Raw genomic sequence first — 1,153,433 nt, forward strand, 5'->3', positions numbered from 1 at the left:
TGGCGGGCTTTGGGGCCCTTCACAAACTTCCTCCATCCTGGACGATCCTGCGCCGACTCTATCCAGTTGTTTTGACCGAGCTTTCTAATCTTCTGTGGCGCAGTCTAACCATTTCAATTTTTACCGTCCAGGTCTTCTTTTATTTTGTCCTGCGTATACAACCCGATTTGCTTATATATTCTCCGGCATTCTATGCACATGGCCGATCCAGCGCAGTCTCTGTATTCTTATATGCCATGTGATCTTTTTGCCCCTGTCAAGTATGTACAGCTCCTCAATATTCCATAACCTCTAAATGCCACTTTCTTGAACAGCCTCAAAGATTCTTCTCAAAACTCTCATCTTAAAGATATTTCTCACATCCCGTTAGCTGAGTGCCCAGCATTCGGATCCATATGTTAATACTGGGTACATGAGAGTTTTATGTACGGTTGTTTTGGTTCTTCTTGAGAATGCCTTGTTCTTTATAAGCCTTTGGAGGCCAAAATAGCACCAGCTGTTGGCGAGGGTGATTCTTTATTTATTTTGTCGGTACAAACCCATACTTTATTGATCATACAAGAAGCAACATATTATTTAGTTTATAAATAAATTTTGTTAAAATATTATCAATATCGTCTGGCAAACAAACTTGGAATTTAAATAATCGTTCAAACGCCGATCAAATTTCCAATGTATGAAAAAATTGTATAAAATCTAATAAAAGGGTTAGTATATAAAGCAACAATTTTTGGGTAAAAGCAAAATATGTAAGAATTTCTAAAGAGTAGGAATAAAAATTCCACATTAAAGTGTATATATACTTCGTTTTGCCAGCAGGCCATCGATCAACGTCAGTTTGCGGTAATACTTTCTTGTTTCATATCAAATAGTAATTTTAATATGAATGAGAAAAAATACATTGCAAACGCGTATAAAATATTCAAATATATGCACACTCGTATTTATATTAGACCAGATAATATTAGAAGATAACACAGGTGTTTGGGAGCTAATACTGCATAAAAATACCCTGGTTTTATTTTTGTTTATGCTTTACGTTTATGAGTTACCGTCTTCAGTTTTACCTAGCAGTGATCTCCTTCCTCTTCTATCAGTAGCGCGTTTAGGAACATGGAGACCTGAGGCACTGACTAATTTTGAGCCCCTCTATGATAAATAATAAAATACCTAGTTAATTTATCAAACTGTTATTGAAGAAGTTACGTCATACTATTAGTGGTTTATTTTTTGTATATATTGTTTGAGTAGTTATGTTTATACGCCCATAATAGCCGAGTGGCTTAAGCGTCAGCCTATAACGTCGTGGGTATCAGGTTTAAATTCTGGGTCTGGCAAACATAAAAATTGTGTTTAATTTGCATTTCAGTCAGAGTATGGACCAAATAGTTTGAACCAGTAACTAACAATGATTTTTTGTAAAAATAATGTATTGAGATATTATTGAAGAGGCAATTCTGATGATAGTCATAAATTAGTAGCAGGTTCGTGATCCGGATGATTTGGCTGTCGTATAGTCTTCATAACAGGTATTACCTCTCTCCTCTTTGCATTCTACGACACTTAAGGCCTGTATCATTGAACCTCAATAGTTGGTGCAACCGTCTGAAGCATCCAATGTTTGCTTTAATATTCTGATGCGGGATATCTATAGGGAAGATGATGCGGATGATACAAACGGACATTAATGATCCTAATAAAATTATGACCGTTAGGGCTCGTGCATTCGCTATTCACTTGTGGATATGATATGTCGTGATAACTCGTTTGTAAGCACCGAGTATTCATAGTTAGAATAAAAGAGTATCTGTGTATATGTAATCTACTTGGAAAAGTACAGAGGTCCAGAGTTGAAACGACGAGAAGTTATAAGTAGTAGATGGGAAAAATGCAGAAGTCAGTGGAAGCTACCTTCCGTCATCATAAAAAATATAAAATAAATTATGGATTCTTTTTAAAATGGACCCTCCATAGGAATTGAATTTATTATTAGTTGTATTTAGATAAACAAAGTATCTAGAAATCTATCAGTTTTATACGACGGTTAAAACCTGCGGATTTGGTATATTATTTTATTATACTCGTAGATGGCAATTATCAAGATGATTTAAATTTGATGATAATTTTATAATATACTATGGGGAGCGGGATAGTCCCGACTCTTCTGTAGACTCATCCATTTCAATTCGTGACACTCAGTATGCGGGTACACAAAGCGCTTAACGTCAGCGGACAGCAGAGCCAGTCCAAAAACAAACATTTTCTTTCTTAACTTTCTTCTTTAAGCACTACGGTGCATGGTTGCAGCATCAGTCCCGTGCGGCTCCGTCTCGGGACGGAATGAGCACTTAAAATCACTTCCTTTAGACACGTTTAAAGTGCCATAGAAAGCGGCCGTGCATATCCACGGTTGTGCATATATGACGGGTGGTGGTGGGCACTTTAACGTATACTATTTTGGACCTAAGAAAAACACTAATAAATAATTATAATATTTAAAATGAAATATTAAACAGTACATTAATTTGAAACATTATAATCATAAGAATTTGTTTCATCCACATTTAGGACAAATTAAATTAATGACCAATATAGTTAATAGTAATTTATGAAATTAATAATAAAAAAATAATGGATTGACTAGAAACTACCACTATTGTATAAATAGTAAGTACCTATAAGTATTTTTTATTAATAAAAATTATTTGATACCTATTTGTAAACTTGCGAGCTCAGACGATCTGAAAAATGATCGATATAAAAGTTAACAAATTTTAGAGTTTTAAAAATAAATTCAATTTATTTCACAAAGTATCTGAAATATTTAAAAAAAAAAAACATTATTTTATACTTATAATGGCTTTTCCAGAAATTTGACAGTTAACGTAAGTAAGTAACGTTAAAGTAAGTTAACATTGGAGTGATAGGTTTATAATTTAAAAGTGAATCTTATATTACGGTTGCTCAAATATTTATACTGTATAAGCCATTTTTGACAAAACTCCCTTTACTGTAATTTTTGAGTACTCCATAACGTAATTTAAAAATCGAACATATTTTATGCTGTCTATAAACTCATTTTAGTATGTGATAAAACACTGTGCATCCCATAGATAAGCATATAATTTAAACATTCCTAAACATTTGCCAGTTGACATTATTGACTTTATGAAGAATTGAAATGACACGGAAAATAGGCCCCGCTTATAAACATTTGTATCTAGTCATGTAAATTCACTATTTCGTAAATAAGTAAACACTTTAGAATGTGCTTAAAAATTAACTCAATCTGTATTCCGAATTCATAATATGTACAATATTATTATGATATTATGCTTACACAAAAAGGTAGGTGTCCACTTAAATATAGCCAATGTACTTTGCCAATTAAGTTACCCACATCATAATTAACCAGGATGAAATTAAGCAATAACTATGCGTCTGATGTGTTGTCAAATTTCATTAGTATCGACGATAGTTTTTTGTAATTTTAAATTATTATGGAATTAACAATTTTAATTTTGATTCCTAAATAGTATCATGCTGATGCTAATATTTTTTATACTATTTTTTTTATTCAATTACTAATTTTCAACAGAAAAAAACTCAGAAATATACAGACCCACATTTGAAATATTTTACAGAAGTGTTCTTCGAATCATCATATTAAAGCTCTTCTTGGTCGTATACTCATGGCTGAGGATCGTGACCACATTTGAATTTCGCCATCCGTTGAGCGACCAAGACTTTCCATCCTTCTCGATCTTCCGCTTGTCTCAGGGCAGAATGGATGGTGCCCCCAGTCAGCTCTTTCACTTGGTCGCTCCAGCGCGCAGACGCTCTTCCTCTGCTTTGCCTTACCTGGAGGCCACCTAAGACTACCAGTCTCTCCAAGTTGTCCGGTCTGCGCATAACAATATGTCCAAAAAGCTATTTATTATTATTTTATACAGACACATATATACATCATTATTTTCATCAATAGTCCTACTATATTACGTACACATTTATCTATAGACATAATAAATAATTAAAGTAGGTTATTTCATAGAACTCCCTTCTGAAATATTTAAAATGTGAGTTAGAATAGTTCTGCATTTAGCTAACGTAACTTATTAGAAAAAAATCTTGAAGTATTCATACCTAGTGAGACCAGACATATGTTTCCAAATTATATATATTAACTAGCTGACCAGGCAAACGTTGTTCTGCCATATAAATTATTTCTAGTGAATATTTTGGTTGTTAAATAAAAAGTAACGAATGTATCGTAAGTGTGTGGGGATGGGATCTATGACAGACAGAGGAATAGAGCACTGTAGACGATGACCGCCGATAAAAACAAAAAAACATCAACCATTAATTTTCTCAATTCAAAATGAGTAATGATGTTCATAATGAATGAATTACCTGTGACAGGATCTCGTTGTTTAATGTTTATGCAATATCCGTCTTGTCCCTTCCAGAAAATTAGCGGATATTGGAGAGCGTTGTATGAACGGTGTGTGTCAGCGATGAACTTCAGATTATTATTTCTTCTTCGAATCACGATTTCTCGCGTCGATGTGCGGTCGCCAACCATGATTCCAGCAATGTCGTCAACAACAGTCGCATTGAATCGACGTACGTGCTCTCCAGCTGGTGTTTTATCAGGATTGATGACAATAGCGTGATTGTCACTTTGCAATTCGTGCATGTGTGCTTTGAAGAATTTCAATAATTCATTGTGCTCATTCAACAGGGCGTCCAGTTCGCCGACGATGCGCCTGGCATTAGGCGAATTGAGGCTATTGTAGCCGCAACGTGCATCCACATGATTGATGTCCTCACCGCCGCGCCCATGAAGTAGATTTGTAAAAATGTATGTGGTTCGTTTGGCATTAGCAGCAATGAGCCTACTTTGTGGTATACTTGACCTTTTTGGTATACTTGATTTTGAACGTAGAATGGAATTGTTGACCATTTGCCGCAGTATTGTGAACTATTTCTGTTGCTCCGGACGAAGTCATTTGGAAGCATGAATTGAATGTGCGAATGGACTTCAGGAACAGGTTTGAATCTGGAACCGTGCCAATGAGCAAGCTGTTCAATGGTTCTGGTGGTATCTCAATTTCTGGTAGTTGCACTTTTCCTGATGCGCAACACATCCCGGCTGACTCATGTTTGAATTTGAGCGCATGACAATGGGGACATTCTTTGTCCATAGCATCAATCAGCACTTTCGGATGAGCGGAATATTCAATATCAGGCTCGTACTCGAATGCGAGACGAAGGAACGAAGCGGATGTAAATGTTCGATGTACTTGTTGGCGTTGTCGGTCGTTTGCTCTGCGTGTGTTAACTACGAACCGGCGCGCTTGGCTTTGTTCCAATTGTTGTTGTTGATTTCGTTCAGCTCGTGCCTCTTGTGATTGAGATGCACGCAATTGCGACATGCTTACACGCACGTTTTTGTTATCTTGTTGGATTTGTTCGTCTGTTTTTTCTACTCTACTATTTCGCATGTTTGTTGCTTTATTCATTCTACGGCCCAAATGGCCTCCCTTGCGTCTTGCTGGCATTGTGCACTGTAATACACGCACATAAAAATAGATAAATTAAAATAAATCGTACAAAATTTTGCACGCACTGCGTTGTGATTTGCCGAATGAAATGTCAAAATGACGCGACGCTTCTCTTGAATTCTTCTCGGACGTAGTGCCATCTGTCATTCAACAACATAAATAATTTCGTTCTGTTTGAAATACGAACGACGGTTAAATTTGTTCATACAAAAATAAAAAAATCACGATTAAAAAATGGGAGGATGGAGGTAGGAAAGTGAAAATTTGAAGATATAGGTATTTTTTTATGCCAAATAATAAAAAAAATACAAAAAAAAAATTGTCAAAAAAATAAAAGAAAATTTTTCTGGATAGAGATACCCTAATCACCTAGCGGTATGAAATATACTTGTTGACCTATTCTCATACCTAACAAATATACTATATATATATAATAAATTCATAAAAATCGGTCGAGCCATTTCGGAGGAGTTCGACCACAAACATCGTGACACGAGATTTTTATATATATAGAGATAAAGAGTCCTACTTTCATGAACCTTGTGAATATTATTAATTGAATTTAAAAAATAGTTTAATAATATATTCTAATATATCGTGTATTCCCAGACACCACTGGATAGTCAAGAAAGGTACTTGGATAAATTATTCATCATTATAATATAGTGGGTAGTTGTTCTAGCAAAGGTTTGAAAATGTCTATGTGAATGGGAAATTGACTTAATTGGGGATCCAGAGAGAGGCTCGTCTGTGTTTCAAGCTTAGATCAACAGAGCACGGACAAAGCAATTATTATTGCTTTGTATTTAAGCCTTGTTTTAGGATCTAAATACTTAGATGACCGACAATTATTATTTGTGACGTTTTACAATTATTATTTATTAATATACACATAGTAGCAGTGTTGAGAGGAATAATAATTTCGGTGTTCTATTAAATAATTATATATACCGGAAGACCAGTATTGTCTTTTGAGTCATGTACAGTGTTTTATTTCTATGTCCCTAATTTTTGTTTGACATAATGAAACATTATTATAATAGCACCTGTACACATGCATGGATTTACTGGCGGAAATAGTCAGTGTTTTAAACTATCGTGCCAATAACTGTTTACGCGTAATAATCCTGACTGTCTATACAATCTCATTCTTCAAGAGTGAGCGAGACGCGATGTTGTTATTTGATGGTACTATTTGATAGGTAATGAAAATCGGTTAACCTCAAAATTCGTTCGTAGTTCGCTTTTTTGGCGGCAGGTTCCGGCAAACTTCCGAACTTTTTTGATTCATTCATGCAATGTTGCAACTGCAGGATAATACAAATTCTTTAAATTATGATAAATGATTGATCAATATACTTAAGTATTATTTTAATCCACGAATAATTTGCAATATTTGAGAATGTAATATTTTTTATCTAATATATTCGCACATAATTTGAAAACACTTTAGAAAATAATGGTATTATAATGTAATCTCTGAGGTAGTTAGCTTTTTAGGGTTCTATAGAATTAGATCCTTGGGGGATGCGACTTTTGGTGGTGTTAATACGTAAGTACTAGAAAAATCCTTGTTTAAAATACGACAACATATTCATAGTACCTATTATCTGTACGTAGAAAGAAACCACAAAAGCTGCTTGCCTAAATTAACACTATTAACACTATTTCTCATTTTAGTACGTTTATAATATATCATCTAATTAAATTCTAATATGCCATCTACAACTTCAAGTTCATTAATTCAATGGAGCTTAGAACGTCCCATTGTCAGTCACTAAGCCTGTCATTTTACCAGTTTGGCAACATATATTTGTCTGCTTTCTTATCCAGTAATTTATTTTATGGTTTTTTCACGCTATGCCCAACATGCACCTTTCCAAGTTACGTTGCGCTGTTTGAAATTTTAAATTTATCTTGCATTAAGGGCATATATTTCACATGCATACGTGAAAAACAGTAGCATGTATATTTGTTTAATTATTGACGCTTTAGGCATAATGGGAAGTCACATCAGCTAAATATACCTACTATTCAAGCGTCCAAATGCACTCCATACCAGTTTGGTAAAAATATATTTTTACTGTCCATGATATTATAATATGTTGTTGTTGATCCAGTCGATTTGACAATTTGATGATGATCGCTTTGGATCAGCAAAGTTGTCGAGAATCGAAATTCGAACAACAAAGTTCGAGATATTTATTTTTAAATATTTTTATATACGCAAGGAGTACTTGATTGATTATTGACATACTTTTTATAAATGAGAATAATTCTTTTAATAGCAGCAATTTTCTCATCTAATGGTACACCGAATTGCAAAGTGCATGATAATGGCGGAGAATCGACGATGTAAACGGAGATATTCTGGTCAGTGGGAGTTATAACTATCAGCAGTAACCATTACAAAGAAAAATATTTACAGAGCCTATAGGTGCTGAAAGCCTAAATCCATGTCGTTAAAACTGAATACCTTTCTACCCTCCTCACGTTCGGTGCCCTGGTTTGTGGAGTCTCCTTTGAAGAGAAATGAGTTTGAGCTGATACTGGGGCTAATAACAGGACACACAATGGGCAAAAGATTTGATGGCCTCATGGGAATAAGCGATTCGCAGCTCTGCGATGAATGTGGTGTTTTGGAGGACATTGTACATATAGCAGTACAATGCCCTAGATATAAATGATACAGAGTATAACTGCGAATTGCGGATATCTTTGAGAATTTCGATGAACTGAAATGTGCCGTGGCGGTAGGTAGAACGGATGAGCTCGGTAGAATCGTAAAGATCTTTAACATAATTGGAGGGAGGGCTTGATCGGCGAATCCTCTTCCAGATGAAAAGAGGCGATATGACAGCGAGTCGCAGTCAAAGCCTCGACAAAATCATAAAAAACTGAATTCTATGAAATAGTAAACAACTCCATTTAATTGAAATTGGAATTTAAAATCCATCAACTATCCTCAGTATTCTTTGAAATTATGCAAAAATAACTGAACCTAGTTCGGTATTTGATTTCTTGAGCGTTAGACCTAAATTCCAATATGCTTGTAAAAATAAAATATATTACAAAAACGAAGTTATGTAAATGTTAAGTAACCGAGTTCTAACAACCCTCTATTTAATAAAAATATATTGTTTGGAATATTACTAGTTGCATGTCATATTATAAATTTATTTGATATGTGATAAACACTGTGGATAAACTGAAACGATGAAAAAATAGCCTAGGTTTACTAGCTCCACCTGCATATTCTGCTGTCATAATAAATAATGCAGGATATAGACGATGGATTCATTTGACAGTATTACATTTTCCCGGAAAACTTTGTGGAAATTTAATTAAACTGCATGCAATTATTTCCAGTTTAAACTTTGCCAGATTAATTTAAAGCGAATCCTGCGCCACTCTTTTATGGTACTGACATAACTGTTGTTCTATTATTAATAATGTCATGTTATACTATTATAATTTAAAATACTAAATATTTCAACGTAGGGATGTATCAAGTTATCATATCGCATTGCTAATACTATTAATAATAAGAATCTAACATTTTAATATCTCGTGTGTGATATATAGTATATAATTGAATTAAAATCTAATACATAGATATTCTGTGCATTGTTTGGTCTCTTTTATTCTTCTACGTTTGATTGTGTATCTTGACTAGTTAACAACTTGTAGTTGTTGAACTAGACTGTTCTCTGGTTTGGTTTATTTGATATATTGTGGTGCTGGTGGTAGATTCTTCGCATTTCATGGACGCCAAGACGTAGAGATGTTTTTGTACTGGAATCGCTTGGCATCAAGAAACGTCTCTCAGCCAACTACAAGAGACGCTTCTTTAAGTCTTCGGTCACATACTGAGAAGAAAACCAAAAAGCTTGGAGAGAAGAGTGATCTCTGGTGGCATCGAAGGGAGGTGGTTGCGAGGGCGTGCGCTTTCCAGATAACACCTTCAAGAAAGCGATTGAATCAACTAGATCGGTGCAGAATCAATCTAGATCAGGGGTAGTCAACCTGGTCCCTACCGCCCAATAATGGGCGTTTCAGCTTTCATGGTGGGCGGTAGGGATAGTACAGTAAAGCGACGAATTGAAGAAATGGCATGTATTCATTGTGTGGTGCACAGACAACATTTTGTAGGAAAACATCTAAGTACAAGTTTAGTCTCCATTCATCATTTACTATACTAACATCTAACATCATCGTGTTTAGTTTCGCAGTATCAGCCTCAGAGATCTCATTAATAATTTAATTAATTAAATGTAATTTTATCAGACTTCATGCTTCTATGTATGCAAAGTATAAATAAAAAGATAGATTACCATTACTGTGGAACCGGTGGGCGGTTAGAAAAATTTACTACTAACAGAGCTACTAACAAAAGTAGGCGGTAGGTATAAAAAGGTTTACTACCCCTGATCTAGATGGAAGATGATTGTTAGCAAAGGCTGTAATTTCCGCAGTATTGAAGAAAAGGATCTATCTCAAAAAAAAATTTGGACTCAGAAATGAAATATTTTTCGAACTATGTTTCAATGAAATGCTTAATAAATTGACTTATAATGGCATAACGATTTGTGCGTACAGGCGAAGCAAAATAGAGAAGCTGCTGCCAGCAATGTATTATGATGGGAACTGTGCCATACACTTTGTCTTTCTCCAGGTCCTAGATAGTGTAGTCTTTAAATTTTAATTGATTTAACCGCGATACAATCATACAATTGATTCAACTTCTCTCGCAATTGTTACCAGAATTATTTAAACAGAATATCGTTCATATATTAATGTTCAGATTTTTGAGGCGTACTTAGGTAAGTAGGTGCTTTACAAATATCTTTTAAAAGTCTACAACATGCCGTTAGGGCCATTGACAGTATACCGTACGGTAGTAGTTGCAGTAAAAGAATAATTAGATTATTACAAGATAAAAAGAACTTTTTATAGACCACGTTTTTAAATTTTCTGTTGAATCATATAAACTTGACAATTCTATGTATTAATAAAAACTTTTTATTATATTTGATAGAAATACTGAATAAATATTATAGAATACAGAAATGTCATTTTGACATTTCATATTTCTTTTATATTCATATTACATTTGACATTTCATTCATGACATTCATATGACATTTCAATATTACTTTTAACGAATTTTTCCCGAAACATACAAAGCAGAATTAACTGAAAATGAATTCAATTCTGCTTAAAGATAGCCAAAAGTAATAAAAGAATGCATTGTCGTCGTGTTCTGATATATTCTAAAGGTTTAAAATGTCTAGCTAGTCAGGAAGTTAGTTCAAAATCTTGGACAAACAAGAAAAAAATTGTACTGCACAATAAAAAATCTGTACCGGACAAACAAGAATATGAGCTAATAAAAACGTGGTAAAATACCCAGGATTTAAAAAAAATACATGTAGGTATGTATTATGACCTCAATGGGTAATCTAAGTATTGTACTACGAGGAGCGCACAATTGCATAATAAAATTGTTTTAATATACCGAAGTAGAAATAATTCAGAGTCACGATTTTCATGTTAATTTCTTCTGCAATAACATAACGTCGTTTCACAAAGAGATCCAAGGTAGACGAAACTGTCAACTGAATTAAACTTGTACGCACCGATCTTGCATCGCAGTGGCAAAATAATAATTTACCATACAAAAGATTCACCACAGACGAAATGTACCTATATTCATATTGTATGTAGGTACGTTATAAAGCTTTTGTGTGGTTAAACACTGATTGTGTTGATTATAATAATTTTGGGTAACAATTATTGTAGCGTGACATCAAGTCACGTACTATTGTTATTGTATATATGACTTATGTAAGATAATACTAATCATATCATTATACTATGCAAGATTTAGATATACGAGTTATGGCAGTTAATAAATTGTCTCGAATTGTCGTGAATTTTCATCACTATAGGTTTAATATTTCAGTGCTGTTTCTTACTCAAATATCATTAACATAAGTAAAATATTTTTTGGATTACCATCGATTTATTATTATCACAGGACAGATTACTAAAATATAAACGTGAAAGCCAATCACCGTGGACCAGTGGTTTTTAAACTGAGGGGCGCGAAATGTTTAACTTAAACCTTTTATTATTTCATGTCAAAAATATATTCTTTCCACGATGTTTTTTAACATTTGAAATAGGGTGGCGCCATTTTTTAATATTGTCGTAAGCCAAGATTTTACGGAAGTTTCGATTTATTATTAATGAGGGGCAATTTATTGAATACGAGAAATACAGAGGCCTTTAACTGACCTCAAATATTACCAATATTTAATGTGCGATATGTTTACGTGACAAAATGTAATACATTATTATGCAGACGTAAATATTGTGAAAATAACATTTTCTTTAAAACGTTCGGCTAGGACATATTGTGTTTCAAATGTCGCCAGAGACTTTGACAATTTGTACCCTTGTGACAGAGCCTCAAAGGTTTTCATCACCAGTTCTCCCTCTTCTTGCAGCGGAGCTACAAAGGCGACTTACGCGCTGTAGGTCTGGCATGGTGGGATGCGCGACAATTGGCGATAGACCGAGAGAAGTGACGCGAACTTATGCTCGCCCTATGATACAATGGTGGGAAGTGACAAGGTGATAGAATTAAATAGAATTAAAACGTTTTTAAGTTTATTCTATATTCGAGAATCGTACATTTTTCCAACCATATCCAAAAGGTAACGTATTCCCATTATTTTTGTATTTCTTTCTATTACAAATGTGCTAATGAATTTAAAATACTATACGTACCATTTCAAAAGTGGTGATGGCTACGGCTACTAAGAATATCCTGAATTATCCACATCAGTGGCGAAGACTCCATACTAGGCGATTATTTAAAGCCTACCTTCTTAAGAAAAATATTTTTTAATTGCATATTGACATATTTATATACTTAATCACTTCATTATTTTATTTTATATAAAAATAATTTATTTTGCCAACGAGAGATGTCGTATATGTAGGAATGTATTACAGTATTACACAGTTTACAAAACAACTGCAAAGATATTAAAAAATATACCACAGCGCGCCGTAAATAAATAATAAACGCCACGACGTCTCGACGTAAATAAATCTCCGATTATGTGTGAAATAATTCTGATTTTTTTTCGTTTGGACTTTACGTCTCGTAACCTCAGAAAGTCTGCTGATTTGTAAGAAATAAGGTAAGCTCCTATCGTAGAGCCTAAAACATTCGCGCATAATAATGTTGTCACGACTGCGCACTTTGTCCAAAATCATTATTAATTAGATAATTAAAAAAATAATTTCAACGGCGTTTAATCGAATATTAATAAATAAGTAAGTATAGATTGTTTTTATAAATAAAAATAAATTTTATCTAATGATTTTTGATGGGTATACATGTTTTGAAAAATAAGTAATTTAAACACATCGCTCATTTTTATGTCGTCAATGAGTTTTTGAAGTTTCATTGAATTAGTGTGTCGTTGTCATTTACTAGTGTGTACCTATTCATTAGTAGTAAATATCATACTATTCTCGTAAGTATACCTGATAAGTGTGCTCTTTTTATCAGATCTCCACAGCCTACCTCTTTCCAAAAGTCACCCTTCGCCACTGATCCACATAGCCTATGCCTCAATACTACAGGAGCTAAATGTCCGTGAAAGAGTATTCCTATTCTCTGTATATGATTTCGAGGATGAAAAAAACTAAAGGAATAATCAAATAAACTTCTGCATCGTAAGAAAAAATATCCGGTAAGTGACGCCCTAGCTCAAGAATATCAGAGACTGATTTGGGATTAGCACTTCATCCCTATTAAGAGTAGTGAAATACAGTGAAAGATAATCAAAATTAAAGCCGACGTTTATTACAGAAATAAATATACGTTAACACCAGATATTCAAACTTGAATCGTACCAAACGTTACATTATAACTACTGTGGAAACGTTTGTGGAATATTATGAATAAAATAATAAATTATCATAGCAATTTGTAAACATTTACTGACGATGTAACTATAAGGTAAAAGTAGATATTATACACTCTTGTTTACTATCAAAAAGCATCTTCTATACAAAAGAAACACGAGTCCCCGGTACACAGTGGTTAAATTGTCTCAAAATTAGATTTGTGAATTGTGCTCGGTAGCCTCCGGCGATGTATTTCATTCAATTAAATTACTTTGTACCTGGATGTGCTATTACGGCGCAAGAACAAACAATCGTTAAGCATCGTTCGGGAACGGCATTCCTGTACAACAAAGTAGTTTCTCATTATACTTGCAAGTATTGATTTGGTCGTAGATATTGCGCCCGTAAAATCTAATGGGTATTGTTGAACTTAAGTTTTGCACAGCCAATACAACTGACTTTGAAGACGCTCGCTGTATATTATTATATAATATACTACTTGAAGTTTCCTGTATGTAACTTGAACAACTTGAAATTTAATAGAAATCGTTTTTAAAACCTGCAATTACACAATGCCAAAATATAACTATACCTAATCACGTTACGTTACACTAATATACATAATTTTTCATAATACCCCAGAAACATAATTATTATTACAGGGTCAGATTGGGGTCCCTACAAAACCGCCTGAATCAAAACTGCCTGACATTACCGCCCAGACATTGCCGCCAAACCAATTTAGAAATGAGACAATTTTTATATAATATTATATTTTAGATACACAAATAAAAAAAAACGTACGAATAAAGATATAAAAATATTGTGTGCTAACCTTCTTAAATATTAATTGAGTTAGCATTTACTTGGTAGAATTACATTTTACAAGAAATTAAAATATAATTAATATTAAATTCTAGAGGCTTTTGTAAAACAGGTTCAGGTAAATCCTGTAGAATTTAATATTAATTATATTTTCATGTCTTCTTAAATATTCTAAAATAGAAATACTACTATACAAAGGCTTTAACTAAGTGTTAAAAGCTGATATGTTTATTACTCCACTAGTATGTAAATTTCTATCGATACGTAATTCGAAAAACCAAAAAAGCATTTATTTTATATATGGTTGTACGTTTCGGGCGGTTTTGTCTAGACAGATTTGACCGGGCGGTATTTATAGGACTGGTAAGGGCGAATTTGGTTTGGCGGCAATGTCAGGGTGGAAATGTCCGGGCGGTTTTGTCGGGCTACCAGTCAGATTAGGCATCATATACCTATAGCGACTATATTACAAACGCCCTATTAGTACCTATAAGGACCTGAGGTCAAAAAAAGTAAATATGATAACATTTATGAAAAAAAACCCTTGGTTCAAACGACGACTTGAATAACATTATAGGGTCCAAAAGCTCGACGTAAAATGTAGCTACTCTCAATCAAATGTCATATTAATGAAGTCAATTACAAAAAATATACCAACGGTATAAATGTTTACTATGCAAATTAGCATCAGTGAAATAATTCGTGATTGAAATACATGCAATATCATTCAAAGAGTATGAAATTAATAAATTAAAATTGTAATAATTTATAAAATGCCTTTGTAATAAGCTGATTTTTCTAAGGGTCCAAATTACATATAGGTAGATCTTTATTCTTTTACAAGATATATAATTTAGAAAAACACTTTCTGAGAGAGTATATTATAACCAAAAGAAAATTTTTTTTTGAAAAAAGTAAGCCACCCCGGCCGGGAATCGAACCTTGCATCTCCACGGGTTTACGCCCCATCCGTCGCATTTAACCAATATGCTACGGCGTGACACACTAATTGCGATAAATTTTAGCTATTGGTCATTTTTAATACCTACTCATCAGCGCTCTTGCAAATCAAGCTACTTTGGCAATCGATTTTTGTTTCTTAAATCAAAGTAGGTAACTATTTATTTTACAAGAGTTTAAAATATTGTTTAATTCGTTACCATCACCATCAGTGACACAACAACCTGGAGTGGGCTCTGAGCTATTATCCCCATAACAATAAAGTTTATCCACCACTATTTTAGATGACGATTATTTGCGCGTCCGTTATGTTCGAATCACCATTGAAACAGTAAATTTCCGTCACATTTTGAAATTTTCAAAGCAGTTAATAATTTTTAAACGCCACTTGATTGATAAATTTTATGCATATCAGTTTAATCGGCTATGGACAGTACTATCCTTAATAATTCATCCCCATTGCATTATTGGAAACTTTTTTTGATTAATAGGAAATAAGGGCTGTATTTATGCCAAATTTCAGATAATTACGTCTGACGACTAGCACACGCATACATTTTTGTCAACATCTACTAGTCTATAATGACAAGGAAAAATCTCATATGTAAAAAGAGTTTTCCTTAAAAAAAATACTAGGGAATTGCCGGTAATGATTGGAAAATGGGGTGGAAATTTCGGCTTTGGCTTTACTCGACGGGAAAAACGTTTTGCGTTACTTATTAAGGTTTTTGCGCGCGGAAAATTTACCAAAGCAAAAAGACAAACTCTGCCTTCTAGGCAGGGGTGACAACTTCTAATTCGAAATTGATAATGGTAAGAAATTTCATTAATGATTATTGTTGCACGGTTGAATATATTTAATAAAATAAAACCTAATACAGGTAGTTGGTTTGTCAGTTTATAAATACCTATATAATATTATTGTATATGAACTTATATTTAATGGTACGGAAAGGTAAAATTAACCGTACCCAGAAAAACTCAGGGATAGATTAACAGAATTATTAAAAAAAACCTTGCCTTATCATTATGCCAAAAATAGACTAGAATTAATAATCACAATTTACAAAACAATTATTTGAATTTACTTACAATTAAATAAGTTAGATACTCTAGTAAATTTGTATTGTTTTTTTTTTTGTTTGGCAAAGAAAAATATAATATAATAATTTATTATTGTTTTTTTAGATGGCAGTAACTTTCGAATTAATCCTGCCTTATATGTATAGTTTCTATTCGCTTCAACTGTGGACTTCTTACATTTTCCGGGTACACTCTACATCTTGAGTCTAGCGATGGACAATTGACCTCCAGCGATAAATACGGGTGCCGACGTACGAGTTATTGCGACCGGTTGCACCCACGAGTGGTTATCGAATCCTAGTGGATATTATGATCGTTAACGTCCGCTTGTGTCATCCGCGCTGTGTTGTCGCGTTCGCATATTATAGCAAACATTTGATGCCTCAGAGGATTGCACTAATTTATAAATTCCGCTGACACACGCTCTACGTGTCGCAGAATGCCGAAAGCTGTTCGACAGCCAAATCATTCGGGTCACGATCTTCAGTCATGAGGTCCTGACAAATAGAAGAAGTTGTTCTCCATACATTGTCTTTTTATCGCTTCTGGGGGGTTCCGAATCAGAAATGGTTTTCATTCCTGAATAATAAAGCAACTTTAAAATGAATAAATAAATAGTAAAATAATAGAATAAATATTCGTGAAATTAAAGTAATATCTATCTTCCGTTAAGTAATGATTCATATGATAGTAGAAGATGGATGTTTATGAACTTTTTGTAAAACTACGTTTTTGGTTCATGGTCACGTTATAAAACATTTTTATAAAATCACGTATCTTATACATAATAACATAGTAAAGGAAATATCTAAATTTCTACCGTTATAAATAATCATTTTTAGGAATAACTAGGTAAGTGCTCACTCTAGAGTTAATAATGAGCTTATACCAAGAATGATGAAGTGCTGTCAATTTTAAAATATCTCTTCAATCTTCGATTCGTATCCTCATCAAGTCGATTGCCAAGCCCTTTCAAATATCTTTAAGGAGAGCGGTTTATCTATGTATGAATATCTTTTATGCAGGGTTGAATTCAAAGATATTTTCACATATATAATTTTTAACATCAGAGCACCCCAACAATATTATTTGATAATAATTTTACAATTTTACAAGTTTTAAGTAGTTGTCAGCCAAAACCGAAATTGAACGTCATATTGTATATTGAAATATTATGTTCTGGATCCAAAAACATATTAAAAAAAATAACAAATTGATTCAATCCAACCATGATATTATTTGAATCCGTGATCCATTTTTCCATTTATCCTCTGTGAGGTAAATTATTATATTGATCATACATAATATGAAAACACACGTGAGAAATATAATATAACAAATACAAAAAATCTTTTTGAAAAACTCACAAACCGGTAATTATAGTAAATTTTTAATATTTGATTTAAAATACTTATACGAATTATGTATTTTCAATGAAGAATGCGACATTCTTAAATCTTGTGAATTATCCGTTAAATAAAAAAATAGTTTTTTGTATATTGTTATTGTTTGCCTCAATGATGCTGGGTGAAGAGGAACCTCTTGAGAGATCGGGTGTCTTCCATTCCTAAAATATGTGCTGCCAACGGTTTCGCTCTACTTTTTTTACGTGCCGGGATTACTGCCCATAGTATATAATATATATACATGCTTCTACCTCCCTTGTCACGTGACATCTTCACATACGACTCCAAACAACTTTTTAAATTGTCCGTTGAAATATATAATCTGTTCACTTTTTCACGAGAAATAAATTAACTTACATTTAATACAAATGTTTTATTGTAATTATAGAACATTCGAAACTAAGTGCATTTATACCGCGTTCTCGTGTGGTGATTTTTTTCGTTCAATTTATATATTGAATTTTGAACAATAAATCAAAAAGAATGTTCCCACGTGTCAATTTAAGTTTTTTTTTTTTTGAATTATTAATAACCATGTCCTTGCTTTTTCGTACAAGGTGGTTGTTAGTAATTTTGAACAATCACAAACACCCAGGCTTTGAGAAAAACACATAAATATTGTGTGTCTTGACCGGGAATCGAACCCAGAAACTCTCGGGTGGAAGGCAAGCGCCTTACGCACTGCACCACGAGAGCCGCCTTGTCAATTTAAGTTAAATCGATCGTCGTTATCAGTGGCACAAGTGAATTTGTTAATTCATGCGTATTTATAATTTTTAATATTTTAAATGACGTTTATAATTAATTAAAACAGTATCGATGCGAGTTATCACTACTTGCCTAGGCAGCAAGTTTGGCTCTTATGTTGAAGTTGATCAAATTTATTGAAATGCGGTTCCCATTATTAAATTTATCAATTGACGTTAAATTTTCACTCAACACGCTGTTGAACGACAAATATAACCACATGATAATGTGGGATTAACGTCGCTAGACTCATTGCATTGAAAACAATTCTTTGATTCAAACATGAAGCTTATTGTCATTGATCATCGGAATTCACTTAGGAAATTCAGTGTGCAGAACGAAAAGAAGTTTAACTTCAGTACAATATAGGATAATTTATATTATTTAGTGTTACAGATTATTGTGTTTCATTAATTAGTTATTTTTTGTACCGTAATTAAATATCTCGCGTTACCAATCCGGCTCTGATTAAACGTTTTACCCGTATCACGTTTTCGCTGAAAGCGCTAAGAAATGAATTGATTTGCAAGAAGGTGTAGCTGGAATAATTAATCTTAGATTCGTGCGCGGGAAAGCCGGGCTACACTTTTTGGATTCAATATAATTATACTTCTAGATATGCGCCCGTGTATCACGTGCCTTATACCAGACCTTCCCAACCGGTGCGCTAGAATGCTGCAATTAATATTATATAATCCTATCGTAGAATTGAAAAATCGATCGAACAAGTTCTGTTTAAAGATATTCAGTTATATGAATGCTGGTTGACTGTAAGTATCGCTACACATAGTAACTACCTACTTTTGGGTGCGGTAGATCGCCATGTCTTTAAATTAAGAGTAGTTTTATCCGTAAGTCAGGTGTTTGTTGCATGAACTGTCTATATCTTATGGGAACTGCCAAGTCTCAAAATCATGTTATGGAGAAATTGCAATTTGAAGTTTGACATACCCACTAAATATATACACGTAATCCTGGCTAACAGATACCTACAATATCGACTTACCAACTATTGGCAGCAACCCCACGATATGAGATATGAATGCGGAAAAATATAAGTGACTTACTGGGGAAGCTATAAGCTGCGGTAAGGTAATCGACGATGCCTGCGCGTGTTATCCAAGAAAGTCTGTCAGCAAGAAGAATGTACATGTTCAGTAATACACACATAAAGAATTAAAAAAAATATTGGTATGTTATTACAACTGAATTCAATCCGTCCATGATATTATTTGAATCCGTGATCCATTTTTTTCACTAATCCTCTACGAGGTAAATTATTATATTGGTCATACATAATATGAAAACACCTGTGAGAAATATAATATAACAAATACATATGATTAGTAAATTAGTAAAACACGTTGGCTGGAATCCAATGGATGCGGGTTTAAGTCCGGTTTTATACCAACAAATTTCAAAACTTTATAAGGAAAAGTTTAATTTAAAAATATATTTTTTTTCCGACCATGTCCGATCCTAATAGGATCATATGGGCCTCCACATAGTAGAGGTTTGTATTAACAGATTTTGTTTTTTTACGAGAAATGGATGTCAGCCACTTGCTCAACCTATTAGGTCCATACATAAATTGAAAAACAATATGTACTTGCCAGACCCAGAATTCAAACCTGGGACCCACGGCGTGATAGTCCATCGCTTAAGCCGCGCGGTCACCGTGGGTAAAAATATATATTACCAATATAATGCCATTACTAGTGTGGCCTGGCATGTGACGTGAAAAGGTTGGAAGGCACTGCTTTATACTATGAAATACTATTGTACGTGTAATTATACGCCCGTGTATCACGTGCCTTATAATTACATCCATTACCGCAATAATTTAAGATAATGAACACAATATTGTAATTGATATCACGTCACGTCGTGCTATGAGATATTGTAAATTATTGTATTCGTCACGAGTAAGTTGGATATATTCAAAATACTATTGTATTCATCTTAAAGCTAGTTGACATATTTCTATTATTGAAATTGATAGCAGTTAGTTTAGACAATAGATAACTGGCATTGAATGACTTGATCGCGTCAATATAATAATTAATTTAATCGAGAGAATTTCTTCGTGAAATATTAATAAATAGTTAAACTACAATATGATTGATAGATTTGGTTTATAAAAATCGCAGCATTGAATAACAATTAATTAATATTCATGAATGAGATTATTACGTCCTGGAAATAGTCCACCAGAGGCAAGAAGCCAATATTTGAATCAGGCGTGCTGTTACTCAACTAATAATTTAATGATAGCTACTTGAAAAAATGTGTCTTTTCATAATTCTGTTAATAAAATTTGAAAAATATTCAATCTAACACTTTTACGGGTGTTTGTTATTGTAATAGTTTTTCGATTGTCACCACGGCGTGTTCTTCTTCCTTCTTTCCCAGACGTTTCCGTATTATTGCAGAGACCATTCATTGAACACGTGGTGATACCCCAAAAATCTATTATGATAACGCTTTTCTAGGACTTAACATATACAAACTTTTAATTTTCGATTTATAATATCGTAAGTCCCAGTTTTGAATCCTGGGCTGGCAAATACATTTATTGTTTTCAATTTCAGTCAGAGTATGGACCTAATAGGTTGAACAAGTGGTTAGCATACATTTATCGTAAAAACAAAAATCTGTTATTAATTACAAACCTCCACTCTGCGGGTGCCCCATGGTCCTTAAGGATCTGACATGGTGAAAATAAGAAAAAAATATGTGTTATTCATATTATAATATTGTTTGATACATACGTCTTTTAGATATTAAAATATAGTATCGTCAGGTACTTTAATGTTGGTGAATATATATTATAATTAATTAAAATAAAACAAAATTATTGCATATTATACATACCTGAAATATGTATAATCAAACACGAAACTAACTCTGATGAAATAAACCATTTCTTTTATTCAACAAATAAATTCACAAGATTTGAGAATGTAGCATAATATATATTGAACAAATATGTATATATCTGAGATGTTTTCAAGTAATGTATGTCGTTTGAATAAAGGACACGTGTAATAATAGTCGTATCACTTTATTCGTATTGAATCACCAACGGCATGTCGCAGTATTGGGAGAAAGGGTAGAATGAGATAAAGTATAACTTATAGTTGAAAATGCCGAACGGCAAAACTCTGGTCGCAAAAACGACTCAAATGGATAGTATAAAATTTAAACTCATTAGAATAAGTTATTAGTTATATTTTCTCGAAATACACCCTCCATTTTTCTGTTTGCGCGCCATTATGGTTTCTTGTTGTACTCTGCCTTACGACGAATTTAACTAATAATTCTTATACGAAATGCTTAATAAATTGAGTTAAGACGGTACTTCAGTGAAACGGCAAATAATTTTCAACTATAGGTGCGACGAAATTTTGGACTCGCTGGCAATCGGAGAGCGAGCGTAGAGCTGTGAACACGTCAATTGATTTTGTGATGGCGACGGGGGTATTAATTCTTAAAATGTGTAAAGATGACTAAAAACGTCACCCATGTACTTGAAAAAGAAAACATGTCAATGAATATATTATTATTGTTACAAATAGAACAATACACAGAACATTAAATGGACGCATGTTGGATTTATATGACAAATTATATTTCGTTAGGCACGCGTCATTTGCTCAATCCGCGCATCGCTTAGCCACGATCTTTTTAGACCATGCCTCAACTGAGGTATAGCCTTAATGTTTTAGTATTTTAAATCAAGATATCGATTAAGTGGACTTATTACTAACCGACGCCCGGATCACTTCAAATTTTAGTTATGACGTACTTGCACTTGCTAAAAATTTAATAAACCATTTATTTTACTATATGAATATTGGCGTCATATTGGTTTACAATATTTTCTTCTTCTTTGCAAGCGTTGTATTGTGATAGAGTATTGAATTGTAATCAAAGATTAAAAAAATCTATTAAGATTATTCGACATAATGGATACAAACAATATATTATTATCCCACGACCTAGATATTTAAAATAAAACAACCAAAAAAATCCCATTTCCTACATTTTTTGTAAAGGCGCTTTTAACTATATACTGTATAATTATTATATTATATAACTTATACATAATACTGTTATTTATGTTTTTTTAGTAAAATCCAGTGAGCTGACTAGACGTAAAGCATAATACGTTTCTCTCTCCCGTGTGCTCTGTTTTTCCCACGCAAAAATGAAAATGTCCTCCCGGAAAACGTTTTATTTCCTCTTCCGGTAAGAGCACCTACATAATGTTATGTACATAGACAAGTGAAGCGATGAAGGAAAGCGTATGTGACACGTGTCACTTTGGAGGCACCACACAAGATAAGTGTATTTTTTATTAAGCAAGCGAGTATTATACCTAGACATACTATTATTAAAGTTAGATACTAATTACATTTGATTTATTATTATATCAGTCACTAATCTATTATTACCACGTTTTTATTATCTCGTATTCTTGTTTGTCTGGTACAGATTTTTTCTTGTTTGTCCAAGATTTTTAACTAACTTCCCAACTAGCTAGAAACTTTTAGAATATATCAGAACACGACGACAATGCATTCTTTTAATACGTTTAGCCATTTTAAAGCAGAATTGAATTCATTTTCAGTTAATTCTGTTTTGTATGGAAAGTTATTGTTGTCGATTGCTAAGGAGGTCCTAGCAACTAAATTATTAATATATACGTGCGTTACTATGGAAATCAATATGAAATGTCAAAATGACATTTCAATATTCTATAATATTTACACAGTATTTTTATCAAGTACAATAACAAGTTTTTATTATTACATAGGATTTTCAAATTTATATGATTCAACAGAAAATGTAAAAACGTGGTACTTATATAAAAAGTTATTTTTATCTTGTAATTATTTTATTATAAGTGGTGTATCAAATGATAAAAAAAAATTAAATAATTTCTTTTATTCAACGAATAATTCACAAAATTTGAGAATGGAACATTCTATATTATATTGAATATACATAACTTGAAAATATCTCAGGTTGACTATCGGTTTTTGTATTTTAAATCAATGAATCATTAATTACGAGTACCTTAATTACTAACCGATGCCCGGCTCTCACCAAATATTGAGTTATAACGTCTAACGCCTACTTGAACTTGCTAACATTTTTTAGTAAACCATTTCTTTTATTCAACAAATAATTCACAAGATTTGAGAATGTAGCATTATATAATATATTGAACAAATATGTATATATCTGAGATATTTTCAAGTAATGTATGTTCAATACAAAATTTACTTGCATTTATTAATCATCTTACATGAAAGTCGTTTAAATAAAAGACACGTGTAATAATAGTCGTATCACTTTATTCGTATTGAATCACCGACGGCCTGTCGCAGTATTGGGAGAAAGGGTAGAATGAGATAAAGTATAACTTATAGTTGAAGATGCCGAACGGCGAAACTCTGGTCGCAAAAACGACTCAAATGGATAGTATAAAATTTAAACTCATTAGAATAAGTTATTAGTTATATTTTCTCGAAATACACCCTCCATTTTTCTGTGTGCGCGCCATTATGGTTTGTTGTTGTACTCTGCCTTCTCGTGCGTTTTATCAAATATCTCTTTTATAAAAGAAACGGTCAATACAAAGTAGGCAAACCATTTTCAGTCGTATATATGATAAACATATTCGGTTTCCGTCACCGCTTCGTTGTGTTGCGGACTACTATAAGCCGGCGTAATCTCGCAGCTCTCAATTTGAGCTCAACGTCTCCGGTGGAACGTGCCGCGGTTGATTCTGCTGGACTGACGTGCCAGCGGAACATACTTCACTTATCGCAGGGAAACGTGCCAGTGATGATTTTGCCGGAACCGTAGCTAATACGTTACTTAATATGGACCAAAGTGAAGCAAAGCTGCCTGCTATAAATTAGCGGAATTAACTATCGGGGATTCAGTAAGTATCGATGGTGATATTATATTAATGTATTTTACTTTATATTTAAATATGTATTTAAAAATTATTATGTAACTTCCTCAGCTCCCTACGCTTTGACTACGACATCTTCAGTTCGGTTTGTGAGACTCGTATATCTGAGACTGTAGGTATCTATACATACTATCTGTGGCTACTATGCGATTTAATTTCAATCAGAATAGATCTGTATTTGGTGACGTATTTTTTCCGTATTCCTTCTTCTTGGTCGTGCACTCATGGCTGAGGATCGTGACCACATTTAAATTTTGCCATCCTTTGAGCGACCAAGAATTTTCATCCTTCTCGATCTTCCACTTCTCTCAGGGCAGAATGGATGCCAGTCAGTTCTTTTACTTGGTCGCTCCATCGCGCAGACGCTCTTTTTCTGCTTCGCCTTCCCTGGAGGGTACCCAAAACTACCAGTCTCTCCAGGTTGTCCGGTCCACGCCTATATTATAATGGGTATAAATGCGAAGAATTTTATAACCTGAGTTTTGAATCGCGTTAAGCATTTTTTTTTTAAATATCGCCATCTTACTATAAAGACCTCGTAAGTCCGATATTATGGAAAAATGGAATTTGTTTAATAAATTTAACACAAAAAAACATTTTAAATCATATCATACCTCGGTTCTCTAATCTCTAGACTAGTATGCTGTCTATATATCGACAAATTTTAAAAACTCGTGGTTTCAAACATGGAATTAAAACCTTATATTTCACAAACAGTATTAGCAGAATCATCGATTAGAGAGGTGTTTAATAGCTCATTTAGTGCTAACATCGTGACTGGCGCGTTTGGAGTCGTTGGCCATTAGATATAATCAAAGTGTTATTTAAATGCGGTAATTAAAAGGTTAGCAGTGATTGTGCATAATGTTTTTATTACGTTTTTTGTTTCCCAACAACATTCTTCTCAAACAGATTTACGAGGTTTTAATAGTAAGGTGACGATATGTATTTTATTTATTTTGTGAAATATATATTTTGCATAGTTATCTTATCTTAAATTTATGAAAAGAATTAATTATTATAAGTACTATGTATAACAGCTGTTATAAATTAACATTTAGACAGCTGTTCTCTGGTACTTAATTAAAAATAATGTTCTCCAAAATTCAATGTGGAATGGAGATTTTTCGAGAAGCGGGGATTCAGACACAAGATTACCATTACTAGAATTACTTTCTGGTCTTGATACAGTGACTGACAGTTTAATGAAAATAAATCATTATACCTGTTAATAAAAGCCCCAGGTTCTATGCTTCATATAAATATTTTAAGATTACTTTAAGGTATCTCTGCATAAAGTTGTCACTTTTAAGTCTACAACCGTTTCAAGTGGAGCGGAGAGGGCAGAAGAAGAGGCGAAGGGATGGGGGAGGATTTCACGACACGTAAAGGGCTTTACCCCAAGTCCTGAGATTATCTTTACAAAGGCCAAAGAAGGAGGTGTCTGGATTTTTTCAAGAACGTGAGAGCTGCTTCACTATATGGAAATGAGTGTTTTTCCAAGCAGAAAACAAAAGAGTTTATAATAATTTATTGCTGGATATTTTTGAAAACGATATTATCTTGAATATTGATTTTTTAAAAAAGAAATACTCAAATTTTATTTAAGAACACTACATATTTGATTACAATAAAATGTATTGAATTCTATTCAAGAGATTGAAATTTTATTTCGTGGAAATTTATAATATTTGCAATTGGTATTCATTACGTATAAAAAATATTTTACAATACGTATTTTGTTCACATGCCTACCGGACGTTTGAGCTTATGTAATATTTTATTTAGTGTTTTTTTAGAGAATAATGTGAAAAATAAAGTGTTATTTCAGCTAAACAATTATTACTGTTTGCATAAAGTATTGACGTTTACCGAACAAATGTATTTGAAGCCAAAGTAATACTATATAAGTGTAGGTACTCAAAATTAAAGAATATATTATTTTTTTATAAAAACACTTATTATAATCATGTGAGTAGACATAGAGCTTCCCAATTGTAACTTGGAAATATTATAATCTATCTCTTTCTGACATTACATGGCTCTATTTAAATAATAAGCAATAGTATTACAATATTAATGGCAGGCATATACAACTTTAAGTAGGCTCGAATCCACTATTAAATATTAAAACTGGCAGACATCTTCGACAGTTTCCAATCATCATTCTTTAGGAGGCATTACAAATAAAGCAACATTTTCCATTCACTGTAAAATTTTGAAGAGTTTAGTCTTCTTTTGAGAACCGTGGACTCGCAATGTTGTCGATTGAAGTAGAGATGGCGTTTAAATTAGATTTTGTTATATATTTTATTAGTAATGTACCAATCCATACAACACATTTATTAGATATTGGAGTAATGCAGAGATGATAAAAAATACTGTATAAAAAATGGGCCGGCATTTTGGTGCTGCCTAGGGGCGGAATTTTGTCTAGGGACGTCACTGGTATGAATCTAGAAGGAAGTTATTTATATATTTTATCATCTAACTTTAATATGTTAAGATATGATTACCTACCGCTCCAGATACTTACATAGTTTACAGACGACGCATTTTGTAACAGATTCTCCACAAGGTTACAAAGATAATACATTTCACCTGGTTGAAAGCATCGAGCCCAAACACTTGCATCGTTAGTTCAACGAATTAACCTTTGATTTTTTACATATAACTACAAACTTCCTCAAGTCTTATCGTGGGGTAGATTTGGAGTTTTAAATATCATAACAATTTGAAAATTTCAAATATTTATTTCACGGAAACTATAAGACCAACGTTAGAGATTAATATTATAGCACCGTTAAAGAAAAGGAAAATCTTGTCTCCTAAAAATATGTTAACTGGTTGAGTGGAAATGGCTATATTTTGCGACCTTGGAGTAGCGCTGTAATAGTGAGGGCTGATTGCGTCAGTTTAACTTGAGGTATGGTAATTAATGCTTTGATCTATACCTTGGACATAAAGCTATCAATGAATAATTTATCCAACTATCTGCAAATTGAATTACGTAAATTACGAGACCTAGTTTGTGAGAGTAGCAATAAACTTTTCAAACAGCCCAGAAAATTCAGAGAAAAATACCAACGTAATGTATTAAAAGATATGACCGAGAGTCTGCAAGAATTCAGAAAAGGCTTTCTATGTCGAGTGAAAATTCGTCCACCTGAACTCGCCATCGCAACCATCGACTAGCGGAGCTACTAACTCTACTTTTCAGTGTGGGGTCATGTATATTACAAATAATTACGTTTAACAAAACAAAATAAATGTAAATCTACAATACTCATGGCTTTTATTTTATATACAGTCCCAGACGTAGTTCTAAGCTTAACCTATTGGAGACAACAGGGTGACTTTTTCAGCATCACTTTAAATGGTACACTGATTACTAAAATTGATATAACCCATTTTATCATTCATTTAATTCTACTAAATATTTATAAATATTAAATTATTCTGTAATTTATTTATATTTTTTTAGCCTTTTTATAAAAAAATTAACATAGATAAAATTTTCATGATAGAAATAAATGATAATAAAAAGATATACTAAAACTGAAGCTAAATATAATATTCTTCAAGATATTTAGAAGCCATTATATGTTTTTCAGCTTCAAACACCTCATACCTACCAAACTGATCATTATTTTGACAAATTGAAATAAAATAAATCAAATAATTCTTAAAATTATATCGGACTCTATATAGCCAACATCATAATAATATGATAGCTACATTTATTATCAAGTAATTTCAACTTTAACAAAAAATCAAAATATGTCCTGCATCCTGTAATAACTGCGCCAAATTGCCGGTAAGCGTATAGTGTTGCACAACTAAATAATAATGCTTCAATGGTTTTTTTTTAAATAAAATTTAATACCACGTAGCGTTCACATGTTTTATGTAAAAGAATCGTTAAATAGAAGTCATTAATTATGCCCATTTCTTAAACAAGCCACGAACTACAAAATAATTAACGATTTTCAGTTAAGTACTAGGAGAAATCTTAGGTAATTTATATTGGCGGATCAATGCTCCAATAAAAATCGTTGTTCGGTTTACTGTAAACAACCGGCAGTAATGATTTCCTTTTTCTGAGAATATAAGTTCTTTTAGTGATTTCCGTGTAGAAAACAGTTAAACTACTATTCTATAATAATTGTACTGTAATGGTTGTTAAACTAACAGGAAATGCACCGGAATGAACATAGCTATATAAATTTAATATGCCTCGACAAAATATTATGACTTATCCTCAAATTGTTGCTGAAAATATTCTCAATATATACGACACCAAAACGATAAATGTCTTTATTTTCAAATTTAGAACAAAAACGTTACAAATAATTTTCTTTTATGGTATAAATAATATTGTGAGAAAAGATAGGGCATCAAAATGACATAAATATCTCTCATTAAAAGTTTACAGATTATATTGGGATATACCTATCCTTAATAATATGCTCAAAATACTTTTAAAATGATAGAAACAAAGGTATCGAAGAAAACCTTTTTCTATCGAAACGGAGCTAAAATTAAAAAAAAATACGTATTTATATATTTACAAACTTTCAAATAGTGAAGTATGTACCCTATTTTTTGCGTACATCGGTATTTAGACCGCACTGGAACTTGATTTAGTGTTTTTTTTTTAAAGTAAATGACGTAAAACTCTACCTGGAAGAAGGTTTAATATAATTCCTATAAACTATGTAAGTATATAAAGATTTATAATAAAATAAATCATAATAATATAACAATCCATAATTAGAACTGACTTAATTTAAAATTTTGGAGAACGTCCACAAAACATAAATTATTTTGTGAAATAGGCTTAAGTTTTTGGTGTCAAAAAGACAATATATACGAACACAAAACCATTAAGTATAAAAAAGAGGGTTGTAAGCATCACCAAAAATGTTTTGCTAAAAACAGTATCGTTATACAAAAGCAGCGCGCAAGTCTGTTGTAAAGTACGAAAATAAAGCAAGTAAACCGCAACGCCATCTGTGCATCATCAAGAATAATAATATGATCCATACATCTCGACAAACCCTCCTGTCATTCGGTAAATGGTGCAGTTAAGGTGTTTATCTACCCCACTCTTTAACCCTTCTAACACTCAGATATTATAATTTAAGACAGAAAATTTCCATGAAAAAAATACCCCATTCATTTTAAAATGCTAAAAACCAATACTTATGTTGTTGTATTTTGTTTACACGAATGACATATTTTTTATGTAAATGCCCCTAGAGCCTTCATCTCTGAATATGTTCTTACTCTGAGCGTATAATATTTAAAACATGTTCTTTGTCAAACTGTCAATAATTCCTAGAAAAAGACTGTTAATTTAACCTTAATTTCTTTTATTTTGTTAACTGTCAATTCATGGTGGAACTGCATTGTATTGTTGTTTTTATTTAATAAAACGCAATTTTTTATAGTACTTATTGCACTTTAAATTAATACATTAGGACCGGTTTCGTCCGCCTTGGTGGGACATTTTCAAGTTGAAAATGTCCCACTGAGGCGGACGAAACCGGTCCTAATATATTAATTAAAAGTGGAATAAGTACTATAAAAAATTGCGTTTTATTAAATAAAAACAACAATTTAACCTTACATTTGTGGAAAATCATAAGCTCCACTTGTATGAGGAGAGAAAATCTCTGGATGATAATCTAGTTATCCAGTGGTAAGTACCCAAAATGTAGAAAACATCGGAAACTTAGACACAAAGACCGCTGGATCGATAGTGTAGGTAATTCAATTTTGCGTATTTTTGATGATTAGTTAAAAATTCGTCGCGTGCGGTGACTTTATATGTGATAATGTTGAAAAAAAAATATATATAAGTATTCACTGTTTGTCACATAGTACATACTTAAGGTTTAGTAACAAATTTAGTGTACTAGTAGTACCCACGGTGGCCGCGCGGCATAAGCGTTGGCCTATCACGCCGTTTGTGTGTGAGTCAGGGTATGGACCTAATAGGTTGAGCAAGTGGCTGACATCCATTTCTCGTAAAAAACAAAATCTGTTAATACAAACCTCTACTCTGTGGAGGCCCATATGATCCTATTAGGATCGGACATGGTCGAAAAAAAAAAGTAGTCACTGTTAAAAATACAATCTTACTAAAATCATGCTATGAAAATTATCAATTGTTAGGTTAATCAAATATTTGACATTAAGTAATTTCATTATAGAGAAAAAGAAGATAAGTGCAACAATTTTAAGTATCGCAACATGGCATGGAAAGGTACATGTTGGGCATAACACGAAAAGACCACAAAAAACGAATGTATAAATAAGCAGACAATAGTTTGCGATCTGATAGAGGTCGCTAAGCATATTATGAAATGATTATGGGCTGAACATTTTACTTGGCACGTAGCCAGCCGCTGGGAAAATGCCTAAACGACCACAAGGATGCCCTAAAATACACTGGATTGATGAATTCTTTCAGTTTTGTAGGTTTACGTGGCAGCAAAGGGCAAGGGACAGAGAAAAGTGTCGGTAGCTATTTGGATAGACCCCGGCTGATGATGATGATGATGTTAACGCTATTTTTGTTGTTATTTTAATTATACTAGGTACTGTTAGATTAAGTAGATATTTGGTATTAAAGTATAAAGTAAATTAAAACTGGTTATATAATCAGCAATTTCATTTTAATATATTTCGATAATATACAAAGAAAAACGGGATCAAAACAAAAGGGCAGAATGATTTTTTTCTCGCCGTCCTTATTAGGCTCTGGGCAAGACCTCAAGAGAGTGTTTGAGTATTTCCACCTAAAATATTGTGAAAATTCAGCAAATATGTGCGTTATGAGAAGGGCCGTAAGTGCGTAGTTGTTTCTACTAGCTAGAGCTTGTTGGTATCCTATTATTATTATCCCTAACCGTAATGGTCTACCAAAATTACCGCCCTGCCGAAATCCCCCGCAAAAAACTCAACGTTATGCAGTTGGATTGATGTATGACCTAATTCAGACTTTCTCGGCATTGTTGCTGGCAAAAAAGGTTGTGGCGAATTCTACCATACGAGTTTATTTATTTTTTTGTAGCAAAAACTGGCTTTTTTCGTCGAAAACAGAACAAGTGATCATGATCGAAGCTCTAGAAGACTCTAATTGATCAAAAGAAGTAATGTGTGGTATATTCTACTTGCAGCTGTTTATTCCATCTTACTCAAATATTTTTTCATTAATTATAATATATTTTGTAATGTGTAAATGCCAAATGCGCCGGCTAGACGGCAACGACTATATTATGTTATAGTGATATGGAACACTTTTACAGCACTCTTCGGTTTGCGCGAGTTACAGTTTTCCCGTCCATATACACGGACTTCCCGATACAACCCGGGTTGCATAGGTAAGTTTGTGGTAAAGCATGAGCGTCTAGTCAGCGCTTGATGAAATGAATTATGTTTATTAATAACTAGATATAAAACCAATATAAAGACATACAAAATAATATTAAATTATTATTAATTTTAAACATCTTTATGCTATTTAGAAACAAAGATCAATAAAAAATGAGACCAGTCTCAAAAACTAAAATTAAGATAGCAAGAAGTACCTTTCTTAAAATGAGACACCTTATTCTAAGTCTGAAACTGCGTATGGTTCGTTGTTAATATGTTCTCTTAATTATTGTTTTCTATAGTATAAAAGTATTGAGAGTTGAGGTTTACGTGATGTGGCTGTTTAAACGCATCCTCAAAACTCCCTAGATTAACCAGGTGACAAAATGCTGAAGTTCTCAAGAACCGATAATTTCTGCGTAAGTCAGAACCAGAAAACTACAGTACCTCAGCCACATTATGAAAGGATAGAAGTACTGCATTCCCTAACTTGCAATCCAAGCAAAGATCAACGGTAGGCATAGCTGGTTACGATTTATGCATTTCGTCGCTTAAGAAACTCCGTGATTGGTACGAGTGTAGTTCCACTGAACTGTTCCGGTTAGCAGATGATAAAGCTATCTCCCTGATGGTGGCCGGTCTCAGCTAGGAGAAGAAAAGATAAGAAGAAGACATATGTAATTTAAGAACGTGGCTCATGTTACCACTGCTAAGAAAAATGTCCAGAATTATTTCCACAACATGAGGCAACATCAGTTTCATAGTCGATAATCTTAATTTGACTTCATTTGTTTTGAGAGTCGTGCATATTTTATATATTTTACGACTGATTTTTGATGAAAATGAACTGAAACAGGACTGAAACATGATTTTTTTTAAATAATTCGAAGTAAATTTTATTTCGCTATTCTCTTTTTCGAATTCTTTTCTTACATATTTTTAAAAATAAATTATTCTATTTGGTGTCCTTAATGTGCTTGATGGTTTTTTGCCGATATCGGCAGAATATTGAGGTTATCGACGATGAAACAGATTCAATTAATAATTAATGAATTCACCTAAATGCCCGGAAATCCTAATCTTACCTTACCTTAACCTAATCTTTTTTTCATTCTTAGCAAAATATAATATTCAGCTTAAATAATATTATTTTAAATCATACATATTTTTTCAGTGCGTAATATGATTGACAGTAACGCTATTTTTTTTTGTTTTATTAATCTGTCACCGATTTTAAAATAATGTTTTTAAAATTGGAATAAATAAAATACATTGTTGTTCCAGTTTTAGCTTGTTGGACATGTGATTTATTGACTATGACTGTTTTGACATAATCGAGTTTAAGGGTTGAATCAAAATATAAATGCGTTGTTTGAATGTACAGTCAGTGTAGAATTCCGGGTGGTAGCATAGTCTTAGGATAATCGATAAAATATTACAATGTCTGTTGAAGAGATTTAGAGACAAACATATTATTTAAGATAATTTATGCCAATTCAAAACAATAAGCTAAAAAATTTGAGCTGAAAACGGTGTAACAATATAGGTACATTACTTAATTCACAGAATTTAATAATACGAGTATCAAGACCTGTTACATAATATGCTTAAAGGAAGATTTTCAGGGAATAAAATTATCTTCTATATATTATTTTGTTATGTTTGAATTATTGTAATGGCTCTCCACTAAGAATCTACAGACTTATTGATGTTTCATACCAGCAACCAGCAGGTGCATCCAAAAGATGAAGCGATGAATCTTCTCCTCCACATATAAAACGACGCATGGAGATAACCATATTGTCTTCAGACTATTATATTTCTTAGTTTTTAAGACGCTGGTTTTGCCTACAAATTCTGTCAGCATAGAATCTCCTACTTGCGTATATGGCAAATATTATCTGTCGAGTATGAGTGTTGCCATATTATGTCGATTGAAAAGGAAGCATCTCGAAATAATGTGACCTTCGGTTGAATCGGTCGGCCACTGCAACTTGATTTCTATGACAGAACATCTTTCTACGTTCAGAGATTACGGAGTTTTACGGCCAGCAAAAAAACTTATTCTCAATGAGATTTAACCAAAATATATTAAATCAGGGTAGTACACGCTAACCAAGATATTACTTACCAAGCAGATACTTTAAATAGTGAAAAATGTTATTAATTCGTTGAGAGGAAGATAAGTTAAATTAATAATTTAATTTGAAAACAGGTTAGAAAAATAATATATAACCACGAGAAAAACTCTTTTTTCTCTTCACGGGATTCGCGCCCATGTGAACTAACCACTAAGCTATAATATTTAGTGTCCTACCTAATTGCAACAAAATTAGTTTTTACAATATTCGCAATTATTGGCAGTCGGCTTATCTGTTTTAAATTACAATTTTGTACCTTAATTACTAACTGGTGTCAGAATCTCTCCAAAAAATACCGGGGGCGCAGGTACGAATCCTACTGGGTGTCGTATTTAAAAACAAAACTTTTTTTAGTGGTTATATTAATTTATCTGATGTGTTTTCAAATTGTGTATGTTAAATAACGGATTTCACATTCGTTGAATAAAAGAGTTAATAGTTGAATTTTCATTTTCTATTAATAATATTATTAGTTGTCTGTTCAGATAATAATTAATTTGTTAAGTCTTAATTTACAAAGCTTTTGTCGGTCTCTAACTGAATTGGTTATAATTTAATATTGGAAATAATTATTATTCTAGTTTGGTTAGTTATTTCAAAGTTAGTTGGGTAGTGAAAATACCTCGCTCTGACAACTTTAGTCAAGAGCTTCCGCGGCCAATTTTAGTCTGACTACCAACTTGGATAACTATATTAATTTGTTTATATTTTGATTCCGCTTAATATGCATTGAATCAATAACAATGTTTGAAATTCTATGAGTTTCGTTCAACGGTTAATAATTAATTAATGAGTGAAAATATTTTTTTTAATCATTTCTTGCACTATAATCCTTAGCGGATTCCGATCTCTTTATTAAATCTTCTTCTATCCTGATCAACCCAGCGCCAACGCTTTCCAGTTATTTAAACCGATCATACTTTAAATCCATCATCGTACAGTACCTACAGCTATTTCAAGTTTTGCCGCCCATGTATATTCTCTTGATCTCATAGGATGTACTTCAGCAGCATTCTATGCATGTTACAATATATCATGACGTTATACACATTTCCCCCCAACAATAAAATACAAATGGCTCGTGACGTACCTAGACCTCTAAATGCTACCTTCTTTAACAGCCTCAATGATTTTACTCAGACCTGTTTGCTAAGTATCCACCATTTTGATGCAAGTAATGTATGTATATACGTTATAAATATGATTTCTGCTAATATACGTAGCATATAAATATCAAATAGCAAATCACAGTGTGGAATATTAAAATTTGTTGTTAATCATTCGCTCGTAACATTTGAAACATTGACTCATATGATTTTTTTCACATATCAAGAGCCGACTAAACTAATTTCTGTTTTAGGGTAAGCGTATAAGCTATGTGAAAATTTAGTTTCTATACCAAAACTTATTAAAAGTTATAACAGTTTGTTTCTTTGTTTGAAAGTTTGTTTACATTATAGGATTATAGTTTAAAAAAGGTTGTTACAGTATTAAAAATACTAATATAATGATGCAATAAAGAAAAGGTTTAACTTTGGACGAAAGGGAAGATTTAGAATAAAATGGTATAAAACCGATGCCTAGAGTAAAACATGATTTTTTCTGATGAGGAACACTATAAAGAAATAAGATTCACATCATTAATACTGTGAAAGGGTCACTTAGTGCAATCTATTGTCAGAATCATTTTTTCACGTCAATTATAATATTATATTAATCAATAATCAAATCCTCAGTCAGAAAAATGTCGGACCAAATACACAACTCGATACTTCTTTACGATGTAAATATGCTGCCTGCATCCTATTATACTGATTTTTGAACGTACTGTTTGTCCAGGACTAGAAAAATTTGAAATAGTAAAAGGTTTTTTGAAGTATAAATGATTGCACTAATGGTGTTGAGTGAGCACTTATCACATATTATTATGAGCGATCAGGTAAAAAACTGAAACCAGTGAAAGCAGAGGCACTATAGTTTGACTTTACTGGTTTTTATTATATTATTTTTATATCAGTTTCTACATGAAATTATAAACGTGTTAATAAAAAATAATCATTTATTAATGCAGATTGCTGGGTCTGCATCAAACTTTTTGATATTACAGAATTTTCAACTTACATTGTTGGAATTTGTTATAGTTTTGCTGAATGATTGCGATCTTTAGTTATGGCCAAAGTAAATGTACCCATTGATATTAAATGGAAGTTATTAAGAATGCAAAGTACTACATTAACTTAGGTTTATGGAGTAAAAATGAATCGGAGATGTTTTAAATTTATTGTGAGATAGTCAGGTTAAGGGTTAGTAACTCATCCCACAGCCGCTTATCTGGCTGTAAAGGATTCCGGCGAGTCCTGTCCTGTCCCCCTTAATCTGTTGATTTATGAAGACGCCTTACCAGCTGAGCGCCGGGACGCTCCCTCAATCTGACGCTATTTGTCGTCACTTTTCACCATCATCCCTGCAGTCTATCTAGTTAAATTATACGACGGCCAGCTCTTGAGAACCACCAGGGTATTTTCCTTAAGCAATGTTCTACCATATAAATAATTATTAATTGAATTCGTGTTGACGTGGTAGATTTCCTTTATAAAGACTTTAAAAATAAAGTTTTTTGTTTGTTTAATATTTGAATTATATGGGTACGTTGACAACTTCGTCGGAATCTAAACTCATTCACAATAATGACAAGAGAAGTAATTATCAAAATTTTACACAGTAACGTTTGAAACTCCCAAGTCATACCATAAAGATATAGTGTATTGTATTAACACAACTTCTACCCTTCGCACAACAGGGACATAGTTTTTTTTTTAAATTATTATTATTAATTATATCACTAAAAAGATTTATTTCTACATACTTGGAATATATTTGTATGGTAAAACAGTTTTAAGAGGAGTTTATTTAACATGTTAACATTTGACTTTTTTGCAATGTATTAACTCTGGCGGCTCTCATGGCGCAGTGCGTAAGGCGTTAGCCTTCCACCCGAGAGTTCTGGGTTCGATCCTGGTGAGGACATGAAAATTTACGTGTTTTTCTCAAAGTCTGGGTGTTTGTGATTGTTCAAAATTACTAACAACCACCTTGTACGAAAAAGCAAAGACATGGTTATTAATAATAATAAAAACGTTTATTAACATGCTCCATAAGTTTGTGTGTTCAATGATCTTTTTCATATCGATTGTGACACTCTCTAAGTTGCTTTGCGAATTATGAATCTGTCTTACCTGTTTTTCGTGAATATTTATTTACTCGTTATACCTACTTATATCCACTAAATTTACCACCATTTGAGGATTTGGTCCAGGTTAGCTTCTGACGGTCTTATAGCGTAGAGTTTATTAACGTAGTTAAATAAATGTCCAAAATTAACTATAAGGTATGTAAAGAACATTTTACTTGATACCCTATGATTTTACTTGATGTTGCTTGATTTTCATTCTAGAAAATATAGATTGAAAAAATATTAAAAAAAAAATATTGTACGCTGTTTGTCTTGATCTGTTAAATATAAACCATTCTTCACCCAAATTTAGTTTTGGACTCTCCTTCATAATCTTAATATTTTCTTATAATAAAATTTCCGTCTGTCTGACCCACGTATAATGGTGAACAAGTTCCGCATTATAGCAAATAAACAGCACTTCTCTAAAGTAGATTTGTACGGTATTAACTAATTTTAAAAAGAGTTCTACTGTTGTATCTAATACTGTTTGGATAAATAATAGTATGCCACTGGATTGCTATCAATAATGAATACTATATTTATATCAACAATATTATATTATTGTCAGTGTAAAGTTTATACATTTGTGCGTGAATCCATAAAGTAAATAAAACGAACTCATATTTATAAACATGGTGAAATGGTGAAAATATTGACAGTCCAACTCGAGTATTTTTACAAACTGAAGTTACTCTTTTCATATAGTTTTTGTAAATACACAATAGACTAAATAATATGATATACATATAAATTTAATAGAAAAATATCGTATAAGTACTTACCATATTGTGTATTCGATATTGATACAATAAACACATAATAACACTCGTCTATGTCAATGATATGTCTATGATCGATCTGTCATTGTTTTATATAAGTATGTATTTTATTTCTTAATTTACTTTGTACTTAGTGGTCGTCCGTATATGACGCCAGACTATGGGATTGGGTAGGTCTCTGAGTTCTAAGCTTACTGGGGGTAATCTTCACACTACCTTTAGGGTGTAGAGTCTTGGTCCCTTGAAAGATGACTGAAGTTCAGTGTGAACATGATTTTAACTATGAAGGTACGACCAATAAGGAAGAATACTTACATAAAATAACAATATCGTTATCAAATTTTGGATGTCTGTTAAAACATTAGCGAATATCAGTGGCGAGAGGTGGAGGTAGGCTGTTAAGATTCGACATAAATAGTGCACACTAAACTTCAGTCATACTTATTTGTTTTCATTGAACAAATAATGCAATTTGCAGATGGTGATGAATACTTTTTGAAATTAAATTAAACCCTGCCTAAACCAAACCAAAACAGTTTAGGTATGCTATGGGCGATCCGACAAAAGTATTGCACATTTTTTTAGTCAAATTTATTTGTTTTCGTTTAATTAAGAATACATGTTATTGCAGACAGTTTTTTAAAATTCATTAAGCCCTGATTGAACCAAACCATATATTTATGGCTTAATAGCATAATTTTAGACATTTTATAGATACACGAATATTTTGTTGACTATTATCCAATGTGGCTTGGATTAGGCTGGGTTTAATTGAATTTTAAATAGTAACAAACACTATCTACACACTGTAGTCTTAGAGTTCAATGAGAGCACTATTTATGTCGTATCTTAAGAGCCTACATCTACCCTTTGCCAGTGGCTAATATGAATGCTTATATATGACGTCCACAATGACAGAGCAGTTCGGTTTATAATGTGTGTTTGGACCAGAGAATGGACTAAATAAGTTGAGAAAGTGTCTAACATCCGTTTATCGTAGAAACAAACATATTATTAACTCTGTCCATATGGTAAATAAAATATGAAAGCAAATGAAATCTTATAAAAACGCAATGTCCATTTGATCATATTATTATTGTATGAATTTATTTTACAGAATTACAGAAAGACATGCTGTTATTCTCTATCTTATTTTTTCTTATATATGCTGCAAAAGAGAGAGAGAGAGATATTCTTTATTTATACAGTATTATAATAGATCGATAGCTTTAATCTCAATGTTAAATACAGAGGTACAAGACTATAGTATTGATATTATCGTGGGAATGAAAACCTGTGGTCGCCATTCTACCGAAATGTCCATTATGCGAGTTCAATGTGAGATCTCCTAGCATGCTTCATTTCTCAATAAATTCAGACAAAGGCGCTCAAGCGTTATGAGACGTCCTTTCCCAAAAAAGAAATATGAAAATCGGTTATTTTGAATTCATTTCTATGTAATAATATTATATTGCAATGAAGGATATTCTAAAAATAAAATTGCTTATTGATCGCGTTTTAATATAGTATTTTCGCAGAGTAGAGTTAAAATTAGATTAAGTTCAATGGCCGCTAAAGTTTTTCCAGAAAGACTTTGTAAAAAGAGTGTATTCATCATTATACTACCATTGTAAATATTAAACTATGAATTTCTATTTATGGTTTGATAATGGAACAAATTTTTATGTGTTATATAATATCGACTGTTGAAAGGAAAAAGGATGTTAACCCCAATTTTTTTAAAATAGGTTTTATTTGATAATAATGTTGTACACAACTAAATGCACGTTGTGTCCAAAGGATGTAAGCTGCAAATGCTAATTTATTATCTAAATTTAACAACATTATACAACATTTTTAATGGTTTTTCTTTCATTAACTCAATAATTAATATCAGAATATGAATATAAAAACTAAATTATTAATTATCATTCATTTAACTGTTATGTCTATTTTGTATTTTATCTTTGATCGAAAACCATAAAATCCTGTAAAATTTGATTTTTGTGGATTACGTCTTTTCTCCTTTCTAGGGTCAATATAATATATTAATATGGAGGTTTATAATAACAGCTTTTTATTTTTACGAGAAATGAATGTTAGCCACTTGCTCAACCTATTATGTCCATACCAAGAATTCAAAGCATAATTTTACATGGCTAAAAATTTTCAATTGCCGACAGACCATCATCATTTATGGCACTACAACCCTTGGCTGGTCTTGGCCTCCTTCAAAAATGTCCTCCATCCTGGAAGATCTAGCGCCAATACTCTCCAGTTCCGTTGACCGAGCATTTTTAAATCTCCCGTGGCGCAGTCTATATAATAACTAATATATAACGTGATCTTTTCGCCCCCCTAAATTGTGTACAACTCTTTATTATACCTTGACCTCCAAATACTACTTTCTTGAATTGCCCCAAAGATTCTTCTCAAATCTCGCCCCTCAAAGATATCCATTTTTCTCTCATCCTGTTTGCTGAGTGCCCAGCATTCTGATCCATAATATTAAATATATATAATAGATAATATATTATTAAACTGTCATATTATATAATAATATAATATGTACATACAAGGCAAATACAAAACTTAATATGTTGCAATATCTCCAAAATTACTATTCGATTACAAACTCAATTAAATAATTTACCGAATATATTTTACTATAATCTGTCGTGTTTGATGAAAATTGAAGATATTATTATAATTCGTGTTTTGACAGAATAATAATTTGAAAAAGTGTTATACACACCGACATCTGATGTGCCAAATATGGCTTTATTCTCAATTTTAATACGACGACGTTTATAAAAGTACTCTTTTATAGTATTAATATTTTTATGTGGTCGTAAAATATTTATTTTATAAGATCAGAAAAGACAAGGTATCATAATGACATATACATTTTTCTTACAAATTCTACAGATTATCAATGTTAATGTCGTAAAGATACTCCAAATATTTCCTTTTTGGCCTTTACACAGCAATCCGGCCCTTCACAACGACCTTTATAATGAGCGAAACACGTGTAACAAAATTTATAATTATATTATGTGGAAAATACCAATATATTATAAATTACCATGCATTAATTATCAATAATATGTTTGTATTTTTAACATTCACGTATTCAGGTGACGTTGTTTTCAATGTTGTATTAAAATTTCCTAGAATTTTAGTTGTGCTCGAATAATAAAACACGTACTCACAGGAAACGTAAGCACCGCCTCCTAATGATACGTCTGAAGACCCACTCAGTTGGTATTTCTGTAAGGAGGCACTCACCCTGTTATATTTTAACTGGAAAACACAACTGAGAACAGGTAGGTTGTCATGCGTGTAATAAGGAGAATCTCTTCACTGTTTATAGTATACAGACGTTGAAGTTTTTACATATCATAACATATACCTATTACCATTCGTGAATAATATATTTTGATATAATGTTTTTGTAACATTTTTCAAAGATATAGACATTTTTTTTATTCAGAATAATAAACTAAGATAACATTGTATCTTTAAACATAATTTGGAATACATCTGAGACAGCACTCGAAATGGAGAATTTTACGAACCGGAGCGCTCGGTAATTTTACGAAAATATTAACATAGTTATCTAACTTTTTGTGTTTTATAAAAAATAAGTGTACGATTTTTTATTATATTATGGCCATTCAAGCTCAAATGGTAAAATTATTTTTTCCATGAGACGGAACGACAATGTTGCCGATTTTACGACCCGGAACGGCGCTCCGGTGCGTTCCGGTCCATTTCGAGCCCTGATCTGAGACTATCACAAATTATATTTTTCAAGTACTTTTGAGCGAAATTTGAAGTTGAATTCCGGTATTATATATACCTACAAATTCATCTAAAAGGAGTGGAGGTTTTTGACTTTGACCGCTTACCACCAGATGCGCTAGTATATTGCCGGCCCGGCCATTTTATGTTTTTGACAGGTTGCTGCAATATACCAAGCCGTCTAATATCGTAACGTTCTGTTATTAATTAATTGTGTAATTGCATGTGTCAGGTAACTTGTATATATATATATATATATTCTTAATTAAGTATTTATTATGATTTTATAATATGGTACTGACTATATACATATCTTATTCATTTTAACTTTGTAAAATGCATCAGAAGTTCAGTTTACATTATCTTATTTAACAATGTGTCATTATTTTTATATTATTATATAATAATTGACGCAAGTAGCTTCTTTACGGATAACCGACTTTAAGAATCAATCATTTTAATAATGATAGTATAACGGTTACTGATAAAATATGACAATACCATTACCACATTTCGGGATATTTTCATGTTTTCATGTTAAAATTAACTAGGTACCTATCATAGAATCCAAAGACTAAAATATAATGCAACATCTTACGCGATCATAATTGCACGTTCCAAATTTTCAAAGCATTATCGGACACCGTTTAAAGCAGTGCTCCGCAACCAGTGTGCCTCGAGACGATGCTAGGTGTGCCGCGGTGTAATAGCCAAATTTGCGTACATGGCTGGTAATATCTTTGAGCACCTGCATAAACTTAATAAAACAATGCTAGGTCAGAATGAAAATATATTGACATGCTCTGATAAATTAGAAGAATTCAAAAATAAACTCAAACTTTGGTAGTAGGAGTTAAGACAAGGATCTCTACAAATGTTCCAAAAGAACTACCAGACCACCATTGAAGACAAGCAATCAATTTTGGATCCGTTTTAAAAACATTTAACTTTGCTGCAAAAGAAATTTCATCAGTTTTCATACAATCAATGCAACTGGATACGAAACCATTTTGCAACCAATGCCGAAAATTCTATAGAAGCGCTTTTTTGAAGTGGAATTTGTTGAATTGATAAATGATGGGACGCTAAAACTGAACTTCGCCGATGTTCCATTGGCTATTTTCTAGATTTCGGTTAATAAAAAATATCCTCGGATTTCCGACAAGGCTATCGCAGTTCAGCTCCCATATTCGAGTCAAAAAAGTACTGATTGTAGGATGCAATTTATTATTATTGTGTCAATACTCGACAAATAATTATTCCTAACCTGACAACTAACCATAACTATATTAATATAATATAACCATACGAAAAATCGCTAAACATAAAATCAATACCATTAATTTTACCTGGAACACTGTTTTAAAAATGCTATTTTTTGGTGTATACATTGTTTTACGTGTGGTGTGCCGCGGAATTCTGGGAAGACCTTTGGTGTGCCGTGGGTAGGAAAAGGTTGCGGAGCACTGGTGTAAAGTACAATACGCATTTTAAAGAATAGTGATTTTTTTTCTGGCACTGCTTATTTTAAGAGTCATAGAAAGAACGACACTTCATATACCTACGTATAGCACAGCCTCAAGGATTCTGTCGCCGTTGCTGAACTACCCTCACCTTCCAGTGGTACTACACTGCAAGTCTCAGATGGTGAGAGGCGTAATACATGGTGAGAACTGAGGGAAGTGGCAAGACTTTATGCTTGTTCTATGCTCCAATACTGGGGCGTGACAGGTTGAAGTAAGTAAGAAATTGCGTTGATATTGGCAAAGATCTTTTGTAATATTGAATTTTAGGTACATTTAATTTCTGAACGGTGTCAGAATCTGTCTAAAATTCTCTCCATGAAAAGGATGTCTAATAAAATATAAAGCTCGACTTTAGTTTAATGCTAAGAATACCATGTCTTATATTACGTAACTTTCGAGCCAAGTTAATATCACTTGACTATGAAGATAACTATAAATAATTTTATGACAAACCGAGGCATATTAATAATACTATATTATTATTCATGCACTAACCCCTCATAATAGAAACCGTGAAGCATACATCGTTAAACTTTGGCTTTATCAATCTTCAAACTGTTTTGGTGCTTTATTATGACAACATCTCTCTCTATCTTATCTCGTATAGACAATCTAATTTTGACATCTACATAATTAGGGATTGCAATACCGAATGAAAATGTCAATACCAGTTTTTCGGTATTTCTTAATGAATACCATAATTAATACCGGTATTTCATAAACATTAAAAAAACAGAAGTAGGTGCTTATCAATAAATATAGCTATGAAAATATTTTTAAAATATTATTTTTATAGCAAAAACCTAGATAGGTGCCTACATTTATTATGTTGACATTTACAAATATGTATTGATCATAATTGTATCTAGTGATTTTTTTACAAATAATTTGAAAATATTGATAATTTTAACTAAAGGCCTCAAAAGTTCATCAAGTGCAAATAAGTCCCGGCTGCAGGAAAAGCTTCTTAAATTCAACGCTTGTACAGTCATCAGTAATTTAGAATAATTGAACATTTTTATCACGGATGTTTTCTATTTTGAAATAATATTATGATAATTCATTGCGACAATTATTTATAAAAATATATTTGATTAAATTTGTTTTATTATTTTTTCACCTCTATTGGATTCACTCAATATATTTGGATTTTAGTAGCACATAGTTTATAATTCATTTTCAAAAACGTAAACGAGTGTGCTTTCTTAATACCAAAAATCCGGTATTTTGGGTTTTTAAAACCGGTAATTCGGTATTGATACCGGGTGCGAGTCATGGACGCTAAATGTGAAAGCAGCTGAAATGGTGGATTGCTTTGAGAGAAAGATCCTTAGGCGGATATACGGACCCATGAATGATGGTGGGGAGTGGAGAATTAGGTACAACACGGAACAATACCGCTTATACCAAGATTCAAAACTCTCCAACTTCATAAAACTCCAGAGGCTAAACTGGGCAGGCCATGTTCAGCGCATGCCTGAGTCACGGATACCGAAGAAGATTCTCGAAGGAAACCCAGGAGGGAAAAGGCCAGTGGGAAAGCCACGCACACGATGGGGTGATAATGTTACAAAAGATGCCAACCAGATACTAAAAATCAGGAACTGGAAAAGACGTGCGGATGACCGTTCCGGCTGGAGGACAGCGGTGGAGGAGGCCAGGGCTCGACTTGAGCTGTAGCGCCATCGAAGAAGAAGAAGAATTTTGGTATTGATAAATACTGGAATACCGGTTTTGTAATACCGGTATTCCAATCCCTATACATAATGTAATGCGGTATAACCTTGAAATTGTGATTGACTATAATATAGCAAGGTTCATTTACATAACACATACACTTGAATAACTTACACATAACATACATAATCACTATTTAGAATAAATATTATTACAATATTATATTCCTATCTAGTGTTTAAAATGAAATAAAAGCAATTCTAAATAATTAAATGTTATAATTAATTAACTAAATAAAAATAAATCATTATTAAAATGACTACAAATAAATCGTCACCATGGTTTTATGGACGGCAGGTAGCTCAATTATTAGTAAACCATATTGGCCACAATCCGATGAACACGATGAGTTAGGCCCTCCTCCCAAGGCGCAACTGAAATCTGACAAAACTGGTAAACTGGCCAATGTGATACTTTACACACGGCGCTACTGAAATCACTAGAAATAATAATCACATAAACTCAAACTGCAAACTGAACCATCAGCTGTTTTGTACAAAAACTGATAACACGCACGCTGCTGCGTTTACTCGCATACAATTGGGTTATTTCAATTTTGGTTATCTTGTACATGTCTTGTACTTTTGACGTCTTGAGTTGTTATGGTTTTTATAGCATGGCGTTTGTTACGCAGTGCTACCAATTTTGGTAAGAAAATATGATTTTTCACCGAATCTACTGACATTGGTACCACTGTTTTACGGTAACTGGAAACTTCAGAGACCGCGCGACTAGCATGTCGCGTCTCCTCGCGACCGTTTTAAAACTGAGAGATTCCAGTCTCGCCGTCAGCGAGCCGCCATTGAAATACATTAGCTTGATACTGGTTGGAATTTTAGTTTCAGTTCCGTCGGATTTCAGTTGCTCCGTGGGAGGAGGGCCTTAGAGTCTCGCCCGGTGCCGTTTTTTTCTTTTGAAGATTTTTTCTAGTAGGTTCTTGGCTCCATAAAGAATGTTATTTTTTCAAATTTTGTGAATTTTGGTTGAATAAAGAAAATAATTTCATCTTCATTAAGCCTTCAATTTGGAGAGATCCTGAAATCGGCTAGTAATTTAAGTACGTGCTGATTATTGATATTTTGTTATTAGTTAATTTCGTCTTAACAACGTGCTAAATGGGTAAAGCACATTAACCGAAACCGATGACTACAGATTCGAAATCTGTCTGACTCCATTTTCTTTTCAAGATTGCTTCTAAGCGGTATATTTCTTAGCAGCGCTCGAAATGGAAAAATTTACGAACCGGAGGGCTTGAAGCGCGGAGCTGAAGATTTTTACATAGTAAAGTTATCAAAGTTTGTGTTTTTTTTTCATAAAAATAAGTGTGTTAGATTTTATATTATATGGCCTATCCAGCCTATACAGCTTCACGAACAGGAATGGCGCTCCAGTGCGTCCCGGTCCATTTCGAGCCCTATTTCTTAGGTATTTCTAAATTATGTATATAGTGATGCGATGTATCCATTATTGACAGTTAAATAAACAAAATACTATATAAGTAAATGACACAATTATAATTTAGCAACATCATCATTAAAATAAATCTAAAGAAATCGCCTGTACTGCAATAGTAAGAGTTAATAGAGATTATATATTAATTCTTAATATATATGCTGTTATGTATGGTAGGGTATAAAATAAATTCGCGTAGCAAATATTTAAAACTATTCAAATTTGCGATAACTGATGCAAGAGAGTTATTTTTCCATGCAACAAATTTTAAACGTTGTGAAAAATGTGTGTACATAAGCAGGGGTGTTTGTAGAATTCATCGACTATTTTTGGCCTCTATTTTCAAAATCCGATATGTCCGCCACTCAATATTTTTTGTAGAGACATTTATGTTTGTATGCATAAAAACGTTAGTTCATCGTATTGCATTGTCAAGTTAGAAAAATATGCCCCATTTTCGCTAGCTGGTGAACCATTTATTGCAATAAATACAATAAAATTGAACATATCGGCATTTGTAATAATTTTAATTTACTAGTTTATTTGAGTCAATGTTTCAAATAATCATAATATGTGGTTTAAGTATTAAAATTAAGCTAACGTTAAGATTTCAATATATAAAATAATACTTTATTTAACTCTAAAGTTTTAATCAAATGAAAAGAAAACAATGTCATAAAAATAGGTAGGTATTGCTACTTTGGTAGACTTGATCCGATTGCGTATTTACTGTCCAACAAGAACTTCTTGGCTACGTGTTAAAACTGTGAACTAACAAGCTCCTCCCATTTTTAACCGCACTTTTATTATAAACTAACAATCTCCTCTCATTTATTTGACGACAGCGCCTTTGGCTTGTGCCTAAATCTTCTTGTTGGACAGTACACCACTATTTTTACAAATATAACAAATAATAAATATCAAAATAAAATAGCTATATAGCGCATGTGCACGTGCATGAATTTTTTGGCACCAATAGTGTGTAAATTAAACTATCACAGTGCTGACTGTCTCGCCAATCTTATTCAGGACGTAAGAGTAAACAAGACGCGTTGTTGTCATTGTATGGTGCTATTTGATAGGTTGTGTAGATCGTATTTTTTCCGGCAGGTTCGCTACTAGGTATAGTTTTACTATGCCCACGCAGATCTAACTATCATATGAAAATTCAGAAGCTGCTGAACTTTTTTGATCCAAACATGCAATCTTGTAACTTACACGATAATGCGTGTTTACACGTACATTTTCTTGTTATGGCCGCGATAACACATACTGTAAGTAGTAAATTTATATGCACGTGTAAACGGAGTAATAATCAATAATAAATTTTGAGTATAAAAAAACATATAATATCGTTTTATTTCGACGCAATCTTTTAATATTTCGTTTAACATGGTTTTTGAAAAAACATCAGAAAGTTAAAACAAAATATATGTAATTGTATTTTTTTTAAATGTATTTTTTTTTATTTCTCAACATAATTTCCTTGGAGCTCAATACACTTGGTTAGACGTTTCTCAATTTTTTTTAAACCGCCAGAAAAATAAGTTTTCGGAAGGTCCTCAAAATAAGCATTTGTCCGATCGATGACTTCTTCATTTGAAAAAAAACGTTGTCCACTTAGCCATTTTTTTAAGTTTGGGAAAAGGAAAAAGTCACTGGGGGCTAAATCTGGCAAATACGGTGGGTGGTCGACCAATTCGAACTTCAATTCTTTAATTTTAGCCATTGATCGTAAACATGTGTGAACACGGGCATTGTCCTGATGAAAGAGGATTTTTTTCCTGTTTAAATGAGGCCGTTTTTCTTCAATTTCGTTTTTTAGCTAGTCCAATAAAGATGCATAATAATCCCCTGTTATTGTTTTTCCTTTTTCCAAATAGTCAACGAAAATAATTCCACGTGCATCCCAAAATACAGTAGCCATAACCTTACAAGCTGATTTTACGGTTTTCGCCTTCTTTGGACATGGTTCGCCTTTCGCAATCCACTGCTTTGACTGTTCTTTCGTCTAGGGAGTATAGTGGTGTATCCATGTTTCATCTACAGTCACAAAGCGACGAAAAAATTCATCCGGATTGCGTTGCATGAGCGACAACAGGGCTTTAGAGGCCACCACCCTATTGCGTTTATTTTCGACTGTGAGCAAACGCGGCACCCATCTTGCAAAAACTTTTTTCATGCCCAATTTGTCATGTAAAATAGAAATGACGCTACCTTTTGAGATCCCTGTAACCTCAATTATCTCACTCAACTTTAATCTTCGGTCACTTAACACCATATCGTGGATTTTATTGATCATTTCTGGTGTAGTCACCTCTACAGGACGTTCTGAGCGTGGTTCATCCTTTGTTGATGTACGACCACGTTTAAATTCATTTAACCAGTTATAAATAGTTGCAAGTGAAGGAGCAGATATGCCGTGAACTAAATCCAACTCATTTTTTATTTCCTTTGCTGTTAACCCTTTTATATTAAAATGTTTAATAACAGCTCTAAACTCAATTTTCTCCATTTTTGTAAACAAGCAAATTTTTTTTTTAAATGTACGAAAATAAAAAACAACAACCCGACCAATCTGATTGAAACTTCGCAGCATACTGAATCGGTAGTGCCGCTGCATGAAAACAAACCGCTTACAGTACTAGTCGCGCCACCTGTCGGCTTTTCTAAGGACTTATTGACCCACCCTCGTATTATACCTCTAAATATAGCTATGTAATTTTCTATGTGAAAAAGTGTAACGAAACCCTGTATTTTTTTAATTGCACTGGTCTCGAAGAATTATCTCTGTTGTACCTACAAATCATATTAAGTCAATTAAAAATACAATTATGCCACGGTTACTCCCGCCTTTTTCATGTTTTTTTTTAATATTATGAGTATAATTTTATATTATTTTTGTTTGACTAAATATCAAAATACAATTGTCACTATAGCTGATAATATATCACATACCCAATAAAAAAGTAATCAAATAGCTAATACTATATTATTAGAATCCCACAAGAATTTAAAGCAGTTAAAATATTGTGAAGCAATTTTGCACTCCCACTCCATATAACATCATTAAAAATACGTATTTATTTTCGACAGTAACTGAGTAATTAATTGTCAAACACAACTAAAATACTCATATTTATTGTTAAAAAAATACCTACATAATAATTCCACCGCATATGTACAAAATAGCGTAGATTATAATCTCGATACCAGAAAAATTCTTAAATATTTTTTTTTATGTATAGCACATACGACGTAAAAAGTCAGATATCTAAATTTGACATGATGTCCCTGTCTTTTGACATAATATGTAACATTTTATCTCCGCATCTTTGACGTATATAACTTCAAAAATCAATACGTCACGTAGTTTAACTATCAACTTACGGCACTGCTTGCGAAACAGCTCAAAAACTGAATTAAAATTAAAGTGAAGCGACGCTCATAAAATGTAACACCGTTTTAACAAAATGTTGCTATTAGATAACACATAGTACTGATCTAAATTCTATTGGCTACTGCACGAGAAGAATGTCAAAGCGAGAGAGCATGTATATTCCAGATATATGCCATCCTAATTCGTTATCAGTGTAGTTGAGAATTACGATAGCATTGTTCGTAGAGCAACTTTCTCTGAAATCGTGAGTCTTGTAAAAAATACGCGAGGATTCAAATACTTCTACGAATGGCTGATAACCAAAATTGTAAGCTTCGATCGTGGTGATAATTATTGATCATACTTTAAATGCAATATGGTGAAATGTGTGTTACCATATAGTTCATGGCACTAATTTGAACGAAATATACAGTCGAAAATCTTTATCTATTGTGAACATGTTACCGTATTTTATTCGAAGATAATCAATAACTAGCACTACCATCGTAATTCGCAATTCAGTACCACGGCATGTATAATTATAGTAAGCCTCGGTACCTACTTACAAGTCGACTGTACACATTGTATTAAAATTATTTATTTTTTAATTCTTTCATGTCATGTTGTACATGTATAAAACTATTGTGTTTACTTGATGTTAGATAAATAAAATTGAAATCTAATATAATAAGTTAGTGTCATACCCCTTTACACATACACTATACAACATAAGGTATTTTATATGTGTTCAAATGAAGCAATAATTAAAATGCAAAGTTCAGACCGCGAGCCTTGGTTTGCCCTCGCCGAGACCGGGGGCGGTTAAGTAGCCCTTAACCCTCGTCAGCAAAGTGACGTCTCCCCGTCGGGCCCCCCTTGTGGACCCCTGATAACCGAGTTACGAACCCGGTTCCGTAGATTTCACACTGCGTAACTCTATGGCGACTTTTGTCCTCTGGTGTTGCGTGGTCGGCATTTTAAATACAGACAAAGTGTTGCGATATATTGTTGCTATTATTTGAAACGGACAAGTCTCAAAGGGAGTTGCGTAACTATATATTATATAAAAAAGAAAACAATATTGTCAGATAAAAGTCGGGAATAGATTTTTGTTATTTGGCCACATTCGTGCTAACGACACATACAAACTATTGAAATAAATCAATACAAATTTATACATTGTACAATTATTGTACTCTCTATTTCAGTGAATCTCAACTATAAAATGCTCCGCGAGTAGTGCCAGGGGTTCCGCAAAAATTTGCATAAACTTTTTTTATTTAACGTGACATTAAAAAAAATGATAAATTATGTTAAATTAAACAAATCGCGTCAAACTTAGATATAATTGAAATACGTAGCCAGAGGAAATTTGGTGGAAACAATAAACGAAGGAATACTATTTGAGGAATTGGGAGATCAATATGTATGTACTATCATAAATTGTCTGGTGTTCAAATTTAGGATAAGCTCATTACAATACAAAAAAGTATTAAACGGACTCATTCAACTTATATTGGTGGATCTATAGTGATCGTCACCATCTGTTCACTTCGCCACTATGTACTACGATCGCCGCTAATATGCACTGTTCGTTTTTCTATGCAAGCATTTAAAAGTATGCACGCTAATATTAACTATAATAGTGTTGGTTTGTAATCACTAATCAGTGTTAAGATAGCTCGCGCAGTGCAGAAAATAGTTTTAAATGTGGATGGTAAATAATAAAACTTTGGAGACTAAACTCGATTCTGTGGAAATGACAAAATTTTGGCCTACGGCTCTTAATTACTTTAAACATTATTTGTGGATATAATATATAAATATCAAATTGTGATGAATTTGTCCACATGTGTCTGTTTATATTATACATAAATATTGTAATCGAGTTACATAACATATGAAGTAACATAATAATTAGTAAGGAGCAGCTAATTTTCTTGCGGTTTGCTTACGGACAACACTCCACGTACAAATGTCACTGTTTATTGATTAACAGATAACTCGAGATTTTTAAAAAAATACCCAAGAGTTCCGCTAACCAAAAAAAGATTGAAAATTACTGCTCTCTTTCCATTACTCATGACTACAGAGATGGATGCTTTATCAACTACGCCACAGTAGAGTTACAATATATGGAGTGGAAATAGTTTTTAGGCATTTTATATTTTATTTATTATTAATATTTTTGTTGATTGGTTGACACCCACGGTTGCCGCGCGGCTTAAGCGTTGGACTATCACGCCGTGGGTCTCAGGTTCGAATTCTGGGTCTGGCAAGTACACATATTGTTTCTCAATTTGTGTGTGAGTCAGGGTATGAACCTAATAGGTTGAGCAAGTGGCTGACATCCATTTCTCGTAAAAAACAAAATCTGTTAATACAAACCTCTACTTTGTGGAGGACCATATGATCCTATTAGGATCGGACATGGTCAAAAAAAAGTTTTTATTTTTTATGGATAACCAACTCATCATATAAGAATATAATAGTAGTTAAAAAATCACATATATATTGCAAGCTTCTTACTTATAAGCCTGTCTCTTATGCAATGACATGTTTTGCAAGACTGGGTGTGGTACCATGCGGGATTCTTAGTTAGTAAAATCTTCACTGATATTCTGGAATATCTGAATTGTTCTGCTAAGCTGGATTGTATTGTTTAACCAAGAAAAGTGTATTAATTTAACCTTCCGACTTTTTATCTGTGGTTGATACAGACGTCGGAAAATCTACTCTATGGTTTTCAATGATGCGCAATGCCCGGGATAGTACACGTTTTGTGCCTTTCTTGTTTAGGTATATCCATCTAAACGTTAAATAAGAGTCATTAACTTCCTATCCAATCTTCGACTTGTCAAAATACCATGAGATTTTTTCGCAATCTATCGTAGGTACTCCCCTATAAATATCCATCCTAAAAACGGGAGAACAATAGGTACTTTGCAAGCAAACCCAGGTAAATATTTGAATTGAAAAGATATTTATATACATACCTTATTAATTATATTGTAAAGGTAATTCAATATATCTAGGTAATAAATTATATTGTGTAACTACTATAATAACTCAGATGTCAGTTTCTTTTAATGTAGGTATCACCACATAATATCCTTCCTAAATAATCAATAGGTATTGTATCATCATCATCATCAGGGGCGCGACAACCTGGTGTGGGTCCTGGCCTCCTCGAATAGCTCCCTCCACCTGTCCCTATCCAGTGTGGCCGCTTTCAAATTTGGTACCCCCAGAATACGGCAGTCACTGTCAGCTCCATCCAACCAGCGAATCTTTGGCAAGTTGTTCTGTAAGGAGTTTAAGTGCTCCTGGTCGATAGAGTGATAATGTATTCCATGTTCCAAATCGTATTTCCTTAAAGCGTTTGCCAGGTTGTCTTAGTTTAGTGTCCGGTTTCCAAGGCTGTTGTTGTGGTTTCGTAACAATGTGTTTTTTACGGGATGATGTTGTTAGCCCCACGCCCAACCCCCTTTTTGGAGGGCCATTTCTTCCTTCTCCGTTAGCCCTGACTACACCTTTTACCAGGGTTGACTACCTGATCTTAGGTGTAGTTGCTCAGGTTTCCAGGGTTCACCACGTGGAGGTAGAGATAGGAATTGAGTAGAAGAGGCTACGCGACACTATCAGGATACAGTGTCGTGCGGTACGCATGCACTACCCCGTTAGACCCCTATTAGACCAAATAGGTATTGTATACTATAATAATATTATATCTATTTTTCATTTATTAACAAATACTAAATTTAATCTCATAATAAATTATGTATATATGCTCTTGGAAAATCCAAATAGAGAATGACCCTTTAACAGATTTGTATAGCATGTCGATTTGACAGAGCCTGCGATAAATATACTATTATTTAGTTTTGTTTTGTATCGGTTGTTTATTATGACAGCTAGCCCCCACACTGTCTATTCCGCCACTGATTTATATACTACTCGATACTAAGTGAAGTGTTGACCCATGAGTGGGAAATATCGAGGGAAAAATAAAGTATACCCTGCTACGACTTTTATAAAGAATAGTTTATTATTGATAAATAAAAATGATGCAGGTAGTTATCGTATTATAGAGTAAACATTAATAGTTCACCTCGTTAGTAACATGGTCATTTACTTTGTGATCTGCGTCCAGTGCGAGTAAAATTTTATAAACTTTATTTAACCGATAGATTAACTGCCATATTAATGATTTATTATTCCTTATTGCAGTGATTGAACTCTTATTTTGATCCCATAGTTCATTTTCGACTTAAGTATAATTATTGTATTATTAATTTATAAAACAATTTGTGATTGTATAATATTATGCCAATAGAAATGGTAAGTATATATTATTATATTGTGTCTTAAGACAATTTTATAATTAATTGAGAGTAACTTAAGGATAAAAATAATCTTATTTTAAATATACTGTATAAATAAGAACCTTAAAATTTAAAATATATAACAAGCATATTATTTAAGTGTTTGTTATGAATAAGTGTTTTTCATTGAGTATTTATAGTGATTCCAGCTTGATAATATAGAATTATATTCAATTGTACGTGTTGGTTTATTTATTCTTTAACTTTACTATACTATACAAAAGTACTACGTACAAAAAAGAGTAGGAATCATCAATCTCACTTGATAATATTAATTTAAATTTTATTTGAATAACTATTTTCGGGAAATGCCGAGGCATTGACGAACTCTGACTGAAATAATATGATATTAGCTATTCGCCAAATCAACAATATAGTAAGAGGATGTGTTTTGTTTATTAACTTTTTATTCTGTACTAGAATAAACCACTATATTCCAAATAAAGTTTCGATGAACTAATTCTAATTATAGACTATTTTAATATTGAAATTGGCATTTTTCGTCGCTTATTTTTACTAGATTAAATTCATAACTTATCTAACTGATGCCAATAGAAACTTTATAGCTACAGATGTTTGAAATGTTAAAAATGGTATACTGCTAAAAATATTTACATGTTTAATATTAGTTTTAGAGATATGAATATTATTATTAAAACTAAAGAATTGTTTATTGAAGGCAGCAAGAAAACGAGCAATAATTGGGTTTATAAAGCTAGTTTGATAGCATGGCAGTAAAGAACTAAGTACCGAGAAAAGTGGCAAAAGCAATGTGGAAGTCTTCAACTAGCAGTGGATTAACCACAGTTGATGGTAATGCTTGTTTCTAAATTCTAATTAATGAACGTTTTGTAATATATCATAAGAAGAATTGACTTTAGCAACCCCAGTTCCGCCTTTTTGTACCTTTAAGATCTATGGTTTATAATAATAATATGTACATATATAATGTATATAAACCTAACTGAGTTGAGTTAATTTTACTTGTTTATGTACTCAATTACCATATTATTTATGAAACGTTCGTAGAAGTCACATTAGTCGTATATGAATTAATTGCTTGAAAGTATCATTAAGTAACGTTAACATTCCTATTAGTTAAGAAATTGTCTATGATAAGATAAATTCTACTAATAATAAATATTAAGAGGCGTCTAATTCCAAAAAGCGATAAGTCCACATTTAGTAAAAATCGAGAAAATAACACGCACGTATTCTTTGTATAATTTTACACAATATGTATTGATCTATAAATTCCAAAACGCGACATAACCCTACGAAAAAATATATTTTAAGTCTCGATTTATTACAAAAAGCACTAAGTCCGTGTTTCATATTATTTAAAGCTTGGTTAATTTCGAGCGTGTTTAAGTCAGCCAATAAGGGACGTTCAATGTTGGAAATGGCGTCTCCTATGCTGTAGCATCCGGTAAACTCATGACAGTGCCACGGAAATAGCGGAATAAATTTAAAAGTGAGGGTCAAGTAGCGCTACGTCCAATTTTATTTTGCCTATATTTATTACATTTATGAGTTTATCGACTGAAACAAATTGCCATTTGGTTCTAATTTAGACATATAATACAGCGGAAAAAATAATCTCACGTTAAAACAAATAATTGAAGCTTGAAACATGAAAAAGTTGTTTCCCGCAAATATCGAATTGTGGACTTTTTTGTAATAAGACGCCTCATAATACCATTTGAAATAATAAATAAATATGGACAGGTCTATATCAAATGATAATAAAATCAGCTTTGACAATCACTGTTTATTTCCTCTATCACCTAATATCATTAAAAATAGAGTTCAATATAAATATGAATTAAAAATAGTGCAGAGTGGTAAGATGTAGCGAGTCGAGGATTTGCGACCGTAAAGTTCAAAGACAACAAAGGTAGTGATTCTAACATAGGGCACGTCAAACGGCGGGCGTGTATTTACCATTTCATGGCGTTGACGTGGGTAATGTACCTATAATAATGAATGTTCGTAGCTAATAACAATATTAAATCCAAGATATTTAAAAAATATATATTTAGGTTAACCAACAAGATCAATCACAGAAGAATATAATATTATGAGATATAAAATAAAAGAATAAGTGATAGTCTGCCGGATACAGAAAGCCTAATTAAATTGAACAATAAATACAGAATTATGAAAAAAATATATTGGAGAGGATTATTAAGAATTATTAAAAAAGAAAATCATGTAGTAATAAGAGAATTAAACATATAATATACCTAATAAAAAAACATAACAAAATATATATAAAGAGAAGATAGGCAATAAAAAAGTCATCCAGTTACAATGAGTGATACATTTTGGAACAACTTAACCCATAGCTTACGGGCCGCACAAAATTGTGTTTTTGCTAATTACTTTTCAAATGCAAATTAACACGTTAATTATAAAATTAATTAAAAGGGCCCGTAAGCATTGTGTTAATATATAAGAGGCAAGAGAACAAAACAGTTTTACATACATAGTAAACAACGTTCATAAGTATCTAAACAATGTAACATATGAACATGAAAAGCGGAATATATATATACATATTTGGCGTTGGATGATAACGTCGACTTTGTTAACTCACGTAGGGGTCACCGCTGAAGGGGATCGATGAGTTGGAGGTAAATGTTTATTGTCTTGATGCAGAGTAGACCAAGCCGTGATCCGGTGGTGATGATGATCGGTACGAGCTCGGGAGTCTGTGCTGAAGAGACGAATTTCGAATGACTTGTTAATTTTACGTTATCAAAATTCTTGCTGACATACATTAAAACCAATTCCTCCATAATACTATTACACATTTATTAATTAGGATTTAAATTTAAAATCTAGCAAGTACTCAGTTTAAGATTGTATCATTTTTCTGTGGTGTTTCTATTTATTTTATAATTGACAGTGTACTTTAAATCGAATTTATGAGTAGGTAAATTGAATTAGTATAATTTACTTTATCGAATATTTTATAAATAACTCAATCTAACTAATACAATAAATTGTATTCAGGTGAAAGCTGAGAGTTTAACCATATTGTCAAAACATTTTTGAACACTTCCGGAAAAGCAAAAACTTCCAAAGTAAAAGCTTCGCGAAGGAAAATTGAGGAAATATAATATCCGTTACATTATTATAATGAAAGATACTTTTACAACATACCTACCAACTTTCAGTTTGGAATGAACTAAAGTAATTATGACTTGTTCCTAGTAGATTACTTCAGTATTTAATTTAATGAATATTATCAAGTAGTTGTCATCGGTATTGTTAACCACCATATTTAAACGGAGTCACCGCTGAATTAATTAAGGCTTTATAATCTCATAACATTTATTTAGGTTTTTAATAATACTGTTACGGGTAAATAGTTTAAATTATCTGAATTATTATTAGTCATTTAATTACTACTAAGAATTGCACTTGGCCAGAATCCGATAGATACATCGTTGAGTTTCATTTGGCGTTATATTTTTTTATGTTTCTGAGGTTTTTCCAAATTATATTTGCTCAATCAAGAATATTGTATTTACAAATCTTGTGTATTTATTATTCATTGAAAAACAAACTGTATAGGGTTACAGCTATTATTGTTATTACTGTGTGGTGAGGAGTAAATAAAAATAGTATAATTTCAAATCGTAACGAGTAGGGAGCAATTAGGGGTTAAAAAAATTATATTTAATTAAGATTTTGGTATACGTTGAAAACTAGCTACGTAGCATGATTGGGCTAAAGCCAAAGCCGATTATATAATTATATTGATACCTTAGTTATATAGGAAAACAACTCAAAATTTACCATTCGATGTAGAAAGGTCTTTTCTTTATAATTCAATACAAAAAATAATCAAAAATTTCTTAAACGGGTCATAAAATCGAATAACCCTTTCTGGGATTAAACATTAATTCAATTATAAACGGAAATATCTGGTTTGATTATATATTAAACTCTAAGATTGTATTGTATTATTAAATAAAAAATAAACAAAATTACTTAAAAAAATCAAGGTTTTAACATTAAAATGAAAATTAGGGCAAAATTTTCAAACACCATTATCTTAGAACAGGTGTTATATGTTGTTTCCTTTAAGGTTTCAATACCATGATATTGAATTGACAATTACGATGGTAGTTTTAATTATTTATTATTTTTGAATGCAATATGGTAACTTGTTCACAATAAATGAAGATTTTTGATTGCATATTTCGTTCAAATTTTTACACTTGATTTCAATATGCAACAATATTCGTTTTCTACAGTATACCATATCGCATTTGATGTATGAGCAATAACTAGCACTGCCTTGGGCTAATGCATATACATATTATTCAGAGATATTATTGATGTATTGATAAATGGCGGTGGTATGACGTATGGAGAGATTGCTCGCAGAACCAAACTGACATGGAGTGCATTTAGGCGACATTGTGTGTAAAGTGGTTAACCGATATGTGTTACCGTCTCTCCCATATGAGTGATAAACATGGATATATAATGTAATAGAGAAAAAAATATGAGTAGCCAAGATGTGCATGAAATGGTGCGTGTTGGGCATAATCCGGAAAGACCACAAAAGAAACCAATGAATAAGGAAGCAGACAGGAGTATACGATACAATTATTGAGGTAGCATTGCACACTTAGTGTTTTTTTTACCAGATATCACATATTTGAATAGACAACGTTAAAACTAGATTTTTTAGACATGACAAGTAGCTTAAAACGTTTTTTATAAAAATAGTATAATATTATATCAGATTTTCTTGAAAATCATTATATGATCTTTTGTACCTACCTTATATCTTATAAATAAAATAAATTCTACATATACAATAATGACTAAACGTTAATTGTACAACTTATTTTATTAGTTTAAAAATACAAAAATCTTGATCTATCTTAATTCTTGTAAGAACAATGTTTTTGAATGTTGAAAATATCTAGCACTATCTAGCTTTTCTTTATGATATCTGGTATATTTATGTGAGTAACATTTGACAGCATTGAATAGCGGTCGCTATACAGATGAAATAGAATGGACTGGACATGTTATTTTTGGTGTGTGGGCAACCGCTGGATAGGTGACGTCATTACAGTGGTACCCAAAGGGCAATAAATGAGCACAAAAACGCCGTAAAACCCGCTGGATAAACGAACTTATAAAGTTCGGTAGATGTATGTTGTAGCAAAGAATTATTGACTATAAAGAATGGGGAGCCCGGAGGAGCCTTCATGAAACCAGCTGATGATGATACAATAAGTACAATAAGAGAGATAATATAATATCTAAAATGAAAAATTGGCAAAGTTTACGATCCATCAATTATTTGAAATCAACCTATTATTAATTTGTGAAAGCATAATAAAGATAACGCATTCACAAACAAACTGAATAGATGTTATGTTTCTTATTATCCTAATAGTGTATGTATTTTATATGCTGTTAAAACAATGGGAAATCTCGTGAAAACATAGTAGCTGCAGGGTTCTTTGCACGAGCCACAGTTAAAGTGGAGAGACTTTACTAAAGTCAACAGAAAGTTTATCTTGTAGCTCGCAAGATTCTGGCAAAGCCTTGTTATAAACAGGGCTTTATGAAAATCGAAAATTTTCCCCTAACAAAAGTGTTTTTGGAAGAAAATATTATTCGATATTTTGTATCTGGGAAATGGGTCAAATCTGGATAAATAATGTGAGTTGTTTTACTATTATGATAATCATTTATTTATTGAGTCAGTAAGTAATACTATTGGCACACAGTTTTAAGTTAATACAGCTATATATTATAATATAATATTTAAAAACATCATAGTAACTATATTTTATGGTACATACTATGAATTAGGTTAACTGTTTAACAGGCAGAATCATACATAACCCCAATTATGTCTGTGAAAGTGCCACACGTAAGCAGACTTAAAATGCCGCCATCTTGTATTTTTAATTTAAAATTAAATGCAAATTTATAAGATACCTATATACATACTAACGAATACATATTATGTAATTTTATAGGAGAGAGTGAAATAGGAAAAATATGTATTAAATAGGGTAAAAAAAGATAAGTGTAAACTCAAATTTAAAAATTGAAAAATAAACTGATACGAAAAAAAAGGAATCGTTTATTTTAATTGGGTCCTAAAAGAAAACAAAATATAATAGGATGCTCTCATAATAGTTTGAGATAAAGTAGTAGTATTAAAAGTACTTTGTCATAGTACGAGACACAATAGCTTACAGAGTGGACCGTGACACGTGGGGTTAAAATATAAATTGAATTTTAATTTAAAATTTTGATAAACAGTCTGTTTTTGTTATAATAATCAAATACGAGAAGGTAACAACGTCTCAACGGAGTCAGTTTTAGAGACGAAAAGGGCCAATTAGGGGAAACATTAATTTTTAAAAGCATTCCCTTGCAGCCCTATCTCAAACTCCGAGTGAGAAAAAAATCACCCAGCGGCGGAACATCAAAAAAAGAATGCAAGGGTTGAATTAAGTCGAGAGAGAAAGAGAAGAAAATAAAGGAAGCTGTAGAAAGAGAGAAAGATCACAAAGCTTTGTAGAGGAATACTGCGAGATAATCAAATGATAGGTAAGACGTTTGAAAAAAGAGTGAAAAAAGCAAAACATAGCTTCCGCGAGATTTACTGGAATGTACTAGCTAACTGCAAATACCTGAGGAGAATTCTGAAAACTCTAGAGTCTAGATATGCCGTATTATCACCTGGTGAAGATTTTGTTGTAGTACCACCTATCTATATTAAGATTCATCGAATAAAACATATTTAATACGAAAAGGATTTTTTTTAATAGCTCTAGAATCCGAAACGGGTCTGGGTCGCTTCACGAAGCTGTTGTTATAAAAAATAATTACAAGATAAAAAGAACTTTGTATATACCACGTTTTTGAATTTTCTGTTGAATCATATAAACTTGACAATTCTATGTATTAATAATTTAGGACAAATAAGGCAATTGTCAACAAATCATTTTTTTGCTATTTTGCAACAAACAAAATATAGAATACTGAAATGTCATTTTGATTTCTATAGTAACGCACGTATATATTAATAATTTAGTTTCTAGGACCACCTCCTTAGCATCCAATAATAGTGGATTGGATTACGGATTTCTTCCTAAATAACTTTTCATACAAAACAGAATTTACTGAAAATGAATTCAATTCTACTTAAAGCTGGCTTTGGAGTTTAGTTAAAAATCGATTACAAGATTTGTACTGGATAAACAACCACCGGACAAACAAGAATACGAGCTAAAAAAAACGTGGTAAAATAGTAGCCACTTGCTCAACCTATCATGTCTATGCATTAAACGGCGCATGTACATATGAAATATATATCTTTAATAAAATATGCTTCTGTTTTTATACAACAGCTGTTTATATTTTTTGTAAATTTATCAAAACCAGCTAGGTACTTATCACATATTTTTTAAATTTACATACTTGGTAGACAAAATTATATTTCTTTACCGTATGGTCAAATATTGTATTTTGAAATCTCAATTTATTTATTTTCGGGTTATTTTTGTAGTTTATCAGAGAATTCTAAACATATTTCTGTAAAAACGCTTTTCACTTTCAATGTGGTGAATGGCTGCTTAGTACGTTCTTTTATCTTCTCTGTACTTCTAAAGCCATACCACGCACCGTACACCCAGTATCCATCGCAAACAACTTTACGATGCTTCAAATCCAAACGTAGGGTTCCGTGATACGCCCGATTAAGACCAGGTGTGGTGCGGGGCGGATGTGATTTGGTAGGGCCATTAAAATGTTCTCGAATCTCAGTATACGGTTGCTCTGATCCTTCGAAATGTGTCATGATTCACTATCGTAAAGCGGCACGGTCAAAATGTAAGCGTTGAATAGGTGGCATTTATTTATTTATTATAAGTATGCAGAGAGCAGTAAGTCTACATATAACACAAACAGCCATATGTGATTTTTTTAAACGGCACACCTACAATATATTTATTATATTATACGACATTATTTGTTTTTTAAATGATGAATATCATATCATAATAATATGTCAATGGTTGTAAATAACCTTTAATAAGATTAATGGAATATTTATAATATTTCAGTATTTTTAGTATGTTATTATGTTATTTATTTTATTACACCTACTGTGACCATTTTCTACGATTTGAATTTTATACTGCCGTAAAGTTCTTTACGGTATTGATTTGCTATTGTAAAGCAAAACCGTCATAATACAAGCGTCGAATAGGCGGCATTACGATGATTCGCGGGTACGTTCGTATAAGTCAAGGACATGAACAAAAATCAGGGATAGAAGTAGACTGAATTTTTAACAAATTCAGTTGTAAAAAAGTTAGAAGAATATAACAACATTATTGTGAAGACATGAATGCAGATTTGCAATAATGACCATTATGGGAATGCGGGTAGAGTTCATTTTTCAATTATGCATATGACCAAGTCGTGTCTGGGGGGAGGCACAGCCGGCCCCAAGCCTTATTTTAAAAGCTTAAATTTTAAACTCTGTCATAACTAAAATTTGGAGATATTCTGATGCCGATATGTATTTAAGGTACATTTATTTAAAACACAAATGCCAATTACCAAAAATTAACATATTTTGTTAAGCACTTCAAGGTGTAGAAACTACTAGTTAATTTCCTCGTAATTAATGATTCAATCGGTAAAACACATTGCCGCAAATCTAGTGAGTACGAGTTCGAGTTCCATCGGGTGTCGTATTTTTTAAACATGTTAAATAATGCATAAGTCTTATTTGCAATGCATATTATATCAGCTAGTCTCATTGTTTTACAAATATCGATACAGTTTTCTGTGTAAAACTTTCGAATCGTAACGCACATACCATATTTATTTCTCGTGTTTTATTCATCTGTCTAGATGTCCCGTGGTCCAGTTTACATATATTATTATCTATTCGCCAGCCTTCCAGGCAGCGGTATCGAATCGTTCTAGATCTCGATAACTCGACGTGATTAACCTTTCTCAGTAAGTTAGTTTTACTTTGTGATGGACCATTGAAAAGATAAAAGTATGTAAAAAGTAAAACACTTTTTCTGTTCTCGTAGACCATTATTCTTTGAGTTTACTTTTATATCTTCCTCTTCTTCAAATTGAGCAAACAACGCACAGACTCCACGGTGTATATTTATTTTAGCATTGTTTTACGCGAAGTTTGTTTATATACGTTTATTGTAGTATAAATCAATGAGATTGATGTGCAGTAAAAATGGAAATAGCATAAACAGGTCATATATAACAGTAATTTGAGGTCACGTATATATTATAAGTTTAAAATTTTTCCGCATCACAGTTCACCGTGATTGACACGTTGACATAGAGCATTGGAGTAATGATCCAATTTTATTAAATTCAATAAGAACATTACTTTGATATTTGATAGGTATCTATGACTTCATACTTACGGGCACCTACCAAAATTTTATATGAATATATAGGTACAATACGATTGTATTAATAATGAACTTACCTACCAAATATCTTCTGTCTTCGTTGAATTTCGGTGGTTTTTGTTATATATTCTTTAAGTGTTTTATTTAGACATAAATTTGATCTCAATGCTATCCGGCCATCGGTTTACAATACAAAATCTCACGGTGAACTGTAATACGGCAAAATGTTCATCATACGTACAGTTTTCCAGACACGACTAATTAATTGATAGATGTAAATCTCATGTTATGAACGTCTTGAATTTCGATTTGTTATGTCCACAGTGTTTTGTTTTCGTACATAAATAAATAGCATAATATTATAATAGAATAAGAGGAAAAGTCTTGTAAATAAAAGTCGCGACCCGAGATATACAGGGTTCTAAGTGGACAACTGCAACAAAAAAATTATGGGCTGTTGATGTTTTGAACGCTTGTATTTTGTTAATTGTGAATGTTTTCAATTTTTTTAATATTGAATACATCAATGATGGTACTGCTATGGTGTAACTATCAATAAAACTATGTTAAAACTAGTTTTTAATAGTTAATTTTATATATCATAAATTCAGTTAGAACTTTGTCCACCTGAAACTCAAACAAATCGCCTTTACTACAAGGTTCTAACTGAAATTTATATGGAAATCCTGGTGATTCAGGACACATAGTTTCAATTTTCATGTTAAAATAAATAAAATTCTTGAAAGTTATCTAATGCAAAAAAAAATTCCGGAGAAAATGTATGGAAATTGTTGGGAAAATGGGAAATTCGGAAAAACTTAAATATTTTTTTGTAATTTTTGTTTAATACCATTTTAAAATGAAAATTATATGGAAAATATAGTTTAAAATACAATTGATGATGCAACAAGCCCAATGTTGATTGTTCAATTTCAACTAGCTTGTTGTTTTCATCCATATCAGATACATTTATTGAAAATTCTGTATACATGATTGTTGTTACTAAAATGGCTGAGGGAATGTTGTGTTAAAATTATTCAATTAAATTATTCGCCTCAGTTTTAGAATAAATATTAATGGGTCTATTCTATACTTATCGACCGCTAAAGTGATAAAGTGATAAATAGTATCAAACTTAGAGTAGGTTTGTATCAAATTATTACCACTTATTGTAACAATTATAAACATCTTATTGTAATTGTTACAATAAGTGCTAATAATTTGATATGTAGTGTTCGATGTTTTGATCACTAATATACTGACAGCTACAGATACAAACCTACCGTAAGTTTGATAATATTTATCACTTAAGCGGTCGATAAGTGATTGGTTCACAAGCATAGTAAACTGAGTCCATTCTGGGTAATTTTAAGTAAGCTAGGTTCAAACCTAATATTTGATTATTTCTTATTCTGTAAGGGTTCACTATGCTTGTGAAACGCTCAAGTATAGAATAGACCCACAAGAATACTTTTAAACTAATTAATTCAATTAATGGAAAAATAGCCTTACAATACTCTCAGCTTTCAATATTTATACATTATTATTAACAAAAGGTTAAAGATTAAAATTACAATGTTCGTTCGACATTCACATTATGAAAATAATCAATTATGTAGGTACCTATTGGAATATTTAACGATTTGTGAATATGTAAGTGTAATGTCATTTCTAACGAAATTTAAAAAAAATAACGCTAATATAATTAAATCTTACTTATGTTTCATAATTTTATAATTCATCTATTAGTGAGTTCACAAATTACTGTTGATATCAAATATCACGAAACATATTTTGAGGTTATGTATCTCAAAGCTATAGTAGTTTATGTAAATACTTGTGGTTTCTAGTTAAATACACTGCATGGAGTCTTAATAATAAATTTAAAACACAAAACAACAAGATTTTACTCTAACCTACCTATCTTTTAATATTTTTACAAGTATCCACTGAGTCGACGAGTACATATTATTATAGTATATACTCCAAGCAGGAATTAACAACATGTTGTTATTACATGGAAACCTTTTTACTTTGAGATTACGAGGGCTAATAATAATGTAAACGTCTTAAAGTTTACAATATAAACTTTAAAATTAATACTATGCGTACAACAAAATGGAGAATAAAATTACTTAAGTATACACTCACTGAAAGTTTTCAAATAAAAAACAAATTAAAATGTTTAAGAGATTTAATATTGTATGTAGAAACTACAAACTTATAATTTTACTTTTTACTAACCCTCACCTGGGTTCTACGCCATATTTTGTGGGGCTATAGCCTGGATTATGCCTATTTCAAACTAATATACTTACATCATTTCGTAAGAAAATTAACATTGCATAACTTATAATAATATAATAACTGTTCGAAATTTGTACTAAAACTATTCACGAATATTTACATATATCTGATTATTTTACGTCAAGCATTATCTAACTTAAAATATGCCAGTATCACAAAACTAGCAGTAATTTACAACAGTTTTTCATTATTATTCTTCAACTAGAACACACGTATTATACATATTTGTCTGATAATATTGAGGCAGTATTAAATGAAACATCAACAATAAAATTAATTGTCTTTCTTCATCACAAAAGAAATACTTACTCAATTTTCATTTCGTCGTAAAATTAATAACCTTTGATCATTCGTTGTTATCGTCAAACTATTTCTCACTGTGCAATGAGTCTACTGCACGAAACTAAAAGGACTCACGTTTAAATTTAAAGCATTTAAATTTACATCTTTTCTATTATATACACGCTTGCAACAGGCCGTAAGTGATGCAATACAAATCAAGTTATACAACTTTATCATGGTTTATTTTAAAGCGACTTTTACATAAGTTTGTTTACATAATTAAAATAGGGATGATAAATGTTTTCCCATCAATATAATATATTGTTTTTGATAACTAAATTTTAGTAGAATAATCGTCTTAGGAAATTTTCTGGTGCATAAAGAATAGCTTTCGGCACGTAATTCTTATGAATTAGAGTAGCCTTTGATTTTTCTCGTGTTTCTGGGAAGACATCATTCTGTCTCAATTGTATGATTATAATAATATATTATAATATAAACTATAGTCGACTATTTATTAATACCTGGCATTGAATTGCAAATTACAATGGTATGCAGTAACCTGTTCGCAATGAAAATTATGATTTTTGATTGCATATTTTGTAAATGATTACAATTTACTTTAATATACAATAATCATTATTTTATACAAACAGTTGAGGCACCTAATTACTTTCTAAGTATGAGCAATAACTAGCACTACCATGGAAGTTTATTGTTTCGTATCACAGCCTGACTAAATAGTTGGCCTGATATAAATACATCGCCTTCATCCACAGAACTAATAATCCGATTAATTGTTAATGTCAATTTATTATGCACGTGTTTTCTTTAAAATAATTAGTATTCGTAACAAGTATATAAGTCTCTATATTTTATATAGTATATATATTTCTCTATAGTCTATATATCCGAAACTTTATGAATATAATATAATTAGTACGATAACAATTTCATTATAACACGCAATGTGTGAGTTCCTATGATTTGTTTCTTACAAGACATCCGGCAAATGATTGAATTTCAGAGTATTTATAACCGACAGTTGCTCTTGGCAAGCGTCCAGTGTAAATTAAAAAAAATCAAGAATACGTACGATGCTTCTTTCTGTTCAGAATATTGAAATATTATAAATTACTCAAAGTCGTTGAAAACAATCTATATAGTATAAGAATGATGGACTTGTACTGGAACAAAAACATTATAATTGAAAATAGGTTGGTCACTGCCATAATATTATACTATATTATTTTATAACTCGTTGAAATACAGAACGCGTTAATTATTATTTAACGTGTCTGTCAAAAACCGCAAGCGTTCCAATACAACTTTGGATTCATTCAATCGGTCATTCCATAAATAATTAGGTTTATCACATTTGAATGGTCAAAGACATAGCTTATAATCTGTATCTTTAGAATTATCTTCAAATGTGTTAATCGTGCCCATTTTTTGAATAATAAAATGCCTAATTCTTGACAAATTTAGGATCACAAAGATTATAAATATAATTTTTTATCGTAAATATTTCACTATAATAATGTCAATATAAATTTTAATAATGGTTTTATAAATGCGTTTAAAAATTAATAAATCTAAAAAATCTCAACACCACTTCACATGGATGTACTGAAAAATATGACTATATTCTAAAACATTAGACCGAGAGGTTTAAAAGAATACTATTTTATGCAATAAAAATACTTTATGCCGTCATCAAATGTTTAAAATAAATATAAAGGATAATAAGGCTTCAAATCTATTTAAATAGATTATCTATAACGTTTAAGGAATTTTCAGGCTAATGCTTTGAAAATACCATAAAATCTCCATTTTGACCTACGTTGGGCATGTGAGCTGTTAAGTATCTATCGAATTCTCGAGGAAACAAATGTTAGTGATTTCAAGAATACTCAAATTTCGAGAGATGAAAATGGTAAAGAAATCACAAGCTATGATTACGAGGGCCGCCCCCTTATTATTTATACATAATATAAATAGGCAGCTAAATACGTCGAGCCATAATTATATAGAATGGTATTTTGATGAAAAAATAAAAATACTTAAAAAAGCTGCCAAAAAGTCGTTCAAAGCGCCGATGTAAAATATAAATTATTCTGTGGCTATTAACTCAACCGCACTACGCACATCTTGCCATGTACTTATGTGGCACTAAAAGTGCACAAGGCTACTTTTATTTTTACATAATATGTAAAAATTAGTATGTTGCCATACTTTATTACTAGGTGGTTGCTGTAGCGTCGTTGGTTGAACCCGAGTTTAATAGGATTCTATGGTGGTTACTTAACGCAAACAAAATTTAGTTATACCTTTATGGCATCACTCATAACATGCCGATGTTATATTAGCTAGATACTGTATAGCACCGTAAAGTGAATTACTGCATTTATATAAGCAGTGGCGAATACTGCTTGTTCGACGGAGGTAAACAATTATAAGCGGGAGAAGAATAACAATACACATAACATGTATTAGAATATTTCATTAATTTGTAAAATAAATACTGACGCAATTAACAATAATATATAGCAAAGCTAAGAAACACACATATTTCTTTAGCTTAATCCGAAAACTTCAGAATACATTGAATGTTTTTAGCTAAATTTGTAAAATACTACTTATGTATTCAACATATAATTTTTATATGATAGTGTATCGATTATATATTTAGTACCTAATACTACATAATGAAAAATTTCTTTAATTCGACGAATTATTCAAAAGATTTAAGAATGTTAAATTCTATAATATTGAACATGCATAATTTTAAAACATATTATCATGTATACCCATTAGGAATGGGAAAAGCACATTGACTGCCGTAATTTAGCTCATAAGTATTTTTTTCAATAGTGGATATATAATATATATACGAGATGTTTTCAAATCATGTATGTTCAATTAAAACTAATACTAAGTGATAATTAATTATTTTAAAAATTATTAAGAATTACGAAAGGGCTGATTCTCTTTTTCAGTATATTTGTAAAATATTTGTATTTAAATTTCTAAATTTTCAATAGTACCTGCTGATCTAAAACACACATAGGTATAGTTACAACAATTTCAATATTAACTGTTATATTTTTCCATTATTCTGAATTTTCATAGTTCTGTTTATCGTTGTTCTGTTTTGTCACCGTTCTATTTCTTCATGATCTGTTTATTCATGTCATGTTATATCATGTTCGTTTTATCCGGTTACCCTTCTCAACTTTACTATGATGGTCGATTGACGTAATATAAATCTTGCGCACTCTAGTATACGTTGTTCATAACAATGTTCTTAGAATGCATATAGTGCAATTTTGCAGGGTGATTCTGATTCGTAACGCCACTAGGTCTAGGGGGAAAATTCTTCGCCTACTATTCTCCGACAAAAATTCTTCTCCCTCACAATTCTTTGCTACGTATGTTAAGATAATAAGATAATAATTAAGAAATGTAGCCATGATTATTACTTATATAGGTATCGAAATTTGAATTTATAAAAAATTGGTGAACAGTGATATATAGAATGATAAACTGTATATTATGAAATATCAATTAATAAAACAAAGTTTTAGTGGATATATTTAACGCTTTTCAATAAAATCACTGTTCGGTTAAAGCGGATACAGCGGAAAACGCATTTTGAAAATAGCCGATAAACTGGATTATTTGTTAGTTTGTGTTAGTTTAGGTTAGGTTAGGTTGGGTTAGGTTAGATTAGATTAGGTTAGGTTAGGTTAGGTTATGTTTGGTTAGGTTAACCTAACAAATAATCCAGTTTATCGGCTATTTTCAAAATGCGTTTTCCGCTGTATCCGCTTTGACCGAACAGTACCAAATCATATTTATATATATCTCCGCATAGTTAAAGACCAAAACCAGAATAAGTGTTCCAAAATACATCATTTATGTACCTATCTAATATTTGTTCATCTACAATGGACTAGTATAGTGCATAAAATAACCGTTTGCATACATACACAGCCACGGGTCGCGGATAAGAATCCACGGTTGGTCTAAAAATTAATTTTCTTTTTTCCGGCGGATGGCTAAAACTAAACATTGTAGAAATCTCTTAATTCAATCTCCAAATACAAATTTTGAACATCATATTATGCACGGAAAAATTTTGGACATAGTTGTAAATCAATCCAAATATTTGCCATTTAAAGTGAAGTAGGTAACATTTACCAAAAATATTTTTTTTAGTTTACCTGTGTTGCGAAAATTTTTCCAGGCAAACAATTATTTTGCTACGAAATGCGGTGGAAAATAATTATGGGCGAAGAATAACCGATGAAGAATGTTTAAGACGCCGACGTCACCACCGCTTTTAAAGATTTTAATGAGAAACCGCTATTGGATGGACAAAACGCATGCGGGTAAAACACTGAATTCACGTTATGTGACAATTCAGCACTCGGAATGCACCAGAACTCAGCTCCGGTTCATGAAATGCCCGAAATTATCGTTCTGTCTCATGGAATATTAAATGTGACATTCCGGTATGCGGAATTATTAAAAAGTAATTAAATTAACTTAGGTACTGTATAATTAGATTACGACGAAACTTAAATTCGAAATTAAGCGACTAAAAATAATATTTATGTCGTACCGTTAACTCCGTAAGACTGTTATTCCATTTGATCGTCTAGATAAGTACGAGTATATAACAAAAAAAATATAATACTTACGAGTATATAATTTACATAAAAATTGATGAACATATTATTAATATTTTCTGAAAATTGTCGCACGCTCTGGTTCATAAAATTTTCATTTCGAGCGCTGGGTAGTTGAATTGAATTTTGTTTGAAAATTACATTATTTAAATTATTTTTAGAAAATGGGTTTACATAATGTCGATTAAGCCATTTTGTTTAGTATCGTGTCATCGTCGCTGCACCTAAGTCATGTTTCTCTTTAGGTCACGCTGTGATGACGTCGTGACAATCAAAAACTTTATCACTCAGGCATGGGTCGGTGGTTTGTACTATACTCATAATAATGCTTGGTTAATGCATTCTGTTGTGATAAAATTTGTCAATGCAATTTTGCGAGGCTTGCATAGCGCGCATATTAAACCAACATGCAAATTAACTGCATTCTCTTGGGGTTTCGCAGTTTCTATAACATTATGCTTTCCGCGAAATCCGGTTTATTTTAACACGACTCCATCATTCCATTCTCTGCTTTATTGTATTTGCAGCGTGATGTATTTTAAATGTATAACTCATTAATACATGTTGATAGATAAACTATTTTTTATTCAACGAATAGTTCACAAGATTTAAGAATGTTCGAAAACATAAGTATAACCACTAGAAAAAAATATTTTTGGAAAATTTAAGACACCGCGCCATGTGACTGACTACTAAGCTATACATGTCCTATCTAATTGTGATTTTTACAATACTCTCTGAAGCGCTTCCTAAGTTGCGTTACTTTTTGTATCAAAGTACTAGTTTACTTACTAACCTGTGTCAGAATACTAAGAAGTGTTTTCAAATAATATATGTTTGATAAAAGAATGTTGATAGGTACACAATAATATACAAGTAGTATATTATTGTATGTCCAGTTCATACCAAAATTGCGTTATTACACAAAAACACTCGATCACAGCATACTTTTATCATGTAAATATTCGGTGCCGTTTGGGCATAACCTGATAACTGCTTTTTTGGGCATTTTATGTTAAGAGTAAAAATTGGGTCACTATAGTATCTTCCATTTGGTAATAACCCGATATCTATATTTCACTTAATAAAATGCTCAAAACGCTATTGTAATAATATGATGATATGTGAACAAACACAGTGGTTAGTTTGGTCAAAACATGACCAAAGACCTTATCATAGTTTGGTCACTGATAAATGACCTTATTTTCCAAATTAGTGAAATAATTGACAATCTAAGTATTGTCATATTCTTCTTCAGTTATTTATTTTAAAATGTTTTTTTTTCCATTTTAAACAAAAAAATGAACTGAAATTTATGTGGGCAATTCAAAGCTTAAAATGGCTCTCCTGTAAATTCAACATTTTGCAGTTAACAGGTTATGCCCAAATGTCACCGATATTGTAATGCTTATATGGCATTTTAGAAGATAATAATCTCTCATTGAAATACAGAGTATCCATTTTTATTTAAACTTTCAATAAAGTCAAGATTTTTGAAATCTGATTTTTACATAATATAGAATACTATAAAATCAACGATTATACGTCTAAACACCATAATTATACGTAAAATAAAAATAAATAGTTAATTAAATTATTATCAAGTGCAAGTAAAACACAAAAGCCGATTACATAAAAAGTAACGCAATTTGTTGAGCACGTCAAAAGGTAAAAACTACTAGTTAATTTCGTCGTAATGCACGTACCTCAATTGGTAAACCACATTGGCACGAATCCTGTGGGTTTGAGCCTCATCGTATTATTGTATAAGTTTTTTTCTAGCTGGTATATATTTGAGGTGATTTCTAATTATGTAGGTATTTTCAATAAAAAGAATGTTACATTCTCAAATCTTGTGAATTATTCAATAATTTATTAAAAAATGGCTTATTATATTACACCAGTGGCGCAACAAGGGGCATACGATCGGGGTAGCCGCTCCAATCGCAGTTTAGGCAGGGGCGCAGAAATGGATTTTCGTTGATTGCGCAAGAATAAAAAGTGAACAGAAAATTTCATCCCATTATGATAAAATGTAATGTTTTATCGTAAAAAAATGTGTTAATATAAAAATATCAACAATTACGTTTTCGATTGCTTAGTCTTAGTCGTAATATAATATTAAAATTTCACTGTTTTCCTTCATAATTAGGTACGTATTTATCCGAAGGGTTCTATGATTTTTTACAACGTTTTTCTTAACTCGTATTCTTATTTGTCCGGTACAAATCTTAACTATTTACGAATTAACTTCCCGACTAGCTAGACATTTGAAGCTTTTAGAATATGTCAGAACACGATGCCAATGCATTTTTAATACTTTTAGCCATCTTTAAGTAGAATTGAATTCATCTTCAGTTAATTCTGTTTTGTATGAATAGTTATTTCGACACCATTATTGGTTGCTAGGGGTCTTGGGTTCTAGTAACTAAATTATTAATATATACGTGCGTTACTATGGAAATCAATATGACATGTCAAGTACACATTTTTTTGATCGTTTAAGCTAGTAAAGTCAAGTTTATATGGTTTAACAGAAATTTTAAAAACGTTTTGAGTATATAAAAAGTTCTTTTTATCTTGTAATTACTTTAGTTTTAGGAGGCCGTACATTTTTGATATTTTTTTAATTTGTATTATTTAAATCTGTTAATGGTAACCAGACACCATAAAGCTTAGTAGGTATTTATAGGTACCTACATGTATTGTATTACGTAAGGGACGATTTTTTTCGTTATTGCTCCGGGATCTAAAATACCTTGCTACGCCCCTGTGTTATGCTATCCTTTTTACTGTACACTAACTTAGAACGAGCAAATAATACTTATATACATTTTTCTGTGAAAAAGTCTTATTTTGAACGCATTTTATAAAACACTTCCTCGTTTATAAAACAGCCGTTCAAGAAAAAATAATAATTGCCAATTTAGCGAAACATACAGAAGGTAATATAATGTAGGCAGTACTTAATGCAGGTACATATTTTATTGATTACCTACTTCGAATATAAATTCTTGGAAATATATCTTACCTGTTTAAAGAAGGAGACGAGAAAAAATACGATCCCCTTAATAATGCGAATAACATCAGCTACATAAAATATCCAAGTACCTAATTGAAGTCTACGGTGACCACTTTTTCAGAAAGTCTTGAAGTTACAAAATTTAAATATTATTATTTTATTTGCGGTTAATCGAGAATTCGACTTATGAGAACTAGGTTAATTATTGTAAAATATCGCCGTTAAACTGTTAAAACCTCCAATGTGACAACATTTAAATTTATAAGGATTGAAAAGAAAGACAAAAAACTTTTTTATAAACAAAACAATAAAGGTACTCTACTACGTCAGTATGAAGTGGTTTTATTAACACCAATGTAATGGCAATATACTTTGCAGGTATTACGGCAGTGGTTTCCAAATTTTATGTTACTACTTTATAAAAAATCTAATTTTGGCGCCTCCCCCCTTTATTTCATAAAATAATACAGACACGTAATTAAATTTTAAATGGATGTGCTTGTTTCTAAGATCTTATCTGGCATTACTTTGCTTGACAACATATTATTACATTTGATTGCTCACTTAAATTTTTGTTTCAATAAAATATCACATGATAATTTCATAAATATTTCTTTTTTAATAGTAACCAATTCAAATTCATCATCTTGTTCATCGGCAAATGGATTCTGTAGTATGCCATTTTATTAACCATGTACTCGTACTTGCAAAGTGCAAACCAGTGGTTATATTTCTGTTTAATTTTTCACGCCCCTTTAATACTAGTCCGCGCCTCCCAGTTTGGAAATCACAGTATTATAAAATTGACATTAAAAGTCTTTATATTTATTTATATTTTTATTGTGGTGTTATTTGAGAGTTTTTCTTAGTTAACTATTTGTTATATTATATTAAAATATAATAAAAAAATCATCTACACAAAATTGTCATTTTGTAGGTTTTAGCAGCTCAACGACGGTGTGTTAGTATTAAATATAAATTTGTACTCAATGTATTGTGGCAATGATTAACAAACTTCTTTTTTTAGACAATAAGTATATATATATATATATATTATATTTTTAAACACTGTAACACACTGTGAGGCCTACAGATAGTATATAGTAAAACAGTAGTAGAAATAAAACAGTCACATAGACGCCCAGGCTGTGACCTCACCGGGAACAGAACATGTAACGCCCGGATGAAAGACCAGTGTATTATATACTGTACTACGAAGGCTGCTTTCACGGACCTTGGTCTTCTCCAGAAACCTTATATCATCATGCTGCTGCTTTCCAAATATTTTGTCAAAGTGTTTTCAAATCATCTGACGAATAGAAAATATAATATTTATCTCTTTTGGTTACCTGGATATTGCTTCCCACTTGTAAATTTTAATTGGGCGTGTTACGTATTATATTATAGGATTAAAAAAATAATAATACAGGAGGCTCAGAAATACTTATTTGTAAGTACAATGATTATTTTGCGTATCTTATTTGGAATCACGTAATTTTCGGTAGACTGTTTCATACCATTGAAATTAAACCTGGGTAATTGAAAACTTAATACACAAGTACTTACATACCACTTATTTAATAAAAATCTACAGTAAAATTTACAATGTGTATCATGACGTATAAAAGCATGTAAGTAGGCTGTACTATCCAGTATCAAAACTGATACGTGTTTTAATAAGAACTGACTATTATATTTGAAATACAGTTTTAAATTACAGTTGACATTAAAAAAAAAAAAAAAAAAAAAAAATCGGTGTGTGTACTTATGTACGCGCGTTAGAAGTTATACTTCTTTAGCGTAACAAAACCAAAACAAAACTTGTGATAAACTAGATTCTTCGACTAGCTCTTAATTATCTTGTTAAATTACACACTCAAGAAAAAGGACCGCTTATTGGAACGCCGTTGGTTTATTTCTATACATTTTAACTTATATTACTAAATTATATAATGAATTCTCGTTGTTTTTATTTTTAAAGTACCAAATGTCAATCTGACGTTTAATCGTTTGTTTACGTAAGGAATTGAAAATGGCCGACAATAATAATTTTGCTGCCTAGGCAACGGAACAATTCTAAACTATAATATTATACTGTATAATCGTCACGATTGCAGTATCATACTTTGGCGTAAAGGTTGTGCGTTCGGTTGATAATCGAACAATCGGTGGTTCGAATCCAATCGAGTACGTTTATTTTCGTGTGAAAAAATAAATTATCTGTTACATGTCACATACCAAAAATACACTGATCTGATTTCCCAAACGCGCCAAAAGAACTATAACTTCAAAAATCATTTAAAAAGGTCACACAACTAGTCATATAATAAGTCACAGTAGAACCGTCAAGGCATCAATCGACTTAAGAGCTTCCGGTTTGGCTTGGTGTATGGTTTAAACCCCTTCAGTATAGACATATTATAATGTACGACGTTGTCTGTATTCTGCGGGCTAAAGCACTCAGGTAGAAAGAGAAAGATGTATGTTCGAGACTCATTCAGTCAAACTATATTTTATAAAATTTATTCTAATGTATATTATGCTTTTGAGGTTTTTCAAAATTAAATGTTGAATATTGTGCGTAAGTTTGTTATAAATTATTGTCAATTTTGTATATTAATGGTTGGTTGGTTATGCATTGTTATTAAATTCGATTCCACTGTGTGGCCTGATCCAATCGGACGTTGAATAATTAACATGGAATGAGGTTAAAGGTTGATTAGTAACCGCGTTAACTATCATAGACAATCTGCATATATATGCAACTATGCAAGTTCTGAAAAGTAACGAGACTGATTCAATGCAATTAACGTAAACAAATTTGAGTTTATTGTAGTCATGGGTACACATTACTACGTTTTCATTTACATAATGTACCAGCAGGTACAAATTACTCATCTAGGACTTATTTCTTATATCTGGAATTCATTTATCAGAGTACCTACTGTTGAGCACACATCTCACTTTTTTTTTGAAAATCTTCGCCATTTTAGCCGTAGCTTTTAATGTTGAAAATGATCAGAAATCAAAAATAACGAAATCAGATGAACAGTTAGGCTGATCTAATTGGGCATTTAGTGAATTTATAATGTCTCTCACTGTGAATCTACTGTGACTTGGTGCATCGCTTGGGACTTAAGGGAATAATTTTAAGCCCGGTCGAAAATACAAACTTCTTAACAAGACTGCAACGCGTTGAATTTGTCAATTTGATTTTGTTATCATTCACAAAATACTTGCAACTAAATGCACTGCCGCACAAAGCGTCGGTGCAACATTTTTTGTAGAAAACAATATATGCTTGTGGCATGTAACACATTTCGTTCGATATCGAAAAAAAAAGTATCTGCACATTAAGCAGATACTACTTTTTTATTCGTTTCGGCTAGCCACGTGATGTGACTGCCACGGCATGTTCACGCCTGTGCGTGCGGAAGTCAACAGTGTGAAATTTTTTTGAGAAACTCTTCAGTCGCACGATTAATTAGTAGTTAATTTCATCATAGTAAAGTAGGGCGTAGGTGGTTAAATTGGCAAAGCACATTCGCTGAAATCCGATGGATGTAAGCTCGAGTCCCGCCCAGTCACATTTTTTTTTCATATATCTTTGGATGGTCGCCGAATGACTGGCGTATCGCCTTATAATGTCGTATGTACCAGGTTCGAATCTTTTGTCTGGAAAATATAAATATTATTTTTTAATCTGTGTTTAAAGTCGGAGTATGGACCTAATAGGTTGAATAAGTAGCCGACATCAATATCTCGTAAAAAACAAAAATCTGTTCACAAAACTCTACTCTTTGGAAGCCCATAATATGATCTCACTAGAATCGGACATGGTCAAAAAAATGTACTTCTATATTGTTTTTGTAAAACTAAAATATTTGATGTGTCCTCTTTAACCATCGTTACTTCATTGTCAACATAGTTGAGACTACTGTTCGGCTTCTATATATTGACATCTACGTCATGACGCTTTTTGCGATTTAAGTATTAGGTACGCCACGAGCTTAGTTCGGTAAAGCATGCTGGTGGTATTGCATTAGTTCCAGAAACGGCCGCAGTGACGTATACGTCTTTATATAGACGTCAAAGTCTACCATGTTACATTCCGAGTACACATAGGGAGTAGATTGCATGTTGTCTCTTTGACTGCATGTCATTGTACTATCATTTTAATTCTAATTAAGTAAATTCAGTATCTTCCACAAGCGATCGGGCTCAGTAATTCATTGGCATACCACGTATATCTAACTCTTTGACTACGGTGTGTTATACATATATATATACATGTTTACATATATACATGTTTGAAGATAATTGAATTTGAAATGAAGTTCGATCGACGCTCCGCTCTTTTGATCTGCATGTGGGGTTACCTGTATAAATGCACCCTCCATATGGGTAACCAATACCAACTGTTCCTTGCCGAGTTCAAAGGTAAATTTATAGATACTCTCTACTTGCAGCTACTTTGTAAGATACCATGATGCCTGAAGCTTTTGACTACAATCACACAGATGCTAATATTCTCTACAACGTACAAATTATATCACAATAGCAAGAGTAATATAAATAATTTCTTGATTAAATTCGCATATAATTACAGTATTATTTAGATTATATAACAAGTAAATTCTTATATAAATAATTATTCAATACTGAAAACTTACTATAAGAAACTATAAAATATATATTTCACAGTGTCAAAAATATTGGAATATAAGATTTTTTTTTTCAATTATACGGTTTAATTTCTTATTCTCTGACCATATCCGCCCCTTACCTGGTACATATCAACACCACACCGTGCCTCCAAGAATCCCTATCACTCATCAGACTCCTTGCGTCATTTCAGATCATACCAACATCCCTTATCTTCACCATATACACTATATAGATAGTATTTAGCAGCCATCCAGGACGCCGAAATCCGGTTTGCTTGAAGAACAGGCAACCCAGGTTGAGGTTCTCCTCTTGCATACACAACACGTGGCCGAGCCATGTCCAACATCTGCTGTTCACTCTCAGCTTGATGAAGGGTTGTTTGTTACGTATTTTATCTCCTCGTTACTCCTAAAGTCATTCGCACATCCAGTATCCGTCGTAAACAAAGCGTTTTCGAAGCTCACTATACGGTTGCTCTGAGCCTTCGTAAGGTGCCACGATTCGCTACCATAAAGTAGCACCGCAGCCAATAGGTGGCATTTATTTATTCATCGTAAGTAGGTATGCAGGGAGGAGCAAGTCCACATATAATACAAACAAATATATAGACAATACAATTGTGATTCTTTAAAACTACACACCTACAATAAATTATATACGGCATAATTGGCGTTTTAAATTATAAATATTTTATAATAATAATATAGCAATTGTTGCAAATAACTTTTAATGAGATGCATGAAATATTAATAATATTTCAGTGTTGTTAGTGTGTTATTTTATTATAACCACTGTGACTTTTTCTATGATTTGAATATTCTATTATTTTTGCATATTCTGTCTGTATGAAAACAGCCTGTTTGATGTGTGCGGAACGTACAAAAACATATTAAATTCTGTTAAACACGATAACTCATTTTTACCCAAATTATGAACTGCCTGCTTTCTGGATAACTGAACTCAATTTTATTTCAGGCAGACTGCTTTGGTCTATAAATCTATCACTAAAAGGGAAAAAAATAAATTCCGCGACTACGAAAAAACTATTGAAATCACATTTAATAACAACGTTGTTATATAAAATATAGAGCATTAATTGAGGTGACTTACTCAGGTGGAAACTGAATCTGATCAGATAAGAACACCGCCTTGAATGCAGCATGACACCAGTTTTTTTTTATTTAACCCGTCGTTGATAGAAATTTGTTTAATAAAAATCAAATAGGATGTTATTTAAAAATATGTATATATATATATCATTGTAATAATGCATTAGTGTACATTTATTACCAATGGATTATTATGTGGTAAACAGAATATACATCCGATCCTCTTTTTGCAAGGCTTTTTTTGCAGAGTTTCGAAATAACACAGTTTAAAAAGTAGCGATTATTTTTTTATTTACACTAATTTTTTTGCTTTAACACGGTTTAAAAAAACTTAAAAGAATAAAAATACGTACGTAATGTATGTATATATTTATCAAAAAATTGCGTTGCAATGGACCGCACGCCACTAGTGCATATATAATATGTTGTCACCGAATGCCGTCCAGATATACATACGTACATACATGGCGCCACTAGTCAGTCACTTCGGGTTTAATACGAGAGACACGCCACGTGCTTCGGCGTCAGCGTCATTAAATATTTCCAGCGATGAGAGTGATTTTTCGCCAGCGAAAAACAGTAGTAAACGGGTAGTGATACTGTCAAGTTTAAATTTAAATCGAAAATTATATATTTTTATATAAGTAAAAATAATAAATAAATTCGATTTATTTTTGAGTTCAAGAATTTCGTATTTTGAGTTGATTTTAAGTAATGGAACCTATCTACCATTTTTGTATGGGCACCTTATCCTTTTTTACACGATTTTGTTTTGAACGGTAGTCTTTGGAACGTATCCCCCGTGCAAAAAGAGGATCGGGTATATTCGTTTTTGTTATCATTAATTTTGAGCTCTGCAGTATGTTTGGAGGTATAATGATGTGGTGGTAGATGAAGAGTCGTGGTTGCATGGTTGTTGGTGGCAGTGGCGCACCCAGGAATTATTATTGGGGGGGGGCCCAAGAAGGAGAATGTAAATTAGTCCCATAGGCTCTTTTTCTTCTTCATATAAATATTTTTACATATTTTCACAATACATGGCGATATACATAGGGACATTTTCAACTAGTTGAAAATGTCCCTCTGAGGCGGACGAAACCGGTCCTAATCTATTTAATAAAAGTGGAATAAGTACTAAAAAAAATTACGTTTTATTAAATTAAAACAACAATACAATATTTATTCCGAATTCCACCGAAAAAAATGTTCTTTTGATTTACACCACCACCGTAGTGGGTGTAGTCGTTCTTTTCACAGAATGTTGCAGATTTTTGGTATTTTAATATTTAGGTTCTAACATATTAATTGAAAATGGACAAAAAAAGTATTATTGCCTTTAAATTATACACAACCTACTCAATACAACACAGCCTTATATCTCGTTTATCGGTCTTTTGTCTATTGCACTCGGTGTACCTACACCATGGCCCCCACATCCTGAAACGGGCCCTCAGGCTAAAGCAGTGGTCGGCAAACTGCGGCTCTTTGGCCCTTTGAGTGCGGCTCTGCCACAGATGCTCTCTGTCATATTTGACATGGCTACAAAGAAGAAGCAAAGAAAATGGAAGAGGATAACCGTAAATGTAATGTTGAGTAGACCGAGACTTCGCGTTTATTCAAAACTTAAATGGCTTCCCGACCTGTATTTATGTGTAGGGAAAAATTGACGCATTCAAATTTAGAGAGATACTACAACTAAAAACTAGTAATTTTGCGCTAAATATTCTGTCGATGATGCAAGGAAGAAAACAGCTGAGGAGAAGAGTCAAGAAAAATAAAGTTCTGTATTTAATTAGGTACTGAATAAAATCTTTCAACAATGTTAATATTGCAAGTTTTGTGGTTAGTAAAAAGATTTCTAAGAGAGGAAATCAAGAGTAAATTGAGAAATCTAATTATTGATGAGAACCTGGAATCGTGCTTAAAATTAAATCAACAACATACGAACCTGACTTACCCAAACTTTACAAGGAGATGCAAGGCCATTATTCACATTGAAATTGTCAGTCATTGTCATGATTCAATTGTATGGATAACTTACTTACAATTTAATTTTTATTAATAAATAAGATCATTATTACGTATGATATTCAGTTTTATTCAGTGTACCTACCTATAATTTAATTATGACTTTAACTAAACTACCTACGTATATAATTTAAGTTTAAGAAATTTGGCTCTCAAAAGAAATCTCAATCGTTGTACTGTTGATATTTGGCTCTATTGACTAATGAGTTTGCCGACCACTGGGCTAGGGTATTTGACGGGCCCCCTATCCACCGCTTAGATTAAAGGCAGTGTGAAACACTACATTAACGTTTTTCAAATTGTGTTTTAGTTCAAATTGAGGGTACTTATACAGTGAATTATTGGCGATTTTCAGTACGTCATCTACTTTAATAATGGAGCTGTCGACACATAATAATCATAAAATATATTGGACATTTATGTAAATTAAAATGTTCATAGCCACGAAGTATAATAGCGCCGCAGGCGACTTTTTTTACTATTAAAGCTAATTTATGATATGTGTTTATCTCACTTATCTGGTCAACCCGACACGCCGGGTCCCCCACAGCCCGGGCCCCCAGGCTAGACCTGTCAACCCTCCCCAGCCATGACCTATACCACTCCGGAATTCGGGTGGACACCGAGAATTTCATTAGGGAACGGGTTTCTAAAAAAACCTGACATTAGTGTTTCGAAATTTTTGTATTAGAAATTAAAATCTAAGAAATATTACTAAAAAGGGTGCTGGAGAATTACAAAACATTTTTTGCCGTGTTGTTTGTCTAAGCCCAAGGTATAGTTTATTGGCTTTCGATTTCAATATGTAAAATCATTCTGATGATTTTCATATTTTGGGGGGGGGCAAGGCCCCCTGCCCCCCCCCCCCCTGGGTGCGCTACTGGTTGGTGGTGATGGTTTATTGGTTGAAGCAAGAATACAGTGAATACAATGATAAGGATGATGATGCAAGATTATAATCGCGAGGTAATTATGTATTCATGAGATCAATATGATTAAGATATTAATAAAATTATAAGAATGCACTGAGAGACTTGATTTAATTAGAATAACGAATGTACTATGTCGAGTGAAGAACTCGTGACAATAGCAGCACGCCTCGCGACGGACTCGATGAGTTGAGTGTGAGTCCATAGATTGTTCTTCTTATTTATATTAATGTAGTACATAATATATTATCACAGATATTTTCACTATTCTCAATCAAAACACACACTAGTGGTCTAGTTATGATTGAGAATACATTGACAATTATTATTGCTAATGTTTTGTCTTAATAACAAAACCTACATATTAAAATGTGTCACTAATTTAATGCAGATTAACATGATTGCTACATATCTCTTTTACGTTTACTTCATTCCAACGTCGCGTATTTTATTTGGTTGGCTTATCGGGTAGGTGACTTTCCTTTTCCAAGTCGATCAACCCTAAATGTTACCGCTGATTCATTTCCCATGGATTTATAAATATGACTACACTATAGAGTTAACAATCAATGTTAGATATCGGTTGAGTTAACCCAACATATTGCAGAATCTTTGCGGTATTTGGAGAAAAAAATATACCCGCCTAATAAATTATATGACAGGCCCACAAAAAGCTGCATGCTGATATAAATAAGTGTATGCGAAGACGATTGAGGAAATTTCATAGCACATGAATTTTCTTTTTCAATTTGGATGCGTGATCGAACTTTTTGCGTCACACATTTTTCACGCACGATTTTCCGACAAACTTTTCCCGAATCTTCGCTTTCCTGTTTTTTTTTTCTATATTATCAGATGTCCTCAATTTTATTGTTATATTATTTTATTGTCAGATATAGTATTATAATATGTTTAACAGATGATGTAAAAGAAAATTGACGAAAGAATCGGTTATCCCATTTTTTTAAGTACGAAAGTCAAGTATTAAAAGATATTGTAAATTATATGTAATATATATATTATTATTTTAATTAGTATACAATTACCTGAAAGATGTGACATTTATACCGACTTTTGTATCTAGAAATCATTTAATTACGAGAACTTATTAACTATATAACTAGTGCTACAAATATTTGTGCGTATTTAATTTCTATAATTTCTAGAATATAATAACTATGGTGATGTCTAGAACTTACTTGATTTTTTTTAAATATTCACAATTTCTTTCGTCTGTGATTTATAAACATCATTATTCTCTGACTACTATTTGATTTTTGGTGTGACTGAAATAACCCAAACCAATTTTTGACTATAGACTCGCACCTAAATACTAACGAAATCACACGGACTATATCTTTTATGTATTAAGTGCATGACCCCCACATCCTGAAACGGGCCACCAGGCCGGGATCTTTGGCGGGCCCCTTACCTATTGCTAGGGTTAAAGGAAGTGTGATTCTCTACAGAAGCATTTTTCCATACAGTGTTCCAGGTAAAATTCAGTGTATTTTTTGAATAAATCCACTTGAATTATGAAGTTTTTGAATATTGACACAATAATCAAAATTTGCATCACACAACCACATATTTTAACATGTTAAAATTCTTAAAGTAAAATAGCGCTGCAGGCAACTTTTTTATCATTAAAGAAAATTTATGATGCCACGACGGGCCCCCCTAGACCTCGGGCCCCCAGGCTAAAGCCCTGTCAGCTCCACCTTTATGGGGGCCATGATTAAGTGTATATCTATCGTTATTTTCAGTTATAAATCATTTATCTCAATTCAACAAGAAGTATATAGCACTGCATTAAGCAAATATTTAAAAGATTTCTTTCCAATGGCTAATGGGCACCATTTCGGAGAACAAAACACCTCCTTAATCAGCAAGAAGTTAACATACCGCATTTAATCCATAACCGACCGCGTAGTTAAATATAACCAATGGTTTATAATTAGCGTGTATACGTCATAACGTTTTGCCGGCCGCCGAGGAGTCAAAAAAGCGGGCAGTGGTCGGAACGCCTCGGGAGGAGATAGTACGCGGTTCTTTTGCTGCACCGATTATGTCATGCGTTTGTATCTCTTATATTAACCATGTTTTATGGTTAAAATAGTATGTAGTTTGCAAAATTTAAAGACAGTCTGTAGTCGTTAATCGGCGGCATCTTACCTGCTCCTGTAGAATGGCCTTAACAAGTTTAGGTTACTTTTTCATCAGCAGTTCATGATTTATGATATAAAAATATAAAGCGACCTAAGAATGAAGTCCCTGTCGTCACAAGCCGCCGCTCATAAGTCACGGGCGGCAGTCGCAATGAATTGGGAAGCAAAAAAATAAATAAAATAAATCCACCACAGATTTATTGGTGGCTTGGTGAAAGTGTGGAATCAGTGCAAGATGTAGAAAATGCCAGTAGCCAATTATTGCTGTCACAAATTTGTTTCTTTATCACCGCTATGTGCAGTTCTATGCTTTGTATGTTGTACTGCAAAAGCCTAGCAATTTGTCAAATTCATCCCGGATTTTAACTTTGTCGACAAATTTATTGATTGATTTCAGAATGTTAATAGAAAATAACGAATATAACAGCTATGAAGTTGTTGTATTACAAGAGTTGATGGTGATTTCAAAACGCTTTTTAAGTGATTGAATTGTTAGTCACTGAAGAAAAAAATCTTTTGTACATTGGCGCATTTATAAAATGACTAATAGCACAAAATAGTGATCAGTTTTAACTTTTGGATAATATATTGTACGTATGAGGACCTATTTTCTATTTTTTGTAATTATTCAGTGATGGTTCTAAAACTTATTTTATGCTTGTAATATTCTATAGCTTGTAATAATCAGTGCTACCCTGAAAAATAAATTTTATATCACAAAAGTACGATACTTGCTTCAAATCAATATGAATTTCGAGATAACTTGAAAACAATTTAATCATTAGACTTAATAAATTTTATTCTAATTAATTTTCACATCTCTTTTTCCTTAGATTTCCTTCATCAACATATCGTCGCTATAGGATTGGTTTGTCGAATAGACCAAATGTAAAATGTTCAGGAGATGGAAAACAAATTACATTATCCTATATTTAAATACATGGAAGTATTTAAATTGTTTTTTTTACAGTATATGAATGCTGTTTTCATTACAAAGCAATTTAAAGAAAAGGATGATTCTGGTCCATTTAGATACAAAAAATCATTCTGCATTAAAAGGTCGATTTTGACAAAAACGGATATTTGACAAACCAATCCTATAACGACGATATTGCAAGCCTCAAAACGTATCCATTTCAATATTTATTAAATTTAATTTGCAGAAGGTATTTATTGAGAACCCTGTAGTTTGAAATGGTAGGAGTTGAAGAGTTTCACTAATATTTAAACTGTACGTCAACTCGTCACCTTAGGATTAGTTCGTCGAAGCTCCATTTTGGCGAAATTGAGTTTTTAATGCAATTAAATTAATTTTATATAAACGCATCGAAATTATTAAAAAAAAAAATATTTTTCATTAGAAACCATACCTCACTAATCGAAGATGTTTTGGAGGCTATCCATATCCTAAAACCACATGTGAAATTGAACCGTGTGCTCTAAAGTACAAAAGTTTCTGACCGTATCCGTTTATATACTTTATACATATTATACGCTTATATATTTCGCTGAACAGAATTAATCATAAGTTTAGTTTGGCAGACGGTTCTAAACCAAACACAGTTTCAGTCTATGGATGGTCTCTTGATTTTTAGAAGATTTCTAATTGGTATTTTATAGACTTTTTGGCTCCATTGGTGTGACCTTAATACTTACTTTCACAATTTTTTAAAGTTATATTTCTATTACTGCTTCCAATAAAAATAAAATAATGATAATAATACTTTTCTAAACATTTTATTTCAGCGAAAGTGTTTGATTGCGTGCTAGCAGAAAGGAAAAAAAATCCACATGTAGGTACATAATACTTTCTCTCGCAGAATATAATGATATCATCACTTCTCACGTTGGCTTTCTCATGTTTTTTTGGGTCAAACAACGTGCTTAGTACTTAACTTTCTAAGAAAATGATAAAAATAAACAATAAAAACACAGTAATTCCCATCCATTTCCGCTTTTAATATTTCCTTTCGGCGCCGGCAGAGAGCTGGGGGTGCCCCGCGCCACCGGAAGTGCGAATCAACGCGCCAAATGTTACGAGGAATTATTATTTCGATACCGACATTAAAAAAGAGGACAGCGCTTTGTTGTAAAAATTGACAATACTAAATATTTGATAAAACAAAGACAAAGAATATTTTTCAAGATGTCTAGATATAATTTTGTACTATAATTTTTTTGTTCCCCTGTTAGTTTTAATGGAACGATATGTCATTAGAAATAACAGATACTTCAAAATATACCTGTTAGTACTTATTTAATAACAATTATTAATTTATTATATACTTATTACTCACATGACTGGTTTCATCCTGACGAATCACTTGGATGTTTTTTTTGTTTTTGTTATTTTGATTTAACACAATCACTGTATTCACAACATAAATGTTGTTATATAGAGAAATTGATTAAGAAAAGCGAAATGTTAAACATAACCTAACCTAACCTGGCCTAATCTTACCTAATCTTATAAATTGACTAAAAACGTCACAAAATTGGAAGTACGACCTACCATTGCGCACTGAATATTATGTTGTATATAAAAATAAGTTATATATGTGAAAACATTATAAATACGTTATCATCATAGATGAGGGCTTTTATTTGCACATTGCATCAGAATTAACTGATATAAAGACATGATATAAAGTTGTGGCGTTTCAATTTCAAGTATCTTGAGCATACGGTAAATATACACATATACACACCCATGTATATATGTAGTATAACTATCAATGCAATGTTCTATAATATATTATAACTCTAAAAATATACTGTTACCATTAAAAAATAATATTAAATGGGCGGACATGCTCAGCGTAGGTCAAAATAGAGCTTTTATTGCATTTTCAAACCATGATCCTGGACATTCCTTAAACGTTGAAGATAATCTATTTATATAATTTTGAAGGCTTGTTATCCTTTATATTTATTTTAAACATTTGATGACTGCAAAAAGTATTTTTATTACATAAAATAATGTTCTTTTAAACCTCTCGCTCTAATGTTGTAGAATATAGTCATATTTCAGTACATGAACGTGCAGCGGTGTTAAGATTTTTTACATTTATTAATTTTTAAACGCATTTATAAAACCATTAGTATAATTTATGATGAGATAATTTTTGTAAAATATTTACGATAAAAAATTATATTATAACATTAGAGCGAGAGGTTTAAAAAAACAATATTTTATGTAATAAAAATACTTTTTGCAGTCATCAAATGTTTAAAATAAATATAAAGAATAACAAGGCTTCAAAATTATATACATATATTATGTACAACGGTTAAGGAATGTCCAGGATCATGGTTTGAAAATACAATAAAAGTTCCATTTTGACCTACGCTGAGCATGTCCCCCCTTAATTCGTGTGCAAATTATCAGTTAAACAATAACAAACCGATTCCCTGTGGATACCGATCTGGCCAAATTCCGAGAAAGCAGGCAGCAGGTATCTGTTATGCTATCTTATGACGCAAATATATGGAGAACGCTCATCTGTCAAACTTTGCCCGCTACCTGGGCCAGTTACTCAATTGTAACACTAAGTCTTTATTCTTGTCTGTATATATTATAATCTGCAACAAGTTGTTGATTTTATTGGACCCGCCCTATACTATACTATATGACTATGATAGATAGATACTAGTGCAAGATCCCGTCCCAGAGACTATCAATATATGTTTAGTGACCCAAGTTCAGGTAATATAATATAATATAAATAAATAAGAGGAAGTAAGTAAAACTTACAGAATTGTCACTCACTTAATATAGGTATCGCTTCAGTAATACTATTTGATAGGGACGAGTTAGATGTTATTGTCAAAAAAAGTTTCGAAAAAAATCTTCTAAACCTATTGACGGGATTCTAATCACTTCTATTGTGACACGTTTCCACTTAAACCTCGCTCGAAAAATAAAACTCATGAAAAAGTTTTTTTTAATGCCCAGTAGGCCAAAAATGTCAGAGGATTGTGCGATAAAGAGAAATTGCTTTTCGCACATGACACTCTCACCTATTATTTTAGTAAGAATTTGCTAGAATTTTCGCCATTTCGCGGCTCTTTTTATTATACGTTCGTTCACCGTATACGTATTATTTGATGGCGTATTTGATTCCTACGCGAGATAAATGCGATTTATGAACGTTCTTACAATAAAACACGCACTATGACAATATAATTTCACCCGTTTATGACATAATTATTACATCCTTAATAAATGCTTCAAATAATGTCTAAATAATCGAAACAGATAAGTATAATAAAATAGAAAAACTGAGGACTACAAGTAACAGACTGTTCAGAGTATTTTAATTTTATTTTAAGTTATCAAAATAATAACCGTGTTGGAACCGCATATTGTCCAGATCAAATTTATCCAGAAAAAAATCAGTAATCATTTTTCTGTAGCATTCGCCATTGACAGAAATTTCATTGGCATTTTCGTTTTTAGAAAAATACGGCCCAGACCATAAACCACACCAAACTGTTAATTTTTGTGGATGCAATGGTGTTTCAAGAATTTCATGTGGGTTTTCATTACTCGAAATGCGACAATTATTCTTATTTCTTCTTCTTCTTCGGCCATATCTGCCCCTTTAGTTGGAGCATATGGACACCACGCGGCGCCTCCAAGAATTTCTGTCGCTTGCCAGTCTTCTTGTTTAATTCCAGGTCAAACCAGCATCCCGAAGCTCCGTCGTATATACTCTATAGAGTAACATGGTGTGTAAAACTCCCACCTCCGCACCCGTTATGTATATGCAGCCACGTCATAAGCGGCCGGCTAACATAAGAGCAGAGCCGCACGGGACTGGTGATGCAACCTTGCACCAAAGTGCGAATGCATGATGTTAATTTATATGGCAACTATCAGAGTGACTTTAATTTGAAGAGTCGCAAGGGGAGTCGAGAGTGTCCCGCTCCCCGTACACTCTGACAAAATAGATAGTATTTAGCGGCCTTCCAGGAAACCGGAACCCGGTCAACTTGAAGAACAGGAAGACCAGGTTGAGGTTTTTTCTGCAGCATATGGTCGAGCCAGGTCCAACGTTGCCTCTTTACTCTCAGTGTGATGAGAGGCTGCTTGATGCGTTCTATTATCTCCTCGTTGCTCCTAAAGTCATACCACGGCACACTCAGTATCCATCGCAAACATCTGTTTTAAGGTTGTAAGGTGCCATGATTTGCTACCGTAAAGCAGCACCGTCAGAATGTTAGCGTCAAATAGGTGGCATTTGGTTTTGACCTAGTACAATCGTGAGTCCCAAATACTCCACATCGAGTTGAATATTGCTCCAGCCATTCCCATTCGGATAGCAAGCTCTCTCTGCAAAATGCCATCTCCCTTGATGTGAACCCCCGGGTATTTGAAGCTGTCGACGCTCTCAAAAATTTTCCCGTCGCTAATCAGAGGGAAATCTGGATCAAGGCAGGTGCTATTACACAAAACGTGGGTTTTCTTCGCGTTGATTTTTAAACCAACGCAAGATGGGTTGTCATGCAACCTGTCGATTGTTTCTTGGATACCCTCTTATTTACGAAGCTAGTAAACCAAAAATGAACTTTTTATGAGAATTTTTTCATGAAATGATGTTTAGATATCTCACAAATTCTAACTATCACGTAAAAATTCAGAAGCTTCTGAACATGTTCGATACATGCATGCAATCTTGCAATTTGCATGATACTACGTACTTTCACATGCATTTTCTTGTTATAGCCACGATAATACGTACTGTCATCAGTAAATCCATGTAAACGGGGCATAAAACATAAATAGAAAGTGTAATACTATGTTTTGCAATTTATATTTGTTTATTTTTTGACTTACTTTATTTTATTCTTTGTGTTATAATGTTTATATATGACACATGCAAAGACATTGTCAAAACTTTACAGAGTACAATCATTCGTAAATAAGTTTATTCTTCAATTCATATGTACCATTTTTTTACGGATAACGTAAATAAATATTTATTTTTATTGGGTTGATTCCTCTATTGAAGTATATTGAATTGTTTGTGAAATAGATAACGTTTTGAAGAACTTATACTAAAATACCAAAAGTATAAGTAAGTAGGCACTAAATCTTTGAAGATATATACTTGGATAATAGGAAGATTCAGAAATAAATCTCTTTCTTTTGTAATTCGCCTGGCTACGAACGATTTCAATTTTTATCCATTATTCTTTTGAGAAATTCTTTTGATTCTCCGTAATTCCGGATAAGTCTAAATTAAAAAAATATTTTATTTAGATTCTTTGTTTTCGAAAGCATCGTTTAAAGAAATTTATTTTAGCTGTGGTTATAATAAAAATGTTTGTTATTGCGTAGTGAATCATTCATCCATTGATAATAAGTATTTCGACGGCGGCCTTATTTATTTGGTAATTTGAATTAACCTTGGGCTACTTATAAAAATATATAATATTATCTATCATGCTACGGGCTAAAGTTATAAGTAGAAAAACCTAGTTATTATTGAAGTATTTGATATATTGGATTAATTGTATATTATTACAAAAAAGTTTTAGTTAGAAAATATTAGAGCCCAAACATCGCAATTGTTTTCATTTCGTCAATGTATAGATTCAAAATACCTGGAAAATTTTTCAACTTTATAAGTTAATATATCAATTTAAAGATACACCATGTATGTTATTAAAATATTAAATTACCAAAAAATAGTAATTACTTATCATATTTTATAAATTTAAAATTGCTATTCTGAAAAGTTTTTCTTATTGACTTTTACTTGATTATGTTTTTTTTAAGTTATGTTATTATGTGTTTTATAAGCCAAAGTTCAATACAAAAATTGTTAAAGCATTTTATAAAAATTTTGGGCCAAACGATGATAAAAATATGGGTTTATAGTTTGCCCTGTAGAATTTACATTAATGTTCATCATATTTTGTTAGTCATCAATATTATTTTTGATTAATTTAGAATTGAGTATAAATGCCGATTGGTATACTATTTTAGCTGATCTGTTATAATAATAATAATCTGAGAAAACTTTACATCCATAAATATGACAATGTGGTAATTATACATTGCCCATGACGGTCGAGCGGCTTACGCGTCGGCTTATAATATTGTGGGTCCCAAGTACGAATCCTGGGACAGGCAATTACACCTAACGTTTTTCAATGTGTGTTTGGAGACAGATTATGGATCTAATTGGTTAAGCAAGTAGCTAACATCTATTTCTGGTAAAAAGAAAAATCTGTTAATACATACCACTTTGTGTACGCCCATGTGATATTCTTAGGATTGTACACGGTCAAAAAACAAATGTAATTGTATCTCGATTTAATTTATTCTGAGATATTAATCGGTTAAAAACTTAAAAATATGTATGATCACATTACACACAGAGAACATTTGGTACTGTTCGGTTAAAGCGGATACAGCGGAAAACGAATTTTGAAAATAGCCGATAAACTGGATTATTTGTTAGTTTGGGTTAGTTTAGGTTAGGTTAGGTTGGGTTAGGTAAGGTTAGGTTAGGTTAGTTTTGGTTAGGTTAACCTAACAAATAATCCAGTTTATCGGCTATTTTCAAAATGCGTTTTCCGCTGTATCCGCTTTAACCGAACAGTACCGAACATTTTATATTATATAAAAATAAATAAATAAATCTTCATATTTCTATTTTCTAATTATTATTTTTTGAAAATGTTATAATAAAAATATTTTCTCTTTTTTTTCAGAGCGCGGTGCAGATATACTAAAATTCAGGATTAAAATAAATATTTTAAATATCAGTACTTATATGTATGTAATTATTTAAATAATATTATACTTAGAAATACAGCAAATCCGATTATCTACGTTAAATTATTTAATTAAGTGTATTTTAACTTATAATTGTATGCTGTATATTTAATATAGATTAATGCATCAATAATTGCAATAGGTTTTATTTATATTAATAATAATTATAAAAAAATCATTGTATAATAGCTTAAATATTTTTTTACTAGATCATCGGTATTTCTAATTGTTGTGAATTTATAATAAAAACGTATAAACATCCATTTCGTAAATAAAATAATCACATTAGTGCAAAATGTTTATGTGACTGTGTTTCTGTGTGATAAAAGTGTAAAATAAAATAAAATAAATGGCAGGAGTAGAAGGGGGGCCAGTGGGTCCCGATGAACAGCTGAGGGGGGCCCAGGCTGGAGTATCCGGCCCACAGGCGCACGCGGGATATTACATAAAAAATGGTAAGTGCAATTAACTTCGTAAACGATCCTTTTTTAAATAATGTACGATATTTTTCATGTTTATTGTATTTTTGGAAATTAATTATATTCGCGTAATTTAATATTAAGAAACTAAAAAAGAGAAAATTTTTATTCACGATGCTACTTACTATTATTAGTAAGTTATTTTTGTCAAAACAAAAGCTTTTGCATAGTATAATACTTATGACATTATATTGTGAACTGAGTAAGTTTTCGAAGAGCTTTTCGTAATAACTGTTCATATTATCTGTCTACCTATCTTATTCAAAGCTGTCTTTTAATACTGGATAAGTGTCTTCTAAGGCTATTTTAAGATTGTTTTTTGTATTCATGTACAATAAAATATTGATATATTATGATTATTAGATTCCATAATATAATAAAATAAATAATCAATAACGTTTTTTTATTATTTCCATAAAAGTAGATGTTCTATTTTTTTAGAACATTAATTCTATGGTTGCATGGTAAGTTTTTAAGTCGCGTTGAAGATTTTAATGTTAATGTGTGTAAAATTGTGCTCTTCTCTTTTTTGTGTATCATAGATTTTGTCACAAGTATGCAAAATAAATAGATATTTTGATTTGTAGAAATAGCTTAAATTGAGAAATCATTTTTAACTCTAAGTAAAATTACTTATACCTACTAATTAATATAACACAAAATCAAAAACTCAATTATATAATACACCAAATTGAAAACTGTGATTTATTTCAAAACCGATTATCTCAGTATACAACCAAACTAGATTAAGCACTTTTACCTAGAATCCACATAATTATTGATACGTATTTTATAATATTTATTACGATTCATTTAAACAAATAATTGAAAAAAAAATGTGCAATTATAAGCAACAACTTAACTTATATTTATGATGAATTATTTACTTACCGAATTGCCTCTTAATTGGAAACGGAGAGAGCACATTGAAATTTACTATCCGTACGGGAACATCAAAGGTTGAATAATATCTTCAATATTTGCAAAGCGGTTAGAGCATATATGGACACCATACGGTGCTACCAAGAATTACTTCTTTATTATAAATTAGATTACTCATTTAGATTCAGACGGACAACACTACAGTTTGTGTGCTTCGATGCAGGTCTTACTTGATTACAAATGCATCCAATTAGAATCTTCGTTTTTTTATTTGTCGTGCAATGCACGCAGACTCCAGTGTAGACCGTTTGAGCCTTTACCAGTCCTCTTCAATCTCAAGCCATTGAAGCATACCGTAGCTTCACCATACATACATTTAGAGCTGTTTTTTATATTTTGTATTATACATAATATGTATCAGACAGGTATGTTGGATAATGCGTTAACATTAAAACAACACAAACACCACACTAATATTCTAGGGTGCCTCGAGGCTCTAGACTTGGTTGTGAAGCATGAACAGTTCTTGACGCCTGAAAATGTCTCTGGGGTAGTTATCTAAGTCTAAGGTCACTGTGATTACTGAGGTACTTGTTCAAATTCCACCAATCCGGAGGCAATCTACTTTTTGATCAATTAGAGTAAATGATCTTATTAACTTCATTGTAACATACGTTAAGGCGCTGGCGACGTATTATTTATTTATTAGTACTTATGAATAATGATTTTTTTATTATTCAATATTGTTATTATTATTTATTGGCGGAATTTGAAGTACTTTAGCTTAATCGTCAATGTAAGAAATAATTCGCATGAATCATAGGCGGATCGATAGCTTAGAGGTCAAAGCACTCACCCGAAAAGTGAAAGACGTGAGTCAAGGCCCACTCACTCCATTTTTTTTTAATATGTTTGTTTCTGAAGTTTTTCAAAAATAAGTGTGTTAATTCTATACTTAATATTGTTCTGTTTTAGGATATTTTTTATAATAGATTTTTACAAAGATTTAACTATTAGGAACATTAAACTGATTTAACGTTCATCTAATTTAACGTAATGTAAGTAATTATATAGCCATAAAGTTTCACCGCAGAACTACTGGATTTTTACGCAAAGCTTCTCCATTATGAATTAAACAAGAACATTTAAAATTACGTATACATTATTATGTTCACGAAGAAAGAAGAAACCGCGTTAAAGATTCATCCTATTCCCTGTAGTTAAACATCTCCCAGGTCCACCTCGTAAAACTTTCCTCTGTTTGTACAAAAACAACTTAATTAGAAAGAAGGGCCATCAGCTGAAAGTTCTGCTGCCTTATCGTGCTTGCTCTCTCCTGCGTCGTCTCCTCTCTGCAAATAAGCACACTGTTTGCTGATGGCAGGCCATACAAAAAGATATCCTCGCATTTCGTTCTCCTCCGGATGCCCCAATTTATTCAGGTTACATGTCGGAGCACATTGTTGTTTTTCTTTGCAAAAAAAGGTTTCGAAAAGGTTGAGCATTGTTGGAAATGCTAGCATGTGGGCGTGGTATAAACTTTACAAATGGCTAAATAATAATAAGAGAAATCTACAATTTATACATACCTTTATTACATTATTGGTAGTCAAATTTCACATTTTTAAATCATGTTTCATGTATAAAAAATATATAAATATACATTAATATTCAAATTAAGCTCAAGTCTAATGGATTTAAATTCGAATTCCATCAAGTAGAATTGCCACTTCATAACTTTTCACCCTGATCAGGGTTACAATGATGTAATATATTTTTTTACATAATTATGTTATCTATTTATTTATTTATTACTACATATTATATTAATACATGTGAATACCATTTAATTTAATTTTATGCTCTGTGTATTAAAGCGTATCAGTGTAGTAAAAAGTACAAAGTTATGAAACGGATAGTGTACTCTCGACAATTATAATATACCTTCAATATTTTACGTTCAAAATAACAGTTTTATTTAATCTACATACCTATCTCGTTTCAAAGAAGGTCTTTTTGAAATTATAATTTTTTTGGCGCGTTTGGAAAATCAGATCAGAGTGTATTTTTGGCGTGTGGCATGTAACACATAATTTATTTTTTCACACGAAAAAAAACACACTCGATTGGATTCGAACCACCGATTGTTCAGTTATCAGGCAAACGCACTACCTTTACACCACAGTATGATACTGCAATCGTGACGATTATACAGTATAATATTATAGTTTAGAATTGTTCCGTTGCCTAGGCAGCGAATTTATTATTGTCGGCCATTTGCAATTCCTTACGTAAACAAACACTTAAACGTCAGAGTGACAGTTGGTACTTTAAAAATAAAAACAACGAGAAACCATTATATAATTTAGTAATATAAGTTAAAGTGTATAGAAATAAACCAACGGCGTTCCAATAAGTGGTTCTTTTTCTTGAGTGTGTAAGTGTGTACAAGATAATTAAGACCTAGTCAAAGAATCTAGTTTGTCACAAGTTTTGTTTTTGTTTTGTTACGCCAAAGAAGTATAACTTCTAACGCGCGTACATAAGTACGTACAGCGATTTTTTTTTATATAAGAAAACTCCGTGTAATTGGTCAAAACTCGAAACCGAACCCGATCGATATTTAATTGTGTGGCGTAATCTTTTTAAAATAAATACATTTATTTGGGAATATAATAATATGTATTGTAATATTATACTTTATAAAACTTGATACACATTCATCGCATCTATTGTGTATATTTATTATAGTAAGTATATTATGTGATGAATATCAGTAATTAGGGAAAGCACCCGGATTTAAATCTTGAGTCTTTCAAAATAATACATGTTGCTTTTTTTCAATGTGTATTTTTATTTTGAACTCAGGAGTTTGGAACTAATAGGTTGGGCAAGTGTTTCCCATTTCTTGTAAAAACACAAATCTGTTAATATAACCTCAACTCTTTGGAGGCTCATATGATTTTCCTAGGATCGAACTTGGTAAATATATAAATACTATTGAGTTAGCGTTTTCTTACTAGAATTAATATTTTATAAAATGAATGTGTTTTAATAATAATTATGAAAATCGAATTAGCTATAAACTTATTAATAAACCAACGTGTGGAATTGAATATAATTATATTTATATTATCATTTTGTGTTCGTATTCAATGTATATATTACAATTTATTATGTGTTATTTTATTTACATAATAAATTTACATACTATTAATGAAAATATAAAATTTATAATATAACGCGTTCATTAATTAACTTAATACTTAAGACTTAATACGAAAGGGGTAAGTCGACAGTGTTCCTTGAAATCTCTCGGTGTATCGCAAAGCTGTGGCGATAAATACTTGATCGCAGAGATTGGAGAAACGTGATTTCGATCACATTAATAAAATAGAAATCAGATATTCCGCTTGTAAACAGAGACCGTGCAAAAACAGCCTCTTGTAAAAACAGCCCATTGTAAATAAAGTGTTCGAGTAAATACTGGGCCTGTACAAAATTAATTGTTATTCCGATACATAGTCTATTGAAAAATGGCACGTTTTTGAATTTAGAATGCAGTAGCGTAACTATTGAGTAGCAACATTATTACAAAGTCAAAACCAAACTTAAGGTGGAGTGTCGTTTTGGTACTGTGACAAAATTAAAACTAAATTATATATAAATAAACCATAGTGTATAGTAGAAAAGTTCTCGCAGAAGCAAACTGGAATGGACCGTATTTAGGTTTGTAAATAATATTTTCAAACGTGACCTACCCCTACTATAGATTAAACCTATACCTCAGTTGAAGCATGGACTAAAAAGATCGTGGCTAGGCAATGCGCGAATTGTCCAAATGACGCGTGCCGAACGAAATATATTTTGTCATATAAATGCAACATGCGTCCATTTAATGTTCTGTTTATTGTTCTATTAGTAACAATAATAATATATTCATTACCATGTTTTCTTTTTTAAGTAAATGGGTAACGTTTTTTAGTCATCTTTACACAATTTAAGAATTAATACCCCCGTCGCCATCACGAAACAAATTGACGTATTCACAGTTCGACGTTCGCTCTCCGATTGCCAGCGAGTCCAAAATTTCGTCGCACCTATAGTTGAAAATTATTTGCCGTTTCACTGAAGTACCGACATAAGCGTAAATTGTTCGACCTATGTATGCTACCAGTGTTCAGTATGTATGTGAAACATAGACCATTAATATAAGGGACATCCAAAAATTATGAGACTTAACAGAAATAAATGAATTTGCTGATATGTAAGAATATGGATGAATCATCTGGGAATAAAAATGACACTCACTTTTTTGTCGGGTCTGCCGAATGGCATAATCTGTTCTAACGCCATTACAATAAAGGTGATATTGCTATAAATTCCCGATGCTTTTCGCCGGGTCTGCCGAACGGTTTGGTTCAAACGGGTTCACTCAAATGAACATTGACACTAGAAACACTATTCTAACGCCATTACAATAAAGGTGATATTGTTATAAATTCCCGATGCGTGATATCGCATAATGGCAATTGCATGACGTCTACCTATACATGTGCAAATGTCGCTGTGCGTGAATTTAATTGCTAGCTACTGTATTGAGTGCGTTGTCCATAATGTCATTGTTGTAAGATACAAAAAAACAAAGCTAAGAGCGCGATGCTCAATCGTCTGTCATAACTACAAAAAAATTACAACAAAATTACAACAAAACACTATCCAGAAAGCCTTTCATAGTTATGATCGAGTTGTCTATGGTCCATCAAATCTGCAATAGCTTCGTTCTGTTTTTCTATTGAAAATATTACCATATATACAAATTCTCTTTTTCATAATTTAGGTAAATTATTTTGTAATTGTTAAACGATGACAAAAATATGAAAAATATACAAAATAAATTCAATAACTATAAATACATAATTAATATTTAATTAAATTGATTAAATGTCTCCGCAATTAGTGAAAGATATAAGTTATTTTTTGACCCATGTTTTTCCCGATACGGTAACACTTGCCGTTGATATGTCAGATTTTGTCATTTACAATTAATACAAATATGCCATGATGTGAATAATTATATAGAGTGATTAAAACTAATATAACCATGTTGGTGTGTAGGTAACTAAGTACTTATATATTTCAACTACCTATCTATTGGTTTAATATTACATAAATATCTAAATCTGAATAAGAAAAGTTAATTCATAATTCATTGACACTGACATTTCAATTCGATAATCGGTTTTACTAAATTAAGACATGTACAGAATCAAGAAAGTAAAGGAAAATATGTCGTATTAAATGTCACGGATATTTAATAGTTGTTCAATGCCCATATTGAGATCAATTGTTAAATGAATTTGAGTGTATTGGCCGTTTTAAAAACACGTAAATGTATTTTGACAGCAGCTGTCAGTGGTAAATGAAAATACAGAAGGGGGGCAAGGGGGCGATTTCATAACAAAAGTAGTCTATGGTTAAAGATTCCTTATGTCTATAATCTATAGTTAACAGATGGATTTCGGCTATTTACCAATTTTACTGTAAGTTTGTGGTAAGTATGAATTGAGCATTGCGCCCTAAGACAATACGGACAAACAAAACTATGTTGAGAGATCTTCCCGTCCGCAATAAGACGCCGCATTTTTTTTAATGTAATTATAATGCGGACAGACTACAAAATAAACCAATTGATACTGAGGCAGACAAAATTACGCGTTGTGATAGAGGTCACCAAACAGATGAAATGGCCACTCACTGAACATGTCGCTCGGCGAATGGAAAGCTGCTAAATAAATGCAGCCATACAGTAGTACCCAAGGGGCACTAAACAACCAAGCTACAGGGATACCCTTAAACCTGCTGGATCAATGAACTCTTAAAGTTCTCGCATAGCGGCAAATAACTGGAGATTAAGAAGAGTGCAGTAAGCTAGGCCGTCATCCAGCAGTGTATCGATCCCGGCTGAAAGGTAAAAAAAAATATATGTATAAAATTAAACATATTTTTACTTTCTACAAAATTAATGTAGATACCTTTTTTGGCAACACTTAAATAAAAACACTGTAATGGCAGAGAGATTAATTTTTTGGCGATCAATGTAACAGATCCATCCGTCGGTCACTCTTGTGACGTAGTCAAGACGACACTTTCACGAAAAATTTTAACGATTTTGAGCTTTTCCACGAACAACAACAAGATTGTATGATATGTTAAAAAAATATACTTTTATATACTTACTTATGAGATAACTTCTTAAAGTAGATTTTATTAATAAAAAAAACAAATCATAATATTCTGAAACCGGTCGCTCATTTTTAGCATATTTTTTTTAATTAATTGTAAGTTTATCTTTGAGTTCTTTTTAGATAATATTATCATGATTTTTTAAAGATATACTATTGCATATATTTCCATGTTTTGTCATTCTATCACATATACCAAGTATCACTACAGTTTCCTTTAAATTGTCACCTATAATGGGGCTCCTAAGTTATGTGGGCTGTATAAAAACAGTCCTTAGTAAATTAAGTGTAGAGTAAATAAATACTCGGCCTGTTGAAAATAAAGTGTTATTTCGATAATATAACGTCTGTCCGGAAATGGCACGTTTTTTAGCATTGCGCGCAAAGGGTAGGTAACTATTGAATCGTGACACGAGAAGAAAATAATTCAACATGGTTACGACGAAAAGGATCACGCAATAACGTGACGCAATACTATAAGTGATGTCAGATATTATCATCAGCCACGATCAATCTACTGCTAGATAAAGGCCTCCCCTAACTTATTCTACTCTGCTTGCGATCTCTATCATATCACGTACTCTTATCTGTTTTTTTTTGCGTTATGCACAGCATGCACGTTTCCATAGCGATTTGCCATGTTAGTAATTTTTCTTATATTCAGCGCTGGATTAACTTATAAGCAAAAAACCCCGTGCTTAGTGCACAGATATTAAATATATTTTTTTTTTTATAAATAATCTAACTCAGGATTTTCAAATAATTATTGGTGTCGTCAGCTTAACCAATCTTTATATTTGATGTAAATTATGTTTTCTTGCAAAATGCTAAGTAAATCATTACATACGATATTTTTTTAAATATCCATTTATAAACCTGCTACTATCCTAAGATTGAATTCTAGTATATATATATATATATTTATTATATGATATATATACACACAATTTGCTGTTAACTCTAAATACCTAAATTATCGACTTCCCAACTTTTGGCAGCAACCCCACGAATTATATTTATATGATTTTCTCAAAGTCTGGATGTTTGTGATTGTTTCTTTTCTATTACTAAATACGCTACTATCATTGGGCCTCATTGCATGTCAGTAGTATTAAACAAATATAGTGGGCCATGGTTTAAAGTTTAAACTCAAAAAGCATCTCCCGCACAGTTACACGGACACTATATGAGTAGAAAAAGTGAACAAAACGAGTCCATGCTTTTAATTAATTATGTGCCAACACTACAATATAATATTATTATGTTTAATTTAATAAAAACTTAGGTTATTAAGAAAACAAGAAATTTCCACTTCAAATCATAAATTCGAAATAGGAATACAGTTACTTGTGGCTGGTATCCGCCGAAGCGAACGCCCCTTGCGTTTACACAATAAACCACCACCAACAGTTCATTTTGAATATTATGTCGTATCTCATTTCACAAATTAATCCTGTAATGATCCCGAAAGTTGAAATGAAGAAGGAAGAGATAGTACACAAATGACAATAATTCAATTGCCAGAAAATTTAAATAATAATAACACTGTGAAAATCATTAATATATTAAGACATAATGTCTTGTGTTATAATGTCCTTTTCAACATAAAATATAATATGACCACATACAGGGGCGGCTCTGCCTTAAGGGTTCGTAGGGACCATCGCCACATCGTTATCGTATCAAAACTACACGTCCGATATTTTTATCATTATAATATACCTAATAATTAGATGATTAATTAATGAACTATTTAGTTTACTTCATACATCTAAACCCGTCGTAATTTTATAGAGATGTTTATTATTTTTATACAAATAAGTAAAACGATGATTGTAAATTATATAATAATATAATGATGATTACGCGGTATTAAAATAATTAATTAAATTAAATACGTTTTATTTCACGGTGAAACATAATGTACAAATTAAAAAAGGTATGGCGTCTATTTTTCACTGACCGGGGTCACTCAGTCTCATCCCGTCGCTGCGATACAAATTTCAGTCTACAGAGAATATGAATGCATTAGCGATAGTATACGCATACTGGGGAGCGAATCAACCGACCCCCAGGTGAGTAAAAATGCTCTTTGTATTTCGTTGTTCAAAACTGATAATGGTAAATCTATAATAATAATTATTATTAATTAAGTTAATATTTTAAAGCACGCTTTTTGGATGTGATTAAGTGACGACTGGGATACTCATATTATTTGTACTGAAAAATTACTCATTTCTTCATTAATAAAATTATATTATTATTTAATATGAGAAAGTAGGTAGGTATGTATATTTATTAATTAATGTCTAAGCCCCACCACCAATAAAGGTGTCGAGCCGCTACTGACCACATACATTGGTGATTGTATGCGCTTTATGCGCATATATTACATGCGCATAAAGCACAAAGAAATTAGCACTGTGCCTGATTTTAAGGGCATGTCAAACTTTCAAATTGAAATAATTACTCCACAACATTATTTCGAGACTTACCAACTTTTGACGGTAAGCCCACGATTACTATTGTGACCTCACCGAGTCAAACTCGGCGCCCCCGAATGTATGACCTGCGTATTACGCACTGGACTACGAGAGCAGTCAACTTCGATTGTAATGATAGTTATTGCTCATACTTCGAATGCAATGTGGCAAACTGTTTTATGTGGAAAATAATTATTGTTGCATATTTAAATAAATGGTAATAATTTTAACGAAATATTACGTAATCAAATATAATTAATAACTAGCACTATCATTGTAATGCGGAATTCAGTGCCACGACCTGAATAATTATAGTCTACTATGGTTTAAACTTTATCGGTCCACGCCTTAGCTGCTGACGGCTTGTAGCATATCGATGGTACAGGTAAACGTAGCAATTGAACAGATCAATATTTTGTAATATAATCATCTTTAAACATTCATAGCCTGTAGAATCATCTGATAGTAACAGTTTGCAAACTAAACTTCTTTACATTGTTCTTGGTTCGGATTACTCCGAATGCGGTGTATCATTCATTATCCAGACTATGAGTCCTGCTTAAGCCCATATTCAATCCTTTTGTCCACTTAATCAGGAGTTCACAACTTATTGATCAGTTTCCACAGAATCACATACAATTTAATATTAATATGTTAATAATAATTAATTATTTTTTTTATTCAACGAATAATTCACAAGATTTAAGAATGTAACATTCTAATTATTAAATATACATCATTTTGAAAACACTTCTGAGAAAATATATTATAACATAACCAATAGAAAAAATCTTTTTGAAAAAAGTAAGACAACCTGCATCTTTTGGGTATCGCACGCACGCACATTGACCACAGCGCTAAAGGAGTCGTAATTAATTACGATAAATTTTAACTATTGACTTTTTTTAATACTCACTGAAGCGCTTTCTAAATTGAGCTACATTGGCGATCGGCTTTTGTATTTCTATGACGTTGTATTGTGACGTCTTAGTTTAGGTCATAGCTACATATTATTATTGTCTTCAGTTACGTAATATGTAAAAGTCAACCTAGCATTTTACTCTATACTATTCTCAAGATGAATTTCAGTTCAATGATATAGTCGTAGTTAACATCCAGAGTGCAGCCTGTAAGTCCCTGCAGATATGTGAGGGAATTTTCTCACTCCAAGGGCACTCCATTTACTTTGCACCTCCTTTAATCTCTGGGGAACTTGCGTATTCTTATGTATTTTGTCTTTTTAGTATTCAGGTTGAGGCCGTATTTGTTGCAGGCCTCTGTTACTCAAATTCAGTTAGCTCCAATGTTACATGGTAAAATGTATAACTAGTACTTTGCTGATTTTTTTAAAAATTTATTTATAAAAGTTTACCAACTGAACCATTTACAGATAGAAGTCATTCTTCACAAATATGTCATTAAAATTATAATATCTGATATAAAACGTAGACATAGAAAGCAATACTTAAAGACAGTAGTCACGGTTATTCAATTTATATGAAAAAAAGGATTTTCTGAATCGGAATTATCAAATTACTGGCTAAATTTGCGGCGTCTTTTTTTTTTGTAAGCAATTGAGCTCTTCTCTGAATAGAAGACTATTCTGCTTTACAATGGTTTATAAAAGTATACATACACTTTTTTAACTACAGACATAAATAGTTACATTATTAATAATTCAGAATTACATTTTTGTTACACTATACACTAGACATTTACGTTACATTTTTGGAGAAATTTATGTACAATTTTCATAACTGAAATATTTGGTTTTGCCAGGAACGAATTAATCGTGAAAGGAGGGTATAACTTGCAGTTTCCCAATTTACTCATTAACACCTCTCTTTCTTGGTCATAGGCATCACATTGCCAGACAATGTGGTGAGGATTTTGAGTGGGATGCCCACACTGATACTGAGGGCTATCTACCACTTTAATTTTGTACAATGATTCGTTGTGACTGTAATGCCCTGTCCTGCTTCTAGCTATTGTTACTATTACATCTCGCTTTATTTTACAATGTTTACCAAACCAAGTTTAAGGAGATCTACTATAATAGTAGTGTGTTTCCTTTTCTTTCCCAAGATTTTCTAAATATTTACCGTTATTTTCGCTCATTGTTTGTTTAAACTGGGATTTAAAATCTGTGTATGGAATTCTTATATTTTCTGATGGGTATTTTACAGATTTTTTTGCACATTAATCAGAAATTTCATTGTTTGCGGCGTCTTATTGTGGAAATGAAGATCTCTTCACATAAAGTATATCGACATTGTTTTAGCTTCGTTTTTTGTATATTTTATATATCGATTAATTAGAATCTGTTTTTTTTATAGTTCACCGTGCTCTTCTCTCGCATGGGCACTTTTTATAAGTCTCTATAAACTCAGCCAAAGCACATTTGAGTGCGCGGCGACATCAATCTTGGCTATCTGCTCCTGAGATATTCTCAGGCGTAAAAAAACTGCTGATGCAATATTTCAAACGTAGGACCTCGTGGCTATGTGGCTTAGGGTGGATTAGTTTGGAGTGGTCTATGTTGTCGAACTAATATATTAGTAATAATAGTCGATATATGGTTACGTCGATGTATCCAAGGCCTGAACAAAAACGATGCATAAGTGCGAGTGAGAAAGTATTCGGCACCCTTATAATCTCTGCGACATGCGCTAGAGTAAGATAAAAGGTTTACAGATGTGTAAGATAATTTGCTGTGGTGTCGCCGCCAAATCTTAGTTTGTTGCTTAACTATGCGTCGATAACCTGCGAGCGCGTGTTGCTAAAATTGATATTTTTTGTGTTAAACATAAAGGCAGTGGTAAATATTTTTAGTTAATTAAGTATAAAAGATGGTTTTTTGTGTTGTATTAAAATGTGGTAGCCGTACTGATAAGCAAGAAGATGGTATTACGTTTCATAGGTAAGTTGATACATGTTCGTGATAATTTATTTGTATATTATTATATATTTTACTATCAGTGACCTAGTGTTTCTTTAAAATAACTTAAATTATGGATATCTTTACCTAATGGTTGCATTTTGACCGCTTAAAAATACTACATAACGTACAAAAAATAGAAAAATATATTTCAATTCTGAGCGTCTAGTGCGAGCACTTTGGGCGAGCACTAGCAAAATGGTCTATGGTCTCAAACATTTGTGTACGAATGCGTTCGCTCGCCCACAAACCAAACGCACGGCATGCAGCTTCATTTAGCAATGCAATGGGTGGCGTCTAGATGTATTTATATATAGTCTAAGGTTACGTCATAATATTAATTATATTTTTACCACAATGGAATCTCATAATATGTTTACGCTTATGGCTTATAAGCATATTAAACCTACAATATTCTATGTAACGAGGCTGAGAAAGAAAAATGAATATAACACGCATGATAATGTACCAAATGATTCCCTCAATTTAAAATAGATTCTCGTATAATTAATTAATTTATAATGTATTTTAAATAAATTGATATTTCAATACGTTATCGATCGGGAAAAATCACGTTTCTAAACTTTAAATATAGAGCCGTTTCTAAAGTATCGTGATCTTAGAACAAGACTGCAAGGTCGCACCAAAAGTGGACACAGTTTAAGGGTTGGCTCAGATAAAGGGCCCTTACGATTAACCGGAGTGAGTCACTGTAGGTATAAACCTTCAGATTTAGTAGAGCAGTGGTTTTGGAGCCACATGTGCTTTATTCGTAAGAAAACAATCTTTAACAAAGTGGGATTTGGATACATGTTTAGCGAGACGAGGCGATGGTTTCAACCACTAAACTAAAGACCCAAATACGAATCTTTTAAATATTTCATTATAACTTTGCTATCTGAGGTATTTTCAAAATTCTGTGAAATATCTTCGAAATCTTTGTAGGTATTTGACGATATAGTCATAAAAAATAATTTGGAAAGGGTCATCGTCAATGTATTCATCGAAAGTCGACACTAAAGAAGTGGGTCGAATTTTCGATGGTCCAACTATTTTAAATACTGTGTTTTAATAAATATCTTCAGTCATGAGGACGTCGCAGTGCAAATAATATGACATATAGTTAGAGAGACATGCCATAAAAAAGAAATCACGTTTAACGAAGCGTAAAAAGAATAGGAAATTACCGCGATGACCATCAAAATATAGTATTTTTTTTTCAAAATATATTATTTAGTTATGATCAGGTAGTGGAAATAATAATTGATACTTATAATAATTTTATTAATAATGCACCTAAAAGATTTACAGTTAACGACTTGAACGTTTTGAATCAATAATTGAAAAGATTTCCATCGTATAATATTGATAATGTAAACTTACCATCTTCTCATTATATGGTAAATGTATATTATTTATAAATCACCCAATTGGTGATATTATATACCACAATAACTTTATTATTGCTATAAGAATAATAATTATTAAGCCGAATGAAATTAAGATTATTATGCCTTCTTATTGACACTCAAGGCCTACTTATAGTCGGGCCGTGACACAAAACTGTAAATTTTGATGGTAGTATTAGTTATTGCTCGTACTTTTAATGCAGTCTGGTTTCCATGCCACGTTGCACTACTCGTGATATATGTATTTCTTTTACATTAAGAATCCATGTTTAATACATATGCAGAAACGCTGGTTAAGTAAGGCGTTGCACATTGATTGGCAAGACACAATGTCGTTCAAATGCACTACATGTCAATTAAGTTATGCTATACCACCGTTATTTGACATTTTATTGTCGGTAATCAATAATCTTTCTGTATTTATATAATATGCATTAGCCTAAGGCAGTGCAAATTATTGCGCATACTTGGAATGCAATATTATTGTAAACTGTTTGCAAAAAATGATGATTATTGCATATTGAAATAAGTGGTAATAATTTGAATGAAAAATGCAATCTTAAGTCTTCATATCTTTCAAAAGGTTACCGCAATGCATTCAAAGATAATCAATAACTAGTTCTACCATCGTAATTCGCAATTCAATATCACGGTCTGAATATAGTCGACCTTGATTTATACTATAATCGAAGAAGAGCATGGCACATCTTTAAGTTAATTTAAGCTAATGAAATAAAAAGAAATACATATCTGCCAACATTAATAAACAATCTTATCATTAAAAAATACAAATCACACTGTCGAGTTCCAATTAATGCTTCTATTTTAAACTGAAATGCCGATTTATGATCTTAAAATGCAAGATCTTGGTGGGAAATTAATGTTCCAAGAGCATGGTCGAAATTTTTGTAACCTAATTATAATTGCTGTGTCACGCGCTTTGCGACATGTAGATTCATATCATTGATGGTACAAAAAGTCAAATCTTATTAAGTATTGTTAACAAACACATACAAATTTCCTCATCGTCCTATGAGGCATTATAATGATATAATACAATTGGTATATTATCTGTTAAATGATATATTTTCATGTGACACACAACACAACGTCATTCTATGACATGAAACATCTAAATTCTATAAAATGGAGAATGATAATAAATATCTAGCAGTATTTTTTAAAGAAAATGGTGCGAACTAAAATCCGTTCCAAATAATAATTCATCCTGATAAAGTAATCTAGATAGCAAGTATCAAATGCTTAATTTCTTCTTAATAATCTAGTAGTAATTACGTACATACATATACAAGCATCTATTTAAATTCTAATTATCTGAAGAAAACGGCAGTGTTAACTAAGTAAACCTCAGTCGCGGGTTTCGCGTCACATTTCAGCACACGTCAAGTAAAGAGGGGCGAAGAAGCATCCCCTACGAAGTTGAGCCTGGTGTTCCGCGAACAGCTAAAAAACTAATAGCTCAACTTGCCTTATGACCTGTGAAAACTCTCCCTCCCACCGGAAAAACTTTTGCACAGGAAAAACTTTAACCCTTAGGCAACCCGGAAATTCTGCGAGACGTGTTTTAGCGGTGATAGTTTCGTAACCGCGCCATAGATATTGTGCGTGTAAGGTATTGGCAATGTGTTATTGTTTTTATATTTTATTCTATACCCTGACGAAGGTATACATATACCTTGAAAGTATTGAAAACTGAAGCCGGGATAGCCAAATCACGGTCAACTATATTCAGATCGTGGCACTGAATTGCAAACTACAATATTATACCACATTTACACGTGTATGGATTTACTGTGCATAGTAAGAAAATGTATGGGGAAACATATATTATCCTGTAGTTGGCAAGACTGCGTACACGAATCAAACAAGCTTAGAAGCTTCTGCATTGTGCTGATTTTTTTATGCCGGTAAAAAAACTAACTACTTATTTTAAAGTTAACCGATTTTCAAAACGTCCTGTTAAATAGTAGTATAAAATGACAACATCGCGTCTCGCTTACTCTTGAAGAATGAGATTGGAGAGACAGTCAGCACTATTGCGTGTAAACAGCTTTATCACGATAGTTTAAAATAAGCACTATTGCCGACAGTAATTCCATGCACGTGTACAGGCGCTATAAGTGTTAGTTATTATCTTCGAATGCAATGCAATAACCTTTTCGCAATAAATGAAGATTTTCGATTTCATTTTTCGTTTAAAAACCTACCATTTATTTCAATATGAAACAATCATAATTTTCTACAAACACCATTCCTTATTACATTCTAAGTATGCCTAATAACTAGCAGTACGATCATAGTTTATAATTTCGTGGCCTGGCTATGTAGTGGGCTTTGGGTCAAAACCAATATGAAAAAGTGCAAAACTCCCATTCATTATTATTTAAAGAAATAAAATTTCTAAGGGGTGTAAAGCTTTTTACACACCTACTTCTGTAAGTTCTTTATGTTGGCAAAAAGGTAGGGATTATTGAAAAGATTCAGAATTGATTTTGACTCTGAGAAGACACAAAAATAGTATTGTAAAGCTACTAAAGACCGTTGATGTCTAATTGATTTGCAATTCTCAGTACCTACGTTTCAATTTAGCCGACGTAATCATCGGAAAGAATTTGATATTTTCAATTTAATTTAATATTGGACAATTTCCTCGCTACGCAGGGTTGGAGTACAAGGAATATGGGTCGGGGGGGCATCCTCGTAAAAGTTGATGGAGGGAAGTGGCAGGGTGGAATATCAATGAAAAGTTCTTACGGCCAGTGGCGTGTCTTAAAATAACTCAAGTGATAAAAAAGATACACAATGTAAACAGAAAGGGCGAAATTGTTTTTGAATATATTAACGTGAAAGATCCTTTCACCAGTTATCCGCTTGAATTAATTTAAGTGCATGCTGATAAAAAAGTAGACACATGCTATTTAATTATTATATTACTATAAAAAACGTGTGGCAGTATCACCTGTCAACATCCTAATAGATGCACTCAATAATTACTAGTTAACAATAATACTAATGTATAGCATAAGAAAATAAATAAATAAAGGGTAACAATACGGTGGCCCTTGTAGTCCAGTGCGTGCAGCGTGCATGTGAGAGGTGCAACTTCCCTTTTATACGATCGCGCAACAAAGACGCGAATTATTTTATATGCGCCAGAAAGAGACCGTTTATGCATTATACTTTGACAGACATACAGACAAATCATGCGAAATATAATGTAATTATTTTAATTATTATCTACCACGAACACATACTTTTGAATACCTACATCTAATTATTACTTTTCACTTTTTTTTCAAGTTTTACCATTCAAATTTACCATCCACATTACTTGCTCGTAATTTACAAATTTACCAATAATTGTCTCTTTTTCATATTGTATAATACTTTTTTTTATCGCTCCATACCTTTTACAGTAAGTATTAGAAATTATAACAAGTATAAAAAATCAAACATTATTGTGTTCTTATATACTGTATCCTATCTATCACAAATAATACGTATCGTATGTAAATAATTTCATTTATGGTTAATTAGTAATTGTTTTATACGATTTTATGATCCCTTATTGGTTTAAAAAAATAATACGCCATATCTTTAAGTACATTAAAATAATTAAAATAGTATTCATTCCAATTAAATTTAAATATTTATAATATACGTTCAGCCCACCCTAAGATACACCACTGGCCGGGAGTAAAAAAAATACTTCTTAGATCAAGTGATACTGTCAACTAGTTGGGGTTAAATTGGACAGACGCACTTAACTAAATTATTAACGAGATTGCTATTTAAAATTGTAAAAGCTCTTTCAAAGAAATATCCGTTTCATGACTTGATAATCTTACACGAAAGACATTGAAGAGATCTTCCCTTTATAGAAGTGGCCTAAGTAAATGAAAGTGTAACTGAAAAAAAAGTTATTATTATAATCACGTCTGGGTCACCATTTATCGGGCTATGTCTTTTGAGATGAAAAGCTCACATATATTTAATTATCTGACAGAGTAGAATAACACTTAAAATTACAACCCCGATAATAATATTGTTTTTTTAACCTTTATTCACTGATTTAGTTAAAACTGCTGATATGGTGACATAATACACGAAATTATTATATGCGATAATAACCAAAGATATTTTTCGACATACAATACTGACGATGAACGATGTAAGAGAAAGACTTCTTTTAAACATTTACTTTTTCGATATTATCATAAGTTTCAGCGGACGGGCTTATACTGACATTTTTTCATCATTTAGTTTACTATTTCTTATTATTACGTAAGTATCTACATAAATATATAATTTAAGATATTTATATGTAGCTATCTTTATATGACACACTACCTGCGTCTTCAGGTAAGCGGCAAATGGCGACAATATTAAATCTTTGCCCCCGCTTTTTCTTTGACCTGAACCTTTGTAGCTTGGGTGCCGTGTGACCTTCTTAGAATTTTGGTATGCTACAATTTGATTGAGTAGATTTTTGTTTATAATTTATAATTTAAAACATAAAATTCAAAATAATATTACTATTAGCGAAATCGCAGCCAAGTTCTGCTTATAAAACCATCAGAAACAGGTTTCGGCCTAATGAAAATACGGAGGTTTTTAGGGTTTCCATCTTACTGGAAATAGATAACTGTATCGCATTGAGATAAAAATATACTTTGTTTATGGAGCATTGAAGACATTAATGTTCTAATTTTATTAAATTCAATAAGATCAAAAATTTGACTTCTATCGGTATCAAATATCTGATAGTGATGCTGTCTTTATTATTAGATGTTTTTTGTATGTACTACAGCACACTTATAAGCGCCTTCTACAATTTAATGTAAATACTACGATATGATTGTATTTATAATTTTCTTAATTGCCTCTTTTTTTCTTTCTTTCCTTTGTACTTCGGTTGTTTTTATTACGTATTTTGTAAGTGTTTCATTTCCGTACAACATCTCACGGTGAAGTTGTTATATTACGGCTAAATGTGTAAGGTACGTAAAAACATCCGGACATGGTTTTTAAAAACTTACTTACATGTTTCAAGAGTGTCTTTTGCTGTTAGGTCAGCGTAATAGATAAGAATTAAAATGTCCACGGGATTCTAATCGAAATACTTTGATTTATACAATTTACTTATACATTTTAATTAAGTATTAATTATTATAAAATTTCGCAAATAATAATAATATGCTAAAATTTTGGGTTTTACTTTTTACACGTTCTTTAGTATTTTATGTTCGCCCAGTTGAATATTTTAAAATCAAATTACTAGTTTATATAAATAATTCAATAAATTGCTGAGGGTTGAAATCGTTTTCAACAGCCGCTATGGTAATTAACCTTTAAACAGAATTCGTAAGTTTTTAATTGTGGTTTCCAGACGATAGGGCAGTTAAACAACTATGAAAATTTTGCTAGTAAAGTAATGGCCACTTTAATAGTAATTGGATACTTGGTCAATAAAGTTTTTTTTTACCAAAGTAGAATTCAATTCAACACAATATTTTAATTGCAATAAATTATATTTATTGATTATATTATGTATATCTTTTATAAAACATAACTAAATTTCGAGTACTTTTACGTAATTTTATTTTTAAAATCAAGACTAGTTTAATGTTAGAATATCGTATTATCTAAGTATTTTTAATCGGAAGACACCAAGACAATATGATATAAAGACATTTCCGTATACAAACATGCCTCTCAAAATTTCATAATAATTCCATTTTCTGTACGAAAGGCAGCTCGCAAGTACGATCTTTGTCATGTGAATCCAACATTGTTTATAAGAAAAGGAAAATATGTCGGCGGATTTCTTGTCTTTGGTCTCTAAGATATAACGTTGAAACTATCCCTTAACTGTTGCTTTTACGGGTCCAAGATGATAGTAATAATTCCTTTTTCATCATATACATTCTCTGTTGAAAAAACTAAATATAATAATTAGATGCTTTATTAACCTACTTACATTTGGGTAATATTTTTTTTCATTTATTTCTGTTATAATATAACTCTAGCTCTCACTAGATAATTTGAAATGAAGTAATAGCTCCCATGCTTATAGAGTTCGCAAACCACTGATTTTGAGATTACTTGCTAGTCATTCTAAGGAAAAAATATCACAAATATTAAATCTCAAAAACAAATCCACAAAGGACAGAAATCGTTTTCTAGTCGTCATCCTCATGATTGAGGATTGTTATCACTCAGGTTTTTTTCTGTGTTACCTTATCAAGCCTTGTGGGCCCAGTCGTGCACACAGAACATGATTTAGAGTTTTATTATTGATGTTTAATACGGGAGAAGGGGGCAAGAAAAAAAATAAAAGAAAATATAGTAAGTGCCTCTATTTTCCACATTTACTCCGTCTACTATTTATGGCTTTTTTTAAAAATACATTTCTGTTATAATACAGGTCTAAAAAAATCTCATTGTTACTTTTGTACCCAGTCTCCCCATTTCTACTTGTAGACTTGTCATACAATCTATATATAAATAATCCAGAGTTTTTCTTATATTCGCTATAATATTAGCAGACGTTTAGTCAGCAAACATTTATATTTGATGGGGCGATTTATAAATTAGTCGAAGAAATTTCATTAACGGCATCGACAAAACATTATTTTCCAAGAAAAGCGGCCAACATGAAACTAAGTGGAAAATACAGTCGCGTAATTACGCTTATCTAAGTTTTTATTACATCCTTATTAAGAACCTAAATCAGAATTATGTGGATAGAACCCTTGTAAGGCGGGCGCAGGTTGTAAATCTTTCCCTAGTGCGGGCCTCTTTATTATAAGGTAAACCTGTTAAGTTATATCATTTCGACGCTAAATAATGACAGTTATCCACTTATTCGCACGCTTTTATAGCCGGCGTCCTGGAGAAAAATGACCAAATTAGACGTATTTTTCTAGATATAAAGATAAAATAATTAATGCATTAAACTATTCACGAAGCGTAAATTTGATCAGCCGAATTAATTGAATTCTTACATAGGGCATATTAGATTCTTGCAAGATTCAAAGTGATTCAGGCTTTAACGGAAAAGAGAAAAACAGAGAATGGCCACCTTTTAAATTTAATTCTGAATGGAGAATTTTACGGGTCTCGTGGACAGCCAAACGCAGAAACGAGTCTATCATCAGCAAGCTTGACATTTGAGACAAACTGTACTCGGTTTATCTGAAAGATTTTTTACTAAACCCTTATATAGGTCTCTACCTTCTCCAGCATCTGCCTCTATTCAGATCTGTCTTATGCCGCTCCCCTCAAAGTTTTTACATTCAACTCGACAATATCTCCCCATCTTGTATTTTTATTTGCCTTCCGGCTTCCCGAATATCAGTTTCTTTGTCGACTTTGTGACTCGTCCACTTTGCGTAAGATGATCTATTTGATGGGCTATGATATGTGCCCCCCCCTCCCCCATAAAAATTTACAGCTCATAGTTGTATATTCGTCTCTATCCCAACTGTGTGTAAATGATGGGTCCAAAGATATTACGCAGCACACCACCTCTATCAGTCGCGGATATTTAAAGATAATTCTGGTATCCCCCAGGGCTCAAACTTGGGGCCATTGTTGTTCACGATTCTTATAAATGACATAGAAATAGTCAATTAAAATGCTATACTCTTGTTGTTTGCTAATATGTTGAAACTCTTTATAAAGTTTGTTACCTTGGACGATTGTCCTTAACTTTGCGAAATTGGGGCAGGCATAACAAACCGGACTTTAATATTGATAAATGCAATATGCGGTGCACGGTAGAGTTCTTTCACGAATACCATCTGTAAGCGATCTTGACATTACGTTTGACAGTAAATTAACATTAATTGGCCATATGGCTATCATTTGTAAAAAAACGCTACAAATATTGGGCTTCGTCATAATTTCCCGGGTCTTTTCAGATGTCACGGTATTAAAAATCCTTTATAATTCTTTAGTTAGAAACCGACTTGAGAGCGGCTCGATTGTTTGGGCTCCGCATCAGTTGAAATACGATCTTAAGGTGAAGCGAGTTCAAAAGAGAATTTTGAGACTCCTTTACTTGAGGTTGTGTGGATACCATTCGTGGCTTTATCCAATTGAGTTCCTCTTAGGTATACTTACATACTGTAGTTTAAATACTTATGTACTAGAATATATTAATTATATTTGGCAACGCATTTTTCCGACTTATACGCGATTTAAATGAGAACTGCCATTCTTGATAGTAATGACATGTGTGTCTCTCAAATTTACATGGTAGCACGATTCCACTTCCAGAGACTGTCTAATCTTTGTTTTACCATTGGTCACTAGTACACAATCTTTTTTATCCCTTACATTTTTCATTTTCTATACCTGCATTCAACTGCATACTACGTTCTTTTCATTTGACAACCATATAGCACATGTTATCACTCTATCTATATCAGGGTTGGCGAACCTTTTTACATACGCGGGCCAAAATTTCCCAAATAATATTATTAGACTGTCTGACGTGCCATGCACTTTTTCATCGCGAAAAAAATATTTTTAGGAATTCTATTAAAGAGTTTCAAAATTACAATTGAGTTCTTGAGACTATCTTTTACTATGTTTCTAGCCGAAGATATATCTTTAATTATTTGAATAATTTTTCTTTGTTTTCAAAAAGATCATGGAAGCATTTTAATCACTCTTCTTTCATATTATTATATTCTCAATCACTGAACAGTTTTCCATTTTTAGGGATTATGTTTGAGGGAAAAAATCAATGAATGACTGCCGATAATTAATTTCAGAATGTTTTATGATTTAATATTATTATGTTTAATTATGCCCAATCATAACTATGCAAAACTTTTGATATATTTATCTTAAATATTTTTTTTAATTAAGTAAGTATTATAGGTATTTTTTTCTCTTCAAAAACATTCGCGTGTCAATCATCTAGCGTGCCACTGGTTCGTCATCACTGATATATAGTATTACTTTGTATAATATGGTTACTAATTAACGACATAAACCTATCTGTATAGAAAAAATCATATACATTTCTAGCTCAAATTATTTGGTTTCATTATCATCATCAGCCTGAATCTATCCACTGCTGGATGAAGGCCTCTTTAAGCTGCTTCCACTTATCTTGGTCCTGTTGCCACGTAATTCCGCAGAACTTTATCATTTAATCGACGTTTTGTACTTCTTGGATACCATTGGTTTGACTATGACTGGTTTATAAAGTTTTTAAGATGTGACTAAAATAATGATTAAAAACCTCTATTATAAAATAATTGCGTTAGTTAAAGGATAGTAGATTTTTTTATAAATAGGTACCAAGTTTCTTAATTATAACTTTAAACCGGATGCTATTTGTTTTCATCCGACTTTCCGCCTCATCCGTCGATAAAGTATTAAGTAATTCGGAAAAAAAATGTATTCTCCTTATTTCTGTTTCACCAGACGATAGTAAATTGAGAGTCACTTTTGAGGAGAGTGAAAGTTCTCGCTCTCCGTTTTAATAAAGTATTTAAAGTATGATGGCAGAGAAGAAGAAAAGCCCCGGGCGTGTAAATATTGACTTTTAAATTAAACTTTCGGCGCGCCTGCGAGACTTTAGCAGTGAGAAACATTTTAAACATAAATACCGACCACCGAAGTGATCGCTAACGCCGTGTCCAATTAATTATTTGACAGACAATTTTAACCGGTTAAAAAAATACAACTCCCGAAAAAGTATTTTTTGGTCTCTCTTGCTAAAATAACGTCTTTATTAATCAACGTCGAATTGAAATCTACCTCTGAATTTAATTTCTCTCCGACGTTTTTCGCTATATCAATAAAGAAATCGTGATAATAAATAAAAGAATAATATATACATAATTACCAACTTGGAGAGATTCGTCGCCGGCAGAAACGTTGAGGGTCGACGCCCTAGAGGGAGGTCGTCTATTTAATAGTCCGATGGGCTTCCTAATATTTTCTACATTCATCATTATCAACTAGGGTCAATCCACTGATGGGTGAAGGCCTCTTACGGCTTCTTCCATTTTTTTTTCGATTCTTAGTTTTTTACTGGCACGTACATCCACCGAATATTATAAATTCTACTATCCAGCGGATTTCTACTATCACGGCGATATATCCAGCCTATAGAAACTTCATCTGCTTAGAAACCTCTATCACCACCCTATTCATTAGTTTAATTTGTAGCCTATTTTTCGTTATGTCCTACATTAACCTTTCCATACTATTCTAATTTCTTTTACACCAAGAGTCTTTGTTTCACATGTATATGTGAGCACTCGTTGAACACATTCGTTGAACGGGAAGTCACTTTTGAAGATACTTTATAAACGCCCAAACACGCACCATGCGAGCAATCTCGTCAATTGACATTTGTTGTTCGAGATAAACGTAGTTGTTGACCCGCTCGATTCGAGTGCCGTTGATGAGGATTGCTATTGGTTCAGCAAGCAGTTTATCTTTACTTACGTGGCTACATTTGCAAGCTCTTGCATCTTATTCTGAAGGTCATCTGGGCTATTGGCAAAGACAGCAATATAATCTGCAAAGCGAAGGTGGCTGAGACATTCGCGCTTATGGCGATTCCACTGTTCTCCCATTCAAATTGTCTGAATAGCAACCAGTGATTATATTATGCATGTGAAATATGGACCCTTAACCCTTAATTGCATGGTATAGCTTTCAGCAATAAACTGTATTATTAATTATATTTAAGGCTGGGGATAGTCAACTGGGAAGAGAGAGCGCTGGACAGAGATGCCTGGAGAAACGTTGTGCAGTCGGCCATGGACCTGAACGGCCCCTAGCGCCAGTTTAATAATAATTAATTATATTGTTTGTTATGTGTGAACGAAATTGTATTTGAAAACTTGCAGTTCTCTGCAGTTGACCAAAATATTGTACTGATAAAATAGTTATAGTTCTATTAACATATTCTCCCACTGTCAATTATTAATAATAATCTTACACATTAAATTTGATTGATTAGAAAAGTTAAACGTAAATCAAAGGGTTTCTATCATGTATTTTAAGGGATAATTAATGTTAATGTAAAAGAAATCCAAAAAATACGTGTAGCGTAACGTGGCATAGAAAATTGCATGCTGTGCATAACGCGGAAAGACCACAAAGAAATCAATGGATAAGCAGGTAGATAAGAGTTCACCAAACAAGCTGGATATATCGTTGAGCAAGTGGAAAACTCCTAGACAAATTCTGCCGCATAGTGGGGTAGTAAGCGACCACAGGTAGGCCCTAACACCCATCGGATAAGCGAACTCATAATATTCTGTGGATGTAGGTACGTATAAGCAAAGAACTGGGAACCGAAAATAGTGAGAGGATCTGTTTAAGGTCTTCTTCAAGCAGTGGATTGACCCTGACTAACGATGATGATGATGATAGTACAAATAAATTTGGTACACATTGTAATTTGGTAAAATATATTACAAACTATTTCAATATTCACGACTTCAGCGAGTCTGTTAATAGAAATTCATAAATGAATATTTATTTGGGGCGCAGTGAAAGTTATCAGACAACTGCCACAAATATCATAAAATATTAATGAACTTTTATAATCAGAGGGTTGTAAAATAACAATTTCGAGGCAACTTTGGCGTAGCGGTGTCAAACTAAAATGCGAGGGTGCAAAAGTTTCATAACAGCACTGACCTCTGTCGACATTTTGTCTAACAGTGATACCTTCGGATTAATATTGTTATATTAGGCAGTGTAGCTACAAATGGGACCATTGATTTCAAAGTCCATCACCTCCATTATTATAGATTTTTATTTTATATTATTATTGATTCTCTAGACACTTTTCCATCGTATATGCTCATTAAATTTACTATCAACTACAACTCCGTTTTTTTAGAAAAATATTATTAAATTATTGGAGGTAGATTACAAAGACACTTATATTCATCAGTCGCCATTATTTATATTTTTGACCGACTTTAAACATGTTTTTTTTTTAATAATTACGTGTTACTAATATTTAAAAAAAAATCTATTTGCAGTTTTAAACGTGTTTGACGGTTTTGTATGATTATCTGAAAATGGTGGAATTATGGAGGTAACCGACTTTGAAAATAACAGCCTCATATTATCCTGGCATTTGTGTGGCCATTTTAGTAGGTGATTAAAACCTTTTTCTCCGAATCAGTGCAGAGAAATCGAAACGACCGGGCATATTGTTGAAACATTCGTCCTGTTTGCGTTTTCTGGGGGATTACTGCCATTCACAAAGATAATGAAAATGCGCTGGCATACATTGAGGCTCTACTGGTGGTGCATTTATAGTGCTGATGTGTTGTTTGTGATTCTTACTGTGATTTAGTTTGAATATTTGTATGGTAACATCTACATCCTGCCACCATACGAACGAATAAGGCAGATGAATGAGACATGTATTTACTTAAAATACTTACATTCTCTTTACTTGCTACATACGTAACATAAAATATCTTCACAGTTAATGCAGTAAATCAACGATCTATAATTGTAGGTGACGATAACTACTCGACTGTTAATATAAAACCTTACACTCTGTGATGGCTCTTATGATCTTTTTAGGGACGAAGATGGTAAAAAAAACTTTTTATTTATCGTAAAACAGCTTCTAAATTCGAATGCAACAAGCTCATCTTTCATATTCTTCTGATACAATATCCTAGCCTGCAACAAGTTTGCGGGGTGCATACCACACTCAAATGCAATGATAGACTGCACCCAAATAACTCTTTAGAGCTTCCTTGTTTAATTTCAACTTCTATAGAGTTTGTATACACATATTGAATAGTCAAATTATCGGACATGTCAAAAGTGAAATGTCGCAACACACAGGAAGCCTGTGTTTGAAATGAAATATAAATATTTTTTAAAAATTTACATTATTAAGTACTAGCTGAACTACCCGGCTTTGCGCAGGGTCGCTTCGTGTTATATTTATCTTAGATATTTAAAAAATAATAAGAGGTAATTATTTTTTTAATATTAAAAAATCTGTGTAATACAATATGGCAATATAAAAATAATTCTAATAGGAGTAAAGGACAAACAAAAGAACACTAAATTAAAATCGAATCCAAAATATGAAAACGTTATTAATGTTATTAATATGTAGTAAAAAAAAAAAATCAAAAGTTGGATGGAACAAACAAACAACAAACTTTGTATTTATATAATACTAATTTAGAAACCTTTGCAGGTGTGCGCACAACAACTGACAAAAGTTTCATCGCAATCGGATGAATGGTATATGAACGCATACGAATAGAAGAAGAAGATAATTTTCTAATTCAAAAATCTTAGTGGGCATGCGCACGATAACTCACCAAAGTTTCATTGCAATCGGATTAATGGTATAGGAACGCATACGAATAGAAGAAGAAGAAGATAGTTGTACTAATTCAGAAACCTTTGCGGGTGTTACCACAATAACTGACGAAGGTTTCATCGCAATCGGATGAATGGTATAGGAAGCATACGAATAAAAGAAGATATAATGATGAAGAAGAAGAAGATGGTTTTATAATTCAGAAACCTTTGCGGGTGTTATCAGAACAACTGACGAAGGTTTTATCGCAATCGGATGAATGGTATAGGAACCATACGAATACAAGAAGATATAATGAAGAAGAAGAAGATGGTTTTTATAATTCAGAAACCTTTGCGGGTGTTACCACAACAACTGACGAAGGTTTTATCGCAATCGGATGATTGGTATAGGAACCATACGAATAAAAGAAGATATAATGAAGAAGAAGAAGAAGATGGTTTTTATAATTCAGAAACCTTTGAAACCACCAGAGCACTGTTTTTTGTAATTAGAAGAAAACTATTGAACTCCCTTGAATGTTAATGAGTGAGTGAGTCGATTTACATTTCTTTTTTTAAATATATATAATCCCTAAGGCTGCGGACATACAGCACACTATGAGAAATAGAGCTTCTTGATTGGTTAGAAAAAGTTTGATTACAGTACTCACATTATTCATCTAAAAATGTGAGTCATGACACCAACTGTCAATTTTGTCAATGTTTTCACATGGTTTAAAGTGACTTTTGATAGACAACGATTTTTCTTTATATCGAATAATGCCTTTAGAATCATTTGCTATATTTAACTCGAAAATGACAAAATTGCAAAATGTGAGTTATTACTCTAGGCAACTCAATTAACATTATGCCTGATTTTAGAGGGCATGTCAAACTTCAAACTGCAGTTACTCCATAACAATATGATTTCGAGACTTACCAACTTTCCTTAACAGGTACCTAATTTAAAATAAATACCACCTAAAATATGATTATGTATAACGACCTCCGATTTTTCCCTTAACCCTCTAATTGTCACCCACTAAATAAATCACCGATAAATTACCATCTCGAAAGGAGAGCGGTGAAAAAAGTTTCGCATGACGCGCAATCTGCCCGCTGACAAAAGGTCCATCCCACGGGTCGGCCTTTAATTAAATTATATTAAATTTGTAAATTAAAATTCTATGCGCGGTAATTTTGCGCGCTTCAAGTGGACACGGGTCGCGCCATATTTTAGCAAAAAACGTCATTAATTAAACAATTAAAAGATCACTTCATGACGTAATCTAGCGAGCATGCGTGGCTTGACGGGTTAACTCACTTACTATAACTCGACGTAACTCATTTTAAAATTTATCAAACAAATTAACCCTTTCTAATCCTACTCAGTTATGCAAATTCTCATTGAGTTTTTTCTAGTATGTAGATCATTTTATATTCATAGCTATATATAAGATACATAATTTAATAACAGTTCATAATATGGAAGCAAGTTCATAGAACAAGGGTAGAGAAAAAATGAAATATGCACATTTTTACAATGCAAGGAGATTAAAAAATATATTACACTTGATCAGAACTGCCCACTTAGCATTTTTCTTGGCAGATCCAACACTCATGAATAGACTGGGTAAAATTTCCATCTTGCGTTTGGTGTTAAATCTAACTTTTTCGAAATTTGTATAAGACTATTATAATTATATTACATTTCTTGTTCAAATTCTTTGATTTAATCAAATGTGAATAAAATAACTCTAAACCTTCAATTAAACAGGAAAATATGACTTGAATTAAAGGTAATTGTTATAAGACTCGCATAAATAATCATTTAATTACGCATATCTTTAAATCCATTTATTAAGTATTCTTTTTATACCTAAATAGCGTTATGCTTAATAACTTTTCAACCCAATATAGAGATATATTGATATACATATTATAATAAAAGCATTATAAACAATTTTAGACTTCATTTCTACTTTCTTTTTTAAGTCATAAGGCACGTGTATTTTTTGTAGATTTTCTTCATGTGTGCGATGTTCAGATATCCGTCATTTAATTGTCCTGGCTTTGTCTCGACAGCGCCCAGTCATTCTAAGCCCATTTTTTATTTCACCTGATGCGCAGAAGCAAAACTGAAACGAAAAACTGGTCTGCGCATGTGGTCGCCGGAGTGGGGACACGCTTTTATGAAATAAATACACCACAGTCGATTTAAACATTGTTTCCAAATAAAAAATATATTTATTACTTTTTTGCGATTGCGATGTTTCTTATTAATTAAATGAGATGAAAATATTTTTATCAGAACAATGAATGTTAAAAGAAAATTATTGGAGCATTTTACAACACTTGTTTACTTAACAACAATAATTGCTCAAAACCAACAAGGGAATAAAGATCAAAAGCATGGAAAAAAAACAACAAAAAATGCCGTTCAAAGGGAATCAACAAAAAAGAAAAGAAAGTAAAAAAACTTGTAAAAAATAAGGCTTAAAACAAAAACCTCCCTCTGGTTAATCAATCTTCATTTCCGCGCCGCGAATTACGGTCCTTAAGGGCGTTTTAATAATGTCCACAGCGAAGGGGAAAAAATGAGGTAAACAAATGATCCAGTGGGTATAGTGTTACTTACGGCTTTATTTACCTGAATTGTCCAGTTGAAGCCTATTCGTGAGTAAATATTTGATTAAAGACAACTTTAAGAATATTAAAATGCTATATATTTGTACGTATTCTGTTTAAAGAAAAAGGCTATTTTACAACCAACATAATGTACGATTTCAAAGAACTTTATATAGCGTAAAAGGTGAAAACTGAGCTCGAGGCCTAGATATAATTACGTAAAATAATGAGAGGGATAATGTTTATAGTTCTGTAAATTGTCGCTACAACATCACAGCTATGAATTGGTCTTCTTCTTCTTCGATGGCGCTACAGCTCAAGTCGAGCCCTGGCCTCCTCCACCGCTGTCCTCCAGCCGGAATGGTCCTCCGCACGTCTTTTCCAGTTCCTGATTTTTAGTATCTGGTTGGCATCTTTTGTAACATTATCACTCCATCGTGTGCGTTCATGAGTCGGTCTATAGGTTAATAATTGAGGAGCTGTGGATTAAAAAGTTATAAAGTATAAAAAAATGAGTTATTCGTAGACCAGTTTTAAGATCACACATATCTGTTCAGATGTAAAAATAGATTTTACTGTGCAACTGCGCTCTAACGAAAAAAAATACATTAGTATTCTATTCCAAAAAACTGCGTATACATATAAAATATACAAAAGCCTTTGTTTACACGTGTTAGTAAAACTCGGATACGGTATATCTGTGTGTGTAAATTCTAACACTTCTTTTTTTAAATTTTAAGGTAGAGTTTTAAGAATTATCTAAAAATTAAAAATAAAACATTTTACCAAGCACAACATGCGTCAAATTGACGCCGATTTTCTCCAGTGGATTAAGAAGGAAGGTTTTAAATAATCGCCAAATATAAAGTCTTCGCTACTGAGGTATATTAAATTTAGAATAGATAGTATTGAAGTTACTGAAACGTAGTATTTTTAAATGGTACAATATTTATTTCACTGGTAAGACTTATACATCATTTTGTTGTGCTGGCATGCTATCTAGTATCACGGTATTATGCATGGTAGGATCACTGGGGTATTGAACCAGTAAAGCGATTGTCAGTCGGCCATGTTGCATAACGAGGTCAGCGCGAAAAAGTTTTCAAACTCATTGCAGAGATAACTTTTGAAAATAACACTGTTACTGCGCGTCACTGTGGAATTATTTCCAGCTTAGTTTTCTATTTGGCGACTTTCAACGAGACATTATTTTCATTGCAATATTAAACTGAAAAACTACTATACATTATCGTTGTGACAGGTTAATTTGATTATAATTCACGCCAAAACCAACAGATTTTCTCATGTTAACATCCAATGCATTCAAAACTATATTATGTTTTAGGACTGTGGTGGTAAGTTCCAGAATAGCAGCAGGATTTCGTATTAAAGCACTTAGATACGTTAACTGAATTTGTTGTTATGAACACTATGTAGCACTTAATTAATTTTGATTATCTACTAAATTTATAGTTTTGTATAGTTTAACGTCATCGCGGATGGACACTATATAGATATATTATATTGTTTACATAAGCTTTATTTTTTCACTCATACGTAGGGATTGCAATACCGGTATTACAGTATTTATCAATACCGAAATACCGGTTTTAAAAATCCAAAATACCGGAATTTTCGATAACAAGAAAGCACACTTGTTCACGATTAACTATAAGTTATGTGCTGCTAAAATGCAAATAAGTATATTAAGTGAATCCAACAGAGGTGAAAAAATAATAAAACAAATTTCATCAAATATATTTACTTATATAAGTAATTGTCGCGATGAATCATCATTATATTATTTCGAAAGAGGAAACATCCGTGAAAAAACGTTCAATTATTTTATAATAATTATTGATGACTGTACAAACTGCAGCCGGACTTATTTGCAGTTGATGAACTTTGAGGGCTTTATTTAAAATTATCAATATATTCAAAGTATTTGTAAAAAATCACTAGGTCTACAATTATGATCAATAAATATTTTTAAATGTCAACTATGTATATTTATTGATAAGCACCTCCTTCTTTTTTTTTTTCCTAGTCCAATACAAACGATGATATTGGTTTAAATGTATTATTCTTCTTATACTAGTTGTAGACAATACGTCGGTTTTTATTCAGATTCTTAGTCCCAGCAGCTATTTCTCTACCTTTTGTGAGGCGGTCTACTAGATAAATGACCGCCCGGAAATCTTGGATATCATACAATGTGTAAAATTACCACTAATCTATCCATCTGGCCAAATCCTCAAATCCACAAACTTCTCGGACCAGCTGACTTCTTGCCTGATACCTGTGTAGCATGTTACCTGTTATAAATCCGATTATCATTATTAACAGGTTTTACAACATATTATAAGTAGTTATTTTTGGCTGTCTTTTCTATGTTTGAATCTATATTCCCAAAAATCGTATTAAGTTCAAATTATACTGGCAACCTCCCAGATCCCATAAGATTTTACGATTCGGTTAAGAGGTAAAGTAATATGAATGGTAACCATTAACCCAACTATCACCGATTGTTGACTGAATCGTGCGCTAAAGATGAGAATTATTATATTTCGGTCATGATTCAGGAAATGATTCAAAGTGACATTTTATAATTGGGAGCGATCGGGGAAGGTAATCGCCGTTAGTCGTTGAATTTAACTGGATCTGCGAGTTTACCAGTGTAATTTTACATTGCACGTTGTGTACATGTGAGTTTTTTTTCTATCTATTAATAATAATATGTTATTGTGTTTTTGAAACAACTGCGGTTTTACCAACTTGCTATTTAATTTCACTGTAAAGATCTTGGTAATTGAGCAGATGTACTCAATCTAATTTGAATTGCATGACCTAGGGGCGGCAGGTTATATGAAAGTATGGTGAAGCAGGCAAGTATGGTGAGGCAGGCTGGTAATCAATTTGCGGCAAAATTTTCACGTTAACATTATATTATATGGGTACGTTATAATGACCAAAGTAAATTCTCCGTGATGCCCTGCTTTTTTTTTTATCGCGTCGCTATTTCTCGTAAGTTGTCAGTTCATTCAATTGTATGAGAAAGCCGATTCCTTGCTCCTCTTTTTATTTAATACCTCTATGTGCATGACTTTATCTGTAGTTGTATTTTCGATTACAAGTATGAATTTTACTGCTTCCCTTACAAATTTTAGACATTATATTTTCAATGGAAAATGCTATGTTGGATTGCTTAAATGGGATACAATTTTGTTTATAGTACAGAGCTTTATAACGTAGAGATATGTTTTACATACAATATTTTTTTATATTTTGATGATTGTGAGGTCGGAAATAAAATAACAATAAATTTACAAGAAAATAGGGTAAACTGAGTCATGTCCGTAGTGGTCAGCATTTTTACTATGGAGGCGTAACCATGGAGCTGTGTTATTTATGTTTAAATACTTATTGGATTAAATAAACGTTTCATTCCTTGGTGACCTACAATATAACAAAAAGCTAACAATCAGCTATGTATGAATATAACAAAAAACTAAAATTTCCAGAAAAGCTTTGTATTGCATAATAAATACAATTTATCTTATACATATATATTTAGATGTTGCAGGTCTTTACAAATTTATCAAAATAGTAAATAATATGGCTTATTATATTTTAGTGTTATACTCCTCTCACAGGATGCTGCTAGGTGGTGCGCGGGAGTACTTCATCTTGGGGTTAGAGTAGAGGAAGGCAAAGGGGGAGGTAGGTTTTTTTCAGTAAAGGTTAAGAAAACACAGAACTTGAAGTTTGATACCTCTGAGTACAGTTCGGTTTATTATTATTATTAATACAATAACATCAGACCATTCTATACTCCTATAGGATAGGGTTGATTATTTGGTATTGGTAGGTAAATGTTAGACAATATGTTTACCAACCGCTTTTATAGCAAAGATTTGTTTATATTAATTTATTTGTTTAGAATATGTACATTTTATTTTTATTTTCTCATTTTACACATGTTATATACATTATAGTATTTCTCATATGTACCTATATTTTGAACTCCAATACTTATATCTGGAATACCTATTCCTGATTATATAATAATTAATGTCAAAACATATTGATACTTTTATTTTAGGAGGACCTAAAATTTTCTCATTTTGAATTTAGATTGATTTTTATTTTAGTGGACATTGAAAAAAATCTCGCAGATTAATTAGGTATTATTGCAATGTATTTCGATATAATATTTTAGTATAGATACTTTTATTTCGATTTACCAGTAATAAGGGATGTAGATTATTAATGTTATTTTGCCTTACGACGATGCCTGGGGATGTGTTCCAATTATATGACTACGTGACTTAATATAATGAGATATGATTAGTTATTATTCGATATGTGCGTTATGGTAATCTGTTTCAAGAACAAATAATAATGTGTATATTTACTACACTTAGAATGTAAAATTTTAGTTGTAAAGTACTTTGGTCCGTTATATTTTCGTTTTATACAGTGTATAATATAAGTAGGCTCTATGCATATTTATACCAATCGACTGATATATATTTTATTTGTAGCGATATAAAAGTTTCTTTAAACTGTATGAAATTTAACCACAAAAAGAACTTCGTATAGAATGTTTATTTTAAGAGAACTTCACACTTCTACTTGTACATTCGACTATAATTTCAGATTTACCCAATTCGTTAATTGTATACATAATTATATGTGCAGGTATTAATACCTACATTCATTGTATAAAATTTTTTTGGCCATTTTTAATTCTAAAAAGATCATATTATGAGCCTCCGCAGAATGGAGGTAGTATTGACAGATTTTTTTGTTTTTTTACGAGAATGGAATTAGGACCGAACTCTAACTCCAAACACACATTGAAAATCATCATGGGTATTTTACAGTTCCAGGATTCGAACCTGGGACACATTTTAAATACCAGTGGAAACGGTACTCTTTCATTATTTTTATATAATATGCAGCCAAAAACTATTCATATAGCATTATTTTAATATAAAAGATTACGTTACATACCGAATGCGTCTATTGGTTATATAAACAAACCAATAGACTTTAAACAAGAAAGCGAGCGGCCATTCATTTTTAGGACTGCCAATAGAATAAAATAATGAACTTGTTACCAATACAACCGTACTTACAAAAGCTCGATTCGAAAATCGAACTGCCTTCAAAATTCGTCCGAATTATTCACTCGATACACACCACATATTATTATAATATAACAAAATATTTACCTAATACGACAATGTTTGGATCACATAATAAACTGTATCAAGTATAAGTATACATTTGTTTTCATTTGAGTTTGAATTATATAATAATTGAAAATGTTTTAGCGTGCGGGAAGACATGATAATATAATAGTTTAATATTATGAGAAAAGGAAGGCTGGTAAGTTTCCAAACTATAATTGAGTGGTGGGTGTGGGAATGGTAATGGGAAAATCGTCAGATAAAATTTACTGACACACGCGCCGTGCTGAATTAAATATTTTATATACGATATGCTGAATAGTGTCAGATAAATCTTAAAAAAATATATATCATAAAATACTCAAAATTAATCGAAATATTAAAAAAAGGATAATTTTAATGAAAAATATTTATTATTAGAGTTAAACAGACCGATTCAAATTTTATAATATATTTCAAAATTCCTGTAATTTTATGGCAAGTCAGATTCGTCAAAATCACAGAATAGATTAATAAAATAGACATGAATGATTTTAGGTTCCCCATATCCACCTGCCATGTAAATATATAGCCGTGAATATGCAAGACCGCCTTCCAAAATAAGATACAAATTAATGTAAAAGCCATCGCAGTGGTCCAAGGTTTTAAAGCAGGTTTATGACGGTCAGGCTATATCGAATGCGCATTAAATTTACGTAACACTCTTTAATGCATATTATTATTACTAACTAAATATGTGTTTAAGTTATTATATTTCCACACTCGATATCCGTATCCTGTTATACTGCACCCAGTAAGGTAAGCGAGTTTCCATTAATTTTGTGTTCCCTGGTCAAAATACTAATTACTAGCTGCGCAAAATGATGATTGTGTCACATACGTGGAGAACCTGTCTAACAAAACACCTGCATTATTATCTACCCATTACACTTCATGCTTAAAAAGTAACCAAGACAATTTTTATGAGGGGATTATGAGGCCTTATGTTAAGTGAACCTCAGCCCATTTGATATATTATAATATTTTAACTGAGTCAAATTGCATTATAATTTACACACCTAAGAAATCTCGCTTGATCCTTTCTTGTCCTTTAAGTTAGCCCTTTAGGTTATGGTAGGTTTTTAAATATAAATTAAGTAATTATATATACATACTTATTTGAAAAAATATTAACGATCATGATGGTTGATTACCGATGGAACCCTAAAAATGTTTTAATGTACGCGTTCCCAACACTATTCCTGTCACTACCCACTTTTATAATAAATCTCTGATTATATTGATATAAAGGAAATTTTTGACAAGGTGTGGAAAATACTTTTTTAAATAATCTTGAAATAAAATTTTAAATATGGATAATCGATCAACCTTTTATTTTGATTCACTTTAATAGGCTCTGTTTATATTACACTAGTTGCACTGGATTAGATTTGGTTTTTCAATGTAATTTAAGTAATTTGCAACAAACTATTATCAGCAAACTGGCGAATATGAGCCCTATGCAGAATCCAAGATTTCGATCTTAAGGATAAGTTGCCGAAAAGCATGACTTAACTATAGACTACTTTTGTTATGAATACGCCCCTTCTGTATTACCATTTACCACTGACAGCTGCTGTCAAAATAAATTTGCATGTCTATAAAACAGTCCATACACTCAAATTCATTTAACAATGTATCTCAATATGGATATTGATAGTGTTAATTCGTTTGGCGTGTACTTGCAGATTATTATTTTACTTTTATACGCCAGCCCGCAGAAATACAAGATGCCAGATGATAGAATGACACTTGACACTAGTGTTACCATGTTAAAAAAATATCTTGCGGTGCCTGTGGAATCACGTATAATGACTTACAACGGAAACATAAGAGTATTATAATTAAATATTAATATGTATTTATAGTTATTGCATTTATAAAGTGCAGTTGTCATATTTTTGCCATCGTTTAACAATTATAAAATAATTTACCTAAACTATAGGAAAAGAATTTTTAAATATGGTATTATTTTCAATAGAAAAAACGAACAAAGCTTTAAGACGAGGTGAACCATAGACAACATGATCTTAACTAAGGACAATGTTTCTGCATAGTGTTTTCTGCTAAGGAAATTTTAGTTATGACAAATGTTTCTGCATTTCGCTCAATGTATTTAGCAATAAAAACATAACTTGTTAGTATAAATTTTAATTTTTGTTTTTTTTGTATTTTTTAATTATTTTGTTATTTATTATGTAGTAGTAATAATGTTTTCATTTTGTTATATAGAAAATTAGATCGTCACTTTATTGTTTTATGTAATCATTGTCAAAATGTCACGTAAAAAACTACTATTTTATTAAAAAAAAATAGAAACTTAAAAATAAATTTCCATCCGCTATTCAACTGAATAAAAATGGTCCGTTAAAAGCAATAAAAAAAAACTAAATTTGTTATAGAATTCAATTTCGTCTGGCGAATGTACCTAAGGGATGATGAATGGACGCTGGTTGATGTTTATTGTTATTTCGAATTATTTTTAGTCTGCTAGAAAATAAATGAGACTGACATTTAAAAAAATAATGCGAATTATTTGTAGTTAAATATTTTGATAGTTTTACGGATACCGAAATACATTAAAAAAGGCTACTATTAAAAAGTATGGTAACCAGGGTAAATAATTTTCTTAAACGTTGTATTATGGCGTTAGAATGACCCTTTAATTTTATTGTACCTCAGAGCCAGCCAGTCGTATCCACGATTTTTTAAATGAAATTTACACACTTAAAAAAATACACTATTAGCATTTTTAACTTACAAAACAATAAATTTATTTATTTTGACCGCTGATATAATATATATATATATATATATCAATATTAAAACTATCGACTGTGGGTATTTGATGGGATTTTAATTTAAATCCATTTTAATTTAATAATATATATTAATATGAAAGTTAGAAAAGTTTTGATTTTTTTTTTTAAATTTCAGATGAACATTAATTAATTCTTCTAATTCCATGTTATATTCGTGATAGCGTTACCTCCAATAATTATCAAATCATCTGACTCCCATTCTCCATTTTACATGATTTTACTACTTTGAACTGGTAACCTATACATAAGAATGATTAAAATATGTACAATAAAACTGACTGCTTTATGGCGTTTAGGTTTTTTTATCTTTCTGAAACTTAAAATGTTAAAAAACTTTAAATAAAATAGAAAATATGTTCGAGTTTGACGTCAGACAACGCGCCTGTCGTTTTATGTATGCAGTTTCGGAGATACAAGGAATCAGTGATGTATTTTTGCTGCAGTAAATACTTTTTTGAATTACAATGTTTAGACAGATCGATAGATAGTAAATTTAATTTACTGCAATACTGCATACTTACTAAGACTTAACTAATTTTTGTCCAAAAGTGGAGTTACATGGAATGATGATTATTATTAATATGATGATATTATGAGCATAATAATTTATGAGTACTTTGTTTCGTAATGCAAATAATAGTAATCAATGTTTATTTGTTTTTGCAGTAAAACTGCTTTTAATACAATTATATATTATTAAAGGTATTGGGTCTCATTAATTTTCTGATAGAATTCGAACGAACTGAATAATTATACTGTTCCATTTGCATATTAGTAAATTTATTGCCCACCCGACTAACAGATTTCCAATAACATCGCGTTACCTGAGTTTGCATATTTTGACTATTTCATGTATTCCTGTTACATAATAATAGGAAATTAATTTTCTAGAGTATATACCTTTAAATGATTTATGTGACGTTTGCAATAAATAAACAGTTTATTTTTATGGATTAGTATGAAACTAAATGAAAATGTTTTCCCCACTCAAAATATAAAATCCATGAAAATTGTTTGAATGAGATAGATATGCATAATGTTGGATAAATGACAACACAAAAAAATCTTCCACGAAAAGATAGACAGAAAATAAAATCTTAAGTATACAGCTGCACAGTGAAAATCGCAGAATTCAAAGAAAAATAACGTAAAAACCCATTGAATAAAACGAAATAATATGATTCTTTTGAACGTAAAATATTTTTCTGGTTTTCCTTTTTTTGAACTTTTGTTACGATATCAAATTAAAAAGTCACGTCAAATAATAATATGTAAAAAATGAGTCAAAATATTGTAAAATTCAGCTGTAATCATATATTTTTCGATTACCCACCAAGTATATTATCGTTGTTTGATTGACTTAATGATGAGATAGATGATTCATAATATATATTATAGCGATTTTCTCGAACTATGTACAGAACATAAAATTTAAAAAATGTGTACTTGATTTTATTAATATTATGTTTCAATCTAATGCGAGATGAAAAGAAGTTTGCCAGAACACTAACACACAACTCCTGGACAACCTTTAGAAATAAAATAAGTAGAGAGTTTATCAAATAACACACTCTATTCAAATCTAAGCTGAAGACGTTTGTATATTTTTATGTTGAGATACCAAAGTGGCATCAAGGGAAAACTCGTATATAATACTAGTAAATAGTTTTCTTTATTCTCGACTATCAATTTATTATGCATGATATTTGCATGAAATGAAAACGCTTTATATATTACCGTCAAAAGATCATCATCGAAGACAAATTATGGAATCTTCACAATATTTATGGACGTTTAATTATTGTAATTGGTAATTGAATATTTTTAAAGCGCAGACTGTCTGGTTTTATATTTTTAGGTACATGCTTTTGTTGCTTTGTTGAGTTATGACGCTTTTGTTGAAACTAATTTATAATTAAACATATCAGCTCTGGAGAATAAAAATATAGGTACCTTCTCAACATAATATTATATAATATCCGTATTAAAAAAAGTTTACAATAGACCAAAAGGGTTTATTAATTAGAGCTGTTAAAAGGGTAATTATCATTTTAACGGATATGGGCATCCAAAGGTGAAGTTTTGTTAAGAACACCATTATACGGGGAATGATTGATACCTGCGAATAAATAATACTATCTGAATTGCATAAAGTAATTTTATCTTTTTCTATTATCATGATGTGATTTCTTAAAAAATCAAAAATGAATATAATATTTCAGATTATATGGCATGAATAAATAATATGTAAAGATGAAAGCATGCATTTTTCGAGGACAAGGCTAGAACTACCTTCTAGCAGTCTCATAACGAGACGTAGCTTTATTTAGTTGAGAATTGTATACGTACTTATATAAATTTGTTGTATGCCAAAACTAGCTGTAAGGAATATTGTAATAAACATTTACCTGAGTGATGTGGGACGTTTCCGAGAAGGTCGCATCATGCGACTCTGCCAGTGACGTCTTTGTGTGAAAGAGAAAGCTCTTGGTCGGTTACCAGCGATACTAGGCTCTTTACCTCAGAATTCCGATATCTCGATCGGATGCATTCAGAATGCATCTCTACTTATACTCAGCGCTCGAAATGGAAGAGTTTACGAACCGGAGCGCTCGAAAATTTTCTGAAGATATTAACATGGTTATCAAATTTTATGGGTATTTTATAAACATAAATGTGCTACATTTTTTGTTATACGGCATATCTAGCTCAGACGATCAAAATATTTTAACCACGAGACGGAGCGATAACTTTACAGATTCCACGAACCGGAACGGCGCTCCGGTGCGCTCTGGTGCGCTCTGGTCCATTTCGAGCCCTGATTATACTACGTGGTCTTTGATTGTAAAATAAATTCCGTTATCCGCAACAATATTTTGATAATTCAAATAAACCTTAGTCTAGTCTCCTGACCTAAGGTAAGTATATCAACGGTAAGGGCTCCGTTTCAAAGCCTTATCGTTGTAAAGATAATAATTTACATTAGGTATATTGTTTATCGCACAAGGTATAAGATTAAACGAGACAGTAATATAATATTTTTTTTAAATTAACTATTAAAAAATATTATTTTAGTGAAATGTAACTATTTTTTAAAAGTTATAGGATTATTAATACATTAATAGTATTTTTAAATATAGTGTTTATATTTAAAATACTTCAACTGAATTTCATTATTATTATAACAACACTTTTTTTAAGTATTGTAATACAATGCGCTCATATTGAAAATGGCACAATAGCCTTCAGGATTTAAAATTATATAACACTTATAGCAAGGAAAATTGAAAAGTTTAAATCATCAAAAAATTACACAGCGAAAGTATTTTTCTCGCCGTCTGGAATATGTACAGCGTTAACGACATTTTATGCGCGGCGTCCCTGTCGGGGTTAGGCTGATTTTTTTTTATTCTCTCCAATCGAAATTTATGTTACGCCACTGCGCATTTAATCCTGTTATCTCAAACAAATGAACATCTCGAGAGGGCTATTTCTTTCGTACATCTTGAATATCTGTGGAACTTCTACAAACATCACCAAGAATCTTTTACACATGCTGTTGTATTTTTTCCATCAGTACCTAAGTATATTTTAGTTTTAATGTAAAAAGCTTGTATGTCAGATTTTAAGCGGATCTCATTGTCATAAATTATTTAAATACTTATATTATTTATTATGTATATTTAAATACTGAATACAAATCCTATATGCTTATTACGCCATCCATTTTCACCGGACAAGAGGCAGTTGAAATAAATTCCTTTATCACTATCGCAAATCATATACCACGTGTCATCGAATGGGTAGGTATATGGATATACTTAATATATTTTTTGACCGCTTAAAAACAGTACAAAATATATAGACTGTGTTTAGGAAAAAGGGCGTAGCCCTCGGTTTTTCGAAAAGCGCTTTTATTAGATATTAACAATGTATACAACTAAATACACGTTAGGTAAAAAGGAAGTATGCCGCAAATGCCGATTTATTATCTAAATTCAGGATTTAATTGAGCTTTAATTAAGTTTTAATTTAACAAAAAAAGTATTTACTCTCAATGTTAATGATTTTTCTGTAAGTAATAACTTCTTTAATTATTAATAGATCGAAAAGATATAACACAAAATCATCAATCATCATGCACCCAATGTCTGTATCTATTATTTTATTAATATTGAACCAAAATCATAAAAAAAAAACATTTTTTGCCTCTCCTGTAAAATTTGTTCTGTGTGGGTTACGCCCTTTTCCCTAAACACGACCGATATTATACGCAGCATCGCTTAAGAACAATTTTAAAATGTAAATATTAGGTATATCACCGTGTTGCCGATCGCTTGTTCTAAAGCAGTGAAAAAAGACAAGATTTCATCACCAAGTTTTTCATTGAATACGATTTATAGGATCTATACTACGTTCCATCGTACAAACATGCACATAATACAGAGTAAAGAGTTATTGAAGTGTCTCATAATGTAGTAACTACTAAATTAAAAATAACAAAATATTTTTTTAGACTAGTTACTAGTATAAATAATAATATTACCCACTGCGGTCCATGAACAATTAGAAAATGGATGTATATTAGTCTTTCTACTAAATTGATAGTATATCACAGTTCTAAAGCACGGTTTTTCAAACTTTTTCTACCATGGAACACTTCGCAAGTACTGAAATGTTAACGGAACACCATATTTATTTTGTGGGGTAGGTTAAAAAAATGAGAGAAAACAATAATTATTTATTTATTGTAGAAATTATTTTAAAACATAAAACTTAATAATATTAGTAAATGAAGTTCTTAATGACTTCGATGATTTTTAGTCCTTGAATTACAAATCTTTTTGACATCAGGAACAATATTAGAAAGTTGAATTCTTATAGCTGGTGTGGCGTCGAGCCTATTCATAGACTTCATTGCGGCATAATAAGAAAATCGTGCTTCGCATAAATATATCGTAGTACTCGTATTATACCCCATTTACACGTGCATTAATTTACTGTGCACAGTAATAAAATATATAGGGAAACATGTATAATCCTGAAGTAGGCAAGATTGCGTGCATGAACCAAACAAGTTTGGAAGCTTCCGAATTGTGCTGATTTATTACGCGTAAGGAAAATCTGTGCCTGCGCAGTAAAAAGATAATAGCGAAACTGCCATTTGAGGTTAACCGATTTTCAATACGTCCTGTCAAATAGTATTATAAAATGACAACATCGCGTCTCGCTTACTCTTGAAGAATGAGATTGAAGAGCACCTTTATGTGTAAACAGTTATTGAAAAAAAACGATATTTTAAAATAAGCACTATTGCCGACAGTAATTCCATGCACGTGTACAGGCGCTATAAACGTACGTAAAACAATAATAGTTCATTTTAACAGACTGGGATACTCTTGTGATAAATTCGCGAAACACCTATTTGCGATCTGCGAAACATAGTTTGGGAAACCCTGCTCTAAATTATAAGTACTAATATGCCTTATTTACTAAAATTTAACAGCGCTGTTGTACTGAAATGTGTCTGTTATTATAGAGGTAGGTACTTAAAATTGAAAAAAACATCCTATTCTGTTGTAGTTAAAATTTAAGTTACAGTGGTATGGGTAATAATTTAAAAAAGGGCTGGATAACGTGATGTTTTAATATCGCCTACTGCGAATTTATTTATAAATTTTTAATACCTCTAAAATGCTTCAGTCGTAAATTCAACTAAAAATTATAAAAACAGCGAATCTTTTGTCGAAAAACCCGCATACAAAATAATAATAATTAAAGAGTGTAAAACAAATGTGGGGATAAATTGAATTTCCCTTTTCTCGGATTTTGAAAATGGGCGACCAGCGCTTTCCAAAATTTGGGGGCGCAACCGACCAACCGTGGTCACATTTAAGAGAATTTCCGCATGCATTACCAACATTCATTCACGAAACTTGATTGGTGACATTTTATTTATTATTTTAACTTCTTGTTATTTAGGTCCAAGTAATTGAACGTATATTTCACCTAACTTTAACAAAATTTATTCATACTATTATCATTGAAAAATATTTTGAATTTTTTACCTATAATCCATCGATAAAGGGTGGGGGTAAGCTATTAAGATCCGACATAAATAGTGCATACTAAACTTTGTCAGTCAAACGTATTTGTTTTTATTGAACCAAGACTACAATGTATAGACAGTGTTTTTTGTTTTTAAAATTTAATTAAACCCTGCATTATCTAAGTCATATTAGATAATCTTATACCACTAAACCGTACATAATTTTACATATTTTAAAGATAAAAGAATATTTTTTATCGTTTATGGTTTGATTTAGGCACGGCTTTTAATTAAAAAAAACCAACCAACACCATCTGTAAATATGTATTTCTAATTTAACAAAAACAAATAAGTATGACTGAAAAACTATTATTTTTTGATTCGGCAGGTTTTAATTGAATTTTAAAAACTAACCAGCATAATCTGCAAATTGTATTCTTAGTTCAATCAAAACAAATTAATAATACTGACCAAGTTTAGTGTGCACTATCTATATCAAATCTTAACAGCCTACCTCCACCCTTCGCCACTGCTATAATCTATATTGATGTTTATTTATATTTCTTGTCCAGTCAATATATCGTGGTGTAGTGGCAGTTCGCTTATCAAATCCGAAATTAGATTGTAATTCGGCATATGGCAAATACTACAATATATTAAATATTTTTTTATACAGACTTTGACTCTGTAGGTCGGGCGGATAGTTAGAATCCGTTCTACTTAAACAATGGGTTTTGGTATAGCTTTCACTTCATGTGCTCTAATCCAGGTTGATTTTTATGAAGGTAATTGACCCTTTTCATATAATTTTACACGTATACTAAATTATTTATATGTTTTTTATTTAATATAATAGAATCACTTATTACATTTTACATATTTTATCACACGATGTTTATAAAGTTTTCAATACTTTACCCGGGTCAAAAAAAATGACTCAAACGAAAAGCATTTAAACTTAATTGTAAACACATTAATTTTAGCATAAATACTTTAAGTCGATTATTTTATTGTTTTTTTGTGATTAATACTTTTGTTGAACAAACAACTTATGGGATGAATAATAAATTAATTTAAAAAATGCATGTTAAAATGTTACGTGAAATTATCGACTAATTAATATTTATCGGAATATTAAATACATTTACAGCATTGACATTATTTTTATTTCATTTTAAACAATGTAATATACCTACACAAATATTTTCTTTTTGAATGTAAAATATATTTTTCTTATATTTAACACGTCTCATTTTTTTAAAAAAAATCATCGCTCATCTGTTTTGCGCGAGTCTTTAATATATGCGGACCGATATAAATAATTCATGGGTTTCATAAAAAAACAATAGTCTTCAGATAAGTCACCCATGGGTCACATTTTCGAATAAAAAAAATACAAAAGGCGGACATTATGTATGTATACGAATGGAGGTATTCGGGTTTATAAGGCTTGCACTATGTATCATAATAATATTATGAATGAGGTAGGACGACCGACCTATTCTATTACTCATAAAACTGTTAAAGGAAAATATCAGGTGTCTTAGATTCTTTCTGCACGGAAAAATATTACGGAAAATTGATACAAAAATATGTTAATAAATAAATAATGGTTATTGTAATATTATATTATCTTCTTCTTCTCTTGTACTATAGTCTGGGGTGCTCACCTTCTTTAGCTGATCGCTGTGAACGCTCGGTAATATCTTTTTAAGTCGTAGTAGGTATATACACACTGGTTTTTTTCATACATACGTGTACGTGTTACATCCTCTGGGATTGCCCGCTTATGGAACTCGAACGAGCGGAGCTGTTTGCCAGGGTCCGTCCTCACACGGGCCCAATTGGCCATGGAGATCTGATAGCAACCGAGGCTAACTTTGCGGCATTCGAGAAATTTGCAACGTCGTATGGGGATCGGGATAGTCCTGACTCCTCTGTAGGCTCATCCATTTCAATTCGTGACACTTAGTATGCGGGTACACAGGGCGCTTAACGTGAGCGGACAGCAAAGCCAGTCCAAAAAACAAAAAAAAAATCTTTCTTAACTTTTTTCTTTGAGCACTACGGTGCATGGTTGCAGGATCAGTCCCGTGCGGCTCCGTCTCGGGATGGAATGAGCACTTAAAATCACTTCTTTCAGACATATTTAAAGCGTTATGGAAATCGGCCGTGCATATCCACGGCTGTGCATATATGACGGGTGGTGGTGGGTACTTTACCATATACGTGTATGTGGTCCGCCAACCATATGTGTCAGTGACTAAGATTCCATACAAGGTGATTATTTAAAGCAAATCTTAAATAATTATGTATTTTTGTGGTGTTTGTTCTTGAGACCAGACTCATTGTATGCTTCTATATATGAAATAGGTGAAGCTCATATGGTAAAGCCTATCTTTTTTTGTTTATATTATTTTACACACACTAGGCAAACTCTGACTGGCTTAATGGACATAACATGCAATGTTCCACGAATAAACAGATCATACTCTCACAGAACATGAAGAAACAGAACAGTGACAAAACAGTATAGCAATAAAAAGAAATATGACATTTTAGGAAAAAACATAAAATTTAATATTGAAATTTTTGTAAATAAACATTTTTAATAACATATTATGTTTTCAATACGCCGTAAAAAATCAAATTATATAGTTCGCGTGTTTTTAATAGCTGGAAAACCTAAATCAAACGAGACTCACGTCACTATTGCCGGCATGCTATGTATATCTTGTCTTAATAAATTATATAATATGTTCAAAATTATACTTGGGTGACTAGGTATAACGGAATAATGAGTTTTTGTACAGGTAAAAAACAGGAAGATCACGTGTCTTTCACTCGATCGATCATGATGTTGTGATGATCAAACATGGTAAAAAAGATTTTTTTTCTGTTACCTACTACAGCCTACCTTCTTTTAAAAAGCACCATTTGCCACTGGTAGACGTTGGATTTTGATACATATGACGAAGTCAGGCTCATTAATAAGCTTGTCACGATTATTGCGAAGTCGCCATATACCATCCTCGGAGATTAGGTCAAAGATTTTTTGCAAGATATTCTGCTGAAACACTCATAACTTATGGGAATTACTCACAGTTAATATCTGGTCGCACTGGTCTCAACATAAATTAGCAGATTTTTTTTTCGTGATAATCTAGAGAATTTTCGTTGTCTATAAAACTATTAGAAACACCATAAGGTGAGACGATTGTACACATGGTGCTTAATTTAATATGCACTATTACAATGATTGATTCGGCGACTACCATAATTCAATACTGGTTCTCGTTTCTCATACAGGATATTTTGGGTTTGGTTCCTGGTTAGGTTACAATACATCCAAAGTTTTTTTTCTAAAGCCTAGAAGCTTCTGTGATTATTTCACAGGTACTAATACAGTACTGTATCATTACTACTACAACACTATTGTAATCAATTATACCTCGTAGCTTATTGTAGTATTAAAAGGGGAAAATAATGATTTACTAGTTATTTTTTTAAATATTACATTTTCCTAATCACAAAAATAGCATAAAAATAAATGTTGTAAAAATATATTTGTCGTATAAATACGCCGTAATGCGAAATAAGTTTATTTAAAAAAATTCATTCATATTTTTTGGAATAATTAAGCGAGAAAAACTATTTCATGAATCAGAAAATAAATACCTACTCGTTATCAGTGGCAATGTAATTGATAAATAATATGCATGTATAAATGCATGAGATGTTTTCAAATTATGTATATTCAATATACAGAATGTTACATTCTCAAATCTTGTGTCTTATTAATTGAATAAAAATAAATAGTTTATTAAAATTATCAGCAAGTCTAAGTACGTTATAAAAACTAAACAATGGTGTAATCCGCGACGTCGGTTATTAATTAAGGAATTCATTTACATACATTATTTTAATATCCTAAAACCGATAGCCGACATTATAACGCAATTTGATAGGCGTTTCATATAACAATTACCAATGTAAATCATCGTAATTTAGTAAGACGTCCGTAGTTTAATTGGAAAAGCATATTGGCATGGATCCAGCAGATACAGGTTCTAGTCCCGTCGGGTGTTGTATTTTTTTGTACAAAATGATTTTTTCTAGTGTATATAATAAATATAATAGAATATGTAAGTATATTTAATAATATTATATAGAGTATTACATTCTCTAATCCTATGTCTTATTTGTGGAATAAAAAGAAACAGTTTATTAATACTACTTAAAACTAGGAAAATGTCAAATAAATTCATCGATCTGTAGAAAGTTAAAGGAAAATATTTCACTTTAACTTAATATATAGGTAATAATTACAAGATAAAAAGAACTTTTTATATACCACGTTTTTAAATTTTCTGTTGAATCATATAAACATGACAATTCTATGTATTAATAATTTAAGACAAATAAGGCAATTGTCAACAAATCATTTTTTTGCTATTTTGCAACAAACAAACAAATGTAGAATACTGAAATGTCATTTTGATTTCCATAGTAACGCACGTATATATTAATAATTTAGTTGCTAGGACCACCCTCATAGCAAACACTAATAGTGTTTTACTTTTTAGAGATTTCTTCGGAAATAACTTTTCATTCAAAACAGAATTAACTGAAAATGAATTCAATTCTACTTAAAGATGGTTAAAAGTATTAAAAAAATGCATTGGCATCGTGTTATGGTACATTCTAAAAGTTTCAAATGTCTAGCTTGTCGGGAAGTTAGTTAAGAATCGATTTCAAGATTTGTACTGGATAAACAACCACCGGACAAACAAGAATACGAGCTAATAAAAACATTGTAATATAGGTACCTACTTAGCCTTTTTGCATACGTATGTAATATTATATAATATTATGATGTTATGTCAAATTATTATTTAGTATTTAGGTCGAGGTGGTACGTCAAAAATATTGTCAAATTTACCACTTATCACAAATGCCTTGTAAGGCTCTTTTATAGATGAGTTTTCCCAGAATGACTTTATTTAGTATCTACAAAATATATTTCCGAGAACCCCCCTCTTTTGGTAAGTGTCATGAGTGTGTATCCGGACACAGAAAATAAATATTTTCTTTTTGAGAAAGGGGAAATGTGTCACAAGCAAGAGAGATAAAAAAAATCTGTGATTATTTGCGGGAAACCCGCCTGACAGAATTTTTGGCGCAATTTTACCAACCGAGATGAATGAGTCACTATACGGAAAACGTAAGTAGGTGCTTTACTTATTCATAAATGAATCTGTTGACTGTTGGAAAAGTTACCTATATAACTAAAATGGGCGTAATGCATTATGTGGCTCTTATTTAATTGAATACTTCAACTTGTGACCTTCAGCTTTTCCATGGGCATATCGAAGGTCACACAATGTTATGCGTCTCTTACCACACTAACCCTGTAGTTTGTATAAATAATTATCGGTCTTATTATTTGACTTTAGACTTAAAACAGTCGACATTCACCAATATTGTGCCATATTACCAGATCATTTACAATATTGTTGGTTATCTATTGGAGTGAAAAGGGTAACATCGAAAAGACAGATTAAATTGAAATAGTTACATTGTTTATGAAGACTGAAATAAACAATATTTAAATGACGACGTAACGTGTGCGGGTGGAAAATATTAAATTTAAGGTATATCTTTGGGAGCAAATTCTCAATAATCTGTAGACTTGTGGTAAAGATGTATGTTACTATTATAGCGAATATTCTTCACCCTAAAACCAACATTTCATAATCATAATATACACAATACTCTTACCATGCCCGACCCTAAGAACATCATAATATGGTCTTCCACAGAGAGGAGATTGTATTAACAGATTTTTATTTTATGAGAAATGCATATTAGCCACTTGCTCAGCCTAATAGGTACATACTGTGGGTCCAAACATACATTGAATTTTTGTTGTCGGACCAGGAATTTGGACGCGAGATACACGACATTATAGCCCAATAAGTTACTCGCTCGGTTATCGTTGACCTTAATGAGTGGTTTTAAAACCAACGTTTTATGATCATATACGAACATCAATATAGCATAAAAGAGTATTATTGTAAATGTCATTGTTCGAAATTGTCTTATGCCGGTTAACCGTATTTTGGGAAAATGTATATTTTACCAGTCAGATGGAAATTTATGCGGTTAAATAAATTTATAAATAGGTTTACCTTAATTATACATGACGCGATAATTAGTAATTTATCTATAATTAAGGTGAGGAACGAAATTTAAAAGTCTATATTGGGGTTAGAGACCGCAGACGCATTTATCCAAATAGCTTTCGGTGAATTATCCTAAACGAAGGTACACAGATAAAAGCAAATACTCAAAGTGTACGTCTATCCGTACAACAGAGTTGCGCAACCATTGTACTGCGAAACTTTTGAGGAAAACCGAGTTGCCTGGAGTCATAACTCACATTTTGAAATTTTGTTATTTCAGTTAAGGCTATACTTCAGCTGAGACACGGTCTAACACGATCGTGACTACGCAACGCACAGATTGTGCAAACGACGCGTGACGAACAAAACATAATTTGACATAAAAATTCAACATGCGTCCATTTAATGTTATGTTTATTGTTATTTAAGTAATAGAGAATGATGAAGAGAAACGGTGCAAGGACACAACCGTGTCTGACTCCGGTCGTGACCCTAAACCATTCCGTGACAGTGTCTCCAATTCTGACACAGCATTCGCTATTCTCGTGCAGGCTTTTGATTATGGCAACGATCTTAGGAGGGATCACGTATGCTTCCAGTATCATCCAGAGGGAGGGGCGGTGCGGACTGTCAGAGTCAAACAGGGTTGTGTCCTTGCACCGTTTCTCTTCATCATTCTCTTTGACTTCATACTACGGAAGTCAATACCACCCGACCGAGGCATACCTGTTACCCCCATGGTGAAGCTATGCGACCTGGAATATGCCGATGACGCTGTTGCTCGACAACTCAATCGAGAGTATTCAAGAGACAATCGACTGGTTGCATAACTCCTCTCGCGTTGGTTTGAAAATCAACGCAAAAAAAACCAACGTCTTGTGTAATAACACCTGTCCTGATCCAGATTTCCCTCTGATTAGCGACGGACAAAACATCGAGAGCGTCGACAGCTTCAAGTACCTGGAGGTACACATCACGGGAGATGGCATTTTGCAGAAAGAGCTCGCTATCCGAATGAATGCATTCAACTCGATGCGGAATGTCTGGGACCCACGATTGTACTCGGTCAAAACCAAATGCCGCCTATTCGACGCTTGCATTCTGACAGTGTTGCTTTACGGTAGCGGATCATGACACCTTACGAAGGCTCAGAGCAACCGTATACTGAGCTTCGAAAACAGATGTTTGCGACGAATAATGTGTGTGTGGTGGTATGACTTTAGGAGCAACGAGGAGATAAGAGAACGCACCAAGCAGCCTTTCATCACGCTGAAAGTGAAGAGGCGACGTTGGACCTGGCTCAGCCACGTGCTGCGGATGCCAGAAAAGAACTTCAACCTGGCTTGCCTGTTCTTCAAGCCGACCAGATTCCGGCGTCCTGGAAGGCAGATAAGAATGTTTCCACGAAACCTACTCTCAATCAGTAGTGGTTTTAGGTACGTGATCTGTCAGTGACGCTGACAGGTTTGGAGGACCTCGTGTGAAAAAATGCTTATGCAATAAACCGCCATTACAATACAATAGTTATGTTATCATATTTTTTTATGGTACGATTAATTTATAAACTAAGATGTCGATACTTACTAATGAAGGTGACAGCATTGTCTGCTTCATCGAAAATCATCACTGCTCTCAAACGTTATGACATTTATATTCCTTTCTTCATTCGCCGCCCTTTATAATATGTCACCCCTATGCAATGCATAACCTGCCTACCTTCACGGAACGTCACTGGATAATATAGTCGGTAAAGGAAAATAAGCCATGAGAACAAAATATTGCTAAGTAAATCATTCGTAGCGCCTCTTTGTGATTACATTCGTCAACAAAGAACTGATGCGTTCGAGATTGACAAAGATTCACGATGATGATGAGAACGGTTGTTGAAATTTCAAAAAGGTTGATATCCGCTGGTGTGTATAATACATTCACCTGCGGTCGGGCCTGGCGTTCAAAACATCCTCCCAGGTGGTTGGCTGTTCAACCCAAACACGACCCGGCTCAGGACGTATAATGCAAATAAATTGCGCAGATACTTTGGTAAAATGCGAAAAACTTCGTGCGCGAAGAGAAAAAACGCTCGTCTGGAAAATTTGGACCACGCGGGTGGGTGTGATGTGCGCTTTACTTTACATACGCTACACTACATCGATTCGAAAACTTTATTAAAGTCTAAGCCCACTTTTCATTTTACAAGATGGTAACATATAAAAAAAACTTATGTTCTGTCACGACTTCACTTCTTGGGATGGCTCATCTCAAAATTTTGATGAGATAAATATTTTGCTTATTTTAGTAATGAAATTCTAACTAAAAATAATATAGGTAAATACTTAACATTAAATCGAATATTATAACGGGTGTTTTTTTTAGAGGTATAGAACTTTAAGCTGGCAGCACTTTTTTAATTGGCGGCCATTTTGTCAGCTGTTAAGTGATTTATGTTTAGTTTGGCTTGGCATTTCAACATGAATAGACTGACGCCTGAACAACGCTTCCAAATTGTGAAAATTTATTTTAAAACAAGATTGCCGTTGATTCCGATTTTCATAAGCGAATTTTGTTTAGCGATGAAGCTCACTTTTGGTTGAATGGATACGTCAATAAACAAAATTGCCGTATTTAGAGTGATGATAATCCTAAAGTGTATGTTGAGACTTCGTTACATCCAGAAAAATTGACTGTTTGGTGTGCTTTATGGGCTGGTGGAATAATTAGTCCATACTTCTTTAAAAACGATGCTGGCCAGAACGTTACAGTCAATGGTGACCGCTATAGAGCCATGATTACTGACTTTTTCGTTCATCAATTGAACAAACATGATGTGCAGGAGCTGTGGTTTTAACAAGACGGCTCAACATGTCACACAGCTCGTGCCACAATTGATTTATTGAAGGAAACGTTTGGTAACCGCATAGTTTCACGTTTCGGACCCGTGAATTGGCCTCCAAGATCGTGCGATTTAACGCCGCTTGACTATTTTCTGTGGGGATATGTAAAATCGCTAGTCTACGTCGATAAACCCGAAACAATTGACCACTTGGAGGACAACATTTGCCGCGTTATTGCCGATATACGGCCACAAATGTTGGAAAAAGTCATCGAAAATTGGACCTCCAGATTAGACTACGTCCGAGCCAGCCGTGGCGGTCATATGCCAGAAATCATATTTAAATTATAATGCCAGAAGAGCATCTTTCGAATAAAATAAATTTCATGTCAATATAAAAAGTCATCTTTGTTTTATTCCATTTCAAAGTTCTATACCTCTAAAAAAAACACCCTTTAGTACCTAAATATATGACTAACTATATATGAGAAATATTTTGGTTATATTTTTGAATTGTAAAAAATTAAAACATGAACATTAAATTATTATATCTAGTTAGTTTTATAATATAATGTGTATGTCTTCTTTTTTCTACATTTTAATCTAGTATAGAAGTAGGCAAATCGTAACTCGTAAACCACATGTGACTCTTTGAAACGCGCGCACTTCTTCAGAAATATTAAAAAATTAAAATAAAACAACTTTATTTCCAAAAACGTGTCAAAATACCGGCAAAAAATAATTTCTATTTTAAATTGTATAATTTCTGGAATAGATTAATAGTACAGCGATCGTAGTTTGCGCTAAAAATTCTCTCAATGGTAATTAAGTGTCCATCAATATTTTTTCTACATGTGATATTGACACGGGTACTAGGTATTAAAATATTGTAATTTTATATAATGATACTGATATGAAATTTTTACTATGGAAGTGGGCTATTATAATACAATGCAGGCAAAATGATTTTCAATATACTGACGTTTTCTCTTTCTTTCGTTATCGTGTTAACATGATGTAGATAGCTGTATGATATTCGTTGAAAGTAGATATAGATTAAAAAAGAATGATGACTATTATTTACATCACGCGAAGCACAGTTTGGAAAATCCTGTTTTATAGGCACGAAAGGGGAGATTTAGCGAAGTAGGCGGGCCCTTGAATTTATTCCGAGTGAGTCGTTCAAATTAAGATAAGGTTTTTTTCGGGTTACAGGCACAATACATTAAACTTCAGGGTAAATTTATAAATTGCCCCATTTAAATTTAACAAAGTATAAAAAATGTTTTCTCAGTCATTTGGCGATAGGTGTAAAAAAAACAGGCAACATGTAAAAAACATGAGTTATGAATTCCTACTACTAGTAAAACCTTCATTAAGAAGAAATATTGCTTCTTCTCGACCGTTGGCTAATTAGTAAGGATTGAGGTTTCCGCGTGAATAGTTCCTTAGTCTGCACATAATTCATCTCCATTAATTATTAGCCCTGCACTAAGCACAGCTAAGCGGATTGTCGACATCAATGAAGAAATTGACGCATTTTTTATTTTATCTATCCAGGATGCGGTTGTCATTTCTTTTTTTTACTATCTACGCTGTCAACCATGACTAATATTTTGAAGGTACAATCAAACGAAGAGTTCGTTTGTCTGTCTGTCAGCTATCTTTAGTTCTTCAAATAATATGATTTTTTACTGTGCCTGTCTGTAAAACTACTATAATATTACTTTTTACCACGTTTTTATTAGCTCGTATTCTTGTTTGTCCAGTAAATTTTTTTCTTATTTGTCCAATATAAATCTTGCAATCGATTTTTAACTAACTTCCCGACTTCCTAGACATTTGAAACTTTTAGAATATATCAGAACACGATGACAATGCATTTTTTCAATACTTTTAGCCATCTTTAAGCAGAATTGAATTCATTTTCAGTTAATTCTGTTTTGTATGGAAAGTTATTTCGGAAAAAAATCCGTAAAAACAGATATTGTATTGAATCTAGCGATGTTAAAAGTGTAACTATTATTGGAGACATAGTTATGTATTTAAATTTTGATAGATCGATTTACAAACAATAATACAAGTATTAAACATCACACATAATGCTCGCATAACTTATTTTACCACGTTCTTATTAGCTCGCGTTCTTGTGTGTCCAGTACAATTTTTTCTTGTTTGTCCAAGATTTGTATTGGACGATTGAAGATTTTTAACATCCCGACTAGCTAGGCTAGACATTTGAAACTTTCATAATATATCAGAACACGACGACAATGCATTTTTTTTTAATACTTTTGGCCATCTTTAAGCAGAATTCAATTTATTTTCATTTAATTCTGTTTTGTATGTTTCGGAAAAAATTCGTTAAAAGTAAACACTATTATTGGTTGCTAAGGGGGCATTAGCAACAAAATTATTAGTATATACGTGCGTTAGTATGGAAATCAATATGAAATGTCAAAATGACATTTCAGTATTCTATATTTATTCAGTATTTCTATCAAGTACACAAAAATTATTTATTAATACATAGAATTGTTAAGTTTATAATATTATTCAACAGTAAATTTAAAAACGTGGTACATAAAAAGTTCTTTTTATCATATACTTATTACTTGCTACTTTTACGCTGCATAGTGGCAGTTTTAACTGCGGATATCTGAATATATTGACAGATTTTTTTACAGTTTAATTGATTGTAAATTAATTGAATATATTTACTGTTCTTTTTTATTGTTCCATCGAAGGTCAACCACCATCAGGGAACATTTTGATATATCGTCTAATATCCGGAACAGGTCGTTGGAACTGAATTCGTACCAAAACACATATTATTATGCCATGAATTGTGGTATCCTCCTCTGCTATATATACCGTTACCTTCCATTGGACTTGAACTTGTTGTTGGAGAATGCCGTCTCTTTGTTCTCCCATAATTTAATCGAGCTATTGTAGTTTTCGTCTTTTTGATACTATGCAGCAGTATATAATGGTCCTTTCAAATTCGTTATAAAAGTCCAACATTTGTCACCCTGTCAGTTATACTATTAGATTGTGAAACAATGAAAATAGTTTTAATGTTTTTGAGGAAGAGTTTTAGAGGAAGTTACAGCCTAATCAGCTCTATAGGAAATCAAAACTACCGCATACTATGGGAAATACCAGGAATATATTATTATACAATATGAATTTTGGTAAAAGTTAAAATACCTCCTCTATCTTTCCTTATTATGTTTTAGTCTCGATATTGTATTCCGATCAATAGCAATCAATCTTCTAATTTATTTCTCGTATTGCACTGGGTGCAAGATTTCAGATAGACAAAAGCAAAAGGAAGAATTTAAACAGTTAAAATTATTGATTAACTTTCTTTGGGAGAGTTTTAAAGTTACTGCCAGTACGCTGATTTGTGATTCCAAATATATGTAAGAAGACATAAAACTTTGAAGTAAGTTATCTCAATTTTCTGATAATCTCACGTGATCTATTGACAGAAAATACAGTCATATTTATAATTCGCCTTTTACATTTCTTTATTCAAAAACGATCCTTCTCTATATAACTATAAACCATTAGATTAAGGAATAAGGACACTCCACCAAACGAATGTGGTGGAATCTCATTCTGTCCAACTTTTATTTTTAAAGAGTTTTTCCTACAGGTATGTTTATATTATTAATACTTACAAAACTTAAATCCATTATAATTTAGGTATGTTTATGTTTTTCCAAATTTTATTTTAAACAATTATAATGTAACACTTTAAAGTCTTATTTATATTCAGTATTGAATAAAAAATCGTAATTTAATTAATAGTTAGTGAAGTAATTTCGCATGCTTGTTAATTTGTTTTAAACTTTACAAACAAGAATTTGAACACACCGACATTTTCACTCAACAGATGGTTGAGCATTTGTATCTATGTGAAATTTGCGTAAGTATTTTGAAATAATTTCTAATAGATATTTCAATTTAAAATTTTCTAAAAAATGATGAAAAAGTTACTCCAATTAAAATGCCAAGTTATCAGTCTTCAGCAGAAGCTGTGTTATCATCGCCTTAACAATTTACATGAAATTCAAAAGCCGAAAAAATTAAATAATATTACTCGGGATGGAGAAAAATTCAGCGGGTATCGAAAATTCAAACTCACCCTCCGAGATAATTACGAATAAATTATTCAGTAAATGACGCAAAGTGGTAATTATTTAGGATTTCAATTTCGACGCCGATTTGAAACACCCTTCAAAAATAAATCAATTCTTAGGGATGATAAATTTAAAATATTCTTTTGAGTATAAGTGATTGTTATTTTTTAATAATAATGCATTCATATAATCTCACGAAGAGAGAAAACGAAACGGATATACTGATTGAAAACCGATCTTTAAAGATTAGATTACGAATGAACGGTTGGTATTTAAATATGTACATATATCAAAAATGCTCGCAAAACCAAGCTACGAATTTAACATTAACTAATAATTTCTAATGACCACTCTAGTTTAATTGGTAGTATTTATAGTATAAAAATAGGTATTCAAAAGTGTTTGTAGTAATAATAATATGATTAAGTTAAACGTTTATCCAATCAGATCATAAAATTATATGGGTCTCCACAGAGCGGAAGTTGTATTATTATATTTTTGTCTCTACGAGAGATGTATGTTAGCCACTTTCTCAACGTATAAAGTCCAAATTACATGCTAATTTGCCAGACCCGGGATTCGCACCCATGGACCCACGAAATTATAAGCTGACACCCCAGAACATATTAATAATTAGAATTGTGAAACCAGTCTATATAAACATCTCTTCTCTTCTTGGTCGTGCACTCATGGCTGAGGATCGTGACCACATTTAAATTTTACCATCCTTTGAGCGACCAGGACTTTCCATCCTTCTCGATCTTCAGCTTCTCTCAGGGCAGAATGGATGGTGCCCCCAGTCAGCTCTTTCACTTGGTCGCTCCATCGCGCAGACGCTCTTCCTCTGCTTCGCCTTCCCTGGAGGCTACCCAAAACTACCAGTCTCTCCAGGTTGTCCGGTCCGCGCCTGACAATATGTCCAAAAATAAACATAAACTAAAGATTTGAAGCGAGATTCACTTCATAACTTAATGATGGTTAATGTCCCCTGAATTTCGTCCAGTATTGACAATATTAAATGCGCGTTTCGTCTACGCGACAAAGTTTAATGGATAATGGATACGTAGCTGAGACATGTGTTTCGGATGCCGCCAGAGATTGTGATACTTCGTACCCTTGTCGCATAGCCTCGAGGGTCCCGTGGGCGGTCCTCCCTCACTCTGCTGCAAAAGTGATCAACGCGCTGTAGGTCTGGCATGGCGGGAGGCACAAGGGTTGGCGATGGACCGAAGAAAGTTACTCGAACTCATGCTTGCCTTATACCACAATGCTGGGGCTTGACAGGGTGAAAGAAGGAGAAGAAGAATATGATGCAAACGTAACTATTTAAAATATCATGTTCTTCCCTGATTTCACCGCACTTGAGAATCAAAACTTGTTTCTGCCACACCCAGAAGACAGCCTGTTTTTTTTTATTTTTGTGTTCCTTGGCTGAAACGTTACCGCACAGATGGCTGTGAAGCACAGGTGAATTAAAGAAATATAATATATATATTGATTATATTGGTAAGGACTAAGGGAGGTAATTTCGTGAAAGATTTTACGAAATACTTCATGAAACTGTGGACTTACATGATATTATTAAAATTGCAATTTGTGTCAGTTAAATGGCTGGGTTTTACTTCTATGATAGGCATTAAATATGATTAAAAAAATGATCGTAAATTTAGCATCTATTACAATAATAGTAATTTTGTTTGAACCAGAGGGGTAAAGTTATATCATGGTAAAGGAAGTTAATATCGTGATAAGAGAAATACAGAAAAAGTTAATATTGACATTTCGATATCATGTCATTCCACAAAGAAATACTAATAAAGGAAATTAAAAAATATACGAACTAAATTTTACCACTACAGAACAAATTTTCATGTTATATATATCGTAATAATATGTTCTGTTTCAACCCTTTCTATGTTATCACCATAACATCGGTACTTACTAAGTTGAGAACATTAAGCTACCTAAATTAATTATTTTAAATAGCGCTCTTATGGCTTAGCAATATAACTAAATTTACTGCGAATTTACCTAGATAAATTTAAATTTAAATGGCCATCAAAGGTAACCCGAATAAACCACAAGCTTGACAACTGCTATCCTTAGATATTTATCATACACGTAGGTACATATCTATAATATTATATTACCAGGCAGTTAACGTCGGAATTTGTCAAATGAAAGCCTAACTACATAGCATAGACAACTGAGACATTATTTAATTAAGTATATATTAAGTCATCAACATCAGACCACCATTATTTAATTTCGTCCATTCTGTTCGGTCCCTAATTCTTTATTGCCATGTACATCCACCAAAATTTATAAGTTTGTTGATCCAGTAAGTTTTAAGGCATTCTTGTGTTTGTTTCACGACCCCTACATCCTGAAACGGGCCCCCAGGTTAGGATATTTGGCGCCCTCTTCTATCTATCCCCAAACTCTGCTCCATGGAACCTTAGGGTTCGGCGAGGTGAATTAAGGGCATTGGGAATATTTTAGCGATTTACAGCATTTTTAATATAAATCCAATAGGACTATAATTGAATTTATTCGTATAAATATTATGTTAATTGTAAACTATGTAAGTACCTACCAGTTGACGATATCCTTCCAAAGCAGAAGAATTTAATCTTGATAATTATTTAACAGCTTAAAATTAGTTAAATAATCAAAAATAGAAAAATATAATATAATCCGCATCGTGAAAGTCTATAATATATATTTTTTTAAATATAAATACAGTTACATTAAATAAAATAGCATCGTAGGTGAAAATTTGTACTGTTCATATATGTAGAACAAAAAATGTGGATGTAAATGGAAATAGACAAAATAAATTTTGATATTTTATGAAGTCGTTTTTTGTCTTATGTTCATCTCATTTAACTGGCATGCGAGCCCCATATAACCCTGCGCCTCTAGACTAGAGCCTTGTTCCTTTTGAGGACCATAATTATTTTGTTAAGCGCCTCTTTGGTACCACCGTTTAACGGTGCTTAAACCAGCGGTTGTCCACTCGCCAGAGTAGTCCATTACCATTATTTAATCTCACTGGCAACCTCTATCACATCGTATACTCTTGTCTGCCTCCTTATCCACCGGTTTCTTTTATGATCTTTCCGCGTTATGCATAAAATGCATTCATCTTTCGATAATACATTGCGCTACTCGTAAATGTTGGATTATTCTTACATTAATTTACATACGTGAGCACTGACACATTGGTTGTCACTTTTAGAGATACTATATAGGCGCTCAAAACATTCGATTTTTTAAAAATTTAGTTCTGCGAGCAAATTAAGCAATTATTAATTAAAGATAATATATATTATGTATATTACATTCTTCTTATTATTGTGCCATCCCCTAGCGGAGGTCGGCCACCATCAAGGCGATCTTAGGTTTGTCGTCGGCTACCCGGAACAGTTCAGTGAAGCTGTACTCGTACCAATCACTGAGGTTCTGAAGCCACGAATTGCGGCGCCGTCCTCTGTTACGCTTACCATTAATCTTTCCTTGAATGACAAGTTGGGGAATACTGTACTTTTGACCTCTCATAATGTGGCCGAGGTACTGCAGTTTCCTGGTTTTGATACTACGTAGAACTTTTCGGTCCTTCCCCATTAGATTGAGAACTTCAACATTTGTCACCCGGTCAGTCCAATGAATTTTAAGGATGCGTCTATACAGCCACATCTCGAAAACTTCAAGTCTCTTGGTTTAGCGTCCATACTTCCATACCATAGAAAAGAATTGAGAGAACATAACAACGTACCATACGCAGTCTCAGACCTAGGTTAAGATCTCGATTGCTAAGGAGGCATCTCATTTTGAGAAAGGTGCTCCGAGACTGGTCCCATTTTTCATTGACCCATGTACCTAAATATTTATAATTGGTCACACGTTCGATTGGTTCGCTGTTAATGACAAAATTTGTGTTGGTGTCTGGTGTCGCTATTTTTGATACTAGTAATGGTTTTGTTTTCTTGAGGCTCATTTTTAAACCATAAGAATTACTGACCTCATTAACCTTTTCTACCAGTTGATGTAAACTCTTTAAATTATCAGTCAGCAATCAGCACAGTATCATCAGCATATCGTATATTGTTAATATGTTTCCCATTAACCAAAATACCCACCGATTCATCTTGTGGTACATAGCATTTCTGTATGTGAGAGTTCTAACTTCGTTCTTTAACATTTCCTCGTGTATGCCAAAATAATCATAGGAATCGAAGTAGTAATCTCGTGAAGTCATCCCTTCGGCGGTGACATTTTTATCCGGGCCATTCAATTCAGCAACAGGGGTGGAAGCTGTTGATTCGTTACATTATATTAACCATAATATATTAACCTGAAATACTGAAGGACAGGATAAAATGTTTTTTTTTATAAATACCTACTATTTTATTGAATGCAGAAATATCTAATATAATAAATAATTTTTCGTCTTATATTCCACAAGTTAGTGTATCAGATATTGGTTAATTGATTCGAAAATACATTGTTGTTTCCCTGGTTACAAAATGTATCAATATTATGTAGAACATAGTATTATTATTATCTTCTATTTATTATAAATATGGTAATGTTATTATTTATTCTATTCTGAGTATAAAAGTTTAAGGAGCACCATTTAAGTATGGAATGATAATAATTATATTGTGAAGGTTGATATATGACGGGCGAACGGACCTTTATCAAAGGCACGTTCACGGCTCAGTCTACACCTACCTTAGATTGTTGGGAACCGCTTTTATGTTTGACATGAAAGGGACCTACCCTATCATGCCCTGTCATGTATGCATTAAAAAGAGTCTTTTTTTAATAAGGGTGTCTTTTCTTTGCTTGCGTACACCTATTTCATACACGACCTATAGAATTAATCGTTTTGAATGTACGCACTATTTTCTTTGTCGTATTCCTCATTATTGAGGATCGAAGGGTTATTTAAAATGCTTACCTCATTAAATCTTTCCAACTTTGTCTGAATTACCCCGCTTACGTAGCTGAAGGTGTTAAAAAGTCCGTTGTATCTTTTCCTTGATCAGACCATCAAGAAGCATATTATGTCATTTTTCCGGATTGACTCTTCATGTTCCTAAAAGCTATGAATTAGGCAGCGTGATCAAATGGCAAATTTAATATTGGATGTAACGCGTAAGACCGCCAACGATGATTCATGCCTTTCAGATCCAGTGACTGCAACCATATAAGATAGGATAAGTATATGCTCAGAATATCAGTCCTATGCGACATTTCTTTTACCACGGGAAAAAACTCGGCTACAAATCACAGTCCTCAGTTTCCAATGAATATGACAAAATATTCATCAGAATCACCACCGCCTTGCGCTACAAAGAATTTTCCAGGGTTTTTGCAAGGTGGTTTCATAGGCCCTGGCCGAATTCAAATTAGCAATACCCGATGCGGGTAGAAGAATAGTTTTCAATAAGGCATATTCTCTCAGCCGGCACAATTTTCATTTGACATCACAAGCATTAGAGTAGTTTGCGTGCCAAAGTCCTTAAGAAACCTTGATAGTAAATGCGAGGTATCCATAAAGGCATATATAAAAAAAAAAGACAACGGAAGAAAATAATGCATGAGGAGTGTTACGGCTATGCATTGATAAATCAAATAAAATTAGAACCGGCGGCGGGAATTTTTTTTTGAAAATGGCTACTTCAACACACCCAATTATACCAGAGGAGCCAAATGACTTCTTATATGCGCGATCTCGGGTGAACGGCAAGTGGCGACAAAATAATCACGATACGGTCTCTCACTCATCATTTTTTTACCTGAAGCAGTCTCACCGCTGTTTCCGTGTCTCTTTCATAGAATTTATATAATTATTTACACTAACATTCGAAAATGCAGGCATTTTGCTATTATTAATGATTCTTAAAACGAATCCAATTTGAACAGAAACATAAAATACCTACAACTTAATAGTATATCTCATTTTGGTCGTTTCCTCTTGGTTGAGGGTCATGACCACCCTGAAATTCGGTCATCTTCTGAGCTACTAACATTCTCCACCCCTTTCAATTCTGCTTCACTCAGGGCAGAGTGAAGACTACCCCTATTAATGTTTTTTACTTAGTCGCTATAGCACGCCGACGTTTTTCCACTGCTTTGTCTTTCCTGGAGGCTACCCAAACCACCAGTTTCTCTAGTTTATCCGTTCCGCACCGAATAATATATCAAAAAAATTGCAGAATGCTGTAATGTATTTAAATATACAAAATTTCCATTCCAGTGCAAATTCTTTACTTAGGATTAATATCCTATCGTGTTGAGTTAGTACCAATTGTAACTAACATTATTTTATATCAATTGTAAAAAAATATTGAAATGAAAAAATAACAGACCTAAATCAATTATAAATTACAATTAATAGTATTATTATTTTTAAAAGCACGAACCAAAAGCTTTATTTTAATGAATGAATCGATGTTCAGGTGCTATGGGTGTTGGGTCGCGTCTAACCCACTTCAATTTATTGAAAGAGAAGAAAATATTTTCCGAACGAACGTGCTTCGTCTTGAGTTTTCTTTTTCAGTTTATTTAACTACCCCGTGCTAAAGTAAGAATTTCAATTTGTTTTTAATTATTTTTCTAATTACGTGACCTGAAAGGTAGAGTGGAGTTTTCTATTCAGGAACTCACTGGAAATGTATTTAAAACTGGAAATACATTATACGCGGCAGACTGGAAAAATGTACAAATATTACGTGAATACTCCTTTAGTTTGCGTGCGTAGTAAAGTGAAGCGTAATTGTGAGCGATGCGTGCGAATAGCTCTGTGTTGCACTGACCGAGTACATAAGTATATTGCCTAAGGACAACTTTAATAAGTATGTTTTGTTGTCAAGAGCGATAATAAAAGTCAGCATTTCTTCAATCATAACTAGATGAGTAGAGTATGTTATGATTGGTTAATAGCGACAATACCTCTTGTAATATATGTACTGCATTTGTATAAATTGGAAAGATAATTCACAAATCCTCACACAACTCAACGAGTCTATTACGAGATGCAATACTATTATCATGAGTCCTTTACTCGACAGAGTCAACGTTATTCCACTCGAATCAAGTCTCTCAGTTCATTAATATAATCAATCTCTTGATCACATCGATCTCACTAGTACATCATTACCCGCGATTATCATCCTTATTATTGTATTCAGTGTATTAATTCTTGTAACGGTCAATAAACTCTCCTCCAAACAACCAAGCAAAAACGACCTTCTATCTCCTCCACCTTTATCTACCGCCAAAACTTTGGGTAATAATATGAGTAATAATATATTATAGGATGATAGTAATAATATGATGAATAAAAAACACTAAATTTAGAACTCGAATTTACTATCACACGTGTGACAGTAGCGTTACTCCATTCAGTATGTAATGTCAGAAGAATGAAAGACACCTAACCATACGTGAGGGTCGTCTTCAATAGACATGTAAATAAAATATAGATCAGGAAACCTAAACTTAGATGGTTGGATAGTATTCCTGAGACTTGAGTACTCCGTGAAGATAGCAGTAGACAGAAAGAAGACAAAAACTCGTATTAGGTTGTATTAACGATGATGAAGATAATTTTTGGATTGATTGAGAAAAAGATTCTTGCACGAAACCGAGAGAAATTTCAGCCAGTTAAAACTTGCGGCGAGTTATGTTGTCAATTTTGAATACATTATTAATATCGTTATAAAAAATATAATATTTTGATGCTCAACGGTTCAACTAAGATGAGTATTTCTTCTAATTTTTACTATTTTAGGAAATCCGAGTATGAGAAAAGCTGGAAAACTAAGGTTTTTTTTATGGTTTTTATTATAATAATGCTTCAAATACACTCTATGACGATCGGTCATATATATGTCGAAAAACCCGTTTCTTATGTTGGCGTCCTGTGTCACAGGGTGTAAATACGTTGTCATAGCTGTCATACAATATGTATGTATAAATGTCAGAATGGCATAGATTTTATCATAGACACTAAAACGCTCTTAGCATATATGTGCCCTATCGTCATATAGTCTATTTGAACCTTATGACATCGCGTCTTGACATTAAACTTCGTCGCTTTGGTCTGCCACTTCGCTCCACCGCGGACGCCACCGTAGTATTCATACACCTACTTACATATTCATGGAATGAAGCTAATGATATTCAAATAGACCATGTCACTTCACTGCGTTGATCTACGTCATATTTTGACAGAGTTTATTTGGAGACTTTTTTATTTGTATTATTTTTGTTTTATTTTTATAATAATATGTTATTATACCTAATCCACTGGACGCATTTTTGAAATATTTCTTTTTCACACTACGATGATGAAAACGCGAAAAAAACAGTTTTTCGACGAATGATGTTATAAATAAGAAAATAAATTTATCACTTCCATTTTGTTAAAAGGTTTTTGATATATTTTTTTTGTATAAATTATCTCGCTGTTAATGCGTATAGACAGGTATTCGAATAACTTTTCTTTTAACTATTAATATTTTAAAACAATATATTATTCACGTTATTTATTAATATTAAAATAATCTTGGATGTTTAGAATGATATTAAAATATTAAATAATCACCGATTAAAAAAAAACATGTATTTTATTTGTTTTGTTGATTTTATAATCGGATTTATATCTTCCTCGACTCACTTCTTCTCAACAGGTTTTTTTTACAAGAAATTGAGGTTAACCACTTGCTCAACTTATTACGTCTATAGTTTAACACTATTTTAACACTAGATATTATGCATTTGCTAAAATTAGGATTCGAAACGTCCACAAAACATACACAAAATATACATAATCGGATACGTTAGTTACCATATTTTGTTCAACGCGGGCTCTACCTAATAATTATTTAGCCCTTAAATGCATGATTTTTTGATTTTAGTTATAATACATATTATTTTGTCATTCAAATAGGTATTTTAACAATGGAAAAAATAATTTAAAAAAAAAACATTCCAAGCATCGTTTTAATTTAAAAAAACGAGTCGTTCCATATATTATGATACATTGTGAATTCCGGGTCCTAAAAATATATTTTGTGAAAATGTACGTTTATAATAATATTAATGTGGGTACCGTTAAAATAATGAAAATATTTTTTTTTGCTCTAATTAGTTTGATATTAACGAAAATAACAATGATTTAGTCAAATAAAAACGTGTAAAATTCAAATTTCACACAATATGTAAAATTGAAACTAGCATAATTCAGGTGCAGTACCTACCATAAGTTTATGTAAGTTTTTAAAATTTATTACTAAAAAATATCATTAGTCATCGACTAATAGAACTTATTTCTGAAAAAATAGGTGTCACTAAAAGTACAGAATTAAAATTCAAACTATAGCGTATATGCTTCATGATGCATTGAAGGGTTAGAATATAATAATATTTTTTGAAAGTACGTGTTTTCATTGTATATACAACAGTATATTATTAGAGCTATAATGGGGCTTATAAAATAGTTGAGTGTACAAAATATTATCTTAATTTGAACTATAATTTTGCTTTACGTTAGACTGGGATATTCAAAAATGAAGCATTTTCTCACAAAATGAATTTTGTAAGCACACTTTTTTGTTGAAATTGCAAACTTGATTATTGCGAAGTGATCTTGAAAAGCAGACAAACTGTCTAAATATGGAAATTGTATTATTCGCTCAGTAGATAGAAAAGAAAATAATGACTTTAGTAGAGAAAATTTTTCTAAGCTCGTCTGGCGTTCGGCGAGAGTGAAAAAAATATATGCAAATTTTAGAATGTCGATGTTTCTACAATGACTTCAAATCCACTTCGTTTCTTGGCATAAGAAAACTTTGCAACATCAGAGGTCACGGGGAAGAACCATCAAAGTGCCTTTAAAAAATAATGTCAGCATTAACCATCATTTAAGTGTCCTGGAAGAACCTTTTTTTGCATGCGTATATCGATATTACCGAGATTCAGCGCGATATCTTTAAAAGTTTTACAACAGAAATAAAATATCCTCCATCCTCTTATTCTGTATCTCTACAGTATACAGCTTGTGATGGACCTTGGCAGTATTAGGTAGACATAAAAAAATATACAGCATTTTTTATTCTTTAAATTTCATAATTTATTTAACGATTCATTCGTTAGGTTCGCTGAGGATGAAAAATAGACACCTATAAGACAAGTGACTATGATTGCTAACTTTAAAAGCGTGTCCGAAAATTTATACATATTATGTAGTTGGCCGTATCATAGTTTACTATGAGATATTGTTTCGGAAACCGATGGCCGTATAGTATTGAGATTAAATTCATATCTAATAAAAAATACCGGAATACAAGGGGCAAAGAAAGAATCATATCACAGTTTTAATTGAAGTTTTACCGGAAGTTTTTCTGGCAATGCGGCCACGACGAAATTACTTTGGAATTGTATTAGTATCATTTTATTATATTTAATTATATTTACTGTATTAGTATTCTACCTCTCTAATGAGGACTATTTTTTGACCATGTGATTTTTTATTGGAGACTATAGTTTATTTTCTGTAGATATTTTATGTGGTCTTAATTTGTGCCACCATATGAATTTAGACACAGCTCGATTAAGGCCTTCGAATGTATTCAATGGATGTTAAAAAAATAAACGATTTTTTTTTAAATATGGAAACAGTTGATAATATTGATAGTCGATTGAGGTTATGTATCAAAAACCTTTACCGCCATTCTTTTTAAGTTACACTCGTCTTTTTTGTCATTTGTTAATATAGTGAGATCAGTATGTACACTATAATATACAGTTAAACAGATTATTTTCCTAAGAACATCTTGGTTACAAAAATATGCATGAGTTTTGGTCAAAAAATATGCAAAATGTGCAAGCAGTCACAAATATTATCATGCCTAATATGTGTAATATAAATATATATTTTTTGTTGATAATAGTGTTTTAACGATTCTTCCCTTGTGCCCATCGAACGGGATCCCTTTGACAAGGGAGAGCAAGTTTCGCGAAAATATGAAGCAATAAAAGTAAATTACAGATGGCACTGGATAGAAATGGGCAGACGAAGATGGCGATATTATTATATTATGAATTTAGAAAAAAACCGCAAGATAAACTAAAACACAAAGTGGTGACGCTTATTAAAAACGACGGATTATTTATGACCTTAATTTAGGTTGCGCCATCTGTTCGAATAAATGTCACTTTTGTAGTATACACGATATGACAAAATACTCAAGTTTCAGAGTCTGACTTTTGGTTATATTAAATTGTATAAGGCGAGTGGATAATCTATGGATAAAAAATACTGGGATCGAGTAGCATTCAAGAGATACGAAGCGGCCACATTGACCTCCTAAAAGCTGCTAGATTAATGAATTGATATAGTTTGATAGTCATTACTAATTTAACATTGACCTTGATTTATAAGGATATGATTTAATAACAAATACTTATGACATATGATAATAATGATTGGTTTAGTTTATCCACACTTAAGTCAGGTATAACCACCAAAAAACGTATCTCAGCCAACTGCAAGAGACAAGTTCTCAAATTCATCAGTTACATGGTATAAATTGATTCATGGAGCCTAATTTTTGAAATAATCAGTATCTAAGCTATAATAAGCACATTGGCTCGATTTTGTATGATAAATTTTATTTCTGCTTCGATTTATACAACTTCATCTAAAAACGGCGGAGGTTTATGACTTCCAAGTTTCCCCAGTAGAGGTGCTAGTTTGTTGCTTGTGTTCGTCCATTTTATTTTTTCTGACATATTGAATGTCAGACCGTTTAACGTCGTAACGCTCACTTATTAATTCATTTTTATCTTTTAAATACTATCGTTAGAAGCGTTATTTTGTATTTAAATTCTTATTAAAGTATTTATTGTTATTTTGTAATATAGGTATATATGTTACGCCGAATGTGCAAAATTGAATATTACATGAAATGGGCAAAATTTTGCCTAAATCATGAAAAATGCAAGCCCGTTGCCTTATTCATGAATTAGACAAAATATCTGGAGAGTGCGTGAAATCGGCAGTAATTTTTCTGCCTACTTCATGTCTTGGACAAATTAGATAGTAGCGCTACGGTGGTATTTTTTGTAACTAAACTAAATGTATCAAATGCTCATGGATTGGTCAAAATATACATTTATATTATCTATGGTCAAAATAGATGATCGCGCTCCGTGGTGTTTTTTGCAACTAAACAAATGTGTCAAATGTCATTGATTATAATATAAAAATATACCAATCAATAACTACAATGACGTTCATATCCATTTACTATGCGCAAAAAAAATCTAGAACTATAATATGATAACGGAAGAATTTTATTGAAAAGTATTTTCGCGATTTGATTCGTGCTTGGGTATCAATTGTGCAATGGTCGATTGAATGTTTGTGATAGTTTGTTGACACTTGATAGCTAACCTCAAAATGGACATTCAGTTGAATAATTTAATTCAGAATTACAAAACCTAACCTAACCTAACCTAATAATAATAATATTATATTATGTCCAATTATAACTAATAAAACCATCCGTATTAAATTTACTTTTTCTTCTGTCATGTTGTCAGTTCAAGAATTCCATACCGTGGCGAATTCATGTACTCAGCATAAAAATTACCTAATTCATGAATAAGGCAACAGGCTTGACTATTACATGAATTAGCCAAAATTTTGCCCATTTCATGTAATAGTCAATTTCGCACATTTGGTGTAACATATACATAATTTATTAAAAATAGATTTTCAAAATACATCAAGAGTTCTGTTTACATTCTCGTATTAACAATTTTATTATAATATCAACATTATAAGGTAAATAATTGTCGTTTGTAGATTCTTTAAGGATAAATTAGCTACTTACTTTAAGAATAAACCATTTTAATACTGCTACTATCAATTATTATAGTTACTGATAGAATATGATAATGCCAGTAGCATATGTTACGGTATTTTCTTATTTACATGTTAATTTTTACTGTCATGGAGTTCATAGACTAAAATATAATGCAAACTCTTACGATCATAATTGTACACCCAGTATTTACGTGGTATTATCGGACACCGTTTGAAGCATCATGCTTACTTTTCAAGCTATTTCGCGTTTTCAAGCAAGTTTACATCTTTTATGATACTGTTTTTTTTTAATTGAGCTTCTGATGGCGTCGAAGAAAGGAGGTTGCAATGGCGTGCGCTTTTCAGATGGAGTGACACCATCAAGAAAGCGACTGAATTAACAATAACTGAGGCAACGAAAACAGGAAGGAGATTATTGTGAATGCCTATAATATAAGTGGCCGCCATATTATACTCGGTAATCAGACAAGATATATGAAAGAAAGAGCGCTACCAATAGACAGGTGAACATAATTGCAAGTTATGAATTAATAACCTCACATTATACAAAGCTTTTTTTTGCATGTTCTATACATCAGAATATCAGATGTTTTCTAGCATATATATTTATTTACTAAGTATATAGACTCATAATCCGTTGTTAACTCTAAAAACCTAACTTATTGATTTACTAACTCTTGGCAGCAACCTCATGGGTATAAATATTAAATATAATACTACTTTACGTAATATAATATTATTTTAAATATTTACTTAGAAAGTATTAATCTCGCATTTAAATATTTGTGATAGATTATTATAATTCGTTTCCTGTAATATTGTGTAGCCACTCAAAAGTTCAGTTTGATACAGAGGTAGGTAAATACGGAAAGTTATTGAATACGGCTTAACTATATTCAGATTATTACTATCTATTAATAAAATATGGAGGAGAAAATCGTTTGGTGATTATGTTGTTATTATATCGTTATATTGTTAATAAGTGTTTCATATTGATTTAGCTGTCATAAAATTGACTGTATTCATCTGATATCTATAGGGTTTTGTTAATTTTACAACATTTTATTCAGTCAGTGCATAGTACCTATGCTGTATTTTTCGAAGATTCATAATAATCAATTCTTTCAAACCAATATACCTTCAGGCAATTAATAAAACGGATAAGAAAAGAGAGAACAAAATACTGACTGACCTCAAATTCTTGTTTCTTTGTGTTATAATTAAATTTGGCTTATATACGCGAAGTGATGCAGACGATATGAAAAAGGCGAACATCGTGGTAAAGGAACACCCGAGATTGGACTGGAATTAGAAACATCTAAGAACTGCAGTCTATACATCTTCATACATAGAACGTCATCTGTTGCCACACAAGATGTAGCAAACGATGAGCGTGTTAGGCTTCATTAGCAGGGTATTAAAGACAATATAGAAATACGTAGGGAAACAATTTTTACTACATTATATTGTATGTGTATGGATTTGATAAAAGAGAAGGCATGAACCTGCGCTGGGTTGTAATGCAAACCACAACTTCCATATTAATTTAATTAAAGATAGTCTTGACGATAATTATTATTAACTAAGCGATTTAAAAATAAATTGTTATCCACGTTATAAAAATACATATGATGTGACTGATACTACCAAATGTCCGTCCAATAAGCCAAGTCGTACATAGGTATCAAATCGTCTCGACTAGGACATGGTCATAAATCAAAACCGTCAGCAATGTTGCAAGTCTCTTCCGCGCACACAAGCGGGACCATGTCGGGACAGTGACGTGAAAAATCTGCATCTGTGCATGGGGTGGTACAATATTTTACTATTCTACCTGCGGCTTATGTCGAGTGAAATTTGTTACAGGTATTTTTTCTACCAAAAATATTACACCGATGATATGTGCAGTAGATCATTAACTTACATGACGTGTTTTATGAATGACAACAAAATCACATCGAAAAATTTGACGTGTTGCTGTCTAGATGAATTTGCGTGAGCAACCAGAGCTTACACTCATGTGTGACACAGCGACCCTAGGAGAAAAGGAGAGGAAATATGAACACATAAAAAAAGCTTTTTTTTTATTACAAGTGAGGTGTTGTTTCAAAAGAACGATACACCTGATTTAGTTTAGATCCTCGTATAGTCCCTGGGATAAATAACTCACATCTGGCGATAATCCGAATAATAGAGCTTGCAGAAATTCAACTCCCTCGAAAATACATTTATTCCAGATATGTATAAAGTATGCATATTTCCTGGGAACGTTCGGCCATCCATAAACCTGATGAAAATGCACTGGCACGGATTGATTGATCCTATACCATTGCCAGACAGAGAACTATTTATTGACAGTGTGATTTTGTATTATTTAGCAGAGGTTCTGTTTATGTAGATGGATACTATATTATTATGGTTACCGCCATATGTGCGAATTAATTAATTTTAAAAGTCGAACATTATGTATGTTCATTAAAACATAATAAAAAAAAAAACAAATTTATTCATTCTTCATATCCAAATGGGTAAAAAAATACGTGAATGGGGCTATTATGTATTACACGTACTACGACAGTGTTCTACAAATGGTGTGATTCAGATTTTATTTTCAAAATCGCCTTTCTGTACCTACTAGGTATATACAATAATATACAATTCGCCATATGGACATTTAGTGTGATTCCCGATAGATGATCAAACACTTTATTTAAAATTTATCTGAAAATTAAAAAAATATATATATCCATCGCTTTTTGTGATATTTGTTTCATCTTTCGGTATCTTCAGACATTATATATCTACAAGGTAAATATAATTATTATTAGAAACTTAATGATGTAATTAATAAGCAGTCAGACATTCCAGATTTCCAGAAATCAATATTAAAAATAGATAAATAATAATTTTAATACTTACTTTTCAGCAATCAGCATATAGGGCCTTCTTCAGAGCCAGTGACATGGACGTAGCTTTAGTGGTCATCCATCTAATCACAATCCGTAAATTATCTTACTTTAGTTCAGCTTTTGAACGGGAACCAGTTTACTCAATATGCAATTCACTACAATTCTGTATATTATAGTGTTACCATCGTAATAATATATTGAAAACACACGTAATTGAATGACCAAAGCAGAGCCAGTTTGATTTTTGTTTGAAATCGGCACCATTTTAGCAAAATGCGTTGTCTCTCAGCGAAAGCGGTAACGAAGCGTTTCCGCATTTTAATACTTAAATAATTACAAGATAAAAAGAACTTTTTATAAACGTTCTTAAATTTTCTGTTGAATCATGTAAACTTGACTTGACTAGCTTAAACGATCAAAAAAAATGTATTTGATAGAAATAATACTGAAATGTCATTTTGACACTCATATTGATTTCCATATTAACGCACGTATATATTAATAATTTAATTGTTAGGACCTAGCAACCAATATTAGTGGATTGGATTACGAATTTCTTCCGAAATAACTTTTCATACAAAACAGAATTAACTGAAAATGAATTTTATTCTACTTAAAAACGGCTAAAAGTATTTAAAAAATGAATTGGCATCGTGTTCTGATATATTATAAAAAGTTTTAAATGTCTAGCTAGTCGGGAAGTTAGTTAAAAATCGATTGCAAGATTTGTACCTGACAAACAACCACCGGACAAATAAGAATACGACCTAATAAAAACGTTGTAAAATATCAGTTGCTCTCCTACTATGTTTTGCCAATTGAAAAATGTAACATCCCCAGGCTATTCTGATAATAAAATAGAAATAATATGTTTTGATGTAAATTAGTAACACGATTAATGTATTTCGTCAGACCTAACCGAATCATTTTTTTATTTTTATTTTTAATTTTAATTGTAATTCTTTAATCTTCAGCTCCTCAATTATTACACTCTTGGGTCTTAAATATAAAAACGAAATATTTTTAGTTTAGTTTTAAAAAACGAAATTAAATATCTCATTATAGACGCATGCAATTTCAATTTCGTGTGTGCATACTAATATTCACCATGAAATAATTGACCGACTAACAAAATTATTAACAAAAATTGCTTTTTTAATTGACTAAATATTTTTCGTTTTTAGACTAACGTAGCTTACCTCTTACATCTTGATGTATGATAGTTCTTTTGTTTTAATACTATTATAAAGACGTATTACGAGATTTAACATTAATATTATTTAATCTAAAACCATTCAATAACTAATATGTATAATATAATAATATACAGGTCATCTTTTCAGAATTTGAATATTTATAGATATTGAAATGTCAGCCAGGTTTGACGTACCCTTCGTAGCACCTTTTCATCTCTCGCGGGGACTGTTATCAATGTCACTTTGAATGGGGTCATATCGACCCTTCGCTCCCCCGTAGGTACCACTGCGCTGTGTTTACGCGGGAAATTGGATGGAATGTTACATACTACACGGGAGAGATTTATTTGGTGCAGGGTTGCCACGGATTTTCCGTTTAACATTTTCTATATTCATGATAAATAATAAGTATAAGCAACCAAATATCATTATTATAAACAATTTTACATCACAATAAACATTAAAACATAATTAATAGTAAATACATCATTATGGTGATTAGCTTTTTCATCTTCCTCTATTTCAATTAAAAAGTTATTATTAATTTCTTCACAATGTATTACACTATAATCGGATAGATACATCAATAAATTATAAAATAAGGCACGGATTTCCAACCCATGGGTTGTAACTTCTAGGGGGGTCTGATGAAAGATAATTGTTCCACACAATTTTCTTGCAAATTTCTTTCCTAAATAATAAATAAAATTGACTGCGTCACAATATTATTAGCATAATAAAAAAATATGTGTTTACGCGATAAATATGCAGGTAGATTTTTAGTTTATAATTAAAATTGTCGCAACTTTAGATCAAAATTGGTATTAGGTTTCTGTGTGGGAGATTCTATCAAAACTTAAACCCATCGAATGATGGAACTGATTACGCACACCAAAAATACGAGGCAGCTTAATATTAAATACTGAAAGGGATATAAAAAAAACTGGTGGAGACACAGTGGATCAACCTACATTAATTATTTATTAATATTTTACTATAAACCAATATTTTACTCCATATTATCGTTAATGGATTATTTAAAATCATACGAGTATGTTTTTCTTCTTATAATCTTCATTTTATCTTTTCGTATTATGAGAATGTGTTTATGGTCCAAAATGACGTATATGTAAAAAAAAAAAAAACACAATATTATAGACTTAACGGAAACTTTGCTACTAAATATTTGATAAATCACATGCCAACTGAGATAACATTAGTAATGATTGTAAATTGAATAATAATCTAAGAATAAAAGTTTATTTAATCAATACCTTACGTTAATGTAGCGTAGCGGGTGTCACAGGATACTTGGGTACTAAAAAAGGGGTTTGCCACAGTGTATTTAAATGATATGTATAACTTTATAACAGGCTAATTTTTCACTATATAAAAATAAAAACGAGATTTTAATTTAAAAAAATTACAAATTAACAAAGATTTTTGATGGAATTTACGAGACGTCAATTTAAGACAAGCATTTTAAAATTACATCAAGCCACATCGGATTTAGACTTGTAAATTGTAAAATATAATTAAAAACTGACAACAGTTAAAGCACCAAATAAAAAACCACTCGCAAATTAACATACTTATTCATTATGAATGTGAATAAAAAAATAAGCTAAAAACTGAATCAATTTCCCGTTATGAATTTATTCCGCGATTTTCTGTCCTGCTGCCTATTTTCCATATATCAGACACTACACATTTACCTAATGTAGTGATACCTAATACATTCTGCTGAAATATGTCCCAATAGTATACCTACTATAAAATTATATACTTAGCTCAATAATATATTGGTTTAACAAAAGCGTCGTTCGATTTTCGATGCTGAAATTGTGCCAGCCCTGCCCGTTTAGTTGGCAGACGTACCCTTTTCAGACTAAGTAGATACAATAACCTTTCCGGGCGCTCAGATTTGCCTGAAGTACACAAAACAGCACGAATCAAAGGTTGGCCTCCCATAGATCGCAATTTAAGGTCCGTCGCTAACTTACATGCTAACTAACTGAGCTATTAGCACAAGCTTACGTCAGCTGATGATATGCTCCCGCGTTGAATTGTACGTGTTTGCCCGGGATCACTGGTTATGTTTTCAATGATATGCTATGTGCTTTATCCTTATAATACAAGACAATTTAAGCTGAATGCTGTACGGTAAATATTGAGACGGAGAAATCGTATTATATGAAGGCGTATGTGAGTACGTACAGGCACATGGTTTTGATAATACTACTCGATAAAATTGTGTCAATTTCAACAGACAGGGCGGAGCGTTAAGTATGACTGGCGTAAGAAAAGGGTTTGTTGCTATTTTGAAAGAAAAAAAAATCACGAGATACATACTTGCTTACCATTGCATCATTCGTCAAGAAGAGCTTTGTGTGCAGATGTTTGCAAAGTTATGGAATTTGTGATTAAGATTATCAACTCTATTATAGATAAAGCTTATCGATAAAGAATTAGGAGCTCTAAAGTTGAACATCTCTGTTATTATATGGACATATTGGAGAAAAACAAAATTGAACATGTTTCACAGCACAAGTTTAGTAGTCTGCTTTGAAAGACCTGGAGAAGGAAGACATGATGATTTTTAATACCTGGAATAGTATTCATGTGATCAGTTGAATAAACTAGCGTTTGTTGTTCTTTCCCTTTCCGGTTCTACATATCCATGCGAACAATCTTTTTCAAGCATGAACCTCATCATGAGTAAATTGAGAAGTCGTCTTATTTATGAAAACCTGGAATCGTGCCTAAAATTAAAAACAACAGCATACAAACCTGACTTATCCAAACTTTTCAAGGAGATAAAAGGGCATTGTTCACGTTAAGTGTTTGTCAATCATTGTCATAATACTAATCATAATTTTATGGAAACTTAACTTACAATTTAATTTTTATCAATAAATAAGATCATTATTAAGAATGATATCACGTCAACAGTATACCTACCTATATAGTAAGTTTAAGAAATTTGGCTCTCAAAAGAAATCTCAATCGTTGTACTGTTGATATTTGACTCTGTTGACTAATGAGTTTGCCGACCACTGGTATAAGACAAGTCCTCAGTAAAATATAATACTTTTATATAGGTGTTTTCAAGTTAAAAACTGACAATAATATAGTGTGGTAGATCATTAGTCGTTTTTACGCTGGATAGAAGATCATAGCCTACTTAAAGTTGAATAATATTTGTATCGGTTAAAAAGTTAATTTTTGTTTAAATTTAAAGCAACCGAAAAATATGATTCTTACCTTTATTAAAATAATGCTGAAGTAGCCGGCTTCACACCAGATCCCTTCATTAAACGATAAACATTTATCTTACTTAACAAAACAATAATAATTATATTCTTCAACATAAAAATATCTGTATGAAAATAATTCTGACAGCCAAGTCAAACAAAAGAAATATTAAAATCGAATCCAAAATATGCATACTTTATCTGTCGTGAAAATTTAAAATTGGAATTGGCAGGATAGGTAATTTGATATACTTTATATTTTACTAGCTGACCCGGCGAACTTCGTACCGCCTCAGAATCACTAATCTTGTGTTAACTTATTAGCTGAATTAAAATACTCAAAATAAATTAAGTTAAATAAATGTGCAAAAATCAAATCAAAATGAAATTGATTACATAGTTTCTGTTGGTTCAGATTTCGAAGCATGATAACTACCAAGCCAACCTTCAGTTGTAAACTGTGCGGTGGCAAGCCAGGCAGATCCAATAAGTTTAAAAATTCAGTTGGATAGTTGGTTGCTTCGTCTTCGTTTATTACACAGTCGATAGATTTGAAGGAATGCATTGGACCAACGATTTGATTTTGAATTGTGAAGTTTAAGTGATCCACATCTTTGTTTTTTGCCGCAAAAATTGCTCGTTCACTCAACCAATTGTGATTTTTGTGGTTAGCAATGACGTTCGGGAACACTTTGTTGATGAGGTCGTCCTTCGCTGAGACGAAATTTCAAAAATTCAGCGGAAACAAAATCAATCCGTTCGATTCGTCGACAGGAACATGGCAGTTACCGATAGTCAGCAATTGCTTAGAGAAATCTTTGGCAGATGGATCGTTTAGCAATGCAACTCGAATGTTTGTCGTCAGTTGAAGTTTCTTCACATAGTGCCACAGAGTCTATGATTTGAGGCAAGCGTTTATTTCATCGGCAGCGGTCGATCTTGGAATGACTGCTAGTGTTTGGCGAAAATTGCCAGATAGAATCATTGCGCCACCAAAACATCTTGAGTAATTGCGCAGATCTTTCATAGTTCGATTGAGTGCTGCCAATGCGCATTTGTGCGCCATTGTGCATTCATCCAAGGTGATGATTTTACTTGCTACCAAAACTTTGGCCATTGCTGAGTGTTTCGCAATACTGCTTGTCGGTGTTTCAGTCGTTTGAAGGTTTAACGGCAATTTTAACGCTGAATGAGCCGTTCGGCATCCTTCTAACAACGTGGCCGCTATCCCAGAAGAAGCAACTGCTACATAAATTTAGGATCTCGCACGAACAGTGGCCAAAATCAATGACATGAGAAATGTCTTCCCAGTTCCACCAGGCGCATCGAGGAAAAATAAACCACCATTTCCATCATCAATTGCCTTCATTAACGTATCGTACAGTTCCTTCTGTTGGGGGTTCAACATTGATACATTCGATCGAACCGATAGGTTCAATGCATCTCGATCATATTCACGGTCACGTTCAAATTCTCAATTAAAAGCGTCATTCATTCCACGATGTGGCGTTGGCATTCCTAACTTGACTAACAAACTGCCGCACATGAGATAACACATGTCTTCAATCAAAAGCAAAGTCTGGTTATGTATCTTCTCATTCACTTCGAAATCGGTATTCTCTGAACTGACACGAATTCGATGTAAAATGTCTTCTGACATGTCATCCTTGTACTTGTTCCACAGTTCAGGTGGATTTGATGGGAAGCATGTTGAAATAATGATAGCAAATAATGTGCGTATCTGACTTGGAGATGCAGAAACAATTGTTACAGCGATTTTCATGTCCCAATGAATATCGTTTTCAAGCAAATTGAGCTAATTGACATGCAGCATGAAATATTGGGCACACTACACCATTGACAGTTCGAAGTGATTCAAATTATGTCGGCCCACGAACATTTACCATCAACAAGCGCAAGTAGAAGCATTCGTCATTATTCGGATGAACTGTGTAAATGCGACCAAGAGCATCATTAGAATGCACATCCGGATGATCAGGAACCGCATCGCCTTGCTTCCGACGTTGAAATTTCTTCGATGAAGCGTTCCAAGTGTTATAACGTGGCATCTCAGAGTAGAGCAACGTTCGTGCAAACGGATCGCTTTGACAAATTGAAAAGAAACTGGTCAATGTTGTCGCTGGAGATGTTACAGTACGTTGAGCAACATTCGATGCATTAAAATAAACTCGTTGACCATTTTTCAGATGCACCGCCAAATGTACAGCAGTGGGATGACGTTAATGAATGGGGAATGAGAAAATACGTCAAATTGCTTCATGGCAGCTCACATATCGACAAACTTGATAGTGCGTGATTTCATCGTTGGTATTGGGAGTTTGAACGCCAAAAACCACAATATCGCTGCCTTTGGTGACATATTTGCAGATGTATTTGATGTACTTTACTGAATTGCAATACTCATGTAGGTATCAGAGATGGCGGTGTATACGGATTTTTTTTGTGATTTTCTTACTTTTCCAATGCGCGAGGAAGCTTCTCGAGGCCGAGACGAACAAAAAAAAAATCATCGAAATCAGTCAATCAGTTTTATGTCATCAATAGACATCATCAAAAAAGCCGTTCCATACGAAATATGAAAATGAATGTTCTTCATAATTTCTTTTTCCGTGAATTTTTCTGATGTTTTAATAGTTATTATGCTATTCAGGGCAAAGACAAATCCAACAAATTAAAGATCATAAAAATCGGTCCAGCCGTTTTTGAGTTATAAAATAAACGATGTAATTAACCCGACTTTGTTTTATATAGATAGATAGATTAGATCTTCTGGCTCGCGGCATTGTAAATAACACTGGAAAATTAATCACACAATTCAAAATTACATAATGAAGCAATTATCGATACTCGCACATTCAAAAATTTGATAACCTCACAAAGCGAACATTTTAGAAGGAAACTTATCGTTTGAAAATCACGATCAAAATCGCTATTTGTCTACAAAAAAGTCTTTCGGTATTATCTGAGACTGAACTGAATCAACTGTCAAAAATGCCATGTTCATACTTTCTTTTGTTTGTTTGTTTCTTGTTTATTGTTTCTGTCATGTATCAGAGATGGCGTTGTATATGGATTTTTTTGTGATTTTCTTTTGTTTTGTATGCGCAAGTTCCATCGTTTAAATTCATCGATATCAGTCAAAAGTCGTTCGATACAAAATGTATGAGAAAATGAATTTTCTTCATAATTTATTTTTTCCGTGATTTGTCCGATGTTTTAATAGTTATTCTAATATTCGGGGCTGAGACAAATCCAACAAATCAAAGATCGTGAAAATCGGTCCAGCCGTTCTCGAGTTATAAATGGTGTAACTAACCCGACTTTCTTTTATATATATAGATATGTGTCAGTTGAGGCTAAGTAGAAAAGGGAAATCAAACAAAAATATTTTGACTTTTACAAAATATACATGTCCTTCAACATATTATAATATATGTAATTAAACATACTTCAGAACAAGAGTTAACTGTGTTGACAACATAAAGTAATATATTATATATTATGAGGGTGTTTGTTTATTTAACTTAGTTGATGGAAAATATCTTGCCTAAATAATTTATTAGGATTCATAACAATTTATCTCCATTACGCAGTTTTTTTTTATAAAGACTATGTAATTTATTAGTGTATGAATGCGTTATATTAAAACAAATAATATCCATATTAAAAATGAATTCATTACCAATATTATTACCAATACCATATATTATTTTCTATGTTTAACATTTTATTGATAATTGTCATTTAATATAATATAACGAAAATCCTGGTTTGGGGACCCGTTTAAAGATGTGGGGGCAATACTATAAGGATAAGTAGCACATCCACATACAGTGTATGTACGAGTATCTAAGATTTTTTTATAGCGTCGGTTGTTGGTCATAATAATACACATTTTCAATGGATGAAAAGGCTGTTAATTATCCATTGCTTCATGGTGGGCGACAAATGATTTATTGCTGTAAAGTAAATAAATAATATTATTATTTGTAAATAATAAAAATAAAATGATTGATTCATAAATAAATTAATATACATATCAATGTGTCAAATTTAATTTTTACTATTTTGATTTACATGCAATAAAGATATTCCCAACTCACGAAATATTAGCAGTCAATTTGAAAAGATGAGTAGGATTTGTCAATGAAAAATTTTCACTCCTCATAATATTAAATTTATTTCTTAGAAAATATTTTATTTTCTACTGAGTAAATATTTTGCCAATCAGTTGTCAGCGACCCCATTAGCAGTTTACGAGGTGAGATATATGTCGCAATATATTTTAATACAAGGTGTTTTTAATAAGTATAGAATATAAATAGTATTTAATTTTAAATTAAAGCAATATTGTAGATTTGTTGATTCTTGAAATCATTGACGTACAAAATGGATAGATGGCTTGTAAAATATAAAAGGGCACTTTTAGACGTCCTGCATACACAGATACCATTCTTTCGTAATTATTTATCTAATCACTACAACTTCGCTATTATACATAGAGTTTGCTATGAACCTCAAATGGAAATGGGCAGGATACATAGATCGAAGAAGGGACAATCGTTGGACAAATCTTGTCATCCAGTGGTACATAAGAGGTACAATGTAGACCTAGAGACCGCTGGATCGATGAAATTATTTAGTTCTGCGGAAGTACGTGGCAATGCAACACACAGAACCGAGAGAAATGGAATCAGCTCGGAAAGGCCTTCATCAAGCATTGGATAGATTCGGGTTGATGACGATGATAATGACGACTAGAACTTTAATGTTAATATTATTTTGTATGTGAAAAGTGTCCTGTTATACATATATACATGAATCCTTGAAACATTTAAAGATATTGATAAAATTTTGATTTATCTTCCAATTATTGTGGGTTGAGTGAAAATCTGAAAACGAAATTTTTCGTCCTAAAAATTCATATGTATCAATAGGTAATCCAAAGTTATTACAAAAATATAATAATTATATTATACGCACCAGGAAACCCATCCAAGGACGTGCGACGATAGTTTAAATGCGTACTACATCAATAATTGAATCAACACTCAAATAAAATATCACTTTTTTACATTCCAACGTTTTTTTTTATAATTTCAGTGCACAACGGATTTTCAATGCGAATGAAAGATAAATTATTTTCATATATTTTATTAATTTATCACTGTCTTTTCATTATTGGTAACTAATTCCTTTATAAGTACTGCGCAGTTCACAATAATGCAAAAAGTATATTTTATTATATAGGGGTATGCAATAAGAGATATATCGATATACTGAACTTTTCTCTCAATTAGTTGATTTTATCACGAGATGTATAGCATGTTATATCATCTTGTTAGAACCACACATTGTCCAGATAAAAATCATCTACTTAATTCATGACAGAAAAAAAATAGTACCTAATTATACTTCTGTATTTCATATATCTGTAACTGCATTGCACTTTTCGTTTTCAAAAAAAATCGGTTCAATTACACCTCCAGGCCATAAACTAAATGTTAATTTTTGTGTATGTAAAGGTGTCTAAAGAATCTCATGTGTGTTTTCATTAATACTAATGCGACAATTGTGTTTATTTACGAAGCTATTTATTTTTTCAAGAAATAATAGGTAAAATAATATGTAAGAAGAATAATCCATGTAGTACCATAAAGTCCAGGTTCTTAAGAACTTCGTGTAATTGTTTGTGTAATTTTCATCCACACTTTGTTTTACAACATCGGTATTTTCAGCAGTAAGTTTACGTTGTTGACTGATTGGATTGTTAGCTATGTTAGAAGAATAATCCGTGTAGTACCATAAAGTCCAGGTTCTTAAGATCGACGTGTAAATTGTTTGTGTAATTTTCATCCACACTTTGTTTTACAACATCGGTATTTTCAGCAGTAAGTTTACGCTGTTGACTGATTGGATTCTTAACATTACAAATATTATTATTTTACTTAACACAATTACTGCTGACCTTTTTATTACCTTTTAATTTACACAACACGTTAATTATATATTATCTAATGCTCAAGTACTCCAAACGCACCACTCGCAGTGTTAGCACTAAATGAGTTAATATAATTAAATACGAATAAGTCTATTATTACTACTAATAATAAATAATAATACTAAGTCGATTATTTTGACCATAAATTTCACGTAATGCCCGAAACGTAGCCTGGATAGATTCATTATTATTGTAATAAATTCCAACAATTTGTCAACGTTGAATAACGGTGTATCTTTTCATGTTGATTTTTCCAAACAATACTGAACACAACTATTGTCAATTTTTATTAGGTTACGACACACACAAAGAGATGAGAGGTGTTATGCGCGCATTAATTTCACAAGTGGTGTGGTGACTTAACGGAAATATAACGTAGGTATTTAAATACTGCAAAGCACACTGAATACGACGGGGCGCAGCGAAAGCGCGCATCGCACAGAGAGTGGTGCATGCATCGTTTTGCATAGTAACTCGACGAAGTTTTAAAATATTTTGTCCTCAAGTACTCAAGTATTCTATCATTCAACCGCCTCTGGGAGCGTTGCCAACAGGAGCGCACGTTAGGATCAAACATAGTAAATAGAAAAAATAGATAACGTGTTTAACAATTATTAATTTACGATAGGGAATAATTTCCTATAATAAATCACATATTGTCAAATGATAATATAAAACATGATCTATTTTCACGATTCTAATACCCATTTGTTTTTAGCATATGAGTCGCCCATTTCCAAAATTCATCTTGTCCAGTTTTGACCAAAAATTAACTTAATATGCAGTTATATCGCTTATTCAAAGGGGCACATACATATTCTATAAACATTTCTAATAGCAATCTTTTGCTGTCATTATAACGGTTGAAAAACAGCATCCAATTTCAAAATGCGTCTTGTCCATAAAACTGTGTCAAAAGTTATCTTGTCCATTACAAATCTTTAAATATTTCAAAAACTGTGTATGATATTTTAGAAAACAATGTGTTTTTCGCAAGCATATATTTATTTCACACGATTTGTAAATATTATTTACTTTTTTTTACCATTGCATCTTTAACTTTTTAAAAAGGTGTGATATTATAACAATGTATCTACCAACTATTTCTGACACTACGAGCGACACAAAAATGTGTGTGTCTTGAGCAATGTTAAATGATATCTTGTACATTTTCTCCATGCGAAGAGTCAGTTATTTTATCGCAGGAAAGAGCATACAAGCTGTCTAACTAAAAGTCTGAACCATGTAACTTGGCCCGGAGCCAACTTTCATTCCGTCAGTCGGTGTTTAAATCTCCGACTCGCTCCCACAGAGTAATCTGACCCTTTCCTATAAGTATAAATTTTATTTAAATATTCAGTAAGCAAGTGTTGGTAGTGCTTTTTACTTGGTTCAAATAAAACCATAGTCAACAATAGAGCAGATGCCAAGCATATTCAGCACGCTCTCACATATAGGCGGTTCCAATGTGCACATGAGTAGCCACTTATAAACACGAATTATCTAATAATTATATATGTATATATATATATATATATATATTTCACCATTATGTATTATTATTTCAAACATAATCTCTGCCACACACATACAACTGACAGCCTATGTAAAAAGATTTAAATTGACGGACGGTGACTGCTATTCGTGTGACAGCTTTTCACGTCTCAAATATTGTGGCACCTCATCGACTAGGTACTGCCGAATAGTAGACAACATAATTATGAAATTAACCTCCAAATGCCTCATGAAATACTAAACAACAAAATAACACAAGAACACTACACAAAATTTCTGGCCATAAAGAAATTTAAAAATGGAGGAACATAATAAATAACTGTAATCTAGAATTTTTTTTAATGTTGTAATTAGGTAATTAACTTTCTCAACGACCTTATATGAAAAAGCAAGGGAATGGTTATTTAAAACAATATTATATATTATTCATAAACTATTACCAGTTTAACTCTCTGTGCCATCGACAATTGATTTAAATTTTTTATACATGTAAAACAATATAGATGCAATACAACGCTCTGCGGGACACTACCCCACATCCACTAGATTCGCTCTGATGTGCTTTACTTATTGAGTCAGTCAGCGTTTGTAGTTTAAAGCGTCAATTACATTGAGCTTCTTTACGAGCTGTTTGTTGGCGAATTTAAGACCGGGCAATTCAGCTACTGCGATTTGATGATTACACACAAAATTTTCCATTCGCTGAGATGCCACAAGCCAGCGACTATTTTGACAGAACGTAGTTCGTTTTTTTACCGGGAGGTTGCTACTGCGCTCTACTGCGCAGACGTAGTAGGCCCACACGCCGGCGTGTAGCGTGTAAAGTTGACCGGCTTTCAACTTTTCTCGGAGAGTGTTTACAACCTGCTTATTAGCTTGTTCGATGATTACACTGTGCGGCTTTGCAGGCAGATTGTAAATTCGTCAATAAACAGCTCGTAAAGAAGATCAATTTTAATTAACGCTTAAGGCAAGGTAATCAATAATTACTTACTTTAATTACAAATCGGCATCAGGATCTCTCCTAATTTAAGTTATAACATCCTTACATTTACTGATACTTTAATTATTTTTTCAAAGATTTTATATCTAAGGTGGTTTTTCTAAATTCATAATATTTTACTTAATCATGTGAGTAAATATTTTAAAATAAAGTGTATATCAGAAGACAGTGACATACATACTTTGAATCTGAGGTATTTTCAAATTAATGTTACATCCTTAATCTTGTAAATTATTTCTTGAATAAAGAAATAGTTTATGAATATGTATACCAGGTCAGGGATCCGTGAGATTTTATAAAATATTTCAAAGGTTACGCCAAATTAAATCTAAGATTTATGTTGTACTACAATATTTTTTGTAAGAATTAAAAAACAGTACATGCCCTTTTGTGTACGTGTGCATGATTCAATTCTTTTTCCCAAAAGCTTAAAGTAAAATTGTAGTGACATTAGAGCGTTATGTAGAGGTGACAGTGAACATTGTATCTGTTATATCGCTTTCGATTACACCTGTTAACACCTGAGACCAGCGCGTGACAAAGGTGCAAAATGATAACGAGATCGCTAAGGCAAAAAAGCTTAAGGGGGGACATGCTCGTCGAAGGTCAAAATTGAGTTTTTATTGTATTTTCAAACCATGATCCTGGACACTCCTTAAACGTTGTAGATAATCTATTTATATAATTTTGAAGCCTTATTATCCTTTATAGTTATTTTAAACATTTAATGACTGCATAAAGTATTTTTGTTACATAAAATAGTATTCTTTTAAACCTCTCGCTCTAATGTTTTAGAATATAGTCATATTTCGGTACATAACTGTGCAGTGGTGTTAAGATTTTTTACATTTATTAATTTTTAAACGCATTTATAAAACCATTAGTATAATTTATTACGAGATAATTTTTGTAAAATATTCACGATAAAAAATTATATTGATAATCTCTGTGATCCCAAATTTGACAAGAATTAGGCATTTTATTATTCAAAAATCGGCAAGATTAACACATTTGAAGATGATTCTAAAGCTACTTATTATAAGCTATGTCTTTAACCATTCAAGTGTGATAAACATCTTATGAATAATGATTGCTTTATAATAATTATTGACCTAAGAATAATGTAGTGTTTTTTTGAAATACGCCATTTCTTTTGTCATTTCCTAGTGGTTAAGCTCCAACATACGGCCGTAGCCATAAATTGACAAACTAAAATTAAAGTAAGGAGTAAAATGATATTAACGCGCGTGTTTGAACATGTATGGTTTAAAAAAAAATAAAAAATAAATCGGTTAGGTACATGTTCAAACACGCGCGTTAACATAATTTTACTCCCTACTTTAATTATAGTTTGTCAATTTATGGCTACGGCCGTATGTTGTAGCTTAATTACTGGGGAATGACAAAAGAAATGGCGTATTTCAAAAAAACACTACCTTATTCTTAGGTCAATAATTATTATAAAGCAATCATTTTTCATAAGATGTTTATCATACTTGAATGGTCAAAGATATGGCTTATAATAAATATCTTTAGAATTATCTTCAAATGTGTTATTCTTGCCGATTTTTTGAATAATAAAATGCCTAATTCTTGTCAAATTTGGGATCACAGAGATTATCAATATAATTTTTTATCGTGAATATTTTACAAAAATTATCTCGTAATAAATTATACTAATGGTTTTATAAATGCGTTTAAAAATTAATAAACGTAAAAAATCTTAACACCACTGCACAGTTATGTACCGAAATATGACTATATTCTGAAAAATTAGAGCGAGAGGTTTAAAAGAATACTATTTTATGTAATAAAAATACTTTATGCAGTCATCAAATGTTTAAAATAACTATAAAGGATAATAAGGCTTCAAAATTATATAAATAGATTATCTACACCGTTTAAGGAGTGTCCAGGATGATGGTTTGAAAATACAATAAAAACTCAATTTCGACCTACGACGAGTACGTGGGCCGTTAAGTGACAATTTGCAACATTACTTTAGAGAAATTTGAAATAAGAATTTTATTTGTTTCGTAATATATTTTTTGATAACTAGCTTTCTAAAATAATAGCTGTAATTTCAATATGGAGTATCTCTTGCAGACGTACCTACGCTTAGAATGCTGAATATGACGTTTTGAATAATTTAACACCATAAATAACTATTTTTTACAAAAATGTCTCTTATTCTTTTATGGTTTAGTATATTCGATAATAATTTTATCTTTAACGCTGCAGAGGACACGTCCGGTGAGAGAGTTTCATAAATTTTCGCGTCAATGTTGATTTAGCTATGCTAGACTGTCGTCATATTTTTCATTTTGACTATTCTTTTTAGCTTTTTTAAATTCATGTATTTTCAATAAAAATGCTAAATTCTTCAATCTCGTATAATATAATACTTATAATGTATTGTTCAATATTACTGATATCGCACGACTTCGTTTTCGTCGTCGTGAAATTATTATGAAAATCGAAAAACGTTATACAAAATGATTGAAATATGCTATTTTCATATAATTAAGCAAAATATGTGTGTTTTAAACCCACATGGACTAGATTCTTTTCAGAAATACGTATTATAACTAGGTAGTCTAAATTTGAAAGTTTTCTATGTATTTTCAGTTATGAATGCGAGACTCTTAAATTGTATGTAGATTTATTCGTAATAAAAAATAATATTTTAAACTTCATAATTGGTTAATTTTATTATTCTATCGTTAAGCAAATCCATTATAATATTTACTAGCACTGTGTATAATATTAACATATCGATATGATAGTTTTTTTACTTAGTCTTATATTATGATTTAGCAATGATCAATAAAATTGTACAATTTAAAGAATTAACCGGATATTCCCTATATACTTGAGTTAATGATTATTTTCATAAAAGGGTTGTAAAAATATTAATTTGATTGTAAATGATGTAAATAACTTAAACCATGATATTTTGAGTTGTTTCAGTATGGATAACAGTTTATTGACAGTTTGCTGGAAACTTATGTACGTAAATAATATTATGGCATCGTCAAATACTCAAAAACAAAAAACGTTTTTTGATAGGTTTTCTAGAGATTTTTTTTTTATTTATTCATTTTACAATTAACTATTTCTTTTATTCAACGAATAATTCACAAGATTTAAGAATGTACCATTCTGATTATTGAACATACATAATTTTGAAAAACACCTTCTGAGAAAATATATTATAACCAATAGAAAAAATCTTTTTGAAAAAAGTAAGCCACCCCGGCAGGACAAATTTTAACTGTTGGCATTTTTAATACCTACTCATCAGCGTTCTTCTAAATCTGTAGCTTGATTACTTATTGAATACAAGTTGGCGGCGCTTTTCATAGTGGACTGTAATTTTTTGTATGATTGTGATAGCGGATGTGGATGCTGGGTAGAGGGCAAGTTAGTCCGGCACTAACCTAATTGATGTTCAGCTATCTGGTCCCTGGTGCATACCCTCACGTCCTAGTAGGTCAAACTGTAACAAGCCTAGATGCACCCGTTGTCTTGATATAATTAAATGTTTTTCAATCATGATCGACTAATGACCCGTAACTGAGTTGCGCCTGAACTTGCGACAATAAAAGAGAATTTGAGGTAGGAGGGAAATATAGGGATGAGGGCGACCATAATTGGTCCAACCACAAGTAATATAATGAAAATAGTGAAAATAAAATGTGATCAAAAAAAAAATTTCAACACCAAGTGCAATGATGAACACCGAGTGAATTAAATACACCATGTTATCTTAAGAATTCATAAAACAACGTCCACATAAACGTACTTGAATATATATTATGTATCGATATAGTTGAACACGGTTATTGCCCTTCCAATTGACATTACCAATGCCAGATTAGTTCAGCACCATGGAATAACAAACAAATGATGCTCTAGATTTCACAGATACACAAATCAATGGCAGAGTTATCATTTTGCAATCGCGTATATATGTCGAGGAAATCTAGAACCTCCACCACTCTACTAGGTACCTACTCATGCTTGGTCGGACAAAATTTATACTTGCCCATTCATGATTAAATGATGAATTCAAAATTGTGTATAATTATCTCAACCATATTATCAAAACAAAAATCTGCTGACGATGAAATGAGGTGTATATTTACAAAAATCGATAATTCCACATATTATTATGGTGAAAAACTTACATAAAATATTTTACATATTATAACAGACGTAGGCAAATGCGGCTTTTCGTTGGGTTAAGTGCGGCTCTCAATATCTCTTAATAAAAATATAGGTATTTTCTTTCCCCGTTATACTTGTATTTTCACGAGTTTTCCTTTAAACTAATTAATTACTAATAATTTTCCTGTATTTTAATTAAATTTGAATTATTGTATTCAATACTACGTGAGAATGTGACATGATTATGGTGTGGCTCTTTATATATGTGTCGCTAGATTTGAAAATCAGCCAAGTCCACCTTTAGGTATTTTTGATTTTTTTGTGAATTGTTGAAGAACTACTGCTTTCTAACATTTCTGCATTATAGAAATGTGGAACATATTAATTTTAAATATTCTATAATCGAAATAATATAAACTTTCACCCTTGTGACTATGTACTTGAGAAACAAAAAGCTGTTTTTCTCCGATTCATCTATCATGGACTTGGCTGATTTTGAAATCTAGTGACACATATATATGTAAATCCAGAATGTGGTTCTCGTTGACCTCATGTATGTCCATCCCTGATCTATAACTTCCAAACACTATTAAAAGCAAATAATAAGGCGTTTACAGAAAGGCAATAATAAGCCAAAACCGATTTTTAAAATTTTATTTTATTAAAGATTCATCATGTAAGTAATAACAATTTAAGTATTGTTTTAATTTTAAAATAAAATATAACGGAAGGATAAAAATGATATCGTAAAGAATTAATAGTTGTTTACGATGATTGATACACAAAAACGTCGTTTACCACAAATAATCGATTGTGAATTTGTGGGTTGTTTTATATAAATACATATAATTTTTATATCAGGTAAAAATAATTATCTAAATAATTTCAATGGCTTTAGAATGATACCAGTCAACTGTGTAATGTAATTTTAATAAAACATTCGTAGTGCAGAGTCAGCATCCCGTTAGCATCTCGCGTAAAGAAATAAACTGAAGTGAATATCTTCCACTGCAAGTTAATTTGGGATTCCCCTTTTCAAACAACATAACATCTTCTTATGTATTCTTAGATTTATCTTCATTCCACTAACGTAGCTTTCCATTATTCTAAACACGTTGGAGTTAGACGATGCGTTTCCTGCTACTTGATCAACGGCAATTAAGGAATGTTTTCGACTGAAATTAATGTCTGTTATCCAAAATAATCAGAGTTTTTTTTCATGGAATGCCTACTTAGTAAATTTCAACTTAGTTTTTTTTTTGATGTTACCTTATTATTAGTAGAACATCTGGGTATGAATCCCACTGGGCATCGTATTACAAAAATATTAGTTAGTATTACTATTATATATTTTTCTACTGTGTTTTAAAATTATGTTTGTACAAAATATCTAATTCTGACCATTAAAAAAATAATGAAATAAATGGAGAAACAACAATGACTCACTACAAAGTTTTTTTGTAAGATTGGGAGACGCTTTTTAGAATGTAATTGTTTTATTCGGGATCAGTTTGTTGCTTAAAGTAGGCCTGGATATAATATTTCTATGATATAGACCATGTGGTCGAATTTGTATACAGAGAGAAACGCACTTTATTTTGCTATTCATCTACTTGAGATGATAGAATACACGAAAAGTCATGGTGCCAAGCAGACAAGTGGTTGTGGATAAATAATTCATACCTCCGTAATTTGATGGAAACCTGACGTGTGCCTCAGATTCGTCTATATAATACTATATATACGTAGTCTATTGTAGTGATGATTGTTCAATTAGTATACTATCGTCTCACAATCTCAGATAGTCGAATTATAAAATAAGCCATTTATATCATATTATGCACGCGCATCCATGGCGCTCTCGCGTTGCCCATCAGGTACCAAATTACGGAGATGATCAGTGGGAGTCACGGCAACTTCTCGGCATGGCATTATGAATTTTCGTGTATAATGTTGTATCAGTTAAACAAATTACAAAAAAAGGCGTCTTTCATATTATGTGGATGAATCCAAAGTACGTGCTTGGTGCCCATCAAGTGCCAAATTACAAAGGTGAGGATTGGGAGCAACAACCACTTCCCGGTTCAGTACCATGACTTTTCGTATATACCTACTAAAAAAATTTCTTTCTTAACTTTCTTCTTTAAGCACTACGGTGCATGGTTGCAGCATCAGTCCCGTGCGGCTCCGTTTCGGGACGGAATGAGCACTTAAAATCACTTCTTTCAGACATGTTTAAAGCGTCATAGAAAGCGGCCGTGCATATCCACGGCTGTGCATATATGACGGGTGGTGGTGGGCACTTTAACATATCGTCTTAAGTAGATTAATCACAAAAGAAAGTGCGTCTTCCTAATTATGAATACGGATTCGATCACAACACCTGGACTAATAAATTGTGTTGTAAGCCTTTTCGTATTTTAGCCAAGTTACAAGATGCTTTCTCATTGTGGAGTATTTATAGAGGTGCATAATTTGCAAGCACTGTTTTGTGTTTCTCGTTTACATATATTACGAGGTGCGTAATATGCATGTCTTCCAGTATAAAGCAATTTTATTGTGTAATGTATTAATGCTTCCAAGACAGTGGAAATTAAAATATGATACAAAACAATTATGTAACGATTACGTAGACTGTTTAACATAATAACTACGAGACAATTGCCACGAATGACTATAATTTATTTGTTCTCCACCCAACGTTAGAAACTAGCGACATCTTTTCATCCTGTGCCGTTACATTGCCCAATAATATTGTGGTACTTTTAGTTTTGTGATGGTTTTTTTTAATATTTCTTCATTATTATTTTAAGTATTCACTGGATGTTTTACCATTTTTTTTATATTATGGTTGCTGTACCTAAGAATATTTTTTTAATCTACTGATTTACATAATTTAATTAGCCGTAAGCTTGAATTAATGAAGAGTATCGAGGAGGCGTCCAGGAAACGTTATTTGCGGTGAAAGGAAGTTGTCGTTCACAAACACTTTTTTTGTCGTATTATGCATAGTTATAATTACCATTAAGGCGAATGCTCCACCCTACCATAAACATAGCGAAACACTATGAAGATTGTAATTTTGGAGAATTTATTATCATTTTTCATTTTTAAGTGTTAAAATAAATTAACTCAAAGATGAACTTAAAAACGGTTTAAAATATATATCTGTTAAAGGATCCCATCTTATTATTACATAAGTATTGTTTTATCGTTTTCTTTACGTATCAATAATTTTTTATTTTATTTTGTATGTAAGCTATTAAAAATATTGTTGTATTAGTCTCAATTTATTAGTTTTAATGTATTTTAATATGTTTTATATGAATATTTAAATGTATTCAATGTATTTTAAAAACATAGATTTTTCTAAAAAATAAATATGTGTGTAACATGAAATCCGTTTTATTTACATAATTCTCAAATCAAGTTTAAGCATACAATTCGGTATCCTTCTTAATGATAATGCCTTACGTATTTCTGTTGCTTTCCGACTTGGTGCTCATTTGTGTCATGTACACGAATGTAATTGCGGAAGACCAGTTGACCGTATGGGTCAACAATGATTGAGCTGCCAGATGAGTGCCAGGAGACATTGTCGCCATTCTGCCACCAATGATGTAATATGTCGATCTTTGGTTTCATCGGGAATTCCGTTAAGGCATGAGTCTCTTGGTGGGTCTGGAATTCCACTGTGGTGACACACGGATGATATTTTACCTGAATAAATCAGCTGAATCGTTAAGTTCAGCAGCTCTTTTAGCTGTCTAACAAGGCCAAAAAATACTAATGTCTGCCAACAAATAATATTCGTATTGTCCCCTGGGTTTCAAGATATTTGGATCATGGTGACTCTCTGCTTTGTAGACGGTGGCTTTGATTGGTCCTCGCTTAATCAATAAAATAGATAAGTGCCGTTCAACTGAGTACCAAGTAACAGAGACAGCGAGAAATCATTGATATCCAAATAGTTAAGGTGGTCGCTGTTTTGGGTACTTACTCTTGAGAAGATATTTTTTTTATAGTGGAAACTTATTCTTTACAGTGGTCAAGTGGGTCTGTTATGTTTTCTTGCCTCTTTCAAATTAAATTACTCCAAAATTTACCACTGCATGTTTGTATCTGTATTTTTCTTTTCTTATATTCCGCGTTTTCTTCATTTATATACTTTTTTATATTTTTCAGTATTTTTTCTATTTTGATTCTCTCCGGTGTATTTTTCATGTTTAATCACTTTATATAACTCTCTTATATATTTTTACAACTGTTTATAATATTTAATTTAATTTGATTCATGATGCTTTTTATGTCTGCGTGATATTGGGATCATCAGAAATTCTTTTATTTCCTATTCTCATTTATGTTGGATGAACTAAACAATAATAACTTAGGAAATTAAAAGTTTTATAATAATATTAGTACCTACCTCCTTATATCATTTAATTTTACACATTTTCTCATTGTTATTTTGTTTCACTTTGTTATTACTGTATATCTATCTAGGCTGCGGCAAGTTTAACGTGAAGCGTGGCCGTTTCGAGAACTACAATACTGACAACCTTTCATAATATTATATCGCAACGCCACCACGGCGGCCATGGCACTTCAACTTATAATTTTCGCACTCTATAATATGTTAATTTTATTCCCCATGTAATTCTCTATGGAATCTATGAATTTGATAAACTTTATTTTATTAAATAAAAATAAAACTAATTAAATTTATTAAATATATCATCCATCGCTTTCTGTTGCTGGATGAATTCAGTAAATCTACAGCAGTACTGAATTTCACTTTAACAAAGTTTTAATATGACTCTGAACGTGAGAGCAGAGTTAAATCAAGCACCATGAAGTTGAACGAACTTGAAGCGAATCCAAACAAAACCTAGTAAATTTAATACATACTGAAAACACCAAAATAACCCATTAGGCTTGGGATATTAGGAGTTGTTTGTAAACTGTGAAGAAATAAAAATAAACGTTTTAGTATTAGTTTTATCATAAACTCTGCGATCCGTCGTTAGGGAAAATTTATGTAATGAAAGATTTATGGCGGAAGATTCCGCGGTTGGGCTACATTTTAATAAATACGAGCGCCAAATTTTTACTGTACTTAATATAATTCAGTGACAGAAATGTTTGTCAATACGACAAATTAACTGTGCATTTGACATGTAAATATATTAATAAATATAAATTAAAAACATATCATAGCATACCATAAATGTATTAGCGAGCGAATAAAGAAATTAATATAAGTGGTTTCTAAGTTAAAATCAAGTAGGTATATCGCCGTATCACCGTTTACCGTGGAGACCAGAAAGAGATGGCCGTATTGCATTGATATCACGCATTGTCCGACAGTAATATTTACTTATTAGATTCAATAAGAACATTAATTCAATATTATTTGATATCAAATCTCTGATAAGGTAAATAATTTATATTAATAAATACGATGACCGAGAGACTTAGGCGTTGGCTTATAATATCATGGCTCCCAGGATCGAATGTGAATCTGGTAAATACGCATATTGTTTTTCAATTTGAGTTTGGAGTCAGAGTATGGGCCTAATAGGTCGAGCAAGTGGCTAACATCAATTCCTTGTTAAAACAAAAACCTGTTAATACAAACCTCCATACTGTGGAGGTCCTTTAGATCTTATTAAGATCGGACATGGTCAAAAGAAGAAAAGAATAGGATATGATTGTATTTCTATTTTACTTATCTATCTGTTTTTATTTGTCTTTCCCTTGTATTCCGATCGTTTTTTATTAGGTACGTATTTTTAAATGTTTTAATATAACAGAAATTTAATCTCAATACTATACGGCCATCTATTTCCTATACAATAATTTACGATAAGCCGTGATACGACCACCTGCAAACGTATAAATTTCAGGACACGTATGAAAGCAGCATGCCTATTTCTGGCTTTACTCACATTAAAGGTATTAACTTTGCTCCCAATTTATTCTTGGTGTAAAACATTTTTTTCTTATTTATTCATTTCTACTCATGGTGGAACATTTACCATTTCCATAATATAGAAGTCTCACTTAATGTTGGTCATGGCCTTAAACGATAATAATCCTCTCTGTCTGCCACATGTTTCCTCTCATGATTCTATGAACTAAGCCACCGCGGGTAAATATGTTAAGTCAATATCCATCTTAGAAAACACATCGCTATGGTTTACTGAAACAGACTTGAGTGCTTAAGTCTCTACCAAGCGGTATAATTAATATGTATAAACCAGGAATCTAATTGACGTCCTACGATTTGCTACACTGATGTGGTACCTACAACATGTACATACATTGTTTTAAAAAATATTCATAACACTGTGTATATCATTATCATAAGTGGCTCAACAACACAAGGTGGGTTCTAGCCTCATCTAATAACCAATAGAGGCTGTGCCTGCCAGTTGACCTCCGGCTACCTGGACTTATATTCAGGATTTCCCTCGGTAGTTGAGCACTGTCCATTCTTGCTACATGGACCACACATCTACATACAAAGTTTAACGAATGCGTAGATACATTCTTCTTGGAAGAGGTTGAAGAGCTCCAGATTATGACGAATATGCTATTCTTCTCCTTCTATTATAGGCCCATATATCCTACGCAGCACATTTCTCTCAAATATATGAAGCACACGCACGTAGGCTTTGCTGAGAGTTCAACATTGGTCGGGTCAACGTTTTGTATATCGGAATATTTCTACGACGGGGGAGGATGTGAGACTGTAGTTGATTTTTTAGACCAATGTAGCACCCGTTCGACGTTACGACTCTGTTTTAATTCCTTACTCATGACATTATTGTTAGTTACCAGCAAACCGAGGTATACAATACTATAGACACACTCAAAGGGGTTGTTATTGATCCGGAGATCTGGGGGATTATGTACGTTCTTGGTTGATCAGAATGAGCACATATTTCAATTTTTCTCATTGACCTTCAAGTAAATGTTTTTTACTGATACTTCCAGAGAGTTTTTTTCATAAAGATGAAGGATTACGAAGTCACTGAACAATTAATAAAAGCACCATTTAAAATGACCATACCAACGACAAACACTTAATTCTTTCTTTCGGAATAGATTGAGTGGTCATTAATTCAATTAGGTACTATTAGTGGGCAATACTGGTTAATTTCAGTGTACAGATAGGAACCGGTTTATTAAATTTTTAATATTAATAATTTTATTAAACAACTGATATGATTTTTTTTTATTAAATCTTGAAAATGAAATAGTTATTTTTATACAACTAAACAAAATATTTATTTGTATTTATGCTCTCAAACATAAAACATTTAATAATAACACTTTCATTAATTTAGGTCACTCACTTGAAGTCATATTTTCAAAAGCATGAAAAGTACCAAATTGTAAAAGCTTATATTTTATTTTGCACTTTAACTGTGGGTCGAGCTTTTTAACACAGTATTACATATCGATGCAGGTTTTTTATTTATGAACATGTCCAAGTTTATATTATTATTTTTTACTCTAAAATTAAATATTGTAGTGAAGCTTGACTTAAACAGTTATTTTACACTGCATTCAATGGCGTAGCAAACCATCTAGTAATCCAAGTCATGCACCTCACCATGATTATATAATCGCTTACAAACCATCACCTTTTTTAGGTTTGTCTCATATTTTGAGAGAAAAATTCTTCTCTAGTTCAGTAGTTGATAGGTATCGAAATGAAATTCTTTCATCGGATACCTAAAGACACAGTTTCTTCCAACTGATTTATCTGTTTTTTTTTTGTCTAATTTGAACGTGGTATTTAGGAAATTATTATCGAGTGTGAACATTAGGATTTAGACATCCGTTTATTTAATTAAACATCTCACGTTTGATTCACACGCCATCATATTAAAAAAACTACCAATAAAAATCTGAAGACCACTTCGTCAAAATAGATAAGTATATTCAAGTTAACCATACCAGGACCCCAAGTCTATTAATGTTTATGCAAACTCTGAAGCTTATTCATTGTTTGTTGCATAAGAAAATGGTAAGAAGAAATGAAACTTCTTCAGTGATTTTAATAAGGAATCCACATACAGCTAAATCTGACTTATCCCATCAAAATTAAAATTATTTTGACATAGGACACTTGAGACAAGTAAATTTATTCATATTATTTGACTTTCATTTCCTTCCTAACATTAAAAAAATAAGACTTTGAGATTTAATTTGAATGTTTTAACTAAATTTGTATTCCTTGTTTTATAGAAATTCTTATCACAACAATAGACTGACATAATTCATTTTGTGAAATTTAACAGAATCCACTCTTATGGCGGCAGGGTGTAGTCGACAACATTAACAAATCTAAAAAACAAAACTACATAATCACGACATTTATTTAATAATAAAAAATAATAAAATAATTCGATGGTCAAGTAGCCAAGTCGTATTCTACGAAACCTTAGGTCAAGGGTTAATCTCAGTGACTGAATAAAAAAATCATGTAGTTTTTCAACATGTTTGATCCAGTGTATGAATCGATTAGATTGGGTGAATTGCTAGTGATCATTTGTCGTAAAAAATGAGAAGGCTCATAAGCTCCGATTATGATCATAAATTATGTTAATTGATTTACAATACACTCGCGATGGCCGCGCGGTTTAGGCGTCGGTCTATAGCGTCGTGGGTCTCAGGTTCGAATCCTGGGTCTGGCAAGTACACATCTTGTTTTTCAATTGGGCAAGTGGGTGACATATATTTCTCGTAAAAACAAAATCTGTTAATACAAACCTCCAGTCTGTGGAGGCCTATATGATCTTATTAGGATCGGAAAAAAAGTAATATACTATCAACCAGTTTAATAAGCTTGGTCATATATACATTTCAACCCGTTGGCTTCTTTTTACTACCGGTGTACGAAAAGTGTTTTTAATGTTGTGTTACATTTACAGTTTTAGAAGCACTGTAATAAACCCATCTGTTATCGCTTCAGCAATGCTTTTCTTAGAAGCAGCAGTGCTGAGTTTCTTGGATTCTGTTTCAAGTAAAGTTGAAAGAAAATGTGCAATATTTCCATTTCGAATTTGCACGCTAGGCGGTCTTTGCAAAGAGGAATTCTTGGCATCATCAGAAAGCTTTTCATGTCACGCGGAGGAAATCTTGGCACCACCACTCTCTCGCACACTTAGCTTTGCGTTCACAGTCGAGTGAAGTTACGAATGGAAATGATGAGCACCTCGCCCGATTATGATATTTAATATAACATAGGTCTATCAACATAATTAAGTACGTATAAACTTTAAACAAATGGACCATAATAGGGCTGATTTTAGGTTCCCATCTCTACCCACCATGTATGTACAGCCATAGAAATACAGGGCTGCTTTTCATAATGCTTCTAAAATAAAACAAATACGTGCTCACTCTCCTATCCCGATATGGAGCCCCACGAGATTGATCTAACAACCATCCACCCTGGTGCTTAAAAAAATAATTTATAGAGAAAAGAAAAGAATTTAAAGGGCTCAACTAGTCTCGTTGACATTAACTGTCCTCTGTATCCGCATATTGAATATCAAGATTAAATGTGGAATCTTCTAATAGGAATATTCTACAGAGGAATCGGGATCAACCAGATTAACCTGCTTTTAGAGAGACTTTTGAGATGTGGCTGTATCTGCAAAATATGGTTATATCTTGGACTGATCACATTACCAATGAAGAGGTTTTAATACTATATTTATAGTTAATACCAAGCAAAGAAAAACTGCTATACTACTAGGTACTATACTACTATATTTGCCACAATGAGAAGTATGATTTCCTGCAACTTATAGTATAGGAAAAAGTACAAATCAGCAGAAACATAATATGTATAAGTATGAGGCTCAATATTCAGCCCATTGTAGGTCTGATACAACTGTCTCAAAATAGGAAGGTGTACTGCAATTTGATCACACCATCTACCATAAAAGACGCCACCAAAAGAAGAAAAATATACTAATACAGTTAACTCAGTGGGGTATTTATTATAAAATTTATTACATAAATCATGCCATTATTAGATTGTATTACAAAAACTCTCGAAAGTAATATTATTTTGTAAGAGCTGGGTCCAGGGAACTCAGAAATAATGGGAACTGAAATACATAACGGGTAAAGCGATAGCAGGTAACCGACTCGAGTAAGGAAGAACCGGGTTAAACTTACACACGTGTCAATAATACGTTTTACGTCGAATACTGAAAACTGCTAACGGTTTATGCATTTACGCTCATTTAACGTTGGTGTATTACACACACCATTGCACTGCATAATGCGTACTTCATTTTCGTAGGACACTCACACATTCAAAATCCTGCTTCACCATGCGGCGTATTAAATATGGCCTATCGGTATTCTATTTATTATCTGTTCTGTGGCTGGGTCACTTTAGTTTTTTTTTTGCCAATATCTGCATATATATGAAAATGAAATACATCAAATTTAATAAAGATACTATAAAATAGACAGCATTTTTTTTTACATATTTATAAAAAAGTGAATGGGTATCTTTCTACCTATTATATTATATTTCGAAGAATATAATTTATTTCATTGTATAAGTAAATACATTTGAAATTGATCTCATGAAAAATTACAATTATTATTGACGTACTCGTATAGCCTATTATGTACGACGCGACGTACGTAGCATGATAGATATTATGCGCGTTTATTCAACTCTTAATTTTTTTCTAAAACAAATAATTAGATATCTTATATTGAATTACATTTTACGATATCTATAGAACTATTATATACCATCTTTTATTATCATCCACTTCGCTTCATTGTGAACGCAACTAAGCTCTTAACGGTTCGTAAATAAGGTATCTGCGAAATATATCCAAGTGTACTTACTTCACTTCTTGCCACGGATCTTAAGATAGATGTTTTCGCAACCCAACATAAGCTATTAAATCATCATTAAATGTACAACATATACGTCTTAGTCTCTAAGATAAGCTAGCTAAGATAAATAGAATAGAATAGGAAGTACTTAGCAGTATTGGAATAAACTCTATCTTTGAACAATGCGCTCATGCACGTTATATTGTAAAGAGAAAGCAATTTAATGCATAGGTACATGTGGTTTGTGCCACGTTCTATAAAAAATGTACACCATATTGTTTAAAATTAAGGGACTGATTATGGCCTGATAATAAGAGCGACCGTCTCTAGAATCATAGATCGTGGTTTCAATCCCAGAACTGGATACACAAATGTATGTTGTTTTTTTTTTTAATGTATTTTTGATTCAGTGAAAGATCTCAATGAGAATTGCTAGTAACTACTCATACGTACCTACTGAGCCTATAAGTCAATAATAGTAACTACTGTTCATAAGAAACAAATCTAAACATAGTATCTACTATACTATTCAATTATGAAGATGAAAAAATGCTGTCCAATTTGAGGGACTTCCGTTTAATATATTTTCTATTACATTATAATATATTTGTTTTAATTTATTTATCTGTCTGTCTGTAACGCAACGAAGCACATACACAAACTCTCATTTTAACAAAGGTATACACAGCTAAAAATAAGTCTCTATGATGCACGTAAATGTGCATGCGAAAGACTTTGCGTCTTTGTCCAAGGCCATTTCCCTCCGGCTTTAGACCCTCAAGGTATATATTATCTATCTCGACACTATCCCTCTATCTCGTATAAGGTCAACCAGGTCTTTTTTTACCCTCCAATTTCCCGAATGTCATTTCTTGGTCATATGTATATGGCCCATCCATCTAAAGCAGCCCAATTTGATTGAATATACTATATGCGTGCTCCTATTTATACAGATCGTATAGCTCGCTATTGTATTTTCATTTACATTCTGACTATGATTACTAGAGTCTGTCTTCTATAAGCTGGCGTGCCAGCTTCCCCCCGCGCTTCAGCATCCATCTCGTTCCCACCCATTGAAAACTTACAACAGTTGAACGCGATGGCACAATGCTTTTCGTGTGACGTGTACGCCAGCTTGTAGAATACTCTACCATTGATCAGTCCAAAGATATTATATAGAAGCACTGTTTCCAATATTTTGATAATGCACCGAATTGCCGAGCCATACACGTATTATTATTTCATAAAATTAAAATAATTCCGTCATTTAAATTTTCCAATATAATCTAATATCATCTAAATTGATGTATTTTGTACAAAACGTAATACTCAAAATCGAAAACATTTCTCAAAATAATTTTCCATTATTTTTAACACACATTTTGATAGGTAAGAAACACATGACACTTTCAGAGCGTGTGGATCAAATAACTGTCAATTTTGAAATGTGTGTTAAAGAGTTACGGCCGGCAGATATTTTCAATTTGACAGTTTGTTTATTTTTATAGTGCTTTATATTATTTTACTGGCGACTCTTTCAGAAATAAAAGGGTGGTATATAGTAATAGTAAAAATACCTCATCGATATGAAGTAAACATGCTCCTACTTAGAGACGTTATATTATAAGAAAAGTGATATAAGAAAAAGGATCGATACTTTTTTGACGTCCATATGCCTGCCTACTCAATATTTCTACGTAGGCGACACTAAACTGACCCTTTCAGTAAAAAGAGTCCATAGAAATTACCAAGGAGATAAAACGTTTTGTTTCTATATTTTTATTCCATAAAAAAAGAATAGGCTACCAGTGGCGAAGGATGGTGTTAAACTGTTAAGTTACGACATAAATAGTGCACACTGTCACTCAAATGTATCTGTTTTCAATGAACTAAAACTACAGTAATTATACAGAATATAGTGTTTATTATTTTTAAAATTCAATTAAACCCTGCCTAACCCACAATGGACAATAATAGTCAATAAAACATTCGATTATCTATAAAATGTCTAAATTATGCCATTAAACAATATATAATTTTAGATATATTGTAGATAGAAGAACTTATGGTACAGTTCGGTTATGAGAAATACAGCGGAAAACACATTTTGAAAATACCCGATATACTAGATTATTTGTTAGTTTGGGTTAGTTTAGGTTAGGTTAGGTTAGGTTAACTTAACAAATAATTCAGTATATCAGCTATTTTCAAAATGTGTTTTCCGCTGTATTCCTCATAACCGAATTGTACCGAATTTTTTTCATTGGTTATAGTTTGGTTCAAGCAGCGCTTAATGAATTTAAAAAAAACTAACCATCACCACCTGTAATATGTATTCATAATTCAACAAAAACAAATAGGTATGACTGAAAAAGCGTGCACTATTTTTGTCAGATCGCCCATAGCATACCTAAACTAATAATTTGGTTTTGCCTAGGTAGGCTTTATTTGAATTAAAAAAAAACTAACTAGCACCATCTGTAAATTGTATTATTTGTTCAATGAAAACAAATAAGCATGATTGACAACGTTTGGTGTTAACAGCCTACTTCCATCCCTCGTCATTGTATGTTACTATATAATTGTTCAACGAATGAGCATGTTAATAAGCAAAAGTCAATCGCCACAGGTGGCAAATTTCAGTTCGTCAGCGCCCGCTGAAAAAAAATAAGCTTTTCTAATGGCGTCTGCTTATTGTCACTATTTTTTTCTGCATATCATTGACAGCATTCCGTTTGAGAAATGAGGCGTAAATGTAAGAGCGTCATGCAATACCCTGTACACTCCTTTCACCAATATCTGTAGGTATCTATAAAAATTAAAATATTCTTTATTTTGGGCTCATAAGTTTACAAATTATATTAAATTTGATAACATAGTTTGGAGTTTCAAAGCTATCAAACAATGAACTTATCGCGGGTAATATTTTTTGTATTAGGACTGATATTTAAAAATAATTGTATAATTTATGCATGCATGTACTCCAAATCATAAATTGGATAGAATAAGACCAAATTAATGAACATGCAAGGATACATTTGGTACAATTAATATACCTAATTTGCTTTCAGTGTGAGTCGTAACCCATCGTTAAACGGGGTTAGGGTCGAAATCCCGAAGGCCGGAATCCCGAAGGCCGAAATTCCGAATGGCCGAAATCCCGAAAGCCTAAATCCCGGAGGCCGAAATCCCGAATGCCGAAATCCAGAATCCTAAAATCCCGGATGGCCGGAATCCCTTTGGGATTCCGTCCATTCGGGATTTCGTCCGGCACCCTTTCAAACGGATATTAATTGTCACTGTAGCAATACTTATCAGAATAGGACAGCAATCATGTGACTGAAAATGTAAATATAAGTGGAATATATACCTGAATAAATTATTGCAATGTACACAAGTATAGTTAATTTTTCAATTAAGAAAATTAATTTTGTATTCTGTTTACAAACAAATAAAAATTGTATGCAAATACCCATGCAGAGAGCGTCTGTGGTGGTACGCTGGTCATCAACAGCTTAGAGGTAGTAATCTAATCAAAGAGGTAGTAAACAAATAAAAGAAATAGAATGATACAACATTTTTAAGAGTATATTTTGTGTAATAGAGATTTTTTTGTTGCATAGAGCAAAGTCAGAGTTTTCCCACACTAAACGTCAGTGGATTTGTATGTGAGAAATTTAAAAATAAACAAAATATGATTTTTATTGCATCTGTTTGCAAGAAAAATACGAGAATAAAATGACGATTACCTCCATATTCTTTCATTCACATATATAATCCATTCTATAGATAATCATAAAAATCCATCAAGCACATTAAATTTAGAACTGCAAATATTTATTTTTTATCAACATATTAGTAAATAATTAGACAATGCGAATAGCGGAATAAAATAACCAGAGTATTTAAAATGAATAAAAAAAATGAGGTTGACCAACATTAAAACCAATTGTTTCAAATAGTAAAATATAGCAGGTTTTTAATGTATATACATAAAATTTGATACTGAAAATGGAAGGATGCGGAAGTTTGATTCCGGTTAATGTCGACACTTCAGTATATCTATGAGCTGGGTCGTTTAGGGAGGTGCTTTTAAATGTCTGATACTGCGCTTAATACCTACGTCAATTATTATTCCCCAATTAACAAGGACAAAAGGACGTCATGAAACAACACATCACTCTAATACCCCATGTCCTTAACCGCGAAAAAGGCGGAATAAATGCTTTCAGAATATTGCAATGATTACAAAAATTGCCACGCATGAAGTTTAATAAAAGCAATAAAAGATGACTTATGACAGCGAGTCAGCGACCGAACGAGCGGCGCGTTGTTTTTTGAGTTATTTCCGTAACGTCACAACAGAGCGGGAAACGAATTTGACAATAAATCAAAATCAACGCTCCCGACGTTTTGAAACAAACATGCCCTGATATGTGACAGGCGTCTAACGTTTCTTAACCCGTCAGATTATCTTATTACCGAAATAAAACAATACATTTTAAGCGAAAAACAATCCTTAAAAGATATATCAGTAATAATAAACATGATATTACTGAAAGTCAAATCACACTAGCAGCTCTCTCCTGATTGCTCTCTCAATCGTAAGCATTGATTGGGCCCGATCGTGAAATTTCACTAAACCTGAATCGTATAATAGCACCTGTATACGTGTAGTGTGTATTTTAAACTATCGCGATAATAACTGTTTACACGTAAAAATGCTGACTGTCTCGCCAATCTCATTTTTCAAGCGAGATGCAATGTTGTCATTGTATGGTGCTATTTGACAGGTCGTGAAAATAGTTTAACGTCAAAATGAAGCTATGCGCGATGTCGTTCGTTTTTTTAGTAGCAGGTTTACTGCTATCGTTCTACTGCGCAGGCGAAGATGTTGCACAGTCCAATTGTCGCGTGAAAATTCAGAAGCTTCTAAACTTTTTTGATTCATGCATGCAAATTTGTCATTAGCACGATTATACGTTATGTTATGGCCGCGTTATGCACGTGGAAACGGGGTATAGGGTTGTGGCCAAAATGGAATAATTCATATTTTTCATTCATTATGACAGTTGGGTCGACGATTACCGAATGTTCTCGGTAATAGTCGATCAACTGTCATCATGTCATGCGTAAAAATAAGAATAATTCTATTTTGGCCTTGTCTTCAGGAATGGTTTAAAATGAAATTGTATGATCGGCTCGAGAGTCTGCCAGTGTAATTTGAGCTTTACTGTAAATAAATATTTATATTGTTAGAAGTATAAAATAAATATGATGTCATAACTAATTAATTACCTCCTTAATTCGTGATTTATTGTTGTTTGATTGTTGACAAAAGATTTTTTTTTTCATTTCGAAAATCATAAAAAATAGTTATTAAAAATATTTAATCCCGGCATTGGAAACCCTAGTGTATGAGTTATGTAAGGATATAATATAATAATACATAATTATAAAATAATATGATACAAACCTACATACATACTCCCACATCTTAATAATATTATTATTATGTTGTCATGTACTACACTCAACACAATATTGTTTAATGATCAAGAAAAGACAATACATGGTTGTTTACCTTCTATCCAATATAAATGTTGTTTAACCCTCGTATTGTCAAAATATTTCCACTAAATAATATTACCTAACAAATTATTAATTTTATTTATATTGAAAAAGGTGGAATTTTCTTGTAAACAAAGAAAATTCCAATTCTGACCTCTTTGAAATAATACTTAAAAACCTTTTACTTCCAGAATAATATAAAAAGATTATCTAAATTCTCAACGTTTTTCTGTTCAAATTTCAATCACACTCAATTTTCGTCTTGTTCCAGTACCTACCTACATTATACACAATGACATTATTTTCTTTTTTTTTAACACTACAACAGACACGAAGCCCAAGATCACATAAGTAGTCATAAGTACATATATTGTGACCTCACCGGAATCGAACTCGGAGCCCCTGAAGGCCAGCGCCTTACGCACAGGACTATGACTTAAAATAATACTTGATATTCAGTACATAACATATTATTACCCATACAAACGCGGTGAACATACATCTTATAAAAAATTGGAGTAGTTTAGTACTCCAAACATAAAAAAAACTCACTTTTGTCAATTACGCTATCGATTTTTAACCATCACTAGATAGAATTCCCAAGGGCGATTACCAAAATTTGATATAAATGTAACGAAATATAATCGTTGTCGATTTATTTTTTAAGATAATGAAACTTAAACATTGCATTAGTGCACGTGGTCATTTTTTACGTGAAGTGAAGGGATAATTAATTGATACTCTGGCGAGGAGGTGAAAGGCACCCTAGAGACTAAGCTTTATTCTATAATTCTAGTAATATAATAATATCGTTAAAAGAATAAAAAAAACATTTATCTGTACAGATATATTGATTTCGGTAATTTAGGGTTGTAAAACTCGATCGGTTTTGTGGAAACAACCTCGTAGGGTGGAGGGGATGCGAACCCTCCAATCCGTTCGCTCGAAACGCTTCAATTAAAGTTACACAATCATCAGTCGGGTCCCGTCCGATTACACTGCGAAAACAATCAGTGGAATCGACAATGGAACGCTCCTACATTGTTCTGTGGAACTTGCACCTTTATTTTTGCTGCCGACGTGTACCTGTATACTATATAATATATATATGTTTCGGAAAATAAATAGTCAGCAAAATGAACTGTGCGGAAAAGGCAACTTTTCAACTACACAATAATGAAAATGCAGGTTGACCAAAATACAAAACCAATAAATTTCGTTGAGAGAGTTTTGTAGATTCGTAGTTCAATATATAAAACCAATAAATACAAGTTGAATTCCACTGTATTTATAATATATTATAAAGTCAATATGGGTTATTGAAGTTATACTTCTTTTGGCGCGTTTGGGAAAACAGATCAGAGTATATTTTTGGCGTGTGACGAAGTTGCGCGCACCGATGTAACACGTTTGGCGTGTGACGGAAGTTTCGCGCGGCGATGCAACACATAATTTATTATTATGATTATATTCATTTTGGTCTCAGGGGTACATGAGCATGCGCATAGTTTCATTTAGTTAGTCGTTCAATACAACCAAGTAAACAGCACGTGTTGTAAATATAACCTATATTGTGTCATAATAAATATAGGTACTTAAGTATATGTTTATAAACTAATTTCTAGAGACTAACATTTTACACTGTTAATGTATAGGTAGTCATATTTATAATGGAGTGTATATTTATTTTTCATTGTAAAGATTGTGTATTAAGATTTGAGGTTATATTTATGTAAGTATTAATTATTAGTAAAATTATATATCAATGCATAAATAAATTTTGTGAATGTTGAGTTGGTAAACAATTCAAAAAATATATTAAAATTTGATTTTTTATTAATTCATTATGGGCATTTTTGAATCGATTATAACCGCTGTATGGCAAAGATGAGTTTTAGTCCAATACAATAATTAAATTACAATTATTATCATGTCCTACAACACAGATGAATCGCGTACGTTTTCATCAACCTAATCCACTGTAAAATAGACTCAGGTAACGGCTTATTGTTTAAATTATTGAATGAATTAATGCTTTATAAAATATGTATAATGTAAACTTCCATATGGGTTAGAAATATATGGAGTTCTGCACCTAAAACGGCTGCTGGCACGAAATTATCGAGCCCTGTTTTTTGTGACCTTAAACCTTATTTGCCAACAAGGAGAGTTATTGGCGAAATGAGTGAAATATTTTTTTTTAATTTGTTCGATTTATTAAACGAATGGGTGTTTTATACAGTGATACCCAAGGTGCACTAAACGCACACAGGGACGCATTAAATCCCTTAATCCTTAAGCCTAAATTTAAGACCTAAATGTTCGGTCGATGTACGTGACTGTGAAAAACTAAGAGTGAAGGGAGCTAGGAGAGACACTGACTGATGATAATATTATGATTTTTTTTTATTTCTTCCTTCTCTGATGTCTTCAAAGCTCATACAATATTTAATAGCTGCGCCGAATGCACTGTGACAATCATTTTTTCTTAATCTTTACAAGAAAATAATGTTTATAAAATAATTTGACCACGGAACACAGGTATTGAGGGCAATGAAAGGGCGGATAATCTGGCAAAGGAAGCTGGCCATTCAGGGGTATATCAGTGGATACCAGAAAACCTGGACTGGAATGAGGCTATAAAGAAAATGGGCCAAAGTATTTGGATAAATTTTCACCATAGGGCATCAATAGAAAAGGGGAAATGGAGTAAGTCTATTCTACCATCACCATGACAGGTGCCCTAGTTTGTAGAGTCTCCTTTGACGAGGAATGAGCTTATGTTAATACTGAGGCTAAGAACAGGGCACACAATGGGCAAAAGATTTGATATCCTCATGGGAAGAAGCGAATCGCAACTCTGTGATGAATGTCATGTTTTAGAGGACATTTTACATATAGCACTACAATGCCCTAAATATGAACTTCACTGAGTACATCTGCGAATTCCGGATATCTATGAGAATCTCGACGAATTGAAGGGTGTCCTGGCGGTGGATAAGACGGAAGAGCTAGGCAAAATTGTAAAGTTATTTAACAGAATAGGAGTGAGGACCTGATCGACGGATCCCCTTCTAGAAGAGAAGACGCGATATGACAGTGAGTCGTAGTCAAAGCCTCGGAAAAATCACAAAAAAAAAACAAAAAACATTCTATTTCTGACTTGACAAACTGATGCCCTGGATTTTGTCTTCATTGGGAATTCCTTCTCATTATATTATCTTATAAATAACATTATCTCACTAGTAATAATTACCCAGAATTTATCGGATTCTCCAGACATGGGAATGCGTATGAGATACGTTTTCCTGTTTATATTAATTATACATGATAACTATGTAACTATATCAAGTTTATTATTTAAAAAAATCCAATATCCAATATAATCATTATTATTGAGTATTTTATAACGTTTTTTCCCGCGTATTATTATCACAATAATAATTCTATAAAATTCAGTAAAAAATGGAAATATCTTAATACTGTAATAATTGTCATACGATGTGTAATATTGTGAACAATATTTATGCATTAATTGAATTAATATTTCCATGTTAACACTCCATTATAATGGTTTTAATAATTATCTATTGTCGTTCTGAGAGTGTATGTGTAGCTCAAAACAGCTGTCAACATCAATAACTCGAATTATCTTTAGAATAATTAACAAAATCATTGTTATAAAACTAATATGTTAGAGTTGTTATCTTGTTTGTTATATTATGTATATAACAACCATTAGAATGAAGTTCTATTATATATACTCTAACTTAATTGAAATTATAATATTATATTAAGTTTACAACTATATTATTATGATAGATTTATATACTTACTCTATATTTTTTGTAATGTTTATTGAAAAAGAATAGAATACAGATACAATTAAAAAATAAACTACCTAGCAGGCTTCTCTGTGGCTCATACGTGATTTACAATAATATATTATATATAAACAAGTCTAAAGGTTAAAATATATTGTGATCACATTATGTGCCGTCACGTACTGTCATAATAAGCTGGCGCTACGGGAAAAAAATGTGTAATGCCGTTTCAATTGGTATTTAAAATGTGCTCTGACTAGTGCTCCCATCCCGTAGCACATTTTGAATCTTTAAACAAACATCAGTTAGCAAAATCTGCCAAAATGACCAGAACAAAAATAAGGTCACCTCACACGTACCGCGCTGCATCGACAGCCGCATTACTCAATGATCGTTTTTTTATCATTTTCTACATGCCTACAGATTTTTGACTCATTTCAAAATCACGTGTTTTTTTGTTTTTAATGGTTGGCACTATATATTTTCTATAAGAACGTTGTTATTATCTATGGATGCAATATCGTAAGTAATTCTAACGTACGCACACGTAGAAACTGTTAAAATAATTGAAATTAGCGTGAATAATGAATAATAATTTAATATACTAATACATTAGAGTGGCACTCTCAATCGCTTAATTTATAGAGATAGTGATCATTCAAAATATTCTGCGGAATGACGAAAAGACTAAATTTGTCACCGTGACCGCATGCGACAGTGCGCGACGTGCATCATAATGTATTTGAACCTTAATCGTCGATCAAGTCAATCTAATTCTAAGCAATATTAATTATATTAGTTACATTGGTATAAATAACCTTAGATATTAAAATATCCATGAAGCGAATTAAATTAATGCTGATACACATGTAATATGGTGAATAATCTTTCTTCTTCTTCTTCTTCCACGGCGCTACATCCCGGGGTGGGATTTGGCCTCCTCCACAACCGCTCTCTATTCACTCAAGTCTCTCGCCACACTTATCCAGTTACCGGGTCTTCCTATATGAAGCCAGTCCACTTCTACGGCGTCAGCCCATCTCCTTCTTGGACGGCCTCTGGGTCTCTTCCGTTGGGATAGCCACTTCGTCATGATCCTTGGCGCTCTAACTTCAAGCATTCTCTCCACATGTCCCGCCCATCGTAGTCTTTGGGACTTACAGTATCTTATGATTGTTTGCTGTTCAATCAGCTCTTCCAACTCGTGGTTCATTTTTATTCTGTAGTTTCCATTTTCCAACGTGGGTCCAAAGATTTTGCGTAGTATTTTGCGCTCGAAGACAGCTAATTTGTTTTCCTCGTTTTGAGTTAAGCACCAAGTCTCACAGCCATAAGTGACCACTGGCTTTATAATTGTTTTATAAATTAGAAGTTTACTTCTTCAGCCTAGAATTTTCGACCCCACCAGTCGCTTGCAGGCATGCCAGCATTTATTCTCGGAGATAAAGCGGATTTTTATATCTTCTGCTGTCTTATTTTGGGTATTTAGGCTGGATCCGAGATACGTAAACTTGTCCACCCCTTCACATGCATGCTGTCCTATGTCTATATTCTGCAGCGGTACCTGATCGCGTGTGCTGACCATATACTTAGTTTTTGACTGGTTTATTTGCAGCCCAGCGTTTTCTGCTTTTATTTTCATAGTGCCACCATAGTCGATCATCCTTTGTTTGGATATGCTTATCTCTATATCTCTAATCTTTATTACAATTTATTATTATTATTTATACAGTAGATTTATATATTCAAAATATAACTTATCATTTCTACTTCTTTATTTTTGACATTTCGTTACCGACAGTTGCGTAAATATATTTTTTTAAATATTAAATATTGCCAATGAATTAAAAGAAACCTACAATATTGTATTGTATTATTAATACATTTTTTATTTTTTATTTCAGGTGAGTAACCTGAAATGAGAGTGACTAAAAACTACACTGCTTATGAAAATGATTATTAACATAAAATCGTAAGTAATGTTATTTAAAAAAAAATTACATATTTCTTTCGTCTTATTAAACGGCCTCGACGTTCAGAGCATTCACCTCCAGCACCCCAATTCAATAAGATTATTCTTCGTTTTTCTTTTACCTTTACCGGATGTATATTGTCATATGAAGAAGAAGAAATACCTGACTAAACGCATGATAATTCAATTGATTATATTATTTTCTTTCCCATCGAAATTGGTTCTAGTTTTAACATACCACCTTTTTCCGTTGCAGGTCCTAAAAAGAGAAATATTGTATTAAAAAAATGAAATACGTTATTTCCAGCAGACGTCATATTGATACTACATGGGTTTTCAATTATAAAATTTCTTAATTGCAAATCAATCAAATCAGATAGCATTTATAAAAAATTTAAATCTTAGCTACCATATTGGTATTTTATAGCTTTCCAATTTGATAAACGTCAAGTTTACCTTAAAATTAGTATTTATCGTAGCACTATTAAATCTACATATAAACTGAAAATTAATCAAATCAGACGGTAATTAACAATTTGGACACGAGACTTTTTTAATATGTATGATTCATCCAGAAGTTATGTGTTTTCCTATCAGTGGCGAAGGGTGACTTTTGGAAACAGGTAGGCTGTGGAGAAAGCACACTTGTTAGATGTATTTACGGGAAATAAGAAGATAATCTGACATAACTACTGATGAATAGGTGGGTACACAAAAACCGATGAAATTTTAAAAGCTCACTGATGGTATAAAATTCAGCAATTAATTTGAATTATTTATTTTATTAAATATAAACGCAAGATACGCTCAAAATATATTGAAAATATATGTGATTGAAAATATATAAATTATTTTTTTTAAATTATCTTATAAATTATTTTGAATAAATGTGCACTTACGTAAAATTTAAGCGCTCCTTAAATAGCTTACCAATTTATATGGACCGCCGCAGACGTATTGAAATTATGAGAAACAAACTTCATATAAAAAAGTTTTCGATTCACGCGAACGTAATCCATACAATATGTGATGCGAAACGAGATGTCGCTTATTTTTTTAAACCTTCGAGACATGCCATTAATGGTGCTTATTGCAATAGTGGAAAATATCGTAAAATATTATGACAATTATACGATAGATGTCGTTGGGCATATTGAATATATTATTTAATATGTCAATATAAAATTAAAAAATATTTTTCTTAAGAAGGTAGGCTTTAAATAATCTCCTAGTATGGAGTCTTCGCCACTGTTTCCTATACAGTCCATAGAAAATGAAGTTTATTTCATATTGAAAAAAATGTAATATTATGTACGTTAATTAATGTGAACGAAATATGCAATCGAAAATTAATATTTTCTGCGAACAGGTCACTGGTATATTATAATACAATGGTATTTGAACTTAAACAATAACTAGCACTACCATCGTAACTCGCCATTCAGTGACGTGGCCTGACTATTGACAGTGTTAGTTTAACTATTATAATAAATATGACGTGATCACGTGATAAATTTACAGACCGTATTTTTTATTGCAATTTATTAAAATAATCTATTATTTATATTTATACTACGTAATTATATAGGTACTACGTATCTACTGACTTGAAGGCGGCTATTGCTCATGTTTTTTTTTCAATGTATTTATCAGGCTCCAGGGTTTCTACCTATTTGGGCACATTTACTGTAATGGTAAATAAATAATTCAGCCTTATTCATACCCCTTCTTCATTTACACGTCCATAATATATCCGCCACAATATATGTTAATTGTAAGCAAATTTAACCTTTTACCACCTGATTATACATAATTTGATAAATTAACCTAACCGATAAATAACTGCGTACCTCTATTCGACCCTACGTTAAGTATTCAAAAAAAAATAACCCTTTTCGTACCGCACACACGTATTCCCGTCATGAACTCATTCGGCCTAGTATACCGAGCCCTCCATTAATTTTCCGTACCATCAAATTATCTTCCACGGGCTTATGCAATTTTTCTCTACGATAAAAGCGATGCCTATCATTAGACGGAAGACGTTGCGAATTTTTGTGAGTATGGTATCAACGCATCTATATCAAGCTTTTTTTCTCCATGTTAATTTTTAGACATTCTTATTACTGCGATGAAAGGGGTTTTTAATGGGTCTTGTCGATTTTTAAAGATCAAAAGTTTTTTAAGTACATAAACTTAATATCTTTTAATAAAGTCGGTTCCTCGATAAAACTTGACATTAATCTAACGAACCATCAGATACGGCTGTTTTAATGTAAGACGGGTTGATAAAATTACCGATGTGGAAATTTTAAGGAGACCCATTAAACTAAGAGAACGTATAGTTATCATCAAACACTGAGAAATTGCACACTTCACACTTCAGGCATGTTCTCCGCAATGAGAAGTATATTTTTTATAGTTAGAAAAAAAACTATATACTTACTTATAATCAGAGCGTTGGATCGGAGCTCGGAGCAGGAGCACTGAGCAGTGGAGCAATGGGGTTTTACCCGGAGAAGAAGCAGCGCCGGAGCACATAAAATGTGAAGTGCTCCACTGCTCCGGATGTTTTTTTTATTATTAAATTATCGTCCTAAAATCCAATGAAAATATTATATTTGACACTTTGCAACACTGGAATTATTTAAAATACAAAAATGCTGCCGAGTGATAAACAACCTCACTTTTTGACAGAAGAGGCAGATAATGAAAGACGATTTGCAATCTTGTTTAATAGAATTAATAATGGAAAGGTCGAATAATAAACCTTATTTCAAAACTACTTATTTTATAATTATTTTAACATAATATACATATAATAGGTACACAATTAAAACTTTTTACCCGGGGGTGGAGCAAGCCCTGGAGTGGAGCTGGAGCAAGTATTAGTTCCCGGAGTAACTTAAAAAAGGGTCCGCTCCAATCCTCTGCTTATAATCAATAATCATATAATATTTATATATTTAATACTACAACAGGGCATGAAGCCCAATGATAGTGCAGCGAGACAGTTGTGCAGTAGTAGAAGCTTTGATAAAACGATATTAATTTAAACATATTGTGTGGTGGTAATTGAAATCGAAACCCCCAGGTGAGAGCCCAGTGCCTTAAGCACTGGACCATGATAGCTGCCCATATCAGCTCATAATGCATGGAAAGGTAGATAGACAGTAGAGGCGTAGGAAGAAAGAGATTTTCTCTGTTACCTCTGTAAATGGCTCAATATTCAAGGCTTTAGTAATCTGATACAACTTGACCTGTATAGGGAGATAGATAAAATCATATAAAGAATATGACCAAAATTCAACACAAAACATCATAAAATATCAGATAGGCATGCTATCGAACGATTCTTTGATTATAAGGTAAAAAAACCATAAAAAAAAGTAATCAAAGCCAAAATTTTAAAATAGAACCATCAAATGAAGTGAAAATAAATATTCTGTCAAATAAATGAATTGATTATAATACATTCACATTTAGTATATAAAATATTCTTCAGTTTGATAAAAGGGTGATGTACTAGTCATCAAGAAACTAAATGGTACCATCGCTTCAATTTGTTAATTTATGTTCACTTCTATTGTCAATATTGAGTTCTATTTCTACCGTAAGTGGAGGCCATACATATTATTTTTAAATACAAAAACTGAAATAATAATAAATAAAATTATGACTTGATTGAGTGGCAATACTCTTTATTTTCAAGACGTTCGGTGTTTAGTTTGTAATTATTATTCATGATAATTTCATATTGTTAATACAATATATCATTCTTATTTATAATGCCTAGTTATCTATAGTGTTTATCTAGAAATATTTCGTATAATAAAAAATAATGTCGAATATAATATGTACTTTATACATATTAATATTGTTTTTTATATTATGATGTGTGGTTACTTTGCTTAAATAGACTGTTTAGTTGAGGAGTCGTACAGTCATATTTGTAATAACGGTCATCATATAAACACTTTCTAAATTCAAATTAATTCTTTTGAAATGTAGTCATATTATATTGAATCTACTTTCTTATGTTTTGTGTGTTTACTTATCCAAAAAATGGATGATTTTTTAGCTTCTTCTAATTATTTATAACATTAGTATATTTTATAAATTAATAATGGTGTCACTTTGAGACCGCAATGGAGGAGTGTCAGAATGACTGCTTTTGATGCCATGGGTCACAAGTTCAAACCACATGTTTTTTTTTTATTATCTATTTTTACAAACATGCGCGAAATAGGTTAAATTGATAGTTTTATTTATATTTTTAATACTCTACAACATTTATTTAGAGATGGTTACATTACGATGGTACATTATTTAAAAAAAAAAACACTTTATTTACTCAAATATTATTCAAAAAGTCAATAGTATTATTTATAAACATTTTTCAAAAAAATATCTCTATTGAAATTTAATTATTCCAACAAAACGAGTTGAAAATGTACATAATATAAATATATATTCATGAAATAAGTTCGATTTTTATTTATTGATTATTTTTGTTTACAGTAAAATGACATAAAAATATTTACAAGAAATGTAAAACCACCAAACAGATTATTTTTGGCAGTAACTATGGTAATATTTTGAAAACTTACTTTATTTGTGACATTCTCCGCATTACCTCGTTTATATATATCATAATAAAATAACTCTTTTATTTCAAGTAACCTTTTGGAACTTTAAATTTGACTGCTGGAATCTGAATGAGAAACTGCATCAGGGTACTTTATGACACCACTTCTCCTGGTTCCATAAAATTCATATTTGAAAATTTCAGGATACCCAAAAACCAGTGGTGTTTGCGATAGAATTTGACTAGTATTACATATTTGTCAAGAATAATTAATCTCATATATAGGCGACAAATATTTGCATAGATGATGATGATGAATAACGTGTAAAAACAACATTATAAATATACTTCGTAGCTTCAATCATGATGGGTTCATACATGTAAATAGAGATATTAATATTTTACTTCAATTTGTCAAAAAGGTCAAATATAATCTGTAAAATGTGTCAAAAACAGAAAACAGAAGAGTCTAAAACATTAGTAGAAAAATAATTACATTTATGTATGTAACAAGCTCGAAGACTTGTTGAAGACTTTTAGAGAAGTGTATTTATGGGTTAAAAATATATTTTCTTGAAAAAAAATATATTAATTATTTAAGTATAGTTTGTATATCTTACTTAATATTATATAAGCTTATATAGCTTGTTAGTTACATATAAAAGAAATCTTCTCATTGTAAATCAATATTTTGCAATATCATATTATAATATGTAGGAACATCACCCATTTGTATTTGTAGGTAATAATACTTTTGCCAAAAAAAAGCCTTAACTAGCATGTAATGACTAAATAAGCGGTATTAGCTGCAACATCTCTAATATTAAGTTATATTTTTGTGTTTACATATATATACGAATTTTAACAAACATGACCTACTCAGAGAAAGGTTGCTGAATACCAAAAAGGCAGATAGTGCCCGCTATCGTACGCTGATGTCAGCTAATGAGTTCAAAAACACATCAACATTCAGACTGGGCTTGTTGCTGAGTGGATTTAGAATTTAATTATCTATCTATTCAAACCTGAACAATACCATTTCAACATTGAACTGTATCATAATATATTATGTTTGTCATCTTTTTCTACAATAAACACCGTTCTCTGCAACAACTAATTAAGTATTAGAACCATGGTTTCCACGTCCTGAAGCACCCCTCTTACTAGGATCCTTGGTGGGCCCCATATCTACCTAGGGTTAAAGGTAGTGAGACGCTTTACAGTAGCGTTTTCCAAATGGCGTTCCAGGTAAAATTAAGTGTATTCAGTGTATTGTTTTGTATTTTGATTAAATCCACTTGAAGTATTATGTGGTTTTCGAATATTGACATACAAAATTTTTGAAGTAAAATAGCACCACAGGCGACTTTTTTTTACTATTAGAGAAAAAATGTAATTTGTATTTATTTATTTTGTCTGATCGACCCGCCACGCCGTACCTTTCCTGAGCCTAGGTCTCCAGGATAGAGCCCTATGGGGGCCATGATTAGAACCCACTCCACTTTCTTCCCGATCAAGGCATGCTTAAGAATAAGGTACTTTTATTCCTGAAATATTGGTCCCCATTCCGTCTATAGAACATTTTTTATAAATTTAATCACATGCTTGGCAATGATTTGATGCAATTTGATCATCGTGTGCACTACGTTACAGCAAGCCATCCCTGTCTTTGTTTGTACCTAAACTGTACTTACTGTACCTTGTTATTAGTTTATTTATTTTCTTAAGCGTAATTGGGTAACTTCTTTTGTTATGGCAAAACATTCACATTTCGCCATACAATATACCTACAGATATTAGTGATATATAATTAATTTAAGTAATACAACACCATCAAAATAATATGTAAAAGGCTATATTTTTGTCTTCGAATATTATATTGTATGGTTCATTTGTATGGTAAATTTTACACAAACGACATAGATATTTTACATTCAATCTTCTGTGTCCCTAATCAAATCGTGACTCGCGTAGTCCACGAGACGTATTCGATTACCAAAGACGTCACAAGTCATTTGTGTGATTTCATCTAATACTAGGATTTTTATGACTCTTACACGGCTTTATACTAGTAACTGTCATTGAGTCTCAGAATAAAAAAATATTTTCACCATCTCATATTATTAATGAGTTATAGTAACATCTATCGACTTAAAATATAATTACCGATCTAAGTCCATATCAAATCTTTCAATCAAGCAGTTCATAAATAATCGTTTAATTGAATAAACGTTCTCGCATACTGTGTTTGTCCGCAATTTACATAAAACAATCAAAATAATAAAGCCATACTATCGTGAAATATTAAAATAGTCATGAAACAATAAACAACCAAAAAAACCACCATCCATTTTAAAAAGATAAACTCAGTAGTTGGACGCAAGACAAATTAAAATATAATTAAAATAACGGACAACAGCTATATAGAGCTATCGGAAAGAGGGTGACAGTATCTATCAAAATAAAACATTTTTTTATTCATTTTAAACAGTCTACATTTATTATTATTTATATCTAATGAATCTGATTATCAAAATAAAAAAATACATCACAAAAAGTTATAATATTATAATTAATATTTTATTTATTTACAAAATAATATAGGTACTAAATTTCTTCACAATGAAAATAATACAATACTTTCAGTTCAAATAGGTACTACAACACCAGGACTAATCAAATTTGCCAGTGGGACGTTTTCACATTATTCGAATTTCAAAATATCACATATAACCATGTTTACGATACCTGTCATACAAATTTGATTAATTACCTATACCATCATTTAAAATGTAGTTTTGATTTAAATTGAGTGTGTTTAATAACAACACACATTTAGTTATACATAGTCGACAACCAAAGTACAGAAAAAAATTAAACATACAATATCACAATGTTGCACATAAAAAAATACAGAGCGGGGCTTCAGATTATGGCACATTCTTTTTGCGCTACAAAACTGGCGCGTTAAGGCCCACCCACATTGAGGTGCATGTCGCGGACTATCACGTGAACTCACGGCGATAAAAATGTCTATGGTTTCGTCATTTTGCAGAATATTTTGAACGTGCACCTTCTTGTAAATTCACTGAATAATGACACTGATGAAGAATGCCTACTATAATGTATTAGTAATTAAAATTATTATTAATTATTCATGCTAATTTCAATTAATTTTAATAGTTTCTACGTGTGCGTGCGTTAAAATAAATGCGGCATGACATTCATAGATAATAGAACACAGCCTGCAGACCATAGATAATAGACAACATTCTCATAGAAAATACATAGTGCCAACTGCTAAAAACAAAAAAGAACGTCAGTTTGACAGTTTGACGTAACATGATAAAAACGTTCAATTGTCGTTCATTGAATCATGCAGGTGCCGATGCATTGAAATTCAACGTGAAGTGCGCTCATTCATGTTTTAATGATTATGGCAGATTTTGCCAACTAACAATGTTCGTTTAAAGGTTCAGGGATGGGAGCATCAGTCCGATAAGATTTTAAACACCAAGAACAACGATATTACACACACGTAGTGGCAGCCCGTGACAGCAGGCGACAAGCACCGTGACATGCACCTCAATGTGGGTGGGCCTTTATTGTCGTTTATTCTCGATACAAGTTACATACTTGATATGGTTACCAAAAATCATAAGGAATATTATGTAAAATTATATTCTAAACATGGGTTCATATGTCTTAGGTACCGATATATTATTATTATGTTGGTAACAATACAATAATTATGTTGACAAAATAATAACTGGAAATAGTTGTATTAAGTAATCTTTATTTAAAATTGTATTTCAAAGATGTTTAAAATAATAGCACCTGTACACGTGCATGATTTTACTACGTGGAATATCGTGTAAATTAAAGTATTGCGAGAATAACTGTTTATTTACAGATGCACACTCACAAGACAAGACGTGCTGACTGCCTCGCCAATCTCATATCAAGTTTATGCTGTATGGTTTTACTGCTGGCCGTACGTATTATTGCGGCGATAACAAGAAAATGCAAATGTAAACACGTATTATCGGACAAGTTGCAAGACTGCATGAATGGATCAAATAAGTTCAGCGGCTTCAGAATTTTTACGCGATATCTGCGCATAGAAGAAATAAAGTGGCGAACCTGACTGAAAAAATACGAATTACACTGCGCAGAGCATTTTGACTTTTATAGTATTGATGATTTTCAGTACCTACCACACAATGCGATCGGTTATGCTGGAAGAATCATATTGGCGAGACAGTCATAACTTCTGTGCGAAAACAGTTATTGGGGCGATAATTTTAATTTACACGGTGTTGTTTCAGGTTCAATCATTCTTCAAGCATAAGCAAGACGCGTTGTTGTCTTGGTGTGGTGTTATTTTGACAGGGTCGACAAATTGGCAAACTTCAAAACGCTTTTCGCGGTGTATTACATAGGTTTTCCGGTAGGTTCAACTTCAAACCAAACTTTTAAACTTTTTTGATACATGCATATATGATACATACATACCTACAAACAGTCTTGCAACTTGCACGATAATATGTGTATACATTTCCATTTTATTGCTATGGTCGTGATTATGCATACTGTCAGCAGTAAATTCATGCACACATAAATGGGCTACACTTATTGCTAAGTAATCAAATAATGTGTATGCTTATGATGAGCACAGATTATATTTTAAAAGATTTTAACAAAATTAAAGTAATGAATTGTTTGACTGCACAAATTTCTTTGTAAAGTTAATTATTAGATTTTTATTTTTTTATCGTAGGGGGCCTCAAAATCAGTCAATGCGTTGGGCCTTTACGTCAAAAAATGCGCCACTGATCATAAATACACAAATACTCGTATTTCTCTTATAAAATTTACGGTTTACATAGGTATTCATGATTAAACCCCATCTAACAGCGTAACGCAGAACCAAAAGGTGCCCAATTGACTATTTCAAAATCGGCGACATTGTTTGACTGCCTTAGTTGTAATTTAAAAAAATGTGTGCACAATTTTTTTATATTTTTTTCTTACGATGGTTCTGCATTAAACTATTTTTTTACATAATATTTAGGGATCGCGCATCTTAACCATCCCTTTACGATGCTGATAAATTCCGTCCGTTCCGGTGATGTCACGTTGGGTTACCAAACAATATTAACAAAATTACAGGTAAAAGAGTCAGAGAAAATCATCAAGCAATGTTTGCTGTCAAAATGCACCAAAACTTAACTTACAGCTTACAAGTCATAATACTATACTAATCTCATACCTTGTTTGTATATCTCTTCTTCACAATTGAGTAATTATTATCTCTCTTTGTCACATATATTTTTACATCTAGGTTTCTCTTTTCTTAATAATGGAATGAGGCGCTCTGTATGCAATGTGTATTTATAATTTATGACAAGTAAATGAAATCTGACGGATGCATACCAATTATAATATTAATACTATCGACCGAAGGTACTTGATGGAATTTGAATTTAAATTCTAATGGATTTAACTTTTGTACTAAACAGTACACAACTTTACTTTACAGTACTTAGTACAAAACTTAAATCCATTATAATTTCAATTATAATATGTATTTACTGGATAATGATATCGATTTTGAAAATAATAACCTTTTAAATAGGTATATTATGTGATATTGATGATTTTAGGATTTGCCGAAATATGAAGAAAAAAATAAGAAGTGCATATTGACTGACATATTTACAGTTTAATAGGCTGGGTAACCTTGGGTGACATTACAGTAACTGGAGTGTTAAGAAATGCCATTAAAATGATTGTCACCTACATATTATTTACTGCTGACGGCGTGGTAACCCCATTTGTGTAGGCCTTCGACGAATCGGCATTTGTGAACCACCCCCGGTCGGTTGGAGAGCATTGCTCATACTGAAATCGCCACCCATTATCCATGAAGAGTATTTTGAAACATCCGTATACACAATGTATTCATTTAAATTGCAAGACCCAGTCTCGGAATCTTTCAGAGATATTGAAACAATTCCTCGTAATGTCCACCGATACCCTTGCTGCATGTAAAGACCGCCACCAGAATCACCGTTACACGGTCCAGTCCCATCTCGATTACCGGCACATAAAGTTTTGTCAGACGTCAGAGATAAAAAGTCATTTTTAGATGACCGACAAACACTCTGAGATACTATAGGAACTGTAGACATCTTGGGCTCAGGAGTAGTTATTAACCCCATCTCGTTTTTACCCCAGCCAACTACGTAACCATTTTGTCCCACGATATTATTTATGTCACTATTGCCATTCCACAAACAAATAGGTCTTATAAAAGTTGTGTACGACACAGGCACCTCCATCTCTAACATTGCAATATCGTTGCTGTATAAATCATTTGCGCTGTATGAAGGATATACTTTGACTCGTTTAACTGTTCTTGTTAAAGAACTTTCTTCTGTCCATGAGTATAGACTATAAACACCCAATCTGAGAATTATATTGGCAGCTTTCAGAGGTTCTGATTTTTGAATAGTCACACAATGCGCTGCCGTGATGACGTATTTATCAGAAATAAGGGTACCTGCACATTTAAATTCTAGACTTGCGGATTTCTTGGAAAACATTGCCACAAGCCAAGGCCAATCTCCTTTCGAAGTATCATCACCGAAAAATATTCTATTCGTAAGAGCAATTGTACCACAGATATCATTCAGTGAAGTGTTTGGAAGAACTTCAGAATCATTTCGCACAATCGGACCAACATTATCATTAGTGTTTTCCAGTTCTGGTACAATAGGTTGTAAAGGAACGTAAACAATAGAATCTTTTGGTGAGTTAATCAGAGCTGATTCTCCAGAATTAATCTTGTGCTGCAAATCAATGAGCGTAATAAATCCTCCAACTAAATCAGGTCCTTCGCAGATAACTTTACCGGCAAATGTTATCCTCAAGATTTGCGGCACTACGGAAACATTCGGAAATCTAACTTTGTATTTGATTGATTCTCCCTTGTAAATTTTCTGCACAACCTCGTTTAAATCATCGTACAGTTCAATTTTTCCAACGTCATCTTGTGGTATCCGAGATCTGACAGCCATCTTAATGACCATCAGCATTTCGGTACCGTATGGCGGAGGATTTGAAATGTTCACGACGCCAATCCACCTAGTCCCGTCAAACTCATATTGGAAAATTCCAGGACACACAGAAGTCGGTGGTCCTTGTGATATAACTTGACTTATTATTACTATAAAGCAAAAAACTTCGGTAATTATGGACATGTTTGCTTTTATTTATTATTATCTGGCAGACACATTTAGTATTAATTTAGAAAATTACTGACACAGTTTTAACATTAATTAACGATTTAACTGTAACATATTCACATTTATTTTTATAGCCATTTATTTTATTTAATTTTTATAGCCATTTTAACAAATCACTTTCATTTCAATTATTTAAAACTCTTGTTGTGTACTAACTGCATGTTTATACAATGCTATACTTTATTTGTACGAACTTTTACGATATATTTAATATAACATAATTATCGAAGATTCATATTATGATATGCACTAATATAATAAATTCATTTGCAACTTATCACAACAGAGGTTAGAGACGGACTGAAGTGGAAAAAACATCTTTGGATTTCGTGTGTAATATGTAAATATTTTTACGGTAAACACTACGATTTATATACTTAGGGTATCATATTCCGGGATTCCAATCAATTTTTAATCGTGATGTTTCGGTAATGAAATAAGATAACTAATATAACGGGGCTAAGGGGATAAACTTGATTTTTCTTGATGTATTATTACAGTTTTTGAAGACGTATTCAAATTGTATAATAAGTGTATAAAAAGGATTTGCAAGAGTTTGAAAACATTATTTTTACGTTTAATTTTGTCAAATATTCTTTTGAATTCCGTAAGACAGAGTCTCTGACATCAGCGGTTCTGGATTCGACTCCCGGCTTAGAACCGCCATTTTTAAGGCTCTTTTTTCTGTTCCAGGTGTTTTATATACTTACCTACATAGCTATAGATATATTATTTCAATTAGGTACTATTTTAAGTCATTTTTACGAAGTGCAGCATGTAGCCTTATAATAGTCTTCCAACTTCCAGCTGCTGATGTAGCTACCACAAAACCGGTCTCCATACAGCATTAAAAAAAACCAACTCTTTGTTGATTTGAAACCTTCACTAATAGATTCCCCAAAGATGGTTTCCAAAAAGAAATGTAAACATAATTAATAGTGTTGTCATGAACTTGAAGATTGCATTTGTGTATACATGTTGTTATTTTGCACGTGTTGTGATGGCCAGGTAGAGGTTCTGTGGGTCATCGGCGGCCACGGAGCAAAGATCATTGATGTGGGATGGAGCCAAATTAGTGATAATATAAAATGATTTAAAAAACGTATTTAAAAAAAAGGATATATTACATGAGCTGAATAAATCATTGACATTGTCTACGTGAGTAAAACAGATATATAACAATCTAAAATTTCCCTTTTTAGTCCCGGTATTAAAAATTCTTACCGGCATTACAATTCCTATACCTATTATACTAGTCAGAAACAATTATGATAAGCTATTTATTATTTATAAGGAAATTATCAGTATCATTCCAAGAGTTCAAATGTCAGTATAAATATAAACAATTCTGGGTGTCTTGGTATTTTTATTAGAGAAATATATTATTATATATTATTAACTTATCGATTCTGTTGTGTTTGAAAATATTATGTATTCAAAGACACTGTGACATATTTCTAAATGCGTATTTCGATTCACCGCTGGATGAAAGCCTCCTCAAGTACTCTCTACTCTTTTTGCTTACTTATTTTTAGATGCCACGTACAATTAATTCCGATCAACCTTAATATGTTGTTAATCCAACGTAGGTTGGACCCTACCCTATTCCTATTTAAGGGTTTTAGCATTTATGTAACTACATTACATACCCCCCTCCCGTTTGCTCTCTAATTCATTAATTTTTGTTTTGTTTTGCGCGTGATGCACAATATTGATCAAATGAGGATCTAATTGCCATGTTGTGCAAGCTTAGAGCCCTTACACGTTAGTGTTTTTTAGAAGCACCACCGACGCCCGCCACATACACCGGCTCTCTATTAAATTTGTATACCTAAATACTTAAAAAAAAGGCGCCAAAAAATTGGCGCCAATTTTTGGGACTCACGCGTATGCCAGCGTTGTATTATATTTGATATTTGTGGCGTTTCTGAAATATGCGAATTTGTAAAAAGACTTGATTTTAGAATTTATCTGTTACTAAGCGATCAAGTTTTACATGTGTGGTATATGGTTTTAGAAATATTTTAGCCTGAAAAAGTATTAAAATATTTTAAAAAAAAATTGATTAGGTATATCTTTTCTTGCTTTAGATTAACATACTTTTGAGAATCGGCTTTTTATTATTTAAAATTAATAAATGATTCCTAAACTAAAGATTCAAAATGTTGCCGTCATACAGCGGCTACATATACATAGCGGGTGGAGATGGGGTAACTCAAATCATACCCCCCATTAAAAAAAATTCTCATTAAAAAAATGTGTTTAATTTCGTGAATTTGATAGGCAAATCGCGACAAATTTCTTACGTAAATATTCAATTACAACAACAAAGTTGACTACCCTTGAGTTGACTAGAGTAGTGGATTCCAACCTTTTTTTTGTTTTGAAATATTTTTGTAAAATCTTGACTAACAAGAACTTAGCTGAAAAGAAAATGATTAACCTTCTTACCTTACTTCTCAAAAGCATTGTGTAAATAATAATATTATCCTGTGGAACGGATTGATACTATATTTTTTATTATTATATAAATGTGTGTGAAATAAAAAGAGAGATGAATCATAAAATAATTGAATACGTAAACTTAACAATAATTTTCTTATTATGCATAGTTGAGTAAAAGGGAAATTTGATTCAATGCTTCTGAATTAGAAAATTTGAAATATGAACATAGAAATTTCCATCCAAAACTCTGTCTTCTTTTGACTCTTCCAATGAAACAATAATAATAATGACCATCACGTGATTGTCTTATTGTTACTTATAATCGTTCAACAATCAAAATATTTCACTGATTCATTATTAGGTCATTAAAATCATTTTTATCAGATAAAAACAGGTGATACGTCATACTTTTAAGAAAATTCTATCGAACACCTTAATGGATCACACTTAAAATCTGTACGAGAAGATAAATATAAGAGGAGGCAGTAATGATGGTAAAATTAAAAAAAAACTTTTTTTTGCTAACGACAACTTTACTCGTATAATTACATTATAAAATATATACAAAAGATGACACGAAATTAACATAACAATATAATACAAATATGTATAGTTAATAATTACTATTTACAAACGAGTCATAAAGTACTCCATTGTCAATTGAATAGGTATTACATAATTGGGATTCATAATAATAATATACAAAATGATAATAAATCAATTATCTCGAACGGATAGATACTGGGGTAATCGATAAACGTTTTGTTCGAGACAACAAAAACATTCTATTTAGCGAACAATCTGTAACATCATAATATGCATTTAAATTAAAATTGCATACGTTTTAATTGACATGTTTTCGTTTTTGGTGTTGGGTGAAAAAGTTTTAAAACAACCTGGTAGACCTTTTGGGTCACAGTAATTTGTAACTTTACTAATCAATATCTAAACTTTAATTTAATATATTTTTTAATGTCCCCGAGTAGGTTACAGTGACGAATGGTGGGCTGTTAAGACCCGCCATAAATAGTGCACACTTTTGTCAGTCATATATTGTATTTGTTTTCATTGAAATAAGACTACAAATTACAGATAATGTTGGTAATTTTAAAAAAATCAATTAAACCCTGCAAAAACCAAGCCACAATAGATAATTGTCAACAAATACTCGTCTATCTATAACATATCTAAAATTATGAAATTAAATCATACATAACTTTGGATATTTCATAGATAGAATAATATTTTGTATCTATTATAGTTTGGTTTAGGCAGGGCTTAATGAATTTAAAAATGTACCAACAATACATTGTTATTGTTTAGGCAGAATTAAATTGATTTTTAAGAACTAACAAACACCATCTGTAAAATGTAGCTTAGTTCAATAAATACAAATACGTATGACTAACAAAGTTTAATATGCACTATTTATGGCAGATCTTAACAGCCTACCTCCACCCTTCACTGTTGGTAGATAGTATTATATAGTTTGTTAGTTATATATATTTTTTAAATAACACAATGTATTGTTATTCAACGCGCAACTGTTCATCAATAATTAGTCAATATCCACCATAAAACACGACATAATCAGGAAACTACCTAATAATATTCTATATTTGAAAACGCACACAATGGCCGAGCGGCTTACACGTCTGGCAAATACACAGTGTTTTTTAATTTGTGTTTGGAGTATGGACCTAATAGGTTGAGCAAGTGGCTAACATTCATTTCTCGTACAAAATAAAGATCTGTAAATACAAACCTCCACTCTGTGGAGGCCTATATGGATCCCATTATGATTGGACATGATCAAAAGAAAAAGAAAAGAAAACATAATTGTGTTGTTAGAATCCAAAATCAGCCAAGTCCATAATATATGAATAGGAGAAAAACAGCTCTTTGTTTTCTCAAATACACAGTCACAAGGGTGAAAGTTTATATTATTTCGAGTATGGAATATTTAAAATTAATAAATTCCACATTTTGATAATGCAAAAATGTTAGAAAGTAGTAGTTCTTCAGCAATTCATAAAAAAGTAAAAAATACCTAAAGTTGGACTTGGCTGATTTTGAAATGTAGCGACACAATTATTATTGTATATTTCTAATTAGGCTGTTGCGGTTGGTGTGTTTTTTTTAATCTCCTTAAATACACTGATTTTTTTTTCCACCTGCGACGCTGATCACTGCCAAAGCCGATTTAACTCGTCAAAGCATGTATGTCGCGTCAGGCCATGGACAAGTTAACTCGTGCGTTCTTGTAAACGCCATAACTTCTGAAAAAACTGTGTACATTTTCTAAATAATATTTATCATTTTAGTGTGAAAATATTCACAATAAACTCAAGAAACATGTTGATTTGGTAAGTTTTTACAAATATTTATTATTCTGTTCCTATTTCATATTTTGTAAGTGATTTATTTTATTCCATAAATAGCTGACCTACAAGTATCAACCTAGTAAAAATTGGCTGGCAGTGATAAGGATAATCATTAATGCAGTAAGAACAGATATTGTATTGAATCTAGCGATGTTAAAAGTGTAACTATTATTGGAGACATAGTTATGTATATAAATTTTGATAGATCGATTTACAAACAATAATGCAAGTATTAAACATCACAAATAATGCTCACATAACTTATTTTACCACGTTTTTATTAGCTCGTGCTCTTGTGTGTCCAGTACAATTTTTTCTTGTTTGTCCAAGATTTGTATTGGACGATTGAAGATTTTTAACTAACTTTCCGACTAGCTAGGCTATACATTTTAAACTTTCAGAATATATCAGAACACGACGACAGTGCATTCTTTTAAAACTTTTGGCCATCTTTAAGCAGAATTGAATTCATTTTCAGTTAATTCTGTTTTGTATGTTTCGGAAAAAAATTGTTAAAAGTAAACACTATTATTGGTTGCTAAGGGGGTCCTAGCAACTAAATTATTAATATACACTTGCGTTACTATGGAAATCAATATGAAATGTCAAAATTACATTTCAGTATTCTATATTTATTCAGTATTTCTATCAAGTACAAAAAAAGTATTTATTAATATATAGAATTGTCAAGTTTATATGATTCAACAGAAAATTTAAAAACGTGGTAGAATATAAAAAGTTATTTTTATCTAGTAATTATTTTTAGATAAGTGTTATAGTATAAACACTGTGGAAGTCAGTGTATTATTATAGTAAAAAAAAAGTTCGCTCCAAATTTAAATAAAAATAATAAAATATGGAAATTAAAGATTGATGTGAGATAGACGTATTATAAAACATTATGTATACTTAGGTACGAGTATTATTTTACATGTCACGTTTTTTAATATTAAAACTTAGAATTAGTAGTACGAATTTCACAGGAGAAATAACTTTCAATTTATATAAACACGTTATATACCTATAAATAAGATGTTTAATACTTAATTTACATATCACGTTGATGACTGTAAGACGGAATATGCTATAAACAATAATACACGTTTACATTGAGTACAAGTACATATTATTATTTATTATAGTTGCATAATGACATTGTTCACGATAGTATGCTTTTAGATCAATATTTACATACATACTACTAAAATAACTACAAATAATATTTACACATTACTATCTAGTTAAGTACACAACAGCTTAATTTATATAAGTCTTTGGATCAGTCAAAAATATTTAATCAAATAATTAACAATACACTAAATATAAATTATTGATAATAGAAGCATCCTAATTATACCAATAACGTTATTTGAACCAGCCACTGATAATATAAAAACGTTTACAACAACAAAAAAGTTATGATGTTATAACTCTGTGATTTTTAGTTAAATTTATAACAAGTAGAGAAATCGGATTTTTAGATATATAATAATATTATATAGCTTTAATTTCATTTGGTCAATTCAAACTATGAACTATTTTTTATAGATTTATCATTACAGTTTTTTTCTTGATTCTCATTTTACATGGAGAAATGTCAGTGTTTTACTTATCATAAATTGACTACTGGACAAAGTTATTCTTGACCTAAAGATAATGAAGTTAAATATTACAATCTACTGTCATTAAGAAGATATTAATTAATAAATAAAATATGTTGGAAGAATCCATTAACGATCATTTATTTACGCTTCTTTACTATTAGTCCGTGTAGACTGAATATCTATCTATATAATATTACGATATGTTTACCAATCATTAGACTGCAAAATTCACTTATTAGCAATGAGTTATTTTATGTTAGTTTGGTAAGTACGTAATTGCATACGTTTTCCTTTTATGCTTATAGAAAAAAGCTAATATGTGAGTAACCGATTTTGTTAAATAATAAATGACATTACCATAATATGGAAAATAATACACTATTATTCAATGTATCATCAGTGCAGAGTTAAAATAATATACCTACCCTACACTACTTAATCATAATATTTATTCTACAACAACAGGTTTTCTCTGTCACGATAATACAGTTTAAAAATATATAGTTAGTTAATACAATAGTAACTACAATTAAGTACCTTCATAACATTTGTATATTTAAATAATAGCGAAAAGCAGTGTTAAAATAAGACAAAGACGATGAACTCATTTGTAATATATGTATTTACGAGTATATGTTTTCTTTCATTCGTTTTATTGTTCAAGATTCCAGAATATAATATGAATGCAGATACTGATTAATAACATTCAAATTCTTCCAGTCACTGAATTAAAATCTGTTTGGAACCAAATCCCTCAATACAATCAATAAATATACCTATTCGATTTGTAAAGTCACAATGTTTTCATCAAAATTTCAATTATCGTTCATCCATGAAATATATTTCGATGCATCAGTATACACAATGTACTCATTCAAATTGCAAGATCCAGTCTCGGAATCTTTTAAAGAAATTGAAACGATTCCTCGTAATGCCCATCGAGACCCTTGCTGCAAGTATAAACCACCACCAGAATCACCGTTACACGGTCCAGTCCCATCTCGTTTACCACCGCACAAAGTCTTATTCGACGTCAAAGAAAAAAACCCAGGACTCGAAGCGAGACAATCTCTCTGAGACACTATAGGAACTGTCGCTTTTTTAGGTTCCGGAGTGGTTACCGCACCCATCTCGTCTTTCCCCCATCCAATCACTATACCACTTTGTCCCACGATACTGTTTAAACTGTTTTCACCAGTCCACAAACAAACAGGTCGTATGTAATCAGTGTAAAGAACTGGAACACTCATCTCTAATATAGCCATATCATTACTGTATATTGAGTTCATACCGTAAGATCCATGCACTTTGACTTGAGACACTGATTTCGATATGGCACTGTCTTCTGTCCAGGAGTGAAGATTGTAAACACCGAGTCTTAAGATTATATTGGCAGCTCTCACCGCTACTGCTTTTTTATTTGTGACGCAATGCGCAGCCGTAGCGACATACTTGTCAGAAATAAGACTACCTGCACATTTAAAGTCCAGACCTGCGGGTTTCTTTACGAAAATTGCCACAACCCAGGGCCATTCACCTTTTGTCGTCATTTCATCACCCACAAATACTCTACTGGTCACTCCAATAGTGCCGCAGATATCGTTCAAGGCAGGGTTTACCATGGCTGAATTCATCAATCTTGGACGATTATCATTGTTGTTAGCCAGTTGTAATACAGGTGGTTGAATCGGAACATAAACAAGACTTTCTTTTGGCGTATTCCTCAGAGCTGATTCTCCAGAATGGAACGTGTGTTCCAAATCAATCAGTGTAATAACACCCCCAAGCAAAGCCGGTCCTTCACAAATAACTTCATCAATAAATGTCACCTTCAGAATTTGAGGAAATACGGAAACATCTGGGAAATTAATTTTATATTTAATGGATTGTCCGTTGTTGATCTTCTTCACAACAACATATATGTCGTCGTATAGCTCAATTTTTCCGACGTAGTCAGACGGAATTTGAGACCTTACAGCCATCTTGATTAAAACTTGCATCAGAGATCCGTAAGGAGGAGGATTAGGAGCTTCCACAACGCCTAACCACCTGGATCCATCGAATTCATATTTGAAGATTCCAGGACACGCAGATGTAGGTGGAGATTGCGATATCACTTGACTTACTACACAGAAGATACATAGCAAAGCAAGAATAAACATTTTCTTTTTATCGTCTTTTTGATGCACTGAGAATTCATTTATTTTATTGGGCGGCAACTGATGATTTTATAAGCAATTCATTTATTTTTAGTAACGTATTTTAATTTTTTATTAAAACAGTGTTTTTTTCCTTAAACATATTTTTAGCTTAGTGTTTATTGCAATTCAACTTATTATAAGTATATATATATTTTATTGATAATCAAAGGATATTATATGTATGTCCACAATCTATTTAACATTTGTGTTCTTTTTAAATTTATTGTAATGTTATTAAACTTTTAGAGACCATATAAAACTTCATCCAATAAACCGTGTAAGTATGTAACGAAACTTTCCTTCAGTAACGTTGTCAAAATCAATATTATACAATTGTCACTGTCAAAATAATTTCTCGTCACTTATTGTATTTTTGTAACTACACTATGCAATGTCGTTTTAACCATATCGTAATTATCTATATTTATAACCACAAAGTTAAATTATACCTCCGTTAGACTTATTTTGTCGCAATGTATTTATTTATTTTAGCTATAGTTTTATAATATCTTCACGATATAGTCACGCTATCAAAACCACTGGACACTTCATACTTATAAGCACTAGTTTTTTATTGGTTTCTTTACATTTATATAACTGTCAAAACTGAAGTAAAAAAACAAATAAAATACTGTTTAATCCACAACCGTGATGCGTCTACTTGTAAGATATATTTGTAACTGATTGAATCGTAAAACTGCATTTATTAAATGATTCGCATGCCTTCCTTATGCTAATTTAACCCGTTTTAGAGTGAGATAACGATAGAAAAAAAAATAAAAAGCAACGTTCACAATAATTATTAAATTTATAATAACCTAAGCCTAATAATTAAAAAAAAATAGCTGAAATAATAATATTAATATTAATAAATTATATACTGTTTTATTTTTATTATGATTATTAAAAACTAGAATAGGTATATTGATTGTAAATTCATTTGTTACCTATGTTTGAAAGAAAACATGAGTTTTCTACATATGATTCTTTATTTTAATTTGGTATCACTATGATAATATGACTGCAGTTACACAGCAGGTGATTCGGTGAGAGGTTACTCACCTGGCAACTTACCAGCTCATGTAGGTTTATAATATAAAATATGAAAACAATTTCAAAGATGAAATATATCTATCTACGAAGTGTCTCATATTTAATATATTAAAAAGACTACGGTGGTTGTAATAAGAAGAGACAGCGTATCCGTGGACTTAATTTAGTGGAGAAATTTTACGACATACAGAGGGAGGTAGAGACATTTTTTGAAGACGGCTAAGACCCTATTGTATCCATGATGATGATAACACGTCAAAGTCAATACTGATATATCAATGGTATCTTATCGAGTGCTTAAAGCCAGACAACGTTATCTACAAAAAAGTGTTTTTTTTGAGATAACGTTATTTTACATTTACAGCTACATGATAGTCAAACAACGTTATGTCAATCTTTTCTAATTTCTTATTAAATCGTCAGTAAAGTTTAACGCTAACTACATAAGTTACCCTTGTTTTCATATTTTTTAAAAACTATCCCTATAAATTTTAACATCATCATAAGCAAGATAAATGTACAATACACAATAAATTATAAAATATTAACATTAGGTTTTAAATAAACATTTCCCTTGTTAAGTTACAAGAATCTAAAATAACGAATTTTGGCTCTCCTGTAAAGTTGCACTTTTGTAGATAGTGTTGTTTGACACTAAGCCCTCGTTATATTGGTTAGTTATTTAGATGTAGGTATTTACTTGAAAACTGCTTACCTTACTTCAGTTTGAAACGGTTTCAGTTTTTAATAAAAAATAAATATTATTAATATCATCATCATCATCAGCCTGTTTCAATCCATTACTGGAAGAAGGCCTAGTCAGGCTCTCTCCACTCTTCTCCGTCCATTGATTTTCGCTGCCATGTGTTTACGCTGAACGTAATATTTCGCAAATTCAATATATTTTCTCATCCATCATAATACATACGTAATTATGTCACATACCTACCTACCCTTTTTTGCTGCCTTAATTATGCAAGAATCCCAAAATAAAGTATTATTGTAACGTAGAATATATTATTTATTATAATAGTTAGTGAGAATGTACCTTTACCTACGCACATTCACTAGTTATTTAATATTGTAAATATAATAATACTATTATTTACATTGACAGGTATCCACTTGGTGAGTAAGAACCTTTGTATTTTCAAGAAACATTATTAATATTATTTTAAAGGCTCTTTTTGGAACTAATAAAAATATTTTGTTGGAAGTACAAATTTTATTACGTAGGTACTCCAAAAATATTAATCCTGTCTTTTAAAAGACATTACGTTAATGATAAAATATTTTTAACCACAAGAAAATGAGTCGGCTAGAGCCTACCTAGTAATTAGTATTAGGTAAGTACCTTGTAATAATTCAAGATTGAAGAAATATACGTAGGTACGAGTGTCGTGCGGTCTATAGATGCTGTAAATGCTCCGCATCCCCAGAAATAGTCGATGTAGTACAAGTAGTAGCAAATAATGCATGTGTATTCATTGTGCAATACTATGATAAATTTGACTTACTTCACCTCTAAAGGTTAGATATTATTAATAGTAATTTATTATTATTTAATACATGTCAAAGCTACCAGGCTGCAGCACAACACCTCATGCTAAGTTCATCGGCTCACCTATGTAGTGATAGGTATGAATCAAATATTAGATATATATATATATATTTTTTTGTCTGTAATAAATTATCCCTATAAGAAGTTACCGCACGCAACTGGTAAGTAGTTGGTATAACATACCTTATTCTATCATATATAGTTACATTACAGTTTTTTTTAAATACGAGACGTAAAAAATACAGCATATTATGGACACCAAGGAGGCATTACTAAAAATACATGTCATTTGCCGATCTTTTTGGGTCTTGCCAGCATCCCAAAGCTCTAGTCCAAGTCTAACGTATCCTGCAGATAGTATTTCTTGACCATTTAGGATACCAGAATCCAGTTAGGTTGAAGGAACGGCAGGCCATGTTTAGACTCCTTTAAGGTATCTGCAGCATGTGGCTGAGACAGGTATAAATAGCTAACGTGACCATTTTTTTTTTTTTTTTTCTAAAAAAGGGTAAGTATGTACTTATCCATGTTAGGCGCTCTCACTTTCATACAATACAATTGACAAGATAGTAATGTTTTTTCATGTCATTAGTTTACCTATTTTATTTATATATTTGAAGATTATCGTTAGGTATGTTTGAGTAGGCGCATGCAACGCTTGATTTCCTACATATTTTTAATAGTAGGTACATTATTTTATTTATTAATGAAAAGTACACACAGGTATACATGAAAATTTATCTGATGTTATATTAATGTTAATGTTATAATAAGAACAAATTAAGTATGTCTGGTGTTGATTTCAAAAACGAATGAAATTCTTGGCAGGATTTTTTCGAATTTACTTTTATAATAATTACCATTGCTTTAAGGACATCTACTTTCAACTGTGTTTTTTCACTCGTTTACAACTTATTCATAAGAGAGAAGATCCTTTTTACTGATGCACTAGCGTCGGGCAGACATAAAATATATTCAATAATTATACGAAAACTATTGTGATCCAAATTATTAGCGCGAAAGTGTTTGAACAACTCGACTCAACGACTTTCAGTTGAAACATTCCCAGTGTTCCATTCAGATACTTTTTGCGGTGTAATGTAATTAGAAAAAAGTGAATACTTATCAAACATTTCTGTATCTTGGTCATAAGTTTCTTTCTTTTCGAAAACGGGACATTTTGGCGTCCCGAAGCTATGTTCAGGGCCACCGGGACACGCCACCTGAAAACGGGACTGTCCCGGTGAAAACGGGACATCTGGTCACATTAGGTATAGCATCGCATCTTAGCATTACAATGTAATAAGAGACGGTATGGTCTAACTTTACTTTCTTACCTTCTAGATCAGTAGCTGCCAAACTATGTGCAACGGAACAGTAGTGTGCCGCGATAGGTTCCAGGTGTACCGCGAAAGAAGTTTTTGAAGTAAATTTAACATCTTGTCAGAAGTGCAAAATATAGTAGGGAACGTCTCTGTATAATCAGTATTTTCCATAACTTTATTATAAAATGTACGACGGCGGTCGTCAATCCTTTTATAAGATATGACAGTACATTCCTAGATTAAATGTGGAAAAAATTTTAATGAATCTAAGAACGATCTGGTGCGCAAAGCCTCATTTTTAAACAAGAGTTGTCAGCATTTTGGATTTCGGTTTGTCTTACATATTATCGTCAATTAGTAACAACGGTCATTAAATTTTAATTGACGTTTGGATCGTCGTATCTTGGCGAATTCGGTTTCTCTGCGCTTATGGAAATTAATTAAAAAACGGGAACGATTACAGATGGTAGATGAGAAGTTACGTTAGTTTTGTTGATCTAATTTAGAACCGCATTTTGACACAATTCTTTCTCAAAATCAATTACATTATGATTTTTATTATTTTTTTTTATATTTAATGAAGTTTCCATACCTACTGTATTTTTGGGGGATGTTGTCACAAAATAAATTTACATTGTGTGCCTTCAGGTAAACAAGTTTGACAGTCGCTATTTTAGATACTGTAAATTCATACTAGAGTATAAATACATAATATTATCATACGAATTTATTGAGCCTGCGTAATTTTCCACGACTCTTTTTTAAAAGATAACCATTAAAATTTAATACGCTTTTGATTACGTTGCTTATAACTATCAAACATACATAAGTATTTTATAATAAATAAACATGATTAGATACCCAAGGAACCTGTTTAGTTACCTGCATATTTATTATGCACAATTTATATGAGAGACGTGTTTTCATCGTATGCATTTAATTTAAATGATCGATTGGATGTCTGGTAATAGCTGCTTCTCACATGTGCTGTTTTTATTAATATAGCATTTATAAATTTTATTGATTTATACCAGAACACTCTCTTACATAGAAAAAACTTAATATTATAGTGGATTTTCACTAATGAACCTTCACCTTGCAATATTAGTAGAGGTTATCTTTCAATCGTACCTATATAATATACTTACATGTATAATAATTATAGAATTTGCACACAGGTATATGCATTTAGCAGAATAATAGTAAAACAATAATGTAAATAGCAAATACATGAACGAAGACTTGCAATTGCATTTATTTTCTATCCTCCGTGGAATAAAAAAACACATGGTAATTTATATAAATAAAGTATTTTAAATATTTGTACATATATAATATATAATACAATATTAATTTGTTTTAGGACCAATTTATGCTTATTTTGACGAAGCAATTACATAGATAAACTGCATTGTCAACTTTTAAATGTCCATATATATACCCATCTACGCCCATAATGTCCGAGCTGTCAGGCTTATAATGTCGTGGGTCCCGGCTTCGAATACCGGATCTGGAAAATTGACATGTTGTTTTGCAATGTGCATTAGGACCCATAGTATGGACCTAATAGATTGGGTAAATTGCTATCATTCATTTATCCTAAAAATAAAAATCTGTTAATACAACCTCCATCATGTGGATGCCCATTTGATCTTCTGAGTTTCGAATAAGCAATATAATATATTATTATATTAATATTAGTCCTCACATATTTTCACCATTACACATTCACACTTACAAGCATACTGCAGAAGTATGAATTATTATAGTGATCGAGTGTAATTGTTTTGTTCTCTTGCATCTTTCAAAATATATTGCTCCAAAACATTTTTTTCTTAATATTATATAATTACCTGCTCTTTATATTTTATTTTGCATTCTTTGTTACCAACTGTTTTATCCTGTACAATTTTTAATTTCTTCTTCCATTGTAAACAATTCTTCTTACACATTTGATTTAAATATACTTTCTGTGTCCACCTGTTATTGGGCCCATCACGTATTCATTTATTTTATATCTTATCCATCAATTTTGTTTACTTCTGTGATTGGTCATGTTGGTAAATTTTAATAAACAATTAAAAATGCACACTGTATAATTCTTAAATCATTAGAGTTGTTGATAACGAATCGATGTTTTTAATTGGTAATAAATTATGTTTGCGATATATTATTGAAATTTCCATATTTAACCAATACCTACTTACTTTCTCAGCGTACAAATTATGTCGTAAAAATAGTAAATATTAAGTAGCTACCAATAATATTGTTTTAATGCGGGTTTCATAGATATTTCAGGTAAGTACTAAATTATGAATAATTCCACTTTTGATTCTATACAACTTGATTACCAAACAAATAGTATTTACATATGTAATTAACTGATTATAATACAGGTTGTTCAATAAACAATATAAAAACTACGTTTTTCTGAGTTGTAAAACTGGAATATCCACACGATTAGTGTTAAGAATATTTTAAATGACACCAGATATGTGTATAGGAAAATCGATGTGAATAGTTTACAATAAAATCGCCATATATTTATTTTACGCAACTGTTATAAATTACTTATATGGATGGCAAAACAAATAATTAATAGGAAATGCCTGCAGAATATTTCATAATAAGGAAGTACTTAAAATCTTATAAAATAAAACTTGATATTTACCATTACGTCTTGATTAAATTTAGAAGCAACCTGTCTATTTTTCTGGGAAAAATCTTATTGAGAAATCAATAGATAATTACTGCATAAGTATAATATGTTACATTTATACACACATCAACTCAAAATTAATTATATTTATTAGATATTATTATAGTTTTGTCTTGATTTATTTAAGTATCCATTTAAGACGTATTAAAATGGGTAAAATGAGAGAAAATATCCATGTAAATGCAAAACAAATACTTTCATACGATTTGACAGAATATACTTACAGTTCAGTAACCGATCATATAGAAAGTATTACACTACATTACAATTAATTTGTGACACAATGACGGAAATGTATAGTTATGATGTCGGGTAGGAAACACAATTTTAAAAATGTTCTTCTTCTTCGACCATAAATCATATGGATCATAATAATGCGCCTCCACAGAGTGATTTTTTTTACGAGAAATGAATGTCAGCCATTTGCTCAAAAGTTACATTTAAGGCTATACTTTAACTGAGGCAAGGTCTAAAAAGATCGTGACTAGGCGATGCACGGATTGTGCAAATGACGCGTACCGAACGAAATACAATTTGTCATAAATATTCAACATGCGTCCATTTAATGTTATGTTTATTGTTATATTAGTAATAATACTAGTATATTCTTTGACATGTTTTCTTTTTCAAATACATGCGAAACGTTTTTTAGTCATCTTTACATGATTTAAGAATATATTCCTCCGACGCCATGACAAAACAAATTGACGTGCTCAAACCTCGATTGTCGGTCTCCGATTGGCGACGAGTGCGAAATTTCGTCGCACCTACTGTTGAAAATTGTTTGCCGTATTAAAAGCAAATGTATCATTTCTGAAAATTACAATTTTTATAGAAATGTGCTCAATTTGAATTGAAGATATAAGAATGTTGATAGGTGTCACTGCCATCAGGTATTTTTTTCTAGTAATAAAAAGTTTTAAGTGTCCTGTTATTTGAATTGGTTAATCAAATTAAATCAGTAAAAATTTACAATATTTTTTACCTAGTACCTATGTTCACTTTTTTTATGCCCACTAGTTTTTGATATACCTTTATGTATGTAGAAGCAGAAGCACACAAATTCTTCTTATTCTTGTATCGAAATATTCAATTAGCATTAGATTAGTAAACATTTTTATAAACTAGGGTTGGTTTGTTATATTTATACATTACAGACGGTGGAACCCGTTCTTTCCATTGATAACTGCTGGGTGTAGGTACTGAATGCTTACAAGGTTATGTTGTGGTTGTATTTCATCGAATTGAGTGAGATCACGTAACATCAAAAACTAGTAAAAGTGTGGATATCATAGTTCAAATGAAGACATATGAAATATAAAAGCCTGATATTGAATACCTACATATTTTTGTGATAGCAATTCATTAGGTAGGTACCATTGTTTTAAATAAACTTATTTTGTTATTTTATTTGCAACTATTTTAAGCATCCGACTTCACACGAGGTCACTTTGTGGATGAATATACACATTATAATTATTTAACAACACAATAATACTAAGTACATGTTTCAATATCAAAATAGCTGTATAATCTAGACAAACAATATGATAATGTGATAAATCTGACAGCAATAAAAGTCAAACAAAAGATCATCGGATTCAAAATATGCAAACAGTCTATGGTAAACATTCAAAATTGGAAGAAACAGACAAACAAACGTACTTTGTATAACTTACAAAAATGATTCGTCAGGTCATATCGAAGATACATTGTATCAAATTTGAGATTACTACGTTGAATAGTGGCTGAACTGAATGTTCTGAAGTCATGAATATGTCTGTCAGTTTAGAAAATTCTCATATGTTTTCAATGCCCAATTGGATCTAGAACGTAGACCTAATATTTTGTTAAACGTATGATTAACATTCGTTTCTCGTAAACAAAATTGAAATTGCTGTCTGCGATTTCAAAATATTTGTATTTTTATTAGCGTTTTGACTATTTCCATGATACCTTAGCACAAAATATAGCACCTTTAAAAATATTTTTATCTGTTTGTTTATTCCATCATAACTCAAAAATTCTTCTTCTTCAGCCATATCCGCTCCTAAGTTGGAGCATATTGACCCCACGCGACGCCTCCAAGAATTCCTGTCGCTAGCTAATTTTCTTGCGTCATTTTAAGTCATACCAGCATCCCGTAACTCCACCGTATATACTCTATAATTAGTACTTCCTTCCAGGACGCCGGATTTTGGTTGGCTTGAAAAACTCCATAAACTATGAAACCAATATTTAAGAAATTTGCACAGAATATAGAATACACTGATAATACAATTTCTTAGATTTATAGAAACCTTAAAATAGGCCTGGCCTATTGAGCCCGCTGTCCATCTAAGTGAACAGAAAAAAATTGGAGGCTTGCTAAAATTTATCAATATTAAATTGTACGTAAAATATTCTATAATTTGGATGCGTTTTACAAAAAAAATATTTAAAAAAAATACAAATGCTTACTTAAATAGATCTATAAAAAATGAATTAAATTATTAATTATTAAATATTATTATTAAATATGACCCCGAGAGACTAAAAGGTTGGACATCTACGAGTTAAAGGTATCAAAATTAATGGCACACTGGCAAACAATTCATCATGAGTAAGTAAAGTAATTATATGGCACCGAAGAGTTGTGAGGTGAGGTATTCTAACTTATTGAATTTTAAAATGATCAAATCGAATCAGTCGATATTTCGCATTTATTTTTTTGTTTTCCAAATTCACGCTAACAAAGTCGTGCGCTATCGCTAATCAGGAATAAAAGAATAGTCAAAGTAGACAACGATTTTAAATAACACAGATTAATTAAATAAATAATGTATATCAGAATAATATTAATATACATTGTTACATTAGTATTATGCTAACACGATTCTCCTGATTTATTTTGCATTTATATTATGATACAAAGTTGAATGAATAATATTTTTAGCCAACTCGTAAACTGTATAGCATTATTATTATGTTAGTACTCCGTTATGTGTTTGGTATTTCAGTGTAGCCACGTTGCAAGAATTTTAAATACTCGTGAATATTTCATACTTTATGAATTTTATAATACGCGATTTATAATACGGTTGACCTTGCCGTTATTTAATATTAATTTAATATTGAGGTGCTGAGGATGTACACGAGTACAAGTAATGAGTAATTTTAAAATAAAATAGTTTAGACCATCACTAATTCACCACATGCCTAAAATAGGATCGTTTTTTTTAATATGTATTATAATATTATGTTCGATAACTATGCCATGGTATTATAGGTAAAACAAGGTTTGATTAATTTTATATGTATATTGTATTAACACACAAAAACATTCTTTAAACATAATTTATAACTTAAGAATTTCATATTGAAGCGGAAGAAAATTGTTCTTATTTTATTAAATTATGTAGAGTAAGTACCTACTACATATCGTGGGGTTACTGCTAAAAGTTTTTAAGTCTTAAAAACATGCTATGGAGTTTTGATAATTTTAAAGTTTTACATCTTCTATAAAATCAGTCTTCACGTAAGCCTGATTGGATTTAGATTTTATTAATACCTATATTGAAGTATATTGTATTAACTCACTATGTTCAATAACCCACATAAGTTAAGAATTATATGTAAATTGTTATTTATTGAAAATCGGCCACAGTTGGCAGACTAGATCTTATGCTTTTATGTTATTAAATAATTTAATATGAATTTCTATTAGAATTAAGGAAACATCGTCTGTGGTACTTACAGTTCAGTCTATATAAATTATTTCAGCAGAGTTACACTAACTATGTCATAATTATTATTATTCAATACTCGTATATCCACTATCATGGGACATTTATTTTTTTATTTATAAATATTTATCTGAACACAGATAATTGATTATTATCTAAAAATACTTACCAATATTTGGAAGCGACCCTACGGTATTGTATTTCTACAAGAATTTAAGTGAATAAAAATATTATTAAATATACCAGATTATTATTTTAAAGATAATAGATATACGAGATAGATTTCGAGGAGAGAAGTCGCACATCTAACTGTTAAGTCTATTTATCGGTGCACTTGTAATAGTTCAATCCTGGGCAGGACCAACTTAAGTAAGTATTTCAAAACTTCAGTTAATTATAATAACTTTAAAACGGTGTATTTTTTTAATTGATTAGATATAATATGTGGAATTGATACAATTATTTATCATACATAATATGAAAACATCTCATGCATCAAAAATATGACCTCGGGTGTCGTATTTTTGCTTATGCATGAGGTGTTTTCAAATTATTGTTCAATATACCTATAGAATTATATTCTAAAATTTTGTATCTTATTCGTTGAATAAAAAAAATAGTTTATTACAATTATTTACATTAATTGAAACTTCTTTACAAATGATGATGATTAAACTGGCGCTAAGGTCCATTTAGGTCCATGGCCGACTGCACAACCATCCTCCAGGCGTCTCTGTCCAGAGCTTCTCTTTTCCAGTCGGTCACACCCAGCTTCGCTGCATCCCTGCTGACGGCGTCCGACCATCTCTTCCGAGGTCGGCCTAAAGGCCGGATACCCACTGGGACTCCCTTGTAGACCCTGTAGAGAGCTCTGCTTTCTTCGCACCTTACAACGTGATCGGCCCATCTCAGCCTTCTTGCCCTCAGAATATTTCTGATCTTCGGCTTGAAAGACTCGTAAAGTTCGGCATTCTTACGAATGCGCCACCCTTGGTCCTCTTTAATTGGTCCAAGTATTCTTCGGAGAATTTTGTTTTCAAATACTTGGATAGCCTTTTCTTGTTTCTCCGTAATGCTCCAGGTTTCGCATCCGTAGAGAACTATAGGGTTTACGATCATGTTGTATACCCGAAATTTCGTTGTTCTGGACAGCAGTTTGAGCCCAAATATGCTCTTCAATGCAAAAAACGCTCTATTTCCACTCTTCAGTCGGCAGGCAAGCTCTGTCAAGATCATTTTTTTTCAGAGATCCCAGTTCCTAAGTACCTAAATTGTGCTACTTTTTCAAATAAGGAATTGCCAATTACAATATTTCCTGAGTTTCGGTTTTTTCTCGACACTCTTAGGTACTTTGTCTTCTCTGCGTTAACCTGAAGATTAATTTTCTTTGCCGTGGCCTCCAATGCAGTGAAAATATCAACTATATATGCCTGATTATCGCCCAGGATCACCAGATCATCTGCATAGCCAAGAATTTTATGGAATCTATTCAGGTCGACTCCTCTGTCACTTTTGAGAACTTCTCTCACTGCTTTCTCTAATGCAAGATTGAAAAACAACGGTGATAGAGAATCGCCCTGCCTCAGCCCACCTGTCACCTCGAAGGATTCCGATACATCTCCTTGGATAAGTATCCTGCTTCGCGATCCTTCTGTACATACCCTAACCAAATTGATAAGCTTTTCTGGGAACTGAAACTGTTTCAATATTTTCCAGAGAGTTTCTCTATGCACAGAGTCGTATGCAGTTTTGAAGTCAACGAAGAGACAGTGGACATCTTGGTTATATTCCCACCTCTTTTCTAGTATCTGGCGCAGTTTACGAATAAACTTTTAAAAGATTCATGTTTTTTATAATACTTATGTTAAATTTTTATTATTCACTTTGAATTTTGTTCGTTTTTACAATATATGCTTTATCTCGTCATTAGTAGTTTATCTAATTACTTCTTAGTTATTCCCTCATTCCGTATCCTTCTTCTTGTATGTGCTTTTCAGGATTTAAATAAAGGACTAATAATCAATACTCTAAAAAAAATTGTACGATCTATATTATAATACTACGTTTGGAGTAGATAAAATGATTGAATATACCGATATATACCAAAAAATGTAGGTATTTTTTCATTCGACTTTTTCGACGTTGCAAAAAAATACGTAGGTAGTAAATAATTTATTGATACTTACGTAATATATTGTAGAAAGAAATTTATAAAAAATGTCATAACCATACGTTTTCAAAGGATTAAGCTGTCAAGCAAAAAATTCTTTGCTCACTAATATGTATAATAGAATATTATCATTTATTTTTTTATTAACATTATAATATGCTGGAAGTAATGTCAATTTTGTAGGAATCTGATGTGATTGTAATATTATATTATAAATGTACTTCATTGCATTCTTCTAGATTACGTTCCGTTCGTGCCGATTGGCTAAAATACCTATATGGCGAATTAATGCAAGGGCATAATATACAAATAAATCATTACCTATTTATTTTAAAAAAAGTTGTCGAACATCTTTCAGTTCAATAATTATTACTGTATCAATAACATTTCGAGGACTAATATTAATATAATATGTTTGTAATTAAACTACAATTACGACTTAATTTTGGATTTCCTGAAAATTATTTAATTAAAATTGTATATAAATATTTTTGTATCATAATTAACAGATACGTTAATTATTAATCATTAAAATCATAAATACTACTTAATTAATTCAACCTTTAGAAATACTAAGTCTTCAGGAATCTAAGCAAATATTTATGTATAAAATATAACACAATATAAAATTATTTTCAAAATCCATCTATATTCTATATACGATCAGCGGCGATTTACTTTGACGCGAATGATGCAACCGATTCGTCAAAAGATTTAAAATGGCGCTTTAAAACAGTTAAATAAAATTATTGAAATATACCAAGATCTTATAAATATGCGCATTTATTACAAATTGAGCAGGTGTCTATAAAATATTAGTCAATGCATAGATAAGTAGGTACCTGCTAATTAATATCGAAAAGCCTATAACATAAATACTCTAGTATCTATGCAGGTGCACAAATATATGACACTACTATATTATCTCCCTGTAATCTCCAATGATAATTATTTTTAGTCACAGGATGTGATTCTAAGGAAAATATACATTGATATTTAGGAACATACGTTGATAGTTGGAATTATTATTTTATTTTTATAGTTGGTGCTTCAAAATAAATCAGTTCCCTGGGCATCCACGTCCCTAAACCATCTACTTTATTATAGTAAGTATATACTCATATATAGCGTTGTAATTTCACTATCGTTTATTTGAAATATTTAAATCTTGTGGATAAATGCAGAGCATTGGAGCGGGGTTCGTAGCAGGAGCATGGAGTAATGAAGCAATGGGGTTTTACCTGGAGCTAGAGCGGAGCCGGAGCAGAGCAGGAGCACCGAAAATTTATAATGTTCCACTGCTCCGGATGTTTTTTTTATTATTATTAAGTTTTCGTCCTAAAATCCAATGAAAATATTATATTATTTGACACTTTGTAACACTGGAATTATTTGAAATACGGTGAGTGAGATATTGGTGTATAATAAATAACCTCACTTTTTAATAATGAAAATGACGAATAATAAACCTTGCTTTAAAATTACCTTTTGTAACATAGGTACTATGTATACATATAATATTTTCTTTCGACCATGTCCGATCCTAATAGGACTTTATGTAGAGGTTTGTATTAACAGACTTTGTTTTTTTACGAGAAATGGATGTCAGCCACTTGCTCAACCTATTAGGTCCATTCCCTGACAGACACAAATTGAAAAACAATATGTGTACTTGCCAGACCCAGGTTTCGAACCTGGCGTTATAGTCCAACGCTTAAGCCGCGCGGCCACCGTGGGTGTAAATACCTATTATAATTACCCGGAGCTGAGCCGACCCTCGAGCGGAGTGGAGCAAGTCGTAGGTCCCGGAACGGAGCTGGAGCGGAGCAATTCAAAAAAGGGTCCGCTCCAACCCTCTGGATAAATGGGGACGGAGCCATAATATTATTTATTATATAATTTTTGTTGTAGTATTTAACTATAGTTTGAAAGAAACCGCTGTTAACAATTATATAGATACAATCATTAGCAGGGTATAGTAAAGTTTTATATCGGTAAATTTTCGTGAATCATAGTTTACATAATTCAAGCCGATGACGAAGGTCTTGTAATCTGTAGCTTCCTCGCATTACAAATGCCGAACCGCTCAAGTACTTCGCTAAACGTAAGATAATGGCAGTGTCGTTAATTACTCACTTAATAGAATATAATTTCGGTTTTCCCGTTAATGCGGTCTAATGAGATTTGTATTGCGTACTTCGGAGAAGTGCGACCTTCGTATCGATTCTTTTATGTTACTAATATCGATTTGATAGCATTTACCCGATTCCACGTCAATAAAATATGTTTTCAAAAATAGGTAGGTGAAGTTCGTATATTTATGACTATTGCAAGAGATTATAGAATGCGGAAGATATTGAGTTCAAATCGCATCAGAATTTCAAAACCACATGCGGTTTTATTTAAATTAATTTACTATTATGATTTTGCTTATCGTCGTTGCGCCTGCAAAATCCGACAAACATTTTTTTTTTGCGTTTTTACATCTATGTGATGAACAAGACGCGACGGATGGGCCTGTAAAACCCGTTTTCTAATATCAACGCTAGTTTAGAAAAATGCAAAATAAGCTATGTATTTTCACTTAAAAATGGCTTGCAAAATACGCTATAAATATTCCGGTCACATATCGCATTTTAAAGTTAAAAAAAGTTACTATTAATTGCGCCTGTTAATGACACATGACGGAGTTTGCACTGACCTTTGCCTCAGAATGCGCCTTTTACTACTAGCGCTAGTGCATATAGCGGATTATTTACATTTGTCGACAAATAATATTTAAGCAATAAAAAGTGTAAAACTACATTACATTGCACAATCATTTGTGTTTAATTATTTATCCAGCCTACTCTGGATATTTTTATTTCTTCTTCACTCGATAATTATTACTTATTTATATGTCAAATTTTGGCTGGGAAGATAAAGGTTTGTTCGATACAGACTATTGGCTTGGTTGAAGATGTTTTACGCATAGAATTAATATCATTAAATTATGCAATTATCATTTTTTACCCGGGGCAAAATCCGCTATGTCTAAAATACGCGTTAATTTAAAATGTGCTGCCTCAACCACAAAACGGATTTAAAGACCCAAATAAAACAAACTATGTGCCTTTTACCCACAAAAAAAAATTATTACCACTAAAGTGTTAAATATTGTATTATAAAATATCATTTATACTGAATCCGAAGTAATTATCTAATTTTTAGTTTATTTGCTTTGTAAAAAACGTGAGGCATTGTTGAGTAAATCAGTTTTTTCCTTTTCCTCAAAAGTTGCGTTTTATTACATAGCGGATTTTGTAAGCGCGACGACGTTATGTACCTATATCACTTCCGAGGGGTGGAGGTTGGCTGTTAAGATTTGACATAAATAGTGCATACTAAACTTTGTCAGGCATACTTATATAATTTGCAGATAGTGCTGGTACGTTTTTAAAAATCAATTAAACCTTGCCTAACCAAACCATAATAGTTTGTTTATACTATGGCCGATCCGACAAGTTAGTGCACATACTTGTTTGTTTTCGTTGAATTAAAAATACATATGATATAGGTGGCGTTGGTTAGTTTTTTTTTAAATTCATTAAGCACCTCACACCAAATCATAATCGATAAAAAATATCTAAAATTATGTATGGTTTAATGGCATAATTTTAGATATTTTATAGTTAAACGAATATTTTTTTGACTATTACCTACTATGGCTTAGATCAGGCTAAAAAGAAACAAACACTATGGACACATTGTAGTCTTAGTTATAAGAAAACAAATACGTTGGACTGACAAAGTTTAGTGTGTACTATATGTCAGGTCTTAACAGCTCACCTCCACCATTCGCAACTGACCTATGATAACATAATATAAAGTTTTTATATCCATATTCCGACTTACTTATCATACTGAATTAAGGTTGTGTGCAGCTTTAACAATATATCTTGTATGTAGTAGTAGGTATACAAACAAACATTAAATTTACACTATTTTTTAGAATTTCAATTGCTACAAAAATGATGCTTGTGCAAACAATAGTATTCTCCGTATGATCCTAAGAAAAAGGGTGCAGAAGGAAATTGATGCCTTCGAAATGTGGTGTTGGAGCTGAATGCTTCGTATTTCTTATACAAAGTACACGATGAACCACTCAATCATCCAGAGACTACAGATAAAGGAACGGCTCTTGACAACATGTTTGAGACGCATTCTGCAGTTTTTTTTTAAATATTGTTCTGACCGAATAACCTGGAGAGACTGGTGGTTTTGGATAGTCTTCAAGGAAGGTGAAGCAAAGCAACCAGGAAACGAACAGACTGTGGGCAGCTTTCACACTGCCCTGATAGTAACAGGTGATCGAGAGAGGTGGAAAGTCACGGTGCATGACGCCTACTGTCACGCTGTCGCGGCAAAAATATAGTCTATAGTTTCATCATTTTGCAGAATATTTTGAATGTGCACCATCTCGTAAATTCACTGAAGATGACACTGGTGAAGAGTGCCTACTATAATGTATTAGTAACTTGAATTATTATTAATTATTAATGCTAATTTCAATTAATTTTAACAGTTTCTACGTGTGCGTACGTTAAAATACATGCGGCATGACATTCATAGATAATAGAACCCAACCTGCAGACCATAGATAATAGACAACGTTAGTATCGAAAATACATAGTGCCAACGGGTAAAAACAAAAAAAAAACGTGATTTTGACATAACTTTCGAAAAGTGCACGCATGCAGAATATGATAAAAACGTTCAAACCGTCATGCAGGTGCCGATGCAGTGCAGTTAAACGTGAAGTGCCATCATTGTTGTTTTAGTGATTACGGCAGATTTTGCCAACTGACAAAGTTCATTTAATGGTTCAAAATGTGCTACGGGATGGGATCATTAGTCTGATAACATTTTAAACACCAAGAACAACGACATTACACGCTTTTTTCACGTAGCGGCAGCCCGTGACAGTAGGCGACAAGCACCGTGACATGCACCTCAATGTGGGTTGCGCTTTAGTCGCTCAAAGATAATAAAATTTCTAGGTGGTCACGATCCTAAGCTAAGAGTAATTAGCCAAGTAGAAAAGCATGTATACACAGAGTGGAGTTACCGCCCCCTGTTTCGCCTTAAGATAGATTAATAATGCCATCACATGCCATTTTTAGTCAATTGTTTGCAAAATCAAACTGGCTTTACTTTCGATCACGATTACAATAAAACATTATTTCACACATGTTATCGATATACTATTAACCTGGCACTCGCGGCCTATTGTAGTATGACGAATTCACTCTCCGCGGTGACGGTTTTTGTTTAATTTAACTTCTGTGTTTCATAATAAAAATGGCAATAAAAAATGAGTTTTATGGCTCTTTAGGCGCCTAGACATGTTCAGATTATTTTACAACATTAAAAAACCGTAATAAATCAGTCATAATGTCAAAAATATCCGAAGAAATTAATTCTATACAAAGACTCACCATTTATAAGATTTCCGCCATTTTGTTTTATGTATATGGAGCACTGCAAGGCTTGCATTTTGTTATTCGTCACGCTCGTGCTTGACGCGAGTATAGAAACACTTCACAAATGGTAATAAAATCACACATAATGTTTTTTCCCTGAGTAGGGTCGTAAAAATAGCACAATAATTTTAGACTAAACAAACTTTTAGGCAGACACTTAAACAGCTATTAAATATTATTACTGAGTTACATATTTATTTTTACTTTACACATTTAAAATTGTTTTGAAGAGTGGTAGATTTTATAACACGGACTGAGACATAAAGCCACATTGCAAATACAACACATATATCTAGATAGAGATGTTTTTTTTTTATTAATTTTTGAATTTCCGCACACATGACAGCGTCTTCTGGGCTTTTTATTATTTGCCGTGGGCGGAATGTGTTGCGGCAAATGATCTGTTAAAGTTCTAGGCAACAACCTCAATGGATTTTCACTAGTCGATGGTCTGGGTTGTGGAGTTTTCGTGATTTTCACAGCGTACTTAGCAACTAATTGTTTTATCACGACTAACTGAAATTCTCCTAAAGTTTTTTTACTACCAGTAACAGATTTATACATATAGAACGCATTTAATAAATAGAGGTCAATCATGTGAAATGCTACTTTTTTGTACCATTTCACAGATTTCCTCATGCACGACAAGCTGCTGAGCATCATGTCGGCCTTGTCGACAGTCCCCATATTTTTATTATACTCTAAGATGCACTTTGGCTTCATAATGGGTTCTCCGGTTCTAAAATTAGTTTTACCGGTTGGACCGAAGGAGTCATCGTGCATGGTTGTAAGCATGTGGACATCTCTTCTGTCACACCATTTGAGAGCCAACAATGGGCTGTTTGACTTTACCTCTGTCTCCCCCTTTTTCAGCTTTTTGAAGCATGGCATTTCTTTGCGATTCTTACGTACAGTCCCACAAGCATTGGTTTTATTTTCATGGAGGTGTTTGAATAACTGTGGACCGGTGTACCAGTTATCGCACCACAACGAATGCCCTTTGCCCAGATACTCGGTCAGCAGCGTTGTCACAACAGCTCCGGAAATTCCAAAGTTTTGGCTATCCACTATGTCTGTCCCGTCACCACAATAAATAATAAAATCTAAAATATAACCCGTCATAACGTCACACAGCACGAACATTTTGATACCGAAACGATGACGCTTCGATGGAATGAATTGTTTAAAAATAAGTCTCCCTTTAAAAACAATAATGCTCTCATCGATACAGAGATTTTGATGCGGAATCATCGTGTCTTTGAAAATTTTGCGTGTATGCTCTAAAAGTAACCTAATTTTATTTAGTCTATCTGAGGTAACACTTGTTGGATCGGAAAAATGGAACATTTGGAGCAATAACTCATATCGGTCTCTAGGCATCGTCTGACCGAAAATGGGTGCACTTAAAAAACAATCCGTACTCCAGTGTTCTTCTAGTGACAAATGTTTGTTTCGTGTCATGAGCATTGACACCGCAAAAAATGGATATAATTCTGATACAGTTGTATCGATCCAATTATGAGAATGTGATTTTGGTCCAAGTTCTAGAGTGTTATACTGGTAGTGGAAAAAAATGTTTGTTTGTTGGACTACCTTCAACATTATATCACGGTTTAAAAAATGTTCAAAAAAAAGACACTCAGGCGAAGTCTCAGTCAAATCGCTGTTTGCTATGCCGGATTGAAAATCATCAAACTCATATACGATCGGAACATGGGGTCCAGATGTCCATGTTCTCAAGTGTTCAATTGGCTCTTCTGATATATCTACATCACTGAGGTCAGATGGTTCCAATTCTTCTTCAGACATTTCGTAATCTGAGTCCAATTCCTCACTTAAACCAGCCATATTGAAGTTTGAAAAAAGTTCTCAACCAAACACTCACACGATAACAAAGGTAAAATAGTCCAAAAAAATATAGTCAAAACACTTTATAACAGTTTAATACACATGAATGGTATAGTTAAAAACACATAAACAATAACACAGACTAAATATTATAATAAAATTCACACAATACAATAGATCGCGTAAAATACGTAATATTTTGTACGGAAAAACGACAAGAGCGATTCCTTGCACAGTCCTCTCACAACAGTGATATTACGCATACTGCGCAAACGCAGTAAAGTGGCACGATGTTTCAAACCAAAATTAAATGAGCGTAGATTGACGGCCTGTCGAAGGCATGTCAAACATCTTAGTTTTAGTATTGTAACACAATTTATTTGACAATATTACATATATGTCACCGTTGGTAATGAAATAAGGCAAATTATGGTAGAGATTTCAAAATCATGCGTCATGTATATTCTACATAATCGACCGGCGCATTTTTGCATACAACATTGGTGACAGAAGCGCTGTAGCCCCGTAGTTTTGCGAAATTTCGCGTACTACACTCGTGACAGAAGCGGGCGCCGGGTTAACATATTAATACTACGTCACATAAATTTTAACTGCTATATTATAGTACACGTACATACCTTAAATATTATGTTGGCTCCATTTTTCGATCGCAGTTTTTAAAACGGAACTGAAAGAAAACTAAAATTCTCTCAGATGTAATATAACTTTGTCTTGATTTATTAGAAAAGATAAGCGGCCGTTAGTCTCGGGTTGTTAAACAACAACAAACCTGCGGAATAAAATGTTTTTGAGGGGGTCGGCGGCACCGCGCCGGTGGGGAAGGTCTGCTGAAAAATAGCCTCAAACTTTAGACAAAACTTTTCAAAGGCGCCCTGCGAACCTGGCTTTAGTTTCTGCTTTAAAGAGCAGTTCCCGGCGTAAATTGTTAATGCGTACAGAATAAACTAAACCAGTAACGCATAACCTTTTTATTAGTAAGACTGCCATAATTTTTCAGGCAACTCGACTTGATATAACCCATACTATATGCGGTATAATAGAAATATTATATAATATTTTTCTTACTCAAAATAGTTTGCCGATTTTGACACCGGACGTTAGACGTATATCATTTGGTTCTACATTATGCTTTAAGGCGTACTCATTATTAATATCAGTACTCAATATAAGCATTGGCAGCACCCAAGCAACGTCTTCCTACATTGCTTATGTCTCAGAAATACTAGCAGTATTCTATAAAGCTAATAAGCAAAAAATACATTTTTTTACAATCTGAGTGTAACACATCTTGGATACCTGACGATTACTGTGTTTGTAACACTCAATGAAGGTTTATTGCATGAGCAAATTTTTCAAAAGATGTCATCCAGACCTGTCAGTGCACTAGGTCACAACTTCTCAGGGATGCTTAGTCTTTTTCCATTTATTATAGTCCAACAAGCGCGACCTAGGTCTCCCAATCCTTCAAATCGCTTCTGATAAATTAAAGAGAATAATACACTTGGGGGGGTGCTTGGATATCCGATACAATCCATTCGCCGTGTTGAAACTCACAATTTTGTAGTTAGGTTTTAGACCAGCTCCTTTATTATATTGTAACCAACGCGACTGTAATAATTATTATGTCGCGTCTAGATTATTGATTTGTTATTACCTTGGTTACCTACTAAATGCAATTGAATATTGTAACCAAGGTAATAACAACTCAATAATTCCGTCACGATACGACCTACAAACTTATCTGAAGAATGGCCAAAAATGGAACTACGAACTACCATAGGACGCCATATTGAAAAACGTCATTTGAATATCAGAGTTTGCCAGTTACGAGTTGTAATTAGGCAGTTTTCGACAGTGACTCCCCCATCTCATTCTTCAGATAAGTTTGTAGGTCTGTACTTCACTCAACATAACTAAATATCTAATATTTTTAAAAATTCCCGCCACAAAAAGGTAGGTAGGTATTTTACCTATTTTATCAATTAAACTTGTTTGCATGACATGTCTTGCAATGTATTTTATTGCTGATACAACCTCATGAATCTAACGATCAGCTGTATTCTATCTAGCTTCCGGGGTCAAATCGCAATCATAATCTTAATACGTAAACAGTTCACCGCCGGACACTTATTCGTGTATCGCAGTACGTGAAACATGAGTTCGTGTAACATTTAATCAAATGACGAGTTCTTCGTTGAACATTTCACCGTGGAGCATATTTGTACGTATGCTACAACACGTGGCGCTAGTTTGCTGTTCCAATTAGATTCAATACGAATTTTATGAGATGTCTTTACTAGGTTAGGTTAGGTTAGGGTTAATCTAATTGGAACAGTACTATTTGCAAACTATCGCCGCATTTTGTAAGATACGTACAAATGTATTCCACGGTGTGTTCAACAAAGAACTCGTCATTTGATAAAATGTTATACGAACTCATGTTTCACGTACTGCGGCGCACGAATAAGTGTCCCACGATGAACTGCATACGTACAACTAACATGTAACCAATCTTAATATGCTCAGTCCTCTTCAAAGCAATATTAAAATAGATGTGTGTTTTTTATTTATTAAATATTATCCTCGGCATATTCCCATTTAGTTTTAATCTCAATTAGTATCACTCAGTGAAACTGTGACACTTTCTTTCAGATATTTTCTATATAAATGCGTTAGATAAAGATTACTCTGATTATATAACATTGGCGTACGGTCAATGGACGCTGGAATAAACGGCATTCCATATCTTGGGTTGTGCAGCACTGGCCTAAGCAAAGTTTCCTAACGTCTATTGTACCTAATACCTTCATATTGTTATAAATATTTGATTATACACATAACAATCCTTTTACTTTCTATAGTACGGAAAATAAGACGCAAAGATAACAGGACGCACATTCATGACTTATTTTATAAAGATAAAGAGGTCTAATTTTGAATAAGGGATGAAATAATAATATCTCCATTATTTTGCTTATTCACATTAGAATAGTACATATTATAAATGCCACATTAAAAAAACCATGTTTTACTTTATTCGACTCCATGGTTGGCTTACTTCACACTATTTTCACAATGTATACTGAAAATCAACGCGGTAAAACAAATGTTATTTGCAATTGCAATAAACAGTAGTGGAACTTAAAACTCTGCCCTACTATTTTTTTTTTCAAATTTGAAACTGAATTGAAAATAAAATCGTTATAATACTCTATTACTATTAGATTATTACGTGGTTTTGCGCAATGAAGTTCCACTATTGGGTCAATAGCTGCAGTCCTGGTTAATATTTCTCTCTGATTGGTGATAGATAGTTCATTGAGAGTGTCAAATGTGAGAGTGACGGCTTCAAGCAGCTTACATGAGATAGTCAAATATTGCTCGCTATCCGAATCGGAATTGCTGGAGTAGCATTCAACTCAACACGGAATATCTGGTAGGTACTCAAAGTTCTACTCATAGAGAACCGTCTATTCATGGTTCATATTTTGAAGCAGTTGCTTTAGGGTAGCGAGTCATATTGTAATTTTAGACATATGTATGCCACATTACAAATTAATAATGAGGGTCATTATTGAAAAATTCTCATTAATGTATTTCACAAATAATTCTTATAACCTAACGTATCTACTTTAATATTAAAATCTTATGTTGGACGGTAAATCCTGATATAAGTAAATATTTTTATGTATATTTCATATTATTCTATTCCCCAGGAAGATGAAAATACGTAATATAATATAAATGTATATAAATTAGGTGATTACCAGAATAACCAGAAACAAACGTAAAATTATAAATTATTACTCTTTTGTTTTTGAAACATTGTGAAGACCAACAATAATTTTTAATTAAATAATTATATACCTAATAAAATATTAAAGGTAAACTCTATCACTCTAGATGTATTGATGACTTCTTTATTGCAGTAATTGGATGCTATAATGAAAAGGCATGCAATTAATTGGTATTATTTTATATTGGAAAAGGACTGCGAAAGATCTACCAAAATGACGAAGAATCCTTAGAAAGCCTTAATACGTGCAATTAATAGCACCATGGATGAATTAATTAATAAGCAACCATTTATGGATAATTTTAATAAATTAATTCACCCCTAGCAGATACGTTCCCAAAATGGTTCTAACTTCATGAAGCATGGTAAATTTAAGATTTTAAACTACCTTAACAACCAGGACTCGAAATGGATCGGAGCGCACCGGAGCCCTGCTCCATCCCGTGGAAAAATTAAATATTGGATAATTATTAAAAAGTACATTATTAACATTAAGTATATATATATTTATATTTTATAGTTTAATACGAAATATGTTGAAATCATGGTAAAAAATATAATATTTATGACTTGTCGTAAGCCCCGTTTTTTTGTACGCGGTGCCGACAACATTTTCATGCCACAAATTTAAGGACTGTTATTCCATTTGACTTTTTGAGATACGTAGGTAGGTATATAATTTAAAAAAATCTAACTCACTTATTATTATATAATTTGGAATTTTATTTATTCATTTAAGTAAGTATTTATTTATTTAATAAAACAAAGCATTGTGGATATAACAAATCTAAATTCAAGACGTTCACAGCATGAGATTTAACTTTCTCTCACAAGAGAGAAGAAGATAATTTTATATATATAAGTAAGTAAGTAACAATAATAATAATTCAAATTTCAAATACAAAATACATAGCACGTCACTGAAAATGTCTACCTCTTTGCGGATATAATAATAATGTTGATATTTTTAGTAATTTATTGAACGTTCCGGTGTATATATTTTTCCATTTCGAGTGCTGTAAATAATCTAACAAATCACTAATTTTTGACGCCATTTTTTTTGACGTTGCACACTCAATAATACTTTTAAAAAATATACGTTTTTCTACGCCTCATTATTTACGAATGTTTCCTATTGAATTCAGAGTTATCTGCTGATTGCAATATTTAGAGAAGGAAATAATGTGGCAGATTCTGTAATATTCTCAAAAACATCATAATTATTGTAGTATAGAGGTGGCGAAATAATGTTATATCGAGTCACATTAAAAGTTTAGTTTTGACACGAGCCTACTAAATACTCAAAAACGAATGAATTTATTCGACAAAGATGTCGTGATTTGTTCGCCTCGCTTTTAAAATAAACGGAAACGTATCGCTTATGAAACCACTTGCTGCTGATTATTTCTGAAATAAAGTTCAGCCTAATTGATATTTATTTAAATAGTCATAAAATTTTCACAAATTTTTCAACAAAATGGCGAGATCTAATATTTAATATGCAACGCTATTTCAAAAAACATAACATTATAATGTTTGATTCAGATTGTAAAACATGGTGTCAAGAAATATTTTAAACAGGTGTAAAATGGAAAATCGTCTCAGACTTATTTATTTTATGATTTATTTTCTGTTCCTTAATTATGTAGTTAATATTATTTATAGTCAATTCTTAGTTGAAAGGTCTATTATATTTCTATAATGAGCAAAGAGTCACCAATTATAATGATCAGGGGTGGATTGGCACGGTGCGAGACCGAAATAAAATCCGGTAAGAGTCATTCTTAGTACAATGCATCCACCTATTTACGTACATTCCAAATATAAATTATTTGACATGCCTATATTATAACAGTTCAACTACTGAATAAAATCATAAGCAATAATCTCATGTATTTTGACGTGTTGTGTTCGTTACCTACATATTTTTTATCGCCTTCTGAGTCGTTCAATAGTCGATAATAGGATTCATTCAGTTTATTAATATAATATATATATACGTATTATTTTAAACTTCGAGAATTAAGGGGGAGATGCGTGCCAACAGAGGCACTTAGCGGAAAAAAACAAAGCTTGCAATTTGAGACATTTTTTTGATAATTTACAATTTCAACTGTATTAATTAATAAATATGTATCTGAAAACATTAAAAAGTTTTTTTTTTAGTCAAAGATAAACTTACAATTGTAAAAAAATGTAATAAAGTGTGAAATTGTTTCATATCTTATTATTAAATTATATTTTATGGTCATATTTATTATTAAAATTTAATTTATAAAGTTTTGAATTTATTAACGTTTAGATTTTTGACTAATTCATGGTTTTAATATTTTTTATATTTACTTTAAAAACATCGATTTTTATAAAAATATAAATGTGTATAACTTGAAATCCTTTTTATTTATATCAAATTTTATTTTAGGTAATGTCCCAATATTGAAGTTTATCTTTGACTTAAAAAAAATCTTTTTAATGTTTTCAAATACATATTTATTAATTAATACAGTTGACATTGTAAATTATCAAAAAAATGAATCAAATTGCAAGCTTCGTATTTTTCCGCTTGGTGCCTCTGTTGGTATAAGGATCCCCCTTAAAGAAAAAATATTAGAGAGTATTAAGAAACTAAAAGAATCCTCACAGGAAGCAGCGTGACGTAGCGTGGTGTGGATTTTGTGATGAGTTTACGAGGCATTGCTAAAACCACAAAAAAATCAGTCGCTCCTGCACTTTTCATATAATAAGCAAAAAAATTAAATATTTGTCCATTGTTATCTCGAGAAGTAGATCGACGGCATATTTTTTTTTTAATTTTTCTCTTACAACTGGAAACCGATCACGAAGAATAGGTCAATAGAAGCAGCGGAAAAAATGGAGAAATGATCGGTCTCGAGTCTAGCATCGGCCCCTAATCGAACCTCTAGCAACCAGTCGGCTCTGCTTCCTTCTGTTGGCTTTACGCCTTAGATTATCATAGCGTTATGTGGAGAAATAGACACTGGGTATACCGAATGAGACCAACGTAGAATGATTAGATAAGGGAACAAACAAAGGTACGATATGTAATATATTTTACTAAAATGGATATGTGTGGGACATATAGGTTGAAGAAAATACACTGACATACTTGACGAAACTAGTCATCTAGTTATACGCAATGGGTAGAAATAGTTGGTTAATTGGTCAGATATCATCGATGGTTTGAAGTTATGATGAACGGGTAGAGGGACATGCACGCCTATATCCAACTGTTGTCTATCGGGCGGACTTATTCTGATCCAATAATAAAATCAAACCACAAGTGGTGAAGTGAGGCGCGGGTATAAGACGTGGGCCTAGATATTATAATCGTTGTCCATCTCATTGATTTGAAGACAAAATCAAAACGAATTAGATGGTTTCTTTATTATTTATATCGCATTTATGCTCCTGCGATGGAAGAGCGATAACGTGTAGGCTTTTAAAGTCGTGGGTCATGGGTTCTAATCCTGGGTCTGACAAGGGCATGCACCTAATTCAGGGAAAAGAGAATGTATGGTCTAGTCTTCAGAGATTGCTCAAAAGTAAGGCGTTCAAACCGCCTGAAACTCTGACAATCAACGGTCGCATGACCTCTTCAGCTCTCGAATCTGCAGAGGCTCTTCTTGCGTATTTTTTTCCAGACGACAGTATTGCAAACGAAACGGAGCAACAGACATTGATCCGAAATGCGGCCTCGATTCCTTCAGAGGAAGATGACGACGAGAACTTCACTCTCGAGGAGGTCGAAAGAACAATGAGGCTGTTCAATCCAGCTAAAGCTCCGGGACACGACAGTTTCACGGCGGATATCTGTCTCAATTCATTCTTAACTGTTCCTAGCATAGTTGTCGCTCTTTATAATGCTTGTTTGCGAATTGGTCATTTTCCAAAAATCTGGAAAGTAGCTAGAGTGGTGGTCATTCCCAAACCGGGAAAGGACGACTACGCTAACGTCTCGTCATATCGGCCCATCGGATTGCTGCCCGTGTTCGGCAAAGTACTCGAAAAATTATTTATTAATCGAGTTTCCTGGAAACTTCAGACTAAACATCTGCTCAGCGAATACCAGTACGGTTTCACCCCTCAAAAGAGTACTGAAGACGCGCTTCATGCAGCAATTGATAGAATCAGGGGGGCTAACCGCGATGGTCAGCTCGTAGTGGCGGTATCTCTTGATATCAAAGGCGCGTTTGACAACGCATGGTGGCCATATCTTCTTCAACAGTTGAAATCTAAAAATTGTCCCGCTAACATTTTCAGGCTCATCAAAAACTATCTATCCGACCGAGAAGTCTTCGTCGAATATGCTGGAGCATCTGCTACCAAAGAGACATCAAAGGGATGCATACAAGGTTCGTCTTGCGGCCCTGTACTGTGGAACATAGTTCTCGACGATCTTCTCTCTATGCCGTTTCCTGAAGGTGTACACGCACAGGCCTTTGCTGATGATGTATTGCTGATTATGGAATCCAAAGAACTTGGTTCTCTAGAATTCATGACTAACAGCGTGCTGGAGAGCGTCGAGGCCTGGGGAAGGAAGGTCAAACTGTCTTTCTCCGCGGAGAAAACGAAGGCCTTATTCTTTACTAGGAGGCGCGTCTCTCCGCCTTCGCTGGTGATGAATGGGCAACCTCTATCTTTTTCTAGGGATCTTAAACTTTTAGGGGTTGTAATCGATGACAAACTAAATTGGTCAAAGCATGCGGACAGCATCTGCAAAAGAGCCGCGGTGACTTCGCTCAAACTAGCAAGAATGGCCAAACCCACATGGGGTGTATCTTCTGAAGCTCTTCGAATTCTCTACACTTGTGCTATTGAGCCTATGATCACGTATGCGGCCAGCATATGGCATGAAGCTGCCAAACGGAAAAACATAGCAAAAAAAACTCAATACGGTTCAGCGAGCACTAGCGATACGAATATGCAGAGCTTACCGAACGGCTTCGCTCAATTCAACGCAAGCTCTAGCAGGACTTATGCCTCTAGATTTACGTTTAAAACAAATCGCTCTCATTTACAGAGCTAAGAAGGGCGAGGAGGGCCTCGCAGGTTTTCTGCCTGACGACAGGCTTTACGAAAAACCGGTGGACTATAGAAGGCTGCCACACCCGGCTAGACTATTTTCTGAAGTGGTTTCTTATCCTGCAACGTTGGAAAGCAACGAATGCAATAACATGCCGATTTTCACGGATGGGAGCAAAATTGATGGCGGTACTGGTGCAGGGTTTGTGGCATACATTAATGGCGGTGAGATAGCGGCTCGTAAGTACCGCCTTGCCAGCTATTGTACGGTAATGCAGGCTGAACTCTATGCCATCCAATGCGCTCTGGAGTGGGCAGGCTCAGATCCAATTCAGCGAAAGCTCACCGAAAACCATAGTATTTGTATTTATTCGGACTCCAAAAGCTCAATCCAAGCAATTGGAAATCCGTTGTCTACTAATCCGATTGTCTTTTCTATTCACAGCGAGTCCGCTCTACTGAGACGGCGCCACCCCGAGGTGCACTTCAAGTGGATAAGGGGACACACCGGGATAGAAGGAAATGAAAGAGCTGACAAATTGGCTCGGCATGGTGCCTCTGAACCCAAGACCGCGGTAGCTTATGACAAATTTCCTCTGATCTACGCGAAAATTACAATTTCAGACATGGTGAAAAACGAATGGAACTCACGATACATAAACTCATCGACAGGGGAGTTGACCCGAAAGTTTTTACCTTCAATTTTAGCAGCACGAGACGTCAGGGTGCATAAGGGACTGTGTTTTGAGATGACTCAGATTCTTACAGGTCACGGAGTCATGCGAGCATACCTGCACCGGTTTAAAATAACATCTGATGGAAAGTGTCCATGCGACGACGGAAGCGACCAGGATGTCTTACATTTACTCCTAGATTGTCAAATCTTTAGCAAGGAGCGGCACAACCTGAACTTTTTATTACAGATGGCAGATACGGACATTCGAGACCTTCCGGGGACCATGGCAAACGAGGCCGGAAGAGATGCCCTTTTTAATTTCTGTATTGATGTAATAAAAATAATAAATGGTGACATGTAAAGATGATTCATGCCTTTCAGATCCAGTGACTGCAATCATATAAGATAGGATAAGTATATACTTAGAACATTAGTCCAATGCGACATTTCTTTTACCACGGGAAAAAACTCGACTACAAATCGCAGTCCTCAGTTCCCAATGAATACGACAAAATATTCATCAGAATCACCTCCGCCTTGCGCTACTAAGAATTTTCCAGGGTTTTCGCAAGGCGGTATCATAGGCCCTGGCCGAATTCAAATTAGCAATACCCGATGCGGGTAGAAGAACAGTTTTCAATAAGGCATATTCTCTCAGCCGGCACAATTTTCATTTGACTAGCATCAAGTAGAGTAGTTTGCGTGCCAAAGTCCTTAAGAAACCTCGATAGTAAATGCGAGGTATCCATAAAGGCATCTAGAAAAAAAAAAAAAAAAAATAGGCTGATCAAGTGATTAATATTCATTTCTCGTAAAAACAAAAAACCTCTTCGTAAGACGGCCCAGATCCACGTGGGATTGCAGAGCCAATAATAATAATAATAAATTTATTTGCGTATTTTACGTATACGAAGTCGCGAGATATTGTTAGTTTATGATATTATATTATTATGAGAATATTAATGAGAAGGTATTCTTGGAGACTTTTATATTAAATTTATGAAATCTTAATGATACGCTTGAAATAAATTTGGCACAATAAAGATAATAATATGGAAGAAAGAAAAATAAAATGCAAAATCCAAAATCCCTAACTGAATCAATGAAAATATAAATTTATGACTTTCGAAAATTGAAAATTTGTTTGAAATGTCTCTCTCTTCTGTTTTCGTCATTCGATTATTTATTGAGTCTATCTTTAAATGCTTTCTTTATTTTGAAAGTTTCTCTTTGCGTAATAATTTATTCTGTCTTACTTGTCCCCTATAATATTGTGTTCTTTTTTATTTATTTCAAGGCGAGAGCTGTAATAGATTGCGCTACATAATGTATCGCCCAATATTAATGACACAATACAATATGACGGTAAATTTGTACGAAGTGGTTTCAATGAAAATCTTCCACCTTGATTTCTTATTCTTCTGGCCAATCTCCAATAATTAATGAAAGTGACAAACGACCACCTTCCACTAATGTGGTCGCTGGAAATTGAAGACAGCATTGTCGCAGCTTTTATTTGATTGCTGTTGTAAACTTCCTTATGAATTTACATTATGCTGTGTAAATTTTAAAATAGCCGATATACTGGATTATTTGTTAGGTTATCATTCTTGAATTCATGAATTTCGCCAAAATCAGCTATGAACATTAAATTAATGTTTATATTGAATCTAATAAAATTATAGACCGTATAGCATAAGGTCATCTCTTACCGATAAGAAAGCTCAAGGTGAACTGTACCACGGTGAAATATTTTACATACAATTTACATGTAACCGTAGAATGTATTTTATATCCACCGAGTACTTCTTCTTATGTCAAAAGGTATTATCCGAACGTTTAGTCTAAAGATAGAGGAAAGAAAATAAGTCGAATAAATGAAAGAATAATATCATAACCAATAGTTAAAAGCCTATTTAAATGCTTTATTAAAAAATCCAAATATTATTTTCTTCGTATTAAGTCGATATCCGTTCCTTAGTTAAAATGTATGGATACCACACGGCGCCTACAAAAATTCCTATCGCTCGCCAATCTCCTTATGTATTTTCAAGTCGTGAGTCGCACACACCATGTGTAGGGATTGCAATACCGTTATTTCAAAACCGGTATTCCAGTATTTATCAATACCGAAATACCGGTTTTAAAAATCCAAAATACCGGAATTTTCGGTATTAAGAAAGCACACTCGTTTACGTTTTTGAAAATGAATTATAAGTTATGTGCTGCTAAAATGAAAATATATTGAGTGAATCCAACAGAGGTGAAAAAATAATAAAACAAATTTCATCAAATATATTTATATTAGTAATTGTCGTAATGAATTATCATAATATTATTTCGAAATAGAAAACATCCGTGATAAAAATGTTTAATTATTCTATAATTATTAATGACTGTACAAATGTTGAATTTAAGAAGCTTTTCCTGCAGCCGGACTTATTTGCACTTAATGAACTTTTGAGGGCTTTTGTTAAAATTATCAATATATTCAAATTATTTGTAAAAAATCACTAGTTCTACAATTATTATGATCAATATATATTTTCAAATGTCAATATAATAAATGTAGGTTTTTGCTATAAAATAATATTTTTAAAAGATTTTAATATCTATTTTTTTTATTGATAAGCACCTACCTTTGTTTTTTTTAATGTTAAGGAATACCGGTAATAATACCGGTATTCAATAAGAAATACCGAAAAACCAGTATTCACATTTTCATTCGGTATTGCAATCCATAACCATGTGGATGGTATTTAACGGGATCACGGAATTAGGTTGACTTGAAAAACATGCAGGTCACGTTAAAACTCTCACGAAGCATCCGTAGTACGTGACCAAGCCAGTTGTAAAGTTACTTCACCATTATCCATGTGATAAGTGGGAAAAATGGTTTGTCTATTCTTATAGGGATAGTGTGGGCTGAAATCTCGAGCCAAGTATTCCATACTATTTAAGTACATGTTTATTTAAACGAAAATTATGGCAAATTGAAATAATCACTTTTATTGGTTTTAGTCTTTTCACTATTATGGTAATACTATATCTGTAGTAAGATGGCAATCCCCAATATGTCCCTTTTTTTAAATTGTTCAGGAGAGCAATTTGACGGGCTCGGAAAAATCAGAGTTTTAATTTTAAAAGCCTTACTTTATTGTTAAATGTGTATAAAATAGTTGTTTACAGAGGGATATTTTTTTTAAATTAAGGTATCTATAGAAAAAATGCTGAAATTTTCCAAATATCTCTAGGCTTTCATGACATATTATATTTTACCATCTAATCCAGGTGGCAAAATATGATATGGCATGGCAATTAATCAAATTACATAGTTGTTTATTGTATTTTTAAGTTGTTTTTTAAGGTTTTTTTTAAAAGAAAGAAGACTGCATTTTGAAAACTCTGGAGCATTGCAAACTCTGGAGCCTCTTCCGTTGTGGGTAGCTTTACAGGGTAGTGAATACAGGCTTAGAAACATATCGTATTCTGCCAAATTGAGAATTACAAAAATGGTGACCAAATATGATATATTATCATACATGTCATAAATTGCCTTTTTATCTGGGATAAAGGTATAAAATTGTAGGAAGCCAAAATAAGTCACGTCATGACATATCATAGTTTTCCATCTTAAGAAATTCAAATAATGGACAAATCACGTATTGACACAGCTTATTTCTCCGAACATATAAGACCTAGACATACCATATTTTGACAGCTTGTAAATCTCATCTATACGAGTCTGGTGGTTAATAATAATAACACAATTTGCCAAAAAAACGGACATATTGGGTATTACTATCTTACTACAGATATAATACATAAAACAGCGTTAGATATGGATTCTCGGACTCATTGACTATATCATCGTGTAAGAACGATTTTTTTTTACGCGGTAGCCTGAATGCTACGTAAAGTTTAGTATTCATAATATTAAAGACGCAGTTTATCTTGTGAATCGTCTATCTGAGAAATTAGTATACACGAAAAGTCACTATGTCAGCCTCGTAAGTAGTCATGGATGCCACTTCTTACTCTTCTAAATTGGTATTTGAAAGGTACTGTGCACGCATTTATTTTGTCTGTCATAATATGAAGTAATACAAGCGATGTCCCTGAAATACCTAGTAAGAAAGGCGAGAAATGGGAACCACGACCACTTCGGAGCTGGCACCAGGACTTTTTTGTGTATACTATCGTCTCAGCTAGATGAATCACAAAACAAACTACCTTCTTCATATTATGCATATTCAATTGCATATATCACCTGGATTATGTTGTTAATATGACTTCGAAAATATAAATGAAGTAGACGATGCATCTGTTATGAAATGAAATGAGTTGCTAGTTAACATGTTTCTGTTTTATTAATCTATATAATGCCATCTCGTGGATTGTGATATGGTATTAATAACTATATTAATTTCAGGTAGGAGACGCTACACTCTCCTGCTGCCCCATCCGAAAACTCTATCGTCTTTAACTAGTATCACACATAAAAACCCGAGAGGCACCTTGCAACTTATAATTAAAAAAACTGGATACCACTGGTTTAGATTCTGTATAGTTTAGCTAATTCAAAAGTTATTTATTTATATTTTAATTAAAGTTTTGTCTTTGTAGGAATAATTGGATTGCTAATAATTTTGATACACTTCAAAAAAAATAATTAATGCTTCACAATGATTATTGAATAAAATAAATGTGTGTTTTTGGAACAAGATATGATTTAAATGGTGACAGCTGGCTGTGAATGAAAATTTAAAATATCACATGTTATTTAATTCTTTTGAGAATTTAGATTAAAATTGTAGTATTCCCGGAATATGAATACTTGTTTCGAAGATTTATTTTGTATATTTTGATTAAATGCGCTGACAAATTTATAATCAAACATTAATCAAGTGATCATAAATTTTATATTAGACTTGCCAGCCATAGCGTGACCCCACCAAACTTAATAAATTTAAATATCGATTGTATCTACGAGTATTTTTACATTTATTTATTAGTAAATCTGAAAAAAAGTATAATAAAATAAGTAAAATCTATGTATGATTACCAAATAATACTATTTCCCTTGTCACCATCATAAGTGGCCCAACAACACAGGGCGGGTCTTAGCTTCCTCCAAAAACTTCCTCCATCTCTGCGTTTTCTGGGCTAATGTCTTTTAGCTAGGTGTCTGCATCAGCCGCTTCAGCATCTTTATTGACACCGTCCAACCACCGACGACTGGGCCTGCAAATCGACCTACAGGATTCCTCTCGGCGGTTGAGCTATGTCCATTACACATAATCCGCCCATCACTTAAGACTATACATCAGTGAAACGGCAAATAATTTTCAACTATAGGCGCGACGACATTTTGGAGTCGCTGGCATTCGGATAGAGAACGTCGAGCTGGAAACACGTCAATTTGTTTCGTGATGGCGACGGGGGTATTAATTCTTAAATCGTGTAAAGATGACTAAAAACGTTACTTATTTACTTGAAAAAAGAAAATATGTCAATCAATATATTATTATTGTTACTAATAGAATAATAAACAGAACATTAAATGAACGCATGTTGGATTTATATTCTTCTTATTATTGTGCCATCCCCTAGCGGAGGTCGGCCACCATCAAGGCGATCTTGTCTTTGTCGTCTGATACCCGGAACAGTTCGGTGGAGCTGCACTCGTACCAATCACGGAGGTTCTTAAGCCTCTCCTCCTTAAGTCCTCTGCTACGCTTCCCATTGATCTTTCCTTGAATGACAAGTTGAGGAATGCTGTATTTTTGTCCTCTCATAATGTGGCCGAGGTATTGTAGTTTCCTGGTTTTGATACTACGTAGAACTTCTCGGTCCTTCCCCATTCGATTGAGAGCTTCAACATTTGTCACCCGGTCAGTCCAAGGAATTTTGAATATCGTTATTATACTTAAATTATACTCAATTTTTTTTGTATATCGTTATTATACAGTGGACTATCTCAGTTATACTAATGTTGCTTTGTAGTTACAGGATAATTTTAATTAATTAACAGTATTAATTTTCTTTTAAATTGGACATTATATTTGTTATTTTATCTCATCGATTCATTATATAGGTACCTATAGTTTTCAGCAATCTATTGGCATATCTCAAATTCAACTTTTTTTACTTTGTCACACTGTTGCTTTCTGGTAGTAATATATAGGTTGGAAATTCCGTTTCATGTGGACTGTAGATGTCATTTTATTTATGCACATATATTGTATCTAACTGGACCACTCAATAGTTACTTACTTTATAAAGTTTTTTTTGTGAAATTGATATTTTAGACATACTGCCATATAGCGTATAGCAGTTCGCCTTCTAATGTGCCGTAAAAACATATATGTTAAAATAAAATCGCACGCAGTCGAGGCAATAAGAACAAAATGATTATTCGGTTTTGTTTCTACTTTCTTCCATAAACGAGAAAATGGTCCGTTTCCGTACTTGCAGCACGAAAAAACCTTTCAGAACTCATGCATATTGGATTTTATCTGCTTCGAAAGATGCGGCTTTGATAAATTGTACAAATTGTGAGAATTTGAATTTAGTGCTAGTAAATACTCACGTTTTATTGTAATTCTTGAATATTAAATATTCAGAACCGTATATTATCGATGGCTTAGGTTCAAGGGAAATTTACCATCGTGAACCGTTGACCGCATGACCATATATTTTAAAGTATATATTATATATTATACCAGTTGAGCCTATAGGTTTCAAAGTTTGTTACCTACATTTTTTTAAAGGGAATTTTCTTTCATAGAATATCAAATTTAGCTCTGTTTGTTAGTTAATGCGAATACTTCACCTACCAGAGGCACCTAGCGAAAAAATACGAAACTTGGAACTTGGGAGATTTTTTTTGTTAATTTACAATTTTAAAATAAAAATGTACTTATTAATTAATAAATATGAATCTAAAAACATTTAAAAGAAAAATATGTTTTTTATGTTATATCAAAGATAAACTTACAATTTAAAAAAAATGTTATAAAATGTAATTACGTTAAATGATCTCATCTTATTACTATAATATTATTTATTATTTAATGGCTTGGTTTATTATTAACATTTGTAATATAAAGACTTTTGACTTATTCACAATTTTTATGTTTTTTTATTTATTTGAAAAAACGTCGATTTTTATTTGAAAAAATGTGTATAACTAGAGAACCTTATATCACAATAGAACTTTAACATTGGGAGCATATCTCAATTAGATTTTATTTAAATAAAAAGGATATCAAGCTATAGATTTAAATTTTTATATACTTATTTTAATAATTGTATAAAATAATTAAAGCTGATGACCTAGATGATATTGACTTACATACATATATATTGTAAAAGTTTCAAGAATGAAAGATATCCAATCACATAAAAGTCCTTTTCATTAGATAGGAAGGTAAAAAAATTCGCAAAAAGCAAACTGTGGTGAATGGATTGCGTATAAAGAAGAGCTGCTAAAGGAGTCAAAGCTGAACCCCGGAAACCTGAAGAGCTACGTGATTATTTTAGATCCGTAGTTCTGATTAAATTTCGTAATTATTTTGAAACACCTAAAGTCTAAACCGAATCCAGAACCGCGCAATAGTATTAGGGCTCCAACTCTTCTACACGGTTTATGAACCCTGTATTGCTGTGTTACATAGTTTCTCATCATCAATCATTTAAACCAATTTCGGAAACGAAGCTCTGAAATACGAGTATATAGATGTTTGACAGTTCTGATTTAAAGTGTCACAATATTCTTGAGGCTCGGCCAACGGAGGGTGATGGAATTTTTTCTTTAAAATGGTCAAAATACAGATGATACCTTTTATCTTCTTCGTATCTTGCTACCTTCTATAAGAGGTCGGCCACCTGGTACCCGGAACAGTTCGGTGGAGCTGTAGCTGTTTTCTTATTATAAAATATTAAAATAATGATTATATGATCCAGTGTGGAAATAATGAAGTTGCGCTTCTAATTGGTCGATCATTGATGAAAATTCCCATGACTTAATTCATTCATGCATTAATAAAATGCATTTAATAAAATGTCAAAGAATCAATTCCTTTAAAAAAAGTTTGTCCAGAACAATAGTATTAATTAGTACCGATATTTCCGAAACCGTCAGGTTTATATTAAACTGAAGTATTTACTATTAAGTAATTATAAAATTACGGTGGCCGCGCGGCTTAAGCGTTGGACTATCACGCTGTGGGTCCCAGCTTTGAATTCTTGGTCTGGCAAGTACACATATTAATTTTTTTCAATTTGTGTGTGTCAGGGTATGGACCTAATAGGTTGAGGAAGTGGCTGACATCCATTTCTCGTAAAAAACAAAATCTTTTAATACAAACCTCTACTCTGTGGAGGCTCATATAATCCTATTAGGATCGGATATGATCAAAAAAAAAATATATGAAATGCAAAGAGGCACAGTATAACAAATTTGTAATATTTTACTCCCTCATAATTTAATATAAGCCTTGGCAAAAACTGTAAAAGCTAATTTATCATCTAATCACTATTTTGATTGTATATGGAAACATGTCTAGAGTTACAATTAATTATCTATCTATTACATAAATAATTAATTAATATTTCGTATTTTGAATAATAATTATGGAAAATTTAACCATGCTCGCAGTATCATCAAATGCATAGATTCATTATAGGCAGTGATACCCAACTGTCTCACACGAAGACGAAAAATAACTCCGTTGGTTAAACTACATTAGGATAAACGACACCTAATCATTCAAAAGAAGCTTGTGTACTCTATATATACAGAAAATATATCAATGTGGGTCTCAAGTTCCAAGCGGACGCATTAAATTTAGATTTCGTTGAACGTGATACAGTATCATTCAGTTAATAAAGCCTATTTAGCTTGAAGAATAGTCTGTCAGTTATGTCATTTTGATATTTTGACAATCAATGTAGATTATTTCATAGTTTTGTTTGGAGGTTTACTACGTTTTTAGATATTTTGCAGGCCCGCACACAAGGGGCGGGGAGGGTTTCGGGGCAGGAACCCCCCGAACGAAAAAATATAAAATACTTATGTGAATCGAATAATACTGTATCTTCTTCATCAGGACTTCATGACTGAGGATCGTGAACCAGCTCATAAATTGATGCAACCATCGGATGTATTAAATTTTTGCTTTAATATTCGATACAAAACGGCCGTCAAGCCACGCGCATTCGATAACCATTTGTGGATACGACTGGTCGCAATAATTTATAGGTAACGCATGTATTTTAGCTCAAGACCATTCATGCATAGCTCGGTTTAAAGTGCGGAGTATCTGGGTATGAGGAATGTTCTCTATGTGAAGTCCGTAGTTAAAACAATAAACAGCTTTCAGTGGTAGATGGAGTAAGTGTGGAAGTCAATGACACCTGTTAGATATTGTTAATCGTAATTATTCATTCTAAATATTCACGATTCAGTTAAATAAACAGATGTATTAAATCTATATAGAAAATTTCCATGAAATTTAAGGTAATTCCAAGAATCGTAAATTAACACATGGATAAGGAACAATTCATCATATTATGACTTTTCCAGTCAGTAAAAATTGCATATTAAAAGTTACCTCGTTTTAGTCAATCTATGCTCTGGACTTAATACTAGTTATATATCTCATCAGCTATCCCTATATTCTGCTAACCGCACAATTAAAGGTATTAAAAGGCCCGTTGTGCAAATCAATTGATCGAGTAAAGGACTTTCCTCTTCCGCGTGGACCCTTGATATTTCTGTGAATCGGTGACTATGAGCCATTCCAAAATGATGTAGTCAAAGAACTAAAGAATTTTATGAATACTTTTTGAGGCAATATAAATAAAATACAGAATTTTTCAAATAGTATCTAAAGATCACAAATAAAACCAGTTTGAGTACAACTGACAAATACGAAATATTAATAAGTATGCATGGATGCGTTTATTCTATCAAATTGCGGTACGCATGCGAATTCGAATCAGCGTTTGTCTATCAGTGCAGCGTGCTACGAGTATTAAATTAACTATACCCATTTCACACAAACCACAGTATATATTATTATTATATTATGTATATGTATTGTAGGACCAATACATTTTCAGTAAAAACTCAATAGCATAGGTATTTTCAACTATATTTTCATTTTACATTTTATTATAAACCATTCAGGTACATTAGGCAATGTTCGATAAAAAAATATTCTACTAATACATAATACACCGGATACAGACAATAATTAGGTATTATCAAATTCTGTTATGTATTTATGTAAAACAAAAAAGTAAGTGAAATAAATGTATGTTATTTATGACATCCCATTGGGGTAGGTAGGTAGGTAGTACGTGCACTGCTCAATGGCACAATACATTATAAGAAACGGCAAATTTAGGCAGGATGCAAATTGCGAACACACTGAACTATTGAGTAGGTATCTATATAATGTCGTAGAAATAAAATATTTCGCCTGTATTGCCCATGAAGGTAATTATTAGTCAAAGTATAATAACCGGCGGGTATGTATGTTAGAACCTTAAATATTTTCATTGCAGTTTTTACAAATAATAATTATTATCTAAAAAGTAATAAAATATCTGATTATGTAATACATTTCAATTAAACTGTGTTAAATAAAAGAGAAGTCGGTATATTCGGCCTGCATAAAGATACCACTTTGATACTAATTACGTAGCTGCTTCGTTTGATTAATTAATTATATTAGTCAATTTAACTGGCATTTACGTAATAAAATACCAATATAATATTTTCAATATTATTTTCTTTCAAGTTCATATTATGTAAACTCGTGTCCACGACTAATTAAGAAATAACTACCTAACTTAACAAAATAAATAATTCAGTTTTTATGCTTATGATAATTTTTTATTAATATATTGCTACATATTATAATGACGTAATGTTACTTTTAGCTTCATAAAACGATGTGTAACAATTAAATATGAAAAATCAGTATTAATTATGGATTATGTAACCTATCTTAGGTTAGTTAAGGATTAAGTCTAGTAACCTAGTTATTAATCTAGTAACCTAATATTATCCAGTGACGTACCGTAGGGGTAGGCAAGTTATGAGTTGCATAGGAATAACACATTATAAAAGGCGGTGAATTATGTAATAAATACAAATATTAAAACTTTTATTATTACAACAGCAGCAGTGGCGGTTTTTCCACGAAGCATAAATTCTGTCGCTTCATTAGAAAAGATCAACAACTAAGTTTTTTTAAAAAAAATGATCAAAGCATAAAAGATCCTGTCAACACAACTATAATTGTATTTTAATATATTATATTGTAATGGCGGATTGTCGCACAGGCACATTTAGGTATTTAAAACCAGTATTGTCTGGGAGTAGGTTTCATGAAATTGCTGTATTTTTCAGTAGATAATGTGTATGTTAATTTAAACATTTGTTGTCTATTTTTCGGCCGATAATGAATAAAAAAAATATTTAAAAACCTAACCCAAAGTAACCGAACAATTTCGTAAAATATGATATAATAACGGAATTCTATGTCTGCTTAAGGGCAGCACTGATTATTATTCCACTTTCATTTCAAGTAGATTTTATTTAAATGACCAAAATAAACAGAGAGTCTCTATCGAATGTCAAACTCTGATATGACTCTGAAGAATGATGATAGTAATGTGTCCATTTGGCGATTCACGATACTGACAAAACTCGCTTCCAGCACATTTAAAATGCAATGAGTCCGAGTGTAAATCTATGTTCATCCCAATTTCATAAAAGAAAATATACTAATAAGCTTCTTACATACTTACAAGAATACCAACTCTTCTAGTTTCCTGATCTTCCACTGCCAGATACTTTCGATAAACTAATTCTTTCTGTAATGTATTTTTATAAATCATGCGATATGTTACAGGTATGCCTTGTCCACATTGCACGTATCTCACCGCGCTTTGCGCTCGAGTACCAAATATGTGCTGCGTCCATAATATAATGCATTTCATTTGACAGTGAACAAACTAGGTGATGTAATTAATTTTTGAATGGGCATAAAAAACAAGCGCGAGTGCGAGAATAAAGACTGAAAACTCAAAAGTGACACACGGCTCATTTGAAATTTAATATCTCGCCATATACTGGCAAGATATATTCTCGGTACTGTGCAACCTAGATGACGTAATTTATTTTTAAATGGCAAATACAATGTCGTTTCGAGTGCGAGGCGGTCATAATTCATTTTGGAACGGACTTAAAAACGCCGCGTTGTGGAGAGTTTGGCGAATGATCGCGAATGCATGTGGACGGCTCAATGAGGTCAAATGTACCTGGTATGTGCGCTAGTTAAATTGCGCCATCTGGACAAGACCGTAGGTGGAGTATTGTTTATAAAACAACGTGTTACAATATAAAATGAAAAAACCTATAAAAGGCACGTCATGTAACCTACCAGAAAATAATATAATTTTCGCGTTCAGAATAATACTATCTCACTCTCACTTCAATTATGTTCTAACTGTTATTTATGTCAAACATACAGCGAATGATATATGTTACATTTAGCTTCATTGGTGTTTATAGAACGATATGTTACAATTGAATAAGAAAAACGAAGTGTTACAAATCTACTTTAATACTGTCGCTAATTCTAATAAGCTTGCACCATACCTACATTAAATTATTACAAATTCGTTCATGTCGTCGGGCTTAGTGCTGCGTGTTCACAATAAATAAATCCAAAACCGACATATTGTGTTCGGGAGCCAAGACCCGTCAGACGCAACAAAGCCAGTCCCCTCAGTTATAATTCAGATTCCGATGAAAGGATGAGTAATGGACAACGACATGACAATTTATTTGTTGGATCCGCGCCAATAAAATTAATAATGTCGAAAGAATTAGGGCTTTCTTCTTGCTCCGAGCACCGTTCGCGCGCCATTGGTTTCCAATCGAGCAGAGCCGAGCAGTAGCGGACTGGAGTAGGTGATCGGACCGCCCCTGATTACAATGCTAAAACTGGAACTCTTGTATACGCGAAAAAGGGTCAATCGCATAGGTATAGGTACGTTGAAGAAAGTCTTATTCAATGAAGATAACACCTTCATACTTATATGACACTCAAGCTGATTATCAAGATTAAAAATAGCGATTTATATTAAAAAACATTACACAATCCTTTGTACAACATGTAAACATGATTTATTTAGAACATTTAGAAAAACAATCATAAAAAACTTAAATAATACAATAAATATTATTACAAACATCAAAATTGGCTACCATCTTTCAATGTGATAATAAATGAAGTATTAATATTGGATCTAGGACGATTCGGCACTGGAACAACTGGGTGACATGCAATCGAAAATAAATAGCCGTTCGTGAATAATTATAGAAAGGTAGGTACTTTAAAAATATATATTTAATATTGTTATTTATATTATTACACTCGATGAGAATTTAAATATGCACACGTAAATTATGATTTAATTGTGCATAATATTTTTAATTTCAAGGAGAAGAGAGTTCTTTTATTTATAAATATAGCCTCAGGCATGATCATTTTCAAGCTGCAATAAAAAACATTATGTTAAGTGTAAAATAAACTAAAACTACTAAGTAATGGATAGGAACTGATTAAAATTCTTCGTCTAAAATTTCTGTATAAATTAACGAACGTCTATTTTTTCATTCGACAATGTGGTCCTCAAAGTTGTCCCATTCCCTTAATTTTTCCATGGCTACCAATTTTATTATTATGCAATATTTAAAATAAATCTGAAATCGCTAACAAAACTTAATAAAAATCTTATTGGGTATAGCCCAATCTGTTTAGTCAGTCGTGTTTTGCGTAAGCATGTCATTATTTTTTGTAATAATAAAAAATATGTATGTATTAGGTAGGTAGTACATAATATAACAAAATTTAAAAAACTGCTATTTTTCATACGCCAATTCAAGCCGCGATCACTTGTTGTAACATCAAAAATTTTTTTTTTCATTTAACTACCCGAAGGTTTCTAGTAAAAGTCTTTATTACAATAAAATATGACTTAGCTAGCTGTCATATTTAAAAAAAAAACAATATGAGAATTTTTCCTACATTTGTAGACTATTATGAATTTAACGGTAGAAATTCTTCCTCCAGAATTTTGTCAATCACCTAAAAAATAAACACTTTTATCTAAAATACGAGGTTTTTCTGTTTCTTAACTTATTTACATGTCAACCTTACTTAGTACTACCTACATTCTAATCACAGTTTTATTATAATACAGAGTAAATTATATACATCAACGGAGTTATTGAGAAAGATTAGTTGTTAGCCATTTATTAACCCCAATAGGTTAGTATAATACAGGGGGGGGGCAAACTGCAGCCCGCGGGCCGCATGTGGCCCGCCAAATATTTTTTTGCGGGCCACCATCATTAATTGTACTTCTGATTACGAATACTCTTTTATAATTTTTTTTAAAAATATTGACAATAGATTAAAATTTGAAGAATTTGTTGTTTCGTAAACGTATTATCTCAGTACGTCTTCCTTGCGTCTCGTCTCACACTATGTAACCACCATTTTCTACGTTGAACATCGTGACACATTTAAATACTCTTAACTCCGCGTTGCAAGGAAAAAAATATATGCCCATTATATGGTAAAAAGTTTGAATGTATTTCAATTAAAACTCAAGTTATTCCTTCGACAAATATCGAATAACAACGTGGACCACTTTCCAATTTTGAAGTTGCTGAATATACCAGAATATAAATTTGAAGAATATGGTAAAATTATTAAAGCTTTGAATGACGATTTTTCACAAAGATTTAGTGACAATTGAGACAAATTTAGCAATAGTACGCGATCCATTTTTAATAAATATTGATAGTGTACCGACAGAGCTACAAATTGAGATTATTGATCTGCAGTGTGACACTGATTTAAGAGAATTGCATCATCGTGAAGAAATCTCCAAAATTTTTAATGCCCTTAATTCTGACAAATTCGACCAACTTAAAGATTATGCAAGAAAAATGTTCGTTATTTTTGGATCAACCTATATAATGTGAACAAATATTTTTGATCATGAACCTCAATAAAAATTCTTTACGATCAAATATCTTCGATGCACATTTACAAGCAGTTTCGAGAATATCAACTACAAAATTAACAGCTGAAATGTACAACAGTATCATTCTTCTCATAAATTTTTTTGTAATATTTATTTTTCGTGATAATAAATAGTGTATATCTAAAAATGTTATTTTACTTGCGGCCGCCGCTCATTTTGAATTCTTGAATTTGGCCATACATCCAAAAAGTTTGCTTACCCCTGGACTATAATAGATTCAAGCGTACCTACATATCGATTGACAAAAACACCATCAGATGTTTACCCAATTATAGCATTTGATCGAGCAACCCGTGGAATATTATACGAACACTCTCGTCTCTACTATATGATGGAAACATTATACCTATATATAGTAATTATAGCGATAGTTTAAAATACACACCATTACGAGATACGATATTTGAATATTACTATGTATTTTTCAGTCTTAACAAAATAGGAAATTATCTAATTTTAAAGTAATGTTATTTAAATTTAATTGGGTATCATGCATGTTATGTAGGTGCCAATGTAAATATCTCCTAGTCCACTACTGTCGCCTGGTCAAGCCATCAGAAATTTATAACAATAACGCTATAAATAATCAGAATTTTAATTAATTGATGGCATTGTTGAAATTTTTGATAATGTTGTTTTTTCAACACTGATTGGTATAAGTCATTATCACGTTTAATTGGTGTGACAGACACTAATTTTACAATTTTGAAATTTCATTTGTGAGCGGTCGTTTATTTATTTAATTTTAATTTTGTATTTATTTTGGCAAGCTTAAAACGACTGTTATTTTTTTTAGATGTGCTGTATATTATATTTGTCCAATTATTATCACTAAAATAGTAGAGTAATGTTACCCTTGCCAATAACTTAGTTGAATTCTAAATAATTATTATTAAAAATTAAAACGAAGCATGTTTTACGTCTGAGTATATAATATTAATTTTGCTAGTCAAAGTTGTCTTAATGAAAATGTACGTCGTTACAGATGAGCACTATAAGACCTTGTCTAGATGGCGCGTGTCTCATCACGCTTTACGCGCGAATATCAAATGTGTGCTGCGTCCATATAATGCATTTCATTTGGCAGTAAACAAGCTAGGTGACGAAATTCACTTTCTAATGGGCATAGAAAACAAACGCGAATGTGAGAAGAAAGACTGCAACTCAGTCGTGATACACGGCTCCTGAAATTTAATATCTCACGATATACTAGCAATATTCTTGAAGGTGTATAAACTAGGTGACGTAATTTATTTTGAAATAGCCATACAACTTCCGTTTCGAGCGCGAGGTTGTAGTAATTAATTTCGGAATCTATGAAAATATCGCGTTGTCAAGAAGCTAGCGAGTGCTAGCGCTTGTTGCGCGATAGATGATACGCCGTGACTGCATGTAGACAGCTTAATGAGGTCATTTATGTACCTGGAATACGCCCGAGTTTTTACGCGTGAGCCAAATCGTGCCATCTAGGCAAGGCCTAACACAAATATTGGTTTCGTCATACATTTTCTTACAAATTACCTTTCAAAATACATAACATATAATCAAAGTAATTGCCATAATACAAAAAAATACACAAACAACAAAATGTATAAAATAAATAAAAAGAGGATGACTTTGAACCCTGTAGCTGACAAAAAAGTCCTGACCATTTATTAACCCACCTAATCAGTACTATTTATTAATTATTATTTGTAAACGGCTCACTGACAAATGAGTTTTATAGACATAAAAATAGTGAAACAGATACATAGAATAATAATAATAAAATATCAGTCATAATAATATATTCCTCTGAATGCCTTACGTATTTCTGTTGCCCTTCGACTTTGTGTGCATTTGTGTCATGCACACCAATTTAATTGCCCGTAGGATGGGTCGACATGCATTGAGCTGCCAGAAAAGTTCTGGAAGACATAGTCGTCATTCTGTCATCAATGATTTGGTTTCGTTGGGAGTTCCATCAGGGCAGGAGCTTCTTGGTGTCTGTCGACAAGGTGGTAAACGACCTGATGTTATCACGATGATTCCATGGACGGAAGGAAAATGTATGGTTTGGGATGTCACTATGGTAGACACACTCACGGTATCTCACCTGAATAAATTAGTTCAATCTTTAGGTACGGCAGCTCTTTTGGCTGATTCTAACAAAGCCAAAAATTTCGACCAACTCCCACCTAATTATATTGTCTTTTCTCTGGGTTTCGAAACTTTTGGACACTCGGGATCGTCTGCTTTGAAGACGGTGAGTGCCGTTCAACTGAATACCAAAGACAACGCGAATAAGCATAGAAATCCAAATAGGTATCCGTTATATTATGTAGTTATGTTAATTGCAGGGATTTTTTAAGTTTTTAAACAAAATTTGTAAGAAATATTCATATTTTTGTATAATAATTTAATATTTTACGTCTGGTTTGAACTATTTTGAGATCCCCTTTTCAATATTATGGCAAATCTATTGCATTATTGCAATGTCTTATGTTCAGATATGTCAAGAAGCACAATCTGTAGATATGGTCCGAATTATATATAAATAAATAGACACCAGCTGTTGAATATAAATTTCAATGAAAGTATTTTAAATTATTAAGTATTTATTACGTTGTCAGGAAAATGAGTTCTGCTTCAATTGAGCCCATGGTCACGCTGAATAATCTAATGATAATGTGCATGTATGCATGCACGCAGAAATAATACACATGCAGACTTTATAGATAGATTATGTATGCCATATTGAAATAAGTAACGATCAGTTGATTCATTCTGAGAAACATAATATTATTTTGGAAAACTTCCAATCTCAAGATGTGGCAAGCTGGATAAGTTTCCATGCTGCTGTTATTCACGTCTCAATTACAATTATTGGTTCACAAAATTAATCATGGTTTATGGTTTATATAATACAGCCCTGCTAATAGACAGTGTGTTTGGTAGTAGTGAAATTATTATGAGAGAACTCATTGAGGAGAACCCAAGTTTGAAACTACCTTTTCTCTTATATTATGTAAAATCGCGCGGACATTGGTGCCCAGAAATTGCCACCAAACGAAATGCGCCCGTACCAGTGTTCATCATTACCGCCCGGACAAATCCGCCTAGACAAACCCGCCCGCAAAAAATATATAAAACAAGTGCTTTTTTGGTTTTTCGAATTGTGTATCAATAGAAATTTACACACTTACGATATAATCTCAATTGATATTTCATCCGTTGCAGCTGTTAGTGGTTAAACCTTAAAATTAACAACTTTTAACACTAAACTTAGTATCTACTAAAAACAAAAAAATGCCTATAATACGTGTTTAATCATAGCTTATACCTGAGCTCTCTAGTGGAATACCTGGAATATCTACAATTTTTTTTGTATCTTTATTTTTATATAATATCTTTATTCGTATGTTTTTTATTTGTGTATCTAAAATATAATATTAGGTATGTAAAAATAAAAATTGTCTCATTTCTAAACTGTTTTGGCGACAATGTCTGGGCGCTAATGTCCGGGCGGTTTTTCCAGGACCCCCTTGTCAACAAATAATGTAGGCACTGCAAAGAGATTGGACTCCTCCATCTTTGAGGTACTGTGTTCAAATATGCCCTTTTTATAAAAGTGACAATAAATTGTTTTATCAAGTATCGATGCATTTTGGTATGGAATATATTAAAATATGTTTATTTTTATTTTTAACATGTTTTTATTTATAACAGCAGCTGCGTCTAGTTCAAGAATTCTCGTTTTATCACAGGTATACAATAGCGGATGTAGACGACTTCGAATTTGGAAATAAAAAAACTCCACTGAATAAATTGGCGCCGGCGCGGGGTGCATTCAAAATGTCCGCCGGACAAATTCGAATTTCTCGCCAACGTGATTTGATTTGCTTTGTCATATTGGCGCGATACGTCAGCGTGTGTCACCTCGCGTTCAAAAATTCACACTGCTGGATGTCAAAAACTACAAGAAAAATGCATTTTCGCTCCCGAATATATAGACCAAAACACATTTCACGTTTATATTAACACATCCGCTTAGTTATACCGACTACATGCGGAATAACTTCCATATATTTTGGCGTGAGTAAGAAAGTAAAACGAAGAAAAGTCGAGTAAGCAGTATACTAAAAACATCATTGCCAGTGTTGTAGTGCTAAAAATACAGTACCGGGTCGCTGTTTTTAAAAATCTTATTCCTCTCTAACCCCCATATTTTATAAAGCATATTACGTATTTTAATATTTCAACGAATACGTACCAAAACAAATTGACAAATCGTAGCAGCGGGATGCTAAACTTCAATATATTTTCCCATAACCACTTGGGAGTTGAACTGACTAATCGCTTCTTTCATATTTTGACGCCCAGTTTACTGGTTCTCGTCTATCCAAGTAAAAATGACAATGACATATTTAGTTTTTTTTCGCGTGATACAAAACTATGTCACGTACTCTTCTGCAACATCTTCTTGGCTACGATTCTAGGCGCTGTTGTCTACTAAATGGGAGGAGCTTGTTAGTTTATAATGGAAGTGCAGCTAAAAATGGGCGGAGCATGTTAGTTCACAGTTTTAACACGTAGTCAAGAAGATCTTGCTGATGAGTACCGACCTACTTCACATAATATTTATATGACAACTGACTGGAAAAGAGGTGGAGAAAGAGAAAAAAGGGGTGGAGGGAGCTGTTGGAGGAGGCCAAGACCCACACCGGGTTGTCGTGCCCCTGATGATGAACTGACTGGAAAAGTGCCGGAAAGATGACGGCGCGCTCTGCTTTACTACAAAACCGATTATACACTATTGGTTATATACACATGATGTTTAGTATTATAATATTTATGTACCTAACTATGATAAATAAATAAATAAACAATATTTTCTTAATATTCTTGACGTCACCGTTGAAATAAGATTCTTTGGTTCACATAATATAATAGAATATTTTTACTATATTTATTACAGTAGATTAATTTTATCATAGAGATGACTAAACTCTTCTAATATGTATGAATGTAATATCGACGATTTTATTAGTCGCTGTATTATAATAATATGGTTGTTATCAATTTTACTAATGTTGTATTTTGACCGATTTTTTTTTGTTTGTTTCAGGTATGGCAACTTATTAAACTACAGGTTTTCAATATCAACTAAAAGCTAAGTTATCTTAAGTAGGTAAGTATATTGATTAATAATTTATTTACGTATAACTACAACAGCTATTACTGTTATCCGCATAAAATAAATAGGACATTTTCATCATCAAAATATCTATGTTTTAAGTTTTAAAATATGCCTACGCATAAAATGAAATTGAAAGATATATTTTTCGATGAAAAATTTATCTCACGTCAGATACTCCAATTTTAAAATACAATATTTTCATAATGACAGGTTTTTAAAACAAATGAATATATTATGGCACGGTGTGTGTAAAAACATAGTAAGTGCAAACCATTTAATTTCGAGATATAAATGTGAATAATAAATTACATACAAAAATATGTATGTTTAAACCAAATATATTGACTTTTTACTTTAGAAATTCATATTTTATTGTAGGTACGATACTATACGATATACAATACTTGACTGTGTTTTTTTCAAATAGTGGGTATAACTGTTTGCAGTGACGTCCCCAAACAAAATGCCGCCACTGGGCAGCGCTAAAATGCCTCCCCATTTTTTATACAGAATTTTTAATCATCCGTGAGCGTGTCATTTCTGGTCACCAAGGACGTCAAAGAGCAACGGAAGTAAACTAGACATCGCAAACCTGACAAAATAATAAAATTAAAGTACTGTTAATTAATTATTAATATTAATTAATATATTTTGTTTTCAACCAGTGAGCTGATTTTTTAATAGAAATATATTTTCGTTATTACTAAGTTTAGGTACTTAGCAATTTCTATCTAATATAACAAATGATTCTCCTCGATTTTCCGCCCTTCGAGTAACTGCCGCCCCCAAGCGACGCTCAATCTGCCTACCCCCACGGGACGTCACTAACTGTTTGTAAACCATGAAAAATATTTGTGGGTAAGTTTTAGCATAAATTCTGCCCACTTATAATATGATCGCATCCACTTCGAAATCTTGACACTTACTTCTACATAATAAAACACAACACAATGTGTATCTTTATAATAGTCAATATTGTATAAAGAAGGTTTTTTATTCAAAAAATAGATTACAAGACGTTGATCCGACCGATACTGACCTACGCGTCAACGTGTTGGACTCTCACCAAAGCTGATGACACACGTTCGATCTATTCGAGAGGAAGGTTCTACGTATGATATATAGACACCATATTTAGAATGGGTATTCGGCATAACTTAGAACTCTATTACCTCTTCAAAGAAGAATGTAACTCTGAATTAATTATACTCGGTAGGCTCCGATGAGCGGACCATGTAGCAAGAATGAACAGTGCTATCGCCGACTAAAGTAGAAAGCCAATACATTCACAACGACTGGTCCTACTTTTTCCGCCCATCCCGTTGTTGTATATGGATGACCTGTCATTGTTCTATAGATAGAGTGCTCAAACTGACGCATCTGTCGTGTTCACATAGGGAATGGTTTGATTTGGATATATGAGTTATATGATAAATAATACACTAGCATTAACACACCTTCTACAAATGTAATGCATAGATCAAAATGCTACATATTTTTTAGAAATCGATATTACCACCTGTTTTTGTATGAAGGACTAGTCTGACTTTGACAGGTGATTAATAACAGGAATCTATATTATTTATAATTTATTAATATATTTGATTGGAGGCTTCCAAGGTTGTTTTTTTTTATCGTAGTAGATTTTTGGGTTTCCACCGTGTGTCCTTCTTCCTTCTTTCCTCGACGTTTCGGGTTTCGTTGCAGAGGCCATTATCAAGAAACAACGAGGAAAGAAGGAAGAAGGACACACGGTGGAAACCCAAAAATATACTACGATAACACTGATAGTTAATATATTTGATTTGAGATTTTTTATAATTCATTTTGAAACGAGAAAGGGCGAATCAATATGTCAAGCAATCTGGGATCTGATTTTGACAGCTGAACAGTGGACCACGCGTTGCTTGTGCAAAAAGATATGCTCAGGCTTTAGTAATCTAAAGATGGCGCTAACAGTTCTCAACTGCCGAGGGGAATCCTGGATACCAGACCGGACGGTCTGAGGTCAATTGGCAGGCCCATACTCCGGTGGTTAGACAGTATCATTGAAAATACTAGAGCTAATGCGCAGAACCATGGAAGACACTGAGCCAGGACTCGCTTTGGGGTGCTAGGTCACGTATGATGATAATGAAGATATTAAGTATATATTATTTTTAGCACGGCAACTGATCATGAAACTCATTGACAGTAGTGTAGATAATTAAGTGATTAATTAATAAGATAAGTGGAACAATCACAAACTTATTACATAAGTAAATATATTGTGACCTCACCGTGAATAATAATGGTAATAAAAGGCCAGCGCCTTACACACTGGACCACGAGGGCCGCCGTCATCTTATATTATATAACATTTTGTTTCTATCTCCGAACTAAATTGTTTTGCGAGTAATATTAAATTTCTTATACCCTTTTTTATTAGTTTTGAAGAGATCTACACGTTACTAAATTTATAAGAAATCTTTTTTGTGCACACTCACGCTGTGAATGTTCACACGTTTTTCCACCATGAAACGAACATAACAGCAATTAATACTACCCTTGTAAAACACAATAATGTACCTACCTACTGGAACTTCTTATCACTATCAGGTGATAAGAAGATAAATATGAGTACATTGGTATCAAAGTGGGACATAAGCCATTTACAAAATTTTACAGGAGACTCATAAACATGTGTGAAAAGTGTCCGTTTTTCATATAACATACCAACTTTAAACTCAAAAATCTCTATGAAAACTACTGTTTTTGATACTTTTGGTGGATTTTTTGAAAAGAGCATCACTTGCACTACCATAATCAATTAAAACATGAATTTAGTGGGAGGTGGCGTTTGTCCCACTTTGATACCAAGGTACTCATATATATAAAAGACTCTAAAGTTTTAGATATTATTCTCATATTTATTAATTAAATCTTTCATTTAATTTACAAATTAAATTGTATATATACATTATTATTTATAAACTTTTTAACATCTCAAGTCCTAATGACAGTAGTGTAATTAGTAATATAAGTGAAACAATCAAAAACACCCAGGCTTTGAGAAAATCACTCATGGTGCTTCCATGTACTTCATAATTGTTGTATTTAACTGTTTTACTAAAATGTATGTATTGCTTTTATTTCGTTTTAAATTTGTTATTTGTAAAGTTCACTATACTTACATAAATATATCAATTTTAATTTAAGCCAACAGACTCTTGTGGAAAGGTAAGAAGTCTTTATCTTATATGAACTAATAATATTAATTATAAATATAAATCGGTTTTTCTAAAATTACAAATATTTTTTGTTAAGTACCTACATGAGTATTGGAACTCCCAAATAAACAACATACCTGTCAATTACCTATGTGATTTAAGGCTATTCATTTTAAGGGGGTAGAATATTATTATTATTGTGTTGGGATTATGTCTTGATAAAACTCTCTTTCTTGTTGATAATCCATTATAAAAACATCTCATGCAAATCAGTTCATCTTGAATACTTGCGACAAGTTAATCACCCAACCCACCAGTTGACGTTTGATTATGAGTGTTCCCACCCCGATAATAAATCCTTTGCAAAAATAACACCATAGTGTTGCTAACTCGTTGAAAACTTTTTCCGCATTGCAGGGAATTTCTCGGCAAAAACTTTAACGGAAAAATACGGTCCTCGAAATTTAAATACTGCGCGCGGAAAAGTTTTCCTTGTAATGCGAATTTAAATTATGCAACTGCAAGAACGCGATCCGTATTATATTCTGGGTAGTTAAAAGGACTAAAACTTTGTAAGTTACTAATTGTTTGGTACAAGCTGAAAAATAATGTCAATGTAAGTTTTGATTAATGTATTATTGAGTCTAAAATACATAAGGATCTGGACCGCCTTCAGGAGAACATCTCTCCCCACCTACCTGGTCCGAGGTCCAGTTTTGATGACGTAGGAATTTATTAATACAGTCAAACTATCTCGTATTGGGTCTAGGGTAATTACTAAAATATAATGTCAAGTCTATTACATTGTATATAAACTAGCTTAAAGACACATCGATCACCTGCTTAGAGCGAGGTTGATCAGTTCCGGAAAGGCAGGTCGTAGGTACCAAGCCATGCTATGTTTATCGTCTAACTCTAAATACCAAAAATACATTATCACTCGCACCTCGTACAAGCCTTTGTACAACATGTAAAAACTTAAATAATACAAACATCAAAAATGGCTACTATCTTTCAATGCGCTAATAAATGATTATTAATATTGGATCTAAGACCCTGATTATACTCGCCAAAACCTTCTTAGTTTCATAACTTTGTACATACACTATCTGAACTACTCTTGATTTTTAAATAAACATCGTTCATTTTTTTTGACTCTTAAAACCCGTTTCGCCTCCGTGTCAAGCCTTATCATTGGTAATATCAAAATTATAGGGAAAAAGATTATAATGGTTAAATTAAGTGAATGGAATGTTTTTGTAATTACTTCCCAACGTCTTTATGAGTTCTATTTGTAGGGTATGATGAAGTATAGAGTATAGAATACGAATAATAGGAATATCAATAAACTCAAAGAAAGAATTACAAATATGGTATAAATATGGTACAAATATATAACAGTAACATACATTTTCAAGAAATTCTACGGCATGGCATTAAATGCTACTTTCAATCGTTTTCTATTGTATCTCGATAACAATACCCACACCTTACATAATAAGTATAATATTCCACGAACAAAATACAATAAACTTTTATAGATATTGAATAAAATAAATCTTTTTTTTTATTTCAGTGTCAACACAGTTTTGACGTCATACCCGGTAACAAATACATATCCTAGCATAATACACTCTACCTGGCCCTTAGATTTTAACTGGCACTTTTCCCTCGATGAATTAACTATGTTGTCGATCTTTCGGGGTTAAGTTACCCAAAATCTCACTTAGGTATATATCAAAGTAATGGTACACTCGTTTAAATATCCAGTTATTTTTTTTATTTGACTTTATAAAGCTGTACTCCCACTAGGTTTATCGGTTACTAATTAAACTGGTCATTTCGAAAAGCCCACAACTGACACAAAATGGAAAAATTCGTTTATTGTTTATTGGGGTAGACCTATCATTATATTCGAAAACAACTCAATTGTGAATATGCAACACGATTTCATTAAAGCAAGAACTTTCAAGTCAGTTAAAAAATAACATAAATGCAGTAGTTGTGTTGTTTTCGCACAGATTATCTTTAGCTAACGTATATCGACTATTATGCAAGATCTTCCACTTCCGAATATTCCTATGCAGGAAGTTCTTGATTATCGCCAGCTATGTGTAAATTCTTTTTGTATACACATAACCTTGTAATATGATTATATTATAATATAATAATTTATTACATAAATTGTATTAAATACTTATATATAATTTGCCAGTTATAAATAATTCTTCATATCGTTATCCGAGTAACTACAATTTATTCGTTTAGAGAAAACATAAATGCAAGTTCAATTATATATGGTTTTAGCCGATGGAAAAATAGACTCATTTAAAATAACTGATAAAAAAAATTATTTCCTTTATGACGTGATCAAAATCAGGTGATGTTATTTTACATTTGAGAGTTTTTCTTTAAATACATAATATATATTCATATTCATAATAATATTTTAGAACAAAATATCTCTATGAGTTCATTGCTTTTTTTAATTTTTAAAGATGGCTGGTATTTTAATATTTCATTAAACAGTGAGAATTATAGAGAATAAAATTAATAAATTATATAAAGAAACAATAATAATAATAAATGATCAAAATAGTGACAAAATGTGTAAAATTAAACGATATACTTAAGTACATATAATTATAAAATTATTGATATACTTAGTTTCTCTAAGTATATAAAATACTTCTTTTAGTTCACTAGATACCTCAAAAGTACCTAAAAAATGACTGCATTAATTACCGCTTTTAGATTTATATACTTATTTGCTTTCTCAGATACTCAGTTGAACGGCATTCATCTGTTTTATCTTCGCTGTCACCAGACAGTCCCCAGGGTCCAAATGTCTCGAACACAGGGAACAGATTTTTCGGACTCAGCCAAAAGAGCTGCTGAATAGATTTATTCAGGTGAGATGCTGCGAGTATATCCACCACAATGGCATCTCAAATCATACATTAATTCCCTTCCTACCATGGAATCATCGTGATACCATCAGGTTGCTTTGCCATCTTGTTGACAGATACCAAGAGGCTCTTCATTGCTTATTATAAGACTAAATGTAATTATTATCAATTATCAATTAAACTGGAATTTACGTGATAGAACTCCATTATAATAGTATTTATTTTTAATTTTACTTTAGAATTAACAAAATTAACTTTTGTAATGTAATTGTTATTTTTGTATATAGATTAATAATTATTCTTTCTTTACATATGTATATTATACTTTATTAGTATTCCAATCATTTTATTTAAAATCTACTTACTATATCAAAAACATCATCATCATCAGTACTGAGTACATCCCAATTTGGGTCTTGACCGCCACCAAGAAACATCTTCAATCATCTCGGTATGCTGCAAGCTCGCCTTGTATTGATTTAGCCACAGGGATACTGCGTATTGTATTATACTATACCTCCAAACTATCACAGTCTAAGCACTCTGAGCCTCCCGGCCCTTATTATACCTTATAGTCTAATGGAAGGAAGACTTTTGGGTGGTTAGGTTGCTTCGATCCTTGAGACATGTTGAACAGACAACGGAGTCGCCCCACTATCATGTGCGATTACATGTAAGTATATGTACATTTACCAAATAATTTATTTGCAAATTTTTTTATTGCAATAAAAATATATTTAATTTAATAATTCAAAAGTACATGGCCCATATTGTGTAAGTGCGACTTAATATTGAATTAGTTACTGTAAATTTTAAGAGAATTTTTCATTAGTTATCAAGGTAAATCTTCTTAAAAATCCGTAACATTTTGTAAAGGCACATTTATAATAATTGTGTAGATATAATAGTGTTATATTATAAGTTAAGAAGAATTGTTTATTTTTAATTACGACAACACTTTAATGACAAACCAATTTATTTGAATACAACCAACACAACAAAAACACGTTGAAAATATTTGATTAATTCCATCAATATAAAATTATTTTCTTGTAATATTTTACGTAAAATCATCGAAGTAATAAATGAGAAATAGCACGTTCGTCTGATTATAAAAATATTTTTTTTTTTTATTTCCAGCGCTATGAAAAAAATTGATTCGTCCGCCATTCTTTGTCAATTGAGCCAATTCTGCGAGAGCAGAATGTCTAAATCATTTTTTAACAATTAATATCTTTTTTCCAAAACTTAAGTTGTCCTTAGGGACTTAAAAATGTACTCTGCTTAAAATCTATAAAATATTTCTTTGAAAAATATTCAGTTTTGCCTACAAATCACGTCAAATACCCAAAATTATGATTAAATATAGAATAGAATGGTACATTCAAATCTTCTGAATTATTCGTTGAATAAAAAAAAATGTTAATTATAAATTATTAGCAAGTTCAAGTAAGTTACATCATAAAAAATATTGGAGAAATCCACGACGTCGGTTAGTAATTGAAGTAATAGGTGTCTATTTTGATTTAATAAACATAAATCGATTGCCAAAGTAGCTTGATTTGGAAGAGCGCTGATGAATGGGTATTAAAAGTGACCAATAGTTAAAATTTGTCGCAATTAGTATATCACCGCGTAGCATAGAGGTAATGCGCGGATGGGGCGTAAACCCGGGAGATGCAGGGTTCGATTCCCTGTCAGGTGGCTTATTTTTTTGAAAAAAGTGTTTTTCAAATTATGTATGTTCAATAATTAGAATGGTACATACTTAAATCTTGTGAATTATTCGTTGAATAAAAGAAATAGTTTTTAAATGTCAGTGTCTCGATCTCAGCTATTTAAAAAATATAGAATTTACGCCAGTTTTGCGACACTGTCTGATAAACAAATTACATTATTCTTCTTTTGGATTCGTTTTTTATCTAAGGGTTGCGACTATGAGCTGCCTAGATAATCTTAATGGTCGCCATATGTGGCGTATGGACTCGTCTTAACTATCAACATTATAAAATATATATTATTATTCATGCTTGGTTATGATTGTTTCTATAAAATAGGTATCCGGAAATTTGTACGTAAACAGTTCACCGCAGGACATATATTCGTGCATCGCAGTACGTGAAACATCAGTTTCTGTAACATTTAATCAAATGACGAGTTCTTCGTTGAACATTTCACCGTGGAGTATATTTGTACGTATGCTACAACATATGGAGAATTTTATGAGATGTCTTTACTAGGTTAGGTTAGATTAGATTAGGATACGTTAGGTTAGGTTAGGGTTAATCTAATTGAAACAGTACTATTTGCAAACTATCGCCGCATTTTGTAAGATACGTAAAAATGTATTCCACGGTGAAATGTTCAACAAAGAACTCGTTATTTGATAAAATGTTATACGAACTCATGTTTCACGTACTGCGGCGCACGAATAAGTGTTCCACGATGAACTGTATACGTACAACTTACATGTAACCTATAAAATAATGTTTTCTCTTATCCCATTATTATTTTTTAATACCTGTGTATAATGTAATTTTTATCTTTATTTTCTTTTAGATAGAGAAATAAAATAGATAGGTTTCTACAAGAATTGATTTTTAATCATGCTCTCTGTCACCTTTTTTCAGTGACGTCCCGTGGGGGTAGGAAGATTGAGCGTCGCTTGGGAACGGCAGTGTAAGGGCGGCAAATCGAGGAGAAATAGCGTCCAAAACTTAATAATGAAAATATCTTTCCATTAAAAATTCAGCTTACTGATTGGAAACATAATAATTTATTAATTAACATAAAATGTTTAACAGGACTGTAATTTTTTTGTTGGGTTCGCGATATCTAGTTTACTTCCGTTTCCCTTCGGCGTCCTTGGTGACCATAAACGACACAAGCAGATTTGCGAATAATTACAGTCTATATTTTCAATGTTGTTAGTAAGGTATCCATACAACACATTTCTTAGATATTGGAGTCATGAAAGGATGATAAAAAATACTGTATAAAGAATTAGGCGGCATTTTGGCGCTGCCTATGGGCGGCATTCTGTCTAGGGACGTCACTGCCTTTTTTATATATAAAAGGTGACTGGTGATATTGCCATTAGAAAAAAGAACAGCAAAGAAAATTAATTACAATAACATTGCCATGTAAAAATGTCGATATAGATAGCATTAAGTATTATTGAAACTAACTGCAACTGCAGTCGTATGAATATTACATAATAATATAGTTAATTAATGCAGTAGTAATAAATTATAAAACAGAAGTCTAACGGGGGTTTCCCGGAATGAATTACATTAATTAATATAATATTATTCTATCACGCGTGTTAAACATTATGAGAGAAACGTGCCGGTAGGAAACTTCGCCGGTGTGCTACACTTACTCAAGTTGGCTTGGAGAAATATTTGCAAAGTGAATTCCCGGAGTGGATTGCGGTTTGCACTCCCTAAGATGGAGTAGTATGTAGTGAGGAAAGGGTTAGCATGCCAAATATTAACAGGTGTGCATAATGTATTCGATCGTAATACCCAGTCACTCTTCGGCGAGATTGTGGTGGTTCCTTAATTAACCCGTTGGCATAATTACCAGCCAATACTTTGATCAATAATTTAAACCTTTTACGAGTACGTATCGATCATACGCTACTGATTTTGCTACTTGTTGACATTAAAGCAATCCATTACGCTATCAAAGAACTTATTTATGTGGTGCTTTTTATAATAATATATTATATATCAATTCGTTCTTAGAACTGGTTTTTGCTAAAAGGTTAAGATTTTTTTGAGTGCGGAATCATGAAATTGCTTGAAAGATGTCAAAAGGTGATCAAAGAAAATGGACAATTCATATTGTTTAATAATTAATGTTTCCCATGAAAGAATCGTCGTTATAATATAATACAAACTTATATACCCTTCCTGACCTGGAGTTTTAACTTGATATTTGTATATTTCTACTGTTCCATATTGCAACCTTTCTTAAATAATAAATCTTTTTTTAAAGTTGTTTTTTACTTAACTCATTTGGTGCTAACACCGCGACTGGCGCGTTTGGAGTACTTAGCTATTAGATATAAATAACGTGTTATTTAAATGTGGTTTTAAAAAGTAATTAAAAGTTCAGCAGTGATTGTGTTTTAACAAATCTACTGTTTTTTCTTGTTGTCCAGAGTGTGAAGACTGTATATGTGATTTTTTTTTGATTTAATTTTTGCTTGGTTACATTAAATTCGTTTGCCCAAATACAGTTTTTCAGCACATGAGCATAGAATATAAGGTTTTGTGAAATTACGATGGCTGCGCGGTTTAAGCGTCGGCCTATAACGTAGTGGGTCCCAGGATCAAATCCTGGGTCTGGCAAGTACACACATTGTTTTTTAATTTGTGTATGAGTCAGAGTATGGTCATAACAGGTTGATCCATTTCTCGTAAAAATAAAATCTGTTAATTCAAACTTCCAGTCTGTGGAGGTCCATATGATCATATTAGAATCGGACATGGTCGAAAAAAGAAAAGAAATTATTTACATCTTTTTACAAAATAAAATTAATTAAATAAATAATTATTTTTTAAAACACATAACTCAAATGGAGATAAAATAAATCAATATGGAGCCAATAGATATTACTCATTTTGATAGACTTTTTTAAAATTAGAATTAGCCGTTGGATACTTGTTTGTGGGAATATATAAAAACCTAACCCTTCAATCCATATTTACACACACTCGTAATATGGTAGGTATAAATATTTATTTAATAAAATACAAGAGAGATACCCAGCCAAGTTTACTGTAAATTTAATATAGAGGCATATTGACTTTATTTCGCAGGATTTCAATATAATAAAAATGACCTGTCTCATATTATTTACAATGGCATATCTTTTGTGAATCCGTATTATTTTCGAAAACATAAAAAACCTAATATTTTTCGGGTTATTTGAACACAATTATTTTTAACAATGTTTATTTTCTTTTCTGCTATTTGTATTAAATTAAATGGAAACTTCGTGTTCTCTAGACTTATTTTAAATGCAAAATTTGCTGGTTCGCTGAAGAACTACTCCAATGGCGTGCTGTAAAATAAAAATTAAAACAGTAATTTCGTTTTTTTAAGTTGTCATTTTAGTAAAGAACTAAATCAAGATTTACATACATATTTTATTTTTCGTCAAGTTGTTAACGAGGAATTTATTTCTTCATTTACCATACCATAATATAATTATAATATAATCATATTATAGCGGAAGTAAAAACTAAATACTTTTTTTTAAAAAAATCACTGAACTAATTATAAAATATGTCACCGTGGAACCGGCAAGGCATTACTCCACACAACAGTTTCGGGTTTGACCTGGTGTATGACTCAAATTCTTCTGTGCTGTTTCAAAACCAAGCTCAAGCCCATTACTATTAGTAGGTAACATCACCAGATTAAAGTTTTTCACATCAGGCGTTTACCAGTCACTGCCCCAAAAACTAAGCTCATTATTTATTTTTAGATATCCAAAAATATTGACAATTTCATATATTTACAACGGGCAACGACCTTGGGCCTTTTTAACATTATTTCGACAACGTAAGAATTAGCAAGTCAACTATCGCATCTACAGTCAGCATATTCTACACGTCTGATATTCTTTGATGGAGTTCGACTACTTCGGGCATGATCATCGAAACGCTCGAAGTTGCAATAATGCAACGGCTAGAAAATCTCCCAACTGTAAACTACATCATCAATGACTCTCGCAATTTATCGAATATTCATCTATATAAAATAGCTAGTCATTGTTGATGGGTTATCTTAGTATCAATATTAAGCTCAGTTTGACCAATAATCTTCGTGTCAGTCAGATTTCAGTCTCCTTATTACTCCGCACAGCATCTCTTCCACCAAGCCTCAGACCAACGCTCTCTCTCGTCACGTCTCACCATACCTAGGACTACAGCATTACTTCCACCGAGCCTCAGACAAGTACCTAATATAACTTCTGGATCATATTGTGTACCAATTGTATACCGTTACGCAGCAATAAACTTTCACTCCTTCATTCGTCTGGGTAACCTCCAATCTGACTTACGCCTTTAGACCTGTCATCCCCTAAAATGGTCTCGTCCCTCTATAACGATACTATCAAATATTCTTAAAATTAATAAAATGTTTTCTCCTCGTTCGTAACTGTATTTTCTCGCCAGCACTGCTTTTTGTGTTTTCCTGTGCCTCTTTTCGCGCAGTAATGTTTTACATTTTCCTCGAAGGATAATTTATTTTCATACTAAGTGGTGCTAAATTTATACCCACAGCTTCGAAAGGATTAGGAAAGTAGCAAAGTCTACAAGTTACTAACTTCAGAACTCGAAAACCGGGTACAAGATTTCGCATTTTTACCGTACGGATTATTATTCGGCGCATCATGTAATCTACAAGGAAGAGAGTTACCTTGCGATTTTCTTGTTTATAAACAAGGAAATACAGCGCGAAGAAATTTTAACTAGTTTAATAAATTTAATATCATTCCGGGTTATTTATACTATTTGTGCTATTACATAATTATGCTCACATTATTCTTCTTTTATTTGAGACTATTGGACGTAAACTTGGTTACCCCCATAACTGGTTCAAAAAAACCGCTAAGCATATAATGCAAAAATAATAAAATCATATCAGTAAATGATATGTCACGGAGAGTTAAAGCCATGGCCCCCACAAGGGGGGGGGGGCTGACAGGGCTCTAGCCTAAGGGCCCGGGCTCAGGAAGAGCCCGGCGTAATGAGTCGACCGATAAGTGTGATAAACACATACCACAAATTTGCTCTAACAGTAAAAAAATTAAAGTAAGTAAGTAAAAATAAGTTAAAGAAATGCAATTTTTAACTGTGTATTGGCAACTCCATAATTCAAATAGATGTACATATTAGAAATACAAAAAATCGCTAAAAATACACCTTACTTTTACCGCGTACACCATGGAAAACGCTACTGTAGTGCGTCACACTGCCTTCACCTTTAGCGATAGGTAGAAGGGCCCGCCAAACATCTTAGCCTGGGGGCCCGGTTCAGGATGTGGGGGCCATGGTTGAAGCTTTCGAGATGTGACTGTATAGACGCATATTCGCAATTTCTTGGACTGGCCAGGTGACGCATATTGAAGTTCTCAATTAAATGGTAAAGGATCAAGGAGTTTTTCTTAGTATCAGAACCAGAAAACTACAGTACCACAGTTATAGTATGAGATAACAAAAATACGGATTCCCCGACTTGCCAAACAAGGAAATATCAACGGCAAGCAGAGCAGAGGACGACACCACATTTCGTGGCTTAAGAACCTCCGTGATTCGTACTCTGCAGTTTCACTGAAGTATTCCGGGTAGCCGATGATAAGGCTAAAAAAATCTCTCTGATGGTGGACGACCTCCGCTAGAGATTACACGATGAGAATAAGTAAATAATAGGAAAAGGTGAATGATGAAATAAAATTATTATAAAACTATGAAGCAAAAATGGCAACTGATTAATACCGACTTTGTTACATCCAGTTTATAAAACAAAGTTTTTGTTAATTCTACAATGATTGAGTTACTTATGTTGACAAATATTATGGGCTATGAAAGCCCATCTTCATAACAGTAGATACTACGAGTAATATTACTGATTAAGTATCTGTACTTATGACGATATTTCAGTGAAACGGCAAATAATTTTTAACTATAGGTGCGACGAAATTTTGGACTCGCTGGCAATCGGAGAGCGATCGTCGAGATGTGAACACATCAATTTGTTTCGTGATGGCAACGGGGGTATTAATTCTTAAATCGTGTAAAGATGACTAAAAACGTTACCCATTTACTTGAAAAAGAAAACACGTCAATGAATATATTATTATTGTTACTAATAGAACAATAAAGAGAACATTAAATGGACGCATGTTGGATTTATATGACAAATTATATTTCGTTCGGCAGGCGTCATTTGCACAGTCCGCGCATCGTCTAGCCACGATCTTTTTAGACCATGCGTCAACTGAGGTATAGCCTTAAAACTAAATGCATTCAGTTCACCAGGTATAATAAAAAGAGAGCGTGTATTATTGTAATATTATATCTTGTCTTTTTCGCACGCCAGTGGCATAGTTGCATTTTCTTTAATTATTTATATACCTACTATCAAAAAGAACTGGGTTTAATTGTTAATGATAACGATATCATCGTGTTAAAGTACCTACCTAGAAACCTTAATCATAAAAAGTATTTAAAAAAAATGACACGGGTTAATTGTGCGACCAAGTTTCTAGTAAAATAGAGCAGTATTTTAAGCTAAACATATTGGAATTTGTCACCGGTAAAAATACATAATATGTAAATGGGTAATACATACATGCTTTATTTTTTACTTCATGCGTTTTCTCCATACATTTTTTCTCTAATACCCGAATTTCTGAATAGAGAAACTCTTACTGTGATATAAACTGGCTTTCGACGTCTAGAAGGTATTGAATATTTTAAGTTAAGGAGTAAGCGTCTCAAGATATAAGAGATACACAAAGAGTTGGGAATGAATTGAGAGGATCTCCTAAATAAACATGAAATAGAAATGATTCCCATACGTAAGAAAATGAATCAAATAAACTCTTCTAATTATCATTCAAACTGAGTAATTTGGATAGTTGTAGTAAGTATATAAAAATAACATTCAAGTACATCAAACTGAAACTTGCTTTAACGATTTTGATTGGAAAACCACATATTATGGTTTCATCTTATAAACTCATAATCTGTTAATCGACCTACCATATACTAAAATATTAACTTGACCCAGTCACGAGATTTGAATTGGTAATCCACTAATCATTAGATGTGAATAATAATATGCAATATTGTCAGCATGTGTAATTCTCATGGGTACATTATATCATTGACATTTTTTTTAGTATTATAATGTGAATGTTTTTGTTTTAGTTTGTTAAAAAATATACTGCTAAATAGTCGAGAGATAACAAAATTAACTTAGATGTGAATTTAAAATTACTATCTTAAAACTCTTTTAACAACCAAAGATGTTTTAAGTCAGTAAAAATATATCTTTAAATTAAAAAAAAATCGACACCCAACGGTATTTAAACCAGTAACCACCGAATTGGCGCCAATGTAAATTTCCAATTAAGCTACGGGCATCCTATTTAATTACGGTGAATTTAACTCTTGTTATTACATGAAATGGTTATCAAATTGCGTAAATAATTTTGGCTATCAGTTTCTGTAGATTATATTATCAAGATAATATGTATCAATTAAATTCGTTGATTACTAACCCACACTCAGACCATTCCAAATGTGTTGTTATAACGAACTTGCACGTGTTAAATATATAGAATGTTACATTCTCAAATTCGTCGAATAAGAGAAAAAGTTTATTGTATAAAATAAGTAAATGCAACTACCAAATTGGTGAGCGAAAAGGAAAACATATATTAAGACAATACATGCTCTCTTGCTGTTATGGTTTGTTAGCTATATTCATTTCATTTTATGTTTAGGGAAAATAATGTTTAATATCGTGCTGAAGGTGGGTTTATAACACGAAACATATGTCAAGAAATAACAAAAAAGTTGTATGACGTAAATGACAATCAAAATAATACAATTATCTAATACAAATATTATAGGTATCTTTATTAATTAACGCTTTTTCTGTATATAATTATTTATTATATTATGTAAGTCTGACAGAACAATCTGGTGACGCCCGGTTACCCAGCAAAGTAATGCGCTTATTTGAAAGCCATCCTTCTGTAAAATGTCTCCGTTCAACAATAACACGGTTGAAATCTTTCCTCTCGCTATAACGAAATCCCCCAAGGGTAAGTTTTCAGTTCTGGTAATATTTTATACAATGTGCAAATAAATAATACGAATAGTGAAGTACTACGCCAGGCTATTCCATGAATTTCATCCTCGAGCTGTGGTTTTATCCTCGTTAGTTTTACTATAGCGTACAGATATAGTTTAACTTCTGTTAAGTCAATACTGGCAATGATACTGTTGACTGGATGTTGAAGTAGTTAGTAATACGAACAGTATAGTATTGACATTTTGTATAGATATGTATTAATAGCAGCGTTCAATCTAATAACACGTTCTCATGTGACGATTTTTGTCGTTCAACTTTATCTTAAATGTTGAACAATAAATTGAAAGAAGTTTTTCTACGTATTGATTTAAGTTGAATTGTATTGATAATCGTAAATAAGATGCCGTCTAGTGAATCATTTGTTAGCTCATGCGTCTACGTAATTTCTGCTATTTTAAATGACAAACTAAAAAAATATTGCTAAAAAGCATAGTCTCTAATGTTGATTAACCAGTAGCATCCTGTTTGAATTTAGTCCTTGATAAGCCTTGGCACATAGTACACGCATATTACGTCATAATCTCGCACAAAAAATTAAATCAACATTATATGACGTAATCTACGTAAATAAATGTAATGTTAAAAGTGTTCACAAGCGTTTCCTTGGTCACCCACCAAAACCAATCTCGCAATGGTGTCCCTGACGTGTCGATTGTCATTTCAATAGTAAATCATTATTCGAGTAAACTAGTTGCCAGTAGTAAGTAACCAAGCTTATAATAACTCGCATCGGCACGTGATATTTGTCTGTTTCAATGAACTCTTTATTACAACTTTACTATCGGTTTAAATTAAATCGATCCGTAGGAAAATTTGTCCGCCTAAATATTTCCAACTCCGCCTTACATAAATTTTGTAGAAAATACACAAGATTTTTGGTTTACCTAAATAATAAATAGATTAAAAACTCATTGCGCCCTCTTGTAATTTGACGAGTTTATTAATTAATGCAAAAGTGGTAAGCACGCATATGTTTTTACACCAAATTTACTTTACAGGTGAGATTATTAACCTCATACAGAATATAAAAAATGAGGGAGTATTAATTTAAATATTTCTGTACTTATAAAAGTTTAATAAAAACATAACTTTAGTATAATATTATAATTAATACTGTAGGATACCCTTATAGTAAGAATTTTCTGAAGCAATGACAATTACGATTAGACCACGTCTTGCCCAGCAAGCGAAACATATTTTTTCAAAGTCCATCCAATATATTTCAAAGAGTTTCCTAATATATTTCTCTATTTGAGAATTTTTACCTAAATTTTTTCCTTGATTTGTAGATATGTCTACAAATTTAAAATTTAATATAGGTACTAACAAGTAGGGAATCCAATCCCGAGCCAAAATTCTGATTGCGGGATTTCGGGATTACAATTTGACAATCCCGGGATCCCGGTACTGGTCCCGGGATTGACATTTTTTTCCATCGTTAATATAAAATTTTTATATTTACAAATAACATTGATAAAATCAGTCAAAAATAAATCTAGTATAATTTATACTATTTAAGACATTTATTGTTAATATTGTAGGTATACGTTCAATCTTGGACGTACATAAGTTTAATGGAGTAAATAATATTGTAATATAAATAATAATGTGAATTTAATATGAGATTGCTGTTTCTGATAGTAAAGACATAATGAATGGATTAGCGAGATTTAAAATAGTAAAGCAAATAATCATGGCGTACTTATGGCCTTTCCGCTTCATAAATCTAATTAGTCAGCCAAATATGAAACTGCCGTAAAACGTATGATATCATGGTGGAATTACTTTGTTAAAAGTGCGAAGCATTATTTTGTTCCAATCTTTCTCATTATTAATAATTTATGTGAAAAAAATAAAATGAATCGGCAACCTACACATGGGTATAAATCAAACTTCATTCAAACTCAGTTTATTTCTAATGTAGTTATTTTTTATTAAAAGTATTTTTTCTGTTATATTTTCGCTTTTATTTTATTTTCCATAAAAATTGATAAAAAAATCAATCCCGAAATCCCGGGATTAGGTTTATCAATTCCAGGATTCATAGGTATCGAAAATAGCTCGGGATCCCGGGATTGTAATCCCTACTAACAAGCACTCGTTAATATTTTTTACAATGAATAAATTTAATAATAAATTAGTTTATTTCTCGGTTGTTCAACTTATGTATAATTCATTCATTATCGACTACTATACTTAGTATTATTACTTATATTTTAAAAAAATGATTGTTAAAAAAAGCGTTCAATAGTAGATTATACTGTTTATTAACTAACAAACTTCAATAAAGAAAGCTTTTGTGTTAACATTCTAGAATATTTTACAGTTTGATTAAAAATTAATTCACCTCACCTTTTATAAAATACAAAGTAAAGTGTGCAAATTAGTTTTCTAAATTCTAGAGGTATCTACTTTTAGAGAATAATAACAATTTCTAAGCAGACTATTCACTGTAAGCAGTGTTTCCCAAAATGTGAGCCGTACCGTCTTATTCATCAGATGCAAAAAATAAGTATACACTTAATGTATTTAATATAATATGTTTCATTGTGGTCTACTACTGCACACTATTTTATCGATAGGTATCCTAGTTATTTTTAAAAACATCTTAAAATTAATTGCAAAGTTTTGTGTTATTAATGATATATTTTAGTAAAGATCTTTAATGTATAATAGAATACAATAACGCTTTTGGGATTAATTATTATTTTTATTCTACACCAGAATATTTGGAAAGATTTCTTATTGATCTCTAAAATCTGTAAGAAAGCGATTTTTTTACCATGTCCAATCATATTATGTAAAATATTGTGAGCCTTCACATAGTAGAGGTTTGTATGAACATATTTCTGTTTTTTATATGAAATGGATGTTAGTCACTTGCCTAACCTATGAGATCCATACTCTGACTCCAAACACACATTGAAAAACAATATGTGTATATTTTCCAGATCCAGGATTCAATCCTGGGACTCACGACATTATAAGCCGACAAAAAAACCGCTCGCCCATCGTTTGCGTACTTTACATTGTCGATAATCAAACTAATAATCCGCCAATAATTTATCCGTCTATAAAGGTTATATTTAAATAGTAATTTTGTCGTTGAAATGATATGTGCCCCCGAACAATAAACTGAATGTAATTTACCTTTAATTAAAAATTTAGTATGCTCACTTTAAAAAAATGCATTTTTATTAAATCTACCTATTTTTAAAATATCACTAATGACTATTATACTTACTGAAAAAAAGAAAATGAAACAGGATTTAATTTTTTTCTCGAAAATAAAAGCATTTACCGATCATAAATTGTCTATTTCTTTAAATTATTTTTTGTTATAATTCAGTGAAAGTTAATTATGTGCATTTAACAGTAATTTGTTGATTTTCAAAATAATACATAAATATTTTATTTCCCAAACAATGATTTTATTGTCAAAATTTAAACAAAAATACCTAAAGTAATGAATGGTTTATGCAAACAATGCGTTCTCGTCGAATTCTAACAATATTATTTTTTATAAAATTTTGAGGTGGCTCATGAAACCAAACAATTTGTATTTCGCTGGTGTCGCAAGACTAGTCTCTGGTCCGGGCCAATGTGAAAACAAAAGAGCGGTAACACGTTTAGATAACTGTCGCCGTTCCGACACACTCCGGTGGAATGGTTTGCCAAAGTTCATTACGCAACTTCTCCCGGCTCGTTAGGAAAAACTTAATAATTGGTTTTGTCTGCGGAAAGCTTTTTTCAGTGTAAAAACTAGGGCAGAAAAATCTATCAGACGAAAGTGTGAAGGTAGCACAATGTTTTAACGTTTTAATAAGTACCATTAAAATATGTCCCTTTCAGGTTTTTTATTTTTTTTGTATTCTTCAATTTTGACTGCCAGTGCTCACAATCTTTTTAAATACCACTAAGTCACTGAATTTATATTTTTTTCATTTCTATATGATATTTAACAATAATATAATAATATAACCTATAAAATGTAACTTTTTCATCGTAGATTTCGAGCTTTAATACTTTTGACGACATATTATAGAATACCTACGTCATAATAAAGTTTATACCTACGGCATTTTTAAATAATGTTTATCTATACATATACTTTGATAGATAGAGGTAGGTATATTTGAGTCGCCTAGAGTCATTACTCACATTTTGCAATTTTGTCATTTTTGAGTTAATGAATGATATACCAAGTAAAATTCTAAAGGCATTAATCTATTTAAACAAAGATAGTTGGCTATGAAAAGTCACTTTAAATAAACAATATATGAAAATCGTTGACAAAGTTGACTGTTAGTGTCATAACTCGCTTCCAGGTTATCTGGTCCGCGCTGAATAATATGTTCAATAAAACTGCAGAATGATTCTCAAACGTATTGTCAAGAATCGTTCCTTGTCTAAATGCTATTATATTATAATCTCGTAAAGGCACAATTAAAAATAGTTTTATAAATCCACATAGTTCATCACCAAACAATACATCTGTATTTATATGATCAATAAACCCAATCTAATGAAAAAGTTATAAGCTAATAAATGATATATCTTTATTACAAAAATATCCTCTAAAAGTATTTTAAATGATAATAAGATATTCGAATTTTAAATGAGTGAAATTAAATCATACTAAAAAGTTGTTCTTTTAAAGGATGAAAATAAATAGTATAAGTAAGTAGCTATCTGTACCATTTTCAGTTGTTAAGTCTAGCATACAATTTAATTAAACTTTTATTGAAGTGTTGTTTTCAGTTGGTGCGAAAATACTCGTAAAATAAAATCTACGTTTGGGTTAATCACACTCACATATTATGTGTGTACGTAACGCAAGTTCTTGACTCTATTTCATGTATTTTAGAAAGTTTACCTAGATAATAAGTACCTAAAGATATTGTGTAACTGAAAATTCAATTTCCTATACCAGAGATATGCATCTTCACTTTGTAGGAAACTTTTAGATCGCATAAATATTGGAAGCCGTTCGATATTATATAAACAAAAACAAAACTTCTATTAACAGTAAATTTCCAAGTTGAAATTCAAACCAATGTTGCTTTAATGGTATGTTATGAGGTTAATAAACATTTTCTTTGAATTCTAAACCAATCTCCTGTATTAAGTCAGAATTTTATGATCAGTAGTGAGGTTGAACACATTAGGTGGAAGATGTTATATTCTGCATATTATGTACCCATATATGTCCTATATACCTAAGTACATTCCGACCAAGTCTGATCCTAATAACATCATATGGGTATTAACAGAATATTATTTTTACGAGAAATGCATGTTAGCAACTTGCTCAACCTAATAGATCCACACTTTGACTCAAATACAAATTGAAAAACAATGTGTATTTGCCATACCCAGGATTTGAACCTGGAATCCATGACACTATACGCCATGGTGCACACATAAGCAAATCTGATCCTGCAGGGCTATTCTAACATATTACTTAACTCTAAAATCAATAATTTTCAGCATCAGCATCTTTTTAATCAGCAGTTAATTATCCCGGGAAGTTAACTGTCAGGCATGATATTTGAACATTGCAAATTATTTTTAACACGTCTTATTTGATACTAATTGGATACATTTGGAATCAAGTAAGATCCAGTGGCGATTTTTAACAATTATTATAGTAAATCGTCTTATTTTTGGAATTTCTCCGAGTCATATTCGTCAATTCGTGTTATTTTGGAGCAATAAAAATAACGGAAACGTGTTAACTGCCCATGAATCAACGTGTTTATAGCTTATACAATAATAGATTTTTTTGACCTTTTTCTATGCATTTACTGGAAAATTAAATCATTCATGGTTTAACATGGAAATTACCAATAAAAATATTTTAAAATAGATTGCACATTGTTATAATGCATACTGGCACGGCGCCTGAACAGTATATTAAAAAATGACGTCCCATGGTATTTATTCGTAAAGTATTTAACCAATTTATGCTACCAGTGTTCCAATTTGCAAATATAATGCATAAACCCGTAATGTAAGTGAAATCTAAAAATTACGAGTATCTTGTTAGACGTAAAGAGAAAAGATCACATAATAAACCGGTGAATAAGGAGGTCCACAAAAGTACGCAATGTGATAGAGGGGCTGGATATATCGGTGAGTGGATAACTGCTGGACAAATACCATCATATACTGGTACCAAAAGACCACGGGGACGCCCTAAAACCCGATGGATAGACAAACGCATAAAATATTGCTGGGTGTTTATTGCAATAAAAAAATAGAGACCGAGATGAGTAGAATGAGTTAGGGGAGGCCTTCGTCTCGCAATGGATCGACTCCGGCTGATCATGTTGATGACAATACCAAAAAATGTGTTTGCAGATCATTTCACGATTCTACTTATATTATTTTTTAACGTTTCGTAAGTATTTTGTATATAACGACTTTATATACATTAAATTTAATAAAAAATGACGCAACCAAATATTTTTAAGTGACAGTTAGTTTCCTTTAAACATAAAAATGCACTCAAAGAACATTTAATTTATTATTTCAAAACAAACGGCAATATAAAAATGTGTACTTATTATTAGGACATTTTTTTATTTAACCGTCATAATATATTATTTAATCGTAATTTATTAGTTTACTTTATTCCAGTTTATAAAATGTCTCTGTCCCAAAAAATATAATAATGATTACTTAGTTAAAAACTTAATAAATTTCAATTTCAAATTTTTGTCAAATCGTTTGATGAAAAAGTAAGTAAGCATATATTGTATATTGTTTTTTATTGACTTCAAAGAAATGTTTTTACGCAAAAAAAATCACATTAAAATATTAATATTTTTTTATTACGAAATGTGAGGACAAAATAAAACTAACACTATGATTTGAACTATCAAATTACTTATTTCCACTTAATCAACAACTGACAAACGCCAAAAATATTCAAGTAATTAATAATTTATGAGCATTTGGTATTAAAAAAATATTGTATTCTGTGACTTTTTTTATTGTCATTTTCATATTTAACTTCCTACACCTTCTGCTAATAGAGGTTGTCGAATATCAGACAATTGTATGGCCATTTTCCGTCATCCAGCAGGCACGTTTTACCACTGATAATAAATAATAATTCCTAACATACCTACTCAGAAAAAGTAATTTGAAAATTAAACACTGTTTTTTTTCTTGTATCAATCTTGTATTGGCTGTGAATAATTAATATAATAATTTTTAATATTATTCTATAATTCCATATTCAAAGATCATTAAATTTCATATGTGTGACATTTTGAATAAAACTGTTTTTAAAATTATCTCAATGCATGAATAAAACCTTTTGACAATCAACCTAACTTTTCTTTTATTTTGTTAACTGTCAATTCATGGTGGAACTGCATTGTATTGTTGTTTTAATTTAATAAAACGCAATTTTTTCGTAGTACTTATTCCACTTTTAATCAATAGATTAGGACCGGTTTCGTCCGCCTCAGAAGGACATTTTCAACTAGTCACTATCAGTTGAAAATGTCCCTCTGAGGCGGACGAAACCGGTCCTAATCTATTGATTAAAAGTGGAATAAGTACTACAAAAAAAAATGCGTTTTATTAAATTAAAACAACAATCAATTTAATACTGACAACGATATTAAAACGATTTTTAATTGTTATACTTAATAATATTATATTCTATTTGATATTGAGGAATCGATGATGAAGTGAGAAAGGCGGTTGTGGTAGAGATGAAAGTAGATGTTTATTGTCTTGATGCAGAATACCGAGTATCGCGGTGAGCTAGGTGCTCGGACTGAGCCGCGATCCATATTGATGATAATTGGGACGAGCTCGGAAGTCTGTGCTCAAAAAACGAATGTCGAATGACGAATGTCGAGTGACGGACTCGAGTGGAGTGATTCTTATCTATTATTCTTTCCTATTTATATAAAAGCAAGCAATACCTCACACGATCCACCACATTAATATTGAGAAACCAATTGAACACAATATCTAACGACTACTAGGTGTTTTAAAAAGCAACCATGAGATTGCCGATTGCTATGTCATTGCTTGTATAAAAGAAACGCTGATGCTAGATGAAGCAATTGATAGTTAAATGACTTGTTGATTTTACCTTGTCGAAATTCATGCTGACCCGATATAATATCATTGATCGCTATACATATTCCTGAAGAAAAAAAATCAGGTTATAGAAAGTGAATTTCTTATTATAAATCCAAGATTTCCGTTAAAATTTCAGATCAAAATGATGAAGAATTGTGATTAGAAGTACTTTATTGTGATAGTTTATTTATGCACATTATGTTGTATGTACCAATAAAAAATCTACTTGTAATGAAATTTTAAAAAAAGTTAATATTGTTCTAAAAATACTATTTTTCCATTTTTGTTATGATATAATCTGTAGTAATTATAACACTCAGCATCAAATGAATACCACACTTTAATAATATATGTAGGTTTTGATATTAAAACCAAACATTATAGCAATAATAATAATTGTCAGCGTTCTCAATCATAACTAGACCAGTAGTGTTTGTTTTTATTGAGAATTACGACAATATCTATGGTACCTAACATATTATGTACTGCATTAATATAAATAAGAAGAACAATAATTTATAAATCTACACTCAACTTGTCGAGTCCGTCACGAGACGTAGGTACTGTCATTGTCACGAGTACTTCACTTGAAATAGTACATTTGTTATTCCACTCGAATCAAGTCTTTCAGTGCATTCTTATAATTAATCTCTTGAATTGATCTTATAAATACATCCTTACCTCGCGATTATAATCTCAAGTTAACATCCTTATTATTGTATTCAGTGTATTCTAGTATCAACCAATAAACCCGCATACCAACAAACAACCAAGCAACAGCGACCTCCTTTCTAACACTACTTCATCAAACCGCCAAATTTTTTGAGACTAAGTATGTAATATTATTATTATGATATTCAATTATGAGATAAAGAGATTAGTTTTTTTTTCTAAAATAGTAATACCTAGGAAAATACTTTCAAAAATTCTCGATAAGATAGCAACAGTTCGTTTTATATTATAAAAATTAACTTGGAACATTTTCTTGCTGTTTTAATTCTCAATCCAACGTAAACCTATTTATTTATACTGGTAGTTGAGAAATTTACTATAGTCGTTGAGGTAAATTTTATTTTTCCCCATCGATAAATATTATTTATATCGTAATGAATTTGCCGAAAGTTTAATAATAATGATGCATTTCCTACAAAACTCAAAGCATACTATTAAGTGCATAAACATATAAAATGTTCAATTAAAACCGGGAAACTCTATTAAGTTCATAGCCTTTTATTTTTCTTTCAAAATTTATCTCTCAGTTAAGTGGCATTTCGTAATAAAATAAAAGACAATATTTAAAAAAAACGTCCAGTAATTAAAAATTGAAATAGTTTTTTAATGGCCGTAAATTGAATCGAGTCTTTGATGTGTTAGAACTTTTCACTGACCGTGGAATCGCTTTGAGGTTTTATGAGCGTGTTAAACTGGTACACAAGTCGAAAACACATTAAAACCCCTGAAATACCCTTCAACAATAGTAAAAAAAATATAACTATGTAGACTATGCATGGTATAGACTCAATGCTTTGAATAAAAAATATTTTCAGGGTTCAGCGATAAATTAAAATCAAAGACTTTTTATGGGCATAGGTTTCCCATTTTCATTTTTTCTTTAGAATTTACCAACATTAAATTCAAACAGATGCGAAACTGACGTGTAGCGCAACGTAATAATATGATATATAGATGTATATTAGGCATAAGACGGAAAAATCATAAATATAATTTATTGGTGTGGAAGCAGATAAATCATGCAATGTTATAGATGTCACCAAACCACTAAATGGTAATGGGTAAACATGCCAATTTTTCTTTTTCATACTGGCACTCAACCGTATGCGGGTCTTGGTCTCCTCCAACATCTGCCTCTATCCAGGCCTGTCCAAGGCTGCTTCTCTCACATTTAAGATGCCCTAGGTCTTTAAACCTAACTCGACCTCTTCCATCTTTTACGATGTTAACCAGGTCTTAGTTTACCTCCCAGCTTTCCGAATGTCAGTTTCTTTGTCATGCGTGACTCATCCATCCTGTGTACATGACCCAGCCATCTAAGGCGGCCCAATTTGATGGAAATAACCCTTATCAAAACATATACGAGAGTATCTAAAAACTTTGAATTATTTTTTTAATTAAAAGCTTATCTTACAATACATTATTAGAATATACTTAACTATTATAAATTAGACTTAATGGAAGAATAGTTTGGTTATTATTATTTATTTTTATAATTACGTTCTTTATTGAAATAAACTTTACTTTGTCTCCCCCATAGCGGAAAAAAATTAACCATATTATTAATAGGTATGTATGTATTATTTATTATTATTTATTTATTATTCAATACATAATACACACAAGGTTTTAAGAATGTTTGATTCTTTATTTTAGAAATAATATATTTTGAAAAACCTGAGAAATATACATATTAGAAATTTTTTTAAAAAAACTAGTAGAACCGAGTGGGACTCGAACTCAAGTCTTTCACTTTCCGGGTGAGTGCTTTGACCTCTAAGCTATCGGGATACAGGATTTAATTGAATTTTAAAAACTAACCGGCATCGTCTGCAAATTGTATTCTTAGTTCAATGAAAACAAATAAGTATGACTGAGAAAGCTTACATCGAATCCTACACTCCTCGCCATATGCATATAATATGTAATAGGTAAATTTTCCAAATGGTAAATATTTTTTTATATTTTCTCTACCAGTGCGTAAGGTGCAGGCTTATTTCCGAGTTTGATTCCCGGTAAAATCATAATATAGTATTTACATAATATTTGATTTTCTCAAAGCCCATGATTGTTTCACTTCTACTACTTATATAGCTGTTTCGCTCCTCTCTACTCGTTGGGTCTCATGGCATGTTATGGTATTCAAAAAGACTATATTATATCATATTTTTATTTCCTGTTAATTTGCATGCAATAGTAACTGTATATTTTACACTGTCTCTTTTTTTACATAATATATAAATCTACAAACACACAGTAAACCTGGAATCACTTGAATTAATTGAAATGTGTTTGCTAGCATCTGTCTTGTAAAATGGTATACTCGTGCAGAAGTTCTTTCTAGCAGAACCAACCAAGCTGCATGTCTTTTGTAAACTAATTCTTCAATTAGCTGAACTTTGTCATTAGCGATTGCACTAACCCAGTTTGTTCCGTGATTATCTTGGCTGGCCCCGAGATTTCTTTGAAAAATCTTTCAATTTACTCTAGCAGTCTAACAGAAAACTTTTATAGAGTTTTCAATCAAAAATTGAAAAAAAAAATCTTTTTTTATATGGGTATCTGTTCCATAACCATGGTAATGTGAAATAATAATTGAATTGAATTGAATCGTCCACTGTTGGATGAAAGTTTTTCTTAGTTAACTATTTATTATTATTTTTGTTTCATTGTCTTGTGTTACCTATCGGGGGGTGTTTGGGGTTGGAGACTTAATTATTATATTCAATTATTTAATATATTATCAGACGGTTGCGTTTGGATGTGTGATGTGATATTATATGGTTCTCTATTAAGAAAACACGCGTGAGAATATCGTTTTGTATTTATTTTGAAGCACAATTACACAGGTGATATAACACGGCAGAATAAGATCAAAATATATTAGTCTATGAATGTACACATACATATTTATAATGATACTTTTACATTTGATATGTTAAGTTTCTAAAAATGAGCATAGACAATAACATGTCAGTTGTAGAGTTGGGTAAAACCTTTACATATCTCATATCACCTAATATTAATCTTTATTAGATAAACAATTTAGCTATCTTTAGCCACTTCATAATAAATATGTATTACAACTAGATCATTGACTGTATGCAATGATGTTATATTTCACTATAATGAAAATAAACTGTATATAATTATTTAATGTAAAAAGAGTAATGATAAAATGCTTGGCTGAACTAATGGCGATCCTAATCAATATAACTAAAATCAAGCGGCCCAACAACCATGTCTATCTCTGATAACAAATATCAATTGATAACGGTATGTATGACAAGATTGTTCACAGAATCAATCTGGCACGGAGAGCATTCGGATACCTGAATGGTATCTTCAATTGTATTTAAAGCATAAAGTGTTCAACCAATTTATGATATCAGTGTTCACGTGAAAAGTATGAATCATTAATGTAAAATAAATCCAAAAGTTTCGAATACTGCAACGTGGTATGGAAAGGTGATTGTTGGGTACAACGCGGAAAGACCACAAATGGATAAAAAAGCAGACAAGAGTACGCGCTGTAATAAGTCATCATATGATCTAGTAGATAAAATGGTGGACTAGCGCTATACAAACGTCATCATCCAATGGTACCCAAGGGCACTAAACAAGCACAGGGACGTACTAAAATAAAAAAATAAAGTGTTCAACCAATGTGTGCTACCAACACTCACGTATGCATGTGAAACATAGACTTTTAATGTAAGAGCTATCCAAAAATTACGAGTGGATACACGTGGTATAGAAAGGTGCATGTTGGGCACAACGCAAAAACACCGCAAATGAATAAGGAGGCAGTCGAGAGTACGTAATGTGATAGAGGTCACTGGTAATGGGCTAGACATGCCGCTTGGCGAGTGGACAACCGCTGTACAAAATATTCCATCATACAGAGATACCCAAGAGACACTAAACGGTTACAGAAACGCTCTAACACCTGCATAATTTTCGGTGGATGCATGTAGAAGTAAAAAAAACTGGGGACCATGAAGAGTGGAAGGAGCTAGAAGAGGTCTTTATCCAGCAGTGGATCGACTCCGACTAATAATAATATGTTGTAATATTAAATGTCAATTGGGTAGGTACCTATCATTTTTATCTAGTGGATCATACGGTTATACACCATAAGCAGGCAGGATGTGCCAACATATTTTTGTAGGAATAGTTATTGTTATTAAGCATTAATTATTATCCAAGGTAAAAATGCAATTTTTGGGAGACCTGGTATTAAACCCACTCCCAACGTTTATGAGTAGAATGCTCTACAAACAACACCATCTTGGGTTATTGTGTGTGGGTATTTTAAATATAGGATTTAAGATAATATGTTTATGTAGTACACATGCGCATTTTATAATATATTATCATTGCTGAAACGTATTTTTCTGTATCACTAGTTGACAATGATTAATAAAGAAAATAAAACAATACGACCCTGACAAATAATTATTTAAAAATAAAAATTAAAATATCACAATTTAAAATGAATTTATTGTCCTTCCAATAATCTGTATTAATAATATTTAGTCTGTCTTCTCTAAAAAAAACAATGTGACAACATGTTACAATTAATTGGTTCATATAAAATAAACAGCAATCCTCTGTGGATAAACATTTTTTTTCTCTCATTACTCTTGTAAACATGAAAAATAATTATGTCATAGGCAGGTAGCTTTATCGTTTTCTGTTTACCATGTTCACACAAAGAGTAATTACTTTTTTTTCTGAACATATTAAGTTTTGGAAAAAAAAATATCAAACTATTTGCCCACGAAAGTTGTTTGAAAAGATGCGTGGTCGTATACCTGTCAAACCCAATCAGTCCTTATCACGGCGATACTAACAGCAGCAATTTTCTTTGAAGTAAATGACGCAACCGATACGTTATATAATTTTAAAGGGGGGCACCAAAAAAATCAAAGTAGTCATAAAGCACTAAATTATAAAAATAAATTGTCCGAAAGTATGGATTTATTTGGAAAATTAAAATTTGATTATTATTTTTTTATCGTACTGATTACCTATCTCAAAATCAGTTCCTGCGTTGGGGCTGAACGTCATTAAATGCGCCACTGTCTCGGCTTTGTGATAGGTACTGATGTTTTATAAAATGAAAATGTGTAAGAGAGAGCGAGACAGGGATAAGACGTATTAAACATACCTACATGTATAAATGCAAATTCTAAATTTTTTGAAAAATTTGAAAAATCGGAGGTATCGTTAATTTTAATCGGGACTTAAATGAAAACAAATTATACCCTTGTAATTGTTTGACAGCTGATGCTTACATCACGGCAATAGCATATCGATTGATTAGAGTTTTGAGAAATTTGTGCGTTATCCAAGAGATGGAAGGGTAATTATAACAGGTCTAGGGTGGTGTGACCTAACGTAACCTTAGACAGCATATTATACAATCAATAAAAAAATATAAATATAATGGATGAGGAAGAACTATCGGATAAGCGTCACCGTTTGAGAAACGAACGAGTTCAGCGATGGCGTGCTCAGGAAAGTTGGGAGACTCTATGAAGCTTCCGCCGAGATTATGCAGCAGCTCACAGATACATAGTTGAGTCTGAAACACCAGAACAAAGACATAACATATAATTATACGTAAACTTATGAGAGAGAGGCAGACAGGGATAATGTAATATATAAGAATGTTGTGTACTGCCATCTGGTAATATTTTCTAGTATTTTAATAAACGGTATCAGCATCCTTTAAAAGAAACTATTTTCAGTTTTTATCATTTCATAACTACCCAAAAATAAGTATATGTTAATTTTTATGGGTAAAATTGTTATCAGTTTACAATATCTAGTTCAGGGTTGGCGTATTTTTTATATACGCATTCCAACATTTCCCAAATATTATTTTTCGACTATCTGTCGTGCCGAGCAGTTTTTCATAGAGACAAAGTGGTTTTTAAGAATTTTATTAAAAAAAATAACGATGTTCTAGATCACTCACAGAATATAGTATCTACCATAGTATTATAACCATTTTGTATTATAAGTTATAAGCAATTCTTTAATCTGTCAGGATTTTCATATTTCACTTGATTCAAATATTCTGTAGGTACCTATTTAAAAAAAAAAATATCAGAATCGAACACTTCCCCGCACACCATACAGTTTTGATACATAGTGTGACGAATTTTTGTCTCATATTTCATTCGAGGCGATATTACGATATCATATCTAAATAAATTTTACTCATTGAGTCGGGAAGATGAGTGTATAAAAAAAACATATGCGTAAATCTCATCTAGTAACTAAGATATTTTCAAATTATCTTCAATCTATTGGAAACTCACTTAACGCATTCTATTTCAGTAACAACACTTCCAAGTCGGGCATTAATCATACTGCATAAAGTTAAATACGGAGCGCTAGCACCAAGTAAGCAATAAATAACATTTTAGGAACCACTACCTCGCAACGGGCGGTCACCCCGAGTGGTACAAGTAGAGCAAACATATCTGAAGTTGGCACAAGACATTAGGTTAACGTTTACTTGTATTTCAAACTCTTTCCAACTTGATAAACTTAAATAACACTGTTATTTTTAAGGGTGTCATTATTAATGAAAAATCATCTTGAAATATAATCTCTGTTAATTAAATAAATGCTAATATGGTAACTAGAGGTTAGTTGAAAATACTGTCACCAGTTTGTGTACTCAAGTTTCGGATGAAACTACCCATATTCAGTATGTGTGTCCCAATAAACTTATTCCTAAAAAATTGTGATGATATCATCGCGAGTCGCTCACCAGCTGGTAGACTTTCAAAAATATTAACATTAAATGCGCGCGAGCGAAGTAGCACTTGAATATAGGTATATTTTAATTTATTAGTCTATTGCGTTCGAATGTATGAATAATAGGTCATAAATGTTGTGTCGCAGCACAGTGGTGAAATGACCGACAGGTTTAGGCTTGTTATATGACCGCTCCAAAACATGTTTAAATTTTTTTTTAAATATCACTGTTATTCATTTTTGTTAACAAGAATATTGTAACCAAACAGAAAAACAACTCATAAATTTAAAATTTGTTTGACATTTTATAATAAATGAGACTATTCGACAAGCGGAGCTCAGCGTATTTTTAGCGATTCTATTGAAGCCAATACACAGTCTGAGTTCCCTGAGCCGATACGTATTTCAAATATTAATATGGAGTTGGTTTAAGTTTCAGTTGAGTATGAAACTTTTGTCGCATACGCACGCCAAATGCTCTATATAGTATTCCAAATACTAGTAAGTATTTTGGAACAAGTTTCTATACTAAGTATTTTTTTATACTGGTAGTAAGTATACTTTGTCTTCAAAATCTCCCGAATCTTCAAAATCTTCTTCAGAATCTTCAAAATCTTCAAAAGCTTCCGATTTTTTAGACGATAGTTAGAATTTTCTAATGATAGTGGCGAACCTGCCGGAGAAAATGCAAACTACACCGCGCAGAACATTTTTGACGTTTAAGATATAATAATTTTTTCAATAATCTGTCAAATAGCATCATACAATGACAACATCGCGTCTCGCTTATCCTTGAAGAATGAGATTGGTGAAACAGTCAGGACTTTTACGTATGGCGATAGTTTAATTTATATACTATTTGTGCCAATAAATATATGCACGTGCATACTAACAAGCACTATTATACTACAAGTTCTTTGAATAAAACGTAGTCAGCCTTTCTTGGTCCGCGCATAATGAAACGGTTTAATTTCTCTGCTTGTAAATATTATTACTTCGCCCTGTTTACCGATACTTCCTGTTTGTATGAAATTGTAGACGATGACTAATTGAAAGGTTCTATATTTCCATGATAATATTATTAACAAAACAATTTTTCATCTTGTAATAATTATATATTATCAATTTAATATAAGAATACTTATTTTTAGAATAGTTTTAGATTTCTTAAAAAAATATTCTGTTCGTTTTACAGCAAAACAACTAATTACAAAAATAGGGGGGGGGGCTGCGTAATTATATTCTGAATTAAAAATAGCCCCTGGCCAATGCAATAATTAATTTATGTATTATTTGAGTTTGTTTTTTATCGTAATAGAATCTTAAATAGGTTAAATTTATAATTGTATATATTATCATGTTTCTTTAATATTTACACATGCTGTCTTTTCTACTTTCTTGTTATATTAGTTGTTATTTGTAATTAAGATATTTTTATATATTTGTATTAATTTATTGTGTATTATGCCGCATTGGCCAATCGCTGTAATGCCGTAATACTCTTTTTAAAAATAAATAAATCTTCTTTCGTCGACGTTTCGGGCTCAATATTGTACAACCCACCGCAATCAAATTTTTTCGTCAGAAAACCGAAGAAATAAATGCGATAATAATTATTGTTTGGTTTTAATAAAAACGTGCTTGAATATTATAGTATACTTCTAGACTTCAAAATTATTTTTATTGGCATCGTATCTATGAATTAAGTTATAAACTTAATGATTAACAACATGCGACGTAGAGACACATAATAAGCATAGTATAACATGAAAATAAAAAATATCTTATCAGTAAAATATAGTGCCATCTATTGGACAATTATCGAAGCAGAGATTTTTTTTTTGTATTGTATTAAATCAACTAATTCTTGTTATGAATTTTAAAAAAAAATTACTCGATTATCTGCAAATCATATGTCAAACCAAACGTTACGTATGCCATCTACATCAGCGATTTCCTAACTGGGAGGCGCGGAGGGAGGCGCGAAAAGTTAAACAGAAATGTAGCCACAAGTTTGCAGTTTGCAAGTGCATAGTTCATAAAACGGCCGCTTGTTAGCTATAAAAAAGAGTCCTTTAAAATGTAGCTAGTTTCCAAAGCTGTTTGAAGATATGGAAGCTAATTTTAGGTACCTACGTCACTTCTATATTACCTACTATTATGGATACTTGCGCTGGCTGTTTCATGCAAAAGTGATTCAAATGTTGTTTGAACTCTAAAAGATTGCAATTTGTCTTGATTACAATCATAATGAAGTGGCTAATATATTTAGGAACGATAACTTTAATGTTAAACTTGCCTATTTGGTTGAATTGTTTTATAAAATTATGTATTTTGAATAAACCACTGCAAGCACCATAAATTCACTGATTCATAAACAAAATTAGAGCTTTTGAAATCAAAATTAGATAAAAAAAAGTTCGTCATGTTTCCACTTTTAAATGATTTTTGCGCCAGAGTTAATATTAAAGCAAACGAAAATCTCTTTACTGAATGAACACTTGGATGGTTTGCTAATGCACTTTTCATATAATTTGTAAAATCTCGATTTTACAAAGTTCGCGTGGATACTGAATCCGTTTGTCAATAATTATTAACGAGAAGATGAAATTGGATTGGCCACTATTTAAAAAGAAAAATTAATAGAATTATCTTGCGATAGGTACTTCATTGAAACAATTTTTTTAAAGTAAAACCATAGTTAAATTTCAGTTGAATCGAAGTGAAGAATACAATACTTTGTCAAGCAAAGCAATGCATATCATCAATCATATCATATCATCTCAATCATAACATCATAATATGTATGCGAAACGAAATTTTCTGCATTCGGTACAATAAAATCCAAATATTGAACACGTTTCGTAGTAGAAAAAGAGCTACGAGTGGAACTCTCCTCAATGACACCAAAATCTGATAAACTTTGTGCAAACAAGCACGTCCATCGCATTAATATATATATAGTAAAACCTTGTTATTATTTTGTCAATTAGGTAAGTATTTTTCATTTTTTGTATCACTTGTAAAAGTGTAATAAATAAAGGAGGGGTAGGCGCTAAGATTTGATTTTTTTTAAGAGAGGCGTAGTAGCATAAAGTTTGGTAGCATAAAAATATTATGTAGATTCTATATAATATATTTGGTACCTATATAAAAGTCAAAATATGTTTGTTTGATTTAATTTTCGTACTTTACTCCAACTGACATCTACATAATATGAAAAATACAAAGTTTATTTGTTCAAATTACCTTACATGCCAATTCCAAATTTTGAATTTCAATTGATTAAGATCAAGTTTGCATATTATTTTGGATTCCATTTTAATTAGATGTTCTTTTGTTTGACTTAGCTGTCAGAATTATTTTCATTTTGACCCATGCCTACGAGTTGATACAGATATTTTAAAATTGAACAATGTAATATTTGTATTGCTTTGTTGACTAATATAAATACATATTGATGAATGAAGCGAAGTCTGGTACTTCAAAAATTATTTTAATATTAATTAATTTTTGAAAAAAACATAGATGATTAATTAATTAGCTAGGTATTCAACTTTGCTGTGATTGTGATGTTTTTAAAGATCTTTGATTAAATAAATAATTTGTTTTCATTATTTTTATCAATAGCTATAATATATATGTATATATGGCGGCTAGCGTGGTGCATTGCGTAAGGCGCTGGCCTTCCACCGTTCCACCCGAGAGTTCTGGGTTCGATCCCGGTGAGGACACAATATTTATGTGATTTTCTCAAAGCCTAGGTGTTTGTGATTGTTCAAAAAGTACTAAAAACTACCTTGTACGAAAAAGCACGGACATAGTTATTAATAATAAAAAAATAGCTTTAATTTATATCTACTATTACCAAATAATATGCATTATTTTTCTCAGTTACCTTCTTATAATTGATCAGTAGTAGAAGTATCCCACTAATATTTTTTAGATATACCGATAGATTTTAAAGTAATTTTTTCAGTCAGTAATCGGTTCCTTATTCCATTATGATTTTATAGTGGTGTTTTACGAATCTTGAAACCTATTCGGTCAATATACGTCTATCAAGTATGACAAGATACCACAAAAACAGACATACAATAAAAAAACAATTTATTACAATAGACCAAACATTTTTTTAGGGGAAAACTTCTCAGAACAAATAAAAAACTTAGGAAGCAAAAAAATGAGAGGCGTAATAAACTACAGTTTTGAATGGTACCTACCTACTAAACCATCATAATAAAAATGTTGAATTTTATTATAACTTTCTACGGGTTTTCCTTAACATTTTGACACATTTTTTCAGGATGTACCCAACGCACAATTGTGCCAAATTTTAATTAGCAAAAAATCTCTAACACATATTATCCAATCTTCAATACAACACAAAAATAATTTAATCTTATATAATATGTAAAAACTAGAGCATTCAAATAACCTGATTCTTTTAGTTTTTTTTTACACTGACATTCAACTGAGTAGACTTTTGGATATATTTTATAATTCTTAAAGATAATCAAATTTGTTCAGAATCACAACTAATCTTCGATATTATTATTATTAAATTTAACCTAAATAAATTTAAATCCAAGTATAAGACTACCAAAAATCGGTTCCGGCCTAAATAACTGGCCCTAAAGACAATTCATATTTTTGACCGATTGCATATTTTTTTTTGTTTTTGTTACAGCATTACACATTGACCCTTTTTCCATAGAGTAAAAAATGAGATTTTTTGTGCACTTGTGCACAGCATTCCACACATATTTCACGTATGTGGCCCAGGACTCAAGTGCCCATCATAGTACCTTCTTAGATCTTGTGAAGAGATCTGAATCTCTCTCACATACTACGTGACCCGTCCATTTGATAACATTTATTGCTTGACACTTAAAAAAATAAGGAACTGGGTCAGGCTTCGTTTTCTTTTATCGGGCCAAATATGTGTCAAAGAATTTTATTTTCCAATACATACTCGTATGATATTTTGTGTTTCTCTTTAAGGATCCATTCCTTGCAACATTCCATAAAATGTATTTATACAAATGTTTGTAAATATTTTTCATAGAATACTTATTATTTGTTATTGGACATTATTATGTATCTGGGCACCGCCATCTTTAGATTAATAAAACCTGAGCATAACTTTTTGCACAAGCAACGAGTGGTCCACTACCATACTATTTATTGATAACGTACTTGCAAGCAGAGTTTGGTATTCTATAATGACTGAAGAGTATAATAATAATTTATTAGTTATTGTCGTTTAGAATCGACTGTCACATTGACAAACATTTTAGTGTATTATTACTTACTTTGATCGTCATTTCATTTTACTAATAAGTAATAACACTGTAACACATAACCACTAAATCAGATGAACTCCAAGGTCTCCAAGATACGTTATAATAATCTGAAAGAAATCTGAAACTAAAAATACTCCGACAAGTGAACAAGACAGACGCGTCACTATAAGCACTCTATAGACAATTACAGGCAATGACAGGTCATCCATAGAGAACGGAAGAGGCGGGAAGGTAGGACTAGTCGTGAAATGTGTCGGCTTTCCTTCTTCAGTGGGCAATGATCTGGGCCATTTTTAAATTCGCAGAATCTAATCAATTCACAATTTTGTATTATAGTGTGTGTTGTAAGATAAATATGAGTAAAATCGAACTGTATTTACTTTTTTTAAATATTTTATCACATAATATAACATCATAATAATATTATTTATCCCAGCTTGTTCATCATGTGGGTTTGGTACTTTGGGCATGAATACGGCCATTTGTCGTCAGTTGGATTTTATCTGAATGTTATGCAAATAATCATTTCCACTACATTTCACTTTACGCAAAGGATTTACCTTTTAACGACGTCGTGCGTATTGAAATTCGGTTTTATTGTTGCAGTCATTGCTAAACTTTTAAAGTTTTATACGTACACAGTGATGTTCATCCGGTTAGCACAAACTATTGCGAACCATTTCTTGTAAAGTCAAATAAAAATAATCAATAAAAAATCGATTACTAACATTCAGATATTTCAAAAAGTTATAAGATAATGTCATCTCCCATCAAGATGCGTGGGTGTGAGATGCATTTTTCTTGCTTGTTTTTCGTGTGTTTTTTTTTATCGTCTGGAAATTTTTGGGGACTTAGGAGTGAACAAATAACACACCGGAATTGTTAGAAACGGCGAGGTTTATTACATTAATATTACTATAAAACTACATATTATTTGTAAAATTATTTTAGAGCCGCGGTATGAACATGTTTCCTGTTCGATGATAAATCGATTCTATTGTTTTCAAAATGGCTGCTTCGGCGCATGCGCGCCAAGATCGTTGGTCTTTCGATCCTACCGCTGCAATTATTTAGCGCTACGAGCGGTCTCGCATCGCTTTTTTTACGCTAAAAGCATTCGATAAGAATGCGGCGTTGCTGTTATTAAATTTTGGCGCCAAACAAGTATAGCATTGCCGGTTTATTACTATTTATTTTCGTAATCAACCCTTACTATTTGTCGGCTTGGTACCGATTCGTATTCTCCAGATTCACAGAGACATCCCCAAATGGGGACCATTTGGGAGTGTAGCAATATATATTCTTTATTAAATATAACACACACTAATTAAATGTTAAGTACTTATTCCACAATAAATAATTATTAACCCAAAAGCGATTTCGTCCTAACGAATATTCTCAATTGAAAAACAAAATAGTTCAATTATATATGTACTGTTACAATCGTAATAATATATCGATATACGTGTTAACCGATATATAATAATTATAGTCGTGATTCATTAACCAAATCAGAGCCAGTTTGACTCTTGTTTGAAATAAGTGCCATTTTAGCCGATGCGCTGGCTCCTTGAAAAAACGGTAAAAACATTAAATAAATTTAATTAAGTGCATATTAAACCAACATATAATATTTAATAATTTGTTTAACGTGCCCTGATATCATAGAATGGTCGACGTTTAGTTTATTTAGGAAAGAATTTTGGTAGAGTATGGCACATAACGTAGCCTATTCTAACATATCACTTAACATCCAAAAAGAGCTAATTGTGATAAATATATCACTTTCCGTACTCTGGCAGTTAATTATGTAAAGTAATTAACCGGCTGGACTATCAAAAGGTGATAATATTTTAACAGCCCCTCTCTTGACCGTGTTAACTTTGAGAACGAGATAGAGTACGTCAATTTTACATATTAAAATTGAGATACAAGATGCTGCTATTGTACTGCAATCGCAATGACATTACTAATAAAATTGTAGGTTATTTATTGTTGATATGTCTGACGTGTCAATATAAAATTCTTGTGTTCGGCTCATTACCGACTAGATGGCACTATTTCGCCTTTATCCGCTTGTATTATTTTGGTCTTATCCGCATGTCTACCAGCCTAAATTTTTGCCGTTTTATAAATTTGAGATAGCGCCGATAACGGTTTTGTTTATAGAATTCTTTCCGTATTTATTTAGATCAATAAAAATAACGGAAACTTAAGTGATAATCGTTAAGAATAATAGATCTGCACAGCCAGTACTTGAAGTTGAACATGCCTATGTTACGGCATACCAATATAATATAGATACATTCAAAATTATGACCGTATTTTAAAAGAGACAGTTCTCACTTATTTCCTTTTATAATAATAAGTATTATTACTTAGGTACCTCCCAAATCTAGATACCTACCTATCTATGTTCAGCAATTTAGTGCGATGTCCAAATAACAACGGTATTTTTGGTGATACAGCTCGGAGCAAAAAAAATAATATAATGTGCTGACATAGAAATAATTAGTGAACTCAAACATGTGCCCAAAAACACAACTGTCCAAAGCACGTGCCCACAAAAACATCAAACCATAACAATGTGTTTGCTACCTTTTTATCAGGTTATACGTGAGGTAAATTGCAATTTGAAAATCCCACGATTCATGCTGAATTCAATAATAAATCTGTGCGAGGTAAATAATATTCTACAACATTTTGTACAGCATTACATTCATAATAAGTAGGTAATATGATAATGATTTAATCGTTTAATGAGTATTAGTGATATTCTATTTTTTTTTTTTATATTTTGAGCAGTTTTCACGTGATCGATAACTATTTATTTGTGAATCAAGATTACTGGGCTATATCATCATCAGCCGGGGTCGATTTACTGCTGGATGAAGGTCTCTCTTAAATCCGTTCACTCTTCTCGGTCTCTAGTTTTCGCTTCCACTTAAACCCACCGAACTTTATGAGTTCGTCTATCCAGCAGAGTCTGTGGGCATACCTGTGGTCATTTAGGACTAGTGCCAGCAGTTGTCCACTTAACAAGCAACATTTCCAGCCCATTGTCATGTTATCTGCTCGCAACCTCTAACACATCAAATAAAATCAAATCAAATTTATTTATTTTACATATAATTAACATAACAAATTATAAATTAAAACCGTTTACGACATGAAATAAAATAAGTATTAACAATTTTTAAAATAAAAATACAGCAAAATGTGAGTTAATAATATAATAAGTAATAAAATAAGAAAATAAATAAAATAAAATAAAAATAGATAGAAGCACACAAAGTGAACTATTGATAGACCCTATCTTAAAAATCGCGTACTAACTCTTGTCTGCTTCCATATCCATTGGTTTTGGTGGTTTTTCCACGTTATGCACAACAGCTAAAATAGCCATAGTTGTTGACATATCTGTTGACTCAATTTGAGTGCCATTGATGAGGATCGCTTTTGGTTCATCAAAGAGGTTTATCATTACTTTTTTCTATGATTATATAAAAATATGTAGGTAAATATTTCACATAATATACCTTTTATTTACTATGTCGTTATTATTTTCAAACCAAACGTATATCATTTGAATGTTTTGGTTTGGTTTTTTTTCCTTGAAATACGAGTACTAAAAATATTAATAATCGTAAATAAATATCAATTTTCTTTTCATGCAATAATAATAAAGTACTATTTTCGAACGATACATTAACAAAATATTAAAAACATATATTTTGAATTCACAAATGAGTATTTTACTTGGAAGCCGATTGATACAACTTTATCAATAGTTCATTTGTATTTTTTCTTCAATCCTCAGCACCTCAATTATTATCATAGTTTATATTTCAGTTATATATCTATAAGTTTTCTCCTTATGATATATCTCCAATGACAGTAATCTGTCTTTTGTTTAATTCATCGATATCCTAAGTAATTGTTAAGAATATTATTTGATGGTGTGAGTTCGACTATTGCAATGTATCTACCCTATATTATATTATTGATCAATCCTTATCCACCCTATCTTGTTATGTTACTACACACATATAAACCCTTGTACATGAACTACTAAACTTCACTTATATTAATTATTTACTTTTTCATATTAATAACATTGTAAATGATTCTAATACCATTCAAGTTGTTCAAACTTAACTCTACTCTCAGAATTGTTTCACTGCGGATCGAACTCTCATGAGTTCTTAACTTTTATTTACACCATGTAACTATACTTTGAAAGTAATGATTGACGAATAAACAATGCTGAAGATTAAGATCCACCGAATCTTATTACTGATATACACCTTCTACTGGACCACGTGAAGGATCGGGGCCCGTTGGTAAGGATTTCCGTTGCCAAACATAATATAATAATTCTACAAGAATAATTGACGGATCCAATGCCTGCTCCAAAAACATTCTTTATTCTGAACGATCCAGCGCCATCGATTTTTAAATATCTTGAGTTCAGTGCGTCGTGTGGAAGGATCTTTATACAGTATAAGAATAGTTTGATGATGTGTCGAATGAGCGCCTAATTTTCATGACAAATGGAAAATTGAGTACTTTGTTTAATTTGTAAAGCCTCAGTGTCTTCAGCTAATATAATACCGTTGTTGAAGTTAATTAATTAATAACAATGGGAGAATATAAGTGATAGTCCACGGTCAGTTTTAATACGGATGATTATATGGCCTACGAGTAGTTAAACATGGCTGGTATAAATAATTATTAAGACTACGCCTGCATGTAACGGTATTATAGTCTTAAATTAAAATCAAAACTAAATTTTTCATTAATTAAAATTATAGATAGGTATATGACATTTCCCGTGTGTTTAAAGATAGGTACGTGGGTAATTATAAAAACCAACGGAATAAAATACGTACTATTTCAATGCAAAATAACGTAACTAAGTAGCTACCCATTACGAATGTATACAAATTTACTCAATACAAAATATTAAATTAAATGTCTTTGAAGTTTTGGCAGTCTTATTATTTTGTATTTATTATCTTTTGATAAATTATAAATTTATTTCCAAATAAGTAGTTGATATTAATGAATATGTATTTCATGCGTGGGCAATTATCTAGTACCATATCATTACACACGTTTTGATATTCTCTTTGGTGTATTAATAAAATTGATGTTACATAATAAAATATTTACATTATAAATTCATGATTCAATACTGTATAACAGTTTGGTTATTAATATTATTATTATATTTCATTAAATTTATTCGCTTTATCCACTTCATCCATTCGATCCATTTGACCCACTTCACCCACTTTATTCACTTCATCCACTTGATTCTCTTGGCCCTCTATACATATTTCATACACTTGAGCTACTTCACAGACTTCACCCACTTCATCCACTCATCCACTTTACCCAGTTTAACCACTTCAGCCACTTCATCCATTTGAGCCACTTTATACACTTTACTCACTTCATCCAGTAGATCCACATCACTCACCTCACCCACTTCAGCCACTTCATCTACTTGATTTACTTAATCCACTTGATTCATTTCACCCTATATATACCTACTTAATACATTTGAGTCACTTTGCAGACTTCACCCACTCCAGCCACTTCATCCACTTCAGCCACTCCATCCAGTTGATCCTTTTCACCCACTATAGCCACTTCACCCACTTCAGCATATTCACCCACTTTAGTCACTTCACACACTTCACCCACTTAAGCCAATTCACTCACTTTAGTCACATGATCCACTTCATCTGCTTGAGCCACTTGACTCACTTTGTCCGCTTCACCCACATCAGCCACTTGAGCCACTTCAGCCACTTCACCGACTTCAGCGACTTCATCCACCTGATCCACTTCATCTACTTAACCCACTTCAATTAATACACCCACTTAAACCACTTCATCCACTTGACCTACTTCAGCCACTTGAGCCACTTCACCCATTTCACCCACTTCACCTACTTGAGCCACTTGATTCTCTTCAGCCACTTGAGCCACTTTATCCACTTTACCCACTTCTATCATTTGACAAACTTCATCAACTTAACCCACTTCAGCCAATTCATTTACTTGATCCACTTTACTCACTTGAGCCACTTCATCCACTTCAGCCACTTCACCTACTTTCAAATAACATAATATTTTTTTTCACTAGAAATTGGTGTTAGCCACTTTATCTATTGAGTTCATGTTCTGGGTACATACATTTTATATTAATTTAGTCAGATGGATTCTGAAATTATTCTGAACTAATTTTTTTTTATATATATATATCGAAATGTTAAAGCATCATAATGCCTCCTTACAACTCAGATTGTCCGTACTTGAATCCCAAAGATACACAATATTATTCATCATTTTCGACCAAAATTATTATTTTGACATAAGGCTGACGTAACATTTTAGATTAATTTTTAAATTAAACACAAATTTTCAATAAATGTTTGTTTTAAAAATGCTAAAATTAGTAAGCTTTACTCAGAGTGTTTAAGCTTTTAATGGATGGGTTTCATTAATATGTTCAGCAGAAGGGTTTTTTCAACAAAATACTGATGTTTTATCAATACGTCTGTGTAACATAACCAGGCCGGATGTGTACATTTCCCTCACTCGTCTGTTATACCTACGTTAATGTTGACCTTACAAAAAACCTTTTTTTCCACGAAATACGTAATTAAATAAATGTAGAATGCCATGGTTTTTTTTAATTTACCTACGGTTTTATTTGACTTTTATTATCACGTCAGCTGCTGTAATATATACAAATAAACCCCTTAAAACTGTCAATCTAGCATTTGGAAAGTACTAGGATAAAGCCTCTGCTCGATCAGTAATTAGTACAAATTTTAATGTTTTTCAGTGTCAATATTTAATGGAAACCCACTGTACAATACTTTTACAACATTTTACAACATTAATTAAAATAATATACTTACCTAATTATACTACTTCTACGAAGATTTGGGCGATTTTATGGAGACAATTATAATATATTATTATTTCATATGAATTAAAAAATCACTAATAAAAACTAAACTATTGTACAGACCAACATTATATCTCTGAAGCATGGGTTCATAACCATTTTCTCTAAACTCTCCGTCGAAATATGAAAGATCAAACGCATTAAAACTTTATTTGTGGATTATTTCAATTTCTGTCAAAAAAAATTTACAATTTCAATCCTCAATGCCAAGATATCAATCATTATGTATGATCTTCAATGTTCTCAAAGACATCTTAAAGTCTTGGGGATTAATTGTAGATTATCAAACATCATACTTTTGCCAATCTCTTAAAGACTAATTGTTAAATTTAATTTCCATTTGTATGTATATATATATTTTTTTATGTGGATTCTATATTGTTCGTTATAGAGACTTTCTAATGAAAAGTACCCATGGGAGAGAAAAACACGATGTGTTAACAAAAATAAAAGGTGAAAATAATTAATAATATATCATACAAAAAAAAGTTAAAACAATACGAACATACAAAAACGATGTGCAAAGATCTTCGCGTCTGAAATAAGACGCCGCAAAATTATCCTTTATGATGACAAGCTCGGACGCCCCTGTGTGTCTAACAGCTGGTCTGGCCGACTTGATCATGTCTTCCTTTTCGGAGCGCATTCTCGGACATTCCCAGAGGATGTGGTTTGCATTATGTAGTTGTCGGCCACATATTTTTTTATTTATTTTCTAAAACTCTTTCTTTAAGCACTAAGGTGCATGGTTGCTAGATCAGTCCCGTGCAGCATCGCTTCGGGACAAAAAAGTTTGGCACTAAAACCTTTTCATGCTGACACGTTTATAGCGTCATGGAAGCAGTGACGTTCCTAGAAAAAATGCCGCCCCTAGGCAGTGGCAAAATGCCGCCACATATTTTTATACAGTATTTTTTATCATCTTTTCATGACACCAATATCTAAGAGATGTGTTGTATGGATATATACCACTAAATCTAATTTAAATGCCATCTCTGCCTCAATATTACGTATTACGATATTACGAGTCCACGGTTTCAGATAGATTCAAAAATACACCTGACAACTTCCAAAACTCGCGAGCGACAGGTAAACATACCTATTTCGATAAATTTTGAATTAGATACCTATGTACATATCTACAATTCAAATATTTTAGACGTGACGTCTAGGAACAACGGAAGTAAACTAGACATCGCGAACCAGACAAAAAAAATATAGTTCTGTTAAAACTTTTATAATAATAATTAATACATTTTGTTTCCAACCTGTGAGCTGATTTTTTTAATGGAAATATATTTCCGTTATTACTAAGTTTAGGTAGCTATTTCTATATATACCTAATGATTCTCCTGGATTTGCCGCCCTTCGGGTAACTGCCGCCTCCAAGCGACGCTCAATCTGTCTACCCCCACGGGACGTCACTGCATGGAAGGCAGCCATGCACAAACCGCGGCTGCATATACATGGCGGGTGAAGATAGGGAAACTCAAATCATTGACATGTTGGTCGGGTGAGAATTTCAAGCTCAAAAATATTGGCCGCGAATCTACCGTGTCCAGTCAAAATTGACTGGTGCAACGGTCAGAAGTCAAACCGGTTAAACTAAAATAAGTTACAAATACTTACTAGTGTTTAACATTACTCTGGACGTGAAGAGAAAATCAGGTCAGAGAGGCATCCATCCAACAGTGAATAGGTACAGGCTAATAATGATGGTGAGTAGGTATTTGGCAGGGACCAACAAGTAACATGAATTTTCAACCCAATAATAAGTTTGCAGAAACACCGTTCAGTAATATTTAGGCTAGCTTTACAAGTCTACCCACGTACGATCCAAATATAGGACATTAGACGCACAGGGGATGCTAATAATCACCGTTCGTGGATCGGTATCTTAGCGCATTGTGTAATTTATTTTATATTATAATACTTACATGATAATGAGTGTAGGTATGTATTTTACAAACATTTTTTTTTATAAAATAATCATTATATTGAGTAGGTAGGTATTCAATTTATATACTTCCATATTATAAATTATTTTCAATGGCCTCAGTTTTATCGTGTAGTATAATAACACTTATATACGTGCATGGATTTACTGGCACCAACAGTTTGTAAATTAAACCACCGCAATAATAGTTATTTACACGTAAAAGTGCCGACTGTCTCGTCAATCTCATTTTTCAAGCGTGAGCGAGACGCGTTCTTGTCATTGTGGAAGATTGGTACCTAAACGTCAACATGCTATATGCGGTATAGTTCGTATTTTATCCGACAGAAACACTATCGTTCGATCACTATTACACAAGTTCCAACTATGGCGTCAAAATTCAGACGCCGCTGACCTTGTTTGATCATAGCATGCAATCTCGCAACTTACACGATAATACGTGTGTGTTTACATGTGCATTTTCTTTTTAGTAGCAGTCAATTCATATCTCTGTAGAGTAATAGATCTATTATAATAAATAGAATAGTATTTAGTCGTTCCGAAGATGTTAAATAAAACTTTCTTCTATAGAACGTATCTCTACTCTACTGATTTAAGTCAGCTACAATTGAATCTCGTAATTTACGATTAGGTATGAAATTATATGGTAATTATATAAAATTTAAATTTTGGCAACCATCTTAGTATTTTATGGGCTTCCAATTGCAGTGTATCAAGTTTAATTTAATTCACCACTATAAAATACGAGCATACGACAAAATTGAAAATCATACAATAATTGGGTATAGAAAATTCCTCCGCCATTTAGGAATCTTGGGGCTCCAGGATTAATTTTATTGTAACCTTTAAATGCATGATTAACCTTTTAATGTACATATTATTTTTCTTATTGATCACATATTTTAATGTTTACTATTATTATAAATTAACATCGGCATCTATGCATAAAAACGATAATAATTTTCTCAACACACTTTGTTCACTGCAAAGATCTGCAAATTTTTAAATACAATAATTTCATTCGTACAAAAAAATATAAATAGTAATACGGTTTGTTGCTCAACAGCAACATCGTGCTATTAATTAATGGTTAAAGGGGCTCAATGCGTATGTTTAAAAAGGCCTATTCATCACGCTAAACTTCATGCTTTTATTTATAAGAGTGCACAATTTTAATCGTCGAATTTTTCTAGCTAGGTACTAAACTAACACCGAACTAATTAATATACATTTTGGTAATGTATTTGCTCTTCTAAAATATATGCAGTTTTAACATAACACTTTTTGCCATTGCTATATTCTCCTTCTTAGAATCTGTCTAGTATCCAGCTTTATCATCCATTTTACATTAAATACTGCATAAATCAAATTACTCACATTTCTAAACATCTAATAATACATTAACCGGTTCTATGCCTTGAAAGAATTTTCTCGCTCAATTAGGTCGTGATCGATAGGCCGCACATACAAATTTCGCGAGTTATCTTGTCTGACTTTAAATTTAAATTACTACCCACTATCGATTGATTTGTATAATCTAAAAAATTAAACACACAGTGACATCTGTTTGAATATTTATGAAATACTAAACCACAAATTATCGGTGTTACAGCGATTTTAGTTAGAGCTTCGCTCTACATTCAGGCGGCCTGTCAGATACTGTCGTAGTAATATCGTGATGCATAGAAAAGGTTCAAGTAATTAATAGGTACTTATAGGCGAACATTTTTTTATATATTTTAAAACTGTATTATCCAACAATGTCGATGTTAACTTACTAGTTGCAGTAATAAGACGCTACTTCAGTGAAACGGCAAATAATTTTCAACTAAAGGTGCGACGAAATTTCTGACTAGCTGGCAATCGGAAAGCGAAAGCGAGCTGTGAATAAGTAAATCAATTTGTTTTGTGATGGCGACAAGGGAATTAATTCTTAAATCGTGTAAAGATGACTAAAAAACGTTACCCATTTACTTGAAAAAGAAAACATGTCAATGAATATATTATTATTAGTAATAGAACAATAAACATAAAATTAAATGGACGCATGTTGACTTTTTATGACAAATTATGTTTTGTTCTGCACGCGCCATTTGCACAATCTACGCGTCGCGTAGTCACGATCGTTTTAGACCGTGCCCCAGCTGAAGTATAGCCTTAAAGTAACGGGGGTTGAATTACTTGTATAAAAATCATTTTGTTTACACATACGATTCCAATTAGAGAAGTTCATCGCTTACTTTATGCTAATTCACGTTAATATATTCAATTTGAATTGTAATAAAACCAAGAGATATATTAATTTGTTATAATAACCAATTACATTAATAAAAATTAATATTATTATCAAGGATCATTGGATAAACATTATTTTAATAAATATTTGTACAAACTTGACTTAACAACGTTTTGTTTTATTAGGAGATACCTACCTCAGAAATTAAGAAAGCTGTAGGAATAATAAGTATTTAAGAAATTCTTGGAAAGTAATATTTTATTCTTGAAGTAAAGTGTAGCAATATTAATAATTTGTTTGAGATGAAAATTCTTCCAGCCGAAAATTAATTACTAATTCTTCTTCTTTCTGTTGGATACTTTAGGAAAAAAATATAATTTCAACAAAGAGGGACTAAAATAAACAATTTTGTTTAATTGAAGAGTCAAAAAGTACGCTTGAAATTAATTAGTTTATTCCATAAAAGAGATTACAAATACAATTTTCCCGGTAACTCAACAATTTATATCATTGTTATCACTCTAATATTGTATTTAAATATAATAATTATTTATTAATAAATACAGAAAATCTTAAACATAGAAATGTGTTAAGAGTCAATTTTAAATCGTTATCTTTCATAATATTAATCATTTTAATGTATACAAAAATACTAATTTCTATAAGATGTTTACTTCTACACACAGACAAGACTATAAATATAAATAAATAAAATACTCTACAATCATAGAAGCTAACGTAACTGATAATTAACATTACTTTTATTTTTTTTTCAATATTTTGGTTTTTTCAAGAGATTCTGTGTTTACTTGGTGTTAAATTAATTACAAATAAAACATAATATTAATTATTATAGCTCTTTAACATTTTCATGGATCTACTGTTGGCAATACGTACCTACAATACGTAATAAAATCGATATATTGTTATTTCAGTATACGTTTCGACCCAAAGCATGAATCGAATAGTTTGAGGAAGTAGCTAATATAATACTTATTTCATCTAAAGCAAATATCAGCTGTTAATAAATCTCTAGTAGGATTGTAGAATCAATTAAGAAAAAAATACCATTATTGGCATACGTAAAAACGTCATATCGAATGAAAATGTACCTATTTATATTCTTAATTATAGGAACCAAATTATGCTTATCCGCAAGGGTTTTATTTTTGTAAAAAAAACCCAAAATCAATATCGCTATAATTGAAGTGTATTGAAGTATCAGTCAAAAGATATTGTACTATTTCGACATCCTTAGTATACTTAATAATTCACTGAAATCGTGCAGATAATAAAATTTATTTTCTTCTACATATAGCTATATTAATTATAATTGATGAATAATTAGTTTTCCATAATATAATGTATAAAATAAATCGTCAATATCTAAATCATGTCAAAAAATTGTTATTACGCCTCCACGTTATAGGGAATATTTTCATTTTGAATTCAAAAGGTGTGTGTATTGAAAAACATTACAAACATCATTTTTTTTCTATTATACCTCAAGGATTAGCATATGCGTAATATTAAAGGTACAACGAGTATAAAAGTGAAATCAAATTCTCTCACGTACGCTATTATTGCGAGGCGTCAAAGCCTATCTGATGTTTTCCAGAGCCATTATGCTCACGTGCATTTCCCACGGGATCCCAGGATCCATCTTCACGTTCTCTTCGGAAAATACATACTGCAACATTAATAACAACATCGCAAACAGCATGGTGCATAAAAGTATAGAAATCTGTTCAGAATACGGTATATACGTAGTGAAATTCTGACTACATACTGAAGTGTAGAGGCAGACTGTATTATTTTAGTTTTCTTAGAAAATTATATAAGTAATATATTAATACTATCGAATTTGAATTTAAATCCAATTAGAATTTAATTATATTAGTTTGAGAAACTTATATTATATAGTTAGTTTCATGCATATTCATCAAAACTAAACCTGTCGAATAACCACAAACTGTATATTGTGTAATTTTTATTATAATTTATGAATAGTATTCTATTAAACAAAGGCAATTTTCGAAAACTTATAATAATGACTAAATACATCAGATAATAGGGTTTTTTTTTGTTAAAAATGCATCTTTACAAATATACGTATCACTTGAAAAATCTAGAACCAAGATTCGAAGTCATATCTATCGCATAGTGAAGTATTTTTACCAATCAACCTAGCGAGTCAATTCGTCAAATCATTTATGTGAAGTGAAAGTTTTTTCCAGATTGCCATAAATCAATAACAATTTATTTATTCTTAGACATTCTTTTTTGAACGCTACAATAGGCCATGGGACCCAAGTCAGGTAATAGTAAAAATTAGACAATCAAAAAAATAACCAGGCTTTCAATATAATTACATAAATCTATTATAACCTCACCGGGAGTTACAGTTGGAGCAAACAGGTGATAAACCAGTACCTTGGACTAGATTTACACAATATCATCAGCAAATATTATATAAAATGTCAATTAATTAATAATATGTGATTTTTCGAATCGTAAAGCAAGAAGAGTATTATTAAAAATGATGAAAATAGAAAGGTATGTGTTTATTTTTATAGGGGGGGGGGCATAACTTAATATATCATACTAGCATAGAACTAGGGATTGCAATATGAAAATACCAATACCGGTATTCGTGAAATATATGAAAAACAACAGAAGTATCTACCAATAAATATAATATATATAAAAATCTCTTTAAAATTTTAATATTTTATATAAAAAATATCTAAATAGGTACATATATTAAGGACACCTTTAAAAATATGTAAATGTAAGATACGATAGAGATACTGATGATTACAAATACATAGTATTTGAACTAGGTGTTGGTACTTCCTTCTTCAAACGATCTTTCAATAAATATATATTATTAAGTATTCTTAGATGTGTCTGTGTCCCACTAATAATTCCTCCTTATATATTATTAGGTTATTACAATTATCAATTTCTTTACCTTTATCCCGTAAGAAGTAAAACCAAACACAATATTGCTCACTGTTTCAACAAAATTATATTTCTTCAGTATTGTATAAGCTACTCTTTAGTAGACAAACATCAAAAAATTAAGCACAGGTAAGTCCATTATAGTGTATAATTATTATTCCATCATGAAATTCCACTAGGCTGAGGTAACTTATGTTTATTCAAACAAACCACGTAACCCGACAAAAAAATATAGTCCTCTTAAACCTATCATGTTAATTAATATATTTTGTTTCCACTTTCAATACCCAATATATCGGTATTGTCTGATTTTTAAAACCGGTATTGCAAACCCTACCTAGGACCACTTTAAGTGTAAATTTAGTCATGCTTATATGAAGATGAATATGGAATATGAACAACTATTGTTAAATTATTTAATTGGTTATGTACTTTATTTTGACAGCTTCATTATAGTGTAATATTTTTAATAGTTATTTCTTCGGTACAGATGTTTAATAATATATATTTAAAAAAAAAGGTTAGAATATCAAACAATAAAAAGCGCACATATGTAGTGTTTTTTTATACCTATATAAGTCTGTTTATATATAAAAAAATAATGTTGAGACAAATATTTTTATGTCGTTCAGAGTTGTGAAATTCTCAAGATATCATTAGCCCCTTCTGTGAGGATTGTATCTGGTAAATTCTCTACAATCTATGTTCACGTTCTTTGATTTACCTGACGTAGCCAGATTGGACAACGCTTACGATGAAATGGAGTATGGAAAAATTACGAATTTTATGGCTGGAATGCACATATAGAATATTATGCTGGAAGGGTTGGAAGGAAAAAAGGAAAAGATCAAGCAATGCAAAAGCAATCATTGAGCAGATCTTTTGGATACCAGTAAGATCTTCATGTTGCTACACTGTAATTATTCAAAGATATATAATATGAATATTTTCTCAATTTCAAACTACTATTAGTAAGTAAAAAGGTTCTTTTTTTAAATTTTAATTAAAGCTGTCTTTATTTCACTGTACTTACTTAAATAACAGCGTAACTAATATTGTAAGTAAACTTCAGAAAACAGTAATTGATAATAATGGTGTTAATACAATTTACTATTAAAACAACGCGGTTTACTGCTTTATTAAACCCTCCATTTAATTCCCAGATCAATCTGTTAAATTGAATTCGTTCCCTCTCGAGAATGAGCGGCTGCTCCAGTCTTCTGTTCGTTCATGTACTCGCACCATAGGGAGAAAAACATTCCAGTCTACGGATCTATTTTACAACGAGTAAATCTATACAAACATCGTGTAGTAAACTAATGCGTTTATATGAATTGTTATTATCCTCAGCTATCAATTGTATCGAGAAAGGTACAGCGATGATTTATTTTGAAGCAAATGTCACAATCAATTCGTCAGAATATTTAAAAGTATTCCTCGAAATCATTCAAACTAGTCGCAGATATATAATGAGTATAAAAAAAATAGTTTAATTTTTAACCATATCCGATCCTAATAAGATCATATTGGCCTCCACAGAGTGGAGGTTTGTATTGACAGAGTTTTGTTTTCACGAGAAATGGATGTCAGCCACTTCTCAACCTATTAGGTCTATACTCCTACTGAAACACAAATTGAAAACCATATGTGTATTTTGTCAGACCCGAGCTTAGATCCTGGGACCCATGACGTTATAGGCAGACGTTGAAGCCGCTCGGCCATCATGGTGCCGATAAAATTACCCAAAGCATAAAAAATCAATACAATTAATATAACCACTCAAATACGTACGTTTACACAAAAAACACTAATATTATTATGTGTCAACACTAGCATCTTCAATATTTATTATTTTTAGTTACATGATATGATTCTAGGGAGGAAATGCCTACACTGATATTTTACTTGGTGCGTAGGAGGCTGTAATAAATCGGCTGTTTCCTCCTGCCTGCGCGTCCCTAAACTCACCACAGCGTGTCCATGACCGAGCATAATAGCACGTGTACACGTGTATGAATTTACTAACACCAATTGTGTGTATTGTAAACTATCGCGATAATAACTGTTTACCCGTAAAAGTGCTGACTGTTTCGCCAATCTCATTCTTCAAGCGTAAGCGAGACGCGATGTTGTCATTATATGGTGCTATTTGACCGGTTGTGAAAATTGGAAACCGTCAAAAATATTTTTGTGAGGTGCAGTTTGTTTTTTTTTCAGCAGTTTCGCCACTATCGTTATACTGCGCAGGTGCAGATATCTTACAAATTCCAACGGTCACGTAAAAATTCAATCTTGCTACTTGCACGATAATACGTGTTTACACGTGGATTTTTTTGTCATAAATCCATGCACGTGTAAACGGGGTATAAGAATAATAATGAAAACTCTCTGAGAGGTCCTCATACATCCATGAATTGATTCAGACTGTTAACGTTGAACATAAATAAAGATAATATATTTGGCCAAAGTTAGACCGTGGTGGTAAAAGTTACCCATATCTAATACAATGTATATTGTTATTATAACCGTTATTCAATTTGCATACTAATAAGTGTTGTTCCCTGTCATCAATTTGGATTGGATGTGTAATTCTGATGAAATGACAATAAATAATTTATCGCTCGTGATATCAAGTTCCGCTCTGTAATTGATAGCCCTCTATCTGTCAGCGCAGCAGTAATACATTCGTCTCGTTACTCTACTCGTAGTTTGGCAGCCACTACAAACCTTTTTTGAAAATATGTAGACAGAGTGAAACGAAAACGTCAACGTTACCTTTTAGTTTAGACTCTAGAGTAGTCTAGACTCTAGAATATGTTTTATCAGCAGAGAAAGTTACCTTTTAAATCTGACTGCTTTTTTCATGTTATAAAATATAATGATGAGAAATAAACTACTGTTTTGACTAGAGTTTTGAATAAATTGAATATTTTAATGTCTGTTACAGATTAATAATTTATGTATAAAAGAATTCAATCGTAAACACTTCCTTTACATTGGTAGTAATTTACTTAATTTTGTGATTGAGTGTTCTTAATATGTTTGGATAATTTATTATCCAAAACAGACAAACTATAAAAATTATAAATATACCTATTTTTTCTCACGACAATTTAAATAATAAATAAACCATGTAGGTATATTTATAGTGCAAAGGTGTTATTAATATAAATAAGATGCTTTTTCTTCATCAAAAAATTAATAAATAAATACACAATCTTCAGAAACACATTAGAATCATATCTAGGTATTTTAAAAAATCTGTCGAATTTCGGCCAATGATAAATTTTGAGTCCCACTCGTTAGAGTACAATAATATGCTTTATAACTTTGCAATCTGGCTGTAGGATGAAAATGATGTAATATATTCTAAAAATATATTTTTTACATATATTATCTATTCATTTATTTATTACTACATATATTAATACACATGCATATAACTTGATCTAATTTTATCCAAGGAAAACAGGCAAATAGGCGGCGTATAAATGTAGTAAAAAGTGCAAAGATATAAAACGTATTATACTCTACCAATAGTTTTTCTAATTGTAGGTAATTTTCTGATGCGTTTCAAAATTACATAATAATTATATTCATTATAGAATATTACATTCTTGTTTATTATATATTGAATAAAAAAGTAGTTTACTTAATAAATGTTTGCCGATTAAATTAAATATGCACAAATGCACTTGCCCTATATTATGTTGCTGAATACTGAGCCAACGTCTGGTCCTTTTAATGCTATTGCAATATCGAAATACGACTTAGCGGGTACATTATTTTTTTGTATCATTACTGATTGACTGATAGGTACTGAGGTAATATAATATGAAAAGTCTCCACCAAAGAACCGTCGTTCGAGCCGTTAAGCTTTTAAGCTCGTGAAATCTTTTCTAGATTGCAAGAAAGGAGATGCTTCAGTTTGAGAGCGAGCTTATTACGGATCCGCTATATGAACTTCCTGTATTTAAAATTTTTCACAGATGAACTGAGTATGGTATGGACATTCCATGTATGTTAATATATGATGCTTAACTGAGGCTTGAAGAGCCATGCAATATGATGATCCGGAGACTACCGCGAGGATTAAAACCTTGCCGGTTCTACTATGACGTGTTATAATATGGTTAGCTATGATTTTATTTTATTTGGTGTATTTTTCTTTTTAAACCAAACCATTATGGTTGTTGAAAACTACAAAAACTTTTGTTTTCCAGATTGTTTATTTATTTCAGACTTCAGTTATACATTATGAGTACCTATAACAATGGCTAGAATAGCATAGTCATCATCTTCAGCCAGGGTTGGTCCACTGCTGGATTAAGATCTCCCCTAGCTCCTTCAACTCTTCTCGATCCCTAGTGCTTCTCTGCTACGTACATCAACTGAAATTTATGCGGATTTTAGAGTGTCCATGTGACCGTTTAGTGTAGTGACGTCCTGTGAGGGTAGGCAGATTGAGCGTCGCTTAGGGGTGGCAGTTACTCAAAGGGCGGCAAATCGAGTAGAATCATTTGGAATATATAAAAATAGCTACCTAAACTAAGTAATAAAGAAAATATCTTTCCATTAAAAAAAACAGCTCATTGGTTTTATCGGGTTCGCGATATCTAGTTTACTTCCGTTGCCCTTCTACGTCCTTGATAACCAGAAACGACACGTGCAGATTTGCGAATAATTAGTCTGATATTTTGTTAGTAATGTATCCATACAACACATTTATTAGATATTGGAGAATGGATGATAAAAATACTGTATAAAAAAATGAGGCGGCATTTTATCTAGGAACTTCACTGGTTTAGTACCCCCTAGGTATTTCTGTATGACGGCATTTGTCCAGCGGTTATCCACTCGCCGACCGACATATCCAGCCCATTGCCGGTTTATCTGTTTGGCAACCTCTATCACATCGCGTACTCTTGTCTGCTTTCTTATTAATTGGTTTATTTTTTTATCTTTAAGCGTTATGCCCAACATGCACTTTTCCATGCCATGTTCCATTACTCGTATTTTTTTAATTCTTTTTCATTAAGAGTCTACGTTTCACATGCACACGTGAGCATTGGTAGCCTATACTATGTTGAAGACTTACGATAAAATAGGAGGTAACTATGGAAGATACTAGTCAGACACCCAAATGCACTCTATGCCAATTTGCTTCTTCGAGAAATCTCGTCACACATGGTACCATCTTTGATTCATGAACTTGACATTTCAATCAGTGCAGTGAGGTAATCCGTTGACTTTTACTCTACTAAAAACGTAGCGGAATAGCCTTGAAGATAAAAATAACTATTGCGGTGAAAAATAATCGCATGCTAATTATAAACACTTGTAGGAATGATTAAGTCGCACGTTAATTATCTCCTCCTCAGAATTAGCATATGAACGAAATATATTAGCATGTCATAAAAAGTTGAAGAGACATTTCTAATTTTATTTAAGAATCGTGAAATTGAGATTGATAGTACGTCCCGGAGAGAACAAACGCACGCAGCGGGAGATACGATTAATTATTCACCGGCCAGCGAGTTCTTTCATCTTGCAGATTGTAAATTTATTTATTTTTTTAATGTTTACAAAGGGAAGTTGAAAGGAAATGCTGGTTCGCTCTTCACGCGGAATATATAGCCAAAGTTTTCCTTTGAACTAGTCGAAGTTTTTTTCCCGATACGCGATCGGATACTGGCACTTTCATAAGTATGTAAAAATATAATCTGAGGGGGGCTTTACGTGGCCAAGGTGTGTCGTCCAAGAGTGACACGTCCTGCGCTTTTATAACTCAAATCCACGGCTTCTGCCATCGTGGCTGGTTTTTTGTAGGATCTAATCTCGACGAAAAAAATATTAACTTTGTTGAACACACGTCATGGTGGTGGCAAAAATACGATAAAAATTGATTACGCCATTTCAAAATTAGTTATGTACTTGATTTAGGCATTGGTAATTCACTTGCTATAATGCAGTGGTTATTTAGTTGATGGTATACCTCTAAAACCACCTTTAAAGTACCACAACTTGTGAATGATATCACAACAAGAATAACAACAAAATAATTACAAGATAAAAATAACTTTTATATACCACGTTTTTAAATTCTCTGTAGAATAATATAACCTTGACAATTCTATGTATGTAATCATTTTTTTGCTATTTTGCAACAAACAAACAATTAATATAGAATACTGACATGTCATTTTGATTTCCATAGTAACGCACGTATATAATAATAATTTAGTTGCTAGGACCACCCCGTTAGCAACCAATAATAGTGGATTGGATTACGGATGTCTTCCGAAATAACTTTTCATACAAAACAGAATTAACTGAAAATGAATTCAGTTCTGCTTAAAGACGGCTAAAAGAACGCATTGGCATCGTGTTCTGGTATATTCCAAAAGTTTCAAATGTCTAGCTAGTCGGGAAGTTAGTTAAAATCGATTGCAAGATTTGTACTGTATAAACAAGCACCGGACAAACAAGAATACGGGCTAAGAAAATCGTGGTAAAATAAACGACTGTAACAATCATAATTATATTGTTTAATATACTAATACGTGTCATTAAGAATAATTGAAAATTAAAATATATTAGAATATATTATAATATGTTTGCTAACAATTTATAAATTAAATTATTGATTTATGATAACTAAAATAATATGATAAATAGTTCATTTATTGTAATTACTATAAATATCTGACATCTAGCAAATCCTGCATGCGCCAATCGTAGTCCACCTCATTCTAACCGTAGCAAAAAAACTTGTAGGTCATTGGTTCGCAATGCGTGATGCAAACATTATCAAACCCTTTCATTGACTCCGTGTGACAGAGAGACTGCAATGCGCTGTTCGCAGCTTTGCAAGTCATCTGGTTACAATTTTTGACACAGTCCGATTTCGATTGAATGAATTTACATCCGTGACTAATGTAATATCACTACAAAAATCGTAAAATAAATGTGTGTGTATGGTATTTTCTCGTTTCCCAGACACTTTAATAGGCGTTATGCTATTGGCTAATTGTTAAGTATTTATTACTTGACTATTCTTCATAAATGGAGTTTGTCCTCTATCCGAAAGCTTTGAAAAGGAAAGAATAAGATTGTACACATCGTGATAAGTAACAAATATTTAACACAGTATACTTCAGTAGCAAAAAAAGCAAAAGCGGAGGTATGCTATTAACCCATAGCTTACAGGCCGCACAAAATTGTGTTTTTGCTAATTACTTTTCAAATGCAAATTAGCACGTTAATTACAAAATTAATTAAAAGGGCCCGTAAGCATTGTGTTAAGATCCACCATAAATAATGCACATTAAACTTTGTTAGTCATAAATATTTGTTTTTATTGAACTAAGACTACAATTTACAGATGGTGTCAGATAGTTTTTAAAAATCAATTAAGCCCTGCCTAAACCAAACCATAATAGTTTTGGTATAATTTGGGCGATACGACAAAATTGTGCATAATTTTTCATTCATACGTATTTGTTTTCGTTGGATTAAAAATACATATTACACATATTGTAGGTTCATTTTTTTTATTCATTAAGCCCTACCTTAACCAATCTATAATAGATATAAATATAAATATTATTCTATCTATAAAATATCCAAAGTTATATATGATTTAATTGCGATATTTTTTAGATAGACGAGTAATTTTTGACTTTGATTTATTATGGCTTGGTTTCGCATGGTTTAATTGATTTTTTTTAAGTTAACCAATACCATTTCTAAATTATTGTAGTCTTAGTTCAATAAAAAAAAATACGAATGACTGGCAAAGTTTAATGTGCACTATTTATGGTGGATCTAAATAGCCTACCTCCACCCTTCGCCACTAGATGGATGGATAATATTGAGCGTGTCCTCGTGATACTGGGAGTAAAAAAACTGTATAGACGTTGCCACAGATAAGAAATCGTTAATATAGATTCAGGAGAATGATCATATACCAGCAAAAGAAAAAAAGATGAAGCTTTTATTCCATGTAAATATGTCATATGCGAAATCGCCAAGTCAAAAAAAATGGTTAAAGTAATTTGTACATAAACATTTTGTACTAATAATACATTTTGACCAAAAACATTAGTATATACTTATTGCAAATTACAGAAAGCTATGAGACCATATTACACGTTCTTTAAGTTTAGTAGCATTTCACTGAGCACTAATTTGTGCGTATTTTAAAATATACGCAATACAGAATAAATATTATCATTTATGGCACTATAACCCTTGGTGAGTATTGGCCTCCTTCAAAAACTTCCTCCATCCTGGACGATCCAGCGCCGATACTCTCAAATTGCTTTGACCAAGGATTTTTAAATCTCCCGTGGCACACTCCAGCCATCTCAGTTTCGGCCGTCCAGGTCTTCTTTTGCCATCAGGGGTTGCGTAGATAGCTCGCGTCGCCGGTATATCCTCCGGCATTATATGTACGTGGCCGATACAGCATAGTCTCTGCATTTTCATATGCCACGTGATCTCTCACAGGAGAAATATTGAAGCAGAAAAATACATAAGTTAGTTCAAACAACAATAATGTCGTAGATATAATATATATATTAATAGTTTTCATATGTAATTGTAAAATCATCGTATAAATACAGGAATAATTATGAATATTTAAAATGTAGGTAAGTAAGTAGATACTCCTAAAAACCTTCCTATCATTATTGTCAGGTATACTAAAATATCGTTCGGTAAAATGTTATTCCAAATTCACTTATTGTTTTTCAATTCGTGTTTGAAGTCAGAGTATGGACCTAATAGGTTAGGTTAGGTTAGGTTATCCATTCGACATTTTGGGCATCCATTTCTCGTAAAAATAAAATCTATTAATACAAACCTCCACTCTGTGGATATGTGGGCCCATATGATCCTACTATGTATCGGACATGGTCAAAAGAAAAAGAAAAGAAAATGTTATTCTAGTACATGTAAAATGTACAAAATGTATTTTTCAAAAATTTTACGTACAATTTTCCAGACTCGAAAAAACTTGTTAAATGTCTTATAATCCAGTATTGAATATTATTATCTTTATTTTGCAATTAAATTAATATTTTGCGACATGACTGATTAAAATAAAGTCAAATAAATATACGTTTACTGTTGTGAGAAAGATTAAATTTATACTGTTGTCGGATTTTTTATTTGTATTTGCAATCATTCTGTTTTTAATCATGAGAAATGCTTCTGTATTTTCTTATAGAAAATCCTGATTGTAGACGAATGAGTAAAAAAAAAATAACAACTTCTTTGAATGGATACAATGAAGCGTGCGAGATACTTTCTTCATATAAATTAAAATGCAATTTCTTTCAACGCCACTCGCAGCTAAATTCTTTACTTTTATAAATAATAATTATTTTTGTACCTCAATGTCAGTATGTCTCAAGTCTGATTCTGCTAAAAATAAATTAAGAACAGATTTTGTAGCTACATAAAGAAACATAATATCTTTCAACGGAAATTGAGTGGGCGTGGGTAAAAAACAAAAGGGCTTCTCTCAATTTTTAAAATGTACTATAATCACTCTCTAAAATGCTCAAATTAAACTTAACAACAAAGTTTTTAAATTATTGTTAAATGTGTTCGGTTTGTATGGTCCCCATTTGGGGATGTCTTTGTGTATCTGGAGAGGCCCGAATCGGTATCAATAGCAAATCAAATAGTAAAGCGCTGATTACGAAAATAAATAATAATAATAGAGCCGATCCGGCAATGCCGTAGATTATGACCGTTGAAATATTGCAACGTTGCCGTTTTTCGACAACGCTTTCGTTGAAAGCAAAGCACAAGATGGCGGGCAGAACGCTGAAAGCAGCTAAATCGCGAACACGTACATTTCGTCATCCGTAAAATAAATTATTAAAAATGTAACTAATATATAATATTAACTTAAATATACCTTGCCGTTTCCAAAAAAAATCCGGTGTGTTATTTGTTCACCTCCAAATCCTTAAATCCAGACGAAAAACCATACTAAAAATAAAAGTGACAGCTTGTTTTTTCACTTACCAAAATGGAGGGAATTGACATTTACTCAATTAATATTATCTCTATATATATAAAAAATCTCGTGTCACGATGTTTGTGGTCGAACTCCTCCGAAATGGCTCGACCGATTTTTATGATTTTTTTTAAGTATATTTGTTAGGTATGAGAATAGGTCAACAAGTATATTTCATACCGCTAAATGATTAGGGTATCTCTATCCAGAAAATTTTTCTTTTATTTTTTTGACAATTTTTTTTTGTGTTTTTTTTATTATTTGGCATAAAAAAATACCTATAACCTCAAATTTTCATTCTCCTACCCCCACCCTCCCATTTTTAAATCGCGATTTTATTATTTTTGTATGAACAAATTTAACCGTCGTTCGTATTTCAAACAGAACGAAATTATTTATGTTGTTGAATGACAGATGGTGCTACGTCCGAGAAGAATTCAAGAGAAGCGTCGCGTCATTTTGACATTTCATTCGGCATATCACAACGCAGTGCGTGCAAAATTTTGTACGATTTATTTTAATTTATCTATTTTTATGTGCGTGTATTACAGTACACAATGCCAGCAAGACGCAACGGGGGACATTTGGGCCGTCGAACGAATAAAGCAACAAACATGCGAAATAATAACAGAGCAGAAAGTACAGACGAACAAATCCAACAAGATTACAAAAATGTGCGTATAAGCATGTCACAATTGCGTGCATCTCAATCACAAGAGGCACGAGCTGAACGAAATCAACAACGATAATTGGAACGGAGCCAAGCGCGCCGGTTCGTAGTTAACACACGCAGAGCAAATGACCGACAACGCCAACAAATACATCGAACATTTACATCCGCTTCGTTCCTTCGTCTCGCATTCGAGTACGAGCCAGATATTGAATATTCCGCTCATCCGAAAGTGCTGATTGGTGCTATGGACAAAGAATGTCCCCATTGTCATGCGCTCAAATTCAAACATGAGTCAGCCGGGATGTGTTGCGCATCAGGAAAAGTGCAACTACCAGAAATTGAGATACCACCAGAACCATTGAACGGCTTGCTCATCGGCACGGTTCCAGATTAAAACATGTTCCTGAAGTCCATTCGCACATTCAATTCATGCTTCCAAATGACTTCGTCCGGAGCAACAGAAATAGTTCACAATACTGCGGCAAATGGTCAACAATTCCATTCTAAGTTCAAAATCAAAGGCCAAGTATACCACAAAGTAGGCTCATTGCTGCCAATGCCAAACGAACCACATACATTTTTACAAAATTTTTACTACTTCATGGGCGCGGCGCGGCGGTGAGGACATCAATCATGTGGATGCACGTTGCGGCTACAATAGCCTCAATTCGCCCAATGCCAGGCGCATCGTCGGCGAACTGGACGCCCTGTTGAATGTGGAATGTGGAATGAGCACAATGAATTATTGAAATTCTTCAAAGCACACATGCACGAATTGCAAAGTGACAATCACGCTATTGTCATCAATCCTGATAAAACACCAGCTGGAGAGCACATACGTCGAATCAATGCGACTGTTGTTGACGACATTGCTGGAATCATAGTTGGCGACCGCACATCGACGCGAGAAATCGTGATTCGAAGAAGAAACAATAATCTGGAGTTCATCGCTGACACACACCATTCATACGACGCTCTCCAATATTCGCTAATTTTCTGGAAGGGACAAGACGGATATTGCATAAACTGTAAACAACGAGATCCTGTCACAGGTAATTCATTCATTATGAACATCATTACTCATTTTGAATTGAGAAAATGAATGGTTGATGTTTTTTTGTTTTTATCGGCGGTCATCGTCTATAGCGCTCTATTCCTCTTTCTGTCATAGATCCCATCCCCACACACTTACGATACATTAGTTATGTTTTATTTAACAACCAAAATATTCACTAGAAATAATTTATATGGCAGAACAACGTTTGCCGGGTCAGCTAGTAATATAATAAAATTTATAATATATTTTCTGGCACAGATTTTGAAGGTATTAATTTTATTGAGTATAAAAAAAATCTATCCACATTGAATCAAGGCACCGAAAACTAAAATCTTCTTCGCAGCAGATGGAGGTTGTAAAAGTAGACATTAAGTGAGTGTATGCGCATGTACCCGCACTATAATGTATCTTACCACAATAACATAGTTTTCCACATTTATTTCTATATGAATATGATGTTGAATATTTAAAAGTTATTAAAGAGAATTATGAAACTACCTGCGAGGCACTTGGTATTAGATGTTGATTTATAGCAGGCTTCAAACTGTGTTGTAAGGTTTAAAAGTTTTGTATTGCAATCTTCAATCAAAAAATTTCTTATGGTCGAATTCCAGATTAGAATAGAACGGTCAAAGGCAAACATTTGAAAAAAAAAACATATTTTAACTTGAAAATTGTATGTACTTATAGATAAGTAATAACGTATGCATAGAAAAAATAATTACTAGATAAAAAAAAACTTTTTATATACAACATTTTTAAATTTTCAATCTCAATATGCTCAAACTTGTACTTGATATGAAGTAAATAAAAACAAACAAACAAACAAATATAGAATACTGAAATGTCATTTTGACATTTCATTTTGATTTCCATAGTAACGCACGTATATATTAATAATTTAGTTGCTAAGACCACCGCTTTAGCAACCAATAATAGTCTTTTACTTTTTACGGATTTTTCTGAAATAACTTTCCATACAAAACAGAATTAACTGAAAATAAATTCGATTCTGCTTAAAGATGGCTGAAAGTATTAAAAGAATGCATTGGCATTGTGTTCTGATATATTATAAAAGTTTCAAATGTCTAGCTAATCGGGAAGCTAGTTAACAATCGACTGCAAGATTTGTACCGGACAAATAAGAATATGAGATAATAAAAACGTTGTAAAAATCTTTACTGATTTTATTGTAGAATTATTGTCTACTAAAATATGTAATGTTGTGGAATTTTCGTTTACATTTAAAGTATGAAACATTTTGTCACGCGGGATATTTCAATTTTTAAATTATAACAAAAACACTTCTCTAAACAATCGAATGTAGCATTTGCATTTAAGGCTTGTTTATGAAATGGGCATAATGAAACTAACAAAATCATTTGTAAATTTGTAATTAACTGTGATACTTATATAATGATATCTGAGAATATTTTATGGTTATGTAAGTAATATAAAATTTATTAGATACTAAATATTATCTTAATAATTATCTGAGATCGTAATCGATTCAATGGCCGCAATATAATATTTCTTTTGGCTTCTTCTATGTATTATATACCTTTCTAATTTTTTGGTATGCATATAAGTTGAGTTATGTGAAATATCTTTTAATTTTTGTTTCTCTTTCTGTTTGTTTCAGGTATGGCAACTCAATACACTATCGATATTGCAACTTTACATGTCTATATCAACTGAAAGCTAAGTAGTTTTCTTATCTTATAATTATATATTTTAACATTTTTCCAAATTAAACCCTCAAATTCGCACGGGTTTTCACGTAGGTAGTTCCAATTTTAAAGACATGATTTTAATGCCAACGTCAGATGAATAAAACAACTGAAAGTAGTGTTATATGCTAGGGGCGGCAGGTTATATGAAAGTATGGTGAAGCCGGCTAGTATGGCGAAAAAGTATGGTGGGGCGGGCTGGTAATCAATTTGTGGCAAAATTTGAATGTTAACATTATATTATATGAGTACATTATAATGAATGACCAAAGTAAATCCTCTGTGATGCCCTGAATTTTTTTTTATCACGTCCCTATTTTTCGTAAGTTATCGGATATTGTTGGCCTGCTTCATTCAGCTGTATGAGAAAGCCGATTCTTTGCCCCTCTTTTAATTTAATACCTCTATGGTTATATGTTTACTATTATTCTATACAAATATGCTTAGTATATCTATAAAATAGATATTTTATAGAACAATTGAGCTTACCAGCATAACACAAAATATGACAAAGCTTCAATAAGCATGCGTGTGCTTGACGGTCCATGAAAAAATCTGTGAATTTTCTAAATGCTAAATCTTGTGTAGTTTTCAAAAATATTAATTAAATTAATGAGGTTATATAAATGTATTAATAATTACATTTATTATTTCTTGGTACGTCTGTGGGGGTCAACAACTACAAGCCTTGTTAGCGAAACGCTGCGAAGTTGCAGCAATGCGACAGTCAGCATATCAATAATAATAGATTACCGCAATTTATTGAATAGTCATTTCAATAGATAGCAAATAACGATGGATGGAAATGTATTCTCTATCAATGCGCCTCAGACGAAGCACTCTCTGTCATCGCGTCTCGGACTGAGCGTATCTCATTGCGGATTACCTGGCACTGTTTTAACTGTCGCATCTGCACTGATTTATTCGGTAAATAAACTGTCGGACTCAATCCATTCAACAACAGCCTCTCATTCTCAACACCATTACCACAAACGTCTTATTATAAAATAATTACGGTTCAAAAATCAATGAGATTAAAACTAAGTAAATTATACATAGTGCTTACTATTATTATTTTATTATTGTAGAAAGACAATATTATGATAGTTGAAAGAAATACTAAACATTTAATTACTTTTTTTTTATTAAAGCTAAGTAGTTTTTGTTTACCAGGACACTATAGTCAATCGGCTTGACTGAAGTTTGGTAGAATTGACTGGTGATTTTTTTCTGTATCGGTCGATATATGGGGATCTACTCATAGATAACGTGATTGATATGCGTTTAGAAATATATGCATGTTCTCAATTCTACGAAACAAATCTGATAAAATTTAAAGTAAAAATCATCCGGTCACTGGTTAAGAGCTCTAAAGTCCAATAGTTTTAAGTCAATTTATTCAAACGGAATCGATGACACGTGCATTTAAGGCTATACTTCAGTTGAGAAAGCCGAAAGAAATATAATTTGTCATAAAAATCCAACATGCGTCCATTTAATGTTATGTTTATTGTTATATTCGTAATAATAATAGTACATTCATTGTTTTCTTTTTTAAGTATACAGGTAGGTACGTAAAGTTTTTTAGTCATCTTTACACGATTTAAGAATATTTTCATCCGACGCCATGACAAAACAAATGGACGTGCGCACACTCCGATTAGCGAGTACAGGCGATGAGTGAGAAATTTCGTCGCACCTACTGTAGAAAATTATTTGCTTAGTTCAGGGGTTGTCAACCTTTTTATACCTACCGCCCACTTTTGTATCTCTAGTTATATAGTATGTTAGTAGTAAAATTTTCTAACCGCCCACCGGTTCCACAGTAATGGTGATTTATAAAGAAAATAATCATTATAAAAATCTTTTTAAAACCCCTACCGCCCACCATGAAAGCTGGATGCCCACTAGTGGGCGGTACGGACCAGGTTGACTACTCCTGGTTTAGTTGATACTTTTTACTACCCAATAACTTCTTTCGCTATTATTGGTGAATAGTTAGTCGCTGTCACTTATTTCGATCAAATTTGATGGATTTGTCGATAGAGTGGGTTTTAGAGAAACTCTATGGTCATTTTGTGCCCCCAAGTACCTACTACCATTTGACTATATAATAACGACGAGACCAGCCTGTTACCAGCTTCTATCATGCCTGGTACTCTTGTCTGTCATCTTATCTATTGATTTGTCTTGTGGTCTTTCCGCATACCCAACAGGTTTCATATTTACCGTGTAAACGCAGATCTCATACCAACATATTGGTATCGCTATCTTATTTTAATATATAGGTATATAAATCATACTCCCCATATCTTAATCTAATTATTTTTAGTAGCTAATATTCTTCTTAATCAAACTGTACAACTACGCTATAAAAATGCACTACCTCCATTTTTTTTCAATGCGGTGCAATCCCGAACTCAATGCATTTTGATTGACGCATTTATTTGCAGTTTCTTCAACCATAATGAAATTATTTTTTTATATTTTTGTAAAACAATTGAAATCACAATCAATTTGTGTTATAAATTGAAAGATTGAACTACGTTTTAGTAGTTACCCAATATTTTTTTTTAATTATTAATAACCATGTCCTTGCTTTTTTGTACAAGGTGGTTGTTAGTAATTTTGAGCAATTACAAACACCCAGGCTTTGAGAAAAACACATAAATATTATGTCCTCACCGAGATCGAACCCAGACCTCTCTGGTGGAAGGCTAGCGCATTACGCACTGCACCACGATAGCCGCCTACCCAATAATATTATGTTCAGTAATGAAACACTGGCTTAAAATAATATGCAGCGATTTACCACATAAAAAGACTCGTGATATATTATTAATTAAAATTACAAAAATATCGATGTATTATTATTTTTTAAATGTATATTATTATCAAGTAATTTTGATAGATGTCTATTTGTATTTTTGAGCAATTTTAGTTATTCATAGTTTCTCAATTCAGCACTACGTTCAACTACTAATTATTTTAGTTTGCATATGGCTAATATTTTATTAATAAACGTATATATAATAAATGTTTTTTTATGTTTGTTTATACGTTTGAATAGACTACATTTATAGGTTATTCGTTTAACTACTGGGACACAATATGTTGTTATTCTACGATTTATATGTATATAATGTTATTTAGTTTTACATTATATTCGGATGGACACGTCAGTTTATATCGACCGATACAGTTATTTCTCTCTTATGCCGATAAATATCACTATATAATCACAACGTCAAAAACTTTTACTTTTTAATTACCTCATTTTCTTGACCACTGCACTAATGAATATCTTTAGTGTGCCGCGAAAAGACTTTAATTAAAAGCGCGCTTAAATGAAAAACAAAACTTGAAAATCACTGCTATACGTTAAAAAAAGATAAAGGGTAAACAATCTATTTTAAGAAGGATAACTAAGGCCTAAATAATCTACCACATCATCGTAAAAAAACCACAAACTGTGTTGCAGTTGATGGAATATTAAAAAAAGGCAAGCCCATAATTTAATGATCGCTTTTAATATAAAAACAAATCCCCGACCCCCAGTTAGTTGGGTCTCAAAATATATTCACGTTTATTTTACCCAATGGGACCAAAATGCGCCGAAACGGACCTGTCGTAGCGTGTGACGTCACACCGCGTCCGTTGCATATTCATTGCGAGTTGAATTTTAAATTAGAGTGGAGGTAGGTGGTCGTGAATTTGTGGGTATTAATGGTTAACTGCGGCGGATTGCCTAGAGCTGGATATATATTTTTATATTACGTAATCTATATTATATTATGGCACCATTTTGGAACAGAAACAGAAATACCAAATCGGGAAAATTTGACGTGATCGTTTTGTTCTTCTGTCACTTTTTTTTTTAAAATATTTAACTGTTTGGTTCATAAAATTTACTGCAAATAATGAGGTAAGTATTCTAGTTCAACATTTTTTTTTACATATTTTGGTGTAGATACTTACTTTATTAATACAGCATTATTTAGGAAGAATTTAAAAGAATTTTACTTGTAATTGTGTTAAACTCAAATTACATTGGCAATTCTGACGACGATCGTAGTTCTCGATCGTTTGACATAATCGCAGATAAATATTATACTAATAAATAATAGGGAGCCGATTAGACGATCGATGTGACAGTTGGGTCGAAAATTATCAGGTACTTAGGAAAATATCAGAATTACGCGAGAGCTTCCAATAATGGCCGCATGTGGCGTGTCCTGTCTTGATATTGACATACCGCAAATGTTGCTTGGCTCTTTTTATTATGTTATCATAAAATAATAATTCAAAGTAAAATTAATACTAAATACAATTAGAAACCTAATTAATACTGGCCTAAATATAATATTATTGTAGCTTCTATTGGCATGTAAAATAACAAATAAGGGAAGACTGTTTAGTGTTGATATGAACTGACCAATATATATTTTTTGGTTTACTTATAATTATTGGTTTACTAAAGTGTTTAGTGAATCGGTCAAATCAGGCGTCAACATAGTCGTGTTAGTAGATGAATCGTTTCGTGTAATTGCTATTGAAAGTTGACGATTGCTCATCATGACAGTCTGCGTGGATCATTAATTGATCCAGTTGGGTTCGCAAGTCTGCTGGTATAATTAGACCTTTAATGGTACGTTTACATTTGACACTTTTATTGTCATATTTATGTATGACATCAATGACATCATATTCACTAAGTGTAAACAGTAATTATATTTGTACCAGCCACTTATTTTGCGTGTGTCGACACTCACCTGTCACTTATTCAATCTACTTATATACGCAAATGTAAACACCGCGTAAGATGTTAAATCCAGATGAAGCTTTATGTGGCTTCATTATCAAAGTTGCTGAAGAAAGGTCATTACTTAATTGAGCATCACGTAACTACAAAATTGGGCAAATATTCCCGCAGTAACTTGTTTATACTATATACCGAAATCTAAAGATTTAATATTCTTTTTATTTAGTGGTTATTTATTTATAGTTCTCTGAACATCCATTCCAAAGTCGCTCTCAAACGTCAGGTTCTTGACAACAACAATATATCAATCTATTCGAATGACACGTTTTCTATTTATATTTATTTGATTCAGTAATGTTGTGATAGGTCCCTATTACAGTTTTTAGCCAGTTTGCCACATACTGTAGTACAAACATTATGTTCCTACGCCCCCTTTAAAAAAAAATAAGAAAAATGTAATTGGCAGATACTTACATGTACCTACTTATTCATTTTTAAATTAATTTATTTTTAATGCGATGGATTTGCTTGATTACTAGCACGAAGTTCATCAAATCTAGGTGTTATTGAGGAAAGTGCTAATCGTAGCTCTATATCTACTACTAAACGGGCTCGATATTTGGTTTTCATTCGAGCTAATGCAAAAAAATCCCGTTTCGCATAAATATAATATTACGAATAGCAGCAGCTAGACAAAGTATTATATTCTTCACTTCAATTCAACCAAAATTGAACTAGGGTTTCACAATAATGTTTGTTTTAATGAAGTATCTTTTTTTCCTTTTCAATAGTACCTAGTCAATGCAAATTCATCATCTTGTACATCGACAAGTGGATTCTGTAGTATGCAGTTTCATGAACTCGTACTTGCAAACTGAAAACCAGTGGCGAAAGCCAACCATTTTGGAAATCAATTGGCAGATATTGTATTCAATGTAACCGAGCATAGAAAACATAAAAATCAAAGATTATCTATCACAATGTGGCGAAGGGTGGAGGTAGGCTGTTAAGATCCGCCATAAATAGTGCACATTAAACTTTTTCAGACATATATATTTGTTTTCATTGAAATAAGACTACAATTTACAGAAAGTGTTGGTTAGTTTTTAAAATTCAATTAAACCCTGAGAAACCAAGCCATAATACATAATAGTCAAAAAATACATGTCTATCTATAAAATATCTAAAATTATGCAATTAAATCATACGTAACTTTGAATATTTTATAGATAGAATAATATTTTTTATTTATTATAGTTTGGTTTAGGCAGGGCTTAATGAAATAAAAAGATGAACCAACAATATGTGTAATATGTATTTTTAATCCAACAAAAACAAATAACTATGAATGAAAAAGTGTGCACAATTTTGTCGTATCGCCCAAATTAGACCAAAATTATTATGGTTTCGTTTAGGCAGGGTTTAATTGATTTTTAAAAACTAATTAACACGATCTGTAAATTGTAGTCTTAATTCAATAAAAACAAATACATATGACTAACAAAGTTTAGTGTGCACTATGTATAGCGAATCTTAACAGCCTACCTCCACCCTTCGCCACTACGTATATTATAGTACGGAAAACAAAATAATATGTTGCAATATATAAAGCTTTCTTCATTATTAGTAACAGATTCACTGGTTAATTGAACAGTCGCAAGTACGTAGCACGTAACGCGATGCGTATGCAAGTAAATTGTTCTACGGCACTGCGGTATCTCCAAAGGATTTGATGAGCAGTGTCGTATTAATATTATAATCATACACAAATTGCTGCTAAGATAGTTATATCTCCATGTTACGGCAGGCCTAATCCCTGGCCTGCTGCCATATGAGTAAATGAATGATTAGAAATTTGATTAGTAACTAATAGTTAATAAATAAAAATACATAATATATAGAGCTACCAAAATATTACTATATATTTTTGAAACGTCATAGCAGCAATTTTTTACGACTCCCACCAAAATTGACAATTGTCAAAATAATCGACCTGCAGAGTTTACTATTCGTAATTTAATTAGGAAAATCGAGTGAAATGTTAATGCTTGCGATGTTAAGAATTTAACCCGTCAAAAACGTAAACGTACTGCTGAAAATATCGATGTTGTGAATCAAAGTGTGCGTAAGTATCCAGAACATTCAATTACACGTTGATTTCAAGAACTTAGACTTTCTTATGGCACTGCATGGAATATTCTTCATAAAGATTTACATTAGAAGGTCAATAAAATACAGTTAACACAAAAACTTAAGCTCAATGGCCATTTGGTTCAATTTTGCAGAAAAAAGACCCATTATTTCAAGAAAAAATCTTCTTCATCGACGAAGCTCATTTTTGTTTAAATAGCTTCGTATTGACCATAATAATTGTGGCGTTTCGCGAATCAGTCCCAACGATGTTATCAAACAGGTTAACCGCATAATATACATAGGTAGGTACAGTGTCATGAAAAATTCATAGACGTCTTGCGGTAGGGTATCTACAAAATTGCAAGGTTATAAGTGACGTTACTTCAATCGCATATTATATAATATAATAATTAAAAGTTAACCAACGAAGAATAATATAAACAAATAAAAATTAGCTACGCTTTCGTGTGAATATAATAATAGGTATGTGTATTAAATTGACGACATATCTAGTTGACAACGTGTGAGAAAAATATTCCTTTGATTTTCATTACTATATGGAAATAATATTATATTAATATTTTCTAGAGTAATGTAGAAAAATATGTAGATATTCACAACATTATTAATATAATTGCATATTACTTACTCACAAAGTAGAATAATTTTATATTATATTAGTCAAATATATTATGATAATAAATATTTTTTCCTTTCTATATTCACGTCCCGAAAAAAATCTTCATAACTCTGTTAACTATAATAAATATCATTACTTTGATGGCCTGGAAACCTTAACAAAAGTCAGCAAAGAATTCTGAGGTTGTCAGAATGTACCAGCCAACATACTGTGTGATGAACTTCTGTTGTTTTCTGGAATTAACAGAGTTATTACATTTCTCTTGCGCGCTTTCTCTCTAAAACTATTCGTTCTGAGGTCCTTTTATCATAAACTCACTCTTTTATTTACTAAGTTTTTTTTTTGTTTTTTACAGGCCGTATATCAATTTCATTTGGGATATAATTTATGAATATTCTTACTAGTGGCGAAGAAACAGGCGCGCATACAAGGGGGGTGAATTCAATATTACTTATTCATCCTCTTCGTCAAAACCTCATGACTGAGAATCGTGACCCGGATTATTTGCTACCCATATTCCATTCGGATTTCTACAAGATGTGGCACTCATAAATCTATGCAACCAATATATTATACTTTGTGTACCTAAAATAGTTAAATATTGATAATTTATGTAATATACATAATTAAGTGTTTGTATACACTGCAGAACATATTTTTAACAGTAGATTTTATACTTAGTAATAATATTTCCACGTTCATTCATTGTATTATTTTTTTATATAAACGAAAATTAATTATATTTCATGTGAATGTGCATTTGAAATAAATAACTGTTGGCGAGTGCTTATAGTGCCTGAAAATGCTGAAAGGCGCCCGCCCGGATCGCAAAAAAATACTCAAGTGGAATAGTAAAAAAATTAAGTCAATTCAAATTAAATTTAAGTATCATGTATATTATTATATGTCAGCAACTTCCTTTTGAATCAAAAACGAGTTAGGAATTCCTGCCGTAGAGCAGTTAATTAGCTATTAAGGCTATACCTCAGTTGAGACACGGTCTAAAAAGATCGCATGCCAAACGAAATATAATTTGTCATATAAATCCAACATGCGTCTATTTAATGTTCTGTTTATTGTTCTATTAGTAACAATAATAATATATTCATTGACATGTTTTATTTTTCAAGTTAATGGGTAACGTTTTTAGTCATCTTTACACGATTTAAGGATTAATACCCCCGTCGCCATCACGAAACAAATTGACGTGTTCCTAGCTCGACGTTCTCTCTCCGAATGCCAGCGAGTCCAAAATTTCGTCGCGCCTATAGTTGAAAATTATTTGCCGTTTCACTGATGTATCGTCTTAAGTATTAGATTGATCCATGCACTTCGATTAATAATGTATAATAATTTTCAGTAATATTTTCTAGCATTCTTTTTTCCTGGTCATATTTCTATAGTATGCCTGATTATCATAACCCCTACCTATATAAATACTGGGCATTTTCCCCTCAGTATATACCCGTCCCCAGCTAGTCTTTTAACTTAACTTAACTTAACTTAACCCCTTCTTCACAGTATATTATTAACCTAAATAAACTCAAACACTGAATACACGAATAATATTTAAGCTGGAATCCTTGTTCTTAGATCTCGTTTCTGGTAATAAAGTTATTCAGTTAGTTCCCATGAGGATTAGAGGAACGAAATATAAGATGACGTGCTCACTGTTTGGATCGCATGCCTCACTGAGCACTGGAGCCGGAAATAATATTATAATCACATATAACAGAACAATGATTACTATAGAACTCAACAGGATACAATGTCACTGTGACCTATTCTCTAACCAAACCAGTGGGTCTATTCTATGCTTATCGACCGCTAAAGTGATAAAGTGAAAAATATTATCAAACTTAGGGTAGGTTTGTATCAAAATATTAGCACTTATTGTAACAATTACACGAAGCCGGTTTTTATTGTTGCAATAAGTGCTTTATTTTAACAGCACCTATCTTGCTGCTGTTAAAATATCGCACTTATTGCAACAATAAAAACCGGCTTCGTGTAATTGTTACAATAAGTGCTAATATTTTGATACAAACCTACCCTTAGTTTGATACTATTTATCAATTTAGTGTTCGATAAGTATAGAATAGACCCACAGATATCAACCAGATTTGTTTAACCAGAATCGATCAAGTAAATCTTATATCTACACAGAAAATAGTATCTACATAAACAATAATAAACACTCAATCATTTGATACATTTAATTTCATACCTATACCTACATTGGAGTTAGCAATATCTTATAATATGTACTGTTTATAATTGAGAAAAAAGTTGTAATAAATTAAATCAGTACTGGATAAGTATGTAGTTCAATTTCAATTTAATTTACTTCTTTTTACATATTGTAGACAATACAAAATCTAAGTTTAAGACGTTCACAACATGACATAAAACATTATTATAAAGAATAAAGAAAAACAAAAGTTATAAAAGTGATAAAAATGAAAATATAAAAAGACAACATAACATAAACATACAAAAACAGTGAAATTACAATTATACATAGGTATTATATATATAAGTCCAAAGAAGTACACGGAGTTTGCTAAGGAGACCATATTTTAAGAATTTATAAAATAGCGTCCACCTAAACTCACCTCACGCAAGTGGAAAATATCAACACTCGAAGCAATTTGGTTGGTACTGTTCAGTTATCAGGAATACAGCGGAAAACACATTTTGAAAATAGCCGATAAACTGGATTATTTGTTAGGTTAATCTAACCTAACCTAACCTAACCTAACCTAATCTAACCCAAACTAACAAATAATCCAGTACATCGGAGATTTTCAAAATGTGTTTTCCGCTCTATTCCTGATAACCGAACAGTACCATTTGGTTGAACATAGTTATCACCCTCCCAATTGGAATTACCAGTGTTCAGTATAAAGTAAGGTCACATTAAAAAAATTATATTTCATTTCCGCTCAAATGTAAATGATATATTAAAGTAATAACGACGATATTAGCTTGTTTTTCATTAATCATTATATAATATTAGAACTAGCTTTATGAATTCTAAATACCCCCTCAATCGAATGTCATCTTACTCAAAATTTGAAGAAGGGCAGACGGGCATCAGCTAGCAAAGAAATTCATGTAAAAATTCAATCAATGAGTGGGAGGGCTTAATAATTATTACATATTATTGTCGTCGCTTGCCGTTTACATGATCACTCAAATCATGTAAGTTTAGCACGCCATTATGTTGTACCGACGTTTGTTCTATATGCGAAAAAAATTCTCGAAACTTTTCAATATCAGCGATTAATCAACTGTGCAACTCATGACGTCACAATACAAAATTCTCCAATAGAAAAAAAGGTAACTTCAAATTTAAAGGTACGAGTATTTGGCATTGAAACAAGACATTTTTTGTCAGTAAAAATAAAAAAAAATACTTAATTAACTATTTTTTATTCAACGAATAATTCACAAGATTTAAGAATGTAACATTCTAATTATTGAACTTACTTAATTTTGAAAACACTTACAATACAGCAGGAATCGAACATGCATCTTTCGGGTTTCCAATAGTAACTCTATTTGGAAAGCGCCTCAGATAGTATTAAGAGCCATTAGTTAAAATTTGTCGCAATTAAATATGGCGCTTTTAGCATAGTGGTCTATGACAATGTGCATGGGCACGAAACCCGAGAGATGCAGGTTCGATTCAAAATTATCTAAGCTCAATAAAATAAAAATATTTAATGGGGTCTACATGATAATATAAAGGTTCCTGTGTCTAAGTTTATCGGATAAAACTTGTCAAACTCGATCACTACTAATATTATTTACTGTTAGTATAAGTATATATTTATTATTTTCTGCGCCGTTGAGAAAATATTATTAAAGTTTATATTTTGCGTGTTTTTTTATTAAATAAACATCATCAGAGTATCGCCGATAAACTTTCAGTTTTGTGAAACCTGTTTACGGGCCATTGAATAATTTCTCAAGCACCTGCCAAAAACTTTGTGACAAATTCATACTTTCGGCAAATAAATCAACATTTTTTTCATCTGCGAAGAACATTTGGCTTGCTGGCGCCGGGTTGCTTCAAAAACAAACCAATAAACCTCCTCACCACTCTGCTTGCTGGGGTAGCGACTAAATCAGTCATCAGACACCGTTTGATAAATATAAATTAAATATTGGGCATCATTGCGTCTCTTTCAAAGAAGGTGTAAAATTATAAAGGTTCGAAGAAGGCGTAGGTATAATGTTAATGTAATATTATATTTTTTTTCCGACCATGTCCGATCCTAATAGGATCATATGGGCCTCCACGAGTAGAGGTTTGTAACAGATTTTGTTTTTTACGAGAATTGGATGTCAGACACTTGCTCAACCTATTAGCTCCATACCCTGACTCACACATAAATTGAAAAACAATATGTGTACTTGCCAGACCCAGTATTCGAACCTGAGACCCACGACGTGATAGTCCAACGCTTAAGCCGCGCGGCCACCGTGGGTGTATAATGGTATATTATATTTAATGAAAAAAATTAAAGGTATAGCTCTACCAGAGCATAACATTGAGGGGTATATTCTATACATAAATTGGCTATCGACAGATATCTGCTGCTATTTCTAGCCGTACTATAAATTTATTCATTGAGGTATTATAATTGTTACAATAAGTTAACCGTCCAAACTGTCAAAACTCTCTCGCTCTAAAAGTTAACCAAAGAGAGGGACTGTTAAAACATAGCACTTCAGTTTAGCCAAACGGCTAAATTATTGTATCAACTAACCCCCTCAATACATAAATATGATAAACTAACGTCGATAACCGCTATAGCGATAACTTCGCAAATGTCAAAATAATAATTATAACGAAAATTAAATAGTACCCAATCACACAACATATCCACATTTGGTGACAATAATACTGACATGAAACAGTTAGCAGTAAATATTATTGGTTCCATCGATCTTTGCGATTAACTGATACAACACATTTTCCCGCTCAGAAAATAATTATTATCAGTATAAATAAAATATTATATTATATACATAATAATGTTATATAATTACATACCTACTTAAACGAATGAAAACACACATTAACATTACTCAACAATAATAAATTAAAAAACAACAAACAACACAGAACAACAAATGAAAATGTCAACATCTCCAGGCAATGAATTGATTAGTCGTAACTCGTAAAGCATTTCTAACCAGCATCCAATAATCTTGTATTTATGTACGCCCCGGGCTAGACTATGCAGCGATACTGTTCGGCAAAGTTCATTATAATAATATACAATATAATGCTGTGGTGTAGGCAACATCTTATCTGCTAATTTGGAATCTGAAATATCTTTGAACAAAGTAAACTTAAAAATTGTTGCATTATCAAAAACTTTGTTTAAAACCTAACCTAACCTTATCTTACCAAGGTGCTACATTCCAAGGCATACAACAATATTTTAATTATGCATCTTGTTTCAATGGAGCATAATGCACAGTGTATTTTGATCACACCGTCAGGGTAGAGACGGATATAACAACGTGCTGTAATATTGTATACATTTGGCCGCCATAGATGGTTGGTTTCATATACATAGGGCGGACGAGTCACGCATGTCAAAGAAACTGACAGAATGCAAACGAAGATCTGGCCGACATCATACAAGATTAAGAAATAGTGGCAAGGTGAATTTATTGATATAGGGTGACATATAGTGCCAGGAAGAAATTCAACTAATTAATAATGCAATAGGTAAAATATATACGTTTAATCGTTCATACTATCTTAATTCATGCTGAATTGGTGTAATTTCCTTTAAGTCGTTAAATTAAACCCATTAAAAAAGTTGCACGTTCAATTGTTTCAATTACAATAGCTTTAGCGCGGTTCGATATGAATCATTGGTTTCAAATGAATCGAATTCACTTGTGTCGTACATACCAGATTATAATTCCATGTCACAAGAAACTATATAAGTAAGCAGATAGATGATAATCATCATCAACACTGCTGGATGAAGATCTCTTCTAACTTCCTCCACTCTTCTCGTTCCCTAGTTCTTCGCTGCTACGTATATCCTTCAAATTTTATGAGTTCGCCTATTCAGTTGGTTTTAGAGCGTCCATATGAACGTTTAGTGCCCTTATTACTTAAATTATTTCTATAGATTTTGTAGCATTCTTACTTACTTACTTCACCCTATCTCACGCTAGCATTATGGTATATAGGGTAAGCACACGGTCTTGCGACTTCTATGTGAGACCTGCAGCGCGTAAATCACTTTTGTAGCACCGCTGCAGGGTGTATCGCAGTTCGAGTGTCGGAACACATATCCCATCCGCGTTTCTTCGTTATTACTTAAATCTGCGAGGGCTTCCGTATCCGCTCACGAACTCGAGTTCTTGTAACGCGGTTTTACCAATGTACACCCTTAAGATTCGGTGGAAATATCGATTCTCAAAGCTCAAAAATCGAGATCTTTAAAGTTTCTCATGTCTTAAAGTCACACATGAGTACAAATGTAGTATGCACGCGTTGAAAAAATGACATTTACCTCACAGAATACTGCCTTCACCTTTCATGCATTTGCAGGATAATATACATAATTTACATAATAAATACGGCCTCAAATAAAACAGTAACATGACCAAATATATTCAAATTGTGAGCAAGTCATATGTAAAAAAACAGATCGTGTGATGTAGCTCGTTTGCTTTTCAAAAGACCACAATGTTTTGTATTAACACTTTGCTTTCTGAACGTCATCCAATACCACAATAAATCCAGCACGCCTTTTACACGACTGAAAAGGGTACCTACTGTCTGGTTATGACCCAAGCCTGGAAATCAGAATGAGAACGGTTAGAATAATTTGTCTTATCTGTTCTCCTATACTTATTGGATGGGTAGACCATCATAATATACGCTTTTGAAATATTAATGCATCGACGCATGCTTCGTGTCTGTGTTGTATACTGTAGATGTCTAAAGATGTATGCATAAAAATCCCAAATAAATAATATAATAAATTAAAACTAAGGCTAAGAAAAAGAATATCTTGGTTCAGAAACCTCAGAGATTAGTTTGAGCTTCATATGTAAGAAAAAGATTAAAAAAAATATCGCCGGCGTCTAAATGGTATTGTATAGAAGTAGAAAAAGAACGAACAAGTACGTATTTTACAAGAAATGAAAATATAATTAATATTAAATTCTACAGGTTTTTAAAAGGTTTGTCGATAGCTATTTCGATTGTAATATCAAGAATAGTCTTGATAATGGTATTACAACCGAAATAGCTATCGACAAACCTTTTAAAAACCTGTAGAGTTTAATATTAATTATATTTTCATTTCTTGTAAAATGGAATTCTACCAAGTAAATGCCAACTTAATTAATAAGTACGTATTTGTTTTACAAACAGATAATAATAGATATTCATATGTACCGTGCTGTCATTTCCTTTGCAATAGTTGCAGTACGTTTTAATTTGTTTTATTTACAATAATATATATATTCAAAAACAAAATCTATACGATATAATATAAAAAAACCCTGTATCGATATTATAAGTAAACATTCATGTTTGTTACTATTCGTGTTGATGTAAATTTAACTGTGCAATAGGAACTTAATTTGTATATTTTGTGGAAACAATAATGAAAATAAACCTTCTTTGAAAACTCCAAATTTCAACAGTCTCAAACGGATATTGGAACAGATGAAAAAAAATCTATAAGTATACGAGAAACCCAGCCCGTTCATACGGTTAAATTAAATGAATAAATTTGATTATTGTGATAAAATTCAGATTGCGTACGACCCCTGATATGGGAAAATTTCGAATGTAGGCCAGATATTTCCGATAATATTATTTACGGTCAAGGCTTCGCAACAAAAATGCATGGAAAACCAAGCGGAAACGGATAGCGCGTACCCATCGATTTGCAATGCCCCAAAATTATTTTCCGAAAATGCCCATTACTTACGGACAGTAGGCAACAATTTTGTGAATGAACAAAGCAGTATTCTTTTTATCATATCCATTAGTATAATTATTATTATCGAATACTTATAGGTTACGGGAGATGATATGATGAAATCAAGACACATGTTTCACATATTATACACATCTATTATAACACAAAAGTTTACAATATTTTGAGTATTATTTGTATTCAGTGGCGGCTCTAGCATCTTTTAGTAAGTGGGGTCAGATGGCGTGAAATATCTAATAAGTACCTACCTAATCAATATTAATCAAAGCGTATAAAACATATCTTTTTTAGCTATTACTTCATCGTCATATGCCTCCTGCGTTCGAAAGAATCTTATTGCTACAAGAAAAACAACATAGTTTTTTGAAGGATACACTTGCCGTCAACCATGTTTTTTGGTAAACTGTTCGGAGGTTAATGCTTTTTTTGTTTTGATTAGTTCATACACAATAACTAAATCTGTTGGTGACTGGTTGATGAGGTCCTAATTGTTTCACTTCTAGTTTGTCTTCAAATGTCAATGTACTGAACTTATATTTCAATAAATGAACCACCTCATTCATCATAATACCTAATATTATTTATCAAAATTATTTTACTAACGTGAAATTCATCTATCCACAACTAGTACATTACAATTATTAATATTTAGGTAGGTAGGTAATACAAATTAATATTGATTTAATTAACTGAAATAGCACATACCTACCTACTCTTTTTTATTATCATTCAATATAATCTAAGCATTCAAGATAATATTATAAATTATTATAGTATGTATTAACAAATATATTTTAAAACTTAAGGAGATAGATGACATATTTGATCACTTACTGGCAAACTAACTAATAAACTAAACCGATGGGTCATGGGATATGAATTTACAGCCGACCGACAAGATAACTTGATAATATATTATAAACTCACACTTATGCAAGACCAGGTATTTACTACAGTGTCCCCGGTCCAGCATCGGCACATGCGGGTAAAATGTGCATAGCACGTGCAGAACGGCCTACAGATGTACGCATTGTTCAGCTTCCTTATGAATTTTGAGAATAACATTGCTTTGATTTTAAAGGGACCACCGAATTTCGACCCCGGCAGTATCGTTGTATTGTACTATGTAGGTGGTGCCAAAACTCACATAGAGCATTAGAGATGGGCCAAGAAACAAGAATCAAGGATGGGCAAACAGTACAAATAAAATATATACTTAATTAATTTATACAAAATCAATGTATTATGGTAGGAACGTATAACATGAATATTCAATTGAATATTGACTATAGAATGATGAGGGGACCGGGGTCTGTCCCCTAGGTACCCAAAGGAAGAGCCGCCCCTGTTTGTATTTAATTAGAGCAAATTGTAGGTGCGTAAGTGAAAATATTGAACGTATAAATGTGACATGAACTGCTCGCACTGCAGGCTGCACAATAAATGGCGCACTCTGGTGTGGATAATCGGCGCGATTGCTGTTTATAGTTGCCATGTTATGGAAAAGTATTGCCTGTGTGAATAAAACAAATTATCACAAAAAGTATACCCAATGCAATCCCAAAATTGTACATAATTATTATCATCCCTCGCATTGGTTCTCTCAAGTGATTTCAAAATAATATTATATTCTTCGAATCAATTAAATAAAATATATATTTGATACAATGATTTTCTGGATTTCATTTCGTTCTATTAAGATATTTTGTAATAAAATAAACAAATATAATAACATGTATTCATTAACGAGCCGTGACTGTGAATATTGCAGATACAGTAACCAGTATGGACGCCAAATAATAATTAGTTCGCGATAAATAATTATTTCGAATCTGGTGCTGAAACTGCTTATATTAACTGAAGTGTTTTGTTAATATTAATCACAATATTTTAAACACCTTATATGAACATACCAAAGAGATCAATCTCTTTGGAACATACATACTCTTATTTGAATAATTTAAAAATTATAATATGACATAATATTTATTATCTAACTGAGTTAATTGGGTATTTTGCGGGAAACTGTCTGACATATTTCCTTATTTACCCTAAATTGCTATTACACTAATTATATTTTATATATAACAAAATGTTATCAGTATAAGAGGATTTTTATGAATAAAATATGAGGTATACAATGTTACATTTTTTTACAATTTTAGAAAATGACTGCTTATTTTATAATTATACTATTTCCCATTTTTCGTATAATTTAACATATTTATCAAGTTTTAAAAATGTTTGTTTTAGCTGAATCCAAAAATAAAAATGACTACCTCATATAATTTTAAAAAGTTATATGACAAGTACGTGTAAATGGTTAAAATAAAAGTAAACAACGAGTAGGTAGAACTTAAAAGGTTTTTAAAAACTAAAGTGATTAATATGTGACAGTTAATTTTTTTCGTGGTTGGAAGATATTGTTTTTCCATAGACAACGAACAAATGGGATGAATCACCTCAAAATAATACATTACTATATTATTTACTTTTATGAAAAATGTTTTCATACTTCGTAATTTAATTCAAGAGAAATAACAAAACTTAATTTGATTCACTAATGGTTATCATAGCATATTTCGTTTAAATTATTATCAATTATTTCAATATGCAATAATCACCAGTTTACCACATTGCATTCTAAATATGTGCAATAGCTAGCTATCACCAAAGTTAACAATTTCAAGTAGGTAACGGCCTTACTAAAACGAATCTTGCTGTCTCCTGTCTTAGATACAAATCAATTAAAAATAATAATCAATACATTGATTAAATGCTTTGATCCTATATTGCAGGGTTTCACAAACTATGCTCCGCGTTATCAGAAGAGTTCCCCATTGTGTCAAAACAAGCTATTGTTGCTTTACTTCCGTTTACTACAACATATTTAGGCGAAGCAGAATTTTCTTATTACGCTGTAGTGAAGTCAAAGTTTAGGAATAGGCTCGACACCACATCGGATAATAATGTGCTTGATATCAAGAAGATAATAAGCAATTCAAGAAGCCAAAATCATCTAAGTTATTAAGAACTTTATTCATCTATATCTGTATGTGCTATATTTTAAAAATAATTATTGTTTTTTCTATTTTTTTTTTTAAATTTATTGATTATGTATTTTTTTTTTTAGAATTATTAATAACCATGTCCTTGCTTTTTCGTACAAGGTGGTTGTTAGTAATTTTGAACAATCACAAACACCCAGGCTTTGAGAAAAACACATAAATGTTTTTGTCATGACCGGGAATCGAACCCAGAACTCTCGGGTGGAAGGCCAGCGCCTTACCCACTGCACCACGAGAGTCGCCTATTGATTATGTATTATTTACTTACACTACACAATAAACAAAGTGTTCCGTGAAAATTTCAGGATTTCCAAAGTGTTCCATAGCTGGAAAAGTTTGGGAAACTCATCATTTTATATCATATTGTTATTACCAATGTTCTTTACAGTAATGAGTATCGTAAAAAGTATAACAAGTGAAAAATGCTAAGCTTAGTAATACGGTATTTCAAGTTTCCCTAATTTTATTATCAGCATTAGTGTTGCAATTAATTAAAACAAGTAGATTATCTAGCTCGTCCCAAAAACATAAATAACTGAAGAAAATTCGGCCAACAAATAATTAAAAATAAAATAACACAATGTTACTAGTGCCGGTGCCCATATTATTTTAATCCTCACAAAACTGCCTCCGTTAATGTTGTAAGTAGAGTATATTTTATTTCTAGGTACTTTATGAATAAAGCTCTACCGAAAGTCTGGCACGCAACATTAAAAATTACCTAAAAAAATGCTAAATATCTTTCCCAGCTTAAAAAAACTAATTAATATTCCTTTTCGTTTTCGTACTATACCTCACTGATCGTGACTTCTTCTTGAAATGTCTTACTTATAATTATATATTTTAGTGGTCCCTACATTCTGAAACTATTAAGATACTCGCAGCGTGCTCTTTTGATTGGACTAACAGTGATGGATTTTGAGGCCTCCTATTATAAACAATACAATTAAAACCATAAAATCAACTATCAACGTAGGTACCTAATAAAAAAAAAATGTACCTAATTCTTTCAATATCTATTGAGTGGTTATGTTATTACTATGTCTATGGATTTTGTTATGGTTTGGATAAAATTGTATAGTCGATTTGTGGAAAATAATTACGCATCTTTTGAAGATTTCTGTATAATTTGTTAACTGGATGACAGGCTTGGTCTTTTTAGAGGCCTACTTTTCCAATGAATCGATTGCGCCTTCTGCGTTAAATAAAATCACTACTATGTACAAGGAGACAATAAGTAGGTATAAATTAAAGTGAATCTGAAAAAAAATACAACTGAGATTGTAGTTCAGTTAGCTACAAGTCGTTTCGCATCACATAATCCCTGAAACCAGATTTTTAATAATTTTATGACAGTTTGAGCTGTTTAACAAAAAAAATACCATTTACACTTGAAGGCCACACTCCCTCAGAAACACTGGAACGAAATTTGAAGTTTTGTTGTTGAGTTGATATTTATTTCAGATTGTATGCCTAGTTTTTTTGTTAATTTCTGTATTGGTTTAGTTTTTATGATATTTTAAAAGTCAAACCACCAAATAATGTTCTCTTTTCCATCTTGTTGTTCGGTAAAGATTATTTTGGGAATCTGTGTGCTTGGCATACGATGGAAATGTCCAGCTATTCTGAACCACAGCAGTTTATTTCATGAAGCATTCAAATTATTTACGGTTGCTATGGAAATAACAAGTACATTTTGTACGACATGCCAATGCGATAAACTCTAATGTTGGGTATACAATGTATAGATCTTTTCATACGAAGCAGTTACTTACCACACTAATGTTTCGGTGAAATTTATAATTCGATGCTTTAGTTTGAAATAAACAAGCCAAGTTTAATTTTCAGTGAAGTTCAAAATAGAGAGCTAAAATATAACACAAAATGCAAAAGGGCGCGGGGAGACTATCGCCAAGAACCATAGATTCGTAAGTTCCATACAAGAAGATGCCCCCTATTGGCGTGACTAGAAGTTTTGACTATGACAGAACCATAGATCCGGACCCAAAAAAGTATTAAATACTTTTAATAATACTTCTAATAATTTCATACAATTTCGTTTATATAATTGTAGATTTTATAATTATATACACAAAATTGTGACAACAATGAATAAAAGTCGATATTTCAATTCAGATAGGTACATTTTATTGCAATGATAATCATATTGACAAAATTATGAATAATAACATAAATTTATGAGGACATAATTATGTAATAATAATAATAGTAACTCTCTCCCACCATGGAAATTATTTGTCAGCACTTCCTGTCAGATTGATGACTTCATTAATTATTTCATTTTGTGTTTCATTATAAATTTTCATCACTTGCTGTTATTCTCGCAGTCAAAGCCTCAACGATATATTGATGTAGATTCTGAAACAATAATTTTAAAATGTACATAAATATAAAATGACAATGGTCGCCATTTACACTTTTGTAAGAATGCGCAAATATAATATAGATATTTCATATAGGTAGGTACGTAATTTACTGAAACATAATCTTCTTTATATACCTCGGTATCTTTTTTTTATGTTTGCGTTGTTAGATTTGCAAACGTGAAAATTACAATAGGTAGGTACTATCATTATTTCGATGCGACGACTGCAAAGAAATTTCAAGGGGCATACAAGCGTATAATACCTAGAAACTAATATAATAAAAGCAGACTTACCCTTTAACTTATTTTATCAGCCATCGGATTGCAAAACCTTTTTATCAATATGATTTAAAAACGCCGAACAGCAATATTATTCTGACACTTGACATTATGTCAACTCGAAAAATATTAGACGACTGCTTTTGTTTTGAAAATATCATGTAGAATTGACATGAAATTTGAAAAGACTGATCGAAAGCTCGAATGATGATTGGCTGGACCATGGGTGAGCTCTGATTGGTCATTGAAATGGCCTTATATCACGCGACTTCGTGTGTGACCGTGCTACCATCTATTCTGAAAACTGAGTATTAGGTGGTCACGTTCGCTGTATGGAACTTTCATCCCCCTGCATGAACCGCAAGACAGCGGTGACGATCAACTGAAATAAATTTAGTCAGCTGCTAGTCAAAATAATGTACATCTCGATCACGCCGTCTTGAATTGATTTTCAAAATGGAACTAACCGATTTTACCGCGAGGATTTGATTTGTCCGCATGCCCTTTGCCAATGATAACTATAATAAAATTGTATTCGTAGTGCGATTTGTTTTAATAAAAACAACCACGTGTGAAATTTAGTTTTTTAAATACCTACTCCAAACCCCCTCTAATAAAAATCTCGCTTGATCACCAGCCGTTTTTTATTATTACAAGCTAGCTTAAACCGTATGGTATTATAATTTATATTTGCAGATAACACTTTCTAAGAAACATTTGGATACATAAAAACGCTTTGATGTTTGGCTGGGCTATAAACATTGATGATTTTGACTTCTTAAATTTTCAATGAGCCTTCATCGTTGACCATCATAAAGCGGACATTGCAAAACAACGTGATTAATATCTTTTTTGTCTCTTCCGCATTAATATTTAGTATCATTTATAAGCGAGCTAGGGGTGCTAGAAGATTGTAACTCTCAGCAATTAATTATTACAATTGTTTCTCTAACAAATATTTCATTAACATACTAAGGTTTATTTTTACTATTGTAATACAATTGAAAATACCAATTGCCTTTTGTCATACTTTGTTATTTTAACGTATTTTCTGTTGTAGTTTTAGCTATTTTTTTAAATAATTCAAAAAAGTATTTATAAAGTATAGAGGGTATATTTCATTAGTATGACTATTTTTCCGAAAGTAAAAATATATAACTAAGTAATCTAAAATTATTTTTCGCGCCGGTCTGTATACAGACGCAAATAAAAGGGACAAGGAAACAGGGATTATAAGAGATTTAACGTTGAAACAAAAAAAAAATAATGAATTAACCCAATTTTTTTTTTGATAAATAATTTTGAAAAACAACATTGGGGTGTAAACCTGGTAGTAATTGTCATTACTCCGCGAAGTATAAAAAAAACTTCAGACCAAATAAATGTAAACATACTTTGCTGGAAAATTTACAAAATGGCGAATTCGAATGTTGTACTTTATATTATGTATTCAGCTGCAGACTGGATTTGGGGGAAAGACTTATTTACGGTTAGATGAAAATAATGCGTTTTTAGATTCGACATTTCTTTTTTACCAAGTACATGGTTTTAATTAAAACCACCCTGTAATAATAATTAATCTAGCCAGGCGAACAATTAAAAAAGATGCCTTTACATGTTTGTATGTAGTAGTGAATTGTATTACCAGTCCAGGTTTATTAGAGTCCCGCATATTATAAATTATCAGAATTTTTTGGGACTCATGAGTGAGGATTTTAATCTATATGATATTGCCGTCAAACAGCTATCTCCATATCCTGACTTCGACCTAATCGGAGTTTGGTGTATTCAATAGGAAGCTCGTTGTCATTCTCTTCAATCTGTAAACTAGCCATTATCCTGCCTGCAGCTTATATGACCAAGACATTTGACAGTCCACAATGGGCAGACCAATGAGAGTTTTGACTGTGGAGCTTACTGTTAACGAACTAGTTTGTTCATTTGACGTTGCATATAATTGTACTTCTAAGTAGAACATATTATACATAGTCTCCCATAAAGTTAAATATTATATATTAACAGACTTTTTTCTTCTTCAAATTTGCACAACTCATTAGCTCATTGGACTGAGTCAGACACACAATGAAAACTACGTGCATTTTTTGCCAGTCTTTGGACACGGACGCTCTATCAACTAGGCTACGGTAGATGCACCATTTCTGCTGGTACTTCTACCTACTCGATCGTATTTTAATACCTTTACACATTCTACAATATAACTGTGCATGCAGGGAACGCGTTTTTCCTGCGTGCATGCATTGCATTGATTTCTAAGTGACCGTATGAAAAATTAAAGGTCACTCTATAGGTAGTCTGCCCATATAACATACCCGTATTTAGTATGCCCTAATTCTTAAATATTTCTTTAGAAATTAGTCAAATAAAGACGAAAATTACTGAAAAATAAACTCTACCTACAATGCAATAACGGTCATTTTTCAAAATCTGTGTTAATGTATTTATAGTATTATTGTCCTATTCTTTTAACGCGTCTATGACTGACATCCATTAAATTGACTTATATTCAAGGATTAGGCTGAAACCAGTTACTGAAGGTCTTACAACAATCAGTCGGTTGCAACATATGTTGTTTTAGTATTGTTTAAATGTTCTAAACTATAGATAGATTATGTAACATATTTTACCTGGTCCCACAATACCAAAAAAGCGGTCATCAGGTATGAAACCATAACAAGGCCCACTATAGTCAGGCGGTGGCACAAAACTGTAAACTGTGATGGCAGTGCTAGTTATTACTTACACTAAGAATGCAATATGATAAACTATTTGCAGAAGAAGAAGATTGTTGCATATTTTAAAAAAATGGTAATAAACTGAATGACATAAAATGCAATCATTTTTTTTTATTTATTGCATACAGATTACCGCATTTGCATTCGAAGATAATCAATAATTAGCACTACGATCGTAATTCTTAATTCAGTGCCACGGTCTGAATATAGTCGGCCTTCAACCATGATGCCATAGCGTGCAGTTGGAGTTTGCCCTTTCCGGAGATGGCTGCTTCATTATTCTATAATCTCTAAATTTGCTTGAATAGTAATAAATTGTATTACATTGTAATTAATCATTTTCTTTTAAATAAATACACCTCCCCCGTCAATTTGTTGATTATTAGATTCGCCACCCCTCAGCTTTAAAAGTAGTTACCTACCTAATTAAAATAATTAACTATACCTGCATATAAACACCATAAGGAAAATATGTATACTTTAATGTTGTATTTTTATATACAAGGGTGTGTATTTAGTACCATATCAATGTATTTTCATACTAAATCATTGATTGGACAATTCGCCGTCGCGGAATTCGTTAAATTTATCGTCATAAAACTCATTATCGCATTTTTCCAATAAACAAATTCTTCTGTCACCATTAGAGGGTGGAAAATTTAATATTGTCCACGAAGATCAGGGCATCGAATTTTCCGGCGCGCAATAAAAGGTACGTCGTAATCGTTATTGTTTGAATTTGTACGGGCGCCGCGATTTTTATTGCTCGCTCCAAATTACAAACGAAACGGGGCGAAAAATATTGCTTTGCAATTTTATTCCAGTATATGCTGCATTACCTTCGATAAAACCAATAACCCTTTACAGCATTGCTGAGTTCTCTGTGTGTATAACAATTGTACTATCAATTAGCAATGGCAGAACAACCATGCCCGGATTGGGTCTCGGTCGCTTCAAATATAGTTATCAAATATTTCCATCCTCCATATGCTATACTCCATTCAACCTAGTTTCTCGACGAGTCGTCGTTTCTTTGGCATTGTTTGCGCTAAGCTCTTTGACGATAACGCATTTTGCAAGTCATTGAATCCTGATAATTTTCACAATATCCAACTCATTACAAATACTTGATTTACTAATGCATTTCATCCACCATGCCACCGCACCCGATATGCGGATGTACATCGTACCAAAACTACCGTTCTGTACTCTTTAAAGTTGTGCAGATATTGTCCGAGGAACAACAATTCAAGACATTTATTGACATACACTAGAGCAGCGTTTTCCAAGGTAGGCGTTATCGCCCCCTAGCAATCCAGGAGGGAAGTAGTAGCCTCAGAGCCAATTTGGGGGCAATGCATACAGATAAATGAGGGCGGTGGAAGCAAAATGAAATAAGAAGAAAATTTTGGAAAACTGTTGGCACATGTTTCATGTGTTATGTAATATACTGTTACATTCGTAGTGGTTACTTATATTCTTATTAAACTCACAAAATTAAATGCATAAAAATGTGTTTTGATATCAGAAAACTCTTGTCCACGTTTCCATTTTCCACGTTTTACAAAACTCCAATGTTAGAATAAAAAGCTACGAGCGAATTTTTTTTTCAGATAATATATTGGACCTAAGAAAAAAATCTAGATAATATTATTAAGTAGTGCCAAACGTCCCGCGAAAGTTTTTAGAAATAAAGGTTTTACGTGTTCCATTTTTAAACAATTAAGTATTTTGAAAATTTTGTTTGATTTCCATCAAACGTATCATTATTTAGGGGCAGCATATTATAAGGGTGATAAAAATAGGAAGGAATGCAAACGATATATCTTTTGAGAGTAGATTCCTTTGGTCAGTATTCTGCTAACGCTAACTTGCTTCGACTATTAATTGTGTATTTAAGATGTTTTTGTGTCTATCCATTTAGGATAGCCATGCAGAAATAATAAAATGTACAAGGCAAGGTAGCAGGTAGTAAGAATACGGCAATTTACTTAAGTATAATATATTATCACTGTTTTCTGATTTAATTACTAATTGTGTTGCGTTAGGTATGTTAATTTAATAGAAATAATGTAATAAACAAACATGGATTTGTTAATGCATCTTATTATTTGTTTGATCGTTTAAAGTTTAAATAATGTAAATTTCTAAAGGAGCGTTGAGATTTTTTTTTTGAAAAGGCGGTGGTAAACCAAATAATTTTGCGAATTTATGCACCATAGTGATTTATATCCATGTACCATGTTAGTCGTAGTGATTCAAATTATGCACAAAACTCCTCTATTCGGCGCTCTTCTTTAAATTACAATATGTCTTTCTCCACCGTTGATCCTTTCAATAATACAACTGTTTTGTTTAAACGCGCTATCTCTAAAATTTTGTATAATGGATATTAACCAAATTTAAAATGTCGGCATGTACTTATATATCTCTATATATATAAAAATCTCGTGTCACGATGTTTGTGGTCGAACTCCTCCGAAATGGCTAGACCGATTTTTATGAATTTTTTTATGTATATTTGTTAGGTATGAGAATAGGTCAACAAGTATATTTCATACCGCTAGGTGATTAGGGCATCTCTATATAGAAAAATTTTCTTTTATTTTTTTGACATTTTTTTTTGGTATTTTTTTTATTATTTGGCATAAAAAAAAACCTATAACCCCAAATTTTCACCCTCCTACCCTCACCCTCCCATTTTTTAATCGCGATTTTATTATTTTTGTATGAACAAATTTAACCGCCGTCCGTATTTCAAACAGAACGAAATTATTTATGTTGTTGAATGACAGATGGCGCTACGTCCGAGAAGAATTCAAGAGAAGCGTCGCGTCATTTTGACATTTCATTCGGCATATCACAACGCAGTGCGTGCAAAATTTTGTACGATTTATTTTAATTTATCTATTTTTACGTGCGTGTATTACAGTGCACAATGCCAGCAAGACACAAGGGGGGCCATTTGGGCCGTCGAACGAATAAAGCAACAAACATGCGAAATAGTAGAGCAGAAAGAACAGACGAACAAATCCAAGAAGATAACAAAAACGTGCGTGTAAGCATGTCGCAATTGCGTGCATCTCAATCACAAGAGGCACGAGCTGAATGAAATCAACAACGACAATTGGAACGGAGCCAAGCGCGCCGGTTTGTAGTTTACACACGCAGAGAAAATGACCGACAACGCCAACAAGTACATCGAACATTAACATCCGCTTCGTTCCTTCGTCTCGCATTTGAGTACGAGCCAAATATTGAATATTCCGCTCATCCGAAAGTGCTGATTGGTGCTATGGACAAAGAATGTCCCCATTGTCATGCGCTCAAATTCAAACATGAGTCAGCCGGGATGTGTTACGCATCAGGAAAAGTGCAACTACCAGAAATTGAGATACCACCAGAACCATTGAACGGCTTGCTCATCGGCACGGTTCCAGATTCAAACCTGTTCCTGAAGTCCATTCGCACATTCAATTCATGCTTCCAAATGACTTCGTCCGGAGCAACAGAAATAGTTCACAATACTGCGGCAAATGGTCAACAATTCTATTCTACATTCAAAATCAAAGGCCAAGTATACCACAAAGTAGGCTCATTGCTGCCAATGCCAAACGAACCACATACATTTTTACAAATCTACTTCATGGGCGCGAAGGTGAGGAGATCAATCATGTGGATGCACGTTGTGGCTACAATAGCCTCAATTCGCCTAATGCCAGGCGCATCGTCGGCGAACTGGACGCCCTGTTGAATGAGCACAATGAATTATTGAAAATCTTCAAAGCACACATGCACAAATTGCAAAGTGACAATCACGCTATTGTCATCAATCCTGATAAAACACCAGCTGGAGAGCACGTAGGTCGATACAATGCGACTGTTGTTGACGACATTGCTGGAATCATGGTTGGCGACCGCACATCGACGCGAGAAATCGTTATTCGAAGAAGAAACAATAATCTGGAGTTCATCGCTGACACACACCGTTCATACGACGCTCTGCAATATCCGCTAATTTTCTGTAAGGGACATGACGGGTATTGCATAAACATTAAACAACGAGATCCTGTCACAGGTAATTCAATAATTATGAACATCATTACTCATTTTGAATTGAGAAAATGAATGGTTGATGTTTTTTTGTTTTTATCGGCGGTCATCGTCTACAGCGCTCTATTCCTCTTTCTGTCATAGATATCATCCCCACACACTTACGATACATTCGTTATTTTTTATTTAACAACCAAAATATTCACTAGAAACAGCGCTCAAAATGGAAAAATTTACGAACCGGAGCGCTCGACAGTTTTCTGAAGATTTTTACATAGTAAAGTTATCAAAGTTTATGTGTTTTTTTTTCATAAAAATAAGTGTTAGATTTTCTATTATATGGCCTATCTAGCTCAGATGGTCAAATTATCTATTCCACGAGACGGAGCGAAAATTTTACTGATTTCACGAATAGGAACGGCGCTCCGGTGCGTTCCGGTTCATTTCGAGCCCTGACTAGAAATAATTTATATTTCAGAACAACGTTTGCCGGGTCAGCTAGTTATATAATATATTTTTTTTTGTCTCTAATTAATTATTCCTCATTTTTCATATGTAATTTTGTTATATTTATACTCTTTTTACTTTCTCACTTTTTATTCTTGTTAGGCTAAACTATATTATAATCTATAAATGGAAACTTTATTGGTTGCAATATAATTTCACTATTAGTTTTTAAACATATTTTTGTATTCAAAATGTAACTGTTTCTTTAATAAATAAAATTAAAAAAAAAATATCCTGATTTAATTTATTACAGCCAACCCTTGCTAAGAAGAGGTCTTCTCGCCAAAATGTCCATTACCCTTTTTTAACTTTGAAACCTAAATATAATCTTATTCATATGCCACACTACATGTTAAAATAATAATTCACGAGCCTTACGAGAGATATTAAAATTATTGTATCCAGTATTGCCATCACGGAAAATAGTAAGCTGTCTATTGTTACCAATTCAACACTGTTAAAAACATTCTGAAATTGTAGTTGATATTCAATTTCGTGGTTTAACAACCGACGTGGTTGGTAGGAATGCAGCTCCGTCAAACTGTTCTAGTCAGCAGACAATAAAACCTTGATAGTTCCTCCACAACATATTGTATTACAAGTAATAGTGCAATCTCACTTTTTATTTTAGAAAAAACATAATTTTGACAAACCTCAGAATCGTACATATTAGAAAAAAAGGAAAAGGACTCGCACTGAGATCTTTTACTTTCCGTACGAGTGGTTTTGTCTTTAAGGGGACGCTCTACAGAAATGCCCTTGAGCATTGAAAATATGATATTTTTATATGTGGTCCGATATAGCTGGTCTACTAGTAATATTAAAAAGTCGCCGCCGATACGTGGGTCAAAAGTAATGGTCAATAAATTAAATTTAAAACAAACAAACTCACTTCAGCTTAGTGAGTATGGGGTGACCAAAAAATAATATCTTTTAATATACTTAAATGTTACTAAATTCAATATGTTAATCAACTTTTTGGTGGGAAGTATTACAACCAATATGGTGGATATTGTGACGTTTTTAAACTTAGAGTTTAGTTTAGTAGTTTAGAAACTTAGAAATAGATTAATAACTTTTTAACCTGAAATTGTACGAGAACTAAACATACAAAGGATTTTGAAACACATTATCTACCTACATTTTTATTTCATGTGCTATCCAAAAAACATAATTAATGAATAGTTTTTATTTTTAATGTGTAAGACCTACATAATTATTTTTAAAAAAATAGCTAAGTATTGTTTAATTCTAATGCATATTTAAAAAAAAACGTACAATATATCTAGTGGTGTACCCGAGTTTAGAGACACTTTTACAAACTAGTAACGCAATTACTTTTATAATATAATATGTACTAGTGAAACAATAGGTAGGTACAATTATTGTATTTTGTTGGTTGAGTAAAGCCAATGCACGAAATAATTTATAACGCCTAAAAATAAATATTATCGTAAAAGCACCCCATATACTGTTATTATTTTTCACATTGTTTTACATTACGCCGGCTGGCAAGAGCGTTCACGGCACCTAATAAATCATTGCAAAGAATTGCTCTAGCGACAATTATTATTATTAAGTTTTTAAAATAAAATCTTCGATGACCAGGGATTTTGTTGTAAATTTCATTTAAAATGACGTGCTACTCGCTCTGTGGACTCTCTTCGAATGAAATATGAATCACACTGGGTCCTGTTATACCCACTCTTTCTATGGTGGATGCGAATCCTTGTGTACCTATAATCAGTATGAAATAATAAGAAAATAATACTTTCACTCTTCATTAGTTTTAACTCTCCGGTTTATATAATATTTCGTACATTTATACAAATCCTACCTATTGCTTGAGATAGATATCTTAATTGGTATAAAATACTGTTAAGTAAAATAAAATAATTTCTTTTTGTTTTGTTGGTTTAATACGGTCCGGCAATCGAGAGCTTTTAAAGTTAACTTCATAATTGCAATACTGCTATTACAAAATAAATAAAGCTTTATTCCGTTTTCATTATTTAACAAATCAGCACAAATTACCGCCCATTGTTACTTTCAAACGGGTGCAGTCACTTCTCCGTGATTTATATTAAATATCGTCGTGAATAGAATAATTATTTGGGATCATGTATGTAAACCAAAATCAGCTCTGAGATGACGCGGAAAACCTCGCATCACCCGAGCAGAGTATGCGCCGCAGCAGAATTTTCGACTAACGCACAAGTGTAGATAATTACACAAACACACGTTTACGCCTAGCCATGTTAACCGAGTCGTACTCGTACATATGTAATCGGCTTGACTATGACATAGTCATAAATAAAAACCGTCAACAATGCTGCAACTCTCTTCCCCACGCACAAACCGAAATGAAAAAACAGCTTCCGCACATCATTCACCGATGCATAATTTTGCTATTCTACCCAAGGCCTGAATCGAGGAAAATTTGTTACATTCAATAAGAAGATGTTTTTTACTACCTAAAACATTGCACCAACGCTACGTGCGGGAAATGTTGTGAATAATAACAAAATCACATCGACAAATTCAATGTGTTGCAGTTGAAATGAGTTTATATGTGTGACAGGGCTTAATGTAAAAAAAAGTATTAAGCACGTGTAATGTTCGTTTTTTACTGCAGTTCACAAGTGTGTACGCTTAACATTTTTCAACTTCAGTTTTTTAAAAAATATATTTTGGATTACAGATTAGATAAATACAAAATGAATAGAGTGACTAATTTATTTTCAAAATAATGAGATATATACAGTTTGGATCTAGGTGGACGCCTCTTTTCCCACACCTAACCTAATCACTCCGCCGCTGCTATCTGACGACCCTACTTACTCGTGATAATTTTTTGTGAGTATGTTTTTGTCGAGATGGTTTATCTTAATTTTCAGCAGCGATCGAGCAAGTTTAAGTAAGTAGACACCAAGTACACGTTATCTCAAATTATCCACTTTACTTGCACGATGACTATTTTCTGTATTGCAATTTCGGAACCTTTTTAGATATCAACATGAATCTATCAAATTGGTGTCAATAATGTAACCTGAAAAATTTCCTTAAAAAATGGCTTAGTATTTTTTTTAGTTATAACGGAATGAACTGATAGAAAAACAATATACATACCAAGAAAGTTAAATTATGAAATATAGATTTCCCTGATCGAGAAAATATTTACAGGATTCCTTTTTTAAATATACATAATAATATTATGTATATGTATGTATATGTATATATGTCATATATTTTGCTTGAAGTATAATATTATTATAACTTCTATGACCATCAGTACAATATGTCGTTTTTAGGCCGCATTATTGGTTTCGTTGATATTTTTTTAATTATGTACTGACGGATATTGGTTGAGTTTAGTAACATATCCTATATGATAAGAGTTGGAATACGGTCATCAAATACTACTCGTACATCGATGCAGCCGCGACAACTCTGCTGTCTATCTGTTTGTCTAATAAATAGGGCTTGGCAATACGCGAACAGGTCACCCGATCTTTTACGTCTGATGTTTGTGTTACGATATATTTAATTGTATTCTGCGATACTCCATCCATGTCAAAACACCAACATACTCGTATATAACAAAAGGTTGATTTTAGCTTTATATTATATACATAGTATCCCATTTTTCGCTGAATACTCAATTACCTGTAGAACAATAATAAATAAACACAGAACAATCAATCGCAAATAAATAAAACGATACAAGTAAATATTTTCCAACGCTGCCTACCGTGTCGGCTATTTTAGGAGTATTTATTTTACCAGTAACATTTTTTCTTAGTACAAAATAAAATAATTGTGCCATTATTGGATACGTTGCTTCAGGGTTTTTTATAATTGCCGGAAATACAACAAAATATAAACATTTTATTATTACATACATTATTCCATTGAAAAATAATTGTACTTTCTTAGAAATAATCAACAAAAAAAAACAAAAGTTACATGTTTCTCTCGGTGTTTTTTTTTTAGAAATAAATGTCATTATTTTTAAGGTATGTTAATATACATCGTCTTTTAAGGTGAAACTTGATGTATTCGCGATAAATTAGTTTGTATTTACAAAGAATGTTTCGTCTACTAGAGACGGATAGTATGTAGCTTGCAATTTGAGATAATTTTTTGATAATGAACATTTAGAACACACTAGGCGATTATTTAAAGTCTATCTTCTTAAGAAATATTAATTTAAATTAACCATTGTCAAAAATACCAAAAGAAGAATATATCTTCTTTAATCAACAGACTCATCTAACTGTCTTTAATTTAGAATCCACAGATAGATATACTATATGCAAGTTTATCAAATACTCTACTAACGCATGTAAACGAAGACTTGTTATATAGTCCAAAGTTTTTGTTGTACGAACTTTGATGGTTTGTCTTTAAGATCAGGTGGCTGTAGACTTTGAAATGTGTAATGCTTTCACGACAACGCCTACCTACCTTTAACAATGAAACGATATTTTTTTGAACAGTTTGAACAGTTAATAGAAAGCGGCCGTGCATATCCACGGTTGTGCATATATGACGGGTGGTGGTGGGCACTTTAACGTAGTTAAGTAGTTTGTAAAAAAAATAAAATGTAATATTTTATGTTCACTAAATTATATCAGTAACATGCTGAAGATGAAAGCAAATTCAAATTCACTTTTTTCAGTTATCTACCACGTCATCATACCTTCCTTCAATAGTCACCCTTCGCCACCATTAAGTAGATAGTAGATTCCAAGCTTTGCTCTGCTATACTTCACTGTCAGTCAACCAATCCTTGATTAGAGATGCATCTAAGGGTGTAATCTAAATTAATCTTGTCCGACTCAAATTTTTCAACCGCGTTTAATCTTCCGCCTTGCTATACCAATTGGCGACTCTTATCAACTTTCAGAACTTGTCATACTCCATCGTTTCAGTTGAGTTATCTTAACACTTTAACAGGCCATGCATGTGGCTCAATGACACTATTGTAATGAAACAGTATTACAGCACTAAAAGTAAAATAATCACCCAGGATGCACATTAATGTAATATGACACCACCTAGATCAGGCCCGGAGATCCCGAATGAGATGCCAGTACCTTACGTACTAGACTACGAGAGCCGATTATAGTTACGGATACTCTACGCTCCTCTGTCTTATTCAGGTATTTAAAATGTGAAGCGTTTTAGAGGCTTACGTTTAACCATTCGTGATTTATATCCTGCTTACACAAACGTTAAATTGTGATAGGTACATCTGAAAATATTTAGCTCATCGTAGAAGGTACAAAACAAAGGTTGTGGTTATCCCGGACACCTCCATATAGTATCCTCGAATTTTTTTGTCGAATCACTTAAAAAAACTAATATTCTCCAGAATAAAATATTCTTTAAACCCCAAATACTTCAATCTCGGGGATTGAAAGACATACTTGGTCCAAAATAAAAATATTCATGTTTTTAACAAAACCTTTAAAAAGTCCAAACGTATAGCCTTGCTTAAAATTCACTTGCATCAAAAAATGCAATCTCTTTAATGTGATTGCAAATTATATATTTTTCCTCAAAACGCACTAAGGATAATTATAAAAAAGAAGACAAATCTATGATTAATTCAGATAGTAGTAAGTATTATAATGTCATTTTTATATTAATTATTCATTTAAATCTACATTTTCACGGAAAGTATTCATGAATCCAATCAATAATAATCAGAATCACAATTTTACACTAAGTACATTTTGAAATCTCATTCTACAATTCTTAATATATATTTCAAATTTGATAATAAAAACATTTATTAAAATATGACGTAAACGGTCTTTATACGGATATGCATAAATTGCAATTTTATTTAACTATTCACAGTCCGTAACGGTTATCTTTAGTCTATTCCAGTGTTCGCTCAAATTGCAAGCATAATATTTCTTTTAAATATAATTTATACCACGCATAGTTGGAAAACTTGTTTTCGAGGCATTGATGCATCGCACAAAAGTGAATTTTCATTCCGGCCATAAGCCGTCTACCCTATTTCTATACGCTTTACTATGCAATTGGCAGGCAACATTTTTAGCAAAGGGTACACTTATCAAACTAACAGTGCCTGTACACGTGCATTAATTTACTATCAGCAATAGCGTGTAAATTAAACTAGCGCGATGATAACTATTTACACACAAAAATCCTAATTGTCGCGCCAATTTCATTTTTCAACTATCAGCGAGACGCGTACATATTTTGTGTGCTGCGCAGTGTAGTTAGTATTTTTTCCGGCAGGTTCACCCCTATTACTATACTGCGCATGCGCAGATATCACGCAAGTTGCATCTATCGTGTGAAAATTCAGAAGCCGCTGAACTTTATGATCCATGCATGCAGTCTTGCAATTTGCCCGACAATACTTATTTAGGTGCACTTCCATTTGTTATATTATGACTGCGGTCATGCGGCCTGCGAGCGATAAATCCATGCACTTGTAAACGGGCTATTAATATAATTATTTTTTTGTTTAATTAGCACCGCAGCAAACTTTATCAATAAATGAAGGAATATTGTAGAAAATATGGCTATTATAGCTAATATTATTGATAGTGTAACCTTAGAACTTCGGTAATTTTGGTGTCATTCATAAAGCACATGTTACTCAATGCACTAACGTACCTACATATAGCATCGGTACGATATATTTGGTAGATAAACAAAATATGCTTATCGCAAGTAACAAAATTCACTCTACATGAGCCGTAGGTAGAAAGCAAAATGTTCAATCGGCGCATATGCAGAAGCCACTTAATGATTCGTTTCTGTTAGCCGTGAGACGTCATATTCCCGGTGTGGTCTCGCCTGTGCGTGGAAGAGAGTTGCAATATTGCCAGGGATTTTATTTATGTCCTAGTCAAGACAACCAGGCTTATACGTGCATTTGCAACTATTAATAATTACGTTATACAGTAAGTAATAAGTATACAAAATAATATGGAAAATTAATTAAATCTATTTCATTAATTTTCCATTATTTAGTTATTAATTAATTTCACTATATTTACCGGTAAACCGATTTACAAAAAACTAGTAATGCATACTTGATTAACCATTAGTTTTAATTTGATCAAATATAAAACATACGAATAACATTTAAACTAGAACCTTTTACTCTTAGATCTCGTGGTTGGTAATAAAGTTATTAATTTAGTTCCTGGGGATTTTATAGCGATGAAATATTTACTGAGATCGTAATGGTATCTACAAATTCATAGAGCAACGATTCCATTGGATAAAAGTTTTTAATTTCATTTAGTCGCCATTTAAGATTGGATTTTTGAAAATATATTTTTATTTAACTCTTTTCTGCGCATTAGTTTGTCGACTACTGGTATACCTATGCAGCTGGCCAGTTGCATTCATGCTTCGGTTGCATTTCTGTTTATTACGGCTACAGAAGAGGGAAAAGTTATTTCGCGCACAAATTTTGTACGTTCAATACACAGCTTATAAAGAGGAAACTTTGCATGCAATCTGGGGTAATATAATAGAATGGTGAATTAATTATTATTAACCATAACACTGAGAACTCTTTTGTTTGTTTGTTTTACAATACAATGAAAACGTTTATAAAACCAACATAGCTGCATTATATTTAAGGTTACCATAAATATTTACATGGAATAAAAAAACATCACATATTATGTATTAAACGTGTAAAATGTATTTTCCGATATATTATGTTAATTTATATACATTTTCATATTACAACAAGCCATGACAGCCCAACGACAGTAGTGTGATTGGTAATATAGAGTTATGAAATAAGTGATATATATTTTTAATTTAACTCTTAATAAGTCGATTGTGTCACGAGCTGTATAGCATGTTGCACCATCTTGTTGGAACCACATACCATCCAGATTAAACAAAATTATCTAATTCATGCCAGAAATAATCATGTTTCTGTAGCGTTTTCCATTGACTCAACTGCATTACTATTTTCGTTTTCAAAAAAATACGGTACAATTACACAACCACAATAAACTGGAAATTTTTGGGGATTAAAAGGTATTTTAAGATTAGCATTTATGAGTTTTCAATACTCTAAATGCGAGACTTGTGCTTATTTACGAAGCCATTTAACTAAAAACGGGCTTCATTGCTAAAGATGATTTGTTCATGAAATAATTGGTCTGATAATTCAACGCAATCAGCAAAATTTCAATGCACCAAATAATGGTCATTCAGTTTATCTTCGTGTGATAACTGTATTTTATACGCCTTCAAATGCAAATCTTTATGAATAATATTCCATCTAGTACCATAAGAAATTTCAAGTTCTTGACAACGACGTGTAATTATTTATTTTTCAGGATATTTATTCACATTTTCATTCAGAACATCGATATTTTCAGCAGTAAGTTTACATTTTTGACGAGTTGGATTCTTACCTTTAAGAAACATTACTTTTGATTGATTTTTCAATTAAATTACGTATAGTCTCTGTAGCTCGAATATATTCATTATTATTGTAAACAAAATAAGAATTTATACAACTGTGTGTCTTTCCATGATAATTTCTAAACAATAGAGAACAGAAATTTGGTGGGAATCATAAAAAAATGGCTGATATGACGTTTTAAAAATATATAGTACTAATTTGACAACCAAATAGAAGTGAATCAGTCACATACACCCAGTTAATTGAACCAGAAGCCCCTGGATGCATGTTATCCAATTTAGATATTATGTATCTAGATTGCAAGTATCTAATTACTTGCATTAATCTATGAAGAAAATACTACTTGTAGCAAAATATCTAAGCCTTGAAAAGCAGGAAATATTGCAGTTAATGTGATGATGTTTTCGGAGATCCCTTTAAAGCATTAAAATAATGGATATACGCTGGAAAGCGGTGGTATTAAAAGTGAAATACCTACCTCTTCCCAGGCTAAGCTGTAGTCGTAAAATGTGAGAGATTTCCTCGTAAAATCGTATTTTTGTAATATTGCCCATAAAATTTCAAAAATATAAGAGCGATACTACTGGCATGAGAAATGAAGGTTTGATTGTTCATTATTATACCAAGATTCGGGTTTTAAACACAGCGAGGTATGACAATTTTCATATTGAAAAGTTATATAATTGAAACCATTCTTTGATGGATGTATCCAATCTAATTATCAACATATTACTTGTAGATTCTAGAACGATATATTATAGCATTACAAATTTTGGGTTTTTCTTGTCACATATTATTTTGTATTTTTATCACTTACAAAATTAGCATCCTGAATTTAGCAGTGTTTAAAAATATTTTTTTATAAAAATGCAATGTTAGTTTGATAAGGAAATTTACCTGACATTCGTTTCCACGCTATTTTCATAAATAAAGGCATTTTCAACAATGCACCAAAAATAATCTCACCGCCTATTGGATTTAATTTTCATTTTTTTCCCAAATACAAAAAAAAACTGCTCTTTTTGTTTTCATTGTTGATTTTTACTCAAATAAGTAAATATTAGTATATAATATTGTCAACAGGACAGCACTATGCAATTTGACAAAACTAACCATGAAATAAACATAGCCTGTTATGTTTGAGGATAGAATAATGTCTCATGAATGATTTTAACACCACTACGGTATATGACACAAAAAGTAATCGCCTAATTTTTAATCAATGTTGTTTAAGAGAAAGTCATTTGAGACTCTAAACTCTGCATCGCTAAAACCATCTCCGATAATACTTAATTGTAATTCTTCAAAAATTTTAGTTTTAAAACTCGTCGCCATCGGGACGTATTTACATAGGTATAACATTTGGTACGAACTTTTGTCGACCATGCATCTGGAAATTACACCTATGTAAATTGTATGCAACTTTAGTACTGAACCCTGTGAAACGTGAAATTTTAAAAATGAAACCGAGTTTTAATATCAATAAAACAAATTCCCAACCATAAAAAATACGTTATTTATATCAGCGCATCTATTCTATACACAATTCTATCGATGGCTATTGCGGGTAGTTTATCATATGTATGTATTGAGGTATTATAATTGTTACAATAAGTTAGCCGTTTAAACTGTCAAAACTTTCTATCTCGCACTAAAAGTTAACACAGTTGAGAGCAGTGCTGTTAAAACATAGCACTTTTTGACAGTTCAGACAGTTAATTATTGTAATAATTAACCGTCGCAATAAATAAATATGATAAACTACCCTCAATAGCAGCATTGTGTATAAAATAATATAATATGTGCAATTACTCATTCATTTTTATCTTCGTAACACTATTCTTATGACCAAAACAATCCTCATTTAATATAGAAGTAAGCAAACGATCTTAAAAATTTACTATTCAATTTTCATAATAATCCATTATTATAATGCTCTAATAATGATATAACAAGATAATCCTGTTTTATACTGAACGACTAAAATATGGATACAATGTGAGTTGAAAGTTTAAACTGTCTGAAGAGGAAAGTTTCAAGTTTTCCATTTAGATTTTACGCTTTTCATATTCCATTTCTATGAAATAATTTTTTTTATTCAATTTTTCTTCGTTCGTTTATTTTAGTTTGAACTCGCAAAGTATAAAGTAAGTGGCGCTTTGCCTTTCAGAATTTCAATTGAATTTCAGCTAGAAGAAAATATTCGTAATTCATTAAAAATGACTAACTCCTAGAGAAATTTGCAATAATAATTCGAAGTAGACAGACCGAAAGAAGTTGTCCGTTCGCCGAATTGGAAATTAAATTAAATTAAATCAAACAAACTTCAGATTAATTGCGTGATACTAAATGACTCTTAATCATACCATTTAAATACCTCAGAATCCTACATATTATTTTTAAAAATAATGTACGTACCAAACGGGACATGAACTTGCTACCATCGGATTTTGGCTAATGCGCTTTTACAATTAAGCAATAACTAGAAGAAGAATGCAGAAATTTGCTAAAAACTGCATTCGAGATGTTATTAATAATTAATAGTTTTTCTTGTTTATACCCGTAACAAACGTTAGTTAAATTTCAAAGATACACTGAAAAGTGTCAGAACCAACTTCCCAAAACTTTGGTTGGCGTGCACTACAGTGTGGTCGATTATTATTTTGATTTAATCTATAACGGTTAAGCCTTCTTTCTCGCTGTAAAATAATGCAACGACAAGCCGCTAAATCAGAATTTGTTATGAATGGATGGTATTGTTTTATAATCTATTGCCATTTCCAATATGGAGCATGTCATATTATTTTAACTATTAGATGGAGCTAAAATATTCACAGTAGAATACAATTAGTGGAGATTATAACTGCCTATGAAAAGACAGACTTGGTTAACTATTGTACATAATAACATCCATTAAATTAACTCCTTCGGGGATTAGGCTGAAACTGGCTTCTGGTGATCTTATAAAAAGGAGTTAGCTGCAACGAAAATAAATATGAATATATTTTTTTATTTAAATAATATTACTTATAAATTTCAAAAATTAGCCGTAAAGTGTGTGACAAATATTTTATCTAGCCCTATATTCCGATAAAACATGGCTCGGGTGACATCGTGCACCGAGAATAACAAATTAGGGTAGCCGAACCTTGTCCTCCACCGGAGTGAGTCACCTGATTCTAATTATCAAAAATTAACAGTGATAAATGGTCTGTTAAATATAAACCGTTCTCCGCCCAAGTAAATTGGATTTTCCATTAGATTACTACTGGCAGTACGTATTATCGCAACTATAACAAGAAAATGCAAGTGTACACACGTACTATCGTGCAAGTTGCAATACTGGAAGCATTGATTAAAAAGTTCAGAGGCTTCTGAATTTTCACAAGATACTAAAAATATAGTGTCGAACCTGACGGAAAAAATACGAACAAACTACACCGCGAAGAGCATTTTGACTTTACCGATTTTCATAACCTTTCCGAACCTGTCAAATAGTACCACACAACTACACAAATACATTCGCTAACGATTGAAGAATTAGATTGACGAGACAGTCAGCACTTTTGTGTGTAAACAGTTATTAACGCGATAGTTTAATTTAAACGACATAGTTGGCAGTAAATCCATGCACGTCATGTAGACGTGCTATAACAACAGACAGGCAGCCAAATGACAGCGAACCACGATCATTTAGAAAATTCAAATAAACAATCTGCGTGATATTCCATACGTATAAAAGTTTAAAACGTCAAAAAACTGCCAAAGATGACGTTTATAAACAAGTTTTAATTTAATATCCACCTTTTTTTCATGACGCAAATATATTAGTGTTGAAATGAAAACAACCACGAAGTTTTATAATGTAAACAGTTCATAAGACTAAGTCCAAATTCTTTGATAATATCTTAATAGTTTGTAGTTAAGAGTTTACAACAAAATCTAAGTATACATTAAGCTAAAAACTATATTTATTGGAGTTTATATGTAAGACGTCTTGTCATAATGTTAACGATAAAACTCTTGGCAGATTTTCCTGAGTTTATAAGTTTTGTCGAGGTTTTTGAAGGGAAATTTTAAAAGATTCTTTTGACTGTCAGAACAAAAGTTAAAAGAAAAGCCTTATTCATTGAGATAATAACATACTAAGAAAACTTTGCCTGATAAAGGATAGGAGTTGTAATCGTGAATCTATTTTAAATGTCTTGACATTTCACCGGAATTTATTTTAGAATGATATGAATTCATTGTGCGCTCGAAATGGAATATTTTACGAACTGTAGCGCTCAATTATTTTCCGAAAATATTAATATATTTGTGAAGGTAATTTTATATATAAAAATAAGTGTTTAAAATTATTGTCATATATATTTACCTGCCTAACTTAGATAGTTAAATGGAATAACAGTCTGTAAACTTGTGGCACGAAAGAAATTCTGGGCTTACAACATGCTATAAAATAATATTATTTTTTACTATAATTCCGATAAGTTTTGTATATTTTTTTAATAGGTATATAATAAGTACCTGTGTCAATTTAATTACTTTTTGACAATTCACCAAAAGAGACGAGATATTTCCACGAACCAAAGCTGTGATCTCGTGCGCTCCTGTCCAATTCGAACCCTGTATACCTAATTATAATATGATTTGTATTCGGTTCCATGAATAAACAGAACTTGATAATACATAACATGAACAAACAGATAATGAAAAAACAGAACAGCAATAAATAGAACTATGACCTTTCCGGAAAAATATAGCATTTTATATTGAAGTTGTCTTAGATTTTCAATACGCCGTAAAAAATCAAATTCTAATCAAATCAAACGGGACTCAACTTGATGTTTCCGACAATTTAGGTATATCATATCTTTTAATCAATTTAATTTAATTAAAGTTTTGTAAGTATTTGATTAATAAATAGATAAATCTTTTATTTTTCATCTGGCTGTTCTGTTTTGTCACCGATCTGTTTCTTCATGTTGTGTTTATTCATGTTACCGTATTATGCAAGACTTTCCACCTGTTTTCAATGAAATTTAAATGAAGAAAATGTTATACACAAACACTATTTACATTATGTACTTCTATATTTAATAAAATAATGTACCTATAAAATATTTAGTTGATTCAAATATGACGTTATGAAATTATTACCACTGTAAGTATTATGCAAGAATTTATTTATTCTTCTTATTTTTCTTGTGCAGAGAGAAACCTAGTGGCGGAGGTTGACTATGATCCTGGCTGTCCCAATCCCGCATGCAGTTGCTCTGAACAGCTCTTGAGTTGTGCCGGTATACCAATAAGTATTTATACGGATTTTATTTATGTTTCTTACCAATCATCATAAATTAGCTAACAAGTATTCATCGTATCGTCAACAATCTAATCAATATAATCAAATTAGTTATTCATCAATATATAAATTATGTTAGTTCTTAATGGTAGGTATTTTATAATAAATTTAAAAAAAAAATGATTAACAATTGTTTTTATGAATAACCAATTTAAAATATTACATTTGACGACTATAATATTATTATCTGTTTATACAGAACATTGTTGAACGCTGTAAATCTATTCTAATTCTTGTTTTAAAAAATTAATTAAATTTACTATGAAATTAACACATACCGGTAGTCCCAGAAGTACCCGAACTGACGTATAGATAGCAGTTGTTATTTGAAAATAATGACCACGATAGCAAGTACTAACCTTATAAAGCCTAAGTTTGAAGTTTTACGACGCCACGTTGTTCAGTAATTATTTGTCAGCCATCAACAGTGAACGCTCTCAGTGAATTTGTAAACATGGAAAAAATTGGTCAAATTTATGTGATACATTACTTTCATTTGAAAAGCTTCAGTCCAACCAATATCAAAGCGGCGCTAGATTCTACTTTGGTTTCTAGTCTGCTCCTTTGTTTACAACAGTAACATATTGGGTGGGTGAGTTTAAACGAGGCTGTACGAGCTGCCAAGACAAACATCGCAGTGGTCGACCAAATGAGGTGACCATGCCAGAAATGGTGACGAAAATCCACAACATGGTATTGGATGAACGTCGACTGAAATTGCACGAGCTAGTAGACATGGTAGGCATTTCAAAAAGTGCTGTACATTACATATTGACTGAAATTTTAGACATGAGAAAGCTGTGCGCAAGGTGAATGCCGCGATTACTCACAAAGGAATAAAAACAGCATCGTGAGGATGTTTTAATCGAGTGTTTGGCGAAGTTTCACAACAATAAAGCAGAGTTTTTGCATCTATTCATAACCATGGATGAAACATGGGTCCATCACTTCACATCTGAGATGAAAGAACAGTCAAAACAATCGACTGAAAGGGGAGAATCGGCTCCAAAGAAGACGAAGACAGTTCCATCTGCAGGCAAGGTCATGGCGTCAGTTTTTTGGGATGCGCGTGGGTAAATTTTCATTGATTATCTTCAGACAGGAAAATCAATCAACGGCGTGTATTATGCAAACTTATTGCAGCGTTTAAGTGATGAAATCACGAAAAAACAACCGCATTTGGCGAAAAAGATAGTTTCGTTTCATCAGGACAATTCATCAGTTCACACATCCGTTATTGCGATGGCCAAAATCAATAAGTTCGAATTACTTCCTCACGCACCCTATTCACCAGATTTAGCCCCCTCGGATTATTTGAAAAACTTCTCACACTCAAACTTGAAAAAATGGCTCGGTGGTAAAAGATTTGCTAACAACGAAGAAGTGGAGTCGGCGGTTGATGACTATTTTGAGGAGATCGACGATTCTTACTATAAACAGGGTATCAAAGCTATTGAACATCGCTGGAAAAAGTGTATCGACCTAAAAGGAGACTACGTAAAGAAATTAAAAAAAAATTCCCAATTTTTTTTTGTTTTCTTTGTTAGGTCGGGTACTTCTGGGACCACCCTCGTACCTACTTAATACATTTTAAATATGATAATGTTGGTAGTGATTTTTTATGTCAACAATAGTATTAACCTAATAAATTCAACTAATATATGAGTAGGTTATTAATGCGGACTAATTTATACATTGCAACACATTTTAGCGATTCCAGAATGTTTAAGTATTTAAGAATTTGGATCGGTAACTATATAAAAATTTACATTATCTGCATTGGCACCGTTAAATGTATTGCTTGTAAATAAAGTGTTAGTATGCTGCGAACTACATGCTTTGGTTACTAAATATTTGTAACTTGAAATCTATTTTATTTATTTCTAATCAAACTTCGGTATTATGAATATTACATTACAATTATTACATCACCATGTTCGATCCTAAGGAGGATCGTATGGGCCTACACAGAGTTGAGGTTGTATTAACAGACTTTAGTTTTTACAAGAAATGAATGTTTGCCACTTTGCTCAACCTTCATACCATAACATTCAACATGTAAATTTTCCAGTGCAAGATTCAAACCCGGGACCAACGACACATTATACGTCGCCGTGTAAAATAATATAATATATGTGTTATGAACTAAAATCTCTTCGAATTAAATGAAAAATTTATGTAATATATTGGAGATTTATTTATATCACTGACTTTCATATATGTATACGAGTATATCGTGGATAGAGAGTCCACTTTATCATTTATTACGATGTCGTCAAATCCATGACAAAGGACATAATATTTTCTACTTTGCATGCACGCACAGGCATTAAAATATGTATTTTCGCATATGCGGATAGCCAAAGCACTAAAAATGATGCAGGAGGCGTCAAATATATAATATTAAGGTACGCACCAAAGAACAGATTAATAAGATAAATAATTACAAGATTACAATTACAAGTAAATAAAAAACAAACAAACAAACAAATATAGAATAATGCAATGTCATTTTGACATTTCATTTTGATTTTCATAGTAACGCAGGTGTATATTAATAATTTAGTTGCTAGGACCACCCGCTTAGCAACCAATAATAGTCTTTTACGTTTTACGGATTTTTCTGAAATAACTTTCCATACAAAACAGAATTAACTGAAAATGAATTCAGTTCTGCTTAAGGGGGGACATGCTCGTCGAAGGTCAAAATTGAGTTTTTATTGTATTTTCAAACCATGATCCTGGACACTCCTTAAACGTTGTAGATAATCTATTTATATAATTTTGAAGCCTTATTATCCTTTATAGTTATTTTAAACATTTGATGACTGCATAAAGTATTTTTGTTACATAAAATTGTATTCTTTTAAACCTCTCGCTCTAATGTTTTAGAATATAGTCATATTTCGGTACAGAACTGTGCAGTGGTGTTAAGATTTTTTACATTTATTAATTTTTAAACGCATTTATAAAACCATTAGTATAATTTATTACGAGATAATTTTTGTAAAATATTCACGATAAAAAATTATTTTGATAATCTCTGTGATCCCAAATTTGACAAGAATTAGGCATTTTATTATTCAAAAAATCGGCAAGATTAACACATTTGAAGATGATTTTAAAGATATTTATTATAAGCTATGTCCTTGACCATTCAAGTGTGATAAAAATCTTATGAATAATGATTGCTTTATAATAATTATTGACCTAAGAAGAAGGTAGTGTTTTTTTGAAATACGCCATTTCTTTTGTCATTCCCTAGTGGTTAAGCTACAACATACGGCCGTAGCCATAAAATGACAAACTATAATTAAAATAGGGAGTAAAATTATGTTAACGCGCGTGTTTGAACATGTATCTAACCGATTTTTTTTTATTTTTTTTTAAACGGTACATGTTCAAACACGCGCGTCAATATCATTTTACTCCCTACTTTCATTATAGTTTGTCATTTTATGGCTACGGCCGTATGTTGTAGCTTAATTACTAGGGAATGACAAAAGAAATGGCGTATTTCAAAAAAACACTACCTTATTCTTAGGTCAATAATTATTATAAATCAATCATTATTCATAAGATGTTTATCACACTTGAATGGTCAAAGACATAGCTTATAATAAATATTTTTAAAATCATCTTGAAATGTGTTAATCTTGCCGATTTTTTGAATAATAAAATGCCTAATTCTTGTCAAATTTGGGATCACAGAGATTATCAATATAATTTTTTATCGTGAATATTTTACAAAAATTATCTCGTAATAAATTATGCTAATGGTTTTATAAATGCGTTTAAAAATTAATAAATGTAAAAAATCTTAACACCACTGCACAGTTATGTACCGAAATATGACTATATTCTAAAACATTAGAGCGAGAGGTTTAAAAGAATACTATTTTATGTAACAAAAATACTTCATGCAGTCATAAAATGTTTAAAATAACTATAAAGGATAATAAGGCTTCAAAATTATATAAATAGATCATCTACAACGTTTAAGGAGTGTCCAGGATCATGGTTTGAATATACAATAAAAACTCAATTTTGACCTTCGACGAGCATGTCCCCCCTTAAAGATGGCTAAAAGAACGCATTGGCATAGTGTTCTGATATATTCTAAAAGTTTGAAATGTCTAACTAGTCGGAAGTTAGTTAAAAATCGATTGCAAGATTTGTACTGGACAAACGACCACCGGAAAAACAAGAATACGAGCTAATAAAAACGTTATAAAATGGAAAAGTCAGTCCCCATAGACCAAGACTTTGAAGCCAGATTTGTTTTATGACTTAGCAATGGTCACGCTATAAAACGCATAAAATACAAAGCCCGCTGAGTTCTCTCAAATATAACTAATCAAACTTTATTGCATACCTATTATGATATTTAACATGAATTTCAACATGCGTTTAAGCCTATCGTATATTTTTCCACGCTCAAGAATTGTACCTTCTGACCACGGAGCCAGTGACCGTTTTGCTTGAAGCCAACAATGTGGTCGCTTCGTCAAAAAGTTACAAAATTTTAAGTAGATATGAATTTTGCACAGTCTACGACTTTCAAATTAAAAGAATCCTAACATCTCAACTATATTACTGTGTTTTAAACAATCAGTATGGCTTATGGCACAGTCTAATTTATTTCGCAGGAAAGAGACTCGACTAATTAAAATAATAGCTAATTATAATATTCAAAATAGATACGTGTGTACATGTCAGTTTATTTTTATATAAAATAATTCAATGCAATTTAATGTTAAAAAAACTGACAATAGTTTGGTTTCATGTATATCGAAGGGGACTTAAAATCTGCATATATCTAAAGCTGTCACTTTATAAGACTCAAATTATTCATTCTTATCGTTGATGCATATTCATAAAGTATGCGCTTACATCCGACAGTAACTCGCAACGTGATAAGAAAATTGACTACCTCATAGACATTCTTCATAAAATAGGGCTTAGAGTCAGATAACGATGTGCAAACTTGTCCACTGAATATGACTCGGATGCCAGAACAGAATGTTGGATCATGGACTCCTTCGTACTTATGAGAGATTCAAAACTTTTTTCTTCCTTTTCAAAGCCCTTGACTAGAATAGGATAAATAAATGATTTATTTCATTATAACCGATGCTTATAATAAAAATAAATATATATATATATATATATATAATACACTCACACTATCGTGTGAAGAGACTTCTAATAATAATAATTCTATCTTTCTTCTACTGATATCCGCCATAACAAGACATGATAACATCAAAATTATATTTCAACGTATAATCAGTATTAATTCATTATCGCTTACTAATATTGTAAAATATAACAACATGTCGAATAAAGCAAACAACAAAGATGCTCTAAATAAGTGACCACATTAAATACTTGTATGTATGCATATCCACTTGACAGTAACTGTCGGGAGCTTCAATTGGTAACCCCGATGTCTTGAAAAATAAAAGAAGTGAGAATTAGTCACACATTTCGTTAGTCAAAATTCCCATCAACAAAAAAAATCAAACATTTAGAAAATAGTTTTCACATAAATTACATAATACCAAACAAAAGTAACGTAGGTACTTATCACATTTTAAAAATATAAGTAAACTTAGTTTTGACAACTAGTCACATAGAAAAAGAACAAAATTCACAAAACGAAACAATATCTAACCACGTAAAGTAATCCTTATAGCGCTTGTACACGTGCATGGATTTATTTGCAGCAATAGTGAGTATTTTAAACTATAATGACAATAACTGTTTACACGGAAAAATGGTGACTGTCTCTCCAATATCATTCTTCAAAAATAAGCGCGACGCGATGTTGTCATTTTATGGTACCATTTGATAGATCGTAAAAATCGGTTAGCTTCAAAATGAGTCTCTACGCGGTCTAGTTCGTTTTTTGCCAGCAAGTTTGCCACTATCGTTCTACTGCGCAAGCGCAGATCGAAGAATTTTCAACTGTCGCATGAAAATTTAGAAACTTCCGAACTTGTTTGATTCATGCATTCACTCTTGCAACTTGCATGATAATTAATACGTGTTACACGTGCATTTTCTTGTTATGGCTGCAATAATACGTACTGTCAGGAATAATTAATCCATCCACGTGTAAACGGGATATTACTCGTAGCTAATGTCACTATGGTGGTAAACTATGGTCACATCATTGCGCAAAACGTTATAATATGTCATGTGAAATAAAGCATAATATCACTGTAGAAATTGTCGTTTTAATAGCCACAATAATATGTTATTTCAGATGACGTCATACAAAATACCATGTATGCTTTATCTTTATAATTATTGTTACAATAATCTATTGACAAGTGTGAACTATTTCTTTTCATAGTGAAAATATACCATTTGACAGTTGTTCATTTGTAACATCAATTTCCGATGTGAATTTCATATTTTTAAATGTTGCCAGCACTTTGTGAAAACAGTATTTTTAATTGTGCGAATATAATAATATATTCCCCAAATAAAAGGTGGTTTGCCATTCATTCATTAAAAATATATACTTACTTATAATATAACACACAAAATAATGGCAGAATCGTTTTCTTGTATTTTAATTTAATATGAAAGTGTTGCATGTCTAGATGAAACTTACAATAATTAATGTCAAGATAACTTTTTGCTAAGTACATTTTTTCATCTTATCTAAAATCAAAATAAATCACTTTTGTTGAAAGAAACAAAATCAACATGCTGTTTCTGATCAATATGATAATGGAGTTCTGCAAAAATAAATTCCAGGCAGGATGAAAAGTAAAATCACCATCATTGACAGGTGAAATGTTGGGCGTCATGTCAGGTAAACATGAAATGTATCCCCTGAGCCCATAAAGGTTGGGAGCCGCTGATGTCGACTGATCTTAATGCGTCCGTCACGTGACGATAACGCCGAAGGATAACACTTCGTATCGAAGCCCCTAACCCAAAAAAAGAATGAAACCCATTCATTCCATCGTACATTGTCCGAGAAGCGTATTTTTATCGGCGAAAACACGACGGTCTCTAGCGTCAAATTCGCGTACGCTCGATCGACCTTTGACATCATCTCTCGGTGTCATTTCGCCTGAAAGGTATTGAGATATTTTATACCATCGATTCTGGAATGTCTTAAGTGGGAGAGAGGGTATCTCGGAATATAGCCCGTACGTGAATGCCTTTTTTCTTGGATATAATAACGTTTTATAGGCTTTATGTATGGCCTCACGACCTGCTCAAATATTAAGAATATCTTAATATACTTTTACACGATCTTTTCTGATATTATTACACTATCCAGCCCTGAATTACTTCTTGGAAAACACTTTTTGAGTTCTTCATATATATATCTTTATTGGTCTGGAGAGGTTAGGCTAATTGATATTCTTAACCCTTGACTTTGGGAGATATCTACTTACAGTTAGCCTATTTCTAACTAGGTATTTAAGTAGATTCATTTCAATTAATTGATGATAATAAAATTATTTAATTAATACAATAGATATTATCCATAAGATTCCTTCATTAAAAAAATAAGAATAATGTCATTAAATACTCTTTTTCGAGAGAGAAGAAATAATGAGAGATACTACTAGTAAAAAAACGCACGAATATTTATCAGTTTACCTTGTAATTCTGATTTTTTTAAATTATACATCACATCACAGTACTCTCGAGTCTCGACTGCAAACTAGCATAATAATAGGTTACCAGTGTACAAGCAAACATAAACAGTTGTTATATTGCAATATAATTTAAATTCAAATTTATTAATTTACAAATAGTGAACTTGAATAAATTCAATACGATCACAACATGACATAAAAAAACAATGAAATAGTTTAAAGAGTAAATATAAAAGCGTGTAAACCCAATGATATCATTGAGTAGACCCTATTTTAATAAATTATAAAATAACATCCACCTGTAGGACTTGAATATATTAGATCGTAAGCAATTTGGTTGAACAAAGTTATTACCTTCTCAATCGGTATCACCAATGACAGACTTGTGCTACACTTTGGAAGAACAAACAATTATTGCTCCCGATTTCTAAGATCTAATTACAAGCTTTTCATTTACACCGCGTATGAGTCGGAAAAAATACGTAGCCAAATACAAATATCTTCTACCGTTTAGATTTTAGTGTATAGTACATAATGTAAGCATTCATAAGAGAGTCAGTCGGGTAAAGCCACGGATAGTATCCATACAGTCAAAAGTAAAGGAGTCATAAAAATATATTTTGAACTAACTCTACCAGAAGGTCGCACTTTAACTCATGCAAGGCCCAAACAATCGACCCACTCTCAATCCGGCTTCTGATGGATAATAATATACTACATACTTTTCGAATTCATATACTAACCTGAAAAGATTGAGAGTTGTTCTTCGCTTGCTGATTCGAAAAAAAATCCATCCATAATGTAACTTTCCCGAGTTCTAAGCTGAGAGAGAGCGTTTTGTAATCTCGAGCCCCGCAATACGTAAAAAATCAATTCCATAAGCATGTATGTGAATTTGCTTTGATATAAATTATTATAAAAAAAATACTTACCTGTCCGTGGAATCGACATTCCTGTCATTTTACCGTAAAGTACCATAATCCTAGTATAACTCAGTAGATACATAATAATATTATATAGTGATGTCAATAATATATCTCTCATTTTAACTTTGATTATCACTTAGATATTGAGCTACCTGCTAAATTAATAACTTATTCAATTTTAATAATCACAAAATAAAATATGATATTCTCATGAGATTCGCTATGTTATATTGTTATAAGTTATATACAACCTTTGTGTTGCCATCTCTAATAAAATGACATGGCATATTATTATTTCCGTATTGTCACAAATGATTGATTTAACATCGACTTTATAAAAATTAAATAACAATCGTTCAACAATTTTCAAAGGAGACACAAATAATACGTTTCGATACATATTTAATGTTATGAGAAAGAATGTATTATTAGTTTTTACGTAGAAAGACATCAATCATTGTGAACAAAAGTAAAATCCGCATTATGCCTTTACACGGCGGAAAGTTTTCAAATTAAATTGTCTTAAGTTTTGAAAGAGCAAACAAGAAAATAAAATATTGTATGCTTGTGTGTCTCGCTATTTTTTGTTTGCCTTTATAATTCGCCCGTAGCGCACCGCATTCAAAATCAATCATCTCTGCTTACTCTCGCGAAAGTGGGTGGCATAAAAATGACGTGATTTAGTTTTTGCTGCGTATAGATTTCAGACTGCGCTGTTTTGATGTTACAACGTCGCATTTATAGTATATTTTCACAATTTTCACAGTTTTTTTTTTATTAAGCTCCAAAGTCTCAATTGAGTTGTATTTAGCTTTACTTTTTATCATACACTATTAATACATATTATTACAATAATTACTCAATAATTACACTACAATACAAATTTACAGGAGAGGAAAAAAATGAAAAAGAACAAAAACAGTTTAAACTTGTAGGCCACACTCACTTAGAAACATTTGGACACACTGGAACGCCTTGATATTCGGCCAAGCCAAAAATATCGTGAGATCCAGTGGCAATTGGTACTTTTGTTTACTTAAATCTTTAAGAAGCCGCTGTCTCTGAGTGTCATACAGAGAACATTGCCAAACAACGTGGTTAACATCTTCAGCACTTCCGCACCGGCACCCAGGGTCATTTATTATACCCAAGCGAGCCAGGGATGAGGCACGATTATAATGGTCCGCTCTGCAGCGATTGATTGTGACGATTGTTTCCCTATTTAGCATTTTATTGGTATACCATGATTTGGTTTCAGAATTGTAATAACTTTGAAAGTACTTTTTCCCTTTTGTTAGACCTTATTCTTTTAATAAATTGTCTGTTTCAGTTTTGGCTATTTTCTTGAATGTTTAAAAAAAGTCTGTATACGGTATGGGGAGTTTATCAATGCTCCTCTCAAGAGTTGCTGTTTTTGCAAGGCTATCTGCGTTCTCGTTCCCCAGAATTCCAATGTGTGAAGGAATCCAGTAGAATGTAATTGTGCTGTTATTTGAAGTTGTTTGTATAAATTTGTTAAACCTTTTTTTAATTTCAGGTATATATAAATTGGTTTTTACGCCAAATTTTGGAAAAGTAGACATTGGAGAGCACTGAGTGAGTCCGTAAAAATGATTATATTTTTGTTGACGTGTTTGAGCGCTATGTCAAGTGCATCGTTCAAAGCGATACATTCCGCAGTAAATACAGATGCATTTTAATTAACATTTTTCACAGTAGATCAGAGATTTCCAACATGCATGGTTATTCTAACATATCACTATAAATAGTCTAAAATTAATGAAAACGATAATAAATATGATATGTCCTATTCAGGCAGTTACTCATCCCGATCAGAGAAGATATTTTTTAACACGGCCGCCCATGACACCGCGTTAACCGCGAACTTTCAAATGTCGTTAAGTAACACAGTTAACACATCTTATTTGATTATAACGGGAGGCATTTGGACTCGAGTAAGACTAGTATACGAAATTTATCAAAGTGGCAATAAAAAAAACGGAAACGTGTTACCTATTAAGAATAGGTAGCTCTGCAGACACTAAAATCCATTGATTCAGACACGTATATAACGTCATTTTCAAACTATTTGCCTGCAGTACAATGAGCCAGACGGTAAGGAAAAACTGCATATCAATTTAAAGCGTGAGGATTGACGTCTCCCCATTCTCTCATTCGTACGGCAGACCATGAGTGGTGACATATACATATTATAAATCAAGTAATATGATGAGGTCATGCAGACTTCCTCATGGTTTGCTAAAGGAAATAAAAATAGGAATGGTTTTAAAATATTCAAAGTACAATTAAATTATATTATAATACAACTGAATGTAGACGTTTAATATGTTTTCACTGCTTAATTTATATGTGCCTATGTTGCGATAATATTATGTAATAACGTTTAATATTACGTAAAAATAACAGGAATGCGAGAACTGAACGCCAAGACAATTGGGCGCCGCACTGTCTTTAATCAGTTTCTATCTACTACTAGTAGTAGTTTTAATTCATTTTGCTCTTAACATAATGTTTTTTATTGCGGATTGAGAATTATCATGCGGTGCAACATTATATATTAAAGTTTAATATTACGTAAAAATAACGGAAATGCGAGAACTGGACGCCAGGACAATTGGGCGCCGCACAGTCGAATGAAATAAAATAAAGAGACGTTCCTTACGATTTTATACAGAAAGTAGACGAGGAATTTTAATCAGTTTCTTTCTACTACTTAGTAGTTTTAATTTGTTTTGCTCTTAACATAAGTTTTTATTACGGATTGAGAATTTATCATGCCTGAGACTATAAAATAAAAATAAAAATCTCTTCTCGTTGGAACTTAAACATATGCACAATAATTAAATCATTAATATCAAGTATTAAATAATATTATAATAATTTAAATATAAAAATATGTAATATTAAATATATATTTTTAAAGTACCTATAATTCAAAAACGTCTATTTATTTTCAAATATCATTCGATTGCGTGGCGCCCAGCTATTTAGGCGCCAAATCGTCCTAGACCCAAAATAACGTAAGATGTATTTGTTTCATATATTTGAGTGTTGTTACACAATTCATTGTTTTATACTTTGATACTTCAGTGAATGCAATGTCAAACACAATTTTAATATATAATCTAATATACGAAGGCGAATAAAGCAGGTAGATATTCTGCATGTCGTATTAGAAAAGCCAACTTTGTCGACTAAAGTTACAATATAGATGCGACACGATATTAAAATGTTCTATGCAATTTTAACGACGAAGCCTTGCGATGAATAGATAGTTCGCATTGCTGGGGAAAATAATATTCTCTCTAGTTTATGGGCACACACTTTGATCTATGTTGATTTTGTAACTTCATAGTTTAAGTGAATTTTTATACCGGACGTATGCTTATCTGAAATTACTTCGAATTAATGTTTATAAAATGAACCAGCAAAAATTAAATATTAATAAGTTTTTTGTAAACATATTTTATATGGGGTCTAATAAATCAGAAAGTTCTCAATTCCTTTTATACGTTTTCTTTGTCGTTTGTGGGGAAGAGATTCCGTACGTCTGAGGGATATCTGTTTAAGGGGGGACATGCTCGTCGAAGGTCAAAATTGAGTTTTTATTGTATTTTCAAACCATGATCCTGGACACTCCTTAAACATTGTAGATAATCTATTTATATAATTTTGAAGCCTTATTATCCTTTATAGTTATTTTAAACATTTGATGACTGCATAAAGTATTTTTGTTACATAAAATAGTATTCTTTTAAACCTCTCGCTCTAATGTTTTAGAATATAGTCATATTTCGGTACATAACTGTGCAGTGGTGTTAAGATTTTTTACGTTTATTAATTTTTAAACGCATTTATGAAACCATTAGTATAATTTATTATGAGATAATTTTTGTAAAATATTCACGATAAAAAATTATATTGATAATCTCTGTGATCCCAAATTTGACAAGAATTAGGCATTTTATTATTCAAAAAATCGGCAAGATTAACACATTTGAAGATGATTTTAAAGATACTTATTATAAGCTATGTCTTTGACCATTCAAGTGTGATGAACATCTTATGAATAATGATTGCTTTATAATAATTATTGACCTAAGAATAAGGTAGTGTTTTTTCGAAATACGCCATTTCTTTTGTCATTCCCTAGTAGTTAAGCCACAACATACGGCCGTAGCCATAAATTGACAAACTATAATTAAAGTAGGGAGTAAAATTATGTTAACGCGCGTGTTTGAACATGTACCTAACCGATTTTTTTTTTATTTTTTTTTAAACGGTACATGTTCAAACACGCGCGTCAATATAATTTTACTCCCTACTTCAATTATAGTTTGTCAATTTATGGCTACGGCCGTATGTTGTAGCTTAACCACTGGGGAATGACAAAAGAAATGGCGTATTTCAAAAAAACACTACCTTATACTTAGGTCAATAATTATTATAAAGCAATCATTATTCATAAGATGTTCATCACACTTGAATGGTCAAAAACATAGCTTATAATAAGTATCTTTAGAATTATCTTCAAATGTGTTAATCTTGCCGATTTTTTGAATAATAAAATGCCTAATTCTTGTTAAATTTGGGATCACAGAGATTATCAATATAATTTTTTATCGTGAATATTTTACAAAAATTATCTCATAATAAATTATACTAATGGTTTCATAAATGCGTTTAAAAATTAATAAACGTAAAAAATCTTAACACCACTGCACAGTTATGTACCGAAATATGACTATATTCTAAAACATTAGAGCGAGAGGTTTAAAAGAATACTATTTTATGTAACAAAAATACTTTATGCAGTCATCAAATGTTTAAAATAACTATAAAGGATAATAAGGCTTCAAAATTATATAAATAGATTATCTACAACGTTTAAGGAGTGTCCAGGATCATGGTTTGAAAATACAATAAAAACTCAATTTTAACCTTCGACGAGCATGTCCCCCCTTAAGAATATTCGAGCTACGATAATAACGGAACTGAAAATGCTAAACGCTATAATTGGCTTTACAGACTATTATTAAGAGTCACATAAATCCGCTTATAAAAAACACTTTTGAGACCAGTATTTTTCTATGTGGAGATGTGGACATTAACTGTATTGTCAGTGTTTCCTATAAACTGCATATATTTTATTTATTTTTATTATTATTTTATTTATTAAGGAAAACAAACAATTACATTGATTACAAAATATGTATAAAAATAGATTAGAGAAAAGATATTGCAAACAGCAAAGTTTTCATATATAATTTTTTTAATGTAGTTTTGGATGTATGATGATGAAGGTGATAGATGAAGTGTCGTTGTTGCTTGGTTGTTGAGATGTGGGATACACTGAATATAAGTATTATAAATTGTAAGGGGTATTTTCAGAAATATGGTTATAATTATGTAAATTCCAAAATCCAAATAATAAATCCAAATTCAAAACGTATTATTTTGCTATCCATTCAAAAAAGATAAAATACGGTCGCAAATACTGTCACTTGCATAATATCTACTCATCTTAAGGGGGGGACATGCTCAGCGTACGTCAAAATGGAGCTTTTATGCTATTTTCAAAGCATGATCCTGGACATTCCTTAAACTCTGTAGATAATCTATTTACATAATTTTGAATCTTTATTATCCTTTATATTTATTTTAAACATTTGATGACTGCATAAAATATTTTTATTACATAAAATAGTATTCTTTTAAACCTGTCGCTCTAATGTTTTAGAATATAGTCATATTTCAGTACGTCCATGTGAAGTGGTGTTATGATTTTTTATATTTATTCATTTATAAAACTATTAGTAAAATTTATGTCGACATTATTATAGTGAAATATTTACAATAAAAAATTTTATTAATAATCTCTGTGATCCAAAATTTGACAAGAATTAGGCATTTTATTATTCAAAAAATGGGCAAGATTTACACATTTAAATATACTTTTAAAAATAGTGATTATAAGTTATGTCTTTAACCATTCAAATGTTTATTTGTGTAAAATAAATAATAAAGGATATTAAGGCTTTAAAAGTATGTAAATAGATTATCTACAACGTTTAAGGAATGTCCAGGACCATGCTTTTAAAATAGCATAAAAGTTCCATTTTGACATAAGCTGAGCATGTGGGCCGTTAAGAATATTAAAAAAAACACAACCGAATACCTACTTCATATTCTTTCAATTGCATACAAGCTATGTTTATATAAGAATTTTGCTCCCGTATTTAGTTGTTCGGGACAGCTAGTAATTAATTATTTTCTTGTTTAACAATGTATCTATCATTTTATTAAACTGTAGGAAAATTAAAACAGTTCAGTTACTTGGTCGTAAAGTTATAAATATTTTTAACTGTTGAACTCATTACGTAAACTTTAGTGTCAGTTTAATTTCAGCGCTTCTTGCCAGCAATTGCATCAAGTTTCTTGTTAAGCTTTTATTCGAATGTGTTTGTTTATTTTCATACAATTGGCGTGCATTAGAAACATCAACATAAAATTAAAATAACATTAATTATTTCTAATTTTATCAAATGAATGCAGAAATAAACACTGTATGAATGAATGGTATGTCATCTATCTCTACATGAACGATTCTGTATGACGATTTCTCGATGTTTTTAAATTTATAAAATTAACAGTTATAGAAACATAATATTCATTTTCAGTCATTGTCTTATTCAATATTTAGGTGTTTAGTATACCACATGTGGCAGAGTGCATATACGAGTGTATATATATGACAGCATCAGGTGCATTAAAAATGGCACATAATTCCTTAAATTATTTCCTATTATAAAGTGAAAGTGAAAGGTATGAACTAAACATTTCAAATCCCACTATTCCATGATTACTGATGGTTTCAGTTCCAAGCTTTTCCGATATGGCCGATTAGTAGATAAACTAAATTACAGAGCCATGAAGTGAGATTTAATTTTTAAAAATTAGCGTAGGTATTTAAAAACAGAAGTTTCCATGTGGTTATTGTATACCTATTTATACATTTTTTACGATTACTTACAATAAAACATTTATGTTTTTGATTTATTATTAAACATAATAAAAAAAACCCGAGATGTGGCTAAATTATTCATTTCCTTATCTCGATGAAATTTTTTTTCTATTAAGTATTACATTTTTCATGTTTTACAAGGGTCTACGTATAAGTACCGCTTCATTGGATATCAAAAAAGGCACTTCCTGCGGTCTTGAACCACGATCATTTTAATTTTTTAACCATCCGTATGAAATCTATAGAGATTTTATAACTTTAATACAAAAGAAATGAATACCCAAGACATGAATTTAAAAATATAATCGTGTATTCTCTGTCAAATTGAATCCCGGTCATAATAATTCACTGGTTAGCATGCCCTACCGATGCATTAATATGTTGGTCGCAATAAGTACGATTATATTCTTAATTTTAAGAAGATAAATAATTACGTAAGTTGGTGTGGTCTCGAGAGACCATACTGGTCAGTCATGCTAACTTAGCGATTACATTGGTTTAAGATTAGACTTTCAGCCCAAATAACAACTCGTTTCCACCTTTCAGTCGCATCTCTAAGCTCAGGGGATATATCATTATTTTTTGTGATGTTCTTTGCCAGACACTTGATCGCTGGAGTGCTTTTGAACATTTGCCCACCTTTTGCAATGTTTCCGAAGGATCCACTCTTCCGTGATATCATCAATTATGTTAAGTTAATCAATAAACGTTTTGCTAATTTAATTGTAGTTTTTATTTTTTAACAAATTATAGATATTACAAGTTATTGGTCCATGAATATCAAGTAATAAAATGTAAAAAATATTAATATTTAGTATAAATACCGTAAGAACAATGAGGAATCAACCAAGTGAGTTATATAGTATAACCTATTATCATAAATTGGCATATAAAGACAATGAAATCACAAAGCAATTTATATTATTGATGGTATATTAGCTCTACACTTTTAAAGAAGGATCAACTCATGAAATCTCAATATGTAAATAGGTACTAGTCAGGGACTACGTATTATCGATAGTAACAAGAATTAGGATTAATCGTTATTGAAGATGTGTCAAAATATAAGAGATATATATATATATATACTTATCTTTTCTCTTAATAACGTCTTGATTGTGTCACGAACGTATGACATCTTGCACCATCTTGTTGGAACCACATATCGTACAGATCAAAATCTAATGCATGCTAGAAAAAATCAGTATTCACGTTTCTGTAGCATTCTCTATTGACAGTAACTCTATTGCCATTTTCGCTTTCAAAAAATACGGTCCAATTATACCTCCAGATTATTTATGAAACCATTTAAACAAAAATGAGCTTCATCGTTGAAGATAATTTTTCGTGAAATAATGGGTCTATTTCAAATTGCTCTAAAGTCCAATGAGCAAAATTTTGATGTACCAAATGATCAATAGGCTTAAGTTATTATATTAACTGCATTTTATACGCCTTCAAATGCAAATTTGTATGAAGAATTTTCATGTAGTGCCATAAGAAAATCCAAGTTCTTGAGAACGACGTGTAATTATTGATTGTTGAAGATTTTCATATACATTTTGATTCACAACATCGATATTTAGAGTAAAACGTTTACGTTGTTAACGGAATAGATTCTTAATATCATAAACATTGCTATTTGACTTATACTTTTCAATTAAATTACAAACAGTGCTCTGTAGGCCGATTATTTTAACCATAAATTTGACGTAATGCCCGAAACGTAGCTGGAATAGATTCATTATTGTAATAAATTTTTAATAATTTTTATGCGCTGTATAACTGTATATTTTTCCATGATGATTTCTAAATGTTAATTTTGGTGGAAATCATAAAAATAAATGGCTGCTATGACTTTTTTTAAATCTATATTAGTAATTTGATAATATTTTATAAACTGGTTTAGTAATTATGTTTATAGTGATAGTTTAAAAATGTGAATTTTGGGATATTTTTGATAATATGGATAGAGTACGTATACAGACGTTCGGATAGGTACATACAAACATATAATTATACAACTACTTCTACTTATAATTTATATAAATCGCATATCAAGTTAACACAGTATCCTTGAATAGAAATTACTAACCAAAGCCATTGTTTATTATTTATCATTTACACCACGACAGTGTCCTGGTTTACACCGCATTTAATATCAGCAAGACTAGTTGTTGTCTTTAGTGCGTAACTAGTTTATGATTTGAGTAATATGTGTGTACTGTGGAGTTGAGCCAGTACTTCACTGTAGAGTTGGTCGGCTTACATTATTACAGTGTGAAAAGGCATAAAGCGAGGCACGTAAAGCGTTTATGTGCAATTCCGCGATGCTAAATGTCGACCGGTCAAATAATGTTGCGCCGCGACTAATAAACCAACTTCCACTTGTACAATATACTTTCGCACGAGCCACATTGTTGCGCGATAAACAGAATATTATGGTACTGCAACGTGTATGTCTTCTAACAGGGATAAAGAATCACTGCCAACTTTCTAACAAAACATACAAAATTATGCATGCCGTTTTATCATTTTATTTTTTTTAATTTTAACGATTTGCTCCTATATTCTTTGATAACTAAGTTAGATCCTGATGCCGGTTAGTAATTAAAAATCCGATTGCCAAAAACTCACGCAATTTAGAAAGCGCTTCAGATAGTATTGTTAAAACATTAGTTAACTTTGTCGCATTTAGATAACGTACCTAGAGTTGGGTTTCGAGAATTCTCGAGAATTTTTCGAGATTCTCCATCCCGAATCTCGAGAATTTAAATTTTTAACGTTTTGTGAAATCCAAGATGTCGAGAATCTTTTTTCGGGATTCGGGATTTCTTTATTATCAAATATTAATTGAAATAAACGATGTTTCTATATGAAAAAAGTGGACAGAAACAAAACGTTCAAAGACTGGTCAGGGCATTTAACATAATTAAGTCAAAGTCGACTCAAAATGAGCGAAATTTTTCAACATCAGGGAATTTTGTGTCTCGAAAGCGTACGCGATTGTCAGATGCAGCCATTGACAGTCTGTGTTTTTTGAAATTGTATTTTAATAAGTTGGTAATGTTTTGAATTATTTTTGTTTTCCTACCTCTATTTTGTTCGTATTCTTACTTAAATTTAAAAAAAAGTCATATTTTCATAGTCATATAAAGGAATTTGTCTGTTTTTACACTGATTTTATGATTTTTACAGGTTTTTTTTTAATTTTCTAGATACCTCGAGAATTCTTGAGAATTCTTTTCTGGAAAACCCGAATCTCGAGATTGAGATTTTCTCTGGAAATACCCAACTCTACACGTACTTATACCTTAGCGGTCAGGCACCTGTTTTTGATTAAAATTTATTGTCTTCATCAATAGTATACTTACTGAAAGATTTTCATATTGTATCAATCGTTTAAAAATAAAACACAGAATGACCATTGGATGCATTATTCGAATGGAAGATTATTAAAAATATTCTACGTCTACTATTATAAATTATTTAAATCGTTTTTAGTGGCCCGGGCTTAGCCTTTCCCCATCTTTAGGCATTGTACAAATTTACGTAATTACTGTAAATAATGCTTAATGTAGTTACTTATTGGTAATATATTTAAATACAATATCGCTATAACACGATTCGAATGCAATAGTCCTAAATCTAATAATATGTTAAGCAACATTTTAAATACAAATTCAAATTTATTTATTTTACATGTAGCGAACTTATCAAATTATAAATTTAAGACGTTCGCAACGTGAATTTTAAAAACAAAAAACAATATTAAAACAGTATAAAAGAAAAAAAAATATGTAGTATTAGAAAAACATTATAAAGGGTAAATACAAAAATTATAAAGTAGATACATAATGTAAGTATTATACCAAATGACCTAAGAAACCCAATTTAAAAAAAAATATATAAAACAATGCCCTCCTATAAATACGCATCCTCACGTAGGTGGAATATATCAACATCGGAAAAAATGCGTGGCCAAATATAGATAGACCTTCTTGTATTTAGACTACAGTATATAAGCACCCCTAAGAGAAAGCCAGTTGGATAAAGCCACGGATAGTATCCATACAAAGTAAAGAAGTCTCTAAAATAATGTTTTACGACCACTGAACAATAATTTTTGTTTTATCCAGTTTGCTTATCTTCTTATCGTGGCATCTCCTAATAGTGGTCGGCCACCATTAGGGCGGCCTTTGCTCTGTCATCTGCTAACCGAAATAGTTTAGTGGAGCTACACTCGTACCATGGCTGACTATAGTCAGGCCGAATCACTGAATAGCAAGTTATAATGATAGTGCTAGTTTTCGAATGCAATACGGTAACCTGTTTACAATAAATGAAGTTTCTCAACTGAAAATTTTATTCAAATCAATAATGATATTATATTATTACCATTTTACAACAATCTTCATTTTCTAAAGAACAGAATATTATAGTCAGTTTTGACTCGTGCCAATCACAGAAATTCTTATTCCACTAAATGCAGCGTCGTTATCTAATAAGTTATCTCGGGTAGTGTCACTGTCCCAGCGTTGTCTTGCCTGTGGGCGCGGAAGAGAGTTGCAACATTTCCGTCAGTTATAATTTATGAGAACTTGTCTTAGTCGAGATAATTTTGTATGTGCGACTTTTTGTTAATATTCCAATGTTTCCCATTCGTTTTTTATGGCAATAATAAACCAGTACCCTCTATTACTGTAAATTTACGGGACAAATGGGCATCAGGACAATTGGGCGTAGCACTGTCGAATGAAATAAATAGACGTTTGTTACGAATTTACACAGCAAGCAATGAGGAATTTTAATCAGTTTATATCTATTATACTACTTAGTAGTCTTAATTCATTTTGCTCTTAACATAATGTTTTTTATTACAATTTGAGAATTATCATGCCTGAGGCTTTATATAAATAATTAGAAGATAAAAAGAACTTTTTATATACAAAGTTTTTAAATTTTCTGTTGAATCATATAAACTTGACTTGACTCGCTTAAACGATCAAAAAAAATTGTAGGTACTTGATAGAAATAATACTGAAATGTCATTTTGACATGTCATATTGATTTCCATAGTAACGCACGTATATATTAATAATTTAGTTGCTAGGACCCCAGACCCCTAGCAAACAATAATGGTGTCGAAATAACTTTTCATAAAAAAAAGAATTAACTGAAAATGAATTCAATTCTACTTAAAGATGGCTGAAAGTATTTAAAAAAAAATGCATTGGCATCGTGTTCTGATATATTCTAAAAGTTATGTCTAGCTAGTCGGGAAGTTAGTTAAAAATCGATTGCAAGATTTGTACCGGACAAAGAACCACCAGACAAATAAGAATACGAGCTAAGAAAAACGTTGTAAAATAGAAGAACTCTCTTCTCGTTGGAACTTAAACATTTGCCCAATTAAATCATTATTTACATGTGCATATTTAAATTCTCATCAAGTATTAAACAATAAAATAATAATTGAAATATAAATAAAAATATAAAATATATATTTTTAAAATATCTTTAATTTACAAACGTCTATTTATTTTCAAATTTCATTCAATTACGTAGCGCCTTGTTGTCCCTGCGCCGAATCATCCTAGACCCGAATTTACCCAGAAGGTGTAGTATATTCGTGTCTTTGAAATACCATCGCTTCCCTTTTATCATTATTTTAATATTTTTTTTAAAGGTATGTACCTAATACTAATATATATTTTAGTTGTTTTGAGTTTTAGTTATTAATTATTATAGTCAGGTGCTGTTATCTTCAGGTGTATTCGAAATTGCCGACAATAACGCAAACTTTAGAGCTCCTGTCGCGTGGCATCGCTCTCTAAAACCGCATTCGGAAAGAAAAGTAATCATAATGAAAAGTGTACGTTTACGGTTCGCCATTTTAAATTTAAAACCTCTAATAAAACTCACCGACCAGATGAAAATATCTTATATTATTATCTATTGCGCACTCATTCCCTCGTACTGGAAAAATAATATTATTTGACTGTATTTTATTTACTTTTTCAAATGGTTCTGCGACGAATAAGGTACTGAAATACTACATAAAATCTATTAATGCTCCATACTTACTCACCACAATCATGTTTTATTTTATTTCTTTTTGTATAAAATAGCTATTTCTCAAAAATATAACTTCAAATTAGAAAGAATTATTTTGGTGTCTACAAGTTCTTCACATTAATTAAACTTTACTTTTGTTGTATTTTAATGCCTTAGTATGAGAGAAAAATCATAAAATTGTATTCATTAATTAAGAATGAATACACTCAAGATTTTTTATGATTACATATTTTTTATTGAAAATAAGAGGAACTCACAAAGTTCTAAAAAGCTAGGGGACCCAGAAAAGTGAAAGAAGATATGGGAGGCTTTCATCCATCAGTGGATTGAACCCGGTTGATGAGGATGGTAATGATTTGAAACTCTTTTTAAAAGTTGTCACCTTGGACGATTGTCGTCAGCTCCAACTTGATATAGATAATATATTAAATTGGGGCAGGCGTAACAAACTAGAATTCAATATTGATAAATGCAATCTTTTATCGTTTACCTCAAAAGTGTTGTTTTTCCAATACTCGATGCATGGCAGAGTTCTGTCACGAATATCATCTGTAACGGATCTTGGCATTACGTTTGAGAGTAAACTGTCATTTTTTAGCCATATAGTTACCATTTGTAACAAAGCGCTTAAAATGTTGGGCTTCGTCATGCGTACTTCCCGGGTCTTTTCAGTTGTTACGGTATTAAAACTTTTATTTAATTCTTTAGTTCGAAGCAGACTTAAGAGTGGGTCTATTGTTTGGGCACCGCATCAGTGCCAAGTATGGCCTTATGGTGGAGAGGGTACAGAAGAAATTCTTGAGACTCCTTTACTTGAGGTTGTATGGATACTATCCGTGGCTTTGTCCAACTGACTTTCTCTTAGGCATGCTTACATACTGCAGTCTGCAATTTAGAAGAAATCTTTATTTAGCTACGTATTTTTTTCGACTTATACGAGGTATAAATGAGAACTCTGCCATTCTGGGCAGTGTTGACCTGTGTGTCCCTGATCTTAAAAATAGAGACCATCAGTTGTTTATTCTCCCAAGGTGCAGAACCAACCTGCCACTGGTAATGCCAATTGGGAGGGCGATAACTTTGTCCAACGAAATCGCTTCGGGTGTTGATATATTCCACCTACGTGAAAATGATTTTAGGTGGACGATGTTTTATAAATTCTTAAAATAGGGTCTGTTTAACTCATCCGGTGTACTTCCTTGTACCTATCTAATTTATCTACTGATCTATTTTTTTTATGTAATACTGTTATATTTATATATCTTTGTTTCTAAATGTCATGTTGTGCACGTCTTAAACTTATAATTTGTAATGTCCACAATATGTTAAAAAAAAATTAATGGAATTGAAAAATTGAATAAATTGAACATAAATAGGGAAATCCTACATATACACCCATCTTTTATATTATTCAATCGTGAATAAAAAGTATTTTAAAATAATATGTATATATATAATTTATATACAATGGTTCATAAAAAAAAATATATAAGAAAATAAAACCATCAACATAGAATCACAAAACTAGTCACATCCCAAGTTACGATTTGGCCTGGTGTATAGTTGAAACTCCTCTCCTAACAAACTCCTGAAAATTCTAATTAATATTAACAAGTACGAGGAGGTTAAGTAAAATTTGGCCAAAAATGGTTCTATTGACAATGGTACCTACTTGATAGAATTTGTTTTTTAATTCTAATTGAAGTTTTTTCCACATTTGAGCTATTCTTTGTGACCCGAGTTTCGCCTTTCAGCATCTTCAGACACGTATACTATAGTGCAAATGCACACTGACATCGTGGCTTATGTTATGTTTAAGTTGTTTAGTCAAGATAAAAAGAGCCACTGGAATATACACATAATAAGTAAGTTGTACCGATTGAATACACGGATAATTAATTAGTCATTTGGACCACAAATCTTCATTGATTTTTTTAACTAAGCAGAAAAAGTAAATGTTGTTTTAATACTAGATATATATTATTGTCTTATAGGTATTGTATAATAAGAATAATGCATATTATAATATAAATGTAATTAATTACGATCACTATGCATAGATGGCATTTTACGAAAATAAGGCAACGTCGCTTTCCGCGATCAAAGTTGTCACCAATTTTTAAATTACAATTTTCATTAAATTTGACGCTTGTTTTATCAATGGTAAATTTAATAAATGCACGTACTGTAAATTAATTAAACGATGCATATTTTTTTTTATTTATTATTAAAATAGCAACACACTTTCTGTGTTGTTAAAATTGTTCACAAATTTCTCATCATATAATTTGCGAAGTCTACAATATCTACAAGGTATACAATTCCGTCCAACGCATGCAAAGTATTCATTCCTTTTTGGTTGGTGTTTGCGTATATAATCGGCATCTACTCAATAGTTTCTTTATTTTTAAGAAATTATAATAATATATTTTACTTCATTTTCGTAAGTACATAAGCATATTATTTGAAAGCAGCAGTCACTTTTTTTTGTTATATACTGTTATTTCTGATTTACTCAAAAAATCGGCGATCTAGTACATTAATTTAATTATTTATAATATGTATTATTAAACATTAGGTCTATAGTTTTAATACCATTATAATGATTATTTGGTTCATTGCTTGTTTTTATTAAATGAATTGTCTGTTGACTGAAATCATAATATTTCAGCACATTATTTTATTTGATACATTTTATAAAATAACACGCAACTATGCGTATAATATTTTAATTAAAATTAATCCCTCGGAAATTTTCATTCACGTGAAATATCGCGTTTGTTTAATCTGTCATTACGTATTCGGTTTGAATGACGATTTTTGGCGTGTATTATAACAAATTATGTCAATATTTTGACACAACATTGAGCTACCATTGTACAGAGACAATATTTCAGTTGCAGAATTAACTTATCTTGTTTGTTCTGGTTTCAAATATCAACAGCTGTTACATTACACGGATATCAGGACATAATTAAATTATTATCCTTTGACAGAGTTATTCCATTGTGATAATGTACTATTACGAAATTTGTCTGGTATTGCGATTTATTTGTAATTAAATGCTTTACCAACCGATAGAAAGTAATGTAATGTATAATTTATTAAAAAAGTATAATCATCTAAATGTCGATGCCCAAAAATAACATTAATTGCTGGAATACATAGTTTAAGATTTTTCAACCTATTGATGTCTATCATGGACACTCGGCTTTTTAGATATAGGAATTTCGGCTTTCTGTTATGAATGTGAATTGATTGTGACTAGGGAATCCAATCCCGAGCCAAAATTCTGATCCCAGAATTTCGGGATTACAATTTGACAATCCCGGGATCCCGGGACTGGTCCCGGGATTGGAATTTTTTTCCATTGTTAATATAAAATTTTTATATTTACAAATAACATTGATAAAATCGGTCAAAAATAAATCTAGTATAATTTATACTATTTAAGACATTTATTGTTAATATTGTATACGTTCAATCTTAGAAATACACAAGTTTAATGGAATAAATATTATTGTAATATAAATAATAATGTGAATTTAAAATGATATTGCTGTTTCTGATAGTAAAGACATAATGAATGGATTAGCGAGATTTAAAATAGTAAAGCAAATAAACACAGCGTACTTATATGGCCTTTCCGCTTCATAAATCTAATTAGTCAGCCAAATATGAAACTGCCGTAAAACGTATGATATCAGTGTGGAATTACTTTGTTAAAAGTGCGAAGCATTGTTTTTTCCAATCTTTCTCATTTTTAATAATTTATGTGAAAAAATAAAAAGAATCGGCAACCTACACATGGGTATAAATCAAACTTCATTCAAACTCAGTTTATTTCTAATGTAGTTATTTTTTTTTTTAAGTATTTTTTCTGTTATATTTTCCATAAAAATTGATAAAAAAATCAATTCCGAAATCCCGGGATTATGTTTATCAATCCCGGGATTCATAGGTATCGAAAATAGCTCGGGATCCCAGGATCCTGGGATTGAAATCCCTAATTGTGACCACATAACAGAATAATAACATTCAAAATCAAATGCATGTATTTATCTACATGCATGTATTGGACATTACAAATTACAAATTCTAGACATTCACATCATAATATTTAAAAAAAAAAAATAAAGAAATCGTATATAAAGAATATAAAGTTGGTACATGGAAGTACGCCAATTGAGCTAATTAACCTCGATTTTAAGAATTTGTAAAACAACTTCCACGTACGCGTCCACACCTAGGTGGAATAATATATAAATATCTGAGCGATTTGGTTGAACAAATTTATTTCCCTCCCAATTGGTATCATCAATATCAGGTTTTTTTATCCACATTATTAAATAATGAAGTTTTTTTTTTATTATCTTTTAGTCGTTTTCATTTCAATGTCCCAAATCTTTCAGTGTTAACACTGTTAACCAAAGTTTAGTAAGAAACTACATTGTAATAATATTTACTTTAATGCAATTATTTTGTAAATAAAAAAATCAACGTTGGAAAAACACATTCTCCAAATTGAATAAAAAGGGTTTACTTCTTATAAATATTTTTTTATGTCAACAATTATTGGCCCTTTCTGATTTGACGAATTAATTTAGTTCGGACAGTAAAAATCCAATGACTAAGAACAACAAACGAAGTCAAGAGATGATTTCTTTCATCAGTAAATCTGTCCCAAGCGAAAAAAAAAAGTACACTTATGTATAGCAGGCCGTGTACATACCTAATAATACCGTTGAATTTCGCCCAAAAATTAAAATTAAAGGCGTTCTCACTCGGCTGGCATATAAATTTTGAATTAATAATTATTTTAATACAATTATTGTCTCACCTTCAAAGGATTCGTGATTGAAAATGAAGTAGACATTGAGGTATTATTGATTGATGAAGTGCAGGTGGCACCGCATACCATTGTGACTGTGGTGTCTATCACAATATTGTAATCTTCATTAATTGGTGCTGTCTTGTATCGAATTTTGGCGAACAACTTGCAGTACACGCCTCTACGATATTGAAGTCCTATTTTAGGGTTTTTTAAGAAACTCATCGTTTATTTGGTGGCAATTTCAATTTCAATTTATTTATTTATTTTTAACATATTCTGGACATTACAAATTATAAGACGTTCACAACATGACATTTAGAAACAAAGAAATATAAAACAGTATTACATAAAAAAAGAGATAGATCAGTATAGAGATAGATAGTAAGTTATTAAACAGTAGAATGTGTACATACAAAAAATATAAATTAGATAGGTACAAGGAAGTACACCGGATGAGTTAAGCAGACCCTATTTTAAGAATTTATAAAAACAACGTCCACCATATTCATCACATATTACAAGTTTTGCTAACTTGGTCAGTTTTTCCAAGTATGGGCACCAAAATTTACATTTGAGGTAATATTGAGTTTGTATTATCAATAAAATAAGTATAATTACTATCTTAAAGTTATGGGTTATTAACTTACTCAATGTTTTTTAGATAGATTAAATGCACGATAGCAACCATTTAATGTAGGTATACATATATTACTTTTCTAATCAAGCACACTAATTTGATGTATAATATTATTATAAATTAACAGTGCCACCGGTGAACAAAAATTATACCTATTTTGTTATTACACTTTGCCCAATTTTAATATAAAATTTCAATTTTACAAAAAAATTTTAAGTGGAAAGGCAACACCATCAAATTAAGGTTTAGTTATGGCAATACTTCAGCTGGGGCACGGTCTAAAACAATCGTGACTACGCGACGCGAACAAGCAAACAGAACAAAACATAATTTGTCATAAAAATTTAACATGCGTCCATTTAATGTAATGTTTATTGTTCTATTAGTAATAATAATAATATATTCATTGACATGTTTTCTTTTTCAAGTAGATGGGTAATGTTTTTAGTCATCTTTACATGATTTAAGAATTAATTCCCATCACAAAACAAATTGACGTGTTCACAGCTCGACTTTTGCTCTCCGATTGCCAGTGAGGCCGAAATTTCGTCGCACATATAGTTGAAAATTATTTGCCGTTTTACTGAAGTATGTTCTTAATATTTTCATAGTTATATCACTAATATTAAAATTAAACATTATTAAAATTAAAAAAAATATATATATATGTAAATTCATCATGATTTCCGACAAAGAAACAGCCAAGTCTACTGAAAATGTGTATATACCATGTTTATGAAAAGAAAACAAAACGCCGTAGGTACTTAAAGCCATTTTTAGCATCAAGTAAGATAAACACTTTCAGCACCCGTACACAGCGTAAGGGAAAGCTTTAAGATCGCGTCGGAATCTTACGCATAAACAATATAAACCCCTATTCCGAAAATAATTATCGCGAGGAGGTCTTTTTGTATGCCGAGGCGTTATCCAATCTCCTTTCCCGTAATTAAATTAAAATCCTGCCGAAGCTGAGTCAACGTCAAAGGACTGGAGACACCTTCCCGATTCTGAATGAAGGAGGAACTTCGCTGATTCGGCCTAGCCAAAAATAATTTCACATTATTTTCATTAGCGCCAGTTGTGTTCAAAAGAAAGCGTATGTCATTATTTTTTTATTGCAAGAAACTTACCCTGATTCATTAATATTTAGAATAGTGGGTTTTGATATCATTAATATTGTTCACACGTGGATTACCTACAAATACCCGGTATAAAATTCTGACGACCATAAACCAATATTATCCATTATCCGTTATCCACTCATCAACTACTCTAACGTGGAAACCATCCACGATACGTAAAAAAACTGTCGAAAAAATTCTACAGCACCATGAAAGCAGATTTTACTAACAAGTTGATCAAAGATAAGATCTTAATAATTATGATCTAGCCATCCCAACCGATTTTTTTAGTCAACGAGCAATATTGCCGTTATGCTATACTTCAGCTGAGGCATGGTCTAAAACGCTGACTACGCAACGCGCAGATTGTGCAAATATTTGTCATAAAAATTCAACATGCGTCCATTTAATGTTATCTTTATATTATAATATTACTAATAATAATAATATATTCTTTGACATGTTTTCTGTATCGAGTAAATGTGTAACGTTTTTTTGTCATCTTTACACGATTTATGAATATATTCCTCCGACGCCATCACAAAACAAATTGACGTGCTCACAGCTCGACTATCGCTCTCCGATTGGCAACGAGTGCGAAATTCCGTCCCACCTATTGTTGAAAATTATTTGCCGTTTCACTGATATATGCTCTTAAAGCATTCTTAGCCGAGTCCTGTCGCACATCAAATCTCGCCTCGATTGCAACATATACATCGATGTAATTTTGCGGGTAGTTCCCAAAACACATGTTACTTAATCAATCTCCAAAATTCATACAATCCAAGAACGTAACATTATTAAATTTCGTGAAATATTTGTTGAATAAAAAAAATGGTTTATTAATTCAATAGCAAGTTTGAGTATGTTATTACAACAATTTGGAGTGATCCTGGACACCGGTTAGTAATTAAAGTAATTCAATACTGTGATTTATAATGTAAAATCCGATTGCCAATGAGTAACTCAATTTAGAAAGCGCTTCAAAAAGTATTGTAAAAACATTAGTTAACTTCGTCACAATTTGATAGGACACGTATAGCATAGTGGTCATTGCACATGACCGCAAATCTCGAGGGACGCAGGTTCGAACTTGCTGGGCGTCTTATTTTTTTCAATAAGATTTTTTTCTAATGGTTAAAATATTTCTCAGAAGTGTTTTCAAATTATGTATGATCATTAATATGTTTTAAATAACTATATACTCAAGGGCACATCTTTTAATTTTATAGTTTTTATTGTTTTACAACCGTAATGGTCAGCATAGACTGAAAAAATATTTTTTATTGTTAATTTTAATAGAAAAAATGGAACTCTACCGACAATCCCATTAACGAAAGAATGATGATTCCCAAAACCACTTTAAAAGATCAAAGTATTTTTTTTCTCAGTCTACAAATACGACTTTCATATAAAATAAATTCTTACTACCCCAAAACTATCAAGATATAAATGAAAATAATTATACTTAAACTTTATCAAAGAGTTTCGCCCGCGATCCACAGATTGAAGTGGCCGCTGATCAAAAGGATGCAGGGGTTGAGGGGTTGGCCCACGAATTCACGGTTCACTTTGATGTGTGATTTTGATGGGTGAACATCTTTCCTTGGAATTATTTTATTTGACGCGCGATGCGGGAGGGTTAAAGATTCCAATTATTATCAGAAAGCCAGATCGATCTGACGACGTCACTAATTGGTTAACATTTTTATTTTGGAAGAAATTTTTGAGCATTTGGGGAATGGGTTTATTTTTACAAGTGACACTTCTTTGGCCGCGATTACGTAAAATAAAATTATCTGAAGCAATAAAATTTTAGATCAATATTCAGCACAAAATATTAAAAGTATCTAAGTAGCATGATGTACGAGAAACTGTTTGATTATTAAGTAAATTAATCTGAAAACAATTATAGCGCCTGTATACATGCATGGAATTACTGTCGGTAATTGTGCTTATTTTAAACTATCATGACAATAACTGTTTACACGTAAAAGTGCTGACTGTCTCTCCAATCTTATTCTTGAAGAGTAAGCGAGACGCGAAGTTATCATTTTATACTACTATCTGACAGTTCGTATTGAAAATCGGAGTTCAAAATGAGTAGTTCGTTGTTTTACCGGCATGTTCTCTATCGCTATCTCGTTCTCTATCGCTCTACTGCGCAGGCGCAGATCGAAAATAATCTTACTTGCGCGCAATAAATCATCACAATTTGGAATCTTCCAATCTTGTTTGATTTATGCACGCAATCTTGCAAACTGCAGGATAATACATATTTCCCCATACATTTTCTTACTGTGCACAGTACATCCATGCACGTGTAACCGGGGTATTAAGACAACTTTTAAATACAGAACATTCGAAACAAGTGAAATGAATTATCCTGTCAAATCAAATAATTAATAAATTCGCATAGTATTCAGTAACTATTGTCCGGCAACTTGATCTTGGCTACGTGGCAAAACTGTGAACTACAATCGAACTTCCGGTTTCAAATTAGGAACGCCCCTAAATTATTCATTACATTTTTGACATTTGCATTGGACGCATCTATCTATTACGTAATTTGAAGCTTATTAAATTCAAAAGATGTCCAAAACTATACGAAGTGATGTTCGAAATATTATTAGTAAACTTTTGATGTATTGTGAAGAAGAAAAAGAGTCGCATTTAAAAGGCGAGCCTATAAAATACTTAAACAAACCCATATCACGGGTGGCGACCATGTCTGGTATGTCAAAATTCAGTGTTGTAATACTAGAAATATTTCCCCAAATACTGGAAATTATGTTTGTTTATTATATAGTTGTGTGTATCGTAATATGTTTTATTCATATTTTTAGACGTATAATAATAAAGTACAAATGGTCATTTAAGTACACTGGCAGTGTATTAATAAATTAGCAAGAAGAATATTTTCAAGAATAAACATTATTGTAATTAAATCAATTATTACAGAGATGTAAAATTTACAAAAATGCTTAAAATTATAAAGATACTTACAGGAAGTGTATCATTAATTTACAGGAATATCCCCAAGGACAGTTTCGAGAATTAAGAAAGAAATGGCTACAGCGAGTGCCTCCTCTTCAAAAATCGTAACGCCTGGAAAAAAATGCCGTGGAAAAAATAAGATTGCGTTGGACAGTATGGACTTATGTACCACACGTCAAAAAGTGCAGGAGTTTTATACTGTCCGCAAACAAGTTCCGACGCTGCGAACCTTACTAGTTTCTTTAAGAGAGTGCATGGACTTTCAAGGAAGCAAAGAATTTTTACGGCGATGGTTACATAAGCTAGGGTTTAAATTTAAAAAAAGCCTTTCTAAAAGAAATGTTATCATAGAGAGACACGACATAGTTGCGTGGAGAGGTAGATATCTCAACACTATGCAAAATAATCGACTTGGTGAAAATCGTCCTGTGTTCTATGTAGATGAAACATACGTGCACGCATCCTATGTTATGAATAAATGTTGGCATAGTGATGATATTAGAGGAGTTTTGAAACCGGAATCCGCTGGTCCTCGATTATGCATAATACATGCTGGGAGTGAAAATGGGTTTATTAATAATGGATTGGTAGTATTTAAATCTAAATCAAAATCTGGAGACTACCATGACGATATGAATACAACTTATTTTAAACAATGGGTGGAAACACGCCTTGTTCCAAACATTCCCACAAATTCTATAATAGTTATCGATAATTCCCCTTACCATAGCGTTAAAATAAATAAACCACCAACTATGGCCAATAAAAAAAGCGTTATGAAAGAATGGCTGAAAGAAAATAATATTATATTCGAAGAAAATATGGTTAAAACTAAATTAAAAGAAATAATTGATAGAAATAAACCACCACCAAAGTATTTATTCGACGAGTTGATCAAAGAAAAAGGCTCAACAGTAGTTCGTCTACCACCATACCACCGTGATCTTAACCCAATAGAATGTATGTGGTCACTTGTGAAAAGAAGAATTGCAAGTAATAATGTTGATTGCCGAGCAGCTGACATGCATAGGCTAACAGAAGATGCTTTTGGAACGATAACACCGGACGATTGGAAAAAACAATGTGAACACACAATACATTTGGAAGAGGATTATATGATAAAAGATAGATGTTGTGAGACTATGAGTGACCAAAGTTTAGTTTTTAGTGTCAATTTTGATAGCAGTAGTGAAAGTGAATAAATTAGTATCGAGTGATGATGAAGCCAATATGTCTGGTGTAGAATACCTCACATGATGATTGGTTTAATCAATTTTTAATGTCGTGTCCTTGGAAATGTACTTTTAAAAGTTGTGTTGACGACCGTACATATGATGTTATAAATTATTTTAATCTTATTTGTATTTACGGTTAGTTAATTAGTTGTCCTCTTGTATTTTTAAACCGATAAGTAGGTACATATTGTTTTAAAGTTTATAATGTTAGGTGGATAAAATTTAATTTATAGAAAATTATTTTCACAGTAGGTATGTGTTTCTACAACAATTTTACTAAAAATACGATATAAAAGACGTCATTTGTAAATTATAAAAAAATGTGATTAGGTCATCAATATAATATTGAATATGTTATATCTTTCACTTCTACTTATTTAGTCATAATTTGTGTTATCCTAATTATTTAATTCATAAATACGCAGCAATATTATCAGTTAATGTGGGTTCAATGATAGATTTCCTTACAAATTCAATAATTACGCTGTATTAATTAACCTAATATAATAGTAATGAGGTGAAATTATTTTTCTATTGATACTTATCAAACAATAATTAGATTTATAAATTAATTACTTACTGAGAATAGAATTGTTATAAATTAAAAACCTAATTTCGCGGGATTTGTTTTCTCAAAAAATGACAACACTGAGAAATATTCTATAAGTGACACGGGCGACTTCCTGTTGTCGCCTAAATAATGTTGTCGTACAGTACGTCAATCATTCTTCGGTGTGGCAGATGATTTCTTAGTCCTAAAAAGTATTTTTAAAAACTTATTTTCCTAAAATAGTTACATTAACTGTTACATTTAAATTGTGATTGCCTCCGTGTTTGAACATGTTTTAAATTAATAGTTCGCTCTCTAATGGTCATTAATAACTTCGATAAAATATTCATCATACGTTTTTCACTAGTACGTACTGTAAAAGCTACTACCTCCTCAAATATCTAACGGCACGTGGTATAGCTAAAATAGTCTAATCAATATCCACGTGAAATGTAGCTTGGACTTGTAAGTTTTATTCATAGCAATTGCATTATACGAATTTATTATGTTTAAATTCTTGTTATTAAATTATTTCTGAGTAATCAGTATCGATTCTTCACCACTGACTGATAGCCTACGAAAGCTAGCAAATATTCTATAGGTAGAGATAGGTACCTATATTCTAAGTAAACTGTATCAGTCTAAAGTCTACGATAAGATCGAGTTTTTTCTTCTCGCCTTTTGTCTAAATATATTTTTAAAGTGATGAATAGATTCCCCCTTACCTGTCGCATATCTTAACAGGGCCGGGGGGGGTTATGGAAGAGAATGAATAGCGGGGTCACCAGTTCATTCTTCAACCCTTAAGACTTCGTGGCAGATGGTTAGTGGATTACGGTAAGAGGTATTTATAATACATATCTGATTTTACATTCCGTGAGGTTTTGATATAAAACGCGGATTCACAAAATTATTCTCGAAATTTAAAATGAAATATCTTTACTTTACAAATGAAAATTTTGACGTTATAAAACTATATTAAAATCGTATAAATTAAAATTCTCATGGTCATATTATTCCTTGATTTAAAATATAAAATATGGTTGCCATTATTGACGGAATTTGATAACACTTAAGATAGGTAGGTACGTGAATGATTGAAAATTTGAGTGGGAATAGTACGAAAATGCATTTAAAACCGGAACGTAAACGTAACGTAACTCAACGTAAAGGAATTAATTAATATGACTGGATTAACAAAAATAACTTCTTTGTTTCAAAACCACTATTCTAATACGTTTCCGTTATTTATTTTTTTGATACAAAATAACATAAATATCACTTGGGGCAATTCTGTAAGCAATGTGGTTATCCACACTAATTGGAAACACAATAATAATACGCGAATATTTCAGTTGGTACCCATGTTGTGTGAACCGAGTCTCTTTTTTTCAGAACTCGGCCAACTTCGTGTGGACTCGTGTGGAGCGTCGTGCCTGCGTATCTATGGTGTTGAGTTGATGCGGAAAACGTAGCGCTAGTGTTGCAAATTAGTATTAAGTTACAAAATTGCTGCAATACTCAATGTGTAATTGTCGTACTGGCGTACTCCATCTCGTTCTAAGCCAGTTAACGCGGTCATCTCGACTCGCGTTAAAAAATATTCTGCTGACAGTTCTTATCCCGGGGTTATTAACTTTCGGAATACGATATATCATATTTATCACGTTTTTATTGAAGTGATACGTCAAAAAATCCCTATTGATGCTCTTTGAAAATTTTATGCTTTATTGTGACAAGTTTATAGCACCGCATAATCAGTATTAGCCAAAAGCATATGATCTTGTTCTTGAACCTCTGTATAAGACTTTTTATCTTCACAAAATACCACAACTCGAGTGGCATCGTCCCCAAGTAGGTATAACAGGCGGCATCTGATTCTGACCTAGTAAATCTAGACGTCCCAAATATTCCGCATTGGACTGAATTCCTATTCAACCATTCCCATTCTCATAGAGAGCTCTCCTTGCGAATTTCCATACCCCATGTTAAAGACGGCGTTGATAATGTCGATTCTCAGTTCAGCTGATCGCAGAAAAATTTGTATTGATACAACTGCTACTGGTGTTATTTAAGTCATATGAAAATACTGAATACGATTGAATAGATATAGGTGTATATGACTAATGCAAACATAATGACTATCAAATGAGTAATTATATTGATTTGTACAATTTATACAATATGTATTATTATCTATATTTTTATAGCAAACGAAACAGTGATTCATAATTTATTTATTTTGCAAAGTCGGTTTCCTATCTTGCTTCTGTTAAAGGTAAAATAACAAAATGAGTGTAATACTATACGAAAAGGCCATGCCTACATATTTTTCTCGATGCTAAGGTTGTATATATATTGGTTTACCTGTATTTTCCAACAAAACAATGATCCTTCAAATGTTATCTCAGACGCTCTCATCTTACCGGACTTGTGAAAGTAAATATATTAAAATTTCGTTTGAATGAAATAATTATACCATTGATTTATAGAGGATACACCATTACATACTATACAATCTCAATATTAGAGAAGAGACACTTATTTTAAATTAAAATGTAAGTACCATGAACCTATATTATCATATCATAATCAGCCGGGGTCGAACAAATGCTGAATGTAGGTCTCCCTGTAGCTCCTTCCACTCTTCTCGGTCTTAGCAACTACCTACGCACATCTGCCAAAAATTTTGAGGTTATCATCGTTCAGAGCTTCTACAGGGCTATTCTATAGATAACACGTTTCCATTATTGTTATTGCTCCATAATAACACGGACATCACTCGAAGAAATTTCATAAACAAAGCGATTATCTGCAATAATTATTGTTACCACAGTTGACGCGTCTAAACTGATTCCAAATGCATTCCATTATAACTAAAATTGGATAAAATGGGATGCTAATGGGAGATTCTAGTGGGATGCATTTGGAATCAAATAAGACATGATAACTGTGTTACTCGACAAAATTTGACAGATTGAAAAACATTGTGGAATTTAAGACGTTCACAGCATGAGATTTATAGTGTTACTTACGTACAGGACCACAACGTAACCAACAATTCTCGTCTTTCACCAACACAAGGAAATACCCAATTTCCCATCAGTCCCTAAAATGATAAGTTTGGTTGTCACTTAATGCACTCATCTTCAATATATTATCCTACTGTGCAAAGAGCCTACTGCGCAACGGTAAGAGAAAACTGGGTATCACTTTAAAGCGCGGAGATTCACATCTTCTCTTCACTTCTAAGGCGTGCTGTAATTGAAGCAATACGAATACTCAATTTTATTCATATAGGCCTATAGTGTGATCGACTCGTTGGAAATGACTGATATGGAAGAATATTTTATTATATTCTAAACAGAAATGATAAGAGAACTTTTTATCGAAGCTGATAATTTAATTTATGTTTTTTTCGTAGTCACAAATAATGGTTCTACTATTTACAACTAACAAGTTGGTAATACCTAATGTTAATAGGAGACTCATTTATTAGCTTCATATTTGAAGAATCACCGTTGAAGTCTCATCGATCGTTTACAAGAAACCACCTTCACAACCCCCTCTCCCTGGTTACGTTTGGCTAGCAAAAGAATCGCGGTATAAAGCACACCAGATGATTAATTGGCTCAATATATTATAACAGATGAAAACAAAAATGAGCTCCTCCCGCCTAAGCTGGGACCATCAAAACAAATTGACATATTACACGAAAACACCAGGAGTAAGCCCACTTCTTTACATACATAAAACACCTTTCAATGGCCATACAATTCTGTAAAGGTCTTGGCTTTTTGCAGCTGCTTCCGTGTCACGAGGAAACGATCAAATTAAATAAATAGTAGTCGTCAGTCATTAAATTCTCTCAGCGAATATTTTATAGTTGTTCGTTATTTTAATTTGCTATTACATCCTTACTATAAAGTTTAGTTTTTTTTACATATAAGTAAGGATATATACTTAATAGATTTAGTTATTGTTTTGTGTCTATTTTAACATTACATGAATTTAATATGGCTTTATTATTTTGGTAGTTTTATGTATATTACGGACAAACACAGTACCTATGCGAGAAACGATTATTAAATTGAGAGATTATTATTGTGAACTGCTTGATTGAAAGGTTCGATATCGACTGCTCCTAAACATCAGTTTATGTCAACTGTTGTTGTGACGATTACTATTATCGACTGAAATCGTTAGCTCTATGTTATGTCGATAGATGTTACTATAATTTCCTTTGTATTTATTTATATAAAAAAAATGACACAATATATTATAATAATTTCTTTAATTCTATTAACGGTCATTTTTTCTGAGAAGGTAATTAATATATTAATAATTAAAATAAAACACAATATACGGTGGGTATTTTACATCAGAATTGAATTCGTTCGATTCAATGGGGCATTATCAACTGTATATTATTATAAATTCTTACGCATTATGCATTCTTACAGTTATTTTGATATTGTACCTATTTTTTTGTACATGACAGTAGGTTTTGTTGCAGGTACTAGCTTTATTGATTTCCTTCGTGTAGTGCAGGATCCCATAGACTTTCCGTATACATAATATGCGGAACGCATTCTGACAATTGGAATGGGTTTTAGGGGTCACAAAGATATATTATAAAGTCGATGTTGCCAGGCAATATTAGTGGTAATTTTTTTTTATTGAGGTTTTAATTTTTTGTCTTATAACCCACCAAAAATTGTTCTGAGTTCTTCAATAAAACCAAGACCGAATCAGGGGTTGATTGAAAATGCATTAATTGTACCATGCCATCGGCATGGTCGTAGAACGGTTCGTCCCATTTGAAAAAATAAAAATAGCGGGTAGTGCAATGTGTTCAAAATTATCGATTCTTAGGATCCTCCTTGGCTTAAATTATTTTACTTAGTAGCATTTTTGTATAGAGTCACCAAATTAGTTTCTTTACCATATCTATGCATATAGCATTAGTTTTAGTATTATGGTTAATCCAGAAACAGTGTAAGTTGCATATATAGGTAGGTGAATAAATGAAATAACGATAACCACTAACCACACTAAGTACACATTTATTTTCTTCTATTTCAATTCATGGTGGAACTGTATTGTATTGTTGTTTTTATTTAATAAAACGCATTTTTTTGTAGTACTTATTCCACTTTTAATCAATAGATTAGGACCGGTTTCGTCCGCCTCAGTGGGACATTTTCAACTGAATACATTTTTTCAAAACAATATTTATCAAACAAAATCCAAAGCGATAGAAATAATATAGAAATAATTACGATTACACATTATTTCATAATTACCGGGATCGACTTCATTTGCTTCAATGGGATATATTAATTATTATCTAACTGCTATACCTACATTAAATAAAATAACAAATGTAACTGAAACCTAAGATCAGACATGTCCAACTTCGAGTACACTGTAATCTATTCGTACTATCAAGTACATATAAAAACTGGCAGAAAGCTACTTTATTTTGCCATAGCCATTCTTCAACTGAAACAAACTTTGGTATATGTGTAACTAATGGGACAGCAACACTATTGTATTTTAAAATTCCATTTATCATCAAAATAGTATTACCATACTGGGCGAAGAGCGTACTACGCGACGGTAATGGTAAACTACCCCTCAGTATCAGACGTAGGGATTCACATATATTTCTTTTGTTTCCCCGGCCGGCCGTGAGTGATGCAATATGAATCAAGTGGTACGATGAGCTCACGCGGTCTTCCTCGTGATTAATTTGAAAACAATTTTCATTTAAACTAATTAAGGAAATAAAATTACAAATGACAAATTTTATTCTTCCCCTTCAAAATCGCAATGGAATCATATGATATTACAATTGAACGTATATACGTTTTACTTCTTCACAGTTTTTTATATCGACGCTTTCGACATACTTGCCATATATTAATATGTTTTCTGCTATAACTATATCAGTGGCGCACCCAGGGGGAGGCCAAGGGGCCCTGGCACCTCTCAAACATGAAAATTATCAGAATGATTTTAAACATTGAAATTGAAAGCCAATAAACTATACTTTGGGCTTAGAGAGATAAAAACACAGCGAAAAAATGATTTTAATTCCTAACATAAAAATTTCGAAACACTAATGTCGGGTTTTTTTAGAAACCCAATCCTTAGTGGAACTGTCAAAAAAAATATCGGCGTCCACCCGAATTCCGGAGTGGTGTAGGTCATGGCTGGAGATGGCTGACAGGGCTATATTCTGGAGGCCTGGGCTGTGGGGGGCCCGGCGTATCAGGTTGACCAGATAAGTGAGATAAACACACATCATAAATTAGCTTTAATAGTAAAAAAAAGTCGCCTGCGGCGCTATTATAATTCATAACCATGAACATTTTAGATTATATAATTGTGCAATATATTTTCTGATTATTATGTGTCGATACTCGACAGCTCCATTATTAAAGTAGATGTATTAAAAATCGCCAATAATTCACTGTATAAGTAAGTACCCTTAATTTGAACTAAAACACAATTTGAAAAACGTTAATGTAGTATTTCACACTGCCTTTAATCTTAGCGGCAGGTAGGGGGTCCGCCAAATACCCTAGCATGAGGGCCAGTTTCAGGATGTGGGGGCCGTGGTATAGGTATACCGAGTGCAATAGACAAAATATCGCTAAACGAGGAATTAGGCTGTGTTGTGTTGAGTAGGTTTGTGTATAAGTTAAATGCACTAATACTTTTTTTGTCCATTTTCAATTAATATTTTGGAGCCTCAATATTAAAAAACCAAAAATCGGCGCCAAACATTCGTCGAAAAGAACGACTACACCCACTAGTCGGTGGTAGTGTTAGTCAAAAGAACATTTTTTTTTCAGTGGAATTCGGCATAAATATTGTAGCTCTCTAGACCAAGCGGGTAGCACAGCCGAGTTATTTGAGTAATGTTTTAGCATACTAGGCGCACATGTCCAGCATGGTCGCTGTTAGTCACTTCCAATCCGCCAGTCGCTAATGACACGCTCAACGGTAACCGCCGTTATGCCTCCAATTTAATAAAAACTAAGAGAAACTGTACAAATATACCACCGTGTATTGTGAAAATATGTAAAAATAATTATATGAAGAAGAAAAAGAGCATATGGGACTAATTTAAATTCTCCTCCTTGCCCCCCCCCCCTCCAATATTAAATCCTGGGTGCGCCACTGAACTTTATTATATAGATACTTGCGTATATATAAATACAAAATATTTTAATTAACACAGAAAATTACGTATCGTACGTATGAAGAATCATACAATTTATTCACACATAATACGTAATATCCCTACATAATTACTTACTTCACCATTCCATGCCCCAATTTCTTCAGTGATATCGTCACGTCTCGCACCTTCCGCTATGTGAGACCTGCAGCGCGTAGATGGCTTGTGTAGTACCACTGCAGGGTGAAAGAGGGTCAGCTACGACAACGAAATCATTGGGCCTGTACCACAGCTACATAAAGCGTATCTTCGTGATTATTTCAGTCGTAAGTGACTATACTACGACTAACTCGAGTATTAAATAAAGCGGTCGTCCAAATGTTCTCCCAAGACAACAGAGACCTTTGGAGCCTGGTAAGATTCCATGTCTCCATACATGAGCACAGGTAGCACACACGCGGTGAACAAACAACATTTAGTCGTCAAAGAATACAGCCTTGACCACTTACGCGACTCTAAGGGTCCCGACATAGGTACGTCAAAATTGATGCCAAAGATGTCTGGATGATGGAAGATGTAAAAAATCCTGTCAGCAAAATGATATAAACGTATAATATTTTACACGGTTAACTTCAAATTATTTGGTTTAAATATTTTTTAATTAAAGTTTCTGCCCATAGATAGTGCAAAAAAAATCTAATATCCATTAGCAACTTTATCAAAGGCCGATTTCCGCAAAGTCGAATAAACATTTTGAATAGTTTATGTCCAAGCGTTTTGTTCCTTTGATATTGAATTTTTTTAAATCATACCGACGACGTGCAGTATTATTCTACGGCAGTATAGACGTGCATCAATCACATGCAAATTGAAAAATGCATTCGTTAACTGCTGCAAACAGGTGCAAATTTATACGAACGGAAATTTGAAAAACAGTTTTCGAATACAAACAAAACTCTGCACAGAAAAAAACAAAGGAAAATAATTCAATATTCTGTGGAACGTTTGGCTATTTTTGTATACGTTTAGACCTGAACCCATACGGACCAACCCTGCTTGAAAATTTTACATTCATTAATGATCTAATAAATTCTTGAATGGCTTTTTATGATACCATCATGACGTCTCTAAGTTAGAGCAAATGTATGAATATTCATTAAGTATATGAATATATTTTAACATTTCTTTTACTGTCCTAATAAATTCCATCCCGTTGTGTGCAGCCACATTGCGTGAAACTGCCGATTTCAGCGATAGATCTATAAACATTTTATTATTTAATATCGGTCATGCTAAGAATATATCTCACGGTGAACTGTTATACGGCCGAGTACAGTAAATATATAAAAATATCAATATCTGAATTTGCCTAGTGTGGGATTTGAACTTATGACACACAGTTTTAGAAGAAGATATTCTGCTACTCCAGGGTTTCCCAAACTATGTTCCGCGAAAACCAGTGTTCCACCAAGAGTGCAAGTACGTTATAATTAAAATTTGGAGAGATCCTGACACCGGTTAGTAATTAAGATAATTGATACTTTGATTTAAAATACAAAAGCCAATTTTTAAAATTAGGAAATTCATTAAATGCTCCGGATGTATGAATATAAGTTAATTTTGTCGTAATTATACAATACCCACATGACTCAATTGATGAAACACATTGGTGCAAATCCAGTGGATGCCGTTGGAGTTCTACCGAGAGTCGGATTTTTTTAAAGATTTTTTTGTAGTAGGCATATATCTGATACATAACAACAAAAACACGATGTACAAATATTTTCAGATGTACGGCTTTTGAAGATGTTATTGGAATTTCTAGCATATGCATTTGGACGCCAAAAATTCGCGGACCACCGGTTGAAAAACATACAGAGTCTAGATTACGGTAGTACTGTAGGTTACCTGTTCTCTAAAATATTTCCACAGAGAAATCAGAGTTTTTTCGTCAGAGAGCGAAAATGATAATTTAGTTAGGTTCGCCTTAAAAAGTAAACGACGCTACGGCTCTTTTATTACAGTCAGGTGTATGGGCGGCGGAATACATGGATCACTGAAGAGATTTTACAAATACAGTTGAGAGGATTTATAATCGTCTACAGTAATAAATACGAAAACGAAGAGGTAATGTCGATATATTTTGGCAGATTGGTTTAAAGATATAACAATGAAATAGTAATGACACTCGGTGAAAAATCAATCAATAGATATATCGTCGCTTCTTCGTTGAGTATAAAACCCACGTTGCTTCTCCATTAAACTTTGGCCTCGCCTCATTTTGGCGGCAAAGTAAACTCATTCGACGCAACAATGGCCTTTCACGGAGACCACAAATTGGACGGAGCAGGGAAAGGGAAGAGAGCGACACCTTCGTGACTGGGATGACCATACTCCCCAGTTTAAATGGATCAATAGTTTTTCATTTTGTTGTGATTACGTCGATTTAGAGAATATTTTCATATGATTTATTATCCATGGTGTAAACAATTAAAAGTCTACCCTAACTAATCTTCCAGGGTAAACTCGTATAAATTTCATTCGTTTTTAAATAAATGATCTACCTCAATGCATCCATGTTGGCCTAATGCGTAAAGCGGCCATGATTGTACAAATATGGAGGCATAATGTCGCGGACTCAAATCTACGGCTGGTCAAAAAAAATGCATGCTTTTAAACGAACGTGGTAATTTACTTCTCATTTTTTTGTATTTATTATACATACAGATGAATATGGTTTGAAAAAGTAACTTACATTGCAATAGGATCATAATCAAAATATTTGACCTTGTGAAAAATTTAAAAAAAAATATTGATTACACTAAAAACTTCATAATAATTACAAGGAATCATTTCCATCCTTTTTGAAGTTACACTTCTTTTGGCGCGTTTGGGAAAATAGATCAGAGTGTATTTTTGACGTGTGACGAAGTTGCGCGTGCCGTTGTAACACGTTTGGCGTGTGACGGAAGTTGCGCGCGCCGGTGCAACACAATTTATTACTATGGTTATATTCATGTTGGTCTCAAGAGTACATGCGCATAGTGTCATTTAGTTAGTCGTTCAATACAGCCAAGTAAACAGCACGTGTTGTAAACATAACCAATATTTCTACACTGTTAATTTATATTCAAAAAACTTTATTTATATTGGAGTGTATATTTATTTTTCATTGTAAAGATTGTGTATCAAGATTTGAGGCTATATTTATGTAAGTATTATTTATGAGTAAAATTATATATCAATAAATAAATAAATTTTGTGAATATTGAGTTGTTAAATAATTCAAAAAATATATTAAATTAGATTTTTTATTAATTCATCATGGGCACTTCTGAATCGATTACGCCCGCTGTATGGAAAATATGAGTTTTAGTCCAATACAATAATTAAATTACAATTATCATGTGCTATATGAGACACAGATGAATCACGTACGTTTTCATCAACCTAATCCACTGTAATAATAATAGAATCAGGTAACGGTTTATTTTGTTTTGTTACGCCAAAGAAGTATAACTTCTAACGCGCGTACATAAGTACACATAGAGTTGGTTATTTCCCAAAAAAATGTCAATCTCAAGATTCGGGATTTTCCGAAATGATGAAATTTTGAATTCTCGAGATTCGGGATTTCCAGAAAAGAATTCTCGAGAATTCTCGAGATATCATGGAATTTAAAAAAAACATGTGAAAATCCTAAAATCATTATAAAAACAGACAAATTCCAAAAAATATATTTTTTTTTATTTATGTAAGTAGACAAACAAAATAGAGGTAGGAAAACAAAAATATTTCAAAACATTACTTATTAAAATGGAATTTCTAAAAACACAGACTGACAATCGCTGCGTCTGACAATCGCGTACGCTTTTGATACACAAAATTCCCTGATGTTGGAAAAATTGGGCTCATTTTGAGTCGACGTCGGCTTAATTGTGTTAAATTCCCCGATCAATCTTTGAACGTTTTGTGTTTTCTGTCCACTTTTCTCATATAGAAAATCGTTTTTTTAATTAATATTTGATCATAAAGAAATTTCGAATTTCCGAGAAAAGATTCTTGAGATCCGGGATTTCCCGAAATGTTAAAAATTTCAATTCTTGAGATTCGGGATTGAAAATCTCGAAAATTTCTCGAGAATTCCCGTCGGGAAATTCCCAAAACCCAACTCTAAGTACACTCACCGATTTTTTTTATATAAAACTCTTTTTAAAACAATGTTTAGGCGGTTTTACTGTTTCGTTAAAAAAAAAATCGATTAACTGACCTGTAGTATGTTATTTAGTTTAAATAAATTGTACCTACATCACCATAAGGGCTATGTTGCAGATTTTCTTTAGATATTCCTATCCATCTTATTTTGCGAAATGACTAATTTAATATTAAGATTTTTATACCTTGTTATATTAATGTCTTGCTCTAAGAGAAAATAATATGGTCAGCCTATCGATGACACCACTACTCATCACACGGGTCTTTGTATTGTGGAAATTTGTTTTGGCGCACGGCAGCCGGAGCCACAGGTAGGTGCGCATATTGCCGGACGTTGTTTTTATGAACTCATATAAAGTCATTGTTGTACACAATTTTTCGCTGAAGATTTTCAACTCAGATAGGTAGGTCTATCATGTCTTTTATATTTTTAGTGTCAGCCATCAAACGTGCTAAAAGCTTACAAAGTAGGAAGATTAGATTTTCGTTTAATTATTATATACAGAGATTAGGTTAACTTAACATCATGGTTATATACTTATTAAATCGTCTAACTTAGATATAATCTTTTAATTTAACTGTCTTTTTAATAATGTAGCATTTATCATTAAACACAGGGAACTCAGAAATAATGGGAACCGAAATACCTAACGGATGTGGAGTAACAGGCCATTAAACCATACATAATTTTTAATATTTTATAGTTAAACGAATGTTTGACTGTTATCTACTATGGTTTGGATTAGGCAAAGTTTAATTGAATTTTAAAAACTAGCCAACACCATCTGCAATTTGTATTCTTAATACGATGATAACAAATAAATATGACTGAAAAATTTTAGTATGCACTATTTATGTCGGATCTTAACAGCCTACCTCCAGCCTTCGTCACTGGTATATTGTATATAGAACTCAATATTATATAATAAATTAATATACTGTAGTCATATTCAACCTCAAGTAGGTCAATCCAATGTAAAAACTAGCACTCGCATTTGACTTGAAAAACGTATAAATATTTGGCTGAGGACACGGAGGTGTCAAAAATTTAGGAACACAAAGATTTACTCAATTTCTCATTCGTCGTGGAAATTATGTGTTAGTCTTCTTTTTAGGCACTCGTTGCATTCATTTTTAAATCATTCACTTACTGTGCAAAGAGCGTACTGCGGGACGGTAATGGGAAACTCTGTTATAGCTTAGAGCATGGGGAAATAAACTTATTTTTCTCTGATACCTGTGACAGGTTATACGTGTACGAATACGATGAGATCATGCGGGTTTCCTTGTGATACATTTAAAACAACCTTTACGTAAACTGGTTAAGAGCGTACATAAGTGAAACGGCAAATAATTTTCAACACTATGTGGAACGAAATTTCGGCCGCGTTGAGGCGCGTTGCCATTCGGAGAGGAAGTCAACCTGTTCGCACGTCAATTTCTTTTGTGATGGAGTCGGATTAATATATTCTTAAATCGCGTAAAGATGACTTAAAAACGTTACGCATGTACTTTAAAAAGAAAACATGTCAATGAATATACTATTATTATTACGAATATAATAATAAACATAACATAAAAAAGACGCATGTTGAATTTGTATGACAAATTATATTTCGTTCGGTTCGCGTCATTTGCACCCGCGACCCGCAATCCGCGTATCGCCTAGTCACGATCTTTTTAGACCATGCCTCAGCTGAGGTGCCTTAAGGAAATAAAAATAGGAATGGTTAATACATCCCATTTTTAAACTCAATAAAATCATATTATATTACAAGTAAATTTATTTATATGCATTTTTACAATTTCACGACCCAATTTCTAGTAGCTTATTGATTTGAAAAATAAAAAAGTAAGTACGTTTACGTTTACGTTTACGTTTTGTTTATTCAAAATTATATGAACGTTACTTCTCATTTTAACTGCAACTACATAATGTTGTCATGTCCATATTAACCCATTAAAATATTTCTTTTTTTAAACACCCGTAAAAATACTCGTCAACGGATTTTAACGACTTTTGTTCTATCTTTATCGTCTGATCTCATATGCAAACTCTGTCAACCTGTTCTCCGGAAAGATACTGCTTTCAATTACGTTCACTATAAATTCACCAATCTCACAATATTGGTTTCATACAGTAATGACAACAGAAAGCGAATGACATTAAAAATAGTAACATAACTACTGCTTGTAAAATACAATTTAAAAAATATGTTGCTCTCGTATTCCGTCTGATAAAAATCGTAGGTATACGGTTGACCCTGAATTATCAATTATTGGTTTAAAAATGTAAGCTGGTATAATCTAATGGAGTAATATAATTATATATCTATATATTATTATATGGCTCAGAAAAAGGTCCGCTATATTCAGGCCGTGATATTAAACTGAGAATTTTGATCGTAGTGCTTGTACTTCAAATGCAATATGGGAAACTAGTTGTAGAAAAAAATGATTATTTGACATTTAAAAAAAAATTGTAATACGTCAATTAATTTTAAAGAAAAATGCATAAAAAATTGAATTCCTGCGGACGGTAACATGTCCGCATTGCATTCGAAGTTCAGAAATAACTAGCACTACCATCGGAAATCACTTTTTAATGCTGTTGACTAAAGACGGTCTTGAGGTTATAATATTGCGCATACACTAAAAATATGAAAGACGGGGTGATATATCTGATAATAAGATCTTAAGAAGATTAAGATTTTAGAAGCTATAGTAGAAAATAGCATCTGTAAATTAAGGCACGATTTGGAGCTCTATCGTTCGCACTTGCAAAGCACTTAATCCAGAAGAAGTTAGGAATTAACAAGTCACTATTCTGGCACACCGCAGCTCATCATAGATAGTCATGAACAGATATTTCGAATGTGGCCAAAATTTACACAGTATTGTAGAGATATAATAAAATAGTAATTAAAATCAAAAATTATTTTGATGTGTTTATTTATGGTATATTTATTTGTTTATTTTCAGATAGGGACGGGACAAGAGGGGGTTGTGAGCGGAGAATGGTCGACATCACCAGAGACAAACCAATCAAAGTTGCAGTCAGGGTTGTCGTTCCGGTCAGAGATCACCCAAAGGTATGACACCTCACCTATATATTGTCTAGTGCATTATTTATTATCTTACTTTTGATAATACAATAGATTAAAACATACATATATGTACTAAACTATATAGATCAAATATTATTCAATTTTACATTTTCCAACATTTAAATATTCAAGTGCGGAGAAAACTTCCGCGCAGTCCCAAATAAAAAAATTTGTTGAGTAGTTATGTAATAAAAATATGAAAATGTATGTTTCTATGGTTTTTTGACGAAAACCATAGAACCACTGTTTCACAATCTACACTGCAGTAAATAGACAGCCTGATCTGTTGTATTGTTAAAAAAATATTTGTGATTATATTATACAGTAGACCAGAAATTTAGGTAACAAAAAGTTATGACAATTATGAAGGGACAGAAAAATAACCATTTCGGCAATTTAAAAAACCATTTTTATTACCACGTTTTCTTAGCTCGTATTCTTGTTTTTCCGGTGGTTGTTTATCCAGGACAAATCTTGCAATCGATTTTTAACTAACTTCCCGACTAGTAAGACATTTGAAACTTTCAAAATATATCAGAACACAATGCCAATGCATTCTTTTAATACTTTTAGCCATCTTTAAGTAGAATTGAATTCATTTTCAGTTAATTCTGTTTTGTATGAAAAGTTATTTCGGAAGAAATCCGTAATCCAATCCACTATTATTGGTTGCTAAGGGGGTGGTCCTAGCAACTAAATTATTAATAAATATACGTGCGTTACTATGGAAATCAAAATGATATTTCAAATATTACATTACATTTATTTACATTAAACATTACAATTATTCAAATTGATATTTTAAAATGATTTGTTGACAATTGCCTTATTTGTCCTAAATTATTAATACATAGAATTGTCATGTTTATATGATTCAAAAGAAACTTAAAAAACGTGGTAAGTATATAAAAAGTTATTTTTATCTTGTAATTATTACTAATAACGCCTGTACACGTGCATGGATTTACTGGCACCAATTGTGTTTAAATTAAACTTTTGCGATAATAACTGTTTACATGCAAAAGTTCTGACTGTCTCGCTGATCCCATTCTTCGGGCGTTTTTTTTATTGAATGGTGCTATTTGATAGGTTATAAAATTTGGTAAAAGTTAAAATACTCGGTGTAGTTCGTATTTTTTCCGGCAGCTTCGCCACCATTATTTTACCACGCAGGCGCAGATATCGCACAACTTCTAACTATCGCGTGAAAATTCAGAAGTGAAAATTGCAATTTGGACGATAATACGTTTTTACACGTGCATTTTCTTGTTATGGTTGCGATAATACGTACTTTCAGCATTAAATTCATGCACGTTTGAACGGTCTATTACGGCAAGTGTAAATAAAGTGAGCAAATTTCAATAAATTCAATATAAAAAATATAACCATTTAAATATTATATTAATATATTCGGATTAAGCTGATACTGAGGCTAAGAACACGACGCACAATGGGTAAAAGATTTTATATCCTCATGGGAGTTTTTCGGGGGACACTGTACATATAGCAGTACAATGCCCTCAATATGAACGACAGTACAGCTGCGAATTGCGGATATCTTTGAGAATGTCGACGAATTTAAAGGTGCCCTGGCGGTGGATAAGGAGGAGGAATTTGCCAAAATTGAAAATTACTTTAACAGAATTGGAATGAGGACCTGATCGGCGGTTTCTCCTCGAGATGAGAAGAAGCAATATGACAGTGAGACGCAGTCAAAGCCAGTGACGTCCCTAGACAAAATGCCGCCTATAGGCAGCGCCAAAATGCTGCTCCTTTTTTATACAGTATTTTTTATCATCCTTTCATAACTCCAATATCTAAGAAATGTGATGTATGGATACATTAGGTATTTACTAATAAAATATATAGGTACTTACCACTAAAACATACAATATTAAATTTATAAATATTTTTTTCATCAAAAGCGAGATTTTTTACGTTGGTAATACAGTGGCTTCTTACACATTGCGAACCCGACAAAAATACATTCCTGTTAAACCTTTCATGTTAATTTATTAATACATTTTGTTTCCAACCAGTGAGCTGATTTTTTTAAGGAAAGATAATTTTGTTATTACCAAGTTTAGGTAGCTATTTCTATTGACGAAATGATTCTCCTCGATTTGCCGCCCTTCGAGTAACTGCCGCCCCCAAACGACGCTCAATTTGCCTACCCCCACGGGACGTCACTGGTCAAAGCCTAGGAAAAATCGTTAAAATATATATATATATTCGGTATATTGTGTAATAATTTAATATGATATTTTATTCATATACTTGCCTATTAGAATTTATCAGTGTTAACGTAAGTTATTAATTATGTTTCTAATACGAATAAATTTATTATGATGCAAAATTTCACCCGACCCTCTCACGATAAGATCATTTTACGGGTGCCGTAAAATTTTAAGATCTCATGAATTTTAATATTTTTTTTTCAGCTCGACTTGATATTGTAGATAATGTAACCACGATTTAATACTTACTTTATAATCTTAGTTAAAGTAGAGATTACAAAGTAATTTTGAACATACTATGATAACGTCTACCTTAGGTAGGCACTCAAGTAGGCTAGCAAACTTTCATGTAAATTTTATGAATAATTTTATTATGTTAACTAAAACAAGCAATATTTAAAATATGACGTTTAAAGTAATGTAACCCAGTATTTCCCAACCTTTTTATAATTCAGACCGGTGATAATAAGAGAAATATTACACGGACCGCTAACACGGAATTAATAAAAAATATTATTTACTTACACAGTACATACTTTTTTTATTAGTTTCTAAGTCATATATTAATTATAACAGACACGACACTCTGGTTTTGAATACAAAAAATTAATAACATGAGAATTCTATTGTTTTGTTGTTTTTATTTAATATAACGCATTTTTTTGTAGTACTTATTCCACTTTTAATCAATAGATTAGGACCGGTTTCGTCCGCCTCAGTGGGACATTTTCAACTGAATACATTTTTTTAAAAACAATATTTAACAAACAAAATCCAAAGCGATAGAAATAATATAGATATTAATGTTATTGTAAGTGTAGATTGTTTCATATTTTGTGGTTTGTAATTTGTTTAATGCCCCTGACGTAGTATGAAATATTAATGTCCAACCTCATTAGTTTTAAATTAGTCTGTTATTGGGAAGGTATTATTGGACGGATAATTATTTATGTACCAATATTATTTCTATCGCTTTGGATTTTGTTTTATAAATATTGTTTTTAAAAAAATGTATTTAGTTGAAAATGGTAAATAAAAACAACAATATAATGCAGTTCCATCATGAATTGACAGTTAACAAAATAAAAGAAATTCTCTTGTTAATTGAAATAATCAGAAACCGATTCGTAAATATTTTTAATACTTAATAAAACTTCTAGAATTTCTATAAAGTTGATAATCGAGGCTACAGTTTCATTTCTCTATTTTATTTGTATTACTAGCATGGCCGAAAAACTCTTCTTTTATGAATCGGTAGTCGAAAATTTGGACAATAATTTAACGGTTTTGTAACTTAGAGATGGAAAATTCTTCTTTTTTTTAAAAAAAAAAATGAGCGAACACTATTTTTGGACCGGAAGAACAATTCTGCGGACCTGCAGTTCGGAAACACTGATGTAGCACATTTGTTACTTTTAAAATACGTATGAACTCAAAGTGAGTTAAGGTTGTAATCTCGACTATTACAATCCCGAAGGGTCAAAATCCTAACATGGTTCCGCTTTTACATAGATTTTATATCGATTTTAGCTTTGTCTATACTCTAAAGGGCAGCATGCGACATACAAGCGTAGGGGCGGGGTTTTGAACCCTACCTAACTTAACCGATAAGATTTTGACGGTCATAATTTTGTTTGTCGGAGTTTGACGGGCATTCATTTTGGATACACATCCATCATCAAAAAGCGAAATTATCTTTAAGAATAAAAACAGAGGTTAGTGCTAAAATAATTGTAAACATCATGACTGAGTTTAAGTATGTCTTCTTTTTCGCTGCCACCCAAATTGAACGTTAGTGTCTTCCAGGGAACACAAAAATAAGAAGGTACAATCGTTGAATGTGAAGAAATATGAGATAAAATTAAATATATGTTAATACATATCTAATTTTCAGTAGTTTCATCTGTATCATGATATAGATGAAAGTTTGTCATGTAAACTCAACATGCATTGCAATACTGCATTTATTTTATTGCCTTTTCTTACCTGGCCGGCATTAAGATATAAACCAAAAATTGGCTTCCATGGCTCTGCAACTATGCACTATTTATATCTAATATTTCTTGGTAAAATAATTTATAATCTCCCACATGACTTAGAAGTAATTTTGCACCTTTAACTAACTTGCTTAACCGTCATTAAGCTATAAACAAAAAATTGGCTTACAAGCCTTGGTTTATAACAACTGTCTTTCCCATTTATAAATTATTAATTCGTTTTTTGGCGTCCTTGATACTCCAAACTTCGTTTCTCCCTCCAGTTATTCCCAATAGATCATATTAACATATTTATTTTTAAATAATCTTTTCTACTTTTGGTATCCATTCTCGGCGTTCCATAGACATTCATCCATAATAATTGACATCTAGTGCACCTCAGTCAGTCTGAATCAACGAGTGATATTTCGCGAAAACTCTACTGAGTTTTGCAACTAAATTATATATATTTTCAATTAAATTAAAAATGTGCTGATTTCATGAATCAAATCCAAACTGTAGGAAAGTCAAAGGCAATACTGACTATCTCCGCCACCCTACATATGAGTAACGAAACCTTCCTACTAAAAACCTTAACAAAAAACAAATATTTTCTTTAAATAACAATAATAACAAACGCTTAGACTTCTAAAAAAATTGTTTAACTGGGAAAATTAATAAATCACTAAAATGAGTGGTAAACCAAATTATATGCACGTGGAATTAGGCAGTGAACTCTCGATTATTGCAGCGTTTCTGTGCATTCTACAGGGAATACACCAAAACTTATATTGCATCTAAATTCTAAAGTATATTCATCAATGACGTCACGCGTAATATTTCAGATTACGTGGGTAAAATTAAAGCGTTTGTCAAAAAGCCTTTTATTTAGTTTTAGCTCCAGAATATCCACTGGGATGTTGTCGGACTCAGCGAAGTAAGCCGTAAAGGTGAAAGTATTATTATTTTACAAAGCGGACATGTGCTGTACTCCAAAGGAACCGATGAAGGACGCACGAGCGGTGTTGGATTTGTTGTCAACAAAGCCTGGAGGGACCGCATAGTCGAGTTCAACTGCATTTCTGACAGGGTCGCAAGCGTGATACTTAAAATCAATGCTAGGTACCGGATTCAGATTTTGCAAGTATATGCTCCGACACAGAGCTATCCTGATGAAAAAGTGGAAGAGTTTTACGAGGAAATAACATCCTTGCCAATTAAATGCCACTTCAACATCATAATGGGAGATTTCAATGCACGTATTGGATCATACCAAAGAGATGACGTAGCGGTCGGACATTTCGGACATGGCTCAAGGGATGGTAGAGGGGACATGCTTGTGGAGTTTGCTGAAACCAACAATCTTCACATCATGAATTCCTTTTTTCAACATAAACCTACACGTAAATGGACGTGGAGAAGTCCGACAGGAAGGACCAGCGAAATCGATTACATCCTCACTGACAGAAAATATACATTTTTAAACTGTAAAGTGATCAATCAGTTTAACACCGGCAGTGATCACCGGATGGTGAGGTGTAAGATAAGATTGAACGTCAAATCAGAAAGATCCAAACTGCAGAAGAAGTCAAATGCTCGCATATACCTGCAGAACAATACTGAATTCCAAAATGAACTCAAAAATGCACTATCGGCTTTCTTAGATGAGAACGAAACCGTTTCCCTATCCAACGCGGAGGATATAACGAATATTATTCTACAATGTGCAGAAAAAACAGGTGTAAAAAGCTCAGAAGTTACACCTTCCACCAAGCTTTCGAAGGCAACATTGAATCTTATGGAGCAGAGAAAGAAAACCAAGAGCGATAGACAGGCACAAAACGATATGGAGTTTTCATCACTTTGCAAAACCCTCCGAAGGAAAATTAGAGAAGACCTTCGTAAATTCAATGTAAACCTCATACAAGCAATTGTGAAAGCAGGCAGAAGTTTAAACAAAAACAAGCAATGCTTGTCGATAGGAAAACGTCAAATCACAGCACTAAAAGCAAAAGATGGTTCTATCGTCAGAAATTGGGAACACTTGTTAAGCCGAGTTGAAGAGTTCTACAGCGATCTCTACAGTGATGACACTGACAATACGACTATAGACTTAAATCTTCAGAGAAATGGAAATTCGGAAGACCATACTCCCGAAATTACATCCTGGGAAGTAACCCATGCTTTAAATTACATGAAAAGTGGGAAAGCCCCCGGGGAAGACGGTTTAACGATAGATATCCTCAAAAAAGCAGGAAAGGATGCAAATGAAGTACTTGCACAATTGTTCACAGCCTGCATATGCAAAGAGGATGTCCCAGAGGTATGGAAAAATGCCAGCATTGTCATTCTTCTCAAAAAAGGTGACAGAGAAGACCTAGCAAATTATCGTCCAATAAGTCTACTCCCTATTCTCTACAAGACGTTCACAAAAATTCTGTCAAACCGTCTGCAAAATGTAATAGACGAGAACCAACCGAGAGAACAAGCCGGATTTAGAGGAGGATACAGCACTATGGACCATATCCAAGTCGTCAGAGAAATCATAGAGCGGTACCAGGAATACAAACTGCCACTATGCATGGGTTTTATAGACTATGAGAAGGCGTTTGATTCGATAAAGAAATGTTCAATACTCGACGCACTCAGAAAACAAGGAATCCCTGGACGCTATATAAATATTTTCAATAATATATACAGTAGCGCAACAGCATCTGTAAATCTCCATAAACCATCGCGCAGATTTCCTATCAGCAAAGGAGTCCGACAAGGTGATACAATCTCACCTAAACTATTTACAGCTACCCTTGAAGACTTATTCAGGCAACTTGACTGGAATGACAAAGGGATCCCCATAAATGGAGAATACCTGAGTCATCTGCGCTTTGCCGATGACATAGTAATTTTCTCGCAAGACTCAGAAGACCTCCAAAGCAGAATGCAGGAACTCGCTGAAGTAAGCAACAAAGTAGGTTTGAAAATAAATGTAACAAAGACGAAAGTCATGTTCAACTGCTTTGCAGGCCAAAAAGAGATCCTCATCAATGGCACTCAGCTCGAACAGGTGAAAAGCTACATCTATCTGGGACAACAAGTATCTATAGATGGATGTATATTTGATGAAATTGTTCGCAGAGTAAAGCTAGGCTGGAGTGCTTTTGGCCGCCTGAATAATGTCTTCAAAAGTGACCTTCCACTGTGCCTAAAGCGCAAAGTGTTCAACCAGTGTGTGCTTCCCGTAATGACATATGCGTGTGAAACATGGACCCTAAGTAAAAGAGAGATCCAGAAACTTAGAGTAGCACAACGTGGTATGGAGAGGTGCATGCTGGGCATAACGCGAAAGGACAAAAAGAGGAATGAGTGGATAAGGAAGCAGACAAGGGTTTGCGATATAATAGAGTTTATTAAAAGCCTTAAATGGAGATGGGCTGGACACATAGCTCGAAGAAGAGACAATCGTTGGACAAATCTAGTCATCCAGTGGTATCCAAGAAGTACAAAACGTCCACAAGGTAGACCTAGAGGCCGCTGGATCGATGAAATGATAAAGTTCTGCGGAAGTACGTGGCAACGCAATGCACAGGACCGAGAGAAGTGGAAGCAACTTGAAAAGGCCTTCATCCAGCAGTGGATAGATTCAGGCTGATGATGATGATGATATACTTATTATAATATACATACCACTATAGCATATTATTATGCTAGTTTTCAGAGAACAATACATTTATTTATTATTTTGATTTTATATATACCTAATTTTATATCAATCTAATAAAACTAGTATATTAAAATGTTAACATTATATCGAATATAACGCTGCAACTAACAAGTCACCAAAGAACCAGAGCCAGACCGTTTGATCGCGTAAGCCGTAGATCCTCGAATGCCACTCAAAATTACTCCCGATCCCTCACATCAGATATAGATGCTCTTCATTCAAAATAAATGCTCGTTTCAAATGACATTTGGATGCGCAATATTTATCTCCGAATTTAATATTTTTATAACGTACCTATTTTTATTATTTTATTTTATTTGGTTCAACTTTGTATCTCGAATAAAGTCAGAAAGCAGAAAAATATTCAAACAAATTTAACGCTATAAGCAATAAAATTGTTTTATTTTTGTATTTTTATCATACTACGAATTGTATCCATCTCATAACTTGTTCATGAAAAATATTATATAAAAAACGTGTTCCAGGTAATAATTTAATGAATAGTTATTGTCAGAACTGGTATTATGTCGTATGAATAATACTATTTTTTAAATACAAGTACTCTTCTTATAATTAATATTATTGTTTTGTTTGCAAGAACACAGTAATACACGTGTACCTAATTAGCTAGGTAATATTATATTTTACTTCTTGTTAGGAGCCTGCGGTAATCGATTGTCAGAATACTCATTTTAGAATCCTGTCTCGTTTATTATCTTGTAATGTATTTGAATCCACAATGTAGACTGAATAATATTGAGGGAACGAATGAAAATCATAATTTGTCACAAAAAACATCTTAAAAAACGTGTTTGTGAGAAAAACTATTTGTCAATGAAGTTTAAAATTACATGATTCAAATTCGAATTCAAAAATATTTATTTACAGTTAGCAAAAATTACAAATTAAAGATTCAAAACGTGACATGAAAATAAATATTATAAAAAAACAAGAAATATAAGTAGTATTATATAATCAATATAAAGAAAACCCATACTCATTCTCACGTAAGTGGAATATATCAATATCTGAAGCGATTTGGTTAAACAAAGTTATTGCCCTCCCAATTGGCGTCACCAATGATATGTTAGTTTTTCACCTTGGTAGAACAAACAACTGAAACTCTCGATGACTTAGATAGTTTTCAGGGGCATACAGTATAAGTCGGAAAAAATACGTGATTAAATATAGATATTGTCTAGCGTTTAGACTACAGTATGTAAGCATGCCTAAGAGAAAATCAGTTGGATAAAACAATGGTATCCATAACGTTTCAAATAAAGTAGCCCTTCGAACCCGTTCCACCATAAGGTACCCACTGATAATTTATTATATCATCATATAGTGTGACCGTCGTCCAAGTGATAATTCTGAACACCTGGCAAGCCGTAATACCGGCTCTTATCATTCATCATCCTCATTTAACATATCAGTCTTCAAAGGTGTACCATCAAGTGCCGCACACCGGGTAACCCAACAAATAATACCGCGCGAGTGACCCTCCCCCCCTCAAATATCCACATCCACTATCACAGTCATTCCGTTACAATATTACAGTCCACTATGAAGAGCGCAGCCAAAATGTTTTCATTTCAAGCGAACGAAAAATAGTATACATTTTCTTTTTAGCTTTTATTGTTAGGTAATTATTAACAATTCAGTGATTTATTCAATTAACTGAAACAGGCCATTTTCTTTATGTTTTCATAATTACTCAAGTGAAAAATATTATGTGGATACTTACCTACTTACTCAGATATTTATTAAAGCTTCACTGCAAAGTACACTAACCAGTCACCTTTGCGGGTTTTTGAAAAAGCTTAGCTGCTTAATACTGACATTGAGAGATTATTCACTAATAAATAATTATAAACAGACGGCTTAGATTTTCGACGTTCAAATCTTTAGTACTTATTTACCGAAAGCGTCCAATATAATTTAAGCCTTCTGTAATAAATTTAAAACAATTTTCAAATATATTTATATTGAAATTCTAATTGAATTAATGTCAAACTGGACCTTGCTTTAATGATGTAAGCTCAAAAGGCTTCCATCTGGAATATTAGGTTAATTTAGTATAATGTAATTAAATAAAAACATCCACCAAATTAACCCTTGTTCAGGAATTAGGCGGAAATTGACTTTTGACGATTTTATAACGATGATATAGCTGCAACGCATGCAAATATTAATATAACATTTTATTTAAATATTGATATAACTATCCAAAATTAGGTGTGTAACAAACATTTTACTTGGTCTCAATATTCTGAGAAAGCGGTAATTTATATAGTGAAACAACTTAATCTTGAAATGGCGCAGTTTGCGACGTCTTCTACTGCGCACAAATTACATAGGGTTGTAGTGTTCGATGTGTGGGTTATGGCGTTGAGGATGATGATGAAGAAGTCGAAGATGTATGCAGGAGCGAATTTTATTTGCAGCGTAACGGTCGGTACGATAGTATAAATACAATGATAGTACATATTACGTACTGAGATAGTTACGAGCCAGATACTTAGATTCGAGTGACATTTTGATAAATCATTATTCGTAATTTATATAGTCGAAAGTAATACATAAACATTATATTCTAGTACATAATTATATAAAACGAGTCAGCGATTTAAATACGAGTAGCTGTGAATTTTATTTATTATTGCAGTCATAATATAATATGATACTATGATAATGGATATTAGACTTATTTTCCATTGCGATACCGTATTTAATATCGCCAATCAATTTGCCGACACAGGTAAACAGTTGTTTACCGGTATATGAGTCGCTGGGAATTTATTATTGTGGTCGAATAATTTGATACATTAAAAATAGATATTAGATCAATAATATACTGACAGCTACAGGGTAAAGTTAATTATTGTTACTTTTATTATTTCCGACTGCTCTTACATCAAGCCTATTGTATAATTTTCTTTCGCTCGGCGTCGCTCTAACTACATCACATTTTCTGTAAAAACTATCTAACTTCGTGCTTATGTGGTAGAATACTGTATGCTGCCCGTCTTGATCTTTAAATTATTAACAGTTCACTCAAGTTGTTGATTATTCGATTCGCTAGTCTGCAGCCTTCGCAGTAAATATATTATGTCAGTTGTGAATTATACATTGATAAATCTGCATGGTTCCAACAGACACTGATTGGCAAATCTCGAGTCGTAAAAAGAATATCAATTGGAAAATTATTAAACTAATTAAAACTCCATGAAGTACCTTCGGTTGACACTATTAATCTTTTTATTTACTACATTCTTTCAAAATTATTTTAATAAAGTATTCCATACTAATATAATGGAAGTTCCATAACGCTGGAAGACGAATAATTAGTCCATAAATTAATTAGCAATACGAGATAGTGTCAAAATGCATGCTATAAGTTTTAGCCAGTTAATTAAAGCCTACATCGGTTTATTGTAAAAAATGGTAGTCCTGATGTTTTTAATAAAAGGTTGCTACAAATCATTCTAGTCCAAAGCTGACTGCACAACAAACTATCTTCCAGATTGAATTCTGTTTTCCAGCAGATTTATTAGATTCACAACCAGCTTATCTGCTTTCTTCTTAACGTTATTTTCCCACCTCTAACACAGGCGGCTCGAGTGCTGAATGGCTACAGAGGTTCCTTAAAACACTTTATGGAGAGCCTTTAGGTCTATCGAACCTAAATATTATTCAAATTATTACAATTTATTTTAATATTATTTAACAGTCATCATTTTACCACGCTTTTATTAGCTCGTATTCTTGTTTGTCAGGTACAGATTTTTTCTTGTGTGTCCAGTAAATTTTTTTTCTTGTCTGTCCAAGATTTGTATTGGACGATTGAAAATTTTTAACTAACTTCTCGACTAGCTAGACATTTGAAACTTTTAGAATATATCAAAACACGACGACAATACATTCTTTTAATACTTTTTGCCATCTTTAATACTTTGGACGCGGAAGACGCACACGGCGCGTAATGACCAGGCGGCCGATCGATGTAATTAACGTGCATTTTAAAGGGGGCAATTAAAATCTCATTATCTCTTCAGCAGCGAAAGCGTTAAGCAGAATTAAATTAATTTTCAGTTAATTCTGTTTTGTATGTTTCGAAAAAAATCGTTAAAAGTAATATTTACTACTCACTATTATTGGTTGCTAAAGGGGTCGTAGCAACTAAATTATTAATATATACGTGCGTTACTATGGAAATCAATATTAAATGTCAAAATAACATTTCAGTATTCTATAATATTTATTCAGTATTTCTATCAAGTACAACAAAAGTATTCATTAATACATAGAATTGTCAAGTATATATGATTCAAGAGAAAATTTAAAAACGTGGTTTATAAAAAGTTCTTTTTATCTTGTAATTATTCTACAAAGAATTTATCATAATATCACATTCGAAGTGTACGCAATAATTAGCACTACGATCAAAATTTACTTTTTCGTCTTTGAGTCTTCGCTAAGTTAATTAGTATATTGGGCTTAAATTTCTGCAAATCTTCGAAAATAGAATATGTTTTTTAACGTGTACTTTGAATATTATACTTAACTGTATTCAACTTAAGTACCTATTAATATTTTTAATCACGGGTAAGTGTTCATAAATATATTGTAAAGTCATACCGAAGGTATTCAAAAACACGGTTTTTAAAAGAAATAAAAACGCGAAATCTATCGTTTCGCCTTAATGAGGGTTACGTAAGGTTATGTTAGATAGATGGCGCGGCAGGTAAAAAGGAAGTGGGTGAGCAGCGCCTCTGGCGGCGGATGCAGGAAACATTTGCTGGTGGCGCCACGACGCAGAGCGGCGCGGCAAGATACCACTATCACCGAACTCAGCTAACTGCTGGGTGTACTTGGGCCGGAACATGCTTTTTTAACAGATAAACTTGAACGTTGTTTATGGGTTTATTTTTGGTTGTAGTTCTTTTTTTATTAATATTAAGCTGTTCTGATTTAAAAGATTAATATTATCATAACCTTTAGATAAAATAGATGTGCTACACCCGTTAACTCTTGTTAAAAGCTATTTATAATATCAAATTAATAAAATACAATATTTGTTGCACTTAAGGCGATGTCTTTACCTACAAAAGGCACCTACCGGAAAAATACGAAGCTTGCAATTTGAGACATTTTTTTGATAATTAACAATTTCAACTGTGTTAATTAATAAATTCTTTTCTTTTTTTTTCGACCATGTCCGATCCTAATAGGATCATATGGGCCTCCACAGAGTGGAGGTTTGTATTGACAGATTTTTGTTTTTACGAGAAATGGATGTCAGCCACTTGCTCAACCTATTAGGTCCATACTCTGACTCATACACAAATTGAAAAACAATATGTTTACTTGCCAGACCCAGGATTCGAACCTGGGACCCTCGACTCTATAGGCCGGCATTTAAGCCACTTGGCCAGCGTGGGTGTTATCTGAAAACATTAAAAAGAAAGATATTTTTTATTTTACGTCAAAGATAAACTTCCAATATTGTAAAAAAATGTAATAAAATATGAATTTGTTGAATTGGGCCCCGTCTTATTATTACATCTATTTTATGGTCATATTTATTATGAAAATTTAGTTTATTAAGTTATATAAGCATTGTTTAAGAGATTTTTGACTAATTCATAGTTTTAATAGTTTATATCTATTTTTAAAAACATCGATTTTTATAAAAATATAAATGTGTATTACTTGAAATCCTTTTTATTTATATCAAATCGAGCTTCAATATTGGGACCATATCCAAATAAAATTTGATATAAATATGTGTTATGCAGTAAGGGCATGTGTCGATATTTCACTGGCTACTAAATTTAATCCAAAAATATATGAAAAGTATGCTAGAAAACTTCATTATTCTTACTACCTACTTTATTAATTGCGTTGCAGTAAAATTGGTACTAGAACTAAAAATTACTTTGCTATTGAAAAAAATAGCAATATTCTAGGTAGGCAATCTAAAGCAAGATTAATTACCGATACTAACTAATGTAATATATATGTATAAACAACATAATGTACACTATGCATCGTTCAAAAAATACAACATCAATCATAGGAAACTTCGAAGAACATTTTCTAAGACAAAGTTTTTATAATCATTATCGTTTTTTTTTTAATTTCCCTTTTTGTCCGGATTCGTTTAAATGATTGTTTTCTTTTTAGAATGATAACTGGGCTTAATAAACTTGGGTGTTGTCGCAATAGTATTTTTGGTGATGCTTTAAATTTTTTTAGTGTCATAATAAATGATTAATTGTTCAGTAGATTATTTCTGTAACCTATTTATTTATTTGATACAATGAATTAGAACAGCGGCAACGATTTTTGTCTTTTGAGTGCGCTGTGATATCCAGTTTGTATTCGACGTGAGACTTATGAACAAAATCAAAACCTAACGGAACCTACCAATTAGGTGCTTATTTCTAGATTCCGGTGAATTTTATTAGACTTTTCTATATCCCATCTCGAATTAAACAAGGCGGAAAAATTGCTCAATTATCTCAATTAACGGCATACATTTTAATAAGTTATCTAGTTTTTATAAGTATATTATTATCGTTTCAACTCCATAATAATGCACAATATTGACTACCACTATATAGTATAGAACAGTTTTTAAGATAATTTATTAGTAGGTAGATATTTAGTCAACCCCTATTTAAAGTGTGAAAAAACAGAAGAAATAGGCATAAATTTTGTTAAAGCTTACTGTTATGATTTATCTAATTCTATTTCGACCACTGCAACTTTTGTGGTACCATCTTTGAAAAGTCGACGTTCTAAATCTGATCAATATTTTCTTTTTAAATTATCATTGGTATTGTTGACTCGCCAAACCTACTCGAAAGGGTGGGTTTCCACTGTCCATCAAGATTTACGCGAAACCAAACTTTGTACCATGTCAGTCGTAGCGATTCTAATTATGCACAAAACTCTTTTATTCGGCGCTCTTGTTTAAATTACAATATGTATTTCTCCACCGTTGATCCTTTTAATCATTCACCTATTTCATTTAAATGCGCTATCTCCAAAATTTTGTATGCATAGATATATAAACTTATATTTTTTTTAATGTTACTTTTTTGTGAATAATTTAATTATTCATTATTCTTTGTAGTTTTCTCATGTAATTTCTTTATATTTATGTTATTCTTACTCTCTATCTTGTTACGCTTAACTATACTATAATTTATACATGGAAACTTTGCTGGTTGCAATAACTTTTCATTATTATATTTTTTTTAAATTTAATCAATATGTAACTGTTTGTTTCCTTAATAAATAAAATAAAATAATAAAAAATAAAAATAAAAAAATTTGGAATCCCCAATATAATATATTCTGATCTTAAAATAGGTACGTCATAATCTTTGAGAATTTACATATGAGCTTTATACTCAGTGTGCGCAATTCGAATTAGGACCATTCTACACGAGCACGTAAACGCTGTGGTTCACACGTTACCGACTGCGCCATCAAACAGAACCTTTGGTTTATAATTAACCTGTATATTTTAAAGGTCATCAGAGCAGGCGTTAGAAAAATAGACAGCGGTCGGAACGCCTCGGGAAGTAATAGTAAGCGGCTATCTCGCTGCACCATTTACGTCATACCTTTTCGTTATGCGGGATCAGTCACAGTTCAGTGTATATCAGATATATATCGGCCTGGATGATGGCGAGGAAACTTTTTTATCCTACAATTTCGTAGTCAGTGTCCATCACTTATGTATGTGATGCATTTCAATACTACACAGCGCCTCAGAGAATTTCAATAGATATTTATCAAGCCTTCTAAGATGTCGAAATTCAGTTAGCTTGAATGAAGGCAAAACAAACTTAGACATGGCATCAGTTGTGGCAAAGTTACCTATCCTATAGGTACTTAAAGATTTCAAAGTTTTTTTTTCATGAAGACGAAGCCTAAATACATGAAAATGAAGCAAAAATAACCTTTTGTCTACTATTTTGTATACAAACTATGAAAAGATAAAAGAACAATTTGTTAAGCTTATGTATAAAGATATTATGTATGTAATGCATTCATTAAAAATATTTCTTAAGGGCGGACGTACTCAGCGTGGGTCAAAATGGAGCTTTTATTTTATTTTCAAAGCATGACCCTGGACATTCCTTAAACGTTGTAGATAATCTATTTATATAATTTTCAAGCCTTATTATCCTTTATATTTATTATAAACATTTCATGACTGCACAAAGTATTTTTGTTACATAAAATAGTATTCTTTTAAACCTCTCGCTCTAATGTTTTAGAATATAGTTGTATTTCAGTACATACATGTGCAGTGGTGTTAAGATTTTTTACGTTTATTAATTTTTAAATGCATTTATAAAACCATCAGTATAATTTATGTCGACATTATTATAGTGAAATATTTACGATAAAAAATTATATTGATAATCTCTGTGATCCCAAATTTGAAAAGAATTAGGCATTTTATTATTCAAAAAATGGGCAAGATTAACACATTTGAAGATAATTCTAAAGATACTCATTATAAGCTATGTCTTTGACCATTGAAGTATGATAAACATTCTACGAATAATGATTGCTTTATAATAATTATTGACCTATAAATAAGGTAGTGTTTTTTTGAAATACGCCACTTCTTTTGGCATTCCCCAGTGGTTAAGCTACAACATACGGCCATAGCCATAAATTGACAAACTAAAACTGAAGTTGGGAGTAAGATCATGATAACGCGCGTGTTTGAGCATGTACCGTTTTAAAAAAAAGATTTTTTTTTCGGTTAGGTACATCTTCAAACACGCGTTTGTTGCGAAAGTTATATTCTTTTACTCATAGGTGTTGCCTTAATTATTAATAGTAAATTGCCTTAGTGATTTTGATCGGTCAACACAAAAAGAGTTTATTCAATATCTTCGTTCATCACCTGTCACATTTCCATACTTCTTATGAATGCGTATACCGTGGCGTAACGAACGTTAGGCGCTTTTCAAAGTTATGCTGAGAATACTCCAGGAGCAACTTCCCAAGACCTTGGTCGGCGTACACTAAAGTGCGCGATTCCTGCTTTAATATAATAAATTACGTTCAATTCTCTATGAGAAAAGACCTTCTCGCTCGCCGTAAAATGCCGCACTTTTTTTGAAAAGCTGAGAAATTTTCCCTTATTGATACCAAGTCACAATGGCTGGCTATTCCAACTGAAGGTCGGACCAACTTGAGAAGCTCTTCTCTTTCAACCGACATATGGGGACACTCCCAGAGGAAGTGATCGGCATCCTTCAATTCGCCACATATGCAAGACGGACATTCTATTAAGCCACGCTGACAGAGCTTGAAGGCAAAACCAACGTGTCCAATTAAGAATTGAAAAGTCCAATGGTTGGATGTAATTCTATTTATCATTATATTATGGTTATTATACTTACAGTTAGGGATTCCAATCCCGGGATCTCGAGCTATTTTCGATATCTATGAATCCCGGGATTGATAAACATAATCCTGAAACTTTCAGGATTGATTTTTTATCAATTTTTATGGAAAATAAAATAAAAACGAAAATATAACAGAAAAAATACTTTTAATAACAAATAACTACATTAGAAATAAACTGATTTTGAATGAAGTTTGATTTATACCCATGTGTAAGTTGCCGATTCAAAAACAATGCTTAGCACTGCTAACAAAGTAATTCCACCATGATCTCGTACGTTTTACGGCAGTTTCATATTTGGCTGACCAATTAGATTTATGAAGCGGAAAGTCCATAAGTACACCATGATTTGCTTTACCATTTTAAATCTCGCTAACCCATTCATTAATTCTTTACTATCAGAAACAGCAATCTCATATTAAGTTCACATTATTATTTATATTACAATATTGTTTACTCCATTAAACTTATGTATTTCCAAGATTGAACATATACGATATTAACAATAAATGTCTTAAATAGTATAAATTATACTAGATTTATTTTTGACCGATTTTATCAATGTTATTTGTAAATATAAAAATTTTATGTTAACAATGAAAAAATGCAAATCCCGGGATTGTCAAATTGTAATCCCGAAGTTCCGGGATCAGAAGTTATCATAGGAAAGATATTATTTTATTTCACAGTTACAATAATCTTCCAGACTGCACAAAACTCACATATCTGTCGTCTGCTAAAAAAAACTAGATAAATATAACTAAAACTAGAATTCTTCATTCCTACGGGGACATATAGAAAAAGCGTGTTTTCTTTAATAAGAAAACTTTTATTTGTGAGCTGGTAACTCGGTAAGTTTTCCGTCATATACATTTTGGTGTCTCCGTCGTTTTCTTATTCTCGATTGGGAAAGTTTTATGTGTGTTTGCTTACCTTTGAAAGATATGGGGTTCGTGCGTCTAGTTTATTTGATTTGAGTAAATGTCATTTGTCTTACGTCGCGCCGTGGAGATATTTTTATTGTGGCATGCGAAGACAAATAAACGTGCGGAAACAATGCGTTTACTGTCCGTATTAATTTCGCTAAATTTGAGTAGTACATTTGTACTTCTTTCTTTTTTATATAGAAAACCACTTGATAAGTATATATTCACCGTAAGTATTTTACGACACATTTTTAAAAAGGAATAATTATATCATTATTTTCTTTAACTCTACAGCAGGCCATGCGGCTCAAGACAGTAGTATAGTGAAATACAGTAATGCAGTAGTAGAAGTTAAACAATCACACAGATACCCGGGCTTCAATAAAATCCCATAAATGTATTCTGACCTCACCGGGAATTAACCCCGGAACTAAAACCAGTAATCATGCGTACTAAATTATGGGGGCTGCTCAACAACAGAATATATTAGAAAGATACCTTAATTTAACTATTAAGTTTATTTTATACTAGCGATCTCTCAATACAATGTAAACTAATTAGGATTTAAAATGTTGGTAATTAATACTCGTAATATTAGATCATATATTGTTATTACTTTTATTTATTTCAAGGGATTTTTAAGTATGTATTTATATTATCAAGTATTCGAGTATGATATTGATAATATATACTTGTGATATTAAATAAATATTATATTAATTAAACGCTGAATCTTTCGACACTGAATTGTTTTTTTATTATGATAACAGGCATTGCCGACTCTAAATCTAAAGATGGCGCTGTAACAGGCCATTAGGTCCCATAAATGTAGTGCAATAATTAATAGTAGTGAAACAGTAGTATCGTACCTACTTCATTTTCCGCATAAACATTCTTAATAAATGGGATAATTCCTTTGTCAACTAAATATGACATCGGATTTTATATTAAATTCCTAATTTAAAAAAAAATAACAGCATTATTAGCCAAAAACTTCAAATTGTGTATATTGCATTGTCATAGCACCGAGACCTAAATAGTTTCTGAAAGAAAGTTAGTGAACGGTATATTTTTTCTATATATATTGAGAGGTTATAAATTTGTTATACCTAACTGTTTTAAAGGTCAGACGCAGAAGAAAATCATAGATCGAAAGAGATTATACTTTATAATGTAGGCACTGTTAAAACAGTAGGTATATAATAATATGTAAGTATTGTGTTTCATTTCGCAGAAAAAAATGATATGAAAAATTAATAAATCGACCAATGAGTAAAATGAAAAATAATAAAGCTCTTCTTGAACGTTGAAGTGCTCACTTCTTGTTTCCTCTTACTTCCAACCCCTGAACAAGGTGAAGACGAAATCCTTCAAATAAAATTTCAAATTACTTTCATTTTTCAGAATCGAAAAAATATTATATTATGAAATACCATTTCTCCATAATTCTTCGCCGTATTTATTTTTTATTTAAATACTGACATACTGGCGATATTAATATTTACTTTCGAATGTTTTGTGAAAACTTTCATGTCGAGATTTTATTACAAGGGGATTGGATGATAAAAATAATAACCGAGAATTTAATTATACCAGGTTTGGTCCCAAAATCAAATTTATTTATTAAATGAATTTAGCATTATAACACAAATTTAATTACAAGCGAACAACAAAAATGAGGGGTACATTTTTAAAACTATTTAATTGTCAGATTGATGAGTACAAGGCAAATTTGAGACTGATCTTAAAAAGGTTTAACCTGGTAGCTGAAGTCGTACGAACTTTCTCGAAAGAAATCTTCGTGGAATTTCATATTTATAAATTTAACCAAACTGTGTTTGTGACAAATTATCATGACGGTGTTTGTAGGTACATATCTTTCATAATTATTACCTTAATATAAAAATCATTGTGCACTTACTTATTTACTTACATCACACTCCAGTATCAGAGCATAACGTGAACAGAAGATCACGCTATTCCCTATGGTCCTTTGCAACCTTATACACCTTCTGATATATATTTTTTCGCAGTTAAGCCCTTACCAAATACTAAATACAATTTATTATTGTCGTTACCTTTCGTATTTTCTTAAACTCGAATACTAATTACTGTTTCTTTGTCGAATGTACAAATGGCGTTTATCCATTAGAATAGATATTACGAAGAGTCTTCGGAGCTGTATGTGAGGAGGATGGCACGTGGCGAGGAAGGAACAACCACGAAATTATAAGCGTTGTATGAAGATCCCCTTGTAGTCTCACACGTGAAAGTATGTTGACTTCATTGGGCAGGCCATGTCTCAAGGATGGAAGACACCCAACCACCAAAGAGGCTTCTCTTCAACAGATCAGAAGGGAAAAGGAGGGTCGGGAGACTGGACTGTATAGAAAGAGACACCGCATCCTTGAGACTAAGGCGGTGGAGGGAGCTTGCGGCAAACAGAGGGGAGTGGAGACGTTTCCTGGAGATGGCCAAGATCCACATTGGGTTGTAGTGCCGATGATTACGATTGTCGTTACCTTTCGTATTTTCTTAAACTCGAATACTAATTACTGTTTCTTTGTCGGATGTACAAATAGCGTTTATCCGATTTGTCACGAGATCGCGTGTCACCATTGCGGCAGTGTGCACGATAGAGACTTACAACATTGTTGGCAGTTATGATTTACGGCTGTGTTGATTTCAGGTTGAAATACAGTATACATTGGCACAAAAACAAACTGTTGTCTTTTCCGGAAATCTGCCATCGAATTAATTGACTAAATCTTATATAGATACCCAGATACTTGAAACCATACAAACGATAAATTCAGAATTGAATATAAGTGTCACAATATCTAAAAGACACTGATACAATAAGCAAAGCAAATTCCACATCTATAATGATGACCTATTTATCGTACCTAGTTTGACATTACTTATTCGGAGATAATTTAAATTAACATAGGTATAATTTTGTCTCCTGGAAACTTGTATCTATCTGATTGTATGACCGCCATATTTTAATGTATTATTATTTTTATTTATAAAGAAAAGTTTTCTGTTACATGGACGTACTTAATTAAAGTTACTTACGTAAAAACTGAAATATTTGGTTTTTTTTTTATTTATTCCCAATTCAATTGTCGTAAAAGTTTTTAAGTTTCGACGAAGAACTTTCTAGGCATGATAGTTTTCTGATAAAAAAATTCGAGATTTATCAAGCTGAAAATACTGTCTTTTATTTATTGTTGTATAGAGATTTATAAGACTTCTCCTTTCAAAGAAGAGGATTTTTATTATATAGATTGAAATACACAAAGTGAGTCTTTAAATTTGAATAAATCGACGATGTTTTTTTAAAGTTATATTACAGTTTGACTTCACAAACACTAAAGTTGTTTGTAAATTTATTTACTTACTATGAATACAAACTACGACGACTAGAGTACTTAATATTATTAACTTGTATTCAGTGACATAGTTAGTAAAAATATTGCCTTTCTTTTTTTATTATTTTTTATTATTGTGGAATGTTTAATTTATAGAGCGACACAGGAAATCTTGAAAACCTCATAAATAATGTTTTTATACATTATCTTTTCATTTTACCGTAAACGGTTTAATTGGTTATTGGTCAAAAAACAACTTCAATTGTATAATTTTTTCCGAGATATTTTAATAGGCAAGTTTGTATAATGCTGTCAACTTGTGTGTGTACAGTCTTTAATGATCACTTGGGTAAATAAATAAATTTAAATAATAATTTTAAATTTAAGAAAATAATTGTCGCCCCCTATCAAGGTTAGTCTATTTATATAGAGTTCATATTACTTTCATCCTGAATACCTTATGGAGAAAAATGTAATGCAAAGGTACATATCATATTTTTTAAAACGATGAAAAATATATACGCCGGCCTTTAGAACCTATACACTATTATCGTAAAAATCTTCGCATTTCGACGACGAATCTACTCTCAAATATGGTAATATGAGAATTATTCCTATATATGACTTCCCTACCTTCACGAGACTTTGCTGTGTACTAATTTTGATCGCATTGATTTAAAATGGAAATGCTACACAAAACCTTCACCAGACTATTTCAGATCTAAATGTTAATGTACCTATTGAAAAGCTACCAACCCATATTAATCTATGGATCAGTAGATCTTACCAAAAATAAAATTAAAAGATAAAAATAACTTTTTAGATACTTACCACGTTTTTAAATTTTCTGTTGAATCATTTAAACTTCACAATTCTTGTACTTGATAGAAATACTGAATAAATATAGAATACTGAAATGTCATTTTGACATTTCATATTGATTTCCATAGTAACGCACGTATATATTAATAATTTAGTTGCTAGGATCCCCTTAGCAACCAATAATAGTGTTTTACTTTTTACGATTTTTTTCCGAAATAACTTTCCATACAAAACAGAATAAACTGAAAATGAATTCAATTCTGCTTAAAGATAGCTAAAAGTATTAAAAGAATGCATTGTCATCGTGTTCTGATATATTTTAAATGTTTCAAATGTCTATTTAGTCGTGAAGTTAGTTAAACAAGATTTGTATTGGACAAACAAGAAAAAATTTGTACTGGACAAACAAGATTACGAGCTAATAAAAACATTCTAAAATGAGAAAAAATTGGATATATTATTGAAAATAATGTCGGAGCCATATGTGAAAAAGGTGGCTCATGATTATATATTGGCTTATGAGATTTACCTCACGTGTTGTAAGATGACCCTGGTCATATCACGTGAGACAAGGTCATTACTTCGGGCAGGCCAAGTTTGAAATAAGGCACCTTGAAACATTTTCCTCTTCAAGAAACCATAAGGGAAAATAAGGGTATACTTATAATTTGGTGGGTGGAATATGTAGAATATCCCTGAAGCCACGGCGGCAGAGGAAGTTTGCAGCAGACAATGGATATAAAAGCGGCCAAAAACTACTTGGTTTTAATACTGACGTCTAATGAACGTAGACACCTGCGAGTCAACCTACGATACACCTGAGTATCAACTGAGCCAAGCACGGAACATGGCAAAATTCGTGTCGTGTTCGCTGGTGTGGACTGTGTCTCTAATGTGTCAATTACGTCCTCAGTGCATCGCTCATTTGTCGATATTACAATACGAGACGACACGGTAAGCATTCGCTTCGTGCGCGTGGAAGATAGATCTATTTACGCGCAACACTAAGTGTGAAGAGCTCGCAAATATTTACGCGAAATACTATTAGCTATTAAAATTGATTGAGAGATAGTGCCAGAATTTCTTTTATACTTTCTTTTTCTTTGAATGAAAATGTAATTTAGTACATATTGAGGTATTAAATTACCTTGTACCTTACTTGACTTATTGTAGTAGTATCTAGTACGTATCCAGTTATATGTATGTACATAAATTTATTTTCTTATCCAATACTTGAAGTGTATGAAGCCTCATTTCCTTTGGAAGTATTCAGTTATTATATTTTTTCGTCTCTCTCTTTTCTGAGCGATAAATCTTTACAACATCAAGTCAAATAAAAACATTCGGAAACTCTCTCCCGTATATTGTATGCCTAGATATACGGGAATGGCTGTTTCGTTTGTCCCTGACTTATTCTTGCGGATTTTATAAACGGGGAAAATATTTCACGTGTGCGATTCTCAAACTTGCTCCAGGGGATAACATCCCTACAATATAAGAAAATAATTGCATAATCGTGACCATAAATACACGTAAATCATTGACAAGAATCTATGTATTCTTAATAATGACTAAAAACCAATATTAAATATACATAGATAATAGAATTTTAAATTACACTAAAAATGCAAATTTTAGAAGCGTGATTAGTAATTAGATGGATTGTTAAATTTCTAAAACAACCTCCATATTGCGATGGTTCCGTTGCGTTGGAAGTACATTTCAGATATTTCATTTATTATATTAAACATACATACATATTTTCCCCTACTTCTATCTTATGAAGGGAAAATTGAATGTTCTATAATATGTACAGTTTTTATTCGTTTTGGTAGGGATTACCATATACTTCGCCTAAAGTTCGGAAATTCTATTCTATCAAGTAATGATTTACATAGCATACATAATAAATTTAAAAAAGCATATTAGCAGAGTAATCAACTTTTTGTATATCTTCTGTCTTATTATATTTTCTTCTAAAGTGTTATGTGAAATTTATGTACTTGTTTTTTATACATAAAATAAATGTACTTAATGGTGTTTCTTTATCTAGATTCCTCTTTTAGACAGAGCGTCATATGGATGCCACGCGATACCTCCATGAAAGCATTTTGCTTGGCATTCTTTTGTTTTCCAGATTTTGTCATAATCTTCATATTATCTTTATACAGACTCTGTTGATGATGTTTTTATAATAATAATAAATAAATATATAGATCTTAAATCTTTATAAATTAATGACAAGTATGACAATCCTCATATAGTCAATATATAGTGAATAAATAAAATAAAATATCTCATGACCCATGACTATCTTCACATTTTGATTTTTGTTTAAGTAAGCAACATGGGTCAGCGAATCATCATAGGTAGATACAAAAAATGACAGAACTGCCAAATTGCAAACATTTCCGTATAACCTACTTTTGTTACAAAACGTAAATAAATCAAAAAGTCTAAAAATCCTTACTGAACAAAAAAGCTCAATTTCTATGAAAGCACATTAGTGTGTTTATGCTTTTGATATGCCGCATTATTTTTTTTAATTCATTGACCTTTTATTTAGAGTGCTTTCAAGAGTAAAATATTTTTTTTCAGTGGGTGGATAATATTTTACCGGAACCTAGGTATGTTGATTTCAAAACTGAAAAAAAGTAAAATATTGATTTAGTACATACGATGGAGTAACACTATAGTATCATTATCTGAAACTGTGGGTGCGGATTCGATTCTTGCATATAGATTATAATAGTATATTATGCTATTTTTCCTACGTATATTTAATTCAGATCAATGAGTTAGACCGAAAAGGTAACAATTTTCACTCTATGAAGGCCCTTACGAGCGATTCACTCGAAATAACTTAATAGAAAAGTCATTATGATCGTGACTTTAACTAGTAATGAATGATAATGTCTGAAGTCTAATTTTGGAAAAAATGAGTTGAGTACAGACAGCTACCTAAATTATCAAATCACACTTTCATAACAGAAACCTAAAATTATTATTATTATTATATGTTTCGTTTTTTACTACAAATTAGCTAAAAAATATAATGTATCGAAATATATCAAATCATAATACTAATTGTATCATCATCATCGGCACTACAACCCAATGTGGGTCTTGGCCGCCTCCAGGAAACGTCTCCACTCCCCTCTGTCTGCCGCAAGCTCCCTCCACCGCCTTAGTCTCAGGGATGCTGGGTCTCTTTCTATACACTCCAGCCAACGCAGTCTAGGTCTCTCGACCCTCCTTTTCCCTTCTTGTCTGTTGAAGAGAAGCCTCTTTGGTGGTTGGGTATCTTCCATCCTTGAGACATGGCCTGCCCAACGAAGTCGCCCCACTTTCACGTGTGCGACTACAGGGGGATCTTCATACAACGCATATAATTCATGGTTGTACCTTCCTCGCCACGTGCCATCCTCCTCACATACAGCTCCGAAGAATCTTTTTATTTTCCAAAGATATCCAGCTTCCTCTCATCTTTTTTTGATAAATCCCAACATTCCGACCCATAGGTTAATATGGGTCTGATGAGGGTTTTGTATAACTTTATCTTACTTTTCTTTGAGAGGAGTCTTCTCTGAAGTGTCTCTGTCTAAAATTTGTTTGCTTATTACTAATACTAATTGTATAATATTTATATTTACTGATTAATAAAGTATTTTGGGTTTTTGTGCCCTTTTCAAGGATGCATATTTTGCAAAAAACTCTGGAAAATGACTTCTCCGAACAATGAGAGAGGTAGTTTTTTCTAACAATATGATAACGTTATTTATTTATACCTTTCCTAAACAAAGGCAAAAAAGGTAAATGGCAGTAAACAACCGTTATACGATTATGAAAATTTAATATTGTTTTGCATATTATGTACCTATACCCACTACAGCTGTGTTATGTGTTTTTTTATGTATGGACTACCAATATTATCAGTCATCGTTTACATACTATTCGATAATGGCTTCTAGCTGCTTACATATAATAATTCCACATCTATGTATCTTTGTGATTATTTCAGTCACCAAACTTTGTTGTATGGAGCACAATTAAAACCATTATTTCTCATCTAACGTATGCTACCAATTACCACGTTAATCTATAAAATATAGAATAATTGTAAGTAATATCATGTCACATGAAAACATGCTTATTAGATATATTGTAATATACCTTAAAAGAGAGCAATTGACAAGAATACTGACAAGTTTATACGATATAATTAGTGTTGCCATACTTTTGAAATAGTAATAGACAACTGAACAGTTATTGTAACAATTTTTGTAACAAAGTTCCAGAGCACCATAAAAACGACAAAAACAATGAATAGCCATGTTTAATAATGTGCAAATATCCACATTATGCTTTTGCTTTCAAAATGGAACCTAAATGTATGAAAATGAAAAAAAGGGACCACTGGTCCACTGATTAAGTTAATTAAAAGTGACTTGGAATTTCAGGCTCATTTGCAGAGAACTTCACATTGCTTATATGACATTTAGTGATAAATTTTCATAGCATATAAAAAGACAATTCACCACAATATAAGTAGATAAGCACCCAATAATACTTACAATTCGACATAATTATTTAGTTGAAAAACCCTGTAAAATTAAACTTGCACTGGAGCAAGTAATCATAATTAACATTAAAAAATGACAGCCATTGTGTGAGTAAAAAAATCGGAATTCCAACTGAGCGATGTTAATATTTGTGGAGTTTACCAACTTGACCATACTTCATGCGTTTGCTTAATAATTATAAATGTCTTAACAGAGAAGGCTCTCGTGAGATTCATTATTCCCCAACATGTCACATTATATTCTTTGTTCACTTACCACGTATAAATATTATTTTATACTACCTGTATTTTTCTCATATAGTAAGCTTTTATAGTAAATATACTTGATAAAAATTACCATGTTATCCTAATAATACATATCGTATTTAATAATTCTTTTAATGTATTGTGTTGAATAAAAATAGTAGGTTAAGTTTATAAAAGTATCATGAATTACCACTAAATAAATAAACACGGGATCTTTTTAAAATGTTTAAATATATTGGTTTAATGAAGAAAAAAATATTTTATTCACTGAAATGTATTGTGTTGAACACAGTTTAAGCGTCGATCTAATATCGAAAAATATGCCAAAGCTTTTGAAAAAGATTTTCTAAAGTCTTGTTATTGAGTTTGGCTTTTTTGTGTTGGTTTCTTTTCAGAGTACACATTACATGCCTACCAACATTATTATTATTCCTCGAGATAAACTAATGATATCGCCTCTTTGAAAAAATCTATCGATTATGTAGATGACATTTTCTTTCGCAGAATTGGCGGCCTGTATGTACTCGGAGAGCTTTCTTTTCCTTTTAAATGGAAAATTGCCGAATTAATTTGAAATAAACTGATTTCAGTAAAAAAAATACGTTTAAAATTTTAAATGTCATACAAGCAAATATTATTAACATATTTGAGTGCCTGAGGACATAAAGTATACAACTGTATTATTGATAAAGCTGAGTAAATTGACTGAAGTTAAATATTCGATTATAATTTTTTCATTCTGTAAATAAGTTCGAATTTCAAAAAAATATAATATCAGTGTTCTAAGTAAACAAAAATCATATTCCTCATCTTAATGTGTCTGATACAGGATAGGACAGGAACATCTACGGCAAGCTTATCAGAACCGAATACAGCAGTGGTGGTTTTTCTTAATGCGCTAAAAACGTTTGGTTCATCAGAAAATGCCACGGTCTTAAAGATATGTGTAATTTTGATAACATGAGGCTTTTAAGACTACAAAATTTTCTACTATTTTGTAATAACACATAATATGTAAATTTTACAAGGGGCTCTCTAAACCTGTGTCAAAAAATACTATTGTTTATTCATAAAACTCATAAGTAGTCATCTGTTTATACAACTAACGAAATAATAAATACTAAGATATGGTACATACTTAGTTATGTTTTTCTTATTTTACTTAAGAACTATTTTCATAATTTTTATTACTACTTCAGAACCTGTTTCACCTTGCGCTATTATTGGACTTCACTGTGTATGCAAATTAAAGAATGCTAACATGAGTAGGTTAAAAACATTATCAGTATATTATAGAGGTGAGAACTAACTATATATGTGTCGCTAAATTTCAAAATCAGCCAAGTCCACTCTTAGGTATTTTTTACTTTTTTTGTGAATTGCTGAAGCTCTAATATTTCTGCATTATCAAAATGTGGAATTTATTAATTTTAAATATTCTATACTCGAAATAATACAAACTTTTACCCTTGTGACTATGTATTTGATAAAACAAAAAGCTGTTTGTCTCCTATTCATCTATTATGGACTTGGTTGATTTTGAAATCTAGCAACACATATTGTGTCAGTGTATATGCTGCCATTGGTGAGTGCGCATAGTCCCTAAAGATGTCGAAAGATGAAACCCGGGATACCCAAAATGATTCAGTAGAAAACTTAAATCACTTCAAATTCTACCCCAAGTATCCACAGTTAATAGTAATAGTTTTTATAAAAAAAATATTAGGTTTTACTAAAAGTTGATTGCCACTAAATCAGTCACTATCCGGAGTTTCCACGTATCTTAAACCGCAACTGGCGACGGCATGCCAATAAAAATAATAAATAACCATTTTGTCACCCATAAAGAAGACCGTTCCCAAAAGGAATATCTGAGATTTTCTTAGCTTCACTATTCATAATATTTTGTGCAAGAAATATCCACTTGCCTGATAAAATAATTTATATCCCTAGGTAGGTGATTGAGTGTTGGTTTATTGGGATAACGTCGCGACGTCCGGTGAACATCCGGTAAGCTTCCTGAATACTTCCGGCACGCGATCTCTCATCACGTAATGGAAAAGGAATATAAGTTACCTGACGTGTAATCTCCCTTTATAACCGATTATATTGATCTTTATTACGCCGGAAACCGGTTTTTCATTTCAAACCATGGAACACGGTTTATCATTCTATCATTTATACTAAAGTAGGTATTTTAAATATTATGCATTTTTTTAATATAAAGGATACACAATATATTCACGACCATTTAAAACGATTTTGCTTATACTTTGAAGATAAATGTGTGATTGTAAATTCTACATTCTTTAACGAGGTCCAATTATTGATCCTTTATTTAGGTACTATTCTGTTCAATGTTTATAGTATTTGACAAGTGAACAAAAAATATTCAAATATTTAAGGTCCCTATGAAAATAATAGGAATAACACAAATTAATATTAGGAATGAAATACTCACTTATTTTCGTACAAAGCAGTTACGTGTTTGAATCATTTTGCATGCAGAAATATGACGTAGGTATTATCGTGATGTGAAAACTTGCACTAACTCATTTTTACTTGAATTGTTTCTAATGCTTCTGCAAATTCTAATATAATTTAAAGTATACTTCTCTTACAGTGAGGGATGATTAGAAACTCGATATGATTTCGATTCGAATGATAATAGATAATAGGTACTTCATTTCGGGTCCAACCAAGCACATTTATTTTAAAACTTATTTACATCAAAGTACATTTATATGGTAATTATACACGGATATTGAATTTATTTTTGACTTATTGGCGGGGCTCGATATTACAACACGCTCTCTCGACGCGAAAAAAAATAAACCTGGTAAAGTGTTAACTTATGAATTGAATCTTGCTCGTGTTAGCAATTCAAAAATACTTTCATTTTCGACATAGCCTTGAATTTCAAACGAAAATCAAAATGCGCCCTATTTTTGTCAACAGTTTAAAACAATAATACATCGGTTTTTATTGATGTATTATTATGATGGTGACAGTATCTATCTGGAGATAATTACATGCTATATATCAGGCACGTCCAACGCATCTATTGCAGGGTGGAATTTTTTCGATCGCACCATAGGGCTCATTCATAGGAACTGAGTCATTTGGAAAACGCTAATGTCAATCGCCACACTACCTTTAACATAAGCGATAGCTAGGGTGCTCGCAAAAATTCTGACCTGGGGGCTGCTTTGGGATATAGGTGCCATGGGAATATGGTACTTACTATTTGGTAGTGAATTTAATAGGTAGCTATTTTGTAAACCAGTTAATAAAATTTAGCCTTCCCACTCTATGTGCAAGCTGACTTACTGACTTACTAAGCTAATTTACTAACCTTACTGAGTAACAGCAAATACTTCATCCATTTGTTGTACTTTTTTCATCGAGCATAAAGTAGAAATAATACTTATATTTGTTACACCGAATGCGTAAATTTGCGTATTACATGAAATCGGCAAAATTTTGCCAATTTCATGAAAAATGTAAGCCCGTTGCCTTATTCATGAATTAGGTAAATTATTTGCCGAGTGCATGAATTCGACAGGGTATGGAATTCTTAAACTGTCAACATGACAGTAGAAAAAGTAAATTTAATACGGATGGTTTTATTAGTTATAATTGGACATAATATAATTATAATATAATATAAGGTTAGGTGAGGTTAGGGTAGGTTAGGTTTTATAATTCCATTTTTTTTGAGGTTAGCTTGTTACTGTCAACAAACTATCAAATGATTCTATCACAAACAAACAATCGACCATTGCACGATTGATACCCAAGCACGAATCAAATCGCGAAAATACATTTCAATAAAATTCTTCCGTTATCATATTATAGTTCTAGATTTTTTTGGGCGTAGTAAATGGAAATTAACGTCATTGTAGTAATTAATTGGTACATTTTTATATAATTAATGACATTCGATACATTTGGTTAGTTTGATTAGTTGCAAAAAACAAGAAACAAATTTTGCCGATTTCATGTAATACGCAATTTCACACATTCAGCGTAACATATATATAATAATTCAAGCCAAGTCGGAATAAAGGATATTTCTCACGATTGGTAAAAGAGTCCATCGACATCTATAAGAATCCTAAAAATATTAATACGGATGATGGGCTGTGATTAAAAACGTCATGGCTTCCAACACTGCCAGCGAAATCCAATATTCGACCTGGGATCTCTGTTCGTCATAACTGACACAGCATACTATCACACCATTTTACTCTGAGCAATCTCTGAGCTCTCATCTAATCGGATCCCCTTTGACATACTAAGAACGATGTTCGCGTGCATACACTTATAGCACTGTAATCTTCATTGAAACATCTCTTTAGAAAGGTCTTTGCAATTAGGTCGAAATGTTGACGAAAGAATTAAGAAGAACGTGCAGTGAAAATGTCTTGTATTTTGCGCCTAATTATGTCCTCGTTGCGAAATATTATGAAACTGATCGTCTTTCAACCTATTATACATAATATACATAATGCCAATATTTATATACAAAATAAATCAAGAAAGCTTCGTTTCACTGGCGCGAAGCATTCTCTGTAATATGCAGTCGGATTACCGTAAAGCCACGTTAGGCAGGCGATCTTAGGGACAAAATCTAGGTGCTTAGAGACCGTGGAGGGTCTTGAAACATTACTGTATATTTGATATGATATATATCAGGCATGTCCAACTTTAAGTAGGCTGTTATCTACCCCATTGCCATTATTTAACTTGAACAAATCATGACTGACGACACAAGCGTTACAAATGAAACAATGTCTGAAAATTATGTTTTAGTATTTGTTGGGAATTCATAAATGAGGTCAAATTATCGGTAGGCAGTGTACTGTATTAGTAGCATTTTTTTATTATTTAATACACTCATCATGACGTTGTCGAGTACTTATCGACATACAATAATCAAAAATTTTATCGTATAACTACATAATATTTTTAAATGTTAATATTCTTTGAGGAAAATAGCGCCGTGTGCGGCTTTTCGTTACTATTAGAGCAAATTTGGGATGTGTGTTTATCTGGCTGACCCGCCACGCTGGGCTCCAGGTTAGAGCCCTGTTAGCCCATCCTTTTGGTGGCCATGCCTATATCATACTAGATTTGCTCACATGTAGCAGTACAATGTAGCTAGACGCTTTACACATATTTTCAGAAAACATTTCTTCAGTCTACGATCTACGATGTAAAAACACTTGAAGACTTATTCTCATTTTATTTTAACAGCATTGTTTCCCTTAGTGCAGCATTCGTGGAAAACTAATATTCCCAGCAGACAGGTGTCTACAATTTTCCTTACGTAGTTTAGTAGCTTAGTCGAGAAAGCGCATCGTTTTGAGACAGGCGGGTGGGTATACATGCACAAACAACACTGCACAAAGACTCACCGAGAAGGAAGTATTCTTGTTCGTCAAGTTGTCAAGTTTGCTGATTTAGCGGCGGTGGTGGTACCATTCATTTAATGGTTTTTGAATAAACCTGTATGACCGCATATGTACACTCGTGGAGCAATATATCTAAACCATTGCCATTTCCACTATCACATCGCGTACCTACTGTGTACGAGTCTGCCTCATTATTTGAAATTATTGAACGATTTTCGTTCGTTCTTACAATAAATCCGTAAACATTTATATAAAGTTCAAATTCAAGGAAATCACCGTAGATACGTTTTAAAATTGGATAAGTAAATCGATATTTTTCTTTTCATTATATCGGGTCAATTGATTTGTTTATTTATAGTCTTCATCCGCTATATCTTTCCATTCCTGCCGATGTTTAGCTCTTTACTTCCATGTCTGCTGAACCTAAGCAATTTCTTAAACCAAGGGATTCCATACCTGCCCTGAGGCTTTTCTTTGGTGTCTATTGGGTACGTCTTTATAATAATAGTTATCAAGTTGTTATCCATTAATATATATATAATACCTTGGCATTGTTTTGTTATAGTATTTAATTCTTTAGTTGGATTAATAGTATGAGACTATCCACCTCTGACATCCTGAGATTTGGGTTTGAATCGTGTGGTTATTTTTTATATGTATTTGATCCAGAGTCAAGACTCAATTATATGAACGAACAGTCAACAATAATCGTTGCTCGTAAAAATATGTTAATACAACTTTTACTTTATAACGACCCGTATGTTTAGGAGTAAAAATAATATTTTACCTATTATTACAGAAATTAGTTAAATTTCCCAATGTACACAAATAATTTATCTGATTAATTCTTTATTTTAATAATAAAAATAACAATAAAACACTTCTTATTTAGTTACGACATGTGCTGTAAATTTATAAAAATATTTTCATTTCGGTGACTCTATTACAGGCACACACATTTACTTTGCTTCTTCTAAAAAATCTTCTGTTGGGAACTTCAGCTACAGTTTACGTCTCAGAGCGTGTTATATCTTGCAACAGAGCGACTAAAACGGATTTGCTTTGTAAACTTTCAACAATATCGATACAGCTTTTAAAAGCTCCCTATAAACTGTCTATATTAAATCTGATTTAATTTTTCAAAAGTTTTTATCAGTAGTTAAAATAGTTCACTAATTATGTATAAAATTTAAATCGTTATTTTTACATACGGTGTGAATATATATTCTTTAAAACGATTATTCAGTCAATTTTAGACATTTGAATTAGAAACTCTTCAACTGATTTTCCCTAAATAAAAACGATACAATATGTACTAGTTATCAATCATATAAAATAATACATTAACTTAACCTAGCCGATTTGATTCAAATCGGCACTCTACAGATCGAGATACCAGCGTGGTAGAAAATTTATGTTCCACAGTAGATGGTGAAGTATAAGTATGAAATTAATGTTTGTATTGTATTTTGTAATGCAAAATCAACAAAATTCGGCAAACGATCGCCTAAACGATAAATGGATGACGTCATATATCCTAGGTGATGTCAATCATATGTTTGTCAAATGTGCATGTACGTTTGGATTCAGAGTATGTACGTTAAAATTGAGTAAATAGCTGCGATTAATATGCGAATAAACCTCTTTGGAAATTAACCAATATCTACATCGGATTACAGAGCCAACGATATAAAGTGTAGCAAAATACTATCATTTATAATTATTTATGTTACCAATCAGAAAAATGTATTGATGTCAACAATAAATAAAATTAACTATGTGAATTCAACAAAATATTTGTAGACAAACTTATATTCTAGTGTGGTATGGGAAAATTCATGATTTTCGTAAATCATAAAGAAAAATTTAATCGATACAAGACCAAATAGGTGTATAAGGTGTAATAAAGTTTAGTAATAACCTTCAGTGGCATGGGGCAGCACACAGCTCACAGAAAAAACGATCTCTAGACAAATCTAGTCATTAAAGTAAGACAACAAAGACCAAGATGCCACTGGATTCACGAAATCGCTACCTGAAAGCGCGATAAGTAAAAAATATTAATTTCGAAATAATTGAACTTTAATGTTCGTCTCATATAAATGGTAAGATTTTTTGTATGACATGATTAATAAGTAGATTGCTTTGAAGTTACACGACAATTTTAATAAATAAAATAGTGGCACTTTTTTCTTAGAATGCGGTAGTACAATAATTGTTATTAAATCTCAGTAATTCATTGTGTAGACTGTTGTAGACATAGCTTTCAGCAATCGATTAGCATACATATTATCTCAAAATCGACTTATTTCACTTTATCTCGCTGTTGCTATCAGGTAGCAAAATATAGTTATGTTCACAAGTGTATTTTCATTTTTTATCTAACTACTATACCTGTTTAAATACTATCAAATAATCCCTAATAATAAAATATACTATATAAAATGTAGCGAAGATGCCACTTTAGAATAATCAACATTTACATCACAACTCAATTAAGGCTGTACCTCAGTTGAGGCATAGTCTAAAAAGATCGTGGCTAGGCGATGCGCGGATTGCGTATCGCGGGTGCAAATGACGCATGCCGAACGAAATATAATTTGTCATATAAATCCAACATGCGTCCATTTAATGTTTTGTTTACGGCTCTGTCTCGGGACGGAATGAGCACTTAAAATCACTTCTTTCAGACACGATTAAAGCGTCATAGAAAGCGGCCGTGCATATCCACGGCTGTGCATATATGACGGGTGGTGAAGGGCACTTTAACGTATGTTCTATTAGTAACACCACGGCTGTGCATATATGAAGGGTGATGGTGGGAACTTTAACGTATGTTCTATTAGTAACAATAATAATATATTCATTGGCATGTCTTTTTTTTAAGTAAATGGGTAACATTTTTAGTCATCTTTACACGATTTAAGAATTAATACCCCCATCGCCATCACGAAACAAATTGACGTATTCACACCTCGACGTTCGCTCTCTGAGTGCCAGCGAGTCCAAAATTTCGTTGCGCCTATGGTTGAAAATTATTTGCCGTTTCACTGAAGTATCGTCTTAACAGTACTGACATTAGGAGGTACAATCAATTTATAAATAGGTACCTACCTTAATCTTGTAGTGACTTATTCCAAACTGATAAAAAATTACTATTGGTACTGTACCTGTAAGAATATGGACTATAAAAATAATACGAGTAAATTATTAATGATAATAAACAATGTATAATATATTGTTCTACAATTAATAGTGCATGACAACTCTTTTAAACTGTCAAATTCACAAACACATCATTTATATAAATGAATTAATCTAAGGGTTATAAATATTATGTATAGTTTTAAACCAATTCGTCATGAAATTGTAGCGTATTTTCTATAATAGGTTCGCAATTTTTCCGCTGGCGAATGTTTTCATGCAAGCGAATTTGAAATATGTGCCTCGCAAAGTTCCAGAGGGATAAAGGAATGGAAAGTTCACAGTGAAAGTTTTCTTCTTGAAGCGCTTTGAAACGAATCGATCATAGAAGATTAATGGCGAAATAAATAAATAGACGAAACAAACATACTGATTGTATGCACATTTAGGAACTGACGCTTATGTTTACTTAATCCTAAGTAAAAGAAGTTTAACGTATCCAGTCTTCGTTAACAGTCGTAGTTTAGCTGGAAAGCCGGTACTATTACAGAGCCACCCAAACTGATTTGGTCGCCCTTGTGCAACCATTAACAAACAAATGCAAATTTTCAATAAAAAACTTGTGTTTATTCTTTTTTAATTATTTTATTGGACAATAAGAGCATATTATATATTATGTATATTAATGTAATACATACATCTGTAGGTATATATATTTGCGTTTAACTACGAATATGTAGTATTATGGTAGTATGAAGTGTATTTGCGAACTTGAATAAGCATGTGGATTTGTACAAATGGTAGTAAAAATGAGTTAAGTCGATATACCTACCTGACAACTTTTACTTTAAATGTGTAACAAATTATGTTTTTCATCTGGTGCATTTATTTTTTTAATTAAAGAGTTATGATAGCTTTTGTTGATCTTTGTTTGACTGAGATAATATCTTTTTGTAGGGTGATGGTTACTATACTTTAAATATTTTAATACAAATGAAAACAAAAACACCGCCCTCTAAATTAGACCGCTCTTGTGCAATACATATTTCGCACGGATAGACGGGGGGCGGCCCTGACTATAGATAGAGTTGTTGAAGTACACCAGCCTCGGTGAGATCACAATATATTTATGTAATTTTCTCAAAGTCTGTATGTGTGATCGTTTCTCTTCTATTACTTAATATACCACTGTCATTGGGTAGTATGGCCTGTTGAAGTCTTAAAAAGAATATATAATTCGACTTTAGAAAGGAAAAAGGGCGTAACCCTAATTTCTTAAAAAGGTTTTATTGCATAATAACGTTCTACATGCCTAAATACACGTTGTGTCTAAAGGACATAAGCTGTAAATGCCGATTTATTATCAAAATTCAGCTAGCAATTAAAAAAAAAGTGACGGGGAAAAACGATTTAACCATCATTTTTGTTGGCTTTTTTTAATTAACTCAATAATTAATATCATATTAAATATAAAAACCAAATTATTAATTATTATCATGCACTCCAAGATTGTGTCTATTTTGTATTTAACTTCGACCAAATTTGATTTCTATGGATTACGACCTTTTTCCATTCCAAAGTCGATATGTATAAATAAAACATTTTCATTATCCCAGGTTGTCGCGCTCCTGATGATGAAAAATAGTTAAACTAATTTAAATTGTAAATTATTATTTGAAGATAAATTAACTATTCACTTGTACAGAATTATGTATGGTTCAGTGTTGTGAAATCATCGCCACAGATGCTTTAAAATGATAATCAACGATACATTATTCATTTCTCTAATTTCTATTAGTAGATACACCCCACGACCGCGATCAATCATGGGAGAATAATATTATCCATTCATGGTTTTGATAATACTAAGAGAATAATATTCCTGGAGGTCTATTCATTCAATTATATCAATTATAATATTAATAACTCGGTTACAGCTGCCGTAGTTCAAATGCAGACGCGGATTTGCAACAATCTCACAAGACAATAACGTTATGCATATTAGATTGTCTTATTTCATTTCTCGTATAAAATGAGTTACCCTCGTGATATTATCCTCCCTGAGAATATTTGTTTATCATCATCAACCGGGGTTGATCTACTGCTGGATGAAAGCCTTCTCCGAGCCACGTACATCTATCGAACTGAGAATATGTACAAATCATTGATGCTTCAAATATAGTTTGGTCTAGCTAGGACAACTCCTACGCCAGGAAATCATGATTGATAATCGTAGCCTAGGAGACTGTTAATTTCAAAGTCGGTAACCTCCATATTTTAGCAATTTAGAGATAATCGAAAAAAAAATATGAAACTTTGTGAGACAGTATTGCTAAATTATCATATCCCTTGCCATATCTAGCATGATTCAATAGGCATATAGCTTACAAAATAGGCATCTGGTGTATGGTAGTAAACCTGTCATTTTTGAGACTGCAAATAGCTTGAAATTTATCATAACAAGCTAGACTATTACGCGATATGTTCTTGAAAACTAACTTTAAATTTCTAACTGTATTACTTATTAATTGAGAAACATTAATTTATTTTTCAATCTATGTTCTCGTGAAAACAATGTTTATATTAATATTATAACATAATATATAATTATATTTTTACACATTTTTACATATTTTGAGAACATTTTATAGCATTTTTTTGCCAACTATTTTATTTTCTTACCCTTTTCTGGCATATTTTTTTCAATGACATTGGCAACACTGTTTGGAGAAAGAAAAATGTAATCTAATTTCTCAACTCAAGTGAACTGCTATAAAAAATATCAGAATACAGACAGAATTACTTTGAATAAGCAGATGTTCTTCGTTTCTATCGATTAAGCTGCTTATCATTGCACATTTTTTTTAATGTTTGTATTGATACCAATAAAAACGGATAAAATATTACATAAAAGATAATAATAATAGTCGCATATATTTCTTAATGTCTTTCTAATCCGAATCTGTCAAATGCTACCTTTTAAATATGATATAATTTTGATGAGAAAATCGTAATCCCCCAACCGAAATGCGTCATTGTGTGGTTGACACTGCTCCTAAAGTGGATTTGATTTATGTTATAATATTAAAAGCTTACCAGACTATCTTCTCGTATTGTATTACCAAATTTATAACTACAATTAATAATATAACAAACTCATTATTATAATACATTTTAAATGTTAACTACGTTCTGACAATTTGCTATGATGAGATTAGATGAATAGCACCGGAGGGAATTCATTTGGATTCATTTTACTGGCAGGTTAGTAACGTAAATTAAACAGGTATATATATATATTATCAAGTATCTGATTTCTACATTGCTAACCAAATTTCACATACACGAATCTAATTTTGGGTGAATTTACTTTCATTACCTACCAGTCACAAACTGTTTATTTTACCACGTTTTTCTTAGCTCATATTCTTGTTTGTCCGGTGGTTGTTTATCCAGTACAAATCTTGCAATCAATTTTTAACTAACTTCCCGACTAGCTAAACATTTGAAACTTTTATAATATATCAGAACACGATGCCAATGCATTCTTTTAATACTTTTGGCCATCTTTAAGTAGAATTGAATTCATTTTCAGTTAATTCTGCTTTGTATGAAAAGTTATTTCGAAAGAAATCCGTAATTCAATCCACTATTATTGGTTGCTATGGGGGTGGTTCTAGCAACTAAATTATTAATATATACGTGCGTTACTATGGAAATCAAAATGATATATCAGTATTCTATATTTGTTTGTTGCAAAATAGCAAAAAAAAATGATTTGTTGACAATTGCCTTATTTGTCCTACATTATTAATACATAGAATTGTCAAGCTTACATGATTCAACAGAAAATTTAAAAACGTGGTACATAAAAAGTTCATTTTATCTTGTAATTATTTATATTTATGTAGATATAGAAATATGACTTTGCATAAACTATGCATCATAATAATATTGTGTTGTATATCAAGGAATATATTCAGTGATACAACCGATAGTGTAAAGCTTAAGTCATTTTGCAGGTTTCCTATTAGCAAGGGTGTACGCAGGGAACACATAATTAATGGGAACTGAAATCCCTAACTGTTGTGGGGTTACATGTAACCGATCTCTAGTGTGGAAGAATATGGGATAAACCTAAACACGTGTCATGAATACGTTATTCTAACCTTATCCTTCTTTCTGACAACTACTCTCGATTTATGCACTGACGCTCATTAAATATTGGTGTATTATAAGGATGCAACACACACTTGCACGCCTATAATGTGTTTCATTTTCCTAAGACACTCACACATTCAAAACCCTGCTTCAAATTATAGTGTATTTGGGGTATAGCGTATCTGAATTATATTTATCAAAGTGTTATATGTGTGTACGACAAGGCAACACGATGTCAGCGAAATTATTCACGGCGACTAAACTGGAAAAACAGTGGAATCGTCATTAACTGCGAACATATCCGTCAACAGCTGGCAAAATTTGTCACAGTTCCATGGATAATGCCTTGCAAGTACTACTATGACCATGGCCTGAACAAAAACGAACCATAATTTGCAAGTGAGAAAGCATTCGGCACGCTTATATCCCCGCAATATGCGTTAGAGTAAGATATCATATCTATGGCTGAATTAAATATTTTTATTACACGTCGCCGGTAAATGTTTGTTTGAATGACTTCATTCATTCAAAAACTTTGACCACGTATTGCTGAAATTTATTGTTTTTGTGTTAAATATAAAGTTATGTGTAATCATTTTTAGTTGATTTAATAGAAAATATAGTTAACTATGTTATGTTTAAATTTGGTAACTATACTAAGTAGCAACATGATAGTAAAACGGTTCATAGTTAAGTAAATAATAATAAAATTAAGGTTCTACTATGCGTTATATGCAAGAAACGCGGCTTTATTTTGCCAAAAATACACATTCTCGTTATATTATTACTCTGACAGCCGTATTCATACAGTCTTGAACCGCGATCAACGCAGTTAGTGGTTTACCGGCCGAATAAGAAAACTATAATATATGAGATGCGTACAGGAATGCGCACGAAAATGAAACATGGCGGCCATCTACCTCCTGTCGGTCTGACACATGACAGGAGCATACTTATATACATACGTAAAATGAATTCATTACAAGTATAGACTATAGTAAGACTATACGTAACTAGTTCTGCTTAGTCTTGGTGGTGAACTTAAAAAAATGTATTTTCAGTGGTAGTTATCGCACAAGCTATCATCGGGTTTCGTATTAAAAAAACATTGTAACCAAATTGTATGATATTTTGCTGAAATACTAACATACCCTTGCTAACAAAAACGATTTCGAAAGCGAGACAATTTCTATGTATAATAATTTATTATTAAGCTACTATCAAAACAGGCAGCATTCGTTTCATTTCTAACTATTTTCCAACTTTACTGTCGCGCATTGTTCGAAAACTTTACAGCCTTTTGTTAAAATTGGGGCAATTATTGTTGGACGGGCAAAAGACTAAATCCGAATATCGAAACTGAGCGAACATAACATTCGCTTTTGATAATTTTAGCTAAACTCTATTGTTTTTTATGTGTAAAACAAAAACTTTCAAGTGGAAAAAAATATTCACTTGGCATTTGGGTGATTGTGTGATTCACGTGGAAGGCTATAATATAAAATACTATTTACGACAGTATTTGTCAAGGATAAATCCAGTAATTTTACAAAAAAATTCACGCAAAACATTTAATATAGTCCACACAGGTGTAATAATATGTTGTTAACAGGTAATGTCTATACTTTTTAAGTTGAGTGTGTTTTTTCAATGTATATGAATTCTGACAATAATTCCATTTCATTCATTTACTTGTAAAAAAGGTATTAATTACATTACATGTTTGTCTTGATTTATCCATCTGTATGTCACTCTATCTACAACGCAACGCTCTGGTGCACGTTAATTTTACAACGTTTTTCTTAGCTCGTATCCCGGTGGTTCTTTGTCCGGTACAAATCTTGCAATCGATTTTTAGCTAACTTCCCGACTAGCTAGATATTTGAAACCTTTAGAATACATCAGAACACGATGCCAATGTATTTTTTAAATACTTTTAGCCATCTTTAAGTAGAATTGAATTCGTTTTCACTTAATTCTATTTTGTATGAAAAGTTATTTCGACACCATTATTGGTTGCTAGGGTCTGGGGTCCTAGCAACTAAATTATTAATATATACGTGCGTTATTATGGAAATCAATAATATGACATGTCAAGTACAATTTTTTTTGATCGTTTAAGCTAGTCAAGTCAAGTTTATATGGTTCAACAGAAAATTTAAAAACGTTGAATATAAAAAGTTCTTTTTATCTTGTAATTATTTATGAATAATTTTGTCTTTGTTGTATGACTGGGAATGTGTCTGCAGCAATTACCCAAGTCTTTCCATGCACTCAAATGTACTTTGACTAAAGCACATGTATAATACCAAAATTTACTACTTTGCCACTTTTTCATTCGTTTCGGCTAGCCGCGTGACGTCACTGTCTCGCCATGGCCTCTCCGATGCGCACGGAAAAAACACAGTTTTTATTTATATATAGGTATTAGACTATATCTTGGTCGAGACAATTTTCCATGTACTACCTGAGTAAGACGCAGTGACAACTCTATTATCGTAAATTTATTACGATATATTACGATTTATTACGATAAATATAATATATATACAAATATATTTTTATTACAATAAAATACGTCTATATGAAACCAGGATTAAATCCGAGAGATTCATACTATTTTTGCTAATTTTAAAAAAATACACCGAAGATTTTGTTTTCCTGTAAACACAAATTACTGAATCCCTTCTAAAGGAAAAATAACCCTTTTTTAGAAATAATGCAATTAATAGCCGATAATTTTTATACGTTTTTAATGTGTTTTTAATAGCGTCGCGATTAGTATAAAGAGCCGCCCACCTCTGTAATTAAGGGTGGAATAAAGACATTTGGGAGAGACTTTTTGCGCGTGGGCGGGGTGGGAGTTCTCACCCCCCTGATCACGTACTTAACTACCACAAACACAATTATCCCCGTTTCCACTATCTGGATATTTATCTATTTTATTTTCAGTTGTATTGAAGTGGGTAACTATTAAAAAAACATGTTTTATTTCATCAAAAATAACATACTCTACAAACTATGTTATTATTCTATGAATAATATTGATGTTACACCACTGACTTAAATAAAATTTTTGAAATTGGAATAATAATTGAGTGGCAATTTAAAAGTATATTAACGGCCCACGTGCGCCACGTAGGTCAAAATGGATATTTTATGGTATTTTCAGAGCATAACCCTGGACATTCCTTAAACGTTGTAGATAAACTATTTATATAATTTTGAAGCCTTATTATCCTTTATATTGATTTTAAACATTTTGATGACTGCATAAAGTATTTTTATTACATAAAAAAGTATTCTTTTAAACCTCTCGATCTAATGTTTTAGAATATAGTCATATTTCAGTACATCCATGTGCAGTGGTGTTAAGATTTTTTAGATTTATTATTTTTTTACACATTTACAAAACCATTGGTAAAATTAATGTTAACATTATATATGTAGTGAAATACTTACGATAAAAAAATATATTTTATAATCTCTGTGATCCCAGATTTGACAAGAATAAAGGCATTTTATTATTCAAAAAATGAACACGATTTGAAAATAATTCTAAAGATACTGATTATTAGCTATGTATTTCATCATTCAAATGTGACAAACATCCTATGAATAATGATTGTTTTATAATAATTATTGACCTAAGAATGAGGAAGTATATTTTTGAAATAGGTACGCCATTTTTATTGACATTTCCCAGTGGTTCAGCTACAACATACGGCCGTAGCAATAAATTGACGAACGATAAATGAAGTAGGGAGTAAGATCATGTTAACGCGCGCGTTTCAAATGTATTAATCGTGCCCATTTTTAGATATAGCCGGTATAGGAGTGACCAATTCGTAGGTGTTTGTCTGCGACCTGGCGTTTTTGACTCAGAGCCCGAGAAGCATGTAACTTGTCGTTTGCAACAGCAGATGTTTTTTTTTCAAACGAAACAGTCGCATTGAACCAATCTGCGGAGCTCCATTTGGCAACGTGTGTTTTGTGAATAACGATGGCGTCACATCGACGTATTCAACACGTTGTAGGCGAGACGAGTTTTGACGTGAGAGCCAGCTTAGATCCGCTCCGCATGTAGGGTGAAATCTGGTGCATGTGTTAGCAGCTGTTATAACTTTTTTCGAACTTTTGCCGCTCCCCGAATCCTGTCGCCCGGATACTTCTAATCCCTAATATATCGTGCCCTTGGGTAAGATGTATTTATAAGCAAGATTCAGAAACTAAGCTTGCTGTTCTTTTAACATTACAAGTATTACATAGAGCTATGTAAGATTGAGTTATTAAATTTAACGTATTTTAATAAATCAGCTACCCTTTAGTGCACCATGTAGCATACATGCTACAGATTGTATTTTAATTCTGTAATTTTAGTGACATCTATTTTTTCAGAAGTAAGTTCTATTAGTCTATGACTAATGATGATTTTTTAAATATTATTTTTTTTAACTAACATAGATGGTAGGTAGATACTGGACACGAATTATGTTAGTTTCAATTTGACATATTGTGTGAAATTTGGATTTAGACGTTTTATTCAGAATAAATCATTCTTATTTTTTTTATTATAAAACTAATATCAGCAAAGAAAAAAAATGTTTCCATTATCATAACACGGTACCCACTTTTACATAATGTACATAATGTATATTTTCACGATGCATATTTTAAGACCTGTAATGCAAAATGTCTCATAATATATGAAACGACTGGTATTTTTTTTTTAATTAAAATGATGTTTCCATTTTTTTAAACCATTTTTGCCATTGTTAAAATACCTATTGGAATGACAAAATATGTATGAAACTAAAAACAAAATACCATGCATTTAAAAGATATTATCATTGTAAACGATTTTTTATATCTCCACTTTCTTTTGGTTACTATGCTCGACTTAGAAGTGAAAATGGTAATTTACATTTTTCTCCGGGAATCTAATAAAATATGTAGGTACCTGAATAGTACCTATGTACATAAGTGCTCGCTAAAGATTATGCGAAATTTATTTTATTATCTTCAGGTAAATACTTTTAAATAAAATATCTTAGTAAAAGTCGCATTCAATCTTAAATGATTAATGTTTTATAAATACTTTATGTTGAGGGTCCCTTATTCCCATTGGTACTCCACCGGTAATTATCCGGGATTAATTATTCCTTTGTTAGTAGGCTTTTCTTAACCCCGAAGACAAGGAAAGTGGTGGATTGGAATTCTCTAATACAATATTATTTCGGCGAAATTTGATACCGACTGGGTATGGCTATATTGCCCTAGTGCCTAGTACAATCGATTTTGATAGAAGCAATATTTTGATTGATTAAATTATTATTCGTAAGTGTAGTATAGGTATATTATAATATATATATTTAGGTTAAAGGTCGAAATTGTCTAAAACCACAGCAATACATATTAGATACTATGTATCTACATGAACAAATTTATTCACATTAATCAGAGGCGGGTTAAGGGTAAAAGCGTAGACTTTTAATTATTTATTGGGTTAGAATTTCCTTGATTAAAAATGTAGTTAATAATTCGATAAAATACGTACATAATTTTATATACCTTAGAAGCATAAGCATTGATTATTAAAAATATTTTTATCGAGCCACGGTTACCTTAATATTTATAAGGTTTTATGTATACAAAATTTCGCGCCAAAACTTCATTATTTGCTGCCAAAGTCAAAATCACAAGCCATGAGCATAAATTGATAATCTTACAAATTAATCGATATGAATTATTTTTCAAAACGTACATAAATCAAAAAAAATGCTCGATCTATCGTTTAGGTGGGTTGATTATTTAAATTCTACAAAACAAAAAAATAATGTTTAGCCGATAGAAGTAGTAAAATTCAAATTCACACAATTGTCATAATATGACCTCACCCGGAATTAAACTCGGAACCCCATGATGAAAAACCAATACGCAAATAACCAACCACTTACGCATTGGACTATTATAAGGCATACATAACATTGTATATTTTCATGAAATATTACGTAGAATCTCTTTCACTTACTTACTTCAGCTGGCGCTACAGACTATTCAGCTCCATGGCCGACAGCAAAACTATCCTCCAGGAATCTCTATCCCAAGCTTTCTCCCTCTAGTCAGTTACATTCAGCCTCTCTGCGTCTCTCTTGACTCTATCGGCTCCGTATGCTCCGAAGACGACCCAGGGATTTTTATATAAATCTTATGGATAGCTCTAGATCCATCGCATCCAACAACGTGACTAGCTTATCTGAGCCCTTGCGCCATCAAGACATTAACTTTATTCTAACTCAGCATTCATGTGGATGCAAATTAACAAGGATTACTATTTTTGGATACTTGAAATTTCTTATTCGAGCTTTAAGGTTTACTATCACGTATATATGGATAATAAATCTAGTTTTCGTTGCAATATTTTTCAAAATTGGATATGTTAATAATTGATTTTAATATTTAGGCAGGGATCGGCAACTCAAGTAGGATCGGATCCGCGCTATGAGGTTAAGCGGAATGAAAAATAAACCGGAATACCTTTTTCGAAAACCACTTCAAACGGGGCGGCTTAGCAATGAAGGATTGTTGAATATCAGAGAAGGAAAACCTGTTGTCAAAGATTATTGAATAGTGATTTACATCAGATACTGAAATTAAACATCTGGTAATGCATCCTCGTCAAATGTTTTGCACATTATGTTAGTAAGTAAACAACACAAAATAAATACCAAAAACCGATTGCAATTATGAACAAATAGTTGCAAAATAATCTCAAATATTACAATGACGTTTTACATTTACATTGTAGTCGATTTTCGTCTTTCGAAGACCTAGAGCATATGGATCAATTATACTACAATCAATATTATAATAAACAGGCTTTTGCAAAAAACGGTTACTCACTAATCGTCCAATCAATTTGCTCTTTGCTCTGTATTGGATACAATAAATTGAATGCATCAACGTGTGATTTTTACATTAAGTTTGTTAATTCAATTTATTTAAGTGTACGTAGTAAAACTTCATTATTAAAATTGTTTGTTATTTTACAACGTTTTTATTGGCTCGTATTCTTGTTTGACCGGTGGTTGTTTGTCCAGTAAAAATCTTGCAATCGATTATTAACTAGACTAGCTAGACATTTGAAACTTTTAGAATATATCAGAACACGATGCCAATGCATTCTTTTAATAATTTTAGCCATCTTTAAGCAGAATTGAATTCATTTTCAGTTAATTCTGTTTTGTATGGAAAGTTATTTCAGAAAAATCCGTAAAAAGTAAAAGACTATAATTGGATGCTAAGTGGATCCTAGCAACTAAATTATTAATATATACGTGCGTTACTATGGAAATCAATATTACATTTCAGTATTCTATATTTGTTTGTTTTTTATTTACTTCATATCAAGTACAAGCTTGAGCATATTGAGCATTATAATTCAACAGAAAATTTAAAAACGTTGTAAATAAAAAGTTCTTTTTATCTTGTAATTATTTATGATAATTTATCTGTTTATATTGGTAATCCAATTATCATGAAATCAACAATCAACTTTGCTTTAATACCATCGTGAACTTAATAATTATTGAGTCAGCTTAGTTTTTTTTATACCAAAGTTGATTTCTTCAAAATCTTTTTTATTCAACAAAAAAATATCTTTTCGTTTTAATGTCTCTCAATGTTAATGAGCGTGACACCTATTACATAACCTAATTAGTGTCGCCATGGACCTCTGCATTTGGCCATCCACATAACTGAAGGTATTGAATAACCTGTAGTATCATTTACTTCGTCAGACCATTGTGGAGGCGATCTGTCTTTTTTGAGTCGACCCTCGATGTTCCTGCTGTCTGATATTTTCTCTTCTTGCAATGTGGCCAAATAACTGCAAAACTGAGAGAGCCGGTCTTTCCAGTTTTATTCCTTCAATACGATCGATAGTCATCTTCTTTGCTGTTTATGCAATCTTTCTTATGCGCCTCCACGAAGGAATCGTTCTCACGTCTTTTTTCCATTGTGTTTTTTTTAGAAGTAGCTATGAGGCACAGTAGCAGTAATATTTTAGTAATGAAATAATCATATCTATACCCAAACTATGACGAAAATCTCGAAGCACTTACCATATAAGAGTACGAGAGTATAAGTTCTGTTCCAAATCTTAAAATTACCTATAAAGAAAGGTGCAGAAGATCGCTGTCTTGATCGGGTGAATTTTTTTTTCATTTTGATATACTCGTACCTAGCACTATAGTTAATAGCTAAATTGAACATGCTGTCATTGGCGTTTCACGTGTGTAAGATTAATAAAGCAGTTAATCACGATGCTCTTTAATAGCTTATTTATTTTCTTAATTGATGTCTTTTTCAGAATGCAGCTACAGAAGAACACTATAAATTTATAATAAAATCGTTAAAATTTTAATAACACCAATGCTTATAAAATATTAAATCGTATTGGCAAATGTTGATATTAGACACTACGTGGAGCTGCGCTAATTCCTTTCGGATATTGAGCGAGGGAAATGTCACAGTCATTGCTGACTCAAGTAGAAAGCCGATACATTCACAACGACTGGTCTTACTTTTTCCGTCTCTCCCATTGTTGTCTAAGGATCACCTGTCATTGCCTGTTATTTATCTATAAAGTGCTCATACTGACGCGTCTGTCGTGTTCACACAGGGAATGGTTTGATTTGAATAGATAAGTTACATGATAAATAATACACTAGCATGACACACATTCTACAAATGTAATGCATAGATCAATGCTACATATTTTTTGGAAATCGATATTACCACCGGTTTTGTGTGAAAGACTAGCCTGACTTTGACAGCTGATGAATAACAGGAATATATATTATTTATAATTTATTAATATATTTGATTTGAGAATTTTTTATAATTCAATTTGAAATGAAAAAGGGCGAATCAATATTTCAAGCAATCTGGGATCTGATTTTGACAGCTGAACAGTGGACCACTCGTTGCTTGTGCAAAAAGATATGCTCAGACTATATTAATCTAAAGATGTCGCTGCTGCAGTACCTATGTTTATTATAGTTAACTGTCGCTCTAATTCGGATCACGTATAGTTTTTAATGTTTGATGGAGGTGAGTTGCTTAAATAAATAAAATTAATGTGCGATCAAAATGATTTGGCCACCGCTTATTCAGAGGCGCTCAAGTGGTAAAATAAAAAAGTAGTTAAGGCCGCGGCCGCAGCAGGAAAAGTTTCCGTGCAGAGGGTCAAAGCCGATTATGACCAAATTCCTTTTGTTTTACTTTCGCCTCACAATGAAATTTAATATTAATTAATACTTTTGAGCACGCGGCAGCTTAAAAAGGGTTGCTCTTCAAAAGAAACTTATTATTACGCGAGACGACGCGGCGACCCGCCCTCTTTTTTTGGGTTTTTGAAATATTATAAAGGTTTGCGTCTAAGGTTTTTATAAGTTATTGAATTGCCCTCAAGATTCTGTAAGCTTAAAATTAGAACTTTCATTATATCCTTACGTTATTTTTTATAATTTTAAGGCTTTTTTACACGTTTCACAAAATTACACGTTAATTGTTATTGTCTAAGTATAAGTTTTGTAACTATTTAACAAAACTTTAATAAAAAATTTTTAGTCAACTTCGCGATGCCGAATTTTTTCAAATGTTAGTAGTTATATACATTGTGATTGAAAAAAATGCTGCATTTAATTATTGGATAAACCACATTACAGCAAGGACAGAAGATAAATCAACCAAACTTATATTGGAGTAAAAACTATGTAGGTACCTGAGAAGGCTACGAAGCCATTCGTCAATGATATGGGTGGATTACATTGGCGCAAGATCGGTAAGAGTGGATAAAATAAGGGGAGATATTATAATATATCATGCAGTAGACAAAGACCTGGCTAAAAAGATGACCATAATAATTATGATGTATAAAAAAATATTTGTTAACAATATTGCATTGGTGTCCTACGTTCCGTGTAGAATGGGACAATTCGGAGTGGATGACTGAACGATGGACAGCCGGACGCCGCACAGATGAATGAAGTGCGTTAAGAAATATACGTATGTAATAATGTGAACAAAACAATTAAACATACAAGTATTATAATATAATGTTTCTTCATATACTAAAGCAAGATGATTTTATGGATGATTCCAAGGACTTATTTTCTATTGTGTGCTTTTACATTCTAACATTATACTAAATAGCGGGAAAATCGTTGAAGATGAATCAATATTTTGTAAATTACTCAATGTGCGTAAACGAACTTTTGAATGGCGTATTTTTTTTTTTTATTTTACCGAGTTTTTGACTGCGACTTGCTGTCATATCGCTTTTTCTTATCTAGAAGAGAATCCGCCGAACAGGCCTTCACTACAATTCTGTTAAAGAACTTTACAATTCTGCAAAGCTCTTCCGTCCTACCCACTGCCAGGGCACCTTTCAATTTGTCGACATTCTCAAAGATATCCTCAATTTGCAGCTGTACTCTGTGTTGTTCATATTTAGGGCATTGTACTGTTATTATTACAATGTCTTCTAAAACATCACATTCGTCGCATAGCTGCGAATCGCTTCTTCCCATGAGGACATCAATTCTGTTACCCATTGTGTGTCCTGTTCTTAGATTCAGTATCAGCTTATATTATGCTCATTTCTCTTCATTATATGATAATATATTAGACAAATCTCCAATATAACAACCGAATAATCAACAATATTGCTCAATATTTAATATTCACAAAAATTAAAAACATCACTATGCAATCTCTTCTGGAAATTAGTATTTCAAGATCACATAAAATATATTAATAGGTACTAAACCATCCCTGCAAAAATCTCTGTTAAGATTACTCCATTATTATAGAGACCTATGATACTTTTCTACAAAACAACTAAACTCGAAATATTTGATTGTTTTTAGTGTACCTACTCTCTAATAATTTGAAATATTCCATACTTAGATGTTTTCAATTTCTATATTATATTCTAGGCTTATAATAAACAAAAAAAAATGTAAGCTCCATAGTATACTACGTCTATGATGGAAATAGTGAAAAATCGTAAGAATAAAATTTATGGGTGAAAACACATGTTATATTATATCGTGAGAGGATACCTGCCTCTAGCTTTATATTGTAAACCAACAATAAATTCGTCTACTAGAATTTTTTGGACATCGCATAAATTAGTATTTTTTCTTATAGATTTATTGTGATTGGTTTTATAAAAGGGTACGATTTTTATTCTCCGGGGTAAAGTTTTCGTTTAATTGAGCTGTCAACAAGGAAAAGAGCCCTACATGAACCCTCCAACTAACTATCATTATAATAAATTAGTATCTGTAATGGTGGATATTAGTATCTCCTAAAACTCAAATTTATACAATAGGTATAACTTCTTAACCATTACATCATTCCTAAAGATCATGGTCTTTGCCAGAAATCTTAATATGGTCACAACTCTACCACAGTACCTTGAACGGATTGTCAAAACCAATGAAGATTCTGTCTCATTCTTGTTTCTATCAGTTCAGCGTGCGGATAATCCTTATTTTATTCTTTCATATCTCTCCAAATTTGAAATTTATATGACCACGTATGCGTTGAGCGATTTACGTGGTTGGTCGGCCGACTGGAAATCTAACCAATTCGAATTATCCACCGTGTCAACTGGCTACATTTGTGATGGCCTTAACATGCAATTAATAGTAGGCTTGGGTGTCAATCGAAAGGTTAATGGGTTTTCAAGCCGACCATGAATATTTATTTTTTTAGAATCTATGGTGATGTGTTTTGTTACGCATCAGCTACTCAAATACAATAAAAATGGTAACAAACACAACACCCAATGATGGCCTATCACACAGATAATTTTTTTCAAAGGGTCCGTTAAATCTACCTCTCACCTCCACGTACTTAGAACCACACTAACTTGACTACTATTACCGACAGCGGTAGTGTTGTTTTTTATTTGTTTAAACCGTGTTGTGCAGCCATGCAGTACATGTGTTTTGGGAATAATGATTACGTCACATCGACGTCCTTGACACAACGTTTCAGACGGGACGAGTCTAAATGTGCGAACCGGCTAAGTGGAGCATTTCGTTTTATTGAAGATTGGTATTACAATATCCATGAATGGTAGGCAGTCTCCCGGTTGGAAAACACGTTTGTGCGTTTTAACGAGCAAGTGCGAATAGGGAAAGCATTTATATTTTAAATTCAGACGCCGGCCTTCGAACGAGCTACCTGTCTAGCGGGGGGTCTTAGCCGTTGCTTCTTTTGAATAAAATACCGACCCTAGTCTAACTGGCGTGTGAATAAAAATAATAGCGGCATCCTGGAAAATCTTTAATAAGGCTGTCGACCTTCTTGATATATGATTTGAAAGACGGCGAGTAAGGTATGTGTATGTCACGATTTCCAATCCATGAGAAGGCACTTCTTCTTCTTTGCCCATATCCGCCCCTTAACTGGAGCATATGGACACCACGCGGCGCCTCCAAGAATCCCTGTCGCTCGCCAGTCTTCTTGCTTCGTTCCAGGTCAAACCAGCATCCCGTAGCTCCGCCGTATACACTCTGTAGATTGTATTTAGCGGCATTCCAGGACGCCGGAATCCGGTCGGCTTGAAGAACAGGCAAGCCAGGTTAAAGTTCTCTTCTGGCATCCGCAGCACGTGGCCGAGCCAGGTCCAACGTCGCCTCTTCACTTTCAGCGTGATGAGAGGCTGCTTGGTACGTTCTCTTATCTCCTCGTTGCTCCTAAAGTCATACCACCGCACACCCAGTATTCGTCGCAAACATCTGTTTTCGAAGCTCAGTATACGGTTGCTCTGAGCCTTCGTAAGGTGCCATGATTCGCTACCGTAAAGCAGCACCGTCAGAATGCAAGCGTCGAATAGGCGGCATTTGGTTTTGACCGAGTACAATCGTGAGTCCCAGACATTTCGCATCGAGTTGAATGTTGCTCCAGCCATTCCCATTCGGATAGCGAGCTCTTTCTGCAAAATGCCATCTCCCGTGATGTGTACCCCCAGGTACTTGAAGCTGTCGACGCTCTCGATGCTCTGTCCATCGCTAATCAGAGGGAAATCTGGATCAGGACAGGTGCTATTGCACAAGACGTTGGTTTTCTTCGCGTTGATTTTCAAACCAACGCGAGAGGAGTTGTTATGCAACCTGTCGATTGTCTCTTGAATGCCCTCGATTGAGTTGTCGAATAGGACAGCATCATCACAGATATATTCATTTATATCACGAATATAATATACAAACATTGTTAAATCCTAATGGATTTAAGTTTTGTACTATTCGATTTAGGTCTTTTTTGCGACCGTTATTTTTCCTTTCGGCATCTTCAAGCATTAAGTGAACTCACCAGTTAACTCCATTAAATTTCCAATATGTACGTTGTCATTATTTTCCCAGTATTGAAGATTTTACAACTCTTTTATTTAAAAGCGCCTACCTCCTTCTCAATAAAAAAAATATTGCCTGCCTTGCTAAGTAAAAAGACAGTGTTTTAGTTTTATTGTAGTCAAAGAACCCAAGTTTTAAATTATAATCTCTCTTATAGTATGTAAAATTGTTGGATTGTTTTTAAATACTCTCGAAACAGGTATACCTATTAAGAGATTAATAATTTGACTTTATCTTGGAGAACAAGTCGTTTAAAACTTGGGTTCTCTCCCTGACTTCACTAAAACCAAAACACTGTCTGTTTACTTAGTAGGGCAGTATTAACGTATTTGAATAAGAAATAAATTAACTTGTATTCTACAAAAATAATATAGCTTGCCAATGATATCTATCTGTAGTTGTATAATTATAGTTTGATTATCGGATTGCCCAATCAAATACGTACATCTATGACACTTATACAATGAAGGTAAGGCTTACAACATTTTTTTAAACAATTCACGCGTACAACACATACATACGATTACACACGTATTGTATAAAATATAGTATCGCGTACTCTGAGGCTGTAGTATTTTAGCTTAACGTCTTTACCAGAAATATTAGACTGTGTGTATGAAAAGAAATGTATGAAAATATCTTCTTATCAATCTTACGGAAGTAAACGGTTTTTGTGGAATTTTTTTTTTTAGAAAGATGTAATTTTTGTATATTATACAATAATTTATGCGCGCCGGATTCGATACCAAAATTATCTCTTGGTTAAAATACTCGACTATCGAGACAGTAGATTACGTCTACGTGACGGTTTCGTGCAGTAATTTTCATATAAATTACTGGAAATTTTATAATACAACAGTCAAAATGTCGATATCCGCGCTATGAAAACAAACTGGAATAATGCTGTGTTCAGAGTTAATAAGAATCGGGTACGGGGCCAAAAGATCATAGTTTTTTTTTTACAGAATCTAATTTATTAAATTTATATATTTCTCGTACAAAAGAAAATTTACAAGCGTCCCAAAATTTATTGCAATAGCTATTCCTTCTCGCTTTCCACAATAATTTACATGCTTAGTTGATTTTGAGGTCGTAAATTTCGCTCAGTATTTTTCCCTTATACCGTCCTTTTCCCTCGTTCGTTCTTCTCCTCGGGGAGTTATTTTTTACTGCTACAATGTCCCTTTCGACGCCCTAAAACGAGATTTCAATTTCTAACTTGTTGTACCTAGATACTCATACCGCTATTGCACCCTTCTTCTAGTATGCTTAGCTTGTTGCGTCTTATGTAGTAGAGATTCGAGTTTATTTTGGATCAATTTATTTATATAAACTTTCATTATATTTTTATACATAAAATTCATTAACATAGCAACATTAATTATTATTAACGGAGAAAATTATTATGCCACAAAGAACATTTAAAAATATATTAGGACTAGTGGCATGCGGTTACTTTTGCATGTAGGGATTCTGTTGAAAAAAATGATCTATATTTACCTGGAGAGTGTCTAATAATTTTAAATACTATCTTTAAGGCTATACCTCAGTTGAGGCATGGTCTAAAAAGATCGTGGCTAGGCGATGCGCGGATTGTGCAAATGACGCGTGCCGAATGAAATATAAGTTGTCATATAAATCCAACATGCGTCCATTTAATGTTCTGTTTATTGTTCTATTTGTAACAATAATAATATATTCATTGACATTTTTTCTTTTTCAAGTAAATAGGTAACGTTTTTAGTCATCTTTACACGATTTAAAAATTAATACCCCCGTCGCCATCACGAAACAAATTGACGTGTTCACAGCTCGTCATTCGCTATCCGATTGCCAGCGAGTCCAAAATTTTGTCGCACCTAAGGTTGAAAATTATTTGCCGTTTCACTGAAGTACCGTCTTAATGCAGTGGCTATAACTACATACTAACCAATTATTTAAAGCCTATTTTGTTAAGAAAAATTGATTTTAGTATCCTGATAACACTAATTATTAAAGTGTAAAAAATATCAACAAAGCCATCTGTCTATAAGTATTGAATTTAAGATTCACCTACATATAGATGTACTATATCCAAATTTATTGAATCTTCTCCTAACATCGTAGTAGATTTTTGGGTTTCCACCGTATGTCCTTCCTTCTTTACTCGACGTTTCGGGCTCGTTGCAGAGGCCATTATCAAGAGATGATATGTTGTATGATGAAAATGTAGTGTAGGTATGTGAATGTAAACGTTGGTCACATACCTACACTACATTTTCATCATAAAACATATCATCTCTTGATAATGGCCTCTGCAACGAGCCCGAAACGTCGAGTAAAGAAAAAAGGACACACGGTGGAAACCCAAAAATCTACTACGATAAAAAACAACCGTGAAAGCCTCAAACTTCTCCTAACACATGTAAAGTAAGGCTTTGGATAAAGAAAAGTTATTTGTATGTAGTTTGATACTATTTGTCCTTGAAATTTTTGCACTGTCCGTTTTATTATATGAAAAGAGTCATGCTTCCAAAGACTACGCCTACTTTTACGCGTTTTGTACATAACTACATTATTTTACGCGCATTGGACGCGGATTGGAAAATAAATTACGTCATAAATATGAAATACGCATAGAATGATGAAATATTGTAAAACTTTCAGAAATTGACACGTTTCTCTATTTTTTGTCAACATTATTTCATACTAAAATAACAAATATTGGTTTTTCAATACACATGAACCACTACTAATATGTTTATAACATCGAAAAGATCTTACTAATATTTAATTTGCTTATGGCCTGACGGTACTTGACAAATAAACTCGCTCGTGGTACTTAAAAAGTTAATTTTAAGCTGACGTCACATTTTCATAGAATTATTCGTATAAACGGCTTTAGTATAAACAGTATTTTCAAAAAATGTCTCGGAACATTTATTTCCCTTAAGATTCAACTCAGTAATTGCATATTTTTTCTCTAAATAATATATTTGAAGATACAATTATTAAAAAAGAAACAAAGCTTAACTGTGACGATTGTTTATTTTTTATGCGTTAAGGGGGGACATGCTCAGCGTAGGTCAAAATGGAGCTTTTATTCTATTTTCAAAGCATGATCCTGGACATACCTTAAACGTTGTAAATAATCTATTTATATAATTTTGAAGCCTTATTATTTTTTATATTTATTTTAAACATTTTATGACTGCATAAAGTATTTTTATTACATAAAATAGTATTCTTTTAAACCTCTCGCTCGAATGTTTTCGAATATAGTCATATTTCAGTACATAAATGTGCAGTGGTGTTAAGATTTTTTACATTTATTAATTTTTAAACGCATTTATAAAACCATCAGCATAATTTATATCGACATTATTATAGTGAAATATTTACGATAAAAATTATATTGATAATCTCTGTGATCCCAAATTTGACAAGAATTAGGCATTTTATTATTCAAAAAAATGGGCAATATTAACACATTTGAAGATAATTCTAAAGATACTCATTATAAGCTATGTCTTTGACAATTCAAGTGTGATAAACATCTTACGAATAATGATTGCTATATAATAATTATTGACCTAAGAATAAGGTAGTTTTTTTTTTAAATACGCCATTTCTTTTGGCATTCCCCAGTGGTTAAGCTACAACATACGGCCGTAGCCATAAATTGACAAACTACAATTGAAGTAGGGAGTAAAATGATGTTAACGCGCGTGTTTGAACATGTACCGTTTAAAAAAATCGGTTAATTCGATTCCCGATCATGACAAAAACATTTATGTGTTTTTCTCAAAACGCGGGTGTTTGCGATTGTTCAAATTTACTAAAAACCACCTTGTACGAAAAAGCAAGGGCATGGTTATTAATAATTCTAAAAAAAAAGAATCAAATCAATAAATACTCACTACTCATAAAGCGATACTTCAATTATTCGCGATGAGTACACATTGTAATAAAGATGTAGGAATTCAAATATGTACGCTTAATGATCGGGATTCTATAAACATTTAAAACCCATCATGACGTCAAGATGACTTTAGTTTTTGTTCATAAAAAGTGGTTGGTAACTGTTTATAAAAATAATAAATAGTATTTTAATATTTTTGTATATAGTGCCATATCAACATAAAACAAATTTCGCCAAGGCAAGACGTCTTATCGGCCTTTCTTTATAGACTTGAACCATAAAAGAAAATTAAAGACATTGCATCAGCGTTTCCAACTTTTCGCCATATCAAGCGTGTTTGAATTAGCGCCTAGCTTGCATAATTTTCACCTGGCGTATGGCGTTAAATCTATCATTTTCCAATACCGCAAACAGCATAAAACTTCTCATAATAAACCTAGAATATTATACCAGATTCTTTAGTACTTTATATTATTATCCTATAAATATAATAAACGTCGTATACAAAATATTAATCAAATTTATAATCTACAATCTACATCATTTTTAATTTTTTGACTTTTTTTATTAGTTGTAAATTGTAAAATACGTTTTTTTGTCGATCTTCGTTCTTGTTTTACAATATTAATGATTATGACATATTTTTTGATACATTTATTTCTAGACATTCTCTTAATTTTTAGCTACAATAATTTATCTTGATACCTTTAAGACGTATTATTAGAGACGCAAGGTAAGTATTTCTTAGTTGGTAAAAGGGCGTATGTTGTCGTTTTGTGAAACGTGAAAGCCGGATGTCTGAAATATAATAATATATCAAGAGAGATATTTAGTTCATTCTTCACATAACCATAAAGATTAAGAATAATTTGGAAAAACTTATACTTAGCTAAAACATGTATGGCTTAATAATAATAAGAAATTCGCCTACACAAAAGTTTGATCCAGTGTAGGGCGCTACGGGTATCTTAATACCCTCACTAGGTAATCCAATACCGGACAATTTTCGATACCTATGAATGAATCTCGGAATTAGTAAACATAATCCAGAAACTTTCAGGATAGATTTTTTTAGCGATCACAATCAATTGGTATGTGTACAAAATCATTATGTTAGTGACGTGTATGTACCTGTACATGTCACAAGGAGAATCGCCAGATGCTCACGGATAATAAATAACCATTTTTGGCTACCATACGCAATCATAACAACATCAGAAAAATTAAATCCATTTAGTTCATTTCCAGTTCATCCAGTTAGAAGCCACTAACGTGCTGGTACGCGAACGGCGTCTAACCACCAGTGCCACGGACGTGCACATGCGCACTTATGTCTACGTCGAATTTTACGAATGTATGTTTTAAGTTTCTCATTGAATTTAATATAATACTTATATTACAATATTATTTACTGTATTAAACCTATGTATTTACAAGATTGAACATACATAATAATATTAAGAGTATACATAAGTGAAACGGCAAATAATATTCAACAATAGGTGGGACGAAACTATGCATTCGTCACCAATCGCCGAGCGGCATTGGAGGTGAGAGCACGTCGATTTTTTGTGATGGCGTTGTAAGAATATATTCTTATATCGTGGAAAGATGACTAAAAAACGTTATGCCTGGACTCGAAAAAGTAAACATGTCAATGAATATATTATTTTTATTATTACTAATATAACAATAAACATAACACTAAATGGACGCATGTTGAATTTTTATGACAAATTATCTTCCATTCGGCAAGCATCATTAGCACAATCCGCGCGTCGCATAGTTACGATCTTTTTAGACCATGCCTCAGCTGACGTATAGCCTTAACAATAAATTTCTGTAATAGTTTAAATTAGACATTTTTGACCGATTATATGAATGCTATTTGTATTATATAAAAATTGTATATTAACTACGTATCAAAAAATATGTCAATTCTGGGATCAGTCCTGGGATCCCGAGATCGTCAAATCGTAATCCCGAAATCCCGGGATCAAAATTTTGATTCGTGATTTTATTCCCTAACCCCTCTCACCTATGCGGACGGCGGAATATCAGTATCACAGAAGAGACATATCTATGACATTTAAAAGAAGTTACGATTCTCGACAGTTAGATACGAGTAAACATATTTTTTTAAACGTGACTGCTGTTTATATAGACAGATCAAAATATAAATCAAACAGAAAAATGTTTATCTGTTCCTTTATTTGAAAGACAGACTTTCATTTCTTCTGCACATATTTGCACAAAAATTATCTTGCATTTTTTGCTTTGTATTTTATACTTTGGATTTTTCATTGTTTTCTTTTTATTTATTATTAATCTACCATCAAATTCAAAAAAATACAGACTGATAATATTAAATATAATGTGAACCATTCTTTAGTTAGGTACTTTTGCGAGTTAATTTAAGGCGTGGATTTATAGATCAAACGATTTAAATAATATTCATAAACTAAGTAACTACTATTAGATAAAAATGCTAAATACTTTGACAGGTGGCTCTCGTGGTGCAGTGCGCAAGGCGCTGGCCTTCCACCCGAGAGTTCTGGGCTCGACTTCCGATGAGGACACAAAAAAATATGTGTTTTTCTCAAAGCCTGGGTTTTTGTGATTGTTCAAAATTACTAACAACCACCTTGTACGAAAAAGCAAGGACATGGTTATTAATAATTTAAAAAAAATACTTTGGCACCTTTTTATGAGATTAATAGACCCGACATCAATATCAAATCCAGAATTAAAACGAGAAGTGAACTTCTCGATACAATACAACCCATATAGCAATTATTAGTGTACATACATTTTAGCAAGCGAAAAATGCTCCATTAATATGGTAATCATGACCCCCACAAGGAAGGGATGGTAGAGCTCTAGCCTGAGGGCCTGGCGTGGCGGGTTGACCAGATAAGTGAGATAAACACAGATCACAAATTTGCTTTAATAGTAAAAAAAGTCGCCTGTAGAGCTATTATACTTAATGATCATTAAAATTTTAAATTATATGATTGTGCGATGTAATTTTTGATTATTGTGTGTTAATTTAAGTAGATGTATTAAAAATAGAAAAAATCGCTAATAATATACTGAATATGTACCCTTAATTTGACCTGAAACACAATGTGAAATACGTTAAGGTAGTGCGTCGCACTGCCTTTAATCTTAGCGATAGGTCCCCGCCGGCCCGCTTCAGGATGTAGGGGTAATGATGATAATACATTGAGTAGTCGCTTGGTAAATGGATAACCGCTGGATGGACGAACTCATAAAATTCGGAGGATGTACAAGGACCGAGAATAGAGGACGGAGCTAGATGAGGTCTTTATTCAGTAGTGGATCGACCCCGGCTGATTATGATAATGATACAGAGTTGTTTGATTAATTATTTACACTAAATAATGTTTCTAGGGTCATGATAATAAAATTTTTACCTTACACTTTAAGACTTTCCGAAGATGCGGTTATTGTAATTATGGATTTTAATGGTTTCTTTTTCGATTACAGCCATATCGTTTTTGAGTAATGTTTTTGAAGTTTACTATGTTGATATTTTGTCAAATATTAGGCACAGAAATGCATCTTGCTACTTTGGCGGATAAAAAAGGTTTTTTTTAAATAACTAAAAACGTAATATTTAAAAATTTAAATATTTTATATGATAAAGTGAGTATCAAAAAACACACCATTTATGATTTAATTTCTTCAATATTTTGACGTAACTTTTTAATATTTCGTTTGACATGGCTTTTAAAAAACCTTTGATAACTAAACTATAAAAGCGTAAAAATATTTGGATTATATTTAAAATATATTATGTCTTTCTTTTAAAAGATTCATTTTTTGTTAATCATACCACTCAGGATTACAAAGGCGACACACTTTTGTATGTATTTTTTGTTTTCAAAACAAAACAATGGGACGGAAGCGAATATCAGCATTTCCTCAATCATAACTAGATCAATAGGGTATATTGTGATGTATTCAATTGAGATAATTTCTCTTGTAATCTATGAACTGTATTTCTATAAATAGCAAGGATAATCCATAAATTCTCACTTTGCTCGAGTCCACTACTCGCATCGAGACCGGTCACTCCTCTACACAGTCAACCGTCATTCCACTCGAGTCCAGTCTCTCGGTTATGTTACATTTCAGTACATCGCCAGTCAGTTCAATAATATAGTCAATCTAATCAGTACATCCGTACATGCGATTATACCATTACTCTGTCATCTTTATAATTGTATTTCTTTATTCTTGTAATGAGCAATAAATTCTCTTCACGAAACCTCCAAGCGACCACGACCTTTCTCTCTCCTCCACCCCATCATCCTTAAAGTGGTGACCCCGACGTGATCATCCCAAATCTTATTTTCTACCTCAATATTTCTACTTCCACAATAAATCAATATTAAAATAATACTGGAAGAAAGCAATTGCCATAATTAAACATAGTAAACATTGTGTAAATACTAGGTTTTACAGTCTTACGAGTTAATAATTAATAAATCAACATTTTCATTGCTCATTTCGAGAATTTATTGACAAAATACCCGGGCTTCCCCCCGTCGTGAAAAATGTCGTTATGCGAAATGGAACGGCAGTGAATTGAAAAACACTCCAATCAAATTCGAATTTAACAATCGATAAATTTAATTTAATACCGTGCCGCGTTGCTTAATATGACGAAACAATCAAAATGAATTTAACCCGAGACAACATTTTCGTCAGCAAAATGAAGGACATTAAACGTTTTCGTCAACAAATCAATACGGAAATGACATTTACGAGAAAACTTAATCCTCTCGAGCGCGTTAGGGGTTAACGCAGGGATACTTGTGCCATATGAGAGTGTAATTAATTGAGAGTTTTTTTCGTTCATTGTTTTATTTGGTTACAGGGTGAGATTTTGACATGTTTACTGTTAATAAATTCCTAATTTTATAAGTAATTGTTTAACTGATTGCTTATAGTAATGACTAATGTAAGAGTTGCTACAAAACCATGATGTGATAATATCATAATTACACCCTTAAAAAGACCATACTAATAATAACATTTAAGAAAGTGTATGTTTGTAATTTCGAAATAGTTTTCTTTTGATCAACGTTTTTCCATGATATGTAGGCACACATTCTGTGGTTTTGGGGGAAAATAGCTTAAGTCACTTTGGTTGCAGCTAAGATAATCGGTTTTGAAATAAATCACAGTTTTAAAAATACCTACTCATGCTTAGACGTTAATTGGTGTTTCTTGTTTATTTATTTTACATTATTTATGTATAAGTAATTAATTTTGTGATACTGCATTATATTAAATGTTTTGAATAAATAATTTTACTTAGGGTTAAAAAAGTTTTTCTCAATTTAAAAAATTAAAATATCGATTTATTTTGCTTACATATGACAAAATCTATGATACACAAAAAAGAACACAATTATTCTTCACATAATATATTGGCATTACAATCTTAATTTCGAAAAACGTGACATAAGAACTTTTACCCTGCAACCACAGAATTATTGTTATTTTTTTTATTATTTTCGCCTGTATTTTGTTCTGTTATAACTAACAGAAGAGTTACTGAATCACAATTTTGAGAAACTTGCACAGCTTACAAATGTAGTAAACCGTGACGAAATATGGATTGTGTGAAGTGTATTGATAGCTCAAGAGGTTCCGAAAATTAGATAAGACACCTCGACAATAACGCGATTGCGACAATTCATCATGAGTGAGTAAAATGGTCGTATAGCAGCGGGATAATAGTAAGGTAAGTTGCAGGTAAAAGGGTGCGTGGTTATATCCAACCGTTATCAATCTCAATGCTTCGAAAAAAATCAAAACGAATCAATACATTACTTCATTCTGTATTCCTGTCTACTTTTATTTTCATTGACAGAGTCACGGGCTATCGTTAAAATAAATAAATAATTACAAGATAAAAAGAAATTTTTACATACCACGTTTTAAAATGTTCTGTTGATCTTGCTGATCATATAAACTTGACAAGTCTATGTATTAATAAATACTTTTTTTGTACTTAATAGAAATACTGAATAAATATAGAATACTGAAATGTCATTTTGACATTTCATATTGATTACCATAGTAACGCACGTATATATTAATAATTTAGTTGCTAGGACCCCCTTAGCAACCAATAATAGTGTTTTACTTTTTACGATTTTTTTCCGAAATAACTTTCCATACAAAACAGAATTAACTGAATATGAATTCAATTCTGCTTAAAAATGGCTAAAAGTATTAAAAGAATGCACTGTCGTCGTGTTCTGATATATTCTAAAAGTTTCAAATGTCAATTTGAAATCGGGAAGTTAGTTAAAAATCTTCAATCGTCCAATGCAAATCTTGGACAAACAAGAAAAAAATTGTACTGGACAAACAAGAATAGTAGCTAATGAAAACGTGGTAATTAAATATCTATTTCAATTTTGGTACAGTATTCATAAACGGGCGTCTGCGACTATTTTTCCAATCTTTTCTCTGTTTGCCACTATTTTTAACTCTGAATAGGGAAGGAGTAATGGAACTCAAATCTGTCTTTAATAATTTGACCCAAGGCGTTATTTTTCTTACAGAATCTCGCTTACTGAAAATCTTCCTTTAGCTATTAATGAAATAACGTAAACATTTGATACTTCCCGGGATGTTTTATTTATTTTAAACTGGATATTATATTATGTCATATTATATTAGTATATGTTCTACACAACATAGCCCTATTTAAGTATGTTCAACTTTTAATTACTTATTTATCTATAATTTGAAGATATCCCTATCACAAGGGTATATCTGCAAAATTCAAAATGTCAATTTATGATATCAATATTAACACGTACCTACATAGATTATCTGAATAACCTACGAACAAGAATAATAAGTCTCAAGTGTAACACCGTAAATACCGTAATATAATTTAATACCTATTTCAATATTTGCACTTCATAATATGTCATACTAGCAGTGATTGGTGTCATTTTAATAGAAAAAAACCCCTACGTGGAAAGCAGTCGTTCAATTATATTGCAAGCATTCCACTTGAGACTTCGTTTATCTGACGGCTTACCCGGATTAACTTCAAGCTGAATTTGACGGTAAAAGAATGAACGTATCGCACTTCATTTAACAATAGGGTAAATATACGAGATAATTTACCTATTGAGTAATAAAATAATTTATTCAGCCAAATTGTTTTATAATAAATTAATTGTTGAATTACTGTAAATTGTGAGGTTTATCAAAAAAATATTTATTTGCTGATAACTTTTTAAATCTTCTTCTTCTTCCACGGCGCTACATCCCGGGGTGGGATTTGGCCTCCTCCACAACTGCTCTCCACTCACTCCGGTCTCTCCCCACACTTTTCCAGTTACCGGGTCTTCCTATATGAAGCCAGTCCACTTCTACGGCGTCAGCCCATCTCCTTCTTGGACGGCCTCTGGGTCTCTTCCGTTGGGGTAGCCACTTCGTCATGATCCTTGGCGCTCTAACTTCAGGCATTCTCTCCGCATGTCCCGCCCATCGTAGTCTTTGGGACTTACAGTATCTTATGATTGTTTGTTGTTCAATCAGCTCTTCCAACTCGTGGTTCATTTTTATTCTGTAGTTCCCATTTTCCAACGTGGGTCCAAAGATTTTGCGGAGTATTTTGCGCTCGACGACAGCTAATTTGTTTTCCTCGTTTTGAGTTAAGCACCAAATCTCACAGCCATAAGTGACCACTGGCCTTATAATTGTTTTATAAATTAGAAGTTTACTTCTTCGGCCTAGAATTTTCGACCCCACCAGTCGCTTGCAGGCATGCCAGCATTTATTCCCGGAGATAAGGCGGATTTTTATCTCCTCTGCTGTCTTATTTTGGGTATTTAGGCTGGATCCGAGATACGTGAACTTGTCCACCCCTTCATATGCATGCTTTCCTATGTCTATATTCTGCAGCGGTACCTGATCGCGCGTGCTGACCATATACTTAGTTTTTGACTGGTTTATTTGCAGCCCAGCGTTTTCTGCTTTTATTTTCATAGTGCCACCATGGTCGATCATCCTCTGTTTGGATCTGCTTGTAATTACTATGTCTAAATCTTCTATTTTTTTTAATTTTGTTGTTTAATAACAGATAAATGATCCCTCGTAAAAGTTTCATTGAATGTAGGTATATCCGTAAGCAGTGAAACTATTCTAAAATAAATATTAGATACGGAGGGAAAGACTTAACCAAAGTTGCATTGACCTGATACTTTATTAATTAATAAAATGATAGAAAAATATGATTTGTTTTATTGAATAAAAAAAACGTGTATTAATAAATTAAGTGCGAGGACGTCATTAATGAATTTGGTTAACGTACCTACATATTTTAAAAACGCCTCATGTAATATAATAATATGCACAATATATGAGATCGAATCCCATTCGCTGTAACATTTTTTATCTAGGATTTTTCTTTCTGTTGTGTAGGGGTTTATATCGGAGTATTTGTTTTGACTTCAATAAAAACCATGGATTCGGGGGAAATTGAATATTATGCTTATATTTTTTTTTCACGTAATATTAGGACAATATTAATTATGGAAGTTACAAAAACAAAGGTGAAAGTTTATTTAATACTTGTCAAAATGTCTAGAGCACTTTGTAATCCTTAGGGATGAAACCTTTTAGCAATAATACTACATAGAGCGGGTTTTATTTAGCTATTTGAAGCCATTTTACTTGCATATGATGACAGTATAACCTCAATTTTATTATTATTAACTTACCTATTAAACATTATACCTACAATCCTGCTTCTCAGTACGTCTACCAAATTTAACCACGACACAGTTAACCATCGTTGCTATTAAAATAACTAAAAACAATGACCCGTAACTTTATATTTGGAATATATATTTCAGCAACACGTGCTCCCGGTTTTGCCCTAAGCTTATAGTCAAACCAATATTTACCGGCTACACTTCTAGTTTCACTAAGTTCATTATTCATATGTATTCTATGTTACTCTACCGAATGCCTCTCACTCGCACGTGTGGTTAGTTTTAGTTCATGCCGTGGATGAAACACTGTTTTATTTTATTTAAGCACTAGCTTTACGTCTAGGGTAAAAATAATTAGTTTTTAACGTTTAATAACTGCTGGAGCAAACACGTGGAGGACACTGGCGCAGAATAGAGGGATATGATAAAGCTTCTTGGATTGTTAAGTCACGGATGATGATCATGATCGTCTAACGCCCAACATCCTGCAGTTTCTTAAATTGTTCGCTCGCAATAGGTATTACGTTATTTTAATTTTAAATAATAAATCAACTGACTGATTGCATTGAAAGCCTCTGTTTTAGACCATTGAATCGTATATTCGGAGCAACATAATGTTTCGCCAGTAAAAGTTGTTTACAAAATCCTCTTTGCTGCGGATTTTACATACAAGCCTTCCCTTCGCCCTTCTCTGCGCCCTTTACTCTTAACCACCTACTAACTAACAAGAACTACGTACTTCAAAATTCAGATGGTGTGGTGACTATACGGCGAAACATTTTAATAGCAGCCATTTTTAATTAATTAGTTCGCTAGCAACGTAAACAAACGTAATACAATATAAAAGCAAACAATGGCATTGTCATATTTGAGTAATTGAAAGCTTATATTTTAATGGTTTGGCACTTAGAACTTTATATATAAAAGGTTTTAAATGCGATAAAGTTGAAATATATTCAACAATTTCTACGCCACAGTGCACAACGGACTTAAATATCTGAAAATGGTTTAGGTGTCGGAGGCACCTATACTAGACGTATATTAATACTATCGACCGGTGGTACCTACTTGATGGAATTTAAATTTAAATCCATTAGAGTCTTACACGTACCTATATATTTTATATACCTATACCTATTTAAGTTAAATGTGTTGATGTATGCCATAGGAATATCATATTGACGCCATTCCAATGGCTTTAAATGTTTCATTATTGGTGCAGTTGGATGCAACGGTTACCTACATGTCAAATGTACGTATTACATTTTGCAGTGAGCTATTGTTCCGAAAAAACGTGGCCGTATAGCATTGGGATCAAAAAATAACACGATATTCGTGGCACACAGTAGTGTTCCAATTTTGTTAAATTCAAGAACATTAATTTGATATTGCTTGGTAGCAAATATATGATAATAACGGTATCATTATTAATAGGTTTGACAGGTACGACTTGATATTTACTTAAAACACCTACTTGCTAAGTTATTTTTGAATCATTCATAATTTTATTTAAAATATATACGATATGATTGTATTTCTAATTTTATTACCTATCTATTTACTAATATTTTTACCTTGTATTCTGTGACAGTATCAAATCATATTGGTTAGGCCAATTATGGTGACCCTCATTCCTGTTTTCATACCTACCAAAAATTTCAGTTGGCGACCAGCAGTCACGGATCATAGGTCGACCGTGATTACATTCAGTTACTTCAAGACAGCGGACTCGCCTAGGTTTGTTAAAGCTCAGCCGTCGCTTATTACAGAATGACTAAATCAAAACGCATCTGTTCGACCGTCGTTCCACTAAATCTGATACGGTTTGAGCGATCGTCGCGTCTATCATCCATCCTGAACTTGTCATCAATCATTTATCTCAAAACCCAGGTGATACCGTGAGAGTGACATTCCAAACCGTCCGTTTACCAGTGCGTGAGTGCGTTAACAAGCATCTTCAATTACAGTCCACTACAAAAAGCGCAACCACATATTATGTAATTCATGAATTCTAAAACCTAGCTGCAGGAATGAACTTATAGTATAGCTGCTTCCAATCACAATGACTGACAGTGAGTGAACGAATTCTTAAAAACTGTCATGCTTTGCATCAATTCTGAGAAAACTAACTTAATAAAATTCATTTAAAAGTAGGACAGAATTTTCAAATTCTTCGATTGAATCATTTGAATCGTCGTACTTAAAACAACTTATGTCTATTATACCTCCATGTAATAATATTTTTTAGTAAGTAAAAAAATGCTTTGCTGTGGAAATGGTCACCTCACAATAAACACCCTTATGCAAAATAGTACAGTGAACTTAGCGGGTTGGTAAATAATTAAGTCGGCGCAGAAATAAGTTCAACAATTTGGTTGGTATCGTGTTTGCAATTATTTTGCTTTCCGTTCTCCTAATTTAACTTCAGATTCATAATATATTATAACAATATTACGGAAAACTCAAACACATGTTTAAAATTATATTATGTGCAACTTGCAAACATTCATGACGTGTTGTTTAGGATTTTTTTGTCTTAGAAAATCATTCTTTTAAAAAAATCGACGGAAAATATATCCTACTTGTAAACAAATTTATAATATTATTTCATACAGCTGCATTAATTGGCCGCATTTTGAGTCTAAAAATGCTTGACAAAAATAAATTTAAAGTGAATGTACTAGACTAATAGTATGCGGGGTGAAGAAAATTTTGAAGCAGATATAGTGACATTCATCGGCGAGAAGCATAAATAAAAACTCGCAATCGGTAATGCAGTTGACTGCATTGTTATTTGTAACCGCTTGTCATATTTTGACAGTCCGTCAAAACAATAAATTATATGTGTATTTATTATTCAAATATTCTTCCACATAATAACAAAACTTAAATAATTAGTAGTTGATCAAAACAAGTACGTAGATCAAACCTCACAGAATAATCAAATATTATAATGATTTTTTCTGGCGCTGCAAAATGTATTTAATCGATTTTTATTAAGTATGTACTTGTATGTGACATGATTTATGTTCAGGAAAAAAACTCTATCCGATATATAAATAACCACACACTAAAATGTGTATGATTAAATAAACCTTTGCTACTGGTTTTTAAAAAATCAGATTTTATTATATCTAATTTAATTCCCCATATACGAGAACTAACATAATCTATTGTCTAAGTCATGTCGATGTAGTGTGACGTGTTCGATGGAATCATCAGTTAAAGAATATAAGAATTACATTCCATATCTCGATTGGACAATTTCGGTAAACAAGACACATGCAGCGCATGAATAAGTGCAAGCAGTTATTGTTAGTCCGGCCACTCATAGAAACTCATCTCAACTTTGACACGTCGAATATTTTGTCATTCACAAAATACATATTATAACGTAATGTACTGCCGCACGGTTAAAATTTTTTAGTCGAAGAAAACATCTGCTTGTCGCATGTAACCAATTTTACTCGATATGGGCCGCAAGTTGAATAGTAAATGTGGCATCGGCGCATGCGTAGATGCAGTTTTTCATTCGTTTAAGCTAACCATGTGACGTTATTGACCCGACATGGTTTCGCCTGTGTGCGCGGAAGAGAGTTGCAACATTGCCGGCATTGTTCTATGCGCGGCCGAGATTAAAGTCCTGATAGGCGATGATGAATTAGACCCCGATATTTCGATATGCTGATGAAGTTACCCCGGATTCTAAATACATCCTACTACTTAAAGAGACTGATCATTCACCCTGGATTGAAGATCTAAAGAATACGATGATGATATAATATTATATTAAAATAAGTACAAAAAATACTCAAATTTTAACGAATGAATGATCCCAGAATGTAAAGTTCTCTATTCATTTTATTGGATCTGTTTCCGAGTCTCGCCAAAGCAAACAAATTTCTGCCTCACTAATTTTGTTCAAAATTCTTTCTTGTCCAAGCAAAGTGAACTTTTGTTCGCAAAAATAAACTTTTTCTTTATCTAAGGTAAAATATTACTGACAAATTTTACGCTAACAATACCGGTTCCGCAAATGATATGCAATCCAAAACTTGGATGGAGTAATGACAAAAAATGTTATTGGTTATTTTTAACCAATGACTTTCTAAAGCTCACTACATATTGAAAAGAATAAAGGCGTTCTTTTATATAAGCGATCTAATACACATCCTGTTCAAACAAATTTCATTATTTCATAAACAGATACATCCAGTTGAATGAATTTCAACTACATTGAAATAGTGCCTCTAATTACCTGTAAGTACTATTACTTATTAGAGCTGTAAGCCGGCTCGCACATTATAACTCATCTCGCCTAAAAACGTGTTGAATATTTCGATGTGATGTCATTGTTATTTAATAAAACAACACATCACATGTTCCCAAATGGAGCTCCGCAAATTGATTGAACGCAACTGTTTCGTCTGAAAAAAACATCTGGCTGTTGCAATCCACATGTTGCATCCTTCTCGGGCTCCGGAGGGAGGGACGAGATCACAAAGAAATACTTACGAATTGGTCATTCCTATACCGGCTCGCCGATCACGAATTCAAATATCAGAATCAATCAGTTACGTTTCGAAGGCTACGCACGACTATCGCAAGATAGATGTGCGAGTTGTGTCATGCAACACTGCCGGCCGGTCTCGGAAGTTTTGATTTATGGCTGTCAGGCACTCGAGGCGAGTTCTGATGTGTGAGCTGGTTAAGTGTTCACTTAAATATTGCCATCTTCAAAACCAATAGACGTAAGAGAATATAGATTCTATTGAAAAAATACGCAAATTTATCTTGCGACATTAAATGTATAGCATCTACGAAACCGTTTATGCAAATCAGCCAATGATTAACTTAAAAAACTTGTAAAATATATTCAGAAAATTAATACAACCAACCGAGGGTATTTGATGGAATGTTAATTTTACTACTTCATTGTACTTCGTTGTACTATTTCATTTGTGTCATTTTTTGCGACCCCGGTTTCGCCTTTCAACATCTTCAGGCACTATGCGGTATACGCACTCACCAACGGCAAATATATACTGATAACGAATACATACAGTTAATCATTATTTATATAGCAATTTAATACAGTAAAGAAGGTAAAAACCTTCGTACAAATAGTACTAAACTCAAATCAATTTAAATTTAAAGTATATTCCTTGTCTAGGGACAAAAACTACTGATTAACTATTATTGTTACTCGAATCGGGGGCAAAATCGGCGTTTATCATTATTAAATTTTGTATTATGCATGTATTCTGATTTCATTTAATAATAATATAATGGCTATTCAGTATGAGTATACCACGAACACCGTTTCAGTATATTATTATTTTATACGAAAGTACACTATTGCCGTTTTCCTTGGCAAGTATTCATCCTCGTAGCCAGTCTAAAGGCCACAAGGGAATTGTGATTATTATGTTGGTCGACTCACAAAGAAGTTACGTCATTTTAAATATCCATCTCATTATACTACAAAATGAAATTTGACTTACAATAAATTCTACAAAAAAACATTCTATACTTGTGAATTTAATATCACTAGTGTTATTGAAGTGTTTGATGTTGTTTATAGTAAAATGACATGGCCAAAGGAAGCGTTTCTATTCACTATAAGCATCTTATAATATACTTTTAAAATGTAAATTGTCTAATAAGTATCGTCTAGTTTCATCGTTTTTTTTTGAGTATTCATGCAATTTTATGCTTTTGCAAATAAAATGCCAAGATGTCGGCACAAAATTACATTTTTTATAATCGTTTATTATATCGTTTGATTTGATTGAATTTAGTATAGACATGCATTTTATGGTACTGAATACTAATTCGATATTAAACGTGATATTTTTTATAATCAACCTATAAAATATTCGTAATGCGGCTAATTATTCGGATTTTATATCAGATTTTAATATTCAGAATCACAGACCACAATCTTAACAAAATTTGTTAAGAGCGTACATAAGTGAAACGGAAAATAATTTTCAACACTATGTGTGACGTAATTTCGGCCGCGTTGCTAGTTGACCTGTGAGCATGTCAATTTGTTTTGTGATGGCGTCGGAGGAATATATTCTTAAATCGTGTAAAGATGACTAAAAAACGTTCCGCATGTACTTGAAAAAGAAAACATGTCAATGAATATACTATTATTATTACGAATATAATAATAAACATAATATTAAAATGACGCATGTTGAATTTTTATGACAAATTATATTTCGTTCGGCTCGCGTCATTTGCACAATCAGCGCATCGCCTAGTCACGATCTTTTTAGACCATGCCTCAGCTGAGGTATAGCGTTAATTATACCAACCTATTAGGTTATTATTAATTTACTTAAGAATTTAATTAGTATCGAACGCCCTCGTTGCATGAAATACGGAAATAAAAAGTGACACATATACACAATGATAAAATAGACTGATTCGTATTATGTATACTTTCAAGACGAAGCGTGTAATTTTCGAGATTTTTTTATTGAGTTTTTTTTAAGTATCGAGATGAAAGTGTATGTACTATAAGTACTAGCGACAATATAGTCTATAAATTGATTAAGTTTAGACAAACACTCCAGATTTATTATACCCATCTTTGGATGGGCTTTCCAACCAATTAATATAATAAATAATAGGTATACTATACATTTCATCGATCGTCACACATTTTTTTTCTTATTTTAGTATGTCTGATTTAGGGTTCGTGTAATAAACGATGACATCTTAGAATCGCTAAAACATTAATATTACATTCCTTATATTATTACACGCTCACAGTGGCCGAACAGTAACGTTTCAACGTATCATATCATGTATCCCGCGATCGAATACCGGGTCTGACTAAATCCACGTTTTATTTTAGCAGGAATACATGCTTTTGTCTTGATCTCCCGGGCGGATTCGTTACGAAAAATCGCACAGGCGTAACGAAAAATAATGTCTCAAAAGTAGCGCGACCGCTAGAGACTCTAGTCGGCCGCGACCGGCGCTTAGGGGATGACGTGTAAACCCACGCCCCGCAATTTATTTTGATAATTCTATATTTTTCTTTAATACTTAAGCACAGATAAGTCGTTTTGTGCATGTGCATGAGCAGTTTTTATTAGGTATGTAAGGTAAGCTCGCAGTCAAGATAGTTTTCCGATATTCCTTCTGAGAATAATGTACCTACCACAATTAATAATTTAAAAAAATATATTTCCACCTTGAACACCGTTTTATAACATTTTTTATGATAAATGTAGAGTTGTCACTTCATAACTTTGCACTCCGTAATATATTTTAATAAATACCTACACCATACACCTATTTATTTATTACTCTATATATTATTACAAGTGAATATCATTTAATCTAATCTAATGCGAGGTAATCAGTCGAAGAGTCATATCAGTGCAGTAAAAAAGTGAAAAAATTGCAAAGTTAAGTAAATAGTCTTAAATAATTCGTTAGCAACAGAGATTGGCATTTTTTTTCGAATTTGGCCACCCAGCATTCGGAAAATCAGTAGGCAAAGCATGTATCCATGTTGAATAATTATCGCCGTCAGGGTTTAAGTAACCATCATCTGAGGAGCGAGGCGCAAAGTGCCGAGTTTTTTTTTTCAATATGTATTTGGATCTAATAGTTTGAACTAGTGGCTAACCATTTCTTGTAAAACAAAAATCTGTTAATACAATCTCTACTCTACGGAGGCCCATATCTTAGGATCGAACATGGTGATTTAAAATATATTTATTATCATTGTATGACTTTTATTCCCACGATGGCCGAGCAGTTTCGAGGTTCGAATCCTGGAATTGGAAAATACACGTGTTGTTTTTCAATTTGTGTTTGCAGTCAGAGTATGGACCTAATAAGTTGAGCAAGTAGCTAATATCTATATATCGTAAAAACAGAAATCTGTTAATACAAACTTCCACTATGTAGAGGTCAAAGAAAAAAAAATATAACACATTTTCACTACTGGTTGGTGCTAAATAATTGCAAGGTTGAGAATTTTCTCCACTAACAATACAACATTCTTAAATCACATTAATATGATTGTAACCTATGCAAAAGTGGGATCTTTACCAAACAAAAGTACTAGAATGTGATGTAACTAACAACATAATATGATGATGTATGTAAAGAATAATTTCTGTAGTAGATACGATCAAAGAAAACTAACTTGTTAGTTTTATTCTATAGTATGTATGAACCCAGTTGTATTGACTTTAATTCCAAAGGTTGTCTCTGGACCGTCATCGTAGGAGAATTGCGTTTCAACGTTTTAAATTACATTCAAGATTCTGAAAACTTACTTGAATACATTCAAATGAACAAAAACGACAAAATCTTTTGAATAGCCATGCATAAACCTACTATTCACGTGTATGCTCTACGCCGTAGACTCTGAGCTCAATCTCTACGATGGCGTAGAGGTCGCTTGCAACTAGGCGATTTAGACAGCTCTCAATACCACGGTAACTGAAATAAAAAAAAATAAAAAAATGCATGTGAGTAATGACCACAGAACACATAATAAATAGAATATCGATAGGCTATATTTTGAATGTGTGAGTGTCCTACGAAAAATGAAGCACGCAGTATGCACGTGCAATAGTGTGTGTGTAATACACCAACATTAAATGAGCGTAAATGCATAAACCGAGAGCAATTTTCAGTATTCGAGGTAAAACGTATTCTTGACACGTGTGTAAGTTTAGCCCGGTTTCTTCCTTACTCGGAGTCGGTTACCTGCTTCACCTTACCCGTTATGTATTTCAGTTCCCATTATTTCTGAGATACCTGGTAATGACACTAGCAGATTACATACATTATACGCAATATTTTCTGGTGTAGAAAAAAAAAATTTTCATTTAATAAAGCTTGCTCAATTATTTGTGTATTACATTCTGAATATACGTAATTGTGGCATCATGTCATTTATTTTTCTACGTAAAGTAGATAATCCTAATTTATGGCTTGATAACCCAAAATGACTTCTAACTTCCTCCATCTCAGTGTCATCCAGATGTCTCCACTGACCGCCATAGATTCTGTATTAAGGCTGTTCAACTGATTAATATTATTTTCATATTTATAAATATGTAAGAAATCATTTTTATTGTGACTCTGGGGCTGATGATACTTTTCATGGAATGGCAGGAAACCGAACCCAATCTCGAATCGAAGGGTAGGTGATAATTGATAACCGTCACTTTATTTTCAAAAAAACTCATTTATTTTGTTACTTACTTAACAATAAAATTACACATTTGACAAAGTACATATTTATACAATAAAATATGCAGTGATGGAAGTGATTTTTTTTACTTACACATTCTGTCGCCCCGAAAAAAAGTTTTGGGAAGTTATATTTCGAATGAAATGCCTATTCGTGTTTGCAAGGGTGACGGTCAACTAGAATTCTTTCAGGTATTTGAAACAATGTCTAAAATCTAACACTATGTTATTTATTTTAACCACAACGTAGAGCGCGTCTTGCAAAAAAAAAACGCGCTAATTTCAAATAAAATCAAGCCGACTCTGCTTTGGTCAATTAATCACTATTACAATAATAGATCGATTCGCATGTATCATTGATTTATTATTACTATGGTAACACTATCTAAATGCGAATGTATTTGTTGCGCCTTGTTTTAATGCGTACATACTCTAACTGGGTAAAGAGTTTCGGCAGATTACTTAATGGTGATTAGATATCATCGCTCTTTTAAAAAAAGTTTAATTTGTTTCAAACAGCTCAGTCTATAATACGTATAGATACTGTGGTTAGTACTTTGTTAGATTGATTTTGAAGCTTTCTATGCTTAACTTTTAATCGACTTTTAAAACTATTGTATTTCACTCCATTCCATTGGGATTAATTTTTGTGGGCGAAAGTTTAATTATTTCTACAGATAATCTCATAGAAAATCAATTGAAAATATTTTGAAATGAGATGTGATGGAAAAGCATTGAAAGTCAATTTTAGGTTATTTTTGTAACAATCATACCACTCAGCATTAAATGATTGACACATTTTAATATATATGTTTTATTGTCAAAACAAAACAATAAAGCGATAATATTTATCACCATTTCCTCAATTATAACTAGATCAGTAGGGTCTGTTCTAATTTATTAATTGTGAGAATATCTTTTGTAATATATGTACTACATTTGTGTAAATTGTAAGGGCAATACTTAAATACTCACTCAACTCATCGAGTCCATTACGAGACGCATTACTATTATCACGAGTCTTTCACTCGATGTAGTCAACCGTTATTCCACTCGAAGCAAGTCTCTCAGTTTATTGATATAATCAATCTTTTGATCACATCAATCCCACCAGTACATCATTATCCACGATTATAATCTGACGCTGTCTTCTTTATTAAAGTAATATTGTATTCTTGAACCGACAATAAACTCTCCTCTCCAAACATCCACGCAACAACGACTTTCAATCTCCTCCACCTCATCATCTATTCTCCAAATTATAATATTTTTTATCACATTTTACTCCACAACTTACTATAAATGGTTTTTGAAATACACCATTTAACGAGGAATGGTTATTAGTCAATCAAAAAACCCATAGACATACAATTTGAGCATGCTAGGATCAATTTTCTTTTTCTTCTTCTTCGATGGCGCTACAGCTCAAGTCGAGCCCTGGCCTCCTCCAACACCGTCCTCCAGCCGGAACGGTCCTCCACACGTCTTTTCCAGTTCCTGATTTTTAGCAGCTGGTTGGCATATTTTGTAATGTTCTCACCGAGGACCAATTTTATATACCTACTACAAATCATGCATATTTCAGTACTTAGTAAAAATTACGTTGAACGTAAGATAACTCGTGAAAATAATCCGTTCAGACTCTTCAGAGGTTAACACACTACATGTTTTAATTCACGCGTGTCGTATCTTGCCAGCTGTATTAACTAGGTATTCTCTTGTGTTGTTTTTCATTGTAAATTATAAACTCTTGTTCAATCATCGAGAAATAAAATATGGACTTTCGAGATATAGATTTACATGAGAATCTTTAGTAGAATCATTAAAAAAAAACTACAAAGGGCAGGTTTAAGAAGCAATGAAATCTTACTCAATGTCAGGAAATGAAAATTTTCTTCTATTGGCTATACCATAATTATGTGCAACAAATATCCACTGTTACATCGATATGTTCAATAGAGCATACATTTTCTGCAGAAGTCAAAAAAAGTGTAAACGAACTCCCTCCCTCCACAAATTTAGTTAGGAAACTTTAAAGAATTATTTTACTGTAGTTATTCATTGTATAATATGAGTACAGTATGTACCCCGTAAACCAGTTGCAGGCCAGTATATTATAACAGAAGAAGTTTAACACGTAATATTACATTGCATTACGAGCAGCAAAAATAGTTTGAATATATAAATAAAAAATCCTAGGTCTACGAAGGTCTTAAAATGCGGGTCTATTCTATACATAAGCCTGCTTTCGGTCCGCTACGGCAGCTAAATAGGGTAGGAAAGTATCGAATTATTAACACTTATTATAACAATTACAATAACTTAACCGTCTAACTGTCAAAACTCTCTATCTCGGTCTAAAATTTATCACATCTACGAGAGGTGCTGTTTAAACATACTACTTATTGTAACAATTATAACTAAATTACTGTGATTGTTACAATAAGTGTTAATAATTCGATACAATCCTATCATATTTAACTGTCGTAGCGGACCGAAAGCAGCCTTGTGTGTAGAATAGACCCGCTGGTCACCTGTGTTGTTTGCCAGACCTTCTTATGAGGGCAGTATGATAAATACTAATAAATAAAGTCACAATCACAAATCTCACATAACATAGTCATGTACCAAATGTTACTAAGCTACATTACAATTTTCAGGCAGATTTGTCATTTAATTTATTTTTAACAGTCATTGAAAGCAGACAATCCCTCGTATTTGTGTAAAATAGAAAAAGTAAAGTTCGGGTATTAAACATTATTTTTGCGTGAAAAAACCATTACACAAACCAAAACAAAGCTTGAAAAATATTACGGGGGTTTCCAATATTTTTTTCCTGAAAACATTATTCCTTGTTTTATTTTTACCAGACATATCAAACTACCTTTGTATATCAAAGCCAACACAGACAATCTAGAATATTATATTATAAAAGGAAAGTCTCTTCTAAAAAATTCGTCTACTTTTGGTATTTTTTTACGTTAGTTCTAAAAAAGTGATAATATCTCTAAGTTTTAAGTTCCAGTAAAACCGACATGATAAAATAAAAACACTTGTGTAACCCCATATGAATAAAAAAAATGTGAAAAACTCTCTGAATATACCACGTGTTAATTTAAACAATAGAACTACGAATTATCAATACCTAGGTACGTGCTTTATAAAGGATTATGATTATGTGGATAATAATTAATATGTCAACGACATAGGAGAGGAAAATTAAACCTCAAACCGAGTAGATTGATTTAAACTCTCATGATTTATGGGTTTTTGTCGTGCAATTTCAAACCGATCTGATGAAAGGCCAGCAAAGGGAGTGGGTATAGGTACATTTAAAATTCAATTTCTCTCATAAATTAATACCTGTACCGTAATCAATTACTACCCCGCATCCTCACCTGCCCCCGGTTACCCAAGCGCTGGTTTAATTGTTTCTCACTTCCGTCACGCAATCGCAAATTTAATATCTAATTCACTTCTGATAAATAAAGTGACTCGTTTCAACTACTTATACCGAATTCTATGGTACTATTATATCAAACATTACTATATTAATAACAATTATTATCTTTATCCCCTTCTTCTTTTGCCATATCCGCCCCTTAACTGGAGCATATGGACACCACGCGGCGCCTCCAAGAATCCCTGTCGCTCGCCGATCTTCTTGCTTCGTTCCAGGTCAAACCAGCATCCCGTAGCTCCGCCGTATACACTCTGGATGCCGGAATCCGGTCGGCTTGAAGAACAGGCAAGCCAGGTTGAAGTTCTCTTCTGGCATCCGCAGCACGTGGCCGAGCCAGGTCCAACGTCGCCTCTTCACTTTCAGCATGATGAGAGGTTGCTCGGTGCGTTCTCTTATCTCCTCGTTGCCCCTAAAGTCATACCACCGCACACCCAGTATTCATCGCAAACATCTGTCCCCATTGCCTCTTAAACATAGGAAACGTCTCCACTTTCCTCTATCTGCTGCAAAACCCTTCATTTCCGATTATAGGCCGATTTGGCTCCTTTATATAGGATTATAGGCCAATGGACGACGACCATGGCCCCCACATCCTGAAGCGGACCCCCAGGCTTGGATTTTTGGCTGCCCCTCCCTTATCTATCTCTAATTAATGTGTATATTTAGTATTTTTTGTATATTTTAATACATTTATGTATTTGAATTATGGAGTTGTTGAGTATCGATATACAATTAAAAATTGTATCATACAACCACATTATTTAAAATAATAACATTATTGAAGAAAAATAGCACCGCAGGCGATTTTTTTTTAACTATAAGAGAGAATTTGTGATGTGTGTTTATATCACTTATCTGGTTGACTCGCCAAATCGGGCCCTTCCTGATCCCGGGCCACCATTCTAGAGCCTTGTCAGCCCCCCTTTTGTGGGGGCCATGACGACGACATCTGGACGCCTGGTATCTAGATTCTAGAATGATACGATAATGCCTGTGGGCGACAGGATATCTAGACGACAGGAGAACTTGGCACCGGAATAACTCGGTACTGGAACAACTCGGCACTAGGAAAACTCAGCACCAAGACAACTAAGTTCAATATTTTTTTCATTATACTTCTAGTATATATAATAAGTATATTAAAGTAGTCTTCTATTCTTCAGTTATGGCCTACCTAACGCAGTCACCCCACTTGTATATGAGACGACAGAGCCGATCCCCGTACAATACATACCGGTCGTGGTTGTACATATCTTCTGATCTTCTTTGTCGTACCTATATGGTTCTGAAGACCCTTCTCAATGCCTTCGTTTCAAACATATTCAGTTTCCTATCATATCTTTTGATAAATCTCAAAATATACTACTTATTATATAAGTTAAGACTTATTAAAAACTTTAATTTAGCTTTCTCAATCAGCAGTTCGCACTCGACTATTATATCGCAAGTAGGGTTGCACCCTTAGGGCTAGTGAGTAAATCATACTTAACTGTCATATAAAGTTCCGGAAATCAGCCATTTAATGAGATGTAGCGACGTCACTAAATAGTGATGGAATTGAGTAACAACTCTCATTAAGTATAGTGTTATATTTCATTTAAACTTTAATTGACATTTTCTTTGGTTGAATTATGTGTATGATTTTCTTTACTAATTTGACAGATGGCATAAACGAGGCATCTCCAGCACAACGATTTTGGTTGATTATTATACTATAGGTACATATATAAAAATTTAGTCATGAAGGGTGTATATATTAATATGGTTTCATTGAAATGTTGAAAGGGAAGCTTTGACCATTCCTATTATCATTTCTTTAACTAACTTTTAAACTTTGGCATTAATGTGACAGACGTGAGAAAAATAGAATATGTAAACTGAGGGGTAGTTTACCATTGCCGTTGCGCAATAGGCTCTTTACATAATATGTGAATAGTTTGTCTTTAAATTCAATATATACCTAATAGACAGCTTTAACTTATCATTTATCGACGAATGGAAAATTGAGTGTTTTTTTTTGTATTGGCGACTTACAACTGTTGCTTAATTTTTAATGCCTCAGTGACCTAAACCAAATATAATATGTTTGTATTAGTTGTAAAATATGAGACTGTGGTAGATCCTGCAAATTTTTATACTGGATAGTAGAACTTGAAGTTGAACATACCTCCTATATAGGATTCTCTTTGCTACTATTTTAAAGATGATGCCACTCTATACCATTAATTTCCAAAATACCAAACTTAGTCTTATACTTTAAATAATCATTATAATTATAATTGTGGTTAATGCAATGTATGGTTTGATGCTTCGTCATATAACAGGTATGAGTTAAATACGTAACAATATACATAAAGCGCAATACAATAAATTTTCCGTTAACAGAGAGAATGTCGCGGTTGATTTAAGGCATTTGTAGTACCTTGGGGATTTCCCGGCATCAGTAAGAGAATTAAGGAGATACCTATAGGTTAGTACGCGAATTATTAATTTTCATTAAAGTAATTTATTGTTTCATTGAGATACAAGCATTTACTTGTGAATCTTGATAAATTGCGTTGTTCGAGGAAAGTTTTTCAATAATGTATTTTAATTCACTTGAAAATTGTATATTATTATAAAATTATATATATTTCGGCCAGTAGAAAAAAAGTTTAGGTACTGGAATCTTAAAATAGATTACTTATATGAAATAGTGATACATGTCTCTGAATGTTATTAATATAAAATGTTACAAGAAATTATGAAAGATAGAATAAGTTAATTCAACAAATAATTCACAATGTTTAAGAATGTAACATACATAATTTGGAAACACCTCAATAGATATTAGAAAAAATCTTGAAAAAAAATACTAATCAAATAAAGTGCAAGTACGTTTTAACTAAAATTTGGAGAGATCCTGACATCGGTTAGGAATCGAAGTAGAAACGTAAATTTTTTATTAGTGCTTCAGTTGCATGACTATTGGTTATTTTTGTCGGAATTAGGTAGGGTACATGTGGCTAAATTAATATGAGGTTAGAGTACAGTGCGGCACCATATTTTTTTCAAGGATTTTTCTTACAGGAATAAGATATATTTCACGTTTTATTGATTAAAATAAAACACAATATCATAATTATCACAGTACTGAATGAATTATTTTCACAGCTACCTATATAATATATATATATATATTGGCTCTACAATCCTATATGGATCTAGACCGGTTCACGAAGAGTTTTCTTAACAGATTTTTGTTTTATGAGAAATACATGTTAGTCATTTGCTCGATCTCTTAGATTCACACTGTAGGTCAAACACACACATTGTAAAACAACATGTTTTTTTCCGAACTCGGGATTCGAACCCGGTACTCGCGATATCATAAATCTGACGTGTGGGCGCTCGGTCATCATGGGAGTATTTATATTCCTATATAAAAGTGTGAAAACGCGCTTAATATTAATACGTTTGTATCATACCACTCAGCATTACAAGGGTGACATACTTTAATATGTATTTTTTGTTATCAAAACAAAAATAACGTAGTGGAAACGATTATCAGCATTTTCTATTTAGATCAATATGGTTTAATATGATTTGTTAATTCAGACAATGTGTCTTGTAATGAATGAACTGCATTTGTGTAAATAGCAAGGACAATCCATAGATTCTCTCTCTTATCGATTCCATAACTTAGAGCGCTACTCACATCGAGTCCGGTCACTCGGCGCACCACTTATCTTGAGTTTAGTTTCTCGGTTATATTAACATCTCGATACATAGCCAGTCAGTTGATTGATAAAGTCAATCTCATCAGTACATCCGTACCTGCTATTATAACATTACTCTGTCTTTATCATTGTAATTATTTATTCTTGTAACGATAAATAAACTCTCTCCTCGAAACTTCAAGCAGCTGCGACTTCACCCTCCTCCACCACATCATCTCTAAAGTGGTAAACCCGACGTGATCATCTCAAATCTTATTTTATACTTCAATACTTCCACAATAAATCAGTAATAAAATAATACTGAAAATCTAAGCAGTACATCAGTACACGCGATTATAACATTACTCTGTCATTTTTATTATTGTATTTATTTATTCTTGTAACGACAAATAAACTCGCTCCACGAAACCTCCAAACGACCACGACCTTTCTCTCTCCTCTATCCCATCATCCCAAAGTGGTGACCCCGACGTCCACGTCCCACTTCAATATTTCCACTTCCACAATAAATCAATATTAACATAATACTGGAAGAAAGTAACCGCCATAATTAAACATAACATTATTTAAATACTAGGTTTTACAGTCTTACAAGATAATGAATAATAAATCAACATTTTCATTGTTAATTTAGAGAATTTATTGACGTTGAAGAACGAATAACGTTTGTTATTTTTGGTAAGCAGTATTGTAAAACTAATGATAACAACTTCCCATCCTATAAACTCCACTTGGACAAAAACGTGAGTTACGGCTATTCATTTTATGTAGCAGTAAAGTCAATTAACATATTATTATATTATGTTTAGCGTCATGTAATTTTAGGCTCTCGTGAAAGTGGTTATATTTTAAATGTTCAAATCGTTAAAATGAGTCCACTAAATGGAGTCTTAGTAGACATAACGCATTCTGGTAGAGTATAAGTTATCCCCATCACACTCTACAGAGCCGAGGCGTTTGGGGTTGGGAGATAATATAGCTTTAACTCCGTGCAATATAATATAATAGGTATGTGGGTGGTAGACCACAAGTGGCTTGGGGTTTTATTCCGCAGAGGGCTAATGAAAAGGCGAGTGGAAATATGAGATACTGCCCGCGTGGCGCTAACGGTCGCTCTAATGCACGCTACGCCTTCACGCCCCATAACCTACAACGCTAAAGCGGCTATTAGCATACCAGGAGTCAGTCAAAAGTTCTGTGTAACATTATTAACATATCGGTGAGCTAAAATACATACAGTGTATTTTTTAAATTTATTTAACTGAGAAAAACAAAGAGTTGCAGTGTTATGAATCAATAAATAATAGTGAAAGCAGTGTCCGAAAAATTGCACATATCCCTTTACTGCATAGTGTCGCAAATTTGCGACATTTCAAACTATTTCGATATAGCCAATGCCATCTTTGTAAATTATCAAATAATATCTTTTTTCGATGCCTAGAAAACTGTTTTACCATAAACATCCTACTTTACCGATTTTTTTTAGACATATCAAAAAATAAAGCATTTCTGCATTATAGTCTCTGTATTTCTGCTTTGACAGTTGACGAATTCGTATGTACGCGAAAATCCGCATTTGTAAATAAATTTAAAAAAATGTACAGAAGATTGAAATTGGTTGAATAAAAATATCTACACATCGAATAAGGTGTGTACATTAGTTTTTTATAATTGTTTTCATTTGGTTTTGTATTTTGTCATACTGAAATTTAAGATTTCCAAATGTCGTAAATCTGCGACATCAGGCAGTAACATACAAAATTTAATGGAATTTTCGAAAAAAAAAATATTATTTTTCCTTCATTCACAAGGCATTTTGACACCAAGAAAAAATAAAAATTTAAAAAAAAAAATCATGCAGTAAAGGTATATTATGCAATTGGCCATATCACACATTTCATCGTTTCCTATTGTAACGAAAGGTGATAGCCGTATAACATTGAGATCAAATTCATATCTAAATAAAATACGTAATAAAAAACTACCAGAATACAACGGAATAAGAGAATAATATAAGTACGTAAGAAAATTAAATAATTACACGATAAAAAGAACTTTTTACATACAACGTTTTAAAATTTTCTGTTGAATCATATAAACTTGACTTGACTAGCTTAAATGATCAAAGAAAAAGACTTGATAGAAATAATAATGAAATGTCATTTTGACATTCCTATTGATTTCCATAGTAACGCACGTATATATTAATAATTAAGTTGCTAGGACCCCAGACCCCTAGCAATCAATGATAGTGGATTGGATTACGGAGTTCTTCCGAAATAACTTTTCATACAAAACAGAATTAACTGAAAATTAATTCAATTCTACTTAAAGATGACTAAAAGTATTAAAAGAATACATTGGGTTCGTGTTCTGGTATATTCTAAAAGTTTAAAATGTCTAGCTAGTCGGGAAGTTAGTTAAAAATCGATCGCAAGATTTGTACTGGACAAACAACCACCGGACAAATAAGAATACGACCTAATAAAAACGTTGTAAAATACACTCAAATGGTATTAACTAGGCTTACCATACGTCCCGGTTTGACCCGGATTGAACCGGTTTCACACATTGGTCCCGGCGTCCAGTCCGATTTGGCATTTTGTCCCGGCTGTTGTTCCGCATATGAATAATCGTCAACAATATTTTTTCATGATTGACCGTGGTAGCGTATGTGATGAGACGGCGCGTTCATTTCAGGTTCATTCCAGGGAAAAGTACGAATGGTACAATAAAAAAATAAAATAATTTAAATTTCTCCTGCAGCAGACCTTCTGCGTTCTTCTTTTGTAGGCACGTTAAAAATAAAACAATTTTGGGTAGTTAAATTTTACCCTATATCCCGTTCGCATCCCAGTAAGCCTAGTGATAACGATGCTTGATATTAATCAATGTCAAATTAATGTTTTTATAAAATCTAATAAAATTGGAACATTACTATCTGCAGTTGGAATGCTATACGGCCATCTTTTTCTGGTACAATAGCTTATGGTAAACTGTGATACGGCGAAATGTAATACCTACAATCGACATGTAACCAGTGATAGCAACCATATTGTTACTGGTGAAGTTTATATAAACAATAGGGAATATGACAAGCCTAACAAGATTGAAATACATACAAGAAAAAAGATAACATAAAATATTAGAAAAGATATCAGAAGACAAAGATAGAATTTCAGAAACGTTTTTAGTATGGTAGAACTATTTATAAACCAAAAATAAATTAATATTTTGTTAGTTGGCATATTGAAGCAATATAGTGGCATTGTTTATAGGCTCCATTAAAATTGAAGATATAATTCACATATTGATAAAATAATATTCTGAAAAAATGCAAGGACATCTGGTATAGGAAATTAGGCTTCTTTTCTCAATAATACTATATTTTTAATGAGAATTTATGAAATATTAATTTCTAAGATTACAAAATACCTATATCTAATATATATTTTTCCTATAAACTCTACAGTATACCACAAATTCTTCATTTTTAACTTTCACGCAGCATTTTTATCTGTAAGCACGGCATTATTACTAAAACTAAAAATTGAATGTAGCCAATAAGTCTGAAAACGTTGGCTTCCCCTTATTTAATCTAACACTGATCATGCGACATTAACTTGTGATACATAAACTTAGTTTTCTTATAATCCCCAAATAACTTTTAAGAAGCTGTAATAAAATTTAATTATCGCGTTACCATTTAGTCGCTCCGTTTTCATTCACAGAATTTTCCGAAAGTAATTCCAGGTATGTTTGAAAGTCCCCGAGGGGCACGCCGGGAGTCAGACGATGGATAAGAGGCGCAGAGAAAAGAATTCTAACATAATTTAGATGTAATAAGTGGTTAATGGCAAAGGGAGTGTGTCTCCGAAATTGTTTTAAACTTTTATTACCGATGCTTTTGAGGTTTTCTCACTGCTGTGTGGGAGGTTAAGTAGCATTTTGAAGGTGGAATAAATGATATTATTACCATTGAAGACATTTTTAAATCATTACCACTATCTAATATTGATCTTTTTAGAGTTTTACGCTACTTTTACACTTCAACCAACCATAGCACCGTAAAATTGCTTCGAAAGGGCTACATTTGAATTAATACAATTTCTGAGTTAATAGATGTTTTAAATTAGAATAGGCATGTTGATCGCAAGATGAATTTTGATCTAACGTATCATAGCTATCAAAAATCACACCTTACATCAAATAACTTTTATTCATACTCATAGACACTAGCCATATAAAGGTGCACCATTTCTTTGAATTAGCATCTCTCCTACCAACCAGAAAGGCTTATTTCATTTTAGTTTTTCTTTAAAAACATTAAACATATTCATTTAGAGATAAAACGCTTTCATGTAAGTATTTCAATTTTTATTCGCAATTTTAACCGGAAAAAAGAATCTTTTCATTCCGACCAGAAACAATTTTGATTTTTCTGCATTTGCGTTCTTTTTGCAAAATGGCTGACCGGAAACAAGTTTTGAAAACTTCCCAGCTTGCAATTATTTCCTGTCGCTGGCGGTAAAAATTGTTAACGTAAGGTATATATTTTTTTTAAACATTAGCGCGAGAAATAATTTATCTCCCTCCAAATCGGCTTCATTAAAACGTTCGCTAACTAGCCGAGTTTTTTTTAAAACGACAAACTTGACGAGATAAAAAAGTTTTACAATAAAACATTTCAGATATTGAGAAGGGTGTAAAAATAGACATAGTAAAAGAAACCCTTTCACCATTTCTCACTCTGTTTGCAGAGTTGAGTTATTGCATTTTGCAATATCCCAAAAAAACTACAATATCTGCTTGTACTAAATATATAAATATACCACAACACCTATATGGGTGATATACACACTCATATCATATATAACATTGGTCTCAATCCAACAAAAGGGTAAGTATAACATAATATTACAAATTATGAGAACAATTTTATTATCAAGTTCACATGACTATTAGTTTACACAATAATTGAGAATCATCGAATTTTTTTGCTAGATTTTTAGATATCTATTGCATACTTACCATAAAATATATCTCGGTTATTATCTACAGAAAATATGTGGAGCTTATACCATAAAATTAAGATGCTTATCAAAGTGACAAGAAACACTTTTTATATAAGTATCTATTATTTCCGTATTGTTCCTCAAATCCTAGACGTGGAAATACTACAAAAGTTCGATTGATGTACGTGAAACCGACAACTAGAGATCGATATGAGTGAAATGAGGTCTTCATCCACCAGTGCATCAATCTAAGCTGATGATGATGACTATTTTATAATTACCATTATTTCATACTAATACTTACCGCTTACAAAAAAAACTTACCAATTAGTCGAACATACGTACTACATCAATAATTATAACTGCAATACATTTTGACAATCGGCTTATACATGTATTTTAACCCTTCAAACTCAGTACGCCTAGTCGACTTATTGTTATTAAGTTGCTATATCATTCTACAATCTCCATCTTGTTACAGTTACTACGTCGTGTACACTTCTTCTACCACACCACTAAATTGCACAGGTAATATTATGTACACTACAACTCGCTTAAAACATAGGGTGTATCGTATTATTAAGTACAATAATTTGACTATAATGTATTCCGCTCATATTATTAACTAATTAGTTGCGTGTTACATTCACTTTGGTGAACATTATCAATAAAATTAATGTACATAGTAGCAAATATATTGCGTTTAGTTCATAATTTTATAATTTGATAAAATACTGGGGCCAGTAGAGTGAATGTAGTTTAATATATTGCATTTTTTATTAGTAAATAGTGATGCCACGTGGGAAAAAGCTGGCCATGCGATGCTTAGTGATGACACATTATAAAGAGCGGCAAATTTAGCAACGAATTTTACAACCTTTGAGAGCAGTAGCGGGTTTCCAAGAAACATTAAAAATCATCTTAACCTTTCCTATATGTAATACCTATACGTAATACCTAATGTCGGCTTATTGTACAGACAATATTTTCACAAGGGGGCCTCCAAACCCGTCAGCTTCTCAGATCTCCATGTGCCCATGAACCCGATGATTGAGAGTAGGTTTTGTGGACATGCTCTTATCATGAGTGGATGATTTGTGGAGGATGTAACTTTTTTTGATGTACAAAATAATTAGCTAATAAAATAGATATATAGGTAACCTAACAATATTCCTTACAATTTGAGATTAAAAATGCAAGGGGGTGGCTTTTTAATTCTGCCTAAAAGCGGCACTTTATCTATTGACGTCACTATGCGTAGGTAACAAAGCTATATATTTAATACAAAGCATATTTTGTCATCTAGCTATCGTGTAGATAAAAATATTTTTACGGTACATAATATGTAAGCACACATACATACGATACGATACAAAAATACAACTATCTAGTAAGACCAAGATGCCCATCCATGGACTGAAGCCTTATGCGGTTTAGATCCGTGTGCCATACTAAGCTTATGATTTTTGTTCATGAAAATATATTTTCACTAAATTTGTAAGTGTAAGTATATGGTATAAACGGATACGATCAGATGCTTATAATATACTTTGTGAAAATATATTTCCATGAACGGAAAATATAAGTTTAGTATAGCAGACAGTTTAAAACCGCATACGGTTTCAGTCCATGGATGGCCTATAACAAACTTACATTGTAGCATGTTGGGGAATAATGAACCCTACGAAGTCATCCCTAAAATCAAGAGCAAACCAAATTGACGCAAGCGCCTTGCAACGGTCGCACACGTCATTTTCTTATTTGTTCTTAAACGTAGCAGTCACATATTTCCCAATTTTTCAGCAACAATAATTTTAACAATACCAGTAACAATGAAATTTAATGTGTATAGTACTTATTATTACTCATATTAATATTAATTAGCAGTAGCATCTGTGTACGTAAACTATAACTATTTGGTCAGCCAGCACACTTTTTCCACTGCAGAGAACTATAGTTTTAAATAAAATTTAATTCATACAAAAAATATAACAAATAATACAGTTTGTTACTGTAAGTCAATATCTTATATTTTAACGTATATAACTTAAATTTTAATTAATAACTTACAAACAATAATTTAATAAATAAAAATCATCCTTTACCATTTCTGTGGGATTTGAATAATAGTAAATGCATTTGTCGCAGGTCGAGGCAGGTGGGTAGTAGCAAACGACAAGTATCAAGTAGCAAGTGTAGCGACGGGAAGTAGCAACATGCTTTTAAATAGCGGCTCTTTATCTGCTCTCGACACTGCTTCTCTTGCGTTCGCCAGATGCAAACTGCCACTTAGTTCAGGCGTCCACAAAATTTTCGACTGCATACGTTTATCTGTGAAATTAAAATCTCTATAATAAATTGAGTGGTGTTATTGCACTCTACTTGCAGTATAAAGTGGATGCAGTGCACACAATTTTTTGCAAATTTTAATTTGTGTATGTAGTAACAACCCGTGGGAGTAAGCAGGTCATGCATTTTATATGAGCAACGAATGAAGGAATGAATACAAATATAATAAGTTTTGAGAGCAGTGATTTCCCTTAAAACAGTATTGACAACTTAGTCTTAAAAAAATATCGAATAATTGATGATTCTCACAACACAATTGTTGCAGTATTTTAATGCACATTGTAATACATGTTGTAATGGCGGTTTTTAAGTTTTTAACATTTTTACAAGGGTGTATCTAAACCTCTCAGTGCCACAGACCTCCACGTACGTAAAACCATCACTATTTGAGAAATGAGAGTAGATTTCATGGAAATAAGAATGTGCTGTCATAGTAAGCTGCCGCTACGTGAAACAAGTGTGTAATGTCTTTTTACTTGGTATTTAAAATGCTATCAGAATGATGCTCCCATCCCATAGCACATTTAAAACCTTTAAATGAATATTGTCAGTTGGCAAAATCTACCGAAATCGCCAGAACAACAATGAGCTCACCTCACGCAAACCGCGTTACATCGGTAACCGCATGAGTCAATTAACGTTTTTTTTCTAGAAGCCTACACATTTTCGACTCACATCAAAATCGCATTCTTTATTTTCAGTGGTTTTCTCTGTAGATTTTCTATTAAATTATTATCTATGGCTGTTTTTTACGTGTATTATTTTTGGTCTACTGGTTTGGGTTATCTTCAAAATATTATCTATGGATATAAACGTATGAACTGTTCAAATTGATTGAAACTAGCATAAATAATGAATAATAATTAAAAATACTAATATATTCGAGTTAACACTCTCCATCATTGAATTTACACAGATAGTGATCGTAAAAAATATTCTGCAGAATGACAAAATCATAGAAATTTGTCGCCATGTCAGCATGTGACATTACGTGACGTTATCATAATATGAGTGCAGCATTACGCGCGTGGATACACGTCATATAAGTTTTTTTTATTATTAAAACATGGCACGGTTGTGTTTTATATGTATGAGTACTGTATGAGTAACTGAAACAATTCTCTTATTATCAAAGTGACATGAAAATGCAATTTAAAAATCCATGTGAAAATTTATTATGCTAATTAAGGTAAGTACCTACCTAATAAAAATTATCTACAAATTGCCATGATCCAATAGTTGTGAACCATGATGGGGCGTCTGTCGACTGTTACGAAACAGAATAAAACAAATCTTCGCCGTTCTAATCAGTGACAACGTGATTGTTTCTAAAATGCAAACTCAACTGAAACAATTTAAACAATATCACAGTGTTTTTTTATACTTTTCAATAACTTTATTTTAAAACGTAATCAGACATTTAAAAAAATATTTTTAACGATTATTTTGAATGTTATAATATGGGCATGCAAGTCTTAATAGTACCTATTATTGACAGACGTGAAAGTGAAAAAAAAGGGCGGACGTCCTCAGCGTGGGTCAAAATGGAGCTTTTGTTGTATTTTCAAAGCATGAATCTGGACATACCTTAAACGTTGTAGATAATCTATTTATATAATTTTGAAGCCTTATTATCCGTTATATTTATTATAAACATTTCATGACTGCATAAAGTATTTTTATTACATAAAATAGTATTCTTTTAAACCTCTCGCTCTAATGTTTTAGAATATAGTCATATTTCAGTACATAAATGTGCAGTGGTGTTAAGATGTTTAACATTTATGAATTTTTAAACGCATTTATAAAACCATCAGTATAATTTATATTGACATTATTATAGTGAAATATTTACGATAAAAAATTATAATGATAATCTCTGTGATCCCAAATTTGACAAGAATTAGGCATTTTATTATTCAAAAAATGGGCAAGATTAACACATTTGAAGGTAATTCTAAAGATACTAATTATAAGCTATGTTTCTGACCATTTAAGTGTGATAAACATCCTACGAATAATGATTTCTTTATAATAATTATTGACCTAATAATAAGGTAATGTTTTTTTGAAATACGCCATTTCTTTTGGCATTCCCCAGTGGTTAAGCTACAACATACGGCCGTAGCCATAAATTGACAAACTATTATTGAAGTAGGGAGTAAATTAATGTCAACGCGCGTGTTTAAACATGTACCTAACCGATTTTTTAAACATGTACCGTTTTAAAAAAATTGGCACATTTATGTACTGAAATATGACTATATTCTAAAACATTAGAGCGAGAGGTTTAAAAGAATACTACTTTATGTAATAAAAATACTTTATGCAGTCATTAAATGTTTAAAATAAATATAACGGATAATAAGGCTTCAAAATTATATAAATAGATTATCTACAACGTTTAAGGTATGTCCAGGTTCATGCTTTGAAAATAGAACAAAAGCTCCATTTTGACCTACGCTGAGCATGTCCCCCCTTAATTCAAATCTTTTAAAAATTCAAATTTGATAGAAACTTTTACGGTGAAACCATAAACAAATGAAGAACTTATTCGATGTAGAAATATTTTAGGAACTAAGGGTTAAATAGATCAAATTGTATTGCTGACTATAAAGTTTAAAATGAGGTTACAAGTTCTACATACATTTTTTAATGCGGTCCGGTCATCTAGTTATACATTATTCTAATCCCACATTAAAATTTTAATAAATTTTGTTGTTTATTAGTCAGGTAAAATCTTTCTAGGATACGTTGTTATAAAAATAGTATTAACAATCCAATAATAATTAAAAATAAAAAGCTTCTCGCTTTTCATACATAACAATTATATTATTAATTTTTTTGACGATGTCTGACCCTAAGAAGATCATATTATGGGCCTCCGTGAGTAGAGGTTTATATTAACAGCTGATGTTTGTTTTTACGATAAATGTATGTTAGCCTCTTGGTTAATCTATTAGGCCAATATTCTGCCTTCAGACTCACATTGAAAAACAATATGTGTATTTAACAGACCCGGGATTCGAATCTGGTAATAATATTATAAGTAGACGCGTTAGCCGCTTGGTCGCTTTGGCGGTCAAAAATAAAATAGGTACCTATCTGATAATAATGGAAACGAGGCCCAGCTTATTTTTGAAGCTTTTTAATCCTCATCAGCTCATTTATTGAGTGTTTTTTACTATTTTAATCAGTTTGGGATTTTTGGAATCGAAATCATTTTGCTGATAGCTTGAGATATAAACGTGTAATTTATAGATGGTTAGTGTTCAATTCGAGTTATTACCAGCAGATGGATCCCAGAAGAATAAATAAATGTTCAAAATAACATGTGGAGATTGTTCAGAATATAGACGTCTGAAGAATAATGCGTCATGGTCCTGGATGTTCACACCATTTAAGTACTACGCGGGTTAAATTTTTATTACTTAAACGAGTAACAATTATTATTGTTGTATCTTCGAAGCTCTCATACTTTACTTAGGTATGTTATTAGCCATTTAAAAAAAAGTTTATCCCATCAAAGATGATCCTATTGTAATATAATCTAGTTTGGTTATACGTTCAATTTGATTATAAAGAAACAAATATTTTAGGGTACAAAGTGTCATATTTTATAGCATTACCTACAGTCCGGGGTAGACGGTCAACCAAAGTAGACGTTCATTTTGTTCAATCTTACACAAGCCTTGTTTATTTATCGACTCTTAGCTATTTCAACTTTTTAATGAAAACAATCAATCCAATACAGTTGTATTATTCCATATAACGGTTTCTTCACACACTTCATAACACATGTATCTACCTGATATCAACCAGTATATTATCTAATGTGTTGCATCGTGTTTTTTTTGTTTTTAATAACGAGATACGTAGCAAAAGAAACAGTCATTATTTTTATGATTTTAGATAAAAAGGAAAAATACGTTAAATAACCAAAAAAAAATTAAATTAAAATAAAAATCGTTGCTCAAAATATTTGGACAGTACTGTGTATCAAAAAAATAATTCAAACATAAATAAAGGTTATGCTTGTGCGTTTACTGAATCATGTAAATGTTGTGTGCTTGATTTTTTTACGAATAAATCAAAACACAATAGTTTCAAATGCGAAAAATTCTGTAATTTGATGGGTTTCATTACAGGTTAATACTAAACACGATTTGTGTATAAACAGCGTAGGAATAAAGAACAAACATTCCGTTCAAACATCAAAAAACCCTTTTTTCCGGGCGTAAAAATATTATTTTATTACCGATTTTACTGTTTACCATAAAGTACGCCATACACCTGTACCTACTGCTATGAATACCCGTATTTTTCCCCTACCTTTCCAGTTTACCATCAATGTTCTATAGAAAAGAGATTTGTTAGACAATATAAACTGTGTTACCACTAAATATTAATATATTCATTATCTCTCTAGCATTGTGCCGGTAGGTATCTATCTACCAGACTCGTCCGGTTCTTAGTCGTAAAATGTGCATTTCATGTAGGCAGTTAAAAATGCCTTATTTTTTTATCAATTTAAAGTACTAAATTTAAAAACTACCTTACAGCTTTTTTAAAATCAATAAAATAATATATTTTACGCCACGCTTTGTAATAACACTTACTCACCCAAGAGCTTATTTTAATATATAATTATACTTCTCAATGCCATTCATAATAACTATAGTGGTAAATTTAAAATTTCTTATTTAATAATTTATGACTAATTTAGTCAATGGTGTTGTATTCTTCAAAAAAAAATACTGTTAAGCCCCACCCCTTGAAGAAGAGTAGAGAGCCTAGTGACGGTACCTCTTTGCCAGGGAGATTAGACACATTGGTGAGATATTAAGAAAGTACGGAATATTGTAAAATGAAAACACTGAGAATGGCTGCTAGCTCACGTTTATCCAAACATCACAATTATTAAAAATTCGAGAAAATATTAAACAAACAGTTTCTATGACGACAAATTAATTATTAAGCAATGCTTTCGAATGCATCTGAAAAGAAAACACTTACAAAGATTTTTTTAAGCATTTGATGTGTTTGGGTGTCATAGCAATTATCAAAATGCAAATAATCCAAAACTAAAGACACACACTTCAATTATTGTGTCAGTATGTATATATTTTTCAAATTTTAAACTCGGTCACACTCAAGTGGAATATAATATTAACTATGGATGCGTGTTCTTTATTATTAAGAAGGTTTATACATGTATATATATTATACATGATTAAAATTGCATCTAAAGTAAACTATAGTAATCCATCCCCCTCTTTTTAGTAGTGTATTCGTACCCCATCGATAACGTATAAAATGAAGTATTAAAATATTCAGCATGTTCACAAGGCGAAAGCATTAAAACCTGGCTTAATTGGTTGTGAAATATGAGACCCTCACGATCTAATATTAAAACGTTTACTCTATGAAAAAATCAAGCAAATTTTAACAGGAATTTTGACTATGAGTCGGTAAATATTATTTATAAAAAACGTGTATATTATACCGGCTATGAAATATTCAATTTTTATATGGAGATTTTTTATACCTACGAATTCCTTTACGCGTGACTGCGTTTTATATTGAGATAATATATGTAGGTATATAATGTTGTGTATTCCTTGAAAATCTTTGGTTAACCATAGTAATTACCATAATCGATTACTACGAAAGAAATTGAACAAAGTATTAAAAGATTTTGACTATATTAACCATTTGCACGAATATGTTACGATTACAGTCAATTCACTGCAATTAATATTTTAAATCCATTGATATTATTTGATACAAATAATTGAAATACATTTTGGTCGAAGTTTATTTTTAAATGGTAGGTACTTACGATAACTACTTACCTGCCGTTACTAAGATCAACAATCACGTTGATGAAAATGGAATGAATCAGATGCGAACACAGAAAAATTATACATATGCAGTTGGCCGTATCATAATTAACCATGAGATGTTGTATCGGTAACCGATGGCCGTATAGCGTTAATATCTAATTGATATCTAAATAACACGCTTAAAATTCCCCATTAAAAATCACTAGAGTACGAGGGAAAAACATAATAAAATAGGTTGGTAAGTAAATTAGAAATACAATCATAACTAAAATACATGGCACAAACGAACACCAACAATCATAACGCATTCGATAACCACTTGAGGATGCGACAGATCGCACAATAACCTAGAGGTGAGTATCTGTAGTTATAGCTGTATGGCAGGGCTTTATCTATATACTTAAAGCGTGGAGTATCTGTGTATAGGGAATGGACCTGAAAAATACGAGCGTCTGCGATGGAATTAACGTGAAGCCATAAGTACCTACCTAGTAAGCGGGGTAAATGCGGAAGTCAGTGGCACCTGTTAGATTTTATGAACCCAGCCCCCTCCCGCCGACTAAAAAATCAATAGTAAATTGTTATCAATGTGTTCCCCTTAACGATTTTTCTGTGTACGGGCCTGAATTAAGGAATTGCTTTTTTTCATTTCTGGGTTTTTTTCGTTCGTTATTGTAATTATCTGACAGTTTATAATCTATTTAAAAAAATAAGTATTCACCATAATCCAATTATTACAGTAAGTTTAGATAAGTACTCAATTAAAACCTTAAAAAATACTGTTGAATTGACGTTTTGGCTATTTTACTGCGTGAATACTTCACCATCCAGAAACACCTAGCAGAAAAAAACGAAACTTGCAATTTGAGACATTTTTTTCTGATAATTTACACAAGGGGGGACATGCTCGTCGAAGGTCAAAATTGAGTTTTTATCGTAATTTCAAACCATGATCCTGGACACTTCTTAAACGTTGTAGATAATCTATTTATATAATTTTGAAGCCTTATTATCCTTTATAGTTATTTTAAACATTTGATGACTGCATAAAGTATTTTTGTTACATAAAATAGTATTCTTTTAAACCTCTCGCTCTAATGTTTTAGAATATAGTCATATTTCGGTACATAACTGTGCAGTGGTGTTAAGATTTTTTACATTTATTAATTTTTAAACGCATTTATAAAACCATTAGTATAATTTATACGAGATAATTTTTGTAAAATATTCACGATAAAAAAATATATTGATAATCTCTGTGATCCCAAATTTGACAAGAATTAGGCATTTTATTATTAAAAAAATCGGCAAGATTAACACATTTGAAGATGATTCTAAAGATACTTATTATAAGCTATGTTTTTGACCATTCAAGTGTGATAAACATCTTATGAATAATGATTGCTTTATAATAATTATTGACCTAAGAATAAAGTAGTGTTTTTTTGAAATACGCCATTTCTTTTGGCATTCCCCAGTGGTTAAGCTACAACATACGGCCGTAGCCATAAATTGACAAACTATAATTAAAGAATGTTCAAACAAACACCAAAATTAAATTACTTATACTTAGTTTGAACACTATTTCTGTTAACCGAATGAAACATTATAGTACTAATTTTATTACAAATAATTTAACAACATGAACATTGTTATCCGTTGGATTTATCAATGAAAGAGAACATTTCGTGAAATATATACCTATAATATATTATATTGTAGCAAGCAGTGAAGAGTAAAACATCTTGAAACTCTAACGCTTGAAAGGTAGGGTCCATTTTATATAAGAATTCCTATATATCACATTTTTTTCCGTCAACGAAATTCCATTTGTCAGATTGTAAATATTTGTTGCAGAAAAGTATTACATAATATTGTTATATTCAAAGCGATCTGAATTTTACAGACTTCATTATTGATCTTTTTTTATTGTACCATTCTAAATATTCAGTCTTTACGCATGTCGCATAAAATATGTATAACATTAACAAAAATATAGTACTATACAAAGGATTATTCCTAATCTTTAACGCATACCCGTATTAATAAATTAAGGCAGAAGCATACTGAAATCATATCACGTGAACGCACGCGAGTTCACGGTAAGCTCGTGCCAGTAGATAATATTATTATCATTTTACTTGGTATTTAAATGTATAATAATCACATTGAAGTTACTTCACTACACATGTTTGAGTCATGAATATTTATTTGTTTTAATTTTTTGAAAGGCAGTTAAGAATGACATTACTATTTGAATGTATTTTGACGACCTGTTTCTTGTAATAATATATGATAACAAACATTGAAGTTGTGTCTCAGTTTTTTACATACCGTGTGTATTAATTATTATGCCTGACATCTCTCCAAAATATGACAGCAGAGATTGCCTTGTCATTTGCTTTCAGCCAGTTTTCTTCATTATATTTGACCCCGATACAAGGACAGACCAGCATATGATTGGCTTCCTGCACCTGAGACAGTGACGTCCCTAAACAAAATGTCGTCACGTTTTTTTATACAGTACTTATCTACTTTTTATCATCCTTTCATGACTCCAATATCTAAGAAATGTGTTGTATGGATACATTACTAACAAGATATAAGTATATAACTAAATCTAATTTATATTATAAGATATCTAATGTATGTATAAGACACCCACGGTGGCTGAGTGGCTTAAGCGCTGGACTATCACGCCTTGGGTCTCAGGTTCAAATCCTGGGTCTGGGAAGTACACATATTGTTTTTCAGTTTGTCTGTGAGTCATGGTATGGACCTAATAGGTTAAGCAAGTGGCTGACACCCATTTCTCGTAAAAAAACAAAATCTGTTAATACAACCCTCTACTCTGTGGAGGCCCATATGATCCTATTACGATCGGACATGGTCGGAAAAAAAATCTAATTTAAATACCGTCTCTGCTTCATAGACAATATTGCGAGTCTACGTTTCAGAAAGGTACATTTAAAAATGCACCTGACAACTTACAAAACTCGCGAGTGACTGGCAAACATATTTGGATCAATTTTAAATTAGGTATGCACATGTTATTGCTGTTCACGTGACGTACAAGGACAACGGAAGTAAACTAGACATCGCGAACCCGGCCAAAAATAAAGTCCTGTTAAAACTTTCATAGTAGGTACCTACTTAATTAATGGTATTATGTTTCCAACCAGTGAGCTGAATTTTTTAATGAAAAGATATTTCCGTAATGACTAATTAAGATGCCCTGCCTCTTCGGGTTTATCTTACATCTTGAGACACCGACTCTTAGCCTTTCATACTTTGAATAGCAGTTATATCAATCACGTGAAGGAGCCTGAAGATAGTCGCTCTAACTCAAATACGCAGTGACATATGGGAAAATAACGCCCGTAAACAGACTTAGAATGCCATTCCTTTTCATTTTTAGTACCTACCTGCTTACGTATTTTATTATTTATTTTCGGGAATTTTCACATACAAATACACAAAAAACCGTTAAATTGACTTACAAACAAACAATGTAGGTTTTAGATATGTGCAGGTCTGTGGCGCTGAAAGGTTTGAAAACACCCTTGCGAAAAAAATCTATGCGCGATTAACCGCTATTGCAATATGTATATACAATACAATAATAGTTATATAACCAGAATATTCATCATTCGGCTATATTTTAAATCAGTATTTGTTTTTAATGAAACGACAGCATTGTCTGCTTCAATGAAAATCGCTACTGACTGGTATCAAAAGCCATATTTATATTCGTTCCTCCATTCGCCGCCCTTTATATTATACCACCCCAACGCATGACCTGTCTACCCGTACGGGACGTCACTGCAAATACGTTTAATGGAATCAGCCATCTGATAAAATTCTTAGACCTAATTTATCAAAAGAATTGAAACCACAAAACTGTAGTAAACGTGTGTGTACGCAGTTTCTTTTGACATTTCGTCTACCAGGATTCATCCAAAGTGAACAATTAGAAAAGAGATTTTACTACATTCATTAATAATCCCAAATGATTATTTGTTAATTATAATTTATAATATACATTTACACAAACACTGTGGATGATTAATTTGCGATAATCATACAAAGTAACCTATGAAAATTCAGTTTTAGTATCGGCGATATGTTAAAAATAAATTATTTAAAATTAATATTATATTATGGCTCAATAATATTTTTGAATAAAGAGGAATTATTTCGTGAAACAGAGTCTAGGTGTCATTTTATTTATTTGACCCGAGAGACTGTCTTTATTTTAGAGGCAGACTTCCAACGAACTGCGCTCAAATGAAAGGGTTGTAAGATGACATAATAAAAAGACGAGGTAATAACCCAGCTTTATATTATTTTATAGCTGCATACGCCGCAGACGTCTGTATGATTCAATGAACCGAGCTTTAAGATTTGAATTTTCTTCTCACTCATGTTGGTTCAGACGCCGACCTCATCATCATTGTCTCTAATCCATTATGAATCTTGGCCGCATCCCGAAGGAGTTTCTATCATCTATCATAACTAGGGAATCCAATCCCGAGCCAAAATTTCGATCACGGGATTTCAGGATTACAATTTGACAATTCCGGGATCCCGGGGCTGGTCCCGGGATTGGCATTTATCCATCCATAGTTAATATTAATTGTTTATATATTATACAAATAACATTGATAAAATCGGTCAAAAATGAATCCAGTATTATTTATACTATTTCAGACATTTATTGTTAATGTTGTGTACGTTCAATCTTGGAAATACGTAGGTTTAATGAAGTAAATAATATTGTTATATAAATAATAGACTAAAGCAGTTTTATTTATTTATGAAAAGATAACAAATTAAATACAATTTCAATTAAAATAAAAAATAACATATTTTATTGAAAAAAAATAAAGATTTAAGTAATTAAAACATTATTCTGAATAATATGCCCGAGTAATCTCCAGAATAGCATTTTCTGGTAGTGCGCAATGGTTTTCTTTCTATAAAAAGAAGACAGCTTAGGCGTAAATGGCCGAAACGTACAACTAAATGTTTCTTGATTTATTTATTATATTTCTCAAATTCACTTTACGGATGTTACCTGCATCCTGCATCGTACATATTTTGTGGAATTTTTAATTTATGGTAAACGCTTTAAAAATCTAAACGATTTTCATTTATAAAATTTTGTAAAATCAATATTGTGTTTAGTGTTTACATATATTATTTAAGATTGCTGTTTCTGATAGTAAAGACTTAATAAATGGATTAGCGAGATTTAAAATAGTATAGCAAATCATGGTGTATGGCCTTTCCGCTTCATAAATCTAAGTCAGCTTAACATGAAACTGCCGTAAAACATATGAGATCATGGTGGAATTAGTTTGTTAAAAGTGCGAAGCATTGTTTTTTCCAATCTTTCTCATTTTTATTAATTTATATGAAAAAATAAAATGAATTGGCAACTTACACATGGGAAATAAAATCAAACTTCATTCAAACTCAGTTTTTTCTAATGTAGTTATTTGTTATTAAAAGTATTTTTTCTGTTATATTTTATTTTTCATAAAAAATGATAAAATAATCAATCCCGAAAGTTTCGGGATTATGTTTACCAATCCTGGGATTCATAGGTATCGAAAATAGTTCGGGATCCCGGGATTGGAATCTCTAGTCATAACTATCATATTATACATTTTTCAGACGTGGGATTCCAACCTGCATTCCACGGCTTCAGAAGCGGGTATTACGTCACTCGTCTACTACTTAGTAATGATATCCATATAACACTTATTGTTATCTAAGTATAACTATAGTCCTAAAAAATGGACCATATGGGAATAAACAGGGAACACGTTACACTAACAATTTATTTTATGGATAACGAATAGTTGTCTGCCACACAGATATAGCCTCTCCAAACCAACCCAATTCGCACCACACTCTGTCTTAATCGGGCATATTACGAGGCCTTACGTTTGGTTGTAAAGCATCCGCAGTTTTTTTTACGCCTGGGAATGTCCCAAAACTGAGATGGGATTCGGAATCATATCTTTCACTTTCTGGAAGATACTTATTCCATTTTGCTAAAATTTTAACTGTCATTATTACACATATTTGCAAATAACTACTATCTGAGTATTTCAAAGTCCATCACGAAATGGCCACAAAATTTGTAATTTAAATGAAAAAAAACATATCCATTAGAAAAAAATATACTTATAGATATTAAAAAAAATTATTTTGAAAAAAGTAAGACCCCGCAGGAATTGAACCTGCATCTCTCGGGTATCACGCCCACGCACATATACCACTACGTTAAAGGAGCCATACTTAATTGCGACAAATTTTAACTAATGGCTTTTAATATTCACCGAAGCGCTTTCCAAATTGAGCTACTATTGGCGATCGGCTTTTGTATTTTAAATCAATCAAAGATATTACTTTAATTACTAACCGACGTCACGGATCACGCCAAGATATTTTGTTGTAACTTTCTGGAACTTGCTAATAAATTTTTAATTAACTATTTCTTTTCAACGAATAATTTACAAAATTTAAGAATGTAACATTCTCATTATTGAACATACATCATTTTTAAAACACTTCTAAGAAAGTACATTACATATGGGCCTCCACAAAGTAGAGGTTTGTATTAACAGATTTTGTTTTTACGAGAAATGGATGTCAGCCACTTGCTCAACCTATTAGGTCCATACCCTGACTCACACACATATTGGAAAACAATATGTGTACTTGCAAGACCCAGGATTCGAACCTGGGACCCACGGCATGATAGTCCAACGCGCGGCCACCGTGGGCGATAAGTTTTAGGTAAGAATATTAATATATTTCAGTACAAAAGAATCCAACATTAAAAAATCTTGTATTTATTCAATGTTGAATTAAAAAAAGTATAATAATATTGTAATATTATAATATAATTATTTTAGTAAAGAGTCTGCCGCTTCTATAGCAAAACAGCAAATTGGCAAACAAAAAAATGAAGGCATACAAAATTTTTAAAAATCTTTTTTTTCATTCTTACTGTAAAAAGGCAGCGTGCCTGCTAATTTTCTCATTTCCTTTTTTATTATTTAGTAGCCCCATTATATTTGTTCAGCTAACAATGGGAGCCGAAACACGAGAAAAAGTAAACTATTAAATAATATTTCAAATCGTCACTTAGTTTTTAAGGTTATAATTATTAAAAAATGGCGTCTTACTTAAACGCCATGAATTAAACAAAACTCGTAACGAACCTACCTTTTTTCCTTATTTTACGAGTTCAACTGGGTTGCTGGAAAATCTTTGCAGTCCTATCCGTTACTTTTTTTTTTTAAATTAAATCGGTGCTTTGCACTCCGGCTCTAGGCTGAAAATGATGTTATATACCTATTCTAAAAATATTTATTTTACATATTATATTATCTATTTATTTATTTATTACTACATAATATATACAAATGAATATCATTTTATCTAATTTTCTAATTCATCTAATTTTATGCGAAGTAATCAGGCAAAGAGCCGTATTGGTGTAGTAAAAAGTGCGAAAAAATGCAAAGTTATAAAACGTATAGTGTCATAAGTAATTGATTTATTTACTGTTATATCTCATATCATTAGGGCCCACGCGTCATGCGCCGATAATTAACGAATTAAATAATATTTTGATCTCGCAAATTCGAGAATGGCTTTTTGATTTCTCGAGAATTCTTGAGAACCTTGCCGATTTTTTTTATTTTTTTTTACGAATCAAAAAATTCTGTTGTGAAAGATAGTAGACAACTTCTTTTTTAGCTCTTTCGGACAATTTTTTTTACCGGGAAATTTAATACATTTTATTTGAGGCATTTTTTACCAAGAAAACAAATTTTCTTAAGAAATTCCATTCTGTTTTTTTAAACTACCGTTACTCTCGGCAGCTTAGCCTGGTGAGAATTTCGGAAAAATATTTTTTCAAGACTTTTCAAGACTGATTATTTCTCGAGAGTTCTCTAAACGAGTCTTCTCGATCACAACCTCTAGTTGAGGGGTATCTTTGATAACAAAACCTGAAGTATTTATTTAAAAAAAAAAATATTAAGCTAAGCTATTTTTTGTTGTAGGATTAACATAACTTTTTTTTCAAAATCATTATAATCGACTTTTACTATGTAAATGAAAATTTGAATAATAAAAAATCACCATAATAAACATACACTACATCCGTTTAACTGCCACCAAATAGGTACTAAATTCTCTTACTTTTTTGTGCCATATCCGTCACGAGCGTTGGCATTGAGTTCATCCATTTTCTCTCTGTTCGTCACTGCTCAGGATAGAGATGAAGTACTGAGCTCAAACCAGTCTCTGAAATTCTTGAGCCAGGATATTATTTTTCTACCAAATACTAAAATACTATTAGTATCAATCTTACGACAAAATATGGATTGAATAACTAATTTTTACCTCGGTTTATCTGGGATGTTTCTGTATTACCTTTTGGAAACACATCCAATTAGAGGAAAATTACGAATTCATTTATTACCACGTCTTTATTAGCTCGTATTCTTGTTTGTCCAGTACAAATTTTTTCTTGTTTGTCCAAGATTTGTATTGGACGATTGAAGATTTTAACTAACTTCCCGACTTGCTAGACATTTGAAACCAATTTTTAATACTGCAGAATAGTAAGCAGAATTGAATTCATGTTCAGTTAATTCTGTCTTGTATGTATCGGAAAAAATCGTTAAAAGTAATATTTACTACTCACTATTATTGGTTGCTAAGGGGGTCCTAGCAACTAAATTATTATTATATACGTTCGTTACTATGGAAATCAATATGAAATGCCAAAATGACATTTCAGTATTCTATATTTATTCAGTATTTCTATCAAGTACAAAAAAAAAGTTTTTATTATTACATAGAATTGTCAAGTTTATATGTTTCAACAAACGTGGTACATAAAAAGTTATTTTTATCATGTAATTATATTTTTAAATAAAATATTATATTGGTTTATAGGTATGTTTGGTATCGATTCGCTGTGACCCGGTGTATTATTTTTGTGACCCAATACTGACTAGGTCGCGATTCGCCAAATGCGAGACGTTGAGTTTGACAATAAAAACTTTTGAAGATTTATATTTTTGTTGTTAAGATGACAACAGTCAATATCTTCTACAAATACTTGGCCTAGTTAATATTATAATTCAACATAATATAGTTTTATAGAAATGGACAAATTTAAGAATCAGATATGCGTCTAAAATATTGGTTATATTGTGCGAAATGTGATACGAATTTTAATTCAAAAACTCATTCTTAGTTTCTTTGTTTTTTTTTTAAAATCAGATCAACTCATTTTTGTTGGTTCATGTTTGTAAATGTTGATAAATTTAACCACAATAAAATTAAAAATATTTATATTAAATTTTTTCAATGAAAATTAATCGATTTCTTAAGCTCATTGTGTATTAAAATATATTTTTTTATATACTTTTGACGAGTATTCCTCAATCTTTTTATACCTGCGTACCGGTGATAATATAATAAATATTAAACGGACTGCTAGCACAGAAATAAAAACTATTATTTATATAGTATTTTGTTTATTAAATTTTAAAATCATATATTATAACAATACATAACAGTTTAGGCAATTACAAAAAATATATAACATGAAAATACTACTGTTAATTGAAATAATCAGAAAAAATACTTAAGAGCGTACATAAGTGAAACGGCAAATAATTTTCAACAGTATGTGGGACGTAATTTCGGCCGCGTTGCCAGTCGGAGAGCGATAGTCGACCTGTTTGCACGTCAATATGTTTTGTGATGGCGTCGGAGGAATATATTCATAAATCGTCTAAATATGACTAAAAAACGTTCCGCGTATACTTCAAAAAGAAGACATGTCAATGAATATACTATTATTATTACGAATATAATAATAAAAATAACATTAGGTACAAGGACGCATGTTGAATTTTTATGACAAATTATATTTCGTTCGGCTCGCGTAATTTGCATAATCCGCGCATCGCCTAGTCACGATCTTTTTAGACCATGCCTCAGCTGAAGTATAGCCTTAATATATATTCTATATTTTTGAAAAAGCAATACTTATATATTTTAAGTAGTTACTGCTTTCTAGGTCATTTTTTTTTAGAGAGACGAAACACTGCATTGACATCCATTCAGTTTCGATTTAATTACTGATATGGCCGAAGAAGTCTTCTCTGGGTTGACGAAACTGCAGACAATAATTTAATGGATTCGTAAATTATCCTTCATCTTTTTAAAATGGATTGTTGAACCGGCTGAAAATTCCTGCGGACCGGCGGTTGGGAAACACTGATCTAAATGATTCAGTTTTTATCATATATGGAAATAAATACGTTGTAAATCAATTGTTTTATTTTATATCTTACTTAATTAGAAAAGTATTTCTTGATTAATGAATTATTATACTACTGAGCACCCTGTCCTGCAAAGCACTGCGTCACCGCATTGAGCTCCGTTTTATTTGTTTATTTTCTTTTATTGCGGTGTCCCACCCACAGCGGGCTTTAAGGCCGCCCTATTCCTATCGTAAAACAGAGCTCGCAAGGTATCTTATTCGTGAATATTTCACCTGAGGAAGCGTCACACCTTCCCGCGTCCAGACGGCCGAACGGTCACCCGAATAAATTATCTCGCATAAATACGTCTTGTCTGTTTTCCTACATCCATACGATTCATGGTCTCTGGGAAAACTTTCCTCAATTCTTTTCGACGTTGAAAAACGGCTGACCTTCTTTATATTTACGATTTTTCTCCTAAGCATATTGGTTGAATTTTCTTTTTTTTTTCATTTCTAGTATTATTAAAAAACTTTTCTTTTACCTTATTTGGCTGGCGTCTTTTTATGACTTCTAATAAAAACGATCCGAATGACCAACATTAATTATGTAAAAGATATGATGGTAATGGAGGTTTTTACAAAAAGTTTAAACGTAGAATGAAAGTTCATACGTAAAGTTTTAAACAGCTTTTTAAAAAAATAATCGGAAGTACCCGACTCGACGAACTTCAAATCTTCTCAAAAACCACGCAACCATCCACATCAACAAGAAACTCATCCACATACTAATCTATTATTTAAGTCTACACACTAATCACAAAATTATCTGTAATCCACTACTGACGCAAACTTATACCCCGATGCGGATTGTAGTACCAGAGAAGATTTAGAAGCTAATAAAATTAAAGATTTCGTGAGCAATTCTAACGCTAACTGTTCTCTCTGGGTTTTTGCGCACACGTACATCTATAATAATTGTCTGCACAAATGTTTCCAACAAACACAGACAGATATTTTGCTGAAAGCATTATGCCTTACCAGATTTTTAGTTTTTCTTAATATACCAAACAACAGCCAACATTTTAGTAGAAGCAACAACCAAAATTATGCACTCATTTCTCACGGAACAAATCGTCTATTCAATTCTAAACTATCCTAAACGCCAAATCCTAAAATGTGCAGGAAAGCGAAATAGAGAAATTTTGAACCTACACTTAATTCGATATAGTTCTGTAATATCGAAATATTAAAAAAATCATTTTTTTGTGTTTCGAATTACAATAAATTTTGGAGAATTTTTTCCAATTTCAAATTTATGAAAAATTCAATACATTGGCAAATAATGTCACTTAGGATACTTAAGAAGTGGCATGAAAAATAATTGATTTTAAATTCAATATAATCCTATGCATTTAGGTTTATACAGAAATGTTGGAAATTTCATAGAGAATCGATTGATGTAAAGAAACGTATTTCGAAAAATAGGCGTTTAGGATAGTTTAGAATTGAATAGACGAAATATCATCTCGTTATTCAAGATTACCAAGCGGTAATGAGTCTCGGGTTCGAATCCCAGGTTTGGCAAATTCGCATATTATTTTTCAGTATGTGTTTGAGTTTGAACCCAGAAATGGATGAGCAAGTGGCAAACATAAATTTCTCGTTAAAACAAAAATTCGTTACTTACTACAAACTCTACTCTTTATAGGTGATCCTTTTAGGATCGAACATGATGATGTGTTATTCTATTTTAGTTTTCTCAATAATTGCCAACTTGCTGGGTAAATACCGCGGTATAATAATTTGCCGAGTTCATTTATCTACGCAAAATAATAGTGAATATTTGAGTAGTTATATATATTTGTTGTACAAGATAACATTGCTTACATCCAATGTCTAAATAACAATCAGGACCAGCTTTGTTTACAGCTTTTAACAATATTTCATTTATATTCTTACTTTGACTTAGAAACTAACTACTTTCTCCATATAGATAATCAGAGTCCAGGAGTTTGTTGCGTAATCAAGATTCAAGGCATCTAAATAAGTCGGCTAGTCCAGTTAAGTGCGTTTTACGATTTTCGTTAATAAACTGACAACGAGTAAGAAACACGAAACCGGTAGGAGCGTCGGTCAAATCGTTGCGGATTTAACTGCCGGAAAGGTTATATAACTCGGCAGTTAAGTCTTCGCCTTTTCCATACTCTTAATATACGAATCCTTTTAACACCTGAAATGAATTGCATAGTTGCGATGTAATAAATTTCGTAAATGTGAGATTGATAAATTATGCAGTTCACTAAATAAAATTGATTAACATCTTGTTAGAGAAGTCATTGTTTTGTTGAGTTGACCGAAATATCTATTTTTCTTTTTTAACCACTAGGAGAATTTTACCAAAAATGTACTCAAAAGTCGATAACTGAACAGTGCAATAACAATATATGGATGCATATATTTCTTAATCGTTGATTTTACAATCCGATGTGGATTTTAACCACTTCTCGAAAGACTTTTCAACCGATTTTTGTACGACATACTATTGAGTCCGTACTATTGGTAAAAATAAAACAACATGTGAATTTGCCAGACGCGATATTTGAATTAGATACCCAAGACTGAATACGCGGAGGACACATTGCCGCCAGTGTAGTAGTGGGGTTTTTTTTTTCAGGACCAACCACGCTTCTGCACTTCTCCAAACAATCTCATCTATAAAACTCTAATTATTTTGAATCACGTAAATATAAACAAATTTTTAATCGTTATTTTAATTTTGGAAAATATTTATAATAATTTTATTACGTATTATGTATATTGAGCGTAAAAATCTGAGAGAAATCTCAGTTCAATTCCAAACCAATAATGGGAATATTTATTAAGTACCTACTTGTTTTTCTTGTAATTTTCAATCTTTGGCATCGTAGTGTCGATTTTTTTATCTATCGATAATTGTTGTCGCTATTTTAAAATTTTACAAATTATTAAACTTTTTGTCGAAATGATGTTCTTCCGAAAAGAGGACAATTATTCTTTAATTGCCATTTCATTGTATTCATTTTTAGTTTGAACATATATTTTATTGTACTGAATAGTACTAATTTAATGTTAAACTCGATATTTTGCGATTAACAGCCAATAATATACTAAAATGAAGTAACATGAAGCGGCCAAAGAAAGCGTAGCGATTATAAGCATCATATTATTATATAAAAGTTTGTGTTTTTTGCTCAGTCAAATTTTGGCGGCCAAAATTTAAATTGTCCTATAAGTATCGTCTAATTTAATTAATTTCTGAGTATATTATTTATATGTTTTATTTTATAGTTCTGCAAACGGGAGCCCATAAAATACCAAGATGATGGCTAAATAAAACTCTTCTACAATTACCATCTGATGTTATTTATTTTCAGTGTAGATGTGTTTTATGATGCTGAATGGTACTAATTGAGCGCTGTGCTTCACCATTTAAGCTATTGTGTAATATTCTCTATAAGTATGTATTTTCTTACTTATTATATCTTGAGTATTATTTTGAATAGAAAAACAGTTTGATTAAAAAGTATTGTATGATATTGTATCCCACCATCGCTGAATACAATAAAATAAACCATTCGTTGAAATCAAATAAAAATATACCAACATTGTTAACAGGAGCTTATTCTATAAAATGAAACGTATCTTTGAAACATTTAACGTATTAACTCGAATCCAAATAGCGAGACTTCTGCCACTCGCAAAAGCACTCGATCAGACTCCAATGTTGTGTACGTATATATTATGTATAAACGAGCGAAGAAGAAAAAGTATAATATGTTAGACGAGACGTATGTACCGCCTGCCACCGTTTCAATTACAAGGCGCAGTGTTGCTAATGAAAATATCTGATCAAAACACTCACCGTGTGCTAGTGACAACACACGATTGTGTATTTCGCAAGTCTACGAAATAAATCACAAGTGAATTTGCCACGTTTTAGTGAAAAGCTAAAAATCAGTGAAATTCATAGCATTTTAAGCACATAATCCGTAAAGCACGCGTGTACTGAATAAACAATATTAACATAATATAAAATATTTCCATATTCAATAGAAAGTATATTTTATAAATTTCGTTGCTTTTGTTAATTATTGAGGTCTATAGGGATAAACAATGCAATCCGTGTCAGCATATTGATCGGCGATATTCAATAACTGACCGCAATTCTAAATTCGATAATATCCATTTCCCGTAGTGTCCAATTATGGCAAACTCAGTAAATAGCTTACTGTAATTATAATTTCCGCAACATTCGTTTTTTTCACATAGTCAGCCATATTGAATAACCTAAACTTCATATAGAGTAGTTGACTCAATTCTAATAATTATTTCACAAATATTATTTTCAAGATATTATTTTGATTGTACGTCAATAAATAGTGGATCATAATTCATTGGAGATGTCACTCTAATATATGTTCCCGATATGTTAGTATCTCAGGCTCCGTATCGCTCCACTATCTCATTCTACCGAGACTCGGACCTCGGAAAAGTATCATAAGTATTGTAACATAACCACTGTAATAATGTACTCTAGTACCGACTGTTTAACTATAAAACTCGCTCCTCCATCCATTCGAACAACCACCAAATCTCGACTTCTAAATCCACCACACTATGGTCCCCACAGGTCTATCAAATGATATAACATAAAAATACTATATATATGTGAGACTATTCGTAAATGATAACAAACGATTTCAACATTGTATGTGAATAACAAAGAAAATGTTACCGTATTTGACCTTGCTACTTAGGTTCTTGATTGTTGTAATTTTCAATTTTATATTATACAGAGTTATCCAACTCGTGGTACAAATTTAAGAGTCCTGTTATTAATTATTTCCTGTCAAATATCTTGATGACCATAAACTAAATCAGATTATGAATCACGCGTACTCTAGTAGTCTATTGCACGCCAAGCAAGATATTTTGTTGTCGTTTCTGAAGATTTTCTCTACATAGCTTTTAAGGGTGTGTTTGCATTCTTTTCGACACAGTAAGCGGCCACATAATGGTTGCGGATACGTGGCGGGTGGTAAAGAAAAAAACAACCTTTAATAACCTTGTTCAGTTATATTTCGATAATATTCAGGCTCCACATTCATAAAAGAAGGTCTTCTTCAACATCTATAGTAATTAATTTACCGTTTTAAATAATTTTGTTTCAACACTTTACCAACAACTTTTTATGGACACTTGTTAAATTATCAATTTTTCCTAATTTTGTTTTTCTTTATTGTTTCAGTTTAATTTCGTGGGAAAACTTCTCGGCCCGAAAGGAAATTCGCTGAAGAGACTACAAGAAGACACAATGTGCAAAATGGCGGTGCTAGGCAGAGGGTCAATGAAAGACAGACAAAAGGTAAATATCAATTAATTTAGTTTCCTGCGAATCCATAATGAAAGAACAAAATACTCGTACCATGAAGTGTGTTCCTTTAGTATATTATTTTACGTTAGATCTACTTACCTGTTAAAGTATGTATATGTATAATATATAGTAAATTCATTAACTCATCTACATGCTTACCACCGATATTGGATGGATTTACTTTAATGGTAATTTACCATTAAAGTAAATCCATTTTTGGATTTGGTTTATTTGTAAACAAAAAATTGGCTGATACTGATTGACAGTCTTAGAATTTGGTATACGCGTGGATTAATAAGTACAAATAAGTATTACAAATAACCCCAATAAGATGTAGTAGGTGTATTATGATTACTTGCTTGGAAATACTGCTAGTTCAATGACATATATATTTATCAATATAATCTTATTAAATTAGGCTAAAATGTTATTTATTCCGATACTCTATAGAAGCTCTGAATTTCATTATATTTTTTTAAATAATTTTCTAGGAAGAAGAACTACGAACAAGTGGTGATCCTAAGTTCTCTCACCTTTCTGAAGACCTTCACGTGGAGATCAGCGCTTTTGCGACGCCAGCTGAGGCGCATGCGAGGATCGCGTACGCTCTCGCTGAAGTCAGACGATTTTTAGTTCCGGTGAGTACACGGATTAAGAATTATTGGTATTATAGGTAACTTTTTCATGTTTTTAATCTCGTGGGTCATTTTTTCACCTATTTTACGTTCACAACGCATAATCTCAAATTCCAATGCTCATATTATGCATCCGACAATTATTATTTATTGTCCGTGTGGTCGCAGTCAATTTCTTGATCAAATTTATACGCTTACGTTTGGTCTATCAGTGGGTCTATTCTATACTTATCGACCGCTAAAGTGATAAAGTGATAAATATTATCAAACTTTGGGTAGGTTTGTATCAATGTATTAGCACTTATTGTAACAATTACATCCAAATTATTGTAATTGTGTTAATACTTTGATACAAACCTACCCTTAGTTTGATAATATTTATCACTTTATCACTTTAGCGGTCGATAAGTATAGAATAGACCCACCGGCAGAAATAACTACCAGACTGAGAAACGGAAACTGGAAACGTAGACATCTTCAGTAAAATAATATTGTTTATTTTGTATTATATAATATATATATATACATATTATAGAATCGTGTAGTTTCAAAAAAAATTAACTACAGTTTTAGCATAAATTGATTTAAAAATATGTACGACTTTTAAAGCTCTACAAGTACGAAATATCCTTAAAAATCATTTAAAATATTATTAACTTAGCTTTCGAGTTTAAAATAAAATATGTTAACACCACTCTAACCAATTATTATTACATTGACTAGAAATAATATAAATGACAGAAAGTGACCTAAGTTTTCTCAATAAATACACGTGACATTCTAATAGTTAGTTTAAATTTGAAGGTTTTTCAATAATTTCAAATGACATTTTTATACTTTTCAAATGTTTATTAGTACTTCACCTTTTCTATATATTATTAAATTATTTATTATATTGATTACGTGAACTATGAAAAATTGAGTTTTATTCTATTTGGTTTTAAATGTAGCTAATGATTTCACTCTCTCGTTTTGTAAACCAACCTTTGTCAACGTATAAGTAGCCATAATGATAGCAGTTATACCGTAGTATTCTTTTTAAAGACAATGTGAAATAAACAGCATACATTTTGAAAATTTTTTATAAAATTATTATATATTTTGAAAAAAAAAAAAAAACAGTTTCCCTACAATTCGTTATAAGCGAGCCACATAATATTATTATCATCGCCTATCCACGACAGAATGAAGATCTCTTTTATTCACCAAATTGCTCCGCTCCATTCGTACGTTAGGTTGTTTCCACGCTTACCCACAGTCCCACGGAGCCGTAATTAATCCTTATTGAATGGTAATAACAAAACTATCCCAAGCATCACAACGGCGCGGTGTTTAGTTAACTTAATCCCGATCCAATATGCCAGTGCCACTCTTGCGATCCTCAATAAATAATTCCGTTTCAAAGGAATAATCCCAATACATCCCACTTTCCCCTTTTAATTCCCTGTCGTCTTACTAATCTTTTGTTTTCTTTGGAAAACGGCTCTCGGGGATATTCGGCTCTTTTTCTTCCTCTCGCACAAAAGGATTTATTGTAAAATCTTTATCGAACGGGGGTCAACGGTCCGTGAAAATTTGAGTGGGTCTAAATCGGACCCTTTACCCCCCTCATCCTCCCAATTTTGCAACGATCACTTTCGCCGCAGTTATTTCTTTATTCAAATAATATCCATAAATAAATCATTGCTGTTTATTTTCGCCTTTTTTCATTTTTTTGTAAGAGCAATACTTTTGACGAATGATGTCCTTTTATTGAATATTCGGAAAACTTACATACATATTTAAATTTGACTTTTGTGTATCGTAATTTATGTGTATTAGTTTATATGCAATAGGTATAGAGAGTTGTATATGCAGTGACGTCCCGTAGGGTAGGCAGATTGAGCGTCGCTTGGGGCGGCAGTTACTCGAAAGGCGGCAAATCGAGGAGAATCATTTTGGTGTACTTATAGAAATAGCTAAAATCATTTTTTTATGCGTTGTACATAATAACATAGTAAAAATGCTGTGAAAATAATAAATCCGTTTACTGCTGAATGGTACAAACCAAATGTGTCAGACATAACAACCAAATAAGACCTCAGCTCTGGTGATTTGGGTAAATGTCTAACTTATATTACCTATGTTTTTTTTTTAATTTAATTTTGTATGTTTTAGTGGTACTTATATTTTTTGTTAGTAATGTATCCATACAACACATTTCTTAGATAATGAAAGGATGACAAAAAATACTGTATAAAAAATGAAGTGGCATTTTAGCGCTGCCTAGGGGCGGCATTTTGTCTAGGGACGTCACTGTGTATAATGTGTATAATATTTATGGAGTGTTGAGTTTTAAAATATACTATGTCCTATTTTTTAATTATTTATTCCACCTAATCTATTATGGTATTGTATCTTGGCTGCGATTCTATGGGGTTGTATACATTGGTAAAAACTATAGCGTGATACGGGGGCTTATTAATATACTTACTATACCGTAATTATTCAGGTAACTGATAAAACGTCCGCAGCCATCATACTACACTGATTACTCAACTATTCCATAAAGGAGTTGCATGGGTTGCTTTTGATCTTGAAAATTGAAAAGACTATTTTATTTCACCATATTATTTTTTTAAAAAATCTCAATTCATATAAAAATAGGACTTATGCATGCCTTCATACTTGGTTAATCTGGCGACCGTAACCAGAATTAATAAGAAATTTTGACCTATCGGTTAAAAAAAAAGAACTCGACTTTGATTTTGAACGGATGTTTTTAAATTTCCCGGCGTTTTTTTTTGTCTCAAGAGCTAAAAAAAGATCTCGACTTTCGTTTTAAATGGAATTTATTAAATTTGTCGGTAAAACAAAAAAAATACCAGAAGATCTAAATTCGGCAATTTTAAATTTAGAATTGTTAATAGCATTACTTTAATGCAATATATTTGCAAGTAATCACTATTTCTATTGATATATTGTTTAATAATTAACAAATAACTGTAGTCTAAGTATTTGGATAAACAAATAAATTAATACTCTATGAATTTGATACTAAAAATCATTTAAATCATTCAGTCGGTGGCGCAAATAAAAGTAGTTATATTCCAATGCAGCAAAAAAAACTTATCTTTACTTTGAAAGTGGTATAAAATCAAAAGACTGTAACATTATCTTGTCTACGTCGATCATATTCCTTTATTTGTTTTCATTGTTTTAGCCATCTTTAACTCTTACAGATATCTCGAATGGCCATTTGATCGGATATTTTATCTCCGTGCCCTGGAGATAAATAATTTGATGAGAGCTTTTTTAAGAGTAAGATTTATTGTGAAGATTGTTTACTCATCTAAAAAGATATTATTTACAGTTTTCAGTCTGACAATGAAACAGTTTATAGGCACCTCGTTTGAAAGCATTTCTGACGTCTATCTCGCAACGGACGGTAAAACATTAGGAAAATAAATAACAAGATAAAAGAAATTGCCTCTGATATAAAAGACGCCCGCATTAAGAATTGATCAAATAATTTTGAAATCACCGTTTATTTATATTACTTATTAGTTAAATTGATTTATTAAACATTCTATCAAACGAACCTCATTTCTAAAGAATATCAGTATATATTTAATTGATTAACTCTGAATGGAAATTATGCTTGAAGAGTTAAAATCTTCTTGACAAAACAATCCTTTCTGGTACCAATTCTTTAAAACCATAATTCAGTCTTACCCAACAAACCGTACATTTTTAAAACATATTATGAAAAAGTATAGTATATATATAAAATAAAACGTTCACCTGGATTACCGCTTAAAGTATTCATTATTCGTTATTTTGTATGGTTGTCAATGGTTTTACTGTTTAAAAAAGAACAATTCTGATCAAAATATTAAAATTAAATTACTTATCCAATACACAGAATGAAATTCTAATAATTTTCCATACAAAATATTGACTAAATTATATAAAGTATTCTACACAGCTCTGCATGTGGTGACACTGTTATGTCACGTGGTTTTTTGCGCTGATACTATTACATTGTAACCGGACAAAACAGAACATGACAAAACAGAAAATGACAAAACAGAACAACCAGGGGAAAAATGAAACATTATTTTTTGTGGAATCTATTTAGGTTAGGTTAGGTCAGGTAAAGTTAGGTTAGGTTAAGTTAGGTCATTATTTCGTTGTACCTAGTCACCTAATCATTTTGAAAATATTATATTGATTAAGATGAGATATCTTAAGCTTGCCGGCAGCACCGAGTTAAGTCCCGTTTATTTAAGGCTTTCTAGCGATTAGGAATGCAGAAACTAGGTATATAATTTGTTTTATTATGGCGTATTGAAAATTTTTGCTATTAAAAATCTATCAACATAATAGAGATAGGACAATTTCAGTATTAAATTTATATTTTTCCTGATAGGTCATAGTTATATTTATCGTTATTCAGTTTTGTTATGGAACCATTACATGACAATTATGCTCTTTGGGCGTTGACTTTTCATAGCAGATACTCTATATCTGGTACTATCGAAAGGAATTAAAAATCTTTCTTTATGTTTCTCCTCCTCACAATACTTCTTAATAATGTTCTTCGTCTGCTTCCGCAATGGTTCAAACATTTTAATGTTTAATGCACACACTGAATTACGGGCGCGAGAATTGTAGTAGCAATGAAAGCAGCGCTCGGAATGGACAGGAACGCACCGGAGCGCCGTTGTGGTTCGTGGAATTCCAAAATATACCGTTCCGGCTCGTGGATTCATTTAAAATTGCGTTGCGGTTCGTTAGATTGAGATAATTATATATGAATGTATCTTTTAAAGTTTTTCTCAAAATTAAAAATTAACGAAGTTATGTTATGCCGGGCGTGCAAGGGTTAAAAATAAAAATTATGACATCCCTAAATTTCTTTCAACCTTCTTATTTTGTGTCGATATGTCCATGCCTAAATGCATTGTCTAAATAACAAGAAACAACCAGCTGCAAGCGTAAATTACTTTATTACCCAAAAAAATGTGCCTTGCTGACACTATTTGAAAACTCTTAAAAAATAAAGTATACATTGTTTAATAATTTCTAAAGGATGAAACATTTCAAATCTCAATACAATCTTGCCTTTGACTTACGCATTGTTAATTTACTTACCTACTAATTTATTATATTATTTTATTCGGAGTGACAAAAATTATTACTTCGCCATTTATTTTCGGGTGAATGAATTGTGTTTTCGATGGTTAAATTAGAACAAAAAAGTTTGATAATTTGACTCGTGCAATCCGCTATAATATTCCTATTAGTTGCCTTTTAAAATATTTTGTATTATTTAAGATATAAATACGTTTCTAAACAAAATTGTTTATATTATTAGTTTGGTGTTTTTTTGCTACATTCTAGTAAGTTTTGTGTTTTAATTTTAACTGTGTGTTTAACTTGATTTTTTAATAAAAAATTGTTCTAAAAGTTGGTCAAAAATGTCATCAGGCGAAACGTGTTAACCGAAACTATTGAAAAATATTTTGTCGCAGGTAACGTAACGCTGGCCACATACCTACACAATTTGATCATTTAAAAAATGATATTGAGTGGTTATTTATAAAAATAATGAAGGTATAATAAAGTAGTAGGTAATTCGTGTAAATCTGCTAAAACCACATTACATTACATTAGGAATTCACTCCAATAACCATTGAAGTGGCAACAGATGGTATTCATCTCAACAATTAACTTTTGTTAAAAAAAGCTTATGACGTGTCGTAAACCCCTCTTTTTACGATGTTTACATTTGTTTTGTAATTTACATTATTGTTGAATTGCGACTATAGTACACTAAATCTTGTGATATAACTACTACATTCATTCATTTATTTGCCATAGGTCATGATGAGTATACTTTTTTGTATGTGAATTTTGTTGCTTCTGGTAAGTTTTGTGTTTTAATTTTAACTTTGTGTTGAACATATTTTTTAATAACAATTTGTTCTCTTAAAAGTTAGTTAAAATTCTCAGCAGGCGATACGAATACCTTTATATCGTCGGTGTATTGTAAAAATGGCGAATTAACCAAAATACTATTACAGGAGGAGAATTTTTAACCTTTGACATTTATTTATTAATTACCTGTGGATGAATACTTTCCTTATAATAGGCTTTATAATATAATATTTTAAAAAGTCTATTATGTTAAATTCGCTTTTTCTTCGTAACACTAAGTGGATAATCACCCTTACAATTATCGTTTCTAATAAGTACTTTCCTGTGGGATACAAATTCGCCATTTTTACATAATTATATTATTACATATATACCTATATACTATTGTCGCTGGTATCCAAACTGATTTAAGATAATTCTGGCCACACGCACAATTTGATAATTTTGTGGATATTTATAAAAATAATGAAGGCTTAATTACGTAGTAGGTACTTCGTGTAAATCTGCTAAAACATTAGGAATTCTTTCCGGTGGACAATACAGTGGCAACATCTGTTCTGTGATTCAATAATTATTATCATCTCAACAACTTGACTGTGTCAAAAAAAATTTTATGATAAGTCGTAAACCCCAATTTTCACAATGAATAATGAATGATTTTTTCTACAAAAATGTGTTTGGGCCATTGATGGTTTGGGCAGAAAATATTGAATAGCCTTCTGCAGAGTTTATTTATTTGGGACGTTCCTATTGTATTACAATTATTATTACATGCATTGTAGCTTGTGACTTTAAAAATAATAGAAATAATACATAGGTAGTGTGGAGAGAACTTTTACTTAATTTTTGTTTGTAAATTTGTTTAAAAAAAATATAGGAATATCCTTTAATAAAAATGTACGACTATCATAATATCTGTATTGTATGTAGGTACCTATTACCATTTCCATGGCAATAATAATGTGAGTAGGGAAGGACAAACAACATAGATTGAATCGTTTAGAATAAGTAGGTACTAACAAATTAGGTACCTATGTGTCCAGTGCGGACATCTAATTATCTTAGGTGGTGTTAGTCATAGATTATTAAATAAATACGGTGGTAGATGTATATTACAATAATGGTAACCAAAGCATCACCATTGTAACATAACATGCATACAATACAATATAAGTCCTTATAATGTTGAATATAGTAGGTACTAATTAATGACAATTTTATATTATTATATAAGAATCGCGCTTAGCAACCTGAGTTTCACCTTCCGTCATGTTTTATCTTATATAAATGAAAATGACACACCATTGGTAATTTAATTACAAATAATGCTATGTTTACGTTGTTTGGATGACTTGAAACTTTTATTAGATGTAGGTACGGCCTTATGCCCCTTATAGTGGAGAAGGTTCAAAATAAATCTTTGAGAATTCTTTAAAGCTGTGTGGATAGTGGATACTATCCATGGTTTTATCCGATTGATTTCTCAAGACGTATGCTTACATACTGTATTCTGAAAGTTAAAAAGAGAGCTAGGTATTTAGGCTACGTACTTTTTCCAACTTATATCTACCCAGTACAAATGAGAACTCTGCCATTATTGGTACTTAGTATTGATTTTATTATATATTATTTTATAACTTTCTTGATAATCTAAGTTGTTTGTTCTGCCAAGGTGCAATAATTGCTAATGATAATTGGGCAGGAAATAACTATGTTCAACCAAATCGCTTCGGATAATCGTATATTCCACCTGCGTGAGAACGAGTTTATGTGAACGCTATTTTATAAATTCTTGGTATAGGTAGGCACTTACTGTTTTTTCTAATACTATTTCTTTATTTTTTAAACACTATTTTAATACTATTTCTTGATGTTTGATATTCTGTGCTCGTATTTAAATGGAATTTGTAAAATTTTCTATAAGTACGTAAATATTTTTTTAATTTGAATCTATAAGGTACTTATGTGGATATGTTGTTTGTTATGACTAATTAATTACAAACTTATCTATCCCAAATGAGACAGTAAGTTATAATCAGTGACGAGTGGTGGTAGAGGTATCATGCACTGGTTATAGTGGTAGATAAAGTAAAAATAAAGAATAATACAATTTTTGACGGTATACTTTGTTAAAACAAGATTATTTCGCCTGCAGCGCTGACAATCCTTACCAACCTGCCCAATATAGATCCACGTAAGAAGTTTAAAGTTTATTGTTGCATTTTTATATCAAAAGTACGTACGTACGTAAAGAAAGGATTAGCATAAGTACTTAGTTTCGGAAAATTATACAGCGTTCCTGTTCGTGAAATTTTCCATTTCGAGCACTGAATGAAAGTAAATGCGAAGAGGATTTTAGTTCCTGAAACAACCGTAGATTCGTCAAAGACTAGAGATATGAAAATCACATGTAGTTTGTATGAATCATTTTTCATGCATAAATAATATATATTATGTGGTAATGTTAAAACTGCCCTTAATCCAGTTTTAATTTTATAAATAACGTGTAGGGGCTTATTAAATCCTCATTACTTCAAATGTTATAAGCAATAAATATAAATAAAGTTGTTATTTTTCATTTCATATTTTTTTTCCATTTGGTCGGTCCATACAAACAATTATAATGCCGCAATGTTGATTGTACTACAAATTAATATTATTGTTTTATTTTGTAGATTAATCTAAATCTTTTGTTTTTATAAGCTATTTTACACAAGTAATTAAATCATTTCCTTTTATTTTTTTTCCACTCATTTCAAAAAGCTGATTTTCTAGAATCAAAAGAAATAATATTAAACTTTGACTTTATATACATAGTAATATAATATTACAATGTTTGTTTAGGCGCAAACCGTTCAAACCCGTCAATTTGTTAATTAAAATATTTCAAAGATATTAAAAAAAAAACCTTTAAAAAATGTAGCCAAGTTTCACTACCATGCCACGTAGAGTTGTAAATCAAAAGTTGTAGGATTTTGTAATCAAAATTTATTAGGAATTAAAATTTAAAAAAAAAAAATGTTTTCCGTAAAATTACCGTCGCATCCCGGATGACATTTTATTTAAAACCTTGATGGAGCACCAATTAGCTAATGGACATTTTTTAATGAAAGGTATATTTTTCTTTTGATAGAGGCTTTTTTAGTAAAATGTTATCAAACAAATTATTAAGCTGTTGGTTTACAGCAAGTACCAGATTTCTGAAATTTTCAATGCGTTAACTTTTCAAACTTTCCGTATTATGTAAAGTCATCATAAATTACATAACATGCTGCATTACGGTCATAAACCTGTATGTAGGTACATATTTATATGAGTTACACATAAAGCTTGCATATCTTACAGTATGTGAATACCACAACAACACATAATCTACATAATTAATCAGTATTAGTCAGTATTTCAATGATTTTTTTTTATTTTATAAAATATTAAGGCATTGCACCATTTGACTGATCCACTATAATAACGTTTTCGCTGCTGAATAGATAATATGATTTTAATTTTAATTGCCATTAAAATGCACGTTAATTACATCGATCGGCCGCCTGGTCATTACGCGCCGTGTGCGTCTTCCGCGTCCAAAGTATTAAACAATACGTATGTAGAAAAAATGAAATAATGAAACAGTGATCAAAAAAATAATGTATGTACAAGTATAAGACATAATCAGAGAAGAAGAATAATATGCCTAAAACTAGATTTTACAAACAAGGACGTCATTTCGCTTCACTTTGTGTGCTGACTAGAATTTATTTATGTAATAGAGAAAGTTTGGGTTTATTTTTCAAAATCTCTTTTAAGTATCCAGGCCAATCTGTATTGGCAGGTTATTGGGTGGGTGCCTACCAAATTAGTACATTTCCAGGCGCGCACGCGAGGGATTGGGTTTTCGGGTCCAGACCCCCCCCCCTAGAAACAAAAATAAAAATTATTTAGGTAAATGGAATATTATTTCTTCTTATTCTTCATCGGAATGTAATGATTGAGGATCGTGACCCGGATGAGTTGGCTGTCGAACAGACTTCTGAACGGGTTAGCCCCACTCCTCTCGTAATTGTTCATACTTCACGTAAGGCACCACTAGAAAACCCGTGGCACCCATAAATTAGTGCAATAATCTAGATTCTAGAGCATCCATTGTTTGCTTTGATTTTTCGAAGTCTAAAGTATACAAACGGATATGATCCAAATAGTTATTATGGCTATTAACCCACGCACATTCGATACCAATTATTGAGGATGCGACAGGTTGCAATAACTCGTGATGAACACTCTTATTTATACCTGCAGGCCTAGTTTTTATCGCTAGACTAAAAAGTGAGGAATGTTTGGGTATTAGGAATGTACCTGGAAAAGTGTAGTATTTCGCAATTGAAGCGCCGAAAAACTATGAGTAGTAGACGGAGTAAATGTGGAAGTCAACGGCGCCTGCTAAATTTTCTTATCCCCACTTTTTCCCAGCGCCTTAAAAATCATTAAAAAAATATTATGTCTATTTTTTCAAATGGACCCGCCCCCCCCCCCCCAAATAATTCTGTGAGCGCGCTTGTATATTTCTAAACTTGTTTAGTACGTAACTGTTTTATATTTTATATGAAAATACTAATAAAATAATATGATCTAATCATTCTAATCAATGAATCTCGTTTCGATTCAGGACTATAACGATGACATACGCCAAGAGCAGATGTGGGAGATGCAGATTTTGTCCACCCAGCGACAGCACATGACTCCACCGGACTCTTCGCAGAGCGGCAGCGAGGAAGCGCTCTCTCAGCCCCTTATGCAGCAGCAAGTGAGCCAGCCGCAACCGGAGAACAGACCCCTCCAGTCGCAACATCATCATCACCACCACCAGCATCCCGGACACCATCAGAGCCAGCAGTCGCTGCTGCAAAATGGACACGACACAAACGGGGGCATGATCACCATCGAGCAGGAGACCATGTCGCCGATCATGCATCACCAGTCGATGGTGCCCAACCAACAACAACAGGTATTTTATTCAGTAATTTATTACCTGTGTATCAATCTTACCACTCAGCATTAAATGAGTGTCACACTTTATGTATGTTTTGTTGTCAAAAAAAAACAATAGAGCGATAATGATCATCAGCATTTCTTCATACATAACTAGATCTATAGGGTCTATTTTGACTTGTTATTTGCGACAATATCTCTTGTAATAATGGATTGCATATGTATAAATTGGAAGGACAATGCAAGAATCCTCACTCAATCATCGAGTCAGTCAGAAGTCCTTCACTAGATATAGTCAACCGTCATTCCACTCGAGTCAAGTCTCTCAGTTCATTAATATAATCAATCTCTTGATCACATCGATCTTACCAGTACATCATTACCCGCGATTATAATGTCACGCTGTTATCTTTATATTTGTGTCTACTGTATTCCTGTATCGATCAATAAACTCTCCTTCAAACATCCACACAACAACGACCTTTTATCTCCTCTACCTTCACCTACTACCAAACCTGTTTTTTCTCCAATCCGTATTAAATTATATATTTTAATATTATCATATTTCTCCAATTTCAATCATTTATGTCACTGGACATTGAACCCATTCAAACCTAACCTAACACTCGTTGCGACACGATATTCGTAACCCCTAATGGGTGTTGAGACAATGCGAGTGCTTAATGGGAAAATTAGTACCAACCAAAGTTTAAATGGTCGCCCCAAAAGTAAAAGGGCACTTGTGACATTTTGACGGTTTTGAGTTATGAATGTAGTTTTGTTCGTAATTTTAATTAATAGACAAAATGGCATTTATACAACTAAATCCATGAAATCATAATTTACAATATAAAATAAAAGTCACTTGGCTATTTGTAAATTAATATTCAATTAACCTATAACAAAAAAGTGATATGTACACGATTTTACCAGTCTATGTACAGTGGTGACAAAAATAATTAAGAAAAGGGTACAAATATGTAATTATTTTCAAATGTGTAAAGACATTTGTACAAAAAAAAAGATTTTGTTGCAGAAAAAGGACCCTTGTGACGAAAATCTTCACAACATATGAAAAAAAATACATTTCAATCGTTGAGTAATAAATCACCTGTGCTCTCTGAATTTCATTTCAAAGTATTAAAAAATAACATCCACATGATTTTTTTCACTCAAAAAAGATTTTAAATGCGTTTTTCTTTATACTCTATATTTTTTTGCACAAGTGCCCTTTTGCTTTTGTGGCGACGATAATAATCCTCTTTTATGCTGTGTAACATTTACTTATACTGGCCACACACTCATTAATAAAATGGACACGTCAGCAGAATACCTTTGTAAAATGTGTCAAGTCTATTTTACAATATGCACCTTTGGCGCAATCTACGAAGAATTATTTTTTCAATCTGGAGGCTCTGGGTTCGATTATATCATAATATGTGTAATCTATACTATTTTTGTAATTATTTTACGGCTACTGTCATACTACTGTCATTCGACCTCATGATGTTTCCACCTCGTAACTTCAATCATCTTTTCTATCATATTTAGTATGTTTCTTAATATGTAACTTCATTTACATTATTATATATAGGCCAACTAAAGTTCTCCGCTCAGTTTAAAGCCTCTCTTACCTACAGCCTACATACACGCTTCATATTACAACAACCTTAGTGGCTAGGCCTGTAATTCCTGGCTACAGTCGGAAAATTTCACAACCATTTACGTAATAATTGTCTGCTGTTTATTTGTTAAATATATTACATTATATACCTAATGTTTTATACATATGCGTTAACATGAGATTTAACGATTGCATTGTCTATATCAGTGGTTGGAAAACTTTCGTGACAAAAGAGCTAATTTTCAAAATAAATAAGATCTCGTGGTTGGACGCCTTTTTTAACTTGTGATATATATAAAGAAAAGAACAATTGACTATAAAATTAGTAAAATTGTTGTCCTTTTAATATGATTAAAAGCGTTGAACATATATTACTAAATGTCGCAATGAAATGCAATATTAAATAAAATAAATGACTCATATTCTTGATTTTTTTTTAAATCAATCCACTGCTACTGTCACTCATTTTTGTGAGATCCTAATTCCTACGCAACCGATAGTTTTCCAGTCACTGATCAACAATATGAAATTGAACTACTCGTGCAGAAAATAAATGAGCCACAATTTTCACAAAAAAATAATAAACAAACGGTTCCTAAAGCCTGACCCGTGCTATACAATTTGAAATAAACATGTTTTAATATTTAACTTGATATCTTTTACTACTATGTAGATTCTTTTTGTCGTGCGAATTGAATTTTGTATGCAAAAAGACAAATTTAATCAACATTTCCCACGCTGAGACACAGTGTATGCATTTTATGTGGATTGGATGTTAGACTTTTTTTAATCCATAGCGCTGGTGTTTCCCAATCTTTGGTACACGTACCAATAAAACCCGTAAAAATATTTGACTAATCAGTAAATTTTTCCAATCTATATTCTTCCAATCTCCGAAATTCCAATCAATAAAAATAAATTTAAATAATATGCTACTGTAAACTGTACAACTGGACTGGACTGCCTCTAATATTGCTATTAACCGTCTCCCTTGCCCTGTATCGCCATTTAGACACACCGAATGAATGCCTAGAGATATTGTTTTACTCCGTCCCTCCGCGGTTATCGATATCGCATTTCATTTTTTTTAAATATCACACTGTACAGTTTACATACACTTAGTGATTAAACCGGCGCTACAGTTTTTACGGATTGGCTGAAGAATCTTTCCGAACATCCTGCGCCCAAACATCAGTGTCTGATAATCAGTGGAGCAAAGTCCATATTTTGTTTGGCCCTATCTTTGTTTTTTTTCTGGATAATCGTTTTCATTTCATTTTCGTCTACGTTCATTATGTCACTTGTTTCAGATCCTTAAAAGCCTTTATTGCAGCTAGCTCTGCTCCACAGTGTTAATAATACAATACTAAACTTGAAGAATTCTGATTACTCTCTTTAGACCGCCTGTTTAATCTAGACTTTTACGATAATCATATTTAGACAGACGTTGTACATTAAGTCTACGGAAAATTTTAGTTGACGTTGTTAATTAACGCCTTGCGTTAAGGTTGTGTGAAAATGCTACACCCTCCCTTTTCTATGCCCCCTCCTAATTCCACTCATCTAGTTTCAACCACTCGGGTTTTCTGCAATGCAATATTTTATGAGGGCATTTACCTAAGACGTCACTTAATTATATTAGAGGTTCTCAAAACTTTTCAATTAGTAATTTGATAGCATTGCGGTGAATATAATATTATTACATATTATTATACAATGCAGTCCTTGTTTCATTAGATTTGTTTTTCAACAACCCAATATTTTCTTTTATTATTTGTTTTGCCATTTTTAAAGTTAGCATATAAAGTTTATTCTAAAAGAACTATATTATGATGTATTTCAAAATAAGTAAATTGATGATAAACAATCATCATTTATTTTTAATTTTACAGAATTTTTAATTTTTAACCGAAAAAACATCTTACAAAAATATTTTTATTATTGAATTGGTAGGTATGTAAAATAACATTATTTTAATTATTATACAGTAACGAATACCTACCACCAAGGAAAGTTAATAGAGAAAAATATATTGTACCTACAAACGACATAACGTAGTAATGCCGACATCATTAGAAACTACTAAGCCAAATGGGAGCAAAGGACAATTTTGAACTGTTGGGAATTGTGGATCGTTTGAGGATCGTAAATAATCAACGTAGTTTTAATATATGATTAACTTTATTTATATTCAACTGCATGAATATTATTATACAGAGTTATTATAACAGATTACATTTTATATGAGCGTGTTACAACTGACCGAAGAGTACTAACTAGAATCACGCCGCACACGCAGGTGAAACATAAAACAGTAATTAGCATTTAGCAGCGTCGCGCAGCGAGTGCTGGAGTTAAACACGTATTTATTTTATTCTTATATTATTAATTATAATATTTAATTATGTTGTTATATTAGACGGCTATATATTAACATTAACAATTAATTCTGGGGGGCATAATGAAATTATATTATTATTGGTGATATATTTCACTTTACCAAAAAAAAGTTGCAACTTCGTCTTCAATGACTTTTTATTGATTGATTGATTGATTTTTAATTTTGATTTTTTTTTCAATCTCAAAATCTCGTTTTTGTCAAAATTCCCTTTAATAATGTCATACCCAACATAACCATCAAAATATATTTTTAAGAATTTTAAATAATATGTAGATATCGCCGATATAAAAAAATATGTCTAATTTTCAGATCTAAAGCTCCCAACCTGCATAATTTTTGTTGTAAAGCTTTGATAAAATAAACACTTCAAGTCAATAAATAAAATATGTAAAACTATTTTTATCCAATGCAGCTTTTCAAATAGTACCTATGTGCAAGTGATATACCTACTTTAAAATTTTACTGGACATAATATAATACAATATATTATAATAATAATTACATGTCTATTGAATTAAATAAGTGTTGTATGATATTGGGATAATTAGGTCAAACATGATAACCAGTTGAGAAAGTGTGTCTTAAGTCAGCAGAGTAGAGTGGAAGCCGCATTTCGGTGGTTCCCTAAAACGTACATCCATCACTATTCTACATAATTGTGCTCCTCAACGAGGCTACTGCTAACTCTTTCTAGCCAGGAGTTATCAAATATGTTGGAATAGAATACAACTTACACAATTTTCTTACTACCTCGTACTTTTAATAAAACAGATTTAATGTCAACACTTTTTAGTACACGTTCCTCAGCAAAACTGTTAATAATTGTGAATAAGGTGTTTTATCGCCCGGGGCACAAAAAAGAAAATATATGCCACTGACAAAGTACATAACTTCGATTACTATTTATTTACTGTCTCAGATTCACTTAATTCATCATCTTCATCATCAAAAAACTAAACCAAACGTTATATTAAGAGTGTGGTTGGCGTGATACGCATGAGGTAATCTTGGTACTGGTCTGATACATTTAAATATCAAGTAAAACTATGTTTCACGCTTTTTGACCGTGGTGTGAGCTTACGGTGAGCGCACATGTGCTCACGTGAGGTGTGGGTAATGAGTTTCTGACAATAATCGCAAGAATTTATACAATAATAAAATAATATGTATTAACATTTATAATAGTGCTTGTAGTGTGAGATGTCAAAAGAAAAATAAAATTGTAATATTTAGTCTAAATTCATTGTAATTATCATTACATACGCTACATTTTTAATTAAAATCAATTAAAAATCTCCTTTTCGCTGGATGTACAATTATTGTCTTGATTTATTTGCAATGCACGAGAGAAAACATACCCATGAAAATGTGGAAGAAAGAGGGAAACAGAGAATACAATATACCTACACGTAAAAATCAATTCCAAATTTGAAAAATAACTGACAAGCATATAAACGAATCGTTTATTTTAATCGGGTAATTAATAAAAACAAATGATAGGAATATAGTTTGACAGATGCTTATAGTGCAGTAGTGGCCTATGGAGTATATAGAAAATATTAACGATATTACAATAAATTTATCTGTGACAAATTGTCGGAAAGGTATAAAGAAGTGCATATCATATTATATGTTGTCAGAAAGGAAACAAGTTTTTGAAAATTTCAATTTCTGTAAGAATATGTTATATTCAGATTGAAGAGATTTCGGAAGTGGTTAATCGATGTGAAAGTATTTAAAATCAACAAAGTGACCTTCTGATATTTTAGAATTTTAAGGGAATGTTGCTGTAACCTATTGTAACATACACAACCAATAAAAAATAGAAACATTGTGGATGAGGCAGAACTATCAGCAAAGCGTCGAGCGGCCGAGTTCAGAAATGGCGTTCTCGGCAACTCGGGACACTACAAACAGTTGGCCGGGCTGACGCAGCAGCTCACAGACAAAATAATTTAGTCTAAAATACCAGAACAAATACAGGAAGAGATAATATATATTAAATGTATTAGAGAGGAGTAAACAGGCAGAAGAATTTAGATATATGGTTCTGCCACCTGATAATATTTGCAAGTTATTTAATAATACATATTATAATCAGTGATAATATACCAACATGATTGGCATTTCTGCCAGTATTCATAAACACGCTTGCGAATCCTACTCTCACAACACCTGCGTCATATTATTATCTTACACCTATCTCACGCGCTCACACACGAGACAAGGACGGTAGCTAATAAGTTGTGTGTAAATTTTAATTAATGTAACGCCGAGTGACGTAATTTGACGCGACGTCGAGACGTCACTCCGCCTGCGCCGCGGATCGGCACCAATTCATCCACTCTGCTCTGCTTGACACTCGGGAATTTAGATGGATACTGAGCTATCATTCCAAGAAAGCTACACTCCCAAACAATAACATTGTCAAGTCGCTTGATTAAAATGCCTATATAAATAGATGATACAATCTACTGTATTTTATATTACTCATTGTTCTGTGCTTGAAGAAATACACTTTTGGAGGTGAAAGAGTAGGAGATGAATGGATAAACCAGAGGTTTTTTGAGTGGAGCGAGAATTTATTGCTGCGTAAGTGGTATACAGGTGGTAGAAGAATAAATGAAGCAGGATAGATGATAGCGGTCCGTGGCTCGGTGAAAGTGAGTACTGTGCGGTGAGATACTGAGACTGAATCTGATGTTCCATCTTTTTTTTCTTACATTTTCTTTTAACTGAGACCTTGTGATGTCTGAGAGGCAGACCTCGGTTTCCTGACTATTATTTCTAGGGTTAGGTCTTGTGTCACATTAATACCCTTTCACACGGTTCATGTTCGGCTTGAAATTATGATCTTGTGTGAAACATTTTATAACATCAAAGATGTTCGCCCAGTCCCTAGGGTCCGGGTATACCCCGTTTTCTGTTTAAATATTCGATAAATTAAGCAAGCCATTATTGATGTAGGTTCCTATTGGCAATATACTTACTGACCGACGCACCGTTGCAACTTCGCGGCATTTTGATAACTAGGCTTTGTTGTTTGACCCTCATCGAAGTATGTTACACTTGCAGAATGTCTTGACTGTAGCTGAGGTGATGTGCTATACTTGTTTAACTCCCTGATCAGCACATTGTTGCAATTACGATGATATGACCTGGAGTAGTTGACCGCCATACACTCGCACATAGAGAATCAACCCAACATCACTTATTTTTATATTAAAAAATATTTTACATTGTATTGATACAAACTTTGCAGATAATTTACAACTTTCCATAGAAAGCATAGTTTGCCAAATTTTTGAAACAGCATTGTACACAAAATGTCATCACAGAGGAGAAATTATACATTCATATCAGTCCCCTAGCCACTTTGGGCGGCCTAACTCCTCTCTAGGAAGCTCCAATCCCGACTATACACCCTGACCAAATCATATGCATTTATTACACTATAATTTCTAAAACAAAACAGTGGTGAATATTTCTAAATGGTACGCAGGTACCACATTAAATGTCATTATCATTATCATTTGTATTCCCTGACCTTGAAAATGTATATTCACATACCTAGATTTTGATCTTGACTGCTTTAGTAGCCGGTATATTGATAATATAGTTATTTCAAGATAGCCGCTATAAAATCCAAGATGGACGCTGCAGCAGGTGGTTCTACCAAATAATATTGAAGCCATATGGAAGTAGGAAGGTACCACGTGAAAAAATGTGTTTTTCTCCAGTGTGTCGACATTTTTATGTTAAGCTGCCTGGCTAGAAGAGTGGTTATTTTATTTCATTTGTTTTTACCTATTCGTGGGATCATTATACAATTCTTCTATTTTGGCATATGTTAATTTTTATCTTACCAATTTCACTCGAAATTCTGCGGTCGTCATGCATCCCCTTCGCAGAACAGATGCGATTAACCTATTTTATAGCATTATAAAGGTTGATTTTTTTGTATTGTTTCATTTTTGTGAACGTGTTAAATAGATTCAAATTATAATTGCTTTTAATTTTTTACTTTCATATTAGATAATAACTTACTTTCTATTTTTTCTTTCTTGTAATAAAGACAAGTGTTTACCAATTCACTCCTATTCACGTATTCTTAGTATAGGTATAATATATATTATGACTGGTGAAATAGTTTTAAAAAATATATAATTAGACATTTTTAATACTGCTAGTGTTTCGTGTTTGCGTAGATAATCGCTAATCTTTTTATGTGCGACAGTTGTCACTTTTGTTTCAAATTCACCGCCAGAGAAGGCACTCTTTGATTCGGTATGCGTATGAAAATCAGCGGACAAATGCAAGTGTATTTAAATATTCCCTTAACTAAATTATAGATCAACCCCTTTTCTCTAATCATCTAATGTGTGAGTAAACATTGTATATGAATAGAGTGGTATAACATAAAGTTTACCATTGTCGAGTCGTACAGACTTAACAATTGAACTCAACGTCTAACAGTTTCATGTTACACGGTATATGTTACCACCGTTCAAGTAAACTTGAATGCTAATTGCTTTCTTGTACAGGTGTATCCACTTAAAATAGGGAGTTTGTTACCTGTAATAATTTCACGAAGATTATAAGAGAAAGACAAACACGTGTTGTATTAATTCTCAGCAACAACGAAATGGATTTTGCCAATATGATTATTATGATGACATAAGTGATATTATAGGACATATTATTATTATTACCGATTGTGAGTAAGTGGGAAGATTGCTAATTAACTTAATAAGATTATTTTGGATACGCTTCTATAATTCAAGGAGGAATATTCTTCAAAACAGTACGCTCTATTTTTTCCAGAGACACTAATTTCTATGCCCAATATCTTGAACAAAACACTTGTATGAATAATTTATTATTGTTGACCTAAACTAACGAGTCCAAAACGGGGTTTTACAAGGGGTTGTGTGACGCTTAGACGACCTTCGTTTAGTTGTTCCGGCGTCTTAAAACCCCAATAAATATTATATATAAATAATAATATAGAATATTGATATTACGTCAAACGGAAACAACGTCGAAATCCGTTATTTTAAAAAAAATAACGTTCAGATTGTACCATTCGTTTTTTACAGACTGAGCTAACTGGACGAAGACCTCCCCTAGCTCCTTCCTTAGTTTTAGAACGTCTATTTGGTCGTTTAGTGTCCATTAGGTACCACTGAATGACGGCATTCCAGTGGTTGTCCACTCGCCGATCAACATACCAGCCCAGAATATATGAAAATATAAGAGTGAATGTTGTATTACCAGATTTTTGGTTTTACGATAAATGGATGTTAGCCACTTGATTGCCATTAGGTCCATACTCTGGGTTCAAACAAACATTGAATAATAAATGTGAATTTTTACCAAACCTCAAATCCACGACATCATAGACCGACATGTTATCGCTAGGCCATCGTAGCCGTATTTTTTTTAGAATATTAAAAATTCTCGTAGATTTTCTTCTTATGGCTGTGATTTTTCCTTTTTCGGGAAATCTAACATTATTTATGCCTTAAAGATGTTTTAACCCCATCTGGTATATTATATTTATCAATGAGAGTTGGCACGACTGCTAGTGAACCGCACGTCTTCATAAAATTACGACTTTTGACAAATAATATGCGACACACCTAGCATCAACTTCTGGCACACCAGTGTATCGCGATACAGCGGTTGAGAATGGGTGATGTAGAGGCTCACATGCTCCGTTTAAGAGCGAACATAGTAATTTAAAAAACACTAATAAATAATGTGGTATGTTTGATTTGTAGATATCGGCACACGGCGTGGTGGTGACTGCTGCCCCTCACTCTGCAACGCCTCACACCCACGCGCATGTTATTTCGCAGAATGGAGGCCAGCCGCATTTAATCGGTGAGTAATTACACGCTTCATTAACAACTAAAACCAATATTGAAACACTCAATGCGATATCCTTACGCGCCATTTGCAATAATTATACCTGGCATACCTCTACATGTATGTAGATAATAATGTTGACTCTTGACAGTGTGTACACAGTGCGTAGACTATATATTACGTTTAGATTGAATTCGGACAGAGGTTCCCAACCTGGTGTGTGAGATGTTATATTTGGAGGGAACAAGCCGCCCTAGTAATGCGTAAGCAAGATCACAATATATTCAACTGATTTTCTCAAACCTTAGGTGTTTTTGTGATTATTTAACTGCTCTTCTCTATTGTTTATCCACAATATATTATAGCATTGGCAATTGACATGGAGTGCATTTAGGCGCTTGAATTGTATCTTCAAAAATGACCTCCCATTGTGTCATATACGTTAAGCGTTCAAGCAATGTATGCTACCACCACTAACGTATGCATGTGAAACACTGACACTCAATGTAAGAAAAATCAAAAAAACACGACTAGCTTAACGTGACATGGGAAGGTGCTTGTTGGGCATAACGCCTAAAGATCATAAAAGAAACCATTCGATAAGGAAGCAGGCAAGAGTACGCGATGTCATAAAGGTCTCTAAGCAAATGAAATGGCAATGATTCAGAGATATCGCTCGGCGAATAAACCAACAAAGGACAAATGCCGTCATACAAAGGTACCCAAGGGGTACTTAATTTCTACAGGGATGCTCTAAAACCCGCTGGATAGACGAGCTCATACAGTTCTGTGGATGTACATGGCAGCAAAGCACTAGGGACAGAGAAGAGTGGAGAGAGCTAGGAGAGGCTTTCAGCCAGCAGTGGATCGACCCCGGCTGTAGATGATGTTGTTGATACTAGTATTAGTAAGAAAAATAAATTAAATAAAAAAAGAAAAATTAGGTGCTATTATTTTTCTACTGCTTTTTCGTGTCATTTAATTCAGTGAATAAATACGGATATTTTCATTTCATTTCACAAAGTCGGTTTTTTTATTTATAGTCATTCATTCAACACATTAGTAAAAATTCTTTGAATCCAAAACCAAAATTTACCAAATACGGAATTATAACCCTCGATCCATAGGTTTAGAAGCAGAAACATCGCCAACGACGGGCATTATAATATGCAAAAAAATATATTTCCAATTTTTTCGTTGAAGGCAACATCATAATATTTCTCCATATTTTAAATATTTGCAAAAAAACACAAGATATGCATTCCGTTCGTCTAAAAATGATCAACTGTTTTTTGCGTCGAAGCGAAAATTTTGATTGGTGTGGAAAAAAATATTTTCCATGAAATATTTCAGCCGGTATTCTCATCTTTTCAGAAAAAATAATATATATTTCGGTATCGATTTGAATCGGAACAATTGGTTTACCTTTCGGAGTTGTTTTTTTTATTACTTTACAATAAATTACTATATCAGGCATAAAATATTTGAATTTATTTGACAAACATTTTTGACAAACATGTTGCTTTCGGAAAAAAATATCTAGCATTGAATTATAGAATCTATTTTACTCTTTTTTCTTTATTACTATCTTTATATTATTAACTTCGTGTCGGCTTTATATCAGTATTGAAAAGCGCCTTTTTACAGGGTAATACATAATTACGGATCTTGAGAGGAATTTTGTTTCATCTTCGGTATTTTACTGATAATCATAAAAATATACTATGGACCTGAAAAAAAGTTTTTATATACTCTGGGCGGTAACCGGACAAAACAGAACATCCGGTGGAAAAATAAGACATTCATTTTTGTCATATCTATTTATTATTTAAATACATATAAAAGTTAAGTTTTAATATTATAATAATCTCTGCACGTTGGCCATTTGGCGTAAAAAATTTTGATAATCATGCACAACTCCACAGAACTGTTAAACTTATTATTTCATTGTACCTAGTCACCCAAGCATTCTGAGTATACTAAATTGATCAAGACAAGATATACATAGCTTGCTGGTAATACCAAGTTGAGTCCCACTTAATTGAGCCTTTCCAGCGATTAGGAATACAGAAATAGGCGAAAACAGGCGTATTGAAAACCTGTGTTGTTAAAAATATATACAACATAATATAGATACGGCAATTTCGATATTAAATGTTATATTTTTCCTGAAATGTCATAGTTTTGTTTATCGGTATTATGTTTTGTCACTGTTTTGTTTCTACGTGTTATATTTATTCATGTAACCACGCTGGGCATACCGCCTACACTACAATTATTGATGCTGGTTATTTTTCTCGTGACAAATCTCCGCGAAATTTTAAATTTATAAAAAATAACTGGCTATGTTTTGATAAAATTTCCATGATGCTAATACTACTTATTTATTAACAGGCAACATTTGAAACAAGTTTTCTCAACTTCATAAAATATAGATACATAATGCAGTTCATTTAATATGATGTAGGGTATTAGGATAAAAACGGCATCAAAATGATATACATATGTTTTGACCAAAGATTTTAAATAACAGTTCGATAGAGCTTTTCTTAATTTATGTAATAAAAAAAAATTGAAACGAAACACTATTATTGTTTGCTACGAGGGTCCTAGCAACTAGATTGTTATTCACTCGCGTTGCTATGGAAATCAATATGTAAAAATGTCATTTCAGTTTTTCGATAATAAAAAAAAATAGTGACAGGCTTAGGCTTAGATTTACAGATATCAATTTATTAACATCCTTTCTTAAACATTTTATAAAACAATATAAGTTCATTTTAACACAAAGTTTAGCGTAATATATTATATTCGTATATATTTACAAGAAGATTTATAAATGGAATACAAATGCAAAAAAAAAAGATTTTTCAGACACCTACTGATATATTTGCACAAACATAAGGTTTATCTACTTATTATATATATATTTGTTCTCAGGAAGTCCAGCAGATGGGGTAGTTCCAAGTGGAGGACTTCATCCAGCCTTGAGAGGGCTAAAACAAAGCGCCATCCACGCTCTGCCATCTGGTAAGAATCCTTCAGTCTTTACTTTTTACCTGTAATACCTATATGATACTAAAATAATGAGTAGCGACATCTTTCTATATCACACTGTTGGTGAGTAGGTACATCTGCACGTGAGCACGTGTATTTACTAAAGCATTCTGTTCAATCTGCCGCAATAATTGCTATGCGCAACCGACGGGAAGTTGCATTGCATTACTGATCTGTTAATTACCAGTCCACTGGAGTAGTTGATATAAAAATACTTCTCTATTTTCTACGGAATGGAAATATCATAAACCACACGATTTTTTGATTAATCTAAAACTCAAGCCCTGGCTCAATTACTACGAATATATTATTATGTATAGCCAAATAAATAATAAGTTCAATATGCATAATAATAATCTCAGATATTATAAAAATCCATTTGTCCATTTCCGGTCATTTCAATGTTTCTCTTCGGTGTATGTAATTCTTTGATTTATTAATGCTTTATATTATTATGTACCTACACCAGTTATTGGGACCATTACTTATTCATTAATTTTTTTCTTATATTTATCATTATTGTATACTTACATGATTGGTCCTGTTGGTCTTTTTTGATAATAATATAAAATAATTACAAGATAAAAAGAACTTTTTATATACAACGTTTTTAAATTTTCGGTACTGTTCGGTTATACGGAATACAGCGGAAAACACATTTTAAAAATACCCGATATACTGGATTATTTGTTAGTTTGGGTTAGTTTAGGTTAGGTTAGGTTGGATTAGGTTAGGTTAGGTTAGGTTTGGTTAAGTTAAACTAACAAATAATCCAGTTTATCGGCTATTTTCAAAATGTGTTTTCCGCTGTATTCCGTATAACCGAACAGTACCAAATTTTCTGTTGAATCATATAAACTTGACTTGACTAGCTTAAACGATCAAAAAAAAATTGTATTTGATAGAAATACGGAATAATGAAATGTCATTCCATATTGATTTCCATAGTACCGCACGTATATATTATTAATAATTTAGTTGCTAGGACACCCTAGCAAACAATAATGGTATCGAAATAACTTTTTATACAAAACACAATTAACTAAAAATGAATCCAATCCAAAAGGTGGTCAAAAGTATTAAAAAAATGCATTATATTCTAAAAGTTTCAAATGTCTAGCTAGTCGGTAAGTTAGTTAAAAATCGATTGCAAGATTTGTATCGGACAAATAAGAATACGACCTAAGAAAAACGTTGTAAAATACTACCACATTACTTTTTTACATACCTACCTACTTAATATATATTAATTATTATGTACTTGGGCACTATCGTGTGTCCATTAAACGGTAAACGGCTTTTTCATTTATGTCCCGTACATCCAGAGACTTGATATTCGATTATTCGATATACACGTGCTGCTAATGCGGTAACAATATTATATTATGTTAACATTTTAAGGCGGCATAGTAATAAACATGGGGTCACCATCCTACGTTCTTATATATATATACTATCTAATAATTTTAGATAATATAAGAGAAAGGGTAGTTTATAATTTAGGTTCTCATTTCACTAAAATGAAAAACACTGCCTTTTACTTAGCAGGGCAGTATAACCATCTCTAATATATTCCTAATGTTCAGTTTTCAGATATGATTGTAAGAAAATATGGGTATTTTCGATTCATTTAAAAAAAATGCACAAATTTATATCATATTTATTCGACTCGACAGTCAACTGATGCAATGATCAGAGAAACACTCATCTGCTAGGATAATGTATTTCCGTACTGAATAATAATATATATTTACATTTAAACTTTTAACTACCTGATTTCTTAATGGCGTGTATTTTTAAAGTAATTATTAATAGACAATTTTGAAAAGTTTTTAAATTTCAAGTGTCAGTATTTTTACTCATTGGTAAGTCAGTGGCTATTTTTCAAAACTGGACATGTCCACTATTCACTCCTCAGAGATAAATGAACTTTTCAAATAAAAACACAGAGTGAAAATACGCACCCGACAAAAACCAAACTGTCAGATTGTAAGACAACATACTTGGTCACGTGACTCAATACAGTCCCGCCATTAGCTGAAAGTGACATGTCTCATTAAGAATGTCAACAACGTTGGACGTGTCCCTATTTGAATGTCAACCTACTTTTTGAAACCTCATTTCAATATGAAATTGGTGTTTTGTGGCTATTTTTGAAAGTCAACAAAGTGTGTATGAGGTTATAGAATGATATTCCGATAATAACTCATATATGGAACATGTCCAGTTTTGAAAGTTAACCAATGAAGTATTTATTTCGAAGTGTCAGAATAAGGGCGCCAGTTTAAATGTGGAGGGTAAAATAATGTTTGAGCGAGTAATAATATTAAAAATCGGTTGGAAAACTAAATAATAATTATTTAAATTACGTGTGACAGTATATAAAACATATACCCTTTATTATTATGATAACTTGACGAGAAAACAACTTTATATGGGATTAATAACAATTTAAGGTTACCATCCTCGCACGTAAAGGATATTAGTATATGCTCGCACACCAAATTCATGAATATTCGGTACAAAAATAACCATTATTATGGTACTCGTATTAAAAGAACACCAACTCAGAAATTACCTAATCGAAGATGCAACAAAAAGACGTATATGAGCACATCACACATGGAAGACAGATAACCTCAATTCCGTTAACTTTAAACTCAAAATATAGTAAGTGATATTTGACAGTTTATAAATATTATAGAAATTAAAAATATATTAAACTAGTTTTGTCAAAACCTATTTACTTGCTGTTGATATTAAATTATTCCCAAAGATGATTAAAATACTTTTATTAAGATACTTCCTGTTTTTTATATTTATACTTACCGAATAATTAGAAGCTTTTCTCAATGTCCAAATAAAGTATTATTTCGAAAAACTGTGTTCTTTTCGGTAACAAATCGTTTACCCCACCCAGCAAGCACTATTCGCCATTGCTTCACGGAGAATAGGCTTAACAATTACACACCCTAAAAGTTTTATTTACCTTCACTATATATGCGTGTATGTAACAAAATAATTCTATTGCAGGGAAGTTAAGAACTAATACTATGATGAGGCTATAGTATAGGTCACCTCGAACGATTTATGAGGCAACTGCTTGGACTATAAAAGCTGGCTTCCTTCGGCATCGTGTTCATAATGCTTCGAAGGAAATTGTGTTTGAGATGAGGTCGGGTTTCGCCGGCGCCGTTAAATACAGGCTGTCATCGTTTGATGGTTGGCGTCTTGCTATGACAAACTATCTACGGATAGGACACGTTCAAGAAATATTTCCTGTTTTTTACGAACACTGTATTGACTTCACTAGTATTATAAACATCGGCTAGTATTCCTGCAGTTTTTTTTGTTATCTGTATATTATCTGAGGGACTATACGCCAGGAAGTAATTTATTGTTTAATAACTTCAACATTCGTTTTTTTTTCATGCGAAAAAAAACGTAGATTTTTTTTTATTATTTATGGATGAAAAATATTTTTACGTAAAATGTCTTTTATTTTCGAATTCTCAACGTCGAACTCTAGTCACATCATTTTCTTAAACAGCTGTCAGTATTTCTGATTGTAGACTGTAGACTTTTTTTACTGTTAGAGTAAATTTGTGTACACAATATTTTGTATTGCTTTTAATGACACAGAAATTCTTCAATATCGCAATAAGTAGATAATTCTTTTATATTATGACGTAGATGTAAAAATTGTCCTAGTATCCCTATATATTCACACCATACATGTTTAGTATATCATTATATAACAAAAAGTATAATAGGATGAAACAAGCATGACCACAATTTACGATTCAAGCAAACTTCGTCCCTACAGTATTTAAGTTAAAAGGAATTTACGCATTCGTTAGATGGTTAGATTAAATGTCCAAAAGTAAATATTTACACAGCTCCTAATTCCCGCACAACCCGCATAAATTATCTTGCTTGAGAATTAACTTCATATACGTATAGGAATTGTTATAGTTTCTTATAAAATGTCACATAATTAAACATAATATATTCCCTAACAATAGTAGTTTGAGTTACAATAATGACTAAAGCAATTCTTCCCAAACGTATAATACGCTATTAACTCCTTTCCTAGATGCCTTTATCTATCAAAGTTTCTTACATCTTACATGGAATTAAGCACACAAACTGGTTACATGTAAGTTGTACATATGCAGTTCATCATGGGACACTTATTCGTGCGCCGCAGTATGTGAAATATGAGTTCGTATAACATTTTATCAAATTACGAGTTCTTCGTTGAACATTTCACCGTGGAATACATTTGTACGTATCTTACAAAATGCGGCGATAGTTTGCAAATAGTACTGTTCCAATTAGATCAACCTTAACCTAACCTAACCTAGTAAATATATCTCATAAAATTCGTCACATGTTGTAGCATACGTACAAATATACTCCACGGTGAAATGTTCAACGAAAAACTCGTCATTTGATTAAATGTTACACGAATTCATGTTTCACGTACTGCGGCGCACGAATAAGTGTCCTGCGGTGAACTGTTTACGTACAAATTTCCGTATACGACTATATCTAACTATATCATATTGAAAACAATTCGTCTAACTGCACCTGGTATTGCTCATTTGAATTCGGCCAGAACTTACGAAACCACATTCTAAAAATCTTAGAAAATACCGGTCTCCACAATATAATATGTATTATCTACAGCAGTGGCAAAGACTCCATACTAGGCGATTATTTATTAAAACCTACCTTTTTTATAAAAATATTTTAATTTGCCAACGACATCTGTCGTATATGTAGGAGAGTAGGAATGTATTTATAATAAATACAGATAACAACACGTCAGTTAAAAGTTTAAAAGAATATGCCACATATTCTGTCTTTAACAAATAATGTGTCTAATTATTTGCCGGGAAAAGTGTATGTTTTTTCTGTATGGAGTTTATATCACGTGACCTCAATAATGTCTGGAGCATTGCATACAAAACGATAGACTAATGTATAAGCCTAAATGTTTTTGTAAAATATATTATTACAATAATTAATAATTAGATAGGTAAATTAAAAAAATCTATGGTGTTCAAGCACATATAAATAAATATACTTAGATTGTTTTTAAAAATAAAAATAAATTTTAAGTACCAAAATTATTTTTGATGTGTATAAATGTTTAGGAAAACGCATAATAATTTAAACTCGTCGCTCAATTTTATGTCGTCAGTGAGCTATTGGAACTTCATCGAATTAATGTGTAGGTACTTGTTATTTACCGTAAGTATACCTGACAAGTGTGTTCTTTTTCTCTGATCTCCACAGCCTACCTCGTTGAAAAAGTCACCCTTCGCCACTGATCTATAGTGGAAATAATTGTCTAATGTGACAACATTCAGACAACACCAGACTTAGATCATCTGTCAAATTATATGTTTTATAATCGATATACATATAGTCGCAGTTAATAAATGGAATGTTTGTAAAATTATACAATTAATTTATCATACAATTTTATATCGTCAGCTATTTTATCATGTCAAAGCTATTGAAGTTTTATCGATATCGTATGTCGGTATCCTATTGTTATATGTATTTACAACTATTTTACACCCGTAAGTACAACCGCGCGAGTGTAAACTATTCTTTTCGGTTACCCCATCGTTTACCTCTATCCAATGGATAATGATAATATTATATAGTGTGAGAAGCGATAAATTTATCATTAAATCTACGGCACTTTCACGTTTACGGTATTCGTTTCCATTTGAGTGAGAGATGCGCGGTAAAAGAATTCACGTGTGAAGTCACGTGACGCGTTACGTGTTACGTGCTACAAGGCGCTTATAAAATGCCACGCGCCGATAACCCTTTCGACGTCCCTCGAAACGTTTCGCTAAAATCACTTAAATGATTTGGTCGGGTCGCCTTAACGAATGCGATCCTGGAACCGTGGTTAGATGACTCATAAATTTAATTAATTAAACAAACCCCAATCGGACTAAGTATGTGATGCAATGAATAATGCTTATAGAAAAATCTTAATTATTCAGACATATTCAAATTATGTAGGTATATTTAACATAAACACTTCAGCTGCATGAAATAAAATATAGTGCCGGGTACTCATATCTATTTAAAATTCAGAATTATGTATATTTAATAAAGAATGTTTTAAAATCTTGTAAATTATTCGTGGAATACTATATTTGGATACTTATTATATCAGTCAACATTGCTGCGTATTATTGTTAAATTGAGTCTATTGGTTTCAAAGATGGTTATCTATATAAATAATCATTTCAAGATTACCACAAAAATCCGTGGAGAACATTCAGTATGGAAAAAGATTATTTATTTGCAACAAAATATTGTACATAAATATTAAAAATATCAGGAAAAGAGAATCGCGAAAAAAAATAATGACCTAGTTCAAGTTAAAATTGTTATAAAACATGTTTAAATTGATCTAAAACTATGAAAAATGATAGCTGACAATATAATCGAATTGGCAACAAACAGAATCATGAGAAAATATTATGGTGAAGTTGACCGACTTTGAAACTTATTGCATTTATCAAATTTGAATGTTTGATAGATATGTCAATATTGACGTTTTAGAATAAATTGCATATATTATTATGTGTGCTAAATCTTGGAGGCAAATTCAAGTTGCACTTTTTAGTTGCACAGTGCAACACTACTAAGAGGGCCTGTCAATAGAATTCAGAATAAATTAATGCAAGTTAATACAATTTTTCGATACTTTTATATTTTAATTAATCAATACGTAGGTATCTAAAAAAAATATCCAAAACGATGTATGTATATTACTGTTTTCCCAAGCTTTGTATTGTCATTTTATATTGAATTTTATACTAAACGTTTTTTTATTGTTTTTCAAATAGCAATGACTGAAAAATCATAAAAGTTAAGCCTAAAACTCTATGGTGAAAGTGATCGTTAAATCATGCATATAATCGAAGAGATTTAAGGACCAGTTCAATTTTTTAGTTACATGCGGGCAGAAGATGTACGACGATCGTTATAAAAAGATTCCACTTTATTTTTAATGAAAAGCATGCGCTCTGTTTAAAAAACCGCCATCGATCACGACCGCGTGTAGAGACGTGCCCGGGATTCAACGGTTTAATGTGATTGGTATGTTCGCAGTGAAAGGGTTAAAATGAGAAATCCCCCCGACCCTCCTTTCAACCCGCAAAAGCACTCGAAGCAGATAAAACGCCCGCCACTAAAATGCGCCGTTAAAGAGACGAAAGGTCGCATCCCCCAGTATCGCCCTGGTATCGCACTCGCCTCGCCCCGCACAGCCTCCGAACGACTCGCAGAACCTACCGCGCTGACCACTGCCTTACTCGAAAATCTCTGAATATCTTTTGACGGTTATATATTATTGGCTATAAGGAAAAGCCGTCAAAAGATATTCAGAGATTTCCTTGCAGCGAACTTGAACATCTTTTTCAACGTTTATACACTGAGCGTTAAAGAGTGGGTCTATTTTTGGACCCCGCGTCGGTTGCAGTACGACGTTTAAAAGTAATTTTTGAGACTCGTATACTTGAGGCTGTATGGATACTATCCGTGGCTTTATCCTACGAATCTTCCTTTCTCTGTAGTACCTAATGACCTGTGTATCTCTGATAACTATCTTAGAAATTTAGAGCATCAGTTATTTGTTCTTCCAAGGTATGGAACTGCTAATTGAGAGGGAAATAACTGTATTCAACCAAATTGCTTCGGATAGTGATATATCCCACCTACGTGAGAATGGGTTTAATTGGACGTTATTTTATAAATTTTTAAAATAGGGTCTGTTTTAATATCGACTATTGTTTTGTTTCTTCATGTCTTGTTGTAAACGTCTCGAATTTGAAATTTGTAAAGTTCACTATACTTGAGCAGCAAACATTCAAAAAGTGATTTGTCACACATTTTGAAAAATGCTGTTTATTGTCAATTCATATTGAAATCTATGAAAGGAAACCAGAATCAGTGTTCAAAGAACGTTTTATCTTATAAAAAATTTATCCTAAAAATGACACATTCAAGCAAACCATGATTTCTCCAGCACTCGATTTCAATCATACATTGTTTTGTCCTATTAACCAATCACAGCGTAGGAGAAGCCACATTGCATATGTGACTAATCACATTTTGCACGGTAGCTGTGAGCTGTGACTTCAGTGACAGTATTGTTTAAAGAGGTTGTGTTTTCAACAAGATGTTAATAAAAATTAAATTTACTATAACAATTTACGATGCAAGAAGATAGTGTGGACCATATCAAAGTTGGCCAAGCCAATATTGCTCTAGAAAAAGGATTTCTACAGGTGGGAAACGATCTGAAGCAAAAAAAAAGATATTCTATACCACATTTTTATACCTGGATAGAAGAAAAAGCTGGGAAAGGTAGTTAAGAAATAACTTCAGCTTTGCTGCACCATTTAAGAAATATGGATTTCCAAGGGAAAATATTACTTCGACTGTTTTGTGATGGTTGCATTGCACAAATGTTAAGAAAAAAGCAAACTATTTTGACACCGGAGGAATACCAAGAAGTGTGTAAACGAATCGGCCCAGTAAATGTGCTGGGTGAAGACTGGAACATAGTGGACACTAAGTCCCTGAATAAACTGTATAAAGACTTGTCATCCATTAGTGATTTAAAACGATTATCACTAAGAGTAGAAATAATACCACGTAGCCAAAAACGTGTACTGGTCAAAGGAAATACACATTTTCATTATATTATATAGCCCGGAAGAATACAGTTACTTGGTGAAGAAAGGTATATCTTATTCACATTTGCAATGAGTGCAACCGGACACGTTGCCCTTATCACATTTCATATCAGAAGAGAAGAAAAATGATGTAAAAGTAATGTTTGGCGACTGGAAGAATCTCGGAGATGGAGGACTAGAATGGTACAAAAAAAAACTTTTTGATGAACCATCGGTCAATATAAAAGAGCAGGAGGTCATATGTGACTGTGTGGAGCCAGAACATTTTACTATTTAACAATCTGTACATAATATTATACAATATGCTCCCTAATACATTTTATTAAAATAATATATGATATAAATGAAATGCCTTGATTTTCATTCAAATGATATTTTGTCCACAAGTTTCATGCAAATCATGTTTTGTCCAAATTTCAAATCAAAATATGAACCACTTCCATGAGTTTTAGATTATACAAAATACGAGGATTAAAATTCCTTTATTAAATAGTTTTATAATAAAAAAAACCATTTTGAGTACATAGGCTAGGTTATTAAACAATATGTTTTTCGTGATTATCTCAGCTCAATATCTGTGTGACAAATCACTTTTTGAATGTTTGCTCCTCACTTATGTAAATACATTTTTGAGTACTGCGTGTTGCAAACATTGCAATAATTTATGTAACTAATTAATTATCGCAGTTTAGCAACATTTATAAAGAAATAATCTCTCATATGACTACGTTCAAAGATTTAGAAGGACACTCGCTACTTATTCATCAGCTCGGTTAATTGTTTTACATTTTACATATTCGCTTATATGAATCACATCAATAAGAACTTTCGCTTGAAACTAATTACGTGCGTCCAACGCAACTATTGCGTTGTCCGTTAGATGGCCATTAGATATAATTATCATGTTATTTAAATGTGGTAATTAATTAGTAATTAACAGATCCGCAGTGAATGAGTTAAAAGAAATTGACACATTTAAGGGTGTTTCATATTAAAAATAGACTTTTCCTTAAGTTATTTTTGACATAATTTATATACTTGATCAATAATTTTATAGTATGTTTCTCACGTTGTTATCTTACGAGCTGAATAATAAATCGATTCGTACCACTCTAGAGAATTGCATTATATGTCATAGTATGTTTAAAAATTCTTGTATTTTTTACCGATTAAGTAAGTTGAACTTTAAAAAAATGTTTAGAATCAAGTCCATGTCACTGCTTTGTATAATATATATGCAGATATAAAGAGGTACCCATGGGGGCGTGGTCACGACTTTTGACTAATTTAGTTTTATATTGGTACATAATATTTTATGTAACATCAAACTGATTTTCACTTCATCGGTTTTTCACTGTGTTCTTAGATCGTAGAAAATTTCCCCATTTTGGGAAAGTCGAATGAAAAATTGTGGAAAATTGCACACTGCAATCACCAACCGATGCTAAAAACAATCCACCTTCTTAAAATTTTGTCATAATATTCCATATTCCATTCCAGTCACATTTTTATACACTTTTCTTGATAATGACGTATTCTTTCCACTCACCTATAACCAAAAATATTGCTTGCATGGCATTTTTTATTACAACGTTTTTATTAGCTCGTATTCTAGTTTTTTCGGTGGTTGTTTATCCAGTACAAATCTTGCATCGATTTTTAACTAACTTCATTTTTTTCTTCAATTTAATTAACTTTAAGTAGAATTGAATTCACTTTCAGTTAATTCTGTTTTGTATGAAAAGTTATTTCGGAAGAAATCCGTAAAAAGTAAAACACTATTATTGGCTGCTAGAGGGGTCTGGGGTCCCAGCAACTAAATTATTAATATATACGTGCGTTACTATGGAAATCAATATGAAATGACAATATGACATTTCAGTATTCTATGATCGTTTAAGCTAGTCAAGTCAAGTTTATATGATTCAACAGAAAATTTAAAAACGTTGTATATAAAAAGTTTTTTTTATCTTGTAATTATTTACTATGCATTAAAAACGTTTCCTTGCGGGATACTGCATATTTGCATTTATATTATTTTATCTATAACTAGCTGACCCGGCAAACTTCGTACCGCCTCAGAATCAATAATCTTGTGTTAACTTATTAGCTGAATTAAATTCAGTTTTTTATTAAGTTAAAATGAATACTCAAAATGAATAAGTTCAATAAATGTGCAAAAATCAAATCAAAATGAAAAGTATTTTAATTATATTGAACTGTACACACACGATGACCGCGTGGATTAAGCGCCGGTCTATAGTGTCGAGGGTCCCAGGTTCGAATCCTGGGTCTGGTAAGTTCACATATTGTAATTCAATTTCAATTCAATGATGACTACCGAGTCAACCTTCAGTCGTAAATTGTGCGGTGGCAAGCCAGGCAGATCCAATGAGTTTAAAAATTCAGTTGGATAGTTGGTTGATTCGTCTTCGTTTGTTACACAGTCGATAGATTTGAAGGAATGCAGTGGACCAACGATTTGATTTTGAATTGTGAAGTTTAAGTGATCCACATCTTTGTTTTTTACCGCAAGAATGCTCGTTCACTCAACCAATTGTCATGTTTGTGATTAGCAATGATGTTTGGTAACACTTTGTTGATGAGTTCGTCCTTAGTTAAATTTAGAAAAATTCAGCGGAAACGAAATCAATCCGCTCGATTCATCAACAGGAACACGGCCGTTACCGATAGTCATCAATTGCTTGGAGAAATCTTTGGCAGATGGATCGTTTAGCAATGCAACTCGCATGTTTGTCGTCAGCTGAAGTGTCTTCACATAGTACCACAGAGTCGATGATTTGAGGCAAGCATTTATTTCATCAGCAGCGGTCGATCTTGGAATGACTGGTAGTGTTTGGAGAAAATCGCCAGATAGTAGAACCATTGCGCCTCCAAAACTTCTTGAGTCATGGCGCAGATCTTTCATAGTTCGATTCAGTGCTTTCAATGCGCGTTTGTGCGCCATTGTGCATTCATCCCAGGTGATGATTTTACTTGCTAACAAAATGTCGGTTTTTCAGTCGGCAATTTCAACGCTGAATGAGGCGTTCGGCATCCTTCTAACAACGTGGTCGCTATCCCAGAAGAAGCAACTGCTACAGAATTTTCGGATCTCGCACGAACAGTAGCCAAAATCAATGACATGAGGAATGTCTTCCCAGTTCCATCAGGCGCGTCGAGGAAAAATAAGCCACCATTTCCATCATCAATTGCCTTCATTAACGTATCGTACACTTCCTTCTGTTGAGGGTTCAACAGTGGTACATTCGTTCGAACTGATTGGTTCAATGCATCTCGATCATATTCACGATCACGTTCCAATTCTCGATTGAAAGCGTCGTTCATTCCACGATGTGGCGTTGGCATTCCTAACTTGACTAAAAACCTACCGCACATGAGGTAACACATGTATTCGATCAAAAGCAAAGCCTGGTTATGTATCTCCTCATTCACCTCGAGATCGGGATTCCCTGAACTGACACGAATTCGATGTAAAATGTCTTCTGACATGTCATCCTTGTATTTGTTTTACAGTTCAGGTGGATTCGATGGGAAGCATGTCGAAATAATGATAGTAAATAAAGTGCGTATCTGACTTAGTGATGCAGAAACAATTGCTTCAGCGATTGTCATATCGCAATGAGTATCGTTTTCAAGCAAATTGAGCTGTTGACATGAAGCACGAAATGTTGGGCACACCACACCATTGTCGGTTAGACATTTCGACTATCATTCTTTCTTTTGTTTGTTTGTTTCTTGTTTATTGTTTCTGTCATGTATCAGAGATGGCGTTGTATACGGATTTAAATTTTTTGTGATTTTCTTTTATTTTTGAATGCGCGAATGGTTCATTGTTCAAAATGTATGAGAAAATTTATTTTATTCATAATTTTCTTTTCCGTGAATTTTTCCGATGTTTTAATAGTTATTCTGCTATTCGGGGCTGAGACAAATCCAACAAATCAAAGATCGTAAAAATCGGTCCAGCCGTTCTCGAGTTATAAATGGTGTAACTAACCCGACTTTCTTTTATATATATATAGATTAGTTAACCGTTTAATCTGGTTGATTGAAAATTCGTATGTTTGCCTAAATGTGGAAATTTTTAGTATAAAATGGGAAATTTCAGGACTCTTTGTACGAAACTCTATATCTATATTATGTTATCGGGCAACTAATGAAGTATAGATATATTCTTAAAAAATAATATTTACGTAATATTAGTTATACGAACCTTGGATGTTTGGGATTTTCAGCATGTATTGGCCGTACGATACTGAAAACTGCTTACATTCTTTGTACGCAAGTACTTACGTAATTTTGGGTGAATTTCGTTTTTAAATTGAAACTCCGTCGTGTCGTACATCATGTTATCACGTGAAACGGTGTTCGACCGTCACCTCAATACGCCATATCAACATTTCTATCTAAGTTTCCATCTATATTCCGGGCTGGATACAATAATAGCGTGTGAAAGATTCCAGTCTCGTCAATCAGTGTTTCGATCAATAAATACCTTCGCGCCATTCGAGACTTGGGACGCTTTAAATGAAACGTTGCGATAGTTCCGTCGAGGGTTTTCCCCTAATAATAATTTCCCGCGCGACAGATCACTCATTCGTGAATTCACGCCCCAATAAAACGGAAACTATTTTACAAAATGAGATGAAAAGGTGCCTCAAATCTCGCCACCCCGTCCCACCACAGTAAGTTAAACCGATGCCTCGAAAGATTTATTTTTCACCTCTTAGGTTTATTTTTATATTATTTTTGGATCGTGTCACTTGAATTATTATATTATTATTGACATGGTAACATTTTGAGATTTTTTCTTAGCAGAGACGTTTTAGGAATAATGTGAAAAAAGTTGTTGAGCTATTAATACCTTATAATATGTAACAAAATTGAACTTTTGTAAGAAAGACAAAAAAACTGGTTTACGGGTAAAAATACTTTATTTTTAAGTCTCTAAATAACTAAGTGACTTATTTAAATACAAATAGTGGGTGGTGTTTTTCGAATATTGATTGTTTTTATTAGCTCCGACGTACATTAAAGGTTTCTATAATAAATTATGTTTTATCGTATAGAGAACATTAACTATTTCACTAATCTATGGGGTCTAATATAAACGAATAAAAAATATAAGAAAAAACATTTTAAGAAAACTGTTACATCAGAGGTATTAAAAACCTAGTGATCATTTTTTTTTAAAATAGGCGTAGATTTCACCTTACAAAGATAGGATTTTAGGGGTTTAAATTTTGATTCATTCAAAAGACCGTACTTAATGGTATACAAAACCGCAGGATTACCACACCTGTACAAAAACCTCACCGTCAATGGTTGTATTTTAAAAAGAATTGTATGTATGTATTCCTTTTTTTAATTACACTGATATCCAATGTACTTACTTTCTAAATTCATAATTTAAATATTGTTTTAATTCTAATGGTTTTGTATGTTTTATAGCTGTGAGCGCAGTAGCAATGGGCCGTAAGCGACCACTCCTGGCTGGAGGTCCGCGGTCCTGCATGAGCCCCACAAAGAGAACCGTGATGGGCCTCTTAGCGAGGGCGCGGGCTGCGCAAGCAAAGCACCTGCCCTCTGCCGCTTTCAGACCCTCACCTGAGTAAGTATATACCAAAAACATACTCGTACATTAAGTGCTCTATGTGCATATTTGTGATATTCAATTTCAATTTTAATTTATTTTACATATTGTGGACATTACAAATTATAAGTTTAAGACGTTCACAACATGACATTTAGAAACAAAGAAATATTATTAAAACAGTATTATGTAATACTGTAATTATGCAATATTAAGTTATTCTACAGTATAAATGTGTAAATACAAAAAAAATATTAAGTATATAGGTACAAGGAAGTACACCGGATGAGTTAAGCAGACCCTATTTTAAGAATTTATAAAATAACGTCCACCTATACTCATTCTCACGTAGATGGAATATATCAACATCCGAAGCAATTTGGTTGAACAGAGTTATAAGTCCAGTTTGTTACGCCTGCCCCAATCTAATATATTGTCTATATCAAGTTGGAGTTGACGACAATCGTCCAAGGTGACAACTTCCATGAAGAGTTTCAGGTCATCAGCGAACAACAAAAACATAGCATTTTTAATGACCATTGCTATGTCATTTATAAAAATCGTAAACAGCAATGGCCCCAAGTTTGAGCCCTGAGGGACACCAGAAAATATATTGAACGTCTGTGACTGATATACGCCATACGATACGTATTGTTGACGATTCCTAAAATAGCTCCCGAATAGCTTCAGAAAACGATCGGACAATCCAATTAGTTGGAGTTTTTCCAACAGGATGTCGTGATCGACTCTGTCAAACGCTTTTGAGAAGTCATTGTAGGAACAGTCAACCTGATGGCCTCTATCTAGTGCTGACGACACATATCTACAAATACCATCAGGTTAGTTTCCGTTGATCGGCCAACTCTAAATCCATGCTGCTCATTCATTATAAATGACTCAATTTTTGGATAAATCATGTTATGCATGATCATCTCAAGAACTTTTGCGGGTGCCGAGAGAACAGCCACCGGCCTGTAGTTCTCCACTGATGACTCGGTACCACTCTTATGGATTGGAGTAACCTTTGACATCTTCCACAATTCGGGAAAGATACCTGTCTCCATCACAAGATTAAATATATATGAAAGCGGGCCTTGGACAAAGTCAATACACCCCTTTAAAAAAAAATGTTGGGAGATTATCCGGTCCTAAAGATCGTGTGTTCTTTAGCTTTTTAATGAACCTAAACACAATGGCAACATCAATCGGAAGGATATCAATAGATTGGGCACCGCGTGATGGTTTTCTTGACGTTGAGGCAACATCCAGATTCGGACTACTACTTGCGTAGACAGACCTAAAGTGACCGGCAAATGCCTCTGCCACTCCAGATCCGGTCACCTCTTCGCCTTTCCAATTCATTGAATTGGCAAACCCATTTCTTTCTTTTACAATCTATAACTATTTTTAAACACTTTAATATTACTGTTTTTTATTATTGAGGAAATTACCAATTACAAAAATATATAATATGTATATATAAAATGTGTATAAAAAACAAATTAAATATACATAATTTGAAAACACTTCTGAGAAATATATAATTGTTAGAAAAATCTTTTTGAAAAAAATACGACACCGAATTCGAATTCGAATCTGCGCCCCCCGGAATTCGCGGCCGTGTATTCTGACTACTATGCTTTACTTATCCTAAAGTTAACTAATGGTTTTTACCTTACTTTTTGAAGCGCTTTCTAAATTGTGCTACTTATTGGCAATCAACTTTTGTATTTTTATTCAAAGTATTGAACGTTTTTGCACTTGCTAATAGTTTTCAAACTATGGATGTTCAATAAAAAAGGTGACATTCTTAAGCCTAATTAAATCATCATATTTGGTACTACAACCCTTGGTGGGTCTTAACATTCAAAAACTTCTTCATGAACATCTTGAACAATCTAACTCCGACATAATATATGACGGAAATGACGGAATGACGGATGAAAAATATTATTTTTTAGCATAACTATTTACAAAATTTATAATGGATAAAAAATAAAATCTTTACTGTATACAAAAAAATAAGCAACCTATGCATTGCTAAATACACTACTAGGAAATTATTTATTATTATTGCCATGCATTGCCATATTTTGTCGGAGTCACATCCACCAGTTTAACCTTTAACCAGGCCACAGAAAGTGGTTACAGCAATAATTTTAATTTATTTAAATAAAATATATCCTTTATTTATATGTGAATTATATGTAGGTACTTATGGAAATATCAGTAGGTATGAAAAAACTTCTGAAAAATTATTTTCCCATAGCTTGGTTGTGGAGAAAATTTAATCATTGCCCGATAAAAACACCCAAATTGTTTGTGGGAAGGATTTTACCATAAGTAGCACTGCACTATAAAGTAGGTAGATAAGTAATCTAATATTAAACTTTATGGAATAAGTAGACCATATTAAAAGAACATAGCAATAACTGTATAATATATATTCGTGCTCTATTGTTACTGGAACGTTGGTAGGAAATGGCTTACCACATTTCATTTTCGACATCTTATCGCACCATACCATATGATAAATTCGCGCAATTCATAAAGTCATTCTGGTCTACGCTACGGTCCGATGCTCTACGGTTTTATGCGCTGCGAATCGGGGCGCTACGGACGGCATTGCTACGGCTGTAATCGCTACGAGTAGAATTGCTAACATCACATCACTGCGATGATCAATGATCGGAATACCAAACTGCACTCACCGGAAGAGTGCAGTTTTGGACAACATTAATACACAGTGAATATTACAACAACAAAAATAAATAATAATTCATTCATTCACTCGTATGAGTCGTATGGCGGTAGGATGTAGAGATATTCAAATAAAACCATAATCATAATAACAAATATAAACTCATATAGTCAAAACAACAGCACTAAAAAAATCTCAATACATGCCATCGTTTTTATTGGCTCGGTGAAAGGCATGCATGATGGCAGGTCTCAACAACATTCTCACCGATTTGGACTTCTTCGCACTCTCAGAAAAAAGAGAAGCAGCAAAGGTTTAAGGTATAATAATAATAATTGTTATTACAAAATACATAACTTTAATAGGAACTGATATAAAAATATCCCTATTAGAAAAAAATCTTGAACCAAGTGGGATTCAAATAGTTTGGAGTGCCTTATTATTAAACTACCGATCCGAGTGCTATTTTCTAATAGGTATGCTTTTGAGGCTTTCGCAACACGTTACTAAATTTTATGTATATTGAGTATTGAAATTGAATAAATATATTATTTCAATTGCTTTAATAGGCCATTGCAAATTATTAATTCAAGACGATCTCAACAGGACACTTAAGTAGATTTTTTTTTGGAAAAAAAGAACGACATGTTGTAAATTCAAGAAGGTGGAAATAAATACGGTTAGTAAAAAGTGAGGGTCTACCAATTGAGTTTAACTCATAGTATTTCAATGTCATTTCATTCTCTTTTTCAAGGGTTTATTCAATTTACATTCACCGAGACTCAGTCTACTAGGGGCATCTAGTGGCATATTACAAACTCTTATTAATAATGCACTATTTCTTTCGATGCGACGGCCTTGATTATAAGTAATATTTATATGAAAATCGGAAAAGGCCGTTATTAAATTATGTTGATATAATATTCTATTTTTATAAACGTGTGATATAGAATAATTCTTAAAGACTCGCCAGACTTTTGACACATTATTTTCATGATTGTATGACATATTACGACTACCAGTTGCATATTAATTTTTCTCAATTGAGGTAATCCTGATGATGATATTTATTAATACGAATGAATACCTACTGACATAATATACAAGAAGATATAATATAATAAATATCTGATTTTTTGTTAAATCATATCTCGTCACTGATTCGTAACCACTACCCCCTCATATTACAGAGCAACCCATCGTTGATCACGGTCAAATACTGATTCTACTTACGAGCAGTGACTAAGCTTACATGATCGATACATGCATACATAATATGCAGCCAGGTCTCTAAACCTACAGTTACTATCAATACTTGAATACTACATGATTAAGTATACGTGTGATCGATACCTGCATACATATTAGGTAAGCTATATGTTAATCTTACAGTAAAATATATGCAGCGATGTAGTGCATATGATACGCGTTTATGTATATATATAAATTATGCAAGGGTGTCCAACCTTTTTGAGGTTGGGAGCTACTTTCTGTCTAAATTTTCGAGATGATCAACTTAAGAATCTTATAAGACTTTTTGGTGTTGCTTTTTTTTTTGTTCTTTAAAGTTAAAAAATATATTTATTTTAAAATACAAAATATCATTAACGGCCCATAATCATGTTAACGCGCGTGTTTGAACATGTATCGTTTTAAAAAAAAATCGGTTAGGTACATGTTCAAACACGCGCGTTTATATGATCTTACTCCCTACTTCATTCATCGTTTGTCAATTATGGCTACGGCCGTATGTTGTAGCTTAGCTACTGGGAAATGCTAATAGAAATGGCGTATTTCAAAAAAATACTACCTTATTCTTAGGTCAATAATTATTATATAGCAAACATTATTCGTAGAATGTTTATCACATTTTAATGGTCAAAGACATAACTTATAATCAATATCTTTAAAATAATATTTAAATGTGTAAATCTTGCTCATTTTTTGAATATTAAAATGCCTAATTCTTGTCAAATTTGGGATCACAGAGATTATCAATATAATTTTTTATTGTAAATATTTCACTATAATAATGTCGACATAAATTTTACTAATGGTTTTATAAATGCTTTTAAAAATTAATCAACATAAAAAATTTTAACAACACTTCACATGGACGTACTGAAATATGACTATATTCTAAAACATTAGAGCGAGAGGTTTAAAAGAATACTATTTTATGTAATAAAAATACTTTATGCAGTCATCAAATGTTTAAAATAAATATAAAAGATAATAAGGCTTCAAAATTATGTAAATAGATTATCTACAACGTTTAAGGAATGTCCAGGATGATGCTTTGAAAATAGCATAAAAGCTCCATTTTGACGTACGCTGAGCATGTCCCCCCTTAAATATCTGCAAAAAGTTTTTCATAAATTCAAATATATTTTATTAGTATGTATAGTGAGATATTTGACATTGGTAAGCTTCAAATAGTTAGGCATAAAATTTCTTGCTGCAAAACGCAGTCATCAGAGTAAATATTCGTTAAACGTGGTTGATATTTTTAGTTTTAATAATTTTCATATTATGAGAAAATGAAGATTCATATAGATATGTAGGTACTTCGAAAATAATATAATAAAATTTGAAGATTTTTTTTTGTGATTTTACCGAGGCTTTGACTGCGACTCGCTGTCATATCGCCTCTTCTCTTCTAGAAGGGGATCCGTCGATCAGGTCCTCACTCCTATTCTGTTAAATAACTTTACAATTTTGCCTAGCTATTCCATCTTACCCACTGCCAGGACACGTTTCAATTCATTGACATTCTCATAGATATCCGTAATTCGCATCTGTACTCTGTGAAGTTCATATTTAGGGCATTGTAGCTATATGTACAATGTCCTCTAAAACATGACATTCATCGCAGAGTTGCGATTCGCTTCTTCAGCTTCCTTTGCCAGATCATCCGCCCTTTCATTGCCCTTAATTCCCATGTGCGATGGGATCCATTGAAGGCATAGATATCCTCCTAATTTGAAGATAGACGTCCTTTAATTATGAGTGGTTTTCTGGATTTAGTACTTTTCATATATCAGAAGATTTCAATTGTATCAACGTAACGTCACATTATTATTTTAGACCGGGATATTATTTTTTTCATCCTTGGTCGTAATATTAAAATATGTAAATCATTATTTTCTTTCACGATCGACCGGTTTGGAACCCTTAAAGTGTAGTTACACTAACACGGTAACCATATTTCAAAAGAAGAATATCTTTATTTGAAGATATTTAAATATTGTAATCGTGTTTTTAACAAAAATAATTCATGTTGCTGTAAGTTTTTTCTCTTTTTCGACATACATCGGTGTACCTACGTGAGATTTTTTGTTATGATGTGTTCATCTCTCTGAGAAATCGGCAGCACCACATCTTCTTGTAAGATATAAAATTTACTCTCCAATGGACGCTTAAACAGTTGATATACTTCAGTTGGTCTTAATAATATGAGGAATCCACCATTAATTTTATTGCAGATGTCACTTAGTCAATTAATACTAGAGCTGAAAATTAAAACTAAACCATATCCGAAACACCCTTAATTATGTAAGAAACCGGAAGCGGAACCATTGATTTCGAATATTGAGAATTCTGAACCCGAACCGGTACCTCCTAAAAATATCTGAGTTCTGAGGTTTCTATTGTTTTTAAATTTTAGAACAATAATTTATCTTTGATCACCTGTCATATTATCTTAGAAGCAAATAATTTCAAAAAAATATATTATAATCAAATTTGTATAGCATGTCACATGTCGACACAAATGTTCTATCTCTGGTTCATAATTAGAACATCTATAAATAATCGAAAACTATAAGTGCTTTTAAATTCAGTTAATTAATATTATATTTAACTTTTACAATCCGTGGTGGGAATATTTCACTTTGTACATATTTTTATTTCTTATTAAAATCGATGTGTTTTTTTAATAATTATAAAAGCATTAAAACTATCAATTATTCAAAAATATTTTCAATACATTAGATACAACTTAATAAATTTCCTTTTTATAGATCATAAAATAATTTGTAATAATATAACGGGATCCTTCAATGAATTCACGTATTATAACGTTTTTTAATGTAAATTTATATTTTATTTTCAATAAAAAAAATTAATATACTTTCGTATTTTTTATTAATTAAAACACACAAAAAAGTCTCAAATCGAATCTACTTAATATTATCTCACTAGTTGCCTCTGGTAGGTGGAGAATACATTATCCTTCTATCATAAGGAAACATTTTAGCTAAGATTTTTTTTGTTAACTACCAGCTATTTTTAGATTTAGTACTATGATTCCACTAAAACTAAATGTAAGTAGGTATATCTAATATATTTTTTTCGCGGGTATTTCTCTATACATATCCACAATAATTACTACACATTTTATTACAAAAATAGCATACCTACAAATTATTATAAATAATATTACCTCAATATCCTATATATTAAATATTAGTAAGTACCTATTAATCTATCACTGGTGTTACTATGCACAAGGTAGGACTCCACCTACATGATTACATGAGTATTTCCACACTCCATTGGTCATGATGTGATTAATGATCGGTTTGCCGGTCAATAAATTGTCTCTCCAAAATCGCAGTGACCTGCTGACACTTTGCAGAGCAATACTAATTTCGTCCGCTGAATATATAAAGATACAGAAATGCAGGAAGATTATTTTTATGGACCCATCCGTCCCATCTTATTATTTTGTCATATTCATTAGGTACCAGACATTGGCTATGATTCTGACAAAAGAAAATGTTCTGTGCTGAGACTAATTATTAAGTTTTACAATAAGATCAGGTAATCTTATAGAATAAAGCAACTAATTATTTATGTTCAGTGTTATACGAATTCTATGCTGGATTATTCCAAACTGTAGACAAGACTTTTATATTAAGGCATGGTATATATTTTTCGCCAATCCTAAAAACACAATTGCAGACCTGAAAAAAATTACCATAAAATTTATACCATTGAAACAACAAAAATATTTCTCTCTTGTTTTCGTTTAATCCTGAAACCGGAATAAAAAAAAATACGAAATAAGTAGGTGGGCGGTTGGAAGTACACATTTTCGACAGAGCGAGTTGAATCAGCGAAATCAAAAGGAAAAATGTTGCTTTACAGATTATGCGAGAAAGTAAAATAAGCAGGGGTGACAAAAGAAAACAGTTATATTACAATATCGAGGATCATATGACCTCCAAGCACAATGCAAAAACTCGATGAGGTAGCAAAGTTAGCTTAAAATATGTTTATTTTAGTGTTTCCAGTGGTTTTCCACAGTACAGTTAGTAATTTTTTGACTCCTTTCATTTCTTTAGATTTGAGAATAAAAAAATATTTTATTCTCGAGAATTGGAGATTTGTGCACTTCTTTCACAAGATTTTCGTGACTTTTTTCAACAGACAGCGTCCGCGCGTAACCACTCGAAACGTCAAAGTCGCCAAACGCAAAAATGCCATCAAACGCCGAAACAGTATTTATTTATTTAAGAAAACAAAATATTGTGGCCATCTAAACTCAAGAAACAAATCTAAATTCAAGACATTCGCAACATAAGATTTACATTATAACAAATATTTCCTTCACAAGAGAGAAGAAGAGAATAATATATAAAATAATAAAGTATAATTTTGTACTGAAAAATAATATTTTGAAAACAATAAACATACAATTATTGTATACAGAAAAATAAATTTTCTTATACAAAATACATAGCACGTCACTGAAAATGTCTACGTCTAATATTATGTATTGGTATCGCATACATTGAAGCAGAGGGCGAAAATATTAGGTCCATCGCGACAACCCGGTGTGGGTTCTGGCCTCCTCCAACAGCTCCCTCCACCTGTCCCTATCCAGTGTGGCCGCTTTCCAATTTGGTACCCCCAGAATACGGCAGTCACTGGCAGCTCCATCCAACCAGCGAATCTTTGGCCTCCCTCTTCTTCTACGTCCTATTGGATTGCTGGACATCACTCTCTTTGCCGGTTCATTATCATTCATACGGTGCACATGACCTAGCCATCGCAGTCTCCCAATCTTAACCAAGTCCATCCGTCAATTAGGCATATCTAGGATGATCATTATATAACGGATATTTCTCAATTTCTTGAATGATGTAAATGTTGTTGCGCTCAGCTGACATTTTGGACGTGGATTCGTGTATGAGATACGGTAACCGTCGAGGTTGACGTCTGAGTAGGAATGGCTGACTCGTAGCGTGTGCGCATGCGTAACCGCAACATGGATGGCGAGCCATGCAGGCTGAGTCGCGTGAAATTTGTTGCTATCAACACCAGCTCTTTTTTTTCAAACTTAAATGCTTCATTCCAGCAGTGTACGAAGTCCATAAGATAACGTATATTTTTTTGAATGACGGTAATCGTCATGTTGACGTATTCGACATGTTGTAAATGAGACGAGTTTAGATATGCGAACCGGTTTAGTAATATATTATCTATGTATTTGTAGCTAGAAGAGCGCGAAGCTAACGTGTAGACAGACCATCAAGTACCAGAGTAACTCGCATTCGAGCTACTCGAAATAAACATGTTTTTCACTCGCATGTGTGTCTATGCCTTAAGAGTGGAAAGTTTTTTAGTTTTCTTTCCAAAAACAAAAAACATCAGTCGTTGAGTTTGTCCTCTCCCCCCCCCCCCCACCCGCAATCCAAAAAATCTTAGTCGACTTGCGTCGGATTTTTTCTAGTGGGTATATGCATATAATGTGTTCGTTTATATTTAGCTTTATCCTTCTTCTTCTTTTGCTTCTTCTTTGACCATGACCGCCATTAAGTTGGAGCATATGGATATCACACAGCGCCTCCGAGAATAATCCATGTCGCTCGCCAGTCTTATTGCGTCATTTCAGGCATCATGCAGCGTTCGAAATGGAAAAGTTTACGAACCGGAGCGCTCTATAATTTTCTGAAGATATTAAAATAGTTTATATGTATATTTTATAAAAATAAATGTGTTAGATTTTTTGTTATATAACCTCTTGCTCAGATGGTCAAAATATTTTTTCCACGAGACAGCGATAATTTTATCGATTTCACTAATCGGAACGGCGCTCCGATGCGCTCCGGTCCATTTAGACCCCCGGTCATGCCACATGCCAGCATCCATTATCTTCGCCGTATACAGTCTGTAAATAGATATTTCACGGCCTTCCACGACGCCGGAATTTGGTTGGGCTTAAGAACATGCAATCCAGGTTGTAAGGCGTTCACAGTACATGGCCGAGTCAGGTACAACGTCGCATCATGAGAGGCTGCCTAGTTCGCTCTTGTATCACCCTGTTATTAATATAGTCATATCACCCACACACCCAGTATCCGTTGCAATTAACATCCAATCAGACTCACTAGATTTCAAAATCAGCTAAGTCCACCTCTAGATATTTTTGATTTTTTTGTGAATTGCTGAAGAACTACTGCTTTCTAACATTTCTGCATTTTCTAAATGTGGACTTTATTAATTTTAAATATTCTGTACTCGAAATAATATAAACTTTCACCCTTGTGACTGTGTACTTGAGAAAACAAAATAACTGTTTTTCCCGTATTCATCCATTATGGACTTTGCTGATTTTGAAATCTACTGACACCGAGTGTTCTCGTAGTTCAGTATACAGTTGGTCAGCCTTCGTAATGTGCCATCTACATAGTCTATTTTAGTCTACATATCGTCGTTGAAACTAGAAAATTGTGTAACTCCGTTTTAATCGAAAATTGACTTTGAATGCCATCTAGTGGCCGTTGATAATATCTATCCGTCTTGCAAATTTTGTAATTCCAGAAAAATTGTATCATTGTTAAATCATGGATGATTTCACTCCAAAACCATACATTTGTATAGGAAACCATAATGTTTTTTGTCTCTCCTGTAAAGTAGTGTTTTTGGAGTTACACAATTTTCTAGTTTCAACGACGATATATAATTTTTAATGTTTAAATAAACCGTAAATTCCATCACATTTAATACGCCTGAGAGTCTCTCAGAGATGAAATGTTTAATCCCGGTCGACTGTATAAGATTCGCGAATACTCCGGATACACCAGAGAGGGCGGTAGTGTCAAAATACTTGCCCTGATTATTTCCTATTGTTCATCTTAGCTCCCTGTTGGAACTCTTTTTTCGCAAAATCATTCCCGCCGATAAAGGAAACCATCGCATGCTTTTTCTCTTCGCTCTATAAATAATTCATGGAAACATAATTCCCCAAATAAGCTTGTAATTCTGTTTATCCAATACTACGTGGCATTAGTATGTTCAATTAAATAATAATATCACATTGTGCAGAAAAAAGATAAACGATCAACGGGCGTGTTTTATTCGATTACTGTTATAGTGGTTAGTCTAATCGCCATGTACTTAAGCGGGTGTATGCCATAATAATATTATATACATGGCCCCCACCAGGGAGGGGCTGACCGGGCTCTAGGCCGAGGACCCGGCGTGGTGAGTCGACCAGATAAGTGAGATAAACACACATCACAAATTTGCTTTTATAGCAAAAAAAAGTCGCCTGCGGCGCTATTCTCCTTCAATATTGTCATTATTTTAAAGTATGTGGTTGTACGATACAATTTTAATTGTGTATCGATGCTTGATAACTCCATAATTCAAATGGATGTAATAAAATATACAAAGAACGCTAAATATAGGTACACATTAATTTTACCGCGTACACCATTAGGAAAACATTACTGTGGAGCGTCACACTGCCTTTATCCTTAGCAATAGGTAGGGGGGCCTGCAAAAGATCCTAGCCTGGGGGCCCGCTTCAGGATGTGGGGACCATGATTATATACCTACTTATTAGTGACATCTAGTAATTAAATTTCAAATTATCCAGCTAAATATAATTCACTAAAACAAACAGAAAGTCATTTTTGCTAATGAAATTTATGTTTATTTTTTTTCTGTTGCTTCCGTATATAACTGTGGTTCGGTATATAGATATAGTAATCTAAACGAGGGAGCGGGTTTTAATATCGCCCAAAGCATTTAGTTCCTAGAGGATCCAATCCCATGAGGCCAGAACCATTATCGGGCGGATTCATAGAAATATGAGCAGATTTGATTACAAGATAAGCAATTTCTAGCATATAAGACAATAATTTATAGTCATCCTTTTTACAACTTCATCAACAAAGTTGAATAGAATCATTTACACATAAATATATATAACACATTATACATTTATACATTAAGAAGCAAACTTAGTAAAACCTAGCATCATTATAAATCAATAAACATATAAGTCCACGGTGGCCGCGCGGCTTAAGCGTTGGACTATCAAGCCGTGGGTCTCAGGTTCAAATCCTGGGTCTGGCAAGTACACATATTGTTTTTCAATTTGTGTGTGAGTCAGGGTATGGACCTAATAGGTTGAGCGAGTGGCTGACATCCATTTCTCGTAAAAAAAAAACAAAATATGTTAATACAAACCTCTACTCTGTGGAGGCCCATATGATCCTATTAGGATCGGAGATGGTCGGGGGGATAATGTAATGATTCGAGGGGATGGGGAAGCTGTAGGAAATGTGACGTCATTAGGTTAATAAACATTTTTTCCATCGGTCATTATCAAATCTGTAATTTAAGGAATGTAGGGGCGTTAAAAAGGTGACGTAATTTTAATAGAGGGTAAAAAAAATATCGTGAAATGTGGAGCGGCAAAAATTTCCAAAAATCGTGTGTCATCATTTATATTCCCAATGTACATTTTTACAACGTTTTTATTAGCTCGTATTCTTGTTTGTCCGGTGGTTGTTTGTCCAGTACAAATCTTGCAATCAATTTTTAACTAACTTCCCGACTACCTAGACATTTTAAACTTTTAGAATATACCAGAACACGTTGCCAATGCATTCTTTTAATACTTTTAGCCATCTTTAAGCAGAATTGAATTCATTTTCAGTTAATTCTGTTTTGTATGGAAAGTTATTTCAGAAAAATCCGTAAAAAGTAAAAGACTATTATTGGTTGCTAAGGGGGTGGTCCCAGCAACTAAATTATTAATATGTACGTGCGTTACTATAGAAATAAAATGAAATGTCAAAATAACATTTCAGTATTCTATATTTGTTTGTTTGCTTGTTTTTTTATTTACTTCATATCAAGTACAAGTTTGAGCATATTGAGCATAATAATTCAATAAAAAAATTAAAAACGTTGTATATAAAAAGTTCTTTTTGTCTTGTAATTATTTTCAGTAAATCATAATAGTTACATAGTAATGTTTCAAAGTAACTGTCTCTGAAGTTATTGTTAAGATTTGAATCCCGCATCTGGGAAAAACCACGTGTAGTTTTTCAATCGTAATCAATGACCCAATGGGTTGGAAGAATGGCTGAAAATCATTTATCTTAAAAAAAACGTCCATTTATATAATTACCATTCTGTATTTTTTTTATTTTTAACAAACTTAAGAAAAAAGATGCCCAATTATCACAAGGCTTTTTGTATTTGTAATGGGTGTTTTTTTTAGAGGTATAGAACTTTAAGCTGGCAGCACTTTTTTAATTGGCGGCCATTTTGTCAGCTGTTAAGTGATTTATGTTTAGTTTGGTTTGGCATTTCAACATGAATAGACTGACGCCTGAACAACGCTTCCAAATTGTGAAAATTTATTTTAAAACAAGATTGCCGTTGATCCCGATTTTCATAAGCAAATTTTGTTTAGCGATGAAGCTCACTTTTAGTTAAATGGATACGTCAATAAACAACACTGCCGTATTTTGAGTGATGATAATCCTCATGTGTATGTTGAGACACCGTTACATCCAGAAAAATTGACTGTTTGGTGTGCTTTATGGGCTGGTGGAATAATTGGTCCATACTTCTTTAAAAACGATGCTGGCCAGAACGTTACAGTCAATGGTGACCGCTATAGAGCCATGATTACTGACTTTTTCGTTCATCAATTGAACAACCATGATGTGCAGGAGCTGTGGTTTTAACAAGACGGCGCAACATGTCACACAGCTCGTGCCACAATTGATTTATTGAAGGAAACGTTTGGTAACCGCATAGTTTCACTTTTCAGACCCGTGAATTGGCCTCCAAGATCGTGCGATTTAACGCCGCTTGACTATTTTCTGTGGGGATATGTGAAGTCGCTAGTCTACGCCGATAAGTCCGAAACGATTGACCACTTGGAGGACAACATTCGCCGCGTTATTGCCGATATACGGCCACAAATGTTGGAAAAAGTCATCGAAAATTGGACCTCCAGATTAGACTACGTCCGAGCCAGCCGTGGCGGTCATATGCCAGAAGTCATATTTAAATTATAATGCCAGAAGAGCATCTTTCGAATAAAGTAAATTTCATGTCAATATAAAATGTTTTATTCCATTTCAAAGTTCTATACCTCTAAAAAAACACCCTTTATATGTAAAACATTGGCTGTGTATAACCATTTCAATTAAAACTATTCCATCTACCATACCTACATTGAACAAAATAAATTTAAACCACAGTTTTATAAACTAATTGATTTTATTTTCTTTAGGTATGTTGTGTCAAAGGTAATTTTTTAATCAATTATATTTCCTATTCACATATCTTCTAATACCGTCACTAACTTTATTAACTACCTATAATATTTATCACATTCCTCCTTAACATCGACATTAAATATATCGATCCATTGTATTTTCAATTTCCATTTCAATTTATTTATTTTACATATTGTCGACATTACAAATTATAAGTTTAAGACGTTCACAACATGACATTTAGAAACAAAGAAATATTATTAAAACAGTATTAGGTACATAAAAAAGAGATAGATCAGTATTAAGTTATTCTACAGTAGAAATGTGTAAATACAAAAAATATTAAGTACCTATATAGGTACAAGGAAGTACACCGGATGAATTAAGCAGACCCTATTTTAAGAATCTATAAAACACCTATACTCATCTTCCACCTTATACTCATCTTCACGTAGATGGAATATATCAACATCCAAAGCGATTTGGTTGAACAAAGTTATTGCCCTCCCAATTGGCATCACCAATGGCAGGTTAGTTCTGCTTTTCGGGAGAACAAACAACTGATGCTCCCAATTTCTAAGATAGTTATCAGGGACACACAAGTCAATAGTCGAAAGTCGAAAAAACTACTTGGCCAAATATTGATATCTTCTAGCACTTAAACTACAGTATGTAAGCATACCTAAGAGAAAGTCAGTTGGATAAAGCCACAGATAGTATCCATATAACCTCAAATAAAGGAGTCTCAAAATTTCCTTTTGAACTCGCTCCACCATAAGGTCATACCCACTCTCAAGCCGGTTTCTCACTAAGGAATTATAAAGAATTTTAATACAGTAACATCCGAAAAGACCCGGGAAGTACGCAAGACGAAGCCCAACATTTGTAGCGCCTTTTTACAAATGATAGCTATATGTCCACTAAATGACAGCTTACTGTCAAACGTAATGCCAAGATCCCTTACAGATGGTATTCGCGAAAGAATTCTGCCATGCATCGAATATTGGAAAAATAATACTCGCGAGGCTCTGGTGTACTTATTGATACAATATTTATTTCTCAGTACCTATTTTCTTTGAGAAGAATAAAGAAAATAATACCATTTAAAAAAAAAAACACAACAACAGCGAACCTATTTCGTATCTTTATACTCGTAACATTCCCTCGTAAATAAATTTGAAATTTAAATTCAAAATCTGTTGTTTATATTTTATTCCTACCCTAAAGATCGGTAACCGTTGCAGATAAATGAAAAATAAACACAATAGAGATGTGTATTTTTTAATTAAGCTCTTATTTTACAAATTGAAAATCATCCGCCATTTTCCAACATTGCGGCTATGGCACAACATACCTAATTAATGAATGTTGATTTGTGGTATATTGCTACTTGGCACTATACATATTATGCAAAGTCTCCCCTTTATGGGTTTGATTTCCGGTTACATGTAAATTGTACGTAAAACATTTCACCGTAGCACAGTTCGCCATGATATTTCTTATCAGAAAGACATGACCGTATACTATAGAGTCTCCAATTTTATTAGATTCAATATGAACATTAACCAATTCAATATGAAAACCTAACCTAACCTAAACATACATTTTATGTCAGTACTATACGACCCAAAGATGATGGACGGTCTTTAATATATGGCCATATATTTCCGATACAACATTTTTTGGTGAAGCATGATACGGCGAACTGCATACGTACAAGTTTCCGGATACGATAATTTTCATGTGAATGGTCTAACTGTATAATAATCGATGAACTAAATAAAGAATATTAAGATTTCTGTGCAAAAGGTACATAACCTCGTAAAGCGATTCTTTCTTTCGCGGAATTAAATTCTTTCTTAAAAGTAAGTCCCTTTCTTTTACCGTTCTGGTAGATAAATTACAATTTTTCAGAGAAAGCCTTTTAGTGTCGTTAATTCCACGTTAATTTATACTTACTTCACTTCATTTCTTAATTTGGAATGTTTTATGGGATATAAATCACGTATTACACTTGAAAAAATTACTTGCTTAGAAATTGGTTTTCTTTCCAGAAGACTTTTTTGCTCTGGCAATTCTTATGCCTTTTTCACTCGTAAAATTATAACAATTAAATGAATATTTATATTACACAAGTAGATAACACATTGAATAATGTTTTTATCTGTACCTATGGGTAGTTACTTTTTTGAAAATGCCTTGTCACGGTCATAATGATGTGACAATTAGGGATTGCAACTTCGGAACTTCGGGATTATAATTGTTCTAATCTCAGATTTTTCGTTTACTGTGTGATACAGGAATTATCTGAATATATACTATCAAAGAAAATACAATACATATATGAAAATTACACAAAAAAATCTGACTACTAAGTCTCATATGATAGAGATTTTTTGTTTAGAAAAATGATACTTACATCAAACTGTAACTTGTTTCAGTGCTTTTTATCAGGAAACTACCAAAAACACAATCTGGAGAACGATTTGAAAATTCACAATACATAGTAGCAGTTTGTTGATTGATATTTTTTAAGAACCTACAAATCTATCAATACCTTCAGCCGTGTGGATAACGGAATGTAGGGATTGCTGGACATACATGACTAAGACATTAAAAAGGATTCACAATCCTCAGTAGTGAGAAACACAAAAATAAAAAAGAATACAATATATTGTATCTTTATATCATTTTTATATAGGTATGTGTACTCGTATATATATATATAGAATATAATACATATTGCGAAAAATAATATAAGAAAAACTTTCTCGGGCAAAAGAAGGGAGTGGAAATTAGCGGAAAGAATACGAATAATACCTGTCTGAGCTTTAGTGGGTGTGTGTGTGGGGTGTAAACGTAGGTGTGTATTCGGGGTAGGGGGTTAAAGGGAAAACGGAAAGGACGACGAAGAGGTGATTTCATGCAGCAGGTGTGAATTCGAATTCGTCTTCTTCGCTAACCTATTATGTGTATTATTGGAGTCGTTTTGCAGGGCTGAATTGTAATTTTTCATTAATAACTTAGTGTTAGAAAACGATGCTTTAAAAGAATTAAATTTGAAATCCGAAGGTAGTGTTGTTTCTGGAAATGTAGGCTTTATGGTTTTATATAAAATTATATTGTTTTATTTTTCTCATATAAGTATGTTAAATAGATAATGTAGTGGAAATCTTAAAATAACTGACACGTCACATCCGCTTACATTTAGATTCAGTTAAAGTCTCAGACAAATATACTATGTTCATCTTTACGGAATCGACTGTCAAATGTTTTTTTGCCGCCTCTTAAACCATGGTACCGTTAAGCAACGTATGGCATGCTTTACCCCACTGCATCTACTTCATCATAGCAGCAATAATTTTGAACCTCATTTTATGACGACAAGTCAAAGTCTGCGGATTTTCTATAGGTTAAAAAAATGCGTCTTCTCGTATTATCACACAATGCGCTGTCGATTGCACAGTAGCCACTTTATTAAAAAATAAAACGAGTTTCTCCAATCTATTATTTTCATCTTTTGACATAAATTTGTTAAATTTAAAATTTGCTGAGATATCGTGTTAATTTGAATGTGATCCCAACAGTATTATGTGATAAAATATTCTCTTTTTTAATATGTATTTTTATATTATACTATCACCATACCCTCGAGCAATTAAAATAAATTAGTTTGTGTGAGAGGGGAGGGTACCACACTACCACGGAGACCTTTGATTTGCATAAATCTTAACATATTAATTGAGAAATGTTATTTCAATTTTATAAATAAAAAAGATAGAAACGCAATTTTATCGAAAAAGTCTGCACAGACTATTGTATTACCATATAATTCAGAGGGAAATTTATATTATCTTGGTTACACTGTACAAGGTAGTAAGTTAAAAGTGGTAGTTATTCTTAAACTGAGATTAACTTAACTGAGTGTTCACTATACAATCCATTAAGAACATTGCTTATTATTGTATCTTGATCATGAGAGACGGGGTATGACACGATTCCCAATCTACTTTGCGATCAACGCAGTTTACCCGCCGAAAAACTATCAAATACAAGCAATAATTGTTGTTACTGCCAAAAGTTGCTAAGTCTCGAAATCATGTTATGGAGTAATTACAATTTGAGATGCCCTCTAAAATCAGGTACAATGCTATTTCCTTGTGCTTTATGTGCATGTTCTGTATATCGGATGACCATGATTTTTTTTTCATGCATACGTATTTATAAATAGACACATAATCTTTTGTTAACTCTAAATACTTAAATTATCGACTTACCAACTTTTGGCAATAACCCCATTTTATAGTAGTGCTCAAGGAATATTAAAAATTCAGCCCACTGAAAAACTAAGGACCGAGAAGAGTTGAAGTATATACTCGTTAAACCCATTATTTAGTAGTGTGTTGGACCCCAATGGGTGAAGATTATCAATTCACCATATTTTGCTGAAATCGCGGAGCCATAGCATGGGACCGCATACGGAGTACCTTTTCCTATATAGAAATGCAACTTATTGTAGTCAAAGTGCATATTATCAGGTTCTTCTTCTTATTGTTCCATCCCCTAGCGGAAGTCGGCCGCCATCAAGGCGATCTTAGATTTGTCGTCTGCTACCCGGATCAGTTCAGTAAAGCTGCACTCGTACCAATCACGGAGGTTCTTAAGCCACAAAATGCGGCGCCGTCCTCTGCTACGCTTTCCATTGATCTTTCCTTGAATGACAAGTTGGGGAATGCTGTACTTTTGTCCTCTCATAATGTGGCCGAGGTACTGTAGTTTCCTGGTTTTTATACTACTTAGAACTTCTAGGGCCTTCCCCATTCGATTGAGAGCTTAAACATTTTGGCACCCGATCAGTCCAAGAAATTTTGAGGATGCGTCTATACAGCCACATCTCGAAAGCTTGAAGTCTCCGTGACATCTCTTGGTTTAGCGTCCATACTTCCATACCATACCAATTCTAGTTTTATTTCCTGAGACTGGTCCCATTTCTCATTGACCCATGTACCTAAATATTTATAAATATCACACGTTCGATTGGTTTGCTGTTAATGACAAAATTTGTGTTGGTGTCTGGTGTCGCTATTTTTGATACTAGTTTTGTTTTCCTGTGATTCATTCTTGTATTTATCTATTTTAATTAATGATACCAATTAATTCCAATCCACCTCTAGTTTCCGATTCAGCCCCCACGCCCGAATCGTCAGCATGAGTAGGACGGAGTCACCCTACTGTGCCACCGCGCCCCCTAATTAGAGGAAAGCCGCTCAGTTAGACTCTGTTAGAACGAGAAGACAGATTGGATCCGATCCAATCGATTCTATCTCATGTCAACTTACTTTCCAAAGTAAAACTCGGAGGGAAATCCGATAATTACTGGTGAGAATTATTACAAAACTAATAACTTTGATCATTTTGATTGTAAATTATTTCCAATGACTTGAGAGACGAGATATATTGTATCCTGTCTGAAAACTTCAAATTCTCTATGTAACATTTATATGTAGGTAACTACCAGGGAACACAGAATTATTATGAACTGAAATACCTAACGGGTGTGGAGTAACAGGCAACCGATCTCGAGTGTGAAAGAATATGGGATAAACTTAACCACGTGTCAAGAATACGTCATTCTAAACTTGTCCTTCGTACAGACAACTGCTCTCCGTTTATACGCTGGCGCTCACTCAATATTGGTGTATTTGAAGATTGCGACACACACCATAGCACGTCTATAATGTGTGTTTCATTTTCGTAGGACATTCGCATATTCAAAACTCTGCTTCAAAATATAGTGTATTGGGGCGTAGCATATCTGAAATATTGTTGTTATAATTTAATAAAACGCATTTTTTTGTAGTACTTATTCCACTTTTTATCAATAGATTAGGACCGGTTTCGTCCGCCTAATCCGGTCCTAATCTATTGATTAAAAGTGGAATAAGTACTACAAAAAAATGCGTTTTATTAAATTAAAACAACAATACAATGCAGTTCCACCATGAATTGACAGTTAACAAAATAAAAGATATATCAGAATTATATTTATTTATCTGCTCTGTGGTACCTACTCAATACTATTTACCGAATTAAGTGGATACTTACTTCATATACCTATATTGAATTTAATTTTTCATCAATTAAGTTTGAAACCAACGATACTCCACGACTTAATCCGTGTTAAAAATGAATATCGAAATTAGACAGATATATTATAGAATGAATAAAAATACACTAATTCGATTCAATTTTTACAAATCAATGATGTAAACAACGGTTGGATACAGACGTGGGATCCTCTGCACAGTTGTTACATTTCTATGAAAATCCACCCAGTGCATTTAGACACATACGTCAGTATCACACTCTACTGAGGTCTATAAATAGTGACCCCGGGTTCCGGATTATATCCCGGGCTAACGATTGGATGTAAATGTACGCCTTTATATCCATTCTCCACTTCACCACTCCACTATTGCTATCTGAACTCTTTACTTACACATAAATAATTGTTGCTAGTGCGTTATTTTAAAGACTTAATTACGAGTATCTTATATTTTCGTAACAATTTTAATTAAATTAACACCAACATCGTTGTAATTGTAATAAATAAAGTAATTTGAAGATATTTTTTGCTTGGGTATAATGAATATGTATTTGTTTTATTATTAGATATTAGTATGTAATGGATTATTCCTATTCCTTGTTCAAGCTAAACTATAGTTCCGTCACGTGGCACTGAATTGTGAATTACGATGGTAGTGCAGTTATCGATTATCTTCGAATGATTCGCAATACTTACATGAAAATATTCTATTGCAAATTTCGTTCGATGTTTCAATATTATGCAACAATCATAAGTTTACTATATTTCATTCGAAGTATGAGCAATAATTACCACTACGATCAAGTTTTACACCTTTGTATCACGGCCTGACTATAGTGGGTATTGAGTGAAGCAATTGAAAATAATTACAAGATAAAAAGAACTTTTTATATATAAAGTTTTTGAATTTTTTGTTGAATTATTATGCTCAATTTGCTCAAACTTGTACTTGATATGAAGTAAATAAAAAACAAACAAACAATTAATATAGAATACTGAAATGTCATTTTGACATTTCATTTTGATTTTTATAGTAACGCAAGTATATATCAATAATTTAATTGCTAGGACCGCCCTCTTAGCAACCAATATTAGTCTTTTACTTTTTAAAGATTTTTCTGAAATAACTTTCCATACAAAACAGAATTAACTGAAAATGAATTCAATTCTGCTTAAAGATGGCTAAAAGTATTAAAAGAATGCATTGGCATCGTGTTCTGATATATTCTAAAAGTTTCAAATGTCTAGCTAGTCGGTAAGTTAGTTAAAAATCGATTGCAAGATTTATACTGGACAAACAACCACCGGACAAACAAGAATACGAGCTAATAAAAACGTTGTAAAATAGCAATATCATAATGTTGTATGTAATTTAATATTAGGTACTGAAACGAAATCATTTTCATGCAAATCAAAAAAGGGACTCATATATTATAATACACGCGTATCGTTGGAGTAAGCGACGTTTATGTTTAGGTATCGCTTTCATACTTTCTTAGAAATAGAACCCTGAATCTACTCAAATTTGTAGTATTTCATTTTTTTAATGAAAATATTTTTATGTATTATATGTAATATTATTTTAATGCACTTTGTATTTTATGAAATGTGGGTCGATCGACCCAAGATACTCTTATCTAATTACACTTAAATAATTATGAAAGCCCTCAAAGAAGAGATTGGAATAATATTGAATATATTATAAATGAATTTACAAATACTAAATTGGTACAAATCTAATGTGTTATAAGGAGTGTGGTATATGGTGGTCAGATTGGAGCAACCCTTTTAGCATTGTAATAATCGCTCAGTGTGCGTTGTCTTAACAAAAGACCGAAGATTAGCTCGCACAACCAGGCACATTGAATATAAAGTGATACATATAAAGTGGATGCTTAACTTTAACCTGTATTAATATCACACTGAATATTTTATAAAGAGCTAACACCCTTTTACTAATGGAGGATATTGAAAATTTATAACACACTCCCGTTGGCACAACAGCTCAACTATCTAACAATGATATTATTTTAATACTGTCTAAATTTAAAGGGAGTTTCTATTCTCGGTTATTGATGAATTAATACAATAAATTAATTATTATGTATATGTTACGCCGAATGTGCGAAATTGAATATTACATGAAATGGGCAAAATTTTGCTTAAATCATAAAAATGCAAGCCCGTTGCCTTATTCATGAATTAGACAAAATATCTGGAGAGTGCGTGAATTCGGCAGTAATTTTTCTGCCTAGTTCATGTATTGGACAAATTAGATAGTAGCGCTACGGTGGTATTTTTTGCAACTAAACTAAATGTATCAAATGCTCATGCATTGGTCAAAATGTACATATATTATCTATGGTCAAAATAGATGATCGCGCTCCGGTGGTGTTTTTTGCAACTAATCATACTAAACAAACGTGTCAAATGTCATTGATTATAATATAAAAATAGACCAATCAATAACTACAATGACGTTCATATCCATTTACTATGCGCAAAAAAAATCTAGAACTATAATATGATAACGGAAGAATTTTATTGAAAAGTATTTTCGCGATTTGATTCGTGCTTGGGTATCAAACGTGCAATGGTCGATTGAATGTTTGTGATAGTTTGTTGACACTTGATAGCTAACCTCAAAATGGACATTCAGTTGAATAAGTTAAAACCTAACCTAACCTAACCTAATAATAATAATATTATATTATGTCCAATTATAACTAATAAAACCATCCGTATTAAATTTACTTTTTCTTCTGTCATGTTGACAGTTCAAGAATTCCATACCCTGGCGAATTCATGTACTCAGCAGACAATTTACCTAATTCATGAATAAGGCAGCAGGCTTGACTATTACATGAATTAGCCAAAATTTTGCCCATTTCATGTAATAGTCAATTTCGCACATTCGGTGTAACATCTATACACATTGCTTACATATTATTATTTAGTACAGGCTTATCAAATTAGTACAATAGATTTTTAAAACGTCATAGAAGACATTTTTTCTGATTCCCACGAAAGTTGTGTTCAGTATTGTTTGGCCGATCATCGTGTAAAGATACGCAGTTGTACAGCATATACAAAATGTTAAAATTTATTACAACGATAATAAATCTTTTCGAGCTACGATTCGGGTATTATGTGAAATTAGTTGTCAAAATAGTCGGAATTTCCTAATTTAAAAAATCAAGTCAAATGCTAATGCTTGTGTTGATGTATGTTAATAATCCAATCAGTCACAAACGTAAATTTACTGCTAAAAATATTGATGTTCTGAATCAAAGTGTGGATGAAGATCAATTACACGTCGTTCTCACTTGGACTTTCTATGGCACTACATGGAATATTTTTCATAAAGATTTGCATTTGAAGGCGTATAAAATACAGTTGCGATATATGCGATGTAATCTATCTCATGATCACATCGATCTCACCAGTTCATCGATTATAACCTCACGCTGCCATCTTTATTAAAGTTGTTTGTATTGTATTCTTGTATCGATCAATAAATTCTCCTCCAAACAACCAAGCAACAACGACCTTTATCTCCACCTCATCATCTATCACCAAATATCTACTACGGATTTTTACAGACAATTAAAATATTCAAGAATTGTTTTTATACTTGATTCTTTAATTCGATAATAAGATTTTCATCTTTTTATTGTATACATTTATTGTATAAACGAAAATTATTTGTATTCGTTGATTTCAAACATTCGTGCATTTACTGTCCTCGGAAAACTAGAGTCGCAAAAAACAACTCAAATTGAATAGTACAAAACCAAAATCAAAAATAATTTTAATTAAAATTCTATTAAATTCCTATGGTCGATAGTACCTAATAATTTTATTAATATTAACATTGGTGATATTTTTTTGCAATAATTAATTTCTGAAACAATTAAGTGGACATATAACTATTGATAATCGGTGAGTCTAATTCTTAATTGAATAGTCGACAGAACTACTACCCCCATTTCCTTCTCTACTGAAAGTAGCTTTATTATGAACTATGCTTCGTTTTAAGGCAGTTTAGGATAGCAAAACGTGTTGCAGGTAAAATTACTGGGACTAGTCTAATACCTATATTGTCCTATACAGTGTACACTAGGGATTCCAATCCCGGGATCCCGAGCTATTTTCGATACCTATGAATCCCGGGATTGATAAACATAATCCCGGGATTTCGGGATTGATTTTTATCAATCTTTATGGAAAATAAAATAAAAGCGAAAATATAACAGAAAAAATACTTTTAATAAAATTAATAATAATATTTTTAATAATAACTACATTAGAAATAAACTGAGTTTGAATGAAGATTGATTTATACCCATGTGTAAGTAGCCGATTCATTTTTATTTTTTCACACAAATTATTAAAAATGGAAAGATTGGAAAAAACAATGCTTCGCACTTTTAACAAAGTAATTCCACCATGATATCATTCGTTTTACGGCAGTTTCATATTTGGCTGACTAATTAGATTTATGAAGCGGTAAGGCCATAAGTACGCCATGATTATTTGCTTTACTATATTGTATGTCGCTAATCCATTCATTATGTCTTTACTATCAAAAACAGCAATCTCCTATTAAATTCACATTATTATTTTTATTACAATATTATTTACTCCGTTAAACTTGTGTATTTCCAAGATTGAACGTATACAATATTAACAATAAATGTCTTAAATAGTATAAATTATACTAGATTTATTTTTGACCGATTTTATCAATATTATTTGTAAATATGAAAATTTTGTATTAACAATGGAAAAAATGCCAATCTCGGGACCAGTCCCGGGATCCCGGGATTGTCAAATTGTAATCCCGAAATCCCGGGATCAGAATTTTGGCTCGGGATTGGATTCCCTAGTGTACACCGATCAGTGGCGCACCCAGGATTTAATATTGGGGGGGGGCCAAGGAGGAGAATGTAAATTAGTCCTATAGGCTCTTTTTCTTCTTCACAGCCTAATTTCTCGTTTATCGGTCTTTTGTCTATTGCACTCGGTGTACCTACACCATGGTCCCCACATCCTGAAGCGGGCCCTCAGGCTAGGATATTTGGGGGGCCCCCTACCTACCGCTAAGATTAAAGGTAGTGTGAAAAACTACATTAACGTTTTTCAAATTGTGCTTTAGTTCAAATTAAGGGTACTTATACAGTGAATTATTGGCGATTTTTAATACATCTACTTTAATAATGGAGCTGTCGAGTATTGACACATAATAATCAAAAAATATATTGCACAATTATATAAATAATTGAAAATGTTCATGGACATGAAGTATAATAGCGCCGCAGGCGACTTTTTACTATTAAAGCTAATTTATGATGTGTGTTTATCTCACTTATCTGGTCAACCCGACACGCCGGGCCCCCCACAGCCCGGGCCCCCAGACTAGAGCCCTGTCAGCCCTCCCCAGCTATGATCTACACCACTCCGGAATTCGGGTGGACACCGAGAATTTTTTGACAGTTCCATTAGGAATTGGGTTTCTAAAAAAACCTGACATTAGTGTTTCGAAATTTTTGTGTTAGAAATTAATATCTAAGAAATTTTTCTAAAAAGGGTGCTGGAGAATTATTATAAATCATTTTTTTGCCGTGTTTTTATTTGTCTAAGCCCAAAGGTATAGTTTATTGGCTTTCAATTTCAATGTTTAAAATCATTCTGATAATTTTCATTTTTGGGGGGTGCCAGGGCCCCTTGCCCCCCCCCCCCTGGATGCGCCACTGACACCGATCGCTGATCGCTGTAATAGGTGTCGCTCTGTATAGGTAAAACTTAAGAAAATGTTGTGGCACACTAGTGACTATAAGAACACCCACAACAAATCGGTTGAACACTGATATAAGTCAAAGAGATCGAACTCTTTTATATTATGTGTGTACTATCTCACTGTTTTTGTAATTATCGATAGTCTAAAATTGACGTAAGAGGTGTAAGAAAATACAGTGTATTTTTGTTTTCGTTAAATTAAATTTTCTGATCGTAATAGGTTTTTGGGGTTTCACTGCGTGTTCTTCCTTCTTCTTTCCTCGACGTCAAAAATATAATATTACGATAACAAGCAACGATGTAAGTCTCAAACATATAGATTTCCTGATTTTTTTTTAAATATATAAAAAAAGTAAAATGTCTGTTACAAGGTGTCATTGTCATACCAGTGTTATGTTACCTATTTTTATTTGCGGTTTTCGTGTCATTTTGTGAACGTTTTGGATATGGAATTCATAATATTCGGTTATTTAGATAAATTGACTTGTTATCCAAAAGGATATAGAAATGGGACCTCTGTGTATTATACAACTTGATTTCGTTCCAGTTTTTTTTAATTTGTTTTAAATTATAACTATAAAAACAAATAATATTCTCTGAGTTGCCAATGTCATCTACTATTGGTATATTATTTTGGTTATTAATTCAAGTAACTACTTTTATTTGATAAATTACAACAAAATAATCTAAATAATGTCGATACATACCTAGTGTATACATATTTTAAATGTATTTGTATAATTAAGCATGGCATGCATCATTTCGCACAAGTATGTATTGTTCTGAAAATTCAATTTTTGTAACAGTTGACAGTGTCCCTCTGACCTAATGAAACCAGTACCTAATTATATTATATTTTATATTAGGTAATAAGATCAAAAATGTAGTCGTACATACGAGTATTAATTGTACTGTATTTAAATTAATACTCGTCGCTAAATACTACTTTCTGTGAGACAAAATGTACTGTGACATAGAACTTTCTATCTGGTAATAAAAAATATAATTGGTACTTCACGTTTTAAAAAAAAGCACTGTCAACTAAATATATAAGCACGTAAAATTTAATCATGTTCTAATGGCTTCATTCGTTATTTGTAACATTTAGTAGTAATAATGTATTTCTAAACTGGAAGATTTGACAAGACAAAAAATATTATAGGTATCTCAAAGTACCCCTTACAATTTTAATAATACTATAATATTATATAATATGCCACCGGATTCTCAAAAAAATCTCTAAAATACCCTCTGAAATAGCTTCAGTAATAACTGCTTTCCATTTGAGACGTGATAATATCTCACAATAAAAGTAATATAATTGAAAAGCGGTTTTTGATATCAAATTTAATATTGCCATGTCGCGTCGGAAGTGACGATTTTTTTCATTCTCTTATATTATTTTCCACATAGAACATAAAAAATAGAATACTTGTAAGAGAGTATTTTATAAAAGTAATAATATTGTAAAAAGCTACACCCCTGTCTTCTCTATCTGTGTCACGTCCTTTTTACATTAGTGTTGCCGCATTTAATAATGTACTGAAGCTCAAATAGAAAGCTAAAGGCTATAGTTTTATTAATCAAACAAGCGTTTACGTGGTAGAACTTTATTATAATTATTGTTTTTAAATAGTGTGCTTTGGTTATGTCAACAGTTTTGGTTTATAAACCGATTCTCGATATAATATTCTAGATATTCAGACAATAAAGGCTCATGCTAAAATAGTAATGATCGAATGTGAGAGTGTATTATGTCAATCGCTGCTTTCCTTTCCTTTCCAACTGTATCGTAGTCTTCATAATATATTCCTATATATTCCTCCAGATATTCAGTTTAAACATATTGATAATTTCGCTGCTTTCTTTTCCTTTCCAACTGTATCGTAGTCTTCATAATATATTCCTATATATTCCTCCAGATATTCAGTTTTAACATATTGATAATTATTAATAATAAAAATATATAAAAGTTGTACGTACATATTTTTTAAGTTCGCAAAATCCTTCAGCCAAGTACTGGTCGACGAAAACCAATCGGAAAAGAATTGGACTGATGATTTCGGCTAAATTTCGTACAAATTATTGAACACAACATAACTAAATGTCTAGGAAAAATCAATAAATATTTAAATCATTATTGGATTCATGATGAAAATTATTTACTTCGACTCCAACTATCCTAAATGCATATTAATCTCCGAGCAATAATATAAAAAGTGTGGGTTTTGTTCGGAAAAATGAAGCCGTGTTTCTTGCGTATAACGTACAGTAAAACCTCAATTTTATTATTATCAACTTAACTATGAAACGTTATACTATCATGTTGCTTTTTAGTTCGGCTACCAAATTTAAACACACCATAGTTTACCATACTTTCTACTACATTAACTAAAAATATTTACCAATAACTTTTTGTGGTTGAGCTTTTTAAGTGGACTGTAATTATTTTGTGGGAAGATGAGGAGGTCGGATCTAGGGGTGGGGGCGATGGAACAGAATGCCAGACACTGACCTTTGTGATGATGTATGATGGCTCCGTGGTCTGGTTTCAACTTTCATTCGCGCGGTATTGTTGTTTTGGGTCACCCGGTTCGTACACTCACGCACTTTGGGACACAGTTTTATGGATTATATGGGAGGGTGTATGAATGATGATGATAAATTCTGAATGAATCTGCATCGATTGACTCAATTACTTAAGCGACGGAAAGATATTAGAAGCCCGCTCACGCCCGCTATCGAGATGCAATTTACGAATAACACAGTAATAAATTTCAGCAACACGTGCTTGCTATTTTAAAAACTGTAGTCATCCAAATCAATATTTTATACCGGCGACGTGAATAAAAAATATTTAATTTAGGTGTAGGAATTCTATCTTACTCTGGCGCATATTGCGGAGATATAAGCGTGCCAAATGCTTTCTCACTCGCACTTATGGTTCATTTTTGTTCACATCTTGAAATAAGTGCTTTTTTTTTATTTTACCTATCTCTTTGTTTGTGGCGAATTTCATCATAAATAGGTAGGTACTATGCAATTTCAAAAAACGAGAGATTTCAAATATACCTGTACAATTCTAGATTCAAATAACACTGATTTAAAATATCGTGTTTCAAAAAGTCCTGTTGAAATGAGTCCCGTTGCATCATCTCCGCGCCCATCCTTTTCGAGAGGGTGTATTCAGTAATATTATACGCGGGCACCTTGAGCTGTGCTCCCGCGATGCGAGGTTGGCGACATCTGTTGACGAAAATCCGAAATTTAAATTTACACAGCGCTCCCACTTTTCAAATCACGAGGGAGAATAAAATTGTACTTATAGGACACCCCTCATCCTTGCACACGTAATCATAATTGATCGAGGGAAATATAATATACCATACATCTTGAAATTAATAGCATACGGAAAATACATAATATGCGTATTTTTCACAATCTGTGTGTAAAAAATCTATAAAATATTTATTTAAATCTTGTTGGGTTTATCGCACAGGCTTTATTATTTTCGTAAGGGGCATCCACGTCTATTAATAATGTCTCGAATTGGTTATAATGGTGAGTACCATTAACTTTATTCATTTTTTTAACATGTCTCAAATGTTCCTTTTCACATGAATGGTCATTACAGTGGAACCCGGATCTACAATTCTCGCATAAATCGTTTTCCCGCATGGATCGTTCATTTTTGAAAGTCCCGTCAAACACCCATAAGAATAATGTTAAATAATCCCGCATTAACCGTTCCCTGATTTATCGTTTTCCTCGATCTATCGTGTAAATATTATGGTTCCGTCACATATATTATCCCGATCAAAGAGATTGGACTCTCAATCTCTTTGATCCCGATTGACTGACTGTTTTTCTTGAATATTTTTCATTTCGCTTTCGTAGAATTTTTTATGATACATACAGACATTTCAGTCGCGTCGCTTAGTTTGCACAGGTCGGTCGGCGCTCAGGCTTGCCTCGCATCTCGTATCACGAATTTTTATAAGTCGCAACTTAAATACCGCCCATGAAGAAAACTAGAACTCTAACTGAGAAACTGAAAATAATTCAAGACGTCGAAAATAAATCCAGGAGAAAAACTAGTTTCGTTTTTTAAATATATATATATATATATATATATATATATATATATCCTGCATTTATCGTTTTTTTAGGGTCCCTTGAAAACTGGGGAATCGGGGTTTCACTTTATTAAGTTTTACTTCGGCCACACACAGTTTTTGCTATATTTACTTAATAACATGACAATGCATGAGTTCGTTTAACGAAAGGAGTGTCGTTGAGAGCCTGTTGAGTGAATACTCCACGCATTTTGATCTTTATTCATACATATTACAAGAAACAAACAACCGTTCCAGAATAAAAATGGGGGATGAATAATTGAGTGGGTACGATCCGATTCTTCGGACTGCGTCGCTGTTACGTTTATTTTACCCTCTCTCCACAATCAAGTCAAACCTGCATACATTAACATCGTCTATTGTCATTTTGCTAGCTTACTTGTTAGCAGTGAACCTCGAAACCTGTTAGATTGCTTGTTTTTCTTTTATTAAGGCTATTCTAGCATTGATATCAGTTCATTGGGTCTATGTATACTAATAATAAAATAATTGAAGTATCTGCCTGCCGAAGCACAAATAGATAATATTGTACATACTTTATTATACTAACTACACCACAGGGCTATTCTGAACAGATAACACGGGAATACGTTTCCGTTATTTTTATTGCTCCAAACCAAAACGAATACCAACCATTCCATAAACAAGGCATCTACGATAATTGTTTAAGGCTATACTTCAGTTGAGGCGTGGTCTAAAAAGATCGTGGCTAGGCGATGCGCTGATTGTGCAAATGACGCGTGCCGAACGAAATATAATTTGTCATAAAAATTCAACATGCGTCCATTTATTTATTGTTTATTGTTATATTACTAATAATAATAGTATATTCATTGACATGTTTTCTTTTTCAAGTACATACGTAAAGTTTTTTAGTCATCTTTACACGATTTAAGAATATATTCATCCGACGCGATGAAAAAACAAATTGATGTGCGCACACCTCGACTGTCGGTCTCTGATTTGCGACGAGTGCCAAATTTCGTCGCACCTACTGTTGAAAATTATTTGCCGTTTCACTGAAGTACGCTCTTAAACAAGAAATCAAGTATGACTTATTAAAAATACTTTGCAGTACCATTCAACGACATTTTGACAGGTCACTGGTCATGGGCGGCCGTGTTAAATATATCACGTCAGATTTCCCAGTATAATTAACTGCCTGAATACATCATAACATATGTATCACTTATTTTGGTGTTAAATGATATTTTTTATCATCATAAGCAATCTGGTTTCAATCCACTGGTGAACGAAGGCCTCCACTCCTCTCGGCTCCACGATTTCACAGTCCATGGTGGAACTTGAACATGTGTTCCGCTTCAGTCTGGTAAACCTTATCCAGCCAATGAGTCTCAGCAGTGATTTTCGGTGGGGGTAGGCAGGTTATGCATTGCATAGGGCGCATTACTAAGAGCGGCGAATGAAGGAACGAATACAAATATTATAATTATTGAAACCAGTCACGGTTTTCTCTAAAACAGACAATGTGATCACTTCATTAGAAATAATCGCATTCTCTGTTTAAAAAATAATCAAAGCATAAATAATAATTCTTATAATATAACTATTGTTGTATTTTAATCGCACAGGTAACATTTTCACAAGGGTGCTTTCAAAACCTGCCAGGGACACCAACATATTAATACGTAATTAAAATTACCACTGTTTGATAGATGGTTTCGATATATTTCTCTAATTCTTAATAGAGTATGTGTACGTCAATTGAACGATTTTTGGTGTATTTGTCCGTTTAAGACAGCGGAAAATAAATAATAAAATTTGTAAGTAGATAGGAACCTAACGAATTGGCATTTGTAAGTAAAATTAAAGGGAACGGTATTCTAAGTCTACTTTAGGGTGGCACTTTGTCTAGGGACGTCACCGACTCTCAGCTCTCGCAAGACTTTTTGTATGCCATCAAATCACGCAGAATATAAATACATTAAAACTATTAATTTCAATCAAATTTCCTCTTTACACAATCGAAAGAATTTATAAAATTACATTGTAATGTTAAGGCTATATCTCAGTTGAGGCATGGTCTAAAAAGATCATGGCTAGGCGATGTGAGGATTGCGGCTCGCGGGTGCAAATGACGCATGCGGAACGAAATATAATTTGTCATATAAATCCTACATGCGTCCATTGAATGTTCTGTTTATTGTTTTATTAGTAACAATAATAATATCGCCACTGTTCTGGCAGAAGACACTAATTCGAAAAAATTACATATTGAGTTAGTTATACCAAAATGTTCGTTATTTCAAACTTTACTGTCTGGAAACCTTTTTAATAAATAAACAGTCTTTATTTTAAAGTCATCCTTTTTACGATTACTTAATAAACTCACATGATAGACCATTTCAAACATTTTAACAACTTCAAAGTCAAATTACTCAAAACTAGTATTCTCCAGTTAGTGTGTTCTGCCAGAACAGAGACGATATATTCATTGACATGCTTTCTTTTTCAAGTAAATGGGTAACGTTTTTAGTCATCTTTACACGATTTAAGAATTAAAATACCCCCGTCGCCATCACTAAACAAATTGACGTATTCACACCTCGACGTTCGCTCTCAGAATGCCAGCGAGTCCAAAATTTCGTCACGCCTATAGTTGAAAATTATTTGCCGTTTCACTGATGTATCGTCTTAAAAATAATCGCAAAAATAAGTAATTGAACCTTCAACGAACGCTCATTTTATAAGAGTATTATTTTTAAAACGGAATTGTAATTTAATTTGGTTTGAAAATCCTTTATTCATTTATCTTCATGTTGTTTTATATAGGTACGTAAATCATTAGTAAATTAATAATTGTATTGTATTGTATTAACATGCATGTTTCACAATTGCGTTACGTTACGGTGAGACTAACTTCTAAATAAAACGAAATTCTCTGTCAAATTCTGAACACACTGCGAATAATGTAAAGAGGTCACATAGTAGGTGCGCATCCACGCTATTCTAAACTGCATCTACCCTAATGCATATTATTAAATTTCTCGCTGCTGCACTAAAACTCGCAAAACCTTGTCGAAACTTTGAAAGTTTCCAATATGTGTATTCTAAGAACTAATCTTTTACTTGCCAATGTATCGGTGAAATGTTTCACAACTTCTTATGTAGGATTACTTAATGATAGCACACGTATCTCGTTACCCCGATTCTATTTTTTCTCAGGGTAGTTGGGTTATTATAAATTTGAGTGAATGATTGGAATTTGAATCCAAATATAATAAATAATATTGTTCATACTGATGATCTGTAAAATGCTTTGCTTACTAAAGGCACCTAGTGAAAAATACGAAATTTTCAATTTAAGGGGGATCACATCAAATGTTGCGATTTCATAGAGCCATATATTACCTGAATTACGAAGCGTATATATCAAATTATATTAGAATCCAATTCCAATTATAATCCAATACAAATTAATCTTCAAGGCATCTTAACTAGATGTCACTGTAATTATCATAATTATATAAATATAAAAAATCTAAAAACCGATGTTATAATAAAATTACAGTTATTATTTAAACAATGTTACATATTTTTTCGTTTTATTTCAATCGGACTTTGTGGGTCTATTCTATACTTATCGACCGCTAAAGTGATAAATATTATCAAACTTAGGGTAGGTTTGTATCAAAGTATTAGCACTTATTGTAACAATTACAATAAGATGTTTGTAATTGTTGCAATAAATGCTATATTTTAACAGCACCTCTCTTGCTGCTGTTAAAATTTAGCACTTATTGCAACAATTATAGCGGTCGACAATAGTATAGAATAGACCCACTTACCTAATAATAATGATTTGATAATTTTGTTTCAAGAAATTACTTGGAACAATTCAAAAAAACGAACAGTAGAACACTTATTTTCTAATATGTCGCTTTCTGTTTGAAATAAAAATATATATTTTATTTTTCACATTGTATTTAGATAGGGATTGATCTATTAAAATATGTTGAAAGCTTTTATTTGATAATAAATTTATATGCACCTCCCCCTTAAAACAACGTACATTTTGCAAGTGTTTTTATTACTTATAAAGTCAGAAATAAAAGACCCTAAATATTATTATATAATATTTTATTGTTGTGTTTATCATTAAAATTTAGTTTATTGAGTTTCCTCGTATGCACCAAAAATATCTTTAAATAATTCACAGTTTTAATTTATTTTATATTTATTTAAAAAAAACACACACATATTTTGGGTGTAAGTTGAAATCCTGTTTATTTATATCGAATCTAAATTCGATATGCCTAAAATATTGAAAGTCGATTTGATTTGGGTAAAATATTAAGTAGGCATGAATTGACCCGATTCTGTGTGTAATTCAAATTATCAACTTCGAATTTGTTTTGAGTACTTACCATAAAATTCATGTCTAAAAATTTTAAATCAGGCAAATCAGATTGCAATCATAGGTAAATTGAAATTTTGGCCGCCATCTTGCTGTTGGTATTTGCAAAATATCAAATTATAGCGTAGCACGCAGGCATTCGAACGCTTTTCCTCGCATTAGTTTTCACCACCGTAAAATACATAAATTGTCTAATCTGAAAAGAATCTATCGAATCAGACTAGAACTATTTAAAAATTGAAATTTTGTGACGGCGTCATGTTTCATGTACCTATCAAATCTTCGTAGAAAGCGTCCACTTTCAGGCTATTATGACGTGTATATATATAAATATGTATGCTAGAAAAAACATTCAAGGTCATCCGATATAATACACAGCATGCACATAAAGCACAGAGAAATTAGTATTATGTCTGATATCTGAGGACATGCCAAAATCCAAATTGCAATTACTCCATAACATTGATTTCCAGACTACCCCATAACATTTAGTTATGTTCAATACCTAAAGAATGTTATATTCTTAAATAGTGTCTAGTATTTGTTGTTTAAAAATTGTAGTGTAAAAAGTAGGTACGTGTATGTTAAAACTAAAATATTTAAGGATCCTGCGCATCTATTCCTATACACAAGACTGCTTTCGGCCGCTATCTAGGGTAGGAAAGTATCCAAGTATTAGCACGTATTCTAACAATTACGATAAGTTAGTTGTGATTGTTATAATAAGTGCTTTGTTTTAACAGCACCTCTCTTGGCAGTGATAAATTTTAGAGTGAGATCGATAGTTTTGACAGTTCAGACGGCTAACTTATTGTAATTTTTACAATAAGTGTTAATATTTCGATACTTTCCTACCCTAGTTAGCTGCCGTAAAGGCCGAAAACAGTCTTGTGTATAGGATAGATGCGCTGACGCCATTCATCAATCTACAGCGGCCTTCGCAGTTCAGTGCATAAGGCATTGGCATTGGCCTTCATCTGGGGGCTTCGGGTTCGATCCCGGTGAGGTCACGATATTAGTATGTGATTTTGTCAAAGCCTGGGTATTTGTGATCGATTCAATACACTACTGTAATTGTGCATCATGGCTGTTACCGTGTTACAGTAATAAAAGAATTTATATGTATATTTTTTTTCTGAATGCTTATAAAACATAATTACTTTGATTCAAAATCACAAATATTATCTAGTTGCTTATAGTCCTCGGACGCAAGGAAATTAGCATATTTTGGCGTATTTTCCGAATACGTACGGATGCAAATCCGCTCCGTACGGATATTTAGAGAAATGTGTGAGTAGAGTTGGGTATTTCCCGAGAAAATCTCAATCTCGAGATTCGGAATTTCCAGAAAAGAATTCTCGAGATATCGAGAAAATTAAAAAAAACCTATAAAAATCCTAAAATCAGTGTAAAAACAGACAAAATATTCCAAAAAAATATGATTTTTTTTATTTAAGTAAGAAGACAAACAAAATAGAAGTAGGAAAACAAAAATAATTCAAAACATTACTTTATTAAAATAGGATTTCAAAAAACACAGACTGTCAATGGCTGCGTCTGACAATCGCGTACGCTTTTGAGACACAAAATTCCCTGATGTTGAAAAATTGCGCTCATTTTGAGTCGACGTTGGCTTAATTGTGTTAAATGCCCCGACTTTGAACGTTTTGTATTTTCTTTCCACTTTTTTTATATGGAAAAATCGTTTTTTTTCAATTAATATTTGATAATAAAGAAATCCCGAATTCCGAATCGCGAGCTTTTCTCGGGATTCGGGATGGAGAATATCGAAAATTTTTCGAGAATTCCCGTCAGGAAATTCCCGAAACCCAACTCTATGTGTGAGGTGTTTTAAATGCTTTATAAATATGTTGTTTTTGTTTAATTTCAGACAGGCGACCACCCTGGTACCGCTCCTGCGGGAAGACTACGTCACAGGTGTCGGAGTCAACATTAATTTAGCATAAAGCCGACGACACACCACGCTGTCCACCAGGCCGAAGAACATTTATTTAATTATTAAGGGCCGCGTAGGCTCAATTTATAAATGAATTTTATATGATAATGTAAAATAACACTTATTTGAGGGAGTTCTAGAAAGATAAGTAACTACCAAAATGTATTATAATTAATGTATTTCAATGCCTATAAGTGTATAATTGTATTTTATTTTGGATGATTTGTTACTAACTATTATTTTTTATTGATGGTACTTATTGAAAATAACACACAGCTTGTGTAGAAACTGTCAAAAATTGTTCACCAAAGAATTTTAATATATGTCAGAACTTATTATATTGTATGCCTAATTCAGATGGTCAAATTATTTTTTCCACTAGACAGATTCATGAATCGGAGCTGCGCTCTGGTCCATTTCAAGCCCTAGTCTATGTATTTATTCATTGTATCGCTCAAAATCGATTACGAACTGGAGCGCTCGATAATATGTATATAATATACAAATTTGTTTTTTGTTATGAAGTAACAGTTTTTTTAAGTGTGGCATGCATTAGGGTATGAAAATTTCAGCACCACAGGCGAAAATCATGATTCACGACACGTCATAAATATCTTTTTTTTCTACTCAAGATTCTAACAAGTTTCGTAGACACTATGATAAAGACATACCTATAAAGTAAGTGAATTTGATTACTAATTAATAATTCGTGAACTTCCGGTTCACTATTTCGGTAATATTTCATTATTCCACAATAATATCGGGAATTTCACTAACTGGATCTGTGTTCCGATGCGATCCTGTCCATTTCGACATAAATGATCTATTATTATTCCTACTTCGAACCAATGAACTATAGAGAACCTTCTTCTACCTTTCTACGCATCTGTTGTCCTCTCCCATACATTATAATATATCGGAGTTTCACTGCTCCATCTCCAGCACTATTTATGATTTCAGTGAAATGAGAACCCAATTTTTGGGGTCCATATCCAAAACTGTGGTCCATATTTTTTCACGCGCCATTCGAGCGTGAAAAAACGCCCGTGTGGCCTTACGCTCATGATATAGACCAGATAAATATTCAAAATAATTATACACCGTACTGCCATGAATACAAAACAACATTTACTTCGATTGACATAAATACTGAGTTAGGCCACAGTCTTAAAAGTTCCAATAATCCTAATTTAGAAATAAACAATATCATTTCTCGGGGTGGTTTGTGTGCAATTTATACAGATGGCAGTAAAGTTCAAGATTCCCCTTCAGTTGGAACTGCATGTATTTGTCCGGAATTGGATATTCAAATAAAAAGAAGCATTAATCAAAATGCATCTGTATTTACTGCGGAATGTATTGCTTTGAATGATGCACTTGACATAGCGCTCAAACACGTCAACAAAAATATAATCATTTTTACGGACTCACTCAGTGCTCTCCAATGTCTACTTTTTCCAAAATTTGGCGTAAAAACCAATTTATATATACTTGAGATTAAAAAAAGGTTTAACAAATTTATACAAACAACTTCAAATAACAGCAAAATTACATTCTACTGGATTCCTTCACACGTTGGAATTCTGGGGAACGAGAACGCAGATAGCCTTGCAAAAACAGCAACTCTTGAGAGGAGCAGTGATAAACTCCCCATACCGTATACAGACGTTTTTGAAACATTCAAGAAAATAGCCAAAACTGAAACAGATAGTTTATTAAAAGAACAAGGTCTAACAAAGGGGAAAAAGTACTTTCAAAGTTATTACAATCCTGAAACCAAACCATGGTATACCAATAAAATGCTAAATAGAGAAACAATCGTCACAATCAATCGCTGCAGAGCAGACCATTATAATCTTGCCTCATCCCTGGCTCGCTTGGGTATAATAAATGACCCTGGGTGCCGGTGCGGAAGTGAGACTGAAGATGTTAACCACGTAGTTTGGCAATGTTCTTTGTATGACACCCAGAGACAGCGGCTTCTTAAAGATTTAAGTAAACAAAACTACCAATTGCCACTGGATCTCACGATATTTTTGGCTCGGCCGAATATCAAGGCGTTCCAGTGTGTCCAAATGTTTCTGAGTGAGTGTGGCCTACAAGTCTAAACTTCTTTTCTTTTTCTCTTTTTTTTTTCTTCTTCCTCTACCGTAAATTTGTATTGTAATAACTGTATGAGAAATTATTGTTACAATGTGTATATATAGTGTATGTTAAAAAGTAAAGCTAAATAAGACTCAATTGAGACTTCAGAGCTTAATAAAAAAAAAAAAAAAAAAAATCACAGTATAAAATGTATTGAATGATATGTCAAATTTCAGCATGTGGCGCCCTCACCCAGCGTTCAACTTATTAGTACTCTGGTGGATCTATACATAATAATTAAAAGGTGACCCCACATTAAGTAAAAGTTTCATGATTTTTTTTTTCATTGTCCATCTATGTACTTTTAATAAAATATTGTGGAAACAGCTATATGATGAGTAAACTAATTCTTGGTGTCAATTTTTGGCAAGTATTGAATATTGTGTAACAAATCTGAAAATGTATTGAAGTATTATGATATTATATTTGGTTTTATATTATTAATAATAACATAATTATTATATATAATCTTAGTACTGATTTGCATAATACATATAGGTACTTATTCCCTTTTTTTATTAGATGTAATATTATTCATATATATTATCTACCCTACCTTTTAACCCAGTTCATCGAAACGTTCATAATGTATAATTAATTTTACTATATTTAATTATGAAGGGTTATTTTGAAGGATTAAGAATAAAATGAAGGATTTAAAAGCAACGTAGCTCGTATAGAAATTCAATTAAAAAAATATAAGTAAAACAGTGCGTTTAGAAAGCATTTTGCTTATATTCTTATATTACATTATATTATACGTTCTCCAATTTTTATAAACTTTATTTAACATAGAATAATTATATAACCATAAGTAGGAAGACATTTTTTTTTATTATAGCTGGTGCACAAGCTATAAAGATTTTTTTCAATAAAAGTATTTAACATTAAATTAACAAATAAGTAGTTTTTAGATGTGTTTTGTTTTATAGTCAAAATTTTATTGTTTAATTTAGATTTAAGAAAATAATGGAAAATTGTAACAAATAATACCTATGCAATTTAAATATTTCCGTAAGTTCAGTATTTTATTGTTAATAGTTTAAACAATTAAGTATTTTATTGCACGTGAGTTTAAAAAAAACATCGATTGGATAAAATTAAATATTACTATACCTATAATATATATCGAACGATTAGGCGATTTTAAAGTTTATTCAAAAAATAAATTACTAATTCGATCAATGTAATATGTAAATATTGTGAAATGATTTAAGTAGGTATTTAATAAATATAATTAAATTGGTAATGAATTGCCGTGAAGTAATTTAAAATTTACAAGTTCCTTCCACATAGTGTTCTTTGTTTTTAACACAACTTATGTCTATCGGATAGATATTATTATTAACTTAACAACAGACAGACAAACCACTTCAAATGAAAATTAATACAATGTGTGGAAGTAAAAATCTTACTACTTATATGTATTTCTTATTACAGTTACCTTACATCAAGGGTTCACAAGTAAGCAAAGATATTGTATTTAAAACCCATATATGGTGTTGCTTTCCGGCAATAAACTATATTTTTTGTGTGAAACTTTAGTTAAAAACTTGCAGTCCTCTGCAGTGGACAAAGCGTGCTTAAAAATTACTTTTTGCTTCTATTCATAAGTGTCACTATTAAAATGTTAATATAATATTATTTAGCATTTTATATTATTTTAAATTAACGGTGGCACCTAATCAATGGTGAAGGGTACAGGTAAACTATTAAGATTTGACATATATAGTGGACACTAAAATCTTATTTGTTTTTATTGAACTAATAAATACAATTTGCAGATTGTGCCAGTTAGTTTTAAAATTCAATTAAACCTTGCCTAAACCAAACCATAATAATTTAGTTATGCTATGGGCGATCCGACAAAAATAGTGCACACTTTTTTAGTCATACTTATTTGTTTTTGTTTAAATAAGAATAAATATTACAGATGGTGTTGGTTAGTTTTTTTTAATTCATTAAGCCCTGCCTATTCCAAACCATAATTGATAAAAAAAATATTGTTCTATCTATAAAGCATCTAAAATGATGTGTGATTTATTGTCATAATTTTAGATATTTTATAGATAAATGAATATTTTTTTGATTATTATCTACTATGACTATTGAATTTTAAAAAACTAACAAATGTTATATACACATAGTAATATAAGTTCAATGAAAACAAATACATATGACTGACAAAGTTTAGTGCGTATGATTTAAGTCGGATCTTAACAGCCTACTTCCACTCTTCGCCACGGCTATAAATATTTTATAAGTCGTTAAGAACTGCAATATTTTAAATAAAATTTCATTTACACATAAAAATTTTATGGAAAATCTAGTTTAATGCAAAAATATAACACCATTGGATTCAGAGATATAATAATCTTTTTGAAAATCCTAATTGCCGATTTTATGTATAAATTGTAAAAAAAATTACAAAAAAATAATGGTGATTATTTCTCGTGAAATATATTGAGCAATTAGCTTTTTAATAAATTAAAGAAAGTTATAAAAATGGTTAATCATCTAAAAATGTCTCTGAAACATGATAAGACCAAAAAAATAAATCGTGTTTTTAAAATGAAATGTGCGATTATTTGATATAGATATCAAATACGTATAATAATTAAAACATTAAAGGACTCTAAATTCATTATACTTATAACACAACTTGGGAGTCCAATGTTAATAATTAATGATACTACTACAATCAAGGCATTTGTTCAATATATTTACGAATATTATAATATTATTGCAGATTATTATGAAAATTGTTTATTTGGGTCTAAATGCCATAAAAACTGTTAATTTAAATATGGTTATTATATGAAATGTTTCACCGATTGATAACTATATTACGTTGCAATGTGTTTTACTATTTAAATTAGGTTAGGTTCAATAATAATTAAGTCAATAAATACAAAATGTATAGTTGTTGCCAAAATCTTTAATATTACACAATATGTAGTAATTTAACAGGAGAAGATAATGGCATTGTGTTATATTATATTAAAAATATATAAATTAATGAGAAAATAATAAATTGTTTGTACTTTATAAACAGATTTTGTTTTTTAAATCAAGACTGGTTTCGTTGATTAAATCCTTATTGTACTGATTTTAATTGTCTAACGATGAAACCTGTCATTAATTTAAACATGAAGTCTGTGGAAGAAGTAGAAAAATTGTATGATTATTTAATTGTGATGGCCTTCCACTAAGGATTTTCAGTAAACAAAATTTATTATAAAAAATATATGTTGAATTCTCTATTTTGTTTCTGTATTTTACAGTACCTATACATAATATGCATAAAATATTTAAAATATTATAATGATTCTATAATATTATGAATTTGTCAAGATAAAAATAATAGTTTGTATAATATTGACATGAAACAGTTATTACCTGATGTGTCAACCCAAGATCATATTGGAGCAACGATACGTCTTCGAAGATATGCTGTGAAATACTCACTCATTCAAACGGCAGTCGGTCAACTACTATTTTATAAAACTGCATGACATATCCTTTGGTCAACTTGGGTGAAAAAAGTTTTAGTATCATCTGTAAACTAATCGTGGCCACGTGCACCACTTAGCAGACTGACAAAAGTGAGAATGAAAAAATAATCTCGAAAATAAGGATATAATATTATGACCTCTCTGATGTGCAGATGTTTTCTTTTGCAAAATAATGTTAGTTCAACACACAATAGGTGATCTCAATAATTAGATCATATTGTCACATATTGTTTTCTGCTTTCTATTTTTGATTTAATTATTTCTTTACAAATGACTCATAATGCCCAAAAAATAGACAGAATTATTGGGAGCATATTGAGATTCATTATTATAATTGACTAACTTTCTGTACACTTTAAAATTCAGGCGAAAATGTGTATATTCTATACTGCTTTATGTAGGCAATCTCATATATTAGAAGCCTTAAAGACAGTGTTATAATTTATAGACATTACCAATATGCACAACAATAATAATCACAATTGCAGCACACGCCTCTTAACAAAAATATTACGTTAACAATGAAATTGCACAGACGATTAGATATAGTAATAAGGTAGGTCAACACAAAGCGAAAAACTTAAAACGTTTCTTATGTAAAATAATACCAAAGAGATGTTCTTCGCCAAAGATTATATTGTGAACAAATATAATATAATATAAAAATATACAATTAATTATGTTTCACTAAAAACTTAAGGTCACTCGCTGGTTTTTCTTTAATTTTGTGCTAAATGATTGAATACATCGGCATTCAAATTCTCTAATATCGAAATCTGTCAAAGATATTGAATAAAACGTTATTCTATAGAGATGGAGCCACAATGTATGTAAGTGAAGCAAAAGATAGACCCTATGTCTACTAATTTTCATAAAAACTGGGAAGAGTTAAAATGGTTTGTGGGTGATGTTCCACTATTATGACAAACTGAAACTTGCTTCGATAATATTCATAAAAGAAACCACAATGATTATTTCATCTAGTAGAAGAAGTGTTTCTTTAACATCTTTTAAATTAATTTTATCTCCCTTCAATTTGATGATAAAATGATACAAATTATTTGTTTCCATAATCAGAATTAATCAAGTCTACATTGAGTTAAATTAATTTCTAAATCCTACATTTATTAAATAATATATCAATAAGCCATAAAATTTAGGGTATTCCACAGTTTATATAACATCATTTTGAACATGTTTTGTTAACATTTTATTCGATTATTCATTTGATTATGAAACAAACACAAGAAGGCAGCAACATTTTCCATCGAAACTATTATACATCACATTCATATAATAAAATTTAGATGGCATAAATCAGAGCACAACAGTAATGGTAATATTTCAATGATAATGGGTAAGTTTTACTAAAGATATTGGGTAACACTATTATGAATCACAGGACTTCATCATATATGATTGAATTACAAAGCAGCCAACTTATATAATAATTAGATTACTAACTAATTTCATTTATTTTAATTAATTTAAGTATATAGAGACAACACTATATTGTGGTACAGTTCACACAAAATGTTCACACAATGAAGCATATAAACTAAAATAATCTAATATCATATCCTACATTCAATTAATATTGTTTAGCAAACAGCTGTAAGACTTCATAGTAATGCAGGCCAATTTTCATTTATCAAACATCTGTAATGCCATCATAAGCTTCCTTACATAACATGTCCTGAATTATGGTCACTTCACTTCAAAACATTGCAGCCGAGATCACCTTGTCATTTACATTTAGCAGGTCATCTTCATTGACAGACCAGTATAATATGACTGGTGTCCTGCAACTCACCACAATCACATGAGGCATCCTCAGTGGTTAAGATGCCCATTGACTGACTTTTAGCTTTTTCAATACCTTCCAGATATCAAAAGGCAGTCCGTGTCCGGATGAGACATCCTCTATTGTGAGTAGTGTACTGTCCATGTACTAAAACATGATACTTTTCTCCCAATCACTTTGGCAGCAATTTTACCAAGGTCCATTTTGCTCGCAATTCTTTTCCTATTAACAATGTTGTATTGACGTGGATTGCCAACCATATTCTTTCAATAATATTGATGAAGTTCTGGTTGCATAGTGTTTGTGTATGCAATTTAACTTATCAAGGAACAATTTTAATTGTGTGTTACATACAATATTTTATTTGACTTCTCACGTTGACTGCTTAAAACAAAATCCAAGTAACCTATAATATATTTATGATAAACCTGTTTCTTCATGACTGTGTAACCAAATATTGTATATTACTTACTGTATGTTCTAAAAAGGGCGATAAATTTTTACATGTTACGAAAAAGTGAACGGACACACCCCTACGATAAATTTACGCACTTAGGATTAATTTAACTTTGCACAACTAATGTATATCTAAAATGTACAATTTATTTCTAAAATAATATTGATATTTATGTATAGAGATGTACGGACCCGTCGACAGAAGAAAGATTTGTATAAAATCAAACGTTTGATAGTTTTAAGTATGTATGTATGTCATTCTCAATGTCACAAAAAATTTATTTGTATATTAAATATAAATTTGAAAAACAAATGTGTACTAATAAGCTGCAACCTCTCCTTAGCTATCAAAAACATAAAAAAATGCTAAGACCTATTATAATAACATGAACAAAGTAAGTTTTTCTTTTTCTTAACGAGGCCACAGATTATTTAGATGGAAATTTAAAAGCCATCGCCATGAATCAAGATTTTGAACCAGGATGATGATCAGCCCATAAAAACTCAAATATAATAAAACACGCTGACCATTCCCAAATATTGAATGCACATTTCATTTACATGACCAAACTTTACTGCATATTATTATGATACAGATGTAACTATTGAAAATAACATATTCTTTAAAACGTTATATTTACACACTTGAGATTCGTAGCCTGTATACCTCATCCAGAAGGTAAGCCAGTTTGAATTAATTTTGTTCCCTGTTTTTACTCTACAAGCCATGAGGTACAATTATGCCAATCCAAGCTTGAGAAAATCACAAAGTATTATGACCTCACGGGGAATCAAACCCCAAGCCCCTAGTATTTGAAGCTACTACGTTATACATTGAATTACATAATAATAGTTTTCATATGAAATATACTCTTCGATTTGTAATATTTTTAAACGAGACGCAGTAAACTGTGTGATAACCTCCTACAACTTAACATTCAGGTGAGAACTCCAGGTCCGGGCGGAAGATGAAATCATGACTGAAGAATTCTTCTTCTTCTTCCTGTCGCTGTCTTGACCTCCTCCAGTATCTGCTTCCATCCAGGTCTATCCAAAGTCCATTAAATTTAGGTAATTCAAGGTCTTTAAATTCAACTCGATACTGTCCCTCCACCTTGTATGAAGTTGACCAGGTCGGCGTTTGCCCTCCGGCTTCCCTAATATCAGTTTCTTTGTCATGTGTGACTCGTACATCCTGTGTACATGCCCCAGCCATCGAAGGTGGGCCAATTTGATAGACTGTACAATGAACGGGCCCCCATACAAAACGAACAGTTCGTAATTGTATCTTCGTCTTCACCCCAATTGTGTGTCATTGATGCATCCAAAGTTGCCATACAGCACGCTCCGCTCAAATGAGCCCAACACTCTTTCCATGCTTTTAGTAATGCACCAGGGCTCAGAGCCATACATGACAACTGATCTTATTACAATGTAAAGAATGTACAAGCTGAAGAATAGTAAGGAGGTAATTTCATGAGAATACAACCTCCGGTCAGCGCTCTCAAATTTGTACATCGCTTTGATGAATGCCAACTTTTATACATTATCTATTATGGTTTGGTTTAGGCAGGGCTTTATTGAATTTTAAAAACTAACCAACACCATCTGCAATTTTGTTAATAGTTCAACGAAAACTCTATTTTACTCATTATATACTGCTTTTATTTTTGTTTTTAATACTGTTTTAATACTACTTCTATGTTTTTCACGTCATGTGGTGAACGTCTTGAATCTGTAATTTTTAAAAGTTCACTATATTATCACACTCGAAGAAGAGAAAATCAATCGTTGGACTGATTTAGTCATCCAGTGGGATCCAAGAGGTACAAAACGTTCGCAAGGTAGATCTAGAGGCCGCTGGATCGATGAAATGATAAAGTTCTGCGGAAGTACGGGGCAACGCAACGCGCAGGACCGAGAGAAGTGGAAGCAGCTTGAAGAGGCCTTCATCCAGCAGTGGATAGATGCAGGCTGATGATGATATTATATAAATAAATCAATTTGAATTGAATTGAATTGAATAACAAATAAGTATGACTGACAAAGTTTTGTGTGTACCTACTATTTTTGTCGGATCTCCACAACCTACCTCCAACCTTTGCCACTGGTTGACCGTATTATGCTCCAATTTAGAAGTAAAGCCAGTATACATAATATATGTAATTCCATCTAATCCTTTATTAGTTTATTACACTTTTTACAATTTCTATTATTACAAACTGTTATCCCGTAAAACCACACACAATGTTACTTACTCACTTTCAACAAAATGATATTTCTTCATTATTGTATAAGCTACTCTTTAGTAGATAAACATCAAAAAATTAGGCACAGGCAAGTCCATTATAGTGTATAATTATTATTCCATCATGAGGCTGAGGTTACTAAACTTATACAAACGAACGACGTAACATGTCAAAAAAATGATGTCCTCATAAACCTTTCATGTTAATTAACACATTTTGTTTTCACTTTCAATACTGAATATATCGGTATTGTCTTAATTTTTAAAACCAGTATTTCGGTATCGAAAAATACTAGAACACCGGTATCGCAATCCCTACGTATACAGACAGGGAATATAATAAATAATTTTATGCTACTAGATTACGATTTAAAAATAAATAAACCAGATTATCAACATCTTATAATAATAATATTACGTATCGCAATTTATTAAAATAATCAACGGTTACTAAGAACACAAATAAAATATAATATAAGCATTATCTCAATTCATCATCAAAATTTTGGGTAATTTTAATTTTCTGTGATTCATTTTTGGTCTTTTCTCTTATTTCATCATCTTCTCTCTCCCAACTGAGGACCTCTCGCTTCTTGAGACTATGAAATTTTCCGTGCCTGCCAATACCTGCAAAAAATAAGAAAACTTAATTAACAAGCGTTTTAATTATATTGTGTGTTCACAATAATCACTGAGCTATTAGAAATAATGAAAATTGTGCATCTATATAGAAAAAAATACCTCTTAAAGCGAATCCGCAACGGTGACCAAAATTACTTGGTAAATGGCTTTTATTGGGACACGTTTAGAAAATAAAAAGACAGGAATACCGTAGGAGTGTGGGATTGAAAGACGGAATGTGACAGTTGACGACTGCATTATTGTGTTTGTGTTTTTTAAGTGTTTTTATAGTTTTTTTCATTTTTCTGCAAATTCGTAATAACGAATTCTCGGATAATGAGGACCCCCTGTAGTCAGTAAAATCAAACTGTGGTAACCCTTTAGATAAAGAAAAAAATTGTAAAAGATTTCGGCTGTCAAAACTCAAAACATAGAAGGGGAATCGAGAAAAATGTCAGGAAAAGCAAAAAAACATGTGTTTATAAATCTCATTGCAATAACTATCATAAAAGAACACAATTAATATGTATTGTATAGAATAAAATATTCCCATTAATAAAATGTTTTTTGTAATGTTTGGCACCTACTAAGTATTAACATGATTCAAGATTTAATGGATTCCCAAAATGTTATCACAGATTTCCTCTTGTAAATATATGCAGGAATCATTCTACAGTGGCACCATTGGTACAGCAAAACTGATTTGCAGTTGTCTTGATATTGTTTGCTAGTATTGTAACAAACCATACTACTTACTACAATTATTGCTAATCACTTTTGCCATACTCATGGTGCCACTGTAAATGATTCCAGTATATATAAGCTTTATACGTATTACAACAACGATTACAATATTTTGAAATAATACATTTAAAAAAAATACTTTTCTTATGATAATGATTATATTGATTGTTGTTTGTTCCTAAAATTCCCACTCAAAATATCAAAAAATCACTTTGCCCAAGCCTTCTTCGGTTTATTCTATTGCGATATTGAAACACTGATATCTTACGTGTCGAAAAATGGCTTACTTTTAAGTTACTGAATTAAGGGGTTTAAAATAATATTAATTAATGGGTTAAAAAATATTATGAGCATCATATTATAATACGACAAATATTTTTCTTACAAATTTTACTTTTTTGTTACAGAAGCTAAAGCCATAATTTTTTCTACCCAATTCTTCATTTGCAACCTATTAGCAGTTCCATATCCCTTAAGCTATGTAACGAAATAATAAATTTGATTGGATTAAAAGTAATAACCTTCTTTAAATCGAAGAGCAAGTTTTTTCACGTCCTCGACAGCTAATTTTCTCAACCGGTCGAATTCTTCTTTTCTATGTTGAGCGAGTTTGCCATTTTCTTGCCGAAACGACTCCCAGATTTTCATTCTGTCGTATTGCAAACCGTTTTCTGGAAACTTGGCAACACAGCTAGCAGCACTGATAGCTTGCCCGAGAGCTAGAATCAATTGATTATTTTAAAATTCACATCGAGAAACGTCATGACGAATTTACGACAGTTGACACTAATTTTATTAGGTACCCATAGGGATGAATTATTAATTAATCTCTAGCGAGTACCATAGCTTGACTCATTTTATCTACTATAATATATTACTTATAATATATACGTATAATATATACGTAATATATTATATATACGTAATAATATATACGTAATATATTATATATACGTAATAATATATACGTAATATATTATAGTGAAAAAAATTATCGCATATTTTTTCCGACCATGTCCGATCCTAATAAGATCATATGGGCCTCTACAGAGTGGAGGTTTGTATTAACAGATTTTGTTTTTACGAGAAAATGGATGTCAGCCACTTGCTCAACCTATTAGGTCCATACTCTGACTCAAATACAAATTGAAAAACAATATGTGTATTTGTCAGACCCAGGATTCGAACCTGGGACCCACGGCACTATAGGCCGACGCTTAAGCCGCGCGGCCATCGTGGGTGTAGTTTTAAACTTTACTTTACTTCCTGCAATTGTGCAGTCTAGGCAGGTAATTCTTGTTACAATTCTTACACCTAACTTGTACACACGGAATTAAACCACCAAATGACGGTTATGGCTTGTTTTCAGAGGCTCCCTAAAATATAGGTAACAGAAAGTACTAAAATGATGATTCATTAAATTAATAATACTAATTAAACTAAAAAAAAACCATTTAATTACAATAAAAAGAAAATTTTATATACACAGTAAAGTGGGGTTGAGACCAACTCAATTATCTATCCTTGATTAAAAGAAAAATGAAATAAGAAAATGGATTGCATCGAGAGAAAAATGAAATACCTGTTCCGGTGGCAACAATTCTAGTGGCGAGTCCCCAATCGTTTGCCGTGTGGCCATTCAGCATCCGGCCCGTCATACTCACATCAAACGCTCTCGATCCACCTACCAAGTTTGACAATAATCTACTTCCGTCCATCAGCAAGGGAGCTCCTAAACACACAGTAAAATAGATTTAGTCATATTATAGCACTTACATCATATAAAAAGAGACCATTATTTTCTGATAAAAAAAAACAATGGTCCAACATTGCTTTATATTGCTGCACTCATTTTCACACTAGATATTTCAAAAAACCGCCGATATAAATTCATTCTTCAACGAAACAAGGATAAAGATGTAGCTATCAAGCCGAGTAATAATTGTCTCCACTTCTATGCCGCAATTAGTTAATTGGTAGTAATTAACGTAAGAATTGGTGTAATTACGGCGAGCAAGTTCGCTTTCGGCAATTTACCGGTTAAAACTGTTTTAATATTCCAAAGACATACAAAGGACATATGTTTGGTAATTCAATTTCCTAGCGTCACTTCCCCAATCTATCTTTTAAATCATCTATAGCAATGTCTGCCAAACTTTTTTGTCTTATGGCACACTGAGAAAAGGGAATTTGTTTCATGACACACCAAATAAATATCCCCACCAAAAAATTATAAACTTAGAGCAAATTAAATGATTAATCATTTTATTAATGAGAAGGATGCAAATGATTTTGAGAAAATTATTGACAAAAACTAAACTTATTACATAGACAAGTATCTAATGTGGTATTGATCACCTCGATCATGACCAAGAATAAAAAAATAATCATAGCTCCTTAGTTAAGATCTCACCAAATCTTCTTCCGAGAAATCCCATTACAGCGGTGTCTTCGATGACTCTCAGATCGCAGCCCAGAGCCAACTCAAAGCCTTCGGCCACAGCATAACCACTTACACCTGCAACTACAGGTTTATTGCAGAACGGCTGCGTTTTGAAATTACTCTGTATGGAACAATAACAGTATATTATCACATCTACTATTATTTATATAAGATTTTAACAACATTTTCATTAAATACGTAACTTTGAAAAATCTCATAAATCAACCATGGACCGAGTGGGTTTCGAACACACATATTTCACTTGCTGGTTGAGTGGTTTTATCTTGACTCCTTGTTAATTGGCCAACCACACTCTCACATTGATATTCTTAAACTAGAACAAACGTATTATATTTGTCTGTGGACACTGAGGTGTTACAAATTAAACAATAGTTGCTTTTATCATAATCATCATCCTCAGGGGAATCTATACCTCAGTTTAAAAAGTGGGTATTCATATCTCCTCTTTCTCTCACTCTTGAGGAAGGCCGTGTGTGGTGAGTGATACAATACGAATCAAGTGATACGATGGAGTCACGAGGGCTTTCGCATGGTTAATTTGAAGACTATATTCACGTAATCGGAATAAAGAATTAAAAATAAGAATGTTTAATGATTCCCTTCAAAATTAAAATGCATTCACATTAGATTACAAATAAATATATAGAATGTACCCGCTTCTTACATTTTCACAATTCTTAGGTGCCTATTGTGCGATCAACATAATATTGTACATGCCTGTTCTAGAGCATGCACCCAATGAGTTTAACAAAATGGAACATATTCATATTTTTAAGAAACTTTCACAGAAAAGAGAGAAATTTCAATAGCAAACGAATTGAAAAAATAATGAACATAATACCACCTACAATTGCATCAAGTATAGGTTCATATCCGTGTTCAATTATTTCATCCAAATCATAACCAGAACAAAAACTGCCGCCCTCTCCGTGAAGTACTGCAACCCGAGAGCTATCATCATTTTCAAAATCTTCGAAAGCTTGTTTCAATTGAGTGATAGTCTCAGCGTTCAGGCAGTTGCGCTTCGAAGGCCTGTTTATTCCAATTGTGGTAAAATTTCCTAGTTTTTCTATTAACAAATCTGCAATGACATAAGAAATGAAATTGATAAAATATTAGTAGGTACTTTATAGATCAGCGTTTTTAGGCTTCCTCGACTTTTTAATTTTAAAGATACAGTAAGGTTCAGTGTAGGGCCGTCAAAAAAGAATCGATACTTTTTGACCGATACTTCAATTCTTTAGTACTCTCTTTCGATACAATACCAATATCAGGTAGGTATCGATATTTTTTCTTTTGATATGATGGCCCTAGTCCTGTAAGTTATATAAATTATTCATTCAATGATAAAGTGTCAATATATGATCCATTATAAAGGTTTGATGATTATTATGTCAATAATAATAATCTCAAAAAAAAATGTATGTTTTGTATTACTCAATACATCCAAGGAAAATGACTTTAAAAAATAGTTTTAAATTATTAAGGACAGGATGCAGATATCGGAGCCTGCTATAGTGACTCAATATTAACCAAGCTGTCAATATTGGTGTCAATGCTATCAGAATCAGCGCTGAAAAAGACATTCACAGCACTGAAAACCTCGGCCAAAAGAATTTACCGACAAACGTGGCAAAAACAAACTATATGCCAATAAACTATATTATGACGATTTTTGCAAAGGAAGAATTCACCGCAACATTCAGGAATTTCTATATTGAAGGAACCATGGGCAGCTATAAAGAAAAAGACATTAGATAGCGGTAAAGAATAGTTAAGAAGAGTTCTCTCCACACTAGTGTTTTTTTTATGCAAGAAGTGTTAGATGGGATGGTAATTGCTATTGAATATGAAATTGTTTCCTATAGAAGTCAATTTTTGAGAAGCTCCCATGAGGCATAAATATTGAATGCATCCAATGATCCGTCTTGGCAGGACAAACTTTAGTCTATATTTATTGTTATGAGGTAGCTATATGAAAATTTATAAACTTTTTGGAAAATCGATTTTAAGTAAGACATTTTTGCTGTCAATATATATTATAAATACTTAAATACAACTTTATTTAAAATTTAATCAAATTCAGTCAATATCATACACCTAACCTCACTTTATACTAACACTTTTTATTGGTTTCTGAGGCATTATCACAAAATAATCTGCGAAGCGGAAGATATGGCTGAATTATTTGTTTGACAAATCGTATTGCTGAGTATGCTATCATTATTTTAAAAAACGCTTATGTACAATTAATTTTTTTTTAAATTGACATTTAAGCTGTCAAATTTGACACATTTAAACCTGCTACAAACGTTGAGGTCAGCAGTGTCAGCACCATATCAGCACTATTACCAACTTTATCGAAATAAAATAAATGTTATACTTGGAACACCTTGACAGTCTTGCCAGAAATATAATAACAAACGTCAATGAAAAAATAATTCACATCATGTACTAGGTAGGTATATAATTGTTGTATGTTGATCGTATTTTTGCCTTGTGTTCTTCTGTGCTGGCCCTTTTTTACCCCCTTTTCTTCTTGATTATTTATCTCTCTGGTTGCTCAGGCTGGCAGGACTGACGTTTCTATCGGAAGCGTCCTTTGTCTCTGCTCATTCAATTTGATATGTCTCAAGGAAACCAGGTAGGTGTTCTCTGGACTTCAGAGTCAACAAGAATAATAAGAGTTTTAATGCTACGTAAAACTCCTTTCATTATTCGCTATTGACTCTGAAGTCCCTTGAGATATCTGTTTGTTATCACCTGGTAAAGCAAGATAGATCCGGCCAGATAGGGTGGATGAAACCTAACATGAGAATTAGGTATAATATATTCCTTACTTTCAGGCTCAGTGCACCGGGCTGAACAAAGAGGTCAACATATTTTGTTCCCCCGCTGTAGAAGTCTGTGTGTCTATCGGTCTCTGGTAAAATATTTTAAAAGTAGCTTCTTGGCGCCAATTACCTCTCTGAGGATGTCATCTATGGGGTAATTCTCTAACCAATTAGAGAGGCGACTGCTGATCGACTATTGCCTGGTGATTCCTGTACCCCTGCATCAGCGAGTACTGACTTCACCCAATTTCCGATGACTGCTCGAGTCGTATGTTTTGGGGGGCCTCTTGACGAGATAAATAATGCCGGAATATTACCAATGGCGGCCTTCGACTCTAAAAACTTACAAACCAGCTTGGAACAAATGGAAGACAATGACATGGTGTAACATGAACCTAATGGATCATAATTATTAGCCCTCAACCAATGGAATTGGCCAGATACCTAGGGTACTTGCACAACATGGAGGGTTTGTCGTACAACACCATCCTGGTTCATAAGTCAGCCATAGCCACATTTTGAAAACCGATTATCATTGTAGATATCAGCATCAACGTGGTTGTACAACACAATATGTTACAGGCAATTTCAGTACATAAAACGAAACCCGTCAAACCACCGGTTTGGGATCCAGGACGAGTGGTAGATCATCTTAGGAAAACAACACCGGTGGAGTACAACCTATTCGAAACGTCTCGCAGGACAGCTACCTACTCGGCTGCTTCTCACATCGGGAAGAAAGGTTCATGACCTCACACTACTCAGTAATAGTAGACAATGGATTAGTGGATAATAAACCTGGACGGCTTCCAAGACCATGAGATGCTCTGCATCCAGCAGTTGAAAAAAAAAAACACAACAGTGAGTACAAACATTGAACAATAAGTGTTAATCAAGCTTGTCCAAGTTTTGGATGGCAGTGCCAAGCAAATGGAACTTTTAACTTTGTAATAATATATAGTAAAAGTATAGGCCTAGTAATTTTATATTTTGAAATAATACTTAAAAATTAATAATATATAATAATTTTTATATATATAAAATAAATGGGGACGGAGATATAGCGTTAGGAGATATAGCCAAACGGTCGACAACCATTGGTGCACGAACGCCACTCCTAGAGTGGTGGAACAAAGGGTGATCGGTGCCAAATCACTCTATGCACACGCGGTCGAAAGCTCGCCGCGCTCAGTCAACGGATAGCGAAGATAATCCACAAAATATGCCTCACCCAGCGGAAGAAGTAGCCGTCAGCGGCCAATCTGACATTTTCGGAGGGATCGACTTTCAGGATGCGCAGATCTTCCCTGAAGACAGCCCGCGCACCGACATAAGCGTAGCGTGCAGACAGCCAAGAGGCGGAACGCCCGAAGATGTTAGCAAGAAACCATACGCTCCAAAACCGGAGCTCCGAACAATCTTCACTGGCGATCCGCGACAACGCTTCATCACCTTCACAGAGGAATGTGAAGCGAATTACAAAGAGTCGAAGTGCCCGCCAAACTGCAGGGTACGAGAAGCACTGAGCCGCCTTGAAGGGGAGGCCAAGACGTGCAGTCGGATGTTCGATCCAGCTGACAGCTGGGATGCATTTTGCGAAGACGGCAAGATCCATTTCGAGTCGTTCGCCAGGCGTCAACGTCAGAGAATAGAGCTGTTAGTCCATAGGCAGCGACCAGACATGGAACCTTACAAGTTCCTCCGCCAGAAGGCTGAACTGGCAGCGGTCCTCATGCCAGAGGCCAAACCGGAAGTCCTCGGTCAAACTTTTCACTTTCTATTGACCGCGCGCGACCAGCTCCGCGTGAACTTGATGCCCTGGAGAACAATGGAGCAACTCCTGACGATTGCACGTCAGCTCCATCCACTGCCGAGCACGCAAACCACTGGTCGCCCATCATACCAGCAGTCGTCCAAAGTCGAACAAATGCCATGCATTTTATGCGGCTGTGTCAGCGGCGAATCCAAAAAGACGACCAACCCTGACACTGGAGGTAAAAGCCGAGGGTTGAGACCAAACAGACAGCCCGACGTGAAAACCCTGCTGAAGAGGAGGCGCCAAGGCGCGGAGACGGGACCGGACAACGAGGCGGTTACAGCGGAGGAGGGCGGGGCGGCCCACGACAAGAGGATACTGAAGAGAGACGTCAAGAACGTCCAGCACAGGACTGAAGAAGTCCCACGGCGCCGGCAAACTCTTCACGGCTTCGTCAGGAACGCCGGTCCGCCGTGCCAACGAGCGATCCAGTTAATGTGAAGTATATGGACGTGAAACCGACGCCTACGCAAAGCATAACCAGTGATTTAGACGCTCTAATGATTATTAATAACGATAGGTATAGTGATATGAAACGAAGAGACAATATTATAAATGTAAAATCGTTCATTGCAAGAGACAATAAGAATATAATCGATAATTCTAACGCTGAGCCAGGCAAAAATAGTATTAACCTGTGTATAAATAATATGAATATAGATGGCGAGGATCACGTAATTAATGAATAGGTATTTTTTTCTTGTATATGCCGTAAAAACTGTATCAAACGAACTTTAATATGTCATGTCCAATTTTACTAGGTACTTATTAGGAGGGGGCCATTGCTCGAATATTATGTACATTATATCACATTTATTAAGTAGGTGTTAACGAAGAAAAAAAATAGCGGATCGAATATACCGATGACGAGGGGTGGAAGCGGCCGCGGAGAGCCTTTGTTGAACGACCGTTCGGCAAACAGTAGGTACTCTGTAGCTTCGCCGAAACTGGCGTCAACATTGTATAGAAAAATAAAATACTAACATAGTGCCGACGCTGGCTCAACACGTATAATTCATTAAATGATTAGTATTTTTTTAGACTTTACATTAGCGCATTTATTTTTCTTTCATTTTAAAAACAAAAAAAGGAAAGGGGTCGCGGCCGAGCAACGATGAGCTGCGATCGTACCAGGCAAATTTAGAAATTATTGGCGGCCCTGAAAAGGGCCCTTTAAGGTTGTCAGTCGGGTCCGGGGGCGAGTCTTTGGTTTTCTAGCTGCGTTGAAGGTCGGCGAAGGTGTTCTGTTCAGCCAACATTTCGGTCACGACGGATAGGCGCGCCGTCTCCGACGCCAGCCTCGGCGGCGCCGGGAGCTATTAGGTAGGCATTGTAGTTCCGCAGGGAATCCGGAATCGCCGAGGTGAAGCAGACCAGATAGATTGCTTCTCCGTCCCTGATGGTCAGCCCAAAGCATTGCTGGTCTCCGTTTCTCCAAGTCTCTAAGTAGCAACCATGGACTGCGTCGACACCCGGTGGGATTGGAATTCGGTTCATGTTTGTGTAATCTCGGTAACAGACTAAAGCCAATACCTACTTAGGATAATGTGCTTACTCATATGGGCCGCCTAGGCGATATTTATAGCCTATCCCCTTTATATAGAGTTACCATCGGGAGTGAAGCATGGTTATTCAATAGGGAAAACCTGGCTTCGGCGGGTTCGCGACCGACCGAGGCCAGGTTGGAGGTCTGGGTTAAAGGATCTCTAGTAAGTTTAAAAAAAAGTGCTTCATCGAACAAACAAAACGATGACGTCCGCCGACACAGACCACCGCGTATTCTTTCCGTGCAGTTGTCCTTCCTCTTGGCTTCCGGCGTTGCAGAATTCTTCTTTCCTTCCGTCCGTCTTCTCGTCAGGGTCTCGGCGCTTGGATATTCGGTCCAGTTCCCTCGAGTTATCAATTTATCTTTTTTGCTAGGCCCTTGATCTCAGTGATTTTGGTATTGATTATTGTTTATTACCTAGGGTGGGTGGGTTCTGAGGCTTGCACTTATGTCAAGAATCAGACTGACCACCATCTTTTGATATTTAGTTTATACTCGAGAGAAATTCGATCTCCGTGTGATGCAATGGGGTCCCGATTGCGGTCGCTGAAAAGAAATGAAGGTCTGAAGGGAATAGGGGATGTAATAAGCTAATGGGGCATCAGGAGGAGTACCTTTCTGGGCCGGTTAAATTATGTCTGTGCGTGTATGTCATACTGTAATAAGTGTGATATTGTAGTGTTGGGATGGTTGTTGATGGAGCTGTAGAATTGCTTTGTAAGCTTGAGGATATGGGTGTGGAGGGTTTCCACGTTAAGATTGCTGTGTGATGTGTCCTGACGAACCAGGGTGCATTTGTGATTGCTCTGAGAGCTTTTTTCTGTTTGATTTGGAACCTGTTGAGTTACTTTAGACTGGCGTATGCCCAGACGGGGCACGCGTAGGTCATAATGGGGTGGATGATGGCTGTGTATAATAGCAGCTTGCTGCCATAGGCAAGTTTGCTCCTATGTCCTATCATGGGTCTGAGTTGAGCTAGGACTATGTCGGCTCGGTGTTTTTTTTCGCTAACGTCTGGAATGAGTTTTTTTCTCATAGATAATGATTTGAAGTCTGGAGTTTATAATTCTTTCTAGAAGTTTGCTCATCGTAGGGAGGAGACTGATCGACCTATGATTTTCGGGGCGTGAATGATCCTTACCGGGTTTTGGTAGGAGGATGACGTCTGCTAATTTCCAGTCGTCTGGAAAGTATTGTGACTCTAAACAGGCAAGTTTTTTAAACTTGGCAACAGAGGGTTCATCTCCCAAGATTTGGACGATCTTCCTAGCGCGGTTTTTCTTTGTGATTTAGTTAGTCTATGTAAATCAGCTGGGCTGATTGGTGTTGAGGCGGCTTTGACGGCCTCTTGTAGTCCCTCACTGCGGTGTCTATTTTAGTTGTGGATGTAAGCTCTAATGCTAGAGTGTGGTGTTCCTCCAAGTGTAGTCCGAAGTCTTCCCAAGATACTTTATATCTTGAGCTGTTCGGTTGCGTGACTAGCGGGTCTAATGGGTCCCCGAGGAACATTAGTAGCGGTTTATGGTCTGAATTTAATTCATCTACCGTACGAATAATGGAAAAGAAGTTGGTATTACGGAGAATGGCGAAGTCTATGATGCTTGGCCTTCCTTTAACGGGGAACATGGTTGGTGAAAGGGGCGCTGCTATAACTGACTGAGTGCCCTGAGTGAACTTTAATAATAACTCTCCACGGGGTGTTGATTTGTAGTTATTCCAAGCAGGATGCTTGGCGTTGAAATCGCCCGCTATTATTGTGGGAGTATCGTTAATGGTGTCTAGAAGATTATCGTATTCTAACCTGGTGGGAGCCTGCTTTGGTGAGATGTAAATAGCTGTGAATTTAACTAAGCCGTAATTCTTAGTGGTTACTTATATCGAGGTTGATTCTATAGCCTGACGAGTGGCGCGCGCGGATGGCTGCGAGTGTATTGAACAGTGCCCGATATTTGATTTTACGATGATGGCTCTTCCGCCACCTTTGGTTGGTCTGTCGTTCCTATGGATAGTGTAGTTTGGTATGTTAAATCAAAGGGATGGTTTGAGCCACATTTCATTGATAAGCAGTATATCAATGTCGTGCTCCTCGAGGAAGTGTCGGATTTCGTGTTTAGCTCGTGCGTTCCAGAACGCTGTCTGAAGTGACGTTGGTTTGATTCTAACGGCCATGAAGGGTTTGTGGGAAAGTCGCAGTGCGTTGTTGACCTTATCCATCATGTCCTTCATCGCATGGCTCAGCTCCGAAAGATGCTGGGTATGCGAGTACCCCTGATGGATTGCGGTGGATGAGTGTTGGGAGTTTTCCGCGACCTTGACTGCGGGTTGTGTCGGCTCTTCTTCAAGCCGAGGGGAGCCTGTTTTTGTGAGTTCCATCCTGGGGCCCAGGCATTTGGAATGGGAAGCAGTGGTTGCTTCATCAGTGGTTGAGGGGCGTGATGAGGGGCGCTTCTTGTGTTTCCTGGGCGGTATATGCAGCCCTTAAAGTTTGCGGGATGCGGGCCGCCACAGTTGGCGCAAGTTGCGGGACCCATTTGGCGGGTATGAGTGCAAGTGGCTGTGAGGTGTCCTTCTCTGCAGCGGACGCATCTGGGAGCTGCGTGGCAGTGCATTGCTGAGTGTCCAAACCCTTAACAGTTATGGCACTGTCCAGCCGAAGCTTTTCGGTTGAGGGGCTCCATCTTGATGCGGAGGTTGAATAAGGATTCCAGGTTGTAGGTTTCCTTCCCTTTCTCGGACTTTTCTAAGTCCAGCAGTACCAGAGGTATGGGCAGGCGGTTTGGACCTTTCCGCATACATTGTACCTTCTTGATGGGGTATCCGAGGTCTGTTAGTTCGTTCGAGATTTCTTCTTCAGTATATTCATTTGGGATGCCCCTCATGACTATCTTTAATAGTTTTTCAACAGCGAGTTGGTATGTGTGGTATTGGATTTTAGATTTCTGGAGGTAGACTTGGGCCTTCCTGTAGCTTTCTATGGTCGGGAATGAGATTTTTATTCCATCTCGCTGGTTAATCCCTTCTCCGGTCTTCATTCCGGCGCGGTAAATGTCAGTCATCAACCTCTTGAAATCGGCTTTGTTATGGATGACAATAGGTGGAATTTTTGGGGTTCTGGCATCCGTGGTAGGAATGGGAATTGCCGCGGGAGATTTGGGGCTTGAGTTAGCGCTGGATGGAGGTGATGGAGAGATTGTCGGTAGGGGGGTATTTGTGTTCTTCGTGGGTGGGATCTCTTGACTCTTGGGTCCTGGGGGCGAGGGTAGTGAGGAGCTGGATGAATTGCTCCTGCTTGTGTTTTGGGCCCTAGCCCTTTGTTTCTTGTTGAGAACTGGAGTTCAAGCCTGAGAATTTTGGCGTCGATTGATTAGACGGGATGGGAGTCACGTCCTCGTCTATCGTGTCGAGGGTGTGCTTTCTCGGCGTTTGGCGGGACTTGTCGAGGATTGTTACGGAGAGGCTGGATGCTGATGAGATGGATGTGTCCAGTGAGCCGCAGTCATCTTCTTCTTAGCTGGAGTCTTCTTCTGGGGCGATGGTCCGTTGCGAGGCCGGGATCTGGTTTAGGGGGTTGGCTGGTCCGGGAGGTGCTTCTCGTTTGACGTCTTGTCGTGGTCGATGTAGATGTACCTGCGGGGGGGTTGGGAGATGAGAGTTTGGTGGCTGCGGATTGGAAGGTTTCTAAGAACTTCTTAATCTCAGGGTCATTTTCCTGTTGAACTGAGGGCATTAATTGGGACAGAGATTGCAGAAACATTGAGATTGTCGATTGTGAAGTTATATTGCTTGGGGGTGCCATTGTTGTGGAGCGAAAAGTTTCTATCACACCCAATACCTACCGGGACCTCGGTTTTTATAGCCTGACCAGAGGTGAAAGCAGCCCACGACGGAAAGCCGAGAAACGCCTTTAAACAAAGGGATGAACGTTTCGTCCACCCGCTAAAAACTAACGGGAAAAGTCCCAGCAACATGGTGACCGGCACAAGTGTGCGAAACGAGAACAAAGAGATACGAAATCATCGCAGGCCCGGCGCGCTCAGCGGGTAGGTAACTTCACTTAATTCTAGGCTGATTTAGAATGAATATTATCACACGTACCTTGTTATGTTGCGTGTGCTCGAAATAACTTAGAAGCGACGACTGTATAGACGTACATATCAATAGTAGGATATTAATCCTTAGATCCGGGAGTAAAAAGCATAATAATACGTACCACCAATTGTCACATCGACGCCCGAATTGTCACATTTAGCCCCCAGACCGGGCGTCCTATTTTTCCCGACCGGCTCTGGGGAAAAAACATCGAAAGCCACAAAGGACCTGCTGAAGAAGGCATTTGACCCCAGATCAATCGGGGTCCAAATTACAGGGATCCGAAACGTGAGAAACGGAGGAATTATTGTTCACCCCCGCTCCGAAGTTGAGGCCACGGCCCTCGTTAAGGCCATGGAGACCTCGGAGGCTGCCTTAAGAGCTGAGCTCGCCGGGAAAAAACAGCCTCGGGTTATTATTTTTAATCTCCCTTCAACCCTTACAGAACCCCAGCTCCGGGAAGCCATCTACACCTCCACCAAGGAGCAGACTGGTCTGCCGGAATCGGCGTACAGGGATATTCGACTCAGCCACAAAGCTGGCCCGAAGACCGGCAGATGTCACTTCGTGGTTTTCGTCCCTGGTGCAATTTGGTCTGCCCTTTTGGTGGAGGACAGGCTGTATATGGGATGGGAATCCTTCCCATTGAAGGACTTTGTGGGGGTAGTGAAGTGCAACATGTGCCACCTTTACGGCCATATGGCAAAGGGATGCAATTCAAAGACTCCCACATGCAGCCACTGCACTGCTTCCGGCCACGATCGCGCAGACTGCCCTCACAAGGAGATCCCACCCAAGTGCGTAGCCTGCTACAAGCACAAACAGCCGCATGACCATCCCACCAATAGCCTCGAGTGCCCTGCAAGACTCCACGCCGAGTTGCGCGAAAGGGCTATGGTGGACTACACTGCCGCTCGATGATCACCTTCGCCCAGTTGAACGTGAACTTGAGCGACGCCGGCTCTGCGGAGTTGATTGAGGTTATGCAGGCCGCCGGCATGTCGCTGGCGCTGGTGCAGGAACCGTACCACTGGGGTTCTGAAAAGGGCCCCAGGCTCGCTGAAAAGGGACTTAGGTGCGCGGGCCTCGTTGTCAGCGCCAGTTGTACAGAGCCAAAGGCCTGTATATTCGCTCTTGACCCTCGCTTTGGCGTGCTGTCGCTCTCGCATCTGTCGACTGAGCTGGTCGCGTGTGCAGACATCAGCTTACCCGGAGGAGGCAGCGTGGTGGTTATTTCCGCCTATTTCAGCTTTAAGAGTACAAAGGAACACGTGGTATCGCTGCTTGACGGCATCCTCCGCGCAGTTGCTGGCAGGGATGTCATCATCTGTGCGGACGCCAACTCGCAGTCCCCCCTCTGGGCGCCCGTGGATCTCCCCTTGTGCGACGCGGACGTCATCGAGGAGCTGGTGCACCAGCACAACCTGGTCGTCCTCAACGATCCGAATAGCATGCCGACTTTCACGTCGCATGCAAACTCCGGAAGCACTCACATCGACATCACTCTTGCCACTGAGTCCGTCGCGAGACGTATCAGGGGCTGGAGGGTCCATGCGAGCGCCTCCATGAGTGATCATCGGTTGATCACTTTTGAGCTGGCCGCTGACTCCTTGCACGATGGCGTCTCTGACGTATCCCCTTCCCCGCCCACGCGTTTCAGAACGCGTGACGGGAATTGGGAAAAGTTTGAAAAGGCGCTCTCCAAAAAGCTTGATAGGACTTCGAGATACCGTTTTCCGGACCTGCACTCGGCCGCTTCACGACTGACTGCAGATATCACCGGAGCAGCCGAAGCTTCACTCGGACGCTGCAAGCCCAAGCCACCCAGCCAGTCGCCGTGGTGGACGCAGCAAGTTTCGAACCTGCGCGACTTTTTCAGGAAAGCACGCAAGGTCCATCAACGTGCGCGCCGACTCAAGCAACCACCTGCCTCTATTGATCTTCTTGCATCCATGGCTAAGTCCGCCCGATACGACTACAAGAAAGCAATTACTCAAGCCAAGAAGGACTACTGGAGGAACTTCGTCACCATCGAGGGGGGTTCGGACCCTTGGGGTCCTCCATACCGTGCATTAAAGCTTGGTCTCAGACCGACGAGCCTCTTGTGCGGTATCGAGAAACCGGGTGGCGGATACACCAGTACCGAGTCTGAAACGGCTGCGGTCCTGCTCGAGGCACTCATCCCCCTGGATGACGAGTCCAGGGACGATGCCACCATGAGTATGGTCCGCTTTGAGGCTTCTCTTCCTATCGACACGGACCATTCATCGTTGCCCTCTGAACAGGAGATCAATCGCATCATTAGAACGTTGATTGTTGGCAAGGCCCCAGGCCCGGATTGCATTGACAATATACTTGTCAAACGCACATGGGCCATCGCCGCGCCAGAAATTACCAAACTTTTCAGTGACTGCATCAAGAGCGGCACGTTCCCCGACTGCTGGAAGCGGGGCTTACTGAAGGTAATCCCCAAAGCCGGCGGTCGAGAACCGTCAAGCCCCAAAGCCTACCGTCCTCTAACACTCTTGCCGGCTCTCGGTAAGGTGCTGGAGAAACTTCTGTGCTACAGGATTGAAGCCCACCTGGAAGAGCATGCGCCGCTTTCTGAAAAGCAATTTGGTTTCAGAAGAGGCAAATCAACGACAGACGCCATAAGAAACGTGATTGCCATCGCTGAAAATTCTCGCCGTAAATACGTCCTAGGAGTTTTCCTGGACATTGCAGGTGCGTTTGATAGTGCATCCTGGCCTCTTATACTTCAAAAGCTTCGGCTCAAGAGACTACCAGGAAATTTGTTCGCGTCGATTCAGAGTTATTTCACGAATAGATCGATCGAGTTTCGTGTTGGTTCTACCACAATAGAGAGGCGCACCAGCATGGGCTGCCCCCAGGGCTCTGTCCTCGGGCCCCTCCTCTGGAACGTGCTCTTCGACGATCTCCTTAGGATCCCGCTTCCAACCGATTGCACTGTCATCGCCTACGCTGACGATGCGCTGCTGTTGGTGGAGGCCGACAGCAGGGCGAAGATTGAGAGTGCCGTCGGCGAAGCCTTAAAGTCAATTGAGGCGTGGGGTAAAGTAAGCAGACTATCTTTCGCACCTTCCAAGACAGAAGCCATTGTCCTGAAAGGACCGGGACGACTAAACTGTAGGCGGCCACCCACAGTCCGCTTCGGTGACACGAGAGTGAAAGTGTCAAAGATCGTCACCTACCTGGGCGTCCAAATGGACACTATGTTAAATTTCCATCACCATGCCTTTACCCAAGTCTATAAGGCTGGGAGGGCCTTCCAGAGGGTGGGCCGTATGGCTGGTGATGGATGGGGCTTAAAAGTAAGGGCGCTTAAGATTGCCTATGGCGCCATTTATATGGGGATTGCCGCCTACGCTGCTAGTGCGTGGTGCTTGCGTATCCCGAAAAGTGTCAAACTTAGAAGCACTCTTTTAAGCGGACAGCGCAGCGCGCTGCTTTCCATAACCAAGGCCTACCGAACAACTTCTACGGCCGCGCTCCCGGTCCTGGCCGGCATTCTCCCACTAGATCTGCACATACAGGTCAGCGGCGCGTCAACGATGCTCTTCAAAGGCGAGGAGGCCGTTGTTGGTGACTTTCACCTAGCCCCGCCTCCTCGGCTTGTTGCTGAAAAAGTAACCTCGTTGAAGCGGACAATACGTCTCATGACGCTTGACGCGGCGTGGAAGACCTGGCAGCGACGGTGGGATGAATCAACCAAGGGCCGGCACACATATATGTTTTTTCCAAATATTAAATGGCGATTGGAGATAACCAAATATCTGACTCCTGACCATCACACCAGTCAATTTGTGACTGGACACGGTGGGTTCGCTGGCAAGCTCTTTGAGCTTGGACTTGTAAGCCGTCCGACATGTCCATGCGGAGGGGAGATTCAGGATGCCAACCACATCCTCTGGGAATGTCTTAGAATGTGCTCCGAACGGGAGGAGATGCTCAGGTCGGTCCAGCCAGCTGTTGGGCCCATCGGGCCGTCCGACTTGGTTGCTACTAAGGCCAATTATCTTGCATTTAAAAAATTTGCGGCGTCTTACTGCGGGCGTGAAGATCTCTTCACATAATTTTTGCTGTCCGTATGATTAGCTTCATTATTTTGTTTTATATACACTAGAATCATTTTTATTTTGATAATTTCCCTGTGCTCTTCTCTCCCCGGCACTTTGCATTAGAAAGTAACTTTAAACTCAGTCAGAGCTCACTCTGAGCGTAGCAACCTTAGTCCTGGGTATCTCCTCCTAGGGCATTCCCGGTCTAAAACTTAACTAGATGCTTCACATCGCCAATGTAGGGTCACGTGATACGCCCGATTAAGACCGGGTGTGGTGCGTGGCGGGTTTTGGTTTGGAGGGATTAACTTCAATGTCACATCGACGGAAGGTACTCCGCCCAGTGGCGCACCCAGGGGGGGAGGGGCAGGGGGGGGGGGGGCAGGGGGCCTTGCCTCCCCCCCCCAAATATGAAAATCATCAGAATGATTTTACACATTGAAAGCGAAAGCCAATAAACTATTCCTTGGACTCAGACAAACAACACGGCAAAAAATGATTTGTAATTCTCCAGCACCCTTTTTAGTAAAATTTCTTAGATTTTAATTTCTAACACAAAAATTTCGAAACACTAATGTCAGGTTTTTTTAGAAACCCGTTCCCTAATGAAATTCTCGGTGTCCACCCGAATTCCGGAGTGGTATAGGTCATGGCTGGGGAGGGTTGACAGGGCTCTAGCCTGGGGGTCCGGGCTGTGGGGGGCCCGGTGTGTCGGGTTGGCCAGATAAGTGAAATAAACACACATCATAAATTAGCTTTAATAGTAAAAAAGTCGCCTGCGGCGCTATTATATGACCATTTTAAATTATATAATTGTCCAATATATTTTCTGATTATTATGTGTCAATACTCGACAGCTCCATTATTAAAGTAGATGTATTGAAAATCGCCAATAATTCACTGTATAAGTACCCTCAATTTGAAAAACGTTAATGTAGTGTTTCACACTGCCTTTAATCTAAGCGGTAGATAGGGGGCCCGTCAAATACCCTAGCCTAGTGGTCGGCAAACTCATTAGTCAACAGAGCCAAATATCAACAGTACAACGATTGAGATTTTTTTTGAGAGCCAAATTCCTGAACTTAAATTATATACTTACGTAGGTAGTAAGTAGGTACACTGCTAATTTACTTAATAAACTTTAGTTAAAGTTTTAAGTCCTAATTAAATTATAGGTAGGTACACTGAATAAAACTGAATATAATACGTAATAATGATCTTATTTATTAATAAAAATTAAATTGTAAGTCAGGTATCCATAGAATTGAATCATGACAATGACTGACAAACTCAATGTGAATAATGGCCTTGCATCTCCTTGAAAAGTTTGGGTAAGTCAGGTTCGTATGTTGTTGATTTAATTTTAAGCACGATTCCAGGTTCTCATCAATAAATCGATTTCTCAATTTACTCTTGATTTCCTCTCTTGGAAATCTTTTTACTAACCACAAAACTTGCAATATTAACATTGTTGAAAGATTTTATTCAGTACCTAATCAAATACAGAACATTATTTTTCTTGACCCTTCTCCTCAGCTGCTTTCTTCCTTGCATCATCGACAGAATATTTAGCGCGAAATTACGAGTTTTTAGTTGTAGTATCTCTCTCAATTTGAATGCGCCAATTTTTCCCGACACATAAATACAGGTACATAAACACGAAGTCTCGGTATATTCAACATTACTTTTACGGTTATCCTCTTCCATTTTCTTTGCTTCTTCTTTGTAGCCATGTCAAATATGGCAGAGAGCATCTGTGGCAGAGCCGCAGTCAAGGGGCCAAAGAGCCGCAGTTTGCCGACCACTCCCTAGCCTGAGGGCCCGTTGCAGGATGTGGAGGCCATGGTGTAGGTACACCGAGTGCAATAGACAGAAGACCGATAAACGAGATATTAGGCTGTGTTTTACTGAGTAGGTTGTGTATAATTTAAATGCAATAATACCTTTTTTTGTCCATTTTCAATTAATATGTTGGAACAAACCAAAAATCTGCGATAAACATTCGGCGAAAAGAACGACTACAACGATACTACTACGACTACCCGTGTAAATCAAAAGAACATTTTTTTCGGTGGAATTCGGCATAAATATTGTAGCTCTCTAGACCAGTGTTCCCCAAACTTTCGACATCTGTGTACCCCTTCTATAATTTTCGTAACACTGAGTACTCCTCGTCAAAGAAAAATGCATATAAGTACTTCAATAACAATCAAAATATATTTATATATTCCTTTTGTAGTACATAAACAAAATAATAATAAACGAAAAATAAAATTCATTCATAATAAAATATAAATAAAAGTTATATTATAAAAAATAACATTCATTATAAACCATGAGAAGGATGAAATTATTTATGTTGTAACGACAGATCATCATAATTCGGTTCCCTGGTTATTAATTTTAATCAGAGATGCGTTTCCACACTAAAAAGACTGTTCCTTTTTTTGACTTAATGTCTACAAATGCTGAAAAAGCAACTTCACATAGATATGAAGTTGGAAAAGGCAAGATGTATTTCAGGAATTTCTCTGTTAAAACTGGATACACATGTTGCACTTGCAACCTAAATGATGTTTAAGTACACTCCTTATATATATTTTGCAAGAATCCGTCTGAAGCTAATAATTCCAACAATTGCTCTTCTTCCGCGTGCGATAAACCTTCTAGCATGGATGTTGTATTAATGCTTGTTGCACCAGGCGTAGCCATAACCCGGTGCAGCACGTACCCCCACCAAACTCTTCCCGTACCACACTTTGGGAAACACTGGTCTAGACCAAGCGGGTAGCACAGCCGATATTATTTAAGTAATGTTTTAGCATACTAGGTACACATGTCCAGCATGGTCGCTGTTCACTTCCAATCCGCCAGTCGCTGATGACACGCTCAACGGTTACCGCCACTATGCCTCCAATTTAATAAAAACTAGGAGAAACTGTACAAATATATCGCGGTGTATTGTGAAAATATGTAAAAATATTTATATGAAGAAGAAAAAGAGCCTATGGGACTAATTTACATTCTCCTCCTTGGGCCCCCCAATAATAAATCCTGGGTGCGCCACTGACTCCGCCGCATGATGTTATATAAAATTATCAAATCAGAATACAGACAATAGACTTATGCGGGCGTCTTCTTCATTTCTTTTATAACTACAAACATATGTATAAATGCAACGTGCAATGTCTTTTCATACACGTAACTTCAATCAACGGGTTAACGAGATAGTAAGTTTTATGTAAGAAGGATATAGATTGGTATTCTGCCAATTTTGGGTGAAAGTAGACTATGAAGGGTGGAGGCAGGCGACGTAGCAGGACGTGCAGTTATGCATTTTAATTTATTTTTCTTTTGTGTTGTATTATTTGTCTTTCATGTGCATGAGTATATTAACATTTGATCTAACTATTTCTTATGCAACATCACGTCGCAAACATTCTGGGGAAAGCTCCCCGGCGTGTCGTCAACGATTCTCACAGAACAGGCTGCTTGGCTCACAACAGGAAAGTTATCCACTAAACCTCGACGATGGATTGATGGAGAGGTACTTCTGTAAGACCTCATCCAATACCGCATTCCTCGCGAGGAGGTGAGAAGCCAGACCACTTCAATCACCAACGACCCCTGGGAATGATATGTATCCAATCAGTATTTGCATTGTATAATCTTTTTTGCCAAACAATATTTTAGCTATAGTCCCGACACTGGGCAAAGTCCAAATGAAAAAAAAAATTGTTATCCATGTGCATGTGTAGTGTGTCTTAATTTTAGTAAATAATTTTAAGTTTTGCATGAACTGTCATTTGTTGTCTATGCGGAGTCGAGGGTGGCCTCTGGCACATTGAGATCAGACGCTTACGGTTGGGTTCGGTTTTAGGGAGGGGCATTTGTCGCGCACCTAATTTGTAACCCCTTGTGGGGTGCTCCCATAGGGAGTAGTGCCGACCCAATCATGAGGTCTGATCCTAGTAGTCAATCTGCCACTGGTTATGTGACTACGACCCTCGACAAAGCAGAGCAGCATATAAATATGTGTATGAGTCCCATAGTTTACTTTGACAGGTCCAACCGCCTCTCAGGGTGAACTGTAGAAGGTATAAGTCGGTCATAAGGACCAAGAAAGGTAATGGTAATGACGTATATAGCAGCGGCGTAATATTAATAAAAATTAACGTAAATTCTAGTATGAAAAGTAAACATAAATTTCAATAAGCAAACTTCGGTTAAATAAGATGATAGTAATAGGTATTTTGATGTTAGGTATATAAGCGATAGGTATATAGATGATAATCATAGAATAATCATGTATTGGGCTTTGATAATGTAATAATAATGAAATGTAATGTGAAATAATGTCAAATGTAATTGCAATGATTAGATAGGTATCAGTGTGGAATATAGACGGGCGTTAATATATAGATTAATAATGATAATCATAACGTAATATTAAAGTTATCTAAGCCATAGGATAAACCTATTAGATTAGATGTAATTTTTGTACCCATAATATCAGCGGAAAATTCGCCTGGGCGGGGTCCGGGCCCCATACAAAATTTCCACGTAAAAACAAAACATTCTTATTTTCTTCTAATTCGGATAACTTCAGAAGATTTTTTCATCTTTTTGCCTGATTTGCATAAGTACCGGTTTTCATACAAAAATCCCCATACATGTGGGAGGAATAGGGGGAGGGTCCACCGTTCGTCGAGCCTCGGCCATTCGCGGCCGTTCTGAGAGCTGCGTCTCCAGATCGGTGATCCGGCAGTTGTCTCGCTCGCACTTATGGACCCGTCTACCGCCCGCAAGTACAGAATCCGCGACGTTTCCATACAATTAATTTATCGACGATAACTCGAGTATCACACATCCGATCTAATTGAAATTTGTAAGGTCATGATCGTCTCTGGATCGCGGATGACCGAGTTATACCGTTGACCGCGTAACTAGAAAGGGTTGCGAGATATCCAACCATATATGGCTCAGGACTAAGATTAATTTTCACTCAGTAATTATAAAATAATTAGAGGTAATGAATATCCATGTATTTAGTTAAGATAGTCTTATAATTTGATAAATTTATTTTTCATCGCTACCATAGATGGTGCGCGCGTACGGCCCTCGCGAAGGTTCAAACTTGTGACTCGCGCCGCTCCGCCATGACGATACTTACGTTACGTGGGGTGAATTCATATACAAGAGATTTTGAAGACGAAGAGTTTGGTACTTGTATGTTTGGTACTTTGGTACGAGAGACCTGGTACTTAAACATTTGGACGCGAAAGTTTTAGTTTTCGTACAGCGGTTCTTCGACGGAGGCCCCGAAATTTTTCGAACTTTTATTTCTTTCGATCATCGGTTTCCAAAGCTCATTCGTGGCGACTCCGTGTGTTCATTAAGAATAATTGTGTAATTTCAATAATAATTATTTTGAATTACGTGAACTTTCGTTTGGTTGTGAACTTTTTGTGATTTTGATATTTGATTTGACGTTGTATAATAATATAATAATTAATTCTGTGAACTATATAAATCTTTTCTGACTATACATAAACTAAATTGTGAACCAAGTGCAATGAGAACAATATATGGACCTATTTTAACTTTTCGAAGAATTTTATTTTGAAGACCAATGTGGTCGTCCCCTTCCACGAAGCCATGGCCTGCTACTCCTCAATGATGGACCTCCACTTCCAAACCCTAGAGCTAGCCGAGGAATTCGGAGGCACCTCATCTATGCAGGCAGTGTTGCCATCTTTTTCTATGCTGATTATAGTACAACGGCGTAAAAATTATAGTATATCTGATAAATGTATAGTACAGGAACATTTTTCGTCTTGAATCCTTTAAAATTATAGTATTTTGGTATATTTGCGGTAAAATTATAGTATTTTACATTTTTCGCGGAATTTAAATTATAGTATTGTACTATAATTATAGTACGGTTGGCATCACTGAATGCAGGATGTTTCAAATCAAATCTGTACGTTAGAGGTAAACCACGGAAGTCCAGTTTTTACCGTTTCTGAGTTAAATATGCAGAAAATTTTATTTTATTTCATTACACAAATGAATGAAACACTGAAGTCCATAAATAGTAAATTAACCGATATAGCTAATAATTAAAAAATCACTGAAGTCCAATTCACTTTAGTGCATCAACAACGGGTGTCCTTTTTACGATGTTTATCCTCTAAGAAAAATGTTAATAAACCATTATAATAATTCCATAAACACGGAAGTCCAACAAACGTTAGGTAAGTAGGTACATATTATGATCTATACTATAAGTTTTGTTTTTCTTACGGACAATAATAATTGTATGTAGTGGCATCAGAGCCGGAGTACGTGGTCGGGGTCCCAAATTTCAGTTTTAACCCGTTGCACTCCGGGGACGCATCAGAGCCAGAGCGCGTGGTCGGGATCTCGAATTTCAGTTTTAACCCGTTGCACCCCGGAGACAGTTTTACAATAATAAATTGAATTTGTACTACTTTTTAAGATATTTAAATGCAATAAATGTACAAAAAAATTAAAATCTAAAATATTATATTTTTTTACTTTTTTAATTTCAATCCTTTGCACTCTACGTAACTCCCGGGCAGCGCCAGGTGATGCAGCTAGTTATACATAAATAAGTATTACAAAAATGTTTGATTTATTTTACAGGGCTCGAAATGGACAGGAGCGCACCGGAGCGCCGTTCCGGTTCATAAAATCCGCAAAATTATCGCTCCGTCTCGTGAGAAAAATAAATTGACCATCTGAGCTAGATAGGCCATATAACGAAAAATCAAACAAACTTATTTTATAAAATACATATAAAATTAGATAACTATGCTGACATTTTTGTAAAATTATCATGCTCTCCGGTTCGTAAAATTTTCCAATTCAAGCGCTGCCCATGAATGAACCCAAAATTGTGGTTCTATCGCCATATACCTATTCAAATGGATTTTCAATTAAATAAAAAATAAAAAAATAATTCGAGTTTCATTTGCCAAGCAATGATACCTGTGACGCCTGCGATAGCCCTAAGTGAGTCTTAAAGATGTTAATATTTCTTTTGAAGAAAAAGAAATTCAAAGACACCTTTTGGAAGATCACATGCAGTAAGCAACTGCAATTAACCTTTCCCTTACCATGGTAAAAAAATAACGTCCGTTCCCATGCCGTCCACTCAGTGTCCCGCTAGAAATTTGGCATTTTAAGGCATTTTAAAAGCTAATTGATTGCTTCAAAAGGTAAAGTATGTTTTTAAATACTATTTAGTCATCGTTTAATATGTTATTCTGTGTATATCACATGCAATTATCTTATAATCGTGTATAATAATCGGACATCGATAAATGTACGTCATAACCAAACCACGGTGTGTCTCGATCTGTTTTAAATGGAACAACGAACACACGCTGTCATTTCACGGAGAGTGGGGATGGCTAATTCATCCGAAGCAGACGAGGGTGTTGTAAGGTAGAATAACACGTGTGCAGGCGTTCGTTATTACGTTCGCCACATAAAATAATAGATACCTAGCATATTATGAAATAATATTGGCTTCGATATATTTTAATGAACACATTAAGTTTTATTGCTTACATTTTGTCCAATATATAGTGGACAAAAACATATATCTAAATATATATCAAACTCAAAATTTTATGAAAACCTTTTTAGGGCTTCTGAAACTAGGCGCTTCACTTGAAGAGTTAAAAAATACCAACAACATGACGTGTAATAATAATATGTATTTTATATTTAACGAAAAGAGAAGTATGAATGAAAAAGTGTGCACAAAATTGTAGGATTGCCCAAAGCGTACCGAAACTATTATGGTTTTATTTCGGCCTGGGTTTATCTGATTTTTAAAAACTATATAACACCATATTATGTAAATTATTGTAGTATTAGTTCAATAAAAACAAATAGGTACGTATGACTCACAATGCACTATTTTGTCGGATCTTAACAGTCTACCTCCACACTTCACCACTGAGAAATAATATAATAGTATATTATTATGTATATACCTACATCAGATTGAGTATGATATTATTTATTTATATAATAATATTATTTGGTAAGTACTTATGAAATTAGAATGATTCAGTAATCTTAATATGAATTTCTTGTACCTACATACAATCCACCGATATTATGGACATATTATTATATATAGTTAATAATAATATATAATATTATAACACAATATCATGTAAACACAACAGGTTCACTATGATTATTTATTTACATATTAGGTATGTAAGTAGGTACCTACTTTATAATTTTATTATTGGTACTTGTAAAATTAAAAGATAAAAATGCTGCAAACACTATAAAATATTTTTTGCAACTGTGTGTCTACTTCATAAACAAAAGAAACTCCACGTGTACTACCTAGTTGCAATTGAATTGCATTTGCTGACTCATTATTATTTTCGGATGAAAGCTATTATTAGTGATTTACGACGACAATACAATTTATTACGGTTCAACCATGGACCAACAAAATAATGTCTCATTTATAATCTTTTATAATTAAAAAAAAACTAATATAGGTAGGTATTAGTAATATCGTCAAAAAAAGGATATTTTAGAATATCGTATTAACCGCACCGCACCGCAATTTACAAAGCTACAGTTAACTATAGATACAAATATATTATTATTGATGCTAGTCATTAGAACATACCTACATTTTCTGTAGCTGTCTGATTTCAATGCAGGGTATTTATTTAAACGGGTTTAATATTTGGGTTTAAATACAACATTTGAATGGGTAGGTACATCAATATTATGAAATTTATCGCATTGTATTATTTTCCTAAAATTCTAAAACAGAATGAAATAATATTACCCTTGCCAATATTTAACATATTGCATTGCCTAATATGATAATAGTATAAACATGTAGAACATGTGAATACGCCACGCCACATGCTGTGCTGTTTTTATTTAGCCCGCTCGAGAATTTTTTTCAATTGCCTATGTCCCACAAACTGATGTAATCTTTACAAACCTTGTAGCAAGGGTCTGTTTTCTAAATCCGGGAAAAAAGGTTTTATGACTTGACTAGACAATGGTCAATAGCATTGGATCCTTTTCGTCAATTGTTTATGAATAAACGCCACATGTAGCGAAGTTAACACGGTAAAATGAACACTAATAACATTGCGTTAAGGGTTGCTTTGGCGTTTATCGTCAGATGTATTTGAACAATGTATACTTCAAGGTTCGATATATTATGGGAGGCTATAACTGATTGCATTATTCACAGAATTATGTTGAACAAAGACATACATTTCTATCTCTGACTAACAAATGACATTTTAAAATAGTGTCTCATGTTTACATTACTATTATGCGCGTTTCTCTAACGTATATCTTTCTAGATAGCCCTATCACTGTCTTATCAAAATATTGATTAGACTTTCGAAAAATGATTAATTTTACATATAAAACATTCAATTCAACCACCTATATATTTTTCTTTTTATGCCTAAATATTTTATCTACAAATAGCTAAAAGTAGACGTTTATATACATAATAATAAGTGGGGTATCTATGATTTAAGGTCATTTCTAAACTGCGAGACCATCGTGGCAACGGGAGTGTTAAATAAGATTGATAAAACTCTTGCAAAAGAAAAATTTACCAGTATGAAAGTAATAATGGTTGACTTGGAGAAGTGTTTACCTACTCCATATAGTTTCCATCTGAGAAAATTGTGGACTCTGAATTTTACAATTTACGATGATGCAAGTGGTGAGACACAACACTGGTGTGGATGAAATAAAAAGTGGAAGGGGTGGCAATAAGATCGGCTGCTGCTTGATGAAATGGGCATCTAGCAATGTTTTAGCAAATATTGAAGAGCTGACGATTTGGTATGATAATTAATTGCCCTGGCCAAAATAGGAATATCATGATTGTTTTTTCATATACCTAGTTTCTGAAAACCATTCCTACGCTGAAAATCATAAATCACAAAATCCTATTACGAGGCCATACACACGTGGAGATCGACACTGACCACTCTATAACTGAACGTCAAAAAAGATGCTGAACGGTATTCCGATAATTGTTACTCCATGGGAGTCGATTCAGTTTGTAGGTCAATTCTCGATGAGGAAAGACTTTCTCGCTCGCCGTAAAATGCCGCAAACTTTTTAAAAGCTGATAAATTTTTCCTCGTAGATACCAAGTGGCAATGGCCGACCGGTCCAACTGAGGGTTGAACCGACTTGAGAAGCTCTTCCCTTTCAACCGACATATGGGGACACTCCCAGAGGATGTGATCGGCATCCTGCAATTCGGCACATAAGCAAGTCGGAAATTCTATTAGGCCAAGCTGACAGATCTTGGAGGCAAAACCACCGTAACCGGTTAAGATCTGCAAACTATGAAACAATGGATATTTCGGGAATTTCAATTAGATAGAATAGAATTCCACATAATTCATCATCAGCTGATGTCCCGGAGAATGACTAGGAATAATTCTCATTGCCTTGATTTTTTTCTAGAGCAGTAATAAATTTCAAATAATGTCGTACTTATGTAAATTTAAAAAAAATATAATTCCTTTTCATATGTAGACTTACTGAAATATTTTGTGTATTAATAATAAAATACTTATTAATAATGATGCACAGGAAATAAAAATAACTTATACCTATATGGACTTCCGTGTATTATCTATAGGTGAAGTATTGCTTAGTTATGCTTCTACATTATGTGTTAGAACATAAAACACGGTCCATTAATTTATTAATTCCAAATGATTTGGTCTTTCTGTCAATACTATGGTCAAAAATAAATTTAATTATGAATGATACCGTTTACAGACCCTAATTATTATAGTTATTAAAAAAGTTATAGAGTTTCAAACATTTAATCTACACTAAAATCACTCTCCTGAACAAAAGTCTAAACGTGACTTCCGTGGTTCATCCTCTAACGTATTGAAATTTAGGTTGACTTACGTTTGAATTCCTTTTGGCCAACAAAATATGTGTAAAGCAAAGATATTGATGAAAATTATATAATTCAAATTCTTTGTTCAAAGGCAATATAATTATTATAATCTTACTTTTTCTTGGTTGTTACCTTATAGCTCAGGATCATGACTTTCGGATTTTGTCATTTTTTGATTGACCAATAATTATCGTTATTAAAAAAAATGTCATTTATTAATCCCGGTCCACATTTTGTTACCACACCTCGCTCGATTACCAGGTCCTGTTTCTAAGAAACAGCTTATTAACCTGTTAACAAATGTATACAGTTAGCCGTGGTAACAGGATAGGTAGGTACCTAGTCTTTCTTCATGGGCTTCTTATTAGTACTACATAAAGTGTCTCTCTATATGCAATTTTCTCTCAGGATTTTTTAATTATAATAATTATTAGACAATATAATAGAACCTAGTTATTTTTGACAAATGCTCACGATAGTCGAGCGGCTTACGCGTCAGCCTATAATGCCGCGAGTCCCAAGTTCGAATCCTGGGTCTGGCAAATAGACATATTATCATTATTGTTTTTCAATTCGTGTTTGCAGCCTGAGTATGGATGTAACAGGTTGAGCAAGTGGATAACATCCATTTCTCGTAAAAACAAAATCTGTTAATACAACCTCCACTATGTGGAGGCCCAGATGATATTATCTATGCCCTCTAAAGATCGAACATGGTGAAGTAGTAGTAGTACCTAGTATATTTGATAAGATTTGTGGCGCAGAGGGATATATTAGTCTAACATAAAGGAATTAATGAAACACCAAAACGGGCAGTTTAGGTAATTTTTATTGTTTTTGTTTTTGTTTTCATATTATTAGATATAATTTAAAAATGGTTTTTTACGGTCCCAAATACAAAAATTGTTTGCATAGATCTTACAATTTCCAAATACTTCAAACAAGGCCAACATAATAAAATATACAATTGGAGGGTACCTAATTGACAGTTTAAAAAATTTAATAATCATTAAAAATTGAGACAATCAAAATATAAAACAAAAATATGTACATTTCCAATGGAAATGGTATCTATACAGTATACAAACTGATGGTCAATAAATAGCATTATAAATAAATTAATATTTCAAATGTATAGATTCCATAATATGTAATATTATCATAGTTCCGATTAATTCTGAATTAATAATGAATATAAGCTCGCGCACATTTTGTTTATTATTATTATAGAAATTACTGCAAAGTCTATGATAAAATATAATAATTTATACATTATTACATAATATATTTATACTGTAAATATTTATTCTAACGCTAGAATATAATAATTATAACATTATCAGAAGTGACCTTGTACCCATGTGGCACATAAAAAGACGATGGTACTAGCCTGCAACACGTTAAAGCAGGGGGGAGAGTTTATGGAGAACTTACATGCTCACAACACTCACATATAGACACTAACGCCATCACCATCCTCCTTATAGGTGTCGCAATCTAGCATCTCAATTTTAATGTCAGATAAAAGAAATAATAATGAAAGTATAAAAATTTTAATTATCAATTAGTGAGAAAAAAACATGGCCACAATAAATTTTTCTTCGGTCTGGCAACATCGACATAATGTAGCCTACATTTTCAACACAGCCTGAAAGAATAATTGATATTCAATCATTTCTTACCATATAATACATTTGTCTAAATGTTACTACTTGCCAGAAGGACAGTTATACGAACCTACTAATATTCAATAATGCAATTAGTCTTCTTGTAGAATTTGTAGCACAAAATTATGCTACATAACATTGATTTAACAAAAATTTAATTGACCTGCGCTATGCATTCATTTATAAAGCAAAAAATTGATTAAGAATGCCATCTGGTTCTTCCTACTCAATTTAAAAATGACGATGTTTGCAATACTATTTTATGTGATCATAATATCAAAGATGAGAAAAGACAGGGCATCATAATGACAATATTATACATCTTTCTGCACATTTTACGGATTGTTGAGCCTTGGCTTACAAAAACATGTCAAACTCTTCATTTTCGACCTTCACAGAGCAGATTAGCCCTTAAGTAAACACAAAACTTTAATAGTAAATATTCCTTATTTTTTTCATTTATAAATGCATAGCACTGTCCAACTGTAGCATTTCATAGACAAGCAGAGTGTTAACAATTCTTAATATTCAAACGAAACATCCTGCTTATGATAACAATTATACACGTATACTGCAGATATGAATGACTTTTAATAATATATTTGACAGTAAATAGTCCCACACCATATCTTTGAAATAATAATGCCCATTTTAATCTCACACTCGTTAATATATGGTGTACATATATCCACATAGTACTAACTTTAACCATTATAATACATACATATTATTATGTAAAGACAAATTAACTTATTCGATTCAAGAGAAGCGCGGATGAACCCCACAGCATGAAAATATTTTTAACGCTTTTACTGCACAGCTTGTGTACTAAACTGCCTTTGTAATAATTTTAATCCAGAACCTCCACATTACATTTGCTGTATACTACTTCGGGAAAATTAGACGTCAGGTCGCAACGTGGTATGCACAGTTCTATAAACCTGTTTATATATTATTATCAAACGTGCGCATAATTTAATAATGAACCAAATGTAAGTTTCAGTTGTAAAGTATTTGGTTTAGTTATTTTGTACACAATATAAAAGAGGTCCATAACTAATTTTAATTAAGAAAGACCGGTATAAGGTCCGATCCTTTCTAACAACACAGTATTTCTACAAGAGTGATCTACGTACTGCGGTGCTAAAATGGAATGAAGCTCTAATACCGCGGGATATGATGCAACCTTACATTTACCTTATGCTCCGAAGCTGAAGTAAAATAGGGTTGAATAAATATATATTGAAGCCAATATAGTAGACTAATACAGGTTAGTGATTATTGGGCAAATAAGTACTCGTACAATCTAGATACACAGATTAAAACATGACTGATTATATGGTTTAACTATACTGCATCCATAAATACACCTTTCGAGTGGCTCGTTCGCCACAATCGTAAGACGTCTAATGATATATCATTATAAATTCATCACATCTCTACAGAAACACATTAAAATATCATGTAGAAAAAACCTATACGTCAAAGACATCTTTAGGAGAGGTAATAATTATACGATTAAAATGACTACTCGTAATATATTGAGATACTCCTTAGATTCATTTATACAGATAAAATTATAAATTAATACATCAAACCGAATATAAATTGACTCGGAATATCTTTTTTGAAATAATAATTGTAAATTGTGATGAACTGTCATCTTACAATTAATTATTCTCGGGGAAAAATCTCAACAAATATTCGGAATTATACAGTACCTATTTTAAATTACTGGCAACAGTGTCAATTGCAGAAGGCTGATAATATATAAAATCTTACAAAAGTTATAAATTAATAATATTACAAGAGAATGGTAAAAAAAAAATTAAACTGACCATGCATCACTACCTGATCATATAAATACTCATGAAATGCCAACTCTTCAATTAATTTACTTTCTTATTCTTGAACAGAATATGGTTTGAAAGTTGTAAAAAAATATTTCTTAAAAACAAACCATTCTTTCGCTACAAAAAACATCCATAAACTATTAAAAAATATTTTTTTTTGTTTTTATCATATTATTTATGATGATACTTATTGTAATAATTTATACACATTCAGAAAAATCTGAGAAAAGGATGCGAAACATTTGACCCAGGTGTATTTTCAATAGGTGTGTATTTTTTCGGTAAGTATGTTATGAACATTTTGGCAAATATAATAAACACCAATGCAAGTATTTTCATTGAATGGAAAATATACCAGACACAGAAAACGCAGTTTAATAACGATATAGGAAATAATTGTTTAGTCCCCTTTGTACACAGTGCAACGCACACTCCACCGTACGGCTCCTACAATCGTTATAGCAGAGGGGTGGTCAGGTGTGTATCAAATTAATGAACCGCAATTTAATAACAAACTTTTACTTGCCATTAAGCATAATCTAAATTTCATCTAATTCATAGTACCAAATCAACACCTAATTGATTATTAAAATTTATATATTGCATTTAATAGGTGTGTAGGTTTGTTAAATCTAGTGTGTATGACAAATTATAATTTAATTGTGAATACTTAATAATAATATACTTGCTGTTGATTATAATACACTTGCCATTGTACTACAATAATACTTACCATTTGGTTCATCTCTCGAAATCGATTCATTTATTGATAAAATACACGTTATTTACTATTCAAATAATTACAAGCCTCTTTAATAATCTCCAAGAAAATGACTTTCCAATAGAAATAAACAAAACACTACAACACAATAAAATATTATATTATGTGTGCATATTATAATATAATGGAGATATACTATAACTTCATGCTACAGGAAAATTTCTTCTGTTTCATAGCCGTAATAGTAAATATTATAATTGATTGCACAATCATTTGTAATAGAACGGTAATGGATCAAAAATTAAGCATAATACAATAATAATGACGTCGCGCTATCGTAATGATGACGCTCAATTATTGTGAACATGTCTGGTGAGATCATAAAAAGTATTAATTATTATTAATGTAAAGAAAAACTAAAAATTACAATTAAAAACTTACAATATCACATTTTTTTTCATTATTTGATAATTTATATAATTTTTTTTTATTCCTTAACCTAAGGGTTTATTACATAACTACAACAATATATCCGTGAACGGCAGAAATACGTTGATAACTCAAAATCTTTATTATTTAAAGCGTATGGCTGCATGGTACTTTATTTCAATTTATAAAATTTTACAATGCGTTAAAATACTCCTGTCTTGTGTCCTGTGGTCAAAACATTAAATCAAATTCACACATAACGGTGACACTTAAAAGTGAATTCCTAAGCAGTGATGATTTAAGAGTTATCAATACAATCACGCCATATGCGAATATTACACAAGGATAAATAATACGACCCGCAATGAAATACTTAACTAATATTATAAAGCTGAGGATAGACATGGGGCAAACTTCAAGCAGCACATTGAATATTCAATGAAAAGGTAAAGTATTACGCCGCAATGCCCATGTGTATCGACGTTGCAATATTTCAGTTGATCATAATTAATCATCCGTGATACCGTCAAATAAAATACTCACGTGGACTATTCACTACGTATTACATTGGTAACGTTTCGACCGGCCTTACACTCCCTTGGGCCTCGAATCAAAATGGTGGGAAAATTTCATAATACCAAAAAAATTAATAACATTCGAGACGTTGGCTCAATTTTATTAATAAAAAAAATGATAATTACATTTTATATTACGATGATGGAGAATAAATATTATGAAACGTTAAAAAATAATGGCTTTCTTATAGGAGCTTTGCAAAGTTGAGAATAGACATGAATAGAACAACATAACAATATAATATTCACTGCATGTCTTTCGGCAGCTCAATGTTATAAGCCGGCGATTCTGTCTGAGATATAAAAATCACCGTTTACATTAGGCGTAATAGAATTATTAGCCTGTATGTATTTCTTTTATCTTAATGTCTTTACGTTGCAAATCTAACTAAAATGTTAAAATAAAGCTAAATAATATTGCATGTATATGGAAAAAAGTAAATAAAAATTCACTATATTTTTATGATAGATGTACACGCACCCCGTTGAAGATACGAAACATCCTATCCTTTTTCTACTTATAAACAAAACAAAATACGATTACTCAAATATCCATAAAGAGGGTTTCTTTTTGACGAGATGGAGTTTCATTAAAAATGCTGAAAATTTGTTTTTCAGGTTAAGTAATCGTTACAATACATGAGTGCAGAGGAAACATTGAGTTTCGTAAGAAATTTATAAAAAAAACTGAAGCGTAATCATTAGTTTTAAAATGACAGCTGAGCTAAAATCATATATTTTATGATGAATTGAGTATGTTAAGAGTTGAGGTGTACGCACAAAGAAAGCTAGTGGGTTTAACTCACCGTTAATTATTGGCATATGATAAAAAGTAGTGGTTTTGGGGTATTGAAGACCACAATAATTCTGTAGAATAATAATATTCTACTAAAAATAAATTAATCGCTTAGTATCATTAAACTAATGTTGCCTGTGTTATTAATACAATTTTATTTATGAATATCAGTACCCATAGAGAAATTCCACCGCATATACAGTGCTCTTGTTCTAGAAAAAGTGGGTAAATCAGGTTGTTTTAACAAAGAAATGTGAATTTTAACTCATTATAGCTTCAAATAAAGTTGATGAGCATCACCAAAGCCCATATTATTTAAGCGAACAACAAAATCTTAAAAAGTATGTGGCTTATTATGCTATGAAATGTTTTCTAAATTCGAAAAAAAAATATTTAAATAAGGCTGGGGATACTGTGTATCCCCATGCCGCACTGACAGTAAAAAGGGTACTATTGTATTACCAGTTGGTTTAAAAATGACTTGCAAATAAAATTCTACAGATAAAGCACCGGTACATCCCCATGAATTTTCTTTCATACATGACCAATGGCAAGCCTTGTCACAATATTTTTGTATAAAAAAGAAGGAAATGGAATACATCGGTATGCCTAACTTACTGATTTTTAGCGAAGGGTCACATTTAAACATTTCATCACCACAGTTCTAACTTGATATAGGTATGATTTATTGGTTTTTGCCAATCGAGTTTGAAGATTGAATCCAAACATAGATTTTTTTTATACTACAACAGATGAAAAACAGTAGTGGTAGCAATGAAACAAACACAAAAATACCCAGGTTTTGATAAAATTACATAAATGTATTGTGACCTCACCGGAAATTAAACTCGACCCACAAGTGAGAAGCTGGTGCCTTTCGCAATGGTCACATACAGTGTTTTGGATAACAAAAGAGTTAACTCGATTGATAAAATATGGCAATGCCTACTGAAGACGAATTTAAACTACACACATTTGTGATAATTTATGGTAGGTAATTCAAAAGTTAGAGGTCATGTAGAGTTGAAGATTATGAGATGTGGCGGCTGTATAGACGCATCTTCCAAATCCCCTGGACTGATCAGGTGACAAATGTTGACGTTCTCAATCAAATGGGAAAGGACCGAGAGTTCTGCGTAGTATCAAAACCTCGACCACATTATGAAAGAACAAAAGTACAGCATTACCCTACTAGTCACCCAAGGATAACGGTAAACATAGCAGTTCTGTGAACTATTCCGGGAAGCAGATAAAACAGTGATCGCCATGGTGGTGGCCAACCTCAGTTAGAGGATGGCACGGTAAGAAGAACAAGTTAGAAATGCAGTGATGACTTTGTGGTAACATAACACATACAACCATGAAATACTTTGCATAATGTCCAACTAAATGTTCATTATTTTGAGTCAGTGATATACCTAAACGTAAGAAAATCTGTTTATACAAAAATTTTATATTACGAATTTTAAATAAGATGGTAGCTATCACAAGGAATAACCAGGTAAATATTAAAGTCAATCTCTCTAAAATGAGAACACGGCGACACAGATTCACAAAAGAAACACAGAAAAAACAGAATATCTTTTTTTTTTGATTTCCGCCCATCGGCACATTGTCATAAGGTCCTGATATGAATCACGTCTTCAGAGATCGATCACATCCACAGGAGAACAACTTTAGTGAACTCGGTGCACTTCTTCTATGCAATAATGTTACCGTTCACAGTGCGGAGAGAAAGTGCGTGGGATGAGGGGAGGGGCGGATCAGAGGGGTGCGTGTGGGCGCAGGCGCGGCGCGAGGGGCGCGGGGGGTCACGCTGTCAGCTGGCGCCGCCCGGCAGCCACATTGTCACCGCTTGAAGTCTCCTCATCCGGGGATCCTGCACGGTACAATGTCACTGATGCTATGTAGTTGTTAGGCATCACCTGAAATATTACATACATTTGGTGAACATAAAGCTCTTTCTCATTTTAAGATTGAATGGTTTTAAAACAATTTTTTTTGTATTAATTATACAATATTTACCTTGTTTATGTCGACAGCTGTTTCGGACTATGAATCCATTTTCATAATGACACTAAAATAACTTATTTTCAAAATTTAAAACTAAATACTCGTAACTCCCTAGTTATGACAGAAAGATAGAGTGTGTTGTGTAAATCTATGTTCTTTGTTTCACTCAACAGTGGCATATAGTTGCATTTACTTTATAATTTATTTATTTTTATTTTCATTTAATTTACTAGAAGGATTTAGTTCTACGGAATTGATCTTTGGGTGTTTATTAAACAGTCATCTAAGATGTAATTTGAAAGTTATGCAAAAAAGCCGCCCCATAAAAATACATACTATGGGGAAAGATGTCACCATTATAAAAAACTCACTAATTGTGAACCCTATGCATAGTTAGCAGTTTGGTAAAACAATAAATACCACAGCAACATTGCTTTTAGCAATCAAAAGTGTTGCCATTTTTTAAAATCTCTAATTTCCGTAAATTTTTTAAATATTTTTTGATTGACATGGTAGATGTATGTAAACTGCACAATATAAATAATTAACAAATAAACTTTTAAAATTGTAATTATACTGTTTGTTGGTAATTTTGCTCAGTCAAAAATGAGTAAATGACATTCAAAATTATACCATTTGATTTCTGGTTTATAAGATGTATTAATTTGACACCTGTCACTCTTCATGCATCACTATGTAATAAACATCAGTTACCTACATAATACAGAAGACAATCTATTTACATAAATATGACAAAGCAAATGCCAACTCCAAATCTTTAATATCCAATCGAAAGCATATAGACTAAAAGGATAAAATGTGTACCTCAAATATGATGTCCTGATAGCCATAACAGAAGGTTGAGCCGAAGGGGTTTGTGGTGTTGGTAGATGAGGCTCGGTTGAGGACAACGGGGCGTTGAGCGGGTTTGAGCGCTGCTGCCACATGCTCCCAGCGGCTGTAAGCCGACACCACCACCGGAGGTGGACTCACGTCGATCAGCTTGTCTGACGCCGACCTGTAGATCATCACATTATCGTCAGTTGAATCCATTAAATTAGTAATCAAATAAATATTATCACTCAATGTGCTACAATGCTATTCATTAGTCATCACTCGCATCATTTATCGCAATTTAATCCAAGTAAATTTGTACCAAAAGCATGTACACACTGAATAATCATCAAAAACGGGCGCTCGTGCGAGCGCCCTAATATCGATCTTAGTTTGCCATTCATATTACATTTGTGTAATAAAAGTTCAACCGACACGTGAAACACATAAACAAGTCATAAACAAACAAAATTTTATGGCTGTTTCGGACGCAGCACAAAATTCTACACAACAGTATATGCGGAAAAATGTAGTAACTGAGATTTAGCAAGATTGATAAAAAAATAGATTTTTTAAATTTAAATCTCATATAAATTCATTGGAAATAGGCTAATATTGAATACAAATTGATTATCAACATAAATATTATGGATACGATCCTTAAATCGTTCTATATTTACAAATATTTGAATATAATTTATAAAAAAATAATATCTAAGTTACCATGTTCTATTACGGAGTGAGTGAATTATTATAACATGATGCCATATTTTTAACGCCTGGCGCGAAGTTTTATTGTATTTTGTTGACTGACGCCTTGTAAAATCGAAAAATACGTACCTACCTATTCAAAACAATCGATAGTTATACATTTTTTTAAATATATATTCTTGAAATATTATTTACTTACAATACAATTCAGTATGGTTTCTGTCGTTGCGATCTATAGTCGGCTTTTTTAGGTGTTTTGTCACGTTATTTCGATAATTTTGTTCATAAAAATAAATTTTGAATAAAAAATTCCTAATAATACATATAATTATTGTTTAATCAGTGAAGTGTATGTGTTTTAAAATGATGTCGTTAAACGTAGACTTTATCAAAAATAATAAGAATTCCTTCTAAGAAAGAGTCAGAATAAAAAAAGGATGGTCCAATGATATCTGTGGAAAGTGAAAGGTGTTTTTCAACCCTTTATAGAATTAAATCGTCTTTAAAAAATACCATAAATCAGGACAGACTTAACTGTCTTAAAAAAAACTTTTACAAACAGTTCCAGACTTTAATGACAAGTGATTGAGGTGTTTGCTAAACAGAAACAATGCCGAATTGATATTCTTTTTAAATAAGGTAAGAAAATTTTTAGTGCACTCCCAATGAAAGCAATTTTGGAAACCACCGGCCGCCACTGCTTGGGACCTACTAAATATTAATTATAATATAGCCCTAACATTATCTTATTTTTTCTTTCGGCCATTTCCGATCCTAATAGGATCATATGGGCCTCCACAGAGTGGAGGTTTGTATTAACAGATTTTATTTTTACGAGAAATGGATGTCGGCCACTTGCTCAACGTATTAGATACATACTCTGACTCATACACAAATTGAAAAACAATATGTGTACTTGCCAGACCCAGGAATCGAACCTGGGACCCTCGACACTATAGACTGACGCTTAAGCCACGTGGCCATCGTGGGTCTTTCTTTAGTAATGTAAATTTTCAGAATGCTGTTTCAATAGCAGCCATAAGGCATCCAAAGAACTTTAATGATTTCAAAAAAACTTATTTAACAAATATGTGAGGATTTTAATTTAAAACTTTCTACACTGTGAAATGTTTATGAAATCGACATTGTGAGAAAGTATTTTCGAGGCCGAGTGGATTTTTTTTGGACGGCAAATGGCAGAATTTCGCCACAAACTAAAATTAAATAAATGTCAAACTTATAGTAAACACGCATTTCACAATAATCAAACTGGGAAGTATTTCGAACCTTTCAGGGGGTACGGCGAGGTTGAACTCGCAGCGGTGGTACATGTTGAAGTTGTAATGGCCCGGGTAGTTAGTGTGCAGAACCAGTTTCTTCACTTTCTGTGTTGCCGCATCAAAAAGGATGTCCTGCAAATTTATTTAGTGTTTATGATTGAGAATTTTGCTACTACATACTATATTATATACATTTAGTAGGTATTAATAGGTATACGAGAAATTCACAATTTTTGACAAATAAAACATCTCAATCCAATGCTATACTTAATTCTAAGATTTCATCATTTTCAACTCCGCATTTTTAGCATTAAGACATTGAATGGGTTCACAGGACTGCAAACCATATCAGAGAAGAAAGGAAGAGAGAGATATGAAACTCACCAATCCAAGTGTGAAGTAATTGAAGAAGTAATCACTTCGGTTGGCACGGTGTCGCCGCGCCGCCTGCGGGCTATGTATGCGCATCTTATCCTCAGCCTTATAAAAGACACGCGAGGGGGCACCCAAACTGCGTGCAACATCCTGGCACCGCTCTCCAAACACCACGCACCTTGTCAGACATACGCTGCCACACGCACCTGCACAAACATTACAAAAATAATGATTTAATTACACAATATCATATTCTGCGAGGATCAAAATAAAGCTTATTTATTTTGTATTCTAAAGGATTTCGGCTTTTGCATCAGTCGCATATAACCGCGGCGCTTAAATACCCTATAGTCAGACCACTCTAAAATGAAATGAGAGAAGTGGCAAGATGAAGGAAGACAGAATAGAGTACCTTCAGTGTAGAGGTGCAGGCGAAGACCTTTGGTAGTATGTCGGTGGCGTAGCACGTCACATCGGGTGAGGTAGAGGTGGTTGTGGTAGCAGCTAAGCGGCAATTCTGGAGCTACGGTCCCTCCACCGGACCCCTCTCCACCATTCGTCTGCCGGAAACAAACACATATTGTACATAAACAAAATAGTTATGAATGACAACAGTCCGATAAAACTTCAAATAATGAAAATGTAAAACAGCCTAAAATATAGATCCACTTTCCTTTGAGAGTGTTTTGAGTTACACACCATTGCGCCAATCACATATTACATGTTTCTATATGCAAGAGGTAAACTGCGGTAACTCAAATCTGATTACATTGAGTGTTTAAAATGATAAATAGAAGTAACTTATAATGTTTTTAATAACAATGAAACAAATCTGTCAACTTCATAGGTTGAATGTTCAAAGTCTACTGTTACTAAAGTTTATTGCATACCTGTGAATGGTGAGCACCGTGGTAGATGGTGGTCCTTGAGACAACGGGAGAAGCTCCATTGGGGAATTGCAGGGAGCCCAAACCGTGAGCATAACCCGGCTGAAAATATATTTAATAATACCTAATTATTAATTACTTAATAATATTTAATTATATAAATGATATTTAATTTTCCTATGCAAATAACGATAATATGGAAATAAGTAGGGACTTGAATATAATTTGCATGAATTCTCTGAATAATTGTAAGTTCATAATAAGTCTGAAGCTTATTCCAGGTCAGACATAATATAATAGTATATGAATGATGTTTCCCATCTTCATTTCAAAACAAAATTCCAAAGTCATTTGTATCAAAACATATTACGAGGGTGGGTCAATAATTCCTTAGAAATAAGCATTAAAACAGGTTTTATTTTTGTATTTTTTTTTTATTTCTCAACATAATTTCCTTGGAGCTCAATACACTTGGTTAGACGTTTCTCAATTTTTTTTAAACCGTCAGAAAAATAAGTTTTCGGAAGGTCCTCAAAATAAGCATTTGTCCGATCGATGACTTCTTCATTTGAAAAAAAACGTTGTCCACTTAGCCATTTTTTTAAGTTTGGGAAAAGGAAAAAGTCACTGGGGGCTAAATCTGGCGAATACGGTGGGTGGTCGACCAATTCGAACTTCAATTCTTCAATTTTAGCCATTGATCGTAAACATGTGTGAACACGGGCATTGTCCTGATGAAAGAGGATTTTTTTCTTGTTTAAATGAGGCCGTTTTTCTTCAATTTTGTTTTTTAGCTGGTCCAATAAAGATGCATAATAATCCCCTGTTATTGTTTTTCCTTTTTCCAAATAGTCAACGAAAATAATTTCACGTGCATCCCAAAATACAGTAGCCATAACCTTACCAGCTGATTTTACGGTTTTCGCCTTCTTTGGACATGGTTTGCCTTCGCAATCCACTGCCTTGACTGTTCTTTCGTCTCGGGAGTATAGTGGTGTATCCATGTTTCATCTACAGTCACAAAGCGACGAAAAAATTCATCCGGATTGCGTTGCATGAGCGACAACAGGGCTTTAGAGGCCACCACCCTACTGCGTTTATTGTCGACTGTGAGCAAACGCGGCACCCATCTTGCAGAAATATTTTTCATGCCCAATTTGTCATGTAAAATAGAAATGACGCTACCTTTTGAGATCCCTGTAACCTCAATTATCTCACTCAACATTAATCTTCGGTCACTTAACACCGTATCGTGGATTTTATTGATCATTTCTGGTGTAGTCACCTCTACAGGACGTCCTGAGCGTGGTTCGTCCTTTGTTGATGTACGACCACGTTTAAATTCATTTAACCAGTTATAAATAGTTGCAAGTGAAGGAGCAGATATGCCGTGAACTAAATCCAACTCATTTTTTATTTCCTTTGCTGTTAACCCTTTTATATTAAAATGTTTAATAACAACTCTAAACTCAATTTTCTCCATTTTCCATTTTTCCATTTTCCACAAGCAAATTTTTTTTTTAAATGTACGAGAAACACACAACAACCCGACCAATCTGATTGAAACTTCGCAGCATACTGAATCGGTAGTGCCGCTGCATGAAAACAAACTGCTTGCAGTACTAGTCGCACCACCTGTCGGCTTTTCTAAGGACTTATTGACCCACCCTCGTATGTAGGAAATTGTACATAAATATTCGGATAGAAATGTTTCAAACTGTTTGTATACAATGTTCACCAATTTTTCTTGATCCGGAACGCACAACATAAAGAAAAAAAAATACGATTACAACTGACCTCAAATTTGCTATCTATGGGGAAGTAAAAGGACAATCCCCTGAAGTTGAGGGCAAACATTTGCCGCTCGGAGTCATAGAGGCCGGGGTGCGTCGCCCCAAATGAGTGCTCGACCTGCTCAATAGACGGGGGCACTTCTGGGGAGTTAAACCAACCCCCGCTGCAAAAAAATACATGTTTTTACATAAGATTTTATCACTCAGAAATAGTAAATATGTAGAACACAAAGTTTCACCTAACTAATTTTAGTAGAGAATGATACCATGCTATAATAAAATTTAATTAAAGCTGTCGACTAATCGTGAATTAATGATCTGTAATCCAACGGCGACACAAATGACAAACAACATACTATACAAATTCATGATATCATACGCTTTCTTGATTTTGAATCTACTAAATTCAAATGAATTACAGTTTCTTATTGTTATTTTAATGCTGGGTCAAATATTCATCTGAATGCTTTCATTTTTGAATGAAGAGCACAGAATTTTTCAAATCATGTTTTTCTAATTAGTAATTGCTCATGTTTATTAATTGATTTTACAAATTTAAAAATTATTATCTATAGTTATAATTATTACTATAATAAATTGTACAATTGAATTATTCTACTCACCAATATTTCAATTTGACCAGTTTCATATTGTATACTTCGATAATTTTGAGCCTCTGTGCGACGGGATCGAATATGAGTCTGATGCCATCTAGTGGCATATTTATCACCAAGTCTACGGCCAGTGGATTCTGAAAACAGTTAACAATAACAAATTTTAAACGGGTGCCTTCGGGTTAATTAAGAAAACCAATTGTGTTCTTTTTCATTTCATCAATTTCAATATTGCAATATTGATCGGACATTTCAAGAATTTAAATTTAACATCAATTTGTTATACATATCACAAAAATCCGTCAGATACTAAACTCATTACGTTAATGTAAGGAGCGTAAACTTTTAGTTAGTAATTTCTCAAGCTATCGGAGAAGGCACAAACCAAATGGGAAATAAAATAATGAAAGTTTGTTGAAACATTCAGAAACAACCAAGGCAGCAATATTTACTATGAACTGTGCACAGTACCTATGTGGAGGTCATAAGTACTTACTGATTTTGAAACCACTACAATAAGATACTGTTTTTACTTTGTATAAAATTACAAAATAAATTAATTTGCATAGACAGATTGACGAATGGTATCTGTTTCATGAATTTAGCCAGTTCAAAAGTCACCACCGACTGTTAAAAATTCAGTGTAGAAAGCTGCAGGGATTTCATTGAATTTGAAAATCACAGTTTAACATATATTGGAATATAATAACTAAGCGAGTGCCTCCTTCCAACACTGACTATGAAGGAAATTCTCACAGATTTTATAGTGTCAATATCTTGTCTTTCTATAATTTTACGAAAGATTTGTTCAAATCGTGCAACGATGGATTGGTTGTTGGTAGATTGAGTTCTTTACTAACACAGAAGAAGCGAGGCAGACTTACCACATCGCTGTAGAGGACTTGAACGCCGCGGATGACGCCCACTTGTGACTGGATAATGGCCACGGACTGGGAAAAGTGCATTCCTACATGAAATAAAAAAAAAAATTGAGGATAAAATTAGGCAATAAATCTTTTAAAATAAACCTATTCAATTGTTATTAATTTAATAATTCTTATCAATTTTGAGATGTGCTCTTTTGGATTTTTTTTCCTTTGTGTCACTGCCTTGGTGATGTCAATCAATCTGGGGTTATGCAACTACTGGAAATACTTCTCGATAATTCCTCATCTTGCAGCCTGTAAGGTCTTTCTAATCAGCTGCAAAGCACCTATCCAAGAGTGCCGCATTCCTGTGTGTAATGCTACATGGATGGCCGAACCAAGATACGTCCGCATCTTGTCTCTTAAATTTGTCTCCCTCTACTAGCCACCGCTTGATTTCACAGTCTGCATGAGTGATTCATTATTAATTTCAGATAAGTTCTTATCTGAAATTATCTTCATATGTATGTGTACAGAAGTGAATGTAAAGTTTTAAAATATTAGTTTTTCTTAAAAACAATGATCACTCTTTCAACTAAGTACTAGGTTTTTATATAAGTACAGAGGTGTCATTGTTAGTTTGGTGTATTTGGTTTTGTGAAATGATATTGCATATTATATATACTTATTATATAAAGCTCATCTGAACACAAACAAATTTTCGACTTCAATAAGTGTGATTGATAATTTACGATAACATATCACTACATTCTGGCGTTATACACTCAGGCATTCCGCTGAGACTGAGGCGACAGATGGTCTACATAATGTCTGTATTAATGAATGGGTCCAAATAGCAGTTAACTGATTAACTATTGTTTCCCATGCCAAACTCAGCTTACCAGAGGTCCTAGAATTTAAAACTGGTTAAAACTCACTCTAATAAATATGAAATATTTTTTTTATTAGTCGGACCATTTCTATTTTTGTGGACTCAGGAGGTTGTATCATTCACAGCGGGGCCCCACTGCTATAGGACCCTCAGTATTGCAAGCTATTAGTATTCTAAACAGCCGTGCCTCAAGTTATATTTGTCCGTCTTTAAGTAAGTACCCACCGTTCTTAAGCAGAATAATTCTTCTTAGAATATTACTCACAAATTTTATGTAAATTCATTAAAAAGTAAGTAGGTACGTTATATATAAAATAAATATAAAATATTCTCCTTTCCACAAAATGTATGTTTTTCCTTCCTATATTTACCACCACTAACCAGTGCATTATCTGACTACCCCAATGAGACATCACTGCTACCAGTTCACCTTAATCCTCATATTATACTTGACATGATTTCTTTTTTAAGGTACAGGTTTTAGTAAAGTTTTACCGCTACATGATTGATTGGTTCTGCATGAAATCGATACAGATGTATAATGTTTTGGCTATGAATTTCAACCACCATAAACATTGAAAAGCTTTTAATAGAGCATCGCAATAAAAAAGCGTTAATAAATAACATTTCCTTTCAGTTGCTAATAATAATATTAAAGGAATTGGTTATGGATGCTGATACAAATTATTATTGCCTTTGGAATACTGATTTATTGTTGTTTTCATAAATAAACAAAATCATTCACTTTAGATTAATTTATTTATTGAAATGATGACAGCTGTAATTGCACAATAATAAATTTAACAAGCAATTAGCACAAGTCTCAGAATTATCTCCTTCATGAGTATATAAAGTATGTATTATCGGTGTTTTTAATAGTTATTTATGGCTACCTACTGACATACTTTTATTTTAAATTGATACTAGGTACATAAATAATATCTAATATTTTTATTTTTCTTTAACCGCCATTTTAAAGTAGGTATCAAATGTTAATATGGATCACACAATGTGGAGGTATTGGCGATGCGTTATCAGACTTGACAGATCTTTTACGAGGTTTGACTATTAGCCATTCACCCAATTTAATTCCCCACCGCGAGTGGGTTGGAATATTGAAATATGAGCGATGGGGTGGGTAGATAAGAACGATTTTCATTAAAATTAAATGCAATCACCAGAAAACGGCGGGGGTGCCATTTGACGGAATTTTAAAATTAGTCAACAAATTACATCCTATTTCAGATAAATATTTACAATATACAAATAAATAAAAAAGAAAAAAAGAGCGTTCTCAATTTATTTATCAATATTTAAATTAATCATCCGTAATTTATTACCAACGCCTTTTTTCTCTAGCGAATCCTTTGCATTGAACTTACATAGGTAGGTAGGTAGTTGTTTAAATAGGTATTAAAATAATCTTGAAAAGAAATTTTTCAATTAATGTAGGTAGGTATGTATTATTAAATTTAACAAAATGAAATAAGATTGTTTTGATAAAGAAAGGCGACCTTGAAATAATCTATAAAATAGTTTTTGTTCGGTGCACCAGCGGCCGAACGGCTATGCATTTTTGTTTGCAACGAAATCATAACAAAAAAAGTTTTCGTGCGGTGTACACTCAACACTGAAGGCGCAAATCGAACGCAAAAGCAGAAACAAAGGCCAGACTTGAAATACGAAGGATCGTATGATTTATTTGTTCGATGACGCAATATTCAAAATATCACGAAAACAACAAAAACATCCCGCGGAATTAGCGCGGAATATCACAAACTACGCATTGCGTAATTTTACGATCCGAAAATACAACGCAAAAACCACAAAGATTGTAAACACAAAGTAAGGGAAGGGGATATGGACTAACCCAGAACAAATTCCCATTGTTCACAGCCCAGCGAGCGTTCAGGGACCACTTCCAAATCCAACATTGTACAATTTTACTAATTATCAACTAAACTTTTAACACACTCTTCAAAATCACTTCACTCAAAATGTTTTTTCTCGATTACAGCGTAGGTTCTTTGTTTGGCAGCTTCAGTGTTCAACCATTTTGTGTTTTCAGTTTTGTCAGTCGAACTGTCATTAAACAGCTGATTGCAACCTAAGGTGGCGGAGTCGGTTATAATTTTTTTCTGAAATCTTATTTACCTGCAGTATTTTTAGCAAGCTGATGCAAAGTCATAATATACCTATCTTTTTTAGTGTTAATATAATTATAAAATAACCATTCACTCTTATTAAGGAAGATCGAATCTGCTTTTTAGCTTTTTATCAGTAGGTTGATATTGATAACAATACATTTTCTTTGATTTTGGATTATGATGTATTTCATCATCATCAGCCGGGGTCAATCCACTGCTGGATGAAGGCCTCCCCAAGCTTTCTCCAACTCTCTCGGTCCTGTGTCGTTCGCTGCCACGTATTTCCGCCGAACTTTACCAGTTCGTCAATCCAGCGGCTTTTAGGGCGACCCTGTGGCCGTTTCGTACCCCTTGGGTACCATTGGATGACGGCATTTGTCCAGCGGCCGTCCTTTCGGCGAGCAATGTGCCCCGCCCATCTCCATTTCAGCTGTTTGGCAACGTCTATTACATCGCGTACTCTTGTCTGCTTCATAACCCATTCGTTTCTCTTACGGTCCTTTCGCGTGATGCCCAACATGCACCTCTCCATGCCTCGCTGTGTGACTCTTAGCCTTTGGACATCTCTCGTGTTGAGGGTCCACGTCTCGCAGCCATACGTGAGCACGGGTAGCACACATTGGTTGAACACCCTACGCTTAAGACATAATGGTAGGTCACTCTTGAAGATACTATTCAGACGTCCGAAAGCACTCCATCCCAGCTTTGTTCTTCGAGCAATTTCATCGTGCATGCTTCCGTCTATGGACACCTGCTGTCCAAGATAGACGTAGCTGCTGACTTGCTCGAGTTGGGTGCCAGAAATACAGATAATCGCAGGGTCCGAAAAACAGTTCCTCATCACTTTTGTCTTTGAGACATTTATCTTTAGACCGACCGTTTGACTGACATCCGCGAGTTCTTGCATTTATTAATTCACATAAATTCACATTAATTCACATAAAACATAAATATCGTGAAAAGTAAATGCAAGTACAAAAAATATATGTCCTTCCTCATAGGATTGTTTTCAAACTTTTCGTTATATAATAGGCAGGCACTCATAAATTCATAAAATGTTATTTTTATTACATTGGAATTCTTCAAACGGTAGCTACGGTGAGTGTATAATTCATTGCTAATATTAAAATATTATATTAAGAAATTTGGTTCACACTACACCACTTAAAAATGGCAAGGTATGCGCATGCGTACTAAGTTATAGATTTCCATTACAAGCTTTAATAACATTCTGTATAATATGTCTCTTTTTTAGATATTAGACAAAGCGAACTACATCCAAACATTTAACACTTTTAACAATATTATGTCGAAAAGATTCGTATAATACTATGGAGAGATCCACTTCTGAATAAGTTCATGGTTTTGTGAACACAAATAATAAAGAATTTATTATTATTTCTATTATATTCAATATATTTTTTTAATCTCGAATTTTCTTAACTCAATTAACTTTTAACTTAATGTTGATGGAAATATGAGAAAGTGCAAACCAATGGTTATTGATCACAAAACCGCGAAAATGCTCGCAAATGCATCAGTTCCGAATATTAGAATATCAAAGCAATGTTTGAACAGTACTTCGCATTACATTTAAAAAAATCATATTGTAGTTGCTATTAGATGAATTTGATTATGTATTATTGATAATTTTCTATTTTTGTATTCTTGACTCTTGAGCTAAGATTTAATAAATATTGTCTATGATCCTATCTACGCATCATAGATAATATACGTCTGACAACATTGCAGTTGTAGGTTGTAAATGTTTGTGTCGAGAAATTGGAGAAATTTTTCACATATTTCAGTTTTATTAAAAGAATTTAAAAATACTACTTTTTACTTGGTCTTTAAGTCGGTTAGTATTCATATTGATATAATCTTTTAATTGGTATCTCTATAATTAAAGCGATATTAAATTATTCAAAACGGCGTAAAATCAATGTCACTAAATTCTTAGGTTAAATCGTATATGATTCGTTGGCATTAATTTATTAGAATTAGTCTCTTATTATTCTAGTTGTATGCATTATTACTCACTACTGCTACACAGAATGTTACTTTCCTGAAAAAATGCTGTTTGCCGATACTTTTTGAGGCTAGGTTCCTAAGGAAACATGACAGAAATAGTGCTGGTTACCGGTACACAGTTACAATACTGGGCAGTGGGCAGTACGATATGTAAAGGATATAATGGGCAATTGAACATTTAAGAGCGTACTTCAGTGACGCAGAGACGGACACTAGGTGTTCGGACGTCGATTTGTTTTGTCATGACGTCGGAATAAAATATTCTTAAATCATGTAAAGATGACTAAAAAACTTTACGTATGTACTTAAAAAAGAAAACATATTTATTTAACCTAAGTTGAATTGATGAAGTCCTTGGAAGGTCCTTTCTACTTCAAGGCAATTCAACGGTGAAATATTATTCGAATTAATTAGTTGCCCAGGCAAGTTACCTGCAGTATCCAAGTTGAACAACTCGCATCGGCACATCAAACTTGTTTCGACTTGCATGCAATTACATACTTTGATGATTGTCATGTGGTACAGAATATTACTATTTTAATTTCTAAATAAAATGTGTCTATCCAAAAATATTTTAATGTGGTCGAACAAAATGACATTAACGGACTAATAAATTTAGTCAATGCCATCTCGTTTACAACAATTGATTCAATTTACATTGATACGTGGGAACTCAATTTCTTTTTTAACATTCATCACAAAGTTAAGCAATAAAAATCGACACGTGAGAATGCAGCATTAGATTGACTATGTCAGTGGTTAAATTGTGTCTGTTATTTATTTACCAGGTAAAAAATGGGTGAACGTTACAACATCCACAGTCAGCTCGAGCACTTGCAGAGCAAATACATCGGCACAGGCCATGCGGACACCAGCAAATTTGAATGGCTAACAAACCAGCACCGGGATTCCTGCTCCAGCTATTTGGGACACCCTGACCTCCTGAACTACTTTGCAGTATGCGAGAACGAGGCCAAGGCCAGGGTGAGGTTCAACTTGATGGAGAACATGCTTCAACCGTGCGGACCGCCTCCAGAAAAACCAGAAGATTAAAATAATACTAACTATATTTGTCGTAAGCTTAGTTATCTATAATCTTCATTATTGTCGCTCATTTACCTTGGCAGTTGGCTAAAATTGACATACTCTTAGATTATCAATGGTCGATATACAATATTACAATACAGTATAAATACTCTCGAGATTGCATACTATATCTAATAGATCAGTGCACAGATGTGTCTCAATATTTATGTTGGCATCATACCACCTTTATGTTTAAAAATATTGTACATCCAAATAGATTATTAGAGAAGCAATTGTCTCACTCTAATACATATGTCGACTATGTCATCGGTTTCCAATGAATTTGAATCTTTCAAATTTATTTTTCTCAAAATATACGACATTTGTGCAGTAGCTCTTCAATGTGTTGGCGAGCTGCTTACCAGTGGCGAAGGGTAGAGGTAGGCTGTTAAGATCCGCCATAAACAGTGCACATTAAACTTTTTCAGACATAGATATTTGTTTTCGTTGAAATAAGACTACAATTTACAGATAGTGCTGGTTAGTTTTTAAAATTCAATTAAACCCGGAGAAACCAAGCCATAATAGATAATAGTCAAAAAATACATGTATATCTATAAAATATCTAAAATTATGCAATTAAATCATACATAACTTTGAATATTTTTTAAATAGAATAATATTTTTTATTTATTATAGTTTGGTTTAGGCAGGGCTTAATGAATTTAAAAAAAATAACCAGCAATATGTGCTATATGTATTTTTAATCCAACAAAAAACTATGAATGAAAAAGTGTGCACAATTTTGTCGTATTGCCCAAATTAGACCAAAACTATTATGGTTTCGTTTAGGCAGGGTTTAATTGATTTTTAAAAATTAACTAACACCATCTGTAAATTGTAGTCTTAGTTCAATAAAAACAAATACATATGACTAAAAAATTTAGTGTGCACTATTTATAGCAAATCTTAACAGCCTACCTCCACCCTTCGCCACTGCTGCTTACAATGTATAATATGTATGGTATTAATCTTCGGTGAACTTAAAAATCCTTTCTGGTCATCTGGGTATTAGATAATAATTTTATAATTCCACCAAACTTTCTTATCATTTTTATTTTTCCACTTTAACTTTAACAAATGTTTTTACGAGGATTGGTTAGGAAAATACATAAAATGTGTTCTTAGAATCATTCTTGCATCAATTTATATTGTATCTTATAAATACTTAATGATATAATTTAACTGAATTGATGGTTTTTTCAATAAAATTTATATTTTAACAATTATTACTGATTTTTATTTGCCTGAAACTACCATTAAAAATAATCGCGATCAATGTAATGCATGGTTATGGATGATGAAATTGTCTGCCTTACAAAGTACTCTTGCAAAAAGATACATACTAAAAAATATTTATTTCCTACACAAGTTACTTCAACACTTAGAATATAAATCAATATTTTGCTGTAACTGTAATGTTGGCGTACATCGAAGGGTGAAGGTAGGCTCTGGAAATCCGACAAGTAGTAGGTACACACCAAACTTTGTCAGTTATACTTATTTGTTTTTATTAAATTAAGAATAGATGGTATTGGTTAGTTTTCAAAATTTCAATAAGCCCTGCCTAGACCAAACCATAAATAATTGTAGAGGTAGGCGGTGGAGATCTGACAAAAATAATGCACACCAAATCAGTAATACTCTTATTTAACATCAAAAAGATGTCTATTAAGTTTTTCAATTATTCAAGCTAAGGTCTTAGTTTGCATGAAGTTTGGAAGACTCAATTAAAAGAAGATTCTAACATTGAATTTCAAGCAAGTAAAGACTGGTTCGGCAAATTTAAACTGAGGTATTCTTTACTTAATATTTAATTCACTGGAGAAGCTGCCAGCGCAGATAAAAATGCTGCAAATGAATTTATTTCCTCATCTCCAAAATATTTAAAAATACACTTTAATGTTTTTTTTTTACAATACTCTACTTTCGTACACATTTTCAGGAACCAATAAATTATGTACAAATGTAGACGTGGACTGCCTGTTTTATGGTTTGGCTTAGGCAGTATAAAATTGAATTTTAAAAACTAACCAACACCGTCTGTAATTTGTATTTTAGTTCAATGAAAACAAATAAGTACCTACCTATGACTGACAAAATTTTGTGCACTTTTTCTGTCAGATCTCCGCAGCCACCTCCACTCTTCACCACTGAATTGTGAGAATAGCATTGAGACCGAATGAAACGTTCTTCAAACCGAATGGTAATTCGTATGCATTTTAAAAACATCTCTATCTGTATGAAACACAATATCATATAATATTGTATTGTATTTACTTAGTTTCAATATTAAATTAGTATGGGTATAGTATTGAAAAAACAATGTACTTTTTTTGTCCAGCCGCTGGACCAAACCCGCGACCTACGTCTTCACAGAGTACTGCTCAACCAATTCGGCTGTCATGGGTGCGCTTATTTGTTAGGGCGACTATGATACACTAAGACCATTATGGTTTGAAAGCCTCGTGACTTTTTTTACACCTTTATTCTACAACTTGAGAGGATGCTAAAATCAGAGTAAAACAAAATAATAAAAACAACAGAATGTACTTAAAAATATCTTTTATTTCGTCCGTATGCAATACTTTTTATTTACTATTAACAGAATTGCTGTTTGACTTCTTTCGACTTTTCTCCAATGCTTTTGATTCCAAGTAGTGATCCACTTTATCGATTAATATATTTCTGAGTTCTATAAATATTTCCCGAGTGATTGGTTTAATTTTATCCGGCACGCTTAAAACTGTATCCAAACTCAAAGCACCATGTTGCCAGAATTCAGTCACTTGCTCTAATGAGGGCAAAGTCGCCATCATGACAACCCCGTGATCGGTTTCATTGGCGCCGCCGTCAGAGAATTTACTCTGAAGACAAAGTTTTTCTTCGGCTGCCGTTGGATCAATGAATACTTTGTCTCCTTGAATCCCGATGGTGACTGCACTGATTATATCGTAGGTAGGTATCTCTGCATCAGCGAGGGCTAAACCGATAGCATTTATAGCGGTAGATAGAACTGCTCCATCATTTTCTAACACGTAGACGTATAAATCAATCTGAAAATATTTAAAAGCTGTTGCATGAATAAATCTTTTCACTTTAAATGTTAATTGTTTCATTGGTAGACAGTAGTGGAGCGTGATGTGGAAAGATGCATGATGAGAACGACCACAAAAGAAACAATGAATAAAGAGATGCAGTGTGATAGAAGTCAAAAAAACTAATGAAATGATGAATTAACTGGTTGGTTGCTGCTGGACAAATCCAGCTATACTGTAATACGTATTAAATGGTCTACTAACACTCACTGGATTGACAAACTCATTGTTCTGTGGAAGTACATGGTATTGAAGAACAAGGTACAGGTAAATCAAAAGAAGTTATTGGAAAGAACTTTATCCTGCAGTGGATCAGCCCCAGATGATGATGGTAATTTATAAAATAGGACAGTACCATAGAGTAATTATTGTTCTGAAGGTGGGCATGTAGCCGAAACATGCACATTCAAAATACTAACATAATGTGGTTAAACTCATACAATCTCTTCAAGGGATTCAGCATTTACTTGGTGGTAATTATTCATAATCTCTTTAATTTACAGATTTTACTATACTTGTATAAATCAAGTGTAGCTGGTAATTGTAGGAATGTACAAAATTAGAATATAAGTTATAAATTAATATAACATAAAATATGTAAGACATTATTTAAATACAATCAATAAGGATCAATATCACAGTGTGCCCGTTTCATCATCACTGACATGCATACACCGAGACATAAGCATCTTAAAATAATATACTCTCTAATCCAACACTTATAGCACTTACAACAATAGATTCTAAATCAGGATTTTTAAGAATCTATATTCTTATCACAATTCTGAAACTGGGTCTTAACATAATAATTCCAAAGTAAAAATCATTGTTGAATATAATTTGACATCGAAACAATGTTGCATTACATAGTTCTATACATATAAACTTCACCTGAAAATTTTCAAACAAGTGTCTCAATACTGTCGGTTCTAAAGCTCTTCGTATTGAGGCAGCCATTTCGCGTTCCTCATTTCCAGGTTGTAGTTGACATCGGTTGATTGTTGAGAATGGTGCATATTTGAATTCACAAAACAATTCTCCTTGAAAACTGCAATGAATAGAAACAACGATCAATAAAATGAACACCCGGGATTAGGTGCTTCTGCTATAAATATAAATGGATATCCACAATTTCATCGAACCGGAAAAACTGTTATTTTTTTCAGAACGAAAACTGGAACTGAACCGATATATTATATTTTTTGACTTGAACCGAAACAATAAAAAATAATGGTTCGACGCCCTGGTATACCTACACTATGCCAGAATATGCAGATTATAATTTAATCAACATTCATGGATCTATATTATTCGTATTGCAGACGCTTTGTTGTTAAAGTTAGAATTAATACCTGCGCATACAATGTGCCAACAAGTACAAGAGTGCTAAATTCAGCTTTAATAGTAAATACAACTCGTAGAATGCACCCATTGTCCATGCTACATCTACGACTCCCATATTACTTTTGAATTGCATTCACCCAAGTACCCAATACCAGCGTCATGAAGCTCCAACGGATATCACATAATAATAATTAACTATAAGTAGAAATGATTTTCATGTAATAATAATTTACCAGAATTCTGTTTGTTTAGGAATCTCTCTTGGCTCAAATACTGAAGCCACGACCTTCGTGTTTCCCAGTTCAATATAAGCGGATCCCTTGGCTTGAGAAACCACGCCAATTTTGCCAACTAAAAAGTAAACAGAACATTTATAGGTTAAATTACGAGCACAATAAATAACCATTTTAATCATACTTTTTAGTTAAAATGAAATACTTACATAATTCCCTCGCTTCATTGAATTTTCTTTGATCTTTCCTAGTGCCATCTTCGTTTATCACATCGCTATAAAGCTGATCATAAGTTTTGACATTGAGGTCTGAATATAATCTATACGGCGTCGTGCTTTCAGGCCCACAAATCCGTTTTGTATCTACGGGCATTGTAAAACTATATGTCTAGTAATTGTATTCAATAAATGCTTAATAAACTTCAGTTATTTTGTGAAAATGATGACGATTAATTATAATTAACTTGAATTTCGCGCACATGCCACAAAAAGCGTACTCAAACGTCAAATATTAAACCATAGATAATGTTAAATGTTGGCGTAATAATATTTACCATAGAGCTGTAGAAATGCAATCACGAAGTAATCAAATTTCTATAATGATTAAATAGAATGTGAAATTTAATAATGTTCATAAAAAATAATTCAAACATGTCTATACCTTTTAACTGTCCTACCTCTCTGCAAACTATTATTTTGAAAGTATTATTTGTGCTGGCAATACTAGCATTTCCGAGATTTTCCGCACCTAATTTTGACTTCTAGAGTCCTTCCTATTCATAGACTAGGTGAATAATTAATGTATCATTATGTAACACAAACTCCAATTAGGGCCGTATTAATGCGCTTTAGGTTAGGGTTACAACCTAGATGCCTCTGCCATTGGAGGGCCTCCGTCATTCTTGATTAAATTAATACCACTGTTCATAGTATTTTTGTACAATTTTGAGAGATGAAGAAGTTAGAATCACACAGTTGTGTGATATATTGTAATATATTATAATATGATTTTAATTAATGAATCATTATTTTCTTATTGACAGAAAATATTATTGAGGGTGCTCACATTAAAATATATGGACAGGGGGCTACAGGTTGTTAATGCGCCCTAGATCTGATAATAAATAAGTTTATTAATATTAATTATAAAGTGTTTCATTTATCTAAATTTTACAATTAAATTATTACAACATATTTATTAAATATAATTTAAATATACTACTATCCGCCATATCGTAATGATGGTGTGGGTAATTCGGTATATCATAAAATGAAAAATTGCTTAATGTGATAAAATAAGGTTCTATAGTTGAATTTAAATACCAAAAGAGTGAGAAATCAAATTTAATGTGCTATTGAATCGTCAAAATAAAAAATATTAAGTACGTATACAAATTACAAAATAATGAATTTATTTAGGATTGTAGGTAGATAATTATTATTAATATATGGTCGGTTAATAACAATGTTTTCTTGTAGGACATCACTAGACAAGAAAATTTGTATGTGACTGGAAGAGAATTATTAATAATATCACAGTTTCACTGCCATTCGTTTCACAGCGTGAAAATGTTGTCTTGTACATATTGAGATGTTAAACATGAAACATAATTGATTTAATAAACAGTTTTGTGAAAACTTACAAGACAGTATAGTAATAGATATCAGTGGCGTGCGATTAACTAAACCTCAGCTAAAAAAACCACATTAAATTAAATATAATATATTATATAACCACATCAGTCAAATGGTAGAGGTGGGCAGGGCCGGCTTTTGGGTAGAGCAAGCCGGGCGACCACACTATAGAATGCACAAATTTTGGAATTCATAATATATATGTATTAGAAAAAGCAATATACCCTTTAAATTATTTATGTTCCACTCAAGCTGAAGCTAAACAGAATACAGAACAACGCATTGTCCACTACATTATTCCACAGTCTACGATTAGTTTTGGGTTTTGGATATTTTAAGATTTCTATGTATTGTGACATTATGTTTTTTATTTGTACTTATCGAACGATTCAATAAAATCAGAAAAACATTAATAATTGATACTAATAAGGGACATCGCTCCTGTCTATAATCGTTTTTGCAAACCGGTGTTAGATAATAAACGGACTATATTTATCATAATGCCTGCAAGTAATTATTGGTTGTCACATTATCCCAAATTAAAATAATTGTTTGGCATTGGCGAAAATGTTGTCATAATCAATAATTGATTTATCTTGCTCTAATGTCAACATAGTCGAAATTATTAAAAATAATAGAATATGATAAAAAAAAATACATGTTATGTGCATATTATTAAGTACTAGCTGAAGTACCCGGCTTCGCACAGGGTCACTTCGTGGTTATATTTATTTAAGATATTTAAAAAATAATAAGAGGTAATTATTTTTGTAATATTAAAATAACTGTTTAATACAATATGGCAATATGAAAATAATTCTAATAGGAGTAAAGGTCAAACAAAAGAACACTAAATTAAAATCGAATCCAAAATATGAAAACGTTATTAATGTTATTAATATGTATTAAAAAAAATCAAAATTGGTTGGAACAAACTTTGTATTTTATATAATACTAATTTAGAAACCTTCGCGAGTGTTGGCACAATTACTGACGAAAATTTTATTGCAATCAGATGAATGGAATAGGAACGCATACGAATAGAAGAATATAGAATAGAAGAAGAAGAAGAAGATGGTTGTAGTAATTCAGAAACCTTTGCGGGTGTTACCACAACAACTGACGAAGGTTTTATCGCAATTAGATGAATGGTATATGGACCATACGACTAAAAGAAGATAGAACGAAGAAGAAGAAGAAAAAGAAGATGGTTGTACTAATTCAGAAACCTTTGCGGGTGTTACCACAACAACTGACGAAGGTTTCATCGCAATTGGATGAATGGTATAGGGACCATACGAATAAAAGAAAATATAATGAAGAAGAAGAAGATGGTTTTTCTAATTTAGAAACCTTTGGGGGTGTACGTACAATAACTGACGAAAGTTTCGTCGCAATCGGGTGAATGGTATAGGAACCATATGAATAAAATAAAATAGAATGAGGAAGAAGATGATGATTTTCGCATGCATATGGGTTGCATACAACCACTCCAAAATTTTATCGCAATCGGATGAATGGTATAGGAACGCATACGGGACAGACAGACAGACAGACATTCGTTTTTTATATAAAATATATAGCCTATACTCTTCGCGGAGGTGCAAACAATAAGTTGACAAAGTTTTATCGCAATCGGATGAACGGTATGGCAGCGCATTAAATACGAACAAACAAACAAACAAATATTGATTTTTATATATTAGATGTAAAAAATAACATTTTCATAAATTATCTAATTTAGGGGGTTGTTTCTTTGGGGATCCAAATATTTTATTAGCCCAGGGTTCTTTCACGCATAAATATGACCCTGTAATATACCTACATACTACCAGGTTAGGGATTTTTGTTGGGTTATCGATGTAACACTATTGTTTTAATAATCGTTACTATAGTTATCTTTTCGTACGTTAATTTAATTAAAAACTATTCTGTAATAAAATTAGTCACACTAAAAAATTCATCATAACAGTTCAACAGTTACCATGTATCTACTACGTATCTCCCTGTTCGCAGATTTTATAAGACCGCCACTGCTTTAATTCTGCATCAAGGTCTTTTTGACATACAAATTCATTCGATCCCACACAAAATAATATCTAATTATAATTATTAATTTAAGAAAACCTTGTTTTTGTAAAATTTTATTCTCACGATTTATTTTAATCTGTCATAAAAAATCATAATCTACCTGTGTCGATTTACAATGGAGAAGCCCATTCTGTTATTTTCAATAATAAATAACATATTATACGGTTCTATGTTTGAAGTAAATCATGCTGTAAATATATTATTGGTTATAAATGTCATAATATTAAGTATAGAATAATATTTGTAATAGGTATTTACCTACTTACCTATCACCGAGGCTTCCACATATTATTATCATTGGCTTTTCATAGCCAATCTGTTTACGCAGAACTTCGAGTCGTCATTCTATCTCGTTATTACCCGAAGGACAGCATATTTTGTCCAGAGGCTATCAGTGTATCCACTAATCAATCTGCATATCCAGTGCTCGAAATGGAAAATGTTACGAATCGGAGCGCCCGATAATTTTCATATCCTAATAACTATCAAATTGTATGTATAATGTATTTTAAATTTATTTTTTTACTAAAATCGCTCACTTTCGTATACATGAACCTCGCTTAGGAAAATTCAATCTGATATTAGAAAGCAAACAAACCAATATCACTGATTCTCTTAATATATAATGAGTATTAAACATATTAAAATAATTGTATGCTTTAGAAACGTATAATAATATGTAGCATTTTAAAAAGATTAAAAAAACATAGTTCGGATTATCGTGCCGCCTCTCCACAATTAGCCCGGATAATCGGGAGTCTACTGTATTATATAAAAATAAGTGTGCTCGATTTTATTAAGTACTAGCTGAAGTACCCGGCTTCGCACAGGGTCACTTCGTGGTTATATTTATCTTAGATATTTGAAAAATAATAAGAGTTAATTATTTTTTTAATATTAAAATATCTGTGTAATACAATATGGCAATATGAAAATAATTCTAATAGGAGTAAAGGTCAAACATAAGAACACTAAATTAAAATCGAATCCAAAATATGAAAACGTTATTAATGTTATTAATATGTAGTAAAAAAAAAATCTAAATTGGATGGAACAAACAAACAACAAACTTGGTATTTTATATAATAATAATTTAGAAACCTTCGCTAGTGTGCGCACAGCAACTGACAAAAGTTTCATCGCAATCGGATGAATGGTATAGGAACGAATACGAATATTAGAAGAAGATGATTTTCTAAATCAGAAATCTTCGTGGGCATGCGCATGACAACTCACCAAAGTTTCATTGCAATCGGATTAATGGTATAGGAACGCATACGAATAGAAGAAGAAGAAGATAGTTGTACTAATTCAAAAACCTTCGCGGGCGTGCGCACAACAACTGGTCAAAATTTCATCACAATCGGATGAATGGCATAAGAACGCATACAAATAGAAGAAGAAAAACATGATTGTACTAATTCAGAAACCTTTGCGGGCAAGGGCACAACACTTGATCAAAATGTCATTGCAATCGGATTAATGGAATAGGAACGCATAAGAATAGAAGTAGAAGATGATTTTCTAATTCAGAAATCTTCGTGGGCATGTGCACGACAACTCACCAAAGTTTCATTGCAATCGGATGAATGGTGTAGGTACGCATTCGAATAGAAGAAGAAGATGATGGTTTTACTAATTCATAAACCTTTGCAGGCGTGCGCACGACAACTCACCAAAGTTTCATTGCAATCGGATGAATGGTATAGGAACGCATACGAATAGAAGAAGATGGTTGTACTAATTCAGAAACCTTCGCGGGCTTGCGCACAACAACTGGTCAAATTTTCATCGCAATTGGATGAATGTTATAAGAACGCATACGAATAGAAGAAGATAGAATGAAGAAGAGGAAACCTCATGGATGTGCATACAACCACTTACCAAAATTTCATTGCAATCGGATGAATGGTATAGGAACCAAGGAAGAAGAAGAAGATAGTTGTACTAATTCAAAAACCATTGCGGGTGTTACCACAATAACTGACGAAGGTTTCATCGCAATTGGATGAATGGTATAGGGACCATACGAATAAAAGAAGATAGAATGAAGAAGAAGAAGAAGAAGATGGTTGTACTAATTCAGAAACCTTCGCGGGTGTTGGCACAATTATTGACGAAAATTTTATTGCAATCGGATGAATGGAATAGGAACGCATACGAATTAAAGAATATAGAATAGAAGAAAAAGAAGAAGAAGAAGATGGTTGTACTAATTCAAAACCATTGCGGGTGTTACCACAACAACTGACGAAAGTTTTATTGCAATCGGATGAATGGTATAGGGACCATACGAATAAAAGAAGATAAAATGAAGAAGAAGAAGAAGATGGTTGTACTATTTCAGAAACCTTTGCGGGTGTTAACACAACAACTGACGAAGGTTTTATTGCAATCGGATGAATGGTATAGGGACCATACGAATAAAAGAAGATAGAATGAAGAAGAAGAAGATGATAATTTTTCTAATTCAAAAACCTTTATGGATGTGCATACAACCACTTACCAAAATTTCATTGCAATCGGATGAATGGTATAGGAACCATACGAATAAAAGAAAATAGAATGATGAAGAAGAAGAAGAAGAAGATGAGGATTTTTCTAATTCAGAAACCTTCATGGGTGTGCATACAACCACTTACCAAAATGTCATTGCAATAGGATGAATGGTATAGGAACGCATACGGGACAGACACACAGACAGACATACAGACAGACAGACATTCATTTTTATATATTAGTATAGCCTATACTCTTCCCGCAAGTGCAAGCAATAAGTTTACAAAGTTTTATTGCAATCGGATGAACGGTATGGCTGCGCATTAAATACGAACAAACAAACACACAAACACACAAATACACAAACACACAAATATTAATTTTTATATATTAGAAGATTATAATATACCTCAACAGTCTTTAAATGTGTGGCATGTAAATGCTGTCAGCACTGCAGGCGAAAAACGGGGCTTACAATACGTCATAAGTATTTTTAACCATGAGCTCGACAAATTTCTTGTTGAACTTTAAAAATATTTTAATTGATGAAATTTAATTACATTTATTATGTATGCACCTAATGTGGTATGTAATGTATTCACAAAATAGAAACACAACAAGTATTTAATTTTTCCGCGAGACGGAGCGATATTCTTGGGGATTTCACGAAAAATATTGCATAATATTTTTCATATATTATTCGACCACGCGCATACGACAACCACTAAACGTTGCGAGTAAAATGTTCGGTGTAGGAACAATTCAAACATAGATCGGGGGTCCTGCACTACATCTCTCCGACAGAGATAATATTATACGTGACAATCTATTATCGTTGACATTATTTTACGAAATTTTTCGTGCCTAACCATGGAAATATTGAAAAATATGCGGGGTGACTGGAATTTTTAAAAAACAGGGACCTGGCATTATTTCACTCAGCATTAGGTAGGTACATCACAGATAGGTATTTAACATCTCCAATAAATTCAAATATAAATACAGCACGAATGAAAGTAAATCATATCGCTTTGCCATTCTGCCCCCTTGGTCATTGTGTTAAGATTAGGTCAGACCCGGTCTTAGGATGATTGGACCGACTGGGTCCAATCAGTCCTCGCTCTCTAGGGTGGATTGGGCGTTACAAACAGCAATGAAATAGGTATATTTTTAAATTAAGAGCGTACTTCAGTGAAACGGCAAATAATTTTCAACAGTAGGTGCGACGAAATTTCTCACTAGTCGCCAATCGGAGACCAACAGTCAAGGTATCCGCACGTCGATTTATTTTGTCATGGCGTCGGATGAAAATATTCTTAAATCTTGTAAAGATGACTAAAAAACTTTACGTATGTACTTAAAAAGAAAAAATGTCAATGAATATACTATTATTATTAGTAATATAACAATAAATATAACATTAAATGGACGCATGTTGGATTTTTATGACAAATTATATTTCGTTCGGCACGCGTCATTTGCACAATCCGCGCATCGCCTAGACACGATCTTTTTAGACCATGCCTTAACTGAAATATAGCCTTAAATCAATTATTTGATTGTGGTTGTAAAGTAGAATATAATCATAAAATCCTTCATTCAAGAACATCATCGACGTGTGTTTTTAATTAAATTAAATTAAATATTCAGGAAAACATATTCACAATAAGCTCGTTGATACCTATCAAGAGAGGCGAAGTACGAAACAATATTGTTAGGTAAATAAAATAATCGATTTTGATCTAGAGTAAGTATCTAGAATTTTTCTATTAGAAATTCTAAATAGCTAAGAATTTATAATATGTATGTGGAACTTATATTCTATCACCGGGAAGATTATAATGTTTGTTATTCACCTACGTACATGGCCAGTCTCTTTATAAACAATTTTTATTAGGAACTGGAGTAGAAAGAGCAAAATCATTAAAGTCAGTGAAACATATCGAAAATATAAATTATTGACTTAAAATCTTATTTATACATCATATATGAGTAAGTAAATACTATTTAAAGCGATTTGGCCCGCATTATGATTATGTGGAGCAAAAAAAGCGTCACACGATAATTTATTTTATTATTTCAATGTGACTCGAGAAAATTCATCCGAAAAGATTTTTCATAATATACTGGGTATTATCTGACAGGTGTCTTCAAGCTGTTCTAGGACGATTTCATTTTCACCATAACTTTATATGGTTTTAAAGCAGATTTTAGATTTTAAACAGAAATTGAAGCAGGTTTTAAACAGAACTGGTAGGGGGATTAATTTAAACATTTAATTCATATTAAATTAAAATTAAATGTATTCGGTTCCAGTGACGTACCTAGGCAAAGTGCCGCCTTAAAGCAGAGAAAGTTGAATCCTTTCATGTTTAATTTCAAATTATCTGCAAATTCGTTAGGTACCTACATACCTACCTACATACTAGATATATTAATATTTATTGTCGACTTTTTATCTTATATACTTAGATAAATACAGCAAAAATCTTTGAAGACATCACTTACTCAGAATTAGAGCATTTCCACGAAACCTATTCTAAAAAAACTAATTTTAGTAATACCTATAGAGATCTGTGACGCTGACAGGTTTGGAAGCACCAAATTTTACCTCTGCGATAAGCCGTCATTACAATATATATTACAATTGGTACAAAAATAGTGATGTTATCAGGATTTTAAATGCTTTGATTATCCTTTAACTTTAAGCTAAGATGTATATACTTAAATAAGACAAACTAATGAAAAGACCGCATCGTCTACTTAATAGAAAACCACCACTGTTCCATCCCTAAGCAACGCATGACCTGCCTACCGCCATAGGACCAGCGGCGGCTCTTGTATAGGAGCAAAGGTGCACTGATCTCCCAAATTATTCCGTATGTAATATAATATAACGTTCACAATGAAGCAGAATGAAGTCATTTGCGGTCTTCTTGGTGCTTACTATAAATAACTTATGACTAAAAAATAAACCATAATAATTCATAATGGTGTAATTTATTAACAGTTTCAAAAATTCATAACGACTGTGCATGTCACAATTATTTTTTCAAAGATTTCCGTGCTATTTTTTTAGACTTTTTTTGTGAAATAAAATTATATCTACTTAATATAATAATAATATAATAGATAATATTTCATTAACAACTATCTAACTGAATTTAGGCTCTCTTATGTGGCCGGACCCCAATTTCTTTGCGTACTCTTGCGATGAAATATCTACGCCACTGGTACAAACTACTACGAGAAAAAGACTTTGAATGGAAAACTGTCCAGATTTTGGAGAAGTCGTTATCTAGTTCTAGAGTCTAGACCTAGCGTCTATGGTGCAGTTGTAGTAAGATGGCCACCCATTTTTCCTAAGTTTGTTTGGACCTAATCTACTACGTTGAGCATCTTCAGAAGGCTGCGAAAATCCATATCGAGGCCAATGGAGAAAAAAAATGGTTTCAGCAACTAATCGATTGTGACTTTAAGTTTAGAGACGTAGATATAATATGTAAGTACAGCACATATAAGGATTCACTCGTCTATGACTGTCACATGACCGTTTAACGCGGTACCTAAGAACTACTGGCATATTAAGACTAGATGCGAAGCCTTAAAAATCATGAAATATACAACTATTTTTTTAATCCAATAAAAATATATTGTAATATTTAAAATAACTTGCAGAGCCTCGACCATGCTGCGTCTGGTGGATGGCAGGAAATCTAATTTCATCGTATAATAAATTAATAAAATGGACAGAAGAACGGTAAAATCCTATAACACGGTAAATGGAGAATAACACTTTATGGCGATTCCGCAATGTTTATAGTCGCCGTATAAGAAGTAATATTATATACGTTGGCGCATTGAAACACGGCAGCTGTTTGATGTTTCGACATTAAGTTTGCTGTGATTGTTTCTCTTAATATTCTAAACATAATTTATTGTATCGGTGTATTTTGATGCCTATCCTATTTGTTATTTTTCACATACAGTTAGTTAATAGCTATATTAAATTTGAATTATAATACGAATGTTTTGGTTTCGATACAAGTCGATTATATTTCATATACGAAATGGTCATCGCATGTCCTAATTAATAATACAATATGTACCTACTTACTATAATATTATATCCAAATCAAATACCTACATCTAGATTCTAGATGACCTATTGGTACGCACATGAGTACGGTCCTCCTCTAACAAGAGACTTCCAAATTTAAAAATCGCCAAAAATATTAAAAAAAACAGTAAAATCCTTGGAATATAAGTACGTTTTAAAAACATGGGACTGTTTATTCTACCTAAGTAAATCTATAGACGACTTCAGAATTATTATTCTCTTCTTTCGAAACATTTATTGTCGAATAACAAAAGGATTTTTTGAATATTGAGAAAGATACACTGTCTTTGGCAGAATTTAAATCTAATCTCGATTAATATTTAATAGACAAAATGCAATGAAGCAGGGAACTGAAATACTTAACGGGTGTGGGGGTAAAAGGCAACAGATCTCGAGTGTGGAAGAATATTCGATAAGCTTAAACACGTGTCAAGAATACATCATTCTAAGCTTTTCCTACGTTCTGACAACAGCTGCTCTCGGTTTATGCACTGACGCTCATTCAACAGTGTTGTATTTAAAGGTTGCAACACACACTATTGCACGTCTATAATGTGTGGTTCATTTTCGTAGGGCACTCACACATTCAAAACCCCGCATCAAAATGTAGTGTATTGGGGTAGGTATATCCTATCGGAATTCTATTTATCAATCTGTTCTGTGGGTATAAACAATTAACACAATCTGTGACAGAGCAATCTACATAATATTATTATGGCGTTGATCTGTGATGGTGTGGAATCGAGTAGGTACTCAGAAGATATTACTTGCACCCATATTATGAAATGCAGGTTTTTGTGCCATCATCAGCAAGAGAGGAGAGGGTTTCAATTTGTGGTGCGGGTAGGGCACCCGAATAGTTCAATCCGCCCCTGTGATTAAGTCTAATACAAATTACAATGCAATTCAATCATTATCAATTTTTTTTTCATTCCATTTTCATATGCATATTTTTTAGTAATGGTCTATGATCTATATTCTATTATACCTCTACCTACTAGTATATTATAGAGAAGATTTTTTCTAACATTTGGTTTCGATGTGATACAAAACTACCAATGGAAATTGATTCAGAATTTTCATGGTGGGTATTGGCTAATATCGATAATATAAAAAAAATCAGTGGCGCGCTTAGTGATGTAGAGGCCCGATGCACTGACTAATTTTGATGCCCCTTACGATTAAAAAATATCATTTTTTAATTAAACAAATAAATCCATGCATACATAATCAATTTACCATTTTAATGTTGTATAAATTTTGTTAACTTATGTTTAATTGAAATAGTTTTCTTTCTTACAGATCACAATAAGCATATAAGTATTAGAGGGCCCCCTTTAAAATTTTCTGACGAATCGGTTGCGTCATTTGCGTCAAATACACCCACCGCTGGCTAAAAGACTTCACGCAGTAGAGTGCAAGCCAATAGCCAATACAAGAATTAGTGGTAGGTGCAAGCAAGCTCTGCCAGGGCACGTCTGTGAGATCACTATGCAGGACACAGAAGGCCACGAGGTGAGTGTCTTGAGGCCCCCTGGCGAATTCGTAACAGCAATCCGTAATATTCAGCGAGCGAGCCGCACGATCTCGCTCAAACTCACCCGCAAGTCTAGAGATGTTTTCAGTTTTTGTAACAAACGGCTCGCAGAGTAATTTTAAACATTAGTAGGCATATATCAATGAAATTCATTTGATATATATATATATATTATAGTTTTACCATTGTGTGTATAAAAACGAACTCGACCTCGAACTATCAACAGTTCGAATGCGCAACCATTGACGCCATTGCGCATATTGTGATTTTTAGTAGGTACATACAACGGCTTGCAAGATGGATAGGATGGGCTGCTTTGATGGATATTTTAACAATAACATGACCTCAGTTGACGTCGACTTATTTCATAAATATGACTAATTTTGATCTTTTAAGTACCTAAGTAAGTATACATAATGGGCATATCTTACACATAGATACTATTTAATATTGTAATTAATTATTAACTTTGATAACCATTCATTGATGAAAGGCGGTTCTCGTGGTGCAGTGGGTAAGGCGCTGACCTTCCATCCGGGAGCTCTGGGTTCGACCCGGTGAGGACACAATATATTTATGTGATTTTCTCAAAGCCTGAGTGTTTGTGATTATGTAAAATTACTAACAACCACCTTGTACGAAAAAGCAAGGACATGGTTATTAATAATTTTAAAAAAACCATTCATTGATGACAAACTTGTTGGATATTATAAAAACGGTGAACAAAACAAAAGCTTAAGTTCCGTTGCATATCTACACAAGTCATTTTTTTAAAAATCTTATATTACAAATAGAGGAATGGGAAGACATTACAAATATGCTTTACCTGGATGGAATTTTACCCATTTTGGTTGAAAAATCCCATGTTTGCCTTTCTTGGGGAACTTTCTGCCATTCTTTTTATAGATATATGGTCAGGTTCTGCCAGCGCGTCTATAGCGCACGTCGTTATGAGTATTTGAAGCTTGTGTTTTTTCCTCATGTAGGTAGGTATATCATTTATATCTTATCATAACCAGCTGTCCAGGGCTGGTTCAAGACTTTCATAACCCTTAACAACTTTTACATATAGGGGCGTAGGCCCAGGCACTGGATAAAACAACCCTTGCCGTACGGGTGAATGATGAAAAAACTATGATGTGTAGATACATGATTATTTCGATTTTGTGAATCAGACGGGATTCTAACCCGGACTCACCGATCGTAAGTATAGCGTAGTAGCAATAGGTACTCGTTGATTTCACACTAACAACCGGTTCGCACGAGCCCTTTGTGTCAATACATCGAACCAACAGAACGACATCACTGTCCGCCCCACGGAGCGAATCGAGGCGACTTTAGCATTGGTTTCTTTCGTTCAGTGCCTCGTCAAACGCCGACGCGTCCGCCTGCCGCCGGTCGACCGCTCCACGCATTCGCTCCGCCATCTTGTAAATAACAATCTCTCATTGTGTCATACGTGAACGACAGACACGCACGCGCGTCCGCTCCGAGCAGAAACGCGAATATCAAAAACAATCATTCGCGAAAGTGCCGCAAACCCTGTGACAGTGTGCTGTTTTAATTAAACAAGTGAATGAAAGAATATTTTTTTTACTACTGTGCGATTTTTTTCATACGGCAGTGTTGCTAGGACACATTTACTTAAAGTTGTGTAGTCAAGAAACTTACTGTTCTTTTACTTTGGGAATTTATACCGGCCTTTCGAGGATAGCTGATTTCTTCAATACGGTAAGCCTGAGTGATTGTTTTGCAGCACTTTTAATTTAAATAATATGATATCTCTTCATTTGTATCATGTTTGTTTGTATGAAAAATAATAACCGATACAGTTGTTTCTTTGTGTAAAATGTTGTAATATTCGTTCAAGTAACTTCAAGTTACATACTTCATTCAATACCAATTTAGTTTACAATTTGAATTATCATTAAAGTTTACACTTTAGGTATGTAAGTACATTAATAATAATAACATTAAGTTGGTCAAATTGGATTCTCATTAGAGTGTTTTTGATAATCTAATTACAGTAATAGGTATACTTTATCAATTTGTACGATAATGAACAATTTTGAAATCTAAATTAAAACTATATTACAATAGGGTGTAGATCTAAGATTTCTTAATACGTTTAAGTGTATACATAATGTATTTTATTGTCAATCTACCTATTGAAAGTTCTGGCACCTGTAAAGGTGCGGCTGAATTTTGATTACGAAAGGACACTACATAATATATTTTTTTTGGTTAATTTATTGCCAAGTAAATACCAATCTACATAGTTTGGATTTTTTTACAAACGATTTTTAGAGTGCACCATTATTATTATAACGACGATGGACCATCGTCGTTTCTTTATAATGTTTTATAATCTATTTCAAACTGAAACAATATATTAAATTCAGAGCAACCACGCTTCAGGCTTACAATGGCGTGGGTCCTGGCTTCAAATCTCTGGTCTGGAAAATTCACATGAGTATGGGCATGTTGAAGAAGTGGCTAATATCCATTTCTCGTAAAAACAAAAATCATTTAATATAACCTCCACTCCGTATAGGCCCATATATTATGATTTTCTGAGGGTGAAACATGGTAAATAAAAAATAGGTAGGTATATGTATAGTCATCATCATCAACCGGGTTTGATCGATTGCTGAATGAAGGCCTCCCCTAGTTCATTACACTCTTGTCGGTCCCTACTCCTTGCACCTCCGCCACATACACCTACCGAACTTTATGAGTTCGTCTATCCAGCGGAATTTAAGGGCGTCATTGTGGTAGTTTAGTGCCACTGAATGAAAACATTTGTCCAACGATTGTCCACTCGCCAAGTAACATGTCAGCCTATTGCCATTCCATCTACTTAAAAATCTCTACCATATCGAGTAAGTAATTTTCTTGTGTGTGTCTCCTTTTCCATTGTTTTCTTTCGTGATCTGTCCGCGTTATGTCCAACATGCACATTTCCATGTCACGTTGCTTTTCTCGTAGTTTTTGGATTTCTCTTATAATAACTTGTTTCACATGTATACCTACGTGAGCACTTGTAGCACACTTGGGTAAACTAGAGACACTTGGCTACGGGAAGAAAACCTAGGCCGAAAACCACACACCAACACGCCCGGACGGTGTGATGTACTACATCCAAATACCAACTATGAAACTGGAGTTATTACATTATATTTATATTTGTCTAACCTTTTCTCTGACGCACAGGCGCGTCTTTGTTGCGCGATCGCATAAATATAACACCCACGATACATTCCTCTCATGCACGTTGCACGTAATCGCTTTGTCACGTAGGTATTGGTATTTAAATCGACGTTCTTTACCTTATGAATATTTTTATCCTATAATACTCTAAAACAATATTTTTATATTATTATGAAGTATAATAATTTTTCGTATGTACCTACTTCTTTTAAATACTTTGTTTTAAAAAGCTTGACCAGTTTCGTTGGTTAGGACACTTATAATTGATTTGAGCTTGGAGAATACATACATATTAATTAATAATGTGTAATTTTTATTACCTACCGTTTCATCTAGGTAAGATTTATTGTGTCACGTTTTAAATCTGCATTACCATAATCAAATAAATTTTTTCATTTTCATTTATGATGTTAACTGTCAATTCTTGTTAGAAATACATTGTATTCATTAAAAGAAAAAAACAATATGTACTACTCATTCAACATAGTTTAATAATAAACAGGACCTGTTTCGTGTACCTACTTAAAAAAAATGTCAATTTGAAGCGGACAAAATCGGTCTTGTTTATTATTAAACTAAATGGAATTAGTACTAAGTACACAATTTTGTGTTTAATATCAATTAGAACGAAATACGTTTAACATGGTATAATAATGGCATATAAAAAGATTTAGATTCTTAAAAATAGTAGGTATACTCGTTGATGGATAAAATCACAAACATGAATACTAATTACTCAAATTATCAAAATTAATAATTAATTTATAACAATAAACGGAAAAATCATTATGGCCGTGACTGTACATAGGTACCCACGTTTCTTAGTTATTATTAATTTATTACAAATACAACTATAGGTACTGAGATATCAGTTTTATCACACGGTGATGCTTTTTTTTTTTATCTAAAACACATCTTGGAATAAATATTCAACAATTTTACAATAGAGCATCCTAAATCACTTTATATTCTCAGCACGCAATGCATGCCATGATTCCATCTACACATAAATACGCAGCTATTTGATTTTACGTAATACAACGTGTGTACTTGTGTACCTATGCCTTGGTTGGCGGAAGAGGAAGGATGTGATGCAAGATGTTGATAATTGATGGTTTTTGATTATTTATTGCTTGTGTATTAAGGCATTACATTGGCACTGACGTGCCGTAAGAGTGGGGAAGCAAGGCGCGCCGTTTCACGGAGAATAATTCATCTCGGCAACTTGTGTTATGGATTGCCCGCGCTGGCATATTAAATTTGATCACGGGAATAATTTATGTGTACAAAAGGATAACTAAGTTATGTATAAAAAAAATAGTACTTGTATGGCAAATCAATCATAATTCATAGTGACGGGTTTAGGGACATGGAGACCCGAGGCAATGACTGAAAAAACAAGCCTCAGCCATACAAGATAAACAAGGAGATTTCCGAAGGGGGAAATATTGGCCCTGCATATTCTGAAGCTTTTCAATGCTCAGATGTTGCCATGTAGTGGTTTGAGAGCCTAGCTAGAAGAATGTAATTCAAGACGACTTATAGGTACTTAGGTACGTATCAACGTTCCCTGTAAATGTATCATTATATTTTTCCTAGAATCACCTGCTGCAAATTAAAAAAATCTATTTTAGATAATGATACAAAATAATATTAGCAGTTCGTTTATTTGTCTACAAGTACGTTTCTGTCTGTGTGGTTATGTACCTAATATTCGCAAATTTGATCTTAGTTGCAGTGATTTTGTTATGATTTGGATAAAATTATAGTAGTATAGACAGTGGCGATTATCTTTGACGCAAATGACACAGCCGATTCATCAGAAGACTTAAAAGGGGCCTCGAAACAGTTAAAACCAATCAATAGTATAACAGGTTTTAACTATTAAAAAAACTACTACTAGGTACTACTACCTACTACTACTAAAAAGATGGATAGAGAAAGTAGTTGGTAGTTGGAATGTACGGTTTTTATTTAACGTGGAGAGTTTTAAAATTAATTAGTGCCTCAGATTATGGTCGAGAGCAATGACATTAATATGGACGAATCATCTGGAAAAGAAAATGACACTCACTTTATTGTCGGGTCTGCCGAATGGCATAATCTGTTCTAACGCCATTACAATAAAGGTGATATTGCTATAAATTCCTGATGCTTTTTGTTGGGTCTGCCGAATGGTTCGGTTCGAACGGGTTCGCTCAAATGAACATTGGCATTAGAAACACTGCTCTAACGCCATTACAATAAAGGTCATATTGCTATAAATTCCCGATGCGTGATATCGCATAATGGAAATTGCGTGACGTCTACCTATACATGCGAATGCGCGAATTTACTTGCTAGCTACTGTATTGAGTGCATTAATAATGTCATTGGTCGAGAGCTAGTCGATGTTATCAAGAATATATGGGCGTAGTCCTTGTCCGAGGTAGGAAGCTGAAATTTGTCAGGAATGTATCCCGTAATCTCCTTATTATCAAAAAGTCCTAAAGGATCCGAGTGGTGCGGGGCCTTTAATTGGGCGGTCCAATTTCTTATTTCGACGTTCTCAAAATCTTCACTGGCTTGGCCTATAATAATTAATACTCGTAGACTAAAATTGTATGTATCAAATTAAATCTAAAGGGTTGAGGAATCAATTTATATTATATATAAAATTGATAACATAATAAAATATGCGTAGCAATTCAACCCTGTTTTCGTGAGAAGCATTTCGAATAGGGACGTCACTGTACTTTGCTTTGGTACACAGACCATCTGAAATCTGAACAATCTCGTAGTGTTGACGAATGGACGCAAACCAAAGATGTTTTTAAAAGAAAGACTGTTATTAAAGGTAATGCTTACATATGGTTAATCGATAGCATATTTATTTGACCGTGTGTAATCGTAATTCATACACAGCGTATGGTCGATATTAATTATATTCCACCCAAACAAGAGACTGCGATCAATTTTATTATTTACGATTGCTTTTAATATTTCATAAGAAGTTCCATAATACATCAGTATTAGAGACCGCAAGACTTATCTATCTCTATACAAGCGCTCGAAATGGAAAAGTTTACGAACCGGAGCGCTCGACAGTTTTCTGACGATATTTAGTTCATTTATCAAATTTTATGTGTATTTCATAAAAATAAGTGTGTTCGTTTTTACATTATATGGCCTATCTAGCTCAGACGGTCAAATTATTCTTTCCACGAGACGGAGCGATAATTTTCCCGATTTCACGAACAGGAACGGCGCTCCGGTGCGCTCCAGTCCATTTCGAGCCCTGCTCTATACCTTACAGATAGATAAAACATTTATTTTGGAATAACACGAAATGTAAGTTTACGCCAACTCAGAAAATAGTAGATACTTACTCTTTATAAAACTAGACATGTATAACAAATTAATAAATATAGATGTAAAAGCCATCGCTATGTACCAACGTCATGAGGGAATGGGACAACTCGGCGACGCACTGTCGAATGAAACAAATAGACAGTCGTTACGATTTTATACAGAAAGTAGACCAGAAATTTTAATCAGTTTCTATCTACTACTTAGTTGTTTTAATTCATTTCGCTCTTAACATAATGTTTTGTATTGCGGATCGAGAATTATCATGCCTGAGGCTTTATATAAAAATAAAATAACTCTCTTCTCGTTGGCACTTAAACATATAGGTACACAATTAAATCATTATTTTCGTGTGCATATTTAAATTCTCACCAAGTATTAAATAATAATTGAAATATATATTTTGAAAGTAAGTAGGTAGGTGCCTATAATTATTAATGATCGTCTATTTAATTTGATTGCGTGGCGCCGAATCGTCCTAGACCCATTTCTGAAGCAGGGTAGTTTATGGCCTGACCGCCATAAAACCCAAGTAAAAACAATCGCGTGAACTGTTCCGTTACGTTACATTAACGTAACTAACTAAAATCAATATGATACAGATGTAACTACTTATTAAAAATAGCATATTCTTTAATACGTGTTTAAGTTTATCCCATACTTTGCACACCCGAGATCTCTAGCATGTTATACCACAGCCAGTAGAGTAAACCCGTTTCCATTAATTTTGTATTCCCTAATATGTACGTACAAAGTATAGAAAATCACACAAGCTCGACATGTAATTTCTTGATATCGATTTATTTAAAATTCCACAGAAATAGGGAACCGATATAGGGATAAATTATTTTACGTAGGTATTAAATTTTTTCGTATTTGCCGTTAACACACATCACCGTGGGGTGAGCATGAGATGATATGACTAGGGACGCTTCAAGGGTGGCTGGTGCCAACCCAAAATCCCTCCCCTCCCCAGGGCTCTAAATGGACCGGAACACACCGGAGCGCCGTTCGTGAAATCGGTAAAATTATCGCTCCGTCTCGTGGAATAAATAATTTGACCGTCTGAGCTGGAGAATTTTATGAAAAAAAACACATCAACTTTTATAACTTTACTATGTAAAAATCTTCAGAAAACTGTCGAGCGCTCCGGTTCGTAAAATTTCCATTTCGAGCGCTGCCCCTCCCTGAATACAAAAAAGACAGAAGTCAAAGAAAAACGACAAACAAAATTATTATATTGTCATTACAATATACCTACTTACAACAAAAAATATGACATATTTTACATATTAAATAATAAACATATTACTTAACATTTCTAATTATAATGTAAAGAGTCTTAAATCGATATTTTATATACCTAAGTATGTATCAATGGAGCTCGAAAGCACAATTTAATTTCATTCATTGTCATCAATAAGTTAATTTCATGAAATTGAATAAATAACGTCATATATATTTTAATGACATCATTGAAATGTTTTTTTTCTGACTTTTGCCGTCCCCTGAATCCTGCCGCTACGTTATTTTGAACCCCCTAACGCCCCCATCTGGCGCGCCCTTGGATGTTCTATCATAAATATATGGCCGTATAGTATAATATATTAAGATCGACTTCATGTTCAAAATACATAACAATATGGAAATTCAATAGAAAATGGGTAGGTAGGTAAGTGCAATCATATCGTAGGTATATATTTATATAAAATGTTAGTAGGTGCTCGTAAGTAAGTATCAAATCATATCTTTCAAATATCTAACAATAATGACAGCGTTATTACCATATTTTATTATTATGTACTATTTTGTTTTTAAAATTCTATTTTATTGTTTAATTTATATTTTTCTTGAATTATTATTTTATTTCTTTTGGTATGAAATTATTTTTTTCTTTACTAAGTTGATTAACTGTACTTTTTACAACGTATTCTTATTTTTTGTCCGATTGTTCTTTGTCCGGTACAAATCTTGCAATCGATTTTTAACTAACTTCCCGACTAGCAAGACATTTGAAACTTTTAGAATATATCAGAACACGATGCCAATGCATTTTTAATCCAATCCAATTAAGCCATCTTTAAGTATAATTGAATTCATTTTCAATTAATTCTGTTTTGTATGAAAAGTTATTTCGACACCATCATTGATTGCTAGAGGTCTGGGGTTCTAGCAACTAAATTATTAATATACATATACGTGCGTTACTATGGAAATCAATATGACATGTCAAGTACAGATTTTTTTGATCGTTTAAGGTAGTCAATCCAAGTTTATATGGTTCAACAGAATTTAAAAACGTTGTAGGCATATAATAAGTTCTTTTTATCTTGTAATTATTTATTATTCTAAATGTCATGATGTGAACGTCTTGAATTAATAATTTGTTATGTGCTCAATGTGTCTTTTTAAAATAAATAAAATAAATAAATATTTGATACCAATCACTAACAATTTAATGTTCTTATTGAAATAAAATTAGAACATGACTGCAATGCTCCACGACGGAATGTAATAGGTACGCACAATTTACATGTAACCCACTTTTTTGCCCGTGGTGCGAGCTCACCCTGTTCTCACGTGTCGCGATGTCACGTCACATGATAATAATCTATTTTTGTCTTAATCGTATTTTTCAAATATATACCTATTTCTACGCAACAGTTATCGTTATTGAATCCGTCGCCAGTTTTGAACACTTCATAAATATAACATTGTGGTGTAATTTAATTTTAAATATGTGCATATGTGGACCGATATAATATACAATAATATGTCTTGAGAGCCTGCGGTCTACCCAAAACTACTCGCCAGTCCACCGCTGGAATGCGATCAGCCTCTTGCCCGTGACAGTTTAAAACCGCGTTTGGTGGAATTTAATTTAGATAGGCCCGGCCACCTATACACGATTGATATTGTGCAAATGGAATACGTAAAAGTTGATAACTACAGTCACCTGAGTACATAACTGAACAGCGGCCGACATAGAGTTTGAACTGCGGCTGGCCGATTGCAATTAGACTTGTTTCTTTTATCGCGGACTCGTTGCATACATAACGCGATTTACAGAACATAGTAATATACTAGTTTCAAAGTGCCTATCTATGTATCTACTACCTATTTACTTACTGCGTATACAATTGGTAGGTTATGTTGAGTTTACCTATCTAATTTTTTGGATTCATAGCAGGAGATCACAGAACTGATCAGTAATAAATTTTAGATTCAGTTGGCATAGATAGATCAAGAGATGGGTCAAGCCATTAAACGCAAAAAATACTGAGCCTATTCAAAATGCTTTTTGTAGACTCTAAACGCCTTCTGTACCATGTTTAGTGTCCAATGTTAATTTAATATGCACCTATTACTTTTATTAATTATTTTCTCTACTATCTTGTGAAGACAAATGGAAATGTACTTGCAAATCGACTGAGATTTACATGAGCAAACTATTTTTGCACTGTAGGCGAAAATATTTAGCGTTGTAAGTTTCTTTTTTCATCCTTAATATGCCGCCCTCAACAACGCATGACCCGTCTACCCCCACGATATTAATAAATAACATATATTATTTACACGTTGGTAGTAAGTTATTCCCATCACACTCGAAAATCGTCCCTTCTTACAACCATAACTAGATGATAAAACAGTTTTACGTATTGTCTTGTGTTTCTGTATGAGACCGACGTTAATTAACAGTATTTTTATCATTAATTATTTGATGGCACTTTTAATAGAGATGTGATTTACGACAACATTAATTTATATAGCGGCAGGTTGTCAACGACATAAGAAACAGAAACTGACAATTTCAATCAATTCATTCAATTAATTTAGAAAATCTCATGGACGGTACAATTTTTACGAAACAGATAAATACAATGAAAAAAAAGAGAAACAAATAAATACAATAAGTTATAAATTTAAAAAAAAAACTACATTATAAATAATTTAAGAAATAACGTCAAACTAAACTCATTCTCACGTAAATGGAAAGCATCAATAGATTTATTAAACTGACTAGCCGAATATACCCTTTTCTCTTAATTAGCATCACCAGTGGAAGATTTTTAACTTACAAACTACCCTTTAGTTTATAAGAAAGTACCTAGATACCTATATACGTATCCGGTATAGTTAGGTATTATTGACCAATGCTCGACATAATATATTTTATTTGTACAGCTCACGTCTTGGCAGTTGTCTAATAACACATAGCCAAGTATTAGAGGCCGAAGTAAAATTTGTAATTATTTAATCGAAACTTCCTGTCTGCGTAACTGTTTTGTTCGATTGACTTTTTAAATAGAATTCGATGCGACAGCCATTCCGATTACTGTAGAACACATCCGAGTTGTAGTTGTAATAGTATCTATATATAATTATGTAATTATTTTAAATCATGCGAATGTAAAACGTTATGCAGCACCGGGTATAGAAAATCAGAAATACCTCTTACAAAATTGTGAAAATAATAAGGTAAATGTTCAAAAAACAGTTGTAAGCAGTGACGTCCATATGCAAAATGTCGCCCTTAACCAGACTTATAACGCTGCTGCTTTCATTTTTAGTTTCAAATTGTCTAACATATCATTAAGTACCTACTTATTTATATATTTTATTATTTATTTTCGGCTATCTTAAACAGACAAATACACCAAATATCTTCAAATTTAAATACTTACACACAATCTATTGATAATTTGAGTATTTCCACGTAATCTACTTTCAAACAATGGTAGTTGTGGGTATATGGAGGTCTGACAGGTTTGGAGGCATTCTTGTAAAAATTTTACCTGAACGGCAAAGCGCCATTACAATGTGAATGTTGTCAGTATTTTTTACTCTTGGATTATTTTTTTTAAATTAAGACTTAATACGAATTAATACTGCTTCACTAAAAACCGCTCCCAAAAGTCGTAATATTTGTATTCATTCCTTCATTCGCCACCCTTCATAATTCACGACCTGCCTAGCGCCACGTAACACCACTGATTGGAAGAACTTTACAACTGAATAGATATTACTAATGTATTAACCCATTTTTCGTCGATAAAAACAATATAGGTAAGTAGTATTAATTATTATAATAATTAACAAGCTATAATTTATTTTCACGATATTAAATTTCTTCATAATATGATGTTCACATTAGCTATCTAAAGCGCTCGAAATAGAAAATTTTACGAACCGGAGCGGTCGATAATTTTCCGAAAATTTTAACATTGTTATCTAATTATATTAATTGTTGTTTTAATTTAATAAAACGCAATTTTTTTGTAGTACTTATTCCACTTTTAATCAATAGATTAGGATCGGTTTCGTCCGCCTCAGAGGGACATTTTCAACTGGAAACTTGCAGTGCAGTACAATGCAGTTCTACCATGAATTGACAGATAACAAAATAAAAGAAATTAATTATATTAAAATATGTGTTTGATTTTTTGTTATATTATGATACAGTCAAATTATTTTTTCCACGGAACGAAGCGATAATTCTGCCGATTTCATGGACCGGAACGGCGCTTCGGTCATATCGAGCCCTGTATCTAACGTGATTGATGAATAACTTGGTTACATCCATATTCTTGAAGCGAATGCCTTCGTCTGCCTGACTTTCTTGCGCTGGTTTCTCCAGTTTTTTGATCAAGTTGAAATCGAATAGGATGAGATAGACCCGTATGCATGGATCAAATCAAGAACAAGGTGTTTCTACTGACAGTGGCTCTGTGTGCGAATTTATGATATAGTATTACAAGTCAATACAAAATTATAAGTTTCGTCTAATAAAAAAAAACTAGTTGACTAATTTCATTGACAGTAAAATCTAAAATATATACAATATATATTAACTACTGATTGCATTTTTACACCAGTCTCTCTATCTCCCTCTTATAATATATGTATAAATATAATGTAAGTGAGTAGGTAGACAGTACTTGACCTACCTTTAATATTCTAGTTTATCGTCAATACATACTTATCTCAGCACAATTCGGATATTGTTTTACGAACTTGTACAAGGAACTTCCTTCATAATGTATTCTCCATGCGTTATCTATTGGCTGCTATCTAAGTTTAAACTTAGTATTTAATATAATATATAACTACACCTCAGGCAATAAATGACATTTCATTGGCATTCGCAAATCGATATCAGCCGCCTACAAAGCCAAATGTATTGGAATAAAATTCATAACTGTCAACACGAAATATAATAGTGTTTTATTAAATTGCCAATTCTTCCGTGCTATCCATTATGTTTTGTTTATAAATAGTCATTTTAAGATAATGATTATGTTATGGTCTTATTTATTCTGTTACTTTATCATAAAATTTAATGGTAGATTACCTCCTATTAACTATTTGAATATCAGTATCTCAATTTGTCGATGTCTTGGAGTTGTTACTTCCCGTAACTAATAATATTATTATGATAGATGCAAGTTACTAAGTATATAGATAGACAATATACTTTATTATGTCATTTTTATATCACCTAACCTATCTTAGCTTTAAAGAGTTTTTAAATGGGTAAGCATCTTTTAATTTGATTTAATACCCAATAAAATCGAAACGCGGCTTTTGAAAGATATATTAATCTCATAAATAAAACAAACATAACGTTTTTATAGAGCCAATCTGCCTTGAAGATATTTTATTTTTCAATAAATATAAAGCAAATTTTTACTCAAAACTACGATACATAGTTACCACAGAACAGATAATAAATAGAATACCGATAGGCTATATTCAATACGCCGCACGTTGAAGCAGGGTTTTTGAATGTGTGAGTGTTCTACGAAAATGAAGCACGCATTATGTACGTGCAATAGTGTGTAATACACTATAATTAAATGAGCGTAAATGCATTAACCGAGAGCAGTTTTCAGTATTCGACGTACAACGTATTCTTCACACGTGTGTGAGTTTAACCCGGATTCTTCCTTACTCGAGTCGGTTACCTGCTATCGCCTTACCCGTTGGGTGCTTCAATTCCCATTATTTTTGAGTTCCCTGATAGTTACATATTTCAAATTGAATGACAATATAATTTTATACTTAGGTATAGCAAAATTTTCTATGTTTAGATTTTATATTAATGTAAAAATGTAAATTATTGGGATACCAAAATAATTTAATTACGAGTGATACTTCCCACATATACCTAATGCAATTGCCAATAAAAGTTATCGATAGTTTAAGCTTGCTGGATCGGATGCCAAATGATATACCGACCTACAAAATGCTCAACTATCGTGACAGTAAAATTTTAAACCCCGAGTTTGAACGCGGTGGGGCATTACCTTTTTTAAAATCTATTTTTGTGCATGTTGTCTTTTTTCGTAAAATATTTTCTAGTACCTACCTACCTATAAAACGATAAAATACAATATTTTTTGATTTGTAAAATACTGAAGATGAACAAAATTCTAATTCTAATCCTGTAAATAGGATGACTAGGTTTTTTTTAAGTTACCTACCACAGCCTATTCCACCCTTCACCCCAAATATAAATACCGACCTACAAAATGCTCAACTATCGTGACAGTAAAATTTTAAACCCCGAGTTTGAATCGCGGTGGGGCATTACCTTTTTTAAAATCTATTATTGTGCATGTTGTCTTTTTTCGTAAAATATTTTCTAGTACCTACCTACCTATAAAACGATAAAATACAATATTTTTTGATTTGTAAAATACTGAAGATGAACAAAATTCTAATTCTAATCCTGTAAATAGGATGACTAGGTCTTTTTTTTAAGTTACATACCACAGCCTACTCCACCCTTCACCCCAAATATAAATTTCAAAGTAACATGATATATTTCACTAATTCTGACATTTTCAAGGCTAGTCGAATTTGGTAGGAAAATCGCACATTATGTATTATATCTACACGGAAAGTCGGTATAATATTATCATATTATTATGCCACTGTATATCTAGCTAGTGATTTACCTGTTATTGAAACACTTCAACCACTGTTTAAATTAAAAACAATACCGTTATTAGTTTGAATTTGTACATGAAGTAGTAGGTAGGTAGGTACACAGAGTGACCAAAATGAATTTCAAACAGATATTATTATAAGCCCTTTTGGTTTTAACCTACCTACTCAAAATGCATTATCAATATGAATTATTTTTATTTAATAATCTCTTTGTGGGAAAGCGATAGTGGCTTATAATATTAATACCTACCGCAACGGCTGATCCTGTTTTTGCGGTTTCCGTTTTCAGTATGTAGACATTTTTGCGGATTTATCCTTGTTTTTTTCCAAGAACCTATAATGCACACTACTGAGAATCTTGTTTGATAACAAAAAACTACACATTACTTTTTATTCAGTAAGAATGTTCATAATCAAATATTTATATAGGTACATAATACTTATTACTCAACTAGGTAAGTACGTTAGGTCCTTAACTATTGCCTACCTACCTAGGTAGATAGTTATAATTAAAAGTTTCTAAACATAGAGTTGCATATTATCAGTGGTAGGTTTAGGGACTTTGAGGCCTGAGATCGTGGCCCCCACATCCTGAATCGGTCAACTCGTCACGCCGGGCCCTTCCTGAGCCCGGGCTCGTAGGCTAGAGCCCTGTCAGTCCTCCCCCCCCTTGTGGGGGGCCATGCCTCAACCTATCGCCAAAGTTAAACATAGTGTAATGTTCTACAATAGGTAGTGTTTCCTAAATGGTATTCCCTGGAACCCCAGGGTTCCGTGTATTTTTAGCGATATTTTGTAGATATTTTTAAATAAATCGACTTGAATTTTTGGCACTAGGCATCATACTATGAATCCCCTTTTCTGATAGCCAAGTAACTCGTGACTCTTCGCCATATTGAATAAATAGTCATTTTTATGATTGAGAAAATACACTAAAAATAATTATAAAATAAAATTTTACTGCGGACGAATATCCTAGATATTTAAATGTATGAATTTTTCCGAGATTTTAACTTCATTAGAAACTGTTTTGTCTACAGTTACATTGAAATTAAAATATGCGAATACATGTTGTCATTTGCATAAAATACTTACCTACCACAAACACGCCTGAATTCGACTCCAAACGCTGACAACTTGGTATTTCTATTAAATATACCGAGTCGCGAAACTTAAACGCACAGACAAGAACGAAACTTGCACGCGATGTCGATTGCATGACTCGTCTATCGGCAACTTCAACGCACAGACAAAACAAAAACCCGCTCCAGATTATTTTCACTACCTAATCCTAATGTCCTAAAATCGAAATGTATCGTAGGGATATGATTAGTATTCCTTGTTTTCAAAAGAATTGACGTTTATATTACAATCAATTTATTTTAGATTTTCTAACCTTTTTTCTATGGATACTTATTCTATTCTATACTTGAGTTTAAGTACTTTATTTCCTAGTCGGCCCATATCCATTCGTAGAACGTGACCTGCCAATGTTAATCGGAAATTTTTATGGTTTGGGTTACTTTGGAATTCCCAAATTCCTTGTAGCTAGTAGGTAGTTACGCATTTGTCGCATAATATGCGCTACACTCCATCTTCATTTTTTGATCCAAATATCGCTTTCAGTTCAAAAATCATAAAACCTTTTTCAGACATCTTGCTGGTGAGTGGTGAACTAACATTCTGATCTATATGTGAGGACTGGCCTCAGAAATGTTTTGTATATCTGGATATTCATGTGCCGAAATAGCACCTTGGATTTCAGATGTTTACGAATAATTCCAAAGTACCTATAACCTGTCAGCTATCTGTACCTACCTATTCGTGTTCTAGTTTCTATTTCCTTATGGTATGATAGGTACTTATCAGTGACGAAGGGTGCCTGTTGAAGATAGGTAACTTTGCATACCTAATATGGATTTGAGTTTTGTTAATTTTCACTATTTTCCTGGTTAACAATTTTCTACTTTAACTTTTTAAGTATAATAGACATTTATAATATAATATACCTAATAGACATTTATAATAGTCATTTATAACATAATTTCAACAAGGACAACAAACGCTAAATGTATATAAAAGATAATGCACTACCACAGTTTCGAACTCGGCTAAACTCGAAAATTCTACTGTCTTGATAGTTTAGCCGGTTTAGTGTTTTGTCAAAGGGACCGTTTTTCTTCGAATCCAGAAAAAATTAAATATATAAGTAGGTATCTATACAAAAATACATCATAGACTTTTATAGGTAGGTATATTATAATCGCAGGTTTTGACATTGCGTTCGTATGTAGGTAATTGTTTGTATCTACCTACCTATTATATGCATGAAATAGGTATAGGTACCAAATTAATTGAAGCTTTTGTTAGGTATGTATTGTGTTTGTGTTGTAGCTCGTTAGATACGTATTAGTGGATATGCTAAGTGCCGCCTGGATGGGAAAGTTAACAATCAATGTAGGTATAATACCTACCTACAGACAGATGTCGTTTGGATAGTTATATTTTTTGTAGAATATTATATACATGAAGTTATTATTTAAATAAGTTAATACTAAATTATAAATTATTTTTAGTAAATAATCGCCTAGTATATAGTCTTCGCTACTGGTACATATAGATAGGAGCAGGATATATTATAATATAGATGGTGAATAAATAGAAAGTGATTTAAGATTATTTTTTAGTAAGCAATGCCGAATCAATATTTTCAAGGTAAAATTATTATAATGTTATTCACAATGATGAATCTGATAGAGATGCAAGTTTTTGGACTGCTATGCTATGACATTACCAAAAGTTGGATAAGGCCACATTTTAATGAATAGCTTAAAATCATCTAAATTCACAAAATGATATTTTGGAAATCAAATCATTATATATACCTATATGTAGTGTATTGAATTGGCACAATCAACGACATCCCTAAGCAGGCGAGTACATAAGGAGAGACGAGTTTCTTCAGACCCGGATATCCCAAGGAACGAAAATAAAACAAATTATGTGGGTGAATGAAATATTACTTACCGAGGTGATATTTTAAGAAATTTTTATGTTTAATTTTGCGACATAAAGACGGAACAGCGCGGCGCAGACGATACAAATGGAACTAAGCAATTACTGGATGCGATAGATTTCTGTAATTCATAGTGTCTATACATGTGGAATGTAAATGGGAAAGTTTAGATGTAGAAACAATGAGGCGTGGTAATTAGTATGATGGTTAATCGCAAAGTCACGTTATACGCAATATAGGTGCGTAGGTATATAATATTATGATTGAGGGTACTTATAAATAAATCATAAGGCACTTACCTACTTCGTTTAGTTTTATGTTGCCGTATAAAAAAATTGAATAAACAACAAATGCATCCAAGTATAAGTGGGTAGATATGGTAATATTGTTTGATTAACAAAACCTAGGTAAAGTAGGTAGTTAAGTAAATTATATTTTGACTACATTAATTCTCATTTATTGTTTTATTATCTGTATAAAAAAAATCACACGAATGAAGGAGGAGCGTAAAATTGCAAGCACTCTTCCAGGTGTTTACAACAAATTGATTGTGAGCCAATTTATTAAAAAAAAACCTAACTATCTTAACCGTGTTCATTGGGTCGTATGTGAACAGCTAAACAATACAAATTATTCATAAAACAAGTCTCAATTTTCTATAATTCACACAACATAAAGATTTAACCATGCTGAACACCTACGGAGTGGTGAAGAGTGGAAGTAGGCTGTGGATACCCAACATAAATAGCGCACACTTTGTCAGTCATTCTTGTAAATTTGTATTCTTAGTTCAATTCAAACAAATATGTAGGTAGATATTATGTATGATAAAGTTTAGTGTGCACTGTTTGTGTCAGATTTTTACAGCCTACCTCCACCCTTTGCCACTACAAGGTAGATATGTCTACTAGTGGCATTCATTTAGATATATATACCTAACACTTTACAAAATTTCGCCACTAATAACAGACTTCCTCTGGATAACTAATTTCGTAGTCGCTATCAAAACCAGATAACATCTCACATATAGTAGTAGGTATATATGTGTTGTGCCTATTAATGTTATGTTATTCAAACCATTACATAATTTAGTATCTACTTAATTGAAATTATTAAACATCTTGTGGCTTATGACCACCGATATAGGTAGGTACCTACATATTTTTCTTTGGGATGTGATATTTTGTACGAATGTAGATACTTTCTAATCCTTTGCAATAAAAAATATATTAAGTAGATATATATTTTATTTCCGAATTAAAAGTAATTTTGAAGAAAAGGTAGACAATCCATGCATTACCAAGCAAAGTGTAGCAGTTTGAAATTGCGCGATGTCAGAAATCAAATTGCATTGTCCATGCGCACCGTTAGGCGTTCGTATAGGATGACTCAATAAAACATGAACAACATTTTGCCTGATATTGTAATCAAAATATATATACCTACTCATTCACCTATTTGTATAAATACCTAAACGGCCAGTAAAAAGTGTGTGTCTAAATGTCTATGCAATCATACACAATAATATACGATTCTATATTGATTGCGATTTTAATGATTGGTTAGTATTGTGTGATGACGTGTAAAACCTAAGTAGGTAGGTACATATCGAAAAAAATATACCTATAAAATGTCAGCGATTGTTTTATGCTCTTTGGATATGGGCCATAATTTGACTTCAAAACTAAGTTTCCAGGTCGGAACGAGATTTAGGTCCATTTCGCGATTGGTATAAATGGCCATTGTTTTGCCATTTGCTTACAATATTAATATTGACGACAGGCCATATTTGAAAAGGTCATGGTTTTCATATATTTCAGTAAAATCTAATGTTTTATCTGGTATCTCCTGTATATTTGATTACAATTAAAACAGTAGATAGTAGATACATATGTTACATACACCAGATTCACTCTGAATTACATTCGTTGTCTGTTAAATTATTAATAATTTCACAAACATTTTATTATGTACGCTTTTGGCGAATTTTGGAATTCATAGATTATTCTATAATATGAAATAACTACATTATTGATTACACTATAGAATTAGAAATAAAATTTATTTTTATAGATAAATATTTAATTGTAAACATAACAAAGGTGTCTGTCTGTATGTATATCTTTCTGTCCATTTCCGTTTGTTAGGTTATAACTAAAAAACTAGTAAACAAAAATGTTTATGGAACTCGCACCATTCTACATTATTGATACCAATTTAGTCTACATCTTTATTTCTTATCCTCTTCTGATGCTCCAAAAGGATTCAACTTTCTTCCAAAAACTACTTTAGCCGATAGATTCTTTGCCAGTGTCTATATAGATATGAGATACGAAAGAACGAAGATAAAAATGAAAAAAGGGCGTCGTCGATTTATTTTTTGAGATAATCGACGTTGGACATTAATTCACTATTCGATATCTCAAATAAAATAAAATATCTGTTTTGAAAGTGCGCCTATCAAAAGGTTAATATCACAGATTACACCAGATCAAAGTCGGGTACTTCAATTAGTAGTTCTAGAAAATGTACCTACGTAGTTTTGGAAAAAGAGGTCTCAGTTCAGTCTTTTTGGTTTCCACCCAAGCATAATTGCATTTTCATCAGTCAAATTTGTTCGCTACGCACTGTACAATCATTCCGGATGCAACAGTGCCTTGGTGTGGCCACCGAGAACTACAAGCAGGTATCCTGTTACATATTCAATTTATTCTCGATGGCAGCTTTACTGTTTTTCTCTCTACCATATTTTCCCATTGTTCAGTGTTACTTTGCATGCGATATTGTGTTCGATTATGTACGCGATTTTCGGCCACAATTTTTTCATTCGCTCTTATCTAAACACTGTTAAAAACTACTTCATCAACCTGGATCCGTGGGATTTTAAATAGATTTTCTAAAAAGATATTCTATTATCTAGATTTAGACAATGACAATTTTTAAACACAATATTGTCTGAATTTATGATGTCTTGCACAGTAACGGACATAGGCATAGTGTCGCCCTTAATCGGACTCAAAATACCGCCCCCTGTACCATGGTGTAGTGCTAAATATCGCTGGGTTTTTTTAAATGTTACTTCCTCCTCCCACTTCAGCGTTCCGAAAATTGATATTTAAATAACAAACAGTTTGAAGATTTAAAAAATATTACTAATAATTTTAATGAATATTCCCATAATCATTTAGAAATTGGACTTACTAATTAGTGTTTCCCTTACATTTTTTACATAGTAAGAAGACATAATTTTCTGTATTCATGTTTTCAAAATTAGTATGTACCTTGGGAATTTGTGATAAAAATAGATACCTAATAGGAGATGAAAAGACGGACCATGCGGCTTCTTATCACATTGACAGAGAAGAAGCAACGTTGGTTCTGGCTCAGTCGTATTATGCACCAGATGCCTCGAGAGAAAATCTAAACATGGCCTGCCTTTTCTTCAAGCCAATAAAGCTACCAATAATATGTTGGCATTTTTACAACATTATATATTATTCGGGTTTTAATGTAAATTATTTTCATTTAAAATGATAAAAGTGATTAAAAGGCATTGTTATATAATATATAAAATTATAAATGAAGGAACGTTCAAAAAATCATTATCCTATGTATTATTTATTTCGTCTCGCTAAATATAATTTGCTTACTGACAAAAATCGTAAGTGTTTATTACTGGCAGTAATATGTATTAATTGTGCAATACGGAACTGTTATATCACTAATAATAGGTATGATTATAATTTTTTCGTTAATTTGTTCTACAATCCGATGCAGAGTCGCATCTGACTTATTTGAAGAATACATACATATTGTGCCCACAACGAATTAATAATTCAAGACGTTCACAATATGACATTCAAATTACTATAGAACAGGTAATTCAAGCTATAATAAAAATACAAATCAAAGAAATCTCATTTTTTTTAAATATCGCTGCGTATAACGGAAAATAATATATAACGGAACAGACAGAAATTTAAAAAAAATGTCTGATGGAAATAGTCAAAACGTAAATATTTTTTAAATCACAGATAGACACATTCACTGTATTACCAGTGCAGATGAATATTTAAAATTAGGAACGTGTCATAATTATTATTGTAGCTTTCCGATTTATTATATATGTATAATATATTAACTCTAGGACCTTTATAGATAAATACTAAATAGGTAGGTACTGCCTTGATACATATTATCAAGGCATTGCTGAAGATGTTTTTCTATTTACTAAGTGTATCCACGTAACAGTGGATATCAAAATGTAACATTTAGCGAGTACATAATAACATATTTACCTATGTAACCGAAGAAGGGGAAAATCGGCGATCCAGCCCGGGGCATGGTCGGGACGTAGCGATAATTACGGCGTCACGTAAGGTCGCGGGTTCGACTCTGGCCATTATTTTCGATTCCATTGTACGGTTCTCAAGCCATTATTATCAATTTATATATTCTCAGCTAGCGTACGGTAGAATCTCAATTATTAGGTACATGGGGATCCATCTATCTACACGGGTACCTACACACAGTGATGTCGTTCTATTTTATAACAACCGGTTCGCGCTTTAATCATTCCAGGTTCGATAAATATGTGCATGTGTACATTTAAATTTAAACGATCTTTGGCTTAGACTGCGACAACTTGAACAAGAAACACGACAGTGGCGCTATACTTATTGCAGGCTATCAATTCTCCAAACCGTTGTCTTTTATGTCACAATTAACCACAATTCAAGCATATTATGCCCAATAACTCGTGTTATGATAATTATTCAGCATATCGACCGCTCTATACCATTAATAATTGGTGCAGCGATTAGGTAAGGTAGGCCACGACGACTAGAGCTTGTAGTTTCTCGAATTTAAGATTTTTTTTTCTCGAGAGTTAGAGATTGATTTTTCAAGAATTTTGAGAAATTTCTTTTTTAAAATGGCCTCAATTTTCTTCAAAAAAAAATCACCGGTGAATTTTCAAATTTTTTTCCCGTTTCAAAATCGTGTGCACAGAACAGATTAATTAATGTAAAAGCCATCGCCAAAAACCGCATCGACTGTTCCCAATGATTGAAAGCACGTTACATTAATGTGCCAAAATAAAATACATAGGTATTATTAACACTATGTATTGAAAATATTATATTATTTAACACGTGTTTAAGTTTATCACATAGTTTTCCATACTCGAGATATTTAGCCTATCACCTATATCACACCCAGTAGGGTAAGCCAGTTCCTATCAATTTTGTGTTCCCTGGTCTTGTGGTTTTTTCCCACATGAAAATTCATTTTCCACAGTTTCCACTTCGGATCAAAGTCGGCAGCTTTTTTCCGTTTCAAATTATTTTTGTTATATTTTCCTAGTAACAATTTTACAAATTTTTGAGATTCTTGTTGATGATTTCTCGAGACTTTTTAAGACGATATTTCTCGATCACAACCTCTAACGATGACAAACTCCATACAGTCGTACTATAAAACCACAAGTGCTCTCATATCCAATTAATATATTTATTTTATAGGATGTAATCAGTTACCTACCTTAGTACAAAGCCATTGGCGCCGCTGGCAAAAAACCATGTATTTTGTCGCCATTTCTATTGCAGTCATTTAATCATAAATACTATTATGGGGATTTCGGATGTACTCACGGATTAATCACCTCGATGCGATTAACCGGTCCGCAGATTGGTACATAATAACCGGCTCTCGTCAAACGTCTTGATTACACCACTATATGATTTACATTATATTCATATACGTAGGTACATACTAAGTAGAGGCGATCGTCAAGGGTAGACATAATTGTTTTTTTTTTTTTTTTTTTAATTATTATTAGTTATCGAATAAGTTATATATCTATGTTATATAATAATATATACTGTTTGCTCTAAAAATATATTCAGGTTAAAAATATGGTGTATTCGAGGACATGTGGTGTAGGTACCTATGATTTCCGTTTACTAACTATTAAATATTTATTGAAATACTTGGTCTTGGTACCATAACCGTGTAACAATTCCAGTAAATTTTGCAAACATTAGTTAAGTATTTATGTGTGTCAAAGTACGTCAACAGGAGTTATTCCGTAACGGAGTTACAACTATTTTTTGGTGGGATAGTTAAAAATATATAACGAAACCAACAAAATTCTTATTTCAAATTGTTCGCATGTGTTGTTGCAAAGCACCCATCACAGACGCAATATTACTACGTACCATACCAAAGACAATTTGGTTTATTTAATTTAAAATGCCCACATGCCTTTCGTATTCTTTGTAATCATTTCTGTACCTACCCAGTGGCATATTTAAGGACTTGGAAGCCCAAATGCACTGACTGATTTGAGCCCCTCACGATATAAAATATAATAACACCATAAATTCCAATTACTAATGTCCTCATCCAATTATTATGTGATTATGTTAGACTCTTTGGCTTTAGTTTTAGGTTATATTGTATTTTGTATGGTACTCATTTTGTGAGAAATTCGCACCTTTTTAAGATTTTGGTATAATTTAATATGTATTTGTATGACTGGTTTGAACTGTTTCGAGGTCCCCTTTTAAATCTTCTGATGAATCGGTTGCGTCAGTTTTGTCAAAGAAAATCGCTGCTGTATTTACTTATATGACGATTATACGTGATTATTGTTTCACGTAATTCGTAAAACTGTAGGTACTTACTCGTGTTCCTTACATATAAATGTATAAAGGACATTACTCTTTATAATTAAGAAATAACGCCGCTAGAGGGTGAGAAGAAAAAAATGTTAGGTGAGTCTTACCAGTTTATTTAATATGCGCAGTGCGCATCAGCGGCGATGTTTCGCTTCCGAGAATCGCGTCGGGCGATTCGACGCGACTCGGCGCGATTGGACGCGACTGGAAGCCTCCGCGGATACCCATCGAAATGGAAATTGACCGTTTTCAAATGGCTGTGCACATCGGAGTAGTGGTTCGATGAAAATAATGGCGAATATGCGTTTCACCAGTGACGTCCCTAGGAAAAGTGCCGCCCTTCAGTAAACTTAGAATGCCGTCCCTGTTATTTTTTAATTACAAATTCTCTGCAAATTCGTACCTACTTACCTATTACATTATTTATTTTCGGCTATCTTAAGGCTATAATACCTCAGCTGGGGCACGGTCTACAATGATCGTGACTAGGCGATGCGTGGATTGTGTAAATGACGCGTGCCGAACGAAATATAATTTGTCATTAAAATTAAACATACGTCCATTTAATGTTATGTTTATTGTTCTATTAGTAACAATAATAATATCTTCATTGACATGTTTTCTTTTTCAAGTAAATGGGTAACGTTTTTAGTCATCTTTACACGATTTAAGAATTAATACCCCCGTCGCCATCACGAAACAAATTCACGTGTTCGCAGCTCAACTTTCGCTCTCCGATTGCCAGCGAGTCCAAAATTTCGTCGCACCTATAGTTGAAAATTATTTGCCGAACCAAAAATCTTTAAATTGACATTAACACCATTTACTGAAAATTAGAGCATTTCCAGGAAACGTACTCTCAAGCAGTGGTGATATCAAATAGAATAAGTATACGCTTTATAACTCGGGACTTTTTTTTAAACTTTTTACTACACTAATACGCCTCTTTACTTGATTATGGTGCATACAATTCGATCAAATAATATTCACTTGTATTAATATATGTAGTAATTAATAAATAAATAAATATACGATATACGTAAAAAAATATTTTTAGAATATAATTACAACATTTTCATCATAGAGCTGGAGTGCAAAGTTATGAAGTGGCATTTCTACGTGGAGGTGTGGCGTTGACAGGCTTGAAGACACTCTTGTGGAAATATGCAGTAACACCCATTACAATATCTATGTATTACAATACCTACCTACAACAATAATTATCCTAATCCCTAATCTTTTGAACTAAAAAGTCGATTGTTTGCGTCGCGTCGTGGAAAACCGTCACTACTCTGAAAATTTGTAATATTTATATTCATTTCTTTATTTGCCGCCCTTCACAATGTGCCACCCCGTGGCTGAAAGGTGGAAGTAGGCAATTAAGATCCAACATATAAATAGTACACAGTAACTTTGTCAGTCGTGCTTATTTGTTTTCATTGAACTACGACTACAAATTGTAAATAGTGTTGGTTATTTTTTAAAATTCAATTAAACCCTGTGTAAACCAAGCCATAATATTTACTTAATAATCAAAAAATATTCTTCTATCTATAAAATATCTAAAATTATGCCATTAACGATATAAATAATGATGTTTTTTATAATAAGACTTGTTTAGCGCTTGTAACAATGTTTTTCACAGCGCAGCCCTTAGAGCACGCTAGTATTGTTTTTTTTCTATAAAGGAATCTCCAGTATTAAGTGAGTTTATTTAATCATTAATCTAAGTAAACTGTTTTCCTGCTGCAATAATAAAATTTATTTATCTACATATAAGTAGTAAACGTTGGATCTGAGTTCAAGCACAGTTTAAAAACAACATTTTTTCAAGACCTGGGATTATTAGCCTGCGCGTAACCGCTCGGCGATCGTGGGCGTTAATAGTGAACTTTGCAAATTACATATTGAAGACGTTCAGACATAGTATTAAAACAGTATAAAGAGTAAATACAAAAAGGCTCCGTCTTTACTTTCTATGGAAAGAGACTTTCTTCAACGTCTTGTTAATTAAAAAAAAAAAACATTTTAAAACATATTGACGTAGACAAATAAGTTCGGTGTAATGTTTCAATTTTTGGCATTGACTTTTTATTAAATTTTAATTCTGCAGCTATCGTATATGGTTCTTCCCATGGTCCTTCCGTCACCATCACCCGCGAGCGAATCACCAACACCGACGCACCGCCAGATAATATGCAAGCGATGTAGCACTATACAAATGTTATACAATATAAAATATATATATATATATATATCTAGACGCCGCGGTGTATGGACAAGGTAAGAAGACAAGACGTAGAGGTATAATATAAAAACGAAAAAAGACCGGTTTGGACGGGGACTCGGGGTCATTATTCTGCGAGAGGTTGGTCACTGGTCACCGCAGTTGCCGGCCGGGCGGCTGGCGTAGCCGCTATGTTCTGGCGATCCGCGAGAGGTGGACAACAAGAGACGTATTGCCAATATTAATAACAAGTCTTTAAATAGAGAAATTATTCTATCCCATTCAATATACATAATACAATAGGTATTATATAATTTTTTTCATTGGTTCTACAATCAGATTTTTTACGTGAAATGGATCTTAGCTACTTGGTAAACCCAACAGAACATAATATTAATTAAATAGCCATGTGAAAGCTGGTTACCATGGACCAAGTTTGTTACTTTATAACGGTCAGGCTATAGTATTTTAATATTCATTAGCAGGCTATCATAAGATACCAAATCGCTCCGGATGATTTATTCCATCTACGTGAGAATGAGTATTATAGGTGAGCGTTGTTTTATAAATTCTTAAAATATGGTCTATTTAGCTCATTGAGCGTACTATCATGTAGGTATCTATTATTTTATAATTTCTTGTATTTTACCCTTTATACATACCTACTGTTTTTCTAATACTGCGTCTATTTCTTTGTTTTTAAATCTGATAGTGTAAACGTCTTAAATTGTAATTTGTAAATAAATTTAATAATTTAATAAATTTAAATACGAAAAAATATGACATAAAACAGATTATGTCTATCGGTTTATACAAATTCGATAAATGTAACTTTGCAAAGTCGTTATAGATTAACACTGAAGCCAGTTTTGATTTATGACACAATCATGGTCGCATCATAAAACGCAAGAAATACAAAACGCGCGGCGTTTCCTTAAATATTATCAATATGCACATTTCGTTAATGTGACAAAATTTAATGCATATTATAATATGGACGTAACTATTGAAAATAATATATTTACCAAACATAGTACGTGTTAGGGTTATCCCATACTTCTTCACAATTCAGAATTAAACCATCTTACAGTATTACACAGGAAACAACCCGCTTATCTTATTTTTTTTGTTTCCTAATCATCTGACTACCCTTAAGATCTCGGCCCAAGTTAAAAATTAGCATGAATTTGCTACAAGAGCCCCACGACTTCATAGGCGGACACTTTACCTCTTGTCCACTGCGAGTGCTTAATAATAAATAAATCGGAATTCTTGATAAACTTACATACTATTACTTTGTACCGAGGGGGACTTGAAACTGCATCCATCGCATTCGAGGTAGTACGCGTTACGAAAATTGATAACCAATGGATTTGCCATTGAGCAAATTACTGAGAGGTTATTTGAATGAATTTTAAAAACACGTTCCATTTATTTGAGATACGAGGTTTATTTCAACATAGTGTTGTTCCAATTTCAATTAGATTGAAATTTAAAATTTGACATTTATTTTTACTTTTCTTCTCGTAGTTGTAGGTAAAATCTAGAAAATCCATTGGTCTGTATTTTTGTCTTTTTATTTGTACCAATGTGATATTGATATATTAAATTCAACAGAAAACCTTGAATAAAAAAATGCGTGAGTGAGGTTTCAAGCGCTCATCGTTAGCCAATTGCGCTCTAGCGGTCCATAATCTCTGTGCTGATGATGAGGAGTACCCGTCCGCCAAGAACCTGTGCAGATATGGTCCCTGTACGGCCCGCGGGCCTGACATATCGTAATTGATCCACTACATCATTAACATCGCTACTTTTAGAGATACGGTGGCAGTAATATGAATTAAATTGGCTCGCTTGCATTGTGCATTCTGACCACAGCGTGTTTGGATAATTTGGACCGCGTCATGTATTTAGAAATTAACCAATATTGTCTCAAATTTTATATATTCTGTTTTAGATTAAATAATTATTGTGTTCAGTTGTGTTCATTGTGTATGCAGTTGGCGAGATGGCTTTCAAATCTCTCTCAAATAATTATGGTAATGGTAGGTATAATTAATAACGTGCAATAAAATGTTTAATTTTCTAAAAGAAAATATGACTATCGCCTCTTTATATACTTATAGAGCATAATATTATATTATATATCAGTTAAAAGTGATACCTTATATATATTTTTAATATGTGTGGTAAACGACGTTTTTGAGTTTCAAACGTAACTAGTTATACCTATTGTATTTTTAAATTAGAATAGCATGACTGTCTTCATTAGCGAATAGATCTTCTATTAAGATTTTTTGGATCATGTTCGATCCTATGAAGATCATAAAGATACCCCATTTCAATAAGAACACAACTCGAAATTTTTTAGGTTTTGAGTTAATATTGCCATTCGATGTAGAAAGGTATTCTCTTTATAATTCAGCCAAAAGAGTCAAAAAATAATTCTAAAATGGGTCATAAAATCGAATAATCCTTTCTTGGATTAATCATTAATTCAATTATTTACTGAAATATCTGGGTTAATTCCTTATCAAACTGTAAACTTTCTTTGATCATTGCTGAATTCCACAAAATTAAGGATTTAAAATTATAATGAGAATTTGTGCAAAAATTTCAAACACCATTATCTTGGAACAAGGTTTTTTGAGTTTTTTTCCCTATTTAAATATGGTTCTCCACACAGTGGAGGATGTTTTAATAGATTTTTGTTTAAGAAATAGAAATTAGCCACTTGCTCAACACATATCACATAATCAATCACATATTAAAAAACAACGTGTCAATATGCCACACCCGGTATCCGAACCCGAGACGCACGATATTATAAGCCAAAGCGGTAGCCAAATGATTACTGTAAGCCAGTAAGTTTTTAGTGAGGTTTTAAGGGTGTTTATCACTACGACAGGCCCTACGACACAATAACAGTAGTGTTAGTGACACAGTAGTGGAATAATGGTATCAATAAAACAAAACAGTCGCATACACACTCATACGATGATAAAAACACATAATATATTGACCTAACCTGTCACGCTCCACTATTGGAGCAAAAGGCAAGCACATGGTCGCGCCGCTTCCCTCAGTTTATCACCACGTCGCACGCCTCCCGCCGTGTTCGACCTGCAGCGCGTAGATCGCTTTTGTACCACCGATACAATGGTGAGGGAGGGTCGGCAACAGCGACGAAACTCTTGAGGTTAAGCCACAAGGGTACGGAATGTCGTTTTCTCTGGCATCATTCAGAACATCTGTATATACAAAGAATATAATAATATATAATTACACATTCTCGTGAAAAGCCAATTAAATGTGATTTTATATGCAGTCTATATTTATTTTTGGGTATTACAATATATGACTTTTTATTTGAACAATATTAATACGTAAATGAAAAGTTATACAGCTATAATACCCTCATTGGTATAGATAGGCACATGTACCTATACAAAAAATCTATTACTCACCTATCATTCCAATCATAGCCGGAGCAGGTGTAAGGAATAATGTACTTGAATAGTTTCTTAGACCGCAAAAACACGTCGACTGATTCAACTCCAACCACATATCAATAATAATAAGATAAATTGAAAAATACTATACTATACTATGACATTCGTTATCGAGCGCAGGATTACCGTTTGAACAACGTGTCAATTGTTTGACACTGAAAATAACACAGTAATTTATACAAATTATTATGCAATAGTTACTCGATACAATTTAAATATAAGTATGTATACATATAACGTTTATAAGATCGGTAATTAAACATTAAATAGTTTGTTAATTTGTTTATATTTATTACAGGTTATTATGGCAGTACACATTTAAAATGATGTATATATTTTTTTATCAAGTAAAACTCTTAATAATTATTTTTTTTACTATTTTCAGTGTTCGACTACTTTGACGGGGTAAAATATTTTTCAAACATAGGTAAGTTATTTTAATAATATTTAATTAAGTAGGTAATTCAACGATTATTAATTTAAATCTTTTTTATACAACAGATTCAAAAAAATAGTTTTAAGTACTTATATAATATTCGAATTATTCTGAAACTATAATTGTAATCTTATTAACGTGATTTAAATTGCAAATATGGTAGTCAGTATTGGCGGAATTTTAAAATGACCTCATTGGGCATCTCTAGGATTTTGCTAATATTATGTTCATTTCTGAAGCTTTTCAAGAGCTTTTGGCAGCAACCCACGATAATAATATGTTCAATATAGAATCATATATTCTTAAATCGTATATATATTTTATCTTGAATAAATTAGAAGGTTTAACACTATTTTTTTTAGTAAACATTATGCTATTTATAAATGAATTTTATTCTTGTTGATTTCCTTTATTTATATTAGAAATATGAGGCGTCTAATACAAAAAGCGAAAAGTCCACAATTCAATATTTTCGGGAAACAACGTTTTTATGTTTCAAGCTTCATTTTATGTCGAAATTAGAACCAAATGGCAATTTGTTTCAGCCGATAAACTCTTAAATGTAATAAATATAGGCAAAATAAAATTAGACATAGCGCTATTTGTACTTCACTTTTTAATTTACGCCGCATAAGGCACATATTTCCGTGGCACTGTCATAAATTTACCAGATGCTACGGCATGGGAGACACCCTTTTCAATACTGAACGTTCCCTTATTGGTTGAATTAAACACGCGCGAAATCAACCAAGCTTTAAATAATATGAAACACGGACTTGGCGCTTTTTGTAACAAATCGAGACTTAAAATATTTTTTTTCGTAGGGTTTTGGAATTTATAGATCAATACATATTGTGTAAATTATACAAAGAATACCTACATGCATATTGTTTTCTCGATTTTGACTAAATGTGGGCTTATCGCTTTTTGGAATTAGACGCCTCATATAGTAGGTTATATTATTATTATACAAATACTTAAATTTGTCATAATAAACAATTAAAATTGTCTTACTCTATGAAGTATATATTCGTAGAGCAGTAGACAGTAAGTCTGTGGTACACAATTGTGAGAGAGATTCTTTATATTATTTACACAAAATATCTTTACGTTGGTACACCTGTCGTATTCACGGGCAACTTTTAAAATAACTGTTTCGATGTCTTTTAGTTTTGATTTCCGATGTCCGCTTTTATAAATTTACATATTAGGCGTTTCACAACCTCTCAAACTACACAAAATATTTTACATTTCAATATCACGTTAAAAATCCTTATAGATAAAGAAATATTACATAATAAATGACATGATAGTATAGATAGTAAATAAGGAGTTATGTATTATATTAATACAGTGCAGCACGTTTTCACTACGTGATGCGTGATGAAAAATATCATCATTAAGAGAAAACTCCAAGAAAAATAGGTCTGCTAGAATGCGAATATTGCGGTTGAATCTAAGGACATTGGTTCGTAGAAGCACAAACTATTTCTTCTCATCATCGATAGTGTCTAGAGTAGACAGCATATACGAGTAGCAGAATAATATAAACTGTACTTATTTATGCTGAAAACAACCAATCCACAAGTAAATTTTATTGCCTCACATGGACAAATAATATCTAAACCGTTTACCAAAGATCTGAATGCTAAAATCAAAGTGGCAATCGTAGCCGTTTCTTCAATAGTATAATGCTTTTAAATTAAATAGACATTTTAAAGAGAAATACGTCATTATTTTGAAACTAGGTTTCGTTATAAAATCTCCAGAGCTTTTTTGAAAGAGTTGTCAGATGAAATATACAATTTTATTTGTTTTCAAAGCTCTGTGTATACATTAGAAATAAAACCGGTAAAGCTATCATTCATTTTTTGTTCAATGGATATTTACAAATTCTATTCCTATTTTTTTATAACTTGATACGTCTTGACTTATTAAAAGATAATCTAACTTTCATTGTATCTATATTGTCATTTGTGCCTGGCTGGTCATGCTCGCTCGTAGGCAAGGAGCCGGATGCAATTGCTGCCATAATTCTACATGGAATTATTTCATTACTTTATATCATAAGTAAAAAACGATAGAAAAATGTTCAACCTAATCAAAACAATATTTTTGTAGTTACTAGGTTCACTGTTTGTAGATATTAGATATTTTTTCTCGAAAGTTTAATATAGGATACATTATAATAAACTGAATTAATAATTTTTCGATTATTACTTGATACAGTTTAGAATAAATAACTGGAAACATATAAGTAGGTACATATCGTTTAAAATTAAATAATTTAATTTTTGGCGAATACTATAAATGTGGTATGACAGTGTTTTACCTATTGGGAATCATCGATTGACCCGTTTAGTACCCATTGCTACTTACGTAATGAAGCAATGATTTTGCTAAAGCAGAGCTCGTAACGAGAAAAAAGTTATGTGATTCACTGATAACCCCTTATAGCCCAAGTGTTGATGTATTATACATGTACCTAGTAGTTGTTTGAAGTTATTATAATGTTCAGAGATTCAAGACCATTTCAGCAATGATATGTACCTAGATAGTAATTAAAATATTTTTCTGTCATTATTCTCAACTCAATAGATAGTTTGGTAGTTGATAAGTAATGACGAATAATACTTATCACAAAACAATGTGCAAAAGCCCTCTTTAATACGAAGATTTCGCCCAACTACAATGGATACATCTTTTACTGATCGTTTTAAAATTAGTAGGTATGTTGTATGGTATGTAGGGTATATTTTGTTTTATTTAATTTGACAGTTCATTATTCAGACAAAAATTAATTCAAGTTGTTTAATTTTGTGTATTGTATGTAACACGTACCTTCTGTTTTTTTTCGGTTTGAGGACATTGTATTTTACAACGTTTTTCTTAGCTCGTATTCTTATTTTTTCGGTGGTTCTTTGTCCGGTACAAATCTTGCAACCAATTTTTAGCTAACTTACCGACTAGCTAGACATTTGAAACTTTTTGAATGTACCAGAACACGATGTCAATCCATCTTTAAGTAGAATTGAATTCATTTTCAGTTAATTCTGTTTTGTATGAAAAGTTATTCCGACACCATTATTGGTTGCTAGGTGTCTGGGGTCCTAGCAACTAAAATTAATATATACGTGCGTTACTATGGAAATCAATATGACACGTCAAAATGACATTTCAGTATTATTTCTCTCGAGTACAACTTTTTTTGATCGCTTAAGCTAGTCAAGTCAAGTTTATATGATTCAACGGAAAATTTAAAAACGTTGTATATAAAAGGTTCTTTTTATCTTGTAAATATTTTAATTCATTATATAATAATATGTGGGAGGGGTGTTGGTAGGTTGTTAAGATTCGACATAAAAAGTGCACACTGTAGTTTAGGTATGCTATAGGGATAGGCGATCTGACAAAAATAGTGCTCACTTTTTCAGTCACACTTATTTTGTTTCCATTAAATTAAAAATACATATTACGGTACTTGTTAGTTTTAATAAATTCCTTAAGAGCCCACATGCCCAACGTAGGTTAAAACGGAAATTTTATAGTATTTTCAGAGCATAACCCTGAACATTTCTTAGACGTTGTAGATAATCTATTTATATAATTTTGAAGCCTTATTATCCTTTATATTTATTTTAAACATTTCATGACTGTATAATGTATTTTTATTACGTAAAATAGTATTCTTTTAAACCTCTCGATCTAATGTTTTAAAATATAGTCATATTTCGGTACATCCAAGTGCAGTGGTGTTAAGATTTATTAATTTTTAAACGCATTTAAACTATTAGAAAAATTAATGTTAACATTATACGAGTATAGTGAGATATTTACGATAAAAAATTACATTTTATAATCTCTGTGATCCCAAATTTGACAAGAATTAGGCATTTTATTATTTAAAAAAATGAGCATAATTAACACATTTGAAGATAATTCTAAAGATATTGATTATATGCTATGTCTTTGACCATTCGAATGTAATAAACATCTTACGAATAGTGTTTGTTTGATAATAATTATTGACCTAAGAATATGGTAGTATTTTTTTGAAATTCGCCATTTCTATTGGGATTTCCCAGTGGTTAAGCTACAACATACGGCCGTAGCCATAAATTTACAAACGATAACTGAAGTATGGAGTAAGATTATGTTATCGCGCGTGTTTGAACATGTACCTAACCGAAAAAAATCGTTTTTTAAAAAACGTTACAAGACACTTATGATTTTTGTTTTTTATGTCATTGTAAAGGCTTTGAATTTGTAATTTTTTTTTTTCACTATATGCAAATTAAATACACTTCTAATTAGATAATAATTCTAAATACTCTATGATACTTACATTCTATTTTCGAATATCAGATAGATAAGTCTAATTTCTGCCTAAGTTTCAAACATAATAAGTACCTATCTACATATTTTTCTTAATAATATATCACGAATAAAATCTGTGCAGGCGTAAAATTGATTTATTTGACCTTTTATATGAAATGACACGGTGCCGTTACGGATTATAAAAACTCTTACCAACAACTGTATGTTGGTGTATCCGGTCGGGCGCTTAACGGGTTAAGCCCAGTTTTCAAAATCCGAAAACTGGTTTTCGGAATCGGCTCTACTGTCCAACCACGTGCATGTATACAGTGAATAAACTATAATATAGTATATTATTTATGAAAGGTACCTATCTGCTTACTAATATTTGTGTGTATAAATTATTTTTTGTTTTGTTTGAAGTTTGTTTTTGGAAAAAAGGGATTGTCTTCGTTTTTCTGCTTTTAATCAGTATTTTTTCATAGCGATAGTTGTAATATTTTTCTGTTTAAGTATTGGTCTGTATCAGTTGTATATTTTCCACATGTTAATGAATCTATATACATAATATCTGAAGATGCTAAAAACGATTTAAATGTAATAAGTACAAAACATAGATCAATAATTAGAATTCAAATTTAACTTGCTTCAAGTACCAATCTTCAGTCGATATTACAGATTTTATAAATAACTAGCTGAAGTACTAGACTTCACACGTTAATCAATACATATTTATTGAAATTATACTTTTTTTGCGCGTTTGGGAGTATTTTTGAGTTAAGTGTATTTTTGGCGTGTGACATGTAACATATAATTTATTTTTTACACGAAAAAAAAGGTTATCAGCCGAACGCACTACCTTTATGCTACGGTATGGTACTGCAATCGTGACGATTAATACAGAATAATATTATAGTTTAGAATTGTTCCGTTGCCTAGGCAGCGAATTTATTATTGTCGGCCATTTGCAATTCCTTACGTAAACAAACGATTAAACGCCAGAGTGTCAGTTGGTACTTTAAAAATAAAAACAACGAGAAACCATTGTATAATTTAGTAATATAAGTTAAAATGTATAGAAATAAACCAACGGCGTTCCAATAAGCGGTCCTTTTGCTTGAGTGTGTAATTTAACACAATAATTAAGAGCTAGTCAAAGAATCTAGTTTATCACAAGTTTTGTTTTTGCTTTGTTTTGCTTTCTAACGCGCGTACATAAGTACACCCACCGATTTTTTTTTCAATAATTAACAAATCAATAATAATCACATTTTTTCAATATCCAAAGTAGGTAACTCTTGTATACAAGTCGGTTTACAAGAAGCGAGGCGAGAACCGCGCTAATTTTCATAGCCGATTTTGGCAAAATTTATGAATTCAAGAATAAAAATCTAACCTTACAAATAATCCAGTAAGTATATCGGCTATTTTCTAAATTTGTTTGCCGCTGCCTTCCTGTAAACCGTCAAGAACCATGTATTGCAAGAACAAACAGCATCACACTTCATATAAAAAACCTTAGATTTTACCAAGCCTTTGTTTGCATGTTAGTAGAAGATTCGATAGACTTAGATATATATAATGTAATATCTGTGTATTTGAATCCTAAATTCAATAATTAGAGACGGGAATCTACGTTGGTATTTTTTACCTTTGAAATGTTTTTAGATTATTTAATTTAAATAATCGCATAGTATGGTATAACGACTCCTTTAATAAATTACTTTTAAAACTTAATTCGACAATGAAATTTATATTACACATCTTAAGTCAATTTATACCACCAAACCACAGCAGTCGTCGGAGTTACTATCAATGTACATAAAGTGACCTTAGTAATATAGTAAATAATGAAACTCAAGTCATTTATTGTTACTTCGAATGAATAGTTTCCACATTTATACTTTACATGCATATAACTTGTATATATATATATTGGCAGTTATATTCCAACTAACAGTTTCACGTGTTAATAGCATCGTAATGGCATTTCGAAGAATAGAGCATTATAGCAATAGAGTTCTAAAGCCATTTATGGAAGTTCAATTACACATTAAAACTAGTGGTGTCACTTAAAATAATTGTGTAGCAAACGGTTCTCTTGAATAAATGTTCGTATTCACAATCCAAAGTTTAATAGCACCCTGGAAATATAATAAACTACATTTTTATTCAACGAATAATTAATCCTAATTCGTAATAATTATTTGAATAAAAAATAGTTTATTACATTATTAGCAAGTGCAAGTACGGTATAACTAAAATTTGGAGAGATCCTGATACCATTTAGTAATTTAGGAAATTGATACTTTGATTCAAAAACACAAAAATCGACTCCCAAAAATTAACGTAATTTGTGAAGTGCTTCAAAATAATTTACTTAATAAATAACTACTAGTACATTTCCTATATTACTCTCCCTATATTATTATGCTGCAAATATACTATAAAAGGTGAACTCCATTAAATGGGAACTAACGAAGTGTGTCGTACGGTTATACAAATGTATTGTCAAAATAAAAATTAAAAAGTATTAAGTTATCAAATAATAATCTAAGGAAAGTTTAAAAAATAATATGTAAGTTTTTAAATAAAGATAGACCAAGTGAGACTCAAACCTTACATTTCATCACTGTCCGGATGGGTTACATGTAAATTGTACGTAAAACATTTCACCGTAGCACAGTTCACCATGAGCTTTCTTATCGGAAAGAGATGACCGTATACTATACGTTATCAAATTTTTTTAGATCCAATATGAACATTAATTGAATTTTAATAGCTGATTTTGGCAAAATTCATGATTTTTATTCAAGAATGAAAACCTAACCTAACCTACCTAACAAATAATCCAGTATATCGGCTGTTTTCAAAATCTATTTGTTGCTGGCTTCCTGTAAAGTTTAAACCAACAAGACCGTGTTTTATTTAGACATGACTTTTATGTCTGTACTGTGCGACTCAAAGAGGTTGGACGATCTTTGGTCGTACATCAACAAAGGATGAACCACGCTCAGGACGTCCTGTAGAGGTGACTACACCAGAAATGATCAATAAAATCCACGATATGGTGTTAAGCGACCGAAGATTAAAGTTGAGTGAGATAATTGAGGTTACAGGGATCTCAAAAGGTAGCGTCATTTCTATTTTACATGACAAATTGGGCATGAAAAATATTTCTGCAAGATGGGTGCCGCGTTTGCTCACAGTCGACAATAAACGCAATAGGGTGGTGGCCTCTAAAGCCCTGTTGTCGCTCATGCAACGCAATCCGGATGAATTTTTTCGTCGCTTTGTGACTGTAGATGAAACATGGATACACCACTATACTCCCGAGACGAAAGAACAGTCAAAGCAGTGGATTGCGAAGACAAACCATGTCCAAAGAAGGCGAAAACCGTAAAATCAGCTGCTAAGGTTATGGCTACTGTATTTTGGGATGCACGTGAAATTATTTTCGTTGACTATTTGGAAAAAGGAAAAACAATAACAGGGGATTATTATGCATCTTTATTGGACCAGCTAAAAAACGAAATTGAAGAAAAACGGCCTCATTTAAACAGGAAAAAAATCCTCTTTCATCAGGACAATGCCCGTGTTCACACATGTTTACGATCAATGGCTAAAATTGAAGAATTGAAGTTCGAATTGGTCGACCACCCACCGTATTCGCCAGATTTAGCCCCCAGTGACTTTTTCCTTTTCCCAAACTTAAAAAAATGGCTAAGTGGACAACGTTTTTTTTTCAAATGAAGAAGTCATCGATCGGACAAATGCTTATTTTGAGGACCTTCCGAAAACTTATTTTTCTGACGGTTTAAAAAAAATTGAGAAACGTCTAACCAAGTGTATTGAGCTCCAAGGAGATTATGTTGAGAAATAAAAAAAAAATACAAAAATAAAAACTGTTTTAATGCTTTTTTCTAAGGAATTATTGACCCACCCTCGTATCTAAGGTGTTTGTGGGAAATACGTTAAGAAATATATCTGTAAAGGCAGTATTCGAAATGGACAATTTTACGAACCGGAGCGCTCGATAATTTTCCGAAAATATTAACATATTTATGTAATAATTTAATTATTATATAAAAATAGTGTAAGTATGTATTCGATTTTTTGTTGTATTGGTACCTACCAAGATAAGACGGTTTAATGGGCCAGTTTTGTGGCATGCGAGATTTGGGCATAATCGGCAAGCTAGATGACAGTTGAGGTTTACGTCACGTCATAAACATTATTTTTTTATATGATTCCGATAAGTTTCATATAAACTTTAAGAATTATATTTAAATATGTAAATAATTATATTACTTTTTAATAATTCACGAATTGTAGTGCAACTTTTCATTTTTCCACGAGACGGAGCGATAATCTCTAGGATTTCACGAACAGGAGCTGCGCTCCGTGCGTTCCAGTCCATTTCGAGCGCTGTGTAAAGGTATTGTTATGTTGTAAGTTACTACCGTACTGAGATACTCTCATCACAACGTTAAATTCATAATAGTTAAATATTACCTAAAGTTCATTTCGAGTGTGGAGACATGGTGGGTTGTGGAGAAAAAAGCAAAGTAAAAATGTGTAAAACCAACGTTTGATTTTTTAAGCAATAAATTCAATGCATGTGTATAAAATAACATAAAATATTCACTGCGAAAGATTCGTTCGGCCCAGACCTTGATGCATCGTGTATAATGGATATTTAACAATAGCCAGCACTTCCTGCATCGATGACAGGTAATCTCTCCGACCTCTGATTGCTTCCGCGAAAGACTTGGCTTTTTTCTTCAACATTTTCTACACAATGTGCGAAAACGGCTGACTTGACACCTTTTCCGTGATGCAAACATTATTTTGTTGTACTCTGGGGGTTATTTGAAACGAATTTCAGTATTTTTTGAAAACCCCTCTCGTCATCGTCACAATTGCCTACAAGTCCACTTCTCCCTAAAAATCCTATTCTCACTGAATATATTATATTCTTAGAAAAATAGTTTATATTTTGTTGGCTTTTAGAAATCGTAGCCATACGTTCAACTTATTGAACTCGTGCAATTAGTGGCTCAAATAATTCAATTTGATTTTTGTCCATATTATAAAAGCCACATTACTGAATCTCAGCCAATATAATTTCAAATTGTGACAAGTCATTTCTATGAGAGTATTCGTTTGTATTCCTAACGTTTAAAATTAGTGAAAAATATTGGTGACCTCAGGTGGTAAAATAGACAATATCCAGAATTCTTTAGTTGATTACAAACGACACACATAACGATTGCAAATCATGACAGTCTCGCGTGAAAAAGACAGAGATAATGGTACGAATACCTGCAGTGTGTGGGCTTATTTGGTTCTTTTATAGCAATCAACGGTTTGATTTTGGGTTTATGTCACGTGTGTTTATTTATTTAATTTAAGAAATTTTATAGATTTCATAATATGTCGTATTATGTATTATTTAAGTTCATAGATATCAATTTTACTATCCAAGTACGTAGGTACCTACTGTTATTTTAATTTATGAATCATTCCCTTTTATTTAACTAAGGTAGTCATCGCCAGTCTAAAATAGTGTAAAAGTTATCGAAAGTTTTTTTATTGCTTCGAGCACGTACATAAATGTGCCCATATGGATTCCAAGTAAGTATATGGTTTCCTTTAGAAATAGCAATGAGATGTCCAAATACAGTCAATAGTATATTTTTACAAATGAGTTTCTATCTGTTCCAACGTCAACGGAAACCTTCGATCTTACAAATTTCTATAAAAAACATCAATTTTGTTTATAGCAGATATCGGCTACCATCTAATTATTTTTTTCTAATAGTAATACAATATATTATAATATTATTTTTAAAACAAAAATACTTTTAACTGGATAGGGATGGGATTTGAATTTAAATTCTAATTGATTTAAGTTGATAGTTAACTCTCGTTTATATAACAAATAAAATTAATTCATTAAACGAACGTGAAAACTTTATTAAGTATATGAAAAGGTATAAGAACGAATGTTAGAAATTTGAAGTGTTTGTAAAAACCCCGTAGTAGGTACATTATATTATAATTATTCATCGCCATTATCAATCCTAAAAATGTCATATGGGCCTCCACAGAGTAACAGATTTTTGTGTTTACAAAAAATGGATGTTAGCCACTTACTCAGCGTGTTAAGTCCATGCTCTGGGTCCAAACACACCTAAACCCGGAACTCACGACATTATATGCCGACACGTTACCCCTCGGCCATCAATGAATGTGACTTATATAGTAATACAAACAATTTCCCCTCTAAGTTCTACACGTGTGCGCGTATTTTTCCATATAGATGTTTCTTACCTCCGCACACAGAGATTTTGTAAAAAGTAGTATGATATACCTACTTACCAGATTCTTAGTTTCCCTAAATATACTAAATAATATTGTTTCCTTGAGCTAGATACTTTATTGCGTGGCTTAATTATTTTATTAGTTCGTTAAATTACGCAAAAATGATGAATACACTTGCGCGCATATTATTTTCGTACAAAATTATCGGTTTATGATTCTCACACAGTTGATGAATAAATAATTACAAGATAAAAAGAACTCTTTATATACAACGTTTAAATTTTCTGTTGAATCATATAAACTTGACTTGACTAGCTTAAACGATCAAAAAAAAAAATGTACTTGATAGAAATACTTAATAAATATATAATACTGAAATATCATTTTGACATTTCATATTGATTTCCATAGTAACGCACGTATATATTAATAATTTAGTTGCTAGGACCCCAGACCCCTATCAACCAATAATAGTGTTTTACTTTTAACGGATTTCTTCCGAAATAACTTTTCATACAAAACAGAATTAACTGAAAATGAATTCAATTCTACTTAAAGATGGCTAAAAGTATTTAAAAAAAATGCATTGGCATCGTGTTTTGATATATTCTAAAAGTTTCAAATGTCTAGTTAGCCGGGAAGTTAGTTAAAAATCGATTGCAAGATTTGTACTGGATAAACAACCACCGGACAAATAAGAATACGACCTAATAAAAACGTTGTAAAATTCATTTTATTTTATCAAGTTCTCGACCTCTGTTTATATTACGTAACTCAAAAGTTTATTGCAAAAAAACGAGATGGACGTCCGCCGACTGTTTGACGGTTAACCGATTCCTGTAAACACTTTTTTTTAGTTGTCGTCTAACAAATTATTTGTTGAACTGATAATACCGTAATGGCATACAGGAAGCTGTAAATATATGGATTTTCTTTTAGTGTTTGTAAATTGATTTTGCCAAATTCATCGGATGTTTTGAAAACTGGAAATAATCACGTTGACAATACATCAGTGGCGAAGATTTGTTACCGAACGATCAACTTGAAAGACAGTTTTAAATTACCAACCAACCAGATTTTTAAATTATAATAAGACTGTCTATTTAAAATCAAGTAATTACTAGCGTAGTTTATTGTATCTTAGTTAAAGCGTTAGGGATGTAATTGACTTTGAAAAGACTTGACTCACTCAGAGCATACTCGAGTGCGTGTCGAACTCAGTCTTGAGTATCTGCTCCTGAGACATTCGCAGGAATAAAAAAATATTTATGCTTCACATCACACGTATATACATGGATATGTATACGTATGCCGTTGGCCGTATCACAGTTTATCGTGAAATGTTGTATCGGAAATATATGGCTGTATAGTATCGAAATCAAATTTCTGTCTAAATAAAATACGTACCTAATAAAAAACCACCGGAATACAAGTAAAAGACAAAAGAAAATATTATGTATGTGAGTAAATTACAAATAAAATCATACCGTATATCAGTAGTTTCCAAACTTTATGTTACTACGCCTGCCTTTAAAAAAAATCTAATCTTGGCGCCTCCCCCCCCCCCTTTATTTCATTAAATAATACAGACACATTTTTAAATAGTCGACAATGTATTAATACAAAAATGAAAAAAAAAATTAAGTATAAAAATAAACAAGGTTTTACTACTTATATTATATTCATTATTAAATTCATTTGTTTTTCATGCGATGAATGTGCTTGTGCAATGAATTTCAATAGTATTCAATCCAAATTCATCATCGTTCATTGACAAATGGATTCTATCATGGGTCCGACATCCTGAAGCGGGCCCCCAGGCCAGGATCTTTGGCGGGCCCACCGACCTATCGCTGAGGTTAAGGACATTGTGGTGCTCTAATGTAGTGTTTCCTAAATTATACACGGAAGTTATCATTTAAGTATATCAATCATCATATAGGTCATTAAATTCATCATCAAATTGCAACGATAGCCCTGAAACAAAGCAGCTCCGTAGGCGACTTTTTGTACTATTAATAAAATAATGTGAAAATTGCATTAGCAAACTAGTCAAGGACACAGTAAATAGACTTTTGTTTGCTTCAATATATCTGGCGCAGAAATCATTTAAAAGTGGAAACATGGCGAACTTATATTTTTGTAATTTTGATTTCCAAAGCTCTAATTCTTTATGAATGCCTTCACTTTGTCTTTTTAAATCAGTGAATGCATTAGTGGTCCTTGCATTGATTTATTCAATCTTTTTTTTTATTTCAACCTCAAATTTCTCCTTTTATTTAATTTTTTCACAAGATAGCCAGCGCACTTCACAATAGTATAGAAGTGAGGTATTATAAAATTAGTCTCCCTATTTTCAGACAGGTTTGCAAACAACCTTTTATAGGACTGTTTTTTTATGTAGTTTATAACTAGCGGCCGTTTTATAAACGACGCATTTGCAAACTGCAAACCTGTGGGCTACATTAATTGTGTTAAACTTTTCGCGCCTCCCTTTGCAACACTCCGCGCCTCCCAGTTTGGAAATCGCTGCCGTATATTATATTTATATAAAATTATGGTAGGTGGTCGTAAGTATCAAGTCGTACGTATCAAATATCTCATAATGCTGACAACGTTACCAATCAATATCAAATTAATGTTCTTAATTTTGCATCTTCATATGGAGTCTTCGCCACTGCAGTAAGGGTGACTGTCTAAGTTTGTACTATTATTTTCGGTTGCTCATTGTTTACCACCCTCCAACGGGCACTATTCTTCACTGCAGTACATAATAATTATTATATGATTAATTACCTACTTACGAAAATGATAAATATATCACAAACTGAATGATATCATTTATTTTAATGGTGTCGTAACGTAACTCAAATATGACAGAAATAATCTTATTTTGATTTATGATGTCCGTGCTCACTTTCTCTCCAAATAAAACAGCACTTGGAAGAGGTATTTTAATTTCGAAATATTCTTGATTTTTTTGAGATCGTTGGGAGTGGGGGGCTCTATCACCCTATAGTCAATTTAGGTCAATACTTTAAAATATGAAGTACATCGCTAAGCAATTCAGCGAAAGCCAAACCACTTTGAATCCATATTCCACAAAGCACGTGTTCTCTAAATTATGTAAATATATATTTTAATACAATAGAACAATTTGCATATTTTCATTAGGTATGTAAAATTTGTATTACACAACGGTTACATATTATACATTGTACTATTACATTTCGCCGTATCACAGTTCACTGTTGTACCGGAAATAAATGGCAGTATAGCATTTATATCAGAAAATAACTCGTTATTCGTGAAGCATTTCAGACAGTAACATTCCAATTTTATTCGATTCAACAAAAATATTAATTCGATATTGATTGATATAAAATATAACGCTGTCATTATTATATGACTTCATACTTACAAGCACCTAGAGTTGGGTTTCGGGAATTTCCCGACGGGAATTCTCGAGAAATTTTTGAGATTTTCAATCCCGAATTTTTTTCTCGCATTTCGGGAACTCCCAGATCTTGAGAATCTTTTCTCGGGATTCGGGATTTCTTTTTTATCAAATATTAATTGAAAAAAAACGATTTTCTATATGGAAAAAGTGGACAGAAAACACAAAACGCTCAAGGACTGATTGGGGCATTTAACACAATTAAGCCAACGTTGACTCAAAACGACGCAATTTTTGCAACATCAGGGAATTTTGTGTCTCAAAAGCTTACGCAATTGTCAGGCGCAGCGATTGACAGTCTGTGTTTTTTGAAATCCTCGAGATTTCTCGAGAATTCTTTTCTGGAAATCTCGAATCCCGAGAATTCAAAATTTTATCATTTTGGGAAATCCCGATTCTCGAGATTGAGATTTTCCCGGGAAATACCCAACTCTACGAAGCACCTACTTCTTAATCAACTTTTGAATCATTCAAAACGTTATATAAATATATACGATATGATTGTATTTCCAATTGACTTGTCTACCTATTTTCTTATGTGCTTCCCTTGTATTCCCATAGGTTATACAGATATATAATACATACGGCCGTTTATTTCCGATACAACAGCGTACGGTGTTACAGCCAACTGCATACGTATAAATTTCCGGATACGTTAGGTAACAATCAAACATTCGATGCGTAATTTTTTTTTAAATAATTGAGATTTAACAAGTAATCTATCAACCGAAATAGTAAAGGTAGGTTACAGATTTAAAAAAAATGTAAACCGGTAAGTGTATACTGTTTTCACAACCACGTACATTTTGGACGTAATTTAAAAAGTACTTATTTGACTCAAGTGAAAAAATGAAATTATCTCATTGAAAACTCTTTTGCTTTATTTTTGTTTTTAATACTTTATTGTATTTTAATGACACCCCATATTCATTGAATGAATCGTTATAATTTGTGGCATTACAACTCTTCGCGGGTTTTGGCTTCCCGCAAAAACTTCTTCAATCCTGCACCGATGCCTTCCATTTTATTTGGCGGAACAACCTTAAATCTGTCGTGGCTACCAATTTCAATTTTTAGCAAAGGTATTTTCTTGCCCTCAGGGATGCGTACATAGCCCGCCTTACCATTAACTCCTCCGGCATTATATGTAGGTATGAGACAACTGGACTCCGGACAATTGGACGCCGCACTGTCGTAGACACGTATACAGACGTAGACGAGGTATTTTAATCAGTTTCTATCTACTACTTAGTAGTTTTAATTCATTTTACTCTTAACATAATGTATTCTTTGAGGGGATTGAGGATTATCATGCCTAAGGCTTTATATAAAATAAAAAACTCTTTTTTCGTTGGAACTTAAACATATGCACGATTAAATAATTATTTACGTCTGCATATTTACATTCTCACCAACTATTAAATCATAATATAATCATTTAAATATAATTAATAATATTTAAAAAAAATTTATAGTACCCATAAGTACCTAACGTCTATTTATTTTCGAATTCCGTGGCGCCCAGTTGTCCCGGTGCCAAATCGTCCTAGACCCTTCTATGCACGTGGACAATCGAGTACATTCTCTGCATTTTCAAATGCATTCTGCACTCCCTTTTTTATAGTTGAATGAAATATATTTTATATACTTATACCAATTTCCATATAATATTTTGTGGCTGCATTTTTTGCACTCGAGCAATTTTAGTCACACTTATTCGTGATACTATAATATATTGTGGTCAGAATAAGTAGGTAAGTAAATTAAGCCAAGTTCACAAAAATAATTTCAGGCAAATCAAAACATTTATCCCATACGATTTGTTGTGGTAGATTCTCTGTAGTGTCTCGTTTTTTTGTAAAAATATACTGGGTACCTACCTATATAATAATTATGGTGACCATTCATATAATGATAGTCCTTTATTTGAGAATAGTTTCCGTTTTTTAAAACCCCACATTCTTCCTTGTATTTTGTTTTACTATATATCACCTTCGATTGGCAACGAAATAAAAAAAAATACTGGAATCGAAACTGTAAGTAACTTTTTTGAAAGAATTCAGGAAGACGATAAAGAGTGTTTTTGAGAACAAACACGCAAATTTAGTAAAAAATAAAATTTTAACAAGAAAAATATACCGGAAAATCATTTGCAATTTATATGATATTACTTCTATTTGAGGATAGTACAGTCGGTAGCACTGAATTGCGAATTACGGTGGTAGTGATATTTATTGTTTATCGTCTAATCCAGGGGTCGGCAAACCCCGGCTCGCGAGCCACATGCGGCTCTTTGGGCATTAGCGTGCGGCTCTTTGCCAAATTCCCAATTCACAATTTTTACAAAAACTTTTGCAAAATTCACAATTTGTATTTTTTATCATTGATTTGTACACGTATTATATTATTTATAATGACATTATCGCGAGACTAATTTTTCCTCCACGATGGTTGATGCAAAAATGTGTGATTGTTGTTGTTTTAAATCCGCCCATTGTAAAAGTCGAGAAATTAAATTTTTCATCATTTGATATTACATATAACAAGCAAAGAGTTATGGAGCTCCAAATTTGTAGGTCTTGCCACCAAAATTGAGGATTTGAAGAGAGGAAAATGCAATTTAATTTCACAACATGAGTGGAGCGCTCTAAAACATATACATAAGTTAGATACTACGTTTTATAATACATGGAATAACTTTCCTAACTCATATTCGAGTCTACATAATAGGTATGTAAACAATCATTTTCAAACATGTACAATATAAATAGCATTTAGAGAAGCCAAATAACCGATGAGAATTTGGAGTCGTGCCTGAAATTAAAAACATACAGAAACTCTCAAAAAAAATGTAAGGAAGGTCATTGTTCACATTAGTTTTGAGGAATGCGTGAAAATTGTATGTAATTCATATTCTGTAAAAAATATATTTATAATTTCTTCTTCGCTTAATAAATAAACAATTATATGCAATTAATTCATTTAAATAAATCATATTTATAAAAATTTACGTAGGTATGGCTCTCGAAAAATTTTTTAACCGTTGTGCCACTCATATTTGGCTCTTTTGGTCCATAAGTTTGCCGATCCCTGGTCTAATCTAATGCAATGCACTAATAAATAAATACGTAAATACATATTTCGTTCAGAGTAATAAATTATTACAACATTCGAAGTATGAGCAATATCTAGCACTATAATCCAAATTTACAGTTTCATGTCACGGCCCGACTATACTAGTACTACGGCAGTATTATTTTTTTTATAGTAAATTTGTGATTTGTTTCTGCATATATTATAAAATACAATGATGAAAACATCCGCCCACTCGTAAGTAGATAATATTATAGATATAACGATAATGAACATACATGCATAAATAGTGGTATTGAACATATCAATAGACAAACTACGTATTTGAGTTCCTAAGTATTTAAAAATGCATTGAATAGTTTGATTTATAAAACTCAGCGTGAAACAGATCACAGTGCTCCTTAACATAATAATTTGCTAATAATATGTGAAAGTTTGAATATTTTTTGATTAGAATTTCAATCTTAGATAGGTATACAGAACATTTAAAAAAAATACGCATAGGCAAAAACAAAACAGAAGCATTCTTTGTTATCCACAAAGCTCATTAATATTCTTTTTTGTATTTTTATTCAAACAAACATAATTATACCTACCTACCTAATTCGAAAAAAATATTTAAAACATGTATAATAATGAGTGCAATATGATTGCATGCTCAAATATTGAATAAATTTACATTTTAATGCACAATGCTAATGTGAATATGATTTTTAATAGTTTTCATGGACGTGCTCTAATAAGCACACAAGTAGATAGGTACGATAATAATAAATTATATATCGATGTATTAAAAAGTATGAATGAAAATCATTTTCTGTTTATGTTAATCGGTAATAATATGCAACAACGCTTTCTACAATAGTTTGTTCTTTTGTAATAATAGAAGGGTATACTTTTATTAGATATACATAATAAAAAAATATATAACTTTCCCAAGTAATGTAATTTCAATGATGATAGAAAAGATTATCAAATCGGTACCTTATATAGATTTTTAAAACGTCATAGCAGCCATTTTTTTCTGATTCCCACCAAAATTAACACTTGTGTTCAGTATTTTACAGCGTATACAATATATTTTTTTAATTTATTAAAAAAAAATGAATCTATTCGAGCTTCGTTTTGGGCATTATGTGACATTTATGGTCAAAATAATCGTCCTGCAGAGCTTACCTACTATTCATAATTTATTTGAAAAATTCGATCCAACTCGTCGAAAATGTAAATGTACTGCTGAAAATATCGATGTTGTGTCTTTTCTGTGGTTTGAACATTACCGCGCAGATATTATGTTTTGTATCGCGCAGCAAGTAAAAAAATAGAGGGAACATTGATTATGTACTGATATGTTCTAAATCTAAGTTATTATTTTAAACACAATGTTGTGATAAGATTTATCATCGATCGTGCCTAAAAACCAGAGTAGTTAATAACCTAAGTTTTAGTTAGGTAGCTAGTTACAGAAATTTGTCAGTGAGATTTTATGCGGGCGAAAATGTGTTAAATAACACCGGTATATCTTATCATTTTTTTCAGTCATTGTGAAAATAATTGACATTGCATCTAGTGGCTTCTTCTAAAAATGAATGATGTGCATTTAAATCACATTATTGCAATTATTATGAGCAAATCCGTACACATGATATGGATACAATAATATCTTCATTATGTGCATAGCAGGGTGCCTCTATTTGTACAAGTTCACGTACAGTTTTTTTATGTAAGTTTCTTTTAATTTTACCAAAAATGGTTTACCGTTTCACATACATCTACGCTTCGCCTCGCTTCTCTGATTTTCGTATGTAATTTTTACTACAACACAGCTGTGCTCAACCGTTCTGAGTGTCATTTATTCGAAGATATGCGTTAATGATTATATGTAATCATATACCTATTGAAAACCTCATAAATCTAATACGTTAATATTATCGAGTATCTACGTCTATGTTGCACCCACAAAAACGTCGTGGTTTATGTCCATACAACAAGTCTGTATCATTCAACCTGCATCAAACAAACGAAATGGGACGGTTGTGTTTGGGACCGTTTGGTAAATGTCCAAGGAAACGCTTTTCTGACGACTAATTAGTGTTGCCAGTACTTAAAATTAATACATAACGTATAAGTCTCTAAAACAGAAACATATTTATTGAAACGTCAACTTGTTATGAAATTCTAACCTCCTATCGTCGTCTACAATAAGACAAATTCCTATTCATTCATTTCAAATGTAAAAAATATAAATAATGCTTCGTGAATAGGTAGCCATTTAGTTAATTTATAAGATTTATGGGTATGATAGGTTTTTAAAAATTACTTTTGATTAAAGCATTTTATAATTGACCACTTGTTCATGTCGACAGTATGACTATGTGACTTAGATGACAATCGAACATATTAAATTGATAAAATTCGTTAGGTAGGTAATATAAAGATCATTCCGGGTTGACTTAACACAGTTTGTAGTTTAGAATCTCCGTTACAAAATATAAATAAAATGAAAATAAATTCTTGGTCTGACATAATAATTATAGCAATGATATTAAATCGAACTCTTTGCATGGAAAATATGGCTGGATTTTGAGATAATAAGACCAAAAGCGGCGTCTTGTTCGCGTATGGTTACTTATGAATAATAGGTATTGATTATTAATCTATAATATACATAATTCAAGTAAACTTATATGGTGTAAATGTCTAACATATTAATATAAACACTTCACGATATATAAATGCCGATTAATGCTTATCAACACTTTGACAGATTGCCATTAGTCTATGGATCGTCCGAATCGGTTTGACGTTTCATGTCAAACCATTTCTGATGATCCGAGAACGGTTTGATTTTCAATGATATACTGAACCAAACGTCAAATCTCAAACCATTTCCGATCTACTTTCTACACTAGTAGGTTGAAAGATACGAACCTAATATAAACATTTGCAAACCTCGTACTTAAATACCAAACAATATAATTTTTTTTAAATTTTACTGTCTCCTGAAAGAAACAGTTGTAATAGAGTTCTCAGATGTAGAAAAGAGACTTACGTTTTGGTGTCCATAACAAAAATATTAGATACTATTTTAATGCCGCCTGCCACTGTTGTACCACTGGACAAAAACCTTACCCTCAAGCCTAAATCATTGAGTCGTGGGTTCGATTCGTTGGCTGATATTATTGTTTTGTATTTGGAGCCATCACATAATTATCACATCACCTAATAGATCAAACAAATGACTAATAATAACTCTCAAATATTTTTCTTCAAGTTATGTGCCATGTCCATGTCCATTTAATGCGTTTATAAAACTCTTTTACATTACAATTATAGGGATCGCAGTATCTTCTTTAAATAATCTACCACCCCTATCGTCCAACTTCGTCAAATACTTGTCTACGCACCATGCCTAAATTACGTTACATAGTTAACCGCCTCCCCCATTCGTTGAAAATAATCGATTTTAATATATTGTTATCAGAAAATATGAGTTACCCATATTATCCTCCCCGTCACAAATTATCACATTATGTCAGGCCCTATCCTCCTATTTATGACGTGACGTCGTATATGGACGATCCCTAATAAAACTAAATAAAACAAATTAGTAAAATAAATTCCGAAATAAAATAAAAGATTAATCAAATGCTGGGATATTACTGAAATTAAATAAATTACCTTATTTTTCGTGGCTGTTGATTTTTTACAACGTTTTTCTTAGGTCGTATTCTTATTTGTCCGGTGGTTGTTTGTCCGGAACAAATCTTGCAATCAATTTTTAACTAACTTCCCGATTAGCTAGACATTTGAAACTCTTCGAATATATCATAACACTGTGAAAATGCATTTTTTAATACTTTTAGCCATCTTTAAGTAGAATTAAATTCATTTTTAGTTAATTCTGTTTTGTATGAAAAGTTATTTTGATACCATTATTGGTTGCTAGGGGGTCCTAGCAACTAAATTACTAAATTATATATACGTGCGTTACTATGGAAATCAATATGAAATGACATTTCATTATTCAGTATTTCTATCAAGTACAAATTTTTTTGATCCTCTAAGTAGTCAAGTCAAGTTTATATGATTCAACAGAAAATTTAAAAACGTTGTATATAAAAAGTTCTTTTTATCTTGTAATTATTGTGAATTGATATCGATGAGTCGTGATTGCGTTAAATTTGCATGTGCTAACATTATTAAGCTGCTTGTGCCAAAGTTTCACAGCAACTGGCGCCGTCTAACGCCATAACTGTTCAAATATTTTTTTCCCTCCCGCCCGGACAATATGTTTTTTAACGGAATCGAAAATAATTATTTACACCGCCGGTATTAATGAACGTACGCGAAAGAATATAATATAATTTTTCAGAAAAAAGATGATTTACTAACAAAAAAGCGAGAACTACATCCGAGATTCCATGTGCAATAATTATTATAAACATTACATTTTTTTGTGATTGTTTTTTCGGCTGTCATCAATACAATAATCTGCTTGGTGAGTGAGAGAAAAAAATGCACTTGAAGTTCCAACGGAATTTAAAAATTACTGTGTTTTCACTTAAAAGGTTAGAGCATTAAATTTCTATAATTATATTGTGAGTTCAATGGTATCATTATATATTACTATTTGACGGTGTATTGGTTCTAGAAAACGTTGCCAACTTAATGCTTTTCTTACCAGGGACAGGTTTCGGGAATTGAAAGCCCGAGGACTGGTTTCCATGCCCCCTACCATAAAAAATAAAATAAAAACCATTAACAATGCCACTAGTAAAAATATGTACCTATGTATTTTTTTCCAAGAATCACACCTGTATCTAAAGATAATTATTATTGAAGATTGTCATGTTATTTTATAACATAACACACTAAGTCAAGGAAGTCTTTACGAGGGCAACACTACGCAAAAGTACGACCGGATCGCGCCTGCGCACGGGATAGTTTGTACGGAGTTTGTCACACTATTTCCGGCGTTATACGAGATAGCGGGCTTCTTACACGAAGGTGAAGCGGGAGTCGCTCTCTCAGTCTTGACCTTTCGAAGGAAGCAGACGTCTTGGCCAGTTCCGAGCCTCGGACCCGGGGCACAGGGCTTTCGATTTCCTGACGTTTTGGAGACGAGGACGATGGCCATCTGAAGGACGTCCCCCCCACGCCAGGAGATCGGAGGAACTCCACGGTTCCCCCACGTTTGAAGACGGACCCCTCGATTCCGTCCTGGAAGGAATCGAGGGCAGCGAATAGGCTGGAGAGCCTTTTGTGTAATTGGTATTTATTGTTATTTTATGTTACGGTCCACCGACCGAATTAGCTTTTGGGTTTTTGTTCTTATTTATCTAAATATTGTATCGCTTTATGTGCTCGTGATTCACTTAAGTAATTATACATTTTTATACACTGTAGCCCGCAAATTATCTTATTTATTAATATACAATTGTTGAAATTTCTCTACTTGCCTTTCATTTAATTTTCCTTATCACTATTGTCTCTATGCATCATCATAGAGTGGCGCTCAAATCCGAGATATTTATATTTATTCCATCTTTATGTACTTTATTATTATACAGGAACATCCAACGAATGAGTGTAGTAACCGGACAGGTAACTGAGGTCTTAGAGGTAATTGTCAAACCATCCACGACCCTGCCTCCTATTTCCCCGAGTCTCATGCTTATCCCTATCCTATATCCCCATCCATACCTATTCCTTACCCCCATTAAAGCCATTCCATGATATTGGCGCCCAACAAAATAATATGTAGGTAGTGATTTTGTTATGATTTGAGTAATATTGTACACTAAATTAGTCAGGGCTTGAAATGGAACGGAGTGCAACGGATCGCCGTTCCGTTTCATAAAATCCCTAAAATTATCGCTTCGTTAAAGTGGAAAAATTTATTTGTCAAACAAAAAATCTATGACACTTTTTTATAAAATATGTAATATAACTATGTATTTATATATGTAAATATTTTCGTTAAATTATCGAGCGCTACGGTTCGTAATACTTTCCATTTCGAGCGGTGAAATTAGTGATATACCTACACATTATTTTGATATGATTTAATAATTTTATTACTATTTTGAATTGTTTCGAGGCCCCTTTTGAATCTACTGACAAATCGATTTCGTCATCTGCGTCAATAAAAAATAATGTTTCCGACCAGATTAATTAATTAATCTGACCGACCATGCGTTTCCACGAAAATTGAAAAGTGTGACACTTTTTTGTCGATCCTCCTAAAAAAGCTCTGTTGATTTCACTTTCAATATTTCCTCGGTACCCTAAAAAATAAAAATTCATCTTCTTTTTCATCGACTTTTTGTAGCAGAAAGCTTTTACTGTAGCTTTTTTTCTTACCCTCGTATGGATATTGGACACTGTAATCGTTTTATTCTGACACGTCCAGATCGCTATGAAATGGAGCAGTGAACAAACTACAGTTGAACCATGTCGGATCGAGATGTGATAAACTTAAATCAAAGGTTTTCAAAGCGTGTGCATGGATGCCCTGGAGCACCGCAATGGGTTTCCAAGGACACCACAAGACATTCAAGAATATAGTTTTAGGCAACCTTAAAATCAAAACGGCTGATGTACGATTACAACGATATATTGGTATATGTACTTCGGTAGTTGGTTTCTTAAGGCAATAACATACATAGCATACAGCATACTGTTCTTCCCTTATTGTACATATATTATACACGGAGTTGAAACCGAAAATAATATATTCAGTTCCGTATATTTGTTTACCTTAAATGCGGTTAACTGTATCTTGTTTGATTCTAATATTTAAAAAAAAACTTTTACCCATTCCACATTGCTTATTGACTTTTTAGGATGTTGGAGTTTTCGTTTTTTTAAACCTTATTCCATTTTAAAAACTACCTATTCTAGTCCTTTCTCTTAACAAAATGATTAAGTAATAAATTCTAGACCCCACGCCCTACCCCCACAGAATAATAAAACCGCTACAACCACTTTTTGTTGCAATGTTTTATTCTGCACTACACTCCCGCAAAACATAAAATCCCCAACGTGTTGCATAAGGACATTAAATCTATGATTTAATATTGTAATAAATCCTATATGTTCGCTTTTTAATTGAATTCCGCAGCCTTTTTGCACTTTATTGGACATCATAATAAAATGACGTCACTTGACTGCCTACTAATATTGGCTTTACGCTTGTATGAAGGAGGGATACGGTACGTACCAAAAACTATGAATACATTAAATAAAAAACTCTATACCTACCTAATCATTCAGTGACCCGCAATTATTTAGCTTTATAGATAACTTTATTTGGAATCCTCCTTTACGTGCGCCTATTTATACAATGCTCAATTTAGGCACCACAAGTATACTGCGATATTATGCAGCTCCACGGAATGGAAAATAATTTAAGTGAGTTGCCTTCTGGGTGAGATTGTAACAAAGTTTAAAACTTGAGTGTGAAGTCTTTCTTTCGACCATGTCCGATCCTAATAGGATCATATGGGCCTCCACAGAGTGGAGGTTTGTATTAACAGATTTTATTTTTTACGAGAAATTGATGTCAGCCACTTGCTCAACCTATTGGGTTCATACTCTTACTCATACACAAATTGAAAAAACAATATGTGCACTTGCCAGACCCAGGATTCGAACCTGGGACCCTCGATACTATAGACCGGCGCTTAAGCCACGCGACCACCGTGGGTGAAGTCACTACATCTTAAACCTCGATGGTAGTGCTATATGCTATATTTTATGATACATTGTTGATTGTTCCATATTGAAATAAATGTAAAATAAGAGAAAGAACAAACTATGCAATTGAAAATCTTCATATTGTGAACGGGTTATGTGACACCCCCGTATGGTCCCCATTTGGGGATGTCTTTGTGTATCTGGAGACGCCCGAATCGGTATCAAAGCCAACAAATAATAAAGCGCTGATTACGAAAATAAATAATAATAAAAGAGCCCAGCCGGCAATGCCGTAAATTTTGTTAACCGTTGGAGATTTGCAACGTCGCTTTCTTTTTGACGACGGTTTCGTTGGAAAAAATCACAAGATGGCGCGCAGATCGCGACAAACAGAAAAATTGCGAGCACGCCGATTTCGTACGGATAAAATAAATTATTCAAAATGTAACCATATAGTATAATATTAACGTTAAATAAACTCGCCGTTTTCCATCACAATTCCGGTGTCTTAATTATCCACCTTCATCCCAAATACAGACGACAAAAAAGAAAACAAAACACAAAGTGACAGTTGAGAATTCTCACACGCAAAATGGAGGGGAGTGATAGTTACCGCATTACTTTTGAAAACAATCAGTAACTAGCACTGCCACCGTAATTCGCAATTCAGTGCAATGGCCTGAAGTAGTCGGCCTTGGAGATAAACATAAACATATTTTAAAAACATTATGTTATTTTCAATAGTTACGTATGTATATGATATGATATGATATATGATGATGTAGGTATATGATATATTAAAGTTTGTCACGTATTCAAAAAGCGCATTCAATATTGGTAGTATTTTAGGATACTCGGTGCGCTTTGTGTTTTATTGCTTGCGATTTATGGTCTGTTCGTCATAAATTAATAAACCGAATCATAATTCAAAGCCTTGTCCATAGTGACTGGTTTTTATATTTCTATTTGTTTATCTGTTCTGTGGATCCTTAATTATTAACCTTAATTGAAACCCTCCTTCACCTGTGCGTATCAAAAGTGTGTTATTTCAATTTCAGTTGGTACTTCAAGTATGACAGTCATTGGCAGGCCGCAGGTTTGTCTAGGAAATGAATTTTTGATCTGTCTCGTATTCCTCGTAGGCGTATTAAATGAAACTGTCTTAACAACTACGACCATATATTTATGAGTCAGCCCGGAATGTCTGAGGGACTTGAACCACAGGAATCGTGTCAGTGTAGTTTTACAATTAAGCTACGGGAATCCTACTTAAGTATGACGATTTTAGCTAGTAGTTCTTACATATCTTGAATATCGGTTTTTGTATATTAAATTAATAAGTATATAGGTATTAATTAAATGCCTTAATTATTAGCGCATACAATGAGCAAAAATATCTCTTAATTAACATAGAGAGTTTTTTTTAACTTATATTGATTTATTAATAGGTACTTATGTGTATTTCAATATCAAATTCATACCTACCGACTTCTGCCGTATTCCATTTGGTTTGGACGTTTCAATATGGTGGCCATAGTTATTTGGTAAAAGTTACTCGCCTGCAGATGAAAGATGACCTTTCTGTTTGGCCCGGGCCAGTCACGACTTACCTACGAAAAGAATCAAAATAAACTACTACAGTATTACATATTTGTTTTATGTTTTGTGTATCGATGTGGTAATGGCCGCCATAAAAACTACAATTGCCAATTAGGTGCAGAGCCACTGAAAAAACACTTAATGTATGAACCTGATGATGATTGTTTTCAATCCTTCATATTATCAGCAAAGGTTCTGTGAACCCATCATAATTTAGTCAACTAATGACTAAATTACACGAACAGCCACACCTACTCACAAACGCTGATCTTCGTGAAAATCGTAGATCATCAACGACAATTACACACACCGTTTCAAATACCAATCGGATTATCTCGACGCTTATAATATAATTAGCTCATAATCACAAAACAGAATAATAAGACTTTGATAGCAGTTTTGATTATTGAATTAATATAATGTAAATCAATAAAACCAAGAAATACAAAGCTTAATTCCTGAATTTTCCCAAATATTACAAATACTGAATGCGCTTATAACATGATAAATAACCTCTCTCTTCATCCTGTCGCACCCCAGCCAGCCATAGGGCAAGAACAATGTCATGTCACTTCCCTTTGTCCATCGCGACGTGAGACCTGTAGCGCGTAGATCGCTATTGTAGCACTACTGCAGGGTGAGGGTACTGAGTGTCACATTATTGGGCAGCATCCGGAACACATGTCCCAGTCACGATAAATATCAATAACTCATAATATCTTTAATATTAAATAAACAACGTTAAAATTAAAAAAAAAATCGTTTTGTCCATTAAAAAACTTTGTAGTTTTTATTAATAAATACAATGAATGTCTCTCCGCCAAAAATTAACATTTAACACCATTAAAGTGATTACTACACTAATCTGATATATCTATATGAACGTATTAATCATTAACATATGATTTTTAGACTAGATAGATTCGTTTAGAAGTCATTTTAAAATCATATTCGCAATATAATAATAATATGTAGACTTACATCGCCGTGAGGCAAATGCTACACACATATCCGTAGATTTTGTGAATACCTACGTCATACATGCGTTGCGGTGCATAAATCAAATAAATTAATATTGTTAATCATTTTGATCCTCCACGTCTGACTGTCAATCAAAACCGTTGCGGAAATGTATGATAATATTTTTTTCAAAACACAATTATTATTAATTAAATTATTTCTGATGTTGTTGAATACAATGTGACTTAATTAATTGGTTTCGATTTCCGTAACCAATCGCAGGTACTAATTTACCGTTAATTTGAGTTTAAAAATTGATTGAGTTGTTATTTACTCAATGGAATTCAATTTTACAATAGTTTAGCACTTGATTTAAATTCTGGTTGATATAAATTTTTCACTATTCAATTTGAGCTGGTTTTAACTTTCGGTGACTTCGGCCATTACGCGATTGCGCACTCACTAGTAGTAACTGTACACCTACACAGAATACAGTTAATTCCCATTTATACAATAAAGGGTTGTAGTTTGTAGTACTTGAAATAATATTAATTATAATAGCATTATAGCTACACAAAAACATATTCCTTCTTTTATTTTCTGACACTTGACGCATAATAGTGTTTGTTGCAACCTTCAAATACATCACTATTGAATGAGCGTCAGTGCATAAACCGAGAGTAGTTGTCAGACCGAAGGACAAGCTTGGAATGACGTATTTTTAATACGTTAAGTTTATCCGATATTCTCCACACTCGAGATCGGTTGCCTGTTACTCAACATCGTTAAGTATTTCAGTTCCCATTAATTTTGTTCCCTGTCTTCAAATATTACCAGTATAGAATACGCGTTTCGTTTACGTGACAAACTTTAATGCATAATACGATACAGACGTAAATATTGAAGATAACATAATATTATTTAATATATGATTCAGTTTATCCCATGTACATATTTTCATACAGCAACATCCAGAAGGTAACACACTTACCTTATTGTTGTGTTGCCTGATACCACTTCCGAGCAGTGCATGACTCCGCTTAGAAGCAAAATTGGTTATTTTAGTTGTTACTTTAAAAAAAATCGATACTCGATACCGCACATAATGGCAGTATCGATACGTGTATTGTTTCGAAATTAAATCAAGTAGGTACTTATCAGTTTTAGCAGTAGATTGGTGAGTAACTATTGTCAAAGTCGATAATGTGTGTATTATTAAATTGCATAACTACGCTAAGATATGAAATCATGCACCATTAGCCAACAGCCCTGGACTATTCTCAATCTCAATTGAATCGGAGGAAATACCTGCTTTCGACACGTAATGGCACGGTTGCCATAATCCACAATGGTGGATATTGAAAACAAATGTCTCGTAATTGTTACCCGCTGTAAAGTGTTCCAAACTTTTTCACATGATTGTCTTTTGTTCAGTGCATTGCGTCACTATCATTGACTCTCGCTTCTGTTCACATAACATCAATTCTTTTTATTGTTGTGATATCACTAACTTGGCGTGTTAGGATTCCATGAGTATATAACCTCCCCGAGATGCTCTCGTTTATATTGTCTCGTTATGTCATATTGTTGTATCGAGGAAGCATCGGTTTTTTTTCAGTTGTCGTTTCAAAATGTCGTTCCGGCATACTTCGGAAGATTTTCCTTAGGCATGGGAAGTTTACCTCGGTATTGTTTTTGTATTTTAATGTCTATGAGAATTAGAACATTGTTATGTAACGACAGTTACAATACTAAATGCTCATCTAACTATTTATAAAAGCAAAGGGAAATGATATAAAATTAATTACCAAAAGTGAAACGCTGAAATTAAGCGCAATTACGTATGAAACAACTACACAGTGTTCTATTTGTGCAAGCATTTGTAGGGATTAACATCATGCTAACGCGCGTGTTTGAACATGTACCTAACCGATTTTTTTTAAAAACGGTACATGTTCAAACACGCGCGTTACCATGATCTTACTCCCTATTTCATTTATCGTTTGCCAATTTATGGCTACGGCCGTATGTTGTAGCTTAACCACTGGGAAATACCAAATGGCGTTTTTCAAAAAAATACTACCTTATTCTTAGGTCAATAATTATTATGAAGCAATCATTATTCGTAGGATGTATATCACATTTGAATGATCAAATACATAGCTTATAATCAGTATCTTTAGAATTATCTTTAATTGTGTTAATAGTGCCCATTTTTTGAATAATAAAATGCCTAATTCTTGTCAAATGGGGAGCACAAAGATTATAAAATATAGTTTTTTATCGTAAATATGTATATAATGTTAACGTTAATTTTACTAATGGTTTTGTATATGCGTTTAAAAATTAATAAATGTAAAAAAAAATAACACCACTGCACATGGATGTACTGAAATATGACAAAAACATTAGATCGAGAGGTTTAAAAGAATACTATTTTATGTAATAAAAATACTTTATGCGGTCATCAAATGTTTAAAATAAATATAAAGGATAATAAGGCTTCAAAAATATATAAATAGATTATCTACAACGTTTAATGAATGTCCAGGGTTATGCTCTGAAAATACCATAAAAGCTCCATTTTGACCTACGCTGTGCACGTGGGTCCTAAAGACAAATAATGGAGTCTACTTAAGAATTGCACTTGGCCTAGTATATATTTAGCCGTATCCTAGTACTATTCTAAGCATTGAGAATCTGCGTGGTAGTTAAAAATAATTTAACAACCACAGCTCTAAAATTTACTTTAGTACCTAACTAAGTGTTACATTGTAACTTTGAAACGGCGAAATTATCGATCTATGCAGTTCATACGAATATTTTTCAGATACGTACATTAAAACAATATAGAATAGGCATATTGATTAGAAAATATATACACAGGGAACACAAAATTAATGGGAACTGTCTTACTGGGTATGTTAGAACACGCAGAACATGTTACAAATTTCTGGTATATAAAAATATGGGATAAACTTAAACACGTGTTTGTCGCATAATATGATTTAATGTTTGTCATATAAACATAACGCCCATTCAATATTTGCAACAGTTTTGATTTAACATTTGATATAAAATAATGCGGACCTTGCTTCAATACTGTTACAACATATAATAAGCCAGGTCCCATTAATTTTGTGTTCCCTGGATATACTATTTCATAATGTACTAAAACAACTATAAAACGGTAAAAAATCTAACTATTTCATCATGAAATGAAAAGCCTCACTCAATTATATCTAAATACACACTTCATATTCCGTTCTGGCAATTGCTTATAATATACGAGAATCATTGTTCTTGTGTATTTTTTTCTTGTAAAGGCTTTAGCCTGAACAAATTACTTAGGTACTAACACTTTATACAATATATTTTTAATCTTGTAATAGGTAGTGTACCGTTTATTTTTCCACATTATCTTTTAGTGCCCTGTACGGCACATAAGTGTGCTATTTTTACCACCTTTTTTTTAGTTTCCTATCTCATGTAGTAAATATATTGTAATAATATATGGGCAATTCATGAAAACGTCAGTGTTTACAGTACGAAATATTGTGCATTATATTATTATACAAATATACACACATGTAAGTAATATAATACATTGTCAAATAACTTTTCTTTCTTCCTTTAACCATGTCCGATCGTAATGGGATCATATGGGCCTCCACAGAGTAGAGGTTTGTATTGACAGATTTTGTTTTTTACGAGAAATGAATGTCAGCCACTTGCTCAACCTATTAGGTCCATACCCTGACACCCACAAATTGGAAAACAATATGTGTACTTGCCAGACCCAGGATTCGAACCTGGGACCCACGGCGTTATAGTCCAACGCTTAAGCCGCGCGGCCACCGTGGTTAGAAAGACAAAGAATGTGAGACATGTAAATAATATAATACATTGTCAAATAACTACCAACTAATAATATCATGAAATAGGTATCTTAAGGACCTATTTCTTTTATTCAAATAAAAATAAAATCGCAATTTAATAAGCATTTTGTGTAAGAACTACTAGTAATTTCGTTGTAATTAGATACAACACCTGCAGTTTAATTAGTAAAGCACGTTGGCGCGAATTCAAGCGAATACAGGTTCAAGTCCCGTCAGACGTACTTATACCTAAAGAATGTTGCTTTCTCAAATTGTGTTTATTAAAAATAGTTTGTTAATTTAATAACAAGTGCAAATGCCCACATTGAGAGATCTTGACGTCTATTGACCCACGGTGTCCGAGCGACTTGCGCGTCGGCTTATAATGTCGTGGGTCCCAGGTTCTAATCCCGGGTTTGGCAAATACAAATGTGTGTTTGAAGTCAGAGTATCGACCTAATTGGTTGAGCAAGTGTCTAACATCAATATCTCGTAAAAACAAAAAAAATGTGATGTAAATGTGAATTATTCGTTTGAACAAAAAAATGTTTATTATATATTTTAACTATTAATTGTACTAGTACAGAGTAGGGGTCAATACATCCATGCCTATAAATATTGGGTTTCATTGTGGCAAAATAAGTTTCCATCATTACTAATTGACAGTCAATATAATTACAATGTTATTTTGAACATATTATAATATAATATGAAATGAATAGTGAAATTGAAATCTCTAACTGGCTTTCAAATAAATTATATTTATATTTTTAATGGTCCATTATATTTTAAAATCATTAAATTGCATAGCTATCACTTATCAGTATGCATGTACTTACATCTACAGTTATTCGAATCGTATGAATTTCTTTATCAGATTTGTTTCGAAAGCAAATAAAATTCACCCACTTTCTTCATGAAATTAATATGAATTTGTACCAGAAGCAAACAGATAAATTAATGTACTTAACACACGTATAAATACATTCTTTTCGAATTACGCATCTGGCCGAAAAATAATCTTAATAGTAAAATAAAATCCATATCATTGAAATATTATCATAATAGAAGTACCTACAGATAAAACGTTGCATTTAATATTAATAATAAAAATTGTATTTATATATTTAAAAGAATATAATATTATAAATGATATGGGCATATTTCTGTGGAGATAATGATCATCACTGTAACTTACAGTTACCTTTCTAAGAAAATGTTTCTCAAAATATGGCGCTTGTAATGAATTAATTACTAGCATAACTCTTAAATGGTGCATTTTAATTTTCATCTGTACATTGTGGTGCATTAGCTACTCACTAGTATGCTATAAACTTATAATAGCATTTTTTTCTGAATAAACTAAATGTAAAAATAGGTCGTTATCAATTTGGTACTAATTTAAAATCTCCTTCTATATTTTCTTTTCCTTTTTGTATCGATGCTGTAAACAAGAGACTGAGCAGTGGTAGGTTTAGGGACGCGGAAGCCCGATGCACTAACTAATCTTGATAATAACCACGATTAAAAATAAAGTAAACACAATTATTATTTAGGATTTCAGTAATTCAAGTGATGATTCATAATACTCGTAATATTTACACTACGTACGTATCGATTTGTTATGTAAACGAAACGTTCAGTCAATATTGGTAATATTTCAAGACGCTCTGCGGGCTTTGTATTTCTTGCGTTTTATAACCTGACCACCATTAAGTATCTAATACATCGAAAATTACTTTAAATCATTCGCTCATGGCTTTTGCATTTCTATCTTATTAATATATTATTGTTTTTGCAAAAAATGTTTATGTCTTCGGGATCATTTTTCTGTTAATCTCTGATCACCAAAAATGGAACCAAGGCTATTTATTATAAAGCCGTACTATAGTGTAGTAATAGAGGTAACAATTTTAAAACTATCGTTTTAAATATTTGCTTTTAAATTATTTCTCCGGCAACAATTATTAAAAAGTGAAGAGTGAAGTACCTGCTTATCCAAATATAAGTTATACTGAATATACGTGAAAGTTTTAGAAGCTGTGCTTTAATAATTGAAAGTTGGTGAAATATTGCTTCGTAACACTCTGGTGGCTTGAAATAAACACAAATATTTTGAAAGAAATCATTTCGTTTATCAAAATATATTATGAATGATGTCTTCGTTAGATACGTAATGTAATGCCCATTTATTCCACTGACAGAGATATTGAATTTAATTTTAAAGTTGTAAAAAGAAATCTCAAATTTACTTTTCATAACATCTGGATGTTATAAATATATACCTAATATTATATCTACCTACATTGAGTAATTATTTTAAATTTAGAATTTACAAGTATATTTGGGTTTAATAGACTATATCACTATTCCTACTATTAAAAATATACACATATTATCGCACCTACCTGACATTTATATCATTTTTCGAATAACTATATTTCTGATGTATTTTGAAAATGTATTTATATTTTGTCTTATATGCATTAAATTAGTTCACGTAAATATAACACACATTCAATACTTGAGTACAGTCGGTTTGCTTTGTGTCCCTATGGCTTTTAAAATAGCAAAGTGGATCCTGCTTCAAAAGCCAGTTACTACTGTGAACCAATTCATGGCTATGCAATGAGTATATTATTACGTACGATTTTAGATTTTACATACGTAATGGTGTGACAACCGAAATAGCTATCGACTAATAAACCAAGCTATACTCAATGCTTACGGGACACATACATTTGTGTTTTTTCTAATCGCTTTTCAAATGCAAATAGCACGTTAATAATTACAAAATCAATCAAAAGTGAATACAATTTATATATCTATGCATAACACTCAAATGACTATTATGTAGGTACGATTTGCAGAAAAACCTGACAAAATAGTGTGATAATCTAAATATCATCTAATACACCGACCTGTAAAATTAAAAACTTACAATTTGTATTATTATTTAGTAAAATGTAATGCTACAAAGTAAATGCTAACTCAATTAATACTTACAAAAAATCATAAACCCCTAGATTCATTACTTTCGACAAAGTAACCTGTCAATTTGTTTATTCGTGCCATGTAGAATTTAGATAATAACTAGTCTGAACTTAGTGGGTAATCAAACAAAACTATTAAATAGCAATTGACAATTGTTATCAAAATTATTTTCTAGTTAAGAAACACTGCCTTAAAATTCATAATTACCACGCATCCAAATTCATTTTCTAATACCCGTTGCTTCGGCTCTCGATCATTGAACCACGGTGACCAGCTGCTGTCGTGAAAACGCCACCGGAAATCCCAAACAGACCTCGAAAGGAAAACTCCAATTATGTATCGCCTATATTAAATTAGGTAGCTTTATTGTTTTGTGAAGAGAAATTTTCAAATCGAAACTGGAAGCGACGATTAGCGACCATTCGACCGGTAACTCCCTCTTGGCTTAGTGGTCACTGCGTTAACTTTTGCTCACGAATATCGAAGATCGATTCCCAATGTAGCGTAAGAAGAAAATAAATAGTATTGTTGGAATTCGTGCGTTAAATATTTGTATTTGTCTGTCTGATTCTGCCAGTAAATACAAAAAATAGGTTATGCGAAATCTTGAATATCATTTTTTTTACGGAAAAGCGTTCCGTTATAAGACAATCACGTGCACTTCCTTGATAGGACTACAGTAGTAGTTTATTCACTGTTTTTCTTTTCTTCAAAAGCATGTACCCATCTTTCAATGGTGAAGGATGGAGGTAGGCTGTTAAGATTCGACATAAATAGTGCACAGTGTGCACACTAAACATACTCTGTCATGTGTATTTGTTTTTATTGAACAAAGAACTCTTTTCTTTTATAGTATTAACTGTAAATCAATGGCGGAACTGCATTGTATTATTTGATTAATTATTTTTAATTAATTCTTTAGTACTTATTCCACTTTTTAATTAAATTTTTGTACCAGTTTCGTCCTCTTCAAGGGGACATTATTTAATAATAATTAATAATTAATCAAATAAAACTAAGACTACAATGTGCAGAGTGTTGGTTAGTTTTTTTTTTAAATTATATGAATTAATAATATAAAAGAAATAATTTAATACGAACATATTACCACACTGTATTCGAAGTTAATAAATATCTGGCACTACTATCGGAAATAGCAATTTGATTGAATTGATTGATTTGAATTGATTGACGGGTAACATTTGTAATGTCTGACTTTGTTAAAAGGTTAAATTCTCTAATATTTCCCAGGTTTCCACCACATACATACATTTTGGAGAAATTCGTACTTACCTACTTACAAAATATCTACTCAACCACAGAACAGATAATTTCTGAGTTCACTGTACTCAACATATCTGAAATAATAATATCTTACTACAAAATATTACAATATAGATCACCTTGTTAGTTCCTTCGGTAAATCCCTTTGGCTTAATTTCACCCCGATATTGGACAGACTACGTATAACTTTGCTTCGAATAGATTCAATTGCTATTAATGTAAATTATTATATTTTTCTGTTTACATAATAATAAAACACGAGGCATTTAAAGAAAATAAATCATTACACACAATGTTTACAATATTTTGAAAATGTTCACTGCAGTCAGATCACAGAGGTCAAAGACGCTTTACCTATACTTTATAAGAATAATGTAAGTAAGTACACACTTACTTACTATGAACATAGTAAATAATTTTACACTCCTCTTAAACGCAGCTGGCAATAACCTTCTAAGTAATTTTTCAATTATATTTGGAGAGAAAAAAAAAACAGTCGTGATGTCATTAGTCACTACTTACTACTGGAAACGGAGGTAAAATTTTACTGCAATTTTTTTGTCTTAAAACAAATTGTAGCGCATGATACAAATGGCATTGCTGCTCGAAAATGGTAACATTAAATTATTATTTAATTCGCCGAAAATGGTCTTTAGGTTTTTCATTTTTTTTTTGTTATGTTGGCAACATAACATATTGGAATTCAAGACATTTTTAATAATACTGTTAGTTTATTTTAATTAATTGATTGTAACAGTATGGTTTTATTAATCAAAGAAGCCGCTAATTAATATATAAGATTATGTCTACGGTAACTGTCATTTCAAACCGGATCGGTGTCCTGAGGCCGGCCTGGGAAATATATAATAAAGTTAATCAACCTAAAATACATACGATTTAGATAACTGAAAATCAATGTATTGTCATGAAAAATAACGAATCCTATCATAGGTAATTTTCTTTGACGTATATAAGCCAATTGATTTGTCAGAAGGTTTGAAAAGGGGCCTCGAAGTCTGTGACACAATTGTTAAATTATAAAAAGTATAAAATATTACCAAAGCATAACAAAATCTCTGCAACTAACCTCAAATAGGCATATAACATAACCATTCAAACAGTGATACGTAATACACAATACATCAAAACTCTAAGTAATTTAATTGTGTCATCATTATCAGCTACTATAATAATTATTTTTAGTGCTAGGATGTGATTTTTGGAAAGAGATATTAATATTTTTACCATCTCACATACTCATGTTGTTAGTTGGAATTTATAGTTTTTATTTTTTTTATCGCCTAAAAATCAGTCAGTGCCTCGGACCTCCGTGTATCCACCCCCGCTACGGGATCCCATTATATTGTAGGCATATTGAGGGACAAGAAGGTGGTCTCTGCAACTAACCTCAAATAGGCATATAACATAACCATTCAAACAGTGATACGTAATACACAATACATCAAAACTCTAAGTAATCTAATTGTGTCATCATTATCAGCTACTATAATAATTATTTTTAGTGCTAGGATGTGATTTTTGGAAAGAGATATTGATATTTTTACCATCTCACATACTCATGTTGTTAGTTGGAATTTATAGTTTTTATTTTTTTTATCGCCTAAAAATCAGTCGGTGCCTCGGACCTCCGTGTATCCAACCCCGCTACGGGATTCCATTATATTGTAGGCATAGTGAGGGACAAGAAGGCGGTCATTATAATATATCTGATAAACACCACATAATAATGAGTCTGATATTAGCAATAGGCGAAAATTTTTGCAATGGATTTCTCTCGGTATCTTACCAGATCAAACCACCCCTGCATCTATTACACCCTGGATCTGGGATTGATGCATTGTAATTGGAATAGTTGATTCACGATCTCAATTCTGGTAAGAAAACCGGCTGGGTAAAATTGACGTCTTATTGTTATTAGCAGTATGTATTGGTAGGTACCTACATAATATAATAATTGCATCCAGGACATTGAGCCTATCTATAGCTTGAGAGAATGGCTAATAACCAATTAACTTAAAATGTTCATTGATAAGATCAGTCGATACTCTATATAGTGAAGGTCAATATGATTATTGCTGGAAACATTTTTTTTAAATCTTGTATCGAAGTTTTTTTTGTAGCCGAACTATAACAGAATATATTCTAATTTCACTCATAAATTCATAATGTGCCTACTAAATGAACTACATTTTCAAAATAAATTGAAAATTGTTGCGTTATTTCATTCTTTTCATTGGTAGCAATTATGTATTTTGGGATACAATAATTTCACATAATATAAGAAAACGAAACCATTTTCAAGAATATCAAAGTTTTTTTTATAATTGCAAATTTAATATGCTTTGATTTTACAATCAACGTAATTATCTTTTATAGTGCAAGTGCTCAGAATAAAATACATTTCCTCTGTATTCTTGCAAATATAAACGTCTTTATTTCGGTAATTCAGAAAGATGTTCAAATTTCCAAATACCTAATACAAATGACAAAACACAGCGATTGTCTTTGGCAAGTTTACTCGTAGGTAATTATATAAAAAAATGTGCAAAGATCGCAAATTCTCTTTTTGCAGCGTCTGCAATCATAATAATTACTCATATAACATAGTATCCCATAACCACAGCCCCATTGTCCTGTTGTTTCTTCTCACGGCCATATTGTGTACCGTTTCGTTTGACACAATGCAAATAAAATGGCGCGAAATTAGCATCCCGTTCGGCGGGAAACATCGGCCATATTGTTTATTAGGGACGGTCGGTAGCTGTTAATTTCGAAAATGGAATAAATTTAATTTTGTAATGTGTGACTAAATGCTAATGATTGTACATAGTAAAAGTGAAATTTTCTTATACTCGGTATTGTTTTGTTTGAAGTTTTTTTGGTAGCTTTGGTTAGAAAAAATGTGATTTTCTAATAACATAGCGTGGATAAAGGATAATGAAGAAATCATTACTTTCATTTTAATTGAACTTTATAGTACAAATAACATGAGTGGAAAATTACGTGTAACTAAATGTACAAAATTATTTAGACTAATAATATTTTGAGAAAAATTAAATGGTTTTTTTTATATTATCATGCAATGAAATCAATTGATGTAATTATATACATATCAGGGCTCGAAATGGACCGGAACGCACCGGAGCGCCGTTCCGATTAATAAAATCTCGTAGGAAAATAATTTGACCGTCTGAGCTAGATCGGCCATAAAACAAACAACACTTATTTTTATAAAATACTCATAAATTTAGATAACTATGTTAATATTTTCGTAAAATCATCGGGCGCTCCGGTTCGTAAAATTTTCCATTTCGAGCGCTGATACATATATATTCTTTTTTAACACTACACCAGGCGATGGGGCCCAATTACAATAGTATATTATTTAATAATATAAGAGAAACCATAAACACTCAGGTTTTGGGAAAAAATCACATAAATATATTATAACCTCACCGAGTCGAACTCGGAGCCCCAGGATGACAGGCCTGCTTGTGTTTTGCTTTGGAATGTATGAAAATAAAAAATACTATACTAGGTCTGCTACTATACCTAGATACCATATTGTCAGGAGTAATGAAATTGCACAGCGATAAACCAGTGACACCATTAAATAGTATGAAACTATTGGGGCTGTAACCGTAACAAATATTTATATGAACTACAAAGATTGGTAATTAGCGCCTCACGTTTCAAAAATAAGAATAACGAAAATAATACTTATTAAAGATGTAAAACAAATACTCGAATTATTGTAAAATTTTCGAATTTAACCGAATATTATTGAACAAATTGACATACGTTTCTTACGGGTATTGTATACTTCAAGTATAATTTATAACATATTGATTACTTTTTAAGTGTGTAGGTACCTATTGTTTTTCTTATATTTTTTTTATATTCGTTTACATCTGTCAAACAGAGTGTTTCCTTGACAGAGTTACTACTGTATAATACCGTGCACATCCAATGAGTCGATCGCATCATAAATCCATAGGAATTGACTCGTGAAAATCTAAATCTTTTTTCATCTCATATTTCTCTCACTCATGACCTGTCGCAAGAGTGAGAGAAAGATAAAATATGAACCACCGTGCGCTCAACTGAAGCGTAGTTTCCGTTTACCATCGCGCAGTAGACTCTTTGCACAATATGAGAACATAAATATGAGATTATCACTGTTAATTTTTATATTGGATGGTAAATACCTGCAGCTTACTTGAAATTATATACTATGTATGTAGATAGATGTCTCTTGTAGTCTAATTCGCTCTCTTCTCATTCTAGGGCTCCGGGTTTGCTTCCTGGTGAGGTCACAATAAATCTATATGATTTTTTAAAAGCCAGGGTCCTTTTGTGAATATTTCAATGTTTCAATTATAATATTGGCATTGGGCCTCAAGATCTTTTATAAAAATCTGAAAACCCCTCAAAATATATTTATTTTTCATTACAATCAATGCTTACATTTAATTATACACACGAAACCTTTATATTGTCAGTTTAATACATGTAACTTTGTATAAGTAATAACACAAAATTGATACAATCTTAAACATATAATTAATTTATAATATCTATACAATTTACATGGGAAAATGAGCCACGTTAAATTGAATGGCTACCTAATATTAACAAGTAAGTTAGCTGCTTCCTATCATCAATCTGTAGAATATGCTAAAATTGCCATGACAATAATTATATCCCAGTTTTCTGTATTACTCTAAAACACTTATTCACTAGTAGATATCTAATTTTATTTGCATATTTTTATGACCTTGTCAAAGACCTCAACACATATTTTTTTCACAAAAGGACGTGCCATTGTATAGCTGGTTTCCACGATTAAAGCAAAAAAATAATTTATTATAATATTATTGTATATATTTTATCCACATATAAAAAACACTTTGATAGTAGTCTCTTGATACTTACCTGCCCACTTGTTCTAATTTGATTTAATATTCGCCTGGTACCTGTTTACACGTTTATAGGTAAGGTCGTGCATTTTATTGTTTTTATAATGTTTCGTGAACATTTCCGCATTATCTTTAAAATAATGAGATTTCATTGCGTATAAAACAAAATTCAGCGCTCGAAATGACCCGAAGCGCACTGGAGCACGACTCCGTTTCGTGGAAAAATTAAATATCGCATTCCGCTTCGTGATTAGTCACGTGCATAGATATTATGCATGCAACCGCTGAGGGCAAGATGTGACCTGGAGAGCCGAAATTGATGAAAATTCTCGGCCCAAGCAACTAGAGTCAGCGCTGGACCGTCCAAGATGGAGGAAGTTTTTGAAGCAGGCCAAGACTCGCCAAGGGTTGTAGTACCATACATTATGATGATAAATCCGTTTCGTGAATTATTAAGAAGTCTTTTTTTAAGTTTATTACGAAACTTGTCGCACTCATGGTAAAAAATAATATTTATGACGTGTGACAAGTGATAACACATTCCACAGGTTTAAAGACTGTTATGCCATTTGACTCTTTGAGCTAGTTGGTAAATAACAAAAAAATCTTACACAACTGTATAATATACTATATATAATATACTATACCTAATATACACTTATTAATATATATTTTTTTTTTCAAAAAATTATCGCGCATTCTGGTTCGTAAAATTTTCCAATCTGAGCACTGGAAATTCACCATTCACAAAGATAATATTATGTATGTAAAAATAAATACATTTAATTTATCCTGCAATGGTGCTAATTATAGTCTTGATGTACAAACATTTTAGTTTAAATAGCTACCGTTGTTAATCCAAAAACCTCTTCATTCTAAAACTATAAAATAAACCATTGTATGTAGGTATATTCTATTGTATTGATTAGTGAAGAAAGTTAAGTTTATGCAAAAATCGAACGAAAACATCATTACTAGATCAGTAGGTACTTTTTTCCTCTCACAACGTAACCAAAGAACTGTAGTTTTCTGGTTTCTGTGAGCCTTTTTTATTTTTTTAAGATACGTTCTTATAGGCACATCTTGAAAGTCTTAACTATTCGTAGTGGTTTAGCGTTTAGGCTTTAGACAACATAACAGTTAACCATACATAGTGTCAGATCTAGATGAAGGTCTCGTTTGCTTAGAAGTAAATGTGGAGTTCCAAATATTCCAAAAAGAAAACATTTTTTTACCTGTAATACCTAATCATTTTAACACTATAGCAATTCATGAGTCGCAATCACAGTTACATCAATAAAACACTCAGGTTTGAAGGAATGGTTTAGATTTATTGTAACCTTGTCGTAATAGAACCTGGAACCCCCGATATAGCCAGTACTTAAGTGTTGGACTACGAGGGCCATACATTCGAGTAGATGGTATGCTAGATAATATTCCTACATTTATTGGCAGAATATAGCTGGTATATAATCGGATTGCGAAATATGGGCGGACGATAATATCATTGAATACTTGGTCCAACGAAAGTTTTGATTGACTTTTCGATAGTGTCGGCTCATAATTTATTATTTATGTAGGTTAAACCAATAGCCGTTTAATTAGGTCTCCATGTTGATTGCTTGCATTACAAGCCATTGTTATTTGTAAATGATTTCACTATACGCGGTACCTCCTATCTGTCAATCGTCAACGATTCAAACCATGGCTCCCACAAGGAGGGGGGCGGCGTGCGGGTCGACCCGATAAGTGAGATAAACACACATTACAAATTTTAACTATGAAGACTACTGAAAACCAACATTAATCTATCCGTATTAAAAACTTACTTATATACACGTGCGCGATAATTTGTTTGACGCTCAACACAAATTAAATGTAGTTTGGACAGTCTACCTCTACATCATACTTATATTTTTTTCCGCTTTAATGAAAATAACAGACCATGCATCGCTACTTCCGATGAAACACAATTTTTTTTTTTTTTGAAAAAAGTCGCCTGCGGCGTTATTTTATTTGAAGAGCTTGGTATGTCTGGTTGTGTGATGCAATATTTGATTACTGTGTGTCGATATTCGACAACTTCATAATTCAAATGGATTTATTTAACAATACATAAAAATCGCTAAAAATACACCGAATACCCGTAATTTTACCATTAACAACATTTAGAATACGATTCTGTAAAAAGTCCCACTGCCTTTAACCCTAGTGATGGGTACGGGACCCGCCAAAGATCCTGGCCTGGGGGCCCGCTTCAAGGTGTGGGGGCCATGATTCAAACCCACAAGCGTCAAAGTATTGATTTTTTGGAAATAAAGTTTTACAAAAGTTGTTAATAATTTTATTTTCACTATTTCGAATTGTGGAATCCCTGGATTTCTCTTTTTCTCATTTCTCTCAATAGTAATTATAGTAATTACTAAAGATGATAATTCCGGTTAACCAAGTTACTTGGATACTGAATTCCTTTTCGTAGTTTTTATTCCTCGCTGCTAAGGGTTTCGACCAGGGCTTCGAACGGTTACTTTTTTTCGTCTAGTAAAATATACATATATATCGGTTTGGTTCCAGTTTTCCGATTTTCGGTTCAGCTCCAAGTGATTAATTTTTAAATGTTTTAATTTAAAATTTAGAACATTGTATGGTACTTGTTTAATAGCCCGGCGCTACGCTCCGAATTATTCGAGCCTTAATTTTTTTTAAATATTATATTATAAATTATGAGAATTATGTCGAGACGCGTCACACGATCGGGAATGATTTCTTTGTGCCTTGAAATTGACACACATTTTCAAATGAAAAACAACAGCATGTGGGGAGTAAAATCATGTTAACGTGCGTGTTTGAAATTGTACTGAACCGAAAAAACCGATAAGTATATTTTTTCGGTTCAGTTCCGGTTTTCGTTCTGACAAAATAACGGTTTTCGGTTTAGTTCCGTTTCGAAGACCTGATTGTGACATCTACTGACCGAAGTACCTCAATTCGCGACACGATAAAATTATGGCAAATTAACAATATTTTCTTTTTTAAAATTCCTACTATAGGTATATTCCACAGAACGGATAACTAAGATAAAAATGCAAGGCTAGTCACCATATGGCATAGAGTATAGACCGAGATGTTGAAAACTAGCTAACAAATAAGGCATGCAACTAAAAATAACTATTATGTCAGGACGAAATTCTCATCTAATGTTTATCTTTATTTTTTAATTTAGGATATAAAAGGCCAGTATATTGATTTTGAAGCTATTTGTCTATTTGAACATATTTATCTTTTTTTTTTAATAGTTTGTCATGTCAAAAAACGTTAAATTCAACGCCATATGCCAGATGCGTATTTTTATTAAAAAATCCTTGATCCGGCAAGATAAATGATAAGTTGGTAACGTTGAAAGCAAGATATTGGCGAATCGAGTACTTCTTCACCGTTCCTGAGGCTTTAAGCAACTGGTAACACATTTCGTAATGCATCGTAAGAGTCGCAAAGACAATGAAAAAACGAGATGGCGAAGTTTAGGGTGACGTGAGAATAAATTCAAGTATTATATTGTTGTTGTTACTATTTTCATGGCGAGCATTATTTATTATTATTCGTTCATAATTTCGCAACGATTTTATCTTTACAATATTGAAATCGTGTGGCGAATAAACAGTGAAGGATTTATGTCTTAATAGTTTTTTTTTAACTAACGTTTCATTTTATTGATGAAACAGCAGTGCTAATGAATTTCGAACTTAATATTATTAGATACACAGTGTACATATTTTTTTATGTTATCACTGTAGCTATTTTTGGTATCTTAAAGTCTGTCTTGAATTGGCCTGTAAATCTTAAAATAAGTAAAAACATTACAAAAATAGGGTTAATTAGTCTAGCGGGGATTTTCTTTGAAGCAGGTCACATAAAAAATATCAAACTAGTAGGTAATAAAAAGTATAAAATATTACAATAGATGGTCCCATAACATTACTACTCAAACAATTAATACATGCCAGTTAAAATAAACCATTAATAATATTATTAAATGTTATCACTGTCATCTTCAATAACAGTATATTTTTTTTTAACTTAGGACGTGTTTCTAGGAAAGAGGTACATGGTTTTGTTTGTACTTTGTTTTACTGAACGTACTAAGGCAAGTCATATAACAAAGTAGTTGGAATATAATATGGTTTTTTTTTATCGTGGGGGGACCTCAAAATTAGTCAGTGCGTCGGGTTTTCGCGCCCTTAAACACTGCCTGATACAAATGACAAAAACTATAAAAAAAATGTGAACTAAATTTCCGCTAATTGAATGAATATGTGTGTGATTTAAAAGCAAACCCCTCAGAATTACTTTTTTATCAATTTTTAGTTATCCATTCATTGCGAATTATATATTGCATAAATTTCTCTACATAAAAATAATAAATAATTTCAGTAAGAAGTTTCAAAGAACCTCTCGTAAAAAAAATCAAATGCAAGTTAGAATAGTTCTGCATTCAGCTGAAGATATAATATAACTTATTAATTGAGTTAGCATTTACTTGGTAGAATTCCATTTTACAAGAAATGAAAATATAATTAAAATTAAATTCTACAGGTTTTTAAAAGGTTTGTCGATAGCTATTTTGGTTGTAACACCATTAGTCTTGAAAAACCTGTAGAATATAATATTAATTATATTTTCATTTCTTGTATAATATAACGTATAGTGTGGCATTGGAAGCATATTTACAGCAAAGGGATCGAATATAAATCCACTATGGAAGAAATACATTGTAGGATCGGCTGTCTTAAATATGTCTTCAGAAAGCTTTGTGTTTTGGTCACATAACTAGAAGATATAATGGCAAATCTTAGCGTCAGTAGAAGCGTAAACAAATAGCTTCCCTATCATTATATGATCGGACAAAATGATGAACGACACGGGAATTAATACCTACCTTCAAATATGCAGCTATAAACAACAGTTTATAACCACCGTCTTTCAATGCGCTAAGGTACATAATGTAATTTTTATATAGATACCAATTTAACCACACTGAAAACTATGTGAAAATGCTATCGAGTTTTGTAATACAAAATGTCCATTTAGCTACAATATATACTTTTTAATCTTTAAAGTATTATAAACCAGCTGTTTTTTCGTAGAAGGTGATTCTGTTATCATATAGAGATGTTGAAGTCTGTATTGAGTACCATGGCATTATGTTCTTCCATTTATTTCTTTATTTTTTAAAAGCCACGGTCAAATATGTTGTGTAGTGTTTTTTTAGTATTAGGCAGTCGTTAATGACATGCCGTACTGTTTGAGATGCAATGCCATCACATTGATAGCAATCATCGTCCTACAATTTGTATCTCTTTATGAAGGCTTTTAGTGCTACGTAACTTGTTTTAAATGAATGAACAATGTAACATGGTCATGGCATTTTTATCATGGTGCCTCAAAATCGAGTAAATAAAACAAAATAGACCAAGCTATCTGATTCAAATTTTAAATAGTGTACCTACATGCTACGCCATATCATATTTAAACTGGTCGTTGCATAAAGTCCCTTATGAGTAGAGTAGACAGAGCACCATAATATCTAAGTAATTGTTGTTATTATGATAATTCTTATGTTATTGTTGTCATTCTACGTTTGTTACGAAACATGTACCGCTTTGGGTGTTCTAGTCTCACGTGCAAGTGAAATAGCAAGTAAACACATTAAGGGCTAAGCTATAATAAGACGAGTATAAGAAAATCTTTAGATGTTAATTTTGAGGGATGCTCTTTTTTATAAAATTTAATGTTGTATCATTTATTTTAAACGGTCGTTTTGAGTCTAGTGCACTCGCTTTTTTTAGACGTGTTACAATTTAGAATAATATTTTCTGAAAATTGCCATACACCAAGTTGATATGCATGTCCTAGAATCCTGAACTGGATTGAGGCTGTTTCTGTAATTTAATTTCTGTCAACATCATCAAACTCTTAGCCACTCTTGCTCCAATATTTAATTAAGCCCTCTCCTGCTAAACTTAATTATCTCATAGCTCCAGCAGGTTATTGGTCGCTCTTCGGGTATTTTAATGTCTCTTGAGTACCACTAGACTAGATGGTGTAATTTATACTTTGGGGTAGGTATCGACTCACTGTCAGTGATGTCCCTAGACAAAATGCCGCCCCATTTTTTATACCTACCGTATTTTTTATCATACTTTCATGTCTCCAATATATATGAAATGTGTTGTATGGGTACATTATTAATAAAATATATACCTACCTATCACTTAAACTTACAAAATTAAATTTATACACATTTTCCCCCAAAAGTGGGAACTTTTTGACGTTGTTAATACAGTCTTAGTTTCTTACATTTCATTTTTGCTATGCATTAATTTGCTATGTCTTGAGGAATTAAGGACGATCCGTGTCGCTTTTCTTCAAATGGAAAGATATTTTCGTTATTACTAAGTTTAGGTAGCTATTTATTCTCCTCGATTTGCCACCCTTCGAGTAACTGCCGCCCCCAAGCGACGCTCAATCTACCTACCCCCACGAGACGTCACTGCTCACTGTTGTATTATGTGCGCACTTTTGTGTGTTCCGTTATCCGTATTTATTTTTCAATCTCCGAATGCTATCCCCAACATGCATATCTCCACGCTGTGTTTATATTAGTGTTTTGTCCTGTTTGGAATTTTAGATATTGTTTTGAACTCATATGTATTTAAATTCTAATGTATTTAAGTTTTGTACTATTCCATTTGAGTCGTTTTTTGCGAACCGGGTTTCCTGCCTGAAGATGCCGAAAAGCAAAACCCGGGTCACAAGAAAACGACTCAAATGTAATAGTACAAAACTTAAATCCATTAGGATTTAAATTCAAATTCCATCAAGTACCTTCGGTCGATAGTGTTAATATCGTACATATTTGTTAGAAGGCACTGGAAAATACAAGTTACAGTTTGTCATACGTGGAATTTTTCTATGCAACATCAACGAACTGTTACTCTTAATTTGTATGAAAATTAGTAGTTAGGTCAAGATACTTCTGGCCGTTCTGATTGGTATTGCTAGGTTAACGCTTTTCTTGTAGTTCTAGCTATTTTACTAGTCATTTAGACCTAACTTGCATTAGGTAGGTACTTATATGACGTGAAATCTAGCACGTTTCAATCTCAAAGCTACCTCCAAGCCGGCTCTCACATTTAAACTCGCCTCGTCTGCCACACAGCCATAAATCAAACCTTCTAGGAACGTCGATCCGATGTTGCATATGAAGACCGCGCACATCTACCTAGCGACAGTCACACGTAACCTCTCCAAACGTATAGATATTTGGATGCGGCGACGGCGAAGGAATGACCAATTCGTAAGTGTATGAATGCGTTCTGGCGTCTTCGACTCGCATCCCGAAACGCATGCTATTTGTTGATAGCAGCAGTAGATGCTTTTTTCAACCTAAACACATTCGACCAATCTACGGAGCTCCATTTGGCAATATGTGTTTTATGAATAACGATGACGTCACATCGACGTACTCGACAGGTTGCAGACGACACGAGTTAAGATATGCGAACTGGCTAAAATTTAGTTTAGACAAAAATTACAGATGTCAGTAATTGAAAAACTAAGAGCTTATTTGTATAGATACACAATAAATTCCAGACTTATAATATTTTATTTCACAGTCAGAGCTTTAAAATCATGTACATTTTTCTTTATTCCTCAATAATTCTTTCTCAGGAACGATATACGATAACTGTAATTTTCATTATCTTCCAGGAAAGTCTGCCGAATGGCTTCTTTTCCGTTCAGTTTACCGTTTCAGTTCCGTCTGTCGTATTTTTATCGACAAGAGTAAGTTATAAAGCCTGCCCTTGATCTTAGTTTAGGTTTAAAGATGATGCTCCTTTTAGCATTTTTTGGATCAGTTCAAGACGGGTAATGTCAAATCTCTTGGGAAGAATGTAACGATAATTATTAAATATTAGTGATCTAATGGTTACGCCAGATTCCGGTCGTCACAGAGTTATCCAATTTGCAATGTTATAGTTTCTTTTCATTGTTCATAATCAGTGTTTCCAGCGCATTTTTTCCCACAAGATGGCGGCCGTTGAGAGCTGCAAGAGTGTTGCCACACTGGGGGGAACGAAAGTTAAATAATTGACAGTGGGAACTTTTTTCGCGGGAACACAATCATTGGCGCTTAATTTATTCCGAGCCGGTGTTGTGGCGACACTGCTGGCAGAGATCTAGCTAATTATTATTGCCGCAATGTTGGCTAGATTCGTTTTGCAACCATAATATAATATTGTCTCCCTACTTTGTTATGTTTGCCTTTTTTATGACTTAGAAATAAATTGACAGAATTAGTGAAATGGATAAGTGTATAAATTATATTGACCTTCTTTGGCCCTAAATTGCGCTTCTATAACCCAAACGTATCATTCGGCACCTTTTCGGCACTAAGTACAAACCTACCATAGCGTGTGGTCCATAGATTCTGTAGTGTAGATGCACCGCATCCCCATAACTAAACGATACAGTAATATGTACATAAAACATATTAATAAGATAGAAATGTAAAACCCAATCGCAATAGATCAAGACTTTAAGATGTTCAGGCCATAAAATACAAAAAAAATCAAATCCGGCTCAATTTCTTCAAATATTACTAATATAGAATGCGCGTTTCGTTGGCGTGACAAACTTTAATACGTATTGTTTTACAGGTTTAAATACTGAAAATGGCATAAGTATTCTTTAATACATCCCATATTTCTCCACACTCGCGAATTGTACCGTCTTACAACCACATCCAGAAGGTAACGTACTTCCTTAATTTTTGCATTCCCTGATTAGTATGTATTTATTGTGTAATCGTATGGTATAGGCACTTTACTTAAATTTACTTCTGAAGGTTCTATAAGAGGACATTGTCAACTGCAATACTTTCAATTTATCGGTTAAATATAATATTATGCAGCTGCAAACTGCAATACTTTGTGTCCATAACTAAAATATATATGTAATAATCATTATTGTTAATTACCAGAACTAAACTTTATGCAGACTAGAGATGTTTAATTATTGAAAATAATATCATTTCTTAGAATCGATTCGATCCAAGCAACAATAATTCTAATCTACAAAATAATGTCGATTTTTAAAATAATAAAAAAAATAATATACATAAAATCACAAAAAATCTTATATATCAATATTGATATTACACCACTTACACTTTACACCTGACTAAAACAACACTGAAAAACAAAAATAAATCATCATATGTAACTGGATCTTATAGTGCCTAGGAAAAAAACTAAAAAGGCCTTTTATGGTGTAATTTAAAAACGATTATTTTGATTCGACGTTTACACTTCTCAAATAAAATCGAATAAATCATTAAACATTTTTGCCTGCTATCACGAGGGATGGTTTCCAATCCTGGTGACCTAAAGAATTTAAATTTATATGCGCCTCTCAATTACTTACGTGACCACGACCTATTCTGGGTCAGAACTGATTCCTCGAGTCGACACCATTAGCGAGGGGTACAAGACTAGTAAATGCGCTCCCTAAAGAGATAGATATTTTCAATTATGTACTTTGTCTTATTCTCTCTTGTGAGAGTAATATTTGTTATAATGAAAATCTCATGTTATGAACGTCCTGAATTTGGATTCGTTATGTCCAAAATGTTTTGTTTTCTTAAATAAATAAACTATAAGCACTCGATTAAATCGTTTTCATATAGTATCTAATTTGATCGCACATCCCTAGTCGAGACCGGTTTTCCATTTTATATGGCACTAAAATATGTGTACATTAAAATGTTGTTACTTTTTCCACATTCACGAATGGGTAATGTACATTCTGAACGTAAAATTGAAAACTTTTGACTCCCACGTACAAATTATAACAAGAAAAACAAACAACTTACAGTCTACTGGAGAAAATGGCCTATCATTAGCATCTATTTCATTAATAAATTGTTGAGTGATACGCTTGTTTGTACGCAATGTCTTCGAACTTACCTGTCATTATTGGTAAAAGATTTTCAATTAGCATGAACTATTTGAACAATTATTACAATACACTGTTTAATCTTCTGGTTCTCAACCTTTTTGCATTTTCGAAATGGGATGGATCATGTGTTCAGCATTCAGGTATCTTTCATTCCAGTTGTGTATATAGTAGTATTCCAGTTTCCGTTTGTTAAAACTGAATGGAAACATTGTTAATTTTGTATTTTAACTATTCAAACACTGTATTAAAAAAAATACTTAATCCTTTTTTTTTCATAAACTTCTCTCCTGCCGGTGTCATACATGGGGACCTCATTTTTCTTCGACTCCGTGTCTGATACATATGCCATATAAAGCATGACGTTTTCATTTTGTTTAAAGTAATTCTACATGAAACACGCTCAACCCAATTTATAAGATCACTAAACGATCGTTACGCCACATTAGCAAGCAGTAGTTGGGACTGGATGTCTTAATTTTCGTTTTATTGTAATGAAATCTTTAGAGAGTCATATCATGTTTGAAAATTCGTGTAAATTTAAAATAATATGCTCTGAAAATATTAAAATAACCTTATACGAAAAAGCAAAAGTAAGGTTTTAACTAAACAAAATAATAATAATAATATGTAATAGTTATTCTACTCAGGGTTAAGATGCACGATACTGCAAACGTACCGCATCAGTTTGCGTCTGTTTAAGTTCTTGTAATAATCATGACCGATTTCGTCCTTTCGAATAGACATCGTCAACTGGTGAATTCTATTTCAATTAATAAAATGTACTTTCATCAATAATTGACCGTTATCAAAAAAAAAAAAAGGTAAGGTTCATAATAGATTTGAAAAACACATCATAAAGCATTACAAACGAATACATTTTCTTTTCATCTGACTATTGAACGTTTGCAAGCTTTTAAATTTTCATATCTAATTTTAAAATGTATACAGATAATTTTCCATATGGAAAACACCCATACAAGTCATATAAATCAACGAGAGCAGACAGTGCCGACTAAACTGACTTTGTACTACCTATCTTTTCTACACTTGCGATCATATTATTAAAACGAAGAGTGTCAACACGCCCAGTGCTCAAACCTCGCCTAGCGCGTTTATACAAGATATTAACCTGATGCTCACACCGCGACAGTCGCGGTTTCACTATAACAACACTTATATGGCACATTATGATCGCAGCACAGCAGGAAAGTATAATATACTGTGTCAGTAAATGATAAATCATCAGTATAATATATTCGAACTCTCGTTAAGTATGTAATAAATAATTATACATATTTAGTCTTTTTAGTTTTATACGTATTTTTAGTCATAAGTTCACCTATTCTAAACCTTCGAATTCTAAAAGAGCAAGAATTGCAGAGGATAGTGATAGTGAAAATTCCGATTTTAGTGATAATAGTGACATTGATACTCAAAGTAGTTTCACAATGGTCCACAAAACTGAAACAGTTGCCAACCTTTTGGTATAATTAATATATTTATATTTGAAATACCTAGGCGACGAGTTTAAAAAAAATATATTTGACTTTGTTTATTAACTACTCAAAACAATGTTCTTAACTAAATCATTACTAATGAATTGTATTTTTTTTTCTTCCAGGTCACCAGATACGATCATCAGTAGGAAACAATTCCGCTGCAATGACCGTCTCAAAATATCACCACCATCTCAAACACCACTGTCACCATTTTGAGAATAAGCGATAGTCCTCACCATCAAAGTAACAATGTTTCCTAATAGGACTATATCATCAGGGGACGGGAGTTTCCCAAGCTCCGGCGAGCTAGGCCGCAACTCCTCGATGCCGTCCCTCAAAGCCCGACCATTAGGCCCGAATCACAAGCAAAGATTCCCACCACACTTTGCACCGCCTTGCAATCCGCACATTTTTGACGCGGCAAGATTTGTGTGTGAAAAGGTCCCGGTGCATAGACCAAGATATCTAGACCGTGATAGAGAAAAACACGTCACAAGGTGGTTGATGGAAGCGCAGGACGCCTTAGAAAGAATGGAACCTGGTGGAAAAAAGAAAGCCTCCAAAAAGAAGCCATTTCTTAGAAGATTTCATTCGCAAGATTCTAACAAAGATTATATTACGAGTTCACTCGATGAGAGTTGGAATGAGAATTTTATATTAGCTGATGGAAACAATCCAAAAAAAACCAAAGCTCTGTTAAAACGTTTCCAACCTCAAACCAACGAAGGTTCGAACGAAAATTTAGATCAAGGATTACCGAAAAGCTTAGATACCACTTTTGATAGAAGTGAGTCTAACGGAAGTCGACGAGACGGAGAAAGTCCTAGTCCTCAATCTACTGGCGCAGGTTCGAAGAAGTACTCTGCCAGGGAGTTTTTGGAGAAGTATTCTCTGCCAAGAGTTGTTGCGATGGATGGTGAAGTTCAGCCACTGTTACTTTATAAGCATTTAGCGAGTTACACGAGAGTTGAAGCTGTAAGGCTTGTTGGGAAGAAGGGGAAGCCTGTTGGAAAGCCGGTTTACATCCCTGAAGGATATCAGGGTGAGTAAATTATTTTATTTTAATTGAATAATCATCAATGTCTACAGTTTTTTCTTTACTAGCCCTCTCATTGCTGCATAATTGTGTATATTGTCAATAATATAATGTCTACCAATTAAACCTACGCCTATACTTTGGTATGGCTCTGGCCTTAATCTTACATATTTAGAAGCACTAAAGATAATGTGACGGATTTGTAGTTGTGTTTGTATATAAATGTCTCGGGGATACCTATCTAAGACATAGGTAGTCACTCACTTAATTTTGTTTGATTGTATTTTTGTAAGGCTTGTAGAAGAAAATAAAAGTAAGAACCTGAAAGATAGAAGAGTAGTCGAGTCGAAGAGATGAGATCCTCCCGTTCCGCATATTGGCAAAATATCGTATACCTATACCTACAGTAAATTTTACTTTTGTGTCAACCATGATGATTCGATAATAACTGGTTGGAATAATTTTTACCTTTAAAATAGCTCTTTCTTTTCGGTACATATTTCAGGACATTCCTAAAGGATGTATTTATCATCATGTAATTCACAGCTTTATAGTATCAGATCGATCTACAAGGTCAAATCATAGACACAAATTTCACCAGCAGGTATAGGTATTCATTCTAACATATCGCTTAGCTTCAAAATCAATAACAAATGTCATAAATATGCTTGTCGTATTCAGACAGTAAGTATCCCGGGTTGTGAACTGTTAGGCGTGATGCGAGATGGAGTAAGATTGAGAATACTGTATTGAGATTTTTTTAAATTAATAAATACTAACATTGCGATAGTAGCGTCATGGTCCAGTTGCCGCCTGAACTTATAGTTACCGTGAGCTGTCAATATATATTTTTGAAATACGTCATATTTGATTCTAATCGGATGCATTTGGAATTAAGAGTTGATGCGCTTGAACTTCAGTGTTTCTTAGACTTTTTATCACCGTACCAATCATTATAGAAAACCGCCTTGTGTTCGGAATTGCCCCGAAATATCCGTGTTATTTTGAATTACGAAAAATAACGGAAACGTATTCGCGAGTTACCTAGTTATAATAGCCCTGCAGTACCAGCCAATAGTTGACTAATGGTAGTCCAAAATCGATGTGATTATCTATACCTACTCGCCACCCAATCTTCGAAAGAACTTAGTGTGTGTGCTTGCCCTTTTTGGAGACATCCTACACAATTAACAGCAGTTTCTTAAATTAGTCTTTTTCATTATTTCTTTTAATAATATTACTTATTGTAAACCCCAATGACACTGGCTTTTTCAAATTGTTATGTTTAAATCGGTTAAACTGCACGTTATTATATATTTAGACTTGCAAGTTTTGGTGGTGTCCAGTCTACTATTTATTCTACGCTTGGTTATCTCATCCAAAAGATATTATACACAGGAAATATAATAATAACCATCATCATTTCCTAAGTTATCCAAAGAGCAATTTATGTTTTCTTTTTGATGATCAGCGATCGCAACACAATACTATCAATGGAAAAATCTTGGCCGGTAAAGTAATATCCACCGCATTACGTGTCATTAATTGCCACAAAGAAAATAAAATATACGAAAAGGTTTTTTGCGTCGAAAGAAAAATAATAAAATTATTGAGGTGTGACAGCATTGCGAGCAGCGTGCGCAGGTGTCTGATCTACCTGGCCAATGTTTCATACTTCGATCGGTTTGTTGTTACTCACTCGCGCTAATAAAAAAACGATACCATAACGCGAATTAGAAAGTGAGTCGCCCTAGCGCAGAATGTGCAATCTGTGGCACGCATGCTTATTGATAAGCTTTTTACCAACATTTTAGTGGCCATTATCCTGGCATTTAACGTTAAAGGGATAGCCTATGATGACATCGAATGACAGTGTTCTCTATATTATTATGATGTGCACGTAAAAGCTTTTAAGGGAATGCAAATGAAAAATTGATCGCTGCACTTAGTTCAATCGAGTAACCTAAATAACATTTAAGTATAAATAAGTAAGTAGGTACACGTTATTTTTTTCTTTTTTTTATGTATACTTACAACTATCTTTGTACAATTATATTATGTGTGAACCGCCGCTTCTTAAATATTAATTAGCGAATAAATACCATCTCAATTCAGACATATTTATGCCTATTTCACACCACAATGATTTAATAAATAATAAACATTTTTTTTTTAATAATTGAGAATCTCCGACAGGATGAAACCAGTCATGGAATTATGTTCATATATTGTGGAATAAGGATAAATAAACGTTTTAAAATGTTTGTTATTTTTAATAGGATGTCGTTCCACCAAAATAACACATTCAATATAAAATTAAAAGAAACATTCCTGGAAATCTTAATTTCACGGTGTTGACTTTCAGAAATAAACTGTATATTATTCTTTATATTTTTGTTTTAATGAAATTTTATTTAAAAACATGCAGTTCTCTGAAGTGGACAAGTTTGCTAACAATATAGTTATAGTTTTTCTTCACAGGTGCCACTGTCAGTTTATAATAATTTTATACATTAAATGTAATCAATTAGAAAACTAAAACATTATAATAATATTATGCATTAAAGAGTTTCCAATGTTGCCATCATGCATTTAAGGGTTAATCATGATACATACATTGACAATCCTCTAACCAGCAACCGTGCCAATAAAAATATTTCAAACCATAATAATGAGTCACAACATTAATATCAATGAAAAATAATTATTCGCGGAAATTAATCGATGTAGTGTTTTTACGACATTTTTCAATTCACGAGATTCATGAATTTTCAAATGTTTGACTCTTCGAGAATTCAATAATGGTTTATTGATTTATCGAAAGTAAATTTATTTTAAAACTTGAGACCTTTTTTGTCAAAAAAATGTTTTGACCTTTTTTTTTTTAACTTTTCCTTACAAAAGATGAATCGGTGATTTGTTTGCTATTGACTTTTTCTCATTATTTCTTGAGAAGTATTCTTGAGACGAGACATCTCGATTACAACCTCTACCAATCCATTCATAAGCGCGAATAAATGGGGGTTTTTTTTAACTATTCTATGTCAAGAACCTTGCCAATAATATTATATAATAATTGTGAAGGTTACAATTTTTTTTTTTGATTATCTATAATATAACAATATTTTTTACTTCACTTGCTCTCGAGATAATATTATAGTACTATGCATGTTTCAGTTGTGTGCCACACATATCTCAATATCAATAATAATAAAAACATCTTTAAAAAGGCTTTATAGAGGGTTCTCAAATAAAAAAACTTTGAGTGTCTATATGACGACAATCGGTAGGCATTCGGCTGTAGTAACGAGTTACCCACACGTGCCCGATAGGTATATTAACTTTGCGATACACATTCTACCCAGTACGATAACATTATTATCGATAAAGACAAACGATCCGTACCTATCTAGATTCTACATAGACATTGTGGTACATATTGAATTTATAAATGATAATTTTACACCCTGTTGACATTTTTACTGTAACGTAAACATTGTTGACATTGTAATAGTAAATATTTCCATACGTCATAATAATGAGCAACCTTAGAAAAATACATGAATATATTATATTATTTTCTCTAATATGTATATTTTGAGGCTATTTTAAATTATATTTGTTCTCTCTCTCTCAAATCTCATGTATTATTCATTGTAGTAAATCACATATATGGAATGTTTATATAAAGAAATGCTACGAAATAGTAAACCGTAAAATTTACGTTAATCCGAGAGTTAATTGACATAATCCGAATGTCGAAAACACGTCGTTTGTCACTCTATTATGCCAGTAAATGCAATTGGCATACTAAAACATGCCTCGTTTTCAATCAATCTATTCTTTGTGCTTACTGTAGGCATTCATAATTTAATTGAAAAAGTATTTTGCTTATATTAACTTCAGTTATAACCAATTTATTATTATATCAGCTGACGATACTTAATGGAATTTTAATTTAACTTGTAATTTATTAAAGTTTTATAATTTTCCATTTGAAAAGTTTTTTACGTCATGGATGATTTCGCTCTTTCGGTATATTCAAACACTATGCACCACAGATTAATAAATACAATTCCGATAGGCTATACCCCAATACACTAAATTTTGACGCATGGTTTTAAATGTGTGAGTGTCCTACGAAAATGATTGAATTGAATGAGCATCAGTGGATAAATCGAGAGCAGTTGTCAGAACGAAGGACAAGCGTATTTTTGACAAGTTTATCCCATATTCGTCCACACTCGAGATCGGTTGCCTGTTACTCAACATCCGTTTGGTATGTTCCCATAATTTCTGAGTTCCTTTCTATGCATATCCACCAAATACAAACATACAAATTGTACAAAATGCAGGTATTTGCTGTTTAGTTGTTTAGTATATATATAGTAAATCAACATACATTATTCTTAACCTTGGAAAACCTTGTTGGAAATTTTGTATACTTACACTCTGGCTAGTCCTCCGGTTTCCTTTTCCAGTCAATGACAACTAAGGCTTGCATTTCTCTCTAGGCCTTCAATCCACCGAAATCGTGGTCTTCCCGTACTCCATTTCCTTCGCCACTAAACTTGATGCGCTTTATCGCGAGAGCTTCAACAGATGCCACATGGCCAGCCCGTTACAGACGTTGGATTTTGATAAATTTGAAGACGTCATGTTTATCAAAGAGCCTAAATATAGGCCTTCTGAATGTAGCGGTGTCGCGAGAGCGCACACTCACCTGTAGCTTATGGGAATCATTGACAGTAAATGTCAACGTCTCTAAACCGTAGCACAACTATTTTTATGATGTAGGTATTACAAGTATAACGAAAGGTGTAGAAAAAACCCCTTAGTATAATAATTATGCAGGTGCAATATATATTATAAGAGGGATGTATAACGCGTCGACCGTTGAATGGATTTTGATAAATCGCATCGATTGAGTCGTGAAACATTAAAAGCGTGTAGGTACCGTTTAGTCGTAATACAATATAATTTTATTGAGAATTTTAAAAAGGATGCATTCATTAACCATTCCTAATTTTATTTCTTTAAGGGGGACATGCTCAGCGTAGGTCAAAATGGAGCTTTTATTATATTTTCAAAGCATGATCCTGGACATTCCTTAAACGTTCTAGATAATCTATTTTTATAATTTTGAAGCCTTATTATCCTTTATATTTATTTTAAACAATTGCTGACTGCAAAAAGTATTTTTATTACATAAAATAGTATTCCTTTAAACCTCTCGCTCTAATGTTTTAGAATATAGTCATATTTAAGTACATAAATGTGCAGTGGTGTTAAGATTTTTTACATTTATTAATTTTTACACGCATTTATAAAACCATCAGTATAATTTATGTTGACATTATTATAGTGAAATATTTACGATAAAAAATTATATTGATAATCTCTGTGATCCCAAATTTGACAAGAATTAGGCATTTTATTATTCAAAAAATGGGCAAGATTAACACATTTGAAGATAATTCTAAAGTTACTGATTATAAGCTATGTTTTTGACCATTGAAATGTGATAAACATCTTATGAATAATGATTGCTATATAATAATTATTGACATAAGAATAAGGTAGTGTTTTTTTTTAAATACGCCATTTCTTTTGGCATTCCCCAGTGGTTAAGCTACAACATACGGCCGTAGCCATAAATTGACAAACTAAAACTGAAGTATGGAGTAAGATCATGATAACGCGCGTGTTTTAACATGTACCGTTTAAAAAAAAAAGATTTTTTTTTCGGTTAAGTTAGGTTAGGCAGTCATCAAATGTTTAAAATAAATATAAAGGATAATAAGGCTTCAAAATTATATAAATAGATTATCTACAACGTTTAAGGAATGTCCAGGATCATGCTTTGAAAATAGAATAAAAGCTCCATTTTGACCCACGCTGAGCACGTCCGCCCTTAACTAGCTTATGTGATTTTTTCTTCAAATTAATTACGACGAAGCCCGCCCCGCGTAACCTGATAGTATTACTTGATTCATATTGCACAACTTATGATCTACCTCAGGAGTTAGAGGAAGAAAAATGTGAATTCCCACGATTTAAAATGAGGCGTAGTTTCTCCTTATCGTCACTCGTACAATTTTTGTACATGTAGTTTAGTTTGACGATGAGTCTAATGAGTACCTAAAAGAAGACCAAAACTGAACATTTTCACGAACAATTAGAAATTGAGTAGGTATTTCTTTGTGATGGTGAAAGATTGTATTATTGTTTTGTAACACCTCAGAGTTATCAGCCAAATATAATGGAAACATGACAATTGAAGAGTGTGGTAGACCACCGCCAGTTTTGATGTTGGATAGTAGATAACAGCCTCCTTGCCTAGACATGCCTGTATTGTAATAATAATATGAAAGTGAAACTGACAAAAAGACTAGTGTTTAAATTTGCTGCAACTCATTTTACATTAAAGATTTATTCGTAGCAAACTTTACAAGTTTGATTTTCATTTTTATTTACAACTGTATTTTGGGATTAGAATTCTCGATTCCAGTCCCAAAATCTCGGGATTAGCAAAAACATTTTACCAAAAAACAACAGAACAAAAAAAATACGTAAAGTAAATTAATATGTTATCACATTTAGAGTCATTTTTTAATATAAAGCAAACAAATACTGATTGCTTACTTGCTGATTGATTGCTATATGATTCAAGAGTATTCAAGACCTTTTTCGGAAGATTTTGAAATGATCTTCATCTCGCTATCCATATTGTTACGATGATAAGAATGTTAAATTTTACATAAAAAACTAAAGCAATATTAATTAGTCTATCTCATATACATAATTTTAAAATATAAAAATGTCAACGACATTTTGAAATACATAATAATATTGGAAGTGTAAGAATGTAGGTCGCAATTTACATAGATTATAATATTTCTTTTATTTAGAAACTGTCACTTTTTTAATCTATATAATATTGTATAATGCCTATCATTAGATTAGTTCACCAAAATACACATTAAAATAAACTTTTAACAGGTTTATTACACAGAGCAGATTATTAAATAGAATTCCGATAAGTTGTAAGTCCCCAATTCACTACATTTTGACGCAGGGTTTTGAATGTGTGAGTGTCCTACGAAAATGAACCTCACATTATAGACGTGCAATAGTGTGTTGCAACCTTCAAATACACCAATATTAAATGAGCGTCAGTGCATAAGCCGAGACCAGTTGTCAGAAAAAGAACAAGCGCATTCTTGACACGTGTTTAAGTTTATCCCATATTCTTTCACACTCGAGGTCGGTTGCCTCGTTTCTCCACACCCGTTAGGTAATTCAATTCCCATTATTTCAGAGTTCCCTGGTTTGCTAATTCTGAAATACTAGAACTCCAGTATTTGTATACTTAATGATGTATATATTAGTTAGGTCATTTAAGTGCGTAGATAAGTCATGAGCAACCTTTCTTTTCGCGACAGCCAAATGCGATAGATACCTACCAAAAACTTTTCCGGGAGCGTATTTGAGTAAAGTAAAATCAAAAAGGCTTCTGTCCATCGGTTACACATTGAGATATTCGCATGAAAATAATGGCTCTATTTTAATATATTATAAGTTGCATTATATTATATTATACTGAGGTTCCTACTTTATTCATCGTTTAAATTTTAATTAATAAATTTATTCTGTCTAAGTTGAACATTTCAGATAGTGACTGTGTGCATTTCATATATGGAGCGAAGCTCTTTTGCATCGTAGCTACTCATTAGATAAACAATAAATTCTTATTCATTCTTCGACCATTCAAAAAAGTCGAGCTTTTTTTTTCAAAATTATAAAGATCAATATTTTTCGCGAGTATAAATTTTCCAATTCGTGTTTTTGCTAAATATAATATGATACAATATACGATACAGTTCATTCGCATTGTATTCTGACATTTAAAGTTAACTTTTAATGTTTAAAATTTGCATCATCCATTCTGAACTGGGGGTTTCACATCACTGATGTAAATAGATAATATATATTATAATAATATACATAGGACCTACTTATTGTTATATTTTACATATACTTAAGTATGTTTTTATACAAATCTTCGGTGCCTATGAAGGATTCACACTAAATTACACCAATTAAAAAACATATCAAATAAAAGATTATTATTAAGAACAGTTGAATATAGTTAGTATGTAATACGGTAGGCATGTCATTTTTTATATATGATATTATGTATGTAGATCTTAAAAAGTGTGCCAGATCGGATCACGAACGCGAAACTAGACACGGCAAGGCCGCTACGTTATCCAGTCCACCGCCGCGCCACAAATAAATGCTTCCACTGCTAAATAATAATAACAACATTAAGTATACCCAATTATTACATCCGGCACCATTTAATTGCGATAATTATTATAATGAAAATGTTAAATTGTTTGTGTCTTCTTGGTTTTTTTTTTAAATATGGCATATTCACGGTATTATCAAAACTCATACTTAATTAATTTAAAATGTATTTTATTACTGTTAACATCCTAGCTGTAAATCACAAAAATAGACGAAACTAGAATCAAGTTAGTCCCACATTCTAACATAATATATATAATTATAGTACCTATGTACACGCATTACTTGTTCACAAAGTTTTGATACTTTACCATTTTTGTGTATTTTGGGATGCTTTTTTCTTTTCGAATTTTACTTTGCGACTTCTGGATTTTTCATCTCGCGCTGTTATTCGTTAAAAAGTCGTAAAATAAATAGATTTTATGATTTTTCCGATTATAACTCTTTTCTGGTGTACTCTGTGATAAAAATAGGAATGTAGTAAAATAAACTAGAGAATTTTTCTATGTGTTAATACAGTTTTTCGTTAGATGAGTGGTTCAGGCGCAGGAGTACGGTAAATCTTTGACTCCATTGTGAGTAGTGGCGAAGACAGTTTTTAATGTATAATAACATTATAAAATACGGTTATATGTCAATTAATCGGATGTAGGATGATTCGGCGAAGGACAATCGAATGAAATTAGAAAATAAATAGACGTTCGTGAATTATAGGTACTTTTAAATATATATATTATTTAATACTTGGTGAGAATTTAAATATATATACGTAAATAATGATTTAATTGTGCATATTTTTAAGTTCCAACAAAGAGAGTTATATTTTTATATGAAGCGTTAGGCATTCTAATAATTCTCAATCCGCAATAAAAAAAAACATTATTTTAAGGGTAAACTAATAGAAACTTAGTAAACTTCCTCTGTATGAAATCGTAACGTGCCTCTATTTATTTCATTAATGAACGTTATTTCATTCGACAGTGCGGCGTCCACTTGTCCTGGCGTCCTGTTGTCCCAGTGCCAATCAATAATACTTAAATATAACCAAATGTTTGATACTTCCTACTAAATCAGTTGTCTATAATACAATCTTCTTCTTTTGGTGCCGTCTTCTAACGAAGGTTGACAATTAATTTGCGATACATCTCCCTATTCTGCGCCAGTCGTATCAAATCACCAATGCCAACAAAATAAATGTCTGACAATGTGTGTGAATGAACCAATGCGATATTCTATCAGAAATCCCTTGTGGCCCAAAAATCTATTACAATAGTCAACGGTAAACAATTAAAAAAAACCGTTATAAAATGTACGTTTGTTAAAGGGTCCTATCTTTTTATTCCATATTTTTATCATTGAAATGTAGTTTAATAAGTTTTCTCGAAGGTGTCGAAGTGTCTATAATCTGAGGCCTCAGTGCCAGCGTTCGGCGCAGCGTTGAGCGTTCTGCGCAACTCAAACGTATAACCGTATAAATGTATAACCAAAAAAAGACATGTCTACGAACATTTTCACACACGGTTATACGTTTGAGTTTCGCAAAACGCTCAACGCTGCGCCGAACGCTGCCACTCAGGACGTACACTAAGTGTCGAAGAGATATTTTTTTATTATATCTTATTTTTTTTTCGACCATGTCCGATCCTAATAGGATCATATGGGCCTCTACAGGGTAGAGGTTTGTATTAACAAATTTTGTTTTTTACGAGAAATGGATGTCAGCCACTTGCTCAACCTATTAGGTCCATACCCTGACTCACACACAAATTGAAAAACAATATGTGTACTTGCCAGACCCAGGATTCGAACCTGAGACCCATGGCGTGATAGTCCAACGCTTAAGCCACGGGGCCACCGTGGGTGTCACATTATTATATCTTATAGGTATTTAATAGTTATATTTAATTTAAAATATATAAATATTTTTCTCAGTAGGATTGGATAGAACCAATCGAACCTAATGACAAAACTAATCTTATATAATTGTGGAAACACTGTAATCACATAAAAATACAGCTGACATATTTAAGTGTTTATCATTTCTAATGTTTTAATATCCTGACGCATCCAAGGCGCCGAAACACACACTGAGTACCTGCAGTATAAGTAATAATTTAACCTCAATTCTTAATATAACATTTTAATGAATTACGGACGAAACATTAGTTTATGTAACAATTCGCTAATTAAAAAAATGAATTCATAAACAATGCAATAAAAACATTACAAAACCATGTTTACTTAAACAAACGACCTTAAGGAACGGCATTTGCTTTACAATTTAAAATCATTCTTAATTATTATTGTTCTGCCTTATCCCACATTGTTAAATGATTTCCTATTGTTCCGGCCTAGTACTGGCATAATGTAATATTGTTTCTTAGCTCTTGCGCATTTTGAATTTCGAACCAAGGCTTTTTCAAAACAGTGTTTCCATAACTAAAAAATATCCCACGGTGAGTACTTAATTACCAGCGTAATACGAGAAAAAATTATTAAGTTTTCGAAATTTAAAAATCGAATGAACTGAAAATAATTGTAATTTAAATAATGAATACACCGCTATTACCATCGTCACCTCGGTCTGAAATTTATCGACTACTTCAAATTGGTTTCCCCCACTCCTCTAAGTCCTGCGCTTTAGTTAACCATCCTTGAAAGTGTTTGATTTCCTCCACCGATTTATCTCGACGTTTACTAAAAATAAATATCCTTATATGTTTTACGATAATTATGTTTTTATATTTATATTTAATTATACTTATTTATTTCTTCAAAAAAAATGCGGTACCTATAACAGAGATTGGACAATGGATCATGATTGGATATACGTTGAAAAAAGCTAGACAAACAAAGAAACGGTGTGTACTTACACTAGAGGTGAGTTGGAAATACTGTCACCAGTTTGTGTACTCAAGTTTCGGATGAAACTACCCATACGATACAAGTATTTGTGGCCCAATAAACTTATTCCAAAACAAAGCGTCGCGAGTTGCTGTTCTGTGCACTCGCCAGTTGGTAGACTTTCAACACTATTGACATTAAATGCGCACAAACGAGATAGCACTTGAATATAGGTATATTTTAATTTATTAGTCTATTGCGTTCGAATATATGAATAATAATAGGTCATAAATTTTGTGTCGCAGCACAGTGGTGAGATGACGCACAGGCTTAGGCTTGTTATATACCGCTCAAAACATGTTTAAAATTAAAAAAAACACTGTTATTCATTTTTGTTAACAATAATATTGTAACCCAACAGAAAAACAACTCATAAGTTTAAAATTTTATAATAAATGGGACTTTTCGACAAGCGGAGCTCAGCGTATTTTTAGCGATTATATTGAAGCCGATACACAGTCTGAGTTCCCTAAGCCGATACGTATTTTAAAATACTAATAATATGGAGTTGGGTTTAGTTTCAGTTGAGTATGAAACTTTTGTCGCATACGCATGCCAAACGATCTATATAGTATTCCAAATACTAGTAAGAATTTGGGAACAAGTTTATATACTAAGTATTTTTTATACTGGTAGTAAGTATACTTAGTCTTCAAAACCGACCAGTTTTCCCATCTCTACATTACACCTCAATTAGGTACAACATAATGTATGCGAAAGTCGGACCTCAGTAATAAAGATGCCCAAGAGTACAGGTAACCCCTCTCCTCAAGCTAATATTTGCGATCAATAAGGGTTTTGACTTTTGAGATATAACAAACTAAACTAAATTAATAACAAAATAAACGGCATACACAAAATAAAAGTTAATTAATTTTGTTCAGCGTTGCAAAAAAGAATCTGATTAGTTTACCCGATTGATTTGACCTGTCTATACCTACTTATTATGTAAAATTGTTCGATAACTGACAAATAATCTGATCGTACACCCGTGATTCCACCAATTACGACAATTACGGGGGAAAATATGCCCTGCATATGAAGCATCATTAAAACGGTATTTTAACTCCGTCCATTATGAGTTATGATGACTGCTGAAATCAAATTAGAATACGTCAATATCGGTCATGGTCACACATCAACAGCAGAAATTCATCAATGGACATCAGATCAAAGGCAAACACAAATTATTTCGAATAATACGTCAGACAACATTATTTGTCGACGACAAAATCTTCAACGATCTCTCTCAGAAATAGACCACGCCAGGGAACTCAGAAATAATGGGAACTGAAATACCCAACGGGTAAGGCGATAGCAGGTAACCGTCTCGAGTAAGGAAGAATCCGGGTTAAACTTACCCACGTGTCAAGAATACGTTGTACGTCTAATACTGAAAACTGCTCTCGGTTTATGCATTTACGCTCATTATTACACTCAGTATTACACACACTATTGCACGTGCATAATGCGTGCTTCATTTTCGTAGGACACTCACACATTCAAAAACCTTGCTGCAACGTGTGGCGTATTGAATATAGCCAATCGGTATTCTATTTATTATCTGTTCTGTGGACCACGCCATAGCTCATGCTCAACATTATGATGTACTTCTTACTCCACATAGCCTAAAAGCGCCTGTACACGTGCATGGAATTACTGTCGGCAATAATTGTGCTTATTTTAAACTATCATGACAATAACTGTTTACACGTAAAAGGGGTACCCCGTTTACACGTGCATAGATTTACTGTGCACCGTAATAAAATGTATGAGGAAACATGTATTATCCTGCAGTTGGCAAGATTGCGTGCATGAATCAAACAAGTTTGGAAGGTTCCAAATTCAACCGCACAAGCAAGATTATTTTCGATCTGCGCCTGCGCAGTAGAGCGATAGGGGCGAACATGCCGGTAAAAAAACGAACTACGCATTTTGAGCTTTGATTGGAGAGATAGTCAGCACTTTTACGTGTAAACAGTTATTGTCATAATAGTTTTATACCCCGTTTACACGTGCATGGATGTACTGTGCACAGTAACAAAATGTATGGGGAAACATGTATTATCCTGCAGTTGGCAGAAGAAGATTCCGAATTTCCAATGCGACAGTAAGATTATTTTCGATCTGCGCCTGCGCAGTAGAGCGATCGTAGCGAACCTGCCGACAAAAAAACGAACTATTCATTTTGAGCTCCGATTTTCAATACGACCTGTCAGATAGTAGTATAAAATGACAACATCGCGTCTCGCTTACTCTTGGATAATGAAATTGGAGAGACAGTCAGCACTTTTACGTGTAAACAGTTAATGTCATGACAGTTTAAAATAAGCACAATTGCCGAGAGTAATTCCATGCATGTATACAGGCGCTATAAAATAAGCACGATTGCCGACAGTAATTCCATGCACGTGTATAGGCGCTTTAACTACGTACCAGTCCGATGTAACACCGGACAATCCTTGCAAAGCCATGATTACGGCTTCATCATCAAACCTCCGCTTTATTTACAGAAGCGACATGTCAGCCTATTGATATCTGCAACGACGACAAATACAAATATATAAATTCTTTTTTTGACCATGTCCGATCCTAATAAGATCATATTATGGGTCTCCACAGAGTGGAGATTTGTAGTAACAGATTTATTTTTTACGATAAATGTATGTTGGCCACAAGCTCAACCTATTAGGTCCATACTTTGACTCCAAACACAAATTGAAAAACAATATGTGTATTTGCCAGACCCAGGATTCGAACCTGGGACCAAATATATAAATAACACAATGTCAATAATTATCTCTCGGAACCACCGTATACGAAAAACCAGGAGCATGGTTTGTCAATCAATATATATATTGATTTTTAAAAAATCCTACCACATGGCACGTGTCAAAAACGTGCAGGACAAAAAAATATTACTAAATATCGAATGTGTGCTACTCGTATGTAAAGATTTTGTCAAAAACTTTCAATGGAAATGGAAAGGAACGTACCTTGCAGAACAGATAATTTTATTATTGTTGTTGGGACACATCTAGTATCCTAGTATCTTGGTATTTGCACTAGAATCTATTTGGCCGACGTATTTTTCAATGTCTTCCCATGATAAATTTTGATTAATTAATCATAGCAGAAAAAAACCACCAATCTCATAATATTAAAACCAATCATTATATCGGCATGTTTATGACGATGACATATTTATAATAGGTTAATGTTTGATTTACATTTTAAATGCATTGTAATCTTTATTAAAATGTACTATGTGATTCTAATCGTATCCATTGATTCATTGAGCGTTCATTTATTATTTTTAGCTCAAAATCGTTCTATTTTCAAATATTTAAATACCCTTCTTTAGGTTAGTGTTTTGAATGATATTTATTTTTGTTGTTTTTTTTCTATAATGATTCGTAATGTTTTTATTATTGTATAACAAAAGGCGTAGACGTGGGAGGTGATTATTACGAAAATTATCTATTAATACTCATTATTTATTACAAAGTGTTGAAGACAGGAAAAGACGCGAAGGTTAAGTGTGTTATTATTTTTTGTTTGACACGTCAAGGAGTTTAATCTGCCATCTTTGCCCTATTTTAATTTAATTATATTTTTGACAAGCGCAATTATTAATGAAATTATTTTTTGCCTTGTGTTGTTACTTCATAACCGTGTGTCAAATTATAAATCAACATTAAAATCAATCAATAGTACTTACATAATTCGGACACTTGGGTAAATTTTAGAAAAAATCTTTAAAAATATAAGGTACCGGACGGGACTCGAACCCGCATCCATCGGATTTCGGTCAACGTTCTTCACACATTTAGCCAACTGCACTTTATTTACTTACAACGAAATCAACTCATTGTCATGCGGCTGAATCATTTCTCAAATTCCGTTAATATTGGCGACCGGATTTTGTGATCTGAGCTCTGAGGTGTTTCCAAATTATCTAATTTCAATAAATAATGTAACATTCTTGAATCTTGCAAATTATTCTTTACAAAAAAAAACAGTTTATCAAGAATACTTACTTAACGTCTTAGGAATTATCTCACCCATTTCCAAAACGTTGCAAAAGAAATCGCCTTGTTATTCGCTTTTAACAGGTCTTCTTAATTGCATATGACCACAATGGCACAATATGAGGGCAGACCAGCATATCGTTGGCACCCTGCATCTTACTACACTCATATGAGACGTCCTCAGCGGTTATGATGCCTTCTCTTCAAGTTTGTCTTGCTCCCTAGGACACCGGCCCTTAGCCTATCCATTTCCCATTGACTCCAAAAAGCATTGGTGAATCTCTCTTTCATGGCCCCCATAAGGGGGGGCTGGCAGGCTCTAGCTTGGGGTCCCGGGCTCAGGAGGGGCCCGGTGTTGTGGGTCAACCAGATAAGTGAGATAAACACACATCACAAATTTACCCTAATAGTAAAAAAGTCGCCCGCGGCGCTAATTTATTTTAAATGTTAAATGTGACTATGGTTTTAAAACATGTAGATACTCTATGACAACTGACAACATCTTCATGGCTACGTGTTAAAACTGTGAACTAACATGCTCCTCCCATTTTTAACCGCACTTCCATTATAAACTAACAAGCTCCTCCCATTTAATCGACAACAGCGCCTTCCTTCACGTAGCCAAGAAGATGACTGTTGTCGTACAATAGTTATGCGATGCAATTTTTGATGTGTGTCGATACCTACTTGACAATTCAATATTTGAAGTGGATGTATTGAAAAATCGCTAAAAAATATACTAAATACTCTTAATTTTACCTCTTTACCATTCGGAAAACGTTACTGTAGAGCGCCATACTGCTTTTAATATTAGTGATAGGTAGGGGACTTACCAAAGATCCTGGCCTGGGGGGCCGCTTAAGGGTATCGGGGCCATGCTCTCTTTCCACTTTCTTGAGGTTGCTTCTCTATATCCATGGAATGGGTATCTGGAATTATGTGTCTACTAACTACTTCTTTCCGCTATTTCTCTTCGTGCACCAGCAGGAGTAATGTCAATGAGTGGATAGACTTTTTCGACGGGAGTCTGACGTAGACATCTCGTAATAATGCGCCCTTTTTCGTTGTTTGACATGTCCACCTGTTTGGCATGTACTCCATACTGGCACCGCGGTTCGGTTTCTCTCTTATTTTTGTGCCAAATTCGTTATCATACGTTGGCGCTGATTTTGGCAATCTTTTCCTTGGCCAGACGCCAAAGTTTATACCTCTCAGGATGGTGTAATATATGGCCAAAACATGCTAGCTCTCTAGTTGTCAACCCGTCATCATTTAAACCTCCATTTATGAACGAGTAGCTAATAATCAATTTTGCAATAATATACCATTAAGATACCCTCACTATGTTGAAATAATAGTTTTATCTAGGATCAAATACGTGGACTTTGATGATTTAAAATTATACTTTCTGACAGTTCAAATATTAATTCAAATTCAGCTTTATTGACTATTTCTACACTTCAATAATTACATACTTATTATAATTATTTTACCCTTACCAAACGGTTTGTTGTTTTGGCATATTCAGGGCCAACAATCCATACCTACATACATAAATACAGTGTAAACCTGTAAACTTTAGATATACCTATTAGTATACATACACTTTTATATCAAAGTCACTACACTATTGCCGCCAAATGATTTCAAACATTTTGTTCTTATCTCAAATTTATTATGCAATCAGTGGCGCGTAAGAAATAAAATGGACATCTTTTCTCCTTCCAGCGAGAAAAGTCTGTCGAACTCATGGTAAATAGAGAACAGTTTAGTTAAAGATTCCGACCACTAATAACAAAACTATAGATTCAACTCCAATCTAATATACGCGAGATTTTCAAATACTTATTAATAAAACATTTATTTTTATCACTGCTTTTGTATTAATTAATCAAATTAATGCATTATAGATATAATGTAATATAATATAATATAAGGAACGCATGTTGTGATGCGAAGTAATTTGAGTTATTTGTGAACATTTGTGAATTATTGTTGAACAAGCAGTAGATACATAGATTTTAATATTATCATTAATAGTAATTATTTGTAAATATTTATTTATTTATTTAGAAAAAGAGTATTACGGCATTACAGCGATTGGCTAATGCGCCATAATACATAATAAATACAAAATTATAAAAATAACCTAATTACAAATAACAACTAATATAACAAGAAAGTAGAAAAGACAGCATGTGTTTATGTAAATATTAAAGAAACATGATAATATATACAATTATAAATTTAACCTATTTAACAGGTCCACAAACATTATATAGTTAATAAAAAATAAATCAACCTTTATGGTGCCATCAAATAAGTTAATCGCACGATACACAGCATCATGAAACATAACATCTGTCCTGCGACGAGGTATCTTGAAGACCGTAGAGTTACGAGTGATATTGGTGGGAACATGAAAATTAATAGTAATTATTGTCAATGTCACAAATAGTATGCTTGCAATTTTGAACACGAAAGGCTCTGGGATTTAATTCTACAATTTGGCACGTTTATTTTGCTATGGCTACGGACTACGATGCCCATCAGTTCTCTGTTTGTTTGTTGAAGACAGCCATTTATTTGAGCGTGGCGTCCATTAAATTTATTTTATTTTAAGAAACCCAATTTTGTAACTAAATTTTACCGACCCGAGACAACTTATACCACTCTAGAAATTAGTAAGTAAAGCATGCAATAAAAGATAGTCTCGATTAACAATTTATGGATTTTTACATAAAAATATCTGTGAGATGAAAAGTGTAAACCAAAAAATATATAATAAAAAGCTAAAAGACGTCGACTTCTCGATATGGATGGATGTTTTATTTTGGGACGCAAATTTGTTGGATGGAAAAAATAGGAAAGAAAACTAAAATATTCCTTCGCTATCGCTCTCGGCGTGGATTCTGGATGTTTTTTTTTTATGAAAAACAGATCGGATGGAAAGCTAAAAAACTCTTGAATAAATAATTTTTCCACCACCGGAATAACTGAATATAACAGACTCTATCACCGTGGAGTGCTCTTGTTCTTTTTTTATTTTTTAGGCATTCCGCCCGCTTACATTATATCGATAGCCTTGCGATGTTTTTGGCTTTTTTGTCAGGGCTGAAATATTTTCATAAAACAAAGCGTTTTGTACTGGTCGATTTTTTGCTAAACGCTGACCGCTCCAGGGATACTTGCGACACAATATATTCATTTATTTCTATAATAATTATTATCGATTGCATTACCATTAGTTTTTTTTTATTTCTGTCGTAGCATATTCTCACATTGTGAATATTATGCTCCTTCTGAAGTCAAAATGGCGGGAAAAAATACTGTGTAGGTATTAGCTGTACGATTAAATTTATATCACTTCCTGTACTATAACTATTTCTATAGTATCATTATAATCGGCATAGTAATGTAAAAAACATAATACAGATTTCAGAGTAATTTATACAATTACTTTATATTTCAATTTAACACTGCCGAAAATATAGTTTTACATATTGTGCTTTCTTGTCGCGTTGGCAATGATTACAAAATAAATTTACATGGCCACTTGTATCATAATAATATACACTTCAAAGGGTTTTTTTATTATCTTATTTTAATATTAAACTTTTTAATAACATGGTGAAAACCCAAAAAAAAAACCTCAGCGAGCTCATGACCGTAAAAGCCTACTAACCTTTTATTATGCTGTACACTCTGATTGAAATATCGATGTAATTAAGAAATAGTTTTATTCAAGATTCTTTTATTAGAATCCGGCACTCCATTGTGAATGATTGCACTGCTCTGATCATTACATTAAAGGCCGTGCCGAAAATAATTGCATTATACAAAAGGGGAAAATATAAAAATATTGCCTACCGTGTAATTTCTCATATAACAATATGAAATGTTTTGAGTTTTTCCTTTCAAGTAGGCAGTTGAGTACCTACAATGTATTTCTTTGCGTGATATTTACACACATATTTATTGATTAAAGAAACAGCCCGACACTGCTTTTGACAAATTTGGAATAGGCCAATTCAATGTTAAGTAATTTTCAGTGTAGGTATTTAACTGTGTGAATTGTTACTGTATGTAATATATACCTACATAGGTGGACAATTATAAATGGCACAAGTGTGAGTATAAACAATATTTAAATTATTGAGATGTGCTACGTTGATGATCGGTAATTAATACATTGTATGCAGAACGTGGTGACATGTAGCACTGATAAATAAGTAAGATTCTTTATTGGTACTTTTCTTTTAACATTTACCTCTGGTGTTAGTCTTATGTACCGCACATGGAAAGCCCTCAATAGACTTTGAACTAAAGTAGAGCATAATATATGGTGAATTCGGGGATTTCTGATGAACCATTGAACACCTGTTCTTATGAGTGAGGTCTTGTAGCAGCTAAAGAATGCGAAATAAAGAAGAAGGTGAACTTAATAAACATAAACAAACGATTTAGGTATATTGTTTTGTTTTCTAATACTAATTAGATTGTCTTATCTGTAGGGACAAAAACTACGGCGTGGTTAAACTTCAAATAGATTGCTAGGGTTGCCATATTATATTTATGAAGGAAGATTTATTATCATTTAATTTAGTTAGCCATATTGTGTACATACCAGGGTATTTTTTCACTTTTTTTTCAAAATAACTTTTGACATAGGTATAAGTCCACTAAGCATAATATGTCCATCATTAAGTTGGTGGTGCATGGTTTGCAATTGAAAGGTTTGATAAAAAGGTATGTATACCTATTCAAGAAAGTAAAATGGTTTAATAATAGTCAAAATAAAATATAACAGATAGCTACATCTATTCTTCTCTTCTTGGTCGTGCACTCATGGCTGAGGATCGTGACCACATTTAAATTTTGCCATCCTTTGAGCGACCAAGACTTTCCATCCTTCTCGATCTTCCATTTCTCTCAGGGCAGAATGGATGGTGCCAGTCAGCTCTTTCACTTGGTCGCTCCATAGCTACAAATCAAATACAATTATTCTTTCTTATAATATTTACCAAACTATTGGCTTGGGGCAATAATTTTGGATTTCCTTTTACGAATTTATAAAATTGTTAACAACTCATTCGATAATTAAATGTACCTACACTGTACAATAGCTTCTACTGTGTCCGGTGTCGACTTCCAATCAGTTCCATTCATCAGTCCACTATGAAGATAGACTCTTCAGTTGCGTTATTGCCGGGATTATTGAAAACATATTAACAATTTTCTAGTATTGAGTAAGCCCATGTGACGTTTTAGTGTCAAAAACTTTTCACCCATCTTTTACTGATATTTTTTATTTTCAATTCTTCGCATTCTATATGTTTTTCAGTAATCTCTTTTACACGTGCGCAACCAATTCGTATTTAGGGACATTTTCTGGGCCGCCAAAAGATTGCTGTCAATGCCGGTGACATATCCCGACGTATCTGGATGAAATGGCAACCCTCAGTAGGATTACTCTCCTTATAAAATTAAAAAGAGTACTTTTCTGTAGAGTGAATGTGCGTTATTTTACCTATTACATTTATTTTTTTAAATTACATCTTGTTTGCATAAATATACTAACTTATCAACATAAATTATCGTACAAATGCAATTTTCGCATATTACGGTCATATTGAGTATATTATATTCAATTTAATTCATACATGGCGCCGATATATTTCGGCATGCAAAACTGCTAATGGAAATGCAGTGTTTATAATTCCGACCAGGGAAGACAAACTATATATTATTATAAATAACTTTGAAATATTTGTTTTTCGTTTGGCCTGGGACAGTTCTCGGATTACACCTCGGATAGCACGATTTGATTCGATATTCAAAATACAGCCTAACATTTTAATAATAAAATGTAAACATATGATTTTCATTCAAATAAAAAACAGTATATGTTAAAATACTACTATAATATATTATTTACTAATTATTAAGTGTCGATACTGCAATAACTGTGTATCAGGGAGAGACTGTCCTCTTTGTCAGGTCAGGTCGTCAGGTTTTGCGTTTCTATGGTCATACTGTTTGCCGTGACCCAGAAAACTTTGTAATATTAATTATTATTGTTCTGGCTAATGTGCCTGATAATAGAGGCAGAAGAAATTTATTAAAAAACTGATAGCATTCACCACAATGCTTACGGAGGATAGGGAAAACTGGAGAAAACTGTCCAGAACGACACAATCCCAACTCAGCCATGATGATTACAATAAGGTAGAGCATTATTAAGTACAGAGTAAATTATTACTTTGTTCGCTCCAATGTAGAGGATAATATATCCTTCATCCTCCACATAAGAATTCCTGTGACTGGCCATAAATGAATATTGTGTGTTTGGTTCAGTGCAAGCATACAGTGAGTTATGTAAAAACCATTCCTTTTTTTTTTTTTTTTAAAGTCTCTTATATCGACAGACCAATTTTTATCTGCTTTGATTGACATTATTATTGGTGTGCAACCTCAACTAATAGAAAGAATTATCGAATGTTTGAAAAATACCAAGCTGTTTATATTGAAAGAATCAATATCAATCTTTCTACTTACTTACAGTGCCCTGTCACGCCTCTGTGTTGGGGCATAGGGTAAGCACAAGGTCTCACCACTTCCTTCGGTCCATCGCCACGTCACGCGATTCCCGCCATGTGAGACCTTTTTAATGCAAAATAATATTATTGACTACAGCACAAAAGTTTGCTAAAGCAAAACAATTTCAGGCATGTAGAAAATCACAAGCTTATTTAAAATTAATTAATTTTAATTTAAATGCAGACACCGCCATACCCATGAGGATTCCATGACCACTGGAAAGATTGCCATCGTTGGCAACCGTGGCACATCAGTATAAGTATTCCAACTATAAAGTTTAAATCAATTCCAAGCTCAGTGTATGAAACATCTTTAATTATTGTGTTTTCCCGAAAATATTCTTCATGAATTTAATTTAGATAGGTAATTTTTTCGTATTTGTTTTATATTATACGATTCGCACTAGGATGGCTTTAATTATATTGAGCCATCCAATAAAAAATCTTTTGTATTTGGGAAATTAACGGCCAATTACAATATACAAATTAATATTTTACGCATCGTCTTGTACTATCCCTGGCGCGGTGGTGAACGAAATGAAAATAATAAAAATAAAATCGAAATTCAAAAAAAGAACACAATAAAATATCGCCAATGGCCGCGTGGGCCGGCCAGTGTGGGCAGCTCGCGGGCAAAAAATTCGCGCTGGAAACTCACAAAACAAAACAAAAGAAGAAGAAAAAAATACAATAAATAACTTCAGCATCGAAAGTAAAGGGCGACCTTAAACTCATCGCTGAGGCCAACGTTTTTACAATATTAATTCCACACGACATTAAAATAATATTATGTCGTTTTATTGAGTCGACATTTAAATGTGTGTATTAATTCGAAAGAAAAGTTGACAGTGTCCTTCACCTTTGTGGCGATTTCATTTGATTTATAATTTACACTTGAAGTTTATTTATTGGCTTCCACCGATAGTCTTAATTGTCCAGCTGTCTATTTTAACGCCATGTAGGATTTATTTGAATTTAATATTCCCATCAGGGAACAGAGACTACGCCTATTTCTTATTGGTCGCGGATTCAAATCTTGCGAATGAATCGAATTCATACACTGTTTTTGACGTACAACTAGCCTTTGTATCCAGCAAAGCAGATTGTCGATTGCTATGTCTTAAAGTGCGGCCACACCGGCAACAAGTCACGCGACAACTCGTTAAATTTTACGATAATTATCATAATTGCTTAAGAAAGTTTACGATAATTATCATGCTTATCGTAAAATTTAACGAGTTGTCGCGCGACTTGTTTTCGGTGTGGATTAGGCATTAGAATCGTTTATAACGGAGTAATCATAGCAAAACAAAAATTATACAAATGTAACTAAATATAAAGATTAAACTGGTCAGACTCTCTAAGTCGGCGAGACAAGCGGTGAAAACTGGCCTCGATAACTTCGTTCCGGCGGCCATTTTATACGCATAACTTCGTGAAAAACTGGAAATTTATGTCGTACTTTGTAAACCATTTATTTATTCGACAAATAAAACAAATTGAAAACTCTGACTAGTAAACCGGTGAATATATTGTCATACCTACTTTGTTAAAATAAACACCGTGTTTTTACATTAGCAATAATAATTGTTTAATTAAAAAACTAAAAAATTTTAATCGTGCGCTCTGTCTCCGATGAAACACGGGGTTTAATCTTCCTCTTTCAATGGCGCTCCAACTCGATAAGAGCGTTAGCCTAATGCACCACTTTCACCCAGTCGTAGCTGGCGCGATGATCTACCAGACTCTACTATTTACATTCTACACTCGACATTGAGAAGGGCTCTTGTATTTTGTCGTTGGTGTCTGGGCACAAGACAAGTCTGTACAACTATGGAATAAACAAAATATCATCCTCAAATGACCAAAATAACCTTGCTAAAATGCTTTCTGATCTTACTTACAAATCTCGTTAATTCTGATAAAAAGTCAAACATGACGTGTTTACACTTTCGTATCTATTATGATATGATAAAAGTGGCCAGCGGTGCAATTTTACATGCTTCTTATTAAATTGTAAAAAAAAACTGTTTCTCGTAATTATACGAAGATACTAACATTCTACTTTTGAAAATATGGAAATTTTAATATGATCTATGCAAGCCACTCCTGTGCTCTTCACAAAAAAAAACTAGTAATGCATACATAAATAATGCAGACCAATTATTATTTTATTGCATTTAAAATATTTTGACATTAACTATGTATAGAGGAAGTGAATTGAATTTCAAAGCATCAAAATATTTTCCATTATTCTCTAAAGACATTTATTACTCTTTTGAACGTATGCTGGGAGGGGGGTAATACAGTAATAACTTACCAAATACCAAGATCCTGGTCGTGAACAGAATGTACGCGATTCCTACTATGATTTCTAGTGTTAGGAACTTTGGTCGAGCCTAAATATGAAGAGACCTTCTTTCTTGTCATATTATAACACCGCAAATTGTAAAAAGTGTAAAGCAAATCATCTGAAGCACGCGTACACCTATTCCCCATAAAAAGAGTGTCGAGCATCGAGGAAGAATATAACAGTGTCAAGCCATACCTAATAGGAAAATCGTGGATACAACATTAGGTTACCATAGAAATCGGCAATACTAACCTATTCATTTAATTCCTTATTCAATGGATTAGTAATGCTTAAAAACAAATTTTCATGTCCAAATCCACAGTTAAAAACTCTCACGTAAAAAAAAGATTGTGTTTTTTTAATATCATTCAATTATACGTGTTTAATTTAATAGTTAATTTAACAATTTAACGCCTGTTTACGAACACCTTACGTTAGTAATGGAATTTCGGGTTCATAAGAGAGGTCCAAAGGTTTAATGCACCCAAGTCGTATGTCATTAGGGAGGCAATTACAGTTTTGCATACAAATTGATTGCAATATATAAAACCACGCCTACGGGCTATTTAGAAAATTATGCTCAAGTACGTGGGTCATTTCTGGACCTGAGAGATAAACTGAATCATTCTCAAAGGACATTTTTTTCGGTCAAGGCAAAAAACGAAAATTTATTATGGTTTCCGTCGTTCATTGGCGATTGATTTTGATTCAAATTATTTGTTTTACAATGACATAAAAAATATGTGTTGAACAATATTAAAATAAAAATACAGGGTAATATTAGTAAATAAAAAAGAAAGCACACCGAGTGAACTAAGTAAAAACTTATAAAACAACGTCTACTTAAAGTCACACTCGCATAAGTGTAATATATCAATATTCGCAGCGATTTGATTGAACATAGTTATTGCCTTCTCAATTTGGATTACTAATGGCAGGTTAGTTCTGCACCTCGGGAGAACAAAAAACGGATGATGTGTAACTGACATGCGATATACATTAAAATTTAATGCGTTTTAAATGTGATAATTTTGTTGGTTGAATATTTTTTTTCGGATAAAACTGATTTTCTCTCAATAATATATTTCTCTCTCTTTGTAAATATTATATATAGATTATATTCAGTTAGTAGTTAGTAGTGTTAGACGCGGGATTTGAACTCACACCTTACAACTTCATAAACGAATACTTTATATTTAACACATAATTTAATATCTTCGAAATGTTTTTACATTGTTTCCAAAATATTGACTTGTTACATTATTTCATCGAATGATTAATAATTTATGAATGTTGTTACAGGTTGGTTCGCCATTGTAGGCGACAAAGGTTCAACAACAGCCCGCTCCTATAGCACCCTCGATGACCTGGTCAAGGCTCACGTGCCATACTTCCTACCATCAGCTCACCTGCCCGCGTACCTGCTTCAAAGAGACCCTGGTAAGTGACAACAGCTATAAATAATTATAATTAACTACATCTATTTTAAATCTAGTTTTATTTTATACGTATTTATAATATTCGTTTTATATACCTAAACTAAATTTTATTTTATTTTCACTATCATTGTGGAGACAATACTGATATTATTAATCCCGCCACTTTCTAAGTACCTATGGTTATGGCCAAACATTCTTTTTTTAACATATGTGAAAACCACTACAGTTGCACTGCGGCCAATTATAAATAATTTCGATTGTTGTTTAGTGAAAGCCAGCGGCAAACAAATTTTGAAAATAACCAATATACTGGATTATTTGTTAGGTTATGCTATGTTAGGTTATCATTCTTGAATTCATGAATTTTGCCAAAATCGACTATGAAAATTGCCGGTGTTCCCGTCTGGCTTCCAGTAAACAGACTTGTACCAACATTTCTATTATTAAAAAAATATATATTCAAAATAAACTCAGCACAGTCCGTTTTGTGGTCCGGTCGCGCGATTTTTAACCTCACTTACTTACTGTCTTAGTGTGTATTATTATTCTTGTCAAATAATCATTGTTTATCTCTATTCATTGCTTTATAGTGTATTTATTGCTATCTTCCTTGCGGATATGAGTATGGAAATGTTATGAACATTTATGTGGTAATTTCCGCTCGTCTGCAAGAATAAGGCCACTAATTTTTTGCTGTCTTACTCTTAAAAGAAATGTTACCTTCCTTTAAAATATAATTACCTACTCAGCGTTATCTAAATAAAACATAATTCTGTTATTTAGCAAGAGGAACATCTCAAAGATGACAATCATAATATTGATATACTTAAGTAGATTTAAAACTATTTGCATTACAATAATATTTGATGCCAGATAGTTAGCAGTGTCGCAAGAGGAAGTGTTTGCAGCTCTAGTGAATCCGCGTTCACGCTTCGGCGGTCGTTTTTATTTACAATCTCGTGTTAGTTTTGTTTGCAGATTATTAATGTTTTTTTAATACTATATATTTTTATTTAGTTGTGTTCAAATCAAAACTTTAAACCGCAGATGTACGCCACTGCAGTGATATTTATTACGAGAACAATAATAAACTTATTATCATTCTTTAAGTTTATTTTATGATTATTTCAGATTTTCTATTCATTACGAGATCAATGATTGAAACCGTGGTTGGTTCCCGCGTAAACAAAATTTTAAAATTATGTAATTCCGGGCGCCATAGCCAACGACCGATGTGAAAGATATGTCGACCCTCGCTTGTAGTACCTACTAGCCCTGCTCACACGTACAAGAACGAATATGAGGGATAATTAAATCTACGTGCATTGCAATAAGAATACTTATTGCAATCAGTGTTGCCAACTATAGAGCATTAACATAAGCTAGATGGCAGACAAATACGCTAGGATTTCTCTAAAGTAAAAAATGTTTAGAAACAAGTGTTTCAAAAAATAAAACATAATTATTAACATTGTTTTTACCATAACAAAGTTTGTAGAAGAATTTATCTTTTACCTATTGTACAAAAGGCCAATGTTTTGCTTTTCAAGCGTAATATTCTAGCTGTTTATGAGAAGTTTTAAGCTGTGTGGGATGACGGAAAAAGACAGCTTTATTTAACGCCATACGCCAAATGCGAATTGTCAACGCTGATTACAATAGGTATCATGTCTTTACGAAATTATTGACATATTCTGCTATCGTATTGTTTGCACGATTCTTATTATATCTATGAATTCATTGCAATTAGAATACTCCACGTTCATATTTTTGACATATTCTGCTAACGTGTCCATATTCAATATTAAGATTTTTATATCTAAGGAAGTGTCTTTATATAAGTCCATGAGTAATGCTGTTTTCTTTTACCACAGGTGTCCGATCTTAAGAAGATCATAATGGGCCTCCACATAGTGGAGGTTGTATTAACAGATTTTTGTTTTATTTTTTACGAGAAATGGGTGTTAGCCACGTCCTCAACCTATTAAGGTCCAGTGTCAGTTCAGTGTCAGTCCCGGTACCCACGACATTATATGCCGACGCGGTAACTGCTCGGCCATCATAGGCGTGATAACGCTGACTATAATTATAATAGGTAGATACTTATTGTCATTTATATTTTTGATATCATGATTATTTTTCATTTTGTAATCATTTATAATATTAATTAACGAAATCGATGACCGAAACCAAGTCGCACCATATAATTCCTGACGTCGTAGAGTTATTCTTATTCTGAGTAAAATGTTAGGGTCCATTATTATGCGCTTTAGAATTCAAACACATTAATAAATGTATATCAATATTCATATAATCGGCATCGGGCCAGCTTTAAAATGTCACGTGACAGTCTGGAGCGATGTTTCTTTTCTTACCAGACTCATGCCAATAACTATGATGGTTCATGATCAGTAGGGTCAGGATTTATATGATAGTGCATGTTTTGTTAGGGTGTATGCAGAGCTATGAGAGTTGCACGGAAATCCGTTTTGAAAAACGAAGAATCCAAAAATAAAATTTTATCGTGTATATAAATGCATATTTGAGACGATAGAGCATATTTGAAACAGTAGTGCATAATTCATAAATAAATGCATATTTTAGGGCTTTCATAATTTTAGTTTTTTAAATTATTTTATCGAAATATTACTAAAATAGGTAGGTAGACAGTTTAGATCCACTTGCTGTGGATTTATCAGAAAAAGTGAAGTCAACTCGGGCACCTTTATTACTCTGTGGACGTCGAGAGGTCGTTTTCCGCATATAAACAAAATACTGACAGATATGCGGAAAATTTTAATGCCAAAGCACAATATTGAAAAAAATATTCGGACAAAAAAACAGCACTTAAATAATAGTATTTAGGAATAGTTAAGTGTGTCGTTTTTGTTTTTTAAAGTTGTGTATAGTTTACATTGCATTTCTTATTCAATTATTTGTACTTGTAAACAAACTATTTTGAATATTGTGATTGATTATTTGCGTTTTTTTGTTATTGTATTATATTGATTGAGATTATTAATTTGTTATTGGATTTTTATCAGTAATATTGGGTGAAGTGGGTATTTACAATTTTTTTCTATAAAAATGTACATTTTTAACAGCATATTTCTTTTGTTTTAGTTCATATGTGCATGCATATAATCATGTTTTTAGTTGCATATAAATCCGATCCCTAATGATCACCATCAAGGGTGGGGTCTAGGATGATTCGGCGCCGAAACAACTGGACGCCACGTAATCGAATAAAATCCGAAAATAAATAAACGTTCGTAAATTATATGTACCTACTATAAAATATATATTTAATATTATTATTTATATTCAAATTATTATACTATATAATATAATACTTAGTGAGAATTTAAATATACACACGTAAATAATAATTTCATTGTGCATATTATGTGTAAGTTTCAACGAGAAGAGAGTTATTTCATTTTTATATAATGCCTCAGGCATGATAATAAAATTGTTAAGCTGCAATAAAAACATTATGTTAAGAGCAAAATGAATTAAAACTACTAATACGTAGACGTAGTAGAGAGAAACTGATTACAATTCCTCGTCTATTTTCTGTTTAAAATCGTAACGAACGTCTATTTATTTAATTCGAATAATTAATCCCAATTGTCCTGGCGCCCAGTTGCCCCAATCCCTCGAGTGTGTTACTACGGACCCTTACCGCCCAATCCATCTTCCTTATTTGGCATCATCAAATTTCGCTCGGATGTTTATATCTTTTTTTGGACAGACAATATGGTTAACGCAGTCAAAACTTATTTTCCAAACACAATATCCAATCGTTTGTGTTGATATTTTTGAAATGGTAGAACACGACAATTGCACACCAAAACAAACGTAATATGTTAAAATCTGACCACAACAAACATCGAGAGATCCAATTGCTATCTGAATTGTCGTTCATAACCTGAGAACACATAATGTAAAGTGGATTACATTTTGAGTAAGGCTGTCAAATTTGGAGAAATATAGGATAACTCCAACAAGTGTTAAAGAATGTCGTGTCCGGAAATTTGTACGTATGCAGTTCGCCGTATCACACTTCCCCGTGAAATGTTGTATCGGAAATATATGAGCGTATATTAAAGACCGTCCAACCTCTTTGGGTCGTATAGTACCGAGATAAAATAAATGTCTAAATAAAACACGGTTTTTATCAGTTTACAGGAAGCCAGCGTCAAAGAAATTTTAAAAATAGTCGATATCCTGGGTTATTTGTTAGGTTAGGTTGGGTTTTCATTCTTGAAGGAACATTATTGTCTGCAATGCTCAACAAACAACGCGTATTTTTCCATCTCGGTGCTATAGAGATGACCGTATAGTATACGGTCTTCTCTTTCTGATAAGAAAGCTCACGGCGAACTGTTCTGCGGTGAAATGTAATACGTACAATTTACATGTTACCAAAGAATATGACGTTATGTTCAATAGGTCGTCTGCATAATAATCTGCATTAAAGTTTGTCACGTAACCGAAACGTACATTCAATATTAGTAATATTTGAGGACATTCCGGAGGCCTTATATTTTTTGGGTTTTATGACGTGACCATCATTATGTCATTAACCAAATCGCACTTCAAATTCTTGATCTATGAGGACTGGCTTCACACTTAAGTATATCTTATTAATAATAATTATATCTGTCAATTTTATTGTCCACGACGGCGCTAGTCGTCTTTCATAGAATCTTTAGTTTAATTTGGTTTAATAAGTTTACCGTCTAAACAGTCAAAACTGTCTATCTCGCTCTAAAATTTAACACACCCAAGAGAGGTGCTGTTAAAACATAGCACTTATTGTTACAATAAGTTCTAATAATTCGATACAAAATTACCCTCGATAGCTGCCGATAGCGGCTGATAGCAGTCTTGTGTATAGAATAGATTCGCTGGAGTTATTATATCTTCAAATGGCTACATTATAGATTAGGGCTCAGAATTACGTTTGCATGTATTAGATCTAGAATAAATTAGGGCTACATGTATAAATCAAATTTGTTACCAGCACCCACCAAAGTGTGCGACACTTCGTACCCTTGAAGCACAGCCTCAAGGGTTCCCTCGCCGTGACCGCCCCCCTCCTCATCCTGCAGCGGTGCTACAAAAGCGACCTACGTACTGCAAGTCTGACATGGAGGGAGGCGCAAGAGTTGACGATGGACCGAGGGAAGTGGCGCGAACTTGTGCTTGCCCTATTCCCCAATGCTGGGTCGTGACAGGGTAGAGAAGAAGACCCTTTTGGGTTGGCCATCTCCATATAATGAAATTACACATTTTGTACTTATTTATACAATAATGTTAGACTGATTTTGCAAGAAGTGCGGGATGGTTACTTGCCGCACAGTTCCATGCGACGTATAGCTCTCCTGGTATTCGGATTACGGGTCGTGCCTCGCGGATTTGTTCAGCTCTCGTGATTAGGCACCGTTGCGCCGCGCAGGGCAGTCATCGAACCCGCGGCCGCCGAATTCTAAACGATCGATAATTATTTTCCAATCGTGCGTGAAGCCGCATCTGCCGTGTCTCTATAGACACAGCTGCACAGAACCGAATGAGTTAGCGGTAAACTAATAAATTGCTAACTGCTACTATTAATGATTCGTACCTTGATATTTTTATCGGCCCATTCGTGGAAATAAATACCTGCCGATAATCTGTAATTTTGTTTGCATCGATGACTTCAAATTTCTCAATAAACTTTATTATAATTTCCATAAGCCAAACCAGAAGAATTAACTTCCCTAATCGCTTCCTCTTCCTCTTAAAATTTATTTATTTCACATATGGCAAACATGATAAATTACAAATTTAAGGCCATAACACGACATAACAACAAAGGAAACAAGATTTTTGTTTTTACGAGAAATAAATGTAAGCCACTTGCTCAACCTAATAGGTCAATCGACGACTCCAAACACAAATTGGAAAACAATATGTGTATTTACCAGACCAGGATTCTAAACTGGGACCAACGACATTATATGCTGTTCGGACTTCGTGGGACATGGCTATAAGAAGAGTAAACATCACCTACGTCGAAGTACACCGAATGAGCTACGAGCCCATTTAAAACATTTTAAAACACTAATTTTCACGCAAGTGGAATATATCAATATCCGAAGCGATTTGGTAGAACACATCCCACATGCTCTCCTACGTGCTCTCCCAATTTGCATTACCAATACCAATAGTACTACCGCACATAGCGTCGATGCGATATTTTTGTTAGAAATTTGTTTGTCGTATGTAATAAATTTCACTTGCCATGGAGCGCAGGTAGAATAGCAAAACGTTGCATCATTGAAGTGAGATATGGCCCCACCACATCACACCCGCTCATAATCGGGCGTATCACGAGACCCTACGTCTGGTTGTGAAGCATAATTTTATTATGACCGGGAATGCCTCAGGAGCAGTTACCCAAGGCTGAAGCCGCCAAGCACTCAAATGTGCTTTGACTGAATTTACATGACATTAACTTAAGAGTAGGTACCAAAAGGTTGCAAAAGCTATAGGTAGCAAAACTGCTGAACAATATAAGTGAAGAGATCTTCTCGTTGCAATTATGGCGCCGCAAGTTTCCTAAATGCAACAAAATTGGCCTTTGTGGCGACCAAGTCAAACGATTCAGCAGCTCTTACATTTTGTGCGGAAGCTACATTTCTATTCGTTTCGGCTAGCCGCGTGACGCCACTGTCACATTATAGTCTCTCATGTGCGCGCGGAAGAGAGTTGCAGCATTGCCGGCTGTCTTGATTTATGACCATGTCCCAGTCTGGACAATTTTCTATGTGGTAATTTTTAAAACTGCACACACTTTATAGCTGATTTAAAAAATCAGGCTCCTGGGTGTTTCTGTGATTGTATTGCTGTTACTACTAATGTTTCACTACTGCCATTGGGTATGAAGTTCTGTTGTAGTGCTCAAAATAAAATAATAATATTACAATATTTAAAATGCACATATCTAATGCTACTAATAACAGATAAAAATCGTTACGTAACACTGAACGGGTCCATACAAATTAACTAAGAGTGCCGACGTGTTTTTTTCTCACGTCACCCTAAACGTCAATGCAATTTTCATTGTGTTTTTGATACCTACTTAAACAATATGACGAAATATAAAAATAATACAATGATATTATTTTCGGCCTTGACCCAATATGGAATAATGTGCATTATCTTAAATTGACATTGCTAAGAATATGGTCAGGCGGTAATAAAATAGTAATTGAATGAAGGGTTACTGCCAGTGTTGTCAACTGTCATTCATAAAAATATACCAAATAAGGCAAGAAAATAAGATTTTATCAAAATAAAAAATGTTATATATAAACTAATATAAATATTATTTCCCAACGTATGAAATTAAAAAAAAAAGATGCCTCTCTTATGAGAAACTATCTGAAGTATGAGGTTACTTACATTATTTTTTCATTATTAAAATATCTGTATTTAGGCATACAACATAATATCAAAATGAAAAACAGCGTGAACATCAAATTAAAATCGAACTCAAAATATGCAAAAAAAATAAATTGTAACTGACAGGAAATGTAATTTATACCTACAAACAAACTTTGTATTTTAGCCAAGTAGGAAAAGGAAATCGAATGAACATATTCTGACTTGTTATATACAGATTTATGCTGTTCGTGGTGACGAAAAACGGTAGATTTAATGCCATACGCCAGATGCGTAGTTGACAAGCAAAATCTATATTTAAAAACCGTAGATCTGTTTAATCTTGTTTGAAAATGCTACGTTTGCCTTTATGTGTCATGGGTTGATATTTTTAGTTTTTAAATAAAAATGCATAAGTAGGTACCTACTTACCTTCTTTTATGCGTCGCGTGATACATCTCTATTTTATGTCCTTCGCAATTCCGTCATTCCCTACAGCACTCTGACATGTCGACCACTATATTCGTTGAAGACATTAAGTATATACAATTTCAATCTCGTGTCGCTTGATCTGTAAATGCATATCTCGGTCCATGCTGACTTCACACGAAACACTTAATCTTTCTCGATTTGTAATATTAAAAGGTTTGATTCTTTGATCCCACGTGCAAACAGCTTTTGTAACTGAACGCCATTGTATGTTGGGTACTAAAGGTGGTGTACCTACACATTATACTTAGCTAAGGTTCGTGTGGTTATTGTGAAATCGCGTCATCTCATTGTGCAGATTGCAGAAGATGGCGATGGGTTTTGCGGACGAATGACTCGATTGTCGAAACGGTTTGGGTTCATTGGCTCACGTACTCGCAGGGCTGACAAAATCATGTAAGTATCCGATGAAATTCAGCGGTCCCTTTTGATTCCAATTTAATATATATCTATAACCATAAATCACACCCTTCAACTAAAAACAAACAAATGATAGGATGACACATTAATATTAATAGTTCATTTTTTTATAAGTAGGTACAAATTCGTTTTAGATTTTTGAGAGGTTATGTTATTTTTGGGGATGTTGGGTAATATGTATACTCCCATTTATGATACATACATATCTCTTTGACATTTCGGTTTACCTAATTAAATAATTATATGACTATTTTGAACTGTTTTGAGACCCCCTTTTTAAATATTTTGGCAAATCGATTTCGTTATTTGCGTGAAAATAAATCTTTCTTCTATAAATACGTAGTTTAACATTGTAAATAAACCTGCCAGAAAATGTATTTTAATTGACAGCTTGGAGAATAGAAAATATATAAAGTTCATATTATATTCATTCTTATTTATAAAAAATATCAGTTGGTATTCACCATATATAACTATTGCTTTATGACACGTATTTCAATCCACTCGTGTCCATAATAGTATAATAGTTCGCTGGGGTTAAGTAGCAAAATGATCGCTTCTGAAACCGTGGTTCGCCTGCTCGAAGTCTACTTCTGGCAAATTCACTCTTTGTTTAGATCAAAAGCATGGACTCGATAATTAATGTGAAGACATATTCAGGATGCGGCCATGATGTACACTAGATTGTAGCATTCATAGCATATGGAACAGTGGAACACCCTCAGAAACAAAAATCTTTGATCAAGTGGGTTTCCAAACCGAATCTTATTAATCGCAATCCACGCAAGTGCTTCTAATTCAGTGGGTCGCTTAAATAGTAAAGCACTCGCCTGACTGCGATAGATGTATATACGATTCCCACTCTAAACGATAATTTTTATAATACATACGCATATTTCTGATGCTGTTTTTCATTATTTCATCATCATAATCATCAGCCTGAATCAATCCACTGCTGGATGAAGGCCTCTCAAAGCTGATTCCACTTCTCTCGGTTCTGCGCATTGCGTTGCCACGTCTTTTCGCAGAACTTAACCATTTCATCGATCCAGCGGCCTCGACATTATTTTTATTTCTGTATATTTTAACAAATGATTTTATTTCATTTTCTACAATAAATAAAATTCGAGATTCTTGTCTATTCAGTGGAAGCCAACGGCAAACAATTTTTGAAAACAGCCGATATTTTAGATTAGTTGTTAGGTTAGGTTAGATTATCATTCTTGAATTCATGCATTTTGCCGAAATCGACTATGAAAATTGCAGCTGTAAACAGACTTGTACCAAATTCGATATTGAATGTATTAAAAACAATTTTAATTTGAATCCATTAAAAGATTACATACCAAAAAGACACAAAAAAATAATAACAACATAAGTAGTATTATTAGTTTGGTTTATATTTGACTAAAATATCTTCAATAAAGATTAAATTCCAACTGCACTATTAAAAAAATGTAATATATATTATTACGATCATCATACGTAGCCGTATCTACAGAATCAACACCATATTTGCAAATAATTGGTACTTAGTGTCTGTAAATACGTGTTTTTAGTTTCAATGTCGATTTTCGTTCAAATACACATCACGCGATCATTTTTATAACCCCTACATCATATACTTGAACTTACTTACTTTTACTAATGTGTAAAGACCGTTTCTTCAAAGGAGTCTAGTTGCCACGCATTCTTTTCAATATACAACTAATTTTAGTCAACCTTTTGGGTTGAAATCCACCGCAATTATTTGTATCATCAAATTTTATTTTATTTATTTTACAGATTAATAATAAAAAAAATTAAACACATAATTTAGAAAGAGTTTTCCAAACCACGAGCGGAATCATTCCATGAAATGTTATCTATATCTCAAGCTGTCAGAGTTCGCCAACCTTCGGCACGCTAGAGTCTAGGCTGTCGCTTCGTGTCACGAAAGATATCTCCTGAAGTCACGCGAGAGAATAATATAACATAATATATCCTCCTCAACTCTCAAGAAAGGGTATATACCTATATACTTATAAGAATGTTAATATACAAGATTATCTGGTCTAACAGACACTATATATTTTATTTATTAAATATACTTGATACTGAATTTCTCTCTTTGGTTTAAATATCTTCTTTTTCGTAATTGTTATCCTCGTCGTTCAAGGTCGCGACCTCGACTGACCGGAACATCTCCATTACCTTCGACAATCCCTCACCATTCCTTCCTTCACTCCTCAGATCCGAGGGTCGTTGGTACAGAGATGGCCGTGTCATCTTTCACACCGTTACCTCAGTGAGTTAGAATAAATCAACGTATTCTTTGTAACTAACAACCTCTCCAAATTGTGTGAGCTACTGTTATCAATATAAAATATAAGTACAAATATACAGAGTATACGGTGTACCTTGTATGTACAGCTTCTTCAGAATAGAGGCAATTGAGTGCTTGGTCGTCCATGGAATTTGACGCATACTCCTCAAGGCTTTTCCTTTCTTGTGCTTTCATTGTCCATGTTTCCACACAGAATATGACTAGCGATTTTACTAGACGTTCTTTGAAAAGGTCCGCCGTCCATGGAAAGGATAGCCGTTTCATACAGCTTATAAAAAATACACGTGTGTAAAAATACTAACCGTAAAATTAGCCGAAACCATCTGGGCGATTCACAAAAATGTTAAAAAATCATTCAAACCGAACGAAATTTTCATTTGTTTAATATTTGCCGACGCAGTGATTTGTACGAATGAAAAAAATACATGCCATATATTTGAGATAGATACGATGATTATACTGATGTCAAATTCTCTAATTTTGTTGTCAATCATTGGTTGGTCTTATTTCAAAATGACACAATATAATATATGAAAAATACATACCTCAAATAATATGTTATATTGTCCGGCAACAAGAAATCGGCGATAACAGGAAGTCGCTGTAGTCGCATATAGAAGACTTCTCAGTGACGTACCTGTCATGGTGGCAACGCGTGCTAGAGGCGTGTTTAAATAATGTATCGGCTCTACTTTTAGATGCGACTTCCTTTCTGCTTTGCAATAAATCAAAAGTTTACTAATAATAATTCTAACATCACTCCTGGTCGTTTTAAACATCTTTTTTATTATAAAATGCTTCAAATTACGTAAATTGACATATCCGTAGGTTGGATACCACGGAAGCGTAAATAAAATGATAAGTTTGGGGCGTTCCTCATTGGAAAATGAACGTGGGATTAACTTCACTGGAGGGGATTGTTAGTTCACAGTTTTAGCACGTGGACAAGAAGTTCTTGTTCGACAGTATATTATACAATAAATTATACAGTATGTTATACAATGATTGATCGATGAAAATTCTACTTGCCTTGAATTCTTTTCTACCATTGGTAAATTATTAATCTAATGGTTTCAGTAAATAAATTAATAGAATGTGTTATAATACCTATTGAATATTATAAACTGTTTTGTACAATGACAAACAGTAGGGCACTGGTGTCTATTTATCGAGGTACCTATTTAGAGATAATTTCTAAAGATATAATAACTTTGCCGATGATAATAGATAATAGATAATTAAAACGCCTTTTACCAGTCTGATGTAATCTTTTAAAGTCTTGTTTCTGAAGTTTCCTATTCGCTTTTTTTCGTTTAGCTAAGTGAGATTGACACATCCGAGTTATGCTAATTTTGCTGTACGTAATTAGATAAGTTGCCGCTTGTCATTTCTTTTTATTTTAAAAATAATATACCGCGACGCATTACGATAATTATTTAATGTATACTTTAATTGTTTACAAATACGCTAACCTTTCATCCTGGCATTACGGGTTCGACTCCCGGTATGGTCACAATATTAATATGTTTGTTTGTTTTTGTCAAAGTCTGCAAAAAAGTAGATGGAAGTAACAAAAATCTTTAAAAAAAATCACAAAAATACGTCAACTCGTGCTCACGTAAGTGGAATATATCAATATCCGAAGCAGTATGATTGAACATAATGATTATTCTCCAACTGGCATTACCAATGGCAGGTTAGCTCTGCAACTTGGGAGAATAAACAACTGTTAGTTGCTTCCGAGTTATAATAGACACCCTGATAGTATACATGCCTTAAGGCCTTAAAGCAAAAAAGTCTCAAAAAACTTTCCACCATACATCGGTATTTCAACAGATGTGGGGTCCAGATTAGAGAATCCAATCCCTAGCCAAAAGCAGACCATTTTTTCCATTGCTAATATAAAAAAATATATTTACAAATAACATTGATAAAATCGGTCAAAAATAAATCTAGTATAATTTATACTATTTAAGACATTTATTGTTAATATTGTATACGTTCAATCTTGGAAATACATAAGTTTAATGGAGTAAATAATATTGTAATATAAATAATAATGTTAATTTAATATGAGATTGCTGTTTCTGATAGTAAAGACTTAATGAATGGGTTAGCGAGATTTAAAATAGTAAAGCAAATCATGGTGTACTTATGGCCTTTCCGTTCATAAATCTAATTAGTCAGCCAAATATGAAACTGCCGTGAGACGTATGAGATCATGGTGGAATTAATTTGTTAATAGTGCGAAGCATTGTTTTTTCCAATCTTTCCAATTTTTATTAATTTATGTGAAAAAATAAAATGAAACGGCAACTTACACATGGGTATAAATCAAACTTCATTCAAACTCAGTTTATTTCTTATGTAGTTATTTATTATTGAAAGTATTTTTTTCTGTTATATTTTCGTTTTTATTTTATTTTCCATAAAAATTGATAAAAAATCAATCCCGAAAGTTTCGGGATAATGTTTATCAATCCCGGGATTCATAGGTATCGAAAATAGCTCGGCATCCCGGGATTGCAATTACTCCAGATAATAGACACTTTCATTAGCCTGCTTCGAACTCAGAAATTATGAAATTTGTTTCGAAGATCTACTAGCGAAGTTTCTTTTTCAACATCTTGCTGTATGTTGTTCCTGAATTGAATTATACCTCTACCGAATACACGTTAACTAAATGAAAATTATCTAAGTTCGTTTTAAAATTATATTTCTAAACGCCTATTTTCATTTTACTTTCTTCTCTCCTAACTTTACTTTTCTCTGTAGAAAACGAATTGAACTTGGCAGCGAAAGTGCGTCGTTATGATGAGACAAGAATGAATTGTGGTTTTCAGCATTTTCAATTATGACTTTGCCGCTAACAGGCTGTTGGATAAAATAACCATCTAATCTCACTTTGTACACAGTATCGACTTACTTTTACAAAAGGTGGGAAAGTAAAAATACGAATGAAGGTAATGTCACACTAGGACTTATGTTACTTTACGGTGAACGGCAGAGAGCTCGACATGATTTCGATTCGAGGAGGTTGGGTGTTAGGTAATTGACGATAGGTACTCAATTTACAGTCGGATCCAACCAAACGCATTTGTTTTACGTATTTACACACTCGACAAAGCACATTTATTGGCGAATAACAATGCCATATAATTAAAGAAACATATCGAATATATTATGACAGTTCAAGTAAAACTATTTTTTATTTAATCAATATTCATAAGTTTTTGAGTAGAGTAGGGATGTTGATAGGATGAAGATATGAACGTAATTTAAACGAGATTTAAGAAAGTAGTATTCCTAATAGAATATGCATAATTTGGAATAACCAAGAAACATCCTAATATAATATTAGAATAAATAATTTAAAATAATTACAAGATAAAAATAACTTTTTATATATTACAACGTTTTTAAATTTTCTGTTGAATCATATAAACTTGACTTGACTAGCTTAAACAATCAAAAAAAATGTATTTGATAAAAATAATACTGAAATGTCATTTTGACGCTCATATTGATTTCCATAGTAACGCACGTATATATTAATAATTTAGTTGTTAGGACCCTAGCAACCAATAATAGTGGATTGGATTACGGATTTCTTTCGAAATAGCTTTTCATACAAAACAGAATTAATAGAAAATGAATTCAATTCTACTTAAAGATGGCTAAAAGTATTAAAAAAATGCATTGCCATCGTGTTCTGATATATTCTAAAAGTTTCAAATGTCTAGCTAGTCGGGAGGTTAGTTAAAAATCGATTGCAAGATTTTTACTGGATAAACAACCACCGGATAAATAAGAATACGACCTAATAAAAACGTTGTAATAAAATATTCAAACTTTCACATATTATTATCAAATTATTATGTTAAGAAGCATTGTGATCCGTTTCACGCTAAGTTTTATAAATAAAACTATTCAATGTATTAATTTTAAATACTGCCGTAGTCCTAGTAGGTATAGTCGGGCCGTGACATGAAACTGTAAATTTGGATTATAGGTGCTCATACTTCGAATGAAACATGGTAAAGTGTTGTAATAATTTATTACTATAACTAGATCGAAATATGTATTTATGTATTTATTTATTAGCGCATTGCATTAGATTAGACGATAAACAATAAATAGCACCACCATCGTAATTCGCAATTCAATGTTACCGACTGTCCTATCCTCAAATAGAAGTAATATAATATAAATTGCAAATGATTTTTCGGTATATTTTTCTTCGTAAAATTTTATTTTTTACTAAATCTGTGTTTTGTTCTCAAAACCACTCTTTATCGTCTTCCTAAACTCTTTCAAAAAAGTTGCTTCCAGTTTCGATTCCAGTGTTTTTTTTTATTTCGTTGCCAATCGAAGGTGATATATAGTAAAACAAAATACAAGGAAGAATGTGGGATTTTAAAAATCGTAAACTATTCTCAAATAAAGGACTATCATTATATGAATTGTCACCATAATTATTATATAGGTACCTACCAAGTATATTTGCACAAAAAAACGACGTGACTCACGTGACGCTACAGAGAATCTACCACAACAAATCGTATGGGATAAATGTTTTGATTTGCCTGAAATTATTTTTGTGAACTTGGCTTAATTTACTTACCTACTCATTCTGACTAGCTAATGTCTAGATAGTCGGGAAGTTAGTTAAAAATCGATTGCAAAATTTGTACCGGACAAACAACCACCGGACCAATAAGAATACGACCTAATAAAAACGTTGTAAATAAAAAATGTGTCGAACGCGATTTAAACCTGTCAACGGAATTTAATAGAACACTTCGATGCATAGAAATTTCTTTATGATTAGTTTTGCATCGGATATTTATTCATAAATTGGTTCATCACATTACCGATGGACTTAGAAATATTTTGCTGAAATATAATACAATATTTTATAGAGATGTTCATATTTTTCTTTGTGGTTTTAGTCCATTGTAGCCACATTTATTATCGGGATAGCATCACGTAGAAATTATCAGATCTGCCGGCCCCTTAAAGTGATAGAAAGTTTATTCATCGAAAAATGAGAGAAGCTTCATAATATAAAGGTAAATAATTATCTATGGTCAAATTAAAGCGATACATAATTGAATCGATTAGAAATTATAGCATGGGAATCATCGACTCTAGATTTTATTCATGAATCTTTAAGCGACCACTCTTTGAAGTAAAATTAACTCTTTCGAGAATTTTTTTTCTTAAATGATTTTGTTTTTTATCAAATGTAGCTACAATACACAAGCACACCGTCTTTCTTAAACTTGAAATTTAACCTGTGGTTTTGCTCGTATGAAATGCTGAAGATTTCACTTTTACAGATTTGAAGATTTAATATTTTCGTTTCATTGTAGGTATATAAATATGTATTCTCATCACCGTAAGAAATATAAATTGCCTAAAAGAAGAAGCCTACAAAAAAGAAGATCAACTATACTAAAAAGCTACCCTGATTTACCGTTCCATGTCTAATTTCAAGCAATATTTCGATATTAAAGCTACTGCCGAAAATTCAGCTTTACAGAGATAAGTCGTTGTAATATCGGTCAGTAGTTTTCTGATCTCTTTTAACACTTAGAAAAGGATTTTCAGCCTTTACTGATATCTCAGAACTTAACAACAGAAAGTCTAGGCAGAAATCTATTATTGTGACATTGAATAAAATTAATTAAAATATTAGAAAATATTCACACTATTTTAATTTTGTTCATTCAAATGAACATTCTCAATTTACTACATTTGAGCGGACGAAATTAGTCCTATTGTGGATAAAGTAGTTATCTGCTATATCTTAAATAATCTATTGTCTTAACACGAATAATTGACGGAAGGATTAATTGGAATTATAAAATTATTTGGATATTCAACAGCGCTGCATGGCCATAGGGAGTAGTATTTGAAAACCTTTGCATACCTAACACGTAACCTCGAGATTTGAATGATGTTTCCGTATATTGGTTTTTTTGGTTTATTTGTAGAATTTTAAATTCTGTGTATTTCTAAACTTTGATTGATAACCCTATAATCTAGTTCTGCATTTATGTAAGATAATGAATTGTTTTTGTTATAAAAATCTGTCGCAAAGTGTTACTGTCAAATTATAAATGGTAAAATTTTGACAGTCGGGTGAAAGCATGACGCAAAATATTAATCGTTTTGCATGGGTTTGACTTCTTCCAAATAGTTCGCGATTTTTTTCATTCACACAGTAATTATCTGATAAATCAATCATGATTTTAATGTCTTACTTGTCCATATATTTTTTTGAGACACGATATTATTCTTAAAATAAATATATGGAATCGGTGAACAGTATTAATTGACAGCAGCTAAAAATATATATAATATTATGATGTATTGAGTACACATATTATTTATCAAGCATGATTACGTAGATGAATTAAATACTTGTTTATATGGTTAACGCATCATAATAATATAACTTCATAATATTATATAGGAATTACACAGCAGTTTAGCTACGTTACCGTGAGAAAATAGAAAGCCCCGGGAAGACAAGGAACCCTAAATTTCCGTCAGATATTGTTTTTTAATTAAGTAGTGGATGTTGTATTAAAATATAATTATTATATCACTACACTTTTCTAGATGTTTAAAACTAAAACACAATTTATAAATCTGAAACCATTTATACCTACCTATATTGTGTTACACGTAAAAATTGTGTTTGAAATATAGAAATCAATTAGGTACTTTAATACGTAATAAATTCCTGTGTCAACTTGTCAACTTTTATTATAGATTTTTCTTTGAATAAGTACCTAAAGTACATACTATCTAAAGTATCTAACAAATGGATAGACTGAGTAGGATTCGAACTTACATCTTTCGCTATTAGGATTATTAGTCGCATCCATTAAGCAACCGACAAAATAAGATTTTAATTAATAAATATATGCATATATAAGAAAATAACACCGGACGCCATCTATAATCAATAATCATGTTAGTAATATTAACATTACCTCCACTTAATTATTTAATACCTACCTAATATTATATTTAATTTTAGTGTTATCTTATTATTTAAATATCATTAGTGTGTGTTTTTTGAGTACGTTTATTCTACTAAATAATCTTACGTTGGTAGGCACTATAAATAATTTAATTTTTTGCCCTGGCATACATTATCTTATAGGTAAATAATAACCATATTATGTTTATAGGATTTCGTGCCACAATATTGTTTTTAACTCATGTTTTTCTTATGTTATTAACAATCAAAATGTCGCAACGCGTGTTGGAACCATGGCAAGCGAATTAATAACACATTTACTAAAAATATCTTATGTATGCATGAGATTCAAACTCATCCGGACAGTGAACGATGTAAATTCGAATCCTTCATGGTTAAACATTTTTTATGACGGTCTTAATACAGACGCCACTACACTGTGTTTTTAATACAAGCAGGAGTGCACACAGGGAGTATGGGTTTCGGGTCCGGACTCCCACCCCTCGCAGGAGCAGAACATTGAAACTATGAAGGTGAATGGAATATTATTTCTTCCTCAGGACCTCATGACTGAGCATCATAACCCGGATAATTTGGCTGTCGAACAGCTTTCTCAACGGTTTGGTCCCACTTCTCTCGGCGTTCTATGACAGGCAAGGCATGTGGCTACTGGAAGATCCGTAGCACTCATGAATTAGTGGCATCTGGAGCATCCAAACGTTTGCTTTTATTATTCTGATGCGGTATATTTAAAAGACAAAACAGCGCGGATGACGCAAACGGACACTAAATATCCGTATAATTATGACTGTTAGTCCACGCGCATTTGATAACCATGTAGCAACAGCTCGCAATACCTCTCAGTTGGGCAACCTTAAGTTCCGCGTGTCTGGGTATAAGGAATGTACCTGGAAGCTACAAGTAGTGGGCGGAGTAAATGTGAAACTTGCTAAATATTGTTAACCCCGCCATCTCCCACCGTCTTAAATATCAATAATAAATTATTATGGATATTATTTTCGAAATGAACATCCCCAAACTAGAATAAAGCTCAGAACGGCAGGCTGAAGGGTGGCAAACTAGATTTTCACAGGATTATAGAACCAATGAATCCTAGTTGTAATAGTATATATAAATGTTTTTTTTGATAGTGCATATTATTTTCGGTCAATATAAATATTTTAATAAAAAGTTTGCATTATGTGTTGTTATCTGATAAATTAAAATATATATGTACTTATTTACGTAAATAATTGTAAAAAATACCCTAGCGGGCCGTTACCCATAAATTTAGGAAGCACTTAATATCATAGTTATGAATCTTCTGTCTCAAAATTTTGCTGACCTCGGCTTAGTGTTTATTTTATTGAACTATATCTATCCTCCAAACGGTGTTTATCATTCATGGTAAGATGTACCATCATAAATTATCCGGTGTTTGAATCTAGAACTAAGCTCATCACAGTATAAAAACGTATTACATTGTATGTCAAATTTTAGCATGTGTCGCCCTCACTCAGCGGATAACTTATACTGGTGGATCCACAGAACAGATAATAAATTATTTCTGAGTTCCCTGGGTGGATCTATAGTACTAAATCTAAATACACGTGGAAGCGATTCCCACATTTTATTTACACGTAGGTAGGTACAATGAATATTTATTGGCAGTGATAAATATTAATTATTGTTAATAGTAATGCATTTTCCCATAATCCGAAATGTCCTAACCCTCAGCCAGAGGTCAGTCGAGTCCCGTGAGGTCGCGCAGAACATGCAATAATACCCGGAGGATTGGTTCTATTGGTAACGGATTATTTTCATACTTATATGGAAGTCATCGCACCGTTATGTTAGACTTTTGGCGCCTTCCTTAATGGGGTATCGTAATAATGGATTGGTACCAGTATTAGCTATTAGCGTAACCCATTTTATGTGGATAGAATATTATTTTCCTACTCAGTTATTAATTTATACTCTGTTAATAAACATTAGAACACAGTAATCTTTGTAACAATTATAAGTATTGTAATAAAAACTAAATCACGGGTTCCCAACCTGGTTGTCGCCAAGTGCTCTGTAAGGGAAAGTTTAATGTAGTTATTAAAAATATATATATTATATTAATGAAGCAATTCACACAGTTTTTCAAAAGATAATCATTTTAAAGTTTCGCCACGGTCTCGGAACCCGGAATTCGAGACTCGGGAAATCAACACTTAATTAATTATTAATTATTAAAAACTTAATTAACAATTAATCAACCAACGTCGATCAGAAATCAAAAAATTTCTTTTTTTTTCATTTGCTCTGCAATCCGATAAGGATCTTGGCCACTATACGAATGTTTTATTGACAGTTTTGTTAATGATAAATTGGTGTTAGCAACTCACTCATCTTATTATGTGCATGCTCTGAATCTAAACCAAAGTCCACTAAAACCAGGCCGTGACGCGAAACCGTAATTTTTAATTGTGGAGCTAGTAATTGCTCATACTTCGAATGCAATATTATGGTAACCTGTAGAAAATAATAACTGTTGCATATTCAAGTAAATGGTCATAATTTGAATAAAATATTTAATCAAAAATCTTCATTGATTGCGAACACAGTTACCTCATTACATTCTAAGATAATCAATAACTATTACTACCATCGTAATTCGCAATTCAGTGCCACGGCCTCTTTATAGTTGGCTTTGATCTAAACGCATATTGGAAGAAATGTATTTTAACCACATCCTGAACCGATTATATCGGAATATGTCCATACATTGACTCGTAAACACACCAAACGAAAAACAAAATGTAAATTTTCCATACCTGAGATTCGAACGCGGGAAGATATTATAAGCTGACTCACTACTACTTGGCCATCGTGCTGATACTTAATGTCGTACGGAAATAATTGTTCCCTTATTCAATACTGAATATACATATGTACCTATATTTTCTGAGGTATTTTCTATTTTTGTTTTTGCAGATAGCGAACGCTGGTCTTACATAAAGGGTGGCGCCCGCGCGGGGACGCCTCTCCGCCTGGCAGGGATATTCGTGGAAGCTCCGCGGTCCAAACAGCGTCCACCTACGTCATCGCAGTCTCCTACATCGCCGCTCACCTCACCGCTAGGCTCACCGCTACCCCCGACGCCACAGAGATACGCGCAGCTCGTTGATCCCAATATGACGGTAAGTTTTTCAATATGCACCTATATAACTATTAGGTATAAGAGAAAATATTGCGGTGTCTCTGACCAATATGTTGAAAAAACCTCATACTGTTAAGAAAGGTGAAGGTGAAAAGGTAGAGGCACTAACATTGAATTACACTAACACGAATGATTAAATCAGCTGAAATGTAATTCGTACTGCAGATTCATTTATAACAAACATATTATGGCCGCATTGTTATCGACCATATTTGTCATAAACTACAAGAATTTCAACACAATTTTAGGTTCACTCAAACAGGGAATTCCATATTATGTTATTATATTGCAAAATTAAAAAATATTACGAAATCAAACGGGTATGGAGAAAGAAACCAGAGAGGCCAGAGATTAACACTTTGGAGGAGGCCTTCACCCGAAGAGGGGTTCTTACAAACCAAACAAACTAATTACATACCATTGTTCAATTTATAAACATTGCCTAATAGTATTATATACAAAAAAAAATCTTAATATATATATGTATTATACAAAAAATATAAAAAAATAATAATAATTAATATTATATAAACTAGAAAATAAGTAGATAATACAACCATAGATATATATATATATATACATAATATATATATTCATTCATAGGTTGATATATTCGATATTGCCCACACCTCACCCGGTTAGTATTTCATCTTCCTGGCCAGTACTAGATATTGGTCTTCTGGATGAGACTGACATGGTGTATGCTTTCTCTCGACTATATCCAAAATCCTCAGTAGGTCCTGATGGTATCTCCCCTTGGATTTTAAAGGGCTGTCATAAGTTGTTAACTAACCCCCTACTATATTTATTTAATCTCAGCCTAAGTACTTCTGTCTTCCCAGATTGTTGGAGCCTAACCCGTATTCGTCCGGTGCACAAAAAAGGCTCGCGCTCTGAAATAATAAATTTTCGCCCGGTGGCTGTTCTATCTGCACCAGCTAAATTATTTGAGTCTATTTTGCATAGGTATATTTATAAACATGTAGACGGTCAACTGACTGACGCTCAGCATGGATTTCGATCAGCTCGGTCAATAGTTACAAACCTTATGACTTATACTGAGTACATATCTCATTCGCTGAACGTAAATTGTCAAGTGGACGCAATTTATACAGATATGTCAAAGGCTTTTGATCGGGTAGATCATGATATTCTCATTAACAAATTAAGTGCAGTAGGTGGATTTGTAAATTTTATCAACTTTTTCAAATCTTACTTTTCGCATCGCTGTCAATATGTGGAGTATGCAAGGTGTAGATCCGACGTCTTTCAAACTTATTCAGGTGTTCCCCAAGGATCAAATCTTGGTCCAATTATGTTTCTTATATTCATTAATGACATTGACAATGTTATAAATGGAATCCAGTTTTTACTCTTTGCAGACGATTTAAAATTATATGCGTCTATTCACAGTGAATTAGATTGTCACATATTACAAAATAATCTCAATTCAATTGAAATTTGGGCGAAAAAAAATTAACTTGAATTTAATACTGATAAATGTGTGTGTATTAGCTTTTCGAAATCAAGATCTCCAATTATTTTCAACTATAATATGTCAAATAGATTACTGAAGCGTCAATCAGGAATTTAAGATCTTGGCATATTTTTTGACTCACGTTTATCATTTCGCTCGCACATCACTTCTACGGCATTGCGTGCGAGCAAGCTTCTAGGATTCGTCATGAGACAAGCCAAGTCATTCAAGAATCCAACTGTTTTACGTACACTCTATGTGTCGTTAGTACGGAGTATCCTTGCGTATGGCTCCATCATCTGGAGTCCTTATGAAATTTCCTATAAGCTTGTTTTAGAGCGTGTTCAGAAAAAAATTCTTCGTCATCTCTATTTTAAAGTTTATAATTATTTTCCTTTTGACACCTTCTCAAACGAGTCTTTTCCGACTAACTTTCTTCAAGGCATGCTCGCCTTTCATTCTCTTGAAGCTCGTAGGTCACTTCTGCTCTTAAAGCATTTTTCCCTGCTCTCACGTGGTATCATTTTCAATCCCGATATTCTAGAAAATTTAAATTTTTACGCACCCGTCAATTACATGCGTGGTCGCAGCCATGACCTATTTTGGGTGAAAGCTGTTTCCTCATGTCAGGCTCACCAGGCACCAATAGCGAGGGCTGTGCGGTTGGTCAATGCACTCCCTAGAGATGTAGATATTTTTGGCGATCCATTATATATTCTGTTTTTTAAATTCTATTTTATTGTTTAATTTGTACTTTTTGAATCATTGTTGTTTTTTTATTTTATTTCTTTTGTACAAAAATATTTTTTGCTTTCTTTTTTTCCTCCACTTTGTTTTTTCTGATTTTCCGAACTGATTACTTGTAATTTTTATTCTAAATGTCATGTTGTGAACGTCCTGAATTAATAATTTGTTATGTACTCAACGTGTCTTTTTCAAATAAATAAATATTCATTAGATATAGTCATTTAACTGTCATTTACTTTTGTTTGTAAGAAATAAAAAGGCTTTTTATTGTATTATTTATTTTATCTAATATGGGTATTAATAATCTATTATGGGTAGTAGCAGATTATGAATGGGTAGTATTGGTTTAATAATTCTTACATACATTAAGCAATTCAAACAGCAAACAATATGTTTGACTTGTACTGGAACCAAATTATTCACATTACAATACAAATATATTTTCTATAGCACTACCCTAAATAATTAACCTTTGAAACCGATGAATTGCACAGAGGAGTCTCTCGTTAATACACAGTTCGTGCAGTATCCAGAAATTGGCTCTGTGTTTCGTCCAGCGTCCAGAACACACAGCTGTGGTCACCAGTACCACATCTCAAATACGTCGATCATGTACCTTCGCATTATCTATATGACTGCAATGGTCAATGCAATTTCATAAAATTATTAATAATCTTATGATTGAAATGTTTTCAGTTAGTGTTTGTTCTTCAAACCTTTCGTCAACATCATATGTTATAAAGAAAACGGAAACATTTGTGAAACGCTGATTTAGTAGAAGATCTTTTGGAAATTTGGATATTGTCACAGTTCTTAACGTTGATCAATTATTGAGAATTAAGCGAATATAATTATATTTTATTCAATGAATTTTAATCACCGGCTGTCACTAAAATATGGCTGTTTGAAGACACTTTGTTAGTGTTGTTTGTTTGTATTCAAATTCTTTTACAAAAACAGATCAATTGATTACACACCCTCATTCGATAATTTATTCGAAACAAAATAAACAAACGAAAGTAAAATAATTTTGAATTAGAGACGAATCTATTATTATGTAGGTTGCAATGCTTTGCGACACTGATTTCGGTCGTGCTGTTTTCTTTTTCTGTGAAAATCGAAGCGTTTTTCATACAAAACAATCATCTTGCCGCCTGCAAAGTGATTGCTCGTTGCTAATCATTGTTCGCTTGCTACTTTGTGAGAATTAATCAGGGCGTGGTAGATTTATTTGATTTCATTTTAATAAGAGTTTCATAATATATTTAAATAAATAAAAAATATTTATTTGAGAATTTATTCTATTTTTCTTGTGTTACCGCAAACCTATAGTTAACAAAAGATGGTCTGTTTTTTTTGTACAGGTGTTATCTTCTACATACGTAACAATCGGCAACCAACGGACATCAACGTAAATTTCATTACAAAATCATCATTAATAATTACAAGATAAAAAGTACTTTGATATACCACGTTTTTAAATTTTCTGTTGAATCATATAAATTTGACAATTCTATGTATTAATAATTTAGGACAAATAAGGCAATTGTCAACAAATCATTTTTTTGCTATTTTGCAACAAACAAACAAATATAGAATACTGAAATGTCATTTTGATTTTCATAGTAACGCACGTTTAGGATTTAGTTGCTAGGACCACCCCCTTGGCAACCAATAATAGTGGATTGGATTATGGATTTCTTCCGAAATAACTTTTCATACAAAACAGAATTAACTGAAAATGAATTCAATTCTACTTAAAGATGGCTAAAGGTATTAAAAGAATGTACTGGCATCGTGTTCGATATATTCTAAAAGTTTGAAATGTCTAGCTAGTCGGGAAGTTAGTTAAAATCGATTGCAAGATTTGTACTGGATAAACAACCACCGGATAAACAAGAATACGAGATAATGAAAACGTTGTAAAATATCCAACATATTATGTATACACGATCTATAAAGACAGAAAAACACTTACATTTTCATACAACAGCAGTTGTGTTTTTCCTTGGATTGGAGTATAGATAGAAAAAGTCTTGTTCGCATTCTGTATAAGGAATTCTGAAGGCAGTTCGATTTTCGAATCAAATGATTGTCAACAAGTTCATTAGTTTCTTCTTCTATTAGCAGAGCTGTAATCAAAATGGTCAAACTCGCGTTTTCTAATTTCTTTTCACAGGTATTTATAGCTAAATGTTATACTTATCCAAATATCCGCTTGGATACGGCAATGCGATATGCATGACATGTCAAATTGAAGTCGAATTTAATTAAATACTGTTTAATCCTTTGGCAATATTTTCACATATAACATCTCATCTGTGAATCTGAAATTATAGTGGAATGTCATAGGCCATAGTCAAAGTGTGAATTTCTATTCAAATGAACTTGCGATGCAATGCGGTCATCCGTAGTTAACTTATTCAGTAGACCAGTAGGGCTAATATAATTATTCCAAAATAACAGATATCACGGGCCACTTATTGGTAACACAGTACGGCTAGAGTTGGGTATTACCCGAGAAAATCTCAATCTCGAGATTCGGGATTTCCGGAAAAGAATTCTCGAGAATTCCCGACAAATTTAAAAAAAACTCAAAAACTTAAAAAAATCAGTGTAAAAATAGACAATTTCCCAAAAAATATCATTTTTTTATTTATGTTAAGTCAAACAAAACAGGAGTAGGAAAACAAAAATTATTCAAAACATTACTTATTAAAATGGAATTTCAAAAAAACAAGACTATCAATCGATGCGTCTCACAATCGCGTACGCTTTTGAGACACAAAATTCCCTGATGTTGCAAAAATTGCGCTCATTTTCAGTCGACGTTGGCTTAATTGTGGTAAATGCCCCTATCAGTCCTTGAAAGTTTTGTGTTTTCTGTCCACTTTTTTCATATAGAAAATCGTTCTTTCAATTAATATTTGATAATAAAGAAATCCCGAATCCCGAGAAAAAATTCTCGAGATCCGGGATTTCCCGAAATGTTAAAAATTTAAATTCTCGGGTTCCGCAGAATACCATTTGGGAAACGTTTAGGCGTAGTGCATAACACTGCTCCTAACCTCAGCGATATGTAGTGGTCCCGGCAACCATTGTGGCCTGCGGGCTCGCTTCAGGATGTGGAGGGCCAAGTGGTATGTTAGGATAGCTCTACAGCATGGCCTTCACACCCTGAAGCGGCCCCCCAGGGCAGGATCTTTGGCAGGCCCCCCTACCTATCGCTAAGGTTAAAGGCAGTCTGACGCTCTACAGTGGCATTTTCCAAATGGTGTTCACAGGGCTCAAAATGGACCGGAGCGCCGTTCCTGTTCATAAAATCCCCATAACTATCGCTCCGTCTCGTGGAACAATTTATTCAACCGTCTGAGCTAGATAGGCCATTATAACAAAAAATCGAACGCACTTATTTTTATAAAAAACATAAAATTAAATAACTATGTTCAACATGCAACAACCAACAATTGTATCGCACAACCATATATTTTAAAATGGTAAGAACCTCGAAGTGAAATAGCACCGCAGGCGACTTTTTTTATTATTAGAGCAAATTTAAGATGTGTGTTTATCTCATTTATCTGGTTGACCAGCGACGCCGGGCCCCTAGGCTAGAGCCCTGTCAGCCCCCCTGTGTGGTCAACAGTCATTTAGATACTTAAATTTCATACATTTGGGCTCCGTCTCTGTATAATAAGATTTTTTCAACATCTTTGGTACATACCTATAGATAAACTGCGTTTTACGTCTCATTTGTTTCAGCTGTTATGTTATTACCAAACAGGGTTGCCCATTGCGGGACGTCAGCCATTGTGTTGTTAAAAGTTAAAATTCGTTTGGCACAATGACAAATAATGACATAACACAACCTCGTCCACTCCATATAGGTTTCTCCGCCGCAAGTACACCAGACAATGTAGTATGAGAGTATTAAAACTGTATGCAAATTTAATTCGATTTGCAATATCATTTTCCCAACAGTTAGTAAACATAGCCACAATACAACAATACTCTACTGTACTGACTCAATACCACTATGGGATAGCTGAGTGATCCTCAATAATAATATATTCATATACCTATCAGTGGTTCTTGCGTAGGAAGGTTAGTAATAATTATCAAACCTTTGTAGGCAATAATGATTATTCATAGTTAGTATTCGAGATCCATCCAATGTGTGAAGATAAAGTCTTTGTTGCTTGGATGTTGTGAGTAAAGAATTTCTTTATCGTTACAAGAATAAATAAATACAATAAAAAAGATGACAGCGTGAGGTTATAATCACGGTACGGATTTACTGGTGAGATCGATGTGATCGAGAGATTGATTATATTAATGAACTGAAAGTCTGGACTGGAGTGGAATGATGGTTGACTATGTCGAGTGACGAACTCGTGACGATAGTAGTGCGTCGCGTGACGGACTCGATCAGTGAGTGAGAATTAATGGATTGTCGTTCTTATTTAACAGATGCAGTCCTTATATTACAAGAAATATTGTCGCTCTTAATAAATCATAACAGACTCTACTGATCTAGTTATGATTGAAGAAATGCTGACTATTGTTTTCGTTATATTATTCTGTTTTGACAACAAAACATACATATTAGAGTGTGTCACTCATGTAATGCTAAGTAGTATTATTGCTACATAATTAAATGAGTTACACTGATAGGTTTTCTTTGTATCCATTTATGCATAATGCAGCAACCATACAGTAAACAAAATAAATGATGGTAAAAATGTCCTAGAATTTTACGATATTATTTAGCTTTTTGTCTGGTTCACGTGTTATTTTTTAATCCTATGTATGTTTGGACCCATAGCATGGGTCTAATATGTTGACCAAGTGACTATAGTGGAATCACTGAAGGGCCCACATGCGCCACGTAGGTCAAAATGGAGATTTTGTGGTATTTTCAGAGCATAAGCCTGGACATTCCTTAAACGTTGTAGATAATCTATTTATATAATTTTGAAGCCTTATTATCCTTTATATTTATTTTAAACATTTGATGACTGCATAAAGTATTTTTATTACATAAAATAGTATTCTTTTAAACCTCTCGATCTAATGTTTTAGAATATAGTCATATTTCAGTACATCCATGTGCAGTGGTCTTAAGATTCTTTAGATTTATTGAGTACCACTGTATGACTGCATTTGTCCAGTAGCTCTTCACTCACCGAACGACATGTCCAACCCATAGCGATTTCATGAGCTTGGCGACGTCGATCACATAGCGTAACATTAATTTACTCTTACTTAATAATCTTCCTGATTTTGTTTAAAATCGGAACAATCTATATACCTAGACTTTGTAGGGATTATGTTTTTGTCATTATTGTACCCTGTCTTTTCTCATCATTGTAATCAACATTCATTTTCATAACTAGATAAAATAATAATTACATTATTTGGTGCCATAAAAGAGTGCATATTATTATTGTTTTAAATTTATAATAAAGCCATATTTTGGTACAAGAGATGTCAGTAGTTATAATACTTTTTCGAATAAGTATGTTGCCAACACGTACGTCATATATTTAATATTATTGTTCAATAATTTGAAATAGTAAAATGTATTCACTAACCTTTCACTGACTAATCAAAACATTTTACAATCTGTGTACTATGCCACGATTTATGATGGTTTAGTAAATTATTAAAATGTTGAAGTTCTCAATCGAATGGGAAAGGACCGAGAAGTTCTACGTAGTATCAAAACCAGGAAACTACAATACCTCGGCCACATTATGAGAGGACAAAAATACAGCATTCCCCAACTTGTCATTCAAGGAAAGATCAATGGGAAGCGTAGGACGGCGCCGCATTTCGTGGCTTAAGAACCTCCGTGATTGGTACGAGTGCAGCTCCACCGAACTGTTCCGGGTAGCAGACGACAAAGATAAGATCGCCTTGATGGTGGCCGACCTCCGCTAGGGGATGGCACAATAAGAAGAAGAAGTAAATTATTAGGTCAATATTATTTCCATTCAAAAAATGCTGGGTGCGTGGAAAGTATAAGGTTTTTGGATCAATTATTGATGTAAATGCATTTGCGTAATAATACGATGATATCACAAAAAAAGTGAAAAACAAAGTTCGGTTCAAAGTTAATCGGCCGCCATTATTCCCGGGATGGTGAAAGTCTCTACCACCATGTATAAATAATGAACGCTCTCGTTTGCTGTGCCAAAAAAAAACATTGCGAATCATGAATAAAACATCACCCGCACAAATTCGCGGGGGTACTTACTGTGTCAACCAATTTTGTATTATTTTCATTTCTGAGTCGTTAAATTTTGAGAATCTAGGGAAAGTGACGTGACAACGTTCCGCAGTTCATGACATTTTAATTCGGCTGTCATGTCATGACTTTGATTCATTTTGTGAATACTAAAATGAACTTTCGCAGGGCTCGAATTGAAAAAAAGAGTATCATTACATCAATAACAAAATAAATAATATAACCGTCACGTATCACTGCCATCCTCAATAATAATTATTTTTATTACATTATGTGATTTCTGGTGTTTATTGTATTTTTTTATCGTGGTGGTCCCAAAATCAGTCAGTGCGTCGGGCACAGACCAGATCAATAAAATAAAATGTAAAAGCCATCGCCATGGACCATAGTACTGAAGCAGGATAGTTTATGTCCTGACCGCAATAAAAGCCAAGTAAAAAACACCGCGTCGACTGTTCCGAAAGATTGAAAGCACGTTACACGTGACAAACTAAAATTCATATTATTAACTATTTAAAATAAAATATTCTTTAACACGTGTTTGAGTTTATCCCATATTTTTCCACACTCAAGATATTAAGCCTGTTATACCACACCCAGAAAGATAAACCAGTTCCCATTCATTTTTGTTCCCTGGCCTCGGGCCTCCGTGTCCCTAAACTCACCACCGGGTGTAGTAGCAATATGGATCTTAGATATCCAGTTTGCTTTAAAAACGGTCTCAAAAACTAAGTTATTTTTAAATGATAAGAATTTTTCATCAACAAAATTTAGTAGAACCGTTGGCGTAGAATAAATACGAAGACAATTTTCTTCTATGGGTTTTCTTTTCAACGGTAGCAAAATAATAATGTAGTAGGTACTAAACAGTTATAGTCCAGACTAGTTAGTTTTTTAGATTCGCGCATACACTCTCAAATTGGCTTAAATCTGTTTGCGATTTACACGCGGGAAGAAACATTTTTATCTATAGTATTGTCATAATCTAATATATAAAAATTAATATTTGTGTGTTTGTTTGTTCGTATTTAATGCGCAGCCATACCGTTCATCCGATTGCAATAAAACTTTGTAAACTTATTGCTTGCACTTGCGGGAAGAGTATAGGCTATACTAATATATAAAAATGAATGTCTGTCTGTCTGTGTGTCTGTCCCGTATGCGTTCCTATACCATTCATCCGATTGCAATGAAATTTTGGTAAGTGGTTGCATGCACACCCATGAAGGTTTCTGAATTAGAAAAATCATCATCTTCTTCTTCTTCATCATTATATTTTCTTTTATTCGTATGGTTCCTATACCATTCATCCGATTGCAATGAAATTTTGGTAAGTGGTTGTATGTACACCCATAAAGGTTTCTAAATTAGAAAAATCATCATCTTCTTCTTCTTCTTCATTCTATCTTCTTTTATTCGTATGGTCCCTATACCATTCATCCGATTGCAATGAAACCTTCGTCAGTTGTTGTGGTAACACCCTCAATGGTTTTTGAATTAGTACAACCATCTTCTTCTTCTTCTTCTATTCTATATTCTTCTATTCGTATGCGTTCCTATTCCATTCATCCGATTGCAATAAAATTTTCGTCAGTAATTGTGCCAACACCCGCGAAGGTTTCTGAATTAGTACAACCATCTTCTTCTTCTTCTTTTTCTTCTTCTTCATTCTATCTTCTTTTATTCGCATGGTCCCTATACCATTCATCCGATTGCGATGAAACCTTCGTCAGTTGTTGTGGTAACACCCGCAATGGTTTTTGAATTGGTACAATTATCTTCTTCTTCTTCTTCTTCTATTCGTATGCGTTTCTATTCCATTCATCCGATTGCAATAAAATTTTCGTCAGTAATTGTGTCAACACCCGCGAAGGTTTCTGAATTAGTACAACCATCTTCTTCTTCTATTCTATCTTCTATTCGTATGCGTTCCTATACCATTCATCCGATTGCAATGAAATTTTGATCAAGTGTTGTGCTCACGCCGCAAAGGTTTCTGAATTGTTACAACTATTTTCTTTTTCTTCTATTCTATCTTCTTCTATTTGTATGCGTTCTTATATCATTCATCCAATTGCGATGAAATTTTGACCAGTTGTTGTGAGTACGCCCGCAAAGAGTTCTGAATTAGTACAACCATCTTCTTCTTCTTCTATTCGTATGCGTTCCTATACCATTCATCCGATTGCAATGAAAATTTGACTAAGTGTTGTGTTCACGCCCGCAAAGGTTTCTGAATTAGTACAACCATCATCTTCTTCTTCTATTCGAATGCCTACCTACACCATTCATCCGATTTCAATGAAACTTTGGTGAGTTGTCGTGCGCATGCCCACGAAGATTTCTGAATTAGAAAATCATCTTCTACTTCTATTCGTATGCGTTCCTATACCATTCATCCGATTGCAATGACATTTTGATCAAGTGTTGTGCCCTTGCCCGCGAAGGTTTTTGAATTAGTACAACCATCTTCTTCTTCTTCTATTCGTATGCGTTCCTATACCATTAATCCGAATGCAATGAAACTTTGGTGAGTTGTCATGCGCGTGCCCACGAAGATTTCTGATTTAGAAAATCATCTTCTTCTACTATTCGTATGCGTTCCTATACCATTCATCCGATTGCGATGAAACTTTTGTCAGTTGTTGTGCGCACACCTGCGAAGGTGTCTAAATTATTATTATATAAAATACAAAGTTTGTTGTTTGTTTGTTCCATCCAATTTTGATTTTTTTTTACTACATATTAATAACATTAATAACGTTTTCATATTTTGGATTCGATTTTAATTTAGTGTTCTTATGTTTGACCTTTACTCCTATTAGAATTATTTTCATATTGCCATATTGTATTACAAAGATATTTTAATATAAAAAAAATAATTACCTATTATTATTTTTCAAATATCTAAGATAAATATAACCACGAAGCGACCCTGTGCGAAGCCGGGTACTTCAGCTAGTAATAATATAAAAAAACGAGAGAGTTGCATCCAATTCGAGCGCCGTTGGACGGTTGATAACGACGACAGTTAGCGGTGACCTGTAAATTTATCGTGAATTAGTAACTACTGTTTAGCATTGTTTACCGGAACTAAAGAAACACAATCGGACGAAAAGACAATAAAAGTAATTCTTTTATAATGTGGAGCAAATTTTACCGCATCGAAATAGATTAGGACACTTTTACTACTTTTCTTTGATGACTTTCGTCCAAATAATTTATTCAATACATTGACTATTTTTACATTAAATCTAAACGAAGTCAAAAAATTAAATACCTATTGTATATTATGTATGTCATAGTTACTTGTTTTTCACATAGATTCATGCATCAAACTTAAACATTTATATTATATTACTAGCAATATTCCAACATTATAACCAGAAAATTATCTTTTCTATGATTCTAACACATATTAACCCTGTCTCCCTCTGTCGTACGTTTACGTGTATGTTCTGTCTGACTGTCTTTGTTCTGGTGTTTAAGACTCAATTATTTGTCAATGACCTGCTGCATCAGTCTTTGTAGAGTCTCCTGACTTTGCCGAGCACGCCATCGCTGAACTCATTTCGTTTATCAAACGGCGACGCTTAGCTGATGATTCTTCCTCATCTATAATGTTTCTATTTTTTTGATTGATCGTGTATTTTTCCTAAGCGTAGGTTACAGCACTCTATCCCTATTATAATTACCCTTAAATTTCTTGGATAACACACTTGTTTCTCGATACTATATTCACTCAATATGTTATTACTGCACTGTAAGCATCTGTCAAACAACACAAATCGTGAATCGAATCCAGACCCTCCAGATGGCCGGCGCTTTATGCAGAAGAGGGACTAATGTTCCCGTCTTCAAAGGAAAGGGAAATTAAAGAGAAATTCTAAAAAACTACAATGCCTCAGCCACATTATAAACGTCTGGCATTCACCAGTTCATTATTACAGAAAACTCGATGGTATACTATATAGACGGAGAAATACACCGCCTCCAGAATCTCCGAGATAGCTCTACTGAACTGTTCCTGGTCTCAAACAATAAATTGGAGATCGTTCTGGGCCTCTTGGTGGCCGAATTTTAATATAGGATTGCACAAGAATAATAACTCAAAAAATGTGTATCTTAAATTCAAGTTGTCTCGTACAATCTAATAAAGACATACCTAGTTGTATATTGCCCAGATGATCAATGACGCCGTATCCTGTGTTTATTTTATTTATAGAAATCTTATAAAAAGCTTATTAACTATATTGCACTTTTTTCAGGTACCGATTTAATATAATAAAATAATAATTGATCATAAATTGACAGTAATAACTAATAATATAGGTATACCATTAATTTTTAATATGAATAGTAGTTACGTTCCTACGCTACTGAATGTTAGGTAACGGGCCAATCAAATAATTTGCATAATTTAAAATGTCCGACATACCAAAATAATTTAACGGTATTCATTTATCAGTTATCACTCACTGCCACTGCATGACTAGCCATATTGTTTTTTTAATGCCTAGACACGACATTATTGAATGCTGTAAATCGTAATAAATGAAATTATTATTTAACAATATACTTACATATCTATTATATTGTACCTACACACAGTGGCGGGTTAAGACACTTGGGGGTGCACTGCACTAACTGATTTTGATGTTGTAGTGTCGTAAAAGTGTTTATAAGAAGACAGATTAAGTGCCGCTGGTCTGGTTTTTGAATCCGTTGGTTCAGGACCGATTATGCGTCTTATATGTTGTTTTTTTTTTTAATATGCGTGCTGTAGAGCAGTGTTTCTCAACCGGTGACCTGCAGACATTTTTTGGTGGTTCGTGAATTTTTAGCGTCCGGATGCATATGCTAAGAATTCCAATAAAATCTTCAAAACCCGTGCACCTGCAAGTGTTTGTGCATTATGATTTTGTTCTTAAAATAGATTAATGGTATTATGTGACGAAATCAACCGCGATCAGGCGTTATTATATGTTAATATGTAAATAATTATTTTTATTTCTGCGTTCTAAACACTGATATAGCGCAAATACCTAACTAATGAGTTGGGCAAATAACTAAATACCTACCATCCCTCACAATATTGTGCTTCTCGTATTGCGAACGTGGTAATTTACTATTAATGTTTTTAAAATTTCAAAACTCATCGTTTACATGCAATTTACTTAAACTTACTAAGTTATATGTGATTTTCTCAAGCACGGGTATTTCTGTGATTGTTTCATTACTCCTATACTACTGCAATTGAGCCGCGTAGCCCGCCCTATAACTATGGCTCGAGTAAATGGCTAACAACACATCGTCGTAAAAAAAGTATTTGGTACCTACAAGTCGGTTTACGAGAAGCTAAGCGGGAACCGTGCTAATTTTCATAGCCGATTTTGACAAAATTCATGAATTCAAGAATGAAAACCTAACCTAACAAATAGTCCAGTATATCGACTATTTTCAAAATTTATTTGCCGCTGGCTTCCCTTAAACCGACAAGTACCAAGTATTTTAATATGCACCGTATTGAAATAAGATGTGAATATTGGGACCGCTTAACCATGAAAATGCGCATAAACGATGTAGGTATTCCCATGCTCAGGAAATCGACAGGGCTAATGTGTTTATTGTATAATATCAGGGCTCGAAATGGACTGGAGCGCACCGGAGTGCCGTTCCTGTTCGTTAAATCGGTAAAATTATCACTCCGTCTCGTCGAAAAAAAATTGGCCATCTGAGCTAAATATGCATGCCATATACTTAATAGAAAATCGAACACACTTATTTTTATGAAATACACATACAATTTGATAAATATGTAAATATCTTCAGAAAACTGTGGAGCGCACCGGTTCGTAAACTTTTCCATTTCGAGCACTGTATAATATGGTCGCTATGTCTTACTCTCTTTAGATCGCGCTTTTTGTATCGCATTATCTCACCTTAGTGCCCCTCCCACTATCTTATGTTTTCTGACTTAATTATCGAACACGATGATAATGCGGTACACTTATAGTACCTACCTACAACCTACAAGAGAACATAAAAATAATGAGAAATGGGTACCTTCTAATTGAAGCTATGACAAAGTTTAAACTTTTAATGTCGAGAAATCTGGGATAAACTTAAATAATTTTAAATTATATTTTATTTACAATACTGTATCAGGATAATATGCATTAAAAGTTTGACATGTAAACGAAATGCGCGTTGAATATTGGTATTTATTGAGGACACTTAGCGCCATGTGTGTTTTTTGCATAAGTAATAAAACGAACCAAGCTTTAATAACTTCATCCAGGGGACTGGCTTTCATATTTTTATCCACTTGGGAATAAATTGAATGCTGGAGATTAGATTGTTATTCTGAAGTGTTATACCATCGTGCTGCGACCTCTGACAGACCACAGAGACAACGTTACCGTATATAAATTTTAATGATATACTTACCGTACAGGTTCGATAAAAAATGTCTCAAAAAAAATAACCCGTTATGTCAGTATACGTTTTTGCAAGCGTTTTCTGTCAAATACCGGATTCATAAACGGTCCTTATGAGGTAGCCTCTTCCTGAAACCATATAACAAAGTGACAATTAACTGTGTAACAAGATAGAATCAGATTCCGATAACACTAATTAGCAGTGAAGCTAATTGATTGCCAATCAAAATAAGAATTTAAACGGTCGCAGAAATTTTTCAATATCTAACGGGGATAAATTTTGACCTGCGTGGTTATATAAGATTGTTTTTAAGATATCCATTATCATAAATACGCAGGTAGGTAGACTCAGTAGCGGGTTTAGTAACGTGGGGGTCCTATATTTTTTTATCGTGTTCGATCCTAAGAAGATTGTATAAGCCTTCATAGAGTGGAAGTTATTAACACTATTTTTTCGAAAATGGATGTGAGCCACTTGTTCAACCTATTAGGCTCATAGTTTTAGTCGTTTTTTTTCGGACCCGGGATTCAAACCCGGCACGAACGCAACATTATAGGCCGACACGTTACCGCTCGGCCATCGTGGGCGTTAAAATATTACTATAAAATAAAAACCATACATTTCAACCATCACCGTAGGAAACCTAGAAAAAATATCAATGTAACTTTTTCTCAGAAACACGCCTATAGGTAACTAAAAATAATTAGTTTGAAAAATAACACTGATGACACAATAATTGTGGTGGTTTATTTATTTTTTTGTTTACAAGCAGGTAAATAACGTAAGAAATATGATTTTTTTTAAAGATTTCAGTGCAATTTAATAATTTGTATGACTGGTTTGAACTTTTTCGAGGCCCCTTTTTAATTTTTCTGACGAATCGATCCCGTAATTTTCGTCAAACAAAAAATTATCGCTAAGTTAGACTTGATAATAAACGAATATTTAACGTTTACCCTTGGCTTGTTTAATCGTTTAATTACGACCATTTAATCCACAATGAGATGAGAATTCTACTATTCTTTGTAATATTGACTTGACTCTTGTGTCAATGATAACTATTCTTAGAAATTGGGACCATCGGTTGTTTGTTCTCCAAGATGTACGAAACAGCTAACCTGAAGCTGATACTAACTATTAAGGAGGGGGGCATTAACTATATAACAAAATCAAATCGGATATTGATACATTACACTTGCGTGAATTTAAAGGTGGACGTTATTCTATGTTGTATTCTTCTGACCTCGCTGTTTATTTTGTTGTATAAATATTGTTAATACTGTTAGCTATTTCTTTGTTTTTCACGTCATGTTGAATTTATAATGTAAAGCATATGTAAAAATAAACAAATTTTAATTGAAATACAAAAATTACGGCTATAAATAATGCAAATCGATGTAATTAAATAAATTAGATACATCGCGAGAAAGCATTATCATATTATAATATAATTAAAATGGAATGTATAGATTATCTACGATCTAAATTCACGCATTTGAAATTTAGGTACCTAGTATTTAAAAGGTGTAAAAATAAAAATATATATTCACAATTCTTTAGAATATTGCAAGCTGCTCGTGAATAGCTTGCAAAGATACTAATACCTATACTAAAATAGCGTTCCTTGAGACTGAGAGAGATTAGATGATTTCAAGTGGATAAAACATTTTGGTCCAAAAAATCTATATATAAACATAATATAAAATATTATCTTCTTCTTATCATATTAATCTTCTTCGTGTTTACTGCGGCTCCGGAGACTGATTCCGTATTTTTTTTAACCACTGATGCAGATACTTCAGCCAAGAAATACTTCTTCTTCCTGGTTATCTTACCCTCTTCCTCTGAATGATCAAATGAAGCAGTGCATGTTTGTCACTCCGTATTGTCATGTGGCCTGAGTTTTCATTTTTTAAAACCTAATCGTATGAGTGACTACTGCGTTGTTACGAATCTTTGTTTCAATGATATCTAAATATTATCCGATATACTCACATCCAACAGCCTCAATTCATCTTACAATTTAAATAAATTTTCTTTTACATCAAAGTCGAAATTAGTAGAGGTTTTGGTTTTCCAAATTTCACAAACTTTCCGCATCATATCACTCGAGACTCAAATGCACAGATCAAGCTACCAGTTGATAGATGCTATCCCATACCTATTATGTGCTCTAAACGTTTATATTATACTGCGTATGTATATACTGTATATATTTATGATTTGGCAATACTAAATACTTGAAACGTCAGCATGATATATTAGAATGACACTGGTCTTTGATTATTTTGCACGGAGGCGTGCGTCCGCCACAAGCGAAATAATATAACTGTATCCATTGTCAGACAGACAAATGAGCCAGGTGTACCACCAAACATATATATATGATAATATATTATATTATAAGCATATTATAATATAATAATATCTGTTCACAGTTGTCAGCGGTCAAAAACCTTTTATATTCCCACACCAATACAGAGTAAACTATCTCCTACTTTGCATTTATCTACATAGTTGATTTCCAAATTTGTATACGTACGTACATACTTAACTCCAGACAAAATGAAAAGTGAAGATATAATATTATAAACTCGCAGCGGTCAAAAACCTTTTATAATCCCACACGTATATTAAAGAAAAGTAAATCTTTTATTTAGAATTCATAATATGAATAGTTTATTTCCGAATTTATACATAGGTATATATTACTAGTATATTTAACATAATTTAAATTGAAATTCATTTATGTACAATACTAATTACAAGTACAGGCCTTTCACAATATGACATTAAACATATTAAAATATATACACTATGAAAAAAGGGAGATAATATATGTAAATTTAAAAAAATTAAATAAATATTTGAAATATTTCCTTAAACAATCACAAAAATCGCGTGGGTGTGTCATATTGTCATACGTACGCTATACTGAAACGTCAAAACAGTTGTAAATTATGACAGTTATAAACAATATTTTAGAGCCATCATGTTTCAATTCAATAGGCCAACATAAAGAATTATTTGATAACATAACTTCATTTAAATAATATTTAAAACAGCTTTGTAGAATTTGCAATGGCATTGATGTCAATTTACTCAATTTGGTCAACGATGCACTTGTATTATTTCAATTCTCAGCACCTCAATTATTTTTATTTTAAATCAAGAATATGTATTAGATTCGTTCATGATAATGTGTGGTACTAGAATAATTTTAAACGGTAAACTTGGGAACTTCATGGCTGCCAAGAGTCCCAAATCTCTTACGCACACACTGTCGTGGTTATGTCACAGCATGGCCCCACATCCTGAAGCGGGCTCCAAGGCTAGGATCTTTGTCGGGTCCCCCTACCTATCGCCAAGGTTAAAGGCAGTGTGACGCTCTACAGTAGTGGAAAACACTGGCGAAAAATGGCGTTCACGGTCAAATTAAGGGTATTTAGTGTATTTTTAATACTTACATCCACTCTAATTATGGAGTTAATTATCAAGTAATGACACAATTCAAAATTATATCGCACTATCGGATATTTTAAAATATTATCACTATTAAAGGAAAATAGCGCCGCAGTCGACTTTTTTTACTATTAGAGCAAATTTGTGATGTGTGTTCATCTCACTTTTTGGTCGAATCACCGTGCCGGGCCCCAGGCTAGAGCCCTATCAGCGCCCCCTTGTAGGTGCCATGTATCACAGCGTCACTTGTGGCTTGAGGCTAGGAGTGTATAGACACGGTCACCCTGTAGGTCTGTGTTTATTGGTCAATTATACAATTTATCATTTGATGTTTAATAATTTTTGTTGGTTTTGCGGTCGATACGACACTAAATTAAATGTACCCAGGAGATACATATATTTGGAACGATCTGGGTGGAGACTTAGACATAGTAGCCGCAATTATTCTCTCAATGTACTAGAAATCAGCATAATATTATATCCGCAGCGTCCTAGTGTTAAACTATTAATTATATTGATAACTAATACATATTTCAACATTTTTAAGTAAGTACCTAAACAAAACTTTATATCAGAATTTAATGTTGACTACTAAGTTATTCGATAATAATTAATGGCATTATTATGCTGTTTTTAAAGCTCATTTTTCATTGTTTTTTTTATGGCTACATTAAATTTCAAATGGGAAGTATATTGACTTTTTATCAGCTGCTCTTAGAGTGCAAATAATTAATGGCCGGTTTAATCTCACTCGCAAGGTTAGCTAAGAGTGTTTTCTAGGGATACAGAATTGATAGAAACAATTATTGAATCTATCGACACGTCAATCAAGCGTTTCGCCACTATGTATTGAATGTTGATAGATTGTATAAAAGTATTACAAAATAGTAATTGATTAATGATATTGTAAGATATTTATTATCTTTTTACAACGATTTTATCAACTTTCAACGATGTAAAATACCTACCCCTTATCATAAAATGTCGTTATTTCATTATATTATCGTGTTTTCATATTTACTTAAGACAGTTTCGGATTTAGGGATGTAGAAGTCTGACGCACAGATCTTATTCATTGATTCTACCAGCTGTCGTTATAGCTGCACCTATGTATTTGTCGCTTGAATAGAAGCGAAGTGTCTGGTCGCGGGTAATGTGGGTACCTTGAAAGTGCGGGGATCAGCGATGGAATTGAAGACGTGCGAGCGGACCTCAGTCATGACAACTATCTGCCGCTGAACTCCGTAGCGTGACGCATGCCGTCTTTGTGCGGCGTTACATGCTATGCGACGTGTACTAACGTTCAGCTACAAATTTATGTGTAGAAATGATAGAAGAGTTATAGTCGATCCGGAACTGAATCTGACAGCATTAGACTCGATATCTATGTATCGCAGAGAAATTTGTGCATGTTGTTACAACAATAAATGACAACTGAGGCGCTGATAGGTTTTGGAGGCCCCTATACTAAAAACCGCAATTATGTACTTATTTAAAATATTACAATAGTTATTGTTATACTCAAATTTAAAAAAATATACATGCGGAGGTGGCCGCTGCGCCTCTTAATCGAAAACGTATAATATGTTTGAATTCCATACAAAGAATATTGGAAATGCAGTTGGATGCAAATGGTTACATCGGTGACTGTGATTAGTGGTCGTATCTGCGTGTAGTGTAAACACATATCAATAGTCGCGCGCTATGAATAGTGCACTATTGTTATTGCTTTCAGTGGTTACATATTATTGTTAAACTCCGTCAAACCAACAATCTTCGTCTCTGAAATTTACAGTTCAGTAGCGCTATCAAATGACCGAAAAAAACGTATTTAGGTTTTATTAAATAAACGTTTAATAAGAATAATATTTATTAGGTGCATAGCCAAGCAATCAACGAATTCAATAATCTATCAACAATACTTGTAGAGTGGCGTGAAAGTTCAACATCAAAGTCTAACAAATAACTTTAACAGTGAATGGTGAACATTCAAAATCTGCATTTACACTTAAATACATTTCGAATTAGTTGACCCAAATACTTGATAATATTATCAAATAACGTCACAATGATATTCGTGTCATGTCATTTTTTAAATGTATTTATGACCTAGGAATGCTGTCATTAAAATGTACTGATGTAATATGATCACATTCAATGCGGCTGTTAAATAAACTTTTGAGAGTTGATCCATAGAAAGTAAACATAAGATTTTTACCTGAGAGCCACTTATATTAAAAAAACACTTTGGGGAAAACGCAATTCAATATTTTATTGATTGACTTTATTGTTGTAACAATTTCGGGGTTCTGTTATGAATATACTCAAAGTATGATTCGACTGTGTTTAGGAAAAAGGGCGTAACCCTCGATTTTTCGAAAAGTGCTTTTATTAGATATTAACAATGTATACAACTAAATACACGTTCTATAAAAAGGAATTAAACCGCAAATGCCGAATTATTATCTAAGTTCAGCTTTTAATTGAGATTAATTCATTTTTAATTTATGGAAAAAAAAATGTATCCGTAATTATAATGATTTTTCTGTAATAACTTATTTAATTATTATTAGATCGAAAATATATTACACCAAATCATCAATCATCATGCACCCAATGTTTGTGCCTGTTTTTTTTTTAATATTTAACTAAAAACTCTCAAAAAACGGTTTTGCCTCTCCTGTAAAATTTGTTCAGTGAGGATTACGTCCTTTTTCCTAAACACGGTCGAATTGATCCTAAGATATTCATGATAATATAGATACAAAATCTGTAGGTACTAAACTATTTTTTTGCTAAAATTAGACTTAAGGCACTTTGGCTCTGAGGTATAGGGAGTATTATACATTATATATATATGACGTACTTATAGAGTATATCAATACATATGATGCTTTATCGTATGTATTGAATTTTAGTGATTGGGTAAAATTAAACCTAGTAGTATAATAATTGGAATCATTTCATTGAAATTAAATCTACATATTTAATAGAAAAAATATAATTTATTCATTGGTAGAGTCGGATTGGATTAGCTGAACGTAAAACAATGATAATATTTGTTGTATAATAACTGCTGATAGAATTAAGTGGACTGTATACTCATTTGCGATGACATGGGTGATGGGGGAGCGGGATTGAGTGTGGAATAAAGGTGAGTGGAACTTATATTAAATTTTATATTGAATGATGACGATCAGTGTTCTTATGACATGCACTAGAATGAATTATCAATACACGACACTTTGCAAACAGTTAAAAAAAAATTTATTTAATACTAATTAAGTATAATATTTCGTCCCCACAATGGTCGAACGGTTACGCGTCAGACTTATAGTTTCGTGGGTGCATATATTATTTTTCAATGTGTGTTTTGACCCAGAGTATGGACCTTATAGGTTTAGCAAGTGAGTAACATCAAAAGTAATAATACAAATCTTTTAATACAACATCCAATCTGTGGAGCCCCATGTGATATTTTTAGGATCCAACATGGTAAATAAGAATAAAATATATATATTAAGATGTTTATTATTGAATATCCACAATTTTACAGAGCCTCAGAAACATAACTATTAGAAAAAGGGTTCGACCGAGTCCGATTCGAAGTCATATATTTATATTGAAATTTTGATACTTTGGTTATAGCGCTGGTGTACACGATTTCACTATAATAATTGATTTTAACTGCAATGTCTTAAAATACACGGTATTTTTTTTGAAGTACCTACTTAGGTAATCAATTACATTTTAACACCAATCCGCCCCTGTTTATTGGGATACGTCATTTGACTTCTACATACCTTACCATCAGATGTGCATGCCTTTTCTAGAAATCTTTAATTTATTTATTTGTTACAACACATGCCATACTATCATGAATAAATCAATAGTCAAATGGATTCTTATTATTGGATGCTATGCTTCATAAAATTATACGAGTGCTAAAGATGGTATTGTTCAATTATTGAATATTTATTAATTATTTGCAATCAGTTAGTGGGTAAATAATGTAGAAGGAATGTTAAAGAAAGAATGCAAACATACAGACACTTGCGATTTAATACAGGGAAGAATTAGTCGTTATTAGCGTATATTTTTTATTTATTAATATTCTGTGGTCAAATAATTTGAATATTTCTAGTCTAAACTAAGCCACTGACCCGAGCTTTTTTCTAATATTACGTGTTTTCGGAGGTAGGAACCTTTTTTTTCAATGAGGTACATAATAATATTATATCCATTAACAAATGAACAAAATGAACACTGTATAAACACTATTTGAAAGTTGTACAGAAACTGTTTACAAACATTTGTATTAGAACATTTAAAATGTTTACGTTTTTCGTATTCCGCGGCGGATGGAAATCATGCACAAAAATATTGACAAACAAGCAAGTATGGACATGTTTGGGGGGAAAAAATACATTTCATCGGAAGTAGCGACGCATGGTCTCGCGGAATGGGTGAAAGGATTAAAGCAAACACGAAAAAAGCTCACATGGGAAAAGCGCACATAGATAAATACTCGCATTTAAATTACCTACTCTAATCTTTTTCTGTATTTTTCAATTTTAAAAAATATGAATATTTATGTCTAGTGTAGTAAATATTTTTTTGTAATTATGTATATTGTATTTTATTTATATTTACTACGCAAACAAAATGAAACTATATTTTTTACTGTAGGTACCCTTGATCTGTAATGTCCACAAACCCGGAATGGAAAATTTTATTAGGAACGCAACACTTGGCGTACTTAACAACGTGTTTATTTATCATAGTATAAAGTATAATAATTATCTAATATGCCACTGAATGCTAATAAATAAATGATAAATGGAGTAATGAAATTTTCTCTGTTTCAATTATTCGGTATATCCTGCTTTAATTAAATCATAAAAATGTGAATGTGAATCTATATAGTCACAAAATCATTGTAAGTCAAGCTTATTGTAATAAATTCATATCGGTGTCTATCAAAATGAATAATAATCGACAATTTGATAATTAATTATTGGATTTGTCACGAGCCCACACTGTTCGCCCATATCGGCTGCCACTGGTAAATGCATTTGCGAATATTATTCAAATTAATTTATTGTAATGCAATACCATAGACACTAAGTATGGCACTTACTGATTTGAAAATTGCATATAAATCTTAGGCCTGCACGTAGCTATATTTAGTAAATTCTATAAGTTTGTAGCAGAATGAAGTTATTTTGAATCAAACCCATTTACTAGGACAGTGATTCCAAACTGGGTGGCGCAAGTGATTGGAAAGTGTGCTGCATTAAACTATGTATTAGTTTTGCTCTTCATTCTAGAACACACTGTGGAAGTTTACTAAAGTATCTATACGCGATCCTAATTATCATGATGACATATAGCAGTAATATACCTATAATATGCTGGTCTGTTTTGACATTTATTTTCTCTCGTGCGGTGGCCAATATAATTTAGTGCAGTACCACGTGCATTGTAATTTTAACGGTTCATATTTTTGATTCGTAGGTAACTGCCGTGTCCGCTCACGAACTCGAATTTTTATAACGCGGTTGTATCAGTGTATCGAGACCTTTGAAGCGTAGTAAGATGTCATGTCTCACAACCATGGATGCATAATATAAACCAATATTAAATGTAATAGTTTAGCGGCATGTATCAATTGAACAATTTTATTCTATCATATGAGGGCGTTGGTATCAAAACTCATAATCTCCAGCATATACCAAAAATGAGTTATGAATGCAGCATTGTTCTCCGTACTCATACCTACCATTAAAAGTATAAATTATTTTTCAAAGCTGACAATCTCCCATACAAAATGAAAGTGAAATCTGTGTTTATTTTCAAAACTTATATTCTCCAATGCCCTATAATTTTCTAAACTAAGAATCTCCATTCCAGCTAATGAGAAGGCAGCATTGAACTGTCATGTTCGACAGTACTTATTTGTTTATCTATCAAAGTGTAAGCATTTGTTCCCCAGTTTTATTCAAGTTTTACTTAATTAATATAATTAATAAAATATAATTAATTATATTTATATTATATTATAATATAATATTATATCAAATATAATTAATAAAATATAACTCATAATATCCTTATGGCGTATTTTCTAAACTAATAATCTCCATAGACTCACATCAAAACTAAGAATCTCCAAGTTTAAATTGAAGATATCTTGAATGTTTGACGAAAAATAACATCTGTATTTACTACAGGCAATTTCTTTTGCGATCATCCATCTAATAAAACTATAATCAAACTGGTTATTCGCAACTGTAGCATAAAAACAGTTTTTTTTGGTTTGCCAAAAACACACATTGATGGAGATTCTGAGTTATGACACTAAGCCCCTCATAAAGCCGATATAAATTTGCAATAGTTAGGTTGCCAGTGCCCCCTAATACATATTATCCCAGTGCCCCTTTAATAGTAAATACGGCAAAGGTATCCTTGCACCTCGGTTCTAGATGCTATTTAATTATTGCGAACTGCGATTTACAGTCCATGTCACGGCATACCTCACCTATCACCGATTTGATTCGCGCACTGTTTTCAATGGCGGCCGATTTGTCAGCGGCGGGTAGTATCGGCCCCCGGTTTTAGGTTCCGCATTTATTACTTAAATAATGTACCGACTGCGAACACCACTTTCATCATGATCATTCGTAATGATCGCCACATAATAAAATATAATATCTTAAGGTGGCAGAACATTTCCCAACGTGTTTATGTAATGTTTGTAATATCGTTGTTATGTCGTATTTTGTACTCCCGATTATTATTCTGTTCGCCGTTTTACATACTTTATTAATAACAGATACGTAGTGAAAATTATAAAACATATTAAGTAATTCCGTGTATGGCGTGAATATATTGATAAATCTAAACACATCAAATCTCAAGGCAGCTATTTGTACGTTTGGCTTTCTGTGGTACCTTCTGTGGTACCAGAGTATTGATCTAGTATGTTGAGCTAGTGGCTTACATCCATTTCTCGTAAAAACAAAAATCTGTTAATGCAACCACCATTCTGTGGGGGCCCATATGATCTTCTTAGGATTGGACACTGTAAAGAGAGAGTTTCATCTTGCCATCGTAGAAAAAATATTTGACGATGAGTGCAGTGAATGTCCAAAATAAAACCAAAATTTATAATTTTGGCGACGAATGGGGATTTAGGTTTGCTTTGTAATGTTGAAATACAAGAGAGTGCGGTATATCACGTCCTACTCGAAGTTGGACATGTCTGGCATACAATATGGGTACAACAAATTTAAGAATATTAAAAGATTTAAAAAATCTGAGAAATGAAAATATATTAATAGAAAGTAGGTATGTATTATTACAACGTTTTTATTAGGTCGTATTCTTATTTGTCCGGTGGTTGTTTGTCTGGTACAAATCTTGCAATCGATTTTTAATTAACTTCCCGACTAGCTAGACATTTGAATCTTTTAGACTATATCAGAACACGATGCCAGTGCATTTTTTAAATACTTTTAGCCACCTTTGTAGAATTAAATTCATTTTCAGTTAATTCTGTTTTGTATGAAAAGTTATTTCGGAAGAAATCCGTAATCCAATCCACTATTATTGGTTGCTAGGAAATTATTAATATATACGTGCGTATGGAAATCAATATGAGTGTCAAAATGACATTTTGGTATTATTTTAAGCTAGTCAAGTCAAGTTTATATGATTCAACAGAAAATTTAAAAACTTTGTATATAAAAAGTTCTTTTTATCTTGTAATTATTTTTAAATAATCACAAATAAAAAATGTATATCTTTATATTACTTATAAATATACCTACATATCGAACGATAATATTATTGATTTAGGTATTTGGTTTTTACTTGATGTGTGTAAAGAAGAATTTAAAATAAATATAAGTTACGATGTATGATATTTAATGAATTCATTTAACGGCCCACGTGCTCGTCGTAGGTCAAAATTGAGTTTTTATTGTATTTTCAAACCATGATCCTGGACACTCCTTAAACGTTGTAGATAATCTATTTATATAATTTTGAAGCCTTATTATCCTTTATAGTTATTTTAAACATTTGATGACTGCATAAAGTATTTTTGTTACATAAAATAGTATTCTTTTAAACCTCTCGCTCTAATTTTTTAGAATATAGTCATATTTCGGTACATAACTGTGCAGTGGTGTTAAGAATTTTTACGTTTATTAATTTTTAAACGCATTTATGAAACCATTAGTATAATTTATTACGAGATAATTTTTTGTAAAATATTCACGATAAAAAATTATATTGATAATCTCTGTGATCCCAAATTTGACAAGAATTAGGCATTTTATTATTCAAAAAATCGGCAAGATTAACACATTTGAAGATAATTCTAAAGATACTTATTATAAGCTATGTTTTTGACCATTTAAGTGTGATAAACATCTTATGAATAATGATTGCTTTATAATAATTATTGACCTAAGAATAGGGTAGTGTTTTTTTTTTAAATACGCCATTTCTTTTGTCATTCCCCAGTGGTTAAGCTACAACATACGGCCGTAGCCATAAATTGACAAACTATAATTGAAGTAGGGAGTAAAATGATATTGACGCGCGTGTTTGAACATGTACCGTTTAAAAAAAAAATAAAAAAAATCGGTTAGGTACATGTTCAAACACGCGCGTTAACATAATTTTACTCCCTACTTGAATTATAGTTTGTCAATTTATGGCTACGGCCATATGTTGTAGCTTTACCACTAGGGAATGACAAAAGAAATGGCGTATTTCAAAAAAACACTACCTTATTCTTAGGTCAATAATTATTATAAAGCAATCATTATTGATAAGATGTTTATCACACTTGAATGGTCAAAGATATAGCTTATAATAAGTGTATTTAGAATCATTTTCAAATGTGTTAATTTTGCCGATTTTTTGAATAATAAAATGCCTAATTCTTGTGAAATTTGGGATCACAGAGATTATCAATATAATTTTTTATCGTGAATATTTTACAAAAATTATCTCGTAATAAATTATACTAATGGTTTCATAAATGCGTTTAAAAATTAATAAACGTAAAAAATCTTAACACCACTGCACAGTTATGTACCGAAATATGACTATATTCTAAAACATTAGAGCGAGAGGTTTAAAAGAATACTATTTTATGTAACAAAAATACTTTATGCAGTCATCAAATGTTTAAAATAACTATAAAGGATAATAAGGCTTCAAAATTATATAAATAGATTATCTACAATGTTTAAGGAGTGTCCAGGATCATGGTTTGAAAATACAATAAAAACTAAATTTTGACCTTCGACGAGCATGTCCCCCCTTTTCTTTACAAAAATATTTGTAAATTATTAAATTGTTGGTTAAAATTAGGTTCTTGTTAAGCATACACTCGCAGTGGCGCACCCAGGATTTAATATTGGGGGGGGGGCCAAGGAGGAGAATGTAAATTAGTCTCATAGGCTCTTTTTCTTCTTCTCGTTTATCGGTCTTTTGTCTATTACCTACACCATGGTCCCCACATCCTGAAACGGGCCCTCAGGCTAGGATTGGTGGCCCCCCTACCTACCGCTAAGATTAAAGGCAGTGTAAAACACTACATTAACGTTTTTCAAATTGTGTTTTAGTTAAAATTAAGGGTACTTATACAGTGAATTATTGGCGATTTTTAATACATCTACTTTAATAATGGAGCTGTCGAGTATCGACACATAATAATCAAAAAAAATATTGCACAATTATATAAGTAATTGAAAATTTTCATGACCATGAAGTATAATAGCGACCATGAAATATATTTTTTTACTATTAAAGGTAATTTATGTTGTGTGTTTATCTCACTTACCTGGTCAACCCGACACGCCGGGCCCCCCACAGCCCCGGCCCCCAGGCTAGAGCCCTGTCAGCCCTCCCCAGCCATGACCTACACCACTCCGGAATTCGGGTAAACAGCGAAAATTTTTTGACAGTTCCATTAAGGATTGGGTTTTAAAAAATCTGAGATTAGTGTTGTGTTAGAAATTAAAATCTAAGAATTTTTTCTAAAAGGGGTGCTGGAGAATTACAAATCATTTTTTGCCGTGTTTTTAGGCCCAAAGGTATAGTTTATTGGCTTTAAATTTCAATGTTTAAAATCATTCTGATAATTTTCATGTTTGGGGGGTGCCAGGGCCCCTTGGCCCACCCCCTGGGTGCGCCACTGTACACTCGTCAACATTTTCAATCAATTTTACATGTTCAAATCGGAGCAACTCGCACCTAATTCGGCCCTGTATAGTAACTAAGTAGGTACACAGCATATTTGTTATAAAACGTATATCTCGAAAGAATCACTCTGTCGACCTACCATTTCCGATTTGAGCTGGTATACAATGTTCGCGATGGAATGTCCACTAAACATTTCAAGGAAGATAGTATTTGCAAATGCAAAAAAAAATGTTGACTCTGCATAATAATTATTTGATTTGAATTCTGTCCGGTTACAACCTATTGCGATATTAGGACGACCGCTGTGAATCATTGTATTTAGGTCCAAATATCGTAATCCTTGTTATTTATCGATTTTCGGAAAGGATGATTTTTTTAAATATGTATACTCTTAATAAAATCGAATTTATATACAATTAACATCAAGCAGGTACTAACATCAACCGTATTGACTGTCGACCTATCCTAATGTTTGTACCTACCTAAATAGAAAAAAAGATCTTATTAATTTCAAGTTGATATTAACGTGCATTCACGTATATTTATATCAATTATTCAAATTCAAATTTTATTTATTTTTAAGACGTTCACATCATGACATTTAGAAACAAAGAAATATTATTAAAACAGTATTACATAAAAAAGAGATAGATCAGTATTAAGTTATTAAACAGTTTAATAGTGTAAATACAAAAAAATATTAGATAAGTACAAGGAAGTACACCGGATGAGTTAAGCAGACCCTATTTTAAGAATTTATAAAACAACGTCCACCTATACTCATCGTCACGTAGCTGGAATATGTCAATATCCGATGCGATTTTATTAAACATGGTTATTGCCCTCTCAATTGGCATCGCTAATTGCAGGTTAGTTCTGCATCTTGGGAGAACAAAAAACGGATGCCCTCGATTTCTAAGGCAATTATCAGAGACAGACAAGCCAATACCACCAAGAATGGCAGAGTTCACATTTACGCCGCGTATAAGTCGGAAAAAATGTAGCTAAATAAAGATCCCTTCTAAGTTTTAAGCTACAGTGTGTAAGATACCTAAGAGAAGGTCAGTCGGATAGAGCCACGAATAATATCCATACAGCCGAAAGTAAAGGAGTCTCAAAAATCAAATTATTGTCGCTAGCGGTATGGTATGCAACACTTTGGTTAACACGCGTTGATGCAACTGACTATGAGATTCATTATGTTCCTAATAATACACGAACCGGAATGCAAGGTTTAATTTTCACGAAAGGGAGTGAGAGAATTCTACGAACCGGAGCAGTCCGCTCCGGTCCATTTCTAGCCGTGACACTGACGCTTACAGGTCATGGTGCAATGACAAATACGAAAAGGTTAATCTTAAAAGGGAGGGAATGTCCATTTGAGTGTATCACTGCATTACATCTGAAACCGTAACACAGACAATAGAAAAATGTCAGATCTCATAAACAACGGTAGGTTCTAAACAGGAAATGTGCCGAATTATGTTCATAAACATCAGATAACCGCAGCTCCCTTATACACAACAAACAGACTCGATCACTATTCATTACATTTTTAACACAATCACCCAAATTAAACTTATTAAAGTACCTAAAAAAACAATCTACGAGCTACCTATCCACATTACATTACATACAAACGTTAAATTCAATATTATTCATTGATCACCTTAGGATTTACATTTAATTCATGAGATGACTCATCTGCAAACTGGTTATAAAATTATATTTAACAAAAAAACTTTTTATAGTTGACATATTTGCAATCGATTACAATAATAATAGTTGTTAAAACTTCTTTTTTGTTATTAATGTTATTATACATATTTAACTAGTTTTAAAATTCTAGTAATCATAATGATGAAACACTTCTGAATGAGTAATTGTGTTCAAAGAAAACTTTGTAATAATTTAAATTTACCTGTAATTTTAACAAATGATCAACATGTGGGTCGCTATCAAGTAGATATCTACAAATACTATTATGTTACGTTTTGGACAACGGTGCATTTGAAAAATAAACTAATTTAAAATATGAAATTTTAATCAACGCATCTTGCCGATCCTGACGTACGGTGTGGAAACCATGCCCCTAAATATGCAATCCCCTTTCCTTTGAGGTATAAAACAATCAGTGGAACCGAAGACACACACATAGGATTGCTGAGGAAAATGCTGGAGAGGATTGCTTCTTTGAACAGGACGTATTGCAAGGATTCTAGGCGAGAGATAGACCAAACGTGTAGATACTGGCGTGGAGAGCATGTGGGTACGATCAGGGAAATTCATAAAAACGCGAGGCCTCGGGCAACCAGTATTTTTGAAACTGCCTATTCAAAATTGAAAACTATGTGGGAGAATATGTAAAATGCTAGTTCACGGTAGGTATAGCTGGGTGAAGGTCGAAAATGAAGAATTTGGGGTTTTTTGCGAGCTTAGCCTAAAACGTATAATTATATCATTATTATTCCTTGTCTTTTCTCAACATTGAAATTAACATTTATTGACCACAGAAAATAATATAATATGAATACAATAAAAGAGTATTATTGTAAACGTCATCGTGTTAACATTGAGAATAAAGAAATATTTCGTACATCAGTGGCTCTATTCTATACTTATCGACCACTAGAGTGATAAAGTGATAAATATTATCAATTTCAGGGTAGGTTTGTATCAAAGTATTAGCACTTATTGTAACGATTACAATACGTTGGTTGTAATTGTTGCAATAAGTGCTATATTTTAACAGCAGCAATATAGGTGCTGTTAAAATATAGCACTTATTGCAACAATACAACCAACTTATTGTAATTGTTACAATAAGTGCTAATACTTTGGATACAAACTTACCCTAAGTTTGATAATATTTATCACTTTATCACTTTAGCGGTCGATAAGTATAGAATAGACCCAAGATGTCTATGGTTATAGCACTTTTTCAAATTATTATTTTGTCAACACACTCGGTATATCTTCAATTTTGAATTTAACAAAATATAGTTAAATAGGTATATTCGCTAAATCATTCAATGGAGTTTGTCGTCGACTAGTAATAGGTATTGGAGAAATTGCAACATTTTACGTTCAGTATTTATTTTGTATTGCTGTGATTTATAAAAAAATGTTACTGCTATGCATTACTAATATATCTTATAGTATGGGGGGATGCAATAGACAGACGAAGGTAACCCAGCAGTGGATGACTTCCAGGCTGAAATTGTGATGACGAAATTAATCACGATTTTTTTGTATCCTTGGCCTCAATTAACAGTTTGAGAAACATTTCTTGGGCTAACATTCTTAAGTGTTTAGTGGGCCAAAAATTATCATTACGAGCGTTGTTTTTGTACTAAGTGTAATTTAGTGTGGTCAATACGGTATGCATCTTGCTTATTCATTTTTAGGAAATTAGAATTGGTACTGACTACCAGGTAGTCAACAGATTCAAACGAAATATGTATAATAATGCAGTAGGTACCTAAACATACGTTAGTGGCCATAAATTACTATCCCAAACAGAATTTTCACACCTAGAATACCGGTATTACAAAAACATCTGGCCTATTTGATCGTTATTTATTAATCCGCCACGCAGTTGTCACGGTCCCGGTAAATCAAGGATTAACTGCACTTAATAGTTAATACTACAGATTACATAATTTTCAGTTGCATTAGCAAACGGAATTTGACTAGGAGGGAAAATTTAATAGGGAGGGAAGGAATTGAAATCTGTTATGATATAATATATTATCATCGTCATCAACCGAGGTTGATCCACGAATAAATGAAGGCCTCCCCATAGCTTCCTCTATTCTTCTCGGTCCTCAATTCTTTGTGAGTTCATCTATCCAGCGGGTTTTTGGGCGCCCCTCAGTGCACATTAACAGTGTATTTGTCCAGCGATTGTCCACTCGCCTAGCTCATTACGTCTAGAATATTGCGCCATGTCACCTACTAAACGACTATATCACATCGGTAAAGCGTCGATGACATTGAGCTACTTTACAAGCTACAAGCCGGGGAATTTACAATCTGCTTGCAAACTCGCCCAGTGTCATCATCGAACTAGCTAACAAGCAGATTGTAAACAATCTACCGAGAAAAGTTGAAAGCCGGACTACTTTAATCGCTACTCGCTGGCGTGTGGGCCGATCTGCGTCTGCGCGGTAGAGCGATAGTGGCGAACCTGCCGGTAACAAAACGAACTACTCAATACGTCCTGTCAAATAGTACAATAATGACGGTTTCATCTCGCTAGCTTGTTGGCTTCTGAGCGAGTGGAAAGTTTTGTGTGTCATCATCACAATCGCACTAGCTGACTCGCCCGCTTTTAAACTCGCCACTAGCGGCTTGTTAAGTAGCTCAATGTCATCGACGCTTAACCGAACAAAACAGAACATGATAAAATAGAACAATGTTCTATTTTATCATGTCATCAAAAAAACATAACAGGGACAAAACAGAATAGCCAAGGGAAAAATAAAACATTCATTTTTGTCGTATCTATTTATTAATTAAATACTTATAAATTTTAAGTTTATAAACGAAATATATACAAATACTTAATATGATAATCACTGCATGTTGGCTATTCAGCTATTAGCTCAATCTATCTGCTTGATTTTGATAATCATGCATAACTCCTCAGAATTATTAAGCCCATTATTCCGTTGTACCTAGTCACCCAAGCATTTTTAACATACATATTAGGTTGACGACATATACCTAGCTTGCCGGCAACTCAGAGTCCCGTTTAATTGAGGCTTTCCAGCGATTAGGGATGCAGAAATTATATAATTTGATTTTTTACGGCGTATGAAAACCTGTGTCATTAGAAATCTACACAACATAGAGATACGGCAATTTTAATATTAAATGTTATATTTTTCCTGAAAGGTCATAGTTCTATTTATCGCTATTCTGTTTTGTCACTGTTCTGTTTGTTCATGGACCCCTAAATATATTACTTACATAAAAATGAAGCTGACAAAAAAACTAGATACTAAACTAAGACTAATGATTAACTAACGTTTCGTGGAACCATCACATCGCTTACTCTGCCTGCTTCATCTTGCTTCTTATGATATAATCTATAATATAATACAACTTGTAACGTGGCAATATTAAAATTGATTTCCTGCGTTTAATATGCAATAAACAGTAGTTATTTCCGGTCCTTTATTATTTTACTGATACGCGTATAGGGAGATACTATCAGTGACGCCCCTTGACAAAATACCGCCACTAGGCAGCGCCAAAATGCCGTCCCAATTTTTTTATACATTATTTTTTATCATCCTTTCATGACTAAAATATCTAAGAAATGTATTGTGTACATACATACATTACTAATAAAATATATGCCACTAAATCTAATTTAAATGCCATCTCTCCTTCAATACACCTGACAACTTCTAAAACTCGCGAGTGACTGGCAAAAATATGTGGATGAATTTTAAATTAGGTAAGTAGGTATGTACCTATCTATAATTTGAAAATCTGCACGTGTCATTGCTGGTCATCAATTATGTAACCTCCAAAGACAACGGAAGTAAACTAGACATCGCGAACCCGACAAAAATACAGTCCTGTTGAACCTTGTATGTTAATTAATACCTACATTTTTTCCAAGCAGTGAGCTGTTTTTTTAATGAAAAGATATTTCCGGTATTACTAAGTTTAGGTAGGTATTTCTAGATATATACCTAATGATTCTCCTCTATTTGCCGCCCTTCGAGTAACTGCCGCCCCCAAGCGACGCTCAATCTGCCTACCCCCACGGGACGTCACTGGATACTATGTACATTAAATTTAAATAAGCAATTTACTGGGTCATTCAGTTAATCTGTTGCGATAAATTTCTTAATATACTTTAATAGGAACGTAACTTTTGTATCACTTTCTCTAGATAATGTAACATACCAAATAATATTATTATCGTAATATAGGTAGGTACGTAACGTCGCAACATAATGTCTTTATATGAATTCGTATCTTAGAGGTTAATTAAATATGTCTAGGTACACACAAAATAATATGTAGGTATTACATTCTTTTTTTAAACTTGTTTAACCAAGTATAGTTCGATTTTTTAAAATCTCACAAATTCGCACATAGTACCTATTGAGATTTTGTACGGGAAGGCTTATCCCACAAAACAGAAGCTATAAATGCAAAAGTCAGTCATCATAGACCAACACTTTGTCGACAGGGTTGGTTAATAATTTAAACACAATAAATACCTACAACGCCTCCGGAATGTCCTCAAATATTACCAATATTGAATGTGAGTTTCATTTACGTGACAAACTTTAATGCATAATATGCATTATGCATATTATGATACAGACGTAAATATTAAAAATAACATATTATTCTTTAAAACGTGTTTAAGTTTATCTCATATTTATCCACACTCGAGATTTGTTCCTTCTTACAGCCGAACCTAGAAGTTCACATACTTCCTTTATTTTTAAGTTCCCTGGTGAATCCTTAATAAATACTTGGTATGTTTTTTTTTCAAATAATAAATAAGGGCAACGCGTGCCTGTGATTTAAAAAAGATAGCCTCATAATGTATGAAATTAAATAATATAGTATCACTAAATCTAGATCAAATCAAAGAAATTTGTTTCTATTGTTGTCCTCTGTATTATATTTCGTGTAGAAATCAGCAACACGTAACCTGTGGTTTGCGTACTGACTTTTGGACCCTACTTGTTATTATATTATTATCATAATTATAACTGAACTTAACATCTAAATAATGTTACCAATTATTGAACATCATAATATCGCCGTAGACACTTAATGAAACGATATATTTAAAAAAATATATACATAAGATTTTTTGTGTAAAATGTCTTTATTAATTTCACATTATGTTTACATGATAAGATTACGAACTATAAAATTATTTAAACCTTATAATAACTATCTATTAATTAAATATAGCAATTATCGGGAAATCGAAATTTAAAAAGCTGGCAACAATAATTTCAGACTGCGGACGCGACGTTACCTCACTATCTCGCTTCTTTTGCAGCTATCATTAGGTAAGTATATTAATTTTATTTTATCTGTGCATGTCATTCTGACGTTATTTCGATTTAACGTAAGTCGACATTCTGTGCATCTTGGACTAATTTAATTATGATTATTGTGTTATGTAGATATTAATATACCGTATGCGACTCGCTACGGAACTTGGAAATTCCACAGCTATACGGTATCACAGACCGCCGCTCTTTCCCCGCCAACTACTTTCCGGACGCATTTGCTTCCAATGTGGTCACCACGTTTTACCGAGTATATTCCTCATGCCTACCATTTAATTACATGCACCTATAGGTCGCCTTAACGGTATTAATTATTACGATAGTCAGTGTCCGTTTGTATCATCCGCACCGTGCTTACTCATTTTTTAGACACACATATATTAAAAGCAAACATTTCATTTGTGATCTTTTTTATTTGTTCCTGAAGGGTTCGGACCCATGTGTGCGCGCCTGACTGGAAGAGTGGAATCAACTTGGAGAGGCCTTCATCTGATAGTGGATTGATCCGAGCCAATGATGATGATTGGTATTAAAAGGTTGTTTGAATCTGATAGAGGCACTCATCCGTGATTCGCTCACGTCCATGTGAAATCGCTCAAAGTCACGTAACGTAACACATTTTCGTGCGTACACAACTTTACTATTGCGACCATTATCACAGTCACAGATGGCGGTGTGTGGCTACACACTTCGTGCCAGGTGTGTTTAATTAAGACGAATCTTTACTGAATCGCAAAAAATCTCTTCGATACAATTTTTCACATGGCAAACGTCTACTGAACCCCGATATTACGTGGTCGGAATTCACGTTTTCCCGCTTTTTGCATGTAGTTTCTGCATCCCGTTTCATTTTAGTACATTTAATACCCGGTTTTACGTTTTCATTTCCCGCGATTTATCTACGTCTGAAATACATAATATCTATTCAAAATTCAATTACATTTTTTTAAAAAAATATTTATTTTAACACGTTTGTATGTTTTTTAATTTCAAATTTGTTTAAATTATAAATTACAATTTTGATATTAGAATAAACTTGATTGTATGTACACTACACAATATGAAAATTAAAGTATATTCGTGATAATTTTTAATACATTATGATTAATAGATAAATATGTCATTTTTCACTATAAGAGTTTGAAATTTCCCTTTAAACTGTACCTAATGGTAAATTATACAAAACTATTTCAATAGTTGGAATTGATCTAATTGGAATGTCCAGAAAACTCTTGGTAGGTATATCTTACCCAAAACTAGCAACACTGCTCATATCATAAATTGACCACAGATATAATATTATTACCGTGAAGAATGATGAGATTATGTTTGTTTACAGCATAGGTTTACAGGTTAAAATGCCATGTCAAATGAAAAGTTTGCGCCGAAATAATGAAGAAATAAATGCGATAACGTTATCACCCTTACCTATTAATTGCAACGTACGTATTTCAACTACCCGCAATAAATATGAATTAAACAATATGTTCAATATGCATGTATTACAATAATCACCCTTATTACAATGTACGAATATTTTTTCAACTAGTTACTTACTACCTACACCCTGTCAGGACAAGCACAAAGTCGCGTCAGTTCCCTCGCTCCATCAACACGTCTCGCGTCACCTGCAATGCGAGGCCTACACAACGCGTAGTTCACTTTTATAGCTTGACTGCATCTTCATCTGTTTGCGACGGAATGAAATTTGTATGAACGAACCTAGATATCTACTGCTGACTTTGCGTACATTAGTCAATATTATTCATCGAACTCCTCTCGTTGCATAGTGCCTTCATTTAATTATTATTGTGGCCGCGGTCCTCTCATGTTAAATGTTTGATCTCCCCTGCGACATAACGTTCGACGCGTGTTCGGAATATAAGCGCAATGATTAAAATTGTTTTTCTTGCAATTCATGGACATCATTTTGTTTTGGGGGTATGATGAAAAGCCGTGAATATTTGAACACGTCTCCTTTTATTATACGACTTGAGGCTGTTAAATAATAATTATTTTACCTATAAAACGTTCGTACTTCTCTCATTTTAGCACAGGGTCGAATTGAGGCTTTTAAAATACCAAAGAAAAAATATTCTTATATTTATTTTTTATTCATCTTCTGCTGTTATTAAGTACTTATTTATTGTTTTTTGCTGCGATAATCGAGAACCTTGACATAATTTAAATTATTTCAATAAACATTATACCTAAATCTGATTCATATCAATTTATAAGTAAGTACCTACATATGTAATAAATGGATGGAACACAATATAACCAATCACTCGATATTGAACGCGCTGGACATCAACTAGAGACTGACTGCCCTCTGTGTGTGTCTACTTCGTATTGTGCAATTCGTCGAATACACTTCATCATAGGCCAGAAAGTCTCGAAAAGTAAATTGCTTTGACTAGTGTTCCTGGTAAAACGAACAGAGGTCGAACACCGAGAAGGTGGAGTGACTAAGTGTGGTTTAGTGCCCTCCAAACATGTCTGCGCGTCAAAGCTCCGCGCACCTAAAACCGCCACTGCCAAAGACGTTTAAGAAAACCTTTTCTAGAAGACGGTTCCTAAATATATTACATATATGAAAACGAAGCTGACAAAAAGACTACTAAACTAAGACTAATGATTAAATTAGCTGCAAGTCATTTCGTATTGCAGATTCCACTTACATTATTATAACCCGCATCTATCAAAAATAAGCATTTTTTCACAATTTTCGATTCACTCAAACGGTCGATTCCACAAATTATTAAATGTATAAATATTATCAAAATAGACCCTGAACTCTAATTTGTTTTGAATGGATGTTATTCTATTATTAGTTATTTTTTCAATACAACACATGACGTATGACTTGTACCAGAACCAAAACTCACATTATATTGCAAATGTATCTTGTGGAAAGACAGACCTCATTGATTGTTGTGCATAGATAGACAATCGAATACATCACAATAGCATTCTTTAGATTTTAGAATACTTATTATTTAAATGAATAATCAGAAAAATTATCTCTTATACTAAAATACAGAAACAGCTTATAGATACTTCAATGCATCAATGTACAGAATATTCATTCTGCACTAAAATATTCCAAAATCACCATACTAAAAATGTATAATATTTCTTCTTGTTATAGTCTAAGCTCGTTAAATACCTTTTATATTTTACCTTATAAAATATTTTTTTTCAATTATTCCAGGAACTGTACGCGCCCCTCTCAACGAAAGGCGAATTCTTCCCGATAAGCTCGGAAGGCAGCGGAGGAATGGACTCTAACTCCAGCGGGACAAGCGTGGAAGATGGATTGCAGAGACTGACAGGCCTGCTGAAGAGGCCGCTGCCCCTCAGGGTTAGGCTGGTGGCTGGCCCCGCACCCCCACCGGCACTGCAGCCTGCATTGACAGCAGGTAAACACAGTATTTCAAATTTATATACCTGTGCAAAATAAAGAAGCTTTTAGTAATTATTCAAGTATTTCTAATGGGTATGTTTCAACGTGTCCAGAAATTTGTACGTATGCAGTTCGCCAAATGTTGTATCGGAAATATATATATATAATATATTAAAGACCGTCCAACCTCTTGGGGTCGTATAGTGCTGAGATAAAATTCATTTCTAAATAAAACACGGTTTTTGTCGGTTTACAAAAAGCCACGGCAAACAAATTTGGAAATAGCCGATATACTGGATTATTTGTTAGGTTAGGTTAGGTTTTCTTTCTTGAATTCATGAATTCATGAATTTTGCCAAAATCAGAGATGACCGTATAGTATACGGTTATCTCTTTCCGATAAGAAAGCTCACGGCGAACTGTGCTACGGTGAAATGTAATAGGTACAATTTACAATATGTAAATATGTTTCAAATTATGCGTGTTCAATGGTAGACGTTGCAGTGACCAGTAGTCTTTTGACAGCAGTGCATTCAATAAATTATTAGTAAGTGCAAGTATGCTACAATTTGAAGGGAATCCTGATGCCATTTAGTAATCAAAGTAGATGTTTTTAATACCTTGATTGATTTAAAATCACAATAAATTAGTTGATTGCCAATATTAACAGAATTTGAAAAAACAGCACAAATGTACAGTCATTAGAACATTTCTGCATTATTAGCAATTGTATCGGTGGCTTTTTCAGTAAAGCGCACCAACATGTAGGTCCCATTTTGTACATTTTTTCCTTCTGAGATTATGTCAAATTATGGTATACATGGTAGGAGGTATTCTCAACAACCAACTGACACACAGATGCAGGATACAGGTCACACACTTCGAGCCCAATATACAGTAACGGAACAAAACAACTTTTCACACTTGGTAAAGGAATACATTGAAATATACCAGAACCCCAACAATACTGATATGTTTGAAACGGCATGGCTTCCGGCCCCTTCAATAAAATCCAATTCAAATATCTTTTTTACTCAAGCATCGTTCGCTATTGCCTAATCCATACCAAGATACATTTGTTCTATGAACATTGTGCATTGTATACAAACTGTTTGAAAATTGCATCAAAATTGTTTCTGAACAATTACATACATTTAACATTATTGTTCTAATACAAATAATGACCATGGATTTTAGTTTTCAGACACAAATGGGAAACGTTGTTCATATATAAATATGTTCCCGGTCCGGACTAGACTTATCAATTGCCTGTAACATTTTTTTGAGCAGTATTCACATTCATACACCTAACAGTACACTTTACCACGTTAACTTTTGTTAATGGCCTCTGAAATGATGCCAAAATACACGTTGACTGTTCAAAAACAAACTACAACAATACTGAAACATGACTGTGGATACAATGTCAACTATCTCTGAAATTTGATAAACATATTGTGTTTTAAATTCTTCTTCTTTTTGTCACTACCTTATCAGAGATTTTTTATCACCACTGTCAGTACCTATCTTACTTCTTTGACCTAACTACTTATTGCAACCAAACCATTTTCAATAGCCCTCGAATGATCAGTCACAATCATATCAGTTAGGTACTCATTTTCTATTATCTCTTAATATTGTGTGCAGAATACTTTTCAAATTCCCATACGTCCTAGGTAATATAAAAAATCTTAGTAAAATACTAATATTAGATATTACTTTTTCAGGAACGCTTCTTCTACGAGCAGTGACAACCGAATCAGTCATCGTCACCTGCACTCTGCCAGAGCCCACAAGAATTCCTAACCTCACTTTACTCAGCCTGAACACCGACAGAAAGCTCCAGAGATCTCACCTTGGCTATGATACAGAGAAGAGGATGTTCCTGTCATCGAAGATCCACAAGGCTCTAACCTACTGTCAAATGAACGTTGACACTTGGATTAGACAGATTACCTTTGCTTTGCCTGATAACCCGGCCGATATGAGTCACGGCAAACAAAGGATAATCGCACACCCGGAGAGTATCTCTAACGACAGTGGAAATGTTGTCGTAGATAAAAGAACTAGAAATGAAATTGCTCACGGAGGTATCAAATTCGAAAAGGAGCGCAGGTTTACGTTTCAAGGATTCAAAGCTGATGCTTCAAGACTATTCGGAAAAAGTGATAAAATTCTTAAAGACATCCCCGATGAAAACGAAGGGTCGATTATATTTTTAAGTAAAAACGAATTAGAGAATATGAACTACGATTTATACAGCGACGATGAGGGGAAGAAGAATAAACACAAAGAAGATGACGATAAAGATAAACATCAACAGTTTGCCGATGACCGAATGAAGGTTTTCAGAGAAAACAGCAGCGGTGGACATCCAAAATTATCCAAATGGTTCAAGCATTTGAAGATATTACGAAGTACTGAACGTTTAGCTGAAGACAAATTAGAAGAAAGTATTAAAAAGCTTGAAAAATATAAGGAGTTTAGAGATCCGTTCGATCCACTGAGTGATAAACACAGCTCTATTGAACGGTATCAAGACATGTCTAAGTTGATCGAAGACAGATTTGGAGCTTCAAGATTTGGACTCAGAAATGACGATCAGTCTTCAGATAAATGGCAATCATATAGAAGTCTAACGACTTCGTCAGATTTAGGGATTGGCTCTACAGGAGTGAGAAGTGAACCTAAAAGAGTTTTAACTAAATCGGTGTCGGTCCAAACCGGCATTTTAGACTCGCCCTTTACAGATGATAGGATGTCAGATTTGGGACAAAAGAAAAATCTCAGCGTCGAGCAGATCAATTATTATTCTGAGAATGATTCAAGCTTGAAGAAGAAGCAGATTTACAGCGGAAACTGCGCCAAGAGGCTTGAAAATGATAACGGTAAACCAAAGATATCGAGATTCGAACGACGTCAACGAATTCGTCCAGATTTAATACCCGAAAAGAGTGATATCGCGTCGTCTGATTCATTTGATCAAATCCAAAGCTGCGAAGATCTAAACGCATTCGGAACCGGCTCCAGTCGCAGTGAACAAAATGAACAAGTAACTTACAAACAGCATTCGTTTATAACAGAAAAATTGTGCTCAGAATTTCACGTCAAAACCAAACGCGTCCTAAGTAAATCAACATCGAATTTACTTCATGGAAAAGACAAAAAAGATCCAAGTCAATTAACCGACGTGCAACAGATCGGTAAATCATCTAGTAACCTGACCAGCACGCCTGACAAAAGTATCGGAGATTTAATAATAGAAAGTGATACATCAGATTTAGGATCAGATAAAGCCGAACACGGTAAATTAAAGAGGTCTATATCATCGATTCAAAACAGAAAGCTTCCTGTGATAGAAGATTTACCTTACGGACAAGTTGCCGATGCGATAAGCCGGGGAAATCATGAAAGACGTGATTCCGAACAATCTGACAATATTTACGCTGAAATTTGCAACCCTGAATTAAACAGAACAAAGTATCCATCGGAGATTGACAGTGGGTTTGACCGTGATATCTTACTACATGAAAACACGAAAATAGATGTCAAATCGCCATCAAAGATAAAGGCCGACATTCAATTCAGGCATATTGAAGTCGTAGTTATTGAAAGAAATAATACTGCCGATAATAATTCGATCGATTCGGATTTTGTAGATTCGGACTCGGATGAAAAGATATCGGAGAATGTATCACAAAAGTATTCATCGATGAGTGGTTCTGGTGGGTTCTCAGCAGGTAATTCACTGGAGAAAGAAAACACTAGAAACATTGGAACGGACATCTTTAACCGTTCTGATAAATTACACGCTATCCGTTTGGAAGTCACCCACAATAACTCGTACGAAGTAGAAATGTCAAAGACCGAAAGCGATACAGACATTAATATAGTTAAAATGCCAAGCATGCACGCTATCAAGAATGGATCTTATGTAAAGTTTAGTCAGGGGATTAATATAACTGATGAAATATCTGCGGACACGACGGGAGGAATTTATAATACTTTAAAATAAACAATCCAGTGATGACATTTTTATTCAGTGATGGTTTAGTAACATAGTTTTATAGACAGGTGTATTTGACTATTCGATTATATGGCATAGAAATAAATCAGTCCTATGTTGGCGAATTCTAATGATACAAATTTTTTTCATCATTCATTTCTTCCAAGAAGGTTCAAGTGGCATATTATAGTGTATTCAAGCTCAGAAGATATGTCTTCAAATGTGTGATATTGAATGATATAAAATCTCATTGACTGAAAACCTTTCCATAGTAATCAGTCGATACCTCATTGGTTGCGTACTGTGTAATTTCAATATGTTGACCAATGAACGACCCCTAAAGCTTTACGAACTGTCAGAAATTGTGTGGATATCAAATCTATGTGAATTTAGCTAAAAGTTTATCCAATATGGTAAATATCAATTCATAATTATTGTAAATAAATTACTTTTTCCATATAATGCCTTCTCTCAATGGCGGTTTTCCATGAAATAGATGAGGCGGTCACTTCCTCAGAAAGGACCAACATTTATGATCATCGTATGATTGTAAGAAAATCCTGGCAGCTTAATTAATTATAGCCGCATTTTAACACTCAACAGTGGTTTATTCCTTGGGCAAGGTGATCGAAGGGGAGTCTTTAAGCCCTACAATGTTTTAGGCCTCCACATACCTAAAACTGCCTTATTTTGATAAAAAAAAAACAAAAAACAACACCCAGTGAGCACGCCAATGATCATAAAAGTATTAAAATACAATCAACTTTCAGTCACATAATGATAAACTCAATGTATAGAATATAGATAATACTAATTATTATACAATATTAGCTAAACTGTACACACCTGCCACAAATATACCTGTCTTATTCTATAAAGAAATTAAGTTTCGTAGTACTTATTTCTTTTGTTGACCAAAAGATTGGTGCATTTTCAGTTTTAATAATAATGTGATCAACTTATCAAATTATAGCCTTTTTTAATAATTAGATTGACCGATAGATGTAATATAGCTACTTTAATAGAATTAGTAAAATTGTGCAATTGTTTTGAATCCCTTGATTATCGTATTTGTTTATTTCTATTTAAAATATTTAGTCCATCGATTTAAAAGTCGTTTTTTGACTCTGTCCTTTTGCTGCCGTCTCTTTTGAGCCTCAATAAATTATAATCAGTACCTATGGTTGTTGGTTAAACTGGTACAATACAATTAAACCGTAACCAACTTCATGTGCAAATGGAAAATAACGTTCTCTCCCTAATAGCGCCAGTACACGTGCATGGAATTACTGTCGTCAATCGTGCTTATTTTAAACTATCATGACAATAACTGTTTACACGTAAAAGTGCTGACTGTCTCTCCGATCTCATTCTTCAAGAGTAAGTGAGACGCGATGTTGTCATTTTATACTACTATCTGACAGGTCGTATTGAAAATCGGTTGAGCTCAAAGTGAGTAGTTCGTTTTTTAAACCGGCATGTTTGCCCCTATGCGCGTTGAATTCAGAACCGTTCAAACTTGTTTGATTCATGCACGCAATCTTGCCAACTGTAGGATAATACATGTTTCCACATACATTTTCTACTGTGCACAGTGAATCTATGCATGTGTAAACGGGGTATAATGATAGTGTGACAGCAGCTTATGCAACCCTTCACAATGGCCCAAATCAAACAAATTTCGGCGCCCTGTTATGTTTATTGAAATCGTTCATTGATAGACGGCAAAAATTTACAGGCCATAGGGCACATAATGCGTATGTCGCCCTAATCACCACATACATTCGCCTTACTTGGACCATTGTGAAGCCAGCGTTATAATTCCATATTCATTTACATTTTTCTCAAAAATAATTGACAGTTTCGAACGATATTTGTGTTTATTTAATTATATTATGAAAATTTAAGATGCTTGCACATGTTTTACTAAAATTGATAACGAAATCAGTGTAAAGAAATATCATTAATGTTTTAATTAATATTTCACTTCTAAACAATATTGTATTATAAAATTTGCATATCATTGTCTTGATTGGATAAAGTATTCCTAATAACAAGGAGAATAAGAATTTTAGGAGTTTCTTAATTTAAAATCCTTTAGTTGTACATAACTTTGTAATATTATTATGATACCTATTTCTTATATTAATTTAAACACCGAGTGCTTCAAAGGTTGTGTTATACCTGAATCTAAATATATTATAATATTATACATATCTTTAAAAAGCCAGTTAAAATATTATAAAATCTTTAAAAATAATGCTTTAGTGTTAAACATAAAACATTTTCTTTTCATATTTTTTAGTGTTTAAAAAATGGTCATCTTAAAAAGAATGTAAGAAACCAAATAATAATATGTTTATTCAGATTAGTAGAATAAAATTATTGCAGATTGATATTATGTTTATCTTCTCTCAAAATGGTTTCAGATGATCAGATCTTTGTATTCACCACGTATTGTCTGTTAGTCTGCATTAGTAATCTGCATTTCAGTATTGTTTTAGTTTTCACTTACTTTTAAGAGACGTAAACGAATTATACTAATGAAATCATCGCTCTCTAAATTTTATTTCTTTTGACATTTAAGTCTGATTTTCTGTTACATAGTTTCTTGTAATTAATTGTGTGATGACATTTTAATTTTCATCAATAATCTCTAATGTGTAATTTTATAGCCTGGGGTGGATAATGGCCACAGGTATATTCGTCATTCGTCACTTTGAATCCAGCAGTGATAATCATGGTTTCCATCAGCCAGTTTTTTCTCGGTTACAGAACACCATTAACCTTTTGTAAGTAATAATACAGCGACATATTAATTAGAGTGACGTGAAATTCTTATCGTAAATGGTGCTAAAATATTTTATTGAATTTGCTCTTATGTTTGAAAAGCATTTTCAGTAATATTTATAATAGCTAAAAGCAAATTATTATTTTTATGAAATTGTTTTTGAAGAATCCTCTTTCAATGTGTGTCATGAGTATTTTTTAGTTAGCCTCACCCAAATAATATACCCTCAATCGCCTAAACCTGTATGACAGTTATGGATGCGACTGATGATAAAATATGACATCTACTAACTAATGAAATGGGTGTTTTAGTTTCCCTTTGTAATAATTTATTAGATAAGTACAGAAATTAAAATCATTAAATTTTGTTTTTCGTGGCCATTGAATATTAATTTGTTCAAAGATATACCATTTCTTTTGCTTATCTTTTGACCATATATTTTATCCTAAACTGCAAAATAATGCTCTCATCTATCGCTAATCCTGTGTGAATCTCGGCCATCTCCATTATATCTCCCCATGCCTTCCTATCCTGAGTTTTCATTCTCCAGTTTTGAAGACCCAGTGTGATAACGTTACTATTAATGCAATCAAGCCAACTCAGTTTGGGTCATCCAACTTTTCTTCTTCCCTCAGGGTCTGTTATCATTCCTCCATCCAAATATGTAATACTCTTTACCCAAACTAAATCTTTGATTATTTCTCTTTATTCTCAAGGGTTACGACGGTAGGTTGCGAAACTTATTCATGACAACCAAATTATAAACAAAATTATAATTAATTCAACAATGAAATCTAATCGAAACAATATTAAATAAAATATATGCATAGTAATAAATATATTTGCAACTTATTTTAGAATTAATCATCAACGGACGTGATATTTTTACTTTAGAATTGTTTGTTTAGATATTATCTCTTACCTACTTATAAAACATGTATTGGAAATGTTTCTTCTTTATAATTATTATTGTAGTTAATTGATACTTTTGTAAAAAAAACTGTATTATATCATGAAATATTATAGAGGTACTTATTTTATCAAATTGTTTATCATCAAAAGCTTTTTATGTAATAAAGATGACGCAGTATTATTTACTCTTGTGTTTTTATTCAATTGTCAACACAATGTACCTACCTTTGAAATGGCTGATGAATGACTTGCTAACAACCAAACAGAGAAATAATTTAGATTAATATACAAAATACAAGGTAATACACTAATAATACCATGGTAATAAATCTATAGTGTAATAATATATGGTAATAAATATAATTATAGTGAATATAGATAATCTCCACATGTAACCCCTACAAAGCCATTCAAAACATTTCAGCACAAATTGCGATACTGAAAATTGAATAAATCGACTTCAAAGTGAAAATATGCAATTGCAAATTCTTCACAACTATTTTCCACATTCTGTAAATGAGGTCTTGCACTCAAATGATCTTTTACTATTCCTCGAAAAACATAATATGCTTATTTATGTTTTTAGTGTTTGAAAGACAAGTTAAGCCAAAACATTTAAATTATAATTCAGGAGGCAATTTTCAAAAGTGGTTAACTCAAAAAAAAAACTTTTTGTTAAAGACCGACAAGCTTAAAATTTTTTTTTTCGACCATGTCCGATCCTAATAGGATCATACGGGCCTCCACAGAGTAGAGGTTTGTATTAACAGTTTTTGTTTTTTTACGAGAAATGGAAGTCAGCCACTTGCTCAACCTACTAGGCCCATACCCATTATTCGAACCTGGGACTCACGGCGTTATAGTCCAACGCTTAAGCCGCACGGCCACCGTTGGTGTAAATGCAAATGAGAAATGTGGTGATAAAAATAACTTGAATATACATAATTTGAAAACCTCTCATCCATATACCAAACCGACACCCGACGGGATGTCGTATTTTTTTCTAAAATGAAATTTTTCTGACTGGTATAAGCATGAGATGTTTTCAACGTTAACATGAGCCTCACGTTAAACTTGTCGGTCTCTAGCAACTAACTCTCTTGAGAGTGAGCGCTAAACAATATGTGATTTTCATAACACCCAAATTCAACATCAATTTATTTAAAAAACCTACTAAATATAGGACTTTATTCTAGTGCCCAAATCCAGCAGGTTTATTTTCAAGCAGCATCAAATCCATTTAATCCAATCATGTTATTGCAAACGTAGACAGATGCCTTGCTGCATGCCATACATCATAAAAGTGATTTGAGATACGATGTCATTGTTTTGTTGATAGTGAACACAAATTATAGAGAAATAGGAATGAAAATATTGCATTTTCTCTTCGTCAAAAAGTGAATTTGACAAGTAACTCCTGATATACAGTTGCTATGAAAATAATGTCATTTTATACATATGTAGATGGGATATACTCCAATATTGGGAATAAAACGCTAATATTCTAATTCGACATCGAAAAAAATCCAGAAGAAATCCAGGTTTTTTTTAAAAATTATATTTATATGAATATGAGAGCCGTAGAATCAGGGGTTTTTTTTTAAAAAATATATTGTCATGTGGGTCAGTGATGCCAACCGTACTATAATTATAGTACAATACTATAATTTTAATTCCGCGTAAAATGTAAAATACTATAATTCTACGCCAAATATACCAAAATACTATAATTTTAAAGAATTTAAGATGAAAAATGTTCCTATACTATATATTTTTCAGAAATACTATGATTTTTACGCCTTTGTACTATAATCAGGATTGAAAGAGATTGCAACACTGATGTGGGTAGGGTTTATCACAGAACAGATTAATAAGATAATGCGAAAGCCATTCGCTACGAACCAAAGATTTGAAATCACTTTATTACTTTATCACAGTCAGACCGTAAAACGTGAGAAATACGAAACATGCTAGGAGTATCCTCAAATATTACCAATATTGAATGCGTGTTTCTTTTATGACAAACTTTAATGTACTCGTACAGCCTAACCGAGAAGGCAACCTACTTTTCACATTTTTGTATTTCCTGCAAGGAATATACTGAGTAATGAGGTAGTGTTTGTTATTGATTACAGTAAATGAAGATTTTTCTACAATCAGTTTACCATATTGCATTCGAAGAATAAGCAACAACTAACACTACAATTGAAATTTTCAGCTTCGTGCCCCAGCCTAAATATAAGATTCGTATCATTCAACCTGAATCGAACAAATCAAATGGCACTGTTGGATTTGGGACCGCTTGGTAGAATGTCCACGGAAACGCTTTTCTGATGACTAATTAGTGTTTCCAGTACTTAAAATTAATTCAATCACTTATTTCAATGAAAAAATCATCATCAGACAAATCTTCCGACGACAATTCAAAAAATAATGGGATACATTAAGTAAATGCATTGTATTGAAAACCAAAAATACAAAGTAGGTACCTAGGTATTTTATAAAATGAATGATGCTCATATAAATGATATATGATTACACAAATCAAACTTTGCGGAGGCATGTAGATTTATAGGTAGGCAGCTAGCTAACTCAATCAAAAATATTGATATCAAATCTCAAGATGATCTTATACATGCCGGAGAATGCTGTATTTAGCATGTCGATTTTCCTTAATCCTACAAAATATAATAAGTCAAATGTTGAGAAAATAAACGAAATATTTGCAGAAAATCTTAGATCGATATCGTTTTCAGCCTATGTATACTTTTTAATGATTTCCCATTTGACAGATTGTCATTAGTCTATGAACCGTCCGAATTGGTTTGACGTTTCATGTCAAACCATTTCTGATGGTCCGAGAACGGTTTGATTTTCAATGATACACTGAACCAAACGTCAAATCTCAAACCATTTCCGGTGTTTTTTCTACTCATACAATTTGTATGTATTTTGTCTATGGTTTAGTTGGATTTGTTTGATTCAGGTTGAATGATACGAACCTATAGTCAACATTAGTTCGCTGAGTTCGAAATCGTCAGCACCTCCAATGACAACAAATAAAAACCAAAAGATATTTCATAAAATTGAAAATTTATTTCTTCATACATTAGACATTAAATATACATACACAATGAACCCAAAAGCAAAATTATCATAATTTGAAAGGGGGTTCAAAATTAAATATGGAATAATAATTTACAAAGTAAATTTCACTTTATTTATAAAAAAAAAGAAAAGAAAAAAATCGCCTCCATGAAGAGATAAAGACAATTAATTTAATATGAAAGTAATTGCACGACAACTCATAATATATTATTATATTTACGAATATTGATTTCAAAGATTTTATAAACAGAAATTTACACGAATATTGGCACTTTAAACACCATTGATAAGATAAATAATATTTTATATTGCATATGTTATGTATACTATACTGAAATACGAAGGGAAATTAATTTCAAAAATCATCACGAGAGGAAGATAATATAACATTCATTTTTTTAATAATATATTATTATAATAATCAATTATATATGTAAAAAGTTCAGAAAATTTTCCATTTAACACTTGGGAGGAGGATTGATGACTTCAGTTTGGATTATCGCAATCACACTTTGGAAAAAAAAACACATTTCACAATTATTTAAACTTTTACCGACACACTAAAAAACGCTTTTAAAACTAAATTTGTTTATGGCAAACAAAATAATTTTTTTATAGAATGCTTTAAATTAAAATAAATTCTCGGTGTGACTAAAATGCTGTAGGTTATGATAGCTGTCATGTTTATCAGACTATTCAAAGACAAAATTAAGCACGCCTAATCGTCGAAAAGTAATCTAGAAACGTTGAACGATATAATACACCTTTCCAGACACGTAATTATAGTGGTAAATAAAAAACATACAGTCATATCTCTGTCTTAAATATTCAACATATTATCAGAGGTTAAAGGTAATTCGTTATATATAACCAAATCAGCAAGAATTTGTGAGAACAGATTACTAGCTATTACGACGTTCGGTGTTTTGGTTTTAAAACTTGTCATTTTAACCTTTGTCAATTTGTAGACAATATAAAAAATCGATATGACGGAATGTTTTTACTACGTTACGTATTAGAAGAATTGAATTTTTAAGACACAATTGTAATGACGGGACGATTTTATGATAAATATTATCAAAGATCTGATCTAAAATGCCCTGTTAAAGAAAGCATTCATTAAAGGAATCTGTCATGCAAATTTAAATCGAAGACATTGCTCGATATTTAAAAAAAAAAACCAGGGCAGTTAATGAATAAATGATTTTAGTTTAGTGTGCGGTGAGATACATGGTGATATTATTGGAAGAGATGTCATCGAATGCTTGTGGAGAGAGGTGATGCGCGTAAAGTCTCGACTCCTCCGCGCTTATGCGAGTCTAATGGACTGGATTATCTGGAACACCGCCGACCCGCATACCACAAACACGAACAGGGCTAGCAGCCATGGTCCGACTGGGTATTGCTCGTCCTTTTGCTGGAAACCACAAAATAAATGTTATTGGAATAACTCTTGAATGATGATGGAAGATTTTTTTATTTAAATAACTGAACTGAATTTTCTACAATTCCATATTGATTGCTATTGATAATTTTGGAAGTGTACAAAAATTACATGATCGCATGCCGAGCGGAAGACTACTGCCACATTTTCAAATAATGCATATTATCGAAACGAACAATGTTTTTGGTAGAGTGGCCGCCACCTAACCTTACCATTTGGAATAGATTTTTTTGAATTAAAACTAATACAATTATACGTGAGTAAACCAATCAAGTGCCTGACTTTTAATAATACAATTATTTGTCACTGTGTACAATGGCAAGGTTATCTGAAGGATACTCTAAAAGCAATGCATCAATAGATAATATTTTTTCACAATAATTTTAGAAATAAACTATTTTTTTTATTCAACAAATAATTCAACAAATTTGAGAATTTAACATTCTTTATTGAACATACCTACATTGATTCAAAAGCTGATTGCCAATTTTAACGCAATTTGAACATCAGATGTATCGTTATAATTATAATGCCGTACACATACATGGATTTACTGCGTGCAAATAAAACAATAACTGTCAACACACAAAAAATGCCAATTGTGGCGCTAATCTCAATTTTCAAGTGTTGGTGAGACGCGTTTGTTGGTGTTGCGTACATTTGTCGTGTGCTGCGCAGCATAGTTCGTATTTTTTCTGGTAGGTTTGCCACTATCATTCTACTGCGGAAGCCGCTAAACTTCTTTGAGCCATGCGTGCAATCTTGCAACTCGCACAATACGTGTTTACATTTGCATTTTATTGTTATGCTCGCGACATCACGTACTGGCAACAATAAATCCACGCACGTGTAAACGCGCTATTAGGTAGGATGCAGGTGACTCAATTGGTAAAGGGCATTGGCCAAAATCCGATGTCCCATTGGGCGCCCTATTTTTTTTTCAAAGATTTTTTCTAGAAGGTAGGTTTAAATGTTTTCAATTTATGTATAATTATAGGAATACTATGGGCATATTGATAGTGACATTTTAGTGGAGGTTTTTATTTCTATCTCCTTTAGAAAATACAGAGACGTAAGCCACATGTTTACTTTTTACCACATAATAAGTGTCTAGCGCAAGGAAGAAACCCGTCTGAGGCCTACCAATGAGACATTCTCTTGTGCAATATTCTGGAGTAGAGTAACGTGATACGGATAAATTGATTTTTACAACTTATAGTTTTCCTATGGTATCATAAATAGATAATATATAAATGCGTTTCAACAAATATCATTCAAATGGTACAAAAGTAATAACTATAATGTAGGGAGCGTTACAGATATCTGGACTCTCCAACCACTAATTCACTTTTAGTCAAAGAGATTTAAGTACCTATAGCAGCTTGAAATACGACTCAATTAATCTTCAAGATTCAACCACTATTGAATTCAGATTTCAAATATATATAACCGAAGAAACAAATCATGCAACGACTGAAAAAAGATATGCAATTATTGTTATTATTTATACCTTTGTGGATTTGGGTACATTTCCTCTCATGGTGATGTTTTTGCTGGCCATCTCGTTGGCGATACGCATTCTCTGTTTGGGAGCCATTTTGTATGTTGTGCGGGTATTTGTCTTTTTATTTGTTGCTAAGCGATGACGCTGCTAGAAGCACAGGGTTGCTTGAGATGCTGAAACAATATTAACAGAAAATTAATACAGGAAACTGCACTTTGAATTATTATATTGACAGAACGAAACAATTTGTGCTGATATCTTACAAACCAAACGTTCTGCTGAATCTTTCAGTTCTGACAGCATGTAAAGCGCTGGTTTAATATAATTTTATATTGAATAAGGCAAAGAAAATAATTTATTAACGCATTCACTGCTGACCAGATAATTACTAATTAACTTGTTGACCGCGGATAACTAACATGCTAATTATATCGAACGGCCTAATAATGAGGGCACAAACAGGTGTGCCGTCCACATGGAAAGGATTATTTACCACATGTAAATATCATGTTAATTACATCAAATGTCCAACTAATGCAAACGCGATAGTCGCGGTGTCAGCACTAAATGAGTTAGTGATGCTAATACATTATTATATTAAAATCATTTGATTTATTTTTATCAATATAGTCAATTGTCAAAAGTCTAAATACGCAGTGCATAAAAATAATATAAGATAACATTGATATAAATATAAAATTGTTATCTTGTCATCATGGAGTTATTGTTCATGTTTATCGTAATATTACAGCATGTTTAATGATGTGACGATTTTGTCCAAAATGTTTTTTTTATTTAATAAAAGTTTCAACGTTTTATATAGCAACAAAATCAAAATATAATTAATCATAAAAGATTCCAATGTAACATGTTTCAAATTAATAAAACAGTCAACAGGTAAGTCATTCAGAGACTTACAAAAAACACTATTACCTTAATTTTTGTGCTTATTAAACAGTTTTTTTGACTGTCCTACAAAAGAAGATTTTGCGATGATTACTATTTTAAGAGCAGGACATAATTTGGAGAAATAGACAATCACTGAATAAATCCAGTATTACCCAAGAGGTACAAAACGTCGAAAGGGAAGATTTAGAGGCCACTAAGAGGAAACAGTTCAGTTTTGTGAAAGATTCACTTTAACATACATATTATATGGAATTTGCACAAACTCTTTCAAAGGAAGACAGATATTTTTGACTGTATTTATTATATTTATTTATCTAAGTAATAATTTCCCTAGCGCCAGCTGTATTTACTGCTTGACCCATCAATAGATACACAATGCTCTCGGATAATATAGGAAAATAAAGTTATTTACTAATGTATAAGAAAAATATCAGTCATACCTTTAGGACGCTCAGAACAGATTGAAAACAAATTTGACATTTCATAATACACCTGCGTAATCAAAAATTAAAGGCTATTTTTTACGCAGCAAAATGAAACAAAACAATCCAAAAATAAGGTTATTGATATTGCTATCAAATGTTGATTGTAATTATCATGAAATATATGCACGATTTTCGATGTGTATACACACCTACACAGATAAAAAAATTACTTCGTTTTCGAAAAATAAATAACAAATAAAACTGAGGAATTCAAAGCCATAATTATATTATGAAATGCTTTGATGATAAACATAATAATGTCAATAAGGTGGTAAATACATTATTATTTTTCTGATACAGCTGGTCACAAATTAAAGTTTACTGTGGATTAATTATCATACCGTGAATGGAAACATTGATACAATCGTTATCACTCAGAAAGGTTTGGTATTACAGAAATGTAACACATTAAAGCTAGCCAATCCAAAAGTGTGACTTGCGTTAACAGATGAGTAACAGAGATGACAGTAACTGGTCTCATCAGCATAGATCCAATGGAATTGAATTTGGAACACGATTGTCGCCTGTCACCAACGATGCATTTTTGATTGAAAATGGCTGATTCGAACTTCTGTACGATGACAAAAAAAGTATTTTTTTTGCACGTTGTTCTAAAGAAATTCCGGTATAAGTCGATTATCCTAGATATAGCGGCAAACACATTTTGAAAATAGCCGATATACTGGATTATTTGTTAGGATAACCTAACCTAAACTAATCCAAACTAACAAATAATCCAGTATATCGGCTATTTTCAAAATGTGTTTGCCGCTGTATCCAGGATAAACGTATATAACCGAAATTTCTACTTAGTACAGACTCATGATTAAACTAGCAGAAGACCGCTCGCGACACAGTGGTTGGTCGTCTATTGCGAACTGATACAAAGCGGTCGCTGTTGCATGCCTCTGTCATCTGCCTCGATTGCCGTGTTCAAAAGATTAGCTTTCGAGAGACTGCCAAAGGTGAAAAAGGAGAGGAAAGGAAACCATGACTGTGTTGGCAGAATCTAATCTTAATCTTATCGAAGAAATAAAAACACCTAATACAAAAGGGTTGACTGAAAACCGTGAATGCACGAAGAAAACTGCAGTAATAATCAAAGCTAGATCGATCAGTATATCAGATAGTTAGATCAGACCAGGGACGGCTCTTGTATAGGAGCAAAGGTGCACTGATCTCCCAAATTATTACGTAAATATGTAATAATAAGTACGTATTCAAATACCTACATATTGTATGAATTAATTATTGTAAAATATCTTTAATTTGTCGCCCGTCTGCACGCATAAAATGCGCGTAATTTCTGGCGGCCTGCATGTATGCATAGGTACGTCTCTCGTAGTATTAATTGTGCAGGAGAGAAATCGAACCGCCTGGCGATGATTTATTTTTTCATGCTGCCGATAATGTGGGCTCAGTTGTATCTTTTTTTATTTCCGAACGTGCAATATTTACCTCACTTGGAACACTGTCTCTCCGAATCTGAGCTTACGAGCGCAGATGACATTTCACGACGATACTGTGTTTGACTGGCGCGAATAATGACAACTCACAAACGCTTTTGAAGTCGGTACAAGATTCCCGCGTAATATTTCAAATTATTATATTATTATTTCGTACGTTATGAGGTAAATGCTCCGTTGTTTGCCATATAATATTGAATCGATGAAAATATCGATTAGAGTGATATTGTGATCATTAAGTTAGGTGTAGCAATCTCAACATACAAATACCAATTTTATAATTATTTAACCTTTAAAAATTAAATAATTTTATTATGCCTACAGCAAAGTAAACTTGTAAGTAAGTAATTGATAAACTAGTAATAACCTTTGCATAATATATACATACTACAACTTTTTACGTACCTACTTATACTACTCTAAGAGAAGTAGTTATTTAACAAAAGCGTTACATTGTAACAATTTCTACAATATTAGGTAAGTATTTCAATAGTGTATGTGGAGTATGAGCGTTATTTTTCGACGTAAAAGAGGATAAAATATTTTTTAAGAAGATGAACAAAGCAATTTTCCAATGTCAATTATTGAAGAAAAGAAATATAAATTATTCTATCAAATACAATATTCGTGTTACCGAAGTATTTTTGATGTTGAATACGTCTTTCAAATCAGTCCCATTTGGAGTGCAATTCTGGAGTTGAGGTGTACAAAAGTATTAGCAATTTTTTAACAGATAGTAACTATATCCCGTTGAAAAATCACCGGTCCATAGTATTTATCAAAATGATACAGCGCGCAGATATATGCGGGAAATGTGGGATGCAAATAACCGAAAGGGGAGTATAAGATATGCCCGAATTGCGTCAGTATGTGAACTTCAACCGACCATAACCCGCGTACTACCTATCGGAGCTACACAAATGAGGAGTTTACGGCTTTGTCCCAATGACATAATATGTCTAAAATACTTGCATCAGTTATAAGTTATGGAAGTTAGGAGTGTCAAACGTGGAAACTACGTTGGCACATATGAAATGTATTACAATAATAACATATGAAATGTATTGCATCATACCTATCATATCCAGAAGCTTGGACTTTATAACTTTGACAATAATAAATGCTGTCAGTGAATGTGAGCGTCGTTTCGTTTCTCAACCCCCCCCCCCCAAAATATATTATATATTTAAGCATAAGCCTACCTCCACTCCGACGGCTATTGCTGATTTTTTTCAATACCACAAAAAGGAAAATGTATGTCTTTAACTGCACTCCCTAATTTTATTATCACCGGCCGCCACTGGATCAGACAACCAGTTTCATTTAAGTTTTTGTGCGGTTTTGTTCAACTTCTGTGGCTCAAGGGGCGATACGCAGAGGCGTTATAATATGGAGGTGGAAAGTGAGAATGGCACTGGGAATTGGTTTTAGTTTTACATCAACATTAGAGCCCCAGTGCGGTCTCCTCTATACTCAAATAATACAAAGATGCTCTAAGTTTCTCCACATGGAGCCTTCTGTGGTTTCCCTATCACAATCACTGAAGGAAGTATAAGTTTAATATACACGCCACCTTTGAATGCCAAATAAACTAAGCATACTTAGCAGAGTATATGAAAATTAGTGGTCCTAGGGGTCTTTTTTCGCTATAATTTTCATTCATTGTATACAAAGAAGGTTTTTTCAATATCTTTGCAATGACAGGATAACGATAACTAAAAGAGATGATATATAAAAATATTTCTGTCCGATGCTTCAACTAGATATTTCAATAACAATTTTGGTTTTATACCACATTATTTTAGCAATAAAATAACAATATGGCAGTGGCGAAGGGTAGAGGTAGGCTGGATCTGACATAAATAGTGCACACTAAGCTTTCTCAGTCATTCTCATTTGTTTTCATTGAATTAAGATTGTAGATGGTGCTGGTTAGTTTTTAAAAATAAATTAAACCCTGCCTATGACAAACCATAATATAGTTTAGTTATGTAATGGGCGATCCGACAAAAATAGTGCACATTTTTTCAGTCATACTTATTTGTTTACGTTGAATTAAAAATACATATTACAGTTTGTATTGGTTATTTTTTTTAATTCATTAAGCCCTGCCTAAACAAACCATAATAGATAAAAAATATTGTTCTACCTAAAAAATATCTACATGATTTAATAGCATAATTTCAGATATTTTATAGATAGACGAATATTTTTTGTTCTATTATCGCTTGGTTTACGCAGGGTTTAATTGAATTTTAAAAACTAACCAACACCATCAGCAATTTGTAGTAGTTCAATGAAAACAAAAACATATGACTGACAAAATTTTGTGTGCACTATTTATGTCAGATCCTCACAGCCTACCTTCACCGTTTGCCACTGCAATATGGTACATATTTTGAGATACTGTGCCTATATTTAACATTCAGTAGGTATCCAATAGTATATAGTTGAAATGTTACATGGATTTATCACAAAACTTTAAATTACAGCTACAAATATGGACACATCCAAGACAGTATAATGAAAGTTTGAAAACACCTGATCTAAATTAAAATGTATGCAAATAACTCGTATTATACTATATTTAATTTTAAAAACTGCCACATGAAGCAAAAAAATATTTACTCAGCTGGTGTATAACTAGGTACAGAACAAATATTTCAAATACAATCACAATAAGAAATATATATTATAACCAATGACATTAATATGGACGAAGCATCTAGAACATAAAATGACACTCACTTTGTGTCGGGTCTGCCGGATGGCGAAATTCATATTTTAATATCGGTATCCTACGCTCAAATGAACATTCTGCTTGCAAGCGGTCTGACGACACCGCTGGGTCTGCCCATACAAAATTTCTGACTGTCAGGTTTCGACTCCACCGTTATTATTGTGTTACAAAATGCCAATGTGCCTAGTTAAAAATTGTAAAAAAAATCTACTAAACACTCCAAGAAAGATGGGATATCACTTTTCATGTGTTAGTATTATTTATTATTTATAAAATGCCATTTTAAGATAATGTTTATTCAATGCAATTGAATGACAGAAACCATTGGACAGTCGCCTGTGATGCGCTGTCTCACTTGCGTCTAATCTCCGAAAAGTCGTAAGTAACCGAGAATCTGTTTCTAACGCAATGAGTCATGACACTAATACGTCATTACAATAAAGGTTATATTACTATAAATTCTCGAAGCTTGTGTCGCATAATGGAAATGGATACGTCATATGGTCACGTGACATCTACCTATACATCTGTGAATGACTTTCATGCACAATTTCTCGTGCGCGCCGGGTATGAAGTGAGTTGTCCATTTAATATGTCATTGATTATAACACATATTTACTTGTAGGTATGTAGATTCATTGATTTATTAGAGGTATGTGTAATATAATTATAAAATTAATACAGTATATGCCAGAAATTTAAAAAAAAATACAGCATATTTGAGCAGTTCTAATCGTTTTGTATTTGTAATAGATTCAAAATCTCGAAATAATTATGTTACATACATGCGACAATAATGATTATATACATACAACGTTAATTGAAAACGTTTGCAATGATTTCATTTTAAAACAGTTTCTCGTAATGACGTAGTATTTATAGGAAGCAACATGGAACAAAAACAATATGGGACAGTTTTCTAACAGTGGAAATTATTAATAACGGTACACTGAAATCTCTGAATAATATAAATATATAATATATACAAATATATAAAATAATTTGAATAAATTACCGCTTTATTAGTATGATTGTTAAAGGTAAATATGAAAAAGATCTGTGGAATGCAGGTGGTCGTAACGGGAACCTACTGTCAAAACGGTGAGAAAGTGTCACGTAAATGAGAAAATATGAAAAATACTTTCACGTATTGAATTGATTCACGAATATAGGTCATTAAGTAAGTCAGTTTTCAATAAATCAATCTGTATTGATGGTATTTTATCTAAACTAAAAGGATTTGTCTGTCAGTAGTAGCAATATTATCGTACTACGTGATAAATCTAGCTGACATAACATATTGAATATTAATATATGAAAATTGCAGCGTTTTATGGGTGTTTTAAAACATTTACAATATAATAAGTGTGATTGTTGTGTGGAATTTGAAATAAACGAATGGATTTGTGCGGTTTTTACTCACTTTTTGATTGACGTACAGGAAAACCCCGACCCTTCACCCGGCCGACAGAAATGACACGTAGAAAGTAAACACGCTGAGAATCGTCAAGAATTTTTTGGTCGACGCAGGCGCTTCACAATCACATACACGACACACGCGTCGTGTTTATTTCAGGTTTACCAACTGACATTACAAATAATTACAACCTCTATATAACAAATTATAATGTATTTATACATGATACAGTAGTTATACATTTATTTGCCTATTTACAAATAATAATATGAAACCTAATATCAATCATCAAAATAAATATTAAAAATACATTTAGGTAGTTGAATGCACAGAAGATGACCAAAAAATAAAATGGTTCCATTGAGTTTATCTTTTGTGGTTGCATTTATTTTAAAATAACGCATCAAATGTGCAGAGATTTGTTAGTATAGTTAATAGAAGATAGTCTAGACATAATTTTATTAAAATTATACTCTACTTTTATTTTGAGTGTTGTTTATTAGTTTGGTAATATTTTCATGTAGCAACATTAAACGTTAGCACAACGAAATTATAGCAGGAAGAACAGAGATGTCAGTGTATGTTACACTAAAAATAAAACGTTCTAAGGTATGTGCAGCAATGTTGAGATGGCAGTGTATGGTTTAAAAATCGGTAATATTGAACAGCAATAATGCCAATAATTATTAGTATTTATTTTTCTGTTCGTTGACTTCAAATAAAATTAATAAATAATTTTAAAATCTGAAATTATAATGAATTGCACATTACAATTCCAGTTAAGGTGAAGTCTTCACTGAGCCTTTTTTAAAGAGGCACCTAGCGGAAAAATACGAAGCTTGCAATTTGAGACATTTTTTTGATAATTTACAATTTCAACTGTATTAATAAATAAATATGTATCTGAAAACAATAAAAAGAAAAATATTTTTTATTTTAAGTCAAAGATAAACTTACAATTGTAAAAAATGTAATAGATTGTGAATTTGTTGAATCGGACCGCACCCTATTATTACATATTATTATATTTTATGGTCATATTTATTATTGAAATTTAGTTTATTAAGTTTTCTAAGCATCACCTAAGAGATTTTTGACTAATTCATAGTTTTAATATTTTTTTATATTTATTTAAAAAAAATATCGATTTTTATTAAAATATAAATGTGTATAACTTGAAATCCTATTTATTTATATGATATTTATATTTTAAAATCGACCACCCATAACCATTTTTCTGAGTACGCGACTGTGTGGAATTAAATTTTACGTCTTCACGTTTTACGTCGGCGAGAAATGTGAAGGCATTAAAAATTATTGAATAGGTATCTACTCCGAAGATTTTGCTTGAAAGAAGAAATTAAATAATTCTGAAGTGCAGTTTTTTAGTAAGCAGGTTGAAAAGGGGTTGAAGATATTTTTTTCTATACGGGACCCCAATTTTATTGGCGTTGCGAGTAACACCTCGCACATGGTTAAATCCGCCCCTGCATTTCACGATGTCTTCTATCTACATAGTGCGTAGGTATGTGGAGTTTTATGGATAATAAAAACAAAAAATGCCAATCTCACAATAAAATAAACGAGAGCATTTGCATTGACCTCTTTTGCAGAATCTTTAAATCTGTTAACAGTCAGCGCTCAAAACATTTTGGTCGTAGGGATTTATGACCTGTTAAAAAATAAATGGCTGTTTCTACCAAATGCGATCACTCTGATTAAAAAATCTACTAGGTGCTAAGTAATTATGACGAAATAATAAACTGTGGCATAATATTTTATGCTACTTTGTTAACAGCGCTCGGAATGGAAAATTTTACGAACCGGAGCGCTCAATAATTTTCCAAAAATAATAACAGTTAGGTACTTAATTTGATGCATATTTTTTTTAAAACAGGTGTGTTAGATTTTTTTGTTATATGGCTTATCTAGATCAGATGGTAAAATTAATTTTTCCATGAGACGAAGCGATAATTTTGAGGTTATCATGAGCCGGAATGGCGCTCCAGTGCGCTCCGGTCCATTACGAGCCCAGACTTTGTAAGAATCTACCAACAAACCACCATTTTTACTCCGGATGAATACGGTGGGGAATTGAGAGAGAGACAGAGAACGGTTAGAACGTTTTTAATAATTTGGGAGGGTCGTTTCAGGATGAACAATGTCTCTCCTATACTTATTTATTGTCACGGTAGAAATTTCAAAAATATGTATTTTGTATACACAACGAACACGCGTGTGCAGGGAAAAGTATAAGCTTACTAACGCGGATTATTGCTTTTACAGGGAAGTCTGTACTTACTGATTACAAAACACTGTTCGTTTGGGGAATGCACTTTATGCACCGTAAACCCTTAAATATAATTATGGCGAATCGACTTTACGAGTGACAGCGTACCTACTCGAATACCTACGTGCATTTGGGTGCCGTCATAAAAAGGGGATGTCACTACCTACTTTCTCTCATGTTGTTTTCCTAAAACTTGGATGGATTAGAAATTATTATCATGGAATTATGGGCAGATATTAAAAACTATATAATATAGATATAGATAAAATAATAATATTTTACACCCACGGTGGCCGCGCGGCTTAAGCGTTGGACTATCACGCCGTGGGTCTCAGGTTCGAATCCTGGGTCTGGCAAGTACACATATTGTTTTTCAATTTCTGTGTGAGTCAGGGTATGGACCTAATAGGTTGAGCAAGTGGCTGACATCCATTTCTCGTAAAAAACAAAATCTGTTAATACAAACCTCTACTCTGTGGAGGCCGATATGATCCTATTAGGATCGGACATGGTCGGGGAAAAAAATTAATAACCATTCCGTTGTTCTTCTTGCTCTAATACTTTCGTGGCTATTCTTAGATATTTTCTGTTAATAATATTATAATAATTGTGTTATTCAATGCATTCGCATTTTTCCAAATTTCCAGAAGTTTCGAGCACGTTACAGAATCAGAATCCAAGCATGTCCTGAAAGAATTGTATAACTAGGCCACCAACGATACGTAAGTACCATCAAATTCTAGTAAATGTGTTGAATCGACTCAGATTCTGGAGACAATTTTCGTTTTGTGAAAATGTTGATATAACGGGAGAAATCTTTTCGAAAAGAAAGCTAAGAAAGCATTAAGCAGTTGCGAATTTTTAATAGATTAATTATTTTTACAGTGGGCAATGCAGATACACAGTGAGAACAAAGCTCAGATTAAGATAAATAAACAGATATAAGTAGTGTTTATATAAAAAAATGCTACTAAATAGCTGGCCATGAAATTTACGATAGGCTGCGGCTCTATATCGAGAGTCACCGCGGTTGTTTCTGTAACTAAAACCGTTGCAATAGCGCCAGCATGCAAAAAACGCGTGGCATAATACTGTAATCGCATACAGCGCGATGACGATGTCAATATATAAAGGTGCGCAATAATGATGAGAGTCGTAAATATTCAAAACGCCGAGTACGCCGAAACACGCCACGGTGCTATATTTTATAATTGATAATTAATTAGTCCTACTCTGACAGCCAGTGCAAATGTCACACTAAAATTTCCCTTGTTTTTCGATCGATCTATCGCCCGGGCTTGGAAGGAAAGCTAAAAGGTTTTGTGGTTCAATCAGACGTATTACGCCGCTCTGACAGACCCCCATTCGGTGATACATGAACGACCTACGCCATAGACTATATGTAGATACATCTAGACGCCACCCGTTGCATTGCTAAATGAAGCTACGTGCCGTGCGTTTGGTTTGTGCACGAGCGAACGCATTCGCCTACAAATGTTCGAGACCATAGACCATTTCGCTAGTGCTCGCCCAAAGTGCTCGCACTAGACGCTCAGAATTAAAATATAATTTTCTATTTTTTTACGTTATATAGTATTTTTAAGCGGTCAAAATGCAACCATTAGGTAAAGATATCCATAATTTAAGTTATTTTAAAGAAACACTAGGTCACTGATATTAAAATAAATAATAATATACAAATAAATTGTCACGAACATGTATCAACTTACCTATGAAACGTAATACCATCTTCTTGTTTATCAGTACGGCTACCATATTTTAATACAACACGCAGAACCACCTTTCCTACTTAATTAACTAAAAATATATACCACTGACTTTATGTTTAACACAAAAAATAGCAAATTTAGCAACACGAACTCGCAGATTATCGATGCTACGTGAAGCGATTCACCACGATTTGCCAGCGATACTTTTGACTGACTTTTTACTGACTCAAAAATGTGTAGACCTTTTATCTTACTCTAGCGCGTGTCGCAGAGATTATAAGGGTGCCGAATACTTTCTCACTCGCACTCATGCATCGTTTTTGTTCAGGCCTTGACCTACGCGTTGTTCCACCAGCTCATTGCCCACTGAAGAAGGAAGCCGATACATTACACGACTGCTCTACTTTTCGCCCCTCCCGTTGTCTATGGATGACCTGTCATTGTCTATAGAGTGCACATACTCTCTGTCGTGTTCACTTGTCGGAATATTCTTAGTTTCAGATTTCTTTCAGATTATTTTAACGTATCTTGGAGACCTTGGAGTTCATCTCATTTAGTGGTTATGTGTTATTAATAATTGGAAGTGACGATCAAAGTAAGTAAACTTCTTCTGTGTATAATAATATCATAATACACTAGGACGTTTATCAATGTGACAGTCCATTCTAAACGACAATAACTAATAACTTACCTAGTTATACTCTTCAGTCATTGTAGAATACCAAACTCTGCTAACAAGTACGTTATCAATACATAGTATGGCAGTGGACCACTCGTTGCTTGTGCAAAAAGTTATGCTCAGGCTTTATTAATCTAAAGATGGCGGTGACCAGCTTCATTATATAAGTACCTCTACCTAGTACTTACCTATTAAATTTATATTTCTTACTACATTGCTTACTACACATATTATCATGTTTGGAAAATGCATTCATTGTTCACGATATTCAATAAAAATATTTAGCAAAATAATGCATTTGGGATTGGTTGGCCTACCTACCTCAATTGTTCCCGGATTCCCTACTGACCAATCCGCCTCTGCCTGTTGACGCAATATTAAATTGATTTTCGTAAAGGTGACGAATGAAGATTCCTTTGAAAACATTTTTGTTACCTATCTTAATTTTAAAGTATTTTTGGCACTGACCGAAGCATTTCGGAATAATGATAGATATGCCTCTCCAATATAAATAAAATTAAACTCACACTAAATTCACGGTTAAAGTTGCCATAAAACTTAAAAATGTAATCCGAAAAATGCTTTGTTGTTTATTATTTTTGGGAGAGCCGGGACGCTTTTACTCCGGCTTTCCTCGTAAAACTGGTGAGTTTTATTGAGCGCTGAGAGCGGTAGTTTTTCTTGCACAATTTTACATTAATCGCATTAAATATATATTTTTTGTAAATATAATATAGGCATACAATGATTATTCGTTTTTATCTTGTAGTTTTATTATTAAAAAAAACTATTATCCTTTTCTTATTAGGCGTTACAAATATTGTTAGCTCTGAAAATATTTCAATTCGAGGATTCATATTTTTTCAATCCAGGGATCTCGTTCGATGTTTTCATTCCGAAACCCTTGAAATGAAAATTATGCACGAAGAATTAGTTTTTTTGGTCAAAAACTAATTCGTATACATGAGAAGAACTACAAGAAAATGTTAGTTTTTGAAAAAAAAACTCTAGAATTTACGATTTCAGTTGGTTCTAAATAATACATACCTACTTAATTAATTATTGCTTATGGGTAACATTAACAACTTCGACTTAGTTAAGATGTTACAATATAACTCTTCAATATTCATTTTTTTCGTCTTCATTTATAAAATTTAGCAGATCAGAGATTGAGTATGTACTTATACATAAATATTAACCGCTCAAAATGGAAAATTTTACGAACCCGAACGTTAGATAATTTTCCAAAAATATTGGATAGGTACCTATACCTACCCTTATCTTTCTTAGACGGAAAAATAATGCAATAATAATTTTTAAACTTCGTACATGGATATATACTGAAGAATAGGGCAGCCAAAGTTTATCAGCGCCGCAAGCGAAAACATATCTATGAAATATACTGGTTAAATTCTATTAATCTCTCTTTTTCATTTATTACCCGCCCTCAAGCATTACATGATCCATCTACCTCCATGGGACGTCACTGTGTTGTACTTATATAATATACTTATAAACAATGTACCTACATATTGTTAATATATTATTTATTAATAATATACCTACAATCTATCTACAGACCCCGAATAATATGTTGGACGACAAAAGTTCTATCAATGAAAACAGTCGACTCACTGGTATACAGTACATATAACCCCTATTTTACGTTTTTTAAGGGACTGAAAAAAAACCTAATTGGAGGGAAATGTAAAAGGGGGGTATTGAAAAAAAGAACATTTAAATTTTATGTTTCTAAAAAAATAACGTTTTATTAAAAAACAACATTCAATTTAAATTTTTATTGAAAATTTTTTTCATTTTTTATTAAAAAAAATCATGTAAGTACTTATATAAGTTTGTTGCATTTTTGTTTTTTTGTTATGTAATTTTCTTTCAAGACTACATAAACATTTAAAAGTGTCATCTTGAATATCAGCAAAGCTTGTAAAGTAGGTTTTTAAACCCTCGATAAACCTCATTGCTTCTCTTTTGTTGGAATATCAACCTCTTCTTCATCAGACAGTAGTTCTTCAGCAGACAAGTCTGCTGGTGTTAAATGACTGTCAACAATGTCATCAACTTCCACCAAGTCTGATGTCATAACATTGGAGCCAAGGTTTACATAATCCTCCAGGGGTCGGTCTGAAATCTTTTCCCAGCCTTCTATAACATCACACTAGATATTTTCTTGGGTTCTGGGTACGTCTTCATCCTGCTCCTTGTATATCCCAGCTTTCCGGAAACAATTCTTGATGGTAGAGTCGGTTATTTCACCCCATGCCTTAACGGTATAATGTATTGCATCTAAAATGGACATCTTAAATTTGTTGGGGTCCTCACCTAGTTCTAACTGACACAATAACTTCTGTACCAAGTTTGACAAATTTGACTGATGACAGAATAATGACAGACGGAGCGTATACAAAACACAAACACGATGCCAAAAGAAAAGATGGCAACCAATGGACCAATCACCTTGTTATGCGCCGAACTCGGGCCAATCACAGCGTCGCTCGCCGACCAATCACCGTGCGCCGTTATAAAGACAAGGAGTTTTCCCTCCAAACATCTTACGCCGTTCGAATGTCACGACCCAATCATTGTCAAGCGCGCGTAACTCGCATATTTTGAATATTTCCGACGTAAATCGCGGGAAAGAAAAACTTAAATGTAAGTACTGAAATACATCGGGACTGAAAAAATTACACGCTATTGCCGGAAAAACGTGAATTCCGGGCACGTAAAATCGAGGTTATACTGTATATATATCATATTCGACGATTTTGTCACTAAAAACAAGTGACTCGTATAACATTTTGTCTTATACCTACCTACCTATAATGAAATTCTCAATTTCAATTTCCGTGTATTTAAAATTTTTTTCTTGCATAAAAATCTGGCCGATGTTTTTTTACCTGTAGATAACCACACTATTTACGCTATTTTTGTATCAGATAAAAAGTAAGCCCGGGACTCGAGCATTTTAATCCCGACTTTCGGGATCAAGAAACCAAGTCGGGATTCAAAATTGCAAATATTAATTTACAAATTTTATTAATTGATGTCGATAGGGTATTGGTGCCCTAAATCGTTATTTGCTTCAGTTTCTGTTACCAAGCAAACTGGAGACAGCCAAGATTTTTTTAAATATTTCACCATGATTATAAAAATAAACAATATTTATGAGATGTTTATTGAATAAACTTGTTACAAAATAATAATTTCTTTGAGATCAAAATGATATATCAATCAATAATCTATCTTTGATCGTTCTGTGATTCCATAATATCAATTAAATTTAAGTTGTTGTGATCTTAAATAATAAATCAATCATTGAAATATTTAATCATAATGATACTATTTCTGAACTTAAGAAGTAGAAGATTTAACAAGGAGCGTAGTGCTGTATACGTAGATATCTAAAAACATTAAAACTACATTTTTTTTAAATTCAAACATGAATTAATAATCCTCTTAAAATGTCATTTGTTGACTGCAGTAACAGTGGGTCTGAATGAAGGGTCCAATGCAAGACCGTTGAATGTCACAAAATATTTTTTTAGTTATGTTCTTATGCCATTCGATAGCCTAGTCTAGTTCATAGTTCATAGAGTAGCTTTCTGCATCTTTTTTTTGACCATGTCCGATCCTAATAAGATCGTATTATGGGCCTCTACGGAGGTTTGTATTAACAGATTTTTATTTTTACGAGAAATGGATGTTAGCCACTTTCCTCAACATATTAGGTCCATACTCTGACTCATACACAAATTGAAAAAAACAATTTGTGTACTTGCCAGACCCAGGATTCGAACCTGGGACCCACAACGTTATGCCGCGCGACCTCCGTGGGCATTTTTTTACTAGCCAATATCGCTCACGGTCTTGAGAAAAATTACTTTTTCAAAAAGCGACACACGGCTAGATTGCCGAGTCACGCGTCTACATAGCAATAACACTAAATGTCCTATAGACAAATAATTTACCCGCCATTTCAGCTGTCAGTGTTGATAACTTGTCATACTGTTGAAACCTTTAAGAATAGGTTAGATTAAATGCAGATGAATTCCAACTACTCGGTCGAGCATACAATAACAGACTACCAATATCGACTGAAACTACAATGACCTGCAGTTCCTGAAGAAATTTTGCCTATCTGAAACAAAGGAATATCATTCCCCAGGAAATTTAAGATACGCAGATGAATAAACAAAAAACAACAGGATAAAAAAGAGTTAAAAATGGATAATCATCGTTTTTGAATGGGCATCAGTGTGGACAATCATAATTTTTTTGCAGCGATAATTTCGGACTCGAGTGACAATTTTTGTTTTATTATTTTTTTTCTGATCACAAGAATGTCAATTACTATACTGATAACAATACTCTTATATGTGTAGGTACATAGTTGAAAATTAAAAATACATTCATTTATTTCTCGAGACATTTTTTGGAACCGTTTTAAACCTTTACAATATGCAGATATCTCAAAATCACTTTACTTGGACATTCACCGGTCTTGGCTTTCGTCCTTTCAACCTTTGTATGTTTGTACGATATTTCCAAAAACTTCAGGCAAGTGCGAGGTCGAATTGGAGCAATTGGAGTCCCCTAGTTACGAGGCGTACATATTATTATTCCCTCTCAAAAACAGTTAACGAAGAGGAGTTGATTCATTATTATAGGTATTAAGTAAATCTGGGAGGTGACAATTTCCCAAGCCTTATTATTATGATTCTACTACACAAGGGTGTTTCGTTTTAAATGTTATACCTACTGTAAAAATATTTTATTAAATTTAAAAAAAAAACAACTTTTCTCTGGTCGTGTTTTTTTTGCGAAAGTTGAGTCACATACGGCGCGAAGCAGATTGCGCCCAATCGGTCCAATCGCCACAATACCGAGCCTGCGTACATTGTTGTTAACTTCATATAGTATATTGTATATCTAACAAAAAAGTCAATATAATTATATTGTCAAATTTATATCTGCCGAAACTTAAAAATAAATTGTTTTCTCGATTATCTCAAAACTGTATTTTTGTAGTTACACCCTTCTGACACTAAACTCTGATTTGCTATTGATGAGTGTGCAATGTTCATAGTGCGTGAAGATGCCGAAAAGCAAAATTCGTGTTACAAAAATTACTGAAATTATGTAGGTAAGCAAAAATTACAAAATTTATTAGAATTTTTAAAATGCTTCAGTCGATAGTACCTATTAATATTTAATTATAATATTTTCAATTTGATAGATAAGTAGGTATATACGCTGAACAGATGTTATATTGACAAAATATATGCACCACAGTGTGACCTTTGGTAGGACAGTATGCTTTGTAATGCACGTAATATTTTGAATAGGTATATTATTCAATGCATACAGTCATATTACGCATCTCAATACTGTCATCATAGAATGCAAATGTAGCGTGAGTCACTGCAAACCAGAAGCTCTTCGGCGAGAATTTATTTTTGCCACGCCAAAAGTGAAATAAAAAACAAATCCAACTACAAAACAAATAAATTATTCTAAAAATGCAGTAGTACATAATGAATGCTTATAAATATTATATTAAACGAAAGATTCCCAAACTTTTTGATCTCATTGCCCCCTTTTCAGAAATATAAATTCCCCACGCCCCTGGAAATTTATTTATATGCAGTGGACACATTTTTTGCGTTTTTACGTTTATTTATATTTCTACATAATATGGAACATAGTAAATAAAGATATCGTTTATGTTTATTTGATGCCCTGATGCTTAAATTATAACAATATTTATAAAAATAAAATAGGTAAGTAATAGTAACATCCGAATTAAACACAGAAAATTAAAATAAGAAAATATAATTAGAATAAAAAATACGAATTAAGTACATTAAAAATGCGTGTCAGCAAGTTCGGCCGTATCGCAGTTCACCGTAAGATGTTGTATAGGAAATAGATCCCCATGAAGTACTGAGATAAAATGCGTGTCTAAAAAACAATTTTAATTGTAAATACGTAATAAAAACCACCGGAATACAAGACAAAGATAAAATAAAGTACTTAAGTGAATTAAAAATACAATCATATCGTAAGTATATATTCATATAGAATTCTTGTAGGTCCTCGGTAAGTATCAATTCGTACCTACCTATCAAATATCTGATAATAATGATGCTCACCTTTTTGCCCCCGTAATACATTTTGTGTGTTTATTTGGAAAACATAGAATGTTTAACTGTATGCTATCCAAGAAAAAATATGCAGTTAGTACGAACAGTTTTTCTTTTTGTTTCCGGCTCCTCTTATTTATATTAATCGTCCCCAATTGCTTCCAACGCTGATATCGCTCCCCTGGGTCCCTTCAGTTCCAGCGCCACTTTTAGAAACACTGTATTAAACGGAAATCATTATAGCCCAGGTGATAATGTACACCCAAGTATATATTATGTACATAATATGACTAATATGAGGGACGCATTCATTTTCTTTTGAGATTCGTCTATCTGAGTTACGTCGAAAAATCACGATGCCAGCCCGAGAAGTAGTCGTAGCTCGCACTCATCACTACAATGTAAAATGTTATGTATACTTAGACCCATTTCACATGGGACACCTGATGTGACGAGATTCCGCATTTACACATACGTGGCTTGCCACTGGTGTCCCGTGTGAAACGGGTCTAAGCCTATACTAAACCACTGCTTATCTACTGATGTAGGGTACATGTATGCTTATTTTGTAATTAACTCCTCAGTATCTAAATGTTTTGAGATTTTACAAAATGATCCAAGGGTTTCGCCGTCCAAACAATTATTGAAAATCACTGGTAGTGTATGACTAAGGAACCGAGTGGCAAACTGGGTTATTCAATAAATTAAACTTTTTTAGTAGAAGTAAAAAACGAAATACCTACTTACTTACTGTTAGTTGTCGTCCGACCAGCGCTCGGAATGGAGCGGAACGCCCCGGAGCGCCGTTCCGGTTCGTGAATTCCTCGACAATTCCGTTCCGTCTCGTGGAATCCTCGAATCTACCGTTCCTTCTCGTGGAATCCTGATAGCGAGATGTCTCGTAAAATTTTCGAGCCTCATCAGACTATTTAATATGGCGTTTCGGTTCAGAATGTGTTGAAATTGAGGAATATGAATTAGTAAAAAAAAATCTTTCTATTAAACAATGATTTTACTTGTTGACTACCCCTGTTAATACTTCGTACATGTCGATACAAAAAGGTGCCACAGTAAGCCAAATTTCTTCTTAGAAATGCATCTAGGTATATTTTTTCCTAACAATGCATTTCTAGACAACCCATGTGTCTGATAATAAAAAATACAGTTTTTATTGAAGAAAAAACCCTTACATTTATTGCTCTCTTACGTTTTCTTTAAGACAATATGAGATAATAGTACCTACTTATAGGTATTATTCTATTATATGGTAATATTATTAACAAGTTGTTTTTTGGTTGAAGTCAAAATCACAGAATACATCATTTATTTAGGGTACCTACTACTAATAACGATAATAACGTAAAATTATTACGTACCTAATAATTGTAATACACACTGGTAGGTACGGTTTGATTTTCAATTAAAACACATGAAATATCTACATAACAGTATTGTGAAAAATAGTTAATTTGTTAATTAAAGTTTTATGAATAATTAAATTACCTCAGTGTAGGTATCTACCAAGGCTTGGATTTTCGACCCTTTGGTATCAAACGTGGAGCTTAGCTGACTTGGATAAGACTGGTAAGAGTGTAAATCGCAGGTTCCCAAACAGTTTTTATTTTGAGTACATTCGTAATCAATATGGGAGTGGAAGTCACAATGTTTTATGGAGTGAAATGAATGAGAGAAACAAAATCATAACTGTCCGATTGACGATTGCGCAAAATATAGGATATAGTATAGCTAACTTTACATAGGTAGGTTTGACGCATTAATAGTTTTGACAATACATCACAAGACAATCATCGAGGCCGTACATTAGTCGACCTGTTGATGTTGGTGTTCACCAACTATGCCCTTTTTATGGATTTTAGGGTCTCTCATATTGTCCGAATTATTGCGTCAATAAAACAAAAGCAAACGCGCGCTGACCGCCCGTCATCCAGGCAAACAATAGTGATTTATTGCAGACAGCTTGCATTTATTTTACTTGCATTGTTTGTAAAGTTTTTGTACTTAAATTACAAAATTTTGAACAAAAATAAAGCACTTATTTGGTCATTTTTAAAGGATGACATATGTCCCAAAGTTAATACGTATCTTGTATCTCTCTGAACTGGTCGCATTATTTCCTTGTAATTTAATATTTCCTATAATCAATCTCAATACAAAATATTTTTAACGTAGATATAATATAACATAAGTGACAATAAAATATCATCCAAATGTTTTTGATGATAAAATTAATATTAATATTGATACGTTTGAAAATTAAAAGCGTATACCTATTTCTCGTTGATATATATTCGTGTTTTTTGCTTGACTTTTTTTATTATTATTTTATATATCATCTTACCTACAAATCCGTTTATTAAGAAATATCTGTTATCTTAGTGTAAATTATTATTGATTGTACGGTACTTAGTGTAGTGAAATATTAGTGTCGTGTCATATAATTACCAAGTATCTATAATATACCGACCACAAGATAAATTAAGTGCTTCAATAGTGGAACTAAAATAAAAAAAAATTATAATATTTTTATTTTATAGCGGTTTAGTTTTGTGTTACCTACCCAGTAAAAATCTCAAAATTACTATGCCTGTGGTGAGTTTCGTATTTTATTTTGTAAAGAGTTCATAAAAATGGTTCTCTTTATCGCTCCAAATATAAAGTAGACATATTTACATACATATTATAAATGAAAACTTATCGAATTACCTTCAGGTTCTTAATATTTCACTAGGTAGTTTTGGGGTTGATAATGCTATTGAAACCACCATTCGTATTTTGTATTCTTGATTATATATTAATTGATCCTGGTCCAATTATTAAGTATCGTTATAGCCATATATGAAAAGATTTATGCTTAATTAGGAATCCCAATGAGCCAAGGAAAATCAATGCCAATCGAATCGAGTAGAGATAATAACTAGATCTGTGCATATCAGTCAAAATGAAAATATGCACTAGGAAAACAATTTTATTTATAACACGAATTATAGAGGATAGAAGGATAATGGAGAGTAAAAATTAACACAAACCAATTAATGGTGAGGCGGAAATACATAATATTATGTCATATGGAGACGTTAAATTTTCCTCATATTACTAGTAGTATTATATTATTAAATATATATATATATATAAATATATTAAAACAAAATAGTAGAAGTGCGACATCTTTATAATACAATCCAACGAAACCGAGTTTTCAAAATATTCAATCATCAATAATATGTAATTATTGTTGATTTTTTTACTGCAAAACGAGTGTAAAATAACGCACTATTAATTTAGTAAATATTTCAGTTATGAAAATTGTACATGAATTTCTCCAAAAATATTACGTAAATGTCTAGTGTACAGTGTAACAAAAATGTAATTCTGTATTATTAATAATGTAACTATTTATGCCTGTAGTTGAAAAAATGTATGTATACTTTTGTGAACCATTGTAAAGCAGAATAGCCTTTCATTCAGAGAAGAGCTCAATTGCTTCCAAATAAAGAAAAAAAAATGTATGAGTTGTTCAAGCATTTCAAAAAAAAAAAATGGAGGGATGGAATGATGTTCTGACGCATTCACATTATAGCATACCTTGGACTCCCAACTGTCCAATTTCATTTGAAATAGTTAGGTAGGTACAATAGTGATTGACACTATTGGAAAAAAGAGGTTGCGTGCCATGTAGATAAACATTTATTTATGTATATATTTTTTTGGAATTATTAACAACGTCCTTGCTTTTTCGTACAAGTTGGTTGTTAGTAATTTTGAACAATCACAAACACCCAGGCTTTGAGAAAAACAAATTAATATTGTGTCCTCACCGGGTCAAACCATAGATAAGGGTCAAACCCAGAGCTCTCGAGTGGAAGGCCAGCGCCTTACGCACTACATCACGAGAGCCTTATAAATATTTATAATTGCTGATTGAAAATTTAGAGATATTTTACATCATAGGTATTATGATAAAATTATATGTGTGGGTATTTATATTATATTTGATTATATATTGATATTTATATTTAAATTATATTGTGTGGGTAGGTAATTAAATCACGATATGAATAATATGATTGACGGTCCTAAAATATTATCAAAAAAATTGGGATGGCCATTAACTCTGGCTAAGGGCGATATTTTCTTTAGTGATGCCATAGAGCACGTCTTGAAGGGTAGGTAGGTAATCCACTGTTTAGGTGTTCCATACGCAAACAGACAATGAATAAAAAGAGGATAATATAATTTTTCGAACAACTATTTCGTGGGAAAAAAAATTCGCCTGCGATATATTTATATTATTTGTTATTTGATTTGTCTACAAAGGCATATAATATAGTATAGGCTGTTCGGACTTCAGATGTGCCCCAAATTTGCAATTGTTTACCCTTTCAAGCAGGGCTGAATTTACCAAAGGGCTACAGGTCCGGGACCCTAATTTAGTAGGTCTAAAATAATTTGAAATCACAAAAGAACCTTGCAGCAAAGGAATACGCAAATGTACGAGCTTCTAGAATTTTGAAGATAAGAGCCCAATTATAAGAACATTAATGACAAATAAGTGATTTTGCAAAAAATGAGTAGGTATTTTTTTTAAAAACTACATTTATGGTATTGAGGGGGAGGGGGTAATGTGTAGGCGCAGGGCCCCTTCAAGCGTAAATGAAACCCTGATTACTAGGCATATCGCCCTTATGATATCCGAAAAATATCTAACCCAATTTGATATTTTTTGATTATTCAGCGCTCCGGCTCGTAAGATTTTCTATTTCGAGCACTGCGTCCGACATTCGTTTATTTAGCAATGCATATTGGTAGGTATGAGTATGTTACTTGTTGTGATAGGCTCAGATAGAGCATGATAATATTATGCTTTTCAATTAAAATGGTTGCATATTAAGTGAGATATTTTCGTTGCTTTGAGTGAAAAGTGGTAGAACTTCTAAATTATCGTATTTGAAACGCATGCCGTTTTAATTGAAATGCATTTTGTGTTATGCCGTAACAAGTTATGTAGTGTGTACATACCAATATCCATCAAATTCTACGCACACGATGGCGAAGCGGTTACCGAATCGATTTATAATGCCGTGGGTCCTGGGTTCAAATTCCGAGTCTGGCTAATTCATATGTTGTTTTTCAGTGTGTATTTGGACCGGAGTACGGACCTAATTGATTGAGCAAGAGGCTAACATACATTTCTCGTAAAAACCAAAATCCAGTGCTCGCAATGGAAAATTTTACGAACCGGAGCGCTCGATAAGTTTCCGAAAATATTAACTTAATTATTATTTAAATAAATATAAATTAAAGTTAACCAAGTCCATTCTGGATTTTTTTGAGTAAACTAGGTTCAAACATAATAGTTGAGTATTTATTATTCAGTAAGGGTATGATTTCCATTACATAATAACTTAATGTAGGTACCTACTCAAAATAACATTTTAGAATTGTAATCATACCCTTGCACAATTAGAAATTCTCAGATATTATGTTTGAACCTAGCTTACTCAAAAAAATCCAGAATGGACTTGGTTCACTATGCTTGTGAACCACTCATATCTTTGTCGCCGACCACCGACTCCCGGAGCCATTCGTGGTCCCAGTGGAGCAATAGAGTCTGACGCAGAATGCGTCAAGAAGATTTGGAAGAATCATTTCTGCGGAGTGCTGAAACGCCCCCCCCCCCCCTTGGATCCGTTTGACACATCTGCGGAAGCTTTACTTTTGGACATTCCCCGAGCAACCGACATTTCCGAATGCCCGCCCACGCACACCGAGATAAAATCGGCTGTGAAAAGGCTCAAGAACGGAAAGGCACCGGGGGGAGACGGGATTCATCCTGAATTCCTCAAGGACAGCTTGAGCGCAATCCTGCACCCTATGTTTCATCTGATGACAAAGGTGTGGGAAGAAGAGCGCGGCCCAAGGGACTGGGTGAATGGTGAAATCATCACACTTCTTAAAAAAGGTGACCCTCTAAGCTGCGACAATTACCGAGGCATTACGCTACTCAGTGTTCCGGGAAAAATTTTGCAAACATCATTTTGATGAGAATAAGGGACCCAATAATGCACGTCCTCAGGAAAAACCAAGCCGGGATTCTACCTGGTTGAGCGTGTGCAGACCAAATCCACAACCTTCGATGTCTTCTCCAGCAGAGCCATGAGTTGAACAGTCCGATGGCTTGCTGCTTTGTGGATTATGAGAAGGCTTTCGACAGTCCGCACCGGCCCTCCCTCTGGATGATACTGGGAGCATACGGGATCCCTCCCAAGATCATTGCCATAATCAAAAGCCTGCACGAGAATAGCGAATGCTGTGTCAGAATTGGAGACACTGTCACGGAATGGTTCGGATGTGTCCTTGCACCGTTTCTCTTTATCATTCTCTTTGACTTTATACTACGGAAGTCAATACCACTCGACCGAGGCATACCTGTTACCCCCACGGTGAAGCTATGCGACCTGGAATACGCCGATGATGCTGTCCTCTGCTGAACTCAATCGAGGGCATTCAAGAGACAATCGACAGGTTGCATAACAACTCCTCTCGCGTTGGTTTGAAAATCAACGCGAAGAAAACCAACGTCTTGTGCAATATTACCTGTCCTGATCCAGATTTCCCTCTGATTAGCGATGGACAAAACATCGAGAGCGTCGACAGCTTCAAGTACCTGGGGGTACACATCACGGGAGATGGCATTTTGCAGAAAGAGCTCGCTATCCGAATGGGAATGGCTGGAGCAACATTCAACTCGATGCGAAATGTCTGGGACTCACGATTGTACTCGGTCAAAACCAAATGCCGCCTATTCGACGCTTGCATTCTGACGGTGCTGCTTTACGGTAGCGAATCATGGCACCGTACGAAGGCTCAGAGCAACCGTATACTGAGCTTCGAAAACAGATGTTTGCGACGAATACTGGGTGTGCGGTGGTATGACTTTAGGAGCAACGAGGAGATAAGAGAACCTACCAAGCAGCCTCTCATCACGCTGAAAGTGAAGAGGCGACGTTGGACCTGGCTCAGCCACGTGCTGCGGATGCCAGAAGAGAACTTTAACCTGGCTTGCCTGTTCTTCAAGCCGACCGTGTATACGGTGGAGCTACGGGATGCTGGTTTGACCTGGAACGAAGCAAGAAGACTGGCAAGCGACAGGGAACCACTCATATATACTTATTTAATTTGATGTATGTTTTATTAAAACAAATGTGTTTGATTTTGTGTTATATGGCCAAGCTAGTTCAGACGATCAAATTATTTTGTCCACGAGACGGAGCGATATTCTCGGGAATTTAATGAAACAGAACTGCGTTCCGGTGCGCTTCGGTCCATTTCGAGCCCTGCAAAATCTTTTAATACAACCTCCACTCTGCGGAAACCCATATTATGCTCTTCCTATGATCGGACACGGTAAAAAATCATCCAAAACAAAGAAATGGAAGGGATATCGATAACAGAACTCTGCTGAAAAAATATGACGAATACGGTGTGGGATCGCGGGAAGAGGGGGTGGAACGTTTTTGGTGAGGGGAGAAGTTGGGGTTTAGGATGAACACTGGTTATGGTAAAAGTGATTTATTGATACAGTAAAAATTACAAAATTGGTATAAAATATTGTGTTTGCACAACGCGTGTGCGAGGAAAGAATTTTTGAGAATTTAGAACGTGTTCTAATATTATTCTCTCCTTGTACAACGCGTGTACAAGAGAGGATTAATGAGTTTAATAACCTGTCTTATCTTCATGCCAGAGTACCTACCTAGTAGGATATTTACTGATGTCCAAAAAATACTTTATTAATTATATTATTGAAATGAACTTTGTGCATCAGCTGTAGTGCGCATCGTAACCCAAAATTGTCACAAATTAACTTTATTAAAGAAGGTGTAGCCTGAAACGTGTATTATGGTTGCCTGTCATAAAAGAGGGGGGATTTTTCTAAAGTGGAGCAAGGACTAAGTTTGTTTATTTTTTTCTGTATTTTTAAGGGGTTTGTTATTTTTGTTTATTGAAGTGAAAATGAGTCAATAAAATTATTGTCTATTGTCTATAAATGCCTACACCCATTCACGAATACCTCTTAGAACAAAATATGATAATTTATTTTACGTACCTACGACAAAATTAATTTTATGAGCAAGGTAAACGAGCCATTATATTTTTCGTGTAATAAATAAGATTTTTATCAGAAATCTTTACTGGATTATTTCTTTATAGGTGGTATACGTAGGTATTTAATTTTAAGATTATTTTCGATACTAGTCAACTTTCAAAATAAACTTTAAGCTTAGCATTCCAGAAGGCTATCGCATTGAGGACAGGTTGCCCGCAACCATTTTTAAATACTTAATACAACTCCAGAATATTATTAGTAAGTACTTTGTTATTTGATGTTTCTCATGCTTGAAGATCGTTTCTACGTTATATCTATCCAGTGATCCCTGCATTACATCATCTGCATAGCTGAAGGTATTGAGAGGGACGTAACGTTTTCACTTAGTTGATGAGTTCTTTGACGCGTCCCTGGATATGTATATTCAACACAGAATACTATAATACTCAAGGCCTGACATAGGAATAATCGACATAGTGAAGTTAGAAGTGAAGCCGGTAAATATTGATTTGACGGGTGGACTTAGGATAAAACCGGAAGTACGTGTTGCTGAAAATATTTATTGTGTTAAAATATCTGGTCAATATATTAGCATAAGTAAGTAAATACTAATAAAATTGAGGTTATATTGTGCGTCATATGCAAATAAAATCATGGCTTCATCTATCCGCACAATACCGTATATGTTTAGTATTATAGCTCTGGGGTTACAACTGTTTCATATTAATTTGAATTATTGTCCTTACAAATATCGGAAGTCATCGACAACCACTACTTCCTAATAATTGGCGTTGTGATTGTACTTTTCCCACAAGTAAAAAATAATTTAGTAATAGAATAATTTTTTTATTTTCTGCGTCACCACTAACTATAATAAAATTTGTAATAACTTATTTGGACGGTTAGAATCAGTTATAGAGGCACACGTATTTTGCAATCTATCATTCTACTACATACAAACATCGGTATTGGTTTAGTAGGTACTGACACCGCCTATTTATGACATTCTATGGGTGCATTCAAACTGACTCTCACTCGTAAAACCGATTAGCAACACATTTGGTTTACGACGTTTACCGCGGAATTTGAGTTCATTCGCCCATGAGGAAAATATTTTCAAGTCAATACCGACACTCATGTCGAACCAGTTAGACACTAATTCTAAATACTCCAAAAGATTTTCCCAATACAGAAAATATTATAATAAATATTTACTTATCTTGTAATTTCTACTGTGTCGTAACATAAAATATGTTCATTCTTAAGCAACGCCATCATTAAAAAAAATTTAACCCCTCTACTAACTTCTGTAGTGAAATGGCAAAACATGATAGGTACCTACTTATGTCAGTTTTTTTGGCAAATTGAGTTATGTATACATACAGACTCGTCTCGATAGCTACCAAATATCAAAATATGGTATGTCTAGGTCTTGTAAGTTGGAAGAAATAAGCTGTGTCAATATGTGATACCTATGCCCAAAATTTGAAGTTTAAAATTGTTCTCCTGAACAATTTAGAAAAACGGACATATCGTAATATGTTGCCATCTTACTACAGACTGTCTTATTATCTTAAATGACTGTCGCGATACCTACTGGTTTAGAACAACTTACCTTCGAGCGATAAATCTTTCCAAATGCTTCTTACTGGAGACTGGAAAGACTTCTTTATTATTTTATTTGCAAGTTTGATGGCGCCCAAAGGTAAGAATGACTCAGCGTCCAGGCTTAATATAGTAAACAGGTCATGGTTTGTGCTTAAAATTTATAATATTTCAAAAAATAAAGGTTAACATATTGAAGTGATATTAATACTTGATTGAGTTTATGCCTTGGCTTAAGTATCTGGAACTTGACAACGAACTAGTAGTACCTACCAGAATTCTGGCATTCTAAAAGACTGTTGTACGAGAATAATATGGTCAAAAGAATAATGGTGCATATAGGTAATAATAATATATGAAAGCTGCATAAAATAAACACGATGATATCATATTCCAAGTCATCGTACATAGAAAGATGAAAAAATAATACGAGATAAGTATTCACCGCAAGCAAAAATCATTCGTTTTTTTTTGTTAATTAGCAACGGTTGCATTCATTATAAATTCAGCAAATTAAAACCAACGCATGTGTGCTATATTGTACATAATATACAACAGCATGACTGTGAAACCAAAGCTCAAAAATCTCTGAGTAGAATTTTGAAAGCCGGAGTCTCCGCCGAGCACTAAGGGCACACTGGTACGAGCGTGTGACGAACACTCGAGCTTGTTTGAGAGTAGACGCGTCAGTCGTTTGTTATTGCAATTACGAGTCTCTTCACGCAGTTTCCGAGCAGCGACTTTACATACTAGGTACCTAGGTAAAGCGCCGCTCATAAATGCAGTCACAAATAGCTGCGCCGCACCCAAGTTTTTCCCTCAATGTTTATGTAAAATTCTTCTTTACTAAATTAGAGTACCTGGTAGCCGCCAGCTCATCATCACGGGATTTGTTCTAAAAGGTTGCATTACCTATTCACACACCTTCCTTAATTTCCGCCTTTTAGGACTTGCCGCTCTTAATCGACGCATGGCCTGCCTACCACCATGGGACGTCACCGCTTCCGAGCGTGCGACACTCTCGTAATTATGGCCAGACCACACGGATTCAGTCTCGGATTTCTCGTTACTACTCCTGCCATACTACAAGACCGATATATTATTATGCATGGTTGACATGGCAATGCACTTAACCAAAGTAAATTTTGATTGCCCTATGGCTAACATGGCCATACGTCCCGTTTCGAACAGGACCGTCCCGTTTTTAGGTAGCCCATCCCGTTATCCCCAAGCACAGCTTTAGGACGCCGAAATGTCCCGTTTTCAGGAAGACAGCAACCCACGTAATCAATTTAAAAAAAATCGTGAAAAACCAAAAAATCGATAGAAAAGAAAGAAAAGCACTGGTAGAAAGGGTCTTTTCTCTTATTTAAAAAAAAACACAGTTGCGAGTCGCAGTTCTTAAAGCAATGTTAATTACCAAAGTAAATATTAATAAGCCCTGCCACGAATTTCATTATTATTTGAAATCAAAACCAAATACTTAATATACTTAGGTACTTTGTACTTCAGAAAAAATGTTCTTCAGAAAAATATAAGACCACATAAATTGTTTATTTTCACGTGTTCATTCCTGTTCTTTTCATAAATAAAAAAAAACTATGAAGATGCTTCTTGAATAGGCATACTTGCTCTAAAAATTACTAGATGTTCCGTTTTGAGGAAAAAAATAAATGGTTACCTTACCTATGACCTATCCAGCGTAGGGGTCGGGTAATTTTCTTTTTTTGGGGTATTAGTATTAACCAAAATATATTAAATTTGTATTAAATGATATTAAGTACTTTCCCTTCTCTTTTTAATAAGTAGGTACCTAGCACTTTCAATTAGGTAAGCAGAAACAAATAATGAATCGGATTGTGATATTTCATTTTGATTAAACAACATAGGTACCTACCTAGGTCAGAATCAGAGCTTTTATGTGTCAGGGCATCTTGAATGCTTTCCTCAGACCCCAAATGATTAATGTCACCGCCGTCTTTAGATTAATAAAGCCTGAGCATAACTTTTTGCACAAGCAACGAGTGGTCCACTTTTCAGCTGTCAAAATCAGATCCCAGATTGCTTGACATATTGATTCGCCCTTTCTCGTTTCAAATTGAATTATAAAAAATTCTCACATCAAATATAACTATCAGTGTTATTAATAAATAATATACATTCCTGTTATTCATCAGCTGTCAAAGTCAGACTAGTCCTTCACACAAAAACCGGTGGTAATATCGATTTCCAAAAAATATGTAGCATTGATCTATGCATTACATTTGTAGAAGGTGTGTTAATGATAGTGTACTTATTATTTATCATGTAACTTATCTATTCATATCAAACCATTCCCTGTGTCAACACGACATACGCGTCAGTATGAGCACTCTATAGATAAATGACAGTAAATGACAGGTCATCCTTAGACAACAATGGGAGGGGCGGAAAAAATAGGACCAGTCGTTGTGAATGTATCGGCTTCTACTTGAGTCGGCAATGTTAATGTACATATTAGGTACTTGTTCACAAAGGTAGGCAGTAGACTACGATATCTTTGTCACATTCATAAAAACCCCTACGACTATTTTGCATTTTAATTACCTATATTAGATAATAGAATAGTCATATAGGTCTAGTAAATAAAATTAAGTACCTACATATTATCTGCATATAGCTTTGATTTGTATTTTTGAGCATTTAGTAGGTAATCCCAAATTTGTAATGTTTACCCAATTTGAAATAATTTACCCTTATTCCCCGATCTCTGTAGCTGTACTATATTATAATTTCAGCACTGGTACTCTTTTTCTTCTTATTGTGCCATCCCCTAGCGGAGGTCGGCCACTATGAAGGCGATCTTATCTTTGTCGTCTGCTACCCGGAACAGTTCAGTGGAGCTGCACTCGTACCAATCACGGAGGTTCTTAAGCCACGAAATGCGGCGCAGTCTTCTGCTACGCTTCCCATTGATCTTTCCTTGTATGACAAGTTGGGGAATGCTGTATTTTTGTCCTCTCATAATGTGGCCAAGGTACTGTAGTTTACTGGTTTTCCCCATTCGATTGAGAATTTCAACATTTGTCACCCGGTCAGTCCAAGGAATTTTGAGGATGCGTCTATACAACCACATCTCGAAAGCTTCAAGTCTCCGTGAAATCTCTTGGTTTAACGTCTATACTTCCATACCACAGAAAAGAATTGAGAGAACATAACAACGTACCATACGCCGTCTCAAACCTAGGTTAAGGATCTCGATTGCTAAGGAGGCGTCTCATTATGAGAAATGCGCTCCTTGCGATCTCAATTCTAGTTTTTATTTCCTGAGACTGGTCCCATTTCTCATTGACCCATGTATCTAAATATTTATAATGGGTGACACGTTCGATTGGTTCGCTGTTAATGACAAAATTTGTGTTGGTGTCTGGTGTCGCTATTTTTGATACTAGTAATAGTTTTGTTTTTTTGTGGTTCATTTTTGGTACTCAGTATCAGATAATTTTAAATAAATGTAGTTATTCACGTGAAGTTTGTACCTACCCCCCAAATTCATCTGAAACCATCTAGTTTTAGTAATAAAGTTATCGCGGAATATTAATTGCGTTATCTTTATTTAACCATTGCTTCTTGACTTAGAATTTATTGAGCACTCACTCGCATACGGAATTGCTGAGTCCACCATCTATCTCATCACATGATGCTGGTTAGATGCAAATTCCTTGCATTCCAGCTTACGTATTCAATGAATATATTATTATTATATAACGAATGGCCCAATGAATGACGGACTACCTATTTACTTGCGTCAAATTGTTCGGAAATTGTATTTATTTATAACTCTGAATAGCACCTATGTGATCGTTACCCATGTGTGTATTTTATTTGCACTTGCTAATGCAGCGATTAAGAACATTTTTATCTTTGTTTTGCATTTAACAAGAAAAATATAATAATATTATTAACTACGGTTAAAAAGTGACAACCTTCAAATTAAAGAAACGCACTATTTGAGAGAAAAAGCAAATTATGTCACTTTATCGAAAACTTCGCTTAATAATGTGAATGGTGTGTACTTTTCGCAAACGAATTACTCACTCAAATTTAGGTGGCATAATCGCACTTCTTTAAAATAATATAGGTAGATAGGTAGGTACTTATAATAATTATAACAATTGAAAATGGCGTCTGCAGCGAACCCGAAACGTCGAGATAATAAAGTGAAAGAATGCACCGTGAAAACCACAGAACAGATTTATAAGATATAAATGAAAAAGCCAATTGTCATAGACCAATACTTTGAAGATAGTTTTGGTTTATTACTTAATTATTAAACGCAAAAAATTCAAATTCCTCTGAATGTCCTCAAATATTGTAATTAAACGAAACCCACATTCAATACTGTATTGGATTTGCGTTTCGTTTACGTGACAAACTTTAATGCATATTATGACCCAGACGATAGTATTGACAATAACATATTATTTGACACGTGTTTATCCCATATTTCTCCACACTCGGCTATCGTGCTTTCTTACAACCACACCCTGAATGTAATCCACTTATCTTAGTTTTGTATTTCGTGGGGACAACTGTCATCTCCCTCCATTTTAGAAAGTGAAAACACGCTGTCACTTTTATTCTTTGTGGTTTTTCGTCTGGATTCAGGACTTGGAGGTGGACAAATAACACACCGGAATTGTGTTGGAAACGGCGAGATGTATTTACGTTTAATATTATCTAATGGTTACATTTTTATACAAATTCTTTTCAATTTGATTTTGGCGGATAGCGAGGTTCACACTGCTTACTGCGTTGCTGTCAAAAATGCTTCTCCCGCGCTAAAACAAACGGCCGCTTACGAGAGGTACAAATGCGGCGTTGCCGTTCGTATTTTTTTGTAACGGCATTCAGACAATGTTGCCGGTCAGATATTTAACATTATTTAACTATTTTCGCAATCAACCCTTACTATTTGTTGGTTTGATACCAACTCGGGCCTCTCCAGATACACAGAGACATCCCCAAATGGGGACCATTCGGGGGTGTAACACAACCCAAAAATCAAATGCGATAATTATAAAAAATATTTTTACTAATGTTGTAAAATTTGCAAATATATGAAATATCGGAAATATTGTAAATTATATAAGTACTGAGTCATATGAAACACATGTAGGTACCTATAAATTCTATTATAATGATATGGTAATACGAAGGGCTATGGTCGCCATCTTACAAATGATAATAAACATATTATTGAATTATCCAAAGTTTCTTTACATGGTTCCAGAAATAACCGATGAAGAGTGGATTAACTTCATATATACATAATTTAGATTAGTCTCAAAAACATATCTATTACTAACGTATTATCTTACTTACTATCTTAATCTTACTTAATCTTAGACTGAGTGAGATTCGGGCACTCGCCTGTTCATTACCTCTAACCATTAAGCTGTCGACTGAAGTAGCAACCATGCAGATATTTTCTAAAAACTACGATAACTGAGGTGGTTAAATCTAGACTATAAATAGCTACAACCTTAAACCAAGGTAAACGAATCTCATTAGATCGAAGATATTTTCTAATAGAGGTGTTTCTCGAAAAGAATTTTTAATGCGCAATGTATTCAATCACGTATAAAAGAATAATGGGTCCTCATAAAAGTTTTAATAATATGGATTCTAACTTATAAACAAGACTAATTAGGTAGAAATTTCAGCTTCTATGTAAGTAAATAATGTTATGTTTGACTGGTGTTTAGAATAATGTCCATGTATGAAGTTTGATTCATTACAATTCTTGAAATAAGTAAGATGACAAATTATTTTGTTACTAAGTTAAAGGTTATTCTAATCATATAACTGGTTTATCAATCTTATCACGTACACCATAACTGAAACCGCAAGTTAACCATAACTGAACTAAATATAGATGTTTGCATAAGTATAAAATTTAATATGTATTACTAATTTTGAGTTAAAACAGAACACCCAACTAGTCAATTCTGAAAATACTAATTCTTCAGTCAATAAAATTCTCAGACAGACTAATGAGTTTAAAAATTAGTATGACGGTGAACTTTAATTTTTCCAGAAGAAAATGTTATGGAATAGCTGATAAGAGGCTTATTTTGGATTTATGGCCATTTTATTCAAGGTTAGTTAGTAATTTCGAATTGAAAATAGAATCAAGACATTTTAAAAGACAGAGACAAAATTTTATTCAGTGTGGATGGAGTATTAGGTAGGTACTTATCAATAGCAAAGGGTGGTGGTAGGCCGTTTAGATCCGATATAAATAGTGCACACTAAACTTTGACATTCTTTACGTATTTGTTGTCATTGAACTAAAACTACAATTTTCAGATAGTGTTTTTAAAATTCAATTAAACCCTGCGTAAACCCATATACGGAAATTTGTACGTATGCAGTTGGCCGTAAAGTTCACCGCGAGTAAATTAGAATATATTTATATAAAATAGGTTCTCGTATCAAGTCGTGCCTATCAAATATCTGATCAATGATCATGATGACAGTGGTATAAACATTTGATACCAATCAATATAAAATTAATGTTCTTGTTGAATCTAATAAAATTGGAACATTTCCGTCTGCAATGCTCCACGAAGAACATAATATTATTATTGTATCTTTTAAATTTCAATGGTAAACGAGAATCTCTTTCCGGTAAGACAGCTCACGGTAAACTGTGCTACGGCGAAATGTAATAGGTATGTATAATTTACAATAATATGTAACCGCGTAAACGTAAACCAAGCCAAGTAAAATAATAATCCGATGTCGCACAATCAATAAGGAAGGTAGGGTGTTTAAAAATAATAAGTACAATATTTTGTTTACAATAATAATTATTATACATGGTAACATTTCTCGTAGGGATTTTGTAAAATATCAGAACACCCTACGCGGCGCGGCGGCGTCTTGCGAAACTCAAACATATAACCGTGTGTGAAATGTTCGTAGACAGTGTCTTTTTTGGGGCATAATACACACGGTTATACGTTTGAGTTTCGCAAGACGCCACCGCGCCGCGTCCGCCAACCCACTACGGCCAAGCACTAAGGCCCTCCGCCGACGCAGCAATTGAAATCCTGCAAACTGGCTGGTGATGGAACCCATAAACTGGAATGTGACTGGTGCTTCGCACACAGCGCTACTGGAACTCTAATCTTATAACCTCAAACTGTCAAACTGGGCCATCAGCTGTTTTGTACACGATGCCGGTGTTGCAAATCGTACCTAAAATATGACAACACGCACGCTGACGCAATTACTAGAATACATCACTCTCTTTAGTTTATTATCCTGTCCATTGAATATTTAATAAATAATGTCTTCGAGCGGGTCAACTGATGACGAGGTTTGGTACTATACCAATATTACAGATACGGAAGACAAAATAAAAACTATAAAACTAAAAATATAAACTACCTACAGACTATTCGTTGCTGCACATGAACTACGAGAAACGGATTCCAAAATTCCTACTTTATTCCAAGTCTTTTCCGTAATATCTTTACGGGAATAATCTGGTAGTCTGTAATTATACAGGTAGGGATGTTTTTCGACTTCTGCCACACAATTTAAATTACAAACGTGTCCGTCCATCATTGTTCGCGTTTGACATCTTGGTTTGTAATCTTGTTATGGTTTATGGCATGACGTTGTTATAAGTGCTACCTATTTTGGTAAGAAAATATGATTTTTTCATCGAATCTACTGATATTGGTACCACTGTTTAATGGATGACTGGAAACTGAGAGACTGGGAGCCTAGCATGTCGCGTTTCCTCAATTTCAGTTGCGGATACTTTGAAACTGAGAGTCATCAGTCTTATCGTCAGCGAGCCGCCATTGAAATACATTAACTGGATACTGGAGTTTCAGTTCCGGCGGATTTCAGTTGCAGCGTCGGCGGAGGGCCAAGTGTTAATGTAAAAAACTAAAATACCCATTTTACTATTATTTCACTATACGCCAGTAGTTTTTGGATGTTTATCTAATAATAATTGTCATTAATAATTTGAATATTTAAATTTAAATTAACCTGAGTTTGATCGGAACATTCATGAAATAATAAAATGGAACGATATTTTTCTGACAAATTGTGGGCCAGTTGCTCACAGTACAATCGAATTATTAAGTTTGATGATACTTTTATGAATTCATTTATAATTTACTGACATGTAATATGTACTTGCTTTAAATTGGTTAAATGTTGAACATAACCCAACATCACCATTTATTAATAAACACGTCATGTAAATCATATTTATGATTTTTCATCATTAAATTTATACATACACAACTATCGCAGAAGCCGTTCTAAAACTCATTCTACGGCCGGAATAGGTATTAAAAATTCAGACAGTTGTATAATCAGTACCTATTCTTTTACTCTATTCCATTCCTAATATTCAATTGTTAAGTTAAACTAGGTTAGAAGTTATACATTTTCGAGGACCAATGTGTAGTTGTTGACGAAAGTTTAATGAATTTTCACTCATTCATCTTGAACTCATTTTTACAATACATAATATAAAATTTATTGAATTTACTTTGGCGCAAGTAATGTAATGACCATGAGGCTCACGTACTGCAGTTATCCAACTGCGACCATTGAGTAATATGCTATGCTACGATCAGTGGCGCTCCCAGGATTTAATATTGGGGGGGGGGGGGGCAAGGAGGAGAATGTAAATTAGTCCCATAGGATCTTTTTCTTCTTCGCAGCCTAATTCTCGTTTATCGGTCTTTTGTCTATTGCACTCGGTGTTCCTACACCATGGTCCCCACATCCTGAAACGGGCCCTCAGGCTACGATATTTTTTCGGCCCCTCTACCTACCGCTAAGATTAAAGGCAGTGTGAGACACTACATTAACGTTCTTCAAATTGTGTTTCAGTTCAAATTAAGGGTACTTATACAGTGAATTATTGGCGATTTTTAATACATCTACTTTAATAATGGAGCTGTCGAGTATCGACACATAAAAATCAAAAAATATATTGCACAATAATTATATAAGTAATTGAAAATGTTCATGGCCATGAAGTATAATAGCGCCGCAGGCGACTTTTTTACTATTAAAGCTAATTTATGATGTGTGTTTATCTCACTTATCTGGTCAACCCGACATGCCGGGCCCCCCACAACCCGGGCCCCCAGGCTAGAGCTCTGTCAGCCCTCCCCAGCCATGACCTACACCACTCCGGAATTCGGGTGGACACCGAGAATTTTTTGACAGTTCCATTAGGGATTGTGTTTCTAAAAAAACTGACATCAGTGTTTCGAAATTAAAATCTAAGAAATTTTTCTAAAAAGGGTGCTGGAGAATTATTACAATTCATTTTTTGCCGTGTCTTTATTTGTCTAAGCCCAAAGGTATAGTTTATTGGCTTTCAATTTCAATGTTTAAAATCATTCTGATAATTTTCATTTTTGGGGGGTGCCAGGGCCCCTTGCCCCCCCCCCCCCCCCCCCTGGGTGCGCCACTGGCTACGATAAGGATTGTTGAATGGACTCTGTCCCTTCTTATCATACACAAGTACATCGACGAATAAATTGTATCATTTAATATATATAGGTATCCGAGCAGCAAAAAACGACTTAAATGGAATAGTACAGAGCTTGAATCCATTAGAACTTTTATATTAAGTTAAACCAACAATTATATAGAGATATTAATTTACATTTTCAGTATGATTCGCTACGAACTGGAATATTGTTGCTGCAAGGTGTGACCCAGTACCCGCTGGACCGCGACTCAACCAAAATATAATATTATAATCATAGATAATAAATATAGTAAAATTATAATATAATTATAATTTTCATATGGAGATTATTATTCGGCGGTGGTTTTAGGTAGCTACGTGGAAGCCCTACGCGTTGACAGGTTTCGAGGTCACTTTGTAAAAATCTTGCCTGTGTGATATACCGCCACTTGGTATTAAAAATACTGCAGTAATTATGCTATCTTAATGTTTCTAGGGGTCTGAAAAATGCGTATTTTTTAAGATTCTTTTTTTTAAGATTAACAGAACACAGCCATACCTAGTCATATTATAATGTTGTGTCGACGTTTCGAAGGAAAGCCGAGGAGGAAGGAAGATGTACACGCGGTGAAAACCCAAAAATCTATTTTAACAGCCATAATAATTAATAAGTGGAAAATGGTCACATGTAAATTGTACGTATTACATTTCGCCGTAGCACAGTTCACCGTGATCTCTCTTACGAGGATGTATTGAGATCAAAAAATAACGTATTGACCATGGAGCATTGCAGATGATACCCACTGCTCCAATTTTATTTGATTCAATAAGAGCATTAATTTGATATCGATTGGTATCTAATGTCTGATAACGCTATCATTATTATCAGATATTTCATAGGTACGACTTGATACTTATATACCTATCGTCACTTTTCTGGCAGAAGACACTAATTCGAAAAAATGACATATTGAGTTAGTACCAAAATGTTCCTTATTTCAAACTTTACCGTCTGGAAACCTTCTTAATAAATAAACGTCTTTATTTAAAAGTTATCCTTTTTACGATTACTTAATAAACTCACGTGATAGACCATTATTTCAAACATTTTAACAACTTCAAAGTCAGATTACTCAAAACTAGTATTCTCCAGTTAGTGTGTTCTGCCAGAACAGAGACGCTATATTCTTATGTCTTTCCTATAATCTAAGGTCTTTCCCTTGTATTCCAGTGGTTTTTATTAAGTATTGTTAAGTGTGTTATGTATTTCCGATACAATATCTCTCGATTAACTGTGACATGGCCACAGTGACGTCCCTAGACAAAACGCCGCCCCTAGGCAGCGCCAAAATGCTGCCCCATTTTTATACAGTATTTTTTATCATCCTTTCATGACCAAAATATCTAAGAAATGTGTTGTATAGATACATTACTAACAAAATTTATACCACTAAATCAAATTTAAATACCATCTCTGCTTCAATAGACAATATTGCGAGTCCACGGTTTCAGATATGTACATTTATAAATATACCTGACGACTTCCAAAACTCGCGAGTGACGGGCAAACATATTTGGATACATTTTAAATTAGGTATGTATGTACCTACCTATAATTCGAAAATCTGCACATGCCATTGCTGGAAGTAAACTAGACATCGCTAACCCGATAAAAAAACAGTCCGGTTAAACATTTTATGTTAATTAATACATTTCGTTTCTTAATGGAAAGATTTTTCCGTTATTACTAAGTTTATGTAGCTATTTCCATATTATATATCTAATGATTCTCCTCGATTTGCCGCCCTTCGAGTAACTGCCGCCCCCAAGCGACGTTCAATCTGCCTACCCCCACGGGACGTCACTGCATGGCCCATGGCCAACTGCAAAGTACGTACAAATTTCCGGATACACGTCGTGGAAATAATATGATACTTTAGAGTTAGAGAATTTCTCCATAAATAATTGTTGTTGTTGAGAAAAGTTTATTTCTTATTATCATTCTTTTATAAGAAAATGAATAGTTGTGCTCAATTATTGTAGCTTGAGTCTTGCGTAATGAATAGTGATTCGATGACATAATATCATTATCTCATATACTAGGTTCTTACTCATCATCGATGTGTCATCTCAACGCATTTCAATGATATTCATAGTTTAACCTTGTGAAAGGAAAATTACTATGCGAGCTATTTCATCATTGTCATCTTATCGCCACCCTATCACCCTTTCTCAAGCAGCGTATCGTCCAGTTTATACTTTAAAAAATCCTGCTGTGATTAATTCAGTTAAAGTTATATTAACTGACTTTTGTTTTTGGGTCCTTGGTCTAGTTAAGTAATTCCCAACCTTTTTCTTCAGCGGAATCCAAATATCTTACTGAACCGTTACTTGGCTGACACACATTAAGGTCCATGGTGATAAATAATTATAAAATCCCCGTGCTAAGCAGTAATGACATACCTATGCAGAGAGCCGCTCCTTTCTTTAAAATTAATCTTTATAAATATTATTTACACCTATACCAGGGCTCGAAATGGACCGGAACGCACCGGAGCGCCGTTCCGCGTCATGGAATCGGTAAAATTATCGCTCCGTCTCGTGAAAAAAAATAATTTGACTGTCTGAGCTAGATAAGCCATAATGAAAAAAATCCAACACACTTATTTTTATAAAACACAGATTAAATTTGATAACTATGTTCATATCTTCAGAAAATTGTCAAACGCTCCGGTTCGTACACTTTTTCCATTTCGAGCGCTGACCTATACAAATATTTACGGGATATTAGCACCGCAGGCGAAGATTTTGTAATCTTCACGTGATCTACCGTCTTAGTTGTAGGTATTATTCGTATTCCGCCCTTCATCTGCTGCTCTTTTAAGTTATTTCTACATTTGATCACTTCACTTCAACTTTTTAAATTCTAGTTTTAACACTTAGTAGTTTTACGCATGGTTGAGTTGGAAAGAGTGTTACGCACTGTGTCAACTGTCTACACGTGTACATCAAATAGCTTTCAAATTTTCACGGGAAGCAGTGATGCCATGTTTTTATAATGCTGATTTTGATACAAAGATGTAAAAATATAGTTTTTTGAAAAATACAACATTTTTTTTCTTTAAAATTATAGTACTTTGGCTTATTTGGCGTAAAATAATAGTTAATATAATACATTTTTCGCAAAATCATTCGGTTGGCAACACTGACGTGATGTTGAAAAAATGTCCATGAGTTATGGATGTACGTACGCTAGCATTTTCATCACAAAAATGGCCGTTTTGATACTGATCTGATAACATGCACTGCGATGCTTTCATCTGGCCAAAGTAAAAATGTCCGAATGTAGACAGAGCTTTAGAATGTTTTTCCTTAACACACGACCTACCTGCCTCTACGGTATGTCACTACCAGTATGGTTATTACAAATTTATACAAAAGGTTTTAATACAACTAAATTAATATTTTTTTGGTTCTTCAATAGCTGTTCTATTGCAAAAATTCTCTTCCCAAGTAGAATTCACTCTGGTTCAATAATAACTATGGATGCGATATCTGAACTTTAAAAATAGGCACTGCGGGTCACGTTAAACAAAAAGGGTTTCAAGTAAGGATAGCAATAGCGAACGACAATACCAATACAGGTACTTCTGTATTTCTTATTTTATTGGATACCGGTATTAATACTACTGGTATTCGTTAAATATACAGAATAAAAGTATATATTAATCAATATAGCTATATATGCATTGCTATGTAACACATTAATATTGTACTCATAGAAAAAAATGTAGAAAACAATGTAGTGGAAATGCTGACATCTATAAATACCTTGAATTTATGATGATTTGAATTAAAATATGGTATCAAAAACGCTATTTTGTCTGCTAGTCTTGATCTTATCTTGGTGTCCGACTGCAGATTTTTCCCACTCAGCATTGTATCATGAAATATTTGCCACGGAGAGCCAGCTACTAATAATAATAATAAAAAGGTATTTAACCACGATTTTAGTTAAATATAAAAGTACGCTCGACAACTCTAAAATCCACGACTGAAAGCATTTGGGTGAATTAGCTACAATGCAATTTTGTTCCTCAAATCGATACGTGATCAAATATTTTCTAGCCACTACAAAATACCATAGATAGATAATTGTATAGTGTGTTTAATTATAAAATGTTTATATAAAATACATTTTTACAGCGAAAAAACTGGTATTTTCGATTTTTTTCGGTCTCGGTAAATATTGCAATACGTACCTACCTACCTAGTTTCAACTACCTTTTGGGAAAGCTTTTTCGAATTCTCGCGGAGCCCCTGACAGGTCGTCGCTGAGCCGCAACCGGTTGAGAATCACTGCTATAAGCAGTTCTTTACAATAAGGATTTTTGATAGCTAGCTATTTTGTTAGAGCTATTTAGAGCTATTATCTAGTTATGTATGTATCTATCGACTATCCACCAGTCATTTTATCCGTTGCTTTGTCATTCTGATAATAATTAATCTGCATTAGGTACACTTTTGAAAGAGTCGCTGATTTAATTTTATGTATAAATTATAGGCGTGTATTTAAATTATTTCATTTTAAACTGCATTCCACGCGATGCATCCAGCCGATGCAACGAAATATTAAATATTATGCACGGTGACCTCTTGTCGTCCTAGACCCAAGGCTTTCAACTGACGTCCGGATCAGAAGGTTAAACGAAACATTGGTTCGAATAAGCAAAACTATTTCCACAAAATTTGACTCCACAGCCATTAGGGTAGCTATAACTATAAATAATTGTCACAATAATCAGGAACATCTCCAAGACTGAGCGTTTGGCCAGTTCGTATAATATAAATGTCGAATTAAATTAGCAAAAAAGCTTTTTAGCAGTCAGTAAATCATAACGGAAAAACAATACCTCTGTGGGAAAAACGTTGCAAAATTTAGCTTATCTATTTAGAAGATTTAGACATATTATTATTGAAGAGTAGATATGGAAAATTCGACGTCTTCTGCTAACGTCTACATTGTGAACACTGGTGTTCCGTGGAACTTGAATAAGTATTCCGCGAGTTTTTCAGATTAGTACCCCCCCCCCCAGTGTGTCAAAACAAACTAGTATTCTAATGGATTTAAATTCAAATTCCATCAAGTACCTTCGGTCGATAGTAATAATATTACAAATAATATTACAAACTATTATTGTTTACTTTTTTGTTTTTATGAAAGAAGAGTTTCCTATTATGCTCAAATGAAGTCAAAGTCCAAGAACAGGCTCAACGCCACACCAGATATAAGAATTCAACTTTCTAATATTGTGCCTGATATCAAGAAGATTTGCAAATCAAGGACCCAAAATCAACGAAGTCATGAAAAACTTCATTCACTTATATTTTCGTGTGTTATATTTTTTAAATAATTAAGTACCTACTAAATAAATAGGTAATTATTGTTTTTTTCTCATTTTTGTTTAAATTGATTGATTATCTATTATTTACCAACCTTACAAATTTCAGGATTTCAGAGTTCCATCGTAGGAAAATTTTGGGAAAACATGGTCTATCGGTGATCGCCAAACGGTCGCTCGCGAGCTACCGGTAGCTCGCGGCGGCATTTTGGGTAGCTCTCGCGTAGGATATTTTAACATATTTATAAATTTTATAATTGGACTCCGAAATGAAATAATTCTCGAACTAAGTTTCAATGAAATGCTTAAGGCTATACTTCAGCTGAGGCATGGTCTAAAAAGATCGTGACTAGGCGATGCGCGGATTGTGCAAATGATGCGAGCCGAACGAAATATAATTTGTCATAAAAATTCAACATGCGTCCTTTTAATATTATGTTTATATAATATTCGTAATAATAATAGTATATTCATTGACATGTTTTCTTTTTCAAGTACATGCGGAACGTTTTTTAGTCATCTTTACACGATTTAAGAATTAATTCCGCCGATGCCATCACAAAACAAATTGACGTGCGAACAGGTCGACTATCGCTCTCCGACTGGCAATGTGGCCGAAATTACGTCCCACATACTGTTGAAAATTTTTTGCCGTTTCACTTATGCACGCTCCTAGCAAGTTGCCGTTGTAATATGAATTTATTAGCATAACGATTTGTGATGAAGTAAAATAGACGATGTGATATATCTGCAATTAAATCAATACAGCTTTCTGCGAATACAATAATAATACGTATTGAGGTTATGTCTTGTGTTGTTTTTTTGCAATTAAAAAATGACTTGCAGAGATGTTGCTATAATAATATCACTCCAGCTTGATGAAACCGTTGTGATTGACACATCTCAGTTAGTCATATTTGTAAGAATGATCTTCAGTGATTTTACGGTGACAGAGGAGCTTTTAAAAACTAATTCCACTATTAGGCCACACTAAGGGTGAGGATATTTACTCTGCGACCAAAAATGATTTCTTCTGTTATAGACTCTATAATATAATATTGAGCTTTTAGATCTTAAGTAATGTCCATTAGTAAGTCAATCTCGTAAAGTCTTGTATCTAACTAATAAAATAACCCTGTTATAAGTATTATTATGTATAGTGTCATCTGCCCTGGATTGTGATGACGAAAAAATAAACGGATAAAAATACTTTAATTTTATATTATTTTTACAAATGGCACATACTACACGTCACTGAGTGAGCTATGTAGCACTTAGCAGTTAACACCGACGTTAACATTGAATCTAGTTGTGTAATATAACGTTAACGTGTTAACAAGTTGGCACGCTCCTCTCGCAGGAAGTGCGCGAGCGGAGGTATCCCTACTCTGGCTTATTTATACTTTTTAGTGCTTTTATTTTAATGGGAATTCCATCAAAGTGTTAATGATAATATTGTCTCACGCATTAGTCTCTTAGCGAGTTTGTTTTGATCACAGTCGTGCAGAGAATCTATTATTTTTCAAAGCAAATAGTACGGTCTGAATGAGACACTCACAATAGTAAAGATCCTAACTCCATCAGACTGGCTTGGACCAAAGCCGACTATATTCAGCACTGAATTGTGAATTAAGATACTAGTGCAAGTTATGGACTATCTTCGAATGCAATTCGATAACATGTGCCCAATAAATGGAGATTTTCTATTGTATATTTCGTTTAAATTATTACCTACTATTTATTTAAATATGCAACAATCATTATTTTCTACAGATAGTTTTCCATATAGCATTCGAAGTATGAACAATAACTAGCACTACCATCGAAGTTTACAGTTTCAAATCACGGCCTGACTATAGTGGGCCTTGGATATCACGGAATGGCCAGGGAAGTAGAAAAAGATGTCATACTGGTCATGACTCATGCGATGTCTAATAGACATGACTTCGACCCACCCCGTCTCTGTCAACTTAGCGTTTTCTTTTCAGATCTACCATTTTTTTTTTAAATACATACTAGCTTATAAAATACGCATCTGGCGCATGACCGCAAACATCTCATAATTTTTCATAAAAAGCTAAAATATTACACGAATTTGCTTTAAAATCAACATGCTGGCCTGATGTTACCAATTAAATTAAATGAGTGATGAATTACGTATCTGATTATTTCTTGATTAACTTATTTTTATTATTAATTTATTGCGAAACAATAAATTCCATTTTTATTCTTTTTAATATTGAGAAAATAGCGTTTTGTGGCACATTTAATGTATCTTTTTACCCCATCTGGCCTATTTTTCTCAATGGGAGTTGGTCAATAAGTTTTATATTTTATACAATGTCTTGAGTTACCTGCTCCGGTGTATACGCCGCTTTAAGAAACCACTAACATCAGAATGCGGGAAAGTATTGCAGTTAATTAATTTGATTAGGTGTTTTTTTTATTCTAAAACACATGTCGGCCTTCATTATTAATGGCCCATTAAAGCTTTTAACATTATTTTGTATCTCAGGGAATAGCAATGTATTTTTATTGAAGCAACATTGTGTTAAGTATATTATTTTATAAATATATTTTCAATATAATATTATTATTTAATCTAGTTTACATCATCGACCAAAAGTGTATGTTTCTTAAACAGGACATTTCTTTATACTTATTCTACTTATCGACATTTAAAAATTTGAAGAATTTTGATCACTTCATGCTATTCTGGTTTTTAAAATAATCACACTGAAGTTTAATATGTGCAATGTGTAAATATAAAACCATACCTACATATATTGTGTATACGCATTACAATATTATTGTGTTTGACTTTATTGGACGTCATTTATATATTCCAGTGACTCGTAATAGAACACTACAACAAATAACTGAAATTCACTAAACTTATGTTCTCATTTACTTTTCTATGTAACAAATTTAAATTAAAGAAAACCACCCTTTGGCTCTGGACGAATACGGGGAGGAATCGCAGGAGATAGTGGTGGAATGGTTTTGGTGGAGGGTGGTTCAGGAGTAACACTGTTTTCGTTAACTTATTCTTATTAACACTAGCAACTGAGCGTATATTATGAACCAATCAAAATCAAGCGTCAACACGATCGATGGTACCTAACTGAATAGTTCAGTGTACTTGCTATTTAGAGTCGACGATTGCTCACGACGATCGTAGATCCTGTTGTTGCAATTATTAGGCCTTCATACAAGTTTACTAGACACAAATAAAATTTAAAAATAACCTGAAATTTAAATAGATACTAAAATATTTTATGGCACCTGCTCTTCTTTTTATACAAGAGGTTTAAAATTGAAATTCTTAAAAGATTTATTACTTAGTATTTTTTCATTGTTTGTAAATGAATTTATTTATCATCCTGCCTTAAGGTGAGTGGTGACCATAAATTAAAAAAAAACGTATAACAATATAATAATATGCAGCGCAATAAATCGCTAATAAGCGGTTTCTGTAGTAAAAAATACTAATTTAAAAGTAAATTATTATAATTAAATATAACAATACCAGTTTTCTATTTTCGTTGTTTTATAACGGTTTGCGGCGTCATCATAGTTTTTTATTATTTCTTTTCTTACAGGCCAAGTGCTAAAATCTGAATTAGCGATAATCACTTAATTTCCATAGTGTGTAGACTTCGGTAGTTAACGCTATTGTTTGAACCTAGGTCAATAATTATTATAAAGCAATCATTATTCATAAGATGTTTATCACATTTGAATGGTCAACGACATAGCTTATAATCAGTATATTTAGAATTATCTTGCAATGTGTTAATCGTGCCCATTTTTTGAATAATAATGCCTAATTCTTGTTAAATTTGGGATAACAAAGATTATAAAATATATATTAATTAAAATAAATATTTTTTATCGTAAATATGTCACTATATAATGTTAACATTAATTTTACTAATGATTTTGTAAATGCGTTTAAAAATTAATAAATCTAAAAAAATCTTAACACCACTGCACATGGATGTACTGAAATATGACTATATTCTAAAACATTAGAGCGAGAGTTTTAAAAGAATACTATTTTATGTAAGATATGTAATAAAAATACTTTAAGCAGTAATCAAATGTTTAAAATAAATATAAAGGATAATAAGGCTTCAAAATTATATAAATACATTATCTACAACGTTTAATGAATGTCCAGGGTTATGCTCTGAAAATACTATAAACGCTCAATTTTGACCTACGCTGAGCATGTGGGCCCTTAAAATGAACCTGTCTAGACAAACTTTTCCCGGCAGAGAGAGGAGGCGTTTGGAAAGCGAAAAGCGATCGGAACGCGTCGGGAGGCACTAGCGCGCGGTTGTCGTATGTTCCGGTTACGACGGTTACATCATGCCATTGCTTACTCTATATTCAGATTAGCCGCGTTTTGGGCAGGCACGCAAATTACACGCGCAGGCACGTGTAATTTGCAAAATTTAGAGGGGATCGGTAGTGGGTAAAACGCCGCGGTTCATCCTACTGACCCAATCATGCGCGGCGCCCCACCATGACCAGCACCAGATAATATAAGTTCTAAAGTAAATATGTATATTTTGCAATTTAGATGTGATGGATGATTATATCTAATGAATGTGTTTCAATATCAATGTAATAATCTGTCTTTGCGATGACCATAAATTCTATAGATGTAGGTAACATAAAAATATAGAACGATCTAGCACCCATTTGGTAGATAATTATTTTTTGAAATAGTTCCCATTCATCTGATATGTATGTCCAATAAAAACCACTTTATAATATAAATAATAATAATGTACGAACTACTTGTCAAAATAATTCAACGACTGTCTTCGTCGCGGCGCAGTGGCGCGACACTCGGGAGAACATGGATTTAGAGTACAACAAATGAAAAATTTGAATTAACTAATTTGATATAATATATCCGGCTTATATTGATTCGGTATGTTGTGTTACGACTGGGGGTGGACGAATTCAATAATCAACAAGAACTTGGCAGCGGAGAGTAATTTTACCTTTTTACCTGTGCACGCAGCTACACTGCGTCAGAGTGGTAAAGAGCAGGAGCATTGCCGACTGAAGAAAAAGCCGATACATTCAGGACTGGTCCTACCTTTCCGCCCCTCCCATTGTCTACCTGTCATTGCCTGTCATTGTCTATAGAGTGCTCATTCTGACGCGTCTCTCATGTTCACTTATAGATGAGTTAAATGATAAATAATACACTTGCATTAATACACCTTCTACAAATTTAATGCATAGATCAATGCTGCATATTTTTTGGAAATCAATATTATCGCCGGTTTTTGTGTGAAGCATTAGTCTGACTTTGACAGCTGATGAATAACAGGATTGTATATTATTTATAAATAACACTGATAGTTAATATATTTGATGTGAGAATTTTTTATAATTCAATTTGAAACAAGAAAGGGCGAATCAATATGTCAAGCAATCTGGAATCTGATTTTGACAGCTGAAAAGTGGACCACTCGTTGTTTGTGCAAAAAGTTATGCTCAGGCTTTATTAATCTAAAGATGGCCGGTGGCAGGAGCCGAATCATTCGTCAGCGGCAACTCACCAGTGCTGCCATCTTTTTCTCATCGAATTTATAGTACGAGGTCCAGGAAATTATAGTATGTTGGGGTATTTCCGCAAAAAATATAGTATGTACCTACGTATTGTTATCTATTGAAAATGTATAGGGTTTTGGTTTCTCACAATAAATTAACGGAACATTTATGAAATTCCTAGATCTTTCTAAAAAAAATCTCTTTTTAAAATCTTTCTTATTTAGGTATGTACATCTTCCGACTAAAATTCTTACCGGCTAATTAAAGAAATTTCATTTTAAATGTCAACGGCTTTTTATAATATTACAGTAGGTACTTTGCACGAAATTATAGTGCACAAATATCGATATTTTAGTACTTTTGGCGTATTTTGTTATGTCGAAATTAAGTCTTTAAGATACAAATACAAATACTATTATAATATTTTGGGCGCACATTACCTTTTTAATATCGTACATAGTAGGCGGACCAAAAATATAGTACACATACTATAATTACAGTACGGTTGGCAACACTGGGCCGCGACCTCAGGTGAGCGGCAGCTCACGAAAATATTGTATCATCATCCCTTTCCGCTTTCTTTTTTGTCTGAATTTTTCATTAATAAGGGCCACCGCCCACGGCAACGGCTTGCCGCAGCGACGCGATCTAGTAGCCGGTCGGTGGGTTAAACGTTTGTCGCAACGTACCTATGTAGGTCTGGCCCTTAGTTCCCACGCGTCCTTCTTAGAAAATTGGAACATTCGATTGAGCAGACCTTTGGTAATATTATGTACATTACAATAGGTATTCTTAAAGCTACCTAATCAAATTTGTACATTATGCATAATCATTATAAATATCAGTAAAATGTATTATTTTATTACATTTGATAGTATGTACGTCAATGGTTTTATTAATCATCTTTCTCTGGCGCTCCAGTGATTTATAGATGAAGCCAAATGAAATTTCGCGTTGGATTATTTACAGGGGCGTTAAACTAAGTAGAGTAAATATTGTTTTTTATATAATAATATATTATGTAAATAAAAAAATAGAGATACATATTATTATACACCAACTAATCCAACTCAATGTTATTGTAGTGTTCAATTTTCAATGCGTAAATCACTACCATCTCATCCGGAGGTTTTGGGGTTGATACCCGGTGAGGTCACAACACATTAATAATTGTGTCATTTTCTCAAAGCCTGGGTTTTTCTGGGTTTTTTTTACATAATTTTCTTTAAACCTCATGGCCTTTTGTAGTGTGTACTTATATTTAATATTTTATCTTTTTGTTCAATATACTTATATGAGCAGACCCAAATAATGAGCAAGGTTGTTTACGATAACCATTTAGATCTGTAACACAATAGATATTATAGAGAATACAGAGTCGGTCAAATTATCAAATCGTTTTTACGTTTGTATTCCCTTACTTCCTGCTACAAGATATTTTGTATTATCAAAATTCATTAGTTCCTAAGTGAATACAATGTACATACCCCTTGATATGTGGAGAAATATGGCGTCTAATCTTCAGTAAACAAAGGAGGAAAGAAAGAATGCATCAGTTCAGTCATACATAGAAAATCTTCTCGACTGAGATATGGTCATATATCGAGCGCAATATTACAACTCTTACGCGCGCACATGGTCAGACTATGCCGGGGCAGTGACGTCACCTAGCTAGCCAAAATGAATTAAAAAACAGCCTTGCACTTGCGCCGATGCGACATTTTGCTATTCTAGATTTGTTACACGCGACAAGCAGATGTTTTTTTCTTCCAAAAATGTCGTGCAGTAGCAGCAGCCGCAGTAGGTACAATAAGTGTTTTGTGAATGACAACAAATCACATCGACAAAATTCGAGGTTTTGCAGTCGAGACGATTTCCTGTGAGCGACTGGGTTAAGAAAATAGTTATGTTATTGTTGCCCTGCCCCGTTAAAATTGTCGATAAGTACCCTGACCGAAGGCGTAGGTATATTACGGATATGTAACAGAGAAATAATCATTATTTTTTCATCATTATTTATCGGCCTCACTTGCCAATAAGATTGCCAGATATGTTGCCGGGTAATAGTTCCAACAATGTTTCTGGCAATAGCGCCGGAATTGTGAAATTTTTGATGTTCGTTTACGGATCACTTTAGAATTTAGATTCTTTATTGTAGAAATACAAGAACTTCAATAACAAAATTATGGTAATCTTTTTCTGTTATTTTGTATGCGATACGTTTCTTAATTAAATAACTACATGACAACTAAATAACTGCATAAAATTTCCTAATAATTAACAAGAGTTTAGATATTTTATTTCTTACATCTAATAAAATTAATATTTGGAAGACCCTGCCATTAATGGCATTGTAACCGAAAATAAACTGATGCTAAACAAATGTGGAGGACTACAATCCTCATGATGGAGAACTGAAGAAAGCGGCCATACAACATATTTTTATATTACACAGTTCATGTTCAATTGGCTAAGGTCAGCCTTGCGTTGATAGCACATGCATGTAATAATATTCCATCATAACATAACATGCTTCTTCGGACACTGACGTAATAAGAATCTCCATAATATTCTAGATCATTTTTTTTGTTCTGAAGAAATTGAGACGTCTGTTTATTATAGGATCTGGTTAAGTGTTTTAGAAAAGCAATGTTTGTTATTTTATTACTGTTATCAAATTAATTATTATGAGCTGACACTTTTATTAATCATGTTGGTTAGTCACACTAGTCGATCCAGAAAATGGTAAATAGGTATAAGTACATTGAATTTGTAAATGCACTTAATTTAGACCAGGCGCGGATAGCTTTTTCGTATACCGATTCTGACAATATGAGTTCTAGGGGTTAATAATATCGATGTTGCCAGGTAATATTAGCCATTTTTATTGAGATATATATATTTTTTTTAAAAAACACCAAAAATTAATCCTAAGACCAAAGCACAGATCGATTGGAAATGCGGTATTTTTTACCATGGTCAGCCTTGGCCATGGTTCGTCCCCTTTGGAAAAAATAGAATAGTGGGTAGTTCAATGTGTAATAGTAATTATCGATTATAGGGATCATTCTTGGCTTCGATTGCCTGATTTGCATAAAGTCCACTAAAGCGGACTTGCGGGGCGCTCGCGCATATTCTATGTGAATCATCGAAAATACAACGTAATCAAATACGCCAGCGCACATTGGATTTGACGACGCATTGTGCCCGCCCGCCCCATGAGTCACCGTTGTGTGGCTTCTCAGCGGCCGAATTAACGAAAATACAACGTAGTCCATTCATTGAACACGGCAAACAAAATCACGCTTCTGGCAGCGTCGTCGATAAGACGGGCGAGAAGGCATTATTTAATAACAGTGAACTCTTTGTTTAGTTATTGCGTGCCGATATTTCGCTGGTAGAATGATGTCATCGTGAATATTAATTACAAGCCCCGAGAAATTTAATAATATTTGTATTGCTTTGTTATGAGAGACGCTGATAATAATAATTATTTTGTGCTCCTTGAGCCCCTTATTACATAGGTGAAGGGTAATGCGCGGGTGGGAGGGGGCCTACTTTGTAGAGAGCGCACCGAGCGCCACTTTGGTGGGCTTTATGCCTGTGTATGTAATCTAATCACTCAACTTGGTTTTTCACCACATTAATTTATGAATATGACATTAGTTTTAGTAAAATGGTTAATCCAGAAATAGTATAGGTTGCGTGTATAAATAAGTGAGTAAATGAAATAACGATAAGTATACAATTATTAAGAAATAAAAATAAACCAACAATATACACAAATGAGCAAGTATTCAAACTGCTTCAGTTCATAATTTTTACAAAGTTTGTGTTTAACACTATTTTTACTTTACACATTTCTTGCTTTCTTTTCATTTCTGTCATTACACTTTTCTACACATTTTCACAACGAAATAACTATGCATTTATGTCAAAGATTTCTTACAATTACATGATAATATACCGGTACGTCAGTTAGAATTACATTTGCATGGTTTACGACGGTACTTTAGTGAAACGGCAAATAATTTTCAACTATAGGTGCGACGAAATGTTGGACTCGCTGGCAATCGGAGAGCGAACGTCGAGCTGTAAACATGTCATGGCGACGGGGGTATTAATTCTTAAATCGTGTAAAGATGACTAAAAAACGTTACCCATTTACTTGAAAAAGAAAACATGTCAATGAATATATTATTATTGTTACTAATAAACAGAACATTAAATGGACGCATATTGGATTTATATGAAAAATTATATTTCGTTCGGCACGCGTCATTTGCACAATCCGCGCATCGCCTAGCCACGATTTTTTTAGGCCATGCCTCAACTGAGGTATAATATAATAATCTGGTAGAAGTTCATTCGTTATTTGTTTTGGGTACAAATTATTTTCTCGTAACTCATTGCCAAATTATAATATGAAATCATTAGTTTGACATAGTGGATCAGATGAGCTTTTACATACTTAAATAAACTTCTGTAAGTACAATAAAATATTCAGAAAATTAATACTATCGACCGAGGGTATTTCTCACTTGATGGTATTTGAATTTAAATTTTAATTGATTTGAGTTTTGTATTAATTATTTAATTTGATTAATTGCGACTTGGGTTTCGCCTTTTAGCATCTTCTGGCACTATACACACTTACCAATAGTAAATACAAACTGACAACGAATACATTTAATTGAGTAAGTATTGTTTATATAGCAATTTAATACAATAACAAACGTAAAACCTTATTACCTATCTAAGTAAAGAATCAGATACTTAAGTAGAAAAAGATTTTTTTAAATATTTTGTAAGTATATTAATTAAAGTGTTTGTAAAAACCCGTAGTCAATATCTTATATGCTATTAAGACATTCAGTAAACTAGAGGAACTGCTAGTTAACATTGAGTCCCAGGTGAACAACAAACCATTGATAGATTCTGTAAGTCGCCAACACTGCAATCGGCGCGCCATATTGAAAGAATGTGGGACACCATAGAACAGATTTAACTTTGTGTTAAATATCCTGAGCAGGTGGGTATCACAAGCTAACCGTGATTTACGTACAGGTTAGCTATTTGGAGGAGAATTGGAATACGATACAAATGTTGGGAAACCGAAGAAGATTAAGAAGGGCTATGAGCCAGATGACACTTTTGTGGACGGGGGTAAATCTCGCTCTGAGATGTATCGCCAAAAAAGAAGTCGAAACTTGCTCGTCAACAATCGACACGTTCTTTTTAGACCAGAAGAAACGGTTTACCATCTTATTGTTGTAATTTGCTATGCATTGTATACCTACCGTATTTATTATAATCTAGCATCTGAACATCGTCTTCAACTTTGAACATAAAACATGACAAAAAGTTTTGACTTTAACGACCCGGTATAACAAAAATGGAAATATATTTTAAATCATTCATCATAAGAACCCAACAATAGTTCTTTTCGCGCGTCGTTTATAGCTATTTTTTCTAAGAATTTCAATACATTCAGTTCTTTTGTCAAACTTTATTGCATATATCGCTTCAGAATAATAATTAGTATAAAACACCCATGAATTATTAAGTTGGAAGTTTGACAGTTGAATTTTAGATGGATCGAAGACAGGCAATAAAGAATAAAGTTGTTGGTACAACGTACAACTAACTAATATATTGTGTATTATTTTTTTTAACTTAACATTTTTCCTTCTTCTTCAGATAGTCTTTTCAACTGTAGACGATTCAACTAAGGATAGCAATATTCTATTGTAAAAAGTACCTACACAATTCTTTCACATAAAGATAATTACCCCATCGTGGATAAATTAATTTTAAAACAAGATAAATATGAGGCTGTAATGAGGTTACATAATTTGTAAATCCACAACTATAGAGGGTAAATTGACAACCCTTACCATCACCTTTAATAAGTTATTATATTATTATATGCCCTCTGGTTTGAAATAATATGCTCTCATGAAAATAGCTAAGTGGTATTCAACAGCAGAACGACCCCAGCTAGTGATGATGATGTTTGTGATTGTAATATATTATTATTGGTGAGGTATCTATTTATTTTACTGTCAATAAATTAATCATATTCACGTTTTTTTCTGGGTGGTCATCAGAATTACATATTAAATGAATTGGCTATGGCATTGTGATAAATTGGATGGTATTGATATTATATGATATTAGTAATCAATGACAAGTAAATAATTTATTACCCATTATAAATATTGGGTTTCTCTATATTTCAAATCATAAAGCTGTTGAAACATTACAGTGTTGATATGTATAATATTTTTAATGGAAATTACAAAACGTGTTTTTCGTGTAATATAATTTAATATAAATGTCAATCAGAATATTCACGCTATATCTGAATTTTGGCATAATTTCGACATTAATATAAATGTCATAAAATCACAAAACTGGCGTCTTGTCACCAAGTTATTATTAAATTTTTTATCTTATAAAATATCGTAAAATAATATAATAAAGACCTTAGCCATGCAAAGAATTTCGTTAAATTGAATTAATGTCTGCATAAGCCAAAATACAGTGACGGTTAGTTATTAATCTCTTAATTAGTGACGTCATAATAATATTTCATTGTCATTTTTTTTAATTAAAAAAAATATAAGTACCTATGTTAAGAATGGTACAAGTATGTAAATGGTACAATATAAATTGAATAATTATACTTAATTTAATAGTTAACATAATCCAATAAATAAGATAATGGTTACTTTATCAGTGATTAACTGAATTAATTAAAGCGTTTCGGATCCAGTATACCTACATAATAAGATAGATTTATCTGGATCTATTGTATTTTTTTTTTATTAATATGGCAATAAAATTACTTAGTACCTTAGTAGATTTAAAAATGGCCATTTTGTTTATGTTTGATGTCACGGTGAAAATAGTAGCTATAATGTAAAACGTATTTAATACAGCTAGTAGTTCGTATTTGCGTATTTAATCGATATTATTATAAATACTTCACTAACGCTTGCAAGGCTGTTTGGTTGTTTTTGCGGAAGCAATCGCAAGTCACAAAATGACTGTTGTCACATGTCACTAGTTTTATGCGCATCTTTTTCCACGCAACACGTGTGTTAACATTTTTTTTGGCGTTCGCTAAATAGCCGATCCACGGCTATAATAGCTAATAGCAATTATTATTCATGACATTCGATGCATCAGGCTTTTAGATAACAACTGCACTACAATTAATGTGCAACGATAACCTTTAGGCAGTCGTAAAATATTGCACTCATTTATAATAGATTTAAAATAAAAATGTTGACATAAAAAAAAACTATTTACTTACTTATTAATTTGGTTTTACTCTTTTTATTATTATTATTATTGTGTATATTTTAATTGATTATGTATTCATATTATCCAGTGTATCTATGCTTTTAATTAATAAAATTTCTACATTAAAAAAAATAGTTGCATATATAATTAATTGTGATATTGATCTTCCCAAGCAGTGGCGGTGGTCTAAAATAGTCGATGGAACGAAATATTTAGTTGTCAATGTCAAGTTTTCAAATTTAGAATATTGGGTACATTTTACGCGCTTTCTCTATTTACCACGTTCGCATTGAATCTTTCCATCCCTTTTCACATAGTATTATAATACATAGGTACATATTATTATATTTATAAGAAAATAAATCATCATCAATTGCACGCAGTTCAAACAGATGAACGAGGTGAATATAATGCTCACTAAACTTTGTCAGTTATACTTATTTGTTTTCATTGAAATAAGAATACAATACATATACAAATTGCTGATGGTGTTGGTTAGTTTTTAAAATTCAATTAAACCCTGTCTAAAGCAAACTATAATAGTTTAGGTTTGCTTTGGGGATCCGACATAAATAGAGCACACTTTTTCATCGTAATAATTTGTTTGTTTTTTCACCGCGTGTTATTTGTCCTTCTTTCATCGACATTTCGAAGTTTCTCATGAATGGCCTTTGCAATGAGCCCGAAACGGGTTGTTTGTTGTAATAGATTTTTAGGTTTTCACCGCGTGTTCTTCCTCATTCTTTCCTCGACGTTTCGGGTTCGTTTCGCATACACTACAGTACACTTCATCAACACATTATCTCTTGAGAATGGAATGGCCTCTGCAATGAGTCCGGAACGCCGAGGAAAGAAGAAGGAATAACATTCAACATTAACCAATCAATAGTACCTATATATTTTTGGTATGTAATGCATATCATGAAAGAATAGCAAGTATTTTGAAAGTCATTGAGGCATTGATTAAATAAATAAAAAATATAGTACCTAAAATTAACTATTCATTATAATAAAATGGTAAGTGCATAATCAGAGAATACAGAATTAATGGGAACTTAAATACCTAACGGATGTGAAGTAACAGGCAACCGATCTCGAGTGTGGAAGAATATGGGATAACCTTAAACACGTGTCAAGAATACTTCACTCTAAGCTTGTCCTCCATTCTGATAACTGTTCTCGGTTTATGCACTGACGCTCATTCAATATTGGTGTATTTAAAGGTTGCAACAGACACTATAGCACGTATATAATGTGTGTTTCATTTTCGTAGGACACTTACACATTCAAAACCCTGATTTAAAATATAAATTCTATTTATTAATCTGTTCTAGTATATACAAGCAATGACCATGAGTTTTAGAAGCCTGCATTTTTGCATACGTGTTAGAAAATTAATTCATTTAATATGATATGATAGACAACATGACCTATCTTAACGCTTAAAATGGAAGACAATGAGCGAACGGCAGACAAATTAATATTCAATGACAATATTGATTTCTGTTTTATTGGTGGACGTAAATTCTTGCTGCATCTTTATTATTTAACGGTGAAATATCAATTTATTATAGCAGAAAATGATATCGATTTGTGTCCTTAGTAACGATTCTAAAAGGGGTGGAGCCATTACCGACGTCATAATAATATTATTATCATTTTTATAGGTATTTTTAGATACACGGTTTTCTTATTTCATAAATAATTATTAAAAGGTTGAACCTCGCATTCAAATTTTCGCATGCAAGCGACATTACACGATAGCAAAAATGCCACCACATATTGTGAAAATATGTAAATCCGGGTCATATTATTATTATATCGATTGAAAATGCAGTAACTTTTACCATCCCATTGAACGCTTGTAAGATGGTTGGTCCAGCTTTGTCGATTCTTGGAACTGTCTTAAATCATTTTGATAAAAAGTAGGAAGGTATTCTAAATTTTCAGTTACAATATTTTATTCCTAATTCAAATCCAAATCCAAACCTTTGCTCATCCTTGTGAAATCAGATATAATTATTATGTAAGTACTAACACCCCCTTTTTATGTTAGGCAAATATAAATATATAGGCTACAAATGTTGGTAATAACACCGATTCGTGACGCATTTGGGCTACGACGCTCAGAGTATATGCTTCATAACTTTACACTCCGGCTCTAGGATGAAAATGATGTACCTACTTAATATATTCTAAAAATATGTTTTTTACGTAACTACTATAATATTATCTATGTATTTATTTATGATTACATATTATATTAATACAAGTGAATATCTATAATTAACTATTTCTTTTATTCAACGAATAATTCACAAGATTTAAGAATATATCATTCTGATTACTGAACATTTATATAATTTTGAAAAACACTTTCTGTGAGAGTATATTATAACCAATAGAAAAAATCTTTTTTTAAAAAAAGTAAGTCACCCCGACGGGGAATCGAACCCTATATCTCCCGAGTTCAAATTAAATTCCACGACGTCGTTTAGTAATCAAAGTAATAGTAATATGCCTACTTTGATTTAAGAAACAAAAATCGATTGCCAAAGTAGCTTGATTTGGAAGAACGCTGATGAGTAGGTATTAAAATTGACCAATAGTTAAAATTTGTCGCTATTAGTATGTCACGCCGTAGCATATTGGTTAAATGCGACAGACGATGCGTAAACTCGGGAGATACAGGGTTCGATTCCCCGTCGGGGTGACTTACTTTTTTTCAAAAAAGATTTTTCTATTGGTTATAATATACTCTCTCAGAAAGTGTTTTTCAAAATTATATATGTTCAAGTGAATATCATTTGATTTAAATGTATGCGATGTAATCAGGCAGAGGTATATCAGTGTAGTAAAAACTGCAAAAATGTGCAAAATTATAAAACGTATACTCTACCCCAGATGCACAAAGTGCCCTCATTTGAATAGTGTTTTTGAGATCAGTACCGACCCCCATGTCGAATCAGCTAGACGCATTTTAAATACTCTAAACTCATTCCCCGTACACGCGTTGTGTACAAAAAAGTATTGTGTATGTACTCATCTTGTAATTAATTATATTGTGCCTCAGTAAATCCGTTCGCATAATCAGTGTCCACCCTGAGGAAACCTCCCTTCACCAAAAATATTCCACACCCTCTCTCCCAACGACAGTGGCGAAGTCTCCATACTAGGCGATTATTTAAAGCCTACCTTCTTAAGAAAAATATTTTATAATTTAATATTGACATATTAAATAATATAATTACAATATAATATATTCAATATGCCCAATGACATCTATCGTATAATTGTCATAATAATTTTACGATCTTTTCCACTATTCCAATAAGCACCATTTATGGCATGTCTCGAAGGTTTAAAAAAATAAGCGACATCTGGTTTCGCTTTACATATTGTATGGATTACGTTCGCGTGAATCGAAAACTTTTTTTATATGAAGTTTGTTTCTCATAATTTCAAGACGTCTGCGGCGGCCCATATAAATTGGTAAGCTATTTAAGGAGCGCTTACGCTTACATATTACGTAAGTGCACATTTATCCAAAATAATTTATAAAATAGTTTAAAAAATAATTTCTAGGGATTCAATCACATATAAATATTGATTGTTGTTAAAAATAATAAATAATTTATCTCTTGATTTTTATTTGTCAGTTAGTTTATTCATCGACTAAGACAATTTATTCAGCCAATTATGTAAGTTGAAATCTGATATTGTATCTAAGTCTGTGTTTTAAATATATAAGTATTTTAAAATGTCTAGTTTACGGGTTAAATTATAAATTGTTATGGAACAGATTCACAACAACGGATATTTTCAATATATTTTGAGTGTATCTTGCGTTTATATTTAAGAAAATACATATTTCAAATTAATTGCTTAATTTTATACCATCAGTGAGCTTTTGAAATTTTATCGGTTTTTGTGTACCTACCTATTCATCAGTAGTTATGTCGGATTATCTTCTTATTTCCCGTAAATACATCTAACAAGTGTGTTTTCTCCACAGCCTACCTGTTTCCAAAAGTCACCCTCCGCCACTGCCCAACGATTCCATATCGCATTCATCTGGAGCCATGGGGGCGGTTTGTTAGTACATATTTGACACCACAGTGTGACAGTACAGTATGTATATGATATTGTATGAATCTTTTAAATTTATAATATTGCTATTCAGTAAACACTTAGTAAGTAAACTTTTAAATAATTATGTATCGCAAACACAGGTATGGTGTTTCTATTTTAAAATTCATTAGGAATAGTTTGCGATAAAATTGAAGCCAATTTCAAGAATCGTAGGTATATATATGCTGAACACGCAAAGGTGCTATTTATCAATAACGGACAATTTGTCATTATGGCACTGCCACTTAAAGCAAATTGTATACTAAAAGTTATATCATTTCAATCAATCTATACCTACGTCCTACTTGGCACTCGTAATATTTGCTGTAATTTTCGTTAATTTTTAGCAATCCACTAAAGCGCGACAAATCAAAAATAATGGAAGTTTTCAGAATGTTCCATTTTTGTATCGAAACAATTTCTTGCAAACGCGCTCCGGCCTGATTGAAGGAATCAATTGATTTATATAGTTTCTTAAATAATTATCAATTGTTACGACACCGTAATGTTTTTTAGACACTTCGAGAAACAATGTCCGACGGTATTGAGTATTCGCTCGGTCATATCATTTGATTCGGGCTTGTTTAGAATAATAATTTCGCATTGGCCTTACAACAAAATGACATCTTTATTGAGATGGGCAATCTCGTCACGATGTCAAGAAGTTTGTAACACAATATTAATCATAGACGATAGTAATCAAAGATTCATCTTATGCTTGCGAGATTTGTATGTCAATTTGACATAATAACCATGGCAGCTGATCGAATATCAATACAAATTACAATTTGAAATCAGAAGCCGGGCAGTGGCGGGTTTAGCCCTAGATTTTGAGCTCCTGACCCCACGATAATAAATATAATAAAAACCATAAATCACACCCGTTAAGAGCATACTTCAGTGAAACGGAAAATAATTTTCAACTGTAGGTGCGACGAAATTTCAGACTCGCTGCCAATCGGAGAGCGAAAGTCGAGCTGCGAACACGTCAATTTGTTTTGTGATGGCATAGGGGGAATTAATTCTTAAATCGTGTAAAGATGACTAAAAAATGTTACCCATTTACTTGAAAAAGAAAACATGTCAATGAATATAATATTATTATCTATTATTACCATTGATATACTACTGGATGAATCATATACTTCTTAAAATGACGCCCGATTTTCAGCGACTCGGCCAGTGTTAAAACTTACTGTTTTAATATCAGCGGACTTAACTCGATATAAGCTCACTTAATATTTGTCTCGAAAACGACCTGGCAATAATTATGAGTAAGCTTGCTCTAGCTTGCATCTTACTCTAACTAATAGTCAGCGCATGACGACTTGCTCTGTCCGCTCAGAAATGAATTTTTGGTAGCTTGCAAGCTTTGGGTTGCAGACACCCTTAGGGTCACTATTACAAGAACGCGAATTTAGTTTTACAGCCAGGGCAATACGGGTGAAATTCGGAAATCCATGTTAACGGTCTTAACACATTATACCTACAAGGAAATATTATAAGACGATATTCGTAATATCTTCTTTTGTGGTACATTTTTAAAATGACACTTGTATGGGAACTCCTCATCTAGTAGTATATCAATGATTATTAGATTATTACTAATAGAACAATACACATAACATTAAATGGACGCATGTTAAATTTTTATGACAAATTATGTTTTGTTCTGCACGCGTCGTTTGCACGTTTGCATATTCACGTCGCGTAGTCACGATCGTTTTAGACCGTACCCCAGCTGAAGTATATAGCCTTAAGTAAAAACAATATATTTCAGGATATAAAAATTTTACACATAGGTATTTTAATATGTTTTTTTTTTTGTATATAGGGTAAATGCACTGGTATCCGGACAGTTAACTATTTTCTCACCTTATTTTCGATTATCTTTTCCATTTTTAGAAGAAAACAAAATATGTTATGATTTATAAATGTTTACATATATATTCTTTTGGTTTATAAATATTTTAAAAATCTATATTTAGGTAAATTACTATCATATTTCTCATGTTAAGAAAAATGGTTGGTTTTTTTAGTCTCCGGACACACAATCTTAGTTTCCGGACGTACTATTTTTAGTGGTCGGACAGATTATTTCGTATAGAAAATAAGACAAGTTTTGGTGTTAAAAAAATATTTTTTCACGTTTAAACAATTTTAGTTAATACAGTGATGCAATAAAAGCAGAAATAGTTCACAATGAGCACTCAAGCAACTGCTAACTTGAAAAAAAACATATTTTTATTTATTCAATGTGTTTCTTTCATATAGTTCTGTCGAAGTAATTTTGTGTGCAAATTATTGAGCAAAGCAAAATGAAATAAAAAACTGAACTTCATAAATCAAATGGTAAAACTAATAAACATCTCAAGTGAGTTAGTTGACCAAATTTTGACATTAATTTTAATTACATCCAAAAAATCTCAAACTGTGTAACTTTTGTTTGTGTACTATAATATGCAAAGCAGGCTTACAAAAAAAAACATACTTGAGAACTGCTGGCAACTAAATTATTGCCATTGATAATTTTAAAAAGGTTCAACACTTCAGTTACCATAATTATATTTCCAAACACACTAAAATAAATTTCAATACTAATCCTAATCCCTTCTCTGACGAAAAATAAATGTTTTCAAGTGCTATTTTCAATCATAAATATAAAAGAGAACTAAGTGTAAAAAATCCATGCTTGAATCAAGCACTCTTCAGTAGTTTTACAGAGAAAAAAATGCTTTAGTGCTATACCCCCAACCCAATAGCCTGGATATGTGACTTAATGTCTAAACACCTACAAACCCGGAACCGGGGTTCAACGTAATACGGGTGTCTGAGTGATTATACGGGTGATAAACATATTAATTTAGGTCTAAGTTTAAACAAAAATTACATACAAAATCTTTTAGTGATGCTTCACTATAAGATAACATAGACATTGTCCTGCATTTAAGGTGAAACCAACGAACACATCCATCACAGCCAATGGTTCTTTAATAAACCATCCTCAACATCACTTTCTAATTCATCAGAACAATTTTGGCAAATCGCCTTTTTCGCTTTCCTTTTTTTTATTTTTTTATTTGTCTTCTCTTTTCTAAGGAAGACCTTTCATCTTTTATGAATTGCTGTACTTTTGTCATCCTTCACTTTTTCTTCTATGATCTTCCTCCACGCTTCCGAAGAAATGGCGCTTGGTGCTTTGACAGTGTCTTATTATTCTATTTTTACTCCCAAATTGAGTAGGTTTGGGGTAAAAAAGATGGGATTTTAATGTTAAATTGCTCACACTTGATGATCTGGTGCTTGCATTTGACGTACTCGTACCAGCTATTGGAGATAATTGTGTAAATACATAATAATTAATTAGAAAATAGCTTTGTCCGGTCATTCAATATTGAATTTTAGTCGCCGGACAGCAGGATCAAAATTATAAAATCGTGTCCGAAAACTAAAAATATTTACAATTCTATGTTTGTCCTTTTCTAACTTGTATAAAACCAAGCAAGCCTCGATGTGATACTGTACACACACAAATACTCAATGTCTCTTATAAATTCAGTGCCCGGACACTGCGTCCGACAACTAGAAAAAGACAAAATTTTGCACTTTAGTTGCCGGACACCAAATATTTAACTAAATTTAACAAAATACATTATTTTTATCATTGAATAATATACAAGAACATATTACTGAATAATATGAAACATCTTTGAAGCGAATAAATGAAATAATCATAGTTTTAACGTACTTTTTGTATCCTTCGTTCACTAATTATTTTTTAAGAAATCGAATATTTTTTTTTGTTGAGTCAGCATGTGCACCACTACTAATGTAATACTATAGAATGAATTCCTTTGTGCGTGACAAATATAATTTTATTGGTCAAGGAACAATACAGGCACAATATGTGAGTCATCCTTCTTATGAAACTCTCATACTTTGCTTATTTTCGTTATATTTGTACAAAACTGTCCGTATACTGAAGCTGTCCGGGGACTAATGCAGTTACCCTAAGTACGTAGTTATCTGTTTGAGTGGTTATGTACCCGTATCAAAACTCTCACCCATTGTTATTCTTAAATTCGAATACATATTATTATTGAACATACACCATTCTTAAATCTTGTGAACTACCTATACGTCTGAATAAAAGAAAATAGTTAATCAAATATTATTATTTTTGGTTGAGATGACTCGTCGCAATCATCTTATTAAAATTAAAATTTATTTATTTTCATATAGTGAACTTTATAAATTATAAATTTAAGACGTTCACAACATTATAAAAACAATGAAATAGATGCCGTATTAGAAAAACAGTAGGTACATATAAAGAGTAAATAAAAAAACTTGTATAGTAGATACATGGAAGCATGGCCCCCACAAAGGGGGGCTGACGGGGCGCCAGCCTGGGGGCCCGCGTGGCGCGTCTACCTTATAAGTGAGATAAACACACAGTCATCACAAATTTGCTCTAATGGTAAAAAAGTCGCCTGCGGCGCTATTTTACTTAAAGATTATTAGATAACATTTTAAAATATGTGATTATGTGATGCAAATTTTGATTATTGTGTGTCGATATTCGAAAACTTCATAACAGTGGATTTATTGAAAAATACATATAATCGCTAAAAATACATTGAATGCCTTTAATTTTAACTGGAATACCATTTGCGTCAAACAAACCCGACAAAGATCCTGGCCTGGGGGGCCGCTTCAAGATGTGGGGGACATGCATGGAAGTACATACACCGAATGAGTTAAGTTGACCCTATTTTAACGCCCACCTGTAGATACTCATCCTCACGTAGGTGGAATATATCAACATTCGAATTGATTTGGTTGAACAGTATAAATTGGCATCACAGGTTCGTTCTGCACCTTGAGAGAACAAACAACTGGTGATCCCGATTTCTACGATAGTTATCAGGGACACACAGGCCAATTATTGCGAAGCAAACTACGCCTCCGTTTAAAACGCGGGGATTTACATTTTCTCATTCTTTCACTCCTGCGGTAGCTCGTGAATGTGCGACTACGAATCGAGTGATACGAAAGGTCATGCGGGATTCTTTATATTTAATTTGTAAACGATTTTCACGTAACCTGGTTAAGGAAATAAATATAGGAAGGGTTAATGGCTCTCGTTCAAATCTCATCGTTACATGTACATGCTTTTTACAGTTTCACTTAAGTATATTTAACTACTATGGGGCATGCGGCATGCCGCATGATGCGATCAACGCGTTGGACATGTCTGATTTATCGCAATCCATAACTGGAATCATGGCCCAATATAGTCAGGCAGTGACACGAAACTGAAATCACTGATGGTAGTGCTAGTTATAACGTATACTTCGAATGCAATATGGTAGACTGTTTCTAGAAAATTATGATTGTTCCATAATATTGAAATAAAAGGTAATCATTTGAACTAAAAGGTAATCATATGCAATCGAAAATCTTCCTTTATTGCTAACAGGTTACCAAATTGTATTCGAAGATAATCAATAATTATCACTGATAATATCGTAATCCGCAATTCAGTGCCATGGCCTGAATATAGTATTTTATTAGTTGTGTGTACCTACATCTCATTAGTCTCATCATCACGTATAAAGCGAAATATGTTTTTTTATTTAATAGCTGTTATCTAATTTTACACTATTTTTATAATTGATACGCACATTTATAAACGTGTTTTGTTCAGATTACCTGTTTTTAAACGGGTTTTAAAAGTATCAATTACATACTAATAGATGCTAGGTATTAAATTATTAATGGGAATAGAAAAAAAATGTACACTGTAACCATTATTATAATAAAATAAACGTAATAATATGATAATAATTATAATATATAAACAATGGCGTCATTTCCGCTTTCGTGTAGCAGAGCAGATATTATACGTTATCAGTTCACTGGGATAATATTATTTCTTTGATCCGTAATCCTTCACGTAGTGTAGAATGTGTGACCTAGGACTAGGGAGTTAATTAGGTCAAATAATAATTATTATTGTCGGTGTACTAAATCCAAACTAAACGTAATTTTTATCGTTATTTTCGTACTATAAATTCAATATTAATTGAATTCAGGGAACACAAAAATATTGAGAATTGGGTTGCCTTATAGGTGGGTCTGAATCAAGGTTTAATTCTCGAGTGTGGAGAAATATGGGATAAAAAACACGTATTAACCATTCACAAGGCCCCAGGAATTTAACTACAACATAATTATAATGTATTTCAATGAAATATAGCTTTTATTTATATTATGTAAATTATATGTAGGTACAAACACCCACGATGGCCGCACGGCTTAAGCGACGGCCTATAACGTCATGGGTCCCAGGTTCGAATCCTGGGTCTGGCAAGTATACATATTGTTTTTCAATTTGTGTATGTATGAGTCAGAGTATGGACCTCATGTTGAGCAAGTGGCTGACATCCATTTCTCGTAAAAACAAAAAATCTATTAATTTACAAAACTCTACTTTGTGGAGGCCCTGAAAGAGGGGCCCTGTGGAGGGAGAAAAAATCCTGAAAAACTATGTGGGAACTATTTTCCCATAGCCTGATTGTATATCACACTATTACTAACCATTGCCCGGTGAAAAACAACCAAATTGTATGTGGGAAGGATATTATCATGACTTGATTAAGGTTTAAAGAATATTTTTTAATAGTTACGTTTGTATCACAACATGCATTAAAGTTTATAACGTAAACGAAAAGCGCACTCAATGTTGGTAATATTTGAAAAAAAATCGGAGGTTTTGTATTTATTGAGTTTTATGGCCTGATTGTCATAAAAAAAATCTCGCTTCCAATAATTAATCTATTCTCTTAGCGAAACTTATCAATGCAGCCCTGGTAAATAAATATCAGAGCACATAAATGTGAACAAATCTGCGTTATGGTATTCTTTTCTTTGTATACTGTATTCGGCGAAGAATCTTGGTTCTTTAACCTGTCTATCCTGGCTGTAAGCAAAAATGGAGTGTTGAATCAAACCAATCTCTGAGTTTCTTGAGCAAGCCAATTCTTCTTCCACTTGGACCGTACTCACCGGAGTTCTACCATTTAATGATAGGATGCAGAAGTTGAAGGAGTAAAATCCGAAATCACTTGCAACGGATTATAGATCCAACAGTACAAGTTGCCCGCTGAGTGAGGGCGCCATATGCTAACAATCAATACGTTTTATACTGTGATGAGTAGGCTTAGGATTCTTAGATATTAAAAATTCTTTTTTTTTGAGCGGCCCTACAACAAAATATCTATCTGTTTCTGACAATTATGAAACTTTTAAGCCCTATTTGTTTTTTTTACCATGAATTTTTTTTTTTTTTTTATTTTATTAATTTATTTATTATTTATTAAGGAAACAAACAGTTACTAATAAAAACTAAACAGTTGTTAGCACCTATTTTAAAATATTTTTGGATAATTACATATTTTTATATATTTCTAGGTTTAAGCACATATTTTCACATAAACACAAATTTTCAATGTTCCTGGACCAATTGGAATAAAAATAAGTACAGAATTAAATAAAAAATACTGGACTTCAACGCTGCAGAATATTAAAGCTGTTTTGGAAAATCTATCAGATGCCTCAGATGTTCCAATATTTGCTACTTCAGAAATAGTTTCATTTACATACGTAATAATCAACATATTCTGTAGAAGTGGAAAGAAGTTTTTCCATGTATAAAAATTTGCTAAGATCAAATCGTCAAAGATTCACTTTCGAAAATTTGAAGCATTATTTTATCATTTATTGTAATAAAGCGTTTTCTGTTCGTGAATAAATAATAAATAAAACTGTTAAAATATAATATTAAATATGATTTATTGTAATATTTACTTAAATTTTAGCACCTATTTTTGTTTTTTAGCACATATTTATGAAATTTTAATAACATATTTTCCAATTATATCTACATATTTTAGATACCTATTATTCATTTTATAGCACCTAAAAATCCTAAGCCTAATGATGAGCTTAGTTCTAAATTCGAACGATTGGTATATCTATAGACGTCGTTGTCCACTTTCCTTCACACAATGATTTTAAATCAAGCTATATATTATTATAATTTATTATATACATACGTATAAATATTTCAACTTCAAGCATTATTATTTACAAACAATACCAAATTCTTTCTATCATTAGTGTGCCATGAATACCAGACTGAAAAAATGTTTATTCAATTTTATTTCAAAACAATTTATTACTGCACAGCACCTGTCGATTAAGACTTTTATGATAGGTACATAGTTTTTTTTTTCATTTCATCAAATATATAATGGAAACTTAATATTGTTTCATTCAATATTTGGACAGTTGTAGGAAGTCTATGCCAAAAATAAAACGTGACCATACTAAAAACCAGAACCGCTACTAGTATTTTTTTTACCCACCCCTTTACTCGAGTAATGTTAAAATAAATAAACATCTAAAAGAATACATATTTTCTTTAAAATTCAATCTTCTTTGTCGAAACCATATTATGACTTGTGAGCTTGACCCGGATAATTTGGACATATATTTCGAAATTCAGGAATACGTAGTCTATGGTAGTAAAATACCCCGTGGCACTCTTGATGTTAATTGACTATTATATTAAAGCTTTTTATCGTCTTCTGTGATTTGTGTGTGCTCGACCTGACGAAAAACGCGATTAATGCAAATGAGAATGGTCTGTCGTAAATGTTTAACTCAATGATAATGGTCATGGTTGTCATGTTGTCATGCTATCAATGAGACCCTTAGCATTCGCCTCCAACACCATAATTCAAATACTGGGATTACCTATCTCACTCTTGCCTTATCATTTATGTTTCGTGGGTATACATATAAATAATTTAATAAAGTAACCAAAGCCGTCCAATCTCTTTGAAGGTAACAGTAAAAAATGTTGATATATTTTCTAGATTATGCCTTCTGTGGTAAGGATGAGGAGGCATCCAAGACTACGTGATCGTAATGTGGTCCACCAAGGATGTCGAGTGGATAACTGCTGGACAAATGCAGTCATACAGCTGTACATAATGCCGGGTCCACACTGGCAACATGTCGCCGGCAACCTCGTTAAATTTTACGATAAGTATGACAATTATCGTAAAACTTCTTAAGCAATTATGATAATTATCGTAAAATTTAACGAGGTTGCCGGCGACATGTTGCCAGTGTGGACCCGGCATAGGGCACTAGACGAGCATCGGGTCACCATAAAATCTACTATCTCGACGAACTTTCCAATGTTGTCGGATAAACGTGGCAGTGAAGAACTAAAGTATGGATGTAGTTGGGAAAGACTTTCATCCATCAGTTCATCGATCTCGGCTAATGATGATAACATACTGGTATATTTAATCACTGATTTTATGAATGATCAAGTTAAAACCAAAGGAAGCCGCCAAGACTCTTTGTGGTGCTACTAAAAATAGCTGTCATACCTAGTCCAGACCAACATACATAATATTATATGCGCAGAGCGTTGGAGCGGAGCTCGGAGCAGGATCACGGTGCGCCGGAGCACCGAAAATTTGTAGTGCTCCACTGGTCTGGATGTTTTATTTACTATTAAATTTTCGTCCTAAAATCCAATGAAAATAGTATATTTTGACACTTTGCAACACTGGAATTATTTAAAATATGGCAAGACTGCCGAGTATAAATAACCTCACTTTTTTGACAGAAAAGGCAAATAATGAGAGACGATTTGCTGACGATAATTTTGTTTAATATAATTAATAATGACAATGACGATTATTTTTTAATTAAGTACTTATTTTTTATTTTTTTTAACATTTGTATACATATAATACTTTTTAAAACTTTTTACCCGGAGCGGAGCAGACTTGAGCGGAGCCGGAGCAAGTATTAGGTCACGGAGCGGAGCAACACAAAAAAGGGTCCGCTCCAACGCTCTGTAATGTGCGTAAACAATTAATGAACATTGTATTTGAACTATTTGAAAGATATATTAAATCTCTTTACGAAACAAATTTTTACATTAAAAATGTTATGAAACAATTAATATCTATTTTTGTGTATATTTCGCCACTGATTGAAAAATTGTTCACATACATAACTCTGATGTTCTTGGTCTGCATTACAGCTTCACAATCATCTTCGATTTTTTAACACTAAACTCATCTTGAGAAATTTATAAAATGGTCTTCAATGCTTACTTTAGGTCACATTAATCTAATACAACAAATAAACCTACCACCTTATTACGATCCTGTTAATTTTTTTTTTATATAATAGGTACACATTGGCCATTAAGCGATGGAATTGCTGATTTAAAATAATTAGTAATTTTTACGATCGGTAATATCGTTGAACTGTCAATAATTCTCAGCGGGATCCATAATCTATTCAATTCCATGTGATAATTATGTTGTTTTTTTTAATTATATATAAATATGCCATGATCTGTTAATCGAGATATCGAACTATTTATTAGCAAGGGCGTTCGACTTGATTATTACATGGGGTATCATTGAAAAATATACCAGAAAACCAATATTTTGTCCAATAAAACTGTCTGTCACGGACGCAGCTGTTCTGGTTGCAGCATGAAATCAAGTTCGAGGTCAGACTCCCAAGTCATGGTGACAGGAATATCATCATGAAGAAGTGTTTTAGCGCATACACGTGACGCGAGGATATATTCATAACTAAACTTATTAAATAATCTTTTACCCAGTCACTGTGATACTGAAAAAAAGAATAATCACCATGACATTACAAAATAACAATAATTAAATTGTGCATTCACCACTTTCTTTATTACGAATAATGTTTGATTATATGGGTTGAGAATGTTGAGATGTCCTTTATAATTTTAAGGGACTACTGTGCGAAAACATCTTCTTGGCTACGTAAGGAAGCGCTGTTGGCGACTAAATGGGAAGAGTTTGTTAGTTTATAATGGAATTGCGGTTAAAAATGGGCGGAGCATGTTAGTTCACAGTTTTAACATGTAGCCAAGAAGATGTTTTCGCACTATAAGCTCAAACATCCTTGTTTTATTTATGATTTTGCCGAGGCTTTGACTGCGACTAGCTGTCATATTGCCTCTTCTCATCTAGAAGAGGATCCGCCGATCAGGCCCTCCCTCCGATTCTGTTGAAGAGCTTTACAATTCTACCGAGCTCTTCCGTTTTACCCACAGCGAGGATACCTTTCAATTCATCGACATTCCTAAAGATATCCGCAATTAACAGCTGTACTCTGTGTCGTTCATACGTAGGGCATTGTACTGGTATATGTACAATCACCACATTAATCGCAGAGTTACGAATCGCTTATTTCCATGAGGACATCAATTTTTTCTACCCATTGTGTGTCCTGTTCTTAGCCTCAGTATCAGCTTAAGCTCATTTCTCTTCAAAGGAAATTCCACAAACCAGGGCACCGAACATGGGGAAGGTAGAATGGACCATTCTTGGTTACAACAGTCTATTTTTGTTTTTATCCAATCGTGTACAATAAAATAAGAAATACTTAAGTAGTTAAAAAGATCTTGAAATTAAAATACTTTCTGCGGTCAATTTTCAAATGGGTGAGACATGTCACTTGGTTCAGATGGCGCAAAAAGTGTGACATCCTGCGATCATGTGACATAATATCCGCTTGGATTCTGGTATAGCTGCCGGTCGTTTGTCACCCTATAGCGATGATCTACATACTACACATTTAATATCGCACTGTGTTCTGAAAGCACGACAAGGTGAAGTGAGTAAATAAACCTACTGTAATCTTAATAAATTGCGGTAAATATATTAAATAATAATACCAATCACGCATTCTTTACTGCAGGGTTTCCCAAACTTTTTCTGTAATGGAACACTTAGCAAACACAGAAATTTTAACGGAACACTTATTTTTTAGGTTGGTAATTCCTACTAGTAAAAATTAAAAAAATGTTATTATAACACATTATTTCTTTAGTAATTATTTTTAAATATAAAGTTATGATATTATTTTAATATAAACATAAAAATATGAATAAATAAAGCACTTAATGACTTTGATGATTTTGAGTCCTTGAATTGCATATCTTCTTGATATCACTCTGATATCACTGATCATCACTCGCCTTTCAATATGAAGTAGATTCTTTACTTATTTTATTAGTTTTACCTATTTTACTTCTACTTAGTATAAGATTTTTAAATGTGTTGCAGTCTATAAAATCTTTCCAAAGTGTCGCGGAACACCAATGTTTGGGAAACCCTGCTTTACTGGATGCCTAGCATCGTCTTCGGCGACGCGCGCCACGTGTTACGAGAGTGGCGAAGCGAAAAGAAGTTAACATGGATCACAATAAACCTAATAATCAGGATGCGGTCATCAGAGTTTTAACTGACAGGTTAATAATTAAAAAAAAAATACATCACAATGGCAATACAAATTCTAAAAATAATGTCAACGGATGAAATGCTTTCAATTCTATCTTAATCTATCTACATTGTTGAAAAATATCGTTGTCACGAATATGAAATGGAGTAAATTTGATTCCAGTACATTTCCAGTGCTATAATTAATTATTGCTCTTCTTTACGATGACTGTCTGGGGTGGACGAACCTTGGTTATTTCAAGTAGACCCCTTCATTCTCCATGGTCCTCCACGACCTTTACGAATACCCCATTACTTTATCCAATCTGAGATATTAGGATATATAATATAGGAACTATATTTTTATAATATAATGTGGTAAGGAAATAGGAAAAAATTCAGCCAGTAAGTAGATACCTATGTATATTAATTAAGGCTATACTTCAGCTGAGGCACGGTCTAAAACGATCCTGACTACGAAACGCACAGATTGTGCAAACGACGCGTGACGAACAAAACATAATTTGTCATAAAAATTCAACATGCGTCCATTTAATGTTATGTTTATTGTTATTTAAGTAATACTAATAATATATCCATTGACATGTTTTGTTTTTCGACTAAATACGTAACATTTTTTAGTCATCTTTACACGATTTAAGAATTAATTCTGCCGACGCCATCACAAAACAAATTGCCGTGCGAACAGGTCTACTATCGCTCTCCGACTGGCAACGCATGCAAAATTACGTTCCACCTATTGCTGAAAATTATTTGCCGTTTCACTTTCACAAGTATGCTCTTAAGTAAATAATATCTTATGTATTTCTTAAAGCCTGACATTTTGTAGCACAGTTAATGATTTTTTATTTAATATAATTATATAGCGATATTACTCGTTACCTAATCTTATTAAGTTCCCAAAATTTTACGTAGTTTCATTGTTTATGAGTAACGATGACATACTGAGTTTGTAATGTATCTAATGTATCTTGAGGCAGATCCTCAAGGTTTCCGTCGCCGTGGCCGGCCCTCCCTCACCTTGCAGCGGTGCTACAAAAGCGATCTACGCGCTGCAGGTCTGGTATGGTGGGAGGCGCGAGAGTTGGTGATTGACTGAGGGAAGTGGTATGAGCGTATGCTTGCGTTATGCCCAAATGATTGGACGTGACAGAGTGAAAGAAGAAGAAGACGAAGATTCAATGTATCTCACTCGGTATTTCCAAGCACTTAAAATTTCCAATACTACATGATTCTTTACCAAGTAATCTGTAAAATTCAATAACAGCTACTAATTATAGCTGCATAGCCAGAAAAACAGTTTATTCTGAATTATGGGCTACAGTACAAACCTTTTAAATTAAATTCCCTGCATTATAATATGAATTAGTGGAATGAGGTTCCAGCTGGGTCACAAATTTGTTAATAAAAAAGAAGCCTACTGCAAATAACTAATCGCGGTGTTTTACGAAAGCTGCTGACAAAAACAAAACTGAAAATGAACAAACTGGTATTTGATAAATTTGATAAATTGGTTGGTTTTTATTGTTATTTATAATTTTAATTGTAATTAATAACACAAAGTAATTAATAACACAAAGTTGTCACTGTATCTTTCCGTTTGTTCCATAAAAGAAGTTAGATTTCCAGGGGGAGCCAATTATTTGTTTTTTTCAAAAGGGCTAAAAAGGGGAAAAAATTGGGGTCTCTGACCTAGTGGATAATAAATCGTACATGACGATAGTTTAACTTGCCAGCTTCAGTATTTACAAATTCACTCAATCCCTTGTAAGTTGTAAGGGAGACTAATTGCGAATTAACTTCACAATATTTTTAATTATAATAATGCCAATGCGCCTGTATCATTCGGTTAAAACATACGAAAGCCACTGTATTGCAAAATGATTAAAAAAATATTTACTATACAATATATATTATGGGCTTTATTATTGTGAAGATGTCTAGACTGGACTGTGCTTCCGCATAGATAATTAAAACAACCGTAGAAATTCTAATTAAAAAACTTGATTTTATTGACTATTTTGTATTAATTAATGAAATAAATAAAACTTCTGATTAAATGTTTATATAAATAATAGCATATTTTAGCTATACATACGTATAAATAAATAATTTAGTTAGGTAGCACAAATTTTTATATGGTTTTTTTAAAATAGTTTTCATTGTTTTGACAATCTTATATTTTTACATCTACAATTTGCCATATATAATTGATTTATTTGCCATATAAATAATAAGAAGATATTATGGACCAAAGTTTAGCTGTAGGGTCAGAGAATATTTTAATTAGTTTTCTTCTTCCTTCACCTTGTGGTGTCGTAAATAATGATATTATATTGAAATCAATCATGTTCATCGCAAGACGTCTCCCTCCTTGTCCGAGCAATGTCAGCCACATTAATTAGGTGACTGCTATAGTTATTGGACAATTATTAAGGAAAGTACTTTCTTAATACTTAACTCAATATTGTAGAGAAGCGGAATTTAATGAGTTTCACAGAGGCATAACTAAGAACCATACAATCTAAACCGTTTTTTTTTTAATATATACTTTTGTTGGACTAAAAAAATTATAAAAACACAGTTATTGTATACTATTTTACAGTAATTGGACACCCGTGAATCGTGATACTACAGTTATTGGACACTTCATTTTAATCAAACTAAACAATATTATAGATAGGTAGGTATATAAAGCCTTCGCCGCGAATAAAATCAGAATGTCTAAGGCGTAAAACCCACTTAACGGAGCGAGTGGGGCTATCGCGCAAAATTTTACAAGTGGCGTGTAAATCATCGAAAATACAACGTAATCAAATACGCCAGCGCACACTGGATTTGACGACGCATTGTGCCCGCCTGCCCCATGAGTCACCGTTGTGTGGCTTTTCAGCCGGACGAATTAACGAAAATACAACGTAGTCCATTCATTGAACACGGCGAGCAAAATCACGCTCTGCACCGCGATTTCCTAACTATCGACTCGTGTGGCACCAGACGACATGACGTAATTGTGACGTCAGCCAATACACGCTCGAGGCATGCCGCCCAGCGCACAGTGCTCACCATAGATATTAATATGATGAAACACCTATATGTGTATGGTGACAATGAATAGCGCCACTGTCTGAGTAGCGTTATTTTCTCGAATGCTATTATCACTCCGGTAGTACGTCACAATGATTTCATATGACGTCATGTCGACCGGGCAGCTGGCACTCGCAAGTTCTAACATAAGGGGCCTGGAAGCGTCGTCGATAGACGGGCGAGAAGCCATTATTTAATAACAGTGAACTCTTTGTTTAGTTATTGCGTAATTACAAGCCCCGAGAAATAATATAATATTTTTATTGCTTTGTTATGAGAGACGCTGATAATAATAATTATTTTGTGCTTCTTGGGCCCCTTATTACATAGGTGAAGGGTAATGCACGGGTGGGAGGGGGCCTACTCAGTATGAAGCGCACCGAACGCTTTTTTGGTGGGCTTTATGCGTAAGCCTAAAAGAAAAGAGTTTACTACAATATAAATATAAATATAATAAACATGACGTAGTAAGTCAAATTTTTAAGGCAATACATTGAATTATTAGCTACTAATATCATTACTTAATTACATTGAATTATTATGATACAATATAATGGATTTATTATGTTATGGCCTATAACAGGGGGGGGCAAACTGCGGCCCGCGGGCCGCATGTGGCCCGCTGGGTATTTTTTTGCGGCCCGCCATCGTTAATTGTACTTCTGATTACGAATAACTTTTTTATAATTTTTTAAGAAATATTGACAATAGATTAAAATTTGAAGAATTTGTTGTTTCGTAAATGTGTTATCTCAGTAGGTACGTCTTCCTTGCGTCTCGTCTCACACTATGTAACCAATATTTTCGACGTTGAACATCGTGACATATTTAAATACTTTTAACTCCGCGTTGCAAGGAAAAAAAATATATGCCCATGATATGGTAAAAAGTTTGATTGGATTTCAATTAAAACTCAAGTTAATCCTTCGACAAATATCGAATAACAACGTGGACCACTTTCCAACTTTGAAGTTGCTGAATATACCAGAATATAAATTTGAATAATATGGTAAAATTATTAAAGCTCTGAATGACGATTTTTCACAAAGATTTGGTGACTTCCAAAAAATTGAGACAAGTTTAGCAATAGTACGCAATCCATTTTCAATAGATATTGATAATGTACCGCATGGCCCCCACAAGGGGGGAGCTGACAGGGCTCTAGCCTAGGGGCCCGGGCTCAGGGGGGGCCCAGCGTGATGGGTCGACCAGATAAATGAGATAAACACATCTTAATTTTGCTCTAATAGCAAAAAAAAGTCGCCTGCGGCGCTAGCTTACTTCTAACTTATTACCATTTTAAAACATATAGTTGTTGGGACGTGTTGAGAAATACTGTGTTAAAAAATCGCTAAATTACACTGAATTTTATTTGACCTCGAACACCATTTGAAAAACAATACTGGAGAGCGTCAGACTGCCTTTAACCATAGCGATAGGTAGGGGGCCCGCCCAAGACCCTGGCTTCGGGGCCCGCGTCAAGATGTGGGGGGCATGGTGTACCGACAGAGCTACAACTTAAGATTATTGATCTGCAGTGTGACACTGATTTAAGAGAATTGCATCGTCGTGAAGAAATCTCCAAATTTTACAAAGCCCTTAATTCAGACAAATTCGACCAACTTAAAGATTATGCAAGAAAAATGTTCGTTATTTTTGGATCAACCTATATATGTGAACAAACATTTTCGATCATGAACCTCAATAAAAATTCTTTACGATCAAATATCTCCGATGCCCATTTACAAGCAGTTTTGAGAATATCAACTACAAAATTAACACCTGAATTTAAAAAAATGTTAAAAAAAACAGTTTCGTTCTTCTAATTAATTTTTTTATAATGTTTATTTTTCGTGATAATAAATAGTGTATATCTAAAAATGGTATTTTACTTGCGGCCCGCCACTCATTTTGAATTCTTGAATTTGGCCCTCCATCCAAAAAGTTTACCCCCCCCTGGTCTATAATGTTTTTTCTACGTAATAATTTACAATTTAAACCGTAACACATAAGACACGAGCTTTTGTGTAACCTTTACTGGTCAAGATTGATTTAATTTGTTTTTTCAGCTGATGAGTGGCCATTCTGTTTTCAGATTTACGCCTGAAGGAATTTTCGAACGTTATCCGGCTAGATGATTTAATATCTGTAGGTAATAATAAAATTATGCATAAAAAATGACGTAAAAAAACTCTTTATTACGAGGAACTAATAAATTTATTGTCCACATAATATCCTCCGAGGCGAAACAACATGGCGGAACTCTATTCAAAAAATGAACGTGTTGTCATCTGTTTTTTTAGCGGGAAAATATAGGAGTAAGGACGTTCTTAATTGTGTAATTTTTTGTTAGTTAGAATGAACGCATTCGGTAATTGACAATCACAGAAGAAGTAATTATTATTGTGGACATTTAATTGTTTTTGACAGCCATCCGTCAATTGATTACGCCACACTGGAGAATTATATCACCTCGTGTAGATTGGCGGAATGTTTTTAAGATTTGCGGGATGCTGTATTGTTTATGGACATCACGAACTCTTCCAAGACATTTTTTATGACTGTATTGTTTTGTTTAAAACAAAGAGACATTTAAAATTAATATGGCTCGTTAACTATTTAGTTGAATTAAAATAATATTTCGGACACTTTTATAAGGAAAATTATAGTTTCTTTACTCGAATTTGTGTTTGAATGACGTATTATTTCAGTAGTTATTCAATCTGTACGCCGCGGCGCCGCAATGAGTTTCAATAATTACAAGATAAAAAGAACTTTTTATAGGTATAACGTTTTTAAATTTTCTGTTGAATCATATAAACTTGACAATTCTATGTATTAATAATTTAGAACAAATAAGGCAATTGTCAAGAAATCATTTTTTTGCTATTTTGCAACAAACAAATAAAGAGTACTGAAATGTCATTTTGATTTCCATAGTAACGCACGAATATATTAATAATTTAGTTGCTAGGACCACCCCCTTATCAACCAATAATAGTGGATTGGATTACGGATTTCTTCCGAAATAACTTTTCATACAAAACAGAATTAACTAAAAATGTATTCAATTCTACTTAAAGATGGCTAAAAGTATTAAAAAAAATGCATTGGCATCGGGTTCTAATATATTCTAACAGTTTCAAATGTCTAGCTAGTCGGGAAGTTAGTTAAAGATCGGTTGCAAGATTTGTACTGGATAAACAACCACCGGACAAACAAGAATACGAGCTAATAAAAACGTTGTAAAATGGAATAATTTATTCTAGACGAGCTTAATATATATAATTCAGTCATTCCACTTCTTTACCATCGAATTACATAGTACATGCGCGATCCAAGAAATTATAGTATTTCACCAAAAATTATAGTACGCGTTATATTCGGTCGAAAATGTACCCAAAGTATAGTTTTATGTTTCTCACGAAAGATATAAGGGAGAATTTGACAAAATCCCAGGACTTTTTTTAAATTTATCATTTCCGGCCAAAGGAATTGACGGTGAATTTGAGAAATAATATTGAAATTCGACACTGGTAGTAACATTGACTGAACATAATGGGAGGTGACTTTTGAAGATACTATTCTTATTGAATGTCCATTCCAGTTTGGTAATCTCGTCAAACTCATTGATATAAATTATAATTATGTAGTCTCTGTCTAAGGTATGTAAGTTTCATTGGATACAAATGTGCCCGGAATTCAATTTCTGGCTACAAAATAATGTGCTCCTGAAAATAAGGTTGGGCACCTCTGCTCTACAGCACCTATGTACCACATACCACAACCTATATGCAAATGATAATTGCAGACACTAACAACGGGACATTTCAAGCTTCTCCTTACACTTCCAGATAATTCCTATAAACTGTTTGCTGATGACGTATGTATCACAATCAAACCAATTCTTTTGTAGCCGATATCAGCTAAACTAAACAATATAACGGTTACGCGTTACAAGACAACAATTATTATAATGAATTATATTTTAACACACCCACCCAATTATATCGAAAAGATCGAGATCCTTGGCAAAGACATAGGTAGGTATGATAACTGCCTACCTAAACGAGATGAAAAAAAAAACTCCTCCCCCCGCTCAAACAATAGTCACCGTTGGCAAAGCACGCACTCACTTGACAGCCTTTCCGAGTTTGAAATTCGAAATTCGAATCAGTTCGCGTTTGAATTTTCGCCGTACGGTTATTCCCACCTATTACCGCTCCGAGTGTTCTATTTTCAAGTCAAATTTTCCGACGGGAATATTATTATTGTTTCATTTGTTGCAACATTTATTTATCTGTGATATTAATTATTGTCTATTCATAAAGTTGGCGCGTAATTGAACGGGTGTCCAATTTTGGTTATCTGGTCGATTTTCACCGAAGGACTTCTTTCTGAAAATGTACGTAATTTTATTTATTCAGGTTTCCACTTCATATATTATTAATAATTTATTATTACTGTCTAATGGCATTAATATTTTATAATATATGTGACGTTTACTATAATTTAATTACGTCATCAATGAGATATTCATCGTGTATAATTAATTATTGAATATGAATTTTTGGCGAACTATTATTTCTTGATTTTTTTTTATTCAATGAACCTGACGAACTATGTAAATTATTGTCGATGATGTAAATTAATTATTATTCTATCAATGAAATTCGTAATTTCAATACATAGCACAGGTAGGTATTTCTTATTATGTCAGACATTTTTTCTGAAACTATTTATTGCCATGTTTGTGTAGTGAATCGAATTTTGAAATGGAAAATTAAGCTTATCAATTTATATAAAAACTAGGTATGCAGGTATGTACAACGTGGTATACTAACCTCATGTCATGAATTTTTGATGGGATTAAGTTGGATTAAGTTATTTGTTTTCTATACATACTTTTACAATATGTAGGTACTGCTTACCAAAAATTGTATATTTATTAGACTCGTGAACACGATTTAAAAAAAAACGATGTCTAAAAGTAGTTCATGGCAAACGAAACAGGCCCTGATCATTATTAAAGTATATATTCCAATATATTACTGTGTTTAAGTTTAATGAATAAAAGTTCAATTATTTATAACTTATTCTGTTAATCATCTTCATTTTGCTAATTTTTTTCTTCCTGGCGTTACTGTGGGTCTTGGCCTCATGTCTGTCAAAAACCTCTTTCCGCCAGTTTATAACACCAAAGGTTTTTAAATCCAACTCTACACTATCCCTCCATCTTTACTAGGTCAACCAGGTCTTCGTTTGCCTACCGCCTACCCGAATGTCAGTTTCTTTATCATACGTGACTCGTCCATCCACATCCTCTGTACATGGCCCAGCCATCTAAAGCGTCTATTTGATAGACTGTACGATGTGCGAACCCCCGTACAAAGTGTACAGCTCGTAATTGTATCTTCGTCTCCATCCTAAGTGTGTGTCATTGATGCGTCCGAAGATACCACGCAGCACCCTCCGCTTAAATCAGCCCATAACTCTATCCATGCGAGATGCACCGAGTTTCAGCGCTAACGTATTATGCCTAAAACTGAAGCGGCATTTAATTTCTGATCACCTGAAATGGAATTATAGATATTTTGTTTTAAGAGGGCACGTTAGTTAATGTTACGTCATAATATTATCAAGCAACGTTTAAATTAAAGCGTTCTGTGGATAAAACTCAATACATAAAGGCATATTTATGGTAATCAAGATTTTTACTAGGATTAGTTATGCATTTTCATGACACTGGTAAAGGGAGCTTTATGTCAGTAGACCTGCATTATTTATTGAGCTTTAGTGACGGTAACTTATAAAACATTGGCTGGTAATACATAATTCACACCACTGAGCATTGTTCTCCAGGCCATAATGTAGGTACAATTTTGGTTTCTTACTATTCTTACGCTACCTAATATAATAGAGTTTATAGACTATCAAACTTTAATATACCTTACTAGGTACGTAATAGTTATGTAACAAAGTATTTAAAAGCTTTTAGGTAATTTGACCTGTATCATTTAAAAGACATACTTACTTATTGGAACTCCATTATAAATTATAATAAATACGTTAATATGTATATAACATAACATAACCTATTTTAAATAAGTAGCGGTTAAAAATACTGCAATGTACCTAGTAGGTACCTACTATTATAATAGGTACTGAACATTTGACTAGGTACTTAATATAAGTGCACCAGTGACCTCAAATCGCCTCCAAAGTTAAACAATATGCGACTGTAAATAATTATTCTATAAAACTGTTTTTAACATTCTGTAAATGGGATATTATTCTCAAATGAACATTTTATTCGATGGAAACAGCGATATTCACGTGTTTAGTGTTTTAGGGAAAATAAGTCATACCAAAAAGCTTAATATACATATTATGATATAATTCAATATTAGGATTAAAATGTTTATGTAATATATTTTCGTGTCAAGCAGTTAGTTACATTAATATTTGAATCCTGCTTCACGCATATAGGTAGATACATATAAATACAATACCTAGGTATGTAGTGATGTGAAAACTGCTCATATTAATATAATTTATATTATAATGTCACTTGTATTTGTTAAATTATAAATGTTTCATTTATTCCTCTAACCATAAATGTTTTTATGCTGTGTAGACACAGTATTATAATATAATATTATCTTTGCTGGAAATATAGATTGTTGGATCGAATTTCGAATTTAAAAAATACTTCATTTTTACTTTCAACATAATATTTAATCAACATGGTGGGAAATAATAATATAGCCCTATAAACCAGACCACCCGTTCTCGCTATCAAGGAATGGTATTTTGGAATTTTGACAAAAATTCGAACGTAACAAAACAAAAATGTTTTGCAGTTCGATAGTAAATTTGGGAATGTGTGTGGTCCGTTAATACATTACATTTTTAAAATTTAATATTCAGCAAAATCTTTAGAGAACGACCCATGCCTCGTTTTATTATAGATATCAGTTATCAGTATCACACTGTGGAAGTCTATTATTTTATTCTGTCTTGTCCAATAGTGTTAGATTTTTGTATGTCACTCTTTATAATTAATTAGTGTAATCTGTTTTTACTTTTATTATTATTTGCAAAGTCGTGTGGTAATTTTTTTAAAAATAGTTTAATAGGTATGCAGTTTATTTCATTCTAATACACAATATATTATATAAACTAAAATACCACCCCATGGCCATGATTTCATATTATCAACTTTTTCATAAAGTATTACAATTTATATTCTAAATGTCTTGGTATGAAATTAAATTGATATACTTTCGGAACAAATAAATTGCAATTATCAAAATAACCCACATTTTATTTTTTCAAAATTAGAATATACATAGGTACTTCAGTTTTTTGAACATCGAACAATTTTGTTTTAGTGGTAGGTAAGTGTACAGTTTAAATTATAGTACTTATAATTTTTGTTCAGTGGTAGGTAAGGAAATAGTTTTATAGAGTTGTAGGTAAGTTTTAATCAATCGTTGATTATTATTACGACACTTTTACCGTTTAAAAGAATGTTTGATAAGAAAAATTGCTATCAACTTCTTATTACTGGAATTAGATTGCGCAATCTGTAAAAATAGTTTGTTCTATTTTGGTTTCACCTACTCTGTCGACAGGTGAAACAAACATTCATTCATGATCAATAAAATTCAATAATATTTTTGTTTTAGCATGATGATTGATGACGTACGGACATTACTATTTCTTAATTCAAGACGTCATTAGAGCACAAATAAATTGCCATCGATAATACTTGTCGGAGCGTGTTATTTATGGTGAATGTTATATTAACATTTTTACTGGGAATGGTTGTCAACCATTCGTTCAACGTTCAACCCATCGGGTCAAACACACGTTGAAAAAACAATATCCACGGATCAATACATGGTCGCAATACTTGTGGATAACGTAGGTGCTAGAGATAGACCTTGGTAAGATGGCTTCACAAAGCGTATATAATGGAAAAATAAAGCAATCAACGATAAATTTGAGCACTCCTCAACTGTGTTGGTATAAACTCACTTTAACGTAAGTGTAAATAATATGTATATTAATAATATCCGAAGCAATTTACTTCAACACTAATAGCTTCAGTGACGTCCCTAGATAAAATGCCGCCCCTAGGCAGCACCAAAAAGCTGCCTCATTTTTATACAGTATTTTTATCATCCTTTCATGAGTCCAATATCTAAGAAATGTGTTGTATGGATACATTACTAATAAAATATCAGACTAATTATTCGAAAATCTGCACGTGTCGTTTTTGGTCACCAAGTACGTCGAAGGGCAACGGAAGTAAACTAGATATCGCGAACCCGATAAAACCAGTGAGCTGATTTTTTTAATGGAAAGATATTTTCGTTATTACTAAGTTTATGTAGCTATTTCTATAATATATTCCAAATAATTCTCCTCGATTTGCCGCCCTTCGAGTAACTGCCGCCCCCAAGCGACTCTCAATCTGCCTACCCCCATGGGACGTCAGTGCATGGCCTAGCTTATTAAATGTTATACTTATGTGTTTTCATATCCGTTTGTTCATAATATCTGACACTGACGTAGCATACGCTCCCCACAATATCGACTTGCATAACATTTCAAAAAGGGCTTCGTTTCATTACGTACGTCCATAATAAAATTGAAAGCATTCAATAACGTCAATAATTGATTCTGCACCGCGATTTCCTAACTATCGACTCGTGTGTCAGCCGACGACATGACGTAATTGTGACGTCAGCCAATACACGCTCGTGGTATGCCGCTCAGCACACAGTGCTCACCATAGATATTATTATGATGAAACACCTATATGTGTATGGTGACAATGAATAACGCCACTGTCTGACCAGCGTTATTTTCTCGAATGCTATTATCACTCCGGTAGTACGTCACAATGATGTCATATGACGTCATGTCGACCGGGCGGCTTGCACTCGCAAGTTCTAACATAGGGCCCCTGATCGCAAACTTAGATATCGTTGCACGTACGCCATCCAGCTCTTGTAGTTCACGAATAGTGTCAAAAATCTAAATCACGTGCGCAAATACCCCGTATATATAATAGTGGACCAGTATTTAAACTATGCGCTTCGACCAATACTCAATAGAGCTGCATGTTGTTTAAAACCCATATAATGAAATTCCAGACAATGTTAATACAACGCTCTAATGGGTGGTAGCACTGATGGATCCCATTGTTGCACAAGTTGGCGACATCCAATGCTACCTCTTTAGATATAAAATTGTTTTTGAACAGCACCTATCTCACCTTAGCAATTGGTTAAAAAATATTCTCAGGAAGATATTATGGAGAAGTTGACATGGATTCAAGATCTGACAGAAATAAGGGCAGTTGTTTTGACTTCACTGTGGCTAGAAGGGATGGTAAATTTGAATATGAATGTCACTGTATATCTGTTTTTAGTAATTTAATTCTAAGAATTGAGAAACTATGCGGAGAACAACGGGCTCACCCATCCCACTTATTGGTATTTTGTTAGGGCGCCATAAAAAAAATCTTTAGAGAAGATGGGCGCCGCCCGACGAAAAAGTTTGAAAACCACTGTACTGGTGCTATCTCTATTATCCAGGAAGATTTCCTATGTATTTGTTTTTAAACATTCGCTTGTAGCACGTTTAGCAGAAAAGTCGTAGAGAAAAAAATAATATTACATTATTATTTACCCACTTACTCTTCACTGTGACCACAGTGGAGCAGTAAACATAACGCCATCCTCTAGGCCAGTAGATAGTGGGCTGGATTCCAACGGCTGTACCACATTATACACTTATGCCAGAAAAAAACAATTTTAATGCTTTACAGTTGTACTACTTTGCAGTTTTTCTATCATAATGTTTTTTTCTATCCTGTTTCATGTATCATGTTTAATAATTAAACTCAGTAAATTAGTCAAAGCACACTTCGGTGATTGGTGACTTAAGTTTTAGTGATTGCTCTTGATAATATGCAGTCCCTAAAAAATAGCAGACGCCTCACGTCACATATTTGTAATTGATAATTGTATTTGTAATTAATTTCTAATTGTATTTTATTCTTTGTCCGTTTGACTCCAATACATGGACTCTATAGAATTATTGAATATATAACAACTAACAACCATTCGTCGTAAAGAAAACTTTCCTAAGGTAATCTGAACTCTGCGGGAAGCCCATAGAATTGCTCTGCTTTTGAGCGTAAATTGTATATAATTATTAACTCTTAACTTTATATTTAATTATAAACAATTTGAACTGATTTTACTATCATTCAATACGCTTACGACTTGCCGCAGTAGTTGATATCATTACTTCGTAATATTTCATCTGTTAAGGTCATTAACATTTTGTAAGATATATTTTTTTTAAATTAAGATTTCAGAACCTGCTAGCTCAAATTATTAATATACTGGCAGTATTTGATCATACTTTTTTATAAACATCGAATCGAACACATTGGATAGTTCGTGTTAGGCCGACATATAATTACTCTAGATCAGTGCGCTTTTGAACAGAGACGCTCCAAGCTGGGATATTAGGGGTGTACGGCAACCTGGCGGCGGGTTTCAGGGGGTGGCAAAATCCTTGGAAATTAAACCGAATGGCGGCACTTACCAAAAAGTTTGGGAAAGCTGATATCTGCAAAAACGTACTTCTTTGTGCGCCAGGAAATGGATGGGTCGTGAAGCTGAAGTTTGAAGGAGCATTATTTTCTAATGATTTGGTTTCGTGGATGGTAAAAAACTCGCCTGCGGTACAATTTATATTCATAGGTACTATTGCACATCATGTGCGAGATATGGTTAAACGTAATAAGTTTATATTATGTACTTTTTGATGAACATAAAACAAATAAATATGAATATATTTTTTTAATTTATTCTACGTTGTATATATTTATAATTGTGGGGGTGTTAATGTTATGTTAGCACCAGGGCGGCAGCTACCCTCGGCGCGGCCCTGCTTGGGAATCACTGATATATGTTTCCCCCCCCCCTCAAATCATACTAAGCAGTAAGCCCTAATGATGTTTTTATCGTATTATAGGTAAATCATTCTACAGTGGCACCATAGGCGATTTGCGGGTGTATTGGAATTTATTGTTTGCTGCAATGTCCGTTTCTATGCTAGCAAACAATACAACTGCCTACAACTGCAAGCCGCTTTTACTGTGTCCATGTTATGTTGTAACTGTATATTGATTTACCTACATCCAATTCGTATAAAAAAAATGGAAATCATTAATACCTATATTATCTCAAAATCACAGTAACTACTGACTTATAAATTTTGAAAAAAAAAACATTTTGGAAAGTCACAATAATTGTCAATAAATATTATTGTTAGCGCTTGCTACCGTTTGACTCGACATATTCATGGATATCATAGTGATGATTGCTTATAGGTAATGAAAACGGCAGTTAGAACGATTTATGAAAAAGAAATCCATGAAATGGTTTCATTCTTTGACAGATAAATAGGGATTTAACAATACAGTTTTATGACGTCCTATTTAATAGCTAGGATTACAATGCCTTGCAATTTTAACGTTGACTTAAGTTTTTTTCAATTATTCACAACACATGCTACGATAAACTTTTGCCAATTAAGTAGTTAGGAACCTATTGCATTAAACATGTTATAAAAATACAGTTTCGCGGCACTTTTGTGATAATAAAGAAATTATTACTTTCTTGATAATAGTTCTAACACATCATTAATAATTAACTTTATCGAGTATGTTTATTTCTTTATATAATATTATTATTTTTTATTCATTCACGTATAAATTACTCATTAGCGACTAAAAATATATCAAAGATTTAGGCCACTTCCGGAAAGGGGGAAAATTGACATTACGCTGTGTCAAAAGTAAAAATATACGTACTCCAGCCTACTCACATATTGTATGGATGTATGCTTGATAAATAATAATGTGTTGTGTACTCAATCCAAACTAATCGTTATTTTTGTGTTTAGACGATTTGAATGCTTTCTTTATAGAGTGTAAGCATGTAGTTTTTAAATGTATTTATATAATTTTACCATAATATTAGGTAATTACAATCAAATTCATAATAAAATGCGATATGCAGTTAGTTAGTCTTTTGCCTGCTGGATCCAACTTGAGTTAAGTTATCTGACCAGTGACGGCGGCTTGACGACTTTCTAGGTGGTGGGGCTAAGCCATTAATTATTAAATATACATACATACATACTTTCTCATAGTATGATACATTATGTACCAAGTTATTTACAATAATATGATTTTATTTATGAGGAAATGAGTATTTTTTTCAGAATAAATATTATGATTATCTGAGTCGTTACTTAATTACATCTAAAAAGCGCGCTTAAAAATAATAACATAATTAATAATACTAATTATTTTCGACTTACCATTATCAGTTTTGAACAACGACTTACAACGAGCAATTTTAGTCACCTTGGGGTTATTTGATTCGCTCCCAGGTATGCGTATACTAACGCTAATGTATTCACATCCTTTGTAGAGGACACTAACGCTAATGTATTCACACCCTTTGTAGAACGAGATTTGTACCGCGGCCACGGGATGGGACTGAGTGACCCCGGTAATCGAAAAATAAACTTAATAGCTTTCTTAATTTGTACATAGGTATCACCGTGAAATAGGGCGTATTTAATTAAATTAATTATCTTAATACCACGTTATCATCATTATGTTATTATTACATAATTTACAATCATTGCTTTATTTATTTATTTAATAATAGATATCTAATAAATATCTCTATAAAATTGCAACGAATTTAGATAGATACAATAAATTAAATATATAGGTAGCTCATTTAATCATGTAATTAAGTACGTATACTATAACAATGATAAAAATATCGGACGTGTATTTTTGACATGACAACGATGTGGGGATGGTCCCTACGAACCCTTAAGGTAGAGCCGCCCTACATCTAACCAGTGGTGCACCTCAGAACCGGAATCCTTTCACAATTATTGTAATTGACAAGATATTTTTTACGTTTTCCGTTTTTTTTTATTTCGAACAATAATGTATAACTGAGTAAAATTATAGTATTTTCGGTGTTATATTTTTTTATTGTACTCCCTACGCTGATACAACACAAATACTTTAATCAAATTCTGACAAAATCCACATTCCAACAATAAAATTATTCTTACTATTCAAAGTAGATAATATTGTATGGACTTGCGAAGAGATACCTAAAATAATATACTTACTTATAATATGCCTAATTTGTAGAATATTGGTTGAATTATCTGGCAAATACAACCATAGCTATTGAAATTACAATAGAATAGCGAACTTGTTCGTAAATATATTTAAAAAAAAAAATCACATCCACACTCACATTATGACTATTATAAAAGAAATCATCAAATAAATTATATTTAATTCTAAACAATAAATAAACAGGCCTATTATAGCATTCTGATATAATAAAAAAGACAAATTCCAAATGAGATTATGCAAAATTTTATATCAGAGAAGATTGGATTTGAATTATTAAATTTATTTGTAATCAATTTCAATGGCGGCGAAAAAGCTGTTTTGGGGACATAACTATCAGTGTTATAACGATTTTAAACTAAATAATAATAATTATATTCTATTTTTAAGGAAACGAATAAATTACTTTTTTATCTATATTTTTGACATGTTATAATAACCCATATTTTTTTTATTAAATATACTAGTTTGATAATAAAGCAATTATATCATAGTTATATTTAAAAAATATATTAGATTTTTGTGTAATTTATTTCCGACGACAACGTGAGAAAAAGTAATAGGAAGTTTGGTCATCTTTCATGAATTTTATTCGAAGGCTGTATCTCCATAATTATTATCGGTGACATAATTATAATAAATTCATTGACATAAAAGGCGATAAGTTGGATTGGTATTTGTGAATTTTGATTTCAAGACTGAATACAAAAAGTATGAACACTCCGTTTTTCGTTATTGAAAATACATACTTTGGAAAAGCCATATAACGATTCGCAAAATTCTAGAAAAAAATATTTTGTCCAGTGGGATTCGGAATGGCATTTGAATTTAATAATATGTATTGGCTAAAATAGATGGAACACTCGCATTAAAATTGACTGACGATTAAATACTACTCATTCTTAATTTAAAACTAATGAGTATAATTAATGCGGATAACGTTTTTCCACAATTTTATCGGTTTAATACATTACAATTTAAATGTGTGTTACGCAAAACGAAATCTATAAAATTGCTAATATTAAAAGTGGCATGATTGACAAACATATAAATATAATTAATTTAACTATTTGTTGGGCAGGTATCTAGCTATTACTTTATAATGATGTTTACATACTACGTAGGTACGTATTATATTTTATTCGTTTACACACCTGCTAGTGGGTGGGTATATTGGATGGAAAACCGCGATGAGCATAATAATTGCTCAATTCTAAATAAAAACATGTCGAGCTCTGTTTAGTGGCCATTTCAAGCACGTCAATTTCTTTGCGCTTTTCGTTCTGTGCGACAACCAATTGTCCGTCCCCTAATAATTGTTCCGGCCTCCAGTTGTCACGTCGCTCAGTTGTTCTGGCATCCAATTGTCTCTTCGCCCAGTTGTCCCAGCGTGCGATATGCGGTGCCAAATCGTTCCATTCCGATAAAATGGGGCAATGACTGAAGAGACACCAAAACTACACAAGTCTTGTTTCCCTAATACCCCTTGCACAATTATGAACTGTAGCAGTTATTTAACCATGCACCCAACGAACGACTAACAAGCGCGTCACGAAACATTTGAATTTTTCACGAAAGTCACGGGCACCTCAACAATAGAAATAACAGGAATCGTGTCCCCATCATTACGTTATAATATCACTCCATGCGCGCGGTGTGCTCGGTTCACTAGACAAAATGTTCATTTACATTTTTAAGGTTATACCTCAGTTGAGGCACGGTCTAAAAAGATCTTGGCTAGGCAATGGCCGGATTGCGGGTCGCGGGTGCAAATGACGCATGCCAAACGAAATATAATTTGTCATATAAATCCAACATGCGTCCATTTAATGTTCTATTAGTAACAATAATAATATATTAATTGACATGTTTTCTTTTTAAAGTAAATGGGTAACGTTTTTAGTCACCTTTACACGATTTAAGAATTAATACGCCCATCGCCATCACGAAACAAATTGACGTGTTCCCAGCGACGTTTTCTCTCCGAATGCCAGCGGGTCCAAAATTTCGTCGCGCCTATAGTTAAAAATTATTTTCCGTTTCACTGATGTATTGTCTTAAATTTGTGTTCTCGACATAAACTGACTCAAAGTGGGAATGTGCAGAACTCGTTCGGCGTGCATTAGCTGTACATAATATATTATACACTTGCGAGTACATCCTGAATTCTACCATAGATCATGCTCGACTCGCTAAATGCACACAAGTGTGTACCGGCCATTATAATAAATAAGAAACTGGATAACCACTCATAATATACCCAATAACGTATGATACAATTTACCAATCGAACAGTATTCCTGCAAAATAGCTGATTTTGATTTGTGCTACTATTATCCGTGCGACATGTAGGCACATATTTTGTATTAATTATATTCTGACCAAGCACGCAAGTTGCTAATAGGCCTATATAAACTAAACATATTCACATTGAATCACACAGCACGATGCAGTTATAAATCGCATCATACACCAGTGGCGCACCCAGGATTTAATATTGGGGGGGGGGGCAAGGAAGAGAATGTTAATTAGTCCCATAAGCTCTTTTTCTTCTTCACGTTTATCGCCCTTTTGTCTATTGCACTCGGTGTACCTACACCATGGTCCCCACATCCTGAAACGGGCCCTCAGGCTAGGATATTTGGCGGCCCCCTACCTACCGCTAAGATTAAAGGCAGTGTGAAACACTACATTAACGTTTTTCAAATTGTGTTTTAGTTCAAATTAAGGTTACTTATACAGTGAATTATTGGCGATTTTTAATACATCTACTTTAATAATGGAGCTGTCGAGTATCGACACATAATAATCAAAAAATATATTGCACAATAATTATTGCCGTGTTTTTATTTGTCTAAGCCCAAAGGTATTGTTTATTGGCTTTCAATTTCAATTTTTAAAATCATTCTGATGATTTTCATGTTTGGGGGGTGCCAGGGCCTCTTGCCCCCCCTGGGTGCGCCACTGTCATACACCGTAATGAATTAAGGAATTTTATGAAATGTATAAAATAAATATTTACACTTCATGTCAACGACGATTGTGTGGATAGATTTATAATTTATTGACCATTAAAGATATTCCATTATGTATGTAGACCCGGTATCGATATAACGAGCCGAGAGTTCGCAAGAGAATGTTACATACGATATACAAATTAAATTGATAGATTTATTATATTATGCAGTTGGTACCTAGTGAATAGTGAGTAGATAACGACTCTCAGTATAAGTCCAATCAGAGCTAATATAATAAAACTATGTATTATAAATAGCGGCATTCAAATACGAACTTACGAACCGGAACGTTCGATGATGTTTCAAAAATATTAATGTCCATTTTGAGCCCTATAATAAAAAAACTAAAATGTTTTTGTCATATTCAGTAAAATCTCACTTCACAAAAAATGTGAATCATTAGACATGAATCTGAAAATCTCTTCATTATTATTAATAATAGATTCACTTACTTTAGTAACCCTTCGTTCATAAAGCTCCACCTGCTTAGAAACAGGTTTTAATTAACATATTGTATTCTAAAGTGATAATTAATTTAAATGTGAAATAAAGCGTTTTATTAAAAATTATACAATACTGAATTCATATAATGCATTTCCACCATGAATTGCCAGTTTACACCATAAAAGACTAATGTGATGTCAAAGCCAGTGTTTTTCAACCTTTCTACTAATGCGAGACATGGTATAATACCAAGTATTGACATAATAATAATTACATGCCTACGATGCTCGCTATAAATAAAGCGCGTCTCAAAATCAATTTGAACAAATACTCCGTGTATGCCAAACGAAAATGTGAAATGATAATGTGTCCTTATTTAATTGATTAATAATTTTAGAGTTCCGTATCTCAAAGGCAGGAGTAAAATTTGTATAGAATGTAAAATTTGAAAAACAACGTAAGAATACTTAAATAATATAAAGAATGAATTTTAGGTATGTATTTTTCAAAAAAATAAAACAATGAAATTGACCAAAAATATACTTAAGTAAAAATCATTTCAAAATGTGTGCACTCAATACGCTCTTTATAAGTAATTCAAAAAAATGGCAATACGCCGGTTTAAAAAGTTAATTAAGTGAATTATGTCTGTAGAGTGCAGGGGTTAGAAAGAAATGTAAAAATTAAATAAACAGACTTATTCTTAGAAGGTAACATGGAAGATCTGATTGATTTATTAGTAGGTATAAACAAATACATACCTTTTATGAGTGTTAGTAAATTATCAATCTTTCCAGTTTAACATGCATGATACGACTTGGGAATCCAATCCCGAGCCAAAATTCTAATCCCGGGAGTTCGGGATTACAATGTGACAATTCCGGGATTGGCATTTTTTCCATTGTTAATATAAAATTTTTATATTTACAAATAACATTGATAAAATCGGTCAAAAATAAATCTAGTATAATTTATAATATTTAAGACATTTATTGTTAATATTGTATACGTTCAATCTTGGAAATATATAAGTTTAATGTAGTAAAAAATATTGTAATATAAATAATAATGTGAATTTAATATGAGATTGCTGTTTCTGATAGTAAAGACTAATTGAATAGGTTCATAGCAAATCATGGTGTACTTATGGCCTTTCCGCTTCTTAAATCTAATTAGTCAGCCAAATATGAAGCTGCCGTAAAACGTATCAGATCATGGTGGAATTACTTTGTTAATAGTGCGAAGCATTGTTTTTTTTCAATCTTTCTCATTTTTATTAATTTATGTGAAAAAATAAAATGAATCGGCAACTTACACATAGGTATAAATCAAACATCATTCAAACTCAGTTTATTTCTAATGTAGTTATTTGTTATGAAAAGTATTATTTCTGTTATATTTTCGTTTTTCTTTTATTTTCCATAAAATTGATAAAAAAATCAATCCCGGGATTCATAGGTATCGAAAATAGCTCGGGATCCCGGGATCTCGAATCCCGGGATTGGAATCCCTAGATACGACTAAACTGATATTTAAAAAGAAAACGTGAAATAAGTACTAAATTAAACAAAATAGTGTTGTTTGTGCAACTACTGTGGCCTTCCAACAAGGATAAACAATCAAGACAATTAATTATAGATGTAAAAGTGCCATTATAAAATCAAATGTTAAAACGTAACATTGATCTTTCTGATTGTTTTATCATTATTATTAAATGGTAAATAATAGACCTTGAAATAAATCATGGATGTTCAATATTCTGGTTTCCCTGGACTTCATTGAGGGAAGAGACTCAGAATGAGTCGGTTGTATTGTACTAACTATAGGGAAAGACACGGCATCAAGAGAAAGCATACGGCAGATTGAGGGTAGTGGAGACCCCATGACTCACATTTAAGTTGTAGTATCAATAATGTTTTATTAGTTTTCTTCAGTATCGCAGTGAGTAAGTAATATTTTGTTTAGATAAGCTTGTGAATCTGTCCGCACGAAAACTTGTCCATGCTGTCAATTGCTTGAGCATGTCTCGTGTGTATGATAAGTGATGACTATACGTTCTACGTTATATAGAACTGTCCTTTATTTCGTGGCGATGTCCTTTGGATTTTGCTTATTTTATTTAGCACTTTTAAGCTGTAAATTGGCGCCGCAAGTTTTCTCGTTCATGCCGCGTTGAGGCTGATACTAGATCGGTTTGATTATGCCAGATATGCATAGACAATACAATACACATTTACTAGATCGGTTTGATTATGCCAGATATGCATAGACAATACAATACACATTTGACAAAAATAAACCTACCTAATCTCGATAGCTTGCAGCGCCGTGTGTCGTAGCCTGTACAGCAGGGGGGGGGGGGCAAACTTTTTGGATGGAGGGCCAAATTCAAGAATTCAAAATGAGCGGCGGGCCGCAAGTAAAATACCATTTTTAGATATACACTATTTATTATCACGAAAAATAAACATTACAAAAAAAATGAGAAGGATGAAACTGTTGTGCATTTTTCAGGTTAATTAATTCATGTGTTAATTTTGTAGTTGATATTCACAAAACTGCTTGTAAATGGGCATCGGAGATATTTGATCGTAAATAATTTTTATTGAGGTTCATGATCGAAAATGTTTGTTCACATATATAGGTTGATCCAAAAATAACGAACATTTTTCTTGCAATAATGTTTAAGTCGGTCGAATTTGTCTGAATTAAGGGCATTGTAAAATTTGGAGATTTCTTCACGACGATGCAATTCTCTTAAATCAGTGTCATACTGTAGATCAGGGGTTCCCAACCCCGTGCCCGCGGGCACCATGGCGCCCGCAGAACGATTCGTATGTGCCCGCCACTATTCGACAGAGACAGAGAGTATCTATAGTCTAAGACAGAGACAGAATTTTCACGCTTGCCTGACACACGCAGTGCCGAAAAAACATAATGTTGAACGACACTTTCATGCCACTTTTGATGTGAATTATCCACTTAAATCTGAAGTAAGACAGAAAAAAATATGTCAACTAAAATCAAGTCTAACTGCACAACAGACTGTTTTCACTAGACATGTGGAAAATTCTAAAAAGGCCACCATTGCTTCCTTTCAAAATTTCTCACATGCTCGCAAAAATGAAGAAACCTTTCATTGATGGTGAGTTGTTTAAAAAACTATTTTTGACTGGTGCCGATTGTTTGTTTGATAGATTTTCTAACAAACGTGAGATTGTCTCAGCAATACAAGACTTACAGTTGTCAAATAACACCGTCACAAGAAGAATACATGCAATTTCTACAGACATACAAACTCAGTTAAAGACTGCCTTGGAAATATGTGACTGGTTCTCGCTACAATTTGACGAGTCAACAGATATATCAGACACCGCATAGTTAGCAGTTATGGTGAGAATGGTATTTAGTTACTTCACAGTAAAAGAGGATATGTTGCAAATATTACCTATGAAAGGACAGACAAGGGGTGAGGATATTTATAATACATTCAGAACAGACGCCAAGTCAATAAATATGCGTTTGCACAAGCTGTCTGCGATAACCACCGATGGGGCACCTGCAATGGTAGGTAAAAACAAAGGATTTATTGCCCTCTGCAAGAAGGGTGAATCATTTTCAAACTTTATATCCTACCACTGTATTATTCACCAGGAAGCTCTGTGTTGTAAAATATTGCCATTTGAACACGTTATGAAAATAGTTACAAAAATAATCGATTCTATTCGAGCAGCTACTTTGCAACACCGACTTTTCAAGGCCCTGTTGGAAGATACTGAAGATAAAAAACATGATCTTATTCTGCATACTGAAGTACGTTGGCTCAGTAAAGGAAAGGTTCTTACAAGATTTGTGAGTTTAATTGAAGAAATAAAAACATTTATAAACGATAAAAAGGAAAATTATGATGAACTAGCTGACTCTCGCTGGCTGATTGATTTGGGATTTCTCACAGACATCATGGAAAAATTGAATTCTTTAAATTTTGAGTTGCAGGGGAAAGACAAAAACATAGCTGAAATGATAAGCTCTGTAAAGTCATTTAAAGCTAAATTGGATTTGTTAATTAATATCACATCTGCAGATCAATTCTCTCGTGCATTTCCCACATATGAATAAAATGCTAGGTAACAATGAATATTAAACAGGTCATTATTTATTAAGCATCTTCAAGTGTTAAAAAACAATTTGAAGATAGATTTTTGCAGTTTACAGATATCGAGCCAATTGTTTCCTTCTGTATCAATCCTTTAACTTGCCAAATAAATGTAATGGAAATGGCCGCATGTATTGCAGATTTTGTTCAAGGTAAGACAGAAGAACTAGCGTTAGAAATTTTGGAGCTTAAGAATGATATTTTGCTTAAATCCTTAATATCAAAGGACTTTTGGAATACAGTAGACAGAGAAAAGTTCCCATTTTTGAAAAAAGCGGCCTATAAAATTGAATCATTTTTCGGTTCGACATATTTATGCGAATCATTGTTTTCAAACATGAACTTAATAAAATCAAGATATAGATCTCGACTCACCGATGAGCATCTTTATAATTGTTTGCTAACAGGATTATCGTCATACTCTCCTAATTATGAGGCACTGGCCAATGATATGCAATGCCAAAGATCACATTGACATATTGATATTCTATTTTTTTTTATAAAATGTTTTCTTTGTATTTGTGTTTTTTGTTTACGTTTTGTAAATACATTTCTCTGTGTGTATGCAATTATTTGAATAATAGTTTTATTATTTTGAGACAATTTTGTTTATTATTTATTAATAAATTATGAATATAAGAAAATAAATTATGGGAAAATGAGAAGTTATGGAAAGAGTTTGTCGATTAAAAATAGGTGGCGCCCGCCACCCTACCGATATTTTAGAATGTGCTCTAGAGTACAAAAAGGTTGGGAACCCCTGCTGTAGATCAATAATCTCAAGTTGTAGCTCTGTGGGTACACTATCAATATCTATTGAAATCGATGTTCATCGTAGAAAATAGTCATTACATAGTGTGAGACGAAACGCAAGGAAGACATAGGTACTGAGCTAATACATTTACGAAACAGCAAATTCTTCAAATTCAAATCTATTGTCAATGTTTTTTTAAAAAAAATATAAAATAGTTATTCGTAATCAGAAGTACAATTAATGATGGCGGGCCGCAAAAAAATACCCGGCGGGCCGCAGTTTGCCCTCCCCTGCTGTACAGGAATCTACCCGACAACGCCACGACGATCCGATTTAGTCCAGTCGTCAGGCTGTTGGATGGCATGGCCACCCAATCAATATAAATAATAATTATATCACCCGACACACCTACACACGACCTTATAATATTACTTCGAATTCAGCCAAATCGGGCCGAACGCCCAACATAATCGGACGGTATACAGACACGTCCTTATGGTTTATTTCCTTCGCCTATTTTTATCTATTCATTAGCATTAGATGAAAATTCGAAAAATAAAATAACTCGTTTGTATCTATATATACATGGTCCAAAATATTTTTCCTATCACCATTGCTTTATTTTTCCACCGTTATCAAAAGAATTGAATACATAAACTTTTATCTTTTTTTAAAACAAACAGTCAAGATGTTATTGTTATCTTTTAACACCTTCCTCGATGCTGTATAATTAATTCTGTTTAAATTCTTAGAAAATCTTCGTGATATAGCTAGTAGTCAAACAATGACTTAATAAACTAGGTCAGGGATGATAAATTTTGTGTAAAAATAAATGATTAGATAGTTTAATTAATTAAATTTTAATTGTTTATCCTTGGCCGTCGTAATTAAATAAAGAACACGTTATTTGCTTAGTACTTACTTATTCCACGATTTATTTTTTTAAAAAAAGAGCAGTTTCCTCTGTTAAAATATTTTCCACTTATTTATACAAGTATTGCTTTTTAGTACAACTAATCATTCTCCAAATCCTGTTAAGATTACTTCCCACTGTGGATGCCCTTATGCTCTAGCTCAGGGGTTCCCAACCTTTTTGTACTCTAGGGCACATTCTAAAATATCGGTAGGGTGGCGGGCACCACCTATTTTTAATCGACAAAATCCTTCCATATTCTTATATTCATAATTTATTAAAAAATAATAAACAAAAACGTCTCAAAATAATAAAACTATTATTCAAATTGCATAGACACAGAGAAATTTATTTACAAAACGTAAACAAACTAAACAAAAAACACAAATACAAAGAAAACATTTTATAAAAAAATAGAATATCAAATATGTCAATGTGATCTTTGGCATTGCATGTCATTGGCCAGTGCCTCATAATTAGGAGAGTATGACGATAATCCTGTTAGCAAACAATCATAAAGATGCTCATCGGTGAGTCGAGATTAGAGGTGGGAAAACTGGTCGATTTTGAAGACTAAGTATACTTACTACCAGTATAAAAAAATACTTGGTATCTAAACTTGTTCCAAAATACTTACTAGTATTTGAAATATCAGCTTTAATAGAATCGTTAAAAATACGTCGGCTTTTTGAAATGTCCCATTTTCGAGACAGGTACAGCTAGAACTGTGGCGCTAGTCACTCATGTTTCAGTAGTTATCCATTTATACAATCACGCATATAATTTTAATTCAGTTTATGTTTACAAATTACAATTATAACACAAAAAAATCGAGAAACTTGACGTGACGAAACCAGATAAACGCGTAGTCAGTTAACGTTATCAGAACTCCGTTATTCCGGCTTACGACTGACGTCAATTCGATGTAAATGTCTTACTCAACTAAAACTAAAATTAAAACCCGTCGCATACTAAGCATACGCGAGTCGCGACGCCGAAGCGATGATTTCATACGTGGCAAAACTACGAACTAGCTAGCGGTCGGCGAGATCTCATACCATGTGTCGAACCCCTGGACTCGATAAAGTTTCATACTCAACTAAAACCAAAAACCAAAAACTCTTTTAAACCTAAAACCCTAAGGCGAACTCAAAAGTATCCTATAAAACGAACACGTGACCATTTCTGTCCTTCACTATACCAACTTTACAACAGAGGAGAAAGGGAGAACAATGACAGTTGAGTATAATATCACGGCTAGACATACGTGTATCATGATATCTCGCTCGCGCGCATTTAATATCAATAGCGCTGAATAGCGAGTCACGGCGCATATATTAGCGAATGCGTTCGAATTCGAACATCTAATGCGTTTCAAGTTTCTTGAAACAAGTTTATTGGGCAACAAATACTTAGTATGGGTATTTTCATCCGAAACTTAAGTACACAAACTTGTGACAGTATTTCCAACTCACCTCTAGTCGAGATCTATATCTTGATTTTATTAAGTTCATGTTTGAAAACAATGATTTGCATAAAATGTGAGAAATTTTGAAAGAAGCAATGGTGGCCTTTTTAGAATTTTACGCATGTTTAGTGAAAACAGTCTGTTGTGAAGTTAGACTTGATTTTACTTGACATATTTTTTTCTTTCTTACTTCAGATTTAAGTGGATAATTCACATCAAAAGTGGCATGAATTGTCTGAAAGTGTCATTCAACATTATGTTTTTTCGGCACTGCAATACTACTATCACACAACAAACAGACGCATTTATTTTTCACATTAAAGAAACAATATGATTCCTCCCAGTCAGTGTTAAAATTATAGGTTCGTTGTCTTTTACTAGGTCCACTCATTTTAGAACTATATAGAAGGAATATCAAAACTCCTAATTCGTGTTTCGTCAGACGAAGATGTCTCCTAGCTAACTGTCGCGACCCGAACGGGGCAGCAATCGCAATCACAATAACAACAACGCGGTTCCAGGCGGGGAATGCTATTTGCACATCACTCCTTGTACACGCCGAAAACCCGAACTGAGCCGATGATCGCCGAAGCAATCGGGACGGTACGAGCACGTGACTACTGTCACGTGCTTCGGCGTTCATCGGCTCAGTTCGTGGCGTTCGTTCACTTCGGGTTTTCTGCGTGTGTCAGGCTAGCGTGAAAATTATGTCTCCGTCGAATAGTGGCGGGCACATACAAATCGTTCCGCGGGCGCCATGGTGCCCGCGGGCACGGGGTTGGGAACCCCTGCTCTAGCTCATAGTCTATGGTTATTTTCAATTTCGCAAATGTGTTCAACGCGTGCTACCTACGCACATTGAAGCCCAATCGAATATTGTATTCATTATTTGTCGTAGGAATTACCACTTAAACGAAAACAACTATTAATTGATACGAGGAGCATTCATTATTTGAGGTAAACTATAGAGTCTAGACTGATCGGAAAAACGTTGACAGACCGAAACGATTTTTCATTGTTAATAGTCTCTTGCCAAATTAATCAATTTGTTTACTTTTACTGAGATGACGTTTGTAACAAAAAAAAATCTGTTTGCAGACTATGCCGTCACCGTCGAAAATTTCTGTCCTCAAAGATATTTTTTTTAAATACAAATAGGAAATATTCCAAGAAGGCAGGTTAGAATTGTAGAGTTGGTAGTTCACCTGCTAAAAACTCATATCTACATAATTTATGTGCTGATTTGGGAATTACACGCCTGTTCTTGTTGATACTCTCCCAGAAAACAGTCACTGCCCTAAACGTAACACTTTACTATTATTATCACTGCCTTGTGTAAAGTCCGGAAGCAAAATCTTTCATTATACCTACCAGAAGACAATTTATTGCAATCACATTGCCAGCAGATTTTACCTCCTTTTAGCGATAGAAGAAGATTTGTGCTTCCATTGCACATGCTACATTTTTTTCAGGACCTATGATGCAACCATATTTTACATCCAATCACCAAACAATGAAAAATATAAATTTTTCCTATCATTATTGTCCACTGAGATCAGAATTTGCGGGACTCATTTCGAACAGATCTTAGATCAATTTTTCATGACTTGTTTTCCAAGCTATCTGCCAGGATGTCAATTTCTCCAGTGATTCAAGAAACTTTCAGTCGTACGTCTGTTAAAATTAAACCTTCGACATTGTTTCACATTTTTCGGAAGTTGCATACATCGCCCAATGTGATAATAGTCTTCAATATACCCTCTAATCCATCTAAACTGATGGCTCCACTTTGTAGCTTGAAGGCACAGACTCCTCACAAACTAACAACTTTGCATTTCCCCCATGATATTCTTCAGCTTCTTTCCATTCTTGTTAATCCAGTCATAATCAGCGGGCAGTGTTCCGAATCGAACATTTTCTTAATATGCTCAACCAAGGACCTGCTTTCCATTTTGTCGCTTTGAATATCAGAATTGCACCGAGTTGACACTATGCATGCATCACTTGCAAGAAAAGTGGGCAGTGAAAAATGCATCGACCTGTTATCAATGCACTTGTGGAACTTAATGGAAACTGACCTCCTACCGGTTGTCGTATGACAGGGTACGGATCTCGAGAATATGTCTTCAATAGTAAAGTTACGCCTTTATCATATTCTGCATTAAGGCTATACCTCAGTTGAGGCATGGTCTAAAATATCGTGGCTAGACGATGCGCGGATTGTGCAAATGACGCGTGCCGAACGAAATATAATTTGTCATATAAATCCAATATGCGTCCATTTAATGTTCTGTTTATTGTTCTATTAGTAACAATAATAATATATTCATTGACATGTTTTCTTTTTCAAGTAAATGGGTAACGTTTTTTAGTCATCTTTATACGATTTAAGAACTAACGCCATCACAAAAAAAATTGACGTGTTCACAGCTCGACGTTCGCTCTCCGGTTGCCAGCGAATCCAAAATTCAGTCGCACCTATAGTTGAAAATTATTTGCCGTTTCACTGAAGTACCGTCTTAAAGTTTGTCATATTATAAACGAAACGCGAGTTCAATATTTGAGGACAGTCGATGCGCTTTGTATTGGGTCATAAAATAATAAAGATAGCCTTTCTTCAAAACCTTGGTCCATGGCAATGGCGTCTACATTTCTATCTTATTAATCTGTTCTGTGGTACTGAAATAGATAAAACAATGAAGGGATTTACTTAAGAAAACGGTTGCGTTTCAAAACACAGTCATGTTATGTTAAACGGAATTTCAAAATTGGGGCTTCAGTTATTCCAGAACGCCGAGGTAGGCCATATAATATTGGTAATTTTGACTCCTTATCTTTCAGTTACAATTAAAATATGCCAAAGATCATTTTTCTACCGGATGATAGTCGCAAAATAAACAATTTGCTTGTTTAAGATAATAATATTAATGAAATTCCGCTCTTATCTTAGTAGACTTGCTTTTCAATATTTAGATTCATTAAAAACATGCTAGATAATTAATTAGTTCTTACGAATACTTTCAACAGCACGACATAATTATTTACGTAAGCTCTAGGTACGAGTTTCTGGAGCTAACGTAGCACGTTGGTCAGTGGGTGATGGGTGATGGCTCGAAATTCCACTATGTAGTTGGATTATAATCCTACTTATAATCTTAACAAGCTATTCAATAATCAATATAAGTAGGTACTGTCACCAAATAAAATATAGGTACGGGGTATGTCGCCTCTGAACAATTATTTAAGTTTAAGTTCGCTGCGTCCAACGCAACTGGTGCGTTGCCCGTCAGGTGGCCATTAGATATAATTAGCATGATATTTAAATGTGGTAATGAAATATTAATTAAAAGGTCCTTTTTTTTCTTCTAATAGATTAATTTATCTTATTAACAAAATAATTGAAAACAAACAATTGAAAGTTACATAGAGAATTAATAAATAATACATAAACAATAATAATTAGTAAAAGAGTAAACCAAAATAAGTAAGAAAAGGTGTAAAATTAAACGTTATAAATCGATGTTGTTTGGGCATTTTAGGTACCTGTTAACTGTGAATTTACAGGAGAGCAATTTTAAACTTTGAATATAATAATTTCGGTTAATTTTTTTTGTCTAACATTGAGAATAATTTAACATTTTAAAATGAATAAATGAAAAATATGTCAATAATGAGATTTTAAATTATTCCAGTAGGTAATAATTGGGAAAATAATTTCAATTATCAGTGATCAAAATATGATAATGTCTTTGCCATGACGTGTTGACCAAACTAACCCACTGTGTTTGTTCACAATATATCCTCATTTTACCATAGTGTTTTGAGCATTTTCAAATGAAATACATACATCAGGTTATTACCAAATGGAAGATAGTATTATTTATAGTGACCTAATTTTTACTCCTAACATAAAATTACCAAAAAAGAAATTTTTAGGTTATGCCCAAACAACACCGAAATAATATAAACCAATAAACGGTACAAGTCTGTTTAGTGGAAGCCAGGCGGGAACTTTCATAGTCGATTTCGGCAAAATTCATGAATAATAACCTAACCGTCCTAGCCTAACAAATAATTCAGTATAATATAGGCTATTTTCAAAATTTGTTTGCCGCTGGCTTCCGCTAAATAGTCAAGAACCCAATAAACTAATAAATATAAACTATTGATAATATACTAGGTTTCCCCGAGTATATAAAATCACCTCCTCCAGTCCTCTGATATCTCAAGAGTACCAAAAACAGTGACTGTATTTTAGCTCTTTGGATTTATATGCTTATTCGCTGTCTCGGGTACTCTGTTGAATGACAGATCAATCTCAGTCACCGTCTTCGAAGTAGTGGATCCCCAGGGTCCAAATGTCTCAAAACCCAGGGGGCAGACGATATAAGTAGGTGACAAGACAGTCGTATTTTTGGCTTCGTTAGACTAGGAAAAAATACTGAACCTGACGATTGAAATGATATATTCCCTGGTGAGATGCCGCGAGTGTGGCATCCCAAAACATACATTTCCGTTCCCTCCTAGCTACGAGGGTGGGTCAATAATTCCTTAGAAAAAAGCATTAAAACAGTTTTTATTTTTGTATTTTTTTTTTATTTCTCAACATAATCTCCTTGGAGCTCAATACACTTGGTTAGACGTTTCTCAATTTTTTTTAAACCGTCAGAAAAATAAGTTTTCGGAAGGTCCTCAAAATAAGCATTTTTCCGATCGATGACTTCTTCATTTGAAAAAAAACGTTGTCCACTTAGCCATTTTTTTTAAGTTTGGGAAAAGGAAAAAGTCACTGGGGGCTAAATCTGGCGAATACGGTGGGTGGTCGACCAATTCGAACTTCAATTCTTCAATTTTAGCCATTGATCGTAAACATGTGTGAACACGGGCATTGTCCTGATGAAAGAGGATTTTTTTCCTGTTTAAATGAGGCCGTTTTTCTTCAATTTTGTTTTTTAGCTGGTCCAATAAAGATGCATAATAATCCCCTGTTATTGTTTTTCCTTTTTCCAAATAGTCAACGAAAATAATTCCTAAATTCATTTAACCAGTTATAAATAGTTGCAAGTGAAGGAGCAGATATGCCGTGAACTAAATCCAACTCATTTTTTATTTCCTTTGCTGTTAACCCTTTTATATTAAAATGTTTAATAACAGCTCTAAACTCAATTTTCTCCATTTTTGTAAACAAGCAAATTTTTTTTTAAATGTACGAGAAACACACAACAACCCGACCAATCTGATTGAAACTTCGCAGCATACTGAATCGGTAGTGCCGCTGCATGAAAACAAACCGCTTACAGTACTAGTCGCGCCACCTGTCGGCTTTTCTAAGGACTTATTGACCCACCCTCGTACCTAATAATATACCTATATCTTGTCTTCAGCACAGAACAGTTAATAACTAATTATTTATGAGTTCCTTGGTCTTCAGTATTCTTAAAGTGTTTTCATTTATGTAAAATGATATATGAAATGTGAAACCAGTTCTGGGCTTCGCATTTCGTGACATACACATTCCCCTCTCTCTTTCACTTCTTGGATCCATTGTGTTTTAGCCAGTGACGTCCCGTGGGAGTAGGCAGATTGAGAGTCGCTTGGGGGCGGCAGTTACCCGAAGGGCGGCAAATCGAGAAGAATCATTATTTATAAATAGAAATAGCTACCTAAATTTAGTAATAACGGAAATATTATTCCATTAAAAAATGCAGCTCACTGGTTGGAAACAAAATGTATTAATTACTATAAAAGTTTTACAGGATTTTATTTTTTTGTCGGGTTCGCGATGTCTAGTTTACTTCCGTTGTCCTTGGATGTCACGTCCTTGGTGAACAGCAGTGACATGTGCAGATTTGCCTATCTGCCTACCCCCACAGGACGTCACTGTGCCTGTTTGTTGAGCAGTTCCGTTCATTGGTTATCAGCTGTCCTCCCAAGGATTGCCTGAGAGGCTAAGGTGGGGCGGAAATAGTGCCACCTAACATTCGGAAATATTGCTTGACGATTATTTAATTCAAATGAACACAAATTTGTGGAAAAAAATACAAGGAAATAAGACGAAGTTTATTTTGTTTTTTTTTATTACTTATTACTTAATTAGGTACGGTTTTTTCAACCGAATAATAAGTAGTAAAAAAACATTTATTGGTATATCGCACTGAACAACCAGCCATCCGCGTAATCGGTGTGTAAACGCTACTCTACCATAATATTAAACTATAATCATATCTACGTCTTTCGGTGTTTGACAATAATAATTGTATTTTCCATCATCCACCACATCAATCAGGGACGATCCACTTTTCTCGGCCCCTAGTTCTTTGCTTCCATGTGCATCCACCGAACTCTATAAGCTTTATACTCGTACATCAGGTCAAATCGTCTTTATAAAATTTTCATGACTTCATGACAAAAACATATTCAAACTAGGAACTCCAACAAACGACTAAAAACGCCCAATGCGTTAGTAGGTATGAGGGCGATTTACTTTTGTTAGACCACGGTGATCATAAAAACTCACCTAATTAACATGAAGCGATTGGTGCAAGGATTTCGTCCCATGTAAAGTGACTACTGTTTTATCATCATCAGCCGGGGTCAATCCACTGCTGGATGAAGGCCTCCCCAAGCTTTCTCCAACTCTCTCGGTCCTATGTCGTTCGCTGCCACGTATATCCGCCGAACTTTACCAGTTCGTCAATCCAGCGGCTTTTAGGGCGACCCTGTGGCCGTTTCGTACCCCTTGGGTACCATTGGATGACGGCATTTGTCCAGCGGCCGTCCTTTCGGCGAGCAATGTGCCCCGCCCTTCTCCATTTCAGCTGTTTGGCAACGTCTATTACATCGCGTACTCTTGTCTGCTTCCTAACCCATTCGTTTCTCTTACGGTCCTTTCGCGTGATGCCCAACATGCACCTCTCCATGCCTCGCTGTGTGACTCTTAGCCTTTGGACATCTCTCGTGTTGAGGGTCCACGTCTCGCGGCCATACGTGAGCACGGGTAGCACACATTGGTTGAACACCCTACGCTTAAGACATAAGACTGTTTTATAGTATTCATAAAACCCTTCATATGTAAAGAGGGAAGGGGAGAAATGTCATAAAAATATGCGTAACAGCATTCTTTAGTTCAGTACCTACTGACTATTTCATATCTTTTTTAGAATGGTATCAAAAAAGTGTACCATAATAACATTATATAAGTATTAAATAAACAGAGAGAATTGCAGAATTGATGACTACAGTGTATTGATTGTTAAGAAAACGTGGAATTTAAAAAAAATAAATGATAAAGCATGAAAAATAATGCTGAATAACAAAAATTTCCGGAACGTCTTTTCGGTTTGCGTAAGGAAACTTCCGGACCGCTATTCCGGTGCGTTCCGGTTGAAAGATAGCGTCTTGTTAACACTATAAGTCGCAAAATCGTCATGGAGTTAAGTTTGTATATAATACTTTACATAAATATTATGGAACATTTATTCTTTATGTAGGTATACCTTAGAGCAGTGGTTCCCAAAGTTGACTGGGCTCCGACCCACCTAACAAAAATTTCCAATCTTGGGACCCACCTATTAGCTGTCTTAGAGAAAAGAGGGCATAAATATTGGTAATGCTCAGATTCCCTAGTGGCGAGTCGTGAAACTATGCTGTCTTATTTGTTCTAATTGAAATAAAAAAAATATTTTTTATAAGTGTTACCAATATGAATGAAAGACTGTTTAAATAAGAAACACAACTTAAATAAAAAAAAATATTACTTAAATACCTACATTTTTCTTCATTACAGTTTTTTAGCATCAACTTCAACTTTAGTTAATTTTAATCGCACGAAAATCCGACCTCACATAGATATGAGGTAGTAAAGAGGAGGAGGACTTTCATAGCTTCATCGAACTGGCAAGGATAATTATCAGCAACTGAGAGCCAGAATTTCGTTAACTGTTTACGATTGAAACTATTTTTCAGTGACGTATTTTCTGATAAATCAATGAGTTCTTCACTTGCTGTTGTTGACATACTAATTGGTAAGTCGTCTTGAAATGGGTTACAAATCCAACGCAACGAATCAAAATTTTTCATCTCTTCCCCAAAATAGTCGTCAAAGTTATTTATTAACAGTGATAAATGACTGGAAATTTCAGACAGTACGTTCATCTTAGGCTGCACTTGGTTTTCAATAATAAAAATTTCAAGTGTTTCAAAACAATCATGCTTGCCATTTTCAATACAACTTTTCCACAACATAAACTTTTTCATGAACGCTCGAATTTTATAGTGAACTGCAATAAATGTCTGATCCGTTTGATCCTTGCAAATACAAATTAAGTTCGTTTAATTTCAAAAAATATCCGCCAAATAAGTGAGCTTGAGAATGAATTCTTCGTCCAGTAGATGTTTAATATACCTATTCAGTTTTTCCTTCCAAGTAAATTGTAATTTCATTACGCAATTCCACTAATCGTGTCAGTACTTTTCCCCTGGATAACCAGCAAACTTCTGTATGCAGAAGAAGAGATGTATGGCGGCTACCCATTTCTTCACATAGTTTTTGAAATAGGCAAAAAACCCATTAAGACAATCGGTGTCAATTTGACGCCACTTGTCCTTAGTAAAAAAAATATTTTTATTTTGAGATGTTTTATAAGACCCTACAAAGTTACCTACATATTATTTATGTAGGTAGAATTATAAATTAAATTGTTTAAATTGCTAAACATAAATTTGTCAAATTTTCTTCGATTATTGGTTCATTTTTTGTTACTTTTAAATCAATATAAATAAATAATCAGATAAATAATCGGTTATGAAGGTACCTATGTATTAAATAGGTTGTCTACCAAGAGTAACGTCCATTTTGACTAATTACAGTAGGTGTAGGACGTAAGTAAACATACTTACTGTCATTTTTTTATATTTAGTTAGTAAATTATTTATATAATATTAACTTGATATCCAGGTTAACCGGAAAACCATGCAAAATTCGTATTCCGGAAGCAAACATCGCGTCGATGTCATTCGAGTTTAATCTAGTGGAAATCTGTTCCTGCAAAAGTTCTTGTTTACATAATGTTTTATTGATACGTCTGCGTAGGATACCTATGTGTATATACAAAATATAAAGAAGTCGTGCATATCGTGCGTAGAATTTTGTTTTTTTTGTATTATGGGGTGAGGTTTTTTAAACATAGAATACTTTACGTGACGGACGACGGTGTCACGTTTTTATGCCACATTTATATTTTAAAAATATCTAGTTAAGAAAAAAATGTACTCACAGGGCTCGATACATTGCTTACAGAAAACACAGATTTCGAGTCGGTTCTAAGCAGCCTTGCCAAGATTTTTTTTTGCCGACAAGCAGCATTTTTGAATAGGCATCTATCTATCTATCGTGCAAAATTCACATTTGGTGTGTGGCGTTAAATTTAGTGTTTTTCGACTCCGCAAACAGCTTAAAACTTCTCTTATAAAAGCTTGAATATTACACTAGATTTGCTTGAAAATAAGCAGTTAGTATATTTTACCAATAAAATAGATTTGACACAATATATAAATCATGTCCAAGTTTTGAACCCGTATTCATTTTTATTTCTTTTACCTGTTTATCAGTTTTGAAATAAAAAAAACGTTTATAATAATTATTACGACTTTTTTTATTTTGAAATGGTAATTTCTAGACGTTTTGTTAACTTTAAGAAAATCTAGTATTTTTTCTGTCATCTAGCTTATTTTCTTACTCCATATGGCATTTATGGCATTAATAAAAAGGGCTTTCAAATTTTATTCGCTGATCGCTGCACAATCGTTGTTAAGTTAGTTAAACAGTGATAAAATTGGTTCATTATTTAAGATTAACCTAAGTCAAATAATATGTAGGTACCTATATTGTACGGAAGACGTACCTACTGATGCATTCAAATGTTTACCATCATACCTTATAGTTCAGGAACAATTCATCTGGTTTCCCTACTTTCATAATATAATTAAACTAGTCTTCTAGTGAGTAGTGGGTACTAAATGTTTTGTTGTGATTTAATTCATCTGACCACTTCGCCCCATAAGCGCACGTCTAAATTTAACCTAATTAATAAAATTACATTTATATTTTAAATATTAAAAGATAACCGTTATACCTACAGTTTTTACGTAGCATCGTAAAAAGATTAAATCTGGCCTTGTCGTTGCTTTGTACATAGGTATTAATTTTACTAAATAATTGTATTCCCAGCTAAACGCGACAATGAACACATTTGATGTACTAATTTAATTTTCACATTGTTTCAGGTAAGTGATTTGACATTCAATTATTTCGTGATAAACGTCGTCGAATTGTGAGTATGTATATAATTTTCTTATGTGCACATAATAATCTAAATAATATACTGTCAGTGTATGATAATCTGTATAAAATGTGATTTATGATATACATGTAACTGTACCACATCTGTATTTTTTGGTACTCTGTAAAGTGTAAATACACCAAGTAGTGTGTATTTATATTACGAAAAGCTTTATTAATGCAAACGTTGTCCACAACAATTTTATGAAAATATTAATATTTTCCTTCGTGCCAAACACTCTTAGTGGGGTAGTAATACTAATCGCTCGTCTCCAAATCAACATAATGTAGTTGTTTTTTTAGTCTTAAAATTAAGAATACATTCATTAACGTCAACAATTAGAGACATTTAGTAGTAAAATGAAACATAAATAAAGTGTACAATTCAATAAAATAGTTATTACAATTTATTATGTAAAATGTATGTATATGATCAAAATTAAGGTGAGTTCTCAACACAAAATTTTTATTAAATGTACTGCTAGAGTGCTTGAAAGGAGGTAGGTACCTAATAAACATTTGGATGGACGAATAATTGAACAGAGAATGAATCATTGATATTGGAAGTTGCATGAAAAAGTATATCTTATAAAAATCAATGTGTAAGCGATGGTGCCCAAAGAACGCGACGAGCGGGCGAAGTCCGCGTATGCAGTGTTTATTCATAACCATAATCACACGTCTCTTCCCGCGCATTACCCTTCACCTATGTAATAAGCGGCCCAAGCAGCACAAAATAATTTTTATTACAGCGCCTCTCATAACAAAGCAATAAAAATATTATATTATTTCGGGGCTTGTCATTAATATTTACGACGACATTATTCAACCAGCGATAAACTGAACACGCAATAAAATTAAACAATGACTTCTCTGTAATTAAATAATTGCTTTTCGCCCGTCGATCGACGAGGCCTCAAGCAGCGTAATTTTGGTAGCCGTGTTCAATGAATGGACTTCTTTGTATTTTCATTAAATCGTATCGCCGAGAAGCGAAAAACGGTGACTCACGCGGCACGCGGGGCGCAAGGCATCGTGAAGTCCAGTGGGCGCTGGCGTATTTGATTACGTTGTATTTTTGATGATTTACGCGCCACTTGTAGAAATTTTGCGCGAGCGCCGCACTCGCTGCGTCAATGGGCTTTATGCCTAACATTTTTTCAGAGATATAAATCTGTATCATAATCATTAGCCGGTTAAGTGCCCAAAGCGTCTTTGGACGCCCTAATTACACCAATTCTTATGTTAATTACTATCAATTAACTAATTGCGGCATATAATACCTATGTAGTCCAAATAGTGTTTGTCATATTATGTCAGATACGGTACGAAAATCAACTACCTATATGGCAAAAAGATGCGAGATGTTTTGAAAATTAAGAATTATAATATAGAAACTACCGTTAAAATGTCTCATAATAATAATTTGTTAATAAAACGCTTGTTAATTATTTAGCGTCTGGCAGATTTCATCTGCTAATCCACGGCACGCCCATGGATTTATGATTTTAGTCAAAAGAATTGTATTCATTATGCCGGGTCCACACCGAAAACAAGTCGCGCGACAACTCGTTAAATTTTACGATAAGCATGATAATTATCGTAAAATTTCTTAAGCAATTATGATAATTATCGTAAAATTTAACGAGTTGTCGCGCGACTTGTTGCCGGTGTGGCCGCACTTTTAGGTAAGTACTCACTAAACATAATCTCGACTATAATTAATGATTATATTATCGTTTCAATCAATTTAGCTCGAATTCACGCTGTGTACTACCTAGTTAGAATCAAGATAGAGATGCACGATTGTAAATCTCAAATTACAAAGGGAACGATTAAGCACCGCCGGCAAACCTTTTAACTATAAATGCTAAATGGGGATGCTTCTCTAAGATCAGATAAACTAATTAATTTTGTAATTGACATGGACAGTAGGTATTATTAGCATCGGTAACTAAAGTTTCTCAAACTTTTACGATTAAAGGAATTTAGTTGTAGATAAAATACAGTCGAATAGTAGGTACACCATTATTACTATTTTTTTTTATTACATACTTATTTTGAGGATATCCAAAGAGATATTATGCACGTTGGATGAATAATCTTTTTTCTGACGACACCGTTACTGGTGGATAGTCTATTGACAGTTTAAAAGTTTATTGACCAAAGTGATCAGCGTAAGATGTCAAACATTATCATAATAATATGAGCTTAATGTCATCTCCCTCCATTTTCGAAAGTGAAAAGGTGCTGTCACTTTGTTTTTTTGTATCGTTTTTCGTCTGGATTCGGGACTTGGAGGTGGACAAATAACACACCGGAATTGTGGTGGAAACGACGAGCTTTATTTGGGTTAATATCTACTAGGTTACTACATTTTATATATATTTTTTTACGGAGGCTGAAATTTATATGTTTACGATTTGGCTGTTTGCAGCGTTCTGCCACGCCAAAAAAATCGGCCGCTTACGAAGCGATACCAATGTGGCGTTGCTGATCTGACATTTTGCCGCCAACCATGTACAACGTTGCCGATTTATGATTATTTATTTTCGTAATCAACCTTTACTATTTTTTGGCTTAGTACCGATTACGGCTTCTCCTGATTCACTGAGACATCCCCAAATGGGGACCATTTGGGAGTGTAACATTAACATACCACGGTTATCAGTTGAAAACTGGAAAAAAGGTTTTTTTTAGTCACGCGAAAGGACGATAATTATCACTTATATCATTTAAAACATATTCGCCTTCATTTGATAATAATATGTATACCTTGAAGTGGCGAAGACTCCGTATTATATGCTATCATCTAAAGCAGGTCTGGGTAAACTTTATGGATAACGGGCCACAATATGAATACAAAAAGAACGGTAGGCCCCCAACTAAAATACTATTTTTAGATTTACCTACACTATTTTATTATCATAAAAAAGGAATTTCAAAATTAAAAAATAAATGATTCTCTAATATAATAGCCAACAATTTAATGAGGAGAATGAATTTTTTTTGTGAAAAGAGTGTACTCTTGTGTTCATTTTGTGGTTATTAAAACTGCTTGTAAATAATGTTCATTGGTGATACTTGATCTAAAGAGTTTTTATTGATATTCATACTTAATTGAAAATGTTTATTCATATTTATGTAGGTTGATTCAAGCATACATTTTTCGAGCAGAATTTTTAAGTTATTCGAATTTGTCCGAATTAAGAGTTTTATAAAATTTGCAGATTTCTTCTCGGCGGTGCAATTCATGTATATTCTTATTTTATTTTTTAAAAGGCGTTGAAATGTAGAAAATAGTAAACTTTTTCAGAAATACGATTAAAGCTCGCGGGCCGCATAGAAATACTTGGCGAGCCGTAGTTTTCCCAGGCCTGATTTAAAAGCTACCTTCTTAAGAAAAATAAATTTTAATTACCTATTAACGTATTTAAATAACTACTTCATTATTTTATATTCTACAAAAATAATATAGTTTGCCAACGATATCTGTGTGTAGGTAGATGTATTACAAATTGATTTTCGGCTTACCCAATTGGACGTGTATAGTATGTATCTTTTTTAAAGCGATATCATTTTTGTACTTTATAATATACATTAATTTACACGCGCCGGATTCGACGCCAAATGGTCTCTTGGTTAAGAGTGTACTTCAGTGAAACGGCAAATAATTTACAACAGTAGGTGCGATGAAATGTCTCACTAGTTGCCAATCGACGACCCGTAGTCGAGGTGTTTGCACGTCGATTTGTTTTATCATGGCGTCGGATGAAAATATTCTTAAATCGTGTAAAGATGACTAAAAATCTTTACGTATACGTACTTAAAAAAGAAAACATGTCAATGACCATACTATTATTATTAGTAATATAACAATAAACATTAATGGACGCATGTTGGATTTTTATGACAAATTATATTTCGTTCGGCACGCGTCATTTACACAATCCGCGCATCGCCTAGCCATGATCTTTTTAGACCATGCCTCAACTGAAGTAGGTATTAGAATTTTCTAGCCCGGGTAGAACGCGGTTGGACAATACGTTTTTTAAATTTAATATTTACTTTAGTGCCTACTTCGTGAAATACTTATTTAATATAATAAGGTGAAATATAATATTTTTGTTCAGTAGAATACCGATGATGACCAAAATTCAAATTCAATTCCTGTAAATATTGTTGTCCTAGTACTGTTTTTCAGTTACCTACCAAAGCCTACTTTCAACAGACACCCTTCACCTTGTTGTTATCTTGACAGCAAAAGCGAATAAAAACATTGACAGAAATTAATTTAACCCCGTTTCAGACGGGACACCGGTGTTGCGCTCGTATATAATAAGGAGGCCTTTGTATTCTAATAAAAGGGCCTTTGTATTATGTTTATGAACGCCCAGAGCTAATGAGTCAACGCATAATTTCGCGATATAAATTAGAACATAAAACTGGCTGGGGTCATAAAAACAAGTGTATCGGCGGCTTGAGAATGTAGCGGCCGACGGAAAAGTGTACCGGACACGCTTTGACTCATTAGCTCGGGGCGTTCATAAACATAATACAAAGGCGTCCTTATTATATACGAGCGCGACACCGGTGTCCCGTCTGAAACGGGCCTATTGTCGCACTGATACAGCTGCATTCTTTATTTACAACACTTTACCTCCAGTGTCCAGATTTATCCTATAGACAAGCATCTTGTCTAAAGATACCTCAAGTTGTTACTTTACGGATAAGTATTGACTTGCTCCGGGAAATTGGTTATTACCAGGAAACATAAACAATAACTTCCATTGAAGAAAATTTTCTAATATTGTATGGTAATAAATAATATTTACAGTCTGCCTCAGGCGACCGGTAATAATGCCGATCGTCAATCGTGGTCTTTGAAGGTTAACGGTGTGGCAAAAATTAACAACTTTCTGGCCACAGACTTGACGACTTTTCAAATAGCATTAACATATTATTTAACTTAACTTCCACTTTGCGGCCAGCTGATGGAAAAGTTACTATTTTTGCTACTTACATAATTTATTTATGAAGAACTTTCGTTATTTCCAGTAGAAATTTATGGTAAACTAGTGATAGGACGGGACTACCACGCGAAATACGAATATAAAAAATACACAGACACAGCAGGAAGAAATATTCTGATTCGATTTGATTTTCAAATCAATGAGATGGACGATAATTGGATCTAGGCGTGCGCACCTCTACCCAGTCGTTCCCATGGGCCCCACATCGTGAAGCGGCGAGGCTAGTGAGGCTAGGATCTTTGCCCCCCCCCCCTACATATCGCTAAGGATAAAGGCAGTGTGACGCTCTACACTTCCAAATGGTGGACGCGGTAAAATTAATGTGTATGTTTAGTGTTTTATTGTATATTTTAATACATCCATTTGAATTATAGAGATGTCGAGTATTGATACACAATTAAAAATTGTATCGTACTACCACATAACTTAATACATACATAATATAATATTATTGAAAGAACTTTTTTACTATTAAAGCAAATTTTTTATGTGTGTTTATCTCACTTATCTGGTCGTCTCGCCTTGCCGGGCTCCTCTTGAGCCCGGGCCCCCAGGCTAGAGCCCTGTCAGCCCCCCCCCCCCCTTGTGGGGGCCATGGTCATTCCATTTATATTAGTTTTATTTTCGTATTAAAAAAATGAAAGCAATTATTTTATATATGAGGTTGCCAAAATTGTTGTGTGATTAGTAGGTGGCAGTGGCAATACGCATCCCTGATCATTGGCCTAGTACAGCGTTCCCCAGTTAATTTTAGTCACACTCCGCGAAATATTTTATGAATGCCTTAAAATTGCAAGAAAATTCGTGAACTTTTAAAAAGAGGCTTATTTTTCACCAACATTGGTAAGTACGAGATAGTGAAAATATTATAGGTAAGTATATCTCATATTAAAAAGATTCAAGTTTTTTTTATTTATTTTATTTAACATTTTTCATTTAAAATCGAATAAAAACTAGTACCCGTCGCAGAACTCATTTGGTCTACGCTGGCCTCGTCTGCCAATGCCATAATTCGGCCCTACCTTTCGGTCCTGCAGCACCGAATCCACGTTATGTTCTACCGAATTGATTCATATCTATTTATTTTTTATAGTGCCTTGTTATCTGTTCAGATTAACAAAACAACTTCCTACCGGGCTCATTAATTAGAGCCTGATAATTAGTTAGATTATTATGCAATATTTTTTCTTATTCCGTAAATTGTTTCGCAAGAATTAGTGTTAAAATTTATTTATTATTTGACGTTCGCTGCTTAGCCATGTGTATTGTTACCATGTTATGTGAGATTTGTTCATGTATATTATAAATCAGAAAACGGAGACTAATTTTATTATTTACTCACAGCATGCCATTCACTGGCAAGAATTCTACTATTATTCATATTTGTAGGTACATACGTATGTGATAAAAACTTTTTCGAGCTGTCTACATTAATTTAAAAACATCAGTTTTGTATGTATATATTTAGTGATGTAATGAGACAGAGCACGTCGGGTTGACGACCCGGGACTTTATTCCAGGCCGTTCGTTGTTCCAGGTTTTATATTGTTATTTTTATAATAAAAAAAACTTCAAAATATAGTAAAACGTGCGTAAAAATGCGAGAGAAGCGATTGGTTAGTGAGGTTAGTCCAATTCCGAAGTGGCACAGGGTTTTGGTAGATGGTTCCCGAATCATGGTATTTTTACTCCCGTTACAACTTTGAAGGACGAATAACATTCTTTGGTTCAGTGCCCTATCTTAATAGGCATACAATCTTCCTGAAAAATGTAATTGTGTATAGCTAGGAAATTAACCGAGCTATTGAACCATAAGGCCCGTTTCAGACGGGACGCCGGTGTCGCGCTAGATATAATATAGGAGGCCTTTGTATTCGAATAAAGGGGCCATTGTATTATGTTTATGAACGCCCCAGACCTAATGAGTCAACCTGTGCCCGGTACACTTTTCCGTCGGCCGCTACATTCTCAAGCCGCCGATACACTTGTTTTTATTACCGCAGCCAGTTTTATGTTCTAATTTATAACGCGAAATCATGCGTTTACTCATTAGCTCTGGGCCGTCTGAAACGGGCCTAATATTTGAAGGGGCATTATAATAATTAATAGGTTTAATGAATATTTAAAAAAATCTCTTGCAGGGAAATTTTCATGTAGATATCTATATTATATTAAACATTGTAATAAAAAGTATCAGAATAATTCTTGTTACAATATCTATAAGTAAATAAATATGGCAATATAATAATGATTTTAACATTTACCTAGTAAGATAGGATTTTTTTATTCTGACAATGAAAGTGTTGATAGTTTTGCAAATAATAAAATTGTTATCGTACCTACGCATTAATTTCTTATCAAGTCTGGAGTGGGCATGCAAGAAATTAAAATATGAACGCATACTTTTTTAACAAAGCAAAATTTTGTGTTCATAAGGTGTAGGCAGTGTTGCCATATTTTTCTATGCTGATTATAGTACAAATGCGTAAAAATTATAGTATTTCTGAAAAATATATAGTACAGGAACATTTTTCGTCTTGAATCCTTTTAAATTATAGTATTTTGGTATATTTGGCGTAAAATTATAGTATTTTATATTTTTCGCGAAATCATAATTATAGTATTGTACTATAATTATAGTACGGTTGGCATCACTGGGTGTAGGTATTGTATTTTATTACCTTGTTCTCTTATCGCAGCTTGCATTATAGATTATAGCATTATACCGACAAAACTCATTCTTTTATTTTTATTACACTTTTTCCGTTGGATCATGTTATGAATCAGTGATTTCCAACCGATTTTGTTTGTCGGAATTCGTAGGCATTTTGTCAAATCTCGGGAACCCCTACCCAGCTAATACCTGTTGAAGTACATTAGGATTAATTATAAAATATATACCTACGTAAAACCGTATACCTCGTATTTACTATTTTTAGTCATAGGTATTGTATGTATTTTTTTACCTCACATTTCATTGTTTTCTGATTATATTGTTATAAAGAAAACATTTTAAATTCCCATATATTATATACTTATCCACAAACATACATTAGTGCTTTAGACAGAAAACAATGTCATTGAATCGGAATTTACCGTGCCGCCTATAAGCAACGCATGACCTTACTACCTGCACGCGACGTCAATAATTATAGTAAGGTTAGTACAATGTGCTAAATAATAATTAGCTAACCACCATTTTAAAATATAGTAGGGGAGGCGGGGCTAGTTGTTACAAAAAAAGAAAATGTTAAATATCTGAAATCCGTTTATCTTAAGACACATCATATTAATTATTACTAATTCTACATATATTTAGCTATTAAAATACGGTTTATTTGTACCCATACATACCTTACAAAAATTACAATAGCATTAAAAACAAAAAATGAAAATTGTAACAATGTGCCCCAGCCGGGGGCAAGTTGTTACAGGGTAGGGGCACATTGTTACCAACTAAAACAATAATTGAAAATGTATGTAAAAGTAAGTTTTTTGGGTGTGATTTTCTTTGCATTTATATTTAGTCACTAAAAACATGAAATTAACTTTATCCCCACGAATACAGGAAATGTGAGCCCAATTTTTGCATGTTGTGCATTGGATCCACTCTTGCCCAGGTTTAAAGCAAGTATAATTCTCCAAACAGAAGCATTCTTCATTCTCTGAGTCCGAAGAAGATAACACCACTTTCTTTTTCAGTTTCTTAGTTCCTTGGGCCATGAAATATTTTGCTACATTTTCTTATGTATGTTGCAAGCTCGTTTTCTTGATTGACAGAAAATATCTGGCGAGGTTTTGCGTAACCCCACTAACTTGGAAGTGGTCGGACGGTTATCTTTACGTTCTATATAACATTGTAAGGTCATAAAGTTTACTTTGTATGCTTGGGCAGCTTTTTTTCTAAGAGATATTCTGTTTTCAATTACTTCTTTAGCCACTCTGTTGTAGGTTTCCTGGGAAATTTTACCACTATCGGTTTTGTTTTTGTTTGTCCTCACCACTGTAAGATTGTAATCTGGAAGAATAAAAATAGATGATATAAGTACCTACCTATTGCAAATAAAGACGATAACAAAGAATGTGTAGTAAAGTGGTAGTAAGTGGAGTTAATTCTTACTGTAACAACCTGCCCCCACCTCACTGTAACAACTAGCCCCTTCGACCCAAATAAAATTGAAATTGTTACAATATTAAAACGGGAATTGTATTAACTTCGGTAAATAATCAAAATATGAGCATAAATATGAAGATTTTTAATAGCATACTTTAAGAAAACTTACCTCTTATAGTTTGGTAACAATCGAACTTCAAATGCGGCCAACAAAAGTTGCTTTGAGACACGAAATTCACTTAAATGGTATTATTTCAACAGCATACAATCAATGCAGGCGACCTTTCGTCAGCAACTGCGGACAGGATGTTTACGTCTCCTATATGACACATACGCCACAGGACCTTATAGCGGGAGAGATATCTAGGATGTAACAACATGCCCCCGTAACAACTAGCCCCGCCCCCCCTAACAGACAAATTTCATATTTATTGCCTACACTTGGGGTACACGTTAGGTAGAAAACATTGTGTAACATACCTACATAACAAATTATTAATTCAAGACGTTCAAAATACAAAGGAAAGTACATAATTTGAAAATTCTGAGAAATATATATACCTACTTATAATTATAACATAACCAATAGGCGAATTCCGAGAGACGAGAGGTTAGACCTGCTGGCTGTCGTATTTTTTCAAAAAGACTTTCTATCGGTTATATAGGTATATTTGTTATAATATACCTATATAATTTGGTGTAAGTGTTTTTAAATTATGTATGTTCAATGAAAAGAATGTTACATTCTTAAATCTTGTGAATTATTCGATGAATACAAAAATTGTTAACTAACTACGCGCCCATCGCTATCGACGTTCACTGATAAACCCGATACGATGAAATAATTTGATCCCAAAGAGTTGCATGACCATCCATGTAATGGAATTATCTTAACATATTTAGAGGTGCTTCCCTACCTAATCTTCTAAGAATTTTCGCTGAATCCCTGACACGCCTCACGGAACAGTTTGGGAATCACTGGATCATAGTATGAGTATGTACAAAATACTATATTAATTAATTATCCAGTTGTAAGTATATAGGTACTTGCATGATTTTTTTAGGCCAGACATAAATCACTTTATTTGAGATGGAATAATTATTCACTCACTCTGTCACTTTGTTGTGACATTTTTAATATGCTCTGATAAATTTAATACACTCTCTAATTAATTTGTAACTAAGTCATTGCTCATACTGACTCCATGGACAGATTATGATATCGATATTATTATTAAACGAATCACAGTGATCATAGACTTATCATAGATTACCTAAGTATTTTCTTCGGTGAAATTTTCATGGAAAATTATACTCCGCAGTGCGTACCCTAATAACGGACACAATTCGTCGCATCAGTAAGGGCGAGAGTTGCCAGACGACCCGATTTTTGTGGTACGTCCCGTTTTTTAAGCAAAAATAGATTGTCCCGAGCGGGACTGCTAATTTCACGATTATTCAACAAATATAAATAATACATTTAGGTTAATAAGACAAAAAAACGTGATGGATGCATCACGCGAGGCACACGTACGACGTGTGCACGGGTACATGTCGTTGGCGGGGTCTCACCATCATTTGGGTTTCTTCCTTCCCTATGTTTATGTGATTGCGAAAAATTTTAAAGACTATACAGAAATTGTAACAATAATTCAAGTATTTCCCGAAAAATGAGATGAAATTTTTTTCAAATTAATTTCATTTATTTTAAGCATACCATCTAATTTCTATATCGAACGCGTATTTTCTCAGATGAATTTGATATGGTCAGATGCAAGAAACTGATCGGTGTTATTTGGGCATAACCTGATAAGTGATGACTGTTTTTTTGTGATTTTATGTTAAGAGTAAAAATTGGCTCACTATATTTGGTAATAACCTTATAATATAATATGTATTTCATTTGAAAATGCTCAACACTCTACATTAACATGATGATATTATGTAAATAAACACAGCAGTTAGTTTGGTCTAAACATGGTTAAAAACCTTATCATATTTTGATCACTGATAATTGATATAATGTAATAAAGTTAACGAGGCGTATTATCAATCAGGTGTTTTCTTTCTAAACTTTTCAAAAGATAAGTGTTTGAATACAACCCTTTTTTTCTTTTCTTGATACAGACTTCCATAACATGATACTTTGTCAATTTTAATTTTATTGTGACTGCATTTAAGCGTACAGTTTTTGCATTATCTACAAAACAACCAACAACAACGAGGGCCGCATGTGTTCCAATACTTTGGTGTCTCGTTCCAGATCTCCATTCTAGAACCTTTCTTCCACATCAGTCATCATTCCTTGACGTGTCTGCCACACTGCCACTTGGGTGATGTGTTGCGATGAATAATGTCTAAGTTTTGTTGACCGATGGATAGGTATTATCTTTATGTCTGATTTTATTCATCAATAATATTTTAACATTGATCGTTATATTGCTTGATGTGCCACTCTTAATTTATGTTCTAGGCCGGCTGTCAAGGTCCATGTCTCCGATCCGTGTGTCAAGTATGGTTGTGAACTATTTTTTAAACAATTTTAGGACAGTGTCCCCTACACTTGCATTAAAATCATAAATAAGTGTTCATATCAGTGATTCCAAACTTTTTTGGTAGGCAAACCCTTAAGGCACTTTGTAAAATCTCAAGGAACCCTTACCTGCGCATCTACTCTATACACAAGGCTGCTATCGGCGGCTATCGACGGTAGTTTATCATATTTATATATTGAGACGGTTAATTGTTAAAATAAATAAACTGTGTGAATTCGTCGGTGAGTATTCCTAAAATCCAGTTAATTTTGCGTCCAGGATATAACCAACAGTGGCTCTTGAATAAAGTTGTCCATTCCGTGACTGCCCTTGCCTCTGAATAGATTAATAAAAATGTTAAGTTTATAGCCATTGACCAAGAATTTAGAGCGAGATTTGTATCATGATTCATGACTGTGACGATCAGGGAATAAACCCCGAGAAATACAAAGCCTCCAGAAAGTCCTCAATTATTACCAATATTGAAGGCGCGTTTTTTTATGTGACAAACATATTTTAGTGTAAATTATAATACTATGACACAGACGTACCTATTGAAAATAATAATATATTCTCTAAAAGTCAATCCACTTGTCATTATTTTTGTGTTCCCTGTCCCAGCCATTCTAGGACGGTTAGGCGACCACACATTCATCAAAGATTCTAGTTTTGAGGCATTACTTTAGATCGGAGTATGACATCTCTAAAATATATTAATTTAATACACATATTATAATGCATGTTCAAAATGCTACGATGACGGTAATTTGTATACGATCCAAGTTAGTACGAGGTCTTATATTATTACCGACAGTAATTTTATTATTCATGGTAAGTATCTACTCGCAATCTATTTTATGAGATGTAAACTATTTTTATCGATTGCTTCTAAGATATACACACGTCTCATAAGAAATACTATTTTGATCTTGGCATAGGTAAATGCATTCGTTGCATTCTAGTCTATCTAATTATCCGAACCATTGTTTTTGCACCGGGAGGTCTATTACTAACTGTCAAAACCGTACGCTTTATGTTGGTTGCTCTACCCACTTTCTAGAGATCAAGAGTATTGCATACGCTACACAGCCTACGAATAATTTATTAGATCATTTATTATCATCTTAAATTATTCTGTGCAATAAATAATATGTACACGGTTTGCATTGTTTGTTATAAATTACTGTTTATATACTAAATACTGTTGAGTATAATTAATTGCTCCTTTTATAATATGTCCTAATAATATAAAAGGTTATCAACAAAATTTCTCGTCTCAAGATTTCTCGAAAAATAATAAGAAAAGTTGATTTCCCGTTTCTCGAGATTCTTATCGATGATTTCTCGAAAAATGAGAATCTCGAAACATCTTAAAAAATGAGTAAAACAATACTGTTGATGACAGGGAACACAATTAATCTGTTCTGTAGTTGAGGATCCATTATATCTTTTAGACATCCTAATTACAATCTATGATCTAAATCTTTCGTCTCGATAATTGTCGAGAAATAACATGAAAAGTTGATTCTCATTTCTCGATATAAAAGATAGAATTGCTTCACTTTTCTTGAATTCCAGAGAAAGTACTCCCCTAGGCTTAATTTAATTAGTGAAGACGACCTCCGTCTTCCGTGTCGACTCTTAAAGATTCCGCTGACGATTAGTTATTATTTAACAAATTATTATTTTCCATTCTCGCTATATGACTAACTTAATACTTTAATTTCATACAGAAATGACAATATTATTCATAGGTACTCTCCCATGTGAAAATTGTAGAAATAAACTAAACGTAGTTAAGTAACGTAGTTAAACATTGTTTTAACACCATGATAATTAAGTTGGACTACATAAACGCATTTTGTAAATTACCGTTTTTGCCCCAAATTGGAGCCAAATATAATAGGCTCCACCTCTTCCGAATATGGACATGTCCAGTCCAATGGTATAATGCTAGTACTAATCAGGGGCCAACCACCTAGGTAGTCACATTATTTGTAAGTTGTGTATGGCCCAGTATTCCAATCCGTGAGTGTTATTTTAATTTAATTTGAGAATAGCTTTAATATATTATGAATGTGTAGGTATCTATGCTTCTCATAATAGTCAAAACCATAAACTACCTACCTCAAGAGTTCATAGACTTGCTTAATGAACCGGTATCACGGACGCAATATTTCTCCCAGTCTATTCGAATTGGCGTCAATTCCCAAAACAATAAATAAACACGTCCAATTTTCAAAACGCATCCGATTCGACCGGTTTCTTAAAAAAAAACACGAAACGATAAAAAAAACATACTGAATTCTGCTTTACATAATGACCATAAATTGTATTTCTTTCTATAGAGCTGTAGACTGTGGTAGTTGATGGTATGTACACATAAATTTCCAGACAAACATCGCATCGCTATTATTTTGTCAGAGTGCTAGACCAAAGTGGAGTCGTCTCACTGTTTCTTCAGTCGTGCAGCCGAAATCAATTAGCATAATTATGTCTGTCTATATATGTAGATTTTGTGTTTGAACTTGAAGCCTTTGGTATTTTATTTTTATTTGTTTAGATCAGTGATTCCAAACTGGACTTCGAGGAGCCCTGGGGTGTTCCGCAAGCTGTGTCAAAGGCTTGCGAAAAAAGTAAACTTGAATTAATGATTTTGGTTATATAGACAAATGTCTCAGTGTGTTCTTTTTTAAAATAATGTAAGCATTTTCTGAAAGTATAGATTTGTTAGATACCATTTGATCATTATAAATACAGTAGCGGAAGTTTGTTAGGAGGATTCGCCGTCTACTACGCACTGCTCATTTTAGTTCACGTTTACGTTAACGTTAGCTTTTAACACTATTGATAAGTGTGCTATATTGTAATGCCCATTAATTTTCAATAAATAGTAATCTAAGATAACCTGTCTATCAAAACTTTCACCTGCGCTAATACGCTATGCATGTTTGTGTATAGGTATATTTATATATTAAAATTATATACTTATCAGAATAATTTCTAAGATGATCTTTCCACGTAACCATTAAATAAATATGTAGTCACTGTAAATCATAGCATATGAGGCCACTGATTTACGCGTACTGTTTTATGCGTAAATTTTATCATTTATCCACCAGCACCGCGATTTCCTAACTATCGACTGGTGTGTCAGCCGACGACATGACGTAATTGTGACGTCAGCCAATACACGCTCGAGGCATGCCGCCCAGCACACAGTGCTCACCATAGATATTATTATGATGAAACACCTATATGTGTATGGTGACAATAAATAACGCCACTGTCTGACCAGCGTTATTTTCTCGAATGCTATTATCACTCCGGTAGTACGTCACAATGATGTCATATGACGTCATGTCGACCAGGCGGCTTGCACTCGCAAGTTCTAACATAGAACCCCTGGACCGTAATATTTGTGTCAACCACGTGTCGTAGAGGGTAGAGGTTCCCCGATATTTTACAAAATGTGTCCAGGGTACCGCCATTCAAAAAAGGTTGGGAATCACAATACTTCTAATTTAGAAGTAAAAAAAAAACTGGTCTATACTTTATAATATAGTACACAGTCTATGTCACAAATCACGCGAGCGTATGTATTATGTATATCACCTGAAAACATCTCAGTAGTCTTAGGAGAATAGTCTAGTTATAAAATTTATGTTTTTAAAGGTAACACATTAGCATTTATTATAGTTTTGGGACATATTATGTAATTAAAAATAGTTCGTGGGATTTTAACGGGAGAAATTGAATAGCTACCTGAAATGCTGCTACAATCAGGGCTTTTCAACTGTGTTGTGCTATCGTGGCTGATAGCCTGTGCAACGTCGTGAATCCAAGATGGCATCCACTCCAGACATTAATCATAACATAACTCTTTTCAGAATGATGTATGGCAATTTTGAATTTAGTCTTATTTGTTTGAAATAAGGTCATCCAGTGCGTATTTCTTGATGACTTATCGGGAATTACAAGCCAATTTTATTTTGAACGAATTAAGTCAGTCGAAAATAAAGAATTTGAGGCAAGTTTTGGAGCTGTGCTTAAATAATCTGTAGGTAAAACTTTGTAAGAAAGATCTATACCTATCTCATTATGATGCTCTATTTTTTTTAAATTTAGAAATTGAGATTAATGATTCACATAAAATATTTTAATACAATCAAAGAGTAATTATAAACGCAGTCTTTATAAAATTGAGAATAAAGCAATTTTTCAAAATACAGTTTTGTTTAAATTCTTGTATATTTGTCGGTTTTTTCCGTTATTACTCTATTGATGAAAACCGCTCGGCTTGTAGACTACATTGTTGGTACAACTTTATAAAAGTTTTATCTTAATATCTCAAAAGGTTCCTAAGTTTAATTTAAATTTAAAATAATGCACTTACAACAATTCATCACGAGTACGTAAAGGGGTCAGATAGCAACGGTGAGGTGAGGTGCTGGTAGACGGGCGTACATCTAGATCCAACCGTTATATATCTGACCGATTTGAAAAATAATAATAGATGGATTAATTACATTCTAATCCAATCATTTTTTTTTCATTTTGTATATCAGTCTACTCCTTATTTCCGTATTTTCCTTATAAGTCGCTGGTGGTTTAGTAATTAATAAAACCTGCATAGAATTCCATGGATACCTGTGTAAATATATAGTTATTAAATAATAGTCATTCAACAACAATTGCTGGACCGTGAAAAATTGCAGTATTGTATTACGTACAGCTGTGCAAATTAAATTTTCGAGGACATTTAAAAATTAATTGCCTAGCGTAGGTGTCTCATTGTGGCTCGCACAACGTATTATCGACACAAAAGGAGTTTAAATCTAGGATTAAAACGTACAAGAAAAATCCAACCCACACGCCGTCGCAGTGTCATTCGGTCGGGTCACGCGAACCGGTTGTTGAAATATTCAACATGTCCGATCGAGCCTGTTGTTGACGTATCGGATTCGCAAACCGTTTCTTAGATACCGTTTGACCATTTTGCACATTTTACAATTTATGTATACATTTTATTGGACCAGGAGTTGAACTAATTGTTTAATAAAAAAAAATAAAAACTTGTTTCGAATGATACCTACCATATCACAAATCTATAAGTAAGTACTTACCTACTTATTATTCAGGAAACGTCTCCACTACCTTCTGTCTACCGTAATTTTCTCCATCGATTGTTAAACGTCAATTTTGATTGTTCCCTGCATTGATAATATTTACTTATCAATGGTTCCCTGGGAGTCGTGGCCCAAATCGAATAATTATTATTCCCATTTTAGTTCCCGACTCACTCGCCGATCGGTGACAGAAAACTTGGGTTGATAACTAAAATTACCGAGAACGTACGAAAATATCCGAATTCATCGGCGGGCTTCCGAGTAGGACGACACGTGGATTGTCCTCTCTTGCTTTTGACATAACCATTGCCGACTGAATCACATAACGCAACATCACGATCCAACATGAGCGCACGTGAGGCTATGGTAAGTTCACACCGCGGGGGAAAAGTGTGCAATGTTGTAGTTTTACTTGGTACCTATTTAAAATTTTAAAATCTTATTAAACAGATGCTCCCATCACTAGTACATTTCAGTTAGAAAAATCTACCAAAATGTATCAGAACCATACTATGCCACATCACAACATCATGCGTTTTTATTTTCTGAAGATTTACATATTATTTTTGAGTCATTTGCTTTCACGTTTCTTTGTTTTTACTAGTTTAGAAGGGAGCTACAAATTGACACAATATTTTTGTGGGTTGTCACTTTTTATTTTTAATATGGTTCTAGCATGATAGCTTATGTAACGTGGTGGTAATGTGTTTACAGCATTAGCTTGAGGGATGATAAATTTTATTATTATACTCTTACTCCAACTATCTCAGTTATAATTTCCCAATTACATTTTTCTTCTGGTCGTTTCATTATTGAAATGGGTATTTTGAGTAGTTTGATGTGGACGCAAACTATCCCACTCGCGCGTCTCTTCCAACCGGTCACACTTCGAGGGTTCAGTAAAAGATAACATTGTATATTAATTGAGTGGTTGCGTCGCTCTGAAAATTGACGAGTGCCACATTTTTTTGCCTTCAATATAAAAATCGCGTTGTATGCCAGCTGTCCCACACAGAAATTATCACAAAATTGTTGTATTTTAGTCAATAAGTTAGTTTCCAATTACGCTGTTGCTTGTGATTAGGGTACGAACTCAGTTTTTATTGTACGCAAGTTTTTAGAGGATGGGTTATGGTTAAATAAAAGTTCGAACCGGTTGTAAGAAAATTAGTTGAAGACACCACTGACTATAAAACTGAAGAACGAAGACTTTTTGCGAAACGCAGCCTCCTGGCAAAAGTAGTTAAATCCATCCACGTAAACAAAAAATCGATAGCTTCAATTGCGTTTTATGACTCTGATGCAACCGTAATTATGATCATTGAATTTAACCTCTGCAATGGCTACTGAATAACTACAATAACATTGTGGGTGTAATATTGATTGTCGATGACGTGTATGTTGTCCTAACCATTGGTCTCCAAACTTACTAAGCTACTCGCTAAGCGAACATTTTTTTTAATTTAAATTATCTGGTGAGCTACACATTATGTACCTATACATGAATGGTCCAGAAAATGGTCCAGGGGCATTCAGTTTGAAAACGTAAATATATCAGTTGAAAATGTCGTTTGCATCTAGCCATGATCATTATTAAATTATGTGAAGGCAAATGTGAGCAAAAAGACTTCTCTCCACTTTTGAAGTACACAGCGGCAATTCTTTGTAATGTTTAAATTAAGACAAATAATTTCTAATTTAAACAACTGAATAAGTTTCTCAGTATATTCTATTAATATAATATAATAAATTCCAATTTATGTAAGTGTACTATTCCATTTGAGTGGTTTTTTCTACCCGGATTTGGCGTTCGGCATCTTCCGGCACTATGCGCACTCACCGATGGTAAATGCATGCTGACCACAAATACAGTTAATTCTCGATTATGTAATGAATTAATACAATAAAAGAGGGTAAAAACCTTATTAAACTACTCAAATGGAATCATACAAATCTTCAATCTTTAAAAATTTTAATTCAAGTTTGATCAACCACCTCAGTGTATAACTAAAACCCTCAAAACAGCGTAATTATTTTTATCCGCATAGTTATATTAATGTCTAGGTGATATAGAGAAGCCAAGGCCGACTATATTCAGGCCTCGGCAATGAATTGCGAATTACTAGTTATTGATTATCTTCTATTAAATTTTGTTCGCAATAAATGAAGATTTTCGATTGCATATTTCAAAAGCAGTTTACCATATTGCATTCAAAGTATGGGCATTAATTGGCACTATCATCGAAGTTTACAGTTTCGTGTCACGGCTTACAGTGGGCCTTGAGAGAATCCCTTTTGCTTTTAACCTATTCAACTACTAAGTAATGTGTTTTGTTTTAATTAATGCAATAACCGCTTTTATTAGGGCCTCGACTACTGAAGCATAATACCAAAATGGGAAACTTTTTACTGTACGTAACTATCGGGTTACCAACTAACAAACATTGTGTAGGTATGTTAAAATATATTTGTTTAAATAAATTGCTCAATAATGAGTATGTACTTGATATAATAAAAATCGTTGTGAAGTTCATTACACTAAAAATTGCTGGTGGGTCCCAGAACGAAAAAATGGCAATAATTTTTCAGAGGTGTCATTTTTCTTTTTTACTTCACACGCCACCACAATCGAATACAATAAGCTTCGGAATATATATCACCTAATTATATGGTAAATTAAAATTGGCTATTTACCTATTTCTCTACTCTGAATTTTAAGAAGCTTCTCATGTTGCTAAGTGCTAATTTTTGTATTCACTGTATAATTTTAAACAATAATATAAGTAATATATTCTTATTTGACTGAAGATTTAACCAATAATATGATTCCAAAGACCGTGAAAATTAATAGACATCAGTGATGTGGTTGTAAGGAAAGATCATATTAATATGTAACATTATTTATATTATAAAGTATCTATCTATTTCTAAAAATAAAATGAATCCACAATAATTATCATTAAAGTCATATATTTTTTTTTTTTAACGAATAATTCACAAGATTTGAAGGTGTAACATTTAACAAAATGAATCAATTATAGAGTACCTACAAATAATTTATGTTCAAAATCGATTTGGATATTAAAAAATTACAGCCACCATCAGTGAAAAATACACATTCATATCTTTTGCAAATGCGATATCAACTCTGAAAGTTTTTGAAGGGCCCAGTGTAGGACGAAATTCATTTAGGAAGTTTGTTTCTGAACGAAAAATCTAAATTATTAGAGTGGGTTAGTTTTGATACTGGATAGTAAGTAGATGATCACAGCTTACTTGAGGTTGGACATGACTTATATATATACATTTACATCACCTATTCACTATTGGATCCCTTTGCTGACCTCGCGCCGTTCCCAACATACACTTTAACATACTAAGCTGTGCCATTTTGTTTTTTTTATCTCTCTTCTATGCACTTCACGCCTGTGGCATAATGACAGGTTATCTTTGAAAATAACAATCAGGTTTTAAATACCATCTGACTGTTGTCATGTATATTATATTCAGGTAGTAGTATATAAGTATAATTATATACTTAAGTAATTGACAATTTTATAACATAATAATATATCCCAATCATATTAATATTATTGTATTCTCAAGTATGCTTATACTGCATTCCAAGATGAAATATATACATGCAAATGACAAATGTCATCACAAATATATGTTGGAAATAGTTGGAAAATATTGTATATACCTATGCCAGTAAGACAGGTAAGGACAGGCTTATATACATATTATGGAGCCCATTTGGGCACCTAAATAGTGTCTTCAAAAGTGACATTTCATTGTATCTTCAGCGTGAAGTATTCAACCAATATGTGCTACTAATAGTGCTCACGTATGCATGTGAACTATGGACTCAATGAAAGAGAAAATTAAAAAAGAATATATAATAGCCCAATATGACACGGAAAGGTGCATTGAAAAGATCGCAAAATAAACAGGCAGGAGGCAGACATGGCCACGCGAGGTCGCCAAACATATTATGAATGTTGTGGGTCCCGGGTTCGAACCCTGGGTCTGGCAAGTACACAATATATTGATTTTCAATTGGTGTATGAGTCAGAGTATGTACCTAATAGGTTGAGCAAGTAGCTGAAATCCATTTCTCGTAAAAACAAAATTTGTTAATTAATACAAACTTCCACTTTGTGGAGGCCCATAATATGATCTAATTAGGATCGGACATGATCGAAAGAAAGAAGAAAGGGCATTAAACAACCACAGAGAGTACCTAACACCCGCTGGATTGGTGTTATGGCTGTCCTAGGATTTCAACAGGCACCCTTCGCCACTGCATCATGATCAAGGCGCAAGTGTGTATGTACTCATGTTTTCGGCTACGAAACGTTTGTCTCTCTCGAAAAATCTTTGAACATATACAATTTTCTCCGAGATCAACATTATACTATTCTTCATTTTATGATGGGAAGTTAATCGATGAATAAATTTTAATTAGGCATGCATACTTAAAATGTGTGCCAAGTGAACGATTGTGAATATTATGTTAATTGTGTGTGGACAACTTAATTTTTCCTAGTATCAAATAATGCAATAACTGACACAGTTTAAATTGCAATTGATGATAACGTATCGTATAGAATTACATTTTACGGCCATCGCTGTCAGGCCGTAAAAAAGAGAACCTCTTGATATAATACAAACCGACGTTTATTGCTTTTTACGGTTGCATAATGCCTCTTGCGGTTATTCGTATTAATAAAACATAATAATGATGTAGGCAATTAAAAATGATTGAAGTTTAAAAACAAATCGTGCTCTATTTTGGAAGTAACAATGATAATTCCGAAAATCATAAATTTTATTTTCCACGATAACATTCAAACATGTTTCATGACATGACATTTATTTTATACGTAATGTATGCCAACCCACAAATGTTTAATTATGTCTAGACCAGGCTAATATACATTATAATAATTATTATTAAGTCCTCTTACGAATAATATGTATAACTGTTTTAGTGCAGGATCCCATAGACTTTTCGTATACATAATATGCGGAACGCATTCTGACAATTGGAATGGGTTCTAGGGGTCACACAGATATCATATAATGTCGATATTGCCAGGCGATATTAATGGTAATTTTTTTGATTGAGGTTTTAATTTTTTTTCTTATAACCCACCAAAAATTGTTCTGAGTTCTTCCATAAAACCAAGACCGAATCAGGGATTGATTGAAAATGCAATAATTGTACCATGCGCCATCGGCATGGTCGTAGAACGGTTCATCCCGTTTGAAAAAATAAAAATAGCGGGTAGTGCAATGTGTTCAAAATTATCGATTCTTAGGATCCTCCTTGGCATAAATTATTTTATTTAGTAGAATTTTTGTATAGAATCACCCAGATTGGTTTCTTTACTATATCTATGCATATGACATTAGTTTTAGTATTATGGTTAATCCAGAAACAGTGTAGGTTGCATATAGAGGTAGGTGAATAAATGAAATAACGATAACCACTAACCACACCAAGTACACATTTATAAAAAAAAAAATAAGTCAAGTGTTCAAACTGCTTTAAGTAAGTATCATGATCACAGTTTTTACAAACACTACTTACACATTTTCACAATGATATACATGTCAAAACCGATTTCTTATAACTACATGATAATGTACGGCAGTTAGAATTACATTTGCATGGTTTAACTTTTAACTAAATAATTTGGTAGAGGTTCATTCGTCATTTATCTTGGATAAAAATTATTTTCTCGTAACTCATAGCCAAGTTGTAGGAAATCAATAGGCTCAAATAGTGGATAAGATGAACTTTTCCATAAATAAACTTGTGCTGAAGCCCTTAAACAGTGTAATTACAATGCATCATATGTGCATATCATTGTTGACAAATTTAAACTAAATCCAATATTTTGGGAAATAAATTTATATCGAAGTTCATTTTTTCAGTTCATTTGCGAAGATTGTGCAAATGATGCGTGCAGAACAAAACATAATTTGTCATATAAATCCAACATGCGTCCATTTAATGTTCTGTTTATTGTTCTATTAGTAACAATAATAATATATTCATTGACATGCTTTCTTTTCCAAGTAAATGGGTAACGTTTTTTAGTCATCTTTACATGATTTAAGAATTAATTCCCCCGTCGCCATCACAAAACAAATTGACGTGTTCACAGCTCGACTTTCGCTCTCCGATTGCCAGCCAGTCCGAAATTTCGTCGCACCTATAGTTGAAAATTATTTGCCGTTTCATTGAAGTACCGTCTATACTCTATATTAATACGATACATCAGTGAAACGGCAAATAATTTTCAACTATAGGCGCGACGAAATTTTGGACTCGCTGGCATTCGGAGAGAGAACGCCGAGCTGAGAACACGTCAATTTGTTTCGTGATGGCAACGGGGGTATTCATTCTTAAATCGTGTAAAGATAACTAAAATAGTTACCCATTTACTTGAAAAAGAAAACATGTCAATGAATATATTATTATTGTTACTAATAGAACAATAAACAGAACATTAAATGGACGCATGTTGGATTTATATGACAAATTATATTTTGGTCGGCATGCGTCATTTGCACCCGCTACCCGTAATCCGCGCATCGCCTACCCACGATCTTTTTAGACCGTACCTCAATGAGGTATAGCCTTAACATAAAGTCTGATTACGTTTTACCTACATAAAAATATTATTTCAATAAAATGATAATATTCATTCGTGTTTTAGCTTTGTTTAATCTTCCTCTCGGATGGATTTTTATTTTTGTTCATTCGCAAATATTGAAACATTATCATTCAGGCAAAACCACTTGAGTAAATTCAAATTATTACACAACATTTCCGATGTCGTTAGGCATTTCGCTTTTAAATAATAATATTATATCGTTGTAGGATATTGATTGATACATTGCTTTAGAATTAATTAGATCGATTGAAAAGAAATGACTTATGCTTATGACTCGAGGTTTGGTTGCTATGCTTCGTATTTTTTCTAAATGGCAAGACATCGCAAATACTGTAAATGTAACATTATGAAATAAACATTATAATAATATATTCCCATCGCGTTTAGGGTTACCGACGATCACGGATTTTTCTATAATCATTTTCGTGGATTCTACTGAATAATAAATACCAGAACGTTTAAGTGACCTGAATTCGAAAGTTAGCAATTATTTGAATTATACCTACCCATTTAATTTAGTTGACACATTCGTCATTCTTTAATTCATTAAAGTCTTGTTTCAGACGCTTCATAATATGTAACGTATTGTAACTTATTATTAGCATTCATCATTACATAATGTTTAAAGATTTCAGGGCAGGGCTCGAAATGGAACGGAGTGCACCGGAGCGCCGTTCCGGTTCTTGAAATCAGTAAAATTATCGCTCCGTCTCGTGAAAAATATATTTTGACCGTCTGAGCTATATAGGCCATATAATAGAAAATCTAACACACTTATTTTTATAAAATACACATAAAACTTGATAACTATGTAAATATCTTTAGAAAATTGTCGAACGTTCCGGTTCGTAAACTTTTCCATTTCGAGCGCTGTTCCAGGGCGATTCCTATACTGTTATTTAGATTACGATCATTGTATTTTCGTGAATCTGTTTATTCAGTATCTGTATACCTAGTACATATTTTATACAGTGAGTAACTATAACAGGGTTGGCGAAACTTTTTACGTACGCGTGCCAAAATTTCCTAAATATTATTTTGACTGTCTGACGGGCCGCGCAGTTTTTAATAGGGAAAAAATAGTTATAAGAATTCTATAAAAAAGTTGAAAAATTATATGTAATTGAGTTGTTGAGTATTTCTATATTACTACTGTTATTTACCCACAAATTGACGACATCCGGTCAGATGAGGCATTCTCTCACTAAAGTGATCTCAAAAATTGTAAAATGATTGTCTATTGATCAAAATCAGTGGTTCGCGGCGCGGCTTTCCCCGCCGCCTAATGAGGTCAGTGCGATAATATTATGTGTGAAGCACAAAACGTAAGGACCAATCTATACAATTTAAATCAAACATAATGCTTATTCTTGAAGAGTATCTACCTGCCTATAAATTTATAAATTTCGTTGTTTCCGTTTGCGCATCGATTGGTAATTACTTATAATAATTATTAATATTATGATTAACATTATTGGTAAAAATATTATTAAAAACCGAAGGAAATACGCATGGATATATCGACATCATTTTTTAATATCATATAGGTACATAATATACTTATATGTATTTGTAAAACCTTCTCACTTTCTGTATTGTAAACGTATTACGATTAAAACAACATAGGTATAATTATTTTCAAATGTAGTAAAACCCTTAATAAAAATTGAAATCTTGGGAAATGACAGGGGTAAAAAAAAACAAAATATCTTAATTTTATTCGATTCTTTTAAAGATTTTGTGGTGTTGCTACACCTACATAATTAATTGTATTTTCTATAGAACTGTTCAATAATAAACATAGTGCGATTATCTAACCAATCTAAACTGAGAGGTTGCTGCATTATTTTATTATTGGGATTTCTTCTCAACTACAATAAAGTAGTACTTACCCAATATTTCGTATTTTTTTTGCAAGCGATTCGCAAATCCTCACGAGCTCGAGGAATCAGTTTAGGAATTGCTAAGTTTATCACTACGTAGTTTTTTGAAATTTTCTCTTGAAAATTTCATTCAACGTTTGTAGATTTGAAATTATGCTATATAAATAATTGAATTCTTGCATTCCTAAACAAGCGTACAGATGCCGATCATTATTTCTTTGAAACGTTGACTGTTCAAATGATCACATTCCATGTCTGCCATACTTTAAAATACACTAGTACTGTGCAAATATAAAATCATTATTATTTTTTTTTCTGCCACCGAAATTGCAGCGCATTTCGCGGCAGACGTGGTAGCCTGTTGGGCAATTTGCATTCCCATTCAATTAGCATGTTAATAATTCTCTTAGGCCGGAATAAATTATGCAAGAAATTACTTAACACTTTAACTCTATTGGACGGGGTGGGGTGCTGAATGGAGCTTCGTATGCATAATATGAAAGAGGCCTTTTCTTCTTTGATTCGTCTACCGGTCTACGTAAGACGATAGTATATTATATTAGGTAAGTATATGAAGTGTTTTCAAGCTATGTATGTTGAATATATGGAGTGCTATATTCTCAAATCTTGTGAATTATTCGTTGAATAAAAGTAGTGGTTTATTAAAAATTGTTAGCAAGTTCAAGTAAACGTTATAACTTATAATAACTAAATATTTGCCGAGAGCCGGACGTCGGTTAGTAATAAAGCTAATTAATATCCCTTGATTTAAAACACAAAAACCGATAGTCAATAATAACGCAATTTGATTAGCATTTCGTGTATGACCTATTAGTTTAAATTATCGCAATTAGGTAGGAGGCTCGTAGCATAATTGGTTCAAGCATATTGGCGCGATACCAGTGGATATACGGGTTCAAATCCCGTCGAGCACCGTATTTTCTTCAAATGTGATTTTTTCTAATAGGTACCTATATATTATGTGAAGTCCTTTCAAGTTATGTATGTTCATCATATAGGTGCCTTTAGGGTAACTTTAAAATCATTCAAAACCATATATTGCTCCAACTTCACATAAAATCACTTAAGTCATTACCCATTTGAAATATTGCATCGGTTATATTGTAATATAATTAATTTCACATCAAGCATAAATTTAATGAGGGTTGTTTTACCATTACATATCACCAAATTACTGAATGAGTATTATAGTAGGTATAGGTAATAGAGTTTTATATAAGATGTATTTAATTATTTTTTATTTTTATATATTCGCATCTAACAGGGACTTATTTTAAAAGTGGCATATTTTACAACGTTTTTATTAGCTCGTATTCTTGTTTATCCGGTTTGTTTGTCCAGTACAAATCTTGCAATCGATTTTTAACTAACTTCCCGACTAGCTAAACATTTTAAACTTTTAGAATATATCAGAACACGATGCCAAATCATTCTTTTAATACGTTTAGCCATCTTTAAGCAGAATTGAATTAATCTTCAGCTAATTCTGTTTTGTATGAAAAGTTATTTCGGAAGAAATCCGTAATCCAATACACTATTATTGGTTGCTAAGAGGGTGGTCCTAGCAAACAAATTATTAATATATACGTGCGGTAGTTACTATGGAAATCAAAATGAAATGACAAAATGACATTTCAGTATTCTATATTTGTTTGTTTGTTTTTTATTTACTTTACTTAAGTACAAGTTTGAGCATATTGAGCATAATAATTCAACAGGAAATTTAAAAACGTTGTACTTATATAAAAAGTTCTTTTTATCTTGTAATTATTTAAATCGTCTTTCTCTCCGATTAAGTTTATATTTTAATTTGACAACACGCTACATACATTGTAATCAAAAATGTCGCGCCGCCAATCGAATATAAATCAATTTTATCTGGGCCGGACATGCAATCGATTCTTTGAATGCTTTATTTAAAACAAAGATAATGATGCAGTAGGTGTATTTAAATTGATAATATTTTTATTAGTTACCACGTTGTTGCATCGTTTGTCATACATACAATATCAAATGTAATCGTCACACATCTACTTATTATTTTATTGATCTTGTTATATAGGACGCATAATTCGTTCATCTACCAAACGAATTAATTAGAGCAGTGGTTTTGAAACCTTTTTCGTTACCTTATAAAGTTGTATGAAGATAATATATTCACGTGCTAGTGTGTTGTTTACCACACTGTCGATCAAAACTTCGAATCAAACTAGATATCTACGCAAGGACCTTAAACCGATTCATAATGCTGTCCCTCAACAATATTAGTCTAATATTCATAATCTTCTACTACTGCTTGTATTATTTCGCTATCTTACGCGAATGCTTATAAATATCTGCGTATGCCGTCTAACATGCGCATTTGAGGATCCAAGCCGCTGATCATGCTGTTGAGACCTGTGTCTGAGTGCTTGGCCAGAGCCCAGAGTGAACGCGCGGGCAGCGGGGAGGCAGCGGCACGTAAAATTGAAACGTATAACCGTGTGTGATACTGATAATATTCCTAAAAAATACATTGTCTACGAACATTTCACACACGGTTATACGTTTGAGTTGCGCATGCCGTTACCGCCCGCTGGTCTGGTCTAGCACATATGCCTTCCCTGTCGGACTCTCTGCCATCCACCAAGCTATTGAAAACATGCTGCCGCCATAAAAGTGAATGAATGAAGATACAAACCGATCAATTTCGTATTTAAGTTATATTTTTTTAGTTGATAGATACGCTATTTATGACAAACTTTAGGTATAAAAAATAATCTCGAAATTCCTATAGTCGACCATTGTCAATTCTAGAATTTCGGAAGCATAAAATTAAACGGGACACGTACCAACCAAGATTGTGATTAAAACGAACCTTAGCATTAGCTCTTATTTCTTGTTTAACATTCAACACACAGTTGAACGACAAAAATCGCCACGTGAGTACGCGGCCAAGACCGACCGCAAAAAAATGTATTTATTTCACGTAACTCTCTCACAGCTAGGGATTCCAATCCCGGGATCCCGAGCTATTTTCGATACCTATGAATCCCGGGATTGATAAACATAATCCCGAATCTTTCGGGATTGATTTTTTTTATCAATTTTATGGAAAATAAAATAAAAACGAAAATATAACAGAAAAAATACTTTTAATAACAAATAACTACATTTGAAATAAACTGAGTTTGAATGAAGTTTGATTTATACCCATGTGTAAGTTGCCGATTCATTTTTTTTTTTAAATAAATTAATAAAAATGAGAAAGAATGGAAAAAACAATGCTTCGCACTATTAACAAATTAATTCCACCCATCTCATACGTTTTACGGCAGTTTCATATTTGGCTGACTAATTAGATTTATGAAGCGGAAAGGCCATAAGTACCTACACCATGATTTACTTTACTATTTTAAATCTCGCTAACCCATTCCTTAAGACTTTACTATCAGAAACAGCAATCTCATATTAAATTCACATTGTTATTTATATTACAATATTATTTACTCCATTAAACTTATGTATTTCTACGATTGAACGTATACAATATTAACAATAACTGTCCTAAAGGCGGCTCTCGTGGTGCAGTGGGTAAGGCGCTGGCCTTCCACCCGAGAGTTCTGGGTTCGATTCCCGGTCATGACAAAAACATTAATGTGTTTTTTTCGAAGCCTGGGTGTTTGTGATTGTTCAAAGTTACTAACAACCACCTTGTACGAAAAAGCAAGGACATGGTTATTAATAATTCTAAAAAAAAAAATGTCCTAAATAGTATAAATTATTGACCGATTTTATCAATGTTATTTGTAAATATAATAATTTTGTATGAACAATGAAAAAAAATGCCAATCCCGGGACCATTCCCGGGATCCCGGGATCAGAATTTTGGCTCGGGATTGGATTCCCTAGTCACAGCATTAAAAATGGAAAATTTTACGAACCCGAGAGCTTGAGAACTTTATGAAAATATAAACATATTTATTTAATCGTGTACTTATATATTATACAAATATGTGGTTTAGTTAGATTTCTTTTTGTTATAATATACTTTCTTAGCTCGGAAAGTCAATTGGAATAATGTCTTAAAACTTGGGGGATGGAAACGTTGTCAGCGCCGCAGGTGAATAAACTACTTTAAAAAAATATGAAGTAACTGAATTTAATTACTTTTTAATAATTCACAATTCGGAAATTTCGAACCCAATATTAAATTTTGTCCACTAGAGGGAGATAATATGATTTCGGAGTTTCGCGAATGAGCGCTGCATTCTGGTGCGCTCCGGCTCATTTCGAGCTCTACTCTGTCTATAATCTAATCAAGAAAATCATCTTCCTTATTGCTATGATGAGTGATGTGATGAACGATGACACATCATGAATTATTCTCATGACGATCGATGACAATAACTTGTCTACATGTGTGATGCATTATATTCATATGTCGTTGCACAAACATAAATTGTACATATTACTTCTGTTGATATAACCCACATAATTAATATGTAATGTTTGAACTGATAGTGCCTTACAACTAGATAGTTTTTTTAATGAACTTCTAATTGACCGATAAGATTAACGTTATCATTGATAAGATAACTAAACTACTAAAAGTTGATAAAATTAATATTTCATTGATGAAATTGTCACCGCATGCTGAACCACAGTGTGATAAAGACGTCAAATTACATTATACCTATTCCCTTGATCTCAAACAAGTCTCTGAGGATCTTGAGACTGGACAATCTTCTTCTGTCACGACCTCGCTTACCAGATATTTCCAGCTGGCGCAGAGCATTCTTCTGTTTCCCCACAATTCAGAAGCCTCAAGTGAGCCACCACATAATACTAATTAAATTAGCCTTTTATTTGGTAGGTACTTGGTAATATTTCCATTTAAACGTAAACATTATAGTTATTATTACAGATAATACTAATTTATTTTGTCGTTGATTGTTATATCGACTTTCACACTTTGTGTGCGAGCACAGTGACGTTGGACCGCACGATTAAACAGACCGCAAAATGCGAATCGTTTAGTAAGTTTAGTTTATTGACCTTGTGCATACATCTTTTATCTGGATATTATTGCTAAATGCTAATATATATCTTGTTTTCTATCTGAAAACGTTAGCTATAATAAATTATAGCACATTGCTATCAACTGTAAACCGAACCGGTACAGTTTTAATAGTATGATTGGTTCAGCCACTCCAAAATATTAATTTTATTGTTGTTTAAATGCATACTAGTTCAAAGTCGTGGGTGCACGACTTTGTACAGCTTTGCTGATTTTTCGACTATGACAAATTTGATTTAATGTCAGGTGAATCTAATATGGCTTTGTATTTTTTAAAGAATGCTGTTTTTTGGTCGCACGACTGCAACAGGTTTTGGTGAATCACATTGTCTACTGCGAGATTACGACTGAGATAGCAATAGCCAAGATCTGGGATGACACCATAAATATTCAGAAGTTTTAATTTTAATGGGCAAACCCGATTTTTATGGCGTTGCATATAGCTATTTCTGAAGTTTTTTCAAGCAAATTTGGTTAAATTATTATAGAAAATTTCTGCTACATTTTATGCTGTATGTAATACTAAGTTTAGTAGAAGTAGAGCTTTTCTACTTTGCTATTTATACTACGTAAGGCAGATCTGTCGTTTGCAAGATAAATGCCTACCAACTAGAAAGTTCTTGATCGAAGATGAATTTTAATTTATTATTATTATTTAATAATTTTTTACGAAAACTCATTCAATCTCAATTAGATAATATGATATTTTCCCTTTGTATTTTCTATCATTTTCCGCAACGGAAAATATATTTAAGGCTGGTATCACATGACGTGAGCATGCGTGAACATGCGCCATTGTCAAAAAGTGTGTGGCAGTGTCGTTTTTTGCAATTTTGTTGCATTATGAAAATATACGGCGTCATACTGCCAACATGAAGATTTCTTCACATAGAATGTTGAGCAGTTTTGCATTAGCTTTAGTTACTTACTACAATATTTAATATTGCCTGTACGTGGTCATGAGTACTCTTAACTTAAAGTCATGTAAGTAAATTCAGTCAAAGCACATTTGAGTGGGTGACAACCTTAGTTTTGAGTAACTGCTCCTGTGACATTCCCAGTCATAAAAAAATGATGCTTCACACTAAACGTAGGGTCCCGTGACTCCCGATTAAGAACGGGTGTGGCTTGGTGGGGCCATTATCTTCAATGTATCAAAACCTCACTCGTACCACATCGCACCACCAACCTCATGGGTGATAACACTTTTCTATTTTCTGCAAATTTACACATTTCCGAGTCACGTGATCTCGCGTATCCTTTATTTTTAGTGCTTTGTAAATGATAAGTAATTAACACATTGTCTTTGTAAATTATTGTCAGTTTTTATTATTAATGAACTTTTTGATGGTTCTAGCATATGAACTCACGTTACGTGATAGCGAGCAACATGACAAAACTACTAACTTATCTGACCACATTTATTGAGACTTCAGCTGTCGATTGATAATGTGGTATTCATTTTATTCATTATTTCAATTAGTTATAATATGCAGTTTAGCATTTATTTAATAGTTATTATTTTTAATTGTCTCTAACTAATTAATTATGCATTCAATTCACTAAAATTACACCAATTATTATTCAGCAATATTCACTCATTGTGGGTGATGAAATTTAGTATGTTGAATTATTTATGATAAAAAATACGTCACGTAAGTTTTATTGCAGTTATTAAATTTATGCTAATTTTCGAATCTAACTACAGGCAACACTTATTTATCGCGATGCCGGTGAATGCGAATTTGTTAAATCGCGATCGTTTTTCCCATACATATTTTGACATGCCACGTGCCAGGAGTCATAATGATTGTAATCACGCGCGAACGATCAAATTATTAATAATTGACAGTTTACCACACATTTTTATATAAAAAAGTGCAGACAGGCCTGCCGGGTAAAATTATGTTAACTCTTTTTTTGCAACTCTGAACAAAATGAATGTTATTTTTTATTTCAAAGTTTATTAAGTACATACTTTTATTTTTTGTATGACGTTTATTAGAAAAGCGTTTTTCTATTTTAAATTGTATTGTATTTCACATCCCCAGTTGATCGCGAAATTTCGCTTGTCGCAACCGTGTTTGAACATATCCCCCGCGATCAACCTGTATACCCGTCACCACCAATCATACCTGTATGTCATAGTTTAATATGCACAAAGAGTTCAGAGAATATGTGTGATTTTTTGTTTTTGTTACCCTTGGGATGTTTGATAAAGACATCTAGAACAAACATTTTTCTGTATTTATAACCTAATTGCCACATTATATAAAAACGAAGGAGATTATCTTACCGAGCTAATATCATGATTTATATTATAAATTATAAGACACTTATTCTCAGTACGCCTCGTAAACCTGGACATTAACTCTTGTGAAAATTACCATTGTTTTTTAAAGAAACATTATCTGCTTTATCTATGGGCCAATTAGAGACGATAACAATTAAAATAATTGAAAATCTTTGGACGTAGACAAGCGAAGATAGTTGTAGGAGAAAGCCAGTACCCACTCCTGATGACGATAATGATATTGTCTATTGAATTTTAATTGCGTTGTGTTGTTAATCTTTGGTTGACAGTAAGTGGTACTACAATAACGAAACCGTGTGTTGAAGAAAGTTCTATGCATTTGCTAACTAATCTCATAAATTATTGTTTGAATGGGCCAAGATGTTGTAGTGTAGACTTTATTCTAATTACTATCCCTAGATATTGGATTGCCATAGTTTCCTTGATTTTATTAGTGGGTCCACAACCAGAATAGAGAAAGTATATTCCTTGTAATGCCGTAAACATTTAAAAAAAATCTATAATAGCTATCGCAAACGAAATAATAAATATCTTGTAGTATTAAATAGATTGTCATAATAACCAGCCAGACGTTTTCCACCCACAAAGATAATATTCCTAAGAAAAAAAATGTAATAATATGGCGATTCAATCAGATAAACAAATCGACTCTTTGCATTCATTGAATATTTTATTGTTATATTCTTTTTTTTATTCGGCCCACGAATTCACATTAATTTGCTGACCGGCCGACCGCCCATCTCAAGCGAAATGATTGAGATGTTTTTAAATAGGTAGTCAAATGAACGCTTTAATCTTTTGGAATCCGACAAATGTGAAACATTTTTATAATCCGGTGTTTTGTTTACATGTTGGTAACATTGTTATGAGTTCAAACGGTTTGACCTATCAGACACGAATGAAAACAGCTGGTTCGTAATGAGTACAATGTGTACAAAACTCGTAAAACGTACATATCTATTATTATGCGGTGACCATATTATTTTCATGGAAAAAAATAACAAAAATATCACATCTGAAAACGGTTTGGGGTTATTAATAATTGAATTAATCTCATATGCAAGACTTCATAAATAAATGGTGAACACCCGACGCCATATATAAATCATGTTAATGACCTCATTACGTTAATATAAACGTTAAGAAGGTCGGCAACCTGAACCTATTGTGTTTATGACCTTGACGAAATTTGAAACATCTCCGATAACGTAGATTAGAATGGAATCGCATAAGCGGATCGATAGCTCAGAGGATAAGAGTACTTGTGAAGGATGTGAGTTCAAATCTCAGTTTTTTTCTCAATTTATGTGGTATGTTTTTGAGGTGTTCTGTTGTTTTAGGTGTTTTTAAATATTGGGCAAAAGGAAAGGTTGTCAATAATAATTGTCTAAGGCTTATTACTTACTGTCGACTGGTTGCTACAACCAGAAAGTGTGGTTGATTGCCGCAACCATGCGAGTAAGCGCAGATGTTCTTTCTTCAGCTTTGTAGCTACAACGTACAACCATGGAAATCAATCGTCAGTGCGTAACAGACCTAAGATGCATACTGCAATTTTTCAGACGCGTTATTCGTCATGAACTCGAGAATCTTTGAGAGACTGGTTGTTTTAAGAACCGTGAGGAGTGAAGGGTCTTGGTCGCGCAGAAAATAGCTGCACAAGGTCACGATCAAGCCCTCCGCATGAGCCGATTTTAGTGAGTAATGTTTTACCAAGTGCATAGCCAATACGCCAGTCTTGCCATAATATGATTTATAAAAACATCGCTTGTAAAATTATAACATTGTAATAAATATTCGATATCTGGCAACACTACGACACGCACACTGTCACACATATTTTCGAATAACCCAGGAAAGGGTCGCGGAGGAAGCGTGAAGGGGGCGAGGCAAGTGCGTGAAAAAGTTCGTCATGTTTTGAAGGACAAACACTTGCAATAGCTCTATCTATATTTTTCTATAATCTAAAGTCACGATCCTAAACTATAGGGAACAACCGAGAAGAGACAGAAATGTTGTATAATTAATTGCCACTCTGCCATTATTATTAGCTAGAAAACTTTTGCCTCCATGGATTTAAAACATATTATGCATAATCTTAACGCAATCATAACATTTATAATAAGTAGGTGTACACTTTTCACAGTAATACATATGTAAGTTTTCTAATTGGCTCTACAATTATATGTGGATCTGGGCCGCCTCACGAAGGGGTTTCTTAACAGATTTTTGTTTTACGTGAAATGGATGTTAATCACTTCTTGCTCATCCTGTTGGGTCCTACTCTGGGTCCAACCAAGAATTATGAAGATGTTGTAATGTAATACCGAAATAAGTGTTGTGACCGAAGCAGACAGTGCTTTTATTTGAAGAAATCAGCACCATCAGTCAAAATTGAATTAGTATGTGACTGATTAATAATCTGTAAAGAACTGCCTCATATAATAAATGACGTTTGGTTACCGTGAATAGGAATATTATCAAACGGCTATTTTGGACTGATAAAAAATATTTTTTTGCACGGTTGTCATTGAGTCATCTATTTTGCGAACAATTTTATTCAATATTAACGTACTTATATCTCCATTTCAAATATAAAATAAAGACATTTTCAGCTTACATAATATGTAAATTAATATCTTTATGCATGCTCCAAAAACTTCATTCTACTTTTATGACACTTATGCATTACTGTTAGTTACATTACACTATTTTATATGCATTTGTTTATGTGTATTCATACAATTAATTGTTTTTAGTATTATTCCTTGTTAGATGGCTATTGCAATTAAATCACTAACACAATTATTTTTGTTTTAGTAAGTAGGTAGAGTAAGTAGCAAGGCCAACTATATTCAGACCGTGGCATTCAATTGCGAATTACAATAGTAGTGCTAAGTATTTATTGATTATCTTCGAATGCAATGCGATACGTACCGAACATGTTCACTTTATTGATGATTTTCGATTGCATATTTTGTTCTAATTATACATTTTTTTCTTTTATTTTGTTAACTGTCAATTCATGGTGGAACTGCATTGTATTGTTGTTTTTATTTAATAAAACGCAATTTTTTTTGTAGTACTTATTCCACTTTTAATCAAGAGATTAGGACCGGTTTCGTCCGCCTCAGAGGGACATTTTCAACTTGTTGACAGTTAAATAAAAACAACAATACTAATTATACATATAACCATTTTCTTAGCAACACAAACATAGACCCCTCTACCGCACCGCACCACACTCGGTCTTAATCGAGCGTATCAAAATAGCTGCGTTTGGATGTGAAGCTTTGGCAGTTTTTTATGCCTGGGAATCTCTAAGGAGCAGATATTATACAAATGTGCTTAGTGCCAAGTGTGCTTTGACTGAGTTCAGACTTTCTAATGACAAGTGCCCTTAAGAGAGAGGAGCACGGTGAGCTAAGATTCTAATTAATAGTACAAAAAAACAAAGCTAAAATAATACTGACTTACAAAACTATGTGAAGATATATTCACGCCCGCAATAAGACGCCCATTTTGTTAAATTTAACAAAATTTGCGACTTTGTAGGCGACCATGTCGGACGGCACGGTGGGCCCAACAGCTGGTTGGACCGACTTAAACATCTCTTCCCTTTCGGAGCATTTTCTTAACAGTTAACTAGGTATATTGCATTTGAAATATGAGCAACAACTAGCACTACCATTGAAGTTTACAGTTCCGTGTCACGGCCTGACTATAGTGTGCAATGTTAGAGTAGTTTTTTCCTGGCGCCTGGTGTTGTATTTTTTTTTAAATTATTTTTGTAATTCAAATAAGTACATACTATAACTCATTGCAGTACGGTTGCATCACTGCAAGAAATGTCTTGATTTACTCGGATAAGCTTCAAGCCTAAAATAAAAAGAAATCTTTATGCATTTTGCATACGATCTCGCATACCTATAAATATCGTGTGATATGATATAACGTTACGATGCTCAACCTTTTTGGATTGAAATAATCTTTGAAATAGTTTGTTATATCTCAGGGAATTCCTATTTCTTTGAGATATATATTATTAGGTTAGACAAAGATAATAAATACCATTATTTTCACGATACGTCTTTCTAAGTGAAGAGATCTTCACGCTTGCAGTATGACGTCACATTAAAAAAAAAAAGTAAATTGCCTTTTTGGCAACTAGGGTACACACAGTTAATGGGAAGTGGCCTACCCTATCGGGTGTGGTATAGCGGGTTAACAGGGTACGGATCTCGTGTGGAGAAATATAGGATAAATAAACAAAATTCAATAGTTATCACAATATGCATTAAATGTTGTCAATGAAACAGCATTCAATATTTGAGGACAGTCGATACTTATTAATTAGTCATGACAATTATTCATTTGTTCTAACTGGGCGCCAGGACAATTGGGCACCGCACTATCGAATGAAATAAATAGACGTTCGTTACGTTTTTATACAGAAAGTAGACAAGGAATTATAATCAGTTTTTATCTGCTACCTGGTAGTTTTAATTTATTTTTCTCTTTACATAATGGTTTTTTTTGCGGATTGAGAACTATCATGTCTGAGGCTTTATATAAAAATAAAAGAACTCTCTTCTCGTTGGAACTGAAACATAATGTACGATTAAATCATTATTTACGTGTGGATTTTTAAATTGTCACCAAGTATTAAATAATAATTTAAATATAAATAATAGTTTATTTTATTTTGTTAACTGTCAATTCATGGTGGAACTGCATTGTATTGTTGTTTTAATTTAATAAAACGCATTTTTTTGTAGTACTTATTCTACTTTTAATCAATAAATTAGGACCGGTTTTGTCCGCCTCAGAGGGACATTTTCAACTTAAGTTGGAGTTGAAAATGTCCCTCTGAGGCGGACGAAACCGGTCCTAATTTATTGATTAAAAGTGGAATAAGTACTAAAAAAATGCGTTTTATTAAATTAAAACAACAATAAATAATAGTATTAAATACTTATTTTAAAAGTACATATAATTTATTTATTTTCGAATTTTATTCGATTGCGTGGCGCCCAGTTGTCCTGGCGCCGAATCGTCCTCAACCCTTTCTGGCGGCCCGATAAACCTAGCAGTTGGTTGAGCAACTATTCCCTTTCGGTAGGTACCTACACACTTTAGAACATTTCCAGAGGATGTCGTTTGCATTCTGTAAAATCTTATTGATCTTTCCAGGGAAGTCAAAACAAATATGTGTGCCTGCCCATGGGGTCTAGACGTCCCACTTTATCTGTCGGATTTTAAAACGCCGTATCCTATGTCATTAGAAGTATTATCCGTTTTCTCATAGACAGTTTTCACCATTAAAAGCAGAGAAAGAATATGGTGAAAGTCACCGATGTCTTCCATCTCAACTTTGAAGAGCATTGTGGATGCACTGCGATTATGTACAGGGCAAGTGGAAAGATACCGGCTAGGATAGGGAAAGCTATCATTAATGTTGTACGATAAGACAAGATGCATGGTATGTAGAAGGACATTCTTTGACTCAATTTCCAATACGTTGGTGATCTGTTACGATTGGCCGATGATGGGGAAATGTATCACAATTTAGTTAACATTTGATGGAAGATAGCACCAAGGTAAGACACAAGAGGGTGTCAAATTGTACTTATCGTAAGCTTTGAAAACTTTCGTTGTGAATCACTGATTGCACGTAACAATATATAGGTATTGTTTGTTTGTTGATCTTTTTGCCATAGGATCGAATCTCAACGAAGGTCTTTTGGTTTTTATTTGCATTGTTCTCTCCTGAGAATTTATTGTTTTACTGCTAACCACACTTTACGACCCCATAAAACAATAACTGCGCCTAATTGCTAGCTGGGAAATATATCACGAGTATTAAAATTTAATATCCAAAATGAAAAACGTTTTTCCTATAACGAATGGAAATCTAATATAATATTATTATTATTATATCGTATTTATAGTTGCGAGTTCTCAGTGACTAATATACCAAACGAGTTACGTGGTAAGAAAACCGAAATATCGTATGATTTCAAATACCTATAAGAAAAAAATATGTAAGTATCGCAACCAGGGGGGAATACAAAATTAATACGTTTATCCTTGTGAAAGCTTTTCCCGAGGTCGAAAGCTTTTTTAACATTCTACTTTTTCAATGTACATACTTACTACGTAAAACCTATTGACCGGTGAGTTTATTTACAAAAAATCGGTATTTAAAAAAACTGCCTGCTTGTGCAAACCATCTAGACCACGGGTTCCCAACATAAGGGTCGCCAACTTATAGAGTCAACGAAAAAAATATTCACTATTCACTTCAGCGTTACTTCCCTGAGCTGAAAGGAGGAGAAACTTCATTGACACGAAATCCATTCTCTGCTTCTCTTGAAACTAGGCGGCATTCCCGATGAATTACAAGATGAAGTCGTGGATTTGCGGAATGATTCCTAGGCACGTAACTTGTTTAATGAAAACTTGCTCACACAATGGTATGTATCATTCATTTAAACGTTTAAAATAAAATAAAGACATAAATTAAATGTTGAGAATGACACGAGGTTGGCGTTAACAAAAACTCACCCGCTTTTGAGGCTGGTTAATAACATGCAATTTTAATCATAGCATTAAATTAATTATTAAACATAATTTAAAATAAATTTATACTAAAAAAACTATTTTCGTTGTTTTTTTAATTACCTACCTTATTAAAAATGCCTTTTTCAATTGCATCGGGGTCGCGGGTCACATGGCTTTTATAAAAGGGGGTCGCCACCCGTAAAAGGTTGGGAACCTGTGATCTAGACAAAGTCTATGAATGCCAAGAATATCTGGGCATGCAATATGAATGGAGGTTTTTCGCACGGAATAGTTAGTTATTTTTCGACTTCAGTGGCTTGTCGCATGCGTTCGAAGTATGCTACGCGGCGTGTGGTTACGACCAGTCGTAGTCATAAGTAGTGTGTGAAGGGGCCAAAGTTGACGCCACAAGCCTGGTACGATTTTTACAAGCTAGTAAATGCTAGATCTGGCAAGAAAAATGCTGTGACAAGGTTGAACTGAATGAACGTTTATGGGGCGGTTCAGTTCCATAATATGTTTTTATTGAGACCCAACACTCGTGTATATTACAAAACCAAAATTAAAATACCCTACCTACCTATATAATTGGATTAAAGTCAAATAATGATGGTGACATTTCTAAATCAAAAAATCGATGGTGATAATTATCTGCATCTCAGCAGGAGAGAAAAAATTAGTTTTTTTTCGTCATATTATATTATATTATACTACGTAGGTAACAAGGTAACTACCCTGACTAACTGTAAACTTGTCGCGGAATAACTTATTGACCGCTGAAGATGACATTCTAAATAATCGAACTCATTTTCTCCATAGTGTTTCCAACGCCTTTTTTTCTTTTTACAGATTATTTAATAAAAAACGTATTATTTAATGGTTATCACTTTTTTCCCTTTTCTTAGACATGGCCAGTTTTGTTTCTAAAACCCTCACATCGTAAAATAAGTTATGTTATAAAAAGTTATAAATATAGGTATAATTTGAAGTGTGAGTAACCATGTTTTGTAACATTATCTCGTATGATAATGATTGAGATGTAACAAAACACCGAATGACAAATGAAGGTTTTTCTCGCCTTTTAAAATGGCTCCAAGACATGGTCATAAATCAAGTGTCAAATAAAATAATATATTTTGAAATTCATATCTTTTCCGATTTCTATGCCCTTTAACTTAACCGGTCAAGCAATACATATTTGGAAGGTAGTAATGTAGTAAGTGCTTTCTTTTTTACCGGTTCGCGCGATTGGGTTGTTGATTTTTTATGTCCAGAAACCAGTTGTTAGCATTAAAATAGTTAGCTGTTTTCTTTATACTACATAATATTATGTATGTATTTTAATTTATACGGATACGTGAACCGCTGTCCCCTAGTACTTCTTGGTAAAGATCGTTGAGTTTGTCCATATCTTTATTTATTAATGTCCTATGCGAACTGGTTCTTACAAGATTTTAATATTTATTCCAGCACTGTTTTCTACTCCCTATAACTAATAACTGATTAGCTGTCTGTGTGGTATTTTGATATACGAGCATTGTATATACCTATTTAGGTAAAAGAGTTTAAATTGCATTTCAAAATATTTTACAACATTTATTTTCTTGACATCCGATGCTAGAGGCTTCAAATTAATAAAAAAAAACTCTATATTATTACTTAAATGGTTATTAGTGTAGGTAGGTACTTGATTATTTTTTTATTCTTCTTCTTTCACCCTGTCACGTCCCAACATTGGGGCATAGGGCAAGCACAAGTTGGCGCCACTTCCCTCGGTCCATCGCCAACTCCTGTGCCTCCCGCCATGTCAGACCTGCAGCACGTAGGTCGCTTTTGTAGCATCGCTGCAGGGTGAGGGAGGGCCGGCCACGGCGACGGAACCCTTGAGGCTGTGCCACAAGGGTACGAAGTGCCGCACTCTTTGGCGGCATCCGGAATACATGTCCCAGCCACGTAATTCGTCTCTTATATCTTTATATCTCTGCAAAAATTATTGTAAGACAAAACAATAAAATTGATACCTACCTTCATATTCAGTATTGCCAACTGTCATTGACGAACATAATGTCAGATGAGAAAATAACCTATCTAGTTACCAGAAAAAATGCTAGTTTACCAAAAGCTTCCATTTCCTAATAAAAGGCATAGGACAAAACATATTGTATGTTATATTTATTTTATTATTACTTAGGTATTACATTAAGTTCAAAAGGCCAACACATCAATTTTCAAGGAAATGTGTGTAATATTCTACCCTTATTATAAGAAATTGTAAGTTATTTGTGGAGTCTAATGCCGGGTCCACACTGGCAACATGTCGCCGTCTACTTCGTTAAATTTTACGTTAATTATCATAATTGCTTAAGAAATTTTACGATAATTATCATACTTATCGAAAAATTTAACGAGGTTGCCGGCGACATGTTGCCAGTGTGGACCCGGCATAACATCACATTTAACGCAATTTGCCAGATGTCTACATATTAAAAAATGTTAGATCTGGTAATAAAAATGCTAAATTGGCAACGTTGTTCCTATCACAATGAAATAAGATTTTTCCAGCTTTCAAGTCTTCTGAAATAAGAGTTACCTTATAATATACTTGTCTTAAATTATCTGTAACGCATGAGAGAAAACATTTGAAAATGTGTAAGGAAGAGGGAGGCAGACAGAAAAACGCAAGATACACTTTAATTTTAATACAAATTCTAAATTTAAAAAAATATAGGAATTGAGGAATCGTTTATTTTAATCGGGTCGTGAATCAAAAATGACTGTTTACGAACACTTGTATAAGCATATTTAAAATGTCGACATAAATATTATCCATGTTTCGTGGTGTAGGTATTAATATTATATTAATTATAATTTGTAACACCACAACAGGCCATGAAGCCCAATGACGGTAGTGTAGTGGTGTAATTAGTAATAGACGTGAAACAATCACAAGCACCCAGGCTTTGAGAAAATCACATAAATGTGTAGTGACCCCACCGGATCGAGCCCGGAACCCCCGGATGAAAGGCCAGCATCGCGCACTGGTTTGGTGATTTTTTACTGTTTCATCCGAAGTAGCAATGTGTGGTTGTGTGGAATGTTGTACATTTAATTTGACAGCAATGTTTGGAGATGTGGATGTATGTTGAGTTTCTAAACTTTCGGACAACTGATTGTACATGTACAATTTAGTACTTTGTTTTTTGTATACAATTAGTCGTAAGTATCTGTTTGGGTGGTTATGTTATTTTGATGGTATTATTTTATATATTGTACATAGTCAATTTATGAGAAATGCGCACTTTTGTATAATTAATTGTATGACTGATTTGAGCTGTTTTGACGCCCCTTTTTAAATCTTCTGACGAATCGATTTCGTCATCTGCGCCAAAGAAACTGCGCTGTTGTTTAAACCTGTTTACATTTTTATATCAGCCATTGTCAACCTTTGTTGTATAATGTATAGGTACAGTAATATACAATACAAGTAGGCCGGAAGTAAGTGTAATAAAAATGTCACCACATCAAAATTATGTGCCTTGTTTCGTCCATCACATACGTGTCCCTTTTATCAGCACTTTTGCCTTCGGGCTGTTGTCAAGTTACAATGTTTTGTTTTTATTTTTCTCACACTAATATAACTAATGTCGTTTCTATGTCGTGGTTGCACATTTGCTACATAAATTACCTGACGTAGTTCTTTAATTATGTACATTTGCTTGAATCACACGTGTGTTATTTTTGATAAACGAAACATTTTACGAACTTGTTAACTCAGGCGCGAAGACAGTATCTGGTGTCCAATTACAGAGTATGTCTATTGATTAAATTTCACAAAGTGAGCAACACCCACTACTTAACGGAACTGTACATTGTAAGTCAGCGGCGAGGGGTGGAGGTAGGCTGTTAGGATTCGACATAAATAGTGCACACTAAACTTTGACAGTCTACTAAGAATACAATTTGCAGATGGCACTGGTAAGTTTTTAAAATTCAATTAAATCCTGCGTAGACCAAACCATAATAATTAAGGTGTGCTGTGGGCGACCCTAAAAAATAGTTCACACTTTTTCAGTAATATTTATTTGTTTTCGTTGTATTAAGAATATATTCATTACAGATAGTCTTGGTAAGTCCTTCCTTCACCAAAAATAATCGATAAAAAATATTTTTCTACCTATAAAATATCTAAAGTTATATTTGGTATAATGGCATAATTTTGGATATTTTATAGATTAACGAATATTTCTTGATTATTATCTATAACGGCTTAGATTAGGCAGGTTTAATTGTATTTAAAAAACTAACAAACACTATCTACACATTGTAGTCTTAAAGTGGGGCCACACCGGCAACAAGTCGCGCGACAACTCGTTAAATTTTACGATAATTATCATAATTGCTTAAGAAATTTTACGATAATTATCATGCTTATCGTAAAATTTAACGAGTTGTCGCCCGACTTGTTTTCGGTGTGGCCGCACTTTTAGTTCAATGTAAACAAATCCGTTTGACTGAAAAAATTTAGTGTGTACTATTTATATCGAATCTTAACAGCCTACCTTCACCCTTCGCCACTGTTGTAAGTGCTATACCCATTGGACATCTGTCAAGTTTTATGGGTAGTAGAAATAATATAATATTATGTTTTTTTTCTATTGTTTACCAAAATAACCTCTTAATGCCGATTGTTTTTTCACACTTATGCATAGCCTCAGATAGTGCCAGATTAATGACATGCTTCAATGCTTGTAATAATAAAACTAGTATATATATTGCTGGATGAAAACATCCCTATACTTCCACATATGAATTTAGGTAAACATGCATTAAGTCGTGACACACTGCTTGACTGATCCTCTTGGACAATGAATCTTCCTTTGTTTCTCCGTTTATGTTGTTTCACTTCGAATGTTCGCTATTGGAAAAATCACACTCGATCATAATCAAATTACAGAAGAACCTCGATGTAACGAACTGATACGGGTGAGGGGGTGTCCGTTAAAGCCGAAAGTCCGTTATATAAAAAAACAAATACAATCCTGTGTATTCGTCTTCGAATATATACCCAGACACACATTGCATTTTTGAAGTCTGCTGTTTTTTATAATCAACTCTCAAAAATTATGAAAATGCATGTAATATAGTTGAATTTTGTTATCTGACGAAATAATAATGTTATTATTTTATTAGATTATCATACGCAGAGCATTGTTTACAAACGGTGACACTTGGCAGGATGTTTTCAACAATTTTCACATTTGACCAGATCTTTTGTCAGTTATATCGAGTTCTACTGTATTATTAAATTTACAAAGCAAAATGGAATGATTTTTCTTATGCTCTCGGATTCATTATTAATATTATGTAGTTACTTTTATTAAAATAATATAAAAAACATATTTTAAAATCTGTACTAATAAAGATAGATTTTCCTTATATGCAGAACCTCAATTACCTATATATAGTTAATTTAAAATAGCTCATCTTTCATTACATATCATTCATAGGTGCTAAGGATGTTACAATATAAAACTGGTATACCTAGTTTCCCGTAGATTGTTTCATTCTTCACATGTTTAAAATAAAACAAATAAATTATCAAATCCCATAAACAAGCGACATAATAAAGGTCTATTAACATATTACAACAGTTTATTTAGGTCTAGGTTACGGCAGTGGTCCTAATCAGACACGAATTGAGCATTTAGGGGCCACGAATAATTTAATTATATGTGATATCACAAAACGCATTGTGTTTTCTATAAGTTAAGTGTATATATATTTATTATAATGCTGTGTTATAACTTACATATTTTTCATTACATAAAAGGTTTATTTTTTGACATTTATTAATCATTTTGAATAATTTCACATAACGATTTAACTAGCATATATTCAATATGTTGCGTCAGATATGTATTTTGAATTCACATCAAAATATTCTAAAAATAACGATATTGATTAAAACCTATTTTTATAACTGGTTTATAAAAGTAGAAAGAAGTAACATAATTAATTTGCCTTAATACAGCAGTGAATTTAACCCAGCTATTGATAAAGTAATCATTGTAATTTGTAATCATGGCCCCCACACTCTGAAGCGGGACCCAGGCCAGGATATTTGGTAGGCCCCCCTACCTATCACTAAGATACTAAGATTAAAGGCAGTACGGCGCTCTACAGTAACGTGCTACAATAAATGGTGTTTGAGGTCAAATTAAGAGTATTTAGTATATTTTTTAGCTATTTTAAAAAAAAAATTTAATACATCGCCTGAATTATTGAATTTTCGAGCATCGACACACATGAAAAATTGCATCGCATGACTACATGTTTTAAAACCATAATCAGCATTAACATCTGAAGTACTATTAGGGACAATTTGTGAAGTGTGTTTATCTCACTTATCTGTTTGACCTACCACGCCGGGTTACTCCTGAACCCGGGCCCCCAGGCCCCCTTTGTAGGGGGCCATAATTTTAATACCTATATTGTGATACATTGTATTATATTGTTGTCTTTTTCATTCCCATATTGATTGTTACTAATAAACAGGATGTATTACAATCCGGTTACATATAATAAAAATCAGCGAATTCGGAGAATATCGAAAATAAAAACATTTCGTTATTATTCTAACGAACAGTAAGACAGCTAAGTATTCATATAGAAATGAATGATTGCATCAAACTGTCAAAAATAAGTAGATAGGTAGTATTCGTGTCAACGTGACGTGAACGGATTGTTTCTTAGCTCTACTGATGTACCTACTTACTATTATTCATTTGTTTATGGGCATCACTTTCAATGTACATACTCTAATTTATTTCATATTATTTCATTTAATGGGTTAAAACCCATTCGCTGCGGACCTTTCAATTATTATTTAATTACCACATTTAAATAGCATGCCAATTATATATAATGGCCACCTGATGGTCAACGCACCAATTGCGTTGGATGCAGTTAATATTCATTCTGACTAAATCAAATAATCAGAATAACGATTTAATAAAATGTAATATTTAAAATAAAATAATGTATTACCGAAATAACACTCATAATAACCTTTTTTGAGACAATCTATATTATTATGTGGCACTTTAATATCATCGATACGGACCTGCTTATTGTAGTGGGCATAATGACGCAACTGGTGTTATTGAGGTAGGGCTTATACAACTTGATTGTTTACCTGGCAATAAATTTTATTATTGTATCAAAAGACAGTGCCATTATATAATTTATGCAAAACCGTCTACTGTATAAGATTAGTGAGAATTGGTATGGAGCTTATTAGTCATATTTTCGTGTTGATGATGTTACCTTTATCATAAATTATTGTAATTTATGCGTTGGACTTGGCCGTTAATGAATATCTGGTGCCAGAGGCAGAGATCATTGAGATACAAGGTTGAATGTGCGATATGGTTTCCAAAATGATACCATCTGGAATTGATATGTATTTTTTAATTAAACTAGACGTGAATATGATATGATACATAGCATTTTTGTTATTGTTATTAAACATATATAATTTGGAACACCTGAGAAACATACGTCTTATAAAAATAAAATAAATGGAAGATAACGCCTCGGCGCGATTAGGTATGGTAAAGGTGCTTAATTGGCAAAGCATATAGGTTGGAATCCTATGGACGCAAGTTCCTTTCCCGGTCGGTTACCGTTCCCCCCTCCCTAATACTAGGTGTGTTTCTTAGGAATTCAAAATTTAATGTAGGTATTATGTCGTATTTATTTTAAATATAATGTTATAAGTAATTTATGCCGAAGGCGAAGGCTCCATAGTAGGCGATTATTAAAAGCCTACCTTCTATCGTCAGAGTTTATAAGTTTTTTTTATTTTAACTAATGCCGTCTGGATTCAACTATATTATGAATTAATTCGATCCCCTTTCCAGATCTGTTTTGTATGACTTCAGTCTCGTGGCGCCGATCACTGTCTGGCTTTTTATTCCGAAATCATAGGTTGTTTAGTTAGCGCTTACATCCGCTAGAGCACATTTATTCAAAATAATTAATAATATGAAGATAATTTAAAATATAATTTCTATGGGATTCAATCACATATAAATATTGATTGTTGTTAAAAATATAAAGTAATTTATCTCGCGATTTTTATTTATCAGTTATTTATATCCACCTAAGTCTGTGTTTTAAACAGAAGTATTTAAAAATGTGTAGTTTTACGGGTTAAATTATAAATTGTTATGGAACATATTATTATACACAATAACGGATATTTTCAAAGATGATAGGTAATATATTTTGAGCGTATGTTACGTTTATAATTGTGTAAGTTTAGGAAAATACATAATTCAAACTTATTGCTTATTTATAAACTAATTGAGCTTTTGAAATGTCATCGATTTAGTGAACCTATTCATTAGTAGTAATATTGGGTTATCTTCTTATTTCCCGTAAATATATCTGACAAGCGAGGTTACTCCACAGCCTACCTCTTTCCAAAAGTTACCCTTCGCCACTGATATTTATATACGGTGAAAACTAACAATTTCACGTCCACGAAATCTATTATAAAATTTGTAGAGATATAATTTTCTTCTGTCTTAACTTCTTATCTTTTAGCAACGTATGATCTGCCTATTCTCACGGGAAATAACTGACTTTAAAGTTGAATGATAGTTAAGCGTTTGTTGTGTGAAATCTAAATTTATATTATTTAAAAAAAAATATATCGATTTGTGAAAAATACGCATCTTTTAGGTAAGTATAGATGTTATATTTTCACATTTTTTAGTTAAGTATAACTAGTTTTAACTGCTCGGAGGAGGTCTTCTTCTAAATTTTCTGACGAATTCGTTACTCAAGTTAAAGGACATAGTCGTTCATTGATGTAACAAAAACATAATGAAAATGTATCTAGTAATAAATTGTCAAGATGTCACGGGTACTCTGTTATAAGCAGGGTTGCCAGACGTCCCTATTTGAGCGGGATTGTCCCGAGTTCAACAGACATATCCCGAGTCCCGCATTGCCTCTGAAAATCCCAACTTTGTTAAAAAGTTGTAATTATTAAAGAGGCTCGCATATTTTTTTTGACATCCTGGCTTACCATCTTTTGTGAATAAAATTTGAAATTGTCAGCGAGATTACAATACTGTAATAACTAAACTAAATTTTTATCGAGAAAATATGGCGAACATACTTTGAAATAAGCTAAACGCTCGGAAAAATACTTTTATAAAACTGTTATGATTGTATAAATTTTTGCACTTAAATCAAAATGTTAATTCCTGTACATAATAATTGTAATTAATCGTTAATCAATATATTTTAATAACTGTGACTCCTGCGTCTTATTATGTGACTATTTTTTTATATGTTCTCTTTCGTATACATAATGTAATTATTTACATATATTATAATTTAATTAAAACTATGTGTTTTTACTTAATTTCTTACTTAATTCTTTCAATTCTAATTTTTTTTGTTGATCGTTTGAAATAATGAATGTCCCGAATCCCGATCTGTGATTTTGGAAATCTGGCAACCCTGGTTATAAGGGATGAAACAATGTGTATTAATAATTACTAATTAGTAATTACTTTACGCACGGAGTTTACGTCTACTTGGCTAAAAGGTGACATATCTCGGTTTACGTCGCGCCTAGGCGACGAATCGGGGGTTGAATATTTTTTGATACTTGGTAAAGATTTCACATTCAAAAATGATGATTTGACAATAATAATAATTATTTTTTAATCATTAAAGACTGTTATGGATAAAATATTTACTGTAATATAATATATGAAACATAATAACATTCAAGTGAAACCTCCCTTGACCCACTAGATTTAGAAGTGTAACCCAAGACAGTGGTTGCATTCCCTATTCTAATATCAATGTACATTTTTACTTTGACGACTATTTTTTCACGTTTTATTTTTAGGTTAGATTAAGCTTAGGTTATTTTAGATTTACGAAATATGAAATTATAAAATGAATATTTTTTCAAAAATATGTAAGTAAGTTACTTAATACTTATTTATATTTTGGATAAAAATAGAACTTGTATTAAATCGGTCAATTATACAAAACGTTACGAGGTTAATAGGCATGACCTTTTGAAAATTCAATAATGATCTTCTTTAAACATAACTATATAATAAACAGTCTATGAAATGATTTCCATGCAAATCATACAGATAATTAGGTTTACATATTTATTGATGTAAAATTATAAGCGTTTATTTCTTCGCGGAAACAGAATATTTTTATTATTTTATTATTAGGTATATATGTTCGATCAGAAGTAATTTTCATGCAAATATACACATAGTTAGGTTTACATATTATTTATTAATATAGTGTTATAATCGCTTATATTATTATCTTTGCGGGAACGAATATTTTTATATTATTATAGCAGTGGCGAAGAGTGGAGGTAGGCTATGGAGATCCAACATAAATAGTGCACACGAAACTCTGTCAGACATACTTATTTGTTTTCATTGAATTAAGAAAACAAATTGCAGATGGTGTTGGTTAGTTTTAAAATTCACCCTGCCTAAAACAAAATAGATAATATTATATAATATGTACAAGATAATAAATATTCTTCTATTGTGGCTTGGATTGGGCAAGGTAATTGAATTTTATAAACTAACCAACCAGTATGCTATTTATATTCTTCAATGAAAATAAATAAAAATGACTGAAGAAGTTTGCACTATTTTTGATGAAATTCTACAGCTTATAATATCCACTATTATTGTTTAGCTTAGGCATGGTTTAATTAAATTTTCAAAACTAACAAACACTATCTGCAAATTTTATTCTTAGTTCAATGAACACAAATAAATCTGGAAGAGTTTAGTATGCACTATGTATGGTGGATTTCCATAGCCTACCTCCTTCGGCATTGCTACATACTTTTTGATAGACCTGAAATAAAAATGGAATGTTGGAAAAATACTTCGCTCGGAAATATGTGTATAGTGTTTCGCATGACAACAATACATTAATATAAGCTCTATAGCAGGGTTTCCCAAACTATGTTCCGCGGAACACCAGTGTTCCGCCGAACCTGAATAGGTGTTCCGCGACCATTTGGAAAGGTTTTATACACTGCAACACATTTAATGATCTTCTACTAAGTATAAGTAAAACTAAAATAATTAAGGAATCTTCTTCATATTGCAAGGCGAGTGATGATCAATCTCCACTGATGTTTATGACCTCAAGTATCTAGGTCATGGCTCCCACAAGGGGGTGGGGGCTGACAGGCCTCTAGCCTGGGGGCCTGGGCTTACGGGGGGTCCGGCGTGAGAGATCAACCAGCCAAGTGAGATAAACACACATCACAAACACACACTAATAGTAAAAAATGTCGCCTGTGGCGCTGTTTCACTTCAAGCTTGCTAGCATTTAATAATATGTGATTTTGCCATATAATTTTTAATTATTGTCGATATTTGACATGTCCATAATTGTGCATATCAACATAAAAGTGGGTGTATTAAAAATACAAAAAATCGCTAAAAATGCCCTTAATTTTACGTCGAACACCATTTGGAATATGCAACTATAGATCGTCACATTGCCTTTAACCTGAGCGATAAGTAGGGGGCCAGCCAAAGATCCTAGCGTGGGGCCCGCTTCGGGATGTGGGGACCATGATCTAGGTACTGGTTCTCACACTGTGCGCATGAAAAAGATGGGGTATATTGTTTTTACCTGACCGGCTGACAAGTCTTGTCAGTTTAACGACAGTTGCTGAAATTGACAGAAAGGTTAGCCGCGCTAATAAGTAACCTAAAAAAACTAAGTGTTCCGTTAAAATTTCCGGGTTTGCGAAGTATTCCATTGCAGAAAAAGTTTGGGAAACCCTGCTCTATAGTATAATCTATATTGTTATTATCATTATGAATCATCCACACATAATATCAAGTTACTGATCATATACTCATATATTACATTATAAATTCAAGTACAAATTGATAATTGTACCGTGACACACTGATGCGAAAGCCCTGATAGGTCACCGTGCTAAGTACAGGGTAAGTGTAAGAGATTCTATGCACAGCGTTAGCTTTATCAGATTAAGCTTCACGAATGAACGTTAAAGAGTGTTAGGAAGTAGTCGGGAAGAATGCCACTAAAAACCGTTCGAATTTACCATTCAGAACAAATCAGCTCAGTGGCGTATCGATACCCCAGTTCAATAGGGGAACAACTCATAAAACCTTGTTCCAAGATAATGGCGTTTGAATTTTTTGCAGTAATTCTCATTTAAATTTTAAAGCCTTGATTTCGATGAAAGTGTATGTTTTTTTATATTTAGTTTAGTGGAATTCATCAAATCACAATGAAATTGTACATTTTAATGAAGAATTAACCAATAAATTTGATTATATAACGGAATTACTGATTAATATCAGAAAGGGTTATTCGATTTTATGACACATTTAAGAAATTTTTGATTGTTTTTTTTGCTGAATTATAAAGAGAAGATTATTCTACATCAAATGGCATTCTTAACTCAAAACCTTTAAATTTTGAGTTGTTCCCCTATTGCTATATTGAGACAATTTTAATAAAATAAAACTTAACAGACTGTATATAGAGAATATTGTCGCTGTTTGATTTTTAGCTTGAAAAAAAAAACCAATAACTTACTTTAATTAATATATAAACTTTTATGGCCCTAAAAATGCGTGAATACAAGAAGATTGATGTGTCCAATTCATCTGTTAAAAAAATCAAGATATTGTATTTAGATATATCATGATTCGTTGTCATCGCGTTCCATAATTTTCTTTAATAGTTATAATAATGGAAAATGTAAATAATATAAATGGAATAGGGTGAGTCGGGTTGTGGTTGTGGTTGGGCAATACGTCCGAGTTCATAATATGTGGGATTCAATTTTTTTTATTGATAGTTTGGAATTGTATATTTTTCTTGTAAATAATATAATATGTTTTCATTGTTTGTTTCAGGTAAGTCAATTTGAATTCTCAACCTTTGTCGTCAACCCCGTCGGCACAATCAGGTAAGCTGAATTAAAAAAATATATTTTTTTTAATATTCATTACATAAAGTTACATAAAGAGAACTAGTTATTCACAATCAAACGATGTAATTAAATAATCATTTTGTATTGATAAGACTATAATGAATTTACATTTTTTTTACAACATCGAATAAAAACACTAACCTTTTAGAACAGTGATGCACAAACCGCGACCCAAAATGGCATTTGTTGCGGCCCAAAATCGCAAGACGTACTTCATCACTAAATTTTTCATTTAATACGACAAAATCGTACAAATACATATGTGCGTAATGCAGAATGGAGAGTTATTGGAGTAGCTGATATGTAACTATTAAATTTTAAATAATAAAAATGTATGTCTCGTCTAGTACAATATATCATTATTTTTCAAAAAAAATTTGCTGCTGCGATCTGTTGTGCATCACTGTTTTAGAAGGACAAAAACGTCAGAAAATAAAAGGATAAATAAGAGTACCTAATCATTTATCATCAATAGTTTCGGATTAAGGTAAATACACATTAAGATATTGCAGTTAAACGATAATCAATGCTACTCAAATACGTCGTCGTTGTAGATAGCAATGTTTATCTCATCGTAATTGCGTAGCATAGCCATTATATTCTTATTGATTTCAGACTTGAACAAATATTAGTTAAATTCAATATAAAAATAGGTCACGTCATTAATATTTTCAAGTCTTACTTATAGAATAGTGTGAATGAATTCATGATATGTGTAAAACTGTTATTTTTCATTTAACTCAGAATTACTCTTTTTCTTATCATAAATTGATCAAAGATATGATATTATTTACTTATTACGAGTACTTATCAAATTTTGAAAAACCTTCGAACACGTTTTTGTATAATATTACTTTCCAGATTTCTCAACAATTAAATGATAAAAATTAACTGATTGTTTTGAAATACTCTTATCCCTTCCATTTTGACCCTTAATAAATTATTTATTCACGCAACGCCAATGCGCATTGGTATCTTTCGAAAGCTCATGATTTCTTCAGGCGATGCGGCAAAGCACGACTTTACCCATAGATTGCTATCAATTAACCTAAGCAATAGTATATTATATTGTAGCAAAACAAAAGGACTTGTGATTGAAAAATAGCTACGTTTTCTCTGTAAATTGATTCCCACCAATTGAATTATTCATTCAATAGCGTATCGCTTATTATTATGTATAAAGGTAGTTATCTCTTAGGTTTACGACCTCATATTTATTATTTATAGCTTTCAAGTGCCATTAAAACTATCGATGTAAGAATATTAAAATGTAATATTGTATTATAAATATCAAAATAAATAATTTGGGGGGTCTTATATGGTAAGCAATGAATGACAATAATTTTTAATTCTTTATTTAGGCTTCCGGTAATAAAATCAAAAAAATAAAGGTAAGTTATATTGTAATTCAGTGCGCATACTAACTACAACGTCAACTGAAAAATTATTATAAATCTAGTGAATGATGAGTGATGAGGAAAGTATTGTGTCCATGGCAGTGTTCATGACCTTACTATAGTAACAAATTACTTATAGTGAGGTAAAGATAACAGTGTTTACTCCATTTCGCTTTGTGATCGAGGTCAATTGAGAGCAAAAACCAAACCATAACCGAACACAACCTGCTTATTGTTGAATTACCTATATAAAAAATAGCAAAGTTATAATATACTATTTTTATGCTAACTTCGTCAAAATAGATCATTTTCAAGGATTGATAAATATGTACTTACCTATTTTAAAATAATAACCATGTGGTATTAGAGATGGGAAAACTGGTCGATTTTGAAGACTAAGCATACTTACTACCAGTATAAAAAAATACTTTACTATATACACTTGTTCCAAAATACTTACTAGTATTTGGAATACTATATAGATCGTTTGGCGTGCGTATGCGACAAAAGTTTCATATTCAACTGAAACTAAAACCAACTCCATATTATTAGTATTTTAAAATACGTATCGGCTCAGGGAACTCAGACTGTGTATAAATAATATAATCGCTAAAAATAAGCTGAGCTTGTCGAAAAGTCCCATTTATTATAAAATTTTAAATTTATTAGTTTTTTTTCTCTTAGGTTACAATATTATTGTTAAAAAAATGAATAACAGTGATTTTTTTTTAAATTTTAAACATGTGGCCGCGCGGCATAAGCGTTAGACTATAAAACCGTGGGGCCCAGGTTCGAATCCTGGGTCTGGCAAGTACACATATTGTTTTTCAATTTTTGTGTGTCAGGGTATGGACCTAATAGGTTGAGCAAGTGGCTGACATCCATTTCTCGTAAAAAACAAAATCTGTCAATACAAACCTCCACTCTGTGGAGGCCCATATGATCCTATCAGGATCGGACATGGTCGAGAAAAAAAAACATGTTTTGAGCGGTATATAACAAGCCTAAGCCTGTGCGTCGTCTCACCACTGTGCTGCGACACAAAATTTATGATCTATTATTATTCATACATTCGAACGCAATAGACTAATAAATTAAAATATACATATATTCAAGTGCTATTTCGTTCGTGCGCATTTAATATCAATAGTGTTGAAAGTCTACCAACCGGCGAGTGCACAGAACAGCGACTCGCGATGATATTATCATCACAAGTTTTTTTGGAATAAGTTTATTGGGCCACAAATACTCAGTATGGGTAGTTTCATCCGAAACCCGAGTACACAAACTGGTGACAGTATTTCCAACTCACCTCTACGTGGTATCTTTTTTTTTTAAATACATCGGTACTATAATAGTTTTCCACAATACCCGAACGGTGATACGTCGGTTTATAATGTCGTGGGTCCAGGGTACGAATCCAGGATCTGGCAAATTGACATGTTGTTTTTTTGTTTTTTAAACGTGTACATGGACCTAATAGGTTGAACAAGTGGCTAACATCCATTTCTCGTAAAAACAAAAATATATTAACAAAACTTTCACTCTGTGGAGGCCAATCTTTTTGTTTTTACCATGTCCGATCGTAATAAGATCATTTATATTAATTTGTTTTAACACATTTGTTTTTTTACGAGAAATATAAGTTAGCAACTTGCCCAATCTATTAGGTCCATACTCTGTATTTGCCAGACCCAGGATTCGAACCTGGGACCCAATGGTCATCTTCGGCGTAAAAGGCCAATCTAAAAGTAGAAAACTTGGAACCCTCCCGGCACTCTTGTTTTGTTTTGTTTCCCCGATACTCGACTTACGGCTACATACCAAATGCGACTACCTATGTTTTTTTTAAATTAATAACGATCAAAAACGAAGTAAGCAACGCCGGTAAATCGATTGCGGCGTTTTAAAATGTAGTTAGTTTGATTCTCCACGTGTTCTGGTGAAAAAGTACATAACAATACTTGCATGATAATAATTGTACAATAAATCATAAGGGACAATTGCGACTTTCTCCATTCGCTACATTAATTTTTGTCACGACATCATGAGAAAGTTGGGACGCTATCAAAAATATGTCATCGCAGGTCGCAAACATAAATCTCGCACAGTTGCGACAATTCGCGGGCTTTTAACAATATTTTTATGATGGCCATACTTTTAGCTACGTGTTTACTTTTAGGGCACGGGCATGCTTTTATGAGTTGGCTACTTATTAATTTATTTGTAATTTATAATATATTATATAAACAAATAGAAGGCGTACTTGTGATGATAATATGTTATGCCACCGGATCCCACCCAGTACCTAAGTGAAAGATATGAATTTATTCGAGTTCCACATTGTCTAACTTTTTTGCAATATGTGTGTGTTTGCGGTTTTCCTAGAATTTATGGGGTTTCTTTTAAGCATACCTAATAAATAATTTAAGGTGGATCATAATATTATATGCCAACAGAGAACCTAGCGGGAAAATATGAAGCTTGCAATTTGAGATTTTTTTTGATAATTTACAATTTCAACAGTATAAATTAATAAATATGTATCTGAAAACATTAAAATGATTTTTTTTCAAGTCAAAGATAAACTTACAATTGTAAAAAAAATGTGAATTTGTCACATATTTGGTACATAGGTTACGTTATTATTACATTATTCTTATGGTTATATTTAATTTAAAAATTTAGTTTAAGTTTTCAAAAACAGCGTTTAGATTTTTGACTAATTCATAGTTTTAATATTTTTATATCTTTTTTAAAAAACATCGATTTCTATAAAAAATATAAATGTGTATAACTTGAAATCCTTTTTATTTAATAGTTATTGCATAATAAAAAAATAAAAAGTATGTAAAACAATACATATAAATAATGACTTAAAGGCCGGCCACACGCTCATGCTTCACTACGGCGTTGCCTGCGCAAATCAGTTTGCGCAGGCAAACCCGTACGTGTGAACGGCAAAACTGTACACCGCGCAAACCAAAAAGTGCGGCTTGCGTAAAATTCAACTTGCTTGAAATTTTAACTGCGCAAACCGAGTTTTACAAGCCGCGCTCAGTTCGTCGAAGGATACGGTCTTTTTTCATTCATACTTATTTGTTTTCGTTGGATTAAGAATACCTAATATTACACATATTATTGTTGGTACGTTTTTTAAATTTATTAAACTCTGCCTAAACAAAATCACAATAGATAAAAAAAATATTATATCTATAAAATATTCATATTTATGTATGATTTAATTGCATAATTTTAGATATTTTATAGATAGACTAGTATTTTTTGACTATTATCTATTATGGCTTGGTTTTCGCAGGGTTTAATTGAATTTTAAAAACTAACCAACACCATCTATAAATTGTAGTCTTATTTCAATGAAAACAAATACGTATGACTGACAACGTTTAGTGTGCACCATTTATGGCGGATCTTAACAGCGTACCTCCACCCTTCGCCACTAGTATAAATATTATATTTAAGCAAAAAATGCTGATTTATATGCGAGTATATGTTTCTTCTCATTAGCCATTGTTTGGTCCACTTGGATCTGGAGGATTTATTTCTCTTTTATTAACCAATAAACAATAGAAAAACGCTTGTGACAAAAACAAATCGTCACTTGACGACATTGCTGCGATTCCGAAAAACAGTGTTTTCACGACGACGACTCGTAACGTAATGAAGTTTGCGCAGTTTTACTTGTGCCGTGTGGCCATGCGAGAGTGTTCCGTTTTTTTTTTGCACAGGCAAAACCGCGCAGGCAAGTCGCTGCCGTGTAGCCGGCGTATTAGGTACATGTATGTTCCTGTAAAATATAACAGTAAATATTACATTAAACCTTACATACATATTTGATAAGTATATATAGGTATATACTATATATGTATCTTGTTATGTTGTATAATGTATATGTACGATTTTTTTTGATGCAGTGTTATTGATAAATTAGTTATCATCATTTATGACACTACAACCCTTGGTGGGTCTTGGCCTCCTTCAAAAATTTCCTCCATCCTGGACGATCCAGCGCCGACACTCCACTGTTGGTTTGACCGAGCATTTTTAAATCTCCCGTGGCACAGTCCAGCTATCTCAATTTCGGCCGTCAATAAATTAGTTTCTGAAATGTAATTTCGGCCTTGTCACTAATATTGATAGAAAAACTGAAACGTTAGTATTGTTTATTTGCTTAGCAACCGTGCGCCTATAATGAAACTAAAATAATATGTTTGATAAAGAAACAGCAGAAAGGTCCACCTTGTATAAATAATAATAATATGCAAGATATTTGTATGCTACAGTAATTATTTAATTTGTATGAAAGGCCAGCATGATGATTTTCAAGCAAATTCCAGCCTTTTCAAGAGAAATTTTGTTTGCGTTGTTCAAAAACGATATCTTTATCTCTTTACCTATTCGCAAATGCTTGATCTGGCAAGAAAATTGTTCGCAACACTGCTACATACGTCTGTTTTGACTCGGCAGGGCTGTGCACTATCCAATAACCGTGTGTCTTGTTTGTATGATCGATATGATGATGAATGACACAATCAGTGTTGCCAAGTCAAAATTTTTAATTTCAGTAGAATGTGTAAAAAAAATTCAGTAGATTCGACAAAATATCAGTAGATTTCTGTTTTAGGAAAAAAATTTCGCCGCGGGCCGCAGGTTCCCAATTTTTCATAGTCGGCTTGTTTTTTTTAGGAAAAATATTTCGTCGCGGGCCGCAGGTTCCCAGATTTTCATGGTCGACTTGTTTTTTTTAGGAAAAATATTTTGTCGCGGGCCGCAGGTTCCCTATTTTTCATGGTCGGCTCGTTTTTTTAGGAGAAAAATTTTGAAGTTCCCAAGTTTTCAAAGATGGCTAATTTTTTTCCCGGCTGGTGGGAATTTTGTGAAATGGAGAAATATCAGTAGATTTCAGAAAATATCAGTAGATTTAATATATTGCCAAAAATATCAGTAGATCTACTGAAATTTCAGTAGACATGGCAACGCTGGACACAATTGCAATATAAGAATGTTTATAAAGGTGTGACATAAATTTCCCCGTGTTTTATGTATACCTAGGTAGTTATTGTTGCAGATATATATAAATATGTATGTATAAGGTATGATATTATTACTCTTTATCTTCTTGTCAGCCACAGAATGAAATGTTATTTTACTACATAAATATGTATCAGTGGCGAAGGGTGACTTTTGGATAGAGGTAGGCTGTGGAGTAACCACGCTTGTCAGATAGATTTACGGGAAATAAGAAGATAACCCAATATTACCACTGATGAATAGGTACACTAAATCGATGAAATTTCAAAAGCTTAATTAGTTTGATATAATTAGTTTATAAATAAGCAATTAGTGAATTGTGTATTTTCCTAAACATTTATAAACGTAACATACCTACGTTCAAAATGTATTACCTATCATCTTTGAAAATATCCGTTATGTTCCACAACAATTTATAATTTAACCCATAAAACTAGACATTTTAAAACACAGACTTTGGTATAAATAACTGATTAATAAAAATCGTGAGTTAAATTATTTTATATTTCTAACAACAATCAATATTTATATGTGATTGAATCCCATAGAAATTATTTTTTAAATTATCTTATTAAAAATTATTTTGAATAAATGTGCCTTAGCTATGTAAGCTCTAACTAAACAACTTATGATTTCGGAATAAAAAGCCAGACAGTGATCGACGCCAGGCTACTGAAGTCATACAAAACAGATCTCGAAAAGGGTTCAAATTAATTCATAATATAGTTGAATCCAGGCGGCGCTAGTATGGGTATATGGTTATAAACCTTACTAAATAAAATAAAACATCTAAATTTTGACGATAGGTGACTCAATCGTATGGATATTTATTTATTTTTTAAATTAAATTATTTACTTGAAGATCTATTTTTCTTAGAAGGTAGGCTTTAAATAATCGCCTACTAAGGATATCTACTGATATGTATAGATCGAAACTTTAATGACAGTTTTAATAATTAAATAAAACGCAACGTTTAGTAATTAATTCCATGTTTTATTAAATCATGGACTGATTTCGTCCGCTTCAAATGAACATTGTTGATTAGTTCCAAAATAATAATAAAACATTGCGTTGTATTTATTGATTAATACAATGGATTTCCACCCTGAATAATTATTGACAGTTTACATTGTTTACAGTGTTTACACAAAAAAATTAATTTAATGACTGTATTGAATATAATATATCACGATAAGACTTATTACCAGGTTATTGTATGTTAGAATTCGTTAAGTTTTAAATTTTAAATGCTTATAATCATTATATTATACACTACTAATGGTTTTTTTTTTTTTTTTTTTGTGATTTTACCGAGGCTTTGACTGCGACTCGCTGTCATATCGCCTCTTCTCTTCTAGAAGGGGATCCGTCGATCAGGTCCTCACTCCTATTCTGTTAAATAACTTTACAATTTTGCCTAACTCTTCCGTCTTACCCACCGCCAGGACACCCTTCAATTCGTCGACATTCTCATAGATATCTGCAATTCGCAGCTGTACTCTGTGAACTTCATATTTGGGGCATTGCAGTGCTATATGTACAATGTCCTCTAAAACATGACATTCATCGCAGAGCTGCGATTCGCTTCTTCCCATGAGGACATCAAATCTTTTGCCCATGGTGTGCCCTGTTCTTAGCCTCAGTATTAACTTAAGCTCATTCCTCGTCAAAGAAGACTCTACAAACCAGGGCACCTCTCGTGGTGTTGGTACACTACTAATAGGTTATACATGGTATTTCATGAGTAAATTAATATGACAATTTCTAAAGGTGACGGGCACATCATCGGATACATTGTGATTGGCAATCGAAAAGGCATTGATTACAATATTTTCAACATTTTAATAAATTCCATATTATGTAAATAAGTGACATCATCGATATCACCAATCGATGTAATCAAAACTTTAATTTTCTTGTAATTCTATCAATGCGGCTATAATTCAATTGACACTAGGAATTCGATATACAAATAAATTATACCTTGACCCATTTAAGTTAATGTTATTCAATAATCATTGATTGCTATATTTGTATAGAATAAATGTATAATATTATATTTAATTTACGCAGTGGCGCATGTGTTAAACAGGCTGTAGATGCAAATTGTGACCAATAGAGTTTTCTACTTATTGAGTTAAACATCGATAGAATATGATAAATATCAAATAAAAGTAAAATCATTATTTATATAATTGATGCATACTTCCGCAATTTCTAAATATTTGTCTTTTTGCCTGTTTGCCGGCAGTAACAATTACCATAATACATACGCTGAAAATATAGTTTTTTAAATTCAGTCAGTTTATTTCGTTTTAACCCCAAAATGACTAAGTACCTATATCGAATAATGGTTCAAATACATTATCATCACGTTACGTGTTGTCACGTGGTGCCACAATAAGCTACCGCTACGGGATAAAATGTGTAAAGTAGTTTTTTTTAATTTAAAATATTATCAGATTGATGCTCCCTCCCGTAGCACATTTTGAGCCTTTTAAACAAACATTGACAGTTGGGCCTTGTCTAGATGGCGCGATTTGACTACTGCGTAAAAACTCGCGCGCATGCCAGGTACATGTGACGTCATTGACGTGTAACCATCGCGTGTCTAAATAGTGCACACTAAACAATGTCAGTCATACTTATTTCTTTTCATTTAACTTAGGATACAAATTGAAGATGGTACCTGTAAGTTTTTAAAATTCAATTAAACCTTGCCTAAACCATTCCATCATCGTGAAGATAGGCTATGGACGTAACAGGTGAAATAGTGTACACTGTGTCAGTCATACTTATTTATTTTCATTAAATTAACGGTACAAATTGCAGATAGTGTTGGTTATTTTTTTAAATTTCATGTTACTCCTGCCTAACCAAGCCTCAATAGGCACGAAATATTATTCTATTTATAATATATTTAAAATGATGTAAGATTTAATGGCATAATTTCAGGTATTTTATAGATACTTATACGAATAGTTTTTGTCTATTATCTATTATGGCTTGGTTACGCAGGGATTAATTGAATTTTAAAAATTAACCATCACCGTCTGCAATTTGTAGTCTTAGTTCAATGAAAACAAATACTTGTGACTGAAAAAGTTTAGTGTGCACTATTTTTGTCGGATTTCAAGAGCCTACCTTCGCCATTGATATAATATGCATGAAAGTTTGTCACATAAACGCAGCGCAAATTCATTATTAGTAATATGTGTTCGAGCACATTCAGGGGACTATATATTTCTTGCGTTGAATGATTTGCTCCTCATTGAGGCATAAACGAAAACTGTCGTAAAAGTCTTGATCTATATCGAATCGGTTTCGTATTTCTATCCTGTTAATCTGTTCTGTGCCTATAATGAATGCCAAGACGCCAAGTTATATTTTCATAGATACATAGTTACATATATAGTTATAAATTGAGTTTCTTGTTCATTCGCAAAACTCGTCCTGAAATTTGAAGCCATACAAATCAGTAGTTTTGTGGAAGCAGTATTATAAATATACATCGCCAACACTCCCAATTTACACTTCAGTTTTTTAAGACAAATTATTTATTAGGTAAATCTGACACGACAATTAAATCAAAATTTATATTTAGCTGATGTTGGCCGTAGTTAAAAAAGTACCACTTCATCAGATAATTTAAGACATGTCAAAATCGTGTTAGTACGATGAATGATAAATAATATAATAATAGTCCCCTCCAGCGATAATTATCGGGAACGCCCATGAGATCAACTAGAACGCAGTGATGATAGTGTTTAACGGCACAATAAACTAGAGTTGAGCTCTAATTACTGCTGGATTTTTAATTGCTAATATTTTGGTGTGTGATAAAACTGATAAAAATGGCCACATCAAATTAATATTTGCATGATGTAAGGTCACGGCCATAACTATTTATAAATCCATTAATTATTGACACGACACGACAGAGATGTTAATCCTAGTCAGTTATATTGTTTGTAATTTTGACATTGTCTTCCCATCGGATTCACGACCAGGGGCCATGAGCTCTTCATCAATATAATCATGTGATCATTGTGATATTGGGTACTGGAAAATCTGTATAGTGACATATTATATATTATTATTATATCGTCACGTCTAATACTACAACTAGATAACTCTGATTTGGTCATTGTTGGGAAATAAAATCTATTAAACTTTACTTGATTAGGTGCGTACTGACTGAGCGAGCAGCCTCGCGTGGTCGCGAGGCTGCTTCGTCATAGAAAATATACGTAGAAGCCTCGTGAGGCAAAATGCTCAGTCAGTACTGACTGACTGATGCGACTCGCCCGAGGCAAACACACGTGCCACAACCGATCCAATCGTTGTCGGTTTATCGATGCTCAAAGGTGCTGCGCGCGGCTGCCTCGTGAAGCAAATGCCCGAAGCTGCTCGCTCAGTTAGTACGCGCCTATTATCATAAATCCAGGCTATAATTATTATTTAAAATAAAAATGGAAAATTGTGATTGTTTATTTGGGAACAATTAAATAATGCTCAATCATATGAAAAAATATTGTACATATATTATTTTATCTATTTAATGCATTTATGGTTTTAAAGTTATCTAATATTTTGAACACAAAATTAATACAGTTCCCATTAACTTCAGACTTACCTAGTTTTATCATATTGTAGAGAAGGATATGTAGAATCATATTCAATAGCTATCTCAAAAGCAATGAAAATCAAGTTATGTTGTAGTATTGAGGTGACGATATGTTTCATTGTTATTTCGTGATGGTAACTAGTAATACGATATGGCAACACATTATGTTGGATAATTATATTATTTTATCTTTTCTACATATTTCTACAATTTTATTAACTGCAAGACCGGTTTACCTTAACGAAATATGACAAAATCGGTGTTGTATTGTAATAAATAAATTTGTTGAATTAATTACAAAAAATAATAATCTAACACACCTAATTAAATATTTGTTATTTCTAATAGTAGAATATATACGTTACCCTATCATGCTCCAGCCTCGGGATATTACATATAGGGCAAGCACAGGATCATGTAGCTTCCTTCTGTCCTGTACCACGTCCCGCGCCATGTCAGTACCACAGATAGCGTTTCTATATTTAGCGTCAGATCTATTTTAGTATTCAATAATATGCTTGTAAGATTCGGATTTGGCGTATGGCGTTAAATGTAGAGACGAAAAAATCTGTATATTTGGTAGTCTATTTAGTTTTATGATTTATGTACCTACATATTAGTTGTAAAACAATAAATTCTCATTTAACTGTGGCTCTATTCATAATTATGACATGTTTTTTTGAGATTCTAGTTTCTAGACATTTTCAAAATTTTGAGTAAATCTAACATTTTTTCATTTTTTAACCCGTCCGGAAAATTGTACGTACAGACCTACAAACTTATCTATAGAATGGCCAAAAATGGAACTACGAACAACTATAGGACGCCATTTTGAAAATGTCATTCGAATGTCAGATTTTGTTCAGTTACGAGTCTTGATTGGGTAGTTTTCGACAGTGGCTTCCCCATCCCATTCTTCAGATACGTTTGTAGGTCTGTATCACAGTTCATAGCAAAGAGATGAATTATTAATCATTTGTAAATAAAACATGTGCTCGTAAGTATCAAGTCGTACTTAGCACATATCTGATAATAATGACTTCAATCAATATCAAATTAATGTTCTTATTGAATCCAATAAAATTGGAACATTACTGTCTGCAGTGCATGCATGAACAACGCGTCATTTTTTGACCTCAACGGCCATCTTTTTCAGTTAACTGATACAGAGAAATTTAATACGTACAGTTATAATATGTAACCGAATCTTAGGAGTAGGTCCACTCTTACTACCGTATCACAGACGCTCGAGTGAAATGTAATCATGTAAATAAAAAAATATGAATATTGATGTATTAATTAATTTATACCTACATTATTTTTTCTCTTTTCATCAGCTCAATAGAGAAGAATGGAGCGTGTTATCCATTTTTGTTCAAAATTTATTGGTAAATCACCACAAAAAGCCGTGCATTAAAAATATCATTATGTTATTGGGACCGCGTTATGTATTAATTAGTAACCTAAGCGACATATTGTGCGTAACAAGGAAAAAACGAATGATAATAATTAATAATATATGAAAAATGATTCGAATTTTCCCGGCGACAAGTCTAGGTGATGTTGTTTTTTTCGTTGGCTGATCAATAGATGATATTTTTGGTTGTCAACACAACTTGCAACTATTGTTTCATCTTAAAAGATTTTTCGGTTAGAAAAATATCTACAGATTTGTTTTTGTGTGTCTGTTAACAAAATGTTCTACATGGCACAGTCGATGTCCGCATTTCCATTTTTACATTGTTTTTGGATAATACCAACGTTTCCTAGTACTGGACATTTTCCTAGTTTCAGTCAGAATTACATAATCTAAATTAACGGAAGGTTAGGTAAGAACTAGGTAGGTATGACACCTCAGTGAGTGAATAATTTATCCATCATCTTTCGTGTGACTGACCAGACTTGGTTGATATCCGTTTGTGAAGCAGAATTTGTGATTTATTGATTCCGAAAATGGCTACATAAATCGGAAACAGTGTTTTTTTTGTTTACGCATTATCAAAATCGGCGTCAAATTGCGCCAATAAATTATATCGATAATGGGATCGGTGACATCACTCGCCATTATCAGCGACGTCACCTGGAGCGGATAGATTATATTATTTTAATGTCCCAAATGGCCGTCACTGAGATCTGATCTCACGAAATGACCGGTTTCGGATTATTCAGGGCTGTCCTGGAGACTGTAGGACAGTGTTTAGCAACCTTTTCAGAAACAAGGGCTACTTTAATAATTAAAAATCAGGTCTCACGATCTTTAATTAATTGTGGTTTAATTTAATAAAACGCATTTTTTGTAGTACTTATTCCACTTTTAATCAATAAATTAGGACCGGTTTCGCCCGCCTCAGAGAAACATTTTCAACTGTCGAAACTGTTGAAAATTTCCCTCTGAGGCGGACGAAACCGGTCCTAATTTATTGATTAAAAGTGGAATAAGTACTACAAAAAATTGCGTTTTATTAAATTAAACAACAATACAATGCAGTTCCACCATGAATTGACAGTTAGCAATATAAAAGATCTTTAATTAATGTAACTTGTGATATTTTAAGAGTCCTCTCAAGGGGCGTCCATAAATGAAGTCACCTGATTAATAGTATATATTGACCCCTACGAATCGTCACACTTTAAACGCACACGACATCTTTTACACTCCTGACTAAATTATGTATTTTTTTAAACCTCCCCCTCATTTGTTCACTGAAATTGATCGATTGTCACGGAATGCATACCTACGCGATGTCATACATAGACTACCCCTCAGGATCAGATGCTTAGCCATATATAACCACCGCTTAACATTGGGACGTCGAATTTGGCTGATCAGTAGGACGTATCGTCCCCAATATTTTTTCTTTTTCGACCATGTCCTATCCTAATAGGATCATATGGGCCTCCACAGAGTAGAGGTTTGTATTAACAGATTTTGTTTTTTACGAGAAATGGATGTCAGCCACTTGCTCAACCTATTAGGTCCATACCCTGACTCACACACAAATTGAAAAACAATATTACTTGCCAGACCCAGGATTCGAACCTGAGACCCATGGCGTGATAGTCCAACGCTTATGCCGCGCGGCCACCGTGGGTGTAATAAATAGTGGCATAATAATTGAGAAACCCTACTGACAAAATAATCAACTACTTATATATTTTCACAAAGTGTAAATAATATAAGTACATCATTTTATAGTTCGTTCATTTTAAGTTGCATATTATGAATAAATTAATACAATCTTATAATTATTACCATATTTGCTTGAAACCTGTGTCCCATATAATATTATTTATTAGGTGGCTATTTAATATTTTACAACGTTTTTATTATCTCGTATTCTTGTTTGTCCGGTGGTTGTTTGTCCAGTAAAAATCTTGCAATTGATTTTTAGCTAACTTGCCGATTAGCTAGACATTTGAAACTTTTAGAATATATCAGAACACGATGATGCCAGTGCATTCTTTTAATACTTTTAGCCATCTTTAAGCAGAATTTAATTCATTTTCAGTTAATTCTGTTTTGTATGGAAAGTTATTTCAGAAAAATCCGTAAAAAGTAAAAGACTATTATTGGTTGATAAGGGGGTAGTCCTAGCAACTAAATTATTAATATATACGTGCGTTACTATGAAAATCAAAATGAAATGTCAAAATGACATTTCAGTATTCTATATTTGTTTGTTTGTTTTTATTTACTTCATATCAAGTACAAGTTTATAGCAAATTGAGCATAATAAATCAACAGAAAATTTAAAAACGATGTATATAAAAAGTTCATTTTGTAATTATTATTAACTGATGTTACATGCGTTTCTTCAGTCTGCTATTATTCAGTGGCGGCGCCACTTATGTTAAATTAATTTAACGTCAACATCTCTGGATCTGGGCTGGGCCTTAGACTGTTTTAGTTCCATTACTTTTCTTCTTATTTCTCTGTTATTCAGAAACTTTGAACGTAGATATTGGTGCCTATTAAATATCTTTTGATATTTTCACTTTTATAATATGTCAAACAAACGGTTATGAAAAATTGATGGTTATAAGATGAATTATTCATTACCAACATTCAGAAGAAAATTTTTTTTTTTTCGATTATTGTTTTTATTTTAATATTGTATTGTTTTCCGACCACTGCTTTAAAATGTAGATGTCGTTAATGTAAATAATGATAATATAGTCGATGACATTTCTGAATAGTAAACAAATATCAATCATTCTTATCAGATTCTCGGAGTTATGGATTGTATTATTATAGTCAGCGGTGACATTCAAGTTTTTTAACAATGAATTCGCAGCTAGATGAAACCAAATTAGTTATGTCGACTTAGGCTAGTTGCGTGATTCCCAACCGGGGTTCTTTCGCGGTAGCTTAGGGTTAGGTTAGGTTCGAATTAGGCAAGTTATGTGATTCCCAACCGGGTTCATCCGCGGTACCCTAGGGTTAGGATCATGGCCCCCACAAGGGGGGGGCTGACAGGGCTCTAGCCTGGGGGCCCGGCGTGGCAAGTCGACCAAATAAGTGAGATAAACGCACATCACAAATTTGCTCTAATAGTAAATAATATTATTATTTTAAATTATGTGGTTGAACAATGCAATTTTTAATTGTTTAACGTTACTCGACAACTCCACAATTTAAATGGATATATTAAAATATACAAAAAAACACTAAATAATATTAATTTTACCGCGTACACCATTTGGAAAACGCTACTGTAGAGCGTCACACTGCCTTTATCCTCAGCGATAGGTAGGGGGGCCGCCAAAGATCCTAGCCTGGCGGCCCGCTTCAGGATGTGGGGGCCATGGTTAGGATTGGGGAAAACCTTGTGAATTAAAATTATTGAACATCATGGAAATCATTATACTCACAAAAATTCAATTATATATGTGTCATTCAGACAAGAGATTTTACAAAACTTTTCCAGGGTTCCTTCAAGCAAAAGTGATTGGGAATCTCAGGGAATAATTGAATCAATCTTATACTGCGGAAAGACAATGCCGTCAGAATATGAACTCTTTTCGAGAATTATTTGCAAGTCGTTTTGGGGTGAAGCTACAAAGAAAGGTGGGATGATATCCAAATCCTTATCATAGATTCTTTCCTCCATCTACACTTTTAAAGAAATAATAATTGTTTTTATGTAGGTAGGTATTTAATATATTATTCTTTATTGAATATATACTTGAACTACCACAAAAACTTACCTATTAGAAAATCCTTGAACCAGATGACGTTCGAAATCACACAAATTCCTCACAAAATTTGTGTCAGTAAAGCACTTTCCCAAAATAATATTGTAATTTTATATTTAATGTGTAAAAAAATCTCAAGATACAGACCTGTAAATTAGGCGTTGAGTCGTTTGTTCTGTGTGCGGATATTGTGTAAATAAAAGTTTATTGCCTATCATTGAGTTTGTTCAATGAAACTAGTCAACCCTGACATTGAGTGTTGCCTGAGAATTCGTTGTATCAATATAATCGATTGCAATCATAGCAATTTGGCTCTAATTATACCACAGGTATAATATCACACTATCAATTATATAATATTGTAGCATTTATAATGCGTAAGATGAAATATTAATAGCTGATGTTTATATAAGATCATAACGACCGTAAAAATAACGTCATAGGGTATGACATCAGACACAAAGTTCTTATAAACTATTTTGATAATCTGTTATTCAGAGGCTATCAACACAGTAATAAGGGTCGTCCATACATCACGTCACATGATTTTCGGTATTATTGACCTCCCTATACGTTTCGTTACAAATTCGTTTTCTATGTTTCTAAATTACGTCACAGTTTTCAACCCCATATTAAAAAAAACTAATTATTTGTTGAAAATTATCGATTTCAGTATTATTTTCTCATTGAATACTTTTTTCTCATAATGAGTTTTTTGTTAAATTAGTTGATTTGGTGACGTCTTAATTATTTACAACCCCCTCCCATTATTAATCATCGAATAATTATATTAGACCCCTTCTCCTGTCGACAATTTATACGAAAATTTACGACCCCTAAGTGAACTGTGCCAAGTACTAAAACTTTTTGTTATTGATTTAAAACAGTGTAGAGTAGATGTTATTTAATCGTGGAATTTTCTATACGTATATGTTAGAGATTCCAATTGCATTCGATTAGAATCAAGTAAGACCTGCGTCGACTGCAATGCCGTGTGTCTGCGCCCTTATGAATAGAATAATATTTAGGTATCTACTGATATCTCCTACCCGGCACACCTCGAGGAGTGCGAGAGACAACGAGCAACAGTAACTTTTTGCTAGGAGGGTAAATCAGTATCACATATTAAAAATCCTTGGTAGATATGAATTATTTTTAAGTAAAAACACGATAGGTATTTGATTTTTTCAGATACATAATATAGAAAGTAGCAAGTTAAAAAGTTTATATTTTGTTCCAGACTGCGGTACGAGGTAAATTCAAAGGCATATAAAGTACAATACCTACAAAATTATAACAATCGACCACACGTCTCTGGAGAGATAAGGATGGATAATTATGGTAAAGAGAATAAACACGCTACCAAATACAATTTGTAGAAACTTTGAAACTGCTTGTCCGCTTTCCCCAATTATTCAGTTAGAGATTTTTTAAATTAACACATCGGATTAACTTACTAATAAATCTGGTAATAACCGACTATTCTGATAAACAATCGACAAATGGAACGTGTCTAATACCTGCATAATACCAGTGTCTGTTAGGTAACATCTCAAATATTTGTTATAATAACAATATGTGGATACTATTTATGGTCACGATGCTTCGGTTGTTTTATTTGAACTCTAATAAAATGCATCTGCTAATATATTCCAAATAATCAGGCTATGCAAATACTGAATCACCTTGCGAACTGACACAGTATTAATGTTACTGTATTATAAATGGATCTAATATTATGTAATAGTATAAGTCATTTTGGAATAAACTATATCATATTATATTGTAATGAATGTGGTTTTAATCTATCGACCTTTGTCATGTGCTTGTTATTTATAATAAAGACGGTTGATTGATATTATATTTAGATTTTGGTCTCCGGGTTTGTGGATGTAGAGGCCCCACGATCACAATAAAATAAAAACCACAAATTTCAACCATCAACGTATCTAATAAAATTCTCTTTCCTATCCGATTATTACCGAAGATGGCAGTGATGACACATAATCATATTGGCAGTTTTGGTTTTTTTTTGTGTCCAAGTAGATACGCATCTTTTGAGTGGTTATTATTGTTCCATACTTACATTGTCAGAAATACTTACGGAAATTTTAAGATTTTGATATAATTTAATAATAATTATATGAACGGTGTGAACCGTTTCGAGACCCCTTTGAAATCGTCTGATGAATCGATTGCGTCGTTTGCGTCAAAGAAAATGACCACTATCCTTATTTCCTCATGTTTTGGGCCTGTTGCAGAGGATACAGAGAAGTGAAGCAGAGCGTTCTTTTGAGAATAATCTCAGCACTGAACCCGAATCCAGGGTTCATGAAATCCTCGAGATTATTGTTCTGTCTCGTGGCAAAATTAATTGAAAAAAAAATCTTACATTTATTTTTTATGAAATATACCTACATATAATTACATAAATATGTTAATATTTACGGAAAATTATCAGACGCTGCCTGAAACGTTATTACATATTATAAACGAGATTTTAAATTCATATTATAACACATCAATAAGTACTTAACGATGTATAATTATAGTTTAACGATCTTTTAAAAATGATAAAATAAGAAATGCCAAAGACATTACCCACGCGCGGCAGGTGTGAAGTGTTAACTTGCAATAATTAAGAGGCCATACATAGATTGAAACCGTATGCGGTTTAGAACCGTGTGCCATACTAAACTTATGATTTCTGCTCATGAATGAGATCACAATTTCACAAAGTATCTATATTATAAGTAGGCTTACTATACGTCCCGGTTTCACACATTGGTCCCGGGGTCCCGGCCGGTTTGGCATTTTGTCCCGGCTTTTGCTCCGCGTATGAATGATTGATATTCAATAATAAATCGTCATAATTGGCCGTAGTAGCGTATATGTGATGAGACAGCGGGAGGGTGCGAAAAAAGTTCATTCCAGCGAGAAGTACGACTGGTAAAATGAATGATTAAAATTTCTGCTGCAGCAGATCTTCTGCATTCTTCTTTTGTACATACTTTTAAAAGGTAATAAAACAATTTTTGGTGGTTAAATTTGTTTCTTTGCCCTATACTTGCGGCGTTCTTGCCCCAGTTCAGAGTTTCATAATTATGGTAAGCCCAGTTATAAGCATCCGATCATATCCGTTTATACCATGGGTGGCCAACCTTTTCAGCAGCCGGGCCAGATTCTAAAAATGAGATTTCCTACCGGGCCGCACAACCGATTTTTTTTATTATACAAAACAAAAAAGAAATATTTATTATATATATATTAATAAAATAAAACAAAAATGAGAATCAAACATATTTATTAGATTAGACTTTTTTTAAATAATAAAAAATTAACAAAATAATATAAAACTAGTAAATTTTAGTGAGAAGTTTGATTTTGTGTTGCAGAACTAAGTGCACCAATATCGATATCGAGTGAGGTTGTTCTACACGCAAACAGTTTTCCAAATGCACATCAGTGATTCGTGTTCTCACTCGGGATTTGATATGCTTCATCCGACTAAAAAGCTGCTCACACGTGACAGTACCTAAGTGTTTCCAAATAGCGAAATCATCATTAGAACATGTTTGTAAAATGCAGGAAATATCTCCTTATCCAAATGTGTTATGTAAAACTCTTTCAAACCAACCTGATGGAATTTCTCCTTCAACTGTTCATTGCAACATATTTCACAATGTTCCATTTGTAAGTTTCCCGGTAATAAATTCACGTCTACGGAAAATGGCGTTGCAAATGCAGCAAATTTTTTTAATTGAAATCTTGAGCTAATATCGAATCTCAATTTGCGAAATTAGCACATCTAGCGGCAGCATTTGATATTATTTTTATTTTCTCACTGCTCCACGGGCCACAAGTTGACACCCAGTGGGCCGCGGGTTGGCCACCCATGGTTTATACCATACACGTACACTTACAAACTTAGTGAAATTATATTTCCATGAACAGAAATTATAATATATATAGTATGGCACACGGTTCTAAGCCGCATACGGTTTCAGTCTATGGATAGCGTCTTAGATTGTAGCCTTGTACATAATAATATTATCCAGAATTGATCCAGAAGTTATCTCGGATCAAGAAAAAATACCGAAAATATGACAGTATGTTACGGAGTTAACTACTTGGAATCGAGTTGACATTCTTACCTTAATATTGACCGCTGTCATCGCATGACTGTCGTTAATAATTGAATAGCTGGAACGAGACATCGGGCAAACAATTATTAAGTCATCCTCGTAGTCGTTGATTAGTAAGTCAATGTCAATATTCGCGAGGGTCATATTGTGTGGAGAGAAAAAATTAACGGCATAACCAAAATGACATTGATTGTTATCCAATTCAACGTAAGTCAAACAGACTCATAATAGACGAAAACATTTCGTTTTCAGTGGGCGTTGGATGCAATTTTTTAATTGAGTGGATATGCAAACTGTAAATAACCACACACATTGTTGAGTAATCTGAACTGAGTATGAACTCTGTAAATTTCTTTTATTACATTCTGGAAAAATGATTTGACATTATTTTATATAATAAATAATAATTAACCTGTTGGTCTATTAATGTAACAAGTAAATACTGTTTCAGCAAGTACGTGAAATATAATACAGCGACGTGCCGTCACCTTTCATTTTTAGTTTCAAATTGTCAGCAAATTCGTACCTATTTTATTATTCAATTTTGGCCATCACATATACACCATAAATCTTTAAATTGTCATACACACCGTGTACTTACTGAAAATTAGATCATTTCTATGAAACCTACTCTCAAACAGTGATGGTTTTAAGTACGTGGCGTTCTGTGGCGCTGGCAGGTCTGGGGGGGAATTGGACGACTGGACTCCGGACAATTGGACGCCGCACCGTCGTAGACACGTATACAGAACGTAGACGAGGTATTTTAATCAGTTTCTATCTACTACTTAGTAGTTTTAATTCATTTTACTCTTAACATAACGTATTCTTTATTGCGGATTGAGAAATACCATGTCTAAGGCTTTATATAAAATAAAAAACTCTTTTTTCGTTGGAACTTAAACATATGCACGATTAAATCGTAAAACTATTAAATCATAATATAATCATTTAAATATAAATAATAATATTAAATATTTTTTTTAAAGTACCTATAAGTACCTAACGTCTATTTATTTTCGAATTCCGTGGCGTCTAGTTGTCCCGGTGCCAAACCGTCCTAGACCCGGTCTGGGTGGACCCTTGTGTAAATGTTGCCTGTGCGATAAACCGCCATTAGAATATGTATTACAATGAGCATTGTAATGCGACAATAGTTGTGTAGTTAGGATCTTTAATGCTTCTATCATTTTTTAAACTTAAACTAAGATGTGGTTACTTTCTAATGAAGCAGTCGCATCGTTTGTTTTATGGAAAATCGCCACTGCTCTCAAACGTTATAATATTTGTATTCGTTCCTTTATTCGTCGCTGTTTATAATGTGCTGCCCCTATGCAACGCATGGCGGTTACCCCTACGGGACGTCACTGAATATACGAATCTTTCTACACCGCAAATACTACATTGTTTTATAATAAAGCTAGAATAACCAAATTTGCTTGAAAATCAACATTCAGAACGTCTGAATTGTTTTTCGATCGTTCTTGTAAAAAACTAGTAGGTACTTAATAATTATGATAATATATTATTGGAAATGTTTGTGTTTTTAGATACTATAAAAATTAAAAAAATCTGACATCCAGGCTATTTTCTTATCCTATCTAGCTACATAGAAGTCTGTATTCTATAAGCTGCGTACACGTCACGACGGGAAGCATTGTGCTATCGCGTTCAACTGTTGCAAGTTTTCAATGGGTGGTAACGAGAGGGAATGCAGTGTTGAATGCTGAAGCGGGAGGGAAACCTTACTTTTGTGAATGACAGTTGACAACACTGCGCCGTGTGCGCCAGTGAACAACTTGTAATTTTATAAAGATACACGGTTAACTTCACCATACTATCTACAACACATTTTTATTAATAGTACCTAGGTACAATGGGCAAAACATTACTTAATTTTCTGATCAGAATTCACAACATCTTCGCTGTACACGACTAACGTGACATCGTGTCCTTTATTTTTGTCGTTTTAATCGCTCTGTGAGAAGTATTTAGTATCAGTATAAGTTAATAATATATACACAAAACACGTAGAGATCACTCGTGGCAGATAATATATACTTTACTTACTTTTATATTTATCATATCAACATTATTACCTATGCACACCATTGATAATGTCAACACGTCCATTTATCGGTGTATACGTGCCTTTATTTCCCAATGTAGCATCTGTTGAATCACAATTGCATGGCGATATTGCATTGGTCAAATACAAATTCAACGGGTAATGACATACTAATAATATATTTCGTACACAAAACACAAACAAGCCGGAGAGGACCTTGAAAAGGATTTCAAGTTATACACATTTTTATTTATTATAAACATCCAGTGGCACATTTAGTTACATAGAGACCTGGCGCACTGACTGATTTTGAGGTCCCCTGCGATAAAAAAAATATTGTAATCAGTTAATGTAAAACGCATCTTTAGTTTTAAAAAAATCAATATTATTTAATATCTTTGTGACTGGTTTTAACTCTTCTGACTTTCGGAGGCCCCCTTTTTAATTTTTTGACGAATCGGTTGCGTTATTTTCGTCAAAGAAACACGCCGCTGTAAAAGTCATTGTTTTTTTGTTTAAATTAAAATAAGGTATGAATTAGTAGTATGTATCTACTACATATTATTATTGTGCTTTATTTTAATTAATAGGACTTTATACCGAAAAAAAGGTGCATCTCAATGACATTAATATGTCATTGGTGCATCTATTGTTAAAACTGGGAGGGGGGGGGGGGTTGTGGGTCAAATAAACAAGAACTTGGGTGAATAAATTTTAAAGGGGACGCGTGTATAAAGTAGATTAATAATTTAACTAAGCAATCGTTAAGGTGATAAATCAGTGAAACGGCAAATAATTTTCAACTATAGGCGCGACGAAATTTTGGACTCGCTGCCATTCGGAGAGAGAACGTCGAGCTGGAAACATGTCAATTTGTTTCGTGATGGCGACGGGCGTATTAATTCTTAAATCGTGTAAAGATGACTAAAAACGTTACCCATTTACTTGAAAAAGAAAACATGTCAATGAATATATTATTATTATTGTTACTGATATAACAATAAACAGAACATTACATGGACACATGTTGGATTTATATGACAAATTATATTTCGTTTGACATGCGTCATTTGCACCCATGACACCCGCAATCCGCGCATCGCCTAGCCACGATCTTTTTAGACCGTGCCTCAAAATTGAGGTATAGCCTTAACGTTAGTCCGACGCTCCGGCGAGAGACTGAATCCGACTCCCCTTTACTGAAGTCTTCAGGTGAGCGGTATGTGACTTATCATCGTCACCCCCTATCACTCATTAATTTTCACGTGATCTCCCCAATGATATTATTAATGGACGACGCACTCAATACAGTAGCTAGCAAGTAAATTCGTGCATTCGCATGTATAGGTAGACGTCACGCAATTTCCATTATGCGATATCACGCATCGAGAATTTATAGCAATATGACTTTTATTGTAATGGCGTTAGAGCAGTGTTTCTAATGTCAATGTTCATTTGAGCGAACCCGTTCGAACCGAACCATTCGGCAGACCCAACAAAAAGCATCAGGAATTTATAGCAATATCACCTTTATTGTAATGGCGTTAGAACAGATTATGCCATTCGGCAGACCCGACAATAAAGTGAGTGTTATTTTCTTTTCCAGATGATTCGTTATATTATAATATCATTGGATCTCCCTTACAAATAAAAAATACGTCTCACAGAAAATTATTAAACATATAATTAAACCCTCCGTATTGCCATTCATGGCAGTATTTTTACTGGTATCGTAAGTGTTAAAACCAAAGCCCGCTTATAGCCTCTTAATTCATCAGCCAAACCCTGCGGGCCCCGTGTAACTGTCAAACGTCAAATAAAACCATTTCTCAGTTCATACCCTAGCGCCAATAATCTTACAAACATATAATTATAAAATGTCTACATTATTATTATAAATGTTTATTACTCAGGATCTAGATGGTTTTTTTTATTCGAGCGGTTATTATATTTAAATGGACATTGTTTATTTTGTTCAATAAATAAGTATCTAAGGCACGTTTTTTTATATACAAAGGTATTGCATAATTCGGTTTAATATGAATTTATTGCTATCTGTTAATGGGTCAAGACTTCTAATATATCATCTCTTTGTTGTCTGGATTCAAATAAATAATATGTCAATACTTAATTTCAATAAGCAATTTGAATACATTTTGGATGCTGTATTATAGTATTAACAATATATATATATATATTATACTCTGCCTATTATAAATAATATTGCCATATATATGTGGGTGCGTTATCCAATAAATCATGTTTAAATTAACAATATAATAGTTAGGAAAAATTGATGTATAGGTTATCGATGGTTAGATCATCCACTGAATGAAGACTACATAGGTACTACCTATATTGTGGTTGCAGCATCATTAGTACTCCTCTTTAACGCGTGGGTAAGTATATATATTAAGTACATACATATTATGTAAGGATGTCATTAAAATTCTGACCCAAAATATGGTACAGGTTCCTAATGCTACAGTGCCGCTGAATTCTAGTCTTCTTTTTGCTAAATAAATAATTGTCTGAAATAATTCTTCTTCTTCAACAAGACCTCATAACTGTGGATTGTGAACCGGATTATTTAGTTGTCGAACAGTCTTCTCAAAGGTTTGACCCACTCCAGTCGACATTGTACGCCACATAAGACCGTGTCGGTGGGAGACCCGTGGTACTAATGAATCAGGCCATTCATGAGGGGCATCCAATATCATCACCAATCGATGTCGATCCACTGCTGGATGATCTCCCCATGCTCCTTCCACTCTTCTCGGTCACTAGTTCTTCGCTGCCACGTACATTCACCGAACTTTATGAGTTCGTCTATCCAGAGGGGTTTAGGGCATTCTTGTAGCCGCTAACTTGTCAGCATTTATTTTATCCAGCGGTTGTTCATTCTCCTAGCGACATGTCCAGTATATGTATTTACTTGGCGATCTCTATCACTTCGCGTACTCTTGTCTGTTTCCTTATCCATTGGTTGCTTTTGTGGTCTTTCCGTGAAACATGCACGATTTCTCGTACATTAAGGGTCCATCTTTCACACGCATACGTGAGCATTGGTACCACAAATTGGAACACTGCGCTTAAGACACAGTGGAATGTCGCCTTTGAAGATATCCAGGCGACCAAATGTGCTGCATTACAGTTTGATTCTGCGAGCAATCTCGGCATACATGCTACCTCAGTTAACATTAAATTTGTATAAGTTAGACGTAGTTGTTGACTCGTTTTATTTGAGTGTCATTTATGATAATTACGTTTGGTTTAGCAACGCAGTTTATTTACGCATTACATTTGACATTTGTCTTCGAGACAATATTTATCTTTAAACATACTTTGCGATTTTCGTTTGCAATCTCCTGCATCCTGTTCTGTAGATCTTCTGGGTCATTCGCGAAGTTAATGGCGATTCCACCGTTCTGGCGATTGATGGAATATCCCAGTATGAAATAGGCATAGCTTAAGCCACAAAGAAGGATAGGAACATGAAGAAAACTGCTCCAGAATTCCGCGGCACCTATTTCAGAGAGATCACGTTCATGAACAAGTTGAAAAGCGCTTTTAACCTTGTTTCATGATTATCAATATAACATAGTATAGGTATTCGTTAAAATGTCTACTGTTTACCAATAAGTACTCACCCCAAATAAGTAGGTAGTTACATAAAATTTATAAGTAAAAAGAGTGTTATAAAATAACAAAAGTCCCATGGACCATTGTCACCTGACTGTGAATAAAATTGCATAAGTGCTGACTATTTTGGTTCTTGAGTATCTAAGTTCAATGTGCCGTACCTATTATTGAACCGCTGCTGTCAGACTGACATTGTGCGTCTCTTGTCATGTCTTTGTGCATTCTTTAAATAACTCAAAGGAAAATAGCCCAAGTATTTGGCATACAAAGTCAAGAGACATGACAGAGAAATTAAGTCACACCGAACGTCACATAAATAATGTGATCAAATCGACCGTAAAAACAAAGGGTGACCACTTAGCAAGTGAATACAAATCGGACTATTTCTTACGCAGCTTACCGTCGGGGAAAAGTTCTGTTTCTTTTTTCAGTATAAAAGCACACAGGGTTAGGTTAGAATAATGGTATTTGTTACATACATAATTGTACAGGTATATTACTGTATGTTGGGCGTATACTATGTACCAGTGGCAAGGGGTGGATGTGGGCTGTTAAGATTCGACATAAATAGTACACACTAAACTTTGTCAGTCATACTAATTTGTTTTCATTGAATTAAGAATACAATTTGCAGACGGTGCTAGTTAGTTTTAAAATTCAATTAATAAACCTTGCCTAACCAAACCATGATAGTTTAAAATTGGTGCACCCCTTTTCAGTCATATTTATTTATTTCCGGTGAATTAAGAATAGATATACTTATTATATTACAAGTGGTGTTGGTTAATTTTTTTAAATTAAGATTTAAAATAAGCCACCCACTCTTCTCCCATGAATTTAAAACTCAGTATGTATAGCACACTCAGTGCCTTGTAAAATACGTCTTGTAGTTGCTTCCGAGACATTTCCAAGTCCATAAAACAACTAACGCGTGCCGGTACGGTACGGGTGAATTTTATTTGGTATCGTTCCATTGAAAACAGTAAGTCCAACGTTTGAATTTCGAAAGATTCTTATCCATTTTTAACCCAATCAAAAATGTCATCTCCGTTTTGATCTTGCGTTGAATCCCATGTTATGAAGATATCAGTTATTCCGTCTTAGCCAAGAGAATGTTTTGGGAATTTACAATATTATATCATTTTTCTACTCAATTAATAAACAATGTTTATGAAATGATATACGAAAATCATAGACACCGCAATTTTAGACAATGTTTCGCAAGAAGAACATAATTTACGACGTTAAAAATGTTGTGTTACGATTATTTCGCACTAAACTAACTATGCCGTTATTTATTGGTTTAACTCTGAGGTTTAGCTACATTCGTATTTGTCATGTTGAGCATTTTTATGTCTTTTTCGTGAGAGAAAAGATTTTCTGGTCTATCAAACACGATAAGGTGTGCAATCAAACTTTATAGTTTGTTCGTATGCGTTTATGTGTATTTTTTTCAGAACCCGTTTTTCTTACTGCATTGGATGATAATACTTATATTTATTTAAAAACTATGGCTTTCCTTTGTAGAATTTAGATTGTCGAATGCGCGTGGTCTAGTGGTCATAATTATTACGATCATTACTGTCCATTTACGTCATCCGTACTGCCTTGCCTCTTTTAAGAATATTAAAGTAAACATTCGATGCCTCAGATGTTTTCACAAATTCATGAGTTTCACTGAGGCAGTTCTTGAGTGTCGTAGAACGCCAAGGAGAGGGGAAAGCCATTTTGAAGGCTATTCGACAGCCAAATCATCCAAGTCACGATCCTCAGTAATGAAAGAATTAGAAGAAGTAATAATGTTGTATTCACCTAAATAATTTGTATTTTTTCGGTCCTGGGGCGGGGACAATATGAATTTATGCAGCTTTATTCAACAAAATCACAAGAAACTCAACGACGTTTGACGTAAGTGCCATTTGTATATGCAAAACATATAAAAGCACCCTCTCGCTTCAGAGTTTATAATAAATGATACTTAATTAAGTCTCAGAGGTCCACATCTCTGTATAAGAATTTTTAATGTCATTTATGGGGGTACCTATATTGTTTATTTTAAAAGATATGTTTATATTGGAACTTCTGTACTATCGTTCTTATTTCCCCATAGTGTGTGCGGCCATAGTTTTTTTATAAGTACAAATATTAATTACGATCATTGACTAATAATTTCATAGAGGTATCTACTATTTATAGATGTTCCTAGTTTGATATCTCATTACTTACGCGTGGCATGAGAGATCTATTTGCATTATTTGTGACAATTGCGCTTGTTTTGTTTCACGTATTACCCTCATATTTAAATTAGTTTTATAAATCAAGGTTCACGTTTTAAAACATCGTTTAGTATCGAGTCTTCGCCGGCGATACTTCGTACCTACACTGACAGGTGAAAAGTTCTCATTAACTCCTTCCGAATATCCATCTCAATTGTAAGGCGATCAAATTGTCATTATAAAAACAGTGTACATCAGTGGCGAAGACTCTATACTAGGCGATTATTTGAAGCCTACCTTCTTAAGAAAAATAGTTTTTAATTGCATATTGACTTATTTATATAAAATAATTTATTTTGCCAACGAGAGATGCCGTATGTATAGGAATGTATTACACAGATAATAACAAAATATTCTGCAAAGGTTTTAAAAAATATACCACAGCACGCCACCTGTCTTGACGTAAATAAAGGTCGGATTATGTTTCAAATAATTCTCATTTTTTTTCATATGGACCTTACGTCTCGTAGCCCCGCCCAGTCTATCGAATTGTATGCACTAAGGTAAGCTCCGATCGCAGAGCCTAAAACTAAATAATTAGATAATTTTATAAAATAATTTCTATGGTGTTTAATCGAATATTAATAAATATAGACTGTTTTTAAAAATAAAAAGAACTTTTATCTAATGATTTTTGATGTGTATAAATGTTTTGAAAAAAATACGTAATTTAAACTGATCGCTTAATTTTATGTCGTCAGTGAGTTTTTGAAGTTTCGTTAAATTAGTGTGTCGTTGTCATTAGTGTGTACCTATTCATTAGTAGTAATATCGCATTATCTTCTTATTTCTCGTAACTATACCTGACAAGTGTGTTCTTTTTATCAGATCTCCACAGCCTACCTCTTTCCAAAAGTCACCCTTCGCCACTGGTATACATAATATGCCATTGAAATGGCCGATGCTTGTTTACGTGTATCACGTTCGTTTGAAGCTTTAAGCTCCTCTTTAACATTATAATTATTATTGAAACAAAAGAAATAAACGAAATCGTGATTATGGGATTATGTCACATTAGTACAACACCGAAAGTGTGTCGCATGTCGTTGTGAGGAGATGGATGATATCAGTAGCGTACGTGCTTTCGATTTACAGCAATTATTATTAGACATACTTAATATATATTATTTAAAGATTGAATATTGTTTTGTATGGCTTTAGAGTAGAATATACAAAAACACCATACGCCTCCATAACAATTTACTAATAGAAAAGCTATTATAATATGTTAATACTCTTGATACTGTAACGTGATTGCGATTAACATCAGAAAGACTAAGGCCACATAGGCAGGTCCCTTGCTTCGTGGCTACGTGCTAGGTGACATATCCTAGCGAACGGATGCATACTATACTATCGCAATGGCCACACGGCATGCTTCGCGCCTCGCTACGCGATTATTAGTCACCTACTGAGTCTCCCGGCGAACAAACGTGTTGGTTATTTTTATTATGTCACCTAGTGATTTTGCAAGATGTCGGATGTTTCTTCAGTATGGGAAACGTCAAACACCGTATATTTAGAGGTTATGAATAAGGACGCATGGGATGGATTGACATTATGCATCCAACAAGTTCGAATTTGATACTTTCTAAATTTTAAACTTAAATTCTCTGTGAGAACTAGCTTTTTGGTTAGTTTTGAGAGTGACATATCGATGTTGACTTGAGGGCTCCCAAATGTCAAATGAATTTGTAACTAAGCACGTAGCCTGTAATGTGGTAGTAGTGTTTTAGTAGACAAGCATAGCACCTAGCTGAGCACTAGCGAAGCACCTACCTATGTGGCCGAAGCCAAACACATTGGTGCCACGTCACGTGAGCACACACGACTTCACAATAAGGTCGCCTTACGGGTAGGGTCGTCAAAAATATCAATATTTTTTGACCGATACTACGATACTTTTCTTTCAATATGACAGCCCTAGCCTCAGGCAAGAAGTGCACATGCATGTATCAAAACTACACTGAAGTCACCTCACTCATATCACGTGGAACCACAAACCTAAGGGTCTAGGACGATTTGGCACCGGGACAACTGGACGCCTCGGAATTCGAAAATAAATAGACGTTAGGTACTTATAGGTACTTAAAAAAAATATTTAATATTATTATTTATATTTAAATGATTATATTATGATTTAATAGTTGATGAGAATGTAAATATGCAGACGTAAATAATGATTTAATCGTCCCGTAAAAGTTCCAACGAAAAAAGAGTTTTTTATTTTATATAAAGCCTTAGGCATGGTAATTCTCAATAAAGAATACATTATGTTAAGAGTAAAATGAATTAAAACTACTAAGTAGTAGATAGAAACTGATTAAAATACCTCGTCTACGTTCTGTATACGTGTCTACGACAGTGCGGCGTTCAATTGTCCGGAGTCCAGTCGTCCCATTCCCCAAACCTAACGCTTGGTTGAACCTTTTTTCTGCAAATTTACATAATATATTGGAGTAGCTTGTTCGGGTTGATTTGTACATTATTGAATTAACACATTATTAGTAAAAGATTACATTCACTAACTTAAACCCTATACACGGAAGTCACGAGTAAGCCACTGGTGTGAAAATGGCGACCACAATAATATTTGGCTGGGTTGAGGGCAGGAATTTGGCAGACTCCATCGTCACGTTGACTTTGATGATGAGATCATTGCCACAACACATTGTGATTATGTCGATTGCGTCGATGCCAATGAGACAATATGGATAGCACCTGTGTAAGAATAACGATCATTGGTTTACTCATTCGGGGACCTTCTGTGTCCCACGGGAGTGCATTTTAGTAGTTACACAGGATATTATGGATCAATTATAATTATAATTTCTAGGATTTTTATTGTGATCGTTTTCTATTGGTTTTACATGTGTACCGACCATCTGTGAATATCTGATAGTTTGTATTATGTTATGACAATCAGATGCCATTCATCATACGCCTTCCCACATCCAACAACATGTTGAACATAATTATGTACAACACGTGAAATCTTTACCGCTTAACTTTCTTGTTCGACCAATGGAGCTCAGCCTGAATCGAACCATGACTTCTCAATTCTCCTCGTGCTATACCAGTATCAAAACAATGTTGCATACCAACCAGCACCAGCGTGCTCTTTACTTCATAGATCTTGGGCAGCCGTTAACTCTTCACCTCAGATTAAAGAATAATCTCTCTACCTAGGTGTTTGATTAACTATCTAAAATATTTAATGAATATTCATTCATGTCAAAGGAATTGACGTGATACTGCGTATGGCTTGCTATTAGTTATGCCAATTCCTTTATAGTGCATGAAAGTATGAACGCTAAACCAGGAGATGTCGCGGAGAGTTAAGGCTTTCGTAGAGTATAATATTTGTTTGATTACACAACGCGTGTGCGGGGAAAAAGTGTGGTGAAGAATGCGTCTTTTTAGATTTCGATAGGGAGGCCGGAACTGAATTAAATACTATTCAGTTCCAATGAAGGTGAATGGACTCTGGGACTCGTTAACCAAAAGGGCGGGAGACGGATCTAGAGGGGTGCCGTCATAAAAAGAGGCAGTCAGTAGGTATGGTTAACTGCAGTCATGGCAATATTTCTTGACATTTATAGTCAGATGATTATAATACTGACTGTCTTTCCAACTCGATAAGTATAAATTTTTAAACGACTTATGTACAATAGATACTCGACAAATTACTTAAGGGTAAGCTGAAATTTTCTAAAATCTGAAAAGCTGAAATCTAAAGCCTAGTCCTGACTACATTTGTATATTATGAACAAAGTTTTCTATTCGCGTTGCAAGAATAATACATCGACATTTTTTAGTTGTAATATGTAGGCATGGCCCCCCCCCCATCCTGAAGCGGGCCCCTCTACCTTTCGGTTTCGCTAAGGATAAAGGCAGTGCGACTCCCTACAGTAGAGTTTTCCAAATGGTGTACGCGGTAAAATTAATGTGTATATTTAGTGATTTTTTTTATATTTCAATACCTACATTCATTTGAATTATGGAGTTTTCGAATTAAAAATTGTATCGTACAACCACATAATTTTAAATAATATTGAAGGAAAATTGCGCCGCAGGCAACTTTTTTTTACTATTCAAAATTTGTGATGTGTGCCCCTCCTGAGCCCGGGCACCCAGGCTAGAGCCCTGTCAGCCCCGCCCCCTTGTGGGGGCCATGTATGTAGGTATAGATAGATATTCGGAAACGAATGTTTTGAAACACTCCTGTTACAACGTTTGAACAGTTTGTGGGTATCATTGTTCATTAATTTGTTCACCGAACTGGACTCTGAACTAGACAAAATAAATCAGAACAAATTATCGCGAGTTTTCTTGTTTACTCTGACTCATCAGTTATTTTGTATCCTACAACCAGTCTTCCTATTTATTTTATAATATTATATTGTTGAACTGCACAGCCATATTGTTGATTTTTAATATAGATAGGTTAACAGTTGACACAGCACAGGTAGTTCGTAACACGTTTCCCAAACTTGGCCGTGTTACAAGTATAACTAGAACATACGTAGGAAGGATAATAATAATATGTTTGACTAAAAATCAGGTATTTCACGCCAGTATGTGGTATTATCAGTGGCGTTCTCGTGACAGTATTAAATACAATATAGAAAGAAGAATGTGTTAAAAAAAAATAGACGCCACCATAGTAGATACGTCTCCATACTAATAAACTCAGTGGTGTAACTAACTGTAAAAGAAAAATTAAATATTCATCGAATTATGTTTGTAAGCGTTTTTTGGTACAATAAAATTGGACGTTTTACTTTATTTTACAACGTTTTTATTAGCTCGTATTCTTGTTTGTCCGGTGGTTGTTTGTCCAGTACAAATCTTGCAAACTATTTTAACTAACTTCCCGACTAGCTAGACATTTTTAAACCTTTAGAATAAATCAGAACATGGTGCCAATGCATTTCTTTAATGCTTTTAACCATCTAGCATAATTGAATTAATCTTCAGCTAATTCTGTTTTGATTGGAAAGTTATTTCAGAAAAATCCGCAAAAAGTAAAAGACTGGTTGCTATTATGTATTATGTATAAGGGTGTGGTGCTAGCAACTAAATTATTAATATTATATACTTGCGTTACTATGGAAATCAAAATGAAATGTCAAAATGACATTTCTGTATTTTATATTATTTGTTTGTTTGTTTTTTATTTACTTCATATCATGTACAAGTATGAGCATATTGAGCATAATAATTCAACAGAAAATTGAAAACGTTGTATATAAAAAGTTCTTTTTATCTTGTAATTATTTATTAGTATCATTAAGAATGATGTATGTACCCAGGTCATAATAATATCAGAATATGTATTATTATCCACTGTCTAAATTTGCAACTAAATTCATCGGTGTCAAAAAATACAAAAGTTGCATTAACAACTTTACTGTTCGTCGAATACTGTAAATAAACAACAGAATTTAAACAATTTGACAAATTTGTTAACTGGTAGGATTCTATCGATTTTTTTTTATACCGGACACTTGATTTTGATTCCTCACCATTGTTAGTGTAGTTAAATTGGTAAACGTATTAGCTGACGCATTGAAAGACGGCAGTTATAAACTTTAAAACCTAGACTATAGGCGTTATGTTTTAATGGTATTTATAATTATTTATAATTATGTACTTATGACATTACGTCACTTTTAGTGATCTGATCATCTAAATGAGGCGTCTAATTACAAAAAATGTGTTTCAGCCGATAAACTCTTAAATGTTATAAATATAGGCAAAATAAAATTGGACGTAGCGCTATTTGTACCTCACTTTTAAATTTATTCCGCATAAGGCACATATTTCCGTGGCACTGTCATGAGTTTACCAGATGCTACAGCATGGGAGACGCCCTTTTCAATATTGAACGTTCCCTTATTGGTTGACTTAAACACGCGCGAAATCAACCAAGCTTTAAATATTATGAAACACAGACTTGGCGCTTTTTGTAATAAATCTAGACTTAAAATATTTTTTTTCGTAGGGTTATGTCGCGTTTTGGAATTTATAGATCAATACGTATTGTGTAAAATTATACAAAGAATACGTGCGTATTTTTTTTCTCGATTTTGACCAAGTGTGGACTTATCGCTTTTTGGAATTAGACGTCTCAAATATTCGATAATAATGGTTCACTGTATTTGACTGTCAGAGTTTATAAACATTCATTGACGCGATCTGTTACATACATATGAATACTTCGGTTCAGGTACAATTCGAGCATGTTTCGTGTTTAAAGTTATCAATGTATCTATTCTATGCCGTAACTACTGAAAACAATATGTAGGTACATCCATTCATAACCACTTCAAGTTATAGGGATTGTGATGGCGAAATCTAGACTTTTAATAATGTTTAAAATTGACTGTTTGAAAGAATCTAAAATTGTGTTTTCACAGCTGTGGACGATCAGTGTTAAATTTGTCACACATGATTCTGCAATGTGAAACGCCTTGTATACTGCTAAATTCATCATTGGTAACCGATTTTCAACATTATTTTCATATTTTTGACTCCGTTTGTAATATAATGCAGGTTTTCTTCAGTTTCTTTGAGAAAAGTAGTGTACATATTATAATTATTATATTACATCGATCGCAATCTATAGCAAACACACCTTCCCTCTCGCCGTATGACACCGCTAATTTGCTTTATTGAAATTAAAATGTTATACAACTATGTACCATAGATTAAATAAAATGCACAACTCCATAATATATTAATAGTTTAAATAAATTTAGCTTTAGTAAATTACTACTACCTATCACCTGTCATTCCGATTAATTATTATAGCTTAGTGCGCCACTGGGTATCGGTATGCGGCTGTGAATTCAAAAGGCGTCCGAGTGATGTCATCTTGTATTTGTTATTCTAATGTTATCCAAGTTTTACATATCAAAAAAAAATATCTGACAATGCCGTAGGTACCTACATATACCTATAATAATTTTGGTGTAATCTGTGGCAGATTCTCAACTTCTACCTTTACTTAACTATAGACAACATTCGAAACTATAATATTTCGATTCCATTATTTTTACTATAAGGTTGCTGCATTATTCAAGAATTTATAAAATAATTAACTGATGATTCGATAGGGGGACACCCGTCAAATAAAGAATATTTGTTGTGAAAAACGGTCAATACACAATTAGGTATTGTTTCGTATTATCATGGCAATTATTAATTTTCGCATCACAGTTAGTAGGCAACATTTTTTTGAATTAGTTTTTGAATCTGCATTCACTGTCCGTCAGTGATGCCAACCGTAATATAATTATAGTAGATACAATACTATAATTTTAATTCCGCAAAAAATAAAATACAGAAATACTATAATTTTACGGCAAATATACCGAAATACTATAATTTTAAAGGATTCTAGACGAAAAATGTTCCTGTACTATATATTTTTCAGAAATACTATATTTTTTTTGCCATTGTACTATAATCAGCATAGAAAAAGATGGCAATACTGCTGTCCGTAGTCAGTACGATTACATTAGAAATTTCTTACAATGGGAGTGTCCGTACAGTCAGTATGATTACATTAGAAATTTCTAACAATGGGTAAAATGGTTTTTTTTTGTATAGAATTATTAATAACCATGTCCTTGCTTTTTCGTACAAGGTGGTTATTAGTAATTTCGAACAATCACAAACACCCAGGCTTTGAGAAAAACACATAAATGTTTTTGTCATGACCGGGAATCGAACCTCTCGGGTGGAAGGCCAGCGCCCTACCCACTGCACCACGAGAGCCGCGGCACTGAATGGGTTGTAACTATAATGTTGCTGGCGATATTATCGTCTACAGTGAGGGGTTAAAAATCCTCTAATGCTTAGAAGAGCATGGATATGGACCAGTATGGGGTTTGAATCATGCGTATGGATTATTAATATGGTTATTCAGTGTTTGGTTCCAGATCATGAACTAAATTACGATCGAGAAAGCCTTATAAAATTGTGGTAGCCTAAACCTATTACCCCCACATTGTCCAGTCCATAAGGGAGTGCGTTGAAGAATCGATCAATTGTCAGGGCCAGAATGTACTTGCATCTTACATTAAACACCTCGCAATACATATATCAATTTAGTATCTATCAATAATAGTGGATCAACAGGTCGTTTTCGTAAAAAAGGTATTGCTTGGTGTATCTTGTTTTACACACGCATTTTCCTATTATCGACATTTTCAATTGTGTTTCAACTTTCGATTTTTAGAAAATAACTTAGACATTATCGATCAGTGTTGCCAACTGTGGTTGACAAAAACATACCAGACGGAACACGAAAGCAAGCTATTTGGCAAGAAAAACGCTAGATTTTGAGAAAATAAAGTATACAAAATGATACACGTGTAAAAATCACATCACATTTTCCCAGAAACTCATTTCAAAATTGACAAAAATAATTAATTAATCTAACACCCTACGTTAGTTAAGTAATAATTAGATAATGCCAGAGAGTGGAATCCCTGATAATCATCAATCCGATGCCATATGCCTAAGCACACATAACATTATAATGTTTTTTTATATCACTATAACGCCAAGAATGCTTTTATTGTTTCATTGTCTTGTTTTATTTCTCAAGTACCGACCTACATTCATTAAATATCTGAATAAACTAAAAATCTAGCTAATTTTCAGTACATTTAAAGCTGTTGAAAGCATCAAAAAATGCTAATAAAAACCCCATAAGCTAGATGCCTATCAAAATGCTAAATCTGGCAAGAAAAACGCTAAGTTGGCAACGCTGTTACCGATACGCCAGTCGCAAAGCTGAGGTTAGAACACTCGCCTCATGTTGTATTGGGCTAAGATGAATAATATAATATGGAATCGGTTTGCCAGGCGACCATTTTTAATATTCGTTTATTATAATATAAATATATTAATTTATGAATTTTCCCGTTGCAACGCGGGACAGTGCCGAGGCCTCCACGGACCGGCATGAACACGGACGCTACTACTTATTTTTTGTAAGACAAGTAATATGTCTAAATCGATTGAAAGCCATTCTATTTGTGAATCGGTGTGTTGGTTTCGGCTAATTTTCCTTCGTATACTTACGTGTTTTCGTGCAAATTACCGGACACAGTTAATGTGGCATGTGAATAATAAACCAAACTGCTTGGGAACTCCTCGCATTTTCCTCGAAAGCAAATTTGGACAAAGCAGCGTATGAAATATTAACATTCACGTTAAACACAAGAAGCAAAGACGTGCCCAAAGAAATTAAATATACCTACATTTACTATCTACTAGTTTATGTATGCAGATTTTTTTTGTCTTGTGTTGTCAATTGAAAGTGAGTATGTTTGTATAGGTACCTATTCAAATTCTAGCAAATATTAGCGACGTGTGTTTACTTTATCATGACATCAATCATACTACACAACTCCACAATAATAACTACATGGGTCCTTTTAATATTTTAATTTAATCCATTTATATTGAAATCAGTATTTCATTTGGAGATATAACAGATATATTTTTTATTAGGTGGATAGTAGGTACCTACTAAAAATCATCAAAAACAATTATTTGAGTTACCCCATCTCTACCCGTTATGTATATGCAGCCGTGATTTGTGCACGGCCGCCTTCCATAACACTATAAGCGTATCAGAATGAAGAGATGTTAGTGCCACACCTCCTTGTCCCGAAATGAAGGTGCACGGTACTGATGTAACAAGGATGTAACAGTCATGCACCTTGGTGGTTAAAGAAAGAGTTTAGACAATTAAAAAAGAATCTTGACTGCCGTCATTTCTCTTAAGTGACATGAAGTGTCCTCTGTATCCGTGTACTCTACCAAAACAGAGGAGTCAGGAATTGAAAGTGATGAATCTAAGGAGGGATCGGAATTATTCTACCCTCCATATTATGATACAGCAAACTTTTCAAATGCCTCAATGTTGGCCTTGGTTAATATGTCGGCGTGGCCAATAATTGGCCCCGTGTGTGGACGACGGACCCTGGCAAACATCTCCGGGCAGTCAATAGAAAATAACCTAGAGTCTCGTATGCAGTTCGCCGTATCTCAGTTCACCGTGAGTTTTATTCAATGTTTTACGGATATAATATATTCAATTTGATCCGTACTAGATAGAGAACTAAATAATAAACGATATATTATTTTTACACTGCACTGGAACAAACATATCGTTTTATTAACCGACCGTAACTGTTTGTCACCTCGGGATTGTAAGTAGTAGAGTGTTAACTACACGGCGAAATGCCAAGCATACATGGTCGGAATATATCATTGAGTTCATTTTATGCGTTTTAAATGAGTAAAACACGTAAGACAAATTTTATTGAAGCTCTAAAATTTAAATTAAAAACTCTATATACTGTCATATCATATCTCACATCGAAACGACATCATTAAGTACCTATCAGCGGTCGTTAATATTTGGAATTGCATAATGTATTGATGTTTCATTTGTTTTATTTATTGTAGTAGACAGCTGTCATAAACTGCAATTATTTAATGTGATACATATTAATTTATGAATGCTTAAGTACCTACTCGCCGCACTCATGATCCGGAATTTGTACGTATGCAGTTGGCCGTATCACAGTTCTTCGTGAGTTATTGTATCGAAAATAGTTAGTATAGTATTTAGATTAAATTCACGTGTAAATAAAACACTTAAAAATACGTTTAAATAATATAAATATGTAGGTAGCAATGGCGAAGTTTCCATACAAGGCGATTATTTAAAGCCTACCTTCTTAAATTAACGTATTTAAATAATAGCTTGATTATTTTATATTCTACAAAAATAATTTAATTTGCCAACGACATCTGCCGTATATTATCTAGATAATGTAGTATAAATATATACAGAACCATTTGTCAGAGGTTAAAAAAATATGTCACATCGTCATCTGTCTTGACGTAAATAATTATTTGTCAATGAACTGGGATATTTTTTCGAATGAACTTTACGTCACGTACCCTCAGTCAGTCTATCGAATTGTATGAATTATGGTAGGCTCCTATCGCAGAGCTTAAAACCTTCGCGCATAATATTGTTGTCATGACTGCACTTTGTCCAAAATAATTAATAATTACATAATTTGAAAAAATAGTTCTATGGCGTTTAACCGCATGTCAATAAATATTCCGATTGTTTTTAAATATAAAAAAAAAGTTTGTCTAATGATTTTTGAAAATGTTTTGAAAAATACGTCATTTAAACTCATCGCTCACATTTATGTTGTCAGTGAGTTTTTGAAATTTCATCGTATTAGTGTGTCGTTATTATAATATTATTCATAACTAGTAATATAGCATTATTTTCTTATTTCCCGTACCTGACAAGTGTGTTCTTTTTCTCTGATCTCCACAGCTTACCTCTTTCCAAAAGTCACCCTTCGCCGCTGGTATTGAAAATACAACCATATCGTCTATATTTTTATTTGGTGCTCGTTGGTATCAGTCGTAGGTACTATCAAATGTATGATAATAAAGACAGCGTCATTTTTTGATACCAATCAAAATTAATATTTTTATCGAATCTAATAAAATTGTAACGTTCGATAACGCCTAGTACACGTCCATGGGTTTACTGACACCAATAGTGTGTACACATTCAACTATCGCGATAATAATATTGTTTACACGTAAAAGTACTGACTATCTCGCCAATCTCATTTTTCAAGCGTGAGCGTTGTTGTCATTGTAAATGCTATATTTGATAGGTTGTGAAAATTGGTAAACTTGAAAATGCTTTGCTCGACGTAGTTCGTATTTTTTCCGGCAGGTTCGCCACTATCGATTTACTGCGCATGCGAATCCGTCATGAAAGTTCCAACTATCGTGTGAAAATTCAGAAGCCGCTGAACTTTTTTGATCCATGCATGAAATCTTGTAACTTGCGCGATAATACGTGTTTCCACGTACATTTTACGTACTTACTCAGTAAATCCATGCACATGTAAACGAGATATAACTGTATCTCCACGAACAACGCGTTATTTTCTATCAATGCTATATGGTCATCTCTTTCCGATAAGATAGTTCACGATTAATTTAGTGTACTACGCCAAAATAATAATACGTAGTTATAATTTATGTGTAACCCTCATGACCATGTTATGTGGTTTAATAATTTTATTTAAATTATAAAGTAAAATGTACACGCGGTACTTATATTAGACATTGTATATTATATTATATAAATAAATAATATTTAATAATATTTATATAATAATAATAATAATAATATATACAATGCCTAATATGGATATGTATTATGTATCTATTAAAAATGTTGATTTCAATTTTCCATACGCGATCGTCGATCGCGAGATTGGTTTTGATTGACAGCACCATGGACCATATGAATAGCACCTATTCCTATGGCCCTATTAACCTAAACCTTATTCAATAGGGTTTAAGTGACAATATGATATGGTTTCATTGTGGTTTTAAACAGGAAGCATTAACCCTTCCTACTTTCATTATCTTACAGTTTATATGAAAGTCGTTTTACAATTAAATATAAAGTCCGCGTGACCTGTTGTATCATTGATTCGTATTCGTACGCTCACGTGCTACCCCAGGAGTAAGAAAATGAGAAGACCCCGCTGTAGACTGTTTTACTAGTTTCCCCTTACCGTTACACAGTGGGTTCTTTATACATGATGATAGTAGTTTCACGCTGAGTGCCCAAAAGAAGACCAAAATGAGTTTCATTCAAGTTAAAGAATGGCATTGGAAAATTGTGGTAGATTACTACTTACTTTGATAGTAGATCACAGACTCAATTTAAATTGGATATGCCTGATGTAGAGTTGTACCTGTAGACCAATAATAGTAGTTAGTGTTGCATAATTTTTGGTGTAGGCGGGCGACGCACCAGCTCTTCAAATTTCCTGATTATGTTTATCTTTAAAAATTATAACTCATTATCGCATTTAAGTATTTATCACTTGAATCTGATTGTGGTCTGAACTCTGAAGATAAGAAACATACCATTTTTTTTTTTAATATTAGGACCGGCGGGACTGAAACCCGCGTCCATCGAATTCCAGCCAATGTGCTAAACCAATTATTTATCCACGTTCATCCTATATACCACGACGAGAATAATAAATGTGTTTAAAAAATCCTATTTAAATTAATTAATTATTGCATCCAAAGTTTCAAGGTCCAAGTTTCGTTTAAGAGCATACCCATACATCAATAAAACGGCAAATAATTTTGAACAATAGGTGGAACGAAATATCGCACTCGTCGCCAATCGGTGAGAGGTAGTCGAGATGTGAGCACGTCAATTTGCTTTGTGGTGGCGTTGGAGGAATATGTTCTTAAATACTGTTAAGATGACTAAAAAACGTCACGCATGTGCTCGAAAAAGAAAACATGTCAATGAATATATTGTTATTATTATTAATATAACAATAAACATAGCATTAAATGGACGCATGTTGAATTTTTATGACAAATTATGTTTTGTTCCGCACGCGTTGTTTGCACAATCTGCGCGTCGCATAGTCACGATCTTTTTAGACCATGCCTCAGCTGAAGTATATAGCCTTAAGTGATGTGTTCCTAATTATGTATGTTCAATAAATAATGCTACGTTATTGAATCTTGTACCTATTATTCATCGAACTAAATAGGTTGAATTAAAAGAAAATACAATAACATGTAATACTTACTTATTCCACATAATTAATTATTAATGATCGGGAGCAGCTTCGACTGCTTCAATGTGTAATTCTCAATTGAGCTCTGCAGTGTCTTGCTGTTACTGTACTGCTAATACTAATTATTTATCTTTTGCGATACTTCCAACATTATTGAGCTGGGTCATAGTTATATAATGGGAAAATAGGTTGCCGATCCCATATCTAGATGATATCCTAGGGCGCCAAATAAATGTTGCCAGACACATTATTTTAAATTGAATATTTAAAGAGCCCAGACAGGACTACAAAGTTTAATAATGCAAAATTATTTTATAATTGACTGGAATTCAATCCAGTCGTTCTTGGCGGCAGGTTTAGAGCGAGGCAAAGTTAATTTTTTTTTTAAATTTGTGATAAGAATTGAAATAATTAACTTTTCTAATAAAATAAAACTATACAGTCTATCACAATGAAGCGGTTGCATCACTTTTATATTCGGTATTTTTTTCGTTGTCTGCAATGAAAATTAACACGAATAGGTACCGACAATAATTATTATCTCAAGCATGTAGATACCGACAAAAGACATTTCTTTTGAGATACACCCACATTAGTACAGTACATTATACAGAAGGTACATAATATGTACAAAATGCCTTAGACTTAATACAATATATTGTATTAAGTCTAAGGAATTTTGACTACTTATATAAGAAGGTTTTCTTTAAGATAGTTTATTTTAATCAGATAAATAATACTCAAGTACTGATATGGAATATATGTCGGAATGTTTGTTTTGGCTTACATTAAAACCACGAACTGGGAGCAATTGAATATTAGATATACCTATGTTCCTTTTCACGCGAGATGACAGCAGTGATGACCCTAGACAAAATGCCGCCCCTAGGCAGCGCCAGAATATCGCCCCATTTTATTATTAGTATTTTTTATCACCCTATATATCATATTTGACACCCACGGTGGCCGCGCGGCTTAAGCGTTGGACTATCGCGCCGTGGGTCCCAGGTTCGAATCATGGGTCTGGCAAGTACACATATTGTTTTTCAATTTGTGTGTGAGTCAGGGTATGGACCTAATAGGTTGAGCAAGTGGCTGACATCCATTTATCGTAAAAACAAAATCTGTTAATACAAACCTCTACTCTGTGGAGGTCCATATGATCGTATTAGGATCGGACATGGTCGGGGGGGGATTTTTTATCATCCTTTCATGACTCCAATACCTGAGAAAGGTGTTGTATGGATACATTACTAACAAAATATACCACTAAACCTAATTTAAATGCCATCTTTACTTTAATAGACAATATTGAGAGTCCAAGGATTCAGATACATTTAAAAATACTACACCTGACAACTTGCATGTGTCACTGCTGCTCACCAAGGACAACGGAAGTAAACTAGACATCACGAGCCCGACAAAAAAAATACCGTCCTTTTAAACCTATTGTGTTAATTAATACATTTTGTTTCCAACCAATGAGCTGAATTTTAGCTAAGCTTAGGTACCTACCTATATCTATGTATACCTAATGATTCTCCTCAATTTGCCGCCTTTCGAGTAACTGCCGCCCCCAAGCGACGCTCATTCTGCCTACCCCCACGGGACGTCACTGGATGACAGGTTGATGGAAGTAACAAAAACACAGATGAAAGTTTATGTAATAATCATCAAGGATTAAACACTGTTTTATTTGCTTATGCAATCGTTAATATTAATAACGAAATTTAAGTTTAGATTACAAATTATGGTAGCGTATTTGGTTTGGGATTAGGACGCGGCTCTATCTGTTACAATATTTTTCTTCAAACTAGGTAGGTATGTAGGGGTAGAAATAACTGCAATTATTCCGTTATCTTAAAAATCGTAGCCTACGTAAATAAATTAAATCTAATAATGCGTAAATCATATTAAAAATCTAAATAATATTTCTATAAAATATCTTCTTCTTCTTCTTTCATCCTGTCGCACCCCAGCATTGGGGCATTGGGCAAACACAAGTTCTCGCCACTTCCCTCGGTCCATCGTCAACTCTCCCGCCATGCCAGACCTGCAGCGCGTAAATCACTTTTGTAGCAACGCTTCTGGGTGAAGCAGGGCCGGCCACGACGACGGAACCCTTAAGACTGTGCCACACGGGTATGAAGTGTCGCACTCTCTGGCGACATCCGGAACACATGTCCCAGCCACGTAAAGCGTCTCTTCGTGATTACCTCAATCATCGAGGGCTGCTGTGTCCACTCACGAACTCGAGTGTTTGTAACGCGGTCGTACCAACGTACCCCTAAAATTCGTATAAAATATACAAAATAAAAATAGTAAATCGTTCAAATACATGGATTTATCCGAAATAATTTAAATCGACTGTTATTTTTTTAATATTAGGGGGGCCTCTCCGTCACTAAACGCGCCACTGCTAAAAAGGTTCAATCACACGAAAAACATTGAGCAATCATTCCATATTCTTTTTGCCATACCTTAATTTAATATATAATTATATTTATAATATTTAATGTAGGTACTGAGAAAAATCACCATTAAACTAGCGTCAGATTTTTAAACCTTTCTTCCACCCATCATACGAGGTATCAATGAGAATGGCACACTTTTTTTGGTACACCATTCAACAAACTCGACTCCCTTTATGCCACAGCTTTCCAGCAACATCTTGCAATCGTCTTCTACAGAATGGGCATGCAGAATTGGTTTTGCCGTCAATCTTGTGTACACGTCCGAAAGCTTGCAACTTTTTCTATTAAATTTTACTTTGTTACTGTCCATAAACACATTCTCTTGATTTAAACAGCCGGCGTTAGATTCGAGTTCACGAAAAAAATCTAACGAATCGATACACAGTAAATCGTCTGGTAATTCCATTTTTAAATCATCCACGACCGCTCGGATTATCGGAAAATCAAAATGGTTTCCGCCGTGAGCCACAAGACACACCGGTTTATCTTGTCGCTGAAGAAACTGCTTGATCAAGTCTACAGCGTGTCGATCGAAAGTTCTTTCATTTTCCAGATTATCGTTTGATAGTCCTGTAAGGACCGTAGCCTCCTCGCTGATCCTGCGCCCCGGATAGAAGCATAGCAACATTTTATCGTAAACAATAAAGTTGTTGCCTTTCGTTGCTGATAAAATCTGGCCACGGTGTGCGGCTAGCATTCCCAATTCTGTCACCTTTGTCTTGTTGTGCTCGTAACATGGAAGTCCAGTTGTCTCAATGTCTATGAATACGTGCGTTGCTATTCTAGACATTTTAAATTCAATATAATATAATAAAAGTAATACAAAACACTGATACAACTGTTGAACGTTGAAATCGCACACTAAAATAAAAATGAAAATTTTCTGATAATATTTTTCTTATCTGAAGCCGTATGAGTTATAACGTAGATGCAATCAATTAATGTACACAATTGTGAATAAATACGGTGACCAGATATCAATAAATTAGGCAGGCCCACCGCAAGAAACACAGCCACCACGTTGTTATGGAATTGCTTCTACAACGTGAGCAAATAAACAAACTCAACAAACCATGTTTATACGTAAGAATTTGTATACCAGTATAACCTAGATAATTCGAAATCCAAGGGACTCTAAAAATTTGATTTCGAATTCGCGAAAATCGCTATAAATCGAATTTTCTGAAGAAAAAAAATCGTCAATTTGTATGGCGAATGTTCGACTCATAATGTTCTTCTAAGCCTATAATTCTGGATTTCAAAGTTGTTTAATTACCAAATTAGAAGTTACCGAAAGTTTAATAGAAATTCCACTGTTACAAAAGTTTCCTGTAGAAAATATAGAAAAAACTTCGTTTGAAACACTTTTGCTGAATTCTATTAGTAGTAAGGCGCCTATAAAGAATAAGAGAAAAATGGTTGCTCCAGGAGCAGAAGTGATTACATGCTATGATGTTATAGAGCATATGAAAAATAATGTCCCAATAGAAAAGAAAATAAAGCCATTGCGAGACAAAACTAACATGCAGAAGAAGGTATTGAAACCGATAAAAACCAAAACAAAAAAAAAACACGAACCCATGTCATTGGATGAAAATTTGTCATGGACATCAAGTGACGAAAGCGAAGATAATATGCAAGACTATATTAATGATTTGCTCAGCGATGAGGAAAACGATCCTTCAATTAATATTCTTAATATATCAATGTATGACCAGTTTGATGATACTGCAGTTGCATATAATTCAGAAACGTTAGAGATTGGAAAATGGATTGTAGTACAATTTGCTACAAAAAAAACTGTGAAACATTTTGTCTGAGTTATAATAAAACTTGAGCAAGATGACAGAATTCTGTCAAAGTTTGCTCGAAAACTTAAGACGATTAAAAAAGAAAACGAAACTTTGTTTTCTTTTCCAAGAGTAGAAGACATTTACGAAGTGAAAGAAGAGGATGTCATCTGCATATTGCCTCAACCATCAACTGGACGAAGATGCGAAATGATTTTCAAAACAAAACTCTCTGGTTACAATATTCAGTAGGTACCTACCTAGTCATGCAATTTCAAATATTGCAATTCGAAATAATTAAGTTAGAATAAATAGTTTTGTAAGTAAGCACTTAACTTGAATTGTAAGTACAGTAAAAACGAAAGAATGATTCGAGAATGAGACCCAAAACGTTACTAGAGATTTAATGTTTTTGTATATTAATTATTATATTTTCTTTTATATCTTACTCTCTATTTGTATCCACATTTTGCTGATTGTTATTTAATTTTGTAATAATACGAAAATAATCATGTTAGGTATATTAAATTTCATCAACTGTTTGTTAATGCTCACTGTTTCGAGCTAAAAAAATAATGTTTTACCCTGTTAATTCTTGATGAAGCTATTACAACATTTCAAATTTAACTCATTCTTTCGTACACTTATTCTCACGCCGCACACAATCGACAAACCTCTTTAACGTTTCGATTTTACTGTAAGTGCTTACGTCTTTGTCATGTAAGTACTGACTATTTTTAGGCTTACACTCTGCATTCATGTATTGTATACTTTGTATTTGTGCTCTTTCGAGACGAATATAATTATAAGTTATTCTTCAAAAGCCTTTGATTGATTTACCTACCACTCCTGTTGCTGAGATAACCACATAAAATAATTAAGTACCTACCTAATAAAAAACGTCATTTTTGTTTCGGGGCATCACTAGCTCTACATACATTATTATGACACACTTACCCCAAAAAAAATGATAGAGATCATTTTTGTTGAAAATCTATACAAAGATTTAATTTAAGAATCAATATCCATTAAATGATATATTACCTTTCTATGCATGTAATACGTTATGGTTTTGAAAAAGTTTTGGAATAATGGTGAATTTAGTTACACTTACCCCAATATTGGGGTAAGTGTAACAAACTGACTAGTAATCAAAAAATATTAAAATGTCGTATTATAGTAAGATATGCAGTGGGTTCCTTCTGTACATATTAATTGTAATGATATTGTAGATCATATGGTAAAGTTTTCAACTGTTTAAAACATACCTATTCATCATGAACCAGGTTGAAATTCATCTCATTAAATTCTATGTCACACTTACCCCGACTCACCTTATGTATTATATTATTATATATTCCATAACAACGTGCGAAATGCCAAAACACCGCCCCTCAATTTTTTTAAAACCCTAATTTTGATATTTTTTTTTTAATTGTATAGTAATATGTCTTTCTTTATTGATTTCAGGGAGCGGCGGAGGATGGCGTGGCTTTTATCATTGGCGTCACTGGCGGTGATTGTGGGACTTGTGAGTGCATACACCGGCCCTGATCTCCCAGCAGGGCCTTACTGCGCAGCGAAGCGCAGAGGCTGCTGCAACGGGAGAGAGGACGACTGCGGCGCACCAATTCTTGGTAAACTTAAACTCAAAATATTATGCTATTCTTACCTCCACTACTATACTTCAGATTACAACACTCAAGCATTGGAGTACAGAACAAGTAGTAGGTCGTGTCACTCGACTCGGTCCATCACCACGCCCTGCACTTCCTGCCATGTGAGACCTGTATCTTGTACCTACACACATATATTATTTTTTTAATTATTATACTTTTAATATAGAGAATGTGTTTGGATCATTTTGGATAATCTTCAAATCAAAACAACAAACAAAATCGGTGTGTGTACTTATGTACGCGCGTTAGAAGTTATACTTCTTTCGCGTAACAAAACAAAAACAAAACTTGTGATAAACTAGATTCTTTGACTAACTCTTAATTATCTTCTTAAATTACACATCCAAGAAAAAGGACCGTTTATTGGAACGCCGTTGGTTTATTTCTATACACTTTAACTTATATTACTAAATTATATGATGGTTTCTCGTTGTTTTTATTTTTAAAGTAGGTACCAACTTTCAATATGACGTTTAATCGTTTGTTTACGTAAGGAATTGCAAATGGCCGACAATAATAAATTCGCTGCCTGGACAACGACAAAGAATTCTAAACTATATACTGTATAATCGTCACGATTGCAGTATCATACTGTGGCGTAAAGGTTGTGCGTTCGGCTGATAACCGATGGTTCAAAATTAGAATCCAATCGAGTGCGTTTTTTTCGTGTGAAAAAATAAATAATATTACACGCCAAAAATACACTCTGATCTTCCCAAACGCGCCAAAAGAAGCATAACTTCAAAAATTGGTTTTACCTCTACTGCCGTAGGTATATATGTATACTAGTAATCTCTCTCCACTTCCTCAACCCCAGAGATACTGGTCATTGTACAGACCATTGCATTACTTCGGTTTTTCTTCATGGCTATAAACCCGGTGTTGGAAGTTGTCATCTACCACTGACTGCTGTCTCTCGTTACTATAACTCAGTTCTAATTTCTTCCCTATGACCTTCATTAGGCGTTGGCAGATGTGTCTCTAGTTTCTATACATAATTCAATCATCCCAGTTAATGTCTCCAGACGTTCATTATTTCTTACTGCCAGTGACTGCATGAGACCAATATAAACCGCGAGTGATAAATCAATATAAACTGAGTGTTTAGTGTATTTGCCTTTTGGTGAGGGCACATCATGGCCCCCACATCCTAAAGCGGGCCCCCAGTCCACAATGTTTGGAGGGCCCCCAATCTATCGCTAGTGTTAAGGCCAGTGTAATGTTCTAAACAGGAAGTCCAGGGTTCCGTTATTTTTCGAGATATTTGGCATTTTTAAATAAATCCATTGTCGGCACTCTGTATCATATTAAGAATCACTGATCGCGACCCCCTTTTGTGATAGCTAAGTAACATGCGATCTTCGCCATATCGGATAAATAATCATTTTTAATAGTCATGGAACACACATTTTTTTTAAATGTACCTGTGAATTAGCGCCGCAGGCGTCTTTTTTACTATTACAGCGAATTTGTGATGGGTGTTCATCTCACTTAAGTGGTCGACCCGGGCCCCCAGGCTAGAGCCCTGTCAGTCCCCCCCTTTGTGGGGGCCATGGGGCACATAGTGCCTGAAGACACCGAAAAGCAAAACTCGGGTCGCAAAAAACGACTGAAATGGAATAGTACAAAACTTAAATCCTTTAGAATTCAAACTTAAAGTGTTAATCCGCCTCTTTTGCGTTACGGAATCGGATCCCAAGTGCATACTAATTCGATTATTCAACGTTGACAGGAACTATGTGCTACTGCGACGACTTCTGCAACAGGACGAGGAACGACGATTGCTGTCCTGACTACTTCAGCCATTGCCATGGTTACACGGACCCAGAACCTCTCAAACTCTGCTACCACAATGGCATCCCAATCTATGACGGGACCAAGGCGAAAGAAAATTGTAACGAATGGTGAGTTATCTATGGCTATTTAAACTAGGTATCGTATATAGCAGTATTTTCCAAGCTTTATTACCTAACAACACACTGGGAAAGCGGAATTTGTTTCTTGGCACACTAAATATAAATCCCAAAAAATAATTATGTAGGTACCTACTTTATATGACAAAAAAGGTTAATCTTAGTACATATAGATAACAATAAATTAATATTGTTTCATCAATATATATATATATATATACATAGTATGTAGGTAATATAGTTAATAATTTTATTATTAAGCTGGAAGTAATTATTTTTGAGAAAGAATTATGTCAACATGCAGATCTAAATTGTAGGTAACTTATTATTTACCATCTGTAATCGTTCCTGTTTTCTCTATTGAGAAACCTAATTCGCAAAGATACGACGATCCAAACAGCAAAATGTATGTAATGGATGTACTGTAATCAAGTGATCAAAAATACTCACAAGGTTTCTACTGTCTTGCATTTCTGACAAATTAAAAAAATTGATGAAGCATTACGTATATAAGCAATCTTGCTGTGAGTTTTTAACTTTTATGCTCCATTGATCTAAATGACTTCTTATTTCGCAGTACACAGTTTGGCAGACAATGTATAGTGTATAGTGTCATACCTATCAAATACATAAAAAGCACTACTACATAATACATAATATATTATTTTAATTTATTTAGACTAGATCATGATTATTATACAATAACAAACTTTTTTACGGGGAAAGATTGTTAGCAATTTTTTGTTTAACCCAGTAGATCTTTTGCGCTGGATCAAACAATGAAATTTTTACCCACAGTTTTTGAGACGTTCACTCTACTAACTAGATTAGCGTGGGTGATTCATGCCACTTTTTACGCGATAATCCTGAATGATGTTTGATAATAGACAGGTCGAGTATTCGTCGTGCATAAATTAATTGATAGTCGCGGTTAAAAAATGTGGCGAGCTGCCACTGTACTTATCCAATGTAACCCACAGGAATTTATACTTACCTATTACCTACATATCTATTAATATTTAATTTTCTTAGAAATTAAAGGATAAAATATGTATCTCTTAAATAACTGATAAGATAAAGTGTCCAAACCGCATTAAAGATAACAAAATTATCATTAAAAATATTTTATTATAAAATACATTTAAATTCAAAATTCTGTCTGCTTCGGAAAAGGAAGTGGTTTTGACGGAAAATAAATTATGTCATGAAAATATTCTACTGAAATTTATTTACCTAGACACCTAATTATTGTACATTTTTGCGGTAAAACTTAATGTTAAAGATCATTCATAAAATAAACGTTATCAATATATTAATTGCTGTATGTAGGTTTGGCGTGGTTTATTATTATATTAATCTTTTAAGCCAAAAACAAGTATTTTTCTTCTTCTTTGATAGTTCATGGCTGAGATTACTGTATGGTTCAGAGTTTTTCATACTATTTCCTTTTCCAGCGCTCTGTTCTTATCGTATATTTTTTGGCTCTTCAACAGCTTCTGTCAAAATCCACTCATCCGAATCGTACACTTTTCCACTTGCAGTAGCAATGGAAAAGAAATAGTTATATGGCATCACGATCACACAGATCAAAGTCAACTTGGATGAAGTACACGGAGACTGCATCAGAGTTGAAGAGTGTATTTTTGGATACATAGGTGGTCTAAACGTGGTCATACGAACATTGGAGATGAATCCGCTCTGGGTAGCTAATTGAGGTTACCATGGGTAAAATTATTGAAAAAATCCATCGTATTACGCGTACCTATCTCGTAATATCTCTATAGAGCAGTCTTTCTCAAAGTGGGCGCTGGAGGCTTTCAGGGGGGCAGTAGAAGGCTCACAGAAAATTAGGGGGCGTTAAGGAAATCTAGAGGGGCGACGGTGGACAAATTCTATCTATAAAAATCCGACGGAATCTAGACACGACACCACTTGAGATGCGATTTATTACTCCAATGCTTGGAGTCCCGTATATACGGTTAAATTAGAGTCACTTACGCATGTAATAATGTGGATGCAGCTTTATATTATTTCATGTATGTAATCCAAGTAAGTTAACTAAATAAAATTGTCTTCCGATTTCCGATATTTTTTTTCATACAAAAATTTTCGGTCGATTTGACTCGTCGACAAACTCGTCGAAATGCATCAGATTCATCCTTCACATTAGATAAGTTTGAAATTCATAGCATTCTTTTAATGTTAATAAAAATACTTCTAAATATGATTAAGTATGAGTTTTAATTCCTCTCATTGAAACATTCTTTGATCTCAGAAATAGGATATCAGTCACACCCTATCTATCATATCCATATAATAATACATGTTTAAAAATAATTATATTTGCAATAACTGTTTTTAAGATACGCAACAGATTATACAGGTAATATAAAAAAGGTATGTAAGTTAAAAAAAAAATGGGGGGCACTAGATTTTTTTTAAATCTCAAAGTGGGCGATGGTCGAAATAAGTTTGAGAACCTGTGCTATAGAGCATCTCAAATCAATGGGTGTACATTATTCTTAATGAAAAGTTAGATGTGAAAAAGTCGTCTGCGCGACGAGTGCCGCGATTCTTGACTATCGACTAATCCTAATCCGAAAGACTACATCGATTCGTGACTGATGATTAAACTACACACCAGAATCCAGACAGCAATTATTAAAGCAATGGAAAAAGACTGGTGAAAGTCGCGAAAGTGGCGAAGATCGTTTTGTCGGCTGGGAAGGTAATTGTCACTGTTTTTCCGATCCTATAATCATTATGTATTAGGTACTTGGAAAACGCAATACAATAAGATGATCATATTTACGCGGCGTTATTAGATCGTTTTAAAAACGAGTTGAAGGAAAAACGGCCAAGATTATCGTACAAAAAAAATCTCTAACCAGGACAATGCGCCGTCCCAAAACTCTCATTGATTGAGCTTCGAATTAGTTTTTCATTCACCAAATTCACCAGACTTGGGCCCCGTGCGACTTCTTATCATGAACGAATTTCAATATTATATTACCCACTAAGAATTTTTCGTCAAATCAGGATATCGTCATCATAGTCAATGATTATTTTAAAGAACTCGGATGGTGTGGAAAATGGAAAATTGTCATATCAAAATAAGACTATGTTAAAATAAATACATAGTTTTGCTAAAAAAACTTCTTTAACTACCCTTGTAATGGGTTTTGTTACTTACGTGCTCCTCTCTCCCACGGGTAGGTACTCTTAATTTAAAGTAATGTAAATTCAGTCAGATCACATTTGAGTGCATGGCGACCTCAGTCTTGGTTAACTGCTTCTGAGATATTCCCAGTACTACAACAAAAGATCCTTGATTTAAAACGTAGGGTCCCGTCACACGCCCGATTAAGACTGGTGTGGTGCGGGGCAATGTGGTTTGGTGTGGCCATTAACCTCAATGGGTATTCCATATGAAGGAAGCTCTTTATCGTGCTCTCCAACCTTCGACCTGACGAATACCATAACTTTTCCAAGTCGTATTACATACGACCCGGCGCAAAGTCCGAGGAGAACATGTCCCTAGAAAAAAACATTTTGTTTTCACGATATTAATGATAATTTTATTTTAGGATAAAAAACATGTAAATGAATATTAATATTAAATTTGGTATTAACTTGTCAGATACATATTATTTATATTTATAATAAATCTTGCAGGAGAGAATGAAACTTGAGTAAAAAAAGAAACAAAAATGGTATGTCAATGTCATGAACAACTCCTGTTTCACTTGTGGTGGCAATTTTTCATTTTTTTATTTGTTTTTTAATCAGATAAATAGTCAATAACATTGTTACAACATAAGCTGACTCATCTTTCAATATTTTTTCTAAACAAAAAATAATTTATTGAAAGATGTGTATATCGGAAATGTCACGACACGGCGACGATGAATGTTTGAAAGAAAGTATCAGGTTTTTGTAGATTATAAAAAATGTTAGGTAAGTATATTATGATATATTTAAAAACATTGCATATGCAATACAAGCAAAACAGACTAGTTTCATTATTAATATCAATTTCGAAAAATTGTATTGTAAATATTTCGATGTCATTGGTTATGGACTGACTGGAATGGAGTTCTTTGTTGACCACAGTTAATTTAATGAGAAGTTACCTAATCATCCTGTTCTAATTAATTGTAAGTGCAATTTATCAGTTTTGAGTTAATCTAGTTTGAAGAATGCGCAGCGCACGAAATGGAAAATTTTACGAACCGGAATGCTCGATAATTTTACGATTCAGTACTTACTATTATCCAATATTATGTTTATTTTATAAAAATAAGTGCGTTAGATTTTTTTGGCTTATTTGGCTCAGACGGTCGAATTATATTTTCCACGAGACGAAGCGAAACATTTGGGGATTTTATGAACCGGAACGGCGTTCCGATCCATTTCGAGCCCTGCGAATGCGTCCAAGGCGATAGATAATGTCAGGAGCACGTCAAGCTGGGGCGGCAGTTTTCAAAAGTCCAAAAAAAAAACATTTATGATAAAAAAGTCACATGCAATGCAATTAATTCTCTTTTATTTCGTTTCACTTATAATGTTTCCGTTCTCCTAACACGATCGAAAAAACACAAATTATTAATTAATAACCATGCCGACTTTCAAAATTATGCATTTGAGGTGTTATTTATAATTCAGTTAATACCTAATTGCGAACGTTTTCTGTAACTCAAAATCAGGGTAGGTAATTATAATTAACAATCTTACTCACTTTGATTCTTAAACGCCAATAGGATGTCCAAATTTAAGTATTAACCCACTTCACTTCTTAGTGATTTTAAATATTTTTTTATAAATGCGTAATAAAATACTAACTACATTTTTTATTGAACGTACACGATTCGGAACAATTTAAGAAATAAAAGTACACATAGAGCTTGTGATTTCTCGACTTTTTTAATTTCTCGAGATTGAAGAATTCTTGAAATCAATTAAGTATAAGTACCTACCTATTTGTTTTCCCGAGAATTCCTGAGAATTTTCAAGAATTCGACATTATTACGAAATTACATCTTGGCGATATTTTTTTTCGATTTTATATCTACCGGCCATTTCTCAATCACAACCTAAAAGTACACACACATTGTTAGCATTTCTTCAATCATAACTAGATCAGTAAGGTCTGCTATGATTTGTAATTGTGACAATATCTTTAAATAAATAGTTTAAAATAAAACTAAATGCCTATTTTTGCTCCTAAGCGTTTCATTTGTGTTTCCATAGACTGGAGGTTATATTAACATGGTTTTTACCAGAAATGATTGTTAACCATTCGGCCAACCCATTGAACCCAACCCAACGAACAACATGTGTTTTTGCCACGCCTACCAACTATCACTATCGTTGGTGCTTTATAATAATAGGTATTATTTTTCTTCTTAGCCCCTTCCTTAGTCAGGTTATGGATGCCATATAGTGCCTCCAAGAATCCTTATCACTTGCCAGTTTTCTTGCGTCTTTCCAGGTTATTCCAGCATCATGTACTTTTGACGTATGCACCCTATGGATTATATTTAGCGGCCTTCATATTGTAATTGAATAGGTATTATAAGTGTTAAAATTTTCCAGTTCCTGCACATATGAGAATGGTCAAATGGAGATGAAGTGTGACGCAGACCCTTGCATGGTGGAGCAGGAACTCCTAGAAAACATCAACTCAGATCCTGCGTCCTCGTGGACGGCAACCAACTATTCCACCTTCTGGGGCCACAAGCTCAGTGAGGGCTTAAAGCTTAGATTAGGTGAGTAAACTCTTTTTCTCAATGGGTCGGTAACAGATTGGTCTTATGGCGTACTTACAACTAGTTAAAACATGCTTCAAAAAAAGCGGGCTAAGAGTGTATTTAATTTTTTAATGTTTCCTGAAATAGCTGAAGATTAAACAAGTAGGTAGATAAAGTTAAATAAACAGATGTAGTGTTTTTATACAGAAATGCTATGACTAACAGTTGGTCATGAAATTTAAGCTACTTCCATGAGTTGTAAATGGTGAACACATTGAAACATATTATCACAGTGCTATTTTTGCAAATAAAACAGCTCATTTTCAATCAGTCTATCTATCTATGTTCCGGGCTTTAATAAATAGCAATTAAATAACATTTTTAAAGACTTATTGTGGTAGGTACATATTTCATAATATTAATTAATTAGATTGGCATAAAAACAATTATTTTCTCATAAATTTAAAATTCTTAAGCGTAAAAGAGTAGTTTCTTTTCATATGAACATAATGAAAAGTTCTTTGATGTTTGAAAACCACTGATGTATTGAGTAAAACGATTAATAGACTAAATTTTCTAATAGTTTTGTTTATTGAATTATAATTGTCAAACTAGGCTGGTAGTAAATATTATGTTGCGATGCTCAATATTATTTTAACATGCATCCATTTCAGGAACGCTGACTCCAGAAAAGACCCTCAACATGTATCCATTGAGGCCAATCTATGATCCGAATGCGCTTCCCCGATCATTTGACGCCACAAACCACTGGCCCAACCAATTGGCGTCCATCAAGGACCAGGGATGGTGCGGATCATCATGGGCTATCTCCACGGCTGATGTGGCTAGTGATAGGTGAGTAGATGAGTGGATGCACCATTACTTAATTTTAGGCTATCCTTAGTCAAAAAATATAAAACAAGAAATTACAGCACACCTCATGTCAAAATAATAAAACTTAAAAAATTAACAGTTGCCATAGTTTTTTTAGCTATTTAGAATAAGGTTGAATATTTTTCTAGCACATAGAAGAAATTTTTTAATAGTATAATATAACAAAGAATTCAATATGGAATTACAGCAGCATTTAACATAGAATTAACTCATTCATGTGGCTCCTTGCACGTGAATGAGCTTGACAGTCTCTGATCAGGCAAGCTGAGGTGTCAATTATATTAGGTATAATTTAATTATAGTAAATATAAAAAACTAAAAAGCGGTTAATTTACCTCAGAATGGTTAAATAGGGTTCGAACCAAGTGGGGCTGGTCTATAAAAAACATAAATATCAGTTTTTCAATGAGTATTTGATCCAGTGCAAGGACCCAATGGTAAGGGCTAATGGCTAAGAAGTATTCCATATAAAAAAATCAATATCTACCTGTGGAGGTTTAGGATCAAACATGGTAATTTACTTATTTTTATGGGGAATGGTTGTTGGCCATTCGCCCAACCCATTTGGATCTTGCACTGGATCAAAGACACATTGATAAACAACATTTTTTGTGTCCAACCGTGCGATCGAACTCGCAACCTATGGCTTCTTAAACGATCGCTCTATCAACTTGCTACCGTCAGTATTTCTAAATAATATTAATTAGCTCTCATTTATGTCTCAATCATTTAAATTACTTACCTATCTATTTAAAATGTTTTTAACAATTTTTATTGGGTAGACAGTTTGTAGACGTTTGCTTTATGGAGGAAGGATTGTGAAGCCAGGGAGTTTTGCTTGATATATCAAAGAAATACAATAAAGATTTTCTTTTTAATTTTTCTTTCAGATTTGTGATTATGTCAGAGGGTCTGGAGCATCCTCAACTGAGTGCCCAGCAGTTATTATCGTGCAACAACCGTGGACAGCTTTCTTGCCATGGAGGTTATCTGGACAGAGCATGGCAATTTATCAGGAAATTTGGGTAATGCAATTAGTAATTCACATTATGTTAATATAAAATAGCGGCCCCTGAAATAGTTGCATCTTAAATTGCATGTCAACGGTATTTATTGAAGTGTGCCCACACAAATAAATGATATTAAATGAACGGGAGTCCTGAAATTATCGATGAAAAGGATCTCCATTTTTATTTCTTCGTATTTGTGTTCTTGTATTACAACGTACTATACCAGCATATTTTGTACAATTTGGGCTATGTGCTTGTTACCATTGTATTCCATTTTCTTTGTTGTTTTCAATGCAGAAAATGCATGTTTATATATTGTCTCCTTCATTTATTTTTCTATTTCTTTATTTTTCACCTATCTTTTTCAATCCTCTCCGGTGTATTTTAATGATTCATTGTGACAACTCGATGGATTTTTGGATGCTTCTTGCCTATCCATACCCACACAAACTAAGCAGTTCCCTCTAGTAAGCATTTTGTACCAAATTCTGATTAATGTTATTGGTTTCATGGTCGGTTACCTCCATTTTTTTTTTTTTGATTTTTATGATTCTGGTTCTCTTCATCACTTTTCCATGATAATATCTTTTCATAATATATTGAACCCAACTCCTTATCAGTTGTTATTAGTCTTATTTCTAAACCAACTTTAAACATAGATTTTTATTAATTTCAATAACTTTTAGGTAATTTTATTAAGCTATAAAGCTCCAGTGTTCTGCAAAATCTGTTTGGGAATTACTGCCCTAAAAGTAACACCAAGCATATTCATAATTTCGATATTGTTAACATATTATGTTGTTACAGACTCGTAAATGAAGAATGCTTCCCGTATGTTGGAGCAGAGAAGAAATGCACCATACCGCTGCGAGGAAATCTACTAAGCGCCAGATGTGCTCTGCCTGAAGACAACGCCTACCGAACTGATAAATACCATGCGGCCCCTGCTCACAGATTGGGCAATGAGACTGATATTATGTACGAGATTCTCAATTCCGGCCCTGTACAAGGTAAGGACGAAGTGGTTCCTAGATGTAATAGGATAACCGCGAAAATGAAAAAAATTGGATCCTCGAATGGACAAGAGATTTAATCTCCCATTGAGGACTTTTATGATGATAATATAATTGCTATACATACTTACTCGGAGAATCAATGAATTTTAGTTGTGAATGACTCCTGTTTATTTTCTTGTTTAACAACAGTATCACGGCATCAAAATACCCAGAAAACAGTTTATACAAATAATTGATGGGGAATCACAAGTAGCTCTTTCAAGCATCGATAAAAAAGTTATGTTTTTGTAAACAAGGGCAATTAATTGATAATATTAATTTTTATAAACATTCCTATCAACATGCAACTTTAACACGTCATTCCACTATTTTGAGGTAATCACAAAAACCACCAAGCACATTTTTTTTCATGTGAGTTGTAAAATATAGAAAATGGCATTTTGCAAATGTTTACAATAATGAAATCTTAATCTATCTTTCCACAACCAATTTTTAGTCGGTCACCATTAAAAACGATAGATCAAGAATCTAATGTAGGCTTGCATTGAAAAGTTATTTCATAGTGTTATATATTTTGTTATTTCAGCAACAATGAAGGTATACCAGGATCTCTTCTCATACAAAGACGGAGTCTACAGGCGTTCTCGGCACGTTCCCGCAGAATTCGGATATCACTCCATCAGATTGGTTGGCTGGGGAGTTGAAGATGGCATTAAATACTGGGTATGTTTCTATAGTACAATTCATGATACGAGACTTTAAAACCCATCTTTACCTTGTTACTTGTTATGCACGCTGTCATTGGCGCGCGCCATAAACTGACTGTACATCAGGTTAATAAAATTATACTTTGGGCCCTGAGAAGTTCACAAGCCAAATTATTAACAAATGGACAAGTACGACAACAGCTTGTTCATCTATTATGCTATCAAGCAGTTCAAAAATATTATATTGATTCATATTATCAAGTTCTTCAAAGAGGTATATGTATGTATTTTTATTCATGTTTGCTGAAACAAAACAAGAAATTATAGCGACCTATGAAATGGTTGAGGATTATTTCATGAAAAAAGCAAAAATATACTAAATAAATTGAAAATTTCCCGATCCCAAATGTACTTATGAAAAATAAAAATATATTACGATAATACATTATAATTTTCATAGAAATAACTAAAAAACTACACCGCAAAATATTAATTAACATGGTAAAATATTTTTAACAACACCAAACTCAACTTCACTACTACTAAATGGGCAATGGTTAATATTTTGACTTTTAGACATGCACACTGATTTCCAGCCATTAATGCCAACTTCACGCCGGTTTGTCTTTGTATTAAGTTGCATTGACACGGTCCAAGTACACTTGGATCGAACGCCATCCAAGCGCACTCGTATGGGACATCTTCATACAAATTACTCCTATCCAAGCTACTTGGACCGCGTCCTACTCATCCAAGCTAGCTTGGATAGGAATAATTAGTATGAAGATGTCTCATACGAGTGCGCTCGGTCCAAGTCAACTTGGATCGTACTGGGACCGTGTCAACGCGGCTTTCACCAAAAAGCATTCTTGACAAACTTTTGAAACACTATGGCTGTCATTACCATGACCAGAATTGAAATTACAGACCATAATGTGAGTGGTTAATAAATTAACTAGATTCGGCCTTTGCCCTATATTGGGTTAATCGAATTATTAATTTTATTATACAGAAATTCTGATTCTAATTATAACTACCCTATATTTTTTCTTAAGATAAACTGACTATATGATGAAAATTCACATTATGTTCATAATAATATGTAGGCTCTCCAATGTGTTGTGCAATGAATCTATGGATATCAACTTGGTTTAGTATCCAGCGTATTTAATAACCCTATAACATAGTGTTCAATCTGGATTGGATCAGAAAGAAAATTACTCTATTAATGGACCAAGAAAAATAAGAGACACTATAATCATTATTATCTTATTGTAGAGAGTGGCAAACAGCTGGGGGAGGAACTGGGGACAAGACGGCTACTTCAAGATTGTCCGAGGGGTCAACGAATGCGAAATCGAGAAATTCGTCATCGGCGCGTGGGTCAAGACCCATCACAACAATGCAAACAGAGTTGATATTTAACTTGCGAGCGTTTTATTTAAAAACTTCAACAATGTCTTCATAAAATAAGTTGCCATAACCCATTTTTTAGTTTTAAGACAATTTATAGAGGCAAAGACACAGGCTAATTTATTTTATTGTTCTTAATTTAAATCAATCACAAAATGTTTATTTTACATTAATTACATTATCTATGGTATAATGATCTCATAAACACTTATTTTAAAAATCTAATAAAACACCAAAATCATTCAAAATTGAAAGAAATGGAATACATTTAATGAAGGCAACATTGAATTTGAAAAAAAGAACACCAATGTATTATTTAGATTTGTGATTCCCTTCTGTCAATGATGAAAATGTTTGGATGACATTGCAAAAAATATAAAAGTTCCTATGTAGTACGAATTCATTTTTACTCACTGCTGTGAACACATCTTAACCGTGTTCAAAATTGTTCTGTGTCTCTGCATTCTATATAAATACTTTACGATAGCTTAACTCGCTTTAATTACATAGAAATAATTATGTTAACGATTTCTATCTACTTTCCTGATTTTGTTGCAGTATCTCTTAAATTATCATTATCTTTGATAAATTAACCTATAGGTACAAAAATAATCAAGAGAGTAGATAGTAAACATATTATCTTCTTTAGTGTGCATTTGATAGTATGCGGCTTAAGAATGTAATGCTGTGATTTTCACTGCCATTTTGCGGTTCATAAGTGAATTATTTAAAAATCCACTGTAAAAATTATATGATCCGAAGTATCCCAGAAATTATTCTCCATTGCAACCGACAATTATTCATTACCGCAAAAACCACAATTATTCATTACCGCAAAAACCGTGAAAATATAATACGTAGGTAAGTACCTCTATATTATGTTTCACTTATGTATTATTTAAAAATACCATATTATGATGCATAATATTCTGCAGCATCTAAATCATCAATATATTTTATACGGTTTATATAAAGACATAACCAAACAAAAATACACCTTACCTTTTGGATGAATAGCCTTAAAAAGTATACCATAAATTTTAAATTATTGTTGTAAAAATTTTTGAATAAAGAACTTAATGTATTTGAGTGTTGCCAAGCAGCCGTAAAAAATAATCCAGAAAAATACGCTTAGCTATAATTATTTATGTTTTTCATAGGTGTTAGAAATATCATTTGAATTGCTTGAACCTGGTTTGATAATCAAAAGTGCTTGGTTATTATTGGAGTGTGTTCAAAAAATGACAATACATTATACCTACATGCTAAATAATATTTTATTAATTTATATATTTTCATTTGGTGGACTCCATTTTCAATCTTGAACTTTTGATTTTGGTTGATTAGTAGGTAGTTTGTTTGAGACCAGGGATTTATTTCAAGAATTTTTTATTCATTAAAAATGTCTGCCTTTATATATTAGGTATTAGGTAAGATAATTTTCCAGGATATGATTCTCTTTATTATTTTTTTCTCATTATTTGCTTAATTATTTTAGTAAGCATAGGTTATCATTTTTGTAAAAATATTGTATGCGTCAATCGAATGAATGGTGAGTTTTTGTTTTATGTTGACTTATTAATAGATGAAATGCATTTTATACAACTACAGAGATTTATTTTTTCTAATACTGCTTCTTCGCAATGGCTGAAGTAAGACGAATGTATGTGGTCAGCATTGTGAAGATGGTGACATAGACGCCGTATGGCCCATAGCCGGCAAATGTTTGCTGTCTATCGGCACAGTGTCTTTGTTTCAGCACGCATTAAAACGTGCCAACATTCGCCTTGCTTGAGCTATTGTGAAGAGGAGCAAGAATGCGATAAAAAAAAAAACTACAAAAACCTATATGAATTTTTATTGATTTTGTTTTAATGAAATACACAGTGTCAGGCACAAACTATAATTTATGATGTAGGTATGTTACTGAATTAATTTCTAAACTCAATCTGTTATTGTGTGAAAAAATAAGATAAGTTGCGAAAGGCTGTAAGTCTTATAAAATATCTTATAATATTTTTGTTACCAATGAAAATGTTTTGTCAAAAAAAAAACTATAGAATATAATTATTATTATAATTATTTAGTTACATACATATAAAAATAAAATGCAGTGTATTATGTGTGATGTGATTCAAGTATATAATAATGTCATTAGAATATAATTACTTTGTATATTTAAAAAAATAAAAGCGTAGATTTTATTTTGTTATTTCAACTGAATTCATTTTCCTCTTCCCTTTTGTAGATATGTACCGAACAAGAACCATCAAAATTTATATCTTCAGAGCTACATCTTCAGCATAGCTTTCCCAAGCCCCTTTAGTATATGTGTTACGCTGAATGTGCGAAATTGACTATTACATGAAATGGGCAAAATTTTGCCTAAATCATGAAAAATGCAAGCCCGTTGCCTTATTCATGAATTAGACAAAATATCTGGCGAGTGCGTGAATTCGGCAGTAATTTTTCTGCCTAGTTCATGCATTGGACAAATTAGATAGTAGCGCTACGGTGGTATTTTTTGCAACTAAACTAAATGTGTCAAATGCTCATGCATTGATCAAAATGTACGTATATTATCTATGGTCAAAATAGATGGTCGCGCTCCAGTGGTGTTTTTTGCAACTAATCAAACTAACCAATGTGTCAAATGTCATTGATTATAATATAAAAATATACCAATCAATAAAACAACAATGACGTTCATATCCATTTCTTCTTCTTTCGACCATGTCCGATCCTGATAGGATCATATGGGCCTCCACAGAGTGGAGGTTTGTATTAACAGATTTTATTTTTACGAGAAATGGATGTTAGCCACTTGCTCAACCTATTAGGTCCATACTCTGACTCATTCACAAATTGAAAAACAATAATGTGTACTTGCCAGACCCAGGATTCGAACCTGGGAACCTCGACTCTATAGGCCAGCGTTTAAGCCACGCGGCCATCGTGCTATAATATGCGCAAAAAAATCTACAACTATAATATGATAACGGAAGAATTTTATTGAAAGGTATTTTCGCGATTTGATTCGTGCTTGGGTATCAATCGTGCAATGGTCGATTGTATGTTTGTGATAGTTTGTTGTCACTTGTTAGCTAACCTCAAAATGGACATTCAGTTGAATAATTCAGAATTACAAAACCTAACCTAACCTAATAATATTATATTATGTCCAATTATAACTAATAAAACCATCTGTATTAAATTTACTTTTTGTACTGTCATGTTGACAGTTTAAGAATTCCATACCCTGGCGAATTCACATACTCGGCAGAAAATTTACCTAATTCATGAATAAGGCAACAGGCTTGACTATTACATGAATTAGCAAAAATTTTGCCCATTTCTTGTAATAGTCAATTTCGCACATTCGGCGTAACATATGTACATACAAAATGCACAACAATGATTAAAAATTAGTAATCGTATAATCTTCGCGATAAAGAATATTCAGATCCAAGCTATTGTCCAAATAGACAAAAATTCCAGGTATACAACGTGACTGTGTAAACCATCGCTCTGTATGGGTGTGAAACCTAGCACTTAACGGAGAAAAAAAAAGGTCTCCGAAGAATACTTGGACTGGTTAAAGTAAACCAAAAGTGACGCAACCGTACGAATGCTGAGCTCTGAACAATCGAATACAGTAAATGTCTTGCGATGAATCTAGTTCTCTCCATAAAGTTTAAGTTTATGAAGGAACCCCTATAGGCACTCAGTCGCTGGGGTGCCCCCGGAGGAGATTGGCGGATAACGTCAAGAGGGACACATTATTAATTGAGTTAGCATTTACTTGGTAGAATTTCATTTTACAAGAAATGAAAATATAATTAATATTAAATTCTACAGGTTTTTTTAAAAAGGTTTGTCGATAGCTATTTCGGTTGTAACACCATTATCAAGACTATTCAGATAGGCCGTTTGCCTTTGCTTATAATGTCAATAAATAACCATCGAATACTGTAATTTTGATAAATTTTGAAAATTTCGATATCCATTTTAAAAAACCCACTTAGGGTTTTCAAAGTATTAATAATATTACAATTAATAATAATGTAAAAATTCATAATATTGCTGGAACGAATAAGAAAATGTATTCTGTCTCTATCTATCAGTGGCGAAGGGTGGAGGTAGGCTGTTAAGATTCGCTATAAATAGTGCACACTAAACTTTGTTAGGCATATGTATTTGTTTTTATTGAACTAAGACTACAATTTACAGATGGTGTTAGTTAGTTTTTAAAAATCAATTAAACCCTGCCTAAACGAAACCATAATAGATTTGGTCTAATTTGGGCGATACGACAAAATTGTGCACACTTTTTCATTCATAGTTATTTGTTTTCGTTGGATTAAAACTACATATTAGACATATTGTTGGTTCATTTTTTTAATTCATTAAGCCCTGCGTAAACCAAACTAGAATAAATAAAAAATATTATTCTATCTATAAAATACTCAAAGTTATGTATGATTTAATTGCATAATTTTAGATATTTTATAGATAGACATGTATTTTTTGACTATTATCTATTATGGCTTGGTTTCTCAGGGTTTAATTGAATTTTAAAATCTAACCAACACTATCTGTAAATTGTAGTCTTATTTCAATGAAAACAAATATGTATGTCTGAAAAAGTTTAATGTACACTATTTATGGCGGATCTTAACAGCCTACCTCCACCCTTCGCCACTGCTATCTATACACGTATAGTATTTAAGCAAAGGCAAACGGCCTATCTGAATAGTCTTGATAATGGTGTTACAACCGAAATAGCTATCGACAAACCTTTTTAAAAAAACCTGTAGAATTTAATATTAATTATATTTTCATTTCTTGTAAAATGGAATTCTACCAAGTAAATGCTAACTCAATTAATAAATTGAAGATGGCGGATATAGCCATCCAAGCAAGTTTTTATAGACGTTTAAAACTTAAGCATAGAATCACGGTACAGAACGTGTGGTTTAATGAGCAGTGCATTAAGTGTAAAGTGTCCCCAAGTTACATCCAAATCAAGACAAAATCTACTAGCGCAGCAGGTAAAACTGCTATCAACAGAGCAAAGAAGATTTGGCTGAAGGCAGAGATCCGGGAGGGTATGAGGAAACGTGATAATCTTTTACATTATATTAAACTTCTTCATTCAGAATTATCCTTTAAACTTCATCCAATTGAATTCGATACATTAGACTATGACATTCGCGAAGAGATTAGCCAAATTATATTTGACAAATTTCAGAAACAGTGTCGTAAACTTAAAAAACTAACAGAATCTCATAACGTTAACGTAGAATCAACATCAAAATTCATTGTTAAACAAATTAAATTTTATGAAAAAACAATTAACTTGTCTAATGTTACATTTTCTAATCAAGAAATGCAACTTTTGAACAAAGGATTTAAATATCAAATCCCACAGTTGCCATCTAAGAAACAACTGGAATTACTAGCAATTGACACTGAAATGGCATTAGCTAGAGCTGATAACAATAAATTACTTAAACATACAACAGCTAAAATGATTTCGGATGCATTGCACACGAAGAAACGCGTGGTCAATAATGACGAAATTTCACATCTTAAATCTATTAAAAATAAAGTTAAAGATTACGACTTGGTGATCACCAAGGCAGATAAAGGCAACTCCGTTGTAATTATAAACAGAGCAGATTATTTAGAAAAAGTTAATAACTTTCTTAATCCGCGTGAGTTTGTTAAACTCAATAAAGACCCTACGTCTAAAATCGCATCTAAAGTTAAAACATTAATAAATGATTGCACTATCACTTTCCCCACCGAAGCTATCAAACGTAGTGTTACTCTTATGAATCCTATGGCACCCTTACTATATGGTCAACCGAAGATACATAAGACTAATATTCCTATTAGGCCCGTGGTATCATATACGAATACGCCAACAGTCAAATTAGCATATTATATTAATAAAATTTTTAAACATCTAACAAATTTCAAAGCCAAAAGAAGCGTAGAAAATTCAGTTGACTTAATTAATAAAATAAATACCATAGATTTACCTAGCAACTGTAAGCTGGTATCATTGGATGTAACCAGTTTATTTACTAACATTCCAGTTAAAGAATGTTTAGAAATAGTGTACGAAAAACTAGAAAAAGCTAAAGTACACCCATTTGAGTTAGAAGAAATTTATTCTTTAATGAAATTATGTGTAGAAAATAACTATTTCTTATTTAATTCAGAGTTTTATAATCAACTTGACGGAGTCCCTATGGGGTCTCCTTTAAGTCCTTTGCTCGCAGAACTTTTTATGGACAAATTCGAATCGGAATCACTTAAAATAGACTCAGTAGCTGACATATTATATTACCATAGATACGTGGATGATATTTTGATTTGCTGGAAAGGAACTGACCGTCAACTTAACTCGTTCGTCAAAAGGGCTAACGCATTGCACTGTAATATTAAATTCACGGTCGAAGTAGAGATAGAAAACAGAATTAATTTTCTAGACCTCACTATTCAGAGGGTTAATAATAAACATAACTTCAAAATATATAGAAAACCCACCTTTACTGAAACTACTATACATAAAGGATCGCAACATCCATGGATTCATAAGTTGGCGGCATACCATGCCATGATCCACAGGCTAGTTAGCGTACCCATGAACAAATTAGATTTTGAGGATGAACTACATACCATTAAACAAATAGCCTTAAGTAATGGATATGAAACATCAATGGTAGATAAAATATTATATAAAAAACAACTTAAATTAGCTAGATCAACAATATACCCTAACGTTAAAGATTCAAATCGTTATTACAAGTCCATTGGTTATCACGGCATTATTTCAGACAAAATTTATCAAGAAATTAAACATAGCGTTAACGTAGCATTCAAAGCTAATAATAATCTAGGATTAAACTTAAAAAATAGTAAAGATAAAATCAACAAACTGGAGAAAAGCGGAGTTTATAAAATAACATGTGGCACATGTAGTCTATGCTACATTGGTCAATCTGGCAGGTCAATAAAAACTCGTTTTGAAGAGCACCTCCGGTCTTTTAAGAATGGTAAAACAGATTCTCAGTTTGCTAAACATTTGATATCAAACTCGCATAGCATCAGTAACAATGAAACGCCACAATGTTTGCATATATGTAATAAAGGTTTAAAATTAAATTTACTTGAACAGTTGGAAATTAATCGCGAATTATCCAAAAGTAATGACATAATTAATTAAAATTTGGTAATGTATTCGTCGCCACTATTAAATATAATCTAAACACACGATTAAGACAATTATACTAATAATATTTTAATTGATCAATAATGTCAATAAATAACCATCGAATACTGTAATTTTGATAAATTTTGAAAATTTCGATATCCATTTTAAAAAACCCACTTAGGGTTTTCAAAGTATTAATAATATTACAATTAATAATAATGTAAAAATTCATAATATTGCTGGAACGAATAAGAAAATGTATTCTGTCTCTATCTATACACGTATAGTATTTAAGCAAAGGCAAACGGCCTATCTGAATAGTCTTGATAATGGTGTTACAACCGAAATAGCTATCGACAAACCTTTTTAAAAAAACCTCTAGAATTTAATATTAATTATATTTTCATTTCTTGTAAGAGGGACACAGATCGGCTGAGTGTGACCTACTGAAAAGAGATACCTAATCGAATAGGACAAGAAAACATTATTTTTAATTTTATATACCTATAGATATGTATATTAACACAATCACTGCTGACCTGTTAATTAATATTTAATTAACACATTTAAATAATCATGTTAATTATATCTAATGGCCAACTAATGCAAACGCGCCAGTCGCCTTGTCAGCACTAAATGAGTTAAGTGATGAATAAAAAAACCACTGGATTTTTAATAGCATTGATATTTCAATAATATAACGTTTATTTTAATAATTAAATATTTCGTGATAATAAATGTTTCTAAATTACATAAAAATAGAATAGATATGCAATACAATCATAAGAATAATATCGGACATTTTTAAATTGACAATATTATAAGAGTATAATTTACTTCCACAATAAAATTTACTGTGGCGTAGAACATAAAACAGGTACACAGGGTCCGGTCGAGGTTTTTTTTTTTATAATTAAATGAATGTACGTTTTAATTTTTAAAATCTGTCTGAATGGTCACTGTCATAATAATAGTTTCCCTTGGAACCAGAATGTCTAACGTCTATGTCCTTAGACAAGCTTTACAAAATTACACTGTTTTTACACTTTATTCATAGCCATACTCGAAGGTCTTCAGATAAACATCCTATTCCAATATCCAAAATAATAAATAGTTACAATTTGAAATAACTCTATTTGTAAGCCTATTCATTTGACTGAAATTGTGACATTGCAATAATATCGAAATCATTAACAAGACACTTGTAAAACACAGACACCTGGACGTTACCTCTGTGAAATGAATGAGCCTGAAATATTTTTGAAAGAAAAATCTTAAAAATCACTGTAACTATTGTCCGTTTATGGAATGTATCAATTAGAGAAGAAAATACAATGATTGGATCTACGGTATAAAAATTGCAAGACTGTGCTGGCAAGTTAATGTACACTATGAATAATGTGACATGAAGTAATCCAATAGGGTGCAGAAGAGGTAGACCAAAAATTAGCCTGCTAGATAAAGCTATCAATGACTGCCGTATGCTTGGTGGTACTGAATTTTACAGCAGATGCAGGAATCACGATTTTACACGTGATGAATTTAAACAATTTCCCTTTTCTCAGTGGGCCATACATAACTTTCATTTTATAGCATACGATGCCGGTATAATGTTTCAATATAATATATTATTGTAGAAAACTGTTGGAGTAAGCCACAACCAACATCCAGGTTGTCATTGATCTTGATGGTAATGAATGTGAAATGAAAAGAACAGAATGAATTTGATTTGCAATACTTTCTAATAGAGAGAAATGCCAATATTCCTCAATTTATTGATAATATATACATAGGATTATAGATGAAATATATCAACGTTTTTAATTTTGACAATTTTTACTCACTCTTTATTTATAATAATGTAGTTATAATATTCATGGCCCCCATGAGGGGGGGGCTGACAGGGCTATAGCCTAGGGGCCCAGGCTCAGGGGTGGCCCGACATGGCGGGTCGATCAGATATGTGAGATAAACACACATCACAAATTTTCTCTATAAGAATATATAGAAAGGGATATTAACATTTAAAAAATGAGGTTGTAAGATGCAATTTAAGTGTTTTGTGTTGATACTCGACAATTCCATAATTGAAGTAGATGTATTAAAACTACAAAAAATCGTTAAAAATAAACCGAAGGCCCTTACTTTTACATCTAACACAATTTTGAAAACGCTTCTGTTGTGCGTCACACATGCCTTTAAACTTAGCGATAGGTAGGGTGGCCCGCCAAAGAGACTGGCCGGGAGGGCCATTTTAGGATGTGGGGACCATGATTATATTGTAGTGAAATAAATAAATGTGTAGGATACCTATTTATGACTACATATAAATATTCAGACAATAGCGAGTGGAAGAATAGTTGAGCAATCTTCTTATTTGATTTTAAAATTAAATTAAATTCTGACAGCGCCCCTACAGCTTGATCTTTATATTCATTATGCAATTAATTTAAATGCAGATGTTGCTTACTTAATTCATTTTTTATGGTAATTTTCTATGCAATAAAACCTCTCATTAATTAATATAAATTTCCACCAAAAAACGGTACATTCAACTTCAAAATGATAATTTAAGCCACTCATTAAAAAAGATGCCCGCATGCACAAATAAGTCTGCATAATAATATAACAATATGTTTCACAGGTCACCTTGTAGGATTTAATTTATGTATTTATAATGTTTAGTATAGTTTTCCATCGAAATAACATTTTAAATTGCAATTAAAATTGTTTTCAACAATTCATTTCTCGATACAATACTTATTTAACAGCTTAACCTAATAAGACAGCTTGTGACATGTTTACAATAGAATAATTTGGAACATTTGTATTAATATAAATGCATAATAATGATAATCCTAATATTAATGAACTCGGCAGGTATATTTATTTTTTGTTGGGTTGGTATAATTGTTTTATTAAAGAATAATGAAATATTCTCTGGTGATTGATTTATCAACATAATATGTAGTATTTTCCTTCACCTGTCTCGTTATTTCAGGCTCCTACTAAAGGGATAATAGGAAAAATAATTTCCGTTTGCAAACCTCATGGTTTTGAGCACTTTCAGCAAAATAAATCAGCTATCGATATCGACATCTACTGACATCCTTCACTCTGAATAATGTTAGCTATCCACTCTATATTTTTTTGGACACTTTTTCTTTGGGCGGTGGTTACATTTATTGACATCTTCCGAACAGACAGAGAAAGATACTACACACAGTAAATGACCAGAGAAAGTCTTTATAAACATGAAGAAAAGGATAATAATTTTCCGACCATGTTCGATTCTAATAGAATCATATGGGCCTTCGCAGAGTGTATTAACAGATTTTGTTTTTTTACGAGAAATGGATGTCAGCCACTTGGTCAACCTATTAGGTCCATACCCTGACTCGCACACAAATTGAAAAACAATATGTGTACTTGCCAGACCCAGGATTCGAACCTGGGATCCACGGTGTTATAGTCCCACATACAAACATACAAAATATATTTTTATTTTGCTTATAATCTGCTTTCATAAAATATTTAGAATTGATGATTGGAAATACAATATAATATAATCAAATAATGAAAATCACAAAATATAGCTATTTCGTTGTCACACCATTATCGAGACTACTACTATTCTTGATAATGGTATTACAGTGAAAATGACAATTGACAGCTAATCTGTAATATGTAGGTACATAGTATATTATTTATAATATAATCTTTCTTATAGAATGCAATTCTACGAAGTACATAAATGCTAAGTCAATTATTAATATATTATTGATATGTACAATAAATTTGGCAAGAAAGAAAAAATATAATAAAATATATTAACTCCAAAAAGGTTTAATATTTTTCAATAATATGAAAATCTTCCCGATGAAAATAGGTTACTTTTACTAGCCTAATAAAGAATTCGATTGACTTTGTAATACAAATAGTGTAACCTTAAATAATAATTCTCACTAAAACCGCCGACTAAATGCCACAGTTAACAGCAAATTATAACTCAATGATTTCTTAGGTTGGTGACTAAAATATTATCAGATTTTCCATACATCCATGACATAATTATGTCCATTGGATTATGCCCAGTTCGATGCGACCACATAGTTTCAATGGATAAATCACTAAAATGGTTTTATATCCACCTTTTTTTCTGTTGCACAAAAATTCTTGTCTTACAAGAATTAAGAATTGTAAGACGCACTGCATTGATTTATTTGTGGTTACCGAAACAATTAATAGATGACTTATAGTTTGCGTATATCTCTGACTGATCTTAGTTTTTAGATGAAGTCTGCTGGGGTCTGTGTCCACCTATCAGTCTCTGTTCTCGCTCCAACTCTTCGGTCCGAGCCGCATGCCTTGATGTCGCTTTGTTCAAAACATTCTGCGCTCTTACCTGAGAATACAGAATTAATGTCAATTCTATTAAACACTTAGTAACAATATAATTATTAATGCATGACTGGCGCTTCCCTTATCCTGTATTGATGGTGCAGGATCACGGTATATATGTGTTTTTTGCACGATTTAATCAACACATTGCATGATTTAAAATTCAGATTGCATTGCGATTACATTGTTTTTGCTCTACTGAAAGGTTTTCAATAGTCACTAGCATGGTTTTAGATTTCAACGCTCAATATTTATAATCAATTAGGTTACAAGAAAAACTTATACCCGTAGTTTTCCGGATCTGTCGTGTATTGATGTCATCTGTCTTTTAATGGCGATAAGTCTTTCACGGCAATGTGAGACATCAGCAAACTAAAAGTTCGTAATGTAAATTAGTTGTAGGGTCAAAATATATGTCATATGAATTTAAACCTTAAACAACCAAAGACTTATAAGACATACATCATAATTATTATTGTTTTGTGTAAATTAATTGTCACTTTACTTCCAAACTCACAAAAATCTCAAAATCAAACCGTCAAAATGTAGGTTGGTAGACAAAATTAATAAATACAGGTAATTACTTGATAACAATTATTTGTGTACTTGCAGCCGAAAGAAATATTATTTTTTTGACTAAATAAATTGTTTCTACAGGAATATGTAAAAAATTCCTAAACATGAGTACAAAAATTAAATTAAGTATATAAAAAATTTAAAAAAAATATATTTTCAAGCAAATCTGGTGTACTTACTGTTTAATTAAATTAATATTAAAATTTTAAGCTATTTGTAGTCTCAAAACATACTAGATTAACCCCATATGCCAGAAGCGTTTTTTTGCAAGACAGATTTGTCTAATCAAAATGCTAGATTTGGCAATAAAACACCAATTTCGCAATGCTGTATTATTGTTATCTATAAAGCTCCAACATATAGTAGAAACACAATAGGTACAGGTATTGATACTGAAATATTTTCATCTTACCAAGTTTGTGACTCCATCACTCTGTTGAGTATTTTTTAATCTCAAATTTTGTGATGAAACTGAATCAATCAAAAATGACTGCTTATCTCTGAAAATATAAAAAAAATATATGTATACGATTTTTGAATGAATATACATGGGAAAAATTCTTCATAATGGACGCTTGTTGTGCTGAGAGTCGAAGGGACTGTGGGGGTGTTGGTAAACAATAGAGTGGTATGGTGGCTCGCTAGGCTTGCTCAAAAAGGTCCAGGAATACAAATCGATATACAGTGTAACCCCAATTTTACGTGACCAGAATTCACATTTTCCCGCTGTTTGCTTGTAGCTTATGAAGTTCCGTTTAATTTTAGCACATTTAATTCCTGGTTGTACGTTTTATATTTCATGGTAAATTTTCATTCATAAATGACAGTGAAGACTGCAAAATCAAGAGGGCAGGCCTACGCATGTTTAGTAGACAAACGACTGAAGTCATGAGGATAATGATTCTTCAGCCTAGTCATTATTAAGTAATCACGCAAGTAGTATAATAATAAAAAGTACGTCGAAAATTTTCATGGTTTCAACAGAATGTTTTCAAGTTAAAAATCATTGACAACTAAACATTATACTCACGTAAGCTCGTTTAAATTCGCTGCTACCTTGCTGAGTGGCTCTTTGTACAATTCAATTAATCCATCAGACAATTCTTGGATGACTTCCTTGGGAATCGAATCATTGTGAGTGCTAAAACATAGAATATAATATTGTATTAGGTTATACTAATTTTAAAAGCAATTCCGTGTAATCATATTTCCAAGTTTACAATAAAATAACAGTATTGTGAAAATAAACTTAAAAATAGTAACTGTCACCATAATCCTACCTAGAATCTTCCATTTCTGAAATAACAGTAATTTTCGATTTTAATAATTCGGAAATAAATAGAAGTCATCAAAATTTGACAGCTGAGTACTGTCCAGTGTCCATAGACTAATATAGGTACTGTCAGTCAGTTCAGTCAGTTGACTAGATTATGAGATTGCCAGAAATCAGAAACAATAACAACATAGACAACATTTAAAAATAATAGTAAAGTATTTCAGTAAGGTATACCTATAAAAATACTTACCATAAGTTCCATACTGAAACCATTAAAAAGCAACCCAAAAATTAGATAGAAAACATAGTAAAATCAACTGAATGGCTATAGAACAACATAAAATATAATTTGAATACGTTTTTATATATAATATTCATTTGTTTTTGGATGCAATTACATTTAAGTACATTAAAAGGACTAATACTAAAAAGCATGTAACAGTTGTTTATTATACGGCTATTTTAGTAATATCTCTTTAGGTAACATACTGACAAATATAATTGCGTATGCTTAAATCAAATTAAAATCTTGTATTTATTTTTACGATATTTTTTTCTAAACTTATAATTTTTTAATTTATTCCGATCATTTTATCGTAATTACTATTTTGCCAAAAACAAATATTCTTTTAACATCTTTTTGATTAATCGCGAATTGTCTATAGTTCGCGTAGAGTAGGAAAGGCACGTAATTTATGACATTTTTGGTAAAGCTCCGCAACTTCTACGCTGCTACAAATATCTTTCACAACGGGTCTAACAGTAAAATCTTGAACGGCGTCTCGCCGTCTGATCATTTCAAAGATTGCTACCACACTCCAGACTCCAGAACATGTCGTTGCTGGCGGCCAGGCGGCGTAAAGAGCGCAGCGACTCGGGAGAATACTCGGACGCTTCCTACGAAAATCCTAACAATATCAACTCGGATAATGTAAGTTTGCTATAAATGTCATTTTATTTTCGTGGGCATCTAGGCTCACCCAAGTCGGAACTATTTAGATGACATTTGAATGTGTTTGGATTAATGTAAATTAGTATCGGAATGCGAATTGATTTAACAATGAGGTCATGCGGTTACTTTTACCGTGCTATTTTGTCTTGTCAGCAATTAATAACCGTGTCAATTTCGCCGGTGTTTCGTTTTATGACAACTAATGGTTTGTTGATTTTAGGATGGAGAAGGTGACTCAGAATATGGATCAGCCGAACATAGTGGATCAGATCTTTCAGAGAGAGAAAGTGGCGATGGGCAGGTCAGTGCAGTTTTTCTCTTTTATTTTGTTGTTTTTTTGTTCGATATTCAGGTCAGTTTTTATTGTGCGAATTTTCTTTTTGACACCAAAACCAATTGCTTTATTTATCTATTTTTGTTGTTGCTAAAATGTCATGATCTGAGTCATGTCAGTATGACAAACAGATGTAATATATTATACTATTAATAGTATGTTTATATTAGGTATTGGCATTACATACTTGCCAGTATATTATATATCTAGTTATTGATTCAAGTGAAACTATCAACACGGTATGCATAGGGGCAACGTAGATTTCATGGAGGATAAACCCTTAATTTATAAGTTTTGTTTATTCTTTGTTGCAGGAATGTGAAAAGAGGGTAGACGACGATGAAGATAGGCGCAATCCGCAGTACATTCCGAAAAGAGGGACGTTTTATGAACATGACGACAGAACAGCATCCGGGTAAGACTATTTTTTTCGGTACAGTTCGGTTATGAGGAATACAGCGGAAAACACATTTTGAAAATACCCGATATACTGGATTATTTGTTAGGTTAGGTTAACCTAACAAATAATTCAGTATACTTGCTTATTTTGTTCTACATATCTGTGCAAATCGGCTTTGTCTTCAATGAATGAAATCAAAACGAAGCATCGGCTTTCTAGCAATTAGGAATGTAGAAATTAGGTATATAATTTGATTTATTATGGCGTATTGAAAATTTATCAACATAATAGAGATAGGACAATTTCAATATTAAATTTATATTTTTCCTGAAAGGTTATAGTTATATTTATCGTTGTTCTGTTTTATCACTGTTCTGTTTTGTCATGGAACCGTCGAAATTACGTGTACTTAATTTTTTTAGATATGAAATACATAATAATTATATTATTGTCGTTTATTCATTTTTTTTCGTATTACATTTAATATGTATAAAATATCTGCTTTCAAAATACATAAATATATATTTGAATTATAAAAATTAGGTTTTTATGGTTCTCGCATGATATACAGTAATGAGTAAAACCTCGTCAATACGAATTTCACGGGACTGAAAATCGAAAAAAAAATTGAATTTACTAATTATGAAATGTATGGGGGAAAAATATTAAAATGTTGAAAAAAAAAATATTTTTGATTTTCATTAATATTGTTTACGATCATAGATGTGCCTACCAAATTTCCTATTCCGTTTGTGTTAATGGGTCATCAAATGTCAGGACTATTTTTATTACCTTAAAATAAGTAATTTATTATGTTTTAAGAAAAGTCTTATCACAATTTTCAATGACTGGTTGATGAAATAGTGTGCTTTATTAAGATTTATTGAATATTTTTATATGCCAGGACTCAAAATAATTTCGAATTACGAAATTTGAATTAAAGGTGTGGTTTTATATGAAAATAATGTTCAAGGGACTTCTTTTTCGTGAAAATTTCGAATTACGGCGAATTTCGAATTATCCGTGTTCTTATTAACGAGGTTTTACTGTAATTACAAGCGATATCAGTCGATCGCCATAAATAATTTTATCAACCAGTCGATCCTAGAAAAAAAAGTGTATAGTAAATGTATAGTAAAAAGTATAGCAACTGGCTTTCACGTTTATTAATTTTATAAATGTACTGTGCCTGCTCTCTTTTCTTACCCCCTGATTATGATATTGAGCATATAACCAACAGCCGATTCTTCAATTAGTCACATGGAAAGCTGTTAATTGAATTTTCCCATAGAAATTATATTAATAATAATAATTCATAATATGGCCTTCGTTTTAGACACCGATTTTTGACGAATTATGAGTACCTTTTTCTCCTATAGTGTTGGAAATTTTCCTTTCAAAATGAGATGTGACAATGTTTTTTTTTTATTATGGTTGGCAACATCTCCCGAATCACTGATGACTCAAATATTTTTATGAAAATAATCTACACGAGTACCAAAGCTTAAGAAACACCGCATTAAAGGGTCAAGCAGCATATCCAAAAATAAGTCGTGATTGACGACTTATTGTTGGAAAATTCGAAATTTAAGAAAGACATGCACAATATGTAATATCCTATTTATTGTAAAAAAAATATACTGTGATAGCATTCAAGAGGTTTTGTTCTAATATGTCATTTATGGTTGATTATAGTAGGTTATCTTTGACTTAATTATAATGGTTATTGTATCCGCTAGTGGCGACAATGAGACGACTGGCGGTCCTCCAAGCGATGGTACAGCCCCCAATGATGTGTCCCGGTCAGATAGAAATTCAACCGGTGGCAGCGAAGGAGGTGTCGTCGGTCCTGGAGATTCCGTCGGGGGATTCCCACCAGCCACTGCTGACAGGAAGAAAGTCAGCAGAGCCAGTACCGATAAATGGACACACGACAAATACAACGAAAACGATCAGGTGAACATTATTGATTTCTTTTAGTTTTCTTTTGTCCTGGTGGGTAGTGTATTGACTTTTGGGGCTTCTTCATTAGTCTTATGAGGAGCTCTAGATCTATTGCATCTGACAACATGATCGGCCCATCTGAATCATAGTGCACTCTTGTGCTTAAATTGTTTAAAGAACTCATCGTTCGTACGGATGCGCCATCTTAAGTTTTATTTAACCGGTCCAAGTATTCAGTATGGGTAGTGTATGAATGAATATTTTTTTATGAAAATGATTTATTTTTCGTATACTAAACCCAAACTAATCGCAGTTTTTTTATCGTTATTTTGTCCTAGGACATTTAATTTTCATTGTACATATTGCTTTCTTTTTCAAGTGTGGAGTTTTTTAGTCGTGTTTTTGTAATTTCACTACTAAAATTAGGTACAGTCAAACACTGTATTGGCTTCCTGCTTCTGAGCTAGGTGTAGCTTGACAATCTGACAAAACTCACACCAAGAAATGCTTCAACTTTTCTGAAATTCTTTCAAGTAACCTCATGTAACTAGCAATAGCTGTTTATAATAATGTTCTTTTAAACATTCTGAACATTTGAAAAGTGATTGTCTTATGGTATTTAAATAAAAACTTCTTTTTAATATAATGTTTCATTACTCAGGCACCCAAAAGCAGTGAAGAACTTATGTCAGTGTATGGTTACGATATCCGAGGTGAAGAAGGGCCTCCACGAGCCTTCCGCAGACGTAAATATGGGTAAGAATGATCTTTTATTTCATTGGTAATTTTACTGAGTAGCGTTTAAGCGTGCAGTTAAAATCAATCATCATAAAATAAGTGTGGTATATCTGGCAGTCACCAGGTTACAAGCAGTGTGGGTGTGAATTCACCACTTAAGACCTAACCGCTCTTATGTAACCATACATTCCAACTCAACAAATCTTGATTTAGTGGTTTCTTATGAAATTCTTTGAAATGATTCTGATTCTGATGAAATTCTTTGATCTTTGAAATTTTCAACTCTGGATTAAACAAGAAATTGTTGTAGTAAGCCAATGAATCGGAGTGTTGCTGTGAATGATTTGCAGTAACTAGTTGCCATGGGCTTCTTAGTGAATACAGTAGTTTTGCATAAACCTTAAGTATTGATATAACTATGATCCATTGTTGTTTTTCTCTTTAGTCGCGGTCCGAATAAATATACTCGGAACTGGGCAGACGAAGAGGCTTATGGCCGAGGAGTACCAGGAGCCGGTGGGGTGGGACCCAGGACTCCCAAAGGTCCCCCAACTGTCACCAACGGAGAAGAATTCCCCGCACTTCAGTCCAAGAACGAACGGTACGAATTTTCATTGAATATCAACTTATTGTGATGTTACAATTCATTTAGTTTCTAGTTCTAATTTGCTAGTTTCTCTTTCAAGTCTAACCAATTCTTCTTTATTCCTTTGGTCACCCTAATGGGGGATATACCAGTGGCGAAGGGTGGAGGTAGGCTGTTAAGATCCGCCATAAACAGTGCACATTAAACTTTTTCAGATATACATATTTGTTTTCATTAAAATAAGACTACATTTTACAGATAGTGTTGGTTAGTTTTTAAAATTTAATTAAACCCTGAGAAACCAAGCCATAATAGATAATAGTCAAAAAATACATGTCTATCTATAAAATATCTAACATTATACAATTAAATCATACATAACTTTGAATATTTTATAAATAGAATAATATTTTTTATTTATTATAGTTTGGTTTAGGCAGGGCTTAATGAATTTAAAAAAATAACCAACAATATGTGTAATATGTATTTTTAATCCAACGAAAACAAATAACTATGAATGAAAAAGTGTGCACAATTTTGTCTTATTGCCCAAATTAGACCAAAACTATTATGGTTTCGTTTAGGCATGGTTTAATTGATTTTTGAAAACTAACTAACACCGTCTGTAAATTGTAGTCTTAGTTCAATAAAAACAAATACATATGACTAAAAAAGTTTAGTGTGCACTATTTATAGCGAATCTTAACAGCCTACCTCCACCCTTCGCCACTGGGATATACAATGTTTATCACTTTAGAGTTGGTCAAAAATAAGGTTCAATTCAAGTCTTATGTATCTTATATGCATGAAACTATATTCAACATCATTTTGAAATAATGCTTGTTGCATGTACAATGATTATACCGAACCCCAACGAAAATTTGGCCATCTGTACCGCACATCATCCCATCACCTCATTTTATCTAAAACTAAAATACTACGACTTCCTGAATACCTTTCCTAATTGTGTGTCTACTTTAATTACTCATAAAGTCAATTTCCATCATTGCTCTTTTTCTAAACATTGTTGATTGATATTATTATAATGTGCTTAATTTTGTTGCAGAAATATTCGAATGGATAAACGCCGTTCTAACGGAAACGACAATACTACCAACAGAAGGAACAAAGAAGAAATTGCAGATGAGCCTAAGGAGTCATCGCCCACCAAGCAAATCTTCCCTGACAAAGCTGCGTTCAGCCCTAAGCCCAAACCGGAGAAGTTCGTAACTGAGAGGCCGGAGGGAGACAAAGACGCTCCGGGAAGAAAGCTAAAGGGTTCTGGTCCTACCAGGATGGAGCCGCGCAGGACTACCATTACAGTTAGGAATCAAACGCCACTGCAGGAACAGAATAAGTGAGTTGGATTTTTATAGTTACTAACCAATCTTTGTTTGCTAATTAAATTATTTGTAAATACTTCTTCAATAGTTGTGTCACACTCCCAAAGAACCGTTTGTATACATACATAAAGCTTGATGACACTGAATTTGTCAGTTATAATATTCAGGTAATAGGCACACAATTACATATTATATTTATCAATCGGACTTCGTAATGTAATAATTATCTACAGAACTATTTATAATGCAACATATGCAAAGGAAAGACAGGATAAAAGGATGCAAAGAAAGGATAGCATTTTATCATCAAAATCGACCTCTTGACACTTTGGCCTTTGTAAAATTATTGGCACATGCATTTTACGGATGCAAACTTTTGTTAAGGGGCCGCTGAAGAGCCCGCCGTTCAAATATAATTCAGTATGAAAAGGACCTTACGTCAATTTAAATCGATCTTTTCGCAAAAATCACTAATCATCAAAGATTTTATTTCAAGAAATATTATTATTATTACTGATAATTTCTGCCGCGGGGCATTATTTTTTTTTTAATGAACACCTGCCAGACGTAAAGCCGATCAGAAAACAGGGCTGTCAAAATAATATTAAGCATTCATATTTTTTAAATGTTAATTTCATCATGGTTTTTAATCAAACCTGTGCAAGTACGTACTGATAACTTGGGTGGATTTTGTAGCAAACATACTATTGATATATATACGGGTATATTATTATTATAACCCAATTCAAATTGAACATAGGTTGATACTCAAATACTATTATAGTATGTTTATGATTTCGAGAAAATAATACGATGGTATAATTAATCCATATCAATTATTTGAAAACATTACATTCGCACTTTGCACAAAATTACAAACACATTCGAAGTTTGCCGCACACGTACAGACCACGTGATATTTGTTTACGCAAAATCGTCGCTTTTCAAAATGGCGAATTTGATTACCAGATTTTACTGCGATGAATCAGTATGTTCCTTTTTGTCTTTTTTTATTCGTAGGTTTGTTTACTATGTACACCGAGAAATTTCCATTTATAAACTCGGAAACGATTTTTACAGAAGAGTTTTGGAATATAATGCAACCAAAACTGGAAAAAATTCTATCATGGGTGTTGACTTCCTGAATTAGCTAACCCCATGTCCATGCCACTACGTGAACCACAGTGGATATTAAGCCATTTCCACACTGGCAACAAGTTGCTGGCAACCTCATTAAATTTTACGATACTTACCATAATTGCTTAAGAAATTTTACAATAATTATCGTAAAATCTAACGAGGTTGCCAGCAAATTAACTTGTTGCCAGTGTGGACCCGGCATTAGATGCACAAAACTTAAATAATATATATTATAAATAAAAATTTAAAATTATAAATATATATTATGATTTATGTCTTCGACAGCCCTGATGAAATAAATGTGAAATATGAGTCGGATCAGTCACAGAGCAAATTTATTAACACAAACAACTTTGACAAGACCTTTTTATATTAACTAGTAGACCAGATATTATGGACCACATGTTAAAAAATCATATTTTCAATTCTCAAGGCCAATTCTGTAGAACGTCCTCTTAAGCACGGTACATATTACATATAATCTTATTATCAATGATCACTTTACAATTTAGATCTTTGATCAAGTATTTATTTAGCTGTTCTCTGATGGATTCAAGCCTCACCAATCTTTTGGCCACCCTCTTAGCATCCATTGGTTTGCCATTTCTTCTTGGTGCTACAACCCTATGTGGGTCTTGGCCATCCAGGTCTGTCCAAAGCCGCTTCCCTCCAGTTTATGACGACCGAGGTCTTTAAATCCAACACTATCCGACACCATCTTGTACGAGGTCGACCAGGTATTCGTTGGTCTTCGGTTTCCCGAATGCTATGCGTGACTTGTCCATCCTGTGTACACAAGCTAACCATCTAAGACGGAAGAGGCATTTGATGGACTGTATGATGTAAGAGCCCCCATACAAAGCGTTCGAGCTAGTAATTATATTTTTGTCTCCACCCCAACTATGTGGTTTACCATATAAGATAGGCCTTTAACTAAATTCACATAGATTCGATGCATACATAATTTCTGACAGTTCGTAAAGTATTCGGAGCCATTCATTGGTCGGCGTAATAAACATTAAAATAACATAGTCTTAAAAATGATGTTACTCTAATTGGCTTGTAAGAGTATTAAGAATAATCAAAATCAATTTAATATTATAACTGTGCTAAATTCAGATGCCCTTAGATATATTATTAGTTTGTATTGCAGCTTATCATATAAATACTCAATATTTTTTTAGGCGAGAGGTGATCACTCGATCGATATCTCCTCAACGACCTCTGCCGCCTGCCATCTCTAAGCAGTCACCTGTTGCCTTGGCTGCCGCTTTTCCAGCACTTCCTCCGCAAGACAAGAAAATACTGCCACCTAGAAAAGTGAATCAGGTAATGCATTATAGGTCAGACGCCACTGGCTATTTTAATACCATCGAGAAGAGACACCTGGTCTATTAAATTTACATACAAACTGATTTAGGAGTTTAGGAAAATGGCACTTATGTCAAACTTCTCCTGTTTTATTTCATCGAATGTGTTTATTTTAACCCTTAACACTCGAGTGCCGCCATATCGGCGGCATTAGAAGTTTCCCGTATTACTCGAGTGCCGCCGTAGCGGCGGCACCGCCTATAAAGTCATTTTTTGTAATATTTTCAGAAATTTTATAATGCGATTTCAATCAAGTTTGAATGAATAATAATAGGTTATTACATTTATCTGAGAAAGAAGTCGGCAAAAGAATACTGCGTGCCTAATTTCAACATAGTATTTTTATCGGAATCTTCTCTTTTTTATTCGTAGGTCGTCGCTTGCAAGCAATGTTTTTTTGTCACATAAATTTTATTTATTGAACGTTCCCAGACTAGAGTGAAGTGTTTGTCACGCATGATTTTGAAGTGTGTTTATATTTTTTATTGGTTCTCGCTTGCGCAGCAGGGGCGTCTCGTATAGTTTACAGTTTTATATTTGAATACTGTTTTTGATGACAATACTTACTAGTATATTATGCCGATTTGGAACCTATATAATGTGAAATACTCTAATGAGTCAAATGAAAATTATTACGTATCGATTTATTATTTTTTGAGAAATCTTTTGATAATGTGTACCGCACTGGGAATGAGTTGTTATGAGCCCGAAACTAATTTAGGAAATTTACGAGACAGCCGCTTATAGTACAAGTGTATTTGAAGGCAATTCATTTGTATCATATTTACAGTCATAATGGACGATTTACACTTTATAGCCAGTTCTCTACATACCGCTATTTCATTACGATTCTGTGATAAGCCAGGATTACATATTGGAGATTGCTTTGTGAAATACCACACAATGAAGAATTATAAATAAACTAAAAATAAGTACAGTATATTCATTATAAATTTATTTTACAGAATAAAAAAAAAAAAATTTTTTTACATTTTTTTCACCAATTAAATGTTTTATATTGAAATTATGCTTTGTGCGGGAAAAAGTCTCGAGTGGGTGGTATGTACCTATAAAAAAAAATTCGAGTGGAAAAGGTTAAACTAGTGTTAACATAACTAATATAAAAAGTAAGACACCCGGCAGGGATCGAACCTGCATCTCCTGGGTTTACGCCCCAATCCGCGCACTATGCTACGAGGTGACGTTGACGTCGTTAGTGACCGTGACGTCAGTTAGTAATTGAAATAGTAGGTACCTACTTTGATTTAATAAACAAAAACCGATCGCCTATAGTAGCTTGATTTGGAATAACGCTGATGAGCAGGTATTAAAAGGCCAATAGTTAAAATGGGTTCGGTTATACGGAATACAGCGGAAAACGCATTTTGAAAATAGCCGATAAACTGGATTATTTGTTAGTTTGGGTTAGTTTAGGTTAGGTTAATCTAACAAATAATCCAGTTTATTGGCTATTTTCAAAATGCGTTTTCCGCTGTATTCCGTATAACCGAACAGTACCGTTAAAATTTGTCGTCATTAGTATGTCACCTCGTAGCATAGTGGATAATGCGCGGATGCGGATTGGGGCGTAAACCCAGGAGATGCAGGTTCGATTCCTGCTGGGTGTCTTACTTTTTTCAAAAACATTTTTTTTATTGGTTATAGTATATTTTCTCAGAAGTGTTTTTCAAAATTATGTGGTGTTAACGTGTATAGATAAATTTTGTATTTTTCTTTTAGTCACAAATTCCACCCCGCATGCAGAATATTGCCCCGACAAGCACGGCCGTCCCTTCGACCCCATCTCTCCCCGCCGCGGTGACTGTATCTGCAACCGCATCACCTGCCGGGCCCAACCCATCATCAGCTGCAGCCGCTACTCCTCAGGAGGCGGGGGCACGAGGAAAGAGGTACTCCAGCCTGAGGCAGAGGCCCATGCCGGATGCTTACCAGCCCCAGGCGCAACAGACCCAGCAGCAGGCATATATTAATGGTGAGATCATATTTTAAATAACATTCCGTGCGGATTAGTTTGAAGGATGTAAAAAAACGGAATATAAAAGTAAAAGTCCATGGACATACAGAATGTTCAATCATTGGTTGCCATTTTTGATTGTGGTTTTTTAGTCTGGACCTGATTAATCACTTCATTTTAAAGTAATGGAAAGTCATCCCGAATGACATTGATTATTTGGGTGTAAAAGGTTTAAACTAAACATTCAATATTACATACAGTGAAACCCCAGCATTATACCCGGTTTACACGTGCATGTATTATTTACTGTTGTTGACAATAAGAAAATTATGGGTAAACATGTATTATCCTGCAGTTGGCTAGATTTCATGCATGAATCAAAAAAGTTTGAAAGCTTGTGAATTTTCATGGGACAATAGGATTTTTTCGATCTGCGCCTGCATATTAGAACGATAGTGGCGAACCTGCTGGCAAAAAAACGAACTACGAACGAATTTTCAGGTAGACCGATTTTCACTACCTGTCAAATATTACGAAATAGTACCATAAAATGACAACATCGCGTCTCACTCACTATTAAAGAATGAATTGGAGAGACAGTCAGCACTTTTCCATGTACATAGTTATTGTCGCGATAGTTTGAAATAGGCACTATTGCTGCCAGTCCATTTTCAAGAATGTTCCCTTTCTTTTGAACGACAGTGTTTTTATTTGCTGAGACATTATTTGTATGGTGTAAACACAAAAATTATGCAATTGTCTTGTATAACCTTGGTATTAGGCACTGCAGACATGTCTATATATAGAAATGCACACATGCCTCTGGAATTCATTTCAATCACTATCAGTGGCGATGCGCCCTTGAGAGCGCTAGAGCGCTGAACACCCAATTTATAAGAAAAGAAAATATTTTTTTAAATATTTCATTTATATTTCATTTATTAAAAGACAGTGTTCTGATCTATTACCGTAGTCATTAATTCATAATATACAAAAACAAATTCTAATATGTGTTTTAACCGCCTATTTTAAATCCTATATACAATGTCCATGGGAGCGAATTTTCAAAGCGAACCCGTAATCCTGATTTGAGATAATGAGAATGAGTGAAATAACAATAGTCAAATAATATTCTATACGTTAAATTGCTGATTGGGAGCGGCGCTCTCACGTTCGAATTCGGATTCGTATATTGTTGTTAATCTTCGTCGGCGTCAAAACAAGACTGCTTGTATTACACGTGGAGACCACAAGCAAATATAATTTCAACTCCATTTTTTGTATAAAATTAACTGTTAATGCCATCTTGTGGAGAATTTCTTAACGTATTTTTCTGTGTATAAACATTTTTGCAAAAAAAATCTTGTCCTAGAAAAGCGTGTTTCTAAAACAGGTGGTCAGGGAAAGATTATTCCATGGGCATGAATACTGGGTATTATGTATTTTTGTCAATTGGGTAACATTTTGAAATAAATGGTAGTGTTTATTAATCATATTTTTATGTTACCTAAAAATTGATAAAGATTAGTGTATCATAATAATAATATTGTATCTCAAATAATAAACAATTGAAATATAGCATTTTTTGACCAATGCGAACTTTTTTACTTTGCATAATACATGGATTTTTATCCGTAAATACACTTTTGGAATAAAGTAGGTACATCTAGACATGATTGTCCATTATTTTTATCTGCAAATTGAGAAGTCTAGGATTTATAATAATAAATTTACTCTTAGTGATCTGACCACAACAAAGGCACATGGAATCTTTTTTTCCCAAAAAAAATGACTTGATTGGAAAAAGATTTTTTTCAGAAATAGGAAATGGAAATATAATATAATATTTTTAAGTGAATGTCCTATTATGCAATATAATAACAAATAAAAATCATTTAAAAATTATAGTGAAAGATTAATTGTAACAATTATTCAGAGTTTGAAACTTTAAAAATCGATTTACTCAAAATGATACAGCTACGGTCTTCACCGAGTAAGTGTTCTCGCGAGTCCCGCGTTGGGAAATATTGTGCCGTGTAAAACGAGCTTAACTTCCTTCGCGACAAATGCGCACGGGAAGAAAAATGGTTTCTGCATATATTAATTAATTTCGTCTGCTAGCTGTCAAATATTTAATGAGTGCTTTCGTGATTATTTTTCAATATCATTTTTTTAGTTATTGTGTACATTAGTTTTTGTTTTAAAATGGCACCGTTTGATGTTGAATACATAAAAAACATTCAACTTAATACTTTTGAAGAACGTCTTCATATTAAAAATAGCGATAAACCTGCACCTAACCTAAAATTAAAACGACAATGAGTTTCAAAAATTAAAAAGTACGAAAGAACATTCAACATTAAATAATATGAACAAATTTCGTGGCTATGTGGATTGTGGATGTGACAAATTAAATGCACTGTTCTGTTTTACATGTCTTGTGATTGACAAACGTGTGATTGAAAAATTTGTGTCAATGAAAAACGGAAGAATGGATTCCTCATACAAATGAACAATAATAATATGAAAGTTCGAGGGTGGGTCAATAATTCCTTAGAAAAAAGCATTAAAACAGTTTTTATTTTTGTATTTTTTTTTTATTTCTCAACATAATCTCCTTGGAGCTCAATACACTTGGTTAGACGTTTCTCAATTTTTTTTAAACCGTCAGAAAAATAAGTTTTCGGAAGGTCCTCAAAATAAGCATTTGTCCGATCGATGACTTCTTCATTTGAAAAAAAACGTTGTCCACTTAGCCATTTTTTTAAGTTTGGGAAAAGGAAAAAGTCACTGGGGGCTAAATCTGGCGAATACGGTGGGTGGTCGACCAATTCGAACTTCAATTCTTCAATTTTAGCCATTGATCGTAAACATGTGTGAACACGGGCATTGTCCTGATGAAAGAGGATTTTTTTCCTGTTTAACCCGGCACCTGCCTCAAAAATCGTATGACGCACCATAACTACGCATGAATTTCATTATCGTCTTTGTTCTATACTAAAAAAAGCAATAAAAAATATGTCACAGCTCCAGTCGAGAACCCAAAGCCATTAAGATAATTTCGACACACTAAAAAACCGTAATAAATCAGTTATAATATCAGAAACACTCGAACAAACGAATGCTATCCAAATTTGAAAGAACTTACCGCAAGTCGCCATTTTGTAGCAAATAGTTAGAGCTCTGCGCGGTGTGTAATATTTCGACACTTGTGCATACGTTCCCACGAATCGAGCGTTACTAATTTTCAAGTGCATATCGATAAATCACATATTAATGTCTTCGGGTTGAGTCGTAAACAAATATAAAGGGGACCCTTTTAATATATTTAAACTACACAAACACTTCACTTATTGAATATTATTGATAAATTAACACGAACTCACATATTAAAAAAAAAAACAAATACAATAATAAACCTATTTTAAAATTCTTTAGATGTGTGATATATTTTAAAGCAAGGTGACAGACATAACGCAACATCACACGTTGGGCACATATAGCGAGAGAGTTTTGTTTTTTTCGGATTTTTTTTAGAATTCCCGCATACGAAACATCTTCTTCTAGGCTTATCGGTATTTTGTGTCGGTAAAATGTATTCTGGCAAATGTCCCGTTGCACTTTTGGGCAATAATCGTACGGGATTATCGCTAGTTGACGCTGTCGGGTTAGGCAGGGGTGCATTTGAAATTCTCACACAATATTTGTCCACTAGTTGTTTTATTACACAGAGTTGAAAATCGCCCAATGTTTTTTTGTCAGATTTAATAAATTTATATAAATAAAAAGCATTTAATAAATATAAGTCGATCATGTGGAATGCGACCTTTTTATACCACTTGATCGATTTTCTCATACACGACAAGTTGCTAAGCATCATGTCGGACTTATCTACCGTACCCATATTTTTGTTATAATCTATAACACATTTTGGTTTTTCAATGTTTTCGCCAGTTCTATAGTTCACTTTTCCCGTTGGTCCAAATGATGCATCGTGGAGGGTGGATAGCATGTGAACATCCCTCCTATCGTGCCATTTCAGAGCCAAAAGTGGACTATTGTACTTAGCCTCGGTATCTCCCTTTTTCAGTTTGCTGAACTCTGGCATATCTTTACGATTTTTTCTCACTGTACCGCAAGCATTCGTTTTGTGAGAGTGAAGGTATTTAAAGAGCGCCGGACTCGAATACCAGTTATCACACCATAAGGTGTGACCTTTCCCGATATAGTCTTTCATTAGCGTTGTCACTACCGCACCGGAAATACCGAGATTTTCATTGTCTTGTATGTCAGTCCCTTCCCCACAATAGATTATAAAGTCAATAATATATCCTGTCATTACGTCACACATCACAAACATTTTTATTCCAAATCGATGTCTTTTGGAAGGAATGAATTGTTTAAAAATTAATCTACCCTTAAACACGATTATGCTCTCATCTATGCAAAGATTCTGATACGGTATCATCGTTTCCCTAAAAATTGTTCTTGTGTGTTCTAACAGTAATCTAATTTTAGCTAGTCTATCATTTGAGGCGGTCACACTAGGATCAGAAAAATGAAGCATTTGTAAAATAAGTTGGTATCGATTTCTAGCCATTATTTTCCCAAAAATGTCTGCATGCAGGTAAGGATCGGTACTCCAATGTTCCTCTATCGACGTGTGCTTATTTCGAGTCATCAGCATTGATACGGCAAAAAATGTATACAACTCCGGCACTGACGTGTCTGTCCAATTGTGTGACCGCGATTTCGGTCCGAGGTCTCCCGCACTGTACGAATGGTTAAAAAATGTATTCGTTTGGTTCACTATTTCCGACATTATATTTTTATTCAAAAAATTTTCAAAGAAAAGACATTCGGGAGAGGATTCGTCCAAGTCGTTCGATGTCACGCTAGATCGACAATCATTGAATTCGTGAACTATTGGAATATACGGACCAGTTCTCCATGACCGCAAAAATTCAATTGGCTCGTCAGAGTCCGTATCGTCAACATTATGATCAGTCTCATGTTGTTCCAATTCCTCTTCCGACATGTCATAATCTGAGTCCAATTCCTCATTAGTACGCACATTTTCTTCCTCCATATTTACGCACTATAAAACTATGAAACGTTTTTAAAATGTTTAACTACAGTATTAAGAAACGCCAAATCACAGAAACCATTAAACTCACACACAATAGTTATTGATATCAGTATTAATTTTCACATTCACTAAAATGGGACACGGTAGACAGTACAAAAAGTATTTTAAAAATCGCGATAAAATAAAATCATACGTTCAATAGTTAATCATGCCAGTTTTAATGTGATAGGTACACCAGACAGCAAAAAAAGTATTTATCAACGATTGCGGTAAATATTCAACTTGTATGCGATAAATACAATCCCGCGCAATGGCCCGCTCGGTTGAAAGTCTGTCGTATACTGCGCAGTCGCGGCGCGCAGTTCAAACTGATTTCTGTCGACCGGCAAAACTTGGCCGTACGAATTGCTTCGAAACTTTGGTGATTATTTTATATTTAGAACCAATGCTTTTAAAATATGTCATAGGTGGCAGGAGAAGGACAAATCAGGCCAAATTTACGTGAAAAAATCAGTCCCGTATGATAAATATGGACGCGGTGGCATCGATTTATACACATGCGCATTGCGAATTTGGCCGATTTGTACAAGGTGTGTGACATCGGCGCCGGCCGGGTTAAATGAGGCCGTTTTTCTTCAATTTTGTTTTTTAGCTGGTCCAATAAAGATGCATAATAATCCCCTGTTATTGTTTTTCCTTTTTCCAAATAGTCAACGAAAATAATTCCACGTGCATCCCAAAATACAGTAGCCATAACCTTACCAGCTGATTTTACGGTTTTCGCGTTCTTTGGACATGGTTCGCCTTTCGCAATCCACTGCTATGACTGTTCTTTCGTCTCGGGAGTATAGTGGTGTATCCATGTTTCATCTACAGTCACAAAGCGACGAAAAAATTCATCCGGATTGCGTTGCATGAGCGACAACAGGGCTTTAGAGGCCACCACCATATTGCGTTTATTGTCGACTGTGAGCAAACGCGGCACCCATCTTGCAGAAATTTTTTTCATGCCCAATTTGTCATGTAAAATAGAAATGACGCTACCTTTTGAGATCCCTGTAACCTCAATTATCTCACTCAATTTTAATCTTCGGTCACTTAACACCATATCGTGGATTTTATTGATCATTTCTGGTGTAGTCGCCTCTACAGGACGTCCTGAGCGTGGTTCATCCTTTGTTGATGTACGACCACGTTTAAATTCATTTAACCAGTTATAAATAGTCTACAGGACGTCCTGAGCGTGGTTCATCCTTTGTTGATGTACGACCACGTTTAAATTCATTTAACCAGTTATAAATAGTCTACAGGACGTCCTGAGCGTGGTTCATCCTTTGTTGATGTACGACCACGTTTAAATTCATTTAACCAGTTATAAATAGTTGCAAGTGAAGGAGCAGATATGCCGTGAACTAAATCCAACTCAATTTTTATTTCCTTTGCTGTTAACCCTTTTATATTAAAATGTTTAATAACAGCTCTAAACTCAATTTTCTCCATTTTTGTAAACAAGCAAATTTTTTTTTTAAATGTACGAGAAACACAACAACCCGACCAATCTGATTGAAACTTCGCAGCATACTGAATCTGTAGTGCCGCTGCATGAAAACAAACCGCTTACAGTACTAGTCGCGCCACCTGTCGGCTTTTCTAAGGACTTATTGACCCACCCTCGTACTTAAAAAAAGTGAACTCCCAGTAAAATAACTCACCGGTCGCCACTGATCACTATCGTCCAATGTGAACAAATAAATTGGATTTTTAATTTTGAATATTACATTGTGTGAACCAGGACTGTAGAAACTACACGTAATTAATTGCACACGCGTGAAAACGTGAATTTCGGCCATGTAAAATCGGGGTACAACTGTATTTTTTTAATCGTTTACTTGTTTCATTGAAGTGTATTATTTCAGAATACCAACAACAGCCACTATCTGTACAAAAGCCGCAATCGATTCCACAGCAGCAACAATCTCCATTGAGCAATCTCACCTCTGTGCCGCTGCGTCAGACACCCCCGCCTCTCATCGCCCAGCAACAACAACAACAACAACAGACACCATTGCCACAGCAACAACAGCAGAGTCAACAACAACAGCAACAAAATATCCAACAGACACAACAGCAGAATATTCACCAGCAGATGCAACAAGCACAACAGTTACAGCAACAACTTCAGATGCAACAGCAACTACACCAGCAACAACAACAACAGCAGCAGCAGCAAGCGGTTGCGCAGCCTGCCGCCACAGTCCTGCAACATCAGCAGGCTCAGAATGTGAATCTGTTGCATCAGCAGGGGGTGGGGGTGGGGATTGTTTCTGGTCTGCCTCGCCAGCAGGCCAAAGGCGGTTTGCCTCTCCGCCAAGTCAGCCGACCTCTGCAACAGCCTTTACCGTTGCATACAATGCCCGCCACCGCTCATATGCAAGGTTTGTTGTACACATCTAATAGGTAATATAATTTCACTTTTAACCGGGGCATCCCCTTCGCTCTTTTCTTTCCTCATGGTTCCTGGCTTACCTGTGGCTATTTCAAACCTCGGTTATCTTTATATAATGGAATTTTGTCTCTTTAGGCAGCAACATGTATCTGAATTTATTTTTAGAGAAGAAATAGGGTCATTTTAATTATAATTTCGTCACCGTTCAGGCAAAAGTCACCAACCCTAAAAACATAGTTTTGAGATATCGCAATTTGAAAGTTTGAAAATGCAGGACAAATCAGATTTTAATGTTTTTAAGGTTTTATCTACATTAAATTATTTTATCATGTCTTCTTAATAATTTCTTTAAGGTAATTTTACTTTTTGATGCTAATTAAAACATCTGTAAGGTTTTGAAGGAGGCAAAGTAGCTCAATTATGGTTTGGTGATTTTTGCTTGTTAATAATCTGAACAATGTTAACCAAAAGTAGGATCAGTAAAACTCACCATCCATAGTATAGTGACTTTTGCTTGTATATTTATAACGAAGGATTTATTATTTTTATATAGTCAATAATGTCTATTCACCTATAATGACTTTTGCTTGTTAAGATTTTATCGAAAGTCATTTAGTGAAAAACAAATAATTCGGATTTAAGCAAAATTTTACTAACTAATGTACCGTGGTGAGTTTCGCATCTTAAAGAACATAATTTTACCCTTCGGGTGACATACTCAACTCAAAACTGCCATTTTCAGGGTTGGTGACTTTTGCCTGAACGGTGACGATTTCAAATACAAATATTCGAAAAACAAAATGAAAGACTAATTAATGTAAGTCATTTAATGACATGGTTTTCACAAATCACAAAAAAATATTAACTGACAATATTTCCACAGGTGGCTTAGTAGCTACACAGAGCTATGCGCAACCACCGATGATGCCTCCAGGACAATATATTCAGGTGAATAATAATACTTGATTATATTCATAATCCATTCTGATTATATTTGAATGATTTCTACTCTGGTTATCTAGGATTTTCAGATTTTATATAAGTTTGTTTATTAAATATTTATTTTTTCCTTCCAGAGTTCGAATGGCGCAGTGTACGGACAAGTCTACGCCCAACAACCTTACCCGACGTTACCTCCGCAGGCAATGCCACCCCCGCAAGCATTACCTCAGACCATGCCGCCGCAGGCCATGCCGCAGCAAATCCCTCAGCAGATGCCGCAACAAATCCCCCAGCAGATGCCACAACAACTAACTCAACAAATCCCCCAACAGATGCCTCAACAGCTAACGCAACAAATGCCGCAACAGATGCCTCAGCAGCTAACTCAACAACTGCCACAGCAGTTGCCCCAGCAGTTGTCGCAACAATTACCGCAACAATTGTCTCAGCAGATGCCGCAGCAACTGCCGCAACAACTGGCTCAGCAGATGCCGCAGCAACTGCCGCAACAACTGGCTCAGCAGATGCCGCAGCAACTGCCGCAACAACTGGCCCAACAAATGCCTCAGATGCCTCCCCAGGTTATGCCACAGCAGGCTCTCCCCATTGCCCCACAGGCCATGTCTTCGCAGGCTATGACCGCTCAGAGCATGCCGTCTCAAGTGTTACCGCCGCAAGCCATGCAAGGACAAGGATATCATCATCAGTCACCTGCGCCACCACACCAAGCTCCTTACCCTCCACATGTCAATGTAAGCAACTTTTGACTTCATTCATTTAACTTCTCAGTTGTTCGACTCTAGTATTAGCATCCAACAGAAGTGACATTTTTTTAATTAAGACCTTATTACTGTATGGAATGGAATAAATAAATGCTATGATTTACAGCCATTGTCCCTTTATTTCAGACTGGCAGAACAGTATTCCGCGAACCGAGCGGTATCACTTATTATAGTCCACAAGAACAGAAAGGTGCTCCACCGCCTTTGAAACGACCAACGAGTGCTATTCCCATTGTACCGCCACCCTCTCGGGGAAGGTTAGCTAAACAAACATGTTATATAGACATAAGGATTATAATAAATATTTATTTTTATTTTCTTCATACATTTATTCACTTTTATAATGAGCTACTTCTCGGGTATACCGAGCAAAACTGTAAATGTGTCGATCGTTTAAAAACAACATTTTTGACCCCAAGCAATAAAATCTGACCGGGCAGTTAACTAGACCGATGCCGCCGGGATCGGATTACGTTTATGACACTAGTTAGTGTCTAAGCATTGATATACTACTGAATGAATCATATGCTTCTTAAAATGACGACCGATTTTCAGCGACTCGGCCAGTGTTAAAACTTACTGTTTTAATATCAGCGGACTTAACTCGATATAAGCTCACTTAATATTTGTCTCGAAAACGAGTAAGCCCGATCTAGCTTGCATCTTACTCTAACTTATAGTTAGCGCATGACTACTTTCTCTGTCCGTTCAGACATGCATTTTTGGTAGCTTGCAAGCTTTGGGTACAGGACCAAACTCACATGAACGAAAATAAAATGGAATGAGAATGACATTGTGATGATACTTAAATTTGGCGAATTTCTTATTAAAATAAAACATTAGTCTCAATTTACAATAACTACCAATATTATGAAAGTAATAATTTGTTTTAACATATGCTTTGGATATTGCATATATTATATACGTTATTGTTGATGTTTCTTTGTTTGGAAATCATAATGGTTAACTAATAAATATAATTAAGTATTATTATTTATTTCAAAAGTAAGTACCTCTTTCTCAAATTTCGGCGTTTTCGTTGTTGACATGAACCGAAATTTTCAACTGATTAACTATCACTAGACATTTTAAAATGCTTTATTGATAAAAACAAAAATGTGGGAAAATAGGTATGTACCTACCTACCTTAACACATGTAACAATAATAACTATTGTTTCTTATCTAAATGTTTAGAAGATCTTAAATAAATACATATTTAATATCATATGAAAATGTAATATTGTTTGATTTTCTGTGTTAATACGAGGGTGGGTCAATAAGTCCTTAGAAAAGCCGACAGGTGGCGCGACTAGTACTGTAAGCGGTTTGTTTTCATGCAGCGGCACTACCGATTCAGTATGCTGCGAAGTTTCAATCAGATTGGTCGGGTTGTTGTGTGTTTCTCGTACATTTAAAAAAAAAATTTGCTTGTGGAAAATGGAAAAATGGAAAATGGAGAAAATTGAGTTTAGAGCTGTTGTTAAACATTTTAATATAAAAGGGTTAACAGCAAAGGAAATAAAAAATGAGTTGGATTTAGTTCACGGCATATCTGCTCTTTCACTTGCAACAATTTATAACTGGTTAAATGAATTTAAACGTGGTCGTACATCAACAAAGGATGAACCACGCTCAGGACGTCCTGTAGAGGTGACTACACCAGAAATGATCAATAAAATCCACGATATGCTGTTAAGTGACCGAAGATTAAAGTTGAGTGAGATAATTGAGGTTACAGGTATCTCAAAAGGTAGCGTCATTTCTATTTTACATGACAAATTGGGCATGAAAAATATTTCTGCAAGATGGGTGCCGCGTTTGCTCACAGTCGACAATAAACGCAATAGGGTGGTGGCCTCTAAAGCCCTGTTGTCGCTCATGCAACGCAATCCGGATGAATTTTTTCGTCGCTTTGTGACTGTAGATGAAACATGGATACACCACTATACTCCCGAGACGAAAGAACAGTCAAAGCAGTGGATTGCGAAGGCAAACCATGTCCAAAGAAGGCGAAAACCGTAAAATCAGCTGGTAAGGTTATGGCTACTGTATTTTGGGATGCACGTGAAATTATTTTCGTTGACTATTTGGAAAAAGGAAAAAAAATAACAGGGGATTATTATGCATCTTTATTGGACCAGCTAAAAAACAACATTGAAGAAAAACGGCCTCATTTAAACAGGAAAAAAATCCTCTTTCATCAGGACAATGCCCGTGTTCACACATGTTTACGATCAATGGCTAAAATTGAAGAATTGAAGTTCGAATTGGTCGACCACCCACCGTATTCGCCAGATTTAGCCCCCAGTGACTTTTTCCTTTTCCCAAACTTAAAAAAATGGCTAAGTGGACAACGTTTTTTTTCAAATGAAGAAGTCATCGATCGGACAAATGCTTATTTTGAGGACCTTCCGAAAACTTATTTTTCTGACGGTTTAAAAAATATTGAGAAACGTCTAACTAAGTGTATTGAGCTCCAAGAAGATTATGTTGAGAAATAAAAAAAAAATACAAAAATAAAAACTGTTTTAATGCTTTTTTCTAAGGAATTATTGACCCACCCTCGTATAATAATATTTATCTACATCTCTCATATTAAGTACATTGAGACTTAATATATATATGTGACAAATTATTGTATTCTTGCTCCTCAACACGGTTATTAATCTAACAATGCATATTATGTAGATTACACACAGTGTAACAGCAAAGTCAATATATACAAATTTAATAAATATACCTACTAACATAATATTTAAAGTTATAATAAATGAAAAGTAATATTCTCAATTCGTTCCTGATTATTTATGAATAGCATAAAAAGTGTTTTGCAGACACCTTAGGGTCACTATTTCAAGCACGCAAATTTAGTTTTACAGCCAGTGCAATACGGGTGAAATTTGGGAATCCATTTTAACGGTCTTAATGCATTATACCTACAAGGAAATATTATAAGACGATATTCGTAATACCTTCTTTTGTGGTACATTTTTAAAATGACACTTGTATGGGAACTCCTCATCTAGTAGTATATCAATGTGTCTAAGTACCTAATTGGTGTTTTCGCCGACAACACTGAAAAAGTATCCACGCATATGGTTGAAATTACATGTAAAAATTCCAAGCTTTGTGAAGTCAGTAGGTACTCGGCGGCTCGGCACTTCATTACAATAAACAACTTCTTTTGTAGTTTATGAATGCTATGCTTGTTTCAGGGATTTTTACGATGGTTTCCAGATTTTTTATGTTTTATGCTTAAATTAATAGAACTTGGCGCGAAAAATGTTATATAACGATATAATGAGTAATGCTTATAACGGGCAAATTCAGTCGGTCCCATCTTCCTCGTAATAACCAAGTTCGACTATAGTAATACAGACATCTTGACATCATACACATAAGCCTTGTATCTTTAAATGATGGTTAACTGCAGATGTTGCATTTATTTTTAGGGGCCGAATTCAGGATGCTGCAGCGGCCGCCCAGAAAGATAACATCGATCACATTGTTGACAACATGTTTGTGCCGAGACATCAGTCACGGACCGGGCCCTCCAGACCTGGTAAACTCGTCATAATATTCCTGATTTTTTTTTTCTCAAGTTCCTCTGCACAAATGAGGAATGCCAGTGGTCCACACTGAAAAGATTCAACAAATCAAATTATTTTTTTTCTAGTATGATAACTATGACTGCCTACATTGGCCGGCATGTTGTTATGCTGTGAAGGCTTTTATGGTGCTGTTTATGCAGTAATAAATTAATTTTTATCTACAGGTGATACCCCTCCGAGAACAATTGGCGTCGATCCTCAAGTAATGAAACAGTATGAAGAACCTCTCCGACAATATGACGAACGACCGAACAAAGAATATTCTCCGCCTTCAGTCAAAGAGTCGTCACCGCCACTTGGTAAAGACAGTTCGCCACCTTTAGCAAGAGAACTCACTCCACCGCCAATGAAAGAAAGTATACCGGTTTCAATTATAGACAGCACAGCCCCTTTGATGAAAGAAAATGTACTGCCTAAAGAAGTACCGAGCTTGGTTAGCGAAGGTATGACTACCATAGTTACAGAAAGTGTACCTTCATTAGCACAATCGAGCCCCATCGAACCAATTATCGAAGATCGAGTCGAAATCCCTATCGAATCAGTTGCAAATAGTCAGTTTATCGATCAGAGTGAGTCTGTAGTATCAAATGAAGTGGATGAATGTATCGAATCAGATATAAGTAAAGAGTCCTCTGTGATTGAGTCAAATCCCGCATTGGAAGAAATGGATTTGGAAGTAGTTGAGAGTTTGGCCAAAGAAGTAGAAGACAAGTTGATGGTTGAAAGTAATTCTAGTCTAAAAGAAATCGAAACAGTACCTGCTGTCATTGAAAAGATAACGGATCCTGTTGAAATACCGGAAGTTGCTGTGCAGGAAAACAGCAAAGGAAGCCAAAAAGTTGAAGATGAATGTGATCCACCTTTAGAAGAAGTTGAAGAGATTTCTACTTTAAACGAGGATCCTTTACCGGAAGCTATTGTCGATTCTAAAGTAGAAACTGTGACTCCTCAAGTTTATACGGTGGACAGTAAAGAAGGAGAATTAGAAGAAGTGGAAGAAAAATCAACAGTTACGGATGTTAAAGAAGTCCTGACTATAGCAGCTAATGACGATACTCCAGCAGATGTCAAAGAACAAATTGACACTGTTGATTGTGATGTCGCCAAATTGACTGAACTTGTAATACCTTCTGAAGTCGAGACAGAAAAGGTTATTCCCGAAGTTAAGTCATTGGCTGAAGAGCTTTTGATTAGCGAATCGTCACAGCCAGACGTAGAAACCAAATCTGAAGTAGATTCAAAAGAAATCATAGAAACAAAACCAGAATCTCCCGATCAGCGAGTAGAGGCTATTAAAGCAGCTGAAACTAATTAATTAATTAAAATTAATACAATAATTAACTATTTAATTACTATTCTCATAACATTATTTATATAAATAGTGTAAAAATGCTTAAATGGTGGAGCGTATATTTTATCGTACCTACGGTAACATCTCTTAGCGGATAGCTACTATCTTATAGAACTTCAATAGAACAATAGACAATTTATTGTGTTAGTTAGATTTTTGTATGTTTTTTTACTTAACATCCAGCCTCACGTAACTGACCATAACGTTAATTATATAATGATGAATTATTGATACCTTGGCAAATTCGAAAATAGTTATTAATAAGCTATAATAATATTAGTAATAGTAAAAAACATGTTTTTTGAAGACAGCTAAACACTGTTTGTACCATTTTTTAAATTTTGCAAAAGGTTTTTTTATAGTTCATTGACTTCGTAATTAAAAGTAATTTATTATAATATAATATGTAATTTATTAGGACTCATTGACTCAAAATTGTAGTGAAATATCAGATTAGCAAACACGCTTAAATTATACTATAACTATACGATTAAAGTCTTTTATTTATTATTTCTTTTTAATAGAATTCGACCTGAATACAAGAAGACTTGTATGAATATTAAAAAGGTCTTATGGCACATTTATATTATGTTACATTGTTGTTAAATGTTGTGATTATAATATATCTCCCAGCAAAACCTCATAATCAATCCGATATTACAATAAAATCTTCCATAAATTTAATTAACACCTATGAGCCGTTTCAGACGGGACACCGGTGTTGCGCTCGTAAATAATATAGGAGGCCTTTGTATTTGAATAAAGGGGCTATTATTACGTTTATGAACGCCCCAGAGCTAATGAGTGACACCCATAATTTCACATTATAAATTAGAACATAAAACTGGCTGCGGTAATAAAAACAAGTGTATCGGCGGCTTGAGAATGTAGCGTCCGACGGAAAAGTGTACCGGACACGCGTTGATTTATTAGCTCTGGGGCGTTCATAAACATAATACTAAGGTCCCTTTATTCGAATACAAAGGCCTCCTTATTATATATGAGCGCGACACCGGTGTCCCGTCTGAAACGGCCCTTAATCGTACACAGGTTTAATATTTTAATGTCGAAATGTTGTCAGATGAAAAATTGGTAACACGACGTGCATCTGTATCGATCATTGTTGTATACATTTAATGTATACTTTACATTAATTACATTAATATTATGTATTCGTAATACATAAGAAAAGTATGAATTACGTTATCAATAGTGGTCAATTTAATCATACAAATATGCTATATGTGATTTAGTATTAACTCTGTGTGCATTAAGACTTGGTATTGACTAAATGTTACAATCCTAAATAAAATATAATAGATGATAGGTATTAAAAACAGCGACAGAAAAAATTACTGCCTCAAGATGATGTTATTCATTTACATTTGCTGTGTTTTCCCTGGGAGAGTATAATACGGTGTTTTTTAATGATTTTTAACTTGACAACTAGTTAAGAAAAATTATTCCACACCATGAAATTATAACCAAAATTATAAAGCTAAATAAGACTCAATTAAGACTTCGTAGCTTAACCCATTGGACCCTATTGGCACGCTAATTTGGCGCCGGTGTTACAGGATGCAGGGCATGATGAAAATCAAACAATTTAATCATATTTTGATTTCTTTAAAAGTTGAAATTACTTAATAATACATGTAGCTATCATCTTATGATGTTAGTTATATACAGTCCAATATATTTTTTAAGAAATATTTGATTTATAAAATCTATTTTTATTTAAATTTGTCAAAATAATTATCAGTTTGCTAGGTACGAGGTGTTTGAGAGAGTAAAAAAATTTAAATGGCCCTCCATCTTCTAAATATCTTGAAGAGTATTGTATTTAGCTCCAGTTTTAGTATATCTTCCTTTTATCATTTACTTCCATCATGGATTTTTTATCTATGTCATTTTGTATAAAAAAGGCTAAAAAAACCCAAAAAACTATATTTGACATGTTTTTTTCATTCCACTTATACACAAAGTTAACTTTAAAATATAAATACTTAATATAAAAATTCAAAACCTATGAATATTTAAAAGATTTTATTTGAATTGAATGAATAATACATGAGTTATATCAATTTTAGTAATCAGTGTGCCTTTTTAAGTGATCCTAAAAAATTAATTCTGTCTGCAATGAGTAAATAAAAAAAAAATATTCTTTTTCAGTACCTGCCTGCTAAATATTGCTGAATAGCATAATATGATGTTTTTAGTATGTTTTTAATTTCTGATGGAAAATGAGTAAACCTGAATTCACCCGTATGTGTTTATCCACATATCTCATTCTTATTGACAATAAAAATGTATATACAAAATTATCATTTATTTGTATTGTAAAAATATTGAAGTTGTCTTATACCTCTGAAGATATACCCTTCACTTATTAGTATTATAAGTATTTAAAAAAAGAAATGCTTTTCTTATGACATCTGTAAGATGTGTAGATGGACCAAAATACGTTTAATGCCGGCCAAAAGTGGATCTAAATTCGCCATTATTCGAAAAATTAGCTCCTGAACATTTGCGTAATACCAAATTGTAGTCCAAAATCTTTAATTTAAATTCACGTAAATATCTGCAAAGCAATATTTCTCGATGATATGGCAACCGCATTTAATATCTATTCAAAAGTACCCAGTGATTCAGTTGATGTCAAATCCCTTCAAAATCCTTTATTGAATCTATTATAATGAAACATTATAAAAATATAATTTTCTGGGGAGTCATTATTATATATACTATAGTCAGAATTATTGCTTTATTTACATACTACGGTGACGCATAGGCTAAGGCCACATAGGCAGGTGCCTTGCTTGGTGGCTACATGCTAGGTGACATATCCTAGCGAAAGGACGCACACTATACTATCGCAATGGCCACACTGCACGCTTTGCGCCTCGCTACGTGATTATTGGACACCTTGTGAGTCTCCCGACGAACAATCATGTTGATTATTTTTATTGTGTCACCTAGTGATTTTACAAGATGGTGGATGTTTCTTCAGTATGTAAACACCGTATATTTTGAGGTTATGAATAATGACGCATGGGATGAATTGACATTATGCACCCAACAAGTTCGAATTTGAGACTTGAAATTTTAAACTTAAATTCTCTGTGAGAAGTAGCTTTCTGGTTAGTTTTGAGAGTGACATATCGTTGTTGACTTGAGCGCTCCCAAATGTCAAATGAATTTGTACCTAAGCATGTAGCGTGCAATTTGGCAGTAGTGTTTTTAGTAGACAAGCATAGCACCTAGCTCAGCACTAGCGAAGCACCTACCTATGTGGCCGAAGCCATAATGATTTTACTCAGAACTAAATAATGTGTAGATGTTTGTATTTAGGTAGGTACCTGTTTGCATATTTTTTAAATGTGTAATCATATACATATTTATTTATATTATGGCAGGTGATTGTTAACGTCAAACATAATCAGTGTAATGAAAACACTATTGTCCTTTTGCAGAAATTAGTTAAGAAACTATGTTTACATAAAATGACTTATTTCCCAATGCTTTTAACATAGGATATGGATTGTTTTTGTTTAGTAAAAGATATATTATTTTGCCAATCGTTTTTTTCACTTTTTTTCCATTTACAGTGTCCAATCCGGTTTTTTTTTAAATAGCTCAATAACAATGATTACTAAACCATATATTCCATAACTTTTCTAAGCTCTGGGTCCAAACACACATTGAAAAACAATGTGTGAATTAGTCAGACCTGGGATCCATGACTTACCAATCCAACACGCTACCACTCGGGCAGACGTCATTACATGCTTAAATACATAGTAAAGAAGATGAAACTTGTTTGCTAATTTGATAGCAAACGTTATACATATATAATATAATATGTACACACAAAATTAAAGTACCTTTTATTAAAAATACACTTGCTCATAGTTTGTTACATATATCACTAAATACGCCTTTGACATATCCTTAATACATATAATAAAAATATTTATAACCATTAAATAATTAATTGTTATTAAATACAGTTGGTTGAACACACTACAAATAATATTATGTGATGGTTTGCATTGTATGTATATTTTTTTAAAGTAGAGACTAATTTTAGTCATGCTAAAATAATGTATATACCTTTGTACTGTTATGAAAAGTATGTATGTATGACATTATTAGATTGTAGAAAGAATATGCAAAATTAAAATTATGTTTAAATATGTAAAAATAAAATATTTTCTTTTATCAATGTAACTTAAAACAAATTTATACATACGCAAGCGACTGCATAATTAAATCAAAATGATTATCGTAGAGTAAAAATGCATCTTCTTTCTATGTGATGTTTCTAATTTACAAGCAATAAACATAGTAAAAAAAGTTGGTCATACTCATTGCTGTTATCATATTTGTTATTTTTTATGAATAACTTATCAATGTAAGTTTTTATCAAACAACAAATTATGTATTTTATTTGGGGCTAACACAGATTAATTTGGTTTAATAAAAACTGTTGACATCGGTGTTAAAATAATAAGAGTACTGTTAAATTCAGGCTACTTATTTATATTAAGACTAACACCATTATTGTCTCTTGTATGTATTTGATTCTAAAATGAATTATTCGCTTTCAAAGAAATGTTATGATACATAATGGGTAATTAATTATGTATCATAAAGTAGATTATAAAGTTTAATGCTTGTATTTTTAATAATATTTATTATAATTATTTATATTTTTATAAATGATAGTCTATGATTGATGTAGAAATGATATTTTTCATTATTATACGAAGACAGTAAATGGCAATAACTCTACAATATGTCAAAGCTCACATCAGTGTGGTCATAATCATGTTGTCGTAAAACAGCTGACTTAATTGTTACTCAATTACATTATTAAATGATCATTTGCGATAATGGCCTCCCCTCCTCTTGTCGATTTTGTGTCAAAAATTGATGCAGATCCCATAGAAGCAAAATATTACCAACGGATGGGTGATCACAAAAATCTATAATCTTCTGCAATATGTGTATTGTGTTTGAAAACTTGAATATTTTTTCTTAATATTATATCATTTGCTTATATAATTTAATTCTGTTAACTTATTCTTAACTTGATTTTTGTAAAAAAATGCAATTGAAAAAATATTTGAAAAATAAAAATGGATTTTAACAGATTCGCCAAATTTTAATTGTTTTATTTGTTATCTGTTGAATTTATAAAAGTCAGTAGCGAAGAATGACTTTTGGATGCAGGTAGGCTATGGGGATGGGGACTGCAAAATGTGGTCAGTCTATCAAGCAACATTTTCATATTCAAAATAAATGTTTTTTAATATTTCTTATAAGTTGCAAGCCACAAAATCAATACGTTTCTAAAAAAAACTTATAACATGGTAATTCATTGAAGGGTCCCGTCTTTTTATTATATATTATTTTTACCATTGAAATGTAGTTTATTAAGTTCTCTCTAAGGTAGTGAAGATATTTTTGAATGATTTATAGTTTAAATGTATTTTATATTTATTTAAAAATGTGTATAACTTGAAGTGGAATGACTGCCTGTGAATTGTAACACAACTTTTAAAGTCTAACCAAGCTCTCACATCAAAACTCGTCTCGTGTGCGGAACAAACCTTCCGAGAATTAAGATCCAGTGTTGCTTGTGAAGATTGCGCACATCTACCTAGCGACAGTTGTGCGTAGCCTTCAAAATGTATAGATATTTCAATGCGGTGATCAGCGAGCCGGTATAGGAATGACCAATTCTTAGGTGTTTCTATGTGACTTCGACTTGGAGCCCGAGAAGGATGCAACTTGTCGATTACAACAGCCAGATGTTTTTTTCAAACGACACAGTCACATTCGCCCAACCTGTGGAGCTCCATTCGGTAATAATCAATGGAAAAAATTCTAACCGATCACCAAATTAATAATAAAAATAAATCAGTGTCATTAAAAAAAGCAATTAAGCCCAGTGCAATTGTAGTAGACATACCATTGCCAGCGACATCGCCTACACCGGCAGCGCGTGCACTAGCGAACGACACTGTTTGCTTCTTGCTCTCGCCTCCTGTGCCGGCATCAAGATCAACACCGCCACCAACCTATGCAAGGACGACACGGTCGCAATCGAAAATTAAAACAAAAATAGTATGTGAAGGATCATGGGCCCAGTACCGTGCCAAATAATGTAGAAACATCTTCACAACCTCTAATAAAAAAACCGTGTGATAAGACCTCACATAAGACCTTAGCTGCAAAAACAGACGACGGATGGGCTACCATTTCACGGAAACCCCGAGTCACCGTACGTGGAAGTCTCGAAGGACGGGTTAAACCGGTGGTGAAACACTACCATTTTCACCGGGACACTACGAGCAATGATCTCCTGACATATTTAAAAAAGTTATGTACCGCTGAATTTACAGTAGTAAGGATTAAATCAAGAGGGGACTACGCATCATTCAAGGTGGGTATCCCTTCTGACGTTACTGATACTGTTCTGAAGGCTGAAAATTGGCCACGTCACTCATTTATCAAGGAATGGTGTGAATGGTGCTTGAGAACTAAAACTGTGGAATTTTCGAGTGGCGTTTTGGTTGATGATTATGATGTCATAGCGTTAACAGAAACGTGGCTCAATAACAGTGTTTTCAGTCATGAATATTTTGGTGGTGAGTATACGGTCTTCAGAAGGGATCGAGACTCCGGAACAGGCCACAGGCAGGGTGGGGGCTGTCTTTTGGGAGTTAGAAATATGGAAGGGTTACGGGCCGAACGTTTTCATGTTTTGGAGACTCTTAATGAGGACCTTTGGGTAAAACTAACCTGTAACGGAGTGACCACGTATGTTTGTGTCGTGTATTTTCCTCCAGCGAGTGAATTGGAGATGTATAAACTATTTGTTGGGAAAATGTTGTCTAGCGATATCTTAATTAGGGATAGAAGGATTATTGTAATGGGAGATTTTAACCTGAATTCAGCGCGCAGCAGTGAAAGGGTCAAGAGCGAACTCGAATTTCTGTGTGCTGTTTTTGGATTTTCCCAGTACAATGATGTTCCTAACTCTGCTAATGGGTTTCTAGACAAGATTTTTAGCAACGTTAAAATATCAATTTCGCGATGTATGTCACCGATCGTACGAGAAGATGCGTATCACCCTACTTTATCTTTTTTACACGAGTTTCGTCCAACTCTCCTTCAGAGGACTAACATTCCCTCACACAGAACAAATCTGCAGAGGGGGTGGAAGTTTGAAGGGGGCAACTTCGATTTACTTTACTCATTAATGGGTGAGGTAGATTGGAGTGAGTTGTATGAAATTTGTGACGTAAATGACACGGTACAGCACTTTTACAACGTTATTTATAAAATTTTTGACCAGTGTTTTACAAGGAAGTTGCCATGTCGTGGTGGAAGGCGATACCCGAGGTGGTTTTCTCGGGAAATTGTCGGGGACATTGAGGTCAAACATTATTACCATAGAACTTGGAAGACTAAGCATATTCAGCAAGACTATGAAATGTTTGGTCTTTATCGCTCAAGAGTGCGGTAAGCTGTTCGACTGGCCTATCGAGCGCATATAGAAACGGTAGAAAATTGCATCCGCGAAAATTCTAAATCGTTTTGGGACTATGTTAAATCTTTAAGAAGGGATGGTGGGTTTGACAATTAGAGAAATAAAGAGGTGACCAGATCTGAAGTGGCAGAGGCATTTGCCGGTCACTTTAGGTCTGTCTACGCAAGTAGCAGTCCGAATCTGGATGTTGCCTCAACGTCAAGAAAACCATCACGCGGTGCCCAATTTATTGATATCCTTCCGATTGATGTTGCTATTGTGTTTAGATTCATTAAAAAGCTTAAGAACACTCGATCTGTAGGACCGGATAATCTCCCAACATTTTTTGTAAAGGGGTGTATTTCTTTGTCAAAGGCCCGCTTTCATATATATTTAATCTTGTGATGGAGACGGGTATCTTTCCCGAATTGTGGAAGATGTCAAAGGTTACTCCAATCCATAAGAGTGGTACCGAGTCATCAGTGGAGAACTATAGGCCGGTGGCTGTTTTCTCGGCACCCGCAAAAGTTCTTGAGATGATCATGCATAACATGATTTATCCAAAAATTGAGTCATTTATGCAGCATGGATTTAGAGTTGGCCGATCAACGGAAACTAACCTGATGGTATTTGTAGATTATGTGTCGTCAGCACTAGATAGAGGCCATCAGGTTGACTGTTCCTACAATGACTTCTCAAAAGCGTTTGACAGAGTCGATCACAACATCCTGTTGGAAAAACTCCAACTAATTGGATTGTCCGATCGTCTTCTAAAGTTATTCGGGAGCTATTTTAGGAATCGTCAACAATACATATCGTATGGCGTCTATCAGTCACAGATATTCAATACATTTTCTGGTGTCCCTCAGGGCTCAAACTTGGGGCTATTGCTGTTTACGATTTTTATAAATGACAGCAATGGTCATTAAAAATGATATGTTTTTGTTGTTCGCTGATGACCTGAAACTCTTCATGGAAGTTGTCACCTTGGACAATTGTCGTCAACTCCAACTGATATAGATAATATATTAGATTGGGGCAGGCGTAACAAACTGGACTTCAATATTGAAAAATGCAATGTTTTATCGTTTACCAGAGCCTCGCGAGTATTATTTTTCCAATATTCGATGCATAGCAGAGTTCTTTCGTGAATAGCATCTGTAAGGGATCTTGGCATTACGTTTGACAGTGGGCTGTCATTTAGTGGTCATATTGCTATCATTTGTAAAAAGGCGCTACAAATGTTGGGCTTCGTCTTGCGTACTTCCCGGGTCTTTTCAGATGTTACTGTAATAAAAATTCTTTATAATTCCTTAGTGAGAAGCCAGCTTGAGAGTGGATCGATTGTTTGGGCCCCGCATCAGTTGAAATATGACCTTATGGTGGAGCGAGTTCAAAAGAAATTTTTGAGACTCCTTTATTTGAGGTTATATGGATACTATCCGTGGCTTTATCCAACTGACTTTCTCTTAGGTATGCTTACATACTGTAGTTAAAGTGCTAGAAGATATCAATATTTGGCCACGTATTTTTTTCAACTTATATGTGGTGTGAATGAGAACTCTGCCATTCTTGGTAGTATTGACTTGTGTGTCCCTGATAACTATCTTAGAAATCGGGAGCATCAGTTGTTTGTTCTCCCGAGGAGCAGAACTAACCTGCCATTGGTGATGCCAATTGGGAGGGCAATAACTCTGTTCAACCAAATCGCTTCGGATGTTGATATATTCCATCTACGTGAGGATGAGTATAGGTCGACGTTATTTTATAAATACTTATAATAGGGTCTGCTTAACTCATCCGGTGTACTTCCTTGTACCTATATATTTTTTTTGTATTTACACATTTATACTGTAGAATAACTTAATACTGATCTATCTCTTTTGTTATGTACCTAATATTGTTTTAATAATATTTCGTTGTTTCTAAATGTCATGTTGTGAACGTCTTAAACTTATAATTTGTAATGTCCACAATATGTAAAATAAATAACTGAATTGAACGTGTGTTTTGTTGTTTGTGTTGAATAACGATGACGTCACATCGACGTATTCGACACGTTTTAGGCGAGACGAGTTTTGATGTGAGTGCCGGCTTAGTGTTATTTTTAGCCGCAACAGAGTCTTCTTGTTTCTCTTTTCTAGCAAGTTCTTTCTGCTGCAAGTGGATGTCATATTTTCTCTTCAAAATTTGCTGTTCTATTTCACAATAATTCTTCCATTCTACACAGCGGTCCTTTTTAGGTTGGAAGAAACCGATATTAAACTGGGTGTTGAATATTTTGTCTATTGCGCTCGGTGTACCTACACCATGGTCCCCACATCCTGAAACGGGCCTTCAGGCTAGGATATTTGGCGGCCCCCCTACCTACCGCTAAGATTAAAGGCAGTGTGAAACACTACATTAACGTTTTTCAAATTGTGTTTTAAGGTACTTATACAGTGAATTATTGGCGATTTTTATTACATCTACTTTAATAATGGAGCTGTCGATTACGACACATAATAATTAACAAAATGTATTGCACAATTATATAATTGAAAATGTTCATGGTCATGAAGCATAATAGCGCTTAGTTTTTTTTTACCATTAAAGCTAGTTTATGATGTGTGTTTATCTCACTTATCTGGTCAACCCGACACGCCGGGCCCCCCACAGCCCGGTCCCCCATGCTAGAGCCCTGTCAGCCCTCCCCAGCCGTGACCTACACCACTCCGGAATTCGGGTGGACACCGAGAATTTTTTGACAGTTCCATTAGGGATTTGGTTTCTAAAAAAACCTGACATTAGTGTTTTGAAATTTTTGTGCTAGAAATTAAAATCTAAGAATTTTTTCTAAACAGGGTGCTGGAGAATTACAAATCATTTTTTTGCCATGTTATTTGTCTAAGCCTAAGGTATAGTTTATTGGCTTTCAATTTCAATGTTTAAAATCATTCTGATAATTTTCATATTTGGGGGGTGCCAGGGCCCCTTGGCTCCCCCCCTGGGTGCGCCACTGGTACATGTGTCAATATTAAGGTCACCTTGGATGAAGTCTCTATCATTGTCAAACCTGCAGTAATGGGAGTGCACTCGAGGAAGAGAGTTTATGTGTTCAATTACACCATCTTTTAGTGATGAAGGCAATGAATTTCTGTTTAAAAGGTGCTTTCCTCGATTGCCAACAGAAACACTGCCGTGATCATCTGTTTTATTTTTTACTTTAGTTCAGTTAGTGGAATTAATATTAAGTGTGCCCATGAAAATTGTTTTGCAGACTATGTATATTGCTGACCCTCGTTTTGAAACTGAAAAGTGTAATTTAGTGAACGGTTTCCTACTGTTGTCTCTCTGATATCTATACTTTGGCTCAATCATGTTATTAGACTTGGAAACAAAATCGCGCTGATGGGTGATATCACACATTTCATAAAACATTTTAAATATCGATTCCCCTTCAGTCAGCATTTAAAATTACAGCGTTCAATGCATCCAGGTTTAATTGATTTCGCAGGAACAATTCCACCAAATTTGGTTATATACTCTTCACCAAAATTAACCTTCCCTTTTTCGCAGCAGTAGCGTCTACAAGTACCTCAATGTTTTTTTCCGATTGACTGCTGGAGAAGTTTCAGTGGATCCTTCAATTGGGACGTTATTTAGTTCAATAACCTCTTCCGATGATGATTGTTGAGGGATAATAATTATATCCGATAATACAGAATATCCAGTGTCGTGATAGTACAACCAGACCACGGAGCCATCATTAAGGTCATTGTCTGTCATCCTGTTAAATTACCCCTAGCCCTAGATCCGGAATCCACATCATTCTTAAAATGATACAGTTCACTGAAAAAACGCAATGTCCATCTCTGCCACATTATACTGTGCCTCCGTATTCATGTGTGCGGGATTAATATCCAGTATAAGTAAATCTTCAATCACCACAGCATCAGATTCCAGAATCACCATCGGGTCAATTGAATTATATTCTCAATCACATACAACATTACTTTGCTATTCACTGCCACTAATATTCTCCCTTTGAATTGATTTGTTGATATTTACATTGATACCATTTTTTGTTGTTTCACCCTAAAAGTGAAAATAGACAAAATATTATGAGAAAGGATTCATCTTCTTTCTTCTTCCTCTCCCATATCCGCCCCTTAATTGGAGCATATGGACACCACGCGGTGCCTCCAAGAATCCTTGTCACTCGCCAGTCTTCTTCCTTCGTTTCAAGTCAAACCAGCATCTCGTAGCTCCGCCGTATACACTCTATAGATAGTATTTAGCCGGAATCCAGTCGGCATGAAGAACAGGGAAGCCAGGTTGAGGTTCTCTTCTGGCATCCGCAGCACATGGCCGAGCCAGGTCCAACGTCGCCTCTTCACTCTCAGTGTGATGAGAGGATGCTTGGTACGTTCTCCTCCTCGTTGCTCCTAAAGTCATACCATCCCACCGCACACCCAGTATCCGTCACAAACATCTGTTTTTCGAAGCTCAGTATACGGTTTCTCTGAGCCTTCGTAAGGTGCCATGATTCATTACCGTAAAGCAGCAAGGTCAGAATGCAAGCGTCGAATAGGTGGCACTTGGTTTTGACCGAGTACAATCGTCAGTCCCAGACATTCCGCATTGAGTTGAATGTTGCTCCAGCCATTCCCATTCGGATAGTGAGCTCGTTCTGCAAAATGCCATCTCGAGTGATTGAGGATTTCAAATTATACACATTTATATTTTTTATAAAAATCGAATCGAAAATATAAAAAATATTACTTAATAATGAATTAGTCAAAAATCAATACCGTAAAAAATTGAAAACTTAAACTAAATTTTTATAATAAATATAACCATAAAAATAATGTAATAATAACGTAACCTATTGTAGGCCTACGAATTCTTGGCTAGCTCAAGTGCCAGAAGTGGAGGAACATCAAGTTGGAAGAGCAGGTAGTCACTATATTATAGTCAATGAAACGAACGGTCACTATATTATATTTCGATTTATTTGTATCCGTAACCACAAAGACAAAAAGAAAGTTCAACTATATTACTACCTACTCGAATACCACAAAGTTAGAAAAAGTCAATTTCATTACTATCCAGTAACCACAGTATATTATAAAAAGTCAAAATTAATTATTATCCGATAAACCACAATATTTTATAAAAAGTCTAATTTATCAATACTCGTAGAACCACAATATATTATAAAAGTCTAATTTATTAATACTCGTAGAACCACAATATATTATAAAAGTCTAATTTATTAATACTCGTAGAACCACAATATATTATAAAAAGTCTAATTTAATTAATATAATTAATTATAAAAATGGAGGCACTTATTATTTATGTCATATTATTTAATATTAACTATTATTATTCCGTAGTCGAGATTACGCGGGCGCGGGGCATTGGGAAGAAAGTTTGGGAACCTGGTTGACACTCGCGCAGTCACGAACTGTCAGAGTGACAGTAGGTATTCACACCGATAGGTATTTTGACCGGTAGGTATTTTGGGCCTCGGCGGGTGGCTCCAGGGGGAGGTGATTCTAGTTCGACTAGATCTGCCCCTCTAGTTTCTCGGACTTGTATGAAATTGTATGAAGAAATCGCGCTTCAGACTGTCGCAGACACGGGGTCTGGAAGCTCGGAGAAGACTGATGAAGGAATCAAAAATTAGGGGTTTTTATTCAAAACTGGGCGATTTCATTTCTTTGTCCAACGTTTAAGGGATGCAAAAATCTCTTAACGGTTTCCTTATGCAAATTATCGGAAATCGTACGGTGACTAATTACCCGCAATATCTACGTAAGGACCCGTTATATCAAATTATAGGTACTAGGCGGCGCCTTTAAATGGGCGGGCCCGCCCTCACGTTACTTACGTTTTTCAAGTACTTGCTAGTACAGAGAATACGTACAATGGTATCAATGGATTCGTATTTTAATTTCCCGTCGATACAGTATACCCCCCGCATGGTGACTTTCCTCATGGCTGAGGGAGAGCCGTTTACAAGGTCGGCCGTACTGCAGGCTCTGGTGGCGTGACAGTACCTCTTACCCAGAAACAAGAATGCTCACGAGTTAGCCTGGATGGTATGGCCTCATATCCCAGTGGTCAAATTGGCATATTTGCGGCACCAGGCCTACAATAGCGCATACCAATCCTTCGGCTAACTCCCGCCGGAGGGCCAACTTTGAGGCCCTCTGACGGCCTGAATACCCCCCGGACGTTGGTCTCAGAATATGAAATCTGTAGGCTACTAACCTACTTATTAAATGATAGCTTAATAATTATAATTGTTACTCGGGAACGTTGTTAAAAATGGATATATATTCGTGCCCGTCGCGTAACCTTTACTACATTACCACCTATTATAGATCGATGTCGCCACAGGTACATACTTACGTCTAGTTGACGGATGTTATTCCGTCAACCAAACATAAAGGCATTAATAATTGCTTAGTACATGCTCATATTCCATTAATCAAGGATTTCTCGTACTTTATTGTGATACTCGATTGCCCTGATAACAGATACCGTCGAACTGATTTCCCGCCTCGTCGCTCGGCGTGCGTGAGCGTGATGCGGTCATACACGCAAGCGAGAGGGGCTCTGTTTCCGCAGAGGAGGTATTTTTCGATCGCGAAATCAGTTTCGGCACACGCGACAGAGACGCCATCGTATGTAAGAGCAGGAAAGCTGCCGGAATACCGATTTGGGAACGCCGTCTGCAGAACAGCCGTGGCTTTTATATCGATATCGAATGAATTCGATTACGCGGGAATCGCGATTAAAAATCGGTTCGATGGTTGCCTATGTGTTGCTATGCTTTGTGATCGCACAAAATGTGCGAATGGGAGCTTTCGCAACAGGCTATGAGCATATGTTTACAATTATCACGCCATGCATGCGCGATATGTAGCGACATCGATTCACATATTATTAACATTAATTATCCCTTAATTATCTTAATTATTTTAATTACTACATATTACTAACGCCCATCCATACGTCTTCCTTTATTATTCTACTAATCTATTGCCTATCTATGTTAAATTTACCCACTATATTACAATTTATAT

At 33.0% G+C, this 1,153,433-nt stretch overlaps 13 protein-coding genes across 16 annotated transcripts; 5 read left to right on the top strand and 8 right to left on the bottom strand.

Moving 5' to 3' along the window:
• Positions 1-93,091: 93,091 nt before the first annotated feature.
• On the top strand, positions 93,092-618,581 carry LOC147077888 (uncharacterized). The gene is made up of 9 exons (XM_085940151.1): positions 93,092-93,227; positions 430,417-430,526; positions 541,935-542,051; positions 542,552-542,698; positions 553,278-553,616; positions 563,409-563,511; positions 566,437-566,526; positions 580,770-580,929; positions 617,463-618,581. The coding sequence occupies exons 1-9, from the start codon at positions 93,122-93,124 to the stop codon at positions 617,536-617,538; spliced, it is 1,248 nt and encodes a 415-aa protein (XP_085796277.1). The 5' UTR covers positions 93,092-93,121; the 3' UTR covers positions 617,539-618,581.
• On the bottom strand, positions 212,773-217,863 carry LOC147077889 (serine protease gd-like). The gene has a single exon (XM_085960922.1). It carries the CDS (start codon positions 217,538-217,540, stop codon positions 216,086-216,088), a length of 1,455 nt encoding a protein of 484 aa, XP_085817048.1. The 5' UTR covers positions 217,541-217,863; the 3' UTR covers positions 212,773-216,085.
• LOC147077890 (serine protease gd-like) lies at positions 224,834-225,427 on the bottom strand. The gene has a single exon (XM_085940044.1). The coding sequence runs from the start codon at positions 225,305-225,307 to the stop codon at positions 224,834-224,836; it is 474 nt and encodes a 157-aa protein (XP_085796170.1). The 5' UTR covers positions 225,308-225,427.
• A 9,018-nt stretch (positions 618,582-627,599) lies between the features above and the next one.
• LOC147077891 (uncharacterized) lies at positions 627,600-633,935 on the bottom strand. Of its 2 annotated transcripts, none has more exons than XM_085940153.1 (6): positions 633,827-633,935; positions 632,374-632,606; positions 631,475-631,625; positions 630,644-630,793; positions 629,583-629,780; positions 627,600-628,323 (listed from the first exon to the last, which is right to left on the bottom strand). In XM_085940153.1, the coding sequence occupies exons 1-6, from the start codon at positions 633,861-633,863 to the stop codon at positions 628,178-628,180; spliced, it is 915 nt and encodes a 304-aa protein (XP_085796279.1). In that variant the 5' UTR covers positions 633,864-633,935; the 3' UTR covers positions 627,600-628,177. The 2 variants fall into 2 exon arrangements, with proteins under 2 accessions (XP_085796279.1, XP_085796278.1); XM_085940152.1 differs by having other exon boundaries at positions 633,647-633,855.
• Positions 633,936-661,597: 27,662 nt separating this feature from the next.
• Positions 661,598-675,236, bottom strand: LOC147077892 (PHAF1 protein CG7083). The gene is made up of 10 exons (XM_085960923.1): positions 675,041-675,236; positions 672,297-672,379; positions 671,422-671,549; positions 670,803-670,962; positions 669,009-669,107; positions 668,531-668,678; positions 668,128-668,324; positions 667,751-667,875; positions 665,744-665,936; positions 661,598-664,830 (listed from the first exon to the last, which is right to left on the bottom strand). Exons 1-10 carry the CDS (start codon positions 675,102-675,104, stop codon positions 664,717-664,719), a joined length of 1,311 nt encoding a protein of 436 aa, XP_085817049.1. The 5' UTR covers positions 675,105-675,236; the 3' UTR covers positions 661,598-664,716.
• A 1,809-nt stretch (positions 675,237-677,045) lies between these two features.
• On the top strand, positions 677,046-678,971 carry Sf3b5 (splicing factor 3b subunit 5). Its single transcript, XM_085960925.1, has 2 exons — positions 677,046-677,175; positions 678,137-678,971. The coding sequence occupies exon 2, from the start codon at positions 678,144-678,146 to the stop codon at positions 678,399-678,401; it is 258 nt and encodes an 85-aa protein (XP_085817051.1). The 5' UTR covers positions 677,046-677,175; positions 678,137-678,143; the 3' UTR covers positions 678,402-678,971.
• A 2,013-nt stretch (positions 678,972-680,984) lies between these two features.
• Positions 680,985-683,632, bottom strand: LOC147077894 (exosome complex component MTR3-like). The gene is made up of 4 exons (XM_085960924.1): positions 683,319-683,632; positions 683,110-683,227; positions 682,424-682,580; positions 680,985-681,490 (listed from the first exon to the last, which is right to left on the bottom strand). Exons 1-4 carry the CDS (start codon positions 683,479-683,481, stop codon positions 681,026-681,028), a joined length of 903 nt encoding a protein of 300 aa, XP_085817050.1. The 5' UTR covers positions 683,482-683,632; the 3' UTR covers positions 680,985-681,025.
• Positions 683,633-696,345: 12,713 nt separating this feature from the next.
• On the top strand, positions 696,346-868,756 carry B4 (imaginal disc development protein B4). 2 transcript variants are annotated; one of them, XM_085960926.1, is made up of 7 exons: positions 696,346-696,721; positions 725,322-725,363; positions 777,564-778,483; positions 803,980-804,117; positions 824,762-824,967; positions 863,864-864,071; positions 865,783-868,756. In XM_085960926.1, exons 3-7 carry the CDS (start codon positions 777,691-777,693, stop codon positions 868,068-868,070), a joined length of 3,633 nt encoding a protein of 1,210 aa, XP_085817052.1. In that variant the 5' UTR covers positions 696,346-696,721; positions 725,322-725,363; positions 777,564-777,690; the 3' UTR covers positions 868,071-868,756. The 2 variants fall into 2 exon arrangements, with proteins under 2 accessions (XP_085817052.1, XP_085817053.1); XM_085960927.1 differs by lacking the exon at positions 725,322-725,363 and having other exon boundaries at positions 696,353-696,721.
• Positions 868,757-874,838: 6,082 nt separating this feature from the next.
• LOC147077896 (stress-associated endoplasmic reticulum protein 2) lies at positions 874,839-884,909 on the bottom strand. Of its 2 annotated transcripts, none has more exons than XM_085960928.1 (3): positions 884,844-884,909; positions 877,827-877,993; positions 874,839-876,289 (listed from the first exon to the last, which is right to left on the bottom strand). In XM_085960928.1, exons 2-3 carry the CDS (start codon positions 877,911-877,913, stop codon positions 876,182-876,184), a joined length of 195 nt encoding a protein of 64 aa, XP_085817054.1. In that variant the 5' UTR covers positions 877,914-877,993; positions 884,844-884,909; the 3' UTR covers positions 874,839-876,181. The 2 variants fall into 2 exon arrangements, with proteins under 2 accessions (XP_085817054.1, XP_085817055.1); XM_085960929.1 differs by lacking the exon at positions 884,844-884,909 and adding an exon at positions 879,170-879,317.
• A 72,092-nt stretch (positions 884,910-957,001) lies between these two features.
• On the top strand, positions 957,002-1,102,375 carry Swim (Secreted Wg-interacting molecule). Its single transcript, XM_085960934.1, has 9 exons — positions 957,002-957,231; positions 1,087,420-1,087,586; positions 1,089,361-1,089,532; positions 1,095,137-1,095,309; positions 1,095,966-1,096,146; positions 1,097,076-1,097,210; positions 1,098,003-1,098,205; positions 1,098,798-1,098,934; positions 1,100,197-1,102,375. Coding segments are annotated over exons 1-9 (1,317 nt in total). The 5' UTR covers positions 957,002-957,229; the 3' UTR covers positions 1,100,344-1,102,375.
• Positions 1,084,218-1,085,702, bottom strand: LOC147077898 (three-prime repair exonuclease 1-like). Its single transcript, XM_085940154.1, has one exon. It carries the CDS (start codon positions 1,084,947-1,084,949, stop codon positions 1,084,245-1,084,247), a length of 705 nt encoding a protein of 234 aa, XP_085796280.1. The 5' UTR covers positions 1,084,950-1,085,702; the 3' UTR covers positions 1,084,218-1,084,244.
• Positions 1,102,376-1,110,454: 8,079 nt separating the features above from the next.
• Positions 1,110,455-1,113,945, bottom strand: Pldn (biogenesis of lysosomal organelles complex 1 subunit pallidin). The gene is made up of 5 exons (XM_085940155.1): positions 1,113,814-1,113,945; positions 1,113,564-1,113,674; positions 1,112,946-1,113,033; positions 1,112,243-1,112,329; positions 1,110,455-1,111,961 (listed from the first exon to the last, which is right to left on the bottom strand). The coding sequence occupies exons 1-5, from the start codon at positions 1,113,825-1,113,827 to the stop codon at positions 1,111,839-1,111,841; spliced, it is 423 nt and encodes a 140-aa protein (XP_085796281.1). The 5' UTR covers positions 1,113,828-1,113,945; the 3' UTR covers positions 1,110,455-1,111,838.
• A 521-nt stretch (positions 1,113,946-1,114,466) lies between these two features.
• On the top strand, positions 1,114,467-1,138,912 carry LOC147077900 (uncharacterized). Its single transcript, XM_085960935.1, has 15 exons — positions 1,114,467-1,114,740; positions 1,114,982-1,115,062; positions 1,115,410-1,115,510; positions 1,117,235-1,117,451; positions 1,118,101-1,118,195; positions 1,118,623-1,118,778; positions 1,119,830-1,120,120; positions 1,122,431-1,122,575; positions 1,124,358-1,124,610; positions 1,131,598-1,132,116; positions 1,133,011-1,133,075; positions 1,133,204-1,133,821; positions 1,133,978-1,134,108; positions 1,137,305-1,137,414; positions 1,137,628-1,138,912. The coding sequence occupies exons 1-15, from the start codon at positions 1,114,642-1,114,644 to the stop codon at positions 1,138,776-1,138,778; spliced, it is 4,032 nt and encodes a 1,343-aa protein (XP_085817061.1). The 5' UTR covers positions 1,114,467-1,114,641; the 3' UTR covers positions 1,138,779-1,138,912.
• Positions 1,138,913-1,153,433: the final 14,521 nt, after the last annotated feature.

This window comes from Rhyacophila brunnea, unplaced genomic scaffold, assembly GCF_057557595.1.
Source record: "Rhyacophila brunnea isolate RB1 unplaced genomic scaffold, BYU_Rbru_1.0 scaffold_12, whole genome shotgun sequence".
In the NCBI taxonomy this organism is placed as follows: Eukaryota; Metazoa; Arthropoda; class Insecta; order Trichoptera; family Rhyacophilidae; genus Rhyacophila; species Rhyacophila brunnea.

Coding starts and splice junctions, on each gene's coding strand:
- LOC147077888 (XM_085940151.1), top strand. CDS start 93,122: ATGGCAGGAGTAGAAGGGGGGCCAGTGGGTCCCGATGAACAGCTGAGG. Junction 93,228..430,416: donor GGGATATTACATAAAAAATG/GTAAGTGCAATT, acceptor GTTTATTTTCAG/ATAGGGACGGGACAAGAGGG. Junction 580,930..617,462: donor GCTTTCAGACCCTCACCTGA/GTAAGTATATAC, acceptor GTTTAATTTCAG/ACAGGCGACCACCCTGGTAC.
- LOC147077889 (XM_085960922.1), bottom strand. CDS start 217,540: ATGTCCATAATTACCGAAGTTTTTTGCTTTATAGTAATAATAAGTCAA.
- LOC147077890 (XM_085940044.1), bottom strand. CDS start 225,307: ATGAACTCAATATACAGTAATGATATGGCTATATTAGAGATGAGTGTT.
- LOC147077891 (XM_085940152.1), bottom strand. CDS start 633,749: ATGATAGCATACTCAGCAATACGATTTGTCAAACAAATAATTCAGCCA. Junction 631,626..632,373: donor AACCTATACTTGATGCAATT/GTAGGTGGTATT, acceptor TGTTCCATACAG/AGTAATTTCAAAACGCAGCC. Junction 629,781..630,643: donor AATTGTTGCCACCGGAACAG/GTATTTCATTTT, acceptor AATTGATTCTAG/CTCTCGGGCAAGCTATCAGT.
- LOC147077892 (XM_085960923.1), bottom strand. CDS start 675,104: ATGTTGGATTTGGAAGTGGTCCCTGAACGCTCGCTGGGCTGTGAACAA. Junction 665,937..667,750: donor CTCGCCGTACCCCCTGAAAG/GTTCGAAATACT, acceptor GATGATCTACAG/GTCGGCGTCAGACAAGCTGA. Junction 664,831..665,743: donor ATCAGGACATCATATTTGAG/GTACACATTTTA, acceptor GTAATATTTCAG/GTGATGCCTAACAACTACAT.
- Sf3b5 (XM_085960925.1), top strand. CDS start 678,144: ATGGGTGAACGTTACAACATCCACAGTCAGCTCGAGCACTTGCAGAGC.
- LOC147077894 (XM_085960924.1), bottom strand. CDS start 683,481: ATGCCCGTAGATACAAAACGGATTTGTGGGCCTGAAAGCACGACGCCG. Junction 683,228..683,318: donor CAATGAAGCGAGGGAATTAT/GTAAGTATTTCA, acceptor TTTACTTTTTAG/TTGGCAAAATTGGCGTGGTT. Junction 682,581..683,109: donor CCTAAACAAACAGAATTCTG/GTAAATTATTAT, acceptor TATTCATTGCAG/TTTTCAAGGAGAATTGTTTT.
- B4 (XM_085960926.1), top strand. CDS start 777,691: ATGTTTCCTAATAGGACTATATCATCAGGGGACGGGAGTTTCCCAAGC. Junction 778,484..803,979: donor CATCCCTGAAGGATATCAGG/GTGAGTAAATTA, acceptor ATGTTGTTACAG/GTTGGTTCGCCATTGTAGGC. Junction 864,072..865,782: donor GCAGCCTGCATTGACAGCAG/GTAAACACAGTA, acceptor TTACTTTTTCAG/GAACGCTTCTTCTACGAGCA.
- LOC147077896 (XM_085960928.1), bottom strand. CDS start 877,913: ATGGCTCCCAAACAGAGAATGCGTATCGCCAACGAGATGGCCAGCAAA. Junction 876,290..877,826: donor ATGTACCCAAATCCACAAAG/GTATAAATAATA, acceptor TGTGGTTTCCAG/CAAAAGGACGAGCAATACCC.
- Swim (XM_085960934.1), top strand. Junction 1,096,147..1,097,075: donor GCTGATGTGGCTAGTGATAG/GTGAGTAGATGA, acceptor TTTTTCTTTCAG/ATTTGTGATTATGTCAGAGG. Junction 1,097,211..1,098,002: donor CAATTTATCAGGAAATTTGG/GTAATGCAATTA, acceptor ATGTTGTTACAG/ACTCGTAAATGAAGAATGCT.
- LOC147077898 (XM_085940154.1), bottom strand. CDS start 1,084,949: ATGTCTAGAATAGCAACGCACGTATTCATAGACATTGAGACAACTGGA.
- Pldn (XM_085940155.1), bottom strand. Junction 1,113,034..1,113,563: donor GCGAATTTAAACGAGCTTAC/GTGAGTATAATG, acceptor TTATATTTTCAG/AGATAAGCAGTCATTTTTGA. Junction 1,112,330..1,112,945: donor GTGATGGAGTCACAAACTTG/GTAAGATGAAAA, acceptor ACGAACTTTTAG/TTTGCTGATGTCTCACATTG.
- LOC147077900 (XM_085960935.1), top strand. CDS start 1,114,642: ATGTCGTTGCTGGCGGCCAGGCGGCGTAAAGAGCGCAGCGACTCGGGA. Junction 1,115,063..1,115,409: donor GAGAAAGTGGCGATGGGCAG/GTCAGTGCAGTT, acceptor TCTTTGTTGCAG/GAATGTGAAAAGAGGGTAGA. Junction 1,137,415..1,137,627: donor GACCGGGCCCTCCAGACCTG/GTAAACTCGTCA, acceptor TTTTATCTACAG/GTGATACCCCTCCGAGAACA.